At 39.1% G+C, this 1,153,433-nt stretch overlaps 7 protein-coding genes and 1 long non-coding RNA gene across 18 annotated transcripts in view; 6 read left to right on the top strand and 2 right to left on the bottom strand.

Annotated features, from left to right (window-relative positions):
- Positions 1-179,013, top strand: part of tln2b (talin 2b) — a 679,676-nt gene extending 500,663 nt beyond the window's left edge. The window contains exons 26-60 of one of the 2 annotated variants that reach the window (XM_039773442.1): positions 4,261-4,395; positions 7,885-8,013; positions 8,895-8,997; positions 22,484-22,692; positions 25,457-25,576; positions 30,646-30,843; positions 36,391-36,530; positions 37,517-37,610; positions 40,458-40,547; positions 40,631-40,753; positions 44,078-44,221; positions 46,592-46,753; positions 64,049-64,189; positions 66,045-66,226; positions 66,689-66,821; positions 79,881-79,982; positions 81,157-81,327; positions 82,756-82,902; positions 90,356-90,457; positions 93,422-93,541; positions 96,788-96,934; positions 104,338-104,504; positions 105,994-106,177; positions 108,626-108,751; positions 110,630-110,746; positions 114,760-114,945; positions 119,336-119,443; positions 121,400-121,505; positions 121,830-121,835; positions 133,756-133,880; positions 160,645-160,770; positions 170,894-170,956; positions 171,064-171,246; positions 176,584-176,709; positions 178,033-179,013. In XM_039773442.1, the coding sequence (XP_039629376.1) occupies positions 4,261-4,395; positions 7,885-8,013; positions 8,895-8,997; positions 22,484-22,692; positions 25,457-25,576; positions 30,646-30,843; positions 36,391-36,530; positions 37,517-37,610; positions 40,458-40,547; positions 40,631-40,753; positions 44,078-44,221; positions 46,592-46,753; positions 64,049-64,189; positions 66,045-66,226; positions 66,689-66,821; positions 79,881-79,982; positions 81,157-81,327; positions 82,756-82,902; positions 90,356-90,457; positions 93,422-93,541; positions 96,788-96,934; positions 104,338-104,504; positions 105,994-106,177; positions 108,626-108,751; positions 110,630-110,746; positions 114,760-114,945; positions 119,336-119,443; positions 121,400-121,505; positions 121,830-121,835; positions 133,756-133,880; positions 160,645-160,770; positions 170,894-170,956; positions 171,064-171,246; positions 176,584-176,709; positions 178,033-178,161 (4,644 nt within the window). In that variant the 3' untranslated portion in view covers positions 178,162-179,013. The remainder of the gene's footprint in view (positions 1-4,260; positions 4,396-7,884; positions 8,014-8,894; positions 8,998-22,483; positions 22,693-25,456; positions 25,577-30,645; positions 30,844-36,390; positions 36,531-37,516; positions 37,611-40,457; positions 40,548-40,630; positions 40,754-44,077; positions 44,222-46,591; positions 46,754-64,048; positions 64,190-66,044; positions 66,227-66,688; positions 66,822-79,880; positions 79,983-81,156; positions 81,328-82,755; positions 82,903-90,355; positions 90,458-93,421; positions 93,542-96,787; positions 96,935-104,337; positions 104,505-105,993; positions 106,178-108,625; positions 108,752-110,629; positions 110,747-114,759; positions 114,946-119,335; positions 119,444-121,399; positions 121,506-121,829; positions 121,836-133,755; positions 133,881-160,644; positions 160,771-170,893; positions 170,957-171,063; positions 171,247-176,583; positions 176,710-178,032) is intronic. The other variant, XM_039773443.1, reaches the window with a different exon arrangement.
- A 63,311-nt stretch (positions 179,014-242,324) lies between these two features.
- Positions 242,325-244,629, top strand: LOC120541055. Its single transcript, XR_005635938.1, has 3 exons — positions 242,325-242,349; positions 243,421-243,466; positions 244,355-244,629. It is a non-coding gene; the product is annotated as an uncharacterized LOC120541055 (long non-coding RNA).
- A 113,085-nt stretch (positions 244,630-357,714) lies between these two features.
- Positions 357,715-381,740, top strand: tpm1 (tropomyosin 1 (alpha)). Of its 7 annotated transcripts, XM_039773441.1 has the most exons (10): positions 357,716-357,967; positions 358,597-358,722; positions 358,915-359,040; positions 364,939-365,072; positions 365,719-365,836; positions 366,368-366,438; positions 367,690-367,765; positions 368,026-368,088; positions 368,180-368,249; positions 381,371-381,740. In XM_039773441.1, exons 1-10 carry the CDS (start codon positions 357,854-357,856, stop codon positions 381,451-381,453), a joined length of 981 nt encoding a protein of 326 aa, XP_039629375.1. In that variant the 5' UTR covers positions 357,716-357,853; the 3' UTR covers positions 381,454-381,740. The 7 variants fall into 7 exon arrangements, with proteins under 7 accessions (XP_039629371.1, XP_039629375.1, XP_039629369.1 ...); XM_039773437.1 differs by lacking the exon at positions 358,915-359,040 and having other exon boundaries at positions 357,715-357,967; XM_039773435.1 differs by lacking the exon at positions 358,597-358,722 and having other exon boundaries at positions 357,721-357,967.
- Positions 381,741-390,524: 8,784 nt separating this feature from the next.
- On the top strand, positions 390,525-417,845 carry lactb (lactamase, beta). The gene is made up of 6 exons (XM_039773433.1): positions 390,525-390,998; positions 396,330-396,396; positions 397,678-397,868; positions 406,206-406,584; positions 406,933-407,098; positions 416,812-417,845. Exons 1-6 carry the CDS (start codon positions 390,609-390,611, stop codon positions 417,356-417,358), a joined length of 1,740 nt encoding a protein of 579 aa, XP_039629367.1. The 5' UTR covers positions 390,525-390,608; the 3' UTR covers positions 417,359-417,845.
- A 4,047-nt stretch (positions 417,846-421,892) lies between these two features.
- Positions 421,893-465,323, top strand: fbxo22 (F-box protein 22). Its single transcript, XM_039773432.1, has 7 exons — positions 421,893-422,132; positions 432,751-432,868; positions 440,111-440,198; positions 441,644-441,739; positions 457,451-457,603; positions 460,308-460,473; positions 463,655-465,323. Exons 1-7 carry the CDS (start codon positions 422,002-422,004, stop codon positions 464,040-464,042), a joined length of 1,140 nt encoding a protein of 379 aa, XP_039629366.1. The 5' UTR covers positions 421,893-422,001; the 3' UTR covers positions 464,043-465,323.
- Positions 465,324-474,110: 8,787 nt separating this feature from the next.
- On the bottom strand, positions 474,111-532,307 carry LOC120541627 (pro-neuregulin-4, membrane-bound isoform-like). 2 transcript variants are annotated; one of them, XM_039773430.1, is made up of 6 exons: positions 532,079-532,307; positions 495,087-495,190; positions 489,164-489,257; positions 486,588-486,740; positions 475,500-475,550; positions 474,111-475,411 (listed from the first exon to the last, which is right to left on the bottom strand). In XM_039773430.1, the coding sequence occupies exons 2-6, from the start codon at positions 495,094-495,096 to the stop codon at positions 475,402-475,404; spliced, it is 318 nt and encodes a 105-aa protein (XP_039629364.1). In that variant the 5' UTR covers positions 495,097-495,190; positions 532,079-532,307; the 3' UTR covers positions 474,111-475,401. The 2 variants fall into 2 exon arrangements, with proteins under 2 accessions (XP_039629364.1, XP_039629365.1); XM_039773431.1 differs by having other exon boundaries at positions 532,083-532,307.
- Positions 532,308-604,917: 72,610 nt separating this feature from the next.
- On the top strand, positions 604,918-1,110,130 carry tmem266 (transmembrane protein 266). 3 transcript variants are annotated; one of them, XM_039773428.1, is made up of 11 exons: positions 604,918-605,337; positions 671,198-671,307; positions 741,339-741,527; positions 894,744-894,898; positions 923,339-923,412; positions 942,589-942,645; positions 950,203-950,341; positions 1,009,917-1,010,032; positions 1,066,160-1,066,352; positions 1,108,406-1,108,468; positions 1,109,074-1,110,130. In XM_039773428.1, the coding sequence occupies exons 2-11, from the start codon at positions 671,294-671,296 to the stop codon at positions 1,109,700-1,109,702; spliced, it is 1,629 nt and encodes a 542-aa protein (XP_039629362.1). In that variant the 5' UTR covers positions 604,918-605,337; positions 671,198-671,293; the 3' UTR covers positions 1,109,703-1,110,130. The 3 variants fall into 3 exon arrangements, with proteins under 3 accessions (XP_039629362.1, XP_039629361.1, XP_039629363.1); XM_039773427.1 differs by having other exon boundaries at positions 604,918-605,751; XM_039773429.1 differs by lacking the exon at positions 604,918-605,337 and adding an exon at positions 670,794-670,881.
- Positions 1,110,131-1,135,207: 25,077 nt separating this feature from the next.
- Positions 1,135,208-1,153,433, bottom strand: part of etfa (electron transfer flavoprotein subunit alpha) — a 110,056-nt gene continuing 91,830 nt past the window's right edge. Inside the window, exons 10-12 of the mRNA XM_039773425.1 lie at positions 1,141,700-1,141,765; positions 1,139,774-1,139,854; positions 1,135,208-1,135,779 (exon numbers count right to left, since the gene is read on the bottom strand). Coding sequence (XP_039629359.1) covers positions 1,135,741-1,135,779; positions 1,139,774-1,139,854; positions 1,141,700-1,141,765 — 186 coding nt within the window. The 3' untranslated portion in view covers positions 1,135,208-1,135,740. The remainder of the gene's footprint in view (positions 1,135,780-1,139,773; positions 1,139,855-1,141,699; positions 1,141,766-1,153,433) is intronic.

The following is a 1,153,433-nucleotide window of genomic DNA, read 5'->3' as shown; positions in this document are numbered from 1 at the left end:
TATACTATACCTATCTTATTAATATATCAGACAAGGAAAATGTGAACGTTTGAGAAATACTGATTTGATGTGGACAGCAAAGCATTTGGATTGTAATCTCAGCAAAAAGCAAATCAGTTCTGGAAATGACTGAAGTGGTGGAATGAGAACTTTAAAAAGCAAACAATTAAATAGTGAGATTAAATAGCAGCTAGCTAGGAGTTTGATTGGAGTGATAATGGTGACCCGTCAGTACTATTTGAGACCTTAGTGTTAGCTCATTATCTGTTGCCTTCCTTTATGTATCTTTATTGTTTGGATGCCATTTAAGAGAAGGGAAAAAACATTAATATACAATTCCTATAAAAAGTATTAACAAAGGACTTTTTTATTGCCATAAATCTTTGAATCATAGTAGATTTAATTGAGCTTTTTTGATCAACACAAAACAACTCTGTAATGTCAAAGTGATAACTGAACTCTGCAAAGTGATCTAAATTAATTAAAAATGTAAAACACAAAATAATTTATTGCATAAGCATTCACCCCCATTAACACTAGAATTACCAGAGCCTACGAAGAAACTCGTAGATCCGGCCCACCTTAAATTCGTTTGCTCCTCTCCGCCACCGTCTTGTCCTGTAAATGTGCAGATAAAGACAAGCAGCAAGTAGCCTGCTATTCCATCCCCACTGCTGCAGAACTTCACAAAGTTCTCCCAGCTCATGCCTTGATTATCTGGGAGTGAATTGCTGGAGTTTTAGAGTGGAAATAATAGATCGTTATTTGGAACACATGCATTTCATGTGTGTTCCGTTTCTACAATAATCTGTGTAAACACATTATTAAAACAGAATTTTTTTCATATTTTAGTAGTATATGACAAAATGTAGGCATAAACTGTATAATGTATGAAGCCTGAAGACCAAAACTCAAATAAACACTTTCACAAAAGGTTCAAAGAAAAGACAAGCAGCTTCCAATGGCGTAGCGGTAAGATGTGCTGACTTGTAATCAAGAGTCCCCAGTTCAATCCTGACTGCCTCCTATATTTGCCGTTTCAGTAGTGAGCTGCTCTTATTGTTAATATTATACAGTACACACATACATTTGGTTTATGTCTGTAACAGATGGTGTACATTTACAGGACTTGTAAAAGTTACTGTTTTTTTCAATTTTATTCTCTTAGTCACGATCACGATACATACTACCGCCCTAGGGATCTGATGCTGTTAGTTTTTATTTGAAACTGGGAGTAACTGTAGATGTGAGTGGTGTTTTGAGGCAATGGAACTGGACATTCTCTGATCTGGAGGGATAAAAGCTACAAGATACAAGAAGACAGATTCACCAGCGTTTGTGTGTCAGCTTTTATCCCTCCAGATCAGAGAATGCATGTTCTGCGGTGGTGGGGGATGGAGTAGTAAGCTGCTTACTGCTTGTCTTTATCAGCACATTTACAGGACAAAAGATGCTGATGGGGAGGTGCGAACGGATTTAAGGTGGGCCGGATCTACGAGTTTTTTCGTAGGCTCTGGTAATTCTAATCTTAATATGACACACCTAAATCATGACTGGTGCAGCCAATTGGTCACATGATTACTTAGATGGAGATCACCTCTTTGGGGTTTCAATTGATTATAGTCAAAATACACCTGACATATACGATGAAGACAAATGAACACTTCAGGCAACTCCTTTTCAATCAATCAAGATTAGTAAGGGGAGGACACCAAAGAACTGGAGTTACAAGCTTCAGTGGGTAAGACTGGAGAGACTGTGCATACCACAACTGTAGCCTGCTGCCTTACCAGTCACAGCTTAATGGGAATCTGGCAGAGAGAAAGCCACTTTTTTGTTAAAAAACAAAACATTCATGATATCTCGGCTAGTTTGCAAGAAGACACATGGGAGACTGAGCTTTTTGGCCATTAGTGTAAGCCATGCACAGCACATTATGAAAAGCACAACATCCCTACCAGAATGGTGGTGACATCATACTCTAGTAATGCTTCTCTGCAGCAGGACATGGAAGGCCTATGCGGTTATAAGGTTATTCTGAAGGAAAATCTTTTGGAGACTTCAAGAAACCTGCACCTTGGGAGAAGATTTGTTTTCCAACAAGACCCCAACACTACGATAAAGCCAAAGTTTCACAAGAATGGCTTAAAAACAATGTTAATGTCCTGGAGTAGCTGAGTCAGAATCCAGATCCTAATCCAACTGAAATTTTATGGCTGCACTTGAAAAAGGCAGTTTATTTACAAACACCGTGCAGACTGACAGAGCTTAAGCAGTTTTACACAGAGGAATGGGGAAAACCTGCAGTGTCCAGGTAAGGAAAGCTGATAAGAGTTCTGCCCACGCAGACTTGAGGAAGTCATGACTGCCAAAGGTGCATCTTCTTAATACTGACTTGAAGGGGGTGAATACTTACATGTTCAGTTATTTTGGATCAAAAAGCCAAAAATAAGTCCACTGTGCTTGTGTTTCAACATTATTTATTTAATTTCCTCTAATCTCCTCAGACCACTTTTCCTGGTGAGGACCATGGCAGCAGCACGTCAAGCTGATCAACCCACACTTAATAAATGTTAATCATTCCGGCATGTCCTTGGTTCTGCCGAATCGCCTCCACCCAGTTGGATATGCCCGGAGCAACTCCAGATCCTTGCCCAAACCACCCCAACTGGCTCCTCTAGATCTGGAGGAGCAGCGACTCAACTCTTGGGTCTCCCTGATTTCTGAGCTTCTATCCCGATTACAGATTGTCCACCCTACGGCCCTACAAAGAAACCTCATTTCTCTCTCTTTTACTTGTGATCTCATACTTTTGGTCATTATCTGAAGTTTATTACTATAGATGAGGACAAGGATGTGGTTTAACCAGTATACCAAGAGTTTTGACTTCCCATCTCATCGCCATGGACCAGTTTAGCCCCTGAAGAGTAGCTGCCACCGCTCCAGTCCACTTGTTGCCCTTACTTTCCCTTCTTCCATCACTTGTGAAGGCGATCCTAAGATACTTGAACTCCATCCACCTGGGGACAGCAATCCATTCTTACTCTGAGAGTCAACCATGACCTCAGTCAGGGAGTTGCCGATCCTCATCATTGCCAATTCACACTCAAGTGCAAAGATGACCGCATCATCTGCATAAAGCAAGAATCCTAACCCAAGCTTCCAAAACTGGACACCCTCATGTTCTTGGCTACATCTTGAACGTATTGATATTCATGAAAACCACAAACAAATTTGACTCAATGCTAGATATTTTGACATAGCTCTTGCTGTGTTCATATAGGAAATGAATATCATGTAAGAGCAGCCCTGTTAGCCCATACTTGTACATCACCTTCCAAAACACGTGCCAAGGGACACGGTCATATGCGCTGTCCTAATTTATGACATGAATGTAGACTAATTCACGACCAGTATAGAATCAACATTGTATAGTAATAATAAAATGTAAAAACTTTCATTGGGGGGTTTTATACTTTTTATTGGCAATGGCAGTCACTTATAATTGAGGCAGAAGAGGAATGTTAAATTAGAAGCATAACTTTTAAAAGTTTAAGTGGGTGGCTAGACCAAAAACAAGTAGCCAATGCTGCCCTCCAGTATTTGAGTTTAACACCCCTGCACTGACAGGACCTTATTGGCACACCCTCCTGTTGTGACAACCCCTACATATACTTAATGAGGACTTCTTGAAAAACTCTGGGGTACAAATTGAAGGGATTCTTGGTTTGGGGCATTGCTCACTTAATGTTGTGAACGCCACATTTGCACCAATAGCTGAATTATGCCTTTTGTAGAAGCACTCACAGTGGGATGTTGTTCCTTGAATCCCCTGCATGCCAAGCTGGAGGAGCCTGTAGGAGCATACATCTCCACAATTGACATACGCTGTTCCAATGAATAGGACATGTCTTGTCTCCACCATGCATTCCTGATAGCTTCATTAAGTGCACTGCTACTGAAATTATCTGAGCAATAGTCTGTCATTTTCAGTCATGATTTATTTCAACTCAGGTTTGAAATGTGGAATGCCATTTGAAGTTCTGGCTTCAATGCCAATGTATGGGCACATCTGGCTAAAACAGTCCCATTAGAATGGGAGCTGGTAAATGCGACTCATTTTTTACAAACAAAAAGCTCTATTCTCCAGCTGAATACAGAAGATAACCAAGTGCTTGCTAAAAATAAATGTTTACTTATAGATTTAAAGGTTGTATTTATTTTTTTGCTTATTAAGCTGTTTAATTATTTAACCTGCAGCCTGGAAGTAAAATGGTGACATCATCCAAGTCTGCTGTACCAACAGTATCTGACCAGGCTGCTGCCATGCAACTTGGTCAGTGTGCCAAAAACTTGGCAACCAGCCTGGTTGAACTCAGAGCGGCAGCACAGAAGGTAAAATTTTATTTGTCTAATTCCTATTTTAGCTAAAACCTTCAGTAAGCTAATGCTGTTAACACCACTTTAGCCTCTTTGATTCTGCCCACCTTAGTTCTTCTGTGGTATTTTTCTGCAAGGAATTTTTATGCTGTTGAGCGGAGAGACAACTCAGAATATTAATCTTCACATTACTTTTATTTATTTTATTACACAGCCCTCAGATAGTGTTGGATTGATACAAACATTAGGAGTTTGGTATTGATACAAAAAAACGTGCAGAAGCATTTAATAAATAAACCATATTTTTCACAAAATAAAAGGCAAAATTAATATTCTACTTCTGTAAATAGTATTGACAAATTGAACACTAGCTCTATTTTATTTTAAATGTGGTAATAATCACAGCCAGGCAGAGAGGAACAACATGGATACACATGCTGGGGGTTGAAATCACTTGGTGAAACACTTTGTGCAGCACTGAGTGCTCCTGGCCCACCAACTCCACTACCGTTGCCCAACATTAAACCAAACCCTCTTATATGCCCGGTGTCTGTTTATGCTGTGAAGGATGTGTTTCTTTTTATTTGGTTCCTAACCTAACTTCCCTGTACTTTGTGTATCCCGTATCCGTGTCAAGGCCCCAAAGCACCCTGATCCTTCTCCCTCACTGTTGAGTTTCATGATGGCGCATGTGCTGCTCCCGCACACTGCGCTGTTCCATGTCATACTCACAGGTGCTTCTTTTGCACACCACACATCTCTTCTCCTGCTGTGGCAACACTACATTCCAGCAAATTCTTATAGTCCCTATTAATAACTTTTCTGACTTCTTTCAGACAGGTCCTCTGACTTTGTGTATCTTCTGCCAACCGACAGTGGACTCTTGTGCTTCTTTCATTTTCCTGTTCTCTGCCTCTTCATATCCTGAGCTCATTACAGTCCTTAGTTTTCCTAACTTGCCAACCTGGTCATTACAACATGTTCAGTATCTGAAATATTTCAACATAAGAACATTTCAAACAAATAAACAAAATACAGTTGGAAAATATTTGCTGACACCTTAAACAACAGCAAACACACTTTCAAATGCCATTGGGGGCTAAAAATATTACTAGTGAAATGCACACTATGCATTGCACACACTGTTTCAATTAGACTACGTTGCAAGTTAATATCATTTAGTATACCATTTTGTATCATCCATCCATTCATTATCCAACCTGCTATATCCTAACTACAGGGTGACGGGGGGTCTGCTGGAGCCAGTCCCAGCCAACACAGGGTGCAAAGCAGGAAACAAATCCCAGGCAGGGCGCCAGCTCACTATAGGCCGCACACACACGCATACACACCAAGCACACACTAAGGACAATTTAGGATCGCCAATGCACCTAACCTGCATGTCTTTGGACTGTGGGAGGAAACTGGAGTACCCGGAGGAAACCCATGCTGACACAGGGAGAACATGCAAACTCCATGCAGGGAAGACCTGAGAAGCGAATTTGGGTCTCCTAACTGTGAGGCAGCAGCGCCACCATGCCGCCCCCATTTTGTATCACACCTTACACAATTATACGATTGGGCCTAAGTTGGTGTGTATTTGTGTCTGTTCATCAAACAAGCTTGGGAATGCATGCTTTGCCAAAATGATGGACTTGTTAACCCATTGTGGGAGCAGCCCGGACACAGACAGATGGACATTATATCAAAGTCCATCGCATGTTTATTTACAATTATAAAAGAGCACCAACCCAGCGCCACAGCACCAATCACCCCAGTCCAGGCCAAAACCACAGTATGCCTTTCCTGTCTTCAGGCCATCTCTTTCCTCTCCCAGACCTCGTCCTCTTCCACCCAACTCCAGCCCTGAATGAAGGGAGGCAAGCTCTTTTATTTCCCCCCTGATGTGCTACCGGTGTGCTCCGGCAATCTTCCACCGACACGCCCCAGTGTGGCGGAAGTGCTGGCTGTATCCCCGGAAGCACTCTGAGTGTCCCTGCTCCTCTGAAGTCCAGGGCTTTCCAGGCATTGGGACGCCCCCTGGCAGTGACCACAGGCCCCTACAGGGTTGAGCGTCTAAGCTCTGCACCCGCAGCCCCCAAAGCAACCAGGGCGGTCGCCCCCTCATGGTCTGGAGGAGGAGCAAGCCCTACTCTGGTCCTCCTGGGCGTCCCGGCTGGGTACCACCCCCAGCCACGTGCCACACCATCAACATACATTAATCTTAAGTTAATTTTTTTTTTTTTTTTTACTGTAAATACCATTTCACACCTGTCGAGTTCTCAGACCCTGGAAGACATTGGGATGAGTAAGGGGTAAATGCTTGGAAAGATTCCATGTCTCGATCCGGCTAGTCACACAGACGCAGCACTGCTATGCAGGTAGATTACTGCCAAAAGTCTGAGTGTGAGCACCACACATTTTGTAACTCCATACATCCAATGTAAAGAACCGTCACACCTTGTCCATACTCGGGTGCACTTAAGCCGCTTTTCCACTGCATAGTACGGCACGACACGGTTCAGTACAGCTCACTTTTGCGGGGCTTTCCACTGGGAACAGTACCTGGTACCTGGTCCTTTTTTTAGTACCACCTCAGCCGAGGTTCCAAGCGTGCCGAACCGTTACCAAAATGTGACGTGTAAACTCTACTGGTCACTGATTGGCCGGAGAAAATCGTCATTACTGCGTCACTGGCTATTCTTTTCTTTAAAGGTACAGACACGCGGAAGTTTCGAAAGTTCTCCAGCCACTGAGTGTTTGTAAAACCGGGAACAATCACATCCCACCACTCTGAAGCACGGTTAAATGTCCAAACCGATGGTCTGTTGCGGCAACTTTTTTGCAAAATGTGGAAGATCTGTAATATACAGAATCAGCATTTTAATGTTACACTGGCAGTTAAGTTCATTTTATGCTTTGCAACAGTGATAAAAGTTAGCTAGTGATGTGCTTTTTTTAGATGCTTAACCTTGCGCGTCGTCGAGCTAAAGTGTTGTCGTTGTCTGCGTGTTGTTGTAAAAGTTCCACGGTGTCACTGCAGTAGAGGCGGCGCAACTATAAGAACACGTGAATAATCCCGCCCACTCTAAAGCGGTACTAAACTGCAGTCGAAACGCAAACCGAGCTGAACTGAGCCGAACCAAGGTGAGCTGTACTGAACCGTGTCGTGCCGTACTATGCAGTGGAAAAGCGGCTATAGACACAGAACTTACTTTTCAATAATGGTAGTGTCACATTTTCATGCATTAAAATTATTAAATTTTGCCTAATACTGGTATAGTAACATCTTTAAATCTTGGTAGCTTTTTACATTTTTTAGCACCATTGTATCTCACAACACTGTCTTCAACACAGACACATATAACAGATGGTCCCTGTCAGTAATGACAAGCACACTTTTGAATGTATAGCCTGTACTGTACAGTTTAGAAACTTTTTTTAGTTGTTATTTATGTACTGACAAGTTTCATACAATTAACATTGTGTTCACTTTGAAAACAGGCCCACGAAGCTTGTGGTCCAATGGAAATTGACTCGGCACTCAACACAGTACAGACACTAAAGAATGAACTCTATGATGCCAAGATGACAGCAGCAAATGGGCAGCTGAAGCCTCTCCCTGGGGAAACGGTGTGTTGATCTTGTTTGTGTGCCTGCCATGTTTGCAGAGTTTGTTACAATCACAATGTACCTGTCTCTACCCATTTGAAGTTTGACATTTTTTGGAATAATTCTGTCCGATTCAGCAGTGTACCAGAGCCAGTATCAATATAAGAATTCATTTCATATGCAAGTGTCACTTGAACGTGTAAAAGCATGAGTCATCGGCATCTATTTTTGACTAACATTTCCAGTAATTGCTTGGCATGGGATGACATATGAACAGACAAAATCCGACAAGACACTCATCAGGGAGATGTTGAATTTAGACAAATGCAAGTTTTCTGATTATAAGCAGACTTAGCAATGCAAATGTATTCTTACTGCTGTGCAGTTAATTTTTACATCGTCTGGAATGATTATTGTAGTAAATGCCTGTGCATTACTGTTACCCTTCTAATTTGCAAGGTAGATAATAATAAAATATAGCTTGTTATTGACTGGAAGCTGCTGGTGTAAGTAGGGACAAACCCTAAAGAGCAGTCACCACCAGAGGCTTTTGAATGAGCTCTCTGTGTCTCCAAGTGAAGGAGGTTAACATGTGTCTAATTAAATCCATACTGGGGGGAAAAAAAGGTGAGGAAAGGGTTAATTTAGCTGTCTTTTTTATACACCTTTTTAAACAAGTATGTCATAGAAGAGGTTGGGACCTAAATCAACAGTGGCTGTTTTCTGTTCATTAATATTTCATTCTTGCCTCTCTATAACAAGTTTACATATTTGCCTCTTCCTGGGTTGCACACAGCACAAATGTGTCCCTGAATTAGTGTTTCCTTCTCTTAAAATACAAAAATACAGTAGAAATACATTCCTGATGTAATTTTTTAATCATATATATTTTTTTCATTTAGCTTGAAAAGTGTGCTCAAGACCTGGGAAGTACTTCTAAAGCCGTGGGATCCTCTATGGCTCAGCTACTGACTTGTGCTGCACAGGGCAATGAGCATTACACTGGTGGGTTTCTGTTTATTTTAATTGAAAAACTACTTGAAAAAGTAACAAGATAAAGCAATCAACCAAATGAATATATTCAAGTGTGCAAATCACAGTGTCAACCTTCAGATCCAGCATTCTGGCAGTGCAGTGTCAATGTGTTTTTTTGTTTTTTTTTATTGTCAGATACTTTGTTTTTCCTTCATATTTAAAAGATGTGCATGCTGGATGAATTGATGCTCATGAATTGGCAAAGTCTGAGTGTGGTTATATGTATGAATACTTATCCAGTGCCCTGGTGCCCCATCCAGTGTTGATTCCTGCTTTGTGCCTGATGCTACCAGGATAGTCCCCAGTCTCTGTAACCCTGAATTGGATTAAGCAGGTTTAAGAATTTTATGTTATGTTATATATGTACAGAGTTGCCAAGCAGACAGTCGTATACTCTGTTTAATGGTGTCTGCAGAAGACAGCTGTTAGAAAATAAAACATGTGTCCCATTTTTATCTTATTTCTAACTTAAAACTAAACATTAAGCCTTCACATTTTTAGAGTTATATAATCAAGTTTTTTTTTTTTTTTAAGTTTTTATTCATGTTATACTGTATGTTATTCAGAAAGTGAAAATACTGGGTGATTGTTTTGTCATGGAGTCACACCAGGGTCCTTCCCAGAATGCAAATTTTGTCAAGTGGCTTTATTGTCATACCATCCATACACTGTATTGCACCATACAGTTGAATGAAGTAACATTCCCCAGGACTGCAGTACAGCATATACTTAACATCCTATTAAGAGATGCATAAATAGTAATAATTTGAAATAGTCATACATCTCTCTATTATATAAAAAATCCTGCGACGAGACTTTTTCAAGACCGCAAGACGAGACTTTTGCCATGAGATATGACACTTTGCGTACTTAATTATGATGGGTGAAGTCGATGCTTTACAATTATGGGAATGATGCATCAATTTGGACTTCCAGAAGAAATTGACACATCAGAGGTAAAGAAAGAGTTAACAGCAGACGAAGATTTAACTGTGGAAGACCGTGGAAAATTATATCAGAAAATGTACTCACAATTAAATGATGATAAAAGAGCAGTTTTCGACACAATTCAAAAATCTTCTCTGTGAAATTTATTAGCGGTTATTCTTCATAGATCGACCAGGCGGAACAGGTAAAACATTTTTGTATAAGTGTTTAGTCCATTATTGCAAACACTTATCCAAAAACATTGCATCGATAGCATCGACAGGTATAGCAGCAGTTCTTATTCCATACGGTAAAATGGCTCACAAAACTTTTAACTTATCCTTAAAATATCACATTCCAAAAAGTCAGTTTATTTATCAGAGAGAAAAAAAAATGGTATTCTTTCATGGGCAGTTATATGTTGCATTGTCATGATGTAAGTCCAAACACGGAATCAAAATTCAGTGCGATATTGAAGAAAAGTTAATTTCAAATATTGTTTTTACTGAAGTTTTAAAGTAAAAGTAAAATTTTAAAAAGTATTTGCATGTTAATATCAAAGACAAACAGAACGAAAACATATAACGCAGCGAATACCTATAACGCAACATGAAACATAATTTTCTTTCAATTTATTACGTTTTACTATTTTTAACTATGGCTAATTATACACTGAAATGTAAAATAGTTAGTTCTATAATGCAAATGTAACACATCCCATGAAAATAACAATCTCTTTAAATTGTAAATCTGGTTACCCATATCCAGGGGTTGGCGAGTGAATAATTTGAAATAGTCATACATAAATAAATAATAACTTCTAATAAAAACAACAGTAGTAACAACCGTAACAAAAGTACTGCATATACGCAAGCTACAAGGAGCAGAACTGCAGGCAGGAGGGCAGCACAGACTATGGGGTCTTTACACTTTGTTACAAACCAAAATAAACACTTTTATCCATGCATCAAATATTAACACAAGGTTCCTATAGGGTCCAGACAGCCAAGGAGTAGAAGCTGTTGCAGAACCAGGTAGAACCATTTTGGATGCTACAGTACTTTCTACCAGATAGAAGCAGAGGCAAAAAAGACTGTGGGAGCAGTCTGTTATTTGCAGATGCAACACTTTATAAAGATGCCTTTAATAGAGGGCAGAGGGGGGTGTCAATGATCTTTTCTGCTGTGTGCACTATCTTTTGTTGTTGGACCTTACACTCAGAAACACTTCCCATAGCAGACCATGATGCAGCTGGTTGGGGCACTCTCAATGGTGCCTCTGTAGAATGTGGTGTAAATAGGAGTGGGGCAAGGTGTATGGGGAGGGAACTAATGTCACCAGGAAGCATTCTGCTTTGCATTGCTTCCAGTGTATCCCTGCGTGAACAGAGGAAGAAAATTTCCATTTAGGTCACACTGTAGGTAACTGCTGCCAGCCTTTGCAATCCAGACCTCACAGGTGTACAGTTGACCACCTTCTCCACTTTTTCCCTTTGGCAGCTGAAGAGGGTAACTTGAGGTCTCTCTCTCACTCATTCCCCACATTAGTGCACAACTCTACTGCTTTACACTCCATAGTTCAAATCCTGCCCACTACGCCAATGTTTGTTATTGCGGAGGGGTCCAAGTGTGACCCTGTTCTCATTTTCAGGCTACTTATTACATAACCCTGATCATAGTGTCTCAAATCTTCATTTTAGCCCTCATATTTACACTTTATACTTTGTTACAAACCAAAATAAACACTTTTATCCATGCATCATATATTAACACAAGGTTCCTAAATGTGCTCAAAACAGAAACAGATTAATTAGTATGACAAATCATAATAAACACAATCTGGATGGAGAAGTCTAGACATCCAAAATGCCCAGATAACCATGTGGCTCTTAATCTTAGTAAATTGATAGGTTTTGGATCCTGTACCTCTGGATTTGATGGAGTGACTGAGACTTAATGAGTTTCTCCATTAGCCTAAATGTATGCTAGTCATGTACTACCTTGATGTACCTCTTCAGTCAATAAGGCATCTTGATGTATTTTACCAATCCTGTTTAGGCATGACTCAGCTAGCTCCCTTGGGTAGGTCAAAATTGATTTGAGTCTTTATATGTTTATATGATTGCATGTAGAGGTTAGTTTTTCTCTGAGTAGAATAACCATTGTCTATCGGACATGGTAGGTGGTGAGTAGACCACATTTCTTCGGTTCCCTTTGCTGTTGGGTTGTTCTAATCTAACATTATATTCTTAGTTAACAATAAAAAAATTATTCATAGTATCAGAAGGCTGCTTCCTCCTTTTAAGCAACCAATTAAAACTCATCCCTTAAAAATATTTTACATTCAATTATGAAAACTGCTAGATGATACAAATACACAGGAACAAAGTGAAGTAACATCAAAAAAAGTATTAACAAAGAAGGTTTCACAAAACAAATACTTTTTGCACATTCCTTAACTCTGTTCATTTCCCGTCATTCATGAGGCTAAAAATTGTAAAAGTTAGCTTTTTTTTTATTATTATTATTATTATTCAAGTACCATAAATTTACACCGGCTATTTCAGACTCAAGTAAATGAAATGTATGTTTTTATTTTATAATAGTAACAATAAGATCAGCTCACTACTCAAAATGGTAAATCTAGGAAGGGCCCGGAATCGAATCTGCAACCTCTTGATTATGAGTCAGCAGTTCTTACTTCTGCACCATCCAGGCGGTCGTGTCAGCATCATACCATAACCCAATTTCGTTTTTCTTCAGTTATATTCTTGAACTAGCAAAATACCCTTGCTTCACAGCGGCGAAGTACTACCCTAAAAGTTTTATTAAGAAGAAAATTAAACCTTTTTAAACTGAGGGAAAATATACCAATACTTATTTGTTAAGGATCTCTTTGTATACCACATTTTGAGTTCGGCCCTCCGGTTGTAATATGACCAAGCTGTGTGCTGAGCTTACTTTTAAGCATGCAATGTACAGTTGGCCATGTGAAAAGCAATCTTGTCTCAAATCTCACAGCTTGGATTGCTGCTGTAATAATCGGTTTGAGTTTCATGGTTTGTTTCAATTACGACAGTATTTGTAGGACTTGTGTTGAAGAGACATTCAGCATCTGTCAAGCATTGTAAGTATACAACCAGTTTCATCGATAACTTCACATCCAGCTTTTGAGAGTTTAAACATTCATAAACATCAAAGTGTCCACTACTGAAATCGTCACCTGTGAATCTAAGATGTTTAAGAGGCATTGGCGGTTGTCGAAAGGTGTAAAATATTTGGCCATTTTGGTACACTTGAAAGCGACAACCGAACAATTCAGCGGCAGCCATCAACTCACATGCAGATGCATAGGTGAAGGGCTTAAGCATTTCACTCTTCTAGTGCTCCTGTGTAGTATAATTATCTCCTGTACCGTCATCAGTCCACACCTTGAACCTGTCCCAGTCATTCAATACATAAGACACAATGTTCCTCCGGATATCAAGAGTGAGCCTGATATGGCCGTGCAATATGTACCAAAGAGAATGGAAAAGGTAGGTGCCATCTCCGGGCATGGAAACCACTCGGTAAGGGACAGTTGTTTGATCGATGGTGATCACCTCGATAGACATGTTAATGCGGGTACGGTTGGAATGGTAAAGGAAATGGGTATCTGAACAATGTACAGTAAGTCTAAAATACCTATACAATAACAGTTAGCGTTGGGAACCCTCGTACCAAATTTCTTGAAGATGAGCCGATAAGTAACAAAGACTGTTGAAAAGTTCAATATGGCGGCCGACAGTGGCATCATACCACCGAAATAAGTACCAAATTTCAGCCTTCTATCTACATGGGAAGTTGGAGAATTAGTGACATTGGAAAATTCAATATGGCGGCTGACAGTGGCGTCATACCACTGAAAAAAGTACGTACATTGGTTTCAGTTAGCACATGGAAGTCGCCTACCAAAGTTCGTGAAGATGGGGCCATGAATAAGAAAGTTCAACATGGCGAACGTTGTCAACCGTTATGACCGTTATGTTTAGAATTTCAAAATGAAACCTGCTTAACTTTTGTAAGTAAGCTGTAAGAAATGAGCCTGCCAAATATCAGCCTTCTACCTACACAGGAAGTTGAAGAATTAGTGACGTTGGAAAGTTCAATATGGCGGCTGACAGTGGCATCATACCACTGAAATAAGTATGTACATTGGTTTCGGTTAGCACAGGGAAGCCGCCTACCAAATTTCGTGAAGATGGGGCCATGAATAAGAAAGTTCAACATGGCGGACGTTGTTGACCGTTATGACCGTTACACGTAGAATTTCTAAATGAAACCTGCTTACCTTTTATAAGTAAGCTGTAAGGAATGAGCCGGCCAAATTTCAGCCTTCTACCTACACGGGAAGTTGGAGAATTAGTGACGTTTGGAAAATTTAATATGGCGGCCGACAGTGGCGTCATACCATCGAAATAAGTAAGTACATCGGTTTCGGTTAGCGCAGGGAAGCCGCCTACCAAATTTCGTGAAGATGGGGCCATAAATAAAGTTCAACATGGTGGACGTTGTTGACCGTTATCGACCGTTATGACCGTTACGTGTAGAATTTCAAAATGAAACCTGCTTAACACTAGAATTACCAGAGCCTACGAAAAAACTCGTAATTCCGTCCCACCTTAAATCGCTTCTTAAAATCGTTCACAGCTCTCCACCAGCGTCTTTTGTCATCTAAATGTGCTGATAAAAATCAGGCTGCAAGCAGCCGGCTATTCCATCCCCCCACCGACTTAGAACGTGCACAAACTTCTCCCAGCTCATGCCTTGATTGATTATCTGGGAATGAAGTGGAGTTTTAGAGTGGAAATAATAGATCATTATTTGGAATACACGCATTTCACGTGTGTTCCATTTCTACAGTAATCCGTGTAAACACATTTTTAAAACAGAAACGTTTTTCATATTGTAGTAGTAAATAACAAAATGTAAGCATAAACTATATAATGTATGAAGCCTGAAGTCCAAATATCAAACACTTTCACAAAAGGTACAAATATAACAGAACAAGTATGCTTTTATTCAAAAATATAACTGCAGAAAAAAGCCACCTTAGCATGCCATATTGACACATACTTTCTACAGCTGCCATGATAGTGTAATGGTATCAGCCGCTGACTAGTATCTGAAAGGTCATGAGTTCGATCCCGCATGGTTCACTTTTGAGAAGTAAACTGCTCTTATTCTTAATATTTTAGAATAAAAACATGCATTTGATTTCAGTGTGTAACAGCCAATGTAATTTATGATACTTGTAAAGGTTAGGTTTTTTTTTTAATTCACTTTTCATTCTCAGTCTCAGTCTTGTTCAGGATCCTTCCCTACCCGCCATCTGAGAATGCTCTTTTCACATAAAGATGCGCTGTAGCTCTGCAGCGTACTTGTGACTGCATTCTCGTACCAATGCTTGCGAACTGAAGTGCCTGCGTGCACTTTTCGTGGCATTACACGTCTATTTTTTTGAGCATGCCCGTGTCGCTCAAACACAGGAACATATGTTGGTGTACAAGAATAAAAAACATAGTGCACTTTTATTCTAGACTATAAGTGAAGAAAAAATAAAGCAAGTTACAGTAGGCGGTTGATACGACAGCTTGCGTGGTGCAATGCTAAGAACTGCTGATTTCTGATCCGTGCTATATAAAATCATCACATTCAAATATTAACAATTCCCACACACCCTTCCTACATTCACGACATGCGTACTTGTTGCAGTGTACACATCTCTGTGTGCTATGGTTCCTATTACACTGAATGAGCACCTGACACTGTACTTTTTTCCCTATTTAAATAACATTTGAGTATAGCGCGTCTCCAAATAAATTACATTCGAGTATAGCACGTCTCCAAATAAATCACATTCGAGTTATAGCGCGTCTTTATGTGAAAACAGCATTGTCAGATTGGGGGGTAGGGGATCGTGAACGCGACTGAGAGAATGGAACTGAATTTTTTAAAAAAAGCTAACCTTTACATTTATCATGCATTTACACTGGCTCTTACAGACTGACTGAAATCAAATGTATGTTTTTATTCTAAAATAGTTAACTACATGCAATATTATTTGAAAACGAACAGCGTCAGATCGGGTTTGAATACACGCTGCGACGCTGAACTCCCTGTCTATATAGTAATAACATTAATTTTATTATTATATAGGAGCTTCCCTGTCTGCTTATCATATAGTGCCTTTCCTTCCTACCTATCTATATATCTATCCCCTTAGCTGTTTTTTATATATCTACTAGCAAAATACCCGCGCTTCGCAGCGGAGAAGTAGTGTGTTAAAGAAGCAATGAAAAGAAAAGGAAACATTTTTAAAATAACGTAACCTGATTGTCAATGTAATTGTTTTGTCACTGTTGTGAGTGATGAGTGTTGTTGTCATATATATATGCGCTGCATTATGGGATCTGTAGTTTATTGTGTTACCAGCGCTTCATATACTCGGGCTCTAATAACAATAATACAGTATATAAAATGATCTCGGGCGGATATAATTACGCCGGGCGGATGTGGCCCGCCCTTGAGTTTGACACATATGGACTAAATAGAACTTGAAAAGATATGTTTTTCAAATGTGATCGCGCAATTCAGATAGAGTTGACGCGACTACAGCCTGCATGCCTCAATGAGTCATCCTCCCCTCGCTCTTACTTTTTTACCGTTCATCTAATGAATACACTGAGTATGGCTTTACCAAAACAATCATTGATGGCGAATAAAGTATCCATTATTCGAGTATGTAGAGCGGGATATATATATACATATATATACTGTATATATATATATATATATACCCGCGTATCGCAGCGGAGAAGTAGTGTGTTAAAAAGGTAGAAAAGAAAAGGGAACATTTTAAAAATAACGTAACATGACTGTCAATATACAGTATTTGTTTTGTGAGTGTTACTGAGTGTTGCTGTCATCAAGGATTTGATTATCATTATTTCTTTCAATCAGGTTCGTATTTGTAGGATGTGTTGTGTTCAAGTTACATTCCGTGTTTGTCAATCGTTGTAAAGATGACAGGTTTCATTCATCGATTTGTTTCTTACTGCATCAATAAACAGCTCGTCTTCTTCTTTATCTGAGACCTGACACACTGCATGCACGGGTTTTTTACACTGTCTTCCTTTAGCGGGACATTGACTTTTTCCACCGTGTGCTTTGTTTCCGCAGTAGCTGGATTTATGAATATGCTTATCAGGCGCTTCATATTTTTGCTGCCTTTTCAATTGTGTAATTCAGTTTTTGTTCAGCGCTCTTTCGAACTGTTGCTTTTTATCTGTGCACTGCGTCAGTTCACGTGAGCCGCTCAGTGTACATGTATCGAAGGTTCCCAGCTGTGCTGGTGCCATCTCGTGCTATGTCCGTGGCTGTATTTAATGTTACCTTAGTCCTGGCACTTAAAACTTTCTCTCGCAGTTTCGCTGAGTTTGTGTCAAACACCACCCTGACCATCTCATCTTCCTCTCCATAAGCACAGTCCTTCACCCGTGAATATTTACCCGTGGCAGTTTGCTATTGGATTGCCGCTGACGGACGGCCTTATATGGGCAGGCAATACATCACAAACGCCAGCGGCAGCCTGTCTATGAACTTAATTTAAAGTGTAGGTTTACATCGTGCTTTGTTTCCGAAGTAGCAACACTCATGAATATGGTTGTATATGTCACTTTCGTCGCTTCTTATTGTTTCGCTGCCTTCTCAATTATATAATGCATGTTTTCTTCAGCGCTTTTTTGAGCTCTTCCTGGTTTTCTATGTACTGCGTGATTACGTGGGAGGCGTGATGATGTCGCACGAAACTCCGCCCCCACGGCGTTGAAGCTCATCTCCATTACAGTAAATGGAGAAAAACTGCTTCCAGATATGACCATTACACGTAGAATTTCGATATAAAACCTGCCCAACTTTTGTAAGGAAGCTGTAAGGAATGAACCTGCCAAATTTCAGCCTTCCACCCACACGGGAAGTTGGAGAATTAGTGATGAGTCAGTGAGTGAGTGAGTGAGGGCTTTGCCTTTTATTAGTATAGATTATACAGTGCCTTTCCTGTTTATTTATATATCTAGTGCCTTCTCTGCCTGTCTGTCTGTCTGATTGCATATAGCGCTGAACTTACTGCTCTGTACTATTCTGTCCTCTGCTTGTCCTGGAGTACAAAAAAAACAGCACCATACAGCAACATGTGCGAACTGGCAAGATCGGGGAAAAAACACGCGGTCACTGATTACAAACCGCAAGATGAATGAAAGAGACAATATATGTAAAAACATCGCACTAATGCAATATTATTTGAAAACGAACAGCGTCAGAACGGGTTTGAATATGCGCCCGATCTGACGCTGTTCGTTTTCAAATAATATTGCATGTACTGTGCGTTGAAACTGCTGCACTGAATAAATTAAGTTCCATTCTCTCAGTCGCGTTCACGATCCCCCTTCCCAATCTGACAATGCTGTTCTCACATAAAGACGCGCTATAACTCGAATGTGATTTATTTGGAGACGCACTATACTCGAATGTGATTTATTTGGAGACGCGCTATACTCGAATGTTATTTATATAGGGAAGAAAGTACAGTGTCAGGTGCTCATTCAGTGTAATAGGAACCATAGCACAGAGAGATGTGTACACTGCAACAAGTACGCATGTCGTGAATGTAGGAAGGGTGTGTGGAATTGTTAATATTTGAATGTGATGATTTTATATAGCACGGATCGGAAATCAGCAGTTCTTAGCATTGCACCACGCAAGCTGTCGTATCAACCGCCTACTGTAACTTGCTTTATTTTTTCTTCACTTATAGTCTAGAATAAAAGTGCGCTATGTTTTTTATTCTTGTACACCAACATATGTTCCTGTGTTTGAGCGACACGGGCATGCTCAAAAAAATAGGCGTGTAATGTCACAAAAGTGCACGAGGCACTTCAGTTCAAAGCATTGGTACGAGAATGCAGTCACAAGTACGCTGCAGAGCTACAGCGCATCTTTATGTGAAAAGAGCATTCTCAGATGGGGGGTAGGGAAGGATCCTGAACACGACTGAGACAGAGAATGAAAAGTGAATAAAAAAAAAAAACCTAACCTTTACAAGTATCATAAATTACATTGGCTGTTACACACTGAAATCAAATGCATGTTTTTATTCTAAAATATTAAGAATAAGAGCAGTTTACTTCTCAAAAGTGAACCATGTGGGATCGAACTCATGACCTTTCAGATACTAGTCAGCGGCTGATACCATTACGCTATCATGGCAGCTGTAGAAAGTATGTGTCAATATGGCATGCTAAGGTGGCTTTTTCTGCAGTTATATTTTTGAATAAAAGCATACTTGTTCTGTTATATTTGTACCTTTTGTGAAAGTGTTTGATATTTGGACTTCAGGCTTCATACATTATATAGTTTATGCTTACATTTTGTTATTTACTACTACAATATAAAAAACGTTTCTGTTTTAAAAATGTGTTTACACGGATTACTGTAGAAACGGAACACACGTGAAATGCGTGTATTCCAAATAATGATCTATTATTTCCACTCTAAAACTCCACTTCACTTCCAGATAATCAATCAAGGCATGAGCTGGGAGAAGTTTGTGCACGTTCTAAGTCGGTGGGGGAATGGAATAGCCGGCTGCTTGCAGCCTGATTTTTATCAGCACATTTAGATGACAAAAGACGCTGGTGGAGAGCTGTGAACGATTTTAAGAAGCGATTTAAGGTGGGACGGAATTACGAGTTTTTTCGTAGGCTCTGGTAATTCTAGTGTTAACTTTTGTAAGTAAGTTGTAAGGAATAAGCCTGCCAAATTTCAGCCTTCTACCTACACGGGAAGTTGGAGAATTAGTGATGAGTCTGTGAGTCAGTCAGTCAGTGAGTGAGGGCTTTGCCTTTTATTAGTATAGATAAAAGTGCACTTGTTTTGTTATACAGTTCTTATAACTTTTGTGAAAGTGTATATTTGATATTTGAACTTCAGTCTTCACACATTATACACTTCACATCAGCATTTTGCCAATTATTAGTAGAACATGATAAAGTTTTTTGTTCTAGGTATGTGTTCAGCATTTCTTGCCTCACATTTCCCGTCATCCTACATTTACACAGATAGTTGTAGACTCAGAACTCACATGAAATGCATGTATTCCAAATGATGATATATTGTTTACCCTATACAACTCCAGGCACCTCACACCCAAATAATCACACTTGAGCTCTGAGAATTTGCGACGGACTCAGCTCCATCGGTTGGGGGAATAGCAGGCTGCTTGCTGCTTGTGTTGATCAACACATTTGCAACACAAAAGATACTGATGGAGAGGTGCAAAGAAATTTAAGGTAGCCTTTGATTGTGAGTTTTTTCGTAGGCTTCGGAGATTCTAAAAATATCTATCAGACCATTAGACATTGACTAGGCTTGGCCATAAGTGAAAAGTGATTTCTCAATGAGCAGACCAGATGCTTTATTTATGCCATCCCTTGATTAAGTAGATTTGTAAAATTAATGCCCCATTTCAAGATTTCTAGTTGGAGGGTACGTTAGACTTTTCAAGTGTAGCTGCTGATCTCGTTTCTGAGTCATGTTAGTTTACACAACTGAAAATCGCTTGGTATGTCAGATTTAGTGTCTTTTGCTGAACTTCTAGCACAGTCATGCTCACCCCTTTTGGTGAGAATCTATAATGTACTGTCTGATGGAACAGGATGCTGTACAAAGGGTTAACAGGTACAGCGAGTTCAGCCCAAATCTGTTCTCTATTTTCTTTTTTCCATTCTGTTGTGGTATGGAAAACATGGGACATCAGACAGATAAGCTTCCTATTGCGGCATTGTATTTATTGTACTTCCTGGTGAGCATTCATTGGTTGTCATCTATTATGCACATAGAGCCCACAACTAAAGACCAAATCAAACCTATGGGAACAAGCCATGGACTAGTTGAAGTAAGTCACTGAGCATGTCATATTACACATCTTGGCTTCACAGCAGCTTCAGACAACTGCCTCTGACTCTCTATAGTTGACTCTGACTCTAAATGAAGGCTATGACTGGAAATGTCGTCTAACGTGACATGGCCTTAAGTCACGTAGTTCTTTTCTTGCACTATAATGATGTCCTTAAGTAACCTGCTCACAGTACTGAATTGGCACCTTTTGCATCTGAAGACAACTCATTATGAGTGATGAAAAATCTAACCTCACTTTAACAGAAAAGCGTCTATTTGTTTGGAAAATATGTGAAAAATCTTTTATACATTGCACAAAATTATTGCTTTCTGCCCTATTTCAGTTTTGCCACCTTCCATTTTGAGCACTCTTCATATTATGTAACCTCTGTGTTTGGACGATTGGCTGTGACATTTTGTGGATGTTTATTTTGTTTTTTCCTTCCTTTCCCGAATGAGGCACATTACTTGGATTGTGAGGGAGTGTCAGTCATGGCACTACGGCCACGTGGAGCGATTCCCGAAGGGTGATCCGGCTCTTCATTGTTGAGGACCTAGGTGGCTGGACCAGACCAAGGGGGGCAGCCACATAATAACTGGCTGTGACAGATTGATTGTCATTGCCGGGGGATGGGACTGAACCATGTGTCTGCCTGGGAAGTTGCCAACCAGGATCCTGAGCGGTTCATCTTGTGTTGGGTGCAGCAATGCGCTGTACCAGTGCATGCTCCCTGACCTGACCTTCTTCAAAATTTAGCTTAAGTGTGAATATTGATCAAGTCCCAATATACTCTGTAAATTAACTTTGAGAGAGAAATACCAGCCAATTATCACAGAATGAAGGCCTCAGCACAGTTTTCACGTGAGCATTTTTTACATGAAGAATGAGTTTTACTTCATTATGTTAGTACAATAAAATACACTTTTTGTACAATGCATTTTCAGTGACAGTGATTCCATTATAATTGCTTACGTGAGGTGTATGAGAAGCTAAACATGCTTATTATTTTTTCTGGAAGGGGTGGCAGCAATGTTCCTTACCTCACTAACAAAAGTGAAATCATTAATTAAAAAAATGAATTGCAGAGATAGAAAGTAAAACTCGGCATGTTTTCTAGTTTAAATCAATGAAACCCATGGGAATGACACAAAGCTACAAAATTTGAAAAATGGGTAACATTTGAGATTAGGTTCTACCTATAATGCATCTGTTAGTCAAATTGTGTTATAACACCTTGATGATGGCTTCTTTTGGTTTTATGCATCAGTATAGTGGTTATTCAACAATGTGTCGTGTGGATTATTAAGATCTTATGATATGCTGGTAATTTTACTTTGGAATATGAGAGCTTCCGCTGGTCTTAATAAACATTAATAAGGACTCACAAGATATGCTGAGGTATGCAATTTTGAGAGACATCGTATCAATATTTAAGACACGAAAATGAAATTATGTTATTATTCCACAATGTATAATAATTGTCAATTGTATAATTTATTACTTCTATTATTATTATTATAAATTGCTCATTTAGGTGTGGCTGCCAGAGAAACAGCCCAGGCATTAAAGACTCTGGCCCAGGCAGCACGAGGAGTAGCTGCTTCAACTACGGACCCTCAGTCTTCTGCTGCAATGTTAGACTCTGCCCGTGATGTCATGGAAGGCTCTGCAGCTCTCATTCATGAAGCCAAGCAGGCTTTGGTGTTGCCAGGAGATGCAGAAAGTCAACAGAGATTAGCCCAGGTAAGTATTGGTTTAATACACAAGCATCAGGTGCTAAAATCTGGTTTAGAAAGGTCTGTTGTCCTACTTTTTGGTTTCTCAGAATCACACAAAGGAAATAAGCAAAAAAAATATTTGTTGATTCAACACTTTAATTTTTACGTCTGTTGTTTTAAGATTAGGTGTATAGTTTTAAATATCTAGGATCAGTGGCAGCCTGAGATGGAAAATTAGATGCCAAGATAACCCATAGAGTGCAGTGTTGATGGAACAACTGGAAGAAGGTACCAGGAGTATTGTGTGATCGAACAATTAAGACAAAGATTAAAGATAAGGTTTTTAAGAAGGTGTTAAGACCAGCAATGATGTATGGAGCTGAGACATGGGCAGTAAAGGGAGCACAAGAGCAGAAGAAGTTATATGTGGCAGAAATGAGAATGTTGAGATGGATGTGTGGAGTTACAAAAAAGGGCAGAATAAGGAATGAGACAATCAGAGGAACAAAAAAAGTGGGAGAGATATCTAAGAAAGTGCAGGAAAGTAGGTTGAAGTGGTATGGACATGTGATCAGGAGAGGCAATTAATGTGTGGGCAAAAGAGTGATGGAAATGGAAGTACAGGGGAAGAGAAAGAGAGGGAGGGCAAAATGGAGGTGGATGGATAAAGTAAAAGAAGATGTGAAGGAAAAGGGTTTGACTGGTTAGGAGGTGCAGGACTGAGTTGAACGGAGAACATTTATCAAGCACATCGACCCCACAGAGAAGGCAGAAGAAGTTATGAGTGAGCAGCATCTCTTATGTTATCATCCGCTAAGAACTTTCTTCATTTCCTTTGATACAATGGCAGGCTGTGTACACTCAGGTCAGGTTTAAACTATTCTTTGTGGTGCTTCCAAAATATATTTCCATGATCTCATTCCAGCAATGAGTCAAAATTGTAATTTCGCCAGAGGTGAAGGTAGCAAGTCTGTGCACATAATTCATTATTTTACCCAAAAATCTAATTCAGAGCATTCCTTGATATCTTTTTAGACCACAGTCTGTGGCTTAAGCAAATTTTTATCTAATAGTATTCTCTCAATTTGTGCTTTTTAGTAGTGATTTCTCAGTGACCCATCTCTCTCTTATTTTTATCCCACTGTCTACATTGCACTTTGTGTATTGTTCCGATAAAGGATTTTGTCATGTCCATGTTCACCAATCTTTCCTTTGCAGCCACAAAGATACATTTTTTAAGGCAAATGATTGGGCGATTACATTATTCCATTTTCCTGATTGAAGTAACCTGTCTCAGTATTTCAGAAACTGCTAATTTTTTCTTGATGAGCTGAACATACATTGCTTAGCTCAACAGCACAATCCAATTCTTTTTTAAAGTAACGAGTAACCTAACTCGATACTTATTTTACTGAAGTAAAAATACCTGAATTATTGTTATCCCAGCAGCGTTGGGTGTAAGGCAAGAAGCAAATGTACCAGTATGCCATTGCTTTGCAGGGTGCAATCGCACAGTTAAGCAGAGACGAGGGTGCTGTGTGCAATCCAGTAAAAGAAACCTATAAATAAAGCATCAGTTTAATTTAAAGCCATGTTGAAATAGTGTGATCGGATTCACAATGGCCGTTGATAATGTGTCATTTTTTTTTTTGTGAACATTTTATGACATTGGCACATTTTCCCAAAGGTGAACTCCATAAGTGAACATGCAAATGTAACCCGAGGTCTTTAAGAAACTTACTCACTTGATCCCAGTAGAAATGTTTGTGCATGCTGGATACAGTGTCCTACATCAGCCATAGCATACTCCCATTGCCTGGTGGGATTTGTACTTCCTGCCTCGGTTCAAATGGCTTATGATTTTATTTATGTAGATTATTATTCACTTATGACTGCAACGCTCCATTTTCAGCCGCCATTACTCCAGTGTCCTAATGGCACACTCTTATTTTATTATTCATTAATCATGTGTAAATGCTAATTGAATATTAGGGAAACCTTTGTAATTGTGGTAGGGATAGTGAAACCCACTTAATTCTGGGCTCAAAAATTGCCTCAATGAAACCGCTTTCTTGATAAATGTGTCAGTCAGTTGTTGTTTTGTGTAATAAAGGTTGTCCCATGTGACAGATTGCCAAGAAACTGAAGATTTCATACAAACATGTCCACAACTTTCTTGAGAGAATGTGGTCTAACTGGGATAGAAGCAGAAGCGGGAGGCTCTGATGCACAACTGTATTAAGAAACCTCAGGCTCAATTGTTAAGTCAAGGAGAGGGAAATTCCCTTCAGCTCAACTGGATGAGCTACCTCTTATGATGTGGAGGCTCGGGGTTTGTGGCCAGCCTCCCATGTGAGGTCGTGAAGCAGAGAAAAGCAGAACCTTGACTGATTTCTGGCCAGAGATGTAGATTTTCTATTTTCTGTAGTTTGCCATGGTGGCCTAGGCATATTTATACCTTTTCTTTGGTTACCAGCTGTTCAGTTTTTCCAGAGGTTTTAGGAACATAGGCTGCCTTCTGTTTTGCAGTAATAAGAGGCCTGACCTTCTTTCGTACTCTACATCAATAACTGACTGATCTGTGACTATATGTTAGTTCAAAGGGAAAATTTTAGCAATTGAGCCCCTAAACACATGCCATCTATTCATTCTTCAAATTTATTGCTATTATTCAAAACCCTGCATAACATGTTTGTTCTTTATAATAGCAATGAATTTATAATTCATGTGTTCCGATTTTGTTTAAATAGGATCAACTTACAGCATTAAGTGCTATTCTGTTTTTTTAGGTGGCTAAAGCAGTGTCCCACTCTCTGAACAACTGCGTTAACTGCCTCCCTGGGCAAAAGGATGTTGATATGGCCTTAAAAAGCATCGGGGAATCCAGCAAGAAACTCCTGGTGGACTCGGTGAGTATTTTTTTTTTTTTTTTTTAAGAAACTGTGCTTTTTGAAAAGTGCTTGGATTTTTACAAAGTATAAACCTAATAAAATGAAAAACATTTTTATACATAAGATTGGCTATTATCTTAAGGTTTTTGAAAAATCAAAGCTGTTTTTCATTACAGTGTAAAGCATCATGATGACCCTAACCGCCCATAACCCCCCCCAACCCCCCGTCCACCAAGGTTACTTTCCAAATGTTGGTTCTCACCGTCCAACATTTTGCTACCATTTAGATTTTTGAAATGATAAATGATAAAAGCTGAAATTTTAGCCATCCTTTTAAACAATGGTATAGATCTTAGTGTGACAAGATCTCTACATACTGCACCTTTATTTGTAGTAATGTTCATTGCACACACATGAATACACAGTTCAGGGAAATATAACCTCCTGTAGGAAAATAAAGTTTAACTGTACATAGTGAACAGGTTGTGGCAGGTCACAAATCTGCTTAATGACTTATTTTTATTCACGTATTATATACTGGAAAGAAAAGGTACAAAGTAGAGGAAAAAAAACAAGCAATAGTTCAGACCCACATCACCAATCAGCTTGCCCAAATTTCAATGGAATCCTGGAGTGTAGAAAACAATGGAAGAACATGTAGACTTCACACAGAAGGCACCCCAGCAACTCAGGCTCAAGTGCTTTGAGTTGACCGGGCCTCCATGCTGTCCATGTGCTGCTATAATATTCTTATAGCATTCCCTCTTTAAAGTTCTCTAGGCTTCTTGATAGTCATTCTTGTTTTCTGTAGCAGAGAATAGAAAGTTACTTCTCCTTCTGTCTAGTAGGGAGATATAATATTAGATGGCTGGGCTTGGAAAGACGAAGTCTGCAGAAGTTGCCATAACTGACTTTTATCCTGTGTCACTCTGCATGCACATGCTGGCTTGAATAGAGAGAACTAAACTGTTCTGAGTCCCAGTTAATCCCCTGCACTCATAAGCAGCAACCCTTTTATAGTTAACAACAGCAAAAAGAGAACTTCTTGTGCTTATTAGGCTAAAAGATCATTTTCTGCTAGCCCTGTCACAAAACCGACACAACATGTTCTGCAAACAAATGTCATATACTGTAATTCTTTCTTTCTGTAACAGCAGGTTGACACAGCAGCCACTTTCACATTCACCAGCTTAGGTTGTTGCTGACAACACAACACTGCCTGACTTGCTCAATAATAAACTTGCAAATTAGAATGCATGATATACTATACATAATCAAAACCGTATGCAAGAAAGAGAGAGACTGATCGATTTCACATGGCAGCGCAGTGATGAGCACTGGAGTGCGAGAGCATCCATCAGTGTGCTGGCGGGACCTGGCTGATGTATTTCCATAAGACATATGGAATTCATACACTTAAGAATTAATATTTTTCTGGATAAGATTTGTGTCTAGCTTGTTTGGCCACACATTCCTAGGACTGGTATGCAGGTGTTGTTTCTTTCTACTTACATTTTTTACTTGCCATGAGGATGTTTAGCCAGTTAGTTTTTTATTAACTGTGACAGAGATCAATTGGTTCAGTATGAATTCTTGTATGTCATTTTTCTTATTGCTTTTTCTTTCTGTATTGAGAATCCTGCAGTGCAATCACATTAAGCTTGACACCCATGCATTGCACTGAGGAGATAAAGCATCATCATATATCACATGGCTGGCCTCAGCTTGACATTTTATTTCTGACTTACTAGGTAACAGAAGCTATAATGGGTAATTCCTGAACTCTTACGTGGATCTCACATCTGCTTCAAATGTCTCCACTGAAGATAGTGTTTTACCTCCTTTTTCCATTTCCTTCACTTGGAGTTTAAGTAAATTACGCTTGCAACAGGCCAAACATACAGCTTAATTAACTGCAGGTAGAATTGTCTTATTGCTTACTCTTCTGTTTCAATTTCAGAACACCGAAACGTGCCTTTTAACACATGGACTGCTGGACCAATTATTAGCAGGACACTGCTGTATAGCTCTATACTGTACATATAATATACTAGGGAGGCAAGCCCCCCTGGCACCTTCAGTGCCCAGCCCCCAGTTGCAGCCAGAATATTAGTAAAATCTGTAAATGTACAAAACAAAAAGTATTATTCATTGGAGTGAAAATCACAAAATTCTATAAATATGTAAAAGAAAAATTAATTATTATTTAACTGAGTAAAATCATAAAATTAGAATAAAATATTTACTCTCTCACCGATTGGAGTTTTCCTGTTAAACTGAGGTCCACTATGCTTGATGAGTATTTATTAAAGACTAAATAAACAATCCATTCATTTTAACTGACAATCTTATAGATAAAAAAAAAAAAACTTTTTTAAAAAAATGACTAATTTAAATAACAGGAAAAATCATGTGAAAACTAAAGTGGTACGCAATGGGTCATTGTAACTGGACCTTTCTCTAACTAAATCACCTAAATACAAACATTGGTGTTATAAATAGATCATTTTTTTAATAGTTTGTTTCTGTGAAAGAAAGTTTACTTGATCAAAAATAAAAACCATGATTTTCTTGATATTAAAAACCACGACTTTCTTGATATTTTAGTTTAGTTTTTTTAAAATAAGCCGATTTTAACCTTGACAAAAAAGTGACATAAAATCATTGCACTTTTAGGCTTAGGATTTTACAGTATATATAGAGAGTAGATGATAAATAATTAACTTAATCAAAACTCTTAACAAATACAAAGAAATTAATCAGAAAGCAACGGTTTTATTATCAACAGTAACTCTGTTAAAAATGTAAAGAAACTATTAATTACTTAATATTGACCAGCAATACAACTAAAAGTCTCCATTTGAATGAGAGTCCTAGAAGCATGGCACCACGCAGTGTGACGAAAAAAGAGAAGAGCATGTGCTGCAAATATAACACATTTCTTTTCCCTGTCTACACTTGTTGCACACAACACATTTATTAATTTGCTAGCTGGTGACTGTCTGTGCTAAGTGTCCATGTAGTGCTGGTACTTCACAGTTGTGAAAAATCGGACACCTTATGATGATGATGATGATGATGAAATGTCTCTGGGGCAGTTGTCTGCATCATCGCACTGATTGTCACTATTTTGATCACTGTTGTTATCATCAAAATATTCATCTTGAAGCAAATCTAGTTTTTCCAAAACATCAGCAGCTTTATACCTTTTTCGAGATCACATACTGTAACTATAGACTGTCTATTTATAGCAATATTTTTCACAAGCTGTTCATACCAAGGGTGGCACGGTGGCGCAGTGGTAGCGCTGCTGCCTCGCAGTTAGGAGACCCGGGTTCGCTTCCTGGGTCTTCCCTGCGTGGAGTTTGCATGTTCTCCCCGTGTCTGCGTGGGTTTCCTCCCACAATCCAAAGACATGCAGGTTAGGTGGATTGGCGATTCTAAATTGGCCCTGGTGTGTTTGTGTGTGTCCTGCAGTAGGTTGGCACCCTGTCCAGGATTGGTTCCTGCCTTGTGCCCTGTGTTGGCTGGGATTGGCTCCGGCAGACCCCCGTGACCCTGTATTCGGATTCAGCGGGTTGGAAACTGGTTGGATGGATGGATGTTCATACCAAAATAATAATAATAATAATACTATGGCTGTCTTATTGTTTGCTGCACTGTAGTAGGTAGCTGATATTTGGCAGCAAATCTGACTGTGTCTGCAGCAGCTTTATACTAAAATAAGAGTTTGCTCATATGTTGCATTTTGACAGGCTCAATGAGATACAACTGAACATGTATCTCACTATTAAAGTGTTAAAAATCAGTTTATTGCTTTGTAATTTTTACAGAGTTAAGGTTTCACTTACGTCTTTCTAGCAGGAGTATTCTGGGGCACTCAAACATTAAAATAGATTTGACGAAAAAAGACCGTTCAGCCCAACAAAGCTTGCCAATATTATATGCCTAATTTGTTAAAAATGTCAGATTTTGAAAGTCCCTAAAGTACCACTCCCTTCCACACTACTTGGTAATTTATTCTAAACCCTAGTGCGTGGTTTGTGTTGTGTTTTCACCCTGGTATGGACTGGTGCCCTGTCTAGGGTTTGTTCCTGCCTTGCACCCTAAGCTAGTTGGGATAGGCACCAGCTTCCCCTGCAGCCCTGCTCAAGAATGAGTGGTTTAGAAAATCACTGACTGACTTGGTCTAAGTTAGTTCAGATAATCAATGATAATCAATGAATGAATTCTGAAATTTGCGTTTTTCTTATTGAAAGATGCACCATTATAAGAATTTGCATAGTCAAGCCCAGAATATGTAATGTGTTCATTTTTCAAGAGGTTTCTACTTCTTGTTTATTGGCAACTGGCAAACCAAATGTAAAGGTGCATTACCACCTCCTACTGAACTGGAGTGTAAACAGGCGTCAGGATAGTGAACCCAATATCTATCTACCAGTCACACATATGCACAACATACACCATTAAATTACCACCCAAATCATTCTAAATTAAATTACCTTATACAACCCAGTAAGTTTCAAGTATTTCAGTTTGGTTTTATGATTCCTTTCACATCTTTGACCATATCCAACTATAGTATCCAGTGTGACATGTTTATTTCCTATAGCTTGCTTTCTTCCCTTTTCATAAGCTATACTGTATGTTCCAGTAATACTTGTAAAACTGTCTCACATATTTGATACCATCTACATTTGTTTATTTGGCCGATGCCTTCAGACAGAGTGACTTACAATGTTTGAGATACAATTGGTTGCATTTTTTTTTCTTTTTCCCAGTTGGAGCACAGGCGGGTGAAGTGATTTGCTCAGGGTCACACAGAGTCAGTGGTGAGATTTGAACCCACAACCTCAGGGTTTAAAGTCCAAAGCCTTAACTACAGCACCGCACCCTCTACATTCTCCTGATTCATGCTTTCCCATTTTAAATAATGTTGCATTTGAATTCTATACAGCACAATAGTTTAATTCAAATTTATTTGATTGATTTGGCTGGACTTTTTTTTATCCCCCTATATACAGTATATACTGTATGTCCTAAATGTTGGCCATAGGATAACACAAATTGACACCTTTCACCTACAGCTACCTCCGAGCACCAAGTCATTTCAAGAGGCCCAGAGTGAGCTGAATCAGGCTGCTGCTGACCTCAACCAGTCTGCTGGAGAAGTGGTCCATGCCTCCCGAGGCACCAGCAGTGAACTGGCAGTGGCTTCTGGGAAGTTTAGTGAAGATTTTGATGAATTCCTTGATGCTGGAATTGAAATGGCTGGTCAAACGCAGGTAAGCTTTGCCATGTTATTCTTTAATTTAGAGCAAGTGTGTATGGTTTTTATAACATAAAATGAACACATTATGTGAAGAAATTTACTAACTTATGCAGATCAGTACAAGATTCTGGAAGCTAGTCACAATGTCTAGCTTACTTTCGGCTTTCCAGCTTCTTCTAGGCATTGTGGTCCAGTGAATAGGCACCTGGTTTTGAAACCACAAGATTGTTTATTGATAGGCACCCCGGTTCACTGTAAGAAGAGGTTATATAACCTTTCTAGTTATACCAATGTGTGTCTGAAGTTGTGATGTACATGTAGAGTGCTTTGGCTTGGGATTCCCAAAAGGTCAAGTTTCTAATAAATACTCATTTTCTGTCACACTCTGTAATTAACTGGATGGGTTTCATCAAATATGGCAAGTCATTTTCTAGTAATGTTTGGATTGGAAGATCAGTGTCAAACAAGTTAAACATCTGTTCCTGACATCTTGATAAAATCAGGTGTTTTTTTTTTTTAAATACTAATTTAAATGCATTTTCAAACTTAGCAAAACTCGCAATAGAAATTTATTTTCTCTGAAACATTCTATTCAAATTAACTCGTAGTTTGGCACATAGGGCAGAAAATTCTCATAGTTGGCATTAAGCATGTTAAAGACTTCTACAGTTAAAAACTTTTAGGTTTGTAGTTGTGAAGCTTATTTTCTTTGTTCATTGTGAAAATCTCAGACATGGATTACATAAGCCGTATACCTGTTTGCATTAGTCCATTGTTGGGCCTGAAAAGGAAACACTTTTTTCCCCTAACATTTCAAAAATTAAATTCATCAAGATGGTTATAGCCATCAGCTTAAGCATCAAGAATTAATTACAGCCAGTGTTAGGATATTAAAATTGTAAACGTCCCTCTGGTCAGTGTTCTTCTGTGTTTGCTGTACATAGTGGAGGTCTCCAGGTTATTTGATGCTTTCACTCTGTCAGGCCCAAGCCCAGTAGCATACACTCCATCACTGCACAGCGCATCACAGGATGACGCCATACAGCTCTCTTCACTGAAGTACACATAAACAGAATATCCATAATATACACGTATCTAATATTTATCTCATGGTGAGTTTAGCTATTGTAGCAATTCGGATGTGGTGGAGAACCCGCTTAAACCTCCTATTTCAGATGCTGTTTAATGCTGGATGGGTTACATGTGATGCAATCAGACAGAGTGGAAAAAGCATGGGTGGGTTCTCAGACTTACGTAAATAAGATATACTTAAAAATCTAACACATTACAATAAAAACTTAAATATGCAATCAAGACTTTGAAATGCAGTCTGAATTTCTCCACATTATCGACTAGAAGGAGGTTGCATCATCTTGTTGGTGGTTATTTTTAAACACAACAACAGAAATGATTTGCTCCGTTGTGAACACTTAAAGATGAGTCGTTCTGTGTGCTGTTGTCTTCACCAGGCAACTGTAAATGGAATAGGAAGTACCTTTGATAAACAGCATGTACCTTTGTGGACACCGCACACTGGATCTGCTGTATTCAAATTTTAATGCTTTTAAATATAAACCTGTGGTACTTCTGGACAAGTCCCATCATTTTACTGCCACAGACAGACCTGTTGTTCACAGCAGCAGCTCTTCATTATCCAAGACAGACATTTTTGTAAATGTTTTGTGACTGTTTTCTTTAATATATGTGCAAAATACTTTTTTTCTTTTCCAAGCTTCCCCTTGGAGACAAATAAAGTGCACCTAATCTAATGTAATTCTTTTCTGTCTCTTTCACTTCTCCATTTTTATAGTGTGTACTGAATGAGGAAAACTGTCGCTTTTGGTTCACAGAGTGATAAATGGACTTCAAACAAACTTTATTTAGGATGCTAATAACTATAACAATTAGTATGAATCTGAATTTGAGTTTCTTGCCTTTTCAGCCTGGTGTCTTTGTGCTAACAGTTTGTTTCCACATGGGGATAAGTACATGAAGCTGGTGTGTTACTTATCAAATTCCTTCAACAGTATCTTATTCCTGGGCTGCCACTATGGCTGCTCATTGTAGGTTCCTAAAATGTCTTAATTAGAAACCCATCTTCAGTGGTAATTGATTTCTTAATTAAAATAGATTGCGTACTGCGGTTCCTTGTCTTCAGATTCTGAAACTACTAATAGACATGTTCAATTCTCTGTACATAGTTACAGCTTTCTATGTACAGGAGTTGATTGCATCTTATTTTTTCCATTTTTTAAAATTGTTTCATTGTTTTCCAAATTAGTTACCAATTAAAATAAATAGCAAATAAAAAGTTTGTCAACAATTAAACATCTGTTCTTACATTTATTTGTGTTCATCATAATGTAACACAGCTCTAAAGTAATCTGCATAGAAGCAAATGAACTGACCAGTGCTAATGCATATAATACATTATGTTTATTTATCAGAAAAATAAAGTACACACAGGTAGGAATAAGAGGAGCAAGACACAATCTAACTGAATGACATGCTCCATTAAAATGATAATTAAGGAATTAATTTGATAGAAAACCTGAAATCACTTTATGCCTCCAGGAAACCAGCTGCTAGGTTCTCTTTTAGGGGCTGGGCAAAAAAGTCGCACCCAGCATGCAGGTAGTGTAAGGTGTAAAGACCCCATCACGTGACATGACCTTTTCAGTAATTTTCATTTGCAGACTTCATTTACATAATCTTGGCTAGTCTAGGACAGTAGTCTTGTAGTCTGACATTTGAAGTGACTCGGTCCAGACAGGCTGCAACTCGACCTGACAAAATCAAACAGGTTTGGTTTTGTCTTAAGTTGTAGGGGCAGGCTGTGTGTGTGCAAGAGTTGAGAACCAGTGAGTGCTCAGCCAGAAGTACAATATATGTAATAATGCAGCTATGAGGAGTAAGGAATGTGGGTGTTTTGGAAGTGTCAAACAGAAGAGAGGCTCGTCTGTCTAATATCTCACGTATTATGTACTACAACAGAATGGAAAAAAAGAGACAAAGGGCAGAGCTTGCAATTGAAACTGTTTTCACGGCCACACACTGGCTCTTGTCAGGCAGAACATTATTGGCTATCAGGAAAGGCGACAAACTCTCTAAACTTTGAAAATGTAAGACTGTGGTGGGAAGTCATCACACAGTTAGGTAGTTTACCATACTCTGTAATTTCTGGTTGGTACTTGTGCGACAAGATCGTCAACTTCAGTTATCGAGTTTGACACTCCCTCTGACTAGAAGCTGTGTAATGTGCCACCGGCTTAAGGTATAGTGCTACTGTTATCCCATAGCCATCTTTTCTGTAGCATAGTCATCTCAATTTCTCTTGATTACAAATCTGGTATCACAAACGTCCATGAATGAAGAATAAAGAGAGAAATTTTAGTTATTCTTTAATTAACAAGCAATAAAATGATAATATAACAACAACCTTAAATTAAGACAAGAATCTCAATAACTGATAAGCTTTATAAATATAAAAAATATTTGAATAAAATGTGTGTTTTGCTTTGTTTGGGTTGGTAATTCCAGCCGATCTTTCAGCATATGTTCTTTAAAAGACACCTTCATTTACATGTATTATAAACCTCATGTTTTATGTTGAAATATAGCTTATTGGAAAAATGAATTATTCATTAAAAGTAAATGGCCTTGTGCACATGTGGCAGTTTGAGCACAATGTAATAAGTACTTCATATTTATCAAGTCTGAAATTCCTGTGTTTCTGTAATTTCTTATTTCTGAAATTAAATTCTAGATGTCATGCCAGTTTAAGTGGAATGGAGTATACCGTCTAGAAGAGTAATTTGGAAACATCATAAAGCAAAAAAGGAGAAATTCCAGATAAGTACAGGAAGACAAAAAATAAATAGTTAGCAGGATCTTTGTTTGCTGCCATTACAGAGACCGACATACGGTATATCCTCCAGTACAGCTCTTATTGGGTCCATCCATCCATCCTCTTCCACTTATCCGAGGTCGGGTCGCGGGGGCAGCAGCTTGAGCTGAGATGCCCAGACTTCCCTCTCCCCGGCCACTTCTTGTAGCTCTTCCGGGGGAATCCCGAGGCGTTCCCAGGCCAGCCGGAAGACATAGTCCCTCCAGCGTGTCCGGGGCCTCCTCCCGGTTGGATGTGCCCAGAACACCTCACCAGGGAGGCGTCCAGGAGGCATCTTGATCAGATGCCCGAGCCACCCCATCTGACTCCTCTCGATGCAGAGGAGCAGCAGCTCTACTCTGAGCCCCTCCCGGATGACTAAACTTTTCACCTTATCCTTAAGGGAAAGCCCAGACACCCTGTGGAGGAAACTCATTTCAGCCGCTTGTATTTGCGATCTCGTTCTTTCGGTCACTACCCACAGCTCATGACCATAGGTGAGGGTAGGATCGTAGATCGACTGGTAAATTGAGAGCTTTGCCTTACGGCTCAGCTCCTTTTTCACCACGACAGACTGATGCAGAGCCCTTATCAGGTCATTTCTAGCTATTACTTGCATCACAGCCATTTTGTGGAAAGATTTGTTAACAAAACTTTCCAGTGCCAATATGAATGTATGACTGTTTTTGCTTCTGTGTAGTGGCATGATATTTAAACCATTGTGTTAAATTTAAGAATTATTAAGAATGGTTTACAAAATAAATGGATGAATTGATGGCCATCACATTTTAAGCCTGTCATATTTATTCTCTTAGTCTGAATACAACTATCTTTAAAAATGTATATTGTCATTATGCTTTCATTATACCACAGGATTAATAATAAAGATAATTTATTTTATTTATAGGCCCCTTTCAAGGCAGACAAGGACACCTTACAGAGCACATTAATAACAACAGTCACAACATAAAATTAATAAAATATCAACAGTACAATAAAACCAGAATAAATACAATAATAACATTAAATTGAAATTTATCAGCTAAAATCATAAGACAGAATAAGCCAGCTAAAAAATATGTGTTGTTTTAAGATGACATTTAAAAGTAGGAAGAGAGTCAATATTATGAATGTCTTGTGGAAGAGAGTTCCAGAGGCGAGGGACTACTCGACTAAAAGCTCTATACCCCATGGTAGTCAAGCGAGCAGGAGGTATAATAAGATTGATAGAGGAAGAAGATCTAAGGATATGAGAAGGAATGGAGATGTGAAGAAGATCAGAAAGATAAGGAGGTGCCAGATTATGAAGGGTCATTTAAGTAATAAGCAGAATCTTAAAATCAATGCAATATTTAATTGGGAGCCAGTGAAGCTGATTGACAAGTGTAGCTCTTTTTGTATACCCCTGTTTTAAAAAAGTCTTTGTAAAGCATGTAGAAAGAGTTCCATGTATGCTTCAAATACTGTGAATTAGTGCCCATTGCATAACTGAAAAGCAAAAAAGGTACCTGTCAACTTTTGTCATTCAATGTTTCATCCTCAAATTTCAACTAAATTATTCCTAAAGTGGTATCTCTTTCTAAATTTCATTATAGCGATTCTATTGAATGTCAGACTTGAAGATTATTCATTAAATTGATTTTACTATTTTCTCTCTTTTTTTTGGTTATATAGCGCAAAGAAGACCAAATTCAGGTCATTGGAAATCTCAAAAACATTTCTATGGCTTCTAGTAAGTTGCTCCTGGCAGCAAAGTCTCTTTCAGTAGATCCTGGTGCTCCAAATGCCAAAAACCTTTTGGCAGCAGCGGCAAGGTAAGAGGCCAAATCATCTGGTGTGTATGTTATATTATTTTACAATCAAGTATTGTTTATTTTGTAAGGAGGTAAGCGTAGGCTGATTAATAAAAATGAACCCTTTTAAATTACAATTTAATCTTTCATGTATCTGCTTAATTGCTGAGGTCCTGATATCCACAGGCACATTGAGACCAAGTGCTTGCGTAGTGAATGGAGTATAGGAACGGTCTACTTGTGTTCTTATTGTGTGTGTTTAAAGTTCTCTGCTATATATGATTGAAGTTTTTTTTTATTATGTCCTACAATCTGCTATATTAATTTAAGGTTGCATTTTTTCCCTCTGTGCATATTTTCCTCTGTGTGTGTGTGTGTGTGTGTGAGTGTGAGTGTGTGTGTGTGTGTATATGTATATATATATATAAAGAATATTTGCTATCTCTTGCCCTGCATGTACCTTCAGTGCCTTTCCTATGTATTTACAAGTGTGTGAACATCTTTTAACCAGCACTTCATCTCTCAAGCATGTTGATGTAAAGCCTGCTTCTCAAACTGTTTCATTATTTTTGAGGCGCCTTGCTCACCTTCTGTCCAGTTTTATACTTGCTGTCTTGGAAGGTGACTCTCTCACAGTGACTCCCATGCCTTTAGTCCTTCTTATGCATTTCACGCTAACACTTATTCTTTCATTGCCTCACCAAAGCCAAACCGACTAAGCACATCAGACTAACCAATCAGCTTGCTCAGAGGGACTGGACACATAAACTTTAGACTTTATACAAACAAACAGATTAAAATACAAATGTACAGTCCATGTTTAGCAAATTACACTTGCTAAAAAAATTGTATTAAAGTTCCAATCATGTTGGGAAAAAAAGTTTTCAGAATATTGTCTTTTTCTTCTCTTTTTGAAATGTATCTTTAAAACATTCATAGAAATAAAAATCTAACGAAGCAAAGAAGTGATTCTGAGGAATTCTTTTTAATTTTTTTTTTTTTTTCAGGTCGGTGACAGAAAGCATAAATCAGCTCATCACTCTTTGTACACAGCAAGCTCCTGGACAGAAGGAGTGTGACAATGCCTTGCGTGAGCTGGAGGTACAGATGTATCCAAGACTATATGGCATTTGATTCTACTGTTGACATCAACAACCATGTTGTATTCCATATCCCTTAGCTTACAATATACACTTGCTGAGCAAATTATTTAGGAACGACCTATACACCTGCTTATCCATAGCAGCACAATCCATAAAATAATGCAGTTACAGGTCAGGAGTCTCAGTTAATGTTTACATCAAACACCAGATTAGGAGAGAAAGATGATCTTAGGGATTTTGACCCTTGCACAGTTGGTGCCAAATGAGCTAGTTTAAGTATTTCTGTAACTGCTGATCTCCTGGGATTTGTACACACAACTGTCTCTAGAGGTTACTCAAAGGTTGGGAGCAAGCACTGATAGCGTGTTGCCACACCCACCACACGTACCACCTGGATTGGGACCCGAGTGCAGCGAACAGTGTGAGGTTTTTTACGGTGGTGTGAAAAGCAAAATACATTCAGCGAGTATCAGTTTTGTGGATAGAAATACCTTATTGATGAGAGATGTCAGAGGAGAATGACGAGTCTATCTTGAGATGTACAAAAGGCTACGGTAGCTCAGATAACTAGTCTGTACAACTGTGGTAAGCAGAAAAGCGTTTCAGAAGATGCAGACAGAAGGAACGCCCCATCTAAATACAACAAACAGCCACAAACTACCAATAAGTAAATACAATATAAATCATTGTGCTCACAAGTTCCACTCTTGGAGGATAAATTGGCCATGCCACAAGATAATGGAGTGGGACTGGCTCCTTCCATTGTTTGGTGCCTCTCTGTGGAGCAGCTAGAGTGTCTGTTTTCCTTCTGGTTTATCTGTGCAGACACATTCATCAAGAAGACAGAAACCACCTCGTAATAGTAATAAATCTTTTGTTTTTATTATTTCTGTGTTTACTGGTGAGGGGAGGGGGAGCTGGTGGGCTCATTTAAGACTTGTTTTGGGATAGCAGCTGGGCACATTGCTAAACTGCATGCATAATTTGCCGTGTGGTGCTGCATTGCCAGTGCTGTTGTATGTCCATTGATAGTACTCGTAATATTCTCATTATGGTCAGCTAATGTATTGAAATGAAAGTATGGCTTTTTTTTAATACATTTTACCCTTTTAAGTTCACTGCTGACCAACATACAGCAATCAAAGAGCCATTTTAGGGATGAAACGACCACAAGTGGAAGAGTGGGATTTCCCTTTGATGAAAAGAGCAGGGTTAAAAACGTGGGAAAATTTTGTGCAGCACTATGAAGCATGTTATGGTGCTTTTTTTCCCCCCTTGTGATTGCTACCTAGCAATGGGCCATGTCGGCAACAATATAAAAGTGAGTGCATGTGAAAGTTCTGTGCATGGCTGCTGCAGCTCCATGATGCCACATTGGCCTTGCCAAACATCATGAGCATTTGGAAATAAAAAAGTTCACCTAGGCAGCCACATAGAAAATTTCCAAGACAATTTTTGGCCAACCAGGTCACCGGCGGACACAGCATATTTACTGCAAAAAAAAGTTTTGGTTAATTTCACCATTCACCGCAGTTACTGACCAACTGCATACCCTCGTGGCCATAAATTACCCATCTTCTAATTGCTACTTCCAGCATGATAATTCACCATGTCACAAAGAAACAGTTATCTCAGGCTGGTTTCAGGAACATGAATATGAGTCCAATGTTCTTCATTGGCCTTCCCAGTCAAACGGATCTGAATCCAATAAAAGACCTTTGGGATGTGGTAGAATAGGAGATTTGCAGCATGAATGTGCAGCTAACAAATCTGCAGAAATGTTGTGATCCAATCATATCAACGTGGACCAGAATCTCAAAGGAAATTTTCAAAGATCTTGTGGAATCCTCACCATGAAGATTTAAGGCTGTTTTGAGAGTGAAAGGAGGCCCTACCCATTATTAATATAGTGGTCCTAAGAATTTTCTCAATGAGTGTATATCTATATAATCATTTTGTCAGGTCCTAACGAAATGAGTGATTTTGAAGTTATCATTTTTGCTATTGTGTTCTACTTTCACTGCTCACTTGACAGTGACTTATTTTAGATTTATGAACATTTATGGGACAAGTGACACATTTCCCTCTTCATAAAATGTGCTGTACTGTGCTAAAATTAAGAACATTCTGAATTGCTGTATATTGCCCTGTCATTGTACTGCTGTATTGATTTGCTTTTGAAAGAGTTTGTGCATATAGTGATTTGTATTTGTAATTTTGTAAAATTATTTTCCAGGTTCGATGGACATAAACAGACTACATAATGACTCTTTATATTTCATGCATTTGAAGGATAGCTAGGGTTGACTGACTTTCACAGGGTGGCGCAAGAGTACGAGCAGGGATTAATCTTCTACTTTTGTGGTTTAAAACCTATTATTGACATTGTCTGGCTCAACCTACATTGACCACACACTGCAAAGATATGAAACAAAACCTGTGCCTTTAGAAAAAAAATTCAAATACCTGAATACTAGGAAATGATGGTGTTTTAACAGACATACTTTTTTGTCATTATAACAAATTCCATATTTAGAAGTTACTTAAATTTTTTTATGTATAAACTGATGGATTTGACCAACTTCAACAGATTTTGAGCCATACTGAATTAGATAAATAATTTACTTATATCTATCTATCTATCTATCTATCTATCTATCTATCTATCTATCTATCTATCTATCTATCTATCTATCTGTGTAGATATGTGCATATTTAAATATTTTTGATGATTTTTATGATTCATTACTTGTTAAAATAATTAACAGTAAATATAACTTGAGCTGGCCTTTGTAGTGTGATCAGTAACCGTATTGCTGAATTGCTCTTGATGCTTTCTTTCCAGACTGTCAAAGGCATGCTAGATAATCCCAGTGAGCCAATCAGTGATCTTTCCTATTTTGACTGCATTGAAAGCGTGATGGAGAATTCAAAGGTACTGTCGCTTTTTCGAATGTCCCCAGCGCCACTCCGTTTATTTGTAGTTGTATAATTTGTTAGTTGCCCTTTCTTTCCCAGGTGCTTGGAGAATCTATGGCAGGCATTTCTCAGCACTGTAAAACAGGTGACCTGACTGCGTTTGGCGAATGTGTCAGTGTGGCTTCTAAGGCACTCTGTGGACTCACTGAAGCTGCAGGCCAGGTAAGTATTTACACAGTTTCATGCTTGGTGTGTTTTTAGTGAAAGGAAAGAGAGGATTAATTCTGTTGAATTATTACTAGACTGGCCAACCTGCGGCATACCATATGCCGCATAAGCAGGTCGGTTTTTTAATGATTTGTAAGCACAAGGAGAAAATGAACATTTGAAAAAGCGGTAATGTAATAAATCAGCAAGAAAAGCAACATTGTAACAATGCACGGAACGAACCAACACACAATCGTCCGTGCGGCGCTCAGGAGCAGAAGGTGGAACGAGAGGTTAGGAGAAGGACGTCCACTCGCTCCCTCCGTCATGCTAGTCTGCTGATTTCTCATCCAGTATGCACTGCCTGCTCATGTGCCCACCTCCAACTCGTCACTCGAGTCGTTGTCGTCTTTGTACAGTCCAGATGCAGCTGTGACTCACGTAGACTTTTCATTGCTCTGTGCAGTTTCTGCGGCGTTTCTATATATAATCCACCAAGACACCCGACCACGGTAGCAGCGAGGTGGGAGGGGGGTGTGTACAAAGTGCAGGAGCATCTAAGAAGACGCATGTTTGTCGCGGATGCGAATTGCTATATGTAGTGTGTAAAACAGTTTGCTATGATGCACGCAGTCGTGCGTCGTAACCGAAAACTCGTATTTTAACTTCATTGTGTTTTAACCTCAGTTGTAAAGGAATGTTTTAAGGATCCCATGGGATACCCCTCGCAAACCGTTTTACACGCTGCATAATGGCGATTCACCTCCACGAGAAACATGCCTCTATGAACAGTCAACGTGATTCGGAGCTGCATGTGACCTCTACGACAGACGAATATAAATGACGGCGATTTTTCTGTGTCGTCGCGTCTGAGTTGGTGGGCGTGGCTCTGTGAGTTGTCGTCGTATCCAATGGTCTTGGAGTTGGTGGGCGTGGCTCCTTCCTGTGTGCGCCATAGGTGTCTCACTTGTCGGCGGCTTAGTGAATCCACGCCCCTTCCGTCGTGCTTTCTATGGTTGTCTTGCCTTACTGAATTATATATATAGATGTTAGGCATTCTGTTAAGCTTATAACTTTCTCACATAATTTAGTTTTGTGTTTTATCTTTTTTAGCGAGCATGCATATATTATAGACATTCTATTGATTGTGCCGTAGTTTTAATCAATTTTTCCTACTTTTTCTTCAAACTCTTTTGTTTATCATTTTCTAATGTGTATAAAATGTAAATTCATGTGAAGGGTCCTAAGCTAATTCACCTGGGTTATTTTCTCATTAAGAATAAATTTGTCAGATAAAACACCTGTATGTTTGTATGTTTCTTCTGCATACATACATGACTTAGAGCTTAGCAGATAATTTGCAGACACCATGCACATTACAATAAATCTTTTGATAAGAGTCCACAAACACTAACTTTTCAGACATGAACAACTCATATTCACTTTCACCTTGGCATAAGAGGCAACCATCACATTACCCAATGGCCAGTCTGTCTAGGAGTACAGCATGGATTTTTAGATTGTGTTACTTTGGAGCACAGTATTGTTGTTGTATGCACTGTTATTCACTGAAAAGTTAAGGGGGTAAATGTAATTTGAATGCAAGATTGAATTGCCAGGATTGCAACATTAACCTGTAGCAGGAATGATTACTCCCTCCATTTATTTTGTAGAACATATAATGGACGTTATTTACGTAAAATATATGCAGCATGTTTCAGTGTCATCCATACTTGTATTTGTAGATTTGTTTTCATCTATAGAGATAATAAAATGTAACCTTGATGATAAGAGAGGCCCTACTGTAATACCCTAGCTGCCCTTGGCTATCTATCCATTGTTGCATCTTAAAGTTTCCCATGATGTTCCTTCTTCGGTGCTTGCTCATGATCAAGGTGGGACCCTAACTTAAAGGAACAAGAATAAGTATATTTATGGTGATGTAATAGAAAAGTCTTCAGTTCGTGAGACCTGTGTTTCAAAAAAAACATCCGTTCATCTTTCCTATTACAAGAAATCATTTTATATGCAAGTATCATTTATCTAGCCATTCTTCTAAAAGTCAAGAATTTAGCATTCATGTCTTTTAAAAAAAGTTATTTTTAGAATCATCTTTCCACTTAAAAACAAATTAAAGTTGCCTTTATTATAAGTATTTATTATACTCAATTTACAGAACAGTGCATATTCAATTACTTGGATTTGAAAACCTTAAAAATATACCAGATATATTATAAAATACTAACCTACATAAAAGCAAACTTAGCAAATAAAAATTAAAGTGTATAGAAAGGCAAAGAATTAACCTGAATAATAATAAGAACCTAATGGTTACATTTAATACTGTATGTAAGCGATGTGTTCATGAAGTTCATGGTTCAATCCAGGGCCATTTTATTTTTTCCATTAAAAGTTACACTGGTACTGGCAGAAATAATTTAATTAAACTTGTTTAGTATGAAGTACCCAATTTTTTCTATTGCTATCAAACAGCATCTCTTCTTACTTGTTTTGCTCTCGGTACACAATATTGTTGCAGCATACAAAAATGAGACTTAATCTGTATGAGGTTATCTTCTAAATAAAATTGCAATTTCAGCTTTTTGGTGAGGCACACTATATATTAACAAACTACGCATCAAATAGTCTGAATTACGAATGCTTAATGTAAATTTTTTCCTCCTTGGCAAACTTAATCTGTTTAAATGAAGTATATTAATTTATGATTAAAACTACTTGAGACAACACAATATTAAGTAAGACAAGTGTGCATCACCTATCAAAAAGTTCTAATTATTTTAGTGGTGAAGATTATAGAGTATCTTCTTTTGGATAAATAACTTTACTTACTGGGATATTAGGTTCCACTTTTTATTTGTTACTAAATATGATCTTTCTATATTCAATGAATTTGTTTTTTAAAAACCTAATTATTGTTTTAAAAAATTATAAGGATGTTTATTCAGTTGGAAAGAGATATTTCAAAATATGTGTTAACCTTTTGGAAAAATACAGCATCTTAAAATATGATTTTAGTGCATGTAACTCATAAAGCTATGACAGCTTATGTCAATGTGTTATTTGTGTTCATATAACTTTTTTTGCACATCACTTTAATTACATCAGTCACCTTAAGCTGCACACCTATTGTCAGCATATTTATAGATAAGAAGGTGTTTTGTTTTTTAAAGCATTACCTTATTTAAATTTCTCTCTTTTTCTCTCTTTACCCATAAATATTAGCACATCTTCACACAGACATTTGGCTAGCAGTTTTTTATGCAAAGCATGTGCATATTCTTGTGATTTATGCATTTTCATTATTATATGATATTTTAGGCATCATATTTGGTTGGTGTGTCTGACCCAAATAGTCAAGCCGGTCATCAGGGTCTGGTGGATCCAATCCAGTTTGCTCGAGCTAATCAAGCCATTCAAATGGCTTGCCAGAACCTTGTGGACCCAGCAAGCAGCCCATCCCAGGTAACAGTGAGTTGTGTTTTTTAATTTTCTGAAGAAGTCATTTGTAATTGCAACATTTCTAGTTTCAATATTTTAACAATGTTATAAATGAGTTATGTTTTTAAAATAGTAATGCCTTATTTTCCATATGTTCTACAATTCCTGTATTTCACTGATGAGCCTTTGCTCAGGGCACCTGGTGATACTGGTCACAGACTTGGGGCTTCCAAGTCAATAAGCAGCAGCTTGTCCAGTTGAGGGCATGAAATACAGAGGCATGGGATCCTGGTTAGCAACCCCCTCCCAGGCAGACAAGTGGTCAGGTGCCACCCTCTGGAAATGACCATCTATCTACTGCATCCAGGTGTTAAGTGGGCGTCCCCTTGGCCTGGTCCAGCCGCTCAGGTCCTCAGCCATGAGGATCCTATGAGCTGGATCACCCTTAGGGAATTGCGGCTCATGGCCATAGTGCCATAAGTCCCTCACAATTCAGGTAATGTGCCTCATTCAGGACTCCGTGAGGAACCACTCATTCGACACAAAATCAAACCAGCGGTACCCAAGGATTTTCAGAAGAGACACAGTACCGAATGTCATTGGATAGCATCCATGTCTCACAACCATATAGCAAAACAGGGAGTACCAGGACTCTGAAGACTTGGATCTTTGTCCTTTTGCAGAGATATCAGGAGCACCACACACCCCTTTCCAGTGACCTCATGACAAACACCATGCTCTTCCAATCCATGTATTGACTTCATAGGAAGAGTCACCAGAGATATTCACTTCCCTATTGCTTACCTATTTATTGGACCCAACTTTGTGAACAGCCCCTCCATGTGGGGTCATGAAATGGATGGGGATGGGATTCTGAGCGATTCCTTAGCAGTGACAGTATGAAATCTACTAGTTTACTAACAATTCTAAGATAAACATTGAAAATGTAACTAAGAGTCCCCGGCCTCCTTGGGCCTGTTACCAGATTTTCTTCCTTAACAAATGTCCAACAGATATGAATAACTGTTCATGACGTGAATGTCTCTGCTGAGGTAATTAAACCTCTCATCGAAGTCGACATTCCCTCCATTGTGTCTCTGCTGCTTGCGTTGTGATCGCTTCTCTGTGATCATAAATATACACCTGACCGAATTGTGTTTTCTTTGAAATTAAACTTGTCGTTATTTAACTGTTGTGGGTCCACAGATTGTCATAGTGTATGTTCCATTATTGTAAAAATCTACAAAATCTTTTGTGCATTGAATGATGTGCACTGAGACACCTGTATCTGTGTGTGCTGCTTCCCTTTACCCTACTGTTGGTTTTTTTTCCCCATTCACTTTCGTCTCACGGTTCTTTTATTTGTCTTTCGTGATCTTAACATGAAGATCACGAATCGTCTACTACTCATTCATTCAGCAGGATTTTTTTTTTATAATAGAGAGAAATGATGACACAAATAACGATATGAAGTGGTTAATAAAAATACTTAATTATGTTTATTTATAAATACAAGCACATATTATCCCATATAATAATAGTAAAGTCTAATTATACAGTATGTACTGTGATAGGGGATCCTTTGTCTGTCACCTAGAACAGAAATACCATAACACTTTCAACACTTTCTTTTGTTTCATAACAAAAGAAATTATTTATTCTCTCAAGAAAAAACATAAGTAAGGGGAAACTCAAGGAAATAATACAATGTAACAAAAGAACAAACAGAAATGAAACTTTGCTGTCTCTCTGGGCAGATCTAAACACGTTTCAAGCTCATGAGTAAACTGTAGTGTTGCTGTTCCAGTTAATAATCTGTTCATACACACTCTGACTGTCATGTTCATCTCTCTAACACAATTTGTGTCTGTCTTTCTCCTCTGGCTGCACTACTTCCCAGTTAAACATCTGTTGGCTGAAGGGTGGCTTTATAGCCTTCCTTGGGTTACTTCTAGAGCAAACTTGGATCCAATGCTCATGTGGCCAACTCCCCACAGCTGGTGGCAAAAGTACTTGTCTGCCATTGAAAACATTCAGCAGGACTCCAACTGTAGCATATGATTTCATGCAGCAGGTTGGGGGAACTCTTTCAATTCTGCTGAATGCATACCAAATGGCAATCTAATGGCTGCTTGCATTCCTCCTTCTTATTGTGAAATTCCCAAACTATAAACTTCCAACATATACAACTCCCTACTGGCTACTTGTCTACATTCTTTTTGCTGTGGCTTCTCCAACAAAATGCATGGTGTTCAAAGTCTTTATCCTATTGTTCGTCCATTATCTCCTCTATCTATCCTTGGCATCTCCTTGCCTTCCTGGCAATCTGACATAATAAAAAAAAAGATTCTAAGTGTTCCAAGTAAATTACCTTTTTTTTGGTTTTGTTTTTAGGTGTTGTCTGCTGCTACTATTGTTGCCAAGCATACGTCTGCTTTGTGTAATGCCTGCCGTATTGCGTCCTCCAAAACTGCCAATCCTGTTGCAAAGAGACATTTTGTGCAGTCTGCCAAAGAGGTTGCAAACAGCACAGCAAACTTGGTCAAGACCATAAAGGTGAGCTTGTTTTATGGAAGAGATACATAAATGTTGTCTGAGTTTCTCTGTAGTATCACTGAATGTTAAATGAATTGATTTTTGGTGTATTTTTAAAATAAATGTTATCTATCTATCTATCTTGAGCAAGACCCTTAACCTGCAACTGCATCCAGCCCATCAAGCAGGTCCTCCAACTTGCAGGGAAATCTTGGGGGTTGGTGGCAGGATTGGCACTCCAGCCACTGTAAAAAAAAAAAACAAAACAAAACACTCAACGCTGTTCAGTGTGGTGCTGAAATGTCACATGTTGCACGCCAGGACTCGGATCCCAGTCCAGATGGTTTGTTGTGTGGTGGGTGTGGTTTGTATGTATGTATGTATGTATGTATGTACAGTATGTGTGTATGTATACTAGCTGTGTAAGCCAGTGCTGTAAAAAGCCCGGGGTCCTAGAAATTATTGAAATTGTCAGAAAAGAATTGAAATGTAGAGATTTCTGGGCGTCTCTCTGCTTAGGAAGATTCGTTTTGCAGACGTGCTCACATCACTTGTGCATTAGCAGCAGGAGGAAAAGTAAAAGGGATACCGTTTTGTCCATGTTAGCGGCTAAAACAACTTTGTCTTTCTTCGGAGCTGGCCTCGCTTGTGTTATTAGTGACTAAGTGAGTTTTCTGGTTCCTGGGAGGCGGAGCCCCCAAGTACACCTCTCACTTCTGAACCGGACAGAAACACACACTTCCACGCGTAGATGTTTATATATATATATATATATATATATATATATATATATATATATATATATATATATATATATATATATATATATGTGTGTGTATATATATATATGTGTGTATATATGTGTATATATATATATATATATATGTGTGTGTGTATATATATATACTAGCAGAATACCAGCTTGGCGGAGAAGTAGTGTGTTAAAGAAGTTATGAAAAGAAAAGCAAACATTTTAAAAATAACGTAAGATGATTGTTAATTTAATTGTTTTGTCATTGATATGAGTGTTGTTGTCATATCTATCTATTTATATTATATATATATATATATATATATATATATATATATATATATATATATATATAGCAAAATACCTGCGATTGGCAGCGGAGAAGTAAAAAGAAAAGGAAACATTTTAATAATAACGTAACATGATTGACAATGTAATTGTTTTGTCATTGTCATGAGTGTTGCTGGCATATATATATATATATATATATATATATATAACACACACATACATATATACAGTTATATATATATATATATATATATACATATACACACATACATATATACATACTGTATATACAACATATACATATCTACATATATACTGTATATACACATATATATACAAATCTACATATATATATCTACATATATATATTAGGGGTGGGACTCGATTAAAAAAATTAATCCAATTAATTACAGGCTGTGTAAGAATTAATCTTGATTAATCATATGTAATCGCACACGTAAATTTGCCCCAAATCGCAAATGTTTTTTTTTTTTAAATTTAAAACGGTTTTAGTGGGCGTACAGAATCAAATAATAGACATGGACATGAATATTGTAAACTGAAGCTGTTTTAATTTCTGAAAAAAGCTTTTAAACTGCATTTGAATTCAAAACAGAAACAAAAATATCATCCCTGGTTAAAATTGGGCAGACTTAAAAATAAAGTGGTAGTTTAAGTACTTTAAGTACATTTTCAGATTAGTATTGTCTTTAAATAATAATAACCAAAATTTCAACATAAAGTGCAGTTTTCTTCTTAAAAAAATAAGTCAGAAACATAAAAGGTAATTTGACCAGCTTACTCTTTAAACTCTGAGTAACATTAGCCAAAATTATTTTGTACATTAGGCTAAAACAGTGTGATCATTGAACATTTTGTAATTAGATGTATTTAGAATTACTAACGGTCACGGAAGTCCAATGATCCCCAGTAAGAGCCACAAAGTCCGCTTTCTGTAATGCATCTAATTTTGCTTGCTTTTCAGTGTGCACAAAACCATGCTTTTATCAAGGCTTCGCTCGGGTAGTCGAAATGATCAGTCGTAGGAACGCGCTTTATTCCGACTCTAACATTTTTGTAGCTGTGATGTGTGCATCAGTGTAATGGATGTACCAGGAAATCATGCATTGACAAAAGTTCCCGTTTGCTTGGAATTGAAAGTGTGATTAAATGCGTTATTTTTAACGCTTATGGAGTACATGCATCAAGCTTCTCAGCTGTGCTTGTGCTAAGAAAGGGAAAATTTTAAAAATAACGTAACATGATTCTGCGTTAACCTAATATTTTTTCATACGTCCCAAACCAAGGAGATGCGAAGGTAAAATGAATCAGGTAGCGCACGTACCTAGTCAGTACACCACCTCTCGAATCAACCTCGAATGTCGCGTTAGAGGCTTAAGACTCTACAATTAGCCACAGCGTGTGGCTTGTCTATGCTAAAGTATGTATTGTAGATCGGGTATATATATATTTATATATATATATATATATATATATATATATATATATATATATATATATATATATATATATATATATATATATATATATATATACCGTGTACCGCAGTGGAGAAGTAGAAGTTATGAAAAAGAAAAGGGAACATTTTAAAAATAACGTAACATGATTGTCAATATACAGTAATTGTTTTGTGAGTGTTATTGAATGTTGCTGTCATCGAGGATTTGATTATCATTATTTCTTTCAATCAGGCTCGTATTTGTAGGATGTGTTCAAGTTACATTCCGTGTTTGTCAATCGTTGTAAAGATAAGAGGTTTCATTCATCGATTAGTTCCTTACTGCATCAATAAACAGCTCGTCTTCCTCTTTATCTGAGACGTGACAAACTGCATGCACGTTTTTTTTTTTTTTTTACGCTGTCTTCCTTTAGCAGGATATTCACTTTTTCCACCGTGTGCTTTGTTTCCGCAGTAGCTGCACTTATGAATATGATTGTATGTATAAGACGCTTCATATTTTTGCTGCCTTCTCAATTGTGTAATTCGGTTTTTGTTCAGCACTCTTTGGAACTGTTGCTTTTTGCCTGCGCATTGCGTCAGTTGACGTGAGCCGCTTGGTGTTCTTGCATCGAAGGTTCCCAGCTGTACTGGTGCCATCTCGTGTAATGTCAGCTAAGACCCGGCACTTAAAAGTTTCTCTCGCAGTTTCAATGAGTTTGTGCCAAACACCTCCCTGACCATCTCATCTTCCTCTGCATAAGCGCAGTCCTTCACCCGTGAACATTTACCGGCAGTGTTTGTATTGGATTGCCGCTGATGGACGGACTTATATGGGCAGGCACTAAATTACAAACGCTAGTGGCAGCCTGCCTATGAACTTAATTTAATATAAACTTACGGTTCACGCCGTGCTTTGTTTCTGCAGTAGCTGTACTTATGAATATGCTTGTATGCATCATTTGCTTCATAATGTTTTTCTGCCTTCTCAATTGTGAAATGGTGTTTTGTGCTCATCGCTGTTTGGAGTTCTTCCTTGTTCTCTACGTACTTACGTAGGAGGCGTGATGATGTCACACGAAACTCCCCCCCACGCCATCTCCAACTCAAGACTCCACTACATTATATGGGGAAAAATAGCTTCCAGTTATGACCCTTATGCGTAGAATTTCGAAATGAAACCTGCCCAACTTTTGTAAGTAAGCTGTAAGGAATAAGCCTGCCAAATTTCAGCCTTCTACCTACACGGGAAGTTGGAGAATTAGTGATGAGTCAGTGAGTCAGTGAGTGAGTCAGTGAGGGCTTTGCCTTTTATTAGTATAGATATGTGTGTATATATATATATGTGTATATATATATATATATATATATATGTGTATATACGCTTGGGTCACAGATTTGCACCCAAGTACACCTCTCACTTCTGGACGACAGAAACACACACTTCCACACGTAGATGTTTATATATATATATATATATATATATATATATATATATAGTGTGTGTGTGTGTATATATATATGTGTGTATATATATATGTGTGTGTATATATATATGTGTGTGTGTATATATATATATATATATATATATATATATATATATATATATATATATATATACTAGCAGAATACCCGTTTCAGAGGCGGAGAAGTAGTGTGTTAAAGAAGTTATGAAAAGAAAAGCAAACATTTTAAAATAACGTAAGATGATTGTTAATGTAATTGTTTTGTCATTGATATGAGTGTTGTTGTCATATCTATCTATTTATATTATATATATATATATATATATATATATATATATATATATATATATATATATAGCAAAATACCTGACTGGCAGCGAGAAGTAAAAAGAAAAGGAAACATTTTAATAATAACGTAACATGATTGACAATGTAATTGTTTTGTCATTGTCATGAGTGTTGCTGGCATATATATATATATATATATATATATATATATATATATATATATACATACACACACATACATATATACAGTTATATATATATACATATACACACATACATATATACATATACATATATACACACACACATATATACATACTGTAATGCATATATATATGCATATACGCTTGGGTCACAGATTTGCACAGAGACACAGGAGGTCGTAGAAACAAAAAGGATTTTTATTCAAACACCGCAAACACATAAGCTTAAACATGCTCCATGACAAGTCAGAGATGACAGTTCCGCTAGGAGCAGAGAGAGATAAAAGCAAACAATCAATTCCAAAACTGACAGGCTGCGCAAGGCTTATAAGTTGGCGGAGTACCGCGCGAGGCTTGTATTACGTGTTATAGTGCAAGGATAAGGAGCAATGTGAGGGTAGTCAGTGTTTCAGGGTTTGTGGTTTTCCCAGGGGCGTCTGTATCTATTTGGGGTGCGATCAGCCCTCCAGCTCACACCCTCTCCCTCAGCTTTATTCACATTCCTGTGAATCAAGCGACTCTCTGTACCAAGTTCATGTAGTCGGGATAATACATCTGCGTTGACGTGTTCAGAACCTGGTCGGTGCTTTACTGTGAAACTGTAAGGTTGTAAACCCAGAAACCATCTCATTAGACGAGAGTTTGTATCTTTCTGTCGATACAACCACTGAAGTGGAGCATGATCAGTTACCAAAGTGAAGTTTCGTCCCCACAAGTAATAGCGAATCGCTTCCATAGCCCACCTAATTGCCAAGCATTCTTTCTCAATTGTAGAATAATTACGTTCTGTAGGAAGTAATTTCCTACTCAAATATGTGATTGGATGTTCTTCTCCATCAAAAATTTGTGACAGGACTGCGCCCACACCAAATGCACTTGTGTCTGTTTGCAAGATAAAATCTTTTGTGAAATCCGGGTTCCTTAGAACCGGGTAAGAAGACAATGCTTTTTTTAAATCGTTGAAAGAACATTCACAATTTTCTGTCCACAAGATAGGTCGGTTTTTTCTTCCTCTAGTAAGTTCTGTAAGAGGAGCAGCTCTATGTGCAAAATTTGGAATGAATTTTCTGTAGTAACCAGCGAGCCCCAGAAAAGCGCGTACTTGTTTCTGTGTCTCAGGTCTCGGGTAAACAAGCATTTCTTCTATTTTCCTTAACTGTGGCCTAAGTAAACCCTTGCCCATAGAATAGCCTAAGTAATGAGTCTCGGACATGCCCAGTTTACATTTTTTAGGGTTAGCAGTAAGGCCAGCCTGTCTCAAGCTTTCAAGAACGGCTTGAAGCCGCTCTAAGTGTGTTTTCCAATCATTGCTAAAAATCACGACATTGTCAAGGTATGCCCCGGAATATTCAGAATGAGGACGTAGGATCTGATCCATCATACGCTGAAAAGTTAGAGGTGCCCCGTGAAGACCAAACGGGAGTCTTGTAAATTCATAGAGTCCGTCAGGAGTCACAAATGCCGTTTTCTCACAACTGCTAGCCTCTAAAGGCACCTGCCAATAGCCTTTCGTGAGATCTAGCGTGGAGATATAGCTCGCCTGACCCAGTTTTTCCAACAGTTCATCGACACGGGGCATGGGATAAGCATCGAATTTAGAGACCTTATTCAAGCGTCTGAAATCGATACAGAACCGAACCATCTTGCTTTGGGACTAATACGACTGGGCTGCACTAGTCACTTCTACTTTCGCGAATTACACCCAGTGTCAGCATCTTTTTTACCTCTTTGCGCACAATATTTCGCGCTTCGGTATCGGAACGGCGCATCTGTCGCGAACATCAGGTTCAGTGGTAATTTTATGTTTTGTAATGTTAGTCTTGCCTGGTAAATCTGAAAAGACATCAGTGTTCCGTTCTATCAAAGATAACAGTTCTGTCTTTTGCGTGTCAGTAAGATCGTTACCAATGGTAACATCGGTCTGAGAAACAGCAGCCAAGGAAGTGTTAACCTCTTGTCGGTCATGCCATTCCTTCAAGAGGTTAATGTGTAAAATCTGGAATGGTTTGCGCCGGCCTGGTATTCTAACCTTGTAATTTACCGGACACATACGCTTCTCAATAATGGCGGGGCCCTGCCATTTAGCTAAGAATTTGTGTGGATCTGAGGGAACCAGTACCAAAACACGATCGCCAGGTTTGAACAGGTTGTTGGTGTTCCACAGCAATAGAGGAAAGCATAGAAATTCTGTCTTGCAACGAAATTAGTCGATCTGCAAAGGTTCGACCTTGAGCTGCTCTCTCGTTTCCTATCCATTCCTCACGTATCACATCCAGGATGCCTCGCGGCCGCCTGCCGAATAACAACTCGAAGGGACTCAAGCCAGTTGGACGCCTGTGGTGGTTCTCGCACCGCGTACAAAACAAAAGGTAGGACAGTGTTCCATGTTGTGGGATCATTATGAGCAACTCTGCTCATCCTCATCCTGATCATCTGTTTCAATGTTTTGTTAAATCGCTCAGTTAAACCATTCGTTTGAGGATGGTAAACAGTAGTACTCAGTTTCTTAATAGCAAAGCTGTCACACAATTGTTTCATCACGCGAGAAGTGAAAGGTGTGCCTTGATCAGCTAAGATTTCTCTAGGGATACCAATACAAGTAAAAGTGGTGCTTTGGCTACAGTCGATGAGTTGGCCTTTTTCAGCGAAATCATTTCTGGATATCGTGTCGCATAATCAACCAACACCAGCAAATATTGGTACCCATCCTTAGTCTTAGGTAATGGTCCCACAATATCTAATTCCACACGCTGAAAGGGAACTTCCAATATGGGCATAGGACAAAGGGGAGCCCGAGGAGGCTTAAAAGCAGAGACGATCTGGCAGTCTGGACATGAAGTACAAAACTATTCAACATCTTTTCCCATATTAAGCCAATAAAATCGTTTTGATAACCGGTCTCTAGTTTTGTCGGCATCGAGGTGCCCCCCCAAGATGTGTGAATGTGCCAGATGCAAAACAGTTTCCCTATGTGCTTCAGGTACCACCAGTTGTTCAATAAATTCCCCCTCCAAATGATCTGAGATCACTCTGAAAAGACAACCGTCCTTTTCTATAAAGTGTGGGGTTTTCACATCCCCGGAAATACGCTCTTGGTAATAAGAGTCATTAGCAGGGCGAGCCTGTTTAAATGCATATTCTAATGAGCTATCAGTATGCTGCAAACGCACAAAATCTGATTGTTCGTTAACGCTCGGTTTGTGTTCGGAGGCGTTTGCAATCTGGGAAGATGTAGAAGGACCAGCCCATTCTGGAAGATTGTCGGGGGTGACCTCCTCCGTCTCGCTGTAGAGATCGGGTTCAATATCTAAGTTGGGCTCTAGATTTTCCCCGGCCGCTACCAGTTCTTCGTCTTGGTTCTCCTCTTCTTTTCCCACCCCACTAAGTTCATTAGTGGACTGGACTACTGGTCCCTTACATGTATTAATCAGTTTCGGAAAAAGGGCATTTCTCCATCCTATCCGTCTGAAACAGCAGACCAACTCTTAAAGTGGCGACCCCTATAAGTTAAAGGAAGAAGTAAAGTCTGATAATCTTTAACATCACCATGTACACAGCGTATTTTTACAGTCTCACAGTCTCTAAGGCATTGTTCATTAAGACAGTCTCGTCTCACAATACAAAGGTCACTTCCCGAGTCTAACAATGCTGAGATTTCTCTGCCCCCCAATTTCACGGGATCAACAAGCCATCTTTTCCATCCGAAGGATATGTAATAGTTGAGCAACAAACCTCGGCCAGTCCAATCTCCATTGAATGAACTGGAGACAAGCGACATTCTCTTGCCAAATGTATATATATATATATATATATATATGTATGTATGTATGTATGTATGTATGTATGTATGTATGTATGTATGTATGTATGTATGTATGTATGTATGTATGTATGTATGTATGTGTGTGTGTGTGTGTGTGTATATTTATATGTGTATATATATATATGTTGTGGTAGAATAAATCCTTCACAAAGACAAAGTTTTGGAGACCGTCCCTGTATATTGTCATCCAGACAATAAGAAAAAGAAGTGATTCAAAGTTTGGAATTAAAATGAATATTTTTACTGTGACAAAATGGCGGTTATATAACAGAGAAAAACATGTGACAGGAAATGGCATGTTGTGATGCTGCAGCAGGAAGTGAGGTGATTTGTGGTTGCTGGAAGTGACGTCATTAAGAATAGCCGGAAGTGACGTCATCACGGCCATTTTGGAACCCTGAAGTTTTCATGATTGTTTTTCTTCTTGGTTTCTGTTGATAAAAGAGAGTTCAGGTAAGCACCACGTGACAACCCCTTATCTCATGATGTTTCACTCACCTATAGGCTCTTTGACTGCCTCCTAATCGCACATGTGTGACATGACCCCCCCCCCTCAGCCCAGACCCCTCATATAAAAAATATGATCGTAAAGATCGTAAACAAACAGAAATTATTACTCGGTGAAATAAAAGAACAGCGAAAAGAGGTTGAATATATTGTTCGGATTTAAACTTTAAGTCAGAGACTTGTAGATCTAATTTGTGTTGCAATCGGGGAAAAGTAGTGTTTATTCCCAATGAATTAAAAGATTTGTTGTTTGGTGAAAGTGAAATCCACATACGTGAGCAGCAGAGACACGAAGTTGCTGGCACATAGTGCAGCCCGGGGGGGGGGATGATATGACATCTATTGAAATTTATTTTTTAAAGCATGCAGTAATAAACTGCAGTGCACTTTTTATGCCGCGTTGCAAACATTAGCACTGCTACTGAGAATCTGCTACAAAGATTCTCATAACTGTGACAACAGAGAGACTTTGAAACTATAAGAAAATAAAAGATAAGTTGAATAGAAAAAAAATACAGAGAGTGCTAATCTTATTCCATTAAATATTCTGGTGGTTAGTTCTCTTTAATGTAAACCAGCAACAATAAATCATGTAAATAAAGATTTCAGGAACAGCTATGAAAAGGGCATGGAGACCTTCCAGGTCCTGAGTTTGAGATCACTGCGGTTTTACCATCACCTACTTCCTTCTGTGTGACACCCTTTTGACTCCAATAGGATTTTTTTCTGTTTAAGACTTTATTATGTAGCATTGATTGCATTTGCCTTCTGTTGGAATGAAAAATGCAATATGTTTTATTAGTACACACAGCTAGCGTCTTAGAATAAGTATGTTGAGAATGATGCCCTTGTGTGAGCGTGTTGATGTTGACATCAAGGATATTGCATATTGCCATTAGATGATGCTTCAGTACTTAGATTTAAATGCTAGACCAACAGTCTGTGATATTTTAATATGCAAAATACACACAAATGCATGCTAAATTTAATAATGTATGAATTACTACGCTGAAATATAGGTACAGACAAATACATTAGTCCAATTTTCTATTTTTTTCAAAAACCAGAAGGTAGATGTTTGTGTCTAGTCATGCAAGGGAATAGGCTTGCCTGTCCATTTGTTATGTTTGACCACCATTAGAAATACTAGTAAGAATACTGGTACCTTTGCTGTAGCACATTTGCCAGTACTATACTTGTCTGTTATATAAATTCAACAGTAGAGCTATGCTTCTTATCGGCAGTGTCACTGCTCACGTTGTGTAGTCATCTGCCATTTGCAGTAGTACGGTGGCCTCCCTTCATCTCATATTGTGTTGAATGGAAGTGTTAGATAGTTCCCTGTCATACCTCCACATTGTTAAATTCATTTGGAAAGACAGTTGGATATACCAATATTAACAAGTCAATCAGTTTATACTCTGTGACTTCTTCCTCACTTTATTCTATTTTATATTATAATTTTACAAATACCTGTATTAATAACTTGTAGAATGCGCAGCAGGGGGTCCTTAAATAATTTTCACTGCAGGGAGATTAAAAGCACGGAGAATGAAGAATAAAGTATAAGTTGACATAACTACCCACTGAAAATAACAAAGATTGCTTTGAAAGTGTCACCATGCTTAAATGACGAATCATTCTGAAATATTTAATAAGAAGCTCATCCATTTTTTGACGTGTAAACTGCCAGGACCAGATTTGACAACCAAAAATGTTTGTATTTTTTAAACCTCAAACCCCATCTTAGCTGCCATGCTTGCATTAAACATTTTGTAAATTGAGTGTTAGCACCATTTTTTTAAATAAAAAGGCCATCCGCTTTTAAAATCTTAGTTTTCACTTTGTTATTCTTGGGTATTGAGTGTGTCTGATGAAGAAAGAAAAGAATTTAAACAATTTTAGTGTAAAGCTGCAACATAATGTGTAAAAAGTGAAGACATCTAAATTATTGTTTTCAGGCACTGTATAATAATATGCAGACATCATCAAAAGGTTTAGTTGTTTGAATAAATATTAGAATGGCAAAGATGTGTGATCTAAGTGGCTTTGTGTGGCTTAATTGTTGGTGTCAGACCTTGTGGTTCCAGCATTGCAGATCAGATACCCTCTTGGGATTTTCCTTCACTGCTGTCTCTTGACTTTACTGAGAATAGTGCAATAAACAGAAGCATCCCCGGAAGAAGCAGTTCTGTGGGCAAAAAAACATGTTAATAAGAGAAGTCAGAGCCCAATGGCCACAGGCGTTCAAGCTTAACAGAATGGCCACAAATACTTGGTACAGCACCTCTTCACAACTGTGATGTCCAGAAGGGCTTCTCTGAACACAGAGTGCATCAGACTTTGAAGGAAACAGGCTACCACAGCCACAGGTCATACTCAATAAAAAAGTATGCGGTAGGCCAGAAACACACACATATACCTTAAAACATGCCATAAAGGATAAAGCACTTGACTATTACAGAAAAATAACACTTAGCTTGATTTTTGGTTTGGACAAAAGTTTCAAAGCTGAATGACTTTTTTAATACCAACAGAACAGGACAAGATGGGACCCCTTCTTTCTCTCTCACTGTAGCTGTGTTTTTCCAAAATTACCAAAGTTCAGCAGCTCTAACTTAAAAAATGGGATTCAACAAAAGCCTGACGCACCAAAATGATTCCACAGACAAAATATCTTTGTTTTTAAAAGTTTTAGAAAAAATTCAAAGTAAAACAGTTCACACAACAAAGAAAATTAAAATAGCCAAAAAAAAAATTCTTGTTAAGAAAAGTTCTGTTCAAAGCATAAATCCTGTTGCATTTCAAATCGTGGGAAAATCATTTCAAATGTTTCTGAACCATTTTAAAATGATGACGGTCAGAAAACTGTATGCCTACCTCATTTCTAAGTTGAAAATGGGTATTTCACATCCCTGTTTACTGAGACCTGTTCTAAACACAACTGACTCAATTATCACACTGTATCTCAGTTATAGCAAGAAGGTTCTATCTCTTACTGACTTACTGTTAGGGGAAAAAGACTATACCATTGTCTATGACTATGGAAGAAATTTATTTTATATTCAAATTACGCAAACATTAATATGAGTTTAACTCAAAACGTTAACTTTCTAAGATTGGCTCTTACACTCACTATACAGTGCATCACTTTTTCCACATTTTGTTATTTGACAGCCTTATTCCAAAATGGATTAAATTCATTTTTTTCTCAGAATTCTACACACAACACCCCATAATAACAACGTGAAAACCGTTTACTTGAGGTTTTTGCAAATTTATTTAAAATAAAAAAACTGAGAAATCACATGTACATAAGTATTCACAGCCTTTGCTCAATACTTTGTCGATGCACCTTTGGCAGCAATTACAGCCTCAAGTCTTTTTGAATATGATGCCACAAGCTTGGCACACCTATCCTTGGCCAGTTTTGCCCATTCCTCTTTGCAGCACCTCTCAAGCTCCATCAGGTTGGATGGGAAACGTCGGTGCAAAGCCATTTTAAGATCTCTCCAGAGATGTTCAATCGGACTCAATTCTGGGCTCTGGCCTGGCCACTCAAGGACATTCACAGAGTTGTCCTGAGGCCACTCCTTTGATATGTTGGCTGTGTGCTTAGGGTCGTTGTCCTGCTGAAAGATGAACCATCACCCCAGTCTGAGGTCAAGAGTGCTCTGGAGCAGGTTTTCATCCAGAATGTCTCTGTACATTGCTGCAGTCATCTTTCCCTTTATCCTGACTAGTCTCCCAGTTCCTGCCACTGAAAAACATCCCCACAGCATGATGCTGCCACCACCATGCTTCACTGTAGGGATGGTATTGGCCTTGTGATGAGCGGTGCCTGATTTCCTCCAAACATGACGCCTAGCATTCACACAAAAGAGTTCAATCTTTGTCTCATCAGACCAGAGAATTTTGTTTCTCATGGTCTGAGAGTCCTTCAGGTGCCTTTTGGCAAACTCCAGGCAGGCTGCCATGTGCCTCTTATTAAGGAGTGGCTTCCGTCTGGCCACTCTACTATACAGGCCTGATTGGTGGATTGCTGCAGAGATGGTTGTCCTTCTGGAAGGTTCCCCTCTCTCCACAGAGGACCTCTGGAGCTCTGACAGAGTGACCATCAGGTTCTTGGTCACCTCCCTGACTAAGGCCCTTCTCCCCCGATCCCTCAGTTTAGATTGCCGGCCAGCACTAGGAAGAGTCCTGGTGGTTTCGAACTTCTTCCACTTACTAATGATGGAGGCCACAGCGCTCATTTGGGACCTTCAAAGCAGCAGAAATTTTTCTGTAACCTTCCCCAGATTTGTGCCTCTAGACAATTCTGTCTCGGAGATCTGCAGACAATTCCTTTGACTTCATGTTTGGTTTGTGCTCTGACATGAACTGTCAACTGTGGGACCTTATAGACAGGTGTGTGCCTTTCCAAATCATGTCCAGTTAACTGAATTTACCACAGGTGGACTCCAATTAAGCTGCAGAAACATCTCAAGGATGATCAGGGGAAACAGGATGCACTGGAGCTCAATTTGGAGCTTCATGGCAAAGGCTGTGAATACTTATGTACATCTGCTTTCTCAATTTTTTTATTTTTAATAAATTTGCAAAAATCTCAAGTAAACTTTTTTCACACTGTCATTATGGGGTGTTGTGTGTAGAATTCTGAGGAAAAAAATGAATTTAATCCATTTTGGAATAAGGCTGTAACATAACAAAATGTGGAAAAAGTGATGCGCTGTGAATACTTTCCGGATGCACTGTATTTAAGATTTTTTGCATGACCTTCAGTTTTATCTTATTTTGGTAAATCCAGAGATAAAATAGGGCAGCACGGTGGCGCAGTGGTAGCGCTGCTGCCTCACTTTGGGTTCACTTCCCGGAATCTCCCTGCGTGGAGCTCCCCGTGTCTGCGTGGGTTTCCTCCCACAGACCAAAGACATGCAGGTTAGGTGCATTGGCGATCCTAAATTGTCCCTAGTGTGTGCTTGGGGTGTGTGTGTGTGTGTGTGTGTGTGTGTGTGTGTGTGTGTGTGTGTGTGTGTGTGTGTCCTGTGGTGGGCTGGCGGTCTGCCCAGGATTTGTTCCTGCCTTGTGTCCTGTGTTGGCTGGGATTGGCTCGAGCAGACCAAAGTGTTAGGATATAGCGGGTTGGACAATGACTGACTGACAGAGATAAAATAAGTAAACATATAAAACATCATATATATGTTGTGAACAGTAGTGGGCTTTGCAGCACCCCAGACCCAATAATGCTCAACACAGTCATGGGTTCAAGTAATGGATTTATAATACAGCAAGCACTGTATACAATAAAGTATAGCCAATAATCTTGTAAAATAATGAACCTCTGTCTTTTCCTTCTGCCTCCAGTTGAATGTCGCAAGTATAAAAGGAGCTCCTCTTTTTGGTTTTTTTTTTTACTGGACCTGGCATAACTCGTTGGGGAGCACTTCAGGGTTGTTTGAGAACTGGGACAGTCCTCTACTGACAGCACCCCCTTTGTGGCACCCAGGAACCCCAACAGAGCTGCTCTTCCAGACTCCAGTTCCTATGAATCCCTGTGGGTGTCCAAACTGGGATGCCACCGTCAGACCGCTGCCACCTAAAGTATGAAGGATGAAATTTCTACTGGTCTCTGGCTTGTGATTGTCCATATCCTGGCACCTTTCATCTTGGTAGAAGGTCATGCTGCCATCCAGTTGGGGTGCCCTTCTGTCATCCTTACATTCACAATGTCTATGTAAATCATAAATCTCAGTAACATAATCATTACTGATTATACTATCTGCACACTACATAGGTACCACTCATTTTCCAAAGAGCAATAAGATGAAGGTGCAGTGGGCACATAATCACCCAAACTGGATGATTTAAAAATGACAAAATCTGAAAAACTCCATTTTTTTTTTGCAACTTGGTCATGATAAAGGCAGGATTTAGTCTAAAAAAAAAAAACCTGAATCCATGGATCCATCCTGCTTTGTATGATCAGTTTACACACAGTCCTGCACTGTCCCCGGAGCACCTTTGGCATGAAATGGAATGAGAGGCTTGCAGCATGAATGTGTAACTGAAAAATCGATAGGAATTGTGTCATATTATTGACTCAACATTGACCAGAATCCCTAACTGGTGTTTTCAGCTCTCTGTTGAATCCAACCCATAGGTGAATGTCTGTCTAGTGCTAGATTCCAGTACCTAATAAAATGGCCAATGATTGTATGATGTAGGTGCAATCAGGAAGAGCAATGTTACAATAGTTCACAAAGGTTTTATTTATTAATACATCTTTGCCCCAGTTTTTTTTTTAAATATTTGTCATAATAAGAAGGCAGGCTCTATTGTAGGAGCAAAGTTGGACAGTTTAACATATGTGGTAGAGCGACGGGCATTAAGCAAACTCCTGTCAATCATGAATAATCCACTGCATCCACTGAACAGTGTCATCTCCAGGCAGAGGAGTAGCTTCAGTGACAGACTTTTGTCACCGTCCTGCTCTACTGACAGACTGAGGAGATCGTTCCTCCCCCACGCTATGTGGCTCTTCAATTCCACCCGGGGGAGTAAATGCTAACATTAATTTTATTTTAATTTGTTTTCATTTTTAATTACTATTTAATTTAATATTGTTTCTTTGTATCAGTATACTGCTGCTGGATTATGTGAATTTCCCCTTGGGATTAATAAAGTATCTATCTATCTATCTATCTATCTATCTATCTATCTATCTATCTATCTATCTATCTATCTATCTATCTATAATTCACTATTTTAAATGTATTTAAATTTATTTTAAATAAATGTACAGTATTTGGTATCATTTCAAAAACCAATGTTAAAATAAATTAAAAAGTGCAAGTTTGCCATAGAAAACACAATACTAAATTTGTAGTTATTTGATATAATTGAAACCCTGTTTGCTTTATGTTTTATCTTGTGTAGTAGCAGCATTATCCTGTGTTCAGAGTAGAGAGAAATTCTTACTTGCGTGTACAACACCTTTCATAAAACTGTTGCTTCTTTATTTCTTTTTTACCTTTGTTTATTTACAAGTCTACTAAAACATATGAATGTAATTAAAAAATTCATGAACTGCAGCTAATTCTGAGACTTTGTAGGCTTTGAAAATCGCAGGATCCTTTTCTCATACTTTGTTTTTCTTTCTTATAAGGCTTTATGTCATTTAGTACATCTGTTGTATGCCAGTAGATGTTTCTGTATAAATCCTCACACTAAAAACTTCATACAAGTTAAAGTGTGACGTCTGCACTGATCAATGGTGAACAATACAGTAATTAAATGGGATGTGTGGACAAAGTTAGATAGTGATGTGGTTACTTAATACAAAGCATAACCAACTAGCTAATGATTAATAAACGAAAGTGCCTGCTTCTGAATAGTGCATGCTCAAAAATATTTTTCCTAATCCTAGACTACTGCCCTGCTTTCAGAAAAGTGCAAGTGCATAGTCAGTATAACTATATTAAACTGCAGAGAATCTACGCAAATGGCAACAAATGTGTTTTAAGTGTGTTCATTGACAGCTTTTCCTATTCCTTTTTCCTACCATAATTGCATACTTGGCTCAGATTATACATGTAGGAGTGTTGTTTCATACGTGTTTGTGTGTGTGTGTGTGTATGTATGTGTGTATATATATATGTATATATACATATATATATATATATATATATGTGTGTGTATATATATATATATATATATATATATATATATGTATATATATATATGTGTATATATATATATGTATATATATACAAAATTTCTCATCAAATTTGTATTTGCCATAATAAGACAAGGTAATGTAATGTGCAGTCAAATGAGATAAATCATGTATCCAAGAAAGAAAAAATAGAAAATATTAATAATATAAACATAATCAATAACAATGAAAAACACCCCTAACCCCCAAAACACCCCTCCACCGGGGTCCACCCCAGCCATCCATCTGCCCTAAAAAGCAACAGACGTCTTGTTTCTCAAGCCAAGGATCACATAGGCCCAGGCCACCCGAGAAGAGAGGAAGAAAAGAAAAGGGAAATAAACGTGATTAATGGGCTAATTCTATTTAATTTTTTTTTTATTGTGAACTTATTTTACTATGTAGGGGGTCCACACAAATTTGCTTTCTAATTTTTTAGTTGTAACCTTGTACTCAAATTGCTAAGGTAGGATGTTCATACTTTCTACTGTCTCAGTCATTAGAGTGAGGCAGTGTGGGTTTGGGTTTTATCTTTTAAAAGCTCACAGTGTGCAGTTAATTTCATAAGTAAATTTGAATGATTTTTTTTAAGAGGTGCCTCCAGGTCACCGCTAAAACTATAGTGAATATTGAATATAACTATGAAGCATGTAGATGGGATTTTGTTTCAAGGTTCTTTGCAGCCAATGATGTTGAATTCCTTTGGTATCGAGTCTTGTTTTTTTCATTTTAATATTTGTCTATTCTTCACAGAGAAAATAAGAAGAAGGCTGAAGCAGTATGTACTTATTATTGTTTTGGTTTATTCCTGTAGGCCTTGGATGGGGATTTCTCTGACGACAACCGTGACAGATGTCGTGTAGCTACAGCTCCGTTAATTGAGGCAGTGGAAAATCTGACCGCCTTTGCCTCCAACCCTGAATTTGTCAGCATACCTGCTCAGATAAGTGTAGAGGTATTGTTGAAATGGTTAACAGTTTAAAATTAGTGCAAAATTGGTCTGAACAATGAGATGATTAAATAACAAGAGTTATTCTTCATGCAATACGTATGCTAATTCATCTAATCAAAATGTTTGCATGTCAAACAAGTTTCAGTCCATTGCATAGAATTTGCAGTATTGGGAAAAAAAGACATTACTTACCGGACAAATGCACGTCACAAAAGCCCGTGTGAACACTCTCATTGACTCCTACATGTAGAAAACACTCGGCACTTGATCCGCGCTCATCGGACGCTACGAACGCAAAAAAAACGCTCGATTTTAACGCCCGTGTGAACAAGGCCTTAAGCCGTAAGACTCTAGCATAACTCTGGGAACGTATTGCAGGACAGCTTGCATTAGAAAGGGACTGAAGTACTTACAATCTGTTGCTGCTCTTCTGCACCTTCAGCAATTATTACTAGCTAATTCTGAACCTTACCTTAAAACTCCAGATTGTTCCTTCCCTATTGGCACCTTACAAAGAAAATTTGCAGTGAAAGTTAATACAGATCAATTAAATTGCAAAGATTTTTATATATTACAATCAGAAGGCAAGCTGAAATGAGGGAATCTAAGAATTTACAGGATATATACCGATCCCGGCAAAGTTTTGTTTTATAAGCAGACATTTTAAACTATGTCTTCCAGATGACAATTCTCCTTTGGAGTTCAGAGAGACACTAAATCCGTTCTTCAAGAGTTTCTGAAAATTGTCAAAGTCACAGATATCTACTTTGGAAGAGATGCCTAGCTACTGGCAAACATAGTGTTATTTGTTAATGCTGCTGCTTAACAGATTCACCAGAATTGCTGCAGTGCTGATTAGTTACAGTATCTTTCATTAATCAGAGATCGACTCATCATTTAGAGTATTAGTCATGTACTGTAAAACTGATTAAAGGCATGGATTCCTGGAAGCTGTCAGTATAGGAGAATTCTAACATTATGTAATTCCATGAATCTAACTTAAACTCACACTTCTTAAATGATGACAGAATGTGTAATGCACTTGCTTTTCCAGTATGGTAATAAGTTAGATCAGATAAAGATAAACAGGAGATCACTGACTTATGACTCTTTGGAACATCCTGCAACAAACTGCCTCCAACGACAAAACTGAGCATCAAGAGTTAGTCCCCCAAGTTTTTGATCGCCCTTTGTGAAATAGTTGTTGGTTTTCTGTATATAAATCTACTCAGCAGCTTTGCCCTGTAAGAGTTTTGTCTACTAGGTGCTCATTAGTTATGTTTGAAAATAAAATGTAAAAACTGAAGGTTGATGGACATATACTGATGCTTCTAATACAGCAACTGCATGGAGAATGTAGAAATTCCAATAAGCTTGAATATTTCATTGAACGTTTTTGTATGCTTTGAGTTTGTTCCTGCAATTATTTATCAGCTTTGAGTCAAAAATTAATCTCACTTATGACTGCAATGATAAATAGGATAAGTCTATTTTACCAAAATGTAAACTTGATAAAAAATATCAATTTATATATTTTTATTCCATAAACAATCAGATTAATCGTTTATTGGTCTTTAACTTCTTTGAGAGCTTTATTCTTATATTTATAAGTGATAAAGAACTGTGAATGTGTTCTGGTATGTGCTTATCATAGTGTACTAGAAGAGCTATTCTGTATTATAATAGGACTTATTCATTTTTAATCAAGTTTTGTCAGAAATAAAAATTAAATTTACTTTTATTTTTAACACACAAAACATAACTGGAGAACTTTTAGTAATTTGTAAACTAGCATTTAACCCATAATTTGATTACCAATCAGCAAATGGTTAAAGATGTTTTCTTCTGTATTCTGTAGGGTTCTGCGGCCCAGGAGCCAATCCTTAGTTCAGCTAGAGCCATGCTGGACAGCTCTGCTTCCCTAATTAAAACAGCGCGCTCTCTGGTCATAAACCCTAAGGACCCCCCTACTTGGTCTATACTAGCTGGTCATTCCAGGACTGTTTCAGATTCTATTAAGAGTCTGATCACATCCATTAGGTAGGTTGCTGCAACTCAGAGCTATTTTGTTACAGATTTTATAGTTTCAGACAAACCTGTGTAAATGAAAACTAACATTCTTGTTAAATACAACAAACATAAACAAGAAATGCATGAAGCATTCCTCTTTTGTTGAATCAATACAAAAATATTTTTTTATTAGAAGTATTTGTGTGTGTGTGTGAAGAATTTAATATTTTTTTTTATTTTTAACTTATATGTAATAGTTTTATTATTCATTCCGTGGCTCCTAGGCAAACCTTTTTGTAGGTTTTGAGTTGTCTGTGTTTTCTTTATTCTTATATTACATATCGCATTTTACATATCAGCTCTTTAGTTCTGCCCAGGTTTATTGAATATTTATTGCATATTAATTATTGCCATTTTATTCAGTAAGAATGGATAATGAAGTACAAATGTTTCTTTTTATTTCAGTTACAGCATTTTTTTTTTCTTTTTAAGGGACAAGGCTCCAGGCCAGAGAGAATGTGACTACTCCATTGACAACATTAATAAGTGTATCCGAGATATTGAGCAAGCATCCCTTGCAGCTGTTAGTCAGAACCTCCCTAAGAGAGAAGAAATCTCATTAGAGGTAAAAGCAAGTTTAAAAGTAACTTTTATTGTGATTTCTTTGAGCACAATCTGATAATAGAGGGCTCTCTTGATGGCCGTAGCACACAGAAAAAAAACATGGAGGTAAAAGAAACCTGTAGGGGCTGTTTGGTGGCAATGCCACAGTGGCTTGTACCTCTCCATCACAGAGTCTTATGGAATTTGCATTTTTTTCCCCCTGGGTGTATTTTTCTGCGATTGCTTCAGTTTTTGTTTCTTGTGTCCCAAAGACATACATGTTAGGCCTACTGATAATTGTAAATTAGCTCCATGTAACAATGTGTTAACCAAGTTTAGCACTCAACAAGAAGATTTTATTGTGGTAAACCCTTACAGGGAAGGGTTTGCCAAACCACAATCACAGTTACAGTTACAAGCACAGTAAAACTCATGTCTTTGTCTGCTCTCCAGCTTTTCCCCTCCACTCCTCCAGCAAGCTTTTTCCTTCTGTGCTCAGTTGTGGCTCCTTGATTGAAGCATGGCTGCTCCTTTTATGCAAACCTCAGTAGCACTTCTGTTGTCCTGATGATGTGGCTATATATAAATATAAATCTATACTAATAAAAGGCAAAGCCCTCACTGACTCACTCACTCAATCACTCACTCATCACTAATTCTCCAACTTCCCGTGTAGGTAGAAGGCTGAAATTTGGCAGGCTCATTCCTTACAGCTTACTTACAAAAGTTGGGCAGGTTTCATTTCGAAATTCTACGTGTAATGGTCATAACTGGAACCTATTTTTCGTCCATATACTATAATAGACTTCTGCTCGATGGCAGTGGAAGGCGGAGTTATGCCTCCCACATAATTTAGTGCCTGCCCATATAAGGCCGTCCGTCAGCGGCAATCCAATAGCAAACTCCCACTAAATATTCACGGGTGAAGGACTGTGCTTATGCAGACGAAGATGAGATGGTCAGGGTGGTGTTTGGCACAAACTCAGCGAAACTGCGAGAGAAACTTTTAAGTGCCGGGTCTTAGCTAACATTAAATACAGCCGTGGACATAGCACGAGATGGCACCAGCACAGCTGGGAACCTTCGATGCATGTACACCGAGCGGCTCACGTGAACTGACACAGTGCACAGACAAAAAGCAACAGTTCCAAAGAGTGCTGAACAAAAACCGAATTACACAATTGAGAAGGCAGCACAAAATATGAAGCGTTTGACACATACAAGCATATTCATAACTGCAGCTACTGTGGAAACAAAGCACACGGTGAAAAAAGTCAATGTCCCGCTAAAGGAAGACAGTGTAAAAAAAAAAACCAATGCATGCAGTGTGTCACGTCTCAGATAAAGAGGAAGACAAGCTGTTCATTGATGCAGTAAGAAACGAATCGATGAATGAAACCTGTTATCTTTACAACGATTGACAAACACTGAATGTAACTTGAACACAACACATCCTACAAATACGAACCTGATTGAAAGAAACAATGATAATCAAATCCTTGATGACAGCAACACTCCTAACACTCACAAAACAATTACTGTATATTGACAATCATATTACGTTATTTTTAAAATGTTCTTTAACACACTACTTCTCTGCTGCGAAGCGCGGGTATATATATATATACAGTGTGTATATATATATATATATATATATATATATATATATATATATATATATATATATATATATATATATATATATATATATATATATATATATATATATATATATATATACTAGTAAAATAGCAGCGAGAAGTAGTGTGTTAAAGAAGCAATGAAAAGAGAAGGAAACATTTTGAAAATAACGTAACATGATTGTCAATGTAATTGTTTTGTCACTGTTGTGAGTGATGAGTGTTGTTGTCATATATATATATATATATATATATATATATACACATATATATATATATATACACATATATATATATATATATATATTTATTTATTTACACACACACATAAACATATATATATATATATATACATATCTGTACATATACACATATATACATACATATATATATATCTACATATATACACATACAGCTATTTCGTATCAATGCAATACGCTGCTTGTTAAAACGGATAACTCCCGCTCTTACGTGCAAGTCTGCGTGGATATTATGAACTATCGTATTTGTTCAAGTTCTATTTAAATTTTAAATAGCAGGAATTTTTATTTAGTCGACAGAAATATCTTTGGTAGGAATGGTAAAAACAGACAGGAATTCGTGAATAAATCAACTCAAACCTTAAACAACTTATAATATTTTGCTCTCCATAAAAATATATCCTGTCTAAATTATACAAGTTAGAAATAAAGTAAACGTTAAAAGAACAAACATTCAAATTTCTTTACTCTTATGTAATTTTATATAAAAAATAAACTTCAAATAAATAAATTGAATAAAATTCAATTGAATAAAATTCAAATATGAACATGCTGCATAACAAAACCTGGAAATATAAATAAAATGTGTTCCTTTCAGCAATAACAAATCAAATCATTCAGTTGTCTTTGCTCATATGTCATTTTAGAGCTGGACGCCTGGCATCTTTTTGGCAACAAGTTCGTTTCTGTTTGGTGTGAGGTTCTGTGTTGTGGAGATTCTCAGGATGGATTGCAGGTGCTCATCAGTGAGGCGACTCCTGTGTGCTGTTTTGTTAGTCTTTATCACTGAGAAGAGCTTCTCACACAGATATGTGCTACCAAACATGCACAAGGTTCGAGCCGCATGTAGACGGACTTTTTTTGTTCTTCAAAGTCACCAAAGCGCAGTGCAAACTCAGTGCGCTCAGTTTATCAGCAAAGTGCGTATTTGGGAACACCGTAGTGACGACTTGGTTTAACATTACTTGGCAACAGGGAAAGTGGGGCAAGTTGCACTTGTGCATTTGTGTCTCCCATAAAAGCAGCTTCACTTGAAATCACTTTGTGATTGTGCACGGGTTAAAACGTCCGCTGAAGTGTCAGATTCTTATTTAATTCTTCTGCTTTCTGTATCTTCTGCATTGCATTCAGGTTACCCTGATGTTTTGTCTCATAGTGCCGTCTTAGATTAAATTCTGTAATTACAGCCACATTAGCTCCACAAATGAGACACACGGGTTCAGTAAACATATACTCAGCCTCCCATCGGTTTTTAAAGGCTCTATTTTCAGAATCAACTTTTCTCTTCAGCATCGTGTGAGCTAGCTTCGCAATAACTTGCAGTAAGTGTTCGGCAAGGCAGCTGAAGCGCTGCATTATGGGATCTGTATTTTATTGTGTTACCAGCGCTTCATATACTCGGGCCATTAATAACAATAATACAGTATATAAAATGATCTCGGGCGGATATAATTACACGCCAGGCCGGATGTGGCCCGCGGCCCTTGAGTTTGACACATATGGACTAAATAGAACTTGAAAATATATTTTTTAAATGTGATCGCGCAATTCAGATAGAGTTGACTCACTACAGCCTGCATGCCTCAATAAGTCATCCTCCCTCGCTCTTACTTTTTACCGCTCATCTAATGAATACACTGAGTATGGCTTTACCAAAACAATCATTGATGGCGAATAAAGTATCCATTATTCGAGTATGTAGATCGGGATATATACATACATATATATATATATACCCGTGTATCGCAGCGGAGAAGTAGTGTGTTAAAAAAGCTAGAAAAAGAAAAGGGAACATTTTAAAAATAACGTAACATGACTGTCAATATACAGTATTTGTTTTGTGAGTGTTACTGAGTGTTGCTGTCATCAAGGATTTGATTATCATTATTTCTTTCAATCAGGTTCGTATTTGTAGGATGTGTTGTGTTCAAGTTACATTCCGTGTTTGTCAATCGTTGTAAAGATGACAGGTTTCATTCATTGATTCGTTTCTTACTGCATCAATAAACAGCTCGTTTCTTCTTTATCTGAGACCTGACACACTGCATGCACGGGTTTTTTATACACTGTCTTCCTTTAGCGGGACATTACTTTTTCCACCGTGTGCTTTGTTTCCGCAGTAGCTGGATTTATGAATATGCTTATCAGACGCTTCATATTTTTGCTGCCTTTTCAATTGTGTAATTCGGTTTTGTTCAGCTTTTGGAACTGTTGCTTTTATCTGTGCACTGCGCCAGTTCACGTGAGCCGCCGGTGTACATGCATCGAAGTTTCCCAGCTGTGCTGGTGCCATCTCGTGCTATGTCCATGGCTGTATTTAATGTTACCTTAGTCCTGGCACTTAAAACTTTCTCTCGCAGTTTCGCTGAGTTTGTACCAAACACCACCCTGACCATCTCATCTTCCTCTGCATAAGCACAGTCCTTAACCCGTGAATATTTAGTGGAGTTTGCTATTGGATTGCCGCTGACGGACGGCCTTATATGGGCAGGCACTAAATTACAAACGCCAGCGGCAGCCTGTCTATGAACTTAATTTAAAGTGTAGGTTTACATCGTGCTTTGTTTCCGAAGTAGCAGAACTCATGAATATGGTTGTATATGTCACTCGCTCGCTTCTTATTGTTTCGCTGCCTTCTCAATTATATAATGCATGTTTTCTTCAGCGCTTTTTGGAGGTCTTCCTGGTTTTCTATGTACTGCGTGATTACGTGAAGGCGTGATGATGTCACATGAAACTCCGCCCCCACGGCGTTCAAGCTCATCTCCATTACAGTAAATGGAGAAAAACAGCTTCCAGTTATGACCATTACGCGTAGAATTTCGATATAAAACCTGCCCAACTTTTGTAAGGAAGCTGTAAGGAATGAACCTGCCAAATTTCAGCCTTCCACCCACACGGGAAGTTGGAGAATTAGTGATGAGTCAGTGAGTGAGTGAGTGAGGGCTTTGCCTTTTATTAGTATAGATGGATACTTTATTCGCCATCAACGATTGTTTTGGTAAAGCCATACTCAGTGTAATCATTAGATGAACGGTAAAAAAGTAAGAGCGAGGGGAGGGTGACTTATTGAGGCACGCAGGCGAAAACACAATAGCACGCGGGCTCGATGTAGTGCGCATCAACTCAATCTGAATTGCGCGATCACATTCGAAAAAATATATCTTTTCAAGTTCAATTTAGTCGACACAAATATCTTTGGTTGGAATGTAAGGCGAATTTACTCTTAACATTTCTATGGTGAAGAAAAATATATGCAATGATGCCTACATTTAACTTACATTTCTACCAAAAATATTTCTGTCGACTAAATAAAAATTACTTCTATTTAAAATTTAAATAGAACTTGAACAGATACGATAGTTCATAATATCCACGCAGACTTGCACATAAGAGCGGGAGTCATTCGTTTTAACAAGCAGCGTATTGAACTGATACGAAATAGCCTGCCCATTTGATTATTTAGGAATACTTCTATATAAAAGCGGTCGGGTGTCCTTCCGTCCCGTGAGTGCTACGCAGGCGCGGAGTTTCACACGCCCGTCCATTTTGCAATGCACGATGGGATTTGTAGTTTCGTTTTTCCAGGTAAAAGATGATTTTCTACTCCAGACTGTGCGATATCATCTTCTTCTTTCTTACTATATAAAAGCGGTCGGGATTGTCCTTCCATTCCGTGAGTGGAAAGCGTAGCGGTATTCCACTTATCACAGACTTACTACTTGCAGCTTGCGGTACGAAGCGACATTATGTGAGCCGAGTTCTGGTGCTCTCATCGTTCCCTTGCTTTTGTGCGCGATGCGCTGGAAAAATAGACAAAATTATGTCTCTGGAAATAATTAATGTTGATGGAGTACAAATGCCTCACCGCGTAGTAAATATCACGGGGGTTCAAAAGTGCGACCTCAATATAGAAAAAAAGTTTGCAGCTGCGAAGTACTGCATTAAAATTTTTATTAAGAAGAAAATTAAACCTTTTTAAACTGAGGGAAAATATGCCAATAATTATTTGTTAAGGATCTCTTTGTATACCATGTTGTCAGTTCGGCCCTCCAGTTGTAACATGACCAAGCTGTGCGCTGAGCTTACTCTTTAATCACAACAGTATTTGCAGGATTTGTTGTGTTGAAGTGACATTCGGCATCTGTCAAGCGTTGTAAGCACACAACCGGTTTCATCGATAAAATCACATCCAGCTTTTGAGAGTTTAAACATTCATAAACATCAAAGTGTCCACTACTTAAATCGTCACCTGTGAATCTAAGATGTTTAAGAGGCATTGGCGGTTGTTGAAAGGTGTAAAATATTTGGCCATTTCGGTACACTTGAAAGCGACAACCGAACAATTCAGCGGCAGCCATCAACTCACATGCAGAACCATAGGTGAAGGGCTTAAGCATTTCACTCTTCTAGTGCTCCTGTGTAGTATAATTATCTCCTGTACCGTCATCAGTCCACACCTTAAACCTGTCCCAGTCATTCAATACATAAGACACAATGTTCCTCCGTATATCAAGAGTGAGCCTGATAGGGCCGTGCAATATGTAACAAAGAGAATGGAACAAGTAGGTGCCATCTCCGGGCATGGAAACCACTCAATAAGTGACAGTTCTTTGATCGATAGTGATCACCTCGATAGACATCGTAATGGGGGTTGGAATGATAAAGGAAATGGGTACCTGAGAAATGTAAAGTAAGTCTAAAATACCTAAACAATAACTATAATTGTAATAAATGAACAATAAAACAGCGTAGAAGCCATGGATTAAAAAAAAAAAGGGTGTAGTTATCAGTAGGGAGACATGAATCCCGTGGCGAAGCAAGGAAGGGAATGTAGAGACCGGAGCGATGGACGGTCTTATGTAGGCAGGCATCCAACAACATGGGAGGCGTTGGGATCGGGGACCCAACGCCACCTCACACGGTGGCCGAGCTGCCGGCTATGGACGTATATATGTACGTAAGTAGGATTCAGTTAGCGTTGGGAACCCGTGTACCAAATTTCTTGAAGATGGCCCCATAAGTAACAAAGACTTCCCAAAAGCTACCCGTGAATCTAAGATGTTTAACAGGCATTCCCGTTTGTCCAAAGGTGTAAAATATTTCCGCATTTCTATATACTTGAAAGCGAAAACGAAACAATTCTGCAGCATCTATAAGTTCACATGTCACTGACTGACTGACTGACTCATCACTAATTCTCCAAGTTCCCGTGTGGGTAGAAGGCTGAAATTTGGCAGGCTCATTCCTTACAGCTTACTTACAAAAGTTGGGCAGGTTTCATTTCGAAATGGAGTTTTGTGTGACTAATTTGTTGAATGTACAAAACAATATTCGTGTTTTAATTTTATCATTGTTTTTAAAAATTCCAATAATAAATTGTACAAAACAAACCAATTTATACTAATATAAATGTGTCGTTACTGTCTTCTGCTTTTTATTGATGAATGAGAAAATCATCAGTGACAGTTGTTGTTCATCGATATTGCCATAGTGAAATCATAAGTGAAGTGAGTCCAGACTTGTGATTAGGCATGTTTAACATTTACCACTGTCAGCGAAACAAAAGACTCATTCACTTTAGCACTCCTGTTGAGCTCCACAGGAATGATTTTTTTGTACTCGTCAGTCGATTCATATGATACATTTACAAGAGTCGTTCAAAAAGAACAAATTGCTCATGGGTTACCCATCACTATAATCCATTCCTTGTACCCAGTTGTCGCAGTATATGCTCCAGCAGCCCTCTGCGTCACCGAATTACATTAAGTGGGTTTAAGGATGTTGTTTTTTTGTGGTAAGCTAGAGCATTGTTTTTTTTCTTCCTATAAAGGTCATTGTGAGCCACCAAAGTGCCATCCCTCTTGGTTACTCAAGTGCGATTGTTGAGAGGACCCTGAGTGAATTAAGCAACTTGAGTGCGATCATGAGAGCGGACTGTGGCCCACTGCTGTAAATCGAGTAATAAAGTGAATGGGGATCGAGCACATTGCACACAACCCACTCTCAGTATAAACAGTAGAAACTCGCAACCCAACACTAGAGCTAGAGGGGGCAATGCCAACAAAATAAGAATATATTCGACCTCTCTGGGCCTTCCTGAAATGTTTCTAAGTCATGTCTGTTTAGTGTTGCCGTTTTTTTTTTGTTTTTTTGTTTTGATTTGTTTTGCACTCCACACAGGACAGCCTAATTAATTTCTGGCTTGAACAAAACAAGCACATCCGTAGGGCTGCCAATTTATGTTCATTTTGCGGTTCAGTGAACAGAGCTCAAGGTGTTTTTCACCACAAACTGTTTGATCGTTTCATCTCCCTGTTACATTTTTTGTGGAACTATTGACATTTTTATTTATAACAGAGAGTCTTTAATAATGTTAAACAAAAATGGCCAGAAAGTGAAAAATCTTCATAAACTCCTATATTGAACATACAGTAAAAACTGTACGTTTTTTAACAAAAAAGTGAAATTCTGGACATATAGTAAGAAGTGCATATAAATGCAGATTGTTGAAAAATGAGAAGGTTAGCAGTATGTATGATGCGGTATACAGGACAGTAACTCATGTTTAAGTCCTGATGACTGCTTATAAAGTAAGTTTACTAATCTCAGAAAACGAGTGCAGGTCACCCCTTCGAAACACATCATAGGTTGATTCGTAGGGTCAGAATTCAATGATATTCTTACTTGTATGTACTAATTAACATGCAACACGTCACTGCTATCCAGTTGTGAAAGCAATCCAGCTATAATGTGTCTTGAATAGTACTGAGAACTGTTTACACTTTTTTATATCTAATATTTTTCATAAATATATTCCACTCTGCACAAATATGCAAATGGAAATATCTTATTTATGTAAGTATTCATCTCTTTGGAAATGAAAGATCTGAGTTAATTTAGATGTTGATCAGTTCCTTAAATCATAAAAGGAGCTGACTCACCTGTGTATGTCTGCCATTGCTGTGGCTTTCTTCCTTTCAAGAAAAAAAAAACTCACATCATTGTGAAGATCTTCATAAATTGGTGAACCTGAAGGAAAAACATATAACTGAAAGCTCAACAGTTTCCTTTGTCATTAAGCTATTTTTCTTTCATATAATATAGAAGCACTGTTGAAGGTTTCATCCCTCTGAGGTTCCTGACTAAATAAGGCTGCCTTTCAGAAAATCCAATGTGAGGCCGATAATTTATTCAGGGAGACATACAGAGCTCAGCGGCTGAGAGTGCAGTTAAATTGTATCTTATAAACACTTTAAAGAGTTCTGCATAATACAGTCCTGTAAAGCAAAGTTTAAAAAAAAAGAAACTATTACCTGAAGTGAAAGCGGCAAGAAACTGCTGTTTGATTCCTTTTAAAAAGTAAACTTGGAACAAATATTAACTTTTCAACAGGATAGGAATTTAAAGCATGGTGCAAAAAACACAGCAGTACAGCAAAGGAATAGAAACATAAATGGCTGTTGCCTGACTTTACCCTCATGGTGAATCTCCTGCACTATTTCTGAAGCAAACTGAGACACCCAAAAATCTTCTGCCAAGAAGAACTGGTGAAAGTTGCCACCTAGCATTTTCTGTAATCTGTAAAGGTCCAAACCATTTTAGTTATTATAACAGCAGAAGGCTACTTCAGTAAATATAAATATAAAGAGCCTGAAAGCTATAAATGCATATTAAGACTTTTTTTTTTTAAGAATATCTTCTGCAAAATGAAATGGTTCACAAATGTAATTTGAAGTTTAAACAACATTATTGGAAATAGAAATAATGACACCAGCAGAGTTTTCATAAAATAAACACTCAAAACAATTATATGTGTTACCGGCCTCAGGCCTAGGGGAACCTGGGCCGGGTACAAGCCAATATGGTCAAAAAAAGCATAAAAGAAGCAGGCAGCAGTCACGAGTCTCAGACCATACTTCTCTGTTCAACTTTATTCTCATTTACCCAGAAACATCTTGCCTGAAGAAGGGGCCTGAGTTGCCTCGAAAGTTTGCATATTGTAATCTTTTTAGTTAGCCAATAAAAGGTGTCATTTTGCTTGGCTTTTCCCCAGAAATATATAAATGCTTCAAGCTCTGCATAGATCAACATGACCATCGGTTAAACAATGGTGCATGCCAACTTCCTCATCAGAACAACAGTGTAAACACATTTACTTTGGTTCAGTGATAGCATTGTTGTCAGCTATCAAGAAGTACCTGATTAGAAACCAATATCCCCAGAACTCGTTGACTTTCAAAGGAAGCAGGCAGTTCTGCATCACCACATTGTGCGTGGATGAGATACTAATCAAAGCAGTCTGATTATTCAAAGCAGGTGACTCTTTTGCAAGACAGATAAATATTTATGTCCTGTAGATAGCCATCAACAATAACCTGTAGCAGAATTTTACAGGAATTTTGTCTTTTCTTTAAAACACTGAATTCTAGGCCATTACATAAGCATGTGCCAATTTTCATGAAAATGTTACCTGAACTGGATTTAAATTTATATTTTAAATCAATGAAATCGGTAAACTTTAAGCTAAGTGTCTTGACTGTTTTTACAAGCTGATCTATATAAACACATACAGAAAATTGGCACAGAGAGCAATGTAGTGCAGAGTGTTTTCAGTATGACGTGTCCAGTCATTGTTCAGAAAGTCGGAGTTATTGCATGAAGCAGTTTACTCATGCTAAGAAATCCAGAAAATAATCAGACCCATTAAGAAAACTCTGAAATTTTGGCATTTAACAGTTTTTCCCTTTAAATGTCCAGTTATGTGCTTTCCATTTTGAATGGCTAATTCTGTTTAAATAGCATACGTTTAACACTGTGTATTTACTGCTGGATGTCTACTGTATATTTACGTATTGTCCAGTGTTTCTGCCATTGTTACAAAGCACTGAAGGAAAGGGGTACCCAAATGTTTGCATGTATGTGTGTACAAAGTTTTTTATTAAACAATCAAATATGCACTAAATACAAGGAAGCAAGATTAAGGATGAATTAAGTACTAAACAATGGAGGAAAAATAATAAATCTAAAGGTCCTTTTGACCTTCTGTAATGAGTTTTCAGTCCCTTTCCTATTGCACTCAACCCACCCGAGACACTCTAAAGTACACTCCCTTTTCACATTCAACACCTTTTTTCCCAGTATTCCTGGCCTTTTTTTCCTCCCACCAGCTGAAGCCCTTTTTCTTCTCCTAATTCCAAGTTCAACAGTTTTGTAGTAAGAAGGGCCTTTTAAGCAACATGCCATGTCCAGTTTTAGGGTCACTTCAAGTCACCCCAGAATGACACACAGGTTGGAAGCTGGCCTCCATTCTGACTGATGGTACCAGACTAGAGCTTCTCCTTTTGGCTTGTGGTGTTCCCACAGTCTCCAACATAATATTAGCCTTAAAGGCTAAGAGCTCCATGACCATCCTTCTGTAATAGAAGTCGTTTTATTTGTTCCTCTTACTGCTTGACTTGTGTCCTGTACAGACAGAAAAGTTTTGCCATCTCGGGGCTTACCAGGACCTCCTATACTATGGACTGTATATACTCTGTGTATATGTATATAGTTATTTATATAATACACACAAACAAACACATAACTTAGACATTAGTATATGTAATATGGAATAGGTACTTCAAATAACAGGTAGAATATTTATTTGTCTCCAAGGGTAAATTTGGCTTTTTATAGAAGCTCTTTAACTCTTTCGGGGCTGACGTCGACTTTTGTCGAAGTCAAGGGTAAAGGACGGTAATCAGCCATAAACTGCAACTCACCCTTCTGTATAAGTTTGACTCTCTTTGCTAGAAGGAAAGTTAAGTAGCTTTGCTGATTTACCCTCGATTCCCTGTGTGAGTAGCGAAAAGCAAAGAACCTCTAAAATGGCATCGACATCTGGCGAGAGACAAAATATCCCATGGGCATTTTACATATTATCACTGAATCGAACTCTGACTTGTCGGACTTGGAATTTGATGCAAGCGTTCAGGAGATGTACATCGAAAACAGAAGTGAGGTACCAGCATCAGCTGATCAGTTCCCAGTTGATCATGGTGTTGAACACGTTTGTGTAGCTGATACACCTACAGCAGTGTTTGCCTGGGAGAACCACCACTTATGATGACATTGTACCATATTGCTTCACACTGTGACTGCCACCGCCACCCAGCGGCTGTGCGAAGACAGCCATCGAGGCACCTCTGCACAGCCACTGCCACCAGAGTTGCTGAACATGCACCAACAGACTTTTTTGGAAAAAATATTACCCCTGAAAGAGTTAAAATGAGCCCATCAAGATCACGGGGACACAGTTGGAAACTTGTTAAGGGAAAATTTTACACAAACATTACATCTTGCCTGAAGAAGGGGCCTGAGTTGCCTCGAAAGCTTGCATATCGTAATCCTTTTAGTTAGCCAATAAAAGGTGTCATTTTGCTTGGCTTTTCTCTACATTCATAATGGCTAACACGGTACAACACCCTAGTACTGTACACAAACATTAGGAAGTTTTTCTTTACACAAAGAACCACAGACACTTGAGATTATAATGTGCCACAGCACATAGCAACAGACGTTTTATGTTGATTTATGTGTGACACCTGTGCTTTGTGTGCTTTTCAGAAAACTGAGTTTTTTGGAAAAAATATTCAGTCCTCAAAGAGTTAAATATATAACTGCCCACACTATGGTCCAAACACACACAAGAATTTGACTTGACAGTCTCAATAATGGCACTCACTTTTGTTTTCATTCTCTCTTTTGGTACTCCAAGGGGTCCAAAGTGCACCCCATAAAATAAGCTGTCATGTACAGTTTATTATTATTGTTAGTATAGTTACCAGAATACTGATAATGATAACATAAACTGTTCTTTACATATCGTAGCTCAGACATTAGAAGAAGTGATTATTCTTGTTCCAATGACTTATTAGCATTCTGGTGTAAAGAGTTAGGCCAAACCTTCGAAGACATCAATCTTTACAATTTAAAATTTTACTGTTGAGTGTCACTTATTTTCTGCATATTTTAATTTGGTTTTCGCAAGATGTCCTTTCTATAGCTTCACTGTCTTGATACACTGATATTGTTTGTTTCTGTTGTTTGTCTCCCTGGTGAATATGAGGAAAGTTCGCTCAGACATTAGACTTTTTTGGCTAGAATCGCCCAGTTATAACTGACAGTGTTCATTTTTAGGCTTTACAGGATCAGCTGACATCAACAGTACAAGAGATTGGCCATCTTATTGATCCAATATCTACGGCTGCTCGAGGGGAGGCTGCACAGTTAGGACATAAGGTAAATAAAATCAGACAACTCTTCTGTTCAAAATTCACTTAGGGAGGAAAAGGGTTCTACTTTACATGTACCAGTAACAATTGTTAATATATATATATATATATATATATATATATATATATATATATATATATATATATATATATATATATATATATATATATATATTTTTTTTTTTTTGCTTTATTTTTTTTTTAAATGGATTACCAATAGAATAGTTTTGTTAGTGACGCTTATCCTTCCCTGAACCATCAGTGTTATTCCTGGTATCATAGATTTTAGTATCGACAAGCTGCTTTAAATAGTACAGCCACAGTATGTCTTCTCCCTGCAACAAAAGTAGCCATAAAAATGCTTAGAATAAGAATTAGATGATATGGTAATAAAAGCACATGCCCCTCATCTAATTCTAATCTTCTCCCTGTCTTTTTGACATAAGCTCTTGTGCTCATACCATCCAGAGTGGAAGGAGTAATGCACAGGAGATTTCCAATGGACGCTTCAGTCCTCTTTAATATTACTGTATATGTTAATTTCAGAGTTTGAGCATTAGTTGTTCTGAAATTATTTGTTTTCCATTGCCCCAAACTCCCATAGTTCAGGAAGTGTGCTTAGCATGCAAAAAACAAAACTTATACTGTTTTGCAAAAATGACAATGAATACTTTAGCATAGTTCAGTATGTAATCTTGATGTTTTTTGAAAATTAAGATTTTTGTATGTGCTACCATACACCTGAAATAGATTTTATAGAAGTAATAATGGGTGGATGGATGGATTCATTGGTGTTTGCATTGGCCGTTGGCACAGGCCGCCTAGCCCACTGCATGGGTTAGCCACAGCTGATAGACAAGAATATCATCACGTGATCATGTGCATCAGAGGAACAGAAGCATAACGAAGAGCTATACAAGAACAGCAATACAATTGAAGGGACCCTGCTAATTTTACAGTTGAAAAGCATTAGTCTCCATATTTAAGGGTGTTTGAGTAGCAGCACTGTTGTACAGTATATTCCTCTTCTACTATGTCTTTGGAATGAAAAGAAATGGCATTGTCCAAACACAGTGTGTTATCTCACGTGAGATTTATTAGATTGAATTGGTATGTGTGTCATTATTTAGATACAGTGCCACTTTTTAATCATGCAAATTGTGTTTCCTGTTTGTTGAAAGGTTACTCAACTTGCTAGCTACTTTGAGCCACTTATTCTTGCCTCTGTTGGAGTCGCATCCAAACTCCTAGATCACCAGCAGCAAATGACTGTCTTAGATCAGACCAAAACTCTGGCGGAATCTGCCCTGCAGATGCTGTATGCTGCCAAAGAAGGAGGTGGTAACCCAAAGGTAAGGAATCTCATGGTTTAACATCACACCAAGGTCTGTTTTTGTAAAGACTTATTAGATCTGTTAGCAAGTGTTTAGCCATATTTTGTTGGTGCCTTTTTAAAGAAAATGTCGTCATTAACAGATAAAATATTTAGCACTGAAGGTTTTAGTGGAATAGATAACTAAGCTATTCTATTTCTTAATAAGTTTCATACTATTCTCTGTTATGAAAGAATACAGAGAAGAAACAATTTCAACTAGAGCGGATGTATCGAATCTTGAGACAACAGGAAGGTCTCTTAAAGGATAAGTGTGGTTTTTTTCAAGTCAAAGTTATTTCTTCACAAACATGGCATTTGCCATGCACAGTTTTAATCTTAAAACTTAAACTTAAGTGCTTTCTATAAACTTAAATAAAATATCTTTCCCACTCTGGTGCATTACAGTGGAGGGTATGGGGCACAGAGGAAAAGCTTACAATCTTATTAAATGCATCCATTTTTCAAGCAAAGACAGTTGTTAAATATTAATGCATGCCTTCTGTGTTTCCGATGCACATTTGTGACTACAAAAGGAATCTGGAAATACTCATTTTATTGCATGTTGCTGATACTGTTTTTGCCATGCTAAGGATATGTTTTCTATTTGCTTGTATGAAATTCTTATGTAAATATGGAAGTAAATCAATCAAAATCAATCACGTGGCACTAAATGTTTACTGTGATTTGGTCTGTCAGGATGAAACCACCACTCAAGGAGGTGAAAGGTTGTTGCCCAGGAAGACCAAGTGCTGAGTCAATCACACACAGCTTATTTTAAAATGGCTGAATCTCATAATAGTGTTTTTTCCCCAAAAATCATATTGTCTAAACTCTTTCATAATGTGTGTGTAACTTAAAGATGCCAATCAATGCTCGACAACTGTCTTGGCTTGAAAAATTGCCCTATCTGGTAAGTTTTTAAGCTTCGTCCCATACCCTTCATTATAAAGTGCCAGAGCAGGTAAGATATTTGTTTAAATTTATAGAAAGCACTTAAATTGTGTGTACCATGTTTTGAAAATAACTTTGACTTGAAAATGTATATTTGTGTGTGTGTGTGTATGTGTATATATATATATATATATATATATATATATATATATATATATATATATATATATGTATGTATGTATGTATGTATGTATGTATGTATGTATGTATGTATGTATGTGTGTGTGTGTGTGTATTTATGGAAGCTGTATAGCACTTTGGTCAACTTGTGTTGTTTTAAATGTGCTCTGTAAGTAAAATTGACTTGACTTAAATGCATGGAAGAGCACCTATGCTTATTTCATAACTTATTTTTAGACTACACACTTTTTCGGCTTCTCAATGCCAATACACATCACCTGTATATTAACTGTTGAAGCCAACATTTGTGCTAAGTGATAGCTGTTCGTTTTAGGCAGCCCATACCCATGATGCAATTGCAGAGGCTGCACAGCTAATGAAGGAAGCTGTCGATGACATCATGGTCACAATGAATGAAGCAGCCAGTGAAGTAGGAATGGTTGGAGGTATGGTGGACTCCATTGCTGAGGCCATGGGAAGAGTAAGTATTAGATCAGCAGTTGCACATTTCTTTTAGATAACTCTGTAGAATAAACAAACGCTGTACTTAATGAAATAAGGATTGCAGAAAATCACCATTAGAAATTAAAAATGTAGCTTTTGATTTGTACATCATGTTTAATGGTAGTTGGAAGATTTGTAACACTTTTGTCACCCACATAGAACATGATGGATAGTAATTATTTTACTCAGGTTCATTTTAAAATATTTATATACTGCTTAAACATTACTTTTTATAAATTAATTTCAAAAGTAGTAACGTTTTTGTGAGAGAACTGTACTACGTCTGAATCAGCTCAAATCTATATTGTGGGATGCAATGCCATCAGCACCTCCAGTTAGGGAGGCACTGTGTTGTTAGAGTTAAGAGTTTACCCTGACCTGTTTCTGTTCAATTCAAAGACATCATTAGATGCTCTGCATTCAATTCACTTTATTTTTTGTATAACAATCCTCACGTACTGCAGGCTCAAAATGCTGTAACATGATCACATGTTAATATTATCATTGGACTTTAAGTGGGGGACCTAAGTTTGCCCAGACTTGTGTCCTCACCTCTGTCTGTCAGTAGTCAGTCCTTCTGTTATGATCATTTTCATCCATACAAGAAATAAATGCCTTAGAAGCATGTCTAAGGCGTTTACCCAGAGTTGCTCACCTCAGATTTGTAAATCTACATGCAAGAACAAGGTGGCTGAGCAGGGCCTGTGCTTTTAGGTGCTTTTCAAACTGCATCAAAAATTTAACAATGACTCAGAACAGTATAAACTGGCAAAATTAAATTATACAGGAGTGATTAAAATGATAATTTTAAAAAAGAGCTGAGGTGTAAAGAATATATCACAAATCTGAACTTTAATCTTGCTGAATGCTGCTCATCCAAAAAATGATTGGAAAGATTTATGTCCCCTCTTGCAGTACAATAGTTTAAAACAATACTGCCTTGTTAGTGACCTTACATAAAAGTAATAAAAAGAAACAATATTAAAGATGAAAATTATTTGAAGCCAATCGTAAATTGTTGTCAAACTAAACTTTAGAGCCAGAACATTCATAAGACACCGTTTACTGAGATTGCTACAGAGTGATATAGACATGTGATTGAAGGTACATACTTCATGTGACGATGACTCTGAACAGGCAAGCCAAATGAACAATCTACAGGTTGACGTTTAGTAACAGGTGCACCCTTAATGTACTGGTCATTTTTCTCTGCACGTTCTGGGAATGAATGTCCCACTGTTGCAGTTCTTTTGGCCTCAGTTGTTTTCATGCTCTCCTTCATTTTATCTCTCTCTATTCCTTGCTCTCCTATTTCTCTACTCTTTCCCTCTGTGTTCCTCACCAGAGCATTATTTCAATAGCAGCCAAAGTTCTTATAGCTCCCCAGTGAAAGAACCATGACCTTGTTCTTTTCTCTATCTGGAGGTCCTCTTTTAATAACCTTGTTCTACTAGTACAGTTAGCCACATGGATCAGTGGTGTACTAGCTCAGACTATCAGCAAGTGGAAAGACACTGTTTCCTGATTAAGTCATGGGTGACAGTGAGCCCATGACTCAACTTGATTAAAATGTACCAGTTTTCTCTTGCTCAACCGAACATGTGAGGCTCTGGTACTCCAATGACCTGTGTGCTTTAATTAATTTTAAATATTACTCTGTTCTCTTTTTTATAGCTCCAGAATGGGGTGGGGTTACAAATTTATCTCTCAATTATAAAAAAAAAAAAATCCTGGGAGAGAAAGACTAGGGAGACGAGACGAGACGAGACGTGATCTTCACGTGAAGATCACGGAAGACACTTAAGAAGACCCACGAGACAAAAGAGATTGGCCACGGAGCATCTCGCAGAGACCTTAAACATGAGACTTTGTGCCAAGAGATTGACCCAAGACTGTCTTGCGGGAACATAGAACATGAGATTCTTGCAAGACACGCCCTACTTACAACCAATATCAAATAAGACCACATGCAGGAAAACACTCAGTCGTGTAAAGACTTTGAGCACACACAGATCCAGGGCTTTCAGCGCATATAAAGCGTATAAGGACAATACATTATAGAAGAAACGTCAATGACTAAGCGAAGAAGAAAGAGCAGCTCGAAGAAAAGAGACTCAAAAATGTAGGAGAGATAAAAATGCAAAAAAGAAAAAGAATTATCTAGGTGCAAATTTAGAAAATAAGGAAAGTAATAATCAGCCCAGAACAAGTGGAACAGAAAAAAAGTACGTCCAATCAGGCTCAGAATTAAAAGACAAAGAGTAGAAGACAAAGTAGAACTTCATAAAGACGTTCAAAAATGTTAGCGCTATACACATGCAGAACAGGTTAGAGATTATGAAAGCTGTGGAATTCGAAAGGCTCAAAAAAAACTTGGGCGTGATACACATTCAGAGCAAGATACAGAATATGAAAGCAGAAAAAAACGAAAGTGTCAAATAAAAGAAAGTAAAAATCGCATTAGCACAAACAAAGAGAAATTATTACTCTGAGAAATAACGAAAAGGCGAATAGAGATCGAATATATGGATTTGGTGATACGTCACAAGTATGTAAATACTGTATTGTAAGGCCTTGAAGCTTAAGTCAGAGAATTTCAAAAATGGAGTTTACCTCACATGCATTTATTGGTTACTTTGCAAAAAAAAATCATTAACTGCCGATGATGAAGATCATTTTGTCTGTGCTTAAATTCCAAACAGAGAAACCTATCTTGAATTATGGTACAAAGTCATTAAGCACATCTCGCTGACCTCATTAAAAAGATTCAGCATGTTGGAACTCGAAAGATTCCAAATATTGTTTTTAACGAAGTTCTGAAATAAAAGTAAAACTAATGAAACAGCAACAATTCAAAGAAGAAAAAAATCTTAAAAGTGTGTATCCGGAAAACCAAACACGGGGGTTGGCGAGCGAAGCCCGCTAGTAATTATATATGAAAATATTTTTTACTTTGTTAACCACTTCCTATTTTTGAAATCAAATTACAAAAAAATATTCAAAAAAAAAAAAAAAAATTACAGGATGAGACAAACAACATAAACCTTGAAAAGAAGTGCAATTCTTAGTAATGGTGTAATGTCAAAGGATGACAAACAGAATATATGATGCTACAGCTTTGATGCTCAAATGAAAAAACAGACCTCCACTTTTAAAACAACTGTCCTTTTAAATCTTGTGCATGTGCAACCATCTTCTCAGCTGCTCTTAGGTTGCAAACCAGACCAATCTAATGGCCCAGTGATCCCATGCATGATGAGAATTTCCGTATTGTGGTTTGTATTTTTAAGTAGTTACTTTTGTCACTTTTGTCTTGCCTTTTACGTTTAGTTAAGGGAATATTCCGCCTAAAAGTGGTATTTTGTTAAAATGTTACTTAACCCCTTTGTGTTGATAGCTGATTTTTAAACTCTAATTCCATACAGAATGATGGAAAACCATTTATGACGTAATAGACATGATGACCTGTTATGTCCAAAGACAAACAATGTAGAAACGTCAATGGGAAAAATAAAAACAAAATTCTCACATAACTCATGCTACACATAATCCACATGTCCATTATCCATTCATATGTTCAAAACATGACAAATGTGTGCAATATTTGCAAAAATATTTTTAAATGTTATTCTTGGATGACACAGCGTTAAATATCAACAGGAAAAACGTCATTCTCACAATACTGTGCATTTGAATTGAAGACGGGACTCTTGACCAGTAAATGAAGGGGAGATCATCAATTCAGACACACAAAATTGTGGGAATGACATTTTTGCTATAGATTTTTCAATGCTGAATTTTTCAAAAGCATTAATAATATTTTATCAAAAATGCACACATTTTGACCATAAAACTGGATAACGGACATGTGGATTATACAACACAAGCTATGTGTTAAATGGATCTTTTAAATGGATGTTTTCATATTGTTATTGAACAGAACCAGTCACTGTTAACTATCTTTTATATCATAAACTGTTTTCTCTCATTCTGCATGAAAACATGAGATGAAAAATGTTCTCAGCTGTCACTACAAAGCACATGGGGTAAGCAACATTTAAACAAAATATTATTTTGCATGTACTCCTTTAATTTGGAAATTAAGCGAAACATGTTATCTTTTTTTGCCAATAAATTCTTTTACTTTCACAAACATGAGTGATATATCATGGGGAATTAAGGGGGTGCCATCCCCAAACCCAAACAAAGACCCAAAAAAGTCTTAGGCCTAACAGATTATTTCTCATGTCTGTTAATTGGAGGTACCTAACACTTGCCCACCACATTCTGAACTGAAAATACCATTTTGAACATCTACTATACCTTTCTGAAGACCTCTGGCCTTTCCTTCCCCTGCCATTTCAGGATTGCTCCAGGCTCACTTACTTTATGACTGGATGTTGTGTTTAAGGCCTAAGCATAAAATACTTCCCAGGGAAGTGAAAAAGTCATTGCATCAGTCAGATATATTGAAAGGAACTCCAGGAGCTGTGCTCATAGAACTCCTTCTAGCAGGCCCAGATCCCCTAGAATCATGAACCTCACATTCCCTTATAGGACAAGGCCTCATCCAGGACAGCTGTGTATCACTATGAGGAGCCAAAGGCTATGTTCACCTGCTCTCACCAGTAGACTGTGGGGTACAGTCATTGATTCACATTGTCCTAAATTGACCTTACTCCACGTTTATGTCCCAGGATAAATGAACTCCTGGCCACCATCCAGCATATCACCCACCATTAGTGGGGTTCTGATATCTCTGGTGAGAATGTTAACATCAGTGCACAACCCAGTAAGGCATCTTACTGTCCAGTTACTTTTCTGAGAACAGTGGAATTGCCTGCATTTACCTGTTAACATCAATATTTTCTGCCATGTTTTTTCTTTTTTAATAGAATCTTCATAAACCATTTAGCTGAAACTTTAACAAAAGATTTCCTAAATATTTTAAGAATGACCATGAACAGAAACCCTTTTGGCTGGTGGGTATAGCCTAGTAGTAAGATGCAGTTTACTGATTGTTCACTTGAGTAACTAAGAACATCTGTAGATGTGGTGTATGGGTTGCATGCCCATAAACCTGAGGGGAGGATAGCCTTTGAATGGGGAACTATGGCAAAGCTAAGTTTCAGGAGTAAAACATTTACTGATTTTTATTTAGTTGACACCTTTGGAATCATGTCCTGTGGTCTGATGAGACCAAGATAAACTTACTTGGTTCAGATGGTGTCAAGCGTGTGTGACAGCAACCAGGTGAGGAGTACAAAGACAAATGTGTCTTGCCTACAGTCAGCATGGTGGTGGGATTGCCATGGTTTGGGGCTGCATGAAGGCTGCCAGCATTGGGGAGCTACATTTCATTGAAGAAACCATGAATGCCACCATGTACTGTGACATACTGAAGCAGAGCATGATCCCCTCCCTTTGGAAACTAGGCCGCAGGGCAGTATTCCAACATGATAACGACTCCAAACACACCTGTGGGTAAAGGTGCTGGACTAGCCAAGCATGTCTCCAGACCTAAACCCTATTGAGCATCTTTTGGGCATCCTCAAACGGAAGGTGGAGGAGTGCAAGGTCTCTAACATCCACCAGCTCTGTGACGTCATCATGGAGGAGTGGAAGAGGATTCCAGTGGCAACCTGTGAAGCTCTAGTGAACTCCATGCTCAAGAGAGTTAAGGCAGTGCTGAAAAGTTGTGGTGGCCACACAAAATATTAACACTTTGGGCACAATTTGGACATTTTCACTTAGGGGTGTACTCACTTTTGTTGCCAGCAGTTTAGACATTAATGGCTGTGTGTTGAGTTATTTTGTCGGGACATCAAATTTACACTGCTATACAAGCTGTACACTGACTACTCTACATTGTAAAAGTGTCATATCTTCAGTGTTGTCCCATGAAAAGATATAATAAAATATTTACAAAAATGTGAGGGGTGTACTCACTTTCGTGAGATGCTGTATCTCTTTACTCCCTACTCAAAGCTTTTTGCATAGAGAAACGGGAACCACTGCAACCACCGCCAATTTGTAGCACCCACCTGGATAATGCAACATTAGCCATTTTTGTGCCAGTACGCTCACCACACATTAGCTATTAGGTGGTAAAATGGTGAGAGAGAGAGAGCCGGTTAGAGACAGGGAATGGTAAGGGCCATAATGGGCAATTTAGCCTGGACATCAGGATATTCCCTACTCTTTTTGAAAAATGCCCAGCAATCTTTTATGACCACAGAGCATCAGGACCTCGGTTTTACATCTCATCTGAAGGACGGCACCATTTTTACAGCACAGTGTCCCCATCAATGCACTGGGGCATTGGGATCCACTCACAGACCACAGGGTAAGCACTCCCTCACCAACACCTGTTCCAGCAGCAACCCAAACTTTTCCTAGGTGGTCTCCCATCCAAGTACTGGATGGACCAGTACATGCTTAGCTTCAAGTGGATCACCTGTTCTTAAGTGCAGATGGAATGGCTGCCTCCTGTGACAATGTTATTCAGCATTGGAAATAAAATTAATGTTGCTTCTTAAGCTACTGGTCATTTATGGGTGTAACGATAGCCCAACCTCATGATTTATTTTTAGTAATTAATGTGGAGGTACTGTAGTATGTCATGCCAACAATATTGCTTGGCAGGAAGAAACCTACACCTTCTATAAAACATGAAAAACATAAGCTAGGGACCACCACTTGCCACTTAGTTAATTATTACACAATTGTGTTTTACAGCAAGTTAAAGAGGAATGCTCACCATGATCTTTTGTCTTCTAGATGGTCTACTAATCATTCTTGCTTATCAACTATGTAAAACTGCTGCTCATAATTTTTATAAATGTTTGTTATGATACCTTACCAAATACCAGTCATATAAGGACTTAAAAAGAAAAATGGAAACAAATGGAATACTGTGAATGGAGTAGATACATTTTTCTTGAAGGCACACAGTACAGTGGAACTGTATTTACTGTTTGAAGCGTAATATTTAAGAGATGTTTTTAATCGCTCTTATTACAACTGTTTTTTATCAGCCTTGGCAGATTTTTCTGGTTTTGAATTGGAAATGACCCAGTTAATATGATTCACTCTGGTGTTCTGTCGGTTTCCCATAGTCTCCATTTCAGATGTCTGCAATGAATATTTATTGTATATTTACATGGGAACTAAAAAACTAAATGAGTACCACATGGAAATCCGAGGGTTGCAGTACTCACCAATTATTCTAACTTATTTGCTGCAAATTAGGATGGCAGTTGAAAGATTCCATTACTTTTCTCTTACCTGTTCTTGGGCAGGATCGACACATGAGCTGGAGTTGTTATATTTTAAATAAGCAGGTCAGGTGTACAGTATGTATAGCATCTTATCAATTTTTTATTGAATAATGTACCTGAAAACTTCTTTTACATTTTTGACTTGAATAGCTGGATGAGGGAACACCTCCAGAGCCAGAAGGATCATTTGTCGATTACCAGACCACTATGGTGAAGTACTCCAAAGCCATCGCAGTTACAGCTCAGGAAATGGTATGTTGAATTCTAAATTCTAGTGATCTATTGAGTTTCATAAGATTTTATTTATTTATTGTATTTGTGACAGTAAATGTCAGCGTAAAGTTTTTATTACTTACTTAGTCTCTTATATTATCAGAATTTAATACATTTGAGGGATTTTGTTCTTATGACCTCATAGGGTGGAAGTCTGAAACCCACTACTGAATGTGGTTTTTGAAGTTGACGTTTTGCTGTAATTTAAGATATGACTGACTATGGGGTACATTTTTGTGTCTTTTACTGTGCCCGCTAATGGATACTTTTTATTTTCAGTTTGTAAATATTCTTGTTTACTTTGAAATCTAAATGGTCTCTCCTTTAAAAGAAGCATCTGGTATTAACTGAGTTTGTATTATATTTTTCACAACATATTTTTTTATTTTAAAGAGTTTCAAATAGGTTTTTAGTTAAGCTTTTAAATCTGCATCGCTATAATATATTTGTAACAGTTAATAGGTTTGTAACAGGAGAGGATACATTTGCGTGTTTTTAACATATCAGCAGAGCCACAAATGTGAAATGTGGTGCTTTGGTTTCATTTAAACACATCAGGCAGGGATAGTCAAAGGGGAAAGACGGAGGAAAAGGCAAACTTGAACAACAGAACAAACACCCTGCTGCTTTCAAGGCTTTCCTACTGCATCAGTGGGCTTATTTGCCCACTTGTCCATCTCATAAGTACCCCATCGAAGAACTCCCATCTCACCCCCAACTTCGACCCTGCACTTCATCTTTCCACCAGCTGAGATTTGACCCAACGGTCCTTGATCTCTAGATTTAATTGTGCCAATAATTAGCTAATTTTGACTTAATATGAGACATTATCACAATTTGAAAATGTTATTGATTTGTGTTTTTAGTATATCAAATCTATACTTTGGTAACTCCTAAAAGAAACAACATCATTCATGAACATTCTAAAGTCATTTGGCCTGGTCAGTTTTTCATAAACATACAGTGCATCCGGGAAGTATTCACAGCACATCACTTTTTTCACATTTTGTTATGTTACAGCATTATTCCAAAATGGATTAGATTCATTTTTTCCTCAGAATTCTACACACAACACCCCATAATGACAACATGAAAAAAGTTTACTTGAGATTTTTGTAAATTTATTAAAAATAAAAAAAATTGAGAAATCACATGTACATAAGTATTCACAGCCTTTGCCATGAAGCTCAAAATTGAGCTCAGGTGCATCCTGTCTCCCCTGATCATCCTTGAGATGTTTCTGCAACTTAATTGGAGTCCACCTGTGGTAAATTCAGTTGATTAGACATGATTTGGAAAGACACACACCTGTCTATAGAAGGTCCCACAGTTGACAGTTCATGTCAGAGCACAAGCCAAGCATGAAGTCAAAGGAATTGTATGCAGACCTCCGAGACAAGATTGTCTCGAGGCACAAATCTGGGGAAGGTTACAGAAAAATTTCTGCTGCTTTGAAGGTCCTAATGAGCACAGTGGCCTCCATCATCCGTAAGTGGAAGAAGTTCGAAACCAACTGGACTCTTCCTAGAGCTGGCCAGCCATCTAAACTGAGTGATCGGGGGAGAAGGGCCTTAGTCAGGGAGGTGACCAAGAACCCGATGGTCACTCTGTCAGAGCTCCAGAGGTCCTCTGTGGAGAGAGGAGAACCTTCCAGAAGGACAACCATCTCTGCAGCAATCCACCAATCAGGCCTGTATGGTAGAGTGGCCAGACGGAAGCCACTCCTTAATAAAAGGCTCATGGCAGCCTGCCTGGAGTTTGCCAAAAGGCACCTGAAGGACTCTCAGACCATGAGAAACAAAATTCTCTGGTCTGATGAGACAAAGATTGAACTCTTTTGTGTGAATGCTAGGCGTCATGTTTGGAGGAAATCAGGCACCGCTCATCACCAGGCCAATACTATCCCTACAGTGAAGCATGGTGTGGTGGCAGCATCATGCTGTGGGGATGTTTTTCAGCGGCAGGAACTGGGAGACTAATCAGGATAAAAGGAAAGATGTAATGTAATGTACAGAGACATTCTGGATGAAAACCTGCTCCAGAGCGCTCTTGCCCTCAGACTGGGGCGACGGTTCACCTTTCAGCAGGACAACGACCCTAAGCACACAGCCATGATATCAAAGGAGTGGCTTCAGGACAACTCTGTGAATGTCCTTGAGTGGCCCAGCCACAGCCCAGACTTGAATCCGATTGAACATCTCTGGAGATCTTAAAATGGCTGTGCTCCGGAACTTCCCATCCAACCTGATGGAGCTTGAGAGGTGCTGCAAAGAAGAATGGGCGAAACTGGCCAAGGATAGGTGTGCCAAGCTTGTGGCATCATATTCAAAAAGACTTGAGGCTGTAATTGCTACCAAAGGTGCATCGACAAAGTATTGAGCAAAGGCTGTGAATACTTATGTACATGTGATTTGTCAGTTTTTTTATTTTTAATAAATTTGCAAAAACCTCAAGTAAACTTTTTTCACATTGTCATTATGGGGTGTTGTGTGTAGAATTCTGAGGAAAAAAATGAATTTAATCCATTTTGGAATAAGGCTGTAACATAACAAAATGTGGAAAAAGTGATGCGCTGTGAATATTTTCCGGATGCACTGTAATATTGAGTGTTAAATATTTACAGACACATTTGGTCTCCATAACTTAATCCCAAAGGGTATGGAATAGTTATGGAGGTAATTAATCCATACATGTTATTAAGCCCTTGAAATCTATTAGATTGCTTCTGTAATATCAAGTTGAAATTATGTTTCATTTTTTTTTAATTCTCAGATGAACATTTTAAAAGTTACTGTAGTTTTTGGTTTGTATAATGAACATGACATGAATATTCTGTATGCTAGTACCAGCTGTTCTGACAAATGTTAGGTATACAGTTTGTAAAAGTCATTTCAACATTCATACCTCTAAAATTAAAAAAAAAAAATCATTTGTTTTATCTAGATGACTAAATCTGTAACCAGCCCAGAGGAACTGGGAGGTCTGGCATCTCAAGTCACCACAGACTATGGGCACCTGGCACAACAAGGCAGATTGGCAGCAGCTACAGCAGAGCCTGAAGAGGTAAGAGACCTAGAGCCTCACTGGCACAGCTACCCTCTAAGACTAAAAAACAGTTTAATTTAACTCCTTTGGAACGTGTGGGTCAAAAGCATTGGTCTCATCGACAGCACTTTGGGTATCCCATATTAAAATCTGTCATTGGGTGTGGGGCCTGGAGAAACCCAACTGGTTTATAAATGTGTGAAATTAAAATAATACAGGTGTGTGCAAAAGTATTCAATCTTATTGAAAGTCATAATTTTCTGCATGACAAATAATTTGCACACATATTTGTTCATTCAGTATTTTTAAAGTGAACTCTTATGCTATTGCAATACATTTCCAAAGTCAAAATAAACTGTTTTCTGTAGATATTTAACTGAAGAAAAGCTCAAAAGGTAGTGTTTGCATAAGTATTTGAACCTCTGTGCTTTGGTAGCTTCAGGTTTACACAAGTGATAAATTAATCAAAATGAATCACAAACCCCACAAAGATGATAGTCATTTGACCGTAATTAGACATAATTAGATACTACTTGTGAGTCCTTTATATCTGTCTAGATATTAAAAGCCCCCTTTGTAAGGCCATCGTTTTTCTGGACAATCACTGCAAAAATTAAGACAAAGGAGCATTCTGCTGATGGGAGAAACAAAGTCATTGACAAGAAATGTCTAAAAAAAATATTGAAAAGTTAAGCACTGTGGGGTCCATCATCAGAAAATGGAATGTTTATCACAGCACCCACAATCTTACTGGAACAGGCTGTCCCTCAAAACTAAACATCTGAGCAAGACATTGACTGGTGAGACAGGCTACCAAATATCCAACCATCACTCTCAGAAGTCTGCAATCCTCTTTGGCTGAAAGTGGAGTGAAGGCCTCTATGAGAGTGTTGCAAGTAAGAAGCCACATAAAAGAAGGTCCATGTAAAAGTAGAAATGGCATTTGGTACAAAGCATGAGAAAGACCCAGATAAGATGTGGGACAAGGTTTTATGGTCAGATGAGACCAAAACAGAACTTTTCAAAGAGGTTTGTGTAGTGTTAAACCTAACACTGCCCATGCTTCAAGAAACACCATACGTACAGTGAAATATGATGGTGGCAGCATCATGCTATGGGGATGCTTTCCTGTGCTTGGAGTTGAAGGGACAATGGATGGACACAAATACCACATAATATTGCAGGAGAACTTGTTGTAGTCTGCTATGAATCTACAGCTCTGGAAAAAAATGCATCTTTCAACATGACAATGACCATAAACATAAGGCCTAAGCAACACTGGAATGACTTGAAAACAGAAAGGTGATTGTTTTAGAATGGCCAAGTCAAAGCCCTGATCTTAACTTTATTGAGAATCTGTGGCACTATTTTAAAACTGCTGTCCAGAGGCACCATCCCAAAATCCTCAAAGATTTTTATAAATTCTGCCAGGAAGAGAAAAGGGAAGAATCCCTATTGAACAATGTGCAGAACTGGCACATACTGTACTTACCCCAAAAGAACTAAGGCTGTTATTGCAGGAGAAGGGTTGTCAACAGAGCATTAATGTGTAGGCCTTGAATACTTAAGCAAACACTAATTTTGGAGTGTTATTTCTTCAGTTAAATATCTACAGAAAATGGTTAATTTTGATTTTAGAGATGTATTGTTACAGCAGAAGAGTTCACATTAAACATATTAAATGGATAAATACCATATATACCTGCATTTAAGTTCTCCTGCAGATAAGTCAGGGCTTTATTTTACTGTATAATTTCCAGTATTTTATGTCGGTCATATAAGTCGAATGCGGAAAACTCATGCTAATTGGTCCAAGAGATTATGATATGCCAATGCCCACCTGAGAGAGTAAACACGGAGCACACTGCCTTTTTTTCTATGTATTGTGCCTATGTGACCATATGGTAATACCCGAACTATTCCGAAACAACGTTTGCACTGTTTTGTGTTTTTTGTATCTCATACCCTCATACACCTTTATTGTAAGAGCATCTCTTATCTATGATGGAGCGTTCACTCAGAAGAAAGTATGAAGCTGGTTTTAGATTAAAAGTCATTGAAGTGGTGAAAGAAATTGGTAACTGCACTGCTACAACAAAATTCGATGTGTCTGAGAAACTGGTGCAAGATTTTAAGGAAGCAAGATGATGTAAAAATAAATAAATAAATAAGTGTCGCATTTTTGAACGGGCGTATAAGTCGGTGTCTGATTTTATGATTGATTTTTTGGGTTGCAAGACCTGACTTATATGTGAGTATATACAGTAAGTGTACAAATCTTTTTTCATGCAGAAAATTATGATGACTTTCAAGGGAATTGAATACTTTTGCATGCCACTACAAATACTGTTTAAGTGCTTATAGGTGTCAGTTTTATTTCCAGATAGGCCGATCAATTTAAACATACAGTAGAAATAATGAGAACCTGATACTTTTAATGTATTATTTGTCCAGGAAAAGTACTTTTTTTGTCATGAAGGAAATGTCACATTGGAAGTCATTAAAATGTCAGCATTGTTTATGCAAAATATAAGGCATTTTGGCACAGTGAATTATGTTCAAATCTTTCCAAACTTTAAAACATCAGTGTGTGTCTTTTAAAATATTGAATTTTCATGTTACCACAGACCTTTACCAATAAGCAAGTGTGACTAAGTAGCTAACTTTAGCCTCTCCACAAATCATGTTAACAAACCATATGGCTCTTTGATAATGCAGGAGAGAACAGAATTTCTCTTAAGAACTTAATTTGGATTTTGAGCAAACTGAACCCATATTTAGAATGATCACACATTACCTTCCTTGGCAGCATTAGACATGAGGGGTGGGCACAAGTATTTTAAGCAGATTTGAGCAGCACTTATCGGTGTGCAAATACAGGGACCCATGGGTTAAGGAGCCTTGCTAAGAAGCATACTAACCTGATAAAGTGCTGGAACAAAAAAAAGTACAGTGTATCCCTTAAGGTATCATTAAAAACGCACATTTTGAAATTAAATTTTAATGATCCTTGAAAAAGAGAAGTAAGCTACTGGTGCCCTGAGCTTGTAGTACTCAAGGGACAAACCTGCCAAATGTACCATGTGAAGTCTGAAACTGGATCATTTAATCATTGCACTATTTTATTATCATTTTAGCATCATTTAAAGTGTCTGACTATAAGTGAGACTTCTGACATTGCATGGCTTTCTATTTATGACTTTTTTACAGTCCCAGTGAGGGGGATATAAAACACATTGGTTTAAGCCTACGTTCATTTTTCAGATTGGATTCCAAATAAAGATGAGAGTTCAGGAATTGGGTCATGGGTGTATCTTCCTGGTCCAGAAAGCAGGTGCCCTCCAGATTACTCCAACAGACAGTTTCACCAAACGTGAGCTCATTGAATGTGCCCGTGCTGTTACTGAAAAGGTATTCCTTTCTCTCGGTACTCCTTTCCTATTTTTCTTGAAATATTACCTTAATAATTAATTAATTATATTTATTAATTTATTAATTATTATTAATTAATATGTACACAATTAAAACAAAGACTTCAACATTTTACTTGTTTATCTTTTCCATGATGAGCAGGTTTAGGGAAATGTATGGATAGATGTTTGCTCTTTGTTTGCTCTTTATTTTTGTAGAAGTTTTACAATATAGCAACTAAACAAGATAGTCAAGTTAATGTATGTCATGTTAATGCATGTCCAAATCTTTTTAGTCCTTTAAAAAAAATAGTACAAAATAGCACACATGTTAACAACATTGCATTGTCTGTAGAGTGATGTCAACTGCCGATGGGAGCACAGAGAAGTTTCCAGTACTCATCTAGGATGGTTTGAAGCCTAGTCTTTTTATTTATTTATTTGTTTGTTAGGAGAAGTTTCAAAAACAGATTTCCTGTAATGTGAAATTAATCCCACTGCACCTTCTTTTAGGCACAGGCTGTTCTGTAAGAAGTATTGAGAAGAGAAAAAAAGGTTTTGAGGCATATTAGCATGATCTCATGCTCACACATATATTCGGCTATAAAAGTTTGAACAAGCGATGAAATAAAAATGTGAATAGAAATAAGCTGTTAAAGAAATCAAAGAGCATTTGAGAAAATATCTTGTGACAGCAAATCATGATGTGAAGGTGTTTTTTATGCACTTTGTACATCCAAAAGTACACTAATAATGGACAGTACTGTCAAAAGAGATAAATGTGTCCTTCCCTTTTTTCCCCCACAGTTTGCAGAGGTGTTGATCGTTTAAAAAATCTAAACAATTTTAAAATGAGCAAGAATTTCTTGGTCATAAAATCCATTCCAAAATAACCACGGTGCCAAAATTCCCCCAGTGTTGTTTGTGTTCTGAGTCATCATCATGACAGAACTATTCTTGTTATGCTTTGGTGGAGTTTCATGTGCACCACAGGGAGCTGTTCCCACTGGAAGTTATTCAGTGTCTCTCAAGTCAAATGCATATAAAACAAGGACATATAAGGAAACTCTTCTATCGCAGATAACAGGTAGTACTGCCCTACCCAGTACCATCATGCCTGACTAAATAATAATAGCAGTGGCTGAGAAGTGATTTACTAACTTTCTAAGGGTCTCACAGTGAGTTGAATATGTAGGTTAAACCTTCAATCAAACTTTTGTACTTCATGCCATCATCATTATGCTTAGTTCAAGAAGGTTTTTCCTCCTTGTCAGTGTGCAATGTGAAACAGGTCACGCTGCATTTACGATGCTGGGCTGTGATTTTGCCTTGAAGCTGTATGGTCTCCTGAGCCATAAAAAAACACTAAATATTGTGCACCAAAATATGACAGACAAATTATATAAATATACATTGTTCTTATTAACACAAGTAGCCCACTCCTCTAAACAATAAAGTATCTGGTTGCAGTGTTTTGTTATATAATGCAAAGGTCACTCAATTATTCATCAACAACAGTACTTTTACCCATTTAGATAAAAGCTGAAATTTAGTAAGATGGTACGTCTAGGGTAGTAGGTACCTGCTAAGAAAGGACAATTCGATATATCCACATTTATGGGTAAACCCTCCCCCATAACAGAAACACTAAATACCCCAGATTCGCAATAAATGCCTTGAGAGATTCACTTGAAATGTAGTGGTTTTATAAAAAAAAAAAAAAAAATTATCTGACATGTGTTTTTTTTTATTTTCTCAATATTTGACAAAAATAATTTTTACAGCGATGGGGCTATTCTAACACCTTTTATTGGCACGACACTGAGAATGGACTGCACAGAGTTATGGGGCTTGTCATGGATGCAAGTAAAGGCCAGCGGCAGAACAGGAGCACAGGAAATAGGGTGGAAGGAGTGAGGTGTTCTGCACAGGGAAAAGAGGAGGCTTGGGCGAGTGGGGATTATGGCTTTGAAGGGCTCTTTGTTTTCATGTACTAACATCAACACACTATGATCTCCATTTCCCACACTGCTCCTCAGTAATCATATACTAAAATTAATGCACTACAATTCCAGTAGTGACACCCCCCCACACCCTTCTCCTTGAAATATGTAATAAAATCAACATGCTCCGATCTCTAAGGAGGACCACTACACTAAAATGTCATGTGAAATTTAAAACACATTTCAAGGGGGTCCTGTATAATTTCACTTCCACCACTGGACGGGATTATATGTGGGAGAGCTGTAGAGTGGGACGAGGAAGGTTTTGTGAAGCTCAGGTCAGATTTGTTCCCATTACAGCACGAATAGGGTTGGGAGGAAGACAGGCAATAATACAGAAAAAAGTGGTTTCTTTGCATCTAATGCAAGCAGGTAGCGACAGCACCATTTTAAATACCAGCACAGCTCAGTTAATGAATCCCACTCAACCAAAAGGGAGAGGACTGGACAATCATAAATATATTGTAGTTCACAATATTATTTCTTTTTACTTGCTCCCTTCTTTACAATCCTTGCTTCTCTCCAGTTTTGAGCTTTACTCCTTCATAAAAAGTTCTTCCCTTCATTGTTCACATTTCAGACTCCCATGTCGTCTTTTCTCTACCAACAAATACATTACTATGATAGAATTATGGGGAGAAAACCAGTGCTTGAAGTGGGCAAGTATGCAGCCCCTCAGTAATCATTTAAGAAGCCTCCAAGCAATACTATTGGCTGTTATTATGTTTTACTTCAACCATGACAGGAAGCATTCCCAACATTAAAACATTTAATTCATTGCATCATCTAAATATGCAGCCTCTAAACAATATTGCCGTTTGTAATTAATTGAAGTACAGCATGATTCATTGTTACAAATTTATTGTCTGGTTTTGGCTGGGGCAAAAAAAATAGAAGCTTGTTTATAGAACTGACGAAAAGTATGGCAAATACTCCTTAAGTGGACAACATAAACAAATGAAAGGCATAAACATATAATAATAATAATAATAATAATAATAATAATAATAATAATAATAGTTAAAGCACCCATTGTTCCTAGTGATTACCCGTTTCAATTCAAAATACACTAGTTATCTCTAAATTTATGTTTTGCAGTGGCCATCAATTGAAGTCAATGTCAGTCACTAGAAAAAGCAAGAGTTGATAAACAGCAGGAATGTTTTAGTCATGTGCAATTGTATGCAGCATATCCAAATGTAAGGAGATCAAGTAAATTAACAATATTAGCCCTTGCTAAAAAAACAAACATTGTATACAGAAAAGTGCGGAGTTGTTACTTTGTACTTCTGAAGCATTCATATAACCAATAGAACTATAACTAAGGCTCATCGTCTTTAGAAATAAAATACAAAACATGCACATATGTTTAATAGCCATTTCTCATGCAGAAATCGGAAATAGTAAGCCGTGATCTAAGAGGCTTTGACCATGGTGTGGTTGTCCATGGTAGACAGGGTTATTTCTTCAGCTCTGATATACTGTCCTGAGATTGTCATGCATTACAGAATGTAGAGTTTACTTAGGATTGAACAATAAGCAAAATGCACTTGTTTTTTGACAGTTCTTCACGCTTAAATGTTTTATTAAAGAGAGCGATCAGAGGAGAATGGCCACAAATACTCTAACAATAGCTCTTTACAGCAGTGGTGTGCAGAAGAGCCTCTCTCAAGTAGATGGGCTACAGCAAAAGAACACACCAGGTTCTACTTCTGTCAGAAAAAAAAAACCAAACAGGAATATAAGGCTACAGTATGCAAGAGATCATGGTAACTGGATGATTGAAGAGCTTCAGAAGTCCTCTGCTGAGATGAGATAACCTGTCAGAAGGATGTTTATAGTACAGTGGCTAACCTAAGCCACTCATGAATGAAAGACACATGACAACCAGCTTGGAGTTTGTCAAACAACCTTTAAATGACTCTGACAGCTTGAAGAAAAAGATTGGGCTAAGTAGACAAAAATGGAACTCTTTAGGCAGAACACCAGGCACTGCTTATCAGCTGCCTAATACCATCACTGAAGCATGGTGGTGACAGCATCATTCTATAGGGGTGATTACCAGTGAGAGACTGGTCAGAATTCAGGGAAGGATGAATGCAGTCAAATACAGAAAAGTCCTTCCTGAAAACCTGCTGCAGACTGCACACAACTTCAAACCTTTCAGCACAACAATGACCTGAAGGATACAGCAAAGACAATGCTGTGGTGGCTTTGGGACAAGTCTTGTATTGTCCTTGAGTGGCCCATCCAAAGCTCAGATTTCAATGGCAAGACCTGAAAATGACAATTTGCAGACAATTCCCATCCAATCTAACAGAGCTTAAAGGGATTTGCCAGGAAGAATGTGATACACTGCAGAAATACAGGTGTGCAAAGCTTTCAGAGACTTGCCGAGAAGACTGGAAGCTGTAATTACTTCCAGAGGTGATCTAGGAGTCTGAATACTTGGTTACTAATGTAGACTGTGTTATTGAGTGTAGACTAATGAGAAATAATGGCAAATGTATCCATTTAAATTTTTTTTTCTCTCTCTCTCAATCACATATGATATATGTATATATATAAAAATCTTCAAGATCATCTCAGAGAGACACTTTAAAGTCCCACAAGACTTCTTGCACGTCACACCCTACTTACAAACAATTTCTCGGGGACACTTCAATGTCCCACGAGACGAGGAAGTGAGACAAAATGACAACTGCTGTACAGGCTTTTAAATGATCGTCGCACAGCGTGACATGCAGATCACGCAGCTCGGTAGCAGCCAGCAGCTAATCTGTCCACATCTCTTTAGTGTGCATTCAGCAACCCCCCCTTCACAACGTGAGCTTCAGAGAAACGAGTGGCTAGCAAGAAGTGCACCCCCAGGGGTGGTAGTTGTGAGGTTGCCGAGTGGAGCTAGTAGGGGGCACAGCTCCCTAGTATATATATATATAGATTAGATAGATAGATACACACACATACACACTACTGGTTAAAAGTTTTAAAACACCTCAGTTTTTCTTCAAATTTAATCAGTTGAAATGCAATGAATTACATAAAATGGTGAAACCGTACGCAGTAAACTGGCTGGGGTGTAAACTTAAAGTTTAGGTTAGCAAAAACTAAAAATAAGGAAATTTCAGAATATTACAAATGGGCCTTCTTCAGGGAACAATTAATAGGTTACAACCTGCAGATGGTCTGCAGTAATCAAAGTAAACTAATCCTTGCAAGTTGAAGCAAACAGTTTGCACAGGTATCCCAACTTTGGTTGATTACTTAAACACCCCTCAGTCTTTCTTAAAGCAGAGTTGGAACATACTGTTACTAAACCCTTAGATGTGCAGGCCTTTCATTTAAAGAAATTGCAAAAAAAAAAAAAATCAAAGTGTCCATGAGTGCAGTGGTGCCCCACACAATGCAAAGGCAATATTGTAAACTGGAAGAAACTCTGATAGGAAGACATCTGGCAGAACCCAAGTCACAAAATAGAGCCTTGAAATACTGGCTGTGGATTACTGTAGACTGGAAGAAAGTCTAATGGACTAATGAATCAAAATTTGAAATCTTCAGTTCATCACGCAGGGTGTTTGTACGCCATCAAGCTGATGAAAGGACGTTTGGCTGTTAGATCAGCAAAAGCTGGCTACTTTGTTGAATAAACTTTTGTATTCTTAATGATTCCTTGACAGATTTTTTTATTTGCCATTGTTTATTTATGCTACACCTTGATTTCAGTAAACATTAAGAAATTAGACTGTGCATTTCCATAAAAGCATTTTCAGTTTTGTTAACATAAACTTTAAATGTAAACTTCTGGCAGTTTACTGCTTATTTTTTCAACTGAGATCTTCTAAAATGTTCCACCAGTAGTGTGTGTGTGTGTGTGTGTGTATGTATATATATATATATATATATATATGTATATATGTATATATATATGTATATATGTATGTATGTGTATAAATATATATATATATGTATGTATGTATTGTGAACTTGGACCCGGACACAGACAGACGGACATCATATTGTCACCACACACTGTTTATTTACAACTATTATTTATAAACAAGTCACGTGCACAAACCCCAGTGCCTCTTGCACCGATTCCCCCAATGTACACAGTCCTGTGCCTCTTTTCCTCCTGGCCGCCTCCAGTCCTCACTCCAGCTCCGTCCACTTCCACCCGACTTCCACTAATGACTGTAGGGAGGCGGCCCCTTTTATAGGAACTCGGATGGGCTCCAGCTGCTTCCCGGCAATCTCCCGCGGACACACCCCAGTGTGGCGGAAGTGCGGCTGCGTACCCGGTCGTCTTCCCCCCGGCACTTACTGGTGTGGCGGAAGTGCCGGGCTCCCGGGATAATAAGGCACTGGGGCGCCGCCTGGCGGTGGCCATGGGCCCCTACAAGGCTGGGCTTCCAAGCCCTCTACCCGAGGCCTCCAGCATAACCAGGGCGGACGCCCCCTCTCGGTTTGGAGGAGGCACAAGCCCTCCTCTGGTCCTCCTGGGCGTCCTGGCCGGGCTCCAGCCCCGGCCGGGGACCACACGGGATATACCAGCATCAGGGCGCCGTCTGGCGGTGGCCAAGGTCCCTACAGGGCTGGGCTTCCAAGCCCTTTACCCGAGGCCCCCAACATAACCAGGACGGACACCCCCTCCTGGTCTGGAGGAGGCACAAGCCCTCCTCTCGTCCTGCTGGGCTGGGGACCACAGTATATATATGCATGTATATATATATATATATATATGTATGTATGTATGTATGTATATGTATATATACTGTATATATGTATATATATGTATGTATGTATGGACTCCGAACACGGATGCTATGAATTTAATTACTCCAATCTACAGGCTGTCAAATAAACAAACTACACGCCGTGGCGCAGCGTAAAGGGACTTCGTCTCTGATGCTGACATCCGAGGTTCAATCCCCGCAAGTGTACACCTGGTGAGCCCAAAATAAGGGCGAAACACGTGTCGCGTACTCTTTGCATTATTTGATAGTAAACTATATAATATATATATGTATGTATGTATACATACAGTATATATGTGTGTGTGTGTGTATATATATATATATATATATATATATATGTATGTATATATATTTATGTATATGTGTATATATGTATATTATTTATTTATACAGTATATACTGTGTGTGTAATATCCATGTCAAATGATGACTCTGTAAACATATATGTATTTAAACATATCAGTATCTATTCTGAGCCTATTATGGTATCCTCAGTTTCTGTGTATACCACAAAATCAGTGTTTACTTATAATGCTTACATATAAACCAAGGGATTTTGGAAACAAAGTAAAGAGTTACAGTAGTGAACAGAAGTAAGATCCTCAAAGCTGGTTTTCTTTGTAATGGTATTGTTTTATTTTTCCCAGGTCTCCGTGGTTCTCTCTGCACTTCAGGCAGGCAATAAAGGAACTCAGGCCTGTATCACTGCAGCCAGCGCCGTCTCAGGGATTATTGCTGACTTGGATACTACAATAATGTTTGCCTCTGCAGGCACTTTAAATGCTGAAAATGAGGAGTCCTTCGCTGACCACAGGTTAGAAATAGATGTGGATTTAAAGGCATCAAAGAATATATCTGTGACTTTGTTCTTAAAATCAGAGAAGCAAGTTCATTAATATACATTAATCCATTTCATCTTTTAATAGTCTCCAGAGTGTTTGTTTAAACATACTGTAACCTAACGTTAGTCCAATTCAGATCACGGGGGGGCTACCAAAATATGTTTAGGAAAGATTAAGACTTGCCAAATAACCTAACATGCACACGTTAGACGAGGTCTTCAGAAATCTGGAGTACTTTAAGGAAATCCCATGCAGACACAAAGAGAATATGTAGAATACCAGCAAAGAACGATTATGAGCTGGACTCAAACCCAGGTGGATATAGCATCGTAACATTTGCATATTCAAAAGTCACAAGTTTTTTTGTATTAATATTTTAAATTCACTACAAATTAGTAAACTTAAAAGCAGAAATATAGATGTCAAATTCATCATTTAATTCACCTACTGTATTACAATAAGCTGCAGTGCTATTTACATCATCTTTTAGTGCTCTGCCAGTAATGTAATTTAGCAATTTGGTATTCATTTTGAAAGTACTTGTCTATAAATAAGATGTCCACCAGGAGGCAGTCTGAACACTAATAGCACATGTGCGTTTTAGAAGACAGAACAGCACAATTCTTGGCTAGTAACATGTTATTATTGTGAATGATACTGTCTTATAATTTTATTGATGATCCTGATGATGTGGCCTTAGCTGCCTCGAAAGCTTGCATTTGTAATTTATTTAGTTAGCCAATAAAAGATGTAATTTCACCCAACTTTCTCCTGTATCCACCACTACAGCATTTACCTTAAGGCTTAAAGTAAATGCTTGCACAATGAGAGTAACTTCTTGAAACTTATTTTTTGTATAGTGCTTGTCACAGTGTGCAAAGCGCTGTGAACAGTTCTCACTTAAATTACAAGTGCTGATTATACCAATGACTAAACACTGAACTGGTACACATATAAATGCAGATTTGTTAAACACACAGAGAACATCATCTTATTATTTAATATGTGCAATCTATGAAGTGCACGTGTCTTTTTTTCTATTTGATATATTTTTTGCTGCCTTGTATTTCTCCTTATCCTATTATTTTGTCTTCTCCTTAATAATCTCATGTATTATGTCTGTGCTCCAAATTCAGACTAAAGTAGCAATGTTGGAATTTATCTATGCCATCCTGGTCAATTTGCTTACAAGTACTGCACATACATACATTCTCAGACCTCGAGTTATTGTCACAAGGAGACTGGAGCCAATCCTAGCAACACTGGGTTCAAGGCAAGGACCAGCCCTGGACAGACCATCTACCATCAAAGGGCTCACGCAAGGCCTCACGCAAGGCCTCTAAATACTAACACAAGGACCAATTTGGAATCTTCACTTAATCTAACTATATGTTTATGATGATGTGAGATTTCAAAATGAATGGACTAATGATGACAACACTTTCCTTTCTTATTCTTCAGAGAAAATATTTTGAAGACTGCCAAGGCCTTAGTTGAAGACACAAAAATGTTAGTGTCGGGTGCAGCCTCCAGTCAGGAAAAGCTGGCCCAGGCTGCACAGTCATCTGCCAAAACTATCACCCAATTGACAGATGTTGTGAAGCTAGGAGCTGCCAGCATTGGCTCGGATGACCCTGAAACACAGGTAAATGTGAATAAATACAAGGTGAAGCATCTGGCGAAAGGCTCCTTAATACTGTATTGTCTTTGTTTTCATTGCCATGTCTTACCTGGCATTGCTTGTCTTTTATGTATTTGATTTATCTCAGCATGAATGCTTAATTCATTACAAGTACTAACCCTACCCCTAACCCCAACTACAATTTCAGCTATAATTTAATGTTAGGTATCCAAAAATGATAGAATGATAGAGCAACTAAGTTAAATACAATAGAACTCCATATTTAATCCATGATTTCTGTTTATCCCAAGTCCTGGTAGAATAAAATTCAAGGTGATGCTTAACCAACACAAACATATCCACTGAGATACTTGGAGAAAACGTGTTTCTTTGCAGACTTGTCTCAGTTTGGCTGAAGTTGTCCGATGATACAGTTACAGTTTTTAAGATTTCAAATAGTGATCCTCTCTTTCTAGTATAAAACAAGTCTGCTGAAAGTTAGTGTACAGGAAGCTGTTTTTTCATTGCTTGTTGCTTTGTGTGTAGTCTCTGTTGCTTGTGAACCTCACTGACAATGGCCACAACCCAGCATCCTCTCCCAGCTTGGTTACAGGCTACACTCCAGTACTGATGGCCAGCACCAGGTTCTGTCTTTGGGTTGCTCAAGTCTTTGTTGCAACAGGGAGTCCATTACAGAAAGCAGAAGCTGAGTCTGGACTGACCTGATGCAGAAAGAGCAGGAAGCTAGTGCTGTCCCAGGATTGTCAAGGAAGGAGTGGGCATTTTACCATTGACCTCTTGCTTGCTTTAGTGTGTCTCAGATGTGCTTAAAATGATGTCATTCATTTGTTACTGATACTGTCTAATCAGATGTAGTCATCTACAGTAGAAGCTCCCTACCTGAAAGAGACCCACTGCTCTTCAGAGAAATTAATCTTTTAATTTGTAAGAAGTTCTCTTTGGCTGACTTTAGGAGTTTGATTTTAGGCTTCATCCACAAGGAGTGTAGCCACAGCTACAGCCTCGCATGCCATTTCTCAGAAAAGAGGGTAATGCCAATTTTGGTTTGCTGCAGCTTTTGATGCCTAATGAATTATACTCTGATACGCCTGATAAATCAGAGGGCCAAATGGTTAATTTATACCTTATGGAAAGTGTCACAGACAATTCTTATAAATTTAAAATCTTCAATTGACATTTAAGATTAAATAATACTGTTTGTACATTGTGTAATGGGGTAAATATTAATAGGTATACTATTATTATTTTTATTTAGATTATATAAACTTTATTGATCCCATGAAAAAAATTCACATGCGTACAGCAGCAGAAACATAAAAAACAAGGATACAGACTCACAGGATAAATAATACAACCAATCAATCAATAAATGTATACTGTGCAGATATTTCAAAATGAACTTAACAAATACATTAGGAGAAAGCATGAAACTGTCTGATAGCAATGGGCAGAAAAGACCCTTAGTGGTGCCTCTTAGCACAGCGGTGTTGAATGAGCCTATAGCTAAAACTGCTCCAAGAGAGCGCCTCCTTGAGGGGATGGAGGGTTTTTTTCTTGATGGCATCCCATTTTGCCACCATTCTCTTTTTCACAGTAGTTTCCAGTGTCACCAGGGTTCACCCTGTGATGGAGCAGGCTTTCCTTATAAGTTTGTCGAGGCATTGTGCTTCTTTTGAGCTCAGGTTGCTTTCCCAAGAGACTGTAGCATAGAACACCACACTGACTAATATGGACTGTACATTTCCAGCATCTTGCTGTACTCATCAAAAGACCTGAGTCTCCTTAGGAAGTCCAGTCTGCCCTCGCCCTTCTTGTACAGGCCCACTGTGTTATCAGACCAGTTCAGTTTGTTCATGGGAACCCCGGGTACTTGTAGCTCTGCACCATTTCCACGTTCTCCCCCTGAATAGTGACAGGTCTCAGAGGCTCATTGGCGCGGCGGTAGTTCATCACTAGGAATTTTGTTTAGATCATGTTGACTTGCAGGTTATTCTCCCTTCACCACAAAATGAAGTCCACCACAATCTTCCTGTACTCTGATTCATTTTCTTTATTAATGCAACCTATGATGGAGGAGTCATCTGAAAATTTCTGTACATGGCAAGTGCTAGTATTGTGCTGGAAGTCTGTTGTGTAGAGGGTGAAAAGAAAGAGAGACAGCACAGCCCCCTGAGGTGCTCCAGTATTACACACCACCACCTAACACACAGTCTCTCAGCCTCACAAACCGCTGTCTGTTGGTCAAGTAGTCAGTGATTCAGGAGATGGTGGGTACATCAAAACACAAAGCCTAAAGAATTATTATGCACTAAAGAATTGTAATTGACACTGGGATTACCTGGCTCTTTATTTATTGTCTTTTTTTTTGTTTTACATAGTAGCTCTCTTACACCCACTACTGGAACTTAATGGGTTAAGCGATAGAAGTGACTTTGGCTTTTGCTCTTCTAGGTTGTATTAATCAATGCCGTTAAAGATGTAGCCAAGGCTCTGGCAGAATTGATTGGGGCAACAAAATGTGCGGCTGGAAAACCAGCAGATGATCCATCAATGTACCAACTCAAGAGTGCTGCAAAGGTGAGGTGTTTATAAAATCAAACCAGAAAATTTCAAGCCAGACTGAGTTGAGACACGCATTTTAACACTGAAGGAGACTGTAAGCTGTCACATGTTAATTTTAAACTTAATAATGTCTGTTATTGCTAGTTGTTTGTAATTTTGTTTTTATATAGATTAATGCATATTGTAGTATGTGACTTTTTATAATATAGAGATACAAATTTACTTTTGTATATACTGAAAAATAATAATCATGGCTGCTGGATATTATGGCGAAACAAAGAAGAACTTCTTTTTTAATTTTAGTTCAGATACAACAACATTTATTTATATAGCACATTTTCATAACAAAAGTAGCTCAAAGTGCTATAAGATGATACTTTTTGATGAAACTTTTTGTTTCCTATACACCGATTAGCCACGCCATTAAAACAACTGACAGGAGACGTGAATAAAGTTGATCATCTACTTAAAATGGCACCTGTCAAGGGGTGGGATATATTAGGCAGTAAATGAACTGTCAGTTCTGGAAAGTGATGTGTAGGAAGCAGGAAAAATGACCAAGCATAAGGATCTGAGCGACTTTGACAGGGGCCAAATTATTATAGGTAGACGACCTGGGTCAGAGCATTTTTTAGACAGCAGGTCTTATGGGATGTTCTTGGTATTTACCTACCATAAGTGGTCAAAGGAAGGCCAAAACAGCTACAGGGTCATGGGCTTCCAAGGCTCACTGATGCGTGTGGAGAGCCATGCCTAGCCCTTATGGTCTGATCCCACAGAAGAGTTACTGTAGCACAAATTGCTGACCATAAGGGCCGGCTTATACTTCACGCTTAGAACGCGTACATGCATGCATCATGGCTGTCATGTGTTCCCAGCATTCATTTGACATGTGCTCTGAGCATGTCCTCAGAAATTAACGCGATGCATGCACGAGTTGCAGTACCACCAAAAAGTCAGGGGGCGCAGAGTGATCAAGTTGGAGCGTGACGTCAGAGTTAACTTCATTTAAATAATAAATACTGTTAATAATTACACAAGTAGGGCAGAACAGTGGTGGAGCGGCAGCGTTGCTGTCTCGCAGGGAGTTGCGTCCCTGGTGTTCCCTGCCTAGAGTCTGCATGTTTTCCTGGTGCATTTCCACAGTGTGCTCCGGTTTCATTCCAAAGATATGCAGGTTTGGGGATTTGGTGATGCTAAAATGACACTAGTGTACATGTGTGTGCTTGTATGCACCTTGCAATGAGCTGATGCCCCGTCTAAGGATTGTTTCTGCCTCATGCCCATTGCTAGCTAGAATGGGTGCATCCCTGGATTGATGGATGTAATCATTAAACATCCTTTTCAGAGATATTGTGGCAAGGTGTCAGTCAATTCACAAGACAGCGAAGCCAAACCAGTACTCACCATGATGATGTCTCACACTGCCACCTGGTGGAATCTTCCAGAGTTACATAAACTACCTGCGCAAGTATAAACAGTACAACACTGCGTAGCAGTAGTGTCAGTTGGAGCACACATTGCATCGCGTGAAGTATATGTTACTCTGACGAGAAAGATTTTTAGTTTTTTGTTTTTATGGCGACTGGAGATACAGTAGTTTATGAAATAATAGAACCCAATAGTGACCAATGCTGTATAGTGGCAAATGAGATGAAAAGGTCCATGGGGTTAAAGAAAAGTTACTTGTGTCTTATAATACACATGTCAGTTATCCAGTGGTTTGCTCATGCACACAACATGCCAAACGCATGCATTTTTGCTGAAATAATATTAAATAGGTACTTGAAGAAAAGTCAGCACACATCATAAACAGAAGCTCAATTCCCATGGGATTGAGGTGAATTGAAGATCCACCTTTCCCCCTCATTCTTATTGTGGTGTTTTTTGCAGGTAATGGTGACCAATGTAACATCTTTATTAAAGACAGTTAAGGCTGTGGAGGATGAAGCAACTCGAGGAACAAGAGCACTTGAAGCCACAATTGAATGCATCAAGCAAGAGGTGACGGTAAGTGAAGGCAGAAGATGAAGACATCTAATAATATGATAGCCACAAATTGCTTTAGACTGTAAGGTGTTTACTTGCTTAGCATGTTTGTGACAATAAAAAGTTATTGTCTTGTATTAATATGTTTACTAAAATCTAATTTTTTTATTTCCAGTTCCATTAGTTTATTCATAATATGCATCCCTGCTGTATTGTTTTATAGATTCCATGTTGCTCTATCGATACACACGCACACACACACACACACACACACACACACACACACACACATATATATATACAGTGGTGTGAAAAACTATTTGCCCCTTCCTGATTTCTTATTCTTTTGCATGTTTGTCACACAAAATGTTTCTGATCAACAAACACATTTAACCATTAGTCAAATATAACACAAGTAAACACAAAATGCAGTTTTTAAATGATGTTTTTATTATTTAGGGAGAAAAAATCCAAACCTACATGGCCCTGTGTGAAAAAGTAATTGCACCCTGAACCTAATAACTGGTTGGGCCACCCTTAGCAGCAGTAACTGCAATCAAGCGTTTACGATAACTTGCAATGAGTCTTTTACAGCGCTCTGGAGGAATTTTGACCCACTCATCTTTGCAGAATTGTTGTAATTCAGCTTTATTTAAGGGTTTTCTAGCATGAACCGCCTTTTTAAGGTCATGCCATAGCGTCTCAATTGGATTCTGGTCAGGACTTTGACTAGGCCACTCCAAAGTCTTCATTTTGTTTTTCTTCAGCCATTCAGAGGTAGATTTGCTGGTGTGTTTTGGGTCATTGTCCTGTTGCAGCACCCAAGATCGCTTCAGCTTGAGTTGACGAACAGACAGAGTTGCCGGACATTCTCCTTCAGGATTTTTTGGTAGACAGTAGAATTCATGGTTCCATCTATCACAGCAAGCCTTCCAGGTCCTGAAGCAGCAAAACAACCAAAGACCATCACACTACCACCACCATATTTTACTGTTGGTATGATGTTCTTTTTCTGAAATGCTGTGTTCCTTTTACGCCAGATGTAACGGACATTTGCCTTCCAAAAGTTCAACTTTTGTCTCATCAGTCCACAAGGTATTTTCCCAAAAGTCTTGGCAATCATTGAGATGTTTCTTAGCAAAATTGAGACGAGCCCTAATGTTCTTTTGCTTAACAGTGGTTTGCGTCTTGGAAATCTGCCATGCAGGCCGTTTTTGCCCAGTCTCTTTCTTATGGTGGAGTCGTGAACACTGACCTTAATTGAGGCAAGTGAGGCCTGCAGTTCTTTAGACGTTGTCCTGGGGTCTTTTGTGACCTCTCGGATGAGTCATCTCTGCGCTCTTGGGGTAATTTTGGTCGGCCGGCCACTCCTGGGAAGGATCACCACTGTTCCATGTTTTTGCCATTTGTGGATAATGGCTCTCACTGGGGTTTACTGGAGTCCCAAAGCTTTAGAAATGGCTTTATAACCTTTACCAGACTGATAGATCTCAATTACTTCTGTTCTCATTTGTTCCTGAATTTCTTTGGATCTTGGCATGATGTCTAGCTTTTGAGGTGCTTTTGGTCTACTTCTCTGTGTCAGGCAGCTCCTATTTAAGTGATTTCTTGATTGAAACAGGTGTGGCAGTAATCAGGCCTGTGGGTGGCTACGGAAATTGAACTCAGGTGTGATACACCACAGTTAGGTTATTTTTGAACAAGGGGGCAATTACTTTTGCACACAGGGCCATGTAGGTTTGGATTTTTTTTCTCCCTAAATAATAAAAGCCATCATTTAAAAACTGCATTTTGTGTTTACTTGTGTTATATTTGACTAATGGTTAAATGTGTTTGATGATCAGAAACATTTTGTGTGACAAACATGCAAAAGAATAAGAAATCAGGAAGGGGCAAATAGTTTTTCACACCACTGTATATATATATATATATATATATATATATATATATATATATATATATATATATGTATCTTTGCCTTAATGAAAAGATAAGTGTCTATGTGTCTGTCCAGTTGCTATGCCTCTCTGTCATTCCAACAGATGCGGCATCACATTCACACTGCTTTTACGAATCCCTTACCAAATTGTATATAACAAAGACATAAGCATCACATGGTGTACTGCAAATATTAACACTGAGGTCTAAGTCGAATGCTTAGATTTCTTAGGCAGGTAGTATATTCCACTGGTAAGACTGATTGAATAGTCCATGATGACCATGTCATTTTGTGTAACCCCTAAGGTGAAATCCCCAACATTTGTTGTTATAATCAGGTGAAATCCTCCTTCTTTGCCACACACAAAATTCAATCTTCTGAACTGTATATTTTTTTGTAAATTCATAGTATGGAAATTTTAAACTTTTTAATTTTCATTCAATGTCAAGCCACAGTATTGTTAGTACATTTAGCATTAAAAAATCATTAGGTATACAAGTCAAGTTGGAAAGCATGCACTGGTACACTACACTACACGACAAAACAGCTCAAGTTCCAGGTTGGCAACCCCCCAGGCAGACACGCAGTCCAGTCCCACCCTCTGGAAATGACCCTCTATTTGCCGCAGCCGGGTGTTACGTGGGCGACCCCTTGGCCTGGTCCAGCCACTCGGGTCCCCAACAATGAGGATCTTATGAGCCAGATGACCCTCTGGGAATTGCACCACATGGCTGTAGTGCCGTAATTGACGCTCCCTTACAATGCAGGTAATGTGTCTCATTCAAGACTCTGTGAGCAACCGCTCATTAGACACAAAGTGAAACCAAAGGTATCTAAGGATTCTCCGGGGAGACACTGTACCAAAAGAGTCCGGTCTTCATCTCAGGTCACTGGATAGTGTCCATGTCTCGCAACTATATACTGTAGCAAGACAGGAAGCACCAGGACTCTAAAGACTTGGACCTTCGTCATTTTGCATAGATATCAGAAACAGCACACACCCCGTTCCAGCGACCTCATGACCCCCCATGCTCTTCTAATCCGTCAACTTCATATGAAGTTCATATGAAGAGTCACCAGAGACATGAATGTCACTGCCGAGGTAAGTAAACCTCTCGACAAGATTAGGTATACACAAGAAAAAAACATTCAAAGGCATGCAAATGCAAAAACGATTTGTAATACATTGTTAGGCCTTCTAAAATTGTTTCTTAATGTTTTTAAGAACTCTCACCCTTGCCTAACAACAATTCAGTACTAAAAAATTTAAGACCAAAAAAAAAAAAAACTTACTTCAAAGCAATTCAATTTCTGCGGGTGGTAGTCCAAGAAAAAAAAAAAAAAAGTTGAGGACCCCTGATCTAGGCAACTATTCACTTATATAGGATCACAGTTGACAGAATAATTAAAAAAAAAAATAGATTGCAAATGTAACTTCACGTACAGGGTGGGTCAGATCTAATTATGCACATCCAGATCGTCTGGGTGACTTTGATTTATGTGGGGAGAATTCCAGTTTGGCGCAAAGATGATTCTTCATGTTAGTTCGTTCGGTTCTCGATGGTCTGGAATTTTTCGGGTGATTTTCTATGTAATAAACTTAATAAGTTAAAGCGTAATGAAAAATGCATAATTAGATCTGGACCACCCTATACATTGAGTATTCAGGTTTAACGGTTAACCAATAACTAACCTTTGATGAACTGTAAGAGAAACATAATGCCTTGCATGCCTTGTTTGACTAAACCTAGTGTATTGTCTCCAAAGAGTTCTAAAACATTACTAGACCGGGGGGCTAAAAGTAACACAAGATCCAGTGAACCTGCAGCCTTTACCCCAAGGTGAAAATGAGGGGGATCTAGAAGGCTCTGGCAGCAACCCAGCCCTGGAATAATTGTCCATTTTCTTTAGTGAAGCTGCTGTTTCATCACTTTGGGTCTTTCATCCTTCATTTTTAACTAGTAAAATTGCAAAATACCTTTTCATTTGGGGAAACCTGAGCTCATTATGTTAATAATGTTGTTTAGATTAGCACAGAAAATTTGTTTATGGCTTTTTTTGGTTACATAAATCTGTGTAACATGTTTTTATGCAGGTCTTTCAGTCAAAAGAGGTGCCAGAAAAAAATTCAACACCTGAAGAATTTATACGCATGACAAAAGGAATCACTACTGCAACTGCCAAGGCGGTGGCAGCCGGCAACTCAGCAAGACAGGAGGATGTGATAGCAACAGCCAACTTGAGCCGCAAGGCAATTGCTGATATGCTACTGACCTGTAAGGTACTGTATGCACATGGTTCAAAATGATGAATGGGGCTGGATCTCTCTTTCTGTTACTTTGCAATAAAATATACCAAAAATTCATTAAGAGGTGTAAAAGTCATTGAAGAGGCTGCTCCACTCCAGCATCTGTTGTCTTTGTATTTCTGTTCATTCTTTGTTGCCTTAACTGTAGCCAAGTAATGACAATTAATAACACACTGTGAACAAAAGGGATTTATAAACATGAAAATGAATAGTAGCTTGCATAATAAAAAAGTATGAAAATTATGTGACTTAGTAAGTAACTTCAAATAAATGTAGTTCAGTTCAATTCTATCTTAAAGTGCAATGAAAAGTATTTGCTAGTCCATCTGATGCAGGAACAGGCAGTGACATTGCAGACTGTACATCGTACAACAACACAGCAGGAGCAACTTGCCAAATAAAGACATGACCGTTAGAAAAAAGCAATTACTAATTACAAATCAAAGTTATAATAAAAAACAGGTATCAAACAGAACAAGTAACAGTCTTGATTAAAGGAAGCAGGTATTCTCATAATGGAGTATCGGTCAAGTCTCAGCTCCAGCAGGTGAGTGAATGAAAGTCTATTGGCCTGGGGTGTTGAAACCATTTGTACACAATTGCTTACTCAATGCCCTGGGCACAGTAGTTTGTTACTAGTGTGTGCACCCCCTCTTCATTGTTTCCTCTGACCACCGGTCAGTTGTTTTTCATCGCTCCTTTCTGCCATTATGGCACATTGCAGCAGTCTGACCTGGCTTGTTTTACATATGATAATGTATTCTTGATGTTTTCCTTTTACATTTCAGCACAGTATTATGAATTTTGTAGCAAACTTTGTCACGTGTTTGCTGAAAATGTTCCAATTTTGAGCTTAACAAGTTTGATTTTTGCTAAGTTTGCTTTGAAATCTAAAACAATCTGATATGTGGCATGAATGCGGACATTTATCAAAGTAACAGATGATGCAATGCAGAATGGCACTTACATTTTCCAAAGATTCCTGATGTAAGTTAATCCAGCAAGGGTTATTTGTTAACATGTCCAGTACACAACAAAAAACTATAAATTTCACTTGGCTGCCTAAATCTTTATGAGGAAATTCATTGTGTATAAAAGAGCAAATTTCATGCTGTTACACTTTTTTTATTTTTTTTCTTGATCTGATTTTTCTGTCAATAGTGAAATTAGAAGATGATCAGGGTGCATTCAAGCTGTTCTTTAACCCAAAATAAAGTCAAGGAGGCCAAAATCTAAGATCAAAATAATTTTGTTGTAATAAAAATGAAAAACAGGAAGGGAAAACAAACGGGCAGATCAAGTAGACGAGAAGAAAAGATACATATAATAAACACTTACTCTAACATGGCCCTGTGACATGTTGGGTGGATTACCTTCTTATCCACACACCCCAGACTGTAACTCCTAGACCAGACAAGCTGCTTTACCTCCATTATCCATCTCTCCCATTTGGTAGTTCTTTGTCCCTGTCTCCTCCTGACTCCAAACTTAGCTGCAGGAAGAGGTGGCTTTTTAACACATCAGGGCTTCTTGCAGGGCACTTTGAGGGACAATTGGGATTAGAAATTTGCTCTGGTTACATTTTGGCCATTGTCTCAGAGTTCTGTCTCTAGGAACCTCGGCTGCTCCTGCAATGGTTATCCCCAGCTTATCTGACAACCCTATTTGGCCTGTCCTCAGCATATGTGGCAGGTGTCCACATATAAAATGGAGGATCCTTTGCTGCTCCCTAAGACTCTTGAGGACTTATAGTAAGTTACTTGACACCCCCATTGGCATTCACCTACACTTCTCCCAGAGTCTTTAGTATAAATAAGAGAGTTAAAGCTCACTTCTGCATCTAATTCTGCAATGAAAGAGAACACTTGCACTATCACAGGCTATTGTTTCCATGTTATTAAGGCTTGCTAATGGCCTTCAGTCTTAGTCTGGATGGGGCACCCTACGCCAAAGGATTCTTTATTTCTGTAGATTCAGCAACTATTAAATTATTTAAACTATTTAAACAAAACTACTTAAACTTTTAAACAAAATTGACCCAAATTCTTACAAGCTATTCTCGTTATTTTACCAGAACCCAACTTGATCAAAGATTGAATTTGGTCATTCTTACTTTTTTTCATTGTCCACACTTTTATTGTTATTATATTATTATTTCTCAGGTTGTGCCTTCACAAAGTTGTTAAATGATATGTTTGGTATTTTTCATGTTGAAGTTAATTCTTCACAATCAATTTATGCATTGATTTGCCATATGAAACTGGGTTCTAAATTGAAGCATTTTTACTAATAAAAAATGTTTAAAGATACCCAGCATGCTTGCATACAACCCCATTTCCAAACAAAAGTTGGGACGCTGTGAACAATGTAAACAAAAACAAAATGCAATGATTTCCAAATAATTCAAACCCATATTTAATTGAAAATAGAGCAAAGACAGCATATCAAATGTTGAAACTGAGACATTTTTATTGTTTATGAAAAATATATGCTTATTTTATTATATTCATACCAACAACGTATTTCTGAAAAGTCAGGACAGGGCAACAAAAGAGTGAAAAAGTTTTGTAATGCTAAAACCAAAAACAAAACACCTGGTGAAATATCTTACAACTATTTAGGTTAATTGCCAACATTTGTTGGTAAAGTTTATAAAAAGAGCATCGCGGGTAGGCGGAGTCTCTCAGCAGTAAAGAAAGCGTGGAGTTCAACACTTTGTGAAAGACTTTGTGTGCAAGTAGTGCAGCAATGTAAGAATAACATTCTTCAACATAAAAGTGCAAAGAATTTGCAGATTTCATCATTTATGGTACATAATATTCAGAGATTTAGAGAATCCGAAGAAATCTCACTAAACGGGAAAAGGCAGAAAACCAAAATTGGATGGCCATTATCTTCGGGCCCACAGTCAGCACTGCATTAAAAACAGACACAATTCTGCTGGTGCAAATCTCGGCATGGTCTCAAAAACACTTCTGAATGGCACGTTCTGTGAACAAGTACAACTTAAAACTCTACCATCTAAAGAAGAATACATATATAAATATGATCCAGAAACATCTCCACTTTCTCTGAGGCAAACTAGAAAACTCACCTGTGGTCTAACAAATCAAATTTTGAAATTGTTTTTGGAAGTCATGGATGCTGAGTTCTCTGGGCTAACGGAGAGAGGGACCATCCAGCTTGTTATCGGCACACATTAGTGCTTTGTTGGAAATGGGCTTGTTTTTTAAAATAAGGCTAGACACCTAATGTGAAAACAAAAGCCATAAACCGTACTGACTACATCCATTTTTCAAGGCAACAGTGTCATCATTGATGCATGTCTGTAGATTGTACACATATTGCAAAACAGCATTTGTATTTCATGCTAGAAAGTAAAAAGCAAAACTTTTTTTGTGAGATTCATCTATTTTAAAAGGAGATCAGCTATGTGCTTTGCTTCACTGATCATCTACCTCCAAAGTAACCTTTCAGAGCTGTTGGTGTGGATTCACCTTGGAAAGTGTTCTCCATTCACTGTTACTGACATTATTAAATGTTGAGGCCCAGATGTGGACTGCTGTCTCTGCTCTGTAGACAACTAGGCAAGAATCACTGAAAACATTTCACATTTGTGATCACTCACAGTCTTTCACTATGTCTGATAAAAATGATTAAAGGTTCATTTGAAATTGCTGTGAATCACAACTCAGAACTGACTTGTTATGTTATATTTTGAGTACCAGCCTTCTAGGAAGAAAAAGTGAAACTTGTTAATTACATTTAGTCACTGAAAATGTCCTCAGTGCTTTTATTAACATATCTTCAGCAAAAGTAACTTTTTTTATTGTACATATGCACAACAGTCCAGAGAAAGTGTGCAATGCTGGCAGTGTAATCTTAGTAACTTTGATATGAAAATGAACACTCGTATCCCTTAACTGAAGTCCTGGTCTTTCACTCATCCTCCATATTTTTCTGTTGTGGTCTTTACTCTTCATAGAAGGTGATGAGTGACCTGAAGCTGCCTAAAGTCAATGAAGAAATCTAAAACCTAAAAACGAAACTTGAATGGAATGCACTTATTATGATGAACTGTTCTGCTTGTCACTTCTCTTTGTTGTCTTTGATTTTCTTTTCTGTTGTTATTTCACCCAGTGAAGGGTTCCAAACACAAAAGGAGATAAAAAGCAATACTAATATGTGTGTATAAAAATGTACCATCACCGTGCACTTAGTTGAAGGAAGATTTTATATGCTATGCTTTATTGTCTGTTTTTATTGAAAGTGAGTTCATTTTTTTGACTGCAAAGTACATGATAGGCCTTATGACTGCATAGTGGAGCAGTTGACAGATGTTTCTTTTTCTCTAAACTTTTAGCAAGCAGCTTACCACCAGGAGGTGAGTGAAGATGTGAGAACACGGGCCCTGCGTTTTGGTGCTGAATGCACCATGTGCTATATTGACCTGTTGGAGCACGTTCTGTTGGTGAGCAATGAACTATCAGTTTTATATGACTTAAGACTGCAGAAATGAATATCTGCTGATTATTAATTAGACTATTTGGATAAGCTGTTCAACAGCTATGGGTAAAGAGTTCACTTCATGTTGGCCTTGGTGGAAAACTAAGCCCAATGTTCATAATAAAGTACAGTATTTGGATTATCATGATACTCTAGCAGTTTTCAGATGTTGAAAATTCTAATGTACACTACAGAAGAACAGCTCATTAAATGTTTACAAAATAATAATAAGTAGGCATATATCAGATAACAGAGCCAAAACAGTCAAATTGTACTATATGTAGTATGGCTGACCTGTGCAAGAAGCTGTCAGGGAGCGGTGGATTAAACTCTTTATTGTTTTAAGACTGAATTAGTCTTCTCGATCTTCCTGGTTGTTAGAGGTGCCTACAAAAAACAAAAGAAAAAAAATTACCAAAAGACTGACCCATGATTAGCCTCAGAACTGGGGGTGAGTGGTTTGGTGTAGTGACGGGTGTCTCACAAAAAATTTGTTCTTTTTGAGCAACTATTTTCAGTGAATCATACAAATCGATTTGTGAGCACAAACTAATCAATTTCAGTAGACCTCAATGGGAGTGCTAAAGCACATGCATGGGCATCGTCTTTCATTTTGTAGGCGCTGATAGATGTTTAAAGCACATGTGCAAGGACCGCCTGAATGTTGAGTCTCAATTTGCTTCACTTATGAACCTTTTGAGTTCAGGCTAAATCAATATCAACAAACGAAAACTGTCACTGATGATTCTCTCATTCATCACATACAGTACTATACAGTAACAACACAACTGAATATTAAAATGTATTGTTTTGTTTTGCGTAATTCACTATTGAAATTGTTTTTATACTAAATGTATATAAAGTATTAAAACTAATGTTTGTGTCCCTTTGTATATTCAAAAAATTACTCGCACAAAAGTGAACGTTCTGGTTACTAACAATTATTTGCTTTTAACTTTACTTTAGCATACATCTTAAGTGTATTGTCATGCTTTGTGACCTGAAGCAGGACAATGTCTCATAAATTATCAACACGCTAAATATATAATTAATTATACCTACATACGTGTATATATGTATATTCACAAAAAAATGCATTGTGATCAAATAAGGCAGTGCAGATTCCTACAGGAAAATGTTGGAACACCAATCTGGTGGTCCTGTTTAGCCTGGTTTAAGAACTGAGGTAAAGAAAGCCATGTGGCTGAGACACCTTCTTCCAGCAGTGGTAGGCGTTAAAGGTGGAAGACCAGAAGGGGCAGAGTCAATTGCCCTCACTGAGCACCTTCTTGCTGCTGTAGAGGGAAGAAAAAGGGAGAAGGTTAGCGCAAGAGCCCCCTCTCAACCCAGGGTAGTAGTATTTGCTTCAGATGAGCCCAGAGGGTCATCCACGATGCACATGTGTAACAGTAGGAATTATTAAATTATATATTTCTAATGCAATAATCTATTATAGTGTGCTAATATGTTTTAAATTCTGCATTGGATTCCTACACTTGTGGTCTCCTGTCTTGTGCAGGTTAGTCTTACTAGTAGCAAACACTACTAGCAGTTATTTAACAAAGATGAGTAAATGAAGTGTCACAAATAATTAGATCATCTATTTTAGAATTTATAAACATATGCAGGATCTTCAGTTTCAAGAGAACCTACATGTAGATACCAGGGATGGATGCCAAAGAGTGGGCACAAGAAAGCTGAACCAGCATTTTCCTACAATCATGCAGCAAATCTGTGAAATACAGAAGAGATTTGACTGAGAGGATCTCCATTGCCTCATTTGTATTGTGATACACTTAACAGATTATGTTTTCTTCCTCATGGATTGTGAAATTAATCATATATAACAATAGAACTAAACAGCAGTTGATTTTCACTTCCATAATTATCAAACATTCTGTGTTGAATGCTTTTGGAATAGGTTCTTCAAAAACCAACCCCAGAATTGAAACAGCAGCTTGCTGGATTCTCTAAGCGAGTAGCAGGGGCCGTGACTGAACTAATCCAATGTGCTGAAGCCATGAAAGGTAAGCAGAATGGTTTTAATCTTCAGCTTGTTGCCCAGATCTTGGATTATAAATATGGAAGGTGAAAGCTTTCTTTTGTGAATCTTGGCACTTGACTCTGTTGGCAGTTTTCTACTTTAAATCATGAGTATGGTTGGTTACCTGTGAGCACTGAAGGTTTTGAATTACGACATTTTACAATTGTGGCAGCGTTACAAAGTTTTGTTTTTTTTCCTTTCTGATACTGTACTTGGGCATTAAATGAAAACAGATGTAGGTAGCATTATATCATACTATTATTATTGTGCAAATTAATGCCAGTTATTTTTGTGTTTCTGCTTGCAGATGGAGGTAAGTTTCACTCCTATGCTCTTTATTTGCTTGATTCATTGTTTTGACAGCATGCAATTGAATTTTGGATGCATATGATACAAAGAATATCTTTAAAGTTCATAAATTATTCTTTGTCTGAGAACTGTACTTCACCAACGTTGTAATGATGTACACAGGTATATTGCTACTGCATAAAAGACAGTAAAGAGAGTAGCAGCTCATTAAGACAAAAATCACATTGACAATAATGATAAAGTTACAGATGTCAAGACGCTGATATTTCATGTCACTGTGGAGCTTCCCATTACTTCATGCTGCAGAGGTGTTGGTGCTTAGTTTAGTGTTAGACTGCTCGTCTTTTTTTATTGGCACTGCAACTTTACAAACAGTATCAGTAAGCATCTGGAATTTTTTCAGTCTGCTTACTGGATTCATCCATCCATTCATTTTCTATGCTGGGTTGCTGATCCTGGTCCCAGCGTGCACAAGGCTCACTAACATCTACACTTCCTCAGACATCATAGGAAAATCCGCATTTCTTCATCCACTCTTATTAACATCTACAGGTGCATTGTAGAGTCCATTCAGAGTGGATGTATAAAATCCTGGCACGGCACCTGCTAGGTTCGGCATCATAAAGCACTGCAGAGGGTGGCACTGAGTATTACTGGCACTCAGTTGCCCACTGTTTAGAAAATAGGTAACTCTCGGTGCCCTAGAAAGACTAAAAGCATATTTAAAGTCCTCGACTGTCCTGAACATTGTAGATTACTGAACAGTCAATCAAAATAACAAATATAATGTAAAATAAAAGTTTGTGTGCTTATATCAGTATACTGCTGCTGGATTATGTGAATTTCCCCTTGGGATTAATAAAGTATCTATCTATCTATCTATCTATCTATCTATCTATCTATCTATCTATCTATCTATCTATCTATCTATCTATCTATCTATCTATCTATCTATCTATCTATCTATCTATCTATCTATCTATCTATCTATCTATCAACAAATACTAGCATTATATACTGTATTTTGTATTTTGCATATATACTGTGTTGTAAAAAAGTATTTGTCCCCTTTCTAACATCCCCTGTATTTTTCACAAATTATGACATCAGATGTTTAAACAAGCTATAATATTAGATGAAGGGAAGCAGAGTAAATGTACAATATAACAACACCTTTTCTAAATTGCTACTTAACATAATTAAAATCAAGTTTTCCAGCACCTTTATTGCCCTTGTGAAAAGGTAATTGTCAGCTTAGTTACTCATTCAAACAGCTGGCCTCTTACTCTGTAAGTGAAGTGGTCACCACAAATGCTTCTAGAAGAACACTGTGTCTATAATAAAGCAAATAGAAATAGAAAGCATTTGGAACACTGGTGAATCTTCCCAGGAAAGATTTGCCTGCCAGAATTATCCCTAGACCACAGTGATGACTAATTTATAAAGTCACAAAGGATCCCAGAAGAATATGCAAAGCACTGCAGGTCTGTCTAACCTTAGCCAAAGTCCGTGTTTTTCACTCCAGAATAAAAATGTTAAAAACGGGATTCATGAGAGAGTGGCAAGGTTACAATCCTTTGTTATACAAGAGCAGCTTTAGTGCTGGCATCGCATTTGCAAAGAAACAGCTCAGTTATCTCAAAGCCTTTTAGAATAATGTTCTGTGGATGACACCGGTCCTTCTATGTGTGATGTAAAGCTAGCACAGAGTTCGGCAGTAAGAACAACATGCCTTCAATAAAATATGGGGGGTAAATGTGATTGTGTGGGGTTGCTTTGCTACCTCAGGACCTGGAAGACTTGCCATTATTGAAAGAACCATGACTTTTGGAATTTATCAGAATATTCTCAAGGAGAATGTCTGGTTTTCTCCATGTAACCTAAAACATAATTGGGGTATGTAGTAAGACAAAAACAAGTGTACAGCTGACTTCTTCAGAAGAAACACATTTTGGCAAACCCTGAAGATATGCTGTGGTGTGGCACCTGAAATAAGTAGTTCCCACTCTCAGACCTACACACGTGCCTAAATTAAAGCAGCTCTGTAAAGAAGAGTCAATTAAAAATTTCCTCTACAATGATGTAAAAGAGTGGAATAAAATTATAGTACTTGTTTAGTTACAATTAATGTTGTTAAAGGTTCTTCAACCGAGTATAGACAGTATAAATGCAATTTCTTTTTCACATGGGTGATAAGGATGCTGGATAATGTTGTTCCTTAAATAAAAAGATAATGATTTAAAAAGTATATTGTGTGATTATTCAGGTTTTCTTTATCTAATATTGAATTTTGTGTGAAGGTTTGAGACATTAATTGTGCAAAATATAAAAAAACAGCTTATCTCTCTCTATGCTGCATGCTATGTATACGTATGTATGTATGTATAGGTGTGTGTCTGCCTTGGTATCATATTAGTGTCACTTGTACTGCTAGAGCAGTTAAAACAGCAGGCTACATACAAAACGTACAAGAAGCCATTCATCCATCCATTACCTAAACCGACATATCCAGAACAAGATTGCAGGAAGCCCGGAGCCTGTCTCAGCAAGCATTGGGTGCAAGGTAGAAAAAATCCTTGGACAAGGCTGCAGGTCATTGCAGGGTTAGTGGACCAAGAAAACAGAAACAAAGAACAGTACAAAGTCAAGATCAGAAGATCGCTCAACTGAGCTATCAAAACCAAAACACCAGGCAAGAACTGTAGCCAGTAAGTTCAGAACAAAAGGTGAAGAATCAAAAACTAAACAAGAACACACTCTCAGTTTTTCTTTCAATATTTACTACTTATGATAACAAAGAGCATGTGGCATCGGCTTATAAATCGTCATACTGATGACATCACACAACCACATACCCGTTAGCAGCTTGTTGTCGAACCAACAAAACATAATGATAAATTAATGAAGTATTTATCAAAAGATTTAAGGGAAACACACATAATTGGAATCTTCAATATTCAAAACCTCCATAAAAATGACCAGGAGCTTAAGAAAAATGTATTGGCTTTTGAAAAAATTGATCTAACAAATAATAACATGCAAGTCAGAGTTTCATTGTTCTATGCGGACAAGACAAACTTAAGTTAACCTTCCAGTCTATCATAGGACCTGTCCACTTAAACACCACTCTATGCCAAAAGACAAACTCACACTTCACTCATTCTGGACCAATTTAAAGTCAGCATTGCAACAAACTAAATGTTTTTGGACCCATTGGAGGAATCCAGAAACTGGTGAGGAAGTCCACCCAACTGTTAGAGACCATGTACACTGGACCGATTATTGTGACCAAAAGGTGACCTGAGCTGTGCGGCACCACTATGCCACCGTGAGATCAAAGAAGAAAGAACACAGTCGGAGACACGCAAAGTGTGAATGCTGAAATCCTACTCAAAAGTCAGAAAAAAATACATATACCTTTTAAAGGCAGAAAATTCCAAGTGGCATGTCATGATTCAAACCGCTGGGTTGATCTATTTTTTTGAAGTCGCGCTGAAGGCTCTCCAAACTGTCTGTGCTGATGCTTTGCATCTTGTAAATAGTAATAAATCTTTCATTATTGTTATTATTTCATAGTGTTTGGGAGGTTGGGTGTCGGGCTTCTTCAAGGTTTGTTTTTTATCTCCACGTGGCTAATTATGCATGCATAGAGCACGCACCTCCTTCTCTTATACTGACGTAGAACTCAAAGATCAACCTGCACATTTGGTGACAAGCAGAGATACCTCTTTATTTATGCTGTATATGTTTCATAAAAATAAAATTTTGAGAACCTGCATTATTTACTTATCTGTTCTAATATTAGCTTAAGTCCTATCTCACAGAGTCTGTATTGCCAATTATCAGCATTATATACCCCCTGGCTGGTCCCATCATGCTGGCCTCGCAAAGCATTATGGGGTGCTTGGGGAAAAAAAACCTCCTAAACTGGCCAAATTATCAGTAAATAATTCGACAAGCAAGGGTGAATACAAATGCAGCCAATCTACTGTGAATAACCCTTTGGCTAAATTTTCCTGGTATTATGGCTCCAGGTGAAATGATTCTGTGCAAAAAAGGTTAACAAAGTTACACTTTAGTGTGTATATTCTGTACAAAATCGTTTCTCATTTTATAATAGTGTTTTAGCAGTGCCGTATGGCTGGAGGCTTTAGCTGCCTGCTCAGATATATGGTATATGGTTAGGCATAGAGACTGCGTCAGCTGAAAAGTGGGCAGTAAGGGGTGTTCATCTACTTTTCTTGTGCTTTGTGCACGTTAACTAACGCCTTTTTTCCTTTCTTTTGTGTGTGTGTGTGTTTTTTTTAACCTTGATTTGGTGCATTTCATGCAATAAAACATTAATACAAACATACCATAAGATAGGGATGGGACGTTTGACACCCAGGCTTTGAAGCTTGTATCAGCTTTACAACTACATGACCGGTGATGTCTAAAGCATCCTATATCACTGAAGCACCAGATGTGGTCTGGCTGTTTCAAAGCTTTGCGCAGCCCCACATGCAATGAAAAGCGATGTGAGACTGCTACTCGTATCTTGTACAGAGAAAATATTGAATTAAATTTTGCATTCAGAATTGTGGAATCTGTTGTCCTCAAATGAAGTTAATGGTGTGCTATACAACTGCACTGGAACTTCCAACATGTCATTAATACTGTAGCCTACTGTAGGCACATTCTCCAAACTTATGAGCGCCCAGTTCCACAAGCACATTGCCTACAACAACAACATTTATTTATATAGCACATTTTCATACAAATGATGTAGCTCAAAGTACTTTAGAAGATGAAGAAAGAGAAAAAAAGACAAAATATATAAGAAATAAAATTATGCAATACTAATTAACACTGAATAAAAGTAAGGTCCAATGGCCAGGGAGGACAGAAAAAAACAAAAAAAACTCCAGATGGCTGGAGAAAAAAATTAAATCTGCAGGGGTTCCAGACTACAAGACCACCCAAACCTCTCTAGGAATTCAACCTAACATCAATGACCTCGATCAGTCCTCATTGTATTCAGGGTTTACATGGAAGAACCTGATGATGACGGTCATGTGGACTTCTAGCCTTCAATCCATCAATGTAGGGACAGCATGGTGCTTTGATCAGGTGGTGATGGCACAGATCGCCACCACAGAAAACTGGAAAAAGAACAGAAGAGAAAGTAGGGGTTAGTATGGATTTCAGAACCATTATGAATGATATTGATAATTAATTGAATGTACAGAGTATCAGGATTAAACTAAAATGAAGCTGTGAGAATGTCATGTTAAAATTAGTTTTTAGCAGTTTTTTTTAAGTGCTCCACTGTATTGGCCTGGCAAATTTCTATCGCTACACTATTCCAGATTTTAGGTGCATAACAGCAGAAGCCTGCCTCACCACTTCTTTTAAGTTTCACTCTTGGAATAATTAGTAGACACTCTTTTGAAGATCTAAGATTACGATTCGGAGTGTAAGGTGAAAGACATAATGAAATATAGGATGGAGCAAGATTATTTAAGGCTTTGTAAACCATAAGCAGTATTTTAAAGTCAATTCTAAATGTCAGAGGTAACCAGTGTAGTGACATCAAAACTGGAGAGGTGTGTTTTGATTTTCGTTTCCGAGTTAAGATTCTAGCAGCTGCATTCTGCACTAGTTACAATCGATTGATGTCTTTTTTGGGTAGAGGAGTGCGTCACAGTAATCTAGCCGACTGAAAACAAAAGCGTGAACTAATTTCTCAGCATCGTGCAATGTTATAAGAGGTCTAGCTTTTGCTATATTTCTTAAGTGAAAAAATCCTGTCCTAGTAATCTGATTAATATGTGATTTAAATATCCTAAACCCTGTTAGGATTCTCTATGCCCCCTTAGGGAAAATATTCCTCAAGTACTGATGGAAAAATTTAAATGTTTCACATTGCCTCACAGCAAAAAGCCCCCTGACATGATGAAGTTTTCACATAATTATGAATCCGTGGTGGCTTGTAATATATTGTCTTTTGCTATTGCTCACCACCCCAGAGCACTGATGGATTTTGTAGTTTGTGGATTGTGGATTTCACTATTGTAATGGTGCTGACAAGTTACGTCCGCCTGGACATGAGTAGCTAACACTACTATTTGCCATTCCGTCATATAAATGCGAAGTTTTAGTGCCATTTTTAGGGGAGTCTAGAAAAAACACAGGCCTGCCACAGTCTTGGTACAGCAGTAAGCAGGCCTTCTAATGATAGTGAGCTGCCAAAAGAGCCATGTAAAGAGTAAGAGTCCATTGGCACTCACTATAGGTGAGCATTGGTGTGGTGCTACAATATTCATAATTTCAACAAATTACATCTTTAACACTAATGACAATATGATTATCATAAGATCAAAATGAACATACTGAGTGTTCTTTGGTTTTTAGTGCCTTAATGTCCGATTGTAACTATGCGATTAAGGAGGGTGAGGGGTACTTGGACTGTGTCTTGCTCATGGCTGCTAAGATTTCTGTAACTCACCAGATGTCACTATTAGACAAAGCTTCAGATCATTTTCCAGCGCAATCAAGAAGAAGCTTCAAAAGTTTCATGAGGCTTTGTCCTTCCTTCAAATCATCATAATTCCCAAGAGCTCCCAAACAAATACAATTAAATACATCAAACAAAAGATTTTTGCTGGCTCTTAAGGTCATATTTAAGTTTATACAGTTGACATTATGAAATCTTCAGTCCTGACATTGAATGACCACAGCCATTTACTAGATTAAAGGATAGTGTTAGAAGTACAGTTTTCTTTTTGAGTTTGGATAAGTAGATGAAATCTAGAATGGTGAGTTGGCGACCAAGGATATTAGAAATAGTGCACACCAATGTGCATCACCAAACTGTGATGGAGAAGGTCAAACCACTTTGAATAACAGACCTATAGAAAATGGTTATTGTGTCCTGTGGCACTCCAGACTTACTTAATTGCCTCTGAAAAAAGCAGCCGCTGGTAAGATTTCTTGGTCATTAAAGGCGTGCTGACATTCCCATGTTCATTCTGTTTTGTGTACACCTGACATTTCCACAGAAGATTTCATATCATTTGCCTGGAAGTAAGAAGTCATTCTAGATGCTTTAGTAAAATGTCCCTGGGACTAATATCAGCAGATGATGTCTAGTATTGTAATAAATGCAAAAGCACACCAGAAGCTCTTCTCTTGATTGAATATGCCGTATTAGTAATTTTGTTAAGTGCCCTATTCTGTGTTTAAGCCATCTGCTCATCCTGTTTTAATAGACATCCAGTGGAAATTGTGTTTCATAGTTTAAACATTAGATTCTCAAATGGGATAAGAAGATCTCTTTAGGGACATTTCCATGAGTGTGAATCTGCTGGCCTGATAGGTCTCATCACCATCATCAAAAAAACAGTTAAATAAAGAACTTGTATTATCTAAAGCAGTGTTCCCAACCTTTTTCTGGCCATGCCCCACCTAGGCCTCTCTAAAATCATGATGTCCCCCACTGTAACACATACCTTATTCTTCTTATTACCTATTCAAAAAGTGAACTCCTACTTCTGTGGAGGAAGCCCATAATGTCATTAATTTGGTCTAAACAAGCCTCCAAAGAACCTGGAAACAAAAGAGGGAAAGGATAGTTGAAGTTCTGACAAAGAAATCACTAAGAAATTGTTAAAAAATATATATATATATTTAATATGAAATAATATGAAAATACAGCAAATACAGTTTTGAAAACATATAATAAGAGACGTGATATTCATAAATATAAAATAACTTTAATGACAGCTTTTTCTGTAATATTTTGATCATTTTATATTTTTGTTATATTGCAAAATTTTATAATCATTGTTAACGATTCATATGATTTTAATGGTAAAAACGATTTCTAAGTAGAAAAACCCAAGCTGGTTGTAAAATCATAAATTAAAGGGTTCCTCACCATCCCTTCTGTGTTTATATAAATATATAAATGTCTCTGTAAAAAGTAAAAATTATTTATTTTTTCCTATCATTTTTAACAGTGAATTTGTTTTTTCACTTTATAATTTGTTTAACGTGCCTAAATTCTCAAATTGCCCTCCTAAAAAAATCAAATTGGCCCCAGTGGGGTGTGCGCCCCACGTTGGGAATCACCGATCTAAAGTGTGGTGTTGAGATAAACAATGTTATTTGCTGTATTATCACCAGATGAATGAGTAAAGAAGTTTGCATAGCATGTTTTTGTGCTTTGTATGCATATTTATTTTTTTATTTAATTGACAGTGGCACCATGGTTAGAGCTGCTTCCTCACAGATCCAGCATGGCTTTCCTCTCACAGCCCCAGATATCTATGTGTTAGGTTACTCTGTGCTTTCAAGTAGATGGAGTGTGTGTTTGTGCAGGAGCTGGCTATGCAGTGGACCCTGTGCAAAGCTGTTTAATGACTTCTGACCAATGCTGCAGAGAGAAGCTTTGAGCCGCCCAGACCTTAATTGGATTAAGCAGGTTTGACAATATTAGATTAAAGCGCAGATGAACACAAATAGACCTAATCCAAGCAATAGCATAGTTCTTTTTGAGCTGACATTTTCTACAATAGTTACCAACAATTTATAGAATATACTCCTTATACAGACAATTAACCCCTTATATTTGTAATCTTTGATTCATCATTTGATTCTTTCACAGCCAGGCTTTTACCATCATTTAATGTCCAAAAAGAATTAATGGAGAGTTTCTTTAGTAATTTTGAATCAGCTAAGAACCATACACTTATATTTGCCAATAAGTTTAAATAATAATTAAATTATAGACCCTCTTGTATAGTATATTTATCAAGTTCAGATTAGTAGTCAGTTTATGTAATGGATATCAACTGTAGCCAAATAGTTTGCTGCAAAATACACATTTGCGTTTCTTTAACTTCACGTGCTTCACATATTTGGTGCAGGGGACTGTCATGGCCTAATAAAGGCTCAGGGATACATAAGTAGGCCACACACAGATAAAAGAGAGGGGGAAACAAAAAACTAAACCATCTAGAAAGTAGACTCCATTTATTATGAAAAAAAACTCACAAAATATGGAGACACACAAAAAAACAGAAGCAAGGTAGGAGGATAACACTAACTTAGCTGTCTAGCTAATCAGAATTTACACAGCTAAATACCCTCCACGATTACCACTCAGATGACTAGCTTAAAACAATTACATTTCTTTTAACAAGCAAAAAAAAGCCCAAAGCCAGACCATCCAACCCTAACTCTCCATAACTTGCTCTGTTAAACACAAATCCTTCTCCTTTCACTCTCTGTCCTAAAACCCAAACAAGCTTCTTTTTATAACATGCATGCCACCCAAAAACCCAGGTAAATTAACCACAGCGGGCAACTCAATAGGTGGGTAAATAGAGCAGGACTCAATTAAGTCGTCTGCTCCAAAATAAAAAAGGCCTCGTTTTACAAAGCAGTAGAGTCTCAGTAGGCCGTAACAGCACTTAACAGTTTGGGTACAGCAGTCGGCTGGTACTCGGGTGATATAATAGAGCACTAACCAGAAGAGAATTGGCATGTCCTCCTTGTTTTTTTTTGGTACATTTTTGAAATACAGTCATTCCCTTATGTTCCAAAAAGAGTTAAGATTTGTTATGTTAAACCACAGAAAAAACTCACCCTTACATATATCAGAGAGCCAATTGGTAATAAAAATCGGCCTATTGTGTTATACATCCTCATATGAATTAAAACAATTGAAATTTACAAGAGTCTTTGTATCCCAGAAGACATTTTTTACAATAGCATTAATGCATTTTTGGTAAATTAAGCTTATAAAGGAGCTCTGCCCTTTTCCATGCAAAGAAAATTTGATTTGCTTTTCTAGTTTGTTGTATCATTTTTGGTATATCATACCATAAGATATCATTTTGCCATTGAATTATGTAGGGTACATTAGTATTCTTCCAGTTGAGGCAAGTTACTCAGCATGCTAATAATTTAATGTAGAAAAATTACTAGACATCTTAATCCTGTCTAAATCAACTACAGACACATCTATAAGAGGATTTGCGAAAATCATAAATCCTATGCTGTCTGATGAATAAGAAAATATCTTTGTCAAAAAGAATTAAAATTTTGTACAGTCCCAAAACATATACCCTAGTGCAGCTACAAGAAATGACCTGACAGGTTTATCTTAAGCTTTAGCAGATATAATGGGCTTAGCCCCCCCTTATGATGGTCATGCAAGTCATATAGCATATTGAAGAGCTGGCTTTGGTTCTCTCTGGGTTTTTACAAGAGCCGTTCATGAATGTAAATTTGAAGAGTGAGATTGGATTGGGGTTCGCTTAAAGATCAAGGGCTCACCCTCTGCTAACAACTCCACTACTACCAGACATCATTCACAATTCAGTTCAGTCCCTGATATAGTTAAGATGATGTGAATATGAAGATGTTTTTCTAGTGTACAATTTTTAGATGCACAAATTGATGAATAATGAATATTTTGAATTACCAAATTCTAGTTGAAATATTGATAGAGAGGTCTGTTTCCATGCATTGCCTATGGTGGTCTAGTGGTGAGCACTGTGACATTAATTGCTACTGCTATTGCAGAGGGTCCTCTGGAAGCCACAACTATAGATGCGAACAGCACTAAAACAATTGAAGTATAATAGATATGTTGGGTGTCATTAAGCACCCCAAATTATTATTTAAGGCAGGAAGTATAATCTAGTAGCTACAAGGCTCATATTTGACCTCAGGTTTGTTCACTTGCACCCTTGACTTGCCAATTAACTCCTTATGTAGCCTACATGCGTGAAAGAGGCTGGTAACTCTATGGTGAAGATGGCTACTTATCCTGTTTAATGATAGAGTAGAATGTACTTCTCTTTCAGGGGATGACTTATAAAGCACAAGTCCATTATCCTGCAGGGCACTTTCCTGACCACTAGTTTCATAGCACCTCTGAATTCTGCCTACTTTTTTTTTAAAAAAAAAAAATGCCTTTATCTTTTCTGTGCTTGATACTGCTTACTTTTAGTGTTACACCCCAGAACGCTCTGCTGCCGTCAGGAGGATAGAGGGTAGCAGGAGGCACCATGGTAGTCCTACTTCTGTCCTTTACTTAGCTGGTCAATCCGTACCAGTGCCCTCAGCTGCCTCCACTTTGGTTTCTTCTCCTGTCTCCAGCCCATGTATCTCTTTCTGTTCTTTTTCTTTCTTTCTCCCTCTCTCTCTCTTTCTGGCATGTTCTTTTGCGGTTTGAAAATCAGTCATGGAAAGTAGCAGATTTTATTTTTGCATAATGGATGCATTATTTGCTTGGTGCAGCGCCACACAATTTGTATATGAGAACAATTTTTTATTTTCTCATTTTCGTCTACAAAGAAAAATCATATGGTAATAGCACTGAGTACTAACTTGTAAAACGCAGCATGGTCTGTGGTGTGTGCAGTGAAAGTGGTTGGCTGATATCCTGGGCTTGCTGACATCCCATTTAAAGATGTTGTCAATTATTGTAAGATGGATTGGGATCCCTCTGTGACATTAAACTTTTTTTAAAGTTTCATATTATGCTATGCTAGGCTATGTATATTTGTAGGTCTTGCACAAGAATACATTTTAAAAATTGGCATTAAGCCTTCCTTCTTTAAGAATTAAGCATTAGCACAGCATGCCACTCTAACAGAAAGTGCTGTCTGTAAGACTGCTGTTGGACATGAAAAGAAATCTGAAGAATGCCTGTTTTGTTCCTGTGTTTGCAAAATGTCCTAGTGAGCTTGTCTTATTGCTTGCTCTTGACAATTATAACTGCATGAAACATAAACACGAATACAGAGGCTTTCAGTACAAAAGAAAGTAAGTATTAAATACAGTCTGTTTCTTCTTCCTTTGAAATGTTAACACAGAGTCTTGAATGTCTAATGCTAAACCTTCTGTTGTATTTCTTAATGTCCATTAAGGTAACGAGTGGGTTGATCCTGAGGATCCAACAGTCATTGCAGAAACTGAGCTTTTGGGGGCAGCAGCATCCATTGAAGCTGCTGCCAAGAAGTTAGAACAGCTGAAACCTCGGGCCAAACCAAAGGTAAGTGAGGGACATAGGATACTCTGTCATTAGAAGCATTCTTTTAACTGTTGTCCACCATGGTTAGCTTTGTCTTTAGTAAGTGGGATAACTCCTATAAACTGAAGGACAACTGGGTAAGGCTTAGTGGCTGAAGGTTTGTATTGATCATATTAGGATTGTGTTTTTGTTTCACCAATAGGGTCCACCTTTTTGGTTGTTCATCTTCCTTCCCATCCATTTTCATTTTATGTGTTAAGTCCTTTCAGTTTACTTCAGGGTGGAAATTTTGTTTGCCATTAAGGCAATATCACAGACACACAGACACACCCTGTGTGCCTTAGCTCCTTGCTGTGTCATTTCGCCATGTTGCCTCTTCACCTGGATAGGTTCTTAGTGCTAAAATGAATGCCATTGTTTTGTCTGGTTTTATCATTTGTTTGTTTTTGTGTTTTAATTTTAGTTGCTACACTGATCTTGTGCCAGACATTCAGCTTTGTTTGGGCCATCTGTCCTTTCAGGTGCAGGAATGTAGTAATTCTACACCTTACCTTATTTGCTTATTGGTTTTTAGGTGCAAATAGCACTGATTGCAGTTACCATATTTGTCTGTCTGCATAAAACGACTCGGCCCTTGGTGGACTGGTTTTGTTGAAATTTGGCTCCCCTGTTTTCAAAGGGAATTTGCCAGGACAGTTCAGTTTTCACTGAGGTATCTCCAGTAGAGAATACTGTACAAAGTTTTGAGATTTCAAAGTCTCCCTTTTAAAAAGAATTGGATAATTAGCAAAACTGGGAAACTCTTTAAGCAACTTCAATTACAGATTAGTTTAGTGATTTAAATTTTAGTAACATTTTAACTACTGAAAAAATGCATATATTACCCATTTACTCTTATGTAACAAGACCTTAACAAAGGTTTCTTTTTGGTCTTTATAATATCAGCAGATCGGTTATTCATGTCTGTGCACTGAGGCATATTGGCATGATGGTAGAATTACTTGTTTATATGATGTACTAGCTGTATTACAAACTGGTTAGAAAGAAGGCCAACTCAATTTTGTCACACAGTAGCCATCCTCTTTTTTGCCTAAATTTCAATTGTTGCAGTCGGGCTTCAGATTTAGGTTCCTGTGGGTAAAGAGCAGCAAATTCAAGACCTCTCTTATTTCCAGAGCACTTCTCTAACTTGTAGGGATGCTGCTGCACACTGAATTATTATTTTGTACTACTCCTGAGTGTGTGTACGTTTGATAATACTGGTTGTTAGTTGTTGGGTCTTAACTTGATTTTTTGTATCTTTGTAACAGTACCTTATATTTTGCACTTTTTTGCTGCAAACAAATTTCCCTCTGGAATAATAAAAGTCAGCCTAACGTAACCAATACAAGTTAGTCAAACACTGGGAGAGGCGTGTGCTGGCAAACCACTGCTACAGCTGCTCGCTCCTCCTGCTGCTTCAGGTTAATTCATCGTAAAATGAAGGGAAAAACAAATAAAAAGTAATTTAACAAGAAATAAATGTAAGAGAAATTATGTAAATGGTGCTCTGTCAGCATAAAGTGAACAAATAATGAATTCAGTATTTACATTACAATAAAGCAAGCCTCACAGCTGCATTATTTGCACATTCAGTATTTCTAATTTGTTGCTTCTGAATTTGCATTTAACTCAGCTAGTTGAAATATTCAGAGTGACTGTCATCCCTAATTGACCTTTTCTCTTCTATTTTATTTTATTTTAAGGTACTGTTTACTATTATTTCATTTGAGTCTCTCTGTGGTCGAGTTATGTTTTTGAATCATTATTTATGTCATTTTCAATATGCATTTTTCCTCACTAAACTATCGTAGTCCTCCTAGTTAATTCGGATTTTATAAACTTTCTTATTGAATTTGGTATAATAATAACTCTCCTAATTTTACATTTTTTAGATTTAGTTTTATTTTCTTGTTTGCTGTGTACATATCATTAATCCATTACTAATTAATTTGTTTCTTGATGTTTATTAAATATTTTTCAAAATTTATTTCATATTCATAGCTGTGTGATTTGTGGGAAGGATTTTGCAGTTTGGGTCTTCCTCTTAAGCCGATGTCACATTATGTGACTTCTAGTCAATGGGGTATGGCAGACTTGCTAATTGCAGGTGCTGAACTTGTCGCTGGACCATGTCAACTTACATGACTACAAAAAAAATCACCTTTCAAATTTAACAACCGTATGATGACTTTCCAGTATAGTCTTGCTTGCCCCTTTTTCTCACAGCCAATAGTGTGCTGCCGGACAAAGCCTGTACTGTTTAAAGGATTAACAGATACAGCAAGTTCAACCACTATCTTGGCCCTTTTTTTTTTTTTTTTTTCTTTTTTCCATTCTGACGAGAAACTTTAAACAAAAAATATCAGACAGACAAATCATTCTTAAGTTTGTGAGATCCAAAAAACAAGTGTTCCTTATTTCTCGTCATTGCATTGTATGCATTTTACTTCCAAGTGAGTTCTGATTGGTTGTTAGCTTTCACACACACTGTCCTGTCCCTGCGACTAAAGACAAATCATCAAGGTGAGTCGCGGACTAGTTGGATTGAATCACTGTGTGTGTCAGACTACGTGGCTGCCCTTCACAAGAGTGTGCCGCTGACTGACGCTGACCTGCTAAGGGTTATGCAAGTTAGGACATTGACTGAACGTCACTTGAATAGTCAGCTAATGTGACAAGGCCTTTAGAGAAATTCACAATAGGTGGCACTGCTAGACTTGCCACTTGCTGCTGCTGATAGGGCAGCTCACACATTAGCAGTCTAAGAGCCCAAATATGAATAAATAGCATAAGTAATAAATTAAGGGCTGATGTGCAATATATAATACAGAGGATCAAATCTGGATTAGTTCATGTTTGGTTTTTGATTTATGTACAAAGTGAATAAGGAACTTCGCTATGTTTAGGTTAGAAGGAGGTCCGTGTCACCCTGACACAGACAGAACATTTTGAGGACAAAAAGAACATATGGTGTTAAAACTTTATTTCATTATAATATGAATTTATTCCAAATTGCATGGTAGAGCACCATTGTAAATTGTGGGAGTTACATGAAACAGTTCTGTGTCAGCACGGTGTGTGGAGTACAAGTCCAAGGAGGTTCTGCTGAAACTTTATAATGCACTGGTGAGGCCTCATCTGGAGTACTGTGTGCAGTTTTGGTCTCCAGGCTACAAAAAGGACATAGCAGCGCTAGAAAAGGTCCAGAGAAGAGCGACTAGGCTGATTCTAGGGCTACAGGGGTTGAATTTTGAAGAAAGATTAAAAGTGCTGAGCCTACACAGTGGAGACATGATTGAAGTGTTTAAAATTATAAAGAAAATGAGTACATTGGATTGAAAGTGTTATTTTGAAATGAATTCATCAAGAACATGTGGACACAGTTAAAACTTGTTACGGGTAAATTTGGCACAAGCATTAGGAAGTTTTTCTTTATACACAGAACGATAAACACTTGGAACAAGCTACCAAGTAGTGTGGTAGACAGTAAGACATTAGGGACTTTCAAAACTCGACTCAATGTTTTTTTGGAAGAAATAAGTGGATAAGACTGGCGAGCTTTGTTGGGCTAAATGGCCTGTTCTCGTCTAGAGTGTTCTAATGTTCAAACTTGGATGATCTTAGAGCAAAAAGTCCCACTTCAAGCAGCAACAAAGAGTACACAGTAAATTGGGACTACTGGATATTTTGTTAAATTTATTTAAACACAGATGTTTTGTTCAAAACTACAGTTTCCCATTGGCAAATTAATGGATGCCATGATTTTGAGCCGATAACTTCAATTTGAAAAATGCCAAACTTATCCTTTAAATTAGAAGCTAATTCTTATTGTTAATGAAACATGTTATTGAATTCCGCGGTTTGCTAGAGTGCTCTCATTCTGTTAGTCAGAATTTTTATAAAGCTGTTATTTGTTTTTCTTGGAGACATCAAAATGAATATCTATCAGACCCTTTTTATTATTTTAGTGATCATATATGATTAGGTGCAACTGCTGTCAAGTTAACTGGACATCTGTTGGGTCACTTTAAATTTTATTATTGTTTAGCTGCTAAAAAAAAATAAAAAGAAACTATTAAGAATTGAAAATCTTTAAATGTAAGGCAAAATAAGTCATATCAAATGGTCACAAATTAAAAAATTGGCTAGAATGAAAACCTGTGGCAAATGCGACCCTCCATCATTTGAGTTGGACTCCCCCGTTCTATAGAAGCATTTTTTACAGGTAAAGAAAACCAGAGGTTGAGGGCAAGTTGGTTCTTAAGGGTATCATTTACGCCATTTGCAGGCTGCTAAATAGCAGCAGGTGAAGCCAGGTGTAAATGCTAAGATTTATTCATAATCTAGTTTATGTAGTATATCATTCCTGGCAGTAGCTTTGTGTTTTTGAGTTACAAAGTCAGATGGCCATTAATAACAAATTGACATTTCATTTATCTTTTCATTTATAACCTGAAAATTGCTCTTGGGTACACTGTACAATGTCTGACCCTGAACTCTGACCTCCAAAGGTCATGTGAAAAGACAATTTCCCTTCAGGGAATAATAAAATATGTCAAATCCAAGAAAAACTATTTAGATCATTCACAAATTAGAAGGTTCTAATGTTTCTTTATTTCTGCACCTGAATGTTGGTAAGTTTTTTAAGAGTCGCACAGGGCTTGTACAGTTATTTATGAAGTCTCACATCTTAATTACCAGGTTTGAAATGTAGAAGATGTTTCAGCAGGAAACAAATCCATCCAAAACAATCCTATTCTGAATGTGATTAAAGTGGCAGTAGCCATTTAGGGCTGCCAGTCATTTAATCAGATACTAATTTATGTTTCTTTTTTGAATTCTTTATGGATTACATTTCTTTGTGGACTAGGGTTTCGTAAGACATTAGAAAATAAAAGATTATAATGAGGATTTCTCCTCCTGGCAATGGCTGCTAATAACGGGCTGCTGTTTCTTATGGTAAAGAGTAAAAGAAAGAATGAGGACTTGTGCCCTGTGGCATACCCACTGAAGCACTGAGCTCTTGCTCCTTCAGTCTTGCCGTGTATTTTGCCAATTGTAGTTGATGTCCCTGAAATCCCCACATATTGCATATCAGACTGGTCCAGGAACCAGTAAAGGCTTTGACATCTCATCTGTGTTCCTGGATAATTGCAGTTGAGCGTGATCTGGTTGTAAACTTTTAAAATAGCAAAAGATAGACATTGCATGATGGCACGTGATATTCTTGGCATATTTTGGTTGCAGCTTACACACTGATAGTGTAGTATAAATTAGGGTTATAACATTACAAAGTCTCAGCAGGCTACCATGCAAATATGGCTTGCAGCATAAATCCTGGAAACTCTTTGAAGAATCTTTGTAATTACGCTTATTGTGGTTATCTCTGTTTAATAATATGGCCAGATAATACTATTGAAATAAAAGACATTATCCTAAGCCATGTTGTGTTTCAAAAGTAGGAGGCCATAGTCGAAGGACTGCATGTACAGGTCACGTTAATATTGCCAGTCAGTGTCATAATTGTGCCTTTGGACTCGTCCATAAGCCTGATCTGTAATGTAGAAGGCAGTCCGTCTCTTTACAGAAAGCACGCGTGTTTGAAATAATTCTTTATAGTTTGAGGCTACAGTGTCAGTCAGTAGCAGGCTGAGAGACGCCTCAAAATACTTTTACATCCAGCTGCAATTAATCTGAAGGAAAATAAATGTTTACTTTGTAACTCTCACGTCATACACTGAATGCAAATATTGGCTTCTGCAGAAACATATATGGCACAGACTTTAAAATTTGAAGCTATAACTCATTTCCTGTAACGAAAATCATTTCTTGGACCTTAAGAATAGAACATGTTGAATGTTTTCATCATTCACGGCACCTATGCTGTATTTCAAGCTGAATTTAAAGTCTTGGTACCAATTGCTGTCAATCTGTTCTGGCACATTATGTTATTGTGAAAAAAATTTTGATTGCTGAAGTGGATCTCTGACTCTGCAGTTCGAAGTTGTACAGTAAAACAGCCAGCACCAGTCACTCCACAAGATGGAAGCTTCCCATGTAGCCATTCAAAGCTTAGCTGTAGCCAGAATCACACAAATAATTAGTCAAACTCAGATCCATTTAACTAGGCTTTATCTTTTTTTTTTTTTTTTAACTTTACACTCCAGAGGGCGGATTAGCCTGATTCTAGAGGCCAAAGATGATTGGCAGTGCTCCTGGTGGTTAAGCTGAGAGCGGAACTTGGGCTCCATGTTATTAACTTGAAATCTGCTGTGTCTGCTGTGGTCGCTGAAACTAGCATTAAGTGAAGTGATATTTTGCAGAGTAATTGGCCAGAAATGTGTTGAATATAAAATAAGTATCAAAAAAGTATGCTTTATTGTTTCTTTGTCATTTTTTAACATCATAGATTTGTTCTTAGCCTCTGATACATAGAAAGGTTCTCACATAGAGCTAAGCAATCAGTTCTGAAAACACATTTGATTTGTATTAACATTTGTAGTCAATGAATCTTATTGGAGATCAGTCTCTTTCATTATTAAAAGTAACTTACAGTGCCCTCCATAATGTCTGGGACAAAGACACATTTTTCCTCGATTTAACTTTCTGCTGCATAGTTTAAAATTCCAAATCAAACTATTCAGACTTGATTAAGGTGCATAATGCAGACTTCCATTTAAGGGTATTGGCATACATTTCGCTCACACCAAGTATATATCACAATACTTTTTCTACACACATCCCTCCATTTCAGGGCACCATAAAGTTCGAGACAATTGGCGTCACCAGTGTTTGTGATTCCTCAGGTGTGATTCATGCCTACATAAGACACCTCAGCTTGCTTCTTCCCTTTGGTGTCTATAGTTGCTATTGTTCAACAGGAGGACAAGAGCTGTGCCAATGAAAGACAAAGAAGCCATAATGAGGCTGCAAAACAAGAATAAAATCAGTACAGTCATCAATAGAACTTTGGGATTACCTACATCAACCGTCTGGAATATCATTAAGAAGAACGAATTCAATAATCACAAAGGAACTGGTAGGCCAAGGAAGACCTCCAGTGCTGATGACAGAAGAATCCTCACAGTAGTAAAGAAAAAAACCCCAAATGCCTGCCTGACAGACCAGAAACAGTCTCCAGGAGGTAGATGTGTGTGTCAGAGACGACTATCTGCAGAATCCTTCATGAACAGAAATACAGAGGCCACACTGCAAGATGCAAACCACAAGTTAGCCACAAAAAAGAATGGCCAGATTACAGTTTGTGAAAAAGCCGGCAGAATTCTGGAAAAAAAGTCTTATGGACAGACGAGACAAAGATGAACCTGTAACAGAGTGATGGTGAGAACAAAGTGTGGGGACCAAAAGGAACTGCCAAAAGCAGACCACCTTATGCTGCCACATTTATCTATATTGATGATGGTACTGCTGTTGGCAGTAAATGCCTCCAAACTCACTGCACGGTGCTTCATCCTACAACAAGCTAAGGATACCAAACATACTGCTAAGGCAACACAGTTTTTCAAAGCTTAAAAATGGAAAATTCTTGAGTAGCCAAGAAAGTCACTTGATTTAAATCCAATTGAGCAGGACTTTCATATGCGTAAGAGAAAACTTGAAGGGAGAAGCCCCCAAAAGGAACAGACACTGAAGATGGCTGCATTAGAGGCTTGGCAGAGCATAACCAGAGGAGCCCCTCAGCACCTGGTGGTATCTACAAATTGCAGACTTCAAGCAGTCATTGCATACAAAGGATATGTGACAAAGTAATAAATGTGACAGCTTTAATAGACCTGCCATTGCTGCATCCCAAACGTTATGGTGTCTTAAAATTGGGGGCCATGTAGAAAAAATGTCATTTTCTTATGGTTAGATGGAAATGTATGTAAATCCCCTAAAATGAAAGTCTGCAATGTGCACTTTAATCAAGTCTGATAATCCGTGTTCTAATTATTAGTTTAATATAATTATGCTGCGATAACCACAACCAGTGTAGTGTACTAGTGATAGGTGAGGATGTTTTCTGCACAGAGCAAGAACGCATTCGGATTGATAACGAAACAAAATTATAAATTGTAAATTAGTTGTTTATCTTCCTAGAAATTATTATCGGTGTAGTGTTTATGTTTATTTATGTTACTGCCTCATAAATTTCAACTGCTGTGTCTGATGTCGTCACAGAATAGTCTAAAAATTATTTTTAAAGCATTTGTTAATGAAAATCAGAGAATTTTACTTTTTTCATTCATGAATGATATTTTTCCGAACCCTGCTGCTTACACGCAAATTGTACTGAGCCTTTTGGCCAATAATTCCGTCCCCAAAAACTCTCCGCCCGCCCCTAGCTACACCATTGGGGGAAGGGCAGTTCCTGGTGGTGATTGGCAGGTGGCTCCACCTCTTGGGGGACCTCCCACAAAACACATGGGGCCTCATGTATAAACGATGCATACGCACAAAATGTTGCGTAAGAATGTTTCCACGTTCAAATCGCGATGTATAAAACCTAAACTTGCCGTAAAGCCACGCACATTTCCACGGTAGCTCATGCACTGTCATTCGCAAGTTCGGCGCTCGGTTTTGCAAACTGGCAGCACCCAAAGTCAAAGCAATGCTACTGTTCCAATGTGGTTACCCTTTCTCTTTTAGATCCACATCGCTTATGCGGCTTTTTAAATACACTGAAATTAACCACATATTGTTTATTAGTTTTATGCATCTGATTGTAATTAACATGTAACAATATAATGGTCCACAGAATGGTCAAACTATTCCAAATACCATAACTGTGTTGTCACTCTCACTGGATCTTCTTCTTCTTCTTTCAGCTGCTCCCATTAGGGGTTGCCACAGCGGATCATCTTTTTCCATATTACTCTCACTGCACCACTCAGAGTATTTATATCACTGTATCTGAGTGTGAATCACAGCTCTACAGCAGCTGATCAGAAAGAGAATTATCTGTATACAGCATCAAGCACACGCTGCCTCACCCATGCTATCTGCTGAACTGCTCTCACACGGAAAATGCTTCAGAGTCTTTCCTGTACAGACCTCACGGTTCAGAAACAGTTTCATCCCAAGAACTCTAAATGCACTCAATCAGTCCATCAAGTGCTCCTTGTAGAACTGTTTGTACTTATAAGTACAAATCACCTTACTGTAAACTTGCACTACAGTTATAATATTGCACAACCTGAGCCACTTTATAAAGTGCGTATTTACATATGATGACAATATCATTTTTAAGATGAAATGCAGCAAAATATGTTTATTATATTATACAGATAAAACTTTAACTTCATTTAAATAATCTATATTGTTAATGTGAAGGACATAGTGCCGCTGCACTAGCGAGTCGCTGGTGCTCAGTTCACAGATAGGATAATTAAACACATACTACGAAGATATTTCAATGTTCCTTAAAAGTTTTGAAGAATCTGCGTTCTAAGCTTACAGATAGCTTAACGTCATTACAGAGCTGATTGTGTGGCGATTAGGTGTTTGGAGAAAGAAAAGTAAGGACAGGAATTGGAGGTTAGTACATTTGAAAGAGGCAGTACTGCTACAATAAAGTATTTCATAGAAGATCGCACATGGTGCAGCAAGCATCTTGCGTGAGACATGAACATGACATCACTGCACCACCGTATTCCCATGTTTAATAACATGATTTAACTCCTATCATCTTAAAAATGATATCAAGTATACATGTCAGTATTTTAATTATTCAGAGAGCTGTAATATCACGAATGTAATGGATTCTGTGTCCTGTCGGAGGAAGAGAAAGTCTGGAAACACGTAGTGATTCTCCCACATAGAAGATCAAATACAAAGCAAAGCATATAACGTGCTACTTTAGTTACGATGGGATTTGAGAAACTAGTTAATGAAACAATTTTAAGATGAAGTTTATGATGTTCTACTTTAATGACAAAATAAACTACGTGGTTAAAGTGGAAATTTTAATTTAGATTAAAGTTGATATTTCATGCTTTTTTCCTACGGCATACTTTTTTTTTTTTTCTTCTCTGTACCCTAATAAGCTTTCATGTGACACTCGGAATGTGGGCTACAACTCGCCTTTTCACGGCGACTTCGATATGTGACAACTTGTTTTTTTATTTCGGGCACTGTGCGACTTTGTGAACTTGAGCTTTCGAGTTTCTCCGACACTCTATGTCACTCAATCAACTTCCTTTTGTTGTTTATACAACTGTTTAAACCAACAAATAGTATGTGTTTCCTTGCCTCCACTTGGTATTCACTGAAATTCTATTTTCCCTTGTGCTTTTGCCATTGCCTTTTCACAGAACAGTGAGCTTAAGGGCTATTTATATTGATTTGCATATTCCAAGAGGCATAATTCTGGAAGGAGTTGGGGTGGGGCAGCAGGTGCGTGCACATGCGTTAATTTTCACGCTGACCGGGATTTATGTAGCGGAAGAATGTGGAAGCTGGCGTTCACACAGATTTATGCATCCAGATTTTTTTGTGCTTATGTCATGTTATAGTGCAAATTCTACGCGAATTCTATGCATGAGGCCCATGGAACATAACACAGGCAAAGAAAATACAGCAAATGATTGTAACATTAACAGAAATAAATAGCTCAACAGAGAATGAAAAGGATCTAAAACAAAATTTTGAAACCCAGCCAGAGCAGGAACCCTCAATGAGATATAACAGTTGCACTTTGTTTCCACATCCAGAACATAACAGATAGGTTTCATATTTGGATATGCTCTCAAGTATCCCAGAACCTTTTGCTGCTGAAGCAGTCTTGCATTACTATGTATTTTAAACTGGACAACTAAACAGTTGATCTGTAGTCACAAGGACTAAAACCACAGAGGCCTATGAGGACACTGAAACATCTGAAAACTGCTTGACTTTGAAGTTTGCTTTCACTGCAATCCCTTGCAACCTGCCATGTAGTGATTCAAATTGAGATTGTGGAGTCTCTCCGGTCAGATCAGACAGAAGAGTGCAGAGTGCCACATATGTGTATAAATAAAGGATTTCTTATTAATAACTTGCCTTGTTTAACTGATTATCCACTAAACGTGTTGGTGACTTTTTCTTGAATCATGGGCTTTCCATGTGTTTGATTAACAATACTGGTGATAAAAAAGTTAAAAAAAAAAAAAATTCTATAAAAATTAAAACAATTGCCTTATTTTGTTGTCTATAAATTGAAAAATGCAATTCTGATTGGCTCTGATTCCTCACTTCTATTGCTTTTTTCGTTTCTCTTTATTTCAAATATGAAGGAAGTGTTCTTTCAATGACAAAACCACCTTCCTTCTTTCAACATAAAATTGCGTTTTGACATCCGTACAACATGCTTTGAGCATTTTTTGGAAAGGTGAAAATATTATGGACACTGTTACTTGACAACAAATGGGCTTACTGTAATAAAGAATGCTGTCAATAATTTGTGGAGAAAAAGCTGATTAGGTTTTGGTGGAGTTTCATCTGTTCAGCCTCAAACTTTTAATGTTCAATACCATCAGCCAGACCACTGCTGTTTGAAATGAAGTTCAAAAATGTTGGCATCAGCATTTAGGACTTTGAAAGAAATTTTTGTGAATTTTGAGTTCAATCCTGTGTTTGAGCTTTGAGCGTTTAAAGTTCAACATTTTTTAAACAGTAGCCACAAATGCAATGCTTTGATTACATTGTGTTTCTTTACTAAATTGCTAACATATTTATTTGTTCATGGCAGGTGCTTACTTTCTTTTTCTTTCTAGTTTGGGTTTTTAACTCAACACATACAGTTTTTGAGTTGGCGGTGCTAATCCTGAGACTATCACAGCTGCATGATGGAAGTTACAGGTTTCTGCTCCTCTTATTTTTTAAACAACTGAAAATGTGGGCCAAAAAATAAAGGCTGAAAGCTTAATATGGCTGGATTCTCAAAAGCTCCTGGACCCAATCAATAGTGAGAGAGTAGGATATACTGTAGTTATTGAATTTTCCTCTAGGTATCGTGAGCCAGCAATGTCTAGGTAATCAGTTTGCTGAGTTGATCGAGTTTGTATTTCTTGAATTTATTCTACAATCGTGCAGGTGTCTTCAGCGATTTTTTTCTTCTTCAAGCTACCATGAAAGAGTTTCAAAAGACAACGACGATCTTGTTTTTTGACAATGTCAGACTTGTTCATAATAGATTTGTTCCTCATAAACAGACTTAATCAACGACATTACATTGAACTGCTGAGGTGTCTAAGGGAAAGCATCAAGAAAAAATTTCCAGAGAAGTAGCACAACCAAAACTGCGTTTTACTCTGTGATAACAAACCTGCGCACACAGCATTGTCAGTCAAGGAATTTTTAACCAAAAATAATTTGGTGGTTTCTTGTACCCCCCAACTAATGTACCGAGTTACATTTACTCTGTTACATTTACTTGAGTAACTTTTTAAAAAAATTGTACTTCTAAGAGTAGTTTTACTGCACCATACTTTTTACTTTTACTTGAGTACATTTGTGAAGAAGAAACACTACTCTTACTCTGCTACAATGGGCAACATTCAAATTGTTTCTTTTTTTCCATTAGATAAAGTCTGACAGACAATTTTCAATCTTCTCTGTGTAGCGTATTCTGTCAAGTTGCGCATACGCCTTCCATTGCGTCTCCAGCTCTGATGCAAGGTTTTGGATGTTTCCCAAATCAAGGCGCTGCAGCTTTGAGGAAAGATATTGCATTTTTCGTTTGAAACATTAACTGAGCTAAGCATATTGATGATGGTTTTCTCTTTTCCTTGCAGATGTAAATTAAGCTCATTCAACATGTTGGTCAGATCGGAAAAAAAATGCAAAGTCTAGCAGCCATTGATCATTATTAAGTTGCTTGTATCCTGCATGTTTAATGACAAGGAGAAACTCCTTTTTCTCCGGCCAGGGGTCTTGAAATCTCAGCAGGAATTTCTCCCTAGCCATATGCTTAAACGAAGGCCTCTTTTATCATCTCTCAATCTTGGAAGGACTTCTTATGCTTACTGATCAAGTGACTCACCCGGAACGATGCTTCGGTGTGTCTGCCTTTGCTTTTGAATTCAGCTGAGTGAAAAATTACGGCTGTCCGATTAACTGTGATTTTAGTTCCCTTTCCTTTCTCTTTCTCAGATCGCTTTTCGGAAGGAAGTCAGTTTCGTAGTTTTTATGTACAGTTCGAAAGTGCCTTTCCACATTTTCCTTCTTTGGAATAGCAATGATAGATTGACAGATTAGACAAACGCACTTCGATTGTGACATTGTGAGAGAAAAAAATCCTCTTCCAATTCCACATCCAGCCCATAAGCAACAAATTTTTTTTTTTTAATCCCTTCTTTAGTCGATATAAACTGGAAGGCTAACTAGATCACTTAGATAGCCAGAGTTTTGCAATAGTGTTTGATAGCATGTGTGGGATGACCAGTGTGTTAGAAGAAAAGAGAAATCAGACTGGCCGCCCTGTATGTCAATCAAGTGGCAAATACCACAGGGAGGATATATGATAGACTAACATTTAAGAAAAAATTTTTTTGAATGCAACGCAATCTACCGGTCTATCGCAATCGACGCATTGGGCACCCCTGCTCTAAACACAGTAATTAAAGATGAGTTACAGGAAATGTTAACAGGAATGGCAGAAGCACAGGGACAGGTGTGTTTTGCAAATTTTTCTCCTTGTATATTTAGTTATGTTGAAATTGTTTAAACTTAATACAGTGCCAGCCATAATGTTTGGACAAAGAAACATTTTTTCTTGATTTATTCCTCTGCTACACCGTTTAAAATTACAAATCAAATAATTCAGAAGTGATTAAAGTACAAATTGCATACTTAATAATTTAAGGGAATTTGCATACATTTCGGTCTCACCATGTAGAAGTTACAACACTTTTTCTACGTGGTCCTTCAATTTCAGGACACCCAATATAAAATGAAGCAGTATTTCATTTTCCAAATACTTTGCTTAATTCACACCTCAAACACATGGCTGGATCTGTCATCAGGGTGACTTGGATGTGCACAGTGGGGCCCTGCGTTCAAAGTGGCCTTCACATAGACGAGAGAAGAAAATACCTAATAAAGAAAAAGTCCTCGTTTTCACCAAAAGACAGTACAGGTACGTGCATCAGTCTGCTCTCCAGCACACACCCAAACCACACTTAGATCATCTTGATTACTACCCTGACCAATCAAACCTAAATAAAAAACTTTTATTTAAAAACATTTGACAGAAGGTACACTGAGAAGTAGGAAGACAAAGTAAGTTGGGTTAGAATTATTTGATTTTGTTTGCAATTTTTGCTAGTGGAATTATTATTTTTTTTTTTGTAAGTACTTCTACATAACCCTGGTTAGTTGCAGGTTAATTTAGGGACACATCAGATGTCCTTTGCTTGTAGAATAACGGCCAGGTGGAGCTGATTATCTGCTGATCAGCTGTAGTTAGCATTGTTTTTATAATGTAGCTCACAAATAAAAGTACATAGACTTTTAAAAAATACAGATAATTTCAAAATGTGATCTTTCAATAAAGGAAAAAATGTGTAATGTTCACAAGATTGTGATTATTTAATTTCAGTTTAATTCCATGAGGAGAGATAAGGCATTAGGAGGGGTTGTCAGTAAGCCTGAGGGAGTGTGTATAACATTGGGTTATTTTCAATGTAATGTCACTTTTCTCCAGAATTGGTCCTCACAGGGTTTTGCCGTATCTCCTTGTACTTAGAAGACATATGGTATTACATTCTGAGATTGTTTTCTAACCCTTAGCTAAAAAAAGACACATTGCGTTATGGAGAAGTGTCTATTTCTGAATGACACCATATAATATTACCACTTACGCTTGCAGCACTAAATGCTTGTTGTGTCAATGATGCTGTCGGCAAATAAACAACTCCTCCCAGGTTGATTGTTGTCTCAAGTTGTCAATTGTAGCTATCTGTCGTGACAGTTTAGTGTCTGATCTGCTGCAGCTCAAAAACTGTCACCTCTTGTGTTCTGGGCAAAGATGATTTGCCTTCAGATGAGCATCCAGCTGATGCAGAGTTTACTTTTCCTATCCCTAACATTTCACACAAGAAAAACCAAGTACTAACAGTATTAGGGGTGTATGATAGTTCATGGCTCCTGTATGACTCCCAAGACATCCACGGCTGAACCTCTTAGACCCTCCACTCCATGTTCTGCTGCTTGTGTCTGTTCCAGTGCTGTGTTTGTAAACGCCGAGTTCAAGCCTGGAAGCCTGTTCTGCAGGACTCTGTGTGATATGTTTGATATATTAGGTTGTTATTCAGTCCAACTATATATCAAGCATATTCCTACAGTGTCCTGCCCTGTCTGCAGATGTGTGCATGTCCAGATCGTGTTGATCTAGAGTGTTTTGCAGAGTTTCTTTTAAAATTATTCTTGCTACTCTTAAAATGCAATTTTTCATGTCAGTCTTAAGTCAATTGCCAGCTGAACTAAAAGCAGTTATCTTTGTTTCAGTATACCCCCACTCCTCCCAAACAAATGAATATTGTATCATACCTTGATGGTGGGCGTGAGGAATTTCAGATATGGTTAAGTGCTGTCCCATTATGAGATTGGTTTTAACCCCAAGGATTTGCTTGTGCTGAAGAGAGCAGTGCTCTGCTGCAGATGTACAGATTACTCACATTTCTGAGTAAATGAGCTGACGCCGTAGCTTTGTATTTGTTGGAAGGCACTGAAAGATGTAAGGGTTGTAATGTCTACATAATAAGAAACTGTGTGTCTCTGTCTGGTTTCCTGCATGAAACTATCTGTATGATTTTTACCGTCGATCTCCTCAAAAAAATGATCCAAAACCATGTATTTGATGAAATTGACTCTGGGTTGAAAAAAAAAAAGAAATGTACATGAGACCTAATGATTTTTCATTTATTTGTGCCTACCTTATGCTAACCTAAGACTCTGATGAGTGTTACTTGAATTTCTTCTTAAGTGACACTTTGCAGTTACAGTTTAATATGATTATAGCTACAGTCATATGAAAAATTAAGTACAACCTGTTTTTTTTCTGTTTTTTTCTTTGGTAACATTTGCGGATAAATGAAAATTTGATCTTCATTTAAACTGTATCTTTAGGTAAGGTAATGGAATAAAAAATGGAAACTTGACTTTCCAATAATTGATAAACAGATATGCCATTTCTGTCTATGGAAAAAAGTAGGTCCGTCCTTGGCCATTACAGCCGGCTCTGCCCCTTCATGTTGATGTTTCCCTTAACTGTCATAGCAGTCTCTAATATCGACTGGAAGAAAGTTTTTCATACTCTGTGCAGTATTCTTTCAGCTGTTTGAGGGGGTATTGCATGGACAGCCCATTTCAAATGTCCCACAGATCTCAATGCTATTAAGATTAGGGTTTTGGCTTGGCCATTCCAGAGCCCTCCATTTCTTTCTTTTTGGCCATTCCTTGCTGGATTTCACTCTTCTGTTAGATGCTCTCACATTATCCTCAAGCTCCCTCTGGTATAATGAAGCATTCATAATGGATTCAATGATGGTGAGTTGCCCAGGCAATAATGTAGCAAAGTAGCCCAAAACCATAACACTTCAACCACCATAATTTATAGTTGGTGTCAGGTTCTTCTGGTCAAATGCCATCTTTCACTTTCACCAGACATGTCTTTTGGAATTGCAGCCAAATAAGTCTATCATTGCCTAGTCTGTCCAGAGCACATTGTTCTAGAAATCCTGGTCTTTTTTCTAGATATTCAATTTAGTCTTGTCCTGATATTCTTTCTGGGCAGCAAAGGTTTCCTCTTGGCACACCTCCCATCTAGATCCAATTTGTTTTCTTCTTCTTGCCTGTGGTAGACCTCTGCATTTCCACATCAACTGTGGCAAGTCTTCTTTCAGCATCTTGGGTACTGCTCTGGAGCTGAACTTGCTGGGGTGATCTGGTCTATACAAGATGGCAGGTATTTGAAATCTTCTCAACTTGTAGATATCATCCAGACCATGAAATGGTTGATTTCCAATTGTTTGGATATCTTTTTAAATCCATTTCCATTCTTATGGACATCTAAAACTTTCTTTCAGAAGGCACCAGAAATCACTTTCAATTGTGACATGGTAAAAACATGCATTTCTACAGCAAAGAGCAAACTTAACTAAATGTTGGTGGTTTAAGTAAGGCAGGTTCAGGTAAGATCCTCTCTAATGGTGTTCTAATGGTGTTCTAATCCTTTGCACCTGATCTGGAGCATCTGATCATATTTTGAGGTAGTGATAAATGCCGGGCTGTACTTGCTTCTTCCACATGCAAAATTTACATTTTTGTTTGTTTAAATTACACAATGGGCTACATAATGGAAATGTGGTAAGATGTTTGCCATATTATATGACCTTTATCTATAGATATTGTTTAATGATCAAATCTTTATACATCCTCACATTCAAAAAGTAAAAGTCCTCAAACACTCAAGGTGTGTTTACTTTTTCACATGAGTGAATATCTATAATGAACTTCTGCACTTTTATATTTCATGCTCATACACAGTGCATTCTCTACATATACACACACTCACTAGGGGGCTTTGCTCGCCAAGGGCCTGTGCTATGCCCCAGCCACTTTGCATCTCTGCCGCTCACGTTGTGAAGAGAAGGCTGAAGCACCCCAAGGAGACACAATTGCTCCTCTGAAACCCCCTCTTAAATGATAATATAATGGAAAACAAATACAGTTTTTATTTTTGCCTTCTCTTTGCCCGATCAGCTGCTGGATTGCTGCTGCTGCCGTGCCACGTAGGGAATCCATTCCCAGACAGGTTTATCCATTCCCGGGAATTCCCCTTACATGTGAACGGTTTTAGAATGACCGACACTTACTTTTAATAAAACTATTGCAGTATGTTGACACCAATAAAAGTCTAACCTTATCTACAAACAGTTCATGCTGTCATATGAACATGTATCTAGTTCAGGGGTGCCCACACTTTTTCGGCTTGTGAGCTACTTTTAAAATGACCAGGTCGAAATGATCTACCTACATTAACACACATATATATATATATATATATATATATATATATAGCATAGTTTTACTGTCAAATAATGCAAAGAGTACGCAACGCGTGTTTCACCTTAATTCTGGGCTCATCAGGCGTACACACCCACTGCACCCCCTCTCTTGGATCGAACCTCGGATGTCAGCGTCAAAGTCTGTTTACGTTGCGCCACGGTGTGTGGTTCATTAATTTGACAGCATATACATCAGGGTAATTACATTCATGGCATTCATATTCCAGATCACAATCTGATTGTATGGGAGGTTCCCTACCAGGTAACGCTTGTGGTTGGTCTGCAAGTCGGCAAACATCCGCCACGGTGCCCTCTTCAGTTGCGAGAAGCTGATCATAGAATGTTGCATAGTTTTACTGTCAAATAATGCAAAGGTGACACATGTTTCACCCTAATTCTGGGCTCATCAGGCATACACACTCACTCACTCGGGGGTCGAACATCGGACGTCAGCGTCAGAGGCGAAGCCATGGCGTGTGGTTCGTTTATTTGACAGCGTGTAGATCGGGGTAATTACATTCATGACATTCATAGTCTGAATCACAGTCTGATTGTATGGGTGCATGTGGGATGACCAGTGTGTTAGAAGAAAAGACATCTCAGACTGGCTGCCCTGTATGTCAATCAAGTGGCAAATGCCATAGGGAGGATATATGATAGACTAACATTTAAAAAAAAATTTTTTTGAATGCAACGCGATCTACCTGGACTACCTTTCCAATCTACCAGTCGATCGCGATCGACGTATTGGGCACCCCTGATCTAGTAAGTTGCAGTAATAAGAGCGTAGAAAGCACAATGTGTCCAGTGTGCAGTCATTCAGGCAAGAGCACACCTTTATGCAAAGTACACCAGCAGCTGTGAAGGCACCCTCTGTCTCCACTGAAATAGGCGGCACATCAGATACTGATACACTTGTTCTAAACAACGCCCGCGCTTGCCGTTGCTTTGAAACACCGCCATTTCAGCTTTTACTGATGCATCCAGTTTCTTGTCATCATTCTGTGATGGCAAGTTTCTTGGCAAAGATAATGTGGATGCAACAGACTGACGCATTGCAATTTCAAGTTGCTGTTCAAAGCTGTTTTCTGACAGACGTCAGTGAAGTCTGCCCCGTCCTGGGATTCGTGAGCTGCAGAGTGCAGACTCCTCCTAGTCCACTGTGCTCAGTCTTGGCGGGAGCCAGGAGACTGACTGCTGCTGGTCTGTTGTTGATTGAATTAATCGGCAACACACTAAACCATGCCACTTAATTATTTTCAACTATAACTCTGTTATTTCTTGATCAATTTTTACACTTTTACACGCTATATATGCAAGCTTGGCCGTTCCCGGTTTGCAATGCAGGAATGAAAAATGTCCGGGAATCCAGAATGGATTCCCTAGTGCTACGTGATCTACATCTCGCTTGGCAGTTCGAACATTTAAAAGCGTGTACAGCAGCTGTCCTTTTGTCTCACTGTCTTGTCTCTCTTCTCCCCCAGACATCCTCTGCTCCTGTTGGGGTGTCCCACTCCCGAGGCACGCCCCTATGAAGAGGAAGATTTTCTATGTTTTTAATTGAGAGACAGAACTGTCCTCTCTGACTACACACAGAGTTTGGGTTCACTCCTGAAAGAGATTTATGTTTGTTTGAAGTGTTTAAATAACATTTCTGTCTGTAAAATATCCTGTGCATCTGTGCAACTCCATGACCCAAGCGTGACAGCGTATGTGGATTTCACTTTCACCAAAGAACAAATCTTTTAATTCTTCATTGGGAAGAAGCCGTACTTTTCCCTGATGGAAACACGAATTTGATGATCTACAAGTCTCCAACTTAAAGTTTAAATCTGAACAATATATTCAATCTCTTTTTGCTGTTCCATTATTTCACCGAGTAATAATTTCCGTTTGTTTGCGCTAATGCGATCTTTACTGTCATTTTTTTCGAGACTTTCAAATTTTCGTACTACCATTATCTCTAACCTGCTCTGCATGTATATCGCGCCAACGTTTTTGAATTCTTTACGACATTCTATTTTGTCATCTACTCTTTGTCTTTTATTTCCTGCCAACGTGCGTGGTTAAGTCTCTTGTTACAAAGTCTCGTCTCGTGGGACGTGAAACTGTCTCTCATCAAAAGATCACATCTCGTCACAGGATTAAAAGTCTCGTTTCCCAAGATTTTTTTCTTATAATAGTGATTTTTTTTTTAGTTTGATCCATAATAATTATAATAAAGTTTAAAATTATTATCTTCTAAAATCAACCCTTTAACTTGTTTCAGTGTTAGTATTAGAACTAAAGATTGTAAGCTACGTCCAGTACAAATCAAGCTGCAGAACATTGATTGTTATAAGTGGAGCCATGCATAGCTGGTTTTGGAACAGCTGTGGCTGTGAGGGGGCAGCCTATCTGATTTTCTGGGCAACATTTCATTAACACAGAAGAGTGGGAACGTCAGCACTCCTTAAAATAAACAAAGTGCAACTTTTTTTTTTTTTTTTGGAAAACTGAAGAAACAGGCATTTTACATTATATTTCTGTATTACATGTCAGACATCCATTTTTTGATTCTGCTTGCCCTGGTGCCATCTTGCAAAAGACAGTAAGTAATGTTTGTCCATTACAGGACACGCCCACACTAGCAGTTAACCAGAATTCATTTTGACTTTATATTAGAAGAACATGCACAGCCTTGCAACAGCACCACTGCATATTAGTAAAGTCTATTTTATAAATAGAATTTGTATATGGAAAGGAAAGAGATGTTCAGCCTATTTTTCGTCCTTTACTTCATGATATTTCAAGCTCAGAGCAGAAATTAATCTTGAAAGAGTCCATCACAGGGCACACTTACATAAATACCTGCAGTCAGCCACACCATACTTACCATGCTTATCTTTCAGGTGTAAGTACCCGAGTAGAGTGAGTGTCGAGAGGTCCCTGAAATCGCTGGTAGCCCTGTCCCATCCCCAAGTGAAATTTGGCACTGATAAGTGACATCACCTTTCATTTTTGAGGAGCCAATAAGTATTGTAAAGGGATAAAATTAATTTAAAAATGAACAATCAAACAACTAGAATTATAAACTTAGAAATTTTGAGAATCATGGTTCACATGGCCCATCAGATTGTCTTCATTGGTAGACTACTGTTTAGATTATTGACTAATTCTCTTCCTAAATAGCTGCCTATATGTCCTGACAGGTAAAGCAAAGTAACCTGTAAAGTTATTACAGTCTAATGTTTGTAGTTATAAATACAGTCATGTGAAAAAGTTTGGGAACCCCTCTTAATTCTTTGGATTTTTGTTTATTATTGGCTGAGCTTTCAAAGTAGCAACTTCCTTTTAATATATGACATACCTTATGGAAACAGTAGTGTTTCAGCAGTGATATTAAGTTTATGTATTAATAGAAAATATGCAATATGCATCATAAAAAAATTAGACAGTTGCATAAATTTGGGCACCCCAACAGAGATATTACATCAATACTTGGTTGAGCCTTCTTTTGCAAATATAACAGCCTCTAGACGCCTCCTATAGCCTTTGATGAGTGTCTGGATTCTGGATGGAGGTATTTTTGACCATTCTTCCAAACGAAATCTCTCCATTTCAGGTAAATTTGATGGTTGCCGAGCATGGACAGCCTGCTTCAAATCATCCCATATATTTTCGATGACATTCAAAGTCAGGGGACTGTGACGGCCATTCCAGACCATTGTACTTCTCCCTTTGCATGAATTATTTGTAGATTTCGAACTGTGTTTTGCGTCATTGTCTTTTTAGAATATCCAACTTCTGCGTGACTTCAACTTTGTGACTGATGCTTGAACATTATCTTGAAGAATTTTTTGATATTGGGTTGAATTCATCTGACCGTTGACTTTAACAAGGGCCCCAGTCCCTGAACAGCCCCACAGCATGATGGAACCTCCACCAAATTTGACAGTAGGTAGCAGGTGTTTTTCTTGGAATGCCATGCAAAGCGCTTTTTGTTATGACCAAATAACTCACTTTTTGTCTTATCAGTCCAAAGCACTTTGTTCCAAAATGACTCTGGCTTCTCTACATGAGCATTTGCGTACAACAAGTGACTCTGTTTGAGGTGTGAGTGGAGAAAGGGCTTCTTTCTCATCACCCTGCCATACAGATGTTCTTTGTGCAAATTGCAATGGATTGTGGAACGATGTACAGATACACCTTCTGCAGCAAGATGTTCTTGCAGGTCTTTGGAGGTGATCTGTGGGTTGTCTGAAACCATTCTCACAATCCTCCTATATTTTTCTTGGCCTGCCAGACCTGGGTTTAACAGCAACTGTGCCTGTGGGCTTCCATTTTCTGATTACATTCCTGACAGTTTAAACCTCTGAGATGGCTTCTTGTAGCCTTCCCCTAAACCATGATACTGAACAATCTTTGTTTTCAGATCTTTTGAGAGTTGCTTTGAGGATTCCATGCTGTCACTCTTCAGAGGAGAGTCGAAGGAATGCACAACTTGCAATTGAACACCTTAAATACCTTTTCTCATGATTGGACACGTCTGTCTATGAAGTTCAAGACTTAGCGAACTAATCCAACCAATGTGGTGCTGCAAGTAATCAGTATTGAGCAGTGACAGGCATTCAAATCAGCAAAATTACAAGGGGACCCAAATTTTTGCACAGCCAGTTTTTCACATTTGATTTAACTTTATACAACTAAATACTGCTTCACTAAAAATCTTTGTTCGGAAAACACCCCAGTACTCAGATGTTCCTAGGAAATAAAAGACATACCACTGTTATCTTTTTTTGATGTAAGTAGAGTAAATTATTATACAGGCTGAGAGGGGTTCTCAAACTTTTTAATATGACCGTAAGTATCTTTTATTACGAACATTTATGTAGACATATAGATGTAACTCTTAACACCTTGTAGCAGTGTTAGAATTGTGATGATGAGCACTGTTTCACATCACATGTATCAGTTAATTACAAACCGCAGTTTCTTTGATTTTTTTTTTTTTGTATATCCAGTGGTGAAAGTATATCTAAAAGCATTAGCTCTGTCACACTGCTGCTTATCTGGTATTCATTTCAAATTTTTGAGGTTCTCTTCTTGAAAAGAGTAATAAAAATTGCATCCTTGTTGGTATCTTCTAAATCTGCTCAGTCAAAGAAGACGTCCTGTGCCCCTAGTAGTTTACGGTTATCTGATAAAAATGAAGTCTATCAGTTGCATGCAAAACTGTAAACCAATACAAAAGTAAACTATTTGCCAAACATCTGTGGAACTATGTTAGATTTAATACCCAGCTAAATCATTTCAAACTGTTTTTGCTAAAAGACTTCTGTTTCAGTAGAGTACCAATTGGGGATTCCAGTGGGGTTTCTTAATACATTTTAAGTGAAGATGAAAATGAGTATGAGGTCAGTTTATTATGTTAGTGAAGTTCCAGATGTGGGGTTGTCCTTCACATGAGAGTACGGCTAAACATAAGTCTGTGTGTTTGTGTTGATGCAGCTGCAGCTTCCTACTAAGTCCATATGGTGTGAACTCTGTGTGAGCCCATCTTACTGTAAAATAAAAGAATGGGTTTAACATTGTCTGGAGGCAGTGACTGAAAGACAAGCCACAATTAGATAATCGGTCAGCCAGTCTTGATGATATGCTATGTATTGGCCCATATAAGTTTCAAACTGGGAGTTATGCAGTCTCGGTAGTGAGTACTGTTACCTCACTGTTTCAGAACACAAGTTCAAACCCCTGCCTGCTCACTGTCTCTGTGAAGCTGGTGTATTCTTCTATTGTCTGTGTGGGTCTTGCCTTATATATGAAACATGTTGATTGGTGGGTGTAAATTGGTTGTGTAAACTGTAAATAAATGTGAATTTATGGTATAAGATCAACTGGCACCCCATTCAGCATTCACAGTTGGCTCCTACCTTAAACTGAGCACTGCAGGGTGGATAGGTTGTGGCTTCCTACAACTACGAGATTAAGTTAAGTGAGGTCAGCAGCTGAGTGGCATTACATCTGAAGTCTTCAGAGTACATAGCCGGTGAGGTGTTAAAGGCGTTATATGTTAGTTACCCCATGTGTGACAAGAAACAATAACAAAAACGTTTATTTCTATCGCACATTTTCATTTACAGTTACTTTCCAGGATGTCAAAGAAATAGTTACTAGAAAAGAAAAACAAGTTCAATTAGGCTAGAAAAAAAATGATTAATAGAAAATAAATCAATACAAACTTAGATTTATAACTAGTAGAAAAGTAGAGTCTAGTATATAATATTGTATTCTAAGCCTCGAAAAATGAGTGCCATGATAAGGTCAGATGGCCAGGAGGAAGTAAGTGACAAAATCTTTAATTACTCATATTGCATGAGCCACACGTCAAGTCATCCAGTTCTATGCTCACAACAGACATAGTGCATGAAGTGTTTTTAAAGTACTGTTAAATAAATATCAAATAAAATGCATGAGATTTATTTAATGGGCAATTTTTATATTGTTTGCTGTGGTCCAGCATTGGTCTCAGTAGATTCCCCTTCTATCAGAAAATTTCTTATCTCCATTCTCCATGAAAACATGAGATTAGAATTACTATTGGCCATCACTACAAACTACATAACATATTAAAAATATTAGTTTTGAATGGAGAATTCCTTTAAGGTTTTAAAAATATAACAAAGGTTATAACGACATAATTCAGCACAGCATGACCTCCAAAGAAAAAGCCTAATCTCCCAGAGGCCTGCTAAGAGTATTTAGTGACCAGCAGGAATGACGTGCCTCTCAGGTTATGCTCTTGGCATTGTGGACTTTGCATACGAGATGTGATGCTGGACTACAGACGCTTGACATTGCTTGAGCTTTAAAGAGCTGCAAATGAGGGAAAGCTTTTGGAACAGAAATCATGAAGGTAGAATTTTGGTTGGCTAATGCGAAATTTAACGAAAAATGTGGTTAACAGGGAGCAGTGGTAGCAACTTCTGTGCACCAGCATTCTGTGACCTGTGAATCTCGTTAGACTTAGGCTAACTAGTTAGACTTCTTAGTAGAGTTATCCAAAAATAACATGAGGATGCAAAACAAAGGTGAAGTAATTTTTATCATCATATTTGAAAGAGAAGGCCAAAAATTAACTTTTATTAATAGGAAATCAAAGTCTTACTCTGTTGTTATGTACCATATTTAAAACAAAAGAAACCCGAAAGTGACATTAATGTCCAAGGGCAGGAGCAAACAGAAGAGCAAAAGCTCAACAAAAACTGAGCAGTTCTTCATCCATACAGTTTAGGCAATAATACTGCACTGAGTTCTGAAGGCCACAAAGAGCTTCTTTCAGCCACAATTGATGCCATGTTGTCTGTGGAAAAGTGTTTTCTACTCTTCGCCTGAAATTCAGTATTTGCGAGCTATATTCACATTGCAGGGTTTATTTTAAATCAGCAGCTTCATTTTATTTCTTTACTGAAAAGAGTGAAAATATTAAGATTCTAATACAGTGTGCAGTACTTAAATGCAAGAGTCTGCATTTCTCATCCCATAATCATGATGACTGAAGAGGGTGCAGAGCTTGAACTCTGAGGTGACACAGCAACCCTTACAGAAGTTTGTAGATTTAACGTAAGCATACATAAGAGACCCCCAAATAAAGTGAACCTGCAATTTTGCAAGATACCAGGATTTGAATCCTCGTGTACTTTGAGAGGTTATTGGCTGTATGGGGTTAATCGGCAGGCCCTGCCAGTTGTTTATTTGGCCTGCAGTCAGGAGAGGGTTGGATGAAGTGCTCAGCTGGGAAGGAAGCCAAATAAAAAAAAAGATTAACTGAGGAGAGAGTGGCAGTGGGATTTTAGTGTGACTGGAAGTCCAACTAAGCCAGCTGCATGACTGATAGAGGACACACTCGTTTAGTCAGGGTCAGTAGTGGCCCTTGCGTCTTTTATGGTTTTATTCCATATATTCATCACCCCCTTATATTTCAGATAAATAAAAACATTATTTATCATATTTTATGTTGCTCCAGCATTTTATTCTGGGTCTGGGTTGGCACCAAGAGGGCTCCCTCTTTATTTGTATGTCTATTGCATGTTCCTTAAATGTGAAACGAAGCACTGTTGGCAGAAGTCAGCCACAACTACTCAAACAGTGCTAACATTTTAAAGAAAATCAGCATCAACTGATGAACCAGTCTACTTGATCTGTAGTGGAGTTTGGAATGTGCAACGATTTTCTTTTCAAGAAAGTGTTTTTAGTATTAATGTCTTTCTTCCCATTTCAGGATATTAATATAATAGCAGTTTGTTACAACTGTTTGCTTTTCCTCACAACATTCCTAATGTTTCAGTTCCAGATAATTTGCTCATTAGTCAGGTTTAAAACGGTAAAGCAGTGAGAAGCTGCATTTACATCATATAAAGGATTTTTCCACGTTTTTGCTTTATGCCCTATTAAATCAGATCTGTACTAGAGACATGCCTATTGCTAAAATGTGTGTTTAAAATAAAGTGCTAAATAAACTGATTTATGTAAGCAATGGAATGGGAGAGCCTTCATCTGAACTGCAGCATTTGAAAATGACATTGTAGAATGTGACTTGCAATTCTAGAGCAAAAATACTCGTAAACTGCTATAGTTTTGTTCTACATTGTGTCTTTTCTTTTTTAATCTAGTGAAACTAACATGTATATGTTGATGATGCTCTTTCTATTTTTTAGCAAGCAGATGAAAACTTGGACTTTGAGGAGCAAATTTTGGAGGCAGCCAAGTCCATTGCTGCAGCGACAAGTGCTCTGGTTAAATCTGCATCCGCGGCACAGAGGGAGCTGGTGGCACAGGGCAAGGTTGGTGTTGTAAGCCAGTGTGTTAGTAGTGAATCATGTATAGCAAAATATATCTAACCATGATTTGGGGGAGAAAAAAAAAAGTTGGATTTTTACCTTCATTTTGAAATCACTTAATGAAAATATCCTGAACTCTCTCATTTTTATGACTACATGGAAAATATGATTCCTCAGGTGGTTGACCACCTGGATCAACTGTCATTTGCCTATCAGGCAGAGATTGGAGTGGAGGATGCAGTTATCTGTCTGCTCCACAAGGCTTCCTCTCTCCTGGACAAAGCTGGCAGCACAGTGAAGATCATTTTTATGATTTATCCAGTACTTTCAATACCATCCGGCCATCCTCAGACATATGCAGGCAGAGGAGCCTGCGGTGCTCTGGGTAATGGACTACCGGTCAGGCAGACTACAGTTTGTGAGATTCAAGGACTGTGTCTCTGATACGGATGTGAGCAACACTGGAGCACCATAAGGAATTGTCCTGTCTCCTTTTCTCTTTACTCTGTACACCTCCAACTATAAATATAACACCAGGTCATGTCAGCTGCAGAAATTCTCAGATGATTCTGTACTTATGAGGTTGTATTGATAAAGGGGATGAGACAGAGTACAGGAATCAGGTGGAGAACTTTGTTTGTTGGTGCAAAGAGAACTGTCTGCATCTTAGCATCACCAAAACCAAAGAACTGGTTACTGACTCTCACCACACCAAAGTGCCCCTATGTGCGGTCACTATTCAGAGAGTGGATGTACAGGTGGTGCATTCATACAATTACTTGGGGGTCCACATCAATGACAGATTGACTGGTCTCATAACACTGTCAAACTGTAGAAGAAAGGGCAGAGCAGGCTCTTTTTCCTTAGGAGACTGCACTCCTTCAATTTGGGTAATGCCATCTTTCACGTCTTCTACAGCTCTGTGATAGCCAGTGTAATTTTCTTGTGCTGCGCTAGTAATATCACTTCAAGAAAGGCCCACTGAAGCTAATTAAAAGACCAGGCTCAGTTATCGGATGCATTATGGACCACTGCAGGTAGCAACAAAGGAGAGAGTTAAAATAAAACTGAGGAACAAAGGAGAGAATTAAAATAAAACTGAGTGCCATTATGAACAATGCTGCACATCCTCTCTCTGACACATGAACACTTTCAGCTAATGCATCATTCAGCAGAATTGTGTCAAGAAACACTATGGGTCTCCTTTATACCAACAACAATATGTTTGCATAATGTGTCACTGTGGCTGTGACAGCCAAGTCAGAAGTTTTCTTTTTTTTATTATTTTATTCTTTCTGGTGTGTGTGTGTTCATACAATTGTATGTATGTACTTTATCTATCTATCTATCTATCTATCTATCTATCTATCTATCTATCTATCTATCTATCTGTTTGTCTGTCTGTCTGTCTGTTAAATGAAAGTTCACTTCATTTTTTTATTTATTGGAATTGCAGGATGCTTTGGTTTGCACAAAACACCTGGTTATTGATCACAGTCACATAGTAAACACCGTAAACGATTGGCTCACCCTTTTATGAATAATACATTGAATATAAAACTGAAGTAAGTTTTTTTGCAAATAACAAAAGCACTGTTCAATTACAGTATGGGGTTTATAAAGTCATTATTGTCTTGTGTATAGACTACAGTGAAATTCCTCCTTGCATGTAAACCACTTTCAGGCACCAGGATGGACTATGGAAATTTGTTTTTTAATTACACTTGTTTCAATACTCAGGTTGCTGGCAAAGGTTTATTGGCCTTAGATGACACTTCCATGTATTCAGGCACCTTTTACAACTTTCAGCCGTTCCATAAGAAGTTAGATACAAAAAACATGTATGCATACAACATTGAGTATCTCCACTCTATCAGGTACTTTCAAGCATAGTATTAACATCATAGGACAAAAGCATCTATAAACCAGTAAACACTCAAGTTCTCTAAATGTCATGTTCAGTTTATGCCACCTACATACATTTAATACAGAAACAATCACTTGTCACGGTTTTCTGATAGATAGTCAGTATATTACAGGCAATAAATGCATCTATGATTTATTAGCTGAGGAAGAAAAAGATGGTAACAATTACGTGAACTCCTATGTGCACACTACTTAACACTAGAATTACCAGAGCCTACGAAAAAACTCGTAATTCCGTCCCACCTTAAACTGCTTCTTAAATCCCTTCACACCTCTCCGCCAGCGCCCTTTGTCTTCTAAATGTGCTGATAAAGAGAAGTCGGCTATTCCATCCCCCCACCAATTTAGAACGTCCACGAACTTCTCTCAGCTCATGCCTTGATTGAGTATCTGGGAGTGAAGTGGAGTTTTAGAGTGGAAATAATAGATCGTTGTTTGGAACACACGCATTTCATGTCTGTTCCGTTTCTACAGTAATCTGTGTCAACACATTGTTAAAACAGAAACTTTTTTATATTCTAGTAGTAGATGACAAAATGTAGGCATAAACTATATAATGTATGAAGCCTGAAGTCCAAATAGCAAAGAAACATTTTCACAAGAATAACACAATTGCACTTTTATTCAAACATATAACTGCAGAAACAAAAAGCCGCCTTAACATGCGACATTGACACCAGTTTACTGTAACTGACACCGTGGCTCAATAGATTCAGCCCCCGCTTGGAATCAAGGGGTCGTGGGTTCGATCCTGCGCCCCTCCGTTTCGAGAAGTAAACTGCTCTTGTCTTACTGTTTTAGAATAAAAGCATACATTTGATTTCAGTCTGTAACAGCCGGTGCAGTTTATGATCCTTGTAAAGGTTAGCTTTTTTTTTTTTTATTCACTTTTCACTCTCTCAGTCGCGTTCAGAATCAATCCATACAACCCCATCTGACACGGCTGTTTTCACTAAAGCGCGCTATAGCTCTGCAGTGTACCACGATGCATACTAACGCACAATCACCCCGGTTCTGACACACAAACGCTGGCGAAGCTGCCTTCTTCGTATCTCACCGTCACTTGCTTTTCGTTTTATTGAGTGTTCCTGCCAGTCCCGCATGTTGCTGTATGCTTTTTCTTTGTACTACAGGACATGCAGAGGAAAGAATGGTAAAGACCAGTAACTTCGGCGCTATATGCAATCATCAGACACTCCCCATCTGCCCGTGTCGCTCAAACACAGAACATATTTGGTGTAAAAGTATAACAAAAGTGCACTTTTATTCAAGTGCACTTTTTCCATCGCTTTTCCTGTAAGAAGCAGTGTACACACTTCTCTCTATCCAGCATACAGCAACATGCGAGGACTGGGAGGAACACTCAATAAAACTGAATAAAAAGAAAATCAAGTGACGGTGCGATACGAAGAAGGCAGCTTCGCCAGCGCCTGTGTGTCAGAACCGGTGGGGGCGTTAGTATGCATCGTGGTACAGCACAGAGCTATAGCGCCTGTATTCTGTTTCTTTTGTACTCCAGGGCACGCAGAGGAGAGAATAGTAAAGAGCAGTAAGTTCGGCGCTATATGCAATCATCAGACACTCCCCATCTGCCCGTTGTTTTGTTATACTTTTCAATATTTTATACTGCTCAAACGGGCATGCTCAAAAAATACACGTGTAATGCCACGAAAAGTGCACGCAAACACTTCATTTCGCAAACAAAACAAGTGCACTTTTATTCAAAACTACCTGTATAACCAAGAAAAAGAAAGCAAGTTACAGTAGGCGATTGATACGACATCTTGCATGGTGCAATGCTAAGAAGTGCAGATTTTCATTCCGTGCTATATGAAATCATCACATTCAAATATTAACAGTTCCCACACACCCAAGGACCGTCCTTCCTACATTTACGACACGTGTACTTGTTGCAGTGTACACACCTCTCTGTGCTATGGTTTCTATTATACTGAATGAGCACCTGACACTGTACTTTCTTCCCTGGGGAAAGGTCCCGCATCAGAGAATTTCCAGTTCCTGCATAAATTTACACCCGATCTGACGCTGTTCGTTTTCAAATAATATTGCATTAGTGCGATTATATTTTCACATATATTGCCTCTTTCTTTCAGGTGTGTAATAGAAACCACAGCATAGAGAGAAGTGTGTACACTGCTTCTTACAGGAAAAGGCGATGGAAAAAGTGCACTTGAATAAAAGTGCACTTTTGTTATACCTTTACACCAATATATGTTCCTGTGCTTGAACGGCACGGGCAGATGGGGAGTGTCTGATGATTGCATATATACAGCGTTTGTGTGTCAGAACCGGGGTGATTGTGCGTTAGTATGCATCGTGGTACACTGCAGAGCTATAGCGTCTTTAGTGAAAACAGCCGTGTCAGATGGGGTTGTATTGCTTGATTCTGAACTCGACTGAGAGAATGAAAAGTGAATAAAAAAAAAAGCTAACCTTTACAAGGATCATAAACTGCACCGGCTGTTACAGACTGAAATCAAATGTATGCTTTTATTCTAAAACAGTAAGACAAGAGCAGTTTACTTCTCAAAACGGAGGCGCGCAGGATCGAACCCACGACCCCTTGATTCCCAAGCGGGGGCTGAGTCTATTGAGCCACGGAGTCAGTTACAGTAGACTGGTGTCAATGTCACATGTTTAGGCGGCTTTTTGTTTCTGCAGTTATATGTTTGAATAAAAGTGCAATTGTGTTATTCTTGTGAAAATGTTTCTTTGCTATTTGGACTTCAGGCTTCATACATTATATAGTTTATGCCTACATTTTGTCATCTACTACTAGAATATAAAAAAGTTTCTGTTTTAACAATGTGTTGACACAGATTACTGTAGAAACGGAACAGACATGAAATACGTGTGTTCCAAACAACGATCTATTATTTCCACTCTAAAACTCCACTTCACTCCCAGATACTCAATCAAGGCATGAGCTGAGAGAAGTTTGTGCACGTTCTAAATTGGTGGGGGATGGAATAGCCGGCTGCTCTTTATCAGCACATTTAGAAGACAAAGGGCGCTGGCGGAGAGGTGTGAAGGGATTTAAGAAGCAGTTTAAGGTGGGACGGAATTACGAGTTTTTTCGTAGGCTCTGGTAATTCTAGTGTTTAGGCAGACTATAGTTATAGGGCTTGGCAGAATTGCCACCTCGGAATGTTGGGGGCACCAGCCGGGTGTAACCATTCAATTGGCAAACAAAAACTGTGCTCAGTGGCAACAATAATGGAAAATCTCGGCGTGTTGCCTGGCACAATAGAAAAAGGTTCCTCTCGTGGAGGGTTCATGTATTACATGGGAGCTTGCTCCAGGCCAAGTTCAGGTCCAAAAAGCAGACAACCTCATCTGGGGACCTTTGGATTTTTATAGACACCAACTGGAAGGGCAGGGCTGGCTGTGGGCACTGCAGTCGGGTGATTTCCTGGTGCTTCTCAGAGCAGCGGGTGGAAAGGGAGAAACCATTAGTGTGAGCGCCCTCCTCTAATCCCATCATGGCAATGCTTACCCCAGCAGAGCCAGGAAGGTGATCTCCAGGTACATGTGCATGACAGAGTCAAAAAGTATCTGCAGAGTATAGTATTTATAAAAATTAATTCAGAATTTACACTTTTGTAATATAATGTCCAAGGTTATTAAGCACGCTTAGTCCAACAGTCACACTCCAGTTTGTCTGATCCATCCCACATGCCATTCTATTTTGTCAGCACTAGTGGATGCAGGAGGGTGTTCTTCATTTGTAACACTTGTGTGGCCATTCCTGAACTTTTCATGGATATTTTACTGAATTGTTTTCTGCCCACTGCTATCAGGCAATTCAAAGCTTCCTCCCGACATACTCTTAAGTTCTTTTTGACATTTCTGCGCAATATACATTTATTGACGGTCATATGAAAAAGTTAGCTCTTTGGATTTTTGGCTGGGCTTTCAAAGTAGCAACTTCCTTTTAATATATGATATGCCTTATGGAAACAGTAGTATTTCAGCAGTAACATTAAGTTTATTGGATTAACAAAAAATATGCAATATGCATCATAACAAAATTATACAGGTGCATAAATTTGGGCACCCCAACAGAGATATTACATCAATACTTAGTTGAGCCTCATTTTGCAAATATAACAGCCTGTAGACACCTACTATAGCCTTTGATGAGTGTCTGGATTCTGGATGGAAGTATTTTTCACCATTCATCCATACAAGATCTCTCCAGTTCAGTTAAATTTGATGGCTGCTGAGCATAAACAGCCTGTTTCAAATCACCCCAGAGATTTTTGATGATGTTCAAGTCAGGGAACTGTGATGGCCATTCCAGAACATTCTACTTCTCCCTCTGCATGAATGCCTTTGTAGATTTCGAACTGTGTTTTGGGTCATTGTCTTGCTGGAATATCCAACCCCTGTGTAACTTCAACTTTGTGACTGATGCTTGAACATTATCCTGAAGAATCTGCTGACATTGGGTTGAATTCATCTGTACCTCGACTTTAACAAGGGCCCCAGTCCCTGAACTAGCCACACAACCCCATAGCATGATGGAAAATCCACCAAATTTGACAGTAGGTAGCAGGTGTTTATCTTGGAATGCAGTTTTCTTCTTCCGCCATGCAAAGCGCTTTTTGTTATGACCAAATAACTCAATTTTTGTCTCATCAGTCCAAAGCACTTTGTTCCAAAATGAATCTGGCTTGAATAAATGAGCATTGGCATACAACAAGAGACTCTGTTTGTAGTGTGAGTGCAAAAAGGGCTTCTTTCTCATCACCCTGCCATACAGATGTTCTTTGTGCAAATTGCAATGAGTTGTGGAACAATGTACTGATACACCATCTGCAGCAAGATGTTCTTGCAGTTCTTTGGAGGTGATCTGTGGGTTGTCTGTAATCGTTCTCACAATCCTGCACATATGCCGCTCCTGTATTTTTCGTGGCCTGCCAAATCTGGGTTTAACAGCAACTGTGCCTGTGGGCTTCCATTTTCTGATTACATTCCTAAAAGTTTAAACCTCTGAGATGGCTTTTTGTAGCCTTCCCCTAAAGCATGATACTGAACAATCTTAGTTTTCAGATCTTTTGAGAGTTGCTTTGAGGATCCCATGCTGTCACTCTTCACAGGAGAGTCAAAGGGAAGCACAACTTGCAATTGACCACCTTAAATACCTTTTCTTATGATTGGACACACCTGTCTATGAAGTTCAAGGTGTAACAAGCTAATCCAACCAATTTGGTGCTGCAAGTAATCAGCATTGAGCAGTGACAGGCATTCAAATCAGCAAAATTACAAGGGGACCCACATTTTTGCACAGCCAGTTTTTCACAATTGATTTAATTTCATACTAAATACTGCTTCACTGAAAATCTTTGTTCGGAAAACACCCCAATACTCAGATGTTCCTAGGAAATGAAAGACATACCACTGTTACCTTTTTTGTTGAAAGGAGAGTCAATTATTATGCAGGCTGAGAGGGGTTCCCAAACGTTTTCATATGACTGTATTTATCAATTGATTAGTTGTATTAATTGTCCTAAGTCTGTATCTTTGTTTTTTATGTTTCTGCTGCTGTATGCATCTAAATTTCCCCTTGTGATTAATAAAGTTTATCTAATCTAATACTGTATAGTAACTGGTAGAATGAAGATGTACCCATTCAAGGCACCAGTCCATTACAGAGAGCGCTCAAGTACAGTATTGGTGAATCAGTCACCTGTTCATTGCCTAATGTTTAATCCAATCACTAAATAATATTAATCATACATTTAACTTTTGTTAATTTTATTTTACTCTAATAAAAAGAGCATTTCTTTGAGCTCTTCTGGAATGACTATGCCATATGTAAAGCTTCTTTGGAATGCTGCTTTAGCCTGCAGCTTTATTTGGCTCTGTTTAGCTTGCTTGACTCATCTCTGGCACCCTGAATAGGATGAATTACTCATTGAATCTCCACAAAGTCTTGGGCCTCGCTACTTGTCAGCCGAGGTGATACTTGCGGTAAGCGCTGTTTATTCCTTATTTGGGCTTCTGTGACGTTATACCAATGGTATGTTAACATATTAGACGCTGTTGCCGCTTCTTGCTTTCTAAAAGCCTATCTCAGAGTTTGATTTTAAATTTTCCAGGTCTGCATCCAGTGACCACATCAAAATTAACACATAGTACAAATGAAATCAGCCCTGGATGTGCCCTCTGTATGGTTTGATTTCCACAGTGCCAGGAGCAATTCGGCAAATTCTGTGTTATTTTACTCAAAACAGTTCATTAGTCAACAAATACATTTTATTTTAAATTATAATAATCACAATCTCCAGGTGCGTTGCAAGTATAATGCTGTTGTCTGTATCTATTTCATACAGTAGGCTCACTCCTCAAAAACATGTTAAGGTCCTAAAAAGCAGCGATTGAACTAGTAACTTGGTATCTTTGGTCATCATAAAGCATGTAGTTTCACAGTAAATGCTCAATTCTGCATTTCTGCCCACTCTTTTTAGAAAGGATTGCTCAGGGTCCCTTGATAATTTAAGCCTGCTTGTCCTTACAGTGTCATTGTTTCAAAACGTGAGTTAAATTCGCCACAGGATAGCATTAGTCCACATTACCTTGGATACTTGGGGTTCTACTGTACTAAATAACAATCCCTGAATATGTCATGCATCTAACATTAACAGTTCAAAAGTTATGAACATTGTCATTTATTTTTGTAGCAGTCATGTTTTTAATAAAATTGGGGCCACACACCATTTTTACAGCCACTATATCTCACTCCACTGGGCCCTTGAGCAAGGCACTTAACCTGCATTAAGAGGGTTATTTATTTAGGGTCCCTTATTTTAAGCTTACCTAGTGAAATATTGAGCATCAGAGGGTTCGAGACTATCCTATTGCTGTCATATTTTTTGTCCCTTTAGTTGAGTCCAGGTGGCGCAGTGGGTAGCGCTGCTGCCTTGCAGTTAGGAGACCCAGGTTCGATTCCCGGGTCCTCCCTGCGTGGAGTTTGCATATTCTCCCCATGTCTGTGTGGGTTTCCTTCGGGTACTCCGGTTTCCTCCCACAGTCCAAAGACATGCAGGTTAGGTGCATTGGTGATTCTAAATTGTCCCTAGAATGGGTGAGTGTGTCTGTGCGCGCCCTGCCTGGGGTTTATTTCCTGCCTTGTGCCCTGTGTTGGCTGGGATTGGCTCCAGCAGACCCCCGTGACCCTGTAGTTAGGATATAGCGGGTTGGATGATGGATGGATGGCTGGATAGTTGAGTCAATCAGACATATTAATTAAGTTTTTAGCTTGTGGAAAAAAAAATGCATGCTTGAGGCAAAAAAACTAGATCAATCAGTATTTTACACCCAACATCTATATTGTTTTAGTTTTTTGTCACATGAAATTAGTTTTGAGGAATTTAATAAGCATTTCCCAACATGAACTGATTGTTTTAGCATATATGGTGTGGTCCCCAGCCGGGACGCCCCGGAGGACCGGAGGAGGGCTTGTGCCTCCTCCAGACCGCGAGGGGGCATTCGTCCTGGTTATGTTGGGGGCTTTGGGTAAAGGGCTTGGAAGCCCAGCCCTGAAGGGACCCGTGGCCACCGACAGGCGGCGCCCCAGTGTCTGAATATCCCGGGAGCCCAGCACTTCCGCCACACCAAGAAGTGCTGGGGGGAAGACTACAGGGGACACCCGGACAGCTTCCGGGCGCGCAGCCGGCACTTCCGCCACACTGGGGCGTGGCTACCGAGGAATGCCGGGAAGCAGCTGGAGCCCATCCGGGTTCCTATTTAAGGGGCCGCCTCCCTCCAGTCATGGGCAGAAGTCGGGTGGAAGAGGACGGAGCTGGAGGCACTGGAACTGTGTGGCCTGGACTTTGGGGGAACGGTGCAAGAGGCACTGGGGAGTGCACGTGACAATACTTGTAAATAAAAATGTGTTGGGTGCAACAACGATGTCCGTCTGTGTGTGTCCGGGCCAGCGTCCACAATGGCTTGTAAGGAATCTGTTCGCTCTTAGACTGATGTTATTTATTAAATGAGTTCCGACAACAATGTACCTGCACAAATGTCATAAACTATGCTTCTGAGATGGCTGCTGAGCTCACAAGTGCAAAGGTCAAGAAAAATTTTGAGGCTTTCATAATGGGCACTGTTACATCTCAGGAATCCACACAAATGGCAGACTTTGACTTGAGATGCTTTGCTTTCTTTTAAGGTGGGATCCATCCCTGCTAATGCTGTAGATGATGGCCAGTGGTCTCAAGGACTCATTTCTGCTGTAAGTATGAGCAACAAAACCATTTTCTATTTTCTTGAAGCAGGACTGAAAAAGCTTTTGTTTTGCATGCAATGCTTTATGACTGTTTTTTACGTTCCCCCACCTAGGCTCGCATGGTGGCAGCGGCTACTAGTAACCTTTGTGAAGCTGCCAATGCATCTGTTCAAGGTCATGCCAGTGAGGAAAAATTAATTTCTTCAGCCAAGCAAGTAGCTGCATCCACAGCACAACTCCTGGTAGCCTGTAAAGTGAAGGCAGATCAGGACTCTGAAGCAATGAGAAGATTGCAGGTAGGTAATGCAACACCAGCACAGATGATCTTGATATGTACTTAGAAAAGCAGCAAAAACAATAAAATGACCCCATAGTGTAGCAGTGGGATGGCAAATATTCAATGGAATTGGTTAAAGACCCTGTAGTTAGGATGTAGCGGGTTGGGTAATGGATGGATGGATGGTTAAAGAGGACAGAAAAACAGCTTCTATGGTATTTTTCACAAAGAACTGTGTGTTTGTGTGTCTCAGGCTATCAAGTGTGCAGCGATCATCCAAAGAAATCAAATCAAAGGTAGATTGAGCAAAAAGTCCAAAGGCCTGAAGTAAAATCTAGTAAGCTAGTAGAAAATCACTGCTGTTTTGTTACATTTATATGAATATTGTAATATTTTCACAGACATAACCTTTAAGGCAAGTGTTAAAGGCTGTAGTGGTGTGTGATTAGCCAGTGTGAGTCCAGCTCTGGTAGAAAACTATACAGATGCCATCTTCCCTATGCTGTTACACGGTGTCTTAAAGTGAAGTCACCAGCCCAAAACTGATAGTGGCATCTATGACACTGAAGTGGTGGTGGTATGATCAAGAGAGGCTTGGTGACCCACATGTCATAGCCATAGCAATACTGTAATGATAGCTAAACATAAAACTCATCATGGATGTGCAGCTTAGATTGATATTTGTTGGTTGCTCAGTTGGCAATGAGAGTCCCTGGAAGCATATGGTAATTTTGTTCAACTTTAAAGTCAGCCAGTATTTTGTCAGAGATACACAAATTGGTTAATGCAAAATTAATTTTACAATGAATTTAAGTTTTCTGCTTTGAAAAAAAAAAAATATGGACTATCACTTCCAGTGAAATTTATGCCATTAACACAAGAAGTAAGACATTCACTATTCAACTGGCAGCATGCATATTGACTACTGGTTATGTTTAATATCTCATCAGCATTCTTTACATACATATTTGGTCAAGAAAGAACGTTACATTTATAGTGGTGATAGAGAACGGAGAGAGTGCATTTTCTCTGCACCCTCCACGTGTTCTAAATTTGCAGTTGCAATTCCACAATTCATATTCATTCAATACAAGTGAAAGTACAGCGTGGTGTACAAAAAAAAACAATTTCAACTTTGACCTTAATTGAAATATTTACTTGTTCTAATAGCTTTTAATTCTGATGCTTAAATCAATTTTAATACAGACTGTTCAACAAAAGAATAATAAAAAAAAGCAAAAGAGTATTTTATTTAAGGTCAAAATGTAGTTTTTAAATATTGGATTGTTTTTTTATTAGTCTGATTCCATTTTTTATAACATTCAAAACCATTTATGGTCTGACCTTTATTTGTAAATAAAGTCCATGCACCTATCCTTCTCCACGAATATCTCACAAATCTCGTCACTTTCTTGTAAAAGTCCTCCTTATTTTCCTTTAGTTTTAAAAGTCTTAATCTTCCATTTTGGCAGTCAGTCGGAACAAAAGATTAAAATAAACAGACCGCTGCAGTGCACTTGACTTCCTGATATCGCTAACTTATTGGCGCCTGGGGCCTCTGCGTAGTAGAACAGCAGCAAAAAGCATCTGTTGGGCTCACATATGCCCCCTTCAGGGCACCACCGTACTGTCTGCCTCACCTTGTACCTTTTCACTGCGGTTTTATGTCTGATCAGCAAGACTAAATATGTCGCACACATTCATTAAAGATATTAGGCAGACTGTGGAAAGTCTGGATGTATAATAAACGTGTCTGCAAACATCATATTGGCAACATACAGAGAGACAGCAACAAGCATGCGCCAATTGCATGCATCAACCCTGTGTGTGAGGGAGAGCGCAATCCGAGGGGAGGCTCGGCTCGGCTCATCTCATCGCTGCCACCCCTCATGTTTCTCTCCTGTATTTGATCAAGAAATGTGTGAATTCAGCGATTTTTGACTATAAAAGTGATCAAAGTTATTGGAAAAATACAAATAACAAATTTATAGCACAGACCAGTGAAAAAATGTTTTTTATGTTGTCATAAAATGTTTTTACATTCCATGATGACAGGTGAGGCTCTGAATCACCTGCCTCCCCTAACTGCGCGTCCCTGGAAATATGTAGCATGTCACAATTTTTAGAAACGTATTGATGTGAACGAAAGGAGCAAGTACAATTGATTTTATGGATGCGTGACAGATCAAGTGCAGGAAAGAACACAAGTAGACATATAAGTGTGAACAATGGTTTTGTGAGCAATATTTATTGTTTTAAACCCCAAAATGAAAACATTAAGTCAAGTCCCCCAAAACACTTTCTGGTGGTTTTGCATGTTGCAATTGCAAAATCATTTGCAAAAACTAGGACTAATCTTATGAAACTGTATGCAAATCGAAGTGTACATTTTTTTTGCTCATCACTTGTTGTCACACACTTTCCAATTTATAGCTTTATAGCTCATTTCTTTAAAGGATAGATGGCAGGATTTAAAAAATTCCAGCAGCGGCATGAATTCTGAGCAGTTAGAAGTACAGAATGTGCTCATAGTTATGGATGTCTGAGATCATTGCTTCCATTCCAAGGTGTTATCCATCAGTTTGTTCACTCCATGTTCCCAAAGTGCTTACAAGTAATACAGCCGTTTTTTTCACTTAGAAGGTAGTCTCAGCACATTTTTGTTAATGTCTGCTTTTCATTCTATTAGAACAGTCAAAGTCAATTTCACACAGCCAGTTCAGGATAGGAAGAACACCTTTGTTGACACGTTCAGCTGTTGATTGCACTTCTTACATACGCAGTTAAAGGCAGGAATACGTGATTAGTAATTGCAATTTCCTGATAAATGGACCCTCGGATTCAGAACATCTTCTGCTCTGTATTATGGTGGTTTCTTATCGCTTATCTTGTACACATATTGGCAGTGCAGCACAGCAGGACCTGGTCACACATTGAAAGGCTTTAATTAAACTGCTTTCTAAGTGTGCTAAAGGCAAACACTAACCGCTAACAAGGATATAATCAACAATGTATAATCAAATAGTGTAAATCATATTTAACAGTAAAAATCAACTCTAACAGAAACTGCATTTGCACCCATTTAGGGAAAAATTAGCTGTTATAATTTTAAGCATTTATCTGTACTTGTGGATAGGTGCAGCTTGTCTCCTGCTTATTAAGAATACCCAATAAATGTAGAAATTACCAGCGTCTGGCCTAATAGCAAACTTCTCCACCAGGTAATTGTAGTGATTAAAATATTTTCAAATCAAATTGAAGCAAACTTTACTGGCAGGAGACATTTACATCCTTCAAATATGAATAAATAGCTAAATATTGTTCATAAATATTAAAGGTGGGGTAAAAGTAGCTACTTTGGATTCATTGCTGTTGAGTACGACTCGACTTCTCTGCTGAACAGTGCTAAATGTTCTGAAGTAATAAAATATCTTTTTGTTAATTCCCGAAGGGAAATTTAGGCGATCCAGCAGCTCAACAGCTTAATTAAAACAAGTACATATACTGTAGATTATATAACTAAAACATCTAATAAAATGATGTAACAGATAAGATCCATAAAAACCATAAAATACCAAAAATAGTCGTGTATTACCAATCCACAGTAATTAATACAGTTCATCATCACACTCTTATAATATGTGGAAAAAAAAAAAAAGTGAAGTAGAAGATAAGACGGAGCTCATAATTTATAGGGATAAAAAAATAAAAATACTAGGTGTGACAGATAGGGGGCGCTGTCTTCCCCTTGACCACTCAGATCAGACACCAGACACCAGATAAAAGTTCCAAATATTAATTTATTCTGACTATATTGTGCACAAAGCACCCTCCACTCCACAATATTCATATACAATAATAATAAACAATAAAATAATCCAATCCTCCACTCCCAGACGCGTTGTCACCCTTCCTCCCAACTCAACTCAATGCTCTGGTGTTTCCCAGAGTCTTTTATAGTCCTTGACCCGATTACCCAGCACTTCCGTGTCAGGTGAAAACTCTTCTTCTTCTTCTTCTTCTTCTTCAGCCCGGAAGTACTTTATTTCTTCTGTCCTCGTGACAGGGAAGTACTTCCAGGCTTTACGGATAATACACGTCCTTGAGCCTCCCTGCAGCATCCTCTGGCAGCCCCCATGGTATCCAGCAGGGCTGTGAAGGAAAACTCCAAGGTCCATGATGCCCTGCTGGAATTTGGGGCATCTCCACGCTGCAGGAAGGGCTCCACCTGGCGGCTTGGGGGTATTGGCCGGGATAAGCTAGGTCAGCCAGATACAAACAAATATTTATGAAAGCTTTACAAACAAACATTACTCCTGGAAGAGCTCCAGATAGTTTATTTGTTCTTGACTCTGTTTGCCTAAACATGTTGTGATGAGCAATAATTCTTTATTGTCCTTACATCGAGTGAATTAGAGAATAAATTTAAGGTGTTTCTGGTGTCTTTAACCTTGCCAAGATGTTGAAGTCAATGTATGTGGTAAGAGTAATCAAGGCAAAACGTTAAATTATTGGAAGCGTTGCCTCCACCACACACAGTACAGGAACATATTACCAGGGATTTTGTAACTGACCTACCCAACACTTTTTTGTATGTTACTTGCTCCATGAAGTTTGTAGTTATGGCCCGTAAAGATTTTTAAACTCCTGAACAGGGGAATATAATGACTAACACTGGAAAATAGTGAACGATATTAAAAAGTCCATGGAATAAAATCTCAAAACTCGCAGTCTGCCATGAGGATAGAGTCTGAACATGTCAGCATTGAAATTGGGACTGCATGTCCCCAACGTCCCAAAGCGTGTACTTGGAACGACTGTGCAGATGATCAGGTGTCAGCACCAGCACTGCGCATTTGAAAGTTATCCCAGATTCTTTGTACAAATATAAACAAATAATCCTAAAGCAGGGGATTATTTTAGATTTCTTATTCATCTAAAATATTACTCTAAATTAGTCTAATTATTTTAGATAATTCACTGAGTAAAGTATTGCGCATACTTGTATAGCCCTTTTGTTTTATGGTTTAATATTGGAGGGAACAAATGTTTCCAGCAAAATATATCAGAGTAATTGTATCCATTTGCATTTAAAAATGCATTAAAAGAGAAAGTAAACGGAAAATGTTATAATCAAGCCAAGTAGAAATATTCGCAAAGCACACTGAAGCACAGTAAAGAAGTAGCCACTGCAGTCTTATGTGAGTTCCTGTCTTGCTCCTCTCCCATGAGTCCCAGTTTTGCACTGTTTCTCCTTTGATGGGGTAGTCATGAATGCGGATTTTACCCAAGAAGAGAAACCTGAACCATATCCTGTCCGCTACTCTGCTTTAAATAACGTCTTTGTCATTTTTAGGCTGCTGGAAATGCTGTCAAGCGAGCGTCCGACAGCTTGGTGAGAGCAGCACAGAAGGCAGCGTTTGACAAGACGGATGATGACAGCGTTGTGGTGAAAACGAAATTTGTTGGCGGCATTGCTCAGGTATGACTGTGAAATACACGGGGAACAATGAGAGGGAATGTAAATAGTTTCACTTTGTAACTTTATATTGTTTATGAATAAAGACAGAGAAGTCCAAACTGTATGTTTGTCATAACACATTTGACGTTTGAGAGATGGGATTAAATGTCAAATACTTTTAATTTTCAGTGCAGAGAACAATCTTGTAATGTCCTGTATATGGGTGATATGTAGCCTAAAGTGCAGAGAAGTGATTGTGCAGCTGTGACAGTAGAAGCCTTTGTGTCCACAACCGTGTAGGCAAGTCCCCACTAGGGGGCACTAATAGCTAGTAATACACTTACATAGCCTCTCTTGTGATTTTAAAATTGATTTGTGTTGTTTAATTCTACAATTGTGGATGCTTTGAGGATTATTCTTATTTTTTTTTTTATGATTTAACTAAAATGGCAAGTATAAAATGTTAAATCAGTGACTATATGGCTTGTTTCATGTTTTAATTATTTTTTAATTGCAGATTACACTACTGCTCAAACATTTTAGAACATCTCCATTTTTGCAGTTTTTCTTCAAATTAATCAGTTGAAATGCAATGAATGACCTAAAATTGTGAGAAGATAATCAGTAAACTGCCAGAGATTTCAATTAAAATTTTAGGTTATCAAAAATGGAAAATAAAGGAAATATCAGAATGTTCCAATTGGGCCTTCTTCGGGGAACAACTAACAGGTTACAACCTACAGATGTTTTACAGCAATTAAAGTAAATGAAGCCTTGCAAGTTGAAGCAAACACATTTGCACAGGTGTCCCAACTTCTGTTGATTACTTAGAAACCCCTCTGTGTGTCTTAAAGCAGAGCTGGAAGAGAGTGAGTCACAACACCCTCTGAAATACTACTTGGACAATATTACAGTGTATAAAGGTGTAGATTCCATTGTAACGGCAATTAACAAATGAAAAGAGACAGAGCATTATTACCCTTAGAAGTGGCAGTTTACTGCTTACCTTTTCATTATTTTAGGTCATTCATTGCAGTTTAGTTTATCAAACTTGAAGAAAAACTGTGGTGATCCAAAACTTCTGACCAGCATTATACATGGAGTACTTTTAGAATGTCTATAAAAAAGCCATTTACAGACACTCTGCAAAGTTTCATTTATAGTAACAGCAGCAGAGAGAGACTTGTAAAAGCTGCAGAACTACTTTGCTTTCCACTGTATATTTTACAAGCCCAAATTAAATATTTATTGTGTGGCCTTCTGAATCCGTTGAAGCTGCCGTTTGATGGCACCTGTACTTACCTGAACATCATCGGAGTGTGCTGATCTTCTTCTTTTTAACAGATAATCGCAGCACAGGAGGAAATGCTTCGAAAAGAACGGGAACTGGAGGAGGCAAGGAAGAAGCTGGCTCAGATCAGGCAGCAGCAGTACAAGTTCTTGCCGACAGAGCTGAGGGAAGATGAGAATTGAAAGGCTTTAAAGATGTACTACTGTTTTTTTTGTTTTGTTTGTTTTTTTTAATCAAATCCAGGATGATTTTTGAGTGTTACAGTTAAGAACATTATTTCACTTTATTCTAGTGAGGAAAGCAAATGTCATACACACATCCAAAGCATCAAACTGATATTCACATGAAGGTGCTTACAGTAGAAGCCAATCTCTGTTCTTATGAAAGTGCTGGGACTCATTGAGGAGCAGACAGGATTCGTTCACTAAACGCTTAACTCCTTGGTTGGACGTGTCACCAAAGACCAACAGAGTGTAAAAGCCTTTATAGCAGTAGTGTGAGTATACAAGTAGTAAGTGTACACTTGCCTGTCAGTATCAGTTACGCTCTGTGTGCAGCTATCGTTAGCCAGCAAGTATTCAAAACTTGTCAATATTGTGCCATAAACTTAAAGAGGCTGTCATTTGTAGTCGAGAGTCATGGAGCCTGTGTTTGGAGGAGTTTGTGGGGTTTTTTTGGTGCAGTGTTCCTTGTTACAGTTAATAATGTAAATAGTAACTTAAATCTGTTGGTGAGGTTTACGTTAAGTACAGCTGAACATCTTCTTCATGAGCAGATGTAGTGGAAATGTGAGAACAGAAGACTATGTGATTCAAGATTCTGTATGTGAAAACTTGTACTCAGTACTGCATTAAGGAGCTTAAAAATTGCTTCTTCAAATCATCGTGATCTTAATTGAATGTACACCGTGAGTCCGAGTACTCGTGCATTCTCATAACTGTCTCTTACTGTTGTTTAACTCCTTTCTTTTAATTCATATTTTCCCATTAAAATGTAAATAATTTTCCAAAGACATTTGCCGATGTAAAAAAAAATAATAAAAATATATATATATATATATATATATATATAAATAAAGAGATGAGGATAACTATTGCAATGGCACCCACCCTGGGTCATCGAATGACTGTACCGATGTGGTAAGCCGTAAAAACCAAATGTGGGTCAAGCGCTCGTATTCAGCTGCTGCAGAGTTTCTCGGAATGAAACTCACTTTCTTTTCAGTGTAATAATTGAAAGGTTTTTAGCCTTTTGAACATCAGGTATTGATTTTGTATTGGAACACTTGTTGCTGATATCGTGAAGTACGGCTCAATTGAATATCGATATTTTGCTTTCTGCCGCAGCTGTGTTTTTTTTCTTCAGCGCTTCTGTTTGGAAGAAGCTGCCTACTGAACTCAGCCGTGTGTCACAGTAGCAATGACGTTAAACCTCAGATGGGGAGATTTTGACAAATGAATTCATTATTGGCTTTGGCCTTGCATGCACTATATATATAAATATATATACGTAAATATATATATAAAATGCATATCAGGGACATTTATACACCACTAGAGTTTAGATTATTACTTATCGTACAGTATTGTAGAAAGCAAAAAAAAAGTGTACAGTTTTCTTGAGCAATTTTGTGTTTTAATCCTAACAGAAAATAATGTAATAGGGCAAGTTATACAGAAATCTCTGAATTCTTCTTTCATTATCTGTAATTCTTGGTCTGCCATTACTTAGTAGTGAAGTGTTTTTGCTCTTTCGAGTTTGCCACGGTTTTGTATTATAACAAAGTGATCTTCCATTTATTAAGTACAGAGGCAATGAAGTTCATTTCTGCTGTCCTGGACTGTCCACATCTCCCCTCTCACCGTCGACGGTTTGGTTTGAGCGATTTCCAGTTGACACTTTGCTCGGTTTGCTTCCTGAACCCTCACTAGATGTTAGGTAGAAAATGCCAAAACTATCCTGAATATACTTCTGGTCACTTTTTCAAAAGATGTTTGATTATTATTTGAGCATCGTCAGATTTTGGAGTAGGGCTGTTAGCATGTAGAAGGATGGAGAAGTCGCCCTGCCAAGAACTGGCATCCTTAGAGTAGCAAAAATCCTTCAGAATTGGAGCGATAAGAAAGAAACATCATTTGCAGCCTAATTTAAATGTTACCTTCTTATCATTTATCTATGACAGCATACCTGAGCAGAGAGAAGCTCCAGCACTTTCCATATTTTTGCCCTTTTTTTAATCATGTTCACACTTAATTGTGCATACTCACGTTTGAAGTGATCTCATATTAAATAATTAGAGTGTTTTATGTCCATTCAGTGTAATATTCTCCTCCCCTATGACATTCTGTCTGCCCTGTCCATCATTGATGGAGTTTTGTGAATTCATTGACCATGCCACGTTCAAGGAGCTACGCTCCCCTGGGTAAGGCCATGTTTTTGTTTTTCTTGTTCTAACACCATCTGCGTCGCTTAATTGTGCCTTAGTCCCTTAGCTCGCCGCTGCCGTTTCTGGCTGCGCTCGAATTTCATACACTACTACAGTTTTGTTTTGTTGCTTCCTTTACCCGACACATAGTTTTGTCTGAGGCTTGCAAAGCTCTGCCTGTTTGAATGGCTTTAGAGCGTTGTCATTCGAAAAGGAAATAAATAATCTGTGCTGTCAAATTCCAGAAGCATTAGGCATGGTGGGGTCCTATGGAGCCTGTGCTAGATGATGGAGCCCCTCCAGTCCCGACTGTCCTGTTTGGAGCAGCTGCTTTATGAATCTGTCTCTGGCTTGTTTTGAGCCAATAAGAATGGAAGTGTTCCTTTTTATTATTGTTGGATTATTATTATTATTCTTTTTTTTACAGAAAGAAAATTTGTCAATAAATGTAATGAAGTTTATAATGTAAATCAAGTGTTGCTGTGATTTGATAAGATATACAAAAATAGGAAAAAGAAACACATACCTCTGACTCCATGCTTGATTTGTGTGCATTTCCTTAATATACTAAACTCAGAAAATGACAAACCAAGAGGACACTAAACATGATGTAATGCTATACTGTATGTAAACTATTTATCGAAGCTGCAAAAAAAAAATATTTTTTGTATTCACCAAAATAAAAAAATTTGAAACTAATTTAAAGCTGTGTTCCTCACTTTGTAAAAGCTGAGTTGTCGTGTGTCATTATAATTGCTATTTGTTGTGCCTTTTCCAGATCTGAAGACAATTTCAATAATATAAAATATATTCCCAGCATCTTTAAAAGCATGGCATAGCAGCAATTTAAAGTAAGATGGAATTAGAAGATGGATTGTGATTGTGATTACAAGCCAAGATGGTAAGCAGGAGGGCAGGAATGAAATAAATGAAGGCTCAGACGTCACAACAAGAACATAGGATGGTAGCAAAGCAGTTACCTTCAGGATATGTGAGACAAACTGCAGACAGAATGACAGGCTGTTTCTCATTTCTGTCTCATTGTTGACCACAAGGTATCCATCCCAAAATAAATGGGACTGGCCAATACAGGAAGTGATGTACAGCCAGAGAGGTGTGAGGCTGACTGGACTCCTTCACAACTTTCAGCTCACGGTACACTAAATTCAAACATAAATGTGCTGTGGCAGAGTACCTGGGCGTGCATGACAGGACTAGTCCTAAAACAGTCTGGACTGCATACGCCGAGACCATTACAATGAAATGCATAGATTCACAAGTTTCATACGGAAATTGAAAATATTCCACCATGTTGGTCATAAGTGAGAGCTGTGTTCATAATGACAAGAATGAAGATCATACAATAAGTCATTGAGAACATAAGTGGCAGTTAGCCATCTTAGATCTGTCATTTCTACCACTGCAGTTCATCAACTACCAAGCCCTAAAACAGCATCTGGAAGCTTAAGGGCAGCAATCCTGTTTGGCCCAGGGTAGTAAATGGTGGAGGGCATCATCGATTCATCGGTGGCTGTAATGGAGAGGAATATTTAACATTCATTCACTTTCCACTGCTTATCTGAAACCGAGTGGTGGGGTCACACAAGTCACACAGTGCCCGAAATAAAAAAGAAGTTGTCACATATCAAGGTCGCCGTGAAAGGGCAAGTCGTAGCCCACCGTCTGAGTGTCATATGAAAGCTTATTAGGGTACTGACAAAAAAAAAAGGCACACAGTGGTGGGGGAAAGCACGAAATGTCAACTTCAATCTGGAAATTTCCACTTTCATCACATAGTTTATTTTGTCATTAAAGTACAACACCATAAACTTCATCTTAAAATCGTTTAATTAACCAGTTTCTAAAATCACATCGTAACTAAAGTAGCACGTTAAATGTTTTGTTTTGTATTTGATCTTCTATGTGCTCTATGTGTGTGAATCACTACGTTCTTCTTAAACCGGCTCTCTTCCTCTGACAGGACACAGAATTCATTACATTCGTGATATTACAGCTCTCTGAATAACTAAAACACTGAGATGTATAGCATGTTATTAAACATTAAACATGTGAACACAGTGGCGCAGTGATTGTGCGTGACCTTCGATGAAATAATTTATTGCAGCAGTACTTAGGGGCGGCTCTAGGCTCGTGGCGGCCCTGGGCAGAGAAAGAATCGGTGGCTCCTTCGCCCGCCAATGTCAATATGGTATCCGCTGCGGACACTGCATAGCCGCCTCGTGCTCATGACACAAGCGTTTACTAGCTGTTTTTAGTTGTGTCGTTATTTTCTCTTTCTGTTTTATATTCAATATATATTGGCATGGCGGCCCTGTGCAGGTGCACAGTTTGCACATGCCTAAGGCCACCCCTGCAGTACTGCCTCTTTCAAACGTACTAACCTCCAGTTCATGTCCTTACTTTTCTTTCTCCAAATACCCAATCGCCACACAATCAGCTCTGTAATAGACGTTAAGCCAGATGAAAGGCTGGGAATAGAATATGAAGGCTGACTTGTGCCTGAACTTGGACTACACATCCACCGGTGTAAGAGATGTGTCAAGGAGCATCAGGACTGCATACCATTGATCCTTCAGAGGCGTACACTCTCTGTGCTGCCCCATGCATGCGGATGGCCATGCGTGTCTTTGCTGTTCCATCCAATGGCCGTGTTGGACCAGAGACCAAGCAACAGCCTAAGACAGAGCCACCTGCAAGTCTAAGCAAGCAACATGATCAGATTATTATCCAGCTTCTATTGATGTTAGTCTCAAACTCATTCTACTCTGCTTATATTTTGGCACATTTGGAAATCTTGATATAATCTGTATATAAATAAAAGGTGTAACTTTCCATCCTGTCTGTTCTGGTACTCTATCTAATTGCCTGGAGTCGTAGATGTAAAAGAAAGGGGGAAAGTGTTAAATGATCTAAGCAGTCAACAAGGAAAGCGACCAGACTGGTAAAACTAAACGTACAGGGGCCGTAGGTGGGATTTGGGGCATTCTGCTAAGATCTGAGGGGTCACCCCAGGACCGTTGCACGTTATGGCAGTGGCAGACATTAACTACAGAAAATGTTTGACTCAACACAATAAGTGAGTAATAGTACCTATTAAATGTCTACTAATGTCTTGCATAAGTCTATTCACATATCAATTTCTGTATTTATGGATGTGATGTAGATCTAATAATGGCACAGTGATGCTAAAACCAACCCCTCCTCCACACAAATTATTAAAAAGCTAAGAAATATCAGCAACTCAACTGTGATGCCCGGTGCCCTCTGTCCCCCAATTAAGTGAATGACCACACAGACACTCACTGTTCTTTATTAAATTACATACCTTCTTCAAAAAAATAATAATAATAGTTTGTGTACTTTTACTTGTAAACAGTTCAAAGACTCAATAAAATCAATAAGAAAATGCAAAAATATTTTTAATGGTCAACCTCAATGGACATTCTTCTGAGTTTACAAGAAGATGCTAAAAGGGATCCTTCCAGACAGTGGGCTCATTGACTGAACTGCCATCATTCTTCTCCTGTGATTTGTTTCAAAGCTGCCTCCTGTCATCGGAGGCCCAGTCTACCAACCCTGTGCGTTTACTTCTTCCTCTATACGACTGTCCTCTCTCTCGCTCTCTCGGTTTTCCAGTTTTCTCCCAGGTTACACACCATTTTTCCTCACCTTGCATCAGCACTGATCAGGGATCATTTTCTGCCCTCTTCTCCTCCCCCCTGTCTCTTCCTGGTGGGCAGCAGTTTAGAGTATAATCTGTAGAAATCTGAAAAGCAACAACGAAGCACCCGTCCGAGAGACTACCCAGCAGCCTCTTCTCTTTTTTCCTGGCCTGACGTACTCCAGCGGAGAAGAGCCCATCACCCTCAGCTGGCTCACGATTGTCTTTCCCCAATTACGCCGCCACTGAGCCTCTATCAGCATGGCACACCGACACTAGTATGTAATCCAACTAATCAGCCCCCCTGTCTTACTGATGTGCGCCTGCACTCTTTAGCACATTCCGTTGTACTTCTTCATTTGCGCCCCTTTCACTTCCTTACCAGCAATCATCCCTCCACACCCGGACACACAGCACTGGGAAGCCAGGATGGGCCCCCACGTCACTCGCAGCATCCCTCCTGCAGCACTTCCCTCTGGGTATATGCAGGTACCCTCACTATTTCCAGTGGAAACTTCTTATCTGCAGTATGTAAGTAGTTACCAATCTAATCCAATTATTAGAGGACCTGTGAAACTGACTTGCCAAACCTCCCCGTGTTAGGGTGTGTACAGCGTGGTGTGGTTGTATCAGTGTTCAATATTTATGCCTTGTATATATCATATGCTGGATGTAATTACTTCTCTTCTTCTAGTCTGTGACGTTGTCTTTGTGCCACATGTTGTAAGCCTGTTTCTGGCTGAATTGCTGGACCAATTGGCCCTGCAGTGTTCTGTGAATCCTTGAGTAGGTGTGTGCATATAAAACACCTGAGCTTTTCAACTTAGATTGAAGGTCATTGTCTGTACTAACATGAGAACCACAAATGAAAACTTATGAAAAGCCCAACAGCATATGTTTCCTTAAAGGTAACTCCAATAATCTGTAGGGGAAAGGAGATCAGTTTTAGGAAAGCATCATTCACAAGACATTAACACTAGAATCCTCAAAGCCTACGAAAATACTTGTAATCTCAGGCTATCTTAAATTCCTTCGCACCATTCCATAAGCGTCTTTAGTGTGTTGTAAATGCGTCAATCAACACAAGCAGCAAGTAGTCTGGTATCCCAAAGTTGTGTCTGTCGCCAACTTCTCAGAGCATAGGTCTCTTTAGCTGGCAGAGAGGTGCCCGGAGTTGTATGGAGTAAATAATATATCATTATTTGGAATACATGCACTTCATGTGTGTTCCCTGTCTACAAAGATCTGGGTAAGCGTAGGAACACAGGAAAAGCGAGGCAAGAAATGCTGAACACATACCTAAAGCAGAAAGTTTTTTCCATATTATACTAATAATGACATGAAGTGTATAATGTGTCAAGACTTTAGTCCAAATATCAAATAAACACATGCGCTTTTATTCAGCAATATAACCAAAGGAAAAAAAAAATCATTCAATTTACATGTTGCTGCCAATGAGTTACAAACCCAAGCTCAAATGTCAATCGACAGAAAGTTGATTTGTATTCCTGGATGGCGCAGAGGGAAGAACTGCTGCTTTATAATCCAAAGGTCCCTTGTTCGAGTCCCCAGGCGCCCTGCACTTTGAGTAGTAAGTTGCTATTATTATTACTATAATGTAATAAAACCATACATTTGATTTGAGTGTGCAACACCCCGTGTAAATTTTGGCTACTTGTAAAAGTTAGCGCTTATTTTTTATTATTCAGTTTTATTCTCTCAGTGACGTTCAAGTGGTACAACAAACTTGCCTCTCCATTTCTGAGTTGATGGCATTTATCTCCATTCTTTTCACAAGAGCAGCACTGTGCCTGATGCCTGCTTAGAATTATTTGCTGTTCCAACAATCAAAGATGGGATGTTCGGTAACCGTTATCAGACTGGACAAAGGCAGGACCATAGCTTCTTCACATCGCTGGCTAATAGACTGCTTGCTGCACTGCAGCACAACTCTGCTTGGAACCACAAGTAAAATGGGACTTCCATCTGCAGTTAAAGTCATTTCAGTATGCGAGCAATTTGCCACGCTAGTGTTTAGATCTGCTAGTGCCGTTGTTACAGTGTATGTGCCCAAAAACACAAAGCCTTTCATCAGTCTGTAACAGCCAGTGTAAAGTTTTGCTACCTATAAAAAATGTTGCTGAAGGGGTGAAAGCACAGCTGAGGAGGACCACACTACATCTGAGGAAGCTAACACATACAAAGCATCAGTTAAGGGGTTATGCATCTTAGCTCAATGCTTCCTATTAATATAACTTCACTTTGGTGGCCCAAGTGAGTGATAATACAGTACGTCTCTCCATCTTGCCTACTTCAGTGTAAAGCCTGTAAATCCGCAGAGCTTACTAAAACTCAAATGAATCAGACACCCAAGAGCACCAGAGAACATTAAGGTGAAGTGCATTTACGACCACACTCACAGTTTTAGGAATCTGGAAAATCTACCAAGAATGGAGTTGAAGCAGAAACCTTGAGAACCTTTAAGAAGTCGCTGGATGACACATTTTGATAGCTTAGCTGTTGGCTGAACACTCGAGTCTGGTGGACTGAATGGCCTTCTCTCATTTCTTCTTAGGAATGAGGATGAGCACAAGCAGAAAACCCATCAGACATGGAAGTTAAAGTGCAGACTTAGCCTAAGGTGGTGAGAGGTCCAAAAGCCAAGAACTGGAAAGGAGACGGCCAAGTAGAAACAGAGCCAAACAGAGTAACTTGTCGTGGAGTAGTGAAGAAGAGAATGGGGTCTGCTCAAATAACAGAGACGAGAAGCAGGGGATGTGGGGGCGATGGAGAGAAGCTGGAGTGTAGGTGAGGAGAAGAGTGGACCATAAAATGCTCACACAATGCTTGTTTGTATTGGAGTTTATTTATCAAGTGATTTTTATCTCATATCTGTCATTATTCCAGTTTTTCCTGTCACATTTCGGCTTATTTTGCTTTAAATGAGCAACTTTTATTTGCCTCATGTTTAATTTAAGCAATTTTCATGCTGGTTTTACAGATTTGAGACCAAAATAACTCTTTAATATTTTATGGTCTAGATAAGAAAAACTGTCCAAAGTGATTAAGAAAGACTTCAACGATGTGCTAATTAATCCAGCAGTCGGTATAAATCATTTCCATAAAAAGTCTTTGCTGGTCCACAAAAGTCAGTGAGTTCCCAGGTCATTTTTTTTAGCCAATGTGAACACATTTCAGGTAACATGTTAAATGAAAAATGAGGCCATGTTCAGTCTGGATGCTAGAAACCCCCAGGCGAACCGAGCCTCCCCACTGACACAATCCCTGACAAAATCGTAAAACATTGGGACCCTCCCTCCGATCTAATGTTAGTAAATCTGAACTCGCAAAACCCGAAGGATGAGCTTCACCTCTCATCTAATGTTAGCAGATTTTTATGCTAAAAACTCCTAGCATTCCCCTCTGTCTTTATGTTCCAAACTTCAAGAAGGAGCCGCTCTCTCCGATCTAATGTTAGTAAATGTCGATGGTATGCCTTTGAGCAAAAATTCCTTCTTTATGATGTCTGAGACATTTAATTCTGATTGGCTGAAAGTGGATTGCAACTATGATGTTATTGGATGAACCCGCCAATGTCAGCTCCACCCCATCTCAAAAGCCCCCACTGCAAGGCAAGAACCCAACTGTGAGTGGCACCCCAGTCCATCATGGGGCAGTCTTGTGCTTGGAGCAAAGCCACAAACACAGAAGGGGTCTCCATGCAGAGAATATCTGGGCAGGAATCGTGAAGAAATGTTTTTTGTTCAATTCTATTATGAGTGTTTTGTTGATTTAGAAGATGTAACGTTTTTGATGTCAAAGTTTGTTTAGTTAATCAGAAAGAAGTTCTTGATGGTGGTGACGTTAAAATGAAAAATTACGCAGAAACGCAAAATTGCAACACAGCCTTTGCATCAGCAAAATAATATAATATTGTAACTAAAAGAAATCTGTATCAGAGGAGAACAAAATGAATCAGGGTGGAATGAAGCTCCGTGCCCCAAAACTAAGAATTCTAACAGCATGACAGCACATTGTCATATTTTATGATGTAGAAATGATCATAAATTACATCACAATGCAACAGGGAATGAATAAATAAAACTTACAATTTGTGGTGATGTTCAATTAATGCATTAGATAAAACCACCAAGTGTGTACAAATGTAAATTAGTTTTAAATAAAAAAAAGGAACAAAAGATAAAACTGAACATGAGAATGGAGAAAAAGATGGAAGAGTCATAAAAGAGAAAAGGTCAAAGAAAGTGAAATAACAACCCCAAGCCTGCAGAGGGAGCACTGGCAGCTCCGACATGGCAGGAGGCCGTGGACCCTCATCGGTGCTCCAGGCTCTTTAAGACGCCAGTCCTAAATTTAGACGCTGCCTGGAATGCGGCCTTCAGATGGGCTGTGGCAGGTCAGCAGTATTTGCCTTTGTGGACTCCTGCTTAAGACCACTCTGGAAAAAGGCAGAAATCCTACACAGTGCCGTCATGCTCTTGTGGTCTACTTAAATTTTACTTTGATTTCCCTTAAAGGACATTTTCCCTTAGTTAAAACACAAAATATATATATATATATATATAAATATATTGACACAGGATCCTAAAAAGGAACATACTGTACAGCAGCCAGAATAAGGGAGCTGAGGAAAAGCAAAATTCAATAGGTGAGCAAACTTAAATAAATGAATTCTTCTCCCTTCATATCCAAAGCACCAGAAGCAGACTCCATGCTGAGATAAACCACACTGACAGGCTCTATTAACCCAATGAGACCTGCTGCCTTCTCCGCTGCGGGACATTACTATTTTAGGGAGTTGCACTCCTCCGTACTCAGCGGCTTGATGAGGTCACGTTCGTTTATTTTAACATGATGTTATGTGTCAGTGCTATGAGGATTCCTTCTTGTACTCTTGGAACTCAGCTGCTGCTTTCTATACAAGGTCTTTCTCCTTTTTAAACTCCTGGCTTTCAGAGACCCTAACTACACCACTTTCGGAATGTAAGGCAGTCCAGCCCAGCAGAAAATCTCGCCCGACTCCTCTCTTTATTCAGCTCGGCAAGGCTGATTCACCGATTACAGAAAATGGTTAGTGGATGGGATTTCAGACAGGATTGGAAGTTGCATTCCACAGGTTGTACAACCTACCATGACAAATGCAGAACATCCCTTAAAAACTTTTGTCTGCAGAAATCAAATGAGCTGCTTTAAGTTCTCCTGTTTCCGCATTGTAGCCCCTAAGATCCCCCTCAGAACCCACAGAAAAGATTACTTTTGGGCTTTCACTGTGGTCCACAGACGTTCCAGAAAGTTTGTGCAAACTAAGAACATTAAATATTATAAGAAAGTCATCAACATAGCCTAACGAATGCTACTTCAAATCGATAGAGTTAAATTTCAATGACCTTCAAATAGAGCTACAGAAGGTATGTCAAACTCAAGGCCCACAGGCTGGACTGGCCCTTGACCATTTTGAAAGTAGGCCACCAAATTAATGTTCAAAGTATGTTACACATGGCCCAAGACGTCTGTTAGTTTTCTCAAAGATCCTCTTTATCTTTTCTAAGTACCATGAAGGACAGAAGAGCAAGCCGGCCAAACGAGGGAACAGCTTCTTTTCCAGCCAGAGGCATATAATGGATGGAGCAATAGGAGCCAGAGGTCAGGAGCAGTTCCATCCCCCCATTACAGGGGGCAGTGGTCCTCCAGCGGCATCCCAGTTTGATCACCCACAAGGTACATGGGAATTGGAGCCCGGAAGTGCAGCCCTGGGTGCCATTAGAGGGTGCTGGCGGGTGGGGAGGACTTCCCTGGTTTATGACCCAGAAATGCTTCCAAGAAGACACACTGTGGCACTGAAAGCATTCCTGGGTCCAGCTTAAAAGGAGCCCACCACTTCACTTGGTTGAGATTCAACAAGAGGAGAGGAAGACACAGTTGGTTGTAATTGTGGATGGTTGTTTCTGCACATTTAGTGATTTATTTGTAATAAAACACTTTATTTGCACCTGGGACTGTATTGGGTGCCAGAGTGTCTGAGGTTTGGGGCTCTGTGGCGCCCACCCATTTATAATTTAGCTGGATGACATTGTGGTATAGTGGGCCCACAGCTCATGTTAAAAGGGCCACTTTTAAAATAAATAATTACTGCACTCGCGGGTTAGTGAGGAGGTGTGGTGGTATGTGGCCAAAGCGGTTCCTGATGAGTTCATGATGTGGGCATTTCACCTAAGTGCACAGGTGAGAGACGGTCCGCATCCATAATTCTTCCCAGGAGCTGCTGATTGCCACGACTGCCACGTCCTCTTGATAAATAGATAAAGAACACTTGATAAAGAAGAGAACAGTAAAAGAAACGGAGGTTGCAGGAAGCAGCGAGAGCCAGTGTGAGTGAGCAGGAAGTGAGCGAGCGAAGGCTCGCAGGCAGGCGGCTGGACAGTAAGCCCTAGCAGGAGTGTTTGGCCGACACTCGGTGGGGCGGTTGGAAGAGGTCGCTCCCGCTGAACATTTTATGGAGGGACGGGAGTTACTGGCAGAAGGACGGCTGGCTGCGTAAGTCTGAGAAGACAGCGAGAGTTGGGAGGCTTAGGCGGTGAATTCCCTGACATGAGAGTCCTGGTCGCCAAGGAAGCCAAGTCTCGATCTAGGTGAGCTGAACCGGAGCCAGGGATCGGAAGGCCACCAGTTCAGAATGGTAGAAAGAAAGTCAGCTGCAGGTATGGCGACTTTCCTGTTGCAAAGCCCGATGGGAGAAGCAGGGGAGCCACCAGGTAAAAGACACCGGGCTTTGTTTTTGAAAGAGACTGTTTCCAGCCATTGTTTTAACCTCATTGTTTTTAAAAGACTTTTTTCTATTGGATTTTAACCTCCACTTCACAACTGTGTTTATGGATTATTTATTTTAAAAAAATTATTGGAAAGTACAGCATTTTATTTATTTGAACACTTGTTTTGCTGTTGTTTTTAAATAAAAGCACTTTTGCACCATCCCCTTACTCCATGGTAGTGCCTCACTGCTGAACTCATCGGTGACATTACCGATGGTGTTGGGTTGAAGGGCTCCCAGACAGACGATGGGAGCATGCACCTCCAGTGTCTGCTCGTGTTTATTTGCGCCAGCACAATGCACGGCAGCTAACCTGTAGTTACTCATCATGACAAGACAAGAAAAAGTGAAAAGGGGGCGACAACACACTTCACACTGCTGTCACAATACTCACTTTTTTAAGCTACGCAGGTTTCAGGGCGGACCACCCTTCTGTGGCTTACCAGTCTGCCGACACCATTTAACACAATTCCTTCATCTTCCTCCCAAATTTGATTACTGAATGATGGGGTACCCAAAACTCCCCAGAATTGCTAAAACAACCTATATTATACACCTTACAGCAATTCCCTTTTCGTCACTGCCCAAATGCTCCCCTTGAGAAGCAATACTCTTGTCTCAGCATTTCTTCTATTCCTGGAAATGTTCCTCTTTGGTTACCGTGTCTAGAGCATCCTGGGATTTTTGTCCTGGATTTCTAACCTGGATGCAAATTGTCTCAATATTTCGGTACAAAAAAGGTCACAAGGAATGAAATCTGGCAAATTCGGATTTGTGCAATGCAACATCCACGTTATTTACTGGTCAAAAATTCTTTGAACGACAACCCAGTGTGGTCAGGTGTGCTGTCAGGGTACAAAATACAGTTTTGCATGTGCTGCTACTCCAGGCGTTTTTTCCTGGTGCTTCCCTGCAAACGTCTCAGCTCTTCAGTGTAATGACACTGATTAACGGTCTTTTGATGGGAAACATTATTATTAACAAGTTCATCAATGTGAAAAAACACAAACACTGTTTTCGATTTGACCTGACGTGCTTTTTTTTCATTTGTAGAAGAAAAATAGCCAAAGTCATGTACATGACAGTAGAATAAATGTCAGAAATACACGTTGATCAGCTCGGCATAATGCCGCTCAGCGGACAGATTAACAAGACTGTAGGAACGGGACTCCTAGTGTTATAGTTGGCAACTTCTCCCTACTGCCGTATTATTGACCAGTTTTGGGAGTTTGTGTGTACTCCCTCATGTATGGATAGAAAGGCAATTGACTTTCCACTCGTGTTAAATGTTATCACTGTGGTCTGTGTGATCCATCAATAGTGCGTTTACTCTGTTTTTTTAAATGTGGTTCAGTGCCAGCTGAGTGTGGTGCAGGTATTAATGGTGTTATGGATTCGTGTTGAATTCTTAGCCTCCTAAAACCTTCACAAGCCAGGCCAGGACTCCTTTGCCTGCCTGAGTTAGGCCTCGGCCTAATAGAGTTGACTCCTGTTTTGTCTTGGTAGAGTAATATATTGATCTACTTTCCCCTTATTTATTTTTAATATGTCGCCTTTGTCAGAATGCCTCAAATCTCCCAGACTTACCACTGTTTATAAGGTATTATAGTATATAACTTCTCCCGACCTTCCCTTCTACATTTATAACCTCAGGAACTTGGGTGTAGTAAAAGACAAGCAGGAGTTAAGTTACAATTTAAACAATGTGTTATTGATAATATTCATAAATAACAACAATATGCAAAGTACATTTGAATATTGGCAACCATACAACCTGATTAAATGGTGATGTGTAGTTTCAGGCGGCACACAGACTTGTTAGTTTCTTAAAATGTCTCTAGTTAAGGCATCATTTGTGGTCAGCTTTCTTCAGAACAAGTCGCATGCCTGTCTTGATATGGCTGCTGAGCTGTGCTATTCATTGTGCTGTCCTTTGTTTGTTCATAGTGTGAGATGGTCTTTCATCAGTTTGGTAAGAGAGAGAGAGGGTGAGGTAAAGCAAGCAAATTACTAGGTTTTCTGTCCAACCCCTAGAGCCAATAGGGCATTGTCGTACTTAAAGGCTTTTGATACAAGCCAGTTTCAAACAGCCATACTGTACTTCAGACCAATGGGGCAGATAACATCTTCTCACCTGCCACCCCCAAAACCATTTGTTAAGGTGAAGTTTGCCAGTTTGGCAGTCTGGCTTTCCTGTGGGGGTTGACTAAGAGACTCCAGCAGAGAAACATTTGCCAAACTTGTTTGAGGTACTTCCTCCAATCCTGTCGTAAAATTCACTATCTTGACTTAGTCCTGGGGGGTAAACATGAATGCTTCTCACTAATGTAACACTAAATGACATTGTTTTGCCTAAGTTACAAATAAAGACACACAAAATATTTATCAACTTGTATGCAAAATTTCATACCACAATACTCCTCACCTACTGTACATAGCACTAAAGGGATCAAAGCTTCAAATTAAGACTTAATTGTCCCAAAATATGTGTCTTCCAAGAGAAGGACAAACTATAAAACATTGGATCGGAGGGACAGACAACAAACAGAAAAGAAAAATAACAAAAGCTCAATAACGGAACAAAAACAAGTCTCAATACGTGATCCAGATATCATAACCCAAAAACAGAACCACACTGCCAACTCAAGCAGACTTCAGCGAGCTTGAGCTCCCCTTCACCTCTGACTTGCTGTGAGCCAATGAGAGGGCTCAGGAGTGGTGATGTCAGTGTGGCCCCGGCTCTTGTTGTGACCCCCACCAAACACAAGGGACATGAGAGAACATAGAAGTCCATGCAAACAGAAGACTATTTACAAAAACTGAACAACTGCAAAAAGTCCAGTGTCACAAAAACAAGACATAGACAGATAAAGGTTTGGGCCAGCCACCCGTGTAATATGGTATCCTGGCTGCAAAAGTCATTTTTATCAAAATAACCAGCACTGAAGTGCATACAACGAAGTCCAAAATGAGACTGAGGAAAAAGGGAAAAGGGGCAGGTTTTTAAAGGGGAAGACAGGAAGTGAGGTCATAAGGATCAAGCACGTGGTCTTCAACCATTGGATCACAGCCGGACGTGACATCAGAGAGGCTGGAGCTGGTATGGTCGACCTCCATTGGCTCGTCCCGGAAGTGATGTCAGGAGAGACAGGTGGAATCCCCCGGGAATGGTCTACAGGCAAGGGAGAAAAAGAGTCAGTATACTCTGCCACATCCCGGCATGCCTCCGAACTGCCTTCACTCAAGCCCTTTAGCTGCCCCCTATGCGCACGTGTGTGACATCAGAAAAGAAGAATAAACAGGGATCAGGGACAGTGGCGCAGCTACAGTTTTTGTCGCCTGGGGTGGTCTTTGAGTTTGCCACCCACTTATAAAATAAAACAATACATATCATACAAAAAATGAAAACAATGACAAGTTTAATTACTAATTACAACTGAGGCATTTCAATACTGCCCCTTTGTCATTTTTTAATATTTTTCCCTTGTCTTTTTCTCTTTTCTAAAAGCAGCACCACTCTCTTTTGTCCACTTCATCTTGAGAATGAGAGTATAATAAAATATCAATAATGAGATTGAAGGGTTCATCCCTTTTGGTCAGAATAAGTTGGCAAACTGGTCAGGATTGGCATTTGTAAAAAACAACTTTGCAACATATGTGTTTATAACAGTTCTTAAACATTACAAATGCTGTCATTTTGACATAGATGGTTTGACATTAGCTTGCCAAAACCCCATCAAACAAAACTTTCAAAAAAAAGTCTAGTACTAAAGTTTATTAGGCCACCCCCTCCACCTCCCCAGTTACGCCAGTGGTCAGGCAGACACATCCCAAATGGGAGTACCTCACTTTAGCTACAAATTCCCACCTGAGGAGTTTAAATACTTGGGATCAACAGTACAGAGTAATGGGGATTGTAGAAGAGAGGTGAAGAAGAGAGTGCTGGCAGGGTGGAATGGGTGGAGAAGAGTGTCAGGAGTGATTTGTGATAGATGGGTATCAGCAAAAGTGAAAGGGAAAGTCTACAGGGCGTTAGTGAGACCAGCTATGTAATATGGGTTGGAGACGGTGGCACTGACCAGAAAACAAAGAGACAGAGCCGGAGGTGGCAGAGTTAAAGATGTTAAGATTTACACTGGGTGTGACAAGGATGAACAGGATTAGAAATGAGTACATTAGAGGGTCAGCTCAAGTTGGATGGTTGGGAGACAAAGTCAGAGAGGCGAGATTACGCTGGTTTGGACATGTGCAGAGGAGAGATGCTGAGTATATTGGGAGAAGGATGGTAAGAATAGAGCTACCAGGGAAGAGGAAAAGAGGAAGGCCTAAGCGAAGATTTATGGATGTGGTGAGAGAGGACTTGCAGGTGATGTGTGTAACAGAACAAGATGCACAGGACAGAAAGATATGGAAGAAGATGATCCGCTGTGGCGACCCCTAATGTGAGCAGCCGAAAGAAGAAGAAGAAGAAAATGTTCTGACTGCCTCTCTCTCTCAACTTTATGCCCTAACATTTTTACTTATTTTTTCAGTCAGTGCTGATTTTTGCCCTGTGGCTGGTGGTAGCCTTCCTAACCCGCTGCTATGTCCAAAAAAAAAAAAAAAAAGCTGATAAAGTGGACAGACAGTTTCAAGAGAGACGCTGGAGTTCCAAGTCTTGTTTTATGCCCTTCTTGTTCTTGGTTGAGCTATTTATTTATGTCAGTGTTACTTTTGTTATTTATCTGCTGTGTTTTCTTTGCCATGTGTTTTTATGGGTGGTCTCCAAAGAGGAGGGGGACACTTGCCATTCACTGCCAGGATATGCCTTCCACCCTATAAATCCGGAGGGTCTCCCACCGTTCCTGGCGGTTCATTGTGAATGCACTCTGGAGTTGATGAGTTTATTTGCGTTTTGCTGTGTTTAGTGCTTTTTTGATATTATTGGATTTTTTCAACATTATGCTTTGTTCTTTTGACCTCTCTTTGGATTTTCACAGTATTACACAGCAGTTTTTGTGAAGAATAAATATTTTATTTTATAAAGATTCTACAAGGTCCTTTTTGTCTGGCCAGGGTTTTGATGGGGTTTTCCCCTTCAGTGGCCATTTTTGGAAATGATTTGGACTCCTACTTCTCGATGGACACGAGGCGGAACATTCAAATGTAATGAAGAGAGTGGTGCTCATCTTCCTGATGTCATGTGTTTTACATATCAGGACAAAATAAAAAAGAAGGACAGAGACTGTGGATGAATTTACCAGCTTGGAGAGCATCTGTGCAGCACCAGCTTTACCAAGCAGCACATTACTGACTGTCACAAAAAGTGACAAGCTTGCAATACTTTGGAAATGTGAAACTGTACTGGAAAGTCACCATGTCATGTAATTTGTCATGCCCTGCGATTGGTAGATGACATGAAATCAGCAGCTGCGCTCTTCAAGTCTGACATCTCCTCTGACTAGAAGTTGTGTAACACTCTCACCAATGAGTAATGTTTGTTCTGATTTGTCCTGGAGTCCAGGGAACGTCATAGCAACTGTCAACAAGAAACGTCACAAGATGATAGCACATAAGGTGCAATAAAACAAAACATATTCTTATACAGTTAACTCGTCATAGTAATTATTTTGGGAGTATTCACTAATACAGCACATTGCCACACCCCCCACACGGCAAAATTAAAATTTGCACATTTGAAATGCCTCAAATAATTACAGTAAAAGGCACAGAGTACATGGGAGATTTTATCCTGAGAACTTTATTTGTATAAAAAGAGATAAACAACATCATGGAACTGATCCTCCTTGAAACGACTCTTTCAACAGTGGAGAGTGTGGCTTGTGTAAGTTTGACAGCTCCACCATTTTAGTGGTCTTGAATAGTGGTGCCCTGTCTTTAATCAACGTTCTCATAAAACTCAATGCCATGGCAACTGTGTGTTTAACCTGTTAATCCATCTACTTTGCTGTATTTAATACAAGACTTCAACCTATTCCCAGCAGTATTGGGAAGTGAAACTGGAAATAGGCCAGAGTGGGGTTCTAGTCGGCTGGAGGGCACAGCCATGGCACACGCACCTCAAATCATGCCAAGCCATTAAACCTGCAGCAGTGCCACGTAAGTGCTGTCCTTACTGTTGTGTCTGTGTTTACCTGCCAAGAGGCTAAGATGGGAACTGCATTTTTAAAGGTGGAACATTCTTTGGATTAGCCAATAAACAGGAATAGAAATTACAGAGGTTTAAAAGGAAAAGGAAGTACAGAGTTGAGAGGGACATTCAAAACCGGAGAGAGAAGCTGCACCATCGCCAGAGGAAAACGGCTCACCAGAAAAGAGAGCTGGGCTGCACCATCCAGAAACATGTGAGATTGAGGAGCACAACACTCACTTTAATCTGAGACATCCCTGAAGGAGTGGGCTGGAGACTACTTGAAGATGAGGTAGGGTACGAAGTGTTTCTTATTAGGAAGTACTGCTGTATAGTAACAAAGTCAAAATACTTGTGTTGTACTTGAGTATGACTTCTGCCTGCCGTCACTTTTTTACTCCAGTCTATTATTTTTCCAAATACTCTGAGATACATAGATTGCTCGTTACTACAACATTAAACCACAAAACCACATAGCAGATCGAGAACTAGTTGGGAACTCAAACACCATTTCTATGAATGTGAAACTTAAAGTAAACAACTTTAGGTGAAGTGCTTTGTTAAACGTTACAGTGGTGTCTTGGTTTGTGAGCATAATTTGTTTCGGAAATGTGTTTGTAATCCAAAGCACTCGGAAATCAAAGCGAATTTCCCCATAAGAAATAATGGAAACTCAGATGATTTGTTCCACAACCCAAAAATATTCATATAAAAATGATTAATACAAAATAGAAAGTAAAAATGCATAAAACAAATTAACCTGCACTTTACCTTTGAAAAGAATTGTGGCTGGCGTGAGGGAGATGAGAGGGAGGAGAGGAGGAAGAGGGTACTGTGTAGAATGACTTTCACAATACTAACGCAATCACTGCAATTTGTTGGCTCACTGGAATCTTTTTCTTTTTTTTTGCGAATTTAACAAGGAACCTATCCAAAGACATTTGCCTTTGCCTCCTTTTGAGGATTTCACGGAAATGCGACATTGCATTGTCGTTAAACAGATTCATTGCTCGCACTGCAACAGCCTTATTCGGGTGGTGCTTTTCTACAAAATTTTGCACTCTTTCCCGCATTTTACACATCTCCCTAATTTAGAACACTTACCAAAGAACAGTCACTACACTTGGAAACAAAATTTTAAAAAATGTTTTACACACACATATATGTTCTCAATATATGAGTGAGGCACACCGACTGAGACCAAGCATGGGAGATGATTACCCACAATCCTGCAGCGAGAGAGAGAACCACCATCGGCTCAGTTGTGATCACATGATGTTCGACAGACAAAGTGTATATGTACTACTCGTATTGCAAGACCTCACTCATTTATCAAGGTGAAACTTATTAAAACATTTTTGATCTTCTTGCAAAACACTTGCAGGCCAAGTTACTCGCAATTCAAGGTTTTACTCTATATAGTAAAGGGCAAAGACTTATTTGGGTTTATTTAGATGACTAATGGGCGGCACGGTGGCACAGTGGTAGTTGTAGTTAGGAGACTCGGGTTTGCTTCCCGTGTCCTCCCTGCGTGGAGTTTGCATGTTCTCCCCGTATCTGCATGGGTTTCCTCCCACAATCAAAAGACATGCAGGTTAGAAGCATTGGCGATCCTAAATTGTCTCTAGTGTGTGTGCTTGATGTGTGGGTGTGTGTGCCCTACGGTGGGCTGGGTTTGGCTCCAGGGGACCCCCATGACCCTGTGTAATGTGACATAGAGTTGAAACTTTCAACTGCTTGAAAGTTTGTGAACCCTTTAGAATTTTCTATATTTCTGCATAAATACGACCTAAAACATCATCAGATTTTCACTCAAGTCCTGAAAGTCGATAAAGAGAAACCAGTTAAACAAATGAGACAAAAATATTATACTTGGTCAATTATTTATTGAGGAAAAAGATCGAATATTAGATATTTGTGAGTGGCAAAAGTATGTGAACCTCTAGGATTAGCAGTTAGTTTGAAGGTGAGGTGTCAGATGTCAGGTGTTTTCAATTAATGGGATGACAATCAGGTGTGAGTGGGCACCCTGTGTTATTTAAAGAACAGGATCTATCAAAGTCTGCTCTTCACAACACATGTTTGTGGAAATATATCACGGCAGGAACAAAGGAGATTTCTGAGGACCTCAGAAAAAGAGTTGTTGATGCTCATCAGGCTGGAAAAGGTTACAAAACCATCTCTAAAGAGTTTGGACTCCACCAATCCACAGTCAGACAGATTGTGGACAAATAGAGGAAATTGAAGACCATTGTTACCCTCCTCAGGTTGGTCGAACAACAAAGATCACTCCAAGAGCAAGGCGTGTAATAGTCGCCGAAGTCACAAAGGACCCCAGGGTAACTTTTAAGCAACTGAAGGCCTCTCTCACATTGGCTAATGTTCATGTTCATGAGTCCACCATCAGGAGAACACTGAACAACAATGGTGTGCATGGCAGGGTTGTAAGGAGAAAGCCACTGCTCTCCAAAGAAAATTGCTGCTTGTCTGCCGTTTGATAAAGATCACGTGGACAAACTAGAAGGCTATTGGAAGAATATTTTGTGGACGGATGAGACCAAAATATAACTTTTTGGTTTAAATGAAAAGCTTTATGTTTGGAGAAAGGAAAACACTGCATTCCAGCATAAGAACCTTATCCCATCTGTGAAACATGGTGGTGGTGGTGGTGGTAGTATCATGGTTTGGGCCTGTTTTGCTGCATCTGGGCCAGAATGGCTTGCCTTCATTGATGGAACAATGAATTCTGAATTATATCAGAGACTTTTAAAGGAAAATGTCAGGACATCTGACAAATACTGAAAACAAAGGTTCACATACTTTTGCCACTCACAAATATGTAATATTCAATCATTTTCCATAATAAATGAATGACCAAGTATAATATTTTTGTCTCATTTGTTTAACTGGTTTCTCTTTATCGACTTCTGGGACTTGAGTAAAAATCTGATGATGTTTAAGGTCATATTTATGTAGAAATATAGAAAATTCTAAAGGGTTCACAAACTTTCAAGCACAACTGTAGCAGGTTGGATGATGGATTGATGGATGACTAATGTTAGTATTATTACTAATTCTGTCACCTTCATGTAGCTTAGTGTTATTTCAAGAAAAAGTGTTGTTATTTTTGGGGCCATGGTATTCTTTCCAAGGTTTTCAAGTTAAATTAATTTTAGCTTGGTACAGTATTCACATTACACAAGTTTACTTTATATAAGTGTTTTCAGGAACTGAGGAGCTCCTTCATAAAGTGGATTAGATCTGGAGACCTCTCCTATTAGCACTCATCCTACTGAATTAAGAGATAATCTTCAAGATGGCCACTCACGCCGAATGTCACTGTTTCAAGCTGCAGTTACTTGGCTCATACTTTAGTGACTGTAAAATGGCTCACATGCAAATTAGTTGGAATTATTTTCAATTTGTAATAACATTTTTGACTATATATAATGGAGAATACAGGGAGCGATCTTACATTTTGTGTACTTTTGCTACTTACATACACATAATATCACCTACTTCAAATCTTTAACTTGAGTAGTTCTCTAATGGGTAGATTTTACTTTTACTCACATACAGCTGTTGGGTACTTTCATACAACTGTTGCTGAGATCTGACTCCATCCATTGCATTGCTATAGTCTGTACTTCATCCATTTTTGGCTTTGGCCTTGTCTCAGTAGCCTCCTTAGTGTTATGTTTATCCCTGGAAAAATGGGTCAAAAGTAATACATGTAAATATCTAAGTGTCGAAATAAATTAAGCAGAAAAGGTAAGTCAAGTATCCACTCTTGTACTATGCAGATGTAGTACACGTCCTTTGTGTGACATGCTTTGAAACAGTCACCAGCACGTAGCCGGATGTCACAATCGAGACAGCAGAAGTGTGTTTCTTTGTGCACTTTTCTTATCATTTTTTCTTTTGCTTGTGCATTAGAAGGTGGAATGTCTGCGCCTGATCGGTGTGATCAACTTGCCCCTTTGTGTTATTGTTGGCTACCACAGCAAAATGTTTACTGACCTCCACGTTTCCCCTGACACAAGCGACAGTTGCTGCATTGTGAACAACACTTAGGGAACTGATGTCTTTCTTGTCGTTCAGCTTCAGCACAATCATTTTGCCTTTCTGCCAGGCACTTACTTGCACCACAGTGAACCTTGCAGATTTACCAGGCATATCATGGCCATTCGGTGCCATATCCATCAGTTTCACTATCTGTCTCTGCGTGTGCTGACCAATTCACACTGTCATCACTTTCACTTGGTTCAAGTTCTAATACAGGCTTTACATTTTTTCTTTACATGTAATTGAGTTTTGATTGATGGCTCCACCCCACTCATGAATATTGATGAGTTACCTTAAAGCAGCAAAATTAACAGGAAAAAGTCATGATTTCTTGCAGCATCATTTTATTTCATCCACTAGATAGCAGCAGAATACTGTCCCAAGAGTTTTTCGAGCTTAACCCTATAAAGCAGATCATTACCATCACCCCCCAGTCTGACTTGGGCTTAACCATAATAATTCATAGAATTCTAACCCCAACTCATCCTTGGGGTTAACGCCAAGGAAGTTAAGAGTACATTCAAAATGATTGTTTTAAATGTCCAGCATCCTTTTCGCGTTTTTCAAGCTTTAAGTGTCATTTAGGCACCACAAAAAAAAAGTATTCATGGCTGAATTTATCACATAAATTATTGAATTAATTAAATTTATAATCATTTTAAAAACTTAATGAAAAATTAATAATGCCTCCCTGTACCTCCCTATGCTGTTCATAGATGGCGCCTTACACAGTGCGTTCTGCATACTGGTGCCATCTATGATGGGGAATTCCCGTTTCATGGTGATTCCCTTAAACGCCATGTTATGTCAAAATATTGTGAAAATAATTTGATTCAAAACAATATGTTTTTATATTTTTAAATAATAGTTGATAAAAAATGATCACATAATTGTTGTGTTCCATGAATTATCTGTTATTTAACTTAAAATAAATTTCTAGTGCGTAGAAAGCTTATTTTCTGTTTTAAGCAAAAACAAAAAATTGTCCCAGTTTGAAGAAAAAATATTCTGGTAAGTCTATTTAATTCTATTCTTGGATATTTTAAATTCATTTACATTATGTAAAAGTGAAAATCGTACAGCTGATTACTATTGGATAAAAGTGTTTATAACTTTTTTACTAATAAATATTTTTTAACAAAATTTTCATAAAATATTCTTCAAATCTTGTACTGAGAATATGTGTAAATAGATTTGCTAAATTGACACAAAAGCCATAAATAAATGAAATAATCAAAATGGTAAATCTATGGTTTTCATGTCAAAATGAAAACCGTACATTTGAAAAAAACCTTTAAAATTGACCCCAAATGTAAAAATTTGTAAAATTTCAGATGCCATTTTCTCTTCAAGTAATGATAAAAATGCAATCAGATCTTTATCGAAAAGCAGTGCCACAGAAAATAAATTTTTAAATCAATTTTGGGGTTAAAGTCATATCAGCACCTTTTGCATAATTGTTGATAAACTTGAAACTGAAATGAAAAGGAGAGGAGAGATATACACAGAAATAGCTGAGAGATTTTCTTTTCTAAGTGATCTGCCATATGTCACTTCATCATCTACTAACACTGTAAGATTGATTATGAAGATCTAATCAAAGAGTTTGCAAGGAAAAAAAATAGGAGAAAATTATTAAGATAAAAATAAAATGAAGCATACAAAAATAAATATTATTTTCCTTCTTACTATAAGTATGTTTTGTTTTAATTTCAAATTTTCAATAATAAAATAAAAATGTATTTTCTAGTGTGTTATTGTTTTAATATTTTGAATTACTACTGTAAGGGGGCACCAAAATTACTTAGTGCTTAGGGCATCTAAGGGTCTTAATCTGGCCCTGTATTGGGCTCAATATTTTCTGCAGCAAAGCGAGTCTCGAGGAAAATTCTAAGCTCTCCATTAAGCACTCAGACAGCATCCTGAAAAATTCCAGGATTACACACAGATGTCAATAAGTACGTTATGTACAGTGATATGTGAGTCAGGGACGTGCAGTCAGGGGAGGCAGGTGGTGCAGAGTCTAACCTGTCACCATGAAAAGTAGAAAAACTAATAACGATAACATAAAATATATTTGTCCACTGGTTTATGCTATAAATTTGTTTTCTGTATGATTTCAATAACTTTGATCATTTTTATAGTCAAAATTACTGAATTTGAGCATTTCCTGTTCAAATACAGAAGAGAAATACAAGCTGTGGGAGCGACGAGACAAGCCTCACCTCAGACTGCTCTTTCCCACACACACTGGGTTGATGCCTGTAATTGGTGCGTGCCTGTTGCTGTCTCTCTGTATGTCGCCAATATAATGTTTGCAGACACATTTATTATACACCCTGACTTTCCACAGTTTGGCCAATATCTTTAATTAATGTGTGTGGCATATTTACAGTAGTCTTGCTGATCAGACATAAACTGGCAGTGGAAAGGCACAAGGTAAGGCAGACAGTACCGTGCCGCCCAGAAGGAGGTGCATGTGAGCCCAACAGGTGCTCGTTGCTGCTGTTCTTCTACGTAGAGGCGTCAATAAGTTAGCGATATCATGAAGTCAAGTGCTCTGCAGCGGTCCGTTTTTATTTTTTTGTTTCAACTGACTGTCAAAATGGAAGATTAAGATTTTTAAAACTAAAGGAAAATAAGGAGGACTTTTACGAGGTAAGATCATAAACGGTTTTCAATTTTATAAAAAATGGGATCAGACAAAGAAAAAACAATCCAATATTTAAATATTTAAAAAATAAATTTTGACTTTAAATAAAATATTCGTCTTTTGTTCTTGTTATCCTTTTTTTGAACAGTCTGTATTAAAATTGATTAAAACATCAGAACTTAAAGCTTTTAAAAACAACTAAATATTTAAGGTTTAAATCTTTTTTTTTGTACACCACTCAGTACTTCCATTTGTATTGAATGAGTGTGAATTGTGGAATTGCAACAAGTTTAGAACATGTGGAGGCTGCGGAGCAAATGCACTTTCTCCGCTCTCTCTCGCCGCTACAAATGTAACATTCTTTCTTAGCCAAATATGTACCTTACCTATGTATGTGTGTAAAGAATGCTGATGAAATATGAAACATAACCAGTAGTCAATGTGCATGCTGACAGTTTAATGGTGAATAAGCTACTCTTTTGGGTTCATATACGTATTTGTAAATCTGACTGAGAAGGAGTCCGTGCCTCACCAGCCATGAACCACACCGCACGTCACTGATGTGAGGTTGTCTACAGTATATGAACTATATATATATGAATTACGGAAGCTTATTCCTTCCACTCAAAAAAATAAAAATTGTGTTTTTTCTCCAATAAAAAAAAGATTGGCTGCTGCTGTCAGTATAACGTTGTGCACATGCATGTTCTGGTCATCTAGTGACAGTTAGTGGGGAAGAGAATACGCCAGTGCATAGTGTGTAGTCAAGAGGAAAGAAGTGTAAGTTATGGTCATATACATTAGACTTTGCATGTGCTTAGGGGTAAATTTAATCTGTTTAGAGTCACAGGGAGTCAGTGATTATTGCAGCAACACTGATTGTAAATCAAGAATCAAATGTGGCGGATGCTACATTGGTGCTTTGCAGGGCTTAGTCAAAGAGAAATAAGAGTGACGTGTGCAATCCAGTAGCACTAACCTATAAATACAGTATCTGCTTAGTTTTCATTCTGTTATTTGATATACTCTAGATAATTTGAAACAGTGTGATCTGATGATGCAGTGGCCAATGTTAACAGTCAGGGACTCAGGTTGGGGGTGGAGAAAGGGGTTGAGTGTAGCAACCACAAAGATGGTGCCACTGAGCCCCAAACCTCAGAAACAGTAATGTTCAACACGATTCTGGGATACAATGAAAGATATTTATTTATCCAAAACACACGTGCAGTAATCACCCGGGCAAAGATCAATAAAGAATACACTATCCAAAGCAAATTCTTTCTCTTTCCATCCTCCAAGAGTGTTGTCTATTGCCCCCCAACTCTGACTCCCTAATGTGAGGAGGTGGGCTCCTTTTCAAGCTGGACCCAGGGATGTTTCTGCTGCCACAGCATATTTTCATGGAAGCACTTCTGGGTCATATGGAAAGAGGGGAGGTCAGGGACCTCTGTTCGCACCCAGGGACCCTAACAAGGTCACACTTTGAGACTCCAACATCCAACCGTTCCCGTGGGTGTCCCAACTGGGATGCCACAAGGGGACCACTGCCAATTGCTATCTATAGAGTGGACCTGCTCTTCCGCTGGTACAACCATTATATTATTCCAGTCAGGTACAAAGTCGTTTCCTCATCCAGCTGGCCAGCTCGTCTGTCTTTCCATCCTGGTTCCCGTGCAGGCAAGAAATTATCCTCCATCCCTGTTTACTTCAAAACACATGAAGGTCTAAATCTATTTCCTTAATTGAGAAGGATTACAGACACATTGCTAGTATTCAGTGTAAAAGCAGGTAGTCATATGCAGTTTAGCACACTCACTTATACCAATCAAACCAGAAATGCACTGTGAGAACATGCACTGCCACTCTGCCTATGTTTAAACATCTGTACTAACCTTACTAAACATTAACCTGATTAAACTAAATGTATACCTTCAACGTCTGTTTAGTTCTTGTCAATCTATTGCAAGCCACATGAACATATGACCTCTGACCTCAATAGTTGTCACTTGAATTTTCAATGAGCTGCTTTACTCTTGGCTCATCCAGAAAGAGCCATTGACTTTATATAAAAACACTTTAAAAATGCTCTTTATTTATTTATTTATTTTTAACCGGTGCTTTACAAGCATTACCATTGATTTTTACAGAACAAGCATTTGGCTGAAAACATTTGAAAACTGCTGCAAGTAGGAGTTTTCTAAACTGCTTGTTGCTGAGACTCTTTGATGTGTCATTGAACACAATGGTGAATAACTTCACGAGCAGTTTAAGAGCATTCTGGTCTAGTGCTGAAATGCTAGAAAATGGACCCTGAGACAGAAACGTAACATTCTGGGACTGTTACATGTAGCTTTATGTCTGTTGCTTTGTTTTGGCTTGTCTTGTGTTTGTGTATTGTTCTTATGTGCCGAGGCGGCTCTAAGGTTAAACTAATGAAGCTTAAGCTTCAGGACCTCAGAAGCAACTTTAGACCACATTGCTTAGAAACTTTGGGTGTTTTTATAACCCAACCATGCAGTGGTTACTTTTTTTAAAAACATTCGTGGTGATCTGTCTTGGAAGAATCCCACTGAAGAAGATAATAGAGTTTGGTCTCGTCCGATGTGAGAGATGGATGTCTGAAGTGGAGCTCTGCTAGCAGTGGTGTTATTTTTCATATTATTTGCTTATTATCCTGTGATATCCTGTATTTATTCAACCCGAGAGGGGCTGCTACAGTATATGTAAGCATATATAAACATGGCCAACAAGAAAGGGGGTCCGAAAGAATCGAAAACTAAAGCTACAGCCAAGCTAAGATCAGCAAGCCCTAGTTCAAGATACGGCCTTTCAGAGACAGACCTGGATCAAATGGGCGAAAGTACAGACTCCTCGGGACCACGGTCCGCTACATTGTCGCCAGCTGAGAGCGAAAAGGGGAACAAAGGTACGATCATGAGTGCAGATCTCGATAGGTCGCCAATCGGAGAAGATCATCTGAAACTGGAAAAGGCCTTGCAGTCTGCGGCTTCAATTACTCCACGCAAGCCGGGAGCAGTGGGGACACCAGCTACAGTAGAGCCTGCTGCTTCATCTACAGTACAATAAAGCACAATTGAACTGTCTGAACTGAAGGTGTTGCTCGCTGAGCTCATGCAAGATATAAAGAAAAGCGAGAAGGCGAGAAGGGTAAAGGCAAAGGAAAAACTGAGACAGGAGGTGAGACAGGAATTGAAACAGGCAAATGAATGGCTGCGACAGGAAATGCAACAGGCAAACGAAAAGCAGCGGCTGGAATTGCAACAGGCAAATGAAAGGCTGCGACAGGAGATGCAACTTGAGCTGCGGCAGGTGCTGGGTAAAATTGAAGAGCACATTCAGGAAAACTCAGTTAAACTGAGCACGCTTACTGATCAATTGGAGGATCTCAAGGAGACATTCACGACTCGGATTGAAATAGCCGAAAATTTAGCTGCCAGTGCCGAGGAAAAAGTAGTAAACATCAGCACTGAATGCAAAAAACTTGGAGACAGACTTTCTGCTTTGGAAGATGGAAGCAGAAGGTATAATGTCAGAATTGAAGGTCTGCCTGAGAATTGAGAAAGTCCAAACCCTGTGAAATTCACAGCTGAATGTTTTTCTAAAATAATCGGGGACGACTTTAAAGCAGAATCTGAGATAGCAGCGGCTTACCGCGTACGCGGATCAAACACCGTTAGACCCAGATCTTTTATAATTCGCTTTGAAAGATTATCATTTAAGCTAGAGGTGATGGCACCCCTCAGAAACAAGCAAGATATTATATATGAAATTAACCACATTCGTATCTTCCCTGACTTTTCTTCAGCAACAGCTATTAAACGAGCAGCCTTCTAAAACATTAAGCAGTGGTTTCGGCAAGCCAGCGTCAAATACAGCCTCTTGTATCCGGCAAAACTGAAAGTGGAATGGCAGGGTCAATTCTATGTCTTCGCTAGCAAGGAAGAAGCAGAAAAGGAATTAAGAAAGTTGATCCTGGAACTATTCTGATACATAATAGTAAATCATGACCGTTAATGATATAGCAAGGATTAATAATCTACTGTCTGATCTATTTGTTTAAAATACAGGTTTTTATCATCATATATTCTCATTATTACTTAGTATTACTAGGGCGCTATCTGTTTATGTTTTATTGTGCTTAATTACTTTACTCTTTTTTTCTTTTTTTTTTTTTTTTTTTTTTTAGCTAATTATTTCATCTCTACCCTAAACGAGACTGTTCAATATCATACCCTTGGTTTATTGTTATTGCTATTATTGCATTAAGACTTATTATGCTTATTCTGGACACATTTTTAACACCATCCCCCGGGTTTATTATCTGGGTGTATTATCTTAATTTACTAAGATTGCTGAAGACTATATACTTTAAGTGCCCAATTTTTTTTTTAGATTATATTGGTAACAGATATCTCTATCTTTTAACCCTAAAAGCCGCATGGGGCTTGTTTTGCTTTGGACGTGCTCTGTCTCTGGGTATGTCAGAGGACTGGGACTGTGAAGTGGGTTTTAGCCTCACTTGGGGAGGCAAAAGGGAGGGTGGGGGTTAAGGGGGGAGAGAAAGAGAGCAGGCTTGATCTATACCTAATCTATCCTCTTAATCTTTATAATTATAACTACCAACGTAATAATAAGCTGCATGGCAACAACTCTAGGGGAAATAGGAAATTAAGGCCTAAGCTGTCTCACTTCCAGTTAAGACTATAAAATGACATCAAAAACTCAGAATCAGTGTCTCCATGATGGACAGTTAACTTGTGAGCTGGAATGTTAAAGGCCTGAATCACGAATTAAAGAGAAAGAAAGTACTCTCTCACCTAACAGGTCTAAATGCTAAAATAGTATTTTTACAGGAGACCTACTTACTAAGCAAGGATCAGTTCCGGCTGCAAAAGACTGGACTGGCCAAATGTTCCATTCTAGTTTTACAAAGAAAACTAGAGGTGTGGGAATTCTCATACATAGAACAGTCCCATTTGTAGTATTGGATCCTGAAGGGAGATATGTAATGGTCATGGGAGACTTATCTAACTGTAAAATGATTTTGATAAATGTTTATGCACCTAATGTTGATGATAAGGAATTTATACAAAATTTATTTGCATCCATTCCCAATCTGAACACTCATAAAGTTATAATGGCTGGGGACTTTAATTGTGTTCTAAATCCACTTTTAGATAGGACTTCTCCACAGGGGAACGCATCTAACACGCAAAGATAATTACAAAGTTTATAACTGATCACAACTTATCAGACCCTGGAGGTTTTAAACCCAAATTCAAGAACATATTCTTTCTACTCACCAGTACATCATTGCTACTCAAGGATTGATTACTTCTTTATAGACAATAACTTCTTGCCTATGATTAAATCTTGCAAATGTGATGCTATTGTTATTTCTGACCACGCATCTATGATCTTGGAGCTAAAATTACTAATCCCCATACACTCACCCCACAGATGGCGCCTCAACCCGCTTCTATTAGCTGACGAGAATTGTATGGAATTTATATCCAAACAAATCAAATTCTTTCTAGAGACAAATACATCCCCCGAGATCTCTGCAGGAATACTCTGGGAAACCCTTAAGGCCTTCTTAAAAGGTCAGATTATCTCATATCTTTCCCACAGAAATAAATCCGAAGCCAAGAAAGTAGCAGAGATAAAAAGCGAAATTACTAGAATAGATGAAGAACACGCCAGACTACCAAGCGAGGCTCTACAGTCAGAACTAAACCTCTTGACAACTAAAGAAACTGAACATCTAATTTATAAATCCAGACATCATTACTATGAACATGGAGAGAAAGCTAATAAGCTTTTAGCTCAACGAATTCACAAGCACGGAGATAAAATCGTCAACCACAAAAATATAATGCACACTTTCAGAGACTACTATAAATCCCTATATACTACTGAGTTTAAAGAAGATAATACACAATCTAATGCATTTCTGGATACATTACAGATACCACAAATAGACGCTTTTAGTGTGGAGGAACTTGATAAACCTCTGGCATTATCAGAATTACTAGATGCTATAAAGTCACTCCAAGGTGGAAAGCAGCAGGTCTTGATGGCTACCCTGCAGAATTTTACAAGAAATTCTCCGCTCAGCTAGCTCCCTCCTATTAGCAACATTTACAGAAGCCAGAGATAACCAATCTCTTCCACAAACCTTTCGCCAAGCACTAATCACTGTTTTCCAAAGCAAAATAAGGACTTATTACAATGTGCATCATACAGACCAATTTCACTTCACTTTAATGACGTTAAAATACTCTCTAAAATCATAGCTAGAAGGATGGAGAAAGTGCTCCCTCGTAATATCACAAGACCAAACTGGATTTATTAGGGGCCGACACTTATCTTCAAATCTTCGACGCCTGTTTAATGTAATATACTCACCAACTAAATCAAACACCCCAGAAATATTATTATCATTGGATGCAGAAAAGCATTCGACATGATTGAATGGAAATACCTTTTACTACATTGGAGAAGTTTGGGTTTGGCCCAACATTTGTGCATGGATTAAATTACTGTATACTAACCCAGAAGCTTCAGTTTGCATCAACAACATTTGCTCAGACTACTTTAAACTAGAACGTGGCACTAGACAAGGATGCCCTTGTCACCGCTGCTGTTTGCAATTGCCATTGAACCACTGGCAATACATTGTCGAAATACTGATCAGATAAAGGGGATTAGCAGAGAAGGACTGGAACAGAAAATCTCATTATATGCAGATGATATGGTACTGTATATATCGACCCAGAAAATTCTGTGCCTGCAGTCTTAGCAGCACTCACAGAATTTCAAAAGATCTCTGGTCTCAGAATTAATCTGAATAAAAGTGTACTCTTTCCAGTGAATTCTCAAGCATATAATATTAGATTAGATACCCTACCTTTTATCATTGCAGAACAGTTTAAATACCTAGGGTAAACATCACAAGTAAACATAAAGCTCTTATCAACAAAATTTCCATCTGCATGGAAAAAATTAAACAAGACTTGCATAGATGGTCAACCCTTCATCTCACACTAGCTGGAAGAATTAACACTGTTAAGATGAATATTCTTCCTAAGCTCCTTTTTATTTCAAAACATCCAATATACATTAATAAATCATTCTTTAAGCAATTAGATTCAACAATAACCTCATTTATTTGGGAATTCAAAACATCCACGCATCAAAAGAGCGACCCTACAAAGACAAAAGGCAGAAGGCGGCATGGCTCTACCTAACTTCCAGTTTTATTACTGGGCAGCAAATATACAGGCAGTAAGAACCTGGACACAAATAGAAGAACATACACAGGCTTGGACCGCAATAGAAGTAAAATCCTGCAGTACTTCTTTGTATTCCTTGCTCTGTGCTCCAATAAACACACGTTATCGGCAATATACTAATAACCCAATTGTGCTCCACTCACTTAGAATCTGGAACCAATGTAGAAAGCATTTTAAGACGGAGAAGCTTCTATCTGTGGCACCTCTGCAAGAGAACCACCTCTTTCAACCTTCACAAACATATGCAGTTTTAATATCTGGAAAAATTTGGAATTAACTTGCTTAGAGATCTTTATATAGACAACGTCTTTGCATCCTATGAACAATTACATTCCAAATTTAACATTCCAGCTACACATTTCTTTCACTATCTTCAAATCAGGAACTTTGTTAAACAGAACCTTCCAGATTTTCCTCATCTTGCACCCTCATCCATGCTGGAAAAATATTGCTCAATCTCAAGGAGTTAGACTCCATCTCTACAATATATAAAATCATTTTACAATCCCTCCTTTCAAAGATCCAAGGGGACACTGGGAAAAAGAGCTCTCAATTAATATATCAGAAAAGGAGTGGAAAGTAGCAATGCAGAGAATTCACTCGAGCTCCATATGCAAAGCATACAATTATACAACTCAAAATTATATATCGAGCACATCTGTCTCGACTAAAACTCTCAAAATGTTTCCAGGGCATGATCCAACCTGCGAACGTTGCAACCAAGCCCCAGCCTCACTGGGTCACATGTTCTGGGCCTGCACCAAATTAACATTATTCTGGACAAAATTTTAATTACCTTCAGACAGCCTTGGACTCGCAATCCCTGCTAACCCATTAAGAGCTGTGTTTGGGGTTCTTCCAGAGGGTCTTAAAGTGGAGAAAGACAAACAAATTGTGATTGCATCCACTACACTCTTGGCACGCAGACTTATTCTGATAAACTGGAAGAACCCAAACTCTCCTCTTTTAATTCAGTGGGAAACTGATGTGTTATATTATTTGAAATTTGAAAAAATCAAATACTCAGTTAGAGGATCCGTACAGACTTTTTTTAAAACATGGCAGGAGCTAATCACTTATATTTTAAAATAAGCTCATAAAGCACAGAGAATTTATTAATTTAAGTATGTTTACAAGCCTTACATTTCACGCCATTTGGCTTGCTCTCTCTCTCAGGGTGGGGATCGATCTGTCCTTAACTCAATTTTTCTTTTCGTAAAAACTTGATTGATTTGTATGGATTGCAATAAAATTAATAAAGAAAGAAAAAAAAAAAAGAAAATAACAGAGTTTATCCGGACCTCATTGCCAGATGTGAAGGGGTCCCATGACAGTTCAAGCTTTAGGACCCCAAAAATGTAGGTCTACTGTTTTATTTGTGCATTGATTTTGTATTAAAATATTGTCTTAATACAATCAGATGCTTTTGACACTCCATGTTTTGGTGTGATGTCTTGTTTTTTGTCAGGAGAAACAGAACAGGGGATTGTAAGGCCCTAATATTTAATTTATTAAATTGTCCTCCTTTATGCCATTAGACCCGATCTGGCCTTTTCCAGATATAGTTTTTGGGGATTGGTGCACTCTAGCATGCTCTTTTCAGGGTTGTGGGAGAAAATCAAAATACCTGGAGAAAAATGAACCAATGGAGAAGGTGCACACAGCGACCAGCCTGGGATTCCAAGTCCCTGGAACTGTGACATGGGAATGCTGACCTCTTATGAAGTGGATGCTATTTCTTACTTTTTACTGTCTTTTCTAGGCCAGTTTCAGAGATCTGATACTTGATTGTGTTTTTGGGGGTTGTAGATTATAATTCTGACGTCGACTTGTGATTTCTGTGTTTAATTGAAATGCGTATTACTTTGGTGAATTTCGGCTGCCATTTTGTTTCTTCAGATCATTGCCATTTTGGGACTCCTGTCTTTTGAACAGCTGCCCACATTGTTAGAGACATCCCCTCGGAGGTGGCAACCATCAAGTAATGGCATGACGAGATAAAATATCTGCCAAGAGTTCCCTTCCTTATCCAAGCTGCAAGATAATGATCCTATTTCAAAGGACTTTATATGGTCCTTAACTGAAATGTTCTTCTGGTTTTGAGTTTTGCTCCTGTTATTTTTGACTTTTTGACTACATCATTCGTCTCTAGTCTTTTTGACTTTGAGGGACATGTTATTGACTCCTTTTCTGTGTAAAACGTCCGTCTCCTAGTTGCCTCAGAAATCCTTGCCAACATTACACTACCTTCACAGTACCTAATATGTCTTCTTCTGGATTCTCGGCTGCATTGAGTGTTTGTTGCAGAACAGATAACTGTAACCTAGTTTTACCCAACTTCTGGTTGCCCCTCAAATTCTTTTCCTCCATTTAATATTGGGCATCCTTACTCCTGAAATCTGTTGCCTCCTCTCTCCATTTGTTCATTGACCCCAATTAATGGCACGTTACAGTGGACCTTTTCACTCCGTCATTCTTCACCCCTTAACTCACATGACTTCTGGCCTTTATATCCACCCAATACCCCCATCAATTCTGAATTCTTCATCTTTTCCAGTGGTAAAGATCAAATTAATGCGGGTGTTCTGAGCTTGACAGGCTTTACCGCACTCCATCCTTAGCTGTGAAACACCAAATGAAATCCGCCTTAACTAGACATGCCGTACAGGAGCTCAAGCGTGAGAAGGGGGCTGCTGGTGATGTACATGAAAGTAAAAGCTGTTTCTTTAGTTGATTAGTCAATGACTTTCTCTTTTTAAGGTGTAGACACTAGGATGTGGGCGAGTGCCCATGCAATTGTTCATTGTGTTTTTATGGATGTGCCCTCTGAATATTGAAATGGAACTTTCTACACCATCAAAAAGTTACGTCCGCTGTTGAAAATGTTGGTGATGACAGTTGTGTTGACTGCTTGTTCTGTGAAATGCTGAAGAAGCAAATCCCTCCCCAACTAGCCTGTGCTATCATGTAGATAAGCCGTGATTGCTGACAGACACACTCATTTCAACAATAAAACACTGAATGGGTTCACACCTCCATCGTCATACCCACTTGTCTATACTGCATTTTGAAATTACCTTTGTAAACACCTAAAGGTCCTGACATCATGATTGTCAGAGACAGTATTTCAGTGATCACACTTAACCATAAAGACCAGACAAAGCCTTGTGGCCCACCAGACTGGCACCGCCAGCTTAACCTGATACAGACAAGTGTGGGACACAAGTTCAAGGCACACACTAATTTTTATTTTCTTTTTCCCTTTTGGGGAATGCCTTCCCTGTTCCCCACAAGTATGACACAGTCCCAGCACAAGCACAGCACAAACAGAATATTCTCTTCCTTCACTCTTTTCCTTCTCCTCCACTCCTCTGGTCAAGCTTCACCTTACTCCGGCTCCCCGATTAGTGGCTGCTGGCTCCTTTTATAAGGCATCCAGAAGTGCACCGGGTGCTTAATTATTCCTTTCCAGCAGCACTTCTGGGTGTGGTGGGTGAACTGGCCATTAATGGCTTAGCAACTCCTGCTGCAGCACCCCCTGACGGCACCTGTGGATCCCAATAGGGCTACACCAAACTCCAACTCCCATGAAGCCCTGCAGGAGTCTGAGGCACTGCTGCAACCCAGGGGGGGTTGCCATCCAGTGTCAAGGCGTCCTGGGCGGGCAAGGGCCCTGGCCCCATGCAACAGCCTTTAAAACTCAACATCCTTCTCAAAACCCACTAAATTAACAAGTAAGTCGTAATGATAATAAGTATTAAGGAAGTGCAAGAGTAACTAAAATCAATGATTTGATAAAAATTAATAAGCCATTGAATTAAGGAGCAGTAAAAACAAACACTTAATGATTTCAGAAATATCAAGTAACTATCCAAAAAATACAGAAGTTAAAATTCAAAACAAAATCACTAAGGAAAAGAAATAAACTCAATTCAGATTACTCTTCTTATATAGCATAATAATAGATCATTAAAGTCTAATTTTAAAATAGAAAATATCCAAAGTCTTAACTCTAAAGTACTAACATGAATTATAAATGTCAACCACTAAATTGTAATACCTTCCTCATGTCACGTCATCCACATGTCAAGTCTTCTAGTCGTATGGTCACAACGGACCAAACACGTGTATCTTCTTGCTAAAAGATTGTTAAATAAATACTTTTAGAAAATCAGAGCAGTGCATGCAGAAGAAATGTGTTGACATTGGAGCGAGCTCTCCCTCACTCTTCAAATCCACAGAACGATCCTTCCTGAATATACCTTTCAGTGCACTAGAACATCTGAAAATAAAACAAGAATGAAAAGTAAATGGAGGAACAAAAACTCAAGAATGACTCTTCTCTAGTTTTGATCTGTACTGCTTGCAAGTAACAAATACAATTAAAATACAATTCTTAATGTTTGATATTTAGCTGTCAAAACATTTCACTGTAGATAAAGTAAAACTGCAGAGAAGGAGGATGTGATGTGTATGGAATTCTAGCAGGAATTTTTCAAGGACTCCCACTGAAACAGAGTAGAGGAAAAGAGGAATTCAGTGAAGCAGAAGGAAGGAGACAGCCATTGGAGCTAAAAGAAGATGAAGGTGAACTTCACCCTGGGACATCCCCTATCTGAGATGGATAACCTGAAGATAATTCAGAAATAAATGAACACTGTGATGGATGGCCGGCAGCTCAACCTGGTTGGGACACCCAAAGTGTTGAAGGATGGGGGAAGGCAGCTACTTAGGGACACTGCCTCCCCCGGGATGCTAGATGGGGATTTCCCTGCAGCATAGCAGTGCCCCGGATTCCCACAGGGCACCCTGGGATCTGGAGTTTGGTTTCACAGGCCTGCTGAGTCCCTGTTGTGGGTGCAGCCAGGAGATGCTGCAGGAAGACCTTGGGACTCTTATTTTCTACATAGCCCAGAAGTGCTAGAAGGTCACAGGAACGGAAGCCCAAAAGTACTTTCAGGCTAAAGAAAAACTTAAGTTCTCTATCTGACCTGGAAGTGCTTAAAGTCATGTGATCAGGAGGACAGAATACTTCCAGGTCAGACACTATTTAAAGGGCTGCTGAGAACCCAGCAGGCGAGCCAGAGTCAGGTGGAGGTGGACAAAGCATACTGGGAGATGTGGAGGAGAAAGAAGAGAGAAAGAACAGAATATTGCACTTGTGGTGTTATTTGCCTGTTTATTGTGGCTGTGTATTTTGAGAAGAAAAGAAGTAAAAACACTTCTCTGTGCTTTTACCCTGTGTCTTGAGGGTCTGTCTTTTGGGCTTAAAGAGGCAACAGCAATCCCTAGCGTTTCACAACAGAGACCTGGGCTTCCATGTAAATCTTAGTTTGTTCTTCAGTGGATCCCATTGATTGAGTTCCACATTGTTCTGCAAAAAATCATTAAGTAATATGTCTGCAGGTATATTCAAATGTAATGCAATGTAATGATATGATATCCAAATGCATCTTCAAAACCTCCAATAGTATATCATTCTAGACCCGTTCAAAGTTCCTGTTTAGATAAACCACAGTTATGGTAGAGGAAGAGACGTGCCTTTTTAAAATATGACCATGCAGTAATTGGGATGCTTTAAACAATGAAGATAGAGGTGTGTCGGATTGAATTAGGATGCTGGACAACTCCCCGAATAATAACTGGTTTGATCACCACTGGACTTTTGGATCACGGAGAACTCAGGAGCAATACTGGGGATCCGTTTTGCCTATCAGAATGTACAATGCCTCCTTCCATTGTACTTCTCTTCACCTTAGCCAGTTGCACATATTGGCATAGGAAAAGTTTTCTTAATAGATGTAACACATTAAATGTACACACCGAATTGTGTGTGTGCAGTTGTAGGTCTGGCATTAAGATAGTAGGTAACATTGTTTGCTTTATCATTTTATAATCTCTATTGCTCCTTTCTGACAAAATGTACACAATTAAGGTCAATAAAGATGTCAGAAGTGGAGTGACTGTCAGTTACCTTTTCTGCAGAGGGAGAAAGAGAGCAGGCATTAGTCCACAGCTTCAACCCCTGTTTTGGCTGGTACCATAAACCAAACCCTTAAACTGCACATCTATCTATCTATCTATCTATCTATCTATCTATCTATCTATCTATCTATCTATCTATCTATCTATCTATCTATCTATCTATACAACTTTCCCTATCTATGTAGTTTGACAACTCTGAATGAAAAGAAAAAGAATGATAAAATAGATGGATATTATTTATAGTGTTACATTTGCTGAGAGGTTGCTGAGAGTCAAACAATGATGAAAGTGCCCAGCATCAGTCCGTAGGGGTAGCTACACACAGGATTTATTGTTCATCAACTTACATTTTGGTTTATTATTTGAAATAACAAAATATATATATTTATAGAATATATATATAGAATATATATATATTTATAGAATATATATATATATATATACATATATCTTATATTTTATACTTCCATAAGCCTAAATCATGTAACTAAAGTAATTTTACAACAATGCTACTAATAATTAGAATAAGTGAAAACTTTGTATATAAAGGAAGATTTAAAATGGAGGATTTCAACAGTACAGTGGAGTGTGAAACATGCAACAGAAGCAGAACAATCACAGGCCCCAACTACAAATAATATTTGTCTGTTGGAGAATATGAAAATAACAGAGAATGGCAGAGGGTTGGGGACCCACTAGGTATGTCAATGTTAATTTATATGTAGAGCACATTTAAAACAACATCAGTAATATTGTAGCCAAATGGCTTTACAATAGAATATACAATAAACAGAAATAAAAGAAACAGAATAACATGCAACAAAACACAATACGAACCAGCAGTAAATGAAAACAAACAAATGACTAAGAGAAGGGAAACATCAGTATAACTGAAGGTCACAGAAAGTGAGACAATAGAAATGCGTCTTCAATCTCGTTTTTGTGAATTTCCCCTTGGGATTAATAAAGTATCTATCTATCTATCTATCTATCTATCTATCTATCTATCTATCTATCTATCTATCTATCTATCTATCTATCTATCTATCTATCTATCTATCTATCTATCTAAACAATTCAATTAGAGGTTCTCCTTAATGTAATGAGGTAAATTGTTCCACAGATAAAGTGCAGCAGCTGCAGAAGTCCTGCCCCCCTTTAGTTTTGCACTTAACACGAGGGGCACCAAGAAACAACTAACTGGTAGATCTCAGCTCACTGGATGACAGGTACAACACACAATTCAGATACATTGGCAGGAGCATACCCATGTAGTGATTTAAAAACTAGGAGAAACATTTTAAAATCAATTCTAAAGCTAACTGGTAGTCAGTGTGAGATAAAAAAAAAAAAAATTGGAGATACTGAGGCAAACTTTTTGCCCCAACCAAAAAACGTGCAGCAGCATTCTGAACCAGCTGCAACCTGCGTACCAGGGATTTACAGGGCATTTCTGAACTCATAAACCCCAGTCTGTGAGTTTGTGTGCTTCACCACTTCATGGCTGAGCTGTTGTTACTCCTTGACACTTCCACTTCACAATGATAGCACTCACAGTTGGTCGGGGCAGATCTAGCAGAAAAGAAATTTCACATACTGACCTGTAGCAAAGATGGCATCTTACCACAGTGTAAATGTGTAAAGTCCCTGAGGTCTTCAGGAAGACCCATTCTACTGCCAGTGAGAGCCAATGGAGATTGTATGACTATGTGCTTGACTTTATGCCCCCGTTACCAGTGAAACTCCTGAATGCAATAATCTGGAGGGGTGTCCATACTTTTGGCCATATAGTGTATGTATGAGCAAATGAGGAATTAAGAAGCACAAATTGCATTTATTATTTAAGTGACCCTGTAGTTAGGATATAGCAGGTTGGATAATGGATGGATGGGTGGATATTGCACATAGGAAAACAGATAAAAACTGATCATTGTATCATTACCATTATGGAGAAGTATTAGAATGGAGGCCCCACGATTCCTATTTGAATGAATTTGTTATCCAACAAATTAACAATGCAACATATTAATTAACATGCTGCATATTTAGAAAGTGGTATGGCCTACAAACAAATTGCTGACAAGAAATTACTTTTGATTTATAACGTGACCTTCTAAAACCCAGTTAATTTAGTTTAAGGAGGCAGGGGTGCTGGAGTTTATCTCAGCAGCATCAGTTGAAAGCTGGAGGTAGGTCTCAATAGAGCGCACTCGCTCCACATCTTCATGTGACACCAGGCCAGTCACCACACTAGCCCACACCTCTACCTTTGGGATGTAGCATCAAACTCGATACATGCCGAAAATACATGCAGGATCTGAACCTGATCACCTGAAACTGCGAAGCAACAGTACTTACGTACTAGCCCATAGTACTGCCTATTTTGGATTTATTTTTAAGGATTTTATTGTGTTTTTCATATCTGTAAATATGTGCTGTGTTCAGAGGAGTTTTGTGTGCCATAAAAAGCTGAAGTGAATTGAATCATTTTCTTCAGCCAATTGAGACATGGGGAGTCTCATCAAACAGAAGTGACGCCATGCTGAGCTCCAGTCTGACACCTCACTTGAGCTCCACACGGTGCTTCTCTGAGAGTATAAACAAGAAAGTTGATGTGCTCGATTGTACGCTGTGATCCAGCATCTGTCTTATTCCTTCTAGTCAGCCATGCTGCCTGTTTGCATTTACACATGTTTTTGGGCAGATTTGTCTTTAAATTGTGCTTCATCATGTATTGATGCTTGTGTATGTGTGGCATATCCCCTACAAACTGACAAGGAGATTCTTGGAAGAAGACATTTGACACTTACTGCCCTGGGCTGCACTCCAAAGTCCAAATATCCTTATCTTGTCTTTTAAAGAAGTGGCGTTGGACTTGGAGAGCCTGCTGACAGCTCAGAGTGTTCCTGAATGAAGACAGCATGGCAGGTACTGAAATGCTGCTCTTACTTCTTAGCTCCACTATAACAAAATGTCCCTATACACTAGTACAAATTAATTATGTCTTCTACTGGAGAACACGAGTGAGTTTTCACAAAATCTGCACCATATGTATTTCAGTTATTTAAAGTGCCTTTTCTGGCTTAACAATGCTTGTTTTTTGTTTTCAAAGCTCTAACAACATACTAAATAATAGTTATACATAACGATAGATAGATAGATAGATAGATAGATAGATAGATAGATAGATAGATAGATAGATAGATAGGAAAGGCACTATATCTCTCTATTATAAAAAAAATCTTGGTAGGGAGATTAAGGAGGCGAGACGTGATCTTCCCAGAAGACAATTTGGCGTCCCACGAGACAAGGCAGTGAGACAACATTTAAAAAAAGTTCACATACATCAAACCAAGCAGTTGTTGGAATGCTTTTGGCAGACAGACATCATGTGCTCCCAGCTCTTAAAACAACGACAAGCGACAAGCAGAACACGCAGCTTGCCAGCAGCAGCAGCAAGCCAGCAGATGATCCAACCACGTCTCCCTGGCGTGCGTTCAGCCCCCCCCCATTCACAACATGAGCAGCAGGGACACAAAGTGGCAAAAGGACAGCTGCTGTACAGGCTTTTAAATGATCGACGTGCAACACGACAAACAGAACACGCAGCTCGCCAGCAGCAGCAGCAGAAAGGCAGCAGCTGATCCGACGGCATCTCCTTAGCGTGCATTCAGCCTACCCCTCTTGACAATACGAGCAGCATTATACGTCCTGCGAGAAAGATTTAACCACACCTGGGGCTGGAAGTAAAGGACAAGTATTGTTTTTACAAAAGTTTCAAAGTAAAAGTGAAAATAATGCATATGTAACAATTCTCATGAAAATAACAATCTCTTTAAATTGTATATCCGGTGTGAGATATAGCCGGCCATTCATCCCGGCCAATACCCCCAGGCCGCCAGATGGAGCCCTCCTTGCAGCCTAGAGGTGCCCCGAATGCCAGCAGGGAATTATGGACAGTGGACTTTTAATGCACAGCCCTGCTGGATACCATGGGGGCAGCCAGGGGTCGCTGCAGGGAGGCCCAGGGACTATTTTCCCTACACCCCAGAAGTACGTCCCAGTCACATGGATAGAAGAAATGACGTGCTTCCGGGATGAAGAAAAGGAGTTTTTACCTGACCCAAAAGTGAAAGAAAGTCACATGGACTGAGGGACAAACACTTCCGGGTCAAGGACTATAAAGGACTCTGGGAAATCCCAGACGGACGAGCTGAGTTGGGAGGCAGGGTGGCTAAGCGTCTGGGAGTTTGGAGGATTGTTATTGTGATTTTTTGGATTACTGTTTATTTATTGAGTATTTTCGGAGTGGAGGGTGCTTTGTGCACATTATTATTATAATAAATCAATTATTTGAACTTTTATCTGGTGTCTGACGTGGTGTCTGAGGGTTCAAGGGAGCGAGAAAGCTAATCTGTCACACCAGTAAACCAAACCTGGGGGTGGGTGAGCAAAGTGAGCAGGGGGTGGAGCCCCCTAGTAATAGATATTGTAGATGGATAGACAGATAAATAGGAAAGGCACTATATAATAGATAGATAGACAGATATTTATATTTCCTATAAAGTATTCCCCACCTTAACATTTCTAAATTTTTATTATTAAAAAACTTTGAATCAAGTTGGATTTAATTTGGCTTTTTTGACACTGATCAACAGAAACAGATTCTTTAATGTCAAAGTTAAAGCAGATCTGTGCAAAGTGGTCTAAATCAATTACAAATAAAAAACACAAATTAATTGATCGCGTAAGTGTTCACCCCCTTTAATGTGTCACTGGTCCAGCCTGTTGGCTTTAGAGGTCACAGAATTAACTCTGTGGAGGTCACCTGTCTGGGGTTTTAAGTGATTGGAGAATAAATGTACCTAATCTGGAGGGTCCAACTTGTGGTGAGTCAGTATGGAGGCCTAAATTAATCACAGATCTAAAACACAAAATAACTGATTACGTATGCATTGAGCCCTTCAGGTCAGTATTTAGCAGATGCACCTTTGGCAGCCATGAGAGCTTTGAGTCTGTGAGCACAGGTCTCCATATCCGCATACTGCAGTTTTCGCCCATTCTTTTTCACAGAACTGCTCGAGCTCTGTTAGCCTGCATAGTGATCGTGAGTAATCAGCCATTTTGAAGTCCAGCCATGTATTCTCAATTGGATTGAGATCTAGACTGTGACACGGTCACTCCAGGGCATTAAAACAGGATTATTTTTTACGCCATTCTTGTGTAGCTTTGGCTTTCTACTTGGGGTTGTTGTGTTGTCGGAAAACAAATCATTAAATGATTGATTTAACTGGACTCCAGGGGATATTCACTGAATTGGATGTTTTCTTGTCTCCATCCCCTGACTTACAATTTGCCTGAAAAAGGGGCCTAAGTTGCCTTGACAGCTCACATATCGTAATCTGTTAAGTCAGCCCATAAAAGGTGTCACTTTGCCTGACTTCTCGTTGAATTTACCTTTTCACAGAGTTTTCTTTTGCTCATTGTGTCGGTAACTGACTCACCACAAGTTGGACCCTCCAGATCAGGTGCATTTATACATCAGTCTCTCCTTCTTGGCATTAACGGCCTTGTTTAGAGCCTGACTTCCTTCTCTATCTGTAGAGTGTGTTACATCCCTGTGGCAGACACTAGGAAATCCAGTGGCTAGATAGGTAGCCCAAACATCTCAGTGATTTCACATTGTTACTAAAGTTTCAGAATTTTTGAAATAAACTGGTAAATTTGATGAGGTATTTAATTCTGATTTAGTGCAGTTTTTGTCAATATTTCAAGAACAGCTGTTCTGTGTCAGGGCCTAAGTAAAAGTAACTGCAAAGATGTGACATATTCTGTTTTAATGGTGGTCCTCTCGTCAGTATTTGTCTTTCAACTTCTACTTTTGGATGAGGTACTATGCAGATTCATAATCTGTTTTAGAGCCATGTAAAATTCCTATTTATTCTATTTTTTTCAGTTTTAGTGATTTTGGGGGATTTCTAGTTTATTTCCATGTTCAGGTTTAGTTCTGTTATTTTTGTTGTGGATATTCTTTCTTAGAGGTGATACAGAGCTGTGTCATTATGATTTGGCTCATCCTGTCAAGTGTCAGAGATGGTCATTGAAAAGAGTCTGGTGTGGAGATTTTCTAATGGTGTGATTTGGAGTGGGGGAAGTGTGGGGTATCCTTGGTTCACCTATTTACTGTAGAATACTCTTCTGTATTCATTTCCCACATGATGTATTTTATAATGCTTGACATACCTAATTTTTGCTGCTTCACTACCCACAACTATTCATAATGAAGTTTGGTTTGTGGTGGCAAAAGTAAATCACAAGTTTCATCTGCAGACTTACCTCCTACTTCACCCTCATGGTCCAGTACAGCTTTTGTTAGTTGCACTAATTCAGGGGTGAAAATCAAAAACATCTCAGAAACCATACCACACACTCTTCAGAAGAGGTCATCTACCTGAAGCTAAACATGTTTGGGCCCAGCCAGTACATGGATGGGAGACCATCTACAGTAGATATCAAGTTTGGGTTGCTGCTGGAAGAGAAGAGGTGTTGGTGAGGTGAGCAGGAGGCACTTACCCTGGGGTCCATGTGTGGAACTCAATGCCCCAGTGCTGTGACAGGGACACTGTGCTGTATAATTGGTGCAATCCATCAGATGAGACCTCAAACTGAGCGTCTGACTCTCTGTGGTCATAAAAGATCCCTGGTCATCCTTTGTAAAGAACAGGGTGTATCCCAATGTCCAGGCTAATTTGCCCTCCATGACCTAGTCATTCTGGCCCCCTAATCATCCCCCCTATCTAACTGGCTGTCTCTCTTAACACTTCACCACCTAATAGCTCATGTGTTTAATTAAAAGTAAGTGCAACAAGCCAGCGGTTCTCTTGTCAGTATTTCACCAACAAACAGCTAAAGTGTGGTGAGTGTACTGCGCAAAAACAGCTGCCATGGCATCATTCAGGTGGGTGCTGAACATTAGTGGTGGTTGAAGTGGCTCTCAACTAACTATGAATAGCACTTTGAGTAGTGAGGAAAGTCCTATACAAATGTAAAGAATTATTATTATGATATCTATCCTGACTTGTGAAGATGTCTCCAAGGTGTTTAAATCCTTACTCCTGGGGTAGCTGCTCACTCCTTATCTACAGGAAACAAGACACTCTTTCATCGGAGAGGACCATGACCTCAGATATGGAGATGCTCCCAACTGTATTTTTCTCAACTGCGACCCATTCCAGGGAGCACCATGGATCACAAGCAGATGAGACCAAGAGGACAACGTCATATGCAAACAATAGTGATACAATCCTAAAGTCTCCAATCAGCACCTTTGTATCCTGTACATGAAAAACGTGAACAAGAGAGGAAATAAGACACAACCTTGGCAGAGCACAACATCCACCCTGAATAGCCTTGACTTAATGTTAAGTATGTTAACATATAGTAGCTCTTGCCAGCAAATAGAGGGGCTGAATGGCATGCAGTGGTAGCCCCATAACCCCATACTCATGCAACATTTTTCATAAAACCCCACAGGGACAGTAATACATTTAGTCCACAAAGCATAAACACACAGGATTGGCAAACTCCCATGATCCCTTCAGTATTTGCAAGCACAAACAGTTGGCCTATTGTTCCATGGCCAAGATAAAATGTAGATTTTAAGATTGCTCGTCCTAAATCAGGGGTTACATTTTCTGATTAATTCTACATTCTTGTGATAAAGGAAGGTTGTGGAAGTCAATCTCTCAGTAAATGGAATAGTCAACATAGTCCTCTAGTCCCCCTTTTTAAAAATAGGGACTACAACCTCAGGTCTCCAGTCTAGAAACACAGCGTCTGTCTTCCACACAACATTGACAACACATATTAGCCAAAATGCTGCATAATATCAAGTTCTTTCTGCATGTCTGGTAGTGGTCTCACTACTATGTAGCTCTTAAAACACTGCAGCAGTCTCAGCCAGTGAGATGGACCAAATCCCAGCCAACACTTCAGATAATGTTCTTCTGGGTAGAACATACCAGTTTTGTTTAGTAGCTCCTCAAAGTGCATCTCTGATATGTTTAGTTGAGATCGATCTCTTCCTAACCTTTCTAAGAACTGCTTGGACAACATCCCACCTAACCTTCCTGAGTTATCAAATTGACATTTTTGTCCAAAGCCATTCTCCATGGCCTCACCAAACTCCAGCCACACACAAGTCCTCACTTTGACCACTGTTGTAGCTGATAAGGAACTTCTCAGTCAAATCTAGGAGCCCTCTTACCAAGAGTGAACAGAAAACTTCTTTCTTCAGTTTGACAGGTTTTCTTAATGCTTGTGTCCACTGATAGGGTTTAGTGTTTCTGCTGCGATGGGCATCAATAACTTGGGACTGTACAAGATTTATATGAAACCAATAACAAACAAGCAAACAAATAAAAAGAATGTTAGGTTCAGCTAACCTCAGGTGTGAAAACCTTAAAATCTAAAGGAGAAATAACTAACATAGGAAAGTGAAGATGAGATAGCTATTAACAACTGTTAAAGGCCAGTAGAAGGGTAAAGCAGAAAAATTATTGAGAGCAAGTAGTAGAAAAACTGTTTAATTCTATTAAAAGAAAAAAATATGATGTTTTATAATGACTTTGTTGTGGAATATAAACCCCTAGTTTGTTCCTCAATACTTACTACAATATTTAGCTACAATATGATTTTCACCTCACTGGTCTGATACTCTACTTGGAATAGCACTTTTCCTTTATATATGGATGGAAATCCTTAAAAAATAATAAGCTGTGGCTTATAATAAAGTACTTTGCCAGTGGTGTTACTCTCTCTCAGTGTATTTTCACAGATCAATTAGATTGTATTGCTCATGAACAGTTATCTGCTACCAGAAACAAGCCCTGTGGACCTCTGCCAATAACTGTCCCACTCTGTGCTGCACACAAGCTTGCTATTCCAGTAAAGGTGCAAGTTCTCTCTATGCTTAGATTCTTTGTGCCAGAAATCTTTAGAGAGAACTTGTAAACAATCTGGGAGTATCTGTTGTGATTACTCACATGAATTGGCCAAAGCTGTTGAGGCCTTCAGAAACACCCAGGGAAGCAGGTCTGAATCGTACGATTCTGCCCACAGAAGGTGCCTCAAAAGGCAGCCTAGCCTCTACTTGGGTGGCTGGGTTTGGCCTACACTAGACAAAAGTATGCTTTACTCTCAAACTTCAAAAATATGTTCTGGATTGTCCCAAAACACACTCAGGATCGCTGTCAACCCCTGGCTTCTATAGAGCAAGCCCACAATAAAGGAGGATTTATTGAATAAAAAGACAAATACAACAAAAGGCTAAAATCCAAAGAAGATTATTGCTTTTATGGCTGGACAATCTGATGGTCTTTTTCTTTTAAGAAAGTATTTTTTATTGATATATTCATTTGTTTATTATAGTTTTTCTGTTTGTACTTTTGCACTATGACACACTACAGCCCCATTGTCATCGCCTCTCATGCTGTAGTCCATTCTTAACCTGCAAGCTATAAGATGCCAAGGCTTAGGAATTGCCAATACAGTTCTGGATATTGCACTTTTGCAGTACGTTTGCCTTTAATTTGTGCCATTTTGCACTTTGATTTTTTTTTTTATTTTGTGACTTTATATTGTGGTGCCTAACACTGGAGCACCTCACGGAATTGTCCTGTCTGTCTCCCGTCCTGTTTATCCTCTGCCAGTGCTTGCCATCTACAGAAAGTTTCAGATGACTCCTCCATCATGCACTGGTACCTCTGCACACGCTCAAACTCTGGACTTCTATAATGTAACTGAATGGGTCAGTGGTGTGAAATGGAGACACAGCACAAAAACAAAAAGTATTCAAAAGAAAACAAGTCTTTATTAAAGTGCCAGCAAGACAAAGAATGATTCTACACTTCTGCACTTAAATTACAGTTTTTCCCAATTGCTAAAACACATTACTTGGAGCCTCTATCTATCTTCTCAAAACCATAAAACACAATTCCCAAAATTCAATCTACATTCACAAAACCCCAGACTCTCCAATCAAAACCAAACTGTCACCTCAAAACCAGTTATGATGTGTTAAAAACCAAACAATGTATTCAGATCATACACACAGCAAGTATATATACTGTATAGTCACCACAGAGCATTCGTTAGACAATACATAAAATAATGTAGGACACAGCATCCGGGACATGTAGGTAACCGAGAATGTTTATGTAAATGCAATTAGCAAAAATGATTGTAGGCAAAGTGATATCAACATTCAGCACTTTCATAACAAAAAATAAAAAAAAACCTAAATGACAAGCACATTACTTCACTGTCACTGTCACTGAAATTCATTCTCCAACATCATGTCTTTTTGTGGGGTCCGGCCAGAGGAGTCCATCCACGTCACAGGCAATATTTTCCATTTCCAGGCAACGGGGGAAAAAACATCTGGTGTGCCGAATCCAGCCTTGAGAAGAATCCACAGTTATATCATCACAGGCATGTCCATTGCCTCCAATAAAGTTTCCCTGTTGTAGGGCTGTCGGTCATAGACCTTCCACCGTCATGCAGAGAAGAACTCCTTTATTGGATTCAGGAAGGAGCTACATGATCTAAGGAAGACCTTTATGAAGAGCTGGTTGTCGGTGAACCACTCATGTATCAGGACAGCACAGTGAAAGCACACATTGTCCCAAACTATGACATATACATGATGCACTGCTTGTTGAGCCAGCTGCTCATGTGCTGCCATAATATCCTGCAGACCATCCAGAAATGTAAGGAGATGTTTTGTGTTATATGGTCTCAGGTTTGCATGACAATGGAGAATCCCCCCAGTTACTTATGGCTGCACAAAGGGTGACATTGCCACCATGCTGGCCAGGGGTTTCCACAATGGTACATAGACTAATTATGTTCCTGCCTCTCCGCCTATTTTTTGCCAGATTGAACCCTGCTTCATCTATGAAAATGTATTCATGGGGCCTTCCAATGGACTCCAGTGCAAACACTCTCTATAGAAATAGATAAGTTGTTTAGTACAGTAAGTGACACAAAAAGACAGACCTCTGCAATAGCATAGTTACAGTATATGCACTCCAGATTTACATACACTACAATATAGTTCACAGTACTGTAAAGGTAGCAACTGCAACTACTAGCCTACAGTAACAGTAGGCCTATGAGCATAGAATTGGACTGGAAGCATCAGTGCTGAACATGTGTGTAAGTTACACTTACTTGAACATACTGATATCTTAGATCTTTGACTCTTGCAGAGTTGTGCTCAAAGGGTACTCTGTATACCTGTTTCATGTTACAGTTTTCCACAATTGCTAACACACTAAAATGACATGCATAGCACAATTATTCAAACTGACACACAGAGAGCAAAACCTCTTCTCAAGTCTCTAAACTCAAACGCTTTACACACATTTTGCAATTCAAAATGGCACTTTCTAAATGCACTGAACACGGTTCTCTGCATAAGACACAACAATCTGACATAAAGTCACATGTTTGCCATTACAACACACTGCCATTCAAAAGGACAGAACATGAGCTAATTGGCCAATATATGTGCCACCTGGCCAAACACCTCAATGGTTAATTATTACCACTTCAATCAGAAAGTAAGCACTATAAAAAGACCACAGGTGAGCACCTTTTTTTCAAGAACAATGGAAGACATTGCAGAGAGAGGAAGAGGAAGAGGGAGGGTGAGAATGAGAGGGGGAGGAAGAGTGAGAGGTAGGGGTAGAGCTGGTATAGGAGGTCTTGGGGCGAAGAAGACAGCAACTGTCAAATGAAATCAGAGCAACCTTAGTTGATCATGTCATCAACCATGGGCTGACAATGCAAGAGGCTGGACATAGAGTGCAGCCCAACTTGAGCCGTTTTACTGTTGCCTCTGTCATCCGGACATTTAGACTGGAGCACAGGTATGCAACCAAAATGTCTTTCACACTGTGTAGTACACCCCATGTCATAGTGTATCAGTTGCGTGACACCTGTGTACTTCATGAATGGCTAATGTCATACACTAACTGTACAAGTTTCCTGTCCAATTTACTCTACTGTGGGGGAATCTTTAGGCTGCATTGTCCAAGCCCTATATTTTTGTTTTTTGTTTTTGTAAAGGACTGAGAGACGCAACCATGGTGGAGGAAGGGGCGAAATGTTCACAGGGGTACAGGAAGCTGCCATTGTAAACTTGGTCTTGGAGAATAATGAAATCAGATTACAGTAAGAGAAATTCAAAGCAACATCATCCAAGACAACACCAAATTCACCAACATTCAACGAGTCAGTCTGTTCACATTGGCTCGCATTCTCAAGCGAAACCAAATCAGCCTGAAACAATTGTATAAGGTGCCTTTTGAGAGAAACTCTCAAAGAATCAAAGAGCTCAGACGAGTGTATGTGGATGTAAGTACAATATTGACTGCAGCACATTACACACAACATTGTTTCCCAGTGTATTGGATAACACCATATTGACTGATTTTAGTTCATTGTTTTCAGGGAGACCTGGAAATGGATGCTCATGCAATCCCATATGAGTTCATCTTCATAGATGAGTCTGGTTGCAACCTAGCAAAGACAGAAGAAGGGGAAGAAACGTCATTGGCCACAGAGCCATTATAGATGTTCCCGGCCAACGTGGTGGGAACATCACAATGTGCGCTGCCATCTCCAATATGCATGGTGTCCTCCACCATCATGCCAACCTTGGACCATACAACACAAGCCATATTCTAACATTTCTGGACAGACTCCATAACATTCTCATTCCACCAGAGCGTATGAATGATGCAGACCATGCAAGAACCCGGTATGTTGTAGTATGGGACAACGTGAGCTTTCATCATGCAGCCCCAGTCCAAAATTGGTTTGCTGACCACCCACTGTTTCTCGTGCAATACCTCCCACCATTGTCACCATTTCTGAACCCCATAGAAGAGTTCATTTCGGCATGGCGGTGGAAGGTATACAACCAGCAGCCCTATGTGCGCATGCCTCTTGTGCAGGAGATGGAAGAGGCATGTGATGAAATTGATGTGGGTGCGATTCAGGGATGGATAAGGCACTCAAGGCGCTTCTTCCCTCGATGTCTGGCATGGGAAGATATTGCCTGTGATGTGGACGAGGCATTGTGGCCAGACCCAGCTGAGAGCAAGATGCTGCCTAATTATTTTTCTTGCCTCTTTTTTTTCTATATATTTCTTCTGCACATTTTCTTTTTCAGTTTACTGTTTTTTCTGAGCATATTTTTGTTCGCTCCAATGTAAATATATCTGCTGTGCATATGTTACACTGACTTGTTTGGTGAAAAATAAAAAAATAAATGCATGTGTGTGTATCTGCAAATATTTCTGTGCATGTGAACACTCTAATTTTCTACAATTTGGACTATTTTAGTATTGTGGAAAGCATACTAAAGATGAGAGTGCTTTTCATTTTGCCCAACAGTATGTAGTTGGTTACACAAAAATCTGGTGATATGACTGACATGTGTGCCATTTAGTGCAGTAGTTTGATTATGATCATTCTATATGTAGTTTTGGTTGCAGTGTTTCATTTTGCAGGATATGTGAGGTGTTTTGCTCTTTGGGTGAGGTGTTTTGTGAATTGTGCTAAATGATTTGCAACAATGAGCCTTGTTGTCAAAATTGTGCTTTAGCAATTGTAAAAAACTGTAAGTCTGTTGTGTTGGAGGACATAGTCAATAGTTGAGTGACAGAGACACACTGTTGATTCCATCAAAGTTGACATTGTCTTCAATAACCCTCTGCTGCATCGCACGGAGTCAGAAAGCATTATTTTGAAGCACCATGTCAACAATGAGTGCTTCTTGTTGTTGGGAGAACAGAGCAGTCCTTCCACCCTTATTTGGTCGTGTTTCAATTCTACAGAGGTGACAATGCACTTACAAATGTATACAGCCAGTAGAAACAGTACTGTAATGAGCATTACAGGACTTACAGTATAGTATACTGTATGACAAATGGTGTACAGCAAAGAACAATCACCTGTTCTCTTCTCTGAATGTCCTGATGATGCCAGCCACAGAGAACCTGCTCAAATTGGGTTAGACTCTTTATCCAGCTTCCCTCATTGTCATTCCATGGACAAGGACCTGGTGTACAACAGTTACCTGAATTTCATCAGTAATGATTGTTCTAGGTCTTCCTTGTCCCCTTCCTCGTCATCTATCGCCTCTCACACAAACTCTTCCCCCTTTGCCTCTCTGTAGGTTTCTGTCCATTGTAGATGGATGCACCAGCGCCACCTGTGCACTCTGAACTGACTTTTCTCCTGCCTAATTGGTCATTAGAAACTTGTGTGTTCAATTCTTAGTCATTGTGTGTAAGAGATGACAGCTGTGTTGGATTTGTGTTCACATTTTGCTGCCAGTGTTTAAAAGTTTGCAACACAAGTGTATCACAGTGTGGAATGTGTTTAAGGTTTAGCAAATTGTGTCTAAGTACCCGAACAGTGTTTGAGGTTTGGCCAAAAGAGTGTTTGATTCGAAAAATGAGTTCAGGCCACCGAGAATTTGGTTCAGAGAATGGGTTTTAGCAACTGAGAAAAACTCTAAATGCAGTCCTCTGCAGTGACACAGAATTAATATTGTGGATAGTAGGGGGCACTCACCCAACATGAACATGCAGAAATACAGGTTAAAAGGCAAAGAATCTTTTAGTGTGGGAAAACTCTTCTTTTATAAGGGTTTCCCACCACCACAGCTATACGTACACTAAGCACAATGCAGAACACTCTGTCTTCTCTCTGTGTGTCTCTCACTGCCTCCTCCACTCCTCTCACAAGCATTGTCCTCATTCCTCACAACTCTGGCTCCCTGATACAAGGCAGGCAGTCCCTTTTCTTTCAGCACATGTGTTCTGTCAGCACTTCTGGGTAAGGTGGAAACCTCATGACAATAAGGGCTCCCTAATCCTGCAGCTCCCATGGGACAAAACAGGGCTGATCCCCGGAGACTAAAATACCAGGCATACTCTGAGTCTGGGCTCACTGCCATAGCATCCTGGAGGAGATAAAGCCCTGTGTAAGCTCCCTCTCCATGTCCTTCCATCTTAAGGGTGTTGTGGCCAGGTACATTTCTTCACAATTTATACCTACAACAATAAATAAAAATAAATGATGGTGATGATTTGCAGTATTTACAATGACTCAAAATAAAGATGACGAAAAAAAATGAGAAAAACAAATGATCAGACAACTCTTCTTCTTCCTCCTCTCTCAGGACAAAAATCAAGAGAACAGAAAAACAGTTATCAAAATCAAATGTACATGCAGGTTAGGTGCATTGGTGATCCTAAATTGTCCCTAGTGTGTGCTTGGTGTGTGCGTATGTGTGTGTGTGCGCCCTGCCGGAGGCTGGCACCCTGCCCAGGGTTTGTTTCCTGCCTTGCGCCCTGTGTTGGCTGGGAAAAGAAGATGGTGGCAAAATTGGATGCCATTATGAAACATCCCCTTCATTCCCTCCAGGTGGCGCTCTCTTAGAGCACTTTACCACGGTGTGCTAAGAAGCACCAGTGGGGGTCTTTTCTGCCCACTTCTATTATTAAGTCGTTAAGTTTATTTTTATTAATTTATTTACTTGTCATTTGATTAATTGATTGTCTGTGTTATTTGTCCTGTGAGTCTGTATCCATGTTTTTTATGTTTCTGCTACTGTATGCATCAGAATTTCTCCTTGGGATTAATTAAGTTCGTTTAATCTAATCTACAGTAAATACTATCTACCTATCAAAATGTCCCATTTCTAAATGTCAGTCTACTAGCGGTGGTCATATACATGCATGCTGTGTCCTTTAATACCAAACAGTCAGGTTATCTTGGACAGAACACCACTTACAATCATAATAATAATAAATTGCATAAAAGGGCAGAAACATGGTGCAATGCCATGAATTTGCCTTCAGAAAATCTTCACTCAGCAGCCTATCTGTTTAATTTATTTTAGCATTCCAAAAGAAACATCAATGAAGTGTTCCTGAGGCTGTGTCTAACTTTATAAAAGAAATCTCAAAGCAGCCAGTGACCGCGAGGCCCTTTCAGCGCTTTGGCTAAGGCATGTGGAGATTCATTGTGCGGCTCTCCGAGAAGCACCTGAAAAGCTGCTTTAAGCGCATGCCTTGTAACAGCGAGTCGCAGGCATTTCTGAGTCAGCACTGAGGCCAGAGCTATATTAAACACAGGCTAATTTTGGCTAGGTCCCGTTTTAACAGATCACAGAAGTGGAACTCCCTTAATTCTGTGGGCCCAGCTGCTTTTCAATAATAATGATCATGAAAAGAAAGGTCCTCTGTACTTTCAGTGACCGCAAAGCTGTTGACACAGAGTTAGAAGTTACTAAAGTGGACTTTCTAACAAGGAAATATCCAGGTGGTCTTTCTGCTCGACGACGGTGTTAAGTTGGCAGCCACTAGCTGTGCGAATTCTGCTGAGGCCTGAAGATCTCAGCTGTCTGGGTGACATGTTGAACAAGGCAGAGGCAGAGACAGCTCTCTGTGTGGAGCAACTGTGAGTATCTTGTAGTTAGTGAATGCACATGTGTGATCTACGCTGAAATATTTCAAACCAAAATACCGAAATGATGTTAAGTAAATCCATACATATCCATGGCTGTATAATAACATGTGAATACTCGTAAGGTCATGTGTTGTTAATAGAATTTATGCTGCCATTCCACCTCTAATGGATACAGTTGTGCACACATTTACTCTGTTCACTGGGGTGTTCTCCTCATGTTCTTCTATGAACTTCCTGAATCAGTGTGAAGACGTGTGGTTAGGTGGGATGGGTGGCACAATGACAGAGACTTGCACATTACACCTTGCCCCCTGAAGTTTGCTCTAAGTAAACCATGTAAGTAAGTATGTGTAGCTACATGGGTGTGCCCAATGATGGACTGGTGCCATATCAAGGATGAGTTCCCATCCATTACATCTCAACATCCTCTATGGCAATAAATAATTTAGTGTGGATGAAGAGGCACTCTTGTTCATGGCAAAATCTTCAATCAGAAGCCCATTGCTGTTTTTGCTCAAAAATGTCCAAGAGCATCAACCACTGCGGCTGCTACAATTAATCCTATCATTATTAGATAACCAACACTGGATTCAATTTAAGTGCCCAATTGAGTGAGATGCCACCAAAACTATTATATGCCTGTCCATATGTTTTAGGGAAGTGCCCAACAAATAATAAGGTAAGAGAGAAAGTGCACTCTGATAGTCTGAATGACAGGGCAGATAGAAGGACATCAGCAGGAGGCATTGGCATCTTCAAAAAACTGAGGGCACCAGGAGTGCAGCAAATAAACATGAACATCCAGGGGAATAATACCAATAACATCCCAGAATGACAATCCTGAAGTGTCTTAATCCTTACATAAAGACGGAGGGCAGCATTGTGGACAACGTAACAAAAAACATCCAGCCCTGTAAGAGGCAGCACATTTTATCAAACTGGGAGAATAGTAAAAAGCTTGTCCATGCAGCGGGAGACTTGTCTGGGAAGCAGGCTCAGTCTAAGCTGACTGACGCTTCAGGCCTGAATGGACACCAGGTTTAACTAGAAGGAGTTGCACATCCTGACCCTGTGAGTAACCTTGAGATGGTCATAATGTCACCTCTCAGCAGATTGAGTAGATAAATATAGAGTGAGAAGGAAAACTGAAGCTGTGACACAGCGAGAGAGTCAAGAGGTGAGGAATGTAGTACTTGAGAGATTGGAAAGTGGGAAAAACTCCTCACTACTAAAGGGAATCAAATCCTGAATGTGATGATAAGACTGAAGAGGCAGTCTGGCTTCTTTCGTCTCTCTATGTCTAGCACTTCTAATACGTGTTTTTACAATAAACGCTGCATATTATTGCTGGTCTGCAATGGACATAATGGAACAATGGAAGAAAGTGGCCTGGTCTGATGAATTTTGTTATTTTTTAGATCAAGTGGACAGTTGAGTGCATGTCAGTCACTTACCTGGAGAAGAGATGGCTGCAAGATGCACTATGGGAAGATGGACGTCTTCGGAGGCAGTGTGATATTCTGGACAATGTTCAGCTGGGAAACCTGGGGTTCTCAGGGAATTCATGTGGATGTTACTTTGACACATACCACCTACATAAAGATTGTATCAAACCACACACCCCATCATGACAAAGGTATTCCCTGATGGCAGTGGCCTCTTTCAGCAGGATAACATGCTCAGCTACATTGAAAAAAGTGTTTAGGAATCATTTGAGGAACATAACAAAGGATACAAGGTGCTGATTTGGCCTCCAAATGTGCTGGAAAAACAAGTCCCATCCATGGAGGTCCCACCTATCAACTTACAGCACTTAAAGAATCTTCTGCCAATGTCTTGGTGCCAGATACCACATTACACCTTCAGAGGTGTTGTGGAGTCCATGTTTTGATGGGTCAGAGCCGTTTTAGTGGCAAGAGGAGAACCTACACAATATTAGGCAGGTGGTTTTAATATTGCAGTTCAGCAGTGCATATATTTTTATACATATATGTATATGCACAGTATATTGAAAGAATAAATAACAGGGAGATGATTACATTTTGGGGACCGACCAACTACCTTATATAATATGAAACAAAAAATGTATGGTTAACAATCGCTGTCTGCTATGAAGCCCTGTCCTCTTTGGATCGGGTTCATTAATGAATGCCAACTTCCAACGCCTTTCTTTTTTAAAGAGAGTCTGGGGTGGAAAGGATGGGGCGTCCACTGCAAATCCAGAAGTGTCATCATAGCTTGTCACGCAACTTGTTCTCTGATCTGCAGGTTAAATGGAAGAGAATTTTAGCAACTGTTGCACCTCAGGCCCTAATGTCAGTATGCATATCTTGTTAGTGTTAAATGGATGTTTCCAAGGTGTGTTTGTGTGACAATATATATATGCCCATGCGGTCCTAGAAACTATTGAAATCGTCAGAAAAAAAATTGAAATGTAGAGATATCAGGTAATTGAAAGGAACTACTCTGGCCATCTCTCTCCTAGGAGGATTCGTTTTGCCAATGTGCTCGCATTGCTTGAGCATTAGCAGCTAAGCGACTGTCTTTCTATGGAGGTTTCGTTTTGCCGATGTGCTTGCCTCACTTGTGTATTAGCAGCAGGAGGAAAAGTAAAAGGGATATCGTTTTGTCGATGTTTTCGCCATGATTCTGCAGGCAATAGCGCATAAGCGAGTGGCACTCTCTTTGGATGTTTCGCTTGGCCTCGCTTGCGTATCCTCGGAGATGGAGCCCTTACCTTGACTCCACCTCTCACTTCTGGGCCAGACAGACACACACACACTTCCACGTGTAGATGTTTATATATAAGATATATACACATACATATATATGTATACATATATACTGTATATATATATATATATATATTTAATTTTAAGAAAACTGAAGTTAAGAGTTGACACGATCAAAGTGTTTAAAATTATGTAGAGAATTAGAGCAGTGCTATTTTAAAATAAATTATTTAACAAGAACGTGGGGACATGGTAGGAAAATTGTTAAGGGAAAATTTCCCACAAGAGTTAGAGAACGTTTCTTCTTCAAAGTCTCATAGACCCATTGAATAAATTATCAAGTAGTGTGATAGACTTCAAAACTCGAGCCCAGTTACGTGACGGAGGCAGCCCACACCTCCAATTCTTGGGTCATCTATGTCTGTCTTTTGCTCTCAGAGTGTATGATATGCATTTGCCACTTGCTGTGAGAGGGACCGGAAGCTCATACAGAAGTCATGTTCAAAACCATGCAGGTCATCATGTTGTGATCAGTTTTGGGGGGCTGTGAGCAGCCTGTTGTTTTCAGGGCTTGGAACACTTTTTCTCTTCTTCTGACCTCAGCTGGGGCTCTGCCTGCGCTACATCTATTTATTGTATTACTTTATTTCTTTGTAATAACACAACTGTGACAGGTACTAAATAACATGAAGCAAACTGTGACATCAGGAAGAGATGAAATCAAAAATGCAATCCAGCACTAACAGCTCTTTATTAATGGAATGGTCCTTGAAAAGCTTGCTCTCTTTTTGAAGGTGACAAGCATGAGGCACTCAGCCTACAATTTGAAGAACCAGACTTGCTCAACACTCTCATAAGAGAGGACAGCACCAGGGAAATCTCTAATTTATGGTGACAGCTGTGAATGTGACAGAGAAGGAAGGCCTCCCCACACACACACTGGAGAATGGCAGCTCTGCATTATTAACAGTATAAGTGGAGAGTGTCCCCATTATCAGTCCATCCAGAACAACAGCAGCTATGGCTGCGGGTATATCAGACACGAGTGCTTTTATTAAGTAAAGCACACTAGGGTGAGATTGTTTTTTTTTAATTAAAAGAGACAAAGCATAAAAGGAAGTAGGCAAAATAAAACAATGTCTTAGAAAAAAGAAACAAAGCCTAACAGGAAGTGGGCAAAATAAAACAATGTCTAGCAGCCCCAGGTCAGGTTAGGTCAGGCTGGGGGGCATGCAATGGTACAGCACATTGCCACACCCACCACTCAAAAAACAAGAAACAACCAGACCTAAAAGAAAAGACTTCCTTCATAATTCTCTGTACGGGTGGCTTTCCAATTTTACTATTTCACTTAAGAAAATCACCACTGCTAAATTACCAGCTATAGTGTTGTGGTCATCTGAGGGAAAGACAGGTGACAGGTTAATTTTGAGGCACCAACTCAGCCATCCCCATTTACTTAGGTCTTTTTTTATAAAAATAACGCATGATGGTGCTCAAAAGAAACAACAAATATTGCCACCAAGGAGTCTGGAGCTCCTTTGCTTAAGTTGCTTGAATAAGAAGTGATGCCTCCTTCTGGGCTGTCGCAGTTTTATGGACCAGGGACTGGAAGGGGCGGAGTCAGTTGCCATCACTGGGCGGTTCCTCTGCACTGTGGAGGAAAAAGAAAACAAAGCAGTTATTGACAGCGTCCCCTCTTGGTCTAGGGTGGTATCACATACCTGGGGGGACTTGAAGGGTGACCCTCTGACACAAATGCATGACAGTGTGTATAAAAACATTTTTAGAGGCTACTTCAACACTGGAAAAGTTGTTTTAACAATGGTGTACCTTCTGTGCATAGAATATTTTTTTGCTTGTTGTCACTCAATAGATCAGGACTCACTTCCTTCATGACTGTATACCGTTACAATCTCTACATTTTCAATAAAGTATTTTGCAAAAATTAGTAGAGCTTCTGGATAATTATATACTGCTCAAAAAAATGAAGGGAACACTTAAATCACATATTGGATCTCGATAAATAAAATATTCAAGTGGAATATTCTTACTGAGCAATACTGTTTAATTTTTTGAGAACAAAATGATGTAACAACGGTCAATGGAAACCAAGATCAACAACCCCTTGAGAACTGGATTCAACATCACACCGAAAATCAAAGTAAAAGATTGAAATCACAGGCTGTGAATTTCATCACAGGAACTCATACTGTGACTCATAGTGTGTATGGCCCCTAAATACCTGTGTGCACTCCTGACAACATCTGGGCATGCTTCTGATGATGGTGTCCTGGGGGATCTCCTCCTAGACCAGGATCAGGGCATCAGTGTGCTCCTTGGTGGTGTTGGATGGACAGATACATAACATCCCTGAAGTTTTAAACTGGATTCAAAAGTCTGGGGAACGTGCAAAGCATTCAGTGGCATCAATGCCTTTGTCATCCATGAGCTGACTACACAGTCTAGCCACATGATGCCGGGCATTTCCCTGCACCAGGAGGAACCCAGGGTCCACTGCACCAGCTTAAAACCTGACAGTGGCTCTGAGGGTTTCAACTCGGCACCTAACAGCAGTCAGGGCACAGTTGCCTAGCATGCGGAGGTCTGTGCGACCCACCAAGGATGTGCTCCCCAGACCATCAGTGTCCCACTGCCAAAACAGTAATGCTGGATGGTGTTGCAGCCTGCATAACATTTACCATTAAATCTCCAGTATTACTCTATATGGATATTCCTCTTAAATATTTTGTTCATTGGAGACTCTTTCATGTCTGTCACATGTGCATAGTTTGAACCTGTTATCATTTGTGAAGAGAACAGGGCGCCATTGGTGGTGCTGCCAATTGTGTATTCTCTGGCGAATGCCAATCGAGCTGCACAGTAATGGGTTGTGAGCACAGGACCCACTAGAGAATGACAGGCCCTCATGCTACCATCATGGAGTCTGTTTGGCCAGAAACATGCACACCAGTAGCCAGCTGGAGGTCATTTTGTAGGGCTCTGGCAGTGCTCCTCCTGTTCCTCTGCACACAAAGGAGCAGATGCCAGTCCTACTGCTTGGTTGATGCCCATCTACAACCTGTGCTGGGAGACACAGCAAACATGCTTGTGACAACATGTATGGATGTGCCAACCTGGAGAAGCTGGACCACCTCATGCTACCATTTGTGACAAGGACACTAGAGCAGAATGCAAATCTAGAGCAGTTGTCTGTGGTCCCCATTCCCTTTTTTTGGGGGGGGAGTGTCTTGCTCTCACCTCTCCAGTGCACCTGCTGTCCCTTTCAGTTGCACCAAAGCAAGTGAAGTTGATTCACAATCGCTTATACTTTCTAACTGGACAGATTGATACCCCTGAAGCTTAACTGACTTGGTGTTAGACTGTGATGATGAAGTGTTCTCTTCTTAATTTTTAGTGCAGTGTATATTGAGTAGTGAAACATGTGGACCTGCAGTCCTAAATAAAGGTGGTTCATACAGAGCAAGTCTATCTTTTCCATTTAGGCAACACATTAATTTATTTTCACCATGAAAAAATGCAGCTTCACAGTGATAACAATTGATACTCGTTAGTTAGACTGCATTTCATCTCGTTCTCGTTCTTGCATTTTGTATCCTGGATTTTGTCTTGCATGCCTATGAGTTGTCATGTTGACCTGCTGCTCAGTTGCACTTTCTTAAGCACCTTCTGTAATGTGCTTGAAGATTAGCTGACGTCCCTGGTCTTTTTTTACCTTTTTCGTTTAAAAGAGTTAATCGTTCAATGATCAATAAACACTGTACTTAGTCTTGAATATTTCTGAACACGTGTGGACAGTGTAAAGTACTGGGGTATTGTCAATAGATAGACTTGCAGGGTCTATGCTTTTATTACAACAAACTTATTTGTCACCAGTAAAGTGGCAACCAGGTTGCATCGAGCTACATTTTTTTTAGTTTCCAGAATCTATCATGCTTTATTCAAAATTGTTTCTTGCTTGTCTGTGTGTTTCAGCATCTTCTGTGCTTATTCTCTTTTGGTTACTGTCACTTAATCATCTTCTGTGATGTGCTTGTGCATTTCTTTGTCTTCTTCATTCTTGCTTTCTGTATCTGCTCTTAATGTTTAGCAGATGGCACTTATTTATTTTCTTTTCCAGGACAGCAAAAGGCTAAACAATAGTAAGCTATCCACCAGTTTGTTACACACGTATTAGCTCATACTTTCTTCAGGATTCTGAACACGTCTGTGACCGCTGCATACATTTGTCTGTCTTTGCTGTTCTTGCATTCTATATCCCACATTTGACGATCAACAGATGCTGCTTTGCTTCTTCTTCTTCTTCTTCTTCCTATTATGGTGTTCTCTATCATGTCATCAGCCTCTGTGATTTGCTTGATGCTCAGCAGATGTCAATGGCCTATCTTGTTTCTTTCCACTATGCAACTTTGGTTGCTAATCACTTCTTCATAATAAACCCAAGCGCTCATGTCAGTTTCCAAGGATTCTGCCACCTCAGCCTCAATGTTTTAGCAATTCCAGTATGTATCCTGTCATAAGCTTTCACTCAAGACCAAAGTCAAGGTTCTAGCCCCAGTAGTTTGAGAGTATATATATAGGGTTTTGACACACAGAGATCTCTGGTTGTTTTTTTACACCTTAACAAAGTTTAAAAGTTATTTACATTTTACTGCAATGCCATTTTGTCATTTCTCTAAGGTGCTGCCATTTTGTGGATCCTGTTGCCTTGATGCTTCCTCTGGTGGCTTAGGGTGTATTCAAGAGGTTGTGACTCAGACCTTGTTGGGTCAAGGATTTAAAGGTTGGCTTCAGTGGCCATGTTTTATTCATATTTTACAGATAGACTTTGAATCACTGTGTAAAAGGTTATTAATTTTGATTTGTTTCATGGTTAACAAATACTCTCACTTTCTTTTTGATGAAAGAAGATTCTTTGCTTTCACATTTCCTGATTTCAGGCTCTTGGTTCTGACTTCTAATTTTGTTGTTTACCTTCCATTTTGTTTGAAAGATAGGAATGATCTTGGCACACTTTTTGACTTTGGATTTCTCTCTGTCCTTTTATAAAATATGTTACTGTCTCAGTGCGAGAGAAAAAATTAACGTTCATCCAGCTCACCTACTAACTCTAGGCTCAGGGTCACACTGCAGATAGTAGCTTTAAAATGTCATTCCAGGATTGTTTGCTCACTATCAGAGTCTGTAGCTTTCAGGTCAGAGAACCTGGTCCATCTGAGCAAATTTTCTTTCTTCGAAAATACAGAACAGATCTGCCGACCTGTAAAACAGCATTTAAGTCAAGGTGGAAGTAAAGTGTTTAGGTGTAATTACAGGCACATTTTTCCATTCAAGGAATATTGCAAAAGTTGCATGATGCTTAGAAATGAATTCCCACTTTTGCTTTTAGTTGACTAGATTACTGTAATGCACTCCTAACAGGACTGGCTAAGAAAGACATCAATTAGTTGCAGTTAGTTCAAAATGAGGGACCAAGAATCTTAACCACAAAAAGAAAATTCGAGTACATCTCACCAGTTCTAGCGTCATTGCACTGGTTACCCGTGTCTTTTAGAACTGACTTTCAGCAAATTTGCTCCTTCCTATTTTTAACAATGCCTTACCCCCAACACTCCAGCCCCCCCTCATAATCTTAGATCTTCTAATAGTGGTCTGCTGATTATTCTAATTGCAAAGCACAAAAGAAGTGCGAAGGCAGCCATTTGCTGTCATACACCAAAAATCCAGAATACTTTACCAATAAAGATATGCCAAGCTAACACCATGGAACACTTTATAAAACTCCTAAAAACCCACTTTTCTTTTAATTTGTCTTTTTTGTACCAACAGTTTAGTTCTAATCCTAATAGACCATACGTGCATAACATAATCATATTCTTCATGGATTTTCAATTCTTATTAATCTTGTTTTCCTTTCCTCTTGTGTAATTTTGCACCACCACCACCTGATCAAAGTAATGTGCAGTTCCATGCAGTGCTGGGTAAGTTCCTTTTACTATAAAAAGTATTAAAAAATATTATTTTATTAAGTAATGTATTAAATTACATATTAAATACTTTTAATACTTTACAAATAAGTATGAATTGTTAAGAAATATTCAGCATCCAACTACAGAGCCGCAGAGCCATGTATCACCACAGTGTGGATACATCACTGCATTCACTGAATGAGCAGCAGTTTAATGGCAGAAGGGATGTTACCTCACGTCTATACTACACACTAACCACACAAACCCTTAACAACACCAACCCCTAACCTTAAGTTACTCTTACTTCTGCCAAGAAACTGCGTTAAAAAACTGTGATGACATACAGCTCTTTGGCTATGCAGTTGGATATTATTGTGAATTTTAAGTAGTTTGTTGAACAGGTATAATTACTTTTCAGATCAAGATAACTGTAATAATATAAATTTTTTTTAAAGGAGTATGTTATATTATAGGCGGCACAGTGGCTCAGTGGGTAGCGCTGCTGCCTCGCAGTAAGGAGACCCGGGTTCACTTCCAGAGTCCTCCCTGTGTAGAGTTTGCATGTTCTCCCCGTGTCTGCGTGGGTTTCCTCCCACAGTCCAACGACATTCAGGTTTGGTGCATTGGCGATCCTAAATTGTCCCTATTGTGTGTGTGCCCTGTGGACGGCTGGCGCCCTGCCTGGGGTTTGTTTCCTGCCTTGCGCCCTGTGTTGGCTGGGATTGGCTCCAGCAGAACCCCGTGATCCTGTAGTTAGGATATAGCGGGTTGGATAATGGATGGATGTTATATCATTCCTGACACAAATAAGTAATATTACTACATATCGTGTTATAACAGCAATGCGTTGATCCCAATTCTGGCCACCTGTGATGCTCAAATGAAAGCAAACACTCTAACTATACATGAGACACACTGCATCAAATCCTCTGGGACAAAGTCTAAAAACACAATGAGGAACTATTTAAGAATATTTCTGCTAGGCAGAATGCATGATGTTTTGGCCTTGGAACCCCTGCAGATTTTGTCTTTTTTTCTCCAGTTTACTTGAATTCTGTTTGTTGTTTTTTTCTGTCCTTCCAGCGATCTGACATAATCACCATACTCATCTTCAGAGACTTAGAATAAGGTACTATATATAAGAACTCTACCTCTCTGCTAATTATGTATTTATTTTCTTTTCTTGTAACTTTTTCTTTGGACATCATGTAAAAAAATCAAATCCTGCATATTAAAATGTGCTATAGAAATGAATGTTGTGTTTGTTTAACTACAATGCACTTTTGTTTGTTGTGGTCTCCAGTAAATGATTACTTTGGGTGCCATTACACGATTTGTAGCCAGTGGACATGTCAAAGTTAACGACTCCAGTTGCTGGATCTCATTGAACAGGCCATAGTTTCTTAAGCTATGGGTTGTGACCAAAAATGGGTCACAGGTTGCAAGCTTTTGAGCCTCGCAGGGTCGTGACTGACCACTGAAGTACTTTGTACTTCTGGGTGTGCACCCTTCCTTACAACCTGTTTGATTTTCTGGAGGTTTGATGAGAAGTGGCCATTTAGGCCTACAAAGCTCACCATATACTACTAACCTAATTTCTCCAAAAGTTCATTGAACTGAAAATCCCTTAAGCCCTACCACTCTTTACCACATTTACTTGATAATTAATTCTGTGTCCTTTCTTCTCTGGGTGTAGAAAAACATTGTAAAAATTATACAAAATCAATCCTTAACAAAGGAGCAAGTGTTCATTTGTGCTTGTTGTCCAATTTATCCCACCTTATAGCCATTTTATTTGGTACACAGACTCCATGGATTCAGACATAACACAGAAACTGTTTAGAAAATAAAATGGTAGCCTAGGGTGATACTTTATCTTTCTTTAAAGTTTAATTATTTTTGGTATATTAACCTATTAAAAAATCAAGACATGCTCAAAAGGAAAAGGGTTTTGAAGAACAAATTAAAAGGATGAACTGAATTCCATTAAGACTCTTCTTTCATCTGCTTCTTGCAGAGACTTGCTCTGGTATTTTGCAGAAGGAATGTTTATGAAATTCTAAAACTAAAAGAATGTTGCATTGTAAAACAACTGCGATGAACAGCATCACATCCAGGGATGGATCCTGCAATTTCATGTTCTTCAGATAAGCTCCGACTCCCACAATCCTATAATGGATAAAGAAGATTCAGAAAATGGACTGATGATGTCATGCTATATGTGATGAAGCTGACCTCCAGATTATTTGTATTTGGCTCATTTAGCTGATGGCATGGCGTTTTGTGTCACTAACTGAGATAACTGGCACCTCCTCTGTTCACTTGAAGATTTCAATAACTTACTGTGTCGTAGATTCTCAGAACTTCTTTTGAGTACAGTTTAGCTGTACCATACTACATGCTGGGTAGGTTCCAGGGTTTCATTTAAGAGATTTTCATTTTTGAAGACTTGCCATGACACTCCCAGTGTAGTAATGGCTTCACAGAGGTTTTTCAGCTGCTGTGTTTTATGTCTGACTGCTCAAAAGGGAGTTCAGTTTGGAGTCACAGCCATTTTTTTTCAAGGAAAGAACTCATCATTGTTCTTGCCAAATGATTTTGATAGATTCCTCCTTGTCACAGAATGTCCACCATGCTTTTTCTTTATAGCATTGCTCTGGTCACTATTCTTAATGAGAAGTGCTAAAGTATTGGACTGACTGGGACAGATGGTTTTTAACCAGGCTCAACTTTGATAACACCTAATCTCTTCAAATATTGCCCCACTTTTGCTGTACCTTTACAGCTCGGGATCTCGGTTGGCAGCCCCCCAGGGAGACACACAGTCCAGTCCCACCCTCCGGAAATGGCCTGGCTACAGCCAGGTGTAACGTGGGCGACTCCTTGGCCTGGTCCAGCCACTTGGATCCCCAACAATGAGGATCTTACGAGCTGGATCACCCTCTGGGAAGCGTGCCACATGGCCGTAGTGCCGTAACTGATGCACCCTCACAATGCAGGTAATGTGCCTCATTTGAGACTCTGTGAGCAACTGCTTATTTGACACAAAGTCAAACCAATGGTACCCAAGGATTTTTTGAAGAGACACAGTACCGAAAGAGCCCAGTTTTCATCTCATGTCATTTGATAGCGTCCATGTCTCGCAACCATATAGCAAGACAGGAAGCACCAGGACTCTAAAGACTTGGAACTTCGTCCTTTTACATAGATATCGAGAGCGCCATAAACCCCTTTCCAGCGACCTTATGACACCCCATGCTCTCCAAATCTGTCTACTGACTTCAGACAGCTCACAGCTAATAGAATTTTCTTAATAATAATAATAATAATAATAATAACTGGGAGGCTCTGGCCCCTGCTCATTTCGCTCGCCAACCCACAGGGGTGGGCACTGGGCTCCTGCTATCTCATGGCTCAGCCATTCAAAGGGCATCGGGGCGTTCGTCCATTAGTGAAAGCGATTGTATTTAAAGAGAAGGTATATAGAAGAGTATGCGTGGTGTGGGACAGAGAAGGTATGGTCCTTAGTTATTATTGGTAGAAAACTTGAGTATTTCACTACAACTGTCTATTTTTAATATCAATGAATAATAAAATTTTGTAAAAAGTAAACGTAGAAGTAAAAAAGTAAAAAGTAATAAAAAGTAAATAAAAATTTGAATTGCATTAATGCCTTGTTAAAAACAATGTTATTGATTATTTTATCCTTTAACTTACATTCTATAAGTGTTGCTTTTTTGCATTTCTGTTTGCATATTGCTTGGGATATTTTTCTTTTTCATTTACTGGACGATTCTCTTTGTTTTTGATTGTTATTATATGCAGCTCATTTTTGTTCATTTTCTTTTTTCGATGTTCATTATCTGCTCTTGCCACCCTTTTTCTATCGCATTCTAAAATTTGACATTCATGAATAGATAATTTGCTTTTCTGCGTTGCCATTATAACCATCTGCATTGAAGGGTGAATTAGCACGGAGAGTATCATGGGTTGGTACAGGGAGAGGATGTGCGCATTAGGAGTGATGATTGGGCGAGCGGTGTGGAGGCCAAGGCCTGTGGTCAAGGCTGAATAACATCGACACAACAGAAAACTTTTTTTTAATAAATAGATAGATAATAATAGTAATAATGAAGTAGATGAAAGATCATGAGGACCAAGCTAAACAAGGGATTTTGGAAAAATCTTGAGATCCTAAATGAGTATTTACCATCAGTACTTGAAATACATGATTTGCTGCTCAATACAAAAACTATTCTGTATGCAGTGGTCAGGATACTTATCAAGCTTAATGGTTGAAAACCATTCAAAATATCGAGGCGAAAGACAGACAGAATAACAAAATGGAATCATTGTCTTGATGTGAAGTTAAAGGACCATAAAAAGGATCACAGGCAGTGGATTAAAATATGTTGTGGGATAACCACCTCTAGGAGGAGACAATCCAAAGACCATCTCTGTTGCAAATGTAATATCATGATCTAAAATATTGATGATAAGGCAGAAAGTCAAAGGTGTGACTGCTCAAAGTAAATGATAAGAGGAAGCAAATGCTTGGCACCGGCACAACTGAGTGTCAGGCAACGAGAAAGCATTTTACAGATAACACCATATCTCTCATATAGATCCCAAGGAAATACCAACAAGGCGGGATAGTAAAACCTTTTGGGGTAGCATATTATCAATTACTGATCAGCATAATATCAAGACAAACTGGCTTGAGGATATCGCTCTCCAACAGCCGAAAGTCTATTCCATTCTATCAATGAACATATTTAGTAATGGTGCTGAAAAAAGCACCCAATTGGAAAGCATCAGGCAATGACAATATTCACAATTTTTATCTAAAACATAATAAAGCAGCTCATCCATATTAGCTCAAGCAATTTAACCACATCCTCAGTGGTCAAGTGGAAATAGAAGACTAGTTTATTACAGGCCAGGTCTATTGTACCCTAAAAAATTAAAACACAAAGAATCCTAAGAATGGGTGCCCAATTGTGTGTTTGCCTACAACATAAAAGATCCTTACCTCGATTATGATGGAGGAACTTTACCATTGTTGCTATGACAACACCATCATAGCACCATTTGAGAGAGGATGTTTTAGGAGCTCTAGGATGTAAACACCACCTTTTATTAAACATATACATATTGGAGGACACTTACAATGATCATAAGAGTCTAAGCATGACTTAGATTGATCATCAAAATGTATTTGGATTTAAAATTGATTTGGTTCTACATGGATGGCTAAATAAGACCCTCAAATTGTATACATTTTTGTCCACAATGCTCAAGTTCCTAAAGGAGGCAGGGGGCAAACGGCAGGTAATAATGAGTGCCTTAAGTGTCAGCAGGTCAATAATAACAAATCCAATTAAAATAAAATGTGGGATTTTGCAAAGAGATTCACTTCTCTGCTTTTGCGTTGCATTGAATCCACTTTCTACAATTTTGGCATCATACAATAGTACTGGATACAAAATTAAAGGACAAAGTCATCTTCTTAATCATTTTCTATTTATGGTTGACCTAAAGCTCTATGTAAAAAGACCACATGAGCTTAACAGGCTGGGGATATTCACTCAGGATATAGGCAGTAAATAAATGCAAAGTGTTTTCATCTCATAAGAGGAAAAGAGCCAATAATATCAGCCAAGAGTCTGAGGAGCTACAACCCAATCAGACCTGTGAATACCTGGGGATAAAGGAATATGACCAATTGAACCACAAAGAAATATGCTTGAACCTCAAACAGGAAAAGACTAAAGAAGATCTTGGCACCTAAATTAAACTTCTGAAATATAATCAAGGCAATAAATACATTTACCATCCCCATACTAACTTACTGTTTTGCAGTTGTCAGTTGAAAGACATCTGAAATGCAGTCATTTGACACAAGAACCCACAAACTCCTCACCCTCAGTCATTGCCATCAAGCCAAGGCTGAGACAGAGAAGTCATATCTACCTATAGTGAAGGCTGGGAGAGGCCTGATCTCAAAAGAAGAGGGGATGAGGTTATCCTTGCAATCAGAATACATAAGTTGAAAAACTCTAAACATTCCATCCAAAATGTCTGTGAAGCATTCTTCATAAAGAAGAATAAAGCTTTGTGAAGCATTCTTCACAAAGCTTAAACTAAATAGCAAACAATTAGCTGAGGAGATACCTAGTATATACAAACTGGAAGAGGAAAGAAATGCATGGACGGTTCTGAAATTATGTTGAGAAGGTGCACTTTGATAGTCAGAGGTCATTTAGCTGGATGAAGTGGCAGTCCATCAAATCATCACTTGAATCCAAGATCAGGCAGTGAAAAGCAAGCATTAAAATAACACATCCTCAAACAACCAAGAGAAGATAGTTTGTGTTACCTATATAAATAAATTGGATAAGACTGTCCATTATATTGCTTGTGAAACACTGGCCAATACTTCCTTATGACATCACAATAACTTGGTAAAATACTGCATCTGGAACCCAATCAAGGACAACAAATTCCAGGTGCCAAGTCAATGGTGAAGATGGGGCTAGGTGGAACATAAGCCTCCTGAAAATACTTCATCCAAAATACTCTGGGAGCTTCTTGTACAAACTGATGTTACTTTTAATGCCAACCATCAATGTGAACCCTTCCACCAAGAAAACATATTTAATGAATATCCCATTGCCATTATGTCACCTATTATTAGCAGAGTCCTTGGCATCAGCAGTCATTAAAACCAAGCGTTTTCCTTTGAGCTGGCATTGACCATCCACCCCAACCCTGAATTCACCTAAATCCTGAAATGTACTCCTACTCAAGACCTTCAGTTATATTCTCTCTCAAGAAGTTTCTTGAGTGGGCATAGTTTTAATACCAGCTCAAAATAAGCTGTGAACTCCAAAGAAGTAGAAATAATAATAATAGGAGCTTTCTACACTCGTTTGTGTGAGGGACAACTGGGGCTAACACCAATGTGAACGTCTCATTGTTTGTATTCAGTGCCAGATTTCAATCAGCCCTCTATTTTATTATGCAGCTTTGCTTCCTTTTGCTTCTACACATTTTGAATCCCTCAGTGTCTTCTGGTGTTACTCTTCCAGTTATTTATTTTTCCTCTGATTTTGGCACTTCATGTTTCCTTATTTGCTCATCAGCAAAGGATGTGCAGCTTAGTCTACAAAAAATCAGGTTTGACCAATTGATCATATTGGATATAAAGCATTGTTTCAACAAGCTCCTTGTGGTACTTAAAAGGATTTAATTTGCTAGGCGGACCCACATATAAAAATTAAAGGAAAAAATATGCCTTGAGACGTCTGCTGTCATTATAACGAAAAGCACAGCCCTGCATACCATCGCGCCCAGATGCTAAAATCAGTCCACACTTGTTTCTACAGCTGCTTGAACAAAAAAACAAAAACAAACATTTTGGGGGAGACATTTGGATTTCAAATGCTGTTTCCAATTACTATAGCCATGAACATCAGGAAGATGAAAGAAAGGAGGGTGAAATGTTCACCCCAATTATTTGTTTTTAAATCCCTACAAAGTATAGAGAGATCTCCCATGTAGGATTTCATTTCAAGTATAAACCTTTGTATAAATCTGGGCTCTGAATTAAAGTTATGGTAACTTAAGAACTGTCTGGCATGCATTGATTCCATGATGACTGACTGTGAATGGCAGATCATTCAGAAGACATCCTAATACAGTATTCTCAAGCCTGCAACCCTGAATTCAGAGCTGTGGAGGAAGTAGACAGATGCCTGAGTTCCCTGCTGTCTTCTACAACCCTCTTCTGTGATTTCCTTTGTCTAGTCTGAGACTTGCTTAGGATGAAAGTGAAGCATTACTCCTCTGACAATGGGTACACATATATTTAAAATAATATGTCTAAATATTAAAATTGGCATATAATCTTTCTCTCTCTCTCATCTCCATCTATGTGTATATATATTACGAAAGAACAAAAGAGCAGAGAGGTCCTCAAGAAAACTCAAAGTCTAAACAAAAATACTAAAATAGTCACTTGGTGGCACAAGAACAGAAAACAGCCATGCATACTGCCTGATTATAGTACTCGGCTTTTCTGCTTTTGAGACTCTATCAAGCTGGTCAACTTCAGGGATGTCCAACATGCAGAATGTGTGTTTCTAGTCTTATGCCACTCCTTCCAGGGATGCTGATACTTATGGTGTTGGATCAGAATCGGCGGAGTTTCTGGTCAGGGCTCAGTTGCCCTTGCCCTCACTTCTGAGTTGACACACAGCTGCTTATGATGCTGCCAACGTTAAAAGCAATTCTGCTGATCATTTTCTGAAAGGCTATTGAAGATCTCTGTTGTTTTTGCTTTCACATCTTCTACCTACAAAAAGTAGGTTCCTTTGAGTAATAACTTCTGTCGTTCAAAAACGTGTGCATGAGACGTACTCTTTATTGTAAGACTCAGTCAATAAATGAGAAGTTTCAGTTGCAGATATCTTCAGTTTCATAAGAAACTTAATGTTAACTCTCTCCTCTCTCTTGCATTCCAACATTTTCTGAAACAAGGGTAAGAAAATGTCAATATTTGAACACACGTTCACTCATACTGAGTGAAGCAAACAAGTTGAGCCTTTTCTCACTGTGACAAGGCATGTTCTATAACTGTCTCTTTGTTACTTTGTGAGCTATAGAGTTAGTCTCTTTTTTTGTGTCAGACCTCATATATATATAAATACACATTTATAAATCTATACTAATAAAAGGCAAAGCCCTCACTCACTCACTCACTCACTCACTCACTCACTCACTCACTCACTCATCACTAATTCTCCAACTTCCCTTGTAGGTAGAAGGCTGAAATTTGGCAGGCTTATTCCTTACAGCTGACTTACAAATGTTAAGCAGGTTTCATTTCGAAATTCTATACATAACGGTCATAACGGTCGATAACAGTCGACAACGTCCGCCATGTTGAACTTTCTTATTTATGGCTCCATCTTCACAAAATTTGGTAGGCGGCTTCCCTGTGCTAACCGAAACTGATTTATGTACTTATTTCAATGGTATGACGCCACTGTCGGCCGCCATATTGAACTTTCCAACGTCACTAATTCTCCAACTTCCCGTGTAGGTAGAAAGCTGAAATTTGGCAGGCTCATTCCTTACAGCTTACTTACAAAAGTTAAGCAGGTTTCATTTCGAAATTCTACGTGTAACGGTCATAACAGTCAACAACGTCCGCCATGTTGAACTTTCTTATTTATGGCCACATCTTGACGAAATTTGATAGGTGGCTTCCCTGCACTAACCAAAACCGATGTATGTACTTATTTCAGTGGTATGATGCCACTGTCGGCTGCCATATTGAAGTTTCCAATGTCACTAATTCTCCAACTTCCCATGTAGGTAGAAGGCCGAAATTTGGCAGGCTCATTCCTTACAGCTTACTTACAAAAGTTAAGCAGGTTTCATTTCGAAAGTCTACGAGTAACGGTCATAACAGTTGACAACGTCCGCCATGTTGAACTTTCTTATTTATGGCCCCATTTACATGAAATTTGGTAGGCGGCTTCCCTGCGCTAACCGAAACCAATGTACGTACTTATTTCGGTGGTATGATGCCACTGTCGGCCGCCATATTGAACTTTTCAACGTCTTTGTTACTTATGGGCCCATCTTCAAGAAATTTGGTACGCGGGTTCCCAACGCTAACTGAATCCTACTTACGTACAGATATACGTCCATAGCCTGCAGCTCGGTCACCGTGTGAGGCAGCGTTGGGTCCCCCATCCCAACGCCTCCCACGTTGTTGGCTGCCTGCCTATTTAAGGCCGTCTGTCGCTCCAGTCTCTACATTCCCTTCCTTGCTTCGCCACGGGATTCACGTCTCCCTGCTGATAACTACAGCCTTTTTATTTAATCCACGGCTTCTCCGCTGTTTTATTGTTCATTTATTACGATTATAGTTATTGTGTAGGTATTTTAGACTTACTTTACATTGTTCAGGTACCCATTTCCTTTATCATTCCAACCGCATTCCATTAACATGTCTATCGAGGTGATCACCATCGATCAAAGAACTGTCACTTACCGAGTGGTTTTTTTCATGCCCGGAGATGGCACCTGCCTTTTCCATTTTCTTTATTACATATTGCACGGCCATATCAGGCTCACTCTTGATATCCGGAGGAACATTGTGTCTTATTTATTGAATGACTGGGACAGGTTCAAGGTGTGGACTGATGACGGTACAGGAGATAATTATATTACACAGGAGCACTAGAAGAGTGAAATACTTAAGCCCTTCACCTATGGATCTGCATGTGAGTTGATGGCTGCCACTGAATTGTTTGGTTGTCGCTTTCAAGTGTACCGAAATGGCCAAATATTTTACACCTTTCGACAACCACCAATGCCTCTTAAACATCTTAGATTCACATGTGGACGATTTCAGTAGAGGACACTTTAATATTTATGAATTTTTAAACTCTCAAAAACTGGATGTGAAACTATCAATGAAACCAGTTGTATACTTACAACGCTTGACAGATGCCGAATGTCTCTTCAGCACAAGTCCTACAAATACTGCCGTAATTGAAAAAAAACCATGAAACTCAAACCCATTATGACAGCAGCAATCCAAGCTGTGGGATTTGAAACAAGATTACTGTTCACATGGCCAACTGTACGTTGCATGCTCAAGGAGTAAGCTCAGCGCACAGCTTGGTCATATTACAACCGGAGGGCCGAACTCACAATGTGGTATACAAAGAGATCCTTAACAAATAATTATTGGTATATTTTCCCTCAGTTTACAAAGGTTTAATTTTCTTCTTAATAAAAATTTTAAGGCAGTACTTAGCCGGTGCGAAGCGCGGGTGTTTTGCTAGTAATATATACATGTATACACACACATACAGTATATATATTTATACACTGTCTCTCTATTATAAAAAAAAATCCTAGAGAGAAACACAAAAGCGTCGAGACATGATCTTCACATTAAGATCACGGAAGACATTTAAAAGAAACCAAGAGATGAAAGAGATTGGCCACAGAGCGTCTCGCGGGGACCTTAAACATGAGACTTTGTGCCAAGAGATTGACCCAGGACTGTCTCACGATGACGTGGAACATAAGATTATTGCAAGACACTCCCTACTTACAATCAATATCAAATAAGCCAAGAGGCAGCAAAACATTCTGTCGTCTAAAGGATTTGAGCACACACAGATCCAGGGATCTCAACGCATATAAAGCGTATAAGGACAGTACATTATAAATGAAACTTTGACGACTAAGCAAAGAAGAAAGCAGCACGGAGAAAAGAGACTCAAAAGCATTGGAAAGAAAAAAGAGCAAAGAAGAAAAAGAATAATCAAGGTGCAAATTCAGAAAATAAGGAAAGTAATTATCAGCCCGGAACAAGTGGAATTGAAAAAAAGCACGTCCAGTCTGGCTCAGAATTAAAAGACAGAGTAAAAGACAAAGTAGAACTTCATAAAGATGTTCACAAACGTTGGTGCTAAACACATGCGGAACAGGTTAGAGATTATGACAACAGTGGAATTTGAAAGGCTCAAAAGAAAAAAAAACGTTGGCACAATACACATGTGGAGAAAGTTAAAGGATATGAAAGTAGGAAAATTAGAAGGTATTAAAAAAATAAAATAAATATCGCAGTAGCGCAAACAAACAAACTGCCTCATTTAACTATACACCTGTCTAACTTTGGTATTGCACAATAATCTCTGCACTATTGCACCTTAACACTTTATTCTACTTTATTCACATAATTTTACTTATTTATTATGTTCTACTATACTGTTAGCTTTCAATCTATGACTTTTTGTTAATCTAACTGACATTCTTCTAACTTTGCACAGTTTTTGATAAGCGGATCAGGATGCATTTCACTTTGTGTTGTCCTGTATAACTATGCATATCACAAATAAAGAATCTTGAGAATTTCAAAAGCAGAGATTACCGCACATGCATTTATTGGTTACTTCGTAAAAAAAATGATTAACTGCTGATGATGAAGATCGTTTTGTCTGTGCTGAAATTCCAAACAGAGAAACCTATCCTGAATTATGGTACAAAGTCATTAAACGCGTCTCACTGACCTCATTAAAAAGATTCAGCATATTGGGACTCGCAAGATTCCAAATATTGTTTTTACAGATGTTCTGAAATAAAAGTGAGACTAATGAAATAGCAACAGTTCAAAGAAAAAAAATCCTAAAAGTGTGTATCCGGAAAACCAAACACAGGGATTGGCAAGCGAAGCGTAGCCTGTGCTTGACTTTATGTATGTATATATACACACATACATACAGTTAGGTCCATAAATATTTGGACAGAGACTTTTTTCTAATTTTGGTTCTGTACATTACCACAATGAATTTTAAATGAAACAACTCAGATGAAGTTGAAGTGTAGACTTTCAGCTTTAATTCAGTGGGTTGAACAAAAAGACTGCATAAAAATATGAGGCAACTAAAGCATTTTTTAACACAATCCTTTTATTTCAGGGGCTCAAAAGTAATTGGACAAATTAAATAACTGGAAATAAAATGTTCATTTCTAATACTTGGTTGAAAACCCTTTGCTGGCACTGACTGCCTGAAATCTTGAACTCATGGACATCACGAGATGCTGGGTTTCCTCCTTTTTAATACTCTGCCAGGCCTTTACTGGCCTATACAACATCTGCAAGATTAGCCCATATCTGACATAATATGTTGCACAACTCCTGGTCCAGGCTTTAAGTTGATGTTTGTTTGTGGGCCTTTCTGTCAGAAGTTTAGTCTTCAACAAGTGAAATGCATGCTCAACTGGGTTAAGATCAGGTGACTGACTTGGCCATTCAAGAATTTTCCACTTCTTTGATTTAATAAACTCCTGGGTTTCTATGTTTTGGGTCATTGTCCGTCTGTATCATGAAATGCCGCCCAATCAATTTGACTGCATTTAGCTGGACTTGTGTAGACAGTATGTCTCTGAACACCTCAGAATTCATTCGGCTGCTTCTGTCCTGTGTCACATCATCAATAAACCCTAGTGTCCCAGTGCCACTGGCAGCCATGCACACCCAAACCATCACACTGCCTCCACTGTGTTTTACAGATAATGTGCTATGCTTTGGATAATGAGCTGTTCCACGCCTTCTCCATCATTTTTCTTGCCATCATTCTGGTAGAGGTTGATCTTGGTTTCATCTGTCCAAAGAATGTTTTTCCAGAACTGTGCTGGCTTTTTTTAGATGTTCTTTAGCAAAGTCCAATCTAGCCTTTCTATTCTTGAGGCTTATGAGTGGCTTGCACCTTGCAGTGCACCCTCTGTATTTACTTTCATGCAATCTTCTCTTTATGGTAGACTTGGATATCGATATGCCTACCCCCTGGAGAGTGTTGTTCACTTGGTTGGCTGTTGTGAAGGGGTTTCTCTTCACCATGGAAATGATTCTGCAATCATCCACCATTGTTGTCTTCCGTGAACGTCCAGGTCTTTTTGCGTTGCTGAGTTCACCAGTGTTTGCTTTCTTTCTCAGGATGTACCAAACTGTAGATTTTGTCACTCGTAATATTGTAGCAATTTCTCGGATGGGTTTTTTCTGTTTTCGTATCTTAAGGATGACTTCTTTCACCTGCATGGAGAGCTCCTTTGACCGCATGTTGTCTGTTCACAGCAAAATCTTCCATATGCAAGCACCACACCTGAAATCAACTCCAGGCCTTTTATCTGCTTAATTGATAATGACATAGCGATGAACTTGCCCACACCAGCCCATGAAATAGCCTTTAAGTCAATTGTCCAATTACTTTTGAGCCCCTATAATGAAGGGATTGTGTTAAAAAATGCTTTAGTTGCCTCACATTTTTATGCAATCATTTTATTCAACCCACTGAATTAAAGCTGAAAGTCTGTACTTCAACTGCATCTGAGTTGTCTCTTTTAAAATTCATTGTGGTAATGTACAGAACCAAAATGAGAAAAAAGTTGTCTCTGTCCAAATATTTATGGACCTAACTGTACATACATACATAAAGTCAAGCACAGGCTATGGAGTTATCTTCAGGTTCTGGAACAATGAGCACTACCACCTTGAACCAGGAGGGATTCCATTTTAAATACATCTGTTTCCTCTGTCCATAGTCCAGAAACTTCAAGACCAGAAGAGCCATAACATCACTTCCACTTCCACCACAATCTCCCGATCCTTCCAGGTAGACCATATTAAAGGTTCATAGCTACTGGAAGCCAGTGTTCATTTGGAAACAGGAGACCAACCTCACCTCTACTTGCTCTCTATTCCACTTTTGAGAGTATTGCTGCATTTTTCAAACTCATGTGCCTTTTCATTTGGTTGCACTTAAATATTAAATGGGGTTGTCAGCTGACTCCCCATCTCTGTTCAGCTTGGCTCATTTTCACTAACATCCACCAAGTCTGTATGCAGCGTTGCAGTTTTGATCAATGTCCTTTACTGACCATGTTGCAACAATCCTGCAGATTTACCCTATACAACATCTGCAAGATCAGCCTATACCTGACATAATATGCTGCACAACTCCTGGTCCAAGCTTTGGTCTTGTCACGTCTGAGCTACAGCAGCTCTCTGCTGGCAGGAGTACCAACATGTGTCACCAAGCCCCTTGAAGATGATTGAGGCAGGAGTGGGATGTCTGGTGTTCAACCAGCCAAAGTGTGCACATGTCAGTTCTCTTTTCAGAAAATAGCATTACATCCCTGTAGAGACACTTATTAAATCCTTGATGCTTATCTACAGAGTAGTCGACATGCCAAGTCCTATACTCCTTCTCAGCCACTCAGGCCTGCTGATAAATTGTGTCCGGTGATGCCACCTCTACAAGGAATCAAATCTCAATCCAGACTCTTTTCATGTGTAGCTCCTAGCTGGTGGAACGAGCTACCCACCTAATATCAATCAATCAATCAACATTTATTTATATAGCACATATTCATACAAAAAAAATGTAGTTAAAAGTGCTTTACAAAATGAATAGAAAAATAGAAGACACAATAAAAAATAAACATAAGTCAACATTAATTAACATAGAATAAGAGTAAGGTCCGATGGCCAGGGTGGACAGAAAAAACAAAAAAACTCCAAAAGCTGGAGAAAAAATAAAATCTGTAGGGGTTCCAGACCAAGAGACCCAGTCCCTCTGGGCATTCTACCTAACATAAATCATCATATTTTCATGGAAGGACCTGATGATGATGGTCACGTAGACTTCTGGCTTTCAGTCCATCATTGTTGGAGCATCATGATGCTTTGAGTAGGTGGTGGTGGCGCAGGCCGCCACCACAAAGAAACCGGAAAAAGAAACAGAAGAGAGAGTAGGGGTCAGTACGGATTTTAGAGCCACCATGAATAGTTATTATGAAGAATTGAACATACAGAGTATCAGGATTATGTTAAAGTGAAGTTATAAAAGGCCATGTTAAAGTAATGTGTTTTCAGCAGTGTTTTAAACTGCTCCACTGTATTTGCCTGGCGAATTCCTATCGGCAGGCTATTCCAGATTTTAGGTGCATAGCAGCAGAAGGCCGCCTCACCACTTCTTTTAAGTTTAGCTTTTGGAATTATAAGGAGACACTCATTTGAAGATCTAAGGTTACGATTTGGAATATAACGTGTCAGGCATTCCGATATATAAGATGGAGCGAGATTATTTAAGGCTTTATAAACCATAAGCAGTATTTTAAAGTCAATCCTGAATGACACAGGCAACCAGTGTAGTGACATCAAAACTGGAGAAATGTGTTCAGATTTTCTTTTCCCAGTTAGGATTCTAGCAGCTGCATTCTGCACTCGTTGCAAATGATTTATGTCTTTCTTGGGTAGTCCTGAGAGGAGTGCGTTACAGTAATCTAGTCTACTGAAAACAAAAGCGTGAATTAATTTCTCAGCATCTTTCAATGATATAAGAGGTCTAACTTTAGCTATGTTTCTTAAATGAAAAATGCTGTCCTAGTGGTCTGATGAATATGCGATTTAAAATTCAGATTGCAGTCAACGGTTACCCCTAAATTTTTTACTTCCGTCTTAACTTTTAATCCTAGTGCATTAAGTTTATTTCTGATAACCTCGCTGAATCCATTATTGCCAATTACCAAAATTTCAGTTTTCTCTTTATTTAGTTTGAGAAAATTACTATTCATCCATTCAGAAATACCAGTAAGACATTGTGTTAGTGTATCGAAAGAGTCGGAGTCATAATACAGCATAATACAGCACCTTCAGCATGTTCATTTCTTTCATTCAACTGTTTTCATCCAAATTTGTGAGGGTGACTTTTAATAAACCATCAGGTACTTTTAGTATAGTTAAAAAATGTAATCAGTTATGAAAAGCATGGAGGAAGTATTCCTAACAAATAGTGACTGGAAAATCGAGGCAGTCATTTTTAAAATAATTTGTGGTAATGCGGTCAGATCATACAGTCCAGAATTTGTACATTGGCAGTCATCCAGTATGCAGCAGTCATAAATCAAATGATTGAAATTGAGTGTACAGGCCTATTATTTTCAAAGAAAAGCAAAGTTATTGCAAACTAACCATGAAATATGTTTCCTGTTTTTAAAAATGGGTTGTGTTTGCCAGGAATACTGTATTTAAATACATAAGATTAAAAAAAATCTACAGTATATTAAATGAAACTTTGAAAACAGCAAGACATCTTGCCTCCATTATGATAGTGTGGAACCCTGTCCAGAGTTGGCTCCTACCTTGCACCCATTGCTGAAGAAAAAGTATTCAGTAAATGGAAGGATGAATGGAAGGATCCTTTAATATAATATCACAGTCATGATTAATTTTTTAAAATTTATTTCATGTGACTCTTCAGTTTTTCTTCTTTTTTGTAATTTTTATCATTATTTTAGTGAAGCCATTTTGTGTTCTCCCTGTCGCTGCTATTTTGTGCTAATTTTGCTTGAATGTGACCATACTGTTTATACTCACTAACCTTGTTGCCAGTCTGTGTCATTATTTTCTACCTATATAAGATGGTGGTACACAGGCCCAGGCTTCCTAGCTTAAACTAAATAACTTCTGTGTTAAGTGTGTGTTCTTACTGTTTTGATAGGAAACTTTGGTCCTCTGCTTTACTTCCAGACTTTGACTTTTGAATGGCGTTTTAGAGTTGATTTCTTGTTTCTTTTCCCTTTCAGCCTCAGATTGTCTTTGTCCATAATTGTTACCACATTCATTGAGCCTTGTCTCATGGTCAACGACCACACAGAAACAACACATAAGACTGAAAACATTAATCTGCACACGGCCCTTTTCAACAACATACAACTATGATAAAAACAGGCTATTCAGTCCAACAAGTTCTTCCATCCTGCTCATCTAGATTTTCCTAAATAACATCAAGTCAAGATCTGAAGGTTCCTAAAGTTGTGCTCTCCACCACATTACATGGCAATTTATTCCAATGTACATAATTTTTCTAATAACGTCTGCGAAACATGCCCTTAACAAGTTTCCAACCATTTTACAGTTGCAGAATTCATTTTAAAGTAACAACTGGGATCCACAGTACTAATTCTTTTCATAATTTTAAACACCTCATTCATGTTCCCTCTTAATCTTCATTTGCTTAAACTGAAAAGATTCAATCTCTCCTCATGGTTCATACTTCTTTGTCCTGGTATTCAGCTAGTTGCTCTTCCCTGGACATTTTGTAGCAACAGTATGTCCGTTTAGTAATATGGAGAAAACTGAACAAAGTACTCCAGGTGTGGTCTCACTAGTGTGTTACTGAGCTTAAGCATATCCTCCATTGACTTGTACTTCACACCTTGTGACATCCAAACTAACACCCTCTTAGTTTTCTTCCTAGAGATTAAAGGTGATGAGTCCACTATGACTGCTTGATCCTGTTCATAAGGTGCACATTCAAGTTACAGACCTCCCTTTGTGTATTCAAATCTAAAATTTCCACTTCCGATGTGTAATATCTTACATTTACTTACATTAAATCCATCTGTAACAATTTAGCTGTTTCTACCATATTTACTCTTTCATTTAACTTGGTAGCAGTACATCTAGCAGGACTATTATTATTATTATTATTAGTATTAGATTTCTGGTGGCAGTATGGATATCCATCGACGTACATCTTCTCTAATGATATCCTCCGTTTGTCTGTGATCTGTATCTGATGTCTTATCTTATTTCTGCCCAAACACACCAAGTGTATTCCAAACAAAACTGACTACGCTGCCAGCCGTATGATTACACTGCATATCTAACTTATATATACATATATATACCTATATGTATTTCACAGCTATGATATACAAGTATGTTACAGATATACATATGTATGTACTCTTTACTATAAGATATTAATGTGTACTTTTTCTATTTACTACCAGTCTCATAGCGCATCGGGCATAGGTCCTTGCGTCCAATCTTGTTCACTTGCGTCTCCTGTCTCCGTTTTGTATATTTTGTAGCTCCTATATTTTCATAAAAGCAAGTGCATCATGGCCTTTAAATGTCTGAGTTTTTAAAAGAGGTGCAAAGAACAGCACAGCAGGTCGGCAAAGGCAAGAAGGCAGTGTGAAGGGGGATATCGATCCACGTTGAACACAAAAAGGCTTAGTGGCGCTTCTCAAGGTTAACAGCTGATCAAGGTCCTTTTTTAATGAGACAATAAATGGTCTTTTCAGGAACCATTAAACAGCTGCTTATGCCGGTGTGTCATGGTGCGTTCAAGGAAGATCGTTGTCCTCATGAGTTTTCACACCGTATGGTTCCCCCCCTGCAGAGACTCACACCTGCCATAGGTCGTGTTGCTAAGCAAGCATAAAAGTTATCAAACATTATATGAGTTATCACACATGAATTTCACTAGTCCCACTCTACGATAACGAGAATTTTGAAAAACAAGGAGGTTTATTCTATCTTATGCTGTACAGCATATTTGACCTGTCCCCTATAATAATTGAGATACACCAATGTTGACTTGCATCCCCAGTACTGGAACATAAGCTGTATGCAAGTCGATGGATACCTGCATTCATAATATTCTCATTATGATCAACTAATGTACCCATCAAATGAAAATACAGTAATTTTTTTTTGTTAATGCATTCTGTGTGGAAGGCTGGAGTGCTGAGAAGATCTCGAAATCACACATGCCTAAAGCAGAATGACAACATACAGCTCTGTGGTGTCACATTAGCCTGGCAAAGCATCATGGGGCACTCTGAAAACAATGTTCACCTAAGCTGGCCACATGGCAGATTTCTAGGAACATATTCGTCGAACAAAGTCAACAGCAAAAGCAGTGTATTCACTGGGAAAAATGCTTTGGTGAATTTAGGTGAGCGACACTATTGTTGAATCAGTAGAATAAACACTCCAAATTTACATTTTATTTATTTTTTTCTGTATTGTTTTTCTTTTTGAAGGTAAAATCAGAACTATTCATTTCTTTTTCCAGCATACTCATTCTGAACCCCGATTTGTCCTCTCTCTCCCGCTCTATCTTACTATGCCTCATCTACTTTGTTATTCAAGGCCATCTGACCTTGTTCCTCTGCCTATGCACACTCTCAGTTTCTCTTTCACTCAGGGTCATACTACCTCTCCAGCTTGGATGATTTTTGCCTTATTACAGACAGTAACTCTCCATCTCTAACCTACTTTTACTGCCCAAAACCTTTGAACATTACATTTGTTTTTGTCCTTTTTTTATCCTTCAACCATCTATTTCAGAAAATGCGCTAGATGTAATTATTCCAGAGAGCCAACAGAAGAACTATGGTAATTTAATAGATGTATTTTAGACCACCAGTTGGCAGAAGATATGCTAAGTACATTATGTATGGCTACATGCTACCTGTTGTAGTGGACAGGCTACCTGGGGATGTCCTGACATTTTAAGGGAGAGCTGGTACTGAAGGACTCAAGAACAGGCTGGAGCTTAACGCCCCCTTCTAATTTCAGGAGGTGAGTTGGAGCAGAGTTCACCTTGTGGGAAAAAGGGAGGCAAAAGATCTGAAAGGAGAATTGTGGGCAACAGGGCTGGATTAAGACCCAAGCTCTTAAAAAATGTTGGTGTCCCCATACATATCTAATTCAAAGTTTAAACAATAATAAACTGTAAAAAAATTATACTTTTCCAAATGAAACAAAACTTACAGCAAGAAGGAAAATAATGTTTATTTTGCAGTTTTGAACTATATTGCTCATTGGTAAATCCTGCAATGGAAAATTTCTGTGGTGCCCTCCTTCCCTTGATGCCCTAAGCATGTGCTTATTTTGCTTAATAGTTAATCCAGCCCTGTTGGGCAAACATACTTGGTGGGTGATAAACTAGCTACCCCATGGACAGCTTAGGCTCAGTTCTAGAAGATATGTTACATCCAAGTATGTGATTTTCTAGGTTTATTTGTCCTTTTCTTTTATTGTATTTACTAACTTTGGACTATTTGCCACTTACTCTGGGCTCAGGTACAGCTTGAAATCACTATTGTCCATGCCTCTAAATATCTGTTACACAGCTAAAATCTTCTTCTCGAAGTTCCAGGTTCTCTACATGATCCTTGATGAACATTTATTGGAGTTTGGTCTCTCTCTATCCATTACTTAAAGTATGATGGTGTGGCTTCCTTATTTATAGCGCTTAAATCCAGACTGAAGATCTCCTTCCTTGCTGTGTATGACCATTTGTCCTGCATTAACTTTTTAAAAATGTACCTTACCATGCTTTGCTGTACAAATGTTCTCTTGTTGTGTTCAACTTATCTTTTTCCATTTGATTTTTATTTAAGAGTACATCAGGTAAGTTGAACTGCATTTCCCATTAAAGAAAATACAGGTCTGTATTTTAATCAATTCTTGTTTATCATGGTGTTGTAGCATGCAAGTTGGACATGCAAGTACGAATTTCACTGTGCTCTGTACATGTGACAGTACTATTATTATTACTATTAACAGTACTTATATTGATTATAATTTTTTTCTACTCATGAATATTCCGAAGTGAAACCACTTTGTAATCTGATTTACTATTTAATGCTTCTTGTGACAGTCCGGGGTGTATTCCCTGGCTTTTATTTAGTTTCTGTTTTACTGATGTTTTTTATTTTGAATATTTTTTTTCATGTTTCTGTGTTATTTCTATTGGTTTTGTGTATTATTCATTATTTATAGATTGCCTCTTTAAAGTGGCGTCCATTCCTTATTGTGTGTGGGTGGAGCCCCAACAGATGAGGCCACCCTGACTTCACCATTGCTGGGTCCTCCCTCTGGCTTTATAAGTCTGCCAGAAAGAAGGATACAAAAGTGGTTCATTAAGTGTGGTTAGGAGTTATTTGTTGTTTTTTGTTGGTTTCTCCGGTTTCTGGATTTTATTGCTCGTTCATTGGATTTGTCTTTGAATTTGTGTATTTGGACATGTTCACTTTTGGATTGCCTAGTAGGCATATCCTTTTATACTCTTTTGAGCAGGGGTAAGAGGACCACTAAAGTGGAAACAGGCCTGCATTCCTTGTACACGTCTCCTTGGCATCCTTGTGTATCTGAACCTGTCTTGCTTCCTCTTTTGTGTGCTCCTGTAAAGTCTGCTTCTCAGACTTTGTCATTTAAGGGTGTCTTGCTCATCTCCTGTCCATTTTGTGACTACCACCAATGGTAGACAGACCCCCATTACCTGCTATGAAAACATCATTTGTATTCCTGTGAATGCCTCCCATCTCTATAGGCAACTATCAACACGCCTCCTTTCTCCACCCTATGTGTCCCAACCTCTTTTTCCCCACACTTACTCTTTTGCTCATACCCCCAAAGCCAAACTGGCCATTCAGATTGCTCAGACACAGAAAGTGGTATTTTATTATATAGTAGATCTTTGTGAGACTTGTCTCTACAAGCCAGAGTTTTTACTATTTCTCTCTTGTGAGGCATTTTTTTAAATATTTTGAGATTTTCTTTGTGCTTTGAACTTTTAAACATTTGTAGATCTGTCTAGGTTGAGGCCTACAGATAGCAGTTGGATAACTGGCTGGTTTGGGGTGAGGGTAGATGCAAAGGTTCAAGCCTGCTGAGGAAGTATTTTGGAGGCCTAGCATCCATGCTTGGAACTCCACATCATTACAGAATGAGCCATTACTGGATCTTATTTTCTGGTAGACTTATAAAACCAGGACCCAGCATTGGCAATATTAGGGTGGCACCACCCCCTGGGTCTTCACCCACAGAGACAGTGGAGAAAGTACGTAATAAACAAGTAATAAACAAAACCAACAGACCAACAAAAAGGGTTGGATGGAATTAACCCAATCCACACATCTTTCGGATGTGGTAGGCAACTGAAGTATATGCAGAAAATACATGCAGATATGGGGATAACATGCAAAATCTAGCAAAAGAGAAGAAGTCACTCAGTTTGGAATTAAACCCAGGTCTTGTGAATTGTAAGACAAGAAACCACAACTACTTTCTTGTAGTTAATTGTCCATCAATCCATTTTCTATTGCTTATTTGGGTCTAGGTCCAGGGGCAAAAAAACATCTGAGCAAAGACGCTACAACATTTCATTTCTCAGCCTCCTCCTTCAACTCCTCTGAGGGAATATCGAGGTGTTCCCAGGCCAGTTCAGAGATATAATTTGTCCAATGTGCTCTGGATGTGCCCTACGTTCTCCTCTCAGTTGGATATGCTCAAAACACCCCACCATTGGTGGCATCCAGGAGGTGTCCTAATCAGATGCCTGGACCAACTCAAATAGCAGTTATTTATCTTAAATGAAATATGGAGCAACATTTTATGTGCCAGATATTTAAGGACTGATAACTTTTTCTGACTTTACAGCAAAGCAGAACACCAGCACACACCATGTTTATTTTTTGAATTTCTATCATGCACTGTTTTACATTTGTCCCCCATTTGTTGGACATTTGCCAAAATATTTTTTGGTAATTTGCAAAAATTATTAGTGATCAGAAGTACTTTATGTTTTATCAGATGAATGCATTGTGGCTTTTATACATTGGCATTACATTGAATAACACTGGTAAAACAATTTAAGGCCAATTTCTTTCTTTTTCCTTTACTTAGTAACATCAAGAGAATGACAATTCTTGGCTTGATGCCAGGCCAGAAGACTGTGGTGTCCTCCTGGGATTTTGTACACTGCTCTTAGAAGTTTCAATTATACATAGAAAATGAAAAATAGTAAGTGATCAGGAGCCAAATACAGTTTCATATGCATAACAAAAGAGAGCCGAGTAAATATTTCCATCTCTGATGCTTGTCAGTGGACCGTGTAAATAGTATATGGCGACCCCCCTCACACTTCAGCTGCTCTAGATTAAAGAACTACAGTCGACAAACAAATTGACATAAAATTCAGCATGCTAAAGAAAACAATTGTGTTACTGTTATTATTGGGATCTGTCTCCAGATTCTTTTATATGCATTCACCTGTGATCTCCCTATCTTAATGCAGTGATGGAGTGTCTGGCAAGAACTTACAGGGGTAAGAGGACCACTAAAGTGGAAACAAGCCTGGAAAACATCTAGGAGGGACCAAATAGAAAGGGTGAGGGGTTCAGAAATATCTGCTCTGCATATGAGATGCTATAGGGCAGCAGACCCTGTAAGGCATGGTGCCCCAGAAGAGAAATAGGTAATGCTAGGACCTGAGTGGAAATGTTAGCACAAGGGGCAGGAAACCTTGTGCAACCATAAAACAAGACCTCTTGGCTAAAAGGTGGCAAAATACTGCCGCTGTCTTCAGTAGCTGAGGCCAGATAGACCCTCCAGGGGTTAGTCTGTTAGCAGATCGATACAAGGCAACACACACATACAATTCTTCCTTTAAGAAGATAAGCAGTTGAGAGGCTGCCTGAAACACCCCACTTTTTAAAGGCTGCTAAAATCACAGTGAAGCAGAGACGGCAGGAAGTGCTGAAAGGAGTTCTAGACTTGGCAGGGAGTGACCCTGGGAAAGTGTCAAAAGGTTTTCTCAGGGAGGAGCGTTTATTTTGTTTGGAGTAGGGATTAGACTTTGGGCCAAAGCAAGATTGAGGAAAAGATCAGGGTAATGAGGGAGAGGTGGATGATGGCTGACAAATGAGGACTTGCTGGTACTTTTATTATAGATAGTGGTTTAAGATTTGCATATGCAGGCTCAGAGTGGTAGCAAGGTTTTATTTGTTGTCTATTTACTTTACTGCTGATCGTCACCCTGTCAAGTAAGTGAACCAGCCACTGTGGCGCAATATCAGAGGCTTCTCTTCAGGCACTGATGTCTGAGGTTTGATACCCACAAGGAGAAGCAGAGGCGCATACACGTGATGAGCCCCAATTAAGGTGAAACACATGTTGTCTACTCTTTGCATTATTTGATAGATACTGTATGGCATGTATGTGATCTGCTTCTCGCAACTGAGAGGGTGTGGTGGATGTTTGCTGACTGGCCGACTAACCACAAGTGTTACCTGGTAGGCAACCACCCAAATAATCAGTTTGCGATCAGACATAAACTGTAGATATACATGTGGAATTTTTAAGAATTTTTTTAAGGAGATCAATTTATTAATGAACCCAAACTAAACTAAACTAGGCAAACTAAAACTAAAGGACAATCTGTGTAAGACATTCAGGTAACAAACCAGATACTATATAGAAAGCAAAAAACACATGAAAGAGCTATAAATAAGATCAGTATCTAGTAAGTGCATCAAAGTATATAAAATTAGAAATGTGCATAATGTCAATTTACCAATAAATTAGACATAAATGATGTGTTTATTCCTCAAATTGCACTTTCAGGAAATGCTGCTGAAGCCAAAACCAGAAAGAAAAATGCAAACCTGAAGTGTGAAAGTGCGCTGCACTCTGCAGTCTGAAAACAGGGAAAAATTAAAGCACAGGATTGCCTGATGGGTGGAGTAGTTTGCCAGAATCCGGCATTTCCGAGTGCCCTGTAATGGACAGGGTCTTTCAGACCACCTATAGCTGCACACTGTGGTACAGGTCCATCTTTTCCCAGACAGGGACAAAATGTCATTAAATAAAGACATGCAAATTGGTGCTTTGGTCTCTGTTAGGGTGTCTTCACGGAATGGACGTAAACAAAAGCAAGGCCAAATTAATTTTATTTTCTTAAAAGGGCTTTCAAAAACACACATTATTTTATATAAAAATTTTCTATATTGAACATCAAAGATCTGCTTAAAGTAGCAAATGTGGACATTGAGCCTACAGGTTTGTGGTTTGCGGTCCAAAGCCTTAGCCAATACACCACACTTTGAGTTTCTGGCATTGCAATTTCAATAAAATATATTTACAAAGTTTCACAAAAAAAAAATTACTTTCTTTTGCCATATGATAACTTTGTTTTGGTTTGTTACCCTTCTGCTTACACTACAATAATAATACCCTCTGTCTCTTGTCTGCTTGTAACGTGGATTGCTCAAAAACCATTTCATTAAAATTTCCTTTTTCACTTGATTTTATTTCATGTTGCTGACAATTAAGCTTTCAACAGAATGAGTCACCAAAAACTGTTCACAGGATCCTTGGATCACTCAGCAGTACTTTCAAGAATCTAATGTATACACCAAGGAGGCCAAAAAATAAAAAAAGATAAGGTTTATTTATAAAAGAAAATAGGAGTAAACAGAAGGGTACATGGCATTTCACTCTTGCCACTCTCGCTCTACACAACATGTGTTCTGTGCCTTAACTGCCTGGTAATGTGGCCTGTCCATGTAACTACTGTATCTGTGGTAATGATCTGAGGCCTCCTTTAGCTTGACTTTTTGTTTAAAGAAGAATACAGAGAGCATTTTATAGGAAGGACTATGAGATAGAAGAGATAAAAATAAAAAGAAACCATGTGATAAGATCAAAAGGAAACCAAAAAATTCAAACCCAAAAAATTCAAGTAATTTAAAAAATGCGAGACATCTGTAGCCCTGATAAATGTTGCATGCTACTAACATATTCCTGAAAGTTTGCTTTAGTAGAATCCAGAATTTTGGATGACACAAGGAACTCATCACCCTCTTAAATACCTTCCAGGTGATGATGTCACCATGTGCAACTTCCTACGGTTCTGTGATATCAACAGGAAAGAGAAACAAAATAGCAGCAAAAAATATTTACAAAAAAAAATAAAATAATAATAGCAACATGCATAACGAAAACCATGTTCGAGCATAAGGGTGTCCATAAGTACACTTGGTGCCAGGATGCCCAAGGTCGCAGCTCGATGATCGACTTTGTAATCGTGTCATTGGATCCGCGACCTTATGTCTTGGACACTCGAGTGAAGAGAGGGGCTGAGCTGTCAACTGATCACCACCTGGTGGTAAGTTGGATGAGATGGTGGAAGAGGCTGCCGGACAGACCATGCAGACCCAAACGTATAATGAGGGTCTGCAGGGAACGTGTGGCAGAGGAACCGGTCAGAAAGATCTTTATCTGCCACCTCTGGCAGAACTTCAACCTCATTCCGAGGGAGGCGAAGGACATTGAGTCTGAATGGGCCATGTTCCAAGCCTCCATTGTTGAAGCAGCAAAATGGAGCTGTGGCCACAAAGTTGTAGGTGCCTCACGTGGCAGCAATCCACGAACCCTGTGGTGGACACCTAAGGTTCAAGAGGCCGTCAAGCTGAAGAAAGAGTCCTATCGAGTTTGGTTGACCAGTGGGAATCCAGAGGCAGCTGAGGGGTACCGGTAGGCCAAATGTGTGGCGGCATCAGCTGTTGCAGAGGCAAAAACTCAGGCATGGGAGGAGTTTTTGGAAACCATGGAAAATGACTTTTGGTCGGCACCGAGAAGGTTCTAGCAAACCATCAGGTGCCTCAGGAGGGGAAAGCGGTGCTCCACCAACACTGTGTACAGTGGAGATGGGGCCCTGCTGACTTCAACTGTAGACGTTATTGACCGGTAGACAGAATACTTTGAGGATCTTCTCAATCCCACCATCATGTCTTCCTTAGAGGAAGCAGAGCTGGAGGACTCTGGGGGAGGGGCCCGTCCATAACAGGGCCCGAGGTCGCCAAGTAGTTAAAAAGCTCCGAGGTGGGGGGGCCCCTGGGGGGTACAAGGTTCACCCTGGGCTTCTCAAGGTTCCAGATGTTGTGGGGCTGTCCTGGTTGACATGTCTCTGCAACATTGCATGGACATCGGGGGCAGTGCCTCTGGATTGGCAAACCGCGGTGGTGGTCCCCCTTTTTAAGAAGGGTGACCGGAGGATGTGCTCCAACTATAGGGGAGTCACACTCCTCAGCTTCCCCGGTAAGGTCTATTCAGGGGTGCTGGACAAGGAAGTTCGGTCAATGGTCAAATCTCGGATTCAAGAGGAACAATGAGGATTCCATCCCGGTCGTGGAACACTGGACCAGCTCTACACCCTGGCCAGGATCCTGGAGGGGCATGGGAATTTGCCCAACCAGTCCACATGTGTTTTGTGTATTTGGAGAAGACATTCGACCGTGTCCCTCAAAGTATCCTATGGGGTGTGCTCCAAGAGTACAGGGTACAAGGCTCGTTGTTATGAGCCATTCAGTCCCTGTACAGGAGGAGCAGGAGCTTGGTCCGCATTGCCGGTAAAAAGTCAGACTCGTTTCCTGTTGAGATTGGACTCCGCCAGGGCTGCCCTTTGTCATCGATTCTGTTCATAAGTTATATGGACAGAATTTCTAGGCACAGCCAAGGAGCGGAGGGGGTCTGGTTCGGTGACCTCTGAATCTCATCTCTACTCTTTACGGATGACGTTGTTCTTTTGGCTTCATCAGACAGTGACCTTCAGCTCTCACTGGTGCAGTTCACAGCCGAGTGTGAAGCGGCGGGGATGAGAGTCAGCACCTCTAAATCCGAGGCCATGGTTCTCAGCTGGAAGAGGGTGGAATGCTCTCTCCGGGTTGGGAACACATTACTGCCTCAAGTGGAGGAGTTCAAGTATCTCGGAGTCTTGTTCACGAGTGAGGGAAGAATGGAGCAGGAGGTTGACAGATGGATCGGTGTGGCATCTGCAGTAATGTGGGCTCTGCAATGGTCTGTCGTGGTGAAGAAAGAGCTGAGCCAAAAGGCGAGGCTGTCAATTTACCAGTCGATCTACGTTCCTACCCTCACCTATGGCCACAAGCTTCGAAAGAGCAAGATTGTGGATACAAGCGGCAGAAATTTTTCAAAAGTTTTCACTGCAGGGTGGCTGGACTTTCCCTTAGAGATAGGTTGAGGAGTTCAGTTATACGGGAGAGACTTGGAGTAGAGTTGCTGCTCCTCCGCATTGAGAGGAGTCAGTTGAGGTGGTTCAGGCATCTGGTCAGGATGCCCCCTGGACGCCTCCCTGGTAGGGTGTTCCGGGCATGTCCCACTGGGAGAAGGCCACGGGGCAGACCGAGGACATGCTGGAGGGATTATATCTCCCAGCTCACCTTGGAACGCTTTGGGGTCCTCCCAGAGGAGCTGAAGGAGGTGGTTGGGGAGAGGGAGGTCTGGGCTTCCCTGCTTAAGCTGCTGCCCCAAGACCTGTCCTTAGATAAGCGGTGGATAAAGGATGGATGGATAGCAAGAAAATCATAATTAATACCGGAATGTCTGAATTAGAGTTCATAAGAAATGTAATGATTTAGCTCATGAGATAAAAGTACAAATAAGAAACAATATTTGCTCCAAATATTTTAAATATTAAAATGTCTGCTTCAATTTAAATGCTTAAAGTCTAAATATTCTCAACCAGTAATGGCGCACTGCACTGAATACACATGATGTGACCATTCCTAGTTTTCATCCTCTTTCTCTGTACGTTTAACATTCATTTGCTCAGTGGTTGATGCGCTCGCTGCTTCCTGAGCAGCTCTTCTATTCTCCACCCTAGCAGCCCGCTTCTTCTCTTTTTCTGTCAGGCATCTTTTCGTGTTAAAACTGATTAAGTCAGTGTTTGTGTTGCAATTACTTATTACGTTTTCCTTAATTTTTCACTTAAGCTCGCACTTAAGTCTTCAATCTGCCTCAAGAATGATTAAAGATATGAAGAGGTAAGGGAAGTGATGGCAAAGGTGGTAGGGATTATGAACAGCGCCCATATGTATGCACCTTACGGCAGCCCTGCTGGCCGCTGCAGAGAGTTGATTTTACAGTAAAATAAAATAAAAATAAAAAGAGGAATAACCTTGGAGATCAATCATGACCCCGAAAGTGGATAGTAGATGTCACGTAGTATATGTGTACCAAATTTCAGGTCAATAGGTCAAATGGTTTGCGAGCTACAAGTGATTTAAAATCTTGGACAGACAAATGGACAGCCACGATAGCGTATTATTTAAGAAGATTTGAATACAAATTTGTCATTTTTTCCCTCTCAGGCAGAAGTCAATAAAGGGCTAGATCCCTAGTAAATGATCAAAAATGACATCCTATTCATAATCTCTGACCTTGAAATAGTCTAAAATGATACCCCACATGCATATGTTTGAAATTAGTCATTTTTAACCTTCTAGAAGTGGGTGTGGAGGACAAGAACCACCGGTAAAGAATCAAAAATCAAAAATATTACATATTTGAATGGTAATTTGATATATGAGTCCTTGTGTATAAGGACACCAATATAGTAGAATATTGGTTATAGAGGAAACATACAATCCACAAGTAAAATGTAAAAAATATAGTAGCATGACTAACACTGAACTTGTATTCAATTTTTTGACCTGTTGCAAGCAATTGTGGCTAACTCATAAAGACATGAATTAATAATTTAGATAAATATTACAATAATTCCAGGATAATACTGTACTTTAATACAATTTAAAATGAATGTATTTCAAAATGAACATAAGATATTTGACACAGAAGAAACAATTCTGTTCATGAAACTCACTTGGTAAGCTAATAGCCAAGCTGCCCCAGTATATCATCAAGATACATTTTAAAATTTGTCAAAGTTTCAAGTCTAACTACATAACATGGCAGTTTGTTAAAGATTCCAGAACTGTTTGGATAAAGAAGTGCCACCTGATTTAAGTCTTAAATGCACTTCCCCTTAATTTCCAACAAATTACTGAAGTATGTGATCTCCTATTTAAATTAAACAATTCAGCTGAATCAATTTTATCAATGCCTGAATTTTATCAGGTCCCCACAAAGCCTTCTCTACTTGAGACTAAACTAAATTTGATCTGAATATCCCTTTAATCCCAGAATGCATCTGGTTGGTCTCCTGTTTGCAGCTCTAGTGCTGCTATGTCATTCTTGAAGTGTGGTGGCAGAAACTGCACACAGTACTCCAGCTGTGGTCTCACTATGTCATGATTAGGTTTCAAATATAAATGCATTTGATATTTTCTACATCTTCAGTGTTATTATTAGGTTCTTTTATGGCTGCTGTTTGAGGAGGTGTCATTGACACCACTCCCCATGTTGCTAGGGGTGTGGCTTCTACGGTCGTGACCTGCAGGTACTAACTGCAAAGGGATTAAAGGTCAGCTGGGATTCCTTTTGTTACCTGATCTGTGGATACAAACCTCTTAAATAAGTTTTGAAAAATACTGAAAGGAAGCCTTTTGTTATAGTGCTTCTTGCTAGTTTCATTTAGTTTGATCACTTTGCCTTTTTTTGACTTTGATTCACTCATTAGGATTTGGTAGCTAGGTTTATTTTTATTTGTTTCAGTTTCATTTTTTATGTGCTTCTCCCAGTTTAGTTCAGTTCAATCACCTCTTTGTTTCTTGGCAGGACACACTATTACATTACACAGTCTTAGCATAACATCCCTTGCTTTATCTCCAACAGTTTTAAGATTTTATTTGCATTTCTAATTCCTTCTACACTTTATCTAGAATAAGAGAATGCTGCATCCACACAAACGTTTATTTCCTTTTCGGGGGTTGTTTCCTGCAAGACAGTGTGACCCAATTTATATAAATAATTATTGTTTGTTTTTACCTTTTTCACATTAAACAGCATTTCCAACTTATATTTATCCAGGTTTGAAGTTGTTTTAGTATTTCCTAAATTTCTTTGCTTCCTCTTTGGTGTTTGCTACTCTCGATATTAGTGTCACTTCCAAATGTCATAATTGTCTCAATGTCACTAACATAAAGTAGAAAAAGTAAAGGTCCAAGGACAGACTCCACGCATGACTGCCTCCATTATGGGTCATTTTCTACTTCTCTTAAACTCTGTGAATTTCAGTTTTGTAGTTACCTCTGATTCCAAAGATACTCGTTTCTAATTATTGGTATGGTCGTATATAATAAAGGCTCATTGAAAGTCTGATTAAATTATGCAGCATGCTTTACTCTAGTCTAGCACTCCAGCTACCTGTTCAAGAACATCAAACAGAATACTTTGGCAGGTGTTCCTTTCATGAAATCATATTGGTGTTATAAATAATATTTTCAAATCAATTGTCTTCCAAAATTATCTGATTATAGTTTTCCCTAATTATGCATAGGAGAGAGTTAAGGGTTATTAATTGCAGAAATCTTTTTATCATCTCCTGTATTGGACATTGGAATCATATTTGGAAATTTCTAGTCATGAGGTATACAAGTATAAAGGTATATAAATAATGTCTATAATTTATTTTTCTGTACTACTGATATAACCTGAAAAGGCACAGGGATTTTGTTCATTTTTAAAGCATCAGGGTGAAGCACAAGTGACCCTTAAACCCAGACCTTGTTTTTATTCTATTTATTTCTTCTTTTAAAAATACTTTGGTTAAACATATATTTAGTTCATTTGCAGTTTCCCTTTAATTTTTAATGATTGTTCCTTCTGTGTCCCTGAAGCTTTTTAAATTAAGTCAATTTGGTTTTTTTAAGTATTGCTAAAAATGTTTAATGTTTGCCTTGGTTTCAGTATATATTTTTTCAGTCTAAAATTTTGATCCTTTGCTGTATTTTCTGGTATTTTTTTACAAGTCTAGGACTAGTGTCTTGGTTATGTTTTGTCAAAATTGATTTAATTCTAGACTTAAGCAGCTTTTTCTAAAAGCATGTTGACTGGACTTGGAGGGGCTAATAAATTAACCTAATTAACTAATTTATCATCAATAAGCTGAATAAAGTTATTTTCCATTCATCCCTTGATATCCTGCAATCAAAAAGACGCTGCAAAGTCTCATTAAATTTTAATGAGAAATACAGCTGTTGGTCATTGGCATAAAAGTGAAAAGGAATATATTTTTACCAAGAGGGAGAATGTATAAACAAAAAAGAAGTGGCCCTAAAAAGAAATCCTTGAGGAACACAGCATGGAAAAGATGCACAAGAAGAGCAAAACTCACCCAGCGCCACTGAAAATGTTCTTTGTGATTGATAAGAAGTAAAGTAGTAATGTAGAACCCTTAGTATCAAGCCAATGTTCCAGACGAGAAATGAGAATAATGTGATCCATGGTGTCAAATGCTACAGAAAGGTCCAGCAAAATTAGAATAGCACTGTCACCTGAATCCACAGAAAGTAACAAATCATATGTCACTTTAAACAAAACTATTTTTGTACTATGATGAGTTTTAAAACTAGACTAAAATGGTTCACGTATTCCATCAGCATCCAGAAATGGTAACAGATGGCCAAGAACAACTTTCACCATTATTTTGGAATGAAATGGCAATTTAGCAATGACACAATAGTTATTAAAAAAATCTTACAATCGAGATTATGCTTTTTTTGAGCAAAGGATGGACAATTGCATGCTTGTGACATGTAGGAACTGTGCCAGTGTCTAAACAAAGAATTTATAATGTATTAAATACAGGGGTTACTTACATCAAAACTCTCTGTTACAATATGGGAAGGTACAACATCACCAGAAGATGTCGTAAGTTTCATTTCTAAAACTGGGAACGGTTGCCAGTCCACTGGAGGCCACACTTATTAGACAGTTTAAAGCAGTGGTGCCCAACTCTGATCCTGGAGGGCCACAATGGATCCAGATTTTCACTCCAATAATTTTCTTAATTAGTGACTTGTTTTTTTTGCTGCTAATTAACTTCTTTTAATTGATTGGTTATTTCAGAGTCAGACCGTATAAATCAGGGGTGAGCAACATCGGTCCTGGAGGGCTGCAGTGGCTGCAGGTGTTTTTTCCAATTCAGTTGCTTCATGAGAAGTCATTTATTGTTGATGAAGCACTTATTTCTCAAGGGGCATTTTCTGCTTCATTTTAGTTGTCTCACTTGTTAAGATGTTGAACCCATAATTGCTTATTTTAATCTTAAACAGCTGCATTCACTGTTTTTAGCTGTACCTATTTAGTAATATGACATGCAAATATCAAAGGAACAGTTCTCCATCGAGCCTGGTTACTTTTACACCTGTGTGTGTTCATCATGCACTGTTTGGTTTAATAAAATACATAGAAAGCAAATGAAGAGGAACTGAAGAACTGCAAATTACTCTTTTGTTTTACGCTTCAAATCATTTGGATGATATCATTAGAAAGGAAAAAAAAATCTACGATTTAAGAATGATGTGAAATTGCAGAGTTAAAACACTAACAATTCATGATATTAAATAAGATCTCTTATTGGTGAGGATTGTTTTTTAATTAAGCAACTGTTTTGGAACAAAAACCTGCAACCACTGTGCCCCCCCAATATACCGACACTGATCACCCTTGGTTTAAAGTAACCATTTAATTCAGCAGATGCTCCAACAGAGAAGCTCATGTGAACACAGGGAGAACATGCAAACTGCACACAGCTTGTGACAGATTTAAACCTGGAGCTAATAACCCCTGCTTCACCAACATTACTTGGGAAATTATAAGATGGGATCTTCTTTGGCCTCTTTTGCTACCAGGAAATGGCTTTCTGCTGTTCTTGAAAAACAAAGTAATACATGAATATTAGAAAATAAATATTTATTGTGCTGTGTTGAGCCGTATATTGTATAACTTTAATATTTTGTAGTTGTGATTGGATTATTTAAAAAGAAAGGACTATTAACACACTGTAAAAATATAAAACCCTGATACTATAAACTTGCCAATACAAACTACTAAGAAGGGTGTACCTTTATGAACCCTGAAAAGAATTTATAGCTGTATTCTTGTATACATGGTAATTTTATTATTGCATTATAGTGGAAGTATACTTTCAGAGCATATGCGTCACATACAGTAAATCAGGGAATCGAGCCATGACAATGAAAACCTCTGCTGCTTTACAGCACTCTTAAATTCTGTCAGTTTGGTCGGCTCCTGTTCTTGGAACATTTAACATGCTTAACATTTCAGTTTCTCCCAAGATGAGAAAATAGAGATTTCCTCAATTAATCATTTAATTTATGTGACTTAATCAAAACGTTCTGTTCAGCTGCATTGGTGCCTGTTAAGTCTAACGGTTGTTTAAAGGCTTGTGTCTCTGTAAATGGGCTTCAAATTCTGCGTTGAAAATGAATTCCAGAGGTCTTAAAATGAGTTCCAGATATGAGAACATGAATTCACAATGAGTCTGCATTTTCTCAAACATCTTTATTTTAAAATTGCATTGCTATTTTCTCTTTACAGTTTGATTGATCCCACAAACTATATTTGTAAATATCTGTTTAGTATGTTTGCTCTGATGCAGGAATGAAAGGAAACATAGAAAATGTAACATATAAAAAATAATAGCAAAATTAAAACTTATGACTGGTGAACACATATTTTCCTGTGCTTTCATTTTTTTATATTTGTGAAGTTTTCATTTTTCATTTTAATTTTCCAAACCATTATTTCAGTACTATGGTGGCTCCATCCTATTTTGACCATTCCAGACTTAAATCACTTGCCATGCCAGTGCGCAGTGCCAGTCCAGCTCAGGGCACACTAACTTGTACGCACACACAGTCACGGATACCAGGTCAGCTTAAATGAAAACAAAATGTACATCTTTCAGATAAGGGAGAAAACCCAACCATGTTGGCAGTCAAACCCTTGTCCCTAGAGCTACTATGTGGCATCAGTATCAACCAATATGCCACCATCCCAGTAAAATGTATGTGTAGTTGTGCTCTCACATTGTGTTACTGCGTGTTCTGTAATGGACTAACACCCAGTTCCTGGATGTTTCCTGCCATACACACTTTGCATTCTGGATAGGATTTGTCTCCCTATTAAATTGGAAATAAGGTGTTTTCAATATGCGAGGTTAAATATTCTTGGTGAACCTCATTAAAAGGTGAAATAAGGTTTGTTACAGTTTCATTGGCAACTCCAAATTGGCTCCACTGTCAGTGCAAGTGTGGCTCTGAGATAGACTGCTGCCATGTCCAGGGCTTTTTCCTGCCTTGAGCCCAGTGCTACCCAGATAGGCTCTGGTCCCCTGCAACCGTGACATAGAACGAGCAGGTTAAGATTGTTATGCTACGGCATATTGAGTATGTTATGCTATATCCCATTTCAAATTGGTCTAAGAGACGAGTTTAAAAAAATGTTTTAAAAGCTGTTAAATTAGCATTTTGCATTCAGGTTTATGGGGCAAATAAAAGATGAGCAAGTTAGTCCATGAAAGGCACAGAGTTTAAAAAATCAGAAGCGTCTAAAGTGTAATTTGAACCCACAACACGAGGAGCTATCTTCAGGTTAGACTGCTCTCTCAGCACCTGCCTTGGAGCCTAATGTGCCCTGTCACGTTTCTATTCTTGAAGTGACAGGTGTGACTATCACTTAGACGCTCCTAAAACTCTGTGGTGTGCATTTTCCTTAGACATTTTTCAGATTCTATTAAGCAAAGGTTAACGAATCTTGTATGTTGGGAATTTACAAAGTTTTAGAGCCCAAAAAAGTTAAGGTGGCATAGTGGTTATTGCTTCATTGCATTAAACACCAGGGTTCATTTACTGTATGTCACACAGCCTTTCTCTTTGTGGAGACCACATGTTCTCTCACACTGCATGTCCATATGAGTGCTTTGACATCCTTCCACATCCTAAAGAAATGTAGTTTAGTTTAACTGCTTACATCAATGGCCTGGCCAGTGTAAACTGAGTGTTTGTGAGACCACCAGTATACCCTTAACTGGACTGGTAAAAGGTATACAGGATGTGCAGGTTCTGGGTTCATCCTGAACGCGTGGTGCAGAAGCATAAGAAGGAGGGACTGCTCATCCGTCCCACTCCTTTTCCCCATCTCAAATGTCTCCCCATGATGGTCTAACTATCCCTGGTTCACTGATACTCTGGGGTATAACTACATTTAGGGGGCATATTCTGACTTAGAGGTGTTCAGTCATAATCCTGCAGATGTTAGCTCTGCACCATTGGCTTCGCAGTCAAGCACAAACAGTAGTATCAACCTGTAGTTTGTCTCGTACTGAGCAGAATTGCTATTGTGACAACATACCATTAGTGGGGTGAATCTAAGCTGCTTCACGACGCCTGCTGCAGTCCTCTATGAGAGAAAGTCAATATAGACAATGTATGGGACAGTTGCAGACTAAAGTTAGAAGAATCCCAAATTCATTAAGATTTTTGATGCAAAACATTTCAATTTAAGTAACACACCCTATGGTACATAACATGATTTAAATTCATTTTACTTCACTTCCTCCCATTTTTTTCCCACTCCCCCCTTTTCTGATCCATAATTCCATTGGCCATAAAGGAACCTTACCCATTTAGTAACTTAGACACCACTGTACAGGAGAGAAACATGAAACAACTGATCTTTTATAAAATAATAATAATAATAATAATAATGTTTGTGCAGAGCAGCACCGAGAAGCAAAACTTTTGAAACAATGGTGACTGCATCCTCTTAATAGTGCCATCACCTGATCTCTTCTGAGCTGGGTTTTAAATCAGAAGGTTGAATGCTATGTCATTATCGTCATGTCTACCTTACGACCGTTTCATTGTAAAATGCAAACCATCTCTGCCTATACTAGCATTGTCATATTGTTCAAAAAGCATCTCAGTAGAAAGTATAATGACTGAAAACTTATAACACGTAGATATTCCTCTAAAACTGGGCATGCATGCATCAGCGGAACAAGTCATTGAAAGGATGGTAATGTACGGGATTTATCGCAAAATTGCAGTGAACGGTAAACTATTTTCCTTTTCTGCTTGAATGCAGCATTCATTAGGTACAAAATAAGATAAGCAACACAACAAGCACCATGGAAAACAACTCCTCTGTGTCCACTATGCTGGTGTATGGTTTTCTTCCCTGAATGGTGGCCAATCAGAAAATGAGACATTGCAACAAGAAGGACCCAATCGGCGAAGGCCAATGAGGGAAGGGTGACATAATCAGCAAGAACAAATCACAGCACGATTAGAGTTTGCGTCTTCTAAAGTATTTGTTTTCAGCCTTCCACATTACAATGCTGAGTAGTCGTTTTCAGAAATATACAGCTCTGTAGGGTGTTTTCAAATGGTATTGTTTTTTGGGGTAGTGTGGACAAAAAGCGAATAATGGAGGCTAATGTCTGTGTTTTTAAATAAAAATGTAGTAGTGTGGACATAGGCTATATATTTGAAATGCTAGAGGCTTAAAGAATGAGAGTATGCTTGGAGCAAAATAGTGTTTTAAATGGCAAGAGTGTAGTCCGGTTTGTTAACTCTCAAAAAGAAACTGAAAGGCCAAAATCAAGATGCTAGGCACAAATATATACAGGTATTGTGATTACATGCATATATATAATAGGGATAAGGTGAATAACCCAATTAAAACGTGTTTTCATAATAATCCATATTTACAAGCGCAGGTCCACTTCTGGATTTCTCCGTTGTCAAAATGCTCCAAAGTCATTAAACTGCACAAAAAAAAGAGTTAAATGTCATCATCAGCCACTGTAAATCAGAAAGTAAGAATGACGCCTGTGATCGTTTTCTTGTGTTTTATAAATGTTTAGTCAAATCAATGCTTTATTTATAGGTTTCTGTTAACAAGTTGCATGCAGCAAACTCTTTCATGCTTGGGGGTGTGATTGAACCCTGCAAAGGACCAACCTGGTATATGTTCTTCTTTACTTACACCAAGTACTGCTGGAATAATAATAACACAGGTATTTTTACTTTAATAAGATATGTGTTATGTTACTTTAAAAAGTATTTGGACTATTTGATGCATGTTACTTTTAACATGTTAACTTACTGCTCTTGACATTACTGAGTTTAGCGCTGCACATTCAGCTGATCAACACAAATTTAGAGATTTCTGAAATACTGAGACAGATTAATTGCAATTGGCCAGGCATTTTCTTCTGGAAATGTATTTTGTGGATGTTACTACCGGTGTCTACTGAAAGTGTGTGCAACACAAATACATGCATAGGCTGACAGACCACAAAATCCTTAACAGTAACCCAGTTAAGGGTTTACATGGCCGCATAATCTGATTATTTGCAGAGAAATTCACCACTGTTAATCAGGTTTGTCAGAGGCCAATGACATGATTTCTCTAAGGGTTTACATGGCATTTTAGAAATCAGGGTTCTGTGAATAACCAGGTTATTGAAGTGTACGTCTAAATGTAAAATGAAAATGTAACACTAACTACAAATTCCTTTTCCTAACTACTATAAATTTGCAAGGATTTTGTGGATTTTCAGAAAAGATTCTACACAATGATGTTGACATCAGCACACTGTCACCTTATGGTCTGATGGCACAACACACCACTTACTGACAATGGGCATATATATCAGTAGTAAACAATATCACCACAGCCATACAGAATCATCCTCAATATGGAGCTGACCATCCAACAAACAAAATGGATTCGAAAGATGCCAAAACACAGACTGGTGACACTGTGTGACCATAGGCAATTTACTTTCCCCAATTTGAGAAACTTGCCACAGATAAGATATTATGATATAAAATTCTCCAGCCTGTTTGATCCAGTTTAGGTTCATGGGAGCTGGAAACTATGTTAGCAGCACTCAGTTAAAAGCAGGCAATACCCACGGACAGGGTGCTAGTCCATTAGAGAGTTGTTAAAAATTATAACTATAAAGAAGGTTTCTGGGGAAGGTGCTTGGCATTAAAGGAATATTCTTCAGCAAATCTGGAAATAATCAATGATCAATCTTTATTTTATATGGTGCTTTTCACTGCTTAAATGTCCCTAAATTGTCCTTAAATCCTTTGATGCACCTGGTTGCTCTCCTCTCCCATTTTGATTTTAGATTTGATGCTCCTTTTGCCCATGTGTAGCACTTTGCACTTTTCTATGTTAAACTATATTTTACAAGCATTTGCTCAACGCTTATATAACTTGAATAGTTTTGTATTTTGCTATTAAGTATTGTACCTATGGGGCGGCACGGTGGCGCAGTGGTAGCGCTGCTGCCTCGCAGTTAGGAGACCCGGGTTCGCTTCCCGGGTCCTCCTGCATGGAGTTTGCATGTTCTCCCGTGTCTGCGTGGGTTTCCTCCGGGCGCTCCGGTTTCCTCCCACAATCCAAAGACATGCAGGTTAGGTGGATTGGCGATTCTAAATTGGCCCTAGTGTGTGCTTGGTGTGTGGGTGTGTTTGTGTGTGTCCTGCGGTGGGTTGGCACCCTGCCCCGGGTTGGTTCCTGCCTTGTGCCCTGTGTTGGCTGGGATTGGCTCCAGCAGACCCCCGTGACCCTGTATTCGGATTCAGCGGGTTAGGAAATGGATGGATGGATGGGTATTGTACCTAAAAGGTTCAATATTGTCAGTGTTGTTTTCAGTAAGTTACAAATGCTCATATTTATATGAACCCAGTAGAAATAGTGCCCGTTGCCTGGTTCATTTGATCTGCTCCACAATGTCCTTGAAAATCATTTTTAATTACAGAAGGCCTTGAAGAATCGTTCCTAGCTCAAAGTATGTCATTTAAACCAAAGTTCTTGGGATTACTTCTTTGTTGAAAAACTAAATAAAGTTCATAGCTGGATTTTGAAAGTAAAAAAATAAATAAATAAAACAGACCAGATGTATAGTATTTCCATGCGGAAAATTGAAAAAGTGTGTGAAAGACAGAGGGTTTTGATTGATCCTTGTGACAAATGCATAATTACTTTAATGGCTGCTCAGAGTGTTTATTCAAGGAAAAGAGAGATACTGTAACTGAGCTAGGATCTGTAAAGTATTACTGGCATAACATCATAGGTGTGCATGTCCAGCACTTTTACAGTCTGTGTCTCTTAAACCTGTCAAAGGTATATAACTTCTGACACTACAACCTCACCAAGTTCATCATGTGGTATCAAACTCTGGTCCTTATAGACAGGGCACATAAATGACCTAGAGAATCTGGATGAGTTAAAAGAGAAATAGCTCAGCCTGTGTATCATTTTTATGTAGCAGAGAACATCAGTGCACCTTAACAGACATGTATGTCCTACACAGTTGCATTTTTTTCTCCACTTAAAATTTTCATTATGTGTGAAGGTTGTCCTGTTTCTACCATTATTATATATGCTGATCCTCTTTCTAATAATCACATCCTGATCTTTGTGCTCAAAAACGTGATGTAGACTGGATACACAGGCAACCAACAGCAACTGGCTAACCTAACTACAGATAAGGAAGCTAAAATCACTAGCTGTGCTGTCATGCAATCATAATATGGTTGCACCTTCATCATTATTACACTCTTCCCTACTTTAATTTATCATTCTCAGTATCCCACTGCTGACACCACAGCAAATCATCTACCACTTGAATTGGATCTTTAACCCTTAAGCTCACTAAGACCAGGCACTCTTATGAGTTGGTTGAAACAACTTTTGTTTTGTGTGATATTGTAGTAGTCATGATATACAAGACAACTGCTCCCTTAAGCAAGCATCCTAACTTTGTGATGCCTCGTGGGACTCTGGTTTCATCTGGATTTATGATTTTGGTTGGTGTTTTAGTTTTGGTAATCAGCTCAGATTCATGCCTCAACTTTGATTACACTTTTGTTTTATCTCTAAAAAAGACATTTGGTCATCTATGTGATTCCTGAAAATGACATTCAGTTCAATTCTAATATAACACCGTCAAATGTAACAATAAATCCTTTTAATTATAAAAGAACTTTGTTAGTTTGGAATTTAGTCCAGATGTTTTGCAGTTTCCCTCTACTCCATTGTTGTGATTTTCTGGTTATTTGTGAACTTCAATAGTCTTATCCCCATTTTTGGGCCTGTGCAAACCAAGCCCTACCAAGAGGGTAGGGGATAAGCTGCCTGCGGTGAAGCCTGATCCAGGGGCCCAGACCTGAATTTAGAGCCAATCTGGCCTTTGGGTGTGGGTTTTAAGGTTTGCTTCCCGTTTTGTGCTCAGTTTGGCAGGAAAACACATCAATTGTAGTGTTCTGCAAAGCCATGCTGCTTTTCTTGGGCACCCCCATTTTGTCAATGGTTTGTTAAATGTTGTTCTGTTGTTACTTCACCAACAAGATAATAGAAAGTGAAGTGGGAAAACTGCAGGCCCAGACAGCTACCCAGTTGAATTTAAAAAAAAAATGCTCAATTAAGCTGGCTTCTTTAAAATTAACAATGTTTATAGAAGATAAAGCTAGGTTTTACCCCAGACATTCCACCAAAAATTAATAATGGTTCTTCCAATGAAAAATGAAGACTTACTACAATGTGTATCATATAGACCAATTTCATTCTTGAAGTATGCAAAAGTCATAGCTAGAGGCATTGAGAAAGTGCTTCCCCTGGCAATGTCATAAGATTAATCCAGATTTATTAAAGGCAGTTACTCAGCCTCAAACCTTTAGCTCCTTTTCAATGTAGTATACTCACACACAATCACCAGGTGTCCTGCTATCTTTGAAAGCAGAAAAGGCCTTTGATATAGTTGAATATCTACCACACTATAAAGATTTGGGTTTGGCCACAGTATAATGCATGTAATAAATTCCTCTATACCAACCTAGAAGCCTCACTTGGCATTAATAACACAAACCCTGAATTTTTCAAATTAGAATGAGGTACTTGACAAGGGTGCCCACTTTCACCAATGCTTTTTGCATTAGCCATTAAGCCACTGGCTATTCACCCTTGGAAGAAAAGAGAGATAAAGGGGATTACCAGCGAAGGATTCAAACAAAATACATCAAGCAGAAGATGGCATGGCAACTATTTCACTTTCAATTTTACTACTGAGCAGCAAAGATATGCACAGTTAAACTTCAGAAATCAGCAGAAACCCATAAATTCACACTGGCCTGGCTTGCAATGGAAAACAAATACCATTCTAAATCTTCCTCATATGCCCTGTTACGTGTACCACTCAATACTAACCATTGTCAGTACACCAATAATTCAGGTGTCCACCAGCTAATTAAATATGGCACCAATGCAGGGCACATTAATTAAAAGGAGCTTGTATATGTTACTCCTATACACAGTAATCATCTGTTTTAACCCTCTCAGATGTACTCAGTATTTAACTAATGGAAACCACTAGGAATTAAGACACATAGATATCTTTATATAGACACACATTGGCATCTTTTGAACAATTACACTGCAAATTCAACCTCCCAGCTACATACTTTTTCTTAGGTGCAAATTTTAAGTTTTGTTAAAAGAAACCTTCCCAACTTTTCACATATCACATCTATATCAATCTCAAAGGCCATATTAATCAGTCTTGATGAAGACTCAGACAACAATATAAAACAATATATAAAACATTTCAAAGAATTTAACTCTCATAGATACATGGAAATGGTGGGAAAGGAACTTCTCAATCAGCATCTCAGAAAAAGAGTGGAACTCAGTGATATACAGAATACACTCCAGTTGTATCTGCGCCAAGCATTCCATAATTCAACTAAAGGTCTTTCACTGATCACATTTATCTCCCTTTAAACGGTCCAGAATGTACCTAGGGCAAGACCCAACCTAGCTCCATCATCACTAAGCCATATTTTGGGAATGCACTAAATTAGCTTCATCCATCCATTATCCAACCCGCTATATCCTAACTACAGGTTCACGGGGGTCTGCAGGAGCCAATCCCAGCCAACATAGGGCGCAAGGCAGGAAACAAACCCCGGGCAGGGCGCCAGCCCACTGCAGTAAATTAGCTTCATTTTGAACCAAAATCTTTACATAATTCTCAATCAGCCTCGGTGTTACAATCACTCCAAAACTGTTAATATGTGGTGCACCCCCAGATGGCATTAAAGTACATAGAGAGAAATCGATTATAATAGCGTACACCACACTGTTAGCACACATGCTTATCTTGCTCAACCAGAAGAATTTTATATCAAATTAGAATTGAAAAAACTCCTCCTGTCTTGGAGGATATGCCCAAAATGTATTAAAGTATAGCAAGAATTCATCAAAACTATTTTAGAATGAGCATGCTGGGCCTATGTTTGACTCTCTGATGTCATTTACTGTTTTATCATACTTAAAAAAAGAGAGAGGACTTTTGCTTCTTTTTTCCCTTTTCCCTGAATCTCACTTCCTTTTTACTTTCTTATGGTAGGGGTTGGGGGTATTGAATCTTTTCTTTTTTTTTTGTTTTGTTTTTGTCTTTTTCTCAGTATTTTTATTTTTTCTTTGCTTTCATTATAATTAATTTGAAATACTGTATATGGTTGCATCTGGAAAGTTATTAAGATATGTTTAATTTGTTTAATGCCACTCTAATATTATGGGATAGGAAAATAAAACAAAAAAGTGAAAAAAAGCACAAAGGCAATAATGAAAAATGAGCATCCACAACCATAGATTATTTGGACCCAAAAATATGTACAACTGGAAGTAAAGCTGTTCTTACTAATATATACAAAATCAAGCACTTATTTTTATTGCTGGATTGAACTGTTCAGTAGTGCAGATGTATCCAATAACCTGAGGAGTGGGTGGTTTGAACTATTAGCCCTTTTGTTTAGCCAATTCCCACTTATGTCTTCTGGAGTTAGTCAGCAATAACTGACATTGAGATGTACACTGTAGGTCATTCTCTACTCAGGTGTAGTCCATCCTACATTTATCTTTAAACTAACTGTGCAATGCTGGCTGCTTGTTCACCTCACAGGTGAGCTTCACTGTGAACTTTCACTTTAATTTAACTGTGTCTTCCATCTTGAATTTTTTATGTGCATACTTCTGTTGGCAAACATTTAAACTTAGCACTCTTTACCTTTAACATTTTTCTCCTGCAGTGGACTTAGATGGGTGTCTCAGCATCAGACTGGTTGAATCCAGAGACACGCTTGTGAATCATTTGTAGGCCTCCAAATATTGGCCTTGGACCCAAATACTGGTGCAACCGCATTGCATTACTCTGTTGTCCTACAGGAACAGTTTACTGACTATTACCTCTATAACTACATGTCTAGTGATAAACTAGAAATATTTGTGTAAATCTTTACTATTTAATTAAATCAAGACTCGACTTATCACAGAGATCAAATCCTATCTATGACAGAGACTCAAGTGTCTTCACAAAGGAAAACTATTAAACTCTTGTACTGATATATTAAAAAAAATATTTTCTATAGCTATTTTTGTATTTAGATTGAGCATTTAATATAGGGAGAAAGAATAACATAAACCAAGTGAAGATACTGAAATTCCAATACTAAGACATACAAAATATATATTAAACTATTATGATAGATAGATAGATAGATAGATAGATAGATAGATAGATAGATAGATAGATAGATAGATAGATAGATAGTGTGGTGGTTGGCTGCAGGCTTATGACCAGCCAGGATGCCTGGAGGGGCAGGGAGAGGAATTATACCTCCCCTGGACCACGAGAGGGCATACACCCTGGTCTGTATGAGGGCCACGGGAGCTGAGCATGGAAGCTCAATCCTACAGGGGCCTGTGGCCACCACCAGGGGGTGCCTGGAGGATTGAGCAGCCCTGGATGTCAGCACTTCCACCACACCCGGAAGTGCTGCCGGAAGGATTACCAGGTACACCCGAAGTGCTTCCGGGTGCTCATGCAGCACTTCCACCACACCAGGAAGTGCCGCAGGAAGATTGTCAATGGGGACCTGGAGCACTCCAGGATATAAAAGAGGCTGCCTTCCTCCAGTCAGGGAGCCAGAGTCGGGAGGAAGAAGACGATGATGCTCAGAGGAGAGGGGCAGAGGCGGTGAAGGAAGGACTGCTGGAAGGCCCTGAATTAAGGGTGTTTGGTGCAGGGACACTGGGTTGTGTGCTGGACTATTGTAAATAGTGTAAATAAACATGTGTGTGTTTTGGAACTGCTGGTGTCTGCCTGTTGCTGTTTGGGCTGGTTGACCACAATAGATAGACAGACAAAGGAAAAGACAGTAAAATTCTCAGAATGCCAGAAAAAAAATACCCTAGCAGTTCAACTTGGTCACAACATAGTAAAACTAACATCCTTTTTTTAACCTCAAACTTCCCTGCTGCAAGAATCTAGTGAAAACAGAACAAGAGATGGATGTAAGTCAAAGAATACATACAATGGTTAAAACCAGACGAGACATCAAACCCTAAATCAAAGTCAAAAGCCAGAGCCAAAATGTCTATTAGCAAGGAAAACAGAAGCAAAGAACATCATGCAAACTCCAAAGGAGTTAGCCACAATCTCAGATGGCTAGGAAATGACCAGTACTGTCATTCACCCCTGAAGAGTGCTATGCAAAAATGGTATTGTATTGTGTTCAGTGATGATGTCACAGGTCACAAACTTTCAGGTCATTTCCTTAGCAACATCATGGCAAACGTAAAAAAAAAAAATGATGGTGCTTGTGAAACATATTGGCACTAGAACAAGATGTGAAAATGTTTTAACTAACTGAAGTAAATCTTAAAATAAAGAAATGGTATTACCATTGATTACAAAACCCATAATAAGAATATAAAGATCAGAAAAACACAATGTCAATATAGCAGAAACGATCATTCATTCATATCACATTGTGTGTGTTTTTTTTTTTCTTTTAGAAGGACCACAGGGCAGAGAATGCCCTGGATGTATAGAATGGTTTAAAACTTAATCATGTATAGCCTTGAGAACTGTTCTAGTTTGGTTTAGGACTGAGAACAGAAATAAACATTTTTTTAAATCATCTTTTTTAGTCTCTGTTGCTGCTCTCTCAACGTCACACTATCCCTAAGGTTTACGGCACAGCCATGAGCGAGACGAACAAACAACTTGGCTGAGTGACAATAAAGGAGACTTTCTGTGGCTTGATTGTTATCTTCTTGCATTGCCCGCATTGCTATAGAATACTGTGGTATGTTAGGCAGTATGCTAATTAAAATAGAATAAATATTTAGGGACTTAATAAACATCCTTTCCCCCTGAATATATACTATAGATTACATAAGATAATTAAAACAATTGAAAATATGGTCTCCTCTTAGGTTCTTTAGACCCTGAATGAAAGTGGAGCAATGATCGTTGCTCTTTTAAATGCCAACATATGTTTCTCTGAAACACAGAGAAGCTCTACATTTCCATTTGAAAGGGAGCCAGGCAGACATGTGCTGACTGTCAAAATCAGTCACTCTTTCACCACATTCTGTATGTGGGATCTACACAGGATTGGAGGAACACGGATGAAGAAAGCACTGCTGGATATGCACGTGAGAATGGGGAGAAATCTATGAGAGGGGACATAATGCCAAGCGAGAGGAGACTGTTGGGTTTCCTATTGAACACAATTTGTAGTGGATGGCTTATCAAACTGTAATGTGGTTTAACACCTTTAGCATACACGTTGTGTGCAACAGGAATGTAAGAGGGAAAGAAAAAAAGTGCTTGAAACTGCCTGCCTGTTAAACTGAAACATCCTGACTTCATTTGTACCAGCATATTTTAGAATAGGAAATTAGATCATATATAACATTTAACTTTGTGCTTTGTTCTGTGACAACTGTTTATATATAAGAAGTCTTATTCTCTAAACCAAATGTTTTTATGATTAACTGTTTTGGAACCTTTGGGTGTTATTTAGTGGCAGAATGGTATTGCTAAAATGTACCTTTTATCTGAGTGGTCACTGGTGGGATAGAAATATTTACTAGCTACTATATGTACTGTACATGACCCCAAATGACAACAGGAGCTGTTCTGTTAAGATTAATCAGACTTGCTGCTCACATAGTGAACCTCCACCAGTTGGTATAAATAAAAGGCGTCCTTGCATTTCATTTATAGCAATGACTCGAGACTTTTTTTTTATCTGCTAAGTATTTTCTGCAACAGGAGAAATAAGAACATGTGTTATGAAAGTTGTTTTTTCAGTGGTAATTACTATAAGCAATCTTATTCACAGCTGTTTATACATCAGCATCCTTACTCTTTCCCTGAGAACTTCAGAAATATAATTGTATTTTGTCTGTGTGCATTTGACGGAAAAGTAACGTCTCAACAATGCTGCAAGGTCACTGAAAATGCTCTGTCACATCAGTAAAAGTCTGACTTTCAACTTGGCTCAACTCAAATCAATTTATTCTTATCTGTTTAAAACCATAGAGTGCAGGGCAAATTTACACAGTATACCAAAAGGAAAACACAAAATGACATACAAGTGAGCATAACATTAATGAATTAGATTGTAAATGCACCTAAATGTTAATCATTAAATGGGCAGGTATAAATATATTATCTAAAGCCAGCTGGAAACAGTGAAAGTAAATCTAAAGTTTGTAGTCCCTTGGCAAACCGATCACGCAGCTACTCCCCGAGCACTCCCACAGTCCTCCACAGCACAAGCAATTGCCTTTGACAGGGTTCAGATGCAGGAGTCACGATTATCGATAAGGCATCACACTAGAGTTCAGTGCCATTGCCAGGTGGGGATGCTTATGATATGGCAGAATGTGCCTCGGGGGTATGTCATAAGAACTGTTACCGGGTCTGTTATAACTGACTGCACACTACCCAGAAGTTTGTTTTGGGAAATGCTGTTGACAATTTAGTGCTGCTCTGTTGTGAAATGCCCATATTTTAATGATTAATATTAATACATTTTATAATGTAATATTTTGTTTTTGACAAATGTGCTCATTTTCCGTTTCATTTATTTCCATTGATGCCATTTTTAATTTTTATTTTTTATATGTTTTTGTTTTTATGTAATTTTTTGTAAGTTTGTATTTTATTTATTGTTTAGCATTTATGGATTGTGCATTCATGCTGTTTGCCTATGTTCCTCGTTTTCTGTCGTGGAACCCCCAAGTAGTGGGGTCACTATTTATGTGAAGGCCTAAAGGCCCACCCTCTGCCATTATATTTCAGCCTGGGTGGAGTAGTCCCAAAGACGTTTCATCAATTTTGGTGGAGAATGCTAACGTCAGTAAGTATTGTTTTTGATTCTTATAGCGTTTGGATTTTTGCTTCTCGTTCTTGAATTCTGATTACTTGACTTCAGACATGGTCTTATTTGCTTTGTGTTACGTATTTAGACAGGCCCTTTGGACTTATTTTGCTTATTTTTGCACTGAGGGGAGATGGAATCAAAATCTAAAGTATACAAGAGTCAATACCAGACAGTCAAATAAATCTTTCAAACTAGTCAAAAATGTGAAACCCAAAATTAAAGAGAAAATAAGAAAGGTCAGTAATCAAAATGAAATCATAGTTGAAAACAGAACACTTTCCCTAATTAAATATCTAATGTACAAACAGTAATTTGTTTACAAAAAGCCATCAACTTGGATGTTAGGTTTGCCATGTTGTGATGTTCCTAGTTGGCTATAGCGGTCATACTTCTTGAACAAAGGACCATTGACAGTCATGTACTGAGATAACCCTGGCAATTAGGACACATAATAAGGACAAGATGATGCACAATTAAATAGTGCTTTAGTTTTCACAATTCAAACAAAGTGCCAGTAGTGTAGTGCAAGTTCTTCAATAAATGATCCATCCATAAAAAAAAAACTGTTCAGTGAGGGAGTTAAAATCTAAATAAATCTCTCTATTATAAAAAGACTAGGTAGACTAAACGTGATCTTCACATGAAGATCACGGGAGACACTTAAAAGACCCGCGAGATGAAAGAGATTGGCCACGGAGTGTTTCGTGGGGGACCATAAACATGACACTTTGTGCCAAGAGATTGACCCAGCACCATCTTGCGGGGACGTAGAACATGAGATTCTTGCAAGACAAACCCTACTTACTACCAATATCAAATAAGACTATGGGCAGCAAAACACTCAGTCGTGTCAAGGCTTTGAGCACATACCAGGGCTCTCAGTGTATATAAAGTGTATAAGGACAATCTATACTAATAAAAGGCAAAGCCCTCACTCACTCACTCACTCACTCACTCACTCACTCACTCACTCACTCACTCACTCACTGACTCATCACTAATTCTCCAACTTCCCGTGTGGGTGGAAGGCTGAAATTTGGCAGGTTCATTCCTTACAGCTTCCTTACAAAAGTTGGGCAGGTTTTATATCGAAATTCTACGCGTAATGGTCATAACTGGAAGCTGTTTTTTTCCATTTACTGTAATGGAGATGAGCTTGAACGCCGTGGGGCGGAGTTTCGTGTGACATCATCACGCCTCCCACGTAATCACGCAGTACATAGAAAACCAGGAAGACCTCCAAAAAGCGCTGAAGAAAACATGCATTATATAATTGAGAAGGCAGCGAAACAATAAGAAGCGAGCGAGTGACATATACAACCATGTTCATGAGTTCTGCTACTTCGGAAACAAAGCACGATGTAAACCTACACTTTAAATTAAGTTCATAGACAGGCTGCCGCTGGCATTTGTAATTTAGTGCCTGCCCATATAAGGCCGTCCGTCAGCGGCAATCCAATAGCAAACTCCCACTAAATATTCACGGGTGAAGGACTGTGTTTATGGAGAGGAAGATGAGATGGTCAGGGTGGTGTTTGACACAAACTCAGCAAAACTGCGAGAGAAAGTTTTAAGTGCCAGGACTAAGGTAACATTAAATACAGCCATGGACATAGCACGAGATGGCACCAGCACAGCTGGGAACCTTCGATGCATGTACACGAGCGCTCACGTGAACTGACGCAGTGCACAGATAAAAGGCAACAGTTCCAAAGAGCTGAACAAAACCGAATTACACAATTGAAAAGGCAGCAAAAATATGAAGCGCCTGATAAGCATATTCATAAATCCAGCTACTGCGGAAACAAAGCACACGGTGGAAAAAGTCAATGTCCCGCTAAAGGAAGACAGTGTAAAAAACCCGTGCATGCAGTGTGTCAGGTCTCAGATAAAGAAGAAGACGAGCTGTTTATTGATGCAGTAAGAAACGAATCGATGAATGAAACCTGTCATCTTTACAACGATTGACAAACACGGAATGTAACTTGAACACAACACATCCTACAAATACGAACCTGATTGAAAGAAATAATGATAATCAAATCCTTGATGACAGCAACACTCAGTAACACTCACAAAACAAATACTGTATATTGACAGTCATGTTACGTTATTTTTAAAATGTTCCCTTTTCTTTTTCTAGCTTTTTAACACACTACTTCTCCGCTGCGATACGCAGGTATATATATATATATATGTATATATATATCCCGATCTACATACTAATAATGGATACTTTATTCGCCATCAATGATTGTTTTGGTAAAGCCATACTCAGTGTATTCATTAGATGAACGGTAAAAAAGTAAGAGCGAGGGAGGATGCAGGCTGTAGTGCGTCAACTCTATCTGAATTGCGCGATCACATTTCAAAAATATATCTTTTCAAGTTCTATTTAGTCCATATTTGTCAAACTCAAGGGCCACGGGCCACATCCGCCCGGCGTAATTATATCCGCCCGAGATCATTTTATATACTGTATTATTGTTATTAATGGCCCAGGTATATGAAGCGCTGGTAACACAATAAACTACAGATCCCATAATGCAGCGCTTCAGCTGCCTTGCCAACACTTACCGCGTTAATCAAGTCTAGCTTATGATGCTGCAAGTTATTGCAAGCTAGCTCACACGATGCTGGAAGAAAAGTTGATTCTGAAAATAGAGCCTTTAAAACCGATGGGAGGCTGAGTATATGTTTACTGAACCCGTGTGTCTCATTTGTGGAGCTAATGTGGCTGTAATTACAGAATTTAATCTAAGACGGCACTATGAGACAAAACATCAGGGTAACCTGAATGCCATGCAGAAGATACAGAAAGCAGAATAATTAAATAAGAATCTGACACTTCAGCGGACGTTTTACCCGTGCACAATCACAAAGTGATTTCAAGTGAAGCTGCTTTTATGGGAGACACAAATGCACCAGTGCAATTTGCCCCACTTTCCCTGTTGCCAAGTAATGTTAAACCAAGTCGTCACTACGGTGTTCCCAAATCGCACTTTGCTGATAAACTGAGCGCACTGAGTTTGCACGGCGCTTTGGTGACTTTGAAGAACAAAAAGTCCGTCTACATGCGCTCGAACCTTGTGCATGTTTGGTAGCACATATCTGTGTGAGAAGCTCTTCTCAGTGATAAAGACTAACAAAACAGCACACAGGAGTCGCCTCACTGATGAGCACCTGCAATCCATCCTGAGAATCTCCACAACACAGAACCTCACACCAAACAGAAACGAACCTGTGGCCAAAAAGATGCCAGGCGTCCAGCTCTAAAATGACATATGAGCAAAGACAACTGAATGATTTGATTTGTTATTGCTGAAAGGAACACATTTTATTTATATTTCCAGGTTTTGTTATGCAGCATGTTCATATTTGAATTTGTATAATTTTGACAGGATATATTTTTATGGAGAGCAAAATCTTTTGGGATATTTAAAATCTAAGTTTATTTTTATATAAAATTACATAAGAGTAAAGAAATTTGAATGTTTGTTCTTTTAATGTTTACTTTATTTCTAACTTGTATAATTTAGACAGGATATATTTTTATGGAGAGCAAAATATTATAAGTTGTTTAAGGTTTGAGTTGATTTATTCAGGAATAATATTCCTGTCTGTTTTTACCATTCCTACCAAAGATATTTCTGTCGACTAAATAAAAATTCCTTCTATTTAAAATTTAAATAGAACTTGAACAAATCGATAGTTCATAATATCCACGCAGACTTGCACGTAAGAGCGGGAGTCATCCGTTTTAACAAGCAGCGTATTGCACTGATACGAAATAGCTGTGTGTGTATATATGTAGATATGTATGTATATGTATATATATGTTTATATATGTGTGTGTGTATGTATAGATATGTATATATATATGTTTATGTGTGTGTGTGTGTAAATATATATATATATATATATGGCAACAACACTCATCACTCACAACAGTGACAAAACAATTACATTGACAATCATGTTACGTAATTTTCAAAATGTTTCCTTTTCTTTTTCATTGCTTCTTTAACACACTACTTCTCCGCTGCGAAGCGCGGGTATTTTGCTAGTATGTTATAAATGAAACATCAACGGCTAAGTAAAGAAGAAAGAGCAGCGCGGAGAAAAGAGACTCAAAAGTGTCGGAGAGAAAAAATGCAAAAAAGAATAATCAAGGTGCAAATTCAGAAAATAAGGAAAGCAATAATCAGCCCAGAACAAGTGGAATTGAAAAAAAAAGCACGTCCAATCGGGCTCAGAAATAAAAGACAAAGAGTAGAAGACAAAGTAGAACTTCATAAAGACGTTAAAAAACGTTGCCGCTATACACATGCAGAGCTGGTTAGAGATATGAAAGCAGTGGAATTCGAAAGGCTCAAAAAAAACGATGGCGCGATACACATGCAGACAAAGGTAAAGAATATGAAAGCAGGAAAATTCAAAAGTATTGTAGCGTCCCAGCTAGGTTGAACCCTTTTTTTTTTTTTTGAGTGACTGTTACGTTTCGATTGCGGGAGGGCGGAGTACAGCATGGAAGACTGACAGCGGGGTATTGATTGATGTGGTAAGGGGGGGTCCCGGGACAGGAGGAGGGGTTGGAGAGGGTGCTCGAATGTTGTGTTTGTGGTTAAAAAGTCTGCATTCTTTTTCTTGATTGTTCAAGAAAAATTTTGTGAAACTTTACTACATCTGTCAGTTTTTTTTTTTTTAATTCTTCTGTTTTAGAGCCGGACGCAGAGGTCGCTACAGTATCAAAAAAAGATAGTAAAGATCACATTAGCACAAACAAAAGGAAATTATTAATTGAAAAAAAGGAAAATAGTCATCCTGGACCAGGTGTAATTGAAAAAACAGCACGACAAAGAGAGGTCAGAAATAAAAGACAAAGAGTAGAAAACAAAGTAAAACGTCATAAAGAGGTTAAAAAACAAGGGGGCCAATCACATGCAGAGCAGGTTATAGATAATGAAAACAGTGGAATTCAAAAGACTGAAAAAAACGTAGGCGCGAAACACAAGCAGAGCAAGATACAGGATATGAAAGCAGAAAAAAACAAAAGTGTCAAAACAAAGAAAGTAAACATCCCATTAGCGCAAACAAAGAGAAATTATAACTCGGACAAATAATGAAAAGGCGAATATAGATCAAATATATGGACGTAGGTGATATGTCAGGAGTATGTAAATATTGTAAGGCTTTGAAGTTTAAGTCAGTGCTTTTCAAAAACGGGGTTTACCTCACATGCATTAATTGATTACTTTGTAAATAAAATTATTAACTGCTGATGATGAAGATCATTTTGTCTGTGCTGAAATCCTGAATTATGGTACAAAGTCATTAAACACATGTCGCACGGACCTCATTTAAAAGATTCAGCATGTTGGGACTCGAAAAATTCCAAATATTGTTTTTAAAGAAGGTCTGAAATAAAAGTGAAACTAATGAAATAACAACAATTCAAAGAAAAACAAAATCTTTAAAGGGTGTATCCGGAAAACCAAACACAGGGATTGGCGAGCAAAGCGAGCAGGGGGCAAAGCCCCCTAGTGATTCAGTAAATATGAAATAGAACTATGGGTAAAATGAACCAGAATCTGTCGTTTACTTCTCTACCAGTGCTTATTTCTCTCATTCTTCTCACTCTGCTCACCCAGCTCTTAGGTAAAATCAGCAGAATTGAGATCCCAACAACAGCGACCTACAAACCTACAACCCCTTCCGGCGTCTGCTGGGATGTCAAGACCAACTCCTTCAACATCTGCTGGACCTCTTGGAGCACACGATCTGAACATGTTGAACATCAGAGAACAGGAGCAATCCGGTTAATAACAACAACAACAACATTTATTCATATAGCACATTTCCATGCAAAAAAATTTAGCTCAAAGTGCTTTACATAATGAAGAATAGAAGAATAAAAGACACAGTTAGAAAATAAAATAAGTCAACATTAATTAACATAGAATAAGAGTAAGGTCCTATGGCCAGGGTGGACAGAAAAAACAAAAAAAACTCCAGACGGCTGGAGAAAAAAAAAAAATCTGCAGGGATTCCAGACCATGAGACCGCCCAGTCCCCTCTGGGCATTCTACCTAACATAAGTGAAACAGTCCTCTTTGGATTTAGAGTTCTCAAGGAAGAACTTGATGATGATGGTCACGTAGACTTCTGGCTTTTAGTCCATCAATGTTGGAGCATCATGATGCTTTGAGTAGGTGGTGGTGGCACAGGCCGTCACCACAAAAAAAACGGAAGAAGAAACAGAAGAGAGAGCAAAGGGTCAGTACAGATTTTAGAGCCACCATGAATAGATATTATGATGAATTGAACATACAGAGTATCAGGATTAAGTTAAAGTGAAGTTATGAAAAGGCCATGTTAAAGTAATGCGTTTTCAGCAGTGTTTTAAAATGCTCCACTGTTCAACAGTTTTGCGCAATTTAGTCATCCTTTAATACGATTTCCCATCTCTTGGGTGTAATGATCATTCAAAAATGAATTACTGTACCAGATATTAGTATTGTAAAAAGCTTAACATGTACTTTCCTTGAGCAAAATGTACAAAAGCGGTAATACTTTTTAATAGTAATAATGATTTTGGATTCTTGTGCAGGTTTGCCCCCAAGCAGAGTTTGGAATGGAGAATGAACATTTTTTCATCAAAATGTGATTCTTCCATTTTCACATAATCAGATATTGGGCAGTAAAATTTTACTACAAAAATCGCAGCTTTAATGTAGGAAAGGTCATGTGTTAAACACATCAAATTTTTATGAAATGTTTTCCAGGTCAAACTGGGATGCTCCCCACAGGGAACTGACTGGTTTACTAATAGCTGGAGAGAGTAAATTGCATGTAAAGTCTGGCACTGCATTCTGAGTGTCCATAATATAGTTTACATTTGGCTCTCAAATAAAATTAAATGGGTTTGTAAATGTGGGGATAAATGAAAACTGGTTTAAGATAGTGCATGCCTTGTGTCTTTTATATACTAAATAGATTTATTGTATTGTCAAAAAATACACTGGAGATTTTCAGCACCCTGTTTCGATACAATGCCACTGCACAATGAATTATTACAGAACACTTTTTTTATCCAAGCTTAATTTTAGAAAATGTGTAAATTTACTATAGATTAGTTTCTCTTTTCCATGGGATTCCTGGTTTTTTGTTTTTTTTCAAAAGAACATCTTCTATTTTATATAATTAAATATTTGTTTAATATCTCCTGTCAGGTTAGGCTTGTAGTTGATACCTGACAAAATAATAAGAAAAGTCAGTCACCATGCCAGGTATGTAATATATACCTGTGGCAGCTTACCCAGTGTTATGGATCAATCAGAAGTCTTTTGTTTTAAGTTTGTTTATTTTGATAATTTATATGAATTATTTTTGGTTACATGTACATGCTTTTGTCAATTCCTTTTAATATTTTCTTGGTATGTGTTTTGAATTTCTAATTACTGTTTACATAATTTGGAGTTTCCTCCATGACAAACAGGTATAAGGCTTCCAAAAGCAGCAATTCAAGAAAGCTGAGGTCTTCATCAGTCTCTCCAACAGAGCTTCAACCTAATCCAACTAGGCCCCCAAGGTGACCTGCTGCCTTCAGCCAGAGCTGGCCTAAAAATGGGGAGCCTGTAAAAAAACAATAAATATCACCACAATATAACAAAAACCCAACAAGAGGAAGGATGACCATAAACCCTTGGCTTCTAGTTAAAGCACAAACAAAGAATCAGTACAAAAAGTTATTAACTAAAACAGAAAGATACAAAAAAGTAAAAGAGGCACAAATGAGTTACCCTAATGGTAGTCAATCAGACATTTTCTAATCTGCTTTGTCTTGAAAAGGGTCATGGGGGCTCTGGGAGCCATAGGGCACAAGGTAGTAACAAACTCTGGAAAGGGTGCCAGTCTACTAGAACATTAGAACACTCTAGACGAGAACAGGCCATTCAGCCCAACAAAGCTCACCAGTCCTATCCACTTGTTTCCTCCAAGAAAATATCAAGTCGAGTTTTGAAAGTCCCTAACGTCTTACTGTCTAACACACTACTTGGTAGCTTATTCCAAGTGTCTATCGTTCTTTGTGTAAAGACAAACTTCCTAATGTTTGTGCGAAATTTACCCTTAACAAGTTTCCAACTGTGTCCCCGTGTTCTTCTTATTACAGGGCAAACACAGCCTAAATGCAATCCACAGCAAAATACAAAAATCAGAATCTTTACAAAAAGTGAGAAATAATCAGAGGTCCAGAGAATCCAACACAGAAAACACAATACTCACTGAAACTCCAACAAACAAATGGTTCCCAAAGTCTGCACCGAAAACACAATACTCACTGAAACTCCAACAAACAAATGGTTCCCTAAGTCTGCACCTTCTCTGCTTATTTATACAGCCAGACAGAGAGCTCAGGAATGGTGACATCAAGGTGTTCTCACATATTAAAGCTCCACCCTCAAAGAACAAAGAATGTAAATCCATTTGAACAGACAGCACACATTGATAAACATAATAGATATGCATACAAGTAAGACACCTAAAAACAACAGAAACAGCAATAAAATGTAGATGATTTTAAAGGATTTTTATTTCAGAGCCACTTTACACCAAAAATTTGTAAGGCAATTTACATCATAAAGGCAAATTAAATACAAATACAAAAGACAAAAATCAGCTTAAAATAAAATTACAAAAAGCAGAACAAAATAAAACATATAATAATTAAAATAAAAATACCTAAATGAAAAATAAGAAACTTGGTCAAGTAAAAAAGCCTTAAGACATAATTTGAACACATCTGAACACTACAGTTGCGTAGTGCTGATCTGGAGTGAATTCCAAAGTTAAGGAGCATAACAGCTGAAGGCCTGAGCCCCAGAGACTTTCTGCCTGTGTTTTGGAACCACAAGAAGATGGGTATCAGCAGAGGATAGAGATCTGTTTGATACATAACGATAAATATGAAGGGGATTTATTGTGGGGAGCCATGATGATTAAAGACAAATTGTAAACTCAATATGTTTTTCAATTGGAAGTCAATTCAAATGGAATAAAACTGGAGTTATGCTTAAACCCATCTTGATATGTGCCAGGGCCTTCACTAGCTTGCCCAGAAATAGGCCCCACCACAGGCAGCCTCATTCCAAACTTGGCAGACTTTGGCCAAAATTGAGGAACAGGCTTTTAAAATTCTATTCTAAATGTATTAAGATGTCCTTCAACATCTACTTCTAGATGTATACTTCTATACTTATACAAAGAAGAACAAAAATGGCAAAAAATATGAAGAAGGCCAGAAATTATTTGTCTAGAAAGGAGCCAACAAGACCCAAAACAAAATCCGATACTCAAAAACTACAAGTAGAACCAAAATATCCAGAATGCAGAAAACCAATACTTATGATATGTACACTTTCCCAATGTTAATAAATTACTGAAGGCCCACTCCACAGTCTCACAATGTATTGGCTAAGTGTGGTCCTTCAGCTGTGATGTTTTGGTGGCCCTGACTCTTGGGGTTACCCATAAAATACCAGAAACAAAGAAGGACACATAATACATAGATAGCAAATAAATAATCAGAATACAGCAGCAAAATATGTAAATACAATAAACACCAGAAAAATAATACTTTACAATACACAAAGAAGACATAGAAAATGAAAAATAAACATAAACCAGGGATAAACATAAACCACACATTGGCTGCAACATGATAGTGTTGTTCAGCTCATTTTTTATATCTTACTTTGTAAATGTTCTTGTTTTGACTCCCTAGTTTTTGAACTTTTGCTCTCATTACTTGTTCTTTGTGAAATGTTTAATAGACTTGGGTTTGTTATTTTTAGGTTTGCCTTTTGGTCTGAGCCTGAATCAGGGGCTAGGATTGTACATGCTTAGCATGACTACCACACCATGCACAATGTCACCCATAATGCACATTATTTCATGTAGTTAGTTTGGTCCCATGTCACATCACTTTCTGACCTCATACGAACCACTCCAGGGTTCACCTGCTACCACACCAAGAGCACCCTATACAAAAGATCTTGGTACCATTGTTTTGATCCACACCAGAGTGCAACTGGCATGTTCATATCACCCTAAATGAATTCACACCAGAATTCAGAAAAGAACTAGGCATGAAAATGCCTTTAGGCAAACCATGTCCATGACCTACCTTATGGTATGATCTTTTCTTTCCTTCACCTCATCCCCTGCCCTTGAATCTGTTTTCTCTTTTTGATATCAGACTATTTGTTAGCTCTCACCTTTTGCTTTATATGTCACCAGATTGCACTCCAGGAGTTAGACATCTTCTTCAAGAGGTGGAGGTCACCAATGCTGAAAGAGAATCTCAGATCAAGCTGACGACAAAGTAATTGATTCTTTGGGTGTTGTCCCTAATAAATTCACCATATGTGTACACTTATATCAAAAAATCTAAACAACTGTAAGAAATCCTGTATCTATGAAGCAATAACCACCAAAGTATTCATTTTCCAAATTCATGTGTTTTTTTAGAGGAGTACAGATATTTGGAGCCTATCTGAGCAATGAAGTAACTGTGAATGTTACATTCACTCACATTAGGACTGTTTATATATTTTAGTGTTTTACTAACCTAACATAGACATCTTCAGGATGTTGGAATAAACTGAAATCCCTTGAGAAAAATTATTATAGATATGGGGGGGACATTTCCTCAGAGACCATCGCAAGCCTGGGAATTAAAATCAGATTCCAGGAAGCGTGAGTCAGATTAATTATCATTTGTGGATGTCTGAAACACTGAATATTTTATTTCTATAACCAAAGTAATATGTATTGTTCTTCAAAGCTTTTTAGAAACAAAGCTAGGTTGCCCTCTTTGCTGCTCTGCTGGCTGCAGCCCAGGACAGTTAGGTAGAGTCTAGGCCTTTACAGTACCCGTCTAAGCCAGGCATGCATGGTTTACATTCTGCTGGAATATGTGATGATGCTCAGCAATGCTTCTTCCCAGGAGATTAAAATGTCTGGGATTTCCCTGATTAGAAACTCTATTATATTTCAGTCTGTATAGTTTCATAGTAATGGCTCACACTAATCTTGGACTGAGCCATAGTAATCTCATTAAATGCGACACATTCTTTGGTGAAATGAGTTCTTCTGTACTGACAGGAGTGAGCATTCCAGTTCTGCTGTCTTTATGCGTCCCAATGCCAGTCACAGACTTTTCTAATTATACTGGATTCCACTGATCACACCGTCAGGACAGTTTTCAATGCCTACTGTAGGGTATTTTTGTCTTCTTATTCTCTTCTGTCACAAAGCTACCATAGATGGCAAATGGAAAACATTGTACAGAGAGGGTCAGAGTTTGGCAGGGGTGCAGGATGATTGGCTAACCTCAAATTTTGCTTCTGGTGCAGAATGTGAATGGTGCAAGTAGCAGTTGGACCCATAAAATTAGGACACTGCTGCTAAGAATGGATTTTGAATGAATCTCAGAAATAGACCGATAACTTGTTTCAATTTATACAGTTCAATGGATCTGTAGTGCAGATAAAAGTGTAAATCACAGCTTGATGCACCATGTCACAATGACTGTATATACTCATGTATTAGTCATGTTTTGAAACCTGAAAAATCAATCATAAAATCAGACCCCGACATATATGCCCTTTCAAAAATGCAACACTTAATTTTTTTTTTACATCTTTTTGCCTCCTTCAATCTCGCATCAGTTTCTCTGACACATTGAATTTTGTTGCAGCAGCGCAGATACCAATTTCTTTCGCTACTTCAATGAAGTTTAATTCAAAACCAGCTTCATATTTACTTCTGGTCAAATGCTCCATCGCAGATAAGGGATACTCTTACGATAAAGGTGTATGAGGGTGTGAGATACAAAAAACACAAATCAGTGCAAACGTTGCTTTGGAATAGTTTGGGTATTACCGTGTGGTCACATAGGCACAATAGAGAGAGAGAGAGAGTTAGGAGTACGCGCAGATACAACGCATTGCCGCACCCATATAGGAAAAAAAAGGCAGTGTGCTCCATGGTTACTCTCTCAGGTAGGTGTTAGCATATCATAATGTCTTGGATTATTAGTGCAAGTTTTCCACATTTGACTTATACGACCAACAATTATATGGTAAAATCAAACCCAGACTTATCCCCGGGAGAACTTAAACGTGAGTATATACGGTAAGCAATTTCAGTGTTACAACCAGACATGCACATTTACAAAGTGAATTCCTTGCAGGCTTTTAGGATTTCATTATCCCCTGAATGGTTCATATTAAACTCCCACTGTTCCATCCAAGCAAGGCTATACCATCAGCTACAGTGTGGGGCTTTTTTCAGGTCAGATTTCATTATACTTGTTCAGTTGTCTGAAGTGAATGTGCATTGTGATTAAGAAGTACATGTTAATCTGTTACTAGGACTGTGCCCAGGTTTCATGAAGTCCTCCAACAATAAATGTTGATTAACAAGGATACATTCCCTTTGTGTTCACTCTGCTTATTCTGTTGAGGGTTGTGACAGTAACATGCCAGCTGGGCAGACCAGGTGTTCCTGTCCTTAGCAGCTTTTACCAGCTTCTTGTGCTGAATTCTCAGATTAGTTGAGAAATATATTGTCATTGGGCTCTGTCTCTTACACCACTAGTGGCAGGGCTATCATAACTACAGGCCCTAACTACCTCACATGGCCTACTTGTGATCTCAAGAAGCAGTTGTACTACTCTGAGGTCCTCCAGCATTTCTAAGATCCTTACCTTATGTCACACGCATGCGCATGGAAGACATCTTATTGACACTAGTGAATGTAATTACCTGCCCTTCCAGGGGTTGGCACTGTTTTCTGATCCTTCTCTCTTTCTCCATCTGCAGACTGGGTGATTGACAGCCCTTCCATCACTAATGATATCTCCAGTGTCCATCCCCCCTTCCTACCATCTTCCTTCATAACCCAGAAAACCCAAAAAAAACAGTTACCAACTTCGTGTCTGTAAAGACATCTCTGAAACCAATTGCAAAAAAAAAAAAAAAATTGTCAAATTACATGGTTACATGGTTACAATTACATTGGGTTACTCTGTGTTCTTCGCATCATTTTACACTTATCATGGAGAGTTGGTTCTTTATGATAAGAACATGTTATTAACATGTCTGTGTCTCTTGATTTTATTTCTTTGTTTTGTTAATATCTATTTTTATTATTTATATTCCTTTCATTCATTATATTTCAGCGACATCATCGTTTTGCCATTTTCTAAATATATCTATACTAATAAAAGGCAAAGCCCTCAATGACTGACTGACTGACTGACTCACTCACTCATCACTAATTCTCCAACTTCCCGTGTAGGTAGAAGGCTGAAATTTGGCAGGCTTATTCCTTACAGCTTACTTACAAAAGTTAAGCAGGTTTCATTTCGAAATTGTACATGTAGCGATCATAACGGTCGACAACGTCCCCCATGTTGAACTTTCTTATTCATGGCCCCATCTTCACGAAATTTGGTAAGCGGCTTCCCTGCGCTAACCGAAACCGATGTACATACTTATTTCGGTGGTATGACGCCACTGTCGGCCGCCATATTGAACTTTCCAACATCACTAATTCTCCAACTTCCCATGTAGGTAGAAGGCTGAAATTTGGCAGGCTCATTCCTTACAGCTTACTTACAAAAGTTAAGCAGGTTTCATTTCGAAATTCTATGCATAACGGTCATAATGGTCGACAGCGTCACAGGTGACGATTTCAGTACTGGACACTTTGATGTTTATGAATGTTTAAACATTTAAAAGCTGGATGTGAAGTTATTGATGAAACCAGATGTATGCTTACAACGCTTGACAGATGCCGAATGTCATTTCAACACAAGTCCTGCAAATACTGCCATAATTGAAACAAACCAGGAAACTCTAACCAATTACGACAGCAGCAATCCAAGCTGTGAGATTTGAAACAAGATTACTTTTCACATGGCCAACTGTACGTTGCATGCTCAAGAGTAAGTTCAGCGCACAGCTTGGTCATATTACAACCAACCAAAAAGGTTTAATTTTCTTCTTAATAAAAATTTTAAGGCAGTACTTTGCAGCTGTGAAGCGTGGGTATTTTGCTAGTTTTCTATATATCTATAGCACCTGACGAACCTGAAGCTCTTTGCTCTCTGAGCCAATAAATTACTTGCATTTCTGAATGGGTGAGTAATAATTTCCCCGAGCTAAATAAGGAAAAAACAAAACTCTTAGTTGTTTGTTGGCAAAAATGAAAACAGTGAGGGTCTTAGAAATAAATGTAATCCCTTAGCATTAAAAGTCAATGCAGAAGTAAAGAATTTAAGGGTAATTGCGAACTGACCATACTATGTTACCGTATTACTAGGGTTGCATTCTTTCATTTAAGAAACATTGTAAAATTTAGACATCTTATAACATTTCATGATGCCTAGAAATTAATTTACGCTTTTACTTTCAGTTGACTAGATCAGTGTTTGCAAAGTTTCAAATTTAAATTAAGAAGTTATTTCAACTTTTATTTTCCTCTTTTATTTGTTCAACAGTTGCTTGATGACAAAACTGATGCATAATACATTTAATTGAAATGCCTCTATGTTGGGTGGGAACACACTATCACATTAATGGCTTACAGGAACCTTTGCAGCACCAACTCAGTTCTCTTGTGGCTTGAAGATATACCAGGTAAGTTAAATGATGTTTATAACCAAAACAGTAAAAAATGCAAATAAGAAAAATAAAAAAGTCACTCATTTACAAATAGAGGAATAGAGGAAGAGGAAAAGAGCTTCCTAAGCATTTCTCTGTAAGCCCTTATGAACACAGTGAATAAGCATGTAGTCAAAATTTGCATTACACTTAAAAAGACTTTAGGGTTGCATTATCTGCAAATTATGATTTAATATTTCAAGGTACCACAATGTCCTGCAATTGTTCATGGTAAAACCCATTGCAACCAACGATTTTTCATGGAGAATTCAACATTTCAATTCTATTGGACAACTCTTTCAAAAATACCATGCTTAAGAAATTTAAAATAAAATTAGATGTAGACCATCCATAATTAATAATAACTGATAGATAGATAGATAGATAGATAGTGTCACAAAAATGACATAAAGTCAAGAAAGGTTTGGGGCAGCCACCAATATATTGTGCCCTGGCTGCAAAACAGTTAAATGAATAAGAGATGTTCACAGATACGAGTCCAAAACAGAACTGATTTAAGCAGCTAAAGATGGCATCTTTATAGGCTGAGAACTGGAAGTGACATCATCAGTCGCCCTGGAACCCTGTGGGAGTTCCCGTGGATGGTCTGCAAGGGATTGAGAGAGACAGTCAGTGCAACTCGCTGCCCCCCGGTCTGGTGTGGAATTATTATCATTCAGGCACTTCAGCTGTCTCCCAAATGCACGTGTCTGACAATAGATAGATAGATAGATAGATAGATATGTTATTGATCCCAAGAGAAATTTAAGTACCAGTAGCCAAGAAATAATTATACCAAGTTAAATATAAACATTTAAGGACACTTACTACACAAATAACAAATACTGTACAAATAATGCAATCACAGCACACTAGATGGTACATAAAATAATGGCAGTGCAGAGAGAGCAGTACAACCATTAACAGAACTTTGACATTACTTGAATTGGAATCTGTGTAGGAGTCAGTGAAAGCTGATTCACCCACCACAAGCCTTTCTGGGCTGTTTTTAGCTACAAAATATTTTAAAATGCTATTAAAGAATGTATTTTATATACTCTAGTAATATGTACAGTGCATTTACAATCTATTATCATTGTTATTTTCTGAATATAAATCATTGTTACAAAAATATTTAATAAACAAGAAATTGGTATTTGTCTTTCTGATAAAGTAAAATAGCAAAAATTAAGAATGCTCCAACTTTCAAAACAGTTAACTAAGCCCCTAAATGTACCAGAACATTATGCTATGTGTACATTTTCTAGCTTGTTTTTAAAGAACAACAGAAGATAACTAAACAGAACACAAGATAATGAAATGCCAAGATGAATCACAGGGACATACTGCATCCGTGGTGGAAGGCTGAGAATATTCCTGTAAAATGAGAATATAAAACAAAGAGCGGAATGTACGGTACCTTGACTGAATGAAACGTTGGTGGATGATACAGCAAGGCAAGCATGATCACAGTTTGTACAGATGAACTGGTCTTAAATGAAAGAATCAAAACATTGAGAGAAATAGTAAGGCACAGGATACTTTTTGCATGTGTAATTTCTCTGAGTAGTAGCACGTCTGTTTTCCATAATCGTCATGCAGTATTTAAATAACAAAGTCAACCCAACTGCTCACTTAATGTGGTATAACAATCTTTAAAATGCACAAAATGGAACGGGTATTGTTGAATTAAAAATGAAGGTCGGATTGCTGGTGACGATAATTTTGCTATGCTCAATATAACTGAGAACTAAAAAAACTTGGGAGACAATGCTTGTTAATATTTTACATTACAGCTACATTTATTTGAAAGCTTTTTTCAAATAATTAAAGTTAATTTGCATCCTATGAACAATTACATTCCAAATGTAACATTCCAGCTACACATTTCTTTTACTTTCTTCAAATTAGGAACTTTGTTAAACAGAACCTGCCTGATTTTCCTCATCTTGCACCCTCGTCCATGCTAGAAAAAATATTGCTCAATTTCAAGGACTCAGACACCATCTCTCCCTTTCAAAGATACAAGAGGACACTGGAAAAAAGATCTCTCAATTAATATATCAGAAAAGGAGTGGAAAATAGCAGTGCAGAGAATTAGGTGGAGCTCCATATGTGCAAAGCATACAATTATTTAACTCAAAATTATATATCGAGCACATCTGTCTCATTGAAAATTGTCCAAAATGTTTCTAGGGCATGATCCAACCTGCGAACACTGCAATCAAGTCCTAGCCTCACTGGGTCACATGTTTTGGTCCTGCACCAAATTAACATCAATCTGGACCAAAATTTTTAATTACCTTTCAGACAGCCTTGGTCTCACAATCCCCCCATACCCATTAACAGCTGTGTTTGGGGTTCTTCCAGATGGGTTTAAAGTGGAGACGGACAAATGAACTGTGATTGAATTCACTACACTTTTGGCACGCAGACTTATTTTGCTAAACTGGAAGAATCCTAACTCTCCTCTTTTAAGTCAGTGGGAAACCGATGTTTTATAGATAGATAGATAGATAGATAGATAGATACTTTATTAATCCCAAGGGGAAATTCACAATATATTTACTATTTACTATTATACTATTTGAAATTGGAAAAAATCAAATACTCAGTTAGAGGATCTGTACAGATTTTTTTCAAAACATGGCAGGATCTAATCAATAATATTTTAGAATAAACTCTTAAAGCACAGAGGAAGCAATTATTTCTGTGTTTCTTTTTCTTCTCCATTCATCACTATTGGCTTATTAAACTCATCAATTAGTATGTTTACAAGCCTTAAGTTTTACTCCGTTGGCCATGCTCTCTCTCTCAGGGGTGAGGGTCGACTTGTTCTCAATCCTGCTTTTTGTAAAAATTGATTGATTTGTATGGAATGATTGCAATAACATTAATAAAATTTAAAAAAAAAATGTTAATTTGCGATAGAGGTAAAACTAAAACAATGGAAGACCAGAACTGATTGGAAACATAGAAACTGCTTTGAATTAAATTTGCACATCATTTAATTTTCTTAATCTCTTATTTAAAATATTTTCAAAAAGGGAAATTTTAGGATCGATTCTGATCAACAAATCACAAAGGTTGAAATGTTTCAGGGATGGTAATGTTTTAAGTAGAGCTCTTTATAGTAATTCATGGGAAAACACACAGATGACACGTTAGAAAATGTCACACTTTATGCAGGAATTCCATGTAAATCCATCAAAGAACCAAAATTTTGAGCACTCATTTTGATATTTTCCTCCTTTACCATTGGTAGAGAAAGTAAAAGGTGAATTTTAGTACAGATTAAGAGCTTACGTAAATAGAAGCCTTCAGTCTTTATGAGTGTTTATTCAAGTTATGCCAACAATACAATGTTTTCATTTAAAAACATTGCATTTTTCACCTACAAAAACGGAGACTTTTGAAAACGCTCTCCAAAGCTCTACACTATTGAATTCCAGCTCGGCTTTGCAATGTGTATGGGCAAAGATTTCAATGATTTATCTTATTATGTAACCCTTCCCTGATTGGATTCTGTTCATTAAAACATCCCATTCTCTGATTGGTCACCCTTCACCGAAGAAATCCATTTTTCAACATACAGGACATCGAAGACTTCTTTTCATGCTGCTTGTTAAGTCGCATACCTGTATGCATCTAAATTGCATTTTGTACAGTTTGAATGTGACACGTCTTCAGAAAAGCAAATAATTTACAAGCCAGTACAGTTCTGAGATACAGTAAATCCCATGGCCTGCAGCATTACCATCCTAGCAAGGATTTTTCTTCTGTTCCGCACATGCCCAGTGTAGGTGAACGTCTATGTCATGTAAGAGTTCAGTCATTTTAGTGTCCATGGAAATATTGATGGAAATACTTTGGTAAACAATGTGAAAATGCTAGTATAGATGGAGATCATTTTCATTTTTAAATGAAGGCTTAGTAGTGTGGGCTTAGACTAAAAATTGCTTAGCAGGTCTTTGGAACAGAGTGTCCTGTACATTTACAGGGTGTGTCAAAATTTTAACACTAATAGTACTGCTATGTATATACTTACAGTATATACAATTTTTGTGGACAATTTATGTGCCACATATGGTACATGTGTTGAACATGATGGCGAACAGGTTGAGACATTCCTGTAAATTATCTTGAACATATGAAGTATGTTTTGTGAATAAATTGTTTCCGCCATTCAAATGTTAACATCATTTTGACTCACCCTGTATATAGGATATGCTATTGGTCTTTTTAGTGTTGTATGTTAATAGCAGCATTTCAGACATTATTTAATAATGGATGACATCAGAAGTCAATGTAGTAAAGCCAACTGATGGGTGAAGTTTGCTGTGCTTAAACCCATCTCTTCATTTTAGACTTTAGATCAGCTCTCCTGTCTAGACACCGTCCACCGCCATCACACAAACCTGAGTCATTGCCTTGAACACTCTCTCTGTGGAGTGTGAAAGTCAAACTGTTATCGTGTTATGCTAAACATAATTTCCCCCAGCTCAAGTGTCTTATCAGGGTGTTTGTAGTGAAAGCTTTATCAGGAGCAAATTAAGCTTTGTGAGTTCCCTTAATTCAAGTGTCTTAACAAGGTGTTGACCTTGGGCACTTTAAAGTTATTGTCACTTTGCGACAGGCTTACACTGTGGCCTAGTACACTCACCCTTATTGAGATGTGACCTTGAAATGCAGGGTTGAGCGATGCTCTGCTCTAAATCATCATCTTAACCTTCATCATGACACCAAAGGTAATACATGGTGACTCTTCCCTGAGCTGTGGAAAAGTTTGGAGGCACGCCATGGTGCTCGTGCCTACTATCCTTCCCAAGTTCTCATTCAAGTCAAGTAAAGAAGAAGGCTTATCAGGCTGAAGGATGGGCTGTCACTTTGCAACAGACCTTTGAAACTGATAGCGAGCTGGTTTTACAGAATTTTTAAAGGAAAAATGGGAGAAGAGGTGTAGTCAAAGTTAGAAAAGGGTCAAAACTATAAGATCTGTAAATGTCAAGGTAAAATGAGAAGGAAAAAAAGAAACTAAGCAGAGAGAAAAACTATTACAATATCGAGCATCAAAAGGTTTTCTGGAATCCATAACTATGATAGGGAAATGATCTGATGGGTGACATTTTAAACCCATCGTGTTGTTAATGCAGGTCATCACCTCTGAGGGCGTGCTCCTAACAACACAGGAACTGCCCACATGACTGGAAAACAAAATAGCAGCAAACATAAATAATCAAGATGGCGGCAAAAATGGTACAATACAATTCATAACAACAAAAGCAAATTTTACATCAAAAAAAAGTAATGGAAGATTTGAAATATATATCTAAAGAAAGCCCCAAATTAAATGTTCAACTTTGTATATTAATGAAAAACAGCACAAAAATAATAATGAACTTATTCATTACACCTACCCAGAGCCTTATGGCTAATATATTTAGTTCACTGCTTTAGTTAACTATATCAGACTTTTGCTTTATTTTAAAATGAAAATGCGTATGATGAGTTGTATGAGAGGTTGGACACTAAGGAGGGAAAAAGGACCTGTACCGATTGGCTAGACAGAGGGACCGAGCTGGGAAAGATGTGCAGCAGGTTAGGGTGATAAAGGATAAAGATGGAAACCAACTCACAAGCGAGGAGAGTGTCTTGAGCAGATGGAAAGAGTACTTTGAGAGGCTGATGAATGAAGAGAACGAGAGAGAGAAGAGGTTGGATGATGTGGAGATAATGAATCAGGAAGTGCAACAGATTAGCAAGGAGGAAGTAAGGACAGCTATGAAGAGGATGAAAAAATGGAAAGGCCGTTGGTCCAGATGACATACCTATGGAAGCATGGAGGTGTTTAGGAGAAGTGGCAGTGGAGTTTTTAACCAGATTGTTTAATGCAATCTGGGAAAGTGAGAGGATGCCTGAGGAGTGGAGAAGAAGGGGGATGTGCAGGACTGCAGTAACTACGGGGGAATAAAATTGATGAGCCACAGCATGAAGTTACTGTATGAGATAGAGTAGTGGAAGCTAGGTTAAGAAGTGAGTTGATGATTAGTGAGCAGCAGGATGGTTTCATGCCAAGAAAGAGTAGCACAGATGCAATGTTTGCTCTGAGGATGTTGATGGAGAAGTTTAGAGAAGGCCAAAAGGAATTGCATTGAGTCTTTGTGGACCTGGAGAATGCATATGACAGGGTGCCTCGAGAGGAGCTGTGGTATTGTATGAGGAAGTCAGTAGTGGCAGAGAAGTACGTATGAGTTGTACAGGATATGTACGAGGGAAGTGTGACAGTGGTAAGGTCTGTGGTAGGAGCGATGGATGCATTCAACGTGGAGATGGGATTACATCAGGGATCAGCTCTGAGCCCTTTCTTATTTGCAATGGTGATGGACAGGTTGACAGACAAGATTAGACAGGAGTCCCCGTGGAATATGATGTTTGCTGATGACATTGTGATCTGTAGCGATAGTAGGGAGCAGGTTGAGGAGACCCTGGAGAGGTGGAGATATGCTCTAGAGAGGAGAGGAATGAAGGTCAGTAGGAATAAGAGAGAATACCTGTGTGTACATGAGAGGGAGGTCAGTGGAATGGTGAGGATGCAGGGAGTAGAGTTGCCAAAGGTGGATGAGTTTAAATACTTGGGATCAATAATTCAGAGTAATAGGGATTGTGGAAGAGAGGTGAAGAAGAGAGTGCTGGCAGGGTGGAATGAGTGGAGAAGAGTGTCAGGAGTAAATTGTGACAGACGGGTATCAGCAACAGTGAAAGGGAAGGTCTACAGGCAGTGAGGCCAGCTATGTTATATGGGTTGGAGACGGTGGGACTGACCAGAAAGCAGGAGACAGAGCTGGAGGTAGCAGAGTTAAAGGTGCTAAGATTTACACTGGGTGTGACAAGGATGGATAGGATTAGAAATGAGTACATTAGAGGGTCAGCTCAAGTTGGACGGTTGGGAGAAAAAGTCAGAAAGGCGAGATTGTGTTGGTTTGGACATGTACAGAGGAGAGATGCTGGGTATATTGGGAGAAGGATGCTAAGGATAGAGCTGCCAGGGAAGAGGAAAAGAGGAAGGCCTAAGAAAAGGTTTATGCATGTGGTGAAAGAGGACATGCAGGTGATGGGTGTAACAGAACAAGATGCAGAGGACAGAAAGATATGGAAGAAGATGATCCACTGTGGCAACCCCTAATGGGAGCAGCCGAAAGAGGAAGAAGAAGAAGAAGTTTAGCTTAGCTTAGATTATTCCCAAGTGTAAGAAGTGCAAGTTCATTAGAATTTTTAAAGAGGACCTTAACCTAAAGAAATATTAAATCTGGAACTAGGGAGGCACATCTCTCAGCAGATGAGTTCAAATTCCTTGGTGCTTCATTCATGAAAGTTGATGGGATGAACAGAGAACTTGATTGTTGTTTTTTGACCTTCTTTTGGCTTCACTTTGGTAAATAAAGTCCTTAATTAAGGAAGGACTGTAAAAAGTATTCACCCCTTGGAATTTTCATGTTATTATCATATAATATTGAACGACAATGTATTTAATTAGGCTTTTTTGAAGTTGGCCAACAGAAAAGTACTCTTTAATGTCAAATTGAATACAGATCTGAGCAAAGTTGTCTAAATAAGTTACAAATATAAAACAGAAAAAATGGAACACACTTAAATTGTCACTGGTGGGTTTTTGAAGTCCCATAATTAGTTCAGTGGAGATCACCTATCAGAGGTTTCAGTTGATTGTAGTCTAAAAGCACCTCATCTGGAAGGTTTTGAGTCTGCATTGTGGCCTAACCTACACAATGAAGACAAAGAACACTCCAAGCACCTCTGTGAAAAGTCAAGGAAAGGAGACAAGAAAATATCCACATTACTAAATATCCGGCTAAATCAAACATTAAGAAGTGAAAAGATCATGGCAAAGTTGTAAATCTGTCTGTTCACAGTCCACAAATGAATGATCAAAGAAGAAGAAGACAAGTGTGGGAGGCCATAGAGAGACCTATGAGAACTCTGAAGGAGTTACGAGATACAGTGGATAGGATTAGAGTGACTGTGAGTACAACTGTTGCTCTGGTTCTTCACCAGTCACAGCTTAATGGGAAAGTGGCAAAGAGAAAGCCACTGTTTAGAAATGCACATGACACCTCAGCTAGAGTTTGTCAGAAAGCACATGGGAGACTCTGAAGTCCGTTGAAAAAAAGGTTCTATGGTGTTATGAGAGCTTTTTATCCATGAGACTACATGTCATGTTTGAACACCACACATTATTTAAAACACACCATCCCCACCATGAAGCATTGTGGTGGCAGCATAAGGATGTGAAGATGATTTTCTGCAGCAGGTTCTGGAAGGCTTCTGAGGGTGGAGGATTAAAAGAATGCAGCAAAGCACAGGGAAAACCTGATGGAGTCTGCAAGAAACCTGAACCTTGGAAGATATGTTTTCCGACAAGACAACAACCCCAAGCAGAAATCAAAAGCTACACAGGAATAGATTTAAAAATAACAAGAATAATGTCCTGGAGTGGCAGAGTCAGTTCTCAGTCCAACTGAGAATTTGTTGCTGGACTTTAATAAAACTTTTCACTCATGATCCTCATGCCACGTAACAGAGCTTGAGCAATTTTACAAAGATGAATACAAAGAAATGGAAGGGTCCAGATGTGCAAAGCTATGCTCACAGACTCAATGCTATCATGGCTGCATCTTCTAAATACTGACCTGAACAGGGGGGATACTTATGCTTTCATTTTTTGATGTTTAATATTTGTATTTAATTTAGACCACATTGCAGAGATCTGTTTTCACTTTCACATCTACAGATTCAGTTGATCAGTGTATAGCACCAAATCTACTGTGGTTCAATGTTGTATAACAATAAAATGTGAAAAGTTCCAAGGTGTGGTGAATGCTTTTTATAGACACTGAAAATTATAATTTTCATTTAGTGCTGAAGTCATTTCTTTGTATGCCCATTTTCTTTTTATTCTCATTCCTAGTTTAATTTCTTTAATTAGAAGCTCTGGTTTGCTTCTTGACTCCTGACTGAAGCTTTTCTTCTGTTTTGAAAGTTTCCTGGCTAAGTTTTGACATTTGATATATTCGTCCACATTCTTTGTCCCCTATATTTCAGTCTCCTGCAGTGAACTAACTGTAACCAACTGTTCGGAGCAGTTGTTCACCTCCATGTGCCAGTAAGGTCCTGGTAGTAAATACTGACTAGAAGATCAATTGAAGATTAAGGCCATTTCTGTCGGTAGAGGGCTATCACACCTAGAGTTGTCTTTCTGAAAGCCTCATATTCAGTGTGTTTACATGCACACACATAATCACATTAAGGTGAATAACCCAAATTAGGGAGAAACCTGATTTCTTAGTAATCCACATTTACATGTGCTAGTAATTTTCTTGTGTTCTCCTTTAGCAAAATGCTCAAATGTCATTAAACTACACAAAACAGTTAAATATCATCAATGGCCCCTGTGAATTCGTAAATAAGAGTAACACATAATATCTTTCTTGTGTTTTATAAATGCATTTAGTCAAATTGACACTTTACTCATAGGTTTCTATTACCAGATTGCACATGGCTTACTCTTCTGTTCGGTTGTGCGACTCAGCCCTGCAAAGGACTGACCCATTACGTGTGCTTCTTGTCTTACACTTAATGCTGCTAGAATAATAATGACACAGATATTTTTACTTCAATAACATATGTATTGTGTTAGGTTACTCTTTACTTTAATAAGTAGATTGGACTACTTAACACATGTTACTTTTAATGTGTAGCCAAACTGCTCCTGAGATTGTGTTGCTGAGTTTAGTAGTTGTGACGGACGGCCTCGGCTATCACCCGACCGGGATGCTAATGGGATAGAAGGACCAGGGCAGATAGCATCTCTGAAGCACTACCTCCCCTGGGACACTAGAGGGCAGCTATCCTGGGCAGCTGTGACACCACAGATTCCCGCAGGGAACGCTGGGACTTGGAGTTTGGCACAGCCTGGTTGGGCCACAAGGGGGAGCTGCAGTGCCCTAAAATGGACTTCCACCACACCTGGGAGTGATTCCAGGTAATACTGATGAGCCACCTGGATCACTCCCAGGAGTAGAATAAAAGGAGCCCCCTCACTCCATTTGAGGTTCCAGAGTCAGGAGGAAGTGGATGAAGCTTGCTGGGAGAGGAGTGGAGGCAGAGAGAAAGAGAGAAGGAAAAGACTGTGCTTTGTCTTGTGGACATTGTGCTCTTGTGGGGAGCAAAGAAAGTGCTTCCCCACCTATAAATAAAAGTGTGCTGTGTGGCAATTTGTGTCCTGCCTATCTGTTTCTGTCATTGCTCCCGCACCTCACGTTTCTCCCCTGTGTTTGAACAGGAAATGCACCAATTCAGCGATTTCGACTATTAAATTGATCAAAATTATTGGAATCATACAGAAAACAAATTTATAGCTCATACCAGTGGACACATTTATTTTATGTTATCATTATTAGTTTTTTTTACTTTTCATGATGACAGCTGCCTCACCTGCCTCCCCTGACCGCACGTCCCTGTTGGAAACCCAAGAGTTTTATTTTCAAGTATTGATTATCTTCTAAACCCAGCTAAATCTACAGAATACCTCCCGTAAACTTCTTGAAATGTGCAAAGCTTTTGCTGCATTTTTTACAATTCAAAATAAACAATATTAGATGTAATATAATGCATCCCTCCAAAGTTAACCCTGTTGAACCTCAGCGTGCTTATTTAATTGAATTAAATTCCTTCACTCAAATAAGTTTACCTGAACTCTGTAGAATAATTTCTTGACTAAGCCCTCCACCCAGTCACAACAAGTACTGTAGTCTCTGATGTGCTTATTGATAGTGTACTTGACATAATTAACTCATCACTAGATACAGGGGTCTTCACAGATTCTCTAAACACTACAGAAGTTAAACCCATGCAAGTCAAGTCAAATCAAGTTGGGGAGCATGTACTGGTACAGTGCATTGCCACACCCACTACATGATGAAACAACACGGGATCCTGATTGGCAACCCCCCAGGCAGACACACGGTCTAGTCCTACCCTCCGGAAATGACCCTCCATCTGCCGCAGCCAGGTGTTACGTGGGCGACCCCTTGTCCTGTTCCAGCCACTTGGTTCCCCAACAATGAGAATCTTACGAGCCAGATCACCCTTGGGGAAATGCGCCACATGGCCATAGTGCCGTAACTGATGCTCCCTCACAATGCAGGTAATGTGCCACATTGACACAAAGTCAAACCAATGGTACCCTAGGATTTTCCGGAGAGACAAAGTATCAAAGGAGTCCAGTCTTCGTCTCAGGTCACTGGATAGCGTCCAAGTCTCACAACCATATAGCAAGACAGGAAGCACCAGGACTCTAAAGACTTGGACCTTCATACTTTTGCATATCGGGTGCGCCACACACAACTTTCCAGCAACCACATGACCTCCCATGCTCTCCAAATCTGTCTACTGACTTCACAGGAAGTCACCAGAGACATGAATGTCAGTGTCAAGGTAAGTAATCCTCTCAACAAGGTTGACACTCTCTCCGCAAACAGACACACTGCTGATGGCTGTGCCCAAGAGGTCATTAAAGGCCTGGATTTTGGTTTTTATCCAGGACACTCGCAAGCTCAGACACTCAGAGTCCTCACTCAGTCTCTCAAGCGCCCCGATCAGAGCCTCCATTAAGATCACAGCATCGTCAGCAAAGTTAAGATCCATGAATCTTTCTTCACCAACAGATACCCCACAGCCGCTGGACCCCACTACCTTGCCCAACACCCAGTCCATACAAACATTGAACAGAGTAGGAGCAAGAACACACCCCTAACGAACCCCAGAATCAACTAGGAAAAACGCAGCTGTCCTGCCTCCACTCTGCACAGCAAAGTACCAGTGTACAGGCCAGCCATGATATCCAGCAACCTGGAGGGGATCCCATGAACCCTCAGGATGTCCTACAGGGCAGCTCAATCAACTGAGTCGAACACTTTGCGAAAATCGACAAAGGCTGCAAAGAAACTCTGCCGATATTTGTGTTTATGAGAACCCTCAGTGCCAGGATTCGGTCAATGGTAGACTTCTTCGATGTAAAACCATACTGTTCTGGTTGCTGGCAGGTGAGCAAGTGATCACTGATCCTATTGAAGACAACCCTAGCAAGGACCTTACCCGGCACCGAGAGCAGTGCTATCCCCGTGTAGTTGCTGCAATCCAGGCGATCACCCTTCCCTTTCCAGATAGGTACAACAAGTCCAGTTTTCCAGTCAGTTGGGATGATGCCAGTGTCCCAAATGGAAGCAAGGATTGCTTGCAGTGCCAGGAGTACAACCTTACCCCCTGCTTGGAGAAGTTCACCCTGGATACCACAGATCCCTGCAGCCCTTCCCCCCTCAGCTGGTTCACCACCTGTGCAATCTCAGTGAGACTGGGTGGTTCACAGCTAAATGGAGGATCAGCCTCAAGAACCATGGACCCAGAGATATCCAACGTGCTAGCCAGAGGATCAGCTTTGAACAACTGCTTAAAGTAGCCAGCCCAGTGGGTCACAACTGCAGTGTCATCCATAAGAACCATTCCATCAGCCGCCCTGACTGAGACTCTCCGAGGAACAGATTCAGATATGGGTAAACCCATGCGCAAGAAAAATAATCTTGACTAATTTGCCTTTGACAATTTTATAACTACTTCTAACTTGCCTTTTTTAAATAAAATTCCAGAAAAAGAAGTTTTTCATCAATTTCATGATTATTTTTATTTAATTTTCTATTCTTGACAAGTTTCAGTCAGGTTTTAGACCAAGTCATATGTGAGGGACGACATGTGAGGACTGGTGTCTCGGCCAGGCTTAACCTGGGAACTTTTCCTGGCTGGGACACCAATATTATGGAAAAACAGAGGAAGGCAGTGTATTCAGCTCATTGTCTTCTCCCATATACCCATTCAGATGCCTGCAGGGAATGCTGGGAATTGTAACCCAGGGGTGCAGCCCTGCTGGAGTCCTTGGGTGCCACTAGGTTGTGCTGCAGGGAGATACACTTCCTATTCTTGGGGACTTCCATATGGCCTGGATGTGCTTCCTACAGTTAAAGTATTCATGGGACACCAATAAAAGACTGGTTATTATAAAAGGTATTTTGTAATAAATCCCCCCTTTTATTTGAACCTGGGACTTGTTTTGTGTATTGTGTTAGGGGTTTGGGTCACAGTGGCGTTGCTGCACTTGCTAACATAGTAGATGCCTTGGATGTTAGTGCTGATACGGGTAACATTGACACCATAGACCACGATATTGTTCTAAATATTTTTAGACAATGGGTAGGTCACTTGGGCAGTGTCTTAAATTGATTTCAGTTGTATTTAACAGGTAGAAAATCCATTGTTAGTTGTTTTGATAGTAGTTCAGAGATCCATGATACTGTATACAATGTACAGCAAGGATCTATTCTGGGCCTGCTGCTTTTTTCAGTCTACAATGCTCTGCTAGGAAAGATTATATTGAAACACAACGTAAACTACCACAGTTAGGCAGATTACACACAGCTTTACTTATCTGTATCAACTGATGACCCTGATGCTGTCGGCTCTTCAATCCAGTGTCTTTACTTGTATTTCTGAGTCGATGAGTAGCAATTTACTCAAGTAAAAATAGAAATAGTGAGGATTTTACAAATAAAATAGATACCTAGGCATTAAAGTCAAGGTGAAAATAAAAAATTTAGGCATTATTATGGACGCTAACTTTAAACCGCAAATGAACCAAATTACTAGGACTGTAGCTCTTCATTTAAGAAACATCTCTAAAATTTAGAGCCTTTATAACATTGCAAGATGCTGAGAAATTAATGACTCCCTTGTTTTTAATTAACTAGATTACTGTGAAGTGTTCCTCACAGGACCACTTAAGAGAGACATTAATGAGTTGTAGTCAGTTCAGAATGCAGCAGCAAGAATCTTAACCAGGAAAGAAAATCTGAGCACATCTCATCAGTCTTAGCGTTGTTATATTGGTTACCTGTGTACTTAAGAGCTGATTTTAAAATAATATTAATTATATAGTGTATACAAGTAAAGCTTTAAATAATCTTGCTCCTTGCTGTATTTTGGAGTGCTTGCTCCCTTACATTCCCAGTCATAACCTAAGATTTTCTGATACTGGTTTGCTTATTATTTAAAGAGCTAAGCCTAATGCTCCAGACTAATGCTATGGAATATTTTAAACACTCCTGAAACCCTCTTTTTTTAATTTAGCTTTTTATTTTTTTATTCTACTAGATTATATATTGTTCATAATTTGCATTAGTATTAATCTCTGCTTTTTTCTGCTTTTATTCCAGTTTTTCTGTGATGGACTGGCACCAGCTAATGAAAATATTGTGAAGCTGCCTGTGATGTTGGAATAAATGTAGATATTCCTACTGTCGATGAGATCCACTGCATCAAATCTCCTAGGACAAAACTTAAAAAACAATAAGGAACTACTTAACCATATTTATGGAACCTTGGGACCCCTGCAGATTTTGTTTTTTTTTTTCCATCATCATCATTGTACTCCTGGAATTTTTTTTTCTGTCCTCCCTGGCCATCTGATCATGGAATCCAACTTATGACTCTTTAGAGGCTTAAAAACAAATCCATAAATAAGAACTCTGCTTTTTCTATTACTTGTATATGTGTGTTATGTGTCAATTGATTCCTTCTTATACACTACTTTTCTAAGTCATTCATTCTTGTTATCTATTTCTAATTTTTTGTCTTGCAACATTTAACATCTTGTAAAACAATTTGAAGTAAATTCTTTGCACAAATGTCGTGTTATAACATAATTAATGTTGTTGATGTTGTTGTTCTTGCTCTACTCAAGCTTTCCATGGTGTAGAAATTGATGATTTGAAAGTTGTCACACACGTGCGATTGGAAGACAGCTAGAGGGCCTGAATAATAGCAGTACCACAACAGACCAGGGGACGGTGAGCTGCACTTCTCGCAACCCTCTGCAGACCACAGGAAAATCCAGCTAGGTACTGGCCCCATTGATGATATTACTTCCAGTACCGGAGCCATCAAAGACATCACGTCTGGTCCTGAAGACGTCATTTCCGGGATCCGGCGCTATTGAGGATGTTACTTCTAGGCCCTGATGACATCACTTCCGGTTCCATTCCCGAAAACGTCACTTCCTGTACTGACCTTTAAAGCCGCCATGTTCTCACTATCAAATCAGTTCTCTTTTGGACGTTGTACCATTCAGTATTCATAATAAAATACCAACTTTGCAGTCAGGCATGTTATATGGGTGGCTGCCCCACACCTTTGATGTTTCCTGTGTCTTATTGTGGCAAACTTAAAATGTTACATCTGCTACACCCTCATCTTTTAGTTTGGTTGTTATTTTCCCAGTTTCATTCCTTCTGCACCCGTTTCTCTTTGAGTTTGTCAGTTTGCTTCAATCTGTTCATTATATCATGGATCAATTGCCTCTATTTGTAATCTTTGTTTGGCTACAGACCCACATAGCAGTAAAGTGTTCATCTAACAAGTGGTCCATTATGTTAATATGTTACTTTTTAAAATAAAATACAAATATTCCTCCGTAACACTTACTTTCTCAGAAAAGCAATGTTTGGAAATCTGACATTTTCCCTTTCTTACTGTCACACTAATACAGAAAACAAAAAATAAACATCTAACAGAAAATGTATGTACATTATCAGGAAAAGCACCCGTCCTTGGCTTTCCTGCAATACACACTGGTGCATTGAGCAGGGCTGTCTTAATGCATGGGCACGCTGGGCAGTTGCCCGGGGACCCCACCAGCATAGGGGCCCCATGCTAATCTATGCATGTTGTGACTTGCTGAGTGGTTGTGTAGGTAAGGGCCCCAGTGCACTGCTTAATGCTGTTAAGACAGCCCTGGTATTGAGAATGGACCACCATTTTACTTCTGAACAACCTCCCAAGCAACAATGTTTGGACTGATGAGGGAAGTGGCAGAGCTGACTGGTGACCACCAGCATACAGGCTACAGACTGTGATCTAAAAGAGATGTGATGAAAGACCGTAGCTGAATGTCCACTTCCCTGAAAACTCATCACAAACGAAGTGGAAGCTACCAACTCTGACAACAGAAAACAGGAAGGCGTATTTTAAACGAGCTAAAGAACTCAAACACTAGAAAATAAACAATTCAAAAAATATTGTCTGATCTGATGAATTCTGTTGTCTTTGTTTTTTTTGGCTGATAGGAGGAGAAGGATATAGCGGGTGTAGTGGGTGTCAACAAAGAAGGCATAATGATGAGAGGTATGTTTTCATGGTACACCATGTCTCTATCTATGATTGGATCTAACTTTGAATAGCAGGGATACTCAAACATCATTGCAGATTAAGAAAATCCTATTATGGCCGACCATCTGGTTTCGACAAGGTTCTTGAATGATTCCAGGAACATAACAGTGAATACAACCCAACCGCCAATTAAGGTTGGTTTCTGCCTTGCAGATGGACAATCTTCAGCCCCTGTGATCCTGAATTAGATTTACAGTGGATTCAGAAAGTATTCAGATCCCTTCACTTTGAACACATTATTGTGTTGTAAATTTAATTTTCAATGGATTGCCATTTTTGTCCTTCAGTCTAAACTCAATAACCCATAATAACAAAGTGAAAGCATTTTTAAAAGGTTTGCAAATTTATCAAAAACTAATATCTCTCATCCATTTAAAATCTCCCTTGGCTTTGTCACTTCACGTTGTCTAGAACTTGATTGGAGTCCACCTGTGGGAGATTGAATTCAATGGACATCATTTAGAAGGGCACCCACCTGTGTAGAGAAGGTTCCACAATTCACACTGCATGTCAGGCCCAAAACCAAGCCATGAACTGTAAGGAATTGTCTGTAGACCTCTGCAATAAAATTGTGATGCGGCACAGACAGGGCATGGGGGCACAACCACTTATAAAGCTTTAAATATTCCCAGGAGCTCAGTGGACTTGGTTATTGTAAAATGGAAAAAGTTTGGAACCACAAGGACTTTTCTTAGACATAAATATCTTGCCATACTGAGTATCTGAGCAAAAAGTACTTTACAGGGAGGAGGCTAAGAACTCAATGGTCACTCTAACAGAACTTCAAAAGTCCTCTGCTAAAATGGGAGAACCTGTCAAAATCTCAACAGCACACTTGAGTAAAAGGCATGAGACAGACCACTTTGAGTTTGCCAAATGGCATTCAAAAGACTCTACAAGCTTAAGAGAGAAGATTCTCTGGTCTGATAAGAAGCAAATTGAACTCTTTGGGCAGAACTCCAAGCACTATGTCTGATGAAGACCAGGCACTTCTCATCACCTGCGATATGCCATTCCTACATTCCTAGCGGTGGCAGCTTCATGCTGTGGGGTGCTTCTCATGTAGTGGCACAAGGCGACTGGTCAGAATTGAAGGAAGGATGAATGGAGCCAATGCAGAGAGGTCCTTGTAAAAAACCTGCCTGAGTGTATGTGACCTCTAACTTGGTCGATGGCTCACCTTTCAGCACAACAGTGACCCTAAGCATACAGTCAAGACAATGCTGGAATGGCCTCAAGACCAGTCCCTGACTGTTCTTAAGTGGCTCAGACTTAAACCCCATAGAAGATTTGTGAATAGACCTGAAGATCACAGTTTACAGACACTTCCCATCCAATCTAAGAGAGCCTGAGAGGATTTACCAGGAAGAATAGGATACACTGCCCAAAACCAGGGGTACAAAGCTTGTACAGACTTACCCAAGAAGAACTGAACCTGTAATTGCTGCCAAAGGGGCTTCTACGAAGTACTGAAATAAGGGGGTTGAATACTTATATGAATGAGAGATTTCAGTTTTAGATTTTTTAATAAATTTGCAAACGTTTCTAAAAGCATATTTTCACTTTGTCATTAGAGGTAAACAGATGGGCAAAGTTGATGAATGTACTCATTTAAATAAACCTATAACACAACAAATTGTGCAGAAAGTAAAGGGGTCTGAATACTTTCTGAATCCAAGTTATGGTATAATAATGTGCATCTATGCACTTACTGAATATTCATTTAAAAAGAGTGAAAGATTACTGTATATGTTTCTCTGCATCTGATTCGCAAACCTTACATTTTGGCTAGTAAGAATAACCATATGTCACTAAATTAAAATGATAATGTAGCAGCTATCAGTGTCAATGCAATTCAATTCAATGTATTTTGTTATAGTGTTCTTCACGGAGTGCAGCTCCAATCACAGTCCTGGATCAGGTTACAAGAAAGCTGGGCAAAGATTCACGGTAAGGCATCCCTTGATGGCTTCTAGAAACCTCTTAAGTGCCTAAAAGGCAGTAGTAAGCCAGACTATTCTTGCTGGCACGTGGACAATAGAGACGAGTGAAAAAAAATCCTTTAATGACTGAACAAAGAGCACATTGCATGGATTAAGGCTGTCAGATTGTCTGGGAATGCTTGGGAAGCTCCCAGAAGGAGCTGGAGTCATGCTGCTGCTGCTGCTGCCAGTACGACCCTTGTGGGGAGAGGCAGGCTTAAACAAATGAAAGATGCAAGAAGAAAACTGGGCCTGCACACTTTAGCTCACTTCAGTTACTTCTGTTCTTTTCTTTTATGTCGATTTGTGTTTCTTCCCTTGATTTATAATTAGAGGGCCCAGATTTGCCTGCACCTCCTTTTGTGAGGCTTTTAATTAAGGCTTTATAAGTTATACTTTACTTGAGTGTGTGATCTAGCAGCAAAAAATGACTGAGAGTACAACACAAGTTGTAGAAGGTGACTATCATAAGAAATGTTGAGTTATGAAAGCTTAAAACAAGTGCTAACTGACCTGTTTAAAATACATAATACAAAGAAAAAAAGAATGCAGTGCAGTGGTTATTGGTAATGTCTTACTGCTACGGGTACAGCATGAACTTTGAACGATTTCTCCATTGTCCACATGGATATTTTTCTGAATGTCCCCTTTGCTTCAAAATTCCAAAGATGTTTTGTAGGTTATTTGGCAGCTGTGATGGAGTCCAGCCTTTGCCTGACGCTTTTAGCCCTGGCTCTTCAAACCCTGACAGTCAAAAATCACAGCTTGGTCAGCAAAATGATTAGCTCTCCTGCCAAATGGCTTGTGAAATGTCTGTCTATGTGAAATCTATGCATTTTCCCTGAGATTTTTGCTCCAGGCAACCATGTTAGGTTAACTGTTGACTTTACTTTGGCCTTGTATATGTATACATGACTGTGTCTTTTGATGGAATGGCATTCCTGCCAATACTGGTTACTTTCATTGTGCTGGCACTTACAGGACAGTCTCAGTGACATTTATAAATTTAAAAAGTGGCTCAATAAAATAAATGGATAGATTAAAAAAAAAAAAAATCTGTCAACTTGAGAGTCAGCCCTGGCTTCACTAACTTCATGTTTAGGGACTTGCCCCAGATTCCTGTAATGCCACTGTGCCCACAAACCAACACATAGCTTATCCTAGCAGTGGCAAGGTGTTGCAGTGTCAGCTCAGATTTCAAGTGACGCAGGACTTGAAAGAAAAACTTCACCAAGAAAAATAAACAGCCTTCTACCAGCTGATAAAGGCATTCACAGACATTCAGAAAAGAGCAGCCTATCAGAATGAAGGTATTTTATTGAAAGAAGACTTAGACCAAAACAATGTGCCATTTGACACCAAATTGTGTACACTCTTGGCTTACTGGAGTGCAATAACAGCCTCACGTAACAACAAGTCTTTAGACATGCTAACAGTGATTCTCTGACTTTGTCAAAATGTGGAGGAGAATTCCAGCTGTTGTTAGTGTCTTACTGATAATATCTAAAGACAATAATAATAGCATCAAACAATAACACTTCTTTGTTTTCCTAGTGGCCCTGTGATTACCACTGCTGCCTCACAACTATAGTTTGCAGGGTTCTTCTTGTGTCCATTTGGCTGACTGAGGCTTCCTCCTACATTCCAGCTAGATGGAGTGCTAATTCTAATTCTAGTTATTCCATGGATTATGCCCTGTGATTAATTAACTGGCTCCTAATTGCCCTTTTGCTACCATGATAGTCTACATTGACCTTCAAGTATATAGTGCCAAAAAATGGATGAATGTATTGCTGATGCAAACCAACCTGTGACTGCCTTATAAAAGTGAGATACAGTGAGATTTATATAAGATGCTGGAACACCAAAGCACAATGATGTTAACATTTGAGAATCTTTTCCTTTGACCTCTGCTGGGTTTCGTGAAGCAAGTTGAGAAAAGCAAAGCAAAATGACACCTTTTATTGACTAACTAAAAGGATTAAAATATGCAAGCTTTCGAGGCAACTCAGGCCCCTTCTTCAGGCAAGATGTAATCAAGTGAAGCAAGTTGAAAGTTTAATCAGTAACTCCACATTCACCTAGTTTAATGTTTAAAGTTACTAGTCTGCAAAAAGCAAAGTCCCACATAATGGAATATAATGGTTGCTATGAAACTATCAGCTGTTGGCTTTACTCAGGGCACCGCAAAGTTAAGGAAGCAGGCCTTTGCCTGTTGCTTTATTCCAATGTCTGTTATATTCAACTAAAAGATCCACCCGTACTTCTGTATTCTATTATTATTATTTATTTAGCAGATGCCTTAATCCAAAGTGACTGACAAAGCAAGTTATAATGTATGCAAGAATGATTAGAAGGTGCAAGCATAAAAAAAAAAGAGAACAAGAACAAAACCAAGCAAGAAGGAGTACTACAGTTATACAATTATACCTGCAGTAAGACTAAGACAAAAAATCTGTATTCTAAGTTCTTATTCAGACCCCCATAATTCACAATAGGGTTGTGGGAGCTGGAGTGTGTCATGGCAGCACCAGGCCCAAGACAGGGATCAAATTTGAATGGGGTCCCACATTCACACACATAGCCAGTATTGTCAGTTGAGAATAAGACAGGAGTCAAGATTAAATGTCAGGGTGTCAACCGGGCCACCCCATTTACTCAAAATAATAAGCTGGCTGAAATTAATAAGCACTAAATGGTGTGGTTAATAAATAAAGGCAAACTGTAGCTGTAGGCTGAATTTTAAAGGTTCTGGAGTGTGGCCAGGCTTCAGGTTTGGACCTCCACAGTGCAGGTGGCTCATCTTCTGAAAGAGAAGCTTCCTTCCTTCCTGGAGCGCCTTGCTTTTATAACTCGTGCACTGGAAGGGGCAGGGTCAGTTTCTGTCAGTGGGTGTCTTCTCTGAGCTGTAAGTGAAAGAAGAAACAGAAGAGTCAGCAATTGCAGCCCCTGGTGTTTACCATCTTGTGATCAAAATACAGTGAGATTCTAACTTACATGTCTCCCAATGACTGGTGACAGTAGAGATAAAGACAGAGACAGAACTTTATTTGTGCCCATATCTTTTAACAGATGCACTTTAAAATAGATAGATAGATAGATAGATAGATAGATAGATAGATAGATAGATAGATAGATAGATAGATAGATAGATAGATAGATAGATAGATAAACTTTGGTCTGAATACACACCAGAATGACTATAGAGCAAGAAAATGAAAAAGAAAGAAATGTTTTGACCTGGCAGTCACAGTCCCTATGGGACATTATGTTGTCATATTGCAGTTGGTATAAATGAGCTCCTGTAGTGTTTCTTAACTCACTTCTGCTGAGTAATTAATTGGCTGAAAGTACTGTGTTAGGGTGTCACAGAGAGGATGTGCAGCATTGTTCATAATGACACTCAATTTCATTTTCATTGTTTCCTCCACTACTACCTCCACCAGGTCAGGAGTGCATCCCATAACTGAGTCTGCCTTCTTAATCAGCTTCTTGATTCGTTGGGCCTCTTTTGAAGTGATATTACCAGCCCAGTACACCATAGCATAGAAAATCACACTGACCATCACAGAGCTTTAGAAGAAGCTTTCCTCTTTCCACATTAAAGGAATTCAGTCTACTAAGGAAAAAGAGCCTTCTCTGTCCCTTCTTATATAATTCCTCTGTGTTCTGAGACCAGACCAGTCCAACCAGTCATTAATGTGGACCCCCAAGGTATTGTAGGAGTGGACCATCTCTACATCCACTCCTTGAATAGTGACCAGACATTGAGGCTCTTTGGTGCAGTGAAAGTCAATAACCAGTTCCTTTGTTTTTCTGATGTTAAGATGCAGACAATTCTCTTTGTACCAAGAAACAAAGTTTTCCACCTGATTCTTGTAATCTGTTTCATCCCTATTATCAATACACCCCATAAGTGCAGAATTTCTGCACGTGACATGACCTGGTGTTATATTTATAGTCAGAGGTGTACAGCGTCAAGAGAATATGAGACAGGACAGTTCCTTGTGGTCCTCCAGCATTGCTCACATCCAAATCAGAAACTCAGTCCTCGAGTCTTAAAAACTGCGGCCTGTCCAACAGATAGTCCATTGTTTAGGACACCATAGGCTCATCCACTTGCATATCTCTGAGCGTACTGCTTAAAAAAGATGGCTGGATGGTATTGAAGGTGTTGTAGAAATCAAAAAACATAGTCCTTACAGTACTGCCAGCTTTGCCCAGGTGATAATAAGCCTTGTGGAAGATCTCGCTCAAAGGTCTTCATGATGTGAGACGTAAGTGCCACTGGTCTGTAGTCTTTGGTGAAGAGACGCCTGCCTTCTTTGGAACAGACACAACACAGGATGTTTTCCATAGTAGTGACACTTTTTAAAGTCTTAGGGACAAAAACTGAACAAGTGACAGGGGACACCACAACGTTGGTCAACACAGGCCTTAAGATCTCAAGGAGTGACTCCATCTGGTCCCACAGCTTTTCTTGTGTTTAGCTTCCTCAGTTGTCTCCTTACTTGGTCTTCAGTTATGGACAGTCCACACTGATGGCAGAGGTGGACTTGTTACATGCCATCCCAGTTAAGTTTGTTGATGTAGCAGGAGGTTGCAGTGGGAGGGAAAATCTGTTAAAAAATTGATTCAGGACACTCACTTTGTCCACACCCCCTTCCAGCACCTGACTCCTGGATTGCTGGAGTCCAGTAATTATACCCACTCCATTCCAGAATTCCTTTCTTGTTATTGTGAGTTTGTTTTTTATTTTAGCTTTGTAAGCATCCTTTCCTTCCCTCAGCTTTTTCTTTAGCACACACTGTATGTCCTTGTCTTTTTCTCTTTTCTCATTCAGGAGACCTTTTGGCTCCTTAGTAATCCAGGTTTGTTGTTTGAAAAGCAAGATACTGTCTTTGTGGGTAACACTGTGTCAACACAGAAGTTAACACAGTATACCGTATTTACGCGTGTACCACATGCACATTTTTTCCTGAAAATTAGCATTAGAAAATCAGGTGCGAGTCATACACGAGGAAATATAATTCTGTAATGTTTACTTCTGCTTGGACTCGCTCACGCACTCTCTCTCTCTCTCGTTTCCTCGCGCACTCTCTCCCTCTCTCACTCGCTCGCACTCTCTCTCCCTCTCTCGCTCGCTCGTGCTCTCTCTCCCTCTCTCGCTCTCGCTCGCTCGTGCTCTCTCTCCCTCTCTCGCTCTCGCTCGCTCGTGCTCTCGCTCTGGCTCTCGCGCTCTCGCGCTCTCACTCTCTCGCTCTTGTTTTTGAATCAGTTTGGCATTGTCATTCAGCATGGATAGTAGCAAGCGTTTACGCTCCTTCACGGCGGGAAAGAAACTAAAAGTGATTTTGGAAGCAGAGAAGATAGGAAATCGGGCAGCAAGTCGGAATTACGGTGTTCCAGAGTCATGTGTTCGAGATTGGCGATGGAAGAAAGAAAAACTTTCGTCATGCAACAAAAACAGAAGGGCATTTCGCAGAAAACGTGCCCTAAACACTTCGTATACAATCAACGCACGTCGTACACGGGGCAAAATGATTTTCACGATTTTCTTTGTAAAAATTAGGGTGCGCGTCTTACACGAGAGCGCGTGGTACACGAGTAAAAATGGTAGTATAAAATACATTATGGTAAATAGTATTGAACACAACACAATTGATATAAAATAAGAAATCCACATCAGTTAACAGATCAATTGGCTGTTGAGAAGTTTTATGATGTGAGGGCAAAAACTGTTCTTAAATCTAGTGGGGTGAGTGCTGTACAGTACTATTTGTTGGCACAGAGATACAAGAAAACTGACTGTTCAGGATTGTTGAAGTCTTTTGTAATATTGTTTGCCTTTATAAGTTAGCATCAGTTAAACAAGTTATGTACAGAAGGAGCCTGTATAACAGCAATATTCAGAGCCAACTTCTTCACTTAGTGCTTTGGGGTCCTGAGCTGAGAAGGTGCCACACTATGATATATTGTTGTCCATGAGCCCCAACTCCACTGTGCACCTGTAGAAGTTGATGAGCATTTGAGCTTTCCTTGCATGTCTGATGTAGTAAAGACATTAGTGAGCCTTCTTGACAACAACCGAGATGTGTTTGGCACACATGAGACCATCAGTGATTTACAGCTGTTGACTAATTCCACAGGATCTGCTCCAATGCAGGCATACATGTGGTTTACCTCTAACCTTCTGATGCCTGTGATCCACTGTTTTTGCTGTCCGACTGTCCACTGTTTAAGAAGACAGACCACTTCTTCTATTCATTGTTGGTGACTTGGCCTGTGATTATCTAGTGTCATCATCCAGTTTTATGATGGAGCTGGAGCTGTAGATAAACAAGGGGTACAGCAATGTGGAGGGTGTGATGCTACCAGTCTACACATGCTGGGTTCTGCCTGGTAGGAAGTCAAAATTGATGTACAAAATGTGGCAGTAAGTCCTAAATTGGGGAGGTTGGTGATCAGCCCTGAAGGAATAACTGTGATAAATAGAGTAAGAATGCAAAACAGTGTATAAAGAGATATAACAGGTGTAGCTGCCTTTTTTCCAGCTTTTTAAAATCAAGCAGCTACTGAGTTTAGCAGCTAAGTTTGGTTTAAAAAAAGGTTTAGTGAAAACATAAAAAGGAACAAATCACAAAAATTTAGAAAAAAGTTATTACAAACGCAGAATATAAGGCAAAAAAGGAAAAAAGGTTTCTTCTGTTTCATTACAATCTTAGCTTTCTCATATTAAACTTTAGTTAATTTCTATACTTAAAAGGTTGTGTTACTGTTATATGGCAAACTTATATAGACTTCACTTCAACACATTCAGTATGTTCAATGTTTGAATCTGTTTGCTCTCCATGATTAACTAACGGTAAGGTAGTTCATAAACTGAACTATCTCTAGTCAGAATGACAAAAAATAATTATACACTTACGCGTATAATAGAACCTTCCATTGATTATGCACTAATATAGAGGCAAATGTTTTAACAAAACCTGGAAAATACTTCAATTTAACATAACCTACTTAACTAACTAACAAATGGCTCTTACAAAAGGTAATGAAAATTCTGAGAACACACGCATCTGTGGGGTCTAAAAGGAAACCCCCAAAGACACATGGAGGTGCCAAATCCTGGATTGGAGCAAGAAAATTAAACATATTTTTTTTTTTACCACAATATTTAACTGCAAGTAAACAATGAAAAAAAATCCCTCAATGTATAAAAACAGACTTTGACAAAATCAGTATTTTGTAAAGGAACTGAGGACTACCTTTCAGTTTGATGTCTAGCTGCATAATGCCAGTTTAACAGCCAATAAAATGCTATTTTGGATTTGGCTACAACTGGTCTAATTTTTTCAGTACCCACACCAAAAAGTTCTCTTTTGTCACATACCTACCAATGGCTTCTATCCATGAGAATCATAAGCTTCACTTTTAAATTTAGGATAGGAGGTGACTGACATGGGTCATGAAAAAATACACAATATACAGTAGATAAAAAGATGGCTAAAATAGTGCCCTAAAGTGCTATCATTTGTACTTGTCATTTTTAACAGAAGTGGTTGTTAAATTACAGTGTACTTTCATATGGGTAACGTTTTCTGAAGCTAAACCTTTGACCAATGGATACTGTGTGTTGTCATGGGGATCTCCCCGCCAAGACACTAATGTGAAGCTATCTCTCTAAGCAACTGAAGAAAAACAAAAGCCTGGATCAGGAGGGGTCAAATGTGACAAATATTTAAGCTGTGTAGAAAGCCTTTTTCGTAAGTCTGGGCAATATGGTCGCACTAACTCCCATATGTAAGTCCATTTCTTCAAACATGTTTGAACAGAGATAAACTATAACAATTCTATGTGGAAGCTACAAAACAGCTAAATGCTGTATGTGAAAAAATGTGAGCCTAACCCAGAGTTTTGAGAGGTCTGCTACAAACAGGAAAGGAAATATAAAACATCACAACATGCCATTCAGTACTTTGGAGAGCCTTTGGGAATGCACAAAAATAATTTTCAGCCAGATGGTGATTCCTAATTGGAGCCTATTATAGAAGAAACTGGAATAGTCAGCAGTGGCCTCACATGCAGCCCCACTTACAAAGACACACATGCTCACACTGAGGCCATAGTCAACCCTTTCTGTTAATTTTTGGAGGAATCTACATTCTCCAGAAAGAAACCCCCCATAGGAAAAAATACTGCTCAAAGGTTTGACCTTTGATGGCTCATGTGACTTAAAAGAGATGTTTCATTTAAGAATCAACTTTATCACAGATGTCATTCATTTTTTTTAACTGCTTTGTCCTGAACAGAGTCGTGGGGAGTATTGGAGCCTATCCCAGCTACCATAGGGCACAAGACAAGAACAAACCTTGGACAGGGCAAACACACATACCCACCAGGGCCAATTTAGTGTCGCCAATCCACCGAATCCTGGTCTCCTTACTGCGAAGCAGCAGCATTACCACTGTTTCTCCTAAAATTCCTTAGGGCAAATAGCTTTAGACAAAAATGAGACACAAGATAGAACTGAGGTAAAAGGAGTCAAAATTTAGAATATGAAAATGCCTTGATCCAGGGTGACTTACAACATGTGAGTTATGATTGGTTCCATTTCTTTTGCTTTCCCAATTGGAGCACAGAGAGATGAAGTGACTCGCTTGTGGTCACATAGTGTCAGTAGTGAGATTTGAACACACAGCCTCAGGATTTGAAGTCCAAAGACATAACCACTATGCCACCCTTTTCTTCTAGAATGAGTATGATCCAATTGCAGCACAGAAATATAGATTAGAGCAACTAATAGCATTAATCAGAAGTTAAGAACTACAGTATAATCATAGTGAAGTGTTTTATCACCACAAACTGTCAAATCATTTCACCATATATTAAGGAGCACACAATGCAAATACTTTCAAATTCTGAAAAAAATGTCAAGATGAGCTGATTATGTGACTTCTGCTGAAACTCAAGAGGAGACACTTGTGAGAACACCAGGTTATTTTTTCTGAGGAGAAAAATGAATCAAAAGAACATGTCTTCATTTTATTTCTTTCTCATGTCATTGTTGTCTAGAAGAAACCAAAAACACATTTCTTTTTTGATTGTTCATTCCTATGTCCTGTACAAATATCAGCCCAAAAGCAGAATCCAACCACTGCTGGTCAACAATGCAACTAGGATCGCTTTGTAATCCTCTTATAGGATTAAGTGTAGTGGAAGACCAGAGCCTAAACTAACAGCAAAGGTCACAGCATCCTTGCAGGATTACCTGTTCAATGAGGAGCACAAATGCAGTCACTAACACCAGCCTGACACCCACCATGAAAATACGAAATAACCAAACAATACACATTCTGGAAAGTGTGTTAAGTTTTGAAATGGAAGTAGGAAGAAAAAACATGCAAAGCTCATTTATGCTCAAGAAAAACATGTAAATGACACCTGGGAGTGGCTGGGATAGTCCATGAATGTTTTGTTGTTTTAACAAATCTCTGTCTATGTGTACTTACTGTATTCTGATTTTAGCAATTTGTAAAATCTATATTGGCATTTTACCTGAGATCTCATCACAGAGCTGTGTGCCTCAAACAGTGAAGAATCAGTTAGTCAGTCAGTCATTTTCCAACGTGCTATATCCTAACACAGGGTCACGGGGGTCTGCTGGAGCCAATCCCAGCCAGCACAGGGTGCAAGGCAGGAATAAACCCCGGGCAGGGCGCCAGCCCACCATAGGGCACACACATACACACCAAGTACACACTAGGTACAATTTAGGATCTCCAATGCAGCTAACCTGCATGTTTTTGGACTGTGGGAGGAAACCACAGCACCCGGAGGAAACCCACGCAGACACGGGGAGAACATGCAAACTCCATGCAGGGAGGACCCGGGAAGTGAACCCGGGTCTTCTAACTGTGAGGCAGCAGCGCTACCACTGAGGCACCCCCAGTAAAGAATGCTATACAAAAATAAACTGAATTGAGTTGAACTGAAGTAAACATGACATCACAATTTAATAAACAATTCGGTGAAATCGATTAGATAGATGGATAATCAGACAATCATTGTTTCTAAGACAAAAGCAATACACTTTTCTAAAGAACAGTTTGCTCTTTAGATGAGAATGACAGTAACAGGGTACTGCTGTTTGCTAAGTCATGCAACAACCTTTCCAACTGTGAGAGGAAACAAAAGTGGGATATTAGTGTGTCGCTCTGTGAAGCACAACATGAAGGTGTATCACAGATTTGTTCAAATAGGTCTTACTTATATTTGACATCTTTAAAGTATGATTTCTGTAAATAATGAGTGCATAGCTAAGTTCATCCATGTATAACACACACTTACCCAAATCATGGTTACCGGAGCTGGCAGAAATTAGCCTGAAATTGATCGTCACTTGTTCATCTTGTGGACTAAGCCACAGACACAGACAGGCAGACATGTTGTATTACCACCACACGTTTATTTACACTATGTACAAAGTCAAATAATAAAGTGTCACACAACCCACTTTAACCCAAAGTCCAGGCCTCTCACACTCTTTGCTTCACTCTTTAGGCCGCCTTCACTCTCTTCTCCAAGTTTTCGTCCTCTCCTCACCCAACTCCAGCCCTGAACGAAGGGAGGTGGCCCCTTTTATAATCACCCGGATGTGCTCCAGGTGTTTCCCGACAATCTTCCACTGACGCGCCCCAGTGTGGCGGAAGTGCCGGCTGCATCCCTTGAAGCACTCAGGGTTATCGTAGCTGCAAATCATGGTTGTCTGTTCTGACACCAAGCATTATACCAGAAAAAGTGAAATATATGAAAAAATAAAATGAAACATAGACATTATTATAAGCCATCCATTTCAGCACTAAAACATGTCCCATACTATTTCAGGTATAATTTAGTTTCTCTAGCTATGGGAAATGAGGAATATGAAAGCTCTACAGTGAAGGTCCTTTCAAGTCGTAGGTTGCCAAAAGTACATTTTGGAGACTTGGAGGTTTTACAAAAGAATTAGAGAGTTGTGATATTAAACTTACTTCTCAATTTATTTTATTAATTTAAATAATAAAATACTGATTACGTCCACCATAAATGGAATTTGCAGGTCCTATTTTATCTGGAGTGAGGAGACACTCATTTAAAACATTTCCTTATCATTTTTTTTAGTGTGGATCAAGAGTGAAACTTCATACTTCTTCCAAAATGGTAACAGGAAATGCACAGAACAAAGAAGGAATGTGTGATGTCACAAATGATAACTCTCAAAATTCCCTAAGGCATATAAACACTGCAAAGGACCCCTGTTAAAAGATCAGAGTTTAAAATTTGGAACCCAACTGTAGGAGAAAAATATTAGGATGGATAAGAGGGACAAGAGGGAGGCAGCTTTGATCTTTGGTATTCTTCTTCCAGGTATACTGGAGAATCTGAAATGATTTACAGTAAGGGGAATATGACACTCTGCATTCTGAATACTTCACTAAATGTTGCACCTCAGCAGTACATTCTTTGTATATTGAGATTTTCATTTATGTATTGTTTTGTAGTTTTGCATGCCTGCTGGGAGTTGAGTCATCACTACAGACATAACAGAATTTGAACAGTATTTGTTCTTTTCGTGTGTGGTGGATGCAAACAGTTTTAGAGAAAGCAACAACATGAATCAGAGAGTTTGTTATAAACAGTCATTAATAGCCTTGGAGAGTCAAGGGAGAATCTTATGTTGAGAAGAGATCTAAAAAATCAAAGATATGGCTATTGTTGTTAATAACTTAATAAAGATTTTCACAAAAAGGCACTCAACATAGTTATCTATAGTTTTATTGCCTAAAGTAATTGTGATTGGAGGAAATCATTTACAAAAAACACAAAATAAATAGTGAAAAGGACCAGGGGCCTCATGTATAACGCCGTGCGTAGAACTCGCACTATAACATGGCGTTAGCACAAAAGCCGAAATGTGCTTACGCACAGAAAAATCCAGATGCAGGAATCTGTGCGTACTCCAACTTCCACGTTCTTCTGCTACATAAATCCCGATCAGCGTGAAAATTAACGCTCGTGCACGCGCTTTATGTTACGCCCCAACTCCTCCCAGAATTACGCCTCTTTGAATATGCAAATCAATATAAATCGCCGTTAAGCGCAGCCTTCTGTGAAAAGACAATGGGAAAAGCACGGGGAAAATATAAGAATTTCAGCGAATACCAAGTGGAGGCAAAGGAAAAACATACAATTTGTTCAAATAAACCGTGGTATAATCAACAAAAGAAAGTTGATCGAGTGACATAGAGTGTTGGAGAAACTTGAAAGCTCACATTCACAAATCGCACAGTGCCGGAAATAAAAAAGAAGTCACATATCAAAGTCGCCGTGAAAAGCCGAGTTGTAAGCCCACTGTCTGAGTGTCATATGAAAGCTTATTAGGGTACAGAGGAAAAAGGTATACAGTGGGGAAAAAGCACGAAATGTCAACTTCAATCTCGACATTTCCACTTTAATCACGTAGTTTATTTTGTCATTAAAGTAGAACATCATAAACTTCATCTTAAAATCGTTTAATTAACCAGTTTCTCAAATCACATCGTAATTAAAGTAGCACGTTAAATGCTTTGTTTTGTATTTGATCTTCTATGTGCTCTATGTGTGTGAATCACTACTTGCTTTTTAAACCGGCTCTCTTCCTCCAACTGGACACAGAATCCATTACATTCATGATATTACAGCTCTCTGAATAACTAAAATACTGAGATGTATACGTGATATCATTTTCATGATGATAGGAGTTAAAGCACGTTATTAAACATGTGTTTCACTTCGATGAAATAATTTATTGCAGCAGTACTCAGGGGCGGCTCTAGGCTTGTAGTGGCACTGGGCAGAGGAAGAATCTGTGGCTCCTTCGCCCGCCCGTCAGTAAGGTAGCTTATGCACGGTGGAAGGCTACGTCCGTTGCAGACACTGCTTAGCCGCCTCGTGCTCATGACACAAGCATTTAAGTTTTGCCGAAATATGTCGCTGCGTTTTTAGCTGTGTTGTTATTTTCTCTTTCTGTTTTATATTCAATATATATTGGCGTAGCCGTCACTGCAGTCAGTGCTTCTCTTTCCCCAAGTAACCGATCGCCATACAATCAGCTCTGTAATAGAAGTTAAGCCATCTGTAAGCTTAGCGATTCTTCAAAACGTTTAAAGAACATTGAAATATCTTCGTAGTACATGTTTAATTATTCTATCCTTAACGACACTCCCAGTGATGAATATAGATTATTTAAATGAAGTTAAAGTTTTATCTGTATAATTTAATAAACATATTTTGCTGCATTTCACCTTAAAAATGATATTGTCATCATATGTAAATACACGCTTTATAAAGTGGCTCAGGTTGTGCGATATTATAACTGTAGTGCAAGTTTACAGTGAGGTGATTGTACTTATAAGTACAAACAGTTCTACAAGGTGCAATTGATTGAATGCATTTACAGTTCTTGGGATGAAACTGTTTCTGAACCGCGAGGTCCGTACAGGAAAGGCTTTAAAACGTTTTGCAGTGGCTGAGACAGCGTGTCCTTAAAGCTGTATATCGATAATTCCCTTTCTGATCAGCTGCTGTTGTGATTCACACACAGATACAGTGATATAAATACTCCGAGTGGTGCAGTGAGAGAAATATGGAAAAAGATGATCCGCTGTGGCAACTCCTAACGGGAGGAGCTAGAAGAAGAAGAGAGTAACAACGCTAAAGCAGTTATGGTATTTGGAATACTATGGCTGTTCCCTGGACCATTATATTATTATAAATTAATTACAATCAGATGCATTACACTAATAAACAATATGCGGTTAGTTTCGGTGTATTTATTAAGCCGCGTCAGGAAAATAAGGTGTAACCACACAGGAACAGTAGCACTGCTTTGACGCTGGGTGCCGCCAGTCTGCAAAACCGAGCGGAGAACTTTCGTACGACAAGGGATGAAGTACCGTGGAAAAGTGCGTGGCTTTACGCCAAGTGTAGGTTTTATACATCGCGATTTGAATGTGGAAAAGTTCTTACACAACATTTCTGTGCGTACGCACCGTTTATACATGAGGCCCCAGGAGATGAAAAGTAAGGGGCAAAACAAAAAATGTAGACTTAAAACAGTTATTGGTCAAAATCAGAAAGTTAAATAGCATGATAATCAAAGCCCAAAACATCAGACAAAATTGAAGGTTAGAAAACAAAGATTGTTAATTACCTTAAGATCCTTTCTGTAAGTAATGAACTCACATATGAAGAGACTTTAGATTATATAAAAAATGTAAACAACCACTGTACTTCCAGAAACTAAGTGCTAGCAACTGGTACACTACCATTACAAAATGCCACTGAACATAGGCACCTGCAATTAGAAACAATATTTAAAATGGCAGAAAACAAAATAATGCCCAAATCTCCTAAGCTTGTCAAAAACTACCGAAATGACAAAAAAAATAGCACAAAAATTAATATTACAGCGAACAAAACCAAAACAATTATAACACAAAATTTTTCAACCTAGGCAACAAACATTTTGGCATCCCCTCAATGTTGTTGGCTATTATGGCCACTGTACTGGTACTGTGAGTGATGTGCAGAGTGCAGGCAGAACCTCTGTGTTTTTCCCAGTTGATTTTGGGGTTTGTCAGGGGTTTGTTCTTGCTCTTACTCTGTTCAATGCTTGCATGGATTGGGGCTTGAGCAGGGTCACGGGGTCCAGTGGCTGTGGGGCATCTGTTGGCGAAGAAAGATTCACTGATCTTGACTTTGCTGATGATGCTGTGATCTTCACGGAGTCAATGGAGGCTCTGACCGGGGCTATCGAGAGACTTAGCGAGGAGTCTGAGCATCTGGGCTTGCGAGTGTCTTGGATATAAACCAAGATCTAGGCCTTTGATGACCTCTTGGGCACAGCCATCAGCAGTGTGTCTGTCTGCGGAGAGACTGTCAACCTTGTTGAGAGGTTTACTTACCTTGGCAGTGACATTCATGCCTCTGGTGACTCTTCCTATGAGTTCAGTAGATGGAGTGCATTTTATGAGGTCACTGGAAAGGAGTGTGTGGTGTTATGCAAAAGAATAAAGGTCCAAATTTTTAGAGACCCGGTGCTTCCTGTCTTAATATATGGTTGCAAGGCATGGATGTTATCCATGTTATCCTTTGGTACTGTGTCTATTCAGAGAATCCATGGGTACTGGTTTGACATTGTATCGAATGAGTGGTTGCTCATGGAGTCCCAAATGAGGCACGTTACTTGCATAGTGAGGAAGTGTCAGTTACGGCACTATGGCTGGCTCACAGAGTCCTCATTGTTGAGGGCCCAAGGGCTGGATCAGGCCAAGGGGATGCCCATGTAACACCTGGCTCCGGCAGATAGATGGTCATTCCTGGAGGGTGGGACTGGACCGCGTCTCTGCTTGGGGAGTTGCCAACCAGGATCATGAGCTGTTTCGTAATGTGGTGGGTGCGGCAACACACTGTACCAGTTGATGCTCCCCAACCTGGCCTGACCTGACCTGTGTGCCATCCTAATACCCAATGAGAATCGGTTGATCTGGTTAGTACCTTTAATATACAAGCAGAGATCTTTGACATAAACATGCTAGGCTAATATTACAGAGGTGATGTCTGGTGTAAGTGAATGCTACCATGGATGTATATGTAAGTGCACCCTGTTAACAGGTATGTACAGCTACAGAAACTGAAGCAAAAGGTTTTAAAAATCAGGAAACGAGAGAAAGTCAGAAAATGAACCACAGCTCAGAACTGCCAGAACCAAAAGTAAAATACAAAAATTATGGTCGAAAAGACACAGTGAAAATTTCAGAATATCACAGCCAAAAAATTAAGAAACTTGAGTTAGAAAGGGTTTATTTTGGTTTATTATTTGCAATCGACCTTTTATCCCATTGAATAATGGATGTCAAGGGTTACAAATATCTAGGACTTTGCAAAGAAATTAGTCATTGATATATCACAAAATTGTAGTGCATCTGTAATTGATTAATGCAAAACTGTAGTGCGTGTGAGAAAAGAAAATGGCAATATGAATGGTATAAAAAATATTCAGAATCATAATTAGATGCAGAAAATAGGAATTTGTATTCTAAGTGTATTCATCATGAAATATGGTTCTGCAAAGAAATAAAAATGCAAGGAAAAAACAAAAAAAAAAAAAATTCATAACAAGGTAAAAGAACAATTTGTTGTATTTTTTTAATTATTACAAACAGTATACATACAACATGAGGATTGGGGCATCCCTGCTGCCGGTGAAGTCTGTTAGAGAGGTGGCTGTTGGGTCCAGCGTCTAGGGTGAAGAACAGTGCGGAGAACTAACGTTAGGGATATGATTGACAGTAAAAAGGAAGAAAAGGGGTGGTACCTTAAATGGAGGGGCTGGGAAAGGAGATGGGGACTTCTGAGAAGGTGTGTGTTAGATAAATGAGGGATGAGCTCAGAACAGGAGGTGGGTAATGTGTGTGGAACCAGAGTTTCCTTTAATAGTGTCTCTCATGGCCATAGATAATTGTAAGTAGTTCAAGTTTAAGGTTGCTCGTTATAATATTCTGCTTTTTCCAGTGTGAAATGAAATACCTTGACACTGCAAAATGATTTGGGGCAGGCTCCCTGTATACTTGAAGTATGAATGAAAAATGGCAAAGTATCAATTGAAGGTCTTTACAGACAAGAGTCCAACACAGAAACAACAAACAGGAGGATTATGGTAATTTTTAAGGTCAGTCAGGAGAAGGGACATCATTGGGAAAGGAACTGGAAGTGATGCCATTGGGATTCGGAAGTGACACCACATACCAAAGACACACATTAGCACTACATTCACATTACAAGTCCATCCATCCATCCATTATCTAACCCACTATATCCTAACTACAGGGTCACATGGGTCTGCTGGAGCTAATCCCAGCCAACACAGGGCGCAAGGCAGGAAACAAACCCCAGGCAGGGCGCCAGCCCACCGCAGACATTACAAGTCTCATTTCTCAATTCTGATTTATTAAGTACAAGTGACCTGTGTCTAACTGTAATGTGAACGTGTCTGTCCTCCGTAACAGCAAGCATGCACTCATTGATATGTTTGTGCATCACCAACAACAAAAAAGTCATGTTTGTGAGATTTCTTATGCTATTAAAAATGTCAAAATGGATGTGCTAGTAGCTAGGGTATGCATCACATTTAACTTTGGAGGACAACAAATGGTTCATCCATTGTGTATGAGTAGGTCAAGAATGTGAAAAAAAGCCAAATGGCTAGATTTTGCTGTTTTCATAGCTACTGTTGGTACTGCTAAACCAAGAGATCTGTGTATATCAGAAAGGACCCAGCAACAGTGGGACCATGACTTGTCACTGCTGTAGCTCTCCTCCATTGTTGTTTTGCCATGCTGCCAGTGCTGGCTGATGATGACAGCACTCAGCCCATTTGTATATGCAAAAAAAGAACATGAATTCTGATCTGGCTATTCTGATTCATGCTGCATTGCCACAAATTGGAAATGTATCCAATCTAATTTGAAATGATGGGATTTCTGTGTCCACATAGCCCTGAAAATATCACATCTGTGTCACATTAAGGCAAAAAATTGGATTTGAGTCACTTTGGCCTATTATTATGAACATAGTCTAGGTGAATAGATGCCTCCAAATTGGCCAGATTTGAATGACTGTGAGTGTTTATGTAAAATACCCTGTGTGCGTCCTATTAAAAAATTGAATAGTGTGCTACCCTGGTGATGGCAATATTCTTTCTAATGATTAAAGTACTGTTTACACTCTGGCTTATTTGTACTTTCCTTTTTATTGGTGCAGTTATTATTTTTTTGGTATAATTTTTCATGTTTTATTTAATTACCAGTAACGGTGCACTGCACGATAACGTGCAGTGAATACACTTGACTTGAGCATGCTGGCCGCTGCTGAGAGTTGATTCTACAATAAAATAAGATAAAAATAAAAAGAGGAATAACCTTGGAGGTCAATCATCACCCCGAAAGTGGATAGCAGACCTCACGTAGTTTATGTGTACCATATTTCAGGTCAATAGGTCAAACGCTTTATGAGCTACAAGTGATTTAAAATCCTGGACAAACAAACAGACAGCCACGATAGCATATTATATAAAAAAGATTGTTAATATTGTTATGTTTATTAGTTATGCAATAATTATGTATTTAAGTGTGTCTATGTTTCTTGTGCTTTGTGGGTGGAACCACAAGCTATTAGGCCACCTTTGTGACACTATTGAAGGACTGCCTTTAGCCTTATACATATGAAACTGAGATGCTGGTTCTTCAGTAGTTCATTGGTGTTTGGAGAGTTCTTTCAGAGTGTTGATTTTTCTGGTTTCTAGACGTATTTTGCTTCTGTCTTTGTTTTCAGCTATTGGATTTTGTTTTGGGATTTGTCTGCTCTGGCTTGCTTTTGTAGGCCAACTCTTATGCCTCTTTTTGGCCATTTGTTTTTTATTTTTGTTTATTTCAAATACATTTCTACATTTATAAAGGTTTTTAACTTAGACTTGTCCCTCAAGCAAGAGGTTTGACAGTTCCTCACCATTGTGTGGGATTTTTTTGTGTGTTTGGAACATTTAAAAGTACATTTTGAACTTTAAAAGCCAGGACCCCATTATAGGCCTGTAGAGGCCGAAGTCTGCTGTTGAGTTTTGGAGTCAAGCTGCTTGGGGTAAGGCCATCTCTAGGCAGGCTAGTAAAAGACCTGGGGCCTCATGTATAACGCCGGGCGTAGAATTCGCACTACAAAAGTCGAAATGTGCTTACGCACAGAAAAATCCAGATGCAGGAATCTGTGCGTACTCCAACTTCCACGTTCTTCCGCTACATAAATCCCAATCAGCGTGAAAAGTAACGCTCGTGCACACACTCCAACTCCTCCCAGAATTACGCCTCTTTGAATATGCAAATCAATATAAATCGCCCTTAAGCGCAGCCTTCTGTGAAAAGTCAATGGGAAAAGCATGAGGGAAAATATAAGAATTTCAGCGAATACCAAGTGGAGGCAAAAGACAGGACACAGAATCCATTACATTCATGATATTACAGCTCTCTGAATAACTAAAATGCTGAGATGTATACGTGATATTATTTTCATGATGATAGTTAAAGCATGTTATTAAACATGGGTTTCACGGCGCAATGATTGTGTGCGACTTTCGATGAAATTATTTATTGCAGCAGTACTCATGGGCAGCTCTATGTCCAATAGAGAAAGTCCAATGTCAATATGGTATCTTATGCACGGTGGATGGCCACATCCGTTGCGGACACTGCATAGCCGACTCGTGCTCATGACACAAGCGTTTAACTTTTGTCGAAATTTGCCGCTGCATTTTTAGCTGTGTCATTATTTTCTCTTTCTGTTTTACATTCAGCTAGCAAAATACCCGCGTAGTGTGTTAAAGAAGTAATGAAAAAGAAAAGGAAATATTTTAATAATAACGTAACATGATTGACAATGTAATTGTGTTGTCATTGTCATGAGTATTGCTGGCATATATATATATATATATATACTAGCAGAATACCCGCGCTTCGCAGTGGAGAAGTAGTGTGTTAAAGAAGTTATGAAAAAGAAAAGGAAAATTTTAAAAAATAACGTAACATGATTGTTAATGTAATTCTTTTGTCTTTGATATGAGTGTTGTTGTCATATCTATATATCTATATCTATATCTATATCTATATCTATATCTATATCTATATCTATCTATATCTATATCTATATCTATATCTATATATATATATATCTATATATATATATATATATCTATATATATATATATATATCTCTATATATATCTATATATATCTATATATATATATATATATATATATATAGCAAAATACCTAGCTTGGCAGCGAGAAGTAAAAAGAAAAGGAAACATTTTAATAATAATGTAACATGATTGACAATGTAATTGTTTTGTCATTGTCATGAGTGTTGCTGGCATATATATATATATATATATATATATATATATATATATATATATATATATATATATATATATATATATATATATATATATATATATATATATACACATACATACATACATATATACACATACATACATACATATATACACACACACATATACTATGGGGTGCCAAACAGGCAAATAAATTGACTTTGTGAATATATAAAGTTGGTGTCAGACTTTATACTGTATATTCAAGTTTTGACTTTATATATTCAGAAAAAAGTTTTGACTTTATGTATACCGACAGTGACTTTATATATTCAAGTTTTGCCTTTATATATTCGGGAATGACTTTATATATTCAAGTTTTGACTTTATATAGTTAAATGTAGTCATCATTGCATAACTCTTTCTTTACCATAGAAATTTAAAGACTAAATTCAACTTCCATTCCTAACAAAGATATTTCTGGCGACTAAATAGAAGCTACTTATATCCAAATTCGAGCTATTGAGCTGTCGCCTGCCTGCCTGAATAAATCACCCTCGCTTCGCTCTTACTTTTTTACTGTTCATTTAATCATGGCTAGTGGCGGAAAAATTATAAAATGGAAGGAGGATTACACTGAGTATGGCTTTACCAAAACAATTATTGATGGCGAATCGATTATTCATAAAGCTTCAATTGATGATCTTTTTTTCTGTGTTAACCTCATATTTTTCATACTTCTTCTCAAACCAAGGGGGTGCGAGGCTAAAATGAATCGAGAAGCGCTGATCAATGTAATCAGTGTACCAGGAAATCATGCATTGACAGAAGTTCCCCTTTGCTTGTGATTAAATGCGTGATTTTTAAGGTGTTATGGAGCACATGCATCGAAGCTTCTCAGCTGTGCTTGTGCTAAGAAAAGGAAAGATTTTAAAAATAAGATGATTGTCAATGTAACCTTTTGTAAGTAGTACCTGGAGGATTCAGTGTGGAGAAACTCTAGACACAGCGTGTGTATTAACTTGTGGATTTTTCTGTGAGTATCTGGTGGCAGCGTCACAAAGTCGTAACACTGCGTTAGCTACGGAGCGCAGCTCAGAGCGAAATGAGATAAATGGGAGGGGAGATGATGACGTGACTCCCCCACCCGCCTTAACTGTCAATCCCCCACAAACAGTCTCTCGGAATTTGCATAAGCACAGCCCCTCACCTGCAATTTTAACTTAGTTACAAAGTGATCAAAACTCTCGTTTATATCCTGCGTCCTCTCATTAAACTTGTATCCCGCATTACACGTGGGCATGACAAACGCCAGCGGCAGCCTGTCTATGAACTTAATTTAAAGTTTAGGTTTACACCGTGCTTTGTTTCCGAAGTAGCAGCACTCATGAATATGGTTGTATATGTCACTCGCTCGCTTCTTATTGTTTCGCTGCCTTCTGAATTATTTAATGCATGTTTTCTTCAGCGCTTTTTGGAGCTCCTCGCTCACACGAAACTCCGCCCCCCACGGCTTTCGAGCTCAACTCTATTACAGAATATGTAGAAAAATAGCTTCCAGTTGTGACCGTTACGCATAGAATTTCGAAATAAAACGTGCTTAACTTTTGTAAGTAAGCTGTAAGGAATAAGCCTGCCAAATTTCAGCCTTCTACCTACACGGGAAGTTGGAGAATTAGTGATGAGTCAGTGAGTGAGTGAGTGAGTGAGTCAGTGACGGCTTTGCCTTTTATTAGTATAGATATATATTGGCATGGCCGCCCCTGCAGTCCTTGCTTTTCTTTCTCCAAGTAACCAATCCCCACACAATCAGCTCTGTAATAGACGTTAAGCCATCTGTAAGCTTAGAGTGCCGATTCTTCAAAACATTTAAGGAACATTGAAATATCTTCGTAGTACATGTTTAATTATTCTATCCTTCACGCCAGTCCCAGTGAAGAATATAGATTATTTAAATGAAGTTAAAGTTTTACCTGTATAATTTAATAAACATATTTTGCTGCATTTCATCTTAAAAATGATATTGTCATCATATGTAAATACGCACTTTATAAAGTGGCACAGGTTGTGTAATATTATAACTGCAGTGCAAGTTTACAGTGGGGTGATTGTACTTATAAGTACTAACAGTTCTACAAGGAGCACTTGATTGAGTGCATTTAAAGTTCTTGGGATGAAACTGTTTCTGAACCGCGAGATCCGTACAGGAAAGGCTTTGAAACGTTTTGCCGTCGCTGAGACAGCGTGTTCTTGAAGCTGTATACCGATAATTCTCTTTCCGATCAGCTGCTGCTGGGATTCCCCACTCAGATACAGTGATATAAATACTCCCGAGTGCTGCAGTGAGAGTAATATGGAAAAAGATGATCCGATGTGGCAACTCCTAACGGGAGCAGCTGAAAGAAGAAGAAGGTGCAGTTAGAGTAACAATGCTATGGTATTTGGAATACTATGGCTATTCCCTGGACCATTATATTGTTACAAGTTAATTACAATCAGATTCATTACACTAATAAACAATATGCGGTTAGTTTCAGTGTATTTATAAATCCGTGTCAGGAAAATAAAGAGTAACCACACAGGAACAGTAGCACTGCTTTGACGCTGGGTGCCGCCAGTCTGCAAAACCAAGCTGAGAACTTGCATACGACAAGGTATGAGGTACCATGGAAAAGTGCGTGGCTTTACGGCAAGTGTAGGTTTTATACATCGTGATTTGAACGTGGAAAAGTTCTTACGCAACATTTCTGTGCATGCGCACCGTTTATACATGAGGCCCCTGGACTGCTTTGTGGGTCTTTTACTCTTATACTCTTTTTGCTATTTTTTTTTATTCATCGTCAACAGATTGGCAAATTGGTGACAGAATAGGTTCAGTGACTTAACAATTATTCAGAATTTTGAATCCATATTTTTTATATAAGCAATCAAATTATATTACAGAATCATGGAGAGCTGGAGCCTATTCTGGCAGCTCTGGATGCAGGAAAAAAAACAATCCTGCATAAGACCACTGCTGCTGGAATGCACTCACAGCACAATAGACAAACCCACAAAGTATGCGAATTAGGATGTAAGAACTTGACATACATTGACCAAACCAGGAACCTGGTCTCTGGGGTTAACAAATAAAAATGTGAACAATAGTTCCAAATATTGTTGCTTTAAAATAAAAAAAAAATTAAACAATCAGGGCCAATCAAAGTAGTAATTGTTATTATGTATCACTAAATTTCTTCATAGCCAACAAAAACACAAATTGTAAAATCTTCAAGACAATCCAATGCAAGGTTTGCAATTGCAAAATATACTGCCATAAAATAAACATAGACCATTTATATCATATTATTTTTGGCAAATATGAAAGCTTTAATGAGCAGAGATAGTGTTGCATCTTCCCTATCCATAACATATTATTATAACACGTCTGTGCTGAATAATTCAGCGTAGTGTAAAAGCAAGCACATTCTTGAGACAGTCACACAAAAGACTGTCTGCATCCCCATTACTCATTTCCTCATTCCAGTGTAAAAGCATTCTTCTCACTCTAAGCCTTTACCCTAAACTGTCTGGCTTGGAAACTAATTAAACAGAAAGCTTTCATTTAGAAAAGTGATAACCTAGGAATCAACAGATGAAAACTTGAGTTTAAAAAGTCTAACCTGCGCAACCCATGTACTTAATATGTGAAGTTACAGGAGACAGGAAAGAAAGTGTCAAGTGCAACTCAACCTGGTATCAGAGAAATCATAAAATAGCAACTTCCCCATAGCGCTTAGAGTCATAACTCTCAGTTTTACCCACCATAAGACATTCTAGACAAGTGCTTAATTAGCAGTTTAGGTAATATAGGATGCTCTCTGTAATACTTGCATGCTCTCACTTGAGTCACTCATGTTTTCACCCACATCCCAAAAGTGTCAATTTTGCTATAATTAGCATCTAGAATGCTGTCTTGTATGAGAAATTGTCCTATCTAGAATTTGTTCCTGCCTTGCATCCAGTGGTTCTCGGAATAGGTTCAGATTCCCAGTAAACCTGGAATGGATTAGGCAAGATCAAAACATAGAAGGATGGACTGATAGGCATTGAATGAGATTTAATATCAAACCCATTAAGCCCCCTTTTCACACTTTTAGCATTTTTAAAAAGCAGATGTTCCATTAAGTTATTAATAAATAAAATGTATATAAAGATTAATGTAACAATAGGGACTGCCATAACCCTTGATGCTGCATATTAGAACTATGATAAGCATTAGCTAAGGGAAAAGTACACACATTTTTTTAAATGTATTTTAATGGTATAACAACTTTTTTCATTGTATTCCACTTGTCTTGATAATATTCTTAGTGGTAACAGGCTTAAAGGCTTAGGTATACTTCTGCGTCAAACCTACGCCATTGCTATGCTACATTTTAGGGTACCTGGTCAAGACCCATTTGTACTTCTGCATCAGGACAGACTGTAAGCACATGTTTCAATGCTCAATGCTTGGTGGTGTTTGTAGCATGCAAGAAAAGTGAATGATCCATCAAAATGCAGGCAATTTTTGCCCTCCAGAATCATTGCTCCTCTTGCTATACATTTTCTTCCATTTGCAAATGTATTTGTCCCTCACATTTCCTTAGTTTTCCATGCTTTTACCGACTTCCAAACCAATGTTAGCCAATATTCTGTGCCAGAAATTGGCCACCGTTTGATTGTCTTTGTAGTGTTATGATGAAGTGTCACATATACTGTATGTGTACATTACCTAACTTCTTCGACATGTCCATGATATCACTTTTGAAGGTGCTCATTTTCACTGTCACCCTTTCTTGCTTGACTAAAAATTGTTCTAATGAATGCAGAATTTCAGAGTCAGGTAAGGCCAAAAGGAAAATATCATCCACAACCAACACAGATACAACCTACAAGCCGTCAAACTACAGTACATACTATTGAAGCTTGGCTCTGTCTTAACTTCAGTTTAATGTAAAGCTCATCAAGAATTTCATTACCAAATTCTATATAGTTACTCAGCCAAATTCTGAAAAATTACCTTTTGTACAAAAATTATTAATTACTAAAAATTAACCATTGTTGTAGCCAAATGCAAAGGAGCCTAATAACAATCTAAAGTTTTTTCGGTTTATTAACTTCATATCTAATCATTCATTTTCAATTAATGCATTTATTTATTCTGCCATTTTTCAGAAAAAAAACTGTTTTGGTATGCTTTTGGCATAGGCAATGACCACAGGTAATAGTTAAAAAAATTGAACTAAGTAAAATATAATAAAATTCTTTAAATAAAATAAATCTGATAATTAAAAGGGCAGGGAGGATATAACGCAAGAACACCAAGTAACCAGAAAGCAAAAGACAAACAGGAGGCACAAGCAAGAACAAAAAACACACAGCAAAGGACACTGCGACGACAGAACCAAGAAATTTCAGAAAAAGATCAGGAAAAAGCTTATGAGGCAACATTTATGACAAAAATCATTGTTAACAATTCACATGGTCTATATGGAGACACTGCTCTGAAAAAACTTACAACATAGTAGAAGTATATTCACAACTCCTCGACGTTTCAACTGTTACTTAATTTTCATAGCTTTTAAACTATAGAATGTTAAGCACACCATAAGGTTTTTATAATGTTCAATATGTTCATATACAAAGTATGAGACAAAAGCACGAGTATATGCTTATAAAAGCAGACAACTCACAAGCCTTGTGAGTGCTACTGATTATCAAACAGTAAATGAAGTATTCACCTATCATTCTTAACAGTGAAAAGTTTCTTGTATGTATGATGTCAGAGTTCATTGTGTTCACTCTAGCAAGACTCTTAGGGAAGAAAGGAGAAATTGCTTGAAAGGGAGTTGGGAATTCCAGATGTTTCATTGAGTGTCCTTGACTCATTTCAACATGGAACTAGAAGAGTGGAGACCATGATTTTGCCCCAGGGAGGTTCATTAAGATCACAAAATATATAAGTGGGCCACCCCACTATAACAAGAAAAAGGAGGAGACACAAGCAAAAGAGTAGTACATCTTTTTAAATGAAAGGTGAAGAAAGTAGAAGCACTCCAAAAGGAGCAAAGCATTTTTAACATATCACCTCACCTAAATGAAGATACAATTAGAACTTCAGTGTACCTCTTTATGAGAGGGGCACTATATCAGGAATATCAAGAATTTCTTGAGCCCCATCGTTTGGTTTGCTGGACACCCACTATCACTCACTAGTGAACCATTAGTTGCTATGGTTATCACAGGTAAGGCAGATTGAGATGTACCATATTGACTTGTACCACTGACCATACACTTTCACTGGGACTTACTGTTACAAAAGAGTAGAAGTAAAGTCTAGCCAGTTACTCCTTCTTTGATTACACTCTTTCTTTATCTCTCTTTTTCATTTGCAAATCAGTATATGTATATAAGTATATAAGATATAAATATACAGTATATATATATATCTTATACTTTATATAAACATCTATGCGTGGAAGTGTGGGTGTCTATCTGTCTGGCCAGGCAGTTAGAGGTGGAGTCGGGGTAAGGGCTCCACCACCGAGGAAACAGAAACTCTCTTAGCTGCTAATACACAAGCGAGGTGAGAAAATCGGCAAGATGGTATCCCTGTCACTTGTCCTTCCGTTGTTAATACACAAGCGAGGCAGGCACTTTGGCAAAATGAAACCTCCGAAGAAAGACAAAGTTGCTTAGCCACTAATGCACAAGTGATGCAAGCATGTTGGAAAAGCGAAACCTCCTAGGAGAGAGACACCCAGAGTAGTTCCTTTCAATTACCTGACATCTCTACATTTTCATTTTGTTTCTGACGATTTCAATAGTTTCAAGGACCGCACAGGCTTACACAGCTAGTATATATATATATTTAGATTTTTATAGTCACATGTGTGTGCATAGGGGACAGCTGAAGGGCTCTAGTGGCTGTAATTGAACCACCACATCAGGGGTTGGCGCTGTGTTTTAATGTCTTTCTCTCTTCCTCCTTCTGCACACCGGGTGACTGACAGATAACAACTCTAAAGTCACTTTCAGTGCCTATCCACCTGGACACACCTCTTCCTGTCAGGAGGCTTGAAAACCTGAAGTTCCGTCATCTTAGCCAGATCTATATTGAACTCATGTTGGCCAGGTCTTTTTTCCATGAAGGAAGGCCAAAATAATGGAAGGTCCAGAGGAGTTAATCTTTTTGGAGTTTACACTCTCCGACATGCTAGAGGACAGCCTTCTTGAATCGCTGTTTCCATTTTCTGGGTCACAGGGAAGGCTGGGAGTCATATTCACATGGGCCAGCCCTGTTGGGTGTAATGGGTGCAGCTAGCGGGACCATCCCGAGCTTATGAAACTTCCTCCTGATCGAGAAATACCTCCTTCTGAACCTTGAACAAACACCGGAAGTACTTCCAGGGTCTGCCTCACCTCACAAAGTTGAAATTGGGAGGCAAAGTACAACACTTGTGTGGAGTCAGGAGAAAGAGGATTTACTGTCTCTGTATGTACTTTACTGTGGAATAGTTCTAGAGGACCTGTATTTGAAGAAATAAAAAATAGTGTATTTTGAAAATGTTAGTGTTCATTAAGTTGTGTCTAGCGTTTGGGGTAAAGTGTCACCCCGTCATCCACAATAAATATATACTGTATGTTCCATATCCAGAATTTTAGAATGGATTAAGGGTAATGAAAATTTACACAAGCATTCAGTGTAAAGCATCCCATGAATTTGTTTTTATAAACTCCTGGCCGGATGTGTGATAAAAGCTGGAAAACACACGACTGTACCTCCTACTTACTCATCCAACCATTTCTCAATTAAACTAATTAATGGGCTGTTTTTTTTACTGCCACTTACTTTGAATTAGTGCTTTTCCTTATAAGCTGGTAATAACTCTTCTGCAAACATTAAAAAGCAAGCTATAAGATTCATCACATTGTTTCCCAAACTGCAGCAAGATCATTTTGTGAAATGTGATGGTGCAAAAGGATTTTTTAAAAGAGATAATACCAATAATAATACTTCTATAGTTCTTCAAAATGTCAGCAGACAGGTCTGGCAAACTCCCCCAATCCATCAAATCTGTAAGAACATGGATGGAATACAAATTTCTCCCAGTGAATAAAAATTACGACTGACTGGTGAGTCACCTTTCATAAACCCAATTCCAGGTAGTCTAAGCAGTGTGACTTCTTATTAACTGGATCACCTACTTTAGTTTCTTTCTTGTAAAGTGGGACTGCTATCTCGATCTTCCGACCAAAGATCCAGCTTTTCAAACAATACTAAAAAGGAGCGTTAACAAAACATCTCACCACGATCCATTGCCTTTAGAAATTCTGAACAGATACCATTCCCTCTAACAGTCCTACTACTGCTGATAATCTTAGCATTAGAATATTACAACAGCATACTGTAACTGAATCATGGCTAACCTGTATTCCAATTCAACTCCTTCTGATAAAGTGTCTCTGCCCAATGCACTTATGGAAAAGACTGTCAATAGAAACTATTGTGACTTTTGACCTCTGTAGAGCTCTCTTGCCTTCTTTACAATCTATAAAGAGCACCACCTCCTGTGCCCTGGAGAAGAAAGTGAGCTGAATAAATAGTTCAAAGGGGCACAAGAGGGGAGAGATCCAGAGACAGACAGGAACAGAGGATGAAGGAGAAAGTATCTGAACCCTTAAAGTTTGTATTAAATGACTCTGATACTAAATGTTTTTTCTGAACACCAATATATTTGATTTCTAGAATGTTTTATTAACCTGTCATCATGATCAAAAAATCTAAATGTGAACGTGAAAGAATATCGCCAAATCCCTTTATGCATTGCATGGCCGTCATTGCAAATTGGCCTTTGTGTGAGCATGAATGCAGGTGTGCATGTGAATGGGCCCTGAGATGAACTGGCATTCTACCCAGTGTCGTTGAGTTGGTGGCTAACACAGATCAAAGTTGTGACAGGTTGGGATGCCAGCTCATTGCATTTAATTCCTCTAAATGAAAACAAAACCTACTCACAATGATGTAATCTCCACACTAAAGTCCAAAAATAAAGAAAACACCCATATGAGGTTTTATAGGACTTTTGAGAAGAGGTGGCAGAATCAGTTGCCCTCGGAGCTCTGGAGATAAAGGGAGATGACATGGTTAGTGACAGCAACCCCTCTTGTCTCAGGATGGTATGACATACTTCTGATGAACCCAAAAGGTGTTCCTCTAGGGTGTGGGACCCTAGTTAGTAGGTTTGAGAATGTCTTATTGTTTTAAGTAAGTCTTAAATTTTCTCTCCTTTCACCATGGTGTAAATTAAAGATATAAAATGTCATCACAACCTTTTGAGAATAAAATGACTGGTTTAACTAGATTAATGACTAGGTGACAATTCTGGGAAGGACAAGAGGCTGGAATATCAGTAGAACAATTATGCTGCACAAAATAGCTCAGGTATATACAGGTATATATATGATCTTCATAATGTTTATTTTCTCCAACTAGGATTTTTGGTTTCTTCTCCTTTATTGACATCTGCCTGTTGTTTATTTGACATTATCATTTACTTGTATTTAATTACTAAGGACATAAAAGACAATTTTTTCAAAAATGTTAATGTTGAAACACATATATTTATGCATGAATATATTTGATGATATGTTTTGCATTTTATAATAAGTATATTCGTAAATATATGCAATGAGGAAAAACAAGTTAGAGAAATGAAAATGCATGAATGGATGCAAGGTATGATTATGCAGTGATTAATACTACTGTCATATAGCCTCAGGACACTGCGAGGGGTCCCAGGTCACTAATTTTCTATTTGGTGTTGGCATCTTCTCCTTGTGTCTAAATGGTTTTTGTTTTCATTTGCTTGGTTCCCATGTTTCAATGATGTGCATGATAAGAGTGTGAGTATGGGTAAGCCTTGAGATGGACTGGCACCCTGCCCAGGGTTGGCTCCTGCATGTCCAACCCAAAACTGCTGAGATGTTGTCTGGTACAGAGTGACCCTGAATTGGAATGAACAAGTAAGAAAATAAATAGGTAAGCCATGAATCTGTCTAATGTTCTCACTGCGATGGACTGGTGCCCTGCCCTGAGATTGTTCCTATCCTGCACCTGATGATTGATTGCTGGGATAGACTCCAGCTTCCCTGTGACCCCGTTCAAGATAAAGCAGGTTTAGAAAGTGGACAAATGTCTATTCAGTCATAGTTTACAGGGCACTGCTAACCCAGTTGATTAACAGTGCCCAGCCAAGGCATCTGAGGGACTCCCTAGGGTCAAGAAACTGAACAGATAGGTCTGCAGTGCCTTTCGTCTAAGGTGTTCTTTAATTGATGCCTACAGTATATTTAGTAGCTGAGACCTCTTAGACTCAAACATGAGGTCTGATGTGGAGAAATATCTATTGCTGCCTCAACTGAAGCCCTTTCTTTTGAGGACTCAGAGGTCATTATTACTAATGCATCAAGCCGCATATTGAATCAGTTCACTGTGAAAAACAGACACCCTCAGAGTGAGAAGCCTTATTAGTTATATGAGCTGTGGGAAATTTTCTTTGGTTCAGTTGTATTCCACACTATTCACAGTGGTGCAGACCCAAGTTCAGGTCCTGGAAGTTACATGGAGATGTACTGTGAAGGGACAGCTGCCCAAATTAGTGCATTTTACTGTATTAAATCTTTCAGTGTATGTTTGATGCTGGGTGCCACCTGAAGAATGTGCTGGAGATGTCACATTTTTATTCCTCAGAAGAATGAAAGCAGAAAATTACAGATGACAAATCCAAGTGGCTTAGCACAAAAACAAATTAACCTGTGTCTAATGAATCACAGCTACAAATTTAGAGTCCAGCATGGGGCTTCATGTTAGGAAGGAAAAAGAAAGCAGGAGTTGTCTAATGGCTGGTTGATATACTAGGCAAGGACATGTGTACTGCAAGGGTAATATTCACTGTGAGTTGCAAACATCTGACAGAATGATGCACAAGAGTGATGCAGCATAAGCCTTTCATACTATCATGGGGAGCATCCTCAGATGTGTATCTGAAACATTTAGGGAACAATGCAACAGTATTCGAATTTCAGGACAACCCTAATATCTGAAGTAATCAGGTGGAAGCGACATATGATGTGCAAAACACTTTTCAGGTGATGATTGACAAGAAAACTGTGCCACCTTCACAGGAGCATTAGGGGACATTGGATCTCAGGTGAAAATAAAATTAGTCAATTAGTCAATGTATAGAGTGAGTTTGAATACGGAATACTGTACTGCCATCAACGAGGGAATCCAGCATGAATGGGAATGGTGCCTTCCAGTAAAAATTAAAAAAAATATTCGTTAACTCTTCTGTTTACTTTCCATATTCAACAGCTGTAAAAATGATTGTCCCTTTGTACATTTTACTCTATTACATTATGCAATTTAAAGTTAATAACTCAACAAGTTATACCCAAATACACATTAAATAAAAATAAATAGAAAATAGCTGATCTGTAAGTATTTACCCCCATGCATCAATGTTTTGGCAGAAGTACTTTTAAAGTCACTCACCAGTTGAAAAACCAATTCAGTTTGTATAGCTATGGAAAAGCAAAAAAGAACTGAGCTAAGTAAAATATTTTAGTGTAATGACTTGCTTTCAGTGAACCTTGAAAACAAGATACTGCCTCCTTTAAATTAGGTCTAGCAAATTATTGAAATAGGCATTTAATCAAGATGTTAAGCATATTTGTTTGATCTATAAGACATTCATCTACATGCATACTTATTAATATTTGAAAAGTCAAACAGTTCATCAGAATCTCTTTTCACCAGCAGTTAATCTTTTTGTCAAAGTGTTACATGATCTGTCCCAGAGGATATAATTATTAACAGCACCTACACAAATTCATTATAACCAAATTAAAATGGAAAGGGGTACAAATTACTGAGTAATTATTTTAAGGAACTGCATCATGATATCAGGCTCTGGCCTTCTTGCCACAGTGCTGGAGGAGATCTTTACAGATGAAAGCAGGTGCGGCATATGGAAGGCGCTCCTAAAAATACACCAACTGGGAAGGAACTTGAGTGGCATGAGCATTAAAGAAAAAAAGGGCAAACTCCACACAAAAAGTGTTTTACAAACAAAATTATCAAATGTACTTTCTATATATAGGCGACAAATAAAGAGTCTCTATAGAATATATTAAGAAAATTGGAAGATACAATACAAAGTAAGAGAAATATTAGTAGCTCTGCAAATTATGTAACTTGAGTTAAAGTAAAGGTATAAAGTTGCATGGAAGTATAAAATATAACCAGTAAATACATTCAGTCATCAAATGTACTATTTTATACAAATGCACTGTAATGACAAGTTTAATAAGTTGTACATGTACAAGTGAAAGTATTTAAAGATATTCAAAGAAGGGGATTATTGAATAATACTGTAAGAATGCCATAATTTAATTAAAAGTAGAATTTCAAAGAATATTACTGTCACCACTTTGTATTAGGGATTTGAAAGAGGCAAGTTTACTCCAGATTACAATAAGAGTAATTTTAAACTAATTACAATTTACATATTGCTGGTGTTAAGAAAAGATATCTGAAGAGGACTGGGAAACTGACCGAACTGAAGTGTGTGTCAGATGAGAGGCTGCTTGACTTATGCTTATGACAGCTGCATCTTGTCATTCTGCCTGAAACTGTCAGGCTGGCAAGCACCGATAAACTTCTGACGAGTATGTCTCTCCCAGAGAGACGAATTTGAGAGATCCCCCAGGAACTTATAAACAGCCAAAGAAGGTTGATTAGTTAAATGAGCCTCTGATATTTTAAAAGAACTATACTGTATGTACTACAGACAGGAAAACACTTCTCTGGAACCTGGCAACATATTGCTTAATGACAGGCGTGCATAGTTTAAAGGTTTGGTTACTTGTAAAAGTCATTCTCAGGGGTGCAATAATTGTAAAGACATTCAATTCCCACATTTCAATACACATTTCAGTCATTGCATTATGCTCAATTAGAAAAAATATTCATCACTGCATACTTGAATATACCCAGTTAAACCAAGGAAAAACTCTGCTGATATACTGTATATTATTGATACCTGTTTTAACACAGAAGTAATAGAATTTACTTTAAAATGTGGAAAAATCACATCTCAAAGTAGCCAATAATTATGAAAAACTGAAAAATTAAAAAATGCAACATTGGTCCGTACTGAGTTTTGACTAATTACCAACTCTTCTTAAACGCTGATATAACGTGGCTCGAAACCACAGATATAAATGAGAAATTCTCATTTCTAATACAGATTATGTAGAAAATGAAGGAACATACTGTTACTTGTATTTAATACTTTTTGAGCTTTTAAAAAATATATGAGTACTTAACACATTCTTTACCAATTAAATAATAATTTCAGGTCTGAGAGATTTTTCGCAATGTTCTGGCCGGGTTTGCTAAGCCATCGCTGGCCAATCTCAGAATATGCAATTTTAGGAGGCATGTTCTGGTAAGCATCCAGGGAGCAATGCGCTCAGGCACCCACCGGTCGCGCTGCGATGAAGAAGTTTTAAACAATAAGCCACCATTCATCACCATATTTGATTAATGATATTATTTATGTTTTTTTACTGTAATGTATATATATACAACTTTACAAATATTCAAACAAATACATTAAGCGTGTATTGGACACAGCTGAACATCATCACTTTAGCGTTGCTAGTTACGCAAAAAAAAAGTCTTCCGACAAAGAGAAACCAAATAAAAACTTTTTCCTTTAGTCAGATCCAGTAAAAGTAGAACTGTTCTCTTCCGCCCCCACTTCATCTCTTTATCAGCCTTCTGCACTAACGTCTTCTATCCCAGTTTAAGTTTTTGTAGTGTTTAGAAATAGGAACAGACGTCTTGGAGGGGGCTGCTTTCTTGCCCATCAGATCCCATATATAGTCATATGAGCGGTCAAATGTTTAGGAGCAGCGAATCGTCTGACAGATCCATAAAAAAGATAGGGCACTGGGTAGGGACAAGGAGAAACCGCTTCCAAAAAAGTATTGAATGTCCAAAGGAATTCAGTCATCCCCCTGCGAAAGTACATATTTGAGAGGGCAGGATAGCGGAGAGCTCGCACTTCAGCTCCACGCTCAGTCCCGCACAGCCGCTCTAAGCCTCTCTCCCTGCCCTCTCCACCGCAGTTTCTTTTGGAGCACTTTGTGCGCATACCCCAAGACCAGCCATGGATGCCATCAAGAAGAAGATGCAGATGCTCAAGCTCGACAAGGAAAATGCCTTGGACAGAGCTGAGCAAGCTGAAGCAGACAAGAAGGCAGCCGAGGACAGGAGCAAGCAGGTCTGCCTTTTAAATAAATAGAAAACGACTCGGGCGTCGCTGTCCCTGAAACGGCACGAAAGAAGGACCGTAACCGCAGCATGGATTACCTTAAGTCTTCTATACCGGAGACCCTGAAGTTGCATTAAGGGATAAAATGATGCAAGGTTTTTTTAATATAAAAATGTGTCCGGAATGGGGTGAAGCAGCCATATGAGCAGAGCCAGCCTCTGCGAAATAGGACTTTCAAATATGCATATTGGCAATCCTGGTTTGATTTTTTAGCCCCTGCCTTTAAAGGGCACAGGATTCCCGCAGTGAATGCGTGTCTAAACTAAGGAACTAGAGCACTTGTCGCTGCTGATAAAGGCAGAGGCGAATTTTAGCTTTCGGTTATAGTTTTAAGTATTGTATTGTGAGGTGATAAACATCACCGAGTGCATAGTTTAACATATGTATATGTGATGTGTGTAGAGTGAGACCGTGAAAATAAATAAATAAATAAAAAAACTATATCTGTCCAGTACATTTTACATGTAGCTTGACGGTAAAAAATACACTCTAAACTGACAGATAGCTGTCCTCAATTATTGCTGAAAGTTAACTGTTTGCATGCTTAAACACATTTTTTATTGTATAATCTGATATAGTTAGAGGATGAAATTAATCAGTTGGAAAAGAAATTACGTATTACCGAAGACGAGAGAGATAAACTGGCCGAAGAGTTCCATACGGCTGAAGAAAAGCTACTAAGCGCGGAGGAAATCGCCACCAAGGTATACCTGAAATCACCTTTCTAATCTCTCTCTCTCTCTCTCTCTTTCTCTCTCTCTGTTTCTGTCTCTGTCTGTCTGTCTGTCTGTCTGTCTGTTTTCTTGTGGGTCTCCACTGTCCACACTTCTACTCTGCCTTCCACTGCACGCACGCTATTTCCTGCTGCACGCCCACCACATCTCCGCTTCATTCAGCTCGAAGACGAGCTGGTAGCTCTGCAGAAGAAGCTGAAGGCCACAGAAGATGAACTGGACAAATACTCTGAGGCCTTGAAAGATGCCCAGGAGAAACTGGAATTGGCTGAAAAGAAGGCCACTGATGTAAGTAAGAAGAGAGCACTGACACGCACAATCTCACGCACCTTTCCTACTGTCCACAGCTTCACGCTCTTTACATGTTCAGTAATGATTTACTTAAATTTGATTATGAGTGAATATAATTTGTTGTTGAAAAAAATAATAATCATTAGTGCAGTCGATTTTCCACCTCTGTTTTTAAGTTTGAAAAAAACTGACTCATGAGATGGTGTACTATATCAACAGCATATAAATGCCATAAATGCCCAACTTTTTTATCTGTCATTTTGGTACAACTGTCTGCATTCCATCTGAAAGTCGATCTCGATCTAAATTGCGTGTGTAGTTTATCATCCCTTCCACTGCACTTTCCTCCCCATTTACAGGAAATGCCTGCTATTCCGATTACGTATCTTGATCTTCTTTCTTGGGGCCAAGAAAACAAAAAACTAGATCAGAGAAGTAGCGATGGAAAGTAAAATTTGCTAGATGTGCAGTCTCTACTGGTCGCGGATATATATAGCTCAGTGCTATATATGGTAAAGTTAGAGCTCTTCCCATCCCAACAAGAACGGATTACCGATGCGGGAGGAGTAAACGATTCTTTCCCATTTGGCGTATATTACATATGCAACACAGTACTTCTAAAGTGTTCGCACTCCTTTAAGTGCGCTCATATACAATATTTGTATAGTATTCACACCTGTGCTCATTGCTTCAGTGACGCTCTGGTGAATGCTGCTGAATTTACCATATGTGAAAGACAAATGTGAGAGGCGTTTCTCAACTTATTTGTAAACGTTAAACCGTTATAATCTGTTAAATCAGAAACCGAGATCTCGCAAAGAAAACACACTGTAGAAATCCCCAAACTGTTAAGAACACTACATTGATAGGCAAGTATTCAAATTTATGTTTCAGTTTGAACTACATTACAACAGATAAACGTGAAGTTAAAATCTCTCAGTCAATGAACAAGCAGAAGACGTCGTCGAGGTTCAATGTAGGCTACTCCTTATAAGGAATGCTATGCTAACCACTAACATATGCACGATCCTGTCAGACAGGAGAACGCAAACATTAAGATGGAAACTAATAATATTCTGAAGGCTTTTGTAGGCAGGAAATACTTGTAGACCCCCCCCCCCAAAAAAAAAACCCACACACACACACACTACATATAAAACAATCCAGTTTTCTTTAAATTCTAAGAAAAGTATTGCGGTCACCGAGAAAGTACATGCATTGGATACTTTAAATTCAGCTGTTACATGAATTTACAGGAACACGATTTTATGCACAATTTTCCTTTTTAAACTTTTCCTGCAGCTCCTGTTATTTCTTACAGGAAACTCATCTAAGCGGTAAGATTCATTTCGGTCGTCTGGCGAATTTGTGATGTTGATTAATTGCCGTTAAATTACATGGATCGCCTCGGCGATACATGCAGCTCGAATATCAAGAACAGATGTTTAGTTGAAGCTTGGTGCCAAAGTGAAGCAATACAGTGTCTACCGCTGGAGTAAAAGAGGAGCTTCTCATTTTGGTGGCCACGCGAACATAAATGAGCTATTATTACTTTACAGTCCATGAACCGAAGCACTACTAGTGTCCACACCGTAAAGAATATACAAGAAAGGAAAGGTGTGAATTACTGGCACAAAACACCAACTGATAATAATAGATGCACTACTTTAAAAGAGCAGGTGCTAAACAGCATTATTTGATTTATTTTGTCTCTTATAATGAAGAAGATTGAAATTACTCAGTCTGTACTTGCTAAGGTAGATGGACTCCAGCTATTCCTAATCATTGGATGTAGCCATACAGAAAGAGAGACGTTTAAAAACGGACGTTAGGAAGAAAACAAGGAACAGAAAACAAACAGAAAAACTGTTAAGTGTCACATTCTCTCTCACGATATAATTAAAGATGTAACTTTAAAGTTGTGGAAACTTTTCTCTCACAGCAATTGTCTGTAAACAGCCGAACATTTCTAAAAAAACATTTGTGATATAGTTGGTTTCTTGTTTCTTTGTTGTGGTGTTGTCACTATGTTGTAGACAGCTAAAATCAAGTCAAGGCAATTTATTCCATCCTTAGGGCGTGTTAACCTTTTAAAATACAGTTAAGGTTTTCAATAAAACATAAGATATGACAAAAAACAACTGAATGCAAAATACAAAAATAAATACATGTATATATTTTAGGTTCAAAGAGCAAGAGGATGTCTCATCAAGTTAGCACTCAGGACTGCATACCGAGCAAGTTGTTTTTGATTAGATGTTACTGTCTTGTATACTGTCATACTTATTAACCAGAAGTAAAAAGAGTTCCGGAAAGACTGAACACGTAGTCAGAATCTAAGATTAACAACATCGCAAACAGGCAGGATTTGAATGTAAAAACATTATATCAGAGCTGGAAGGCAGGAAATGCTTGTATGTCAACACTGGGCTTTAAAAAGGGCCGGTACGCACATGTATGGAATACCGGCACTTCCCTGTTTTTCGCAGCTGCGTACCGCCAGAATTTGTTAGCGTATTAGCACGCATCATTAATACCCTGGTGATCAGAATTCCAAGGAGGAGAGATAACCCAACCCAGTCTACTCCAAGCTCCGATCTAATATCAGAACATGTCGGTGTGATGCTGCAGAGGTCTCCCCAGTTCTATTAAGAAATTAGATTTCAACAAATAGTACGGCACTTACTTATAATAATGTAATACAAACAGAAAAAGCTGTTTTACAGCTCATCTTGTCATGCTGCATATTTAAGCTATATAGTGTTTTAATTTGTGTAGCAAACATCAGTTTAGAAATAATCACATATGCTAGTACAGTGTCGTGAGGGGCGGGGCCTATTCGGGCGGTGCATTCGAGTCTAACTGAGGATCACTAGGCAACCTAACCTGCACATATCTAGGGCGGGAGGGGAATGCAAAAGACCTGCGAAATCCTGGGGAAAATATGCAAATGAGACACCATAGACCACAATTTTGTTTTTATTTTAAATAACGTTTATTGGAGTATTTGAATATACTAACAGGCTAATACACGTTCTTTATCAAACTAACTAATATTTATTCATTCACTCATTTTCCAAACCCACTTTATCCTGAGCAGAGTTGCGGGGAACCTGGAGCCTATCACAGCAACAGGGCGCAAGGCAGGAAAAATTCCAGTACAGGGCGCCCGCCGATCGCAGAGTGATTTAATATTGCCAACCATCCATTATCCAACCCGCTATATCCTAACTACGGGGTCACGGGGGTCTGCTGGAGTCAATCTCAGCCAACACAGGACGCAAGGCAGGAAACAAACCCCGGGCAGGGCGCCAGCCCAACTTAAGATCAAATATATACATGTATATATTTTACGGTTATAAACAATACCATGAGTCTTTGCAAATTAAGACCTAACACATTTTATTCGGAGAAGCAAAACAATTTACATTAAATTATCAATCGGCATAAAGATATGCTGATAAAATATGACAATTTTCTTATCAGTAACCTCACTCTACGTCCGCTATGCCTTGAAACCAACAGATTGTCGTTCTGCAAGCCAATAAATCAGTTTTAATTTGTGACGTCGGACTCCTAGATGGCGCTACACTCTCGTGCACCAATCCTTTAAATTGGTCACCTGAATGTAAAAGTGGGCGCAGCAATTTAATCTAAGATTTTAAAGAAAGACGAATACAACAACTAATAATAATAATAAAGAAAAATACAGTGGGAATTTGCCGTTGGCACTAAACGTCCAAGGCAGCGTTTAAGAAGGCGATTTCCGGGCCTCGCGCTGCGGAGTTCTTGATGCGCGCGAGCTGGCCGCCCTTGCGCTGCGAGTCTGGATGCGGTGTTGAGCACTACCGACACCTTCAGCTGATTAAACGGGAGGAGCCATCGTAAAGCTATGGCAGGTTTGACGTCCCTGGAAGCCGTGAAAAGAAAAATAAAAAGCCTTCAGGACCAGGCGGACAATGCAGAAGACAAAGCACAGAAACTGCAAAAGGATCTCGATTTGGAAAGGACAGCCAGGGAGACAGTAAGCTGTTGTTTTTCGTTGGCGTTAAATTTGAGCCGAAACGGGTTACAAAATGTCATCGAAATTAATTAATTTCGGCATACAGACTGTTTTCCGGTTTGCAGTTATCTCTAATCAGGTGTGCTCAGTCCCGCCCTGTGCTGCACGATGTGGCTCTTTAAACCTTGGTAGACAGTTTACCGGCACCTGCAAGCTAAGCAGTTGTGCGTCAAGGTCGTCGACGACAGTGATCTTTTCCTAAAGATTAAAGCTGAGATTTTCAGGTGGCCACAGTTCCAAAGAGATAAAGTAGGGGGAAGACTGTAAACGATTGAGGGCCCAACCATTAGCCGCAGTACCGAGAGGCCTCGTAGATAAGTGCAGTTGGCGCTCCTGTTATCTTGGAGCCGAATAAAACAAGGCGGCTATGCATGCGTTCAACACATGTCAGGGTTGACATTGCTGATTTCTGGGATAAAAAGAAACAGTTGTAAAATTCTTTTGAAATTGGCATTTGCATTAGTAAAGGAGACATCACCCCTCCTTAAATGATCGAGATTCCTTTTGTTGAATAGTGATGGAAAATGTAGCAGTAGTTCGTGTATGTGCCTACAACATTGCACATCAGGGTAACCCTTCTTTGTTGATCTCATTCCCTCAATACTTTTTTTCCAAGATAAAAACTAGTATTAAATGTGGTGTTTAGTTGTAAGAAAGAAACTTTGATTATGTTAGTCATTAGGATTACTGTGCAAAACTTTGTACCTCACTCCTCAAGTTGGTATTTTCGTAAAAGGATTAAAGGGTGCACAAATAGTGTGTTTTGTGCTTATGTATATTAAAATTTTCATCCATGTGTTTTAAAACGGTTTGTAATGGTTTAGTTTTAAAGATCAACATCAATAACCACACTAAAAAAATAATAATTTTAATTTTCCAAAGAATAATCTGTCTTTTGGATTTAGACAAACATTTATATAAATTATTCATATGAAGTGAAAATAGTGCACACGCTTCACTGGTTTTCAGTATAGTATTAGTCTAAGTAGTAGACATTTAAAACTAGTTTGAGGGACTAAAAAGGGAGCACAATTTTTGATGATGGCTTTTGAGAAAATGTTAACAACATAAACATCTAAGGTGAAAAGAAACTATAAAAGAATAGATAGATAGATACTTTATTAATCCCAAGGGGAAATTCACATAATCCAGCAGCAGTATACTGATACAAAGAAACAATATTAAATTAAATAGTAATAAAAATGGAAAAAAAAATTAAAATAAAATTAATGTTCGCATTTACTCCCCCGGGTGGTGACTGGTATATCTATATTTTATTTACAATATTTTGTGTTGGATAATTCTAAACATCTTAGTCTTACTGGGTACTTCAAAACTTCCCAGTTTATAAACATTTTTTACATGTACATAACGGTGTAAAACATTTCCTCTAGGAACTGAAAGCTAAAAAAAAAAAAAGCAGAAATTTATATTTCTTAATTTAGTTTTCATGTACTTCTTTAGCGAAGTGTGTCCCATAAGGGTGTAATGTAGCCAGAACATTTTTTTAAAGGAAAGCAAATACGATCAAGATCAATTACTTGTAGACTTATTTTAGTGGTAGCATTGGTTTTTTGTTTTTTTTTCTTAATTTAATTTTGAGTGACTGGCTAGTCCACTTTTCCTTGTGCAGATTTTCACTTGTTTTTATTATCGTCTAAACTTGTAAAAGTAGGCCTTTAATGCCTTCTAATTTATTAGATTTGGTACTGTTTAGGTTTTTACAGTATCTACAAATACAACTAGGTAAAAAGTGCTCTGAAATGTTTACATAAGCATGTAAATAGTGTTCTCATTGGAGGTACTGAAATTGTTATCCTTGCTCGATTTAGGCTGAGGGTGATGTAGCTTCACTGAACAGGCGCATCCAGCTGGTTGAGGAGGAGTTGGATCGCGCTCAGGAACGTCTGGCCACAGCCCTGCAGAAACTGGAGGAGGCAGAGAAGGCTGCTGATGAAAGTGAAAGGTGGGTTTAAATGATGTCTATAGCATGTATTACCTGGTAGCAACCATTTTTTTTTTTTTTTAGTTTGGTTCATAGATCTAGTTGCGAATGGTGAGGGACTCTTTCCAGAAGTGGTTTCAATGTTTTGGTGTATACCTAGCAAGTGATATACTTAATTTTTACCTTCAAAATTATTACATTGTGCATGGTAATGTAGAGCTAAAAAGGCAACATCTTGAGCAAAAACATTTTACAATATGATTTAAATATTTAAAATGCTGGTGCTGTCCATTTATTTTAGAGTAACACAGTTACTTTATAACAAAATTAGTGATTCTACTTTTATACTTGAAATACGGAAAGATTTACTACATTGTGTCGGAAAGTTGTTTGTATACTTGTTGCATGTCTTACCTATTTTATCTTTCATGGGATCTCCTCTCTGTTGACATGATATTGTTCGACATGATACGCAGTTATATACTGTAAGAAAATAAAAAAAAAATATATATATATATGTATATGGTGTTCCCAATTAAACAGTGGATCAGGCTGACTAGAATGGTTTGAATGAAATGACAGGTGTCTTATAATTTGAAGTTTTACTGTTCTTGTTTTCTGCAATGTATACCTATTTGGTAAGCATTTTTTATTTTCTGCTTTACAGAGGCATGAAGGTCATTGAGAACAGGGCCTTGAAGGATGAGGAGAAAATGGAACTGCAGGAGATTCAGCTTAAAGAGGCCAAGCACATCGCTGAAGAGGCTGACCGAAAATATGAAGAGGCTAGTATTTACATTTGGCCAAAATTTAGTATAAAAAGAACTTCAAGACTTAGTATACTCTTAATATGCAATTGATTTTTGATTAGCCTGAGATTGTTTATTAGGCAAAAGCTAATGTCAACCCCTTATCACAAGTTAACAGTCTGTTTACACATATAATCATATTTAACATAATTAAATTGTAAATATTCAGTTTTCTAATCTTCCTGTATAATTGTAGTTTCCTTTTTGAAAGAAACAATGTCAAATTAGATATCTGTCCAAACGTTGCCAGGTCTCATGCCATTTCAAGAAGCTTCTGTAGCAGTGAACATTCTTGATTAATTTCATTTCAAAACTGAAAATGTGTTTGTGCAATTCTGGGCCTTCATCCAGGAACACACAATTTACATTGACTTTATTGTCTGCCCAGTATTGTCTAGCACAGAATCTTTAATAAGAAACAGATATTGTGGTTATGATTTATTCATATATAATTTTTTTCTTTAATATATATTTTTAAATAACCACTTGCATTTTTGTTTTCAATAGGTAGCACGTAAGCTTGTGATCATTGAGGGTGATCTTGAGCGTACTGAAGAACGTGCTGAACTTTCAGAAAGGTGAGACTCTTGAGTATGTACAAGTAAATCTGATGAATACCATAAATCATTTCTAATCCCTTTTATATTAGCTTACTATTATAAAATATTTAGTGCTGCAAAACATATGCAGTCTCGCTTTTTATATGCTTTTGGATACAAACATGAGAGATTCATAATTGACAGAAATGCCTTTTGTGTCTTCTATTAACATTTCAAAAGTGTACTCTTTATGGTTCTTGGACTAACCTGAGAGTGTCTGGGAATTCTTGGAGTAGTTAGAAAAAGTTGGTGAGGATAGGCTGGCCTGGTATACCCAGATCAGTGTGTTGCATCTGTGCCCATCCCCAGGATAACCTGGGTGAAAGTGAAGTGAAACAAAGCAATCGTCACATTTGCTCACTGATACATGTGCCGTCCTATGTTAGGTAGGAATTGAGACAGTCATGTAAAAAAGTATATTAGATCACAAAGTACACTATTCAGTTTCTTCAGTATGAGAAGTACAATTCTACTGAAAATACTACTCTGAACATATTTTGTGATGTTTGGAGCAAAGATCGGGTGTATAAACCTTTAGTTTAAAATGAATAAGCAAATATCTACATTTTATTCCTTTCTTACAATGAATATACAGTATATGTAAAATATAATTTTTGAAAGTGTTTTGGAATATGATAACTGTATTTGACCCCATCTCCAATTCAGTTGCAATCTCATGTTTGTTAAAACATACATTGTTTTTTAATTTCCTTTAACTGCTTGCATGTTTTTGTTGCCCCTTTTTTCCCCCTCAATTTTTGATTGGCTTTGTGCATTTTATATATTCACTTGCAGTCAATTCTGGCAAACAGAAGAAGAGTTAAGAATATTCTATCAAACCTTAAAGCCATTAAAGGCTGACAATGCAAAGGTACAATAACAAAAAGCCCCATCTGACTGTGCCCTTTGCTCATCACCTAGCTTCATTCCAAATCATATTCCATTTAGCAACTTTATCCTTTTAAGTTTTAATTTACACTCTCTTTTTGACATCATTAATTTGCCTTTTAATCTCTCAAGCTTTGCTGATAGCATTCCTGATTAACTCATGCATAGTTATACCCATTACTAACCTTATCGTTTGTAGTGTATTTTTCATAGTTCTTGATTTTTGAGTCGCTCTTAGTTTCTGTTTCATTTTATTACTAGAATGTGATTTATTTGGCTTTTATTTTGTTGTTTGTATTCTACTATTATATATAAAGATCCTAACATTTCCTACTTTAACAGCAAATGTGCTGAGCTTGAAGAAGAGTTGAAAACTGTGACCAACAACCTGAAGTCACTGGAGGCACAGGCTGAGAAAGTAGGTTTTAGTCAAGAACTACCTAAATATACAAAAGCGTGCTTGTTCTTTGTACATTAGATTAGAAGCCGGTTCCTGTAGTTATTTATTCATTGCAAAAATACAATTTGATAATATTTAAAAATACGTTTTGATGTTCAAGAGAACACTGGAATACATTACTTTAAAATGGTTAATCCCATTTGACAGTATATAAACATTTAAATTGCTCCATAAACATTTAAACAGTCTTCTAATGATTCTGTTTCTCTGACCAACAGTACTCACAGAAGGAAGACAAATATGAAGAAGAGATCAAGGTACTCACAGACAAACTCAAAGAGGTTAGTAACCCTTATTTCCTTCATTATTTATAATTATCTTGACTTTTTTTTTCTTTTTAGACAACATACTATAATATCCTTATCATTTCAGGCTGAGACCCGTGCTGAATTCGCTGAGAGGACAGTGGCCAAGCTTGAGAAGTCCATTGATGACTTAGAAGGTACGAACTTCTTCATTTTATTCATTTTTGTAATTCTACTTTTTCTACAGGTTTTATTAGCTGCAATATTGTCCCCAGTTTCAATCATGGGGAAACTGCAAAAAACTGTTTTTTTAAAAAAAAAAAAAGGTCTCAAGTGGGTTTTTATGGTTGCAATGATATTTTATTGTGAATTATGAACTTCTAATAATCTATTAGATAATGTCATTAACCTGGGTAATTGTAAGATTTATTTTGAGGAGTTATTTTTATCATTTACATTAATTATCAATAATACAATAACATCTTTATTATAGAATGTGATTGAAGAAATGATTTTTCACAAAATTATTTTAACAGGTCTAACAGGCCTAAAATTAATGAGCTATGTGGTAGCGTTGCTAATGAGGCACCTTACCTACTGTGCCACCATCAATGCAAAATATTAAGTACTACAAGTAGATGTACATAGTGTACATTGCAGATATGCCTTTTTTGGGTGCATTTATAATACAACGTATGTACATAATTAAAAGAAATTAAGTTGAGTAGAATTAGTTTTTTTTTTTTTTTAGTCCATACACCAACATTTAATTAAATATTTATTAGCAAAGGGTTGCATTTGGGTGTGTTTTTCTTCTACTTAAAATTTCTTGTACCGTAACTGATATTCTGTCCTCAGTTATTCTTCCATATCATTCCCTGGTAATTTGTATCTTTTTTTTTTTTTTCCCCTTTTTTTCTCATTATTCTCATCACCTGTTGTGTTATTGATTTGACTGCCTACCTGCTGTGCTCTGTCATCCTTCCTGCTCTGTGGGTGGTCTGTCACCTTCATCTGCCTTCATCACCTGGCTTCTGTCCACACTCCTCCTCTCCCTACTTCCTTGCTTTGTACTCTACGCATTCTACAGATGAGTTGTATGCTCAGAAACTCAAGTACAAAGCAATCAGCGAGGAGCTGGACCACGCTCTCAACGACATGACTTCAATGTAAATTTCTTCCAACTGTGTGCCTGCTTGCTTCTGTACTCCTCACAACCACCAAATAAATTCCCTTGTACTACCTTTTACATGTCTTCCAATGCATCAACCAGTTCTCCTTTAACTATCTTTTACCTGGTTCTTTCTCCCAACATCCATCCTTCCTTCCTTAAACCCTTTTATATTACTTCTGTTTATGCAACTTCTAATGGACCATTCTTTTTTGGTGTTCATTTGCAAAATCTTGGGGATATTTAATCTTTCATACAATACTACTAAAGAGAGTACAGCACACTTGCACTAAAGTATCTCACAATACAGTATCTGAAATTGCCTCCACTGGTGGACTGTATTGGACATAAAAATGGAGAACAAATATAATAGCTGGGGTAATTATTTTTGTGCTCCATATCATTTTGTCAAATACAGCAGCTGCTGTGCAGACTTGTTTAGGGTATGGAATACTTGTGGCCCTATTTATTTTACCTTTTGATGTGACATTGAATTGCAGGAAGAGATTTTATTATGAAAGTGGATAGAAGGGAATGGAACAGAGACCATGAGCTTTTGTTGTGGGTCTTATTGCATTTAGCAGTAATACAGATACCTAGACATTAGCATGAGGAAGGGCCAAAACCCACCTTGTTTGGTAATGGCATAAAGTCAAGACTGTGCAAGTGTAAAGATGCAAATTACAAAGATGCCAAGGAATTTCTTGAACTGTGGATATGATACATACACTTAGGCTCCATTATTTGATAAACAGAAGTCAAAATCTCAAGGAATTAACCTTTTCCCCCAAAAATCACTTGCATTCATTGTTGAACATCATTTTTTTTGTCTACTGAAATATGGTCATACTTGTGAGACTGTTCAAAGTATTTGAGGTTAAGTATGAGGGGTAGTTTTAAATATGAGGTTTAGTTTTGTCTTAAAACCTTTGAACAGTCACGCTTTTGTGCACTGCATGTTCATATATGATGCTCTATCCCATCCCACATAAGGGAAAACCTTCAACTGTACTAATGGAATAAATCCTAATAAAACTTTTCATGGGTTCTTATGTTGTTTTTTTTTTGTTTTTTTTCCTTTCTCCCTACACTACATGGCTTTTCCCCTTACTACAATCACTTTACAATTTTCTGTGTTCCTATTATAAGTATACCTTCTGCACCTTTAACTAAATTGACTTTTTCTCCCCACTAATAGTGTTTCTATATAAAGTGCTAGGTGATCAAAGTTGTCTTTTACTGGATTTTTGAAAAATCAAGTCTTTTCAAGGGCTGTATGTGATTAATAGGAAAATAATTATTTGCACTGCTTCTTAAACTGGACTTTGTTTCTCAGCTATTAATGATTTGCATGCACATAAACAATTTATACAGTTAATTTAAATCTTTAGGGACCAACCAAGTATTGGAAGTAATGGTGTCATAACGATTTCATTTTTTTTTCTATCCATTATGCCTTGTTTGGTTTTGTTTGGTTTTATTTATTTTCTTAGGTCCGCATTTATTTTCAACTAACTGTTTTCACAGCTGTGTTGCAGACTGCTTCCTGTATCAATAACCAATGCATTAGAGCACTTAACATGCATCCTACTGTTTAACTTTGGTATAATAGCATGCACTGTTAGTTAAAAAGACAACTCTCAGGAGCAGCCAGAGAGAAACTTACGCCAATTACAAGTTGCTTTACTGTTGCATTTGAGTGGAACTGCTCACATGCTTGCTTTATTTTCTTGCCTTGCATAGTGTGTGCTAGTTATTATTCTCTTGCTTATAACATTGATTTTTCTTGCATAACCATACAGTTTCTATCTTTCCCATAGTTTTTTGTTATTTTGCCTTACTTTTTACACAGATAACTTGTTTGCTTGGCTACACAGCAGCGATGTCCCCTACCTGCTGAGCTGTCTCCTGCCTACTGCTTTATCAACTTGTTACCCTTATTCTTTATTTCTTGCATCTCTTTCATGAAATATATTAAAACACAAGTATACCTGAGATGTGTGTTCCTTCTCTTGTACAGAAATTTTTAAATTTGAATTATGTAAAATAAATTTCTATTCATGTACACAGTTCTTTTACAGTCTTTTTTCCATGCACATATTCGAGAAGACATTTCTAATTTTAAGGTTACCTTTTAATTTTTCTCTCTTAAATTATGTTTGTACCATAGGTTTGGCATTTTGAACAGTACTGTTAAATTGTTATATTCATAGACTATTTCATTTCACAAAGTTGTTTTGTTAATGGGTTTATGCAAGTACAAACTTTGCAAAGTCAGTAAAAACCTCGTTAGATCAATCAAATAGAGGTTTTAACTTTTTTGGTGCGCTGTGCATGCTGCTGTTTGTCTTTGTTGGTAAATTCAATTAAAGATTGCCATATATTGTGAAATGCAGTACACTATGATACAGCTTTCACAACATGCTTTCTAAATCTTTTTTATTTTTTAAAATATTTTCAGTGTAACTGGTTTTATTTCATATTCATGTGTTCATAAGTTACAGTTTCACCAACATTCTTACATAAAGAATAAAATTTTGTTTGAGAGGTAGAATTTAACAGTCTGCATTATTCTTACTCATTAATGTTTTAAAAAAAAATCGTAGCAAAAAAAATGCATCATAGGTCACAAAAGTTTCAATTACTTGTTTACCCTGTGTATATTATTTGTAAATATTGTTTAACAAAGTGAACAGGCAAGCTGTAAAGTGTTTCAAACCTTCTGATAGAAATCTCATAAGAAACCTCAGTACCGAGATTTGCATAAAAACAATAAGAAACTTTAAAGAATATAGTGAAACTGAACCTCTACTACTAATTATGGAGCTTTTTCATCAGACATAATCTTGTCTCCTGCGTTTCTCATTGTAGAAGCTGTAACACTTCCATCATATATATATATATATATATATATATATATATATATATATATATATATATATATATATATATATATATATATATATATATATATATATATATATATATATATATATATATATATATATATATATATATATATATATATATATATATATATATAATTACCCTTTGAAGTATCAGTTGAGTAACATTTTAGTTCTTCACCTTATGTTTAATGTAGAGAAAAATACTAAAAGTGACAACATTCCTTAATCAGCATAGTGATATATTCACACTAGTGTATGAGAGGCTGTTCTGTGCCTTGTTGCCTGCCATCTCAAGCTACTTCTGCTGGGTGGCGGAGTGTTATCTAAGTAACAGGATTAATTGATATTTTGGGCAATGCTTAAAATTTGTATTTGTATTTGCTTATTGGGCTATGGCACTTCTGTGCTGGTAAGGCATGGTTTCTGTGTGAAGTTTTTTTTTTTACTGTGAAGACTTGTCAAATGGTTAAGCAATGGTGTCCTCTGAATTTCAGATCAGGGCTTAGTCATGCTGTTATAGATGCAGTTTATAAAGAACTGCAGATTATAGACTCATTTTTAACAAGAGTACCATTTTTTTATTGGAATATAGTATATGCATGCATCATTTAAGCTTTTTAGTTTTGAACTTTGATAATGTCATTCATGTCCTCGTTGTGAGAGTTAAGTTATTTCTTTTTAATTGGTAATTCAGTTTCTGAACAAAATACGCTTTTTTTTGTTTATAATGTATCTCCGTAATAAAAAAAAAAATCTTGGGACGAGACAAGACTTTTTTTTCCTGTGACAAGACGTGATCTTTTAAAGAGAGACACTGTCACGTCCCGTGAGACGGTCAAGTCACGCCCTACTTACAACCATTTTCATCTAACCTCTCAGTTGTTGGAATGCTTTTGGCAGACGCACTTCGTGTGTACTCGGCTCAAATTTTTTTGTGCCGAGAGATTTAACCACACCCGGGGTCGGAAAAAGACAAAGTTCATTGTCACAAAGAATTCAAAAATGTTGGCGTGATACAAATGCAGAGCAGGTTAGAGATAATGGAAGTAGGAAAACTAAAAAGTCTCAAAAAAATGATAGTAAAAATCGCATTAGCGCAAACAGACAGAAAATATTATTTGGTGAAATAACGGAACAGCGAAAACGGATCAAATAGTGTTTGAGGATGTCTTGGGGGAGAAGAGAGACAAGGCAGTGAGACAAAAGGACAGCTGCTGTACAGGCTTTTAAGTGTTCGAAGTGCCACACAAGATGGGAAGAGGAGCTGAAAAAAGATGTCACATTTATATTTACAGATTTCTTTGTTAGGTCGAATATAAGACAATTTAATTCCCATTTGTCTAGCATTTCTAAACTTCTTTTAATAATTTTGTTTGTTGCAAAGTAGCTGAAAAAGGCAACTATTATGCTTTAAGGTGTATTTTAATTATCTGAATTTTATTATACTCTCAGACCTAGTTTAAATAGCAAGCGAATAAGTGTGTTCAGTATTTATTTGGTTTAAACAACATTAATAGGCATCCATTGCTGCAAAAATATAAAGGAAAAAAATACATACTGCATATACAAGGGTCTTCCACTTTATGCTGCAGTAATATGTAATACTACCAAAGAAATATATCCAAGGAAAATGAGATAGATCTTTGCTAGTTCCACAATGGAAATGCTCTACTAGTAGGAATGTTTTCTTTAGCTGAGTATTTTTTCATTATATAGTCAGTTTTCATCAACATGGAAAAGGCAACAAATGTTCAATTACAGTACTGCTTAGTTTACTTTGTTAATTTTGGGTCTATTTCGATTTTTATTTTCTCTTAGTGGGGAGAAATTTTAACTTAATCTACATTTAGAGAAGTGTCCAGTTTGTAAGCATGCCTTGTATAATATAGGAAATTAGTCCACAGGACATCATACACTGCATACTTCAATAATGTGTAAATCCTTCAGCTCAAATCTCATCATAATCAGTTCATGTACTGATACAATATATCCTTGCCAAATTGTTCCTGGGAAGCTGTAGAAAATTTTAAAATGAATTTCAGTAGCAGGGTTGAGCAGTAGTGCTTTCTTAATAAGCCCCAAAGGCACTTTGGAAATAAGCGTACAAACTGAATCAGTAATTAAATATTTGAAGACTCAGGCTAATTTTGGTATATTACTGCTCTTAAGTATTTTTACCTGTTTAATTTTGTCATACTTTTTTTATTCCAGCCAAATATTTGCTGTTCTAAATTATTATTTTTGTGGGAAACAGCCGTTTGACCTTGGGGACCCCCCTGGAGGTTTATTTTCTCCAGCATCTCATCCGCTAGAGTTTTTATTTTTCCCTCCTCTCTGTCCAACTGGCCACAGCATCAGACTTACCATTATAAAAAGTAGAACCTTTAAACTAAGAAAATGTATGCAAGGTATGATATTCAGGTGTGTCTAGGGACTTTAACTGACTTGAAAGTTGGACTACTTTTAGTTTTTCCAGTTACTTCATCTGAGAGTCAAGTCATTTTCTAACCTGCTTAGTCCATACCAGGGTTGCAAGGGGTGCTTGAACCTATGCCAGCTAGCATACGGCACAAACAAGGAACAAACCCTGGACAGGGCACCAGTCCATCACTGGGGGAACACACACACACACACACAGAAATGAGGAGAACATGCAAACTCCATGCAGGGATGACCTGGGACGTGTACCGTGTCATCCAAGAGTCTATCACATTTTTGTTTGTTGTGTATTTTTGTAGGAAGTGAGTCATATTCAAAAATAAGAGCAATAATAGAATGCAATCGCGTATGTTATTAGACTACAATGAATACATGGTTTTTAGCAGTACTTTAAAAAGTCACAACATTAAAAATGTAGCCAAAATTGGCTTGTTGTGGTTTAGTAGCTTTCACAAACAGCAGATTCCAATTTATGTGATGTAGAATTGGCATCAATTGATGTGCTATTGTTAGTTGTGGAGGGTCTGCTACCAACTGTAGTCCAGGATTCTTAAACAACCTTTTTGAAAGAAATACCTAATAGAGAGCTCAAAAGGGAGTTTAAGTCTCAAGGTAAAAATGTTAGCTGCTTCACACCATGATCAGGACAGCATGCCTGGAATTTTGCCAATAAAATGTAGTTTCAGAAAAATATTGTATCATTGTAGCATGCAGGTAATGGAGCAGTGAGATTGTTTTTAGCGAAGTGCACTGTAACAGTCCATCTGTTGAAGGTACAAAGGTCAAAATTCATTGCTCACTAGGTGGATGGATGATGTTCAGAAAGTCAGCAGGTATCAATCTACATTTCCATCCAGTCCAAAAAAAATGCAGTTCATGAGAAAAAACAAAAAATATATTTTTGTCGGCCTTGTTATTAACACTGATAATAGTAGATATCTCCACACAATGCAAAAAAGACAAAATGTACTAATGGTGAATCCTTTTCCTTCAGATGCTGACTTTCCCATGCAAGTTATGGGTATTTATGCCCTGCAACAAACATATACACAGATATTATTAAAAAATAATCCCAAAAAAAAAGGTTAAATACAGTCCAGTGAGGTAGTATGGAAACCTCCTGTTCTATTGCCTTTTATAATGTAATACTCCAAACCAGTTGAATCCACACCAGGGAATTAGAGCAGATTTGCGTTTTTGGGACAGCACTATCTCAAATAGAGAATACAAATTCAACTCAACAAGTGGATCCACCCAAGAACAAACTAAGACTTGCATAGATGCCCAGGTCTGTGTTTTTGTATTTACTTCAAGGTAGCCTCCTTAGATAACATCCTTGGGCGATGTACAACTTTGTCTTCTTTTTGGCTCTGATAACTGCAACTTTTTTTTTTCTACTTATTTCATTTGTTCCCTTCTGCACCAAGTTAATAACCAAACTCCAAAAGCACAACAGAACTAGCTATTTAACAGTATTGGTAGTACTGAGTAAAAGTCGTTGCTGCACTTGTGCATCACTACATGTAGACTAATTACTTGGGAAGGTGCAATATTGTGTGAGAAAAATCAAGTAAAAACTACATAGAAAAATAACTAGCAGTGGTGAATATACAGCACTGCATCTACATGTAAAAAACAAAACGCACAATGTTCAAAGCAGAACGTTTGCTTAATTTATAAAGAAAAAAAAATTTTTGTTATTGACACCTTTATGGAGTTAGTTTAGAAATAGATTCTTGAGTGCTTTGAAAGATCAAAGATGTGACCATTCAGATGTGAATGTAACTCTTCTGACAAATACATAACATTACAAGATGAAATTATGATTCGATTAATCACTTTTTAATACTGTATTCTACACGGTCCTCATAAAGGAACAGAGGCTTCACTTTCATTCTCTGAGTGCAATGAGCAGAGTATACTCGTTTTTCTATCTGACATGTACAGTTTAGGGTTGCGAGGGAAACTTTGCATGCATTCAGAATTATGCATGCAAGACTGGGATGTAGGAGGAAACTGCACACTAAAAATGCTAATGGCAATGAAAAAAGTAAAAATCGAACGTTTTAGACAAAGTGGTTATTTTGCTCGTCTACAGTGGCAATGAAATGAGAAGCTGAATTTGTTATTACTAAAATAAAATTATGTTTCAATGGCTCAAAGCACAAAACATTTCCCTATTAATACAGAACATATAAAGCATTAACAGAAATGCATAATCGCAGAGACTGCCAAAACTGCATATTTCATTGCTGAATATGAATATGCAAAAGCTACATTTTTGTCATTGTTTTTTAGTAGACAAACTAATATAGGTGAGTGTAACCCATAAAATGTTAGGAATGTAGTAAAGCACATATGCCATATTTGAATTAAGATTAATTGATTACAGGAAATGTCAGCCCAGTTAATTTTCTAGTTCTGAATTTATACACAGGCAATAACAAAGCCAGATCAATCATATAAGATACTCTGAAAACGGCACAACAAAAGCTGTTTTACAAGTGTTCTGAAATAATGGAGTAATGTAAAACTGACAAAATTGACTTCACATAGGAAACATTAAAGCTGTTACTGTTAGTATTTTATATGTTTTGTGTTTTTATTACAGAAATACATTTTTCAATTGAGCAATGGAGGAGCTTTTAATAAAAAGCATTTGAATATGATTTCACTTTTTGCATTGTTATAGGATAGGGGTCAAGTATCCTACAATTTCACTGCTATTGGTAGCAAATTAAAAAAAAAAAAACGAAACAAAAAAAACTTCTATCATCATGGTAACCTGAATACCAGCTTTTTGCAGTCAGAAAAGTCTACTGAATTGGCTCCTCAAAACTTTTTTACAGGTGTCGTAAATGACAGGTAACAAGTGTCACAAAAAATTGTACAATATTTAGACAACTGCCAGAAAGAAGAAAACTGTTTGTAATGTAGGCTTGCTCTACAGTACTATAAATATTCCATCCCTGTACATTTTGTTTCTGGATTTTTTTTTTAAACATTTATGGAGAAAGCTGAATTGAAAATAGCTAATTTATTGCTTTAGAAAGTATAAAGATAAACCAAATGTAGTCTTTCATTAAATGAAAAAGTGTTCATTTTGTTGAACATTTATTGGCAGTATTTCAAGGTGATGTAAACTATACAGCACTTTACAAGTGTACTTTATGATTTAGTAGGTGATCTTCTATAACTTTATTTGCAAATAATTTATTTGAAGACATAACTTTTTGCAAAATAGACACCACGCATGGCTTCATAGGAAAATAGACTGCGTGTGTGTCTATTTTTTATATACTATTTTACATACACACACTGGCTGCTATTTTAAAGATGCAGTTACAAAATTTAAAAGTGGCGTATCGTATTTTGCCAAGTTAGTCTTTATGGAAGTCATTTGTAAGTCCCTTCATCACACCTAAAATGTTATTTCAATACAGAGTATAAAATATTTCCATCCATTTTCACTGTTTTATCCATTTTCTAAACTCTGGCACCAGCTTGCTGAGAATCTCTCTTTCTCCAGAATTTAGGGCAAGACCGGGACTAGTCCTGGACAGGATGCCATCTGAAAATAAGAATCTTGATTAAAATACATTTTTATTATTATTATTTCGGTGTTACACGGTTCTACTCTTGGATCATAGATGTTTGCTTGGTTGAGAATATTAAAATTTAACTAATGTGATGCTTATGTAAAATGCTCAAGTCTTAAATACACTTAACCTTAAACAAACCCACTCAGTATTTTAAAATTCAATGCCCAAAAATATTGCTATCTACACAATCATTGTACAGAAAATGATCATTTATTAGTATTATTTATTTGAGGTTCCTTTACATCAGTGACAATATGCCCTTACAGTGCTTCATTTTGACTGTGATGGCTCTTTTTATATTTTCCCAGGTCAGAGGTTTTCTTTATTTCTTTTTAGTTTTCTTTCCTTTTAGTCGTTCTGGTGTGCATCTGAAAGTTTAAAAGTGTATTTGTTATTTGCTATAATAATATTTAGTTATTTATTCATTGATCTTCTATTAAAAGCCATATTTCCCCTTGGGAACAAATAAAGGTTTTCTCTCTATCAACCTGCTGTTAGACTGACAGAGATTAAGAAATTTCCATTTCACAAGTAAACTGCATGCATTTTAATTAACCACTTCAAATATTATCATAAAAATCATATTAGAGTTATAGATTACATGTGCTGACAGTGTTCTCTTCTGCTTTTTCATTTCTGTGTTTATTTTGACTGATATGTGGCATTAATTTTCTTTGGCATATTACTTTATATGATATTAAAGACTGAATTCTTTCAAGGTGTGCTATTTCTGTCTATGGAAGGTATAGTATATTGAATATTTGAGTGCCGTATAGGTATGCTGTGTTCTGGAGTTTAATTGTGTGCTTTCTTTGCCTAACCCTTTTCTAACACTCTAACCATTTACTCTATTTCTGTCTTTCTTTTATTCTGCTTGCTGACTGTCAAGATCGCTTGTATCAACAACTTGAGAAAAATCGAATCCTTACTAATGAACTAAAGTTGGCACTGAATGAAGATTAAGGAATAGCTGGGTTATACTCTACTTCATTAACTTCATTAGAATAAAATGTCATCCTGTAATTTTTTTTAAACTACGGTCATCCTGACCAGCATTATTTATAGAAAGCCTGTAATTTTTTTGTTGAATGTGTAAAACAAAACGTTTTGAACAAAAAAAATGTGCCATCGGATATTCACAAAGTTTCTATCATTTGTTCGTTTAAATTTTTTGAAGCATGAGTAATTCAACAGGTATGGAACATAATTCAATTTTTATCCTAACTTTTGTTTAATTGACTTCAGTAAAAGAGAGCAATTTTATTTAATGATGGTACAATTCAAAATAAGATTGTGTTGTAATAATTATTGACAAAAATAATCTGTAAAATAATTGGGATTATGCACATCAAGAGCTTAGGCCAAAATATAGCAGCATGTGATTAAGTAGCAGATGAGATCAGGAAAGTTTCTTACTGAGCACCCTTTGTCAATTTTGTTTATATGGCATTTAGCAAGTTAATTATTAGATTTTGTAAAGACATGAAGTTTTTCTTGCAGTAATATAAATTTAAAATTTCTTAAAGCAAAAAAAAAAAACCTCTAGTTGTGAGAGTATATCCAAGTATTCGTCATGTAATGCTACTGTTGTATTACTCTGTATACTCTCCACCAGTTGTTGTTTTTCTTTGTACTAACTTGTTAATCCAATTATCCTTACAAGATTGCTTGCAGGCCTTTTAAGAAAGATGTAAAGTTTGAGGAATTGTCTTTAAGGGATCAAGCATATGTCTGCCTGTGTCCTAATATCTTAATTTTACATGTAAACATTTTGATGCAATGGACAATCTATTTGCATGTGTTGAATTTTCAACGAATGTGAATCTAATATTGTATGTTATGTATATTATTGACTAACCATATTTAGAAACGGATGACAAAATGCAGTTAAAGATATTAATGATATTAAATAATCCAACTGCATGCACAAAATGACTATAGAGATTGATGTACTACCAGGATTACAAAGTCTAAAAGCAAAAAAATTGTGGAGACGGGACAATATTTAGTCTAGTTTCCTACTTTAGGAGGTGTTAAAAAATTGAGATTTAAAAGTAATGGAAATTAGCAATGTAACATTATATAAATATGACATTTCTGTTTTGTTTAAATGCAGGCTTTAATGTTATTATTAAAGTAAGCCTAAATGATGTTAGAAGTGCTAGATAAGAAGCCATCTAGTGTTTTAGTAATACATGAAATCTCATGCAAAGACAATTGGGGAATAATATAGTGTACTATATACCAAAACAACACAGAATCCCAAGGTCCCAAAATTTAAGTTATAAGAACAACATTTTAACATTGGCTATACATTTTGAAACTGCTTCATGTTTGTTTGCAAATGCTGTAATCCATGCAACAGAATGAAATGGGTTCATAGACCCCACTGCTTGATAACATCCTCAACTTCCTCATCCAGCCCTCTTCAGACAAGTGTTAGCCCAAAGTTATGGATCTGACCTGCCAGGTGCTGTTTTTGTTTCATACCTGCTGCAGATCCTTGAACATGAATTCTAATTTAAAATGGCATACACTAAATTTTAATTTTAGATTGACACTGGAAAATGTATAATTTGCTTTGTAGGGGATACAGTTATTAGTTTATGAAGAAACATTGCAGTCGCCATGAAATCATAAATGTCTACTACCATAAGAGTACAGAAGTAATTAAAAAAAAAAAAAAAAAAGTCTAATAGGTTTCTAGGAATGGATATTACTAGAAAAGAGGATATGCTATATCTGAAGAACACACTTGAGAGTAGTCCTGAAATAATGTGTGCAGTTTTAGCTTTTATATTACAATAAGGATATAGCAGCATTAGAAAAGGTCCAGAAAACAGTGATGAGACTAGGAGAGCAAGGCATGCATCATGGACAAAGAATGAAGGCTGAACATTTTGCAGTTAAGACTAAAAGGGTTTCCGCTAATGTATAAAAATTGTGCCAGAAACACATTTATTTACATGGAATGGTCTATAGGACTAGATACCTACTGGTTTAGTTGAAAGTACCCTTTGGAAAAACCTCTCATCTCTGCTTAAGATTATACTATGCACATTAGGTGACTAGAAATTGATGAGTTTTATTGCAGTTATCAACTTTGTGTTATGTACTTTAATTTTTGTTTCATTTTTTAAGTTTAAGAACATTCCTTTTTCTTTTGGTTTTAATATTGTTATTTGCTAATCTGACAGAAAAATTGGCGCATGCTAAGGAGGAAAATATCAACATTCACCAGATGCTGGATCAGACTTTGCTGGAACTGAACAATATGTGAAAACTGAATGTTCTCTCTCATCCCCCACCTTTTTCTCCATATTTTCCACCACTTTGCTTGCACCTCGCTTACTATATCTGACTGATGAATGGGAAAAATGGTGAATTTTATTTTTATAATTTTACATCAGGCAAATATTCTGTGAATTTTATGTACAGAAATAAATATGACTGTTCTTTCTCTGACAAAAAAAGTAAATGAGAATAGCAAAAAAACACCAAGTCTGAAAAGGATTGAACTTTTATTTTAACAGTGTCTGTTTTCAAAGGTTTGCAGCATAAACTGTTTTGTTTGGCTAGAATTTTATGTTTTTGTAATTTTTAAAATTGTGACACACATTTGTTCCAAATGGATTTGTTAAGTTCAGTTGTTTATATTTTCAATATTTTAACAAGTTTAATAAATAATTGGGACTGATCAAGCACTGTGACTGTTTTTCATAAGTGCGACTAATGCATTTCTTACATAGCAGTAAGGTAAAGACTAAAGCTGCAGTTAAATCAATTCCCTATTTAATTATGTATGTCTTTTTATGTGGTTTTTAAATAAAGTAACACTTCTGGTGTCTACAGGTGCTACTGTGAATGGAATCTTACTGTAAAATAATGAGCATCTTACAGATTTGTTTTCTTAGTTAAACTGTAAAATGTGCATTTTAGTGTATCAGTAAACCAAATTATAGAGGTAACTGTGTGACATATAGTATAACTGAAAAAGATATTTTTTTTTGTTTGTTTTGTTGCAAACCTGACACACAATACAAAATGTATGGTGTAGTGTAAGTAAATGAAATTTACCATTTTAGGTTATTCATGGAAACCAGTTCATAATTGGTTGGATTTTGTTTTCAAAACTGTTGCATCACGTTTTACAAACACTTAACATGGATCTATATACCTTGTGCAATGTATTATGGTGATAAATAAAAAGATTAATTCACGTTTTTGAACATCTTTGAAGCAAGAAATCTTTAATTTTAAGTTTTTCACCTATCAGTGCTAAGCATTGTTGTGCAAGTGTGCAAATTTCACATTTTTAAGGAATTTGATAAAAGCTTCATAGAGTATTATGCCAGACAGTATTAAATATCATCCGAAGTGGCTGTCTAGAAGGAAGCCTTTTTTTTTTTTTTAAATTGCAAAAACTTAATGTGGATGGTAAGTTTAGGAAAATCAGGTTCTATAAAATGAATGTATAGTTAATATAATAATAAATTTAACAAACAAAAAATATATATGGTGTATATCCCTGCTGTGTTTGGCTAATTGAATAAGCAACCTGCTGTAGCAAGGAGACAATGAAGAAAGCTCAATAAAGATGCAGTTGCTTTCAGATATCCATTATAATCAAAGTCTTGATGGATTTGCATCTCAAATGCAATTCCAGATGCTTTTTTATGTTGTGCAGCAGTGCCAGTTTAAATGCTTAACCTAAAGGAAGCTGTCATTAACATTTTTCATTAGCTCGTAAAATGTTTAGTAGGATCACCTCTAAAGTTAAGATGGATGGAAGCAACTCTTTGGTTAAAGGGAAGTGAATTTTGGGTCATTATCTTGCTGCCTGATACAGTCCTAGCCAGTGTGCTTTTGGAGACATAGCAGATACATTTGAGGTCATTCTGCTGCTACCACCACTAGCCATGTTATTAGTCAATATGTGTGAGCAATTTTCTGAGGTAACTGTGCATACCCAGGCCATGACACTGCCTCCACTATGCTTAAAAACTGCAATGGTGCATTTTGATTCACCTGCAATTCTTCCCTTTCTCATGTTTGCCTTATCCCTTAACTTACCTTCTCTGCTTTTGTCTAGAATTCTTGTGTCTGACTGTAACACCTATTAGCAAATTATAATATTGTCTTTATATTTTTGATATGAGAGGTTAGCATTTAGTCCTTATAATTCTGCTTCCATCATCTTCTGCAAGCTGATTATGATTCTCTCATCTCTGCACTGTAGAACTGAATGATTTCCGGAGCAGTTTCAGGGTTTCTCTTGCTAGCCCCATAATTTTCATCATTTCTGATATGATAAATGCAAAAATGAAGAAATAAATTTGTACATTTTTTTAACTTTAAAATTGCACATTTTCCTGCCTGGATAGTCTTATAGTATACTACGTATAACAACGTACACTAATGAGATGATTGCAGTAATCAAAGATGTGTGCACAATTAGAGATACAAGAAATACCTAGCATCCAATATTTACTCTCACCTGAAATGGGCATCGGAGCACAAAAAAGCTATGGTCAATAAATCTGGAATGGAGACAAAAGTGTCCTAGTTCATTTTGCAGTATATCAAATCCATATGTTCACTTTTGGCAAGAATTTGGTTTCATTCCTCTCTGTCTGGGGAGACTAGCTTTCCAAAAACCTCCTGGAATTGATAGACTGCTAGTCAATGCCCTGAAACCATGGCACAGTTTCGATATGCAGGTTTCCTGTTGTCTGTGGAAATGACTGACAGACGCATGAAAATTCTGGCCAGGGGTTTGGCCCCTTGCTGTGTCCTATAAATCACTTTAAAAGTGGACCAGTGATCACACTTATTCTAAAACAGTTATACACAAGTACAGAAATATACTAATGTTACATTATTTCCCAAAAAATAGAGATGAATATACAACATTCTCAAACCCGGTCAATTCAGGGTCGCCGGTGTCTGGAATATTAATGTTGAATTTATTGCCCATATGTTATTTTAGAACATAAGGTTGCCTTGGTTTTAGTGTCACATAATTAGTCCACTGGAGATCACCTGTTGGTTTCCGTTTATGTCAGTGTTTGCAGTGTTGGCCCTTCTTTCTCAAGACCTCTGCAATTCGCCCTGGCATGCTGTCAATCAACTTCTAGGCCAAATCCTGACTGATGGCAGCACATTCCTGCATAATCAATGCTTGGAGTTTGTCAGAATTTGTGGATTTTTGTTTGTCCACCTGCCTCTTGAGTATTGACCACAAGTTCTCAATGGGGATTAAGGTCTAATAGTTTCCTGGCCATGGACCCAAAATTTCGATATTTTCTTCCCCAAGTTATCACTTTTACCTTATGGTGCGGTGCTCCATCATGCTGGAAAAGACACTGTTCATCACCAGACTGTTCTTGGAGGGTTAGGAGAAGTTGTTGTCAGAGGATGTTTTGGTACCATTCTTTATTCATGGCTGTGTCCTTTGGGCAAAATTGTGAGTGAGTCCACTACCTTGGCTGAGAAGCAGCCCCACACATGAATGGTCTCAGGATGCTTTACTGTTGGCATGGCACAGGACTGATGGTATCACTCACTTTTTCTTCTCTGGACAATCTTTTATTCCAGATGCCCCAAACAATCAGAAAGGGGTTTCATTAGAGAAAATGACAGACCTCAGCAGTCCAATCCCTCTACCTTTTGCAGAATATCAGTCTGTCCCTGATGTTCTTCTTGGAGAGAAGTGGCTTCTTTGCTGCCCTTCTTGGCATCAGGCCATCCTCCAAAAGTCTTCACCTCACTCTGCGTGCAGATGCAATCACACCTGCCTGCTGCCATTCCTGAGCAAGCTCTGCACTGGTGGTGCCATGATCCCGCAGCTGAATCAACTTTAGGAGACAGTCCAGGCGCTTGCTGGACTTTTATGGGTGCCCTGAAGCCTTCTTTACAACAGCAGTGGAAATGTTTTTTTTGGTACTAAGTACATTTTCATGGCAAAGAGGGACTTTGCAATTAATTGCAATTCATCTGATCATTCTTCATAACATTCTGGAGTATGTGCAAATTGCCATCACAAAAACTGAGGCAGCAAACTTTGTGAAAATTAATATTTGTGTCATTCTCTAAACCTTTGGCCACGAATGTAGTCTAAATGCACCTTATCTGGAAGATCCACCTTGTGGTGAGCCATGTATGGTAGCCTAGCCTACACAATGAAGACAAAAGAACACTCAAAGCAACCCCGTGAAAAGGGGACTGAAAAGCACATGTCAGGGGATGGAGACAAGAAAATATAAAAGTCATTGAATATCCCTTGGTGTCCAGTTAAAGCAAAACTCGGAAAGTATGGCAGAGCTGTAAATCTGCTTGGAGCAGGCCATCAACAAAAACTGTGTGATTGTACAGGAATATGACCAGAGAAGGAGGCCACCAGTAGAGCGGAGACGATGATATAAGCAGTCTTAGTCACAGTAGGAGACAAGTGAGATTCCTGTGCATCACTGCTGGTTGTTTTGTCTTGTGCTATACGTCATTGCTTTTCTCTCCTGAAGCTTTAATGGTCTGATGTGACCAAAGTTGAGCTTTTTAGCCTTCAGATTAAACTCCATATTTTGCATAAGCCAAACACTGCACATTTTCGAAAAGACCCCATCACCTCCATGAAGCATGGATATGTTGCCTCATGCTGTGGAAATACCTCTCTGCAGCAGGCCCTAGAAGGCTTGCGAGGGTAGTGGGGAAAATTAATGCAGCAAAATTTTGGAAAACTTAAAGGAAAATCTGATGCATTCTACAAACAAATCTGTACCTTGGGAAAAATGTGTTTTCTAGCAAGAGAACAACCCCAAGCAGAAAGCCAAAGCTACACAGGAATGGCTTAAAAAAAAAACAATGTTAATGTCCAGGGGCCTCAAGTTGCATACGCCCGTTTCTTCGCACACTTTGAGATGTATAAAAGCTAAATTTGGCGTAAAGCCACGCATATTTTCACGGTGGGCCCCCTACCTTGCGTACGCATGTTTCTGCTCAGTTTTGCAAACTGGCGGCATCCAGCGTCAAAGCAGTGCTATTGTTTCAATGTCGTTTACCTTTCTTTTTCATATTCGCATCAATGATGCAGGAGTTATCAAATACACTTAAATTAATTGCATATTGTTTATAAATTTATTTCACTTGATTGTAATGGTGCATGGAATGGCCAAATTATTCCAATTACCGTAGCTGTTTTAGCATTGTTAGAAGACATTGCAAATGGAAGAATTAGAAGAGAGTGAGTATTTACAGATGATGATGATGATGATTGGCTTCTAAGTCGATTTCAATTTCCAAGAGTTATCCTCTAAGAGCTGTGTGCAGAACTGGCGCAGCCTTTACAAAGACAGACTTTGAGGAATTGTGCTCTACCTGCTCTTTTGCAAGTTCTGTCCACTCTCAGGTTTTTAGCCTCAGGAGCTTTTCAATATGAACTTGCTGACTGATCGGGTATTTCACAGACATCACTGAGTTGCGCCATGCCAGCTGTATAGGATGGTATTATCCCCTTGCCATCCAGATATATAAGATTTTCTTACACTGTGGTTGAACTGGGAAACATCAAAGCACAATTCACAGCATTGTCTGATTTTCCAAATGTAATCAGAGTGGTCAGCTGAATGCACTTTGCTATTGCAATGGCGCTGGATAAGTTATATCAGCCAGGAACAAATCACCAAAAGAATGAGCTGGCATAACATCATATATAGCTGGAGAACCTATAAAAACGGCAGCTCTTTACAGTCACAGGTGCTTTTTCTAATTAGTGTGGCAAAAGACAAGCAGGTCTTTTAAAAATGTCACCACAAAGAGCCATGAAAAGAGAAGATAATCGATCCATTGTGGCACTCTGCACCAGTGCTACACTATAAAGGCGCCTTCAGAGAATGAATTTGCTTCTGTAAATGGAATGCATTTCCACTCTATTAATGTGCTGCTCTATAGTCAACAGAAAGTGTGTCGCATTGTGCTGGCATGTAGCATCCTGCATAATGTGCCACACCATCGTGGCTTGGCCATACCTGAAGAGAAACGGTATGATGACCCTGAGCCACCAAATGATCAGCCATATTGGACAACTTCGTTTGAATGTAATTAGCAGAATGTAAAAGCAGGTAATCAGAAGCAGCATTTATTTTTTTCACCGGTTAATTTAAATTTTGGTCAATAACATATCATATAGTACAGCCCTTATATTCCTTCACTGGAAACATCTTTTAGAGCATCCACTGTTGCATTTTGTGACTCCAGAACAGCATCTGTTGGTACACAGCCAGATAGTTGTCCAGCAATTTCTGAGGAAGAGGTGTGTGCAGCCAGTGTGTGAAGATGTGCTGGGCACAGCAGCACCATCACAGCATGGAGTCGTATCATTGGCACAGGGGTCAGTGTTTGTAATATTGTCTGAAACAGAATAAACAGGCTGTGAATCGCCTTTTCACGTGACTTTGATAACTGCTTCTTTTTTTTATTTTTGGAAGTTTGCAACTTTCTGAAATTGAATGTTCAAGTGTCTCTGCCATGCTGTATCACTCCATAACTTCCTTTTCTTGCGTATCCCACTGCTTAAGCCAATAAATAGTACATTATTCCTCGCCTCCACTTTCCATTTGCTGAAATTCTTCTTTTTCCATATAATTTTGCAATTTTATTCTAACGAAACACTGAACATAAGGTGATATTTGTATTGGTTTGCATATTAAAATATGTGAAATTCTGGAAGGAGTCCGGGTGTGGCTGTAGGCATGAGCACGTGTGTTAAATTTCATGTTCATTGGGGTTTATAAAGGGGAAGTGCGTGGAACTTTGGTATTTTGTGTTACGAGGCCAGTGCAGTCTGTTATTGATGTGGACCACTCAAGTACTTGTGGCAGTACAACACCTCCATATTCACTTCCTGAACAGTGACTGGGCATAGAGTCCCTTAGGTCTCCCTTACGTTACAGATAATTCTTCCTGCCTCAAGAAACAAAGTTCTCCTCGTGACCCCTATACCCTGTCTCATCTCCCTTATCAATACAGTACACCCCATAAGTGGAGAACATGTGTGCAAGTAATAGGACGTACATAATTATGAATTATGTCTTTCTGTATAATATAAATAATATATTTCTGTATATTCTCTATACAATCCTACACTTTTTGACCAATCGGTACATATTTTGCATAGTTGCACACTAGAAACATGTGGACAAGCAACACTAGTTTGAAACCCAAAATTTTGACCCTGGGATTCCCAGTGGGTTTTTTTTCCCTGATTGCTAAGGTTTGCACACCAGTACCATCTGCTGCCTGAAAGCAAATATTAAAGTCTTACTTCCTTTGACTGATCAGAAAAAAAATTTGCATAGTTGCTCTCTAAAACCATACGGACAAGATAGACTAATTTGGAACCCAAAATGATGACCCTTCAGTTCCCAGTGTGTCAGTCAGTCATTCTCCAACCTGCTATATCCTAAAACAAGGTCAAGGGGGTCTGCTGGAGCCAATCCCAGCCAGCACAGGGCGCAAGGCAGGAACACATCCCTGGGCAGGGCGCCAGCCCACCGCAGTTCCCAGTGTGTATTTTTTTTTTTTTTAATTCCTGTATGCTACAGTTTGCGCACCAATGCCACCTGCTGGCTTTGAGCAACTGAAACATCTAAAGAGACTGAAGCCTCACTAACAGAGAAAATGATCCAAGCTTAACATTACTTACTTGGGCAAAGTCACATGCTGCTTCTATTTACAGTAATATAAAAAAAGAGTATTGTGAGTTTTTGCAGATATTTGTTGGGCGAGGCTTGATCAAGAGTGAAAGTGCAGCACGACACAAATGAAAATCAAAAGATTGATGTTTAACTCTTGCTTTGTCACCTTTTTGGCTTCATAATTTAAGCACTACGAACAGTCCACCTTGAACTAAGAAGATGAGTGAGACATGATAGCATTCATGGTTACCCCCAGCAAGGAGTTACTGCAATTCTGGAATCTAGACGGACCTGAAAAGAGCAAATTCTCGACCAACAAGAGCAGAGATACTGACAGAGAAGCATTGTGGATGATGGATGGGACAGTCAGCAAATAACAACAGGGTCACCATTTGAAAAACACAGAGACTTTTGCTGTCTTTCCTTAAACAATTTTACAAATATACCTGGGCAATGCTGGGTACTTCGGCTAGTATTAATATATAGAAAGTGTCACAAAGTTTTTACTTCTCATGAGAAATTGAATGTCCAGAAATTTCTGGTGTTCCTCAACTTTATCCCCACTTCAATTAATTATTTATGCTCACATAGCACCGTTTTTATTTACAGTGACATTTCACAATGCATTTATTTGCTTGTTGATTTATTATGTCTGAAATATTCCTCCATACACATTTATTTATATTTCCATCTCTGCTCTATAGCATCTGGGACTTGGATTGTTGTTTAATTAAGTGTGAACGAGACATGTCACCATGTCTCATCTTCTGATGCTCCAGTCTCCTCCTAAACTGTTAAAAATATTCATAGATAGATATGAGTAGTTCCATTATGTGCTATGTCCTATTCAGCTCTGGTTTCTATTTGATTTGTTTGGTGAAGTCTGACAAGATCTTTCCTGTAACCTAATGGTATATACCAGGGGTGGTGAACTCCAGGCCTGGAGTACCACAGTGGCTACAGGTTTTCATTCTAACCCTTTTCCTAATCAGTGATCAGTGTTCACTGCTAATTAACTTTTTCCCCATCACTTTAATAGCCCTGTTAGAAGAGTCCAGCCCTCTGAATTGATTCCTTTCTTCATTAAATGACAGCTAAGCAGAAATGAGATGTGAAACGAGCTAACAGATGACCAATTTCACTCCAATCACTTTCTTAATGAGAAGCCAATTCTTGCTGTTAATTAAATCCATTATTTAATTCCATGGCTTGTTGCTGCTCTCATTCTACCACAGCACACATTTTGAAAAATGTGTTTTTTTGTTCTTTCTAAGAGCACCGTCAAAATGTTTTGGTGACCTGAGAAAGCAACCTTACCAAGACCATCACCTCTCTTTAATTCTAGATATTGTGTGATGGGCACAGGGTAGCTGGTCATGTGGTGGCTTGTTTTGTGTCTCATTATTGTTTGGCTGCTAATTAAAGGAAAAGAAACAACTATGGGGCCTGAGTCAAGTTAATTAAAAGAAGTAATCAGCAGCAAAAACTGGTCACTAATTAAGAAGATGGTAAGAACGAAAACCTCCAGGCCTGGAGTTCGCCACCCCTGGTCTATACATTGGACAGCTACACCAGTTTGAAGTATGAGCTCCTTTTAAAAGACGAAGCCGACGATTACTTCGTCTAACCTGGCTCTGCAGGTCGGGTCTGATTTAGGATTGATTGCTACTGTCTGAACACAGTCGTCTGTAGCGGAGTCAGTGCAGAGGCACATAGGCAGGCAGCCTGGAGACTTCTACTTAACATGTTGCGTTTTGTTTTTGGTTTTTGTGTCCGAGGACGCAGCCAGAAGTGGCGTTGGAGAAGCCTGCAGTGGTACAGATCGTTAAATGCAAACGGCCAGCTTAATCAAGTTCCGTTTTCTCTCAGAAATTCTCCAGCGCTGCCCCCAAGCCGAGCCTTTCAGTCAGCTCAGCGTTTCTTTCCTTCAGACTATAAAGTGTACCGGCGATCCGTCTGGTTTCTAGGCTTTGGCATCGGGCTGCTTTTTACAGTGGGACTCACAGCGAGTGGTTGGCTGATTTTCGTGAGCAAATCGAAATGCGAGAAAAAACCCGCGGTATCCAAATCGAAGAGGAGAGACGCGTATGGAGATGCTATAGAAGTGAGCAGGGACTTGCTTCAGAGGCTCAAGGTACAGCAGTTGTAATTGAGGCCGCTTCACGCCCGGAGCGAGAGGCGCTGTGTGCCCCGCGGGCTAAAGCCTGGCGCCGCGTCGGGGTTACGGTGGCGTCTGTTACTGTGTGGGCAGCGTCGGAAGCTGCGTTTGAGCGCTGTTTGCATTGTTCTAAGTAGCAATAATACGTTTTATTTATATAGCGCCTTTCCTAAAGAAAACTTCCTTGTTCCTGTGGTGCCCGGAAAACTACGCGCTACAACAAACGTCAGGCAGAAAGTGACGGTTATACTGGTAAAACAAGTACTAACTGACACGGACTGCTTTCAGTTTGCATTTGTATTTAAGATTCCCCCCCAACCCCCCGTTTTTCTTTTGACTTTAGCTGATCTCTAAACGAAGTATGTAACTTTTAACTAATATCATTTTCAGTATTCCTGCTTAGGCTTCACAGAAGGGTAGTCCCGCGATTTGTTCTAATTAATTTAACAGTCGGCCAACATTTTTTATAGTGTTCTTACCAGTAGTGATGTGCAAAACGATTCTTTTTAGTGATTCTGTTTCGTTCAGTTCACAAAAATGAATCGAATCTTTAAATCTCTGATTCTTTCACTTCAAAAACATAAAAGCTATAATCTAGTTTATAGAATAGTATCATAACAGTGTTAACCACCAAGCAATATAAAAAGCAAGCAACAAAATAAGTAATTCACTAATAATAATAATGATCCTCTTTATTGAATTTTGACAAAATGAATATTTAACAATAAACAAAACAGTCGTACAAATAGAACCTTAGAATAGTGCACACATAACGATAAACTTGTAAGAACATTAAAATTATATGATTACATAAAACTGATTTCAGTTTTGGATTAATCTACCACAGTTTCCTTATTTTACATCCCATCTTTTCTGATGCAGTCTCCCATATCAGTGAACTGAACTGAGATTAAATGTGCTGCAAATCTCCTGTCTGCAATTCATTCCTCCATTTAGTACACAAACTGATCATTTCAGCATATTGAACTACGAGTCTCCTGTTTGCGCTGAACGAACTTGCAATATTTCTGCAGAACAGTAGAGGGCATACTGGTTCATTCAATCAGTCCACGTACTGAGACTGTCAATAGTCACTCAGTCAGAGTGAACCGATTAATGGGAGGTGCTTGGTGTCACCTACCAAGTCAGTCATTGGCTAGTTGTTGTCATGACTGTTTTGCTGGAACAGTTTACTGATAGGCTATTTCCTGAAGAAAGTAGCTATTTAAGTGAAGTTCTCTGGACTGTTGCGAAATGCAATATAAAATGTAGCATGCACTGTGTGTGCCTTGAAAAGATTTGTTTGTTAATGTCATTGTACCAGTATGCTCATTGAGAGACCAAGACAGGCACAAAAGAACTGGTCTGTTCGTTCATTACACATCACTACTTAACAGCAGGCACCCACACGAGGCGCTTTACAGAAATAGCACAATTACTGTTAAAATTGCAAACCCATACAAAAAATAAACAAGTTTCATTTGAGTTCATGATATACATTTGATTGAACTTCACGGCTTACCCACAAGACACACTTAGGTAGGCAGTTTATTTGTGCTGTCTCTTCAGTTTAACTCTAATTGATCTAATTAAACTAGGAGGTCTTTTTCCTAATTTCTTATTCTGCATCCAGAAAAGAATAGAATTTTGATTTTAAATAGTGCTGTGCAAAATTATTCTTTTTAGTGATTTGATTCATTTCGTTCAGTTCACCAAAAAGATTTGAATTTTTGAATCGCTGACTCGTTCACTTCAAAAACAAGTTATGATACTATTCCCGATTTTAAACTACAATATATAACTGTGTAACAACTTTAAACACCAAACAATATAAAAACCAAACAATAAAATAAGTAATTCGCACATTATAATAATCCTCTTTAATTAATTTTGACAATAAATACTATTTCAAGGATAAATCGGAAAAAAAACAACCATACAAATAGAAGCTTCGAATAGTGTACACATCACAACAATACTGTGAAAACATTGAAATATGACTAAATAAAATTTATTTTCAGTTTTGGATTAATCTCCCGCAATTTCCTTCTGTTATATCCTGTTCTTTCTGATGCAATCTAGCATACACATATCATCAGTGCAGTGAATTGCAATTCAGTGTCAGTTGTCTGCTGTTTCTTCCTCTAATTAACTTACATGTTTCCCCGGATTTGTAGGGGCCATACTGCTTCATTCCATCAGTCAGTATACTGAGATGGTCATGGTCACTCAGTCCAATTGAACCGATCAATGGGAGGTGCTTCGTGTTATCCACCAAGTCAGTCATTGGCTAGTTGTCATTAAGACAATTTTGCTGAAACAATTTCCTGATAGGCTATTTCACGAAGACAGCAGCCATTTACGCGAAGTTATGACAACAGTTCCGGACAGTTGTGAAATGCAATATAAGACATACTACACACTGCACATGCCTTGAAAAGATTAATTCTTTAATGTCAGCGAACCAGTATGTTCATTCGGAGGCCAAGAGAAATGCAAAAGGACTAGTTTGTTTGTTCACTGCACATCACTCATTTTTACATTTCAAAGATACTTAGAAATATTTATGTTTTTCTTTAGCTTTAAATGCTTAACTCTCTTTTGTTGTTTTCCTGTTAATTTGCTCCATTCCTGTGCAGTTTGCTCCTTTATCCTAACAATTGCAATGTACAATGAGCAGAGCAAACACCCGGGTCAACGACACTGAATGCTGAAAGACTGCAACTACTACAGGGTCAGACCCACTAACGTGTTTGTTAATAAATAATAGGTTAAATAACCAGAAAGGCAGAATGAAAATATTGAAAACCAAGTTAAAACAAGTTTTAAAATGTGAGCATGGTATAACAGTCAGATGCATTAACTGATAGAAAAGTTTCACATTTTTTAGTTACTTTATCTAAGAGTTAGGTAGGTTAGATGCGAGGTAAGCTGCCACACATTTCTTCATCAAGGTAAAATTAATAGTGACTTTATACAATTTTAAAGATCCTTTTCAATATCACCAGTGCTCATTTAGCTACTTTGGCCAATGCACAGACTGAAACTTTAGTGGCTGCCACTGGCTTGACAGACAATGCCTAAAAGGTATAGAGGAATATTTTGGACAGAATTAAATAAATAAAAGTACTGTGAAATGTGACAAAACATAAAGGTAAAGAGCATGACATTTAGTTAATTTTGTCCATTATATTCCTCCAGATGCAACATGCAATACGGCTTGAATTTCAAACTACCACTTTCACTCACCAGAGCTGAGGGGGTGGGCTGTAACGAGAACTGCTTTGTTGGTTGGTGAATAGTCCACAGAGCTCACATATGTGCCTTGCTTGACTTGGAAATCCTATGGCTCATGCACAAGCTCAAAGTTGTGACTGTGCACATCCACTGCGAGTACATGAAAAAGCAGCTGCTTTAACTCTGTAAACTCCGAATTGATCATTAGGAGCCTGCATCTAAAGTGTCTGCTGTAAATGTTGCATTTCATGGCTGAAGGTTCAAGTCCTGTGTACTGACAGTTCACCAATTAAAACACAGCACTTGCTAGATCCTGGCCTCTCAGCTTTGATGAGTTTTAAATTCAAGCCATAGTTGATGTTGAGTTTGGGAAAAATAGTACAGGTAAAATTAAATAAATAACCAATAAAAAAATGTTCAATGACACATTTATTGAGGCTAACATTTCATGCTTTTTCTTTATTTAATGTTTCATTTCACAGTATTTTAATTTGCATGTTTATTTCATTTTGTCCAAAACATTCCTTCATAAAAGAAAGGTGTAAAATAAATAAATAAATATGAAGCTCGCCTATCGTACATTTAGCCTTGTGTTTTATTCACTAATTACTGATTCCTGCCTGCAGCGCTGCTGGGGTCTTGTGCTGAGAGGTATCAAGTCTTGACCTAACCTCTTATCCACCTGCTGTATTATTTTTTTTAATTGAGTTTAACATGTCTGAGCAATTACATGTAATTTTTGCCTTTTTTAAATTAGTGTGTGAACTGTGCCCCCTTTTGCTGTCTTTTTCAACCTGAAGTTTTTACCTGCTTATTTTAAGCAACTATGCATGTGTCATGCTTTGCAGACACACTGTAAGCAAAAAAGTAAACATAATAATAATATGGATTATAATTGTTTTTTATTTGTGATTCAATTGAAAACACATTACAGCTCTACTTTGCATGTTTCTTTGTGACACCCAGTTTGGAAAGCTCTGGTTTAAAAAGATATTTTATTTTCATTATTACTTGTATTTTTTTCATAATTGACACATTCAGCAATTATACTGTGCAGATGACTACAAACACTTTAAGCACCAGAATGTGAAAGAGAGTTTTAAATACCATTAGTCTTGTCAATTTTTACTTTAATAAACCTTTTCTTAAAATGGTTACCTCCCATCATTACTTGCAAGTGAGGGCAAAGTTCTACAGTTGGTGTACATGTTGTACTTTATAGTGCTACCAAAGACATTAAACCCCACAAATGAAAAGCGCTATTGTATTTATTTGAATTTTTTTCCCTAATTACCAGTTTTTGGCTAAGAATATTTAAAAAAGGCCAAAACTGTATAATTCCGGGACATATTAACTTAGGTATACTTGTAAAATGTCTTAAAACATGTAAAGAACCAGTTTATTTTTAAGTTGTTTCACCTGGAATTTTGGTAGCCAAGGTATTCCTCATTCATCTTTTAATGCCCATTGCATGTGAAAGTAAAATTGATAAGGCCAGCATAGTGTCAAAGAAAGTAACGCAGCTAAATCACAATTCCAGAGTTATGAGTTCAAGTCTAAGCCTGGACACTATCTGTGCTGAGCTTGCAATTCTCTCCATGCCTGCTTAGGGTTTTTCTGTAAGTTTTCCGATTTCCTAAAGATGTACAGGTTGGGTTATTTAGCCCTAACTGTGAAAGTGTAGGTGTGTGAGTGATTTTACTCTGGGATTCAGCAAGAGTTTGTTTCAGCTTTGTTGTTCTTGGATAAGCTCCACTTCCAACTCTACTTTCGAATGAGTGGATATGAAAACGTGGATGACACAAGGCAAGTCTGTTTGCAAAGCGCTTCACACAAAACACTGAAACTGTGTGCTTTAGCAAAAATGACATTATTTGAGATTTAAATAGTTTACTTGTTGGCTGTAGTTTACATACACATGTGACCTAAATCTTTTGACTGCAAGACGGTATTTTCTTCACTATGCATCTCATGTTCATACAAGCTGATATATCATGTTGTAACATTTTAAATACAAGTATTTTAACAATATACAAGTAACTTATGGCCTCTTTTTGATTTGGTGTTTAGGATGAAGTGGGAGCACCAGGTGTGGTGGTTGGAGTATCTGTGAATGGAGAGCAAGTTTGGGCTGAAGGTTGGTAATCTGTTTAGTATTGTATGGTATATGATATGTAAAGCATTTTGTATAAAATTCTTGTTAAAAAAAAAAAAAAAAGTACAAGTGCATTAAGAAATTTGGATAATGTAACATTCTCAAACCTGCTTAATCTAGTTCAGGGTCACAGTGGGGTGCATCTCCAGGCGTGTAGAAAATAGCCCTGGATAAAGTGACAGTCCATCACTGGACCTATTCACACTGGATCAAGTTAGAGTTGCCTACCCTAACTAGCATAACTTTCATGTCTTTGGTGATGTGGGAGTAAAGCATGATGAACAGATTGAAATATTAAAATGTGTGTCAAACTCATTACTAACTCAATTTTTGTATATTTTTAGCTGTACTTTAAGCACATGCTCATTGTACTCCATTTTTTTACCATATCCCAAAGATATGTGCATTAGGTTAATAGATGACCCTAAACTAGCCTAGCATCACTGCGATAGCTGGACTATTTCATGGACATGCTTGCTGCAATGGATTATTCTCTTCCTTTTCTTGATGCTGCTTGGATAGACTGCAGCACCTTTAAAGAGTAAATTGAAATGAGTGGGTTAGTAAGAGAATGAGTGAATTAATTTCTGAAAAAATTCTTCAAAGAACTGAGCCTACTTTCTTATTAGCCCTGCTCTTTTCATGTTATAGATATAACATACTGTACCTGTAAAACCTTGCATTTGCACAGTTTAGTAAGGGCCAGCTTTCTACAATCCTCTGTTGTTTAGGTACTTGGCTGAGCACATAAAGAGACACAGTGGTTGCAGGACTTTCTTTTAACAAATTGATGCTAATCGGACTGCTATGTCAATTACATTTGCCATTATTTTCCAGTTTCAACCTTTATGGTAACAAGCATGATTAAGCTATCCTGATCTCTTTTTCTAAGATCTAGCTATTTTCTTCCTTTTAAAAAATCTTGTTTATTCAATCAGTAGTTTACTAAAGATCAGTAAAACAACAATGAAGTAGCTGCCCCTGTCATTTGCATGTGTGTCTGCACATTTGTTCATGAACACTGTTAAATTAATACTGCTCCTGATTTAACTCCTCATTAAAGTCACTGGCCTTTTCCTACTCCTTTTTGTACAGTGAGAAAGTTCATTCAAGGCTTCATATACAGTACATACACAAACACCCACACAGATTTTAAGTCTTACTATATTAGAAAATGGTTGCAAAATGACAATTTTGCATTGGTTTGAAATGGACAGTGGTATTATGAGCAATTCATTTACCAAATCTGAACTGTTTTTTCAGGATTTGGTTTTGCCGATGTGGAAAATCGAGTACCTTGTAAGCCTGAGACCATGATGAGGATTGCTAGCATCAGTAAGACTCTTACTGTGTCTGCTGTTGCTAAATTGTGGGAGCAAGGGAAGTTGGATTTAGATGCTCCAGTGCAGAAGTATGTCCCAGTATTCCCAGAGAAAAAATATCAAGGTGAAAGTGTAAGTGAATTTTTATATATTTGAGTTTGTTTTCTTGTAGATATGTTGTGAAATATGTGAATTATATATTTGGGTTAATTTTTTAATATCTCTTAATATTAACTGATATGGAAGTTCAACATTATGCCCTAAAACCGCAGGTTCTGGTGGTGTTGTTTTCTCTGAATTGTTCCAATGGGAAACACCAGCTTGAAGAACATACATATGCAGTTTACCACTGGGAATCTGGCATTTCCCATCTGTCCTATAGCACATGAATGTGCCAAAATTCTCGAACAATAACCTAAGATGTGTGCATAAACAAAAGATGTACAGCTGGTATTAATTTAAGGAAGATAAAAGAAAATAAATAAATAGCAGTGTCAGTAATTCAAGTCTACATGATTTCCTCATGCCTGTCACACACAAAATGCAAAACAAGTGTAATAGTCTAGGGCCCCAATCCAGGGTGAAACTAAATAGCACAGTATATTAACCACTCTAAGGCTGACACAACAGCACGCTCATGGTGATATTCCTGACTAAGAGCTTTTTACTTTTTGGTGTTACCCATATGTTACATTAATCTTGTAATTAATATTATATAATACTGTTTGTACTACCTTTTTTCACTCCCTTTAAGAATTTTGTTGTGGCATAGAAAAACAGATGTTATGTTTATATGTTTTATAGTAGAAACTGAAAAAAAACATGGACAGATTCTGCTAAACATTGTTGGTTACTAAATAAGTACCATTTCAATCAGTACTGTAAAATGATTTAGCTATTTTTGAAAGAAGTGGCAAACATCTTTTAAATTAATTTATTCCTCTATTCACATACTTTCCTTCATATACAGTATTTCACAACCATGGGGGTCAGAGATCATTCTGGCAGCAGTGCAACAAACCTATCCTGGGAAAAACCACCAGTCAATAACGGGGCACATTATTATACACATCTGCACTCCCCTGTAGAGGACGGGGCCAATTCATGGACATCTTTCTTAAAATGAGATTAGTATATAGCAGGGTTATTTCTTAGCTTGCACTTAGTGCTGATTCTAAAATTGGCTAAAACCGATTCAGTAAATTGATTTTAGTATACTGTATACAGTGTTAATAAAAGTAGCCAAAACTGACAGAAGAGTTTGATTTCCGTCAGGGAAATCCCTGCTAATTGTTGTGTATTTTAACCACAAAAAAAAAAATTGTAAATGGCAAACTTTGCTGTATTCAAAAGAAAGAAGCACTCTGTCTCCCGAATCTGTTGGTCAAATGGCAGCTAGTTCTGTGATGTATTTCATTCATCCTGACTTAAAGGGACAACACTGGAGAATGGGTGGAAGTGATGCCAATCATCTTTGTTCTGGCTGTGCTTCTCCATTCTACAAAGGTAAATGGAGACCAAGTGAATAACTGTTCCACACGATGTCCTTTCCCCTGGGTGTCCTTGAATCGAGAGACTCACCACATATTCTGTGTTTGACAATCGTTTATATGAGAGTTTGGTCCCATCTTTTGCCTAATGCTCATGTAATAGCTTCTGCCACTGAAATACTACATACGGCTTAGATGACTGTGCAATTGAAATTCATAAGGATAATTAATGTATTTATTACAACTTAAAAATCATCCATACATAACTACTTTGCATAATACATCATTTATCATTAACAAAGTAACAATTTTTTCAGACCAGTTAGTTAGCCTTTTACTTTTTGCTTCCTTCATTCTAATCATTTATTTTAGGTATTTAAACACATGGTAGTGTAATTACAATACTCCAATTAGGGAAATAGGCAAAAGAATTGTTGCACAACAACAAAATTAGCAACAAGAGTAATCATTGTTTTTGCCAGGCTCCATCAAATTATTATTTATTTCAACTCCTAAAAATCTGCCCTTTTTGTGACCTCTAAGAACTAGAGAAAGTGGTACATGGACTGAGCAAACAATTTCAATCTTTTTTTGTAGATGTACATAAAAATTAAGACACATGCTGGGAAGAATGATTGACTATATTGAGAAACAGTGTACTTGTGAGCTCTGTATTCATATTGTGTTAATTTAAAAATATTAGGTGTGTACTAGGGATGCTCCAATCAATTGACCGACAATCTAAATCGGCTAATTTTCACAAAAAAAAAAAAAGTCTTGATCTGTAAATTGGCTAATCACAAAAAACAATATTTTCAGCTCCCGCCTTTCTAAGCTTTATGGTATGTGGCGAATGGCTGGGGTTTATGCCCAGTCAGGACGTCTGAAGGACGGAAGGACTGGGAAAGGAGCAGTACCTCTCCTGGAATACGAGAAGGCAACTGACCTGGTGGATGCTGGGGCTACAGGAACGGAGCTTGGAGGCTCAACCTTGAGGGGACCCATGGCCACTGCCAGGGGGCGCCTGGATGGCGCAGAAGCCATGGTATGCAGCACTTCCGCCACACCAGGAAGTGCTGCCGGACCAGGAAACATGTACATTCGGAGTGCTTCCTGGTGCCCATACAGCACTTCAGCCACACTACGAAGTGCTGCAGGAAGGTCATCAGGGAGCACCTGGAGCACAACCAAGCACATTATAAAAAGGGCTGCCTCACTCCATTCAGGAGCCAGAGTCGGGTGGTAGTGGACAGAGCTTGCAAGAGAGGAGTGGAGGTGGCAGAAGAGAAGGAAGGAATAAAGAAAAGGACTGTGAGAATTATTGTGGTGTTTTGGGTACTGTGTGTGCAGGAGCAGAAATTAAATGTATGTTCTTGGAATTCTGGCTGTCTCAGTGTCTGTCTGTGTTTGGGCATCTTTCACAGGTAATTTAGTTGTAGTGCTCCTTCATGCAAATTATTACGATAGTAGAACCAGCCTGCGTATCCTGCAGGGTCATTCCATATCAAATCATCCGATTTTCCAGAAATCCCACGCACTTCGGTCTCAAAAAAGTCTGAAAAAAAATACCAGGTTTACCCATGTTATCCAGATGACATCCTGTAGAATTATTTTGATGTAAGATCATACTTTTTAAGATTCAGCCAATTTTGTGAGAGGAGTGTCAAATTTGATACAGCTTTATTTTTTTTGTCAGTTTCACAGGACCATATCTCAAGAACTAAGCCACCTAGCTTAGCTATAGGTGTTATACATAATAAAATCAAAATGCTTGGTGCAGATGACCCCACTTGATAAGAACAGACCTCCAAAAATGGAAAACGAAATATTTTGCATCTTTGGCTTTGCCATGTTTAGTCTGTTAGAAGCATACTTGTAACTGATACAACCTGCTGAAATTATTTCCATGTGTAGAGACCTACATGGGGCTTTTCAAAATATTATAAATAAACAAGAAACTACATCAGGGTTTGACCAGCAGACCTCTCGAATGTGAAAAAAATCATTTTGGGTTTAATTTTCAGAACAGCTTAATGTACTGTGGGAATGTCCATACATGGTGTCTTCTTTCTCCAACAAAACAAGTCTTACTTTTCTTATGTGAATCTTGCATTTTCATTTTCCATTCTAAACGGGTTAAATTCACCATTTGTCAGTACTGGTAATCCTCAAGTACTGTATCACTAACTTGGGTATAGGATTAATGGAAAAATATAAATCACCAAAGGCACATTAAGCACAACTGATGTACAATAGCTGCTTGATTTATCATTATCATTTTAGCATTAAATACAACACTAGTTATAAGTGTTAACATTTTGGTATTGCAGCAGCCGTAATGTGACCCATTTTGTTTCTGTTTTCAATTGAAGTACAGAGTGTATGGTATCTTTGTCTCTGAGATCAAGATGGTACTGCCTCCTGCTGACTGTTGTATGTGCACTAAGCAGTGAAATGACACACTGTAATGGCACCCAACAAATATTGTCTCTAGGTGGCCAATGGAAAGATGGTACTGGATAGTTTGGATGCATGAAACATATCAGGATGCCTGATTCCACTTCACTCTTGTCACGAACCACACCAATTCAGCATTTTTCATCATACACACACCTAAAGGATTATTAGGAACACCATACTAATACGGTGTTTGACCCCCTTTTGCCTTAAGAACTGACTTAATTCTACGTGGCATTGATTCAACAAGGTGCTGAAAGCATTCTTTAGAAATGTTGGCCCATATTGATAGGATAGCATCTTGCAGTTGATGGAGAATTGTGGGATGCACATCCAGGGCACGAAGCTCCTGTTCCACCACATCCCAAAGATGCTCTATTGGGTTGAGATCTGGTGACAGTGGGGGGCATTTTAGTACAGTGAACTCATTGTCATGTTCAAGAAACCAATTTGAAATGATTCGAGCTTTGTGACATGGTGCATTATCCTGCTGGAAGTAGCCATCAGAGGATGGGTACATGGTGGTCATGAAGGGATGGACATGGTCAGAAACAATGCTCAGGTAGCCCGTGGCATTTAAACGATGCCCAATTGGCACTAAGGGGCCTAAAGTGTGCCAAGAAAACATCCCCCACACTATTACACCACCACCACCAGCCTGCACAGTGGTAACAAGGCATGATGGATCCATGTTCTCATTCTGTTTACGCCAAATTCTGACTCTACCATTTGAATGTCTCAACAGAAATCGAGACTCATCAGACCAGGCAACATTTTTCCAGTCTTCAACTGTCCAATTTTGGTGAGCTTGTGCAAATTGTAGCCTCTTTTTCCTATTTGTAGTGGAGATGAGTGGTACCCGGTGGGGTCTTCTGCTGTTGTAGCCCATCCGCCTCAAGGTTGTGCGTGTTGTGGCTTCACAAATGCTTTGCTGCATACCTCGGTTGTAACGAGTGGTTATTTCACTCAAAGTTGCTCTTCTATCAGCTTGAATCAGTTGGCCTATTCTCCTTTGACCTCTAGCATCAACAAGGCATTTTCGCCCACAGGACTGCCGCATACTGGATGTTTTTCCCTTTTCACACCATTGTTTGTAAACCCTAGTAATGGTTGTGCGTGAAAATCCCAGTAACTGAACAGATGGTGCCAGATGGGCCGGTCTGAGTATTTCACAAACAACCATGCAACGCTCAGAATTGCTTAAATCACCTTTCTTTCCCATTCTGACATTCAGTTTGGAGTTCAGGAGATTGTCCTGACCAGGACCACACCCCTAAATGCATTGAAGCAACTGCCATGTGATTGGTTGATTAGATAATTGCATTAATGAGAAATTGAACAGGTGTTCCTAATAATCCTTTAGGTGAGTGTACATGCACTCAACAGAGCCTCCAATAGGACTGTGAGGATTGTGAGAGGGCAGGATCTCAGCTGCTGCTTAAGTGGTGAATATTCGGATAGTCAATTAACTCTCCTCATCAGACACCTGGCTGACTTTGAGTTTTCCATCTTCTGTAGGGATGAAACAGTGGTATTCTCAAGTACTAGGTACACTCTTGGCTATGGAGAATCACATTCTCTGTTCAGCAAAATGAGATTGTCATTTGATGTGAAAAAAGTTTGACATTTTTGATAACTTACTGATTGAAAACTTAATTATTACCATTATTGACACATGGCACATTCAGCCAATGTTTAAGATGGAAAATAAACATGGAAAGTTTGCATAAGAAAAGTAAGGTTGTGTTTTGAGAAAGAAGGGTCAATGTAGAATAAATAAAAAATATATTTAAAAAATTATCTGCACATTCCCATATGCTATTAGGGTACTCTGAAAATGAAATCCAAAATGATTTTTTGAATTTGACAGGTCTACTGTTCAAACCCTGATTCAGTTACTTTTCTGTTTATTGATTTTTCAGAAAGCCTGTATAGTTCTCTGCATAAGGAAGAGAATCAAAAGTCAGTGTTGGTTACAAATATGTGTTTCTGAGGTCTAAACATAGCTAAGCCCAAAACTCAAATTTTGGTCAGTTTCAAGGGGTTGTTTTAACCATGCAGGGTCATCTGGACCAAATGTTTTAATTTTGTCACATACTATACCAGCCTGCAAAATGTCAGCCTGCTTGAAGACTTAGTTTTTGAGTGATGGACTTGTGAAATTTGATGAAAAAATGAGGCCAGATAAAATTGACATGCCCCTCCCCTCAGCAAACTGGCTGTATCTTGGAAAGTATTGATCTTACATCAAAAGAATTTTACACTGTGTCTCCTGACTAACATGGTTACACCTGGTACTTTTCAGTACCAGACTGTTGAGTCCAAAGGCTGTTGGTTGATTTGACATGGAATGACCCAATTTTGAGATTGCTGCTTAGTAAACAATAAGCTTTTTTATAGATTTGTACTATGTTTATTATTTGTTGCTGTGTGTCATACATCATATGTTTTGGTAAGAAACACGTTCTACATAATCAAAATCCATGTTTTATAATTAAACCTCAAGAATTATGAATGTCTAGCTGATACACTGAAGAAAAAAAAACCTGTATAAATGTAATAAATGTATATTTTAACAGCAAATAACTGTAGAACAACTAATGATTTAAAATGATTAAATCATATAGGTGGTTATATATTTACATTTAAGCAGTGTTTAATTGCCAATATCAATTCATTGATTGCGTGAAGAAAAAAAATTATTATTTCAGATAAGTGCATTGCAGAAAAATTGAAACAATATGACAGTTTATAATTATGACATATATATAGTATTTTCTTTTATGCCTTATATATTATGGATAAATATTTTTGTATTTATGTTATTATTTAACATATAAATTGTACTGAAATGTGATCTATTTTAGTATATTTATGGTCACTGAACAATTAGCCTACATAATTTAATTTTATTAATACAAAATGAACAGTTAAAATCTGTGGCCTATGGTTTAATTATAAAAATACCAAAGTTAACACTTTAATATACGTAGGACATAACACTTCCATGCATATGGTTATGTAAGAGCTTAGTGTAAAAAGTTTTTTAAAGGGACAAAGGAAAAAAAATCTGAATCGGCCAATCAAGTAACATGTAATCAGTGATCGGTATTGGCCTTAAAAAAACAGATTGGAGCATGCCTAGTTTGTACATTTTGACACACCTTTACACAAATTTGAAGTACTACAGAAGTTTGAAAGGCTCTGCTTAACACATCTAAAGAATAATTCTAAATTTGTCCAGGTGTTGAAAATGTTTAAGAGTGATGACTTTAAAACTATAAGACATGCAGATCACATTACAAGCACTCAATGCAAAAGTGATTGCAAAATATTTTGAAAAATGATCCTGCTAAGTAATAGTGTCACCTACGGTGTGTTACACTTGAAGTGAAAGTGTAATAATTGAAGAATATGGAAAGTGGTATGTTGTACCTAAAAGAATACTAAAAACCAAACGTTTTTGATGCAAGGAGTAATTTAAGCCAGTTGCTGTAAATGAAAAAAACTGCTGTAGTCCACGGGTGGTTTGAGTGTAAAGTAGAGAATTGTAATGTTTTAGGGTTATAGCTATTGTTGTTTTCTGACAGTATCCTGAGTGCTTCAAAGTGCTGTGACTTAAATTTTGTCACCAACCGTACTGTAGTATCTCTCTGTTCATTTTGGTGAAGGTTAGATCAATAGAAGAAAACAGGCAATTCAGCCCAACAGTGCTTGCCTATCAGAATATCACCAATTTAAACTGCATTTTTTAGATTTCTAGTGACAGATCACATCTAATCTTAACTGTTAAAAATAAACAAAAATATATCATAAAGTAGTAACTACCAGAAAAACAAAAGTAAGAATGCAGAGATTTTGTAAAAGGCGGATGCCTGCACAGTTCCCAGAAGAATGAAGTCTTAGTTACTACCACAGGACAGTGCAATGCAGAAAACTAATATAAAGTAACAAAAATGCTCATGTTGTTTGGCTGTGTAAAGCTTATATCACAGTCCTTTTCACTTATGACTTTATGCAAGGTGGTTTATAAGTTTAGGATGTATGTATTAACATGTTTATACTGTAGATAGGTTTTACAGGAGCACAAGCAGGTTTGTTTTGCCAACAAAATAAACTTGATTGTGTCTTATAAATGGCTTTTCATCTTGCCATTTTAAGTACCTACCTTTCATTGTGTATGTATATATATATTTTTTTTTATTTAACTTAATCCTGGCTTTAAAACTTAGCAAGGGCTTTGTCTTATTTTGTTTTTCACTTTTCCTTGATAGCACAGCCTTCTGTTGTCTCTGAAATCCACTTGTTCATTCTTTTTGGGACTTTTCTTTTATGACTTCAACTGTATTCCTTTAATTTTGAACATAATTTAAATATTGATGTTATTGAAAAAGTAGTGCTTCTCCTTTCTCCCAAAACACCTGAAAGCATCCCTGTCATAGCCACTGTCAGGTAAAAATCAGTATAATAAAGAGCAAAAAATTGTTTTGAACAAGTCTTGTTTGTGATTTGGTTTCCCCAGGTCAAAATTACTACTAGAATGCTTGTATCACATTTAAGTGGGATTCGCCACTATGAGAAAGATCCTAACAAAGTTAAAGAAGAAAAAGAAAAAACAAACCAAAAGCAGAAAATGAAAAAAGAGAAAGCCATAAATGATGGAAATGACAGTAAAACAGAACCAGGGAATTCTGAGAGGAAAAAATCCATGATGACTAACAAGAACCACATTTCATCTTCGGACCTGCAACATGATAATGCTGATGTCAAAGAAAAACCATCTAAGCTCTCAACAAATAAAAAAGAGTTTGAACAGGAAGAATATTATCTTAAAGAAAAGTTTGACAGTGTAACAGATGCATTAAAACTTTTTAAAGATGACCCTCTTATTTTTAAACCAGGTAAGCATGTTGAGGAATTTGTGAGGATGACAGTGGCTGAGTGAAACCTTTGATCAGTGTTGCACTCTTCCATAAAGCTTCCTTCATATTGTATCTGCCCTGTAACTGCTGCCTCCAGCCATTAACCTCTATCAAGTAGTGAAGCCTCTGGAGGATTCATTTGTTGAGGTGTTTTCCAAGCTACTGCCCCACTAAATGCAAACAATTATGTTGCTTATTCAGAATGCTACAACATTTTATCAATCTTGTTGAAATATGCTTTGAATATAAATTAATCATATTGAATTAAAAGAAAAAAAAGATTTTATTCAGTTTTTCCCCATAAAATATGCTTTGTCTGTTTTTAAGGAAGCCAGTTTTTGTACTCTACCCACGCCTTTACTCTTCTTAGTGCTGTTGTTGAAGGAGCATCAGGACAAAAGTTTCTTGATCATATGATGGCTCTTTTCCATGATTTGGGCATGCTAAATACTGTTCCAGATGAAAATGATCCCATTATTTACAACAGATCCAGGTAACTGTACAGTATGTAAATATTCTGAAAGTCTAATTTTCTTGCTGTTAGAGTTCTAGAATTCAGGAAGTGGTTTGAATTGCGTGTATGCTTTTTTTATTAATTATTTATAGTTTAAATGAAATGAAAAAACAAGATCACAGGTCACAGTAAATTAGGCAGATAGCATAGAGCTGATAAATACATAATTGTTTGACATAAAAATAATTAACATTTAAAATAGAGAAGTAGTTTTGTTTATATGTGTGAGTGTGCCTTGTGATGGACTAGAAACCAATTTGGGATTCATACCTGCCTTACTCCCCAGTGCTGTTGGAAAGGATTTGGACCCTGTGACTCTGGGCAGGACAAAGTAGGTTTGTTAATAGATGATTAGCTGTCTTTTAATCATTGGAGAAACTTTATTTTTCTATGCATATACAGTACTTGGAATTATTCAGTAGTGTAATACATGCAAGTCCCTTGGGTGAGATTGTTTGTTACTTCTGATTTGTACTTTCAATATGGTTTTTCTGTATATTTAGAATGCTGAATGGCCTGTTTTGCAGTGTTTCTTCTGACTTAAAAAAATATGGAGTATAGAGACTAAAAAATTAACAAAAGACTACTTGAGACATGGGTGGCACTGTAAATTTACAGATATACCCTGAGTCCATGTGAGTTTTCCTCTTGCGGTCCCAAAGACATGCAGGTTAGGTTAACTGATGTTTCCAAATTAGCTTGGGTGTATGAGTGAATGACCTCTGTAGTGGACTGGTGTCCTGGGTCCTCATGCATAACGACATGCGTAGAATTCACACTAAAACATGGCGTACTGGCAAAAGCAGAAATGTGTGTACGTACAAAAAAATTCAGATGCATAAATCTGTGCGCTCGCTAACTTCCACGTTCTTCTGCTACATAAATCCCAGTCAATGAGAAAAGTAACGCATGTGCATGCGCCTGCCGCCACTCCCAAACTCCTCCCAGAATTACGCCTCTTTGAATATGCAAATCAATATAAATAGCCATTATGCTCAGCGTTCTGTGAAAAGGCAATGGCAAAAGCACGGGGGAAAAGAGAAGAATTTCAGCGAATACCAAGTGGAAGCAAGGAAAAACTTACTATTTGTTAGTTTAAACAGTGGTATAAACAACAAAAGGAAGTTGATCGAGTGACACAGAGTGTCAGAGAAACTCGAAAGCTGAAGTTAACAAAGTTGCACAATGCCCGAAATAAAAAAGAAGTCAGATATCAAAGTCGCCGTGAAAAGGCGAGTCGTAGCCCACTGTCTGAGCGTCATATGAAAGCTTATTAGGGTACAGAGAAAAGAAAAAGATAGGCACACAGCGGGGAAAAAAGCTCAAAATGTCAACTTTAATCTCGAAATTTCCACTTTAATAACGTAGTTATTAAGTGAAAAACTTCTAATTGACAAGTTAGTAAAAAAAAAAAAGCATATTTTGGAAGGATGTATTTCTAGTAAGAGTTGTTTAAATAACAGAGCACTGACATGTATAGGTCTATGAGGTTTTCAATTACATGCATGGCCTTGAAATAGTTTTCAGAATATTTAAATGAAGGGATTTTTTGTAAGAGTTCAAATTATATTAATAAAAATTCATCAAAATAGTGTCTGTGCAAGTAACCATATCTCAAGTTTTGAACTACCAGAAGTTTCCCATAAATGTAACTGTTTATGGATAATAAAGAACACTACGGTGGACCAAGTCGAGAGTGAGAATTCATGCCATAGTCATGGAGCCCAAGCCTTCACTACCCACTCATACCTAGTAGGCCAATATCTGTGAAGAAGCAGGCTATTTGTTATTCCAAATAAATCAAAGTATGACATTATCCAGACTATTAAGGAAGCAGTTTTATAAACTGCAACGCAATCGAAAAGTGTTAGTGCTTTGGAATAACCATTTGTAACTTTAGCAATTCTTTCTACCAGTTGCAAATGTATACTAAACCAGGTAAGGGAGCCTTGCCTCATGCTAAAAAAGAAATTTTGCATGAAAAGATTTTTTATGAAGGTTTCTGTAACTGTGCTGCTATAGTATGTAAACTGATGTTGCACAGTTAAAGGAAACTTTTCAAATTTAGATCGGCGAGTGAGGGTGTTTACAGAAACTAATATACTTCAACTTATCTTGCTGTCATTTGCAGGCAGGGAACTTGTCTGTTCAGAGCTTCCTTTATAAAGTACCCAAACCTCAGCTCCAGTACACAAGCAAAGTGTATCTCAGTAGTAATTGTGAAATACAACTTCCCTATCTTGTATTATTACTTAACGCAAAAAGTCTGTTTTTTTTAATTAATTGGGCAATTGAGGCTTTTGAATCTAAACACAATAGTATTACCCAGGATTTGATCTTTTCTTTTTTGGGCCAGACCCAAACCAAAGTTGTCTGGCAAATAATATACAGTGTTTGTTTTGCTGTGTTAGGGTCCTAAGTTGACCCTATTCTCCCCTTTATACACTTTATTAAGTAAAACTTAACAAAATGTGTGAAATCCCTTCCCTTATATATTCTTTAACCTCAACTAGACAAAGCAAAAGAATAGGCAGAAGAGTTACACTTTCATTCATTATGTATTATAGTTAATACACCCTAACTATACAATCTGATAGTGTTAGATGTGTAGTTTTAAACAGCACATAAACTTTTAGTTACATTAGATTCTTTCTGGTCACCTCTCTTCAGATCATAATCTTTGTGGAGCCAAAATGGTCTCTAAGTGAAAACTGGTATTCTGTAGATGGAGAAGTGGTAATGAGAGAGTAGAGAGGCAAAAAGAACAAACTTACAACAGTTCCTGTGACATGTCAAGGACCAATGGGGCATCATGGTATAGAGTGACCCTCCAGATTCAACAACCATTCCTAACAGGCTACAATCCAGAATCCAACTGCCTACTTCATACCTTTTTTAAATGATGACCTCATTCCATCTCTAGGCTAACCTTATTACCTATTCATGTTTGTCTATCTGGTCAGTTTATGGCGTTCCTGGTGGAATGGCTAATAGCATGACTTATAACAAAGCACCCTTGCAAAACCGCTTACAAGTAGATAGGTGCCTATTAATGCTAGCTGTCCTTAAATTCATGCTTTGCAATTTCAGCTAGGGATTACCTACAAGCAAAGGTTTTATGTGATAAATGAACTAACCTAAGAATTTTTATGTTAGACATTAATAAAAAATATTAACCTACATGCTAGATGTGATTCTACACTACAAATACTTGGCAAAATATGTCTTTATAAAATGAACGAAACATGTCAGACTTAACAACTGAAAAGCTGTTAAGTATCAGAAGTCACATGAAGTGTGAATTGGTATTTATATAATTAGCTCCAATTTTGCATCTCACAGTCCTATCCTCATCAGTGAACAAAAATCTCACTCATCAGATTCCTTTTAGCATTTGCATAACACACATGGTATGCCATAAAAGGAAATGTCAAATAGCATAGCAAAATACATATTTTATGATGTCATAATGCAGTCAACTGCAGTGCTACATTGTTTGTTTTTTATGTTTCTTTCACATTTTACATATCTTTTAGGTAGGAGTGGCTGAGGTTGAGATTCCTGGAAGGCTTTTAATTAAAGCATAAATGAGGTGGGCAATAAACAAAATGATAGTCCCAAAACAGTGCCTGCACTTGCAGTGTATCAGATACAATATAAATTCTATTTGCTCCTTATACAATATAGGGCCTACATAATCGCCGTCCTCAGTGTAATGTTTGTGGCATGTCTTGTGGCCTACTCTCAAGATATTTTGCTACTCTTTAGTTTATCTGGAAGGCTCCATTAACATGTCTTTTTTTGGTATCCTTGTTTTCATTTCCTCGAGTGTTCCAGAATGATGCCTGTCTTATAATGCTGGTCCTCTAATGTTTTTTAAATATGTCTCACCTTTTGACATTGTTTTCTCATGATTTGACATGTTCTAGGGTGCAGGTTCAATCTTTTTAATAAGATTTCATTTGGGACTCTGTCAGACCACTTGATCTCCAGGATCTGTCATATAAACTTGTTAGTGAATGTCTGAATTGTACTGTATTCATGTCTGCTGTACCATTCTCTGTGTTTCTGATTCATACAGCATGACTACTTTCACATTTGAGTTGAAAATCCTCAGTTCTGTATTTTGTGGAAGGGCATATGGATTTCCAGACAGGTCTCAAATTGGCAAACTCAAATCTGCTTTTCTGATTCTAATCATCATGTCTTTGTCTCTGCCCCGTGTCTTGCTAATTAAACTGCTCCAGTAGATACATTTGTTGACATCTATGTTCTTCCTTGCTATCATGATAGGGTCTTCATGCTTGTTGCTTGTGCATTGCAGTTTGGTCTTTACTTGACTAATTTTAGTCCAGTGTGTTTCAGTGTTTCATTCAATCATCCTCTTTCTCCTGCCTATCTTGGACTGGGTGGAGCAGCAGGACTAGGCCTAGGTGTCTAGGTGTTTTAGTTTACTTGCTAGTACCCAGTAAACATCTTTTCTCAGACATCACATATGCTTTTCAATAACTCAGTCAAGGAAAATGAGGAAAAGGTTGCCTAACTCCTGTAGTGACCTGGAATTCCTCTGCTAGCCTTACATTATACAAATGTCTAATGATGCCAACCACCATCTATGATAACTTACTGTGTTGCAGTATGCTCCAAAATAACGCTCTTTCTGTACCATCAAGACCTTTTGTCTTCACCATCAAAAACCTTTTCAGAGTTGATAAAGGTTACATAGAGTGGAGCTTGCCATTTGGTTGTCTGTTTTGACCATGATCTGAAATGTGATGATCTGTTTAGTACTGGATTGTTCCTTGCTGAATCCTGCCAGCTCTTAATTTCTTGTTGCAGGTTGCCTAAATTTTATTTGGGAGGACTGTTCTTGGAATTGAGAGCAAAGTGATCCCCTTCCAGTTCCCAGACTGAGAAAAATTAGCAGTCTTTGGCAGTTTGATTTAAAGCCCTTTTCCCCATTCTGTTTGAACTTCTTTAGTGGCCCAAATCAAGTTAAGGGGTTTTATATAATTCATCCACCACATCTGTTCGTGCTGCTTTTCTTAATTTAGTTTAAATGCTCGGAAAATGTACTGCTTGCTTATTTCTCCAATATTAAATACCAGCATCTTACCTGGTTCCAGATTTGTTGCATTCTGTCTTTTTACAACATCTTATAGATTTTTTTTTTCTTTCTTCATCTAGACCAGGCATGTGCAACCTTGACAGGACTATGGGCCGGATTAGAAAGTAGAAAGATTACGCGGGCCGGAGTACTTCAGGATATAGATGTATTTTTCGAAATCGAAAATGCATGAAGGCCAAAAAAAAAAACCAAATATTTATTAATATATTATTTAATAAAACTCTTTATTAATGCGACGATTGAGATTGCATGGTGGACACAAGCTTATGAATATTAGGAGATATTGTGGACGTGGAAACTCGCAACATGTTTTCTAGGTGCTTATCAGTAATACGCGTCCTAGTTTTGGATTTTACGAAGTTCATCCTTGAAAAAAGTTGCTCGCATTTAATAGGTGCTGCCAAATAGAGTCATTCTTTTCTGAGCAAAAGCTGTCCGCTTGTCACGGGGGAAATAATTTTTATAATAGTCAAGTAATTCAATATCATTGAATTTTGATTTCAGGACAAGGTTCTCTTGTAGTTCAATTAATTCCATTTGCAATGAAAGTGGAGCTAGTTCGACATCAACATCAAATGGACAAGAGAAAATTTGCAAATTTGCTTCTTGATTTTTAAAATCATGGAACCTAGTGTTGAATTCTCCACTCAATGAATTTAATTCATTCGCAAACGATTCACAATCAAAATCTTTGTGGTTCGCAAGTGTGGGAAAATGATAAGTATTGCCTTCCTTCAATTGGCTTTCCCAGAGTCGAAGCTTATTTTGAAATGATTTTATGTGTCCATAAAGCTCATGAATCATTTGTCCCCGAGTTTGTAATTTAGCATTAAGTTCATTTAGATGTGTTGTTAGGTCGACAAGAAATGCAAGATCACACAGCCAGGGTTTGTTTTCTAGCTCTGGAATAGGTTTTCCTTTCATGTCCATGAAAAGAGATAGCTCATTTCTCAAATCATAAAAATGTTTCAACATTTTTCCCTTGCTAAGCCAACGCACTTCACAATAAAATGTAAGATCTTCATGGTCAGAAAGAAAGTCAGCCAGAAATTCTTGAAATTGGCATTGATTTAGTGCCCTGGATTTAATGAAGTTTATTCATGCAGTTATTGTGCCCATCACATGTGCAAATTTAACTGATTTTGCATATAAGTTTTGCTGGTGTATAATGCAATGTAATACCGACAAATCTTCGGTATTGATTTTGTTACTTGATAATTCGGTTTTTATTTGGGCAACAACTCCGATGTTTGGTCCAAGCATCGATGGAGCTCCATCGGTGGATATTCCGCATAACTTTTCCCACTTTAAATCAAATACAGTAAAAACAGTTTTTACTTCCTGGAAAATGTCTTCACCCCTTGTTGTATTCTTCATTGATTGGAGAGCAAGCAATTCTTCCGTACAATTGAAGCTAGCGTCAACTCCGCGAATAAATATAGCCAATTGAGCGGTATCATTGGGAGTCTGTACTCTCATCAAGAGCAATGGAAAATGCTTCAAATTTTGATGCAATATTTTTAATGCTTAATTTTATGTCACTGGCCATTTTGTCGGGTTATTGTCCAACGAGAAAGACTTATCTTTTCCATTTCATGGCTTTTCTCTGGACACAGAACTTTTGTGACTGCAGTAAGGCATTCCTTGACAAACTCGCCTTCAGAATATGGTTTTGAGTGCTTCACAATTTTTTCGCTAGCAATAAAACTTGGACGAACAATATTGTCAGCTACATCAGTATGTTTGCGGAATAACATCTGTTGTGCCGATACACATTTTTTTCAAATTTTGTATCTTATCGGTTCTTGGTTTACAGAGCAGTGAGATGCAGCAGAGTCAACGACTACGTGACTAAGAGCTCTTGCACACTTTAAACGTGCAACAGTTCCGGACGTGCCATAAAAGTAGGGGAAGCACAATATAAAGTACTTCAGAAAACACTGGCCGCATCATACTATCAGAAATAATCCAACAATACCACAAGAACAAACAGGCATCACAAAGAGGGTTAACGGGCCAGATTCAATGATACTTGGAAAAGTCGTTGCGGGCCGTATAAAATCAGTACCACGGGCCATAGGTTGCAAGAAAATGGTGCTTCCTGTTACCAGTTCATTGAGGGTGCAGAAATCAGCAAACATTATTCTATATTCATAATTGTAAACCATTTCTACCCATCTTTTTCTCTCTTCTTCTCCCTCTGTTATCATTAACCATTTTGGTACTTATTTCTTATTATTGATTCATCAAAATCAATACATCTCTTTTGGGCACTATTGTATGCAATTAGTTATAGAACTGGTTGTTTCTACTTTTGCTGTTTTTGTTGGTGCGTACCACTGGTACTGATTGTGGCTGGCACCAATTTTATTAAGCTTCTGAAAGCCTTCTTGGTTAATAGCAAGGCTACTTCTACAGGGGTCATTTTCAGCAGTGTTTTGCCTGTATGTAGTTTAGTTTCACCTAGGGTGTTCAAACCTGTTTTTACATATACCCACAACTGCTAGTTTATACTGCTCATCCTTATGTGTACTTGAGCACATTTTCCCATCTTTAGTAGTGTTCTCACACTCCAAGTTCCTGGAATCAGTGATAAAATGTGGCTTATCTCTCTGAAAGTTGTCTTTGGTTGAATTACAGTGGGCTTTGCAGATTCATCTTGGTTTTCACAAATAAGTCTTCAGGATAGAGCCTTACTTCAACCTTCTCATGATACTGGTTTTCAATGATGTGTTGAATTGCGTAACTGTGTAATTCTTGATGTGGGTATTATCAGCTTATTACAAGGGATTATAACAAGGGCACCAACCAAGAGAAATAGTGGTGCACAATTTCATCTAGCCTCAACCCCATTACAGAATTACTTGACTCCCACCAGCATAGCTCAAGTTGTGATGTGCACTTGTAATGTATGAGACCTGGTAATTAAGTTTTCTGGTTGACATCACATATCTGGATCTGTGCTGAAACTCAAGTCAGGACATACTGATTGTTGACCCATCAATAGAGCCAGATTGTGTGTTCTATTATTCATCTGTCTATCTGTATATCCATTTTCTGATCCTGTTTAGTGCAATAAAGGTTCATCAGAAGCTGGAACCTATCTTGACATCATTAGATACATAGAAGGAATCACACCTTGATGGAATGCCAGTTCATTTCAGGGCATATTGATGTCACTGTGCCTACTTGGAAATGCCTGTCATCATAATACACATATTTAGGATTTGGGAAGAAAGTGGAGTACCTGAAGATTCAGGAAGCATTCATCTTCTAAATAGACAGTGAACGTGATGCTGACTGAGATTCAAGCCTAGAATTCCATAGCTGCATTGCAGCAGCTCTAACTATTGTGTCACCTCGTAATACTAATGTTACGAATGCAGATTAAACATAGTATTCAGTGTGACATAACATATGTATTTAAGGTAATACTGAAAACTTAATTTTACTTCTAAAATTTGGAGGCTAGAACAAGCAAAACTGTTGATCCTTCAGAGCCAGCTTACATATTAAATATATTGATGTCTGTCCATCCATTTTCTTATACAGCTTAGTCCAATAAATATTTGAAGCAAGGTGAAGGTTACCTCTACAGCCTCAGAGTACATGGCAGAAACCAAACTTGGATGGAATTCCACTTCACTGTATAGCACACTCATATATACTATACTCCTGAATACTCAGTACACTGCTATTGGACATGGAAAGAAAGTGAAAAGCTTGGAGACGTGGAAAACATGCAGACTCCACATAGATAGTGACACAGAATGGGCCAATATTCAAACCCAAGACTCTACATCCGTGAAGCAGCAACACTAACCAGCATGACTTTTTCAGTCTTTCTGTTTATGATAAAAATGTGAATGGCTGTTGCTAACAGCAGAACTGATTACCATAGACAATTAATTTTCATCACTGCAAGTGTAATGGATTGTTTTTTGATACACCTTTTTAACCCATCTTAGATATAATCAAAAATTCTTATTTACTTTTCAGGATCGAGAAAAATATGTTATTGTAAAGGTTGGTGTGTGGCAGAAATGGAGCTTCATGTAAAGTACATGTTCCTCAAAATATATCAGATACCAAATTGTCAGCAGCATATTTGCAATAATTAAATTTTAACATTATTTTGAGTAAAATAAAAGTAACATAACACTCATAAACATGTTTAGTCCAATTCAGATTCTCCATAGCTGAAGCCTGTCCCAGAAGCACTGAGTACAAGGCAGGAAATAAGCTTTTCAATGATTTCAAAAAGATGCGTGCATGCCTAGAGATTCATAAAACAATAGTGGTACAGTATTTGTTTTATTTCTAAAATAGTTCACACATTTAGTAATTTGTTTAACCAGTTTTAAATAAATAATTTACACCAAATAAAAGTTGAAATGTTAAACAAAAACAACCAAACTGAGGAAGATGTGTGTAAATTGCTATTAATACTGCATTTGAATTTGCCATTTGTTTGTAATTCCCTAAACTAACAGCAGTAATAGTATAAATATGTGTGCATGATATATTTTGAAAATTAATATTTCTCTTAAATTTCTTTGTTTAGATATTACAGATTTAATAAGAAAGGTCGACTTGTCAACTGCCCTTATGTTGACAACTCCTACAAGTGGGCAGGTGGCGGTTTCTTATCGACAGTTGGTGACCTTCTTCAGTTTGGAAATGCTACGCTTTACAGCTATCAGATGCAGCAGGAAATAAATGAAAACTACTGCCAGAACCTTCCTGGTTATCTCAAACCAGTGACTGTCAAGGAAATGTGGACTCCAGTGGCTAATACAGAGATGCCCAAGGACAAAGACATGAAATATGGAATGGGCTGGGTTGTTGTAGAGAAAAAGCAACGGTGTGGTAGTTGTCACATAGCTCGGCATTGCATCTCTCACACTGGTGCGGCTGTGGGTGCCAGCAGCATTCTTTTGGTGCTTCCTGATGACCAAACATACGCAACACCTAGCAGTGGACAAGATACCTGCTCTTTTCCACGGGGTGTAGTGGTGTCTATTATCTGCAACATGCAATCAGCAAGCTTTCAGAAGACTGCCCAAAAGATTGCTATGGAATTTGAGAAGGCAGAAAGGCATTGTCAGTAGAAGAATTTTCTTTTTCTTAAATATATGATTGCCTATGGTTTTTAAAAGACGAGAATTTTTACTTGAATCATAACTTGGACAAAACTGGCACAAGGATGTAATTGTCTTTCTTAGTTGCATTTTATGACCTTCCACATAGTGCCATGACTCACTAAGTATTATTTGGAAGAATAATTTTTACACATAATAATTTTTAGTCTTCTTATGTAGAAATAATCTGTTTTCACTTTTATATATATATTATATATAGAATATATATATTCTGCTAAATTGGTACAGATACCAAATTTAAACAGGGTTTATATTACTGAATTTATTACAGTAATACTAGAGTCTGCTACACAAATGGTAATTACCTAAGTTCCAGTGACTTAATCAAATGCCCTAAAACATAATCTGCATCTCTCTGTCAAGTAACTTTCATACTGTCGTGATGTTACTGTGAAAAGTAATTTTTTAAATAAAATCATAGTTTGCTGTAACAACATCCCCATGATTAGTTGGACGTTTAATGAATGGAATAAGCACACTTTTAAAGGAAACAGGATGGAAGTCAACTTGATTATTTTTTATTTTTTTTGACAATTTGATAAAGTTCATTCCGCAGCATTTTTCCTTTTGTCACATTTCATGCAGTCCAACAGACTGCTCGTAGATTTTGTCACGGACAGGTTATTTATTGTTTAGTCCCCTATTTCGCTTATTTGGTTCGGGGGTCCTGGGCACTTTACGATCTAAATTCATCAGCACCACCTTATTAAGACTGCCAAATGACATTTATTCATTCTGTTTCTTCTGCTTATTCTTGTTCTTCTTCTTCCTTCGGCTGCTCCTGTTAGGGGTCGACACAGCGGATCATCTTCTTCCATATCTTTCTGTCCTCTGCATCTTGTTCTGTTACACCCATCACCTGCATGTCCTCTCTCACCACATCCATAAACCTTCTCTTGGGCCTTCCCCTTTTTCTCTTGCCTGGCAGCTCTATCCTTAGCATCCTTCTCCCAGTATATACTCGTTATCTCTCCTCTGCCCATGTACAAACCAATGCAATCTCGCCTCTCTGACTTTGTCTCCCAACCGTCCAACTTGAGCTGACCCTCTAATGTACTTATTTCTAATCCTGTCCATCCTCGTCACCCCCAATGCAAATCTTAGCATCTTTAACTCTGCCACCTCCAGCTCTGTCTCCTGCTTTCTGGTCAGTGCCACCGTCTCCTGCCCTTATAACGTAGCTGGTCTTACTACTGTCCTGTAGACCTTCCCTTTCATTCTTGCTGATAATCATCTCTCACAAATCACTCCTGAGTACTCTTCTCCACCAATTCCACCCTGCCTGCTCTCTCTTTTTCACCTCTCTTCCACAATCCCCATTACTCTGTACTGTTGATGCCAAGTATTTAAACTCATCCACCTTTGCCAACTCTACTCCTTGCATCCTCACCATTCCACTGACCTCCCTTTCATTTACACACATGTATTCTGTCTTGTTCCTACTGACCTTCATTCCTCTCCTCTCTAGAGGATATCTCCACCCCTCTAGGGTCTCCTCAACCCGCTCGCTACTATCGCTACAGATCACAATGTCATCAGCAAACATCATAGTCCACGGGGACTCCTGTCTAATCTCGTCTGTCAACCTGTCCATCACCATTGCATCCCTTATGTAATCCCACCTCCACCTTGAATGCATCCATCGCTCCTACTGCAGACCTCACCACTGTCACACTTCCCTTGTACATATCCTGTACCTCTTACATACTTCTCTGCCACTCCTGACTTCCTCATATAATACCACAGCTCCTCTCGAGGCACCCTGTCATATGCTTTCTCCAAGTCCACAAAGACGCAATGCAACCCCTTCTGGCCTTCGCTATACTTCTCCATCAACATCCTCAGAGCAAACATTGCATCTGTGGTGCTCTTTCTTGGCATGAAACCATACTGCTGCTTACTAACCATCACCTCACTTCTTAACCAAGCTTCCACTACTCTTTCCCATAACTTCATGCTGTGGCTCATCAATTTTATCCCCCTGTACTTACTACAGACCTGCACACCCCCCTTATTCATAAAAATTGGCAACAGTACACTTCTCAGGCATCCTCTCACTTTCCAAGACTCCATTAAACAATCTGGTTAAAAACTCCACTGCCATCTCTCCTAAACACCTCCATGCTTCCACAGGTATGTCACCTGGACCAACGGCTTTTTCATTCTTCATCCTCTCCATAGCTGTCCTTACTTCCTCCTTGGTAATCTGTTGCACTTCCTGATTTACTATCTCCACATCATCCAACCTCTTCTCTCTCTCATTCTCTTCATTCATAAGCCGTTCAAAATACTCTTTCCATCTGCTCAACACACTCTCCTCGCTTGTGAGTATGTTTCCATCTTTATCCTTTATTACCCTAACCTGCTGCACAAATTTCTCAGCTCGGGCACTCTGTCTAGCCAATTGGTACAGGTCCTTTTCTCCCTCTTTAGTGTCCAACCTCTCATACAACTCATCATACGCTTTTTCTTTAGCCTTCACCACCTCTCTCTTTACCTTCTGCCTTATCTCCTTGTACTCTTGTCTACTTTCTGCATCTCTTTGACTATTACTCTTCTTCTTTGCCATCCTCTTCCTTTGTATACTCTCCTGTATTTCCTCATTCCACCACCAGGTTTCCTTTTCCTTCTGCCTCTGTCCAGATGTCATGCCAAGCACCCTTCTTGCTATCACCCCTACTACATCTGCTGTAGTTTGCCATCTGTCTGGTAACTCTTCACTGCCACTCAGTGCCTGTCTCACCATCTCCCTAAACTCAACCTTGCAGTCTTCCTTTTTCAATTTCCACCATTTGATCCTTGGCTCTGCCCTCACTCTCTTCCTCTTCTTGATCTCCAACATCATCCTATAGACCACCATCCTATGCTGCTTTACTACACTTTCCCCTGCCACTACTTTGTAGTCTTCAATCTCCTTCAGATTGACACTTCTGCATAATAGGTAATCTACCTGTGTGCATTTTCCTCCACTCTTGTATGTCATCCTATGTTCCTCCCTCTTCTTAAAATATGTATTCACCACAGCCATGTCCATCCTTTTGGCAAAATCCACTATCCTCTGACCTTCTTCATTCCTCTCCTTGACACCATACCTACCCATCACCTTCTTGTATCCACCTTTCTCTTCACTAACATGTCCATTGAAATCCGCTCCAATCACCACTTTCTGTCCCTTGGCTACACTGTTCATCACTTCATCCAACTCACTCCAAAAATCTTCTTTCTCATCCATTGCACTAACAGCATTCATCATCACACCTCCAGTTTCCAGCTTTATAATCATTACTCTGTCTGACACTCTTTTCACTTCCAAAACAATCTTGACAATCTATATCCCTCAGAATAACCTCTACTCCATTTCTCCTCTAATAGAACAATTTGAATCCACCTCCAATCCACCTGGATTTACTCCCCTTCCATTTAGTCTTTTGCACGCACAATATATCAACCTTCCTTCTCTCCATCATATCGGCTCTCTCCCCTTACCAGTCATACTGCCAACGTTCAAAGTTCCTACCTTCAGTTCCACTCTCTTTACCTTCCTCCTCTCCTCCTGCCTCTGGACACGTCTCCCCCCTCTTCTTCTCCTTCTTCTTCTTCGGCTAACAGTATCCCAATTTCCGCCATCACTCTGTTGGCTAACAGTACTGGTGGCGGTCGTTGTTAACCCAAGGCTCGACAGGTCCGGTATGGAAATTTGTATTGGTGTCCGCATACTGATTTGGCAAAGTTTTACCTTGGATGCCCTTCCTGACGTAACCCTTCCCATTTATCTGGGTTTGGGACCGGCACAAAGAAACACACTGGTTTCTGCATCCCCTGTGGCTGTGTTCCACCTATTTCTTGTTCTAAATGCATTATAAAAAATTGTAAAGGTCTTGCACAATCACTGACAGCGCATGAAATACAAAAAAAAAAAAAAATCAACTGATCTCCCTGATGTATGTATGTATGTATCTTGTTATTTAATTAAAGTGAAATTAATTTTCATTTACATTTCTGGTGTTTATTCATTGTATGCCTTATTTAAACATTAAAGTGCTTTATTGCAGTAAATAAATGTTTCTAATTTAGTGACACAATACAACTTATTTTTGTACAGCGCTCTTCACTTTGCAGGAGCAATGCGCTATGAACAATTCTGAGTTAAAATACAAGTACAGATTAAATATCTAACTGGTACACAAATGGAGATTTCTCAAAAGACACAGTTGAACTGAAAAAAAGTTAAACATAATTGAAAACCAACGATATATCATACATATCAAATATACAGTTTATTACCACAACATGTAAAATAAGAAAAAGTTAAACGCTAGAATATCCCCGAGAAAAAAGGCTACGTACGACGTGTTGATGTAAAATAATGCGAAGCAAAATAAATAATCGATTGCTCCTGGCATGAACCACCATTCGCTCTATACAAGTCAGTGGGGCATTGCGTCACATTCCCTGGCGGAAGTAAGGAGGCGGGCGTCGTACAACTACTTCCGTGTTGGGCTAATAGTTGAACGGTCATAGTTAACATAGTGGGAACCTTGTGATACATATCTGCATAGGGTTGGTGAATTTTTTTTTAAATCTGTAAGCAAATGGATGTTGTTATCGATTTTTCGGATACGCCTGGCAAAAGCAAAGCGGGATACATTCTCAGCAATGTAGCTGAGGTCGTGGAGAGAATTTTAACGTTTGTCCCAACTAAGTCGCTGCTGCACGCCGCCTGGTAAGGATAACGGTTTATGTACGTTGTAGACGAAATCAAAGGTGATATAATGATAGTATGAGTCCTTTTGTGTATGATATATTAATATAGCTTCTGTAGTGTTACAGAAAATATAACTGGACGTTGATCAGTTATATTGGGTGTCTGTTTTGTTTGTGGTGTCCTCCCATAAGAATTGTGAATATATATACATTTAAACAATAGTATTTTTACTAGGCTGTTCTATTACCAAATGAGTTTGCAAAATACGCACGACATCCGGGACCTTAAGACTGTCTTGAATGTATCCTAATAATAAGTCATCCACTTGTGTCGTTTTTTTTTGTGTTTGTTTTTTACCCCTGCATATTTTGCCTTCTTTCACATTCCTTTCCTATTCCTCAAACTGTTTGCTTCTGCTTTAATTCTACAACTACCTTATAGTTATAAATAGAAGTACTTAAAGACTCTGAATTGGTCAGTTAATAAAAAAGAAGTTTAATATGTTCATACTAATGAAGTGTATAAAGTAAAAATTGAACATCAAAATTGGCATGCTATTTTAGTGGTATTTACTGGTCTAATTACATAATTAACTGTAATGAAAAGTTTGCAGCTTTGGCATTCAAGGAACATTCCTGGGCACATCGATTTATATCTAATTTGCGGTGTCGCATCATTCATGCATTCATCTTTCCATTATCATACTGATTTGCAGCAGCTCATGGTCATAGGAGGCGTAAGCTTAAGATCAGAGACGTCTGAATTTCTTTTGATGTGGTGTTTAATACAAAGCCCCTTTGTTTGGGGATGCATAAAAACAGTTTTCAATAAAGTAGGCGGGCCATATACAGTATGTAGTATGCAAATACTAATACATTGACACGTGCGATGAATGGGTTTAGTGCCGTTGTTTCAGTTCTTTTATTAAATTGGGACAAAAATGAAAAGTGTACATCTGTGCGTTTAAAAATGTATTTAAATTTAAATTGTGTACTGTGTTTAAAAAAGCTACAACTCTATAATCGACCTGTCAGTTTATGCAAGAGTTCAGACCTCCCTGACAAAATTATTAAGAGATTTGAAGTAAACTATATTAAGTAAATCTTCAACAGCAAACACTCTGAAACAATGGTAGTTTTATTAAAATATTAATGCATATTAATGTATTTGATGAACTAAGAATTGTAAAAAAAATAAGAGTGGCTCATCAATTTTATCCCCCTGTAGTTACTACGGACCTGTGTTTGTAAAAATTTGAGTACCCTACTAATTCAGTACCTAGACACAGCCTCTTTTGCAAAAATCACAGATTACAAATGTTGTTTTTTTATTTTATTTTTTTTGTAGTTTGGTCTGAGTCTTTGATTTATTACTGAAATTTTTCTCCATCCTTCCTTGCAGATCTCTTCCAGCTGTGAGATATTCTTGCACTGTCTTGCATGCACAGCACATGTGAGATTTACCCACAGATTTTCAATGATGTTTAAGTCTAGGGGATGTGAGGGCCATTTCGAAACTTATCTTGTATTTTTTCAGGTACTTCATAGTATATTCTCAAGTGTGTTTTGGACTGTTGTCTAATTAAGCTATCCTTATTTCAGCGTCAGTTTTTTGACTGACTGATTTTCTCCTTGAAGATTTTTTGATATGTAGTGGTATCCATTCCTTCCTGTACTCGGGCATATTATCTTTGTCACTAGCTCCCAAACAGACCCATTCCTGTACTTGGTAATTGGCAAGTTTTTCTTCTCTTCAAATTTACCTCATAGTTTTTTTCCTCCCAATTAACGTTTTGTGGCTATCGTCAACAAGTTCGATTTTAACTTCATCTCTCCACAGCAATTGTTCCCAAAATGTTTATACAAATGTTGTTTTTGTGATCAGATTGCAAGTTAAGTTTCCTTCTGATGCTTTTTCCACGATTGCCGTGTATGTGTAAGTAATGCTACACAGTAGAGCAGTGCACCACCTCGTTTCTCAGCTAAACCCGTTTGCAGGTCCCTTGCAGTCATGTGTGGGGTTTGCTTTGTTGTCCTTTACTGTATATGAGCTGTTCTATCTGTCAGCTGTCTTGGTCTTCCAGATCTTGTCTCGAACTCCATAGTTTCCTTTAACTGTGATTTCTTAATGACATTTTGGACTGTGAAAATCGATAGTTGGAAGCGCTTTGATGTCTTTTTATTGCAGTCCCCTGGTTTGTATGCATCTAGTTTAATTTTTAGATCCACAGTCAGTAGCTTAGAACCCATAGGTGTTATGTTTTGCACAGTATTTAAAGACTCAAAGAATTTATTAGATTCTGGAATTGCCATCAGCTGAACATTCATTAATGACAATTATTGACCAGAATAGCATCTAAGGAGCTAAGCCAACCAGACTAATGACATAAGTCTTGGGAGGTTTTTTGTAAAGGGTGAACAAACCTTTACAAATGCTGCATTTACTGTTTTATTTTTGTGTATTTTTTCCTGTAACAAGTATCTTAATATTTTCTTAAAATGTCATTGTTTTAGTTTGTTTGCTGTATAAGAATTTACTATTTTTACTTCAAAATGTCAACAAAATATGTAATTTTCCCAGGGGTGTCCAAACCTTTGCATGGAACTATATTTGTATTCACAATGCTAAAAAATATCCATCCATCCATTATCCAACCTGCTATATCCTAACTACAGTCACGGGGGTCTGCTTGGAGCCAATCCCAACCAACACAGGGCACAAGGCAGGAAACAAACCCCAGGCAGGGCACCAGCCCACCGTAGGGTATGCACACACACACCCCCACACACTAGGGACAATTTAGAATCACCAATGCACCTAACCTGCATGTCTTTGGACTGTGGGAGGAAACCGGAGTACCCTGAGGAAACCCACGCAGACATGGAGAGAACATACAAACTCCACGCGGGGAGGACCCGGGAATCGAACCTGGGTCTCCTAACTGCAAGGCAGCTGCGCTACCCACTGCACCTTCATGCTGCCCACAAAAAAAATATGCTCTAAAGAAATATTAGTTCTGTAATTTCCACATAAAGCCCCTCCATCTTAGTGATTTGTTAGCATACTTAACCGTGCACCTCTTAAAAATTGAGTCGCACAATAGCATTCTGCAGACAGACTGCTCAAGTTGCTGCTGCTTTTCTGTTTAAGTCTGACTGGGTGGAGGCGATGCCCAAGAGCTTTTTGAAACAATGGACATGATTGTGACGTTTATAAGCTGCCCTTTTATACATTTCAACCACTTTTCCAGGAAGGTTGGTATGGATTAATTGAATTCCAGAGTTTGTGATTTAATCTACCTTTAGCATCCATTCTTAAAGAAGTGTTGTACCAGGAATTTGCTTACAATTTTCATACTCTTTGTGTACACTTTGGCATACTATTACTATAATATCATCACAGTTGGGATATGCTCTTAATCTTGCTACTTAGACTTATTTTTTCATTTTAAGCTTACTATGACATTATTCAGAGTACAGCAAGTGCAGACAATCAGCATTTTTATACGCGCAGAGTACAGTGAAAATGAACCCAAATGCTTGACTTAGAGTGGATATAAAAGGTTTACACACCTCTGCCAAAATGTCAGATTTTGTGTGATAAAATATGAAACCAACAGAAATCCTGTCAGAACTTATTCCACTCTTACTACAAAATAAGCGAATAAAGGAAAAATGTAATTTAAAAACCTGGTTGATTTAGGGTGCACACCCCCTAAACTAATACTTAGCTGAAGCACCTTTTGATTTTATTACAGTACTCAGTCTTTTTGGGTGAGAGTCTATCAGTTTGGCACATCTAGACTTGGTGATTTTTTATTTTTTTTTTGCCCACTTCTCCTTGCAAAAAATTTCCAGGTCTGTCAAATTTACAGGGTATCTCGTGTGCACAGCTCTCTTCAGGTTACCCCACAAATTTTCAATTAGATTAAGGTCTGGGCTCTGGCTAGGCCATTCCAGAACATGATCCTTCTTTGACGAAGCCATTGCTTTGTTGATTTTGATGTATGCTTTGGGTTGTTGTCATGCTGGAAGGTGAAGTTCCTCTTCATCTTCAGCTTCCTAGCAGATGCTTGAAGGTTTTGTGCCAGAATAGACTGATACTTGGTGTTATTCACGATTCCATCTACCTTGACCAAAGTCCTAGTTCCATCTGAAGAAAAGTAGCTCCAAAGCCTGATGCTGCCTCCACCATGCTTTACAGTGGGTATCGTGTTCTTTTGTTGATGTGCTGTATTATTTTTGCACCAAACATACCTTTTGGAATTACTGTATGTCCAAATAGTTCAACCTTGATCTCATCAGACCATAATATATTTTTCATTTAGCCTGGCTTGGGTGTTTTTCTTTGTGAGAAAATGGTTTCATCTTGCTACCCTACCCCACAATCCACTGATTGTTGTCACATTTAGGGAACAACAAGTATTGGCCAGAAAATTCTGAAGGTCCTTTAATGTTGCTGTAGCCCCTTGGTGGCCTCCCTGATCAGTGTTCTCATTGAATTTTCATTCTTAGAGGGATATCCTCATCTTTGTAGAGTCACTGTTGAGCCATATTTTCTCCACTTGTTGATGACTGTCTTCACCATACTCCATCCATCCTTCCATCCATTATCCAACCCACTATATCCTAACTACAGGGTTATGGGGGTCTGCTGGAGCCAATCCCAGCCAACACAGGGCGCAAGGCTGGAACAAACCTCAGGCAGGGCACCAGCCCACCGCAGAGCACACACACACACACACACACACACTAGGGACAATTTAGAATTGCCAATGTACCCAACCTGCATGTGTTTGGACTGTGGGAGGAAACTGGAGTACCCAGAGGAAACCCACGCGGACACGGGGAGAACATGCAAACTCCAAGCAGGGAGGACCTGGGAAGTGAATTTGAGTCTCATAACTGCAAAGCAGCAGCGCTACCCACTGCACCACCTTGCTGCCCCCTGTAGTAGACCACTCCATGGAATGTTCAATGCTTTATATACTTTTTTGTAACTGTATCCTGATTGGCACCTTTCATCGATGAGATCCTGTTCATGTTTTTAAAAGCTTTTTGCGAACCATGGTTTTTGGAGTATGTTGCAACCTAGAGGATATCAGAATGATCCTACAGGAACAGCCAAACTTTATCTGAGCTCAGACAGAGCTACTTTAATTGATGTCAGGTGTATAGTAACTCATTTTTTAGATGAGACTTATTGTGATTCATTGATTCTGAATGTAGTCACATCCTTGAAGAAGAAAAAATATTGTAATGCCAAGGAGGCTACAGGGTATGCACGCTAATAAAACCAGGTTTTTGTATGATTTTTTTTTTCACCAAACAGTTTCTGATTTGTTTACACCTTCTTTGTGTTGTTTGCAGTTTTTGTAGTAAAGGTGGAATAAGTTTTTCTTGATCCCAGTAAATCTAATAACTCAGTCCAGCCACAAGGGGGATTCAAGCCTGTTCCAGCACCATCAAATGCTAGGCAGTCTCCATACTAGTTCCATTTCTCTCATGGAACTAATTAAGAACTGTTATGTAACCAACATGGGCATCTTTAGGAAGCAGAAGGAAAACTATTGTACTTGAGAAAACTAGACATGGGGAGAGTATGTAAACTGGATACAGTTGCAGGAATCTGTGCGTTCGCAAACTTCTGCGTTCTTCCGCTACATAAATCCTGGTCAACGTGAAAATTAATGCTCGTGCACGTGCCTTCTGTCCCGCCCCAACTCCTCCCAGAATTGCGCCATTTTGAATATGCAAATCAATATAAATAGCCCTTAAGCTCAGCGTTCTGTGAAAAGACAATGACAAAAGCAAGAGGGAAAACGGAAGAATTTCAGCGAATACCAAGTGGAGGTAAGGAAAAACATATTTGTTGGTTTAAACTGTGGTATAAACAACAAAAGGAAGTTGATCGAGTGACATATCGTGTCGGAAAAACTCGGAAAGCTCAAGTTCACAAGTCGCACGGTGCCCGAAATAAAAAAAGAAGTCATATATAAAAATCACCGTGAAAAGGTGAGTCGTAGCCAACCATCTGAGTGTCATATGAAAGCTTATTAGGGTACAGAGAGAAAAAAAAAAGGCACACAGTGGGGAAAAAGCACAAAATGTCAACTTCAATCTCAAAATTTCCACTTTAATCACGTAGTTTATTTTGTCATTAAAGTAGAACATCATAAACTTCATCTTAAAATCGTTTAATCAACTAGTTTCTCAAATCACATCATAAGTAAAGTAGCACGTTAAATGCTTTGTTTTGTATGTGTTCTATGTGCTCTGTGTGTGTGAATCACTATGTGCTTCTTAAACCAGCTCTCTTCCTCTGACAGGACACAGTATCCATTACATTCGTGATATTATAGCTCTCTGAATAACTAAAATACTGAGATGTATACGTGATATCATTTTCATAATGACAGGAGTTAAAGCACGTTATTAAACATGGGTTTCATGGTGGCGCAGTGATTGTGCGTGACCTTTGATGAAATAATTTATTGCAGCAGTACTCGGGGGCGGCTCTAGGCTCATGGCGGCCCTGGGCGCAGAGAGAATCGGTGGCTCCTTCGCTCGCCAATGTCAATATGGTATCTTATGCACGGCGGATGGGCACGTCCGTTGCGGACACTGCATAGCCGCCTCGTGCTCTTGACACAAGCGTTTAACTTTTGTCGAAATTTGTCGCTGTGTTTTTAGTTGTGTCGTTATTTTCTCTTTCTGTTTTATATTCAATATATATTGGCGTGGCGGCCCCTGGGATTTGGTGGCTCTGTGCAGGTGCACAGTTTGCACATGCCTAAGGCCACCCCTGCAGTACTGCCTCTTTCAAACGTACTAACCTCCAGTTCATAACTTTTGTCGAAATTTGTCGCTGTATTTTTATTTGTGTCATTTTCTCTTTCTGTTTTATATTCAATATATATTGGCGTGGCGACCCCTGGGATTTGGTGGCTCTGTGCAGGTGCACAGTTTGCACATGCCTAAGGCCACCCCTGCAGTACTGCCTCTTTCAAACGTACTAACCTCCAGTTCATGTCCTTACTTTTCTTTCCCCAAGTAACCGATCGCCACACAATCAGCTCTGTAATGGACGTTAAGCCATCTGTAAGCTTATAATGCAGATTCTTCAAAACTTTTAAGGAACATTGAAATATGTTCGTAGTACGTGTTTAATTATTCTGTCCTTCACGCCAGTCCCAGTGAAGCATACAGTGCGAGGCAGGAACAATCGTGAGCAGAGCGCCAGATCCTTGCTAGCGTAGCGACACTGTATCCTTTAATTATTAACAATATAGATATTTAAATGAAGTTAAAGTTTTATCTGTATAATAAAGATATTTTGCTGCATTTCATCTTAAAAATTATATCGTCATCATATGTAAATACACTCTTTATAAAGTGGCTCAGGTTGTGCAGTATTATAACTGTACTGCAAGTTTACAGTGAGGTAACTGTACTAATAAGTACTAACAGTTCTACAAGCAGCAGTTGATGTAGTGATTGAGTGCGTTTAGAGTTCTTGGGATGAAACTGTTTCTGAACCGCGAGGTCTGTACAGGAAAGGTTTCAAGCGTTTGTCATATGAGAAGCAGTTCAAATAGGAAGCATGGCTGAGGCAGTGTGTGCTTGATGCTATATACCGATAATTCTCTTTCCATTCAGCTTCTCTGAGTGGTGGAGTGAGTGTAGTATGGAAAAAGATGATCCGCTGTGGCAACCCCTAACTGGAGCAGCTGAAAGAAGAAAAATATGCAGTGAGACTAACAACGCTAAAGCAGCTATGGTATTTAGAATAGTTTGACCATTCTCTGGACCATTATTGTTACTGGTTAATTACAATCAGATACATTAAACTAATAAACAATATGCGGTTAATTTCAGTGTATTTACAAAGCCACGTCAGGAAAAAAAAGGATAACCACACAGGAACAGTAGCACTGCTTTGACACTGGGTGCCGCCAGTCTTCAAAACCAAGTGGCGAACTTGCGTACGACACGGTATGAGGTACCGTGGAAATGTGCATGGCTTTACGCCAAGTTTATTTTTTATACATTGCGGTTTGAACATGGAAACGTTCTTGTGCAACATTTCTGTGTGTACGCACCGTTTATACATGAGGCCCTTGGTGAAGTGGAACATGTTTTAACCTTGGCTGCCACTCTGTCTATTTGGTCTAGTGTTTCAGCCCAATGTGTATCTGGGCCACAATACTACACAGGTTCTGTTACTTCTTGACATTTCTGCCTTCCACGTTGGCATGCCATATTTCTCTCACTCACTCTTGTTGTTATTTGTGCAGCATAGTTTGTGGACTCTCCTAATGTCACCTTGTCACCTTCTGGTATGGCCTGTTGTTTACTAGCAATTGCAAATACCATTGGGGATAATGGACAGCCTTGCCGGGACTACATTCTAACTTGAAGTAATCTGAAATTATATTTTCTACCCATACAAAGGCTTGGACTTGAAAAAAGTATCTTGATCCAGGTACAAATATCTGGACCAAACCCAGTTTGTGCATTAAAGTTAAAATATTCCCATTCCACTTCATTAAGTGCTTTTTCTGAGCCTAGAGACACTAAGATTTCTGAAGACTAATTTTCTGAGGGAGTTTATATGTTCAACAAACAGCTGCCTGCCTTTGATGAATCTTTTAAAATTACTAGGGGGCTCTGCCCCCTGCTCGCTTTGCTCACCCACCCCCGTGTTTGGTTTACCGGATATACAATTGAAAGAGATTATTTTCATGGGAATTGTTGCATATGCATTATTTTGACTTTAAAAACTTTTGTAAAACTAATTTTCTGAGGGAGTTTATATGTTCAACAAACAGCTGCCTGCCTTTGATGAATCTTTTAAAATTACTAGGGGGCTCTGCCCCCTGCTCGCTTTGCTCACCCACCCCCGTGTTTGGTTTACCGGATATACAATTGAAAGAGATTATTTTCATGGGAATTGTTGCATATGCATTATTTTGACTTTAAAAACTTTTGTAAAAACAATACTATACCCGTGTGTGGTTAAATCTCTTTCTCACCAGACGTATGACGCTGCTCGCGTTTTGGTCAGGTGATGTTGTGCTGCCCTTCGATCATTTTAAAGCCTATACAGCCGCTGTCCTTTTTGCCACTTTGTATCTCTGCTGCTCGCGTTGTGATCGCTTCTCCATGATCATAAATATACACCTGACCGAATTGTGTTTGCTTTGAAATTAAACTTGCCGTTGCTTTAACTGTTGTGGGACCCCAGATTCTCATAGCGTATGGTCCATTATTGTGTAAATCTACATTTTGTGTATTGAATGATGCAAATGTGAAAAGACTTTTTCTGCTCTTTGCCTTTTATTTCTGACCTCGCTTTGTCCTGCTGTTTTTTCAATTACACCTGGTCCTGATGACTCATTTCCTTTTGTTTGCGCTAATGCGAACTTTTAGTCGTCGACGTTTTATTTATAACCTGTTGTCCTTTATATGCACTGAGACCCCTGTATCTGTGTGTGCTATGTGCCTTTAGACTACTGATTTTTTAAAAATTTTTTATTTGCTGGCCGTGCTCTGATACTGCTTGTAAGTAGGGTGTGTCTTGCAAGATTATCACGTTCTATATCCCCGCGGGATGCTCCGTGGCCATTCTCTTTCATCTAGCGGGTTTTTTATTTGTTTTCCGTGATCTTAACGTGAAGATCATGTATCGTCTCCTAGTCATTCCCTCCCACAGGATTTTTTTTTTATAATAGAGAGATAACAATTTCTCAGTTCTTCGGGATAGCATTTTTGCTATTACTTTGATATCATTGTTTGGTAATGAAAACAGTCTATATGTGTGTCTTTATTGTTTTTTGGAAAGACAGTTTTATTTATTTATTTATGTATTTATATATATTAAATTCTACTGGATAACCATCTGGACCCACAACTTTCCTATTATGTACTAAATTTAGAGTATTCTAAGTTTCAGTGAGCCTTAGTGGTTTGTCCAGTTGTGTAATTCAGTTAAAACCTTTACATCACACTACCTATCTTGACTAACATTATCCAGAATATATTTGAGACAAGACCAGAGTTGTGAACAAAGTCATCAAGTGTCTGTCTTGCTAGGACATACAGTATAGGAGTGTAGGGCAGCCTTATGGTATTTTTATTTAATATAAAAAGAATTTTACACACCAATAAGTAAACATATAGTTCTTGCTATTAAACATAATGAAAAGATGGCATTAAACCTAAACTTGCTTTTTAATGCAGCAGCCTGGCCTTGCTTTTTCACTTGCTAATGAAAGTCAAGGATAGTGTGTACTGTGAACAACAAGCAGCCCATTGTTATAGAAGAACAGCTGCTTAAGATTTCAACCTTGAGAGATAAGTAACATCCGTTTGAGCAGCCCAGTATCCCATATATGTGTCTTCCTGACTTAAAAGTCCTGCAGACACTGGGACGATGTGCAAATTCCCCATTAACTGTTACTGGGGACAGCGTCTATGAGGCAGTAGTGCTAACTCTGTGCCTCCTTTTCTGTGAAAAGTGCTGAATATAGATTTATTTATACATCCGTACAGTATTTTTACTCTGACCTTCTAATTCTGTAAGCAAATTCTGCATGTAAGATGTATACTTTTAACATATGCCTGTTTTTGCACAGTGTCTGTAGGTTATGGAAGGATTGTTCCCGTAGAGTCCTTCGAAGGCAGCAGAAACTGACATGGGTTTCAACATTTTCCAACCACACTTTGTCCAAGGCCCTGGCAGAAGATTTAGAGGTAAACAAAACTTGGTAAAAGCATTTTTTATTGTGGGCATTTAGTGCAAAAATATTAATATAACTTTAGTGCCTACAAAGAAAAATGTGTCCACCCCCTTCTAACTTTTCTCATTTTATTGTCATGCATTTTTGAATCACAGTGGATTTTAATTTGGCTTTTTTGACATTCATTAACAGAAAAGTATTTCCTTAATGGTAAAGTGAAAACAGATTTCAGTAGAGTTGTCTAAATGAATTAAGTATAAAATGCAAAATAATCGATTGCGTATGTATTCATCCCATACCATGACATACCTAAATCATCACTGATGTAGTCAATTGGTTTTAGTAGTTGCATAAGTAGTTTAGTGGAGATCAGTCAGCTGTAGTCAAGGGGTATCAAGTTGATTATTTTATAAATGCATGTTCTCTGGAAGGGCCAACTTGTGGTAAGTATGGTGTTCTAAGCTACACAATAAAGAAAACAATACTCATCGCAACTGATTGGAAAAAGTGGCTGAAAAGCACAAATCAGTCAATGGAGACAAGAAAACATCCACAGCATTAAATATCTTGTATATATCCTGTTATATCAATCATTAAGAAATGGAAAGAGTATGGCAGATATGTAAATCTGCCTAGAGCAGGCTATCTACAACAACTGATTGTTAATGTGGTATTGGTATTAGTTTTTATTGTATTTAGTTTTTCACCTTCTTGCTTCAGTGTATTCATATGTCAGACTATTCAGAAAAACTGGAGGTTGCTGTTAATTTTTTACATGATCTGAAAATTAAAGCAATTAAAAACAAAATGTGGTTTTCTACTATTAAATGTGTATCACTCTAAATGTAATTCAATCACAAAATTGGCATTTTTGGCTGACCAGTTTAAATTGTTTTTATTTTATACAATTGATTAAGGTAAAAGGTCAACATTACATCACAACCCAGAGAATTCTTCTCCAAGTTGTCCAACTCCAGCCCGAAGTTTATTTGGGGTTCACTTGGAATTTTTAAAATCAGAAACTTGTGTTTAATGTCTGTCAAATGCTCTCTGCTTTTCCTTCAAAAATGAGATCATGCAAGGAGGCAGCAGAATTTAATCATTCAATACCAAACATTTAATTACCCATCTGAAGAACTACCATAATGAATGTTGTATGGAATTTCTAAATACTAATGCTACCAAAATTAAACTTAAATGAGATGCTAGTAGGTTTACAGGCAATAGCCTTGTACAGTAATCCCTTCAAAATGTGAAGACTTTTCCTCAAGACAGCCTCACAGTTAAAGGATACTGCACCATGTAGAACCTTGGTACATTCTTCCAAGCTGGCAGTACTTTGCAGATACCTCACTGCCTGCATCATATGATAAGAACAATTTTGTGCTAGCAAAATGGAACATTTCAAAATGCAATGTGCACGTTGTACTTCTTGACAGCGCTTGCAAAATGGTGAAAGCTGTGGAAGAAAGTGGCATTAAAAGTTTAGACTGCATGGCTCACACATTGCAGCTCATTTTGAATGAAGACTTGTTGAGCCAGGGAATCATCTCTGACTGCATTGCCATCGAGAGACAAATAGTCACTCATTTTAAGAACTCGCAGCTTCCCGTTTCGCAGCTTGGAGAAATACAAACAGAGCTATGCTTCCTAACAAGAATGCTATAGCAAGCCGTCCCAACTCTTTGGAAGAGCATGCAAAATATGTTGAAAAGTCTTGTTTATCAAGCTTCTTGTGTCTCTTTCATAGCACGTCAGTGGGGACTTGTGAAAAAAATGATTCCTTGAACTACTTGGGCAACTTACTAATGACATAAGCATGCATTTATCTATAGTTGTGAATGTAATTTCTTCTGTGGAAGTATTTAAACATCTGTTAAGCAAGTGTGGCAAGACAGATTGTGGAGTTCACATGGCAAAAAAAACCACTACTTCTTCGTTGTTGGGCGATCTGTGAAAAAATACTTAAAGAATTGTGGCTGCATCAACAACATTCACTTGCTACCGCGGAAAAATAACTTAATATTAATAATTAAATTAGACTGACCAGACGTCCCGAATTTTCTGAAAAAAGAAAAAAAAAAACACCTTTTTGTGCTGGATTTCTGGGATTTTTTTCCAACCCACAAATTAATACACTGCATAGCAAATATCTAATCAGTATCATCATGCATTTGTCTCTAACCCATAGTCGGCATTGCAGGGCAGCCTGCAGGGGCCAGGCATAATTTAAGAGTACAGGGTAAACTACCGCAAATGTGTACTTAAACAAAAAGCGCTGCCTCACCTTTTTTGCTGGGTGTTTGGATTTCTCATTTGCTCGATTGCCTGCAAAACTGTCATTGCAGCAACATAGCTTGTGGGTTTTACCATTTTGGATAGTTAAGGCACCTGCACAGTAAAATGCAGTTAGCTTTTAAGTTTTCTTCCTTATGAAAGTTGTGTCCCCAGCATCCAAACTGTTAAATATTTAAAGGAAGAGCTACCCAAGTTTTAATACAAACATAACTTTAATATAAAATCATTCAGCAATGTACTGTATTTTCTTAATATCTAAAGGCACAATACAAAGTGTTACAGTATAGAATAGTTTGTGCTTCAGCTCTTAAAAGCGCATCACACTTTATATAAAAGGCTCATTAAATGACACACATCGCACTTTATATAGTACATCAACAACTTAGTTTTGCTTAAAAGTTAGAGAATCCTTCAGAATTTTCCATATTCTTTCATTAATGAGACCTAGAACATCATCAGATTTACACGCCTGTCCTAATAGTACGTAAAGAACAATTGAACAAATGAGACAAAAATACGCTTGGTCTTTTGAGTTAAATATTGGAAATGTATGCAAATATTTGGTTTTAGTAATTGGCATGCAATAACTGCAACTAAACATTTCCGGTAGGGGTAGATCAGTCCTACACATCGGCTTGAAGGAATTTTTAGCCAATTCTTTCATACAAAATTACTTCAGCTCAGGGATGTTGCTGGGTTTTCTCAAGTGAACTGCACACTTCAGACCCTTTCACAACATATCTGTTGGGTTAAGGTCAGGACTTTGACTTGGCCATTCCAAAACCTTTTTTATTGTTCTTCAACCACTCTTTCATAGAATGACTTGTGCTCTTGGGGTCGTTGTCGTGCTGCATGACCCAGTTTCTCTTGAGATGTAGCCTGTAGACAGATGTCCTGACATTTTCCTTTTAAATTTGCTCATATAATTCAGAAATAATTTTCCCGTCCATAATGGCAAGCTGTCCTGGCCCAGACACAGCAATATAGTCCCAAAACCTAATTCTCTTACCACAATGTTTCACAGTTGAGTTTCTCATGCTGGAATGCAGCGTTTTTCTTTCTCCAAATATAACGCTTCTCATTTGAACCAAAATGTTCTATATTAGTCTCATCTGTCCATAAAACATTACTTTCAGACTTGTCCACATGCTCTTCAGCAAATTCTAGATGCAATGTTTTTTTGGAAAGCAGTGGCTTTCTCCTTGCAACTCTGCCATGCAAACCACTGTTGTTCAGTGTTCTTCTAATGGTAGATTCATGAATGTTACCATTAACTAATATGAGAGAGACTTATACTTGCTTAGAATTTACCCCTGGTCCTTTTGATATATTGTGTACAATTGCATACCTTGCCCTTGGAGTGATCCTTGTTGGTCGACCACTCCTGGGGAGAGTAACAATAGTCTTAAACTTTCTCCATTTGTATACAATCTGTCTGGCTATGGATTGGAGCAGTTCAAACTTTTTAGAGATGATTTGGTAGCCTTTCCCAGCACGATGAGCATCAACTATTCTTTTCCCGAGGTCCTCTGAAATGTCCTTTGTTCGTGGCATGATACACTGACACTACACAAACATGTTTGAAGATGAAGCCATTGAAAGAACTATGTTTTTTTTAATATAAACAGGGTGCCCATTCACACCTGATTGTCATCACATTGATTGATAACACCTCACTCTAATCTCACCTTCAGATTACCTGGTAGGTTCACATACTTTTGCCACTCACAGGTGTGTAATACTGGGTGATTTTTCCTCAATAAGTAAATAACCAAGTATGATTTTTTTTATCTCATTTGTTTAGTCTCCATGTCTACTTTTAGGACTTGTATGAAAATCTGATGATATTTTAAGTCATATTTATGCAGGAATATGTAAAACTCTGAAGGATTCAGTAACTTTCTGCACTGCCGTATTTCTTATATAGCAGACTTCAGTAAGTGCAGGGGCAAAGTGCTGTGAACAATTATCAGTTAAAGTATAAGTCTAGATTATACTAATTACTAAATACAGAACTGGCTAACATATGAATACGGATTTGTTAAAACTCATGGAGAATAAGGCAGGCAATGATTAAACATAAATTTAAATCAACCATATCTGTTCATTAATTAATTGATGAACTATAGCTGTTGACAACAGAGTAGATTAAAATTGTTAAAGAGAAAGTTAAAAGAAATTCACTGTCTGAGAGACTCCCAAGTTGCCGCCTACCCTGTCATGGGTTTTCTATAGCAGAGTCCCATTAAATGGCACAGTAAACATTTGATATAAGTTTAAAATTCTAATTATATGACCCATCATTTCACTTCCAACTAATAACATAATATGAAGTTTTTGTTAATAGTGGTGGTTTTTAATTGTCACAAATCACATCAGCCTAAAATTATTTGATTATTTTTTTTTATTATACAGGTCAAATTTTCTTAACTTGTTGATTTTTTCAGTTCTCTATATGTGTCTGATTGTGGTATAAAGAATATACCTTCATTTTTTGTTTATATATCCAATGCCATGTTATCAAATGGCATAGTGTTTTGATGTTCTTAAGTTTCCCAGAATGTGCATGTTACACAGTTTTTTGTACTTAACATTAAGTATTTTTGCTAAGAGTCAAGCCATAATAATAATAATGTTTGTTTTACATGTTGCTGTTGTTCCTTTGATAATACATGCTATATTTTCAACATAACTAAAACTATTCAAACATTAAGTAAATATATATTGTGACAGATAGGGGACGCTGCCGTCCCCTTGAACCCTCAGACTTGACGCCAGACACCAGGTAAAAGTACAATTATTTATTTGAACAATACTACAGTGCACAAGCACCCTCTACTCCACAATACTCCTATAAATACAATAACAAATCACTAATCAATAAATCCTCCACTCCCAGACGCGTTGCCACCCTGCCACCCAGCTCAGCTCGACGTCTGAGATTTTTCATCTTCCTTTTATATTGTCTGACCCGGAAGTGCTTCCAATACTTCAGTCCATGTGATTTCCTATCACTTTTGGGTCAGATAAAAAGTCCTCTTCTTCATCCCGGAAGTATGTCATTTCCCTTGGCGCTGTGACTAAGATGTACTTCCGGGTTATAGGGCACATATGATTCTCTGGGCCTCCCTGCAGCATCCTCTATGGGCCCCTGTGGTATCCAGCAGGTCTGTGGATAAAAACTCCAATGTTTAGAATTCCCTGCTGGCATTCGGGGCACCTCCATGCTGCAGGGAGAGCTCCACCTGGTGGCCTAGGGGTATTGGCCGGGATGACTGGCCAGCCATAGTGCACAATATATATGTATATCTGGCATTGGCAGAGTTATATAAAAAGAAATTGGTTATCAGCATCAACCAAAATTTCCATATCTGTGCATCCCTAGCAGTGATATAGCATTTTATGATTTTCTTTATACAACTAATTATTAAATGTTGTGGTGCCAATTTGTCTCTCTCTCACTTTCTAATAATACAGGGTGGTCCAGATCTAATTATGCAATTATGAAGAGGTGAACACATTGCACCGGCTGTTCGACTGACAACCGTCTCCCCACCATTTTGGAATGCAGGGCAGGTGCTGCCATCTATCAGCAACAAAATTATTTTTTTGTGAATTCTCTATGTAATAAACTTAAGTTATAGCGTAATGAAAATTGCATAATTAGATCTGGACCACCCTAAACATCCCATCCATATGTAATACCATTCCATGTCATTGACATAAAAGATTTTATCAGTTTATGTTGGTTCTGTTTTATGTCTTTTATTTACCATGCTGATTTTTTTAAATATTATCATACAATTATCTTTATATGCATGATTATAAAAGCAGAATACTGCTAAATAACCATAATGGATGATCATTTAAATATTACCTTTATAATAACTTAAAATTGATTTATTTGACAAGCTACTAAGCAGGAAGTAAATAAAAAGGATGGAATTTGTTGCTTCCTTAATATTTTTGTGTTTTGACCAACAACATACTGCGAAAAGGGTTATTCCATATGAAATCAACTGATTTTCCAGAAGTCCCACACACTTCAGTCTCAAAAAGTTCTGAAAAAATACCAGGTGAACTCATGTTATCCGGGAGACACCCTGTAAGATTATTTTGATGTAATATCAATACTTTCCAAAATACAGACAGTTTTAGTAAGGAGGGGAAAAGTGTCAAATGTGGCATGGCTTTATTTTTTCATCAATTTCACAAGAACATATCTCAAGATCTTAACTACCTAGCAGGCTCAAATTTTGCATACTTGGTACCTTTATTGTTTAGTACGTAACAAAATAAAAAAAAAAATTTATAAAAAAAAAATATCTGCACATTCCCATAAGTCATTAGGGTGCTCTGAAAATGAAATCCAAAATGATTTTTAAGATTTGACAGGTCTGCTGTTCAAACCCTGATACTGTTACTTTTCTGTTTATTGCTTTTTCAAAAAAGATCAAAAGTCAGTGTTGGTTTACAAATATGTGTTTCTGAGGCCTAAACGTGGCTCAGGCAAGATCTCAAATATCTGCCAATTTCAAGGGGCTGCTTTGACCATGCAGGGTCATCTGGACCAAATGTTTTAATTTTATCACATACTATACCAGCCTGCAAAGTGCGAGCCTGCTTGAAGACTTAGTTGTTGAGGTATGGACTTGTGAAATTTGATGAAAAAATGAGGCCAGATAAAATTGACACACCTCTCCCCTCAGTAAGCTGACTGTATCTTAGAAAGTATTAATCTTATATCAAAAAAAAGTACAGGGTGTCTCCTGACTAACATGGATACACATGGTAATTTTTCCAGATTTCTTTGAGTCTGAAGTACATGGGCCATTGGTTTATTTGTCATGGAATGACCCAGAAGTGTTACAATTAACTATTGCTTTTAGCACCCTAGACATTTAATTATAATTGTAGACATTTAGGCATAACACTCTTATAAAATGTTGTGTTTCAGAATGTATATTTGCTTCCCCACACTGTGCTACTCATGGCAACTGAAGACACCTTAAATTCATCAGAATGTCAATACAGAGAGAAAAAGTGTAAGTATCTTTGTAAATATGTAATTTGTTTTGCAAATTATGTTCTATTGTGTTTTAACAGATAATTCTAATGGAATAACTTTCACATTCATAGTCATTATTTTATCAGTCTGTAACAATTTGTTAATGATGCATAATCATTGTGTAGGTATGAGAGATGCAGTTGTGGCATGTGTCAGTATCTTATTCTGCAGCCAATAGGTATAACCATATTTTTTTGACTAAAGAACAATGCTTAATCAGATTTAGCTATGATCTGTGTACCTATAACCTCCTTTATTAGAATGCTTCTGAAAGAAACGTTTACTTAAGTTTATAAAATATTTTTTATAAATCATTTTAAGTGACAGCATTGCCAGGTTACCATTTCAGAATATGACCGAGGCGCAGTAAAACTGAAAATTTTCTAATTTCTGCTGTAATTTGTGTCAGGAGAGAAAAATGCAAACCTTGTATCTCTTTTGTATTTTCTAAGCATGCTATTTCTCATTCTTCATGGACCCTAAATTGAATTAAGCAGGTTTAAGAATGTCATGTTATGCTGTTTTTTAAATTGTCTTAATTGCTGCTCTGATGAACCTACTAAACTCGGTTTCTTAAAAAAGTGAAATGTGAAAATGTCTATAAATATGGTTATTTTGTGAGGAACATTGACAACAAACTAGTACAAGTCCTCTTGGAGCAGCACCGAAACCTGTAATAGTAATAGTGGCAATCTCTAATGGAGTAGATTGCATAAAAGAATAGCTGGAATTCACAAGAAAAAAAATAATGGATTCAGCTTGTGAATCATATCAACATTATTTTTTACATTTTCCAGTTATATAAAATATAGGCAAGTATTTTTATGGTGGTACATTAAGATTACAGGCCACAAAGCATATCTGTCACTGACAGAATAGATCTATTCAAGTGCGAGGAACAAAGTGATGATTTTTTTAAATACAAAGTACCTCATAGTCCACATAAAGATATATTGCATACAAATATAATTTGCATTCCTTCTTGGTAACTGATAACAGAAGAGAAAATGTATTTAAAAGTTTGCCTTTCTCAAACCATGCTTTAAAGCATTTATGTTATGTAAAAAATGTTTGTAAGATTGCTCCATTAAAACACTTAATGAGATAATAACTTCATCCTAAAAACAAGAATCAATATTTAGTTGTACCCTAATGTTTAAGGCTGAGTGTTTTAGGCACGAATGGGATGTATGAGTGTCAAACCAAAAGTAATGAGCATAATGAAATTACTAAGAGGTGCCTGGAATATAGAAATGTGCTGTAGTTTTTGTTTCTGTTGTCTTGCATTTGAATTAAAGCAGGTATCACTATGCCTTGGTTATTTTAATTCTGTTAAAAAATACTTTTTACAACTAAGTTATGCTTTGGTTGAAATATGACATTGTGATAATCTAAGAATTTTATTTTGTGCTTTACTTTTAGCTAGAAAAACATGGCGTTCAAGGACAGCAGCAGAGTATGAAAAACTGTTTCCAAAAGGATGCAATGTCGTTGGAATTGTAACACCTGGGATTGTCTGTAAGAATCGGCAGCTGCATTTCTAACGTTGCTTTTGGTTTATGCATAGAAAGTATATTTTTCTTTGTCTGTAGACAGTTAGACAGTAGATTTAGCAGGATTAATACATCTAAATTACAGGATTTTATTTTCAAGATAATCATTGATGGTGTTGAAATGTGTTTATTTACATAGGCTTCGGTACAATTGTACGTAACATTATTAAAATATTATGACATGTCAATGATTATTATTCAAGTGTGGAGAGTAAATACACTATATAACATTAGAATAAATACAAATTAACAGTGATGTAATCAAAAGTAACAAGAATGTCCTGCTTTTTCCATAAAATGACATTTTTTGAGATGGCTATAGCAAAATGAATTTTGTTCCCAAACCTATGAAGAGCGCACCTGATTCAAGTTAATGAAGTAGTGGTTAGCTGAACAAGACATGATAGTAAATTCAACAAATAACTCTCTGTGGTAACCACAAATGTTAGAATGCCTCATGAAGAGGTTTGAACATGGCTGAGCAAACACACTTTCATTTAAACAGATTTGATCCATCATGTTGTACCTTAATTATGAAAAATGTAGTTAAGACCTGTTTGAAGTAGGTGTCTGCAGGTGAAGAATGAATAATATCAGATTGACCTCCTTGGAGCGCCAGCCTCATCATAACTAGTTAAGTGGAGTCACTTAACTAGGGAAAAGATTAATAAGTAGCCCAAATAAAAAGGACTGTTATGGTAAATCTTGCAAAAAGCTTGGAAGAATTTTCCACAGAATTACTAGGTATTTTTCACAATCTATAGCATAATCAGCAATCTTATTTTTAACAAATTACCTTCATTAGCTGTTTCAAATACAGTTAAAGCTTAAAGGACAATATCCATAGTGTTACATTTTTTTTAATGTTTTTGTGAAAAACTTTTCTTTCTGTTTATTTCACACACTCTCATAATATACAGGTAGTCGTCGAATTAGATCATTTGACTAACGACTGCTACTGCGTCTTACTGGCAAATGACAGTTTTCACCACTCCAGCTCTGTATGATGTGACTCATTCATCTCAATCTCAGTTTATTACGTGCCGCAGTTTCAACTATGTTCAGTTATATTTGACTTAAAATTACAGGAAAAACGGCAATTCATCTCAACACAAAAATGAAGTTGATCAAGCAGTATGAGGAAGGAAAGAATGTGAATGCAATTGCATGTGACTTTAAGTTATCCCTCTGTAACTGATGTTGACTGCATGTGCTGTACTACTGCACTCTGACTTTGAATCCAGTTAATATCCGAAGCTTCTGCGTTGTGATTTATGATGTGCCACATCGTGCAAACTGCCACGAATGGGTAATGAAACCACACTAAACTCATTTATCTGATAATGTTTATTATTAACAGGCTTAAATGTTAAAACAGAAAATATATGAATGGTCAGACTTTACTGGTGATGATGTAACATAACAGACAGAGAAAGGATTCGTAAAGCTGTTAAAGCAACAGTAATAATGAAACAAAGTAATAAAAGAAAAAAAATAATTTACATAAAAAAAGAAAATCTACAAAAAGTAGTAAGAATGGCGATAAAAAAGGATATTAAACAAACATTGTGACTTAAGGGAATTATTATACAGTACTATACCTACATTCAGGTTTAAATACATATACAGGTCTATCTTATATCCAGATTGACTTATGACCAGTCCATCAGAACCGAATGTGGTTGTAAGTCAATTACTACCTGTATGCAGTATATACTTTTTACAACACTCTCAATGCTTAAAAAAATGGTCTTTGTGAAAACTGAATTTAAAGTTTCATAGAAAGAGCTAAAACTTTCAGTGCTATTCAGTGTTATTTTGGAAAACAAAAACTTGTTTTAAGTTGCCAGTGTTATACAAGACAACAGCTACCATTCACATGTTAAAGTTTCTGCATTTAATGTGGTCAAATGCAATAAAAATTAGAAATCCATCTCACTTTATGCATTTTTTTTTTCCAAGGAAGCGTACTTGTTTTCTACCAGTGCCCATAAGTTTTTTGTTTTTTTTTTATTTAATTTTATTACAATCCATACAAAGCAATCAAGTTTTTACAAATAGAAAAATTGAGTTAAGAACAAATCGATCCCCACCCCTGAGAGAGAGAGCAAGCCAAACAGCGTAAAATTTAAGGCTTGTAAACATAACTAATTGAAGAAATTCTCTGTGCTTTATGAACTTATTTTAAAATTATACTGATTAGATCCTGCCATGTCTGTACGGATCCTCGAACTGAGTATTTGATTTTTTCTAATTTCAAATAATATAACACATCGGTTTCCCACTGACTTAAAAGAGGAGAGTTTGGGTTCTTCCAGTTTATCAGAATGAGTCTGCGTGCCAAGAGTGTAGTGAATGCAACCACAATTTGTTTGTCTTTCTCCACTTTAAGCCCCTCTGGAAGAACACCATATGTTTGTATAGTTATTTTTATATATTGTATCTATACTAATAAAAGGCAAAGCCCTCACTCACTCACTCACTCACTGACTCACTCACTGACTCATCACTAATTCTCCAACTTCCCGTGTAGGTAGAAGGCTGAAATTTGGCAGGCTCATTCCTTACAGCTTACTTACAAAAGTTAAGCAGGTTTCATTTAGAAATTCTACACGTAACGGTCATACCGGTCGATAATGGTCGATAACGTCCGCCATGTTGAATTTTCTTATTTATGACCCCATCTTCACGAAATATGGTAGGCGGCTTCCCTGCGCTAACCAAAACCGATGTCGTACTTATTTCGTGGTATGCCGCCATTGTCGGCCGCCATATTGAATTTTCCACACGTCACTAATTCTCCAACTTCCTGTGTAGGTAGAAGGCTGAAATTTGGCAGGCCCATTCCTTACAGCTTACTTAAAAAGTTAAGCAGGTTTCATTTCGAAATTCTACGTGTAGCGGTCATAGCGATCGACAACGTCCGCCATATTGAACTTTCTTATTCATGGCCCTATCTTCACGAAATTTGGTAGGCGGCTTCCCTGCGCTAACCGAAACCAATGTACATACTTATTTCGGTGGTATGACGCCACTGTCAGCCGCCATATTGAACTTTCCAACGTCACTAATTCTCCAACTTCCCTGGTAGGTAGAAGGCTGAAATTTGGCAGGCTCATTCCTTACAGCTTACTTACAACAATTAAGCAGGTTTTATTTCGAAATTGTCCAAATAACGGTCATAACGGTCAACAACGTCCGCCATGTTGAACTTTCTTATTTACGGCCCCATCTTCACGAAATTTGGTAGGTGGCTTCCCTTAGCTAACCAAACCAATATGCGTGCTTATTTGATGGTATGGCGCCACTGTCAGCGCCATATTGAACTTTCCAACGTCACTAATTCTCCAACTTCCCGTGTAGGTAGAAGGCTGAAATTTGGCAGGCTCATTCCTTACAGCTTACTTACAACAATTAAGCAGGTTTTATTTCGAAATTGTCCAAATAACGGTCATAACGGTCAACAACGTCCGCCATGTTGAACTTTCTTATTTACGGCCCCATCTTCACGAAATTTGGTAGGTGGCTTCCCTTAGCTAACCAAACCAATGTGCGTGCTTATTTGATGGTATGACGCCACTGTCAGCCGCCATATTGAATTTTCCAACATCACTAATTCTCCAACTTTCCATATAGGTAGAAGGCTGAAATTTGCAAGGCTCATTCCTTACAGCTTACTTACAAAAGTTAAGCAGGTTTCATTTCAAAATTCTATGCGTAATGGTCATAACGGTCAACAACGTCCGCCATGTTGAACTTTCTTATTTATGGCCCCATCTTCTCGAAATTTGGTAGGCTTTCCTCCACTAACTGAAACCAATGTATGCGTACTTATTTCGTAGTATGATGCCACTGTCAGCCGCCATATTAAACTTTTCAACAGTCTTTGTTACTTATGGGCCCATCTTCAAGAAATTCTTTCGATCAAAGAACTGTCACTTACCGAGTGGTTTCCATGCCCGGAGATACCACCTACCTTTTCCATTCTCTTTGTTACATATTGCACGGCCATATCAGGCTCGCTCTTGATATCCGGAGGAACATTCTGTCTTATGTATTGAATGACTGGGACAGGTTCAAGGTGTGGACTGATGACGGTACAGGAGATAATTATACTACACAGGATCACTAGAAGAGTGAAATGCTTAAGCCCTTCATGGTTCTGCATGTGAGTTGATGGCTGCCGCTGAATTGTTCGGTTGTCGCTTTCAAGTGTACCGAAATGGCCAAATATTTTACACCTTTCGACAACCGCCAATGACTCTTAAACATCTTAGATTCACAGGTGACGATTTCAGTAGTGGACACTTTGATGTTTATGAATGTTTAAACTCTCAAAAGCTGGATGTGATTTTATCGATGAAACCGGTTGTGTGCTTACAACGCTTGACATATGCCAAATGTCACTTCAACACAACAAATCCTGCAAATACTGTCGTAATTGAAACAAACCATGGATCTCAAACCGATTATGACAGCAGAAATCCAAGCTGTGAGATTTGAGACAAGATTACTGTTCACATGGCCAACTGTAAGTTGCATACTCAAGAGTAAGCTCAGCGCACAGCTTGGTCATGTTACAACCGGACGGCCGAACTGACAACATGGTATACAAAGAGATCCTTAACAAATAATTATTGGCATATTGTCCCACAGTTTAAAAAGGTTTAATTTTCTTCCTAATAAAATTTGAATGCAGTACTTCGCCGCTGCGAAGCGCGGGTATTTTGCTAGTGCCCTTATAAACTCTCCCACACTGTTAACATTATTAGAGCCCTCTAGACATGAAATAACACCCTTTAGTCAAAAGTTTAAACGGTGCTCCATGACAAGACCGAGATGACAGTTCTTTCTCACAATTAAAAGAATGCAAATATATCTTCTTCTCTTCAGGAGCAGAGAATTTCAGAGAGAGAGAGAGAGCGAGCGCTCGCAAAGAAAAGCAAACAATCAAAAAATCAATACGTGTGCTTTTAAGTTTGCCTAAGCACCGCAATAAAGCGGCATTTTTTAGAGGAGCGTCAGTATATTCTAAGCAAACAGCCTCTGTGCAAACAGCCCCTCTGCTCACATCTCCTCCGTCAGGCGCAGAGAACGTCAGAGAGAGAGAGAGCGCGAGATTAAAGCAAACAGTCAAAAAATCAATAAGTGTGCTTTTGGAAGCACCGCGATAAAGCGGCATTTCTTAGAGGTGCGTCCGTATCCACTAGGCAAACAGCTTCTGTGCAAACAGCACCTCTGCTCACACCCCCTCCGTCAGGCGCAGAGAATGTCAGAGAGTGTGAGAGAGATTCAGAGACAAGCAAAAAATCAAGCACCGCGCGGGAAGCATATCTTTTATAGCATTGAGGAGTTTTAGTTAATATGTAATACATGCTCTGATTGGGTAGCTTCTAAGCCATCCGCCAATAGCGTCCCTTGTATGAAATCAACTGGGCAAACAAACTGAGGTAGCATGTACCATAAATTAAAAGACCCATTGTCCGCAGAAATCCGCGAACCAGCAAAAATTCTGTGATATATATTTAGATATGCTTACATTTAAAATCCACGATAGAGTGAAGCCGCGAAAGTCGAAGCGCGATATAGCGAGGGATTACTGTAATTCCAAATTTTTTCCAGATATTAAAAAGTGTTTGTGAAGGTTGAAAGAGGTGGTTCTCTTGCAGGGGTGCCACAGATAGAAGCTTCTCCGTCTTAAAATGCTTTCTACATTGGTTCCAGATTCTAAGTGAGTGGAGCACAATTGGGTTATTAGTGTATTGCCGATAACGTGTGTTTATTGGAGCACAGAGCAAGGAATACAAAGAAGTACTGCAGGATTTTACTTCTATTGCGGTCCAAGCCTGTGTATGTTCTTCTATTTGTGTCCAGGTTCTTATCGCCTGTATATTTGCTGCCCAGTAATAAAACTGGAAGTTAGGTAGAGCCATGCCGCCTTCTGCCTTTTGTCTTTGTAGGGTCGCTCTTTTGATGCGTGGATGTTTTGAATTCCAAATAAATGAGGTTATTGTTGAATCTAATTGCTTAAAGAATGATTTATTAATGTATATTGGGATGTTTTGAAATAAAAAGGAGCTTAGGAAGAATATTCATCTTAACAGTGTTAATTCTTCCAGCTAGTGTGAGATGAAGGGTTGACCATCTATGCAAGTCTTGTTTAATTTTTTCCATGCAGGCGCGAAATTTTGTTGATATAGAGCTTTATGTTTACTTGTGATGTTTACCCCTAGGTATTTAAACTGTTCTGCAATGATAAAAGGTAGGGTATCTAATCTAATATTATATGCTTGAGAATTCACTGGAAAGAGTACACTTTTATTCAGATTAATTCTGAGACCAGAGATCTTTTGAAATTCTGTGAGTGCTGCTAAGACTGCAGGCACAGAATTTTCTGGGTCATATATACAGTACCATATCATCTGCATATAATGAGATTTTCTGTTCCAGTCCTTCTCTGCTAATCCCCTTTATCTGATCAGTATTTCGACAATGTATTGCCAGTGGTTCAATGGCAATGCAAACAGCAGCGGTGACAAGGGCATCCTTGTCTAGTGCCACGTTCTAGTTTAAAGTAGTCTGAGCAAATGTTATTGATGCAAACTGAAGCTTCTGGGTTAGTATACAGTAATTTAATCCATGCACAAATGTTGGGCCAAACCCAAACTTCTCCAATGTAGTAAAAGGTATTTCCATTCAATCATGTCGAATGCTTTTCTGCATCCAATGATAATAATATTTCTGGGGTGTTTGATTTAGTTGGTGAGTATATTACATTAAACAGGCGTCGAAGATTTGAAGATAAGTGTGGCCCCTAATAAATCCAGTTTGGTCTTGTGATATTACGAGGGAGCACTTTCTCCATCCTTCTAGCTATGATTTTAGAGAGTATTTTAACGTCGTTATTCAGAAGTGAAATTGGTCTGTATGATGCACATTGTAATAAGTCCTTATTTTGTTTTGGAAAGACAGTGATTAGTGCTTGGCGAAAGGTTTGTGGAAGAGATTGGTTATCTCTGGCTTCTGTAAATGTTGCTAATAGGAGGGAGCTAGCTGAGCGGAGAATTTCTTGTAAAACTCTGCAGGGTAGCCATCAGGGCCTGCTGCTTTTCCACCTTGGAGTGACTTTATAGCATCTAGTAATTCTGATAATTGCAGAGGTTTATCAAGTTCCTCCACACTAAAAGCGTCTATTTGTGGTATCTGTAATGTATCCAGAAATGCATTAGATTGTATATTGTCTTCTTTAAACTCAGTAGTATATAGGGATTTATAGTAGTCTCTGAAAGTGTGCATTATATTTTTGTGTTCGATGATTTTATCTCCGTTAGTGTTAGTGATTACGAGATTGCGTTGCACTTCTTGCTTGTGAATTTGTTGAGCTAAAAGCTTATTAGCTTTCTCTCCATGTTCATAGTAATGATGTCTGGATTTGTAAATTAGTTGTTCAGTTTCTTTAGTTGTCAAGAGGTTTAATTCTGAATGTAGAGCCTGCCTCCTCTATGTAGAGTCTCGCTGGTAGTCTGGCATGTTCTTCATCTATTTTAGTAATTTGCTTTTTATCTCTGCTACTTTCTTGCTTGGATTTATTTCTGTGGGAAAGATATGAGATAATCTGTCCTCTTAAGAAGGCCTTAAGAGTTTCCCAGAGTATTCCTGCAGAGATCTCAGGGGATGTATTTGTCTCTAGAAAGAATTTGATTTGTTTGGATATAAATTCAGTACAATTCTCGTCAGCTAATAGAAGCGGGTTGAGGCCATCTCGGGGTGAGTGTATGGGGCTTAGTAATTTCAGCTCCAAGATCATAGGTGCATGGTCCGAAATAACAATAGCATCGTATTTGCAAGATTTAATCTTAGGCAAGAAGTTATTGTCTATAAAGAAGTAATCAATCCTTGAGTAGCAATGATGTACTGGTGAGTAGAAAGAATATGTTCTTGAATTTGGGTTTAAAACCTCCAGGGATCTGATAAGTTGTGATCAGTTATAAACTTTGTAATTATCTTTGCAGTGTTAGATGCTGTTCCCCTGTGGAGGAAGTCCTATCTAAAAGTGGATTTAAAACACAATTAAAGTCCCCAGCCATTATAACTTTATGAGTGTTCAGATTGGGAATGGATGCAAATAAATTTTGTATAAATTCCTTATCATCAACATTAGGTGCATAAACATTTATCAAAATCATTTTACAGTTAGATAAGTCTCCCATGACCATTACATATCTCCCTTCAGGATCCAATACTACATCTGATGCTACAAATGGTACTGTTCTATGTATGAGAATTCCCACCTCTAGTTTTCTTTGTAAAACTAGAATGGAACATTTGGCCAGTCCAGTCTTTTTGCAGCCGGAACTGATCCTTGCTTAGTAAGTGGGTTTCCTGTAAAAATACTATTTTAGCATTTAGACCTGTTAGGTGAGAAAGTACTTTCTTTCTCTTTAATTCGTGATTCAGGCCTTTAACATTCCAGCTTACGAAGTTAACTGTCCCATCATGGAGACACTGATTCTGAGTTTTTGATGTCATTTTATAGTCTAGAGTTGTTGCCATGCAGCTTATTATTACGTTGATAGTTATAGTTATAAAGATTAAGAGGATAGATTAGGTATAGATCAGGCCTGCTCTCTTTCTCTCCCCCCCTTAACCCCCCACCCCTTTTTGCCTCCCCAAGTAAGTCTAGACCCCACTTCGCACAGTCCCAGTCCTCTGACATACCCAGAGACAGAACACGTCCAAAGCACAACAAGCCCCAGTGCAGTGGCGCTTTAGGGTTAAAAGACAGAGATATCTATTATCAATATAGTCTTAAAAAAAGAAATAAAAAAAAGAGTTTTGCACTTAAAATATATATATAGTCTACAGCAATTTTAGTGCATTAAGATGATACACCCAGATAATAAACCCGGGATGGTGTTAAAATGTGTCCAAATAAGTATAACAAGTCTTAATGCAGTAATAGCAATAACAATAAACCAAGGGTATGATATTGAACAGTCTTGTTTAGGGTAGAGATGAAATAATTAGAAAAGAAAAAGAGAAAAAAAAAAAATAAAATAATTAAGCACAATAAAACATAAACAGATAGCGCCCTAGTAATACTAAGTAATAATGAGAATATATGAGAATATATGCTGATAATAACCCGTATTTTAAAACGAATAGATCAGATAGTGGATTGTTAATCCTTGCTTTATCATTATCCGCCATGACTCACTATTATGTATCAGAATAGTCCCGGGATCAGCTTTCTTAATTCCTTTTCTGCTTCTTCCTTGCTAGCGAAGACATAGAATTGACCCTGCCATTCCACTTTCAGTTTTGCGGATACAAGAGGCTGTATTTGACTGGCTTGCCGTAACCGCTGTTTAATGTCATAGAAGGCTGCGCGTTTAGTAGCTGTTGCTGGAGAGAAGTCAGGGAAGATACAAATGTGGTTATTTTCATATATAATATCTTACTTGTTTCTGAGGAGTGCCATCACCTCTAGCTTAAATGATAATCGTTCAAAACTAACTATAAAAGATCTTGGTCGGGGTCTAATGGTGTTTGATCCGCGTACGCGGTAAGCCGCTGTTATCTCAGATTCTGCTTTAAAGTCCTCCCTAATTATTTTAGAAAAAAGTTCAGCTGCGAATTTCACAGGGTTTGAACTTTCTCGATTCTCAGGCAGACCTTCAATTCTGACATTATACCTTCTACTCCCATCTTCCAAAGCAGCCAGTCCGTCTCCGAGTTTTTTGCATTCGGAGCTGCCGTTTACTGCTTTTTCCTCGGCACTGGCAGCTAAATGTTCGGCCATTTCAATCCGAATTGTGAATGTCTCCTTGAGATCCTCCAATTGATCAGTAAGCGTGCTCAGTTTAACCGAGTTTTCCTGAATGCGCTCTTCAATTTTACCCAGCACCTGTCGAAGCTCAAGTTGCACCTCTTGACGCAGCCTTTCATTTGCCTATTGGAATTCCTGTCGCAGCCATTCATTGGCCTGTTTTATCTCCTGTTTCAATTCCTGTTTCAGTCTCTCATGTGCCTTTGCCATTGCTTTGTCATTAGCCTTCTTGCTTTTCTTCATATCTTGCATGAGCTCAGCGAGCATCACCTCCAGTTTAGACATTTCAATTGTGCTTTCTTGTACCATAAATGAAGCAGCAGACTCTGCGGAAGCCGGTGTCCCCGCTGCTCCCGGCTCGCGTAATTGAAGCCGCGGACTTCAAGGCCCTTTCCATTTTTAGTTGATCTTTTCCGATCGGCGAGCTATCCCGATCTGCATGCACGATTGCACCTTCGCTCCCCTTTTCGCTCTCAGCTGGCGACGATGTAGCGGACCGTGGTCCAGAGGAGTCTGTACTTTCGCCCATCTGATCCAGGTCTGTTTCTGAAAGGCCGTATATTGAACCTCTCGGGTTGAATAAATACAAGATATCTCAGGATAATAAGCAAATAATATGAAAAATAACACCGCTGCTAGCGGAGCTCCACTTCAGATGTCCATCTCTCGCATCGGACGAGACCAATCTCAGTGCCCATCAGTTTTGACCCCATAAATCGACATTCATAATCTTGTTAAGATAATATTAGAAAAAAAAACCTGCACATATTAAATAAGAGAGATGAACCTACAGTGCCATGGTTTGGGCTGCCACTCAGGTATGGTTACACTTCACTCATGGCTTACTACTCTCAGTTTTATCTTTGTGCTTTTGCATGTGCATTGGTAAATTTGTCCATGATTACCTCCACATGTGTAAAATATACAGTTGAAGTCGGAGGTTTACATACACTTAGGGTGATTTCTTTCACTTTAGAATCCCTTTACACATTTTATACTAACAAACTATAAATTTGGAATATTGTTTAAGACCTGTACATTGTGCAAGGCAGAAGTAATTTTTTCCAACAATATTTACATGCAGAGTATTTCACATTTTATTGACTATATCACAATTCCAGTGGGTCACAAGTTTACATATACTTTGTTAACTGTGCTACTAAACAGCTTAGAAAATTCCAGAAAATTATGTCAAGCCTTTAGACAATTAGCTTCTGATAGCTAACTAATGGTCTTCCCTGCGTGGAGTTTGCATGTTCTCCCCATGTCTGCGTGGGTTTCCTCCGGGTACTCCGGTTTCCTCCCACAGTCCAGAGACATGCAGGTTATGTGCATTGGTGATTCTAAATTGTCCCTTGTGTGTGTGTGTGTGTGTCGCGCACGCACGCACGTCTGTGTCCTGTGATGGGCTAGCGCCCTGCCCAGGGTTTGTTTCCTGCCTTGCGCCCAGTGTTGGCTGGGATTGGCTCCAGCAGACCCCAGTGATCCTGTAATTAGGATATAGCAGGTTGGATAAAGGATGGATGGATAGCTAACTAACTCCTAACTGGTGACAACCTGTGGATACAAGTTAAGGCCTACCATCAAACTCACTGCCTATTTATTTAACATACAAAAGAAGTCAGCCAAGACCTCAGAAAACAAATTATGGACCTCTTCAAATCTGGTTCATCTTTAGGTACAATTGCCAAACACCTGAAGGTTCCACGTTCATCTATATAAACAGTAAACACGGTCACCTAGAGATGAACATGCTTTGGCACTAAAAGCAATCCCAGAACAACAGCAAGGGACATTGTGAAGATAGTGGAGGAAACAGGTAGATAAGTATCTATATCCACAGTAAAACAAATCCTGTATCAACATAACCTGAAATGCTTCTCAGAAAGGAAGAAACCACTGCTCCACATTCTCCATAGAAAAGCCAGACTGAAGTTTGCAATGGCACATGGGGATAAAGAAATGTCCTCTGGTTTGATGAACCCAAAATTGAACAGTTTGGCTATAATGACCATCATTATGTTGGTAGGGTTAGACTTGCAAGCCAAAAAAAAACATTCCAACCATCATGTTCTGGGTGTGCTTTGCTGCAGGAGGGACTGGTCCACTTCACAAAACAGATGACATCATGAGGAAGGACAATTATGTAGACATACTACAGCAACATCTTATGAGCTCAGCCAGGATGTTGAACCTCAGTCGCAAATGGGTCTTCCAGATGGACAATGACCCCAAGCATACCTCCAAAGTTGTGGTAAAATGGCTTAAGGACAACAAGGTTATGGAATGGCCATCAAAAGCAATGACCTCAATCTTATTGAAAATATGTGGGCAGAACTGAAAAAATTTGTGTGAGCAAGGAGGCCTATAAATCTGTCCCAGTTACACCAGTTCTGTCTGGAGGAATGGGCCAAAATTCCCTCAACTTATTGTAAGAAGCTTGTGGAAGGCTCAAGTTAAACAATTTAAAAGCAATGATAACAAATATTAACAAAGTGTATGTCAACTTGTGACCCACTGGAATTGTGATATAGTTAATTAAAAGTGAAATACTCTGCCAGTGAACGTTGTTGGAAAAAAATGACTTCTGCCTGGCACAAAGTTGATGTCTCAAACAATATAGTTAAGTATAAAATCTGGGGAGGGCTATAATGTGAGTTTTAAAGAATTCATCCAAGTGTATGTAAATTTCTGACTTCAACTGTATATTTATAAGGTAATGGAATATGCGCTTTATATCGTGCTTAGAAAAACAAATTCTGCTTTTTGCATGATTTAAAGCATATTAAAATGACATACAATAACCTCCTTAAAGTTCAGCCCGAGCATCACTCGGCTGTAAAAACAGTGCTAAAAGCGTTAGTCCCAAGTGTCATTCATGCAATGGTATAGATGCAACTCTTACAGCCTGAGTAATCCTCAGGTCTTATACATGTGCCAACAGCGTTAGTGTCGAGTGTTACTCGAACAACAATGTAGACGTGTCTTCTCCTAGCCTCATAATGGCATCTCGTAAGAAGTGCCTCTCGTCAGCAGTGATGACGCTGTAAATCTGTGTTCAGGCAGTAGAACTGAAACGGTCAGAGGAACCAAAGGTGATTCTGGTGAATCTGAAAGCAATGCTTGCGTCACTCACACATGTCCTGTATGTATTATTATTATTCATTATTATTATTATTTGTATCATAGTTTCCACACTTCTGACTTTGTACCTCTAGTGTTTTGCACTACTGTAAAAAGATAAGATTTAATAAAAATGTAATTTTTCAAGCCAAAAACTTGCTTTTTACGTTTTTTTAAGAAATAATGTAACGCTAAGGAGGTTCATTATGATTTACGTCTGAGCTCCTAATAAAACAAAATTTCTGTCATTCAATCAATAAAATGCTTTGAGAATATGCTTTACAGCTGAGTTACCAGTGACTGATGATTTTAACTTAACAATAGTATAATAATTTTACAGATATTTAATTTAATACTCTGTGAATTTTTAAATGTACAGAACATTAATACTGTATATCTTAATTCAAAGTTGAGTAATCTTAGTATATCACTGAGTTTATGACTAGACTGGAGTATTAGAGTAAATATAATTTCTACCCACTTATTTCATAGTAGTTGAATTTACTAACATACAATTTTTAAAATAAACTCACCAATGAAATGTGTATACTTGTGTTAACTTATATACAGCATAATTAAATTACAGTTTTGAGTGCAAAATAAAAATAATTCAAGCTTTAATGTATTATTGTGCACTAATAGGATTGTGAGCAATGTTGACTTCTTAAAAAATGCAGTGTTTTTAAATCAGAATCACTTATTTTCACCAGTACTTAATGTACAGGAATTTAGCTTAGTAACTTTGGAGCTGCTTATAACAGAAAACAACATTACATACAAATAACATACAGTAGATTGAATAACATGCTTTATAACCAGTTGCAGAATAGTTCAGTTAAAAAGGAGATGTGAAAATGATGATGTGCAAGTGAAGGACTGAATGTATACAGTAGACCACCGTGAAGTCAACGTTCAGAGTTCGCGGCCTCTGTCATTCGCAGATTTTTCCTTAGAACCTAACTAATAACTGTTAGCAGAAACCACAAATATCCAACACAATTTTGATGGCATTTTTGTGGCAATACTGTACTGCAGAGAGAACAGGAAGCAACTGTAGAGAAAACCGCTACTTGGGATGGTGAAAGTAACCAATAGAATTTGAAACTGCAACTCCCAGCAGTCCCTGCAGTGGCTGTGATTGGTCTTCTGCTGGGGCTGTTTAGGTCAAAGGATGTCAGCGCGGCTTTTAAAAAGGGGGCTGGTGACTATAAACAAAAAAAATAGTTCTGGTAATTTGTGTTTCAAGTTCCTGTCTTTCTGCCGTGGTACTTATTTGTTTTTTCCTGGATCGTTTCGTGTGTCTGGATTGTCTGCCGTCTGCCTGAGTACGTGAGGACTGTAAGTGGATTCATGGTCATCCTGCAAAAAAAGGAGCGTTCCTGAACCCGTCTTCACCATTTCAGGAACTACCGGTAGGACTATCTGTACATTCCCATTCAACATGCGGATCTCTGGACTATCTATTTTCATCATTACATTTCATCTGTTGCCGTTTTTCATGAACTTTTTCATGATTTACTGTTTGTGTTTTGTTTGTACTTTGTTGTATTTAATCGCCGTAAGGGGAACAGGGGTGGTATCGTTGTTTTCTTATTTCATTTGTTTTCATTACATTCTTATTTGCTGTTTGATGAGCAGTTTGCTTTGTTTTTGTCTCTGTTTCTGAGTGCACGTGGGTCACGTCAAGGCTGAATGCGTCCCTGGAATCTCCACCATAAAAATAAATACATCACCGTCTTCTCGATTGTGGCTTCTTGCAAAATTCTATGCTTACTTAAAAGCCTCCTTTTTGGCTGATTGCTTTGTTTCTCTCTCCTCCTCCAGACATTCTCTGCTCCTGTTGAGGGTTGTGTTCCCCTATGATGTTTGTCTATTGTTTAATCGATGACTAACTGCATACTGAGTTCCTTTTACTTCTGAAAGAGACACGTTTGTTTGAAGTGTTTGAATAAAGTTCCTGCCTCTACAATCTCCTGTGTTTCTGTGCAATTCTGTGCCCCAAGCGTTGCACTTTGTACATATTGTTCCAGTAGTTTTTAAAATAGTTTTTACAGTTCATTAGCAATGTGTAAAATAATTACTGTTGCAGTAATTGTGATGCTATTTGCATGAAAACAATGTGTTCCATTAAAATTTCATTTTTTCTTTGTTAATTGTGACGTTTACTTAAAGTGCAGCAAAAAAGTATTTGCCGTCCAGGGATGCATTAACCCCCAAGTATGTGGCAGTTTAAGGGTTAACGCCCCAAGATGCCACTGAAACAAGCTGCACCGTCTAAGGCTTCTGGCAATGAAAATACACTTGCATGAATTACAGTACGTATATCGGTAACATCGGGATTTTGCATTCTAGCATTTGGGGAGACATAGCAGTACAGTATACAGGTTTACCTTTACATTCTTTATTTTAAGTAATGTATTAAGCTGAGTTTGAAATTAAAACTATGAAAATAGGCATTTTTTTAACCACATCCAAAATTTGTGGTTTTTCACAATTTACGGGTGCTCTAGGAACGTAACCACAGCGAATTTTGGCGGTGCACTGTAGTCTTTATGCACATGCACACACATATGTGTACATATACCCTACATACAAAAACCTTATACAGTATATGAGTGAACACATTAGTATTAGCATTTAGGATAGAATATTGTTTAAAGTATAATAAAGCATTTGTTGATTACCTGAAGACTAATACCTGACTAGAGCTAATTATTTTGATAGTAACTCCAATGGGATCAAGTTGTAATCAGCCACAAGAATTTGAAGATGGAGAAGCTGGATTTGCTGTCTTGTTTCCTAAAGTTGAAGGAGTAAACTTCCGCTCCTTCCATTTCTGCAAAAAAAATTTCAGTACCACTGCTCTTGAAGAAGCAGGTGAGTATTGTCTGTGCAATAAAATACAATTCTACTGTATTATAATTGGTATCTTATCTTTATTTTAATGTGCAGGAATAAGTATTGTGAGTTGCATGGATTTTAAAATTAATGGACTTTGTGCCCACTAGAAAGCTGATTTTCATGTACAGTGCAATGTAGGAGAACTCAAAAAGAATCGGAATGTTCCACCAAGATAAAGACATGAATAAATAAAATTGAAAACAAAAGTGCTACAATATTCATATACATACTGGGAAATGAGAGTAGCGGAAAAGCATTACAAGATGAAAAAAGTATAAACTATAAATACACTAGTGGAAATTGAAAGAAGCACCCAAAAGGTTAAAGTTTGAAATAGTTTATTACATTGTGGCAAAGCTAGGTGGCGCATAATGTTCTGATTGAGTCCAAAGGTCGTTGGAGCACCTCATGGCGATACGGAGTATGGTGAAGGTTACGTCACTGTCATCAATAGGTGGTGCTCGGAGCATTGCAAAAATTGTCACTTGTATTGCCGCATTGCCCCAAACCCCCTACCAACCCTCGATGCTGACATGGAAAAATGTAGGTCGCAACACGAGGAAGTTTAAGAAGCACTGGTAATATTGAAATGTGCTGATCTCTGAGAAGCAAGATAGTTCTTCCACCAAAGTGCATTGATGTTGATAATGATGAGAAGAGGAGAATACCCTTTACCGGAGACCTGGTTCTCAACAGCCTGGGCATAAAGATATACGTTATATATTGTGTAGCACCAGCATGTCAGAAAGGAGGCTGAGGTAGACCAATTGACCACAGCAGCATGCATCAAAGCCACTGTCGATATCCATGGATCATATGTAGTTCTTCCCTTGAAGCAGAACAGCAGTCATGCATTCCCTAGACATGACCACCACTCCATTGTGACCACTGCTCCCTTACAAACACCAAAGAAAGTGGTTCCTCAGATCAGTTATTGGACAGAGGAATGTCAGTAAAATCCTGCATCTTTACTGCTGAAAGTAGATTTCAGCATGTTACATATTGATTAGCACATACATGCAAGTAAGAATTTCATTGTGCTTGGTACATGTAGAATTATTCCAGGTCACGTCCAAACTGCTGAATGGCTACATTTATTTTGTATATGACTACACCACATTGGGCCTCCACCTGTTCTACCAGCTCCATTGCTTTTTTGCATTAGATATTTGTGGAGATAATATTGGGACATCATCTAGCTGATCTTCATTTAGCTCCTGTGTGAAATTAGAAATCTGTTCATCCAGCAAGAAAAAGCCCTGCTCAAATCCCTCCAATACAATTCAGTGTATTTTTGGAACTGTTCATCAGCACCACCGTCAGCACACTCAAGAGTTACCTCTACCTGATTAAGCATGTATGGGACTGGATTGGATGGCATATCTCCTACACCCTGTCACAGGCAGTGAACGTCCATATACATAATGTATGAAACATTATTCCTTCTGAGTGTCACATGGTGGTGGAGACTATTCCAGCATCTGTGGGTGTAAGTCAATAGGCAGCCCATTCATTGCAAGGCCCACTAATGCACATGGAACTAATTTAGGTTGGTTGGCAATTCTGGCACACACCTTTATAAGGGAGGAAAATCTGGAGAAAAACTCACACTTGCATAGAGACAAGATGCAGACTTCACACAGACTATGACCAGGTACACAGTTTGAAGCCAGGATGCTGGATCTGTGAGGCAGCAGTGTTATCTGTTGCACCACCGTGCTTATCCAATTAAGATATAAGTGAACTAAAATTATTAATTAAAATGTTTTAAATTATGAGCATAACAATGCCTGTTAAATTATTATTTTTTTTATGTTCTAAAGTTTTTTTTTAAAGTGTGAATTCTGTCTGTGCTCATCCCGCATCGTATATGATCAAATGTAGCCCCAGGTTTAAGAGTGTAGTGCCTATAACAAAAATAAATAAATAGACGCAGATCAACATTATTGATCATTTTTTTGAATTGTATATCCTTATTACATTCTTTAATTGCTACTTTATTATGAAAAATGTATTCTGAGATTACTGTAATAAGAAAGATGGATGTTTTGAAGTAAGTTAGTTATACAGATCATGGGGTTGTAGAATGGCAGTGTTGCATGTTGATTAGAACGTACAAGTTGTAATTTCACTGAACTTTGTACACATGAAAATAATGACCCTATAAGGCTATTTACTTAATGTTAGGTACTGCCAGATGAGAAGAAAACAAAAACTCTTAATAGGGTAAAATGTTTAGAGAGATTACAACTTTGGAGATCATGGTTCTTCTGCAACACTCTGATGCCCATCCAGGACTGGTTCCTAACTTATACTTGGGACCCAGAACACTCTATGGCATGAAGAATAGCCTCAAAGTTTTGAGATTGTTGCATTTAATGTATGTGACAGATTTTTATGAATTAGTGAAATAATAATATATTATTTCCAATTTAAACTTAAATGCATTTTTCTTCTTAAATTATTATTTGTATACAGTATTAGTTTTACTACCAATCATACGTTCCTCAAGATCACAAAATAAATACCCACACACGCTCATACTAGGACAATTTAGAGTAGCTATTGAACTTTATCTCTTACTCAGAAAATCGGTGGCAGGAAACTCATTTCTTTAATATTCTGAAGTAGAATTTATTTGCTTGTTTGTTTATTTTATGTATCTGTCCATCCATCACAGGGCTTGTCAACAACCCAGGTCTGCGTGTTGTTCTTTTGTTTGGATATGAAGCCTTTAGACCAGAAGCTCTGCGCTTTCTTAATCATATTATTGAGCCACTTTCAAAAGAAAATATTCTTCTTGCTGGTGGACATGTAGAGTATATGGTGTCACCGGATACTAAATGGTAAGTATTACATTTTTTTATAAAATTTGGTGTTTATTTTCTTTGAGTTTGTGCTTTTAAATAAAACCAGCTTAGCAAATCAGATTTAGTAAAATACAGACTTTAAGCATATTTAAAATCTGGTTTTATTATTATAGAATTACTGACATTCACTGCATCCAGCCATGATCGGAACAATTAATATCCTAAAGGGTCAGTTTCAAGTAGTGTCTTTTGTTTAATTTAATTTTACTCCTGTGGTTTCTAGACAGTATTTTTTTTTTTTTTTTAAATTAAGAATCAATGTTTTCAAGTGAATATATTTAATTTGGAACACAGACTACACCCATTGCATGCAACTATATAAAAATGATAAATATTTCTGTTCTGATTGAGCATAAATTGAAATGAATAAATGTGAAGCTTTGAAATAAGTCCTGTTAAAAGCCCATTTATCACAAGATTATTTTGCACAATGTAAAGAAAATGCTGAATCTTTCAAAAAACAAGATTTATTTTTGAAGAAAAAACTATAGTAAAGAGTTAATGTGGATGAAATATTTCATTATGTTCATGAATGACTAGTATGAAGTAATACTTTTAACAGTAAAATATGTAGTTGGTAAATTCTACTAAAGTTACTATAAAGTAACAAAAATATAAAAAGCAAATTATTTTTAGCAAAATTATAATTTTAGTTAGAAAATTTATACATACTAGAATGAAAGCACAGTACTGACCAGGGTGTCGGTACCAACTAAATTCTGGAACAAAACACTGGCTATGGTCCTCCCCTGTATAAATGAGGAATCTATGCAAAATTTGTTGGAAATAAATTAAAAAGTGTGGATTTACATACCAAGCAAACACACATTTACTGTAACTTCATATATTAAACGTTGTACATGCTAGCATATGGAAATTTGGACTTGGATGCCACACATGTAAAGCAACATTGTTTTATCTGCTGATCAAAACAAAGTATTTTTTTAATATTTAATCCAAGTTAATAAAGGTTTACTGAACATTTATTTGTCTGTTATACTTTTGGTATGATTTGATATTAATGTTCTGCTTTATTTTTGTATCATTTTTCAATTACAATTACATCATCTTCCCTAGTAATTTATTTGTAATAAGTGAGCATGGATTTTACCTTTATTCCCTTAGAGTTTCTGCTTGCTCTTTGAGAAGTAATTTTATTTTTAAACAAAAAGGTGTGGTACTGCAGTTTTATAGAAAGAATATAGATGTTCTCAGCTCATGATTTCAAAGAATAGTATTGAATAACAGCCTGACAGTACTGGATATTATCTGAGGTTTTTCAGTTAAAGGAATACTCCACACAAAAATATTTTTTATTATTTTTATTATTTTCTTGCAATGATGGCTGTGAACACGAGGCTTTAGTTTTTTGTTTATAATGTGCACAGATTTTTCTCTAATTAAATATTTGACAATGTTATAGCAAAAAAGCATTTGTTTTACACTGGATAACTGACGTGGGTTATGTAACACATTTTCTAGTGGAAGGCATTGGTTGTTGTTGGGTTCTATTATATGATACATTTTTGTCTTCATTTCCCAGAAAAACAAGATTAAAATGTTTTTTCTGCCATCACTACAAACTACACAGTATAAATAGCATATAAAAATCATTTTTAGGCGGAATATTTATTTAAGTGTCAGTAGGTGTGTATATTTTAGGTATTAGTACAAGTGCAGCATGGTTTTACTTTTCTACTTTCTTCTGAAAACCAGCTGACAAGCTCCTTGGTTGTCATCCTTGTTCACTGACCAACAAATTTTTTTCTTTCTACTTCAGATATATTTTTTCCTTATCATTTTAGTACTTAAGAATATCATTTTATCTAGATTAAACATTTTTCTGTCATTTACTCCAAATACACTCTTTAGCGTCTGATATTTTAAAGCTGTGGTAGATGATGTTGGGGAAGTTGTTTTGCTTATTGCCTTTCCATAAGGGTAAAACAACTACACTCTATATGACACATTTATTGTACACCCTGCCATGGAAATGTGCTACACAATTATTTTTTTTTACTTTAAAGTGAGCATTTTTCTTGTGTACATTGCTCTCTGTTTTTATTTGGCTGTTATTAAAGATTATATTAGTTAAACATGCAGATAAGAATCTCACTATACTATTTGCGCATGACAATAAACTTGAACTTGAAGCACTTAATGTCATATTGCTAGTTGGAATGCAGTTCAAAGGGGGTATTTTGTGTTCTTCACGATCTGTTTATGTAGACAGAGCTTGCTGCCACATCTAAACCATGATCTTTAAGAATCAAAATGCATTAATATTTGAAGAATATATGTGTGTGGTTGTTAGACAGTTTATTTCTGCATTAATGAGTTGTCCTATTCTGTTTAATCCATCCATCATCCAACCCGCTATATCCTAACACAGGGTCACCTGGGTCTGCTGGAGCCAATCCCAGTCAACGCAGGGCGCAAGGCAGGAACAAATCCCAGGCAGGGTGCCAGCCCCCCGCAGGGCACATACACACACACCCCCACACACCAAGCACACACGAGGGACAATTATAGGATCGCCAATGCACCTAACAGAGCACAGCTTATGAATAATTGAGCTGTGTCGTGTAAGTTTTATTTGATTTAAAATGGGTTAATGAAAATTAATTGTGTATCATTAGTTACTAATATAAAAATGTAATTTTCACTTCTAACATTTACTGCTCATGTTTATTTGTTGATTTATTATTTTGTGAGTTTTATTTTTATGTTGTAATTTAAACATATTGACATAAAAATTATTTTCTTTTAGGTTTTCCTTTAACATGAATTTTAAAACAGTTACTGGAATAAAGTTTTGAAGTGGGCTCTGTTTAGCCAGTTTTATTTCCAGTTTATTATAACCTGAGTTATTTTAGGATTTTTTAAGTTAGCGTTGTCTATGTCTAGGTTAATGTTGGAGAAACATGTTAGAATAATACTGGAAAAACTCTAACAAGAGTTTATTTTATAATCAATCTTGTTTATACAATTGTTCAAAGTATTTTTTGAACTTGGCAATTTGTTTTTGAACAAATCAGTGATTTTAAAAGTATTGGAGCTTCCTCATTTTTAACATATCATCATTATAAGATTTTATAGTCTTTACTATAAGAGAGACTTTTTAAATTAATGTTTTTTTTTTTTTTTATTTTAAAAGCTGCTGCCATGGATCTTATGGAGTGGTGGGTCTTGCACTGAGTGGCTCAAGAATCCAAGGTGCTTCTGTCCTCCTCGAACAAGATGTGAATAGTGAGAAGGCTGCAAAAGAAGCTGTTCAAAGACTTAAAGCTGCCAAAATTCCAGAGCACAACACTGTAGGCTTTATGTTTGCCTGCGTAGGACGTGGCCAAAACCACTACAATTTAAAAAAAAATGTGGAAGCTGACATATTCCGAGCAGTTTTTCCTAACATTCCATTGTTTGGCTTCTTTGGGAATGGTGAGATTGGTTGTGATCGAATTATCACAGATAACTACACACTGAGTGAAGCAGATAACCTTCAGCATGGTTATACAACAGTCATGGCACTTGTGCACTTAGGATAAATGATTCGGAGAGGATGCGTGTGGCATTCCTTTAATATTTTAGAGACTGAGACGGTTAAAAGAACCAGTGCGCACTTTCATTCATTTAACTAATATAAGGTGTTGGACACCCATATGGGAAAGAATACTTCAAATTCTTCTGTAAATCGTTTTACTATTAACATGGTTATGCGGAATTCTTCATAGGTGCCATGCATTAATAATTGCATTATTTTCAGCATTGTGAAGCTAACTGATTTAAAATTATTCAACAGACGCTGTAGCAGGGAAGTGTTGTTTCTATTTCTGTCAACTAATTGTTGAATATTTAACTTACAAGAATATTTTTTCTTTTTGCCTTCTTGCTGTCTGTTTTATTGCAAATGGTTGGAAAAAATAAGCAATACATTTTAGCAGTATTTGATATTAGTTGCAACAGAGTTTAAAATATTTGTTCTGAAAGCTTAGTATTGTAGATGAAAAAAATGATTAATACCTATTTTATAAAAGCTATACATTCCACAGGTCAGTGCAGTTTCATGCAGGAATGTTTTTGTTTTTAATGTTTGTGGCATGGATGACTGGTCTAACAACACCTATGACGGAGTGCTGGATTGGCATACATTTTACATGTATTTGGCATTTTCATTTTGTCATTAGAATTATGTTAATGTTTGTAGGAAACCAAGTTTCTTTATCCTAAAGTAAATTTACATATGCTTTGAAGAATATTTTTTCATTTTTATTTACAGCTTATTGAAAATGTACAATTGTTACCACTTCTGGTTTTTTTTTTTGGTTTTTTTTTTGTGAACAAAATGCAGTTTATTTTCTCAATAACACATTTTAAGCATTACTTGGGTTAATGTGGAGGATTTATTTTTATTTAACTAAGTGGCTAGTGTTTTATTTTGAATAAATGATTCATGTAAACAACTAAAAAATGTGTGACTGCCGCTCTCTGGATCTCTTTCCTTATACTTGCTCTTAAAACTGTTTTGCACCAGAAATTCAAAAAACTGAAAACTCACCTTTTTCTTTTTTGTATTGTAAACTGTTAGTCTTAACTTTTAATCCTGTAGAAACTGCATTTTCTTTTCCAATTTTATTGTTCTGTCCATATATTCATACTTAACACTCATTGTGTTGTTTTCTTGTATTCCTAAGCATTTCCAGACTCTATCCTGTGTCATATTGCATTTTTATTTGTTACTATTACTACTGTCGTCTGTATTGTAAGTAGGTTTTCTTTTTTTTTTGTAAAGTGTAATTTGCCCAAAAGAAGAGATTGTTTGAAATACAGTATATGGATAAAGAGGAGAGGGAAATAAATAATTGGATGCAATACTGAAACAAATGTTGAAGAAAAAAACTAATATGTAAAGTCTGTTTTAACAGCCTACAGTTTATAATGTTGGAATTTGAAAAGTAACAAGAGATCCTTTACCCTAAAACGTTTAGGGGCACAAAGAACAGATCCTTCTGCTTAAAATTGGGTGGACGTGATATGGGCAGTAAAACATTTATCTTCTTTTTCAAAATGGAAATATGAGGTTCTTCTGTTAGAGCTCTGTGACTCTTTATATGTAAATATTCACATTTTTTTTGTAAATATTGGGTGAAATTTAAAGAATATTTTTATTGGTTTTCTCTCAATGATTAATAAAATTATGAAGTTCTTTAGTCAAAAATATGCATGGATTCATTAATTCATCCGGACTTCTGTGCTATAGAATAATATCCCGTTTTACAGCACAGATTAGCACATGAGACCTGCAGGTCATGTGTATGAATGAAAACGAGCTTCTGAAGCAGTTTGCCAAAATGTAGGCTACAGCAGAAAGTGACTCCGTAATATAAATGAAAGATTTTATGGTATCTCTGCAAAATGAAGAATTAAACAAAAAACAAACTTGACCTATTATTGAAAAGCGTAAAGAATAAAAACTGGTGATTTTTTTCCCCTGGGAGTAGTGTAATACTGCTTGGCACTTTTTCAGTTATTATCTTCGGCAATTCACTTATATGCATGATTTTAATAAAAATAACTTATCCTAGAATATGTCATAACTGGAGTTTAGCCAATCAGCAGGAAATCACTTGTGAATAATTTTAAAATTGTAAACTGCTTTGTAATATTTATTAGCCAGTCGAATCTGCAATACAAAGGAGTATTTTGTCATTTTTAGTTTATTCTTAAAACCTCCCATCCCATTTTCTAGTCGGCATGCTGTAGACAAATGAGGCATAGTCGACAGGTAAACGCTCTTTCCAGGTATTCAAAACAATGTTGAAATTGCAAGAAAATAAGCTTCAAATTCTAAACAAATAAAATATTCTCTACCTGAGTTTATACAGCTTTCCCATTGATGACACACCGTAACCTCAAAAACCTCTGGAATTGATCACACCAAAAGTTACTAGGCTGCTGTTTCTGTTGGGTAAACTGAACCACATGAGAAAACAAATGTCCTCAAAATATCCTCGCACAACTCATGGCCTTTATGGTACTGTTTAAGCACGCACAATATTTTAGGCTGCTCATTTTCTGATCTTAGAACTTTATGGCTGAGGATTTGATTTTGTCAGTGTATGGGAGGTGGAGTGAAACCTAACCAATGAAAACTAGTGTGCAGTGTTAGCAATACCAGCATCTTTATTGTGTCAAAAGGAAAAGCATGTTGTGTGCTAAATGGGAAATACAGGAATGTGAGAAACATTCACCACATGTGTGGGTGGTGTGTCTGTTAATAGACAAACAGGCAAAAGAAACAACATGCAGCAATAAGTACTGTACCACCTAAACAGAGAGACCTCCGTCTCCTTCAGACTGGTCAGACTTAACTTTTCTGAGGAACTTCAAAGTACACAGACTGAAGACTTGGGCTTGTGTGCTAATGTGCAAGAGAGTTTAAGGATTGTATACTGTTGAACAAAAGAAAAGACGTCTTAGTGCATGCAGATCACTAGACGTTCAAAAGTGAATAATGTTCCTGCAATTAGGATTACCATTAAGATATATATTTAATAATGTGGTCAATATATATGTCTGTCAGCAATAAAGAAACCCACGTTTGAACTGAAAATACCAGCACAAATTCAGGGGCAAAAGTTAAAGGATTGATTTTCTTTTAAAATGGGCCATTCTCACAAAATTTGAAGGTGATGCATTGACTGGTAAATCTGTTTACTGTTAAGCAGAAAATGGGCTGTGTTTAATCCACCATTCTCCTTTCACTTCCAAAAATCGATTTTAGCAATGCAAGAATTGTTGTTGAAAAGCATTCCACAATGAAAACTTCAAAACTGGATAAAGACTACATTTTTGGACAGGAATTCCTTCATAATTACCAAGGTACATTTATTAACTTTTCTTATGCCAGTATGCTAACAGTTTCAGCTTAAGAGTTTTTTATATTTCTGTATTTAGCTCACTTGGTTTGAGCACGTCAGTTTGTTTCAACAGAGATTAAACAAGTTAAATTAGCTGTCATCTTATTAATTAGCCAGTTTTGATCTGTGTGTTCTTAACCCACCATTTATCTTTGCACTGTTTCAAAAGGTTTTTGTGTGATTTGATTACTGCTGAAGCAAACTACAGCAATGAAGTTTATTTTTATAGCACATTTTTATAGAAAGGATATGTAGCTCAAAGCATCTTTTATAAGATATCAAAGAAGTAGTTACATGCAAAGAAGAACAAATATAAAGAATAATGATAAATAAATATTGTACAACAAAACACACACTTAACATAAAATAGGTATGGAATTAAGAGAAGTACAGCCCTTAAATACAGAATTGGTTTTTAAGTTTCTAAATGTGAGTCTGATGATGATCTTTTTTCTCTTCATTTTAAATATTCAACACAGTGGATCTCATAGCAGGCTGGTGTGTCACAGCTGTATTTCAATATAATTCGAGTTTATTTTAAAAACATCTTATTTCAGGGCAACAACTCACATTTGTTTGCTTGCACTAATTTTGGCATTGAGTTTCTGTGGATGTTTTATGTAAAGCACTTTTGCACTTCAGTTCCACAATTTTCCATTTTGTAAGCTTGTATAGTTAGCCTGTTATCTTTATTAGCAAAATTTACAGCTCGACCCCTTCATAATGTAGTTTTATTTTGATCCTACAATTGTAGAACCAGCAGTTTTTCTGGTGCCCCAAAAGTATTGTTTTGCATTTGATTTTTGTCCCATTCACTCTTAAACCTGAGATCTCAGACTGCTGTTTAATGCCAAGACCTTTTCCTTAAAGCAAATGGCAAATAATTCATAATTCAGATTTTCCTTTTGTTACAGCGCTTTAAAATCCCCACTCTATAAAGAGCCAACGCTGTGTCGTGCAATTAGTCTCTGTCTTGCTTGGCTACCAAGTTGACACATAAGGCCTAAAACAATGAGGTGTGATTGAAAATATTCAGGCTTCCTTTATTAAAATATTGCTGCATCTGTAAAGGACCTTGACTTGATATCGTGACGGTCCCATAAGCTACTGGTGTCCCTGCACACTTATGGCCATTATGGCGTTCCAGCTGGGTAAGAGATCTCTCCTCATCCCAGTCAGGATGCCAGTCGATTTGCCTTAGTGCCTACTATATAGAGATACAGATATGGAAAGATAGATGTGTGTGTGTCTGCTCAAAGAAATTAAAGGAACACCTATTAATCAGAGTGTAGCATCAAGTCAACGGAACTTCTGGGATGTTTGTGGTCAGTTAAGTAGCAGAGGGGTTGTTAATTAGTTTCAACTGCTTTAGTGTTAATGAAATTAACAACAGGTGCACTAAAGGGCCAACAATGAGATGACCCCCTAAACAGGAACAGTTTAAAAGGTGGAGGCCACTGACATTTTTCCCTCCTCATCATTTCTGATGGCTTTTTCACTAGATTTGCATTTGGCTGTGGTCAGTGTCACAACTGGTAGCATGAGGTGATGCCTGGACCCTACAGAGGTTGCACATTTAGTCCAACTTCTCCAGGATGGCTCAATACGTGCCATTGCCTAAAGGTTTGCTGTGTCTCCCAGCATGGAGGAGATTCCAGGAGACAGGCAGTTACTCTAGGAGAGCTGGACATGGCCATTGAAGGGCATTAATCCATCAGCAGCACTGACCGGTATCTGCTCCTTTTTGGGAAAGGAGGAACAGGATGAGCACTTCCAGAGCCCTACAAAATGACCTCCATTCACTGGTGTGAATGGCTCTGACAAAACAATCAGAAACAGACTCCCTGAGGGTCCAACGTCCTCTAGTGGGCCCTGTGCTCACTGCCCAGCACTGTGGAGCTCAATTGGCATTTGCCAAAGAATACCAGAATTGGAAGGTCCACCACTGGTGCCCTGTGCTTGTCACAGATGAGAGTAGGTTCACTCTGACATGAAAGGGACTGGAGATGCCGTGGAAAATGTTATGCTGCCTGTAACATCGTTCAGCATGACCAGTTTGGTGGGGGTCAGTGATGGTCTGGGGACACATAGCCATGGAGGGACGCACAGACCTCTACAAGCTAGACAACTGCACCTTGACTGACATTATGAAATCCTTGGAACCGTTGTCAGACCCTATGCTTGTGCAGTGGGTCCTGGGTTCCTCCTGGTGCATGACAGTGCCCGGCCTCATGTGGCGAGAGTATGCAGGCACTTCCAGGGGGAGACATTATGTTTCAGTCCATCCAACGCCACCAGGTTGCACCTCAGATTGTCCCGGAGCTCAGTGATGCCCTGATCCAGATCTGGGAGGAGATCCCCAGGACACTATCCATTGTCTCATTAGGAGCATGCCCCAACGTTGTCAGACATGCATATAAGCACGTGGGGGCGATACAAACTGAGTACGATTTTGAGTTGCTGCAATGAAATTTCTGCAAAATGGACTAACCTGCCACATCATTTTTTCACTTTGACTTTCAGGGTGTCTTTGAATTCAGCCCCTTTGTAGGTTGATAATTTTCATTTCCATCAAACGATGTGGCATCCTTTCGTTCCTAACACATTACCCAGTCCATATCAGTAGAGATATCCAGCTGGATTTTTTGTTTCCATTGAAATCTGATGTTTTCGCAAAGTGTTCCTTTAATATTTTTATTTATTTAGTGTCCAATGATGTTTTGTGAGACCAGTGTGATATCACAGACCTGTAAAAGACATATGCAGAACTTTCACACAGGTCTGTTTTGCAGTTGTTGACCTCAATAACCTGATCAGTACTCCAGCCAGATTTCAATCCTGCGTGTATTAAGAAACTTTGCACTTTTTACATTTTAGGGGTCATTAGATTAACCACTGGGTCAGGTTGCCATTGTTTGTTCACAAGTTGGTCACCTAACAGTGCTGACCGCATTTTCCGCATTTCTAAGTGAGTTTGTTTTTAATGAAGGGGGTCTCTTCCCTCCCACTTCCAAACATACACCTTTCACTGAGGGGCAATCCCCCCCCAACTCTTTTGATCGTACTTGTGTCACCAAGGGCGCGGTTTGCATTGGTTGTCACTGGATCATCAATGAATTAAAAAAGGCAAAACTGGGTCGCTGCACCATCAATGCTGAGAAACATTGTGTGAGCTGACCATAATGAGAACGTTATGAGTACTGCCACCAGTTATATAACTGATCCCTGTGATGAAATTGATGTCTGCGGCTGCACACAGTTGTGGAGTTGTTTGGCCGCTGGGTGTGCAGTGCGCAGAGGAGCTGATTGCCTAATTAGTTAGCTCTTCCGCATCGTCACTCCACAGCTCGCAGGTGATTACAGTGGCACACCCATGGAAGTATAAAATGGATTAGATCAGAATAAGAAAATAAAAAGAAAAATGAAGAAAGAAACGGCAGAATTGGGAGCAGGGGCCAGTACACTGGAGAGGTGGCAAAGCAATCAGTAGCCCTGCATGGGAACAGCACTCCAAGGGGTGGATTGTTCCCTGTTGAACATCCTACAGGAATGGGTGTGATGAAGAAGCTCCTTGGTGATCCGGTGGATACTGGGGGTGCATACTAGAATTTGGAGGTATGGCTCAGAGCCGGCAGACTGTAAATAAGGCAATCAGGACGAGAGCCAGAGAGAAGGGACCACAGCTACTGGTATCTCCACCAGCCCCAAGACCTGATGGCATGAGCTGGGAAGACAAGGGAGAAAGATGTGTTGGGCTGACAGGAAGGACAAAAGAAGGAAAAGAATCCAATATGTACAAGGTTTTGTGGTTGGTTTTAATGGATTATTTATTGCTGGTTTAAACCCACAATAAGCACCGATTTTATGGATGGATTATTTATTTGACTGCACTGCACCTTTGCGGGTTTGAACCCTGGATTGTTAAATAAAAGCACTAGCATATTTTGCACCTAATTCTTGCTTGTTTGTGTCCTCATTTTCCCGGCTTATCCTGCTCATATTTTCGATGGTTCCAGGTTCAAGAATGTTGTGGCAGCTGAAGTCAACCTGTACCACCACAATCCCTGTTCTCTGGCAGTGCAGCACCACATGGCTAATTTACATTCATCATTAGCCTTGTACTTTCCTTGCAGGTCAAAACTAGCCATGAAGGACCCTTTCCCATCTCATGTCAGAATGAAATCCTGTTCAATAGTAATTATAACAAAAGATTTATTAATATTTAGAAGGCATTTGTTTCTTCTTGATAGAAGAAAAAAATGTGAAGCATCTGCATATATACATGGGAAGCTGCGCCTGGAGCTGTGACATCAACCAACAGAACAAGCTAGTCCAACGCCGCAACTTTGTGACACGGCCAGTGTGTGACCCAAGATTGAAATGCTGTGAGTGCAATGATCTATATTTTACTGACTTATTGCTACTTTGTGGACATTCGCTGTATTTTGTTTGTGGTGTTCATCTTCTCTGTCTTTTGTTGTTTGAGACACTGGCTGAGTGGTTAGCACTGCTGCCTCACAGCTCAGAACACTTTTATGGCCACAATATCCGGTCAAGCATAGTTGGCCGATGCATCCCTGGCCCTCAGGGACACTTTAAAAAAACATTGCACTCCTCAAAATTAGTTCAGTTCCTCCTTCCCAATTGACTTCGCTGCATTTCATGGAGTTCGGCAAAATTCCCAAACATTTTCTTATTTCACAAAACTCGTGGCAAAGCAAACCCCACAGTGTTCGCTCATCACAAGTACTGACAAAAGGTTACTTTCAGGAACAGACACATACAGTACATTTCTCAAGGATATGTTTCTGGTGATATCTTAGGATATAAAACTGTCAAGAAGACCATCTCCTATTTCTTCTGATCTCCATAATTGTCCATGGCTGTGGATATGTCCTTTGTTCTTGCCTCGATCAAGCTGATTAAAGAAATTGTTGGCAATGGTCATGTGGCTTGTAGGTCCTGTGTCAACACACTGTGCCTACAATGACGAGACACCACATTTGGATTGAAAACATACTCAGAATCTGAAGTGGTGCCTGTTTCTTTCTTGTCACTTTTTGCCTTTAGCTGTTCACATTGTTTTCGCATCTTAGCCTTCCACCTTCTAAGTGGCCTACTTTTTTTTGCACAGAAAGCATTTGTGGGTTTCTGCCTGCATATCACTATTTTTATTTATGTTTTTCATCTTTCACTCTTAATACTTTGTTTTACACTTTTATATATTCACAAGCTTGCCTTTAACACTTCTCAGTTCATCATCTGGATGTGCATCAATTTGTATAACACGTGTTTCGTAATTTTCAGGTAGACCACTAAGCAGTAGTGTAGCAGCATGAAAATCTTTTCTTTCTGATCCTCAGCTGTTGAACCATTTCTTAAATTCACTTCATATAATCCTACATATCCTGGTCTTTCATAATCTTGCTCTGGTATAGCTTTCAGATTAAATAGAGTTTATTGCTGAGATTAGTTTCTTTAGCGGTTTCACAGTTTCATACAGCATACGTCTAATCTGACCATCGTCTGTGCAAAGGGAGATTGTGCTTTGAGGTCTTTGATCATTTTCCATCCACTCATCTGTGGCTTCACCTGGTCTAGTGTCACACTTCCATGTAAGCTTCGTCAGGTTCACCACTGAATGTTTCATTGAAGCGGTGTTAGCACCTATTTTACTGTTTTCTGCCCAAATCGTTATCTGAATCTTGTACTTATTTACTGTGGCCAGGTGTTTCTGGGCCTATAACCAATTGGAAAATTCTTTAAAAGTTACTAAAATAAAACATTCACAATCTTAAATCATTTTGTTAAAGATGGCAGCAGTCTAGCATGTATCCTTTTTATTATACAGCATAGCAAAATGGCATGAACAAAAAGAGAACAACGAAAACATCACTCCACACTTTACCAGCAAAAAGCAATTGAAACACTGCCACCTACTGACGGGATATTAACTGTTAAACTCTACACACAGCAGTTTGCATCTCATCAGTGTAAACTGTACTCCAACAAATTTCATCATCAGTTTTTGTAAATATTTATTTATATTATTGTCTAATACCTTATTTGAATTGGTAAACCTTCTTTGTAATAACCTATTAATGCAGATGGAATTCATTTTTGATAACATATTCCAAATTATAGAATTTAAAATCAATTTCTACAAATAGCTTATGGGGTCAGTATCTGGGAAGAAGGTAACATCAGTCAGTCAGTGTCCAACCTGCCATATCCGAACACTGGGTCACGGGGGTCTGCTGGAGCCAATCCTGGCCAGCACAGGGCGCAAGGCAGGAACAAATCCCAGGCAGGGTGCCAGCCCACCACAGGGCACGCACACTAGGGACAATTTAGGATCGCCAGTGCACCTAACCTGCATGTCTTTGGACTGTGGGAGGAAACCCACGCAGATATGGGGAGAACATGCAAACTCCACACAGGGAGGACGCGGGAATCGAACCCAGGTCTCCATACTGCGAGGCAGCAGTGCTACCACTGTGCCGCCCAGAAGGTAACGTGCTTAGTGATAATCCCACTGAAATTCCAACCTGGAAAGAATGAACTGAATGTTACCACTTTGTGAGTTGTGTGAAGTGTGATGCTAGCCAATGAATAAGCTGTTAGTGGGGCAGATTCCTGACCAATGAATGAGAAGGGGAGGCGGGTCTTCAATTCAAATGCACTGAACGCATTCCATCATTATTCAAAAGTGTTTATTTAACAATATTATAGTAAAACAACCAGCTAACTTAACATATGAATTATGTGACATACTGTAAATGTGAGAATTTTTCACACACGTTTTTGATATTGTTTGCTGTTGTCCAGCATCAGTCCCCATAGACTCCCATTCCATCAGAAATGTTATCTACGTTCTGCATGAAAAAATCGGATTTATTTATTTATTTATTTTTTTTTTTTTACAAACTACATGGGGTAAGTATCATATAAATCCATATCATTTTTGAGTAGAGTATTCCTTTAAATGTATTTGATAATAGATTTCATGCAGTTTTTTCAACTCTAGATTATGTGTTCATAAAAGAGTCGACAATGGTGTCTGTTTATAATGGTGCTGCTGTACAATGAAGAGCCTTGCATGAATGCAAAAGTAAGGATCACGCACCCTTGCCAGTCTCTTCCCCCACGTGTATGACATAATTGGGGTGGGTCCCACTCTCTCTGTGCCTTACAGGTGTACCCCTATGTTCTCATTTCCCAAATAATCACTTTGAGCGTCACAGCTTAGACAGAAAACGGCAAACCAAGTGAATTGATGTTACGTTATGATCAGACATTGTTAAGGAGTTTCCCCAAGTCTCCAATCTTTTGTATGTGGGCTGACTGCACAATTTGCTGTGTAGACATTAACAACTCCAGCTCCAGGTGTGTTCAGAGTCCTCTTCCTCAGACGTCCTTGGAGGTCAGGGTCCATTTGAGGCTCTACAGACCACTCATTAGGAGTATGCTGTTTGAAAAGTTTCACAAACCTACAACATCTACACTAAGTAAAGAATATCACTCTGTGATGTGCTTCATTGTTAAATTCATTAGTAACCGAAGCCTCTCATTTTCTGTCTTACTGCTGTCATTACAAGCCATTGGCCCAGTTTAATGAAACGAGGATAATCAACACAAAGAAATTAGTGCTTAGACTCTAATTCTGATTATAATACAAAAAGAAACCAATTTACTACACAAGTCCAGAATGGAAGGCCCATATCGGTGTCTGGTGGTCTTGAGTCATTCTGTAAGTGATTTCTGCACTTCTTTCTCCTTTAGAGTGTTTTCTCTGGCAATGCTTTTTAAAAAATGAAGTTAACCGATTGAATCTGTTCTGAGTTGAGGAATTTTGAAATATATAATACGATTCCTAGCAAACAGTCCAAGTACAAAGCACCTTAGCTGAGTGATCCCAGTATAAAAAGTTTGCCCAGAAGATGAGGAATGCTTGTATCTTCACGTCTGGTTTATATTTGCCAGTGTGTTACAAAATTCTGAAATGAAAAACACAATAACGTCACAACACATTGCAACAGCAAATTTAACATGTTTAAAAAGTGGTGGACTTTCGTTACTACATACTGTTTTTTGGAAAGCGACTCTGCTGCTCTCTTTTTCTTCTCCTTCCAGGTCCTACAGATTAAAAAATGAGAAAATCAGAAGTTTGGATGCTTTCATAAAATTGTTCTTCTTTTCTCTGTTAATAATCCATTTTTGTTAACTTTTATATGTGTGTCAGAAGCCAAATTTCATCCTTGGGACAACTAAATATCTGTTTATCTATCTATGAATGACAGTGCAGAGCTAGTTAAAGATTATACTTTATTTGTCCCCAAGGCAAATGGCAGGCTCATTCCTTACAGCTCACTTACAAAAGTTGGGCAGGTTTCATTTCGAAATTCTACGCGTAATGGTCATAACTGGAACCTATTTTTTCGTCCATATACTATAATAGACTTCTGCTCGATGCCTGTGGGAGGCGGAGTTACGCCTCCTACGTAATTTAGTGCCTGCCCATATAAGGCCGTCCATCAGCGGCAATCCAATAGAAACACTGCTGATAAATATTCACGGGTGAAGGACTGTGCTTATGTAGACAAAGATGAGATGGTCAGGGTGGTGTTTGGCACAAACTCAGCGAAACTGCGAGAGAAACTTTTAAGTGCCGAGTCTTAGCTAACATTAAATACAGCCGTGGACATCGCACGAGATGGCACCAGCACAGCTGGGAACCTTCGATGCATGTACACCGAGCGGCTCACGTGAACTGACGCCGTGCACAGACAAAAAGCAACAGTTCCAAAGAGTGCTGAACAAAAACCAAATTACACAATTGAGAAGGCAGCAAAAAAATATGAAGCGTTTGATACATACAAACATATTCATAAGTGCAGCTACTGCGGAAACAAAGCACACGGTGGAAAAAGTCAGTGTCCCGCTAAAGGAAGACAGTGTAAAAAAAAACCTGTGTATGCAGTGTGTCACGTCTCAGATAAAGAGGAAGACGAGCTGTTTATTGATGCAGTAAGAAACGAATCGATGAATGAAACCTGTCATCTTTACAATGATTGACAAACACGGAATGTAACTTGAACACAACACATCCTACAAATACGAACCTGATTGAAAGAAATAATGATAATCAAATCCTTGATGACAGCAACACTCATAACCACTCACAAAACAAATACTGTATATTGACAGTCATGTTACGTTATTTTTAAAATGTTCCCTTTTCTTTTTCATAACTTCTTTAACACACTACTTCTCCGCTGCGAAGCGCGGGTATATATATATATATATATATGTATATATATACCCCGATCTACATACTCTCAAACAGACAAACCACATGCCATGGCGCAATGCTAGAGGCTTCGCCTCTAGCGCTGACATCTGAGGTTCGATTCCCGAGAGGGGGTGCACTGAGTATGTACGCGTGCTTCCGGATTCATTTTACCCTCGCATCCCCTTGGTTTGAGATGTATGAAAAAATATGCGGTTAACGCAGAAAGACAGATCACCAATTGAAGCTTTATGAATAAAGGATACTTTATTCACCATCAATGATTGTTTTGGTAAAGCCATACTCAGTGTATTCATTAGATGAATGGTAAAAAAGTAAGAGTGAGGGGAGGGTGACTTATTGAGGCACACAGGTGAAACCACAATAGCACACGGGCTCGATGCGTCGCTGCGAGTCAACTCTATCTGAATTGCGCAATCACATTCGAAAAAATATATCTTTTCAAGTTCTATTTACTCGACACAAATATCTTTGGTTGGAATGTAAGGCGAATTTATTCTTTACATTTGTATGGTGAAGAAAAATTTATGCAATGACGCCTACATTTAACTTACATTCCTACCAAAGATATTTCTGTCGACTAAATAAAAATTCCTTCTATTTAAAATTTAAATAGAACTTGAACAGATACGATAGTTCATAATATCCACGCAGACTTGCACGTAAGAGCGGGAGTCATCCGTTTTAACAAACAGCGTATTGCACTGATACGAAATAGCCTGCCCATTTAATTATTTAGGAATGGATAAATAAATTAAGATTTTGTACAAATAATGTTTTTCATTTTTCTTCCTTGATGGATTCTGGCACCCCCAGCAACAGTTGCTCGCACCCCATAGAGTGTATATGTGTCTGTGTGTGTGTGTGTGTGTGTATATATATATATATATATATATATATATACACACACACCTAAAGGATTATTAGGAACACCATACTAATACAGTGTTTGACCCCCTTTCGCCTTCAGAACTGCCTTAATTCTACGTGGCATTGATTCAACAAAGTGCTGAAAGCATTCTTTAGAAATGTCGGCCCATATTGATAGGACAGCATCTTGCAGTTGATGGAGATTTGTGGGATGCACATCCAGGGCATGAGGCTCCCGTTCCACCACATCCCAAAGATGCTCTATTGGGTTGTGATCTGGTGACTGTGAGGGCCATTTTAGTACAGTGAACTCATTGTCATGTTCAAGAAACCAATTTGAAATGATTCGAGCTTTGTGACATGGTGCATTATCCTGCTGGAAGTGGGGCCTTCTGCTGTTGTAGCCCATCCGCCTCAAGGTTGTGCGTGTTGTGGCTTCACAAATGCTTTGCTGCATACCTCGGTTGTAATGAGTGGTTATTTCAGTCAAAGTTGCTCTTCTATCAGCTTGAAACAGTCGGCCCATTCTCCTCTGACCTCTAGCATCAACAAGGCATTTTCGCCCACAGGACTGCCGCATACTGGATGTTTTTCCTTTTTCATACCATTCTTTGTAAACCCTAGAAATGGTTGTGAGTGAAAATCCCAGTAACTGAACAGATGGTGAAATACTCAGACCGGCCCGTCTGGCACCAACGACCATGCCACGCTCAAAATTGCTTAAATCACCTTTCTTTCCCATTCTGACATTCAGTTTGGAGTTCAGGAGATTGTCTTGACCAGGACCACACCCCTAAATGCATTGAAGCAACTGCCATGTGATTGGTTGATTAGATAATTGCATTAATGAGAAATTGAACAGGTGTTCCTAATAATCCTTTAGGTGAGTGTATATACGACAGCAACACTCATCACTCACAACAGTGACAAAACAATTACATTAACAATCATGTTACGTTATTTTCAAAATGTTTCCTTTTCCTTTTCATTACTTCTTTAACACACTACTTCTCCGCTGCGAAGCGCGGGTATTTTGCTAGTAAATAAATATATTAAAAACAAACAACACTATTAGGGCCACAGTAATGAAAAAAAGGTCTATTTCGTGATTAAAAATGTAAATTTCTGCTTTATTCTTATAGTTTATTTTGTCATTAAATGCAACATTTTGACTTTAATCTCAAAATTTCCACTGTAATCAAGTAGTTTATTTCATCCTTAAAGTAGAACATCATAGACTTCATAATCAATCGACTTACTGAATGACTTAATTGATGTTTAATTTACTAGAGTTTCTCAAATCCCATTGTAACTAAAGTAGCATGTTAAATACTTCATATTCCAAGTGCTCCCCTACTCAGTCATTAATTGCTACGTGCTTCTTAAATGGCCTTCCTCATGCACCACACAACATACATTAAATTCATGATATTACAGTGCTCTAAACATTTGAAATGCTAAGATTTACACTTGATATCATTTGCATGATGAAATAACATTAAAGTATTTATGTTACATTATGATCCAATGTCAAGTGTTAATGCTCAGAGCATTATTCTGCTGCCATCTAGTGGATAAAACAACATCATGCTGCAAAAAAGTAATATCACTATGCATTTTGCCACTCTATGGTAACTCATTAATATTCATGAGTGGGGCGTAGCCTTGAACCAAAACATACAAAGGTGAGTAAACAGAAACCATTAAAGCCATTTTTAGAACAAACTCAAAATGAATTTAGAAATTAATAGTGAAACTGATGCATATGCGATACAGAATGTCTGGTGACTTCAGTCATATAATGCTACAAATGGAATTCAGTATCTACGTGGCACAAAAGACAAAAACGATTACAGTCAAGTGGAAGAACAAGAAAGATGTTATTCCTTTAAGCACCATTGACGATGTGTCAACTGTCATTGTGTCAGGGGAAACGTGGAAGTCACTAAGCCGGGTGCTGTGGTAGCCTACAATAATACAAGGGGCGCATTGATCATGTGGATCAGAAACTAACATTCTACCCTTTCATACACAAGAAATAGAAAAAAAAATAAGAAAAGAACCACAAAGAAACCTGCTTTTACTCTCCGTGTGTGACATGAGGCTGGGTGTTTCAAAGCATGTCACGTGAAGGATGTGTACCTTCCCTAGTGTATTTAAAATGATGTTTTGGTATTTACATGTATTAATATTTTTTCTTGTTGAAAAAAATTCATCATCAATTTTTTCCAGGCATAAATATAATAATAAAGAGTTTTTTTTTTTTTATATATCCATCCATCCATCCATTTCCTAACCCGCTGAATCCAAATACAGGGTCACGGGGGTCTGCTGGAGCCAATCCCAGCCAACACAGGGCACAAGGCAGGAACCAATCCTGGGCAGGGTGCCAACCCACCACAGGACACACACAAACACACACACACACCAAGCACACACTAGGGCCAATTCAGAATCGCCAATCCACCTAACCTGCATGTCTTTGGATTGTGGGAGGAAACCGGAGTGCCCGGAGGAAACCCACGCAGACACGGGAGAACATGCAAACTCCACGCAGGGAGGACCCGGGAAGCGAACCCAGGTCTCCTAACTGCGAGGCAGCAGCGCTACCACCGCGCCACCGTGCCGCCCTTTTTTTATATATATATATATATAAATCGCCCCTTCCAGCCAGTCTGCTCCCTCCTGAACGCAGCACAACACTCTCCAATTGGTCTCTTCCCCTCTACCTGTGCACTTGACCCCATCCTCTCACATTGTCTCCAAGCTCTCCATCTCTCACTCATTTCTGCTGTTACACACATCATCAACAACTCAGTCACATAGGCACCATTCCTACTGTGCTCAAATAGGCACTAATAACTCTTCTTTCTCAAAATGCCAACTCTTGACCCATCTCAAGTAGACAATTACACATCAGCCTCTCTCCTTTCCTTTCTATCCAAAATACTTGAACCTACTGTCTCTTCCTCTCTTCTAAAGAACAAACTGCTTGATCCTAATCTGTCAATCCTCAAGAGAGGCCACTGCACTGAGAAAGCTCTACTCCATGTTGTCAACAGGTTACAGCTGGTTAGAGCTACCAAGGTGTCTTCTGTCCTAACCCTTTTTGGAGTCTCCTTCAGCTTCAAAACAGTCAACCGCCAGCTTCCCTGACTTTGGCATCACTGGACTACCCTCAGGTGATTTGAGTCTGGTCTCTTGGGCAGATACTACCATGAGTACTGGCAAGGAGAGTTATCAAGGGTGCATCAGGCAAGGCCTGGTGCTGGGTCCTCTCCTCTCAATACACCACCTCACCGGGCCCTGTCATCCAGTCTCAAACTCTTTCATATCGGTGCCGATACTATAAAGCTGTACGTGTTGTTCCATCTGTAGGACCACACAGTATCAGCCAGAATCTCTGCATGCCTTACTGATATTGCAACCTGGATGAACAACAACAACAACAACATTTATTTATATAGCACATTTTCATACAAACAGTAGCTCAAAGTGCTTTACATATTAAAGAATAGAAAAATGAAAGACACAATTATAAAACAAAATAAATCAACATTAACATCGAATAAGAGTAAGGTTCAATGGCCAGGGGGGACAGAAAAAACAAAAAAAACTCCAGACGGCTGGAGAAAAAATAATGAAAAATGAAGAAAAAGATGAAGGAGCACCATCTCCAGCTGAACCAGTGTAAGACGTACCTCCTTGTCATCCAGCTCATCAATCTATTTAATGACTATCCCTATTCAGCTCGGCTTAATATCATTAACACCTGCCAAGTCAGTACGCATTGGTGACCAGCTGTCCTTCAATGACCACACTGCAACCGTCTCTTGGTCTTGCAGATTCATTCTATGCAACATCCACAAGATCAGACCGTACCAGATATGGACTATGCAGCCCAATTCCTCGTCCAAGCTTTCGTCATATCATGTCTAGACTAATGTAATACTCTGCTAGCAGGAGTACCAACATGTGTCTCCAAGCCACTGTACATAATTCACAATGCAACAGCAGATCTGGTGTTCAACCAGCCGAGGCAGGCACATGTCACTCTGTTTTTCAGATCACTACATTGGCTCCCTGTAGCGTCACATTTTACGTTCAAATCCTTGATGCTTGCCTATGCAGTAGTCAGTGAGTCAGCACTTATAATATGGAGCCACAAGTGAAGTCCTATGCTTCCTTCTCGACCACTCAAGTCTGCTGATAGACAGTAGCTGGTGATGCCACCCTGGCTGGTATCAAATCTCAATCCAGACTCTTTTCTGTGACTGCTAGCTGGTTGACCAAGGTGCCCACCTCCGTTCAACACTCTCACTGCTTCAATGTGTTTAAAGAGCATTTGAAGACTCTCCTGTGAATCTGATTATAGTTTTCATAGGTTCTTGTAACCTAGGAAGAGCAACAAGCTTGAATTTTATTCTTCACTTGTAGTGATCAATTTTTTAATCGTGTCCTATAATACTTAATCTAAACCAGTCCTCCAGACTGAATGTTATAAAAACAAAACATTATTAAATACTGATCTCAGGTATACAAACTAAGGAGTGTTTTTTTTTTAGACCAACATTTAAGTTAAATGCCACATGGTGGATCCACATGAGACTGGGAGAGAGGGGTGGTGCCAGAAGGGGCAGAGCCACCGAGAAGCCATGTAGAGGGTCTGTGTGAGCGTCAATGACAGAGAGAGGATAGAGTTTAGGGACATCTGGAGCACACAAAGACCCCCGCCTCTGCTTAAATTCACTGCCCTGGGTACGTGGCTACAGGCAAGTCTCAGTTAGGATATCAGCTTGGATTGGCTGGTGGGATTGTGCGAGTGTCACTCCACTTCAAACTGCTCCCTTGAGGCCATTGACACCACCATCTGCACTCACAGGAGGGAGTAAACCTCATGTGAAGGAGTGAGGGAGACATACTACTCTTTACAATATATTTAAGGACGGGACATCAGCCAAATTACAAAAAAGATTTGGGAGATGAGAACAACCAGTTTGTCATAACCACTAATTCAAAGAAAACCACAAAGACTCAAAACAAGTAACAAAAATCAGGGCTAAATGGGGAGGGTAGGAATTCAAAAATTAATAAACACACAACGTAACCAATCTTAAATCATAGTCAAAAAGCTTTGTTTACCAGAAATATTTCATAGAAACTAAGGATTTAAGGTTTGGAATGAATCAAATTAAAGACAACCAGAAAGTACATGATGTGACCTTTATAATCTACACTGGAAACATTACACAGCGCACACTTCTGGTTACATTCAGCTAGCAATGGCAAGGCAAACGTTCACCAATGCCCCTCTAAATGGAAGTGGGGGAAAAAGCTACTTATTTCCAATATTGTTAAGAATGTATCAAGTACCAAAACAGATGTAACCATGAGATATTCTGATTTATAATCCCCTAAAACAAGGTCAAAATATTTTTTAGAGATCAAGGAGAATTTATATATAAAAAAATGATTAGATGCAAGAGACTGATACTGACAGAATTAGTCTATGGGCACCAGTGATGACAAAATGTTACACGAATAATGGCATAAGATGAAGATCTATAAACGTATTGTCATACAATACAAACAACAAAGGGCACAATTAAAAGATAACTCATTAAATATTCAACACTGCAAATGAATATTCATAAATTTTAAATTTTTGTTTAGTCAACAAATTGTGTTGAACTAAGCAATCGACGTGACTGACAGTGACTACTATAAAATAATGAGATGCACAAGTTCAAGCACCATATAAACTATACCACTAAAACTTTAAGATAGCAAATTTAAACCAAATGTAAAATAAAACACAAGAAATCCACAACAGGCAAATGTACCTGAAAAGGCATAAGACAAAAATCAATATTCAGAAATAGCTGAAGATGCAGAACCTACGGCAAGCCAAATTAACATTTACAGATATCTTTCTGGTGGGAAGATCCTGGGCAATTTTGAGAATCATTGCATTTTCAGTCAGTTATGTTACCCAACATATACAGCACTAATCAGAAAATCGTCTGCATCTGCCAGTGCTACTTTGCCTCAAAATCAATGAATCATGAGTTGACCCAGGCCACTGAATCACAACATTAGCCCGTCTCACCTTGGCATCACAGATGACTTGTATGTTAATAGAAGGAACCTGCTTAATGTTAGCAAAAGCAGCGTCTCTCTCTCTAGGTGCTCTTTTTGCAGTACTAGGGGGCTCTGCCCCCTGCTCACTTTGCTCGCCGACCCCCGGGTGGGCTCTACACGCGAGCCACTTCGCAGCTCTGTACAATTTAAATAGATTGTTATTTTCACGGGAATTGTTACATATGCATAATAGACCTAACTATTTTACATTACAGCGAGTAATTAACCATAGTAAAAAATAGTAAAACATAATAAATTGAAAGAAAATTATGTTTCATGATGTGCGTTAGAGGTATTCTTTGCGTTATACGTTTTTGTTCTGTTTGGCTTTGAAATTAACACACAAATACTTTTTAAACTTACACTTTTACTGTAAAACTTCAGTAAAAACAATTTTTTGAATTAACTTTTCAGCAATATCGCAGTTTTGTCTCCGTGTTTGGACTTACATTGTAACAATGCAACATACTGTATAACTACCCATGAGTGAATATTGTTTCTTTCTCTCTAATAAATAAACAGACTTTTTCAAATGTTTATCCCTGATATTTGTTAATTGTCATAGAAATAGCTAATGTAACGGGAAACTGTAAACGTTTTAATATGAATGGCATATCAAGATCTCCTTTGGTGTCAAATGTTATCCGCAGAGATGTACTACATTACCATTCTTGTCTCCTGTTAAAATTTTACATGTCAGAATTGTTTGACCAATTTTGAATACAACTAATCTTGTCCTATTGCACAGCTAATCACTCAGACATAAATTACGCAATAACATTACGATACATCCTTCTTTCAGCAGTATTTCGTCAGGTGGAAGACTGGACGGTGTTAACGGTTGTAGATATTCTACAGGATATTGTAAGTTGATGTTTTCATCTTCCGCACCACCACCACCAACTGCTTCAGCATAGTCTATTGATACGCATTTAACCAATTTGACGTGTAACCGATCGACAGTTTTTGGGTAAATTTGTTTGACTTCATCGTTTCTCGGTGCTAGGATTTCCTGTGTACTCATTTCTTCTGTTGATACCCCTTCAGGATGTTCAAGATTTGGACATAATAAGCCTTCTTTTATTGGGAACTTACAGTGAGGAACGCGTAAAAATTTATAAGAGCTGAGAGTGCAGGAACTGTGTTTGACAAAAGCATTCACACAAATGAGAGGTGAGAGAACCATGGGCATGGTCGTAAATGTTTGAAAGGAGGTTGGGACTTGAAAAAATCTTTTGGCAATAGTCTTGTCTCAAGATTTTCTTTAATAATAGAGAGATGAGTCCAGTCAATTGCCACTATTACATTATAAAACCAGACTCTGCTGCACGTGCCTTGTGAGCTGTTTATGACTTCCAGCACAACGAGTGTGATGGTGCTAAAGCATGGCTGAGATGTACTTGACCTGTTTGCAAGTTTCCTCTGGTATGAGTCTCTTTCCAGGCAGCCAACAATTATTACAAACCTGGATATGAACAGGTAACAGTCAGCTTGTCTTGCTAAAGCCAGGTCCAATTCAGCATACAGTTTGAAGTGAATGGCTCTTGGAAGGCTAAATCAGCTCATAAATCGATCATCATGATGGGCAAAAAAATCCTGCCATTTCCAGGCTATTTGCACAGACTTCAGACAGAGCCAAACCAGACATGTTGTGTAAAACCATGAATAGGCTGTAGGACGTGAGATTTAGAGCTTTCTGTGAGTCTCATCTTTGTTTTACTTCATACAGTTACTTACAACATGCGATTGGCATCAGCAGCCATACCACATGCATTTCAAAACAGGTCATCCACCTGTAGCTAAGTATGTTCAGGACCAGGCAGCTCTTGAATGGGAGACCATCTAGGAAAAGCTGTTGTGACTGCTGGAAGAGGTGTTGGTGAGGCCAGCAGGGGGTATTTTCCCTGTGGCCTGTGTGTGAATCTTGATGCCCCAGTGTAGTGACCGGGTCACTGTGTTGTAAATGTGGTGCCATCCTGCAGATGAGATGCAAAACTGAGGTCATGATTCTCTGTGGTCTTTAACGATCACTGGGCATCTATTGAAAACAGCAGAGTGTATCCTAATAACCTGGATTAATTGCTCATTGTGGCTTCATCCATTCTCGCCCTGTTATCACCCCCTGTCTCTAACTGACTATCTCTTTCACCCTTATGCCACCTAATAGCTAATGTGTGGTGAGCATAGTGGCGCAATAATGGCATTATCCAGGTGGGTGCTACACATTGGTGGTGACTGAAGTGGTTCCCCTGTTTATGTAAAGTGCTTTGAGTAGTGAGAAAAGCGATATATAAACGTAAAGAATTATCATTGTTGTTATTATTACATCGGCTTCGGTGTAATCCTTAGTAGTGACAATAAGAGGCCGACATAAACAAAAGAGTTGTTCAGTGCATTGACCTTTGTGCCCACACTTAACCATTTTAATGACACTTATCCAAGTAGCTTGTACATGTTGTGTATATGGGAAGAAAATGGAGTATTTCATAAAACTCCCTGCAGCCAGAAGGATCAAATGCAAGCTCCACACTGTCACGAACCAGTTATTGACTAATACGGTACATTTACTTTTTCCCTTAAGCACAAAAACACTTAATGCCTTTTTCTGTCCCAAAAAATTAATCAAGGTATAGGATTAATCCAAGCCCTATATTCAAATTCACAGAAACTAGAAAATGCAGGGACAACAGTAAAAGCAAAATAACAGGTCTCTGAGTTACCACATACACACGGCGAAAAGGATAACATTGAAGCAGAAAGCGAACAGGGTGTTGGCTTTCAAGTGTAGCAATTATGTTGAATAAACGGTGTTAATGTGTGTTTATTAAAGTTTATTCATCACCGAGCCTTACCTGTGTGCACAGTAGATGACAGCAATTAGTACTAAAGCAATCAGGACTGAAATAATAACTACTGCGGCAATCAATCCTCTGTCATTTTCTGAGGTGGTTTTCATGAGGAGCTGGAACTCTTCACAACGTGTTCCTTTGAAGTCTTCATTGCAACTGCAATACAAATGTATAAAATAAATTATTCCATAAAAAACATTCCATAACAGAAAATCAAAATACAGTACATTCACTAGGAAAATTCTCAGCACCACTATACTAATACTGGGTAGGGCCTCATTTTAAATGGATTCCACAAGATTTTAGATACACTCCTCTGAGACTGTAGTCAGTGTTGACCTGATTACATCACCCTAGAATTTAACAGACTGCAACTGAAATCTACAATACATACGATGTTACTCACGAGACACTCCCTCAGGGGCGTCATATCTTTTCCAAGGTGTTTGTTGACTGTAAACATAAAATGCTTAGCATTTTTCATTTCAACAGATGGTGCATACAACTAACACTATAGCATAAAAAAGTAAATGATACATTGAAAAAAATGACGAGTGCAGATCACCAGAATTTTTAATGGACTCAATTGAAATTAGTACTCTCTCCATTATGAATGTTTTTTATTTCACGTTTTTTCTTTTTGAATTTTGCTTTATTAATTTATAGTGTCAGTTTTTGTGTTGCCTCAATTATACGATATCTGCTAAAGGATCCTCAACACCAGCAGTAATGTTTTTGATGGACTGTCTGTTAAGCTGGGTTTGTACTTCACGCAACACGACACATGCTCCAGCAGATGCTACTGCTACGCAAGCGTTGTACTGCTTATACTTGAACGCGTACTTTACGTAAATCTGGAACATTGCACCAGGTGGCAGTGCGAGATATCATCACATTGAGAACAGGTTCCGCTTTGCTGTGATGTGAATTTCCTGAAACACGCATTAAATTCCTTGCCACAATATCTCTGAAAAGGATGTTTAATGATTGCATCCATCAATCCAGGGATGCACCCATTCCAGCAAGAATCAGGCGCGAAACAGAAACAAAATCCCTGGAAAGGGCATCGGCTCATCGCAAGGTAAACACAAGCACACACACACTAGCGTCATTTTAGTGTCACCAAATCCCCAAACCTCCATGTCTTTGGAAGGAAACCGGAGCACACTGTGGAAACCCACCAGGAAAACGTGCAAACTCCAGGCAGGGAACACCAGGGATGTGACTACCTGCGAGACAGCAGTGCTACCGCTCTGCCAACTGTGCCGCCCCCACATGTGTAATTATTACCAGTACTCAATTAAAATGTAACATACATACTTTAATGAATTTCACAATAAAAGTGATATCAAGTATAAATCTAAGAATTCTAAATGTGCAGAGAGCTGGAATATCATAAATGTAATGTGTTCTGTGTGGCGATTGCTGCTGTCAGGTCAGGAGGAAGCCCCAGCAGCATGGGTTTTAAGATGACATTTACAACGGTCTACTTTTAATGATAAAGTAAACTGCGAGATTAAAGTGGACATTTCAAGATTAAAGCCGAAATTATACCTTTTCACCATGTCCTTAATTTTATTCTCTGTGGCTCAAATATGCTGCTGTACTTTCTGATGCAGTTGTGAAGGTGCACAAAAAAAAAAAAAGACAGCACAGAAAATGATATATGAGACTTTTCATATGTATCGTGTTATTATGTTGGGGAATATGCAACGCTTGAATATAAAAACAAATGCATTTGTGGTGCACTTCAGCATTTTGCTACACCACATTGAACCATTCATCAAACATCGAAGCACACACATTGATCCTGTAGTATCTCAAAAGCAGCTTTCTGTCACATGTAGATTGTTGACGTCACGGACCGACTTGATAACACTGTGCCAACCCGACATTATGCGGCTAATGCAACTTACGCACGCGTCATGTTAATTTCTGAGGATGTGCTCAGAATATGCGTCAAATGAACGCTGGGAACGCGTGGCATACATGTTATGAGCGTGAAGTATAAACGTGCCCTTAGAGTGAATAATGCAATTTATTTTTGTACTCCATCCAACCATCATCTTAGGCTGTAAATTTAAGGCATTCATTAAAAAACACATTCCACCCCTGGCACATCACAAACATTAATGCTGAATACGACCAACAACAAGGTGTAACTGCCGGATGGACAGAAATTGGCTTCTATTAAACAAATTTGTATTGTTTACTTACCGTAACACTAATTTTAAGTACTGATTAAAGGGTAACTATTGTTCTTCCAATGCATGAATGTATAATAACACTTGATCTTTCTGACCATTTCCCCATCTTATACTATTTCTTACTGATTTTCAATAACTTCTGCAATTATATTTATTTCAATTATAATGTATAATGACTGTGGTGGGCTGGCGCCCTGCCCGGGGTTGTTTCCTGCCTTGCGCCCTGTGTTGGCTGGGATTGGCTCCAGCAGATCCCCATGACCCTGTAGTTAGGATATAGCGGGTTGGATGGATGGATGTATAATGATGTACAGGAAATTAAGCTTATCTTCTACATCGATATGGTGAAGAAATAGGAAATATGTTACTTACACACATGAGGGGGATGACGCTGATGGTATTCTATAACAGTTACCACCGTTCAAGCAAAATGAGGCTTCTTCACTGCTACAGGGTTCTGCATGAACTGAAAATGAGCAAACATCAGTGCAAATATGTTACATGTTTATATCTGTAAAGCAGAAACAGTTTATTGGAAATATGTTAGACTATTCCATTTGGAAGACAGAAATACATCCATGCAAATATGTTATTGTTATTAAATTCAATGTGTAGAATACAGGTGTTCTGGGACCCCCTAAGTAGATCTTTGGACCCCCTGGAAGCCAGAAAATCAAAGTGGTGGTGGGTCCCTAAACACACATGTTGTGGTGCTGCTGCAAATCACTCAGTGCTCATTACTGGGTTTGCAAAAAAATATTGCAGCAGCCAGCAGAAGCTCCTCTGACTGAGGCTCAATTTGTAAAGGAAGTAAGTGCATCCTTAGACAAAGGTTAATGGGATTTAGAAAGGAGAAGAAAGACTTTTAGAAGACAATCAGATAATTAATTTCCTTATGATATAGATGTTCTAACTTTTACAATTCTCCATAGCTAATTTATTGTATATTCTATGGTATCAGGCAAAGAATGACCTAAAAGGTGAAAATGGTAGCAGTTAATGTCCAGGGGCCTCATGTATAACGGCGTGCGTAGAACTCGCACTATAACATGGCGTAAGCACAAAAGCCGAAATGTGCTTACGCACAGAAAAATCCGGATGCAGGAATCTGTGCGTACTCCAACTTCCACGTTCTTCCGCTACATAAATCCCGATCAGCGTGAAAACTAACGCTCGTGCACGCGCTTTATGTAATGCCCAAACTCCTCCCAGAATTACGCCTCTTTGAATATGCAAATCAATATAAATTGCCCTTAAGCTCAGCCTTCTGTGAAAAGACAATGGGAAAAGCACGGGGGAAAATATAAGAATTTCAGCGAATACCAAGTGGAGGCAAAGGAAAAACATACTATTTGTTCAAATAAACCGTGGTATAATCAACAAAAGGAAGTTGATCGAGTGACATAGCGTGTTGGAGAAACTTGAAAGCTCACATTCACAAAATCGCACAGTGCCGGAAATAAAAAAGAAGTCACATATCAAAGTCGCCGTGAAAAGCCGAGTTGTAGCCCACTGTCTGAGTGTCATATGAAAGCTTATTAGGGTACAGAGAAAAAAAGGCACACAGTGGGGAAAAAAGCATGAAATGTCAACTTCAATCTCGACATTTCCACTTTAATCACTTAGTTTATTTTGTCATTAAAGTAGAACATCATAAACTTCATCTTAAAATCGTTTAATTAACCAGTTTCTCAAATCACATCGTAATTAAAGTAGCACGTTAAATGCTTTGTTTTGTATTTGATCTTCTATGTGCCTATGTGTGTGAATCACTACTTGCTTCTTAAACCGGCTCTCTTCCTCCAACTGGACACAGAGTCCATTACATTCGTGATATTACAGCTCTCTGAATAACTAAAATACTGAGATGTATACGTGATATCATTTTCATGATGATAGGAGTTAAAGCACGTTATTAAACATGTTTTTCACTTCGATGAAATAATTTATTGCAGCAGTACTCAGGGCGGCTCTAGGCTTGTGGTGGCACTGGGCAGAGGAAGAATCGGTGGCTCCTTCGCCCGCCAATGTCAGTAAAGTAGCTTATGCACAGTGGATGGCCACGTCCGTTGCAGACACTGCATAGCCGCCTCGTGCTCATGACACAAGCATTTAACTTTTGCCAAAATTTGTTGCTGTGTTTTTAGCTGTGTTGTTATTTTCTCTTTCTGTTTTATATTCAATATATATTGGCGTAGCCATCACTGCAGTCAGTGCTTTTCTTTCCCCAAGTAACCGATCGCCATACAATCAGCTCTGTAATAGAAGTTAAGCCATCTGTAAGCTTAGCACCGATTCTTCAAAATGTTTAAGGAACATTGAAATATTTTCGTAGTACATGTTTAATTATTCTATCCTTAACGACACTCCCAGTGAAGAATATAGATTATTTAAATGAAGTTAAAGTTTTATCTGTATAATTTAATAAACATATTTTGCTGCATTTCACCTTAAAAGTGATATCGTCATCATATGTAAATACATGCTTTATAAATTGTCTCAGGTTGTGTAATATTATAACTGTAGTGCAAGTTTACAGTGAGGTGATTGTACTTATAAGTACAAACAGTTCTACAAGGTGCAATTGATTGAGTGCATTTAGAGTTCTTGGGATGAAACTGTTTCTGAACTGCGAGGTCTGTACAGGAAAGGCTTTAAAACGTTTTGCAGTGGCTGAGACAGCATGTCCTTGAAGCTGTATATCGATAATTCTCTTTCCGATCAGCTGCTGTTGTGATTCATACTCAGATACAGTGATATAAATACTCCGAGTGGTGCAGTGAGAGAAATATGGAAAAAGATGATCCGCTGTGACAAATCCTAACGGGAGCAGCTGAAAGAAGAAGGAGAAGTGAGAGTAACAACGCTAAAGCAATTATGGTATTTGGAATACTATGGCTGTTCCCTGGACCATTATATTGTTACAAGTTTATTACAATCAGATGTGTTACACTAATAAACAATATGCGGTTAGTTTCAGTGTATTTATAAAGCCGCGTCAGGAAAATAAGGAGTAACCACACAGGAACAGTAGCACTGCTTTGACGCTGGGTGCCGCCAGTCTGCAAAACCGAGCGGACAACTTGCGTACGACAAGGCATGAGGTACCGTGGAAAAGTGCGTGGCTTTATGCCAAGTGTAGGTTTTATACATCGCGATTTGAACGTGGAAAAGTTCTTACGCAACATTTCTGTACGTACGCACCGTTTATACATGAGGCCCCAGAAGTTTAAGTTTAAAGTTTGGGTTAGCAAAAAATGAAATAGCAGAACATTACAAATGGACCTTCTTCAGGGAACAACTAATAGGTTACAACTGCAAATGTTTTGCAGCAATTAAAGTAAATTAAGCCTTTTAAGTTGAAGCAAACAATTTGCACAGGTGTCCCAACGTCTGTTGAATACTTAGAATCCCTCTGTCTGTCTTAAAGCAGAATTGGAACAGACTGTGTTACTACACCTTCTGAAGTTTATGTTTTCACCATTCTAGGTCATTCATTGCATTTCAAAAACCAAGAACTGTGGGAAACATTCACCTTTATAGGTCTGAGGGCAGTCCCTGGTGGTGAAGGTTAGGGGGTCCCGCTTCTTGAGGAACCACCCACAAGACACAAGGCACATAAACACGGGCATACGAAACAAAGCAGATAATTAAGAAAAGTAACATTAATATAAGAATATCAGTTGAAATACAACCCAAATTGGAAAAAGTTGAGATGTAATGGAAAATGCAAATAAAAACAGTGATTCTTAAATTTACTTTGACTTTTATTTCATTGCAGACCATATGAACCCACAATATTTCATGTATTGTCTGGTCAACTTCATTTCATTTGTTAATATACATCCATTCCTGCATTTTAGGCCTGCAACACATTTGAAACAAGTTCAGACAGTAAAGCATTCACCGCTTTGTAACATCACCCTTCCTTCTCACAACACTTAAAACACATTTTGGCACTGAGGATACCAAGTGCTTCAGATATTATTTTGTCCCAGTTTTCCTGCAAACACATCTTAAGCTGTGCAACAGTACTGGTTGTTGTCATCGCCTCATTTTTCGCTTTCAAACTTCTCCACACATTCTCTACTGGGCACAGGTCAGGATTGCAGGCAGGCCAGTCCAGTGCCTGTACCCTCCTCTTTCTCCACCATGTCTTTGCAATGTGTGCGGAATGTGGTTTTACATTGTCTTGTTGAAAAATGCATGAACGCTCCTGTAAATTACGTCATCTTGAATGCAACATATGTTGCTCTAAAATCTCAATGTACTTTTCTGCATTAATGCTGCCATCACAGAAGTATAAATGACCTTTGCCAAGGGCACTGACATACCCTGGCTTTTGGATTAGTTGCTAATAACAGTCTGGATGGTCTTTTTCATCTTTTGTCCATAGGACATGGAGTCCATTTCTACCAAAACATATCTGGAATGCTGATTTGTCTGACCACAATATATGTTTCCAATGTCAGATGGTCCATCCCAGGTACCTCTGAACCAAGAGAAGTTGACGCCTCTTCTGGACATGGTTAACATAAGGTTTCTTTTTTGCACAGTAAAGTTTTAAGTGGCCTTTGTGAATGTAGCTCCATATTGTAGTACTTGACAAAAGTTTACTAAAGTCATCGCTTGCCCATGTGGTTATATCAGCTATTTATGAGTGACGGTTCTTGATGCAGGTTTTCATTCTAACCCTTTTCTTAATTAATGACCTGTTTTTGCTCCTAATTAACTTCTTTTGAATTCATTTTAATTGACTTGCTCTTGAAGACTCCTGGCCCCTTAATTGTTTCTTTTTCCTTTAATAGCAGCCTAACAATAATGAGATACAAAATGAGCCAAAACATGACCAACATGTTGATCATACAATATCTGAAAATAAAGAAAGGTGAAGGTCTCAGGAATGCTCCCCCAAACATTTTAATGGTTTTCTTATAAAAGAGAACATCAACAATTTCAGAAATGTATGTTATTGCACAATGAGAGCAGCAACAAGCCATGGAATTAAAGAACAGGTTTACTTAACAACAAGAATCAGAGCCTAATTAAGCAACTGGTTGGAGTGAAATTGGTTGGAGTTTGAGGCCCTGACTTAGTTGGCCTTCTATTGGCTCCCTCAATTCACATTTCATTTCTGTTTGGGTGCCATTTAAGGAAAGAAATGAAGCAATTCAGAGTAATGCTGAAGAAATTCGGGGGAAAAAATCTTAAAAATCAAGTCAATTAGAATTAATTCAAAAGAAACATTGCACTAATTAAGAAAAGGGTTAGAATGAAAACCTGCAGCCACTGGGGCCCTCCAGGACAGGAGTTGAGGACTCCTGTAGTACAGTCTGAGGGATCAGAGATCACAGGTGTAGCTTAGCCTTGTGCCTTTGCTGAAATGCCAACAGATTCATTGAATCATTTAATGATATTATGCACCGCAGAGGGAGAAATATTCAAATCCCTACCAATAATTCTTTCCAACATTTCAATAAATTTCACAAGCATTTCTTTGCAAACTGGAGATCCTCTGCCCATCCTTTGCCCCTGAAAGGCTAAGCCTTTGGAACCAAAATCATGATTACAATCATCTGTTTGAAATCACATCATTATTTAATTATTTGACCTCATTGCTGACCCTACTTTGCCCCCGTCCCAACTTTTTATGAAATGTGTTGCAAGCCTGAAATGCAGGAATGGATGTATATTAACAAATAACATGAAGTTGACAAAACATGAAATATCTTGGGGTCATACTGTCTGCAATGAAATAAAAGTCAAAGTAAATTTAAGAATCACTGCACTTTTTTTCCTTTACATTTTCCATACCATCCCAACTTATTCTGATTTAGAAATGTACAACCTCACCCTGTCTCTCCTCTTTTTGAACTCATCAAAAATGACAATGCAGAAGCAACAATGGACGGGACTCCCTGGCTCTCTCTCAGATTCAGTTGTGTATTGTAACATTCACATTACTAAACAGAATGTGAATTTTGAACAGAAACAAAGTGTCCAGAGGCAATCAAACAAACACAAATGTTGTCTCTAACTCATGTAATGGGTGGCAATCCATTACAGGTCACCTTCACACAGGCGTACGTATTGGACTCACAAGTGTGTCTGGGATGTGACATGAAAACTCATGCAAAAGTGCAAAAGGTCATACAAACATCACATAATAACCAGACAGGGATTTGAGCCTAGGACTTTGTCCCAATGTTGTATCCTGGAATAATTTTGCTAAATGCAATTTTACAGCTTTTACATCTGGCAAATACTGAATTCATTTTTAAATAAGTATGTATACCTGGTGGCATGGCTTTCACATGGAATTTTCCTTTACTTTTGAAGTAAAATCGTTACAGCTTTGAGGCAGCAGAAGTAGCCCGGCTGGAAATGTCCTCTTTGTTCCTGTAAAAATAAATGAAGTGATGTTATCAGCTTAAACATATGTACGATAATTAAAGAAGTAATCAAATTCTTATATGGAAGAACTGTAATAATAAAACAAAATAAATTAACTCTTTGATGTAAAACACAGATAAGGAAAAGCATTTTGCGCCTTTTGCCTTTCTTGTAAAGCAGTAATGTAATTTCACACAGGAAAATCTGCGGGACTAGATTGAGTCAGTCCTTGAGATCTTAGGGCCTGTGCTGACCAACTTTGTGGTGTCCTCCGTCACTTTTCATTTTTTGTCCCCAAGGCTTCAGAAAGTGCCACTACTATGGCACTTTCAAAGAAGGCAGGTGTCTCTTCACCTGTTGACTACAGACCAGTGGCACTTACGTCTCACAACATGAAGACCTTTGAGGGACAGGTCCTGGAATACAGGAGTCCTCTTGTGGTAGACCACCTGGACCCACAACAGTTTGACTGTCAGACAAAGCTGGCAGCGCTGTGAGGGCTATATTGTTTGATTTCTCCAGTGCCTTCAGTACCATCCAGCCATCCCTGTTAAGGGTTAAACAGAGGTATGCAGGTGGATAAGCCTATGGTGTCCTGGACATTAAACTGCCGGGTAAGGGCTGTGTCTCTGAAATGGATGTGAGCAGCACTGGAGCATCACAAGGAACAGTCCTGTCTCTTAATCACTTCACTCTGTACACCTCCGACTTTAAATATAATAGAAGGCAATGTCACTTACAGAAATTCTCAAATGATTCTGTACTGATGGATGTATTGATTAAGGGGATGAGACAGAGGAGAGGACTCAGGTGGAGAACTTTGTTTTTGGTGCAAAGAGAATTGTCTACGCCTTAACATCAGCAAAACCAAGGAACTGCTTATTGACTTTCATTGCACCAAAGAGCCTTTATGTGCAGTCACCATTCAGCGATGTATAGTTGGGCCACTCCTTCAAGTACTCGAGTGTCCCCATTAATGACAATTTTTAGTGGTCTCGTAAAACAGAGGAACTGTATAAGTAAGGCTCTTTTCTGTGCTTCTTTAATGTGGGAAGTGACATCTTCTAAAACTCTGTGATGACCAGTATGATTTGCTACTTTGTGGTGTGCTAGGGTCGGTAACATCACTTCAAGAGAAGCCCACAGAATTAACAAGCTAATTAAAAGGGCAGGCTTATCTATGGGATGCACACTGGACCCCCTGGAGATCATAGTGAAGGAGAGATAGAAAACAAAATTGAGTGTCATTATGAACAATGCTGCACATCCTCTCTCTGACACACTAACACTGAGGACTTTCAGCCAATGAATTATTCAGTAGAAGTGTGACAGGAAACGCTATGGGAGCTCCCATATATCAACTGCAATACGTCTGCAAAATGTCTCACTGGGACTGTGACAGCCAAGTCAGAACTTTCTTTTTTATGTTTTAATTTTTTTCCTTTTTAGTCTTTTTGGTGTAAGTATACACACTCGCTTCGCTAGCCAACCCCCTGGCCTGCACTACGTGCCAGCCACTTCGCGTTTCTTGCATATGTAAATTACACTTTCACCAAACAACAAATCTTTTAATTCTCGTGGATATGCCTCTTCATTGGGAAGAAAAACTACTTTCCCTGTTGGGAACATGAATTAGACAATCTACAAGTCTCCAACTTAAAGTTTAAATCTGAACAATATATTCGATCTCTTTTCGCTGTTCCGTTATTTCACCGAGTAATAATTTCTGTTTGTTTGGGCTAATGCAATCTTTACTAATATTTTTTTTGAAACTTTCGAATTTTAGTACTTTCATTATCTCTAACCTGTTCTGCATTTGTATCACGTCAATGTTCTTGAATTCTTTATGACGTTCTACTTTGCCATCTACTCTTTGTCTTTAATTTCCAGCCCGGGGCGTGGTTAAATCTCTTGGCACAAAGTCTCGTCTCATCCCAGGACTTTTTTATTATAAAGGAGAAATATATATTGTCAAATGCACACAGGAGGCAGCTAAAAGGCTCAGAAAAAGGGAAGTCCTGGTCAGACCAGGGGGTGGCAGAGTCAGTGCAGGATTTACGTATAAGCTACACAAGCTACAGCTTACAAATCATATTTGGCACTTACATAGAATATCTGGACTTATAAAGGGCCCCATGTCTCAAATAGCTTAGGGCCTTATCAAGTCTAAATCCGGCCCTGGGCAGAGTGCCTTAATCCTTTCTCTTATCTCCCCACAGACTAAATGCAGGAAATTCATGACATCACTTCTAGTTCCGTCCCAGAAGACATCACTTCCATACCAACAGAAGAGCCGACCTCCAAATGACCTTGTTTCCAGTTCCGGTTCCAAGATCCCTCCTCTTCCTGCTTTTCAATTTTATATCCGCCATGTTTCCTAACCTGTTCAGTTCTGTTTTGGACTCTTGTCTGTAAAGACCATTTTCTCAACCTTTTTGCATTTGCAGTCAATTCTCAAGTATACGGAAGGCTGCCCCAAACCTCTTTGTTGTGTCAAGGCTTGATTATTCACCACAATATATATTATATATCACAGTATATACACACACATACTGTTATCACACACGTGCACATGGGAGACAGTTTAGGGGCTCAAATAATTGTAATGACCCACCGAGCCAGGAGTTGGCACTGTCCAATAATACTTTCTCTCTTCATCCCTCAGCAGACTGAACTCGGTGCCACCATTAATTCAGCTATACAGGGTTATCAAGGTGGTAACCCCAACTCTTTATGTTTCTGTGCTTATTTCACACTTTATATACTGTATATTCACATCTATTCATGTATTTAATTGTTTAAACAGCATCTGTGAAAAGCCAAATATCTCCCTAGGGACAAATAAAGTTCTATCTAAACTAATCTAATCTAACCCTTTGGTTTAAGGAAGCCATTTATTAGGATTACTCTGATGTTTTAATATTTATTCAAAGAATCTCTGTCACAAAATCAGGAATGTATGATATAATTCTGTTAGATGTGCAACCTGTTTGTATCTACTCAATCTGCTTGTCTGTGAATGTCCGATTTTGGGAGAGGTATTTTGAGTCAAGTTTTTGTCAGTGGCAGCAACATGCTGTACTACTGGCTCCCAAAGTACTTAGTTAATAAAGTCTTGGTTCAAGTGGGTGTCATAATCTCTTCCTTTAAAAGAATTTGAAAGATCCTTAATTTACTTGGGTTGCTACAACCACAAGATCAAAGCTGATTTTTAAAACACGTACACTGTATTTAGTTTCCAGTTCTTGGTGTTTGGTTAATGTTAAATACATCATTCACCTACAGCCAGGGCTATTAAACTTTTTAACTTGAGACCCCAAACAGGAAAATTGGTACCATACTGGGATGGAGAAAGAGGATTACTATCATAAATATAGCAGGGCCACGTAATGAGAAGTGACAATGGCCAAATAATAAAAAAGAGACATGTTTTTGTTTCCATTCATGCCTGTTTATCATATGAATATTACTAAAAGAGAAATGTGGAAAGCAAACATATTGTTAATATGACAATAAATATCATTCCAAATGACAAGTTCCTGAGGTATATCACTGCCAATGTAAATGCTTAGTGTCGGCTTTTGTAAAGCTGATAGAAATAAATTCCTTACAATGGGTGTGATGCAAGAATAAGATCATGTATAAAAGGGCAGTATGAATGGCCACTGTCACACATGTGCACATGGGAGTCAGCTTAAGGGCTTTGGAGATGTTATGTACCTGCCCAACCAGGGGCTGGCGATGTGGTCCAATGCCTTCTCTCTTCCCCCCTCTGCAGAAAGGAAGATTTACAGCCACTTCACCACTGACGTCACTTCTATTGTCTGCCCTCCTGGACCCGCCCCTTCCTGCTGATTGACAATATAACCCTGGAACCAGCCATCTTGTTCTCCGTTGCACTTTGAATTTCACACCTGGAATGATGTCTTTGCAAACTGTTGTGAGTTGCATTATTGTGCATTCTCTCAAATTCTATGTGGTCACCAATAAACAAGGAAGCCCAAATCACAAATTTAACTGTAAATTGTTAACATCAAATAAAAATACTTTAAAAATGTAAAATAATTAAAACTTGAAAGTGAATGTTTTAGGGGTTTCTTCAGTGCCTTTGTGGCTTATCACAACAGCACACATCTACATTTTATGGAGGCAAAGTCATCTGTGACATGATGCTGATGACAGCCAAGCTGCTTATATGTTCTTGTGCTGTGGAGGACTTCAAGTATGTCTTGATGAGCTGAAGTCTTAAAAAGCTTTGCTCTGCGCATGCAACTGTAACTGGGAGCAGGCCCTTCGCCAGAAATATTTGGGCCCCATACATGTGGGCCCCTCTGCCTTCCCCTGGGTCCCCACATGCCAAAACCTTCAAATACGTATACAAAAAAAATCAATCGTGAAGGGGCCCCCTTCCGTTAGGGCCCCGGACCAGAGTCCCGTTTGTCTCCCCCCCCGGTGGGCCTGCTGTGAGGGTTGCTACAATCTGGAGGGTAGTCTATAAATGTGGTCTTTAATGGTATTTAATGGAAACGATTTGTTTCCATTCTAAATAAAAGCCTAGTTAATAATAATAGTCCAGGGTATCAATGTGGTGTTACTCTTTGTTACTTGATACAGCTAAGTCATTTTAATACTACTACTACTACTACTACTAATAATAATAATAGAAAATATAACTTTTACTATTAGTACGACTACTACTATTACTACTAATAACATCAAATATAACTACTACTACTAATAGCAATAATAAAAACTATAAAATATTAGTACTACTACCAATAATAATAAACAATATAAAATATGACTACTATTACTACTACTGATAAGAATAATATACAGTAAATAGTACTACAATTACTACTTCTACTACTACCACTACTACTACTAATAATAATAAATATAAATAATACTACTAATAGTAATAACAAAAACTATAAAATACTACTACTAACACTAATAACAATAATATAAAATATGACTACTACTACCACTGATAATAATAATAATAAATACAACCACAACTGCTACTACTACTACTAATGTATAAAATACAACTACTACCACTAATATATATATATATATATATATATATATATATATATATATATATATACACATACACACACACACACACACACACACACACAACTACTACTACTACTACTACTACTACTACTAATAATAATAATAATAATAATAAATAACATATAAAGTACTACTACTACTACTATTACTGAAAGTAATTAATATATAAAATACAACTATTTCTACTACTAGTAGTAATAATAAAATAAAAACAACTATGACTGTTACTGAATGTGCTTAATAACCTTATTTAATGAACTAAATACAGGGACAAAATGAAGCTGAATACTTAGATACTTTAAAAATAACATGTGCCTGTGTCACCTCCACTTATGAATTTATCTAAACTTCATTTGGTTCTTCCAATTACAGCAGATCACAATCAGGCATTAACTAAATCAGTAATATTAGCTGCCAATAAAATGAACCAACAGTTGAAGTTAATTTGGGCTCGTTGTTTTTTTGGATGCCAAAGTTGCTGTGCTTTCCCACTAATAGCCAATAACTCACTAGCAAGGTGAAGAGTCACCTGTGTTTGTTGGTGAAATTTATAAATGTGCCTCCAATGCAACAAGGCTCAGAGCATGTTGCATGTTGACTGATAACGTGTAGATCCTATGGTCTACATGGCAGTAACAAACAATCATCAACCATGTGTCATCTAGGTGCTGTAACATTGAATAATATCTTTTAAGTCTTTTAAATTTGCAAATATCAAAAGGAGAGATGGAAAACCATTAATAAAAAGGAGAAATCCACAAAGAAAAAGCACAAACCAAATAACAGGAACGGTTTCAATGCTAAAGCAGTTATTTTATCTGATGATTCAATTTAAATACCAGTTATAGTGACTCACAAGAGACAGCAGAACATACTGTAAATGAAAATGACCAGGGGCCTCATTTATAAAGCTTACGTAAGCACAAAAAGAGTCTTGAAATGAGCAGGGATTTTCAAAAGAAAACTTGATGGGGGAACATGTATATATTTACAACAACTCTGACCCATGCGTACGCACCATTTCAGACAAACTGGGAAATGAGGATACCCTTAATCAAGCAGGGAAATGCAGCCAAACCAGTTAAATGATGACTCACATGTATAATTATTATTGCTGAGCCATTATTATAATATGTGATGTGACAAAAATATTACCCCTCAAAAACAATCAATATGATGCAGACTGTATTTTAGTTCCCTTTTTTAAAAGCCCAATGCTACATATTGGCGATGCAAAACTTTGGGGTTTTTTGTCAGTTTTTATTGGCTACCAGTTGTCACATTTCAGAGAACTGGCTGACAGGTCAGGAATATCTCAGTCAAACTGTACTTCATCATGCTGCTACTGTATTGTTGGAAGCCATTAGCTGACTGACGAGGATTATATCCCATTTTCATATGGTGTGGGTGTACAAACATAAAACATAACATGTTTTGCCAACATAAAAAGCAATTTGCAGTAGTAACTGGAGCAATTTACTGAACTCATGTTGCAATAAGGGCACCTTGCAGGAACAAAGCTGCTTTTGTTAACCATAAACATTCTAGTAAAGCACAAGTCATGCAAAATGTGACCGGCAAACATTGTGTCTCGACAGCCTAGGTCAACCAGTGATTCATTTATTTTGAGGCAAATTAGCTTTGACAGACATAATGATGCTGTACATTTTGGATGGCTTCTCGGAAGCCTGAGTGTTTCAAATGGCCTGTATTATTCATTGTAATAGCAAGCATGTCATTAAATGTGTCAGGTGAGAGTGGCTATCGCTCAGATGCTGGTGCTGTACGCCTTTCCCGAATCCCCAGATTGCAGAAGGGAGGCTCTATAATGCTACGCATGATCTTACGCTGTCAGTTGTGGAACACAGCCAGATAATCTTGAACGCAGGTATTGGGGTCTCAGTGCCTTAGGAGGGAGCTGCTCTACCAGCCAATGACGTGCTGCACCATCCTGAATGCCTATTTATGAGGTTAATTATTATACTCCATATATGGATGTTTCAAGGTAGCAGTGGAGGAGTGTTCATGTACTCATTTAAAAGGTGATTGAGATTTATAAACATACAAACAAATTGTATTGAAAAGTGCGTATGCCAGGTTTTATAATTTTTTTTTCTTTTTGCAGTACGCTTTTTTTTTTTGGTGTGTACATATTTTCACAATCAAATCTAAGCAAAGTATTAAAATGAGGCCTGGAGAGTTATAAGTCAAAAAATGAGTAAAAGATCAAAACTGACAGTTAAGGAGAGCTTTCAGCAAAGACAAATTGAAAAAAATCTAACTCAAAAACGATAGCAGGGATTTGAAAAACCAGAAAAACTAAATAAAAATCATCTAATACAGCAAAGCAAGGTTTATATGTCAAACTTGTATACCCTAGAAATGCCTGGGTGACTTTTGTATTGTTACCAAACGTCCCAAATGAGCACGCCCCGAATTCTGGGCAAGATTTCCATGGAGAAGGAAGAAACAGAAATTTATTGTGACAAAATGGGATTAAATAATGAACTTTCTCATAACAGATTCTAAACAAAATCATACCTTATATTTGAATCCCTTAGGTCTCAAAACCATATTTATATAGATTAACAGGAAGTACAAGGTAATTTATGCAAAAAAGCATTAAAGTTAGACATCATAACACCAGTGGCAGCGGCTCCCCGCCTGCAGCATCAGGTGAAAGGCTCAACATAAAAAAGGCAAGGATCATAACTTAACACCACAACACTATTGTTACTCATAAACACAAACTTAGCAAGAAAAAAAAACAATATTAGTTAAGTCAGACAACACAGGAAAGAATGCAAACTTGTAAAACTGTAATATACTGGGGGGCTCTACCCCATGCTCGCCAACCCTCGTGCGGGCCCTACGCGCTACTCATTTCCCAGATCTGCCGCTTGCGACGAATCGTGCTGTGCTTTTGGATAAACACGAATATCAACTCAGTCCTTGATATCTCCGTCTTTCAGAACTATTATCGCCGACAATTCGTCACATGTTGGTTTATTATGTATGCGAGTGTGATCTTTCAGATAAGAGGTGCAGGAGAAGACTCCTGACTTGAGAGGCAGAACCAGGTGGGTTATGGCTTGACGTAAGTACAAGGTTACACACTGTTACTGTCAAGGTGCATACTGTCAATGGCAGACTGGCATTAACCCCAGAGTTGGAGGTGTACCACCGTTTTCAGGATGTTGTGGAGCTGAATGGTGAGCCTAATAACCCTAACTGAATAGATAGATCGATAGATAGATAGATAGATAGATAGATAGATAGATAGATAGATAGATAGATAGATAGATAGATAGATAGATAGATAGATAGATAGATAGATAGATAGATAGATAGATAGAAGCCCCAATGCAACCTTAAAACCAATCCCTGGAGAGAAGTAGTGATAGTTGGGGACTCAGTCATTAGGGGGATTAAAACACAAAGTTTGTTCCAGGAACAGAGAATTTAATATGGTGTGTGGCCTCTTAGGTACACAGGCAGTGGGCTTCCCTGGAAAAGTGGATAGGTTCCTAGTCAAAATGGGTATAGATCAAGTAGCCACAGACAGATCTAGTAGTCACATTGGAACAAATAATATGTGAGAACAGGCTGACAGTTCTGTAATCTAAAAGAATTAGATGCAAAGCTGAGGAGCCCTGTAAAGTATCATGTAGTGTTGTTAGAGAACCATTATTTTTAAGAGTGCATGATGGACTTTAGGCTTATACAGAGTAATTTTCTGCCAAGGGTGTTATACTGATGAGATCTATGCAACCCTGCAGTGGAAAAATGGATTCAGAAATGATTACTGTTGCTTGAATTGAATTGTTGTTTGCAGAAGTGTCTTGGGCACGAACATCGTGGTGAGACCATGATGACTCTGGAGAGAAATGTAATCAGAATCACATAGGGTGGAATGTAAGTGAGTGAATGAGTGAGTGAGTGAATGAGTTATCAAGCACTTAAAAAGAAGAACTTAGAAGACACCCACTTTGTTGCAGCGTATTTGAAGGATCCTAACTTGGACTGTGTTTCCTTTGACCCCAAGTAAGCAGTGTGAAGCAGAGCTGACAGCATGAGTGTGCAAAGGATGTGGCAGATAACACATCATTGGAAGGAGCTAATAGACTGAAGCAGAGGAAGCAGTGTTAGAGGAGGGCTGAGGACAGAGACAGCATCCAGTAAACCTTTTTTCACCGAATGATAAAGAAACACTTGTTTAACAATGTATTAAGCTACCAGCACCAGCTATGATAAAATGTCAACCAAATAATGCCACAAAGAATCATACAAAATGAAAACCTATCAACATATTGTCATACAGTACAACCACCAACTGATAATATTAAATGATATCTCAACACCAAATACTCAAAACTGTAATGAGAAATGCCAATACATATGAATAAATGTACATTTTTTGTTCAATGGCCAAAGTGTTAAATTGTACTGTGCATTATGTAATGGAAGTAATTCATGATAATGATAACAACTATTCCAAAATACCATGATAGAATATCACACCCCGTTTGAATTGTGTCGCAAAAAAAAATCACCCAATGGATTGATTAAAAGGACTGCAGCTTTCAAACTTCATGGCTGACCTGAGGTTCAGGCTGCACATTCATACAAAAGAGCAAAGGTCTGCTGAAAAGACTGCAGGGTCCATAAGCCCATAATAGGCTAGAGGTACCGGACTGAAAGAAAATTTCACACCCTCCAAAAAAAAACAAAAACAAAATGCTTTAAACATATCGTGGATAACTGAAAAAAAAATTATTATGATGACTAAGTTGAGTTTGTTATAAACATTTTAACAATACCCTAAATTATTGAGGCTAGTTTACTATTTAAATTTTTGAACAACATCACCATCTATTGGGAGATGAAGTGGTGGCAATGCCCCACTTGCCCACTAGTTGTTTGACTAACTAAATAATACTTGTCAAGCATTTCCCAGCCTTATAAAGAGAAAATATGCTGGATGAGGCTCATTATATAAAAATCAAGAAAATTACTATAAAAACAGAATAACTTGATTCAACAAACAAATTTCAGTCCATATTTAATTTATTGTTAAAGTCAGTAAATTACAGACATTGAGCACAAAATGGCTTCAGTGAGTGTCTATCAGTAGCTGATTATTATTATTATTAATTTTATTGATATTATTTGAAAAAAACAACACTCCATGCAATCATGTCTAACTTAACAAACCGTAATTCAGCCCCAGCCCGAGAGAAAGAGAGGAGAGACTACAACATGAGCGAATCTTTTTTTTTTTTTTTAATAAAAATTAAAGCAAAGAGAGGAGAATGTTCTTTTCCCCAATATAAATGCTTATTCTAAGAGTTGATTAATAAGATCTTGCCATATTTTAAAAAAGTTTTGAACAGATCCTCTAAGTGATCATTTATTTTTTCCAATTTCAAATAGTACAGAACATCAGTTACCCACTGACTTATGACAGGTGGGCTGGGATTCTTCCAGTTGAGCAAGACAAGTCTGTGTGCTAGTGGTGTGGTACTTACAATCAGTTTGTCCTTCTCCACTTTAAGCCCATCCAGGAGTCCACCAAACACAGCTGTTAATGGTTTAAGAGTGTTTGTGACACCAACGCTGTCTGATAGGCACTCAGAGATTTTTGTCCAGAATGTAATAGCAAGAAATGTGGCCCAGTGAGGCTGGAGCTCAAACGGAACTTTCTCAGGGTGGATCTGCCCTGGATACATTTCAGACAATTTTAAATGAAATAAATGTGATTGATGAAAGATTTTAAGTTTAATAATTGAATGATTTGTCCATATGGAGCTAGAGTGTATTTTATGTATGGCTGCTTTCCACTCCTTTTCTGAGATGTTAATTGAAAGATCCTTTCCCCATAGTACCCTAGGATCTTTGAAAGGAAGGGAGTTTAAGACGTTTTTATATATTATTGAGATGCTGTCGGAGTCTCCAAGACTGATCAGGATTGCCTCTGGAATAGAAATGGGTGGGAGGTGATTCTGCTAATTTCACTGATTAGCTCCAACACCTTCTTGTTTCCAGTTAATTTTTGTGAGAAAGACATGAAATAATTTAATAGTTTCCCAGAGTATTCCTGCAGAGTGTTCTGAGGATGAATTTGTCTGTAAAATATAATCAACTTGCTTGGAGATGAATTCTGCACAGTTCTCATCATCTAATGACAGAGAGTTAAGAAGCCAGCTACAAGATGAGTGTTCAGGGCACAGTGATTTAAGCTCCATGATCAGAGGGGCATGATCGTAGATAACAAGAGCATCAAACTTATATTTGGGAAATAAATATATAGTGGGAAATAAATTAATATCTATAAAAAAATAATCAATTCTTGAGTAACTGAGAGGTACTGATGAGAAGAAGGAATATGGCATGGGTCTGATAAGTTATGATCCATTACAAACTGTGTGATTATTTTTGCAGTGTTAGATGTTATCACCACTGAAGATGAAGACCATGTTAGGATTTAAGTCTCCGGCCATGATAATTTTATGGGTGTTCACATTAGGAACAGATGCAAATACATTTTGGATGAAATATCTATCAATCACTTTAGTTGTGTAGATACTTATCACATTACTTTAGATTTCAATAAATTACCCATTACTTTCAGGATCAGTTACTTGGTCTGAAACTGCAAATGGGATTGTTTTGTGTATTAAGATTCCCACACCTCTAGTTTTTTATGTGTAGGTGGAGTGAAATATTTGGCCAATCCAATCTCTTTGCAACCAAAACTGGTCTTTACTTATTAAGCGAGTCCCCTGTAAAAATATTATATTGGCATTCAGACCTGCTAGGCAAGAAAATACTGTACTTTTTTCTCTTAGATCGTGATTGAGACCTTTGACATTCCAGCTCATAAAGTTCACTGTTTGGTCAGAGACACACTTCTGGAATTTTGAAGACATTTTGTCAAGTTAAGTAAAAGTAGCACATTGTTTCATACAATAGCTTTAACCTTGATTTTAAATGATTGCTGAGTATTGTTGCTACAGAGCCTATTATCATGTTGGCACTTACAGATGTCAGGGTAAAAAGGATAAATAAGAAGTAATTTGCTCTCCCTACCAGCCTCCCCCCAGCTTTCTACCCCTCAGCCCTCCCCCATTTTGCCTCTCTAAGTGGCTAGACCACACTTCACAAAGTCCCAGTCCTCTGACATGTGTAGAGATAGAGTACATCCAAAACAAAAGTAACTTCTAGCAGCAGTGTAGTAAAGATTACAGTTGAGATATCTTATGATAGTACATTCCAGATGCAAAAAAACCTAGAGCATGATGTTAGACAGTCCCCTTAGGCAAAAACAAAAAGAAAAAAGTCTAATGACACTGTAAATAACTACTTACTTAATGATTACCAAAAAATACATATATTTAATAGGAGAAATTTCAATATTGAAAACTGAATAAAAGAAAAAAAAGTGGCTGAAAAGGAAATAGAATGTACAATAGTTACAGCAAATGTTGGCTTACAAATAGACCAAGTTAAAAACAGAATCTCCTTTGAATTTCCAATTTGACTCATGATCTTATTTTAAATGATGTTGGGATCAGTCTTTTTAGCTCTTTTCTGTAGCTGAATATTAAAGGGAAGCTGCCACCATTCCAAATAATGTAAAGTGGATTCAGAAAGTATTTAGACCCCTTCTCTTTGTATTATTTTTTATCTTTCTATGTTTATTTTGAAAGCCTTACATTTCTGATTTACTACATACAGTGGATTCAGAAAACATTCAGACCCTTTCACTTACTGCAAAGTTTATTGTGTTGTAGATTTAATTAAAAACATGTTTTCAGAAAGGTCTAAAATTTATTTAAAATCAAAAGCTGAAATCTTTTATTCATATAAGCATTCAGACCCTTAATCGGTACTTTGTAAAAGCCCCTTTGGCAGCAATTGTAGCTGAGAGCCTTCTTGGGTAAGACTCTACAAGCTTTGTACACCTACGTTTGGACTGCATATCCCATTTTCATGGTAGCTCCTCAAAAGCTTTGTTAGACTGGATGGAGATCATCTGTAAACTGCCATTTCCAGGTCTCTCCACAGATGTTCTATGGTGTTTAAGTCTGGACATGCACTGGGCCACTCAAGGACTTGTCTCAAAGCCATTCCAGCATTGTCTTGGCTGTATGCTTCAGGTCATTGATTTGATGGAAGGTTAACCATCACCCCAGTCTGAGGCGGTGTGCACTCTGGAGAAGGTTTTCTTCAAGGACCTCTCTGCAGTTGGCTGTTTTCATCCATCCCTCAATTCTGACTATTCTCCCTGTCCCTGCTGCTGAGAAGCACCCCAATAACATGATGCTGCCAACACTGTGCTTCACCAAAGAAATTATATTATCCAGGTGATGAGCAGTGGCTGGTCTTCACGAGACAGAGTGCTTGGTGTTCTACCAGAAGAGTTAATTTTTTTTTTTCTCATCAGTCCAGAGAATCATTTTCCTCATGCTCTCAAAATCCATGCAGGGTTAGCCAATCTACTATAAATGCCTGACTGATGGTGTGCTGTTAAGGTGGCCGTCCTTCTAACAGGTTCTCCCATCTCAGCAGAAGCTCTGTTAGAGTGGCCATTGGGTTCTTGGTCACCTTCCTGACCAAGGCCCTTTTGGCTTTGTTTTCAATTAGGCCAGATGGCCAACTCTAGGAAGAGTCCTAGTGACTCCAAAGTCCTTGCATTTTCACAATTATTGAAGTCCACTGAGCTCTTGGGAATAATCAAAGCTTTAGAAATCCTTTAACACCCTTGCCTTGATCTACGCCTTACCAAAATTTTATTTTTGTCCTGAGAGTCAGTGTGAATTGTGGGAAGGTATGTGCCTTCATAAATGATGTCCAATCAATTCAGTTTGTCACAGGTAGGCTCCAATCATGTTCTAGAAACATCTCAAGGAGAATTAAAGCAAACAGGACACACCTGACCACAATTTAAAGTGTCCCAGCAAAGGTCCTGAAACCTTGCATAAATGAGAGATTTCTATTTTTTATTTTTAATAAATTTACAAATCTTTTGGAAAACACGTCTTCACTTTGTTATTATGGGTAACTGAATGATGGGCAAAAATGGCAAATTTATCCATTTAAAATTATATCCGCAACACAATGCAGAATGTGGAAGGGTCTGAATATTTTCTGAATCCACTGTAGTAAACAAACATCTTGCCTGCTTTTAGATTTAATCTTAAATAGTGTGTACAGTGAATCTGCATTCTTTACAAAGTTTGCATCTGACTCATCAGATGACACTCTGCATAACTTAGTACACTTCTTCCACGCCAAACTATGCTGTGGGAACCACACATCCAAAGCACAATAAAAGCCACTAAATGCTTCTAGTGAAAACACAGAGTAATGCCCATGGCGTTATCAAATAAACCAATGAAATGCAAAGATCTTCAGGAATGCTAATCATGCTGGGTGAGGAGGGTCATCTTGCTCGGTTACTGCAGGGGTGGTGTCCTTCCCTGAAGCAGCAGAAACAAAACTCCAGAGAAGTGCAGCAAACCAAAAGATGTTTGACTTTTAAGGTTGTTTATACAGAAAACAAAATTCATGATGAGCCATGTTGTCAGACCAATGCATTTTGGAATTCTTAATTAGTGGGCTTTGTAACATTCGAGTCCTCTTAAAAATAGCTGTTATGTGATCCAAAGCATTGAATTTAAAATCTGTGCACAAGTTACTCACAAAGCAACACACCAGTTCATTGCTACCTTAAGCCCTATGATGGAGTAGAAAGTAACTAAGTGTTTTGATGGTTTTTAGTAAGAAATGGCAACAGTACTCTCAGTACACATAGTACTACAACGCGCTCTGAAAAGGATCAGCAGTAATTATTATTATTATTATTATTATCCATCTGGTAGTCTCAAGACTGTGTGTAAAGCAAAAGCTGAGAAGCACACGGACATAAACCCATCCAACTTACTATCACAGGCAGGGGGAGAACATGCAAACTCCACACGGGAGCGTTAAGACAGTCAACTTGAATATTGTAGTTATTATTACCTTAAATCATAATATTTAAAAAAAAATTACATCTCTCTCATTTAAAGTACCTTTCCTAGTCAGCAATTCAGTCAACATTTTATAATAAATAAGTATCCAAACAAACAGAACTTAATAATAATACATTTTATTTATATAGCACCCTTCTCATGCTCAATGTGCTTCACAGAGTCTCAGAAAGAACAGCGGGTATAAGTAACATTGGATACAAATATTTCCCGAATAGAACATTAAAACTGACAGATACAGGATACACAAAGCATTAAATAGAATAAAAGACATTAAACCAGAGAAAAATACTAAATTCAATACTAAAAGAATGCCTAGCAGATAACATCATTTGTGATATAACACACACATGAATTACACTGAGGATCTGGACAGAGAGAACACAGAATGACAGGTGAAGTTAAAGGCCTTACTGAACAGATGAGTTTTAAGTTGTTTTTTTTAAAGAATGAATGAAGTCAGCTGATCTCATTCATTTTAGAAGGTCATTCCAAATTCTGCGTGTTATACGGTTGAAGGCCCTGTCACCCATAGAGTGCAGGTTTGTGTGGGGCACAACAAGATTACCAGAATCAGAGGACCTTATTGATGAAGAGGATCACTGATGTATTTTGGTGCAAGGTCATTTAAAGTTTTGTAGGTTAATAATAGTTTTATGTTCAACTAGGGCGTTCCCCCCCTGCTTGCTTCGCTTGCCAGCCACTTCGCGTCTCTGCCACTCACATTGTGAAGAAAAGGGCTGAACGCACCCCAAGGAGACGCAGTCGCTCCACGAAACCCACTCTTAAATGGTCATACAATGGGAAACAAATAGTTTTTTTTTACCTCCTCTCAATCAGCTGCTGGCTTTCTGCTGCTGCCCTGCCATGTGACCTGCATCTTGCATGGCATTTCAAACATTTAAAAGCCTGTACAGCAGCTGTCCTACTCTTTATTTTATTTCCGGCCCAAGGCGTGTTTAAATTATTTGGCACAAAGTCTTGTCTCGCAGGACGTGAGTTCTTGATATTTTTTAGTTTTTAATTTAAAAATGGAATAAGAATCTGAAAATCTAACAACATCACATTAAAGTTTGATGAATTCTGAAATGAATGATACCAAACATATATACTCAGCAAAAAAAGAAACGTCCCTTTTTCAGGACTGTGTATTTCAACAATAATGTTTTAAAAATCCAAATAACTTTACAGATCTTCATTGTAAAGGGTTTAAACAATGTTTTCCATGCATGTTCAATTAACCATAATCAATTAATTAACATGCACCTGTGGAATGGTCGTTAAGACCTTAACAGCTTACAGAAAGTAGGCATTTAAGGTCACAGTTCTAAAACGCAGGACACTAAAGAGACTTGTCTACCGACTGTGAAAAACACCCAAAGAAAGATGCCCAGGGTCCCTGCTCATCTGCGTGAACGTGCATTAGGCATGCTGCAGGGAGGCATGAGGACTGCTGATGTGGCTAGGGCAATAAATTGCCATGTCCGCACTGTGAGACGCCTAAGACAGCGCTACAGGGAGACAGGAAGGACAGCTGATCATCCTCGCAGTGGAAGAGCCCGGATCTTAATCCCATTGAGCACTTCTGGGACCTGTTGGATCGCAGGGTGAGGGCTAGGGCCATTCCCCCCCAGAAATGTCCAGGAACTTGCAGGTGCCTTGGTGGAAGAGTGGGGTAACATCTCACAGCAAGAACTGACAAATCTGGTCCAGTTCATGAGGAGGAGATGCACTGCAGTACTTCAAGCAGCTGGTGGCCACACCAGATACTGACTGGTACTTTTGATTTTGAGCCTCGCTTCATTCAGGGACACATTGTGAAACATTTTTAGTTTATGTCTTATGGTGTTGACTCTTTTAGTGTTCATACAAATATTTACACATTGTCAGGGATGCCAGGGGCTATGACCCGGCCGGGACGCCAGGAGGGACCGGAAGAGGGTCAGAGCCCGCCTGGACCACGTGGGGTTCGCCTTCGGGTTGCTTTGGGAGCCACGGGTCAAGGGCTTGGAAGCTCTTCCCTGTAGGGGCCCGTGGCCACCGCCAGGAGGCGCCCCAATGCCTTGGGGATTTGTTTCCCAGCACTCCTGCCACACCAGGAAGTGCTGGGGGGAAGACTTTGGACGGTGCCCGGGGAGCAGCCGGGAGGACAGTCGACACTTCCGCCACGCTGGGCGTGGCCAGAAGATTGCCGGGAACACCTGGGGCTCATCCGGGTCCTCCATAAAAGGGGGCCGTCTCCCGTCATTCAGAGCTGGAGTCGGGTGGAGGTAGGACGGCTGTGGAGAGTGGAGGCGCCCGAGAAAGGCATTGTGGCCAGGACATTGGGTGTTTGGGGTTTTGTGCACGTGACTAGGTCTTTGTGACCGATGAACTGGGGTCTTGGTGACCAATATAATTGTAAATAATTTGTAAATAAACGTGTGGTGGTGTCAAAACAACATGTCCGCCTGTCTGTGCCCGGGTACCGTTCACAACATTAAGTTTACTGAAAGTAAAAACAGTTGAAAGTCAGAGGACGTTTCTTTTTTTGCTGAGTGTATATGTAGGTTTTAAAATAAGCCGATTTAATGCGTGACAAAAACGTGACATTTAAAATCATTGCACTTTTAGGCTTAGGATTTTATATATATATATGTATACAGTATATATATATATATATATATATATATATATATATAGTAGATTTCATAAGACACAGGGAGCCAGTAGAGGGAAATCAGAGTGGGTGTTATGTGCTCACTATTGTTGGTTCATGTAAGGACTCTTGCAGCAGAGTTTTGAATCAACTGGAGCTGTGATGTAAGATTAGCAGTGACACCTGGCAATAGGGAGTTACAATAATCTATTCAGGATGTGATAAAAACACGAACAAGTTTCTAAGCATTAGAAAATGAGAAGGAGCAAACATGGGATATGTTACAGAGATGAAAGTAGGAAAGTTTCTTAATGTGGTTTATGTGGCAGAATAAGAAAGGGAGGAATCAAAAATGACACCAAGAGTCCTTGCATCAGAAGAAGGTCTGATGAGATCACCATCAAAAATGGCTGAGAAGGAGCTCATTTTCTTAAGGTTTTAATTTCACTGATGCAAGTTGTGAGCTGAGAAAGCCCTGATGAAGTTTCACTTTTAACACTGAAATAGAATTAAGCATCATCTGCATAAAAATGATAACCCAGTCCATAGCTACTGTGACGGATGGCCAGGGCCATTACCCCCCGGCTGGGACGCTGGCTGGGTGGAAGGACTGAAGGAGAGACCATATTTATTACATTATCTTCCCCGAGACGTTAGAGGGTAGACCCCCTGGATTGCTACAGCACCACGGATCCCCACAGGGCATGACGGGAGTTGTACTTTGGAGAAGCCCAGTTGGGCTCCAGGGGTCACTGCCAGGGGGTGATGCAGGTGTAGCCGAGTCCTTAGAGGAACCGCTTCCACCACACCTGGAAGTGCAGCCAGAAGAAGGTCAAGAAACACCTGGAGCACTTCTGGGTGCATTATAAAAGGAGCCGCCTCACCACCAGTCAAAGAGCCAGAGTCAGTAGGTGGAGGACAAAGCTTGCGGGTGGTGAAGTGGAAACAGAGAGAAAGAGAGAGGAAGAAAAGGACTGTGTTATATATATTTAGTGTTTTGTACTGTGCTGTACAGTGGGGAGCAAAAGAAAAACACTTCCCTACTTAAATAAAAGTGTGCTATCTGACAAGTCTTGTGTCTCAGCCTGTCTGTGTCGGGGTTTGGGAAGTGATACACCCCCTGGTGGTCCACACTACGAAAGATATGGCCAAGGGGAAGCATATAGACACAGAAGAGCAGAGGACTGAGGACAGAGCCCTGAGGAACTCCTTGTGTGACTGCCACTGTGCTGGACCTGCTTTTGCCAAGACTAACAAACTCTTATCTGTCAGTCAAGCAGGACTTAAACCACTGGAGGGCCGTGTCAGAGATACCCAGCATGTTATCCATTCTGGACAGCAGAATGTCATGTCTGACATTGCTGCATGTTGCATTAAGATCTAACAGAACTAATATGCTGGTTTGTCGAAAGTCTGCTGCCATAAGCAAATCATTAGTTACCCAAAGCAGAGCGGTTTCACAGTTGTGCTGCGCTCTGAAACCAGACTGAAAGGGTTCCATCAAATTATTAGAAGTTAAGTAATTGGTGAGTTAGGAGGCTACAAATGAGAGCTTAGCAGATGAAACATTGTATTCTCAACTTTATTTGTAATATTCCCATTGGCATAGCCGTCTCAAACAGATGCATTTAAACATAGAAGAAAACAATACATTTTGGGTTTTTTTTTACAAAAAACTTGCAGAAGATCTTTCAATTTCATTTCATTTCCATTTCAATTTCATTGAGCACATCTAGATGTGAGCACATACAGTATTTGTAGTTTCATGAGTTAGGGCGGCTGCCGCTACTCAGCAGCAGGCAAGACGTTCTCTGCAGCTGCCCTCTTCTACACACACACATGAGACTGGAGACCTCCCGATCCCTGGCTTCGGTCTGGCACTCATCCCAGTCCCCGAGACTTAGTTTCCACCAATGGCCAGGACACACACATTGGGGACTCCACCACCAAGCCTCCCGACTACCGCTGCCTTTCTGCGGCCTTCTGCGGCTCGTCGCTTTCCTCTGGTCACTCCTGCTACATGGTCGCTCAGCGGGAGCAACATCAACTCAAACGCCTGGGTGTCGGCCTAACACCCAGCTTCCTCACAGCTGCCCACGAGCGCTCGTACGCGCGCTCACCACATTCTCTGCGTGTCTGTCTGTCTCTCTCCTGCACCGCCTGCTTCCTCGCTCCCTGTAACCTCCGTCCTCTCCTTTCCTTTCCTTTCTTTCCTGATCTCGTTCTTTTTTCATCCTCCCCAAAACCGACTCGCGCTTCTTTTAAAATGACGAGGGCCACAGCAGCTGCAGATTAGCCACGGGACAATCACGAATGTGGGCAGTTCCTCACCTGTGCACTAGGTAAGAAACGCCCACCCTACGGATCGCCCCACAGCCCGCTATGGCCCAACGTCCCCTCGCTAAGCCGCGAGCGCGGCGATCATTTATTTAAATAGAATGGCCTTTGCTCAATGAGCTGTAAACCCGCTATACCACAGCCCCCTTTGATCCATTCTTAAACATCTCAGTTCATCCCTGTCTAAATAGAAAAACATGCACGTGATTACTCTGAGGGCAAAAAAAAAGAAAGACTGAGAAATTCATGCACACACGTATCCTTAATTTTGTATACTGAAAACAAATCCAAGGAATTTGAAAAGTATAAAACTACAGTCCTGTTGCTTCCATATACACTCCTCAAATAAATGAAAGCAACACTTAATCATCACAGTCTAACACCAAGTCAGTTAAGCTTTAGGAATACCAGTCTTGTGTATCAACTTCACAAAAGGGAACGGTTTTGCAGGTGTTGGCCACAGACAGTTGCTGTCTCCTTATCCTTCCTGACGGATTCTTCTCTAGTTTTGCGTTTTGCTAGTGACATTGTCATTACTGGTAGCCTGAGGTGGACCCTGCAGCCGATTCAGGTTGCATTGGTAGTCAGGCTCTTTCAGGATGGCACATCCATACATGCTGTCACAAGAAGGTCTTAACAGCATGGAGGAGATACCAGAAGATGGTTCGTACATGAGGGGGGCTGGATAGGGCTATAGATTGGCATCAACAGCAGGACCGGTATCTGCTCCTTTGTGTGAAGAGGAACAGGACGAGCACTGCCAGAGCCCCACAAAATGACCTCCAGCTGCCTAATGGTATGCATGTTTCTGATCAAACTGTCAGAAACACTCCATGAGGGTGGCATGAGGGCCTGACATCTTCTAGTGGATCTGTGCTCACAGCCTATGAGTATGCAGCTTGATTGGCATTCGCCAGAGAATACCACAACAGGTAGCTCTTCCATTGGCACCCCGTTCTTTTCACAGATGAAAGCAGTTTCACACAGAGACATGAAAGAGCCTGACGACGTTGTGGTGAACATTATGCAGTCTCCAACATTATCCAGTATGACTGGTTTTGTGGTAGGTTAGTGATGCTCTGGGGAGGCATACCTTACATGCTAGGCAACAGTACCCTGACTGCTGTTAGGTGTCAGGTTGAAATCCTCAGAGCCATTGTCAAACCTTACGCTGATGCAGTGTGCCCTTAATACCTCCTGGTATAGGACATTCCCTGGCCTCATATGGCCAGAGTATATATGCAGCTCCTGGATGACAAAGTCATTCATGCCATTGACTGGCCCATATGTTCCTAAGATCTGAATCCAGTTCAGAACCTCTGGGATGTTATGTATCGGTGCATCCGAGTCTACCAAATAGCACCATAGACTGTCCAGGAGCTCACTGATGGCCCGATCCAGGTCTGGGAGGAGATCCCCTAGCACACAATCTGCCACCTTATCAGGAACATGCCCAGACGTTGTCGGGAACACATAGAAGTACGTGGGGGACATACACACTGTAAGTCACATTATGAGTTGCTGTGATGAAAGTCATGCAAGTTGGGACAACCTGTGATTTAAATTTTTGACTTTGATTTTCAGTGTGATGATCAATTCAACCCTCAAGGGGTTGGTGATTTTGGTTTCCATTGACTGTTGTTACATCATTTTGTTCTCAACAAATTTCACAGTATAACTCAATAAAGATTTTCATCTTGAATATTTCGTTCATTGAGGTCCAGTGTGTGATTTCAGTGATCTCTTCATTTTTATGAGCAGTGTATTCTCTTAAATGAAGCTCTTACAGGTGAATTGACTCCCATTCTGGATCATTGATGGGGATGGAACTAGCAGCCTTGTGGTTTGTAGACCATTACTGTAACCATTACACCATATTGTCCACATAATAAATACTGTATATTCGTTCTTAATTATATTACAGCACAGTGTTGTTTTTCCCCTCATGTACAGACTATGTCATATTACATGATGCATTTAATGACTTTCAGTCGCTGACTTCATTTTCGCAAGTTGGAGGTAGCTGCAATGTGCTCCTGTGATTTCAAGTCATGTACTCTGACATATATAGCATGTCAATCCGATTAGTCCCGTTTTAGGAAGAGTCACTCCAGTAGGACCCTGTAATGCCCAATTCATTTTTTCTTGGCTCAATGACAGTTCTTCTCCTTTTCAATGCTAACTTCAGAGGGAGATCACGATCTTGGAAACTGACATCTCCCATGCATTCCCTTGTGCCACAGGACAATCCATGTGCAATAAGCTCCATAATTTAACTGATATTTTAGGCACCTTTGTAAATATTTTCTTGGTTCCTAATGTACTTCACTTGCTGGAGAAGGATCTTACTTTAAATTAATGCCACAGGAATTGGTGCTCTCTGCCTTCGTAGAGCATCAGCATGCATGTTAGTCTAATGTTCTCAATACTGCAGATCAAAACTGTAAGTGGCGAGTATGTAAGTGATGGGGCTCTTGTCTGTCCTTATTGTATGTTGAGCACCATACAAGTACTCGTGTAGCTTGTCCATGAGCCTCCCTTGTAATGCACTCTGAACTAAACTGGATGGCACACGACTACAGCTGAACCTCAGAACAAGAACATCTGCAGACTCAAACAATTCAGAACACAAACAGGTTGTTCTTTTTTTTTTGCTCCCAACCTCAAACAAAAGCCCAGAACATGGACATCCTGCTTTTGTTGTAAAGAAGTGCTCAAACTGTGCTCTCTGTGAACGTGTTAGTTTTTTGCTTTTTTGGGGGGTTTTCCTGATAAAAGTAATTACCAAAGCCCCTAAGAAAGTTATCAGTGAGAGAAGCAAAGCAAAGCAATGAGGAAAAGTGTACGTGCTACAATTGAGCTAAAAAAGGAAATAATAATGAAACATGAAAGTGGTTCACATCTGTCGACTCTTGCAGAAGAGTATGGGATGGCCAAGTCGACGATAACCACATTTTTTTAAAAACAAAGACGCAATCAAATGTTCAGTTAAATTGTCATTTCTATATTTTTATATGTTTACCTCTTCTGTGCATCGATTTCAATCGTTTTAAAATGATTTTTATCATTAGTTATGTACATATATACAGTAGGTATAAATAAGCAATCGTTTGGGTGTCTGGAACGGATAAATCCTATTTAGACGATACCTTATAGGGAAATTCGATTTGAAACTCAACCAAATAAAAACTCGACCAGCTTTCTGGAAACGGATCAAGTTCATGTTCCGCGGTACCACTGTATATGCCATGCCTCCCTAGAGTGGCAGCAAACACTAATTCCCTATTAACTATAGTATAATGACACAGTTAAATCTATAATGGCCCTATAAATGATGATTCAAAAAAGTAAATACAAAAAGAAATGCATTTAAAATGATGAAAACCACTAAAACAATAATACAAGTACTAATCCCCATTGTGCTATTCTCAATAATCATACCTAATGCAAAATAAACAAATCACGCACACTAGTATGGCAAAAATTAACTGTTCCGAACTGGGTTTAGTTCCTAAAATGTCCAGGAAGAAAAATAAAATGTTAAAATTTACTAGATGGATGAAACAAGAGCTCTCCTAAAGCAGTCAACACAAATAACCAGTTCAGTCTTCAGCTTTACCAGGTCTTCTCCCAGATGCTTTGGGTTCACCTGGCAGGTCTTGCCAGGGTTGGTTGCACGACCATGTCACTAGACTCATACTCTTTGCTCTACACACTTCCTCAATGTGCCCTTTTCCCATCCTACATCCCTTATAACAAAGTCCTTGAATGTCACAGATCCAATAAAAGAGAACTGCAAAGTTACAGAAAAGTGAAAAAGGCACAGGCACACACGACTGTTTCAGACTTGAGAGCTAAGAACTCCAACTGTTGTGCAGGAAAGTGTTGCTTTGATGTCTGCAGCTCCTGACTGGCACACAGCACAGGACTTAGCCCCTCAGGATCTTCTTGACACAGTACTGCCCCAACCTTTTGCATTTGGTACAGTGACAGATGGTTTGTGGGGCACAGTTTTTTGGGGTACAAACTGAAGCAGCACTTCATATTCAGGAGAACAGACAAGAAAAACAAAACTGGAATGTATCTTAACACATGGGCACGCTGGGCAGTTAAGGCTACCAATTGAGTATCATTCATATGTTGTAATTTTTGTGTTTTTCAAGGCTCATGATATATTGTTCAAACGTTTGTGTTGATTAATCTTTGCTGTACAGCATGATTTTTATTATTTAAACAATGGTTTTATTGTTCGTAAATTAAAATGAATATAACCCAAATCTGACTTAAAATAACATGTTTAAGACTTTGAAATTCTGAAACATTGGACAAGTGCCATTAGCGATACTGAAATTATACTTTTTTGGTTTACTTATTATACTCGTGGTAAAATAAACACCTTCTTGTTTTTTTTAAAGTACTGTAAGTACATAAAAATTATTTATAAAGTGTCTATCACAGACAAAAGTCACGAATCACTAAACAATAGAAGAGAATAAAATAAAATATTAAAACAAAATACAGAGGAACGATAATATAAAAAACACCCGCAGATAACAGGGCTACCCAAATGCCAGTCCGAGCAGATGTGACTTTTACTTTCTCGTATACAAAGTATAGGAAAAGTATTGTAATCATACAAAAATTTGATTTCAAGATTTTGATGAAATCTTGACGTTTTAGATCTCCCTGAGTCCAAAAATACCATTTTTGGAATAATGTCTGTGTGTGTGTAAAAATGATAACTTGAGTACGTTTTCTCTTACAGTAGGTCAACCAAATTTTGCATGCAAGTATTAGTTACAAAACATTGATTTCTATAAACTTTTGAGCTATTTCCACTAACCGGAATGGTACTTTTTTATTCAGCTGCAGAGTCCGATTTATTCAACTTTACTTTGATAATAATTGTTCAATATATTATTAATTTGATTTGAGTTGTTGTTGATGGTATAAAAATATAATAATTGTCTTGCGGTTTACTCCTCAAATATCCATCCCCATATCTTAGTATACGAGAAAGTCTAGGGGAGATCACTCCCGATTATTTTTAAATAAGTTAGAAAATGTATGCTTGGCACTGAGTGTTCTGGGGAGTCCAAAAGCTCATTCTTCACAGCTTTTGAAATTCCCTTAAATGCAGTGGCTGGCATTCTCAATGTGCTCTTTCAACACTCCACCAAGGGAGGCAGCAAAATCCAGCAACCCGTGGAAAATGCTGGGCTTATCCGAGCTCTCGCTCTCATCATGGCCACACAAAGCCAATTGAGATGCTCTACAACATTTTGCACAGTTTATTATTCTGGACAAGACGTGTCTATTTTTGGTCACCACTTTTACTTTCTAATTCCATTCCTGCAGAATTCATCTAGCTGCAATAATAAGCCTGCCAAACAAATTTGTCTAAATTTAGTCTAGGTGACTGTGGCTACTTTAATGCCGCTTGCATTTTTCAGAAATATGTTTTAGGTGTCATACCCATGTCGTTGTCCATAATGCTTCAGTAAAAACACTTCGAAACAGCAAACAGGTAAAGCAAAACAAAAACAGCGTTACTCACACCAAATTCAGTTAGCCAATTCTGTTTGTCATAACAAGAGCAGGAAATATCCGTGTGTAAGCCTATCCTCGATCACAATTTATGAAGAAGTGTTTCATTGAAAAAAAAAAAAATCTTTAATTTCTCAAGTTCCATTTAAAAGTTACCATCTCCAAAAATCGTGCTTGCGCATCTGTGATTATGCTAATGGTGGGGGTGAAGTGTGAACCATTGATGTGAACATTACATAGTGTGTCAACGATTGTCCAATCACATTAGATTAAAAAAAAAAAAAACAATACCAATTTGCTGCCAATAAATGTGGGAGTGTCCGGGGTGAAGAGAGCTGTGTCTCTGGAAAAATCTGAAAGCAACCAATTAAAGAGCAGCCTGCTTACTAAAAGGTCAAGGCCTTACACAGACACTCATTTGGCTGGTGCCCTTCACTCAGGAAATATACAGTAGGTATTGTTACAAAAATAAAACAAATACAAGTCGGGACCAATTTATATTGGATGTTGACATGGGCTGACACCAGGCATGTTGTGCAAATAAGGAAATTTATTTAATGACTATTTTGCATTACCTAATTAATTTAAGTGGAGTTTTTAAAATATTTGGATGTCATCGCCACAGCACCCTGCATTATAAACTGCCACTACTCTGATGCCCAGGAGGACCGGAGGAGGGCTTACGCATCCCCCAGACCACATAGGGGCAAACACCCTGGTGGCTTTGGGGACCACGGGAATGGAGCTTGAAAGCTCAACCCTATAGGGGCTCGTGGTCTCTGCCAGGGGGTGCCCCAATGCCTGAGGAGCTCTGGCCCTCAGAATTTCTGCCACACCTGGAAGTGCTGGGGGGATGAAGACCAGGGACTCCCGGAGTGCTTCCGGGTGCACAGCAGGCACTTCCGCCACACTGGGGAGTGCTGGCGGAAGCTAATCGGGAGGCACCTGGAGCACATCCGGGTGGGGATAAAAGGGGCCGTCTTCCTCCATTCGGGGGCTGGAGTCAGGAGCGGAGCAGACAAAGTCTTGGAGGAGATGAGTGGAGGCAGCCTGAAGAGTGAAAGAGGCATTGTGAAAGGCCTGTACTTTGGGGAAGTTTTGGGGTTGTGTGCACCTTTGTAAACAGTAAATATGCAGATTAAACGTGTGTTGGGTGAACTGTTAGTGTCCACCTGTCTGTGTCCGGGCCATCTACCACAACAGAATAAAAGACTTTAAGGGGTCTGCCACAGATACCACTGGGGCATGAGTTAAGCAGCTGGCAGCAGTGAAACACAATGATATTCAGTGGGCCACTGTGGTCTGTGTATTTTACAAGATTTGAACTCATATAAATATTCTTTAATATAAAATACTTTTTTTTTCTACATCTTATTAAAATTAAGTTACATTTCCTTTTTTATTATGCATTCTTGCTCTGTGTATTCATTTTTGTGCTATGAGGAAGAATTTACTGGGCTTTGTCAGGGGAAACCCTGAAAGTTTTTTCTTTCCAAAGATTTCTAACATGGGAGATGTGAGGACTGAAGCTCCTAGTTAAATACGGGCTTATTTATTGTACCAAGAATGATATTATCTTAAAGTTACTGTAGTGGAATGCATATCTAGCATGTAAGTTGATAAATATTTTGTATGTCTTTATTTGTAAGCTAGTCAAATCAAGTGTCATATTAGGTAGTGTTTCAGGAGGCACGTTTTACTTTATTGAAAAGAACAGCGGTGCTTTGATGTTTACCTAACCAAACACCAATGCATAGACGAGTCTTTAGGACTGACTCAGGATATGAAATTTAGGGCAGGATGACCGCCGTGACCCTGTATTCGGATTCAGGGGGTTAGAAAATGGATGGATGGATGATGGAGCATATATTAAACTGGTTTGACAAGGGTAAATATGTCTGGACTTATGGGAATCTATAAGCCATTGTCTGCAAGAAGGCCATAAACAGACTACAGCTAAACAAAGCAATTTGAGGATGAGTGGTGCCTGAGCGCTTATAGAAGTAAATGGACCAGAAGGGAACTGGACGACTAAATCTACTGGTTTCAAGAATGGCTAATTATGACTGGTTTTGAATTAGTGGCCATTCTGTGCCATATTGCGCCATTGTTTTGTGATTTCTGATAAGAATGGTAAAAAGCTGGTCACCTTGCCTTCAGCATATGGCCATGAAGAGATGACCACCCCTTTTCTTGCATTTTCTAGATGATGAAGACAGCTCAGCAGCCATATCAAGATGGGCCTGTTTCAGTGCTCCATTTAAAGGTCATGTGGTAGCACAGACCAAGATAGCATGAAGATAAGCCAAAAGTCACCTATGGATGCAAGGTACACAGCTATTTAGACTATAATGGTATGGCTTGCCAACATTCACATTGCACTTTGTTTCATATTATTTTTGAGCATATTATCAATAATAGATAATTAAATATGTAACTTAACTCCTGCCCGATCCTTTACTCTGTCTAATTGCCTGAGGTTAAAGATGTAGAAGGGAAGGGAGGAGGCAGTGCTAAAGTACCTGACCATCACAGTGGTAAGGGTATGGGATTTAAGATGTTCTACACAATACAATAATACAATATAATACAACTTATTTTTTACAGCTCTCTTTACTGAGTGCAGACGCAGAGCGCTGTGAACATTTCTCAGTAAATATACAAATACAGGTTGTCATGGATGGCCAGGGTCCTTGCTCTGGGATGACCAAGCCTGGTCGGGACAGTACCTTCGGCAGAACACTAGATGGCAGCAGTACTGGGTTGTAGCAGTGCCTACGAGTCCCGCAGGGCTTCATGGGAGTTGAAGTTTGGTGTAGCCCTGTTGGGATCCATGGGTGCCACCATGGGGGATCTGCAGCTGCTCCTGAGCCCTGGAAAGCAGCTCTTCCACCACACCCAGATTTCAGAAGTGCTGCCAGAAATAGGTCATCAAATACCTGAAGCACTTCCGGGTTTGGCGATAAAAGAAGCCAGCAGCCACCACTCCGGGAGCCAGAGTCGGGAGGAGGGGAGGAGAGAACGAAGAAGAAAAAAGGAAAACAATTGTTTCATCATTGTGCTTGTGTTTGGGACTGTGTTGCTCTGCTTTTGGGAGACGGAGACAGGGAAGACGTTTACCACAAAGGAAAAAATAAAATAAAAGCTCTGTGTGCTTTGAACTTGTGTCCTATGCCTGTGTGTGTCAGGGCTGGCCTTTACAAGGTTATACTAATTACTAAATACAGAACTAGTACACATGCACAAATAACAAGGTGAAACATAAATGTTCATTCATTAATCAATAAGCTATGGCCAGTTGACAATGGTGGCGATTAAAATCATACAAGAGAAAGTCAAAAATATAGTCATAGTCCTGGAGACCTCTATCCGCTCTTGGGCTTTCTATAGTGAAGTCTGTGCTGACCATCCAATAAAGAGTATTAAAGGGAAAAATAGGCTCACTATGGGACCAACAGTTATAAAATGTCTTACCACACCCTGGCATCTGAGAACCCCATTACCACTGAACCCCAGAAATGTTGGAGCACCACAACCACTGCCCTGCTAAACCCTGGAAATTTTAAATTGTGGTTCTCCATAATCTCCCCTTCTCCAAACATATGTGCATTATCTGAGGGCACCAAGAGTACCTCAGCTAGCAAAGACAGCTTCCTGACCACTACAGTAACACTCCTGTGCACGCCATAGTTAGCCTCAAATGTTAAATCAAAACAATTCCCGAAAAAAAGTCTTATGATTTTCAAATCTACTGTGATTGCCTCTGACTTCTCAGGATCTGGGGCAATCATTTGAGCAGATACAGTTGCTCAACAAAATGCTCAACTAAGCTACAGACATGAAAGCAGGCCGGTGAGACTCTACTGACCCCTCACCTCACACCTGTTTGTCAAGAGTGACACTAAAAACTCAAGACAACATATCACCAGAGCTCCATGAGGGCAGGGCACCCTCAGATATTTCACAGTTAAAATCCTGTCTGACACATTTTTAAGGCTCTTTCAGCTCATCTCTGCCAGTGCTGCTGACAAACTTAGAGAGCACTGTATTTACATGTTTGTGACTGCCTTGATGTACAGTATATTATCTTCATAACAATAATCTTCTTCCCTTATATAGTTCCTTATATAGTTTGAGGCATTTACTTAAGTTATAATAGACTTCAGCATGTTCATGTTCTCAAGCCTTACTCCCCCATGACTTTACTGCTCATGTTTTGCATTTTTGAAGTCAAAGATATTTGGTTCATTTGTCCCTGAGGCTGGCATTGTGGATTAAAGCTTTGTTAATGGACATGAGGTAAGTAGTACATCAGATAGGCTGGTTTGTGTTTTCCATTAAATAACATGCAGTTATATACAGTATTTTAATACTTTATTGGTTATCATGGCACTAGAGATTGGCAAAGTAGCACATGTTGGTCAAAAATACAAATAAGAATTTCGCTGTACTCAATACAAGTGATGATACTGCTAAACAATCATTATATTTTCAATGAACAACTTTCTATAAAGTATTATGCATATGGTATTATGTATCTATATCTATATGTATTATACTATGTACACTACATATATACAGTATATATGTTACTTCGGGTTTGGTAATAAAAAACTTGCACCCTTTACAACCTTTGCCTACAACATGGTCTTCAGCCCACCTCCACTCACTGGATTTTGTGTCCTTGCTGATCAACTGAGGAGAGAGCTAGGAAAACTGTACATAAACAAGGATTCAGGGCTGGATGGAATTAGGCCCAGGGTGCTGTAAACATGTGCTGGCCACCTCTGTGGGGTCCTTCAGCACCTGTGGTTTGCCAGTTGTGGAAAACATGTTGTGTGGTCGTAGTGCCAAAGAAAGGGCATTCCAGTGATCCCAAGGTCTTCAGTGCAGTTGCTCTTATGTCATAAATCATGAAGACCTTTGAGAGACTGGTCCTAAAACAGCTACACCTCCTGATTTCAGAACATCTGGATCCTCTGTAGTTTGAGTGTCAGAAACATATAGGTGAGGAGGATACTCTCATCTACAAGCTCCACATGTCTACTCCCACTTGAAAAAAGCTGACACCACAGTTAGGATAATGTTCTTTGAGTTTGTCCATTGCCTTTAAACCATTCTGCCTCACTGACTGAGGAAAAAGCTCAAGACTTTGCATCTTGATGTCACCACAATCTCCTGGATCATGGACTACCTGACCAACAGACAGCAGTTTGTGAGGCCGAAAGACTGTCTGTCTCAGGGGGTTGTGCTGTCTCCCTTTCTTTTCACCCTCTACACAACAGACTTCCAGCATAATACCAACTCTTGCCATCTACAGAAATTCTCAGATGACTCTTCCATCATAGGCTGCATTAATAATAATGGAGATGAGTCAGAGCACAGGAAGGTTGTGGAGGACTTCATCTTGTGGTCCAGGAAGAATAACCTGCAACTCAACATCAGCAAGACAGAAGAGCTGGTGGTGGATATCAGGCACGTCAAGGAAGCTCTGAGACCTGTCACTATTCAGAAGGAGAACGTGGAACTGGTGCAGAGCTACAAGTACCTGGGGTTCACATATACAGCCAAATGGACTGCTCTGACAACACAGGGGTGCTGTACAAGAAGGGCCAGAGCCGGCTGGACCTTCTAAAGTGACTCAGGTCCTTTGATGTATAGAGAAAACTGCTGGAAATGTTCTACCAGTCCACAGTAGCCAGTGTGGTGTTTGACACTGTGGTCCTCTGGAGAAGCAACCTGAGCTCAAAAGAAGCACAATGCCTGAGCAAACCTATCAGGAAAGCCTGATCCATCATAAGGTGAACCTTGGACACACTGGAAGCTATTATAGAAAAGAGGATGGTGGCAAAATTGGATGCCATCATGAAAAATCCCCTCTATTCCCTCCTGGAGGCGCTCTTAGAGCACTTTTATTCACAGACTCATTCCAAAATGGTGTGCTAAGAAGCACCTCTGGGGGGCTTTTGTGCCCACAGTTATCAAGCAATTCAATGTTTTCTCCTTGGGCACTAGTTAAGTTCATTTTATAATGGCATTTTAAAATAAATGACAATATGTATTTATTTATTTATCTATAAATTGAATGATTGATACATTGGTTGTATTGTTTGTCCTGTGAGTCTGTATCCTTGTTTTTATGTTTCTGCTGCTGTATGTATCTGAATTTCTCCATGTGATTAGTAAAGTCTGTGGTGGGCTGGTGCCCTGCTCAGGGTTTGTTTCCTGCCTTGCGCCCTGTGTTGGCTGGGATTGGCTCCAGCAGACCCCCGTGACCCTGTAGTTAGGATATAGCAGGTTGGATAACGGATGGACAGATGGATCAGTAAAGTTTATCTAATCAAACTAGTTTAGTATATTGTTATGCATGTAGATCATCCTATGTGCTCTTCTGAAGTTTGAACCGCCACCCTGGGTCGAGAGGGGGTGCTGGCACTAACCTTATAGATAGATAAATAGATAGATAGTGTGGACGCTGGCCCGGACACAGACAGACAGACATGTTGTTCATCACCACACACTGTTTATTTACACTACTATGTACAATATTACCGTGCTCACAAAACCCCTGTACCTCTTGCACCGATTCACCAAAGTCCAGGGCTCACAGTCTCTGTGCCTTTCTTTCCTGGCCGCCTCCAGTCCTCTCTCCAGTTCTGTCCACTTCCACCCGGCATCCACTGCTCACTGAAGGGAGGCGGCCCCTTATATATGATTCCCGTACGAGCACCAGGTGTTCCTGGCATTCTTCCCTTGGCCACGCGCCAGCGTGGCGGAAGTGCCGGCTGTCCTCCCGGCAGCTCTCCGGGTGTCCTCTAAAGTCTTCCCCCTCTCGGGATATCCAGGCACCGGGGCGCCGCCTGGCGGTGGCCACGGGTCCCTAAAGGGCTGGGCTTCCAAGCCCTTAACCCGAGGCCCCCAACATAACCAGGACGGACGCCCCCTCTCGGTCTGGAGGAGGCACAAGCCCTCCTCCGATCCTCCTGGGCATCCTGGCCGGGGACCACAATAGATAGATAGATAGATAGATAGATAGATAGATAGATAGATAGATAGATAGATAGATAGATAGATACTGTACTTTATTAATTCCAATGGGAAATTCACATACTCCAACAGCAGCATACTTATGCTCTGTTTCATCCTCCACAGTTCCAAAAAGACACCCTGTGAGGGCAACTGACTCTGCCCCTTCCAGTTTCCTCTCTACATAGCCCACAGTTCCCAGAAGGAGGCGGCACTCATTACAAGTATGCACTGCAGGACGAAGCTCCTTCCTGCAATGATTTACGAGGCTTGAGAATCGAGAGAAATGTCCCTCAGTAGGATGCCAGTTTTGTTTGTTTGTATAGCATCATCAAAAGCATATTTTTGTTGTACTCACATTTATTAAAAGGAATGACAAGGGGTGGCAACCTAATATTTCTTCTTGTGTGAACCAGCAGTTCTTCCAACAACAAGTAGCAGAAGAGCACAGGGCCATGATATCTCTGCCAATGAGCAGGTACCTTCTAAAACACATATAGCTGCGATCTCTCTATCTCAAAAACATCAAACATTACTTTTTAACAATATCTAGAAGATAATGTCTGCTGAACAAACAGGTATCGCTAGCTAAGCGGAGGCAAGGTAAAGGCGAGAGGTACAACGACTCAAACAGAGGCTGGTGCGTGAGTGAGGATGGCCCCGCCCTGCTCCCTACTCCTGACGTCCCGCCTCCGCCTCCCCTCAGCCCACAGCCTGTCTCTCAGATTTTCGTGAATAAATCGGTGCCACAACCGAACTATAAATTATAGAAAAAACCCTGATCTAAATCCGTTAAGTAGTTCTCTTAGAAAAAGCAAACAGCCATACAGACAGACAGACAGACGTTGGATTTTATATAGAGAGAGATGTACTACTGGTCAGAATTTTTAGAACACCTCTATTTTTCTAGTTTTTCTTTAATCAGTTGAAATGCAATGAATGACCTAAAATGGTGAAAAGGTAAGCAGTAAACTGCCAGAGTTTTAAATTTAAAGTTTAGATTAGCAAAAACTGAAAGAAAAGGACATTTCAGAATAGTACTAATGAGCCTTCTTCAGGGAATAACCAATAGGTTACAACCTACAGATGTTTTACAGCAATTAAAATAAAAGAAATGAAGTCTTGCTTAAGAAGCAAATGATTTGCAGAGGTGTCTCAACCTCTGTTGATTACTTAAAACCCTCTGTCTGTCCTAAAACAGATTTGGAAGAGACTGTGTTAATACACTCTCTGAAGAACTACTTGGACAATATTACAGTGTATAAGTCGTAAATTCCATTGTAATAGTAATTAACAAATGAAATGAGACAGAGCCTTATTACCCTTACAAGTGTAGGCCTTTCATTTAGAGAAATTGTAAAAAAGTGTCAGTGAGTACAGTGGAGTCCTACACAATCCAAAGGCAACTGGAAACTGGAAGAGATCTGGGGGACCCCAAAGTCACAACCCAGTCAGAACACAAGTTTCTGAGGGTCACCAGCTTGTGTGATCACAGGCACCTCACAGCACAACAACTTCAAGCACAGCTTAACAGTGGAGGTCAATAAAAGCAAGTCTCTGTTTTAACAACGAAGATGAGACTAAGTGCTAATGGTGTGACAGGACGAGTGGCAGTAAGAAAGCCGCTCCTTAAAGGACACAATTGGGCCTTGAAATACCGGCTGTGTACTACTGCACACTTGAAGAAAGTGTTATGGACCAATGAATCAAAATTTGAAATCTTCAGTTCATCACACAGGGTGTTTGTACTCCATCAAGCTGGTGAAAGGACAGTCCCTCAGTGTGTGACACCAGCTGTCAAACATGGAGGAGGGAGTTTGATGGTCTGGGGTTCTTTTTCTGGAGGCACAGCTAGTGACTGTAGCAAGAAGGTTAATTATGTGGCAATATAATCTGTGAAATTTAATTCAAACCCTTGCAATTCAATTGAAAGAGACAGGGAGAGAGAATGCCAGAGAGATGAATAAGTGACAACTGGGGTGCAGGCAAGAGAGACGGACATGAAAATATGTGAAGGACACACAAGCAGGCTATTTTAAAAGTGCTGTTGTCTGCTAGGACATGACAGAGCCACAGTCTGCAGAAGCCTTCAATGATGAGAACAGGGGAACATGTTTTTTTGACACACAGCCCGGCTGGCAGTTTCCAATATCTGACAAGAATTCTATGAATATGTAAATATGTGAGTGTTGTGATTTTATAGCAACACAGCAGTTAATCATAAAATAGTTTTACACATTAAAACAATGAAGTGATACTGAGAACAAAAACACTGCTTAAAATCAGTTTACCTATATTGATATATTAAAAAAAAAAAAATCATTGGTTTAACCATTTATTGCATTACAGTTTTTTGACCGTAAATATACAGTTAATGTAATGTAATGTTTTGTATGTTATTTTGTATGTATGCACCTAATTAGCCATATATTCATCTAATTTCCCCAAAATGTATATCAAGTTGAGGCCTTCTTCTGTCCACTTCACTACTTGGCTTCATAATCCTTGTGTCTCTGGGTCTCTGTGTGAATGAAGAACATTGTACAATACTAGTCGTCCCCCATGGCTCAACCTACGTAATAGTTAAACAGGACCATGAGGAGGTCCTTGCCCGGCCCCTACACCAGGCGTGACGCTTCCCCCTCCCCTCGGCCCGCAGCCTCTGTCTCGGGTTAGCGTGAATATATCACTCCTGCAAGCAAACTATGATTTTTAGCACAATGAGAGAAGTCGCAAAATCAACCGGAGTTTTCAAGCAAATTACAGTATAGAAAAAAAACCTGATCTAAATCCATTAAGTGGTTCTCTTGTTCGCTAGCTAAGCAGAGGTAAGGAACGCCCCGAGGCTGGCGCCATGAGTGAGGAGGGCCCTATCCCCTCACACTGCTGTGTGTCTCTCAGATTAATGCAAATAAATCTGTACTGCAAGCGAACTATGATACTGAGCGCAATGAGAGAGGTAGCAAAATCAACCAGAATGTTCAAGAAAATTATACAAAAAAACCCAATCTAAATCCGTTAAGTAGTTCTCTGGTGAAAAGCGAACAGACATACAGACAGATTTTGGATTTTATATATATATATAGAGAGAGAGATGAGACAAATCTCCATCAGTGTCTCTGTAGCCAGGATTTGATGTATAACTGTCATTCTACCACAAAGCAGTGAAATGGTGTAAAAACGCACCAAGTGATATTTCCCACAGTGCATAGCAGAGCAGTCCAAATACAATTTTACAATAGTTTGTTGTCTTATGGCAGAAGATGGCCTAGCCTCCGGCATAATACATTTAAAATACATAATAAAAATGTATAATACATTTTTCATTACTGTATTTTTTGTGAAAAATTATAGTTAACTTCCGTGAAATGCTAGCATTTTTGACTATATATGTTCAAGTACATGGTTAAACTAGAAATTATATATCGCTCATGTACAGCACGGGTTTATAGTTAGTTTTTCAAGTTCAGATGATGCTGCCATGTGGTTTAAAGAACAAGGTTTAAGCCATCAAACTACACCGTCCGCAAATTACATTAATAATCTTTTCCTAGCGGTATTATTGGAAGTACTTTATAGCGCCTTACCCAAAGTCATATTTTTTAAAATAGTAATCGTCTTATATTACGTCTTTCTTACGTTTCCCAACACAAAATACACAAAAAATAAGTTACAAGCAGCAAACTTGCAAGCAAAGAAATAAGACAATTAAAAACACACACACACACATCGACCTGCTTTTTCCACGAACAAATTACATTTCTGCAGGCACCAGTGACGGCTAACCTTTTATTCTGGTTTAAAAGCGGGCCTCGCATCTTGCCGAGATGCTTTAGAAGAAGAGCTAAGGGGCACAGCATAGTGTGCTCCTTTTACTCACTCGCTCACTTCCTCAGTCCTTACGTGTTTTGTTCACATAGTGTCTGTCGTCAGTTCGAAATATCCTCCTTCGGTTTTTCTTGAATGGACGGACTTCATAAACCCTTCGCGATCGTTGTCCTTTAGCAGGTTTGTGTACAGTACACGATGTTGCCAAGGACGCTCGGCTGTTGGGGAAGGGGCGGGGGTCTCTAATTTTTCCAAACCTACACTTCTTGACTTTTAGGATTATCTAAGAAGAAATGTCTTTGGTGAGCGGTGACAAATAATTTCTCCCAAAATGAAGGAGTTTTTAGCCTAGATAAGTATGATCGTTAACGGCAAAAGAGAGAAGGGATGACAACGTACTTACTGAAGATGTTCGCTCCCAGTTGTCCCGATGAAAGCGTCTGAGCGAGGACTGCACCTGCACTAGAGAAGCGTGTGTAAGACGCTCCGTAATACGCTCCCCACTCCGCCTCCGCTTTACCACCTCTGCGCTGCGCCCTGCACACGTCGGCCTGGGGATCGGCTCGGCTGCTTCTACTTAATTCGTCGATCCATTACACCTAAGAGCACATGACCTTTACCTGTCCCGTAGGCTGATTGTCACATTTTCCCCAGGTTTTTTTTAAACTGCCTGCGGTTTCTGTGAGGTGTGCACGCGTGTGTGTGGGAAGATGCAAATATGAAAAGAATGAAAAAGGAAGCGAGACATCTGATCACATACCAGAGTTTATGAATGCTTTGTGAAAGTCGGAACGACAAGAAACTAACAACAGCTGTGTGAGGGAGCCCGCGTGCTTCTGTTAAATTTATTGCATAACAAGGAAAAAGAGGTTTGCTTAGGATTTAAGGTGCATGGGACTCTGAGTCTGCTAACACTGCGCACCATATTGGGCAAAGCACACACCAGGGACGGGATTTAAGGAGCATGGGCTCTAGAGGCTTAAGCTCCTGATTTATTCAGTCAAGCCATGTGCCTTTAGTTATTTTATTACTAACTTCTCCAAAGTGACCTGCTCTTTGAGTCCTGGGAACCTGAAAGGGGACCCCCGCTCTCCTTCCTCCACACTGTGCCAATACCAATACACCCATAAAGGGGTCTAAAGACCCTGATTCAGTCAAAACTTAGAGGCCCAGGGCCATCTAAACGTATGAGCACAATGGGCACTGGCTGGGGCCCCAGGAGCATAGGGGGCCATGATGTTTCTAATGCCTGTGTATGTTTCTGTTTTGCTGTCAAAACAGGGACCTATGATGTTTGTAAGATGGCACTGCCTCTGGGGTTTACGATGAGGGGCAAACGCGGCATAAATCAGATATTTAGTGTATAGTCTTATTGGTTTACACGTTCACACTGTTGCTTTAGCTGAGTTGGTTAGAGATGCTTAGAAGCACATGTGGAAGGTGTGGATTCCTGCAGTAGAATTTGGCTGCAGAAGATTTGGGGTTGAGTCCAAGGCCAGGACTAGCAACAAGCTATAAAGCAGCTTTTGGAGGCAGCTGAGTGAAACAGTCACTGGATATGAATGAAGAGGAGTGACGGCATCTGGGACCCAAAATGATCTATGTGCCTCTGTGGGTGGCCAGGGGGCTTCGTCTAAGACATCATGTTGTACAGTGGAGAACTTTGGAGATGTATTGTAGGCTTAAATCAATGAAACTTCTAAGATGGGTTATGTCCACCTGATGACCCTTGGAAAGCATCTACTACTTATCAAAACTAACCTTGGAATACCTATGTTACATTTAGTTCTATGTACTTGAACTGTAAGTATTTACTATTGGTTTGCACGCATAGTTCATGCATGTATATCAATAAAGTATGCATGAAAACTGATTTAAAATATTCATAAACCACTAGTGTGAACATGTAAACCAACAGATTATACTGTACATAAAAGTATCTCATTTATGGCCTATTTGACTCCACTTAAGCACAGATCGATAGATAGATAGATAGATAGATAGATAGATAGATAGATAGATAGATAGATAGATAGATAGATAGATAGAAAATTCATAATAATAATTGATTATATTTTTATAGTGCTTTTCTAACTACTTAAATCTCTTTCCATAGACAGTGGGGAGCCACTTCAACCACCACAAATGTGATAGGATGATGGGACAGCAGCCATTCTTGTGCCAGTAAGCTCACCGCACATTAGTTATTAGAGATAGAGATAGTTAGCCAATATGGGACAGAGGGTGATTAGGGGGCCAGGATGAACAAGACTGTGATCGGCAAATTATCCAGGACTTATACCCTACTCTTTTTGACAGATGCCTAGGGATCTTTTGTGGCTATTCATGCAATGTCAGCACTTCAGTTTTATGTCTCATACGAAGGATGGCACCATTTTTACAGCACAGTCAGTGTCCCTGTCACGGCACTGGGGCATTACGATCCACACACATACCACAGGGAAAGCGCCCCCTGATTACCTAACCAACACCTCTTTTAGCAGCAACCTAAGCTTCTCTGATTGGTCTGGCCAAAACATGCTGAATGTCATGTGGATTAAGTGTTTACTTGTCCCCAGGGGGAAATTTAGCTCTTTACAGTAGCTAAATAAATAAATAAATAAAATAACAAACAGCAACAATCCCTTCAACACCAGAATTACAAAAAAGAAAGAAAACTTCTAACTTAGCTAAAGATAAAAATATAAAGGTGTTAACGAGCCAGCGATTGACAGGAGGATGAAGTTCGTGACAGCAGACACACACTTGATCTCCTGTTCAGTGCCTCATTCTCTGAGCAGACTGACTGTAATCCAAGTTATGGATGCACATTGAAGTCTTGATATCAGTGATGTTGTTGACCTCTTATTTACTGCAGTGTAGCAGGTCATGGTCAGGCTTTGATAGCGTTATCATAATCTAACCACTAACCTCTCTTATGATTGTTAAATGATGCCACCTTCTTGTTACCAAAGCCCCATAACAGCATGCAAGGCCAGATTAAGACCTCCATGGACCCCAGGGTGTTGAAACTCAAAAGGTTTCCCAAGTCCCACTACCAACACTAGGCCCACACATATACTCATACATTATGAACATCATACATACATAAAAAAAATAAATCGCTGCGGTGGGCTGGTGCCCTGCCCAGGGTATGTTTCCTGCCTTGCGCCCTGTGTTGGCTGGGATTGGCTCCAGCAGACCCCGTGACCCTGTAGTTAGGATATAGCGGGTTGGATAATGGATGGATGGAAAAAGAAATCAGGAACGGGCATTGAAGTAGAAAACAATCTCCATACCTTTATATCGGGACAACTTGGCATTCTTTTTTGTTCAATACAGGGTGCAGCGCCAGAAGAAATTTAGCAGGGTGCAGTGGGTTACTGCAAGAATTACAGAATTACAGTAAATACAGTCCATCATATTTTTGATTTAGAGCAGATATGCCTGAGAGTGCATAAACAACAGAGAGCAAACAAAAGTTCCTCATGCAGAATGCTGCAGGTTCATACGGTAATAAGACAAGGGCAGATTTTATCGATCAAACACATGGCTGTTGCACACATACAGAAAAAACAGCACACAGCACTCAATATTCAGCACTCCGCAACATCAGATCATATGGTAAAATAAAATAAAAATAAAGAAAAAAGCTAAAGAATAGTTTAGCCTGCTAATTCATGTTGCCATAATAAAATGTTAATGCACTCCCCATTAATGCTTTCGCTATCTAAACTAAAACTGCACCAAGGCTGATGTGTGATATTTTTTTGTGTAAATCCAGTTGTTAAACAAATGTTTCTTAAACATTTTTTTTCTCGCAACCCAATCTTATCCTTGTAAGTGTCTTCGAGACCCAGTCCATGATGACCACAATTGACAGTCATAGCGGAGCAATGTCAATCACTTAAACTGCCTGTGGCAACCCCTCACAAGACACTTCACAGACTGCAGGCAACTCTTTCCCAATGAATACAACTGTGAGTCAGGGCCCTGCGCAACCCAAAAGGTGGCAAACCGTGACTCATTTATAATTATGACCTTTAGTTTAAGAAACTAAATGTTAAATCACTGAACTCGCCATTTGAAGAGGTGAACTTGATGAGTCTATAAACTGAACGTCAGCTGAAGTCATATCTTCAGAATCACTACATACAAACAAAAGTATGCAAGATGAATGTGCTCAAAAATGTTTCAAAATTTAAGGTAATTTAAGGATCGATCCATCTATCCATTATCCATCCTAACTACAGTGTCACGGGGATCTAATGGAGCCAATCCCAACCAACACAGGGTGCAAGGCAGGAAACAAACCCCGGGCAGGGCACCAGCCCACCACAGAAGGTAAGGTAACCCCCCATATTTTATATACAGCATGCACATAAATATTATTTCAGTTATGATATATACACCGCTTGTGAAGAGTGGGTTTAATCTTAATCATCTACTAGAAAGATATTTTAAACATAATTAAATGAAAAAAGACAACACTGTTGCACAAATAGAGAGAAAACACAAAAGGGTAACTGTACTACGTATACAGTATATAGAACCACCTAATATTTAATGCTTCTTATCAGGTCTATTAAATCAGTTGCGGGTGGCAATTAAGCTGAACTTACTGGTTTGGATGAAACATGGACTTTTTTGTTTATTAGCTATGCCAAAGTAGTTTTGTAAGCAGGGCCCCGGGGGGCACTCCTGAGTCTCCCTAGCGGTAGATTCAGCCATGACATAACGTCACCCATAGCATTGGTTACTCCTCAGCTCTTTTCATCACAGCCTGTGATTTATGGGACTTCCCATACTACAGGAGATGCCAGTCTGTTACACAGTCAGTGCAAACTTCCAGTCTCTGGCTCCGGCATCAGTGGCCTGCTATAAATGGTTTTCCTTCCAAATGTTGTGCTATAATATGGAATGCTTAGCAAAGTGTTTTTGCCATTGATTAATCTGAAAAAATATAAACCTAAAATGTAAGTGTAATTTCCCAAATCCTTTCAAATGAATTATAAAATCAACAGACCAAACCAAATTGGGTAGGTATCCCCTCCCAATCAATGCATTTTATAGGTGTCTTTGACATCAATTTAAATCTGTGGCAGGGGTTCCTTCTTTCTTTTTGTAAAATTGGACAAGTTGCCTCAAGATGGTTGAAGGAGGATGTTGGGTAGCAATGCACCATTTTATCGGATTAAGGCCCAGTTTTGAACAGTAACACATCAGAATAATTCTTCAGGCAGAAAAAGGTTACATTTGCCTATCACTCAAGACACTGAATCTCATACCGCATGCTTTAGTCACATTTCTTTGATTTAGCCTGACACACTGTCAGTGTGATTGCCTGAGTGTCAGGATACATTTGAGAGTCCTTGTTGCACAGTAGGCTCTTGGACAGCACTAAGTGGTACTGAAACAGACCACTGACATATTTACCACCTTTTTTCAAAAGGTTTGCATTTGACCCAGCTTATCTAAGTCGCCTGATTGATTCCTTGCCTGTCTTATGCAAATAGAAGTTTTTCCAACCCAGGTTCTCAATGACAATAAGAGACCACATAATACAGTATATTGGCCCCTACAGCCCTGGCAGCTTAGATCTCCCTCCAGATCACATGTCTTATCTTTTTTGTTCAACTCATAGCAGTGTAAGTAATGAAGGAGCAGCTCTGGATCTCTAAGGCGTCATTGCTCTCTGTGACCACTGCTTTGATCCCATCCTCTTCTTGTCCAAATGTTTCTTGTGAGTTGCTACCAAAATGTTTATGACTGAGAACAAATTGAGAATTAAAGGCCAAATGAAAATTAAGGCACGACAGGGGTAAGATCTTCTTTAATTGTTCCTATTTTGGCACTTTTTGTGAAGCTGCTTGGGGTGGTATGCACTTATTCATTTCATTTGCAACTGTCTATAGGTTGATGGAGGAACGTGCTTTATCAATTACACATTCACAATCCTGGTAATAGTTGCACATTTAACAAGGAAGGGGTTCACAGTTCTTACAGCACCACAAAAACAGGGAAATTTGACAAATGATGGGAGACCATTCAATCCATCAGGTTCGTTTGTTTAGCTAATAGCTAAGCTGTCCCAACTATCTCTCCCAGATACCCCTTAAATTTAAACATCTAAGATTGTCAAGGTTTCTAATTCAACTGTATTTCTTAGTAGTTTGTTCCAAATTCCTAGAATTAACTCCTTAAATGCTAGTGCTCTGATGCTAACTACCCTCAATCACTTCTACCTGACAACTACTGCAGGAACAAAGTTAATGAACAGTTAATGAACTCTTCTCTGAATTAACCTGGATTAAGCAGCTGTATTTACAAAAATGCAAACTAAAACCCTGCTACAAACAACTGAAAATAAAAGTAAACAATCTTAACTTAACTTACTCTATCATGCTAATTCCTGACAGTTGATCTGTCAAACCGGATCATCTTAGTTTTATAAATTTCACTTGGTACATGTTATGAAATTGCAATACAACACAGTGAAAAATGTGAAAGACCTCCCGAAGGACCCAGCAACCAGACCAGGGGCCTCATGTATAAATGATGCGTATGCACAAAAATGTTGCGTAAGCCTGTTTCCATGTTCAAATCGCGATGTATAAAACCTAAACTTGGTGTAAAGCCACGCACATTTCCATGGTAGCTCATACCCTGGCGTACGCAAGATCTGCACCCAGTGTCAAAGCAATGCTACTGTTCATGTGTGGTTACCCTTTCTTTTTTAGATCCCTGACGCGGCTTTATAAATACACTGAAATTAACCGCATATTGTTTATTAGTTTAATGCATCTGATTGTAATGAACCTGTAACAATATAATGGTCCACAGAATGGTCAAACTGTTCTAAATACCATAGCTGCTTTACCGTTGTTACTCTCACTGCACCTTCTTCTTCTTCTTTCAGCTGCTCCTGTTAGGGGTTGCCACAACGGATCAACTTTTTCCATATTACTCTCACTGCACCACTCGGAGCAGCTGATCGGAAAGAGAATTATCGGTATACAGCATCAAGCACACACTGCCTCAGCCATGCTGCCTATTTGAACTGCTCTCACACGGCAAATGCTTCAAAATCTTTCCTGTACAGACCTCGCGGCTCAGAAACAGTTTCATCCCAAGAACTATAAACGTACTCCATCAGTCCATCAAGTGCTCCTTGTAGAACTGTTTGTACTTATTAGTACAATTACCTCACTGTAAACTTGCACTACAGTTATAATATTGCACAACCTGAGCCACTTTATAAAGCGCGTATTTACATATGATGATGATATCATTTTTAAGGTAAAATGCAGCAAAATATTTTATTATATTATACAGCTAAAACTTTAACTTAATTTAAATAATCTATATTGTTAATAATTAAACATGTGAGGACATTGTGTCGCTGCGCTAGTTCACGGATTGTTCCAGCCTCGCGCTGTATGCTTGCTGGGACTGGTGTGACTATGGAAGGACGGAATAATTAAACATGTACTGCAAAGATATTTCAATGCTGACCGGGATTTATGTAGCGGAAGAACGTGGAAGTGGGCGAATGCACAGATTTATGCATCTGGATTTTTTTGTGCGTAAGCACATTTCCGTTTTTGTGCTTACACCATGTTATAGTGTGAATTCTACGCACGGCGTTATGCATGAGGCCCCTGGACCTTCACTGGCCTACCTAAACACAATACTTACCCCAGGCAGCCTGAGCCCAAACTCTGCAGGCAGGCTTCGGCCTGCACAGACCCAAAATGGGAAACTAGCTTTTAACATTCAAAAACATACTTTAAGTGTTCCAGTTACACAAAATTTCCCTTCAAGGGAAAGGAGGACTATAAACATCTGGCTTCATATATCCAGGAAATCCAAGGACAGAAGGACAAAATGAAAGTTGGAAATCCAAGAAATCAAATCATAAATTAAGAAATATCTTTGAAAGATTTAGCAAAAGTTTTTTTCCATCTTTAGCTCGGATAAAGACATACAGAAGTGGCCAGTTATTTAAACCCACTGCTGCAATTACCAGCAGGTGACAACCCCAGAGGCTACACCACCTAATGACAGGAACGGTTACCTTGGCAACTGGAACAAGCTAAGATGCACTAAAGTCACACAAGAAGGTCACCATAAGTAAATAAAATTAAAAAATATAACATTAACAAGTCCAAATTGTAATCCAACAATCAGAATCCAAGAATAATAAGCAAAATTGTAATACCAGATAAATCCAAAGAACAATACTCACTAAAAACATACTCCATGACAATCAATAAACCTCGCCTGGGACCATTTCCTTCTCCAGAAAACAAAGACGAAGGGTAGTCATAGCAGTGATATTATGGTTGCCTCATAGAATACAGGGAATGTAGCTTAAAGGTGCAAATACACAAAATATGACAAAATATTGTTTTTTTATATAAAAATGTAAACAAAATTTACAAGATAACCAAAAATACAGGAACAATAATAATCCAAAATGACTGGAAATAATGAAAGCATACATAAGCCAGGCAACAAATGCTATTTACAAAATATTGTCAAAAACACAAAACAGAAATGGAAAGTCTGAATGGAATAGTCCTATAGATGTAGTAGTAGGGAGAAAGTTAAAATAATAAAGAAAACTTGAATATGATACCAAAAGGAATCAATCACTTTATAGTACACTTTCCCCTAGTAATAACCCATGACCTACACTAGAAAAGATGCTAGAGAATATGGATTGATGAACAGATAAAAATAATTCCAATAATCATGATTTATGTATGCCCACCCACAAACATACACTTCCAGTCTATGCAGCTCATCAACATTCCTTGCATCGTAAATTTGACATTGAGGAGTAAAATACTAGTTTATCACCTAGTAAGAATAATATATAATTAAGTCTGCTTGCATGAATTAGCTACATATTAATCAGCCTAATTTACATAAGCAATTTTCTTTTCGTGACAGTCTCCATCGTGGATATTTTCATAATGTGCCCTTAAACATATTATGGAAAGTTTGTGTATTTAATTATGCTCATTTGCATGAGTGAATTAGATTCTTGTCATCCTTGAACATCTCAGTGCCTTTCCATACAGAATACTCCATCTAATGTGTCACACTCTTCAAGTTGCATGGTGACTGTATTTAAAAACAATTTTTTTGGAAAAAGATTTCTGTTTTATACTGTGTGGGCTACATACAACATAATTACATCATAGATTAAAAAATGATTTTTATATAGGGCCTTTATTTCCTAATATTCCTTTTGATTTCAGACAAATAATGAGATAAATAGATAGATAGATACTTTATTAATCCCAAGGGGAAATTCACATACAGTAATTTGGGGTTAGTAGAAATTTTCTCAAAAAAAAAAAGAAATCGAAATTCCTGAACTAGCCTGCTGTCGATTCACCTAATTTAGATATGTAGTTATGACAGAAATACTGTGATATGGAAACACCTACTAAATTTAAAGTTCAGATGGAACCTCCCTCTGATTATGTGGTGAAAACATCCGAAGACATATGTCAGGTGGTCAGCCTGTTGTGAAAAGAACAGAAACAGAAATGAGGATTGGAAATTCGGAGCATCCTGTTTATTGCTAGGAATGCAAGTGAAGTGATGAGGTGGAGGAAGAGCAGTGCCTGTGCTTCTGCCACCTTGATGTGCCTAGGTCCCTTGTTGGTCCATATTGATGCCATGTTTAAGAATTTTCTGGGCAATAAACTTTGTAGACTGGAGGAGGAAGAGCTTCACCAAGGATGCAAGAGGATTTACAGTAATTCTAAGACTGTGGTGTGACCATGTCTTCATTCAAGCAAGTCCCAGTAAGATTCAAAACATACCCATAAAATGCATGTGGCACGATTTATCACATCTGATGTTTGCAGTTCCAGGTAGTTTCACTAGAGACAACTTGATTGGGAGGTGAGTGTGTCACAAGCCGTCTACTAAAGCAGATGGCCTGCTAGTAGTTTTGGACCGACCAGGACTGAGGGGGTTATAAGAGAGGCACGTGAGAGGCAGATGTTCGAAACAAAAGATATGTTATTATTCCACTATAGAATAGTGAAAAAAAAAAGTTGATGAAAAAAAGGATGCACAAAAACGTATAAATAATCCAGTGACAAGACAAATGTAATTATGAAGAAAGGGAAAGAAAAAAGGACAAAAAATAGAAATTGGGAAATAGAAATTGGAAAACACAGAGGCTCTTACCCATATATATATATATATAGTCATCAATTCCAGTCCATGCAAGGGTATCAGCAGCCTTAAAATAATACAAAACTGGACTCTGTTTCAGCCCAGGTCACCAGTACAACTCCTCCAAAAAATAAAAATCTCAGGAGTTGTTTTTTGGTCCTCAGGAGCCTAACACACTCTTTTGCAGCAACCAACAGCTCAGCCACCAGGCACCTCTTAGGCTGGCGTGCCTCGCACTACCTAACCCCGCTTAATTCTCTCCAAGCGATCTTTCCCCCCTCTTGCGGCCACAACAGTACTTATAACGCCTTTTTTCATTGCCAGGATCAGCTTACCTAATCATAGGGAGATACAATATAAGTCCTGCCAGGGAAATTGTACACTGCAAGTACAAATCAAAATATCTGACAACAACATATACATAATAAAACAATAAACAACAAAACATTTATACCTAACCTCGAGGTTACTATTATGCAAACTTAAACATTACGGTACACGTACACTACTAATACAACTTGGACTCCGCCTATAGCTGTTGTTTGATCTACCCAGGCACCCGTGACTGCGTTTAGCGTCTGTGCCACCTTTAACAAAAATGGTGGATAAAAATGGTATGTTACTCTCAAGACTTGCACCCAAAGCATACGATGAAACATCTGGAAAAGAAACTAAACAAACAACCTGATGGTAAGACCAAAAATCTTATAAAAGAAAAAAAAAATTCCTTTTTGTTTTTTTTTTCCGTGGTAAACTTGCTGATATATTGTTCATTGTGGTTTATACATAAAACTTATTGAGAGTCTTGTCCCGTATCTATCCAACCTATAATGTATCAGCGTCACGGTGAGGCTATAGCGTCACTCACCCCCTCACTCAGACCCTCGATATCTTGCATTCGAGAGATAAAGTCGGCACATCTATTTTGTTTCCCTTGTATATACTTCACTGTAAACTTGTATGGTTGCAAGGACAAATACCACCGCAAAATTCGAGCATTGGAGTCACGAATCCGTGCTAGCCATTGCAACACACGATGGTCAGATTCCACAACAAAAGGATGACCTAGCAGGTAATACTTCAAAGAGTTCACAGCCCACTTAACTGCCAGTGCCTTCTTCTCAACAGTGAAATATCTCATTTCCCTGGGGAACAACTTGCGACTTATATAGACAACAGGGTGTCTATCTTCTCCCTCACTATGCAGCAATACAGCAACCAGACCCTCTCCAGAAGCATCTGTCTGTATTCAAAAAGGTAAATTATAATCAGGACATTTCAAAATAGGTTTACAACATTTTACATATTTCAATTTAGCAAAAGATTTTTCACATTCTTCAGTCCATTTCACATGGTTGGGCTCTTTCTTCTGTAAGAGATTAGTAAGTGTGATGGCAATCTCCGAAAAGCATGGAATGAACGTCCTATACCATCCAACCAGTCCTAGAAAAGACCAAACTTGTCTTTTGGTGATAGGACGTGGACGATCCTGAACAGCCTTCACCTTGTCCACCTGAGGTTTTACAAATCCACCTCTGATGGTGTATCCCAGATATTGTACCTCGGATCTAGCTAATACACATTTAGCTAGGTTTACCACCAGGCCGGCTTGCTTTAACCTGTAAAAAACATCAGCAAGATGTAATAAATGCTCATGCCAAGACTCATTGTATATTACAATGTCATCAATATAAGCTCGAGCATAAGATTCTGCTCCTCTCAAAACAATATCCATAAACCTTTGGAAATTCGCTGCAGCTCCGTGTAATCCAAAAGGCATGATGGTGAACTGATACAATCCACTAGGCACTTTAAATGTCATGAGGGGTTTAGCTGTGTCTGTTAGTGGTGTGTTAGATACCTGCCAGTATCCCTTGCATAAGTCTAAAGTTGATAAAAACATAACTGGACCCAGTTGTTCTATCAGTTCATCCACCCTTGGCATAGGGTAAGGATCAAATGCAGAAATAGAATTTAGTTTAGAATAATCCACACAAAAACAAATTTGTCCATTCTTCTTTGGGACCAGTACTACTGGACTACACCACTCACTGGTAGATGGTTCTACTATACCTAATTGGAGCAAGGACTGTACCTCCTTCCTTAGCGTCTCCTTCAGATGAGCTGCAACTCTGCTGCATGTCTGTCGTATGGGACCTGGAGAGGTGAGGCAAATAGTATGCTGTATTAAATTAGTCCTACCAGGTATTTCACTGAACAGATGCTCCGGAATCACTGTTGTTAACTGTTCCTGTTGCTTCTCCGAAAGATGGTCCAATACAGGTATAGATCGGCAGAAGATGATGTTGGAGGATGGAACTGCTCTGGTAATTCCTCTTCGTCTTGAATTTTACAAATCAAAAACTGTACCTCAGAATTAGCTTTTTCCCTCCACTCTTTCAACATGTTAATATGGAAGACTTGATACTTATTTGTAGACCAGTCTGGCATATAAATTTCGTAATTTACTGGGCCTTTTTGTTAAACAATCTCATATGGGCCTTGCCATTTTGCCAGCAAACTATTAGTCGATTGGGGCAACAGTAATAAGACTTTCTAACCGGGTTGAAAACCACGAGTACGTGAGGCTTGATCGTACCAGGCTTTCTGGTTCTTTTGTGACTGCAACATGTTCTTTTTTAACCAACTCAGACATTGCGGACAATCGATCTCTCATTATAATAACATAACTTAGAATATTCATGTGCCCTTGACCACTGCCATTTTCTAATGCTTCTTTCAGCACAGCTAAAGGGCCTCGAACATTTCACCCATAGACCAGTTCAAATAGCAAAATCTGGTGGAAACCTGAGGGACTTCTCTGTAAGAGCAAGAGCAAGTATGGCAGCCATTGATCCCAGTTGGCCCCAGTGTCAGACACAAACTTTTTTAGCATTTGCTTCAGAGTGGAATTGAAGCGTTCTACTAGTCCATCCGTCTGTGGATGGTAAGGTGTGGTTCTCAAACCCTGGATCCCTAACAGACCTGTTTAATTAGCCCAGTGGTAAGATTAGCCCCCTGATCGGTCAACATCTCCCAAGGGATGCCAACTCTGGAAAACAACTGAACTAGGGCTTAGCAACCTGAGTAGCCTTAACTTTCTTCAATGGGAATGCCTCTGGATATCTCATTGCATAATCACATAGGACCAGCATGTAACGATGCCCATTACTACTATGTGTTAGAAGACCTACAATATCCATCGCCATTGCACTAAAAATCTCCTCTATCACAGGTAACAGCACTAACAGAGCTCTGTCTCCTTTCTTAACAGGTCCTACAAGTTGACATTCAGGACAACTCCTACAATGACTGGCTACATCTTTAGACCAACATGGCCAGTAAAAATGTTTAGCAATGCAATCACTAGTCTTAGTTTGCCCTAAATGCCTGGCCCATGGGATATCATGCCCCATTTTTAACACCTTGTCCCTAAACTCTTTAGGTAGTACCAGTTGTTTGCCATGCTCATCTTGGTGGTAAAGAATATCCTGGTCTAATACAAAGGTTTCTCCTGTAACTGACAGATGTTGTTTTTCGGCTTTGACAAAACAGGACTGCAGACTGGGATTGCCACGTTGCAAAGCCCCTATCTCCCCTGTAATGAAAGGTGAATGATCAAGATCTCCAGAGGCAAGAGTAATGCCAGTATCTAGGGCAGGCGTGCCCCAAATTTTTGCCTGTCCCCGTTTCCCCTGGGAAAAAGGCAAAGTGCTCCAGTCCACCTGGTCACTTACTTTGACTGAAGCTGCTTGAACTCTGGTCAAGATCCGGGCTTCCTGCACAAGGCTCTGCTGCAATATGCCATCAATATGTTATTTTGCTCACCCATTAACTTTGGCGGTTGTTACCATGTGTGGAATCACAACCCCAATGTTAATCACAGAATGTGGTGAAAGGTCAGCTATAAGAACACTTCTTCATCTGAGTTTTCAGATTGAAAACAACCTTTAGCAAGCTGTTACTTTTTAAATTCCTTCTTATTGTGTTATCTGGTTCTGATGCTTGTGCTAAGATATTTGACCTAGATTTGTGATATTTTCACTTGAAGATTTTTGATCTCCCAGTTTTGCGCTACATCACTTCTCCCAATCTGTCTCTTAAACTTTTCCTGCGCTTCCTACAGCTGAATATTAAGGAGATATTTTACAGAATTGTTTCTCACTGTGTAACATTTACATTTAACTGTTTCTTAATACATCTCTATTTATTTAGTTAATTTCATTTGCCTTATTCAATGTATTGTAGTTGCTGGTTAGCTTTACCACATGTCTACAGGCAATAGTTGTTTGGTGGTGAAGTGTAACTAGGCACCCTCACCTAAAACATTAATTGTTACATGTCTTTGGGATGAGAAGAAATGGGAGTTTCACCATGTAGTTGCAACAGCAACACAAAATGTCAAAAATGGTGTAAAGCCCCAATAAAGGAGCAAAACCAGACTAAGAACTTTAATGGTCTGCCTAAAGTTAGGTCTCACTCCCGGCAGTCAGACCCCAAACAGACTTCAAAAGGGGCACTGACTTCAAACGTTAAAAAACAATTTTAAATTAAGAGAGAGAGTTGAAAACTATGAAATATTCTGACATGAAGAACATCTTTTCTAAAGTCCAATTATTCAAATTAAAGCAAAAGCAAAACAAAAACAAAAATTGAGAAAATCAGGCAAAAAGACAAAAATGAGGATGTATGTAAAAATGCAATCCAAGTCAAGCAAGTCCTAAGCCAAAATCCAATACCAAAATCCAATATCTAGTGGCAACAAATCACAAAAAAATAATCAGTTTTCACAATGACGATTTCTAATCTCATCTCTTCTGCCTAAATATAAAGGTGGAGGGTAATTCTCAGACATTACGTCAAGGTGGCCTCACCTCTTGCAGTTCCACCAACAGAGTACAAGGAACATAGTCAGTTTAAACACACAAACACACCTACTGTAATGAATTAAAGAGTTCCCAGGCATAAAAGTCCCAAAAACCCTAAAAATGCCTACTATTGAGGGAATGCCATCAAACCCTGGCTAGTAACAAAGAAGGCAATAAAGAATATTTATCAATAAAAAAGATTCATTGCTCTGTGCTCAGTGGCACAAATAGGAGCTCAAGGTGGAAAGGCATAGAAATCAATATCTTTAGAACAGTATCTACCAAAAACAAGCACAGTCCCAATGCACAAAATCCAAAGAATTGTTAAAAGAAAGAGCAAAAGTTCTCCAAAATCCAGTAAATCATAAAAATATCAAAAGAGAAAAAGCTCCGGAGAACTTACAGTCATCTTAGAATATGAACCACAAGGGACTGTGGGTTTTAATCTGCCTTTATAGGGCTAAGGCAGTCCCTTGTGGTGATGATCAGATAGCACTGTCTCTTGGGGAACCACCCATAAAACACAATGAACACAGCAGACTGCAAATTGACACATACAAACTAAATAATCCACACTGGTAATATGAACAACATAGACAAAAATTAGACATTTGAATTACTGTGAGGGGTGGAACCCTGCCTGAGATATAACACTTACATGCTAAAATAACAAATCACCATAAAATTATTAAGAAAAATGCATAAAAATTGAAAAACAAAACACATAAAAATAATAATTCAAAAGTAACACAAATTAAAATAAAGTGGAAGATAAGCATAAACCACGGAATAAACCCTGGATGTAATATACAGTAATCCCTCCTTGATCGCGGGGGTTGCGTTCCAGAACCCCCCGCAATAGATGAAAATCCACGAAGTAGAAACCATATATTTGTATGGTTATTTTTATATATTTTAAGCCCTTAGAAACTCTCCCACACTGTTAACGTTATTAGAGCTTAAAAGTTTAAGCTGTGCTCCATGACAAGACAGAGATGACAGTTCTTTCTCACAATTAAAAGAATGCAAATATATCTTCTTCTCTTCAGGAGCAGAGAATTTCAGAGAGAGAGAGAGCGCACTCGCAAAGAAAAGCAAACAATCAAAAAATCAATACGTGTGCTTTTAAGTTTGCCTCGGCATTTTTTAGAGGAGCGTCAGTATCTTCTAAGCAAACAGCCCCTCTGCTCACATTTCCTCCGTCAGGCACAGAGAACGTCAGAGAGAGAGCGAGATTAAAGCAAACGATCAAAAAATCAATAAGTGTGTTTTTGGAAGCACCACGATAAAGCGGCCGGCATTTCTTAGAGGTGCGTTCGTATCCGCTAGGCAAACAGCTTCTGTGCAAACAGCACCTCTGCTCACACCCCCTCCGTCAGGCGCAGAGAATGTCAGAGAGGGTGAGATAGAGGCAGAGACAAGCAAACAATCAAGCACCGCACGGGAAGCATATCTTATAGCATTGAGGAGTTTTAGTTAATATGTAATACATGCTCTGATTGGGTAGCTTCTAAGCCATCCGCCAATAGCGTCCCTTGTATAAAATCAACTGGGCAAACAAACTGAGGAAGCAAGTACCATAAATTAAAAGACCCATTGTCCACAGAAATCCGCGAACCTGCGAAAAATCTATGCTTACATTTAAAATCCGCGATAGAGTGAAGCCGCGAAAGTCGAAGTGCGATATAGCGAGGGATTACTGTAATCTGTGGCTAAAAAATCTGCCATCGAGTTATTTTGGACCAAAATCCCTAAGAAACATGGCTTTGTTGAAGCCAAACTTCAGTGAACTTAAGCTTTTCTGCAGGCAAAAAATTCTTAATCAGGAGTGAATCGGTTAGCATGGCCTCTGGCTGTATATTAAAATATTCAAAAAGGCAGAAAAACATTGATGCCTAATCAAAATTGAATACTTTAACAAAAAGTCACTAGTTACCTCACTAAAAATGGTTTACGTAAACCCAACACTTGGCAACTTTTTTAAATAGTTTTCATTCTGAAACCTGATGAGTACACTAAATTGCAATGCAAAATGACTGCCGTGACACCACATGACATTTGGCACAGCATTAGGTATTGCCACTGTCATGCTGATTTTCACCTTTTGTATCTTTATTCACCTCACTATTAGGCTATATATGAACACACATAGAATTAAATGGCAAATGACAATAGTATTTGGAAAACGCTTACTGGAAGAACTCGAAATAAACACATACAATGATATATTACACAGATTATGTACTGCCAGTTCTCTCTGTAGAATAGACTGACCGTATTGTTCTTGACTTCCCATTCATCCATGTGCTCAGTTTTGCCTTTTTCTTTTCTTTGTAGTTTAGCAGCACAGTAAGCAGTGTAGCTGTTTTCTTTGTTGACATTTGGAGAAGCTGGTGGCCATATTGTCTTTTTGAAAGAGTAAAGTTTTATTAGAATATCTCATTGGGTAAAACTGTGCATTGGGGCAATGGACACAAACAGTATGAGCACCCATGCCATTGCATGTCAATCAGACCGATCACGCTTGTACGATTCTAGCACAGGTATGACTCTATTGCGTAATGCTTGCCCAGCACAAGACAGTAGGAGCAGGAATCAAATTTGGGGCCTTTGAGTTAAAGGACAATCTTTTCAGCCAACAGAGCTAATGGCAAACTTTTTTTACATTAGTTATGTAGTCTGAAGTTTCCAAATCCCTCTGCTGCCATCTCATTTAGGATGAGTAGCAAGGAGGTGTTGCCTCGAACCAATTCCTGAGCAGAGACACCTTTTTGTGTGAGTAGTTAGAGCTGGCAAGGCTTAAGCAATTAAATTAAGAGGGACAAAATGTTTGGGAATAAAATTGCTGGTGTGGGAGTTTTGTGATGCACTTTTGAGGTATCCATTATCACCATGGCTTTTGTGGAGCTGATGTTGACACCTGTAATTTGAGTCCTCCAGCAGTGTCACTAGATCAAGTCTTTGCTTGGCTTTACTTGGCATTAGTTCCACGAGTTCTTCACTTATCTAAAAACTCGACCATGGCATGATGAATCCTGTTACCTCTTGATGTGATTTATGATTTTCTGGCACCTACAAAAGAGATTTCTGTGAAAGGCCTACTGTTAAAATTGCTTCACTTTCCGGGTGCAGCCTGCCATTTGCTGAGTTCATCATCACATCTCAGATAAACCATGAATTACATAAAGTATGAATAATCTGTTTTTCCATTTTACTTAATTAAATAGATATAGGAATATGTAGGATATGAAAAGTGTGATTTATTTATTTGAACTCATTTTGATTCTATGGCACTAGAAGCCAACATAGAAGAAAGAGAAGAGAAAACTCAGTTATTATTTCAGAGAGTACCACAGAATACAACATTTGTAAAAAACATCAAAACTTTATGGTGAAGGGAATTAAGTGTTTTCTCATTAACCTGATGGACTAAGATGAATTAAGTGCATTTGGAAAACTTTAAATTGAATTTCATCAGCAAAGTAATTCATGTATTGCGGTGAAGGCTTTTTTTGTATAAATTTGACTTGTTTAGAGATCATTTTAGTTTTTTTTGTAGAGTTGCATAGGAAGACCTCCACTGCCCTTTAGATAATGTATAGACATACAGTAGTTGAGATAACGGTAAATGTTGTTTTCCTCCATCTGTACCATTTTAGCAATAAAGTTCACAAAAATGTTAGTTCAGAATAGATGAATACTTTCTTGAAAACAAAGAATGCAAGAAAGAAGTCGAAAGTGGTCAGTTCATGACAAAGCAATTTACAGTTGCCATTCCTGATATGTTGCATGTCTTTGAGATGTGGGAGGAAATCCAAGGACCTAAAGCTATATATACAGACCTGGGGCCTTGTGCATAACGGCGCATGTAGAATTCACACCGAAACATGGCAGAAATGTTCATAAGCACAAAAAAATCCAGATGCTTAAATCTGTGCGTTTGGCAACTTCCACGTTCTTCCACTCCATAAGTCCCAGTCAGTGTGAAAAGTAATGCACGTGCATGTGCCTGCTGCCACTCCCCAAACTCCTCCCAAAAAGAATATGCAAATCAACATAAATGGCTCTTAAGCTCAACCTTCTGTGAAAAGGCAATGGCAAAAGCACAGGGGGAAACAGAAGAATTTCAACGAATACCAAGCGGAGGCAAGGAAAAACGTACTCTGTTAGTTTAAACAGTGGTATAAACAACAAAAGGAAGTTGATCGAGTGACATAGAGTGTCAGAGAAACTCAAAAGCTCAAGTTCAGAAAGTTGCACAGTGCTCAAAATAAAAAAGAAGTTGTCAGATATCAAAGTCACCGTGAAAAGGTGAGTCGTAACCCACCATCTGAGTGTCATATGAAATCTTATTAGGATACAGAGAAAAGAAAAAAAATAGGGACACAGCGAGAAAAAAGCTTGAAATTTCAACTTTAATCTCAAAATTTCCACTTTAATCACGTAGTTTATTTAATCATTAAAATAGAACATCATAAGCTTCAGCTTTAAATCGTTTAGTTTACTAGTTTCTCAAATCACATTGTAACTAAAGTAGCACGTTAAATGCTTTGTTTTGTAGGTGTTCTTCTATGTGCTCTATGTGTGTGAATCACTACGTGCTTCTGGTCTTTTCATGATGATGGGAATTAAAGCATTTATTAAACATGGGAACACAATGGCGCCTTGTCAAGAGATTGTTCATGCCTCACACAATGCTTGCTGAGACATCTGCGACCTTCGGTGAAACAATTTATTGCAGCTGTACTGTCTCTTTCAAACATACTAAACCCCAATTCCTGTCCTTCCTTTTCTTACTCCAAGTTGTAACAGTTGTCACATATTTTGTGTGCTTTTATCTGTTTCTGCTGCCTGCTCCCTTTGGAGTAGAATGATTGACTTAGTGATATCTCTTTAAGGGGAGCAGGGGGCCAAACCACACCTGTGGGTCCTTGCCAAAACACGCTGTTGTATGACGTAGGGCGAACCAACTTAAAAAGGCAAGGAGGCGCGCATTTTAAAAAAAAGGAGAAAGATTGTTTAAGAAGGAGCTGGGAAGGTGAATATAAAAAGGAAGCTATTGGTAAACCAAATAACGCTCAGTAACAAGAACGGTTTGGACACATGGAAAAAGAGAGTGCTGGCTAACCAGGAAAGATCTTCAGAGTGCACTGAGTGCTTTACTTTGTATTTTTGATGCTGGTGTCTGCCATGGACAGACATTAACACCGATACACCCGGATGAGGACGACTTCAACATTCTACAAAAGATTAGTCGCCAGGCCGGTGAGATCGCTTCTTTTATATACAGTACATACAGTATAACGAGTCAGTGAAATATATTTGGCTTGTATGCTGGATTTATCGGTGGTCTTCCCAGGCTTTTTGGGTTACAAACTTAAAACAAAGTTAATATTTAAGGGACTGGGGAATGTGCGGGGAATACATGTATATATGTGTATATGTACTGTATATATATGTATATGTATATATGATATATTTATATGCATGTACTGTGAATATATTTGTGCTGTCTGTAAATAGGTGATATTTCCTTTTCTTTCTTTCTTTTATGTTTTGCCATTTTCTGGGGAGTGTATTATAGAAGGGTTCAAGGGGTTGGGCATATTAGTATTTAGTTGTTACGGATTTGGGGAGGATTGCTTAAAGGGTGTTTATAGTTTTGTTTGATTGATTTATAATATATATTCTTGTTTGATTAAATAATTTAATTTTCGGGGTGGTTATTTCCTTTTGTAAATTCTTAAACGACATCTCCAGCTGAGGGGATCAAATTGGGGCTAAGGTTTTGTCTGGTTCTGTTCCTGATAATACTAGTTTTTCGTAAGAGTAGGAGATTTTCGTGTGTGCCAAGTTCCTCATCCTGCTTTAAGAGGAACTCGCTACAAAGTAACCAATTGCCACACAATCAGCTCTGTAATAGATGTAACGCCATCTGTAAGCTTAGAACGTCGATTCTTCAAAACTTTTAAGGAACATTGAAATATCTTTGTAGTACATGTTTAATTTATTCTGTCCATCTATCCTTCCAGTGTCACGCCAGCCCCAGCAAGAATACAGCGTGAGGCAGGAACAATCCATGAATGGAACGGCAGCTCTTTGCTAGTGCTACAACACCATGTCCTCATGTTCAATTATTAACAGTATAGATTATTTAAATTAAGTTAAAGTTTTATCTGTATAATATAATAAACATATTTTTCTATATTTCATCTTAAAAATGATATCGTCATCATATGTAAATATGCGCTAAATTGGCTCAGGTTGTGCAATATTATAACTGTATTGCAAGTTTACAGTGAGGTAATTGTACTTATAACTACAAACAGTTCTACAAGGAGCACTTGATGGACTGATTGATTGCGTTTATAGTTCTTGGGATGAAACTGTTTCTGAACCGTGAGGTCAGTACTGGAAAGGCTCTTTAGTGTCTGCCATATGAGAGCAGTTCAAATTGGCAGTATGGCTGAGGCAGCGTGTGCTAGATGTTGTATATCGATAATTCTCTTTCTAATCAGCTGCTGCAGAGCTGTGATTCTACACTCTGATACAGTGATATAAATACTCCGAGTGCTGCAGTGATAGTAATATGGAAAAAGATGATCCGCTGTGGCAACTCCTAACGGGAGCAGCTGAAAGAAGAAGAAGAAGAAGAATGTGCAATGAGAGTAACAATGCTAAAGCAGCTACGATATTTGGAATAGTTTGGCTATTCCGTGGACCATTATATAGTTACAGGTTAATTACAATCAGATGCCTTAAACTAATAAACAATATTTGGTTAATTTCAGTGTATATGAAAAAGCCGCATCAAGGAAGTGGATCTAAAATGAAAGGGAAACCACACTGGAACAAAAGCACTGCTTTGGCACTGGGTGCCGCCAGTTTGTAAACAGTTTGAGCTACCATGAAAATGCACGTGGCTTTACACCAAGTTTAGGTTTTATACATCGTGATTTGAGTGTGGAAACGGGAGTATGCAACATTTTTGTGCGTACGCACCATTTATACATGAGGCCCCTGAGCAGAACATCACACAGACACTGACTAGGACAGGAGTTAAACCTTTAGATCTTCTGTTGGAGAGACAAATCACCATATTGTGACTGTAAACACTTTGCATAAAACTAGTGGTTTTTATGAAATCAGCTTCTCTGAACTACAATTAAATTGTTTAATCCGTTTGCCTACATATTTGAATATTTACACATTTCTAAATGGAAGTCACAGACTTGAGGGGTATGAGGCCAAGAAAACACTACATAAATATGTCCAAATCTTCTAGACCTGCCCAGAAAGGCGAACTCCAGAATGCTAGTCACAACTACTAATGGAGGCTTCAGCTTACACAGACCCAAAGGGAGGATCTGGCTTTTAAAGTTTACAAAATGTCTTAAATGCTTTAAATTATACAAAAGTGAGGGAAACTGTAAAACCTCTAGCTAGATGAGACAAGTCCAAGCAAGGAATCTTTATAAATTGAAGAATTTTTGTTTTTTACAAAAAGGAAACAAAAATAGGAAAAGGACAAAATAAGGGTAAAAGGACTCAGCTGAAAAGATAATCCAAAGCAAAAAATCCAAAATCCAAAAATAAGTAAACCAAGAACAGAAGGGAAAGAACAGAAAACTCACAATACTCACAATAAATTCTGAAGAACTCCCAAAGATCCACTGCTCTCTCTGACTTTAAAATAAAAGCAGGTGGAGGAAACCGCAGCAGTGACATCAGAGTGGCCTGGGGTTCCATCCACAAAACATAAATAATGGTAGAACATTTAAAGACATAATGCAGTAGTATTCTAGCAGAAGGACCATTATATTATAGAAGCTTTAAAACAACTCTCTAATATAGCTGCTTATCTTGCTCTCACCGAGGATCTAACAGACGATTACCTACAGGAAGTACGTTTTACCATTTCCATTCACAGCAGCAGAAAAGAATTGCCTCACAACTACTGCTTCCCAATAGTAACTGCTTCATTATTGAAAGCAGTCAGATATTTTAGTTTGCAGTAATCCCCACAATCTACAAACCTGGCAATCCTGAGCACCCTATTTTTTGTGCATGCAACTGTCCTACCTCTCATATCTCTGTTTTCCTTGATAGTCTTATGAAAGCACTGGCTGAAGGTCTCCCGTTAATATTTAAGAGATACTAACATTCTCTCCAGGGGCCTTATGTATAACGCTGTGCGTAGAACTCTAAACTATAGAGAAAACTATAGAAAACTATAACATGGCGTAAGTACAAAAGCCGAAATGTGCTTACGCACAGAAAAATCCAAATGCAGGAATCTGTGCGTACTCCAACTTCCACATTCTTCCGCTACATAAATCCCGATCCACGTGAAAAGTAACGCTCGTGCACGCGCTTTATGTAACGCCACAACTCCTCCCAGAATTACGCCTCTTTGAATATGCAAATGAATATAAATCGCCCTTAAGCTCAGCATTCTGTGAAAAGACAATGGGAAAAGCTTTCAGCGAATACCAAGTGGAGGCAAAGGAAATAAACCGTGGTATAATCAACAAAAGTAAGTTGATCGAGTGACATAGCATGTTGGAGAAACTGGAAAGCTCACGTTCACAAAATCGCACAGTGCTGGAAATAAAAAAGAAGTCACATATCAAAGTCGCCGTGAAAAGGCGAGTTGTAGCCCACTGTCTGAGTGTCATATGAAAGCTTATTAGGGTACAGAGAAAAAAAAGGCACACAGAGGGGAAAAAGCAAGAAATGTCAACTTCAATCTCGAAATTTCCACTTTAATCACATAGTTTATTTTGTCATTAAAGTAGAACATCATAAACTTCATCTTAAAATTGTTTAATTAACCAGTTTCTCAAATCACATCATAATTAAAGTAGCATGTTAAATGCTTTGTTTTGTATTTGATCTTCTATGTGCTCTATGTGTGTGAATCACTACTTGCTTCTTAAACCGGCTCTCTTCCTCCAACTGGACACAGAATCCATTACATTCGTGATATTACAGCTCTCTGAATAACTAAAATACTGAGATGTATATGTGATATCATTTTTATGATGACAGGAGTTAAAGCACGTTATTAAACATGGGTTTCATGGCGCAGTGATTGTGTGCGACCTTCGATGAAATAATTTATTGCAGCAGTACTTAGGGGCGGCTCTAGAATTGTGGTGGCACTGGGCAGAGGAAGAATCAATGTCAATAAGGTAGCTTATGCACGGTGGATGGCCACGTCCGTTGCGGACACTGCATAGCCACCTCGTGCTCATGACACAAGCATTTAACTTTTGCCAAAATTTGTCGCTGCGTTTTTAGCTGTGTTGTTATTTTCTCTTTCTGTTTTATATTCATTATATATTGGCGTAGCCGCCACTGCAGTCCTTGCTTTTCTTTCTCCAAGTAACCAATCGCCACACAATCAGCTCTGTAATAGACGTTAAGCCATCTGTAAGCTTAGAGCGACGATTCTTCAAAACGTTTAAGGAACATTGAAATATCTTTGTAGTACATGTTTAATTATTCTATCCTTCACGACAGTCCCAGTGAGGAATATAGATTATTTAAATGAAGTTAAAGTTTTATCTGTATAATATAATAAACATATTTTGCTGCATTTCATCTTAAAAATGATATCGTCATCATATGTAAATACACGCTTTATAAAGTGGCTCAGGTTGTGTGCGATATTATAACTGTAGTGCAAGTTTACAGTGGGGTGATTTTACTTATAAGTACAAACAGTTCTACAACGAGCAATTGATTAAGTGCGTTTAAAGTTCTTGGGATGAAACTGTTTCTGAACCGCGAGGTCTGTACAGAAAAGGCTTTGAAATGTTTTGCCGTGGCTGAGGCAGTGTGTGCTTGATGCTGTATACCAATAATTCTCTTTCCGATCGGCTGCTGCTGTGATTCACACTCAGATACAGTGATATAAATACTCCGAGTGGTGCAGTGAGAGCAATATGGAAAAAGATGATCCACTGTGGCAACTCCTAACGGGAGCAGCTGAAAGAAGAAGAAGAAGAAGAAGAAGAAGAAGGTGCAGTGAGAGTAACAATGCTAAAGCAGTTATGGTATTTGGAATACTATGGCTATTCCCTGGACCATTATATTGTTACAAGTTAATTACAATCAGATGCATTACACTAATAAACAATATGCGGTTAGTTTGTGTATTTATAAAGCCTCGTCAGGAAAATAAGGTATAACCACACGGGAACAGTAGCATTGCTTTGACACTAGGTGCCGCCAGTCTACAAAACCGAGTGGAGAACTTGCATACGACAAGGTATGAGGTACCGTGGAAAAGTGAGTGGCTTTATGCCAAGTGTAGGTTTTATACATTGCGATTTGAACGTGGAAAAGTTCTTACGCAACATTTCTGTGCGTACGCACCGTTTATACATGAGGCCCCAGTTGTTTGACAGTTTCAGGCTTCATAGTCCTGACTGTTTTATCTTTATCATGGACATCACCTCTCAGTGCACAGTCAGTCCTCACCATAAAGGTTTCATTTCCCTCAAACAGACATTCAGCAGATGTCCAGTCCAAGATCCTCCCAGTAACACCCTCATCAGACTGGTAGAGCTATTTATTATCCTCTTTTCTCTTTTAATAAAAATTATTCTCACCAAGTCAATGGATTTGCAACAGAAATATATATATATATATTGTGAACGCCTCCCGGGCACAGACAGGCGGACATCTTGTTTTAAAACCACCGCACGTTTATTATACAAATTATGTACAGTACTTAGGTCACCAAGACCCCCAAATAATGGTCACAAAGACCCAGTCACGTGCACAAACCCCAAATAGTCCTCAAACTCCTGGCCACAATGCCTTTCTTCGGGCCGCCTCCACACTCCTCTTGCTTCGTCCTACTTCCACCCGACTCCAGCCTCGAATGAAGGAGGCGGCCCTTTATACAGGACCGGATGAGCCCCAGGTGTTCCCGGCATTCCTCCTCTAGCCACGCCCCAGCGTGGCGGAAGTGCCGGCTGTTCTCCGGCAGCTCTCGGGTATCCTCCAAGTCTTCCCCAGCACTTCCGGTGTGGCGGGAGCGCTGGGGAAACAAGTCCCCAAGGCATTGGGGCGCCTCCTGGCGGTGACCACGGGCCCCTACAGGGAAGGGCTTCCATGCCCTTGACCCGTGGCCCCAAAGCAACCCGGAAGGCAAACCCCGTGATCCAGGCAGGGCTCTGACCCTCTTCCGGTCCCTCCTGGCGTCCGGCGGGTCATGGCCCCTGGCATCCCTGACAGTGCCCACAGCCAGCGAAGACCACTCGTGGGCAAGGCGACCTGTCCAGCGAGGGCAGCAGAGCCCAACGGGCCCCACTCGAGGATAGCGGGGTCCGGCCCGCACTCCTAGCAGGGACAGGGCGGAGACACAATCGAGCACCAGCCCTTGGTGCATCCCTGTGCCTCGCACAGGTTGTTCTCCCCCCTTTTACCGACACCCCGGGGCCTCCTCGATCGGCACCCCCTCCGAGACCTCCAGCCCCTTTGGTCCGAGCCACTCGTTCCCCGTAGGCTCCTCCAGCTGTGGCGCAGCTGCGCGGCAGAGAACATTCCGCTGGCGGCCCGACATCAGAGGGCTGTTCCGCCACGAAGGGGTTCCTTCAGCCAGCCCGGGGTCCGTCCCTACAAAAGAGAACACAGGGGCAGAACCGCTGCCAAAGCACCCAGCTCGTGCCATGCGGGCAGCGTTCCCCTCAATCACCCGGCACTTGCCTGATCGGCACCCTCTCCGCGGCTTCCGTGTCCCTCTCGATGATGGAGTCGTCGGCACCGCCTGCTCTCTCTCTGCCTGCCTCAGGGATTCCCTCTGCTCTCCCCAGAGGGCAGCCAGCCGTCTGCGTGCACCCAGCAGCGTCTCACCATATTGGAGGCGGCACCCAGCGCTTAATCCTCCCTTCACTCTCGGACGCCTTGACGGTGTGCGACTCCGTATTAACCAACGCGAGCCCCTGTCCCGTCTGCGTCCCCTTCATATCGGAGGAATCGGCACCCAGCCCTTTATTCCTCCGTTCACTCTGGGGCGCCATGGCGGTTTGAGACTCCTTATGGAATAAAAGCGCTCTGTCCCGTCTGCGTCCCTATAGTGCGGCGCAAGACCGCAGCCGACTTCGAGCGCGGGCGCTAGGACCGGGCACTTAGCAGCCCGTGTCCATTCAGCGTCCTCACGGACTCCCCTCGCCCAGCGCATACAGCCAGCGGCGCCCACCTGTCGGAGGGCTGCTTACTCGGAACTGATCGTTGTCATCACAGCCTTTTCAGCAGCCCCTCCCGTATGCTTTACGGAGTCGGCTGTACTCACCGTCTCCGCTGTACCTCTCCGGCTGGAGATTCCAGCGTCGCGCCGTCCCGTTGTTGATTGAAACGTTCTCAGCGCCGCGAGCGCCTTCCTCTCCAGTTCCAGCACCTCAGCCCGGAGGGCACATAGCACCTGCAACACCGCTGCCGGCGGGCTGAAGGGACACCCCAGCTCCGCCAAAGCAGCCGGCAAAGACGGGAAGTGAAGCGGCGAGCCTACCTTTCTGTCAGCCTCCAGCGCCGGCCACTTCCTGTGTGCCTTCTCCTCCGGCCCAATCGGGTCTCCCCCCTGCCCGTGATGGACATTCCTTGGTCCCGCCTCTCTGCAGTCATCGGCGGGCCAAGACACACCGTCCAATGGCGTGCCTGTCAGGGGGAGGGACTTCTGGTCCGCGGCCATCTTGCCTCCCCTTCTGCGGTGGCGACGTGCCTGCCGGCAGCCCTGCTGTTGCCAGCGCCTTCGAGCTGCAGCGTCTCCTCCTCCACAGCCCTCGCGGCTGCCGCCACGCTGCGGAGCCCGCGACCAGCATCGCCTGCCACCGGCGTGGATCCGGGAGGTCCCTGCCTGCAAAAGAAAACACGCCCGGTCCCCATGGGCGGCTGCGCTAGGCAGGGAACTCACCTTCCCGGACTCGTCAAACCGAGGACACTTCCTCGGCGTGGCCTTTCTTGGCGCCATGCGGTCCGGGCTCCTTCAGCAGCGGCCTGCTTGTAGGAGACCGCTGCACTCGTTGTAGGCACGCCACCTGCCGCATCAGGGAAACATGGCCTTCCTGCGGACCCCTGGCGGTCCGTGGGGTTCCTTTACCCCGCGGGGCTGTGTGCACGCAGCACCGGCGGTGCGTGGGTGGGGTCCCCTGCTGCCCCGGGCCGTCTACAACAATATTTGTTTGATCAGGTCTCCGCCTTGAAACAGGCGGAGCATCCTGCCGACTTCGCCAGATGTGAACGCCTCCCGAGCACAGACAGGCGGACATCTTGTTTTAAAACCACGCACATTTATTATACAAATTATGTACAGTACTTAGGTCACCAAGACCCCCAAATAATGGTCACAAAGACCCAGTCACGTGCACAAACCCCAAATAGTCCTCAAACTCCTGGCCACAATGCCTTTCTTCGGGCCGCCTCCACACTCCTCTTGCCGTCCTACTTCCACCCGACTCCAGCCTCGAATGAAGGGAGGCGGCCCTTTATACAGGACCGGATGAGCCCCAGGTGTTCCCGGCATTCCTCCTCTAGCCACGCCCCAGCGTGGCGGAAGTCCGGCTGTTCTCCGGCAGCTCTCGGGTATCCTCCAAAGTCTTCCCCAGCACTTCCGGTGTGGCGGGAGCGCTGGGAAACAAGTCCCAAGGCATTGGGCGCCTCCTGGCGGTGACCACGGGCCCCTACAGGGAAGGGCTTCCATGCCCTTGACCCGTGGCCCCAAAGCAACCGGAAGGCAAACCCCGTGATCCAGGCAGGGCTCTGACCCTCTTCCGGTCCCTCCTGGCGTCCCGGCGGGTCATGGCCCCTGGCATCCCTGACAATATATATATATATATATATATATATAGATAGATAGATATAGATAGAGATAGAGATAGACAGATAGTCACAAGAATGACAGAAAGACATTGCAAAGGTTTGGGGCAGCCACCCATATAATATTTCTGGCTGCAAAATTGATTAGCACAAACAGACATGTTCACACAACTGAGTCCAAAACAAAACTGATAGACTGGAAGCAAGATGGCGGCTTTAAAGGCCAGTAAAGGAAGTGATGTCATCAGGTCTGGAACTGGAAGTGACATCGTTGGCTGCCCCAGAAACAGGTGGGACTTCATGAGAATGGTCTGCAAGGGACTGAGAGAGGGAGTTACATTTGTCAAAGCCCTTTAGTTGTATCCTAAACACGTGTGTGTGACAGGGCCCCCCCCCTGCCCCAGACCTGCAACGAGAAGTCGTGAATGTGAGAAAGAACATCGGTGTTGGTATGGAGAGAGCCCTTCCGATGAACGAGTGAGAACTTATAAGTTTGCAGATCAAGGAACCACCTAGTGACTAGAGGGTTGGGCTCCTTGTGTACGGTCATCCTCTGTAAAGGTGCATGGTCTGTGACAAGTGTAAACTCCTGACCCAGGAGGTAGTACCTGAACTGTGTAATCGCCCACTTGATCGGAAGAGCCTCTCTCGCCACTGCCGCATAACTGGTCTCCCGATCCGAAGCGTCCATCTGGAGGATAAAAGGAAACGAAAAGTCAGGTGCTTTCAAAACAGGTGCTAACGTCAGGGCCCTTTTTAAGTCGCTGAATGCAGCTTCTGTCGTATTGGTCCATGCCACAATGTTGGGAGCCTTCTTCTTTGTTAAATCACTCATTTCAAAATGGCATCTACTTTAGACCACTGTGGCTTCACAGCACCACGGCCCACCAGGTAGCCCAAATATTTAGCTTCTTTCAACCCAAAAAAACATTTTTTTGGACTCATCTGAAGACCGTCCTCACCTAGCATCCGTAATACTCCTCGGACATGCTGTAGGTGTTCCTTCCAGGTGCTGGAATAGATGATGCCGTCATCTAGGTAGGCAGCACTGTACGTTTTATGGGGTCGGAGCACTTTGTCCACCAGAAAGTCGCAGGAGCCCCATGTAACCCGAATGGAAAGACACAATACTGCCAGTGTCCACTAGGGGTGCTAAACGCAGTCTTAACCTTTGCAAAGTCTGTTAAAGGAACCTGTCAGTACCCCTTGGTCATGTCAAGTGTGGTCAAATATTCCAACTGTCCAAGCCTCAAGGAGGTCATCCACTTGAGGCATAGGATAAGCATCAAATCGAGAGACCTGATTAAATCAACAGTAGTCATTGCAAAACGTTCAACTTCCATCGGGCTTAGTAACCAAGACTATTGTACTTTGACCAGGGACTATAACTCTCCTCTATGACTCCTAAGTCCAGCAAGCACTTGATTTCAAGCTCCACTTCAGCTCTCTTTGCCTCGGGAAGACGATAGGTTCGCTCTCGGACTATAACCCAGGGTTCGGTCACAATGTTGTGGCCGATCAGAGAGGTCCTTCCGGGTTTTTCGTCTACCACCTCCGTGACGAACGAGATAACTGCTTCGATCTCTCGCCTCTGTCGGGGATTCAAGTTAGAGCTGAAATTAAGCAAAGATTGAGTGGGGCTGTCCGGGGGAGAGATCGGAGTCCCTTTCCTTCTACGGTTTCAGCAGATTCACATGGAAAATAAATCTGCTTGCTTGGCCGACGATTGGGCTGGTTCATCAAATAGTTATTAAGCCCTTTCCTCTCTTTAACTTCATATGGTCCCTGCCAATGGGCAAGTAGTTTAGAATGGGAGGTGGGCACCAAAACCATGACCCACCCCCTAGTTGGAACTCCCGATGCGTCGTGTCATGGTCATAATAGCGGGCCTGTGCTGCTTGTACCTCCTCCATGTGACTTTTTAGTATAGGTCAAATTTACTCAAATTGTGTAACGGCGTGATATATTCCAAAACATTAGTCGAGGGAAGAGCCTCTCCTACACAACCTTCTTTCAAAATGTCCAATATACCCTGGGGCTGTCATCCATATAATAACTCAAGTGGTGAGAACCCCATTGAGGCTTGAGGGACTTCCCTGTAAGCAAAGAGTATGAGGGGGAGGAGTTGATACCAACTCCTTTCGTCCCTGCTGACCACCTTGCAAAGCATCTGTTTGAGAATCTGATTAAACCTCTCCACTAGACCGTCAGTTTGAGGATGATATACCGCGGTCCTTAAATGCTTTATCTTGAGTAACTTCCCCGGTCCGTAAGGACTTCTTTAGGGATGTTGACTCGTGCAAAGACCCCTACCAATTCCTGTGCAATGGCTTTGGAAGTTGCTGAACACAATGGAACAGCCTCTGGATACCAGGTTGCATAATCTACAAGGACTAATATATACTTATGTCCTCGGGCCGAGGGTTCCAGGGGCCCCAGTATATCGACCCCTATTCTTTCAAACGGGACATCAATCAAGGGAAGGGGAACGAGAGGAGCACGGTCCCTCCTAGAAATTTGCCACAACTGACACTCTGGACAAGAGATACAGAAGTGGCAAACCTCCTCGTTAATTTCCAGCCAGTAAAATTGGAGCTTGATACGCTCTAATGTTTTCTCGGTGCCCAGGTGGCCTCCTAGGGGCTGGGCGTGTGCTAACTCACAAACCGGCCACTGGAAGATTCATGGAGTCAGCAGCAACTTCTGTACCTCCCCCTCGTGTTTACTGAAACGATATAATAAATCATTCTCAATAAGAAAGTGGGGGCCCTGTGGCATGGACTGATGGGTGTCTTGACCGTTGACTAGTATGACTGCATTCTTTGCAAATTTAAGGGAATCATAATTCCATTGTTCCCTTTTAAACAAGGCCGATGTTTGTCTAAACTGAAAACTTAGTTCTGAGAGAGGGTCCAGTCTGACCTCAAGGGTTGGGGAGTCATCCTACTCCGCCGAGACATGGACTGATGACGCAACTGTCTGTGACGGTCCCGTAACTTCACCATCCTCCTCTTGGCCTCCCATATCTCTCCCCACCGGCTGAGTACACGGTGTGGAGACAACCTGCGACGGATTATTCCCATATGTTACTAGGCTTAAATTAGGTTTGTGGGTGGCCAGTACTTCACCGCTTTTACTATCAGATCAATCCTGCCGAGAACCACAGTGAAAGGTGGATTTGGGAGGACCTCTATGGTGAGTTTTTTAAATGATCCTCCCTGGCTGATGAAACATCAGGTGGATTTATAGAATTAGACATCTCCGTGTACACAGGTTATAGGCCTACTGGTCTGTACTTTCAACCACTGTCGCAGCAGTACATACCGGCGATCAACAATGGAAATGTTGCTGCTGGAATCGAAGAGGGCTTCCACCTTAAATCCATTAACAACGACCACTCCGGTATGAGCCATTGATAGGTGTCACACACTTGCACTTAGGAGGCAGTCAACAAGCCCGGAGGTGAGTAATATATTCTCCAACGAAGGGTTGAATTGGGGTGCTAATATCTCCCTCTCTACATTTTACAGAACCAAGGAAGAAAAATAGTAATAATTCCCATTCACTGACACCATTTCAGAGATTTAAAAATGGCTCCGCACCAAACACTTCTTCCGGGATGACGTCATTTCTGGTCCCTCGATGATGACATCACTTCTGGATAATCCAGATGACATCAGTTTCTGGTCACTCAAGGATGACGTCACTTCCGATCCCTCGAGGATGACATCACTTCCAGTGCTCTCTAACTTCCTGCCAACTCATTTCCTATGGCCATTTTTCTTATATAAACGATCATGTCAGCACAATTCTCTGTCGAATGTTTGATTTATTTCAAGTAATTTTTACCAACACCAACAAATATTATACTGTACAAGGCAATTCCCCAACTCTTTTTTGATGTCTTGTCAACTTTATTTCATCACAATTGGTGTAGTCGGCATGATACAATTGTTCCAGGACGTCAGAGGAACAAGACTTGAATACCGTCTTCAACACTCATTGTTAATTAGATCAAGTAAAAATTCAACTGGGAGATACTAGGACCAGATTGGCTGAATCAGAAGCCTGTGCTGCTGCGGTGGTAAGACTTTGCGGTTTATCCCTCCTCAGTTAGCTCATTTGACTGAGGGGGATGAGGTAGAATCGTATTTTTTGATTTAAAAAAACTGACAAATCACATGTACATAAGTATTCACAGCCTTTGCTCAATACTTTGTCGATGCACCTTTGGCAGCAATGGTTGGCTGCAGGTGGAATGGGCTTACATTCTGGCACCCTATCTGAAGGGAGAAGCGCAGAGAGCTTATTATGAGGAGCAGGCCGCTAACTATGATATACTTAAAGCAGAGGTTTACAAGCGCTACGGTGTATCTGCCGCACAGCAGGCGAGAGAATGGCGAGAGTGGAGGTTTGAACCCGAGAGATCTATACATACCCAAGCCTTCGAGGTATGGGGCAAAGTGGGCCGCTGGCTAAGGCCAGATGTAAACAGTGCCCAGCGTATGGCCAAGCTACTAGCATGTGAGACCTTCATTCATACTCTCCCCAAACATCTCACCCAGCAAGTCCGCAAACAAGAGGTAACCTCTACGGACAACCTCACTGAGGTAGTCGAGCATCACTGTGTCGTCTGCAAATTGGAGTGGTCAGAACGGTCCTCTCACCAATCCCGACAGGTTCGTGCACCTCATTCAGAGCCTACCCGCCCACCTTCCAAAGTCTCTGCCTTGCCCAAAAAAAAGAAAAACTGGCCTTCCTTCCTTGGTGCAAGTGGGGGGTTGGTTGGACACATGTTCCCCGCATGCCCAACCTTGGAGCCTATGGACTGTTCTCACAGAAAGGGAGAGAGGTACTGTGCTTTAATCAACTCTTTGTTCTCTCCCTTATACGGGAGTAGTAATACTAAATGGCTATAAAGTTACAGCGATGTTCGATTCTGGGAGTAACATTTCCATTGTTGCTCGCCGTTATGTTTTGTTGCAACAATAGTTAAATAGCAAGATCAGTCTAAACTGTATTCATTCATATATTTGTATACTCATTATTACAAAGCAGCCTCATGTGTCATTTCTGTGGACAACGTAATGAAAAGTACGGTGGTGGCTGTACTGCCTGATCTACCTTATCCTGTGACAGTAGTGCGGGACTGGTCTGACAATAACAGAGGTAGAAACATTACTACTCCTTTAGTAAGTGAGGGCTTGGTTATGGATGGGAATGACTCTAATCTAACTGCCTCCACGCCGTGTATTAACTCCCTTAGGCCTGTTACAGCTATCCAAACAAATGGAGATGAATGTCCTTCAGGCACTTCGAGAGATATACTCACTCCTAAAGGACCCGAACAGACCGAAGCTCTGCCCCTTGAGGTCACTCTTGATCCCATTCATGAGTTAGCTTCACAGTTTAAATTTACACCTTCTTTTAAAAGGGAACAATGGAACAATAATTCCTTAAAATTTGCAAGAAATGCAGTAGTTTCAGTAAAAGGACAAATGTCCTTAGATCCTCAACCACAAATGCCCTAATTTGTTATTAAAAATGATTGATTATATCGGGTGGCGGAGCATGAGGGAGAGAGGAGTATTGCTGGTAATTCCACACACTTATCATCGACAAGTGTGTGAATTAGCACATGTTCATCTCCCTGGAGCACATTTGGGGACCGAAAAAACATTAGAACGAATTAAGTTCAGATTTTATTGGCCTGGAATAAATGAGGAGGTCAGACGATTCTGTACATCATGTCCAGAATGTCAGATTTGTCAGTTTCCCAGGAGGGACCATGCTCCTCTTATTCCTCTACCCCTGATTGATATCCTGTTTGAAAGGGTTGGAGTGGATCTTGTAGGACCCTTAGAGCCCTCATTGCGTGGTCATAAATACATTTTAGTCATGGTGGATTTCCGGTCCCTCAATGATGACGTCACTTCCAGTGCTCTCTAACTTCCTGCCAACTCATTTCCTGTGCCCATTTTTCTTATATAAATGATCATGTCAGCACTATTCTCTGTCGAATGACGAAAAGCTGCCACCATCCTCCAGTCCCTCAAACCTTCCTCCTCCTGTTGTTGAAACTCCATAAAATTATATTTTATTTTTTCTACCACTAAACAAGCCCATCCCGAGAATCTAAAAATCACTGGTAAGATTTTTCCTCCATTCTCCCGTCCTATACCCTCCTCTCCTACCTGAACCTCCAAGTTGTCCCTACTCCCCAACCTATGATCTATTTCAAGTAATTTTGACCAAAACCAACAAATATTATACGGGGTGTGGACTATGGCCGGCCATTCATCCCGGCCAATACCCCCAGGCCACAAGAGGGAGCCCTCCCTGCGACATGGAGATGCCCTGAATTCCAGCAGGGCATCATGGACTATATAGTTTTAGTGCACAGCCCTGCTGGATAACATCAGGGCCGCCAGGAGACGCTGCAGGGAGGCTCAGAGATGTTTATTTTCCATATAGCCCAGAAGTACTTCCATGTCACGAGGACGGAAGAAATAAGAAAATAAGAAAAGGAGTTTTCACCTGACCCGGACGTGCTGGGTAATTACATGACCTGAGGGATCAGAACCACTTCTGGGTCCTGAACTATAAAGGATTGTGGGAATTCTCAGATGGACGAGCTGAGTCGAGTGGCAGAGTGACAACGCGTCTGGGAGTGGAGGATTGATTATTCATTTATTATTGTAGTCATTTATATGAATATTGTGGAGTGGAGGGTGCTTTGTGCACTGCATTGTACAAATAAAGTCGATTATTGTACTTTTATCTAGTGTCTGGCGTGGGATGACAGCGCCCCCTATCTGTCACAGTGGCATAGTCAGCAGGATTCTCTGGCCATTGGTTTGGCAGAGGACCTGAATAAAAAAATTCTGTGGACAGAGAACCCCAAGAGGACAGCGTTAAGACACGCAGAACAATCGTCAAAACCAAGTCCATAATGGGTAAAAAGAAGACAAAGCAGAGCGCCAGCACCAGCGGAGGTCTAGGGCTCAACCTTGCCTGTGCTCAAGATAAGCCATGGCACGGCTACGTGTTTCGGGAGAAGCATCCGGAAGAAGACGACTGCTACGAGGTATGTGCCGGGAGCGAACTTGAAAACCTTTTTAAAATAATGCATTTTGTCCCATGCTCATACCTCATAGAGATACAACAACAACATTTATTTATATAGCACATTTTCATACATTTTCTCCTGCAGGAGGCAGGAGAAGCTCCCGAAGACAGTATTGCACTCTCGTTTGAGTCTGTGAGAAATGGTGACCCACCCCAAAGGATTATAGGAAGGAGGAGGTCCCCGTCCAGCTGCTTACAGCTTCGTCCAGGAAAAAACAGACTTAGACTTTCCGAAGGGGAAGAGGGAGGCGAGTGAAGCACCGCTCACGGCGCGAGAAGGTAAGGAGGGCCAGGAAATGGCTGGTCGGTCTGCCGACAAATTAATAAGGACAGATCGCAGTCCGCCAAAGATGGCGACCCGGTCCTCTGAGAAGAAGAACTCCAAATCCTAGATACCCTCGCAAAGTCCGTCATAACACGTGCCAGGAACGGACGTGCTCATTGGCTCCCGGCCGGAAGTTAGGAATAATAATGAAATGAGCCTGCCTCCAGCTAAATTATATAATTATAGACTTGCAGGAATTCAAGATGCTAATCGAGCCTATGCAAAGTTTTTTTCAGATATTAATGGCTATAAAGAACATCATCAAGGAACTTGGGGAGATGGCCAAAATGCCTTTGAGGAAGGTAAACGAGTACCTGCGGCGGATCAGTCGAGTATTAAATAATGCGACGGTACAGGTAAGCGAGACCCATACCGTACAAAATAGAGGGACGCAGAGTGACACAGGCCCGCTGTTAATCCGTAGCAAGTGCCAAGTAGCTGCGAGTCCTACAAGGGAGTCGGGAACCTGGACCGAGTGGGCAGAGGAAGAACCGATTGAGCCGGAGCAGCTGAATAGTGCTGTCTCTCAGAGCGATACGGTTCTGAAGACGCTGCCACCGTCGGTCAATTACAAATATAAAACAGGTGCAGATAGGAAAGGGTCTCTCTTTATCACATAGAGAGACTCAGACTGTGGAATAGCCCCAGAGTAAAAAGGAGATCCCAATTGAGACAAGGGGGTCTTTGGTGTGAATGCCAGGCGTCACGTTTGGAGGAAACCAGGCACCGCTCATCACCAGACCAATACCATCCCTACAGTGAAGCATGGTGGTGACAGCATCATGCTGTGGGGATGTTTTTCAGCGACAGGAACTGGGAGACTAGTCAGGATAAAAGGAAAGATGACTGCAGCAATGTACAGAGACATCCTGGATGAAAACCTGCTCCAGAGCACTCTTGACCTCAGACTGGGGTGACGGTTCATCTTTCAGCAGGACAACAACCCTAAGCACACAGCCAAGATATCAAAGGAGTGGCTTCAGGACAACTCTGTGAATGTCCTTGAGTGGCCCAGCCAGAGCCCAGACTTGAATCCGATTGAACATCTCTGGAGAGATCTTAAAATGGCTGTGCACCGACGCTTCCCATCCAACCTAATGGAGCTTGAGAGGTGCTGCAAAGAGGAATGGGCGAAACTGGTCAGGGATGGGTGTGCCAAGCTTGTGGCATCATATTTAAAAAGACTTGAGGCTGTAATTGCTGCCAAAGGTGCATCGACAAAGTATTGAGCAAAGGCTGTGAATACTTATGTACATGTGATTTGTCAGTTTTTTTATTTTTAATAAATTTGCAAAAACCTTAAGTAAACTTTTTTCACGTTGTCATTATGGCGTGTTGTGTGTAGAATTCTGAGGAAAAAAATGAATTTAATCCATTTTGGAATAAGGCTGTAACATAACAAAATGTGGAAAAAGTGATGCGCTGTGAATAGTTTCCGGATGCACTGTATATATATATATGTGAAAGCCAGCCCAACCACAGACGGACAGACACTGTTCTTCAGTCCACCACACATGGATTATTTACAGTTCTATATACAAGTTCATGAGTCCCATACAGCACACAGTGCTCCAGCACCAAACACCCTTCTCTCAGTCTTTTCAATGGTCATATTCAGGATTTTGGATGGCACCGTTTTTTTTCATTATAGCATGTTTTTATGTGCCTCAAATACCTCAAAATTCACAGAGTAGTTTTCTTATGTAAAACTGAGTGACATGTTGGTGCCTTAACATGCATAACAGCTGGATTTTGAGACTAAATTCCCATTTCAGTCACTATTTTTGTTATGGGGCACATGGGCTTTCCTCGAGTCCCCTGATTTCCTCCCAAATCCCAAAGATCCCAAAGTTGTTTGGTAAATTAAACAGATTGTTGTATGAATGTGAGTTGGTAGCAGCATCAGATCTAGGGATAGTTTCCTCTTGTCCATGAAACAGAATAAGTGGAAAATGAAGAACTGTAAGTAGCAGTAATCGTAGTACTGTCATATGTGTAGATTTCTTATTTGCATATCTGACCAACATGGAACCCTCGAGAGCCAGGTTAACCAAAAATGTATTAAAATACAGAACTCTATTTTAATTATTAAGAAAATAGCTTACTATGATTTTTCATTTAAAATATTAAATGTGCCAAGAGAAAAGTTATGAATTGAACTAAAGGTAAAAGTTTCATATTTGCTTATTGTAGGATAACACAGTGAACATTTGTCAGTGGATGATGGGCAGTAAACACTTGGTTGTTTTAGTTGATCTGGGTTTTCATTCCTAGTTGGCTTTTTATTTTGTCTTATATGTCTGCTTACAGTACATGTTATCTAAATTTCCCCTTGGGACAAATAAAGTTTTATCTATCTATCTATCTATCTATCTATCTATCTATCTATCTATCTATCTATCTATCTATCTATCTATCTATCTATCACACATGTGCGTCAGAGGGACACCTTCCAGGGTTATCCAAGGCAAGCAGAACCCTGCATGGGCAAGACGTTCTGCTGATGCTAACAATGTCATCTTTTTTTTCTTCTGCAGCAGGAAGAAGACACCGCTTGAGGGAAACTAACCATACCCATTCTGGCCTGAGCGCTATAAGAATCTGACACCTCCAAATGCTGTGGTCTCATTTAGATCCAGACTTCATTGAGGACAGAGCTCCACCGTGTGATTTGCACATATGAGCCACTTTGAAGAACGTCAAAAAGGCTATTTGTTAGATTTTTTTGCCCTGAGCTCCTGTTTTGTTTATTTTTTGCCACTACAATTAAAAGAGGTGGCCCACCTGGCACATCAAAACTTCTTGGAGTTACCCTGTGTTCCTTCCACCCATCCTCACTTTTTCCTTCCACCCATCCCACTATCTATCTATCTATCTATCTATCTATCTATCTATCTATCTATCTATTGAGCCCCAGACCACAGATACAGTAATACCCAACACAATTCCACGTAAAAAAATAAATGTTTTTTTTTGACAAAACACCTTCGTCACAAGAATACAAGCAAAAATACACCATTCACAGTCCTCTCCTTCCTCCTCCAAGAGTGTTGCCTGATGCCTCCCAGCTATGACTCATTTAATTGAGGTGATGGGCTCTTATTCAAAGTCGAGCCAGGAAATGCTTCCGGTATCCTATGCAAGTCATTCGGAACAGTTCTGGGTCATGCAGAAACCAGGACAGTCCTCCCCATGGTGGTCTGACAGGCCCCCACCCTGACAGGCCTGCATTTCCAGGCTTCAACTCCCATGCCACCCTACGGGTGTCCTAATAGGATTCAGCCCTGAGGAACACTGCCACCTGTCATGTGGGGGATGATCTACTCCTGGTAAGCCTGTTTGCCCAGTTCTTCCATTATGGCACCCGGTCAGGTATGAAGCATTACTTTATCACCGTCAGGATGCCCATTCTTTCTTCCTGGCACCTTCATTATCTATCTATCTATCTATCTATCTATCTATCTATCTATCTATCTATCTATCTATCTATCTATCTATCTATCTATCTATCTATCTATCTTAGTAATGCTTACTATCAATTATTTATCAGTTTTTCCTTTGTTAAGAGCTGCAAGATCATAAAATACTCTATGGTCTTGCTGCCCTGTTTTGATTCCTGCCTTTCCAAAATAAGCCATGGTCTCTTACCAACATAAAATACCATCAGAAGATTTGAAAAAAGACTACTATTCACTGCAATGCCTTCTGCCTTCTTGGATATTATGCATTTTTTATTTTTAATGTCAATATGTTATTGCATTGTACTAAACTGTCAAACACTGAATATATTTATTATCTGAATTTTATTCATGTCATGACGAAATAATATTGAGTCCTGTGAAGAAAATGTTATATGCAAATCAAAAAAGAAATTATGCTTGAGAAGGAGCGAGAAAATGTGCTGTTTAGTGATATTCCAGGACATTAAGCAGTAAAAACATGACTGGCATCCTTCAACAGGAACAGTAAGTGCTAGACAAGACAAAGCAATTAGAGTCCAAATCACACCAATTCTCTTTTATGTGATAAAAGCATAACCTATGACACATTCCGCCATTACGGTACTGAGGGTAACAGCAGAGGTAGCATACTCAGTGATCAGAGTTGATTAATTCTCTTGATGAGTTCTGCAAAAAAGCTTTAACTTTCACATAGCAAGTGAGGTGAGGAATAAAATATTAGCAAATATCATAACAGACTTAAGGTAAGTAAAAAACAGTTCCACAATTGTCTGCTAGAGCAGAGCTTATTTATATTATTCCCCCTGACCCTAACACAACACACACACACACACTTTACCTTTCTCTTGTTTGCCTCTGGTGGTATGCCAATTTCTAATCTCTTTATTTAAGCTTGTCCCCTCTTCTTCCTCTATTAAAATGTCATGTGTTTTCAGGCTTCCTCCCTCTGGGACTTGTTAATGTGAACCTTCAAACTTCACTTCTAATAACTGTCACAATTAAAATGTGCTACATATGGTTTGTTGCAAGGATTGGCACTGCATAACATAAAAGACTAGCAATGCAGAGAATAATTGCTTATTTTAATTTCCCAAAGTTGCTCATCTCTAAGGAATATTGACCATTTGTTGAATTTTCTTGCTCTAATGCACACAGGAACTATAGTACAATAACAGAACATCTTCTAGAAAGTAGTGAACGTACAACACTTAGTGCACTTTATCAGAAGTATTTTATATGTGTAGCCTGCTGTGCATACAGTACTTTGGGTTCACAGTTATGGTTGACAAGGTCAAGGATGTACTTTAAGAGAAGAAGATGGGATGGGATGGTTAATTATGATTGGTCTACAAAGTAAAATGTCTCAAGGTAGTCAGGGTCTCTAAAATTCATATAAAGTGAATGTAACATGAGTTTTTAGTAGATTGGCTGATGAGATATTTGCGTTAACAAGCAGTTGAACAGATGTACTTAATCAAGTGGCCGGTGAGTGTATATACTGTAGCTTTCTTATTGTCACATTATTTAAAGTTATTTCTGTAAATCAGATTAAATTTTATTGCAGAAAATATTTATACATTTATTACATATTGATTTAATTTTAACATTGCAAAATATTAATTGAGTTTATTAATTTATAAATACATACAGGAGGAGCGGGACATTTGTCCATATCTACTACTGACTATGAGATAGCACTAAATGATTAAAAGGTGGTACCACAAAAAAATTAAGCCCAATAGAAAACAATCAGACTTCATTTTTTAATTCAGCATTATAAAGTATGCTTAGAACAGCCACCACAATCCTTGGGACAATATAGTTGTTAAGCAGCATAATCAGAGAGATACTGTGTGCTGTTTACAACTGTCCTGATGAATTATGTTCATGCTTCTTTTGTCTTTCATTTCTAGAGAGCTTTTATGGGAGCATTGTTGCTTTCCAGGCCTTTAATAACCTCTTAGACACAGCCAACAGCAGTGTGTCTGTCTGTGGAGAGAGTGTTGACCTTGTCGAGAAGTTTACTTACCTTGGCAGTGACATTTATGTCTCTGGTGACTCTTCCTATGAAGTTCGTAGATGGATTGGGGGAGCATATCTATGCAAAAGGACGAAGGTCCAAGTCTTTAGAGTCCTGCTGCTTCCTGTCTTGCTATATGGTTGCAAGACATGGACGCTATCCAGTGACCTGAGATGAAGACTGGACTTCTTCAGTACTGTGTCTGTCTGGAGAATCCTTGGGTACCACTGGTTTGACTTTGTGTTAAAGAGCAGTTGCTCATGGAGTCCTGAATGGAGCACATAACCTGCCTTGTAAGGGAGCATCAGTTATGGCACTATGGCCATGTGGCACGATTACCCGAGTGTGGTAGCTGGACCAGACCAAGGGGACGCCCACATAACAACTGGCTGAGGTAGATAGAGGGTCATTTCCGGAGGGTTGGACTGGACCACGTGTCTGCCTGGGGGAGTTGCCAATCTAGGATCCCGAGCTGTTTCATCGTATGTTGGGTGTAGCAATGCGCTGTACCAGTGCATGCTCCATAACCTGACCTGACCTGATCGTTGCTTTTATTTGTTGATGACCTGCATGACCCTTTCCTGTACCCTCTAAGCTCCATTGAAATGTTGTCCAGGTAAGATGCATTCAACCTAATATAGAATAGAATTTCTTGTTCAGAGTTCATTTGTTGCTCCTTTTGACTTATTCTCTACCTGAAATTCATAAGCAAAATATTCCTAGGAAAAGGATTAGTCTCGGTTGAATAACAGTAACATAAGATCAGTGTAATTGTACAGGACATAAATAAGGGCTAAGAAGAAGAGTTTAGTAGAATGAGTAAATGATTTTGACAGCAAACACTACCGAAAGGTCTGTGGAATCATGATTCTATCTTGGCTCAGACACTTTAACAGAATCACAGCAATGTGTCTAGCAGATCAGTCAATGATACCGATAACCAATGGAGAGGAGAAGACCAGGTCAGTCTTCATTGCAATGGACTGACACCATTAGTAAAGGTTTGGTGATGGAGAGAAGAAGTAGAAGTATGGTGGCTGATATGTCATATTCTGAAAGGACCACAAGTTCTAAATGACTGACTAGCTGACTGACTGACTAGCCATTTATTTATTGGATTAACTGTATACTGCAGTTTGATTCCCTAGATCCCATTTCTGTGGAAATTAGTTGTGGAATATATACACGGTATACAAAATACTGTACTAATTCTCAATACCTTTACTGTACACAATTAAGGAGACTGAGTCTTAACTGGCCAGAACTAGATGTAGAAATAACCCATTGAGTGCAGAGTGGATGGAACAATTGGAAACAAGTATCAGGAGCATTGTGTGATCAAAAAATTGAGGCAAAGGTTAACGGTAAGGATTTTAAGATAGTGGTAAGACCAGCAATGATTTATGGAGGTGAGACATGCCTAGTACAGGAAGCACAGAAGAAAACGTTATAATGTATGTGGCATAAATGAGAATGTTAAGATGGATATTTGGAGTTACAAAAAAGGACAGAATTAAGAAATTAGATAATCAGAGGTACAACAAAAGTGGGAGAGAGATCTAACAAAGTACAATAAAGTATGGTGAAGTGGTATCTGATGAAGCAAGTGATGAATACAGTCAGGTCCATAAGTATTTGGACAGTGACACAATTTTCATCATTTTTGCTGTGTACACCACCAAAATGGATTTGAAATAAAGAAATCATAATGTGATAGAAGTGTAGACTTTCAGGTTTAAGTTAAGGGGTTTAGCAAAAATATCAGATGAGCCATTTAGGAATGACAGCCAATTTTCTGCATAGCACCCTATTTCCCTCATTATTTCATTAACTATTAAAGGTCTGGAATTTTTGGAAGCTGTCATAGTGAACTTTCAATAAGAGGTCTAAAAACCTGTCCATGCAAATAAAAATAATCCATCATTAGGTCAAGAAAACAAAACAAACCCTTTAGAGAGATAGTAGAAACACCAGGGGCCTCATGTTATGGCATGATCATGTATGGATGTGAAAGGAACTCAGTCACTGGTGTTTATTGATGACATGACTACTGACAGAAGTAGCAGGATGATTTCTGAAGTGTACAAAGCTATACTATCTACTCAGATTCAGGCAATATGCTACAAAACCAATAGGAAGACGCTTCTCAGTTCAGATGGACAATGAGGTAAAACATTTTGTGAGAGCTAACCAAGTGCTTTTCAAGGCAAGAAAGGTAATATTCATCAATGGCCAAATCAGTCAACTGACCTCAACCCAACTGGACATGCATGCCACTTGCTGAAGACAAAACTGAAAGCAGAAAGTCCAATGAACAAGCAGGAACTGAAGACAACTGCAGTAAAGGCCTGACAAATCATCATGGGATGGAAACCCAGCACTTGGAGAAGGCCATGGATTCAGACTTCAGGCAGTCAGTCATTGACTGTAAAGGATTTTCAGTTTATATGATTGTGTTAGTTTGTCCAAATATTTTTGACCCCCTGAAAATAGGGGGTCCATGAATAGAAATTTTTGTCTTTTCTAAACAGCTCATACAATATTTTTGGTAAATCCCTTGAATTAAACCTGAAAGTCTACACTTCAATCACATCTTGATTGCTTTGTTTTAAATCAAATGTGGTGGTAAACAGAGTCAAATTTATAAAATTTTGTCAATGTCTAAATACTTATGGACCTGACTGTATGTTGGCAAAAGAGTGATGGGAATGGAAGTACAGGGTAAGAGAATGCAAGGGAGGCCATAGCAGAGGTGGATGGATAAAGTAAAAGAAGATCTGAAGAAAAGGACCTGACTGAGGAAGAAGTGCAGGACTGAGCTGTTTGGAGAAGATTGATCAAGCACATTAACCCCATATAGAAGTGGGAATAGAAGAAAAAAAGAAGTCCCATCCACTCTTTTATTTCACTGATACAATTAAGTAAAGACACTAGAGCAACAATGGCATTTGGTCTGTAAGAAAAGTATAGCTAAGTATCACCTGTATATAAGGTAGTGTCATCTCTGAATTAAGAGTATGTGGGAGATTTTCCCTCATCTCCCAGATGATATCATCATAGTGGAAAACGTGAACAAGTAGCAAACTCGTCTCAGTAGTTTAACATATTGTTAGAATGATTATAGCAAACTCAAATCACTCATCATAATTACATTTTTTCATTTTTCCATGATATGCTCAATGCAATTTCTTTTTGAAATATATAAAACTAGCCAGCCCGCGGCGTACCATACGTCGCATAATCAGGCTGGTTTTTTAATGATTTTTAAGCACAGGGAGAAAATTAACATTTGAAAAATCGGTAATGTAATAAATCAGCAAGAAAATCAACATTGTAACAATGCACGGAACGAACCAACATACAATCGTCCGTGCGGCGCTCAGGTGCGGAGGGTGGAATGGGAGGAGAGGAGAAGGACATCCACTCCGCTCCCTCTGTCATGCTAGTCTGCTGATTTCTCATGCAGTATGCACTGCTTACTCATGTGCCTACCTCCAACTTGTCACTCGAGTCGTTGTCGTCTTTGCACAGTCCAGATGCAGCTGTGACTCACGTAGACTTTTCATTGCTCTGTGCGGTTTTGGCTGCTTTTCTATATATAATCCACCAAGACACCCAACCACAGTAGTAGCGAGGTGGAAGGGGGGTGTGTACAAAGGGTAGGGACGTAATGAGTGGGAGCGTATAAGTCGCACTTAGTGGGAATTCCACGGTTTGCAGCCCGAATGGGGGGCAGCGGCTTACCCACGCATCTCCGCGCCGGGTAGACACATGCTCAATCTCATGCATAATTATTAACTGAATGCTAAACACTTCTGGAAAGACACAGTTGTCTAAAACGGGTTGGTGTGAGAATACAACCGTAAGTGAACGAAAAGATGTTCAGTATGCACTGCCTGCTCATGTGCCCACCTCCAACTCGTCACTTGAGTCGTTGTCGTCTTTGCACAGTCCAGATGCACTTGTGACTCATGTAGACTTTTCATTTGTCTGTGCGGTTTTGGCTGCTTTTATATACATAATCCACCAAGGCACCCGACCACGGTAGTAGCGAGGTGGGAGGGGGGTGTGTACAAAGGGTAGGGACATAATGAGTGGGAGTGTATGAGTCGCACTTAGTGGGAATTCCACGGTTTGCAGCCCGAATGGGGTTCAACAGCTTACCCACGCCTCTCTGCGCTGGGTAGACACACGGTCAATCTCATGCATTATTATTTTTTGAATGTTAAACACTTCTGGAAAGATACAGTTGTCTAAAACGGGTTGGTGTGAGAATACAACAGTAAGTGAATGAAAAGATGGAACTCTGGAGAGAGCAAAATACAACACAATAGTGAACCCGCGGCATAACAAACACCGCGAGGCTCAGACATGCAGGTGGTCGAAAGGGACTAACTGGGTGGTCGGTGAGTTTTTGCGTCCTGGCAAATGGGCAGGCAGTGTGAATGCCTAGAGAACGAGGGTAGAGTGTTAGTGGGCAGGGAAAAGTCTTCCGTGTTCCTTCAGGAGCATCTAAGAAGACGCATGTTTGTCGTGAATGCGAATAGCTGTTTGTAGTGTGTAAAACAGTTTGCTATCGTGCACAAGGTCGTGCGCCGTAACCGAAAACTTGGTTTTTAAAGACTGCTTACTTCATTGTGCTTTAACCTCAGTTGTAAAGGATTGTTTTAAGGATCTCATGGGATACCCCTTGCAAACCGTTTCACACGCTGCATATGGTAATTCACCTCCGCGAGAAACATGCCTCTATGAACAGTCAACGTAGCTCGGAGGTGCATGACATGCACATGACATTAACCTGACCTGCACTGCATGTGGCCTCTACGACAGACGAATATAAATGACGCCATTTTTTCTGTGTCGTCGTGTCCGAGTTGGTAGGCGTGGCCCTACAAGTTGTCGTCGTATCCAATGGTCTTGGAGTTGGTGGGCGTGGCTCCTTCCTGTGTGCGCCATAGGTGTCTCACTTGTCGGCGGCTTAGTGGATCCACGCCCCTTCCGGCGTGCTTTCCATGGTTGTCTTGCCTTAGTGAATTATATATATAGATTTTCGTTGTGCCTGTTAGGACCCTACAGAGTTCTAGTGCAGCCTGAACTTCTCTTTTCCACCTTGAAGCTTGAAATCTACAGCCATTACATTTATTTTTTTGTGGTACAATTCAAAGAGTGTGACGACTTGCTTGCTGTTTTAGAGTAGTCATCATCATTATCATGAATCAATTTGGTTACTCATAAACAGTGTAATTCAACACTTTGCCTACTGAACAAAAACTGGAAATGTATAAATATTCATTTATCTTTCTGCTTTTAGTGTTGAGTACTTAATATTAAGGTGTCTTTTAATGCTGTCATTTGGTAGTTGTACAGTATGACAAAATAATATGTTGGTAGGTCTTTATTTTGTGTGATTATTTTTTAATACATTAATCGGCTGACAATTTATCATTATTGGTACTGGTAACGTAACAAAGTATAAAACACAGTTACTCTCCCTTGCACCCTCATGTGAGGTTTATTCTTCAGCTACTCTCCATTGCCACTACTGCTGCTCCAAACTTCTAGAGCTCCTTCCATTCAGTTCCTATGATATTTTCTCTTCCACATCCTTTGCCTGCACATTCACACCACTGGCTCCACCTCAGATTGCTCACTTGAGATCGGAGATAGCACCAACTGCCTCAATTTCCAAATCTTAGCCAGGATCCTTTCCAAGACTCACTGGCAGCCATGTACCCAGTCCAATGGATCTGAAAGTTCTGCTCTTTAAGTGCTTGACTATCATTCTCTCCCACTCATTCACACTCACATCATATGTAACCTCTCATATTTCTGTAGATACTGAACTTGATTTGATAAATGTGAACTAAACCATAAAAAAATGGTGTCAAACATAATCTTGTGCCAGTGTAACAGAAACAAATGTTAGGGTGCAGTTGAAGGGTGCACTTAAATCTAAGAATATTATTGTGGTACATTGCCTTCATTAGAAGATATTAAAATGTTATTTACAATTAAAGTTAATGCAGTTTCCACACTGTGACTGGTGCAACATCCAGCCTGGACTGTCTCAATTAAATTGTAATGTGTAAGGTGAGACTGAAGCTGTCTGGCAACTACTAGATTAGAAAGAAAAGATACATTTAAAATAGGCCTAGGATTCTTAAGCATATGTGGGTCTTTTAAACTGACATCTTTGTTTATTTTCTATTCAAGTTCAAGTGGCTTATTTATCATACCATTCATACACAGTACTGAAGCATAAATGGGCACGAAATAACACTCCTCATGGCCACAGTGTGGCATATATAGTGTGATCAACCTCCTCACTCACGTGCCAGCCTTGGGGCATACCTTACCTCTGCTTAGCTAGCGAATGAGAGAACTACTTAACGGATTTAGATCGGGTTTTTTTCTGTGACTTACTTGAATTTTCAGGTTGAGTTTTTGACTTCTGTCATCGTGCTGAGAATCATAATTCACTTGCAGGAATGATATATTCTGGATAAATCTGAGACAGAGGAGGTAGGCTGATGGGAGGGGAAAGCTTGACGTCAGGAGTGGGGAACCGGGCAGGGCCCTCCTCACTGTCCTGTTTCACTACTGTGTGGGCGAAGCTGTGAGGGATATATGTATATAAAAATCCAGGACAAGTGCAACACAAATAAGAACTCTACTCTGCTCTACTACATTGAACAAAAAGCAGCCATCTCAATATCAGTGGATCCCCAGGCTGTAGTATATGGTGGACATGGAGTAACATAGTTAGTTGTTCTGTTACAGTGCAAGTCATTTTAAACAAGCGGTCCTGTTGGTGATGAAACCCCATAAAGTAGCCCAGGGTTTCATTTTCAGCTTTTATTCAAGAAGTGCACGGCTAGCAGTTAGCAGAGGTAAATACTAGAATAAAGCAACCTGAGGAAATTGCAAAAAGGAGCTAAGAATGGAAAGAAAAAGAAAATAACTTTTTTTTACTATATGGAGCAGTAAAGGCAGACAAAAGCATTACTTTGTATACTTCTGCCTAGGAACAACTTTTAATAAGGAAAAAGTAATGACTGTTTGTGAATGCACATTATAACGCTAAAAGAAATATTGATGGATAATATGATGTGCCATTGGATTGGATTATAATTATCTTCTATTTTGGCAGGGCTCTAATATTCAGTCAAACCTCTGATAAAACTAAAGCTAAATGACAAAATTGAAAACTTTATTGTGAATGTATGTGGCATACTTATACCAAGGAAATAATGAAAATATATAAACTATAAAATATATAAAAATATATAAAAACTGGAGTCAAAAAGGTGCCTCCCTCACCATTAATAAGGGTCCTTCTATATTCAGTCAGATAAAGTCCTTTGCACTCTACTCCAGCAGTAGGGTCTCCTAGAAGCCACTTTGAGTGTCATATCACTGCCTATAGTCGATCCATGCATAATGCTTTCTTGTGCATTTGTACATTGTCTTTGACACCTGATAGAAAAATAATTCAAAGTGGATTAAAAATTAAAGTGGAAAAGAAGCAAGTTGTTGTGAATAAGTGATAAGCAAAAATGGTGAAAAGGGTTGGAGATCACAAAAAAGACTCACAAAACAGGCCAAGACCTTCACTAGCCTGTCTAGAGATGGCCTTACCCCAGGCAGCCAGCCAAACACCACTTGCAGGTAATGGCATGCACAGGCCTACAATGGGGCCCTGCTGTTTTATGATTCAAAATATGCAGTGGTGCCTCATACTTCAAACGATTCTAACTTCGAACGCTCCAGAACTTGAACGTTAAATTCGAGAGAAATATGATCTGGAGTAGGAACGATGCTTCAATGTGCGAAATGTGCGCGCAGTGAAAAAAGGATACAGCAACAGATGGTGCTTATGCAGTGAGTGTAAACGCCATCTGTTGTGTACAATCTTAGTGTTAATACGTCAGCTGTTATTGACTTACAGGCATAATTCCTCTGCACCCCTTTTCTCTTACCAGGGTCTCCAGTCCTGTCTTGCTGGTGTACTGTGTAGCCTGCTAACTTGACAGCTGTATCTGGAATGAGTGAACAAAGCCAGGTCTCTGTAAATAGCCGAATGCAACTGTCCTTAACAATCTTATGCGCTGCAGCCTGTAGCTTCAATTCTGCCATCTTATTTGCAAGGGATCTTGTGTTGGTGCCTTTGCCTGGCTATGTTCTCCGGGGTTTCGTGGAAACGGAGAAACTCAGCTGTAACAGTCCACTTGCTGCACAGTCCGGTTTTTGGAGATTGTGCTGGCTGCAGATATTATCCACCCACCCGAATGTCATTATGACAAACAGCAACACATACACAAAAGGACAAACCAAGTGGCGAAAGAAAGAACACTGAACTGCTGCATCTATCCACACAGCCATACATTTCATTCTATTTTAAAGTATTTACATATTTTATTTATTGTTTTCCGGGTTCGCTTCCCGGGTCCTCCCTGCGTGGAGTTTGCATGTTCTCCCCGTGTCTGCGTGGGTTTCCTCCGGGCACTCCGGTTTCCTCCCGCAATCCAAAGACATGCGGGTTAGGTGGATTGGCGATTCTAAATTGGCCCTAGTGTGTGCTTGGTGTGTGGGTGTGTTTGTGTGTGTCCTGCGGTGGGTTGGCACCCTGCCCAGGATTGGTTCCTGCCTTGTGCCCTGTGTTGGCTGGGATTGGCTCCAGCAGACCCCCGTGACCCTATTCGGATTCAGCGGGTTAGAAAATGGATGGGTGGATGGATTTATTGTTTTCATGTTTTAATTTATTATTTAGGGCATTTAATTGTGTTATTTGTACCTTAATTTATGTGCATTTTCTGTTTATGTTTATCAAAATGGGTATTGTTTAGGATCTGGTAATGGATTAATTTCCATTATTTCTAATGGGGAAAATTGATTTGGACTTTGAAGAATTCAGAGCTCAAATGGCCTTCTGAAATTAATTAACTTTAAAGTACGAGGTATCACTGTACTTTAAAATGTCCAAAGTCTACAAAAATGCTCTGTAATGAAGAGGATGTTAATTTTAGGGTTGGTAAGACAAGGCCAAAAAGCATACTGAATAAATAGAGGACATTCATTTGAATTATGCAAAAAGAACATTGTTTTCAAAAAGATGTAAAATAAAGACAAATGAGCATGCTTAAAAAGATAATCCAGAACAGGCAAGTCAAAGATAAACAATAAAATCAAAAGAAAACAATACTTACAATAATAATTTCACACAACACTAGATGACAGTCTGAGGAAATCTGTCTCCACCACCAGAAGACAAAGGTGAAGGGCTGTCCTTCAGAGGTGACATCATGGTGGCCCTGCCTCTTGGTGGGGTTCCACCCACAAATATAAAGGCAAAGCCCTCACTGACTGACTGACTGACTGACTCACTCACTCACTCACTGACTCATCACTAATTCTCCAACTTCCTGTGTAGGTGGAAGCCTGAAATTTGGCAGGCTCATTCCTTACAGCTGTCAGGGATGCCAGGGGCCATGACCCGGCCGGGACGCCAGGAGGGACCGGAAGAGGGTCAGAGCCCTGCCTGGATCACGTGGGGTTTGCCTTCCGGGTTGCTTTGGGGGCCACGGGTCAAGGGCATGGAAGCCCTTCCCTGTAGGGGCCCGTGGTCACCGCCAGGAGGCCCCAATGCCTTGGGACTTGTTTCCCCAGCACTCCCGCCACACCAGGAAGTGCTGGGGAAGACTTTGGAGGATACCCGGAGAGCTGCCGGGAGAACAGCCGGCACTTCCGCCACGCTGGGGTGTGGCTAGAGGAGGAATGCCGGGAACACCTGGGGCTCATCCGGGTCCTGTATAAAAGGGGCCGTCTCCCTTCATTCGAGGCTGGAGTCGGGTGGAAGTAGGACGAAGCAAGAGGAGTGGGGAGGCGGCCCGAAGAAAGGCATTGTGGCCAGGAGTTTGAGGACTATTTGGGGTTTGTGCACGTGACTGGGTCTTTGTGACCACTATTATTGTGTAAATATTGTAAATAAACGTGTGGTGGTGTTTTAAACAAGATGTCCGCCTGTCTGTGCCCGGGTGGCGTTCACACAGCTTACTTACAAAAGTTAAGCAGGTTTCATTTCGAAATTCTACACATAACGGTCATAACGGTCGACAACGTATGCCATGTTGAACTTTCTTATTTATGGCTCCGTCTTCACGAAATTTGATAGGCGGCTTCCCTGTGCTAACCGAAACCGATGTACGTACTTATTTTGGTGGTATGACGCCACTGTCGGCCGCCATATTCAACTTTCCAACGTCACTAATTTCCAAATTCCCGTGTATGTAGAAGGCTGAAATTCAGGCATTTTGCCCACAGGAAACAAAAAAGGTTGCAATATTACTACCCTCAGAAATGCAAAGTATTGTATTACATTCTGGAAGTAAATTGGATTCTGAATTGACACCAGTTTCAACCTTACGTAACAAGAATAACTCTTTACATTCAGAGAGCGTTTTTTCCTCAGTACTCAAAGCACTTTACATAGTGAGAAGAGAGCCACTTGAACCACCACTAATGTGCAGCGTCCAACTACATGATGTGACTGCAGCCATTTTTGTGCCAGTACACTTACCACACATTAGATGTTAGGTGATGAAAGAGTGACAGTAAGTGATGGGATGATTAAGATGCTAGAATGACTAGGCCATGGTGGGAAATGTAGTCAAGACCTTAGATTTACATCTCTTCTGAAAGACAGCACCATTTTTACATGCATAGTGTGAAAATGGGATCCACATAAATACCACAGGGTAAGCACCCCCTGCTGGCCTCACCAACACCCCTTCCAGCAGCAACCCAAACTTTTCCCATATGGTCTCCCATTCAAGTAGTGGTCAGTCCCAGTCATGCTGAGCTTCAGGCGGATGACCTGTTTTGAAATGCATGTGGTATGAGATCTAACAAGACTAAAGGAGGGCGCAAATAACACTTTACATTTTATGTCATTTAGAGCTAAAGGTGTGTCTCCGCTAGGGACAAAACAAAGTTGTGACAAGGAAAACTTTAACTCTAACCCTGGACCTATTCAGGTGTTTCATTAGCTTTTTTCAATAAAAATGATGTAGAGTTGCTTAAGTTAAAAACACAGAAATAGGAAACTTTTGAATCAAGTAGTATGGAAAAACTTGCTTTCAATATGTGAATAAGTAAGGATTAAAAAACAGAAAACAGGGCAGACAATAGCTTGATACAAAATGACAAAACAAGCAACTCAGTAGCAGAATGTTAAATGAGTAACAGCACTCTGCTTTAAAAGAAACAACAGTAGATGAGGGGTGTGGTCTAAGGTGTAGTCAGGGGTGCGAGAGACAGAGACAGGGGGAAGAGAGAGAGGGGGAGAGAAAGAGAGAGAGAGGGAGGGATACAGAGAGAGACAGGGGGAGAGAAAGAGATAGAGAGAGACAAGGAGAGAGAAAGAGATAGAGAGACGGGGAGAAAGAGAGAGAGAGAGACGGAGGAAGAGAGTAAGAGACAGAGACAGGGGGAAGAGAGTGAGGGGGAGAGAGAGAGAGAGACGGGAAGAGAGAGAGGGGAGAGAGAGAGAGAGGGAGGGGTACAGAGAGAGAGAGAGAGGAATAGAGAGAGAGAGAGAGAAAGAGAGGGGGAGAAAAAGAGAGAGAGAGAGAGACGGGAATAAAAAAAGAGAGAGAGAGAGAGAGAGAGGGAATAGAGAGAGAGAGAAAGAGGGGGAGAGAGATACAGAGAAAGAGAGAGAGGCAGGGGGAGAGAGAGAGAGAGAGACGGGAAGACAGAGAGAGAGATTGGGAGAGAGAGAAGGGGAGAGAGAGAGAGGGGGACAACAAAAACAACAACAACAACATTTATTTATATAGCACATTTTCATACAAACAGTAGCTCAAAGTGCTTTACATAATAAAGAATAGGAAAATAAAAGACACAATAAGAAAAACAAAATAAATCAACATTAATTAACATAGAATAAGAGTAAGGTCCAATGGCCAGGGGGGACAGAAAAAACAAAAAAAAACTCCAGACGGCTGGAGAAAAAAAATAAAATCTGTAGGGATTCTAGACCATGAGACCGCCCAGTCCCCTCTGGGCATTCTACCTAACATAAATGAAACAGTCCTCTTTGGATTTAGGGTTCTCACGGAAGGACTTGATGATGATGGTCACGTAGACTTCTGCCTTTTAATCCATCCATCATTGTTCAAGCATCATGAAGCTTTGAGTAGGTGGAGGTGGCGCAGGCCACCACCACAAAGAAACCGGAAAAAGAAACAGAAAAAGAGAGTAGGGGTCAGTACGGATTTTAAAGCCACCATGAATAGTTATTATGAAGAATTGAACATACAGAGTATCAGGATTAAGTTAAATTAAGTTAAATTAAAGTTATAAAAAGGCCATGTTAAAGTAATGTGTTTTCAGCAGTGTTTTAAACTGCTCTACTGTATCAGCCTGGCGAATTCCTATTGGCAGGCTATTCCAGATTTTAGGTGCATAGCAGCAGAAGGACGCCTCACCACTTCTTTTAAGTTTTGTTCTTGGAATTCTAAGGAGACACACATTTGAGGATCTAAGGTTACGGTTTGAAATATAAGGTGTCAGACATTCCGATATATACAATGGGGCGAGATTATTTAAGGCTTTATAAACCATAAGCAGAATTTTAAAGTCAATCCTGAATGACACAGGCAACCAGTGTAGTGACATCAAAACTGGAGTAATGTGTTCAGATTTTCTTTTCCTAGTTAGGATTCTAGCAGCTGCATTCTGCACTCGTTGCAAACGATTTATGTCTTTTTTGGGTAGTCCTGAGAGGAGTGCGTTGCAGTAATCTAGTCGACTCAAAACAAATGCGTGAACTAATTTCTCAGCATCTTTCAGTGATATAAGAGTTCTAACTTTAGCTATGTTTCTTAAGTGAAAAAATGCTGTCCTAGTGATCTGATTAATATGTGATTTAAACTTCAGATTACAGTCAACAATTACCCCTAAGCTTTTTACCTCCGTCTTGACTTTTAATCCTAATGTATCCAGTTTATTTCTAATAGCCTCATTGTATCCATTATTGCTAATCACTAAGATTTCAGTTTTCTCTTTATTTAACTGGAAAAAGTTATTATTCATCCATTCTGAGATACAAGTCAGACATTGTGTTAGTGAAATAACAGAATCAGGGTCATCAGGTGCTATTGATAAATACAGCTGTGTGTCATCAGCATAGCTGTGGTAGCTCACGTTGTGCCCTGAGATAATCTGACCTAACGGAAGCATGTAGATTGAGAAGAGCAGCGGACCCAGGATAGAGCCTTGTGGAACACCATATTGGATATCATGTGTCTTCGAGTTGTAATTACCACAACTAACAAAGAATTTTCTCCCTGCCAGGTAGGATTCAAACCAATTTAAGACACTGACAGAGAGGCCCATCCATTGACTAAGGCGATTTCTAAGAATATTATGATCAATGGTGTCAAATGCAGCACTCAGATCTAAGAGGATGAGAACAGATAAATGGCCTCTGTCTGCGTTCACTCGCAAATCATTTACTACTTTAAAAAGTGCAGTTTCTGTGCTGTGATTTGTTTCAAAACCCGACTGAAATTTATCAAGAAATATGGGGGAGAGAGGGAGGAAGGGATACAGAGGGAGAGAGAGAGAGAGACGGGGGAGAGAAAGAGGGACAAGGGGAGAGAAAGAGAGAGGGGGAGAGAGACGGAGACAGGGGGTCGAGAGACAGAAACATGGGGAGAGAGAGAGACAGAGACAGAGACAGGGGGAAGGAAGACAGGGGAGAGAGACAGACATGGGGAGAGAGAGAGAGAGGGGGAGAGAGACAGAGAGAGAGAGACGGGGAGAGAGAGATGGGGATAGAGAGAGAGAGAGACAGAGACAGGGGGAAGAGAGAGAGGGGGATGGAGGAGAGAATGAGGGACAAGGGGAGAGAGAGAGAGACGGGGAGAGAGAGAGAGAGACAGAGGAGAGATGATGCCAAGGACCTTACTATATTGAACTAGGTTACTGTCCCTCAGTGACACACTATTACTTCAAATACAATTTTCACACATCTTTTAACAAACTCTGTGCCCTTGACTTTTTAGCCAATGTAGTGTTTTTGAATATTATATTCATATATACACATATATACACATACATATACTGTATATATATACACATATATATATATATACACATATATATGTATATATACATATATATATATACACATATATATATACAGTAATCCCTCCTCGATCGCGGGGGTTGCATTCCAGACCCCCCCGCGATAGGTGAAAATCCGCGAAGTAGAAACCATATGTTTGTATGGTTATTTTTATATATTTTAAGCCCTTATAAACTCTCCCACCCTGTTAACATTATTAGAGCCCTCTAGACATGAAATAACACCCTTTAGTCAAAAGTTTAAACTGTGCTCCATGACAAGACAGAGATGACAGTTCTTTCTCACAATTAAAAGAATGCAAACATATCTTATCTTCAAAAGAGCGCTGTCAGGAGCAGAGAATGTCAGAGAGCGCTCGCTAAGAAAAGCAAACAATCAAAAATCAATACGTGCTTTTAAGTATACAGAAGCACCATAATAAAGCGGCATTTTGTAGAGGAGCGTCCGTGTCCTCTGTGCAAACAGCCCCTCTGCTCACACCCCCTCTGTCAGGCAGAGAGCGAGAAAGATAGAGAGAAGCAATCAAGCACTGCTTGGGGAAGCATATCTTATATCATTGAGGAGTTTTAGTTAATATGTAATACATGCTCTGATTGGGTAGCTTCTAAGCCATCCGCCAATAGCGTCCCTTGTAGGAAATCAACTGGGCAATCAAACTGAGGAAGCATATAACCTAAATTAAAAGACCCATTGTCCGTGAAAGCGAACCAGTGAAAAATCCATGATATATATTTAGATGTGCTTACATTTAAAATCCGCAATAGACTGAAGCCGTGAAAGTCGAAGCGCGATATAGCGAGGGATTACTGTATATACACACATATATATATATATATATATATAGTGGAAAGCGTACCCCCAGACACAGACAGACCGACACTAGGATGTCCAAAACACACTCCTTTATTAAGTTCTTGAGCACCACAATGTCTACCAGCACCAACTCTCTTTTCCTTTGTCTTTGTCGTCTTCTTCTTCTTTCTTTCTTTCTCTCTCTCTCTTTTGACCTCCTCTCTCCTTCTCACAAGCTTCGTGTCCTTCCTCCCAACTCTGGCTTGTCTACGGGAAGGAGGCGACCCCTTTTATTATGACCCGGATGAGCCCCAGGTGCTCCCCCTGATGTCACTTCCTGGTGTGGCGGAAGTGTCAGGAAAGCACCTGGAAGCACTCCGGGTCTTCTTGGAATTACTTCCGGCAGCACTTCCTGGTGTGGCGGAAGTGCTGCCATCCAGGATTCCCCAACTGTCCGGGCACCCCTGGCAGTGGCCATGTCCTCTCACAAGCGTCCCAGCTCCGTCCTTGTGGCCCCCAAATAGACCCGGGCGGCTGCCCTCTCGTGGCCAAGGAGAAGTATTGTATAATCGGGGACTGTCCAGGCCTCCCGGCGGGGCAGTGTCCCCGCTCATCTGTGACAGTACACATATATATATATATATATACACATACATATATACATATATAGAAAAATACCCGCGCTTCGCAGCGGCGGAGTACTGCCTTAAAATTTTTATTAAGAAGAAAATTAAACCTTTTTAAACTGAGGGAAAATATATATACCACATTGTGAGTTCGGTCCTCCGATTGTAATATGACCAAGCTGTGCGCTGAGCTTACTCTTGAGCATGCAACATACAGTTGGCCATGTGAACAGTAATCTTGTCTCAAATCTCACAGCTTGGATTGCTGCTGTCATAATCGGTTTGAGTTTCATGGTTTGTTTCAATTACGACAGTATTTGTAGGACTTGTGTTGAAGAGACATTCGGCATCTGTCAAGCGTTGTAAGTATACAACCGGTTTCATCGATAACTTCACATCCAGCTTTTGAGAGTTTAAACATTCATAAACATCAAAGTATCCACTACTGAAATCGACACTTGAAAGCGACAACCGAACAATTCAGCGGCAGCCATCAACTCACATGCAGATCCAGAGGTGAAGGGCTTAAGCATTTCACTCTTATAGTGCTCCTGTGTAGTATAATTATCTCCTGTACCGTCATCAGTCCACACCTTGAACCTGTCCCAGTCATTCAATACATAAGACACAATGTTCCTCCGGACATCAAGAGTGAGCCTGATACGGCCGTGCAATATGTAACAAAGAGAATGGAAAAGGCAAGTGCCATCTCCGGACATGGAAACCACTCGGTAAGTGACAGTTCTTTGATCGATAGTGATCACCTCAATAGACATGTTAGTGGGGGTACGGTTGGAATGATAAAGGAAATGGGTACCTGAACAATGTAAAGTAAGTCTAAAATACCTACACAATAACTATAATCGTAATAAATGAACAATAAAACAGCGGAGAAGCCATGGATTAAATTAAAAGGCTGTAGTTATCAGCAGGGAGACGTGAATCCCGTGGCGTAGCAAGGAAGGGAATGTAGAGACTGGAGCGACAGACGGCCTTATATAGGCAGGCAGCCAACAACGTGGGAGGCGTTGGGGTGGGGACTAGCGCGCCTCACACGGTGACCGAGATGCAGGCTATGGACGTATATATGTACATAAGTAGGAATCAATTAGCATTGGGAACCCGCGTACCAAATTTCTTGAAGATAGGCCCATAAGTAACAAAGACTGTTGAAAAGTTCAATATGGCGGCCAACAGTGGCATCATATCACCAAAATAAGTACGTACATTGGTTTCGGTTAGTGCAGGGAAGCTGACTAGCAAATTTCGTGTAGATGGAGCCATAAATAAGAAAGTTCAACATGGCGGACGTTATCGACTGTTATGACCGTTACGCGTATGTGGTGGATGGCTGGCCGTTTATCCCGGCCAATACCCCCAAGCCGCCAGGTGGAGCCCTCCTTGCAGCATGGAGGTTCCCAGAAGACCAGCAGGGCATCATGGACAATGTGGTTTTTATGCACAGCCCTGCTGGATGCTATGGGGGCCACAAGAGGGAGCTGCAGGGAGGACCGAGGACTTCTTCATGCCCTATGACCTGGAAGTTCATCATAGGAAGAGCGACGGGCTTCCGGGTTGAAGAGAAGAGCTTTTACCTGACGCGGAAGTGATTGAGAATCGCATGGACTGGGGATTGGGAACACTTCCGGGTCAGGAGATATAAAAGGACTGTGAGAGCTCCCAGACAGCGAGCTGAGCTGGGTGGAAGGGAGGCAATGCGTCTGGGAGCTGGAGGATTGGTTATTTGTGATTAGTATTAGTGATTTATAGAGTATTGTAGAGGAGAGTGTGCTTTGTACACTGTGGAAATTGAATATAGTCGATTTGACGACTTTTACCTGGTGTCTGGAGTCGTGGACAGGGGTTCAAGGGAGCGAGAGCGCCCCCTATCTACCACAGCATAGAATTTCGAAATGAAACCTGCTTAACTTTTGTAAGTAAGCTGTAAGGAATGAGCCTGCCAAATTTCAGCCTTCTATCTACACAGGAAGTTAGAGAATTAGTGACATTGGAAAGTTCAATATGGCGACTGACAGTGGCTTCATACCACCGAAATAAGTACGTACACGGGTTTCGGTTAGCACAGGGAAGCCGCCTACCAAATTTCGTGAAGATGGGGCCATAAATAAGAAAGTTCAACATGGCGGACGTTGATGATCGTTATGACCGTTATGTGCAGAGTTTCGAAATGAAACCTGCTTAACTTTTGTAAGTAAGCTGTAAGGAATGAGTCTGACAAATTTCAGTCTTCTACCTACATGGGAAGTTGGAGAATTAGTGACGTTGGAAGGTTCAATATGGCGGCCGACAGTGATGTCATACCACCGAAATAAGTACGTACATCGGTTTTGGTTAGCGCAGGGAAGCCACCTACCAAATTTCGTGAAGATGGGGTCAGCCTTCTACCTACACGGGAAGTTGGAGAATTAGTGACGTTGGAAAGTTCAATATGGCAGCTGACAGTGGCGTCATACCATTGAAATAAGTACGTACATCAGTTTTGGTTAGTGCAGGGAAGCCGCCTACCAAATTTCATGAAGATGAGGCCATAAATAAGAAAGTTTAATATGGCAGACGTAGTCGTTATGACCGTTACGTGTAGAATGTCGAAATGAAACCTGCTTAACTTTTGTAAGTAAGTTGTAAGGAATAAGCCTGCCAAATTTCAGCCTTCTACCTACACGGGAAGTTAGAGAATTCGTGATGAGTGAGTAAGTGAGGGCTTTGCCTTTTATTAGTTGTAAAAGGCACTATATAGCGCCTGACTTAACACAGATTGGACACGGGAGGCACGTGTAAAATAAAAGGACTTTTTATTACTTTTCAGCTGGAGGGCACGTCTTCCCCGTACTCCCCCCAGCCACAACACAGTCCCAAACACCAGTACAGTACAGCACAGCACAAGCACTCTTCTCTTCTCTTCCTTAGCACCACCACCACTCCTCCCTTGCAACCTTGTCCTCCTCCACCCGACTCTGGCAGATGAGTGGTGGTTGCTGGCTCCCTTTCATAGGTCACCTGGAAGTGCTCCAGGTGTTTGATCACCAAGATCTGGCAGCACTTCCAGGTGTGATGAAGCTGTTGCCCAAACAGGCTCAGGAGTCCCAAACACAGCACCCCCTGGTGGTACCTGCGGGACACAACAGGGCTGCCCCCAACTCCAATTCCCAGGGAGCTCTGTGGGAAACCGAGGCACTATACCAGCCCTGCTGGGGGCATCTAGCGTCCAGGGGGAGGTATTGCACAGTCCAGGGCTGCTCCCCCTGAATACAGTGTGCAGGGGCGTCTCGGCTGGGCATGGACGCCAGGCGCCTGTCACATAGTATAGATAGCAAAATACCCGTGCTTTGCAGCGGCGAAGTACTGCCTTAGAATTTTTATTAAGAAGAAAAGTAAACCTTTTTAAACTGAGGGAAAATATGCCAATAATTATTTGTTAAGGATCTCTTTGTATACCATGTTGTCAGTTCGGCCCTCCAGTTGTAAAATGACCAAGCTGTGTGCTGAGCTTACTCTTGAGCATTCCAACTGTAAGTTGTGAAAAGTAATCTTGTCTCAAATATCACAGCTTGGATTGCTGCTGTCATAATCGGTTTGAGTTTCATGGTTTGTTTCAATTATGACAGTATTTGCAGGACTTGTTGTATTGAAGTGACAATCGGCATCTGTCAAGCGTTGTAAGGATACAACCGGTTTCATCGATAACTTCACATCCAGCTTTTGGGAGTTTAAACATTCATAAACATCAAAGTGTCCACTACTGAAATCGTCACCTGTGAATCTAAGATGTTTAAGAGGCATTGGCGGTTGTTGAAAGGTGTAAAATATTTGGCTATTTCGGTACACTTGAAAGCGACAACCGAACAATTCAGCGGCAGCCATCAACTCACATGCACATTCAGAGGTGAAGGGCTTAAGCATTTCACTCTTATAGTGCTCCTGTGTAGTATAATTATCTCCTGTACCGTCATCAATCCACACCTTGAACCTGTCCCAGTCATTCAATACATAAGACACAATGTTCCTGATGATATCAAGAGTGAGCCTGATATGGCTGTGCAATATGTAACACAGAGAATGGAAAAGGTAGGTGCCATCTCCGGGCATGGAAACCGCTCATTAAGTTACAGTTCTTTGATCGATGGTGATCACCTCGATAGACATGTTAATGGGGTTACGGTTGGAATGATGAAGGAAATGGGTACCTGAACAATGTAAAGTAAGTCTAAAATACACAATAACTATAATCATAATAAACGAACAATAAAACAGCGGGGAAGCCGTGGATTAAATAAAAAGGCTGTAGGCAGGGAGACGTGAATCCTTGGCGAAGCAAGGAAGGAATGAAGAAACGGGTGACGGACGGCCTTATATAGGCAGGCAGCCAACAACGTGGGAGGGATTGGGGTGGGGGACCGAACGCCGCCTCACACAGTGACCGAGCTGCAGGCTATGGACGTATATATGTACGTAAGTAGGATTCAGTTAGCATTGGGAACCCGTGTACCAAATTTCTTGAAGATGGGCCCATAAATAACAAAGACCGTTGGAAAAATCAATATGACGGCCGACAGTGGCATCATACCACCGAAATAAGTACGTACATTGGTTTCAGTTAGCACAGCGAAGCCGCATACCAAATTTCGTGAAGATGGGGCCATAAATAAGAAAGTTTAATATGGCAGACGTAGTCGACCGTTATGACCGTTACGCGTAGAATTTCGAAATGAAACCTGCTTAACTTTTGTAAGTAAGCTGTAAGGAATGAGCCTGCCAAATTTCAGCCATCAACCTACACGGGAAGTTGAAGAATTAGTGATGAGTGAGTGAGTGAGTGAGGGCTTTGCCTTTTATTAGTAACTAGCAGAATACCCGCACTTCGCAGTGGAGAAGTAGTGAAGTAGTGTGTTAAAGAAGCAATGAAAAAGAAAAGGAAACATTTTGAAAATAACGTAACATGATTGTCAATGTAATTGTTTTGTCACTGTTGTGAGTGATGAGTGTTGCTGTCATATATATATATATATATATATATATATACAGTATATATATATATATATTTCACACACACACATAAACATATATATATATATATATACATATCTATACATATACACATATATATACACACACACATATATACATACATATATATCTACATATATACACATACATATACATACACACATACATACATACACACATATATATACACACAAATACATATATATATATACATACACACACACATATATAAACATATATATACATATACATACATATCTACATATATACACACACAGCTATTTCAGTATCAGTGCAATACGCTGCTTGTTAAAACTCCGCTCTTACGTGCAAGTCTGCGTGGATATTATGAACTATCGTATTTGTTCAAGTTCTATTTAAATTTTAAATAGAAGGAATTTTTATTTAGTCGACAGAAATATCTTTGGTAGGAATGGTAAAACAGACAGGAATATTATTCCTGAATAAATCAACTCAAACCTTAAACAACTTATAATATTTTGCTCTCCATAAAAATATATCCTGTCTAAATTATACAAGTTAGAAATAAAGTAAACGTTAAAAGAACAAACATTCAAATTTCTTTACTCTTATGTAATTTTATATAAAAATAAACTTAGATTTTAAATATCCCAAAAGATTTTGCTCTCCATAAAATATATCCTGTCAAAATTATACAAATTCAAATATGAACATGCTGCATAACAAAACCTGGAAATATAAATAAAATGTGTTCCTTTCAGCAATAACAAATCAAATCATTCAGTTGTCTTTGCTCATATGTCATTTTAGAGCTGGGCGCCTGGCATCTTTTTGGCAACAGGTTCGTTTCTGTTTGGTGTGAGGTTCTGTGTTGTGGAGATTCTCAGGATGGATTGCAGGTGCTCATCAGTGAGGCGACTCCTGTGTGCTGTTTTGTTAGTCTTTATCACTGAGAAGAGCTTCTCACACAGATATGTGCTACCAAACATGCACAAGGTTCGAGCCGCATGTAGGACTTTTTGTTCTTCAAAGTCACCAAAGCGCCGTGCAAACTCAGTTTATCAGCAAAGTGCGTATTTGGGAACACCGTAGTGACGACTTGGTTTAACATTACTTGGCAACAGGGAAAGTGCACTGGTGCATTTGTGTCTCCCATAAAAGCAGCTTCACTTGAAATCACTTTGTGATTGTGCACGGTAAAACGTCCGCTGAAGTGTCAGATTCTTATTTAATTCTTCTGCTTTCTGTATCTTCTGCATTGCATTCAGGTCTTTCAGGTTACCCTGATGTTTTGTCTCATAGTGCCGTCTTAGATTAAATTCTGTAATTACAGCCACATTAGCTCCACAAATGAGACACACGGGTTCAGTAAACATATACTCAGCCTCCCATCGGTTTTAAAGGCTCTATTTTCAGAATCAACTTTTCTCTTCAGCATCGTGTGAGCTAGCTTCGCAATAACTTGCAGCATCATAAGCTAGACTTGATTAGCGGTAAGTGTTGGCAAGGCAGCTGAAGCGCTGCATTATGGGATCTGTAGTTTATTGTGTTACCAGCGCTTCATATACCGGGCCATTAATAACAATAATACAGTATATAAAATGATCTCGGGGCGGATATAATTACGCCGGGCGGATGTGGCCCGCCCTTGAGTTTGACACATATGGACTAAATAGAACTTGAAAAGATATATTTTTCAAATGTGATCGCGCAATTCAGATAGAGTTGGCGCTACAGCCTGCATGCCTCAATAAGTCATCCTCCCTCGCTCTTACTTTTTACCGTTCATCTAATGAATACACTGAGTATGGCTTTACCAAAACAATCATTGATGGCGAATAAAGTATCCATTATTGAGTATGTAGATCGGGTATATATATACATATATATATATACCCGCGTATCATAGCGAGAGTAGTGTGTTAAAAAGCTAGAAAAGAAAAGGGAACATTTTAAAAATAGCGTAACATGACTGTCAATATACAGTATTTGTTTTGTGAGTGTTACTGAGTGTTGCTGTCATCAAGGATTTGATTATCATTATTTCTTTCAATCAGGTTCGTATTTGTAGGATGTGTTGTGTTCAAGTTACATTCCGTGTTTGTCAATCGTTGTAAAGATGACAGGTTTCATTCATCGATTCGTTTCTTACTGCATCAATAAACAGCTCGTCTTCTTCTTTATCTGAGACCTGACACACTGCATGCACGGGTTTTTTACACTGTCTTCCTTTAGCGGGACATTGACTTTTCCACGTGTGCTTTGTTTCCACAGTAGCTGGATTTATGAATATGCTTGTATGTATCAGGCGCTTCATATTTTTGCTGCCTTTTCAATTGTGTAATTGGTTTTGTTCAGCTCTTTGGAACTGTTGCTTTTATCTGTGCACTCGTCAGTTCCGTGAGCCACTCGGTGTACATGCATCGAAGGTTCCCAGCTGTGCTGGTGCCATCTCGTGCTATGTCCATGGCTGTATTTAATGTTACCTTAGTCCTGGCACTTAAAACTTTCTCTCGCAGTTTAGCTGAGTTTGTGTCAAACACCACCCTGACCATCTCATCTTCCTCTCCATAAGCACAGTCCTTCACCCGTGAATATTTAGTGGCAGTTTGCTATTGGATTGCGCTGACGGACGGCCTTATATGGGCAGGCACTAAATTACAAGCGCCAGCGCAGCCTGTCTATGAACTTAATTTAAAGTGTAGGTTTACATGTGCTTTGTTTCAGTAGCAGAACTCATGAATATGGTTGTATATGTCACTTTCGCTTCGCTTCTTATTGTTTAGCTGCCTTCTCAATTATATAATGCATGTTTTCTTCAGCGCTTTTGGGTCTTCCTGGTTTTCTATGTACTGCGTGATTACGTGGAGGCGTGATGATGTCACGAAACTCCGCCCCACGGGTTCAAGCTCATCTCCATTACAGTAAATGGAGAAAAACAGCTTCCAGTTATGACCATTACGCGTAGAATTTCGATATAAAACCTGCCCAACTTTTGTAAGGAAGCTGTAAGGAATGAACCTGCCAAATTTCAGCCTTCCACCCACACGGGAAGTTGGAGAATTAGTGATGAGTCAGTGAGTGAGTGAGTGAGTGAGTGAGGGCTTTGCCTTTTATTAGTAAAGATATATATTATTTTTTAAAAATCCTGCAACAAGACCAGACTTTTTGGATGAGATTTTTTCAAGTCCTGCGAGATGAGACTCTGGCCAAGAGATTTTTTCAAGTAACGCCCTCCTCTCAACCATTTTTCAAACATGCCCACGTTCCCCTCACCTCTCATTTGTGTGAATCCTTTAGACAGACACAGTTTGTTCTCTCTCAGCCCTTATACATTTTAACATTTTCCTCACTTTAAGTTCCCAATTTAAAAAAGACATATTCTGTCCAAATCTTATTGAAGAATTTCATCACGAAGGGGTATCAACAGAAAAAATGAGTATGCTGGCTATCCTAGCACCAAGAAATTAATGACAAAAATAACGATCGGTTACATGGCAAATTGGTTAAATGCGTATCAATAGAGTATGCTGAATCAGTTGGTGGTGATGGTGCGGAAGATGAAAACATCAACTTACAATATCCCGAAGAATATCTACAACCGTTAATACTGCCCGGTCTTCCACCACACGAATTAAAATAGAAAGAAGGATGTATCCAAGAAAGGTAATGTAGTACATCTACTGTGGATAACATTAGACACCAAATTAAATCTTGATATGCCATTCATATTAAAATATTAACAGTTTCCTGCTAGAATAGATTTTGCAAAGACAATTAACAAATCTCAGAGCCAAGCATTCGAAAAAGTAATTTTATTTAATACAGAAAAAGAAACAAAATTCTCTCATGGGCAGTTATACATTGAGTTGCCAAGATGAAAGTCCAAACACCGAATCAAATTCAATGCGATGAAAATTTAATTCAAAAAATAGTTTTTACTGAAGTTTTACAGTAAAAGTGTAAGTTTAAAAAGTATTTGCATGTTAATTTCAAAGCCAAACAGAACAAAATCGTATTACGCAACAAATAACTCTAACGCAATATGAAACATAATTTACTTTCAAATTATTACGTTTGACAATTTTTTACTATGGTTAATTACTCGCTGTAATGTAAAATAGTTAGTTCTATTATGCTTATGTAACAATTACCATGAAAATAAAAATCGTACAATTGAAAAGCAAAATTGTACATTTGCATCCCCATACGTGAGCAACAGAATTGCAAAGAGGCTCGCGCATAGGTCAACACAGGGGTTGGCGAGTGAGGCGAGTTGGGGGCAAACCAATATATATATATATATATATATATATATATATATATATATATATATATATATATATATATATACAGTGGTGTGAAAAACTATTTGCCCCCTCCCTGATTTCTTATTCTTTTGCATGTTTGTCACACAAAATGTTTCTGATCATCAAACACATTTAACCATTAGTCAAATATAACACAAGTAAACACAAAATGCAGTTTTAAATGATGATTTTTATTATTTAGGGAGAAAAAAATCCAAACCTACATGGCCCTGTGTGAAAAAGTAATTGCCCCCTGAACCTAATAACTGGTTGGGCCACCCTTAGCAGCAATAACTGCAATCAAGCGTTTGCGATAACTTGCAATGAGTCTTTTACAGCGCTCTGGAGGAATTTTGACCCACTCATCTTTGCAGAATTGTTGTAATTCAGCTTTATTTGAGGGTTTTCTAGCATGAACCGCCTTTTTAAGGTTATGCCATAGCATCTCAATTCAGGTCAGGACTTTAACTAGGCCACTCCAAAGTCTTCATTTTGTTTTTCTTCAGCCATTCAGAGGTGAATTTGCTGGTGTGTTTTGGGTCATTGTCCTGTTGCAGCACCCAAGATCGCTTCAGCTTGAGTTGACGAACAGATGGCCGGACATTCTCCTTCAGGATTTTTTGGTAGACAGTAGAATTCATGGTTCCATCTATCACAGCAAGCCTTCCAGGTCCTGAAGCAGCAAAACAACCCCAGACCATCACACTACCACCACCATATTTTACTGTTGGTATGATGTTCTTTTTCTGAAATGCTGTGTTCCTTTTATGCCAGATGTAACGGGACATTTGCCTTCCAAAAAGTTCAACTTTTGTCTCATCAGTCCACAAGGTATTTTCCCAAAAGTTTTGGTAATCATTGAGATGTTTCTTAGCAAAATTGAGACGAGCCCTAATGTTCTTTTTGCTTAACAGTGGTTTGCGTCTTGGAAATCTGCCATGAAGGCCTTTTTTGCCCAGTCTCTTTCTTATGGTGGAGTCGTGAACACTGACCTTAATTGAGGCAAGTGAGGCCTGCAGTTCTTTAGATGTTGTCCTGGGGTCTTTTGTGACCTCTCGGATGAGTCGTCTCTACGCTCTTGGGGTAATTTTGGTTGGCCGGCCACTCCTGGGAAGGTTCACCACTGTTCCATGTTTTTGCTATTTGTGGATAATGGCTCTCACTGTGGTTCGCTGGAGTCCCAAAGCTTTAGAAATGGCTTTATAACCTTTACCAGACTGATAGATCTCAATTACTTCTGTTCTCATTTGTTCCTGAATTTCTTTGGATCTTGGCATGGTGTCTAGCTTTTGAGGTGCTTTTGATCAACGTCTCTGTGTCAGGCAGCTCCTATTTAAGTGATTTGTTGATTGAAACAGGTGTGGCAGTAATCAGGCCTGGGGGTGGCTACGGAAATTGAACTCAGGTGTGATACACCACAGTTAGGTTATTTTTAACAAGGGGCAATTACTTTTCACACAGGGCCATGTAGGTTTGGATTTTTTCTACCTAAATAATAAAAACCATCATTTAAAACTGCATTTTGTGTTTACTTGTGTTATATTTGACTAATGGTTAAATGTGTTTGATGATCAGAAACATTTTGAGTGACAAACATGCAAAAGAATAAGAAATCAGGAAGGGGGCAAATAGTTTTTCACACCACTGTATAGATGTTGTCTGTGTGTGTTTGTGTGTGCATGTCTGGTTTTTCCGAGCTGACTGCTTGGTCATTTTGGCTTTGAGCGTCCAGTGGTAGGATAATGATGTCACAATACTTTAGGGGGTCTGAAATTCACTTCCTAAATTTTGACATTTTTTTTAACAAGAAAGGAGTTAGAGTGTAGCATTTCAAGGACAACAAATGGAATAATATATGGAGTTACATTTGATCTCTAAATACTAATGAGGCAGAACCCGAGTTGCCTTCAAAGACTGGAAGTTTTCGCTGGTATTTCCTCAGTGGGTAATGTGGGCCCATCTACTTTTGGTGGAAGTCAAAAACCAGACAGTAGGTGAGCAATGTGGCTTGAAATCATAAAGTCCGAGAAGCAGGCTTTAAGGGGAATGCAATCAAAAGAGGAAGCACCAGGCAAGGGAGGTTGAGATACACAAGGATATGGAGGAAACACGGTGGAGTAATCCTGATTGTACATGTAAGACAAGAGATATCAAATATCAAATACTGTATTTTTAAATGTATTCTATTATCTATTATAAATAAAATAATAATAGATGTCAAAAAATAAATCTCTATGTGTTAATCAGAGTTAAATTACAAGTCATATTTGTTTCTGTGAGATATCTCCAAACTTGGATGTGGTGGAAAACCACTGGTTTTTATAATTAAATCCCAAGTTAAAAGTTAATGCTTGCTATTATCATACTTAAGTAGTTGGCATCTTTCATTCATATATTATTCATCTATCATTCAGAAATAAATAGCAGTGTGTACTGATTTTGTTAAATAAATGTGTAAAGATATAGCTGTTTCCAAAGCTTTTAGTTACCAGAAGTGTATTCTTTCTCAGCACAAATGGCAATAAGGGACTTATTTGACTTCATTTGCATCTTCCTATTGATCTAAATTCATTAATTCATTTAAATACATATCTAATGGTTGTTTTATTTATTTAACATATATTTAAATTCTTGTGTATATAACACGTTAACAAGAGCGGCGTTTTGGAGTGGCAAGTGAGGCGACTGCCCCAAGCCCTGCACTTAAGGGGGCCCTGCTTTTGAGGTCCACATGTCCTATTCTAGTGGATTTGTGGTTATATTCTCCAGTATATATATATTTGAGATGCTTCATTATATTGTTATGTTTTGATAAAGTCCGCGTGTTATTCTGCAAAAATTTAACTGAATATTGTAATGACAAAATCCAGTGTATGTTAACATTATTTTTATTAAATTTGTGCAAGTTTATACAGTCTACTCATACCGGTAACCGCGTTTGACGTAACCGGCCCTGCACACCCCTAAGGCCGCCTCTGCACATTAAAGTTCCAAACCTCATTTGCAGATAACACATAACTTCATTTTTTCAAGCTTACTTTTCCCCATGTTTGGCCAGGTGGGGAAATCCAAGCACTAAGGAGGCAACCAACCCAGGATGGGAGGCCAATGGAACGTCACAGACACACAGAAACACACAGGGCCAATTTGGAGTCCCCCAGCAGAATAAGCCAATTCATTCAGCACATCCCTGCAGAGTACTGACCTGGGGATCACACAGGGTGAGCAGCAGAGCCACAATGGTGCCACCACCACCACCGCCCTGCCGTGCATCTCACTGTTGAACATTTTATAATAATTTACCAATTAAGTGACTGCCTGTCAAGTAACCATCAAAAACAGTCGAAGTGTAGAATGCTGTACTGTTTACATCAGTCAAATTAATGCAGTTTCATGTTACAAGCAATATTTTGGCAAACACTTATTATCTTATAATGGCATTATTGTGAGACTATGGCAATGCAATTATCCATCAGATATTCTGACACATTGAAACAATTAATTGGTATTGATAGTTTAAACACCACCTAAATGTAAATCTGTGTATCTGTTTATAAACTTTTTAGTAATTGTACTTGAAAATATGTTGTTTATTAAATGTAAATGTATTAAATGTTACAGGACTTTTCTGTACACACACATAACCATACACAGAAAGTATAGACTCTAGATTAGGTTTCCAGCTCGGATCCTGGAGGGCTGCAGTGACTGCAAGTTTTCCTTCCTGTCACTTTCTTAACCAGAGGCCAATTTCTGCTATTAACTGTCCTTTGTTTCCCCTTCATTTTAATTACCTTGTTTTGTTAAGATTCTGTCCTCTAAATTGTTTTTTTTTTACGTAAATGGCATCCAAACAAAAATGAGATATGAAGTGAGCTAACAGTTATGACCAGCTAAGTTGGGGCCTCAAACTCCAACCAGTTTCTCTCCAACCAATTTCTTAATTAGAGGTTGTTAATTATACCCATTATTTAATTCCATGGCTTGTTGGTGCTCCCAACCTCAGGTACCTCAGTTGGTCCTCTCATTCTGACATGGCATCCATCCATCCATCCATCTTCTAACCTGCTGAATCCGAACACAGGGTCACGGGAGTCTGCTGGAGCCAATCCCAGCCAACACAGGGCACAAGGCAGGAACCAATCCTGGGCAGGGTGCCAACCCACCACAGTTCTGACATGGCAGACATTTCCAAATCGGTTGACTGAATTTTTTCTAAGGGCACCATTAAAATGTTTTGGTGACTGGAGCAGATCAACATTATTGAGACCTTCATTGTTCTTTATTTTCAGATATTGCTGCTCATGTGTTGTCTCGTTTTGCAACTCATTTATGTTTGGCTTCTAAATAAAGGAACAAGAAACAATTAAGGGGTCTAAATCTTAACTGCAAGAACTATATGCAGAGATAACCCATAGAGTGCAGTGTGGATGGAAAAACTGGAGGACGGTGTCAGAAGTGTTGTGTGATTGAAGAATTGAGGTAAAGATTAAAGGTAAGGATTTTAAGATGGTGGCATGAACAGCAATGTTAAAAAAGCACAGTAAAAGATGTGGCAGACATGAGTATGCTGAGATGGATGTGTGGAGTTACAAGAAAGGACAAAACAAGAAATGAGACAATCAGAGGTACAACAAAAGTGGGAGAGATATCTAAGAAAGTGCAGGAAAGTAGGTTGAAGTGGTATGGACATGTGATAAAGAGAGACAATGAAAATCTGGGAAAGTGAAGAAGACCAAAGCTGAGGTGGATGGATAAAGTACAAGAAGATCTGAAAGAAAAGGGTCTGACTAAGAAGAAGGTGTAGGACTGAGCTGTATGGAGAAGGTTGATCAAGCACATTGTCCCCACATAGAAGTGGACAAAAATGAAGAAGAAGAATTAACTAGCAAGTCAATTAAAATGCAAGCAAAAGAAGTCAGAAGCAAAAATCAGCCACTAATTAGGAAAAGTTAGAATGAAAGCCTTCAGGCACTGCATCCTATCAGAACTGTCGCTGGTCACCCCTGCTCTAAATAATCTATATTTAAATGAAAAGTGAAGAATTTCCTGTCATTCTTTTTTTAAAAAAATATATTTATTACTGTACTCCATCCGTCCATCCATGTTTTATCCATTAAAGCTTTATCAGGAGCCAATCCACAGGTCATTGGGCCTAAGGCAGCAGTCCATTGTAGGGCGCTCTGACACATACACAGTCATCTTGCTCTCCTCAGTCAGTCTGACCTTCACATCTTTAAATGTGAGAAGACTCAGAAAGATACTAAACAATTCCAAGTGGACATGGAAAAAAGACCCTAATAACACACAGACAGTGACCAGGCTGAATTTTTTTTCCCCCTGTTTAGTGGAATGATGAGGCAGCATTTTTTGACAATTTCTAACCTCTGACACTGTGGAGACATCAAAACTTCATCCTTTATGTTAATTATTTTTTAATTTTGCATCCTTACGTTCAAAGTATACTTTCTGCTTCCTTATTTAGCTGATACCTTTATCCAAGGAGACTTACAACATTTGTTAGAATTGGTTAAAGTTCTATTGTTACTTTCCAGATGCAGCATTGACAGGTGAGGTGACTTACCCAGGGTCACACAATGTTAGTAGTGGGATTTGAACCCACAACATCAGGGTTTAAGGTCTAAAGCCTTAACCACCACACCACACTTTGTGTTTAGTTGCTTGTTAATGAGACAAATCAATGAATCCCACCAGAGTAAAATGTGATTAGTGTGAGACTTACTAGGACACAGTGACCACAATACTTTTAGGTTTTGTGTTTGCACGTTCTCAGATTAGATGGATGGTTGGCTGGCTGTCTGACATTGTTCGCCTTGATAATCCTGATTTCATCTCCACCAAGTAATACAATGATATGTCGTCTCTGCATACTGTAAATGTCTTGCGGCCAATGACGTGCACGTCATTTTCTGTTTACAATTCTGAACCTAAACGAGTAAAAAGTTAATTCAAAAGGGGCATCATTTGTTTCTATAGACTTAGAAGTGCCGGGGCCGTTTTTATACCTATTTAACGAGTGTATTTTCCTGGTGATTCCGATTGCAGAAAAGATGCCGCAAAGTAATATTTTCAAAAACATCGTGAGAGGTGGCGACTACAGTGTGCGCGGAGATATTGAGAAATATGCAAACAAGTGAAAATAGATAAGGAGTCCATCGCCGGTGCAATACCAAACGCAACGCGCAAAGTGAAGAGGAAAGGAAATGGGCAATTAAAAAAAGACCAGAAGCCATGCAAATTAATAAATTATGTTTGATTTCATACAGACTTTTTAATACGTGATACAGCAGTAGTTACTACTTATTTCCATGTGTTATACGTGTTATGCAAAAGCACAACACGAGTAAGATTCACTTTGTCTTGCATTATTCACTTTTTATAATAAAAGCCGCAAGAAGAAATGTGAATGCATATTAAAAGCTCCCATCCCTTTAACACGCCACTCTTTAATTAGAAGGAGAGCTTGATTGATGTGGGCTTTGTCCATTCGAAACGCAGTGCGCCTGAATGGCAAATGTATAAGCCAATGGACATTTTATTTTTTTCCGTATGCTTTCTCAGATTTCCAACGCTTAAATCAAAATAAAAAGATTCCGGACAAAGCAGAAAAGCTCCACGTCGGTGCCTGAATTGAATTCAAGAAACAAAGCTTTTTCGTGTGCGCGTAGCTTTAGCACCACGAGTGCCAGAAAGTACCCGTCCGGGGTTTCCAGGACATTACGTTACACTGCTGGCTTATTACAGAGATCGTGTCAGCTCATCGGGAGTCCCGCAGCGGGACCCACTTGTCTCCTGCATGAGAATTCCCATAATTTTTCATCTCGGACTCATCCGGTGATTATTTCCGACCTTTCGTCTGTGATTATGACTAGCGATGTGAACGCTGGTCTGAGCAGTGCTTGGAATTGCGAGCCAAAGGTAATCTTTTCAGCACCTGGACAGCTCCACGCCGTGGAAAACGTCCGTCGTACACAGGGAGTCCCCTAAACAGTGGGGAAATCCTTTCTGATCTAAAACAATCCCGTTTTTTTCTTCCTTTTCTTCTTGTTCTTCTTCGTCTTCTTTTTTTAATTTGCATAATGTCACTGACAAGCGAGTGCGATTTATGTAGATGGTTGATTGCATCTTGGTAAATAATGACGCTTGTATTTGCAATTTCTTCTATTCATCACGCCCGGTTCTCTAAGCAACTAAAGGGTTGCTCGCCCACAGCAAGGCTGCCAACCCGAAGCTTGAAATACACCGAAACAGATCACCAACAAGGGAGACATTGTCATCGTCACGGGGGCACGGGAAGCATATGTACTCTTTGGACAATGTAATCACAGAAAGGTACGTTTGCTGCTTGCTCGAAATCGTTCGGTATTTCACTGTGTGCAGTTTCTCCCTGTAGGAATCAAACCGCGTTCTGCTCTTGTACCATTAATTACATGTCTGTTATGAAAGGATTTGCTGATGCATAAAAATGCTTGTATGCCTTTAATCTGAAGGAACTGGGTATGATCGCAGCTCTGATGTGTTGTCTATTTCGAATCAGTATGCGTGCTGTTCTTCAAGCAGCACGAGGCCTTGCTAATGAGCAAAACGAAGGGGGATTATAGGAGAATACGTGGGCAGATTACGGAATAATACTTCGGGTTACCGCTTTGCTGTTTAATACGGAGAACGATTAGTTATATTAATGGCTGGAAAGGTTAAGTGACCCCGGAGTGGATTAAAGGGACTTGTAAGTGAAAAAAAGTAATTTGTCCTTTAAAATGTTAACAGTGCAATAAAACTGGGTGTTAATTTATTTTAGTCAGAACTTAGTGTCTGATGTTTTTTTGTGTGTTTTGTTCCGTCGCCAAGACCAATGAGGCTTGCAGTTATGAAATGGGTCAGTACTCTAAAGAAACTGACACCAGTGGGCCTAGTGGGTGAGATCAGCGGAGAAGGCACACCAGGAACATTGAGGAATGCTTACAGTACTTAAGATGAACGAAGCTTGCCTTTTGAACCCCTCTGAAGTAGACAACTCACGGAGATTTGTTGAAGATAGTGACTTGTATACAGTTGTCAACACTGAAACTTTTCTATCTATCTATCTATCTATCTATCTATCTATCTATCTATCTATCTATCTATCTATCTATCTATCTATCATCCAGATAACGTGTAAATTGGGATCTTTTCATTTTTCTTTTGGTAATTATGATAAAATGTTTTGTTCATATTTGTAGTAAGTTAAAGAAGATTTACAAACAAGCAATCACCCAGTTCCAAATATATAGTCTATAGAAAATAAATAAAATACAAGACAAATGAAATTTTCAAAGTAATAGAATATTGTCTTCAATTGACATTTGCAGTTTGGAATGAGAAAACAGAAATCTGCCATTCCACCTTTAGGATTTCGCATTGGAAATTTTAAAGGGCACACTGATTATAGTGTTACCAATCTTGATGAATGTAATCTACACTGGGTACCAAGTAATGAAATCCTCCCCTCTGGAAACACATCTGTTATGAGCTAGGGGTCCCAGTGCATATAATTCTCAAACGGTTCCAAAAAGCACATTCAAAAATGCCCACTAGAGGGAGATATTCCACAAAACCCCGGCTCGATAACAGGGCAAACACTGGATCTTTATTTAAAAAAAATATATATATTATTAACAAAATGCTCAGTAGCATGAGAAGCTCTGAGGAGTGCAAATAGGAATTGCCTGGAAAGGGAAGGCAATCCAAGGTAAAAATGGTCCCAGAAAAAGAAATCCAGAAACAAAGTCAAAAACAGAGCAGATGTTTCAATAATCCAGAAGTTCACAAAAAGGTACAAGGCACAGCAAAACACAACAACGCATCAACTCCAGAGTGCATTCAAAATGAATGGCCAGGAATGTGGGAGACCCTCTGTATTTATTGGGTGGTGATCAGTAGGTGGTCCTGCCCTTTAGGGAACCACAAACAAAACACATGGGATACAACAACACAGACATAATGAGAAACAAAGAATACATATTATATGTACAAGCAAACATAATGTAAAGAAAAGAATACAAATTGACAAAAACATAAAGCAAAGATCTGAACTCCGGCCAGAGGAGGAATCCTGGATGAAATACAACAGTGTCAATGCTGCATGCTTTGGCTGCAGTTTCTACTCATCTGGGATAAGATGAGTATGATAATGACTCATCTTCTCTCAAATGAATGAAAGAAAATAAATAAGGTAAATGGTAGGGAAAATACTCTGTAAATAAAAAATAGTCTTGAGTCATCCATGCAAATGTATCCAAAAATGGACATCCTTTATTTACACCAGAGCTGCGGAGCAACCATGTGATGCAGCGTGGCAGACTGACTAAAAAGACAAAACAAAGATCTGAAGTACAGCAAATTCATTTACATATCATATTTAAATCATTTCAACTTATACTCCAATCAGCACACAGATAAATGGTACATTCTTATAACATTACATAATGTTTTTAGTATAATTTAAAGTCCCAAGTGAGTTAAACAATATAAAAGTCTTTGACACACACAATTATCTCTAAAGTGAAGCTCCTTGTTTATAAATTCTTAAAAAATAAAATGTAATTAATTTTAATAATCTCATTGTGCCCTTGGTTATAATTTGCATTACATTTGAATTACACAGGAAAGTCACACCCATAACACTCATAAATTCACATAGAGATAATAAAACACACTTTGGGATATACGTTTGTATTTTTATGCTACATAAGGAATCAAAAAAGTAAGCAAATCTTGTTTCTCTCTATTATAAAAAAAATCTTGGAAGGAGACGAGACGTGATTTTCTTGGAGAGACACTTATATGTCCCGCGAGAAGAGTCCATGCCCGGGGCCAGAAATAAAGCACAAAGAGTAGATGACAAAGTAGAATGTTGTAAAGAATTCAAAAACTTTGGTGTGGTACACATACAGAGCAGGTTAGAGATAATGGAAGTACGAAAATTTGAAAATCTCAAAAAAATGATAGTAAAGACCGCATTAGTGCAAACAAAGAGAAATTATTACTCAGTGAAATAATGGAACAGCGAAAAGAGATCAAATATATTGTTTGGATTTAAACTTTAAGTCAGAGTCTTGTAGATCATCTGATTTGTGTTGCCAGTGAGAATTAAAGGATTCCAAAAACATTGGCGCAGTATGAAGTCCCGTGAGACAGAGACTTTTGCCATGAGATTCTTATAAGTCACTCTCTACTTACAACCATTTTCAAACGAGACCATGGTCATCTAACCTCAGTCGTGTGAATGCTTTTGGCAGACAAACTTCCTGTACTCTCAGCTCTTATAAATTTTATCAGCACAATAATTTTATACATTCTAGATGATACGTCAATGACCGAGCAAAGAAGAAAGAGCATGGGCAAACATTCAAAAAGGTCATTTTATTTATTAGAGAGAAAGAAACGATATTTACTCACAGGCAGTTATGCATGGCATTGTCACGATGAAAGTCCAAACACGGAATCAAAATTCAATGCAATCTTGAAGAAAAGTTAATTCCAAATATTGTTTTTACTAAAGTTTTAAAGTAACAGTGAAAATAATGCATATGTAACAATTCCCATGAAAATAGCAGTCTCTTAAAATTTCATATCCGGTTAACCAAACCTGGGGGTGGGCAAGCAAAGTGAGCAGAGGGTGGAGCCCCCTAGTTTCCTAAATATTTGTACTGATTTTACATAGTGTGAGTAAAATAAGCTGTGCAGTTTGTGAGTCAGTTTTTTTACAGTTCACTTCCCACATGTTCATTGAGTCTGTACTGCTAGCGTGTGCTGGCTCCAGCCTTTTTGCTGCCCTAGATGTCTTGCCCAAACCATGAAGTTTTGAAGACAATTTCTATGTGCATCATTGCAGATTGAAGACCAGAGGAGTATCCCCCTCAAAAAGTCAGAATTAGATTTGAGATTTGAGAAGGATTAAGATCACCCAAAGACCCCAAAAGCTACATATTTAAGAGTTGTCAAAATGTCAGCCCCCAATAATATTGCTACCCTGGGTGACTGCTTAGTTCATCTATACGGAAGACCCAGCTCTGCTACTAGGCACAGGGAGACAGCAGTTTTGAAAGAGACAATGGAATCTAGAGAAGGCACAGACAAATCAGAATTTAATCAGGGGTCATAACTGGGAAGACTAAATTTAAATAAGCAAGGAGAGGGACATGAAGTCAGAGTGGTGGTCAAATAACAGTGTAGAAAATCAAAAAAAAAAGTGTGAGATGTAATTCGTAGTCCAAGTGGAATAAAAACTTGGGCTATGAAGCAGTTAAAGGGTATTCAGTCTTGTTTGCTGAGAAAGTATAACATGCTGACTTTTATGATTTTGTGGTAACAATGTCACATTCGTTCATCAAGCATGGCAACCCTCAACAAAAGTGTCCCAGAGTGGTGGCACCCATTAGAAAAACAGAAAACACCCTGAGCGAACGCGAATCATAATTTAATAATAGCAAAAACACATAGGAGCAAAAATAAATATTACCAATACATTTGTTAATCATCAAAATCGCATAAAGTATACATAAATAATTTTTAAAGGTCAAGAAACATTTGGGGAAAATCATAAGTCTAATCATGACTGTGTCCCAATGCCGTAATAGATTCTAATCCTAACAAACCATTTTCAGCAATGAATAATTAAGATAGTTCCTCTGTCTTGGACTTTTATGTCTGCTTATCTATTTTGCAAAGATAAATATATATTTAAAGATGATATCTTATTAAAACCAAATAATAAGCATTTTGTTTGAGTGGGATTTAATAAGTAAATATCAACATGTGTATTAGAAAAGCAGAACAACCAGAAGAAAACAGCTGGTTAGGCTGTTCTGTGACTCTTTCGTAAGTCACTTTGGATAAAAGTGTCTGCTAAGCAAATAAATGTAAATGTAAATTTGGAGGTCCTTTTATATTTTTTATAATTGGTTAAGAGAATAACAAAACAAAGATTGTTACAGGTTTCTTTGTCTTTTCTGTGGACTACATAAGCACCCAAACACCTAATAAACCTCATCTCCCCTGAGTGTCTCTCAGCCTGTATGTTTCCTGTCATGCTATAACTCTTTGAATGAGAGTTCACCTCAACTTTCTACTGACATCTCATTTAATTTGCTGCTTTGCTGAGACATCATGGATTATATTTAAAGGAGTAAGGCTTTCTTATGGTGCTGTATCCTGGTGGCCTACGACATCACTTCGCCTAAAAAGTAACATATTTGAAGTGTGTAATGCCTTCTCCTTCCTAACCTCTACAGATGTTCTGCTAGTAATGGGTTGCTAGGAATAAAAGAAAGCAAAAACAATCAGGAGGCAAGGCATTAACCAAGAAAACAAAAAAAGCATAAAAATCACAAAGTAGAAAATCAGACAGACAAGCCAAAGCATAATTAAAAAATTGTAGTCAAAACACTCAGCCTAAAGTTTTAAACCAGGAAAGTGTTTCCCTGAGTTTTGAAATGAGAATCCTCTTTGGGGGCAGTACAGTGGCACAGTGGGTAGCACTGGTGCCTTGCAGTTAGGAAACCTGGGTTCACTTCCTGGGCCCTCCCTGCGTGGAGTTTGCATGTTCTCCCCATGTCTGTGTGGGTTTCCTCTAGGTACACTGGTTTCCTCCAACAGTCCAAAGACATGCAGGTTAGGTGCATTGGCGATTCTGAATTGTCTCTAGTGTGTGTATGTGTGTGCACCCTGAGGTGGGCTTGCACCCTGCCTGGGGTTTGTTTCCTGCCTTGTGCCCTGTGTTGGCTGGGATTGGCTCCAGCAGACCCCCGTGACCCTGTAGTTAGGATATAGCGGGTTGGATAATGGTTGGATGGATCCACAATTTCAAATAGAGCAACACATCACTGTTGACCTTTTATCCTGTTGCACCTAAGACGTCATGTGTCACACATAATCATTTCATTACTTACCAATTATAAAAAAACAAAATAAGATCAGAAGTGGTGGTTATCATGAAAATGAAGTAAACGGTGCAAAAATATCTAACATTGTTAAATACACATCAAAGATAAAAAAAAAATGATAAAATTTGAATATTCCATCCCTCAAAATATAAAACAGAACAGTTAATATTGAGAAAAAATATCTCAGCTTAGAAAAACAATGAAAATAAAATTAACATTACTTTGTAACAACATATCTATAATTATAGCACTGAGCTTCTGGGGCATTTGGGGACACTTTGGTCCATTTTGTACTGAGGGTCTGTGTTGCCAAGCTTCCTTGTAAGGTGTGTGTACATGCATGGACATATTCATGTCTGACGTTATGACTGCCAGCTATATAAGTTTGGCTTGAGGACATGAATTAATTGTGATTATATTTTTTAAGATTTTTTTTTAGTCTGAGGGACTCACACACCTGGGGCTTTATGTATAAACAGTGCGTAAGCACAAAAATGTTACATAAAAACGTTTCCACGCTCACGCTAAACTTGGTGTGAAGCCACACACATTTCCACGGTAGCTTATACCCTGGCGTACACAAGTTCTCCGCTCTGTTTTGCAGACTGGCGGCACGCAGCATCAAAGCAGTGCTACTGTTCCAGTGTGGTTTCCCTTTCTTGTTTAGATCTACATCCCTGACGCGGCTTTATAAATACACTAAAATTAACCGCATATTGTTTATTAGTTTAATGCATCTGATTGTAATTAACCTGTAACAAGAATGGCCAAACTATTCCAAGTACAATAGCTGCTTTAGCGTTGTTACTCTCACTGCACCTTCTTCTTCTTCTTTCAGCTGCTCCCGTTTGGGGTTGCCACAGCGGATCATCTTTTTCCATATTACTCTTACTGCATCACTTGGAGTATTTATATCACTGTATCTGAGTGGGGAATCAGAGCTGTACAGCAGCTGATCAGAAAAAGAATTATCAGTATACAGCATCAAGCACACGCTGCCTCAGCCATGCTGTCTATTGAACTGCTCTTATACAGCAAACGCTTTAGAGCCTTTCCTGTACGGACCTTGTGGTTCAGAAACAGTTTCATCCCAAGAACTATAAACGCAATCAATCAGTCCATCAAGTGCTCCTTGTAGAACTGTTTGTACTTATTAGTACAATCACCTCACTGTAAACTTGCGATACAGTTATAATATTACACAACCTGAGCCACTTTATAAAGTGCGTATTTACATATGATGATGATATCATTTTTAAGTTGAAATGCAGCAAAATATGTTTATTATACAGAAAAAACTTTAACTTCATTTAAATACTCTATATTGTTAATAATTAAACATGTGAGGACACGGTGTTGCTGTGCTAGCAAGGATGTGGCGCTCCGTTCACGGATTGTTCCAGCCTCGTGCTGTATGCTTGCTGGGACTGGCATGACACTGGAAGGATAGAATAATTTAACATGTACTACAAAGATATTTCAGTGTTCCTTAAAAAGTTTTGAAGAATCGGCATTCTAAGCTTACAGATGGCTTAACGTCTATTACAGAGCTGATTGTGTTGTGATTGGGTATTTGGAGAAAGAAAAGTAAGGACAGGAATTGGGGGTTAGTACGTTTGAAAGAGACAGTACTGCTACAATAAAGTATTACATCGAAGGCCGTGCACAATCACTGCGCTACAGTGTTCCCATGTTTAATAACATGCTTTAACTCCTATCATCATGAAAATGATATCAAGTATATATCTCAGTATTTCAATTATTCAGAGAGCTGTAATATTACAAATGTAATGGATTCTGTGTCCTGTCGGAGGAAGAGAAAGCCTGGAAACACGTAGTGATTCACACACATAGAGCACATAGAAGATCAAATACAAAACAAAACGTGCTACTTTAGTTACGATGGGATTTGAGAAACTAGTAAATTAAACAATTTTAAGATGAAGTTTATGATGTTCTACTTTAATGACAAAATAAACTACGTGATTAAAGTGGAAATTTTGAAATTAAAGTTGACATTTCGTGCTTTTTCCACCACTGTGTGCCTATTTTTTCTCTCTGTACCCTAATAAGCTTTCATATGAAACTCAGACGAGTTTTCACGGCGACTTTGATATCTGACAACTTCTTTTTTATTTCCGGCACTGTGCGACGTTGTGAACTTGAGCTTTGGAGTTTCTCCAACTCTCTATGCCTTTAAAAACCGATGGGAGGCTGAGTATATGTTTACTGACATTGCCGGTAAACCCGTGTGTCTCATTTGTGGAACGTGTGTACAAAAACTGGGGTCTCCTGCCCAGCAAAAGTCGAGCAGTCGCACATAGCTGCCTTTGAGACGCTGACTGCGCTTCTGCCTTGAGCACTTTTAATTTTTTTCATCCTCCCCCTGAGCTATAGCCCAGACAAGTGCAAACATGGGACCCCTTATCTACACCACGGCAAAATAATATTAAGGCGATTCACACTGAGGTCCTCAGCTCGGATTATGAAGACACGCACACGAGTGGAGGACTGACAGTGCCATCACAGCCGATTAACGGCAGGGGCGTCTCACCAGTCTAGTACTACTTACCTGTTCTGTTATACCGTCTTTTAAAATGTAGTTTACCCGCAACCACTCGAGTAGTGCTCAATGTACCTGTACTTCTTAAGACGTTAATGTTTTACTGTTTAATAATTTATAGACTATATTTTATTATTTTTCCCCTTGCACTCAGTGACCAAAGCTATACACACACATATAGACACATACATATATATACACATATACGAGGTGTGGCAGAAAAGTAATGAGACTGGCAACACTGCAAGCGATCTGGCAACGCTGCTCTGTTGTCCTTGATAGAGCACGTGTATCAGTACCCTCCCATAGCTCAGTGCGAGTTTCAACTCCTTCCGTTAACTACGTGATTTTTGTGACTGCTATTAGCGAGGTTGTGTTTTTGGTTGTGCATCACGCAAAATGGAACAGCGGAATTTGGAGCAACTTTGTGCCATTAAATTTTGTGTTAAGCTTGGAGAATCGGCAAGTGTGACGTTTAAAAGTTAAAACAGGCCTATGGGGAACATTCTTTATCCCGAGCTCAAGTTTTTCAGGGAGGCCTTCAACTTCGAAAACCAATGAAAACATCGAACGTGTGAACACTCTTGTGAGATCAGACCGTCGTTTAACATTAAAAATGTTGAGTGAACAATTAAATTTGAACAGATTTACTGTTCATCAAATTTTGACTGAACATTTGCACATGCGAAAGGTCTGTGCCAAAATGGTGCCGAAAAACCTCACAATTGAGCAGAAGGACAATCGAAAAAACGCATTCCTGTGGTTCCCCAGCCCCCTTATTCACCTGACCTCAGTCCATGTGACTTTTCCTTTTCCTAAACTGAAAAATGTCCTCAAGGACGTCATTTCGGGACTTTAGAAAACATCCAAAAGAGTGTAATGGACATGCTGAAGACCATACCGGTCGAAGACTTCCAGCGCTGCTACCAACAGCGGGAACAACGTCTCCATCGGTGTGTAGCTGCCCAAGGGAACTACTTTGAAGGGGATAACATTGATGTTTGAAAAAAATAAAAACTTTGGTAAATAAAAAATCAGTCTCATTACTTTTCTGCCACACCTCATATATACCTGTGTGTATGTTTGTATGTATGTGTATATCTATACTAATAAATGGCAAAGCCCTCACTCACTCACTCACTCACTCACTCACTCACTAATTCTCCAACTTCCCGTGTAGGTAGAAGGCTGAAATTTGGCAGGCTCATTCCTTACAGCTTACTTACAAAAGTTGGGCAGGTTTCATTTCGAAATTCTACGCCTAATGGTCATAACTGGAAGGTATTTTTCTCCATTAACTGTAATGGAGTTGAGCTGGAATGGCGTGGGGCGGAGTTTCGTGTGACATCATCACGCCTCCCGTAATCACGTGAACTGATTGTCAACGCAGTGCGTAGAAAACCAGGAAGACCTCCAAAAAGCGCTTAAGAAAACATGCATTATATAATTGAGAAGGCAGCGAAAAACAATAAGAAGCGAGCGAGTGACATATACTACCATATTCATGAGTGTTGCTGCCTCGGAAAGAAAGCAAGGTGTAAACCTAAACTTTAAATTAAGTTCATAGACAGGCTACCGCTGGCGTTTCACATGCCCACAGGTAATGCGGGATACAAGTTTAATGAGAGGGCGCGGATATAAGCGAGTTTTGATCACTTTGTAACTAAGTTAAAATTGTAGGTGAAGGGGTGTGCTTATGCAAATTCGAGACTGTGTTTGTGGGGGATTGACAGTTAAAGGCGGGTGGGGGAGTCACGTCATCATCTCCCCTCCCATTCATCTAATTTCGGTCTGAGCTGAGCTCAGCGGCTAATGCCGTCTTCGAAGCAACTTGTCAGACTGCCACCAAATACTCACAGAAAAATCCACAAGTTAATACACACGCTATCTCTCGAGTTTCTCCACACTGAATCCTCCAGGCACTACTTACAAAAGGTCACATTGACAATCGTGTTACGTTATTTTTAAAATCTTTCCTTTTCTTAGCACAAGCACAGCTGAGAAGCTTCGATGCATGTGCTCCATAACGCGTTAAAAATAATGCATTTAATCACACTTTGCATTACAAGCAAAGGGAGCTTTTGTCAATGCATGATTTCCTGGTACTGTACACGATTACATTGATCAGCGCATCCCGATTCATTTTACCCTCGCACCACCTTAGTTTGAGAAGAAGTCTGAAAAATATGAGGTTAACACAGAAAAACATCACCAATTCAAGCTTTATGAATAATCGATTCACCATCAATAATTGTTTTGGTAAAGCCATCCTCCTTCCATTTTATAATTTTTCCTGCCAATAGCCATGATTAAATGAGCGGTAAATAAAGTAAGAGCAAAGCGAGGGTGACTTATTTAGGCAGGCATATATATGACAGCAACACTCATGACAATGTCAATCATGTTACGTTATTATTAAAATGTTTCCTTTTCTTTTCATTACTTCTTTAACACACTACTTCTCCGCTGCGGCGGGATTTTGCTATATATATATATATATGAATGACCTCCAAAGCGCTGAGACTTTTGATATCATGAGCGTGTCTGCAAAACTGGGTCTCCTGCCCAGCAAAAGTCGAGCAGCCAGCGCAGCATAGCTGTGCCGCCTTTGAGGCGCTGACTGCGCTTCTGCCTTAAGTCAAAGTGAGCACTTTTAATTTTTCATCCTCCCCTGCGCTATAGCCCAGACAAGTGCAAACACGGGACCCCTTTTCTACACCACGGCAAAATAATATTAAGGCGATTCACACTTTCTTTTGCACGTATCGATTATGAGGTCCTCACCTCGGATTATGAAGACACACACGAGTGGAGGACTGACAGTGCCATCACAGCTGATTAATGGCGGGGCGTCTCACCAGTCTACACAAGACCCACCGCGACTGTCCCCAAAAGGCGATCATAGCGTCAGCGAACACATCTCTCTATACTATATAAAAGAAAAAGGCAACTTTCCTTTCTTTACACCTTTTTTCCTTTTATCCCAAACCAAAGCCTTTCTCTCTTAACACTGCAGAGGACACAAAACTAATTTTCTTTAAATGCCGGTAAGGCACATTACCAGAGGCACAAATTTGAGCGTTCACATAGAAAATGTAATTTCTATACCACAGCCGTCGTGTAGCGCCTTTCAAAAGGGATCTACTACCGAGAGATGATCCATATACATTTTAGCTGCTGTTAGTTACTTACCTGTTGTGTTACACAGTCTTTAAAATGTAGTTTACCTGAAACCACTCCAGTAGTGCTCAATGTACCTGTACTTCTTAAAACGTTAATGTTTTACTGTTTAATAACTTATAGACTATATTTTATTATTTTTCCCTTGCACTCAGTGACCAAAGCTATACACACACATATAGACACATACAAACATACACACAAGTATATGTATGTGTATATATATGTATGTATGTGTATATATATATATATACATACACACACACACACACACACATACATACATACACACATATATATAATTTGTGTGTGTGTATGTATGTGTGTATGTGTATATATGATGTAGATAGGTATGTATATATATATATGTGTATATGTAGATATGTATATAGATATGTAGATATGAAGATATGTATGTGTATATATGTATGTGTGTGTGTGTGTGTGTGTGTGTGTGTGTGTGTGTATATATGACAGCAGCAATCCAAGCTGTGAGAAAACAGTAAAAAGGAGGCGTGTCAGACATCGTGGTACATTTTCTGATGCAGCTAGACGAAAAAAACTTTGTGACGCTGCCGCCAAATACACAAAACAATTACTTTGACAATCATGTTATATTATGTTTAAAATGTTTCCTTTTCTTTTTCATAACTTCTTTAACACATGACATCGCTGTGAAGCGCGGGTATTTTGCTATATATATATATATCACAGTGACACTCATAACAGTGACAAAACAATTACATTGACAATCATGTTACGTTATTTTTAAAATTTTTCCTTTTCTTTTTCGTACCTTCTTTAACACACTACTTCTCCGCTGCGAAGCGCGGGTAGTCTGCTAGTATATATATATATCTATATATATATATATCTATATATATATATATATATGTCAGCAACACTCATGACAATAACAACACAATTACATTGTCTATCATGTTACGTTATTATTAAAATGTTTCCTTTTCTTTTTCATTACTTCTTTAACACAATACTATATAAAACAGAAAGAGACAACAACGACACAGCTAAAAATGCAGCAGCAAATTTCAACAAAAGTTAAACGCTTGTGTAATGAGCACGAGGTGGCTATGCAGTGTCCGCAACGGACGTGGCCATCCACCGTGCATAAGATAACATATTGACATTGGTGGGCGAAGGAGCCACCGATTCTTTCTCTGCCTAGAGCCGCCCATGAGTTCTGCTGCAATAAATAATTTCATCGAAGGTCGCACACAATCACTGCGCCGTGTTCCCATATTTAATAACATGCTTTAACTCCTATCATCATGAAAATGATATCACGTATACATCTCAGTATTTTAGTTATTCAGAGAGCTGTAATATCATGAATGTAATGGATTCTGTGTCCTGTCGGAGGAAGAGAGCCGGTTTAAGAAGCAAGTAGTGATTCACACACAAAGCACAAAGAAGATCAAATACAAAACAAAACATTTAACGTGCTATACTTTAATTACGATGTGATTTGAGAAACTGGTTAATTAAATGATATTAAGATGAAGTTTATAATCTTCTACTTTAATGACAAAATAAACTACGTGATTAAAGTGGAAATTTCGAGATTGAAATTGACATTTCATGCTTTTTCCCCACTGTGTGCCTTTTTTTTCTCTGTACCCTAATAAGCTTTAATATGGCACTCAGACAGTGGGCTACAACTCGCCTTTTCATGGCGACTTTGATATGTGACTTCTTTTTTATTTCCGGCACTGTGTGACTTTGTGAACGTGAGCTTTCAAGTTTCTCCAAAACGTTATGTCACTCGATCAACTTCCTTTTCTTGTTTATACCACAGTTTAATTAAACAAATAGTATGTTTTTCCTTTGTCTCCACTTGGTATTCGCTGAAATTCTTATATTTTCCCATTGTCTTTTCACAGAAGGCTGAGCTTAAGGGCGATTTATATTGATTTGCATATTCAAAGAGGCGTAATTCTGGGAGGAGTTGGGGCGTTACATAAAGCGAGTGCACGAGCGTTACTTTTCACGCTGACCGAGATTTATGTAGCGGAAGAATGTGGAAGTTGGAGTACGCACAGATTCCTGCATCTGGATTCTTCTGTGCGTTAGCACATTTCGGCTTTTGTGCTTACGCCATGTTATAGTGCCAATTCTACGCACGGCGTTATACATGAGTCCCCAGGAGAATAGAGACACAGACAGTGACGACTATATTAAAACATAAACAAAAAAAAAAACAAAAAAAAATAGAATTCTGGTTTATTCCAGAGGTGCCAATAACTATTTACAGTAACGTCTTGTAAAAATATAGAGTCCAATGCAAGAAAATTACCAAAAACAAGAAAAATAAGTGTAGGTTGTATATACAATAATTACAGTGACTCCAAAGCGAAAAGTGTTGAGAAAAAATCCATTAAAAATAAACAAAAATCCTTTTCTTCCTCCTTCTTCTTCAGACAGTTTGCAAAGGATATACAGGATGTCAGCAGACTCAGCTTATTACATGGTTAAAGGACAAGAGGCCTGAACCAGAGGAGTAGGCCCTATAGCACAAGGTCCCATTAGTACATCAAGGAAGCTCAAGATTGGTTGTGTTTGTGTTATTTTATCCATCCAGAGGCCATGCCATATTAGAGACCAATCAGCTCACAGTAAAAGAGCCACCTAGTTAACTGGGTAACTTATATGCCTAGACTCCTATATCCAGGTTGTATTTTATTTGATTTGTAATGCTCATTACTCTGCTTCTGTTTCATGCACATTAAGAATGTTAAGTAATCTATAATAAGAAATTTGACAAAGGAGAGGAGACCATTCAGTCCATAAGGTTTGTTTATTTCACTAATAGTTAAGCTGTCCCGATATCTCATCCAGATAAGCTTGACAGGTTGTCAACGTTTCTGCTTCAATTATATGTCTCAAACATTTTTTTTCCAAACTCCTGTAATTATTCCCCTTGATTATCACTGGTGCCCTCATGCACACGATTCATCATTTAGTTGAAAGAATGCTGCTAGATCTACTTTATCAATGCCTTTGAGAATTTTGAAGATGTGGATTTGGTCCCCACATAGTCTCCTCTGTTTGTGATTAAACAGGCTTAATTCTCCAAGTCTGGCAAATTACAACATGTCCTTAAGTCCTGGGATGCACTTGGTTGCTCTCCTCTGCAAACATTGCTTTGTCTTTCTTGTAGTTGAACTGCACACAACATACCAGGTGTGGCCTCACTCGTCCATTTTATAGTCTGACCATAACATCTCTTTATATTCAGCAGTTTTCTGTTTCCTGATCTGTCAGAATCTTTGTCATGTACTTTCTGTACAAAAACATTAAAATTAAAAGTTGTTTATGGCTACCTGCATGGTATAAGTAACATAAAAATATAATTTTTGGGTGAAGTATTCCTTTAATTACACAGAAGCATATCATATGTAGACTCACATTATATTGTGCATAGCATGAGATTTTCTGAACTGTAGTGTCTGGGAGATATTTGTGTTTTTACAGAATATGTTATTTGTTTGTGCTGTCTTTATAAATCTGTAAATATTTTTATGTTTGTAATATTGTATTAATTTGGTCTATCCTGTTGTGGTTTTCATTATAAACAGGAGGTGGACTTTGATGTTGGTCTAATATCCTCTGTCCCTCTTTATTAAAGCATAGTGATAAGTTCAATACGCAAATCTCTTTGGCGGCCTTGTCAACAATTAATTTTGATTTTGCTAAATATATACTCTCACAGATCAAATTATTATGAACACGGTGCTAAAACTGGGTATGGTCTCCTTTTTCTCTCAAAACAACATCATTATTTTGTGCCATAAATTCCACAAGATGTTGGAAACATTCCTTAGAGATTGTGGTCCATGTTGACATGTTTGTGTCATGCGATTTCGGTAGATTTGTCACCTGAACATTCATAATGCAAATCTCCCATTCTACCACATCCCAAGGGTATTGGATTCAGATCTGGTGACTGGGAAGGCCATTGATGAACATTGAACTCATTGCCATATTCATGAAACCAGTTTGAGATGACTTTTGCTCTGTGACATGGTGCATTATCATGCTGGAAGTAACCACTAGAAGATGGATAAATTGTGGCCTTGAAGGATGCACATAGTCGGCAACAATACTAAAATAGGCTGATGATTGATTGGTATTAAAAAGCTCAAAGTGTACTAGAAAACATTCCTTCCATCAATACCACCACCAGTCTGAAATATTGACACAAGAGACACTGGGTGCATGCAATGGATTCATGCTACAGGTGCCACATTCTAACTCTACTATATGTGTGCCAGAGCAAAAATCAAAATCAGACGAGTCTGTGTTTTTCCAGTCTTCAGCAGTTCAGTTTTGGTGAGTCTGTGCCCACTGCAGCCTCAGCTTTCTGTTCTTGCCTCACAGAAGTTGAACCAAATATGGTCTCCTGCTATTGTCTACCATCTGCCTCAAGTTACGTGTTATGTATTCTGAAATATGTTTCTGCTCACTACAGTTGAACAGATTGGTTATCAGAGTTAGCATAGCCTTCTGTCCCTCAAACCGGTCTGGCCATTCTCCTCTGACCTCTCTTATTAACAAGGTGTTAGCATCCACAGAATTGAAGCTCATGGAATGTTTTTTGTTTTTTGCTCCATTCTGAATAAACTCAAGAGACTGTAGTACATGAAAATCCCAAGAGATCAGTAGTTACAGAAATACTCAACAATCATGCCACAGTCCAAATCACTGACATCTCATTTTTCCTCATTCTGGTGTTTGATGTGAATATTAGCTGAAGCACCTGAACAGTATGTGCAGGATTTTATGCATTGCACTGCTGCCACATAATTTGCTGAACAGATGATCATCTCTGGACAACAGCAAACAATATGAAAAATGTCTGTGGAAAAAAGAAAAGAATTCTCAAATAACCTGTGCCATAAAATCCACATGTCTCAGAATGTGCAAAATACATGCATTCTTAATAAAATATTATTAATACTTCAGCTCTGGATAAAATATAAACAAGCAAGGCACCATAATACAAAGCATTTGTATTGAATATCCCCCATTATTGGTCAAGAATCATATCTTAAATTGAAATGCAGCTGATTGTGGGTATGTCCTTCTTGTTAGCTAGATATGATATAGAAAACTTTTTTTGTCATTGGAACAGTACAAAGAAATTGTAGGCAGTGCAAGTACAACAAACAGTGACAAACAAATAAAATAAAAACACGTCCCATAAAATAAAGTAATAAAATACTATACTTAAATAAATAAGGAGCAGAAATTATTATCTACAAAAGTAGTCAACACAAACTGTACTGAGAATAAATATTATAAAAGTTTTCCAGCAGTATTAATAATTATTTAATAAGCATCCATAAAAATGTTTTTCACATCATTTTCCACTGTCCGCTGTTGGTCACCGTTGGGTCCAGTTCAATCACAGATGCAAATGAACTTGAGATTAAACGTTATTCTTAGCTACTGTTACAAGTTATATGGGATAGGTAACAAATAAAAAAAATATTATTTTTCATGAAGCATTCCTTTAAAGGTGATTTAATTCTTTCCTAATGTGATTCCTGAAATAAATATTAACAATTAACCCGACTAACAAATTTCGAAATCTCCAAACAGTAACACGTAACATTCAAGCCTGAAATACTAAAAAACAGTATAGGTGGCATGGCTGTGCATTTATAGTATCTGGGGCTGTGTTTGGGTTTCTCCTGCAGTGGACTATCTAGAGTGGGTGGCTGGATGGACGAATGAAAATTTGTAAACTTTATTATGATCATTTAGCCAACTGTTCTTCAAATTCTGTTCTTGATTACAATTAGGTCAGAGAGGGTTCATTACCTCACCAGGTGGTTCATGTGCTCAAGGTTTCCACTTGGTGCTTGAGAACACCATGAAATTTTGCCTCCTTAACCTGCCCTGTATTCTGGATTTTAAAAAACAACATGTGCTCTGAATTCATTCACTATCTAGACAGTAGGTTCCTCAACCTCAGGCATATTTTTGAGAAGGTCTGGTGTCATCTGTTTCAGCTTTTACTAGTTTGATCCTGAGGAAGCATAGGGAGAAATATGAGGCCTATTATTTTAAAGTACTAGAGGGATGACCTAAGAATTCTCTTGTTAAATGAGTCTACTACCAGATCTCAGACTGGATATTATAGTATGATAGAGTTTAACGCAATTTCTCAATGTCCACTCTGGCTATCAGTGAGCCACATCCTTTTCTTTTTTGCAGTTCCTTGCATACAATACCTCAGTTATGTCTTCAGTGAAGTCTCATTTAATTCCACCAAGATTTTTCCTTCCATGTCAACACCCACCCATTATTTTTCAGCACTACTTTTTTCATTACAGGATATTAAGGTGCCAGAGCCCTACAGATGTTCCAAATTAAAAATGGATCATCATCAATATCATATAATTTCTCTTTAAGTCTTTATTTTAATTGTTCACAGACTTCATAACTGCAAAAACCATTACAAGAAAATCTGAAAAAGACAGTAGCTAAAGAAATGCAGTAAAAGTAACCCATGCTTGTAAAAAGAAATACAATATGTGGGTCTGGGACAGGAAGACACTGTCGGAAAGTGAATACCGTAATTGACTCCATTTTTGTGTTACTTAAATATAAAAATTGAATAATCTTCCATTAGAGAGCACTTTGGTGAACATTCCTGTATGGATTATAATTAAGCAGAAAAAAACACTTATTGCAAATGAAGAGGGGCTGCTGAAAATAAAAGTCACACGTTTCAAAAAAATGGCTATTGGCTAACTGAACAGATTACAATATGCAAGCTTTCAGGGTGGCTAGGACCCTTCTTTAGGCAAAGCTTGCATTGTAGTTTGTTCAGTTAGCCAATAAAAGGCATCATTTTGCTTCACTACTCATTATATCTACTGTATAATGGCTAACACGGTACAACACCCTACAACTATATAAAAGTCACAAAATAAAATGCTTTCAAATGTAAGAGCGGATACAAACATTAAAATTGAAATAATAAGATACTGAAATTAGGGTGAAATTTGACAAAAGATAATAAAACTTATATACCGAATACAAACTCTGTGCAATGAAATAAGGATCAGTGCTTCTGTCTTAGAACTCTGGAACTTCAGTATCCTCACTGTGAGTGTATGGCCTTTCCTTAAGGTACTCAAACTTCAGTTCTCAACTTCAAGACTAATGTGCTTAGGACAGAAAGTTGAATTGTTCCTTGTACTTGCAGATGTAGTCCTCCATGACCTGATCTTCTATCCAAGTTTGGTTCCTCCCTTGAGCTCCACAAGACCCTATGGGTGGGCATATCTATATATACAGTACTAGCTGTCCCCCGTGGCTCCGCCCACGATGTAGTGAAACAGGACAGTGAGGAGGGGGGTCCTGTCAGGCTCCCTTCTCCTGACATCACTTTTGCCTCCCCTCAGCCCACAGCCTCTCTCTTGGATTAGCATGAATATATCGCTCCTGCAAGCAAACTATGATTTTTAGCGCAATGAGAGAAGTCACAAAATCAACCAGAATGTTCAAGCAAATTATAGAAAAAAACCTGATCTAAATCCGTTAAGTAGTTCTCTCGTTCTAAAGCTAAGCAGAGGTAAGGTACACACCCTGAGACTGGTGAGTGAAAGAGGAGATTCCCGACCCCCTCCCCTCGGTCTGCTGCATGTCTTTGAGATTTGTGCAAATAAATCGGTTCTGCAAACAAACTATAGCGTGATGAGAGAAGTTGCAAAATCAACCATAATGTTCAAGCAAGTTATAGGAAAAAACCCGATCTAAATCCGTTAAGTAGTTCTCTTGTGAAAAGTGGACTGTTCATTGACTGACTTGTAGCGGTCAGAAGCCGCTAAGATTCACACCGTCGTGAGTGACGGTGATTTATTTATTTTACTCGAGGATTACCAGGGACAACCCCAGCCTTGGCATGACACACACACACACTACAGAGACAACAAAGAAAAACACGCTGGGAATTTAAACGATAATAAAGTATAATGAAATTAAATTAACTAAATGAAACAATAATACCACCCCTGATCCCAACTGCGATATTACATTTAACAGATAAACACGACAAACACGCAGTAAAGTCCATGGATGAAATGAGCAGCGGTGAAGTTAAGCCCAGCAATTTGCATGAAGAGAGGGAAATGGAAAACACAGTCCTACCAGTAATTGTTGAAGTATGATGACAGATGAATGGTTCAGGAGCGCTCCTTCTTCCGTGAAAGCCAATGAATCCAGACACCGTCCTAAGTAAACAGTAGACAGGTAGACGAATGATTCCAGACCCCAACAAACAATACAATCCAGGACACGAAGATGTATGGCAGAAAAATGGCAGGCAATTCAACAGATAAATACAAGCACCAAACAAACAAAACAAACTTTTTTTCCCTTCGACCCCTGCCCTTCTTTTAAACCCCTCTGGCCACCTTTGACCCCCAACAGCCCCTGAAAGGACTGCTGGGAGATGCAGTTCTAGCTATTAGTAGCATTGCTACAATCTGACACCCTCACTCCTCAACAAAAACACTAAATTTAGTTAAAAAGCTGAAATTTGTACGACTAGTGCAAGTAGATATCTGCTAAGAAAGGATATTTTGATATTTTAATATTTAGGGATAACCCCACCTCACAATAGACAAAACTAAATACCTCAAAATCTCAAAAATGCTTTGACTGATTTGATTGAAATCTAGTGATGTTTTTATTTATCAATATTTATTAATATTATGTTAATGTATATCCCCTGTACTGTACTCTCAGAGGGCTTTATGCAAGTGTACAACAAAGCAGAAGTGATTAATGGGCTGAACAGCACCATTAACCAATAGGGTGGATGGATGACTGAAGAAGAGGCATGTTCTGGACAGGTAAAGTGTACAGTCAGGTGTGAAATGGAAAGAGAAAGTTTGGCAAAGATCAAGGAAGATGTGAAGGTTAATAGTTAGCAAGGGCATCATAAACCTCGAGTGTCAGTGCCAGGCGCTGTGCCTGTGAGTGTAGGTGTTGCTTTGATAGAAGTGAAAAGGGAGGGAGAGAAAGAAGAGGTGGAAGTGGTGCTTTTGGATCCGAGACAAGCCTGGACAAACGGCGTCAGTTTAAACTTAACGGGTCCCCCACAAGCTATTCCATTGTACTATACATTCACATATACAGACTTTCAAAGGAGAATCCCACCCTAAATCTCCAAAATCATTTACATTTACATTCACTTCTGTTTAATTTCATCAAGGATTCCCCAACACCATGGTCTCCCAAATCCTTTACATATACATTTACATCTGCAAACCTTTAAAGGAAGCACATACAAACGAAAAAATTAGAAGAAATACTTGAGTAAAAGACATAAACAAATGAAAATCAAAAACATCTAAAATGATAATAATATATTCTCAGATTTCACATTATTCCTACAGATTACCTGTTTCAATTAAAAAGAATATACTTTCATGTAAAATTTTGGGTTTCAATAATTATCACCAAAAGCAAATTTACTGGGAAAAACAGGAACTGATCTAATGCAGGAATGTTTTATTCATGGTCAATTGTGTATAACATGTTCAAGAGTAAGCGTCTCCAGTGACCTAATAATGTTATTGTAACTTCTTACCTGACAGACACCTTTACCCAAGGCCATCTTGCTTTTCCAACTGAAGGACAGACAGGTGAAGTGACTTGCTCAGAGTCTCACAGTGTCAGTGCCAGGACTTGAACCCACAACCTCAGGGCCTTACTCACTGAACCATACCTCTTACCAATAATACCAGCCCTTGGTTGGCAAATGAATAGCTAACTAACTAAATAAATAGTATACAAAAAAGATTTAGTTATTTTTGATACATACGATTTATGTATCGCACAACAATTGAAGCCCATGGTTTTGGTAAAATTCCAGCTAACACAGCTAGTTCATTATAAATGTAAATTTCACACAATGCCACAGACCAAATTTTTTCACTTGGGTCTGAATATCAGGATGGTGTGTGGCAAGGGAGAAACACAATTGTTTGCCAGTGTAAATGAAATGCTTCTTGAAATGGCAAGATGGCAAGGATTATGCTTTTCCCCTACTTACTTTTCATGCAGAACTCAGTTCCACAAAGGACGGCTTTTTAGATGTCGTTTCAGTTTATAAATTGACCAGTGTGTTATTATGCAGCATTGGATGTGAAATTAAAGTATATGCCTATTGTTTATATATATTAACACTATTTTATTATTTATGTGATTATTTTGGCAAAGTATTAATTATTTTGATCCTATTTAGTATAATTAAAATGCCTAATTTCTATCGGAGTCCACATGTATTAGCCCACACTAACTTCTGATAATGGTTCTGCACCCACCCTTTTACGCTCTGCCTACCCTGTTCCTCATCCACTGCAAACCTAACATCTACATGGGACCTAAGAAAGCGACTAAACATAAGGTAGGAATGAGTGAAGCCGGTCGCACTGTGGACTGTGCTGTTATATGCAGCTCTTTTCCAGTTTCTAAGAGCGGTGAGCACAAAGCAGTTTACTAATCTATTAGAGGGGCAATCTTATGAAACCAGTGGCATTACTGCTTTAAGGGCCAGTGGTGCTGTGATGTCCTGTGCCCTCAGTCCTAGCACATTTCCAACTCTGTGGATTTTGTAGTCCATGACTCCGACCATAGTGAGAGACAAAGAGGCTGGCAACCACTCCAAACACAGATCTTTATAGTATAAACACCAAAACAAATCTTTATTAAATTAGGTGTCTTAGAATAGGAAATAATCAAGATACTTTTAAAATTCCAGACAGACATCCTCCTGTGTAAAAAAAAAAAAATATGTGGTGTGTGAATTGGAAGTAAAAATAATTTGGCACAACCATAGTGATTAGTTCCACGCTTCCATCTCCACTGGAGAGCTGGAGGCCCAACCATGAAGTGATGTCTGTTCTCTTCACTTCTCTCTATACTTTGCCTGCAATTAATTCCAAACCTTCAACAGTTCTATTCCCATGAAGGCCTGTTCTTAAGATCTACAGAACCTTTGCCCTCCACTTTGTCCTCTCTTCATTATAATTGGAGCTCTGATCGTGAATCTCTCCTCACTGCTGTTATTCCAATTTGCTCAGCAGTTTGGATCCCAATCTGTAAGATAGAAGAACAATGCAGAATTCACAGAAGAAAGCACTTCTCAATCTGAATCCTCTACTCTGCAAGTCTATAAAGTCTTAGACTCCTCAGCAACTCTGACTAACATCCTCCTAATGTATAACTACTCTTTGCTGATCTCATCTGTCTTCATCAATTAACATAACTCCAGTATGCTGGCAATATCAACTTTTCCCCAATGATTCCCTTAACAGGTACACAATGATACACTTAATATCACCACCACTCTTTTTCGGGTACGCACACACAATCCTGTGGATCACTTTCATTTTAATCTCTTGGCACCTCCTCTCTTCTGAGACACCCCAGAATTCAGGAAGCCTAATGTGCCCTTATGCCACTCATGGCACTATCTGCACCATCCCCTATGCTAGGTAAGTGACCATATTAATCTCACCGACTTGCCAATGTCTGATGGCACTGTGACACGACATATCACAAGGGCACAGTCCCATAATTGCTTCCCTCTGTAATTTAACCTATTATTCAAATGTTTAGAACAACTCTCAGAATTGTTTTCTTAAATAATTTCTTTCCAGTTTTTCATCATATGCAAAATGCAATTTCTTACCTATAAAAATATTTCTTTTGATAGTGTGTGAAATTGGAAATTGTCTTTGTTCTGATTGTGCCAGCCTGCTTCCGGCTGATGGGGCAAGCTCTATTAGCCCTGCAGTGTTTTAGGTCTACCCTTGCATGTGTGTGCACAAGTACAACCTGAATGTTCTCATTTAATGAGGAGGCATGAACGTTATAGCCCATCATTTTCTATATTAAAACAAGAACAGACTTTTTTTCCTTATCATGCATTAGCATTTCCAGTTTAAGCTTTTCCCAGTCAGGTTTATGCATTTCAAACCAGGAAAGATGAGTGAAAAGTCCAGTACCATTTGCTTCATTAAAGGTGACAACAGTAATTAAGAAAAAAAAAAGCAGATCAATATCAAGAACGCATGGAGCTAAAGATATTATGCTGATCAGAATGGGGCTGAGCCTCATTTTTAACCTCACCCACTGATAAAGAGGCTTTCCTGACAGTCCTGACTTTGAAAAGCCTACTAAGGAAGCCTTTGTGTGTTCCTTCCACTTTGTGGACTAGAAGCTACCAGTATGATGCCCCTGGTTAAAAGAAGTGCAAAGTTCTTGTGTGGAAAGAACTAACTTGTAGAAAACCTTTTTTTTTTAAATTGTTTGTCAGCTTCACACTGTCCAGAAAACACCTGGCCGCGCAGTGGCCAACACTGCCAGAACAGCCCCAGAGACTTGTGCTCAAGTTGCACATTGTGTAGCGCCATTTTTCCATCTTGTTCTTTTTCACCTCAAAGCTGTCTGAGTCTAAACTTGATATGTGTAGTTACAGTTTATTCATTTCTTAGTCAATAGATTTTCCCGAAAAGTGAGTGGTTCTCAGTTTCCTTAATGTTTAAGTCTATGTTGCTGTATTTTGTCAGGTGATGATGTCAGAAGGTATCACAATAAACTGGTGTCAGCTGAGACAGGCCAGGCACCAGCATCTCATCGTTTGATTGATCTTTTGTGACATGTATGCCGTGTGAACTTCACATCTCACTAGTCATTAACAAAAGAGCGACAGATACTGTTAGTTACATTCATTCATGTTATTGTTAGACAAGGCTTCACACATAAAGTAAACTTCTGGTATAACCCCAACATAATTTTCATGCTAAAAATGTAACTGATATTTAATATCGGAACTGTACAATTTTCAAAAGAAAAACATAAAGCCAAGTAAGGAAATCATAACATAAGCAAAAGTAACCAGAAACCACAAGAATCAAAATAAATACTTTTTTAGCACATGTGACCTACTCAGAAATTTTGTAAGTGCTGCTAAGGCAAATGCCACAGCAATGAGCAGTATGTCTACCTCAGGACACTGGTCTCTGAATTGTAACAGCACCTTGGGAAAATAATGGGCTGGTGCGAATAGTTAAAATATTGATTAAGTTAAATAGTAAAATGAGACATGTGGGAAAAATTTGACTAATTTGTGGGTCTACAGGTTTATAGGGTCATTATTATCACTTGCAAAGTAGCCAATCAACCTAATCTTCAAATGCTTGGGATGTGGGTGGAAACTGAAAAAAACACTCAAGTTGATACAGGGATAATGTGCGAGTTGCACCCAGATAATGGATATCTGAGTTCCCCCCTTAGTATGGACTTCATCTTACGACACTGGAACCTTTGTTGCAACAGATTGATTTAATTCAATTCAATTCAATTGATGGTGCTCTTAGCTGAGTGCAGCCTTAAACGAACGTAACAAATTTACAGTTAAATGCAATTACAAACTTTATAAAGCACTAATTACTTAACAAATATGCAAAGTGTTATGATTTGCTATTTTATTTAATATTTTGAGACATTTTGTGATGCCTGTTTCACAACGTATACATCTATGTACAGTTTTTGAACACTGAAGAATCAAAAGAAAAACCATTAGCTTTTCTTTTTATGACAAGTTGAGATTGTAGAAAATATTTATCGTTTTGCTTCAATGCCGTTGTGTTTGACCTTGGATGACTCCATTTTGTGCACTTTCGTTATACTGGTTGCTGTGGGTGATGTACAGGGTCTTTCTGCATAGGTCATTAGGGGTCAAGAGTATAAAGGTCAGCACCATATACATCCCATCCTGGTATCTGAGACTGGATAAAAACTGTGTCGGGGTGTGATGCTTATGATAAAACGTTTCCTAGTTAATGAACTTTTGAATTTTTGGTAAGCGTTGCAGCTCTTGATGATAGATCCATTAGACTCTAAGTTATAACCTTGGTTTGATTTTGAGCTACATTTCATCTCATGATCTTCTTTAATAAGAATTCTTACTATCTCATTCCAAGTCAGTTAAAAATCTGGCATCTAAGGAATGTGGGATCCTGAGATGAAACCATTGCTTTCTAAATTTGAGTTAATTGATCGAACAACAGAGAGAATAGTTTGTTGAGGTGACTTCTGATCTCAATGGCAATTTATTTGATATAATATCGTTCTTAGGCAAACATATCAACATGCTCAGGGAGTTGAAGAGTTTAGGAAGACTAAATGAAAAAATGTAGTCCTCCATTAGTGTTGGTAAAGTGGCTTTAGGTAATCAATCAAGTCATCGATCAAGAATCAGTTATTCAAGAATTTATTAATAGTGTCAGTGGCAATATATAATCATCAAATGACACTGTTAATTGATTCAAGATCTGCAGAAAACACCATTAGCTCCACTGTTTCATGCATTGATTGGCAAAAAAAAGATTTTTTGTAATGCAGTAATTCTGTACACAAAACATCTTGAACTGGATTTCACACACCCTGATCTTCTGTTGCATCAATAGTTTACCATCAGAATATCAGGATGTATTTAACAAAGACCTATGATTAGAATTATCACATTATAGACAGAGATGGGTAGAGTAGCCAAAAATTGTACTCAAGTAAAAGTAGCGTTACTTCAAATTAATATTACTCAATTAGAAGTAAAAGGTAGTCATCCAAAAAATTACTCAAGTAAGAGTAAAAAAGTATTTGGTGAAAAGACTACTCAAGTACTGAGTAACTATTTGATCATAACAAATGATTTATTTTTGAGAAATGTTGTAATAAGACAGACAAACATAAAATAATGTGCAAATTCTGCTATTTCCAAATAATAAAATAAAAAAATGAATAAAAATAAATAACATCTTTACAAAATAAAGATGCACAAATAACACAAAGTTCCAAATCTAAGTTTTTCACAAGAAAGCTTTTGAAGCCAATACCTACAGAAGGTAACATGGATGTTTGAACAGTGCAAACTACTTGCAGTGACAAGATATACTGTACATTGACAGTATAATACTGCATATTCACTTGCCCTCCAAATAGCATAGATGATAGAAAATAACATTAGAACATGGCAGCTTGTGCACGTACAAGGAGTCTCACTTTATCTGGACTGTCTGTGTCTGTGCATTTTTGGTTAAAACATGCTTGTTCTTCACTCAGTGAAGTGATGGTTAAGCTTCAACGAGCGAGGTCTTGCAATACGTGTAGTCCGTATATGCTTTGTCTGCCAAGTGTCACGTGATCAAAACTGAGCTGATGGTTCTTCTCTCTCTCACTGCAAGATTGTGGGCAATCGTCAGTCAGCCTGCCTCACTTATATAGTCAACATCCTTACGAGCGTATACTGTTTACTGCAGCATTGTGACCATATGTGTGTGCTGTGACGTGTGAGTCCCCGTCTTGCACCCAAAAACCTGAAGCTGAGTTTAGCAACACCATCTTTATTCAGCTTGAAACAGGAACAGCGCGGGTATTTATTTTAGCGGGTATCTGCCACTCTCCTATGCACAGACAGAGCACTCAGGCAGTGTCTATGCCACCACAGTTTGTGTGTGGTCATGAGACTGCATGGCTACGTCTGATTTGGGAAACGGAGCCATGTGATTATTGTTGCTATGTCTGATTGGTGAAATGGAGACTTGTGATTATTATTGCTACGTCTGATTGTAAAACAGTCATGCAGTAGATCCACTGGCAGCTTCTCTCTGGCAAAAATATAGTGTAATGTGTAAATGGAAAAAAGTAACAAGTCGAGTGTTGCCCAATGCAGCCGAGGAAGAGTAATGTTTCTTCTTCACAAATGTAGTAAAGTAAAAGTAAAAAGTATGGTGCAGTAAAACTACTCTTAGAAGTACAATTTTTTTAAAAAGTTATTCAGGTAAATGTAACGGAGTAAATGTAACTCGTTACTACCCACCTCTGGTTATAGATAACATGACTGCTATATTGAATCATTGGCCAAAGGGAAGATTTATGCTCTCTCCTATCCTGAATCTGATGCAATGGCGGAATACAAGCCAGACTTCATTGTATTGTTTGCTAGTCCTGTTGGAGCCAGGTTTTTCTTAGTGAATAAATGAGAGATGAGGCTCTCAGGCCCTGTATAAATTATTTTGAATTAAACTGAGTAATAGTCAAGAATAACTATGTGCTTCCATTGATCTCCTCTGTATTAAAATAAGTCAATGGTTCCACTGCATTCACTGGACTTACAATCTGTCAGAATCAGGAAAGATGACAACTCATTTAATACAACTAATGGACATTATAAATACAAAAGGATGCCATATGGTTTAACAAACGCATCAGTAGTATTTTGACCCATTTTTAACGATATTTTCTGTGACATATTGGTCCTTTTTGTTCTAGTATGAATGATGAATTCTTTAAATTTTTTTCCAGGAATTAAGAATTACATGTACAACATTCAAAAGAAGTACTAAAAAGACTGTGAGCTAGTTATCTTTTCATTAAGATAGAAACATGAGAATTTCTCAAATACCTTGTATTATTTTTGGGTTATGGAATTTCTCGTCAGAGTTTGGCCATGGATCATTCAAGAGTGACAGCTAGTAATAACTGAAAGACTCCTGAAAATGTCAGAAAGCTCAACATTTTATAGGGTTTGCCAATTGCTATTAACTCTCTAAAAAGAAATGTAAAAAAATATTTTGGACAAAAAAAGCAAAAAGCTAAGAACCTTATTTTCTAGTGCCCCCTTTTCAATACACCCTGATCCCTCCCTCCATTACATTGTCGAGGTGGATGCATCAAGTGTTGGTGTTGGGGTTGTGTTATCCCAAAAACAGGGTTGCTGTACCCTTGTACCTTTAATTCTAAACACCTTTCTCCTGCTGAGCAAAATTATGACACTGATAATTGAGAAATTATTGGCTAGTAAATTAACATTAGAAGGACAAAGACATTGGTCAGAAGGGGTGAAATTTCACTTTGTAATATTTACATATTAAAAAAAATCTGACATATTTGAAATTGACAAAAAGATTAAATGATTGGTGGGTCTTCCTTATTCTTCAGTCAGCTTAAATTTAGCATATGTTATCATTCTGATAACAAAAATAATAAAGCTAATGCTTTGTCTCAGATTAATGATTTGAAAGAAAGTGACATCCAATCTGGAATATATTCTTCCATCAGTTTTAGAAGACCTAATACACTGAGCCAAAAGTTTAGTCCCCAATACATCTAAACATATGGAGTAGGCTTCTTGATTAGGCGTGTGAGTATGCCATGTTTAGTATCTTTCAGATTTTATACATTCTAAGAAGATATACCTGCAATTGCTCCGTCCTGGGTATGACGTTAATCTGCATCTGCAGGGAAAAACCCTGGGGGTTGGTGGCAGAATTGGCACTCCAGCCACCATAAAAAACCTCACACTGTTCCATTCCATCTGAACTACTTTGGTGCTGAGGTGTCACCTGCTGCATGGCTGCACTCAGGTCCTAATCTGGGATCTGAGTTGGTTTGTCATGTGTTGTTTGCAGCAATGCGCTGTATCAGTGCGTGCTCCTAACCTCCTCCTCCTCCTCCTCCTCCTCCTCCTCCTAAGAAGATACTTCTGGTGGGAAAAAATATAAAGAAACTACAGACTATGAATGAGCTTGTGAGATTTGTTGCCGGGCAAAATCTTGTCCAGGATTACCTATTGGATTGCTTCAACCAACTCCTAGTTCTACTGATCGGCTTCCATCTAATGGATTTACCACTATTTAGGTAGTCTACTTTGTCTACTTACATGGATTCCTTTTCTTTATTATTTCTGACTGTGGTTCACAATTTGTATCATAGGTCTGGAGATCCTTTTGTTATTGTATGGGCTGTACAGTTAATTGAACTTTTGTGTATCATCCTGATATCAATGAACAAACTGAGAAGGTAAATTAAGATTTAGAGAAATTTCTCCGTTGCACTTCTGATTCTGATCAGATCAACTGGAGTAACTTAATACCTTTGGCTGAATTTGCGGGGAACATTGTATGCCATGCAGCTGTTATAAACTCTTCTTTTGAATGTTTACATGGATTCCAACCACATCTTTTGGGATGTGCCTTCAGTTAACTCCTTGGTACACCAGTTTAGCTGAATATCTGACTGGGTTACAATTGATGTGGCAGTCATTGTTTTAGAATCTAACGTGGGGAGGAGCTTTTGCTAAATGGTTAATTGATCCTAATCGATAAATTACTCCTGTTTACAGAGCAAGGAAGAAGATGTGACTTGCTATGTAAGACATCCATCATAGGGTTCCATCAGGTAAACTTGCACTATGTGTGTACCATATTATATCCAGCTTTGATAAAGGTGAAGTTAGCTAATGTTCCCATAGTTAGATTTTCTGCTCTGGAAGCTTAAGCCAGTGATATGAGAACTGAACTAATTGTTCCACAATCATTCATCATAGCACAATACAATTTGTGTGTTAAGTAATATTGCTACAGTCATACATATTACATATATTTTATTAAAAGAAGAATGATAATACATATTTTCTTTATTGTCGAAAAAGGCATTTCAAAACTGTTGACTATATTTTTATTTTTATGGCTAAGCTCATGTATTTATCTTCATAACCAACTCTTGTTTAGTACAGTGAGATCAATTTGCCCAGGTAACATTGGTTGTACAACCTGCAAACGGAAAACCCACAAATCATACAAGCCCAGCTAATGTCTGCATGTCAGAATACAGCAGGTATCTTTATTCAAAGACAAAGGCCATGCAAATCACAATATCAACTAGAAAGCTGCCAGCTACATTGACTGAGACAATGCTGTCTGTAGTATGTAGAAGGTATGTAGCAAATGATAATCTCTATTTACACAAGCCTGAAATTTTAAATCTTTCACCTCTGCCTTTATACTGTGTTGTCTCTGGCATGTTGGCTTTCCTCTATCTATACTAATAAAAGGCAAAGCCCTCACTGACTCACTGACCCACTCATCACTAATTCTCCAACTTCCCATATAGGTAGAAGGCTGAAATTTGGCAGGCTCATTCCTTATAGGTTGCTTACAAAAGTTAAGCAGGTTTCATTTTGAAATTCTACGCATAATGGTCATAACTGAATCCTACTTACGTACATATATATACGTCCATAGCCTGCAACTCGGTTGCTGTGTGAGGCAGAGTTGCGTCCCCCATCCCCACGCCTCCCACGTAATTGGCTGCTTGCCAATATAAGGCCATCCGTCGCTCCAGTCTCTTCATTCCCTTCCTTGCTTCGCCACGGTATTCATGTCTCCTTGCTGATAACTGCAGCCTTTTTATTTAATCCACGGCTTCTCCACTGTTTTATTGTTCGTTTATTATGATTATAGTTATTGTGTAGGTATTTTAGACTTACTTTACATTGTTCAGGTACCCATTTCTTTAACTGTTCCAACCGTACCCCCATTAACATGTCTATCGAGGTGATCACCATCGATCAAAGAACTGTCACTTACCGAGTGGTTTCCATGCCCGGAGATGCCGCCTGCCTTTTACATTTTCTGTTTTACATATTGCACGGCCATATCAGGCTCAGCCTTGATATCCAGAGGAACATTGTGTCTTATGTATTGAATGACTGAGACAGGTTCAAGTTGTGGACTGATGACAGTACAGGAGATAATTAAACTACACAGGAGCACTAGAAGAGTGAAATCCTTAAGCCCTTCACCTATGCTTCTGCATGTGAGTTGATGGCTGCCACTGAATTGTTCGGTTGTCACTTTCAATTGTACCGAAATGGCCAAATATTTTACATTTTTGGAGAATCGCCAATGCCTCTTAAACATCTTAGATTCACAGGTGATGATTTGAGTAGTGGACACTTATTATTATTATTATCTAGTTGTCTATAGAACACAGACAGCAATTCACATCTGGGCATCAACATTCAAATTATGCCAATAAACATGCATGGCGATGACTTTCCAAGGTAAATCATGTCTCCTGCCCTGAAAGCAGCCGTGGAGGAAGATGAACAGTAAAGTGAAGTGCACAGCCAATCTCTTTTTAAAATGGTTCACAATAATATTTTGTGTTTTGCTTATTTCCTTCTTAAAATGACATGGATACACTGTTTTATAACACATGTTGTAGGAAAATGATTGCTCCAGAGACACAAAAAAGAGTTGGGGAATTGCCCCCTCTTATGGCCTACCAAAAAGTCTATGGATATATAAATAGGCCACACACAAGTGAGAGAGAGAGAGGGAAACAAAGCACAAAAAAAACTAAACCAGCTAAATAAAATCAGGCACCATTTATTGTCAATAAAAAAAAAAAACAACTCGCAAAATATGGAGAAAATTACACAACATAAACATGGCAGGAGGACCACACTAACATAGCTGTCTAACTTCACAAAGTTTATAGCTAGATACATACTATCCACATTTATCACTTAGGTGGCTTGCTTACAATTACAATTCAATTAAACAACAACCAAAAACCCAAAGCCAGACCATCCAACCCTAACTCTCCATACCTTGCTCTGTCCTTCTCCTATCATACTCTCTCTGTGACCCAAAACCCAAAGCAGCTTAATTTATAAACCTACACCCCACCCACAACCCAGGTGAGTCATTAATAAGCAACTTAACTGGGTAATTAGGGCAGGACTCAATTAACTTAAACACCAAATTAGAGTTTAAAAAAAAGTCTAGAGTAGGAAGTAATGTCCAACAATCTTGCACAAAAACTAGTGAAAAAGGTTGATCAAAATCAAAATATTTGATAACAAACAGCAGTTGAAGGTGAGTATTTATAGAAAATGGCAACCTTAAGGAAGTAGTAGTGGAAATGTCGTCATAACTGGGAGACAGAAGTGACATCATCAAGATGCGACCGGAAGTGATGTCATCAGGAGGCGGCCAGAGATGATGTCATTAGAAGTGATATCATCGGAAGTGACATCATTGAAGGGTGACTGGAAGTGATGTTGTCTTCGGGAGTTGGAGGTGGAAGTAATGAAATGGAATAGGAGCCATTTTTGCAATCCAGAACTGTTGATGTTGAGTGAATTATTTTATGGTAATCTCATTAGAATATATTGAAGCACTATACAACTCTTCAAAGAGACTCAAAGTGCCTAAACTAAGTCATCCAATAAATCTATTTGGAAACAGATTGCCAACACAATCAGTACCGCAATTCAACTGTCCCCAAGAGAAACTGAAAATAGTGCGCAAGACCAGGAGAAGTGCTGGAAACTTGTTTCTCGACCACACAAAATCTGCCACTTAATGAACAGCAATTGTGTGGCCAACCGATAATGTGTGACGATGCAGGATCTGCTCCATGCTTCCATCTTGCTTCCGGGAGCCCTTGCACCCGTCATCGTCAGTAATGTTACCGATGAGCTAGGCAGTGAGGCACAACAAATAGATCAAGGGGATGGTGCAAAAATGCAAAGTGCTTTTATTTACAAAAGAAACAAAAACAAGTGTTCAAACAAAGTGCAGTGCATCAGATCTTTAAATAAATAATCCATTAAAACAGAAGTGAAGTGGAGGTTAAAATTCAATAGAAAAAAGTCTTTTAAAAAACAAAGAGGTTAAAATAACACTGGAAGCAGTCCCTTTCAATTCCATAGCCTGGTGTCTTTTACCTTTCAGCTCCTCTGCTTCTCCCATCAGGCTTCTCAACAGAGGAGTCACCCTTCCTGCAGCTGACCTTCTCAACCACTCAACTGATCTGGTGGCCTTCCGATCCCTGGCTCCGGTTCAGCCCACCTAGACTAAGACTTGGCTTTCACCCAATGGCCAGGATGCTCACATTGGGGCTTCTCCTTTCAACCCTCCCGACTGCAACTGCCTTCTCCGCCTTACGCGGCCAGCCGTCCTACTGCCGGTCACTCCTGTTCCTCCATAAAAAGCTCAGCGGGAGCGACCACTTCCAACTGCCCTAGGTGTTAGCCAAAGACCCCTACTAGGGCTCACTGTCCAGCTGCCTGCCTGCCTGCCTGCCTGCCAGCGAGCAAGTGAGCTCACACTGCCTCTCTCTCCTCCTCGTTGCTTCCCGCTCTCCTGCAACCTCTGGCTCTTTCCTTTCTTTCCTTTTTTTCTATCCCTTCCTAGCCACCTCACGCTTCTATTTATGATGGGGACGTGATTCACCTGTGGCAATCAGCTGCTCCCGACAACTGTGCACATAAGTGAGACTCGCCCACACAGGAAATTACCCCAGGAACCACTTCAGCCACACATCACTATGCCCCCTCGCTAAGCTGTGAGTGCGGTGATTATTTATTTAAAACTGGCCCTTTGACATGAGCTGTGGACCCGCTATACCACATCATGATGTAATCTCAAGAACTGGATTAATACTCTGTAACATTTTTGTCTTGAAAAACAGACGGATTTGGTAAGTTTTAAGGTTTTTTTTATTATGGGATCTGTTATTAAATGCAAGAGTGGACTAGTTATTTTTTAAACTTTATAAAATACGGAAGTTGGTCTTGTCTGTTGTGGGAGATGGATGTCTGAAGCGGAACTCCGTTTGCAGTGGTGTTATTTTTTCTATTATTTAATACTAGCAAAATACCCGCGCTTCGTACTGCCTTAAAATTTTTATTCAGAAGAAAATTAAACCTTTTTAAACTGAGGGAAAATATACCAATAATTATTTGTTAAGGATCTCTTTGTATACCACATTGTGAGTTCGGCCCTCTGGTTGTAATATGACCAAGCTGTGCGCTGAGCTTACTCTTGAGCATGCAACATACAGTTGGCAATGTGAAGAGTAATCTTGTTTCATATCTCACAGCTTGGATTGCTGCTGTCATAATCGGTTTGAGTTTCATGGTTTGTTTCAATTACGACAGTATTTGTACGACTTGTGTTGAAGTGACATTCGGCATCTGTCAAGCGTTGTAAGCATACAACCAGTTTCATTGATAACTTCACATCCAGCTTTTGAGAGTTTAAACATTCAAAAACATCAAAGTGTCCACTACTGAAATCGTCACCTGTCAATCTAAGATGTTTAAGAGGCATTGGCGGTTGTCGAAAGGTGTAAAATATTTGGCCATTTTGGTAGACTTAAAAGCGACAACCGAAGAATTCAGTGGCAGCCATCAACTCACATGGAGATGCATAGGTGAAGGGTTTAAGCATTTCACTCTTCTAGTGCTCCTGTGTAGTATATTTATCTCCTGTACCGTCATCAGTCCACACCTTGAACCTGTCCCAGTCATTCAATACATAAGACACAATGTTCCTCCGGATATCAAGAGTGAGCCTGATATGGCTGTGCAATATGTAACACAAAGAATGGAAAAGGCAGGTGCCATCTGCGGGCATGGAAACCACTCGGTAAGTGACAGTTCTTTGATCGATGGTGATCACCTCGATAGACATGTTAATGGGGGTACGGTTGGAATGATAAAGGAAATGGGTACCTGAACAATGTAAAGTAAGTCTAAAATACCTACACAATAACTATAATTGTAATAAATGAACAATAAAACAGCGTAGAAGCCGTGGATTAAATAAAAAGGCTGTAGTTATCAACAGGGAGACGTGAATCCCGTGGCGAAGCAAGGAAGGGAATGTAGAGACTGAAGCGACAGACGGCCTTATATTGGCAGGCAGCCAACAATGTGGGAGGCGTTGGGATGGGGGACCCAACGCCGCCTCACACGGTGACTGAGCTGCAGGCTATGGACGTATATATGTACGTAAGTAGGATTCAGTTAGCGTTGGGAACCCATACACCAAATTTCTTGAAGATAGGCCCATAAGTAACAAAGACCGTTGAAAAGTTCAATATGGCGGCCGACAGTGGCATCATACCACCGAAATAAGTACGTACTGTCGTGGATGCCAGGGGCGATGACCCGGCTGGGATGCCTTGGAAGACCGGAAGTGGGCGTGCGCCCATCTGGGACCACGTGGGGGCTGCCTTCCTGGTTGCTTTGGGGGCCACCGCCAGGAGGCGCCCCAGTGCCTTGGGGACCTGTTGTGGCGGAAGTGCTGGGGGGAAGACTTTGGGAGACACCCGGGAGCTGCCAGGAGGACAGCCGGCACTTCCGCCACGCTGGGGCGTGGCCAAGCGAGGAATGCCGGGAACACCTGGTGCTCATCCGGGGACTGTATAAAAGGGGCCGTCTCCATTCATTCAGCACTGGAGTCGGGAGGAGGCAGGACGAAGCACAGAGGAGGTATGGAGGCGGCCCGAAAAGAGGCATTTGTGGCCAGGACTGTGTATTTGGGCATTGTGCACTGAATTGGGTCTGTGTGACCATTGTAAACATTGTAAATAAACGTGTGGTGGTTGAGAAACAACATGTCCGTCTGTCTGTGTCCCAGCCAATCCACAGTACATTGGTTTCGGTTAGCGCAGGGAAGCCGCCTACCACATTTTGTGAAGATGGGGCCATGAATAAGAAAGTTCAGCATGGCGGACGTTGTTGACCATTATGATCGTTACGCGTAGAATTTTGAAATGAAACCTGCTTAACTTTTGCAAGTAAGCTGAAAGGAATGAGCCTGCCAAATTTCAGCCTTCTACCTGCACGGGAAGTTGGAGAATTAGTGACATTGGAAGTTCAATATGGCGGCTGACAGTGGCGTCATACCATCGAAATAAGTACGTACATCGGTTTCGGTTAGCGCAGGAAAGCCGCCTACCAAATTTCGTGAAGATGGGGCCATAAATAAGAAAGTTCAACATGGCGGACGTTGTCGACTGTTATCGACCGTTATGACTGTTACGTGTAGAATTTCGAAATGAAAACTACTTAACTTTTGTAAGTAAGCTGTAAGGAATAAGCCTGCCAAATATCAGCCTTCTACCTACACGGGAAGTTGGAGAATTAATGATGAATGAGTGAGTGAGTGAGTGAGTGAGTGAGGGCTTTGCCTTTTATTAGTATAGACTAGCAAAATACCCGCGCTTTGAAGCGGAGAAGTAGTATGTTAAAGAAGTAATGAAAAAGAAAAGGAAACATTTTGAAAATAACGTAACATGATTGTCAATGTAATTGTTTTGTCACTGTTATTAGTGTTGCTGTCATATATATATATATATATATATATATATATATATATATATATACACACACACAGATAAACATATATACATATACATATATACATATAAACATATCTATGTATATATATACATATACACATCTACATATATATATATACATAGATATACACATATCAACATATATATATATATACACATACATATACATACATACATACAGATAAAAATACATATATATACACACACACACATCATATATATATAGCAAAATACCCGTGCTTTGCAGCGGAGAAGTAGTGTGTTAAAGAAGTAATGAAAAAGAAAAGGAAACATTTTGAAAATAACGTAACATGATTGTCAATGTAATCAATGTAATTGTTTTGTCACTGTTATCTATATCTATATATCTATATATATCTCCTTTGGGGTGCAAGCAGCTGTTGCTGGGGGTGCCAGAATCCATCGAGGAAGAAAAATGAAAAACATTATTTGTACAAAATCTTAATTTATCTATTCATTCCTAAATAATTAAATGGGCAGGCTATTTCGTATCAGTGCAATATGCTGCTTGTTAAAACGGATGACTCCTGCTCTTACGTGCACTTACTGTAGTGCTGCGTGGGTATTATGAACTATCGTATCTGTTCAAGTTCTATTTAAATTTTAAATATAAGTAATTTTTATTTAGTCGACAGAAATATGTTTGGTAGGAATGTAAGTTAAATTTAGTCATCATTGCATACATTTTTCTTCACCATAGAAATTTAAAGACTAAACTCAACTTACATTCCTACCAAAGATATTTCTGTCGACTAAATAGAACCTACTTATATCCTTATTCGAGCTATTGAGCTGTCGCCTGCCTGCTTGGATAAGTCACCCTCGCTTCTCTCTTACTTTTTTACCGTTCATTTAATCATGGCTAGTCACGAAAAAATTAGAACATGGATTACACTGAGTATGGCTTTACCAAAACAATTATTGAATGCGAATAAAGTATCCATTATTCATAAAGCTTCAATTGGTGATCTGTTTTTCTGCGTTAACCTCATGTTTTTTCATAGTTCTTCTCAAACCAAGGGTGCGAGGGTGAAATGAATCGGGAAGCGCTTATATATATATATAGAATATATTGAAATAGTTTTACTGTCAAATAATGCAAACAGTACACGGCACGTGTTTCGCCCTAATTCTGGGCTCATCAGGCATACACACGCACTGTACCCCCTCTCGGGAATCTAACCTCGAACATCAGTGCTAGAGTCGAAGCCTCTCGTGTTGCGCCACGGTGTGTGGTTCGTTTATTTGACAGTATGTAGATTGGGGTGTGTATATATATATATACATATACTCCTATAGCCACAATAAATGCCTTTATTTTATAGACAAACCAGGGATGGACAAGTTCCTTTCTTCTGCAGCCACAGCCGCGACACACATAAAAAACATCAATAATAACTTATAAACTTACAATATTATTTAGGAAAATCACAACATTTTACTCACCAAAAATTCGGATTATTTGTAAACAAAATCCATCGTCCTCTCTTTCCTCAAAAACAGTTCAATTACTCTGTCGTACGGATTATCTTCAGTTCAGTTCCATCAAAACCTCCCTTTCTATCGCCATCGAAGCTAATGCTGAAAGGCGAACCCGCCCCATGGTATTTCTGGCATAAGTTTGATTTCGCTTTATGGCTGAAAATGTCCGCTTGACAGAAGCAGTGTACACAGGAATGCTCACCGCCAAATATACCAATGTGAACAGCTGCCCCATGCGCTCATTCAGATTTTTCTGATGAAGGAAGTCAAGGAGATCAGTGGGAGATTCTCCTGCAAAATCATCCATAGTATACATTACAGTCAGTTCTGTTTTTAGCCGAGACAGATCAAAAAGCGCTCCGTGGCTGTTGTGTTAAAGCGGAGAAGGCTGCATGCGTGAAATTTTTCTTGCATTCCCGAAACTTCTGGGGCTCGAAGAGCATGACAAACATCAGGTTTTCATGGTCTTGAAATCTGGTCTGTGTCTGGCAAATAGTATTGTCCAGAATCCTGCCATGGAGTTGGCCGTAGTACACACAAAGATCTTTCGCTCGTAGCGTTTGCGGTGCGTTTAATGGCCTCGTAGAGTTCCTCATATCGGCTTCTATCCAATCAATGGGTCTGAATACGGTGACGTTGCCGTACGCCTGCTAAAGGGCCCTACTGACACCAACTCAAAATCTGATTGGTTGAAGCAACCGGTTGATTGACATTTATTCTGTTAGAGTGCCTCCACAACAGATTGTGAAAGCCTCTCTGCCTGGCAACAAATGACGGCTGAAATGTGATTGCTTAAATATTTTAATACGAAACTCCACCTCCCATGGCTATCGAGCTGCATTCTATTACAGTATATATGGACGAAAATACGTTCCAGTTATGACCATTACGCGTAGAATTTCGAAATGAAACCTAACCAACCTTTGTAAGTAAGCTGTAAGGAATGAGCTTGCCAAATTTCAGCCTTCTACCTACACGAGAAGTTGGAGAATTAGTGATGAGTGAGTCAGTGAGTGAGTGAGTCAGTTAGGGCTTTGCCTTTTATTAGTATAGATTATCCCGAGGAATCCTGTATTTACCCAACCTGAGCAGGTTCTATTACAGTATATGCAAACATATATGAACATGACCGAAAGAAACAGAAAAGAAACCTAAAGCTACATCCAAGCCTAGACAGGCAAGTCCAAGTTCAAGGTACGGCCTTTTAGAGACTGACCTGGAACAGACAGGCGAAAGCCCAGACTTCTCCGGACCACGGTCCGCTGCATCGTCTCCAGTTGAGAGTGAAAATGGGAGCAAATATGCAAGTGATGCAGGTCATGGTAGCTCGCTGATTCCAGAAGATCACTGGAAACTGGAAAAGGCCTTGCAGTCCGCGTTTTCATCTACTCCTTGCGAGCCGGAAGCATCATCTGTAATAGGGCTTGCCATGTCATCTACAGTGCACGAAAGCAGAAATATGTCCAAACTGAAGGTAATGATCGCTGAGCTCAAGCAAGAGATAAAGAAATAAATAAATGGTATGCTCAACACAAGCGAGAAGCTGTGGCAGAATGATAAAGACTTGGAGAAATGTGTATATAATCGCTTTGATGCAGCCTTTAAAGGTATACTGGAAAAAATTGAGGAGCACATTCAGGAAAATGCGTCTAAACTGAGAGCACTTGCCAATCAGCTGAAAGACGTTAAGCAAACATTCATGACTCCAATTGAAACAACCAAACATTTAGCATCCATGGAAAGCAACAGCTGTGAATTCCTAATGCAAAAAACTCGGAGACAGACTTGCTGCTCTGGAAGATGGATGCAGAAGGAATAATATTAGAATCAAAGGTCTACCTGAGAATCGTGAAAGTCCAAACCCAGTGAAATTCGCAGCTGAACTATTCTCCAAAATAATTGGAGAGGACTTTAAATCAGACACTGAGATAGCAGCATCTTACCACATATGGGGATCGTACACCTCTAAACCTAGGACTTTTGTTGTGTGCTTTGAGAAATTATAATTTACATTAAATGTAATGTCACTTCTCAGACAGAAACAAGAGATTATATTTGAAAATAACCTCACTCGTATTTTCCCTGATTTCTCACCCTCAACAGCTGCTAAACGTGCCTCTTTTTATAATATTAAACAGTGCTTACGGAAAGCTGATATCAGATACTGCCTTTTGTATCCTACCGAACTAAAAGTGGATATTCAAGGCAAACATTACACCTTTACCACTACGGAGGAAGCAGATAAAGAGATAAGAAAGCTGATCCCGACTCTTTCCTGAAATACGATTGTAAGCCACACCCTGTCATGGCATCACAAAGAAGATATCACCGGCTATCTGATCCGCTTGCAATGATACTGGTACTGTAATATACATCCTTTTCCCTTGTCAGTCACTTTCTGTTTATGTTTTAATTACAATTATACACGTTTATGTATGTATGTGAGGAAGAAATTAAATTAGTAACCTTCTTTTTCTCTTTTTTTACTATTCTAAAGGAGACTGTTAAACATCATACCCTTGGTTTATTGTTGTTGTTATTATTATATTATGGTTTACTGTGCTTATCCAGGGCCGCTTTTTAACACCATTCCCTAGGTCCACTATCTTAATATTTCAAGACTGTTGAAGATTATATTTTATGCTTATAGCATTTAGACTGTATTGGCAAATCTCAGTTTTAATCCTCATACATCGCTGCTGGGGGGCTTGTTTTGTTTTGGACATGCTGTTTCTAGGTATGTCAGAGGGCTGGAACTTTGTGAAGTGGGGAGGCAAAACGGGGGGGTGGGGGACTATGGGGGAAGTGAAAGAGAGAAAGCTATCTCTGATCTGTCCTTTTAATCCTTATAATTATAATTACCAACGTAACAATAGACTGTATGGCAATAACCCCTGGGAAAATTGGAGATTAAGGTCAAAGCTGTCTCACTATCGGTTAAGACTACAAAATGACATAAAAAATTCAGAATCAATGTCTCCAAGATGAGACAGTTAAATTTGTGAGCTGGAATGTTAAAGGCCTGAATCACGAATCAAAAAGAAAGAAATTATTCTCTCACCTAACAGGTCTAAAAGCTAAAATAGTATTTTTACAAGAGACCCACTTATTAAGCAAGGATCAGTTCTGGTTGCAAAAAGACTGGACTGGCCAAATGTTCCATTCCAGCTTTACAAAAAAAAACTAGAGGTGTGGGAACTATAAAAACCTGGACATGATCACAAATAGATGGACATACACAGGCTTAGTCCGCAATAGAAATAAAATCCTGTAGTACTTTATATTCCTTGCTTTGTGTCCCAATAAATGCAAGTTATCACCAATATACTAACAACCCAATTATGCTTCATTCAATCAGAATATGGAACCAATGTAGGAAGCATTTTAAGATAGAGAATCTTTTATCGGTGGCACCTCTGCACGAGAACCACTTTTTTCCACCCTCTGAAACATATGCAGTTTTTAATATCTGGAATACATTTGGGATTAAATCACTTAGAGATCGGTACATAGACAATGTTTTTGCATCCTACGAACAATTACACTCCAAATGTCACTTTCCAGCAACACATTTCTTTCACTACCTTCAAATTAGAAATTTTGTTAAGCAGAACCTGCCCAATTTTCCTCACCTTTCACCTCCCTCTATGCTGGAAAAAATATTGCTCAGTTTCAAGGACTTAGACAGCATTTCTGCAATATATAAAATTATTTTACAGTCCCTCCCTTTCAAAGATCCAAGAGGACAATGGAAAAAGGATCTCTCCCTCAACATATCAGAAAAGGAGTGGAAGGTAGCAGAGAATTCATTCGAGCTCCATATGAGCAAAGCATATAATTATCCAACTGAAAATTATATATCGAGCACATCTGTCTCATTTAAAATTGTCCAAAATGTTTCCAGGGCAAGATCCAACCTGCGAACACTGCAATCAAGTTCCAGCCTCACTGGGTCACATGTTTTGGACCTGCACCAAATTAACATCACTCTGGACCAAAATTTTTAAATACCTTTCAGACAGCCTTGGTGTCACAATTTCTCCTAACCCATTAACAGCTGTGTTTGGTGTACTCCCATATGGGCTTAAAGTGGAGAAGGACAAACAAACTGTGATCGCCTTTACTACACTATTGGCACATAGACTTATCTTGCTAAACTGGAAAAATCCTAACTTTTCTCTTTTAAGTCAGTGGCTAACTGATGTTATATATTTTTTGAAATTAGAAAAAAATCAAATTCTCACTTAGAGAATCTATGCAGAAATTTTTCAAAACCTGGCAGGATCTAATCAATAAAATTTTAGAATAAGCTTTTAAAGCTCTGAGAAAGCAGATTCTCTCACCATTTTTTTTCTTCTCCATTTATCTTTATTCACTTATTTAATTAATCTATTTACTTATTTTTACTAGCTTTAAATTTTATTCTGCTGCCCATGCTCTTTTTCTCAGGGGTCGGGGTTGATTTGTTTTCAATCCTATTTTTGTAAAATGTATTAATGGAATGATGTGTGATTTCAATAAAATCAATACAATTAAAAACTTTATAAACTACAATTCTCTTTAGAACACAGCTTTATGTGGTAAGTTAATATATACCATGACTCATCCTTTAAGCCAACTGGCTAACCAGGGTCTTCTTGAGAATTCAACAGTGTATTAGAGCCCCTACTACTGCCATGATTTTACTGTAGGTAAAAATGATGACGCCTTAGTGCTGTATCTGTCACTGGTGATCTACTATGAGGTCACACTCCAATGTCAGTGACAAAGATATCCTATGTAGATTCATACCAACTAAAGTGGAAGTCTTCATGTTAACTAAAATGTAAAACAAACAAATGCAGGTAATATTTAGTTAAATTGTAAAATAAAATAAAGAAAATCCCCTGCCAATCAGCCCACTGTTCATTCCCCAGCCTTTTATACTAATACATCATATATAGTTAAAACTAAGAAATGAGAGAAGCAGCCAAGATAGCTGGTCCCCAGAGCCCTAAAGGTACTTCTTTAATCAGCTACAAGTACCAGCCAAAGCCTAGTTCTGAATAAGTTCAACCCATTACTGCCACTTACTAATATTAGTCCTCAGTGCCTTGTTAATCCTTGCACCAATAGCTCCAAAAAGGTTAAATGTAGAAAAGAGGCTTTTCAGACTGAATCTGACAGGATGTCTGTGAATTTCCAACAAGTTATTAAAGTGGATTTTGCAGCAAGAGAGCCGAGGGAAAATAACCTCTGGTGGAGGTGTTCACGTTAAGAGTTTTTCAGTGTTGTCTTGATTGCAGCACAATTTCCGTCCATTAAAAGACTTCCAGCTTTTTCCAGGTTCTCTAGAGTTAGTTTTTTTAAGTGTCTTGAAATAACTACAGTGGAATTTATATAAATATCTCTAAAAGTATGCTACATAATGCTGTAGATAAATCTGCTTTTAGAACTAGACGTCTGCTCCTCTTTTAATGATGAGTGGTATGTGTTTGCATGATGTTCTGATTGTTTTCTATTAGAAATAATAGTCAATGTAAAAGTAGTAAATTTTTATCAGTTATTGTAAGACGACAGTTTTTTCTTGGTACTTCCTTATTATATTTTTTTATAATTTATCCTGCTTCTACAGTTATTTTTATTTAAGACAGCTCTTTTGCATGGAGGAGCTGAATCCCATGCCTAGCCTTTATCTAGGTGGAGTCTGCTTGTTCTCTGCATGCCTTTGTGAGGTTTTTCAATGAGTTTACACTCAAAATGCGGAAAGACACACAGATTACGCTAATTGGTGCAGTTTCAGCGCATGCGTGAGTGGGTTCAGATGGAGGAAATCCATCGGTTCAGTTCTACTAATGCAGGCTCTGCATGGATTGAAAGTTGTTCCTCTTTACAGAAAATTTCACTGAAAGCCCTAAAAAAATGACTATGCACTCCACTAATGGTCCTACATTTCATCCATCATGCCTGCCAATCTGATGTCTGGTTGAGTTCAAAACACAAATTCATCAGGTTTTGCCCGGCCAGTGTGCACTACTAGGAGCATAACAGCAGCAGGGTTTAGAAGTGTGTCAGGTAAGCTGACTTGTGTTTTCTATTAATTAAAATTATGTTCTGTATTTTAATATATTTTTGTTTATCATGGCACCAGAGAGTGGCTAAGTGGTGCATGTTGGTTAAACATGATAGTAAGGATGTCACTGTACTCTTTACACGTGATGGTATTCATACCGCTAGCAGCACAGTGAATTTCTTAATTTTATTGTATTGAAATACAAAGAAATTGCTACCAATAAATACTCGTGTTCACATGTAAGTACAGCTCCTACTACCACTTCTAAAATTTTGCAAGGTTTCGTTCACTAATGTGTGCTTAATTGGATGTGTTGTACAAGTAGGGTGAGAGGTGTTGAGAGATCATTGTAAACACACACCTTAAAAATGACACTTCCTTCTAGAAGCTGAAAGTAAATGCATGCGGTGACGAGATGCGCTCAGTGCACCTAGTGAAATGAGCTCCTGACTGTGACATTTTAGGAATTATTTGGACTCTGAGTTTGGTGGTCACAGATTGACTACAACAGAGAGTCATGCCATTGAAGGTCACCCACCTTCTGGGAGCCAAACTGGTAGGACGGAATTTTTATTTATCTCTTTTTTTTGGTCAATTGGAGTTGTTTTGCAGGTCACATCTCTTTCAGGGCAGTAAATGTTTTCCAAGCCATATCAAAAATTACAAACTTTTTTGGATAATACATAGAGCTGTATGTTACGTGTGTACTGCCATTTGTGTTTGTTGTTTTTCTACTAATGTTAAACTGGGACATCTATGTGTATATATATTTCTGCTTTGCACTATGCACATTAGACGATTCTTCTGCTACTTTTATTTATCATATTTATTTATTTATACATCATCTTATTGCCTTTTTCCCTGTACATACATTCATGCATACCCACTCCCCCATAACTGTGATACAAGAATTTTACTATACTCTTGCAGTATATGTGACAGTAATCTAATATAATCTAATCTAATCCCTGTTTATTACATTTAGATCTGTTTTTTCTTTCATAATATCCCTGTGAATAAATCAGACAGAAAAACATGAGAAGTGCTCAGGACCAAGTCAGGAATCTCTGTTTAATCAGTATGATTGGACAAAATGCAAGGAGTGAACCTTCTTTCCCAGCAAATAAACTAACATTAGGCCAATGTAGGCCTGGTGTGGGCAAACGTATTGGCCCTATGTGGGCAACCAACAATGGCTCCATTGGGATTTGCACATTGTAGCAATACTGGCACCACAAAACTGGCTCAGTGTGGGCAAACAGACATGAGAGCCCAAATCTGGGCATAAACCTGAAAAAAAAAGAAGTCCATACCTTACTAGTCCATCCACTCATTCTCTGTACCTCCTTATCAGAGGTAGGGTTGCTAGGCAGCTGGGGATTATCCCAGCAAGACATGGGTGCAGGCTGGAACAAACCCTGGAGAGAGCACCAGCCTATCACAAGGTGAACACACTCATTCACACAGCACAGGGACAATTAAGCACCATGATTTCACCTAATCTACATCGTTTTAGAGTGCATAATGAAACCAAATCACCCGGAGGAAATCAACATAGACACGGTGAAAACATGCAAACTCCACACAGGAAGGGACCAGGATGTGAACCTCTGTCTGCTTACTGTGAGGCAGCAGCTATACCACTGCACCACCCCTTCCTGGTCCTGTCCTTAAACCCTTTTTTAAATTGTTTAGTTTTTTCTTTTAATTTAAGTTATGTGTAATTATGAAGATTTACAATATATTAATTAATAAGAAAATTAATTAAAAACACAATACTAATATGGCTTTAAACTCTTTATTCTTTAAATTCATTGGTACTCTAACTTCTTTCTTTCCTTTTGTGGTGTTACAACCCTGAGCACAAACATTTTACCAATAATATATAAAAATTGCCCAATTTTAGTCAACTGAAAAATATACTTTTTGAAGTTGCTCAAGTTGTTATTTATACTTCTACAATAAAAATCTAAAACCCACCAAAAATACAAATTTCCTGCATTACTTACTCTGCGACAACATTAAAAAATGGGAAACTATAGAGTAGTGACATTGGCCAGCGTTACTAAACCATCACTGGGCCAATGAAAGACTCACTGAAATTGTACTGCCAGGCATTTTGGGCCACTAGGGGAACTTTACTAAGTGTCCCATTGTAGCAGCCCCCTAATTGGACCAGTGTGGTATTTAATTGGGTTTTCCCACAATCCCCATGGTCTACCATAATTGGGCCACTGTGTGCATGATTGCTCAGGTCTTATGTTGCTTCAGGTTGCAACCTTTGTGCATGCCTCATGTGATGACTGACTTCCAGTGTGGGTTAAACTTCTAGCTTCTAGTTTTCCTTCAGCTAGATGTTCTGTCATCGTTACAGAGCAGAAAATGTTCTGAGCTGGATGTGCATCTCCCACCTGCATCTGGTGAAACTGGACCCTGCAAGCCACATGCTAAACTCACATGTTTGACAATCCTCAATAAATTGTGTTTACTTGTGGTTTTGTTTTTTGGCTAGAAAGTGATATTGATGGGCTTTCTGTGTTATTATTAATGTTACAGTTTTGTCAGAGTGTTTTGGAAATTGGTGGAAGGGCAATTGCTGCAGTGATGATAATCTTTTTCATCTTTCTAAGTTTTAAGTTATTTGTTATAATTATAATTAAGTATGGCTACATTAATGTGGTATTTTTCTTGTATGATTACATCAACATTAATATTGATTTTGTTGGTTCAAAAAATAAGTCACAATATGTATTTATTATTCATTGACATTTCACAACTATTTTTCTACGTATTTCAAGCATATTATATTTGACGTATTGCAGAAAAACAGACAAAAAGGTTTTAAAATTTGATGCATACTCTGTTATATTTTTAATATAGGGCATAATTCCTTCATAAATAAAAATATTTTAATAGAAACAGTTCTGGGATTTGCTTTGATACAAGAAACATGTATTTTGAATGAAGAATGAGGAGGTTATTCTAAATTAAATCAAAGTAGCAGAAAACAGGCAAAAATAAGAGTGATTTGGGAAGGTTTTTATGACAAGTAATTTTACTTATCCACAGCTAGTTAGTTAATGACATGAGTTAGTCATTCAGGCTTACTAATAAAGTTAGCTGCGCATCCTCAGCATATACCGGGAAATTAGCACAATTTACCTAAATTATATGCTGTGACAGTAACATAACTTATAGAAAGACACAATAGAAAGTTTCAAGCTACAGAAATCATTCAGCCTGACAAAACATGCAGACATAAATATCATTACACTACAATATAAAAGCAGTTAGAAACTGCACAACAGAAATCTGAATTCTTTTAAATTTGGGCTCAGTGACCTAAATTAATTATTTGTGGTGTAATCTTTTGATATGTTATGCGGGCATTACAGGGTGCTTTATGCAACAATTCTGCATTACCACAAATAGAGTTAGGGTAAAGTTTAAGGAGGAAAATTTAAAAATTATATATTCTAAAATATTTAGAATATCAGAGATGAGGCAAAGATGAAAATGTTTAAGGAGCGGTATCAGTGTAAATCAACATACTTTGTATAACAGTTACGCTATTTTTTATATTTTACTCACTTTCTGTTAGATTCATAATTTCCGATTATTTTGATTATAGCAAATAAAGACAAATATTCACCCATCACAGCTCTGTGGTGCTCTACAGGCTCAACCCTACAGGGCACTGAACCTTAACTTACAAACTGGTGATGTCTCTGAAGTCAATTGCTCTGGCTTCTCATTTTAACATGCATATGCTTTCCACTGATTTCATCCAGTTCTATCACAAAATAAAACAAAAACACAGACAAATTTTTTTTAACATACATAAATAAATGTGAGAATGCGGCCAACCTAAATATGGTTTTTGTGTGGAAATCGCCTGCTGGTATTTAAAACTTGGACACTAAATATTTGTTATTTTTATTGGAAATGTTATAATAGACACATTGTATGTATGTATGTATATATATATATATATATATATATATATATATATATATATATACACAGTGGTGTGAAAAACTATTTGCCCCCTTCCTGATTTCTTATTCTTTTGCATGTTTGTCACACAAAATGTTTCTGATCATCAAACATATTTAACCATTAGTCAAATATAACACAAGTAAACACAAAATGCAGTTTTTAAATGATGGTTTTATTATTTAGGGAGAGAAAAATCCAAACCTACATGGCCCTGTGTGAAAAAGTAATTGCCCCCTGAACCTAATAACTGCAATCAAGCGTTTGCGATAACTTGTAATGAGTCTTTTACAGTGCTCTGGAGGAATTTTGGCCCACTCATCTTTGCAGAATTGTTGTAATTCAGCTTTATTTGAGGGTTTTCTAGCATGAACTGTCTTTTTAAGGTCATGCCATAGCATCTCAATTGGATTCAGGTCAGGACTTTAACTAGGCCACTCCAAAGTCTTCATTTTGTTTTTCTTCAGCCATTCAGAGGTGGATTTGCTGGTGTGTTTTGGGTCATTGTCCTGTTGCAGCACCCAAGATCGCTTCAGCTTGAGTTGACGAACAGATGGCCGGACATTCTCCTTCAGGATTTTTTGGTAGACAGTAGAATTCATGGTTCCATCTATCACAGCAAGCCTTCCAGGTCCTGAAGCAAGCAAAACACTACCACCACCATATTTTACTGTTGGTATGATGTTCTTTTTCTGAAATGCTGTGTTCCTTTTACGCCAGATGTAATGGGACATTTGCCTTCCAAAAAGTTCAACTTTTGTCTCATCAGTCCACAAGGTATTTTCCCAAAAGTCTTGGCAATCATTGAGATGTTTCTTAGCAAAATTGAGACAAGCCCTAATGTTCTTTTTGCTTAACAGTGGTTTGCGTCTTGGAAATCTGCCATGCAGGCCGTTTTGCCCAGTCTCTTTCTTATGGTGGAGTCGTGAACACTGACCTTAATTGAGGCAAGTGAGGCCTGCAGTTCTTTAGACGTTGTCCTGGGGTCTTTTGTGACCTCTTGGATGAGTCGTCTCTGCGCTCTTGGGGTAATTTTGGTCGGCCGGCCACTCCTGGGAAGGTTCACCACTGTTCCATGTTTTTGCCATTTGTGGATAATTACTCTCACTGTGGTTCTCTGGAGTCCCAAAGCTTTAGAAATGGCTTTATAACCTTTACCAGACTGATAGATCTCAATTACTTCTGCTCTCATTTATTCCTGAACTAGCAGAATACCCGCGCTTCGCAGCAGAGAAGTAGTGTGTTAAAGAAGTAATGAAAAAGAAAAGGAAACATTTTAAAAATAACGTAACATGATTGTCAATGTAATTGTTTTGTCACTGTTATGAGTGTTGCTGTCATATTTATATATACACACACACACATATAAACATATATACATATACATATACATATATACATATAAATATATCTACATATACACATATGTACACATACACATATCTATATATATATACATATACACATCTACATATATATACATACTGTATATATACACATAAACATATATATATACATACATATACATACATACACACACACATATACATACAGATAAATATACATATATATATATTGTGAACGATAGGGGCCGCTCTCGCTCCCTTGAACCCCTGTCCACGACTCCAGACACCAGGTAAAAGTCCTCAAATCGACTTTATTTTTCTTCCACAGTGTACAAAGCACACTCTCCTCCACAATACTCATATAAATCACTAATAAACCACAATAATACAAATAACCAATCCTCCAGCTCCCAGACGCGTTGCCACCCTTCCACCCAGCTCAGCTCTTTGTCTGTGAGTTCCCATAGTCCTTTTATATCTCCTGACCCGGAAGTGTTTCTGCCCAATAGTCCACAAGTCCTTTTTCCTTCCGGGTCAGGGTAAATAGTCCCTTTCTTCAACCCGGAAGTCCGTCGCTCTTCCTGTGACGAACCTCCGGGTCACAGGGCACGAAGAAGCCCTCGGTCCTCCCTGCAGCTCCCTCCTGTGGCCCCCACGGCATCCAGCAGGGCTTTGCATAAAACTCCAATGTCCATGATGCCCTGCTGGTCTTCTGGGGACCTCCACGCTGCAAGGAGGGCTCCGCCTGGCGGCTTGGGGGTATTGGCCGGGATAAATGGCCGGCCATCCATTACAGTATTCCCCAGCGAATTTATTATTCGGGCGGCCTGCCCCGAGAGGAAGTCTTCCTCCAAGAGGACGTCCTGGTTGAGCCTTGATTAAAACGAACATCTTGGTCCCTGGAGAACCTAGGGGGAATATTATTCCAAATTGACATTTTGTCCCCCTCTCTCCAAGGACAGTTCCCAAATATGGCCCAACCTTCGGCACCCGTAACACTGCCTCTGTCCTCCTGGTATTCTTCCCCTACGGGACTGAAAACAATAAGGAAATGTTAGGTCCGCCCCTTTTTCTGGGAGAGAAACCCCTGCCGCCTCTACTGGTGCTTTTTCTCTTTTTGTTTCTTTCCCTTTCTTGTCAGGAGACCCCCGTTTTATTATCGGGATCTCCTGCTTAATCTGGGGCTTATCTACAGTCCGAGTCTCTCTATTAAGTAAAGAGAGACCCTTTACTGTTTGCACCCATTTACTTTTGCCAATTACCGGCGGCGGCGTCTTCAGGGCTGCCTCGCTCCGGGAGCCAGCACTGTCTAGCTGCCCCGGATCGATTAGCCCTTCCGCCGACCACTTTCGGTTAACGTGCCGACCTCTCTTGTTGGGTACGCCGTGTATTGGCACCGCTACTTATTAAGCGGGGCCGGATCACACCAGCGTCCCTCTATTATATGCGATACGGGTCTCGCTTACCTGTATCGCCGCATCATTCATTACGGGAGGCTCCCCACCAAATCGCCGCACGTAGGCCCTCACCTTCTCCAGCGGCTCTCTGGCTGCGCTCCCAAATCCCCGGCGATCTTTTCAATGGTGCGTCAGGACCTGTAAGACACTCGCTACGGGCTCGATTAGTTTTTCGAGCTCCCGCAAGTTTATATAATTATTTATTTCGACCGGCAGAACACTCACTTCCTCGTTCGTGTTACCTGCCGACCGGGAGCCAATGAACACGCCCGCTTCAGGCACGTGCTCTGACGGGTCTCGCGGAGGCTTCTGGGACTTGGAGTTCTCAGAGGGTCGAGTTGCCTTCTTCGGCAAACTGCGGTCTGTCTTTAATACTTTAGCGACATCCCGATCAGCTACTTCCCGACCTTCCTTACCTTCTTGTGGTTTGAGCGATGCCTCGCTCGCCTCCCCCTTCCACTTCGGAAAGACCAAGTCCGTTCCTTCGGGCTTGAAGGCAAACAGCAGGGCGCGAGCTCCTCCTTCCCAGAATGCACCGGGTTTGCTACCGTGTCCCTCGTCGGCTGCCATCATGCGGAAGTCGATTTCTAGGTGCTCTGGCTTCGACCGGAGAAGGCCGTCGTCTTCGGGGCAGTCTCCTTTTCCCCTCGGAGCCTCCAGGTGGTCATCATCAAGGTACATGCACGGGACAAGGTGAGAAACAATAAAATGATTTTTAATGTCGTTCCCGGCACGTACCTTAGAGTGATCGTTGCTTCCTGGAGGTTTCTCCGGACTTGTAAGGCCTCTCTTTAACTCCTCCCGAGCGTCGGCCATTGCACCTACGGCACTCCCGCTGGCGTTGTCGATTTGCTTGCCCTTCTTCTTTCCCATTTTGGACTCGGTTTTTTCGGGTTTTGGCGATGCTGTGGTGATTCCTGATTCCGTAGTCTTCTCGGGGTTCGTTTCCCACAGAAATTTTTGATTCAGGTCCTCTGCAAACGATGCTAGAGTATCCTGCCGACTATGCCACTGTGAACGATAGGGGGCGCTCTCGCTCCCTTGAACCCCTGTCCACGACTCCAGACACCAGGTAAAAGTCCTCAAATCGACTTTATTTTTCTTCCACAGTGTACAAAGCACACTCTCCTCCACAATACTCATATAAATCACTAATAAACCACAATAATACAAATAACCAATCCTCCAGCTCCCAGACGCGTTGCCACCCTTCCACCCAGCTCAGCTCATTGTCTGTGAGTTCCCATAGTCCTTTTATATCTCCTGACCCGGAAGTGTTTCTGCCCAATAGTCCACAAGTCCTTTTCCTTCCGGGTCAGGGTAAATAGTCCCTTTCTTCAACCCGGAAGTCCGTCGCTCTTCCTGTGACGAACCTCCGGGTCACAGGGCACAAAGAAGCCCTCGGTCCTCCCTGCAGCTCCCTCCTGTGGCCCCCACGGCATCCAGCAGGGCTTTGCATAAAAACTCCAATGTCCATGATGCCCTGCTGGTCTTCTGGGGACCTCCACGCTGCAAGGAGGGCTCCACCTGGCGGCTTGGGGGTATTGGCCGGGATAAATGGCCGGCCATCCATTACAATATATATATACACACATACACATACATATATATATATGTATACACATACATACATACATACACACACACACATATATATATATAGCAAAATACCCGCGCTTTGCAGCAGAGAAGTAGTGTGTTAAAGAAGTAATGAAAAAAAAAGGAAACATTTTGATAATAACGTAACATGATTGTCAATGTAATCAATGTAATTGTTTTGTCACTGTTATCTATCTATCTATACTGTATATCTATATCTATATCTATATATATATATATATATATATATCCTTTGGGGTGCGAGCAGCTGTTGCTGGGGGTGCCAGAATCTATCGAGGAAGAAAAATGAAAAACATTATTTGTACAAAATCTTAATTTATCTATCCATTCCTAAATAATTAAATGGGCAGTAATTTTTATTTAGTCGACAGAAATATGTTTGGTAGGAATGTAAGTTAAATTTAGTCATCATTGCATAAATTTTTCTTCACCATAGAAATTTAAAGACTAAATTCAACTTACATTCCTACCAAAGATATTTCTGTCAACTAAATAGAACGTACTTATATCCAAATTCGAGCTATTGAGCTGTCGCCTGCCTGCCTGGATAAGTCACCCTCGCTTCGCTCTTACTTTTTTACTGTTCATTTAATCTTGGCTAGTCGCAAAAAAATTAGAACATGGAAGGAGGATTACACTGAGTATGGCTTTACCAAAACAATTATTGATGGCGAATAAAGTATCCATTATTCATAAAGCTTCAATTGGTGATCTGTTTTTCTGCGTTAACCTCATACAGTATTCTTTCATAGTTCTTCTCAAACCAAGGGGGTGCGAGGGTAAAATGAATCGGGGAAGTGCTGATATATATATATATATATATATTGAATATATTGAAATAGTTTTACCGTCAAATAATGCAAACAGTACGCGGCACGTGTTTTGCCCTAATTCTGGGCTCATCAGGCGTACACACTCACTGCAACCCCTCTCGGGAATCGAACCTCGGACATCAGCGCTAGAGGCGAAGCCTCTCGTGTTGCACCACAGCGTGTGGTTCGTTTATTTCACAGTATGTAGATCGGGGTATATATATATGTTCAATTTCTCATTAATGCCATTATCTAATCAACCAATCACATGGCAGTTGCTTCAATGCATTTAGGGGTGTGGTCCTGGTCAAGACAATCTCCTGAACTCCAAACTGAATGTCAGAATGGGAAAGAAAGGTGATTTAAGCAATTTTGAGCGTGGCATGGTTGTTGGTATTTCACAATCTGCTCAGTTACTGGGATTTTCACGCACAACCATTTCTAGGGTTTACAAAGAATGGTGTGAAAAGGGAAAAACATCCAGTATGCAGCAGTCCTGTGGGCGAAAATGCCTTGTTGATGCTAGAGGTCAGAGGAGAATGGGCCGACTGATTCAAGCTGATAGAAGAGCAGCTTTGACTGAAATAACCACTCGTTACAACCGAGGTATGCAGCAAAGCATTTGTGAAGCCACAACACGCACAACCTTGAGGTGGATGGGCTACAACAGCAGAAGACCCCACCGGGTACCACTCATCTCCACTACAAATAGGAAAAAGAGGCTACAATTTGCACAAGCTCACCAAAATTGGACAGTTGAAGACTGGAAAAATGTTGCCTGGTCTGATGAGTCTCGATTTCTGTTGAGACATTCATATGGTAGAGTCAGAATTTGGCATAAACAGAATGAGAACATGGATCCATCATGCCTTGTTACCACTGTGCAGGCTGGTGGTGGTGGTGTAATGGTGTGGGGGATGTTTTCTTGGCACACTTTAGGCCCCTTAGTTAGGATGTGGTGGAACGGGAGCTTCGTGCCCTGGATGTGCATCCCACAAATCTCCATCAACTGCAAGATGCTATCCTATCAATATGGGCCAACATTTCTAAAGAATGCTTTCAGCACCTTGTTGAATCAATGCCACGTAGAATTAAGGCAGTTCTGAAGGCGAAAGGGGGTCAAACACCGTATTAGTATGGTGTTCCTAATAATCCTTTAGGTGTGTGTATACTCCTGTAGCCACAATAAATGCCTTTATTTTATAGGCAAACCTTTCTACTGCAGCCACAGCCGCGACACACATAAAAAACATCAATAATAACTAATAAACTTGCAATAATATTTAGGAAAATCGCAACATTTTACTCACCAAAAATTTGGGTTATTTGTAAACAAAATCCATCGTCCTCTCTTTACTCAAAAACAGTTCAATTACTCTGTCGTATGGATTATCCGTGCGCTTCAGTTCCATCAAAACCTCACTTTCTATCCCCATCGAAGCTAATGCTGTAAGGCGAACCCGCCCTATGGTATTTCTGGCATAAGTTTGATTTCGCTTTATGGCTGAAAATGTCCACTCGACAGAAGCAGTGTACACAGGAATGCTCACCGCCAAATATACCAATGTGAACAGCTGCCCCATGCTCTCATTCAGATTTTTCTGATGAAGGAAGTCAAGGAGATCAGTGGGAGATTCTCCTGCAAAATCATCCATGGCATACATTACAGGCAGTTCTGTTTTTAGCCGAGACGGATCAAAAAGCGATCCGTGGCTCCTGTGTTAAAGTGGAGAAGGCTGCATGCGTGAAATTTTTCTTGTATTCCCGAAACTTCAGGGGCTCGAGTAGCGTGACAAACATCAGGTTTTCATGGTTTTGAAATCTGGTCTGTGTCTAGCAAATAATATCGTCCAGAATCCTGCCATGGAGTTGGCCGTAGAGCACGCGACAATCTTTCGCTCGGAGCGTTTGCGGTGCGTCCAATGGCCTCGTAGAGTTCCTCATATCGGCTTCTATCCAATCAATGGGTCTGAATACGGTGACGTTGCCGTACACCTGCTAAAGGGCCCTACTGACACCAACTCAAAATCTGATTGTTTGAAGCAACAGGTTAATCGACATTTATTCTGTGTTAGAGTGCCTCCACAACAGATTGTGAAAGCCTCTCTGCCTGACAACAAATGACGGCTGAAATGTGATGGGTTAAATATTTTAATACGAAACTCCGCCTCCCATGGCTATCGAGCTGCATTCTATTACAGTATATATGGACGAAAATACGTTCCAGTTATGACCTTTACGCATAGAATTTTGAAATGAAACCTACCCAACTTTAGTAAGTAAGCTGTAAGGAATGAGCGTGCCAAATTTCAGCCTTCTACCTACACGGGAAGTTGGAGAATTAGTGATGAGTGAGTCAGTGAGGGCTTTGCCTTTTATTAGTGTATATATATACAGTATATATATATATATATATATATATATATATATATATATATATATATATATATAGTGACAGATTGGGGATCTCTTGACCCGTTGAACCCTCAGAGCAAACGTCAGGCACCAAATAATAATTGACTTTATTAGTACACAACAGTGCACCAAGCACCCTCCTATCCACAATACTCATTAAATTACCAATCACAAATCAATACATTCTCCACCAACATTTAGACACGTTGCCACCCTTCCACCCAGCTCAGCTCACCATCTGGGAGCTGTCACAGTCCTTTAAAGTCCCTGACCTGGAAGTGTTCCAATCCCCAGGGTCAGATAAAAAAGTTATTTTCTTGATCCCGGAAGTACGTCACTTCTGCTGTCGCTCTGCCTATGATGCACTTCTGGGTTATAGAGCACATATGACTCCCTATGGCTCCCTGCAGCGTCCTCTGTTGGCCCCTGGGGTATCTAGCAGGTTTGTAGGGGAAAACTCCAAAGTCCATTATTCCCTGCTGGTATCCAGGGCACCTCCATGGTACAAGGAGAGCTCCATCTTGCGGCCTGCGGGTATTGGCCGTGATGGATAGCCGGCCGTTTATTCCTTGCAGTATGGAGGTCCCCAGAAGACCAGCAGGGCATCATGGCCAATGGAGGTTTTATGCACAGCCCTGCTGGATGCCATGGGGGCCACTAGGGGACACTGCAGGGAGGAATAATGGATATATTTTTCCTACGCCCCTATGCGGGGTGAAGAAAAGAACTTGTACCTGGCCTGGAAGTGATTGAGAGTGACATGGACTGGGGATTAGGAACACTTCCTGGTCAGGAGATATAAAAGGACTGTGGGAGCTCCCAGACGGCGAGCTGAGCTGGGTGGAAGGGTGGCAACGCGTCTGGGAGCTGGAGAATTGGTTTATTGTGATTAGTGTTTGTATTATATGAGTATTGTGGAGGAGAGGGTGCTTTGTGCACTGTGGAGATTCAATAAAGTCAATTTGAGGACTTTTACCTGGTTTTTGGATTCGTGGACAGGGGTTCAAGAGTGCCCCCTATCTACCACTATATATATATATATATATATATATATATGTGTTTATTTAGCTGCAGATCTTTTCCTTAGCAGCAATAATAATTATTTTCCAATGGGTAATGAAAATGAGAATAATTTACATACAGTAACTGATGTAAGTAAAACACACAAAGCTATACTCCACAACTGGAAAAATCACAATGGTAAAAATAAAATAAGTTGAAAAATAATAAAGAACTTACAAAACCATATGGCAATCTCACAAACATATCAAATCTACAATTACTTTTTCAAGTTGAAAGTTGAATTATCATCAGGGTGGTTTTTGTTCCAATAGATTGAAGGCCTAGGGTTTTATTTTGTCCAAGAACATTGATAACTGGATTTTTTGGCTTCCATTCCTCCACCATCTGGTGCTTCTATCTTTTGTTAACATTAATTCTCTTATACTGTAGTCCCAAATTTGCTTGATTTGCCAAATTCATGCTGTAATAACTACATAGACAAACTATTTGATTTTGTATTATTCTATTATAGTAATTAAGCACTTGATTATTTATGGAAATGTAGTTTTTATATTTGTCAATTTGTGAAAGAGATTATCTTAATAGAATAGAATTATATACAAATTAAATACATGGTATACAAATAAATATGTTTGAGATGTTGTGAGTATATGACTAGATACATGATGTTTGGATTATGCATTACAAGTAATTTGTAATTTTTTATAAATGTATTGATATTGTTTCCGTGTTCGTGGCCATTACATCAGAAATGTTGTCATCTCCAAGCTCCATGAAACCACAAGATTATTTTTTTCCTCAGCTGTCACTATACACAATGCGAGGCGTGTAATAAATATGTCATCAAACATCAATTCTTGGGTGGAGTACTCCTTTGATAACATATTTCAAATATTAACCCTACATGTTGCATGTAGAGCTTACTGGCTTTTAGTTACTTGGATCAACCAGATAATGTTTTATGAAATTGGTTAATATTTGTTATCTTCCAAATTTTAGGAATTTCCGCAGTGTGCAGTGATTGTTGGAAAATACATAACAAAAAAGTATTCCATTTCTCTTTTTATATTAAGATTGGGAGCTAAAGTCTTAAATCTAACCTCGTGTATAAAACATTAGAAAAATGTTGATGTGTATGGACCAATTAGCCTAACAAAGGTCGACAATACAATTTGCCTAATTGTTTCAAAATAATATCAAGTTCAATTTTAAAAGTACTTAAAGTATTACTGCCTCCTATTCTATTTGGCAAGTTATTCCACACATCTATGGTTCTCTCAGTGAAGAAAAACTTTTTAATATTTGTGCAAAATCTGCTCAAAACAAGTTTCTATCTGTGTCCCTCTGTTCTTGTTTAAGAAGTTATTTTAAAGTAAAAACTGGGACCCACCATACTGATTGCTTTAATAAAATTAATTGATTGTGTTTCATTTTTCTGTGACATAGTTTTGGCACCACTGAGATTTTGGTGTCCCCAGTCAGCATCTGTTCCTAGACACAGTGTTCCCTAGCTTGGAATCCTAGGCAAGTGACCATCTATGTGCATTTTGTCTGTTGGTCTGACTGTGTTTATGGACAGTCTTGTTCCACCCACATCCCAAAAATGTAAATTTGAATGTATACAGCTATTTTCCATTACTGTTCTGTTATCCTGTCACGTCACCATCATGACATCATCAGGTATGACAATATAAATATGGCAGCGATCACACATGGCCTTATCCCTTGGTGGAGAAAACAACCTTCTAAAAAATGTCGTAGCAGTTAGCTTTATTCCAACTGCGACCTGGAATTAGGGTCTACTGTTTTATTTTGACTACTTTTCTGATTTTGACTTCTGCATCCATCTTGCCTGTTTGGTTTCTGTTTGCTCATCCAGTATTATTCTTTCCTTTTCCATGACCATGTCTTTTGGCTCCTGTCATCTCTGGACCTTCCTTCACAATAATCTTCAGGCACACTTAACAAAGTATGTAGCATAGCAAGAACTGGAGAGCAGTGTGTTAACAATTATTTTTTAACACTGAAATGTATTAAACATTGAGAAAGGAAAATAGCTTGGCTATCTTAGCATATATTTGAAACAGGAGTATTTACAATGCAATGCAAATGATATTAGAGGCAAAGAATGCAAAAGAGTCTTCTTTCTAAACTTTTAACAAATCACATCACATTCTAGTCTCAACACCTTTTCTCACAATGAGGGCATATTTGTGACAAAGTGTTTTTGTAACATTTTTGCGTTAGACCAGAATGCTACTAAACAGCTTGTGAAGTTGTTTCTCATTGTTTTCAATGACACTATTTAAACCTAAGCATTGTATCAGCAAGTGGTTTAGAAAACTCCTGCACGTAGCAGTTTTTAAGTGTTTCCGTTCAAACGATTGTTCCATTGAAATCAATGGTAACACTCAACAAATGTTAATGAAACAAAATAAATGAGCGCTTTGGAAGCGATTTTATAAGAAGTCAATTTATCTTCCTAGATGAAGCAGCTCATCAAAACTAGAAGAAAAATGCAGATGTTGTCATGCAAACATGTGCTTTGGTCTTCTAATGAAAGCTATTAAGGTACATGCGTAGTTTGCAATCAAGTAACAAGAATTCAACAAAAGTTGAATGCCAATGCATTTCTGGATTATTGAACATGCTGAACGGAGCATATTAGTATTAGTATATTTAGTTTACTTAAAATGCGTGAATGACATTTCTCAATTAAGAAAATAGATTAGTCCTTCATGAAGTAAATAACATTCTTTCCCAATCTGAGCTCCCAGGCAAACACCCCAAATCACACTATTTCAAAATATCTTTATCAAATAAACGGATTAAAACTAAAATGATACTTTATTGATATGTTTCTTTTACCAACTTGTGCACAGCACACTCTTTTCTACTTGATTCTTGAAAATGACCGGCACAGAGGCCATCATGTGTGTTTTTTTGTCTTACAACCAGTGCTGTTGGCTCCCAGTGACCCTAAATTGGGCAGATTAAATCTACTTCTCAACAACTGGATGGTGCTGCACTAATTTGCTGTAATACTACAATTTTTGGGATGCTACCTGAATTCTTCATAGAATTGTTCTTTCAACTCCCTTTGCTGCAGAACAGTGTGAACCCAACATGTGAGCTCATTATGCTGATGACACCTAATCTTCAGGGGCCTCATGTATAAACGGTGCGTACGCACAGAAATGTTGCGTAAGAACTTTTCCACGTTCAAATCGCGATGTATAAAACCTACACTTGGCGTAAAGCCACGCACTTTTCCACGGTACCTCATGTCTTGTAGTACGCAAGTTCTCCGCTCGGTTTTGCAAACTGGCGGCACCCAGCGTCAAAGCAATGGTACTGTTCTTGTGTGATTACTCATTATTTTCAGGACGCGGCTTTATAAATACACAGAAACTAACCGCATATTGTTTATTAGTGTAATGCATCTGATTGTAATTAACTCGTAACAATATAATGGTCCAGGGAACAGCTATAGTATTCCAAATACCATAACTGCTTTAGCGTTCTTCTTCTTCTTCTTCTTTCAGCTCCTCCCGTTAGGAGTTGCCACAGCGGATCATCTTTTTCCATATTACTCTCACTGCACGACTCGGAGTATTTATATCACTGTATCTGAGTATGAATCACAACAGCAGCTGATCGGAAAGAGAATTATCAGTATACAGCTTTAAGGACACGCTGTCTCAGCCACTGCAAAATGTTTTAAAGCCTTTCCTGTACGGACCTCGCGGTTCAGAAACAGTTTAATCCCAAGAACTTTAAATGAACTCAATCAATTCCTCCTTGTAGAACTGTTTGTACTTATAAGTACAATCACCCCACTGTAAACTTGCACTACAGTTATAATATCTCACAACCTGGGCCACTTTATAAAGCGCGTATTTACATATGATGACGATATCATTTTTAAGGTGAAATGCAGCAAAATATATTTGTTAAATTATACACATAAAACTTTAACTTCATTTAAATAATCTATATTCTTCACTGGGAGTGTCGTGAAGGATAGAATAATTAAACATGTACTACGAAGATATTTCAATGTTCTTTAAACGTTTTGAAGAATCGGCGCTAAGCTTACAGATGGCTTAACGTCTATTACAGAGCTGATTGTGTGGCGTCGGTTACTTGGGGAAAGAAAAGCAAGGACTCTTGGGCGCCACGCCAATATATATTGAATATAAAACAGAAAGAAAATAACAACACAGCTAAAAACGCATGCGACAAATTTCGACAAAGATAAATGCTTGTCATGAGCACGAGTCTCATGAAACACATGTTTAATAATGTGCTTTAGCTCCTATCATCATGAAAATGACATCACGTATACATCTCAGTATTTTAGTTATTCAGAGAGCTGTAATATCACGAATGTAATGGACTCTGTGTCCAGTTGGAGGAAGAGAGCCAGTTTAAGAAGCAAGTAGTGATTCACACACATAGATCACATACGAGTAGAAGATCAAATACAAAACAAAGCATTTAACGTGCGACTTTAATTACAATGTAATTTTGAGAAACTGGTTAATTAAACGATTTTAAGATGAAGTTTATAATGTTCTACTAAATGACAAAATAAACTATGTGATTAAAGTGGAAATGTCGAGATTGAAGTTGACATTTCGTGCTTTTTCCCCACTGTGTGCCTTTTTTTCTCTGTACCCTAATAAGCTTTCATATGACACTCAGACAGTGGGCTACAACTCTTCTTTTCGCGGCAACTTTGATATGTGACTTCTTTTTTATTTCCGGCACTGTGCGATTTTGTGAATGTGAGCTTTTAAGTTTCTCCAACACGCTATGTCACTCGATCAACTTCATTTTGTTGATTATACCACGGTTTATTTGAACAAATAGTATGTTTTTCCTTTGCCTCCACTTGGTATTCACTGAAATTCTTATATTTTCCCCGTGCTTTTCCCATTGTCTTTTCACAGAAGCCTGCGCTTAAGGGCGATTTATATTGATTTGCATATTCAAATAGGCGTAATTCAGGGAGGATTTGGGGTGTTACAAAATGCGCGTGCACGAGCGTTAGTTTTCACGCTGATCGGGATTTATGTAACGAAAGAACGTGGAAGTTGGAGTTGGCACAGATTCCTGCATCTGGATTTTTCTGTGCGTAAGCACATTTCGGCTTTTGTGCTTACGCCATGTTATAGTGCGAGTTCTACGCACGGCGTTATACATGAGGCCCCAGGACTGTGATCACCAGGATTAAAAGCACTAAAGTCATAGAACACATTCTGGATATGCAACAATCACTTCACAACACAACAACACTTTACAGCCTGCAAAATGGAAATGATGTAAATCGTATTTTCCCTGCATAACCCTATAAGGAAGACACCATTTTGCTTGCTGAAGCAACACAATTAGGATGCTGTAGCAAACTGAATATTGCAACAAAGAGAAACAAAGATATAATATAACAAAAAAGAAACAATAATTAAGAAAGATAATTACACATTATAAAGTAATTTAAGAAAGAAAGAGAAAGAGGAGGTGAATAGCAGAGTAGGGTGGAGAGTGCATTTACTCGTTAGAGAAATGAGTGGGAAGGAGAGGGCTTAGAAATAGCTGTCATCTTCAAGGCAAAACTAACCTAACTCAAAAAAGCCTGAAAAACAATTGAAAAGTCATTAAAAAGCTTGAAAAACACTGAAAAAACACTGGAAATTCACAACACTCAAGTGTGAATGGGCCCATAGAGAAGTTACTTCTTGTATGAATTTATTAGGTTAGGGGTTTCTACATCAACATCTACTGTCATACAGTGAAACTTCAAACTGCCTGTAGTCAAATAATGCAAAACCAACAAGTGTTAGAAAAAGATTAATAGTATTCTTATAAATGATAAAAACAAATTACAAAGCTACCTATAATTTGAATTAATGGCTAAACGTGAAAACATAAATCCCACCATTTCGAGGTATATCAGGGTTTTAAAAGTGACAGAAGTCCATAAAATAAAAAATAAGCTAAAAAATGTCAAAATAAAAAGGGATCATCTATAAATGTAATTAGTTCTTCAGGTACACCATTCCTATCTTCAGAGAGGAATGATGCATTACTGCAAATATGCAAAATGGCTTGATAAGTGGTAAGTAAACAAGCTAACAACAATGTCTGACAATCCAACAACTTTTTAAAGTTGGTGTAATACTAGTCTGTGGTGAACTGAGTTCAAAGATACACATGAATGTAGCCTTTCCTGTATCAAAGAATATTAGAACAAGTACAATGAATAAGGAAGGCCTGGGGGGCAGCTGACAGCCATTCAGCCTACATCGGCCAGACTTTTATTCATTCCAAAGGACACTCAGTCCCTAAAGATTTTTTTTAAGAAACTTTGTTCTCTTCAGCTTTTCTTTTTTTCTCCAATGACAACTGGTTATATTTTCTATTAGCCTGATTTTGCTTTAAATTTCTGAGTTTTGATTCATTTAACAGATAATTATTTTCATATTGCTCTTTTGAGAATATTGAAAAAATCTTTTGATAGTTTAAACAGAAATGTGTGCTTATATATTAATTGACATCTTCCTTAATCACATGCCAAATGCCAGTAATAGACAACTTTGTATGAAACCTATTTCTTGGCAATATGTCACATGGAATAACTTTCATTATGCACAAGAAAAAACAAAAACCTAACCTAATAGAGAGCTGTTTTATTTTGATCATATTTGAACCCAGAATTAAACTTTAAGAATGCCAGTACCTTACAACTCAAGTGAACAGAATAACAGGTTTCAGTTGTGCTAATACAAGTACCAAGGTTTCTCTAATAACCAATTAGCTTTTATACATGACTAAGTAAGGATAAGCCAGGGGAGTTTACCATTAGGACGCCAAAGGAATGGCTACTGAAATTGGGGCTTTGTAGTCAAATGTAAATAATAAATTAAAAATTAGTCAAAAATTTGGAAATGCTAATAATGCCTTGGCTGTATTTTAAAATCAATTTAATGGTTTCTTGATAAAAAAAAGTATAAATTTCTATGAAAAACATAAAAATGTATGTATGTGTCTAGAATCTTGCCTGGCAGTGAAAGGTGTGTTTTCTATTTTATGTTACTTTATTACCCCAGTTAATTTGCATAAGTTTTCTTAGTCTAACTTCAGCTAAGAGTGCTATGTAAAATTATTCCATAGTCTAGTGGTTCACTGGAATATTAGAACTGTATTATATTCTTAGTTTTGTATATTTACCTTATGAAACAATGTCTATCGCTAGAAGCCAAAAAAAACAAAACCTTTACTAGGCAAATTTTACATTTTTACATTTTGGAGTATGGACCACTTTGACAATGTGAAAGACGCAGAGATTGGTTAACCACTACTATCCCCCTATTTGCATAAAATCCCACGGTGGTAACATTTGTTCTATAACATTGTAGTAATGTGAAAAACATTACAATTGAACATTGCTATATTTGCATTTGAAAGTCATGGATTTCTCCCAGTGATCCAGAAATATCCCACAAAAAGTGAGCTCTCTGGTTTACATGTGAAGATGAATATTAAAAAAAGTACTGTCATCGATAGTGTTTGGTCAAACTGGAATTAAATATAGTTTTGAAAGATAGTGAGATAGAAGAATGAGGATTTCTGCAAACAAACAGGAGCAAGGTGGAAAAGGAGTTGAGGTAAAAGGTGTTACACCTTACAAGAATGTCAGATGGAGCGTAACGTGGTGGTTGTTTTAGAATAGTTTCCACCACCCTAACATCATGAAAGTTCCTTCGGGAGCACAGACTTTAAGAATTTACAAAATAAGCTAATGCAACTAAGAAATGTATGCATCTTTTTTCTCAGAAGAAAAACAAGCTTGCAAAACACAAGTGACCTGCAGAGTACATTTTGAGAACCAATACTTTAGATACAGCCACCCAATGTTTATACCTTCAGTTTTTCCTTATCGGGAAGTGAAAAAGTCTAACTTGGCTGAAACAGGAATAAGACTGGAACTAGTGGAGGTCAATTCACTCTTCTATTTTCTGAACCAATCTTCTAGTAGTGGATCACACAATATGAATGTTTTCTTCAACTATCTGTACAGTCATTATCTTTGTCCCTTGAACTTTATATAATTCCCTTCTCCACTGATACCATTCTTCCCTTCTTTGAACAATTTTCTTTAGTGCCCCATGTAAGTTATCCATTATACAGTCAATCATCATTGCTTTTTGCTTTATCATAACATGCCTGTCCTAGATTCTCTGTCAATTCTTTATTTGCTTAGTATTCAAATATTTATGTCAGAATCCCTTGATATGCTGCCTTCTGATGGTGCATGGCTCCAACCCATATAAGGGCCACACTGTTTATCAATTTTTAAAGCCATTCAAGGTCTGGAGGTTAATTCTTAAGTATTTAAGTAACTCCCTCTGCTTATAATCATATTTTAATTTTGGTAGGCAGCATGGTTACTGGATTTGGACCCCACCATTCCTGCCTATGTGTTTCCACTCACATCTCAAGGATGAACATGTGAGGTTAGTTGGAGGCTCTAAATTGTCTTGTTGTGAGTATGTGAAGATGTGTGAGTTAGTGTGCCCTGTGATATGATGGCGTTGTGCCCAGGTTTAGGTCTTGCCTTGCACCTCATACTGCCTGGGATAGGCTCTGGCCATACGTTTCCCTGAATCTATCTGAATTGACTTATATGTGTTTGAAATTAGAAGAATGTGCTCCCAAATAACCACCTAAAGAGGGTCTGATAATGCTGTTTCTAAACAAAAGCATTCTTGATTCTGTTATGAAACGGTACATTACCAAATGTGTAATTCATTGCTCTGCTTATCTTCTTAGGTTCACTACATGTGATTTTTTTGGGACAAATTCTATTTGAGGGCTACAGCAAGGTTGGAAACTGTTGGAGTTACACCCCTCTTTACATTTCTCATCATGACCAATCCTCAGTAAGTATAATGTCTATTTCTCAGTTTCATTTCCTCTTTTCCCTGTACACAAATATGTGATAACAATATGAAAGGACATTACAATAAGGCTTGTTTTAAATTGTGAAAATATTTGGTAGGGACACTGTTGGGTAATATAGGAATCAGTCGGTTACAAGTTTAAGATGTATCTAAACACACGCAAAGCAAATTATCCTTGTATCATAAAAGTTAAATTGGGCAATATGGCAATTGTCTTTAATTGTGTATGGTTTTTGTTAGTGCTAACATGAAAAAAATTATAGCTTCCTGTAAGTCAGGTCACTGCAGTATATCGAAGGTAAATCCAGATTAGCAGGTTCTTTTAATTTGTAACAATCAAGCTAAAAAAAAACAAAACTTAATATTGGCTAGGTACATGCCCTAGAAAACAGGAAAGTCAAACTGCAATCATCTTGTGAATGCTAACCTCCTTGCACACAGACCCTCAATTGGTGATAAATTAAACAAATACAAAAGTAATAATCATATATATATATATATGTACTAGCAAAATACCCACGCTTCGCAGTGGAGAAGTATTGTGTTAAACAAGTAATGAAAAAGAAAAGGAAACATTTCAATAATAACGTAACATGATTGACAATGTAATTGAGTTGTCATTGTCATGAGTGTTGCTGGCATATATATAAACTGCTCAAAAAAATTAAAGGAACACTTTTAAAACACATCAGATCTCAATGGGAAAAAGAAATCCTCCTGGATATCTATACTGATATAGACTGGGTAATGTGTTAGGAACGAAAGGATGCCACATCATTTGATGGAAATGAAAATGATCAACCTACAGAGCCCTGAATTCAAAGACGCCACAAAAATCAGAGTGAAAAAATTATGTGGCAGGCTAGTCCATTTTGCCAAAATTTAATTGCAACAACTCAAAATTGTACGCAGCACTTTGTATGGCCCCTGTGTTCTTGTATACATGCCTGACAGATGGTGTTGTGGGGGATTTCCTCCCAGATCTGGACCAGGGCATCACTGAGCTCCTGGACAGTCTGAGGTGCAACCTGGTGGCATTGGATGGACCAAAACATAATGTCCCAGAGGTGTTCTATTGGATTTAGGTCAGGAAAGTGTGGTGGCCAGTCAATGGTATCAATTCCTTCATCCTCCAGGAACTGCCTGCATACTCTCACCACATGAGGCCAGGTGTCGTGCACCAGGAGCCACTGTACCAGCATAGGGTCTGACAATGGGTCCAAGGATTTTATCCTGATACCTAATGGCAGCCAAGGTGCCTTTGTCAAGCCTGTAGCGGTCTGTGTGACCCTCCATGGATATGCCTCCCCAGACAATCATTAACCCACCACCAAACTGCTCATGCTGAATGATGTTACAGGCAGCATAATGTTCTCCATGGCTTCTCCAGACCCCTTCACTTCTGTCACGTGCTCAGGGTGAACCTGCTCTCATCTGTAAAAAGCACAGGGCACCAGTGGTGCATCTGCCAATTCTGGTATTCTATGGCGAATGCCAATCGAGCTGCATGCTGCTGGGCAGTGAGCTCAGGGCCCATTAGAGGACATGGGGCCCTTGGGTCACCCTTAATGAAGTCTTTCTGGTTGTTTGGTCAGAGACATTCACACCAGTGGCCTGCCGGAGGTCATTTTGTAGGGCTCTGGCAGTGCTCATCCTGTTCCTCCTTGCCCAAAGGAGCAGATACTGGTCCTGCTGATGGGTTATGGACCTTCTATGGCCCTGTCCAGCTCTCCTAGAGTAACTGCTTGTCTCCTAGAATCTCCTCCATGCCCTTGAGACTGTGCAGGGAGACACAGCAAACCTTCTGGCAATGACACGTATTGATGTGCCATCCTGGAGAAGTTGGACTACCTGTGCAACCTCTGTAGGGTCCAGGTATCGCCTCATGCTACCAGTAGTGACACTGACTGTAGCCAATTGCAAAACTAGTGAAGAAACAGTCAGAAAAGATGAGGAGGGAAAAATGTCAGTGTCCTCCACCTGTTAAACCATTCCTGTTTTGGGGGTCATCTCATTGTAGCCCCTCTAGTGCACCTGTTGTTAATTTCATTAACACCACAGCAGCTAAAACTGATTAACAACCCCCTCTGCTACTTAACTGACCAGATTACTATCCCATAAGTTTCATTGACTTTTTGCTATACTCTGATTAAAAGTGTTCCTTTAATTCTTTTGAGCAGTATATATATATATATATATATATATATATATATTTTATGAGGGGCCGTTCAGGAAAAAAAGATTGGTTTGTAAATATATACATTGGTTCAGATATTTATATCGGTTCAGATACATTGGTTTGAATATATACATTGGTTTTAATACATCCATTCAGATATATATTTCGGTTCAAATATATACATTGGTTGGGATGTATTGGTTGAGATATATACATCGGTTTGAATACATCCGTTCAAATATATACATTGGTTGAGATATATATATTGGTTGATATACATTGGTTTAAATATATATATTGGTTAAAATAGATTGGTTTAGATATATACATCGGTTCAGATACATCCGTTCTGATATATATATTGGTTCAGATAGATCGGTTCAGATATATACATTGGTTGGGATTTATGGGCAGGCACAACGCGGTCACCCATGTTTAGCATCTCCCTTTTGCTTCATCATTGCTTCAACACTGTTGTAATTATTGTGAACATTTTATACAAGCAGCATACGCTTGTCTGTCGCGTTTTGTTTCGTAAGCCCTATTTGTTGGGGCCCTCGATTTCAAAGCACTTTTTTCCTTTCATTATTTAAAACACTCGCGCAGATACCGCCTCTTAGCCTCGCTCCGTCCGCCCGCTCATTGTCCCCGCCTCACTCGCTCCCTCTTGTCCCTCCCATGACAGATTCTTCTCAAAAGCAGAGTTACTAGAAAGCATTAATCACAACCACAGTACGTCCCATTTTTTCACCTCCTCAGACGCTGGTTTATCATTGGTGGAAAGCCGCCTGGTGACATCTGTTATTCCGTATTGGTAGCATTTCATTAAAGGGCGATCTGCTTCAGCAAGGAACTTAGTCCTGTTTGCTGAAAGGATTTTATGAAGGAAAACACTGGAGTTGCTCTGTTTCTTTAAATGTTCATCAGGGATCAAAATGACCAGAATATTCCCGCATCACAAATAACTGATGTTTAACTATTTTTATAGTAAAACTAACAAAACCACACACAAGCACACCACGCTCACACACACACTCACACTCACAAATCGTGGGTCGCACGTACTACTGATTAAGCGTATCTGTCAAGGACGATTATTTTTTCACCCCATAAAACAGATTCTTCTCAAAAGCTGAGTTACCAGGAAGCATTGAGTGCAACCGCAGTACCTCCCATGTTTTCACCTCAACAGACGCTGGTTTATCATTGACCAAAGCCGCCCGGTGATTTCTGTTATTCCGTATTGGCAGCATTTCATTAAAGGGCGATCTGGTTCAGCAAGGAACTTAGTCCTGTTTGCTGAAAGGATGTTATGGAGGAAAACACTGGAATAGCGCTGTTTCTTCTGAATGTTTATCAGTGATCAGGGACCAGAATGATCAGAATATTCCTGCTTCACAAATAACTGAGGTCTGTTTTTATTGTAAAACTGAGAAAACCAAACACGCGCGTACACAACACAAATACTCAAACTCACACATCGTGGGTCGCACATACTGCTGATTAAGTGTATCTGTCACGGACGATCATTTTTTTTTCACCCAATAAAACTTTAGTTCGTCAAAGTTAGAAAGCAGCGCGGTGATTTCTATTATTCCTTATTGGCAGCATTTAATTTAAAGATGATTCACTTCAACAAGGTGAAAGAGTCTCTTATTTTGATAGGGCGATCTTTTTTTAGGCTTAAGCATTTTTGATTGACTTACAAAAGAAAATAGCTATTACTTACCCGTAGTGCTCAAAATTATAATGCGCGTATCTATAAGGAAGAGGTGGTGGTAAGATTGCTGACTCGCAGTTAAATGATCACTGGTTTGTGTCCGGGGGGCTTCCTTTCTGTTATTTTATTTATTTACTTATTTATTTTACAAATTGCTTTGAGTAGTAAGAAATGTAAGGAATTAATAACAATAATAATAATTATTATTATTATTATTATTATTATTATTATTATTATTATACGTGTGAATGCATGATCAAATTCAGCCGCTGCGTAGTGGGGTATGAATAAGGACAATACCACGAGTTCATTGAAATAATTACACAGCAAGGTGCACACGCAATGCAAACATAATGTGTATATTATTGAAGTAAAGGTTCATATAAATTAATTATATTCAACTTTTTAACAAGTTGAGAGATGTCAACTGGTTAAAATGCACGAAATTATACATGTATTGCTTTATAGTCCACACATAGTGTATGTATATTATTAAAATAATGATGTAAAATTCCTATAAAATGGTATAGAATCTGCGTCGTAGACTTATTTTGTGTCAAATTTCTTCAAAGAAGTTTTTAATTAGTTTGCTTTAAAAAAATCTTACGGCAAACATGTGAACCGTTGAAAATCGCTGATCTTAATCAATTTGTTTTAACGCATGCTCCGTGCAAAATGCTGTCATATCTGTTAATAAACATGCACGCACAGCGATGTCCTGATGTCTGCGTTCTAAGGCTGCAGGTAAATTAAACGCTATTGACATTTTACTGGGGTGCTCTGTGATTGAGGGCGGACAGTAAACTTTGGTAAAATGATGAGCTCGTTAAAATAAATGTAGCAATCCATTGTCATGCTATAAGTGACAGCTTGCTCTTAAACATTTACACAGGTGGTTTTTCCTGGGAATAAAAAAGGGGGGAAAAATCCACGGGAAAGGTTTTGTTGTTGAACTCAAATTTCACCTCCGCCATGTGAGCCAATCAAAACTATTGGAATGAAATATACAGTAGTTCTATATAAATAAATAAATAAATTTCCTATCACACCCACCCTTTCACCTCCTGTACATTGGAGAGGATTCTCATTTTCACAGCAGGTGCAATTATCCTATAAAACACATAGGAGTTCTCTGCACCGTTTTTCATGGGAGATTAAAACTCATCAAATGTATTTAAAAAACTTTTAGCAGCCTGTGGCATTCCTTATCTGCTGTGGTCCATTACAAAATGAACACCAGGCAGTTACAATTGTGCACAGTTTCTTTAATAAGTCTATTAGACAGTCTTTTATAACGTTTTCATATCGAGTGTGTCTCTTAATCCCTTCTAGCAGAGGAGACACTTATTTCCACAGCTTGGTCTATGCTGTAGAAACGCGTGCCCCCGTCTTCTGCTTGTAAATTAACACTGGAATTACAAAACTGTCCATAGTTTATTTAAAGAGATTGAAGGAAGTCTTCTATATCACTTTTTGTTTACTATGTCCTTACTCATCCACTAATTAAAAAAAAAAATCAAGCGCTTACACTGTCTTTTTTTAAGTATGTCTATGAAAATCGCTGTGAGTAGCCAGAAAAATGCTATATAAATGTAATATATTATTATTATTATTATTTTGGTTTTTTAAATCCAAATAAACCTGATAGGACTTCTTCCAGGATATGTGCCACTCTAGGGTACCAACAAAGTCAAACTGATTAGGACATTTTGTGATCAGTTTGTTTAAAGTATATTAAACAAAATATAACTTTTCATCATCTTCTCATTTCTAATTTGGCATTTCAGGATACAGTACAGTATATACTGCAAATATACATTTAAATTGTAACCGCTGATAATTATTTACTGTGTGCTTGCGTTTTCCATAAAACAGCATCAATATGTGCACAAAGTATAAGTGATAAAACACACAAATTCTGACATTAGCATGACTGTTGAAGGAAAAACATGTATTAGAAAGTATTCTATGGAGTTTTCATAAATTAATCAAACCTTTTGAGTTTTCTTAATATATTTTGTAATCAGGTTTTTAAATTTTTTTTATTTTTACTGCCACTTCACAGATCAACAATCCCCAACATGGTCACTGTCAGAATAAGTCTTTTAACTTTTTCCTGTGTCCATTAATACATTTTCTTGGTTTCACTACCCATCTGAAAGAGTTGGCATCAGGTTGGGTGGCACTTTTAAACTGTAGTAGTATGAGCAAGCGTCAGTGTGGTAAGCACTAGTTTGGCATTTCTTTCCGTCTCATTTTTTGTCCTGGGCCCAAGCCTGTAAATCTCTTTTGTAAATGGGTGGCTTGGATAGAGGACAGATACCAACAATTTTCAAGGCTATATTAAAACAATACTAAAAGATATTTGTGTATGTGTGTTGTAGTGCCCCATGTTGTAAGTGTTAGATCCATTGAAGAAGTCAACTTAAACAAAGAAAATGTACATTTTACAGGCTTGTTTGAAGTGTTTTACATTATAACCATATTTTTAATTGCTGCGTGAATATAATTTTTTAAAGAGGATGACCTTTACTATTGTCAAAAAAGACAAGCAGAGCAACAGGAGGAATATGAAAGTTATTTGTTGAGTTTAGGAGACAAAGGATACTTGTAAGGAAGTTCATGCCAGTGCTATTGGTGTACATTCTGGAATTTATAAAACTGCTGAAATTATTTCAAAAAAATGTTACTGGCCTGGTTTTATGCTGACATTAAAATGGCTACGTTTTCTGATAATTATAATCATTATTTTAATTAAAAGACTATAATTGTCAGAACAGATTCAATAAAATGTTTTAATATCTCAGTTGCTGTTTGTCGGACTCTTTAATTGACTTGTCCTACAAATGTGGATATTTGGTACTTCATTTGACAAATAATATGAATTTTTCCAAGTCTCATGTATTTCATATAGATAGATAATTAGATAGAACTTGTACTCTAAGGGAAAATGTGCTTCTTTTTAACAGAGGCTGAATGAATAAATAAATTAATATTAATATAATGAAAAACAGCCAATCCAATAAAATTTGTCTAATGTTCATTCTGCAAGCAACAGTTGAAGCTCACAACTCTGACGCAAAAGCTCAGCTGTAGAAGTGAGTGTCCCTTTGAGTGGAGAGGATAATGGGACACAGTAGACTTGAAAGTGATATAGATGACTTTCAACAATCTTTTACCATGGATTTCAGACAATATTAGTTATCCAGGGTTCATTTTGAAAGAGCAGACAGGGTGCACACAAGCCCATGGATCTGCTCTAGCCATGGAAATGAGTGTTGCCTGTAGGGAATAGGATGCAAACACATAGTGGAGAAGATTATATAGAAAACTATATCTACAACCTTTTAAAATCAATTTTACATATTTTTAACTATCCGTGTTCATTTTGTATAATCAGCAGTCAGAGGGCACACATTTTACAGCTCTACAGCAGCCATGGAAAATGAGCGTACCGACCAGTGGATGAGACATGCGTTTTCATTCCAATAGTTTTAATGACTCACATGGCTTGAGGTGAAATTTGAGTTCAAAAACAAAACATTTCCCGTGGATTTTTCCCCCTTTTTTATTCCCAGGAAAAAACACCTGTGTAAATGTTTAAGAGCAAGCTGTCACTTATAGCGTGACAATGGACTGCTACATTTATTTTAACGAGCTGTCTTTTAAATGTCTTTGTAAAGTGTTACTAGGCGTCGAGCAATGTATTATTATTACTGATATTTTACTAAATCTTACTATCCACGTTTCTTTGTTGATGATCCCCGTTGAAGAATTTTTTGGTAACAGAACAGTAAACACGCCAAAACGACTAAAAAACACAACTGACGACTGGTATTTTTCGATATCATTTTAACAAAGTTTACTGTCCGCCCTCAATCACAAAGCACCCCGGTAAAACGTCAATAGCGTTTAATTTACCTGCAGCCTTAGAACGCAGACATCAGGACATCGCTGTGCGTGCATGTTTACTAACAGATATGACAGCATTTTGCACGGAGCATGCATTAAAACAAATTGATAAAGATCAGCGATTTTCTACGGTTCACATGTTTGCCGTAAGATTTTTTTAAAGCAAACTAATTAAAAACTTCTTTGAAGAAATTTGACACAAAATAAGTCTACGACGCAGATTCTATACCATTTTATAGGATTTTATATCATTATTTTAACAATATACATACACTATGTGTGAACTGTAAAGCAATCATGTATAATTTCGTGCATTTTAACCAGTTGACATCTCTCAACTTGTTAAAAAGTTGTATATAATTAATTTATATGAACCTTTACTTCAATAATATACACATTATGTTTGCATTGCGTGTGCACCTTGCTGTGTAATTATTTCAATGAACTCGTGGTATTGTCCCTATTCTTACCCCACTACGCAGCGGCTGAATTTGATCATGCATTCACACGTATAATAATAATAATAATAATAATAATAATAATAATAATAATAATAATTAATTGTTATTAATTCCTTACGTTTTATAGCGCCTTTCTTACTACTCAAAGCAATTTGTAAAATAAATAGGTAAATAAATAAAATAACAGAAAGGAAGCCCCCTGGACACAAACCAGTGATCATTTAACTGCGAGTCAGCAATCTTACCACCACCTCTTCCTGTTAGATACGCGCATTATAATTTTGAGCACTACTTTTTTATTTTATACTGTCATAAACAAATTACATCAAAAAGTTTTTTTAAAAAGCCAATTTGAAGCAAAGAGGGTAAGTAATAGCTATTTTCTTTTGTAAGTCAATCAAAAATGCTTAAGCCTTAAAACGATCGCCCTGTCAAAATAAGAGACTCTTTCACCTCGTTGACGTGAATCATCTTTAAATTAAATGCTGCCAATAAGGAATAATAGAAATCACCTCGCTGCTTTCTAAATTTGACGAACTAAAGTTTTATTAGGTAAAAAAAATGATCGTCCGTGACAGATACACTTAATCAGCAGTATGTGCGACCCACGATGTGTGAGTTTGAGTATTTGTGTTGTGTACGCGAGTGTGTTTGGTTTTCTCAGTTTTACAATAAAAATAGACATCAGTTATTTGTGAAGCAGGAATATTCTGATCAATCTGGTCCCTGATCACTGATAAACATTCAGAAGAAACAGTGCTATTCCAGTGTTTACATCCATAACATCCTTTCAGCTAACAGGACTAAGTTCCTTGCTGAACCAGATCGCCTTTAATGAAATGCTGCCAATACGGAATAACAGAAATCACCGGGCGGCTTTCGGTCAATGATAAACCAGCGTCTGTTGAGGTGAAAAAAATGGGAGGTACTGCGGTTGCGATCAATGCTTCCTGGTAATTCAGCTTTTGAGAAGAATCTGTTTTATGGGGTGAAAAATAATCGCCCTTGACAGATACGCTTAATTAGTAGTACGCGACCCATGATTTGTGAGTTTGTGAGTGTGTGTGGTTTTGTTCGTTTTACTATAAAAACATCAGTTAAACATCAGTTATTTGTGATGCGGGAATATTCTGGTCATTTTGATCCCTGATCAACATTTAAAGAAAGAGAGCAACTCCAGTGTTTTCCTCCATAACATTCTTTCAGCAAACAGGACTAAGTTCCTTGCTGAAGCAGATCGCTCTTTAATGAAATGCTGCCAATACGGAATAACAGATATCACCGGGCGGCTTTCCACCAATGATAAACCAGCGTCTCATGAGGTGAAAAATGGGAGGTACTGCGGTTGCGATTAATGCTTTCTAGTAACTCTGCTTTTGAGAAGAATCTGTCATGGGAGGGACAAGAGGGAGCGAGTGAGGCGGGTACAATGAGCGGGCGGACGGAGCGAGGCGAAGAGGCGGTATGTGCGAGTGTTTTAAATAATGAAAGGAAAAAAAGTGCTTTGAAATCGAGGACCCCCAACAAATAGGGCTTACGAAACAAAACGCGACAGACAAGCGTATGCTGCTTGTATAAAATGTTCACAATAATTACAACAGTGTTGAAGCAATGATGAAGCAAAAGGGAGATGCTAAACATGGGTGACGCGTTGTGCCTGCCCATAAATCCCAACCAATGTATATATCTGAACCGATCTATCTGAACCAATATATATATCAGAACGGATGTATCTGAACCGATGTATATATCTAAACCAATCTATTTTAACCAATATATATATTTAAACCAATGTATATCAACCAATATATATATCTCAACCAATGTATATATTTGAACGGATGTATTCAAACCAATGTATAAATCTGAACGGATGTATCTCAACCAATGTATATATATCAGAACGGATCTATGCAAACCAATTTATATATTTTCAACCAATGTATCTAAACCAATGTATATATCTGAATGGATGTATTAAAACCAATGTATATATTCAAACCAATGTATCTGAACCGATATAAATATCTGAACCAATGTATATATTTACAAACCAATCTTTTTTCCTGAACGCCCCTCATAATATATATATATATATATATATATATATATATATATATATATATATATATATATATATATACATATATATATATATATATATATATATACATAAACATATATATATATACACACATATATATATATATATTTATTTAAAAGTGTTTTAGTGGGCGACAGAATCAAATAATTGACATGGACAGGAATATTGTAAACTCAAGCTGTTTTAATTTCTGAAAAAAAAAAATGCATTTAAACTGCATTTCATTTCAAAACAGAAACAAAAATATGATCCCTGGCTAAAATTGGGGAGACTGTGGTATTTTAAGTACTTTAAGTACATTTTCAGAATGGTATTGTCTTTAAATAATAATAACAAAAATTTCAACATTAAAGTGCAGTTTTTCTTCTTAAAAATATGGCAGAAACATAAAAGGTAATTTGACCAGCCTCACCTTTAAACTGTGAGTAACCTTAGCCAAAATTATATTGTACATTAGGCTAAAACAGTGTGATCATTGAACATTTTGTAATTAGATGTAATTAGAATTACTAACGGTTACGGAAGTCCAATGATCCCCAGTAAGAGCCACAAAGTCCGCTTTCTGTAATGCATCTAATTTTGCTTGCTTTTCAATGTCATAAAGCTGTTGAATTTTACTTGAAATACGCTAACTGTAGCACATTTTCTAACTCCCTATCTTCCACCACTGTTAGTGGTCTACAGTCCAAAGCAATGTATTTTGCGAGAGAATTTGTAAGTTTGACCTATGTTGACTTACTAATTTTGGTCCTGAAGCCAGTCATTTCATGAGGTTTGGGCTGCCGACACCTTTTGTTGGTACTCGAACCCGTACTGCTAGTGCTAACAGCATACACAGTTTCTGTGCTCGCTGTAACATGTTTTGCATTTAGATGGAACCGTAAGGTTGAAGTGCCTCGGTGGTATGCAAACTAATTTTTGCACAGTTTGCACCAAACCATGCTTTTATCAAGGCATTCATCGGGTTGTCTTTTGAAATGAAATTTGCCTCTGATCAGTGCTAGCAACGCACCTTCTTCCGACTCTTACATTGTTGTAGCTCTGATGTGTGCATCAATGTAATCGATGTACCAGGAAATCATTCATTGACAAAAGTTACCCTCTGCTTGGAATGCAAAGTGTGATTAAATGCGTTATTTTTTTATCGCATTATGGAGTACATGCATCAAAGCTTCTCAGCTGTGCTTGTGCTAAGAAAAGGAAACATTTTAAAAATAACGTAACATGATTGTCAATGTAATAGTTTTGTGACAATTATGACTGTTGCTGTCATCAAGGATTTCATTATTATTATTTCTTTCAATCAGGTTCGTATTTGGACTGTGTGCACAAAACCACGCTTTTATCAAGGCTTCCGTTGGGTAGTCTTTTGAAATGAAATTTCCCTTCGATCAGTCCTAGAAACGCACTTTCTTCCGACTGTTACATTTTTGTATCTCTGATGTGTGCATGAATGTAATCGATGTACCAGGAAATCATGCATTGACAAAAGTTACCCTTTGCTTGGACTGCAAAGTGTGATTAATTGCGTTATTTTTTTTAACGCGTTATGGAGTACATGCATCGAAGCTTCTCAGCTATGCTTGTGCTAAGAAAAGGAAACATTTTAAAAATAACGTAACATGATTGTCAATGTAATAGTCTTGTGACCGTTATGAGTGTTGCTGTCATCAAGGATTTGATTAGCATTATTTCTTTCAATCAAGTTTGTATTTGGAGGACGTGTTGTGTTCAAGTTTTTTATCAAGGCTTCCGTCGGGTAGTCGTTTGAAATGAAATTTGCCTCCGATCAGTGCTAGCAACGCGCTTTCTTCCGACTCTTACATTTTTGTAGCTCTGATGTGTACATCAATGTAATCGATGTACCAGGAAATCATACATTGACAAAATTTACCCTTTGCTTGGAATGCAAAGTGTGATTAAATGCGTTATTTTTTTAACGCGTTATGGAGTACATGCCTCGAAGATTCTCAGCTGTGCTTGTGCTAAGAAAAGGAAACATTTTAAAAATAACGTAACATGATTGTCAATGTAATAGTCTTGTGACCGTTATGAGTGTTGCTGTCATCAAGGATTTGATTAGCATTATTTCTTTCAATCAGGTTCGTATTTGGAGGACATGTTGTGTTCAAGTTTATTCCGTGTTTGTCAACCGTTGTAAAGATAACAGGTTTCATTCATCGAAGTGTTCACCACCCAAATCGGAACTGTAAGATGTTCAACAGGCATTCCCGGTAGTAAGTTGTGGAAATTGCCTGTGAATATTTAGCGGTAGCGTGTGTATGAACTTAATTTAATCTTTTCCAGTCCTGCAAAGTCAGTTGACGCGAGCCGCTTGGAGTACATGCATCGAAGCTTCTCAGCTGTGCTCGTGCAATCTCGCGATGTCCACGACTTTATTTAATGTTAGCTAAGACCTGGCACTTCAAAGTTTCTTGCTACAGCAATTTTAACTCCGCAGCAAAGTGATTCAAAGTCTCATTTATACCTCGTGTCTTCTCATTAAACTTGTATCTCGCGAATACCATACTCGTCGTAGGCATGACAAAAAAATGTGTTTTCAGACAGAAGTACCAAATTGAACTGATTTCAAAATGGCTGAACTTCTGGTCATATGTTCTTACGGCAGAAAGTGGTGGGTCCATTCGGATGGGCACTGGAAGTGACGTTACAGATTTAACAGCCGTTAATCTTCCAGTCTGCAGTGGGAGGAATAGAAAAGGCATTAGAACACTGTGCTAACCCCAGGAGCTGCAGAATATTCCAATCACCATAGCTCTTAAGCTATCCACTATGCGCGCACGTCTATCTATCTATCTATCTATCTATCTATCTATCTATCTATCTATCTATCTATCTATCTATCTATCTATCTATCTATCTATCTGATAAATAGATAGTCACACATGTGCGCACAGTGGATAGCTTAAGAGCTATGGTGATTGTAATTATTATTGTAACTACTCACTGGAGCGGTTCACAGCCGAGTGTGACGCGGCGGGGATGAGAGTCAGCACCTCTAAATCCAAAGCCATGGTTCTTAGCCTGAAAAGGGTGGAATGCTCTCTCTGGTTTGGGAACACATTACTGCCTCAAGTGGAGGAGTTCAAGTATCTCAGGGTCTTGTTCCCGAGTGAGGGAAGAATGGAGTGGGAGGTTGACAGATGGATCAGTGCGGCATCTGCAACAGTTTGTCGTGGTGAAGAGTGAGCTGAGCCAAAAGGCGAGGCTGTCGATTTACCAGTCGATCTACGTTCCTACCCTCACCTTTGGCCACGATCTTTGGGTAGTGACCGAAAGAGCAAGATCACTGATACAAGCGGCCGAAATGAGTTTTCTACGCAGGGTGGCTGGACTTTCCCTTAGAGATAGGGTGAGGAGTTTAGTTATCCGGGAGGGACTCGGAGTAGAGTCGCTGCTCCTCCGCCTTGATAGGAGTCAGCTGAGGTGGTTTGGGCTTCTGGTTAGGATGCCCCCGGACGCCTCAGTGGGGGGATGTTCCAGGCATGCCTCACTGGGAAAAGGCCATGGGGCAGACCCAGGAAACACTGGAGGGATTATATCTCCTGGCTGGCTTTGGAATGCCTCGGGGTCCTCCCAGAGGAGCTGGTGGAGATGGCCGGGGAGAGGGAGGTCTGGGCTTCCCTGCTTTGGCTGCTGCCCCCGCGGACTGATCTCAGATAAGCGGTGAATAATAGATGGATGGATGGATATACAGTACATATATATATATATATATATTGTGACAGATAGAGGGCGCTATCGCTCCCTTGACCCCTGTCCACGACTCCAGACACCAGGTAAAAGTCCAATAAGTGACTTTATTTAAATGCAACAATGCACAAAGCACCCTCTCCTCCACTATACTCATTAAATAATCACCAATAACAATAATAAACAAGCCTCCACTCCCAGACGCGTTGCCAACCTTCCACCCAGCTCAGCTCGCCGTCTGGGAGCTCCCACAGTCCTTTTAAATACCCTGACCAAGAAGCGTTCCAATCCCCAGTCCATATGACTCTCAATCACTTCCGGATCAGGTACAAGTCCTTTCTTTTCACCCCGGAAGCACGTCGCTCTTCCTCTGACTCACTTCTGGGTTATAGGGCACGAAGAAGTCTTCGGTCCTCCCTGCAGCTCCCTCTTGCGGCCCCTGTGGTATCCATCAGGGTCTTGTATAAAAACTGCATGTCCAATGAGTCCCTGCTGGTCTTCGGGGCACCATTGGGATGACAAGCCGGCCACATCTCACAATATATATATATATATATATATATATATATATATATATATATATATATATATATATATATATATATATATATATATATATATATATATATATATATAGAGAGAGAGAGAGAGAGAGAGAGAGAGACACTATTTATAATAATATACTGAAGGTCAGCAAGGTGCAGAGGTGCACTGAACGGTTGTTTGTTTGTACTGATCAGGAGCTGATTGGGACCACTGCCTGGATGGGATGTTCAGGTGCTGTCTGTAAGCTAGCTGGGGCCACTGCCCTGACAGGAAGCCAAGATGCTGTGCAGGATCTCGCTGAGACCACTGCCCAGTTGGGACACTAAAGAAAGTGTGGATCCTAATGCAGATAGAGTAGTGAAAGTGACCACAGGAGGACTAAAGACCACCAGCTAGTCCTTCCGGAGAAGACAGAACAGCAGAAAGCTAATCCCAGGTTGCTGCCAATTATAGGTGCACTTGGTATATATTTCCCAAAGCTTCAGGAATGACCTGGGACCGTTGGTCAGCAAATTGGCAATGACTTCATCAGTAGTCAATAACTACACTTTAAAAGAAGCCTTCTTCCTTCATCCAGATAGGTTAAGAGTCTGGAGTGAAGTGGATGCAACACATATTCCAAAATGTAAAGCCAAAACATTGGTTACAGTTAGCAAGTCGACAGGTGTTGGAAGTGGATGAAGAAATGACCAACACACCTTACAGCGAGTGCTGATGGGTTTTTCTTCTTTTGGTGGATAATAGAAATGTTTTGTGATGATGATTGTAATACATATTTTTTTTTTAAATATTTAGTCCTTTATGCAACCTGGAACTAGATGGCATGAAAAACAGGAAATCTCCAGTGGGTAAATGACAGATGTAGCATCTTTTTCAGGTATGGGATTCTTGCACAAGGAAAAAATGTTGACAAATACTGAATTTCATTGACAAGACAGACATATGGGCACCTAGCAATCTACTTAATATACAGTGCTGCTGCTGTTGCTGCCTAGTGACTCTTGAGTCTGATAGTGCCTTCTGGGGAGGTTGTGGTAAAGTGAAGTCTGCAGCTGATCAGCATGTTTTTAAATGAATAATCGTTGCATTCACAACTCGGAAGGAGGGGGCGTGGTAGTGTGGCATGCATGATGGGTGGTTCCACACTAAGTGCACAGGTGTAGGATTGCCTGTGACCCTAGTTGCTGATGGAAGCTGCTAATCGTCACAGCTGTGCCACATCCCCATTTTAAAAGGGGAAGCACAACAACAACAACACAACGAGAGAGAGAGAGATAACGAGAACAAGAATGAGAACAAGTACAAACACGAGCCAGCCAGCTAGAGTGAGAAAAGGCGGACAGTGGTCCCACAACGGAGTGAAGGATAAGCACTCTAGGGATGGATTGTCCCCACTGAAGTGTAAAGGAGTGGGTACAATCAAGATGGCGTCCTCTCCAGGGATCCATGGTACGCTGAAGCGAGTGTGAAGGAAGACAAGGGAACAACTGACCTTGAGCAGACTGGCACCAATGAAGGCAGCCAAGACGGTGTTTGGGATGGAGAGGACCACAGCTGTTGAACTCTCCACTAGCTGAGTGAGTAATGGGTGAACTGGTGAGACTAGGAGGGAGTGGTGCTTGGCTCATTCAGGTGTGGAAGCAACACACTGACCCAATGACTGTGATGGGTTTTGCACTCATTTTAAGCCTTGTTTTTAATCACATGGATTTTTATTTTTATGGATTATTTATTTATGAATTTTGAAGCACTGCATTTTCTTTTTGAACACTTGTTTTTGTTTGTTTTTAATAAAAGCACTGAACAATTTTGCACCTTCCCCTTGCTTCATGTGGTGTCCTCATTTGCACAGCTCATCCTGGTCATGACTATTGACAGTGTCAGGTTCAAGAGGCTCCCCAATTGAGAAGAGTGAGCATGGAGCTGGACCCGCACCATCACAAGGGTACCATTCTAAACAGTATATTCACCCTTCAGCTGCAGGTGAACCTATGACACTTTATTGCTTTCTCATTCAGCTCTTATATAAACACCATGCACTAAATGGGCTGCCCTCATGTCCCAGAGTGATAGCGCCTGCAGGGTGACCCTCTACATGGGCTGACCCACAATCTTATATTTCAGAGGTTGAGGCAGAACTTGATGCCAACGTTTACTCTTCTATTTAAAGACATTACCTCATTCTTTCAAATATCAATATTACTGATGTTTAATTTCAATCTCATACTGAAATGATTTGTCTCTTGATATATAAATGCAGTAAAGTGGTAATAAACCTTATTTTTTTTAGGTCATTATGCCTAAGATAATAATTAAGAGTCAGGATTCAAATGGTATAACTGCACATATTTTTTTTTTGGTAGATTAAGATGAGCAGTGAGGAAAGAGCGTCAATGGCATAATGGACAGAAAAAACATGTGGATGTGATGACTTTTGAAAGTTATTCCAAAATTAATGTTAAGTGTGTCATCAAATGGCAGAAGACACTATCCACAAAAGAAATGTTGGGGTACCAATTGGGTCACCCCTTTTCATATTTACAGAGTCCAATATAAACAGGCACTTGATGTGGTGCAGAATGGCAACAAAACAGAAAACTGTAAAGTAATTAAAGTTCAGGGTAGTTCAGTGCTCCGTAGAGTGGTCAACATTTGGGTGGGAGCTCCATTCGCAGTCTGAGACAACCCCTTCTGGGAGAGGCTTAGCTTTATGGACCAGAATAGATGGAGTCAGATGCCCTTATTGGGTGGTCGCTCAGGGCTGTGGGAGAAAGAAGAGATGACACTATCCGTGCCTCCTCATGTCCCGGAGTGGCAGTGCCTACCTTCAATGAGCCCAGAAGGTGAACTTCAGATGTGCATGTGTGACAAGTGTTTTCAGTGTCAAAATTAAAGATGCTCAAAACACAACTGATTTTAACATCTGTCTATGTGGTTCCATTTAGGTGCTGCAGCCATTTTCCTAAATTTAAGTCACTCTCCTTCAGTTAAACTTTGCGTCCTCATTTAACTGTCTGTTTTCAAGTTCATGTTTTCAATTTTTGAAATCATGAAGGCACTGTACATTTTTATGGAATGGATAGAATTAGATTTGCACTGCACAATTTACTTTTAAAGATTTCGCTCACTTTGTGACCTGCAAATATTTTATACAGCTCACAGTATAATGTTTACTAAGAATAACATTACATCAATATGCTCACAACAATTAAGTGGGAGCTTTCCAGTATTAAACAGCTAGTTTTAGTATACAGTCTTTGTTACCTGCTGCACATGTGAGGTTTATGTTCTTTTTTATGTTAATTGTTCATACAATTTTTTGGAAAGGCTGTAACAAGAAAATGTCTGCATACAGTATATAACTAAGATTGTGTGAATAGTGTATGGGGGAATGGCTGCCATTCCATAATGTAAGATCCTGAAAAAACAGATAAACATACTGTGTGAGCAAACCATTCATCCAAAATATTTAAGTGAAAGAAAAAATGAATAAAGATAGTCAATTGAAACTGATAATTTTATACAGGAATTTAATATTTGATGTTGCCTAAGTAAATACATAGACAACAACAGGGAGTGCTTACATATTGTCCCTCAACTTACATGTGTGCCAGTGTAGCTAAAGAATAGAATATAACACTTGGAAGAATTTAATCTTGGCCTTATTTTGGAGAGGTAAGTATTGTTAGAATGAGAATTAATTTTGGAATTTTCACTCAAACTAAAAAAATACTTTATGAAAAGATTTTTCTATCATGAAAACTGAGCTCCAAAATAAAAAAATATATATTGATTATTTATTAATGTGCTGCTTTAGAGAGAATAGAATCAGAAGATTGAAATCAGGAAGACTGTAATTAAATAGCCAAAGCTCAGGTCACGTAGCCAGAATTGTTTTCAAAGAAAAGAGTGGTAAGGTGTAAAAAGAGCACGTGTAATCAGAGCCAAGAAACTCAAGACATAAATCAGAAACAGAGGGCATTTTTCAGTGCCTTTGCTATAACACTTGAAATTTGGCTCAGGTGCATCCCAATCTTTTGATCATCATTGTGATGTTCTTACTTCTTGTTCATTGTCCACCTGTGGTCAATCCACAGATCTATAGAAGATCCCAGAGATGACAATGTGTATCAGAGCAAAAACAAAGCCATAAAGTTGAAGGCATTACCTACAGAGCTTGGAAAACTGTTGAGGCACAGATCTGGGAAAGACTACAAAAAAACTCCTGCAGTATTGAAAGTTCCGAGGCACACAGTGGTGTCCATAATTCTTAAATGGAGGAAGTTTGGAACAACCACAACTCTTTTCAGATAGGGTCTTCAGGTCACACTGAACGGATGTGGGAGAAGAGCTATGGCAAGAGAAGTGACTAGATGATGGTCACTCTGGCTGAGTTCCAAAGCACTTGTTTGAAGAAGAGAGACATTTCCAGAAGGACAACCATAACTGCAACACTCCAATAATCTGGGCTTTATGAATGGTCAGGAATTCCACTTGGAGCTTTCGAAATGGCACCTAAAAGACTGTCAGACTGTGAGAAACAAGATTCTCTGTTCTGATGAAAGCAAGATTAGCTTTACATCTGGAGAAAATCAGTCAACCAAGTAAAATATAAATGCATCCTTAATGAAAACCTGCTCTGGAGCACTCTGGACCTCAGACTAGACCAAAGGTACACCATCCAACAGGAAAATAACCTTAAGCACAAAGCAAGCACTACACAGGTGTGGCTCTGAGAATGTCCTTGAGTTTCCCAGGCAGAGCCCAGACTTGAACCAAATTAAATATCTCTGGATAGACCTGAAAACAGCTGTCCACTGATGGTCTCCATGCAGCCAGACAGAGCTTAAGAGAATATGAAGAGACAAAAATGGCAGAAAATCTCCAAATCCAGGTGTGCGTGAAGATTGCCACGTCATTCCCAAGAAGACTCCAGGATGTAATTGCTACCAAAGTTGCTTCAATGGAGTACTTAACAAAGGGTTTGAATACTCATGTCAATGTGATATATCAATTTTTTTCTTTGCAAAAAATTCTAAAATCCTGTTTTCTTTTTTGCCATTCTGGGGAATTGAGTGTTGCTTGATGCAGGAAAAAATGAATTTAAATGGTTTTAGTGCAAGGCCAATATAAAACAAAATGTCAACAAAGTGAAGGGGCATAAATACTTTCTGAATCCACTGTGCACGTGCTTTGAAAAGTTTAAAAAAAAAATCTCATGACTATTTACCCTTTGAAATCTTGCGGATGCTGTTATCAGACCACTATGTTGTGCTGTTCAGTGCCTATAGTAAGAGTTCTGTATGAAAAATTTGTGTGGAGTCCATACAGTGTGGTTGTGCCACACATCTTGTTGTCTCGTTGGGTTTTCTTTTTGTGATTTCTATAGACAAGACATCATAGATGGTCCTCTAGCAGTAGGGGATTACCCAGATGGAGCTCAACACTGTTGCTGGGGATAAGGAGCTCTGTTCTGTCCAGCTTAACAGATTTCCACTCCCGGCTCCCTGTGAAGAGTATATGGATAGTGAATTTAAAAGAAAATTTTCTACTTTGTCTAAATTATGTAGCAAAAATGTATGACCAATAAACAACTAATACTGTGATACTATTAATGTACAGTACATATCAGATGCTTAATATGAACATAGCACGCGAGGGGGCGTCCGTCCTGGTTATGTTGGGGGCCTCGGGTAAAGGGCTTGGAAGCCCAGCCCTGTAGGGACCCGTGGCCACTGCCAGGCGGCGCCCCAGTGCCTGATTATCCCGGGAGCCTGGCACTTCCACCACACCAGGAAGTGCCGGGGGGAGACGACAGGGGACACCCGGACGGCTTCCGGGTGCGCAGCCGGCACTTCCGCCACACGGGGGTGTGTCCGCGGGAGATTGCCGGGAAGCAGCTGGAGCCCATCCCATTTATATGGGAGGAGCCGGAAGTGCAGGGATGCTGGGAAGGAGGCGTGATGGATGATGGGATTGCTGACGTCAGAGAAGATGGCGGAGGAACGGCGGAAGTGGACGTACTGCGGGCAAGGTCTTATGGCGGAGCGTCTTTAGTCCTGGAAAACAAAGAAAAAAAGGTTAGTACCCCGCCATTCCCCGCCGGCGAACGTCCTTCGATGTGTTTTAAGATCCATCCGCGGTCTCCTAGTCACACATGCGTGACACGACCCCCCCCTTAGTCTGAAACCGTTAACAGTGTCGCGAGGACAGCCGAGACCTGCAAAAGATGTTCCTCCCAGCTGCCGGAATAGATGACGACGTCATCCAGGTAGGCGGCACTATAGGACTGGTGGGGTTTCAACACTCTGTCCACCAGACGCTGAAAGGTCGCTGAGGCCCCGTGCAGCCCAAATGGGCGGACCTTATATTGCCAATGACCACTAGGGGTGCTAAAGGCTGTTTTCTCTTTCGCGGATGCCGTTAAAGGAATTTGCCAACACCATCTCGTCATGTCAAGGGTAGTCAAGTACCTGGCGGCACTCAGCCGCTCGAGAAGGTCGTCAATGCGGGGCATCAGGTAGGCGTCGAACTTGGAGACCTGATTTAGACATCTAAAGTCATTACAGAACCTCCAGGAGTCGTCCGGCTTGGAAACAAGGATGATAGGACTGGACGAAGGACTGTGGCTCTCCTCAATAATGTCCATATCCAACATCCGTTGCATCTCCAGTTCCACTTCGGCGCGTTTTGCCTCCGGGAGTCGGTAGGGCCTCTCCCGGACGATCACTCGTTCTGTGACTATATCGTGTGCAATCAGTGTGGTCCGACCGGGTGTCTCGCTCACCACTTCAGGGATGGCATGGATAGTCTGGATTATCTCCTGCCATTGTAAGGGGGTCAGCTCGTCCCCGAGGTTAAGGGCGGATGTGCCAGCGAATAGGGAGAGGGACCTACAGGCATTGGGAGAGTCTTCCCTGTCTCTCCAAGGCTTTAATAAGTTGACGTGGTAGATCCTCTCGCTCGGTCGACGATTAGGCTGGAGAACCAAATAGTCGACGAGTCCCTTTCTCTCCTTAACCTCGTATGGCCCCTGCCAATGAGCTAGCAGCTTGGAGTGGGAGGTGGGAACCAGTACCATTACTCGGCCCCCCAGGCGGAACTCCCGGAGGACGGAGTTGCGGTTGTAACACCTGGCCAGCGCTGCCTGCGCACGAGTCACGTGGTCTTTTAGGATAGGCCTGATTTTAGCGAGCCTGTCGCACAGTTGCGCCACGTACTCCAACACATTAGAGGAGGGAAGGGGCTCAGCCTCCCAGCCCTCTTTTAGTATGTCCAAAAGTCCCCGGGGTTGTCGCCCATACAATAATTCAAAAGGGGAGAAACCCGTAGAGGCCTGGGGCACCTCCCGGTAAGCAAAAATGACGAGCAGTAGGAGCTGGTCCCAATTCCTGCCATTGGCGCTGACTACCTTGCGAAGCATCTGTTTCAGCGTCTGATTAAAGCGTTCTACCAGCCCATCTGTTTGGGGGTGGTAGACAGACGTCTTTAGGTGCTTTATCCAGAGTAATTTGGCAACCTCCTTGAACGTATCCGAGGTGAAAGGAGTACCCTGGTCCGTGAGGACTTCTTTGGGAATACCCACTCTTGAAAATAAGTTGACTAATTCCCGTGCGATGTTTTTCGTATTAGCAGAGCGCAGGGGATCCGCCTCTGGGTATCGGGTTGCATAATCAACCATGACTAGTATGTATTTATAGCCACGGTTTGAGGGTTCAAGGAGTCCTACTAGATCAACCCCTATTCTGTCAAAGGGAACGCCTATTTGGGGAATAGGGACGAGAGGAGCGCGGTCCCTCCTAGGAATCTGGCGAATCTGACATTCTGGACAGGACTGACAGAAACGCCGGACCTCCTTGTTGATCCCAGGCCAGTAAAAGCGGAGTTTGACTCTCTCTAATGTCTTTTCGGCCCCGAGGTGGGCGCCTAGGAGGTGAGCGTGCGCTAGTTCACACACCTCCCACCGGAAGGTACGCGGTACTAGCAGCAACTTCCGCACCTCACCCTCGTGAGTTGCCACCCGATACAACAGATCATTTTCTAGAACAAAGAAGGGCTTGTGTGGCATGGAACCGTCAGCTTGTGAGCTACCAGGAAGAACAACTGCATTCCGGGCAAACCGCAGGGAATCATCAGTCCAAATTGCTCAGCGGATCATGAGAGCGGGTTTGCGGAAGTGTCCCCTGGCTTGTCCCTTCCCCGGCGGAGGTTTCCGGGTCAGAGGGCGTTGCTTGAGAAACTTCTCCCGACGTGCCTGCGCCATCTTGGCTTGCCCCCGAGCATGGCGTGGAGACCGCAGGAAGGGTGCCTCGTCCCCTCATTGCTAGACCTAGGGAGGCTCCGGGAGCGGTGTTCGTCTTACCGCCGTTAGTTTGTGACCAGTCTTGTCCCAAGATTACCGGATAGGGGGGTTCAGGCAACACCGCGACCATCAAACTGGAAACCTGCACCTTCCAGGTAATGTAGCATCGGGCGGAACGGTAAGACTTGGTCTCCCCGTGTACACATGTGACTTGCAAATGCCGCGTAAGCCACTGTCGCGGTAATACGTAACGGCGAGCAACAATGGTAATGTTACTGCCGGAGTCGAATAAAGCCACCACCGAGTGCCCATTTAACAGCACCACTCCCGTGTTCGGACTTGCCAGCGGGTGTGATGGAGTACAGTACCTTTCTCTGGAAGCCCAGGTGCAGTCCATCGGCTCCGTTGTGCTGCTGAGTGGATAGGTTGGCAGTAGGTGACCGGTCTCCCCACACTTGTAACAGTGCAGAGAGGCTGGCTTCTCTTTGGGCTTTTGCGGCGCTTCCACAGCGCGTCGAGAGGGCTCGGGGTGGGCCACCCGTCCCTGTCGGTTCCCACGCGCTTGCCTTTCGGACCTCCCAGCTTGGTAGGCCGCTAGCTGAAGCTCCAAGACCTCCAGGAGACCTGACATATCCTTATATGGATGGTGCCGGACCTGCTGGGCGAGAGAACTAGGCAGGGCATTAACCAGGCCCTCGCAGGCCACCTGCTCGACTACCTTTCTGGCTTGGGGGCCCTCGGGCCGTAGCCACCACCCCATCTTTCCCCAAAATTCGAAGGCCTGCGCTCAGGCCGGCTTCTCCAGGTCGAACAGCCAGGTTCTCCATTCGGCTGCCTGCTGGCCCGGCGTTATGCCGTAGCGTGCCAGGATCTCCTGCTTCAGGACGTCGTACTTTGCGGCCTCCTCCTCGGGGAGGTCGTAATAAGCGCTGCGCGGGTCCCTTCAGGTAGGGCGCCAGGATGGATGCCCACTCGGCCCGCAGCCACTCGTTCCGGGTGGCCGTCCTTTTGAAGATGCCGAGGTACGACTCAACATCGTCGGCCTCGGTCATAGGTACCAGGGGTGGAGCCGTGAGACGAGGTGGATCAGGTCTTGCTCTCCGGGCCTCGGCCAGCTGGGCCTTCGTCTGCTCCAACTCCCTGTTGGTCGCGGCCTGTGCTTGCTGCAGGGCGACGATTTGGGCACTCATCCCCTGGAGTACCGCGTTCAAGTCTTGTCCTTCAGACATTTCTATCGGACAATAAATCCAGCCGGCTACGCCAATGTAAAAGATTCAACCAGAGACAACAAAAAGGTTTGGGGTTTTCCGGCCCCTTATATTGTCGACACTCCAAAGTTTCAAAGAAATAAATTCAGGGTCAAACATGAGCAAAAAAACATTCATGCGCGCCGCCATACTAGGCGTCAGCGGCCATTTTTATATGGGAGGAGCCGGAAGTGCAGGGATGCTGGGAAGGAGGCATGATGGATGATTGGATTGCTGAAGTCAGAGAAGATGGCGGAGGAAGGGCGGAATTGGACGTACTGCGGGCAAGGTCTTATGGTGGAGCGTCTTTAGTCCTGGAAAACAAAGAAAAAAGGTTAGTACCCCACCATTCCCCGCCGGCGAACGTCCTTCGATGTGTTTTAAGATCCATCCACGGTCTCCTAGTCGCGCATGCGTGACAATATATAAATGCTAATAAAAGGCAAGTGTGTCTTTAAATTTCTTAACTGATAAAAATCCTTAAATTAATGTGTTTACATAGCAGTGTTCTCTTTTGTTCCATCATTGTGCAAGAAACAACCACCCATCCATTATCCAACCTGCAATATCCTAACTACAGGGTCACAGGGGTCTGCTGGATCCAATCCCAGCCAACACAGGGCACAAGGCAGGAAACAAGCCCCAGGCTGGGCTCCAGCCCACCACAGGGCGCGCGCACACACACACACACACACACACACACCCAGCACACACTAGGGACAATTTAGAATCGCCAATGCACCTAACCTGCATGTCTTTGGACTGTGGGAGGAAACCGGACCTGCAAGAAACAAAAACATGCAATTTGTGCTCCAAATTATACAGCTGTATAGTAAAGTATTTGAAAGTATGGACTGACTGTATTTGATAGGTAAAACAGCTTGACTAAAGATGTCACAGTCTTAGATATGAGGATAAGCTGTCACTACAAAAAGCATTTTTGTAATCCAAATACAATGAACGTTATGAACCTTTATTTGTAGAGGGGGATTAATCTAAACTGTTTATACCATTTTTACTTGTGTACCACGCGCCCTCGTGTAAGATGTGCACCCTAATTTTTACAAAGAAGATCACGAAAATCATTTTGCCCATGTATGACGCGCGTTGTGATTGTATCAGAAACGTTTAGAGAGAGAGAGAGATAGCGCAATCGAGAGAGACCGCAAGAGCGCAAGCAAGCGAGAGACAGAGAGAGGGCGAGTGCGTGAGCAAGCGAGCGAGAGAGAGAGAGAGAGAGCGATCCCAAGCAGAAGAAGTAAACATTACAGCAGTGGTTCTCAACCTGTGGGGCGGGCCCCCACAGGGAGGTGCGCAGGAACAAAAAGGGGGGGCACGAAGATGTGAAAAAAAGAAAACAAGAATCAAAAATCTGAAAAAAAATCTGTTGAAACCAAAACAAATTAACTTAAACTACATTTTGATACTAGAACAATAAATATAGAGTTAGATAAATGTCGATAAAAGTTAAGTAGGTATAATAAAATTTGCATCTACATTTCAAAAAAATGTTAGGGGGGGCGCGATTAAAATTGTTATGAAAACTCGGGTCGCAAATACTTAAAGGTTGAGAAACGCTGCATTACAGAATTACATTTCCTCGTGTATGACACGCACCTGATTTTCGGGAAAAATGTGCGCGTGGTACACGCGTAAATATGGTTATTCCATTATTCTTAGTTCAGAGCTTTGATTTCTTCATTAATTTTTGATGCCTAAATGGAAAAGTTGAAAATCCAGATTTTCTCTCAAAATGTGCACTTCTGTTTGCACAATAAACCAAAGAAGTAGAAGTAGGTTGTGTTTCGTATTGAACTTGCAGAAGAATTAGAGAGGGTATGATTTGTTAATGCCAAATTCTGCATTCCAGCAAGTTATTCTTTTGCCTTGGAGCAAAGTACTCCTTGAACATTGCTTACGCATTAGATGTAAAAATATGTAAAATTTCGTAATGTGAAGGAGTAAGTTCCTTTAAATTATTTCTTTCTGAATTTCTGTAACTTGTTGATAGAGACTATGAATTTGGCTGAATATAGCTGAGACTGTCTGGAACTGTTCAACAGACACTACAGTGAATGTCATTGGACACACATCTCCTACAATCCAGCTACTCATGAAAAATTAAAAATTACATAATTTCTGTTTTGTCCACTTTATCACCACTGTTTTCAGTAGCATTGGTTAAACAGCCAAGCATTAGACAATACCACAGTCTACAGAATGGAAAACCATAGAACAGGGTGTTTTAAATAAAGATGAAAAGCAGAAATTTGAATCAAAGTATGTCTTTCATGGTCAAACTTAAGTGCAGACTGTTGATACCCTTTTGCTGCACAGCAGATTGTAAAGAAGAAAGGCAGCCTTGTAAAAAGTGTTTTCTGCTGTCTGTCTGGTTTGCTTATGCGGGTATTAGGATAGCGGCAGCCCATACAGCTTGTGATTGACAGCAGTGCCCCAGAAGGCGCTACATCTGTTTTTTTCTGGTGGAATTTGCATAAATCATACCGTTTTTCAAAAGTACAGGTGAACAACCATCAAGGAAAATAAGACGGAAAATACCTACCTAAACTGATCAGCATCTGCCAAGGCCATGGGAAAAGGTTTAGCAGCTCCCAAAGACCTGTCAATATAGGTGAAGGTCAGAGACTTGCTCTAGGAATGTGCATTTCGCATTCTGTTATATCTAGCGGACTCAGTGGAGCTAATGAAGTCCTTTTTTTTTTACAATGGCACAGACTGACTGAGAAGCATTTTACAGTTAAGATTTTGACTTTTTTGGGTTGGCCAGCATTGTACAATTCATTCACCTGCTGTTAACAGTTGGTTGAAACTTTGGACTTGTGTGAGACCTTTGGAAGGAGGCTAGGGTGTGATTTTTCCACTATACAGTATATGTTTTTATTTGTATAGGGGTTATTTTGGGATGGTGTCAGGGAGGAAAGGGATTGTGGCCATTTTTCATCATCCTGATTTTCTTTTTTAGTATAATATATTTCTCTCTATTTTATATCTCTCTATTATATAAAAAAATCCTGGGTCGAGACGAGACTTTTTAGCCTATGACGAGATGAGACTTTTCAGAGAGATACTTTCAAGTCCCGCGAGACGAGACTTTAGATTTTACCACGCTCGGGGCCAGAAACAAAAGACAAAGAGTAGATGACAAAGTAGAACATCGTATAGAAGTTCAGAAACGTTGGCGCGTAACACATGCCGAGCAGGTTTGAGATAATGAAAGCACTAAAATTCGAAAGTCTCAAAAAAATGATAGTAAAGATTGCATTAGCAAAAACAAACAGAAATTATTACTCGCTGAAATAACAGAACAGTGCAAAGAGATTGAATATATTGTTCGGATTTAAACTTTAAGTCGGAGACTTGTAGATTGTCTAATTCGTGTTGCCATCAGGGAAAAGTAGTGTTTCTTCCCAATGAAAAGGCCTATCCACGAGAATTGAAAAGATTTGTTGTTTGGTGAAAGTAATATCTACATATGCGAGCGGCAGAGACGTGAAGTGGCTGGTAAGCGAAGCCCCCTACTACTGTATATATTCATTCGTCGGTTTGAGCTGATCATTTCAAAAATGGACGTACGGCAGGGCGCTTCAGGGTGTGATATTGGCCTATCCTTTTTATCAGTCGCCTTAAACTTAGGAAGGTGAGTGGTAGCGATCGGTCCCTTTAGTGTGTTGAAGACGATTTGTTACAACCTCCACACTGGCTGCACAAACCAATCTGAGAGAAAGCAACTTGTAATAGTTGTACCTAATGACTAAAACAAGAGCAAGAAACTAGACATTTACAACCCTTGCTAGGTTGTTCTGCTACACACATAAAAATATAACAGTAGTGAAAGTTAATAATATCTTATATATACATAATTTAAGAGATAAAATTAAGACCCAAACTATTCTTGTAATGGCTGGATGTTAAAATGTTGAAAAATATGGAGACAGAGCTATTCCCTAAACAAACTCAGTTCAGCTTCACGGGTGAGATGTATGTCAAAGAACAAAAAGAGTTATTTGGCTCCTGAAAAGATGATCCTGTTGAATTCCAGTAAGACTTGTCTTGGTCACCATCTCCAAGGAAAACAAATCTTTAAAATGTCCACCTATCTGCAATACAACACACCTCTGGTATGATACTGGAATTACTGGGATCTTAAGTGCTAAACTTCTTTCCATCTTTTTCTCTATCTCTTTTTGTCTTCCTGTTCAGAAGTAGGAGAACTTCTACTTTTGAAATGCTGACAGTCACAGAAGAGCCAGAACATGAAATTAAATTAATATTTGGTGTGAGTTCTCTTAGGTATACTTATAGGCAGCTTCTGAAGGTGCTTGCTTGGGCAGTTGTTTCAAGCCTGCTGGAGAACTTGCCACATTACATTTCCATGGCAGACTTTGGACATTACAATAATCTAGATGAGAACAGGCCACTCAGCCCATCCATTTGCCAGTCCTATCCACTTAATTCTTCTAAAATATCAAGTTTAGTTTAAAACATTCCTAAAGTCCATCTGTCCACCACACTACTGTGTAGCCTATTCCATGTGTCTGTGGCCCTCTGTGTAAGGAAAAACTTCCTAATGTTTGTACAAAATTTACCCTTAACAACTTCCAATTGTGTCCCTGTGCTCTTGATGAACTTGATCCACTGAACTAATTCCCTTCATAATTTTAAACACTTCAATTCTGTCTCCTCTTAATCTTCTTTTACTTAAACTGTAAAGGCTCAGCTCTTTTACTCTTTCTTCATAATTCACCCCCTGTTGCCCTGGAATCAGCCTAGTTGCTTTCCTCTTGACCTTTTCTAGTGGTAATATATCCTTTTTGTAGCCTGGAGACCAAAACTGCACCCTTTACTCCAGAGGAGGTCTCATCAGCAGATTATATAGCTTCAGCATAACATCCTACTTCTACAGAATTCTACATTCCCCAGCCTCCTTCATCTTTATTTTTCTACAATGCTTTAAGATACCTGCACAGACAGGCACTAGCAGCGATGATGCTGCTTATATATAGATTGGCTAGTGTCACAAACAATTTTGAAGCAGGTCAAAAACAAAAAAGCATCAAAATGAACACAGAACCAATCCTTAACTCACAAATGCCCATGGATCCATTTAAAAATAATTAATAATAAACTATTTTATTTAATTTTTTGTATTTACGATGAGATCTGAATACATGTTGTACATGGAATATTGGGTTTTAGACCACAAAGAATATGATCCCATTTTGTTTATGACTTGGGCACCACTAGTTTTAGAAATCATGTTGGCCGTTGTCAAAGTTATCCATCTTAGATTTACTTTGGAGTGTGTGACGTATGACATCATCCAGAGTGTTGGCCTAAAAGGTGCCACATTCTTTTCTGGAGTATCCAATATTAGGATTCCTGCATGGTGTATGTTGCTTTTCTTGACCTCTCTGTTCCTGGTTACAAATATTTTTCTGGTTTCAAGACTTCGGTATTTGCTTGACATTTAAAATTAGACATTTGATTCTCGGTCTGTTTTATGACCTTTGCTTGTTTTCTTGACCACATCTTGTCATCTGTTCATGTTAACTTAAAAAATCTCTTCCGTCTCTTTCTGTTTTAATACATCATCTAGTTCAGAGTCAGCGGGAGCCATTGCCTAATCCAGCGGGACTTCTTGCAGGGCAGCAACTAGTACTGGGTTGGCTGCCAGACTGTCACAGGGCACATTCACTCACACACACACACACACATACACACCTGCAAATTTAAAGTTATTAGTTAACCTCACATGCATCTATGTGGGAAGAAACCTGCAGTACTAGTGACAAGAAAACATGTAGGCAACAGGAAAACCCTGTTGTGATTCCTCACATACATCAGCCTCAAATATTGGTGCAGGCATTAGAAACCACAAAAAGTCAGATCTGCCTTCTAAATAGGACTGGGCCCACTTGAGAGACCTCACCCCAAACAGCTACTTTTGTCTTTGATTCACTTATTAGTCTGCTATTTAAGTTAATTCTCACCTGAGAGCTGAAACATAAATTAGTTAAACTATTTTCTCTCAGTTGTATCTGCTAGGTAAACCTAATCAACAGAGAATTGGATGAATTTAGCATTTTGGGACTATTTAAAAAAAACTGCAAAATATACACCTGCTTTGTACAAAACAATCCTGCCAAAAATAAACCAACAGAAGAGCTCACTATAAAGAGTGCACTTGACCAGCATTTTGAAAAAATTCAAGACCTTCAAGAGATGGGAGATCAGACAAGTTATAAAACGCTTGAATTGCCATCCTCAAATTAAAATAACTAGAGTAATATAATGATTGCACTGCACAATCATTGCAGTATATTTGATACATAAAAAAACAAAAAAAAAACTGGCAGATATACTTGATGCATAAGAAGCGCTGGTTGATTCAATAACGGTGTGTTTCACACCTGATACAAGAAGTGGATCACCTAATGACTTTGACAAGTGAAGACACTATGGTTATTGTTGCTATTGCATAAATGATGTTAGAAGCACAAGAGTCCGTGGCTTGCAAAACAAATTCCAGAAAGTTGGAATTATTTCCTACAAAGTCAGATATTTACAGTATATTGTAAGAATCTGTAGAACATTAGGACAGTTTTGATAAAAAGAGGCCATTCATCCCAACAAGCACATCCTTTCTTTTAACCTAGACTGTCTAAAATAACATCACACTGAGATCTGAAGGTCTCTAAAGAACTATTCTCCACTACACTACTTGGTAGTTTATTCCTTATGTCTGTGTTTCTTTTTGTGAAGAAGCTATTTCTAAAATTTGTGCAAATTCTGGATTTAACAAGTTTCCAATTGTGTCCTGGTGTCTTTATTGAAGAATTACTTTCATAATTTTAAACACATCGATCATATCACCGCCAAATCTCTGTTTGCTAAACTAAAAGGTTTAGCTCCTTTATCTCTCTTCACATGTCACACACCTCCACTGGACCTTCTCTAGCACTGCCATGTTTTCTTGATAATATCAAGACCAAAGCTGAATGCAGTACACTTTTGTACACTGTCTTGATTTAGATATATCTATATGCTTCCCTTTGGCCATATCATTCGTAGCTATGGACAGGATTATCATTTTTATGCCTATTTCAATGTTAAAAGCAAAACTTCATCAGAGCTTTCTCAGCTTACAACTTGCCTCAGTGAATTTAAAACCTTAATGCAACAAACTGGCATTAAAGCACAACTTAAAGTGCACTCCTTTTCAGTTACTTTTGACAGCCTTCTTCTAATGCAAGGAAACTTGGTGTCATTTTTGATTCCTCCCTTTCTTACTCCACCCACATAACCCACATTAAGAAACTTTCTTACTTCCACCTCCGTAACATATCCCATATTCTCTCTTTCCTCTCCTTTTCTAATGCTGAGAAATGTGTCCATGCTTTTATCACACCATGCATTAATTACTGTAACTCCTTATTGGCAGGTGCCCCTTCAAATCTTACATCACATCTCCAGTTAATTAAAAAATCTGCTGCAAGAGTCCTTACATGAACTAGCAATAGCAGGCACATCACACTCATCCTGCTCCTCCTTCACTTGCTTTCTGTGCCTTACAGGACTGAGCATAAAATTATATTAATAACCTACAAAGTATTAAATGGCCTCACACTGGACTATATCAGTGACCCTCTTCATCACTAAGGTCCTCTGATTATGGTAATCTTTTTGTGCCCCACACTAGCATGCACTCTATGGGTGACAGGGCCTTTAGCAGTATAGCACCCAGACTTTGGAATGGCCTTCCTAAATTAATTAGATCAGCTGACTCCATCCGTTCTTTTAAAAAACAACTTAAAACTCATCTGTTCAGGAACGCGTTTAACTTAACCTGACATTCTGCCCCTTCTTTCAGGTAACCTCTCTGTCCTGATGTTCAGGATAATTTGTGTGTGTGTGTTATATCACAAATATGTGATTTGTTCAGGCTTTTTCTTTTAGTATTGAATTTAGTATTATACTCTGGTTTTTTCCTTTTTTTATTCTATTTAATGTTTTGTATAATCTAAAATTATTTGTTTATTATTCTATCCAGAAAATATTTGTATCTTAAGTGCCTTGAGCATGGGAAAGGTGCTATATAAATAAAACATATTATTATTATAGCTATGACTCCTAGTTCTTTCTCATAAGGTGTAATGTAAAGCTTCAGACGCCCCATTGTGTATTTAAATGTAACATTTCTACTTCCTATGTGTAATAAGTTACATTTACCTACATTAAATATCATCCGCCACAAATCTATGCTGTCTGTGCAGTCCAAGTCCCTCAGTAACAATTTAGCTGATTTTACATTATCTGCCCTTCCACCAAGTTTGGTATTTTCTGCAAACTTAACCAGGTTGTTGCTTATATTCTTGTCCAAATAATTTATTTATATTAAAAAGAGAAGTGGCCCCAGCATTGATTCCTGAGGTACATCACCTGTAACACTACCTACTCTACTGTATGATTCTTCTGTTTGAGTCAGTTGTGTACCTACACATACACCACACCTAGTCTTTTGCAGAGTACCTTGTCAAAAACCTGAAAATCCAGATTAATAATATCATATGTACTTCTCTTATCATATGCTTTTGTTGCTTCTTCAAAGAATTCCAGCATATTTGTGAAACAGGAATCATCTGAACCTGTGTTATCTGTTCACTAACACACCTGTTTCAGACATGTCTTTTCTTAACAATGCTTTCCATCAATTTACCTGTGATGCACGTTAAGCTTACTGGCCCATAGTTACTTGGATCAGTCCATCACCCATTTTATACAGGGATAATATCTGCTACATTCCCATCTTTAGGAACTCTTCCGGGGTCAGGGGTGAAACCATGTCTTTGGAAGTAGATCTCTAGTCATAACACATGAATGAAAGGATGTTATGAAAAAAAGATTTTAGTTTTACCGACACATGGATTTCATTTTTTAAAAAAAGGGAAATATTTTTGTGGTTTAGATCTGTACAGAAATATACAAACTTTGAAGATAGAGAGTATTGTGAGAAAACAGGGAGAAAATGTGCAAGAAAGATCAAAGGTACAACCTGAAAATTTAGCTAAATAAGTAAATAAAAAATTTCTCTATTAAAAATCTCACCTCCTATAGGTAGCTGCAATCAGCATTAAATGCAACCGTATTCTGACACCTTGCACCTTTGTATTTGGATTTAGACTGGTAAGAGAGATCAGTAATAAATACATGACCTGTCTGTTCCATTCAAAGACTATACAAATCTTTTAGGTGAGGTTCTCTGCTGTTTAATTACTGCATAGAAAAGAAGGAAATTCACACATGGGTGGAGAAAAGGATTCAGCAAAGAGAGAAGACGTGACAATAAATGGAGAGATAGCAGGGATAAAGTAGCAGTGCACTAACAGAGCAAACACAGAAAATGTAAAAGTTAAAGAATGGAGAGCAGCCAGATAACTTTTTTAAAATTCTAACAGTAGTGTTGACAAATGACAAGTTTTATTAGACAGCTTGTTAATAACAAGTGGGAGAGATCAATAGAGGTCTTACTGTATTGGATTTTCTGATGGATATTCAAGGGCATTATCTAAACTTCATACAAAAGTCATTCACCATAGTTTAAATGGCTAAACAATTGCCAAAGTCAGAAGAAAGCTGAAACCAGGAATTTTTGCCTGAAATGTTTATTTGTTCAAATATAAGTGCTCTTTTAATAACTTAACGTGTGGATGCTGTTACATATGCTTGACTGTCTTTTATTGCATGACCACCATCACATCGCTCATAATGCAATGTGCACGTCACAAGCTTAACTGCATGCAGTGTCTAAAGAAGCAAAATGAAAACAAACCCACAAAATGCTAGCTAATTGCTATTTCACTACTGCACTGCTTAACTAAAACAACATATTGTAGCACTGGCGCTAAGTACTATAATGGATTTCCATTAAATGGCTTTTTAAGTTGGCTCGTTGTCCTTAGACAAACGCTTGCTGTTGCCACACCAGACCCTGCAGGCTTGCCATTTTTATAGGCACTCCTGCTGCTGGCTTTGAAGCTGAACATCTGCATGATGGAATGTCAAATCATACTATGGGTGACTTATCCCTGGCTAATGAAAATTGTCAGTGCTGAAACAAAAAGTTGGCTATCACATTCCACTTACAAGTTCTATGTCCTATTGGTCATAACAGTATTATCTTGGGATAATGATATTGTTAAAATTATAGGCTAGAATCATAGATCCCAAGCCTGAGTAAATGGGGAGGGTTGCCTTCAGGAAAGGCATCTGGCCATGGAAATCATGCTGAAACCTGTATTGGAAAAGTCTAGTCAAAAAAATCGAGATTACCTATAGAAATGTGAATATCTAACGAAGAAGGAGATGAAAAATAGCTAAATGAAAATGGTGAGAAGGAACATACTGTATGTTGCTGTACACTTTCGTCTTCTTCTTATGGCTGCTCCTGTTAGAGGTTGCCACTGCAGATCATCTTTTTCCATATATTCCTGTCCTTTGCATCTTGCCCTGTTATACCCACCACATGTATGTCCTCTTTCACCACATCCATAAACCTTTTCTTAGGCCTTTCTCTTTTCCTCTTGCCTGGCAGTTCAATCCTTAGTATCCTTCTCCCAATATACTAAGCATCTCTCCCCTGCATATGTCCAAACCAATGCAATCTCGCCTCTCTGGCTTTGTCTACAAACTGAGCTGACCCTCGAATGTACTTACTCATTCCTTATCCTGTCCATTCTCGTCACACCCAATGCAAAACTTAACATCTTTAACTCTTCCACCTCCAGCTCTGTCTCCTGTATTCTTTTTTTGTAAAAATTGATATAATTAGATGAAGAAGAGCCTTAAATATTCAGGCTGAATAGATCGATGTCTAACAAATACAGATTGCCAAACCGCTGTTAGTTAACTTAGTTAAGGAGAAATCTACATATTTAGTTACTACCTAATACTACACAATATTAAATTAAATTGCATTAAATTAAAAAGACCTACAGTATATAGCTTAGAAGGTGTGGTTACCATGACTGATTTCATTTTACAACATTACCTGTGAATGCCCTGTTGGAATGATGAAAGAGAAAAAAGAAATGATGGTCATTGTAAATGACAGCTTTCTCACCAAATTCATCTCAAGCCCAACACAGGGTAACACCTGTCAAGACCTCATCCTCCCTAACAAAATGACATAGTAAGAGAAATATAAATTATTGGTCCTTTGAGCAATACATATTGCAGAATCAGTAAGTATGCAATAGTAGTTGAAAAAATATATAGTTTTTGGCAGTAAGAAAACAAAAATCTTCACACAATAAATTTTAGATTGTGTCACTTCACGGGCCTGCTCATTCAAGCACAACATAAATCTTCTCACGAACACCCTCATCAGACTGGCAGAACTGGTTCTTTCCCTTAATGCTTTCTCTTTTGAGAACTCCTTCTTTCATCAGGTCTGTGGAATTGTAATGGGTACTAGAATGGGAGCTAGCTATGAGAACATCTTTGTCGGCAGCGTGGAAGAGTGTTTCTTTATTTCCTAACTAGGCTTTGTACCAGACCTATACAAAGGATATATTGACTCATTGTGTTGGTGCTGTCCCTTGCTCCAGAAGCCAGCTACAGGAATTCATTAATGATTTTACTAGTTTTTACCCATCTCTCAGGTTTACAGTCAATGTTTCTACCTATACTCTGCCATCTTAGACATCAGTCTCTGTATCAGTTTTCCAAGTCTTAAAAGCCCTCTAATACAGTACAAGCCAACTGACTCACACAGTTACCTTCACTACAGTTCATTCCATTCCTGGCAAACTAAAACTCTCTCCTTCTTTCACAGTTCCTTAGACTCTGTCACCTCTGCAGTCATGAGATGAACCCTTGCAATAAAGCACTTAGAATTAGGTGTTCCACAGACAGAGGATACCCATCTCATATGTTGGACAGGGTCCTTAATCAAGCCAGGAATAGACCACTATAAGAGAAACAATATATCTCTCTCACAGGTCATTAAAGAAAATGTCCCCATTTTGCAGACTGATCCATCCATAGGAGCATTTTTAACTAACCATCTTGCAAATATGTCACTAACAATTACCTTGTTTTTGGTCCCTCTGGTAATTTTAATATTAAACAATAAGTCTCTTGCCCAATCTGTTTACTGCATTTCTTATAGGAAGTGTCCAGCCACCTACATGGGTGAAACAGGGAGGTGGCTAGCAAACCATTTCAGGAGATCTTTCAAGCTGTTAAAATCCAAGACCTTACAAAGCAAATTGCAGAACACTTCACATGCAGTGATTATAGCTACAGTGAATTGTCTGTTTGTGTTCTTTCACAGAGCTTTAAAGACACTTTACAAAGAAAATTAGACATTTATACTCAGCCTGGGATCACACATTTCTTCAGGTCTTAATGAAACACTAACCTATTTAATCTCTCTTTTTATCATCTCTAATGGCAAGTCATTCATTTTGGAAACTCCTTTTTCTTTGCAAAATAAATATATTCTAAAAACAAGCAAAATTAAATAACATTAAAAATAGCCTAAGTTCATACAAGATGCCATTATGATTAAAATATTATTTGCCTTAAAAAAAGAAATAATGGCTAAGTTCTTAGGCTTCGGATAAATGTCCTGTCATGTGCTGGGTAATGACCATCATAGTTGCAAACAACAATGCCATCACCATGAAACTGGTTTGGCTCTAGGCTTAGGCTGAGTTGTTTTATATGCAATTGCGAGGGTGCCAATCTCCAAAGGGGACCTTCATTTCACTACCTGTTGATTGCATATATGACTGGGAGTTTGCCAGTTCCCAACCCCTATGGCAATTTCAGTTACGGGTCTGACCATGAGCATCTAAAATGAAGACTCTCTTTTGGATATCTCCTTTTGAGTGCAAATAATTACAGAGAAACTCTATAATGATATGCAGTAATATAATGGGCAGAGCGGTGGCTTGGAGGCTAGGGATCTGCACCAGCAATTGGAAAGATGCCGGTTCGAATTCTGTAAATGCCAGAAGTGACTTTGCTCCATTGGGCCCTTGAGCAAAGCTCATATCCTGCAATTACTTCATCTTGGGTATGACATTAACCTTCATCCAACCCTGCAAGCAAGTCCCTCAACTTACAGGGAAAATTTGTGGGTTGGTGGCAGGATTGGCACGCCAGCCACCATAAAAACCTCACACTATTCCAGTGTGGTGCAGAGGTGTCATCTGCTGCACTCAGGTCTCAATCCAGCAGGTCTGCTGCAGCAACTCGCTATCAGTACATGTTCTCAACCTCTTTCTCTCTCTGTTTCTACAGCCAGTTAAGAGCAGCTAGTGTTGTTTTGTGCCCATTCTGATTTATTTTCTCTGGTTTTCTTGTTGCTCTGATCACTTTTCTGTTCTGTCAGAAGCTGGAATTTGGCAGGTCAAAACGAAAAGAGAAGGATCAGAAGGTAAAATGTCATCAAAAGGTCTTGCAGAGGTTAAAACTAGAAAGGCAAATTTGAACGTGCAACAAAACCCAATATGCAGAACAAGAAACAAGATGAGGAAACACAGTACTAATCCATTAACCTTCTGTGTTGTTGGATTATAAAGCATCACATTAACAATGTTAAAGCAAGTCACAAATGGCTTGCGTTATAACAATGAACTACAAAATTAAGTTGTGGCTTGGTTATAGTATATCAGCCGATATGTTGGGCTTGGTCATTTCAAGAGGTGCTTAGCTGACTGCTGGAATGTCTGCTGTGCTGGATGGGAGATCAGTTTGTTCAGCTTCTCACCCTAAATGACAACTTTGGTTATATGCTGTGATATGGATGATTGTACTCTGGACATACTGCATGATGTCATGGTGAGTGGAGATAGGATGTTAGTGTTTTGTACCTGAATGTCTGACACACAGAAAACAGCAAAATCTGGTCAAGGCAGTGTGATATCCCGTGTAGTGGGAAATTGGCCATCTCTGGACATCTGATTATTTATGAACCGAACAGGATCAGCGGAGAGATGAGACACATGCAAAAATTGAAGGGTGAATGGTGCAAGTTTATTTACAAGAGTGCTGTACAACAAAAATGCAGTAGTGTCAGGTGGGCATTGAGGCACAGTCATTCAGCACTGACACTTCTTCAGAAAAAAAAGTATTTACAAAAGAATAAAAAATAAACAACCAGTGCACTCCAACAAAAACTACACACACACTCCAATGATGAAGGTAATCTTCCTTTATCTATGGCTCAAGAAGCTCCTCTAGCAGGAAAAAAACAGAAAAAAATGCACAAGAAAAAAAAAAAACAAGTGTGTGTATACACAAAAAGAGATTACGATTGTACTAATCCAAAAATCAAAAACTATCCCAACACCAAAAAGTATATATACCTCCACTAAAAATTATCATTAGAAGATATATAAGTATATGAAAAAAAGAATATTTATATTGGACACACCTTCTCATTCAATGTGTTTTCTTTATTTTCATGACCATTTACATTGGTAGATTCTCACTGAAGGCATCAAAACTATGAATGAACACATGTGGAGTTATGTACTTAACAAAAAAAGGTGAAATAAATGAAAGCATGTTTTTTATTCTAGTTTCTTCAAAATAGCCACTCTTTGCTCTGATTACTTTTTTACTCTCTCTTGGCATTCTCTCGAACACCTGTGAAGTGAAAACCATTTCAGGTGACTACCTGTGACTACCTGTTGAAGCTCATCGAGAGAATGCCAAGAGAGAGTAAAAAAGTAATCAGAGCAAAGAGTGGCTATTTTGAAGAAACTAGAATAAAAAACATGCTTTCATTTATTTCACCTTTTTTTGTTAAGTACATAACTCCACATGTGTTCATTCATAGTTTTGATGCCTTCAGTGAGAATCTACCAATGTAAATGGTCATGAAAATAAAGAAAACACATTGAATGAGTGTGTCCAAAGTTTTGGCCTGTACTATATATATATATATATATATATATATATATATATATATATATATATATATATATATATATATATATATATATATATATATATATATATATATATACACAGTACATACAAAGCCGTCAAAGACATAACTGCTCCTCCAATTGCTTAGCAGTGCTTACACCTACCTCGCCTTTAAGTCCACTGACGACTCCTGTTAGCCGTCAACTCCTTAAATATAACAGGCAAGATTGCCCAGCCAATTTGGCACCCCGTCTAGCCGACGAACCTATCCAGGTAGACGCTTGCACGTTCACGCCACGCGCCGCAACACGACACGCTCCGAGCAACTTTGTGTTGAAAAATCGAACCCCTGCCGATTCACGCGCGTGTAAGCCCCACCCACCCCAGACGGCCAACAACTATGTTGAGCTGCAGCACAGCACAGCACAGCACAGCAGTATTTACAATACAGGATCCTCATCTCTGATCTAATTCTGGTTACCTAAGCTTTTTCTTTCAGGCGCTCCGCACCTTAAACCACCTGCACTGGGTAGGCTGCGAGGACACAGGTGTTCTGACGATTTGTCCTACTTTGTCGAAGTATCCTACCGTAGTTTATTTAAATGGCAGATACAGTATAAACTCCGTATATGTTACACCCATTCGTTTATTGTAAGTCGTAACATTAAACTTATAACGTTATACCATGTCATCATTTAACATGTTGTATTTAGAAGTCGTCTATGACTTGTTATGAAATGTTAACATTTCTCAATTTATTCTATATGCATCATGTAATAAATGCAATGTAGTAAGGCTAAGAAAAACATACATATTACTGAAATACAGTAACACTTACCTCAAACTTCAACACTAAGTAGGACAAATCGACGAACAGTTGGTAAACTTAGAGAAAAGTTGCGTAATTTTGGTCTGCGCATGCATAGTATCAGCGAGTAGATCACTTCGATGGGTAGGATGTTTCGTTAGAACACCGGCGTGTAAAACTGAACACTTGTGGAGGACCCCGTACTGGTCATTATATCGGCTTCACATTCACTAGACTCACTGCGCCACACAGCACTCACCCGTTAGACGGCCCGTTGTTCCCGCGGCAGCGCCTTAAACACGCAAACGGAAAGCGCACTTCCTTTACGCTACCATACTTTTAACCTTATAAACAACGCTGCTCGTTTAAGGTTTCTTTAACTTAAATTTGGTAATGCGCGACACTGGCAACTAGTAGATGAATATCAATTATTAAAAAAAACAAAAAAAACAAAAAACTGATTAGGTCCACACCATTACAATTCTTCATCCATCCATATTTTGTACCCACTGTGTTCAATTCAGGATCAAGGGAGACATGGCCTATCCTATAAGCACTGGCTGCAAGGCAGCAACCAACCGTGGATCAGTGCCAAAGCATCACAGGGTACACTCATTCATACACCCATACTCAGGGCCAACTTCGATTACTCAACCTAAATCTGTTAATTTTATAAATTCATAGTGTCTCAGCATTTAATATAATACATGTAAATCTGCAACTGCCAGTATTACACCATTTTTCACAAATAGAAGGAAAAACTATTTCTGACTTAAAACATTCAGTGTTGAGATACAATCTTTTGCAGTAAGTCCTCATATGCTTGTGTCCAGAATTATGCTGTACATGGCAATTTGCCTTATGGTATTGTAGATGTTTGTTTGGTTTTATTTTATCTGTCACTTACAGTACTAACATAAGTGTGTCTCTTGTGTTCTTCTGCAGTACACAAAGGTTGGAGTCATTCAGCTGTGATACATGATAGTTTTCAAAGAGTTGTGAAAATTCATGTTTAATGCAGTTGTGAATGTTTTTGGTTATTTTGTTGTAGTGTTTCCGCCTCTGGTTAATTTATACATTTACTTTATTATGTATACTATTGCTTGTTAATCTGCTTTTTATTTTTGAGGACTACATGAACGTAGTAGGATAAGTTGTGGCGTTGACTTCATATTGCAAAATAAGTGTTGGAATATTTTAGAAGACTAAAGCTCTCTCAAGTTTACTTTTGCTTTTCTCCATTAATTAGTTTACAATCTATACATTTCTCTTAGTAAGACCAATATTTTGGGGGTGATGTGGGCTTTGTGCAGTATGGTAAATTATCATTTATTGGAAAAGTCTTAAGCTCTGCTGAGATATTGTGTTGTATTATAGGATATGACAGTATCTGGGGTGCCATTATGAGGGATAGTTGCTTTCATTTAGTGCAGGGATTCCCAACCTGGGCTGCCTGTGCCCTCTGGGGGTGTGAGGTGTCATTTGAGGGGGTGTGACAAAGAGGAAGGCTTAACTGTGCTTTGCCAAAATTGAGTGAGGTGCATTGTCCAACTTTTTCGTGGTGCAATCGATGTCTTGCCGTGTGGTATCATTTGTAGGTCATTTATTAGTTAGTGCCTCTGTTCTGTGATATGCAAAGAATCAAGTATCGCACATGCAATTGTCACCTGTGCAAGAGCTGCAGAAATTCATGTTGTCATAGGTTCCTTGCTGCAGGCAGTGAATTCATAAAGGCAAATAACTTTTTTGAAGAGAGTGGAATTTGGACTTGCAATGATCTGTAGAGAAGGGCGAGGTCTGGTCTTGATTTCTGTGCAATCCCTGAACATGGAACCTCACTAAGTTCGAGGTTGGATTAACATTTTTGCCAGGGGAGTACAAGAGGGACTGAATTAAATGCAACAGCTGCTGCTTACACTCCGCCCATCTCTCATGCTGGCAGTCTGAACTGAACTGTCTGTTTTTCAACTACACTACAAGTGTTATCGGGAGATAAAGCTCATTGACTGTACTTCATTGCTTAGTGGCACACCTCTTGCTTCAAGGGGGTCTCCAATCTCCCAAATCCCTCGAACCCTCGAACATTAATCTTATGTCATTTCCTTGAGGTGCGTAATGGTTTGTTGGTGTCTAAACTTCACAGAGGACACATAAACAAGATTGAGATTTGTAAAAGTAAATTGCTGAATTAAGTTAAAAATCTTGTTTTATAGTTCAATTTGTACACAAGCAGTATTATATGTTGGTCAATTTGTGCGTCAAAAATTATAAATTTGAGTTCTTCATCTTCAAGTGTGATATTACTTTTGTAGGGCGTGTGAATGGGGTGCGGGGCATAGAAAAGATTGAGAACCACACCTCAGCTTCTAATACTTTTTGTATTGGTACATGATAATCTTTATTGTTCAAAGTAAATGCATTGATTGCTACAGCTTACTATGTCTGTCAGGAATCCTGTGGCCAATCATAAGCTCCTTGATGTTTTAGGGATAACGCGAATGGCAAGTGGAGCACTTTTCAGCCATGTCCTCAGTTTGCATAGTGTCAATGGAGTTTCACTTACAAGTGGCTGACAATAATGCATGACAACATCTCTACTCTGAGTAAGGTGAGGAATAATGATTAGAAATTTCTAAACTTGAAGATGACAACATTCATCTTGTAACCAGTTTCTATGATTCCAGGATTCTGCTCCACTATCATCTCCTCTGGCTATTCTTTTTCTGTTGTTACTGTCAGCTATGTGACAAGCATGTCATTGTTGCTCTCTGTTCAGATTTTTTTTTAAGCTTTGTGTCACAGTGTATATCAGCCTGCACATGCCTTCACTGACGCTGTTATTTCGGTATGACAACAGCTTCCTGAAAAGTAAGCCTGCAACAGCAATTAACTTACACTGCTAGTGGGTGATCATATGGTCTTCTTTGTAGAGCCAGATGATGATGTTTCAGCAGATTGATATGGATTTGATAGGATGAATATGAGAACATTTTGTTTGCTCCCTGCAGCAACATGACTTCCAGGAAATATTTATGCCTGGATAATACAGTATATCATATAGCTTTTATCCGAAATGAGACATGTATTGTGCCTGAGGATTATAGTGAACAAAGTGATAAAGAGTTGAGAAGGAAGTCAAAGCATATGGTCCGAATAAGTAGGGAAAGGTCAAAAATGGGAAGAAGATCAGAACTGAGTGACCACTGCCAAAGAACAAAATGAAGCAGAGGTCAGAAACAGTTGTACCCAAAATATTAGTCCTACCAACAGGGCCTACTTGAATGAAAAACTGTCACTGAAGAATGAGGGATAAAGTGATACACAATCATTGCGAATTTATAATGTCATGTGTTGTAACATCAAAAGTGTAAAGAACATGATTACATGACCAAACTGAAAATGCCATTGTATAAATGAAATACAATAGTAATAAAAATCAGCTTTTAAATTATTGAAGCAATCATGGACCTGACTTGGAATATGATAAGTACATGTATAAAAACAAAGAATAAGTAAAAAATATACGTACAATGAATACTAATTTGACATTTGCTAATCTGAACATAGCTGATGTTCCTGTGTTTGTGGGATATGGATGCATAGCTAATGGGCTTACACTCTTATGGTGGAGCAGCACTTAACATAAACTATGATAGATCAAGTAGCAGTCATAATTTCCTCTTCAAATCAAGTTAGTGTAACACTTCATAGCGTTGTGTTGTATTGGTCATCCCTGAAAAACTCACCTGAGCCTTCTGGAAGTGAGTAGTTAAGTTATTTTCCGTGCCTAGCAAAGTTTTTACTTATGATTTGTGGTTGGGTGATTTCATATGTGTCAAACAAGAACATAAGAAATTTAACAAATTACAACAGACTGTTCAATCCATTAGGCTTGTTCTGTTATCTAAAAACAATGTCATTTCACCATCTTGTTTAGATAGTTTTTAAAATCTGTCACAACTGAAGTTTAAATGTCTCCATGGTTTGTTCTGCATGTGGCCTTAGTGTGAAGAGTCGCTTCTTGGTTTCTGTCTAGAAGGTGCTTACCTGTAATATCCAGTGGTGTACTTAAGAATAAGGATTCAGTGTTGAAAAGAACATTTTCTGTTGAAACTGCTTTATTAATGCCTTAATAAATTAGTTTTAATTACCTTGTGAGTTTTAGATACACAATTTACTTCTGGGATGCACATTGTTGTTGTTCACAGATTCTACTGCTACTTTATTTTTGGAGTTTGGAATCCTGAGCAGCACATAGTACTCCAGATATGGTTTCACTAGAACACTGTATGTCTTTGATTTATATTTAGTGTTTAGAAATTACCTTTTATGTCCTTTGTACATTGCTTAAAAGTAACAATGATGTATCCATGTTATCCTATAAATTCTTTTTAGTGTTTAATTTCTGCATGTCAAAAATGCCCATGTACATTTTAAATTAATGTCCTTCAACAGTTTTCAAAATTGAAATAAATTCTTCAGGTGTTGGCAGAATCTTTCCTCAGTTGTACCTGTGCTGGCTTATTACTTCCTTGAAAATAGATTTCCAATTTATTTCTAATTATACTTTCTATAGTGGTACACAGGAGAATTAAAGCTTATTGGACTGTAATAAACTGGAATATTTAAAGGACAGCTCCCGTCTAAAGTGATTGCTTGAATGTGATTACTAAAGCATTTATAAATAATGTCTTTCATTTCTCTCAACAGAGCTGCTAACATCCTATCACAAACAGGGTTGGTAGTTCCCAACACACCAACTCATAAAAAAGATTTTTTTTTTTAAATTGTTCCACCTCTTTCTGAGGCATTCCAGTTATTTCTTATTTTCAAAAACTTGGACAAATATTTATTTAATTCATTTGGCATTGTAGCATTCATACATCTTTATGCACTTATTGGGTGTTAATTAGGGTTTTTTTAAATACAGAATTAAATTCTGATATTAATTTTGCATTTTAAGTTAAATTCTAAAAGTTAATTTTCATTACTATCTTGATTTCTCTTGTTTACCTTATGCAATGGTTTTGAACATGTGACTGTAAATCTCACACCTTTAAATTCACTGCGCATTGCATGTAAATATGGTGGCGATCACATTTTCTAGTAATCGCTTGATTTATTTAGTGTTTAGTTAGCTTCAAATCTATGTGGGCCCAAGTGTAAAGTTATGAATTTCAGGTTTTGAACTTTGATCCTATTTTGACTCTGACTCTCGTTTTGCCCTCTGGCTTTTGGTTACTTATTATTGTTCTGTCTCATGATTTTTGACCCATGCTCTTTCCTTTTGACCATGTCTTCTCAGTGTTTTGATCATATTCAGGGATGTTGTGTGTAAGTTGTGCTTACACTGAGAAATTTATAGGAAACACTTAACTGTAGAACATGATTTTTCATGGAAAATGCATATATACCATGTTTGTGAAGAAATAACTTTGACTTGAAAAAAACTGCATTTATCCTTTACGGAAATAACTGTATGAATTGCCACATCAACATTTACTTGGCAGATGATTTTATTTTTTTACAATTTCAGTAAGAATGTTCTTAATAACTCACAATTTGGCACATTCAGCCTGCATCAATTTCTGCTGTGTTTGACACAAGGCAAGGACACCCTGAATTAATTATTTTTGTATCTGCAGCACTTCGTCAGTCAACACATATCACATGGGACCCATGGCACTGGCTGTGGGGTGGACACTGCATAATGGCAAATTGCTTTTGCCCTATCCACTTAGCAAATTCAAATCTACAACATGTTAAAATACACACGTAAGAGCACATATTGGCTATGTGTGTTAATTGGAATCTTGCAAAATTGTGCTGTGCTGCATTTGGCGATGATTAGTGTAATACAGTAGCCTATAGAACAGTTAAATACATTTTTTTAAAATGAATATACTCAACCAAATTAATTGGAATATTAGAACATTGAAACATAATCGTGTTATATTGTAGTGAAAGATGGCAGTGAAAAGATCAAAAGCCAGAATAATGTACATAACTGAGCCAAAATGAACAATATAAATCACAGTAAGGGACAGAAAAATTTTAAAGATGAAAAACCCCTGGCTTCAAATGAACAAACAAACAAAACACTGAAGGCCTCATGCATAATGCCGTGTTTAGAAATCACACTAAAACATGGCGTATGGACAAAAGTGGAAATGTGCGTATGGCCAAAAATTCAGATGCACAAAACTGTGTGTAAGCCAACTTCCATGCACTTGTGCTCCATTAATTTCGGTCAGCGTGAAAAGTAACATACGTGCAAGTACCTGCAGTTCCACCCAGAGTCATCCCAGAATTTTGCATATTGTAATATGGAAATCAATATAAATATCACCTTCTTTGTTCGGTGTTTGGTTAAAGTATGCAGAAAAAGAAGAATTTCAGCAAATGCAAAGCGGAGGCAAGAAAAAAATGTACAATTTGTTAGCATAAGCAGTGGTATAAATAATGAAGGAAAATTGATCGAGTGATACACAGTGGCGGAAATACTCAGAAGTTCATGTTCAGAAGTTGCACAGTGCCCTAAATAAAAAAAGAAGTGGTCAGATATCAAAGTCGCAGTGAAAAGGTGGCTTGTAGCCCACTGTCTTAGTATCATACAGAAGTTAATTAGGGTACAGAGAAAATAAGAAAAAATAAGGACACAGTGAAGAAAGAAAGTGGTTGAAATGTCGACTTTAATCTTGAAATTTCCACTTTAATCTCTACCTTTTTTGTAATTAAAGTAGAACGTTGTAAACTTCATCTTAAAATCAATGTGTAATTTACTAGAGTTTCTCAGATACCATCGTAACTCAAGTAGCAGATTAAATGCTTCGTATTCTATGTGTGTCTCTTACAGCACTGATCTCTACATATAATACATTACTTTCATTATATTACAGCACTCTGAACATTTTATAATGCTAAGATGTATACTTGATATCATTTTCATGATGAAATATATTAAGTACAAACAATTCTACCAGAAGCACTTGATGGACTTATTGAGTGAATTTATAGCTCTTGGGACAAAACTGTTTCTGAACCTTGAGATTCATGCAGGAAAGGCTCTGAAGCATTTGCCGAATGGGAGAAGCTCAAATAGACTGTGCGCATGGCTGAGGCAGCATATGCTAGATGATGTATCCGGGTAATCCTCTGCGCTCTTGACACAGCCTGCCGTAAAGCTTTCTGATCAGCTGCTGTACACCTGTGATTCCACACTCAGAGTGGTTTAAAATACTCTGAGTGGTGCATTGAGAGTAACACTAAAGCAGCTGATGATATTTGGAATAGTTTGGCCATTCCGTGGACCATTATATTGTTACAGGTTGATTACAGTCAGATGTGCGATATGTGGTTAATTTCAGTGTATTTGATAAAGCCTTGTCAGGGACGTGAATCTAAAAAGAATGCAAAAACCACATAGGAACAGTACCACTGCTTTGACGCTGGGTGCCACCAGTTTGCCAAACCAAGTGGAAACCTCCGTACGCACAGGGTAGGGCTGGTGTGAGAATGTGCGTGGCTTTACGCCAAGTTTAGTTTTTATATATCTCTAAGTCAGCTTGGAAACAGTGAACACCAGATTTTTGTGCATATGCACCATTTATATATGAGGCCCGGAGTCTTTTAGTGATTCCAAACTTTGAATGCAACCCCTTGACCTGTGATTTCAATCTATCTATGACCTCTAATGTCAGCCCTAGCAACTACATACCAACCATCAAAATTAAAATTCCAAAATGGCAGTGCCCTTATGAAAACACAATAAGGCTCCACAGGATAACGCAAAAGATACCTAATGTAAGAAAATGTTTTAAAATAAATAAATAAATGTAACCAATTTTTTCTTGTGTCTCAAAATCCACAAAATGATCAAAAAATTCTATTTAGAGCCCCAGGAACCTTTAAGAAAGACATAAAATGAGAGGGAAATTGTGCTAAGTTTCATATGTTACTGGTAGGGTAGAACATGATACTGGCACAATATGGTTTTCATGATTTATGGAGCAATACAATTTAGTCATTGTATTCATTTTGTTATTGTGTTTTTAACATTGTTAAAAATGATACAAGCTCTTTCGCATGCATTCTTGTGTTCTCTATGGATGCTGCCATGTCCGAGACTAGCTGCTAGGACACAAGGCCACATTGCTGGGAGACGTTTCTCAGAGGCTGTGCATCATGACATCACAACCGCTATGTTTTAAAAAGCCTTTGCCACATTCATATTATCTTGAGCAAGCCGTACAAGTACAACGGCCAGCTTCAAATTCCTGATTTTGATTGTCTGGTATCAGTATTGTCTGTGTATAATTTCATATTCTCCTGAAATATTTATTTTTCCCTAGATATTCTGTTTCCTCCATTATTCCAAGGAAATGTGCATTCTGTTAGTTGGCAGAGTTTTTTCTAAATTCATGTGATCTGCCATGTCCTGGGCCACAGTCCAGGGTCAGTTCCAGCCTTTAAATTTAAACTTAATGCTAATGGGGAATGTGCAACTGAATTAAATGAGTTCAATAATGGAAGGATGTGTGCTTATTACTCTAAAAACTGAAGAAAGTTTTCTGTGCCTCATGTACTGTTTACATTTTGAAAAATATTTTTGATAAATCGTTACACATTTGTACTGTAGTTCAGCAAATAAAAACACAAGTAAGAATTCAAGACAATAATGAATTGCTCATACATGGACTTACAGTTCATACGCATCAGGAGCAAATCATTCTTTGCTAAGCACACTTTGGAGGCTACTGTATAATGAGGTTACAGGCACTCCCTTCCAGAGGATGGTTTCACTGTGGTATCCTGCCTGGGTTGCTCAGAGCTAGCATAATTCCTTGAGCCGTGGACATTGATAGTCATAGACCAAGATGGGTTGGGGTGAATCAAAACACAATAGTCAGTAAAAATGTTCAAAGTGTGTTTGTTAAAAACAAAGACAACTAATGTTCAAAGAAAAGTGCAGTGCAAGTAAATAAATACATAATCCACTAAAATATATGTAAGTGGGAGGTAAAAAAATTAATCAATAAATAAAAATGAACAAATAAATATGTTAGATTCCAAAATGGTGGAGAGATAAAACATTACTTTCTTCTTCCTTGCTAGCTTTTCCTGTCCCTGTCATGAGTTTGGGAGTCCTCAGCCAAGCATCATGTCACCTCCCTGCGCCCACCACACATACCCTAGCTGTGGCTGCCTAAAGCTCCCAGGGCTTCCAATCCATGCTGCCAAGCTATGCTCCTCTCACGATACATCTCTCTGCATCCTGATCCAATAAAGGAATCTAAATTGTACAGCTGATGTCCAAGGGGGTGTCTACCCCATCAATGCATCTTTGATCTCACCTCTCCAACTGACTCTACAGGTCTCTCTTATCTTGCCCATTCCACAGCTAATTGGAAGAGAATACAGCCCCTTTCGAGTCTCTGCAGCTCCTTCAAAAAATAAAATAAAAAAAAGTTCAGCCAAGCCTATTCTGCCTCTTCCATCTTCTTCTCCCTCATACCAGCAATCATTCATCTATTCTCCATTCCACACTCTCAAACCTCCTCAGGCCTTTGTTATTTGTAAGCGCAGGTACATTAAAAAAAAAACCTCAGAGCACAATAAGGGATGGCTGAGCAGATCATCCATCTGCATATGAATGCCTAATCAGAAAATTCCCCTATTAGGTCTCTGTTGCCCCATGTTGCTATTGTCCCCAGACTCCCCACCCACATCATTTGATCCGCACTGAATAAAAACTATCTGTACCTGCCATGGTCCTCATACACACATCATGACACCCACTAGCACAGACTATGGTGATTCAAAATACAATAATCCATTTAGAAAATGGCAGAGATTTAGCCAAAGGGGCACGGCATAATGCTATAAGAGGCCCAAAGCAAAGCAGAAGCAGGAGATGATGATCAGTTAATTACTCACACAGCAAAAGAGAAGAGCCTATTGTGGCGGGAAAACTAGTACACAATGCATTAAATATGAATACTCACACCAAGCCCTTGGGCATTTGAGATTTTCCCTCAGATGCCTTACTATTAACATCACATGTGGAAAATTAGCAGTTTTATTTTATATTGTATCATGGACATGTTTGTATTAAATATGCTTTGTGAACGCTGGCCCCGGCACAGACAGACGGACATCATATTTTTCACCCAACACACCGTTTAATATATACAATATTTACAATATAAAAGTCACATGCACTCACACAACCCCAGTGCCCCGGCACTGAATCCCCCAAAGTCCAGGGCCCACAGTCTCTGTGCCTTTGTTCCTGGCCGCCTCCTGTCCTCTCTCGAGCTCTGTCCGCTACCTCCCGACATCCACCAATGACTGGAGGGAGGCGGCCCCTTTTATGGGAACCCGGATGGGCTCCAGCTGCTCCCCGGCAATTAGCACTAGCCACACCCCTGTGTGGCAGAAGTGCCGGCTGCGCACCCGGAAGCCGTCCGGGTGTCCCCGGTTGTCCTCCCCCTGGCACTTGCTGGTGTGGGTGCCGGGCTCCCAGGATAATTAGGCACTGGGGCGCCGCCTGGCGGTGGCCACGGGTCCCTACAGGGCTGGGCTTCTAAGCCCCCTACCCGAGGCCTCCTGCATAACCAGGACGGATGCCCCCTCTCGGTCTGGAGGAGGCACACGCCCTCCTCTGATCCTCCAAGGTGTCCCGGCCGGGGCGACCACACGGGATAAACCGGCATCGGGGCGCCGCCTGGCGGTGGCCACGGGTCCCTACAGGGCTGGGCTTCCAAGCCCTCTACCCGCGGCCCCCAACAGAACCAGGACGGACGCCCCCTCGTGGTCTGGAGGAGGCACAAGCCCTCCTCATGTCCTCCTGGGCGTCCCGGCTGTGCTCCAGCCCCGGCCGGGGACCACAGCTTAGTTCTGAAAGCCTAAAAATGAAATATTGTTTTATAATATGGTTATACTTGCATGACAATTTCTAGTGACAGTGGATCCAGTGTGAAAAACACACAGTATTGCAGAAAGATGACTTCAGTGACATCTCAAAAGTGCAAAACAAAAGTGACAGACATTGTCCTGCTACTCATCTGCTGCTGTCCATCTGTATTCTTCCCATGGGCTGTTGCCTTAACTATCTAGTGGGGTGGCTTTTTCAAATTTCTTTTTTCCCCCCCAAGTACCTTAAAGTATTTTCCTGTCTATCTTTCTAATGACCACTGTGTTCCAGATCCTGGCCCCTTTCCTCCCATCATTAGAACTCTGCCAAACCCACCTCCAGACTCTGAGCTATACTCTGCTTTGTTTTCTCTTTTTGGTGTCTAGGAGCTAGCCATATCAGGCACTGCTGTCCTCCCCAATGATAAGAGCACCAAATAGGCACCAGAGAATGACAGGATTTTGCATTTTGGTCCACCAGTTTACTCTGCACATGTAACAATTTTAAAATCCCTCCTCTTTCCACTACTTCACACCAGTGCTGTAGTCAAGACTACCTTTGTCAAGTCCAAGAACAAAACTTGTTGCAATAAACTCAAAAAAAAAAGTATAAGAGAAGATCTAAATCGGTTCTAAATGAAACTGAGTCAAAACTGAGTCCTCTTGAGGACTGAGTGTTATCTAGAGTTCAACTGATTTAAGTCCAAATTTAATCTTTCTCTGATGTAGTCATTTGAGATTCAGCTTTTTTTATTCTGCTGCAGACTCATTTAGACATTGGATTAAAGCTCGTAAAAGGATGTCACCAGTTGTTAAGTGGGGAGCCTAGGCAAATGGGCACTGAAATGAAGTTCTGAATTTTGTATGTGCCAAGGCGAATGGACTGGCATCCCAACTCGGGTGTAGAGGGATTTCTTACCCTGCTGGGAAGCCATGATGGAAGGGTAGCATGGAAGAAGCTGTAACTTGGATGGAATGGATTGCAATTCTTATCGCAGATGGAGTGAAAGATAATGGATGGACTGGGCAAACATGGTTGCCAGAGGCAGTTTATTCTCCCACATTCTGTAATAGGTGACACTATCCCTCCAGGTTTGTCCCAGTTAGGATTCCCACAGGGTTGCATGGGAGTTGGATCATAGAACAACAACAACCCTGTTGGGGTCATTGGTTGGTGCAAGAGGGCAAAGTTGGGGGAATACCACCCTGGTGCTCCAGATGGTTTATTGACTGGCTGTATTTACTTGGGACGGTTGGTTATACAAAAATAATCCTTTATTTGAACCTGACACTGTGTCTGAGATTTGGGACTCAGTAGTGCCACCTAATGGTTACAGCACTAATCTAAGACAAAAAATATGATAACATTTTAAGTTACAGGAACTAAGAAATGCAAATTTTCTTTACAATTAATATGTTTTGAATATTTATATGGAGAGATGTATGAGAATAAATGTTTTTTTCTTACATAATCATGTTGCACTTTCATTTGTAATGACCAAAACATATGTAGTAAAACAACAGTTTGCAATCAAATAAGACCATATGTTAATTTAAAGTATGACTTTTTACCTGATATTTCCCTCCACACTCTCTATAATATAAAATGTAATCAATCCCCATCTTCATGAAGGGTGTTGTGCATTGAAGTGCAAATCACATTAAGCAGCACTAAAACTTCATATTTTTATAGACTCTTAAACATCATATTTAATTTTAATGCACTAAACAGATCCATATCATGTTTATAGCGCAGGGAATTGGTAATATTATCTAAGTGAGTAAATAGCAACAAGTAAGCTATACACACCCCATCCATGTTGCATGTTAAGCAATTAAAATACATTAGTCACTTAAAATGCTCAATCTGCTTAAACTCAGCTTCATTAAAGCTATCTAAAGCTATTTAGAAAAGAGTGTGTTACCTGCTCTAGGCACTTCTAAATAGTTCAGCTACTATTGTCTAATGTGTTTTATGAACCTTCACCTTCTAGGTATGTGTAAGTGCAATTCTCTGCAGGAAATGTCCATACTACTCAGTGTTTATTTGTGGTTCAGAATGCTGCAGCTTCTTTTTTGGTTAAGGCAAAGCAGTTTGCCTCTGTATCTCCAATTTTAGCCTCTTTACACTGGCTGCCAGTTACTTTTAGAACTGATTTTAAAGTTTTGCTGCTGGTTTTTAAATCATACATGGGTATTCCGCCGATTTATCTGAATTGTATGTTGTACACCAGTCATCCAGTGAGCTGAGATCTAACGGTCAGTTGTTTCTTGGTGCCCCTCATGCAGTGCAAAACTAAGGGGGCAGAGCTTCTGCAGCTGCTGCACCTTATCTGTGGAACTCTTTACCTCATTGCATTAAGGAGAACCTTCTATTGAATTGTTTAAAACGAGATTGAAGACTCATTTTCTATTATGTCTATTCTGTGACCTTCAGTGATACTCATATTTCCCTCCTCTTAGTCATTTGATTGTTTCAATTTACTGCTGTTTGTATTGTTTTATATTGTATTTTATTCTATTTTATTTATGCTAATTGTATGTTCTACTGTAAAGCACTTTGACTACAGCATTACTGATTTTGTTTTAAATGTGCTCTATAAATAAATTGACATTGTCACCTTGGTTTCAACTGTATTTTCTGTTTAATTGTTGTTTACATTATTTTTTTTAATTATTTTCTGTATTTTAACATCATTTTTAGTAGATTTGTTTATGATTTAACGCTTATGTACCATGTCTTTAAATGTTGTTCTGCCGTTCCTTGTTGTTTGTGGGTAGAACCCTAAGAGACAGATCCACCATGATATCACTGGTGTGGGTCCTGTCATACATAAACATTATTTCTTTTGTGTTATGTGCTGGATGATGATTTTTTTTATTATGGAGGACCCACTTTGTGAGGTTTTTAATTTTTTTTTTATTTGCTGTCTCATTTTCTTTATGTGAAACACAATTATGTAACTACCAATGGCACTTAGATGTTATACTATAAATTTGGTAGGTCCGTAATCTAGCTTAATCTCTCAGTATGTAACCTCTACAATATATAAAACCTTATGGTTTCACCTTCCTACTGTCCCTAACTTCTCTTTTGATTTGCATTTATTTTTTGTTTGCTGAGTATTTACATCCTTTTTCGATTGTGACCTTTACCTGTCCCTCATTACGATTCTGCTGGACATGACATCGCCTATTCTCCATGCTCCTCACTATAATTTCTGGAGACATTGTCTCTACAGGTCGTCCTTCTCTCTTTATGAATTGGCCAGAAAAAGATCCCAGTAGTGGAGCATTGAGTTTGTATTGGAGTTTAAAGTACACTAAGTATTGATATTTCTTGTTATGGTGGTTTCTCACTTGTTTATTGTATTCTGATTTTGTATTGAGTTTTGGGACCTGTTCATTGAATTTCATTTTAGGAAAATAAGTTTTTGCTCTTTTCAGAATTGTTTTCTTGTTTTTTCGCTTTTATTAAATAATACTTTGTTTAATTTGACCGTTTTCTCCCATGTTTTATATTTTTGCACTTTCTTTGTATTTTGAATGTTTAAAGCAAGCTACCCATTGTTAGGCTTATGCATGCAGGTTGTAGTTAGAGGACTTGCCGCCTGGGCTGACCACAGAAGGCCCATGCCTGCTTTTTAGGATTGTCTTGGAGATCTTGTGCTAAATTTGCCATGTTGCAGTCTCCGTATCACAAAAGAATGTTCAACTCAAAAATGAAAAAATGCTCGTAATCTAGGCCATGTTCGAGCCTCTGTATCACAAGTGTCCTTACAGTACTACTGTACCCCAGTCAATGGCTGCATTTAACAACTAGGGTGACATTACTTATTGAAGGTTCTGTGTACCTTTGATTAATTTAATTTTCATTTTCAAACATAAAAATTGCAAAATAGAAAAACAGGTCACTTATTTTTTTTAAGTATGAACTGGAAAACAGATTATAGATAATTGTACAAGATTGAAAACAACTTTTTCATATTTTTCAGTCATTCCATTGTAACATGCCTAAGAGTCAAACTGCAGTCTTTCCAACTTCCTGACAGCTTTAACATACAGAGTCTGTATGAGAAGAATACAATTTTTAATTCCACTTCAAGTAGAAATAGCAACATTGCATTGACACCCAAAGGGGCATGGAGAGGAGCCGATATCAAAAATATACAGTAACTTAATCCACTTTGGAATGGGAGAGAGTAACTGAAACAAAGAATCATAGTAAATCACTGTGGAGTCCACTTTCAGCTTTGATTCAGAAGAACCTGTTAATAGAGTTTTATTTTCAGACATAGCAAAAGCATCCCTTATTGATCAAACTGAAATGTCTCAATTTGGGCACCACTTGCCAGTTTATTTGGGCAATTACTGCTTTCAGGTCTTTTAGCTGAATCTGCAGACTTCATGAAGGACTTCCATAAAGTTAGACTTTACTCTAACTCCCACTTTTAATGTGTTTCTAATCACTATGACAAGAACCCAAAAGGTGTATTTTATTGGTTTACTGTCACCTTTGCTACATTTGCAATTCTCTCAGTCTGTCTGAAGTCTTAGTTTCATAGCTCATAAAGCGAGAAAACGACACTTTCAGTAGGTTCTATCCAAACCAAAAGGAATAAGATGTAACCACACATGGACATTGGTATTAACAGTACAACATTTCCTTTTAACTGGAAGCTTTCATGAAATAGATTCAACTGAAATAGCTTCCACCTCATAGGCTGAGAAGTAGACATGTCAGAATGTGAGAAAAAGAAACAGATTTATATCCTGGGTTTAAACGTTTTATTTCCCTAGAATGCTAAACAGTAGTACTGGTCTGTGTGACCCTCTGTCATAAGAGTGACAAGAAAAGGTTAATGAAAAAGCTGCAGGATTTCCCTGAGCAAAAAACAAAAAATGGCAGCATAATGTCAATAGTTGGAGAAACTGGGCTCAGCTAGCCCTTTTACTGAACTAAGTGAGTGGTACACATGATACTGGGAAAAGTGAGAGTCCAGTGGTATAACATTATTTACCTTAGTGCTATGAATTTTTGACTATGGTTTCTGATTTGATTTTGGTGAAAGACAGAATTGATTCTCTTGTTAAGAGAACCAAAGCTAGGTAAACAATTATGTCTCATTTTCCAGTCTCTTCCAATTTTGGCAGAGTAACATGAAAATAAATCACATACAGAAATATCAAATAATTACACTGAACTTTTTTTTCCAAAATGTCAAAAATGATTCAAGTAAATCTGTATCTTTTGACTGAATAGTGTGGGGAACTCTGCTTACATTAGCGATTCGATCATCGGCTGGATGAAGCAGTTTGACTGTGCAAGTGCTATGGATTAAACAACACGGTTTTTATGCTGATAATACTTTTTTTCTGTTAATTCAAGACATTTTAATGAAGGTTAATAGTAGAGAAATCAGATTTATAATTAAAATCCTGATATATTTTGTTAGAAATCATGTTTATTTTTACTTGTATTTCTCATTGTTGCCATTTTGTATTATCTTTACTCCCGGTTTGTGGCTCTGTTGCTCCAATTCAAAGATGCATTGCTAAGGGCACATTCCTTGAAGTCTTGTCTTATGACATTTTACAATGAAACTCTCAATGATTTACATGGCTGTGTTTCTTTTAAGACATATATGTTAATTTTGCTAAATAGTTCTCTGGTTTTTTAAATTTTGCTTATCTGTTTTCAGTGCAATTTTTTATTTTCATGCTTTAGTTTGTGACAATTGTTTTATTAACTTTCTGGCTTTGACTTTTGCTTGTTTCACTTGACTAGTGTTCACCTCCTCATCCATCCTTTGTTGTCTATGTGGCCTGTCATCTTTCCAGGTTGTGACAGAACAGGAAGGATATATTAAAGAGGTCCTGCTACCTACTGTATGGACTGTTTACTGGTGTGATCCAACTGGACAAAGGTTCAAAGTGTCAGTTTTGTCGTATGGAGTACAATTAAATTCTTATGTTCTTGAATATGCTAATCATCTTGCAACAGCTGCAGCCTTCCAACACTGCCAATGTAACACGGGCCAGTCTTCAAACAGAGCATGTGTGGGATGTTCTTGGATGCCCCACACTATACTTATAGATATGCTAGAGGAAACCATTAGATACTTGTTTGACACATCACCTTATCATTGCTGAATCTGTTGCCAGTCATAAGGGTTTTACATTACAGAACCCTTCTACACTGTAGCCCACTTACAGAACAATACATTTTTGTTTGCTTTAGAATCATGTCTTTTTCTTGTAATCTTGTTTAGAGTAATATTGGAATGCTCCTTCTCAGTGCAACTTCATTTTTGTCAATTTTGGATAACTCAGCTGTATATTAGCCTTTCAAACACCATTTTCAAATAAGATTTAATTGTTCCATGGCACCTTCTGAGCATGTATTTTGTTATGCTCTAATTTTTATTTTTATTTTTTTATAGAATATACATTCAAAGCAGGAAAGTACACAGCACTGGCCCTTGATTGCATTTTTGAATCCTTCCACATTGTTATATTATACACACTATTGCATACCCCAGAGTGAAGTTATTCCTTTCCTTCTTATTGTTTAGTCCAAAGTTAATATTCCCATGATAACATAGTTGTGACTGATCAGCTGAACTAAATAATATTAAACATGAACTTTATGCAAGGTTTGCATTCTTGAAAGATTAATACTTCAATAGTATATTGGGAAGTGCAGAAATTAATGAATATGAAAAGTGCATACCTCATTTTCAACATTCTGATTTTTTTAATTGGTGGAGTGTTTGAGGTAAACCTTATCTTTAAAAATATATTTTGATTGGTGTAATATGTATTTATCCACCCACTTTATGTGAATAATTTTATATGTACTACATAATATTTATCTGTTTCACTTTTAAATTTTGTGTTTATCTTGCTTTTTTGTCCACTGTGATCATAAGGGGAAGTAAAAATTATTTGAATTTAAACTTACTAATCTCGTTGGCATACTGTACACGATTAACAGCAAATCATCTTATGCCATATAAAATCTAGTAAAAAAATAGTCAAACGAACTTGTCCAATCTTTTATGAACTGGAGTTATACATTTCTGATGCCTAATTGGTTGTGTGGTGGCAACCAGAGTGCTGTCAAAGGCCAACCTCATCTTAAAGAATAATACACAAACATCTGCTCTAGTCTAATAAAGGTGCTTTGGGGCAGAAATCCGTACATGAAATTGTGGATGGGCTTGTCTCCTTTTATTCTTCTTAGCCTTCTATTGAGATGTCACATCTTGTTTGCAGCTGGCTCATACTTGTAGGAATACACTGCACATACATAGCCTCTAGGGTATGAGGAAGTAAAGAGGACTTTTATGTCTGGGTTAGTAACCATTTCACAGTGCTGCAAATGAGTAGTTTGAATTTATGTAAGGTAATGGCACACAGAGTTTAGCAGGAAAGGGAATATGTATTTGCTTTTGGTTGAGGGAGTATGTTGAAACAAACATAAGATTGTTAATATGTAGTTGTTGCATGAAAGTAATACTATGAATATTAATTTAGGATACATGGTACAGCCAAACAGCTATGAACTTTCTGCCTGGCAATTTGAAATGTCATGAAAACTCAGAAATGATTTTTTTTACTAAAAGGATATTTGTTTTTGACCTATATATATAGAACACTTTGAAAAATCATGCTGGATATCTATACTGAGTGGGTAATGTGTTAGGAACAAAAGGATGCCTCATCGTTTGATGAAAATGAAAATTATCAACCTACAGAGGGTGGAATTCAAAGACACCCCAAAAATCAAAGTGAAAAAATGATGTGGCAGGCTAGTCCATTTTGCCAAAATTTAATTGCAGCAACTCAAAATCGTACTCAGTAGTTTGTATGGCCCCCCACGTGCTTGTATATATGCTTGACAATGTCGGGGCATTCTCCTAATGAGATGACGGATGGCGTCCTGGGGGATATCCTTCCAGATCTGGACCAAGGTTTCTCTGAGCTCCTGAACAGTCTGAGGTGCAACCTTGTGGCGTTGGATTGCCTGAAACCTAATGTCCCAGCGGTGTTTTATTGGATTTAGGTCAGGGAACTGTGGGGCCAGTCAATGGTATCAATTCCTTCATCCTCCAGGAACTGCCTGCATAATCTCGCCACATGAGGCCGGGCATTGTCGTGCACCAGGAGGAACCCAGGACCCATTGCACCAACACAGAGTCTGACAGTGGGTCCAAGGATTTCATCCCAATACCTAATGGTAGTCAAGGTGTCATTGTCTAGCCTGTAGAGGTCTGTGAATCCCTCCATGGATATTCCTCCCCAGACCATCACTGACCCACCACCCAACCGGTCATGCTGAATGATGTTACAGGCAGCATAACGTTCTCCATGGCTTCTCCAGGCCCTTTCATGTCTGTCACATGTGCTCAGGGTAAACCTTCTCTCATCTGTGAAAGGCACAGGGTGCCAGTGGTGGACCTGCCAATTCTGGTATTCTATGGCAAATGCCAATAGAACTCCACTTTGCCAGGCAGTGAGCACAGGACCCTTTAGAAGACATCAGGCCCTCATGAAGTCTGTTTCTGATTGTTTGGTCAGAGACATTCACACCATTGGCCTGCTGGAGGTCATTTTGTAGGGCTCTGGCAGTGCTCATCCTATTCCTCCTTGTCTAAAGGAGCAGAAACTGGTCCTGCTGATGGGTTAAGGACCTTCTATGGCTTAATCCAACTCTCCTAGAGTAACTGCCTGTCTCCTATATAAATATGAGATGGAAAAGCAATTTCTTGGCCAGTTAAATGTATAATAATGATTGACAATAGATGCCAGGAGGAGTTCCATCCCCCATACAACAGGAGTTGGAGTCAGCAAGTTCAGTGCTGTCAGAGTTCCAGAGTGCTGTTAGACTGCATAATCGATGGAGGATATCCCTGGTTTCCACATTCCCATGTCTATCATTTAAAGAAGTCTACCCCCTCACTTTGGAGAGTCAGAGTCGGGAGGCAGTGAGCGACATTCAAAATGAGTGGAAGGGCGGAAACAAGAGATACTTTATTATAATTGTGATTTGCTAGCTTTTGCATATTTGGTGATTTATTTTAGTGAAATAAAATCCTTTATTTTAACCTGGGGTTGTGTTGGGTGATATTGCTTCTGAGGTTTGGGGGACAGTGTGGTCATAATATATATACAGGTAAAATTCCTTTACAACGAACTGCCAGAGACCTTTGCATCGCATTGCAATGAGATTCTGTATTTGTCACTATAGTGCTTTCTTTAACTTGTGTCCAGGCATTTGAAATCATTTCAATAGCTTCTTTCACTTTAATTTTAATCTCCTGTCTACAAGTTATGCTGACGAGAATTTTTTTTGCATTTCCTTGCGATAATACACTTTCAGGGTGCGAATGATGCCCAAATCCAATGGCTGAAGCACTGCTGTGCAAATGGGTAGGAGAAATTCTATGCGAACATCATCTAAATGCGGAAGCATGTTGTGGGCAGCACAGTTATCAATCAGAAGCTGAATCATCATTTTCTTCTTCTTCATATTGTGAGGTTTCTGAACTCTTTTGGGATCCCCCACACAGCGGGAAGGTCACGCTGAAGTCTGTCCTGAAGCGCGATTGCTGCGTCTGTGTAAGATTGTTTGTTTGTTTCCGGGGCAGGGCAACAGCAGGCTCACAGCAGTGCAGTGAGGCACCACAGAAGTGAATCCTAAAGACAGTCCCTGTCTTGCACCCCTAAACATGAGGCATAGTCTCAGCTTGAAACAGGAACAGCAGGGTTATTTATTGTAGTGGGATCTGCCACTCTGCTATCAACAGACACAGCAGTCAGGCAGGGTAGTGGCCAAGTTATACTGTCCCCTGCATTTACAATGTTCCTTGCATCACCCATAGAGTTTGCTTTGGCGGAGAGATGCAGCAGAGCTGTGAGTCTGCTGTTGCTTTAGCAACAGATAAACAGTCTTCCACAGACGCAATGATCGCACTTCAGCACGCTCTTCTGCGTGTTTTCCAGTTCGGGGAGGTCCCAAGAGAGTTTAGAAACCTCGGTTGAATGAGTGCCACATTAATAGGAAAAATTCTTGAACGAGCATCACTTAACCACATAAAACAGCTTTGTTGATGTTGTTAAATAAAGCAGTTTGCATACATTTGCAACCCGAGATTTTTCTTCTTTTTTTGCTCGGTCTTTCAAAAAAGTTGACAATGTTGATGGCGAAATTTTGAATTCACTGGCAACATCATTTTTCTTTTTGCCGCAATCGAGACCTGCAAAAACGTAACGTTTTTTTTTTTTCTAATATGAACTGTTATCATTTTTTTGTGTCAGCTGTTTCTATAGAAGGGTGACAATCAGTTAAATTATATTGGATGTTTTTCAAATGTTGATGAGCAATAAACAAAAGATATCACTGAAAATCACAGAAAACAAAAACAGTAAAAAAAACAGTACGAAAGTTCGAAGAAAGAATTTTTTTTTGTTTGTTTCTGTTTGGGAATTGTGCACAACTGAGCTACGACCACCAAATTAACTGCTCTGGGAATGATTCATTCAGGCATTTCAAGGTCTTTTGGGCACTTCGTTGTAATGAAAGTATCTGCTGAATGTATTTCGTAGTAACGAGATTTCGATAGACTCGTGTCATATGGGGAAACTGTTGGGACCATAAAAATACTTTGTCGTAATGAAAATTTCATTGTAAAGATATTAATTGTAATGGATTTTTACCTGTATTTATATAACTTAATCTCTATGCTGTATATTTTTCTTACATCCAATTGCCTGAGAGCTATCACAGCTCTCATATCTCACTTGTCTGTCTTGCATCTTCTGCCTTTCTGTTTAGTCTTGTATGTTGTGTCCTCACACCTGTTCAAATGGTTCTTAATTTTATTGAATGTGTGAAGAGTGTAATAGAGCTAGGTTTTATTTTGTGTTATTAGTTTCTGAAAGATTCTAAATCAGGATTTACAACTTAAGAAATAAAGTGTGCTTTAAAAAAGGATCTGTTTATTAATTCAATTTGTGTTTCTCAGAGCTCAAAACATGACTATATATAGAGTGGAACCTCAGGTCACAAACGTCTCTGAGCACATACAAATCAGGTTATGACCAAAAATGTTTGGCAAACTTTTGCATCTGCTCACAACCGTACACTCGGGTGACGAACAAGCCAGTTTCCCTTCCGGTTTGTATGCGCCGATGATTTCCGCACGTGTTCAGTCTCTCCCTGTACTGTACATTGTTCTCCGTGCATCATGCAGGGAGACTCTCCCTCAAAACTGTAACCTACTCTAAACCCAGCTTCCTCCTGTGGTATAGCGGGTCCACAGTTTCCGTCAAAAAGGCCAGTTTTAATAATCACTGCACTCGTGTGGTGTGTGGCCGAAGCGGTTCATGCGGAGTTTGTGATGAGGGCGTTTCTCACCGAAGTGCACAGGTGAGAAGTGGTCCGCATCCATGTGTTGATTGCTACAACTACCATGTCCTCTTCATAAATAGAAGCGCGAGTCTGCTCAAGGGAAAAAGAAGAGAACAGGAAAGAACGGAAGGTTGCAGGAGAAGGCAGGAAGCGGGAGGAGAAAGCCGGTGCAAGAGAGAGAGAGAGCGCACAGACTCACATGCAGCTGAGAGAGAGAGAGCACAGGCTCACATGCAGCTGAGAGCGAGCGAGCCTGTGCGTACCGCTGAGCAGGGAGCCTGGGTGTTTGTCTCAGTGTTATTCAATGTTTTTACATGTAGTTTACTATTACACTGTGCATTCTATGGTATAATTAACTACATATTTTTGTGCTTAAAAATCTTTAAAAAAAATATATTTACATATACAGTAGTTTATATGGTCTGGAACGGATTAATTGTATTTACATACAATCCTATGGGGGAAATTACTTCAGGTCACGACCAAATCGGGTTATGACCAGAGTTATGGAACAAATTATGGTCGTGGACCGAGGTTCCACTGTGTTCTGAGCCATTTTCCCTTTCGGTTTGTAAGCGCCTAATATTTCCGCACGTGTTCAGTCTCTCCCTGTGCAGAGAGAGAGAGAGAGAGAGAGAGACACACACACATGAGAGAGAGACAGACACACACGAGAGAGACGCGCACGCGCGAGTGACTGACACACACACACACACACACACACACACACACACACACACACACACGCACGCACACACACGCACACACACACACACACACACGAGAGAGAGAGAGAGAGATGGCTGGACGCATAAGGCCGAGAAGGCAGATAAAGAATGCACCAAGCTTGTTTTTAAAGAGATAGATCTGAGCATTGTTTTAACCTCGTTGTATTTAATGAAGACTTTTTTCTGTTGGATTTTAACCTCCACTTTTTCTGTTTACAGCGATTGGTTCTTAGCGAGCATTGTTGCAATGTTACTTTTCTTGGTGGTTTATTAAATTACGAATTTTTCAAATGATCATTTTTTTCCCCTGTGCTTAAAACTCATTAAAAAAAAGTGGTTTTTAGCGAGCATTTCATAGCGCTATAGCACAAACTCTTACAGTGTTCAAGGTTTTCTCAGTGTTATTCAAAATTTTTACATTTAGTTTTACTATTATGCTGTGCATTCTATGGCATAATTAACTATATTTGTGCTTGAAAATCTTTAAAAAAATATATTTAGATACAGTTCGTACGGTCTGGAACGGATTCATTGTATTTACATACAATCTTATGGGGGAAATTACTTCGGTTCACGACCAAATCGGTTTACGACCAGAGTTTTGGAACGAATTATGGTCGTGAACCGAGGTTCCATATATATATATAATAACAATTAAGAGTCCAAATCATCATGAAGGTTTGGGACAGCCACCTGTATTTTGTTTTTCCTGGCTGCAAAAAGGTTGAAATAAGTAGCAAGATCTGCATAGAATAGAGTCCAAAACAGAACTGACTGCAATAGCCAAAGATGGAGGCTTTAAAGGCCCGTAGAGCAAATGGCGTCACTAAAATGGCCGGAACCAGAAGTGATGTTGTCTGGACTGGAAATGACGTCAGCAAACGGGCCGGCTTCGGATGTAATGTCAGCAAAAGGCCCGGCTCCAGAAGTGATGTCTTCTGAGGTGCCGGAACCTTGCAGGATTTCCTGTAGGAAACTGAGAAAGACAGTCAGCGCACTCCACCGCCCCCTGGTCGGATGTTTTATTACAATTACTCAGAACCTTTAGCTGCCTACAACTTGCACGTGTGTGACACTATATATATATTGTGCCTCCTCCAGACCACGAGGGGGCGTCCGTCCTGGTTATGTTGGGGGCCTCGGGTAAAGGGCTTGGAAGCCCAGCCCTGTAGGGACCCGTGGCCATCGCCAGGCAGCGCCCTGATGCCGGTATATCCTGTGTGGTCCCCGGCCGGGATGCCCAGGAGGACCAGAGGAGGGCTTATGCCTCCTCCAGACCGAGAGGGGGTGTCCGTCCTGGTTATGCTGGAGGCCTCGGGTAGAGGGCTTGAAAGCCCAGCCCTGTAGGGACCCGTGGCCACCGCCAGGCGGCACCCCAGTGCCTGATTATCTCGGGAAGACGACAGGGGACACCCGGACGGCTTCCGGGTGCGCAGCTGGCACTTCCGCCACACGGGGCTGTGTCCGCGGGAGATTGCCGGGAAGCAGCTGGAGCCCATCTGGGTTCCTATAAAAGGTGGCCGCCTCCCTCCAGTCATTAGCGGAAGTCGGGTGGAAGAGGACGGAGCTGGAGTGAGGACTGGAGGCGGCCAGGAGAAAGAGAGGCACAGGACTGTGTGGCCTGGGCATTGGGGGAATCGGTGCTCAAAACACTGGGGTTTGTGACTGCACTAATTTGTAAATATTGTACAAATAAACGTGTGTTGGGTGGAACTATGTTGTCCGTCTGTGTGTGTCCGGGCCATGTTCACAATATATATATATATATATATATATATATATATATATATATATATTATATAGCCATGCATGCATGAATAGGGGGAATTGCAAGGGCTGGCGTAGTGATGGTATTTCCAGCCTGAGTTGAGAGGGGGCACTTATTCATATGGTGTTCTCCTTCATCTGCAGACCTGAGGTTCCGATTGTCAAGGATCCATGACTTCTGTTTCTGCATTTTAGCCTAACTTCATTTGCTCTGGAAACCATATAAGGACCAGCTTCCCATCCAAATGACAGTCAATGAATGGATGTGCATCTGAGAATATTTAAATCTACATTTAAAGTTTATATTGATTTTTACCAAAATTAAATGAGGATCACCAGCCACTGACCAGTCCTTTTTCTGTGTTTGGCTTCTTGTTTTACTATATGTAGTTGATTAAACATTTTTATACAACCCATTTCTTCCCATTTTAAATGTAAGCAGTTCAAATCCAATGAAAACTCTGAAATGGTACAAAGATAAGTAATAAACTTGAAAAGATTTAACAAAGTTTATTTTACCAAAAACTGAAACATGATGTAACTTATAAAAATAAAATTAGACAAAAAATAATGGATTAACAACTTACAGTTTGCTAAAGCAATGAAATTTTATTGAGTTTTGTAAGTTAATGCAAGTAACTCCTACAGGTTTACCAATTTTTAATGATTAATTACAAATTTTCCGTCTGTATAAGAGCTGTTTGGAACAGATTGTCTTGCTTTGCTCTCAAAAGCATTATTTTGACAATACTGCACTGCAGATTGCTGTCACAGTAGTGAGAAAAATGTAATTAGCAAAGGAAGACAGAAAGACCATAATAACCTTTAAAAGTGTAGGCCTTTCTTTGAGAGGTATTGCAAAGAAAGCCAAAGTGTCAGTCACTACAGTTTCCTTTGCCATTAAAAGGAACTTGGAAACTGCAGGAGACACTGAAAGGAACCAGTCTGGTAGACCCAAAGCCACACCAGAATCAGAAGACCGCTTTCTGAGAGTCAAAGCTTGTGTGATGGGCCATATGTGCCACTCAGCTCGAGATCACTGAGGATTTTTTTTCCCTTCATTTGTATCATGCCTTTTTAAACTGGTTCCTCAAGTTAAATTTGGATTGGTCTTTCATTCTGCCTAATTATGATGCCCAGGGCTTCTATGCTATAGTTAAAGAAAACTAATTAGATTTATGTTGACATTCAATGCTATTTGCAAAAAATATGCTCCTGCTGAAGTTTATTTTCAACCTCTAAATGTTGCAGATCTTATACAATGTTTTGTCCATTAGGAAGTGATAAGTTTGAACCAGTAAGGTAAAGTTCCACGCCATGTGTATAAACAGATGCTTTTTCTGTCCTTCCCTTACAATACTCCATACCAATGGTTGTTTGCACAAGTAGGAGATTAGAAGTTTATAGACAAAACAACAAAAGGACACTACTGTATGGTTCTACATTCTATGTCACATAAATCATAATGTATATTTTATATTTTTCACATGACTAGAAACTTCAGTGCAGGAGTCAAATGGTTTAATCAATGCATCTATGTTGGGCAAAAACTTAAATTCAGATAATATAGTGAAAAAATAGCACCATCACAGAATTCAAAGAAGCTGGGATAGATTTTTGTAATGATTATTGTTTGGGGTTTTTTGTATTTTTAATTTTATATAAGGGAATTTATTATTTTTTGTTATTATTATATTATTAAATTATTTTGTTTGTAATTTTGGCCACCATATTGTATGTTATTTTGCTATTTGGTGGCCATTTTGTGAATAACAAGTATTTAAGTTATTAGTGCGCTCCTTTTGGCATTCAATACTTTGTATTAATAAAGAAAATCATTCAAGGTGTTAAAAGTAGGATTTCTAAAGAGCATTCAGGGCAAAAGACATTCCCCCATTCAACTTTGATTTTTAATTTCTGTATTGGCTTATTTGTTATGCTTTTGTTTTCAGTTTTGACTTTGGCTTTCCTTCTGACTATAATTTATGGCTCCCCATCATCTGGTACTTCCTGGGAAAACAAATGAACTGCTTACTATTTAGTAGCATAACATTTTACTTTTGGTAGTAATTTTCTGCTTAAAAAAGTCAAATTTGCTTTTGCCCAATCATTTTTTTAAAAACTTTAAGTAGAATCTTCACATCCTTGTTTCTTAGGGAAATTGGTGTGCAGGATACACATTCTAAAATACTTTACCAATAGACTTTCACTAAGCTAACACTTTAGAGCAATTTAAAAAAAAAAACTGCTAAAAACCCATTATTTTAAAATGGTATTTTCATAGCTACATTTTAGTTGCATCCCTGTTAGTCTATTTGGGCATTGAATTGTCATTTTCCTCTTCTACAATTCCCTACTAATCTGTACTATTCTCTGCTGTCTTTTCTGGATCTTCTATGGTGCTGATCTGCACCACCACCATCTGATCAAGGCACTATGCTGCCCCCTGTGTTTATACTGTAGATTGAATGGTGGGTATCTCAGATGCCCACATGACCATCATCATCAAATTCTTCCTTGTAAAGCCTGAAAATCATAAGGAGTGATCTATTTTAGGTAGAATGCCCAGTGGGGACTGAGTGGTCTTTAAGACTTGGAACCCCTGCAGAATTTTTTTTTCCAGCCCTCTGGTCATCCAACCTCACCTTTTTGTTTGTGTTATACTGTATAATATTATTGCCTATTCTTTTTGTTTGTTTTATATAAACTTTTTATTTAATCTTGTAGTGCACTTTAAGCTACACTGTTTATATGAAAATATGCTATATAAATAAATGATGTTATTGTTAAAAGGTTTTAATTTTTCTAAGGAAAAACAGAAATTGATAACTGGCATAGTGCTTTCTTTCCCTGGCTTTGATGGCAGATGTAATTTAACTAAGATTTCTTTCTGTATCTAATGCCCGGAGATGTGATGTTTCATTTCTGTTTAAAGCTTTAACCAGAGAATTATTTTCATTTATATTACAATTAGTAAAATATCACCTAGTATTCCTTAAATTTGTGAATTTCCCATTGGGATTAATAAAGTATCTATCTATCTATCTATCTATCTATCTATCTATCTATCTATCTATCTATCTATCTATCTATCTATCTATCTATCTATCTATCTACCAATCAATTTATTGATTATTTTTCTGTGTTCAGCAACTTTGGTTCCATCTGTGTTGATTTCTGTGATAGTGTTACAAATTAATTTCTCATGTATTTGATGAGTTGACATCTTATTAGCTTTTCTCTATGTTCATAATAATAAGAATTATGTCATTTTAAGTAAAAGTGGCTTAGTGTCTTTTGTGTTCAATACATTAATTGAATAAGAAAGAAAGGTAAGTTTTTACAAACATTTGGATGATGCAACTACCATAACATATCATTTAGATAACGGAACAAGCTTGATTTCATGAATGGTTTTCACTCATTTGTACAATTTGTGTTATGTGAAATAAATACAAAGCCATCACCCCCGTCAATCTGTATAATGTGGAAAATAATGTAAACAATAGTAAATGTTGAGAGGCAGTGACATGCGCAGACCTTTGGATGAGTGATGGCTCACAATATGGAGAATTGCATTTTATAATAGAAGATCTGTTACATTTTAACCCTGTACAGAAATTAGTGCCTACTTTTATTTCTGCGCTTTTAATATCACAGGAAATTTGGATGGAACATCAGGAGTACCATAATATTCAAAACCTTAGCAAAATATTTGTCAATGATTGCTAATTATGTCAAATTATCAGAATAAGAAACTAAACTAAACTATTGCAGATATACTTTATGTTCTAATATGATACCTTTTAACAAGATGGAAAAGCAAATAAATAAATTCTCTTCTATTACATGTGTAAATTGCAATAGGAGTCATTGGGAAAATTAAGGGTTGGGGTACCAGCCGGTAGACATATTTAATTTTCGTTAAAAAAAAGAAAAGGTTAAACAAACAGAAACTAGAATTCATTGAAGGAGCACTCTGTCCTCGCCAATAGATGGCCCTAGATAGAATTCTGACTTCTGATGGTTTCTGGGTTCATATATCATGAACCGGGAAAGGTGGGGTTGGGGTTTCTTCACAGAAACAGAACATGGCCTCCGGCCAGCAAGCCACGGAACTGAGGGTGGAAAAAGAAGACGTGATTAGGATTAGGTGATTTGTGGTGTTTACCTTGTGTGAGCCTTAAAGGTGTCCTCTATGCTCACATACTTGACATATGTAATAGCAAATGGGCCTTAACAGCAAGAGTTCACATCACATCACATAGCCCATCACTATAACTTAAATGCTATGTACAAATACTTTAACATTACACCATGAATTATTACTTAAAGCCAGCATGAACATGATATTATTGGAAGACCATCATTTTATAGTTCTACAGATTAAACACCATTTTCTGTTGCCACACTTACCCTGTACTTGGGCAAATGTTTTCTAACTATAAATTATCTGTGATGGGATCTATTTCAAAAGCAAGCATCACCACATCATAAACATGTAAAAATACTTATTCTAAATTTGATCAACAAAAATAAGATTTTATGATATATTTTATTTAGAGAGAGAGAAAGAGTAGTTGTCTCAGTGGTTAGTGCTGCAGCCTTACAGAATGGACTCTAAATGTTACCATTTCTGGGTTTTCAATGGAATCTGCATTTGACTGGTGTCTATTTTCACACATGTGAGCCTGGGGATCACCTTCCAGGCTCCAAGAAAGGTAAGCAATACCACCTTGGGACAAGAGGGGATACTGGCGCTAACCATTTTTCTTTCTCCACCACAATTCCTAGAAGACATTTGAGGGCAGTGTCTAGCCCTGCCCATATCACCTTAAGGACACTGTACCCATTCCTCCCAGGTTGCCATTAAAATGGAAGGTCCCAGGAAGGAGGCATTCATTTTGGACCTGGACCTCAACGATTACAGAGCTTCTGCTGAAATGCTATACCTTTGGCTGCAGAAAGCCTCTATATTTGGAGTACCAAGGGCACAAGCCTTTTTAATTTTCTTTCTTCCAGTTAAATGGGGTTGCCTAATTGACTGGTATCCCAACCTTCCTTCTGACATCCTTGGTCTGTTGGTATGAGTGTGTATGCTGAAAAAAGTATTATGTACCCTCTACAACACATGAAATAAGAAAATTGAGGAAATAAGTGAACTAGTTTACGTTTTTAGCTTTACTTTTCCTTGCACTTAAACTCTTTTTCATCCCTTTATTTTTCAGTCCTGTTCAGGAGGCTGGAGTGTCAGAACTTGAAATCATTTCCCAGCAAATAGAGGAGGAGAGTCAGCGTATGGCTCCTGTTCAGCTTGTCAGCTTTGCCTACCGTGACTTACCCCTGGCAGCTCTTGACCTCTCCTTAGCAGGATCACAGCTACTGTCTAACCTTGATGAGGAAGATCAAAGAGAAGGGTAAGAGTGCCTTAATTCAGGTTTGTTGGTGACTTTTTAAAACACTGGTTTAGTTTCAGGGTCGGAATGGGTCAGGTTTGAAAGGGAGTGCTTTGCTTTTTGTTTTGGTGATGTGGTGGGCAAATAGAAAAGCCATCCCACTGGGGTAGATAGGGAATTATCAACTCTATAGGTGAGGCTAAAAAGGCTGCAGAGGTTTTATTATATTAAGTTTTCTCTGTGCTTTGTTTAATTTCTACACTTATCCGTCCCTTGTATATTTCATTTGTCTATTTAAAGACACATTTGTAATATTTTGGCCTCCTTGCTTAGTATCTTATATCTAACAACATTGAATTACAACTGATTTGATTTGGGTTTTTTACTATATGGTGCAATACAACTCATTTTTGATGGTACTCATCAAAGCACAGTGTCCTATAAAAAAAATTCTCAGTATAGATTATATTAATTACTAAATAAAGAAATTGTTCATTTAAACACACAGAAAACAAAGTAGAAACAGATTAACATAAATAAAAACCAACTATATACTATACCATACAATCTTCTAAGCCCACTTAAACCTGAACATGGTCATTGGGGGACAGGGGCCTAACCCAGCAAGCATAGGGAGCAAGGCAGGATCAGTCACACCATCACAGGGTGAACACACATGCACACACCCACTTGGGCCACTTTAGGGCCAAATCACCTAATTGGCATATCTTTAGGACTGCAGAAGGAAACTTTAGACACAAGGAAAACATTCAAACTCCATGCAGGGAAGACCCGGGATTTGAAAAAACAGCAACATGTGTCCACAAATTAATTAATTAATTAATTAACAGATGAACTCTGGCCAGTTGACAATGGACAAAATTAAAGTTGTAAGAGACAGAGATAAAGACAAAGTCAGTCACAGCAGAGCAGACCTAGACCACCCCTACTGAGCATTCTTTAGTGTAGTCTTTGCTGAGCCATCCAGTTTGATGAGAGAATCTTTCCATCCAATGATTCCAATATTACTTTATTCAGGAGGACATTTTCAGATGCAAGAGAGCAGCTTGGCAGTAGAGCAGCGGCACCAAGTGCCACAGTAGGAAACAGAAGAGAAGCAGAATAGAGAAGGGTTAATAAAGGTTTATAAATATTCTATTGCTTATATTTATGTACAAATGACCAACAACAGAGATACAGTATGGACAGCTAATCAACAGCTCTAGTCAGGGTATGCTGGACTAAAGTAGTGAGTCTTCAGCCTGGATTTAAAAGCCAAGACTTAAGGGGTTGCTTTTATAGTAGCAGACAGATCATTCCACAGCTTCTAGACCCTATAACTAAAAACTCAAGCTCCCACTTATTGTTGCTGTTATCTTATTAATGCTTGGAATCTTAAGTAGGCAATCATCTTGAGATCTCAATGCGCACTTTGGTTTGTAAGTAATGATAAGTTCAGAAAGTAAGCAGGTCCCGACCATTTAAGGCTTTAAAAGATAAAAGGAGGATTTTGAAATCAGTTTAAGTGGTGTAAGGACATGAGAATTGGTGTTATTTGTTTAGATTTTCTTTGAATAGCCAGTCAATCCTAATAGAAAAAATGAATACATTAATATCTCATTATTTTGCATGTTTAGAAAATATATTTTGGAAAGTTTTGAAAAATGTGTTTTAAATGACAGGCAAGCATCAAATATAACACGTTAATCGCGTGCTGATTCAGTAAAACTAGGTGATTCCAGCTGAGTTAAAAAGTGACAATATTGTTATTGTTTCCATTTGTTAGATTAGCCACTCTTCTAAACAGTTCATGAGGTTTATTTCTGTTGTTATCTATTAATCTAAAACAGTAGTCCAAGCGGGCTATAAAGAGAGCTTTTTTCATACCTGGCCAGGACACCAACAGCATGGAAGGACAGGGAGAGACAACTTAAACATAGATTTGTCTCACCCAGGATACTAGATGGCAGCCTTCCTGAGGTTGCAGCTTTGCCATGAATTTCCACAGGGCATCATGGAACTTGGAGTTTGTCGGCTCAGCCATGTTGGGTTCCATGGGTGCCACCAGGGGGTACTGCGGAGACTGGGAAGCCCAACTTTGTGGGGCTCCTGCCTTACCCAGAAGGGCTTCCAGGACAAGCCTTGGGAAGACCAAAAGTACTTCCAGGGATAATATAAAAGGAGCTGCCTGCTACTACTGATGGAGTCAGAGTCAGGAAGAAGCAGATGAAGCTTGCTGGGGAAGCAGAGGAAGCCATGACAGAGAGAAGAAGACAAAAAGTGCTTTATTGTTACTGTGTGCTGTGTTGCATGGTGGCTGCACTATGGGAAGTGCTTATTGGAAGAGTTTCCCAAAATAAAAAGCCTTGTAATTGCAGCACTTGTGTCAGAGCCTCTGTTTTGTCAGGTGTCTGGGAAGCTGGAGTGCCCCCATGCAATTTGGAAGACCTTCAGTTTTGTTACTCTCTATGTTCTAGTTTTCGATATTCTACTTTGAGCCTGAGTGATCTCATTAAACCAGGGTGAGGTTCTAAACACTTTAATCGCTTTTGTTTTAAGAGGAGCTTCCATATCCAAAGCTTCTTTCAAAGTCACATTATAATTTGATGTGAGCTATCCAAACTGATTTCCACAATTAAGCTTGAGTTTCTTAAAATATCTACAACTTTTGATGCAGAGTTACACTGTCATTTTAATCTGCAAGTGTACTGGTTAGGGCAGCACCAGATAAAATCTAATTAAGTAGTGATCAGAAATAATTTATGGTGTAATATTTAAGTTTTGAACCTGAACTGTGTAAGTTATAATTGGATCTAATGTATGGTTATGACTATGGGTCGGGCCATTGACAATTTTGGCAAACCCTTCTGAGTTTAACAAATAAGTAAAACATTTGCTAAATTGTCAGTATCTACATAAATGTGTATATTAAAATGCCCCATCAGTAATATATAATCATAATTTATAGCTAAATCGAGGGAAAAAAATATGCCAAATCCAGTCATGGACAATGAATATGACCCAGATAGTCTGTAGACTAGGACTACATTTGACAATTTTAATTTTAATATGAATTCCAGCAGGGATGAATGTTTGCAGTTCATCATTCCAGGACATTAACAGTGTTGTTTTTAAGCAATTTCTATGTTGTGTTGGCTTTCCACTTGGGGTTGTTGTATTGCTGGAAAATAAATCTTGCAGGGCACCAATTTCTTGAAGACTGCATCAGGTTGTCTTGCAGGATTTCCCTGTATTTGGCTGAATTACATTTACCCTCACAAGCCTTTCAATGCCTGCTGTAGAGAAGCATCTCCCCAGCCAGATGTTATCAGCACCATGCTTCTCAGGAGGGTGAGTTTTTGATAGCATGCAGTGTTTGGCTTATGCAAAAATATGGCATTTCGCTTTATACCCAAAAAGCTCTCATTTGGTCTCATCATATCACAGAACCTTCTTCCAGCTGACTTCAAAAGTCTACCTTGTGCCTTCTGTTGAGATGTCATATACGTTTTTTTAATAGTGGCTTTCTTTGACACTTTTCAAAAAAACAGTAATTAATTAAAGCACTTGGGCAATAGCTGTTGTATGCACAATCTCTCCAATCTTATACACTATGCCTTGTAACTCCTTCAAAATGTTCAGAGTTGTCATGGCAGACTCCCTTACTAGTCTTCTTCTTGAACAATCATTCAGTTTAAACTGATAACCTGTTCTCGGCAGATTTACAGCTCTGTCGTATTGTTTCCAATCCTCAATGATTGATGTAACTTGAGTGCAAGTGATATTCAGTGACTCTGACATTTTCACAAATCCATCCTGATTTGTGCTTTTCATGTAGCTGCATGGAGTGTTCTTTTGTCTCCATTGTGTAGGTTAGACTACCATACTGACTTATCTCAAGTTGGACCTTCCAAGTAAGGTGCATTTATGCTACAATCAATTGATACCCCAGATAGGCGATCTCTGAACTAATTACACAATTCTAAAGTCAACTGTTTGCACCAGTGATGATTTAGGTCATTTTAAAGGAGTTGGATACTTATGCAGCACAGTGAAGGATTTTGTGTTTTGTATTTGTAATTAATTTAGATCACCTTTGCAGAAATCGTTTGTCTTTGAAATTATTAATGAGTATTCCTGTGTCAAAAAAGCCAAATGAAATCTATTGTGATACAATGATGTATAACAGTAAAATGTGACTCTTCCAAGGTGGAAAGAACACTTCTTATAAGCACTGTAAATGCTTTCTCCAAAAATATGTTTATTTGTTGCTAAAGTCTGCATAATATGTAGTTAATAAAAATTTGCCAAAATTAATGTAATGGAACCCGGTGCTAAAATTTTATAAACCTTTTCAATCAACTTATTGTTTTATATTGGTAAATCTGTATAAGGATTTTGAGACTGTATGTGACTTCAGTGTTGACAGTTGTACAAATGATGGTGTGGCTAAGATAGAGCCTGTATGGGGTCATATGTTGTTTATTCTGTCTTAGGGTCAGATGTTCTTTAACACATTTGATGAATGTGTTTTAATAGGACAGGGGATCCACTTACTTTAAAATGATTATAATCCAGAACCTCACAGACATCTAAATCTACTATATAGAACAAGCTTTGAAACAAATCCTTTTTATTTCATATTTTATTTTAATCTAAAGTGGATGACTTTAGTTGTTGAAGTCTGAGTAACTCTAAAAGGTAAATCAAACTATCTTAAGCTAAATCAGTTTCTTATTAACTTGAACATTGCAGGTTTAATGAGGAACATGACCTCTCCAGTTTCCAATAATTACTGGGCACTGATAAAATTCCTCAGGAAGAGAGCAGCTAAAAAAGACTTTTTCTGTTCTCTCAAAAGTGGATTGAGAGTTTTTTTTTGTAATGCTAAGTATAGAAACTCTCTGCTTTTGGAGTGTCACCATGGTTGGATGAAAGAGCTTAAGTGGCCTAATGCACCTCAGTGCTGTGATGTTCTGAGGCTTGAGCTCCTGGTATGGTTGTATTTTGCAAAACATTCAGATGGAAAATAAGAAAAAATTGACTCCCATGGAAGGCTGCAATGAATTCAAAAACAGCTTAATCAAGGACACAATGTACCTTAGATCCAGAAAAGGAATTGTGTTTGATGTCATGAACCTGGTGGAAAACTGCTCCATATAAAGTGGATTCAGAAGGTATTCTGAACCCTTTTCTCTTTACACATTTTATGTTGCAGCCTTGTGCTTAAATCATTTGAATTGTTTTTTTTTTTGTCAACAACCAACACTTAATTTCTCAAAAGGACAAAGTAAGAGCTGGATTTTATAAATTTGTTTTGCAAATTTACTGTTTTGAAAAAAAAACAAAAAAACTGACATATCACATTGACATAAGTATTTAGACCCTTTACTCAGTACTCATTTGATGCCCTTTTGGCAGTGATTACAGCCTGGAGTCGTCTGGGCTATAACATGACAAGAGTTACATATCTAGATTTAAGGGTTTTCTGTCATTCTTCTCTTCCCTTCTCACAAGTCCTGTCAGGTTGTTTGGAGCCCGTAGGCTGCCAACTATTTTCAGGTCTCTCCAGAGATGTTTGATTGGGTTCATGTTCAAGGTCTGGCTAAGCAAGTCAAGGACATTTGCAAAGCTACTCCTGTGTTGTCTTTGGTTTGTCCTTAGGGTCATTGTTTTGTTGGAAGCTGATCCTTTAGCTCAGTCTGAGGTCCAGAGTGCTCTGGAAAAGACTTTCATTTAGGATATCTATGTATTTTGCTTCGTTCAGCATTTCCTCAACCCTGTCCAATCTTACAGTCCCTTCCACTAAAAAACATCCCCACAGCTTAATGCTGCCATTACCATGCTTCACTGTTGGAATGGTATTGCAAAGATGAGTGGCACCTTGTTTCCTCCAGACATGATGATAATCTTGATTTCATCACAGCCTAAGAATCTTTTAAGTGAATTTTTGCAAACTTCCTTGTGTCTTTTACTGAGCAGAGGGTTCTGTCTGACAACTCTGTCATAAATCTCAGATTGGTGGAGTGTTGAAATGATCGTTGTCCTTCTGGAAGCTCCTCTCATGCTCAGCCAAAGTGACTATGAGGTTCTTCGTCACCTCTCTTACCGTGGCTCTTCTCCAACGATAGTTCAGTTTGGCCAGGTGACCAACTCTAGGAGGAGTCGTGGTTGACTCAGACTTATTCCATTTTAGAATTATAGAAGCCAGTGAGCTCTTGTGAACCTTCAGTGCGACCAGAACTTTTTGTAGCCTTTTCAATATTTGAGCCTTGACACAATCCTGGCTGTAAGCTCTGCAGGCAGCTCTTTTTGACCTCATGGCTTGGAATTTGCTCTGATATACATTGAGAGCTGTAGGGACTTCTATAGACAGGTGTGTGTCATTCTTAATCGTGTCCCATCAATTGATTTGACCACTGGTGGCCTCCAAACAAGGTGTAGAAGTATCTCAATGATAATAAATAGAAGAGGATGCACCTGAGCCAGATTTCCAGTGTCGTAGCAAAAGATCTAAATACTTGTGACAATACAATATTTCAGTTTTTTATTTTTAACAAATTTGCAAAAATTCCTAAAATTCTGTTTACACTTTGTCATTCTGGGATATGTATTGTTGTCTGATGAGGGAAAAATGAATTTAAATTGCTTTAGCATGAGGTTGCAACATGGTAAAATGTGAAAAAAGTTGAAGGGTTGTAAATACAGGTCAAATTTTGTTGCAACGAATATTGTTAACAACGCAATTTTCGTCACAACAAAGTATTTTTATGGTCCAGACAGTTTCCCCATATGACAGAGTGTGTCGGACAGCCAGGACACTTCTCCCTTGTATGGACTGGGGGGAGCAAGCCTGGTCAGTACAGTACCTTCCCCGGAATGCTAGATGGCAGCCCCCCTGGGTTGCAGCGGTGCCTAAGACCCCCACAAGGCTTCATGTGAGTTGGAGTTTGGTGCAGCCCTGTTGAGATCCATGGGTGCCACCAGGGGGTGCTGTAACTGCTGCTGTGCCCTACAGAGCAGCTCTTCCGCCACACCTGGAAGTGGTGCCGGGAATAGGTCATCAAGCACCTGGAGCACTTCCGGGTGTATTATAAAAGGAGCCAGTAGGAGGGAGACGAAGCTTGCCAGGAGGAGTGGAGGAGGAAAAGAAATAGTAAATGTGTTGTATTGTGCTTGGGACTCTGTTGTGTACTCGTGGGAATGTGTAAGACATTCTCCATGTGGGAAGAAAAAGAAAATAAAAGCCCTGTGTGCTTTGAACTTGTGTCCTATGTCTGTCTGTGTCAGGGCTGGCCTTTATACGGAGTCTATAGAAATCTCGTTAGTATGAAATACATTCAGCAGATACCTTCATTACAACGAAGTGCACAAAAGACCCTGAAATGCCTGAATGAATCGTCCATACAGCACTTTCCTCATACCGATTTTTTGCTGTGTTTGTTTTCTGTGGTTTTCAGTGATACCTTCCAAGCATCCATTGGAATTTAACTCATTGTTACCCTCCTATAGAAATGGCAGACATGAAAAAATAGTTCCATTAGACAAAAAACTTGAATTTTTTTTTGCTCTCGAATCCTGGCAAAAAGACATAGATGTTGCCAGTGAATTTGGAATTCCGCCATCGACACTGTCAACTTTCTTGAAAGGCCGAGCAAAAATAGAAGAAAAATCTTGGGTTGCAAACCTTGGGCCTCAGCGCAAACGTATGCGAACTGCTACATTTGAAGACGTCGAAAAAGCAGTTTTTATGTGGTTCAGTAATGCTGGTTCAAGAAACATTCCTATTAGTCCATCACGCATTCAAGAAAAAGCAAAGTCACTGGTGTGAGGTTTCTAAACTCTTTTGCGACCTCCCACAGTGAGACAATATGTGTCTGTGGAACACTGTTTATTCGTTGCTGGGGCAACAACAGGCTCACAGTGCTGCAGAGACTCGAGCAAAGCAACTCCGAAAAGATATCGATGGGTGATGCAAGAAATATTATAAATGCAGGGAACAGTATTACTTGGCCACTAACCTGGTCACGACCCTACCTGACTGCTGTGTCTGTGTATAGGAGAGTGGTAGATCCTGCTGCAATAAATAAGCATGCTGTTCCTGTTTCAAGAAGAATAAATCTAGTTTTGCTAAAGTACTGAGACTCAGCCATATTTAGAATTCCTCCCTCCCAATTGGCAAGACAGTACTTCAGCAACTGGATTTGGGCATCATTCACACCTTGAAAGTGTATTATTGCAAGAAAATGTTGAGAAAAATTCTTGTTAGCATAACTTGTAGACAGGAGGAGATGAAAATTAACATGAAAGAAGCTATTGAAATGATTAAAAACGCCTGGACACAAGTTAAAGAAAGCACTATAGCGACAAATACAGAACCTCATTACTACGAAATTTTCATTACAATGAAATATTTATGTCCCTGGCACTTCGTTGTAGCAGAATTTGACTTCTAACTTCTGTTATGGAAAAAGATGATCCGCTCTAGCAACCCCTAACGGGAGCAGCCTGAAGAAGAAGAAGAAGTGAATACTTTCTAAATCCACTGTAGACCACTCTGATTCACTGCTATCAAGTCAAATCTTCAGAAACTTATTCATACAGAAGTACACCAATTGGTGATGGCCTGGCACAAATGGAGCATTTATTGCCCAGACCAAGGGGAGCGCAACAAGTTGTGAGAGTAATGTCTAGATAATTCCTTTTCTTTGTATGACCTCAGTTTTCCCCTCCGAAGATAGTTTTATGTTTCATGCTGGAGATATGGAGATGGAGATTTGGTGTCTGGGTTTACCCTATTAAAAGCTTAAATAGCAGAGTATGTCAGTGTCTAGGCTAGTGGCAAGCCTGAAGCCCTTTGGCTGACAGCAAACATGAGGAAAGATCTTTTTTGTAAATACCCCTAGGATTTCAGCCAGTGTGGGAAAAACTGCCCTATAAAAATAATAATTTAGCTTAGGCCAGACACAGTTCATTTTGAACATATTGTGATTGTAGTGTTACAGTAAATACAGTGAATGCACTAGAAATAAATTCATGGAGCAACGTTTGTGCTTCCCACATTGTGAGAAAATAAATTATTTTCCTGAATTATTTAGCTGAAAAAAGAGTATTGAAAGAAAAATCAGTGTCAAAAGTCATTGTTAAATTGCATGTACAGTATATTAAACAAATAAATCATTTAGGATTGTTGGGGGGAGGCGGCGCAGTGGGTAGCGCTTCTGCCTCGCAGTTAGGAGACCCAGGTTCACTTCCCAGGTCCTCCCTGCGTGGAGTTTGCATGTTCTCCCCGTCTCTATGTGGGTCTCCTCCGGGTGCTCCGGTTTCCTCCCAAAGACATGCAGGTTAGGTGCATTGGCGCTTCTAAATTGTCCCTGGTGTGTGTGTGCACTCTGCGGTGGGCTGGCACCCTGCCCGGGGTTTGTTTCCTGCCTTGCGCCCTGTGTTGGCTGGGATTGGCTCCAGCAGACCTCTGTGACCCTGTAGTTAGGATATAGCGGGTTGTATAATGGATGCATGGATTGTTAGGGTAAAAACTGTATTACATTGTATTTTATTGCTAACTCTAGACACTAAATACATTCTTGCTTTGCCACGTTTAAGGGCACATAGTTATCTCACCTCTCTTGTCCATTGATTTAAGTCACTGAAGCAATTAATGAAAACCCATTGGGAAAAATACCATTAGGTCTGACTAATAAATGCAATTAAATGTCATGCATATACAGTATAAGTATAAATTATGTTTTCAGCCAGTTTCTACTTAAAGAAACAGAGTAAGAGAGAAGAATAATGAAGTAGAGATCCTTGCTGTATCTACTTTAAAAATTTAAGGTAGAAATGACAGGTTACTTCTGTCCCTTTTCTATTCATACTGAAAGTTTGAGTTAAAACAAATTGCAGTACCTTAACATACATCTCAAGATGATGTTATAGATTCGTAAATTGAAACTTAAAAGAAAATACACATGGCTGTTTCATGTTCATTATTCCCTATAAGTTCTAAATTGTGCAAGAGGATTGTTTGTACTATCATCATTGATTAATTCAGATTAACATGCTGTACGAGTGTACGGTACATAGTTTGTAAGATAGCAAGCTTTTTCAACTTTATTGATAGTTTCTGTCAACAAATCTGCCATTGATTTCTTCTTTGCCTACATCTTTATTTTCCACATTGTAACTTAAGAGTATGAGCTGTCAAACTTTTTGATTTGGTTTTTGAACATGGGGATTTAAAATCTCTCGTTGTTGTTTTCAAATATAATTTAGTTAATCATTTGATTAATTGTGTTCATAAGACTTATCTTGTCTTATTTACAGCATGTCGTATCAGTTGAATCCAGTGGTTCACACCCTTAAGGGATATGAGGGATCAAATTTACTGTTTTTAACAAAACTATTGAAAAATTACAGATTGGTAAATGAGGGACATGGAATGTCATCTAACGATATTTTGAGGTGTGCTGATCATGAATACTTACTTTTATGGTATTTTTGGTGTGTGATTCTTTACCGGCGGTCCTAGTTCTCGAACATCCACTCCCAGAGGATTAAAAATGACAAATATCTATGACATTTGAAAATATTTCTGAGAAGTTCATGTTTTTACAGTTCAGATATTTGGCACAGCTCTTCCTCTACTTTATTAAGTAAATCATTACAATTCTTATGAACACCCTGCATTTGTGTGGTTTAAGTTAATTTAGACTCTTTGTCTTATTTTCATCGCTATTTCGTTTACAGCATTCGCACTGCCCTTTTGTGGAGAGGTTGTTACCGCATTGCTAGGTAATTGACCCAGAAGTGTTCAATCATCTATCACCCTGTTGGTATGAAGGTCATGGCATGCAGTTCCTATTCATCCTAGTTTATAGCTAGATAACACAATGATCAGCATGTGTGTGTTTCATTAGAGTTTCTGTTAAAATGATCTTAGTACCATGCATTTTTCAACAATGATTTTTGGTGTTGATTTTGGCTTGACGACTGTGTTTTTCTGACTTCCAGATTGCAAGTCTTTGCCTGTCCTTTGGCTCGTGTCTCTCCTTCAGTATCCTGTTGTGTCAACCTTTTCTGTGGCAGGATATTGTTAAATAGTCAGCCTGTTTTTGCTTTGTCATTGCTTTTGAGAGACGCGTCTCTAACCAAATGATAATTTTAGACAGGAGTTGTAATTGTATCTCATATCATACAAATTCATCTCAAGGTTTCATAACCGGACAATATCAACACATTTTGACACATTTTTACAATCTATATGTCATGCTGTTCTCATTTAAACTTGAACAATTTTAATGGGCCAGAAATAGTTAAAATATAACTAAATATGATATGAAATTGTTATTGGTGTAATTATATCGTATTAGCACCATGAGTGGAATAGGTGGAACAGAAAAATTATGAGTGCGTCAGATTTTCTATAGCTTGCTAAAACCCTACTGCGTTAAGCAGAAAGAAACATGTTTGCTATGGTGTTTGTTTGAGAAAATCACCCATTAAGACTACTTTATCACAAATTACAGCTAGCTTAAATAAAAGGTTGCTAAAGAACTAATAAAGCTATGTTTGATTCCTGATTATGATCAAATATTAACACCAGACTGTAAAATCCTTGGTATCCACAAATCATTCAGATTTTATTTAAACTAATCAGTCCTCAATTACATCCATAATATTTGCTTCTCATCATTTTTATCATTCTCTCCTAGATACTCATTCCTAGTTTTCTTCACTGCCTTGCTTGAGGTTTTCATTCTTTGTTTTAACTAACAGGAGTCACTTTAGGCTTTGACTAGGATATTTTTCTACTTTGATGATATTATTCTGGCCTCCACTCATTCTTCTCAAAGTCTCCTATCTTCATTATTGGTCTAATATTGATCAACACTATGGAGTACAGATGCTATAGCCTATTAGATTAGATTAGATTAGATTAGATTAGATTAGAATAAATTAGATACACTTTATTAATTCCATGGGAAAATTCAAATGCATACAACAGCAAAAAAAAAAAAAAAGAATACAGGCTCACCGCACAGATAATATGTTGTACATCGGATGGAATCATTGAATTGCCTGACAACAGTGGACAGAAAAGAACCCTGCTTCTTAGCTCACCATGGTGGAATCAGCCTTTGGCTCAAAAATGAAAACCACAGGCTTTAAATGATGGCATCTAATTTTGCTGTCATCCTTTTTTCCACAACAGCTTCCAGTGTGTCCAGGGTCTGTCCTGTGATGAAGCAGGCTTTCCTGAGATGTTTGTTCAGGCATTGTGCTTCTTTTGTTGCTTCCCAAGAGATCACAACATAGATCACCACACTAGCTACTATAGACTGACAGAACATTTCCGGCAGCTTGCTGCACGCATCAAAAGACCTGAGTGTCCTTAGCAAATACATATTATATATAATCTGTAATGTCATGGCACCTGAATAATGTTATGCTGTACTGTAGATTGTTCCCAGTGTATTTGTCCACATATTTCTGTTGGCTATAATAGTTTATTGATGAAAAGAGAAAAATCATTAAACAGATAATTTTGTTTTTTTGCAATGTACACAATATGCTTTTCACGTTTTTGGTAAACTGAACACATTAGAAGAGATATTTAGAGGCAGGCATATACTTTAGTAAACAACACTGTAAAAAATGTCAGTAAATTTAACGGTACAAATACTGTAAATGGTGAAGGTAAAAGACCTTTTCTGAAAAAAAGGAAAGTTACCTTATGTTCTACTGAAAATTACCTGTATATCTTAAACAGTAAATTTCATTATTTTTTACAGCCAAGTTCTGTAAAATCAATATTTTTCTACCTTCAAAATATGCTAAATACCGTTTATTGATTCATTACAGTTCATTACAGAAAAAAATCTGTAAATTTTACAGTGTAAAACCGTTAAATAACGAAGGTAAACAACCGTAAAATGTAAAACGGTAAATCACTGTTTCAGTAAAACTGGTTACGATATTTGCATAAGGACACACCCCTTTTTGCAATATTGTTCCTGGTGAACCGCATACCTTTGAATAGTAGGGAAAAAAACTTAACCTAAGTTAGCAGACTTATTTTTCCCCACGTGCTGAAGGTTTTTTGAGGTTATGGAAGCTGATTTATGGTGGGTTGTATTCAATAAGTAGGACACCATACACCACAAAAGAGAAAACTTTACTTCCCCACCAGGCAACACGCCATAATTTTCTTAAACATTGAATTGTTTTCAATGTGTATTATAATTCAATGGTACATGCTTGCTATTGGTTGTTGTTAATTAACTGATGCAAACTGTGTACTGGGGTTTGACCCTGCTATTACATGTTGTTTATTGATTGTCATAATTATTACACAACATGAATTTCTGGTTAGGGTTAAACATTCCCTTCTGTTGGAGTTTGTTGCAAAGACCACCTAGTTTTTGCTATAAAATTATACTGTAGACCTAAAAATATTGTCACCTTATTTATTACAGTAAAATTTTGGCAACCCAGCTGCCAGTATTTTACCATAAATTTAACATTATTTTTTAAAGTGTACCGTAGACCAAAAAATATTGTTACCTTCTTTTTTACGGTAAAATCCTGGCGACCAGCAGCTGCCAGTTTTTTACCGTAAAGTTAACATTATTTTTTAAAGTGTACCGTAGACCAAAAAATATTGTTACCTTCTTTTTTACGGTAAAATCCTGGCGACCCCAGCTGCCAGTTTTTTATCGTAAATTTAACATTTTTTTTTACAGTGAAGTAGACCTGATCTGGGTCAGTTCTGACTAATTTTGACCCTTATTGTCAGAGGGAAGTTCTCACCATGCCTGTTCCAGAAACATACTGTAAGCTACAATCACAAAAAAATACTAGAAAATCTCTGGGAAAATGTTGCTCATGGTTTAAGTGGAGCAACATAACTTGTACTCAAGTTAAGTTAATATTATTTCTGGTGGGGGGCTTAGTTTGTAAATTTGCTTTGCCTTAAGTCTAAGTCCACATGATATTCTTAACTGCAGAAATTAATATGGAAATTTAAAAATTGAAAAAAAAATCTGAAAACTGCTAAAAAATGTGTAGACATTTAACATGAACTATTACCCACTGAACATTTTTATGAGAAAAAGTCTGTATCTACAATATCCTTCATTGTTTGCTTACTTGGATTGTAGAGGACCACTTTCTTTCACCTTACTGAAATTGGTTGGGCATGGCAGTTGTTCAACTGTGGCTGTAGATTTGACAAGTCAAACATGGTTAACTGGCTCCAAATTCTTATTTTTTTTAATTAAATTTGTATTTGTTCTTATTAGCACAGTCCTTGCTCATATCAGCAATAGCATGCTTAAGTTTGGCCAATGTTTAAAATAACAAATAATAATTTGAATTTCACCATTGTGAATTTTTTAATTTTAATGAAATGTACAAATTATTCATCACAATATTCTCTTATACAAATTCTGAGATTATTACTCCTGCATCTTCTTGAGACACATAAATAGAAAGTGTGAAAAAAAATTCAAAAGGCTTGTATTGATCATTATGTAGGATAAAATGAAGGAGGATTTCAAGGTAAATGTTTTATTCATTCTTAACTTTTTCTAGCATTTATTCTTTTGCTTTTTCCTCATACTTTTGATGCTTTTGGTTCCTGTACATTTGCATTGTGTGACTAGCATCTTTTTAGGTCAGGCTTACAACATACTGTAGCAAGCCATAGGGAATGGAAAATGAACATCATTTTTTCCATATATACATAATGAAGTCTTAGATCATCTTATGGAGATGTGCAAATTTCAGCTAACCTGGAAAAAATAGCAATGTTCTTGACTTCATCATCAAAATAGTTGATTATAAATGGGCCAATTGGAAAGCAATAAGGCAGAGTCCATTTCTTGCTAGTATAAATATAAATATAAATGCTTTCCAAAATATATTTGAATGATTCTCAAGCAGTCCGGAAAAAAGATCTATGAGCATAGAAGTCCCACACAGATCTTGTTGCAAGTAAAGAGAAGCAAATAGTGTATTTCATAGTAACATCTTCACCACAATGGTCTAGTGATGGTTGTGTCATGGTTTGGGGCAGCCTTGTTGTATCGAACCTGGATATCTTAGATTGCTTTCTGTCTAACAGTGATAAAAAAGAGGGTTTCAATATATCCATGGTAAGCAAGAAGGTCATCACAGTCTCAAGATGACTTGAAGCCCAGAATTCCAAAATAATTTTAGAGTTAAGAAGGAATAAGCAATAATAAAATTGGCTCATTTGAAGCAAGGAATATTAGAAAGAGAACATAAAGGGCTTGATGTGTGTAATAAGGCAGGCATACTTTTCAGTAAGGCTTAATCTGGCATCTAATAATGGAAGAGAGAGGTTTATTTTTCGTGTGTATTTTGTTAATATCAGTTTTTCCCCTTTCTGTGCTTAAATTGAAACATATTATTTATACAGGTTCCAGTCTATGTGGGAAGTAGTATAATGTCAGGCGGCTTCTGTCAAAATTTAATCCGAGTTTGATTGATGAGATTAAACCACGCCCCTTTTTAATGGAAGACCGGAAGTCCCGCCCCACCCACCATCTGTTGTTAGTTGACCTTTGATGACCTTTCAGGAAGTCCCTCCCCACCACCGGTTGTTTTGTTGACCTTGGATGACCTTGATCCGGGCCCTGTTGATTAATGACAGGAAGTCCCCACCCCAACCACCGGTTGTTTGTTGACCTTTAGCCCCTGCCATCTGTTTTCCCCAGGAAGCTGTCAAGGGCAATTTGATGGATGCCCCCACCCTCCTTGAACCCCCACCACCCCCCCCTGCTTGGCCACCTGCATTGCCCCATCTCACTAGGGCAAGTTCAGACATGCCCAAGGGCTGCCTAGGCCCCCCTTGAACCCATCACCACCCCACCACTTCCCAGCCACCACCCCTCTTCCAAAGACAAGTTCAGGCATGTTGCAGCCGGTCCCAGGACAAGTTCAGGCATGTTCCTATCCATACCCAGACTGAATGGCCTGCCTAAGCCTCACCGCAGCACATGATGTCTGGCCCCTCCACTTCCTGGGCCATTTTCGAGGACATACACACACACACACACACACACACACATGCTCCGTTCCTGCCAATATTGCTTTGGGTAAGAATCCTTATATCTATGTAACAATTATTTTTAAAATATCTATCTATCTAATCGATGCTATATCATTTGTATGCCACTTTTTATTTTTTACCTAAGCCCACTTACAGATCAAGCCTTTTCACAGAACAACAGCCATCTCACAGACAGGCTCTGAGTTTAAAAAAAGCCTTTCAACATCGCACACAGAAAGACAAGCAGTCTCTGCGCAGCCCCGCAGGCACACTGAAATACAAGCTGTCCGGCTCTCAGATCAGACAGCCCCCGCGCTCGCGAAATGGTCAGGGCCGAAGCTCTACGCAGCCTCCGAAAAGATACGTAGCTGTAAACTGCAGCCTGTATGTCCCTGCAGCGCTGACGAGGATTGATTCAGACCCTACTGAAGCGTGCGCGATTGTCTTAACACAGATGCCAAAACCCCACCTCCCACGCCCGCTCAGCGCTGATTCAGTCCAGGAGCGTACATGCTTTTCATCAGCTGAACGTAAGCCCCCATCCCCATGCGCTTAGCACTCAGATACACAATTCAATCCCCCGACGCATGTTTCTTAAAAAGTTAAAGGCTTTCATGATAACGTGTAAAAAACGTGATAACTAGTTCGCTATAAGTCCTTTAAACATCACACAGTTAAATAAGATGCAGCAGTTCCCTTTTAAAGCACATTGGAGACGTCTAAATGCTAAATGAATTAATATATTTATAATTTGTATTAAAATCGATCTAAAACCAACCCTTTTTCTACCCCTGTTAATCCTCCCTCATGAAGAAAGGCGTTTAGTTTTTTCTAAAAGTTTGAATGCCTTAATCAGAGCGGATATCTCGGGCTGTGGTCTTTGGGGAATCGGTGGCACTTCCGCATCATAAACGGCCTGAGCCGCTGATGACCTTTAACCTCGGAGCAAAACAGAATGCGTCTGTTTAATCAAATCTACCAGTTACAACGGAATCTATTAATCAAATTCCGGATAACCCTTAACTTTGTGACCGGAACAAAATTTTTGCAAAGGTGAAAAGGTCTTGCGGAGATACGTACAGATGTTTAAACAAATCTATTAACCAAATTCCTGACTTTTTAGCGTCCGCGAAAGTGGTGCCTAGACACCGGACAAAGGCCATTATACGGATGTCCGATTAAAATGATTGGGGCACATTCCAAAACACCCAGCTTTTTGGGTCTATAAAAGTGTTCAGACTGGTCCATTACTCAGCAGGCCGTTAATACTGAAAGAGGACACCGAATCTCGTCGGAAACATCAAGGATCACGGTATGGCATATTTTTGATTATTATATGCGCCAAACAAGTATGTTTTTAGAAAACGGATGGATGAACCCTTATATTTTATTCTTACTATGAATAATTTCCAAGTTTATTCTCAAGTGCGTGCGTCGACTGTGTGTAGACGCATGAGCGCGTATAATATAAGATGTAGCATTTATATCCATCTATCTGCGTGTACGACGATTAATGTACAAATTCATAGGACTGAAGCAAACAATATTAGCTTTTTCATACCGAAAAGGGCTTTACAATCAAGTAGTTTTTGTCTCGGCGTCTGAAAATTCAAACAGAGCCTCTTCTCTGAGAATACTCAGGCATGGTTTAAAAGCGCAGGCCGGTTGTGTATCAGCGCTGGCGTAGTAAGAGGTCAGTATTCTGAACTACGTACAGAAGGGTCCCGTTTGTGAAATGCGTACTCTTTCGAATCGGGCTTACTGTAGCAGGGGAATGTCTGCACCAGGGTCCGCATGTTTTAAAAGTCTGGGATATCGAAACATTTTAACTTTATAAACTCTCATTTGTTACAACCGGTTGGAGACAGCCTCCAATGATGAACGGGATCCAGGAGCATATATCGAAGCGAATGCTTAATAGACATAAGGCAACTGTGTTTTCATTCATTTCGCTAAATGAAAAGTAATTATTTTAATACGGAATAGTAGCCCCACAAAGGCCGGGTGATTTTAGACGTGCGAGTAATATAATTAAGTTATTTTTAAAAGTAATCCCACACTGCACAAGAGACAGATTCCACGTGTGTTTTAGGATTTGCTGCGGTCAGTGATGATTTTAATTTTTCCTTAGCTCATTTCTATAACATAGGAGCCTTTTGACAAAGGAAAACTCTGTAAATACACTTGTGCATTAAAACGGAGATTTAAGAAAGCAGGTTTCTACCTTAAGACAGATTACTCACCTTAACCCAGTTTTGTACGTGCATGTAAAAGCACTCACTGTTGTTACACTAGCACAAAATTGATATTTTCTGTCTACTCAAAAAACTAAAATTATTTCTATTAACACATGTGATAACTGGAAAAAAAAAAAAAAAAAAAAAAAAATTTTTTTTTTTTTTTTTTTTTTTTTTTTTTTTTTTTTTTTTTTTTTTTTTTTTTTTTTTTTTTTTTTTTTTTTTTTTTTTTTTTTTTTTTTTTTTTTTTTTCCCGGAAAAAAAATTTTGTGCAAAATTAATTGTAGAGTATTTTTTTTACCAAAAGAAAAAAAAAAAAAAAAGAAAAAAAAAAATTTTTTGTGTCCGTAAAATGCCTTGCTTTAAATAAAAAAAAACTCTTTAGAAATAACATCTAAAGATCTTTGTAAAGGATTTTAAAAATAAAAACCTTGAAAGATTTGTTTTTTCCGTTTTTTTGATGTTTTTAAGGAAAAGAGAAAAGGGAAAAACTGGGTAGGACGGACTTAACTTTACATATCTTTTTGGGAAAGATTTTTCTTAACATTTTAACAGTTAAAAGTTTTTTTTATTTTTTTTTTTGGGCCAAAATACCAATATTTTTTAAAAATTGTAACCTGAACATATTTTTTAAATTTTTTAACTTTTATCAATTTTATCTCTCAATTTTTTTTTTCGTATCAAATTAGAAAGTTTTTTTTTTTCGTTAAATAGATGTATTTTCTTTTTTATTCTTTTTTTCACATTTTTGGACCCCCCTTTTTTGTTTTTGGCCCCTAAGAAATTTTTTAATTTTGGCTGGTTTCCCCGGGGTTATTTGAAAAGCTTTTGGGCACTTTTAAATTAGATTTCCGGTTTTCAGCCGTTCATGGTGTTCCATTTTATTTTTTTATCTCTCTTTTTTTACTAAACATTTTTTTTGAATAGAAAACATTATTTTGTTCGGGTTTAAATTTAAAACCCCAAATTTTTATCAACAGTTAAATTTTTACTTGGGATTTTGTATAATAAAAGTTTTGTTCAAGCGGTAATACCCTTTCCTTTTTACATCAGTTATGAACCTGTAAGGGGGGTTTTGCCGTCACAAGGGCCGATAGGCATATGGACCGGGGCAAAACGGGATGAAATTTTTTTTTAAATTTACATTTTTAGGTTTTTTTAAAAGGGAAAAAAAAATTTTCCCAAACGGGTTTATTCCTTTTTGTTAGCCCAGGTTACAGGACGTATCAAAAAACCTTTTTCCCCCCGGGAAAAACCCTTGGGTTTTTGGTGTTGGGGGAAGGAAGTGTTTAAACTGTGATTCGTCAAAAATTTCCAAAACCTTTTAAATTTGGTAAAAGGACCGGGGTTTGGGGGGATCATGTCGGGGAAATTTAACATTATTACCCCAAAATGTCATTGCGTATATCACAAATATAAGATAGTAAAACTTTTACTTGTCACAGAGGAAAAAAAAAATTTAAATCAACGGGATCACCCAAAACACACCCCAAACGAACCCTTTTCGGGAAAACACCGTCATTGTTTACCGTTCCGGGGGTTGAAAAGAGTTAGGGAAAACGTTATTTAACATCTGCGGGAAGGCGTTCAGGCCGGTTTTTTTGGGAAATTTTATCTGGAACTGGGGTTTTGGTTTCCCTCCTGATTCGGAAAATAAAATTTTGGGGTTGAATAGCAGACTGGAGGACATTTTCCTTAAATTTTAATTTAAAATAAATAATTCATAAAAAAGGGATTTATAAAGGAGTTTTTACTTTTAAAAAACGTGGAGTAAAAAAAACATTGAGGGGGAAAAAACCAGCACGAAAAAAAAACCCTTTTTGAAATAAATGTTTTTTTCATCGTATTGGAATACTGTTTTCAAAGGTTATTTTTTAAAAAAAAAAGGCAAATTAAAAAATAAATAAAAAACCCGAATAAAACACAAAGTATCTTTTAATTTCAAAGTGTTTTTTTTCAACACGGGATTTTTTGGATTTAATTTGATAAAAAAAATGATTGGGATTTCTTTAAAATTTAACTTTTTGATCCGTTTGTAGAATGCAAAAAAAACCTATAACTTAAAAAACAAATATTATGAATGGGATCTGGGATCTCGTTTTTTTTTTCCTTTTTAAAGGGTTACCACCTTTTGTGAACGGGCGCCCATGGTTAAAATAGATATTCGAAGATTTTTAAATTTGGACCTGGGCCAACCCATGATTTGACCAATGGTCTTTCTTATTTGTTTCCCGGGGGTGCTAGGGATCTTAAAATGGGGGTGAAAAAGATTCTGAATCTTTACTCGTAATGGTCCCCTATGCGGAATCTAGCGCCCTTTTACAGTGAACCAGTCAATAGGGGAAAGATGTTCCAAAAAATTACCCGGGGTTTTCGAAGAGAGGGGGTGCGGGGGTTCTTCCTTTTCTGTAAACTATTCCTGACCATACCCCGAGACCGGGGTTTTTTCAGAAGTACTTTTACAGACCCCAAAAAAACTATCAAAATGTTCTTGACACAAAAGGGGGCCCAATCAGGCCGGTGGGGTGGGATCTCTTTTTAAAAAGTCTTTTCCCCGCGCCTGGTTGTTGGGCTTTTTTTCAAAACGGCTTTTCGGGTTCAATCAACATCTCTCCCCCTATGCCCCGATCAGGCATGATGGTCTGGCCAAAATGACCACCCCGATGGCCTGTTTTGACCTGGGGCTATCGTGCCCACTCAGATCTATAACAGCTCCCCAGACCTCTTTTGGCGAACCCCTTTCCCTTTAACTGCCCGATCTGGATCCTGAGCCTCAGGCCTACCCCTGGTGATATTTTTGGTGGTCGTTTTCCCGGGGGAACCGCCGTACCCCCAAACTGTAATGATGTTCCCGTGCCCCGCGGTGAGGAGAACCCAGGCCGTGGATGAGGTACAGGACCAGCCGTTTTGGGAAAATATCCCCAAAGGGTGGTTATGCAGACCCGGCCCCGAACAAACTGGCGGTGTTAAATTTGAAAAAGGGCCCAAAAGCTGTTTAAAAATTTGATTACAGTTCTGCCGGATAAAAACATAGGCACCTAAAAACCGGGGAGGGATGTTTAATGACCAACCCAGCCGACACGCCTCGGTCTGTTTACCAAAGCTAGCAACAGCGTTCTGTTTTTTCCCCAAACCGTGGCTCAGGGTCTAGTCATAAAAAAACCCGTTCTTTAACATCTTTCCCCTTTTTACCAGATTCACGCCTTTGTACAAAAAATGCTGTCATGATTGGAAAAAAGAACGTCTATTCATGAGTTGATTGTACAAGCCTTTCAAAAAATGGATGCTGGCTCTTTCTCAAAAATACCTGAAATATAGACTTTCTCACCCATTTATGGACCCCAAAAGGCATGGACCTTTTAATTTTATGGGTATCTCCCGGAAAATCGATAAGTGTCAACTGAATGTCGGGGAATCACCAGTTTTTTTTCTGCTTTTAATCACTGTTGTTTTAAAATGTTTTAAAATGGTTTAAAACCTCTTTTCCCAAATTTTAAAATTTTTTGAAATGACCAATAAAGTACCATTTGATTTTAAATTCTAACCCAACTTTTTCCCAAAGGGTGGAAATTGTTGAAAAAAATTTTTTTAGCCAACAAATCCGGGAGCAAAGCCTTTTAAAAAAAGACTCCCCCCCACGGCCTGATTGGGCCTCCTTTTGTCAAAAACATTTTTATGGATGTCTCCCTTATTCGGGTCTTGAAATTCTTCTGCCCAAAAACGGTGGGGTTGGTCATTGTGAATAGTTAATAAGAAAAAAATTGAACACACACTTGTCCATTTTTCTGAAAAAACCCCAGGTGAATTTTTTAACATCATGTCCTATATGGTTCAGGGGAAAAGGGCTAGATCTCCGTCATTGGCTTGAGAAAAACTAGAATCTTTTTTCCCCCTTCGAATCCATGACCCAGGAAACGAAAAAAGAAAGACCCCTGGTTTGGGCAGAAACATGGGTTGTCCCAGGTCCATTTAAAAATCTTTATTTTATCTTTTGTTAGAGAGGTCTTTTCAATATATGGGAACCGTCAAAGGTTAAAATAAAAAAAGATCGAGTACTCCCTTTTTACCAAAATTTTTTTTGGGATGGGTTTTGTTTGCTTTAATTTTGGGGGTTAAAATTTGAATTTCAAGAAAAAACCCTTTTTGTTTAAACTTTAAATTCCTTAAAAACCGTTTGAAACTTTCCCTTGATTTTTGTCCTGTTTTTATTCCCGGGGGTTTCATTTAATTTTTAATTTCCTTTTTGTTTTTTAAAAAGCTTTTGCATTTCGCTTTCCCTTCTGAAAAAAATTATTTATTTAAAAGGTTTTTTCCGGGCGGTTTTGTCAATCAATGTTTTTTCCCCGCGTTTTAAATTTAATAACCCTTTTTAAATCCACTTTTTTAGTAAAAATAATTAACCTTTTTTAAAAAAAATGTTCCGTCTGTTTTTTCCCAATTTTTATTCCCGAACGGGGGAAAAAACCCCCATTTTGTTGATAAAACAACAATAAACCCTTTAATAATCTTCTGCGATGTTTCCCTTTTTTCCCTAACCTTTTCAACCCCGGGGCTGGTCAAAAAGTTGCTGATAAAACCCAAAGGGGTTTTTTGAGGGGCGGTTTTGGGTGACTTTTACGGTCAAAGAATCTCCCTTTTTAAAATTTTAAATTTTTTTTTTACATCGGGGGCTTTTTTTTTTTTTTTTTTTTTTTTTTTTTTTTTTTGGGGGGGGGGGGGGGGGGGGGGGGGGGGGCAAAATGTGGTTTGTTGGGGAAAAAAAAAAAAAATTTTTTTTTTTTTGCCTTTAAAAATTTCCATTTTTTGTTTAATAAACCCCCTTTTGGTTTTTTAAATTTTTTTTTTTGGGGTTTTTTTTCGGGGTCCGCCTTTTTTTTTCTGTAAAATTTGCAAATTTTGGAATTGGGGAACAATTTGGCCCCCGGGGGCCTGGGAAAAACTTTTAAAAACCCCCCTAGAGGGACAAAAAAAAAAAACCCCTTTTTTTTTTTTTAAAAAAAAAATTTTAAAATTTTTTAAAAAAAATTTTTTTTTTTTGGTTGAAAGCCCCCCTTTTTGGTGCCCTTATCTTCCCTTTTTTTAAAAGGGGTTAAAAATTTCCGTTAAAATTTTTAAAACCCCTTTTTAAAAACCCGTTTTTTTTTTTAAAAAAAGGGAATTAAAAAAAAATTTTCCCCAAATGTTTTTTTTAAAAAAAATTTTTTTTTCCCCCTGGCCCCCCTTTTTGGGTTTAACCCCGGGGTTTAAAAAACCCCCCCAGTTGGGGGTTTTTGCCGGGTTTAAATTAAAAAAAGGGGAAAACAAAATCAAAATTTTCGGAAAAATTGGGAAAAAAAATTTTTTGTTTTAAAAAAAAAAAAAAAACCGGGTTTTTTTTGGGGGTTTTTGGGGGGATTTTTAAAAAAAAAAAAGTTTAACAAAAATTTAAAAAAGGGAAAAAAATTTTAAAAAAATTTTGGGGTTAAAAAAACCAAAAATTTCCCAAAAATAAAAAAAAAATTTGTCCCCGGGGAAAAAAAAAGGGTTTTAAAACCAGTTTTTTATTTTTTTTTGTCCAAGAATTTTAAAAGGGGAAATTTTGTTCAGAATACTGACCTCTTACTACGCCAGCGCTGATACACAACCGGCCTGCGCTTTTAAACCATGCCTGAGTATTCTCAGAGAAGAGGCTCTGTTTGAATTTTCAGACGCCGAGACAAAAACTACTTGATTGTAAAGCCCTTTTCGGTATGAAAAAGCTAATATTGTTTGCTTCAGTCCTATGAATTTGTACATTAATCGTCGTACACGCAGATAGATGGATATAAATGCTACATCTTATATTATACGCGCTCATGCGTTACACGAGTGCGCGACGCACGCACTTGAGAATAAACTTGGAAATTATTCATAGTAAGAATAAAATATAAGGGTTCATCCATCCGTTTTCTAAAAACATACTTGTTTGGCGATATAATAATCAAAAATATGCCATACCGTGATCCTTGATGTTTCCGACGAGATTCGGTGTCCTCTTTCAGTATTAACGGCCTGCTGAGTAATGGACCAGTCTGAACACTTTTATAGACCCAAAAAGCTGGGTGTTTTGGAATGTGCCCCAATCATTTTAATCGGACATCCGTATAATGGCCTTTGTCCGGTGTCTAGGCACCACTTTCGGCGGACGCTAAAAAAGTCAGGAATTTGGTTAATAGATTTGTTTAAACATCTGTACGTATCTCCGCAAGACCTTTTCACCTTTGCAAAAATTTTGTTCCGGTCACAAAGTTAAGGGTTATCCGGAATTTGATTAATAGATTCCGTTGTAACTGGTAGATTTGATTAAACAGACGCATTCTGTTTTGCTCCGAGGTTAAAGGTCATCAGCGGCTCAGGCCGTTTATGATGCGGAAGTGCCACCGATTCCCCAAAGACCACAGCCCGAGATATCCGCTCTGATTAAGGCATTCAAACTTTTAGAAAAAACTAAACGCCTTTCTTCATGAGGGAGGATTAACAGGGGTAGAAAAAGGGTTGGTTTTAGATCGATTTTAATACAAATTATAAATATATTAATTCATTTAGCATTTAGACGTCTCCAATGTGCTTTAAAAGGGAACTGCTGCATCTTATTTAACTGTGTGATGTTTAAAGGACTTATAGCGAACTAGTTATCACGTTTTTTACACGTTATCATGAAAGCCTTTAACTTTTTAAGAAACATGCGTCGGGGGATTGAATTGTGTATCTGAGTGCTAAGCGCATGGGGATGGGGGCTTACGTTCAGCTGATGAAAGCATGTACGCTCCTGGACTGAATCAGCGCTGAGCGGGCGTGGGGAGGTGGGGTTTTGGCATCTGTGTTAAGACAATCGCGCACGCTTCAGTAGGGTCTGAATCAATCCTCGTCAGCGCTGCAGGGACATACAGGCTGCAGTTTACAGCTACGTATCTTTTCGGAGGCTGCGTAGAGCTTCGGCCCTGACCATTTCGCGAGCGCGGGGGCTGTCTGATCTGAGAGCCGGACAGCTTGTATTTCAGTGTGCCTGGGGGCTGCGCAGAGACTGCTTGTCTTTCTGTGTGCGATGTTGAAAGGCTTTTTAAACTCAGAGCCTGTCTGTGAGATGGCTGTTGTTCTGTGAAAAGGCTTGATCTGTAAGTGGGCTTAGGTAAAAATAAAAGTGGCATACAAATGATATAGCATCGATTAGATAGATAGATATTTTAAAAATAATTGTTACATAGATATAAGGATTCTTACCCAAAGCAATATTGGCAGGAACGGAGCATGTGTGTGTGTGTGTGTGTGTGTGTTATGTCCTCGAAAATGGCCCAGGAAGTGGAGGGCCAGACATCATGTGCTGCGGTGAGGCTTAGGCAGGCCATTTACTGTGGGATTATGTTGGCATTTTAGGGCACATCACAAAAAATGTAATTACTGTAAATGATCTATCTATCTATCTATCTATCTATCTATCTATCTATCTATCTATCTATCTATCTATCTATCTATCTATCTATCTATCTATCTATCTATCATTTGTTTTTAGACAGAAATATTGTTAACTACAAACACCACAATATGTGATTTGTTTTGCTGCAAATCAACAAAAGCTGACAGTTTAATGAAGCTGTGTTAGACTTTTAATATCCAAGTTTACACATTGTGAGTGCCTTGGAGGACAGAAGGGTATCCTGGCTGGATGACGGCATGACCTCCTATCAAGATTGAAGGTGGCAGGGGAAGGATGAGCCAAAGCTGGAGGCAGCAGAAATTCATTCCCCCATACATTAAGTGACAGTGGTCTGCTAGAGGTGTTCCAGCTTTGACACCAGCAAGGGTACATGAGAACTGGAGTCTGGAAGTGCATCCCTGTCCATGTCCCTGGGTGCTGCAAAAGGGCGCTGTCAGGGGAGAACTGCCTGGTTCTTGTGCTCCCCACAAGTCAAGGCATTCTGGGTCCAGTACAAAAGGAGCCTGCTGCCTTACCTCAGGGAGTTGGGAGGCAGCAGTCAGCATTCAACTGGAGGTGGAAGGAAAGGACAGAGTTTCATTGTTTGTATGGTTATTGGCTGTGATTCATTATACATAGTACTTGGTGGATTAAAACATCCATTATTTGAACCTGTGACTGTGTTGAGTATTATTAGGTCTGGGCTTAGTGGTGCCCCCTAATAGTTACAACATACAAAAATAGAAACACACACATATATATTGCTGACTCCTGCATTGGCAATACCAGCATGCCTTTCTCAATTGCTCACACCTACTGATGCCATCTTGATGTTTCTTCAGGGCCAAATACATGGGAGCCTGAAAGGTTTGTTGTTACTGGCAGTTTGGCGTTTAACTCAAAAGAACTCTGTAGCTCCAGGACTTCCTAGCTGTAGAGGACAATGAGGGACAGTTCGATCACATCGTTAATTCATTACCCTTCCTTTATGTTCACTCTAAATTTCCTCCTGCTAACTACATGTACAGTACATGCATATGACAATAAATTCACACATCCCCAGATATTTACATGTTAAATTCATTGGTAATTTTAAATTGACTAATATGTTAATGAACATGAGTGTTTGCAATCATGTGCTCTTTAATGAACTGGTATCCCTCCTAGGGTTATATCCTGCCCTACACCTAATACTCCTATGATCTGCTTCTGACTCTTGGAGTCCTACAATGAAGAGAGAGGACTCAGAAAATTGATGGAAGAGTGGATTTTGTCTGGTAAACAGTTTTCAGAGACATTAGAAAATGAGCCATAGATGTACGCAAAAAAATCTTTAGCCTGCTGTGATTGTTTGTGCTTGTATAATGTACACTTAAAAAAAAAAAAAGTCACCGATGTCTGTATTTGATTAATGTTTATGTCATGCCTCCTATGTTAAACAAATGCAAGGAGCATTCTGCTGAACTTGCTAACTTTGTGTGTCATTGAACAGTTGATTTATTACTCATTTTGAAATGCCTGGAGGGTACTGTTACAAAAGTAAAGGACATTGTTTTACGTACTGTTGGTGTTTAGCTTTTACCTTTTCTTCTATAAGCAGGAGACAAGTTTGAAAATGTGACCCTTTTTTTCATATACAGTAATTCCAATCTTCTGTTAGAAGTCATCCTCACTTTTCTCTTTGCTTTTTGGAAAACTTTAAAATGCTTCTGAGGTATTAACACCCCTGTAAAACCTGTTTGCTAAATCATCTGTTTGAGTCATAACATGTGGAATGTCTAACATGCAAGGTGTCTTTTGAGAACAGTGAGGTATAACCTGAGAGTTACATCATGTTTGTGTTTGCGTTATTTAGATATATACAGTACAAACTGTGGACCAATGGGGCGAGTACAGCTGCCCTAATCTGACACAGGCAGGCAGAGAGAAGAGTTTGCCATACAACACACATTTTATTTTCAGTTCCCAGCACACAATGCTCACTTTTTTCTGCTTTTCTCCCTTTTTTGCCGCCTCCACTCTTCTGTCAGCAAACTTCGTCCACCTCCTCCCGACTCTGGCTCCTCGAATGCAGTGAGGTGGGCCCCTTTTATAGGGCACCTGGAAGTGCTCCAGGTACTCCAAAATCTTCCGGCAGCACTTCCGGGTGTGGCAGAAGTGCTTCAGCCCAGGGCTCAGCAGCTGTCCAGGTGCTCCCTGGAGCCAGGGGGGGTTGCCCTCTAGTGTTCCAGGGGAAGTGTTGCCCTGAATATGCCCTCTGCCCTGGCCCTTCCATCACAGGGGAGTCCCAGCTGGACAAGGGCCCCGGCCATCTGCCCAAAACACATACACATTTACACACACACACACAGACACACACATATATAATATATACTATATGTGTATATATATATATATATATATATATATATATATATATATATATATAAATATTTATATATATAATATATGTATATATATATATATATATATATATATATATATATACATACATATATGTATTGTCAGGGATGCCAGGGGCGACGACCCGGCCAGGATGCCATTAAGGACCGGAACAGGGCATGCGCCCACCTGGGATCATGTGGGGGCCACCACCCTGGTTGCTTTGGGGGCCACGGGTTGAGGGCTTGGAAGCCCAACCCTGTAGGGGCCCGTGGTCACCGCCAGGGGGCACCCCGATGCCTTGGGAACCCTGGACCTCAGCACTTCCGCCACACCAGGAAGTGCTGGGGGGATGAGAAGTAGGGACACCCGGAGTGCTTCCGGGAGTACAGCTGGCACTTCCGCTACACTGGGGCGTGTCGGCGGGTGATTGTCGGGGAGCACCCGGACACATCCAGGTGTGGATAAAAGGGGCTGCCTCCCTTCATTTGAGGCTGGAGTCGGGTGGAAGCAGGACGAAGCAGAAGAGAGTGTGGAGGCGGCCCGAAGAAGAAGGCATTGTGTGGCCAGGACTTTGTGGGGGTTTGTGTGCACTTGACTTTTGTAAATAGTAATTATAAATAAACGTGTGGTGGTGGAAAAACAACATGTCTGCCTGTCTGTGCCTGAGTAATGTTGACAGTATATATATATTATATATGTATTGTGAAGAACTGAACAAAGAAACAGATTAAGGGTTGGGGGACTTTCCCATATAATGTTGGTGGGTCCAAACAGACAATTGTGACTGATACTACGGTCAGAGATGCAAAAATCAGGCAAGTGGCAACCAAAACAGTCTTCTGGCTTTTATGTGTTAGTAGCAGAAAATAAAGATGACAGAGGAAATGGGGATGACATGGAAAGTGAGCGACGGAGATGATGCCATCGTCAGGAGACAGAAATTGGGTCATTGCAAAGGGACCGGAAGTGAAGTCAGTAGTGTAGGATGGAAGCATCACCAGTTGAATGAGATCCGGAAGTGACGTCTTCTACAGGAGTCAGGACAGGCGTAATGCTGCGGTAGACTTCCGAAACTGCTCTAATCCTCCTTTTTTCTGGTGAAGAAGGGAGAAAGGCGTTAATACTTTGTGCTACATCCCCTTCTTTTGTTCTTCCACACTCTGTAAGGCCCATTTGCTGCCCCCTAATCTAATGTGTCTGACAATATCCTTATATATAATTTGATACTATCCGTATGTGTGGTGTTCACGTCAATACCCCGTATGTATGGTGTTTGCATCAATACCTCTACTCAATACAAGTTAGAACCATGCAATGGGCCTCTGCCTCTGTAGTTAGAACATAACATGGCAAATACGGACGCAGTATTGCATGGTTGGCTAAGAATGTTTGAATGCTTCAGTGACGCCGCTGGACGGCTGAGTATAGTAAGTCAGTGTTGGTTCGAGCAGATAACAGTAAGTTCGGTTGGTTTTTGGAACGTTGCTTTGGTGGGCCGTACTTTCCAGGACTAATATCATCGACTGACTTAAACCCTTTGACAACTCCGGAACCATAAGTAATTTAAAACGTATCGCCATTTGCTTGGTACGTTGAAATCTATCTTTGGGCAATTCGGTTTTGGCATCTGTCCTTCTAACATCTATTGGCAAACTGAGTAATGATGGCTGGGTATTAACAACGGTCATTGTTTAAATTTTAGCCGATCTCAGATCTAAAATGACCACGGCAACATAATTATTACTCTGACTTTAATTAGAGTCGTATAATACGGTTTGTTTTGAAAATTTGTTTGCCGGAAAAAATCAAATGAGGTGCGCTGAAGAGCTGAGTTCACGTCTCGCAGCCCCGTTTAAACAGGAAGCTCTTCATTACATTGCCCGAAAAGGTCTATTTTAAGCAGAAATCAGTGCCATGATAACAAAATCATTTCAAGGACTTAACAAAACACACACACATATATATATATATATATATATATATATATATATATATATATATAGAGAGAGAGAGAGAGAGAGAAAGAGTGGTAAAAAATTAGGCAGCAGGCAGAAAACGTTTTGGGGATGGCCACCCAATATACTGAGAAATCAGGAAAAGAAAACCAACACATCTTTACTGAAGCGGAGTTCACAAAAGAACTGACTAACAAGTTGAACCTACTCTAAATATGGTGGATAGGATGAAGAAGTGGAGTTAGGGTGGCTAGAACAGGAATTGATGTGGCAGGATGGTGGATTCTGGGTACTGGAAATTATGTCATTAGGATTTGCCGGATGTGATGTAAACAATGGGTCATTGAGAAGGTAGGGTCTTCAGTTGAACTGCAGAGGAACAAGAGGAGAGAGGATCAGCTGAGAGCATCAATCCCCAGTCTGGCTGACGAATAACACTATTTCAGCCCGTAAACTGTCCCCCATTTTCCACGTTAATGACAATATATATATATGTTGTAATAGACAACATAGGTTGGCTGACATCTTGACCGGGATGGATGATTCTTTACCTGACTGGGAGGTGTTTTAAATGGAAGGATATGTATGTAAACAGGCATCCCCACTAGTTTGGTTAATGGTACCTTTCCCAGTCAGGAGACCATTATAATGGGTGGACAGGGGGAGACTGCTTCCCCAGTACAATGAGTGGCAGCATCCCTCTGCTGTGCATCCCATTCAGACAGAATTGTAGTTGTAGTCCCCATTCAGTTGAAGTCTTGGTGGGCAGCCCTTTTGGAATTGTTGCGAGCCACTAGGGGGACCAGCTTGAGGCAGACTACTGCCTTGTCACAAGTAGTTTCCACCGAACCCAGAGGTGCTTACAGGATGCAATGTGATAGAACTGGAAGTACTTCCAGTTCCACTAAAAGTAAGGATGATTCAGAGTTCAGAGTAGTTGAGTGGAAAAGGGAAGAGTTTTATCACTGTAGCTGTTGACTGTGTGAAGAAAGAAACCTGTATAAGTTACTTGTGGCAATAAATCTATTTACAGTATTTGCATCTGGAACTGGGTCTGTAAATTTGCATCAAGGGTTTGGGGCTTTGCCCTTCGTAAGGTTTGGGACAAAGACACATTTTTCCTTAATTTACCCCTCAGCTATACAGTTTAAAATTGCAAATTAAACAATTCAGATTTGATTAAAGTGCACATTGCAGACGTTAAGCGAATTTGTAGACATTTCACTCACACTGTGCAAAATTGACAACACCTTTTATACATGGCCCTTCCATCACACACAAACACATACACACACACTCATTATATACATATATACTCACTTACTAATAAACAAAAACACTTTTTTTCCCATTTTAGTTAAAAAACTGAAACTGGGCAATATGGCATATCTAGAGCAGTATGTATTTGCTTCCTCCTCCTCCACATCATGTCTGCATTCTATCATTAAAACTTCCTTTTGAGATGGCCATTTTGTTTAGTTTGTTTCTTGGCTGTGGCCCAAACCAGCTGAAATATATTAGGATTAATTAAATAAATGTGTGATTGATGAGGTGTAGAAGAGTGGATAAAACTCTGTGTTCAGATTCCACTCTGGTCGACATCTGTGTGAATTCTGCATGTTCTCCCTGTGTCTGTATGCATTTATGTATTGGCCCTGTGGTTTCCTGCTACACCCCAAAGGCAGATAACGTTGATTGCCAGCTCTAAATTAGCCCCATATCAATTTACTTGATTGGGTGCTTGTGATTGTGCCTTGCAATGGAATCATTCCCACATGGTTAGTGGTTGAATAATGGAAGAACATGCTGACCAGTGGTGAGCACTGACCCCTCACAACTCCAGAGTTCTTTCTTTGATTCATGGTCAGTCACTGCATTTGTAGGATTGCCATGCATGCTTTTTCTCTGGGTTTTTTTTTCAGATCCAAAACAAATGGGTGAAAATTTAGATTACCCTAACCTGGCCTGGGGTGAGTGGCTATGGTTAGTAGAGTGGCCTTTTTAACTTCTGTTTTCTTTGTATTTTGTATATCTTACTTTTGCATAGACAGTGACATTATGTATTGTTTTGCCAGTGTGATGTTGGTTAAAATTAGATAAGATTTATAAGTTTGCAGTTATTAATAATTTTAAAAATATTAGGAGCTTACATTTTTGAACACAAGTCATGATCCATCTGTCCAGTACATGTGTATCTAGTCATGCTTGGAGATCATCAGTTTAGCCTAAAAAGGTGCATATATTGGTATGTGAGTACATTCATCATGGCCTGAATTAAATGGATTTGAATGCCAAGTGACCTTAAACCTACTTGGCCAGTAGGCAGATGCCTGGCCTTTAAATAATGTTACTGGCAATGCCCCTTCATCCCAGATTGTTCCAGTTAGAAAGAAGAACCAATGAACAAATTACATTTTAGTAGTGATTACACACTCAAGTGACATTTTAAAACATCAGCCATTTGCCATAATTCCCTTATAGGCTGGCTGCTAGATGTTGCCTTATTTTCACATTTGAAAATATTAATCTGTACCAAAGAAACAGCACATGGAAAATCTATGTGCATATGAGGCTCTAGGAACTATAACAAAAAACAGCATATTTAAAAAGTTACAAATGAAAACAAAACATATGTTGTTTATGTTGCTGTGGAGTATTACACATTATATTGTCCTTGATTTGTCAACTTGTCACGCCACTTTTTCCTTTTGGTTAAAAAGCTTTTAAGTTGGGCTTTTCTAGATAAGTGGGCACAAAGGATTTATACTGTGGCAGAGATGGAAGTTTAAAGGAGCATTCAGTGAAGAAAATACTGTACTGGAGAAGCAATCACAAAGAATAAAAAAACATGATAACACAGAGGAGCATATATAGTCATAAAAGGGTATGGCGAGTGACATACTGCATGCCAAAATGAAAGAACACGCTTGACAGAGTCAGAACATGTATGAAAAAATATCAACCAAACCTTGCAGAGAGGGGGCATCTGGTGATGAACCTACAATATTGAATAGCATTCATGCCTAGTGAGGGAGAGCCTGTGTGCGATTTTATGCTGGACCTTTTTTTTTATAAAGATTTTAGGAACAATGGGAGATGCTTTGATATATAGGGTGGTCCAGATATAATTATGCAACTTTTAATGCAATCCAGGAAAACAATACAAGCCAAGACAAAAGAACTGTTCAAAATATCTTGTAATAAACGAAAATGGACTTACATTGAATTAATTCACAGATTTTCCATGTAATGTCCCACTTGTCCTCCATTCAGTTGGATACAGGCTCGGAGTAATGAACTTAATAAGTTATAGCATAATGAAAATTGCATAATTATGTCTAGTGTACCCATGTCCCTAATGGAGAAGACTGCACTACCTAGAGTCACCAGAAGGCAGTTTGGATTTGTTTTGGAACCAGAAGATGATAGAATACATACAAGTCAAATATGCCAAATAATAAAGCCAAAACCTGTAAGTATGTAAACTAATGATCTTAATACTATGCTTTATTGAACAGGTGAAGGAGAAGTGTATTTTAAAATGCCAGATAATGCTCTCCACGGGTGACTTCATCTCTTAACTGCGCTAACATGTGCCTGATTAAAAGCCTAAAGTTAATAAAGTTTACAGCTCTCATTGTTATCAAATTATGGGCTCCACAAAACTCATTCTAATGGGGCCACCTAAAAGGGATACCAAATCCCAAGGTGGAACTGGAACATTCAGACTGTATGTGTGCACACTTGAGCAACGGTCTGCTGAGAACACTGCAGGCACAAAGAGGCTACAAGAAACACAGACAGATACAGACTAGCAGTGCCAGGCACAATTTCACAAACTCCAAAAAGAAATATTTTTCTAGATAAGAAATTGCATCAAGCATATCACAGATAATTGGAAAAATGTGATGATGGCAGCACTATTGAGTTTGCTATAAACATTTTAATAATACACTAAATTATCGAGGCACGTTTACTACATATTTAATTTGTACACAACATTGCCATTTAATTGGAGATAGGGGCAGCAATGCCCCTCTTGTCCTTAATGCACAGACATCACTAAAAACAGAAATAATGAAATCCAAGAAAAGGAGTCTGAGCAACACAGTGAAGTTTAGCTAAAGCCTCAGCAAAGTTCAGGGGGCTCTCATCCCTTAATAAAGGGTGACTTTGGTCCCACAGCTGCAGCGTTAGAGGGGGCCTAACCCAACACCCATTGGTATAACATTCTGAAAAAAACATACATAAGACAAAGAGTCAATAAATACAAAATCAACAGAATAATACAGTAATACAAATAATGAATAAATAAGACAATATTCACTATGAAATAATACAATGCAAAGAGAAAGAAAACAAAAACATATTCAAAAACAAGAAATACAAAATAAAACACAAAAGAAACAAAAATAATTTATTAAAAAGAAAAGAAACTATAGAGCCAAGGATAGGAGCTGATAATGTTACTCACACATTATAGCCCGTTTTGGTGATAATATTGTCTGAAATCAGCTCTGGTTTACTTTCCACAATATATGCTCTCTGTCTAAGAACTTCATGTATTTGGCATTTTTATATTAGACAAGAGTCGTTCTCCAAAATTCAGATCACATAAATCAAGAAAAATGCTTTGGGAGCTCAGGAACTCATCCCATGTTCTCCATGGTTTAAGAAGATTTATATGATAAGTCAGCACAGTCAGGTGTCAGTAGGGCAGCTATGCCATGTAATCTACCAGACCCTTCTTTTCTTCAATTTCATATGGCTCTTGCCAATGTGTCAGCAACTTAGAGTCAGAGGTGGCAGTGAGAACCACAACTCAAACCTCCAGCTCGAGTTTTTCTAATATAGTTTCACAATTATATAATCAGACCTGCATTCACTGAGCTTCTTTCAAGTGCTACCAAACTAGGGTATGCAGCTTTTCAAAGACATTAGGTAACTGGGAGACATATTCCAGAATTATGGTCTTGGACTCGCTTTGCCTTTCCTATTCTGCCTTACTAAGGTCAGGAAACCCCCTTGGTTGTCTTCTGTACAATAACTCAAAGTGGAAAAATCCAGCTATGTATGTACTATATGGAGGCAGTTGGCCTGAAATAGTATAACTGTTGTACCATGGCTGACAAGTAAACACCAGTACTCTGGAAAATAGTTGGGGTAACAGTTGGGTTATCCCATTTATTTAAACCAAAAAGATGGCTGAAGAGGTACAAACAACAAACAAAAACAATTAGCTTTCTGCAATGGGAATCTAAGGATGTTGCAGCTCTGTTGTTCCCGTGCATTAGGTCACAATGCGACACCAGCTTCCAAGAACAGCTTGTTTTTGTATTGTTGGGACCTGAAGGGTCGGTGCCTTCTCTAGGCTTTGTGGGTGTGCCTAGGTGTCAACTTTGGGTGACCGTTTGATGCTGCAGAGAAAAAAGAAGATGCCGTTCGAGTTAGTGTTCCCTCTCATCCCAGGGTGGTACTGCTTACCTCCTCAGAGCCTGGAAGGTGGTCCCTAGGCGCACATGCGGGACAGTGTATAAAGAAGAAAAGTAGTGTTAATTAACTTAGCTTTTACAATCAAAACTATTTTGTTCTCTTGAAGAACTTACAAACTTATAGAACAGTGCTGCCTTCATGTTGAGAGTCATGTTTAAGGCAACTACATTGCCTTCATGGGTTTATTTTTTCCACTTGTTATTCAGTATAGTATATAAAACATTTTAGTCTTATATTTGTATTTTTCCTTGAATTTTGTCAACCTTTTTATGTTTTTCAGTTAAACATTTCTGTTTAGACATTAAAATGGGGTGTGCTTCCTCACTGGCAGCAGCTATGGTCTCATCCTACAAGTCAGATTAGAGGTGACAGTTCTGAGTTTGCTTTGTCACAACCACATCCTGGAAAATATTCAGGTTAAGCTGATTGACAACATTAAATTGCCCCAGTGAGTAAAGTTTGTCTGTATACATAATTGTTACCAGCGATTGCATTAAAATTGATTTAAGTGGCTTCAGAAAATTGATGAATGGGTGAAATTGTGAATTTTTGAGTCTGTTGACCGACTGCAACAACAAAAAACATCAAATTAAATAAAGGCTGACATAATAAACATACCTGTAATATCATCTAACTGAAATAAAATGGATTCCTGCTCATTACAAGCTTGTGATAGGATTAAGTGATTAAAAGGACTGAATTATTAGTTAACTAGAAAACAACCAGAACAGTAGCTTTACTCATCTGGTATTAAGAAGTAATGGCTTATGATGATCACTGTGACATATCGTAAAAGTACTCTGATGACACTGGGATGAGCTGAAAGTAAAGATTTATCCCAAAGTGGCTAAAGCAAAAGGGCAATTATCTGCCAGCTTCAGGAAAGCATCAACAGTGATGTGTTTCCAGAAAATTTAAAGATGATTAGCCTTAATTTAACTGTTTATAAAAAACAAAAATGGGGTTGAACTGTTTAATAAAACAGATTTGAAGAAGAAAAAACAAGTATATACAGTATGTGATTTACAATTCTCATTTTAAATGAATGGTAGATCGAGGGCTTTTATCTTTATTTTGTGATTTCATTTACTATACAAGGAAGGTTAAGGTTGGATTCTATTAAATCCTGCCTAAAGAGGTTTGTAAAATGGGTCATTTTAGTGTGTTATCTGAAAACATTTTGGGACAATAAACTTGTAAAGTTAAGGAAATGGCTGATATAATTTCCTGAAGTACTGAAATATTAGTTTTATTAGTTTCTAGACTTGCTGAATTGGGCAGTCAAGCTCACATGTTTTTCCACAAGGAAGACAAATCTTGGTGGACAAATTTCTTCCATTGTAAGACTGAGTATTAGTGTGAGTTACTAGCTGTGCTACCCATGTAAGATGGATTGAAATCTAAAAAATCAGCATAGACCTCAGCATTAATGTTTGCAGTACACCATCTATTGGAATGTATCTTGTATGTAGTAATAAAATGCATTGCATTTGTCATCCCAACAGATATTCATCACAAACATTTGTAAGAATAAAATGTGTTACTACAAATGTTTATGATGCAATGTGTATGCCTCTGTCATATGCCATTTGGTATGGGATTCATAAAAGCAGTGCTAATGTTTGTGAAGCACAATCTGTTGGCATGACTGATTCAATGTATTTTATTACTACAAATGTTTGTGATTTGTCATCTGTTGGAATGATAGAGAAATAGCAACTGGACAGACACTTGTCCTTTTATTTTGGAGGATTATTAATATGTAGCAATGCATCTTCTGTAAAACGTGATTCTTCACTTTCCTGCTGTGTGTTAATGACATTAATATTATGTTTTCTGTTTATAGTGTCAGACTTGCAGAAGACAGTCATGTGTATTACCTAAAAATAGATTAGCATGTTTTAATATATTATCCTGATGTATTTAATCCGCAGCACATTTGAATACTAAGAAGGGTAAGAGCGATAAGCTGCACTGGAACACATTGGTTAGTGTTTCTACAGCCAGTTTCAAGGGACAATAACACAACCCTTGGCTTGGTCACTTTCTATATCTGGTTTCTCTGTGTATATGTGCATTTTCTGTAGGGACCCTAGTTTCTTGTAAAATCTGAAAGACATTTAAGTCAGATCATTTTTCTAAACTGTTGTGTTTTGAATAAAAGAGAGTATGTGCTCTGCAATAGGTTAGTTTGTTGGTTGTGTTCCTAGTCCATGCAAATGGCTAAAAAAAGAGGTGGGGGGGGGGCAAAGGGGCAAAATTAATGGATAATTGTATTATCAATAAAGCACCTTCAGAAAGTATTCTGACCTCTTTAAGTTTTACATATTTTCTTATATGTTGCACCCTTGTACTAAAGTCACTTTAATTCATTTTTCCCCACTTCAAGCGTCACTTAATGCCCTTGTATGACAAAATGAACATAGGATTTTAGGAATTTTCATAAATTTATTAAAAGTAAAAAATTGCAGCACCACAGTGACACAAGTCATTAGACCCTTTACTTCCCTAAAGCACCTTTGGCGGTGATTATGACCTGAGGTACTCTAGTGTATGACGTGACAAGCTTTGCACATCCGGATCTGCAGATTTTCTGCTATTCTTCTCTGCAGATCCTCTAAAGCTGTGACAGTAGGGGTTGGCTCCACTCTACTGCTTCCCTCCACAAGATTCTAGAGCCCAACACCATCGATAGTCATGACTGGATGAGCCAGGCAAATGAGGACACCACACAAAACGAGGGGTAGGTGCATAAAAGTGTGCCAGTGCTTTTATTAAAACAAACAAAACGGTGTCCAAATAAATAGTATAGTGCAACAAAATGTTCAATAAATAATCCTTTAAAAAAAAAAGGTGCTGGTGGAGATTAAAAACAACCCATAAATTTATCAATTGAAAACGGAGATAAAAACATGCAGGAATCTCTTCTTTAAAAATCACAGTCCTCAGTACTTCCCTTGGAAACTGACATCTCTCCAGTTTATCCTATTCAGATCTTGCAGCCTTCAGAGATGTTGAACAACAGGCACAGACACACTTCAGACCAGCTTGTGTCTGATATTCCATGAGGAGCCTTATCCTCTTTGACTCCCGCTACCATCACCGGCCTTGGGTGGAGTCCTTTGGAGCATTGTTGTTGCTCCTGCTCCCAAGCTCATGATGAGCACCTTTCTCTGGGGCTCCATTCCTGTCCGCCTGCTTCCTTTCTGTCGCTCCCTCTCATTGCTGCCCTTCTTTATTTCTCATCTTTTAACCTCTGCTGTTATCTGTTTTTCTTTTATTTTCGGGTCTTTTTCTATACCTCTCCATTTCTCTGATTCTCCTCTCCTTTTCTGGTGCCAGATCTTTATGTACTACCGTGGGCGCAGCATTTCAATTGCACACAGCAGGAAGCTGTCTCACCCCAATTATTCAAACCAATCCCCCACAGCTGCATAAGCCTACATGCCCACGGAGAGCAAGCCGGCCAATTATTTATTTATTTGTTAAAATGGCCTTTTCTAAGTTGTGGACCTGCTATATCACACAGGTTAGATGGAGACCATCAGCGAATAGCTAATTTCAGGTCTCTCTAGAGATGTTTCATTGATTTCAAGTCTTGGATGTGCCTCTCAAGGACATTTCCAGAGTCTACCCTAAATCACCCCTGTGTTTTCTTTGTTTTGTGTCATTTCCTCTGTGAAAGTGAACCTTCTGCTCAGTCTGTTCAGTCCAGAGAAACCTGGAGCAGGTTTCCATTAAGGATATCTCTGTACTTTGCTCCATTCAGTTTTCCCTCAATCCTGACTAGTCTCCTAGTCCTAATTCCCACAGCATGATGCTACCACCACCATGCTTCATCAAGTGAATGGTATTGTAAAGGTGAAAAGTGGAGCCTGGTTTCTGCCAGATGTGATGTTCAGTATCAAGGCAAAACAGTTCAATTTTGGTTTCATCAGAGAACAGAATCTTTTTTTGCATAGTCCCGGAGTCCATTAGGTGTCTTTTTACAAATTCCAAGTGGACTATTATGTCGTTTGGCAGTCCTTCTCAGCCAAAGTGAACATAAGGTTCTTGGTCACCTCTCTTACCCAGGCCCTTCTCCCACAATTACTCGGCTTGGCCTGGTGGCCACTCCTAGAAAGAGTCGTGGTTGTTCTGAACTTAATCCATTTAAGAATTATGGAGGCCATTGTGCTTGTGGAAACCTTCAACGCTGCTGAAATTGTTTTGTAGCCTTCCCTACATCTGTACCTTGGCACAATTCTGTCTCTAAGATCTGTAGGCAATATCATCAACATCATGGCTTGGTTTGTACTCTGATTAACATTGCCAAACTGTAGGACCTTCTGTAGACACGTGTGTGCCTTTCCTAATCGAGTGAAATCATTTGAATTGAACAAGGTGTTGAAATATCTCAGCGATGATCAATAGAATGGGATGCACCTGGGCTACATTTCAAGTGTCATAGCCAATTGTCTGAATACTTGTCTCTATGTGTTTTTCTTTTATTTTAACAAATTTGCAAAAACTCCTAAAATCTTGTTTTCCACTTTGTCATTCTGGAGTATTGAGTGTTGTTTGATGAATTAAAAAATTAATTTAAAGAATTTCAGCATAAAGCTGCAATATAAAAAATGTGAAAAAAAGGTGAAGGGGTCTGAATACTTTGTGAAGGCACAGCATCAATAATACAATTATTCCCATTAATTGTTCACCCCCTTTTTTTATTAGGCAACTATTACCACCACCACCAAATCAATAATTTTCAATCCTCTTATCCAGTTCAGGGTCACAGGGAGACAGTGCTCATAATGGCAGCACTGATTCTAAAATGGGAACTCATCCTGCATACTGCATGAACCCATCAAAGGACATGGGTACCCAGATGGGGTCAATTTAGAGTTGTAAATTAACTCACCGTGCTCTTCTTTGGAAAGTTGGAGGAAACCCCATTCAAACATGTGGAGAATATTCAAACTTACAGACAGTGCCTGGGCCAAGCATTCAAGCCCAGATTGAGCTATGAGGAAGCACCTCAAACTTGTGTACCTCCCACTTTTATTGGAAAGAATGTAGTATTTTTCATTAATATTTAATATTTAAGCATCATTGTTGATTAATGGTCTGACTTAACTTCTTTTATTTATTTAATAGAGAAGCATTTACCTTTACAATACCTTCTAAATAGAAGTAGGAAATGTGATAATGTAGTTAAACATCAATAAATGAATATCTAACCACTTTAAATCTTAAACATGTATGCTAAATATGTTAAGTGATTTTATGATTTCTCTAAAAATATAGCTTGGATGAGGAAAGAGAGCAAATTATCTCAAATGTATCATGGTATTTGCATTGGCAGAAAAATTTAACATCTCACAAATTTGCTCATTTAGCACAAATGCAGTATTGGGAGATGAACAGAATAATGACATAAAGATGGGATAGTGTGACACTGAAAAGCATCACCTGCATCTAAATTGTGACATTAAAATCTGATAACAGGGCTTCATTTATTGGCAGTGGAATTATTTATTTATTTATTTCAATTTTTCCTTAGGGGACCTCCACAATATGTAATGGAGTGGCCTCAGGACAATTAGATGTCTTGGCCCGACAGTTAACTTAAACTCAAATGAGAGCTCGGTGGTGGGATTTTTTTTTCATTAGGAGAGATTTTTTTAAAGAAGAATTAGACTGTGTTCTATGGATTTGGTGTGAAAACTACCAGTTTGCAAGGCTGGTTGACTTCTTGGCTAAGTTAACCAATTTCGCCAGTGGATAGTGTGTTGTTGATAGGTTTATTACCTGAATAAATACTTTCTTTGACAGTTTGTTACAGCCTTATTTCTATTTTATCAACAGTTATTACATTCTACGTCTTTATGAATTTTTTTATTTTAACCAAATACCCCACACTGGACCCCACTGGGACTCCAAGGGGACGCCCACGTAATACCTGACTGCGGCAGATAGAGGGTCATTTACGGAGGGTGGGGGTGGAATGCGTGTCTGCCTGGGAGGTTGCCAACCAGGATCCCAAGCTGTTTTGTTGTTTGGTGGGTGCGGCAACACACTGTACCAATGCATGCTCCCCAACCTGACCTGACCTGAACAAATACCTTATCTTTGGATAATATGAATGTGTACAGTATTTTTTTCATTTTTGGATTTTCTTTTTTGATAGAAAATTTCTTTTTATGAAAATAGTGCACCTGTAGCATTTGTTTTTAACCTGATTAATAAAGTAACTTTTAATCTTTGACCATTCCTTGGATCCTGTGATTCATTTACTAGGGAGGCTAAAGAAATAGCTCTCCTTTGCTCACAGTGGACATGGAGCTCTTGACATAATACAATCAGGACCGTAATCGGCTGCTGCTGCCACACATCAAAGTATGGAAAACATTTAATGATAATGATTTGAATGCAAAATATTTCACTTTAAATAAACCAATCAGCCAACTACATTCTTTTTAGAAAGCTGCAAAATGGTTCAAACAGAATGAACAAAGCCTAGAAAAATCAGTAAAAGGAGATTTCAAGTTCAATTTATTGTTATATGTGCTGTACAGTGAAATTGTCACTTGCATAACATAAACCACTTAATCCAAACCAGGGTCGCTTGGGGGCTTCAGCCTAATGCAGCAAGCATAGGGAGCAAAGTAGGAATAAACCCTGGACAGGGTATCAGTCAGTCGTAGGGCGAACACACAAACACGCACACACCAGACACAGTATGGCCAAATTAGCATTGCCAATTCATCTAACTTAACCCATTTTTATCTAACCTGAAATTAAGGGTACCATGTATAAAAATCTGTCATTCCTAAACGCCTCACATGATATTTTTGGTAAACCCTTTAAATTAAAGCTGAAAGTCTATACTTCAATTACTTGACTGTTTTATTTCACATCCATTGTGGTGGTGTACAGAGCCAAAATTAGGAAAATTGTGTCACTGATACTTATAGGGCTAACTATATATGTATATGGTATTGCACGTGTGCAATTAAGTAGCATCTACAAGCCTCTGGTATGTTATAAACTCCACCTCAAGAGCATGAGACATTGTGGCCACTATCAGCTCCATTTCTAAACTATAGTCAGCCTCCAACTACTCATCCAGGTCATATGGGGCACCCTGGACTTTGCCGTTAAGGAGGGAGGTGAGGATATGAACCCAGTCGTCTTCCTATGAAGTCAGTAGACAGATTTGGAGAGCATAAGAGGTCATGAGTTTGCTGGAAAGGGGTGTGTGGTGTTCCTGATATCTCTGCAAAAGGACAAAGGTTCATGTTTTTAGTGTCCTGTGGCCTCATGCATAACGCCGTGCGAAGAATTCACACTATAACATGGCATATGGACAAATGCGCAAATGTGCATATGCAAAAAAAAATCCAGATGCATAAATCTCTGCGTTCGCCAACTTCCACATTCTTCTGCTACATAAATCCTGGTCAGCATGAAAAGTAATGCACGTGCAGGCGCCTGCTGTCCCACCCTGTCTCCTTCCAGAATTACGTCTCTTTGAATATGCAAATCAATATTAATAGTCTTTAAGCTCAGTGTTCTGTGAAAAGGCAATGTCAAAAGCACAGGGGGAAAAAAAAGAATTTCAGCAAATACCAAGTGGAGGCAAGAAAAAACGTGCTATTTGTTGGATTAAACAGTGATATAAACAGCAAAAGGAAGTTGACCGAGTGACATGTTGCATAGTTGCATAGTGCCCAAAATAAAAAAGTTGTCAGATATCAAAGTCGCTGTGAAAAGACGAGTCGTAGCCCACCGTCTGAGTGTCATATGAAAGCTTATTAGGGTACAGAGAAAAAGAAAATAGGCACACAATGGGAAAAAAGCATGAAATTTCAACTTTAATCTCAAAATTTCGACATTAATCTTGTCGTTTATTTTGTCATTAAAGTAGAACATCATAAACTTCATCTTAAAATTGTTTAATTTGCTAGTTTCTCAAATCCCATCGTAACTAAAGTAGCACGTTAAATGCTTTGTTTTGTATTTGATCTTCTATGTGCTCTATGTGCGTGAATCACTACGTGCTTCTTAAACAGGCTTTCTCTTCCTCCAACAGGACACAGAATCCGTTACATTCGTGATATTACAGTTCTCTGAATAATTAAAATACTGAGATGTATATTTGATATCATTTTCATGATGATAGGAGTTAAAGCATGTTATTAAACATAGGAACATGGTGGCGCAATGATTCTTCATGCTTCACGCAAGATGCTTACTGCGCCGTGCACGACCTTCAAAGAAATAATTTATTGCAGCAGTACTGTCTCTTTCAAATGTACTAACCCCCAATTCCTGTCCTTACTTTTCTTTCTCCAAATACCCAATCACCACACAATCAGCTCTGTAATAGATGTTAAGCCATCTGTAAGGTTAGAACGGTGATTCTTCAAAACTTTTAAGGAATATTGAAATATCTTCGCAGTACGTGTTTAATTATTCCATCCATCTATCCTTTCCTTCTTGCGCCAGCACCAGCAAGAATACAGCGCAAGGCAGGAATAATCCGTGAACAGAGTACCAGCTCATCGCTAGTGCTGCTGCACCGTTTCCTCACATGTTTAATTATTAACAGTATAGATTATTTAAATGAAGTTAAAGTTTTATTTGTATAATATAATAAACATATTTGGCTGCATTTCATCTTAAAAATGATATCATCATCATATGTAAATACGCGCTTTATAAAGTGGCTCAGGTTGTGCAATATATAACTGTATCGCAAGTTTACAATGAGGTGATTGTACTTATAAGTGCAAAGCGTTCTACAAGGAGCAATTGATGGACTGATTTAAGTGCGTTTATAGTTCTTGGGATGAAACTGTTTCTGAACTGCGAGGAAAGGCTCTGAAGCGTTTGCTGTGTGAGAGCAGTTCAATAGACGGCATGGCTGAGGCAGCGTGTACTTGATGCTGTATACTGATAATTCTCTTTCCAGTCAGCTGCTGCAGAGCTGTGATACCCCACTCAGATACAGTGATATAAATACTCTGAGTGGTGCAGTGAGAATAACATGGAAAAAGAGGATCCGCTGTGGCAACCCCTAACGGGAGCAGCTGAAAGAAAAAGAAGAAAAAGGTGCAATGAGTGTAACAACGCTAAAGCAGCTATGGTATTTAGAATAGTTTGAGCACTCTGTGGACCATTATATTGTTACAGGTTAATTACAATCAGATGCATTAAACTAATAAACAATATGCGGTTAATCCCAGTGTATTTATAAATCCGCGTCAGGGATGTGGATCTAAAAAAGAAAGGGAAACCACACTGGAACAGTAGCACTGCTTTGACGCTGTGTGCCGCCAGTTTGCAAAATCGTGCGGAGAACTTGCATATGCCTGGGTTGGAGCTACTGTGAAAATGTGCATGGCTTTACACCAAGTTTAGGTTTTATGCATCACGATTTGAGTGTGAAAACGTTTGTACGCAATATTTTTGTGCGTACGCACTGCTATATGGTTGCAAGACATCTACGCTATCCAGTGGCCTGAGATGAAGACTGTACTACTTTGGTACTGTGTCTCTTCGGAGAATCCTTGGATACTGCTGGTTTGATTTTGTGTTTAATGAGCACTTTCTCATGTAGTCCAGAATGAGGCACTTTACCTGCATTGTGAAGGAGTGTCAGTTATGGCACTACAGCCATGTTGGGTGATTCCCCGAGGTTAATGCGGCTCAAAGGATTCTCATTGCTGAGGACCCAAGTGACTGGACCAGGCCAAGGGGGATGCCCACATAACACATGGCTGTGGCAGATTGAAGGTCATTTCCGGATGGAGGGACTGGACCATGTGTCTGCCTGGGGGGTTGTGTGGTGCATACAGCAACATGGTGTACCAGTGCATGCTCCCTGACCTGACGTGAGATGAATCCTTCTTGTTTTTTATTCTTTAAATAGGTCCAGGGGTAGAAAATGCAAAACCTCTGGTTGCAATGTCTCAGACACTTGAGACTGTGGTGTTATCTTACCTTGTTGATGCTCCCTATGCACACGTGTTCAACAATATGTATAATTCATAAAGCTGAATGTGTGTGCATGTTTGTTTGATAGTCAAATCCACAGTATTAGACTAGACCTCCCTCCACCAAATTTTGAACAGATTCCAGTATTGCACAAGTGAATACCACAGGTTATGTTTCATTCAGAAATTTGATTGCACCTGTACTTTATCAGAGAAGTGCTCCTAGGAGGTATTTTTGGGTCTTGGCACAGGTATGCAAATTTGCCCTCCACTGGTTGTTTTAACCAGTAAAATGTTGGTGTGCTTCAAAAATTTTACCCCCTGGGGAACCTATTTAGCGACTGCTCCTAACTTTATTACACTGTGTAGCTCCAGAGACTTCTGCTATTTTCTACAAAGGTAAGTCAATAATTATCAGCAAAATTAGTCACTACTACTATCTTTTAATGCACTTGGTCCAGCATTCCACAAGTTTGTTTATGCTTTCAGAAAAAAAAAATGTTTTTGATTGATCTTTCTGCGATGCATGCACTGCTTCTTTCACATGTTGGTATGTTTGAAATAAATGACCTCTTAAGGCATTTTAAGTGGACCACTCATCGATTGTCATTGGCAGTGGATGTCGATTGATGTGCTGCTCCATCGTGCTTAACACTTGTTCAATAATTATTCTTAATCCATTCATAAACTGCCTTTCTGCCATGGTATAGCGCTGTCTCCATATAGTGCATAAAGCCTTGAAGTACTTTGGTCCTTAGCACACCTTCAGCTCATAGATAGCAGATCACTGCTTGCTGCTCTTCTTTGATGTATAAGGATAGCGGAATGGCCATGTTTACTTATAGAAAACGAGAAAATGGCTGATCAAGGTTGAAACTTTACCACAGTGACCTCAGACACACCATGTTTTCACGTGTGTGGGGAATGCTGTATAGCCAACCCGAACAAAATTAAGTGCAGATAATTATTGAGTTACCCTCACAGATGCCCTGAGCGAAGCTTTTAAGTGTGGCTACAGGCAAACCCACTCAGTAAATGTGTGTAATATTTTTTGTTTTATCCTTATATATATTATATCATTTCTTGATATACCCCCACTTTACCTATTTTATTGGTCCCATTGGTCAACATTTTAGGGTCAGCTGTTGAGCATCCCCTTAAAATAAAATTGACAACTGAAAATAACAAAAACTGATGGGCTGGTTCTGAAGTGCTATAGTGGCTTCTATCTAGAGTAGGCATACTCTCTTATGTCTTCTCCTTTGGTCTAAATGTTTGATAAATTTGATTGACAACTCAGAAGTGTGTTTGAACTTGGGCATTTTGAAGTATGTGATGAACTAGTGTCCTACCAACACATTTTGCTGCCAGTATTGATTCCTGGGCCTCTTTGACACTAACCAATAAAACATTTGGTATAGGACAGCTGTTGCCCTGACTAGACCTAAGACAGTCCAATTATATGAGTACCTGGACATACACCCAGACAAAAGTATGGCTTGGCCTGTCAACACTGAAGCCATGCACAAAAAGGACAAGAGTTGATTGTATTTTGTGAGGTGGCTTATGTCCATCCATCCATCCATTTTCCAACCCGCTGAATCCGAACACAGGGTCACGGGGGTCTGCTGGAGCCAACCCCAGCCAACACAAGGCACAAGGCAGGAACCAATCCTGGTGGCTTATGTCCTTTGGCATCAATCATTTCTGCATATATGCTAACAGTGTCTGTTTACAAGTGTGCTTTTTGCATAGTGGTGTGTTGGGGCAGTAGCATGAGAACAGGAGATGCCAACAAACCAGCAAGATAATCAGAAGAATCTAGGCTGAGGACAATGTAATAGAAAAGAGATGGAGAGAAGAATTTTGGCTAAGATGCTGGCCTTCTTGATGAATGTTCCAAAAGCCTTTGAGTGAAGCTTTGATTAACTTGTGGATAACCATTATCACAAGCCTGATACTGCCATTGTGCTCCAGGGTGGACTTTGAAATGGTTTTTCCTCACCTGCCTTCAAGACTTATAGAATAACCTTCAGCAACACAGTGACTTACCTCAATTTCAAAATGTCAGTTTTAAGTAGATTAGATGATTATCCTACTTATTCTAGTTGAGATTATTCTGTGTAATATTTTTGCAACATCTGTTACTATACTGCAACTTCCTCAAACGACCAGTAAAGTACCTTTCTACTTTGATTGATGGGGGGCACTCAGTCAGTCAAAATACAAATACTTTAATAATACTTTGGAGTTAAGTTATTTAACATATGTATCTGTTTTCCTTTTAGATGAGCATTTCTCAGTCGCATTAGTATTAACACTGCTTCAGCCTCTTGCTTTATCAGTAAGATTCTCTTTATAATAGTCCAAACAATCATTCCAACTGCAATCCTAGTTACCAGGGTAGATTTCTCTCTTTGAAATAAACCAAGGCCTTGTTATTTGCATAGATGGAATTTCTATTTGTACAGAACCCATCACAGAACATTTTTTTTCCTCTGCCAGTCCTCCACATAATATATCTAAGGACCACTGGACTAGAAGGGGAGTCTCTTTTTCCTTTATACTATTTCTGCTGGGTTGGTTATACTCCAATATTTGGGCAATGTCTCTTCCAGTACTTTTCTGGTTTCCCTTTTGAAAAGAAAAGGTAGAATTTTTTGGGGGGCATCTAGTGTTAGGTTTTCTTTGTTTTTCCCCGGCTCCTGGGGTTTTTTTGCTCATGAGAAGGTGGGACAAACTAATATGGAAAATAAATTTAAAAATTAAAAAAAAAAAAAAACGAAAAATGCTAAAAAAAAAAGATGTAAACATTTAATGTGAACTATTACCCACTGAACATTTTAATGAGAAAAAAATCTTATGGTATGTTTCCACAAATGTATCTACAATATCCTTCATTGTTTGCTTGCTTGGACTGTAGAGAACCACCTTCTTTTATCTTAATGAAATTGGTTGGGCATGGCAGTTGCTCAACTGTGGCTGTAGATTTGACAAGTCAAATATGGTTAACTGGCTCCAAATTCTTATTTTTATTACATTTTTAATTGTCCTTATTAGCATACTCCTTGCTCATATCAGCAATAGCACGCTCAAGTTCGGCCAATGTTTATAATAACAAGCACTCATTGAATAGTTTCAATTTCTCCATTGTGAATTTTTCTAATTTTAATGAAATGTACAAATTATTCATGACAATGGTCTCTTGTACACATTCTGGGATTATTACTCTTGCATCTTCAAATAGAAAAGTGTGAAAAAAAATATTCAAAAGGCTTGTATTCTAGCATTTACTCTTTTGCTTTTTCCTCATACTTTTAATGCTTTTGGTTCCTGTATACATTTGCATTGTGTGGCTAGCATCTTTTTAGGTCAGGCTTACAACATACTGTAGCAAGCCATAGGGAATGGAAAATGAACATCATTTTTTCCATATACTGTATACACAAATGAAGTCTTAGATCATCTTATGGAGATTTGCAAATTTCATCTAACCTGGAAAAAATAGTAATGTTCTTGACTTCATCATCAAAATGGTCCTGCTTATCAATGGGCCAATGGGAAAGCCATAAGGCAGAGTCCATTTCTTGCTAGTAAAAACATGAATGCCTACCAAAATATGACTGATCGATTCTCAAGCATTCTGGAAAAAGATCTATGGGCATACAAGTACCACACAGGTCTTGTTGCAAGTAAAGAGAAGCAAATACTGCATTTCATAGTAGCATCTTCACCATAATGGTCCAGTGATGGGTGTGTCATGCTTTGGGGGGAGCTTTGTTGTATCAAACCTGGATAGCTTAGATTGTTTTCAATCTAACAGTGAAAAAGAATGAGGGAATCAATATATCCATGGTAGATGAGAAGGTAATCACCGTCTAAAGATGACTAGAAGCCCAGAAGTATTTCCATAATTGATTTTAGAGTTAAGAAGGAACAAGCATTGGCTCATCTGAAGCAAGGAATATTAGAAAGAGAACATAAAGGGTTTGATGAGGGTAAGCAAGGCAGCCATACTTTTCAGTAAGGCTTAATCTGGAGGAGAGAAGTTTATTTTTCGTGTGTATTTAGTTAAGATCAGTTTTTCCTCTTTCTGTGCTTAAATAGAAACATATTATTTATACAGGTTCCAGTCTGTGTGGGATTATGTTGGCATTGTAGGGCACATCAAAAAAATTGTAATTAAATTTTCTATGTGAAGTATCCTATCTGTCTGTCTGTCTAGAAGCTGCATTGATGCATAGATGACTGATGCTTTCAACCATAAAAATAGCAATACTATCTAATGCAACTTGGCAGCATACTTTTGAATACTGACACGAACAATTAAAGAACACCTGTCCTGGTGAGTAAAATGTTGTTTCAGCCTCTGAATGATCCTAATTAAATTCTTTTAAATGCTGCTCTTCCAGCATGTGACCAGGTGAGTCAACATGCATAGGTTGCTTTTGAGAAGTCACAGATAGTAATCTTCATTTCCATACAGTATAGTAAGAGTTCTGACCCTTAGGCAACTGAGTATTTATCAGGTTAACTGAAGTCTTCTTAACAGCAGTTTTTCCATTCCATTGTATGCATTCCTGAAAGAGTTGCTCAACAGGGTGTTTCCTATGGAGTCTATGTTTGGCTTCATTTTTTTCCTAGGCAAGGCTATGTTTCTGGCTTACTTCTGTGTAATGTTTATGTCACCTTCACAGTATTATTTTGGAGCTATGGCAGTGACTTTTCTTACCCACGCAGGTTGCATTTTTTTTGGCAGAACCTGCAGCACAACCACATTCCAAGTAAATGCCAGGTATCTGTTACTCTGGTAAGGCATGTTTCTCTTTTATTTTTTTTTCCTCAAACCTAAGGTGCGCTCTAGAAGTTAAGTTTCCTTCATTTTGAGAATCTTTAGCTGTATGTTACTTTTATTCACAAAATATGTTTTGAAAAAGGATTGCAATTTCAATGTACTTCCAATATATGGAAAGTGTAGTGAATTGGAATTTTAGTATTAATGCCCATGGGGCTACTATAACTTGTGTTTCTGGGCACTGTCATTAGAATTCCTCAAGCAGAGTGTGAGCCCATAGTGTCGCACAAGGGAGCACAATGTGAGAAGCCTCTCAGTGGCAGAAACAGCATACCTCTCTGGAATAACAGACCTAATAAGAGTAAAGTCCTTCTTGAGCATCAAAACAGTAAATCTGAATGACTGACTGTACATGGAATGGCCACTTTACTAAGTGTACTTACCAAATAATGCGTTGGTCTATCATTTGACCATGGAACAGCTGGAATGTGTAGGGACTCAAAGGGAAACCTGAATATGTGAACACCATATAAGTATATTACTTCTTGTAAATTCTGTTTCAGACGATTTGTCCAGTCACATCTGACTGATACTCAAATGCCTAACCTGAGATCTGCTCACTCTGAGGTAAAATGTGTGGGGCTATGGAGCTTTATAATACTGAAATAGCTCATTCACAAAAGGTTGCATTTTAACAAATTACTTTATCAACAAAAAGAAGCTGATTTGGTAGGGAGGAAGGTATGTCAGGCCTGTAATGCTAAGCACACATTATAGATTTATCGGCCCAATATTGGGGCAGATTCAACCCTCCCAAAATATATTCTCAGACAGGCCTTCAACGATTATATTTCCTGCAATGTGAGAAATGTTGTGGTTAATATTTACCTCCCTGATTTACTAACAAGCAAGTCAGAATAAACCCAATTTTCAATTGTTTATTTACAGTATCTATCTATCTATCTATCTATCTATCTATCTATCTATCTATCTATCTATCTATCTATCTATCTATCTATCTATCTATGTTGTGTATACACTGCAAAAAACGAATCTAAGCAAGTGAAAAGTACTAATATCATGATGTTAAATCTTTTTTTCCTTATTGTAAGAATTATTGACTTGTCAAAAAACTTGTATTTACAATTATTTAGCATGTTTTGAGAAATCTTGTCAAGTAAATTTTGCTTACCCCATTGGCAGATTTTTTTTGCTAAATAAAAGCAAAACAACTCTCATTTAAAGTTTTTTTGTCTAGTTTTTGCATATGCATTTTTTGCAGTGTATATTGCAGTGCGCCGATCCTTTCTTGCCTGCGTCTCTCGACCCGACGCCACAGCCATCCCTCCTAAGTCCAGCGTCTCCGGCCGGCGGCGACAGCACAAGGCGCAGTTCTTCTCGCAGCTCCTGTAACACAGCCGCCAAGGAGAGAGAAGCAGCTGGTGGTGGGCTTACCTTGTGAGTGGTTCCACTGACTGACTGCTCTCTTTGGGCCTTTCCCTGCGGTCCACTCTCGCCTTTGACCAACCGCTGGCAAGAGAACAGGACACACTGTCCAATCCTGTGCCTGTATTGAGGAGGGACTTTTGGTCGGCCTTCACATTCTCCTCTCTCACTGGAGAGCATCTCTCCGGGCAGCATCACTGCTGCTGTGGCTTCCACAGCCCCAGCCTCACCTTCTCGGCAGGCCCCTTCCTGGGCTCCACATCGGTGAGCCGCCCCTTAATTACAAAGTCCTTCAATGGACCCCCAATGGTCCATACAGCACTTCGCTGCTGTGGGGTTGGGTGCACGCTGCCCCTGCGGCACGTGGGTGGGCTCCTCTGTTTCACAGAAAGGAATACAGGTCCCCACCTCAACCCAGGTGTGGCATCCTGCCGGCTGCGCCACTGTGGAACGGGGCCCGGACACAGACAGACGGACATCGTTCGTTCACCCAACACACGTTTATTATGACCACCACTATATACATCCATCCATCCATTTTCCAACCCGCTGAATCCGAACACAGGGTCACGGGGGTCTGCTGGAGCCAATCCCAGCCAACACAGGGCACAAGGCAGGAACCAATCCTGGGCAGGGTGCCAACCCACTGCAGGACACACACAAACACACTCACACACCAAGCACACACTAGGGCCAATTTAGAATCGCCAATCCACCTAACCTGCATGTCTTTGGACTGTGGGAGGAAACCGGAGTGCCCGGAGGTAACCCCCACAGACATGGGGAGAACATGCAAACTCCACGCATGCCGCTCCCACTATATACAATATTTACAGTTTGTTAGTGCACGTCCCAGTGCCTCCAGCACCGATCCCCCAAAGTCCAGGCCTCACAGTCCTTTGTGCCTTTCTTCTGGCCGTCTCCAGTCCTCTCTCCAGCTCCGTCCTCTTCCACCTGAATTCCGCTCTCAAATGCAGGGAGGTGGCCCCTTTTATTCCACCCCGGATGGGCTCCAAGTGTTTCCTTGTGCCACACAAGTGTTCCAAGTGCACTCCTCCTTGGACACGCCCCTGTGTGGCGGAAGTGCCGGCTGCGCACCCGGAAGCCCTCCGGGTATCTCCTGTCTTCTTCCCCCCAGCACTTCCTGGTGTGGCGGAAGTGCTGGGCTCCAGGGTTCCTCAGGCACTGGGGCGCCACCTGGCGGTGGCCACGGGCCCCTACAGGGTTGGGCTTCCAAGCCCCCTACCCGAGGCCACCAGCAAAACCAGGGCAGTTGCCCCCTCGTGGTTGGGAGGAGGCACCAGCCATCCTCCGGTCCCCTCGGCGTCCCGGCTGGGCTGGGCTGTATGTATGCATATAGGTATATATAAAATAAATAATTACAAATAACCACAGATCCTTTACTGTGGGGTGGAATATTGACTTCTTTATATGCCATGTATCTTGACGTCATGTGGGAAAGGCACTATTAGAAGATCTTGCCCCACAAGGTCTTTAAGTCACATCTTCCCAGGCATGATGTCATCCACATTTTTCTTTTTTTTGTGATTTTTCAAAACAAAATAATGCACCACCTATAGCTTAACTTTAATATTGTCCAACATATTTGTTCCAAAGTCAAATTAAGTCAGGTGTATCCCATTCTATTGATCATTATTGAAATGTTTGTACACCTTGTTTGTAGTCCACCTGTGGTCAGTTCAATTAATTTGACATGAATAGGAAAGGCTGTCATCTGTGTATAGAAGGTTCCACAGTTGTCAATGTGTATCAGAGCAAAAATTCAAGCCATGCGGTAGAAGGAACTGCCTATGGAGTTTAGAGAGAAGATTGTGTTGAGGCACAGATCTGGGGAAGGCTACAAAGCAATTTTTGCAGCATGTAGCTTCTCCTGAGCACAGTAGCTTCCACAATTTCTAAATTATCTTCCTTTGGAACAGCCATGACTCTTTCCAGAGCTAGCCACCTAGACAAACTGAACAAAAAAGAGAAGGGGGACTTTAGTAAGAGGGTTGACTAAGCACACGAAGGTCACTCTGGCCGAGCTTCTGAGAACTTGTGGAAATAGGAGAAACTTCCAAAAGGACAAACACCACTACAATACTAATCTGGACTTTATGGCAGAGTGCCCAGATGTCACATTAAAGTCCTCTTTCAAAGAGGCACCTAAAGGACTATGAGAAACAAGACTCTGTGGTTTGTTGAAACCAAGATTGAACTGTTCGGTCTCAGTTTTAAGTGTCACTTCTGGATAAAACCAGGCACCACTCATCACCTACACAATACCATTCCAGTATCATGCTGTGGGGATATTTGTCAGAAACAGAGACTGGGAGACCAGGCAGGTTGAAGGAAAGCTGAACAGAACAAAGTACAGAGATATCCTTAATGAAAACCTGCTCCAGATTACTTTGGACTTTAGACAGGGCTGAAGGTCAACCTTCTAACAGGACAATGTCCCTAAGCACAATGTAAGGATGACAATGAGTGGCTTAGGGTCAACTCTGTGAATGTTTTTGAGTGTCTTGGACTTGAACCTAATCGAACCTTTGTGGGGTGACCTGAAAATATGCATTTGCTGATGGCCTTCATTCAACTTGCCAGAGCTTGAGACAGTCTGCAGAAAAGAATATCAGAAAATTCCTAAATCCAGCAGTGCAAAGTTTGTCACACCATAGCCAAGATTATCCTGTTGCCAAAAGTGCTTCAACTAAAGTAAAAGGTCCGAATACTTGTGTCAATATGATATTTCTATTTTTTGTATTTTTAATAATTATAATGTTTACACTTTGACCTTCCTGGGTATTGAGCATTGCTTGATGAGGAAAAAATAAATTGAATTGATTTTATCACAAGGTTGTAAAATAACAAAATGTGTAAAAAGTGAATTGGTCTGAATACCATCTGAAGGCAATGTAACCGATCACTACTGCGCATCAAACACTGAGTCATGTTCTTGCAAGTATTAATCCATTTGACAATGTGCATGGTTCATTGTTTGTAGTTTATTATTATTATTATTATTACAGAAAGCAGTCCACACCAAAACAAAAAACTACAGTGAAGAAATGAACAAGTTATTGTAAATGGCTAAAGTCTGCTGCCTCTTCACAAATACCTTAATCAGGCACTCTCACTAAAGCAGTGCCATCTAGAGGGCACTGACAAAAAAAGTAGATTATAACTTACAGTATGTGCTTCTTGATCAGAGTAATCTAATTCAGGAATGCAAGGAGGCTGAGTCTATTAACAACAAAACAAAGTTCAAGGGGAGGCAGGAACCATCTCTGGATAAACAGCCAGTCCGTTACTCCATTGCAAGGCGTACTCAAGCACACAACCACACTAACTTATATAGGATCAGTTAGCAGCCACTAGTTATATGTACATCCGCATCTTTGGAGATGCATTTGTAAATTTTTGTGAATATCAACTCAAGATTCAAGTGAAAAACAGGAACTGTCACAAACACAGAAATTCAAGGGGTAGAGCAGGCCAGCACTAACAGACACACAAAGGAAAAATGTCAGGAAAAAAGCACCAGCCGAGATGCCTGGATGGATCTAATTGTACCATATTGTAAAGTTAAAAAAAAGTTGACTTCAAAGATGTTTGTTGGTAATTGTAGTATTTTTAATATCCAGTCAATCTGAAGAGCACTTGAAAATTGTTAGCACTGCTCAAATATTTTTGCACAACTTTTGTTGCCAAGCTACAACATTTAAAATGTCAACTTTGTTCGCTTAGGATGTTCTGTAAATCCATCCATCCATTTTCTAACCCGCTGAATCCGAATACAGGGTCACGGGGGTCTGCTGGAGCCAATCCCAGCCAACACAGGCCACAAGGCAGGAACCAATCCTGGGCAGGGTGCCAACCCACCGCAGGACACACACAAACACACCCACACACCAAGCACACACTAGGGCCAATTTAGAATCGCCAATCCACCTAACCTGCATGTCTTTTGGATTGTGGGAGGAAACCCACGCAGACACGGGGAGAACATGCAAACTCCACGCAGGGAGGACCCGGGAAGCGAACCCGGGTCTCCTAACTGCGAGGCAGCAGCGCTACCACTGTGCCACCGTGCCGCCCTGTTCTGTAAATATTTAACTCAATTAAATAGTTTGCATAAGGTCACACAAAAAACAGTATTTTGCTTCCCATTAGCACCCTTTCTAAGCAAGAACATTTTTTGTTCTTTTTCTTTCTTAGCAACTATTTAACCTAAGTTTATTTCAAGGTTGGAGTTTTCTTGAATTTTATATTTTCATGGTTAGGAAGATTATTTAATTTATCCGTTATGACTTAAAGCTTCAGGAGAACGAGTGTGATGCATGCAGAAGTTACTGTGTGCTATCCGCGTGCTCAGCTGGGCTTGCTAATAAAGGAGTGCCTGTCCACTAGCCCACATGTGCAAGCAGACAGTGACAATGACTTCCTGCCTGCGCATTCAGTCTGCTGCTGTTCTGTTAACTTGTATTGGAGACCTATTTCTTGTCATTAGAGGCTATCGGAGATGAAAAGAGTTAGTGCAACCACTGTCAAGGTGAAATTCAAACGGTAGTTACATTTTTATTGATATTTTTATTATATATATATATATAGAGATGTGTTTACTCACTTGGAAGTTTTCACATTTTATTGCTATACAATGTTAAATTACTGTCTATTAAATTTTGTTTTTTTTAACATTGATTAACAGAAAAATGCTTTTTTTAATGTGAAAGTGAAAACTCATCTCTGAAAAGTGATTTAAATTAATTACAATATAGCAGTCAGAGGCCACTAAGATTCACACCATCAATATAACGGTGATTTATTTATTTTTATAGTGGATCCCAGGAACGTTCCCAGCCTTGGCTCGACCCGCACACACTCACAAACAGAGACAGAATACAGCACACTGGGAACTAACAGAAATTAAAGAATATAATGAAATTAAATAATATAAATGAAAACAATAATACCACCCCTGACCCCTTTGGCAATATTACATTTAATGGATGGTTCAGGAGCGCTCCTTTTCTCTCAGGAAAGCCAATGAATCCAAACACAGTCCTCAGTACACAGGTAGACAGACGATCCAGCCCCAACAAACGAATACAATCCAGGACACAATGATGAGATATGGCTGAATTAACAGCAGGCAGTCCAACAGATAAATGCAACACACAATGTACAACAAAAACAACCTCTCTCTTCCTGATACCTGCCCTCTTTTTAAACCCCTCTGGCCACCTTTGACCCCAACAGCCCATGCAAGGACTGCTGGGAGATGTAGTTCTAACTACTAGTAGCATTGCTACAACAAATATTAAACAAAATATCTGATCACGTAAGTATTCACCCCTTCAAGTCAGTATTTACTAGATGCATCTTTGGCAGCCATGACAGCCTTGAGTCTGTGTGCATAGGTCTCTATCAGCTTTACACATCTGTACATTTTCCCCATTTTTCTGTACAAAACTGCCCAAGCTCTGTGAGGTTAAATGAGGATTGTGAGTGAACAGCCTTTTTCAAGTCCACCCATAAATCCTCAGTTGAACTAAGTTCTGGACGGTGACTCTCCAGCACATTAACACTGCAGTTTTCAATTCATTCCTATGGAGCTTTGGCTTTATGCTTGGGGTCATTGTCTTGTTGGAAAACTAATCTTCTTCCAAGGTGCAGGTTTCTTGCAGACTGCATCAGGTTTTCCTCATATTTTGCTGCATTAATGTTTCCCTCTACCCTCACAATCTGTCCAGGGATTGCTGCATAGGTGCATCCCCACAGCATGAGGCTACCACCACCATACTTTTTGGTGGGGATAGTGAGTTTTTGATAATGTACACTGTTTAGGCCAAATATGGTGTTTTATTTGATGAATAAAAACCTTAATTTTGGTCTCATCAGACTACAGAACCTTCTACCAGCTGTGCCTTCTGGCAAACTGTGTGTGTGTTTTATAGTAGCTAAAGTTTTCCAATCTCCCATTAAGGTGTCTTTGTAGTCTCCGCCACTTGTCATCCTCTTACACAATCACTCAGATTTTGTAGATAGTCTGTTCTGGTCAGAGTTACGGTTGTACCATACTCTGTCGATTTCTTCATGACTTAAGTGAATTCCAGGGAATGTTCAGTGACTTGGATATTTTCTAGTCTCAATCCCTTGACTGGTGTTTTTTCAATCAGTTTTTCACAGAGTTGCTTGAAGTGTTCTTTTGTCTTCATTGTGTAAGTTAGGCTACAATGCTGAGATCAAGCTGGACCTTCCAGATGAGGTGCATTTAGGCTACAATCAATTGAAACCCCTGGACCACAGACAGATCATCTCCATTTAGCTAATTATGTGATGATTTACACCAAAGGAGGTGAATACTTCTGCCATCAATTATTTTGTGTTTTATGTTTGAAATTAATTTACACCACTTTTCAGACATTTTTGACATTGTCAGAAGCTACATTTAAATCCACATAATTCAATATTCATAACAATAAGTTGTGAGGTTTCCCAGTGGATGAATACTTTTTACAGGTATTATATATCTTGCAAGATGTGTGTATACTGAAATACATTTGATATAATATTTTTATTAGTACAGAGACCAGGGGCCTCATGTATAAACGGTGCGTACGCACAGAAATGTTGCGTAAGAACTTTTCCACGTTCAAATTGCGATGTATAAAACCTACACTTGGCGAAAAGCCACGCACTTTTTCACGGTACCTCATGGCTTGTCGTACGCAAGTTCTCCGCTCGGTTTTGCAGACTGGCGGCACCCAGCGTCAAAGCAGTGCTACTGTTCCTGTGTGGTTACTCATTATTTTCCTGACGCGGCTTTATAAATACACAGAAACTAACCGCATATTGTTTATTATTGTAACGCATCTGATTGTAATTAACTTGTAACAATATAATGGTCCAGGGAACAGCCATAGTATTCCAAATACCATAACTGCTTTAGCGTTGTTACTTTCACTGCACCTTCTTCTTTCAGCTGCTCCCGTTAGGAGTTGCCACAGCGGATCATCTTTTTCCATATTACTCTCACTGCAGCACTCGGAGTATTTATATCACTGTATCTGAGTGTGAATCACAGCAGCAGCTGATCGGAAAGAGAATTATCGGTATACAGCTTTAAGGACACGCTGTCTCAGTTTTAAAGCCTTTCCTGTATGGACCTCGAGGTTCAGAAAAAGTTTCATCCCAAGAACTATGGGATGCTCCTTGTAGAACTGTTTGTACTTATAAGTACAATTACCTCACTGTAAACTTGTACTACAGTTATAATATTGCACAACCTGAGCCACTTTATAAAGTGCGTATTTACATATGATGACAATATCATTTTTAAGATGAAATGCAGCAAAATATGTTTATTATATTATACAGGTAAAACTTTAACTTCATTTAAATAATCTATATTCTTCACTGGGACTGGCGTAAGGATAGAATAATTAAACATGTAGGCCTACTACGAAGATATTTCAATGTTCCTTAAACTTTTTAAAGAATCAGTTCTCTAAGTTTATAGATGGCTTAACATCTATTACAGAGCTGATTGTGTTGCAATCGGTTACTTGGAGAAAGAAAAGCAAGAACTGCATGGGCGGGCACGTCAATACATATTGAATATAAAACAGAACGAGAAAATAACGACACAGCTAAAAATGCAGCGGCAAATTGCGACAAAAGTTAAATGCTTGTGTCATGAGCACGAGGCGGCTAGTGTCTGCAAGGGACGTGGCCATCCGCCGTGCATAAGCTACCTCACTGACATTGGCGGGCGAAGGAGCCACCGATTCTTTTTCTGCCCAGTGCCACCACAAACCTAGAGCCGCCCCGATACTGCTGCAATAAATAATTTCATCGATGGTCGTGCACAATCGCTGCGCTTTAAAACCCATGTTTAATAACGTGCTTAAACTCTTAATGATATCACGTATACATCTCAGTATTTTAGTTATTCAGAGAGCTGTAATATCACGAATGTAATGGATTATGTGTGCAGTCTGAGGAAGAGAGCCGGTTTAAGAAGCAAGTAGTGATTCACACACATAGATCACATAGAAGATCAAATACAAATCAAAGCATTTAACGTGCTACTTTAATTACGATGTGATTTGAGAAACTGGTTAAGTGAATGATTTTAAGATGACGTTTATGATGTTCTACTTTAATGACAAAATAAACTACTTGATTAAAGTGGAAATTTCGAGATTGAAGTTGACATTTCTTGCTTTTTTTCCCCACTGTGCCTTTTTTTTCTCTGTACCCTAAAAAGCTTTCATATGCCACTCAGACGGTAGGCTACGACTCGCCTTTTCACGGCGACTGATATCTGAGCTTTCAAGTTTCTCCAACACGCTATGTCACTCGATCAACTTCCTTTTGTTGATTATACCACGGTTTAATTAAACAAATAGTATATTTTTCCTTTGCCTCCACTTGGTATTCGCTGAAATCGTTATATTTTCCCCCGTGCTTTTCCCATTGTCTTTTCACATTAGGCTGAGCTTAAGGGTGATTTATATTGATTTGCATATTCAAAGAGGCATAATTCTGGGAGGAGTTGGGGCGTTACATAAAGCGCGTGCACGAGCGTTAGTTTTCACGCTGATCGGGATTTATATAGCGGAAGAACGTGGAAGTTGGAGTACGCACAGATTCCTGCATCTGGATTTTTCTGTGCGTAAGCACAAAAGCCGAAATGTTATAGTGCGAGTTCTACGCACGGCGTTATACATGAGGCCCCAGTACATCCATGAGTCAGAGGGTAACGAAAGCTCTTACTGAGAAGAAGGGAATTTCGGCATTTAAACTCTTGTTCCAAAAAGAGGCATGCTTTTCCTTTTGATGCTGCAGACAATACGGCAAAGGGTCTAACAGCAGAAAGTGAGCTGAGAAAGCAACATCACAGAACATCACAACCAAAGGCTCATGCAGCAAAGAGAAAGAGTGCACTCCAGTGCAAGAAGAATCCTCCACTTGAACCTGGAGCAGCAATAAAGGATCAACTCCACACTACATCAGACATCATTTTTAAAGAACTTGGTATTGTAAAACCATTTATCTGTGCCAAGAACTCTAAATAACAAGTAAAAAGCCAGCCTCTCTGATATATGTTTGTCTCTCTTGTCTGCCTAAGTTCGGTCTTATATGTCAATATACATTCTGTATCTGCATAGCTTGGCAGAGAGATTGTCAATTTCTGATCTACAAAGAGGAAGCAGTTTAATGCTCACCAAACAGAGTTTCAGAAGGTCATTTTGCAGAGTGAGAGCACAGTTTTCCTCTAGCGCAGAGTGCCACAGAGAAAGTGCAATGGTAGTATCCAGAGAATATCCTAGAAGGGATAACTGTAACTAGTTTATGAAGAAAGGTGGAACCTGTTATGATTGGAATAAAGTCACATATAGTTACAAAATCATGGTCTCTTTGTAGGCAAGTTCTTCTGTCCATCAGAGTTGTTATTAATTGATTTATAGCTCTTTGTTCTTTCTTGAGTACATTTTGCACCTTCTGGCTCAGGAAGATTACAAAGGGTACACTGGAGAGAAGTCTGTACAACTCTGATTGAAGCCTTTGTTATCAGATGAAGTCCAGGCAGATCCTTGTACAAGCTGGAGTTTAGTCACTTAGTTTGGAATGCAAGTGGGGGAAGGTGCATCGGATGTTTGCATCCCTGTTAAATCTGCTTTCTTCATGAGCCCAGTGTGCCCCAAAGCCTAGCAGAATAGACAATGCCTGCTTTGTTTTACACCTCTGTGAGGCTGAGTCGGTTTTATGGCATTCGACTAGAAGAGGTGGGGCCTGCTCAGTGTGTCATGGGTGGGTTAAGTTGTCCTCCCATAATGGTTTTTAGTAACTGTGGGTAAAAGAGAAAATGCAGATAGCAACAGTGCCCCCTCTCCTCCTGGAAGATGATCCCCAGACACGCATGCATGACAGAAGATACTTTGTTGTGCCAGTGAGCAAGGATCACTCTTGTATGACTATGACTGGCTGTTTATTTTTTTTCCCAAATTAAAGAGCAGAAATCCTAAAGAAAATGTCATCCTTTAATGGCATTCAGTCATGAGAACAAAATCTAGAAATTCAGGATGATTTTCTTTATCCAGTGTAACTGAACACAGTAACACAGTGTGACTGTGAGCAACAACAACAATTTACTCAAGGCAAGTAAAGAAACATAAATTATGTTTTATGTGACAGAGGTTTAACAAGAATAACTATGGAATGTTTTATGATATTGGGTCAGAGAAAACAAAGGCAAAAACATCCATCCATCCATCCATCCATCATGCTATATCCTAACTACAGAGTCATAGGTGTCTGCTGGATCCAATCCCAGATAACACAGGGCGCAAGGCAGGAAACAAACCCCGGGCAGGACGCCAGCCCACTGCAGGGCATGCACACACACACACCCACACACCAAGCACACACTAGGGATAATTTTAGAATCACCAGTGCACCTAACCTGCATGTCTTTGGACTGTGGAAGGAAACCGGAGTGCCCGGAGGAAACCCATGCAGACACGGGGAGAACATGCAAACTCCACGCAGGGAGGACCCAGGAAGCAAACCTGGGTCTCCTAACTGTGAGGCAGCAGTGCTACCCACTGCGTCCCCGTGCCGCCCCAAGGCAAAAACAAGTAAGAACATTTATAAAGATTTTATTTAAAATGTATATGTGTTTTTATTGTTTGCTATTGATTTTTGAAGTGCAAGTATGCACCATTTAAAACATTGTTACTTTTTCTTTTTTCTAAGGTTTAAAATGTTACCATTCTTATAACACGAATTTAGGAAAACTAATAAACATTAAATTATCTGAGTAGCTAATTATCTGAATAGCTTTTGTTATTACTATTGGAATTTTTCTTTAATTTTTAATGGGCTTCTGCAGGTGTTTAATTTAAAGTATATATTTTCCCTTGTTTTTTTAACCCAACAAATTTGTTTCTCATGTTAGGTTTTTGTTAGAAAGCTTCCTTCAGAAGTTTTTAATTTTTTTAGCATTTTCTTTCTGTATTTTGCGTATTTTGTTGTAACAGTTCTTATGCTGTTGGTTATAGGTGATGTTTATGGATGTCATTAGGGTTCAAGGGTATATAGGTCTACTCCATAAATTTCCTGGTATCTGAGATTGAAATAACTTTACATGTGTTGTGCTTAGCTTTTGATCTTTTGACCTGGTTTTCAGATTTCTTGCTTTTCCTTTTTGAATTTGCTGTTTGGTTTCTGTAATATGATTTGAAAAACAAGATAAGACTGACTTTTTGGTTATGAATTTCATTAAGTTTCTTACATTTAATCATCTGATCCTTTTTTAAAAAAAAATCCCTTACCTTTCTTTGAAGGCACTTACAATAAAATGTGTGTACATTCGGATGTATATTAGCGAATATGAGTGTAAATACAATTTTGTGCATGACTTCTTTATTGAGGTTTGTGTTACCTTTTATTATCTGACAATGTGATTGTGTAGGAGGTAAAATAGAAACATTAGTTTATTTGTCTCTTTGAATACTGTGGGTGATTGGCAAGGAAAAGAATTCATTCTACATTTAACACATCACCGACTCTGGGTCATTGTAAAGAACTGGGATCGTCCTTTACTGAGGAAAGGCTTAATCTAGGGAAGCAAGACATCTGAGAGTTGTAGGAGGGATGAATTAATATTTACTAATATATTTTCTGTGTTGTTTGTTTTTGAGACCTTATTAACTAGAAATTTTCACATGTGAAGCCATTTTAGATATAAAAGCTTTGGTATTCCTTCCCTCTCTTTAGCTTTTGGGAACAGAGTGCTGCCTGTTGATGGCGAACAAATACCTATTGATTTTGAGTAGGTTTAACAAGGCATTTGTCTCTGAAAAATAGAACTCCATAAATAAAAAACATTATTAACAGCCCAAAGAAATGTTATTAACTGAAATGTTGAGGGGTCTGTATTGTGAATTGGAAAGAAACAAAGTGGTATTTAATCTCATCTTGAGGAAGACAGATAACCTCTCATTACTGGTAACACATTAACATATTAAAAATCAGTCTAGACGTAAGTAAAGGTAGCTTTGGTGGATATAAAGCAATCAGTCCTAGAATGATTTCTGCACCAGGTGTTCATTATGTTGCTGTAGTCAGAAAATAAATGAAACCAAATTAATTATGGCTAATGCAGACACATTCAACAGGCTCAGAATGAAGTTTATTGCTTTTTTAAGCAGTATTTCTTGTGCAGTCACAAATGTATATTTTGTTGTAAACACTATTCTTGATCACTCCTTCTAAGCTGTGACTTTATTTTAGAAAGGCTTTTATTTTTCTAAACTTCTTAAACAAACATTCAGTATCCGATTTGTGGAGATAAATCATCTTCATCCATTTACTTCTATATTAAAACCAATTACATTCCATGGATTTCTGTAATAACTCAGTGGGAAACTCTTAAAGTATCTATAAAGAGTTAAATAACATGTTCTAAACACAAGATGGAACTGCAGATTTTAAACAAGGCAGAATGGTTAATTTATCATTTAACTTGATAAGGACTTTACATGGCTATCAACACCAGATCTCTGTTAAAAAATAAGACAGAACATGTATTATTTAAATCAGGTGACTGATACTGCAAATACAGAGAAACAAAAAATAAAATATTAGCAAGTACAATGAGGCACGCAAAATGAAGCCTTTTAAGAATCTATACTCCTGTAAGTTTAAAATTCACTTATCAGAAATAAATAATCAAAATATTTAGGAAATGTTATTAGATGCTATTCTTTTCAGAATGCAAAAAGGGGCTCAAATTATGTCTTTCCTAATAATTTAGACATTTACTTTAACATTTACTTATTTAAAAGACACCTCTATCCACAGCAACTTACTTACGGTGACACTGTGTTGACTATGAGCGAGTCACTTGACCAGAAATGTAACCAATTACTGTATTTACTCGTGTACCATGTGCCCTCATGTAAGACGTGCACCCTAATTTTTACAAAGAAAATCGCGAAAATCGTTTTGCCCCGTGTACGACGTGCATTGTGATTGTATAGGAAGCGTTTAGAGATAGAGAGAATAAGAGCGCGAGGAAGAGAGAGAGAACGCGGGTGCGCAAGCGAGCAAGAGAGAGCGCGAGTGCACGAGCAAGAGAAAGAGAGAGAGAGAGCAAGTGTAAGCGATTGAGAGAGAGCGTGAGCCCAAGCAGAAAAAGTAAACATTACAGAATTACATTTCCTCATGTATGACGTGCACCTGATTTTCTAATGCTAATTTTTGGGAAAAATGTGCGCGTGGTACACACGTAAATACTGTATATCTCAAATGTTGTAAGTCAATGTGGATTAAGACATCAGTCCCATAAACAGACGTAAATGTAAATAGACATAGGAGCCTAGGGAAGAGAAGTGAGCAGTAAAGAGGGAGCAGAGGTGATGGTGGAAGGGCTCAAGGCGTGGAATGGCAATTGGAGGAGAAGGAAAGAAGGAAGTAGCAGATAGAACTGAATGAAAAAGTGATCAGAAGTGTGTAAGGGATGACGGTTACATGTGTGCTGGTGCAAATCCATTAAAGGACAAGGTCCAGAACTTTATGGCTTTATAGGTTGGTGGAGTGTGAAGCTGTATAAGGTTAAAAGAGGAAAGAAGAGCGCTAGATTGTCCAAATGAATGCCAGGTCTCTGATCACTAAAATTGGGCAACGAGAGGACATCACTGAGGAAATGGATACAAAACTGGTCAGAAACTGGAATGAAGTGATACAGATTGTTTTAGTTATGCAAAAATAAACCCTAGGAAATAGCATCCCTAGCACAAAACTGTAACTAATCCTTACACAGGTTACTGATCAACATAAACCTAGCTGAACATACTTACTGCTCTCAAATAAAGATTATATTAAATAAGCAATTAATCCCAAAAAGAAATTTAGATGCATATGGCAGCAGAAACATACTACAGCAAATGCCATCTTTTCACATTATCAGATCAGGTTTGTCAAAAGCAAGGAGTCAGCCTTAAATGTATTATACACCTTCAGTGTAACATTTATTTTATCTACATACAAATCCACTGAGATCTCACTCTCTGGATATGGAAAGGGATTTGACGAAGTTGAATAGGATTACTTTTGACATTTTTTCAGTTTGTGCCTAGTATATCTGCATAGATTCAATTATTATATCTGATTAAAAATAAGCTATATACAATTTGTTTAAAAAGTCAATCATTGTTCCAGGGATTTCTAAAAGATCTGAAATAAACTATGGAGTAACAATTACAACTGAGTGCTTAACCACAGCATTGTATTGAGTTACACAGTAAATACAAGGTAATAACACCTAGTTACTCTTTATATTATACAAGTAATTACATGGTAAGTACAGTGTAATTACAGGTACCTAATCTAAAGTGACAGCAAGATGGGCTTAAACAAAGGGATCTCCTTACAGTAATATTTTTCTTTATGTGTCTGCCTAGACTCATTACATCCACATCTTTTAAACACAATGGAGGAGTTTAACAGGATTTCTTGATTTAAGATTCAAGTAAGACTATATTATTCTCTGATATTTTGGACTTGTTGTAACTCAGTCATACAGTCAGTGGTGTAGCTAGGGGCGGTCTGCTCTGGGCAACATTATTGGCCAAAAGGAACAGTACAATTTGTGTGTAAGCAGCAGGGTTTGGAAAAATATCACTCATGAATGAAAAAAGTAAAATTCTCTGATTTTTATCCACAAATGCTTCAAAAATAATTTTCAGACTGTCCTTCTGTGACAGCATCAGACACAAAAGTTGAAATTTATGAGGCAATAACAAAGATAAACATTACATCGATAATAATTTCTAGGAAGATAAACAACTAATTTACAGTTTATATTTTCGTTTCATTATTAATCCGAATGCGTTCTTGCTCTGCGCTGAAAACAACCCCACCTATCACTTGTACACTATACTGGTTCTGTTTTTTGCAGCGTAATTATATTAAACTAATAATTAGAACACTGCTTATCAGTGCGTCTATACTATATTCTTGTCTAGTTGATGCTTACAAGTAATTATATGTGAAAAATCATTGCTGTTTCTCTATATATAAATAAATCTTTGCAAAATGTATCTCCGTTTTCTCTATATGTCATTTTAACTTTCTATTTAAATTGGTTGACATTTTCAGATATGTTGGAAGGCGGCAAATTGAAGCCCCACCCCAACCTGAGCGGCACGAACTCTTGCTACGTCACTGCATACAGTGTGTTTTTTTTGTTCTGTCTGTCATATCACAATTAACATGTGATTTGTGAGAATGTAGATAAGCAGCTATTTGTAACAACGCTTCTAACAGTAGGAACATCTGGGTTGAGAAAAGTTCATGTTTTAGGGATGTCACGGCAATGCAGAGAATAAAAATTACCTAAACCAAGAAGAAGGAGGGGAAGGATGAAGTTTCGGGAGAAGAATTGCCTGTTTGTCTGGTTACTGTCATGCTCTGATAGCAAACCTGTGGTTCACCACCCAAAGGAATGGCATCTTAGAGATAGAGTTCAGCCAACTGGGTGCTCACTCCATCTTTGGTGTTCTTCCATCTTATGTACATTTGTGCTTTGGGACACAAAATCCTTTCATTTTTGGATTCCACAGCACCCAAGTATTTCTGCGTTGCTTCCCATGGACAGTTTAATAGTATAGTTACAGCAACAAGTGCCACAGCAGAATGCAGAGAAGAAAACTACAATAGAAAAGGTCGGTAACAGTTAATTATTTTTGTAATACTTATGTTAAGAACAGCTTGCATGCACTAGTACCCTCATTATCTGGCCACTTCATTCTTCTGTTCTATCTTGGAGATTCTTCTGAAACACTCAGATGCTCATACTTGCTCCTGACTGACATCGACATCAAATCTCTGCTACCGATGGCCGTCTCAGTGACGTTCAGAGGCTCTTCAGCAATTTCTGGATTGTTCTTAGCAACTTCCGGGAACAAAATCTTTGGAACAGCTACATGGCTGAAATCCTTAAAAACTTTATTGTCGGCAGTTGATTAGATGAAACTGCATATTTTAGAATTGGTGAATTGAAGGAATCTCAAAATAAGCTGGAATAAGTGGCTCAAAGCACCCATTAGTAAAGACAGGGGAGCTGAATTTTGTGTTGACTGGAAATTCATGCCCCATGCAAATTGGTACTTTTGTTGAGGCAATGGCAGTGGTGGTGGCTATTTTCGGTTTGGCTATAGCAAATCTAAAGCTTTCCATCTGCTTTCAACTGCTCCAAAACCATAATATTCCAACAGGTACTGTATGCTTGACTTATAAATGCACAGCTCATCTTCTAAATGAATAAACTCATCGTCATCCTCCTGATCTGTAATCCTTACAGTTAAGTAGAGGTTTCAAACAGTTTATGTTCTGTTCCCATTAAATGGTTATATTAATTCTATCAGCAATCAATTGGAGATAGGATTTCTTTAAGGGCATCACAATACAGTATTTACAAAAAAAGCCATTTTGTACACATCGCTAAGAGAGTTTCTCAAAACCTATAATTCACACTATATACTGTGTGCAGCTGTATGGGAAATTGTTTTTGGCTATTTTGTGGGCAGTTCATTTTGTTTTGAACTAAGAGTCCCAAAGCACTGAAGAGTTTTAAGAACACTTCCAAAAATGCCTAGTAGCAGGTGAAATCCTGCCAAAAAATCCAGATAGATAGAAACAGAGCCATATAGAATCTTTATTTAATAAAAGTTTTATTATCACAAAAATGTTCTGTAAGAACATGAAGCTCCATAAAGCACACAAGGCAAAGATGAGTTGCCAGCTTGGGCAATCCAAAGAAAAAAGGTTCCACAACACAATCCAAAGCTGAAGTCAAAGAACAGAGCCAAATGGTCAAAAATCCAATGTATCAAAATAGTAAAAGCACAGTAAACACACAAGTAGCGCTCACCATTTTCCTAGCACATTCAAATGAATTGGAATTGTTAGAGACCCTCCAACTTTATAATGTGTAGGGCTGTCCCTGGTGGTGATTGGCAGGTGGTCCCGTCTCTAGGGGTATCACCCACTAAACACATGGAACATAACACAGGCAATATAACAGAAAGTTATCAAAAGTAACATTAAAATAATGACTCAACCAAGAAAAATATTTGAACCAAAGCCAGGGAAGATACAAATATAAATGCAATAAGAATAGCTAATCAACATGACTAATCTTGGTATGCCATTGTAAAGCAGTGAGTCTACAGCCTGAATTTAAAAGCTAAGCCTTATACAAACAGGCAGATCAATCCACAGCTGCAGGGCCCTACAGCCAAAATCCTGGCATACTACGTTTGTTTTAATTTTTGGAAACTGTAGTAACCTGGAATTTTGAGATTTTAATGAATGCTCCAGTTTGTATGTAATACTGTACGTTCAGGTAAGTAAGTAGGTCCAAGGCCATTTAAAACTTTATAAGTGTGTGTTATGATTTGAAGTTCCAAACATGGTAAACATTGCAAGGCCACCAAAAATTCCCCACAAAAGGAAGGCTAGAACATTCACAGGCAAACCCAGGAAAAGCTCACTTCAGTCTAGCTTGCAAACTAAATCTAACTGCAGGTTACAGCCTGGTCAATTCAGAAAATGGGCAGCTGGACTTAAGAGTTCAAAAAGACCCAAAAAAAGTCCCAAAATATACAAGGGAGAGTAAATCATGAAAAAATGAAGGTTTTATTTATGTGAAAGGATGTGCCTAAAAAGAAAACTCCACGGTAAATGAGTCCTAATACATACTCCATTAGTTAAAAATACCAAAAGAAGAGCAGAAATAACCAGAAAATGCAGAAAATCCATAAAAAATACTATTTATTAACTCCTTCAGCACTACTGCTGACTCCTTTCCTCTGGGCTACTTATCAAGCTAGATGGATGACCCAGCAGCAGTGATGTCAGTGTGGCTCAACAGAACTACATTTGAAGGGACAATGCAAAATTTTTGCATCACATTTATAATGAACAGCAATAACAAAGACACGAGAAATGATAACTGAAAATGAACAAAACCAAACAGAAAAAGTAAAATACACATAGCTTCAACACGATCCGTAATAGTAATTAGAAGAATTTTACAAGTCATTGTGAACGACAGAGGTTATGTGGTTGCACTTTATAGTTCTTGTAATGATTACTGCACTAGTATTTTTAGTTAACTAAAAGCTGTATATAGAATGGTTAAAACAGCCTGTGAGCAAACACATGTTAGCAGTCATTTCTTTTAGAAATAAAACACTGAAATTAATTTCCTAATACCCTACATATTTAGAAACCTTGTTGAGTTTCCAAAGATTTCAAGCTGGAAAAACATATATTAAAGCCTAACTGCCTTTCTATTTAGTGCCACATTTGCTAGCATATGCTATAATGAATCCTAGGCAAAGCTAACAGAAGTTTAGATTCAAATTTCAGAAAGCGCTGCCTATGATATATACGACTTTAGTGCTGCTCAGCCTTTTACACAGCAACACCATTAAACGGGATGAAAAATGTAACTAGTGTTCTGCTTTAAATGAAAATTATTACACTCTAAGTCCAAATGTGAAAGTTTCCTTTTCAAGATTTGGCATCACTTCCCATACCTAGATGTTACAATCACAGAATGAGTATAATAATTAGTCAAATTCAGTTTTAAGTCTCCAGTAGTGTGCCAAATAAGATTTTGCTATGTGGTTCCATTCATGCCTAACAATACAAAAAGAAATGTAAATTTGCTGAATAAATTACTGTACTTTTTGTTGTTCATCCTGTTTATTATAAATACATGCTTCATTAAAAATTGTAATAAAGTTATAAAACTGTTTATATAGAATAGGAAGAGAGTACAGTTGAAAAACTATGTTTCAGATATGATTTTCAATTTTGTTGCTGGGCTTCAAGTGCCTGTGCTTTGTGTCTCTGGAGTGAATTGCGTAGTACCAAGCCCACAGCAGCATGGCTAAGTATGGAATGTGAATCCTGCATTTCTTGTTCCATATATGATTTCTTCTGGGTGTCAGTATCTACAGATTGCTTACTCATACTATTCACTGATGAGCTGGGAGTAGTGCTGGCTAAATGTCAGATTAGAAGTGCTATGATCCACCATACCTTACAAGCTAAACCTGTATTTCCGGACTAGACTATTCCATTCATCCAGAATTTTCCATGACTGTTGGATTTTGGTTGTCTATCCTAGAAAAAGTAATTTCCATTTGTAACACAAAATATCCCTGAATTTGAACATTGTTATGTTCATGAATTATTACTATTGTCTATGAAATGTAGACTGCATAGGGTGGTTCATACTCAATCCAATCCATGTGTTTTTTTTGGTTTAGAGAGGGTGTGATCTAAACTAGTCAAAATATACTTGTGAAAATGGGTGGAGAAGCACATGAAGATAAGAATGAGCACATGTAAAATTCACTCAACATTGTTCTTGATTGTTCAAGATTATCTCATGCATTTTTTTGATTCCTGTCACTAGTGCTTATTTTAAATGTCTCTTTAGTCACAAAGAGCATCTGTGGACTGATCAAATGAGCAATTTGTCAGCTTCAATTTTAAGAGGAAAAGTTTAGGTATGCCTTAATTTCAAATTGTCATGTTCTGAATTTAAAACATTTATTGAGCGACAGAGGGGTCTTCTTCAAATAAAAACTACACTTGTACAGGTAAAAGAAGGTGTGGAAGATAAATCATGAATCTCCTATGAAGAAATGTATTTTAAATTGCACCTTTGGAGACTGTTATACCGACTGCCTGTTTTGAAGAACTTTGTTGTGAATTTAGCTTCTCTTGATAGCATTTAATTCATAATATGAACATCTATGATTTTGCTATAAACAACATTGATATCTTGCGTAAATTGTCTGCTAGTAGTTGTTTTGATAATCGTTATCAATTTTACTGCACTCTGTACACTTGACAATACTTCTACTACTATTATTATTACTACTGTTTCTGCTGCCATCTCCCCTTCCAGCAGAGCACAACTGAGGCATAGAACATTGATAATTAGAAGCAACAAGTTCTATTAATAAGCCAAATGGAGAACTGTGTTTACCTGGTGACCAATGTGGCTGTTGACTTATGACAGAGCTTCCTGTTCAACAGCAAGCATCCCTGTCAGTTCCATTGTGTTCATGCTGCCAGTTACATTTGCCTTTTCCCTGAGAAAATCCAGGTCACAGTCATGTCTCTGCTGTGGAATATCTCAATGTGTCGCTCCTCCTTCCATGATCTAGAGAAAGCAGAGGTGGAACATGAACACACTGTATGATACTGGACATGATCAGCAACAAGTTCTACCGCTGAGCCAGAGAACTCCATTTAGCAAGTGGCCAATCCGTCTCCTGACTTGTGATGGAGCTCCCTGCACATCAAGTGTCTCTATCAGGTGCAACTTTTACTGCAGAGGCTTTACTATAAAAGAACACAACTGACACAGAGAGAGAGAATGAGACAAATTGGGAGTATGCACTGATATAGCGCATTGCTGCACCAACCACAACTACTGATACAGAAGTATATCAAAATAATTACATTTGCAAAAGGGTCTTACAGCAAGATTCTCACAAACAGAATGTTTTTCTAGATAAAATATTTTTTTTCTTAATTTGTTAAAGACGTGTTATAATTCACTTTTCATTTCTTATTCACCTCTTTTAAGGTAGACTGTTAAAAAAATGTATGCTGGTTTAAACAGCAAAGTGAAAGATGTTTTCAAGTCTACATGTCCCAGCCACATGTTTTGGTAATACCATTATCTTATACCTTACTGAACTGAAATATTCACCTTCTTATGAGACAGTGTTAAAATTGTCACGAGCCACCATCATTTAATAGTTAGTTTTAGCTTAAAATCAAGTTACATACTGTACTAATGATTAATGTGCACTTTTCTTTGATTACCTTTTCTATACTTGTGGCTCGCCATCTTACTTTGGACACTAGGAGGAATCCTAAGAACCCATTGTCACAACCAGGATAGCTTGATGAGCCCACAGTGAATATTGGGGTGCCAGCCGAGCAACCTCATTTAATGAGAAGAGCACAAAGGTATTGTGGTTTGCCACAGAAATAAAAGTTGGCCAATCCAGCCCTTGTATAACAAAAAACAACAGCTATAGTAAAATCTGTTTTACATTAAAGACAATTGGTCATCTTGGAAAGATATGTAGGGCGGCAGGGTGGCGCAGTGGTAGCGCTGCTGCCTCACAGTTAGGAGCCCCGGGTTCACTTCCCAGGTCCTCCCTGCGTGGAGTTTGCATATTCTCCCCATGTCTGCATTGGTTTCCTCTCACAGTCCAAAGACATGCAGGATTGGTGTATCTAAATTGGCCCTAGTCTGTGTCCTGTGGTGGGCTGGCACCCTGCCTGGGACTGGTTCCTGCCTTGTGCCCAGGGATTGGCTCCAGCAGCCCCTTTTGACCCTGTGTTCGGATTCAGCGGGTTGGAAAATGGATGGATGGAAAGATATGCAACAACACCAACACTTATTTCTATAACACATTTTCATAAACAGGATGTAAATCAAAGTGCTTTAAAACATGTCAAAGAAGTAGTTACATGCAAAGAAAAACAAAATAAAATTAGATAAGAATAATACAAAGGTGAATTAAATAAGGCACACTTACTTATGAAAGATATACTGTATAATTAAGAGAAGAGAAATACTTAAATATAGAATTGGCTTTTTTAAGTTTCTAAATTACAATCTAATCATTAGGTCAGATGGCCAGGCAGAAAATATGCATTATATTGTTTTTTTGTTTTTGTTTTTTTATGTTACTCAATATGGAACAGCTCCAATTTTCCAGTATATGGCATTCTTTTGTTAGTATAAGCAACTGTTTTATTGTATTAATTGACCACAGTAAATTGATAAATCTTCTTGCCATTTTAGCAGTTTTTGACTGCCTTCTCTCCACTTTGTTTTATCCTGTCTCTTAGCTTTTTACTTATTTTCATTGTCTATTTTTGCTTATATTAATAGGGAAGGAAGAACTGAATATGGCTGTTAGATAATAGTGGATATTCAATATCTAATTGTATCTCATATGTTACCTTACAATATATAGGATGTAGTTAAATTTCTTTTTTGAAATTCGGAAGATCTCAAACATTTGTTTGATGTTTTATCTGTATGAACTTCTCTCAATCAAATTGCATTCAACTGACATCAAACACTTATTTGCAAATGTTATTGATATTCATTCCTATTAATGCCACCTGATTTCCTCATAATCTTCTCTGTATTAAAACACAAGAGGCTCACCAACATGCATTCATCTAAATGCAGGAAAGCTTTGTTTTCAGTGTTTTGTTTTCCTTCTTCTCAGTATACGATATGTATGGTTTCTTAAATTAATTACACAAAGAACTCAAATAAATGTCTTAAAATCTCATATGACAGGTTAATCTATTTATATACAACATTCAGTCACAGTCCAGGTCGTTAATAAAGAAAAATGCTGAAGTAGTATTATTACAAATTCAATTTTAAGTTATTGCTTGCTGAAACTGCTTGCTTTGCAAATCCAATGCTTTAAGTGAAATGTATAAGCTTATTCACTGAACTTTTTTCTCAAAGCAATGATAGCCCACTTCCATTTTTCTCAAATCATTAAAATGGGCATTGCTTTCATTCAAAGGGTTTGCTTTCTGAGCATGTCTTCATTCCCATTTTTTTGTACCTTCAATCCTTCAATATTACCATCCATCCATTTATCAAATTTCTAAACCTGTCCCACCCAAGGATATATGGCAGCATCAGATGCAAGAAAAGAACCAATCCTAGGAAAGGTGCAGGCTCATTGCACAACACACAGCTGGAAATACTGCACTCATACTGGCCAAATCAGAGTGGTCTTCTACCACATTCAACTGGGATGTGAAGTCAAGAGCCATGAAACTGCAGTATTAACCGCTTATTTATTTCTTATTTTTGGTAGTTTTTCTCTTCATCTTACAATTATGTATTTGTCATGAGATCATCAGCTTGTCTTGTGGCCTGGCATGAGTTGAGTATGAGTGTGTGTGAGTGAATGTGCGTGAATGTGCTCTGGGATACAGTGGTGTCCCATCCAGGGTTAGTTCCTGCATGGTTGGAAGAGATTCTAGTTCTTGTGATGGATGTAAGTGTGAATAGGATTTTGAAATGCTTTGAAGCGGGTTTATAATAATTTATGATGTCTCCCACTACAGAATTTAAAATTAAGTAAATGGGCTTCATGTGATTCTGAGGTCTAAGTTTCTGTCAGTTTGACTAGATCATAGGTGCATGTTATCACTGACTATTTACTAAATTATTTGATGCTGCCACTCTATGAAGACCGGTTTAATGCAAAAAGAAAGCAAAAAGTTTGTGCTGCAAGAGAATTGTGTAGTATGGTGTTGTACTGTATTTCATTTTCCTTAAAAGACACCATACACTGGCATCACTTCGACCATTGAATCACACTGACACAGTAGATAGCACATCTAGGCCTAAACTTATGCTGATGTACTACTCATGACGAATAAGATGCTCACTCTGTTTTCCCCATGCACCTTCTGGATGTAGGTTAATGATTTTCACATCCGCATTCAGTGTGAATTGCCACTGTTGTTTTGGTCTTACATGGGGGCGTTTGCCATTGATTTTACGTTGGTTGGCAATGCTAGCGATAGTGCTGGGTGCAGCATGGACGATGAGACCATTACAATAGAGGTGTCTTTCTCACATTTTCTTATTAATAGGTGTGATACCCAACTGCTGCCTGTCGCGTTGATGCATGTATGGTCAAGCAAGGAGATGCCCAGTAACCAGTGGGCCATTTGTATCTCCATTGCATGGAGGTGACTCTCAGTAGATTAGTGGCAACCCAGCAGTCAGTTTCATATAGTGCAGTAAATCCTGCATTTTATGGTTGCATAAGACTCCTGTAAGCTCTTTCGACCATAGTCAGGTTGCATTGACTTGCTCCACTTCATCATCAATGCCACCATCACTCTGTAAATCCAATCTCAAATACTGAAAGAGAGTTGTCTTTGTCATGTACTCACCATTTACTTGGATGGAGCCAGCATTGGTGGTGGCTGCAAGCACGATATTGTCAGGACAGTAATTTCCATGGTACATCGTCTTGCAGATCCCGTGTGATTATGTCCATGACCAGGAAGAAGAGCAACAGCGTGAGGACCAAGCCTTGTTACTTTCCTGCGTTCACAGAAAAACTATCTTAACATTCTGATTGGGCATATAACACAGCTGCAGGTACTCTCACACAATATTTGGACCCAGCAGTCCTGCAGCGCATTCCAGATGAGTTGATGAGGCTTATGGTCAAGGAACACCTCCTTCAGGTCCAGGAAGGCTATATGCAGAAACTTTCTAATTTCTCTGTGGTTCTCTAACAGCATACAGGCAGCAAAAATCTTATCAGTGGTTCTAGATCCTTTAATGAAGGCTGTTGTGTTGGTTGTGTTTTAACTGCTAAAAAAACTAAGAAACTGCTAAAATGGCAAGATGATTTTGGGAAGACATAAGTATTAATTAATTATACTGGTCGCAAAATAAATTCTTTTCAGATTTGAGAGTGCTAAATCCAAATCTGGCAACAGAATTGCTCTATTGCATCCAGCTTTTGAGAGATGAAGGTTTAAAATGAAGAAAGAAACTATTACAAAAACCAAAATTAATTATTTAGACTTGAAAAAATTATATAAATTACATGTATATTGCTTCAAATATAATTATAACTTGAACAAAGTGGTCACTAGGTAGTTTTTTTCCTCTTATTATGCTTTAAAGGTGTTTCATTGAATGACTAACAGATACCTCCTAACATAGACTCACTCCACTTTCCACTTTAATGTTTCTCCATTTGAGCAATGTTCTATTAAAACCTCTCCTCATGTTCATCACTGACCACTCCTTTGTTCTCAAGGGAAAAATTCCAAATGAGAGTGTTGGAAACAGAATTTTAAAGACATGTTGCACCCAGGTACTAGGTAGTAGAGAGAAGCTCGTCAGCTAGCTCCTTGTAACTTTCCACCTTAGTATTCCCAAGAAAACTGTGATACACACCTTTTTTCAATAAAGGAACTGTTTGCTTATCTGTTACCTGGTTAGGACCCGAACTTCCATATTTCTGTAAATGGCATTCAAATGCATCTTTCTAACCTTCTAGTATTAAATTTCTAGCTATTTCGAATGAATCAGAGGAGAGAAAAAAAATACTGATTAAGAGCAAAAAATGTTTAGCAAATATTTTGTTTTGCCTTATTTCAAAATACTTCAAATAATATTCTGAGCATGAAAGATACTTATATAATAAAACAAACATAAATTATTTTTAAAAAAGCAACAATTTATTTTCAAAACCACATTTTTCACTGAATCTAATATTTTGTCGAAATGGTCTGTGGTAGAGAATTTCCAGTTTCAGAAATGGATTCAGCATAGCTATATTGATAAAGTGCACGCAAAAGGATTTTGGCGTAGACTAATTTGTAATAGCCATGTGGGAAAAATGGACATCCCAGCTGGACAAGAGAACAACTTATTTAAAGGCTAGAAGGATATAAGAGGTGGACCAGCAGAAGCTGGAGGCCAGGAGCAATTCCATCCTCCATATGTGAGGTAGCAGTGGTCCTCTCAAGGCATCCCTGTTTGGACACCTGCTGGAATGCATGAGAGACGGTCAGGTAGTGCAGCCCTGTCAGGGTCCCTGGGTGCCATTAGAGGGCACTGTTTTCGGGTGACCTTCACTGTTCCAACATGACCTGAAAGTACTTCCAATATCACACAACTTTGTACTGGAAGCATTCCCAGTTCCTGTTTAAAAGGGGTCTGCCACCTCACCACGAGGAACCAAAGTTGGGAGAAAGTTGGTGACACTCACCAGGAGGGTGGGAGGAGAGAAAAGAGTCTATTTATCGTGTAATTGTGTGCATGTGGCTGTGTTCACTTTGGAAACATAGATCAGTAAAGATCCTTTATTTGAACCAGGGACTGTGCTAAGTATTCCTGTACCTGGGGTTTGGGGGCTCAGTTACTTAACGATATTACAGAGAACAAAATGTGGAAGCATTCTAACAAGTTTTAACTAATTCCTCTTTTATTAACCTGAAAGGGGAGATGACAAATAAGACGTTAATGCTGTTTTCCTCATTAACAACTTTATGTTAATGTGGCACACAGCATAAACATGTCACATAGCGTGTCTTTGCCGGCTTGAACAATCCATCATGTTAAATATTTTATTACTAGCCGACGCCCGCCGTTGCATACGAAGGTGTAAGAATAGGAACGGAAAACGGTGAGAAAGGAATTCAGAAATCAAGAAGAAAGAAATACTTCTTGAAAGACACAGTTGAGAATAGGTGTTTTGTTGGAGACGATTTGTGTCAAGAAATAACCCACTGACAGGAACAGGCAGTTGCCGGATCCTGGAATAGAGATGACGTTGTACAAAAACCCGTCGACAGAGAAGATACTGTCGTTCATTTTATAACAAAGGCTTCGGAAACAACCATTGCAGTATAACGAAAATAGCAAGGAGCGAAACCAATGCCAATGGTCGAGAGCTTAGACATATATCGATAGACACCACATTCACTGTGTTGCCCAGTCGACACGATATGTCAGCGCGTCTGCCCTATTGCGAGTAGCAAAAGTGCAATTTAAACTAATACAGGTAGATGTGGAAACTGGGTTTTCTGATGAAAAAACAATAACATTTAAAACAGTATCGTTTACATACAACAGATTTTGGCGATTCGTTTACATGCAATTATTTATATCCATTTATACTCTAATAATGGCAATTATTAAATAATAATAATAATAATTATTATTATTATTATTATTATATAATTCCTCCCATATAAGTAACATTTCTCAGACTGCCTTCTTCCATCTCCGAAACATTTCTAGACTTCGTCCTGTTCTTGCGCAACACAGTACTGAAGTATTGGTAAATGCCCAAGTCACCTCACGTATAGATTACTGTAATGGTGTTCTATCTGGCTTCCCACAAAAACGTATCCATCGCTTACGAGTTATACAAAATTCTGCTGCCAGGATAATAACCTGCTGTTCTAAATCCACTGAACATATTACACCTACTCTCTCCCAACTTCACTGGCTCCCAGTGAAGTTGTGAATAGGTGTTTTGCTGGAGACAACAGTTGCCGGATCCCAGAATAGAGATGATGTTGTACAAAAACCCGTTGACAGAGAACATACTGTCTTTCATTTTATACCAAAGGCTTAGGAAACAACCGTCGCAGTATAACGAAAATAGCAAGGTGTATGGGAGGCCATAGGCAGCGTGGGGAAGGGTTTGGAAGAGGACGAATAGGAATCGAGAAATGCCGTGTCGGCCTTGTGTCGGCGGGACCGGTTTTGAAGAGGAGCCGCAGGAAGCGTGGGGAAGGGTTTGGAAGAGGACCGGTTTTGAAGTGGAAGCAGGGCGATCCAGAAGAGAAATATATATAAGAAATAGGCTCTACACATCAACAACACACCTACTGTCATACTGTATGTCACAAAATTATTCCCACATTCACATGTAACACCCTCACAAATTAGTTAAACATCTAAATGGACAACAGCTGTACCACATGAACATATTAGCCCTGTCACACAGTCATAACTGCATTATTAAGTGCTGGTCAATTAAGGCTATAGGAGATATACTGTGAGCTTAGTAATTTTGACAATGGTTCATAATGGTGGGTCAGCAGGTAGCATTGCTACTTTAGAGATTACGGCCCTGTGACTCCAGATTCGGGGGCCTGCTGAGTGGCCCTCACGTGTCCTGTCCAGGTTTTGTGAGGATGTTCTCTTGTTATTAATTGCATGCCTTCTTTATATAATGACTTTTAGGATTATGAACAGAATGTTATGAGCAGAACTAATTATCAAACATACAATAGCCTGATTGTTATGCAAAAGGTTGAATTCATTATTAAAAGAATAGTTATTTATACTCTTTGGAGCTCTTTATGCTAACCTGACCCTCACTATTCTTCCCTTCACTAACATAGCCTTATATTTGTGTGAGAACATTTCAGTTCAACAGTCCACAGCAATTCTGTTGCATTGATTGGTAATTCTAATTTGGGTAAGTGTGATGAACCATAAAGCAATTTGTTGCCTTGCACCTGTTGCAGCCAGCACAGAAATACGCTTGAAGCTCTTCTGGAAAAAGCAAGCTTAGAAATTAGCAGATGTTGAAGAGACTTGTGAAGAAGTAGATTTAGTTTATAACTATGCACATCATATACTGTACTAAACTCCCACAGGCACAAACAAAACCTTAGACAGAACCTTGTCTGTTGGCAGTGTGTGTAAATGTTTCACAGCATTCATAACTTATAAAAATATTTTTTTTTATTATATTGTACAACCACTTTGAAAAGGAAATTTAAAATTACCATGTTTTAGGATGGCACAGAGAACATAATGATTATAGTAAGACAGTTTGAGTGGGGGAGTTTACAAACATGCTGCACAGTCGGTGTTACAGGGACACATGGTGTTCAGGAAAGCAGCTGATGTTTTGTTTCAAATGTGTTTTTAAGCCATGTGGTGAAAGCATGCAATTTAGAATAATCTGAGTAAGGGACTTGCAAATTTCCACTTTTAGAAACATGACTGCAAAGGTGAAAACTGCAAAATAGTGGATAACCATTTCTAACTCACTTGTGGCTCTGGTTTAGCCTAACTGTTGATCAGCTTTTCTGGACACAAAATCCAAAGGGTTGTTTTGACTCCCACTTAGGTCAGTGTTCATCCATTTTTTTTAATTTAATATACATAACAATATTTCTTGATTTGAAGAGAATTGAACTGGGGAAGAACATTTTGTCATTCTATTCAGAGCACGAGGAAATTGTAATTAGTTTTTTAAAATCCTGGCAAATCCAATAGGAGCACATGCTGAAACCAATCACAGTGACCGTAAAACGAGCAAAAAGAATAATAATCCATCTATGCAAACTGGAGCCAATTGATGGGCAAATCTTCAGAATCCCAATTGACTGCCCATTGTCGTTTGAGTATCTGTCTCAGAAGCTAATAACAAAATCAGGTCCTCTCTTACTCATTGTTCTCTATCTTCCCCCAAAATGCAATGTGTCTTTTTTATCTGATTTGACTGAATTATTAACTCACTTAAGTTCCCTTTCACAGGGAGTCATTCTTTTTAGTGACTTCAACATCCATATTGACATTGCCATATGTAAGTGGAGAAATGAATTCCTATCCTTGCTGGACTGTTTTGACTTGGAGCAACATGTTGATTTTCCTACTCACTCTAGTGGTCATATATTGGACTTGATCTGCACATCTAGCTTATCTGTCGGTAACACTTAGAGCAGGGGTACTCAAAGTTTTTGAATGCCGGTCCACATTCAGTTCGCCACCAACCATCGGGGTCCGCTATAGCGCATATGTTTAATGTTAATTGCCTTAGTGAGTGGCTTATGTGTTGTGTTGCATGACATAATTGGCAATGGAGACATTACCAAGTAGCCAACCCTCACATCCAGCATGACCTTGAAGTCTGCTTCACACACTACTATTTGTTAAAATAAATGAATCGTGGATTCAGAGAGACCACCTTACAATAACATTAGTCAACATATTTGAGTTTTACATTAATTGAATGAGTGCTTTCTGTTGTCATACAAGACAAGGGTTGGCTGGCATTCTGACCAGGACAGATGGCTTCATGACACCTTGGTAATGGAAGGGTGGAAAGGGACCACCTCCCAGGCCTATGTACTTCCCCAGTTCGACAGGTAGCAGCAGCTCTTTGGTGGGTCTCCCATATACACACCTGAAGGCTGCATGATTATTGGAGCTCTAATGGGCATCCCTGCTGGGTCTCATGGGAGCCAAAAGGGGGAGCTGTGGGGAGGATGCTTCCTCATTTTAGGGAGGTTTGGCATGACTTGGAAGTGCTGCTGGGGTACACTGTGGCAGACCCGGAAATACTCTCGGGTCCAGTATAATGGAAGGAACTTCTCCTCATTTGGGGAGTTAGAGTCGGGTGGAAGAGGATGGAGATCACAGAGAAGAAGTTGAGGTGAAGGAAGAGACAGAGAAAAGGAAGATAAATTTTGCTTGTAATTATGCTTGTGCAACCCTTGGAAGAAGGCCTGTGAGAAGTACAGTATTTATGAATAATAAAATCTTTATTTAAACTGGGGACTTATTCTGGTGAAGTTGTGCCTGGGGTTTGTGGTACTATAATGCCCTCTCCAGGTCACACTGCTTACAAAAGCAGATTCATTCTGTGATCATGCCATTATCAAAACATGTACAGTATGTGTCCTGGATATGACGTTAAACTGCATCCGGCCCTGCGCATGGGGGTTGGCAGGATTGGCACTCCAGCCACCGTATAAAAAAAAAAAAACTTCACACAGCTCCGAGACAACAGAAATTACTCCTTTTTTGCTCTTTGCGGGAGTAGCTCTGCTGCAGCCGCCCATAGGAAGGCTGCTTGCATCATGAAGGGGACGTGGGAAAGCCCTTGTGGCCACATCCCCGGAAGAGTTGAAACTGTTGGAGAGCCAATGGGGTCAGTTCTTTTGGGGATCAGAACTGGTGTGGTGCTGAGGCGTTGCCTGCTACACAGCAGCATTCAGGTCCCTATTTGAGGCGGCCCATTCGGGTAGCCGCATGGAACGTCTTGTCTCTCCGGCAAGATGATCATCTTCCTCTGCTGTTGGAGGGGCTGCGTAAACTCCGGATTTCAGTGGCGACACTCTCTGAGGTGCGCAGACCTCGGACTGGCCAGATCTTTGTAGGTGAATACACCTTTTATTGGTCTGGTCGCTCAGACGGCCGTCATACTAGGGGAGTAGTTCTTGATGTAGCGGATTGGCTTCTTCCGATGGTGTCCGATGTCACTCCTTTCAACGAGCGTATTATGAGACTCAGATTACGCCACTCTCTGGGTGCCTTGTCTGTTGTCTCTGTGTATTCTCCGACCACGGTGAGTGATGTCTCATTGAGGGAGACATTTTATTCGCAATTTAGCTCTGTGGATGATGGGTGCCCACAAGGTAACACTCCTCTAGTCATGGGTGACTTCAATGCAGCCACTGGCACTGAAAGGGCTGGCTATGAGGATTGTCTCGGTCCCCATGGGTCTGGTGACCGTGGTGAAAGTGGCTCCATGTTGCTTGACTTTGCAAAAGCTCAGGTGTTTTGCGAATCACTGGATCCTGATTCCAGCGCCCTGAGCCACACCATTGGACTTGGTACTCCAATAAATGGTGGTGCGGTGAAGGAGATCAATCACATCCTCATGGGCAGATGCTGGAGGGCCTTGCAAAACTTCAGAGTCTATAGAAGTGTGTGAATTCTTACCACAGATTTTTTGTTGCTACTCTTAGGATCCAGCATAGGTCCAGTAGGTTACTACCTACTAGGAAAATGAGCCTGGACTTGGCCAGACTCCAAGACAGGCTTTTTCTAACGAGTTTGCATACAGTTTGTCTGAGGAACTTGCAGATTTGGGTGTGACTGCTGATCCTAATGTGATGTGGGAGACCTTCCGTGACAAGACTTTGAAGGTTGCTGAGGGTTGTGTTGGTGTTACTGGTGTTCCCAGAAGGTGGTGTTTCATCTCACAGGGCAACCTGGATATCATCGAGAGAAGTCGCAGTGCACGGCTCAATGGCAACTCTGTTCTGCACCAGGAACTGAGAAGGACTGCTCTGAGAGCAGACAAGGAAGTGTTTATTAGAGGAATCTGTGAGCATGTGACACACCATCTGTGGTCTAGCAACCCGCATCCTGCTTACACTGGAATCGAAGAATTATGCACATCCGAATCTGTTCCTCAGAGAGTCGCAGTCAGGTCGGCTGATGGAATGGTCCTTACAGATAACACTGCAGTTGTGACCCGCTGGGCTGGCCACTTTTAGCATCTGTTTAAAGCTAGGACGTTGGATATCTCTGGGTCCACGATTCTAGAGGCTAATCCTCCAATTAGCTGTGAACCACCCAATCTCACTGAGATTGCACAGGTGGTGAACCAGCTGAGGGGAGGAAAGACTGTGGGGATCTGTGGTATCCAGGGTGAACTTCTCCAGTCTTGTGGTAAGGCTGTCCTCCTGGCATTGCAAGCAATCTTTGCTTACATTTGGGAGACTGGCATCATCCCAACTGACTGGAAAATAGGACTTGTCATTTGCGACATGGGAATTGCAGCAATTACAGGGGGATAACACTGCTCTCGGTGCCAGGTAAGGTCCTTGCTAGGGTCATCTTCAGTTGGATCCGTGATCACTTGTTCACCTACCAGTGACCGGAACAGTCTGGTTTTACGCCTAAGAAGTCTACCATTGACTTCATCCTGGCATTGAGGGTTTTCATGGTGCACAGATGCAAATATCAGCAGAGTTTCTTTGCAGCCTTTGTCGATTTTCAAAAAGCGTTGATCGAGCTCAGTTGATCGAGCTGCCCTGTGGGACATCCCAAGGGTTCACGGGATCACCTCAAGATAGCTGGATATAATGAGCAGCCTGTACACTAGTACTATGAGTGCTGTGCAGAATGGAGGCAGAACCAATTGATTCTGGGGTTCGTCAGAGGTGTATTTTTGCTCCTACTCTGTTCAGTGCTTGTATGGACTGGGTGTTGAGCAAGGTCGTGGGGTCCAGTGGCTGTGGGGCATCTGTTGGTACAGAAAGATTCACAGATCTTGACTTTGCTAACGATGTTGTGATCTTTGCGGAGTCAATGGAGGCTCTGATCGGGGCACTTGAGAGACTGAGCAAGGAGTCTTAAGTTTCTGGGCTTGCGAGTGTCCTGGATAAAAAACAAGATCCAGGCCTTTAATGACCTCTTGGGCACAGCCATCAGCAGTGTGTCTGTCTATGGAGAGAAAGTATCGACCTTGTTGAGAGGTTTACTTACTATACCTTGGCAGTGACATTCATGTCTCTGGTAGACAGATTGGGAAAGTATGGGGGGGTCATGAGGTTGCTGGAAAGGAATGTGTGGCGCTCCCGCTATCTATGCAAAAGGATGAAGGTCCAAGTCTTAAGAGTCCTGGTGCTTCCTGTCTTGCTATATGGTTCCAAGACATGGACACTAACCAGTGATCTGAGATGAAGAATGGACTCCTTTGGTACTGTGTTTCTCTGGAAAATCCTTGGGTACCATTGGTTTGTGTCGAATGAGAGGATGCTCATGGAGTCCAGAATGAGGCACATTACCTGCATTGTGAGGGAGCATCAGTTACAGCACTACAGCCATGTGATTTATTTTCCCATGGGTGATTAAGCTCGTAGTATCCTCATTGTTGGAGACCCAAGTGGCTGGACCAGGCCAAGGGGTTGCCCACATAACACCTGGCTGCAGCAGATAGAGGGTCATTTCCGGAGGGTGAGACTGGACCGCATGTCTTCCTGGGAGGTTGCCAACCGGGATCCCGAGCTGTTTCGTCATGTGGTGGGTGTGGCAACACGGTGTACCAGTGCATGCTCCCTAACTTGACTTGTACAGTATGTGCTGATTAAATTAGGAAAATCAGCAATCACTGCAGAATGTCTTTTGATTGCATCTTGCTCTTCTTGACCATAATGGATTTGGATTTATCTGGGTAGCATCTTAATTGTACCAACCCACAAAGATGGCATTACACTTCTCGGTGAAGACTACAAGATTCTTGACTTGTTAGCTAATTCGTACTGAAAAGTACCTGTGACCAAATTCCCAATAGTTGCTAAAAACTGTAAGGGAACTGGGATTGCCTAATTTCTACATGATGTCCTCTGTAATATAGGCTTCAGTTCAACACATAAACTCCAAGAAGATGGCTCTAGGAAGTCTTTGTCATAAACCAAAATGCCATTATGATCATTGACATAGCTTGCCATTGGCGATATCCTCCAAAAGCTCTAAGCCTGCCAGTTATGTCGTACAACATACAGCTCATGTTTTATAGTTTTTTTCAGGTGATAATGGGTATACCTCAGAGCCTGGCACCTCACATTACACACTGACTATCATCACAAGCAGAGGAGATGCAGTGAAACACACTTCCACACACAGTCAGTGATAGAAAGGACAACAGATTCATTAAAAGGTAGATAGTGGTGCATTGACTCATTGGTTGGCACACTGCTCTACAACCCAACAAAGATTTGACACATTCCGAGTGCTGCTGCAGTACACCACAACATAGTGCAAAAATATGGCCGGCCTCTGCCACCTGAGATTGACCAAGATTGAGTGCACGGATGACCCAGAACCTGTTCCTGAAGACACCAACACAGTGGCAATTCAAAGATGTTTAGATGTTGTATGCCAAAATGTAAATAAATTTGTATATATAGCAACATTGACATTTACTTGGGACAATTATTATTATTTTTATTTTTTACATGTTCCCTAAGAATGTTCTTAATATCTTACAGTTCTGCGCATACAGCTAGCGTCAATTCACACTGTGTTTCCTTTTGTGTCTGCTACATGATGGCATGTTGCTATTGCCGTCTCCACTCAGCTGCTCCTACTCTTGTTTTTTTTTCTTTTGTTTGTGACTCCTGCAGAGAAAACAGTAAAAAATATTTAGCTATTCTCTGCCTCAGTAAGTAATACCTCACCATTTATGTGTTCTTCCATGGTTTGTAGTAGGCATGTCACTGAGGAGCATGCTGTGTTACCCAGCTTCACCCAGGAAATTTCATAAGACAAAAGATGTCAAATAAAGTGCTGTCAGTTAATCAGGTATGCCAGACATACTATGTAACTAACTAAATGCTTTTCTGTGTACAATATTTGTAGTTTTTTTTACAAAGGGCAAGTATTATTGGCAGGCAGTGTGTTGTAGTGGTTAGGGTTTCGTACCTAGGACTTCAAACCCTTCTGATACTACTGTATGTGACCATGAGCAAGTCACTTCACTTGCCTGTGTTCTAATTGGAAAAACAAAAGAAATGTAAACAATTTAATCTCAAATGTTGTATGTTGCTTTGCATAAAATCATCAGTCAAATAATAATCAATGATAATTCTAGTATTAGGTCACTGGAGCTGCTTACTCGTGAACATACACAATTGTCAATGATAAAAACAAAACTTCAATCAGTTCCTGCACACCTTTTTTCAGGGGGCTTTGCAGCACTTTTGAATTATGACGCTCACTCCCCTTTTTGAGCAGCATTCTTGAAGAGCCATACAGTTGATATCTCATCTTTCACCATTTGGCAATGCACCCGATACTCATGAAACTCACTATATATTTGCTGGTGCTTCACAACACTCAACACCTTTTCATTTGCAAAAAGCACTCTGAATGCAGCACCAAGTGTGTAAATTAGCATATTAATAAACATTGACAAATAAAAAAATGTATTGAGAGATAAAAAGCAAATGTCTGCTAATTTTTGAGCTTTTGGGGAATTTATTTTTTCTGTTGTGGGGTTTTTACCTGTAAATATTATTATATTCAAATTCCTTTCTTAGTGGATACATACTGTCCTAGATGTACCATCTTGCCAAATACCAGCGTTTTACCTAAATGAGACATTTGTTGATGAATAATTGAGTAAACTTTGCATTTTATATTCTGTAACCACCAGGGGGCACAACTGAGCCCCAAACCTCAGACAAAGCAATGCCCTGGGTTTAAACAAAATGTTTTCTAAAAACCAAACCACTCCTACAATAATCACCAGACAAAGATCAAAGAGCAATATGTAGCCCAATCAATTTCTTCCTCCAAGAAAGAATGTGGTTTGCTGCCTCCTAGCACCCTTTGGCAGTACTCTAGGACTCTGACAGGTGTTCTCATGGAGATTAGCCTCGAGGATCCATTGCCACCTTCTGTTTGGGGGTAAACTGTTCCTGGACTTCACCTTCAGCCAGTTCATTCATTATAGACCGATCCTGTCTGGGTTGGGTCTCCAATCCCATGGACCTTCAATTTTGGTATCCAGTCCGGGAAAAAACTCTGTTCCTATCCTGGTCAGGACACCCGTCTGTATTATATAGAAATATAGATATACAGGTAAAATTCCATTACAAAGAATTGCCAGGGACCTAAAAAATATTTTGTTGTAATGAAAATTTCGTAGTAGTAAGATTCTGTATCTGTCACTATAGTGCTTTCTTTAACTTGCATCCAGGCATTTGCAATCATTTCAATAGCTTATTTTGTGTTAATATTAATCTCCTCCTGTCTACAAGTTATGCTGATGAGAATTTTTCACTTTCAGGGTGCGAATGATACCAAAATCCAATGGCTTAAGCACTGCTGTGCAACTGGGTGGGAGGAATTGAACGCGAACATTATCTAAACGTGGAAGTATGTTGTGGGCAGCCCAGTTATCAATCAGAAGCCGAATCATCGTTTTCTTCTTCTTCATATTGTGAGGTTTATGAATTCTTTTGGGCTCACCCCCACTCCCCACCCAACGGGACAGCATGCTGAAGTGCGTCCAGAACCGTGATTGGCGCTTCTGTGGAAGATTGTTTGTCTGTTGCCGGGGCAGGGCAACAGCAGGTTCACAGCACTGTAGTTAAGTGTCACAGAAGCAAATCATTAAAGATCGGAGTCATGCTATAAGTCCCTGTCTTGCCCAAAACACAAGGCTTAGTCTCAATACTTTACCAAAACCAGCTTTATTTAGCTTGAAACAGGAACAATGGGGTTATTTATTGTAGTGTGATCTAACATTCTCCTATATACAGACGCAGCAGTTAGGCAGGGTCATGGCCAGGTTAGTAGCCAAGTAATACTGTTCCTTGCATTTATATGAACTGTTATCGTTTTTTCGTGTCTGCTGTTTCTATAGGAGGGTGACAATGAGTTAAATTCCAATGGATGTTTTTTAAATGTTGATGAGCAATAAGCAAAAGGTATCACTGAAAACCACAGAATAAAAGCAAAAAAAAAAAAACACTGTACAGGAAAGTTCGAAGAAAGAAAAAAAAAATTACTGTTTCCGTTTGGGGATTATTGTGCACAACTGAGCTGTGACCACAGAACTAACTGCTCTGTGGAGGATTCATTCAGGCATTTTAAGTTTGTGAACCCTTTAGAATTTAGGTAACGCAAGGGCACCTTGGCGGATGCTTGCCAGCTTGTAGACCAACCACAAGCGTTACCAGTGATTCAGACTACAAATGCCATGAATGTAATTACCCTGATATACATTCTGTCAAATAAACGAACCACACGTTGTGGTGCAACGTAAAGATGCTTCGCCGCTGATGTCCGAGGTTCAATCCCCGAGAGGGGGTGCAGTGAGTGTGTACGCCTGGTGAGCCCAGAATTAGAGCGAAATAAGTGTTGCGTACTCTTTGCATTATTTGTCAGTAAAACTATTCAACATTCTATGATCTGCTTCTTGCAACTGAAGAGGGCACTGTGGCAGATGTTTGCTGACTTGCAGATCAACCACAAGCGTTACCTGGTAGGTAATCACCCATACAAACAGATTGTGATTCAGACTATGAATGCCATATATATACATACATATATATATATATATAGTGGTATATAGAGGGCGCTATCGTCCCCTTGAATCCTTAGCCGACACGTCAGACACTAGGTAAAAGTCCAAATAATTGAATTTATTGTTATAATAATGTGCACCAAGCACCTCCTCTCCACAATACTCCAATAAATCAATAATCACAATAACCAATAACAGCTCTGTCACACTCCCTCCCAACCCCGGCTCATCCTGCTGGGGTTTCCCACAGTCCTTTTAAAGTCTCTGACCCCGAAGTATTCCATCTCCGGGTCAAATGCCTTCTTCAGGTGTCCCGGAAGTACTGCGGGTTTCCGACCTCGTGACTCCTAAGTACTTCCAGGTTAACGTCACCATAATAGACCCCGGGTTCTTGGTGATCTCCCCCTTGTGGCACCCACGGCACCCAACAGGGCTGTTCCACGCTGCCCTGCAGGAATCCTGGGAACCATTTCTGTCCAGGGGAGCTGCCATCTAACATCTAGCGGGGATGTAGTGTCCTAAAAAGGCTCTCTCTCTTAGTTGAGGGACGTCCCGGCCAGACTGAAATGCCGGCTGTCTGTCACAATATATTTATATATTTAGATATATACTTATGGGTTAGATACTATATTATAAATGTATAATTGTATTAGAGATATATTATATCATGAATATTCAAAAAAGGCCATTTTTTCATTATTCATGGATATTAGCAGAAGTGACATGGTTTGTCCTCAGCTGGCTGCTTCCTGAATTAGCGCACACCAAATACCAGTGTAATGCAAATAATGAAATACAAAGAAGAACATGAAAGTAATAAAGTAAAGTACATATTCAAAAACTGGGTCTTTTATGTCTATAGATGCCTGCTGTGTGTGTTAGTGCGTCGTTTTATTGGATCACTTTCAAGAATGTCTGTGAGCTACTATTGCTCCTGCTGGATCGGGCTTTGGATTCCTCTTATTCTGTACTGAAAGCTTTGTTTTGGGAAAACTGATAAACGGATGGATGCCTGTTATTTTTAAAATACCTCAATGAAGACTGAAATCAGACAGTGTTAGAGGGAAGACAAAATCTGAGGAGTCATGCATCATGCTAAAACACGTCAAAGGAGCAGCACAACCTTTTACAGCCATATTATCTTGTTTGTGGAAGACCAGGTAGGCTAAAATGCTCAGGGTCATTCAAGTGAGGCATATCTGGGATATGAATGTGCCACCTCTTTTCTACTTGACAGAGGAGACTTCTAAATAAACAGCTGGTCCCCACTGAGTGTGAATTTGCCTTAAGATGGATCAAGGTCCAAATTAGAAGTTACACTTATTTCTATTCAGGCTTCTTTATTTTTGTAATGGGATATGATGACTGTCTGTCAAAGAAAATGCAGAAGATTAGAGGTACCAATCAACCTAGCATGCACATATTTAGAACAATTAGGAGTTCTTGGTAAAACCCTGTACAGAATAGAAGGAGACTGTTCCAACATGACACATAAAGTGACTGGACAAATGGATGAATGGCGTTATTAAATTTAGACTAATGCCTTAAATACACTGTTGCCTTAAGCACATCACTTAAATCAAGGCACAATTGTACAATGTACTCCATACGTTATTTTCTTTACAAGTAAAAAAAATTATGTCCTTTAGAATACAGCAGCTCTATATCCAAGGGGATCCATATGTTTCAGCAGAAGGCTGAATGTAAATTAATTTACAGTGAGTGCCTCACTATGTTACATTATGTTAAATGCCATTTGTTGGCTTAGCTGAATGCTTCAGTGGCTCATGCCAGACGCATCTCTCAGACAAATGGGTTTGTTTTTGTTAACACTCTTTTATTTGTGTATCTGTCAGAAGTGTGATTTTTGATTTCCATTACATGTGTTTAATTTTATATCACAGTTTAAATAACTTCTTAATGCATCTTTTTAACTACTGCAAGAAGATGTTCTCTGCTGACCACACATTCTTATCATAATGTGAACATGTAACTGTACATCTTAGTAGAGAAAATGCATATATTGTAAGTGCTGAGCACCATTTTCTTTTGTAGTATTTTTCTTTTTATTTATTTTATTCATTTTTCTTGCACAAACATTAAAATGTAAAGCCTTTAAGACTGTCAGTTTTTAGAGGGTAACTTACCATTTGCCACTACCAAGTGCCAGTTAGGCTCAGTGAAAGTAATGATGTGTCACCATTATTGCCTTTTTTTACACCTTCTATTAGATGCTTGGAGGTTCCATATTATTTGACCATAAGAAGTTTGCAATGCTCTGTTTCAGTAGATGCTTGAATCCTTTCGCTGTCAAGTTTATGCAAGTATAAGTGTGTTTTCTGCATTTGTATTAAAGTTAAGCAGACAAAGGTGGCAAAAGTGAAATATTTACTTCATGCAAAAGATGAAGGTCAAACTAACAGTTGAAAAGAGTAAAGAGTCCTGGCATTTAAGATGTATGCACAAAAAGCATTCTCTCCAACTTGAGAATTACTGCCCAGTCTGTGGATTTAGAGAAAGCTCCGTGAGGAGTGCTTTACAAAAAATTAAGTGAATTGTGCACTATTTGCTCCAGTGCTCTTTCTGTGTGGCGTTACACAGCAAATGTGTGAGTGGTAAACAAACTCTTATGGTGTTAAAGTAACCTTTAAAAGTGTAGATACTGAAAGAGAGTTTCCACAAACCCTATGCCCTTTAGACATGAATTTAAAACTGAAGTTGTTCCTGTGTAGGATATGTTTAAAAGCCATTTGCTAGTTATTTAGGTTACTTGAAATGTTTGCCTTTAAATTAGTGCATAATATATAGGAGGTCCTATTATATTATCCTATTAACTCCCACAGGCTGAATTGAAATAGAATATTATAACTATTTCTTGTCCCTCTGACTACAGATTAGTCTCAGTTAGTGATTTGCCTTGCCATAGGTAAGTTATGGATGGCAAAAACCGTACCCAGTTGTATGTAACATAACATGCTCTATTGAACGTTCAGAATTACGTTTAGAATGTTCTGAATGTATTAAGTAAAGCACAAAGAAGTAACTCATGTTTAAGTATAGAAAACAACTATAAGTTCAACTAGAAAAACTTAAGTTTAAAGAAGAAACATTTTCCTTTTTTGCCTTTTATTTTGCATGTCTAACAACTTTTTTCATTATTCTCGAGTGAATTGTTTGCTTTGAGTTTTCACTAAACCTTTTTTAAAATGAAATTTATTGGACTGAGAAGTTTCTTTTGGTACATGTTTGGCTCATGCTTGATCCTGCCTTACCTACTTAGCAGCTGTACAGTATGCACTCTATTTGGAGCATTTTCCAAACTAAGTGGTGCATGAGGCAAACCCAAAGACACCATTCTGTTTATCAAGTTTGTTTGGTTAGCTAATAGTGATGTTGTCCCAATATCTCACTTTTTACCAGAAACGTTTTAAAAGTTGTCAAGGTTTCTGCTTTGACTCCATGTCTCCCATATTGCCATGACCCTTTTGTGTGCTTCCAAGATTCCATCCTGAATGCAAACTTAACTTTCACCTGCTTTCTCAAGCTCATAATTCATCATTTAACTTAAAGAATCCTTCTAGTTCATCTTTGTAAAATTGAAAAAAAAAAAAAATTTGGAAAATTGGAAGAGACTATGATATGGTTCCTATGTAGTCTCTTGGTTCAAGACTATACAGTGTAAGAAATGAGACACAAAAACATCATGAAGGGTTGGGGCATGGCTGGTGATTCCAGAATAACTGATGCAAAGTTGAAAAAATGGTTTGATAAAATGTCGAGGTAAAGCCATTTTGGACGGGAGTCCAAAACTAGATGTATTTTAGGTGACAGCCCATGACACAGGATGAAATTACATTCAATGAGCTCTGAAGTTGTGTCCCAAGAATATGTTTGTGATAAAAGATTTAATTCACGCCTATATAAGGAAGACATGCCCTTTAGTCAAGGGATGTACATGAGAACAGTTTGTTATTTAAATCCACCATACCTGCTTAGCTATATCATTATTTTAACTTTAACACACTGCATTATTTGTTAAAAGGTGGCTGTTCCTCATGATTAATAACATTTACTTTCAGACCATCCAAAATGTAAGAATATTGCAAGATATGGGGGGCAATGGCCAGACTGCCCAAGGATAGCTGAATTAACCATTTGTGAGCTGGATGGCCTCTCACAAGAAACAGTTCTTGAATCTGCTTATTTTAGCATAGTTTAATCTATAACACCTGGCAGATGGGAGAAGTTCAAAGAGGTTGTGATCTGGATGATTTTCCCTGTCCGCTTAATGACTCTGGAATAGTACAGAACCTGTAAGGTGGGAAGAGTAATGCAAGGAATCTTTTCTGCAGGCCTAGCTATTTGTTGGTCCCTGTTCTTGTCATTTTTAGTTGCTGATCCAAACCACACTATAATGGATGAGCTAAGAACAGACTTGATGATTACTGTGTAGAACTCAATCAGCAGCTCCTGTGGTACATTGAACTCCCCCAGCTGTTTCAGGAAGTACATCTGCTGTTGTGGCTTTTTTATGATGGAATAAAAAAGCTGTGATTTACCAAAATGGAGTGAGGCTTGTTGTCTGACTTTATCGTTGTGCAATCAGTTTCTTGAAGTGTGCCCTAATTTGTAAGTCATTTATTAGTTAGTGTTCTTGTTCTATGATATGAAAAGAATCAAGCATTGCACACACAACTGTCACCTATAAATGAGTTGCACAACTGTACGTTTTCACTGGTGCCTTGCTGCAGGTGGAGCATTCGTAAAGGTGAATCATTTATTTAGAAAATGGAATTTGGACTTTGCAATGATCCATAGAGGAGGACGAGGTCTAGTATTGATTTTTGTTCAAGCCCTGATCATGAAACATCACTGATTTAGAGGTTACATTGCCATAGTTGCTAGTAGGGGACAAAGGGGACTGAACTGGATGCAACTCCAGCTGCTTACACTCAGCCCATCTCTCCTGCTGGCCTCCACGCAGTAGCATAGCAATTTTAACTAAGTGGCACATCTGTCTTTGAACTGCAGTGCAGGTGTTATCAGAGGACAAAACGTGTTGATTGTATTTCATTGCCTAGTGGCACACTGGCATCCATTGCTTTATGGGGGTCTCCAGTCTCCCAGACACCTCAATTGTTGATCGTGTGTCACTTCCTTGCAGCGCTTAGTGCTTCACAAAATTCCACAGTCCCCAGCTCAGCAATTGATTGTCTTCAGCTTCTTGGGGGACACATTTACAAGGTTATTGAGATTTATAAAGGTAAATTGCTCAATGTATATTTAAATTTTATGCACTGACCTAAAAGCATATATTTTTGAGTTCAGTTTGCTCACTCTCAATACTTTATGTAGTTTCTGGTATAAAATGTGAAACTTTGTCTTTTAATAGACATTTTTTGAATTGATATACTTTACTAATTCCCAAGGGTGAGAGTAGGGTCAGCCATTGTACATCACCCCTGGAACAATTATCAGGTTAGGGTTTTTGCTCAAGTGCCCAACAGAGTAGGATCCCTTCTGTCCATAATGGGATTTGAACTAGCAACCTTCCAGATACCAGTACAGATCCAGTACATCACTCTGCCATGTTAAATGCTGCCCCTTGTGTTCAGTCCTGGGCTGGCCCTTTGGACCCAGTGCTGCCAGGATGAGTTTCTGCTCTATATCTCCTAAACAATGTCAGCATTGCGGTGAAATTGTAACAGAGAGCCTTTGACCTTCAGTGAAAAATGCAGGTGGTCAACCTGCTTAATGAGTGGGCATAAGAAAAGAATGATTGTAAAAAGTTGTGGAATTGAAAAAAAGCAAATAACCATGCTAAACAAAATGTAATGTGTGTACTGTAGAACAAGAGTAAATGTGTGCATAAAACATGAACTGTGTTGGAATTTTTGGTAAAAATTGTTACTAAATGTTGTAAAAAAGTTTACTAAATGTTGTATAATTTAGTTATCATTACAGATTTCAGACTGGGAAAACAAGTTATATTAAACTTCAAAGTTTAATTCAAAAGGGTGTAGGTCAAAAAATGGAATAACTGCATTAACTGAAAGGGGTTCTAGACAAGTATCAAAGCTCTTTTAGAAGATATGGAGAGAGGTGTCAGTCTTGTTCTCCTTATATAAATTGCCTCTTTCACTAATTAATTCACTGAGTTCACATATTGAAGGCAATGTTCTGGGAATCCAACCAACACAAGATTGGATATTTTTAGGCAAAAAACATATTTCTGAGTACTGCATGATGTTAGTATTCATGCTGCTTTTCAAATAAACCTAATTTGTAGTGTAAAAACAAATATATATGTATATATATATATATATATATATATATATATATATATATATATATATATATATATATATATATATATATATATATATCAATGAGGACTGCTGTGATATTTAAAAGTTTAAATTTATTGTCATTACCCTGTCAATGTTTCTTTTATTCCTGCACTTATATCACATGCGTACTGTACATACTGCATGCTGCTTGGCAAAATAGAAATAGGCGTAATCTGAAGCAGGCAGAGGACAGTAATGTTCACAGCTCTACTCCACATTTGATTAAGCTAGGGTTGGTTATAGTTTAGAATTCAACAACAGAAAAAGTGAACTTGGGAGACAGCAATAATATCTTTGAATGTAACACTTCAGACAAAAAAAGTGCTCTGTGTCTAAAGGAGTCTATATAGTTCAGTGAAACTGAAATACTGCATGAGCTGCACTGTACAAAGTGGTATAAATATTGAACTTTAGACTGGAATTGATTTTCATGTTACATTCAGTCTATAAGAAGACATAAACTACTTTTCTCAATTGTCAATTAGAATGTTTAAAAGCAAGTAGAATGTATACGTGTCTTATTCTTACTGGGATAGGCTCCAGCTTCCCCATCACCCTGCCCTGGATAAGCAGATTAATAATACATACTATAGGAAAACTATAAACTAACAAATAGATATTTGTGTCAGTTTTGTGTTTCCTTTTATCTTCATATGAAATGCAAATTTATTTAAACTACTCTTCTTATATCTTGAATAAATATTAGAAATTAACTTGATTAACTGCTGTGAGAAATATAATCTAATCAGTGAGCAACCAGAATCCTGCAGATTCATATGACAGACTTTATTTTACAACGAACACTTCACAATAAATACTTGGAAAAGCAAATCAGAAGATTTCTAGATATTGAATGGGAAAGCATGTAGACCCCTCACTGAAAGTGATGGGACTCATGATGAACAGCATGCATTCCAAATTAAAATGTATCAGTGTAACAATCATTCACACATTTCCTAAACGACTTGTTCAGTTCTGGGTCTGTGGAAGTCAGTTGTCATCCGGGCGACATTAAGTGGCACCAGATCATTACACAGAGTATTTAATTTTGTGTGTACCGTTACACTGTTAGCTAATATTCACCCTCATACAATGACAGAACTGCCACCATGCTTCACAGAAGTCCATGTCACAGCTAAGAAGTGGTAGAGATTTTTCATCACACAGAGCAGTAAATGAAACAGAGAATAAACTAGAATTTCAAAACATGACAAACAAGAAGAAAGATGCAAACCAAAAATTAAAGTCAAAAATCATACAAAGTCTTAACTTCCTAACAGGAATTTTGCTAGCTACCACACAATGCTTTTGTTCTGATTTTGCTCTGAGGCTGACAACACATTTGATGGAAGAACCAGGAAACGGAAGTTAAACGTCAAAAGGGTCAGAACTGGAAAATCAACAACACAAGCAAAAAGTGGGTGTCCATTTTCAGAGGAGTCGTAGGCATGGTCCTAGTCACAGACAACCAGGGATGTCTTCCATCCATCCATAGGAAATGCTTGAATGAGTTAAGGAGCTATGTGGCTATTTATACCCGTAGAACAACCAATTTGTTCAATATCATTATGATGTGGAAGTTCTTCCCAAGTGTAATCCACAGAGGCCTCCATACTTGTCTTGGGAGCACACTTAATTTGGCCAGTTCCTGGAGAGACCTGCCGGCTTCAGGAGGAATAGGCCATCGAAAAGGGAAATTGGCCACAACACCTATAAGTCTCTAAATACTATAACAAATTCATCCAACAGAAAAAGGGTAACCATCAACCTTTAACTATATATAAGGGGCAGTTGAGCAATCTTTATAAAAATAAAAAAAATATTTTCCAAAAACTCTGTGATAATTAATTGCTCCAAAGACTGCAAAAATGGATATGCCCAAAGGCAATCCAATAACAAATGAAGTCTCAATACAGAATCTGATAACAGAGCAGAGGTCAGTAATCCAAAGAATTATTAAACAATAATATTCCAGAAATACTAAGATAACTTCTTAACACCAAACATAAATGACAATGAACCACATTAGACCAGTGGGTCTTCCCAGCCTTTATAGGGCCAGGGGTGGTTCAAATATGAAGACAGACAGGTGTCCCCGCCTCTTTGAGAAAAACCCACAAAGCTAAAAGACCTGAGAGAAGACATGACCATACATAGAAACATAACTACACAGCAGTGAAAAATTATACACATTACATGAATAAATATATTAAGCATACAAAAAATTAACCTTGACAAAAACTGACCAATCAAAGAAGAACCCCTATTGACAGTAAATCATTTTGCATTAAGACATTGCCTGTTAGCCCTTATTAACTATCAACACACCATTTCTGACCAGTTAGTAATTGCTATTAGCTTTTTCTATTAACTGTAGAATTAGAATTAGAATTAGAATTAGAACAATCTAGACGAGAACAGGCCATTCAGCCCAACAAAGCTCGCCAGTCCTATCCACTTGCTTCCTCCAAGAAAACATCAAGTCGAGTTTTGAAAGTCCCTAACGTCTTACTGTCTACCACACTACTTGGTAACTTATTCCAAGTGTCTATCGTTCTTTGTGTAAAGAAAAACTTCCTAATGTTTGTGCGAAATTTACCCTTAACAAGTTTCCAACTGTGTCCCCGTGTTCTTGATGAGCTCATTTTAAAATACAAGTCTCGATCCACTGTACTAATTCCCTTCATAATTTTAAACACTTCAATCATGTCACCTCTTAATCTTCTTTTGCTTAAACTGTAAAGGCCCAGCTCTTTTAATCTTTCCTCATAATTCAACCCCTGTAGACCTGGAATCAGCCTAGTCGCTCTTCTCTGGACCTTTTCTAGTGCTGCTATGTCCTTTTGTAGCCTGGAGACCAAAACTGCACACAGTACTCAAGATGAGGCCTCACCAGTGCATTATAAAGGTTGAGCATAACCTCCTTGGACTTGTACTCCACAGATCGTGCTATATAACCTAACATTCTGTTAGCCTTCTTAATGGCTTCTGAACACTGTCTGGAAGTTGATAGCTTGGAGTCCACTATGACTCCTAAATCCTTCTCATAAGGTGTACTCTCGATTTTTCGACCGCCCATTGTGTATTCAAACCTAATATTTTTACTTCCTATGTGTAATACTTTACATTTACTGACATTAAATTTCATCTGCCACAAATCTGCCCAAGCCTGTATGCTATCCAAGTCCTTCTGTAATGATATAACGGATTCCAAATTATCTGCTAATCCACCTATCTTGGTATCATCTGCAAACTTAACCAGCTTGTTACTTATATTCCTATCTAAATCATTTATATATATTAAAAATAGCAGCGCCCTAGCACTGACCCCTGTGGAACACCACTCTTAACATCGCCAGTTCTGATGAGGTTCCTCGCACCATCACCCTCTGCTTCCTGTGTCTGAGCCAATTCTGCACCCATCTAAAAACATCACCCTGAATTCCCACTTCTTTTAACTTGATGCCCAACCTCTCATGTGGCACCTTATCAAATGCTTTCTGAAAGTCCAGATAAATAATATCATAAGCTCCACTTTGATCGTATCCTTTTGTTGCCTCCTCATAGAATTCCAACATGTTAGTAAAACACGACCTCCCCCTTCTGAACCCATGCTGACTGTTCAGAATAACTCCTGTCCTTGTCATGTGTTGCTCAATCTTATCCTTAATAATTCCTTCCATTAATTTTCCTGTGATGCTTGTTAAGCTTACTGGCCTATAGTTGCTTGGATCTGCCCTGTCACCCTTTTTATATAATGGGATGATATTTGCCATTTTCCAGTCCTTTGGAATCTCTCCAGTGCACAGTGACTTCCTAAAAATGTGTGTCAAGGGTTTATATATGTACTCACTAGCCTCCTTAAGAACACGAGGATAAATATTATCTGGGCCTGGTGATTTGTTTGATTTCATCTTATTTAATCTGAGCAGCACTTCTCCCTCTACAATTTCCAAATCCCTCAGTACCTCCTTAGTAGTTGTGTTTACCTCTGGCAGGTTATCCACTTGCTCACTTGTAAACACCTCAGAAAAATGTAAGTTTAGGGCATCTGCTATTTCATTGTCTGTATCTTTTAATTCCCCTTTACTATTCCTGATGAACTTGACCTCCTCCTTAACTGTTCTTTTACTACTAAAATACTGAAAGAATCTCTTGGGGTCTTCTTTCGCCTTATCTGCTATATTCCTCTCCAACTGTCTTTTAGCCTCTCTGATATCCTTCTTAATGGTTGCCCTCATTTTCTCATACGCTACGGTTCTCTTTGCAGTCATTAGTCTTATATGCCTTATACAGCAGTTTTTCCTTTGCAACTTCTTTTTAAATCTTTATTAATCCATCGTGGAGATTTTTTAGTTTCCTATTACTTCCAAATTTAGGTATGTATCTGTCCTGCATTACATGTAAAACATTTTTAAACCTGTTCCACAGCTCCTCGACTGTCTCCACATTTAAAAGCTTATCCCAGTCTATCCTACTTAGACTTTGTCGCATCTGCTCAAAATTAGCCCTACTAAAGTTCAACTTAACAATTTTAGTCTTTGCATCTGTACTCTTACAAAATACTGAGAATTGTATTACATTATGGTCACTTGACCCTAGTGGTTCAATCACCTCTACACCCTCAATTCTATCCTGATTATTACAGAATACTAAATCCAGATAGGCTTCACCCCTTGTTGGTGCTTTAACATGCTGTGTTAAAAACAGTCGCCGATTACTTCTAAAACTCCTGCTCTTGTGCTCCTCCATCTGTAAGGTTATCCCAGTTAATATTTGGATAATTAAAGTCCCCCATGACTATAATATCCCCCTGTAAACTTGCCTTTTTGATATTACTAAAAAGATGTGTGTTGAAATTACTGTCTGAATTGGGTGGTCTATAACACACTCCTAAAATGAGACCTTTTTCCCTAATATTTTCCAGGCGAAGCCACATGTCCTCACTAAGATGGGGCTCATCATCCAACTGAAGATGACTTACATTTAATTCCTGTTTGGCATAAACAGCAACCCCACCTCCTTTTCTGTTCTGTCTATCCTTCCTAAAAAATGTGTATCCCTCTATGTTACACTCATCCCCATCTTTGTTATTTAGCCAGGTTTCATGTATTGACCATTTATTAATTTATTAACAATTTATAGAAAATACACCTATTAGTTCTCTTTGTTTTAGTTATCTGGTTGATCCTCCATTCAGCCCAGTTAACCTTTAAACTTAATTTCTTTCTGACTATTTGCATTTAAGCCTCCTTTACTGCATAAGGTCTCACTTTGGATTAAGGTAAAATTTAATTTTCTATTTCAACTGAATCTGAAAACATTGATATTTGATCTTTGGGCACACTTAAGGAAAAATTTCCTCTCCTTGTAGCCTAGAAAGACTTTTTTATGTATTATACTTCATTTAAAAAGATGGCTCATAAATCATGATAACACACTAATTACAAGTTCCTTTATATTTCAGACCACACTGTCCTTCTTAACACCAAGTTCACAACTGAACAGCTATTTCTTGTGTGTGGCCTGTACGGAGACTTTCCCAGAAGGGTTGGGACTAACAGCGCCAGACCAGAAATTATGTCAGGCATTTTAGGGGATTTTGCCCTTCAGAACTGTTTAAGAAACAGAAGAGGAGTTTGGGAACAGCGTCCTCTCTTGTCCCCGGGCATAACCACATACCTGTGATACCTGGGAGGAGCCTGGAAGGTTTCCCCTAAGTGCCCGTGTTTGACACTGCATTGTTTTAGGCATCAAGATATTCCAAGATATCAGTGTTATTATTATTACTTTTTATTATATCGGTCAATCAGTCAGTCATTTTCTAACCTGCTTAGTCCTGAACAGGGTGACAGAGGACTGCTGGAACCTATCCCAACTAGCATAGAGCGTAAGGCAGGGACAAACCCTGGACAGGGTGCCAGTCCACTGCAGGGTGAACACACATACACATATCAACTCCAACAACATGCTAGGGTCTATTTAGGATCACCAAATTACCTAGTCTGCATGACTTTGGGAGTAAACCAGAGCACCCAAAGGAAAACCATATAAAACATAGGAAGAACATACAAACTTCACACAGGGAGGATCCAGGACACATACCCTGGTCTCCTTAATGCGAGGCAGCAGCGCTACCACTGCGCCATGGTGCCAGCCTATTATATCAGTATTTATTTGTATTTATCCAAATGTTTTATAGTGGTTTGATGACCAACTAAACAAGTATTGCGATAACTAACTGTTGTGACAGTTAGGGGCACTCTCGTTCCCTTGAACCCTCAGACAATACGTCAGACACCAGATAAAAGTCCAAATTATTAATTTACTAGCAGAATACCCGCGCTTCGCAGCGGAGAAGTAGTGTGTTAAAGAAGGTACGAAAAAGAAAAGGAAAAATTTTAAAAATAACGTAACATGGTTGTTAATGTAATTGTTTTGTCATTGATATGAGTGTTGTTCTCATATCTATCTATATATATATATATATATATATCTATGTATCTATATATATATATATATGTTGTTCTCATATCTATCTATATATATATATATATATATATACCCGCGCTTGGCAGCGGAGAAGTAGTGTGTTAAAGAAGAAAAGAGAAAGAAAAGGAAACATTTTGAAAATAACGTAACATGATTGTCAATGTAATTGTTTTGTCACTGTTATGAGTGTTGCTGTGATATATATATATATAGCAAAATACCCAGCTTCACAGCGATGTCATGTGTTAAAGAAGTTATGAAAAGAAAAGGAAACATTTTAAAAATAATGTAACATGATTGTCAAAGTAATTGTTTTGTGTATTTGGCGGCAGCGCCACGAAGTTGTTTTCGCAGCTGCATCAGAAAATGTACCACGACGCCTGACACTCCTCCTTTTACTGTTTTCTCACAGCTTGGATTGCTGCTGTCATATATATACACACACACACACACACACACACATACATACATACATACATACATACATATATATATATATATATATATATATATATATATATATATATATATATACACATACATATCTTCATATCTACATATCTATATACATATCTACATATACACACATATATATATATATATATACATACATACCTATCTACATCATATATACACACACATACATACATACACACACACAAATTATATATATGTGTGTATGTATGTATGTGTGTGTGTATATATATATACACATACATATACTTGTGTGTATGTTTGTATGTGTCTATATGTGTGTGTATAGGTTTGGTCACTGAGTGCAAGGGAAAAATAATAAATTATAGTCTATAAGTTATTAAACAGTAAAACATTAACGTTTTAAGAAGTACAGGTACATTGAAATTACATTTTCTATGTGAACGCTCAAATTTGTGCCTCTGGTAATGTGCCTTACCGGCATTTAAAGAAAATTAGTTTTGTGTCCTCTGCAGTGTTAAGAGAGAAAGGCTTTGGTTTGGGATAAAAGGAAAAAAGGTGTAAAGAAAGGAAAGTTGCCTTTTCTTTTATATAGTATAGAGAGATGTGTTCGCTGACGTTATGATCGCCTTTTGGGGACAGTCGCGGTGGGTCTTGTGTAGACTGGTGAGACGCCCCGCCATTAATCGGCTGTGATGGCACTGTCAGTCCTCCACTCGTGTGCGTGTCTTCATAATCCGAGGTGAGGACCTCATAATCGTATATGCAAAAGAAAGTGTGAATCGCCTTAATATTATTTTGCCGTGGTGTAGAAAAGGGGTCCCGTGTTTGCACTTGTCTGGGCTATAGCGCAGGGGGAGGATGAAAAAAATTAAAAGTGCTCACTTTGACTTAAGGCAGAAGCGTAGTCAGCGCCTCAAAGGCGGCACAGCTATGCGCTGCGCTGGCTGCTCGACTTTGCTGGGCAGGAGACCCCAGTTTGCAGACACGCTCATGATATCAAAAGTCTCAGCGCTCTTTGGAGGTCATTCATATATTATATATATATCAAAATACCCGCTACCTACAGCGGAGAAGTAGTGTGTTAAAGAAGTAATGAAAAGAAAAGGAAACATTTTAATAATAACGTAACATGATTGACATTGTCATGAGTGTTGCTGTCATATATATGCCTGCCTAAATAAGTCACCCTCACTTTGCTCTTACTTTTTTACTGTTCATTTAATCATGATTAGTGGCGGAAAAATTATAAAATGGAAGGAGGATGGCTTTACCAAAATAATTATTGATGGCGAATCGATTATTCATAAAGCTTGAATTGGTGATCTGTTTTTCTGTGTTAACCTCATATATTTTCATACTTCTTCTCAAACTAAGGTGGTGCGAGGGTAAAATGAATCGGATGCTGATCAATGTAATCGTGTACCAGGAAATCATGCATTGACAAAAGCTCCCTTTGCTTGTAATGCAAAGTGTGATTAAATGCATTATTTTTAACGCTTATGGAGCACATGCATCAAGCTTCTCAGCTGTGCTTGTGCTAAGAAAAGGAAAGATTTTAAAAATAACGTAACACGATTGTCAATGTGACCTTTTGTAAGTAGTGCCTGGAGGATTCAGTGTGAAGAAACTCTAGAGACAGCGTGTGTATTAACTTGTGGATTTTTCTGTGAGTATTTGGTGGCAGTCTGACGAAGTTGCTTCGGAAGACAGCTTTAGCCGCGGAGCTCAGCTCAGAGCGAAATGAGGTGGGAGGGGAGATGATGACGTGACTCCCCACCCGCCTTTAACTGTCAATCCCCACAAACACAGTCTCGAATTTGCATAAGCACACCCCTTCACCTACAATTTTAACTTAGTTACAAAGTGATCAAAACTCGCTTATATCCCGTCCCTCTCATTAAACTTGTATCCCGCATTACCTGTGGGCATGTGAAACGCCAGCGGTAGCCTGTCTATGAACTTAATTTAAAGTTTAGGTTTACACCTTGCTTTCTTTCTGAGGTAGCAGCACTCATGAATATGGTATTATATGTCACTCGCTCACTTCTTATTGTTTCGCTGCCTTCTCAATTATAAAATGCATGTTTTATTAAGCGCTTTTTGGAGGTCTTCCTGGTTTTCTACGCACTGCGTTGACAGTCAGTTCACGTGATTACGTGGGAGGCGTGATGATGTCACACAAAACTCCGCCCCCCCACGTCATTCCAGCTCAACTCCATTACAGTTAATGGAGAAAAATACCTTCCAGTTATGACCATTAGGCGTAGAATTTCGAAATGAAACCTGCCCAACTTTTGTAAGTAAGCTGTAAGGAATGAGCCTGCCAAATTTCAGCCTTCTACCTACATGGGAAGTTGGAGAATTAGTGATGAGTGAGTGAGTGAGTGAGTGAGTGAGTGAGTGAGGGCTTTGCCTTTTATTAGTATAGATTATAATAATAATGTGTACAAAGCACCCTCCTCTCCACAATACTCATATAAATAAACACAATTCACAATAATCAATAATCCTCCTCTTTCCCAGATGCATTGCCACCCTGCCACCCAACTCAGCTCGCCCGTCTGGGATTTCCCACAATCCTTTATAGTCCTTGACCCAGAAGTATTTCGCTTCTCTCAGTCCATGGGAATGGTAATACTTCCGGGTCAGATAAAAACTCTTCTTTTTCATCCTGGAAGCACGTCATTTCTGCTGTCCATGTGACTAGGACGTACTTCCGGGTTATAGGGCAAATACAAGTCTTTGCACCTTCCTGCAGCGCCCCCTTACGGTCCCCATGGTATCCAGCACCTCCATGCTGCCGGAAGGGCTCCATCTAGCGACGTGGGGGTATTGGCCGGGATGAACGGCCAGCCATAGTTCACACTGTATATACTGTATGTGTCTGTTAAAGGAAAAAAGCTGCCGCTTTGCTGTTGTGTCAAAGTGAATTATGGATCTTGATCTTTCAAGCAATTTTTGTAGCTATGAATGTGAATTTGCTTTTTAAGGAAAGGCTATTAACTTGCATTCCTGCTGACTAGGTTGTGGAAAAGATCTAATGGTAAAGAGACCAGAAAAAGAAACGTAAATCAAATAACAAGCCAAGATCGTAATCATAATTTCAAATTGTTCTTCTGCCAAGCAAAAAGAAAATCCTAACTCAGGAAACCAAAAATGCAACACATTTACTTAAAACTCACTGTCGTTATCCAAACTCGAATTACACAGAAATATCCTGGATTGAGCTTTTATGTTGTTGTGACAGTGACATCACGTATTGTCATACTAAAAATGCTTGTAATATGGAGGGGTTGTTGTGCCCGAGAAAACCAAGATGATACCAGAAAAAGGATAAAAATAATTTTCATCTATCAGAACCAGATCAAAATGGTAATTGGGAAGGGATTCAGCAATCCCAAAACAACATAACTATAATTTTAATTGTAGGAATCTTTCTAGAGAATGAGATGAAAAATTAGAAACAAAACATAATCATAACACTGATATTCCATTACCCCTTTTTCCCCACTAAAAGTAATCTCTGCCACTGAAAATTTAAAACTGTTTTGTGTCTTTAATTTCATGGAACGCCTAAATGGCCGTGACACAAACTCTCTGGCTCATTTAATTATATTTTGTACCAATATTTCCACTCAGCAGGCACTCCTCTTTTTCTGTGTTTCTCAGACTCCATCTCTTCTGCAGTGATAGAACAGACAAGTACAATAAAGAACTAAGGATACCACGTTTCTTTTTTCTTTTATTTTTACAGATCCCTCAGTTGTACTAGAAGCAGCAATACTCAGCCCAAGAAAAGCACTTGAAATCTAAAATTAATCTAATTTTCCATTTATATAAAAACAATACTGTTCATTGATTTTGAAACAGTACTTCATTAAAATAATGCAATAGGGTACACTTTATTTAAAACTGAAAATTCATATCAACTATTGTCCGCACAAGGAAATGCAAAAACCGGTCTTAAAATTTGCTGTGGGCAGTGGGTCTGCCCCAGATATTTATTTGTTGTTCTGTTGAGAGATGTAATAATATCTTAAACTATTTCATACATTTCCCCAACACTGAGGCTATTTTATCACTATTAAAAATGGCATTTTTAAACCAAAATAAAACTAGCGTTTTCATATCAATTAAGAAAGTATCTCCGTTAACACTAAAATGACTGAAAATTCATATGATGTAGACTTTTGACTACACTGGGCATTCACATATTGGCAGAAAAATCCTTGAAGGGTTGGTGTTATTGTTGGCCATGAGATTTATCACAAAACTGTAGCAAATGGTGAATTATTTGCCTTTTGCAAATTTGCAAAATGTACAAAATGCAATTTAGATGCATACAGGTAAACAACACCACAAGACTCATGGAAAGCAATTCTTCCATGCCCACTATGTTGGAATATGGTTATCTTCCATGAAGAGTGACAAATCAGGGAATGAGATGATGTAATGAACAGAATCCAGTCAGGGAAGTGCTACGTAATAGGCAAAACCAAATCAGAATGTGACTAGAGTCTGCGTTTTTAAAAGTCTACGTTTTGACCCATCCACATTGCAGTGGCCTGCCAGTGTTTTCAAAAGTACACAGCTCTAAAGAGCATTTTCAAAAATATCCTTTTTTCATGGGTTGAAAATGCTGGGTTAGTGCAGACAAAATGCAGAAACTGAGACTAATGTCTGCATTTTTAAAGAAAAGCATAGTAAAGTGGATAGGGCCTGAATGACCAACTAACATTATCACCTCGTACTTCATGACTGTCTTACTGATTGTAGCTTTTCACACTTTTTATATCCAGTGGTTTACAGCCTAGCCACATTCTTACTTGTCTTTCATCTATATGTCTTACCTGTCTGCTTTACTATAGGCACACATTTGACAAAGACACAATAGCCAAAACATGTCTTCCTAACTAATTTATTTTTCAGCATGGAAAGAATTTTCACCTGTTTTATTCTTTATGCAAATTCATGCATAAAATCCTCTTTATCTCCTCCAAATAACATTTTTTACCTGCAAATTTTAATTTCTGCTTGACTAAATGGAATGGTATAAATATGCTAAGATTGATTCTTACATTATTATTACTTGGACCAAATACAGGGATTTTGGGTTATGTCCAAGCATATGGAGATAATCTTGTATTTTAATAAAGCTAAAAGCTACAGCTGCAGGTACTACTCTGAAAGGCTAAGAAATCAAAATCACATTTAGGCTTAAACAGAGAGGGCTATGTGATGGTCTAATCCAGTCCATCCAAATTCTCAAAGGCACCAGTGTGGTCGATCCAAAAGCACACTTTAATTTGTATCATGAATCACTTACTAGAGGACACCACTGGAGGTTAAGGTGAAGTGCAATTATAATGAAATCTAGAAAGCACCTTTCCACACAAGAGTTTTGGGAATCAAAAAAAAAAAAAAAAGAAGTCATACAACTGAAGGATAGAATGGCTTTTAAAGTATAGCTATTGATGAGACAGTGGAACAACTTGGATATTGAATAACTAAACTAGCTTGATGGACAGAATGTAGTGTGGTTATAATAAGACTGTAAAAAAAATAACTTTACAAATGGGTAGAGATAATTTGCACTACAAAGCTTGTTTTTCTTCAAATAGATAATCCTTTAAACCTGTCAGGGACTCCTTTTTAACTACAAATGTGGCACATAGTACTTTGCCTACTACACTACTTGTACATGCTAGCATTGAACATTAAACCTGCATTTCTAAAGAAGACATTACTGAAATCACTGACATTACTGTATCATGTGAAGTTCTGGGTCCTGGAAAGGTGCAATTCTCAGAGTATCAGAGCCTTTCCAAGCAGCAATGTGCAAAGCAATGATGATGCCAAACTTTAATGGAGACTAAAATTTTGCACAGGAATGAAGAGAAATGAACTTGGTTGAGTACTGCAAAAATGCACTTTTTTTCTAAACCCGGCCTTGTTAATGTTTTTTTGCCTTTATTTTACTGTGTTGTTGTGCATTTGATTTTGTGATAATTGTGTGTACAATATATTTAAAGTGCTGATTAAGACCTGCCGGGCGGCACGGTGGCGCAGTGGGTAGCGCTGCTGCCTTGCAGTTAGGAGACCTGGCTTCGCTTCCTGGGTCCTTCCTGCGTGGAGTTTGCATGTTCTCTGCGTGGGTTTCCTCCAGGCACTCCGGTTTCCTCCCAAAGACATGCAGGTTAGGTGCATTGGCGTTTCTAAATTGTCTCTAGTGTGTGCATGCCCTGCGGTGGGCTGGCGCCCTGCCCAGGGTTTGTTTCCTGCCCTGTGTTGGCTGGGATTGGCTCCCGTGACCCTGTAGTTAGAGTATAGTGGGTTGGATAATGGATGGATGATTAAGACCTGCAGGTGCACTTTGCTATAACCTTTCCCTAAGGGTTTTTAGAAAGGCTTAGAACTTCTATTAAGTGCTTCTCTAAGGTGTGTCATTTGTTGGATTTATTTGCGTCTAAATGTGAGATAACACAAGTACACCTTCCTATGTGCTTATAACTGCCTTTTAAAATTCTTGTTCCTGAGTGTGTGTGGGGCTTGAGGAGATTGGAATTGAAAAGGTGCGCATGTATTACATGCATAAGCACCCATTTCTCCTGCAGGAAGAAAACTTACATATAAAAGACATAAATTGCTGTATACAAATATATACAAGAAGGGACCCAAAAATTCCTAAAAAAAGAAGTCAGCATTTAAGTCAGACTTAACTAACCTAAAATCAACCATTGTCTGAAAAAAAAAAGAGAAAAACAAAGAAGGGAGAATATGGTTTCCCCAATATAAAAGATTAATCCTGATGTGAGATTTTGCATACAAGTTGATAAATATTTTGTATGTCTTTATTTGTAGTTTAGGCAAAGCAATCTAATATTAGTGTTACATTAGTGAGAAGCATTCATGTTTACCCCTGCCTTTTAGGAATGGGTCTCTTTGAATTTTACGACAGAGTTGGGGGGAAATGCCTTAAACAAGTTTGGCTAATGTTTCTCTGAAGTCTCTCAGTCAACCCCCATAGGTAAGTCAGGCTGCCTAACTGACAAACTTTAGCTCAGCAAATGGTTTTGGGGGGTGGCAGGTGTGAGAATGTTCTATCCCCCCATTGGTCTGAACTATGGCTGTTTGGAACTGGCTTGTATCAGAAGCCTTTAAGTACCATGACATCCTATTTACTTTAGTGGTTGGACAGAGAATCTATAAATTTGCTTGCTTAACCTCACAATGTAGGGGGGCTACATAGAATTAGTATTGTCAATGTTTGTGATGAGTGCGTTTTGTTTCCATTGTCCCGTTTGCTGTTTATCATGTGTGCGTCAGTGAATGTTGTCCCCGTAAATACAGAGGGGATGGATGATGGAGGGAGAATGCAGCCCCAAGATGGAAAACACCTGTTCACAATTAATCAAGTACAACCAGCTCATCACTATATGACCAATCAGGACAGAACAAAGAGAGAAGAAGGAGAAAGACGGAGATCACAATTCACTTATAACGAACCACCAGCACCTGCCAATTTTCCACATCACGCTTTGGGATCCTGTTTGTTTTTCATTCTGCTGGACTTACATCAATTCAATCATTTCCAGAGACCCTGGGGTTGAACTACATTGTCCACCACACGCCGAGGATTCACGGTGAGGTTGCTCCATTTTTTTTCCAGGAAATTCAAACACATCTCCTATCTGTATTCAGGACAGTTTTATACTTGGACTCAAATTCATGATCATTGGCATTTCCATATTCATTTGTCTTTATTTGTGTTTTGTGTTTGTTACTGGGACAAGGGAGGGTTTTGTTATTGTACGGGTATATATATGTTGTTGTCCTGTTGTTGCTTTGGTGGTGGTTTATACATATATATTTTCTGCGTGTGAAATTTGTATTTTTTGTTATTTCATTTAATATAATTAATCACTTATTTTTACATAGCTGCTTTTGTGTGCCTATGTTTAATCCGTTGATTGTGGGGAAAAATGTATTTGTTAGAGGTACGGCTTGATTTATAAGATTCACCTCAGTAATTTATCCAGGCCACAGGTCTTTGAAGTGTAGCTGCCAGCTGGGTAAGGGGTCGGCCGTTACACTCTCTCTTTTACCAAACTGATGCATGAACTGAAAAGGACAACACAATGAAGAGCACAGCTCAGCAGCCATATTGAGACAGGCATGCGGCCTGCTCTGAAGAAAGCGGATCTCAAATGATGCCTTAGCTAGAGACATTTTAATTAACTAACAAGTTACAACTAACAAGAAACTACACATCACCATTTATCAGGTTGTATGGTTGCAAATATTCAAATGTACTTTGCATATTGTGATTATTTATGAATATTACCAATAATACATTATTTAAATTGTAACTTAACTCCTGCTTGTCTTTTACTACACCTAATTGCCTTAGGTTATAGATGTAGAAAGGAAGGTGGGGAGAAGTTATATCTATACTAATAAAAGGCAAAGCCCTCACTGACTCACTCACTCACTGACTCACTCACTCACTCACTGACTCATCACTAATTCTCCAACTTCCTGTGTGGGTGGAAGGCTGAAATTTGGCAGGCTCATTCCTTATAGCTTACTTACAAAATTTGGGCAGGTTTCATTTCGAAATTCTATGCGTAATGGTCATAACTGGAACCTATTTTTCTCCATATTATGTAATGGAGTTGAGCTCGATGGCCGTGGGGGCGGAGTTTCGTGTGACATCATCACGCCTCCTACGTAATCACGTGAACTGACTGTCAACGCAATACGTAGAAAACAAGGAAAAGCTCCAAAAAGCGCTGAATAAAACATGCATTATACAATTAAGAAGGCAGCGAAACAATAAGAAGCGAGTGAGTCACACATAGAACCATATTCATGAGTGCAGCTACTTCGGAAACAAAGCACGTTGTAAACCTAAAGTTTAAATTAAGTTCATAGACATGCTGCTGCTGCCGTTTGTCATGCCCACGGTTAATGCGGGATACAAGTTTAATGAGAGAAAGCAGGATATAAACGAGAGTTTTGATCACTTTGTAACTAAGTTAAAATTACTGGTGAAGGGCTGTGCTTATGCAAATTCTGAGAGACTGTCTTTGTGGGAGGATTGACAGTTAAGGCGGGTGGGAGAGTCACGTCATCGTCTCCCCGCCCATTCACCTCATTTCGGTGTGAGCTGAGCTCCGCAGCTAACACATTCTTGCGGAACCAACTTTGTGACGCTGCCACCAAACACTCACAGAAAAATCCACAAGCATGTGCTCCATAACGTGTTAAAAAATAATGCATTTAATCACACTTTGCATTCCAAGCAAAGGGAAACTTCTGTCAATGCATGATTTCCTTTCTTTACACCTTTTTTCCTTTTATCCCAAACCAAAGCCTTTCTCACTTAACACTGCAGAGGACACAAAACTAATTTTCTTTAATTGCTGGTAATGCCGGTAAGGCACATTACCAGAGGCAGAAATTTGGACGTTCACATAGAAAATGTACATTCTATACCACAGCCGTCGTGTAGCGCCTTTCAAAAGGGATCTACTACCGAGAGATCATCCATATACATTTTAGCTGCTGTTAGTACTACTTACCTGTTCTATTACACCGTCTTTAAAATGTAGTTCACCCGCAACCACTCCAGTAGTGCTCAATGTACCTTTACTTCTTAAAATGTTAATGTTTCACTGTTTAATAACTTATAGACTACATTTTATTATTTTCCCCTTGCACTCAGTGACCAAAGCTATACACACACATATAGACACATACATATATACTCAGCAAAAAAAGAAACGTCCCTTTTTCAGGACTGTGTATTTCAACAATAATGTTTTAAAAATCCAAATAACTTTACAGATCTTCATTGTAAAGGGTTTAAACAATGTTTTCCATGCATGTTCAATTAATTAACAATCAATTAATTAACATGCACCTGTGGAATGCTCGTTAAGACCTTAACAGCTTACAGAAAGTAGGCATTTATGGTCACAGTTCTAAAAACGCAGGACACTAAAGAGATTTGTCTACCGACTGTGAAAAACACCCAAAGAAAGATGCCCAGGGTCCCTGCTCATCTGCGTGAACGTGCATTAGGCATGCTGCAGGGAGGCATGAGGACTGCTGATGTGGCTAGGGCAATAAATTGCCATGTCCACACTGTGAGATGCCTAAGACAGCGCTACAGGGAGACAGGAAGGACAGCTGATCATCCTCGCAGTGGAAGACCACGTGTAACAACACCTGCACAGGATCGGTACATCCTAATATCACACCTGCGTGACAGGTACAGGATGGCCACAACAACTGCCCAAGTCACACCAGGAACACACAATCCCTCCATCAGTGCTCAGGCTGTCCGCAATAGGCTGAGAGAGGCTGGACTGAGGGCTTGTAGGCCTGTTGTAAGGCAGGTCCTTACCAGACATCACCAGCAACAACGCCGCCTATGGGAACAAACCCACCTTCGCTGGACCAGACAGGAGTGGCAAAAAGTGCTCTTCACTGATGAGTCACGGTTTTGTCTCACTAGGGGTGATGGACGGATTCGGACAAGAGGAATGACGTGCTTCCGGGGCGTAGGGAAAATATCCATTACTCCTCCCTGCAGCGTCCCCTAGTGGCCCCCATGGCATCCAGCAGTGCTGTGCATAAAACCTCCATTGTCCATGATGCCCTGCTGGTCTTCTGGGGACCTCCATGCTGCAAGGAGGGCTCCACCTGGCAGCTTGGGGGTATTGGCCAGGATAAACGGCTGGCCATTGGCCGGGTGAAGAAAAGAACTTGTACCTGACCCGAAAGTGATTGAGAGCCAAATGGACTGGGGATTAGGAACACTTCCGGGTCAGGAGATATAAAAAGACTGTGGGAGCTCCCAGACAGCGAGCTGAGTTGGGAGGCAGGGTGGCTAAGCGTCTGGGAGTGGAGGATTGGTTTATTGATTATTGTGTATTTGTTTATTGAGTATTGTGGAGAGGAGCGTGCTTTGTGCAAATTATTATTATAATAAATAATAATTGGACTTTTTATCTGGTGTCTGACATGTGGTCTGAGGGTACAGGGGTGCGAGGAAACCTTAAATCTGTCACAGTGTATGTGTGTGTGTCTGTATGTGAATTTTGGGGCATCCAGTGTACAAATGCGGTGGAAGTAAAACATTGTTTGGTTGCTGAATGGAATATAACCAACAAAGTGTAGAGACTTCATGTGTGTCAAGAGGACACCCGCATGTTTGTTAGTGCTGGTGATAGTGAGTCCCTAATTGAAGTGTTAAGGGGTGGTGGGACATGCATGCATCATTCATACAGTGCTTAAGTGGTTAAAGTGCCAAGAAGTGGTGGGACATGCATGTGTCATTCATACGGCACTTATTCGTTTAGGATCGTTGTGTATGTTTGCTTACAAGGGTAAATGTAGGCCAACCCATAACAAAGTTGGCAAATTGAATTAGAGCAGCATTGTAGACTCAGAAATACCTAAATTCATATTAAAAGCAGCCATCTTCCAGTGGAGTGGGGGGGGCAAGCAGGCTAAAGCTAGGAAATGGAAATCTGTAATGCAGGTAGAGAAAGCAGAAGCTGAGTTGAGCATGATACAAAATGGAAGGGGGCTGGAAGGATTAAAAATGGGAAAACAGAAATCTGGTATAAAGAAGACAGCTGCTGTTATAACAGGTTTACTATCTTGCATTATTGGTAATAAGGAAGATCAGTATGAAAAAGAAAATAACAAAGTGCATGGAAGTGAAAGATATAGAATGTTGTGTGAATGTTTTGAAAGGTGTAATAGTTGGTATGAAAATTGTGAAGTGTTAGCATGTAGAACACTCACTGCTAAAGTGGAAAGTAGTGGAAGCAGTGGGAAAAAAGGAGTGCAAACCGCCCATGGTGAAAGTTTGGGCAGTAGTAACCGGATCTAACTGGAACCCTAAAACATGGGTGGGAGACTTACCTGAGACAGATGAGTGCTCCGTAAAAGAGTAGGGAATGTGAGTTTGAGGTAAAGGAGAGGGATGAAAGGAAGGGAAAACAGAAAGGGTGTTTCCTTCCATTATTCTCCACTGCACCACAGTCTCCAGGTAATTCCGTGGCCTGTCCATTATTTAAAGAAAATGCTACACAGATAGATATTTCGCCACTGTTAGAAAAGTTAACCAGTGCTGCATTGAAATTTGGTTTAGGAAAAAGAAATCGGATAGAAGGCAAAGGAGCTGGTGAGTCTAAATGGCAATTGTTGACTAAAGGGCGTGAAATGGATAATGGAATGTTGGTACTGTGTGAATAAAGTGTGGAACTGAAACGAGGAACAATGGAAATGAAAAAAATTCAAATGCTTGTGTGTGAAAGGTCTAAAAGTGTTAGTGCAAGAATGACAGAGTTGAAAAGAAAGTGCACCAGTTTAGGAGTTGGTTTGAATGGATCAGGACCAGCCAAAGAACAAAGGATGGGGGACGGTGCAGTAGGAATGTTTGCAAGCTCAGGCAACAAGTCAGAAATGCACAAGGGTGTGAGGGTCCTAACAGCTCTACTAGGCAGTAATTAAAAGGCACACACTTACGTAGGTTCAGTAATTCGAAAACCTGATTGACCAATTGTTTAAAAAGACAGCCTATGAAACTCCATGTAATAAAATGGAGAAAAGTGAGCTGGTCTTGAGTATAGAACAAAGGTCAGTTTTAGGAGAGATGCAGGATTTAGCAGTTGGATTTTGGAGAGGTTTTAGCCCACACTTTCAGGCAGAAGTTACCATACAGTAAAAGGGACACACAGGCAATATAAAAAATAGACGTGTAGCACAGAAAGACAGAAAGGGGAAAACAGTTATTTCTGTTTCAATTTTCTGATCTTTTGCCAATACTGCTACTTCTGTTGTAAGGTTTTATGGACTTTGGGTTGGTGCAGGTAATAAAAAGTGAAAGCAGTTAACAGAGTAAAATCCATGCAGGAGATTGGGTTACAACTAGAGCATTGGAGTGGAGTGGCACTAGTGGCCAAGCTGTTCCAAAGCAAAGTTTGAGTGTTGGCACCAGGTCGACAACCAAGAAGATGAGATGGACAGAAACTGCTTTGTCACCTTCCATTTTGAAGACCTGCCTACATAGCGGAATGAATAAAGAAGCTAGGAAAGACGACAAGCAAAGACAAAGACATGAAGAAGTACTGAAGAGACAGCAAGAAAAAGACACTTACTGGAGTTTAAGTGAGTAACAAGTCCACAAGTCACATAACAAGGCCAGTCACAATAGTTATAGTTTAAAAGAAAAGGTTTGTTCATTTCTGCAGCAAATTTATATTCCAAGGGGCGGAAACTGAGCAAACCAACTAGGAATGCCAAAAATAAGGACATTAATTTTGGGTTCATAAAGTATACATTCTAAAGAGAAGGTAGACTAAGAAACTTTTTTGAAGTTTTCATAAAAGCAGGTACAACTGGTACATTTGCAAGTCATATGGGCTCCGATTTTTATGTATAGTCTAATTGGGAAAATACGGAAGCCCTGCTGCAGTTGTCAGCTGTGGTACAAGCACAGGACCAGTGGGCCAATTCTGAACCGAGGTGTTTAGTACAGCGAGTATGCTTATGGTGAGCAAACAACTCTAGGGGTGGCCTACAGGGCTAGCTGTGATGTCTCATAGTGGTGATGCTAGCCTAAACTGGTAAAGGCTGATGGCAGTCAAGTGTTGCACCATGGGTAGAAAAGCACAAGAGGCAACTAAGTCAACCCCAAATGTGTGAAGAGGGGCCACAAATGTTGGTTTGTGAATCGTTTATGCAATGGCACATGTGCTCTCACTTGGGCAGAAGTGGTTGTACTGGCACCTGTGGCATGTTACCTTTCAAATTTTTAAGTTAATAGTACAGCTGCATCTGCTTAAATGGATAGTTTGGGACAGGGGTCTAATTAGCAGTTAGACACAAAACCAGTAAAGATTAAGAATTCACACAATAGACTTAAATTGCAGTAGGTTAGTTTAGTGGAAGGTGTGTACTTGTATTATATTGAACCACCAGATCTGATGACATATGAAGACTGCAGAAAACTAAAGAAACAGTTGAAGCAAGCTGGAGCAGATAGAAGTCATCAGGAGTGCATCCAAGTTCTTCAGATTGTCTTTGAAATGAAGAAGATATGTAATGGACAAATGGTCATGCACAACTTTTAACACTGGGAGAGCAAATACTGCAAATCAAAGCACAATTTATTCAACAGACTCTTCAAACAATTAAGACTGTTTAATTATAATATAAAGACATTGTACAAAAGATTTATCGGGGTGGAGTGTTGTGATGTGAGATTTTGCATACAAGTTGATAAATATTTGTATGTCTTTATTTGTAATTTAGGCAAAGCAATGTAATATTAGTGAGAAGCATTCATGTTTACCCCTGCCTTTTAGGAATGGGTCTCTTTGAATTTTCTGACAGAGTTGGGGGGGGGGGAAGTGCCTTAAACAGGTTTGGCTAATGTTTCTCAGAAGTGTTTCAGTAAGTACCACAATATCCTATTGGCTCTAGGGGTTGGACAGAGAATCTATACATTTGCTCACTCCCTCACTCTCTCTCTCTTACCAAAGTGATGCATGAACTGAAAAGGACAACACAATGAAGAGCACAGCTCGGCAGCCATATTGAGACAGACATGTGGCCTGTTCTGAAGAACGCTGACCACAAATGATGCCTTAACTAGAAACATTTTAAGTAACTAACAAGTCTGTGTGCTGCCTGAAACTACACATCACCATTTATCAGGTTGTATGGTTGCCAACATTCAAATGTACTTTGCATATTGTTATTATTTATGAATATTACCAATAATACATTGTATAAATTGTAACTTAACTCCTGCTTGTCTTTTACTACACCTAACTGCCTGAGATTATAGATGTAGAAGGGAAGGTGGGGAGAAGTTATATACTATAATATCTTATAAACAGTGGAAAGTCTGGGAGATTTGAGGCATTCTGACAAAGGCTACTTATTAATAATGCAAAAGGGGAAAGTAGAGCAAAATATTACTCTACCAAGACAAAATAAATCCAAAATATTTTTAATTAGATCTTACCATATTTCAAAAAAGTTTTGAACAGATCCTCTAAGTGAGATTTTTGGTCACCATCAAAATGCTCTACTTGAGATGCATTACATCTGTCCCAGTGTTTCGTTTCCTATACTCATCTTTTTTTTACTGCATTTGGAGTCTTACATGAATGCTTCCACATTAGCAAATCATTCTTCCCTTCAGTCTCAATTTTAATTTCATGAAGCAAATGAAGTCACAGGGAGTGAGATCTGATGAATTCTGGGAGAGCAAAGCAATAATTGCATTGTTTTTTTGGTCAAAAACTCTAATTGACTTTATTGTGTGTGCTGGTGTTGTTGTCAGGGTGCAAAATGCAGTTTTGAATGCACCACTGCTCTGGAAATTTTTTTCCTGATGCTTTCACACATACATCTCAGCAGTTCAGTGTAATGCTGTTGATCAGCACTGCACTCATAGCAAAAATCCTTTATTAAGAAGTTCTCCAATGTTGAAAAACGCCATCATCATTGTCTTGATGTTCAATATGACCTGACATGCTTTTTTTTCGGGTTGGAGGAAAAAAAATTGATTAAATCACAGATAAAAGTGTACAATAGATGTCAGAAATATGCACTCAATCAACTCATCACAGTGCAACTTGGTGAACTGATTAATAAGACATATGATACCTAGCTGCAATGTCGATAACTACACCCTACTCTCTAACTATTGACCGATTACGGGAATTTTTGGTTCCCTCCTCATATATCTCTTCTGCATTACAAAGTTTTATCATGGATGTTATGGGTGCTGTGACTCTAGCAGGCACTGACCAGACACAGAGCTATTGAATATACCTATCACTGTAGACAAGTTAGAACTGTTTATTTTCAGAAACCTTCACACACCATTTTTTTTATCTCTTGATCTCTCTTAATCAAAACATTCCCCACTGGCAGATGAACATAACTCATCCCTCTTAATGCTAATGGTGGCCAGAAATCTTTCTCTGATGGGTCTGTATCTGTTACCAAGCCCAAAGGTAAACTAAACTTCCTCCTTCTTGGTTCCCCGCTATATTTTATCCTTTAATTCATTACTTTCTGGATTGGCTTGATTCTCTGTAACCTCTGGTGTACATTTAGGGAGGTGTCCTCCCTGTTATAGTTCTATAGAGTTCTCATCCCATTTCCAGTGATTTTCCCTGCTTTTGTGCAGGGAGAGAGCAGACTGTGAAATAAGCATATACCACATGTGTTCTTTTCCCATAGCTCCGTAGTCACCAATTTCCATCTCCAAACTCTGTTTTAAAGTCTACCTGGTATTGTCTAAATGTGCAAGAAGCCCCAGCTACTAACATATCCACCACTGCGCCTCACCCTGGCAAACACTTGCACTTTGTCTCTTTACTCCTATGTGGAGAGCAACAGACTGCATTTATTTAGGTATAGGTAATAAGAAAATGGCCAGACTGAGATAATCAAAAGAGATGTATTCATCATCAAATGGCTAAACCCACACTACCTAGTCCAAGTTCAGATTTGCTGTATTTTAAAAATAAAATTAAAAAAGCCCAGAATTGGTCTGAGTGGAAGATTGCATTATTTAATTGAATTAATGTGTTTGTGAACAATTCACTCTTACACATTCCTTGATGAAAGCTCATAATTTGCAGAAATAATTATGATATGTGACTAATTTGTTTTTATTTTCTCGCATTAAAAATAAATTTTCCATACAATATATAAAATATTATCTTTCAGACCCTATCATAATATTGGAGTCAATTTCTATATTATTGAATAAAGGAAATAGAAAAATTATATCATAACAATTTTTAATTTTTGTCTAAAGTTATATCACTTCAGTAAATGAAAAATTATATCTTAAAATGTGTTTATTAATGTGTTCTTTAAAGCATTACACAATGCCTCATAATACTGGAATGTTTATTGCAATATGAAGCATTTTTTCAAATTGACTTTTCCTGAAGTAATTATTATTTTGCTTACCACATAGCTCTATTCCTGACAGCAACTTCCATACCTATTAATGTTCTCTTTTATTCATCCGAGGCAAAAATAGAACCAAAACACACATTATTATGATGACATTGTCAGCTAGATACCCTGGAGAGCCATATGGTGACATTCAGAAGAGTACTCTGTAGGGGCCTGGAATTAGATCTGGATGAGAAACCGACCTACAATTATGCAGGGAGGCATGACTTGTGTGCAAGGACATGTGTGTGTGTGTGTGTGTGTGTGTGTGTGTGTGTGTGTGTGTGTGTGCATGTGTGAGTGCACGTGTACCTGCATATCTATAGGGATGTGTGTATATGTGACTCGATTTATGCGTGTTTGGATTCATTAGTACTTGTGTGTCACAATGAATGTCAGAATTTTTATCAACTGGAGTGGTTGGGCATTGCAAAACAATTACTTTTAGTCACAAAGGTAAATGTAACTTAATATTAACACAACAAACTCAGGCCTGTTTAATATACAGTATATCCAGACAGCATTAGGACCAAAGCAGAAAGCTGTAGAACAAAGTGGGCTTTATTTTGTTTGGTTTTCTATCACAAAAAATGCCTTCTCTGCTAAAATACTACATTTGACAGAGAGATGTGGTTAGCTTCCTCTCACCAATATGTATTCCAGTAGCTTAGTAATTTCAGTGGGGGAAATGTCCTTTATCTTTTGTGACAGATAGGGGGCACTATCGCTCCCTTGAACACCTGTCCAAGACTCCAGACACCAGTAAAAAGTCCAAATGTTGACTTTATTTATCTTCCACAGTGCATAAAGCACCCTCTCCTCCACTATACACATATACAAATCAATCACAAATACAATAAACAATCCTCCACTCCCAGATGTTTTGCCACCCTTCCACCCAGCTCAGCTTGCCATCTGGGAGTTCCCACAGTCCTTTTATGCTTACTGACCCGGAAGTGTTCCCAATCCCCAGTCCATGTAATTCTTTATCCCTTCCGGGTCAGCTACCAGTCCTTTTCTTCACCCAGGAAGTACGTCACTTCTGTTGTCGCTATTCCTATGAAGCACTTCCAGGTTATAGGGCACATATGACTCTTTGCTCCCCCCGTAGGTCCCTCTTGCGGCCCCTGTGGTATCCAGCAGGGCTGCAGATGAAAACTACATTGTCCATGATGCCCTGCTGGTCTTCGGGGCACCTCCAAACTGCAGGGAGGGCTCCATCTGGCGGCCTGGAGGTATTGGCCGGGATGACAAGCCGGCCAAAGACCACACTTTACAAATGGTCAGCATGCTTTCTGAATTTTATCTAATAACCAAAGGGTTTAATTAATGATGAGCTGTCATGTCCAAGGTCCAAAACGCCCCAGAAAGAACATTCATCTTAAGTTTGGAACCACAAGCTGAACTCTTGCTTACTCTGATGGACACCCACTAGGCAAACATGGATGTGTAACTTGCAGTAGCCTCCAAACCAATTTTCAGAGGCTACACACTCCCATAAAAATGAGGTGCATGCTAATCTTCATGTACTTTGGAGCCAAGACTCATTCATTAATCTCTTTGAGGATTTGGACCTGGGCGGCACGGTGGCGCAGTGGTAGCGCTGCTGCCTCGCAGTTAGGAGACCCGGGTTTGTTTCCCGTGTCCTCGCTGCGTGGAGTTTGCATGTTCTCCCTGTGTCTGCGTGGGTTTCCTCCAGGCGCTCTGGTTTCCTCCCACAGTCCAAAGACATGCCGGTTAGGTGGATTGGCGATACTAACTTGGCCCTTGTGTGTGCTTGGTTTGTGGGGGTGTTTGTGTGTGTCCTGCGGTAGGTTGGCACCCTGCCCAGGATTGGTTCCTGCCTTGTGCCCTGTGTTGGCTGGGATTGGCTCCAGCAGACCCCCGTGACCCTGTGTTCAGATTCAGCGGGTTGGAAAATGGATGGATGGATGGATTTGGACCTGGAAGCTATTATTCTTAGATTTCGTAGAATGTAATATTCTAGAATGCCTATGAAACTTTGGAGAATTCGACAAATCTAGCACCAACTCTTCCAAGGTTGACCTTTGTGTCAGCAACTGAACCCAGTCTGGAAGAAGACTCTTACTTCAAGAAGATAATTTCAGCATGCAAACAATTGTGTATAGAAATGAGCATGCTTTATTGTGCCCACTTAGAGGGACACCAGTAAATATTGGAAATGGAAAGATTAATTTTAACTTGATTAAGTAATTATCACTCTTGCCTTCTGCAATACCAGTAATTAATCAAATAATTTGGTAATGCTGCTACTTTATTTACCTTGCCTTTCTTTGTTAAAGGAGGGGTTCTCCGACCTTTAGACATATATCATGGCAACTGAAGCACATTTGTTTTAAGAAGCATAATAATATCATTTATTGATAAACACACAAAATTCCAAGACATTTGATAACTGCATATATATGTTGACATATAAGACAGGATGCAGACAGATTAGACAAATATATAACAGAGTGGCTGGATGTTTACTTGTTATTTACAGTTCTAATTTATCTTTGCACAGATAAATTGTTTAATGATACCAAGTATTTAAAATGATGTCTTATGTTGTATGGAGTTGTTGTTTTGCTGCTGCTCTGGGTTCAAATGGACTCTCTAGAACCTAGAGTCGCAAAATGCATGTCTTCACAACATTGGACTGCATCCTCAACAGTGTTAAGGACATAATTTGGAAGAAAACTCCCTGTAGAATTTTAGAATGGTCTTGGAGATGGGGAAAGACAGAATCAGAGTTGGAAGGCAAGATGTAGGTCAGTATATGACCAAGAGACCAATTACCAATATTCAACATTGCAAAATAATGGCAAAGTCAGAAAAACAAAACATAGTTCTATAGTCTTTTAAGAAGTATATTTTACCTTCCACAAATGGTAATGACAATTATAAAGTTAAATTTAATCAAAGCAAGAATGCTGATATGAACATCACCATCTATTTACGTTCTCATGGTCCAGTTATAAATGTCACAGGAATATGGCGTTGTGAGTGGCAAGAGGAAAAGCCACAATAAACAATACAGGCATGGCCATTAGAAATGAACACAAATAATGCTAAAAATATATAAGAATTCAAGATAATGATTAAAAATTAACAAAAACCCATAAGGTGAGCAGTGTAGAAAAACAAATAATGACAAATGGCTTAGTACTGCAAAAATGCTTTACCTGTTCCAAGATAAATTAGAACTCCAACCCTTCTCTGAGTCAGCAACCAGGCAGGAGGGAACTCACTGTGTCTTTTATTTTCTCTTTAGCAAATGCTTGAGGGGGGAGCACATCCTTTTACAGCAATCTGCTAAGGGACGGTGCCCTGAACAGAGGTTCCCAGCAAATGTTCACAGAACAGAGACAGAGAGTCTTCTTATAAGTAACTGGGGGGCTCTGCCCCTTGCTCGCTTTGCTCACCAACCCCTGCTCGGGCTCTACGCACTAGTCATTTCCCAGATCTGCTGCTTGCAACGAATCGTGCTTTGCTTTGGGATAAACATGAATATCGACTCTGTCTTTGATATCTCTGTCTTTCGAAACTATTATCGTTGACAATTTGTCACATGTTAGTTTATCATATATACGAGCGTGATTTTTTGGATTCATATAGCGATCTTTACTATCAGTTTTATGAGACTTTCAAATTTTAGTACTTCCATTTTTTTCTTCTACTGTTTGTCTTTTATTTCCACCCCCGTTTGGACCTGTTAGGTTTTCAATTCATCTCTTGGCACAAGGTCTTGTCTCGCGGGATGTGAAATTATCTCTCTGAAAATGTCTTGTCTCATCTCTCTCTGAAAAAGTCTCAACCCAAGATTTTTTTATATAATAGAGAGACTGAATTTGCATATCAGTACTGAAGTATTGCTTACTCTGATTGGTTCATTAGCTTGCATTCACTCTGATTGGATCATTTGGCTTACATACCCAAATAAACGTCTCATTTCTAATACATTCTTGTCTTCAATATCTCCTAAGTTCAGGTCTTATTCTTTAATAGAAAACTGTACCTGACAACTGTTAGGTCTTACTTACAAGTAAGGCTGACATAGAAAATAAGTTCATGGAAGGAGAGATGGACATAGCAGAGTGACCTGAAAGATGACAACCTATACATGATATGAACTATCAGACAGTTTTGTAGTGCAACAAAGCACTATGATGCAAATGGTTAATCAAACAAATCTGTTCTCTTCCTATTTAAATTGAATATAAATTTACAGCAGGGACAGTGAGCTGCTTGGAGTGCCAAAGTGCTTGGAACTTCAGGTTCAAATAGAAAGGAGATAAAGAAGAGGACTAATGGCTGTTTGCCTATCAATGCTGGGTTTATTTCAAAATGTTCTTTGGCTTTGAGGACTTCTTATTTCCAAAATGAGTCACTCTTACCCCATTATTTAAATACTACTCATGGGCATTAGCTGAAAGTGTAAAGTCTTGGAAAAATGCTAATTAAAGAGTTAAGGATGACTAAGAGTACAGTGTCACAACCACACTTCCCCTCTGCATTGTGCTTTGATATTTTGTTAAATTTAGCCAGCTGATGATGTTGTTTTTGTAAATGTTTTCTAAGCAGCATGTGGTTTGGTTTCTGTGCTTTAAGCATTTAAAGGATATAATTATTGTTTTCATCTAATCTTGTTCTTTTTTGTCTGTTAATCTTTACTCTGTTTCTGTACCTGCTCATTGGACTTTAATGTGGTTCATGATCTACAATTTTATGTCTTTATTAATGTTTATCTGTCTGCCTGTCTATGATGACTGTTGTCATGATTCTAGAGTTTTGGAACCCTTTGAGTAATTTTCTTACATATGCATTACATTAGATTTAATTTTGGTTATTTAAAAATATTGTATTATGTTTATAAAGCTTCAGTGCCTCAATATCACAGTTTTACAGTTGTCAAGTTTTTCTCTCTCTCTCTACCAGCTATGGCTGTTTTGTTTTAGTACTACTTTAGTGTTTCTGCTGCGTGTTTGCCGTCCTGGATGACGCATAACATCATTGACCAACGACTATTTGAGATGGCTGCACGCTTCTCTCTGTGTCCAAGTTTCTCAACATAGAACCAATCTTATCGATGTGTTAGTTTAGCATTTGTACTCATAATACATTAGGATTCTTGATTATTATTTAAACTGGGAATGAGTAGTAGAAGTTGGTGCAGCCATGGGCCACCAAAGAATAACATTTCCTTATAGCCACAAATCAGTGAGGTCATGGTCTGGTTCAGAAGGTTTTGTAGACATTTCTCTCACCCAATTCCGTAATTGTAAACCAATTTTTAAAATTAGTAGAATTTGTTAATTATGTGGATTTTCTGCTAGCACCTTGCTCCTGCCGTCATTCTTACCAGTGTATATTTTACTTTTCTGAGAAAAGTACTTGAGTGTTTTAAAAGCTAAGGAGAAGTAGAGCCCCTCAGTCTTTCACCTTTTTTTCTTCTGAATGATTTTCTAAGTATTGCATTATAAGAGCTATTCAATGTTGAGCACAGTGATACCCTATTAGCTTAACTATTTTATCATGTGTTCTTTGCTGTTAATTGGCTCCTGGAAAGGAGAAAATAAATCATTATAAACCTTAGACTGATATGAAGAAAGTGAATAAGTGAAATTCAGTAATTAAAAAGTTGAAACTGAATAGACTTATGTGCCCAGAAAACCGTTACATTGAAATTCTTCTTGAATTTCAAAAGAAGTGATCGATTTCTAAGTCTGCAGACGTAAAGACATTCCGGCTATTTAATTTACAGAAAGAGTAAGAAATTGGTCGGAGTGAAAGTCTGTAGCCACTGTGCCAGTCCAGAATTAGACCCCGTTGCTGTCCTGACAGATGGCCCTTGTATTTAGACATGACATTGAAATGGAATATAGTTGGCCACTCACTGTCAGGAGCTAATCAGATGAAAAGGCTGTGGTTGTTTAGGAAGAGTGAGAGAAAGGCGTCAAAGTCTAAGAAGAAAATAAAAACTTATCATTAGAGGCCGCAATCCTTACATTGTCAGTTTTTAACTCTGTTGGGCTTTCACTTTCTCTTTGTGTTTTTCTTTTGTACTAGATGTACTTCTCTCTTTGGTTACAAATCTTTAAAGCAGCTGATTAACATTGGCCTAGTGTGACATGTACTCACATTGGATTCTAGTATTTTTGTAAATTAATTCTGTGTGTGTCTAGTATGCTTCCATTACATCTGTAAATATGTTTGTTGTTTACAATTGCAGGTCACGACTGAAGAGTAGACCCACTCGCACACCTGCTGCACTTGCATATTTCTAATTATCACAGTTTATGCAAAGGAAGCAAAAATTGTTCATACTTTTCTACTTAATGTGTGATTAGCATTTCAAATTTTTACTAATGAATTTTCTCTCATATTGCTGGAAATATCTGTAGTTTCACTGGCAGAGTGTGTTTCCTACGTCAGGTTAGAAAGAAACTCTCTTCAGATAAGTGACTAAGACACCACTTTGTGTGTGGTGGAGAGTGTACATAGAAGAGAGTTCTATGATAGCAGCGATGCGCCGCTAGAAAGAAAAGCGAATCGGGTGAACTGCATCTAACATATCACAGTGTGCATGAGGCTAATGAAAAGACTATGGAGTTTTGGGAAAGACAAGACGTAGAATTTCAATTTTTTTTTTTTTTTATTATAGTCTGTGTAGTTCAGTATATAAGGCATTTTTGAGCCTTCATTTGTGAAATTATTGAAATTCCTGTTTTCTACTAAGGTGTGGACAGAATGTAAACAAGTGTTTGTTGTGCTATTTTATATTTTCATATATTTTAATAGTGAAAAACATGAAGAACTTAATTGAGTTCTACTGGAAATTTCCACGGTAACTGTTCAGTTAATAGATAATCTAAAATTGTTTAGTTTGCTCACCCATGACCAGAAGGAACTAGTCACAAGAGAACCTTAAATTCAGCTAACTGCTTTATCTACCTTAACATCTTTTTTTTTTTTTTTTTATTTTATTAATTTTATTACAATCAATACATAGCAATCACATTTTTACAAAAAAAAGAAAAAAAAAGAATTATGCTAAGAACAGATCGATCCCCACCCTTGAGAGAGAGAGCAAGCCAAACGGTGTAAAATTTAAGGCTTTTAAAAAAATACCTAAATCAACAAATTCTCTGTGCTTTATAAACTTATTTCAAAATATTACTGATTAGATCCTGCCATGTTTTGAAAAAAGTCTGCACAGATCCTCTAACTGAGTATTTGATTTTTTCCAATTTTAAATAATATAACACATCAGTTTCCCACTGACTTAAAAGAGGAGAGTTTGGGTTCTTCCAGTTTATCAGAATAAGTCTGCGTGCCAACAGTGTAGTGAATGTATCTACCTTAACATCTTAACCACAACTTGGAGCTTTGCAAAGGCCAAAAGACACCTTTCGCCCTAGTTCCTTGCCACGAGGAGAACACCAATTTGTAGAAGATTCATAGGTTGTGCATGATCAGGATTTGCTGAAAGCACAAAGGCACAATGTATGCACATAGGAAGGAAAATGGCTCTCAAAAATGATGCCCAATGGGGTATAATAAAGAAGCACAAGATCAGAATAAATGTGAGGTTCACTAACATCTCAGGGTCTCAGCCTCCTCATTTCCACCTAGAGAACATATTGGACTAAAGAATGTCCAGTTCAGAAGCAAAATGCAGAATTTGACAGAACCACCTGGTATCTAAGCACATTGGGTGAGTTTCCTGAAACTGATGACTCAAAGAGCAACTTTATGAGGGACACATCTAATGCAGAAGCTTCTTTATCATGGGTTTCCCAAATCCCCTCTTAAACAGACACTTTGAGCAAGTGTAAAGTACTACTTTGTTAACTTCACATCTAAATTTCCATCATAATCCAACTGAAAAACAATCAATTGACAATGCTTTCCTTATATAGTGTTGCTTTTAGAGGGCCAGGGGATGAAATAAAGTTGTGAAAAGTAGTTTGAAATAACCATAACATCGTAATTTAAAAAATCTTAATTATCGTAACATGCATTAATTCGGGGTCTTCATTAGAAATGCATTGACTTACTTCAATAGATCGAAGTACATAATAAAGAATGGTTGCATCAAATATTAGAAATGTTAAAATGTTTGCTTCAGTTTAAATGTTTAAATTCTAAATATTCTCAATTCTAATAAAATTGTGTTATCTTTCACCTTTTGATAGAGGTTCATAGAGGGCTAGATTCCTTCTAAAGGGTTGCAAAACAAAAATAACATCATATTCATAATGACCGACCAGTAACCTCGAAATAGCATAAAATGACACTCCACAAGCCTGTATTACCAATTCCCATTTTTTTTAAGTTCTGTGAAGAGGAGTAACTTTGACCCCTCGTATCCCATTAGGGAATGAACCCCTGGGGGTGGTTGATGTAGCATGCACATCTTCAATTCCTTCGGATCATTTTGGCTGATATATATTGGATTACTCTTTTCATTAAGGTATAATTTCCTGGTTAAAATTACCTAAAAAATTTATTTTTTGGGTCTAGATGGCCAAAAATAGGCAAGTACACCAAAATCTTGACATTTTGCATAACTTGACATCAAGAGGAGTTGATCGATACGTCTTATGTGATGGTTTTCTCATACAGGTGAGTCTGGAGGCACCGGAAAAAAAAGCTTTAGTCAAAAAGTATTCAGAAGTAATTCTTAATGAACACAATAACTAAATAAGATGAAGAATATAAATAGCACTGCACCTATTGTTTCTAAGAAAACACAAAAAATGACAGACACATGCCGTGAAATGAAATCACACTTTTCAGAAGATGGGATTACCCTTCTTTAAGAAGACAACACAGTGTCATTGTTTAAGGCACGTGTCATCCTTTTCAAAAGCAAGAAAAGTTCAAAGTTCACACATAAGTGCCCGCACGTCACAACCTAGCTTTACTTGCAAACACACAAAAAAAAAAAAACCCGGACAGTCTGGTAGCAGTTTGTAAATTGGATTTATTTTTGATTTATATACAGTGTCACAAAAGCCACAAAGAGCCATAGCAAGGTTTAGGGCAGCCACCTGTATATTTGGTTTCCTGGCTGCAAATTGAAGTTTTAATGATAGCAATGCTGTGCACAAAACCAAGTCCAAAACAGAACTGAGGAACTAGGGAAAAGATGGAGGCTTTTAAAGGCGAAGACAGGAAGTGAGATCAAAGGGGTCGGGCTCATGAAGGTCTTCAGCCATAGGTTCAAGCCCGGATGTGACATCACAGGGGCCGGAGCCGACAAGGTCTTCCTCCATTGGCTCAGTCCCGGAAGTGAAGTCAAGAGGGCCAGGTGGAATCTCTCGTGAATGGTCTTCAAGAAAGGGAGAAAAAGAGTCAGTCCACTCTGCCACATCCCGGTATGACTCGGAACTGCCCTTACTCAAGCCCTTTAGCTGCCTCCCATGCGCACGTGTGTGGCAACAGTAATGAGTCGTTTTTTACGCAATCCTTAAATGAAGTTCATATATTTTTTTTAATTCCCTCATTGCTTTGGAAAGTACATGGTGTGCTTATTTTTCAAATATATAGGGAATAGCTCAAGTACAATGGAATGAGAAATCTTCTAATTAGAAACTGCTTGGTAGCCTGTCATACATTAAAGATTTCAGCTTTTCCTACATATTATGAAGGTTTTCAAAACACAAAGAAACTTGTGTACTACACGAACAGACATCATGACAAAGGAAAACAGAACTGTTTTGACGAATTCATAACATATTTATTGGGATAAAAAAAATAGAGAGAATTTACAGAAATTGGAATATTATAGAAATAAATACAATTGTTTTTACGAGTTCATAAGATATTTATTGGGATAACAAAATATAGAAATTTACAGAAATTGGATTATATAGAAATATATACAATTGTTTTGACGAATTCAAAAGATATTTATTGGGATAAAAAAAAAATGTATACTGTATAGTAATTTAAGGTTTCCCCCTAACCATTCTATTGTTGGGCTCCGTGGGGGAGGTTTCACTGCTGTCCGTTTAGTACACAAGTACCAAACCAACATTATATGCACAGTACCCTTTCCAGAATGAAATGGTGCTTTGTCAAGCAAAGGCTCAAAAAGGAGCCACACAATCCAGTAAAGAACGACAAAGTGCCTTTGAAGAGCCAGTATTTTCAAGAGTGTTTTGCAGAAGGAAATTGTAGTAGTCATTGTCTGGAGCAAAGAAGAGTTTTATTAAGTAGTTTAGCAACATAAACAGTGAAAAAGTATGATATGTTACTGAAGATTGCAGTAGGACTGAGCCAATGGAGAAATGTATTGACAGAAAGAAAGACAAGAGTCATGCAAGGTCACTTTAAGTTGGTAGAGTATGGTGATGGCATAACCAAGCACATTGTGTACAGGCAGCTCTGTGGAGAGAGAGAGAGAGAAGTAGAAGATATAATTTTGGAGAAACTGAGACATGATTATTCATCCATGAGGAGATGGCAGAATGAAAACTGGAAATCTGGGCTGAAAACTGCAGATTAAACAAAGTAAATCAAAGAAAGACTTTAATTTGAATTTATTCTTATTACCAACACTTCCATTTAAAGCCCAGAGTACCTTAAAGTCATTACAAATATTTTATGTCTAGAAGACATGTAATACAAACACAAAACATAATGTTGAAGTATAAACAGAGAAAATCATATCATATACATTACTCCAAAGACAAATTCTTATATATAGTTTTTTTTTTTATTTAGTCCAGAGACCAACTGTCCTAGGTCAGCCGCATTCTCAAGTGAGTCACCCTGCAGGTAAACAGCAATAATTCCAGTTAAATATAAAATATCTGAAAATAGCTCTGTCATTTGTCATGACACATCCAGTCTAAAGTGAACTTAAGTGCCACAGAAGACATTGAGATAAAAAAGAAAATGAGATAGTAATGGCCAATCAAAACAAGTGCTATGATTAATTACACAGCAATAAAAGGAGACAATATACAAAACCTCTACAGTAGTCATTGCAAGAAAGTACTAAGCTAAAATAATGAGTCTTCAGCTATGATTTAAATGCAGGCATCAAGAGGTTCTCATCAGTACTAGTAGGTAGATCATTTCAGGTTCTGTGTGCCCTTGCCTCCTAGACTTTTTATTTATTTTTGGAATAAACATGCCACACCAAATTACTCTTAACATCTTTCATTTTACATCAGGCTGTTTTAAAGAGACACTGGTATCTAACTTCTATTACATAAATGTCATTTTAACCAAGTGCTTTGTTTAAATGGTCTGAGACCATATGCATGAATTAACCTATTAGAAGTCACATATAACACCTGATAGGCATCGGTCCATCACCTTTGATTACCTGTGACTCATGAAAACCAACGTCACTTGGTCATGTTAATCAAGGTGGAGATGGTGTAATTTGCAAACAAGGTTAAAATTATTTTATGAACCCAGCCTTAAATAATGAGTTGTGATACATAAATACATTGGTTACTGCTTCTGCCTCACACCCTCAGTGACTGAAACCTCCTGGTACTGAATCCTGGTCCAAGTACTACCAGTATGAAGTTTATAAGGAGTTCTCAGTGTATTTTTTACAGGCTTATTGCTATTCCTTCACATCCAAACATGTTCAGGTTAGGTTAACTAGCAGTTATGAATTGTGTGGGGATGCATGTGTTTGTGTCCTACAGGCTCGTAGCTCCATGTGCAGGGTTGGTTTTCACTTTGAACCAAGAGACCAGGGTTGGTCATCCACAACAGTACAAAAGACAAATCTCTATTTGAAGACATTCTGTCATGTGAATCCAAGCAAAACATACAATTCAGAGTAGGAAGTTTATATTTTGTATTGCCTGTGCTTGTCAGTTGTTCTTTCCAACTCCTCAATGCTCTCCTCTGTGTTACATTTCTGAGTTAAATATGCTTTTGAGAACTGTGCTTTCTATGCTGTGTGTTTTCCTTTAGGGTGTAAGCATTAAAAAGTGGAGTAAATACATCAATCGGCCCTCTGTTCCTGGGGTGCGCCTTTCCTTTCCCAAGTTGGGGGCTCCATATAACATCGATGATGTCCTCAACTTTGTGGCGGACGGGGAGGCGAATCTGGCTGTTAACCCTTTAATCCCAGAAGAGCTTATGAGGGTGATAGGGGCATCTCTCTCGGGGCCTGTGCGGAGCTGGTGGCTGACGGCCAAGAAGAACATTATAGACTGGGGATCCTTTCGTCGATCTTTCCTCGCGGCTTTTCTTCCAGATGACTATGAATCTGAACTGGAGGACAAGCTGCGATCCATGGTGCAACTGCCTTCGCAATCCATCTGAAACTTCGCCTAGGAATATCAGGCTTTGTGTTTGAAGTGGCGGCCGGCTATGTCTGAAGAAGAGGTGGTCCACCGCATCCTTAATGCCTGTAACCCGCAGTTAGCTGGGGTTCTCAGGGGGGTTGTGGGGTCGGTGGAAGACCTGGTGAAGGTGGGGTCACAAGTGGAACGGGATTGGGGAAACTCAGAAACGTACTGGAACAAGGTATAAGCCAGTACACGAGAAACCCAGCCCCTAAAACCCCAGCAAGCCAAACCTTGCCGGTCGGAAGCTGATCTCGCCATCATGCAAGCGAGTACATCCCTCCTGATCGTCCCAGTGAAGCTGCGGGGGTGGCAGGTGGATGTGGTGGTGGATACAGGGAGCCATCACACCTTAATCCACTTAAGCATGTGGAAGAAGATTAGTCGACCGACAGACAACTTAACATCTGCCCCGTCTGTCCAATTTGTATTGGCAGATGGGAGTGAACACAGGGCCCTGGGTTCCCTCAAGGTACAGTGTACTCTCCACCACCTGGGAAATGGATACATATGTCCTGGATGACCGGCACCTTACTCCTTGGGCTGGATTCTTTAACCACCATGAGGATGACCATCCATCTCAGTCCCAGGGGATTTACGGTGCCGGGGGAAGGGGTATGGAATTCATTCATAAATCCAAAGAAGATCTGGGCTCAGAATCCATTGGCTTCGACGCGGCAGTGAGGAGTGACGTAAGCACCTCGGCAGCAGCCCCTGTGGAGGAACAGTCCGAAGAGGTGAGGCCGGTGCTGAAGAAATGGGCCGAGGTGTGGACTGAGAAATTAGGAGTCGCCCGTGGAGTTACCCACGTGATCCACACCTTGGACGAAGTTCCAATAAGGCACTGAGCCTACCGCGTTTCTCCACTAAAGAAGGGCATAATTAAAGAACATCTTGATCGAACGCTCGCCGAGGGAATAATCGAGCCATCTTCCTCCTCCTGGGCGTCCCCTGTGGTCCTCATGAAGAAGACGGATGACACCTATCGTTTCTGCATGGACTACAGGGGGGTTAACGGGAAGACGAGCCTGGACGCATATCCCATACCCCTGGTTCATGAGATTCTGGAGTCACTGCATGGAGCTGCAGTTTTCAGCACACTAGACCTCCGCAGTGGCTATTGGCAGGTGCCGATTGACGAGGGGAGTAAGAAGAAGACGGCAGTCATCACCCCTGAAGGCTTGTTCCAGTTCAAAGTCATGCCTTTTGGGCTTAAAAATGCTGGGGCCACCTTCCAGCGGCTCATGGAACAAGTCCTGAGGGGGTTGATAGGCAAGATCTGCTTTGTTTACATCGATGACATCATTGTTTACTCCCCTTCTATTAAACAACATCTCCAGGACTTGGACACCATCTTCCAACGATTACATCAAAAGCACCTTACGCTGAACACAAAGAAATGTACTTCATTCAACCCCAAATATGCTTCCTCGGGCACATTCTTTCATCTGAGGGGGTCGCTGTAGACCCCGAGAAGACCTTGGCCATCCGAGACTACCCCACGCCCACAGATTTGAAATCTTTACAACGTTTCCTTGGGTTAGTGGGGTGGTATCATAAGTTCATTCCCTTGGATGGCTGATATAGAGGCTCCCTTGAACAACCTAAGAAAAAAAGATGTCCCGTGGGAGTGGACAACATAGTGCCAGGACGCGGTCGAGCGACTAAAGAGTCACCTTCAAGAGCCGTCTGTTCTGGCCCAGCCAGATCCGCAGCTCACTTTCCAGGTACAAACAGATGCCAGCAACCTGGGGCTTGGCGCAGTGCTCACTCAGAAAATCCACCAGGCTGAACATGTCATCGCGTACGCCTCTCGAGCCTTGCACGGCGCTGAGCTGAATTATTCGACAGCTGAAAAAGAGTGTTTGGCTGTCGTGTGGGCTGCGGAAAAATGGAGACACTATCTGGAGGGGGTTGAATTTGAAGTGTACACCAACCATCGCGCTCTGACCTGGGTATTTAATCACCCGAAGACCTCCTTCCGTCTAACCAGGTGGGTACTCCGCCTCCAGAACTTTACTTTCAAGGTGACCTATCGGAAGGGCTGTGGCAATATCGTGCCTGATGCTCTGTCCAGGGTGTCAGAGCCACCGGGGATGGTGTGTTTGGCAGAAGCAAAGAAGATGATCCTCCCTCTGCCAAGAAGCCTTGAAGACCTGGCTCAAACACAAGCCACCAGTCCATTCTGCCAGAGCATCAGGGAGGGACTGGAGCAGCAGCATACTGACCGGGTACACTTCGTGGACCTCCAGGGGGTTCTGTACAGGACCACTCCATCCTCCCTTGGGGGTCTGCAACACCAACTAGTGGTCCGGGAAGAGCTCATCCCCAACTTTCTAAGTTACTATCATGACAGTCCCTTAGGTGGTCACCTTGGAAGGACAAAAACTTTATTAAAGATCCTGGGGGTTGCGTGGTGGCCGTCTGTCTGGAAAGACGTATGTCACCACGTGAAGAAGTGCGTAACCTGCCAGCAGCTCAAAAACCCACCTGGTAAACCGGCAGGATTTTTACAATCGACAATCGCGGATGGACCGGGGGAGACTTTGGGAGTCGACCTGATGGGGCCATTTCCTATTACCAGCTCGAGGAAGACCGTCCTGATGGTGGTGATTGATTATTTTTCAAAGTGGGTGAAGCTGTTTGCATTAACGGATGCTAAAACTAACAAGATATTTTCCACCCTGAACGAAATCTTCACCCGCTGGGGGGTGCCGAAGAACATCGGCTCAGACCGGGGTCCACAGTTCACGAGCTCTGTACTAGATGAACTTTATACAGCCTGGGGAGTGAAGAAAAACCTGACAACAGCTTACCATCCCCAGGCCAACATGACAGAGCGAGTGAACCGGACCCTGAAGAACATGATCGCCTCCTATGTGGGTGAATGCCATCAGGATTGGGATAAATGGCTCCCCAAGCTCCGGTTTGCCCTGAAAACCACTGTGCATGAAGCCACAGGTGAGACACCTACTTTGGTTGCACTGGGCAGACAGCTAAAGGGCCCGCTTAATCGATTCCTTCCCAGAGCCCCTAGTCCAGAAACTACCAGCTACAATAATTTATTTAAAATGGAGGAATTACGGTGGAGAATCCAACAGAGGTTGGTGAGTTCGACATCCAGACATGCCAAGTTGTATAATGCCCGGCGTAAGGAAGCGCACTTTCAGCAGGGTGATTTGGTCTGGATAAGAGCTCACCATCTCTCGGATGCCAGCAAAAGGTTCTCCGCCAAGCTAGCACCTAAATGGTTAGGTCCAGCCAAGATCATCTCGCAAACAGGTCCTGTTAATTTCCAGTTTCAAAGGGGTATCGGCACTGACTCCAAGCTAGACACAATCCATGCGGCCAATCTCAAGCTGTACTTCGGCCCTCCCTTGTCCAAGGTTGGGGGGGTAATGTAGTGGGGCCACATAGTTAATGTTACATGTCAGTTCTGAGTGCATCTTGTTTCATTGTCCCGTTTGCTGTTTATGTGTATCAGTTAATGCCATCCCCGTAAAGGAGGACGGATGATGGAAGGAGACCACAGCCGCAAACCTGGAAAACACCTGTTCTTAATTAATCAATCACAGCCGTCACATAGACTATTTAAGTAATCAGGAAGGAGAAGAGAAGAGAGAGGGAAGGAGAGAAGAAGGAGAAAGGAGACCATTTTGTTTAAACCACGTTTCAATTTACTTGCTGTTTTTGTGTACTTGCATTTACACCGTCGATTGTGGGGAAAAGTTTAATTGGTTAGAAGTACGCTTGATAGTTAGATTATTTCTCAGTAAATTATCCAGGCCACAGGTCTTGGAGGTGTAGCTGCTGGCTGGGTAAAGGGGTCGGCCGTTACATAGTTATATTCCCAAAATGCTACAGACTATAAATGGTCATGGAATTGTTTTATTTAGTTTTAGGTTTCCATACATTTCTCTTGTTCCTGGTAGGTAAAGCTCCATTTCTTTTCCTCCAATTAGAATTCTTACTTTCTATTTACCAACTCAGATGTTTTCTGTTCTACAGTACAAGGCCAAGAGATTGGTCATTGTTTCTCTATCATCTTGTTGGATATTCCATGCCATACCCATGGGTATTCATATGGAGTTGCACCTTTGGTGAAAGCTTTCCACAAGATTTTAGGGTGTCTGTGGGGATTTGTGCTCATTCAACCAAAAGAGCATTTGCGAGGTCAGGTACTAATGTTAGACTAGAAGAAAAGGCATGCAATCAACGTTCCGATTCATCCCAATGGTGTTCAGTAGGGTTAAGGTCTGTACTCTGTGTAGGCCACTCAACTTACTTCACACCAAACTCCTTAAACCATGTCTTTATGAACCTAGCTTTTTGTACATTGTATGAAAATATGCTATATAAATAAATTGTTGTTGTTGTTATAGGGGCACAGTCATGCTGGAGTAGAAAGGGCCTTCCACAAAGTTGGAAGCGCACACTTGTCTAAAACGTCCTTGGACGGCAGCTGTAGCATTAGCAGTAACCTTTACTGGGATCATGTGGCCAATCCTAAACCTAAGAAAAGAGCCCCATACCGTTCTCTTTCCTCCATCCATCTTTACAGTAGGCACTGTACAGTCTGGAAGGTGTCATTCTTTTTAGCATCTGCCAAACTTCAAGATAGTGAAGTGTGATTCATCACTACAGAGAACATGTTTCCACTGCTCTGTAGTGTAATGATGACATGTTTTATACCTTGATGCACAGTTCTTGTGCTGATGTTGCCTCCAAAGACAGTTAGGAAATCTGTTCTGAGTGATGCAACAAAGAATAGGCCAGTTTTATAACTTTGTGGCTGAGCTGTTGTTGCTCCTAGACTCTTCCACTTCATAATAATAGCACTTATGAGCAGATCTACCCAAGCACATACTGACTTGTGGCAAACATGGTATTCTATGACAGTTTAAGGTTTAAAGTCACTAAACTCTTTAATAATGCACATTTTACTGGCAATGTTTGTTAATTCAGATTGCATTGCTATGTTCTTGATTTTAAGCAGCCATGAAATACATGAACTCAGTAATTTGGAGGGGTGTCCTTATACATTTAGTCATATAGTGTATTTCAGAAATTGCTTCATGTTGTCTGAGTAATTTATTAACATGTTTTTTTTGTCATGAACAGCAGGTGCTATATAAATAAAATGTATTATTATTATTACATAGCACTATCCATTTTAACGTGTTGCATATTTTTTAATTATTATTTTGTTTAATCTGGTCTGGCTATAATTTGACCAGTTCTTTATACATTAGCAGAGTATGATACCCACAATTCCATTGTTTTATGGATTCATGTTAATCTCAGGTGTCTGCAGCTGCAGTGCTCTTTTTTCATTCCTCAGCTTCCACTCAATGTAATTGATTACAAATAACTAAGATCCTGTAGCTTCAAACTTTACTTCTTTGTCATTCACCATTCGCTTTGCAGTGAGAGGTAAGGCCTAAGGAAATGTCTTCATGTTGTACATACTGGACAGAATTTCATGATTTTTGTTTCGTCTTTTTACCATTTCATTGATATTGTCTATATGTTTTCTTTAATTTCACTTGACAATCATCCTGTACATGTACCTTATCCATATTTCCAACTTCTTTCAATAATGCAACAGTGAAAATGTTTTGTATATGTTATCTCAGAATCTATGTGAGTGCCCTCTTCTACGTGGTGGTGTGCTGGGGAGGCAGCATAAAGATGAAGGACGCCTCACACCTGGACAAACTTGTTAGGAAGGCAGGCTCTATTGTAGGAATGAAGCTGGACAGTTTAAAATCTGTGGCAGAGCGACGGGCGCTGAGCAGGCTCCTGTCAATCATGGAGAATCCACTGCATCCACTGAACAGTGTCATCTCCAAGCAGAGGAGCAGCTTCAGCGACAGACTGTTGTCACCGTCCTGCTCCACTGACAGACTGAGGAGATCGTTCCTCCCCCACACTATGCGACTCTTCAATTCCACCCCCGGGGTAAACGCTAACATTATTCAAAGTTATTGTCTGTTTTTTACATGCATTTTTATTACTCTTTAATATTGTTTTTTGTATCAGTAAACTGCTGCTGGATTATGTGAATTTCCCCTTAATTATTAATAAAGTATCTATCTATCTCCATATTCCAACCCGCTGAATCCAAACACAGGGTCATGGGGGTCCGCTGGAGCCAATCCCAGCCAACACAGGGCACAAGGCAGGAACCAATCCCGGGCAGGGTGCCAATCCACCGCAGGACACACACAAACACACCCACACACCAAGCACACACTAGGGCCAATTTAGAATCGCCAATCCACCTAGCCTGCATGTCTTTGAACTGTGGTAGGAAACCGGATCGCCCAGAGGAAACCCACACAGACACGGGGAGAACATGCAAACTCCACGCATGGAGGACCTGGGAAGCGAACCCGAGTCTCCTAACTGAGAGGAAGTAGTGCTACCACTGCGCCACCGTGCCGCCCTTTATATATATATAGGTCCATAAATATTTGGACAGAGACAACTTTTTAGTTCTGTACATTACCATAATGAATTTTAAATGAAACAACTCAGATGCAGTTGAAGTGCAGACTTTCAGCTTTAATTTAGTGGGTTGAACAAAAAGATTGCATAAAAATGTGATGGAACTAAAGTATTTTTTTAACACAATCCCTTTATTTCAGGGGCTCAAAAGTAATTGGACAAATTAAATAACTGGAAATTAAATGTTCAGCTGTAATACTTGGTTGAAAACCCTTTGCTGGCAATGACAGCCTGAAGTCTTGAACTCATGGACATCACCAGATGCTGGGTTTCCTCCTTTTTAATGCTCTGCCAGGCCTTTACTGCAGCGGCTTTCAGTTGCTGTTTGTTTGTGGGCCTTTCTGTCCGAAGTTTAGTCTTCAACAAGTGAAATGCATGCTCAATTGGGTTAAGATCAGGTGACTGACTTGGCCATTCAAGAATTTTCCACTTCTTTGCTTTAATAAACTCCTGGGTTGCTTTGGCTGTATGTTTTGGGTCATTGTCCATCTGTATCATGAAACACCGCCCAATCAATTTGACTGCATTTAGCTGGATTTGAGCAGACAGTATGTCTCTGAACACCTCAGAATTTATTCGGCTGCTTCTGTCCGTTGTCACATCATCGATAAACACTAATGTCTCAGTGCCACTGGCAGCCATGCACACCCAAGCCATCACACTGCCTCCACCGTGTTTTACAGATGATGTGGTATGCCTTGGATAATGACCTTCTCCATACTTTTTTATTGCCATCATTCTGGTTTAGGTTTATCTTGGTTTCATCTGTCCAAAGAATGTTTTTCCAGAACTGTGCTGGAAATGTGCTAGATGTTCTTTAGCAAAGTCCAATCTAGCCTTTCTATTTTTGAGGCTTATGAGTGGTTTGCACCTTGCAGTGCACCCTCTGTATTTACTTTCATGCAGTCTTCTCTTTATGGTAGACTTGGACATCAATACGCCTACCACCTGGAGAGTGTTGCAATTTCTCGGATAGGTTTTTTCTGTTTTCGCAGCTTAAGGGTGGCTTCTTTCACCTGCATGGAGAGCTCCTTTGACCGCATGTTGTCTGTTCACAGCAAAATCTTCCACATGCAAGCACCACACCTCAAATCAACTCCAGGCCTTTTATCTGCTTAATTGATAATGACATAACGACGGACTTGCCCACACCTGCCCATGAAATAGCCTTTGAGTCAATTGTCCAATTACTTTTGAGCCCCTGAAATGAAGGGATTGTGTTAAAAAATGCTTTAGTTGCCTCACATTTTTATGCAATCTTTTTGTTCAACCCACTGAATTAAAGCTGAAAGTCTGCACTTCAACTGCATCTGAGTTGTTTCATTTAAAATTCATTGTGGTAATGTACAGAACCAAAATTGGAAAAAAGTTGTCTCTGTCCAAATATTTATGGACCTAGCTGTATATACACATGCACAGTGGAACCTTGGATTGTGAGCATAATTCATTCCGGAAGCGTGCTTGTAATCCAAAGCACTCGTATATCAAAGCGAATTTCACCATAAGAAATAATGTAAATTCAGATGATTCATTCCACAACCCAAAACTATTCATATAAAAATGATTAACACAAAACCTAAAGTAAAGACCTAAAACAAATTAACCTGCACTTTACCTTTGAAAAGAATCATGGCTGGTGCGAGCGCATTTCTAAACTCTTTTGGGGTTCCACCCAACGGAACAACACACAGAAGAGCGTCCTGAAGCAATCGCAGGCTCCCAGCACTGTAGCAGGTCGCCGTAATAGCTAATCCAAAAAAGATTGCGGACATGCTATAAGCACATGCCATTGATGGGTGATACAAGGAAAATTATAAATGCAGGGCACAGTATTACTTGGCCACTAACCTGGCCCCGACCTTGCCTGACTGCTGTGTCTGTTTATAGGAGAGTGGCAGATCCCAGTACATTAAATAACCATGCTGTTCCTGTTTCAAGCTGAGTAAAGCTGGTTTTGCTAAAGTACTGAGGCTCAGCATCTTGTTTTGGGGTGCAAGACAGAGACTCACACTTTACAACACACATACATGGTCACAATTTTATAGTAAACTAGGGGGCTCCGCCTCCTGCTCGCTTCGCTCGCCCACCCCCATGTTTGGTTTACCGGATATACAATACAATACAATTTATTTTTTGCATAGCCCAAAATCACACAAAAAGTACCGCAATGAGCTATAACAGGCCCTGCCTCCTGACAGCCCCCCTAGCCTTGACCCTCTAAGAAGACCAGAACAAACTTCCAAAAAAAACCCTTGTAGGGAAAAAATCAAAGAAACCTTGGGAAAGGCAGTTCAAAGAGAGACCCCTTTCCAGGTAGGTTGGGGGTGCAGTGGGTGTCAAAAGAAGGGGGTCAATACAATACAGTACAATACATTGAACAGAATAAATCCTCAATACAATATAAAAAATAAAAATTCCTAGAAGTACGGAGTAGAATTTCACATTAGATGATATCACATAATATGATTTGGATTTGTTTTATGTCCTGGAGTCTTCATTCATCAAGCTGTCTCCCCCATTTTGCCATTCCACATCTGAAATAGCGCTAATCCGATGAAAGGACCCCTCTTTCCCACGACTGGAATGACTTTACCTTAGGCAGGCAATATGCAATTTAAAGAGATTATTTTCTTGGGAATTGTTACATATGAATTATTTCATATTTCACTATGACTGAGCCCGAGAATGGGAGACAATTACCCACAATCCCGCAGCGAGAGAGAGAACCATCAGTTCAATTGTGATCACATGACACTCGGCAGACAAAGCATATATGTTCTACTCGTATTGCAAGACCTTGTTCGATTATCAAGTGAAAATTTATTAAAAATTTTAGCTAGTCTTGCAAAACACTTGTAAACCAAGTTACTTGCAATCAAAGGTTCAACTGTATATATATATATATATATATATATATATATATATATATATATATATATATATATATATATATATATATATATATATATATATATATGTTCTCTTTTTAACATTTCGTATACTGGGTTCATGTCCAGGTGTCTGTTACCATTTTCTTTTGATAGCCACGATTCAGGCAGCTCTCTGGCACTCTTAGCATTTGCCTTGAATTTCACTTGTACTGTATCGCAGGTAAATGTATGTTCCGGTTGAATTAGTATGTGCATATAGCACAGACCATGGCTCCTTCCTTCTCACACCATTGCAATATTCTTGTATACACGTTGCGAGTACTTTAGATGTTTGTCCCACAGCTGGACTTGTTTATATGCTTCCCTAGTGGTATAGCGGTGATTCTAAGATGATGAAAGAAAAAAATAACTCTAAAGAAGGAATACATTTAGCTTCTTTCAATATCGGCTGGACACTCACAATTATACAATTTTAGAAGCAAATGCATGCAGTCATGGGGTTCCTGTAGTCGACTCTGGCTACTTCAAGAGTGCGGGAGGCATGTTTCCTTGATATGGGCAAGAGCACAGTCTTCCATCCATCCGTAGGTGAGCTCTAAAGTGCATTGCAGTTGCTGGAGCTTTATGCTTTTCTCAGGTTCCAAAATAAGAATGTGCATTTGACAAACATAGGATTAATTAACAGGGAAGCTCTAAATAGCAGGCAGTAGCCCCTGGCCATATATTGATCATCATCAAACAGGGAGCACATCAGCACTTTTTAATAGCCTGCCTGAGTTGTCTCCACTTGTCTTTTCCAATCTCCCTTGTCAGGTTCCCTCTGTCAGCTGGTATGCATAATTTTCAGCTGTATCAATTCATGGCCTCAGTTTTGAGTAAAATCATGTATTATTAGATAAACTTCACAGATCACAGTGGCACACTTCAGCCCTTTGGCTACAACATCTTCAGGCATTGTCCAAGTCCACTCTCAGCCCTGTATTTTTTGACAAAGAATACAGATTTGGGTTAATCCGAATGTCCTGAATAATTAGGTATTCATTGCAGACTAAGTATTCATGTCTCCCACTTCTCTTTATTTTAAATTAGCACCTTCCTTTTTTGTTTTGCTCTTTTGAATAGGGGGGTTCTACGTAAGTGCCACCACTTCCTTCCTTTGACCAATTCCATTGGACCCCTTCCATTCTAAAGCAACACTTTATACTACCAATAAATCCATGAATTCTCACTCATGCAATTTAAGATATTGTTAGAGAAATAAAACAAGACACAGGCACTAATGACTTGTTACAAAGTAAGAAGTCATCCTTTTCATCTTGGTGTCCTTTTGTTGTTGTGGAATACTACCTGTGTACAACACGCTTACATACCTGTAAGTCTGAATATCTATACTAATAAAAGGCAAAGCCCTCACTGACTGACTGACACACTCATCACTAATTCTCCAACTTCCCGTGTAGGTAGAAGGATGAATTTTGGCAGGCTCATTCCTTATAGGTTACTTACAAAAGGTAAGCAGGTTTCATTTCGAAATTCTACGCGTAACGGTCATAATTGAATCCTACTTATGTACATATATACGTCCATAGCCTGCAGCTCAGTCGCCGTGTGAAGCAGCATTGCGTCCCCCATCACCACGCCTCCCCCGGCCATATAAGGCCATCCGTCGCTCCGGTCTCTTCATTCCCTTCTTTGCTTCGCCACGGTATTCACGTCTCCCTGCTGATAACTGCAGCCTTTTTTTTTAATCCACGGTTTCTCCGCTGTTTTATTGTTGGTTTAGTATGATGCGAAGCTATCGATGAAGGCGGTAGTATGCTTACAATGCTTGACAGATGCCGAATGTCACTTCAACACAAGTCCTGCAAATACTAACGTGATTGAAACAAACCATGAAACTCAAACAGATTATGACAGCAGCAATCCAAGCTGTGAGAAAACAGTAGAAAGGAGGCGTGTCAGACGTCGTGGTACATTTTCTGATGCAGCTAGACGGAAACAACTTTGTGACACTGCCGCCCGCAGAAAAATCCACAAGTTAATAGACACGCTGTCACTAAATACTCGCAGGCAAATCCACAACTTAATAGAGACGCTGCCGCTAAATACTCACAGCCAAATCCACAAGTTCATAGAGACGCTGTCACTAAATACTTGCAGGCAATTCCACAAGTTCATAGACACGCTGCCGCTAAATATTCGCAGGCAAATCCACAAGTGAATACCAGGAATGCCTGTTAAACATCTTAAATTCACGAGTAGCGATTTGGGTAGTAAGATGTCTATCGAGGTGATCACCATCGATCAAAATACTGTCACTTACCGAGAGGTTTCCATGCCTGGAGATGCCAACTGCCTTTTACATTCTCTGTGTTACATAGTGCACGGCCATATCAGGCTCAATCTTGATATCCGGAGGAACATTGTGTCTTATGTATTGAATGACTGGGACAGGCTCAAGGTGTGGACTGATGACGGTACAGGAGATAATTATACTACACAGGGGCACTCTAAGAGTGAAATGCTTAAGCCCTTCACCTATGCTTCTGCATGCGAGTTGATGGCTGCCGCTGAATTGTTCGGTTGTCGCTTTCAAGTCTACCAAAATGGGCAAATATTTTGCACCTTTGGAGAACCGCCAATGGCTCTTAAACATCTTAGATTCACAGGTGACGATTTGAGTAGTGGACACTTTGATGTTTATGAATGTTTCAACTCTTTAAAAGCTGGATGCGAAGTTATTGATAAAGCTGGTTGTATGCTTACAACGCTTGACAGATGCTGAGTGGCACTTCAACACAAGTCCTGCAAATACTAACGTAATAGAAACAAACCATGAAACTCAAACCAATTATGACAGCAGCGGTGTTCACAGGATGTTCAAACTGTTCTTTATACAGTCTCCAGTTAATCCAAAATGCTTCTGCAAGGATTATTACAAGAAAAAGAAAATACGAACACAAGTCCAGTTCTTAAATCTTTACACTGGCTCCCAGTTAAGTTGAGGGCAGATTTCAAAAATCCTCCTTTTAACATATAAAGCATTAAATGGCCAAGGTCCAGCTTACTTGTTTGAACTTATCGTGACTTACAAACCAGAGCGCACATTTAGATCTCAAGATGCTGGTCTGCTTATGATTCTAAGGATTAATAAAATAACAGTGGGAGGTCGAGCTTTTAGTTACAGGGCCCCTAAGCTGTGGAATGATCTGCCTGCTACTACAGTATAAGAGATGCCCCTTCGATCTCAGCTTTTAAATCCCGGCTGAAGACTCACTACTTCAGTTTAGCATATCCTGGCTAGAGCTGCTGATTAACTGTACAGACTGCATCTCTGTTGTTAGTCATTAGCACTAAAACATAAGTAACATGATAGTTATAATTGGATACTAACCCTCAAGTATTCTGTTTCTCTTCTCGGTACTCAAATGTGGTACTTGGTGCCACGGCCCACCTGCTAAATTGTTTTGCCTGCCTAAGGTAAAGTCATCCCTGATGGAGAATCACAGGAATCATGGGAAAGAGGGATCCTTTCATCGGATTAGCTCTATTCCAGCTGTGGAATGGCCAAATGGGGGAGGCAGCTTGATGGATGAGGTCTCCAGGACTCTAAACAAATCCAAATCATATTATGTGATATCATTTACTTTCAAATTCTGCTTCGTACTTCTAAAATGTTTATTTTTTTACTGTATTGAGGATTTGTTTTGTGTATTGTATTGTATTGTGTTCATCGCCCTCTTTTTAACACCCACTGCACGCCCAACCTACCTGGAAAGGGGTGTCTCTTTGAACTGCTTTTCCCAATGTTTCTTCCATTTTTTTCCCTTCAAGGGATTTTTTGGGAGTTTTTTCTTGCCTTCTTAGAGAGTCAAGGCTGGGGGGCTGTCAAGAGGCAGGGCCTGTTAAAGCCCATTGTGACACTTCTTGTGTGATTTTGGGCTATATAAAAATAAATTGTATTGTACTGTACTTGTCTTCCTATCACCTATTGGAAAGTTATCATCAGGTCTTCAAAAGAATGGAGAGGCATTAGGCAACAGTGTCACCCTTCAACTCAAGGTGGAATTACGATTAGATGTGCTCTGAAGTTGACTCCCCAATGTTCATGTGTGACAGTTTGTTATTGAAATCAATTTGGTGAGGTCAGACTACTAACTGACAAGGAAATTCTCTGAATAGGCCATTTAAAGGCTTTTGTTGACCTGCTACTCTCTGCTTAACCATGCCATGTTACATCAAATATCTATTGATAACATGATTCATATACATAAATATTTCACAAACTTCCATATACAATATCAAGATTAAATAATAGTAAAAACAACTTAAGATATTTCACAATAGGAATGGTAAGCGCTGTGAGACTGAGAGAGTACCTGCTGTTGCTCAGGAGGCCAAATTATAGTGGGCAGCAAAAGAATCCCACTGCCTGACAGAGTTCTCTGTAAATAGAAAAGATGGCTATACAATCCAAAGGCTCAGGTTCAATCTGCACAGCTGCTGTCTGAAGGACGATGAGTAGCAGAGAGAGGGATTGTGGCCCTGGGTGAATTTCTGAGCAGAGACATTGCTGAAAAGAAAATTTTATTTTGAGGATGGAGTTTGCATGTTCTCCCCATGTCTGCATGGGTTTCCTCTGGGTGCTCCAGTTTCCTCCCACAGTCGAAAGACATGCAGGTTAGGTGCATTGGCGATCCCTAAATTGTCCTTGGTGTGTGTGCCCTGTGGTGGGCTGGCATCCTGCCTGGGGTTTGTTTCCTGCTTTGCTCCGTGTGTTGGCTGGGTTTGGCTCCAGCAGACCCCCTTGACCCTGTAGTTAGGATATAGCGGGTTGGATAATGGATGGATGGAAATTATGCAAAGTCTAGGGTTACTAAATCTACTAAGAATTTAAAACATACTATTGAATTGAATACAGAATGTAGCAGCAAAGGGTAATTTCAGTTACTAAAAAGTCTTATAGTATTACAATAAAGCAGTTATTAAGCCTCTTTGTTGGCTTCCAGTTAAGTTCATGTCTGATTTTAAAATTTAAAGACATAAAGCCATAAATGTCTTAGTTCACATTTAAGTGTTATATGTAAAAAAATAAATAAGTACAAATCATGTGTTTCTTTTAAAAGGGATAAAATATAAGCAGCAAAACTGCTTAGGCAGCTAAACCCTTACTATTCTGCAAAAACAAAACTTAAAAAGCAGCCATATGGCACAGCATTCAAAAGCTTACATTATTCATCTAGTTTCAGAATCCAGAAATGAGTTGCTACCCAAATGATCCTGGCCTCTGTGCAAATTTTAAAAAAACAAACAGGTAACACTTTACGTGTCCTACACCAGGCATGTCAAACACGCGGCCTGCATGACAGATCATAGTTAGCACTGAACGTGTACAAAATGATTACTATCATTTGTGATTGAATCATTCTGCATCTTTGGCGTTACTTATTGACTTTTCTTACTTCTGCCTTCTGACGAAAGCGCGTTTTCCCATGGCATTACGCTACCGGAAAGGTCATCTGCTAGTATAGCCACGAGCCTTGACCAAAGTTAATGAGCTGCAATGTCACAACTGAAGTGCTAGGCTGAAGCAGCGGGCAGCAGGGGTGGCCTTAGGCATGTGCAAACTGTGCACCTGCCCAGGGCCGCCACGCCAATATATATTGAATATAAAACAGAAAGAGAAAATAAAGACACAGCTGACGGCAATGTGGCCGAAAAACATTGTGTTTCTTGTTAATTAGTATGCTGTATTTACTAATGTCGCTAGAGTTGGAGCAGTAAGCTATATGTAGTATTATAACGTTCTGCCGTAATGAGAATATCATGGGCTGCCACCTGGTTTTCAAGTTACGGACACACGCATATAGCAGCGTATCATGAGCACGAGGCGGCTATGCAGTATCCGCAATGGACGTGGCCATCCGCTGTGCATAAGATACCATATTGAGATTGGCAGACGAAGGGGCCACCGATTCTTTCTCTACCCAGGGCCACCACGAGCCTAGAGCCAGTTACACTACTGACTTGGCTGCTGAGACTGGCCACTGGTTAGAACTGACCATCACAAGTAGTAATAGCCCGCATATTTTCACTTTTTTTGCTCTAGTTTTATGTAATTTCGTGCTAGTATTGTAACGAACTGTTAGTGCAGACTACAGCTGAAGATCTGAAGTGGACGCGAGAAGTTGGTGAGTTGTTTATTAACATATTTTTGTGACTTTGAGTTTGTAAAATTAGTGTAGGTCAGGTGGCTTTTTGCATATCGACTTATTTTACAATGTAAACATAGTAAAGTAAAACTAGATTTTTGGAGGATTTGTTTTCCAACTTGAATTACTGAGCAATGAATTCAGTGAGCATTTTTGTGATTTCAGTTCACACGAACAGGACTTTGCGATGTTCTCTTACAACGTTGAGAATGCGCCTGGGAATATCCAAATAGAATTGATTGAACCGCAGACAGAATCTATTCTGATGGCAAAATATAACAAAGTTGGTGTGCCAGGCTTGTATGCTTACCTGCCACGCTCGTATGAGCAGATCCGTAAGTTGGCTTTGAGCGTACTGTCTATATTCGGAAGCACTTACCTTTGTGAGCAGTTGTTTTCATTAATGAAAGCTACCAAAACCCCACATCGCTCAAGACTTACTGTCAGGCACCTTTCATCCCTCATAAAAGTTGCAGCAGCACAAGATTTCAAGCCTGATATTGACAAACTGGTTACTAACAAGAGATGCCATGTGTCGGGACAAAAGAAATAGATCTCACACTGTAAGACTCCTATATAAGCAATGAATATAATATAATGAATATAATATAAGGACCTAGCTAAGAGGCTAAGACTCTAATTGTACACTGTTGTACGAAGAGTGTATGGAAATAAATTGCTTTTCTTTAAACTTTAAGTGTTACATTTTTTAAAGTTTTCAGAATTGGAAGGAAAGCTACAGTAACTTTGTATAATAGTATAATAGTATTTGTTACAGTGCGGCCCACTGATGCAAGTATGGTAGTCAAAGCAGCCCACCAATGGTAGTGAGTTTGACATGCCTGTCCTACACTGTAATCATATAAATTATGGAATAAAAATTACAATTGAGTACACGGCTATAGCATTACATTGAATTACACATTAAGTACAGGGTAATCATACATGGTGTAAAAACAGAAAAGAGACAACAATGCTCATAAAACTTTGGGGGTTTCCCCGTATAGTGTATGCTGGTCCGAGTAGTCAATTCAGACTGTAACAAATACAATGCGACACAATGGGACAAAGAAGGCAGGAAATGACGGAACTTTATACAGAATTGTCTGGAAGTGATGTACAGAGGAAATGATGACGGAGACTGAGATGACATTAGAAACGGAAGCTGGAAGTGACGTCATGGGGTTGGGATGAAAGGTAAGCAGAAGTTGCGGGGATTGCGGAAGTGAGATGGTCTTATGGAGACGTTCTGGTAGTTTTCCCAAAGATACGTATTTTAGTCTTCTGGTTTTCTACTGGATGAGAGAGAGAGAGAGAGAGAGAGGTTAGTACTCCGTTCAAAGACTTCTTTCTTTGTTCTGTCACGCTTCGTTAAGCCCGTCGGCTGCCCCCTAATCGCGTGTGTGTGACAATAGGCACACTGTAAGTATATGGATAATTACTCAGTAATTACAGACGCTTAACTCTTTCAGGGCTGATGTCGACTTTTGTCAAAATTCAGGAGAAGAGGATGGTAATCATCTGTAAACTGCAACAAAACTCACCCTTATGTTTTAGTTTGACTCTCTTTGCTAGAAGGAAAGTTACATAGCTTTGTTGATTGAACCTCGATTTGCTACGTGTGTGTCAGTAGCGAAGAGCAAACAGCTTCTAAAATGGCACCGTCATCTGGCAATAGAGACCAAAGCAAATGTCCAAGGAAAATATTACATGGACGTTTTACGTAATTTCGTTAAATGAGACCCTGACTTGTCGGACTCCAAGTTTGATGCAAGTGATCTGGAGATGGAGATCAAAAAACGAAAGTGAGGTGCCAGCATCATCTGATCGGTCCCCAGGTGATTGTGGTGCTGAGCACTTTCGTGTGGCTGATGTGCCTACAACAGCATTTGCCTGGGAGGACCACCAATTATGATGACAAGAGGTACAAACCATTGCGTCACACTGCAGCTGCCACCCACCTGCTGTGCAAAGACAGCCAGGCAGTTGGCTCTCCGTGCATTCCTGCTGACCATCGAGGTGCTTCCATGCAACAGTGCTACTGTTCCTGTGTGGTTACCCTTTCTTTTTTAGATCCACATTCCTGACGCGGCTTTATAAATACACTGAAACTAACCACATATTGTTTATTAGAGTAATGCATCTGATTGTAATTAACCTGTAACAATATAATGGTCCAGGGAATAGCCATAGTATTCCAAATGCCATAACTGCTTTAGCGTTGTTACTGTCACTGCACCTTCTTTTTCTTCTTTCAGCTGCTCCCGTTATGGGTTGCCACAGCGGATCATCTTTTTCCATATTACTCTCACTGCACCACTCGGAGTATTTACACTCACCTAAAGGATTATTAGGAACACCTGTTCAATTTCTCATTAATGCAATTATCTAATCAACCAATCACATGGCAGTTGCTTCAATGCATTTAGGGGTGTGGTCCTGGTCAAGACAATCTCCTGAACTCCAAACTGAATGTCAGAATGGGAAAGAAAGGTGATTTAAGCAATTTTGAGCGTGGCATGGTTGTTGGTGCCAGACGGGCCGGTCTGAGTATTTCACAATCTGCTCAGTTATTGGGATTTTCACGCACAACCATTTCTAGGGTTTACAAAGAATGGTGTGAAAAGGGAAAAACATCCAGTATGCGGCAGTCCTGTGGGCGAAAATGCCTTGTTGATGCTAGAAGTCAGAGGAGAATGGGCCGACTGATTCAAGCTGATAGAAGAGCAACTTTGACTGAAATAACCACTCGTTACAACCAAGGTATGCAGCAAAGCATTTGTGAAGCCACAACACGCACAACCTTGAGGCGGATGGGCTACAACAGCAGAAGACCCCACCGGGTACCACTCATCTCCACTACAAATAGGAAAAAGAGGCTACAATTTGCACAAGCTCACCAAAATTGGACAGTTGAAGACTGCAAAAATGTTGCCTGGTCTGATGAGTCTCGATTTCTGTTGAGACATTCACATGGTAGAGTCAGAAGTTGGCGTAAACAGAATTAGAACATGGATCCATCATGCCTTGTTACCACTGTGCAGGCTGGTGGTGGTGGTGTAATGGTGTGGGGGATGTTTTCTTGGCACACTTTAGGCCCCTTAGTGCCAATTGGGCATCGTTTAAATGCCACGGGCTACCTGAGCATTGTTTCTGACCATGTCCATCCCTTCATGACCACCATGTACCCATCCTCTAATGGCTACTTCCAGCAGGATAATGCACCATGTCACAAAGCTTGAATCATTTCAAATTGGTTTCTTGAACATGACAATGAGTTCACTATACTAAAATGGCCCCCACAGTCATCAGATCTCAACCCAATAGAGCATCTTTGGGATGTGGTGGAACGGGAGCTTCGTGCCCTGGATGTGCATCCCACAAATCTCCATCAACTGCAAGATGCTATCCTATCAATATGGGCCAACATTTCTAAAGAATGCTTTCAGCACCTTGTTGAATCAATGAATTAAGGCAGTTCTGAAGGCGAAAGGGGGTCAAACACCGTATTAGTATGGTGTTCCTAATAATCCTTTAAGTGAGTGTATATCACTATATCTGAGTGTGAATCATAGCAGCAGCTGATCGGAAAGAGAATTATCGGGATACAGCATCAAGCACACACTGCCTCAGCCACGGCAAAATGCTTCAGAGACTTTCCTGTACGGACCTCGCGGTTCAGAAACAGTTTAATTCCAAGAACTTTAAACACAGTCAATCAGTCCATCAAGTGCTCCTTGTAGAACTGTTTGCACTTATAAGTACAATCACCTTACTGTAAACTTGCACTACAGTTATAATATTGCACAACCTGCGCCACTTTATAAAGCGTGTATTTACATATGATGACGATATCATTTTTAAGATGAAATGCAGCAAAATATGTTGATTATACAGATAAAACTTTAACTTCATTTAAATAATCTGTATTGCTAATAATTAAACATGTGAGGACACGGTGCTGCAGCACTAGCTAGTTCACGGATTGATCCTACCTCGTGCTGTATTCTTGCTGCGCTGGCGCGACACTGGAAGGATAGATGGATAGAATAATTAAACACATACTACGAAGATATTTCAATGTTCCTTAAAGTTTTGAAGAATCGTCGTTGTAAGCTTACAGATGGCTTAACGTCTATTACAGAGCTGATTGTGTGGCGATTGGGTATTTGGAGAAAGAAAGGTAAGGACAGGAATTGGGGGTTAGTACGTTTGAAAGAGACAGTACTGCTGCAATTAATTATTTCATTGACAGTCGTGCACAGCAAGTATCTTTCGTGAGACATGAACAATCACGGCGCCACCATGTTCCCATGTTTAATAGCATGCTTTAACTCCTATCATCATGAAAATGATATCAAGTACATATCTCAGTATTTTAATTATTCAGAGAGCTGTAATATTACAAATGTAATGGATTCTGTGTCCTGTCGGAGGAAGAGAAAGCCTGTTTAAGAAGCACGTAGTGATTCACACAGAGCACATAGAAGATCAAATACAAAACAAAGCATTTAACGTGCTACTTTAGTTACAATGGGATTTGAGAAACTAGTAAATTGAACGGTTTTAAGATGAAGTTTATGATCTACTTTAATGACAAAATACACTATGTGATTAAAAAGTGGAAATTTCGAGATTAAAGTTGACATTTTGTGCTTTTTTCTCACTATGTGCCTAATTTTTTTTCTGTGTACCCTAATAAGCTTTCATTTGACACTCAGACGGTGGGCTACGAGTCGCCTTTTCACAGCAACTGATATGTGACAATTTCTTTTTTTATTTTGGGCACTGTGTGACTTTGTGAATTTGAGCTTTCGAGTTTTTCCAACACTCTGTCAATCGATCAGCTTCCTTTGTTGTTTATACCACTGTTCAAACCAACAAATAGTACGTTTTTCCTTGCCTCCACAAAGCTGAGCTTAAGGGCTATTTAAATTGATTTGCATATTTGAAGAGGCGTAATTCTGGGAGGAGCTGGGGCGGGACAGCAGGCATGTGCACGAGCATTACTTTTCACGCTGATCGGGATTTATGTAGCGGAAGAACGTGGAAGTTGGCGTACGCACAGATTTATGCATCTGGATTTTTCTGTGCATACGCACATTCCCGCTTCTGTGCTTATGCCATGTTGTAGTGTGAGTTCTGCGCACAGAGTTATACATGAGGCCCCAGGTGATATAGCTGAAGCCACCTTGTGGCCAATGGCCCACAGTCTGGAATGCCTTTTTACTGAGCACTGAGTTGAATTGATTCCTGAGGCTTCTGTTATTCTTGTTATGGTGCTTCTGACTATAGAGCTTCTCATAGACACAAAGTTTGTACAATGTGAGTTTGATCTGGAAATGAAGAACAATTTTTAAATATACTTGCAACTAAATGTCAGAAAAAAGATTGGGATGGGGATTGGAGTAATACCACTCCATGTGTTTTAGTGATTTGTTCTCCACTGCCATCTCCCTCTTTCAAATAAATTCTGTTTAGTCTTTTTTAATATTGTTTTTAAGGTATCAGCATAGAATAGAAAGACATGGTTATGCTTTGAGTGCTCCATCAATTAATCCTATTCTAGTCCCTCATTAAACAACAGATAGCATATATAAAATAATATAATGGCTACCAGGCCTGCACCAATTAAGTTCAGTGTTTAATATTGCTTTTTTCTTTTTCTCTCCTTTCCCTCTTTCCTCTTCTTTCCCTGTTATCTTTAGTTCAAACTGGTTGAAGCCATGTTGTGGGCGACGGGCTGCAGTCTGGCATGTGTTTCTGCTCAGCGCCGGATTGAACTGTTTCCTGGTGGCTTGTGTACTTCTTGTTGTGGTGCTTCTAGCGCTGGAGCTTCTCATAGACACAAAGCTACTGCAATGTGAGTATAACTAATGCTGTTAACTTCGTCATTGTCAATCAGCCTAACTGGCCAAATGTGTTTATAGTGAGGGTCCATTAGAGCTGGACTGCTAAAATCAGTTCAGAGATAGCTGCAGGTATTCACTGTAATTAATCTTTTAATCAAATACCAAGGTTTGACTGTAATTGAGCCCCACAGTTGTTTAAATTCCTGTTTTCCCATTTATTTTAAAGATCTGTGAATTCTGAATTAAGTAGAGACATGAAAGTTATCAGTGTTTTGTATCAACAGCATAACATGTTTTTCCACATAGGTTCATTTATTTTTATTATTTTCACTAGTTGTGCAACCCATCTAAGATGGACTGAAATGTAAGCACTCGCCATAGACCTCAGTGCTAATGTTTGTAGTGCACTATCTATTGAAATGTACTGTATTTTGCAATATGTATGTATTAATGAAATGCATTACATTTGTCATTTCAACAAATGGTACATCACAAATATTTGTAGTACTACAAATATGTGTGATACGCCATCTGTTGAAATGATACATGCAATACATTTTATTGCAGCAAATATGTATGATACATCATCTGTTGGAGTGACAGAGAGATAGAACCCAGAAGGACACACAGGTACAGAGGCACACAGATGTTTGTCCTTTTATTAAGGTGGATCAGCTGATTTCTATCCATCTGGCAGTTACTCTTTATTCAGTGTTAACATTTGCAGTGCAATGTGTCCATCTGGTTGCTATGTCTCTGTTATCTAGAGCTCTCAGAGCAACCAGATGGACACACAGACTCTTTATCTTTTTATTGATGTGAATAATTATTCTTTTTCAGGATGAATTTGTGGCTTCTCTGCAGGATACTTTATTTTTTGCCATATTAGGTTTTGAATTTTGATTATTTTTAAAGTTAAAATCATTAATTATTATACAGTGGAGTGAAAAACTATTTGCCCTCTTCCTGATTTCTTATTCTTTTGCATGTTTGTCACACAAAATGTTTCTGATCATCAAACACATTTAATCATTAGTCAAATATAACACAAGTAAACACAAAATGCAGTTTTTAAATGATGGTTTTTATTATTTAGGGAGAAAAAATCCAAACCTACATGGCCCTGTGTGAAAAGTAATTGCCCCCTGAACCTAATAACTGGTTGGGCCACCCTTAGCAGCAATAACTGCAATCAAGCGTTTGTGATAACTTGCAATGAGTCTTTTACAGTGCTCTGGAGGAATTTTGGCCCACTCATCTTTGCAGAATTGTTGTAATTCAGCTTTATTTGAGGGTTTTCTAGCATGCACCGCCTTTTTAAGGTCATCCCATAGCATCTCAATTGGATTCAGGTCAGGACTTTGACTAGGCCACTCCAAAGTCTTCATTTTGTTTTTCTTCAGCCATTCAGAGGTGGATTTGCTGGTGTGTTTTGGGTCATTGTCCTGTTGCAGCACCCAAGATCGCTTCAGCTTGAGTTGACGAACAGATGGCCGGACATTCTCCTTCAGGATTTTTTGGTAGACAGTAGAATTCATGGTTCCATCTATCACAGCAAGCCTTCCAGGTCCTGAAGCAGCAAAACAACCCCAGACCATCACACTACCACCACCATATTTTACTGTTGGTATGATGTTCTTTTTCTGAAATGCTGTGTTCCTTTTACGCCAGATGTAACGGGACATTTGCCTTCCAAAAAGTTCAACTTTTGTCTCATCAGTCCAGAAGATATTTTCCCAAAAGTCTTGGCAATCATTGAAATGTTTCTTAGCAAAATTGAGACGAGCCCTAATGTTCTTTTTGCTTAACAGTGGTTTGCGTCTTGGAAATCTGCCATGCAGGCTGTTTTTGCCCAGTCTCTTTCTTATGGTGGAGTCATGAACACTGACCGTAATTGAGGCAAGTGAGGCCTGCAGTTCTTTAGACGTTGTCTTGGGGTCTTTTGTGACCTCTCGGATGAGTTGTCTCTGCGCTCTTGGGGTAATTTTGGTCGGCTGGCCACTCCTGGGAAGGTTCACCACTGTTCTATGTTTTTGTCATTTGTGGATAATGGAAAGATAACATGCAAAGATGAGTGGGCCGAAATTCCTCCAGAGCGCTGTAAAAGACTCATTGCAAGTTATCGCAAACGCTTGATTGCAGTTATTGCTGCTAAGGGTGGCCCAACCAGTTATTAGGTTCAGGGTGCAATTACTTTTTCACACAAGGCCATGTAGGTTTGTTTTTTTTTTTCTCCCTAAATAATAAAAACCATCATTTAAAAACTGCATTTTGTGTTAACTTGCGTTATATTTGACTAATGGTTAAATGTGTTTGATGATCAGAAACATTTTGTGTGACAAACATGCAAAAGAATAAGAAATCAGGAAGGGGGCAAATAGTTTTTCACACCACTGTATATGATATTAAAAACAAATGAAAATGGTTTATACAGTGATCATAGTACATCTGTATAATTCTGTAGTGAAAACTTAAATTGATCTCAGCTTTAATAAATGTTTACAGAATCAAGAACCACCAGTGAGAACATGCATTTGGAAGCTGGGAAATTAATGAATTTCAAAAAATGCACAAATCAAGCTCTAATTAAATGAATTAGTAGAATGAAAATTCACACCCATTATGGCCACCCGTAAGTTGAATTGCGAACTAAAAGATCACTAGCAAAACTCTGGCCAAGTACAAAAGAGAATGGTCAAACACAGAACGCCCTAGAAACAAGCAAAACAGTCCAGAAAGATGTCATGACACCAACTGACTCATCTGGTTTCTCTATCACATTTATGTATGCAACAATATCCTACTGGCACATTAATTGTGCATGCAAATGTTATAAATGGCATGTACATCATTCAGCAGGTGTGGAAAGCAGGGCAGGTGCAATGTTTCTTTTCTGTAATGTTCACCCACAGTGGAGATTGGATTCATATTAAAATGTAATTTGCAGTTTGTCATTCCTTTTGGTTTTTTGGCTGGTACAATTTGTTCAGAATGTAGATAACAATATTATGACATACATTTTCATATAGAGGTTTTTAATAACCATCCTTTTTTAGAGTTAAACTTTTCAGAACATTAGAACAATCTAGATGAGAACAGGCCATTTCCATCCACTACTTCTTCTATCAAAAAAACATTAAGTCGAGTTTTGAAAGTCATACCACTGTCTACCACACTGCTTGGAAGTTTATTCCATGTGTCTGTCATTTTTTGTATTCGAAATTTACTCTTAACAAGTTTCCAACTGTGTCCTCGTGTTCTTGATGATCTCATTTTTAAATAACAGTCTTGATCCACTGTACTAATTCCCTTCATAATTTTAAACACTTCAATCATCTCACCTCTTAATCTTCTTTTGCATGTACAGTAGAGTCTCGCTTATCTGACATAAACGGGCCGGCAGAGCATCGGATAAGCGAAAATGTTGGATAATGACAGGTGTTAAGAAAAAGCCTATTAAACGTAAAACTATATTATAATTTTACACATTACGAACCTAATAATCATGTTTTACAACAAAACAACAGAATAAATTAACTGAAAAAATGAACTTACAGTTACAGAATTGTCTGAAGTTAAATACTGTATGTACTGTACTTAAAAAGTTCAGTCCTGTGATGATTTAAAGACATTTTTGATCGTAGTCTGCTTTCCTGACGAGTACCGTTTCTTCGCTGTCATGTCTTGTCATCTTTGCAGCATCATTATGTCAATTCCTGTAGCTTCTTGTTTTAACTCCATCACTCATATAGTCAACATCCGTACAAGCGTATACTGTTTACTACAGCATTGTGACCATGTGTGTGTGTGTATGTGTGTTTGTGCTGTGACGTGCAAGTCCCCGTCTAGCAACACCAGCTTTATTAAGCTTGAAACAGCAACAGTGTGGTTATTTATTTTAGCGGGATCTGCCTTTCTCCTAAACACAGACACAGCAGTAGAGCAGGTTCGGGGGAAAAGTAACACTGTGCCCTGCGCATTTATAATGTTCCTTGTTCCTTGTATCAACCATCAATGGCAGGTGCTTATAGCATGTCTGCGATCTTTTCGGATTGCTACAGCGCTGGGAGACTGCGATTGCTTTGAGACGCTCTTCCGCGTGTCGTCCCGTTAGGTGGAATCCCACAAGAGTTTAGAAACTCACTCACACCAGCCATGATTCTTTTCAAAGGTAAAGTGCAGGTTAATTTGTTTTATGTATTTTTACTTTATATTTTGTATTAATCATTTTTATATGAATAGTTTTGGTTTGTGGAACGAATCATCCGAGTTTCCATTATTTCTTATGGGGAAATTCGCATTGATATACTGTACGAGTAATTTGGACTGCGAGCACATTTCCAGAATGAATTATGCTCGCAAACCGAGGTTCCACTGTAATTAGCACACGTCTCTGTGGGCGCAGCACCTTAATCACACGCTGCAGGAAGCCAATGAAGCAATGATTGCAAGTGCGACTCACCCCAACTACCTCATTAACTCCCCGCGGTCATGCAGTCGCTCCCAAGGACAGTAGCACGGCTTTATGGATTTAAGACTGGCCCTTTTTTTTTTTTTACGCCGCAGACCCGCTATACCACACCTAACTTTATACCTTTCAGCAAAGTGAGCCCAGATCTGAAGATTGGCATGACAGTCTGACCTACCAGTAAGATCAAACTGTTCACTTGTTCTCAGGACTGCTACTTAAATACGTAGCCAGTCTATACTCCAAAATCAGACATGCTGCATCCACCACCTGCTTTTTTTTTCTAATTCCTGGCTTTATTTCAAGCTATATTTTAAATAAGTCTTTTGCTGCGATACACTGGCACCTTGTTCAAGGTTGGTTTCTGCCTTGCACTTAACGCTTTTGGGATAAGCTCTTTGAGACCCTGCATACAGTAAGTCTGATAACGAAAGGAATTCAGCATAGGGTGATGGTAGAGCATGCATTATTTTTTTTCATACCCACTAAGGATCATGGTGTCCACTACTCTCTTAATGGTCGCTACAATTTCATATCACACCTTTTCAAGTTTACATCATTCAAAAGAATTTACATGGAAAATAAAGAAAAGCTTTAAAATTAATCGTATTGTAAAGTTGCAAGTGAATTGCTCTTGTTCATAGAGATAACTACAAGCAGAATTAAAGCCTGCTGTTTTCTGTCTGCCAACCTGCTCACTAGTTCTAATAATTCAGTTCAAACTTACGCTCAGCTGTCTGGGGCCTGTAAATTACAGTTCAGCTTTTAACAGATTGTTGTACACTTCCAAGGCATATGCTTCTGTTGCTCATACTAGTAGGTACGCACCAAGACACACAATATACAATAAACCCATCAAAGAACTAATCCTCAAAGTTTAAAGAGAAACATCCCTTAGCTAGACTTTTATTGGGCACAAGCAGACCGCATGTCACAATCATAATCAGAGCAAGAATCTCTAAAACAGTTTCTTGAAGACACTAGTAATCAGGCTTACTCTTCCATTTCTGCTGTAAATAATAAACATCAATATCAAACAGAAAAAGGTTTAATGCTGCAACCTTTTTTATTACTAAAAAAAATAAAGTACATGAGCATCTTTCTGGCGAAAGGACGCATACACCTGAGTGGTCTTCTCTTTGAAACCCTGTTGGGTGGAAGGGGCAGAGCTTAAGTGGGATATAACATTGTTTGTCTTACGACAATGGTTCATCTATCCTAAAGATGGAAATGGAGACAGCATAAAAAATAGATGTTAAACCATTGAAACAGCAGTAACTTCAATTGTTTTTTTACAAACATTAAATTAGTAACCATTGTACTTACAATATATTCTGTCAATAGTTGTGATGGTGTTTTTGTTTTGCTACTTGGTTAATAACTTAGAAACCACATGTAAAATGTCCTTTCAAGCTTATGTTGTACTATTATGTTTTATAAAAAAAAATGTTCCTCAGTGGAATGCCACATTTACTGTGAGCTTCACAAGCAGACAGTACAATCTGCTGCATCAGGACATGTGAGGTGCTTAGAATACATCCACAGCAGTCAAATTTTCCAATTGTGACGTTGCTACGATGTTTGCTATACTGATGTTGCATGTGCACTGCAGAGTCTGAGCATATCAGCAATCCACTAAAAGTCTTTATTATGTTGGTTGAAGAGAAATTCTAGCATAGATCATGCATTTTTTTTTCCAAGAAAGGATGTGCTTAACCCATTGTGATCTGTGGAGATGAGCGCTTCTTAATAGCAGTTTAATAAATACCAAACTAGTGGCATAACCAGAATTTGATGGGCTGTAGCACATGTAATAAATTAGCCCCCTTCATGTGAAATATAATTAAATCTAATTAATAAAAAAAAAGTGACCATCATCAATGAGATACATCATGCACATAAAAAATACATAAAAAATTAATCTGAAGTAGTGGGAATAGTAACACCATCTGATATCAAGTAGTCAAGCATGTTAGTTATAAATAAAGCTTTGTGAAACAACAACTATGCAGTCAGCATGGGTCAGCTGCAGTGAACCTGAGATAGTACCATACTAGATTCGTAACAAGACCAGACTACGTTGTATGGTATTAAAAGGAGATGATCCCCAGATCTAAGTGCTGTCTCAGTGAACAGAAGAACAAGATCAATGACAGGTTTAACTAATTTACAGCTAGTCTACTTTTGGCCTTTTATTTCTACTCAGTTTGTTCATCTGGCTGTCTTATTGACCGTTAACAGTGGCACACTGGCAATTTAAGTCTTATGGTCTCTTAATTGACAATGTGCTGGTGTGGAGTCCTCTTGCTTTAACAGGACAGAGCACAGAGAAAGGAAAAAAGTACATCCTCATATAAACTTAGTAAGAAATAGGTGGTTGTGTGTGTCCTGCGGTGGGTTGGCACCCTGCCCGGGATTGCTTCCTGCCTTGTGCCCTGTGTTGGCTGGGATTGGCTCCAGCAGACCCCCGTGACCCTGTATTCGGATTCAGCGGGTTAGAAAATGGATGGATGGATAGTTGTAATTGTTAGGCTATATTAGATCACCTGTCATAATTGCAAACATTATTCACTTCGAGTGAATGAAAAGGAACAGAAATCCCTATACGGATAGAAATGAGAATGAGAGACACGTTAGTAGAATTGTATCTAAAGCATAACTGCCTCTCTGTAACTCATCCTCTGCAACTCATGTTTATCCTGCAATGGCCTTGCACCTAATGCTTGCTGGGATAGGCTCTAGCTTCCCCATGACCCTGCTTTGAATAAGCAGGTTTGAAAATGGATGGATGGATCTACCATCAGGGTGACATTGGTGGTGCATGCCCTGGGACCCTGGTTACGAAGGGGCTTTGGCATATATGAGAAAAAAGTACTGCCAGTATTTTTCTGCTTTTAACGCGTGCCATTTATGGTTACCCATACATATCGCCCCCACCCGATTTATTAATTGAGCATTGACTTCACTCTCAAATCTCCAAGGGGGAAAGTTCAGTGTAGCTATGATCAATGGAAATGAAGTGTTCTACAACTGGCTTTCTAAGGTCCGTAATTTTAATGGCTGGAAAGTCCTCTCTGAAACTGTTTACAAGTTGTCTCCCTATTTCACACAAGTAGATCTCTGGATACTTCCTACAAGAAATGCAGTGAATAAGATTTTTAGACTGACAAGAGGCCTGTTTCACATTGAATTTACCAGAGGGACCAGATACTCAGGTATTTTTGGTGACATATTTGCAAGTGACACAGTGACTACAGTTGCAGATCAAAAAGTGCTTCGGGAAGAAAGTGGTTCTCCTCTGTGAAATCAACTGTAGAAGAGAAGTTTGCATAGGATAGGTGGTCATTGAAAGAAGATCAGGAGAGGGTTAGGACAAATGGCTTCTGTGAAAGGATCGGTCTGAAAAATGGGCAAATTTAATTTAATGACCTGTGGGGGAGAGAGAGTGTTAGGGTGGAATGGAAGGACTAGCAGGATTTGAATTTCATTTATTGGGGTTCCTGTTAGAATGGATATTACAAGGTCTACCTCTGGCTTGATTGAGGGTCCTGTCCACAATATGAGAAGGATATCATCCTGCCAGTGAAGAAACTATTCATACAGTTGTGACAGAAATGTTGGCTGCAAACCAGTGAAATGGACTTAAACTAATACAATCATTAATGCATTACTGTAGCTGGCTTCTGGAGCAACAGACAGCAGCAACACAATCGTCATTATATCTTTTGTACTGGTCTAGTACAAAGCCTAGGTAAGAAGATACACATTTCCACCCAGACGATGGAAATGTTGACATGGCTAGGTCCTGTTCTAGCACTCATTGCAACTCGACTGACCTGATGAACAAAGTTGTTATTAAAAGAGAGAGCATGAGAGTAAGAACAGATTTTGCCAGTCAGATGAGGGTGTTTGTGTGAGGATCCTGTTAAATGTCTGTCTGAGAGCAATGAGACCTTCATGGTGAGAAATAACTGAGTACAGAGATGTGATGTTCATGGTAAAGATAAAAGCAGTTGAAAAAATGAAACCTAATGCTGTCAAACAACTAATGAGTATGGTTAGCATCTTTAAATATGAAGAGAGATGTTCAACCAGTGGTTTGCAAAGAAAAGGCTGTCAAGGAAAGCTAAAATGCAAGTAGTAGGACGCTTGCAAGCAGAAACACTCGGAATTGTCCAGTTTTTGGATTTTTGGGAGAAGGTAAAACTGAGATATATGTGGGTTTTCAACAATGAGGTGGTTAGCATTGGGAGGAAATTCTTTTCTGCCGGTGGGAAGTGAAATGGTAGAACTTACCTCCTGCTGGTAATCATCTGTCGGATCCCATGTAGGGGGAAGATAGGCAACTGAATTAGAGAGAATATTTTGAAGCTTCTGCAATATAAAGATCCTTTTGCCAAACTATGAATGTACAGCATATGTGAACGGGAAAGCATTGATTGCATTTTCTGGGGAAGCTTTAATACTTTCTTACAAACTTAACTCAGGAAAAGGCACTTGCAACTGCCTTAACACACAAATCTGATATCTCAAGACTTTCTAAATGTTGGTTTTCTCTTGTACAAGGAATCTTTTCCCAGCTGGGTTGTTTCTGCCTTTCTGATTCACGATGAAGGCTGTGTATCCATCGATGTCGGCAAACAGCTCTGAAGAACAATATATCTTTGAATTTTATTGAATCTGGTGACATTGAAGTCAACTGAATAAATTGCACTATTTTACAATTTTATTTGCGCAATGCAAAGCCCCAGCTGCAAAAACATAGGTATGTACTGTGAATATGTGCATACAGTATGTACCTGCTATACTTATTTAAATTCTTTCGGGTTCTTAATGTATGGAGGAATATTTGCCAACCAAAAAACAGTCACTACTGTGCATCCTCTCAGCTTTGATTGGTGAAAATGACAGTTTTCATTTCATTGTGTATTTGATGTTGCATGCTGTGTCAGTGAAAAAATAAATGAAGAAATAATGTAATAAACACAAAGTAAAAAGATGCAAAGCATATTTCCTGAAAAAATCAATTGTTTATGCTCACTTGTGTTTTTTATTTATTGTCATGTTTCACAATGCATTTATTTATTTACATATTAATGTCTGTAATAGTTATACATTTTCTAAATTAATTATTCCAATTGAGGGTTGCGAGGAGTTACAGCATATTCCATCAGACCTATAAATACCTGGGTGTGCAGATGGATGATAAATTGGACTGGACTGCCAATACTGATGCTCTGTGCAAGAAAGGACAGAGCCGACTATACTTCCTTAAAAGGCTAGCGTCCCTTTATATCTGCAATAAGATGCTGCAGATGTTCTATCAGACGGTTATGGCGAGTGCCCTCTTCTACACGGTGGTGTGCTGGGGAGGCAGCATAAAGAAGAGGGATGCCTCACACCTAGACAAACTAGTGAGGAAAGCAGGCTCTATTGTAGCCATGGAGCTGGACAGTTTGACATCTGTGGCAGAGCGATGGGCGCTGAGCAGGCTCCTGTCAATCATGGAGAATCCACTGCATCCACTGAACAGGATCATCTCCAGACAGAGGAGCAGCTTCAGTGACAGACTGCCTTCACTGTCCTGCTCCACTGACGGACTGAGGAGATCATTCCTCCCCCACACTAAGTCGACTCTTCAATTCCACCCGGGAGGGTAAACGTTAACATTATTATATAATTTTATTGACTGTTATACCTGCCTTGCACACTCCACCTTGCATTTTTTAACTTGCACTGCATTTTTATTTAATTAATATTATTTTTTATCAGTATGCTGCTGCTGGAGTAGGTGAATTTCCCCTTGAGGATTAAAATCTATCTATCAATATCATTCTACATTCACCGCAGGATGAATTTACATACCTCACCCTTTTCAAATTTTTATAGGTAGCTGTATGCTTCCTTTGTTATTAAAGAAATGCAGCACATTTCATGCTTTAAGTGTCATTGCACAACTGCAGTAAGCTGTCAAGAGTGGGTATCATGTTGCTGTAACATGACAATAATATGTACTGTTTGAACCGAGGCCAGCTGAGAATGCAGGCCAATATCTTCACATACCTACATAGCTGGAGCCTTCTGTAATCGCAATGGCTTTTTTAACAAGAGTTTACAGCAGATTGTGTTTTAACACTTTAAGTTTTACAGCATGACACTATTATATTGTGACTGTGAGACTCTTTGTAATACTAAACGCCCCTGTGTGTACCTCAGATGCTTAAAAATGGTCCACAAATTATTTCAGGTGTGAAAACTTTGAACCTGAAATATCTTGAATCATCAGCTAATTTTATGTGGTGGTGTTTGATCCATCTCTGATCCCAATCCCTAAGAAACACACTGAATTAAGATGTGACCTAAAAGTGAACAGATGGGATTTGCCTGATTAGGACTGCTTTAATTTGATTTTATCAATCCTCCCATCTGAAAAAACAGCTGTGATTGCTGCAATAAGCAGCTTGACACAGACAACAGAAAGTGATGTGATAACCAAGCCTCAAACCTATGACCGTGGACAGAGATAAATCTATACATAGTAGGTAGCTGATTGTGAAACAAGAGGCAGGTTGTTTAATGAAGAAATCATCCAAAATGTGATTTTCAGAATATGAGCCTTTTAACAACATCCATTTATCTATGTTAATTTGTGAAATCTGGACACAGTTCAGTGCATAGTCTGTCCTGTAAAATATCTTCTCCTTCTATTTTGTGTATTGGCCCAGAACTCCTTAGACAATGATGCTGTATCCAGTGCAGATTGTGACTTTGTTTAGACTACTATTGTACTTTAGACAATTAGCTTGGTTTTAATGAAAAAGTGAAAGCACAGTTGCCCCCATCCTGGTAAACTAGTGGTTTTTACTTAGTCTATAAAATTAAAATTTATTTAATTGGGAAGATTGAGTTTTACAGCAGTTTTACAGCAGAAACTTGCAAGCAGGTCTAAATGAAGCCCACACATTAATGTCAATAAAATAAATCTTATGTAAAAGAAATGGAGACAAACTGAAAATCAGGCCAAAAAATTTTACTGACCTATTTTGCCTAGCGCCAGAATTCATTTAAGAAAAAAAATGTGTTGCATACTTCCTTATTCTTGTTGTTATGTTGTTATTTTAAGGAGGACAAAGCTGAAAATTTAATAAGTCAACCTCTGCCTCCCTTTCTCTACGATATATATTGCAAACACTGTCACGCATGTGTGTCTGACGCTCGCCTTCCAGGCTCATCTGAGGTAAGCTCTACCACTTTCGGAAAGCAGCGGGTGTGACTGCTAATTCTTAAATCTCTCTTACCACTCACAGTTAAGAGAACAACCTCACTGAGGGCAACTGACTACGCCCCTTTGGGTTTGATACCTATAAAAGCGAGGTGCTCCTGAAAGGCAACATCTCATTCAGGAAACAAGTTAACAGGCATTGTGGAGCTCTGACCTTGTGACTGGATCATTCTCCGGAGCCTATCGTTTTGCAGCCAATGGCTAACTTTGTTTTGTTAACATTTGCGCTATCACATACCTCTGTTAATTTCAGTTCTTTTTTGCATTGCAAGTAAACGAGATGGCTAGTTCCCCAACATTTTCCATCCTTCGCTTGACTATAGACTGTATATATTTTTATTTATATATATACTGTATATATATATGTACAGTACAACCGGAAAGTATTCACAGTGCATAACTTTTTCCACATTTTGTTATGTTACAGTCTTATTCCAAAATGGATTAAATTAATTTTTTTCCTCAGAATTCTACACACAACACCCCATAATAAAAATGTGAAAAAAGTTTACTTGAGGTTTTTGCAAATTTATTAAAAAAAAAGTATAGCATCAAGTCAATGAAACTTCTGGGATATTGATCTGCTCAGTTAAGTAGCAGTGGGGGTTATTAATCAGTTTCAGCTGCTTTGGCATTAATGAAAATTAACAACACGTGCACTAGAGGGGCAACAATGAGAAAATCCCCAAACAGGAATGATTTAACAGGTGGAGGCCACTGACTTTTTTCCCTCATCTTTTCTGACTGTTTTTTGACTAGTCTGCATTTGGCTACGGTCAGTGTCACTACTGGTAGCATGAGGCGATACCTGGACCCTACAGAGGTTGCACAGATAGTCCAACTTCTCCAAGATGGCACATCAATACGTGTCATTGCCAGAAGGTTTGCTGTGTCTCCCAGCACAGTCTCAAGGGCATGGAGGAGATTCCAGGAGATCCCCCAGGATACCATTGACATTGTCAGGCATGCATACAAGCAGGTGGGGGTCATACAAACTACTGTGTATGATTTGGTCTCACAAAATTACAAAATTACCCTGCATGTCAGGACAAAAACCATGCCATGAAGTCTATGGAACTCTGTGTAGACCTGCATGATCAAAGTGGGGTGAGGCATAGATTAAGGCAAGGGGATTATACCATTTCTAAAACTTTGAATGCTCCCAGCAGCATAGTGGCCTCAAGAACTGTGAGATGAAAGAATTTTGGAGCCACCAGGACTCTTCCTAGACTTGACCTTTCAGCCAAAACAGAGTATCCAAGCAAGAATGGTCTTGGTCAGGGAGGTGATCGAGAATTCAATAGACACTTTAACAGAGCTAAACAAGTCCTCTTCTGAAATGAGAGAAATTGTTAGAAAGACAACCATCTCGGCAGCACTCCACATTTTTGGCAAAGCAGCACTATGTCTGATGAAGATCAGATACTCCTCTTCACCTACCTAATCACACCCTATGGTTGTAACAATAACCCTAAACTCAAAATGAGATATGCTACACATTCAATTTGGTCAACTTGGTCTTGAATTAAAATTCGGGTTATAACAATGGACATGGCTGTTCTGCAGTTCTCCTCCCAAAGCTTGTGACAGAAAACGAAAGAAAAACAATTTCGCCATAACATCCAAGAGAAAAAGAATATAGATACATTTTATCTGAACATTCCCATGCCTTTTTCTTTACACAAAGTCAAAAATTGTAAAAAGTCTTTCAGAGGGATGCAGCACTTTTGGAATTGCTAAGATATTGGTGTGTGATCACAGAACCATCAAACATTTTGTTGCAAATAGTCAACAGGGTCGCAAGAAACGTGTTGAGAACAAAAGACGCAAATTAGCTGCCAAAGATTTGAGAAGAATCAAACGTGAAGCTGCCAGGAACCCATTATCCTCCAGTACTTTCATATTCCAGAGCTGCAACCTACCTGGAGTGCCCAGAAGTACAAGGTGTTCAGTGCTCAAAGACATGGCCAAGGTAAGGAGGGCTGAAACCCAACCACCACTGAACAAGAAACATAAGTTGAAACGTCAAAACTGGGCCAAGAAATATCTGAAGACAGATTTTTTTCAAAGGTTTTATGGACCGATGAGATGAGAGTGACTCTTGATGGACCAGATGGATGGACCTGTGGATCAGTAATGGGCACAGAGCTCCACTCCAACGTGGAGGTGGGGTACTGGTATGAGCTGGTATTTTTAAAGATGAGCTAGTTGGACCTTTTTGCATTGAAGATGAACTCAAAATCAACTCCCAAACCTACTGCCAGTTTTTCGAAGACACTTTCTTCAAACAGTGATACAGGAAAAAGACCATGATTTTTATGCAGGCCAATGCTCCATCACTTGCATCGAAGTTCTCACTGCGTGGCCAGCCAGTAAAGGCCTTAAAGATGAAGGAATAATGACATGGCCCCTTCCTCATCTGACCTAAACCCTATCGAGAACTTGTGGGCACTTCTTAAACGCTAGATTTACGGGGGAGAAAAACAATACACCTCTCTGAAGAGTGTCTGGGAGGCTGTAGTCACTGCTCCACAAAAAGCTGATCGTCAGCAGATCAAGAAACTGACAGACTCCATGAATGGAAAGGCTTATGACTGTTATTGGAAAGAAGGGTGGCTATATTGGTCATTGATTGATTGATTGATTTTTTGAAATGTCAGAGATGTTTATTTGTAAATTTTGAGGTGTTTGTTTATTATTCTCACTATAACAGATGAAAATAAACAAGTGAGATGGGAAAATTTTCATTTTCCTTTAGTTGCATAATAAATCTGCACACTAATAGTTGCCTAATAATTGTGCACATATGTATTCTCCTGATGATGTTCACACTCACATTTCCGTTGTGAAACATTCAGGTTTCAGGTTTATTAACATTTTGGATTGACTGATAGCACTGTGTTTGTTCCATATTAAAATGAATCCTCAAAAATACAACTTGCCTAATAATTGTGCACACAGTATATATATATATATATATATATATATATATATATGTATATATATTGTGGCAGTAGGGGCGCTAGTGCTCCCTTGAACCCTCAGGGATGACTCCAAACACCAGGTAAAAGTCCAATACTTTTTTTTATTGTTTAGTAACAATGTGCACAAAGCACCCTCCACACTACTCATTCAAACCACTAACTACAATACTACAATATTCTCTCTCCTCGCCCAGACACTTTGCTCCTCTACCTCCCAGCACAGCTCAGTGTCTGGACTGAGGCACCATCCTTTTATAGCCCCTGACCCGGAGGTGTTCCTGTCCAATTAGACCACAGTTCCTTTTTCCTTCCGGGTCAGGGCAAACAGTCCTGTTCTTCACCCCGGGAGCACGTTGTTCCTTCCCGTCATGTGACCATGACGTACTCCCGGGTTATAAGGCATCACAGAGCCCATAAGCCCCCCCACAGCAACTCCTGGTGGTCCCCAAGGTATCCAACAAGGCTGTGTATAAACACTACAAAGTCCATAAGGCCCTGCTGGACCTCTGGGCACGATCCTGCTGTATATATATATATAAAGTCAAAACCTGAGTATATAAAGACAGCGTTGGAATATTTCGGGATATATAAAGTAAGTGCTAGAATATATAAAGTCAAAACTTAAACATATAAAGTCAGCATTGGAATATATAAAGTCAGCGCTGGAATATATAAAGTCAAAACTTCAATATATAAAGTCAGCGTCAGAATATATAAAGTAACCGCTGGAATATCCATCCATTTCCCAACCCATTGAATCTGACCACAGGGTCATGGGGGTCTGCTGGAGCCAATCCCAGCCAACACTGGGCGCAAGGCAGGAACCAATCCTGGGCAGGGCACATGCATCATTTTCAAAACATTAACCGAACAGTGTTTTTTTAATTTATTTTTCTGAATACGTTTTTGTTCACTTAGTTCAGTTCAGAGTCGTTTCAATCAATAGATTTTGACTTTGATTTTATATATTCAGGAATGAGTTTATATACTCCGATGTTGACTTTATATAATCAGGAATGACTTTATAAATTCCAACACTGACTTTCTATATTCAAGTTTTGACTTTATATATTCCAGCGCTGACTTTATATATTCTGATGCTGACTTTATATATTCGAGTTTTCACTTTATATATTCAGAAAAAAGTTTTGACTTTATGTATACCGACGCTGACTTTATATATTCAAGTTTTGACTTTATATATTCTGGCCTTGACTTTATATATTCACAAAATCAATTTATTTGCCTGTTTGGCACCCCATAGTATATGTGTGTGTGTATATATGTACACATGTATGTGTATATATATATATATATATATATATATATATATATATATATATATATATATATATATATATATATATATATATATACCAGCAACACTCATGACAATGACAAAACAATTACATTGTCAATCATGTTACGTTATTATTAAAATGTTTCCTTTTCTTTTACTGCCAAGCTGGTATTTTGTTATAGATATATATATATATATATAGATATATATATATATATAGATATGAGAACAACACTCATATCAATGACAAAACAATTACATTAACAATCATGTTACGTTATTTTTTAAATTTTTCCTTTTCTTTTTCATAACTTCTTTAACACACTACTTCTCCGGTGCGAAGCACGGGTATTCTGCTAGTATATATATATACATAGTAGAGTCTCGTTTATCCTACCTTCGTTTGTCCAACATTCCATATTATCCGACGTCCCACCGCAAAAAAAACCCAAAAAAACGCAACAATCGGCAACAAGAAGTGCAAGTTGCAAGCGTGAGCGTAGTGTATTTTTTGTTGCTCCCGACTCTCCTGCAAATAATTACAGTGAAACCTCGGTTTGCGATCATAATACATTCTGAAAATGTGCTCGCAGTCCAAAGCACTCGTACATTATATCAATGCTAATTTCCCAATAAGAAATAATGGAAACTCAGATGATTCGTTCCACAACCCAAAACAATTCATATAAAAATGATTAATACAAAATATAAAGTAAAAATACATAAAACAAATTAACCTGCACTTTACCTTTAAAAAGAATCATGGCTGGGGTGAGTGAGTTTCTAAACTTTTGTGGGATTCCATCCAACGGACTAATACGCGGAAGAGCGTCCCAAAGCAATCTCAGTCTCCCAGTGCTGTAGCAGTTCGCCATAAAAGCGAATCCGAAAATATCACGGACATGGTATAAGTGCCTGCCATCGATGTGTCATACAAGGAACATTATAAATGCGCAGGGCACAATATTACTTTCCCCCGACCCTACCTGACTGCTGGAGAATGGCAGATCCCGCTACAATAAATAACCGCACTGTTGCTGTTTCAAGCTTAATAAAGCTGGTGTTGCTAAAAGTACTGAGACTCAGTTTCGTGTTTTTGGGTGCAAGACGGGGACTCTCACATCACAGCACAAACACACACACACGGTCATAATGCTGTAGTAAACAGTATACGCTCGTATGGATGTTGACTAGATGAGTGATGGAATTAAGCCTCTAGAAACTGCAATTAATTACACTGAGCAACAAGAAGAAGTTACATGAATCAACATAATGATGCTGCAAAGATGGCGAGACTTGACTGCAAAGAAATGGCACTCGTCAGGAAAGCAGACTACGATCAAAAATGTCTTTAAATCATCACAGGACTGAACTTTTTAAGTACAGTACATACTGTATTTAACTTCAGACAATTCTGTAACTGTAAGTTCATTTTTTCAGTTAATTTATTCTGTTGTTTTGTTGTAAAACATGATTATTAGGTTCGTAATGTGTAAAATTATAACACAGTTTGACGTTTAATATGCTTTTTCTTAACACCTGCCATTATCCAACATTTTCGCTTATCCGATGTTCTGCCGGCCCATTTATGCCGGATAAGCGAGCCTCTACTGTACAAAAATGAATATATATAAAAAACTACAAACCTATAGCCAAAAAGACACTCCTGATCAAATAACCTACATATTAATACGTACACAGAACACTTGAGGCAGACTTTATTACACAAGAACCCCAACACAAGAATTCAATGTTGTATTGTCCATGAGGAGTGGGGAAAACTTTGGTAGATGGAAGGCAGATTTTTTGTGAATGAAGGAAAATTGAAGATGGCACTACCCCGAAAGCAAAAAAAAAAAAAAAAGAAAACAAATCTCACCCTGGTTAGCCAGGGTGTAAGGACAGTCTTGAAAAGGTGTGCAGGTGTCCACCTCACTAACATTGTTGATGCCGACTGCAGCCAGGTCATTTCTATCTTTTTTTGATTGCCATTGATAGCATCCATCTTTCGTGTTTTTGCCTTAATTGTAACTGCTACGGAGATCAGCCATTCCTCCAGATTACTTCCTTCTCCTTGGTTTTATTTTGCCAGTGAGACCTATCATTGGCTAATGTCTGGAACTGATTCAGATGGAACCATTTCAGATCCCTCCCACAAAGCTTTCAAACACCGCCTTGCAGATCACAGTCCTTTTTTTGCAAAAAGCATTCCAACCTGTATTTAAACATGTGGAAGCCAGGCAGTGATGAGCACCACATAACAAAGAACAGACAATGTACAACATAAAGCACATAAGTAAAATGTTATTATTACAATATCCTTGTTAAGTGGCAGTGCTACACAGTGAAACATGGTGGTGGCAGCATCTTGCTCTGGGGACACTTCTCAGTGGCAAGGAGATTGGTCAAAATTGAGGAAAGGATGTTGCATCCAAATACAGAAAGGTTCTCGAAGAAGACCTGCTCCAAAGAGCAAACAGTCTCATACTGGGGTGAGGGTTCACCTTTTAGCATGACAATGACCCAAAACATACAAGCAAGATATTGCTGGAGTGGCTTCGGGACAAGTCTCTGACTTTCCTTGAGTAATCCAGCCAAAGCCCACAGTTAAGCACCAAAAAACATTTGTAGTGAGGCTTGAAGGGGGAAGTTTACAGAAACGTCTACATCCAGGTATTTCAAAGCTTCTAGAGACTTCACCCAGAAAACTCTCAGAGCTGTAATTGCTGCCAAGGGGTTCTACCTTGTACTGATTTATGGGTCTAAATACTTACATAAATGTCAGTTTTTGATACTTAATAAATCTGCAAACTTAACTGAAAACATGATTTCACTATATCATGGTTAATTGAGTATAGATTAATAGGCAGAAAGTGTGCGGAAACTGAAGTGGTTTTATTACTTTCTGAACCCACTGTATATATAACCAGTTGTTCTGTATAAAGTAGCACATATTGTACCACAGTACATCATGGTTATTTAAAAAGTACTGTATTATTTAATTGATCTAGCATGTGTCAATATAGAGCATAGGTTATTCTAAGTTACAACCAGTATAAATACCACCATTATAAAAAACCAAACCTGCATACTACAAAATGTAAACCCCTTTGGAAACTCACAGCCATCTATAACCCTTTTTCTGAAGGAGTCAGGGAGCTCTTTGGGTCAAGACGTGGTGATAAGATACAAATCAACAACAAAAAACAACAATAACAACAGCAAAAAGGTTTAAACAAGACAGGTTCTTCCAAGATTATCTCTAATGATGTTTTAAACATTTGCATCTGATCTGGTGTGCCTGTTTCTAATTTAAGATATTTGAGGCAGTTACAAACATATTGGTGTACTTACTTTTTTTACATCCATTTATATAATTATTACAAAATGGAAATGCAGCATGGTGTTTGTTATATCACCTTTATTTATAGATACTGTTTAAATGAAATTCAAATATTGTTATGTCCACATATGTTAAGAAAGAAAAATCATTTTATGGGGTGTACTTACTTTTTCAAATGACTGCAGTCTCACTTATCCAAAAGTCAGATTGATGCAAACAGTGGTCAAGTGTTGCATCACCTAGTTGATTCGCAATATATGGCTTCAACTAATTGCATATGCAGTTAGTTTTTATTTTTTTGTAGTTCTGTAGTCGCCATGTATGATGGTACAATGTTATCTTTTTATGCATTGAATGTAATGACAAGCATCTGTATGGAAAGTCATCTTTATGCATTCCAGACTATACTTGCCAGTTTTTTAAAATGAGTGTTTTTATTTTAATTGGCAGATCCTCAAGTACAAAAAATGTTGTAATTTAAATAACTCAGTAGTGGAAAAATGGATTAAAAATCCAACCATAAAAATAATATATATATATATATATATATATGTAAACATACAGTACCTACATATACAGAGCCATAGCAAAACATTAACTCATAGAATGTAGTCAAGTAGATTCTGAATAAACAACTAAAGCCAGGAAATCAAACAAAAAAGTATGCCTGAAAGAAATGTTTTGGATGTTCATAATCTTGGACAATCACGAAATGCAAAATACAGACATTTAAATATTTGACCCAATGATATCAATGCCATTGTAGAAACAAAGAAATGATCACAACATAGTGGTGTCCTTCAAAAATCTAAAAATGGCACCACAAGAGAATCACAAACATATTATGTATATAAGTGTATGTACAGCTTGAAATTCACTGCTGCCGACATCTCCTTGCTGTTTTGCTCATCCAACTGATGTAGTTGAGACTTTTACTAATTTGGAATATTCCCTATTTTGTTATCCAGAAGTTAAATTATTTTTCTTGCCTACATCAGTAGCATTATGATATATATATATATTTGTGTAAAAACCTTTTGGTCAGTCTTGTATATTTATAAATCTTTTAAATATTGTATTTTCATCAGCGCTAGTAGATTTTATTTTTCGTGGAATTTTCTTTTTTGGAATATCTTGTTATTGAATGCTCAGTTCATCAGTCGCTGTGGGATTGATTGCTAATAATCACCTTTCTGAGACTCCATTCACTTGAAAATACACCTCCTCATTATACTCAATGGGTTCTCTAAAATTAGCATGCATTCCAGGTGGAGTAAACCTGTTGTGACAGCCCTGAAAATAGCAAACCTAAGATTCTATTTCAACAAAATAAACAAGTGAAAACCTTGCTTTTCTGCTCAAGAGTTAGTTATTTTGTGGAGTTCAAATGAAAATATAAAGTCAGAAGGATGTTACTATGTGCTCAGGAGTGATGAGTGAACCCCTTGGAGTTCACTTTGCAGGGTGTTTAGCGGAATCGCAGAAATCTTGGGGAACTTCACTGAACTCTGTGAAATGCATTGAAGGAGGAACTAAACTAATTTTGAGAAGTTTATAATGGTGCCATAGTCTTTTAACTGCCCGTGAGGGGTAGGGGGGCATTTGCTAACTATGCAGGACCAATTATTGTAACCAAAAATGTGACCAGTACTATGAGGCACCAGTGCTAACCATAATGCCACCCTGCCTCAGACAAAACAAAGGTGCAGAATGATAACAATAAAATACAACAAATTTGCAGTTTATGTGTATATATATATATATTTATATATGTATATATTTATACTGTATGCATATATATCTATATACTGTATGTGTATGTATATATATATACTGCATATATATATGTATGTACTGTATGTGTGTGTGTGCCATATAATAATACAAAGAGTACATGACACGTGTTTTACCCTAATTGGGGCTCATCGGGTGTACGCAAATCTATGATCTGCATCTCACAACTGAGAGGGTGTGGTGGATGTTTGCCAACTGGCTGACCAACCACAAACGTTACCTGGTAGGTAACCACCTAAATAATCAAACTGCAGTCAGACCTATATATGAGGGGTATATAGGTATTGTAAGGCTTTAAAGTTTAAATTGGAGACTGGTAGATTGTTTCATTCATGTTGCCATCGGGGAAAAGTACAGCTGCTTCGGAATGAAAAGGCGTTTTCACAAGAAGTCAAAGATTTATTGTTTGGTGAATGTGAAATCCAAAAACACTGCAGGCAAAATATACGTGTCTACAATAATCTTTTTGCGTTAGCATCATTCAATGCACAAAACGTTGATTTACACAATAATGGACCATACCCGCTATGATATTCTGTGTTCCCACAACAATTAAAGCTACTGCAAGTTTCATTTCAAAGAAACCACAGTTCAGTCAGGTGTATCTTTATTATCTCATGAGAAGCGATGCAACATAGAATCAAAAGAGTTCAACGATCTGACGTAAAAGTAATTCTACAGCCAATAATGGATACAAATCCATACGTCCAAAAGTATTGCACTTTACACAAAATTTATCAGAAAAACACAGACAAAGAAATTTTCTTGGATTTCTATATGAATCCGAAAGATCACAGTTGCATTTATAATAAACCCACATGTGACAAATTGTCCACATTAATTATTTTGAAAGACGGAGATATCAAAGACAGAGTAGGTATTCGTATATATCCAAAGGCAAAGCATGATTCGTCATTTCTGTCAAATACATCGCCAAATGCCGACCCTTTACTCTTTCCTTTGCTTTTCTCAGATGGCGAAACAGGATGGTCGTACAATATGAAACAAAGGCATTCAGAAAAACGAATAACACCCACACAATATTTCGGGTCAAAATTAGCAATACATTACCATGTATTTAATCCACGTCTATCACAACATTACATGCGTATGTAAAAGTTGCAGCTAATCGTCTCTTCTTTATTAAATCGAATCAAGCTGAACTTAGAACGGAACATATGCAAGGTCTTATTGATCATGTTCAAAATTCAAATATAAATAGTTCACACAAATTAAAAATAGGTAAAGCAGTAATATTACCATCATCATATCAAGCTAGTCCAAGAGCATTGCAACAGTTATATCATGATGCAATGGCAATATCCAGAACTATCGGTTGGCCACATTTATTTCTTACAATGACCTGCAATCCACAATGGCCAGAAATCTGCAGCTTCTTGACAGCAATGCCACTGGCTACATCAGCTCTGGATATTCTCACTTTCGTAGGTAGATTGTTTTATCAGAAAGTCTTTTTTATTGAATGATGCAATTCATATTAAAACATTTACGGTTTCCAATGAGAATAGATTTTGCAATGACAAGTAACAATTCACAAGGATAAACATTTGAAACATTTGAAAAAGTCTGTTTATTTGTAACAGACAAAGAAAGGATATTCACTCACGGCCAGTTATATGTTGTATTATCATGCTGCAAGACCAAACAAGGAATCAAAATTCAATGCGATCTTGAAGTAAAGTTAATTCCAAATATTCTTTTTTACTGAAGTTTTAAAATAAAAAGTGAACATAATGCATATGTAACAATTCCCATGAAAAAAAAAAAACACTTTAAATTGTATTTCCACAGGACTAACACGGGGGTTGGCGAGTGAAGTGAGCAGGGGGCAGAGCCCCCTAGTATATATAAAACTTCAAACCAGTGAACTAATAATAAAAAATGTATATCTTTCTGATGGTAGAGAAAGTGCTAAGGATCTGCACAGATACAGTAGACTGGATTACGCTGGCACATGTTTTTGTTTCTGAGGTATCGTATCTGTGCAGATCCATTGCATTTCATTATTGAAAATAGTAATAAAATGTTCTGTTTTTATTTCACAGGGTTTTGAGGTCATGTGTTTTCTGACTCTGGAAGGATGGGGAGAGGGGTAGAGATCCTTAAATTGAGTCAGTGCGAGACTCAATTTTGGTTTATGTTGCACTGTACGAGCACTTCCTGGTTAGAGGTTTGGGGTGCCGGTAGATAATATGTCCATGTCGGTGTAAACATGTTGTGTTTCTGTCACAATTCCCCCTGTCCGGCTAGAGTTCAAATGGCTCTTTTATGTCTTTTTCATATTGTACAATGATGATAAGTTAGATTCTTTATGTTTAAGTATCTTTTTCTATGTACAGTCGACCCTTGACATACAACCGGCCTGACATGTGAACAACTTGATTTACGACCAAAATTTTTGTTTTGATTTACAACCAACATCTTGCGTTACGACCCGAATGCGGTCACATGTATCCGCTTGTGCGATTGTAAACAAACAGCCAAGAGCGTTCGTAAGTGTCAGTCGGAGCCCAGATACATGTGTTTGTGGACGTAATTACGGTCAGTGCAGTGATTTATCTATATATATAATTCACTAAGACCATGGCAAGCAAGACGCATAATTGCTAAGGAAGGAAGAGAAGGTAACAAAGGTAAAGAAAGCGATTGTTAAGGGATGTTAGCTAGCGGGCTGGCGCGGCACATGATGATGTCATCAGGCTGAGTCAGCACTGGCAGCAGTTCACAACATGGCCAGCTTTGAACTGAATTCTCGACTACTGTCATTATTAACTTGATAAACAGCAATCACAATCGAAACGAAGAATGAAATTGTGCGGAAATATGAGAGTGGCGTTCATGACCGATCTCGCTAATATGTACAGCATGTCGAAATTCACCATCTCGACAATTTTACAAAGAAAAGATTTGCATAAGGATGCTCCTTCTAAACAATAACCACCTTCCTCCACCTCCTCCCTTCCTGCAGCCCAAAGATGTCAAATTAAATGGTGAGTACAGTATGAAATTGTTGTTTCTGGTAGGCTAGGCACTTTTTATAACTTTTTGGTTAGTACATTAGAAAAATTATTGGTGTTTTGGTAAATTATGCGCATTATACAATGCTTTTTTATTATGAAAAGGTTAAGTAAGTGTTGCTGTGGGAGGTTTGGAGCGCATTATGGGTATTTCCATTATTTCTTATGGGAAAAATAGTCTTGACTTACAACCAACTTAAGTTACAACCAGCCCTCGTGAAGGAATTTAGTTCGTAAGTCAAGGGTCCACTGTATTATGTGTTTTGTGGGTGGTCTCCCAAGGAGTGTAACCACCTGCCCCTCAGTGTCTAGGGACCACCATCAGCTCTATAAATGTTGATGAAAGGCTACAGTCCTTTATGGTTCATTGAATGTGTTGATATTAGTCAGTTTTATTATTATGTGCTTTGTAAATTTACTGGATATTCAGTAAACAAGGTCAATGGCAAGCACAGCATATTCACTGTGAAAAATACTTTGGTAAATTTCATCAATCAACACCAAAACTAAGTATCTTCATTATTATTACTCTTGCCTAACAATCTATTTGTATTATCTCACTTAATTTTCACTAAAATAACTTTTGCACAGCTAGTGGCAAGTGTTTCTGAGAGCATAAAGCTGCACCATTAAATTAAGAAGCAATCATAGCACAAATGGCCAAAGAGTTGGAGTAGTAAGTTTATGTTTGAAACTAATTTATAGATGACCTGATATCTGAAGTTAACCTGAATAGTGTATATAGGGAGAAGAATTGGGGGAGATGGAAGGAGTCGAAGGTATCTTATCTCTCTATATGCATTACATAGGATATGGTTCAGTTCACTGACAAAATCAAACATCAATATCTGTAGAATGCACTTCTTGCTTCAGATCTATTACATTTCATTACAGGTAATAATGTGATGTACATCTTAAAGAACGTAATGTTCTTGTGTTAAATGGAGAGTTAAAGGAATGGAAAGGTTGAAAAGACTAGAAGAAATCACAGAAAAGACAAAACCTTAAATGACAAAAAGACAAAAATAGAGCATATTGTCAAAAAACAAACCAAAAGTTTTGGCACTCTAATAATCATTCCCCTATTTAACTAATTATTTCATGACTTAACTAACGATTTCATGATGTTATTCTTCAACTTGACCAAACTGAGTACCTTACTACTATCTTAAACACTGACTGTGCGTCAGTGAGGGTGTAGGAATGGCCATGAAGCAAAACTCTGTGACCAGCTGTATACTATATGTAACTATATGTATGAAAGAACACCCCCAAAACGGTGAGCAAAAGAAATTACAAAGAAAAAAAAAGATTAAAGATGTCAAATATATAGCATTATACATTAAGGACAGTAATAAATAAGCAAAAAAATGTCCATGGCTAAATCAAACATATTAAAAAATCCACAAGATTAATACCTATTTGATTCTGAAGTTTTAAAATTTCTGATTACATATTTGAATTTTGTTTCTGTTACGTGCAAATTAACTTTGTACTGCTTCAGGTTTATCACTGGACTTTAATTACTTACATTTCAATAACAACTAGAATAACTGGGGTGTTCTAAAACTTTTGGCTAGTACTCCATTTTTCCACATTTTTCCAAAATTTAGGAAGTTCGAATTTAGTGAATAACCTGAAATGGTATAAAATTAAGTGGTAAAATGTAAATTAAAAAAATCTCAGGTTGTCAAAAACTGAAATGTAATGTATATTTTAGAGGTCTGGGTAAGTAATGTGTTAACAACTTACAGATTTTCTGCGGCAATGAAAGTTCATTAAACCTTGAAAGTTAATGCAAACAATTCCAACAGTTACCCTAACTTTCAGTGATTACTTACAAACCTTTCATCTATATAAAAGCAGTGTTGGAACAAACTGCTTCTACACCCTTAGAAACCATTATTGGCTCGATATTGCACTGTATATTTGTAACATAATATTTAACAATTAACACAGGAAGACAGGCCATTTTTACCTTTAAAAGTGCAGATCTTTCCTGTAAAGAAATTGCAAAGAATGGTGTCAGTGAGGAGTATCTGACACCATCTAAAGAAACTTGGAAGCTATGGCAGGAGCAAGTGTGGCAGACAGAAAGCCACAAGAGAACCTGAACACAAGTTTCTGAGAGTCAACAGCTTGTATGACAGATGCCTTACAGCCTTTCTCCCTACATTCTTTAAAGATCAAGATATGGTTTATTCAAATGTTTCTAAGAACAAAATTGCAAACACATATTTCCCTTCATTTTGGAGTCCAAATTTCTAGGATTAAAGTGATCTTTGTATTGTCTTGGCTTTCTGGACACATGTCTTCTCTCAGGAAGGTTTTCCACTATCTAACAATTAAAAAAAACAGCCCCTACTGTGGGCAGTTGTAGCAGACTCCCTAAACGTATATGTTATGACCCTTTTTACAATAGAAGCACCTAATGGTAGATGGTGTTCCTTTTCAGCATTGCAGGGAGTTATCTGATCTTCTGGCTTCAACTTTCATCCTTGAGGTCATATGACTGAAAGGAGTTGGGATCTTGTAATTGTTTCTGACCTCACTGGTCAATCTCTGGTTGGCTCCAGAAATGAGAAAAATGTGCTTCAAGGTATGTGAAGTTAGTCCCTCTTAGCTCCGATGTCATGAGGAGGAGAAGCAAACTGTGACAACATTAATAATAAACTTTTGAAATAAAACAGACACTTAGCTGAACAGATTTACTAAGAGACTGTCCACTACTACTAATACTTAGTGAAAAACAAATTATAATAAATGTGTTGATCAGCAAAATTTGTCAAAATGTTTTACATAGTGATAACCCTACTTTGCCAAATATTTTCCTGAAAATACAATGGACAGCTTACACAAACTTTGTGTTCCAACCACCCTGTGATACTTTACAAGGCCAATGTTAAATGGGACAGCACCTGAATATATACTGTAACTCTGATCCTAGTAGTGGATCAACCTTTATAACACAAGAAATTCTTCTTCCAGGATAGATTTAATAAGAACTGTGTTGCTGTTATGCTAAAAATAAGAAAAATTGCAAATATATTTAAACACAAAATTTGCATACTGAAGAAAACTGGAAACATGTTGGTGTATTCATGTCTTAATGTGGCTTCTTTTTGTATGGGCTTGTATTTGACCTGTGTGTGACAGGTGAATAGAGTGCTTTGTAGCTGATGCACACAGGAAGGAGTTAAGAATCCATATGCTTTAGTGTTGTGCATATTTAGTAGCAGTGGCAGTGAGCAAGCAACAGTGTCATGGTAAGGAAAACTACTTATACTTTACATTTTCAAGAGGGTTGAATACTTGCTATGGAACCTATGGGGGCCAAGCTTCTATAAATTTATGTTTCCTGTTCCTGTTGCCATCTTGTTACCATTGTCTGCAAGAAATTTTACTGCTGTAATATTTAGTCCTATTCATTTTAACTAACAGTGGCACAATGGCAGAGTGGTTAGCATGGCTGCCTTACAGCTCTGGTCACTATTTGGCCACAATGATCAGTTCAGTATGGTTGCCAGACAATTCCCTAGCCCTAATGGACACTCAAAAGACCATTACATCACTATAATCCACTCACAACTAGTTCAGTCTCTCCTTCCTTATTGACATAAATGTATTTCACTGAGTGTAGGGAAGTTTCTAAAAATTTCCAAGATTACACCGAACTTGAAGATTCAGCATGGTTCACTGATCACTACTTATGAAGAGTGCTGCCTTCTGTGAATCATTTCAAATGCTTGTGCTCACTCTGTGGGACTACCAAAATAATTCTATTGTGCACTTGTGATCTGAGAGTCACTTTGGATAACATGTTAAGCAAAATAAATAGGTGACATATAATTGAAAAGTTGATTTTCCTTTGAGACACACCATGTAAGGTATCTTTACAGTATTTAGTATATCATGTGTACTGTTAGATTGCTTCGACAGATGCTGGATGGCCAGGTTTCATGTTTCTGCCAGGCACGTTGTTTATGTAACCCTGGCCATTTTATAAACTATAACTTGTGTCAGCCTAAAATTTTCCAATGCACTTCCTCTTTCTTTGTCACTAGGTCTTTGATATCTGCTCATTTTCTGTTAAACTGACTGTTTTTATTGTTCAGTGATTTTGTGTGCAGCACTCTGATCAAGACAGGAAGTTGTATTAAAGAGTTGTATTTGCCCTGTATTAAAGTGTCATTGCAGTTCTTCTTGTTTTACATGATTTCTGTTTGTTCTCTGTTTTTGCAGTTACCAATGCATTCCAGTTTGCAAGTATTGTTCATTGGATTAGCCTAGTTATCCTATCAGTATTTTTCACAGAGGTAAGCATTATTAGATTATCATTCAGCTATTTTCATTAAAAAGCCATAAAAAAACAGAACCTCTTCATGGCTAACTAAGCAAAACTACCTTAATGTTTCTCTGATTCCTCATAATGCATATAACTCTACTGAACTGAAAAACAGGCGGCACCTTTCACTCCCATGTTTTATATGTCTGAAAAAAATGTATATGTGCCTTTTGTATTCCAAATGAATGAAGTTACTGTTGTCTCCAGTTTTCTCAAATAAAGATTTGTTAATATAAATTGTAATCATTATAATAAATTATAACAACAAGCTTAGAGATTATATTAATTTATTAATTCTCCCAGCAATTAAGATATAGACATTTTAGAAGTTATATATGTGTGTGTGTATATATATATATATATATATATATATATATATATATATATATATATATATATATATATATATATATATATATATATATTGTCACGCGCGCAGTAGGAGGTCATGGATTGATTCGACAGCACCTGGGAAACCACTGCGCCAGGGAATGGTGGGGTATTAACTTTCTCCCTCTGCTTCCTCATAGGAAAAAGACCGTCCTGCACCATAGGCATGGATGACCGCAGTGCGATACTTCCGCCCTTCCTCCGCCATCTTGCCCTGGCGTCATCCTTCCCATCCTCCCTTGCGGTCCTTCCCGACATTCCTCCACTTCCGGCTCCTCCCCAATAAAATGGCGGCGCCAGGAGTCGGCGTCGCGATATGAACTGTTTGTTTATGATTTTGACCTGTTTTTTGTCTGTACAATATACGGGGCGGAAAACCCCAACCCTTGCTACTGTCTCTCTCGGTCCTTTACAAGTGGCGAGTCGGCAGGATACAGAGATCCCGGAATGACGGAGGGACAGGACCTGAACACCGTGCTGCAGGGAATGAGCGCCCAGCTCCAGGCCCTGCAGCAAGCGCAAGCCGCTACCAACCGGGAGCTGGAGGCCACGAGGCCAGGTTAGTGGAAGCCCAGGCGAGACCAGACCCGCCCAGGCAGCCGCCTCATCCTATGGTACCGATGGGCCCTTCGGAGGCGTCGATGCCTACCTGGGCATGTTTGAGAGGGCGGCCACCCGAGCGAGTGGCAGCGGTCAGTGGGCGTCCATCTTGGCGCCATACCTAAAGGACCAGCTGCGGGCCTATTATGACCTCCCTGAGGAGGAGGCGCTAATTACGACCTCCTCAAGCCCGAAATATTGGCCCGCTACGGCATTAGCCGGGCCAGCAGGCGGCGAATGGCGGAACTGGGTCTTTGACCCGAAAAGCCGCTTCGCGCCCAGGCGTTGAGTTCTGGGGCAAGATGGGCGCTGGCTACGGCCAGAGAGCCCGGACGGGCGGAAAGTGGTCGGCGGGTGGCCTGTGAAGGCCTGGTCAATGCAATGCCCAGTTCCCTCGCCCAGCAGGTCGGGGGCACGCCTATCAAACATGTCGGGCCTCCTCGGCGTCCTGGAGCGTCAGTTGGCGGTCCTCCGACTTGGGGGTCAGAAAAGCCTGCTCGCGGGAACCGGCAGGGACGGGCGGCCACCCCGAGCCCCTCGGCGCTGCAGAAGCGCCAGCCAGAGCCAAAGAGAGGCGGGTCCGCCGCGCTGTTTCAAGTGTGGCGAGACCGGCCACCTGCTGCCAAACTGCCCCATCACATCGCCCGGAGCCTATGGACTGCAGCTGGACATCAGCGGAGAGGTATTGTACCCGCCGCATCCCTTGGCGAGTCGAATCGGGAGTGGTGTTGCTAAATGGGCACGCCGTGGTGGCTTTGTTTGATTCCGGCAGCAACATTACCATTGTTGCTCGCCGTTTCGTCTTACCGCAACAGTGGTTAAAGCAGCATTTGTTGGTTACCTGTGTACATGGGGGGACTAGGTCATATCGTTCCGCTCACTGCTATCTTACCTGGAAGGGGAACCAATCAAATGGCGGTCGCTGTGTTACCTGACCCCCTTCCCAGTGATCCTGGGACAAGACTGGTCTAAAAGAATCAGCGGTAAGCCATTAGCGCTCCGGGGCCTCGTTGGATCTTGTCATGAGGGGAAAAGGCACCCTCCGCGGCCTCCACGCCGTGCACAAGGGCAGGCCCTATGGGCTGGTGTCTCGGGGACCTTTCGTGGCTACGGACCTTGACCGGAAGATTCCGCGGAGAAGGGACTAGCCAGGGAACTCTCCCGGGCCCAGGCCCCAAGACCCTCTCGGCGCCTGGACCATCAATTTCGGTCCACGCCGGCCTCCTTTAAGAGGGAGCAGTGGAATGATGACTCCCTGCGCTTTGCCGAACGCGATTGTTCTGCCTAACAGCTCGACAGCGGACGGATCCACACCGCGGGAACCCTTCTTTGTCCTTGAAAATGATCTGTTGTACCGGTGGCTACCCATGAGGCGAGGTCGAAGTTGTTGCTAATTCAGCGTACCTTCCGGCGGGAGATATGCGAGTTGGCACATGCTCACCTCCTAGGCCCACCTCGGGGCGAAAAACACTGGAAGGATTAAGCTCGCTTTTACTGGCCTGGGATCAATGAGGAGGTCCGGCGGTTCTGTCAATCCTGTCAGTGCCAGACCCGCCAGATTCCTAGGAGGGACCGTGCTCCTCTAGTCCCTATTCCCCTCGTGGACATCCCCTTTGAAAGGATAGGGGTCGATTTGGTGGGACCCTGGAGCCCTCAACCCGTGGCCACAAGTATATCCTAGTCATGGTGGACTATGCCACCCGGTACCCAGAGGCGGTTCCCCTGCGCTCCGCTAATACTAAAAGCATCGCGGGAACTGGTTAACTTGTTTTCCGCGTGGGCATACCCAAGGAGGTCCTCACGGACCAGGGCCCTTCACTTCGATACGTTCAAGGAGGTGGCCAAATTACTGCAGATAAAGCACCTGAAAGCGTCAGTCTATCACCCGCAAACTGGCGGGTTGGTGAGCGATTTAATCAGGCGCTTAAGCAGATGCTCCGCAAGGTAGTCAGCGCGGCGGCAGGAACTGGGACCAGCTCCTCCCGCTCGTGCTTTTGCCTACCGGGAGGTACCCCAGGCCTCTACGGCTTCTCCCCTTTTGAATTACTATACGGGCGACAACCCGGGGAATCCTCGACATCCTAAAGAAGGCTGGGAGGCGAGGCTCTTCCCTCCTCTAATATTTTGATGCGTGAGCGCAACTGCGCGACCGACTCACAAAGATCAGGCCCCTCCTAAAAGAGCACGTGACTCGTGCGCAAGCAGCGCAGGCCGGTGTTACAACCGCAACTCCGTCCTCAGGGAGTTCCGCCCGGGGACGAGTTATGGTGCTCGTCCCACCTCCCACTCGAAGCTGCTCGCTCACTGGCAAGGGCCTTACGAGGTTAAGGAGAGAAAGGACTCGTCGACTATTTGGTAAAACAGCCCAACGTCGACCGAAAGTGAGAGGATCTATCATGTCAACCTGTTAAAGCCCTGGAGATAGAGAGGAGCTTCCCAGCTCCGTAGGTCACTCTCCCTTTTACAAGCACAACTGCCCTTAACCTCGGCGAAGAGCTGACCCCCAAGCAGCGGCAGGAGTTAGCCCAAACACTCCGAGCCATCCCGAGGTAGTGGCGAGTCACCCGGCGGACGCGCTGATTGAGCCGCGATATAGTCACGGAGCCGGGGTAATCGTCCGGGAGAGGCCCTACCGACTCCGGAGGCAAAGCAGCGCAGAGGTCGAACTGGAGGTGAAACGTATGTTGGACATGGACATAATTGAAGAGAGCCATAGTCCCTGGTCCAGCCCTATTGTCCTCGTCTCCAAGCCAGGCGGCTCCTGGAGGTTCTGTAATGACTTTAGGCGTCTGAATCAGATCTCCAAGTTCGATGCCTACCCCATGCCCGCATTGGCGACCTCCTTGGCGGCTGGAGTGCGGCTCGATATCTGACTACCCTTGACATGACAAAAGGGTATTGGCAAATTCCTTTAACGGCATCCGCAAAGGAGAAAACGGCCTTTAGCACCCCTAGCGGGCACTGGCAGTACAAGGTCCTCCCATTTGGGCTGCACGGGGCCCCGGCGACCTTCCAACGTCTGGTAGATAGAGTGCTGAAGCCCACCAGTCCTATAGCGCCGCCTACCTGGATGGCGTTGTCATCTATTCCGGCACCTGGGAGGAGCATCTACTGCAGGTCGCAGCTGTCCTCCGAACACTGGCTAAAGCCGCCTCCGCATAAACCCCGGAAGTGTTTTTGGATTAAAGGAGGCCAAATATTTAGGCTACCTCGTGGGACAAGGACAGGTGCGCCACAGAGCTCCAAAGTGAAAGACATCTTAGAATGGCCCGTCCGAGTACCAAGAAACAGGTGCAGGCTTTCTTGGGGCTTGCGGGTTACTACCGCCGGTTTGTTCCCGTTTCTCGAAGAGCAGCACCCTTGACTGACCTGACAAAAGGCTCCCTATACGTGGTGTGGACCGACAAAGCAGAACAGCGTTCAGTGACCTAAAGAAGGCCCTAACGTCGGCACCTGTGTTACGGACGCCCGATTTTGGGCTCCGTTTATTCTCCAGACCGGCGCGGACACAGGCCTGGGTGCCGTGCTGAGCCAAAGCGTCGATGGTGTCGAGCACCCTGTGATGTACCTTAGCGGAAACTGATGGACCGGGACCGGTGCACGCGGCAGTGGAGAGGGAGGCCTTGGCCATTAAGTGGGCAGTGACCCACCTCCGGTACTACCTGCTGGGTCGCGAGTTCGCTCTGGTGACTGATCACGCTGCACTTCAGTGGATGTCCCTGCACAAAGAGTCGAATCCGCGGGTCACCAGGTGGTTCCTGGACTTACAGCCGTATAAGTTCACTGTCACTTATCGGCGGGGCACCCTTCAGGCCAATGCCGATGCCCTCTCTCGTATTCCACGACCTCTCGGTTAGGTCCGCCCGACCTGGCGGTCCTGGGCTAAGGGGGATCGTGTCACGCCGAGTAGGAGGCGGATTGATTCGACAGCACCTGGGAAACCACTCGCGCCAGGGAATGGTGGGGTATTAACTTTCTCCCTCTGCTTCCTCATAGGAAAAAGACCGTCCTGCACCATAGGCATGGATGACCGCAGTCGCGATACTTCCGCCCTTCCTCCGCCATCTTGCCCTGGCGTCATCCTTCCCATCCTCCCTTGCGGTCCTTCCCGACATTCCTCCACTTCCGGCTCCTCCCCAATAAAATGGCCGCGACGCCAGGAGTCGGCGTCGCGCATTATGAACTGTTTAGTTTATGATTTTGACCTGTTTTTTTGTCTGTACAATATACGGGGCCGGAAAAACCCCAACCCTTGCTACTGTCTCTCTCGGTCCTTTACAATATATATATATATATATATATATACAATTATTTTTTTTTACATGTAATGTAGGTTTTCAAAATGGTTGTATAAGTAAGTTCCCTAGGAATGTGAATTGCTGTGAGAGAGTTTAAACACAAATAATCAGAATGATGCTGATATGAAAGGAAATATTGATGTTATTAAAATTAATGTTGAATGGTAAAATTTTTTAACTGTTCCAATACATTTAGTAAATGTGGAAGTGACTATGGATAGGTAGTGCATGTGGTTCCTTTATAGTCCAAAAAGTGTCAGGGAATCAGATTATTTACACAATTAGATAGCAAGGGGTTCAATGGCAATGGCAAATAAACCAATGATAAAGGACCATAGACATAATATAAGATGCAAAGTGAACAATGGTATCAACAAGATAAAAAATAATATCAAACATCCATCCATCCATTATCCAACCTACTATATCCTAAATACAGGGTCACAGGGGTCTGCTGGCACCAATCCCAGCCAACACAGGGCGCAAGGCAGGAAACAAACCCCGGGCAGGGCGCCAGGCCACTGCAGGGCGTACACACACACCAAGCAAATACTAGAGACAATTTTAGAATCGCCAATGCACCTAACCTGCATGTCTGTGGACTGTAGGAGGAAAGCGGAGTACCTGGAGGAAACCCATGCAGACACGAGGAGAACATGCAAACTCCACGCAGGGAGGACCTGGGAAGAGAACCCGGGTCCTAACTGCGAGGCAGCAGCGCTACGACTGCGCCACCCCAATATCAAACAAATGCACAAAAATAGATTAAAACAAAACAAGGTTAAAACATTTCAAAAATCTAGAGGTGTTACAAAATGAACAGAGACCATAAGACCCTGAAGTTGTGATATTTCTACAGTATTTTGTTTTAGAATTTTTTCATTAGAACATCCTTAAAGTGAATTATAAGTTAAATATTTTATAATATTCCTTAAATATATGGCTAATCTCTCTGTGTTTATTACATTTGATTGTTGATTTCTGTGGTAGAGGTCTGAAAGTCTCTTATGTATTTGATGAACTAGCAAATCTGTTTGTATAACTCATCATTTGGGCAGTTGTCTATAATTCATTATCAGTTTTAGAGATGTAGTAAGTTCTGTGCCTCTACTGGAGTTAATGTGTGCGGCCAACACAAGAAAATATTAGTCCCCTCATATGCCCTAGATGTCTCTGAAGAAATCTGCTACAACTCTACAGGAAGCCAGAGCCGAAGCCAACCTGTCCCATGCTATAAGGAGAGCTAAGTGGGCATACGCGCAGAAGATCAACAAACAATTCAGCAGCACCAGAGACACACGTCGTATGTGGCAGGTCGTTCAGACAATTACAAACTACAAGCCCAAACCACACAGCAGCGATGGTGATGCTGCCCTTCCGGATGAGCTGAACAACTTCTTTGCACGGTTTGAGGCGCAGAACAAAGAACCTGCGAGAAAAGCAACACCTGCCTCCACTGACCAAGCACTCTGTCTCTCCATAACAGATGTGAGGAGGACTCTATCCAGAGTCAATCCACGCAAGGCTGCAAGACCTGACAACATACCTGGTCATGTGCTCAAAGAATGTGCCAGTCACCCTCTGCAATTGGATCCTGAAATTCTTGACAGAGAGGCCCCAGTCAGTTTGGATGGACTACAACACTTCCAGCATCACCACACTGAGCACTGGAGCACCACAGGGCTGTGTGCTTAGTCCACTGCTGTTCACCCTGCTAACTCACGACTGCACCGCCACACACAACACCAATCACATCATCAAGTCTGCGGATGATACAACGGTGCTGGCACTGATAAGCAGGGATGATGATAGAGCATACAGAGATGAGGTGGAACGGCTGGCTGCATGGTGTGAAGACAACAATCTATCTCTCAAGACAAAAGAGATAATTGTGGACTTCAGAAAATCATGTCCTGCCCACATCCCAGTCAGCATCAACGGTTTAGATGTGGAGATTGTTAGGAGTACCAAGTTCCTTGGTGTGCACATAACTGAGGAACTTACGTGGACACATAACACCTCATCACTAATCAAGAAAGCCCAGCAGAGACTACATTTCCTGAGGCGGCTGAAGCGAGAACGTCTTCCCCCTTCCATCCTTGCCATGTTCTACAGAGGCACCATTGAGAGTGTTCTGACCAGCTGCATCACTGTCTGGTATGGCAACTGCAACATATTCGACCGCAAGCACCTGCAAAGGATAGTGAAGACAGCAGAGAACATTATTGGAGTGCCTCTCCCTTCACTACAGAACATATTTTACAAACGCAGTGTCCGCAAGGTCTGCAGCATTGTGCAGGATCCCTTACACCTCTCACATGGACTTTTCACACTTCTGCCATCCAAGAGAAGATATTGCAGCATCAAAGCCAAATCTGCCAGGCTGCAGGAGAGTTTTTACGCCCAAGCTGTTAGATTCCTTAACACCAGGCTGCCCCCTGGGACCTTCCACACAGTCTCAACCACCTCTAAAAACAGAACTTTTATACATGAAAAACCATTGTCCTGCAAAGATGAGTGTGCATGTAGAAAAGAACTGAAAATCTCATACTGACCTTTAAGGATTTTGTAACTCTTTATCCTTCTGCTGTGAAACATTCTGACCTGTCATTGTTTACACATGTCTTAAACAACTATTATCATACACTGATAATTTCTATATCTATTATTTATTATTTATTTATTATATTACATATCTTACAGATTAATATTGCTGCTACTTCTTTGTCCTATCTTTGTGCAGTGTATTGTCTTGTTTGTGTTTTAATCTTTAAATTTTAAATTTTAATTCTATTTTTAATTTATTATTTGCATGTCATGTTATTACACTGTGGACCCTGAGCTTCACAATTTTGTCTATCTGTATACTTGTATATGGTTGAGATGACAATAAAGTTCACTTTGAAAAACACACACTCCACTAAACAAACACATTCCAAACAGGTGTTTTAATGCACTATTTGTTCCAAAATGTTCAGAGTGCAGAGATATCTCAACACGCCTTTAAAAACACACTCCACTGACTTAAAAACTCATTCCAATTCCTTTCAGTGTCAACAATGCACTAAATCGTTCAACACATTTCTTTTCGACAAACATACGAAAACACATCAGTTTTCATCAGCTGTGGGTATGTGCACACGGAGTACACACCCACGTCCTAGCCACATTAATGTGACGTCACCTGCCCACTCTCCTGTTCCTGAAAAACATTTAAAGACGCATTTCACACCGGAATTTCAGTGCAACATTTGCTCAAAAACCTTCACGCTCAAAAAACATCTCAAAGCCCATTTAAACAAACACTCCACTGAACAAACACATTCCACACGGGACTTTCAATGCACCATTTCTTGCAAAAGCTTCCTACTGCACAGGTATCTCAACACACATTTAAAAAACCACACCACTGAAAGAATGATGCAATGTGAACATTGCCAGCAATGCTTCAAAACACCTCACGTTCTCAAGAAACACTTCCTAACTCATTCCAATCACACCTTCACTTGCACATTTTGTAATGAGGACTTCACAGGTGAGATTGATCTCCTCAACCATGTACAAATCCATTCAACACAAACATTTATATGCAAAATTTGCGACAAACACTTTCACGCACACAGATATCTTTCAACCATCTGGACAAGGACCATATGCTTTCAGAATCCACGGTCAAATTTATCACCAAATCTCTCCTTTATATACCAATCCTGACACATCACCACGATGCGGTCAGCTATATATCTTCGATTCTGCTGAGGCTATCACTCATCGTTTGCACTCCAGAGCTCCATCTTTTCAATCACTTACAACTGTATCCTCAAACCCACCCCATTTGGGTAACTGTGTCTTTCTGGAAGTATTCAGCCATAAATAAATAATTATGCGGCATATGTTACGCCATGGGTTGGCTAGTTTTCTATATTTCTGCATAAATATGACCTAAAACATCATCAGATTTTCACTCAAGTCCTAAAAGCAGATAAAGAGAAACCAGTTAAACAAATCAGACAAAAATATTATACTTGGTCAGTTATTTATTAAGGAAAATGATCGGATATTACATATTTGTGAGTAGCAAAAGTATGTGAACCTTTGCTTTCAGTATCTGGTGTGACCCACCCTTTGCAGCAATAACTGCAACTAAATGTTTCCGGTAACTTTTGATCATTCCTGCACACAGGCTTGGAGGAATTTTAGCCCATTCCTCCGTACAGAACAGCTTCAACTCTGGGATGTTGGTGGGTTTTCTCACATTAACTGCTCGCTTCAGGTCCTTCCACAATATTTCGATTGGTTTAAGGTCAGGATTTTGACTTGGCCATTCCAAAACATAAACTTTATTCTTCTTTAACCATTCTTTGGTGGAATGACTTGTGTGCTTAGGGTCGTTGTCTTGCTGCATGACCCACCTTCTCTTGAGATTCAGTTCATGGACAGATGTTCTGACATTTTCATTTAGAATTCTCTGATATAATTCAAAATTCACTTTTCCATCAATGAAGGCAAGCCATCCTGGCCCAAATGCAGCAAAACAGGCCCAAACCATACCATGCAACCATACTACCACCACCATGTTTCACAGATGGGATAAGGTTCTTATGCTGGAATGCAGTGTTTTCCTTTCTCCAAACATAACGTTTTTCATTTAAACCAAACAGTTCTATTTTGGTCTCATCCGTCCACAAAACATTCTTCCAATAGCCTTCTAGTTTGTCCACGTGATCCTTAGCAAACTGCAGACGAGCAGCAATGTTTTTTTTGGAGAGCAGTGGCTTTCTCCTTGCAACCCTGCCATGCACACCATTGTTGTTCATTGTTCTCCTGATGGTGGACTCATGAACATGAACATTAGCCAATGTGAGAAAGGCTTTCAGTTGCATAGAAGTTACCCTGGGGTCCTTTGTGACCTCGCCGACTATTACACGCCTTGCTCTTGGAGTGATCTTTGTTGGTCGACCATTCCTGGGGAGGGTAACAATGGTCTTGAATTTCCTCCATTTGTACACAATCTGCCTGACTGTGGATTGGTGGAATCCAAACTCTTTAGAGATGGTTTTGTAACCTTTTCCAGCCTGATGAGCATCAACAACTCTTTTTCTGAGGTCCTCAGAAATCTCCTTTGTTTGAGCCATGATACATTTCCACAAACATGTGTTGTGAAGAGCAGACTTTGATAGATCCCTGTTCTTTAAATAACACAGGGTGCCCACTCACACCTGATTGTCATCCTATTGATTGAAAACACCTGACTCCAATTTCACCTTCAAACTAATTGCTAATCCTAGAGGTTCACATACTTTTGCCACTCACAAATATATAATATTCGATCATTTTCCTCAATAAATAAATGACCAAATATAATATTTTTGTCTCATTTGTTTAACTTGTTTCTCTTTATCTACTTTTAGGATTTGAGTGAAAGTCTGATGATGTTTTAGGTCATATTAATGCAGAAATACAGAAAATTCTAAAGGGTTCACAAACTTTCTAGCACAACTGTAAGACTATTACACATCGAGTACACATTCAGGCTTTCTCTGACCATCAAAGGGCTTACAAGAATGCACTTGACCATGACAACCCAAGAGTTTTGTTCTCTATAGTCAAAAATTACTTCAACTTGCATCTGGCCCAGTTACCTCCTCTAACGAAGTCTGTGAAAAATTCTTCCACTTTTTCCACAATAAAATTAATGATCTCAATAATTCAACTAACATAAATCCATATCATATCTTTCCCTGTTTTCTCACTCCATCCAGCTGTTTTTCTAAATTTTTACCTGTCACATCTGCATTTGTTAATTACCTGCTTTGTAAGATAAGGCAGACTACCTGTGTACCTGACCCCATCCCCACCACACTTCTTAAATCCTGCCTTTATGCCATAATCCCAACTTTTACAACGATTATAAATACATCCCCTGACACTGGCTTTGTGCCAGCCACTTTTAACATTGCTTCTGTATCCGAAATGTCATAAAAGTCTGATATGATGCCAACAGTCTTAACAATTTTCAGCCCATCTCTCACTTACCTTTTCTGTCAAAAGTTCTTGAGTGTATTTTAGCCTCCCAACTGACCAATTACTTAACTCCTAATAATTTGATGGAACCTTTTCAGTCTGGTTTCATGGCACGGCACAGCTGAGAAACTACTCTGCTTTGGGTAACTAATAATTTGCTTATGGCAGCAGACTCTGGACAAACCAGCATATTAATTCTGTTAGATCTTAGTGCAGCATTCAACACTGTCAGACATGACGTTCTACTTTCCAGAATGGAGAACATGCTGGGTATCTCTGCCACAGTCATCCAGTGGTTTAAGTCCTATCTGACTGATTTTTTTTTTTTTTTTTTCCTTGTCTAAATTTCATTACTTAAGACAAACACTGTTTTGCTTGTCCCCTTTTCACTTACATTTAGTTTTTCTATTAAGTGTCTTAGCTTTGAGCACACACACACAGTATGGTCCATTGGCTAATTCACTGTTATCCACCACCTTTCCCCACACGTGCTTTTTTTTTTTTTTTTTTTTCACTTCCCTTCCTCCCAATTAATATAATCTTAAAATTCTTTACCTTTGTTTTTTTGAACTCTGTTCTTGTTGATTTTTATCCTCCCTGATCCTCCATTCTTCCTTTATGTCTCTTTCACAGTTCTGTAAAAGTCTTTTAATGGGTACATTTTTATTATGCTGCGGTGGGTTGGCACCCTGCCCAGGATTGGTTCCTGCCTTGTGCCCTGTGTTGGCTGGGATTGGCTCCGGCAGACCCCCGTGACCCTATTCGGATTCAGCGGGTTAGGAAATGGATGGATGGATGGATTTTTATTATGTATCACAGTTTTGTTCCTCTCCCACCACATATTCTCCTTTATTATATTAATTAATTTCCATTTCTCTTTTCCCATTTTTTCATTTAACCCCTTCCCCACTAACCCATACAGTACTCCTTCCTTTGTTATTTCCTCTTTCCCTATTAACCCGTCCCATTTCTGTAATATCCCTTTCCACACCTCTTGTGCCTTTTTACATTGCCAAAAAACATGTACTGCTGTTTCTATCTCACTGCATGTTTCTCTGGGACATACTGGAGATTTTGCAATTCTTCGTTTGTACATAGCTGCGTTTGCCGGTAGCACCTCGTATACTGTTAACCAACCCAAATATTTTTGTTTATTTGTCAATTCTTTAGCAGCAATTTGTTGCCATACTTTCTTTGTCTGTTCTTCTGATAGTGGTCGAATTTTAACTATTATTTCTTACTTTGCAATATATTTTTTCAGATCTCTAATCCTTCCCCATATTTTGGCCTCTCCTTCCTCCCATTTATATTTCCTCAAAAATTTTGTTATTGTTATATAATGTTTAGGCGCCTTAAAGGCAATCGGTTTATTATTTGCAGTTTTCCATAATTTTGTTCTTCTTAATTCTGCTCCCACTAGGTACCTTACCATGTCTGCCATTTTCCTTTTTTATTTAAGGCCATATTAATAACTATTGCTGTATGTTTTAAAATCAGTTCCTGCTCTATTTTTGGAAAGCCTTTTCCCCCTTTCTCTTTTTGTTTTGTTAATATTTTTCTTGCTATTTTTTCACAATTTGATCCCCACAGGAAAACAAAGCACATTCTCATAATTTTTTTTAGAATCCTTCGTGGTGGAAAAAACACTGTGGCTAGATATGCCAATTTTGGTAAAATTATTGCCTTTAATAGCAATATTTTCCCCTCCATAGTCAAACTTCTTAACCTCCAAAATCCTATTTTCTTATTAAACTTTTTTAACATTTCTTTCCATTCTTTCTTTTCTATGTTGTTGTCTCCAAAATTTACACCCAGTATTTTAACCGAATTTGAAATCTTTATCTTCATTTCTGGCTTTTCCTTCCATTTCCCCGACAACACACAGTCACATTTTTTTAGATTTAAGGTTGAACCCGATGCCCTACAAAAGGATTCTGCATGTTCAATATTTGGTTTACACTGCACACGTCTCTTATAATGACGCTTACGTCATCCATATATGCACATATCTTCATCTGTTGTCCTCCGCTTCCTGGGACTTCAACTCCCCGTATATTTTTGTCCATTCTACTCTTATTTATCAGTGGCTCAATGCTTAGTATAAATAAAATTGCCGACAGAGGACAACCTTGTCTTACTCCCCTCCCTACTTTTATTTCCTCTGACAGTTTATTATTTACCTTAATTTTGCAAACAATGCCTGTGTATAAAGTTTTTATCCAATCTAACAAAACCAATGGCATTCCTATTCTCTGAAGAATTTCCCACATATATTTGTGGGCGACTTTATCAAATGCTTTTTCAAGATCAAGATTAATAACCCCAGTATCCATATTTCTTTCTTTCATCCAGAATATACTGAATATACAAAAGACACAAATTTTCTGATGCACTCCTCCCTGGCACCACACATGCTTGTTCTTCTCTAATCACATGTTCAATTTTATCCTTTAAACGATTTGCTAAGACCCTTGCTAAAATTTTATAGTCCTGGCAGAGCAGAGTTATTGGCCTCCAATTTGTAATATTCGCTGTCTCCTCCTTTTTGGGAATAAGAGTTATTATTCCTATCTTCATTGTTTTAGTCATTTCTCTCTCCCTCAGGATTTCTCGAAATAGACAGCATATCTTCTCCAAGTATCTCCCAAAATGTCATATAAAACTCATTTGGTAGCCCATCAATTCCCAGGGTTTTGCCACTGCTACTCATTTTCATGACTTTCTCTATCTGCTGCAACTCTATCTCTCGTTGTAACCCATCTTTTTGTTCTTCTGTAAAAAACTGGTCTATGGTTTGCACAAGTTCTTTAACACCCTGTGTCTATTTCTTTCTCCATATACCTCGTAAAATGTTGTTATTATCTATACTAGTAAAACGCAAAGCCCTCACTGACTGACTGACTCACTCACTGACTCATCACTAATTCTCCAACTTCCCATGTAGGCAGAAAGCTGAAATTTGGCAGGCTTATTCCTTACAGCTTACTTACAAAAGTTAAGCAGGTTTCATTTCGAAATTGTACACGTAACGGTCATAACGGTCGATAACAGTCGACAGCGTCCACCATGTTGAACTTTCTTATTTATGGCCCCATCTTCACGAAATTTGGTAGGCGGCTTCCCTGTGCTAACCAAAACCGATGTACTTACTTATTTGATGGTATGGCGCCACTGTCGGCCGCCATATTGAACTTTCCAAGCCGCCAATTTTCCAACTTCCGTGTAGGTAGAAGGCTGACCCCATCTTCACGAAATTTGGTAGGTGGCTTCTATGCGCTAACCAAAACCGATGTACGTACTTATTTCGGTAGTATGACGCCACTGTCGGCCGCCATGTTGAATTTTCCAAACGTCACTAATTCTACAACTTCCCGTGTAGGTAGAAGGCTGAAATTTGGCAGGCCCATTCCTTACAGTTTACTCACAAAAGTTAAGCAGGTTTCATTTTGAAATTCTACACGTAACGGTCATAACGGTCAACACGTCCGCCATATTGAACTTTCTTATTCATGGCCCCATCTTCACGAAATTTGATAGGCGGCTTCCCTGCGCTAACCAAAACCAATGTACATACTTATTTCGGTGGTATGATGCCACTGTCGGCCGCCATATTGAACTTTCCAACGTCACTAATTCTCCAACTTCCCGTGTAGGTAGAAGGCTGAAATTTGGCAGGCTCATTCCTTACAGCTTACTTACAAAAGTTAAGCAGTTTTCATTTCGAAATTCTACGCGTAATGGTCATAACGGTCAACAACGTCTGCCATGTTGAACTTTCTTATTTATGGCCTGATCTTCTCGAAATTTGGTAGGCGGCTTCCCTGCACTAACCGAAACCAATGTACGTACTTGTTTCGGTGGTATGATGCCACTGTCGGCCGACATATCGAACTTTTCAACAGTCTTTGTTACTTATGGGCCCATCTTCAAAAAATTTGGTACACGGGTTCCCAACGCTAACTGAATCCTACTTATGTACATATATACGTCCATAGCCTGCAGCTCGGTCACCGTGTAAGGTGGCGTTGGGTCCCCCATCCCAACGCCTCCCACATTGTTGGCTGCCTGCCTATATAAGACCGTCCGTCGCTCCGGTCTCTACATTCCCTTCCTTGCTTGGGATTCACATCTCCCTACTGATAACTACAGCCTTTTTGTTTAATCCACGGCTTCTCCGCTGTTTTATTGTTTGTTTATTACAATTATAGTTATTGTATAGGTATTTTAGACTTACTTTACATTGCTCAGGTACCCATTGCCTTTATCATTCCAACCCCCATTACCATGTCTATCAAGGTGATCACTATCGATCAAAGAACTGTCACTTAACGAGTAGTTTCCATGCCCGGAAATGGCACCTACCTTTTCCATTCTCTTTGTTACATATCAGGCTCACTCTTGATATCCGGAGGAACATTGTGTCTTATGTATTGAATGACTGGGACAGGTTCAAGGTGTGGACGGATGACGGTACAGGAAATAATTATACTACACAGCAGCACTATAAGAGTGAAATGCTTAAGCCCTTCACCTATGGATCTGCATGTGAGTTGATGGCTGCCACTGAATTGTTCGGTTGTCGCTTTCAAGTGTACCGAAATGGCCAAATATTTTACACCTTTCGACAACCGCCAATGCCTCTTAAACATCTTAGATTCACAGGTGACGATTTCAGTAGTGGACACTTTAATGTTTATGAATGTTTAAACTCTCAAAAGCTGGATGTGAAGTTATCGATGAAACCGGTTGTATACTTACAACGCTTGACAGATACCGAATGTCTCTTCAACACAAGTCCTACAAATACTGTCGTAATTAAAACAAACCATGAAATTCAAACAGATTATGACAGCAGCAATCCAAGCTGTGGGATTTGAAACAAGATTACTTTTCACATGGCCAACTGTACGTTGCATGCTCAAGAGTAAGCTCAGCGCACAGCTTGGTCATATTACAACCGGAGGGCTGAACTCACAATGTGGTATACAAAGAGATCCTTAACAAATAATTATTGGTATATTTTCCCTCAGTTTAAATAGGTTTAGTTTTCTTCTTAATAAAAATTTTAAGGCAGTACTTTGCCGATGCGATGCGCAGGTATTTTGCTAGTTCTTAATATTTCTTTAGTCCCGTTTTTCACCTTTCCATCTCTGTCTATCAGTTCTTCTATCCGTGTCTTTCTTCTCCTCTCCTCCACCTTATTGAAGAAGAATCAAGAGCATTTCTCTCCTTCCTCTTGCTCTCTGACTCTGCTCTGGAACTTTATCTTTTCTTCTCTGTTCTTATATACTTTCCCCAGTTCTTCTTTTATTGTTCTTATCTCTAATTCTGTCTCTTCATTTATCTCCTCCTTTCTGTACAATTGTTTCAGTTCATATTGTATTGTTTTTTCTCATCTTTTTTCTCCCTACTCTTTTCTTTACCTTTTTTTTTGAAAAAATTCCCTAGTGTTCCTTTTCATCATCTCCCACCACTCTTTTTGGCGTCCACACCAGTCTTTTAGGGTTTCCCACCCCCTATAGCGTTGTTTATATTCTTCCCTAATTTTTCTATCCTCTAGCAGAGTAACATTTAATTTCCAAACAAAGTCCTTTTTTCCTCTTCTGTTCCTTTCTCTATCTCTACCTCTAAACTACAATGATCTGAAAAAAATACTGGTCTTAATCTACAATTCTTTGGCTCATAATTGTTATCGACCAAAATATAGTCTATTCTGGAGGCCTTTCCCTATGTTCCTCTCCAAGTAAAACCTTTCTCTTCTCTTTTTAATTCCCTAAAAACGTCCTTCATGCGACAGTCCTTTATAATTTCTTTTAGTTTTCTAGCAGTTTTGTCTTCTTGTTGCCCTCTTTTATCTATATCACTAGAGCAGTTTAAGTACCCGACCACAATTAAGTTGTTTTCTAAAGCAACTGCTGTTTGCAGTAAATTGAACACTTCCATCCTCTGGACGGGTGTTGTTGGGGCATATACAGTACATTAATTAAGGTGATCGTATTTCCTGTTACTAACAATTTAATTTTTATCAGTCTCCCTTTCACTATTTCATCACATGCATTAATTTCGATTTTGTTTATTCTTAATTAACACCCCTGACTGATAGGCAAGGATTTGTTAGTCTTGGCAACAGCACAGTCAACTCAGTGCCAGTCACACAAGGAGTTCCTCAGAGTTCTGTCGTTGGCTTCTGCTCTTTGGTATCTATATGCTTCCCCTTGGCTATATAATTCATAGCTATGGACTGGGTTATCATTTTTATGCAGATGCCACTCAAACTATATTTCAGTGTTAAAAGTAACACTTCATCAGGTATTTCTCAGCTCCTAACTTGCCGCAGTGAAATTAAAACCTGGCTGGAGTAGAACTCTTTAAAATTAATTTGCAACAAAACTGAACTCCTACAAATTGTCACTAAATAGCAACTTAAGAAAATTAGCTCCTTCTCAGTCACTCTTGACAGAACTTTTTCTAATGCAAGGAATCTTGGTGTCATTTTTGATTCCTCCCTTTCTTATTACACCCACATAAATCACATTAAGAAACTTTGTTACTTTCACCTCCACACCATATCCCCTGTTCGCTCATTCTTCTCATTTTCTACTGTAATGCTGAGAAACTTGTCCTTGCTTTTATCACATCCTGCATTGATAATTGTAACTCCCTCCTAGCAGGTGCCGCTTCAAATCTTATATCACAGCTCTAGTTGATTCAGAACTCTGCTGTTAGAGTCCTAACACGGATCAGCAACAACAATCACATCACGTCCACTCCGCTTTCCCTCCACTGGCTCCCTGTGCTTTACAAAATTGAATATAAATTTCCATTATTAATCTACAAAGCTTTAAATGGCCTTGCACCAGACTACATCAGTGATCCTCGTCATCATTAATGTTCCTCTGATTCTGGTAATCTTGTTGTGCCTCACACTAACCTGCACTCTATGGGTAACAGGGCCTTCAGCTCCATAGCACCCAGACTTTGGAATGACCTTCTGAAATGAATGAGATCAGCTGACTCCAATCATTCTTTTAAAAAAACAACTTAAAATGAATCTGTTCAGGAAGGCCTTTAACTTAACTTGCCATTCTGACTCCTCTCTCAGTCTCCCTCTCTGTTCAGGCATATAATTTGTGTGTGTGTGTGTTATATCACGAACAATGTTATCTGCTAGGCTTTTCTTTTAGTATTGAATTTAGTATGTTTCTCTGGTTTATTGTCTTTTATTTTATTTAACGCTTTGTGTATCCAGTATCTGTCTGTTTTAATGTTCTATTCTGGGAACATTTGTATCCAGTGTTAATTATACCTGCTATTTCTTTCTGAGACTCAGTGAAGCACCTTGAACATGAGAAACGCACTATATAAATAAAATGTATTATTTTTATTATCATTATTGCCATATGAATATTTGTGCTTTTTGTGTAGTGGTCCATAATGAAATAAAAAAGCCAGTTGAATGCATGCAAGGAGAATCATTTTTATATAAATATTAGTGTTTCCATAAAATACATACCCAGTAATACATAAAAGATAAAGTCACATTCTCCACTAGTGTCAGAAGTCCCGTACAGTAAAAACAAAAGTACATTATAGTTTTCAGGTTCTTAATTTTAAGAAACAACAGATAAATAGTAATGTATTTGTTGTTTAACTATCCTGCAGTGGGCTGGCACCCTGCCCAGGGTTTGTTTTCTGCCTTGCACCCTGTGTTGGCTGGGATTGGCTCTAGCAGACCTCCGTGACCCTGTAGTTACGATGCAGCAGGTTAGATAATGGATGGATGGATGGATGTTTAACTATTTTATAACAAATTTTCATGTTTGTTTTTGTTATAGACAGTCTTCAGGATTGTGGTGCTAGGCATTTGGGATTACATAGAAAATAAAGTGGAGGTAAGCTCCTTTTCTAATTTTTTGCTTAAAAAATATATATATAATCAGATCAATGCATAAACATTAGTCTCTGCATTTGTCTCTGCAAACTTCTTGTGTTTCAGTGTTTCATGTCACTGAAACACTGCTCTGAATATATTATTTTTATTCTTCTCTCACCATTTTCTTCATGATACAAAATTACAAACACATTAATCTTTTAACTTTTTCACATTAAGTCTCAATTTACAAAGCCTACAGATTCTGACATTTTTTAATATGTTTATGAGTGACTGCTGTAAGAAAAAACACAAAGAAATTATAAAAGATTGGGGCACCATAAGGTGAACCCCATATATTTGATGATAAAATGAAAAAAAGAATGAATTCAGAGAACATCCTTTCAGATGGGAGCCAACAGTCAGCCTAAATCTAGTTGGTGGTGGAACCCCTAAAAAAGGAAGCCAAATCAGAAGAGGTGGGATAAGGGGTTCATGGCCTGGAAGTGACATCACTGGGCTACTGGTCATCAAATCTGTTAAGGAAAAGGAGGAGAAGCATTAGGCACTAGCGCCAACTGTTGACTCAGGGTGATATCACTACTTGATGACCTTCAAGTTGTCACCCAAGTACATGCGTGTGATACTGCTATCGCAACGTAAGAAAATATCACTTACAATAAATATGCTTAAACCAATTTCAGGATTATGGAGCCTATAATAGCGATATCAGGAACTAATATTGAACACAGTGCCAAGACATTATAAGACACTCTCTCTCTCACACATACACACACACACACACACACTCTCTTACCAGCTTAGTTCAATGTTCTCAATTAACCTAGCTTTCATGCCATGGGGATATGGAATTAACCCCAAAGAGGCGCAGGGCCGACATGTAAACTCCATTAAGATTTTGATCTGTTGAAACCGTGAGGCTGCGGTGCTACCTATTGTGCTACTGTGCCAATCTGCACAAAAACACAATAATTACATTAAATGAAAGTTACAAAATACAAATATGATTATTCACTGCAAAAACAAGTATTTACTTTGTAGGCAACTCAACTGTTCTACAGTGGGTTTACACTTATAAATTGTAGTAAGAAGTCAAGCAAAATGACACCTTTTATTGGCTGACTAAAAAGATTACAATATGCAAGCTTTTGAGTAATTCAGGCCCAATCTTCAGACAGGATGTAATACAGAAACTGGAATTCCCTACGTTTATATAGACATTAGAATGCAGTTCTATAAAAATGTATGAGCTCTGGTGCATCCTTCTTAAAATCAGTGTCTCCTCTGCTAACCCTGATGGGCTCTTGCAGCCATAGGATATGTCCAACCAAAAGGCACAGCCATCGCTTTAACTTGCTTGAGCCTCTTTTCTCTGACTTTTGCTGCCATTCCTCTGCCTTACAATGGATCCCTCCTAGAGCAGTTGGTCACTTCTGCTCCCAAAGTCGCTCAGCAAGAGTGTCCCTCAGTCTCCTCTTGAGCAGTGGCCACACGCTCCTCTCTTGATACTCTTCCTGGCTGCCTTCCTCTTTTCTTTCTTGCACCAGCTCTCTTCTCCCCGTCCTACCTTCTTTCGCCCATCTCTTTAACCTCAGTCTCTCTTTATTTCTCTTTTCATTCTGTCCTTTCTGTTCACCCTCTATCCCCTCTCTATCGTGCAGGTTCCTTTTATATAGCCTGAATGGGTGCAGGTATGATACTTGGCTTCATCTGAGGCGTGAATGAGGCACCTGACCGATCCACTCGCATTTGCACGTGAGTGAGCAATCAACGAAGCACCCCAATTAAACCTGGAGCGACATGTGTGCGCAAACACCCATACCCGAATGGAGCTTGTACACTCTGGGACACAATTATTTATTTAAAAACTGCACTTCACCATCTACCTCTCACCACACACCTCTGAATCCTTCATAGTGTCACATACATGCTCATTAGGGACAGCTTAACAGTTCGGGTGGTGATAATTCCTCCCCGATCCACAGGATAGGACTTTATACTAATGACCAAATGATTGACAACCCTACCAGCTCTGACACCACTATCAGTGTTTGGCCACCTGGATCCACCTTTTCTTGTCTGGCCTGTATTTAACTGGAGGTGTCACCAAATTGGAGAGTCTACTGTCAGACGCATGCCTACTGAGACGTTTTTTTCTCTGAAAAGCATTTATTATTTTTGTGACGCGGTGTCACTCCAAACCTTTATCTTGTCTTTGTATTTTTTTACAATATTAACAAGTAATTTTACCATCATGTGAAAATGCCACACTGCACAGAGATGAGTAACTGATCTACTGATGTTCGATAAGAGTTATGAAAACCAAAAGAAGCCTTTGTTAAGGTCTTGTTACATAAAAGGAAATGAGTAACAGATGCATTTTTTACCATACCTCACCTAAAGTGTTACCTATATATTTGCATTAACATAAGACAATTCAAAATTAACTTTTTTCTACACTGGTGGGCTACTTTACATGAAAGTTTGATTTTAGATTTGACCGTGAAATTGATTAAATTTAATAATTTCAGTTTAACCTGTTAGTTGAAACTGATGGAGAAACTATTACAAGGACAAGCTAAAAACAATTGTCACATAAAATATATCCTTATGTACAATATAGTATTATTCTATACAAATTGTTGGTAGATAGGTGCCTAGGTAGGTGACATAACAGGAAAGGTAAAGTTAACTACACCCTGATGAAAAGAAAGTCAGCTTTCTCATCTAATATTTTTTATTGGGAACTGAACATGGCCATTTTTCATGTGCATTTGTAGCAGTAGTAATAGTAGTATTATTGTAACATGTACCGAGTAGAGTGAAATTCTTACTTGCACGTCCAACCAACCCATCAATACTCTCTAGTGCCATGACAAACAAGAGTGTATTAAAATATAAAACTATATTTTATTTAATTGAGCACATAGACCAGCTTACCTCTTATCCCTGTTCCCACATACAAGCAACTATGAACAAACTCAACCAAATCCAATAGTCACAAAAAATGCCAATTCCACATAATTGTACAGATTTATGCTATTTTACTTGCTTATATTTATATGATATTTTATATTATGAAGGTTTTAATTTACTGCTGAAAAAAATAATTTATTACATTAAAGTATGCTGTTTCTTGATGCCTAATTTAAAATTCAAATCCAGCTAACACACTCCTGTATGTTGCTCCATAGCAAATGCCATCTATCAAAAGCACAGCTTTCAGTTATTTTTCTATTTGCACAGCTTATTTCCAACTGCATATTTTAACAAAACCATAGAAGTATTTCTTTTGTAAAAAATATACTTAGCAATGTCTCTAACTGGCACCCATTTTCACCAAGTCACTTTTTTACTTGCTGTTAAAAGAAATACACAGGCTATATTTTTTATCTGAAAATATGTTTATTATAAATTATAAATATTATAAATATGCCACAAAGTATAGCAGAAAAAAATAAAACCCAATGACTGTTCATCCCAGTGGCTGGACTTACCAACTTTGTCCACCTCTCTGTCTCTCTTTCCATTACTGCTGACCTCTTCCATCCACTAGATGTAACTTGGTCCCAAACAGTTCTTCATTTCCTGTGAGGCTGCTTTAATCATATCATTGGGACTTACCGATGTTTGATACAAAGCACCAGGGTGCAATTTCCTTTAATGGTACCTGATGTTACTTCTTAGTCTTCTTTTGTTCCTAAAGAGTTGGATCTTTTATGTAGTCTGTACACTAACTATTCCCTTATTCTGTTGTTCCTCCTGTGTTCTGCCCCCTTAGGTTAAGAAGTACTGGCAGGGAATGAGCATTCACAACTAACTTCTAACTCCTGAATAAGCAATCTGGCTGCAGCTTTCCTGGCTGGTGCTGCTACCTGTCAAATAGGAGGTCTTGTCATTTCTTTCTGTTTTACACTATCCATACTTCCTGCTCCTCAGTGGTAAGGATCTGGAAGTCCTGGCACCTGCCTTCTTGCACACTAATTACACATATAGGTTTCTCTCAAGGACACCCTTCTCTTTGTCTTTCTCTCTAGCACTGGTGCCCCTGCCTTTTGCTCTTTTGAAGAATTCAAAGTGCATGCAGGACACACCACTCTTGGACAGCCCTGCATCTCACAATAGAAGAATGGAGGCAATTTACAGCAGTGTCCTTAATAATACTGCTACAGTGAAAAAAGATGAAAATATCTGAAGGTGCTCTCCAGTCTTTGATTGTATTAAACATTAGTTAAGCAAGCAGTTTCAGTCAGTCACCCAGTACTCAATACAGCACTAGAGCAAGAATCTGTAAAGTCTATCATGGAGGGCTGTAGTGGCTGAAGGGTTTTTGTTCCAACCCAAATTAATAATAAGAAGGATGTACTGCTACCCTAGGAGTCTGACTAAGATAAATCTGTTTGGGATTCAGTCATTCTTGTTTAACTTACTCACCACAAATACTAGGCCAGTACTCAGTGAACAACAGTGTAAAAATGTGTGTTAAACTAAAACTAAATACTTTACAACACAAACCCAAACAACAGATACATTGCCAAAACAAAGCTGGAAATGAACAAATTAGAGTGCACAATGCAATAGCCATTCTTAACTTGGCATAAAAATAACAGTCTGCTTTTACAGTCCTTACTGATCTGTGAGAGATCAATGGAAGCATGAAGGAATCTCCCGCAAGCCGGTACAAATAATATAAACGTTCTGTCCTACCACTAAAAGAGTTGAGAGCTCAAGAACAAAAAGGTTTACTTTCTGAGACGCATCTTGCTTGTAAATCTGGACACAAATCCAACTTCTAGTAGGTGGCTTCGGTTTCAGATTTCCCACGCTAGTATGCTGTTGCTCCTTGCCTCTCTTCCAGATGTCTCCCCTCTCTCTCTCCTCAGACCTTTCTGAGTTAAATCCATTTTAGGCAAACTTTCTGCACGGTGTCTCCTCCTTAAAGGTGCAGATCTCCAAAGAGGCAAACCCACATCAACCCATCTTCCCAGGTATATATTTAAGGAGAGGGTGAACTAACAAAAGACCAATAGTACATGTGGCACACACTACAAGGGAATTATTGTTGTTGAAGCTTCATTGTAGTTGTCTCACATATTAGGATTCCCACACTTGCTTCCTTGTTTTAATCCTAAACAGCTGCATTCACTGCTTTTTAATTGTTCACTATTAGCATTCAAAAAAATTCAAATGACAAAGGAGCCAACAGTTTTCTGTCTAACTTGTTTCCATTTGCACCTCTGTGTATTCATCGTGAACTATCTGGTTTAATAAAATATTTGGAAGGAAACTGAAGAGGTAAAAAGCGAATGTCTGAGAATTACTTATTCACTATAAATTGTTATAGATTGGCTGTAAATAGTTTAGATGATATCCTTGGAAAGCAAAATATCTGTGACATAAGAATGACCTAACATGGCAAAATGAAAACACTAACAAACCATAAAATTAAGATCTGTTATTGGAAAAGATTGGTTTGTAAATGGGCAATCAGGATAGAACAAAAGCCTTGTAGCCACTGCGGTTCTTCAGGACTGATTTTGCAAACCCTACACTATACTGAGGGCAATGGACAATTAAAATGCAAAAATCAAAAAAGCAAGGCATTCAACGTATAGATGTCTGCAAAAGAAAACAGAGCTGATAACTACGCAACCAGCTGGTAGCAATAAAAGGCTTCCCATTTTTTGGAATGGCGCTGTGTGGCATTGATGGAACATCTGCCTCTCAACCCTGAGATCTTAGGTTCAGCTCCTGTGCTGCCTGTTAAGCTTTACATTTTCTCTTTCCATGTTCCTCATAGTATTCAAATTTCCATCCCAAAAAGGTTCTTAATCAGCAATTCTAAACAGGGCAAACATGAAGGTGAATGAATGTGTATGTCAGACAATGTGATAAATTATTGTTCTATCCAGGGTTGGTTCCTGCCTTGTTCTTAGTAGGCTATGGTTTCTCAGATCCCTATATTAGAAAACACACCTTTAGAATATCAATGGAGTTTTACTGTATTTACCCAATTTCACTGCCATTTTAATTATCATATTCTGAGAAATTAGGACAATGTACTTTAAGTCACTGTAAATAAGACATTTTTATGTGGCTGTGCATTTATCTCATTTCAAGAATATAATATTAAATGAATGACTAGAGTTTGAAAAGAACAGTCTATCAAGTTCTGATCAGGCTGTAGTCACCCATTTGAGTTCCTTCATATTTTAACAGTGAATTGATAAATAAGGCAGAACAGTGGTTAGGGGTGCTGACTTCTGGGTTCAAACACAATTCTAGATCATTATCTGTTTGTAGTTGATATGTTCTTCCTGGATTATTTTTTTTCTCTCAATATTCCAGTTTTTCTCCCATGTCTAAAAGTTGTGTTTGTTAAGTTAGCTAGTGACTATATGAACACATTTACATGCTTATGTGCCTTTGATAGGCATGTGCTTTGTCAGGGGAAGATTCCTGCTATGTTCCTGATACTATAAGGATATGGTAATGCTCCAATGTCCCTGACTTAAATGAAGCAGGTACAAATAGTAAACAAATTAATTAGTAACAAGTAAGGTGTATGCGTTAGTGTTGTAGATACTGATTCCAAGCAGTTGATAAAAAATAGATCTCCAAAAAGAGAGAAAGAATGGATCAGGCACTGCATCAAAATAAGCTTATTTTTGTATGGTATTGGCAGTGCAATGTCAGTTTTGATGGTCATTGTCAGTTAAAAGTTGCTACTCATGCAATCAATAAACCAAAATAGCCCAATGCTAATCTATCATAATCAATGAATATTTGTTCTACATGTAGGTCTTTCTCAATATGTTCCTAACTTACAAATGGCTAACCACCTCTTTTTTTGAATTAACCAACGCACAGTCAAATGCAGTAGTTCTGTTGATTACTTCTCTTTATAACACAGGCAAGTTGAACTATTTTGCCTTGTATTATGCAGTATTATTTCATATGAGAATTCATTTTACTTTCTGATTTGATAAGTTAGTATAAATGTACCTCTTTTTGTGAGTTGCATCGAGTTGATTCAACTTTATGCATACATTTTTAAAACTAAATCCAAGAATGATATGTATAGCAGGTTTATCAGAAAATGTGTGGAACAGCATATTCTCTTTTCTTCTGTCTCAAGCTTACATGGTTTCCTTTGTTCATGTTGGTTTCCTCATGCCAACTTCTGCTGTCCAAAGACATGCTGTTAGGTTAACTAACAATTCCCAACTGCCCCAGAGTGAGTATGAATGTGTAAGTGAGAGAGGCTTGCAGTAGACAGGCATCCTCTTCAAGACTGTCGCCTTACAATTAGGAGTATACATTTCAATTATTTGTATGTGTTTAAAAATATTTGAACAGATAGAAAAAAAAGTTGTATCATTTTGAACCTAATTAACATAAATGGAGCCCAGCAATATTTGTCCATTAATTAATAATTGAGCTATGCTGTAGACTCCAGTTACCTGTGATTCTGACAATTATGCAGAAAAAGGATTATCAGTAATAGTAACAAGGGCCCTCCAATGCAGTACTAGCTGCCTTTACCTTTCTTTCTCAGGTTTTTGATGGTGCTGTAATCGTCCTCTCTTTAGCCCCAATGGTGGCTTCTACTGTAGCAAATGGACCCAGCAGCCCCTGGGATGCCATAAGTCTTATCATCACACTGCGCATCTGGAGGGTGAAAAGAATTATTGATGGTAAGTGCTGATTATTGGTTTGTTTAATTAGTAATGGATGCTATCATCTGCAATAAATCTTGGCTACCCAACAGAAACCCAATAGGACCTAAAACAGTTTACTGTTAATTTGAAAAGTTGGGGCCTAATTGTATATTTTTCATTTGGATCAGGTCTCTCTTAATCTATAAATTCCTGCTGCATTCAGGATGGAAAATATCTGCACCCTGGGAGAGTATAGGTGCATTTGCTTCTGGAAGCTTGCCTTTCAGGTTATAATCGATTGTTATGTTTAACACCAGCCTACTTTCTGATATGCTTACCCTCAGCAGACATTTTTGGTTTAAAATGATGGAGCAGACCTTTTAGACAGGTTGCCTTTTCTTTTGTGGAGGCACATAGGACCCTCTAAATGTATTGCAACACTTGCTAACTGACTGTTTCCATCCTTTTGCACTGGTGGGATATAATAGCGCACCACTCTGTCCCTATAAACAGTCTTCAGCCACTCAAAAAGCAGCTGAGAGTACTTCTTCCAAAATATATTGGCTAAACTCCTAGATCTTCTTTTGCTTTGAAGTCTCTGATGCAACCCATCCTTTCAAAGGCCAAGTAGCATTCTTACCTTGACTTGCTTCACACAATCCAAAGAAGACTTAGATCTAATTTGAGGTCCTCCCTTGCCACTCTGTCATGGAGAGTAAGCCAAGTAGTCCCATTTTGGTTGTTTGTACACTCAGGCTCATTTTAGCCAAGGTGGAGAAGCTTGGGTATGCTAGTAGAGTTATGTTGTTGGACACCTTGTATCTTGTTAGCATTATCTTTGGGAAACTAGCATACGTTGTGTAACCTGGACAGAGAGTCCATATTTGTGTGCTTTGATGGTTGTAGTTAAAGCATCTTGTAGGAGGACATTTTTCTAGAGTCAAAACTGGATTGTTATTCTCTGGCAGGCTTTTGGTAATCAAACCTGGGTTCAGCCGGAAGAAGCAGTGATTCTCTACAGTATGTTCTGACCATCTTTAAGTCGAAAGGTAAAAGGCAGATGCAATGCCACTTGGGTTATAGGCAGTATCAAGATTTTATGGTCAAAATAACCATTATTGTTTTATACTCAAACCATTTGAACTTGCGATGACTCTGAGGCAAAAGTACAGAATACTGCTTTTTACTTATGTATTTATGCGTGTGTACACACAAATATATAGATTTAAATTATGGATCTGTTTGTGTTCCATACCCCATGTACACTAACAGTAAAAGAAGTGGGAGTTAAGGGTGATGTTTGTAGATGAGTAGGGAATTGGCTCAGACACAGAAAGCATGGTACAAGGTGATAGTACAAGGAACCTTATCAGAATTGGCTGATTGTATGAGTGGTGTTCCACAGGGGTCAGTGCTAAGGCCGCTGCTATTTTTAATATACACTATATAAATGAATTAGATAGGAATATAAGTAACAAGCTGGTTAAGTTTGCAAATGATACCAAGCTAGGTGGACTGGCAAATAATCTGGAATCTGTTATAGCATTACAGAATGACTTGCACAGCATACAGGCTTGGGCAGATTTGTGGCAGATGAAATGTAATGTTAGTAAATGTAAAGTATTACACGTAGGAAGTAGAAATGTTAGGTTTGAATACACAATGGTAGATCTGAAAATCGAGAGTAGACCTTATGAGAAGGATTTAGGAGTTTTAGTGGACTCTAGTGGACACTATCAACTTCCAGACAGTGTTCAGAAGCCATTAGGAAGGCTAACAGAATGTTAAGGTGTACAGTATAGCATGATGTGTAGAGTACAAGTCCAAGGAGGTTGTGCTCAAGCTTTATAACACACTGGTCACACCTCATCTGGAGTATTGTGTGCAGTTTTGGTCTCCAGGCTACAAACAGGACATAGCAGCGCTAGAAAAGGTCCAAAGAAGAGCAACCAGGATCATTCCAGGGCTGCAGGTGATGGATTATGAAAAAGATTTAAAGAGCTTTGCCTTTTCAGTTTAAGTAAAAGAAGATTAAGAGGAGACATGATTGAAGAGTTTAAAAATATGAAGGGAATTAGTCCAGTGCTTTGAGACTGTTATTTTAAAATGAGTTCATCAAGAACAGGGGGACACAGTTGGAAACCTGTTAAGGGTAAATTTTGTACAAACGTTAGGAATTTTTTCTTTACACAGTGAACCATACACACAAAGAATAAGCTACCAAGTAGCGTGGTAGACAGTATAACTTTAGGGACTTTCAAAACTCGACTTGATGTTATTTTAGGAGAATTAAGTGGGTAGGACTGGCAAGCTTTTTTGGGCTGAATGGCCTGTTCTTGTCTAGATTGTTCTAATGTTCTAATGCTCTGCGCTCACTGAGAATATTATTAGGAACCATCCATTCATCCATCCTCTTCCGCTTATCCGAGATCGGGTCACAGGGGCAGCAGCTTGAGCTGAGATGCCCAGACTTCCCTCTCCGCGGCCACTTCTTCTAGCTCTTCCGGGGAAATCCCGAGGCGTTCCCAGGCCAGCCGGGAGACATAGTCCCTCCAGCGTGTCCTGGGTCTTCCCCGGGGCCTCCTCCCAGTTGGACGTGCCCGGAACACCTCACCAGGGAGGCGTCCAGGAGGAATCGTGATCAGATGCCCGAGTCACCTCATCTGACTCACCTCGATGCAGAGGAGCAGCGGCTCTCCTCTGAGCCCCTCCCGGATGACTGAGCTTCTCACCCTATCTTTAAGGGAAAGCCAAGACACCCTGCGGAGGAAATTCATTTCAGCCATTTGTATTCAGCTGAGCTCGTTCTTTCAGTCACTACACACAGCTCATGACCATAGGTGAGGGTAGGGACATAGATCGACTGGTAAATTGAGAACTTTGCCTTACGGCTCAGCTCCTTTTTCACCACGACAGACCGATGCAGAGTCCGCTTCACTGCGGACGCCACACCGATCCGCCTGTCGATCTCACGCTCCATTCTTCCCTCACTCATGAACAAGACCCCGAGATACTTGAACTCCTCCACTTGGGGCAGGATCTCGCCCCCAACACTGAGAAAGCACTCCACCCTTTTCCGGCTGAGGACCATAGTCTCGGATTTGGAGGTGCTGATTCCCATCCCAGCCGCTGCACACTCGGCTGTGAACCGATCCAGTGAGAGCTGAAGATCACGGACTGATGAAGCAAACAGGACAACATCATCCGCAAAAAGCAGTGACCCAATCCTGAGCCCACCAAACCGGACACCCTCAACACCCTGGCTGCACCTAAAAATTCTGTCCATAAAAGTTATGAACAGAATCAGTGACAAAGGGCAGCCCTGACGGAGTCCAACTCTCACTGGAAATGGATTCAAATGCGGACCAAGCTCTGACACCGGTTGTACAGGGACCGAACAATCCTCATCAGGGAGTCCAGTATCCCATATTCCTGGAGCACCCCACACAGGATTCCCCGAGGGACACGGTTGAACGCCTTTTCCAAGTCCACGAAACACATGTAGACTGGTAGGGCAAACTCCCATGCACCCTCCAGGACCCTGCTAAGGGTGTAGAGCTGGTCCACTGTTCCGCGACCAGGATGAAGCCACACTGTTCCTCCTGAATCTGAGGTTCGATTATCCGATGGACCCTCCTCTCCAGGACCCCCGAATAGACTTTTCCAGGGAGGCTGAGAAGTGTGATCTCTCTGTAGTTGGAACACACCCTCCAGTCCCCTTTCTTAAAGAGGGGAACCAGCACCCCAGTCTGCCAATCCAGAGGCACTGTCCCTGATGTCCATGCGATGTTGCAGAGACATGTCAACCAAGACAGTCCCACAACATCCAGAGACTTGAGGAACTCCGGGCATATCTCATCCACCCCTCAGGCCATGCCACCAAGGAGTTTTTTGATCACCTTGGTCACCTCAGTCCCAGAGGTGGGGGAGCTCACCTCAGAGTCCCCAGGCTCTGCTTCCTCATTGGAAGGCATGTTAGTGGGATTGAGGAGGTCTTCGAAGTACTCCCCCCACCGACCCACAACGTCCCAAGTCAAGGTCAGCAGTGCACCATCCCCACCATATACAGTGTTGACACTGCACTGCTTACCCCTCCTGAGATGCTGGACGGTGGACCAGAATCTCCTCGAAGCCGTCTGAAAGTCGTTCTCCATGGCCTCCCCAAACTCCTCCCATGTTTGAGTTTTTGCCTCAGCAACCACCAAAGCCGCATTCCACTTGGCCTGCTGGTACCTATTAGCTGCCACCAGAGTCCCACAGGACAAAAGGGTCCCGTAGGACTCCTTCTTCTGCTTGACGGCATCCCTCACTGCCGGTGTCCACCAACGGGTTCTGGGATTGCCACCACGACAGCCACCAACCACCTTACGGCCACAGCTCCGGTCAGCCACCTCAACAATAGAGGCAATGAACATGGCCCATTCGGACTCAATGTCACCCACCTCCCTCGGGACGTGGTCGAAGTTCTGCTGGAGGTGGAAGTTGAAGCTATTTCTGACAGGGGACTCTGCCAGACATTCCCAGCAGACCCGCACAACACGTTTGGGCCTACCAGGCCTGACTGGCATCCTCCCCCACCATTGAAGCCTACTCACCACCAGATGGTGATCAGTTGACAGCTCCGCCCTTCTTTTCACCCGAGTGTCCAAGACATGTGGCCACAAGTCCGACAACACGACCACAAAGTCGATCATTGAACTGAGGCCTAGGGTGTCCTGGTGCCAAGTGCATATATGAACACCCATATGCTTGAACATGGTGTTTGTTATGGACAATCCATAACGAGCACAGAAGTCCAATAACAAAACACCACTCAGTTTCAAATCGGGTGTCATTCCTCCCAATCATGCCCTTCCAGGTCTCACTGTCATTGCCCACGTGAGCATTGAAGTTTCCCAGCAGTACAAGGGAGTCCCCAGAAGGTATGCTCTCTAGCACCCCCTCCAGGGACTCCAAAAAGGGTGGGTACGCCAAACTCCAGCGCATACGCACAAACAACAGTTTGGACCCGTCCCCCCACCCAAAGGCGGAGGGAGGCTACCCTCTCATCCACCAGGCTAAACCCCAATGAACAGGCTCCAAGTCGGGAGCAATAAGTGTGCCCACACCTGCTCGGCGCCTCTCACCAGGGGCAACTCCAGAGTGGTAGATAGTCCAGCCCCTCTCAAGGAGATTGGTTCCAGAGTCCAAGCTGTGTGTTGAGGTGAGCCCAACTATATCTAGCCAGAACCTCTGACCTTGCGCACTAGCTCAGGCTCCTTCCCCTTCAGAGAGGTGACATTCCATGTCCCAAGAGCCAGCTTCTGTAGCCGAGGATTGGACCCCGCCTTTGGCCACCACCCAGCTCACATTGCACCCAACCTCCTTGGCCCCTCCCATAGGTGGTAAGCCCATGGGGTGGGGGACCCACGTTGCCTCTTCCCGGCCAAGCCCCATGGATGCAGGCCCGACCACCAGGCGCTTGCCATCGAGCCCCACCTCCAGGCCTGGCTCCAGAAGGGGGCCCCGATGACCTGCGTCTGGGTGAGGGAAAACGGCATCCAAATTTTTTACTCTTCATAGGAGGTTTAGTTAAACCGCTCCTAATCTCATCCCTCACCTAGGACCAGTTTGCCTTGGGTGGCCCTACCTTTGGCATAAAGCCCCGGACAACAGAGCTCCTAGGATCATTGGGATATGCAAACCCCTCCACCATGATAAGGCGGAGGTTCCAGGAGATTATTATTAGGAACACTTTACAAATATTGTGTAAGACCTCCTTTTGCTCACAAAACAGTCTCAGTTTTTCATGGTATGGATTTCCCCAGATGTTGGAAAGATTCTGGTCCATGTTCTGGTCCATGGTGACATGTGTGCATCACAAAATTTCTGCAGATTTTTCAGCTGCAGGTCCATGCTGTGAATCTCCTTATCTACTGAATCCCATATATGTTTATTGGGTTCAGATTCAGGCCACTGGAGAACACAGAACTCAACTTCATGAAACCAGTTGAGACGAATTTGCTTTGTGACATGGTGCTTTATCGTATTGAAATTAGTCATACAAGATGAGTAAATTGTGGTCATGAAGAGATGCACATGGCCAGCAACAATACTCAGATCGACCGTGGTATTGATTGGTATTAAGGGTTCAAAGTGTGCCACTAAAACATTCCGGACACCGTTACACCATAACCACAACCACTACCACCCACTGGTGCAGTCAATTGGATTTAGAGGCCACATAATTAGTTCAATGAAGATCACCTGTCTGGAGTTTTAATTGAGTATATAAAATAAATGTACCTTATCTGGAAGGTCCAGCTTATGGTGAGTCAGTATGATGGCCAAATTGACACAATGAAGAGAAAAGAACACTCTAAACAATTCCATTAAAAACTGATTGAAAAGCACAAATTAGTGTCTATGAAAAGTATTCATGCACCCCTTTGGTGGTTATACAACATTGGATCACAGTGGAGTAACTTTGGCTTTTTTGGCATTGATCAACAAAAAATTGTTTTTAATATCAAAAGTAAAAACAGACCTTTGCAATGTGATCTAAAATAACACAAAATAATTGATTCCACAAGTGTAAATCACTATTTAATGGATGCATCTTTGGCAGCCATGGCAGCCATGACAGCCATGAGAACAGGTCTCTATTAGCTTTGTACATCTAGAGACTACACTTTTTCCCATTCTTATTTACAGAACTGCTCAGGCTCTGTCAGGTTGCATGGGGGTTGCTAGCGAAGAGTCCAGCTACAAATTCTCAATTGGACTGAAATCTGGACTCTGACTAAGCCACTTCTCCACATTAACATTGTTGTTTTTAGCTATTCCCATGTAGCTTTATCTTGGGATTGTTGCATTTGCTGGATTGTTTGAAAACAAATCTTCTACTCCAGGTTTTCCTCCAAGATTTTCCTGCATTCATTTTATCTTGCATCTCCACGCTTCACCATGTTGCTGTTAACATGCTCCATGAAAGGGAATGGTGTGTTTAAAGATGATATGTATACTCCTCAATTTAAGAATCATCAGACTTTAGAACCATTTTCTAGCTGACTTCATGTACCTTCTGGTAAACTGTGTGTGTGCGTTTTAGCAGTGTCTTTCTCCTTGCCACTCTCACATAAAGCCGTGACTGGTGAAGCACCAGGGCACCATTTTTGTCTGCACACTCTATCCTGCCTGAATCACTGCAGTTTGTTACACTGCACAACAAAGTTTTTGCTTCTTGATCACTGTTGGGTGTTGCTTATAGATTTTTGGGTGCTGATCATGAATATCACATCAAAATTTACCCATCACATACTGTTTCTGAACGAGCTTGATGCTGTCTCAGAATGCAATAAAGGTGGCTTGCATACACCAGTCCTGCTCATTTGGTTAATATAGATAGTCAGTGTGTATGTATAGTATCAGTACAGTAAAGTATAGTATATGTAGCAATATAACAGTAAGTAAGCTTGATGCTATAGACGTTTTGGTGTCGGGCGATATGTCTCACCAATGTCGTAACAGCCGCAATACATTCGGCTATATCTGTGCCGAATACACACTTGCACCTCAGAGATGTTGGATGACTGCTCTTGTGAAGAAAGCTTATCATCTGTATTTCGGCTGCAAAATTGGTGATCAAGACAAGGAATGGGCGCCTCACATTTGCGGTGCAACATGTGCTGTCAGTCTGAGAGCCTGGCTCAGAGGCACTCGAAAGACGATGCTGTTTGCTGTTCCGATGATATGGTGAGAACAGAAAGACCATGTGATGTACTGTTACTTCTGTTTGACTAATGTGTCTGGTTTCTCTGCCAAAAACAAGAAGTCAATTGAATATCCTAATCTGACTTCAGCAATGAGACCCGTGCCACATGACGACAGTCTTCCAATTCTGAAACCATCAGATGATTGGACCTTAGACGAACCAGATGAAGAAACTGCAATGCAGGGTACTGACTGTGACATTGACCCGGATTTTAAACTGTGCTCATCAGGCGATCCACATCTGATAACACAGGCTGAATTGAACGATTTGGTCAGAGATTTGAGTCTGTCAAAAGCAAAAGCCGAGCTGCTGGGTTCAAGACTGCAGGAATGGTGTTTGCTGTCGCCAGGTATGAAAATTTCTGTGTTTCGAGGCCGACATCATGATATGACCAAATTTTTTGCACAAGTCGACAGTCTCTGTTTCTGTGACATTGAAGGATTGTTCTCGGCCTTGGGTTGTAATCACAAACCGGAAGAGTGGCATCTCTTCATTGATTCGTCAATGTGAAGTCTTGAAAGCTGTTCTGCTACACAATAGCAACATTTATCCTTCAGAACCTGTTGGCTATGCAGCACACATGAAAGAAACGTATGAGAATATGGAACTGTTGCTGAAGCATGTCCAGTATAGCAGGTACAACTGGAATATCTGGTGAGATCTTAAAGTCGTTGCTCTGTTACTAGGACTGCAGCTCGGGTATGCAAAGTACTGTTGTTTCAATTGTGAATGGGACAGCCGTGCCAAAGAGTCGCACTATTCTCGACAGAACTGGCCACTCCGTAAAAAGTAAAAAAGACAGAAAAATGTACCTAATGAATCGCTTGTTGACCCGGCAAAGATATTTTTGCCTCCTAACATAAAACTGGGACTCATGAAGAATTTTGTGAAAGCACTGAACAAGGAAGGCAAAGGTTTTTCATTATTTAAGACAGATGTTCCCAAGAATAACTGACACCAGGATCAAAGAGGGCATTTTTGTTAGCCCCCAAATCAGACATGTTATGAGTGACAAGCGGTTTGAAGATCTGTTAGTTGGGATGGAAAAAATTGCCTGGAAAGCCTTCAAAGACGTTGTTGACAATTTTCTGTGCAACTATAGAGCCCCAAATTACATTCAGCTGGTAGACAAACTTCTCAAAGCATACAAGACAATGAAGTGCAACATGTCACTCAAGATTCATTTCCTTCACTCACGCGTAGACTTCTTCCCCGTAAATCTTGGTGCTGTCAGTGATGAACACAGTGAAAGGTTTCACTAGGACACTGCTACGATGGAGAAACGATACCAGAGCAATTGGAATCCGTCAATGCTTGCTGACTACTGTTGGGCACTGCAACGTGATGCACCAGACATTGAATACAAAAGAAAATCAGGAGCAAAACACTTTTAATTCTGTTGAATTTAATAGCTTATGCGAAACATAGACATGACTAAATACGTTATTGTCAGTAAACATATAAATGTCTATTTCTTAGAGTTCCTACGTGGTGCAGTAAAACCTATAACTATATTTGTGCATAGCCTGTAGGTACCTGTCACAATCAGCAAAAACTTTTCAGGAAGCAAGACATTTGAAAAAAATTGTTGAGCAGTGTTATGAGAGATATTTTGGGGACCTACCTTACTACTTATCTTCTTGCACAATCACTCAGTTTTGGTGGATGGTCTGATCTAGCCAGATTTATAGTTGTGCCATGCTCTTTCCATTTCTCAACAATTTATTTAACTTGCCTCCAAGGGATATTCAGTAACTTGAATATTTTTTGTATCTATCCACTGACTTGTGCATTTTAATTGGCTTTTCATGGAGTTTCTTGGAATGTTCTTCTGTCATCATTGTGTCAGTTTGGCCATCATACTGACTCGCCACAAGTTAGACTTTTCTGATAAGGTGCTATTTATACTACAATCATTTGGTTTCCACTTGAACTAATTCTGTGTCTTCTAAAACCAATTGGCTGCACCAGTGATGGTTTAGGTGTGTGAATACTTATTAGATATTAGTTATTTTGTGTTTTATATTTGTATCTAAATTAGACCAGTTTGCGCAGATCTGTTTTCTCTTTGACATTGCAGAATATTTTTCTCTTGATCAGTGTTAAAAAGCCATATGAAATCCACTGATTTAACGTTATATAACAATAAAATGGGAAGGTTTCAAGGGGGGTGAATACTTTTTTAGACAGATAGATCCCCAGACACACTTTTTCACACACTTCTGCTGAATAATTTGCTGGCTGAAAGTTCTCAATGTTAATATGTCAGAGAGAGGGTGTTCAGCATTGTTCATAATTGCGTGCAGTGTTGTTTTAATTCCCTTCTTTGCTACTTCTTCAAGGGGGTCCAGAATATGTTCCATAACGGAACTGTCACTTTAATTTGTTTGTTGATTGTGGTGGTGAGCCCCTCTTGAAGTGATGTTACCTTCCCAGCATACCACAGAGTATAAAATTGCACTTGCCATCACAAAGTTGTAGAAGACATGAAGGGTTTCACTGCCTACATGATGGCCACTGTATGTATATTGTAGTGGAGCAAATGAAGATGCAGGACAAAACCAAATGCTTGGGGTGCCAACTGGGCCAAACCCAGTTTAATCATAACAAAAACTAGGAAATGTAACAAAAAATATGTGCCTATTAGAGGACACAGTCCTGCTCTCAGAAATGACAAGTTACTGGCTCAGACTCAGGTGTGCACAGAAGCATTTTGTAGCGCTGCCACATAAATGTAATAGGTTTTCTGCTGTTGATTGGGTGTTGTGCGGAGAGGTGGAACTCTGGTTTTATTTTTTTCTTTCGTGGAGTGATTTGCATAAAGAGTGCCGTTTTAAAGAGAAGAGAAAGAAGAAGAGGAGGGGGAAAAAGAAAATCCGAGCAGAAAAACAGATCAGCTACTGCACAAGCCATGTAATGAAGTCCAGGAGCTCCTACAGTCCTGTCCGAATTGTGGAAGTGATTCTTTTGATCGGGGAATTGAACATTCCGCTATTTCCTACGGACTTCGGTGAGCTATATCAAAGGACTTTCTGTATTGTTTCATGGCGCAAGACTGACTGTATGCCTTTTTTGGCGAAGATTTGATTGCAGCTAGGAGTCCGCATTTAACAGAATTCCTCGTTTCACCTGCCGGTATCGGGGGTGCAGAACTGTGGACCTATTTACAATCTGTTCAATTTCTCATTAATGCAATTATCTAATCAACCAATCACATGGCAGTTGCTTCAATGCATTTAGGGGTGTGGTCCTGGTCAAGACAATCTCCTGAACTCCAAACTGAATGTCATGATAGGAAAGAAAAGTGATTTAAGCAATTTTGAGCGTGGCATGGTTGTTGGTGCCAGACGGGCCGGTCTGAGTATTTCACAATCTGCTCAGTTACTGGGATTTTCACACACAACCATTTCTAGGGTTTACAAAGAATGGTGTGAAAAGTGAAAAAACATCCAGTATGCGGCAGTCCTGTGGGCGAAAATGCCCTGTTGATACTAAAGGGTCAGAGGAGAATGGGCCGACTGATTCAAGCTGATAGAAGAGCAACTTTGACTGAAATAACCACTCGTTACAACCGAGGTATGCAGCAAAGCATTTGTGAAGCCACAACACACACAACCTTGAGGCGGATGGGCTACAACAGCAGAAGACCCCACCGGGTACCACATCTCCACTACAAATAGGAAAAAGAGGCTACAATTTGCACGAGCTCACCAAAATTGGACAGTTGAAGACTGGAAAAATGTTGCCTGGTCTGATGAGTCTCGATTTCTGTTGAGACATTCAAATGGGAGTCAGAATTTGGCGTAAACAATGAGAACATGGATCCATCATGCCTTGTTACCACTGTGCAGGCTGGTGGTGGTGGTGTAATGGTGTGGGGGATGTTTTCTTGGCACACTTTAGGCCCCTTAGTGCCAATTTGGCATCGTTTAAATGCCACGGGCTACCTGAGCATTGTTTCTGACCATGTCCATCCCTTCATGACCACCATGTAACCATCCTCTGATGGCTACTTCCAGCAGGATAATGCACCATGTCACAAAGCTCGAATCATTTCAAATTGGTTTCTTGAACATGACAATGAGTTCACTATACTAAAATGGCCCCCACAGTCACCAGATCTCAACCCAATAGAGCATCTTTGGGATGTGGTGGAACGGTAGCTTCGTGCCCTGGATGTGCATCCCACAAATCTCCATCAACTGCAAGATGCTATCCTATCAATATGGGCCAACATTTCTAAAGAATGCTTTCAAAGCACCTCGTTGAATCAACGCCACATAGAATTAAGGCAGTTCTGAAGGCGAAAGGGGGTCAAACACCGTATTAGTATGGTGTTCCTAATAATCCTTTAGGTGAGTGTATATTTATATATATATATATATATATGCACTATATATATTTGTAGTGCCACATATAAGGGTTATTTAGGGTTGGGGGGGTGCATATGTAGGGGATTGTATTCTTGTTTTTTATTTTATGTAATATATTCTTTATGTGATGATAGAGATTGACTATTAGTTTTTTGTGGGCTACAAATGCATCAGCATTCGGGACTGAACCATGTAGAATAAGGGGTATACAGGAAATTTATTGGGGTGTGACATTGGCCTATCCTGTTATCATCTGCCGTCACCTAGGACAGACTAGTGGTAGCGATCGTCTTGTGGCAGTGTGTGGGACGAATTGTTACAAGGATGGCATCAAAATAAGACACCACCTTCTGGGAGCGTTCTCCTTTTGGCCCTTAACCTGCAATTGCTCAGTGCTTTGAGTAGTGAGAAAAACGCTATATAAATGCAAAGAATTATTATTATTAATATTATTATGATTATATTGGGTGGTTTCTTCTAGATATATATTTGTAGCTAGAGATCCACAAAGGGAGAGAATGAGTCATGTATCTTAAAATAGTTTTTTATTCCTAAGCTTTTAACATCCTACCAGGTGTCATCATCAGAAGAAAATATTAGACATACCGGAATAAAAGGTAATACATAGTAAGTGAAGGATAGGGGTGAGGGGGTGGGGTTGTAATCTCAAGTAAACATTTTTCACGTTGTCATTATGGGGTGTTGTGTGTAGATTTCTGAGGAAAAAATTAATTTTGGAATAAGGCTTTAACATAACAAAATGAGGAAAAAGTGATGTGCTGTGAATATATATACAGAGAGCGAGAGAGAGTTAATCTCAGCAAGTCATTCAAAGGCCAAATTAGTTAGGGAAATTGATGGTTACCCAGGGAGTTCCATTAGAAGACAGGCCAACTAAGATAAGATACTGACACATGTACAGAGCATATTCCTGGAGATTGTTATGATTCTCATGTTTGCTGTCATCCGAAAAACACAAGGAAACACCATGAGTAATGTTTTGTGGACACTACAGGTAAGGAAGTTACTATGCCTTATGTTTTATTGATGACTAGTGTGGAAGAAACTGGATTGGTTTTGGGGTTTGATTTAAGGTTATATAACTTTAAAATGCAAATATAGGAACATAGTAGATATTGTCTTTTTCTAAAAGACTCCATGAATTTGCTTTTCATTAATAAAGTGTATTGCTTATAATTATTGTCTGTATATACACTATCAAAATTGCATAATTCATTTGAAATATTTATTGGCTTCATCCGTTTATTACTTTAAACAACACACTGGCAAATTATATGTCTGTGTGTGTGTGACTGTGCACATTTCCTGCTCAGAAAACCTTTAGATATACTTCTAGTCCCAGCTGTCAAAGGAAAATGAAGTGCTGTTACTCATCCAGATGAAAGTATCTGAAATCAGCCATGGTGTGAATTACAAGTATAGCTGTGCACTGCCAGCTGCTGTCAGCCCTGCTGAAGTGTGTATGAAAATACATCCCACAGCTACAGTACTTAAGCTGACATTGACAGATGCAGTTGCCTTTCTCATAATTATTATGCACCCACAGTACCTAAAATGGTCATGGAGTGTGCCCCCTTCTGGTGTGATTACTCTGAAGTGTTCCCCTTCGACTGACAGCTTCTAAAAATACACTTTGTTAGCAGTATATAAATATCTTCACTCTTCCATGTATGCTCGCTTTCCTTCCTTCTTTCAGCTGGCAGCACATGAGACAAGATGCAAATGAACAGGCAATCTGCTTCAAAATAAGAGCATCTTTTACAGAAGCCTGTGTTTTGTTAAAGTGAGTGGCAGGGAAGCAATAATACATACGTTGAAATTCTTGAGAAATGTCTGTTTTTCACACCATGCAATTGTCAGCTAACAGTAAATAACAGCAGTGTCTATCTGTGTTTTAAACTCCATGCTGAATATGAAATAAAGTATTGAACATGTCTTATGAGAAATATGCCAAAATGCATCATGAAAAGAAGAATTATTGAATTTCTCATTTTCAAATTTTAAAACATGGCAGGCAGTTAAGGCTAAGCCATTGGATCATAATATACAATTATTCCAGTACTAGTTGAACATGTGGACCTCCAGTCTTCAAATAATAGTCAACTGAAAGAGTTGAAGTTCATTAATATAATGAAACTTGAACATGAATTTTGAACATAGAGGCTTCAGTTTATGTCAAAGATAAGGAGCTGTTGATAGTGTGTATGTGTTTGTCCAGTCCTTAAATAAAAGAGAATGGAAAATGAGGCGGTGCAATGTGGAAGTCAAAAAACAGCATGGAAAACACAAAGACTAACCAATGCAAGAATGTGATGAAACATTAAACCAAAAGCTTGAAGTACTGCATGTTATAATGCCGTTGGAAAAAAGGAGAAGTACTTTTTAACTTATTGAAGCCGTATGACATCTGTGTGTGTTTGTAGTTTGTATTCTTTTTAAAGTTGCCTTCTGTTTGTAAAGGTTTGGGCATGTGGACTGAGGAAAGGACCAACAGCAGGTGGGTAGGGAGGGGAGTGAATGGTGTGGAAGCGATTGCTGCAGAGCTCTGTAGTACAAAACATCACCAATAGCAGTATTCAGTAATATAAAAGCAAAACAGAGTTAATTCATTCAAAGCAACAAACAACATCATTTTGACATTACAATCTAAAATTAGTACACTGTATAAATATTATACAGAAGTTTTGAATAAATGTCCACCACCAAAAAAAAGTAAAAGTAACTAATTAGTTTTACCAACTGAAATGTGCCATCTTCCATTGGTGTCTTTTTATTACATTATAAACAACAGCATCTCTATGAGCTATAGAAAAAATCATTGTTATTCTGTTCCATTTGGTCTTAGGGGCGCATAAGCTAGTTTTGGACTCATAAGTTTCTCAGACAATGATCCAGATGCAAGTAAAATGGGTAAAGTGTCTTTGTCACTGTAAGGTGACTAAACCCAACCCACGATGACACAAAAAGATGTAGTTGTTCACTGTGTGTCACAGTGAGTGTTTGAAAATGTAGCCATCAGGAGATACTGGAACCAATATCACACTGTGAAGGGTGCCGTCACCATGTTCATGAATAAAAGGCGGTAAGAACTTCATGTGAGTGATGAAGAGGATCAGCTGGCCTGTGCAGTGCAGGTCGCCATCAGCACCTGTCGGTGCATTTCTTGTCCTTTCAGAGGAAGTCGTGCATGTACCTCTCATGTACCGCAGCAGTCTTGGTCACCCCACCAAGTTTATTGTAAATGATTTTGTGTTGCTGGGTTGTTTAGTGTGATCATTCAGCTGTAGTTGACTGGCTTTTCTTGTCAGTGGTGTGAGGGGGTGTGCATGTCATGTCGAAACTATAACTCACTGCCACTGTGGACTGCACCTTCAAGGCTTTTGCTGCAAGTGGTATGCATGGCTGTGTATGTTGTGTCAAAACAGAATTTTTCAGCAGTTGTGGCCCACACCTTCAATTTACGGCTCATGCTTCGTGTGCACACAAGTGACATTATTGTGTTCTTGTCATTTTCAGGCATTTTCCAGTTCAGTGTGGAGCACAGACATGCATATTCTGTCAGGTCAGGTGCATTGTGGTGCCTGCATCAGGCATAAGAAGGAGGAAAAGCAACATTTTGTAGCGTTGTGAGCCAGACGCCAAATTTATTGTGTTGTGTTGTGTGTGTCACAACATAAATTGCCGATTAAGACCAAGATCAAGCTTCAAAGGCCAGAGGTGTGTGTGTTTTTTCATGGCAGACAGACAACTCTTACAGTTTTATATTAATTTTATATATACAGTAGATATAGATTCCCACTGCTAATTGTCTCTGTGTCCCTGAACAAATCATGTAGTCTGTCAGTCTCACATGATAGGTATGCAGAAACAATTTTGTTTTTAACATTAAATAAAAGCATCAATATAATAAATGGAAAACACCATTTGGGAATAAAGGGTAGAATCCAGACTTAAACACTTCTGAGATAAGCATCTTCATAGTAATCAGATGTTGACCAGCGCAAAAAGAAAATACATCTCTTTATTATTAAAGAAAATCTTGAGACAAGACAAGACTATTGCCAAGGGAGTTTTTCAAGTCCCGCTCTCCTGTAAACCATTTACGGTTAACTGCCCATGCCCATGGTTCTCTCACCTCTCATTCATGTGAATGCTTTTGTCAGACACAGTTCCTGCGCTCTCAGCTCGATTAAAATTTTACCTTTTCCTCACTTTAAGTTCCCAATGAAAGAAGGCTTATTATGTCCAAATCTTATTGAAGAATTTCATCCTGAAGGGTTATCAGCAGAAGAAATGAGTACACGATGAAACGATGAAGTCAAACAAATTAATGTGAAAATTGTTGATCGGTTACACTGCAAATTGGTTAAATGCGTATCAGTAGACTATGCTTGAAACAGTTGGTGGTAATTGTGCAGAAGATGAAAACATCAACTTACAATATCCCATAGAATATCTACAACCATTAACACTGTCTGGTCTTCCACCGGCCGAATTACTGTTGAAAGAAGGATGTATCATAATGTTATTGCATAATTTATGTATGAGTGATGGGCTATGCAATAGGACGAGATTAGTTGTATTCAAAATAGGTCAAAAAATTTTGACATGTAAAATTTTAACAGGCAACAAGAAAGGTAATGTAGTATATCTTCCACGGATAACATTAGACACCAAAGGAGATCTTGATATGTCATTTGTATTAAAACATTTACAATTTCCCATTAGAATAGCTTTTGCTATGACAATTAACAAATCACAGGGACAAACATTTGAAAAACTTAGTTTATTTATTAGAGAGAAATAAAAATGATATTCACTCACGGGCAGTTATACGTTGCCTTGTCACGATGTAACTCCAAATACGGAATCAAAATTCAATGCAATATTGATGAAAAGTTAATTCCAAATATTGTTTTTACTAAAGTTTAAAAATTATTAACATGTTAATTTCAAAGCCAAACAGAACGAAAACATATATTGCAACTAATACCTCTAACGCAACATCAAACATAATTTTTTTTCAATTTATTACATTTTACTATTTTCTACTATGGTTAATAACTTGCTGAAATGTAAAATATTTAGGTCTATTATGCATATATAACAATTCCCATGAAAATAGCAATCTGTTTAAATTGTACATCCGCTTCCCCATACACAAGCAGCAGAGCCACAAAGTGGGTAGCGCATAATGCCCACCCGGGGGTAGGCAAGCGAAGCGAGCAGGGGGCAAAGCCCCCTAGTGTAGAGAAAAACACAAAAATGCAACATCATCAAGTCCCAAGTCAGTGGGCAATAAAATTGTAATACAAAGTGCCCATTTTCATCACTAGCATCACATAACCTTTTACAGATTTCTTAAACCATCTTCAGTCTTATGACATGTTATTAGTAAATAGAAATTACTCAAGTGTACAGGGCGGTGCAGTGGTAGCACTACTGCCTTGCAGTCAAGAAATCAGGGTTCACATCCCGGGTCCTCCCTACATGGACTCGGTATGTTCTCCCCGTGTCTGACTGGGTTTCTCTCCACAGTCCAAAGGCATGCAAGTTAAGTGGATTGGTGATCCTAAATTGGCCCGTGTGTGTGTATTTGCCGTGCGATGGACTTGCACCCTGTCCGGGGTTTGTTCCTTTTTGTGCCATATGCTAGCTTGGATAGGCTCCTGCAACCCTGTTCAGAACTAAGCGGCTTAGCTAATTTGTGAAAATTTTGCAGTATGTTTTGTTGTAAAAATGCTTTTAAGTAAGGTCCATATCTATACTAATAAAAGGCAAAGCCCTCACTCACTCACTCACTCACTCACTCACTCACTCACTCACTCACTCACTCACTCACTGACTCATCACTAATTCTCCAACTTCCCGTGTGGGTGGAAGGCTGAAATTTGGCAGGTTCATTCCTTACAGCTTCCTTACAAAAGTTGGGCAGGTTTTATATCGAAATTCTACGCGTAATGGTCATAACTGGAAGCAGTTTTCTCCATTTACTGTAATGGAGATGAGCTTCAACGCCGTGGGGGCGGAGTTTCGTGTGACATCATCACGACTCCCACGCAGTACATAGAAAACCAGGAAGACCTCAAAAAAGCGCTCAAGAAAACATGCATTATATAATTGAGAAGGCAGCGAAACAATAAGAAGCGAGCGAGTGACATATACAACTATATTCATGAGTTCTGCTACTTCGGAAACAAAGCACGATGTAAACCTACACTTTAAATTAAGTTCATAGACAGGCTGCGCTGGCGTTTGTAATTTAGTGCCTGCCCATATAAGGCCGTCCGTCAGCGGCAATCCAATAGCAAACTCCCACTAAATATTCACGGGTTAAGGACTGTGCTTATGCAGAGGAAGATGAGATGGTCAGGGTGGTGTTTGGTACAAACTCAGCGAAACTGCGAGAGAAAGTTTTAAGTGCCAGGACTAAGGTAACATTAAATACAGCCATGGACATAGCACGAGATGGCACCAGCACAGCTGGGAAACTTCGATGCATGTACACCGAGCGGCTCACGGAACTGACGCAGTGCACAGATAAAAAGCAACAGTTCCAAAGAGCGCTGAACAAAAACCGAATTACACAATTGAAAAGGCAGCAAAAAATATGAAGCGTCTGATAAGCATATTCATAAATGCAGCTACTGTGGAAACAAAGCACACGGTGGAAAAAGTCAATGTCCTGCTAAAGGAAGACAGTGTGAAAAAAAACCGTGCATGCAGTGTGTCAGGTCTCAGATAAAGAAGAAGACGAGCTGTTTATTGATGCAGTAAGAAACGAATCGATGAATGAAACCTGTCATCTTTACAACGATTGACAAACACGGAATGTAACTTGAACACAACACATCCTACAAATACGAACCTGATTGAAAGAAATAATGATAATCAAATCCTTGATGACAGCAACACTCAGTAACACTCACAAAACAAATACTGTATATTGACAGTCATGTTACTTTATTTTAAAATGTTCCCTTTTCTTTTTCTAGCTTTTTTAACACACTACTTCTCCGCTGCGATACGCGGGTATATATATATGTATATATATATAACCCGATCTACATACTCGAATAATGGATACTTTATTCGCCATCAATGATTGTTTTGGTAAAGCCATACTCAGTGTATTCATTAGATGAACGGTAAAAAAGTAAGAGCGAGGGAGGATGACTCATTGAGGCATGCAGGCTGTAGTCTTGCGTCAACTCTATCTGAATTGCGCGATCACATTTGAAAAATATATCTTTTCAAGTTCTATTTAGTCCATATGTGTCAAACTCAAGGGCGCGGGCCACATCCGCCCGGCGTAATTATATCCGCCCGAGATCATTTTATATACTGTATTATTGTTATTAAAGCCCGGGTATATGAAGCGCTGGTAACACAATAAACTACAGATCCCATAATGCAACGCTAGCTCACACGATGCTGAAGAGAAAAGTTGATTCTGAAAATAGAGCCTTTAAAAACCGATGGGTGGCTGAGTATATGTTTACTGAACCCGTGTGTCTCATTTGTGGAGCTATTGTGGCTGTAATTACAGAATTTAATCTAAGACGGCACTATAAAACAAAACATCAGGGTAACCTGAAAGACCTGAATGCAATGCAGAAGATACAGAAAGCAGAAGAATTAAATAAGAATCTGACACTTCAGCGGACGTTTTTACCCGTGCACAATCACAAAGTGATTTCAATTGAGGCTGCTTTTATGGGAGACACAACCACTTGCCCCACTTTCCCTATTACCAAGTAATGTTAAACCAAGTCGTCACTACGGTGTTCCCAAATACGCACTTTGCTGATAAACTGAGCGCACTGAGTTTGCACGGCGCTCTGGTGACTTTGAGAACAAAAAAAGTCCGTCTACATGCGGCTCGAACCTTGTGCATGTTTGGTAGCACATATCTGTGTGAGAAGCTCTTCTCAGTGATAAAGACTAACAAAACAGCACACAGGAGTCGCCTCACTGATGAGCACCTGCAATCCATCCTGAGAATCTCCACAACACAGAACCTCACACCAAACAGAAACGAACTTGTGGCCAAAAAAAGATGCCAGGCGTCCAGCTCTAAAATGACATATGAGCAAAGACAACTGAATGATTTGATTTGTTATTGCACGTAAGAGCGGGAGTCAACCGTTTTAACAAACAGCGTATTGCACTGATACGAAATAGCTGTGTGTGTATATATGTAGATATGTATGTATATGTATATATATGTTTATATATGTGTGTGTATATATGTAGATATATATGTATGTATATATGTGTATATGTATAGATATGTATATATATATATATATGTTTATGTGTGTGTGTGTAAATATATATATATATATATATATATACTGTGTATATATATATATATATATATATATGACAACAACACTCATCACTCACAACAGTGACAAAACAATTACATTGACAATCAGGTTACGTTATTTTCAAAATGTTTCCTTTTCTTTTCATTGCTTCTTTAACACACTACTTCTCCGCTGCGAAGCGCGGTTATTTTGCTAGTACTAAATAAAATGAAAAGAAGCAGCCCTGAAATATCTTTTGGAAATGTAAACATTGCTGATATAATTTTTTTATGCTTTCCTTTATATATTAAAACAACCTTTCCTACCCCTATGTGGTGGAGGGGCACATGTGCCTTAATGATTGTTACACCTGAGTTGCCACAATCCTTGAATTTCTTGTAGAGCGGAACAGGAAGATCTCAACAAACTCCAATCACATATTCTTTACTAACAAGAAACACTGGTACCTCTCTTTTCATCACATGTTTTGCAAGTGTCTTCTCGAGTTAGGAAATATGCCAGCAGGCATGGATCAAAAATCAACTACTGGAAAATATAAAATCAGTTCCTGGGTCATCTCTACCATTTTTGCTACCCTAGGCAAAATTGTAAATGCCCCTTGTCCTATCCCCTCTATCCTTATTAATAAATAATGCCAAAAAACACTAGCAGTCTACTACAGATATTAGGTTCAGTAAATTAATATAAATTTGAGTTAGCATTTTAGCAACTGATTATATTTTATTTACAAATTATGTAAATGCAAATAATATTTAAACATAACAATTCAACATGGGTAGGATAATTGATTGATCTTAGTTTAATTTTACAAAAGAGAATACCAGTTTTAAAAAGTAAATAACGACATTGCAGAATCCTGGCAGGGCTGAAGCCTAACACCTTAAGAACTGTTGAACCTAGCATGGAGGGCAGTGAATGGCATGGAGGACTGCCATCAGGAAAACCATTGACATTGCAAGGAAGAAAAGGGGTGGTACCATGAATGAAAAAGTTGAAAACAGAGGAGGGGATTTCTGAATGGTTTGGGTGACAACAGGAAGGCAGGGGGTGAGTGGTTGAATGAGCAAGAAAGGTGTCTCTGCATCCAGGAGCCCAATGTCAGGTGGAAGGTACTACACTGTAGGGGTACTGTAGGGGTACTCAAACTGCGGACCGCGGTCCACAATACGGACCGCCAAGAGGTTGTTAAAGAATGCATGATGTCTGCTTCTTCGGTTCTGTTTAGCGACAAAAAGTGTGTTGAACTGATATAGCAGATACCATTATCAGACAGTACTGCTAGTCGTCGTGCAGATGACCTTTCTGACACTGTCGGTGGTCAGTTAATATCAGATCTTAAACAGGCTTAATTGTTTGCTCTCGTGTGAGATGAATCCACTGATAAAACTGACATGTCTGAACTCTGTGTGTTCACAAGATTTTTTGATGGCCATAATTTTGTTGAAGAGTTTCTGACATTACTACCGCTAGCAAAACAGACCCGCGGTGAGGACATGTTTTCAGCATTATCGCAGTTTATGCACGCAGCTGGATTGGATGTAACAAAAATGATTTCCCTTACAATAGACGGGGCACCAGCAATGACTGGTAAAGATAGAGGACTTGTCACTCGTATGAAGGCACTTCAGCCCAATCTTGTTGCTTATCACTGCATCATTCATCAGTCGGCCCTCTATTCAAAACTTTGTGACGAACTGGCGGAAGTGATGTCTACTCTTGTGAAATTAGTATTTTTTTTACGATGTAATTCGTTTCTGCAGCATCATCTATTTCGTTCTTTTCTTGAAGAGATGTCTGCAGAATTTGGAGACTTGCTGCTTCACAATGACGTCAGATGGTTAAGCAAGGGCTGTGTGTTGGAAAGGTTCTGGAATCTCCGTGAAGATGTAGCTGACTTCCTGTAGTCCTTGAATACAAAGAAAGCTGCAGAATTTTTAACATTTATTCAAGACAGTGACAAGGTCGCACTGCTGGCATTTCTTGTTGATATTATGGGACATATAAATACACTGAATTTTTCACTTCAGGGTGCAGACAAAACCGTTGTCAAATTGCAAGAAAAATGTTCTGCCGTTGAAACAAAACTGAGCATTTTCATCAATGACTTGGAAGGTGGCAAGATGCTGCATTTCCCAAACCTGAAGAGCTGCATGACAGCTGATCAAAAGGCATGTTTTCAGTTAATTTCCACATTTCTACATCATTTGAAGGTCGAGTTTGATGAAAGTTTTAAGGATTTCAGAAAACTGAAGCCTGTGTTTTTGTTTGTTGCTGATCCTTTCGTTGTCCAACCTGACGGTAAATGGACATATGTGGCTGCCTCAATTTTTTCAAACTCAAACCCGTCACTGTTGCAAATGGAAGCAGCTGATTTGCAAGCTTCTCACGTTTTGAAAGCAAAATTGAACAAAGTCGGCATAACAATTTTTTGGTCAAAGTTTGTTCCAGATTCTCAGTATCCTGCTGCAAAGAAACTGGCGATTTCCGTGCTCACTATGTTTGGTTCAACATATTCTTGTGAGTGTGTGTTCTCCACTATGAACACTATCAAGACGAAACATCGAAGTGTAATTACCGACTAGAACCTCAGGAATGCAATGAGAATTGCACTGACTGGTTACTCACCGAACTATGCTGCCATTATGAAATCGAAACAACAATTTCACACTTCACATTGAGTGACAATCATTTATGTACCAACTGTTGTAATTGGTGTGTTAATTGCAAGTAGTCATGTGACTTTAATTGTTTTCCATGTTTTGTGCATGTCTTGGTCTTCTGTAAAAATTTTATCATTTGCGTTGAATCTATTACTAGCCTCCTACAGACCTACACCTACAGTCCTACACGGTAAACCTGGCTATAGTGGACCCCGATGGTTGGTGGCGAAATGAATGTGGACCGCCATTCAAAAACTTTGAGTACCCCTGTACTACAGTATAGAGTATGAGGGATTTATTGCTTGTTAACATCTGATTGCTCATGATGCAGTGAATAGGAAATTTCTTGCCATTTCCCATGCTGCCTGACACACAGGGCTGAACTGCTGGTTTGAAATTCCAGCACTAGATTTGCCTGTGTAAAAAATACGAAAAAAAATAAAGAAATACATTTATTGTTGCTTTTTTTGTCTTTATTCTTGCATGAGCTATTAATTCACATGTAAAAAGTAGAATGACACACCAAGGGGCCTCATGTATAAACGGTGCGTATGCACAAAAATGTTGCATAAGCCTGTTTCCACGTTCAAATCGCAATGTATAAAACCTAAACTTGGCGTAAAGCCACGCACATTTCGACGTTAGCTCATAACCTGGCATACGCAAGTTCTGCGCTCAGTTTTGCAGACTGGCGACACCCAGCGTCAAAGCAGTGCTACTTTTCCAATGTGGTTTCCCTTTCTTTTTTAGATCCACATCCCTGACTTGGCTTTATAAATACACTGAAATTAACTGCATATTGCTTATTAGTTTAATGCATCTGATTGTAATGAACCTGTAACAATATAATGGTCCACAGAATGGTCAAACTGTTCTAAATACCATAGCTGCTTTAGCGTTGTTACTCTCACTGCATCTTCTTCTTCTTCTTTCAGCTGCTCCCGTTAGGGGTTGCCACAGCGGATCAACATTTTCCATATTACTCTCACTGCACCACTCGGAGCAGCTGATCGGAAAGAGAATTATCAGTATACAGCATCAAGCACACGCTGCCTCAGCCATGCTGTCTATTGAACTGCTCTCACACGGCAAACGTTTCAAAACCTTTCCTGTACGGACCTCGCGGTTCAGAAACAGTTTCATCCCAAGAACTATAAACTCACTCAATCAGTCCATCAAGTGCTCCTTATAGAACTGTTTGTACTTATTAGTACAATCACCTCACTGTAAACTTGCGATACAGTTATAATATTACACAACCTGAGCCACTTTATAAAGTGCATATTTACATATGATGATGATATCTTTTTTAAGTTGAAATGCAGCAAAATATGTTTATTATACAGAAAAAACTTTAACTTCATTTAAATACTCTATATTGTTAATAATTAAACATGTGAGGACACGGTGTCGCCGTGCTAGCAAGGATGTGGTGCTCCGTTCACGGATTGTTCAGGCCTCGTGCTGTATGCTTGCTGGGACTGGCATGACACTGGAAGGATAGAATAATTTAACATGTACTACAAAGATATTTCAGTGTTCCTTAAAAAGTTTTGAAGAATCGGCATTCTAAGCTTACAGATGGCTTAACGTCTATTACAGAGCTGATTGTGTGGCGATTGGGTATTTGGAGAAAGAAAAGTAAGGACAGTAATTGGGGGTTAATACGTTTGAAAGAGACAGTACTGATGCAATAAATTATTTAATCTAAGGCCGCGCACAATCACTGCGCCATCGTGTACCCATGTTTAGTAACATGCTTTAACTCCTATCATCATGGAAATGATATCAAGTACAGTAATCCCTCCTCGATCGTGGGGGTTGTGTTGCAGAACCCCCCGCGATAGATGAAAATCCGCGAAGTAGAAACCATATGTTTGTATGGTTATTTTTATATATTTTAAGCCCTTATAAACTCTCCCACACCGTTAACATTATTAGAGCCCTCTAGACATGAAATAATACCCTTTAGTCAAAAGTTTAAACTGTGCTCCATGACAAGACAGAGATGACAGTTCTTTCTCACAATTAAAAGAATGCAAACATATCTTCCTCTTCAAATAATGATAAATTAAGATGAAGTTTATGATGTTCTACTTTAATGACAAAAACTACGTGATTAAAGTGGAAATTTCGAGATTAAAGTTGACATTTCGTGCTTTTTTTCCCACTGTGTGCCTATTTTTTTTCTCTGTACCCTAATAAGCTTTCATATGAAACTCATACAGTGGGCTACGACTCGCCTTTTCACTGCCACTTTGATATCTGACAACTTTTTTATTTCGGGCACTGTGCAACTTTGTGAACTTGAGCTTTCGAGCTTCTTCGACACTCTATGTCACTTGATCAACTTCCTTTTGTTGTTTATACCATTGTTTAAACCAACAAATAGTACGTTTTTCCTTGCCTCCACTTGGTATTCGCTGAACTTCTTTTTCCCACTGTGCTTTAGCCATTGTCTTTTCACAGAAGGCTGAGCTTAAGGGTTATTTATATTGATTTGCATATTCAAAGAGGCATAATTCTGGGAGGAGTTGGGGCGGAACAGCAGGCACATGCATGTGCGTTACTTTTCACGCTGACCAGGATTTATGTAGCGGAAGAATGTGGAAGTTGGTATTCACAAAGATTTATGCATCTGGATTTTTTTGTGTGTAAGCGCATTTCCGCTTTTGTGCTTACGTCATGTTATAGTGTGAATTCTACGCACGGCGTTATGCATGAGGCCCCAGATGTTTTGGCCTGACAGTACAAATTGTTCAGGTAATTCAAATTCTGTTCCCCTTTAATGGAAAGAATGATCTGCAAAGTCTATTGCATCTTCAAATAGAAAACCAAAAGCACTTGTTTACTGGGATGTTGCTTGCTTACACGTATCAGGACTACTCAATATTCAAATAATGTGACATGTTGGAGTCATGAGCAGTACTATTAATAGGAAGGTGAGGCAAGCCAAACAGCAAGCAATAAGAATAGGTAGGTGAATGCCACTGCATTCATTTTGGGCAAGATCAGTGATGGCCAGAAGTGAATATTAAAAATGTCAAGAATGAAATGAAGAGTAAAAAGTGAGAAGGTAGAATGAAGAGAAAGTGAAGGCATGAAATAAACACTAAATGTTGATTGCGTAGAATGAGGAAAATGTGATGGCCTGAAGGTGACAATAAAAATCCAGAATGTGAACTGAAAAGTGAAGCACCAGGAAGCAATCCCAGTGCTCTTGAACGGCAGGCGGCTGTGATTGCTGTGCACCCAGCAGTCGCTGTTGGGGTTCTGATGACATGAATTTAAGAATAAAATCTGAGCTAGTGAATGGCTGCAGTATGCAATGGAGACTGAAAAAACTTGTATCATGAAGTGAAGTTTAAAAAATGACAGCTTGAACTCAACATATCCTTAGGATGGCAGTTCTTCGTCTAGAACTATATTTTGGTAGCATGGCTTAAATCTTCCTGCAGTGTACCTTGTCAATTCTATTTAAATGGTATATTTTCTCTATTAAATGTAGCATAAGCTGCAAAAACATCAGAGTATTCATGACAAACTTTTATTTTGAAAACTTCATCTTACCTGTCAATTATGTCCTCTCCTACTCGACATTCTGCTCCTGGATGTAGAGATGCATACCTGGAATGAGCTATTAAGTAAGGTGGATTCTGGGAGAGAACCAGAGTTTTTTTTTCTCTTTCTCATTTACGATGTCTCTCATGACCATGACAATGAGAAGTTCATACAGTATATCATTGTTAATAGTTCTAGTTCAATAGCATTTGTTTTGGTTTGCATTTGTGTATTCTACTAAGGTGGTTCCAAGTAAATTTATTTGCGTTCACTTCTTTGTCCTGCTATGTCTTTATTCTCGAACTTTATAGTGAGGTCACTATACAATGTTTAATTAAAAGGGCTCCGTCATCAGGGTTTTGTATATTTTTTACAAATTTCATAAATTGTTCACAATAACACTTAAGATACAATAATAATAATAATTATAATATAAAACTGGCATAATATCTATATTAAATACGCAATTCAAAAATTAAAGGTTGCAAAGTGTAAACTGACCAGTTCACTTGTCAGCCTTTGAATATTTTGATGATTTATAATGGGTACATAAACAATCCTCAGACTACTCCTAATGGTAGTCCACTGTGCTTGAAAAATAAAAGAAATGTGCTGTATGTATGCAAAATCTGCATCAAGCCAATGACATAATAAGGGTGGAAGAGAATATTAAGGACACTCTTGCTGAAAAGGAAACAGTAACAAAATTAAAACTATGGCCATGCACATAGAGAAAACAAAGAAAGAAGGACGATCAGCTAAATAGCACCACTGTGAAGACTTGGGATTTTGCAGACTACCTGTATAGGGTGCCTTGATAACCACATCAAGTCGAGAGAAAGTGGCAGGCGAAAATTTGTTGCTAAATCAAAGTATATCAGTTTACACTGGCATTATTGCTTGCATCATCATCATCGATGGCATCTAACCTCCTAAAAAAAGCCTACTGTAAATGCACTGGTGATAGACCACACAGCCCTCATTTGGAGTAGGCCAACACATAATGCAATCACTATTCTCACAAGTAGAAATGCAAATGCATTCTTCTATCTACATATTAAAACTAAGTAAAGGAAAAGACAAAAAGAATTGTGTAAGGTGGTGTCATGTAAGCAGAGGAAGGACCTGCCACCAGCATTGACTCCTGTGCAGCTTTAAACAGTGCATGCAACGGTATCTGCATATAATTGAGGTAGTGTTTCCTTTGAGACACAATCACTTCTTTTGTATCTTGTTAAAACACTGTAGCGGTCAGAAGCCGCTAAGATTCACACCGTCGAGAAAGACGGCGATTTATTTATTTTATATGAGGATTACCAGGGACAGCCCCAGCCTTGGCACGACACACACACACACACTACAGAGACAAAGAAAACGCACTGGGACTTAAACGATAAAAAAGTATAATGAAATTAAATTAACTAAATGAAAACAATAATACCACCCCTGATCCCTTCGGCGATATTACACTTAACAGATAAACACGACAAACACGCAGTAAAGTCCATGTATGAAATGATCAGCGGTGAAGTTATGTCCAGTGATTTGAATGAAGCGAGGGAAATGGAAAAACACAGTCCTACCGGTAGTTGCTGAAGTAAGTTGACAGATGAATGGTTCAGGAGCTCTCCTTCTTCCGTGAAAGCCAATAAATCCAGACAACGTCCTCAGTAACAGTAAACAGGTAGACAAATGATTCCAGACCCCAACAAACAACACAATCCAGGACACGAAGATGTAAAGCAGGAAAACGACAGGCAGTTCCACAGATAAATACAAGAACAAAACGACCAAAACAAACTTTTTTCCTCTTCGACCCCTGCCCTCCTTTTGAACCCCTCTGGCCACCTTTGCCCCCAACAGCCCTGCAAGGACTGCTGGGAGTTGCAGTTCTAACCAATGGTAGCACTGCTACAATCCCCCTCCTCAGGCCGTGGTGTACGGCCGAACCAAGGCTTGAGGTTAGCGATGTTAACAATGTCTACTTTCTTCGTCCCCGGCAATCCCCACTCTACTGCATAGGTCACTGGTCCTTTCTTTTGGACTATAGTTGCCGGGCCGAACCACTTCAGAGCCAGTTTAGCTGTGAATTTATCGGAGGCTTTGGAGAGGGGATGAGTCCTGATCCAGACTTTCTCCCCAACTGAGAATTGCACAGGCTTATGTCTCCGGTTGTACGACTGAGATTGTCTGGACTGGGACCTCACCATCCTCTCCTTTACCTGTTGTGTGATAAGTTGTAGTGTTTGCAAATGATCATGTATTGAGGTGTCTGGATTGGGTGGTTTATGATTAATTATCCTCTCTAGTGGACCGTTTAGCTGTCTGCCTAAAGCTAACAATGCAGGGGTCTCACCCATAACCTCATGCACCGCCGTGTTCGATGCGAACCGCAGCTCAGGCCAGCCACTTTGGCCAATCCTGATGATGGTCTCCGACGAAGGATGCAATCATTGTCTTCAGGGTCCGGTTCACCCGCTCAGTGCGATTAGATTGGGGATGGTACACTGTTGTCTTCAGGTGAATCACCCCCCATTGCTTCCAAAATTCTTCGCCTCTGAGCTGGTAAACTGCGGGCCCGGTCTGAGATGATGTTCTTGGCACCCCCATCGGGTAAAGATCTCATCCTTCAGGGTGGAACATATCTTCTTGGCTGTGGCATTAGCCATGGGGAATAGCTCCACCCATCGGGTAAAATAGTCCACAACCACCATCAGGTAGGTCTTCCGGTCCTTACTAGTGGGTAATGGTCCCATTAGGTCCACGCCTAGGCTCTCCCCCGGGGTAGTGATGGTTACTGGCTGGAGCTGTCCTGAGGGGAGACCAGGTGGGGTTTTGTATTGCTGACAGGTGGTACAAGTCTGGACATGGGACCAGACGTCTTTGCGTATCGTCGGCCACCATGCCACCTCCAAGATTTTAAACAGTGTCTTAGTACGTCCACCGATCGGGCTGTCATGGTAATATTGTAGGAACTTGGGCACGTATGTCTCGGCACTACCAACTGATAATGGTAACCCGGTCTTTTGTTGGAACAGCATAGAGTGCCCCTTGAAGTTCCCTATAATGTATGCGGTCAGACCTCCCCCCTGAGCCCTCTCTCAACCCCTGACACACAGGACTGGCTGCTTGAGAGTGAACAATTTCCTGCATGTTCAGGGGAAGATCAGGCCAAGGGTTAGAGACCGATACCACACATACCATGGTGCGGCTCGTGCACCCGGATAAGGCATCGGGCACCACATTAGCACAACCCTTCCGATAGCACACCCTGAACGTGAACTGTTGGAGGCGCAAAACCCACCTTGTTAGCCTAGACGTGGTCTTCGGGCAATTGAATGCCCAGGTCAGAGCCCTATGGTCGGTGTAGACTTCAAAGGATGTCCCTCCAGGAAGTGACGCCACTTTTCCACGCCCACACGACAGCGAGGCATTCCTTCTCGGTGGTGGAATAATTATACTCGGCGCCCTTCAGTGACCGTGAAGCATAGGCCACCACTTTCTCTTCTCCTTGATTAGTTTGAGCAAGAACGGCGCCGAGTCCGAGGTCACTTGCGTCCTGTGTGGACCTGAAAGGTTAATTTGGGATCAGGCTGTGCCAGGACTGGAGGCGATATCAATGCCTGTTTAAGTCTTTCAAAGGAGTCCTGGCACGTTGGTGACCACTCCCAGGGGGATCCCTTCCTCAGCAGCTGGAACAAAGGGGCAGCGATGTCGGCAAACCCATGCACAAATTTGTGGAACCACCCAGCCATCCCCAGGAAGCGCTGGAGACTTTTACCTCCTGGGGCTGGGTAGTCCAAGATGGACTTAATTTTCTTTGGGTCTACCGGACCCGTCTGCCGACACCAAATGGCCGAGGAAGTTTAGATGGTCCTGTAGAAATCTACACTTTGCGGTGTTGAGTGTCAGATGAGCCTTCTGCAGTCGCTGGAAGATGTGATCAAGGTCCTTCAGATGTTGTGAGACAGATGGGGAGAATACGATGATGTCATCAATATACACGAAACAGGTCTTTCCAATGAGTCCCCGGAGGACCTGCTCCATTAGCCGTTGGAATGACGCCCCAGCGTTTTTAAGTCCAAAGGGCATCACCCGAACTGGAACAACCCCTCCGGGGTGATGATGGCGGTCTTCTCCATACTACTCTTCCCCATCCTCACCTGCCAATACCCGGACTTCAGATCAAGGGAGCTGAAAACCACTGCCCCATGCAAAGACTCCAAGATGTCATGAATGAGGGGCATGGGGTAAGCGTCATCTAAGGTCTTCTTGTTCAGCTCCCGATAGTCACACAGAATCGGTAGGTCCCTGTGGCCTTCTGAACGAGCACCGCAGGGCTAGCCCAAGGCGAGGTGGAAGGCTCAATGACCCCATCCGCCAACATCTGGTCGACCCACTCCTTGATTATTCCTCTTTTCAGAGGCGACACTCTGTAAGCTCTGTGCCGAACAGGGACAGGGTCGACTGTGTGAATGTGGTGACACACCACCTCAGTCCGACCCAATTTGTCCGTCCACACAGAGTGCCACCTCCTAAGCAGCGGCTGAACGAGCTCTGGCTGTTCAAGAATAGCCTTCTCTACTGGGCTGGGCTCGTCCACCAACTGCGCGAGGTAATAACACAAGTTAGGCCAAACCAGATTACTTTGAGCCTTCGTCCCAAACCGATGGACTCCACCCCCCGGCAACTCATACTCCAGCCGCGACAGATGGATGGTAAGACCTACCGACACCAGAGAGTCCATTCCCAGTAACAAGGGCATTGACAGGTGGTCATCTTCCAGGATGTAAACTTCTGTCTCCCAGTGTGTCTCATGTAAGCAGAACCTCATGGGAACCCTGCCCTTTGCCCCGCGCCTTCCATCCGCAAGAAAGAATTTTACTTTTGCACTTTCTCTTAACTGCTCATGAGGCACTTTAAGCTTTTCCCACAAGCTGTATTTCATAAGGGTATAAGTGCTCCCTGTATCTACGACTGCCTCTCCAGTGACACCCCGCACTTGTATGGGCACCACTAAGAGGGGCAAGGTGGCTTGCACCAAGGTGAGATCGGCCCGGGGATCCACTGGGGCTTTCCCTCGTGGTTTCGGACAGGGGACATCTCGAGACGGGGACCCTTTCGAGACCCACTAAGTCCGATAGCCGCCCAATCCTTTTCCACTCGGGACCCCACCTTCACCAACTCATCGACCGATTTCACGACCCCCCTCAGAGTAGCAGCCACCCGAGGGTCACATGCATCAAGGACACGCCGCAATATCTCTTCCTCACGCATGTCAGATCGCCACTTCAGACACAACGCACGGAATTCAAAGACAAAGTCCCGGAGGCTCTGCGATGGTTTTTGCACAAAGGTCCGGAGCTTTTCTTCCAACAGCCTGGTATTCGCCAGAGAGGAACGCGCTTCAGGAAAGCAGCGCAAACTCCGCCCAGGAGTTGTATTTGTGCCGCTCAGCAAACCACCAAGAGCGTGCCGCCCGCTGAGTGCCGTGTTCAGGAATCCCCGCAGCTCGGCTCCACTCAGAGGATGCAGCTCCACGAACACGTCGACCTCCTCTACAAAGTCGACAATGCCCGTGGGTGCACACTGAGGGGCCAGCTTTGGAAACTCCATCCGCGGCACCGCAACGGACAAGGCCGACTGTCCCCAGTCGTTCCTCACTCCCGCTACAGGAGTCGACTGCCCCAGTGGCTGCGTGATGGCACGCCAGCTCTCTTGCACCTGCCTCCTGATCTCCTCTCTCATATTGGCTTCCAGGCGCTGCACACACTTCGCGAAGGACTGCTCCAGACGCTGCACCCTCACAACCGCCTCTCCGGAAACTCGGGCGGCCGTGGCATCGATAAGATCATGGACAGTTTCATCACGATTTAGAAAACTGCGGGCGATGTCATCAACCCGCGTCTCTAGCTGTTCTAGGCGCAACATCAGGTCTTGCAGAAGCTGTCCCTCGCCGATCTCGGGCTGCTCCGGACTGGAGACACACAGGGTATCCAGCAGGCTCAACTCCTCCTCGAGAGGGGCTCTGACCGTAACGTGACGCGGCCTAGGCAGCGGACGCACATCAACCAGCGGTTCACGAAGTTCAAGTTCCTCACCCTGCACTGCGCTTACAACAGACATGCTTCTGAAAGAGTGAGTGAAGTCGCACTAGAAGGTGTCGTAAATAACCCTGGCTCCTACCCGGCTCGCCAAAATCTGTAGCGGTCAGAAGCCACTAAGATTCACAACGTCGAGAAAGACGGTGATTTATTTATTTTATATGAGGATTACCAGGGACAACCCCAGCCTTGGCACGACACACACACACACACACACTACAGAGACAAAGAAAACGCACTGGGAACTTAAACGATAAAAAAGTATAATGAAATTAAATTAACTAAATGAAAACAATAATACCACCCCTGATCCCTTCGGCGATATTACAATTAACAGATAAACACGACAAACACGCAGTAAAGTCCATGTATGAAATGATCAGCGGTGAAGTTATGTCCAGTGATTTGAATGAAGCGAGGGAAATGGAAAAACACAGTCCTACCGGTAGTTGCTGAAGTAAGTTGACAGATGAATGGTTCAGGAGCGCTCCTTCTTCCGTGAAAGCCAATAAATCCAGACAACGTCCTCAGTAACAGTAAACAGGTAGACAAATGATTCCAGACCCCAACAAACAACACAATCCAGGACACAAAGATGTAAAGCAGGAAAACGACAGGCAGTTCCACAGATAAATACAAGAACAAAATGACCAAAACAAACTTTTTTCCTCTTCGACCCCTGCCCTCCTTTTGAACCCCTCTGGCCACCTTTGCCACCAACAGCCCTGCAAGGACTGCTGGGAGATGCAGTTCTAACCAATGGTAACACTGCTACAACACTAAAGATTAAAGAAGATTAAATAAACAAGGCACATTATCTTGCTGAGTCATTTTATCTCCAGGTTATATTGTGCATGAACTCGATGAACACTAGAGAGTCATTTGAATAACAAGTGTGACTGTCACTTACAGATGTGATCTATACATGAAACAAACACTAAAGGTGGGTGAGAACACCAATGATCATCACAGGCAGTATGTAACATGTTTTGAATGTTGATGATGTGGGTCACATCAAAAAGGTCTTGATTGTAATACTCCTGTTGTTTGATTATCCAGTGTAAACTTGTGCAGTGCCACCAAAAGTGCATCCCTGAAATAATACATTCATGGTGGTTATCAACAAATCTGGAGTATGCAACGTAAGTTGGGTGACAAGCATGAGTGGCATGAATCAAGATATTGTAGATCTTAGAAATGGAAACTGGTATTTGGGATGTGGAACTGAACTGTATTGAAAGCTTGTGTGGGAGATTGAAAAATAAAAGTTGGACATAAAGTAGCTGGATGCACCTCAGCATTCAAAAATATCTTCTTGGTTAAAGGTAGTTTCTTTCATACTGGAGTGTTTACTTTGTTTACCGAGAGAAAAAGCCATAAGCAGGTGTGGGTAAGGCTCTCTCTCTCCTAGCTAAGTACCATACATTTACAGCTTGAAACAACTGATGAAATGGATTTCAGTGAATGTAACTTCCTGGTGCAAAGAACAAAGTTCTAACTGTTGTATGTCTTTATGTGCCTAAACATCTGTTCAGAGCATTCTGCTTTTTAGAGTGAGTAGATGTGTTTTTTAAAGGGGTACCATCAACCTTTTGTGCAGTCATATATGGACACTTCAGTAATCACAAGGAAAATATTGCAGATACCTGATGTAATGGGACAAATAACTTGACCAGAATTTCACTGGTGAGCTAATACTAGACTGATTATGAATTATCCATAACAAACACCATGAACTAACACACTTGACCCAACCCAGACAGAACCATCTAAAGACAAATGACATCTTTTAGTGGATGAGTGGGATGCTTTATTTGTTGTATACTGTACGTATACTGTTATGGAACATTTTTCCAAGGCAAGAGATTTAATGGAAAACAAGATCAGAAATGTTCAAAAAGGAATTATGCTTCAATAAATAAATTCTTTTACTACACATATCAGTCATCTTAAATGCTAATCCAAGACAATTAGCAGTATAGCACCTGTGGTGATTTTTGATCCTTCCATCTTTAAAGGCCATTAACAGTTTATAATAAACGTAGCTTGTTACATTCTTATAAATGTATCATCTAGCAGAGTACCTTGCTCCAACAGTTAATGATCCTTGTAGTTGAGTTGTCAGATCTGTGGCATGTTTGTTGTGGATACCTAATGTGGCCTGCAGGGGGCACAATAGCTCCCCAAACACAGACAGACACAAGGCACAAGTCCAGCAATACACAGGCTTTTTATTTCACTGTGGGAAACACTTCCCAATAGTTTTCAAGACAATTAGCACAGTATAAAGCACAAATAAGCACACAGCACTCTGTCTCTCTTTGCACCTCCACTCCTCCTCCAGCAACCGTTGTACTCCTCCTGACTCTGGCACCTGGAGAGGTGGCAGACAGCTCCTTTAAAGTAAACCCTGGAAGTACTTGTGTCCCAAAGGCTTGGCCTGGGAGCACTTACAGATAAGTCTGGAACCCCATGAAATAGGACTTCCCAGTCCCTGCAGTACCCCTTGGCGGTACCCACAGCACCCAACAGGGCTGTGACAAAGAACTCCAATTCCCATGATGCATGTGGGAAAAAACTGCTGCAAGCCAGGAGGCTGACATCTAGCAATCTGGGTGAGAAAATGCCCCGGTCCCTCCCATATGGAGGTGTCCCGGCTGTCCTTCACACTGGGCAAACAGATGTCAACAGATTAGCACTTGGCAGTGCATGTCTTATAAACATGAAGTGAGCCCTGAACAAATCAGAAAGCCCCAGATTGCCAGAGAGGGCACACTGGTAAATGCTGGCAGATACGTTTGTTCAGACTTAATTCAAATCTCACCTTCAGAATGGCTACCAATGTACATGTCAGTAAGGACAGGCAAATGCTAAACTTGACTGGTGATATTTTCAACATGTTGAAGGAGCATTTTGTGAAATATCTAAATTCAGTAGAAATGTTCCTTTTCTGGAGAAGGAGGAAGATGAGGAAGGACAGAAAGCATTGGTTGGAATTAGTTCATCTTTGTAACTGAGGTCACTGCACTGAATGAAATGCTCTTTAGAGGTGAGAGGAAACAAAGTGAGCACTATATGATTGATAGATAGTTAGATAGTCAGTCAGTCAGTCCTAATGGTTGCTGGATATCTGTAAGCCAAGTACTAACCGCCTCCATTAAACAGCACTGAATGTTTTGAGGTTCAATCTCATGGGCTGTAACTGGTTCCTCTTAAAGCCAGGCCTTTGCAATATCACAACAGGATTTGAACAGTTTCACTTCATGTCATAAATCACAGTCTTTTTATCCTCTATACTGGAGAGTTAAATTGGTAATATCTAGCATATATGGTGTTACTTAATTTATGAAATTGTCTTTATCGAATATGTTTGAGCCATAGTTGTACAGTCAACCCTCGTTTATCGCGATTAATCCGTTCCAGACTCTGCCGCAATAAATGAATTTCTGCGAAGTAGGATTCTTTATTTATAAATTGAATATTTTCGCAGTTAGAGCATAGAAAACCAGTTTACGACCTTCTAAATACATTTTCTAACATTATTAGAGCCCTCTAGACATGAAATAACACCCTTTAGTCAAATGTTTAAACTGCTCCATGACAAGACAGAGATGACAGTTCTTTCTCACAATTAAAATAATGCAAAAATATCTTCCTCTTCAAAGTGCGCGTCAGGAGCAGAGAATGTCAGAGAGAGAGAGAGAGAGACAGACAGACAGAGCGAGAAAATCAAACAATCAAAAATCAGTAGGGCTGTTTGGGCTTTTAGTATGCGAGGCACCGCCGGACAAAGCAGTTACAAGGAAGGCAGCAATGTGAAGGTATTCTTTCAGCATGTTTTAGAGGAGCGTCCATATCTTCTAAGCAAACAGCCTCTGTGTAAACAGCCCCTCTGCTCACATCCCCTCCGTCAGGAGCAGAGAATGTCAGAGAGAGTGAGAGAGGCAGACACAAGCAAACAATCAAAAATCAATATGTGCTGTTTGGGCTTTCAAGTATGCGAAGCGTTGCATGGGAAGCATATCGTATATCATTGAGGAGTTTTATTTAATATGTAATATGTGCTCTGATTGAGTAGCTTCTCAGCCATCTTGCAATAGCGTCCCTTGTATGAAATCAACTGGGCAAAGCAACTAAGGAAGCATGTACCATAAATTAAAAGACCCATTGTCCGCAGAAATCCGCGAACCAGCAAAAAATCCATGATATACCTGTATATTTAGATATGCTTACATTTAAAATCCGCAATACAGTAGAGTGAAGCTGCGAAAGTAGAAGCGCGATATAGCAAAGGATCAATGTATTTTAAAAATGATAATGCTTAAGGGGAAGCTAGATAAGTTAGTAATTATTAGGGCACATTTGTGACCCTACTAGATCTGAAATTAATTTTTGCTAAGTGCTGCTCTAGGGTGTGCAGTTTGTGGTGGTAGAGTTTAAGGCTCTGCATTAATCTGGTAATAGCAGATTGCATGCAAGAGTGTTTTTTTTTTATAAACCACACCCCCTCTGATTGCAAAACTGCTGATTTGATACTCTGATGTTTTGAGGTTCTGGAAAAAGGATAAGTTTTGCAAGTATAAGCACCCCTTCCCTTTCCAAGGAGACAGCCTGGGGATTTACAGGTGGCCGAGGTGAAAGGCCAGACATGGAATGGAGGCTGAGTCATGCCTGAGAGGAAACTGATGCAATACACCCCCACTGGTGCAAAAGGAGTGTCAAGAACAATCACAAATGGAAACTTTCAGGCTTATAGAGGCATCCTGGTGTCTCTGTCATTCCATCCGAGGTCCATGTTTGACCGTAGAGGAATCAACATACTAAGAGATAGAGTCATTGGTAGAATAAGCAAGCAAGGTGAACTGATCATCTAGATTGTATTCATATTATTGTCACACTTCTTTTACTCTGCATACAATTGTAAATTTAAGAATAAAAAATGTAACCTTTTCTCCTGCTTATTCTAGTACTCTGTATAAGTGAGGGGTATTATAGATGATAAAGAAAGGGGAAAGTATTTAACTACAATAGCAGTCAATCCTAAAAATGGCTAAGTAAAGTAGTAAAAGCAGTATTAGTACACATACAAGGGCTTTAGATGGGATTTGGGGTATTCTGTTAAGTCTTACTTAGTAAAGAGTTTGAAAGTTCTGAAAACAGGGTCACGCTAGGCCCTTACCACAACAAAACAGCCTCATTTTGAAAAAAACAACCCTGCATCTGCACAGTCTATATAGTAATGGGTAGCAATGCCTTCAGAACCTGGAGCATGATGTTCTAATGGGGACACCCACCCTGCAATTCCTCCTCCTTTTTAATAAAATATGAGTCTAATTGGTCATAACCAAGGACAAAAGATTCTGATGAACCATGCAATGAAAAGTCTTGGAATACATAATAAAACAAAATCTAACAATATGCCTGCAACATTCAGTTTAAGGGTGTGGAGTGGCATGGGAGCAGTGGAGTGTCCTGTGGTTTCTTATTTATTTTCCTTTCACACAAACTGTTTCGGATCCTCTCTTTTGCTGTTCATGTCCAATCTCTGTCTAGTATAAGATTGTTTTTATATTGTAGGGACTTTTTGTTGTTAGCTCATTTCAAATTGAGAACGCTAGTTTTACTCCTGCTTTGGCTATAACCCATAACCCATAACCAAGACATGGTTAAACTAAGCATTTGTTTGTGCTGGAGAACCTATAGCTGATATTCCTGTAAGAGGCTAAAAATATTCTGCAGACTTTTCAACTTTTTTTCTGATGTCAAATGTGAAGCTGGCGTCAAACTGCATTGAAAGAAATGTTCTAATTTATTGAAAAAATGAATTAATTTGGAATTTTCATCATAGCTGGTAGGTGACCTTTTTACTAATATAGTAAAAAAGTTAATTATAAAATGTAAATATAGGATAGGCCTTTGAATTCTAGCAGGATATAATGGATAAAATTTGAGTAAATGAATACTTTCTATGAGATGCAAAGCCATACAAACGGGTGATAAAACAGGAATAGGTTTAGGTTTAGGTTTGGTTTATTTATATAGCACATTTACAACAGCCACACGACTGACCAAAGTGCTGTACATTTAGAAACATCAACATAAAATAGAAATATACGAATGTCTGAAATATTACAATATTACTTGGAAGCCACCAAGAGTGAGAAACAAAATCTTGTAGTAGCACTGAAATTTAAAAAAGTAGTAGAAAAGAGCTACAAGTGTGACTAAAGAGGATTTAGAAAGGCAATGTAAGATGTGGTTTGAATTCATAAATATTAAGGCAACAAAGGCCACTTAAAAAGGTGTAAAGACTGCTACTATGAAGAGAGCTTTCTGCCGTTTGAAATATGATATGAACACACTAATATGAAAGAATTTACAGAATGACTGGAAAAAATGTACAACTTTAAATTAGTACTCAAAAGGGCAACAAGCTAAAGCTAGACGGAAGGACACAGCTTATCATGGCAATGATGCCCAGAAGTTACTGCTTGAAATTGGAAACTGATCTTAATTTTCTTAAAATAAATGTAAAATAGTTTAAAGTTTATTTAAATTTGATGATTTAAGAGTATATACCATGCATACTGTCAAATATTTTTAACAAATGTGCATATTTAAAATAGTTAATGTTTTGAACTTGGTTTAAACTCTGAATAATTTACCTTCAGATATGACTAAAGCATTTTCTGTTGTCCTGAGTTTACAAATAGAAACATACAGTATGATGAATATAAATATATAAGCATACATTTGGTATTCTATATGGCCAAAAGTTTGTGCACATCCAATTCCAACACCAGACATTATAATATGTAGTATATACCCACCACCACCACCACTTTGCAGCTATAACAGTCTCCACTCTTCTGGGAAGGCTTTCCATTTTAGAGGCAGGACTGGTTTAATCATTAAGCAAAATAAGCACATGCTAAGGGCATCAAGGGGAGGGGGCCACCACAAAAATATTCCATTGCTAGATTTACCAAGGACCATATGGTGCAAGACTGTCAATAGTACAGCTGACCCAGGTTCCACAAAAAGATGCTCTCACATTAAAAGGAAAAATGATATACAGTGCATCCGGAAAGTATTCACAGCGCATCACTTTTTCCACATTTTGTTATGTTACAGCCTTATTCATTTTTTTCCTCAGAATTCTACACACAACACCCCATAATGACATTGTGAAAAAAGTTTACTTGAGATTTTTTGCAAATTTATTAAAAATAAAAAAACTGATAAATCACATGTACATACAGTGGTGTGAAAAACTATTTGCCCCCGTCCTGATTTCTTATTCTTTTGCATGTTTGTCACACAAAATGTTTCTGATCATCAAACACATTTAACCATTAGTCAAATATAACACAAGTAAACACAAAATGCAGTTTTTAAATGATGGTTTATATTATTTAGGGAGAAAAAAAAATCCAAACCTACATGGCCCTCTGTGAAAAAGTAATTGCCCCCTGAACCTAATAACTGGTTGGGCCACCCTTAGCAGCAATAACTACAATCAAGCGCTTATGATAACTTGCAATGAGTCTTTACAGCTCTGGAGGAATTTTGGCCCACTCATCTTTGCAGAATTGTTGTAATTCAGCTTTATTTGAGGGTTTTCTAGCATGAACTGCCTTTTTAAGGTCATGCCATAGCATCTCAATTGGATTCAGGTCAGGACTTTGACTAGGCCACTCCAAAGTCTTCATTTTATTTTTCTTCAGCCATTAAGAGGTGGATTTGCTGGTGTGTTTTGGGTCATTGTCCTGTTGCAGCACCCAAGATCGTTTCAGCTTGAGTTGACGAACAGATGGCCGGACATTCTCCTTCAGGATTTTTTGGTAGACAGTAGAATTCATGGTTCCATCTATCACAGCAAGCCTTCCAGGTCCTGAAGCAGCAAAACAACCCCAGACCATCACACTACCACCACCATATTTTACTGTTGGTATGATGTTCTTTTTCTGAAATGCAGTGTTCCTTTTATGCCAGATGTAACGGGACATTTGCCTTCCAAAAGTTAAACTTTTGTCTCATCAGTCCACAAGGTATTTTCCCAAAAGTCTTGGCAATCATTGAGATGTTTCTTAGCAAAATTGAGACGAGCCCTAATGTTCTTTTGCTTAACAGTGGTTTGCGTCTTGGAAATCTGCCATGCAGGCCGTTTTTGCCCAGTCTCTTTCTTATGGTGGAGTCGTTAACACTGACCTTAATTGAGGCAAGTGAGGCCTGCAGTTCTTTAGACGTTGTCCTGGGGTCTTTTGTGACCTCTCGGATGAGTTGTCTCTGCACTCTTGGGGTAATTTTGGTCGGCCGGCCACTCCTGGGAAGGTTCACCACTGTTCCATGTTTTTGCCATTTGTGGATAATTACTCTCACTGTGGTTCGCTGGAGTCCCAAAGCTTTAGAAATGGCTTTATAACCTTTACCAGACTGATAGATCTCAATTACTTCTGTTCTCATTTGTTTCTGAATTTCTTTGGATCTTGACATGATGTCTAGCTTTTGAGGTGCTTTTGGTCTACTTCTCTGTGTCAGGCAGCTCCTATTTAAGTGATTTCTTGATTGAAACAGGTGTGGCAGTAATCAGGCCTGGGGGTGGCTACGGAAATTGAACTCAGGTGTGATACACCACAGTTAGGTTATTTTTAACAAGGGGGCAATTACTTTTTCACACAGGGCCATGTAGGTTTGTTTTTTCTCCCTAAATAATAAAAAACATCATTTAAAAACTGCATTTTGTGTTTACTTGTGTTATATTTGACTAATGGTTAAATGTGTTTGATGATCAGAAACATTTTGTGTGACAAACATGCAAAAGAATAAGAAATCAGGAAGGGGACAAATAGTTTTTCACACCACTGTAAGTATTCACAGCCTTTGCTCAATACTTTGTCGATGCAACTTTGGCAGCAATTACAGCCTCAAGTCTTTTTTAATATGATGCCACAATCTTGGCACACCTATCCTTGGCCAGTTTCGCCCATTTCTCTTTGCAGCACCTCTCAAGCTCCATCAGGTTGGATGGGAAGCATTGGTGCAAAGCCATTTTAAGATCTCTCCAGAGATGTTCAATCGGATTCAAGTCTGGGCTCTGGCTGGGCCACTCAAGGACATTCACAGAGTTGTCCTGAAGCCACTCCTTTGATATCTTGGCTGTGTGCTTAGGGTCGTTGTCCTGCTGAAAGATGAACCGTCGCCCAAGTCTGAGGTCAAGAGCGCTCTGGAGCAGGTTTTCATCCAGGATGTCTCTGTACATTGCTGCAGTCATCTTTCCCTTTATCCTGACTAGTCTTCCGGTTCCTGCCACTGAAAAACATCCCCACAACATGATGCTGCCACCACCATGCTTCACTGTAGGGATGGTATTGGCCTGGTGATAAGCGGTGCCTGGTTTCCTCCAAACGTGACGCCTGGCATTCACACCAAAGAGTTCAATCTTTGTCACATCAGACCAGAGAATTTTGTTTCTCATGGTCTGAGAGTCCTTCAGGTGCCTTTTGGCAAACTCCAGACGGGCTGCCATGTGCCTTTTATTAAGGAGTGGCTTCCGTCTGGCCAGTCTACCATACAGGCCTGATTGGTTGATTGCTGCAGAAATGGTTGTCCTTCTGGAAGGTTCTCCTCTTCCTACAGAGGACCTCTGGAGCTCTGACAGAGTGACCATCGGGTTCTTGGTCACCTCCCTGACTAAGGCCCTTCTCCTCCGATCGCTCAGTTTAGATGGCCGGCCAGCTCTAGGAAGAGTCCTGGTGGTTTCGAACTTCTTCCACTTATGGATGATGGAGGCCACTGTGCTCATTGGGACCCTCAAAGCAGCAGAAATTTTTCTGTAACCTTCCCCAGATTTGTGCCTCGAGACAATCCTGTCTCGGAGATCTACAGACAATTCCTTTGACTTCATGCTTGGTTTATGCTCTGACATGAACTGTCAACTCTGGGACCTTATATAGACATGTGTGTGCCTTTTCAAATCATGTCCAATCAACTGAATTTACCACAGGTGGACATCTCAAGGATGATCAGGGAAAACAGGATGCACCTGAGCTCAATTTTGAGCTTTATGGCAAAGGCTGTGAATACTTATGTACATGTGATTTCTCATTTTTTTTAATTTTTAATAAATGTGCAAAAACCTCAAGTAAACCTTTTTTCGCGTTGTTATTATGGGGTGTTGTGTGTAGAATTCTGAGGAAAAAAATTAATTTAATCCATTTTGGAATAAGGCTGTAACAACAAAATGTGGAAAAAGTGATGCGCTGTGAATACTTTCCAGATGCACTATACATATATAAACATATATACTGTATATACTAGAATAAAAATAATATAATAGTAATAATAGACGTTAATTATATATATTAATCTTGGGAGTACAACAAAATTAGAATCTGGTAACTGCCACATGGTCCACCAAAGCTCATGTGATGGTTCTTGTCTTGCTCATGTCGGCTGTTCCATTCAGTCGTCCACTGAGAGTCTCAGTACAGCATCACCAGAAGTACAATAATTATTTTATGTATACAATCATTTTATGGCATGTACGATAATATATAGCATACCATTATCATACGTTGAAAACATTTTAATTTTGTTTGATAATTTTATATGGAAATTAAATAAATGTTTTTTAATGCTGTGTGTTTTGAATTTACACACAGAGATTCCTCTTATTATTTGTACACGCATGCATTGGTTAGATATATATGAGGGCAAAATCTTTTAAGTGCTTAGGGCCTCTAAAGGTTTAAATCTGACCGTGGGAATTTTTGGCAATTCCCCAAAACAGCATTTATGAGGTCAGGTACTGATGTTGGACGACATGACCTGATACTCGATCGGCATTCTAATTTATCCCAAAGGTGTTCAATAGGGTTGAGGTCAGGGTTCCGTGCAGGCCATTCGAGTTCCTGCATGTCTTTATGCACCTATGTTTGTACACAGTCATGCTGAAATAAAAAATATCTTCTCCAGCTCTAAACTATATTTATATGTTGTAGCATCAATATTACCCTTCACTAGAACCAAGGGGTCTAGCCCAAACCCTTAAAAAACAGAAAAACAGGCCAGGACTGTTATCCCCAACACCAAACATTACAGTAGGCACAATGCAGATTGAAAGGTAGCATTTTCCTGGAATCCTGCCAACCCAGATTCACTTATCAGACTGCCAGATAGTGAAGCATGATTCATCACTCCAGAGAACACATTTTCACTGCTCTAGAGACAGATGGCGGCATACTTTACACCACTCGAGCCAATGCTTGGCATTGCTCATAGTGATCTTAGGCTTGTGTACAGCTGCTCAGCTATGGAAGCCCATTTCATAAACATCCCAAAGCACAGCTCTTGTCCTGATGTTACTTCAAGAGGCAGTTATGAACTCTGTTGTGAATGGTTCCACACTACATTTTCATGCACTATGCACTTCAGCAGCTGGAAGTCCCGCTCTGTGAGTTTGCGTGGTTCTACAACTTTGTGGCTGAGCTGTTCCTGCTCCAAGACATTTTCACTTCACAATATTAGCACTTACTGTTGACTGGTGAAGACATAACAGAGCAGAAATTTCAAGTGTCCTATGACAGTGACACTTTTAAAGACACTGAGCTCTTCAGTATGACCCTTTGTACTGCCAGCATTTGTCAATGGAGATTGCATAGTTACATGCATGAGGTTATGCTCCGGTTAACAATGGGTGTGGCCAAAACACCTGAACAGAATAATTTGACTATATAATGAAATCACATAAATGGAATGTTAATGTATGCTTTAGCTTTAATGAAGTTCAATTTAATTAAATTTATTGTATTACGTTTATGAATAAAAGTGCTAGATTTGAATACACAAAAGGTGGTTTGAAATTAGAAAATACAACTTAAAAGAAGAGCTTAGGAGTCGTAGTGGACTCGTCATTATGTACACCCAGAGGGTTTACAGAAGCGATCAAGAAGGCCGATGGGGACTTACATAGCATGATGTGTGGAGTACAAGTCTTGGGAAACTATGCTTAAGCTATATAATAAACTATTTAGACTCTGATGAGAAAGGTTTGTGGCATTATGCAGTTTTAAATAAATAAAGATGGTGCAATTCAGGTTACATGTGGGTGCAAGTGTATGAGAAAGTATGCACAAGCAGTAAATTGACTGGCCATGCATCCTTGTGCAGATGTGTGTGGTTTAGTCAGTTTCCTTGATTGTGCTCCAGGTTTCATGATAATAACACCTGTACTAGGGTGACCAAGCGTCCTCTTTTGCCCGGACATGTCCACTTTTTACGTCCTGTCCGGGGCGTCCTGGCGGGTTTTATAAATTCACGAAAACATCTGGTTTTTCATAGGACCATTACATGTGTACGTAAATTGACTTTCGTTTTGCACACAATACTAGGGTACTACTTTTTTGCGCGACGTAATTACTGGGAAGCTGCCTTGTGGGCAGGTCTGCGCCACGCGCTCAAACACACAGACACAGACAGGGAGCAGTGCAGACAGGGATCAGAGCAGAGAGCGGAGCAGTATAGCAGGGAAAATGCCGAAGCGTAAGTGCAGCTTCACCGATGAACTGCAAAGAAAATTTCCCGCATACCGTCCCGGTCGGAACAAGTGGGAGGCGGAGTGCACCGTGTGCAAAGCCAGTACATATGTCTTGGTATCCAATAAAGGTGCTGGGGATCTGAAAGCCCACATGGACACCGAGAAACATAAAAAAGCTGTGTGAGATGAGAGTTCATCTGCAAAGTTGACAGAGTTTTTTGTCAGACCAGGAAAACAGAGGATGATGTAAATGCAGCAGAAGGTGCAATGGCTTTTCATACAGTGAAACATCACAACAGTTACAGGTCCATGGATTGCACCAGTACTTTGCTTAAAAAGGCATTTCCTGACTCTGACATTGCAAAAAAGTTTAGTAGTGCTCGCACCAAGACCGAAGCTATCGTCAATGGTGCTATAGCCCCCCACTCTGTTGAAAACACTCATGAAGCACTCAAAGAAATCCAGTACTGTGGTGTTTCCTCAGATGGGAGTAACCACAAAGCAGTGAAAATATTCCCAGTCATAATCCATTATTTTGACTGGAAGAAGGGTGGCGTGCAAACAAAATTGATTGAAGTTAAAGACACACCCAATGAGATAGCAGAAACCATTGCAAAATATCTCACAGAAACCCTGGCAAAAAACAATCTGTCGGAAAAATGACTTGCATTTACTGGAGACAATTGCAACACAAATTTTGGAGGAATCTGACGTGATCAAGCTGAAAAGAATGTGTTTGCAAATTTGAAGAGTTTGCTGCAAAACAAGACTCTGATCGGTGTGGATTGCCCAGCACACATATTGAATAATTGTGCACACCATGGGGCAGGCACAATAGAAATTGACATTGAGAATATCATATTCAAAATCTACCAGTACTTTCACATTTACACTGTGCGCACTGAGAGCCTGAAGGAGTATTGTGATTTTGTTGAGATTGATTACAGAAGGATGCTCTTTCACAGCAAGACAAAGGTGGCTGTCATTGTTCCTAAGCATTGAGAGGATGTTACAGATGTTTCCAGCTTTAAAAGCATATTTTCTGTCTCAGCAAAAGCCACCCATAGCACTCAAGAGTTTTTTTGAAAATGATTTTGCTGAAATCTACCTTTGGCACATGCACACACTCATGTCTGTGTTCCACACCCACATTCAAGAAATGGAACAGGAGAACATGTCCATTATGGAAGTGAAGAAGATATTAAACAATATACATACCATTCTTCTTCAATGCAAGAGCAACAACTTTATGTCCCTTAAAGTTAAGGGACTACTGGCACAGAAGCGCAAAGATGGACTTGACAAAGGCTGTGACCAGTTCTGTGCAGATGTGCATGGCATGTACAGTGCATGTCTGGAGTATCTGAAGAAGTGGATGACTCCCATGGAAGAGTTCTCAACATTCATGTGGATGGATCTGAGTGAGCCACCAAACTGGAATGATGTGGAGGCATGCATCAATTACCTTGGAGAGAAGGGGGTGGCAGTTGATGATGTTAACTGTTTTGACCAGGTCACCAATCTGAGGAAATTCACAGAAACGTGCAACCATGATGAGGAGTTCAGTGGCCTGCAGGTACACCAGAAGTGGACCAAATATTTTTAAAAGGCAAAAAGCATTGCATGTTACTCAGAGCTACTGACAATTGCACAGTTTGTCTTTGCACTTCCCTCTCACAATGCAAATGTTGAGAGGGTTTTTTCACTAATGCAAAGCCAGTGGACCAAGGAGAGGAACCAGCTCTCCGTAGAGTCACTAAAGGGGATTCTACTAGTTCAGTACAACTTCAAAGACATGTCTTGCAAAGACTTTCATGCTTATTTGTTAAGCTATCGAAAACTGCTAGGAAAGATCAGCTCTACAGCAAAATATGGATGGGCTGACAAGGAGGATGAAGAAGAGAAGCAGGATGAAGAAGAAAACTAAAGATGAAAAGTCTAGATTCTTTTTGCTTAAGTTTTTTTGTCTTTGTGAGACTCTTCTGTTATTTATTTTATTACATTTAAGAGATATATTGTTGAAGCTGGAACAGAACAGTTCATATTTAGAACAATATTTAATTATTTATTTGAAGAGTCTAAGAGAGCTATTATTTTGTTATAAGTTTTTACAGATTTCATTTTATTTTATTACAGAGATTAATTCTGCACCATTGAAGTATAATTAATGTTCATCAACCACCAAGAAGCTTTTCTGAATTTGTCTGGAGGCCGTGCCGATCGTCCTCTTTTTTGGAAATCAAAATATGGTCACCCTAACCTGTACCCAATTAGTGTTTAAAGAAGTAGGGTAGGGTAGAAAGAAAGAAAGAAAGAAAGAAAGAAAGAAAGAAAGACAGAAAGAAAGAAAGAGATAGAGAGATAAGAAATGAAAGTGAAACTGTGGAAAGCAGAGAGCCAGGCAGCTGGTAAAGTGAGCCCCATGGAGGAGCATATGACCATTGCTTAAATGGGCTGAAGATGGTCACTTTTTTTTTAGCAGATTTCTGCTTTTTGAGTCTTTGCAACTTTGTTTTAAAGGATTATTTATTGTTAATTGGATTTTAACCTCTACCAATGAATTTGATTTTCTGGATTATTTATTTATTGAGGATTACTGCACTTTGGACACTTCATTGTCCAATACAAAGCTTAAAACATTTGCCCCTACCTGACCTGAGTCATCCTTGATCTATGACTATCGACAGTTCCAAGTTCAAGCTACCAGGGACCGTGAAGCCAACCTGGACCATCAGAAAGACTTCATTTGCAGCGCAGTGTGAGGTTTGAGTCTCCATATTACAAAAAATAACATAGCAGTGCTAGAGGAAGAGAAGAGTGACTAGGCTGATTCCAGGACTATGAACTCTGGGCTATGAAGAAAGATTTAAGGTGTTTAACCCTTTTCAATGTAATCAAATAAAAGTTTTTATTTCTGCATTTTCATCTTTCAATTAATTTACCGTTTAGCTTCAGTTTAGATTTATGATGTTTTGACAATTTTTTTTTCTTATTTTTGAGAATTCTTTTAATTAAGTTTTCATTTACACTTAAAGGGCTATTCAATGAATACATTCAGAAGTAAATGATGCTGTACCATAGGACAAGGAATGTCGAAACACAGAAATTTGCCCATGAGAAGTTAAGTTAGTCCGTTATTGCTCCCACTTCCAAACACTTTGTAAAATGTTTTTCCATTGTGCTGCAGTGGTATCCATCTTTTCAAGGAACAGGCTATTTATTTTAAACTTTAGATCTTCATAGTACCTGAAGTCAAGTTACTCACTCAACCTGCTAGATATTCCTGATTCAATAAATAGTTGTACCCATAGACTCAATTTTTGAGTTTGATTGACTGACATGAACAAGCAACAGCTTTCAGCAGACACAAAGGATGTATGTTTGTTATATAGTGTAACTGGTTGTTTTACCTTCTCTGGTAGGTTTTTGGTTTTTCAATGTGTCGTGGTTCTCAACTTCCTTAAATACATTTTTGTATTGTTCCAGTTGCAACTATCCAAAGAAAATATGCTTTACCACAGCACTGACAAAGTCCACCTGCTTTTTTAGTTACATTCAACCTCCTTCAATTGCCTGCAGGTAAAAGGGAATGAGAGCAACTGTGAGCAGGGTGCTAATCGGACAGGAAAGATTGTGCTTTCTAGAAACTAATTAGGGTAAGTATCAAAGACTCAGAGAAACGGGTGTCAAAACCAATGAGCTAGATCATAAATAATGTTGAAACAAGGATGGCCAGGAGCTGTTAACTAAATTTCAGTTATTTGAAGACATGATGTCACAAAATCTAAGGCACTAAAACCATAAACAAAGCTGAGAAGTGGAATGTTATGAGTCATGGACCAGAAGATATAAAATACTAAGAGCTCAAGACTAAAGATGTATCTATAATCTCAGATTCTGTACCAATTGGCGTGTAGTGTTTCTAAAGCTGAGCTTCCATAGTGTTATCGGGGAAGTGGTCCCTAGGAACAGTCCTGCAGGTCCTAGCAACAAAGTCACAAAATGCTTCTTCTTTTTCTTTCGGCTGCTCCTGTTAGGAGTTGCCACAGCAGATCATCTTTTTCCATATCTTTCTGTCTTCTGCATCTTGCTCTGTCATGAGTCACAAAATGCTAATATTGCAAAATGACAATGGGGATGCACTATAATAAATAATAAAAAAAATTCTAACTTTTAAATTAATTATTAACATTTTAATATCCACTGGCAAATATTTCACAGGGTATCCCAGTTCATAACAGCATGTCTTTAACTATGTTGAGTTCTTTAACAAATCTACCTACATCGATTGTGTACTTGCTGTTTTTCATGTCACTTTCATACTTGTTTTCTGAAAAAAAGCCTTTCTGTATAACTCTGAAAATTTAATTACTTTTCCGTTTTTGGTAACCTAAAGAATTTTTTTAACCTCTGGCAGTTTATCACATACCTTTGCACTAGTTCAGGTCATTCACTAGACATGAACTTCCTAAATTACAATAAAAACTAGAAAAATATTGTAGCGACCCGTGGTGGAGTCTTTAAAGATTTTAGAGACGAACTCTGCCGTGCACCTCTCCCAAGCTGTCGGCTAGCGGATTGCCAGCGTTATGCACGCAGCTGCACCCTGCTCTTTAGATAATGAGCACTCGTGTCCCATACACCACACGACTCCGAGTGTCTCGGCAATAATTGCTTAGATAGAATCTTAGCAATGATACAGCTCTGTCCTGTTGTATCTTTTTATTAACAGATAGCCAGTAAAACAAAGCTTAAAACTCATTGAATAGCCATGGTCAAGGTCATTTACAGAGCCATCTTTCTCATTGATGGTGACTATTTACATTTACACAACCCCAGACGGCGATAACCCAACCCACCCCACCGGTTGAGCACAAACACATACAACACTTACAACAGGAAAGACAATTACGTACTTAGTTAATTTTGACACAACAATAAGCTTTTACATAAATTACCCATAAATTCCCCACAAACTATTTACATAAATTACCCATGAGGCGTCACTCCGCCAGCGCTTGCTGCCGGGTCGTTACAATATGATACCAGTCAAAGGCTTTGAAATCCCTTAATTTTTCTAGTTTTCATTGACATTTAAGCAGTTCAGGTCTAGTGAATAATCTAAAATGGTACAAAGCTAAGCTGCTGAGGCATATGTTTTAAGGCATATCCAGATAGACTTCAAATGAATTGAAAAAGAAACAGACTTGTAAAACATGCTTACCCAAGGGTCAAACATTTCTGGCTACTTCTTTCTGAAGTGTTACTAGATTAAAGAAAAAGTTGTGATCTTATGTAACACAGTTAGTAGTGGTAGTAGTAGTGACTCCGTTGGTCACAGAAATGTTCTCATGAATTGACTTATCCTGATCAAATGGCTCATCATCATCATTTCCCAGCTAGGTTCAGCCAATGTCCAAAAGATTATGCATACTATTGACTCTGTTCCAAACACTTAGAGTCCAGCAGTATTTTTCTCACTTGGTAAGTCTCAAAGGCTTTTGATTGCATGTAGAAGCCATTCTTGTGAAGTAGAGAATGGGATTTAATATAGGATTTATAAACTTCACCAGAATTTTATACCCACCCTCCTCAGTTCTTGTTCTCACATATTCTTCAATACCCCACCATTTCTCCATTAGAATAGGAGCCAGAAAAGGATGTCCACTTTCCCTCTCCTCTTTAATGTGTCTCTTGAATTTCTGGCAACAGAAATCTGTAAATCTTAATCATTACATTCGGCAAGGGGCACTTGTTCCCTGGGATTGCGTTCATTATTGATGCGGAACAGACTTGAGCCATATATATGCCTTTAGTAACCATGGCGGAACTAATCAAATGAGAGGAATATGGTACCGAAAGAGATACTGTAAATGTATCTAATTTTGTTTCAAAATGTACCTTCTACCCCAAAATACAATGCATAATTATTTAAACTGTACCTACATATCCAGTTTCTTCAATGACTGCTTTAACATATCTGTCATTGCAATGTCCCAAATATTATGGTGCCCTGAACTGGGGGGAGCATGGATAAAAGTGTTGTAATTTCTACACAGTGAGATCAAAATGTATGCAAATTCCCTAAAATTAAAGTCTGTAATGTGCACTTTAATCACGTCTGAATTGTTTGATTTGTAATTTTAAACTATGGAGCAGAGGGGTAAATCAAGGAGAAATGCGTCTTTGTCCCAGATATTGTGGAGGATACTATCTTTGGGATGTGGAAAGTAAATCAGAGTACCTGGAGAAAAACATACTTGGACAAGTGGGCTGGTTTAAACCTTTGGTAAACTTTACTCAGTAAAGTTTGTGATCTGTCTACTATTCTCAGAGGTGTCTTGTTTTTGAAAAGATCCTTCTGTGTCTTTGAATAAGACATGCTCTTGTGTATATGGACACATGATTACTCTTCTTTGTTCTTCTGTTGGTGCAATGCCTTTTTAAAACATGGTGAAGAAACTTACATAATAGGAAAGTAAGTTTTAGTTTTATTATTGCATTTTGCAGTCTAAGAATTACATTTCTTTATTTATATTAAAGAATTTTCTAAGCCCCAATATCATGTTCACAGTTTGTTAATTGCATGTCAACAATGCTCAGTTTGAATTTATATTCTGTTTTACTTGTGTACACTTTTCAGTGTATATTAACTTACATTTTTTAATATTGTTCATGTCTTTATGAATTGTTTTTGTATAAATTTCTCCCCCTGGAGATAAATAATGTTCAATCTATCTATCTATCTATCTATCTATCTATCTATCTATCTATCTATCTATCTATCTATGTATGTATCAGTATTTTCCATCACTCCTCTTTAGATATCAATTTCCAATTGCATAGAAGTTCTCATTTTAGTTAAAAAAATATAATTTTATTTTTAATTAAAAGAGTAATAGTGCCAGCACAGATTACAGAAGGGATTTTTGCCAAATACCTCATCCCAGGTTCAGCATTTCCATTTTCTCTTCTCTCCCTGTTTCTGCTGTTTAACTATCTATTGATCCATCTTCATAAATAACTGCTGAGTCCAATACCCTCTACATTAACTTTAGGATGTGTCCTTACATATTACAATGTTAAAAGTTTTGTTTTATCCTTACATATAATTGCCTAAAATCTTATCTAATGAGTAGGTGATGCAAAGAAGAGCCATGGAAGTCAAAACATAGAAATAAGAAGGATTTAATATAAGGAAAGATAAACACAAAAGGCAGAAGACAAAGTAACATGAAACGATAGAAATAACAAAGATGTGATGAGCACAGAGCACACCTATACAAATAACAGACCCTAACTACCACATGGTGACTTGTCCACAGTCTCAATCCATCACTTCTAGCTTACCTTCCATCAGAACTCTTTTTCTCCACAACCTGGTCTTGACTTCCTCCTGTTGATTAAGCCTGTGCATGCTACTCGCCTTCCATCGCCATGCTCTTTGAAGTGGTGGGAAAAAAGAAGCTTTATAAGGCTAGTCTGAGGTCACTTCCAGGGCAACCTCAGAAAATCACTGTACATAATTCCTGAGGCCATATGGTTAAATTTGCCTTTGGCAGCAGTGTTTTTGCACTTCTAAGCAATGTTTAAGAGGACAGGTGTAATTTATTCTTACCAGTAACCAGGTGGGGTCTAAAAATAATATAACAGAGTCACATGTTGACCCGTACTATACTGTCCTTGTCTGTCTTTCGCCAAGACTTTGTAATGTTCCATGTCCAGTGTTCTCCCCAGAAATTTTGCCAAGAGGCACAAGTATTGTCACTGTCGGGAAGAAAAGTGAAAACAATTAAAAAAAGTATAGGAAACCTAATGAACAAAAATTAAAAAATATTCTTCAAAGCCAACTTGCATATGTAGAAGGTGTCTTCAGTTAAATATTTATTCTTCTTTTCTTCCTAGAGGCCCAGTTGTCTGCAGCTTTCTCATAATCAAATTCCCCAGGATCTGGGCCCTCCAAGGATATCACTCATCGTACACTGTCGTAGTGACTGCACTGCAAAGTCATCAGACAGCCATCTAGTGTCGCTGGCCATTTTCAACTTAATCTGGGGAATGTTCAGAATATTTTGAATTTCCATTAAACCAACCATCCTATCTAAAGAATTCTGGAAAAAATAGAATAGCTGCCTTAAGATGTTCAATTTTGTTTTGTTAAGGTGCAGCACAGCGGTTTACACAGTGGCAGTTGACCAAGAGTCCAGATGTTTTATCTCTAAGCAGTTTTGCCACACCTTTCTATTTCCCAATCATAACAGCCATTCCATCTGACTCTAGTCCAACCAGATTAGCAGTTTTCAAGCCTAGAGTGTCCATTGTCTCACTCAGTGTGTTGGTTATAGTCTCCACTTTGCCATCAATCAATTGCGGGTTGATACAAAACTAATTCTGACCTCTTTAGTGACCTGGCAAACATATTTAATGTAAATAATTAATTGTTTTACATCTGAGATATCTATGGTTTTATCACACAGAATACTGAAAAACTTTTCTGTGTATATATTTTTAGTATGTTAGATTTTATTTCTGATGCTAAGACATCCAGTAGCTCTTGCATTATTCTTTCAGAGATGTAATGTGCATTTTTACCAATATTGAGATGTTGTAAAAAGGAACAACCTATTTCTTTACAGTGTTCCAACAGCTTTTCAAACAACGTTGTATGTGGCAACTCATTTTTTGCCAAACAATGCATGGATCTTAAAGCTCCCACAAAGGCATCTCTCTGTAAGTTATTTAACACTGATACAGATCTTTCAATTTGACCGATTCCAGTTTACTCTAGTACACGCTTTCCTAAAAGGTCAGCAGAAGACTCAATGTGCGTTTTACTTTTTTCATTGTCCAGCAAGCTTTCTTTTCGAATTCTTGTGTATGGCACATTTACCCAAAGTAACCGTGTTACTTTGGGTAAACGTGCCATACACAAGAACCACATAACATTTTCTTTGACCGTTAGCCAATCAAAATCTTTAAACCATTGTTTGTTTATGCCGGATAAGCGGTGTTTAGATTTATCAATTGGCAGAGTGTGTGCTGAGGAGACTTCCCCTGATGGACCAGCCTCTGCAATGTCTTTGTCTGAAATTGCCATATGAGGAGTTGACGCCGCACCTTCATCTAGTTGGTGGGATCTCTTTTCTGAAATAATTGAGCAGTGTTGTTTTCTGAACACTTCTTCTGCTCATGTTGGTTAAACATATGAAAAAAATTTTAAGTACCTATGAATAAGACTTTTGAGTGGGGAAGGGAGAGCCTGTTGGATATTCAGTTCACACTTGCACTACGGCTGGTATGCATTCTCGACATTTCCACTTTAATCTCGATGCTTATGTCGAGAATAAAGTTGACATTTACACTTTATTCTCGCCATTTATCTCGAGATTAAATTCGAAATATTGACTTTATTTTTGTAGTTTGTCATTAAAGTAGAACATCGTAAACTAAACTTCATCTTAAAATGAATGTTTAATTTACTAGATTTTCTCAAACCCCGTCATAAGTTATGTAGCAACATGTCGACTTTATTCTCGTCATATAGTTTTTTTTCTTCACTTTGTTCGTATTTTTTTTCTTCACCATGGCCCTAATACGCTTTTCTACAAAACCCTCAGCAATTCAGTGACAAAACCTTTGCTCAGGACACAGTGTGTGCTGCAAGGGTTTCTGCACACTTTCTGCAATATGGACGCAGGTCCAAATATGAGCAAATATAAGAACAGCAGATGGGGTCACTTTAAACAAGGAACCACAGTGAGTGCTACAAGGATTTTTGCACACAGAACACACCTAATGCTTAAACAACTGTGTGTGTATGTGTGTGTGTGTATATATATATATATATATATATATATATATATATATATATATATATATATATATATATATATATATATATATATATATATATATAGTGGAACCTCGATTCACGACCATAATTCGTTCCAAAACTCTGGTCGTAAACCGATTTGGTCGTGAACCGAAGCAATTTCCACCATTGGATTGTATGTAAATACAATGAATCCGTTCCAGACCGTACGAACCGTATGTAAATATATATTTTTTAAGTTTTTAAGCACAAATATAGTTAATTATACCATAGAATGCACAGTGTAATAGTAAACTAAATGTAAAAACATTGAATGACACTGAGAAAACCTTGAACAACAGAGGAAACTAACACTGCAATAGTTCACACTATAGTGCTAGGAACTGCTTGTTAAAAACACTTTTTTTTAATGAGTTTTAAGCACAGGGAAAAAAATGAACATTTGAAAAATCCGTAATTTAATAATCCACCAAGAAAAGTAACATTGCCACAATGCACACTATGAACCGATCGCTGTAAACAGAACTGAAAACAAAAACAAGCCTTTTCTACCTTATGCGTCCAGCCTTCCCTCTCTCGCTTGCTCTCTCGCTCGCTCTCTCTCTCTTTAGTGTGTGCGTGTGTCTCTTTCCCGGGCCTGGAGCACCTGTGTGTGTGCCACTGTCTTGTGTGTGTGTGTGTGTGTGTGTGTGTGTGCCTCTGTCTTGTGTGTGTGTGTGTGCCTCTGTCTCGCGTGCCTCTGTGTGTGTGTGTCTCTCTCGCGCGCCTCTGTGTGTGTGTCTCTCTCGCTCGCCTGTGTGTGTGTGTGTGTGTCTTGGGTGCGTGCCTCTGTGTGTGTGTTTCGCGCTCTCTCTCTCTCTTGCTCGCTGCACAGGAAATGCACAAGAAGAGAATGAACATGTACAAACCTAAAGGGAAACTGGCTTGTTCGTATACCGAATGTGTGGTCGTGAACCGAGCCAAAACAGAGAACAGAGATATCACTCCCTGATGCCTTTTTTCTGATATCAGACAGGCTGGTTCCACTAGACTTTTTTTATTTAACTTTTTTTTATTTTGTCAGTCCTCCTCTTGCCCGCCCACCTCCACATCCTCTTTGCTTGTGAACTGCCGCTCCACTCTCGCTATTAGCATGTGCAGCCCGCTCTCGCCTGCCCACCTCTCCATACTCCTTGCTACTGTATTAAGCTGCTACACCCCCACTATTACCATGTACGGCCCCCTCTCGAATCCCCACCTCCCCATACTCTTTGCTTGTGAACTCTGCTACGCCTCGTCCACACTATTTGCTTTAGCAATATTTGCGCACCCACCTGCTCGTCCCTTACCATCTCTGCACATCATTAGATCTGCCTGTGCCTGCAGATGTGAGGCATTCATCTCACAATGTCATGCGAGATGACAGCCGGGCGCTCTACTAAATTAGCCAGGCGGAGCGCCCGGCTAAAAGACGCTAGGGAGAACACTGATGTCAGTTTGGTAGCACACCCTGATGGATACCTTAGAGGTTGCTACTCCTCCTTTTTTCCTTTTATTGAATTTATTAAAAGCATGTAACGTTCCATACAATTAAGTTAAACTTAACAAAACTAAATTAAATTCAACTCCCACCCATTAGAAAGAGAGGAAGGCCAACAGCCAGAGTAAAATTTTGAGAGTAGTTTCTCCCCAATATAAATGCTTATTCTAAAATGTTATTGATTAGATCCTGCCAGGTTTTAAAAAAAGTTTTGAACAGATCCTCTAAGTGAGAATTAGATTTTTTCCAATTTCAAATAGTATGTAACATCAGTTACCCACTGACTTAACAGAGGTTAGGATTCTTCTAGTTCAGCAAGATAAGTCTATGTGCCAATAGTGAAAAAAAGATAATTACAGTTTGTTTGTCCTTTTCCACTTGAAGTTCATCTGGAAGTCCAAACACAGCTGTTAGTGGATTAGGAGGGATAAGGCTGTCTGATAGGCATTTAAAATTTTTTGTTAATTTGGTACACACCCAAAATATGTGGCCTAGTGAGGCTGAAGCTTGATTGCAATGTTCGCAGGTTGGATCTTGCCCTGGAAACATTGCAGACAACTTTAAACGAGATAGATGTGCTTGATAAAAGATTTTAACTTGAATAATTGTATGCTTTGTGCATAATGAGCTAGAGAGAGTTCTGTGCGTGGCTGCCTTCCACTATTTTTCTGAAATGTTGTGTGAGAGATCCTTTTCCCACTGTGCTCTGTGATCTTTGCAAGGAAGGGACTTTAAAATGTTTTTATATTTATAGAAATGTTGTCTGAGTCCTCAAGACTGATCAATAGATCTTCTGGAATAAAAATTGTTAGGAGGTGAGGAAAATTAGGTAGATTTCATTTAGCAAAGTTTCTAATTTGGATATAGTATAGAAATTGTGTTGATGGAAAGCTAAATTTGGAGTGTAATTGTTTGTAGGATGCAGATACATTATTTATATACAAATCTTTAAATGATTTAATCCTGTATGTTTTCCAAACATTAAAAACTGTGTAAGTTTGAGAGGGTGGAAAAATGTAGTTATCATGTAGAGGTGCTACAGATACATTATTCTCTAACTTGAAGTGTTTCCTGCACTGGTTCCATATTCTGAGTGAATAAAGGATAATTGGGTTGATAGAATTGACTTGTATTTATTGGTGTACAAAGCAGGGAATATAAAGAAGTACTAAAGAATTTCATTTCTATTGTGGACCAAGCCTGTGTGTGTTCACCTGTTTATGTCAATGTCCAGGTTTTTATAACTTATATATTTGCCACCCAGTAATAAAGTTGACAATTAGGTCGAGCCATGCCGCCTTCTGATTTAGGGCATTGTAGGATTGCCCTTTGGATGCATGGATATTTTGAATTCCGAATAAATGAAGTTATGATTGAATCTAGCTTCTTAAAAAATTATTTGTTCATGTATATAAGGATGTTTTGAAATAGAAACAGAAGCTTAGGGAGGATATCCATATTGATAGTATTAATTCTCCCTGCTAAAGTAAGATGAAGGGTAGGCCATCTATGAACATCTTATTTAAGTTTTGCCAAGCAGACAGCAAAACTTTGCTGAAAAAGAGCTTCATATTTACTTTTAATGCTTACCTCTAGGAATTTAAACTGATCTGCAATGATGAAAGGAAAGGTGTCTAATGTTGTTTACTAGAGAATTCACTGGAAAAAGCACACTTTTGTTCAAATTAATTTTGAGTCCAGATATCTTTTGAAATTCTGCCCATGCAGTTAAGGCTGCAGGTACAGAATTTTGTGGGTCTGATATATAGTACCATATCTTCTGCATATAATTAAATTTTCAGTTCAAGTTCTTCTCTGAAAATCCTCTTTATCTCTGATGCATTTAGAAAGTGAACAGCCAATCGCTCCATGGTGATTGCAAATAGCAGTGGCGACAGGAGGCATCCTTGTCTAGTACCACGTTCTAGTTTGAAGTAGTCAAAACACAATGTGGTGAATAGGTAGTCCCATTCAACCAAATGCTTTTTTTGTATCCAAAAATAATAAGACCTCTGGAGTGTTAGACTTTATGGGTGAATATATTCCATTAAACAGGTGGAAGCTAAGTGTCTTCCTTTAATAAATCTAGTTTGGTCTTGTGATATTTACCTGAGGGAGTACTTTCTCAGTCCTTCTAGCTAGAACTTTGGGGAGTATCTCAACATCATTATTCAGAAGTGAGATTGGTCTGTATGATGCTCATTGTAATAAGTTCTTATTTTTCTTAGGGAAAATGGTAATTAATGCTTGGTCAAAAGTTTGAGATAGAATTTTATTGTCTATGGCTTCTATAAATATTGCTATAAAAAAGGGGCAGTAGCTTGATTGAAAATATTTTTATAAAATTCAGCAGGGTAGCCATCAGGACCTGGTATATTCCCTCTCTAACTTGAGTTTATAGCGTTGAGTAATTCTGAAAGTGTCAGAGGTTGTCACATCTCTTACCTTTACAGCTTATAATTTTAACTTAATGCTGTTATACTGTTTTAGAGTTCATGAAAGAATCAAGCATGTACAAAGATGAAAACATAAATATGTTGAATCAATAAATAACACTATAATAAAAGTGAACTTGTTCTGCATCTTGCAATCCAAAGCTAAAGAAGTATTGCATATTGGAATAAGCCATTTCTATACCATACAAGCTACTCAGTATCTAAATTGTGTTAATTTACCCAACCAGAAAATCTTCTTCCTGATGTATTATCTTTACTAAGAACTTTACATGACTCAGTCGTAAAGAGAGAAACAGTATATAGAAAGATTTCTGTTCCATATCTGCATCTTACAATGTTCCGCCTGTGGTTCGTCCATGATTCATACACAACAAATTTAAACTGACTTCACAGAACTCTTTAAGATTCTTTCTTATGTCCAGGCGAGTAATGCCCAAATTTGATGTGTTTGTTTTCCTCAGCATATGTTGTCCCTGTCAAAGTGGAAATGGAGATGGTAATACAGCAGTATGAAAAAGCTAAAGCAGTCCGAGAAGAGCAACTGGACCGACTAACACAGATCTGCCAAGAGCAGGCGGTGAGAGATTTGTTTTGTCTCATCTTCATCTTTAGACTTAACACTGCATCATTGAACAAATCAAACACTGAGGCTTCAGTTTAATCGAAACCAATCACAAAATTATTCTGATGGACCAAATAATTCAAAGCCTAATTTTATTTAGCTTTGCTCATGCATTAACTGGAATGGGTAGCTGATCATTCTTATTAAAAAATATTTTAAATCTACTTTCTCTGCATTACAATCACACATAGCAGTAGCAGTGGTCAGTCTTGGTTCTGTAGACCATCATAACTGCAGGGTTTTGTTCCAACCAGTTTCTTAACTGTATGTAAGTCTTGTTATTAACTGAAGTCCGTGTTTCAATAGTCAGCTTACTCTACTTCTAGTCTCATTAATTAACTTTTACTTTTCTTTGAAATTCAAAAAGATGCTTTCTAGTACCATGCATTACACAAATCTTTTAAGTTTACTCCATTTTTATTTATTTTTAATTCTATTACCTTTCAAAGACCTATTAATTGCCCTTCATAGATTTGTCAGCTTCATTTTCTCAGCATACTTTGAGTATCTGGGATCATCAGAAAAACTGGATTTGTAATACACAAACATGACAGACTTGCATAAGGTTGTGGTTTTTGCTCATGTTAAAACAGCAAAAACATTTTACAGATGTTTTACTGAACATTAAAGTCAATTTTTCATTTTTAATTACTCCCACAATCTCAGTTCTGATTGCCGATTCCTGAATGCATGAGTGTCAAAATGTCCGGTGCCGAGTTTATGTTGAGGCCCAGTCTTTTCCTTGACATGATTATCAATAGGTAGAATTACTTCTTTGCACAGTATATGCTTCAAATATTTGCCTCCTAGGTAGAAAACCTCATTTTTGTAGTTATAATGGAAGAGGAAGTGCTTGTTATCTTTGCTTTGCACAATTGTGGTTCTACTGATATGATTACAGAACAAGTTGCTTATTTGTTAAATGAGATCATGATAGGTGTGAAGCACATATCCTACATGCAAAAGCTTTTCTTCCTACTGATATTTGACAGCTAGTATGTTAAATGTATGAAACATTTTCCTTAAATTATATTGCCCAGAAACATTTTGATTGAAGGCATGCATGCATGTGTGGAACATCCAAGTATTAAAAAAAGGCTTTAAATTTAGCCAAAAAGGCATTTACTTAAGATTTCATGGTGTCCAAGGTTTAGTTTTTAAAGAAAAAATGTAGCCTTTTGCAGTTCCATATGTGAAACATTTTGTAACATCTGTTTAAAATGTACTCTTTACCTGCTGTCTTTTGTGTCCCATGTTTTCATTAACAAACTTAATTTTAACATAATAGCTTGCCTATAATCACAATAGTCAAATATCTATTACATTATGTCTCCTTTTAGTTCATGTCCACTTAGCCTTACAAAACATTTTAATTCTTTCATAATATGCAGTACCTACAAAAAGTATTACCCCTTGGAAGTTTTAGTTTACACATTTTATTATTTAACAACATTCAATCACAATGGATTTCATTTGGCAGAAAATAACATTTATTTATATAACACGTTTTCATAAAAGCAATGTAGCTCAAAGTGCTTTGCAAGACTAACAAATAATATTAAGCAAAAATATTACAAAATAAGTAACAAAAGAAAAAGATAAGTTTAGATGGCTGGGAGAACAGAAAAAAAAACATATCTGCTGGGATTATAAAGCCAATTGACTATTCAACTCCTATTTTGCATTCTACCATACATAAACGTTCTTAAATCAAACATCTTTGTTATCAGGCTTCACATGATAGGATTTGATGAAGCTGGTCTTGTGGACAGCTGAGACACCCCTGCCTTCATTCCATCATCTCACAGGGCTGCATGATGCCTTGATCAGGTGGTGGTGGCACAAAACGCTACCACAGAAAAACCAGAAAAGACAGAAGGGAATAGTAGAGATTAGTAAAGATTGTGATTCACTGAAGAATATGATAATTCTTCACCCATTTAGCCTATTAGGAATACAACTAAAATGCAGCTATGGAAAAGCCATATTAAAATAATGGCATTTTAGCAATTTTTTAAAAATTTTCGACAGTTATTAGCCTAGCAAATTTATATTGGTAAAGTATTCCAGATTTTAGGTGCATAACAGCAAAAGGCCGCCTCACCACTTGTTTCAAGATTGGCTATTGGAATTATAAGCAGACCTCCATTTGAAGATCTAAGGTTACAATGTGGAGTCTGGGGCATTCTAAAATATAGGGAGCTGCAAGATGAATTTTATGACTTTTTAAGACTTTTTAATGTCAAAGTGAAATGAGTTTTCTGCTAAGTGGTCTAAATTAATTACTAGTATAAAACCTAACTGATTGCATAATTACAGTACTGTGAGGCAGACTAGCTTTATCCATTTTCCAGGCTGGAAGCCAAATCCTGGCTTAGCGAACTGCTGCCAGACACTCTTAGTGCCAGCTAAAAGTCTCTGTTTGCCAGAATGGAATGCGGAATCTGCAGCCTTATTTGTTTAAATGATCGATACCAGACCATGTAACAGCCTGGCATAAAATGGACTCAAGTTCTGAACAAAAGATGTTTAATCCAAGATGAGCAGCAGTGAGGTACAGAACTTTGCACCTGTGGTCAACCAACAGCATGGGCTTATGTGCACCCAAGAAGCCAATGACAAGACCTCTACTCCTCCCTATAAAAACCCTTGCAACATCCTAATTAATTTTGCATCTTTCACCATGCTACAGCTTAATCTGCCATAATTTGGATGCCCATAGCCAGACCCTAAAGCTGATAGAGAGGGGACGTAACAGAAGCAATCCCTTTACTCCAAAGGGGTAACTGTGCTGGACTGAAAGGGTTGAATACTTTTCTGTGTTGGAGTCTGTATGAGGTTGCCATTAGTTCAGCCTTGCTGAGGGATTGGAGGACAGGAGCAAGAGAGAAAGACCTACATAAACCACACTGTTGCCTTGCTAACAGTGGTCTCTGAATGATCACCTGTTGACTTAGCAGGCGTAACTTTGCTAGCATCCGAGGACACATTGTGTAAAACCCTCGAAGAGAAAACTGCAGTATCACCCGCAGCCAGAAGGTGTGACTAACGATAAAGAAGGAGACCTCCGGAACAAAGAAAAGAAAATGAGGTGAAATTCCTTCCTTGTGTCTGGAGAAAGCCAACCAAGAAAGGAACTAAGCATCACTCACTTAAAATCATAAGTATACTTTGTTTCCAAAAACTATTAATTTCAATTTAATAGATAGGACAAATCCAATAATTGTACTATGATAACTGTAAGTGGAGATAATAACCTTGTGAAAGATTAGTTCTGGCTATCACAAGTTTTTCACCCTAAATCCAGTGAGAAAGAGAGATATAATTCAGTGTTCTGGGGGGTTGGTCCTAAACCAGAGCAGAGGCTGGCTGCTATAAGTAAATTAATGCCACTTGCCGGCAACAGAAACTTCATAACCAGCCAGAAAACATTTCCATCTTGAGTGAAAAATCAGGATTCCTAATTTGTGTGTGTTTTCCTATAAGAGAGGAAAGTTGTATCTAAGTCGAAAGACAGAATTGATAAGTTACATGAATTTTTCTATAGGAGAGAAAAATTTAAACTAAGCTTTCGTAATTTTATATTTTGTGTTATTTGTTAGTGTCTTATATATATATATTGTGCAGGCTGGGAAGCCTCTTCTGTATATGGTCCATGGACTGAACAGTACCTCCCCTGGTACTCTAGATGGCAGTCTCCCTGGATGGCAGTAGTGCCTTGAATTCCCACAGGGCTCCATGGGAGATGGAGTTCTGTACGACCCTGTTGGGATCCAGGGGTGCCACCAGGGGGCGCTGCAGTGGTTTCTGAGCCCATGTGAACGGTTCTTCCGCCACACCTGGAAGTGCAGCCGGAAATGGATCATCAAACACCTGTAGCACTTCCGGGTGGGCTATAAAAGGAGCCAGCAGCCACCACTCTGGGAGCCAGAGTTGGGAGGAGGGAGACAAAGCTTGCTAGAGAGGAGGGGTGGAGAAAAAGAGAGTGAGAGAGAGAGAAGAAGAATTGTGTAGTACTGTGCTTGTGGGACTGTATCGTGCCTGTGGGAAACAGGGAAGGCATGCCCACAGGCGAAGAAAAAAGAAAATAAAAACATTTATTTGTTTTACCAGTGTGCCTCCTGCGTCTGTCTGTGTTGGTTTGGGTGGTTAGCACGCCCTCTAGTGGTCTAGGTTACTACATACAGTATATATATATATATATATATATATATATATATATATATATATATATATATATATATATATATATACAGGCAAAATACTCGCGCTTTGCAGCGGAGAAGTAGTGTCTTAAAGAAGTAATGAAAAAGAGAAGGAAACATTTTGAAAATAACGTAACATGATTGTCAATGTAATTGTTTTGTCACTGTTGTGAGTGATGAGTGTTGCTGTCATATATATATATATATATACACATATAAACATATATATATACATATCCATACATATATACATATACACATATATATATGCACATATACACATATATATATATACACACACACATATATACATACATATATATATACATATATACACATACATCCACATATATATACATATCTACATATACACACATACATATATATATATATATATATACACTCTTTGGGGTGCGAGCAACTGTTGCTGGGGGTGCCAGAATCCATCAAGGAAGAAAAATGAAAAACATTATTTGTACAAAATCTTAATTTATTTATCCATTCCTAAATAATTAAATGGGCAGGCTATTTCTTATCAGTGCAATACGCTGTTTGTTAAAACGGATGACTCCCGCTCTTACGTGCAAGTCTGCATGGATATTATGAACTATCGCATCTGTTCAAGTTCTATTTAAATTTTAAATAGAAAGAATTTTTATTTAGTCGACAGAAATATCTTTGGTAGGAATGTAAGTTAAATGTAGGCATCATTGCATAAATTTTTCTTCACCATACAAATGTAAAGAATAAATTCGCCTTACATTCCAACCAAAGATATTTGTGTCGACTAAATAGAACTTGAAAAGATATATTTTTTCGAATGTGATCACGCAATTCAGATCGAGTTGACGCGTACCAACGCATCAAGCCCGTGTGCTATTGTGGTTTCACCTGCGTGCCTCAATAAGTCACCCTCCCCTCGCTCTTACTTTTTTACCATTCATCTAATAAATACACTGAGTATGGCTTTACCAAAACAATCATTGATGGTGAATAAAGTATCCATTATTCATAAAGCTTCAACGGGTGATCTGTCTTTCTGCGTTAACCGCATATTTTTTCATACGTCTCAAACCAAGGGGATGCGAGGGTAAAATGAATCGGGAAGCGGCGTACATACTCAGTGCACCACCTCTCGGGAATCGAACCTCAGCACTAGAGGCGAAGCCTCTAGCATTGCGCCACGGTGTGTGGTTTGTCTATTTGAGAGTATGTAGATCAGGGTATATATATACACATATATATATATACCCGCGCTTCGCAGCGGAGAAGTAGTGTGTTAAAGAAGTTATGAAAAAGAAAAGGGAACATTTTAAAAATAACGTAACATGATTGTCAATATACAGTAATTGTTTTATGAGTGTTATGAGTGTTGCTGTCATCAAGGATTTGATTATCATTAATTCTTTCAATCAGGTTCGTATTTGTAGGATGTGTTGTGTTCAAGTTACATTCCGTGTTTGTCAATCGTTGTAAAGATAACAGGTTTCATTCATCGATTCGTTTCTAACTGCATCAATAAACAGCTCGTCTTCCTCTTTATCTGAGATGTGATACACTGCATGCATGGGTTTTTTTTTACACTGTCTTCCTTTAGCGGGACATTGACTTTTTCCACCGTGTGCTTTGTTTCCGCAGTAGCTGCACTTATGAATATGCTTGTATGTATCAAACGCTTCATATGTTTTTGCCTTCTCAATTGTGTAATTCGGTTTTTGTTCAGCACTCTTTGGAACTGTTGCTTTTTGTCTGTGCACTGCGTCATTTCACGTAAGCTGCTCGGTGTACATGCATCGAAGGTTCACAGCTGTGCTGGTGCCATCTCGTGCGATGTCCACGGCTGTATTTAATGTTAGCTAAGACCCGGCACTTAAAAGTTTCTCTCGCAGTTTCGCCGAGTTTGTGCCAAACACCACCCTGACCATCTCATCTTCCTCTGCATAAGCACAGTCCTTCACCCGTGAATATTTAGCGGCAGTGTTTCTATTGGATTGCCGCTGACGGACGGCCTTATATGGGCAGGCACTAAATTACGTTGGAGGCGTAACTCCACCTCGCACGGGCATCGAGCAGAAGTCTATTATAGTATATGGACGAAAAAATAGGTTCCAGTTATGACCATTACGGTTAGAATTTCGAAATGAAACCTGCCCAACTTTTGTAAGTAAGCTGTAAGGAATGAGCCTGCCAAATTTCAGCCTTCTACCTACACAGTAAGTTGGAGAATTAGTAATGAGTCAGTGAGTCAGTCAGTGAGTGAGTGAGTCAGTGAGGGCTTTGCCTTTTATTAGTATACTAGCAGAATACCCGCGCTTTGCAGCGGAGAAGTAGTGTGTTAAAGAAGTTATGAAAAAAGAAAAGGAAACATTTTAAAAATAACGTAAGATGATTGTTAATGTAATTGTTTTGTCACTGATATGAGTGTTGCTGTCATATATATAGACACAGACACACACACATACACAGACACACACACATACATATATACAGTATATATATATACATATATATGCATATATATACATATACATATATATATACATACTGTATACACATATATACATATGCATATATAGCAAAATACCCGCGCTTTGCAGCAGAGAAGTAGTGTGTTAAAGAAGTAATGAAAAAGAAAAGGAAACATTTTAATAATAATGTAACATGATTGACAATGTAATTGTTTTGTCATTGTCATGAGTGTTGCTGGCATATATATATATATATATATATATATATATATATATATATATACACACACACATTTACATACACCTATATCTATCTATCTATATATGTATATCTATATCTATCTTATATATCTATCTACATGTATATATCCATCTATCTATATAATCTATATATCTATATCTATCTATCTATCTATCTATCTATATATATATATATATATATATATATACACATATCTCCTTTGGGGTGCGAGGAGCTGTTGCTGGGGTGCCAGAATCCACTGAGGAAGAAAAATTTAAAACATTATTTGTACAAAATCTTAATTTATCTATCCATTCCTAAATAATTAAATGGGCAGGCTATTTCGTATCAGTGCAATATGCTGCTTGTTAAAACGGATGACTCGTAATCTTATGTGCACTTAGTGCTGCGTGGGTATTATGAACTATCATATTTGTTCAAGTTCTATTTAAATTTTAAATATAAGTAATTTTTATTTGGTCGACAGAAATATGTTTAGTAGGAATGAAAGTTAAATTTAATCATCATTGCATAAATTTTTCTTCACCATAGAAATTTAAAGACTAAATCCAACTTCCATTCCTACCAAAGATATTTCTGGCGACTAAATAGAACCTACTGTAGTATATCCAAATTGAGCTATTGAGCTGTCGCCTGCCTGCCTCGTCACCCTCGCTCGGTCTTACTTTTTCCGTTCATTTAATCTTGGCTAGTCGGAAATATTATAACATGGAAGGAGGATTACACCGAGTATGGCTTTACCAAAACAATCATTGATGTCGAATAAAGTATCTATGATTCCCATAGCTTAAATTGGTGATCTGGTTTTCTGCGTTAACCTCATATTTTTTCATACTTCTTCCCAAACAGGGGTTGCGAGAGTAAAATGAATCATTAAGTGCTGATATATATATATTGAATATATTGAAATAGTTTTACTATCAAATAATGCAAACAGTATGCGGCACGTGCTTCGCCCTAATTCTGGGCTCATCAGGCAGTACACACGCACTGCACCCACTCTCGTGAATCGAACCTAAGACGTCAGCGCTAAAGGTGAAGCCTCTCATGTTGTGCTATGGTGTGTGGGTCGTTTATTTGACAGTATTGTAGATCGGGGTGTATACTGTATATATATATATATATATATATATATATATATATAACTTTTGGGAATGCAACGTATAGTTTTGTCCAGGAGGAAAGCAATGTTGCCTCAAATCAATGGCAACCTTTTGTAGGGTGTGTCCCTGAGACTTATTAATTGTCATCGCGAAGCAGAGCCTTACTGGAAATTTGAGGCATTTCAATTCAAATGGGAGATCAGAGGGTATAACGGTGATGCCAGCAATACATTCAGAGTGTGGCTCTGCTTTTTCTGTGTAGCTGCCTTCACACAGCCTCTCCGCTGCTTTATAAACGAACGCCATAGAAAGCCATCACCTTGTAAATTGTGTAATGCGTTTTTTGAACAGGTTTGATGCATGGAAGTGATCACTCGTACTGCGTTCAGTAAGTTCTCGTGAGCTGCTATCTTGTGTGATGTTGCGATGTCTACGGCTTAATTTAATGTTATCTAAGACCCGGTACTTAAAAGTTTCTGGCTGCACTCCGGTTGTAATATGACGAAGCTGCGCGAGCTCACTTTTGAGAATGCAAGTATAGTTGTCCAGGAGAAAAGCAATCTTGCCTGAAATCAATGGCATCGTTTTGTAGGGTCTGTCCTTGAGACTTATTACTTGTCATCGCGCAGCTGAGCCTTACTGGAAATTGGAGGTATCTGAATTGAAATGGGAGATTAAAGGGTATAAAGGGGGTGCGAGGAATACATTGAGTGTGGAGAAACTCTAGAGACAGCATGTGTATTAACTTGTGGATTTTTCTGTGAGTATTTGGTGGGAGTGTGATGAAGTTGCTTCGGAAGACGCCGTTAGCATGAGCTCAGCTCAGAGCGAAATGAGGTAAATGGGAGGGATATGATGACGTGACTCCCCCAATCGCGTTAACTGTCAATCCCCCACAAACACAGTCTCTCGGAATTTGCATAAGCACACCCCTTCACCTGCAATTTTAACTTAGTTATAAAGTGATCAAAACTCTCGTTTATATCCTGCGTCCTCTCATTAAACTTGTATCCCGCATTACCCTTGGGCATTAGAAACACCAGCGGCACCCTGTCTATTAACTTAATTTAAAGTTTAGGTTTACACCTTTCTTTCCGAAGTAGCAGCACTCATTAATATGGTAGTATATGTCACTCGCTCGCTTCTTATTGTTTCGCTGCCTTCTCAATTATATAATGCATGTTTTTATAATGCATGTTTTCTTCAGCGCGTTTTGGAGCTCTTCCTGGTTTTCTACGTAGTGCGTTGACAGTCAGTTCACGTGATTACGTGGGAGGCGTGATGATGTCACACGAAACTCCGCCCCCCACAGAACTGGCTGAACTCCATTACAGTAAATGGAGAAAAATACCTTCCAGTTATGACCATTACGCGTAGAATTTCGAAATGAAACCTGCCCAACTTTTGTAAGGAAGCTGTAAGGAATGAGCCTGCCAAATTTCAGCCTTTCACCCACACGGGAAGTTGGAGAATTAGTGATGAGTCAGTCAGTCAGTCAGTCAGTTAGTGAGTCAGTGAGGACTTTGCCTTTTATTAGTATAGATATACGAGGTGTGGCAGAAAAGTAATGAGACTGGCAACACTGCAAGCGATCTAACAACGCTGCACTGTTGTCCTTGATAGAGCACGTGTATCAGTACCCTCAAATAGCTCAGTGCGAGTTTCAACTCCTTCCGTTAACTACGTGATTTTTGTGACTGCTATTAGCGAAGTTGTGTTTTTGGTTGTGCGTCACGCAAAATGGAACAGCGAAATTTGGAGCAACGTTGTGCCATTAAACGGCAAGTGTGACGTTTGAAAAGTTAAAACAGGCCTATGGGGAATATTCTTTATCCCGAGCTCAAGTTTTTCGCTGGCACAAATCATTTTTGGAAGGCAGAAAACACGTTAAAGATGAACACCATTCAGGGAGGACTTCAACTTCGAAAACCAATGAAAACATTGAACGTGTGAACACTCTTGTGAGATCAGACTGTCGTTTAACATTAAGAATGTTGAGTGAACAATTAAATTTGAACAGATTTACCGTTCATTAAATTTTGACTGAACATTTGCAGATGTGAAAGGTCTGTGCCAAAATGGTGCTGAAAAACTGCCCTCTCCATAACAGAATTTTTGACCTCAAAAGGCATTCCTGTGGTTCCCCAGCCCCCTTATTCACCTGACCTCAGTCCGTGTGACTTTTCCTTTTTCCTAAACTGAAAAATGTCCTCAAAGGACGTCATTTCGGAACTTTAGAAAACATCCAAAAGAGTGTAACGGACATGCTGAAGACCATACCGGTTGAAGACTTCCAGCGCTGCTACCAACTGTGGGAACAACGTCTCCATCGGTGTGTAGCTGCCCAAGGGAACTACTTTGAAGGGGATAACATTGATGTTTGAAAAAAATAAAAACTTTGGTAAATAAAAAATCAGTCTCATTACTTTTCTGCCACACCTCATATATATATATATATATATACTAGCAAAATACCCGCGCTTCGCAGCGGTGAAATACTGTCTGAATATTTTTATTAATAAAAAAGTAAACATTTTTAGACTGAACGAAAATGTCAAAAATTAATTGTTAAGGATCTCTCTGTATACCACGTTGTCAGTTCGGCCCTCTGGTTGTAATATGACTAAGCTGTGTGCTGAGCTCACTCTTGAGCATGCAACATACAGTTGGCCATGTGAAAAGCAATCCGCCTCAAATAAATGCCAACCTTTTGTAGTGTTTGTCCCTGAGACTTATTAATTGTCATTGCGAAGCAGAGCCTTACTGGAAATTGAACGCGTTTGAATTAAAATGGGAGATTAGATGGTATAACGGGGATGCGAGAAATAAAAACTGTGTCACTGAGGCACTGCCAGTAAATATAGTTGCTTCAATTAGGTTGTTTTATAGAGATGTGACCTGAAGTCTTGTGCCGTTACAAAGTTTCGGTGGTTGTTAGTTTCTGCTTCCTTGGTGAAGGTCGTAAACGAAAGAAGACACCGCAGTGACACACAGAAGAGAACCAGTGGATTAAATAAAACCTAGACAATAACTGTAACAATCGTAACAAATGAACAATAAAATAGAAGAGAACCCGTGAATTAAATAAAAGGTTGCTTCGTTGGTGAAGCAAGGAAAAAGCACTTTCTTATATGTCGTTCGTTTTTATAACAGTGCAGAAGCTATGAGAAAACTGCTTCCTTGGCAAGCTCGTAAACGAAAGAAGACACCGCAGTGAACACAGAAGAGAACCCGTGGATTAAATAAAACCTACACAATAACTATAAAAATCGTAATAAATGAACAATGAAACAGCGGAGAACCCGTGGATTAAATAAAAGGCTGCCGTTGGCGAAGCAAGGAAAAAGGACTTTCTTATATATCGTTCGTTTATAAAACAGTGCAGAAGCTCTGAGAAAGCTGCTTCCTTCGCAAAGTAAGGAAACGACTGAAGAGACGGCAAGGCAGCTGAAGCGCTGCATTATGGGATCTGTAGTTTATTGTGTTACCAGTGCTTCATATCCCGGGCCATTAATAACAATAATACAGTATATAAAATGATCTCGGGCGGATATAATTACACGCGGGCGGATGTGCCTGCAGGCCTTGAGTTTGACACATATGGAGTAAATAGAACTTGAAAAGATATATTTTTTCAAATGTAATCGCGCAATTCAGATAGAGTTGACGTGCACTACAGCCTGCATGCCTCAATAAGTCATCCTCCCCTCGCTCTTACTTTTTTACCGTTCATCTAATGAATACACTGAGTATGGCTTTACCAAAACAATCATTGATGGCGAATAAAGTATCCATTATTCGAGTATGTAGATCGGAATATATATATACATATATATATACCCGCGTATCATGAGCGAGAAGTAGTGTGTTTAAAAGCTAGAAAAGAAAAGGGAACATTTTAAAAATAACGTAACATGACTGTCAATATACAGTATTTGTTTGTGAGTGTTACTGAGTGTTGCTGTCATCAAGGATTTGATTATCATTATTTCTTTCAATCAGGTTCGTATTTGTAGGATGTGTTGTGTTCAAGTTACATTCCGTGTTTGTCAATCGTTGTAAAGATGACAGGTTTCTTTCATCGATTCGTTTCTTACTGCATCAATAAACAGCTCGTCTTCTTCTTTATCTGAGACCTGACACACTGCATGCACGGGTTTTTTTACACTGTCTTCCTTTAGCGGGACATTGACTTTTCCACCGTGTGCTTTGTTTCCGCAGTAGCTGGATTTATGAATATGCTTATCAGACGCTTCATATTTTTGCTGCCTTTTCAATTGTGTAATAAGGTTTTGTTCAGCTCTTTGGAACTGTTGCTTTTATCTGTGCACTGCGTCAGTTCACGTGAGCCGCTCGGTGTACATGCATCGAGGGTTCCCAGCTGTGCTGGTGCCATCTCGTGCTATGTCCATGGCTGTATTTAATGTTACCTTAGTCCTGGCACTTAAAACTTTCTCTCGCAGTTTCGCTGAGTTTGTGTCAAACACCACCCTGACCATCTCATCTTCCTCTCCATAAGCACAGTCCTTCACCCGTGAATATTTACCCGTGGCAGTTTGCTATTGGATTGCGCTGACGGACGCCTTATATGGGCAGGCACTAAATTACAAGCGCCAGCGCAGCCTGTCTATGAACTTAATTTAAAGTGTAGGTTTACATCGTGCTTTGTTTCAGTAGCAGAACTCATGAATATGGTTGTATATGTCACTTTCCTCGCTTCTTATTGTTTAGCTGCCTTCTCAATTATATAATGCATGTTTTCTAAAGCGCTTTTTTGAGGTCTTCCTGGTTTTCTATGTACTGCGTGATTACGTGGGAGGCGTGATGATGTCACACGAACCTCCGCCCCCATGGCGTTCAAGCTCATCTCCATTACAGTAAATGGAGAAAACAGCTTCCAGTTATGACCATTACGCGTAGAATTTCGATATAAAACCTGCCCAACTTTTGTAAGGAAGCTGTAAGGAATGAACCTGCCAAATTTCAGCCTTCCACCCACACGGGAAGTTGGAGAATTAGTGATGAGTCAGTGAGTGAGTGAGTCAGTGAGTGAGTGAGTGAGTGAGTGAGTGAGTGAGTGAGTGAGGGCTTTGCCTTTTATTAGTATATATATATATATATATATATATATATATATATATATATATATATATATATATGGCAGTAGGGGGCAGTAGTGCACCCTTGAACCCTCAGGTATGACTCCAAACACCAGGTAAAAGTCCACGACCCTTTTATTGTTTCTTCCAGTGCACCAAGCACCTTCCACACTACTCATAAATCACTATCCACTACTAATAAACACAATAACCTCTCCTCCTTGCCCAGACACTTTGCTCCTCTCCCACCCAGCACAGCTCAGTGTCTGGACTGAGGCATCGTCCTTTTATAGCCCCCGACCCGGAGGTGTTCCTGTCCCAGCAGTCCACAGTTCCTTATTCCTTCCGGGTCAGGGCAATCAGTCTTTTACTTCACCCCGGGAGCACGCCATTCCTTCCCGTCACGTGACTGTGACGTACTCCCGGGTCATAAGGCACAACAGATCCCATTAGTCCCCCCACAGTGACTCCTGGTGGTCTCCAAGGTATCCAGCAGGGCTGTGTATAAACACTACAGAGTCCATAAGGCCCTGCTGGATCTCGGGGCACGATCCTGCTGTCGGGAGAGCTCCTCCTGTCGGCCTGGGAAGCCGGCAGTCTTCCACAATATATATATACTAGCAAAATACCCGCGCTTCGCAGCGGAGTAGTAGTGTGTTAAAGAAGCAATGAAAAAGAAAAGGAAACATTTTGAAAATAACGGAACATGATTGTCAATGTAATTGTTTTGTCACTGTTGTGAGTGATGAGTGTTGCTGTCATATATACATACATATATATCTACATATATATACATATATATACATACACACATACATACATACACACACATATATACACACAAATACATATATATATATATACATACACACACACATATATAAACATATATATACATATACATACATATCTACATATATACACACACAGCTATTTCAGATCAGTGCAATACGCTGCTTGTTAAAACGGATGACTCCGCTCTTACGTGCAAGTCTGCGTGGATATTATGAACTATCGTATTTGTTCAAGTTCTATTTAAATTTTAAATAGAAGGAATTTTTATTTAGTCGACAGAAATATCTTTGGTAGGAATGGTAAAAACAGACAGGAATATTATTCGTGAATAAATCAACTCAAACCTTAAACAACTTATAATATTTTGCTCTCCATAAAAATATATCCTGTCTAAATTATACAAGTTAGAAATAAAGTAAACATTAAAAGAACAAACATTCAAATTTCTTTACTCTTATGTAATTTTATATTTTATAAAAATAAACTTAGATTTTAAATATCCCAAAAGATTTTGCTCTCCATAAAAATATATCCTGTCAAAATTATACAAATTCAAATATGAACATGCTGCATAACAAAACCTGGAAATATAAATAAAATGTGTTCCTTTCAGCAATAACAAATCAAATCATTCAGTTGTCTTTGCTCATATGTCATTTTAGAGCTGGACGCCTGGCATCTTTTTTGGCCACAGGTTCGTTTCTGTTTGGTGTGAGGTTCTGTGTTGTGGAGATTCTCAGGATGGATTGCAGGTGCTCATCAGTGAGGCGACTCCTGTGTGCTGTTTTGTTAGTCTTTATCACTGAGAAGAGCTTCTCACACAGATATGTGCTACCAAACATGCACAAGGTTCGAGCCGCATGTAGACGGACTTTTTGTTCTCAAAGTCACCAGCGCCGTGCAAACTCAGTGCGCTCAGTTTATCAGCAAAGTGCGTATTTGGGAACACCGTAGTGACGACTTGGTTTAACATTACTTGGTAACAGGGAAAGTGGGGCAAGTGGTTGTGTCTCCCATAAAAGCAGCCTCAATTGAAATCACTTTGTGATTGTGCACGGTAAAAACGTCCGCTGAAGTGTCAGATTCTTATTTAATTCTTCTGCTTTCTGTATCTTCTGCATTGCATTCAGGTCTTTCAGGTTACCCTGATGTTTTGTTTTATAGTGCCGTCTTAGATTAAATTCTGTAATTACAGCCACAATAGCTCCACAAATGAGACACACGGGTTCAGTAAACATATACTCAGCCTCCCATCGGTTTTTAAAGGCTCTATTTTCAGAATCAACTTTTCTCTTCAGCATCGTGTGAGCTAGCGTTGCATTATGGGATCTGTAGTTTATTGTGTTACCAGCGCTTCATATACCCGGCTTTAATAACAATAATACAGTATATAAAATGATCTCGGGCGGATATAATTACGCCGGGCGGATGTGGCCCGGCCCTTGAGTTTGACACATATGGACTAAATAGAACTTGAAAAGATATATTTTTCAAATGTGATCGCAATTCAGATAGAGTTGACGCGCACTACAGCCTGCATGCCTCAATTAGTCATCCTCCCTCGCCTTACTTTTTACCGTTCATCTAATGAATACACTGAGTATGGCTTTACCAAAACAATCATTGATGGCGAATAAAGTATCCATTATTCGAGTATGTAGATCGGGTTATATATATATACATATATATTTACCGCGTATCGCAGCGAGAAGTAGTGTGTTAAAAAGCTAGAAAAGAAAAGGGAACATTTTAAAAATAACGTAACATGACTGTCAATATACAGTATTTGTTTTGTGAGTGTTACTGAGTGTTGCTGTCATCAAGGATTTGATTATCATTATTTCAATCAGGTTCGTATTTGTAGGATGTGTTGTGTTCAAGTTACATTCCGTGTTTGTCAATCGTTGTAAAGATGACAGGTTTCATTCATCGATTCGTTTCTTACTGCATCAATAAACAGCTCGTCTTCTTCTTTATCTGAGACCTGACACACTGCATGCACGGGTTTTTTTTACTGTCTTCCTTTAGCGGGACATTGACTTTTTCCAACGTGTGCTTTGTTTCCGCAGTAGTTGATTTATGAATATGCTTGTATGTATGAGACGCTTCATATTTTTTGCTGCCTTTTCAATTGTGTAATTCGGTTTTTGTTCAGCTCTTTTGGAACTGTTGCCTTTTATCTGTGCACTCGCGCCAGTTCACGTGAGCCACTCGGTGTACATGCATCGAAGGTTCCCAGCTGTGCTGGTGCCATCTCGTGCTATGTCCATGGCTGTATTTAATGTTACCTTAGTCCTGGCACTTAAAACTTTCTCTCGCAGTTTCGCTGAGTTTGTGTCAAACACCACCCTGACCATCTCATCTTCCTCTCCATAAGCACAGTCCTTCACCCGTGAATATTTACCCGTGGCAGTTTGCTATTGGATTGCCGCTGACGGACGGCCTTATATGGGCAGGCACTAAATTACAAACGCCAGCGCAGCCTGTCTATGAACTTAATTTAAAGTGTAGGTTTACATCGTGCTTTGTTTCAAGTAGCAGAACTCATGAATATGGTTGTATATGTCACTCGCCGCTTCTTATTGTTTCGCTGCCTTCTCAATTATATAATGCATGTTTTCTTGAGCGCTTTTTGAGGTCTTCCTGGTTTTCTATGTACTGCGTTATTACGTGGGAGGCGTGATGATGTCACACGAAACTCCGCCCCCACGGCGTTGAAGCTCATCTCCATTACAGTAAATGGAGAAAACTGCTTCCAGTTATGACCATTACGCGTAGAATTTCGATATAAAACCTGCCCAACTTTTGTAAGGAAGCTGTAAGGAATGAACCTGCCAAATTTCAGCCTTCCACCCACACGGGAAGTTGGAGAATTAGTGATGAGTCAGTGAGTGAGTGAGTGAGTGAGTGAGTGAGTGAGGACTTTGCCTTTTATTAGTATAGATATATATATATATATATATATATATATATATATATATATATATATATATATATAATATATATATTATAAGGAAACAGTATGATTTTGCTTATTTCAACAAGCATGTCTGAGTTATTTGTGAAAGTAAGTCTTTGGCCGTGTTTCAAATTACAATTGAGAAAGTGAAAAGGTTAATGTAGGCTTTTGCTGATTTATGAACCTTGTTTCTGAAATTTACAGATCACTTCATATTTCTGGCATTCCTGAGGTGGACAAGTTGAAATTCATTTTCGCTTTCCATACATTGATTTGATGCCTCTGGGTGAGCGTATTATTGATTAGTAATTATCAATTCCTGCATTATTCACCTCCTTTAATAAGACATTCCTCAATTATCACTGGTGCAGCTAATTGGTTTTAGAAGTCACAGAATTTATCCAAGGAAGATCATTACTTTTTTGAGGTTTCGTTTGACTGTCATATAAATACACCTTATATGGAAGGCCCAACATGTGGTGAGTCAGTTTCACGGCCTGACCTACACAATGAAGACAAAAGAACACTCCTTGCAACTCAGTGAAAAGTCAGGGTATAAAGAGAAGAATGTATCCAAATCACTGAATATCTCTTGGAGTCCAGTTAAATCAACAGGAAAACTATGACACAGCTGTAAAACTGTCTAGAGCAGGCTGGCCACAAAAACTGAGGTATTGTGTAAGAAAACAATTAGTGAGAGCCACCAAGAGGCCTAGGATAACTCTAAAGGAGTTGTAAGCTGCAATTGATGGAATTGGAGAAAACGTGCAGGCAGCTGTTGCCTGGGTACTCCACCAGCCACAGCTTTATGGGAGTGCGGCAAAGAGAAAGCCACTGTTAAAAAAAAAATGACATCTCAGCAGAAGGCATATGGGAGACCCTGAAATAGGCCAGAAGAAGGTTCTATGGTCTGATGAGACCAAAATTAAGCCATTTGGCTATCAGACTAAATGGCATATTTGAACACTGCACATTATCAAAAACACCCCAACCTTGCTGCGAAGTGTGGTGGTGGCAGGATATGCAGTGGGGATGCTTCCCTACAGTAAACCTTAGAAAGCTTGTGAGGGTAGATCGGAAAATTAATGCAGTAAAATAAAAGGAAAACATGATGCAGTCTGCAAGACAGCAACCCCAAGCCTAAAGCCAAAGCTATATGGAAATTGTTTAAAAATAGCATGTCTAATGTCCCAGAGTGGCAGAGTCAGGGTCCAGTCCAGGGGCCTCATGCATAACGTCATGCGTAGAATTCACACTAAAACATGGCATACAGGAAAATGCGGAAATGTGCATACGCACAAAAAAATCCAGATGCATAAATCTGTGCGTATGGCAACTTCCACGTTCTTCCCCTCTATAAATCCCGGTCAGCCAAGAATACCAAGTGGAGGCAAGGACAAACATACTATTTGTTGCTTTAAACAGTGGTATAAACAACAAAAGGAAGTTGATCAAGTGACATAGAGTGTCAGGGAAACTCGAAAGATCAAGTTCACAAAGTTGCATGGTGTCCGAAATAAAAAAGAAGTTGTCAGATATCAAAGTCGCCATGAAAAGGCGAGTTGTAACCCACCATCTGAGTGTTATATGGAAGCTTATTAGGGTACAGAGAAAAGAAAAAAATAGGGACACAGTGGGGAAAAAAGCTTGAAATGTCAACTTTAATCTCAAAATATCACTTATTTTGCTTATTTTTATTTAACTTATTTTGTCATTAAAAAGAACATCATAAACTTCATCTTAAAATAATTTAATTTACTACTTTCTCAAATCTCATCTTAACTAAAGAAGATTAAAGAAGCACGTTAAATGCTTTGTTTTGTATATTTTCTTCTATGTGTGTGAATCACTACGTGCTTCTTAAACGGGCTTTCTGTTCCTCCGACAGGACACAGAATCCGTTACATTTGTGATATTACAGCTCTCTGAACAATTTAAATACTAAGAGGTACACTTGATATCAGTTTCATGATGATAGGAATTAAAGCATATATTAAACATGGAAACACAGTGGCGCAGTGATAGTGACGAACTGGTGCCCCATCCAGAGATGGTTCCAGCTTCCTGCAAGATGATTGCTGCGCCATGCATGACCTTCAATGAAATAATTTATTGCAGCAGTACTGTCTTTTTCAAACGTACCAAAAAAAAAAAGTCCCAATTCCTGTCCTTACTTTCTTTCTCCAAGTAACTAATCGCCACATAATCATCTCTGTAATAGATGTAAAGCCATCTGTTAGCTGAGAACTCTGATTCTTCAAAACTTTTAAGGAACATTGAAATAACTTCGCAGTACATGTTTTAATTATTCTATCCATTTATCCATCCAATGTCGCGCCAGCCCCAGCAAGCATACAGCACGAGGCAGTAACAATCCCTGAACAGGGCACAAGCTCGTCGCTAGCGCTGCGACACCGTGTCCTCACATGTTTAATTTTTAACAATATAGATTATTTAAATGATGTTAAAATTTTATCTGTATAATGTAATAAGCATACTTTGCTACATTTCATCTTAAAAATGATATCAAGAGCTCCAAGAAGATAGCGCTTGTAAATTTAAATCAACTTAGAAGCCAGTCGTCATCATATGTAAATACATAAAGGGGCTCAGGTTGTGCAATTTATTAATTGTATGGCAGGTTTACACTGAGGTAATTAAACTTCTAAGTACAAACAGTTCTATCAGGAGCACTTGATGGACTGATTGAGGGTGTTTATAATTCTTGGGAGGAAACCGTTTCTGAAGCGTGAGGTCCCTACAGGAAAGGCTCTGAAGCATTTGCCATATGAGAGCAGTTCAATAGCCATCATGGCTGAGGCAGAGTGTGCTTGATGCTGTATACTGATAATTCTCTTTCCGATCAGCTGCTGTAGAGCTGTGATTCCACACTCAGATACAGTGGGTTACATACTCAGTGATGCACTGAGAGTAACAACACTAAAGCAGCTGTGGTGTTTATAATAGTTTGGCAATTCTGTGGACCATTATATTGTTACAGGTTAATTACAATCAGATGCCTTAAACTAATAAACGATATGTGGTTAATTTCATTGTATTTGATAAAGCCACGTCTGGGATGTGGATCTAAAAAAGAAAGGGAAACCACACTGGAACACTAGCACTGCTTTGACGCTGGGTGTGGAGAACTTGCGTATGCCAGGGATTGGGCAGGTGTGAAAATGTGCGTGGCTTTACGCCAAGTTTAGTTTTTATACATGGCGATGTGAGCATGGAAACAGGCGTACACAACATTTTTGTGCATACACACTGTTTATACATGAGGCCCCAGATCTCAATACAACTGAGAATTGTGTCTGTACTTGAAAAATGTTACTCACTCATGACCTCAATGCAACTTGACAGATGTGCAGAGAAGAATGGGGAAAAAAGTGATGTCCAGATGTGCAAAGTTGATAGAGACCTGTGCTCACAGGCTGAGTGCTGTTGTGGCTGCCAAAGGAGTAGCTACTAAATACTGACTTGAAGAGGTGATTACTTATGCGATCAAACATGTTCTATTTTATATTTGTAATTAATTTAGACCACTTTGCAGAGATCTGTTTTCACATTGATATTTAAGAGTCTTTTTCTGCTGATCCATGTCAAAAAGTGAAATGAACTCTTCTGTGTATCAGTGTTATATAAAAATAAAATGTGAAAACTTCCACTTTCATTTCAAATCAAGTATCTTGTAAAGTGTCTGACACCAGGTATAAGCTACACAGTCAAACTTAGTGCCATTTGCAAATTCACTTAACTAATTTCATCTGTGCTTGTCTAAATTATTTATATAAATTATATATATATTAAGTACTGTCTTTTCATATCTGCTCATTTAGAAAAACAACACTGTCCATAAACCATTGATTTTTGTGTGATGCTAAGTCTGTTTCCTCTCTGGTATGCCATCCTTATATTCATACCATTTGAAATTTAATCATAAGTACTCATGAGATATTTTCTCATGAGAGTGAAAAGGTCCTCTGTCAACAACCTTTGGGTATACTTTCATTTCTTGAAGAATTTATTTTAAAAAATTCACGTGGATGGGCACCCTGGATCAAAAGTCATTAAAAGTGCTAGAATTTGTTAACAGCCCTATATTCCACAAAACATCTATTTTTAATTTCCATTTCTCTCCAAATTATCCTTTCAAAATGCCATTATGAAATGAAATACTAGTTTGAGCCACAGGAGGGGATACTTGATATGAAGAACATAGCATAGAAAAATAATGACTACTACTTTAAGAATTGATGGTGTTGCCATGACTAGGCATCTGAGACACTATTAAAGGCAGCGTATTTTCATTATAGCAGGGAGCTAAAACAATTCTTTAAACAATTATTATGCAGATATGATGTAATTAAAAAATGGCATATGGCAAAATCCCTGGTGCCCTGAATTTAGTGCCTCAATCTGAATGGTGGGCTTTCTTAATGAAAACTGGCACTATGCTAATAAGACATCTCCAGCGATATCTCGCTCTTCATTAGCCTCATGCAGACTGCATGAGGAAGCTAATCTGGGTAAATATGTTCTGCCTCCTCTGTCTCATGAGATTCTACTGACACGTCTCTCTTTTTGAGGAATTGATTTGAAAAATGTGAAAGTGAGTAGTGAGTAACACTAAAATTGCCAGAATCATTTACATCAGATCTAGAATTCATGTATTCAGATCAGTCCACACTTGTTAATAGTCATGTTTTTATTGTTTAAAAAATAATTAAGTCTATACATTTTCAGTTGTTTTTTCCTGAAAAGATATTTATAAATATGAGAGGGGGATACGAAGCTGGTTAGAGACCAGTAGTGTTGATTAGTGAAATTCAACAAAGTATTTTTTTTCAGCGAATACATAGTGCTCTCCGGTGACCATGTTTGCAGAGTATTTTCCTAGGAATTTGCTGTGTTGTTGGTTTAGATCAGAGGTGGTCTTTGGGGGTGGCAACTAGGGCAATCACCCCAGGCCCCGCGCCTGAGGGGGGCCCCGTGATAAGAGATTCTTTTGTCTCCGTCAGCTCATCATACAAATATGCGGGGCCTCTGCAAGACATTCAAATCCGTTATACTGTAGACTGAAATACTGTATGTGGTGGATTTCTTTGGAAACCACTCATAAACGAGGACTTGTTACTTTAGAAGCCTTTCCCGGCATCTATAACAATAACCAAGAAAGCTCTTAGCACGACATTTTTGGTTTCAAAATACCGTAATAATTACGCCATTCAGTTTCGAATTTACACTGAGTCAGCAAAGAAGGCGACGCTAATACCATGCAGGTGTCTCCAAATGGCCTTATCGCGACTCTTCTTTCTTGTCGAAATATAGAGTGAGAAATCATGTTTCATGCTTTTGGGTGAAAAGAGTCAAGAACAATTGCAATACGTAATGTAATCAAACGGCCAATGGTACCTACATAAGGCACCATGTTTTTTAACAATAATAAGGCGTACAGCATTAGAGGCAGACAAGCCCGTGAGTGTGGTGGTACGGTATATAGCCTACACTTATGGCTCTCGGCCCCGCATATGACACTCGCCCAAGGCCCCGCGTACTCCTAAGGCCGCCTCTGTTTAGATTAACTTTATTCCTAGCATCCCATGATGCTTTGCAAGGCCAGTATGACATCAAATAGGTTTAGCAGCCAATGTTGGAACCAACAGCCAAAAATTAGTGGAAAAGTTGTGAATATATTTAAACACAAAACATACGCACGTAGGGAAACTGGGTTGGTGTATTCATGTCTTGAAGGTAATGTTTTTTGCTATGGACTTATATGTGAGCTGTATGGAATACATGAGAATAGTATTACTCATAGTGCTATGCAGTTGATGCAAGCAGGAAGGAGTGAAGAATCCGTACAGTTTAGTGTTGTGCTTATTTGGTAGTAGCAGCAGTGAATGAGCAAAAGCGTCAAGAGAAAAAAAAAATAACTACTCTTCAAAGGAGAGAATCTGAGGGGACCATTGAATTCATGCTTCCTTTCTGCTGCTGTCTGCAAGAAATTGTACTGTTCTGACATTTAATTTGGTTGGTTCTATCTTGGGGAGGTTCAGTGGTACAGTGGTTAGCACTGTTTCCTCACAGCTCAAGTCATTTTTTTGGACACAATAATCAGGTCAGAATGTTTGGCAGACATTTCCCTAATATCGAGGCACATAAAAGACTATTGCACCATTATATTCCGCTCAAAATTAGCTCCATTTCTCCTTTCCATTGTCTTCACTGCATTTCACAGAGTTTGGCCAAGTTCACAGACATTTTCACAATTTGAACAAACTTAAGGCAAAGCAAATTCAGCAGGGTTTTCTTGTCACTACAGACTAGTTCAGTTGTATCACTAAAATGAAGCTGTTTTTCTATTCCTCTGTTGTCGAGTAAAAATAATTTTCAAACTTCTTCATCCCTTTTAAAATTATTAATTTTAGTCATAGTTTCTGGGCTCAGACGAGTAGAGAAAATGTAAAGGTTTGGGAATGTGCAGAATCCATATCCACAATATTTTGTCTTTATATCTCCATCATAAGTGTGTTATCATTTTATGTGCATTATTATTTGTTATTGCTATTTTTATGATGTTTCTGTTCTGCCATTTTGCATTTTGTTTTTGATCATGGTTGCTGCCATTTTGTAAATTTTTAATATCCACGGCCATGTTGTTGTTGGTGATACCATTCCGATTGTTACCACATAATGACTAGAAGTTCTGATACATGGCATCATTGTACCAGCACCATTTAAAATGGTAGTGCTCTATTCCCAGTATTCAATATTGTAGATTTGTGTAAAATTCTTCAGTGTAATTAGCTAGCAAATCAAATCATATCAGTTTACCTTGTAGCAGTTCTACTTAAGGTTAGTACAAATCCCAACAGTCCCGGTAGTACATCGCCTTTGGTCAGCCTCAGTTGGTGTGCCAGGAGAAGCCGCCAAAAACCTTCAGTCGTTCGTCTTTTACGTTTTAACGCTTCTTGCTCACGTTTTTTGTTAACATTTTGTTCTATGTTAGTTAACCTCCTGTCAAAAAAGCATTGCATTTAAATTTAATCTTTCTACAGTAAATACACTTAAAAGTACAAATTCAGAAGTGTAGAAAGTATAATAATGATACAAATAATAAATAATAATAATGTCAATACCGTATATACTGTCAAACTATGTGTTTTGTATGATATATCTTTGAATGGGAAAACTGCTTAGGTGTACGGTAACACTGTTCAGCATAACGATTCATCGCAACAATTCTTTCAATCACATTATCATCAAGAAATAACTAATATTCACTTTTATTCCTGGCTGTCCCACAAAATCAAAACAAGGTCATGCTGGTTTACTTGAAGCAGGGAAACAGAAACCCAAACATGAATGTCACTTTCAGATTCATCAGAATCAATTTCGGTTTTACCTTCTGTTTCAATTGCACTGACAGAAGACAGATTCACTTCACCATCACTGCTGATGAGAGGCTCCTCAACATCACTGTTACACCTCAGTTGCTGAAAAACATTTCTTATGAGATGCCATTATGAGGCTATGAGAAGATAACGATCACACCTGACTCTTACATAAGACGTGCCTATACCATTGCCCAAGTAATGCTCTGGACTAATGCTGTTAGCACATATACAACCTAAGCAATCCTTGTGTGTAATGGTTACGTGAGACATGTCTATATAGTTGCCTGAGTGACACTAGGGACTAACACTTTTAACACTGTTTTCACAGTCCGAGTGATGCTGGGCTCTAATGCTAAGGAGGTTAATTATTATTGCCATAGGAGCTATTGGGGAGGGCTTTTGCTAACCCATTAGTTGTTTAATAACTGTTCTTTTCTTTCTTTACTTGTTTAATATATTCTTTATAGAGTGAGTTCCTGGCTCTAAATAAAATCAACAAATCACAGTTTGAAAATAGTGAGAATCTGATTGTCTTTAGAACCACACACAGAATATAAACATTGTTGCCTTCCATTATTCAACAAGATCAAATATGTTTTTTCAAATATAGACAACTACTATTAATCCCTCATATTTCTTCTGTATAATATACACAGTAGCTGCCTCTGAGTCCTGAGAAAGATTTAATATATGTAGAACATCTTTTTGATGTAGTTGATGCAGCTGCTGATCTAACACATTATATAAGTTTAGGTTTGAATGTAACATATCTAAACAATATTACGCTACTATACTCCAGCCCAGAACATCAGTTTGTGTTAATAAAGCTATCAGGTCTTCCCACTAAGCATTATTAACAGTATTCCCCTTAAATAATATGGCATATCATACCATCTAAACTATTTATATTTAGAATTAAGATTAACCAGATGAGAAGCAAAGATACATGTCACTGGGAAACTGTTTTATTGTATACCATGATTAAACAGTCATTACATATCTTTAGCTTTCTGAACTCCTAAATGTAAACATAATTTTTTTATTAAAAGCTTTGGATTTTTGAAAGAGCCAAGCCACCTGCATGTCGCACTTTCTCAGGAAATGAAAATGGCAATGTGTGCGATCAAGCAGATTGAAGATGAATGACGTTGCATGATGAGTTGCTCTTGGTCACATATTATTCATTGATACCAATTAATCCATAAATACATGGGGACATGCAAGCTCAACAGAGAACCAGGTGCTTGTCAGGCAGGAATGACAGCTCTGCACTACCACTTTGAGTACGCTAAAACATCTGTTCTAAACTTAACTAAGCTTCAATTTAACAGTGTTAATGTAAATGTTCGTTCTGCTGCTAAGCTGCTGATATAAATCCTTTGTGATTATAGATGGAATCACAGCAATGAAGTTGCATTTGCCTGGATATCATATTTGAAGAAATACTGCAATATTTCCTCCATGTTTGCTCTGTACTGTGCACCAACTAACCACCTTGTCATCAACAAAATATCAATCTGTTGGTTCAACAGTGAGGCATAGTTCATACTAACACAGATACATTTCAAAACACTTTTTTGATTTTGATTGTTTTCCATCCACAATAGCATTTTCAGGCAATTTTATAAAAGTTAATCTCCCACTCTGAAATGCTAGAAACAGGCCTGGTTTATTAGTAAAGAGTGATGTTTGTTAATGGTGCAAACCCAAAGTAAATCGAAATGCTGAAAAAACAGAACAAAAACGTACCTCTTTGTGCAGACAGAAGATTAAGAACAATTGTTTTTCAAGGCTAAAAATTAATATAAGGTTGACAAAGCCTTGAAAAATATAGACTGGGAATCCTGGAAAAATAATTACAACAAAACATTCATGTGTTTCAAGCTGCAGTAACTGTCAGCTGATGCAGAGAAGTGAGGAAACAACTTTCTCCTCAGCACAGACAAGCGCTTATAGGACAAGATTAAGCCAGTGCTTTATCTCATTTTTATCATACATATGTGTTTTCCCCATCCACACCGCTGTGCGAGACCACCTGTTATATTTATAAACGTTTTTTCAGAACATGCTGTTTCAGTGTTAGTGAAAGGGCAAAATAAATACAAAATAGATGGGTTTTCAGATTTATGTGTTAGTGCAGACTAAGTCTTATTTAGTCTGGTAGCTATACAGGAAATATTTGGAGGCACAAAATTAATAGTGTTTTCAAAATGACACATGTCTAGACAATCTGAGACAGGTTTAGGAACACCAGATTTCAAATACATTTTCAGACAATGAGTGAAAGTGGTCTATAAATAAAATACATTGTAGAAGTGCTACTTAAAATGTACTACATCTCCCAGTGGCTCTGGTGGTATAATGGTATTGGACAGCTTTGGAGGGCACAGAGGCTGCTGGGAACGAGATTGAGCAAGCGGGCCCTTTAAAAAGGAACCTGAAAGATGCCATGGGGATCGCGATCATCCGTCTGTTTGTTCATATGCCTCTCACACTCAACTACCTTAGATTTGGATGTATTTGCTGACCTGTGACTGCTTGTCTGTGTGATTTCATCTTGATTGGATACATCTTTATCTGGGGAGTGCTCCCAATCACCTCACACTGCATCAGAAACTGGTAGGACAAAACTTTACATTCATTTTGGACAGCTGTTTGCAAAGTATTTCTTAGATAGATAGATAGATAGATAGATAGATAGATAGATAGATAGATAGATAGATAGATAGATAGATAGATAGATAGATAGATAGTGTGGACTTGAACCCGGACACAGACAGGCGGACATCTTAATTTCACCCAACACACGTTTATTTTACAAATATTTACAAGTTGACCTCACGTGCACCCCCAGTGCCTCCAGCACCGATCCCCCAAAGTCCAGGCCACACAGTGCTTTGTGCCTCTCTCTCTTGGCCGCCTCCCGTCCTCTCTCCAGCTCTGTCCACTTCCACCCGACTTCCGCTATTGACTGAAATAGGAACCCGGATGGGCTCCAGCTGCTTCCCGGCACTCCTCCATAGACCCACCCTAGTGTGACGGAAGTGCCGGCTGCGCACCCGGAAGCCGTCTGGGTGTCCCCTGTTGTCTTCTCCCCAGCACTTCCTGGTGTGGCGGAAGTGCTGGGCTCCAGGGTTGTTCAGGCACTGGGGCGCCGCCTGGCGGTGGCCACGGGTCCCTACAGGGCTGGGCTTTCAAGCCCTTTACCCATGGCCCCCAACATAACCAGGGCGGAAGCCCCCTCGCGGTCTGGAGGAGGTATAAGCCTTCCTCTGGTCCTCCTGGGCATCCCGGCCGGGCTCCAGCTCCGGCCAGATACCACAATAGATAGATAAATAGATAGATAGATACTTTATTAATCCCAAGGGGAAATTCACATACTCCAGCAGCAGCAGCATACTGATAAAGAACAATATTAAAGAGTAATGACAATAAAAGTTGTAAGATATGGCCGGCCATGTACCCCGGCCAATACCCCCAAGCCGCCAGGTGGAGCCCTCCTTGCAGCATGGAGGTCCCCAGAAGACCAGCAGGGCATTATGGACCATGTAGTTTTTGTGCACCGCCCTGCTGGATGCCATGGGGGCCACGAGAGGGAGCTGCAGGGAGGACCGAAGAATTCTTCATGCCCTATGACCCGGAAGTTCGTCATAGGAAGAGCGACGGGCTTCCGGGGTGAGAAACATTATTTACCCTGACCCGGAAGGAATAAGGACTTGTGGACTGTTGGGAAGGAACACCTCCGGGTCAGGGAACATAAAAGGACTGTGGGAGCTCCCAGACGATGAGCTGAGTTGGGAGGCAGGGTGGCTAAGCGTCTGGGAGTGGAGGATTTGTTATTGGTTATTGTTTATTGGAGTATTTGGGAGTAGAGGGTGCTTTGTGCACTTTATTATAAAATAAATATAATTATTGGACTTTTACCTAGTGTCTGACGTGGTGTCTGAGGGTGCAAGGGTGCGAGAAGCATCTTATTCTGTTACAAAGTATAACAGACAGACAATAACTTTGTATAATATTAACGTTTACCCGGGTGGAATTGAAGAGTAGCATAGTGTGGGGAAGAGAAATGGTCTCCTCAGTCGGTCAGTGGAACAGGACATTGACAAAAGTCTGTCACTGAAGCTACTCCTCTGTCTGGAGATGATCCTCTTCAGTGGATGCAGTGGATTCTCCATTATTGACAGGAACCTGCTCAGCGCCCGTCGCTCTGCCACAGATGTCAAACTCTCCAGCTCCGTGCCTACAATAGAGCCTGCCTTCCTCACCAGTTTGTCCAGGCGTGAGGCGTCCCTCTTCTTTATGTTGCCTCCCCAGCACACCACCGCGTAGAAGAGGGCGCTCGCCACAACCGTCTAATAGAACATCTGCAGCATCTTATTGCAGATGTTGAAGGACGCCAGTCTTCTAAGGAAGTATAGTCAGCTCTGTCCTTTCTTACACAGAGCATCAGTATTGGCAGTCCAGTCCAATTTATCATCCAGCTTCACTCCCAGGTATTTATACATCTGCACCCTCTGCACACAGTCACCTCTAATGATCACAGGGTCCATGAGGGGCCTGGACCTTCTAAAATCCACCTTCAGCTCCTTGGTTTTGCTGGTGTTCAGGTGTAGGTGGTTTGAGTCGCACCATTTAACAAAGTCCTTGATTAGGTTCCTGTACTCCTCCTCCTGCCCACCCCTGATGCAGCTCACGATAGCCGTGTTGTCAGCAAACCTTTGCACGTGGCAGGACTCCGAGTTGTATTGGAAGTCTGATGTATATAAGCTGAACAGGACTGGAGAAAGTACAGTCCCCTGCGGCGCTCCTGTGTTGCTGACCATCCATCATCAACTGCCCCTGGTATACTGGACTGTTTTGGACATATTGTTTTCTGTTAGTGTTGTAATTTATTATTGCTGTTTGGGAGCTGTGCATTCTTTTTTTTATTTTATTTTTTTTCATTATTTTTATATATTTCATCTTTACTTAACTATTCATTGTTCCAATGAAAGTATGTGTGTGTGTGAGCGTGTGTGTGTGAGCGTGTGTGTGTCAGGTCAAGACTGGGTGTGTTCATTGTTCCCCACAAATAGAATAAACAATTAATCATCTTTATGCGGTGTAAATCTTACTGTCATCGCAACCACTACAACATTCTTCTAGAACCTTTGCAAAAAATGGTCTAACTCCGCTCAGAATTGTAAATTGCAGATTTCTATCCCAACTTAAGGCCATATCACATTACATGACTTTTCCAGGATTTTTCAGTTCTTTTACATAACCTAAGTGAGTGTGGGGAAGTCGGTAGCATGCTCCTGTGACCATCAGACATGTAGTTTGACTCACCTCAATTAAATCAAACAAGTTTAGCTTTGTCTTCAATCTTAGGGATGGGCATGTGTGCATTTGAGAGCTTACAACCAAGGAATGTCCACCCAGAAGTACAATGTATATAATGCAGAGATGGTGAATAAGAAACATGGGTGGTTTGGACCTGGCAAAAAAAAGAGAAACCCGTCTGTCAGATGTCTTATGTTTTAGATACCACAACAAAATGTTAAAAACAAAAAAAGGACAGAGATTCTGACTTAACTCTCCAAACCTGTAAACCCTTCATAAAGGAAGCATGTTATTGGGTGACAGAAAAAGGGATCAGCAACTGTGCTGGAAATTAGTCATGCTGGGGGGTTATTTGACCTACCCATGATTTCTTGGCATATAAACTGATATGCTCAAAAGATAAGATCACCAAAACAGTCGTCAACTTTGACATACCCTCCAACTAGATAGAAAGAAGTGCAAGTTGGACAGGATTCTACTTTTGATGGATGCCTTTAGGTGCCCACTACCAGGGGTCACTACCTCAAGCTTTATTGGAGTAACATCTACACCTATGTACTAGACAGCCTTGGGAATCAGTAATCCATAAGACTTTACTTAGAGTAATAGATGGTACATTTCTCCTGTTTAATGAACATGTATGCTATTGTTGCAATTTATACTACTCTCCTAGCACTCTTCTAGCTCAGTTTAAGGAATTTTAACCCTTTTAGAGAACTGGAAAAACACTTTACTGTAAATCATGCCTTCTGTTGATTAATGTTGATGAACCGGTATGTTTAATATGGAAACCCTTTGAGTCCATAAAACCAGCCAGCTGGATGTCAGATAAACAGGCTGAAGGTGGCAATTTAAGGCAGCGGGATGTATGTGTATATTAAACAATGGAACACAGGATGCCTGTATGAAGTGCTGGGGTGACAGCAGGGTCAACCCTTTTAACTTCTGTTGTAAATATTAAACAAAACAGGAGCTCAAAGGCACAAAATAGAACAGAAATGGCCTCTTCTGGTGCTATCAAGAGTAGTTCTCATGAGCAGGTGGGAATCTCAGAGCTCCATCCTCAAAGTTGTCCATATCCAAATAAGACGTGGACATTCGTGGCCATCAGGTTTTTTTAGTTCTCAGGTTGGAATGGGCGGGGTTAATTGTCTCGGTATGACGCTTAGTATGAATATAATAATGTTAGAAAGCGATGTCGAGGCTAATCAAGCATATCCATTCAGTGCCACGTCTTTGAACAGGCTTTTCCTGCAGTTTAATGCTTCATGTTACACAGCTCCACGTTTCACAGTCCTGGATTCCAGGAGCATGCAGTAAACTAATTTCACAAGGTTGTCCCAACATCAGTCATCTTCTCTTATTTGAATTCAGCATGTATGGGGCAGCTGTTTGAAAAGCAGATCCACTAATTTTGAACCAATATTAGCGACAATCAATTTGCTGAATTCTGGACACTTTTTGAATCCCAGCCTTGTCAAAAATAACATTTGGTGAGGATAAATATGGGAGCAGTCACTATTACTTATAGGAAGCTGGACATGATAGAACATTTACTCAGTGTATAATTTGTGATGGACAAGAAGGAAGGCAGGGCATTTCTTGACATAACCAGAAGGATGGTAGAGGATGCCAACACTATGATGGAGATTCTGACATCCTGAAGGGACTCTAGGAAAGACTCTTACCCAGCTGGGAGGCCAGTATTATGAAAAAACAAGGATAAGCAACTTTCCTGGACTATTTGCTCCTCCAACTCAATAGATGGCAGCATCCCTTGGCTTTGGCACCTGCATGGCATGTTGAGATTTGTAGTCCCATGAGACAGCCCTTTTTGAGTTCTGTGTGTGTCACCAGAGGGTGCTGCAGGGATATGCCACCCCTACTTTGTGGGACTGCTGCATGACCAAGAGTTGGGTGGCAGCGGACAAAGCTCACTGAGTGAAATGGAAAGAGAGGAAGAAGGAAAGGGAGAAGAGGGAATTGTGCTTGAGTTTGTGCTTCTGGGTAACCTGTGGCGGTATTCTGTTAAAATAAAACTTTTTTACTGAACCCCGGACTTGTGTGGGTGCTGTTGTGTTTGAGGACTTAGGGCTCAGTGGTGCTCCCTACTGGTCACAAATTCAATAAACAAACATGAAAAAATAAGATATTGTGTACATTCTTATATTGTTTCTTTTGTTCATTTTGAAATAACTGTGTCTGCTATTGTCTGTTTTACCATGCTTTGTTTTTACGTGAGCTCATGAATTTATTTATGAGAAATAAGGATAGTTTCACCACACTCTCTTTATGATTGTTTTTATTTATTCAGTATTTGTTGTTTGCTTTACTTGAAGTTGAAAGTGTAAATACAGTACAAGTAAATTGTTAAAACTGAACAGAAGAGGGCAGCAGAGCTTCACACATGTCTGCTTTGTCCCCTACATTGTTTTTAATATAACAATGTCAAACTTGCTTAATCCAATTTAGGCTTCCAGGGGGGCATAGCCCAACAACAGTGGGCTCAAGGCAGGAATTCAACCCTGGGCAAGGTGCCAGTCCATTACAGGGCCCGCTTAAGCACACACCCACAGCGTTTCAGTTAGGGTTATAATTTTGATATATTTGATTTAAGAGACATTTTAAGGTAATGTTTTATGTTATTTCTTAACATTTTGAATCAAAGCTAATATTTAGTGGGAATGCCACTATTAATGTTTATTTTGTTAAAGCTTTGATTCAAAGTGACTTACTCAACAACTGAGCAGAAGCCTTGCAGTTAACAGCCTATAAGAGCCCTCATTGGGTGTCTTCTTGGAGCTGCAGAGGTAAGAGATGAGACAGTTAGCGACAGCGCCTCCTAGGGCCTTGCAGTGGCATTACATGTCTGGTTTGAGCCATAAAGATGATCCTCAGATGTCCATGAATGGCACAAATGATCGTAGATTTTATCTTTATGTGTGTGTGTGTACTGTATACATATCCAGTATGCTTATCTTGATCACTTCTTCAGTTTTAGGTAACATAATAGTATAAATAAAATAACAGTATATATAGTTTATAATGCATATTAATAACCATTAGTATTAATATATATTGTGTGTAAATAGAGTATACATTATTAATGCAATATATGCTTTATATTAGTATTTTAAATTGTCAGGGTCTGATATCTTAACCCTTTTGAAATACACTATTATTCACTTCTTTAATATCAACAGATTTTGTTGCAATAGTCAGTTACACTTGTAAATATTTATTTTTTTCTAGTTTTCATTTCTCTCTAATTTAATTTAATTCTCATTTTTAAATTTCTCTTTCAGTTAGAATTCCTAATTTTAATTATAAGTGTTATGAAGCGTTAAAGAAGCCTTTGTTAAGATCTTGTTACATAACAGATGAATTTTTGCAGTACCTAAACTAAAGTGTTACTGAAATCTTTAATGTTCTATGTTACTAACTTTAATCTTAAATCAATATTTTTTTTGTATGACTGGCAGCAAAATGGAATTTAATGAAAACAAAAGTCCAAAAGAAAAAGAAACAATTGTAAAATAATGTAAATAACATCTAATTCAAAAGACACTGAAACAGCATCAGCCTTCTGTAGTTTTCCTATTGTTGTTTGCTTTCTCAGTTGTGCTGTGCTCTGCTCCTGAAAGTTTTTATCTTCTCACTTTTTATGTACTTGTTAGTGGCATCACGACCAGTTGTGTTTGCCTTCACTGGGCTCTGGAGAAAGAAAAGGATACCATTAACAACAGCACCCCCTCTCACCCCAGAGTGGTATTGCTTACTTCAATCTAGCTTGCATGGGGATGCCCAGGCGCATATGTGTGAAAATGGTCATTATTTATTAAAGTTCATCTTCCATCCATCAATTATCCAGCCCGCTATATCCTAGCTACAGGATCACGGGGGTCTGCGGGAGCCAATCCCAGCCAACACAGGGTGCAAGGCAGGAAACAAACCCCGGGCAGGGCGCCAACCCACCGCAGGGCATGTGCACACACACACACACACACACAAAGCACACACTAGGGACAATTCAGAATTGCCAATGCACCTAACCTGCATGTTTTTGGACTGTGGGAGGAAACCGGAGTACCCGGAGGAAACCCGCGCAGACACAGGGAGAGCATGCAAACTCCACACAGGGAGGACCCTGGAAGCGAACCTGGGTCTCATTACTGGAAATTTAAATCCCATCCATTTTTTTTTTCATTTTTTACTTTCAATAAGATTCCACTATTGACACTGCTGAGCCCAGCCAGGGCTACTGCATTCAGCAAAATTAAGGTGTTTGACCGTGTCCCTCGAGGAATCTTGTGGGGGGTGCTCCGGGAGTATGGGGTACCGGAATCGGTTCACAGCTGAGTGTGAAGCGGCTGAGAGAATCAGCACCTCCAAATTCAAGACCATGGTCCTCAACCGGAAAAGGGTGAAGTGCCCTCTCAGAGTTGGGAGAGAGATCCTGCCCCAAGTGGAGGAGTTCAAGTATCTCGGGGTCTTGTTCATGAGTAAGGGAAGAATGGAGCGCGAGATCGACAGGCGGATCAGAGTGGCGTTCACAGTGATGTGGGCTCTGCATCGGCCTGTTGTGGTGAAAAATGAGCTGAGCTGTAAGGTAAAGCTCTCAATTTACCAGTCGATCTATGTTCCTACCCTCACCTATGGTCATGAACTATGGGTAGTGACCGAAAGAACGAGATCACGAATACAAGCGGCTGAAATGAGTTTCCTCCGCAGGGTGTCTGGGCTTTCCCTTAAAGATAGGATGAGAAGCTCAGTCATCCGGGAGGGGCTCAGAGTAGAGCCGGTGCTCCTCCGCATCGAGAGGAGTCAGATGAGGTGGCTCGGGCATCTGATCAGAATGCCTCCTGGATGCCTCCCTGGTGAGGTGTTCCAGGCACGTCTAACTGGGAGGAGGCCCCGGGGAAGACTCAGGACACACTGGAGGAACTATGTCTCCCGGCTGGCCTGGAAACGCCTCGGGATTCCCCCGGAAGAGCTGCAAGAAGTGACATGGGAGAGGGAAGTCTGGGCATCTCTGCTCAAGCTGCTGCCCCCGCAACCTGATCTCGGATAAGTGGAAAAAGATGGATGGATGAAAATTCTAATGCGGACATTGACTAAGATTTATACAGATTGTTTTCTGCTCTCGGCCCATCCATCCCAATCCTGCCTTCCCAAACAGGACTAAGAAGAGACTCTCAGAGTCCCACTGCTCGGAAATGCCAACCAGCACTGAATGCCCAAAAAACAAACCCCTCTTTCAGTGGTATATTGCAGTCATTGTGCATACTCCTAGAAAAACGAACAACAGAAATATCTAAAAGCAGGATGAGAAATGAAGCAGTTTGAAATAAAGGAAAAGAAAGGAAAAAAATTTAATAATTAACAATGGGTATTATTATTAATACTTATAAAAAAGAAATGATATAAAGTAATAATAAATCTTACAATAACAAAAAATAAGGAGAACTCAAATAATACTAGCAAAACCAAAAAAATCTAAATGTTAAACACAGCAAAATTAATTAATGATTTCTTGTTTTAAATAAATTAATACAGAAATAAATAACATTAACAACAATAATAAAAAGGAAATGAAGTAAGAATAATAACAACACTGTAAGTGCCAAGCAGCATTATCTGGCATCCTGGACCCCTTACCCAGATGGAAGGACAAAGTAAAGGAAAAATGAGGGAAGAACATTTGAATCCCCCATCCACTAGATGGCAGCATCCACGAGTTTCAAGTACCATGAGAACGCCTGCAGGGTATGATGGGAGTTGTAGTGCTATGTGTGAGCTCTGTGGGGTCCCATGGGTGCTGCCAGGGGGTGCTGCAGGGATTCACAATCCTTGTTTTTTCAGGACTTCCATTTGCACTAGAAGTACGCCCGGGTCTGATAAGAAAGGAAGGTGTCCAACCTCCTTTAGGGAGTCACAGTCGGGAGAAAGGATGGCAACACTGACTGGAGGGAGATTGACAGAAAGAGAAGAAAGGAAAAAAACTTTGATAAGAATTGTATTTGTGCGACCTTTTCAAGAAACCTTTGTGAAGTATTTGTATAATTAAAACCTCTATGTTCTGACCCTATAACTCTATTTGGGTTGGTTGTGTCCAGGGTTTGGGGCTTGGTGGTGCCCCTATCTGTCACAAACACTATGGTTGCATAGTCACAATAAAATAAAGAGAACACTAATAACAATAGAAAAGGAAATATACTAAATATATATTAATCACAGCAAAATTAATTTGTGGCTTGTTTTGTTTGAAGTCAAAACAAAGATGATAATAGCGACTCTCTCAAAAATGAACAAATTAATTAAAATAAAAAAATAATAAAAGTATACTTCACTCATAAACATTCATGTTAATAAATTGCTTACTCTTGTGAAATGCACTTTTCTATAAAATATTCATAATCGATTTTCTTCTACTTTCTCTTTTCAGTTTTCCCCAACCCAAATTAGGATAGAAGACCACATTTTAAACCTTTCCTCAAAAGATTTTTATCTGTTCTCGAATCTTTTCAAGAAAATTATTTATTATTTTGTTTGCCTGTTGTAATAGGCACAACCATAAGGTCTAAATTAATGTTAGTCATCTTGAAAGAATTTGCTAAATGTGCTTGACATTTAGTACAGTGAGTATAAAACTCAGGAAGGTTTGACTTTAGAAGGCATTGTTTCACTTCATTTTATACAACTTTTTATTTCCTGTGCTAAACATTAAGCAGAATTAGATCTTCTTCACACAGTACTTTCAGGACATAAAGGAGATGGCGAAAACATTGGCCATATCTGGCACCCAGCCTTTGTTTCTTTAATCTGTTGCCCAAATGTAATACCCGACTGATGAGGAGTTTTGATGAAGAAGGGCATCACCAGGGTAGCACAAAGTAGGAAGAAAACCCATAAGAAATTTCACACTACAATGAAAGAGCATCTCTGAATGACATTGTGCGAGGAGAGGGTTACATGGACCACTGTCCCAAGGAATAGGTTTCTACAAGTGAACCCCCAAAAGTACTGGGGAGACAGAAAGGGAGGGACATTCTGGAAGAAAGCCTACAATAGTTGCCGTAGCACAAGGACCATTACAGCTACACACAGTACAGAACCCATTCAAAAGCCTAACAGAATGTTAGATTATATAACTCAATGTATAGAGCCCAAGCCAAAGGAGGTAATGCTTAGACTTTATAACGCACTGGTGATGCTTTATCTGGAGTATGTTGTACAGTTTTGGTCTCCAGGTTACAAAAAAGGCATAGCAGCACTGGAAAAAGTCTGGAGAAGAGCAACTTGGTTGATTCCAGGTGCCTCATGTATAAACGGTGTATATGCACAAAAATGTTGCGTACACCCATTTCCACACTCACATCACGATGTATAAAAACTAAACTAAAATACCATAGCTGCTTTAGAGTTGTTACTCTCAGTGCACCACTGAGTATTTTAACCCACTGTATCTGACTGTGGAATCACAGCTCTACAGCAGCTGATCGGAAAGTTCTACCACAGATTGTGTCAAGAGCAGAGAGAATTATCAGGGTACAGCTTCTAGCACACACTGCCTCAGCCATGTGCACAGTCTGTCTGAACTTCTTCCATTCAGCAAACGCTACAGGGCCTTTCCTGCACGGACCTCGTGGTTCAGAAACAGCTTCATCCCAACTAAGAGATATAAACACACTCAATCAGTCCATCAAGTGCTCCCTGTAGAACTGTTTGTGCTTATAAGTACAATCACCTCACTGTAAACTTGCATTACAGCTGTCATATTGCACAACCTAAGCGACTTATGCTTTCATAGTGTATATTTTTCATGGTTTTTTATTGTGTTATTATTATGTTTGTTGTTATTTTACCATTTTATAGGAAAATAAGTTTATGGAGGATTTGCATATTGAATCTCATTGTACCATACAATAACAATAAAGGAATTCAATTCAATTCAATAGAAAAGTGTGTGTATTTGCAGATGATGACAAATGGCTTCCAAGCCGATTTAGATTTCCAGGCGCTATCTTCTTGGCGCTCTTGATATCATTTTTAAGATGAAATGCATTAAAGTATATATATTACATTATACAGATAAATTTTTAACTTCATTTAAATAATGTATTAAACGTTGGACACGGTGGACAGCGCCTGTGATGAACTGGCACCCTGCCCCGTAAAGAGATTGTTCCTGCCTCGCGCTGTATGCTTACTGGTACTGGCACGACCCTGGATTGCTTGACGGATGGAATAATTAAACATGTACTATGTATATATTTCAATTTTCCTTAAAAGTTTTGAAGAATTGTCCCTATTTTTTTTTTCTTTTCTCTGTACCCTAATAAGCATCCATATGACACTCAGACAATGGGCTACAACTCGCCTTTTACGGTGACTTTGACATCTGATCACTTCTTTTTTATTTTGGGCACTGTGCGACTTTCTGAACTTGAACTTTCAATCAACTTCCTTCTGTTTATACAACTGCTTAAACCAACAAATGGTATGTTTTTCCTTGCCTCCACTTGGAGTGCTGACATTCTTCCATGCTTCACAGAACACTGAACTTAAGGGAATATTTATATTGACTTGCATATTCAAAGAGATGTAATTCTGGGAGAGGTGGCAGGCGCGTGCACGAGCATTACATTTCATGCAGACTGGGATTTATGTAGCGGAAGTGCGTGGAAGTTGGCTTTCACACAGATTTCTGCATCTGAAATTTTTTGTGTGTACGCACATTTCGGCTCTGTCCGTACACCATGTTTAGTTTGAATTCTATGTGGCGTTATTTTTATTTTTTTTATTTATTTTGTTACACTTTATTAATTTTTCGCATACCCCTTGGGGTCAGAGCGCAGGCTCAGCCATTGTACAGCACCCCTGGAGCAATTGCAGGTTAAGGGCCTTGCTCAAGGGCCCAACAGAGTAGGATCTCTTTTGGCAGTGACAGGGATTCGAACCGGTAACCTTCGGAATACCAGCGCAGATCCTATGAGCTATGTGTGCATTATGCATGAGACCCAAGGTCTGTAAAGTGTGAATTACGAGGAAAATTAAGAGGAGTTTAACCTTTTCAGTTTAAGCAAACAAGTTTTTAACATTATGAAAGGAATTAGTACAGATGATTCAGGCATTACTTTTAAATAAGTTCAGGGGAAACAGATAAAAAATTAAGAGTAAATTTTGCACAAATGTTGGAAAGTTTTCCTTCATGCACAGAACTGTAGAAAACCCACTTTACACTTTTTTTGGAGGTTTATGTGTATATTCCATCCTGTTAGTAGGATGCAGCTAGAGTAGCCCTCCATGGATAAAGATGTTGGTCTCGTTGTGTATGTCCCTGTTTTAATTCAGTGTTAAAACAAAAAGATACAGACCAAATGCAACACGCATTATACTGTTAAATGTAGTTTTGTTACAATGTTATACAGTAGCTGCAGTCAAAAATTTTATTGTGCCACAGTCAGTTGAATGGAATACAGAAGTATCGAATGTTCATTATAAAATGCAGAATCATGAGTTTCAACTGCAGGAGCTCAGCCAAGGTTATACCACCAAAACAACAGACACTCAAATAAGAAGAGCTACTGCCATACCCAGAGACAACCTTCTGGAATATAAAAACGAAGACAACAAGAACCACATCCACCTTGTTGTCACCTACAACCCACATCTTGAAACGCTTCGAAAAATTATAAAAGAATTTCAGCCAATGCTAAACAACGACCAAACACTGAAAAATGTATTTCCTGAACCTCCCCTCCTGGCATACAGACAACCACCAAACCTTCAGCAACTAATTGTCCGAAGCTCCCTAAATGAACCAACAGAAAATTGCACATCTCCCTGCCTACAGAAAAAATGTAAAACGTGTGCCCACATTTACAATACAGACCGTATAGTTATACCACACTGCCATCTTGAACATCACATAAAGGGATCATCTAATGTGGTCTACCTAATTCTCTGCATGAAATTTCCTGACACTGCAGTCTATGCAGGAAGAACTGGACAAACACTCCGCCAAAGAATGAATTTACGCAGTTTCCAAATTAAATGTGGCAACACAGATGTTCCTGTAGCGGCCCAGTTCAGCAGCCATGGACACTGTGAGAGGGACTTTAAAGTCAATGTGCTTATGGGCAACTTCAAAACACAGCAAGAGAGAAAAGAATGGGAAGTTAAACTCATGCTAAAAGTTAATACATTACAACATGGCTTGAATAAAGACAAGAGTTTTATGGCCAGATATGAGGATTGTTTACATCTCTCAGAATGACCCAGACAACCTGTCTACAGATCCACATTGTTTAGAAAAACTCATTACAAACTTCAAAAGACTTTGTTGGACAGTTATCTTATCCAAAGATCTTGACCATACATTGTTCTTCTCTCTCTTGTTAAATTAACCCTAGCCTGAATGAATCTATTAATTTTTTATATTTAAGATTTCTTATTTAAAGATTTAAAAATGTTGTTTCTTGTCCTAGTGTGTGTATATAAACACAGGGAACTCCAGTTTCTGTATTACATTTTGTCTGAAGAAGGGGCCTGAGTTGCCTTGAAAGCTTGCATATTGTAATCTTTTTAGTTAGCCAATAAAAGGTGTCATTTTGCTTGGCTTTTCTCTACATTCATAATGGCTAACACGACTATATTTATCTACAAAAATCTGAGCACCATTTTCACTTAAGGGATTTAAAAGGATAATTAGAGAGCATTGAGTCCCATCAGCAACAGAGATGGTCCTGAGATTTATCAAAGCAACCCCTACAATGACATATATCCTCCCTGTGCAGATTCGATAGATAGATAGATAGATAGATAGATAGATAGATAGATAGATAGATAGATAGATAGATAGATAGATAGATAGATAGATAGATACTTTATTAATCCCAAGGGGAAATTCACATACTCCAGCATACTGATAAAGAACAATATTAAATTAAAGAGTGATAACAATGAAGGTATAACAGACGATACAATACTGACGTTACATGCCAGGTCAGCCAACTTGGGAATGGTACGGGTTGGATACCTGTGCCTTTGTATTTGTAAATATGGCCCAGTGACAGAAAAGCTAAACCTCAAACAGATTTAAAGTCCATTACAGCATCTCTGTGCATGAATGTGAATAAGACACACCTCCTGCCAATTGCACAACATGTTACAAAAGGGGTGAAAAGGCCTCGAAATGAATTGACACCTTACCTGGACCTCATTGGTCAGCCTCAGAAACAGGCCTTGTCCCAGGAGGCTAGGTCCTGAATTCCAAAATGCCCTTCAAGGGAGAGGGAAACTTCAAACATCTGATTTTAAGGACAAGATAAATGAAGAATTTTAAAAAATAAAGAATTTATTAGTCATAACTGTACTGGTGTTATGACTACGAGTCAGAAACATGGAAAAAGGGGGCTGAGGTCTCAAAAAGCACCCATTAACAGGTCAGGGCCATCCCTAGACTGCACAGAAAACACTTTACTAAAGGCTAGTCTTGCAGAGCACGACATGACTCTCAAACAAAAATACACATCTAGGGACTAATTGTGAAAAACTTTGTAACAAATAGGTGTGAAATTCTGCACTGTAAATGCTATGGCCACTGGACTTCTTCCTAAAACACCTACCCCCAGTTTCTCTAGTCGAAACAATGTAAACTGGCGGACTTCAGAGAGAGAGCAAAAGAAACTGAAAAAAAGACTTGACATTGACAGAAAAAAATAAATAATAACAAGCGTAATGATTAATTTGTACATTTTGATGAGTGCTGTGACAGAAGAGACAGCTACTTGGTTCCATGCATTTGAGATATGTTTCTGTCTGCTACAATATGTTTCTGTTATTTTGACTATCGCATCACTAATATGGCATAACAACAGCAAATAGGGTTTAGATAAGCATTTTGGTCTATGGATGCATGGCATGTTAAAACGCTACAACTATATTCTGGCATGGCATGTTTGCATTTCCAGTTAGACAGTAATGTTAACATACTTTAGTTATTTGTTTAAACACGCACTCAGAAGGTGGAAACTGTGCAGCCTTTTCATGTTTCTGCTATGAGATTGGTTGATTCAGGTGTTTTGAGTCCTGAAATCTGCATCTCCTGTGGCTCTTCATTATCAACTCTTAAATGCCAGTCCTATTCACCTCCGTTTGATGGAGTGTGACACATCATTTACATCAAATGCATAATTTACAGTTCATCTATACTAATAAAAGGCAAAGCCCTCACTGACTCACTGACTGACTCACTTACTCACTCACTGACTCACTTATCACTAATTCTCCAAGTTCCTGTGTAGGTAGAAGGCTGAAATTTGGCAGGCTCATTCCTTACAGCTTACTTAAAAAAGTTAAGCAGGTTTCATTTCGAAATTCTACGCGTAACGGTCATAACGGTCGACAACGTCCGCCATATTGAACTTTCTTATTCATGGCCCTATCTTCACGAAATTTGGTAGGCGGCTTCCCTGCGCTAACCGAAACCAATGTACATACTTATTTCGGTGGTATGACAACACTGTCAGCCACCATATTGAACTTTCCAACGTCACTAATTCTCCAACTTCCCGTGTAGGTAGAAGGCTGAAATTTGGCAGGCTCATTCCTTACAGCTTACTTACAACAATTAAGCAGGTTTCATTTTGAAATTGTCCGTGGAACGGTCATAACGGTCAACAATGTCCGCCACGTTGAACTTTCTTATTTACGGCCCCATCTTCACGAAATTTGGTAGGTGGCTTCCCTTAGCTAACCGAAACCAATCTACGTGCTTATTTCGGTGGTATGACGCCACTGTCAGCCGCCATATTGAATTTTCCAACATCACTAATTCTCCAACTTCCCGTATAGGTAGAAGGCTGAAATTTGCAAGGTTCATTCCTTACAGCTTACTTACAAAAGTTAAGCAGGTTTCATTTCGAAATTCTACACGTAATGGTCATAACGGTCAACAACGTCCGCCATGTTGAACTTTCTTATTTATGGCCCCATCTTCTCGAAATTTGGTAGGTGGCTTCCTTCCACTAACTGAAACCAATTTACATACTTATTTCGGTAGTATGATGCCACTGTCGGCCGCCATATTGAACTTTTCAACAGTCTTTGTTACTTATGGGCCCATCTTCAAGAAATTCTATCGATCAAAGAACTGTCACTTACTGAGTGGTTTCCATGCTCGGAGATACCACCTACCTTTTCCATTCTCTTTGTTACATATTGCACGGCCATATCAGGCTCACTCTTGATATCCGGAGGAACATTCTGTCTTATGTATTGAATGACTGGGACAGGTTCAAGGTGTGGACTGATGACGGTACAGGAGATAATTATACTACACAGGAGCAGTAGAAGAGTGAAATGCTTAAGCCCTTCACGTATGGTTCTGCATGTGAGTTGATGGCTGCCGCTGAATTGTTTGGTTGTCGCTTTCAAGTGTACTGAAATGGCCAAATATTTTACACCTTTCGACAACCGCCAATGCCTCTTAAACATCTTAGATTCACAGGTGACGATTTCAGTAGTAGACACTTTGATGTTTATGAATGTTTAAACTCTCAAAAGCTGGATGTGATTTTATCTATGAAACCGGTTGTGTGCTTACAATGCTTGACAGATGCCGAATGTCACTTCAACACAACAAATCCTGCAAATACTGTCGTAATTGAAACAAATGAGACATGAGACTCAAACCGATTATGACAGCAGCAATCCAAGCTGTGAGATTTGAGACAAGATTACTGTTCACATGGCCAACTGTAAGTTACATGCTCAAGAGTAAGCTCAGCGCACAGCTTGGTCATGTTACAACCGGAGGGCCGAACTGACAACATGGTATACAAAGAGATCCTTAACAAATAATTATTGGCATATTGTCCCACAGTTTAAAAAGGTTTAATTTTCTTCTTAATAAAAATTTGAATGCAGTACTTCACCGCTGCGAAGCGCGGGTATTTTGCTAGTATTTTCATAAACAGCTGTCACTTCTTTCATCCTTACATATACTCTTAATAGGAGTTCATTAAGAAGACGTCTTGGCTGTAGACAGTTTATTATAATTAGAAGCTTGCTTTCTGTTTTTCTAGGTTAATGAGAGCACCATTGCTCTTTGCAGTTCATAATTAGAACTGCCTTCATGACAGTTAGGATTAGTTTAGAAATGTGATACTCAGTGTGCTGTCTAATTGTACCCACCCAGCTTTAAGCAAAAATTCACTCATTGTTGTCTCTAGACGTATATTACATGAGACTAATCAAAGGCAGCCTGACCTGCCAACTCCAGCGGCAAGCTTTAACACTAGAATTACCAGAGCCTACGAAAAAACTTTTATTACTAAAATATGAAAATGTTTCTATTTTAATAATGTGTTTACACAGATTACTGTAGAAACGGAACACATATGAAATGCGTGTGTTCCAAATAACGATCTTTTATTTCCACTCTAAAACTCCACTTCACTCCCAGGTAATCAATCAAGGCATGAGCTGGGAGAAGTTCATGCACGTTCTAAGTCAGTGGGGGAATGGAATAGCTGGCTGCTTGCAGATTGTCTTTATCAGCACATTTAGATGACAAAAGACGCTGGCGGAGAGGTGTGAACAGATTTAAGAAGCGATTTAAGGTGGTATGGATCTACGAGTTTTTTTGTAGGCTCTGGTAATTCTAGTGTTTAGCCTATCCAGGCCCCAGAGCTAGGGAACAGGCTTTTAAAGTTCAAAATATACAGAAGTGATCCAAAATATGTATAGACAAAGAGGGGATAACCGTAAACCCCTGGTTTGTAAAGAGCAAGGCAACAAAGAATCTTTATTAAAGGAGGATTTTTTTAAACAAAATAGAAACATAACAAACTACTCAAAACAATCAAAGAGAAAACAAGAAAGATTTACCTGAAGGACAATAAATGGCAGCCAAGCCCAAATACAAATCCAGCAATCAAAAAATCGAGAAAAGTAAGATTCCAAAATCAAGCAAAGGAACAGACAGGCAGTACTGATAAAACAAAATTCTCAAAATTCCTGCAAATAGCATATAATGAACTGCTAAGGAAGTCGCTTTCCAAGCCTGCCTTTAAAGGCTGTGGGTGGTTCACTAGTAGTGAGGTAAGGATGGTAATGCCGCTTGGGGAGTCACCAACAAAATACTAAGAATATGGTAGAACTTATAGATACAACAAATACAGTCAAATTAATAGAAAATGCAAAATAGACAAATGATACGTTGACAGAACAATATTAATAGAACCAATGAACAATACTGAAAAATGAACAAAAAAGAAAAAGAAATTTAGACATAAGCCACGGAAGGAACCCTAGCTAATACATAAGAAATCGGACGGGGCCGTCTCCTCCATATGTAAATAAAGGCAGAGGGCAGTCCTCAGCAGTGATGTCACTCTGGCCCTGCCTCTTGGGGATCCCCCCACAAAACAAAAAGAATATATTTAAACAACTTAAGGACACAATATCTATATAATAAATGGATGTAACCATTTTATCACAAATTACGTAAAAACTAAAACACATCAAAACAATAATTAAAAAACAACAAAAATAACAAATAAACAAAATAAAAATTAGTCAGGAAACAAACCCTGGCTGTGAATATGTCGAACAGTCTCTGGTTCAGTACTTGTGAATGACTTTGTGATGGTATTCAATTAACAGAAGTTCTAGATAAAAAAAGATGGCCAAATTAAATGGCTTACTGGTTTACAATTCATTGTTCTCATTTTTTATTTCTTTAGCAAAGCTTTCATGTGGTACAACTTTTTGTAACACTTTTTTGTGATCTGAGTGAACAATCATATTTTTAATGTACTATATCTCGGTATTATACTGTTTCTTGTTATTTAGTGATCAAATGTGCTGATGAACTTTGCTAATGTGACACAGCCTATTAGAGTCTAACGTACCAGTCTACTGCAACTGGGACATTGCCCACTTTCCACATATGCACTCAACTCAATTATTAAAGGCTACTTCTTTAATAGTTTTCTTAAATGTAATATTCATTTCATGCATTCTCCTTTGTTGTAATGCTTTTAAGGGGCATTCTCCAATGAATGGGACAGTGCATTAGATGATCATTGACCTACATATAAAGCAGGCCAATTCAGTCCCCAGGAAATTCAATCTTGAGATAACTAGCCCTGATCTCACTGGGGTAGGATGATGCAGAGTACCGTTTTCTTTGGTACACAGTGTAAATTAGACACCTTTATACCTTATTTTATATTTTTAATTTAACATAAAAGCAAAAACCTGCATCAAAACAGGTGACATGGCACACTGTTTCAAAAAAACATATATGGAGTGTGGGGAATCTTTTTCTGTGCATGAAGAACTGTTTTAGCTCAACCTTCTTGAGTGTGAGTTTAATTCAGCTGGCACTTTAGAGGATGGTTCTTGCCAGGTTTTGTTGCTGTGTCATCTGCTTATATAAATACATCAATCCATATGTAATTTTTATGAAAAGTGAATAATGTCACACATGCATTATATGTATTACAATGTAAATTTCACTGGTTCCATAAAGCACCAACATAACATAAGCACAGAGACACCTCAATCTAGAAAAAGTGTTTAATTAAAACAATCCATAGTTAAATATGTTAAAACGGAAAAGAAACATACGTATCAACCATTTGTGAGCTTTAATCACAGTTATCTTGTCTCTTCTTTAGAGAGTGTCATGGCTTGCCTAACCTCTCGGTCTATTTTTCAGTCCTTGTGTTCGTCCAGTCCAAACTATTATCACCCATTATGCCAATGACTCTCATTTGCTGTAAATGCACAACATGTTCAATAAACAGGTTTATACAGATATTTCATCTGGTTTTTTAAATGAATAAATTGCTCTGAATTACCCTTGGATTTCACAATTGCCGTCGATTACACATACCCTCTACAGTATGGAATCCCGGGGCGCTCCAGCCACCCCAAACCTGACACAGACAGGCGGAAACACAAAAGTTGCACAGCACATGTTTATTTTTCACTGTGGGAAATGCTTCACCCCCACCCTGACCCCCCCAACCCCCCGTTTCCCACTTGTAAAGCAAAATATCAGTAGCAAAGCACAGTCCTTTCGCCTCCAGTCCTCCTGACAGGCGTCATCCTTCTTCCTCCCGACTCTGGCCATTGAGTAGTGGCGACTGGCCCCGTTTATTGGACACCCAGAAGGACTCAAAGTGCCCAACAACCTTCTTCTTCTTGGTGTGGCGGAAGTGCTGCCAAACAGTGCCCAGTAAATATCCAGTGACCCCCCGTGGTGGCCACAGGCCCCAGCAGGGTTGAGCTTCCATGCTCAATACCCTTGACCCTGCTGCAATCCAAGGGGAGAAAGTATCTAGAGCAAGCACCCAGTCCTTCTGTACCGAAGGCGTCCCAGCCGGGTAAGGACCCTGGCAGTCTGCCACAACAGAAACCAGATTAAAGCAGAATGCAGAATTTTTCCCTTGCCTTACCAATCTCGTCAATACCTTACAGATAAAAATAATTTGTAACAAGATCAAGTTAAAATAATTAAGTTTGTATATATCCATCTGTTTTTGTGAATTTTGTCAATCCATGTTTAGGACTGTGTGCAGCTGAAGCCACACTTGTAGTGGGGAGTGAATAGAAAGAGGCCCCCCTGGAGGTGATTCCAGTCCATTAGAGGATACCCTCCCACAGACTCACAGTCACTCGTACCAGACTAATTTAGAGTCAGCCTTACATGTACATCTGCACAATGGGGGATAAAAACTGGAGCAGTATGCAGTCAAATGGGTGAATGTGCAAACTCTGCACAAATACCATGCCAGTATTCACACAAAGTTTTTGGAAGATGAGAGGTAGTGGTGCTAATTCCTGCTCCATTATGCCACCAACATACAGCAATATGAAACAAATCCAAATAAACACTACTTTAGCCAATACATATACACATAAAAATACACACATATCCACAATCATTAGATAAATAAGACTTACCTTTCTATGCTTTCCAAAGTGAAGCTGAAGGCAATGCAGTGTGGGATCCTTTACAAAAAGGCTTCAGGTAGAAGTGCTTCCTAAAAATTCCCAAATACTACACCCGACTTCCCTGGTTAATAGGTTTAAATGGCTGAGCACCATAAAGTACTTCTGAGCTGCCTGCCTGTCTTTAACTGTATAGATTTGACATCGCAATTAGTATGCTAAAGATGGGAATAAACTGACTCGGTGGTTATGTCTTGCCCCAGCAATTATGAACGCAGATGACTTCATAAATGTCAATGATCAAATGAAAGTTGATGGAACATGTGCATTAACTCTGTCTCTTCTGTGACAGGTCTTGGATCAACATAACTCATTTTGGATGTTTTTAAAAATAAACTTCACTCCTTTAACAATATAAATACATTTGCAAACTATAGGGACCTCAGTGTCCATACTGGCTATAAATTTATTCTTATTGCATATACACCATTTAGAATGCCCACAGGACTGACTGTCCATAGGCAAGATATATGCCCCTAGGCCTTTACTTCTCATACGTTATTTACGATATCCTTGAAATCCTGTACTATGCACATTCTAGATGTGATACCTCAGGGCCAAGTATGTGACAGAGACCACTTTAAAAAGTGTCCTGGTGATTTAATTTCACCATGTGATTATAATGAGCATGGTTTTTGTACGTATATAGCGCGTAATTAGTGGTAGACCATAGAGTTGGTGGTCCAGTCCCTGCCTTTCACTTGCTGTTATTGGTGAGTGAAACAAGCAAGTTTTGATTTACGTGCAGTTTTGCAAATTAAAAATGTGAAACTTACTGAAAAGAGTGTTTTGGGGTATTATATTTTTTGGTGCAAAATAAGACATAGTGCTCCCTAAAGCATGTGTTTATCTGTGTTCTTTTCTGTAGCTGCATAATGCATGTAATCCGTGCAAAACACTGATAAAATCAATTCCATTTATGCCTGTCATTCACATCACCATTTAGGAGTGCAGTATGTTTTTTTAAAATGTTACTTGCTGCATATTTTCCACATGATAACACAATGCAATGCACCCTCATGCATATTACTGTACTTTTTCCATAGGAAAACTCACTACATGGGAATTTGCCACTGCCAAACACATCCTCCCTCACATAGTAACTGTCTTGTCCTAGCTGAGGATATGCACACTTTTGGTGTTTTTTCTTTTTTTTTTTTTTGCTTGATACAGATATTTATTTAAATACTGAATGACAAGCAGAAGCATGTGATTAGAAAGTAATTGCTTTTTTCTTTTGTCAAAGACAGGTGTTTAGATGGAAGTGAATTTGCAATTTATTTTGCAAGTTTATTTTTGATGCGAAAAACACTGTGTTTTGCTGTGAATTTGTATTTGGGAAAATTGTTTTCCTTATCACAAAAACAAAAAAAATAATTACAAATTATAATACATTCTTGGCTGGAGTCCCATGGCATTGAATGGTGTCAGATGGGTTGAGCTTTTGCTCCAACTCCCTAATCCAAATACAGCATTTCCTTTTTGCTTTTTTGCTCCAACTTTGATTTTTCCAAAAATTATCTGAAAGAAGTCTCTTATTTACCTTCATAAAGGTGTGTTTGTTGGACCAGAGATTCCATAGCACTGTCTTTACAAACACAAGAAGCCATACAATTCAAGTACATATCCTGCTGAATGCAGTGATTTTTATTAGAATACTATGAGAGGCCTACTTCTTGAGCATAGCATTACTTTAAAAATGAACATAAAGACTAACTTTGGAGATGCAGTATTCAAGGTGAATTTTCTGCCATTAAGGAAGGAATTGTCTCACTATGAAGCTGATTATCAAGGTGCTCCATGGCAAAGTTGTATCACTGATGACTAAGCCTGATGGATCAAGAGGACCAAACTCAATTACGGAATAGTGGGTGTGAAGAAAGACCTTGAAAAAGACAATCCATTTCTTTTCCACTCTCAGGTTTGGTCTAATTGGTTTCGGAACCTCCCTGATTTCAACCCTGAAATAATGGAAGTGCACTGCAGTATGTATATACAGGGCAGATGGATGCCAATGGACCTTGCCCTCTTAATAAATCTTTTTTTGAGGTTTTCTGATTGTTGGCTGATTTTGAAAGATGCCCATCACAATCTCAACATCACCAATGAAGGCTTCTCAATTTTTTTTTCCAGGACTTCCATTCTTTTGCTCCTGTTATAAAATATGCCAGAAAAACAGGACTCCATCATTTTCTCTTCTACCCCACTAACCTGAAGCTTAGCCTTGGATCTTCTCACTTACCATCTGAATCCCCTCTGGAGGCAGTGGGAACTTTTATCTTATTTAGCACTTTCTATTGTTTATTAATTTAATATTATTGTAAATCTACTGCACACTAAAGTGTGCAGAACGTGATGGGGTCTGAATGCTTTTTGAATCCACTGTATGTACTTGGAATTAACTAATTTAACTAAATTAGATCTGGGGTTTAGCTCTTCACTGTGCAACTGGGTACTGGACTCCCTTACCAGCAGATCTCAGCAAGTGCGTATTGGTGGAAAAACCTCCTCCATCATCACCATCAACACTGGCACCACGCAGGGCAGTGTGCTGAGCCTCCTGCTTTACTCTCTCTACACCCATAACTGCATAGCTAAGTACAGCTCTAACACCATCCTCAAGTTTGCTGACAGTACAGTACCACTGTAATAGGTCTGACCAGCGAGGACGATGAGATGGCCTACAGGGAGGAGGTCAGACTCCTGGCAGAATGGTGTCAGGACAACAATCTCACCCTCAACGTTAGCTAAACTAAGGCGATGATTGTGGATTTCCGCAAACAGGCAACAGAGCACAGCCCCATCTACATCGGAGGTTAGGCTGTGGAGCAGGTCAGCAGTTTTAGGTTCCTCGGAGTCACCCTCACTGATGACCTTAAATGGGCAAGTCACACTACGGCAGTAGTCAAGAAAGCCCAACAACACCTCTACTTCCTCAGGAGACTGAGTAAAGCCCGGACGTCCCCAACAACCCTGTGCAGATTCTACAGGTGTACTGTGGAATCCATCCTGACAGGGTGCATCACATCCTGGTACAGCAACTGCTCAGTTCAGGACTGCAGGGCTCTGTAGTGTGTGGTGAATACAGCACAGCAGATCATGGGCACAAAGCTCCCTGCGATCCACGACATCCACACTACACGCTGTCTCAAGAAAGTGAACCATACCAGCGGGACCCCAGCCACCCTGCACTGTAACTTTTCACCCTCCTCCCATCTGGGAAGTGACTAAAGTCCATTCAGACGTGCAACTCCAGGTTCAGGAACAGTTTCTACACAACTGCAATCAGACTCATGAACGATCAGTAACCTTGTGTCACCTCCACTGCTACCTGCACATATACTTCTGCCACTATCTCTATTTATTCCTAGGATTCTGGTTTTATTTATTTACTTATTTATATTCATTTATTTATTGTGTGTTTTTTGTCTATGTTCACTGTCTGCGGGTATTTCATTGTACGTGGTAATTGTACTTGTACACATGACAATATAGAATTGAATAAATTGTTACAACTGTTAACATTAAATATTAATAACAGTTTAAGTAAAAGATGGCACAAGAAGAACAAATTAAATAAAGAAAGCTACTACAAAATAAATAATTATTAATTCCAAACAAACAGCATAGGAGTTTGTGGGAAATAAAATGGAGACAAATAACAAAAAATAAAGAAATTAAGAACAAACTGTTAAAACCTAAATTCAGACTCCGACTCCTTATCCTTTAAACAGAAAGAAAGGTTTAAATCAGAAAGACTTTACACAATAATATTGTTAGAATAAGAAAGTAACCAAAGTTAAACAAGAATCAGTGGAGCAACCAAGACATTTATCACAAAACTTTTAGAAAAAGCAAAATGAGCAATGCAAAGTATACTTTTTCAGAATGACCTAGCACAAGAAGACATACTTTGGAAGAGAGCACCGAAGCACAGCAGTAAAAGCAAACAGCAAGGAGAACATGACAGACAGGTGTCTTTTATAGGCCTTACAGGTTACTGCAGCCTTATTGACTACAACATCTGAGTATTACCATGAACCCTTAAATCAGAACCCAACTGGCAATAGCTGACAAAGCAAGGGATTGTGGGAAAACAGGAAAACCAAACAAAATAAAGAGAAGCGATACACAACAGCAATCCTGACAACTTCTTCCTAGTTTCATCAGACTCTTTTTACCTTTGTTGGGTGGTTCATTATCAGGACTGGGCACATATTTTTAAGACTTTTTCATTATTTTGTTATTTTTAGTTTTAATCCATTTAGGAACTACACATAGACAGGATCAGATGGTTAGATTTCAGCAAGCTGTCATGGACTGTTACACTATATTTTCTAAAAGGTTAATTAAAAATAGCCAGTGAAACACATATAAATGTGTATTTAATCTATTAAAATATAAGTAAACATACTTTTAAAACTAAAAAGCACGTGGATTTGTAGGGCTACTACATCATCACTGCCCTGCCAACTTAAAATGTCAAATGGGTCACAGAGGAACATGGGCCAAAAGAAAAGAGAGTGTGGTGTAAAAAAAAAAACACAGATCAAGAGACTGAAAAAAGCTGCACTTGGATGCATCAGAATGTGTAAAAGTAACAGACCTGTTCACCCAAACACCTTTACCCACTTATATGGCAGTCAGTATAACTAATTACATTGACAATGGCAGCCCAAAGTCTGAACACCAGCCTTGCCTAATAAAAGACAAAGTCCAATAGACTTTTCTCAAAAAAATCTCACAAATCCTATTAAGAATAAAATAACATAAGAAGTTTGACAAATCAGTTTATTTCATCAAGCTAATTTTTTTTAAAACATTAGAACAATCTAGAAGAGAACAGGCCGCTCAGCCCAACAAAGCTCACCATTTAATTATCCATTTATTATTTATGTATTAATTATCCATTATCCATCCATGGTGTATGCACCCAAAAAGAAGTCTGTCTGCATTCTCAGTACCACGCACCATAACGCGGAGTACAGGAAAAATTGAAAAAAAACAAAAAAAACAATGACAACTAATGTTCAAATGGCATAGCATTTTCAAATAGTGACGTTTTCATGTATGAATGTGTGTGTGTAGGTGCGCAAGAAGGGCAGAGGCAGATTTGATCTCATTCAAGTGGTTACTAGAATATGAACACTTTCTCAAAGGTATAACAAAACAATTGTGCTTTTATTCAAGAATAAAACTGAATAACAAAAAATTCTAGTGCCAACAAGGTACAGAGAAGAAATGATTCACCAGCGTTTGTGTGTCTGGTTATATCCCTTCAGCAATATCGTTTACAGGTAGCAAAAATTTGCACCGGGTGTTACAGACTCAAATCAAAGGCTGCTACTTTTTGGGTGAATACACCATCAACATGGCACTGCCAGATCTAAACATTAGTGCGGCAAATTGCTCACATGCTAAACTAACTATAGCTACAGGTGGAAGTCCCATTTTACTTATGGTGCCAAGCATAGTTGTGTTGTGGTGCAGCAGTCTATTAACCAGTGAAAGCGCTGTGAAGTTGTCTGTTGTTACGGTTCTGCCTTTGTCCAGCTGCAGCAAACCTGTCTTTTTTCACATTTTCTGCACAGCTGTCTTTTTCCTGTCAAAGCGCAAATGCCATATGGTAATCTGATAGCGAGCACAGGACATTTTATCTTTGATTGCCAGTACAACAAATAGTTCTAAGCAGGCATCAACCACAGCACCAACTGTGGTCATCTCTGCTCTTGTGAAAAGAATGGAGATAAACGCCATCAACTCAGAGAGGGAAAGGCAAGTTTGTTGTACCACGTAAATCTCACTGACAGAATAAAACTAAATAATAAAAAAAAAACACTAACTTTTACAAGTAGCCAAAATTTACACCGGGTGTTACAGACTCAATCAAATGTGTGTTTTTATTGTATTATAGTAATAATAATATCAGCTCACTACTCAAAACACAGAGCACCCAGACTCAAACCTGCAAGCTTTTGGTTATAAGGCAGCAGTTCTTACCTCTGTACCATCCAAGAATACGTATCAGCTTTCTGTCAATTGTCAACTTGAGCTTGGGTTTTTAACTCATTGACAGCAACATATAAATTGAATGTTTTTTTTTTCTTTGGTTATATTCCTGAACAAAAGTCCACCAGTTTATTTGATATTTGGACTAAAGTCTTCACATATTATACACTTCACATCATTATTAGTATAACATGGAAAAAGTTTCTGTATTAGGTATGTGTTCAGCATTTCTTGCCTCACTTTTCCTGTCATCCTACATTTACACAGATCGTTGTAGACACGGAACACACATGAAATGTATGTATTACAAATAACGATATATTATTTACCCTATACAACTCCAGGCACCTCATACCCAGATAAACAGACTTGAGCTCTGAGAAGTTTGCAGCTGACTTCAGCTCTGTCGGCGGTAGGATGGGATACCAGACTACTTGCTGCTTGTGCTGATCGACAGATTTGCAACACAAAAGACACTGATGGAGATGAGTGAAGGAATATAAGGTGGCCTAGGATTATGAGTTTTTTCCATAGGCTTCAGGGATTCTAGTGTTAAAATGCAGTTCCCTGATTTTGGACCTAGTCAGGCTGAAGCCTACTGTTAGTGGTTATGGGGCAAGCTGGTCAGGACTGAGCCTCTTTTGGGCTGGCCAGTGAAAGGTCTTAGCCTGCTTTATGGATATTTTAGCAGACCCCAACAGTCTTTCACCCTGTTCCTGACTACAGTTCACAACAAAATGAAAGTTGAATCTAAGAGTTGTAAGCCTAAAATAAAACCTAACTAGAAATCGACAAGCCATAAGGAGACCAACCTGTATACACTACAAACCCTGACGTCACTCAGTTCATGACCTCTGATGTTGCCCTTGCAACTGCATGTCAACTGTTGAACAAAATTGCACAAAACAATGACTCCTGTGCCAAAACAAAATGACATTGTGGAAGTATGTGAATAAATAATAATACTTCCAAACAGCCATACTGTATAAAAATAAACCATCGTCAGAATGGGCTTAAGTGACCCCAAAAATGTAAAAAAGAAAAGTAATTGTCAAAAACTCCTGGTGAAATAGCAACTTAAAGTAATCAATCATGACAGATACTACATACATCAGATGTTGCCTGGGAGGCAAAAATAAGTAAAAACAACAATCTGTTTTTTATGCAACAGATCTACTGGCTCAGTAAGTAGGTATGCCAGGTATCTAATAATCTTAATATATAGTAGGTGCCAGCTTACTACTGCTTGGTGTGCATTAATCACAAATCATCTTGCGCTATGCCTCAACATATGTATTCATGTAGAGCTCTGTAGGAGCTGATTCATTTTATATGCATTTACACCGAGGAGAATTTCAGCATGGAAAAATTTATTTAAATGAAATCAACTTGGCTGCTGCTGAAAATGAGCATAGCTCACAATAGTCAGTCAGTCAGTAGCCAGCAGTAATAACACCACAACAATAAATTATGGAAAAAGTGGTAGCTTTTCCCACTACTTAATCCCATATCCCCTGCCGATGGTAATTCCTTAAAATTAGCTGATGCTGCTAACTGTAGGAGTCTAGAATCAGCACTCTTCATGCATACTAGTGGCTTGACTAGCATACATGTATTAACTAACGTGGCATATTGCCATCATGCCCATAGAGGCAAGTATAGCTCTACTCTAGTTTTTGGTAATGTTTTGTTGTAATGTTTATTATGGTTGAAACTAGGTCTATAAATTTGTGAATTTACTTTACAGCCCATACAGAATCTGCTATTATAATTGTAAGAGCCTGTTTTATTTATTATCTTTGTGGACTGTTTATTTGTGTCTGATGCCTGTGGCACACAGAACGATCTGATCTACTTATGCACAGCATTTGGAGCTTCTATCTTAAATTGCAGTATCCCAATCTGCCCCGTGAGACAGCAGCCCAACCACTGTGCTACTGTGCTGCCCTGCTGAATGTCACAGAATCCATATAAACATGAGGTGATTGCATTTTTCTTATTTATTTTATGAAAATACTAAAAATATATGTACACTCTTGCTCATGTACAGTGTTATATGAATCCATCAGTCTGTATTGTGCAAATTTCATACTAAGTACAACACAATAATTCACTTCTGTATCCAATGCATCAATGTATAACATAATGGATAAAGCAAAAGAGTTGTAAGTGACCCTTGCCATCTGATGACAGAATTTATGTCTTATGATGCTTTTAGCACTTATAATAATCAATAATTCATGTGAACATACCATAAATATTTGGATTATTAGAGGAACAGCAGTTTGGTAATATTTTGAAATATAGCTAACCAAATAATTAGCCCCTTAATTTTGTATGAATTTGAACAATAAATGGCTTTGTTAGGTTATGCTGAAAGAAGCTGCAAATGTTCATGTAATAACAATTGTGTTTCCTTCTCAGTTTGAAATTAGACAACTCCGAGCCCATCTAGCACAGCAAGATCTGGATCTTACTGCTGAGAGGGAAGCAGCTATGCAGATCCAGCATGTCTGGAATAAACAGAGCAGCAAATTTGAAGTGGTGGACGGACTGGCAACAGGAGAGTCTGACGATGAAGGAACTAATGATGCAAGAGAAACTCGACAACCACAAGGTAAGGCGTGTGTACAGCTTTCCTCCCAAGTGTACCCTGCACGCTGTTCATTTTGTGTTTTTAAGCAACAGCATTGAAGTGAGAGTGATGCTGTCTAAATCAGTCTAACTAGTTAGTGTAATCATGTAGTCCTTAGGTCAAAAGTACATATATCTATAAAATGCTCTGCTGTCTGGTGTGTCTGAAAACTCTTTAAAAAAAGAGACTACTTTACCATACCGGCATTTGAAAGTGTGCACTTAAAGTACAGTAGATCCACCCTGAGAATGTTCTTTATTTTGAGGAGGTCCATGCAGTAATGACATGTTTGAACTCGGGAAGTAAAACATACTATGTTAGTTTAATAACCAGCACAAATATTGCTATTGTTATTAATTGGATTGACAAAGAAATTCTCTTTAAAATATAATTACTGACAAATGTTCTAGTGAAAATGGACATCTTGAAATTCACCAAAGCATTCGATTGTCAAAGTGCCTCCTCATATTGACAATAACTGGATGCAACTAAATTTTTATCTTGCTGGTGTATCAATCATCTTCCCTTTAATTCAAGGATGGATAAACTGTGAAGTTGGGGCCCTTTCAATAATACAGGAATGTCCTTCTATTTTACTTCAAGTGAAACTTTATATGGCATTTTGTGTGTTATTTCAGAACGGTGAAGGAAATGGCACTATGTTTAGGAAACTATCATTGTTTTAAAAAATCAAACTGAGGGTGGTTCCCAGCTATACAACTTTTCCCTTTTAGACTTTAATTCACCAAATTATTCCAATACCCAATGTGAACATAAATTGGTCACATTCTCATTTCCAGATGTATTAACAGATACAGAAAAGTATTTTGAGCTGGTGGCTGTGAATTCAATGTGATAATATCACTTCTACAGCACAGATTTCAACTCGGATCTCGGAGAATTTCAGTACCTTCAGCTTTTATTTCCAAAAACTTTCTCAATTAATACACAATTACTGCTGCTAACATAACCTACTTTTTTGAGTTAATTTTAAGTAACTTGCTTTTTAAGACGTAGAAACATTAATTGTTTCTAGCAGTCGAACAATAATGAAATATAAAGTAAGCCTACAGACAATCAGCACCTGTGTGTCCATCAAAATATCCAAAAGGAAAAAGTGGAGATTTGAGAAATATTGATCTATTTTGGGACACAACACATGATGATTATGATCTCAGAAAGAAGAAGATAAATAGTTTTGGAAATACCTAGTGTAGCAGAATGACAGTGAAAACAAACCATAGAAGCAAAGAAATAATATGCTTCATTAACAGTGAGAAATGACCTCAAAACTAAGAAATCTGCTGTAGCAAAAATACTGGCCCTCTGTGAACTAAGGTTAAGACTGCTCAGGTAGCTAGTTATTTCATTGAATTGCTTTGCATCTCATAGTTGTTTGGCTGATGAGAAAAGAAACAAGGTTTGTGAATCTTAGTTGACATCAGCACTACCATGTGTTTGTTAAAAATGATGACACTACTCTGGTGTTTTGAGCCCCAAGGGCCATATTTTTCTGAAAATGGTGGCTTGCCATTGCAGTGTGCACAGGGGAAACCATAGAGGTTGGTTTTAAACCACAGACTGTAATCACGCTCTGATTTGTTTGTATGTATTATGTATCTCCTCCGTAGTTGTATCCTGCTGATTACAATGGCTAATTCCCTGATTGGCCAACATCTACATCATATGTTTTCGGTCATTTTAGGAGATATTTTTGTAAATGATTTGAAAACATGAGTGTGGACTGAGATAGTTTTCATTTAAAAACAGTTTTGCAGTAGTGTGAGCATAGCTTTAAAAACAAGTTAATTAATGTCAAGGCAAAAAGAAAGCTGTCCTTTTATCAGAAGTAATTTGTTAATAAGAAAGTGTCTGGACTGAAAACCTGCAGCCGCAGTGGCCCGCCATGATCTCTGCTTGACACCCCTGGTCTGCATGAACTCACTAGTACTGTGCAATTCCTCTCTCTGTCAGGTAGACCCCTACTTTCTCTTATTATCTGGTTTCCAATGTCACATTCAGGATATTTTGGATTTTTTCAGACTGGTGAACCCATTTCTAACAATTGTTTAGTGTTTGGTTTAATTTTAAGTAGTTAACAATACAGTAAAACCTTGATTATCCATCACTCAGTTAAACCATCAGTCTCCGTTAACCGTCAGCGCCGACCTATTACTGTACAACTACTACCATACAGTATGCTGTGAGCTTTGCACACTGGGACAACTCTCCCTTGTGCTTGTGCGTAGTTTTCTTCCCCAGCAAAGTCATGCCACATTTTGAAATCACAGTATCGGTTACGTAGGTTCACTTCTAATAGTGTTTTGTAGCTTTTCTCTTCTGTTATGATTAATCTACTACACATTGTTATGGTCGATAAACATATGCGTGTGGTGTTGAAAAAATTTAAATTCTTAAATGTTTTTGAAATGGTGAAAGTGCTTCAAGTATTGCTTTAATTTACGGATTAGGAAAACCGGTATGTGAGACTTTTAAAACGTATCATGTCATTACTTTGGGGAATATGCGACACTTGAATATAAAAGCAACATGAATACATTTGTATGTCGGCATTTTCCTTCACCACATCGAACCATTCATCAAACATCGAAGCACACACATCGATCCTGGAGGATCCTAAAAGCGGCTGGAGTAGCAAGAAGTTCAGGCTGAAATTCCGGGTTTGAATGCGGAGAGTTATAATGATATTCCAGAAGATGACATGACTTTATTTGGATAAATGTATATTGTTGTACATGAATAAATATAAGATATCCCCTGAAAATAAGCCCTAGTGCATGTTTTGGAGCAAAAAATGTATTATTTTCGTGGAAACATGGTACTATATTTTATTTTGTTAATATAGTCTTGTTTTGCAATTAAATACAACTATTCGCTAAAGTAATCTACTGTATATCATTTATAAAGTAGCTGTTCTGTTATCCATCTTTTCTCTTATCCATCACGGCCTCGGTCCCAACCCCAGACAGATAATCGAGGTTTAACTATATTTCACGTTTTCCATGGCTCCACTATTTTAAGTATTTCCTTCCACATTACTATGCACAGACAGCAAGAGGTGCAAGGCGGATGATATAAACATCATCAAAATTCACTTTCTGGTTGTCCGAGATTTCAGATTCAAACCCAAGACTTTTAGTGTACATTCTTCTTTTTTGTGCTCCAGGCTTACAAACCTTTCATATTTGAATTGTGGCCATGGTTTTGCTTTGTGCTTTGGGCTAATTTCCTTAAGTTATCAATTTCTCAGTAACATGTTTTTGGGTCATTTATTCAAATATATTTTATTTGCTCGTTCTTTATTCAAACATGGTCATGCTCTTATTCTTGGGAAAATATCTTCATTGACCTGATGTAGATTTTAATTTTCATTGATTTGAATGTGACAGAAAGACAAAGCCTTGAGACAATTCTAATATTGCTATTGGATGTTTTGTAGTGAGGCATAATGTGATCTGCTGTACAAAGCTGTGTGTGTGTGTGTGTGTGTGTGTGTGCTGATTAACTTAGCAGCCGATTCTATGAGGTAATCCAATAATGAAGCACATTTTCCTCTCTAATTGTCAGCTGAAATATTAAAGGAAGATACCAGAAGAGCACTGTATTCTTTTCAAATGTTAATTAGGTACCCACTACATAGCAAGTTTCCATTGGTAACAAATTGCTTTTTCAACTTCATCCTTGCTATATCAGAGGAAGCATTAGCAACACTAGACTGAGCCAGTGGAAGCCATTATAGTCTTGACTTTAAGCCTGACATAACACAAAGAAAACACACAAAAAGGATACAACTTTATAATAAATAATATGAATAATCCACATCTTCTAATGACAACTGTACTATAGAGCAATACTTGTGCTTTTTGCTCTCCTTAGTACCTTACAGTATATTTTCTTTATGATATAATATTTATGTCCTGATCACAAGCTTGTGATCATATTGATTAAATCTATGACAGTTTTTTTAATTTAAAATGTATCCAAAATGTCTTCATTTATTCAAAGTTTTTATTATGTCACTTGATTTTATAAAGTACTCAGAGAGATACTTTTTAAGATTCTTTGTGTTTTTGTTAATGCCACACTGCGATGCTTTATTGTTACCTTAAAAATATGTGATGCAAAGAAAAGCATCAACCTATGAAGTCTTATTCCCACCCCTCAGAACAATAGGCATAGCATTACAATAGAGCTGTTATCAAATGATATCTGTATCAACAGTTTAGCTTTTTTTTCCCTACAAGTTTTTTTTGGGATTTTTTTGTCTTATTAGAGAGTCAAGGCTGGGGGTCTGTCAAAGAACAGGGCTTGTTAAAGCCCATTGAGGCATTCCCTGTGTGATTTTGGACTATACAAAAAAATAAATTGTTGTTTTTGTATATGCACCAGTAACAATAAGAGCGTATAAATCATCATTACGGTTATCTTTGCTTATCTCTAAGATGAGTAGACAGAATCTGAATAATATTCAAATACTATGTCACAATTGGGCCAAGAAAGACCTTCCATTCTGTACAATCTATTTAGTGCATTTGGGTTTTGGAGATCTATTCCACAAGTATTTGGCATTAAACATGAACTATTCCAGGATGGAGCAGCAGAGAGCCACACACAGTACCATTAATATTAGGCCATTTTAAAATCACAAGTTGACTTGTTCAGAAAGCCATACTACACAGTGAAAAAAAAACTCAGATGAGGACTAGAATATGCTGCCATGTTACACACTGACCTTTTCACTCTCCAACAATGTCTTTCTCAGACTTACTACTGTACTGATCTAGATAACTTTATGTTGATTTTTTTCATATTGAGTGAAAAAATGTAACAAGGCCACAATAAAGATCTGTTTGACTCATTCATTAGTTAATGTTCCACTATGGTCAATGCTGTGATGAATAAATAGTTTGTAGCTTTGGTAGTTTGTTCTGTTTTTTCTAAATGTCTTAATGCAAGGCTCACTTATATGCCATCATTTCTCCCAAACACCAAGTTATACTGAACCCATATAATCTGTTTTTCTTGAAAGGGTTTTAGGTAGCATGAAGCAGTGGATAAGGAGCTGCAATACAAACCCTGCATTTGTTTCACTGACACACAGTATTAAGGAAGAGTCATCAGACAGAGGAAGTTATTGCCTGTGCGTCGTCTCATCCCCTTTGAATGCTACCAAGATATTGTATAACCATTTTAGTAAAAGATTCTGTCAGAGCCCAAGTCACTAGAGGCCAGTTTATCCAATCATAATTTGTGATTTCCAGCCACTCTTATTGACCTGTAGTGTGTTTAGTAACTGAGAGATTCTCACTTTGCATAAAGCCATTGAAACAAAGATACTGTGCTTTCTTAGGGGTTGATTAAAAAGCAAAAATGAAACTTGCACATCACTGCTCATGCTAAAGCTTTGCCTTCCCTGCATGTCATTCAGAACTGCAGATATTTGGCCCTTCATATTTACAAGGACAGAGTGGTGGCTAGGGATACCCTTCAGCAATCGGTTCAAATCTCTGCTCCATCGGGCTCTTAAACAAGGCCCTTAACCTGTGAATGCTTCGTCCCGGGTATGATGTTATTCTGGATCCAGCCCTCTAAGCAGGTCCTCCTATTTACATCGAAAACTTGGGGATTGGTGGCAGGATTGGCACTCCAGTCAAAACTTACACTGTTCCAGTGTGGTACTGAAGTGTCACCCGCTGCACTCGGGTCTCAGTCCAGGTGGTTCATTGTGTGGAGGGTGCAGCAACGCACTATCAGCGCATGCTCCCAACCTCTCTCTATATTTCATAGCTTTTCAAAGGCTGGATTGGGAGAGCTTTGCACTGGGACCACTCTAGTTAAATGGCTTACATTTTTGAAAACATCAAAAATATCAGCATAGCATCAGCCAGTTGCCCAAGCTGTCATGGTGTGCCTCTAACAGAGATCCATAGTGTGCAGTTTAAAAGGAATTACAAGTATTCTGTCTCATGCTTGCCATGACTCCCTGGAAAACACTATGTAAAGTTCATAAAACATGTCCATTTTAAATTAAATTAGTTTAATAAAGCTGTATAGTGGGAAAATAGCCATATTATTTTTGAGCATAGAAAGGTGTCCATTTTGAGTAAGATTATATAAGATAGGCCCCTGTCTAGGTGTTGTTCCTGCCTGGCTCCCTATGCTTGCTCAGATCCCTGGGTATTCTTCATAAACAGTAGGGTGTATCCCGATGTCCTGACTAAATTGCCCATCACAGCCTTGTCATTCTGACCCCCCTCCAAATTATCCATTGTCTTTAATCTTTCTCTCTCTACTTTACCACCTTATAGCTAATGTGTGGTGAGTGCATTGATACAAAATGGCTGCTGTTGCATCATCCAGGTGGATGCTACACCTTAGTGGTATTTGAAGTGGCTCCCGAATCACTATATAAAGCGCTTTGAGTAGTGAGAAAAGCGCTATTTAAATGTAAAGAATTGTTATTATTTTTATTATTATATAGCAAAAAATGTATTTTCTTTTAATATTGTGTGTATTAGAAACTTCACTTATAAGGAAACTGGAGAGTGAATAGAATATATAAATGTTATTCAAAGTAAAATGGTCGCTTTATATATCACTCACTGTTACATCTTATTGTTTTCTCTGAGAAGGAATATTCTTAGCTTAGATGTTAGTATACATCACACATTATCACAATTAGATTAACTGATTTTTAGTGATAAAAATGTAACCAATTTTTTTTAACACAAGTCTCAACTATGACTTGACTCGTCTTGCTTGATTAAATCCGACAACTCAACTTGACTTACTTGAATATAATCTTTATAACTTGTGACTTGACTTGAAACATGAGACTTGTATACGTAGGACTTCAACCCATCTCTGGCAGAGGGTCCAACAAGAGTCAAGTCAAGTCAATTTTATTTACAGAGCACATTTAAAACAACACAAGTTGACCAAAGTACTGTACAGCTTCCATTAATACACCAACATATAATATATATATTGTGGACCACCAGTGGGTGTACCAGCCACCCTACCTGACACAACAGACAGTGGTACAAATCTCAGTACAACGTAGGCTTTATTTCAGTGGGGAAGCATTTTTCCCTCGATCTCCATAGCAGCACAGTAAAAATAAACACAGTTAAACCCCAAACAGACAGTCCCTTTCTCTCCTTATCTCTTCTGCCTCCACTCCTTACTCAAGCTTCGTCCTCTGGGACTCTGACTTGTGGCAGCTGGCCTCTTTTATAGAGCACCCGGAAGTGTTCCTGTTGTGCCACGATCTCCTTCCAGCTGCACTTCTGGGTGTGGCAGCAGCCCTGCAGAGGAGGGTTCAGCCATTCTCCATGTGCTTCCATGATCCAAACCTGTGGCACTGTAGCACGCCAGGAAGGCTGCCCTCTGTTGTTCTAGGGGAGATAGTGCCCTGTGCTGTCCTTCCCCTGGACCTTCCGTTATGGAGGGATCCCTGCCAGGTATGAATCCCAGCTGTCCATTACTATATATATATATATATATATATATATATATATATACTGTAATCCCTCGCTATATTGCGCTGCGACTTTCACGGATTCACTCGCGGATTTTAAATGTAAGCATATCTAAATATATATCACAGATTTTTTGTTGGTTCTCGGATTTCTGCAGAAAATGGGTCTTTTAATTTATGCTACACGCTTTCTCAGTTTGTTTGCCCAGTTGATTTCATACAAGGGACGCTATTGGCGGATGGCTTAGAAGCTACCTAATCAGACCATGTATTACGTATTAACTAAAACTCCTCAATGATATAAGATATGCTTCCCGCGCGGTGCTTGATTGTTTGCTTTTCTCTGTCTCTCTCACTCTCTCTGACATTCTCTGCGCCTGACGGAGGGGGTGTGAGCAGAGGGGCTGTTTGAACAGAGGATACGGACACTCCTCTAAAAAATGCCGCTTTATCGCGGTGCTTCGGCATACTTAAAAGCACAAAAGCACGTATGATTTTTTGATTGTTTGCTTTTCTCTTGCTCTCTCTCTCTGACATTCTCTGCTCCTGACGACGCTCTTTTGAAGATAAGATATGTTTGCATTCTTTTAATTGTGAGAAAGAACTGTCATCTCTGTCTTGTCATGGAGCACAGTTTAAACTTTTGACTAAAGGGTGTTATTTCATGTCTAGAGGGCTCTAATAATGTTAACAGTGTGGGAGAGTTTATAAGGGCTTAAAATATATTCAAATAACCATACAAACATATGGTTTCTACTTCGCAGATTTTCATCTATCGCGGGGGGTTCTGGAACGCAACCCCCGCGATCAAGGAGGGATTACTGTTTATATATATATATATATATATATATATATATATATATATATATATATATATATATATATATATATATAGCGAATAAATACACCAAAATAACCAATATTATCTCTTTATTATATAAAAAAATCCTGAGATGGGACTTTTTAGCCTGGGACAAGACATGACTTTTTCAGACAGATACTTGCAAGTCCCACGAGACGAGACTTTGTGCCAAGAGATTTAACCGTTGCCGGAAATAAAAGACAAAGAGTAGATAACAAAGTAGAAAGTCATAAAGAGGTTCAAAAATGTTGGCATGATACACACGCAGAGTGGGTTAGAGATTATGAAAGAACTAAAATTCGAAAGGCTCAAAAACTGATAGTAAAGACTGCATTAGCGCTAACAAACGGAAATTATTACTCTGTGAAATAATGGAACAGTGAAAAGAGATTGAATATATTTTTCGTATTCAAACTTTAAGTCAGAGACTTGTAGATTGTCTAATTTGTGTTGGCATCAGGGAAAAGTAGTGTTTCTTCCCAATGAAGAGGCATATCCGCGAGAATTAAAAGATTTGTTATTTGGCGAAAGGGAAATTCACATACTTGAGTGCCAGAGACGTGAACTGATTGCCGTGTAGCGCAGGACAGGGAGTTGGCGACCAAAGCGAGCAGGGGGCGAAGCCCCCTAGTAATAAAGAGATGAGTGGGCTTTTTTAGTTTTAACTGACAGGAAAATATTCAGAAAGTAAAGGATGGAGGAATACTTTAAACTGCACGTTTCAAGTTTGGAAATTGAACTGATGGTATTAACTGTTGTCTCTTTAGGTTCTGTTTTGTTAGGATAGATAGATTAAACTCTCATACAAATTAGGCTGACATTCCACTACTATGTGCCATGTTTAGTAGCTCTTCTCTAGGTTTTCACTACAATTGTTACTTTGCTGTTGTGAAATGGAGACCAAAACAGCACATATTATTTCAGATGTGCCAAAACAAGTACCTTAAATAGGCTTAGGCATAAACTGCTTTGATTTGACCTTCTCACATTTCCAGCACATTTTTAATTGCATCTGTATAATACTTGATTGAGAAGTTTTATGTGCGTTAGAATTGCAAACATCTCCAATAATATCATTTTTATTTGTATTAAATTCATTTAATTTGCCACAGATTCAGATGTAATTCTGCCGTGTTCCATTTCTACTGATGTAGGAGACTCTGAAACATCCATCAAGCTGCTATATTTATCAGCAGAATTTAACTATCTTGTTTATTACATTTTTATTCATATCATTTATGTAAATTAGAAAGTATACACAGCTGATTAGCAGAGAAAGATTCTTTTTCCACATTTTGTCAATGACTGCTAAAATCCTTCATCTGTCCACACTCCACACCTGAGTCCTGGTTGCCTGTCATTTGATGGTTCAGTAACTCTTTTGAAAAGCTTTTTGAAATTCATAATAAATCAAGTCATTCACTTGGTTGCCAAGTCATTCACTTGGTTGCTGTTGAATATTTTTGTTATATCCTCATAAAATTCCCACATATTGCTAAAACAAGATCTCCAATGTCAAATACCAATGGTGACTTTTTATTAACATTCACTGTATGTACTGAATTGTTGCTTTTCTGTCTGATCTTCTTAATTCATTTATATGTAAAACACTGTAAGCTTACTGGTCTATAATTTTTAGCATCTGCACAATCCTTTTTTACATAATAGTGAAATATTATTTAGCCTCCTACCCTTTCCATATTAACCTCTAAAAAGGAAGAAAAGTTAAAAGGTTTCTATGTAATGTATAATCCTGTGTTTCTTTGATGACTCTAAAGTAAATATCCAGGGCTAGTTTTTATTTATTTTGAGTATCTTTTGAATAATTTTGTAGCACATTTAATCTTTTTACATCTTATCTTTTATTTATTCTGTGCTGTTTTAGTACATTTCACCTCTTGCTTTACTCCTGTCATATCATTTTAAAGATTTTAGACAGCATGTTCTTTTATACATTGTGAACTAAGAAGGAGAAACAAAAGTGAGTGTTGTTGTTCTGGAGGACACTCTATTTACTGTTGTTGCCTGTAGGGCAAAGAGAAAGCACAATTGTGCTGGTCAAAGAATTGGGTTTAGGCTGAAATCTGTAAAGATAAAGCAAGAAATGTTTGGGGTACCATCTGGGAACCACATTTGAATGAAGATGACAAAAAAGGGGGCAGAGAAAAGTGCAGTTTGAAAGTACAAACTATTGGCATCAGCCAAGTCAAAAAAAAAAGGAAGGGGATCAATACTTCCATCTTAATGAATGTTGAATGGTCCTCAAATGAAGAGCAGCTTCCAGTGGCATTGATGGTTTTGTACTGCTTACCCAGAATGGAGTCAGTCATCTTCTGGTTGGCAGACGCCTGAACTGCAGACAGAAAAGAAGATGGTGTTAGTGAGCGGGCTGCTTGGGTTGTTATTGCTTAAGTTTATAGAGCCTTTAAGATATTCCCTAAGTGTACATGTTTGACAACACCCAAGTGCAAAAGAAATGAAAAACAGCGGTGTAGGGTCCCATTCTCCTTAGACGCAGATCCTACAATAAAAACTAGCTTCTGGTGAGGACTTCAATAGGACTGAGACTATAATGATGTTGCATTGGTCTTCCAGTGATTTCTCCTCCTCCATTCTGAAGAAACAAATGGAACAACAGTCAGTGATGGTGTCACAATCAGTTCCTTCCCCGTATTATTCCAGCACAAATCTGTAAAACACACTACATGCCCATGTGTCTGACAGCATTTTATGTAATTGATCATTCAGCAAATTCTATCATTCTACTCCTTCTAATAACATAACGTTTTCAGTTCCATGTCATGGTGTGCTGGGCAGTTTGAAATTGTCAGTTATCCTAACCTGACTGGTTTGGGAGAAAAAAGACATTTAGGCACAGGGAGAATGTGCAGACTGCACTCAGACAACAACAGGGTGCAGGACCTGAACCCAGGATACTGGAGCCAAGCAGCAGGAGAGATCTAAAATTATATTGCAGTTAACAAAGTATTTGTTTAAATGCCCCTCATATCCTCTTAGTTAAATACTGATGCCAGGTTAAGTGTTTTGTGCATTTGACAAAATTCACATTTTTAACGAATATTTTTGGTGATATGCTTGCCCAATATATTGTAAAATTAACTGCTTCATTAGAGTAATTTGACCTCTTTAATATGAAATTTCCACTTGCTGTTAAAGAATCAATATACAGTATATAAAATGTCTGTCCATCTGTCACACAATTAATTGCAAACTACTATTTTAATGAAAATATTATAAGCTAATACAATCTAGAAATGAAAAGAAATTAGGCAAAAACTTTGGCAAAGTGACCTGTGGTTATATGTTTATTACAACAAGCGATCAGAAAACTAAGTGACATAGTAGAAAGAAAACAACAGTAGCGACAGCTATGTGATGAGAGCACCATTATAGGAAGAAAAAGAGCTGTGACATTCATTGGGTGTCAAGTGTGGGAAACAGAATGCAAGAATGACAATCAATTGAAAGAAATATAAAAGTTAATGTTGCTGCAATCTGCTGGCCATGACCTGTGGCAATATATATATATATATATTTGTTTTTTTTTGTGGCCAAAGAGATCTAGAAACTAAGTGATAACTGCTATATTCAAAGAAAGAAAGAAAGAAAAGAGAAGCAACATCTGCTGAGCATCAAGCACATTGTAGAAGGTGATTAAGTGATGAAGAACAACAAAGAATAAAAAGACATTACGCTGAACCACATCGACAAGCAAGAAGTTATCCTGAAATAAAAATCCTGGTGGCCATACAGGATGGCACAGTGGCCTATGGTCCTGTGTTCATGACAAAGTGTTTGAGAAACCAAGCAATGATCACCATATGGCAGAAAGTAAAGTGACACCTACTGTGCTTATATATATATATATATATATATATATATATATATATATATATATATATATATATATATATATATATATATATATATAGCCTGATATGTTCCTGGAAATTTCAGATATTTTACAACTCAGTGACTTGTCCACTTTATTGCTAACTAGAAAAGTTTATTGTAATAAAGCACAGTCCCCACAAGCCCACCTTTTGATAATCCTCAAGACACCACGCTTATGTTTTTAGAATTCATAATCAGCTGCAAGTATTGCATTTATTGGTCATCAAACTTCGCTACATGTAAAATAAAGGATGGCAAAGCTATCCATGGTCGTGTATTTATGACAAAATGATCACAAAACCAAGTAATAGCCACTATAATATAATGGCAGAAAGAAAAAGAAGAGCTGCAGCCAAGCAGGTCAGGTTCATATGCATTCAAGGCAAAGTCCAGAATACACAAAGAAATGCAAACTGGCAACTGAGAAGATCATCAAATACTTGAAATCTCTGAGCATATGAAGGAATTGGTTGTACATCCATATATTGATGTTTCTTTGAAGACCACTGCTTAGCAGAATCACTTCACTGTTGTGATCTATGTCAAGCTTTATTTTTTTATGTTGAACACCAAAGATTGTATTGCTAAAATAAAAACGTTCTGCTGTTACTATATGAGCAACCAGAAGTAATAAAATACAATCTGACTTCTAGAGGAACTGAAAAAGTAACTATTAACAAAACACAACAGTGTTAACAGCTCCTTATCTTTTAATTGGTTTTATTTGTGTTTTATTTTAGAACCTAGTAATGCAATAAGATAGGCTTCTCATATTGTTATTATTATTCAAATACACAGAGGAAAACATCATTACGTCCATTAACTTGTGTTACTGAGATTCATAACTTTTTTGAGTCCCCACTTTAGCATTTGTTTTTATAAGTTGTTTATTGACACTAATATTTGTTTTGGGGTGTTTAAAACATCCTCCCAAAGTCGTGTCTTTATCTTTGCAGTTCTCTCTACTCTGCACTGAAAACTCTCAACCAAGTTATTGCTTATTATTATTTGAAGCAAACCTTTATTTATAAATCATTCCTATATATCCTATCCTACTTATATATATTCCTATATATCCTATATGACTCCAGAACACTTCATTGTGTTTGTGTATATACTGTACAGTATCATAAACACATTTTAATGGTGTTTTGGCCTCCAAGTTCACCCATGAAGAAACTTTTCCTATAATGAATACCCTGACAAGGCTTAAATTTGCCAATTTTACAGCGCACTAAAAAAACAAATGCATGATAGGCTCTGTGTACAGTTAGCTCAGACAAAAAATGATTAAAGAGATGGTAACAACAAATAAGAAAATTAAAATTAAGACTAAACAGAATGCTTTAAAAAAAAATTATCACATCGTGTCCTTCATATCTATTGTGGTTAGGGGCAGGAATGACTGGTCTCAGAAAATAAAAGTTAGGATGGCAATTGGGTCGTCCTGTTTAATGTAACTGGAAGTCTTAACAAAAAACAATTCCTCCTGGTGTTTAGGCTCCTTGCCCTCAGGCTTTTAGCTAAACAAAAAGGTTCCGCTGTAGCCGCAGGTTCAGGGTCCGTATGTCAGGAGCTCCGTCTGGCAGGCTGCTCTGGTCACAAAAGATATTTCCTTGTGGACAGCTGGGGTTCTTATAGGTTTGAGAGGCGGAAGGGGTGGGGCTAAGGACCCTCACTGGGTAGTTTCTCAGTGCTGCAAGGAGAGGAGGAGAAGAGAATGTTAGCGACAGCGCCCCCTCTCCTCTCAGTAGTTTATTACGTACCTCAACTGAGCCCGTGTAACATTATCTATCTATCTATCTATCTATCTATCTATCTATCTATCTATCTATCTATCTATCTATCTAAGAATAAGAAAGCGTGACTAAAAACCAGCCTAGTAGGATTAACACCTCTTATTCAATAAAAGTCTCCTGTGAAAGCAAAAAAGAGAATAAAGTAAGAAACAGTAAATCTGTAATAAATATTCTTATCATTCCTTAATGTGTATCAACATGTGCATATATAAAATGTAACATTTTGCAAGAAAACTGAATTTAAATGTTCAGAATTATTGTCTGCCTGAGTGCTGAAATAGTTTCAATTCAATTCAATATTGAATGTGCAAATTTTAATAAAGTATTCTGTTGTTTAAAGGTCTGCAGTGCCACAATGTTCAAATTGGAAAACTCTTTAACAAGTTTGTTCTATAACTGAAGAAAGAAAGCTAATTTAAATGTAAAGTGATTGGAAAGAAAAATTATGAGCATTTCCTCAGAACTGGCCCTGGACTAGAGCCAGAAAATTAATTGAAGCCTGCAATATTATTTATGATAATGACCTGTATTGTTTGCAGAAATCAATTCCTATATTCTCCCCTTTGAGGAAAAGAGGCTGCACAAGCTGATGGAGTTAGGCGGTATGTATCTAATAAATTATAGATCACCAAAATGCAGCGTATCTTAACATCAGATTTCAAAAATGCCAGTGCTATGTAGTGTGCTACTAATCTAGGAGTTGCCCTGGGCGGCACTGAGGCTTCTTCATAAAACTCAAGCATTAGCAAATAACACACCTTTGACTACAGGCATTTAAGGATCAATGGGGGCCAAAAATGCTTTTAAGTTCCTGCAAAACCAGGAAAACAAGCATGTTCCCTTTATCACGTCAGGTTAGATTGCCATCTCCGGAGTGCAGCTATTTCAGGTACAGAGTGCTTGGTGGTTTGGGTCTTGTAGTGGGGAGAGAGTGGTCTGGAGAAAACATCTGTTCATTTCACCTGCAAACCACAATGTACTGTGAAATGGCAGGAATGAAGCCACAGAGCCCTCAGGGGGATTGTGGGAAATCTGGCTCAGTGGGACAAGCGTGGTTTTGTTTGGAAGGCCATATCAGCATTTAATAAGGAAACAAGATTGCAAAGGAAAGGATACAATGAGAATCCATAGAAAGTGACGCAGGATAAGGCTTGATTTGAGTTTCTAGATTTGATCATTTAAATATTGGTCATTTAAACTTTATTTCTTTGTGCAGCAACATTGTACAGTGTATTATTCATTGATATTCAATTTGATATTCTGTGTTCAGTAGAGCCATATTAATCAAAAGCATATCATGTGCTGTTCTTCTGGGTAAACATTGTTTGAAAACCAAATTAAGAAAGCACAATGGTAGAGCGTACAGGGTGGGCATCAATATTATTTATTGCTTCTCTTGCTCTTCTCCTTTTACTCAGTTAAGTCAAAAATTTCTCCTTTCCTCAGCTTAATGGAAAGTTTAGAGAATTAAATCTTTGCAATTGTTGTCTAAGTCAGTTGGGAGAGGAGCAGAGGTTAGGGATTGCATGGCAGATGGCATGGAAGAAAAGGAGACAAGTGGACTTTATAATGGAAGGTAGGGAGGTGGAAAGGAGGTGTGTGATTTTGTGATCGTCATGACCTTGAAGAGAACCTCAGTATAAAGCCCATAAAACAGTATCCAGAAGCCCCACAAGGAGAAAGACCTGCCATCCCTTGGCTTGTAAAAACATAAAGGGCACTCAAAAATGTTTATAAAATAAAAAGATTAATTTTACACAACCATACTCAGTAGCACAAGGAAGTTTATTTCCAAATAGCAGGGTATCCAGTGGAAAACAATTCCCAAAGGCCAAAAAACAGAGCAGAATTCAGAAAATCAAAATAAAAATCACAAAGTGCAGTATAATAATAATTAATGATAAGAACTCGCCAACACCTGTATATAAAATGTACTGCAGTGGATGGTGAGTTTCCTCAGCCTTTATAGCCGGGGTGGGCAAAGTCAGTCCTGGAGGGCTGCAGTGGCTGCAGGTTTTTGTTATAACCCAGTTGCTTAATTAGAAAACAATCCTGGCCAATAATTTAATTTCATGGCTTGTTAGTGCTTTAACTCTACCATGTCAGGTCATTCTCATATCCTAGATTTTCTTTTCTTTTCCAAGGATATCATCCAAATGATTTGAAGCCTAAAACGGATGAGTAATTTGTTTTCACTTTCCTTCCAAGTATTTACTTAAACCAAATAGTACACTATAAATACGCACAGATATAAATGGCAACAAGCTAAAAGGAGAAATGCTGGTCTCTTTTGTCATTTTCATCTTATTGCTAATAAGGAGCAATGAAAAACTGAGAATACAGCTGTTTAAGACTAAATAAGCAATAAAGGTCCAAAATCTTAACAAACGAGACAACTAAAGTGAAGCAGAATTGTTACTTGAGCAATATGCGCTTCTTATTAAGCAATTGGGTTGGAGAAAAAACCTGCAACCACTGTGGCTCTCCAGGTATGACTTTGCCCACCCCTGTTATATAGGGTTGAGTACAGCCCTTTGATGGTGATAGATAGGTGGCGCTGCCTCTTGGGGGACCACCCACAAAATGCATGAAACATAGTAGAAGACACATAGGTACACAGAAAGTAAATGATCAACAATAGTACCATAAACAATCACAAATGCAAAAAAAGACATAAAGGAGGATTTTGGACCCCAGCAATGGGGGGAACCTTGGCTGAAACATGACAGGGATTACTTTGAAATGTGGCCAAGACACTTGATAAAACAAGAAGGGTATAGGAAGACCAAGGGGCGGCATCAGTGGCAGACCTACATTTTGGGGCCCTCAAACTTGAACTGTTGTGGGGGTACCTTCACAACCAGTACTGGGGTCTGGGTAAAGTCTGTTATCTTCTCCAATTCTTCCTTTGTTTATTTCAAAACATTCCAATATACGTACATTAATAAATCATTTTTTAAGCAATTAGATTCAACAATAACCTCATTTATTTGGAACTCAAAACATACACATATCCAAAGAGTGACCCTACAAACACCTAAGGCAGAAGGTGGCATGGCTCTACCCAACTTTCAGTTTTATTACTGGGCAGAAAACATACAAGCTATAAAAACCTGGACACAAATAGATGAACATACACAGGCTTGGTCAGCAATAGAACTAAAATCCTGCAGCACTTCTTTATATTCCCTGCTTTGTGCCCCAATAAATGCAAGTTATTGCCAATATACTAATGACCCAATTGTGCTTCACTAATTCAGAATATAGAACCAATGTAGATAGCATTTCAAGATAGAGAATCTTTTATCTGTGGCACCTCTGCAAGAGAACCACCACTTTCAACCCTCACAAACATTTGCAGTTTTTAATATCTGGATTAAATCACTTAGTGATCTTTATATAGACAACATCTTTGCATCCTGTGAACAATTACATTCCAACTTTAACATTCCAGCTACACATTTCTTTCACTATCTTTAAATTAGGAACTTTGTTAAACAGAACCTACCGGATTTTCTTCATCTTGCACCCTCCTCCATGCTGGAAAAAATATTGCTCAATTTCGAGGACTTAGACACCATCTCTGCAATATATAAAATTATTTTACAGTCCCTCCCTTTCAAAGATCCAAGAGGACACTGGGAAAAAGATCTCTTAATCAATATATCAGAAAAGGAGTGGAAGGTAGCAATGCAGAGAATTCACTTGAGCTCCATATGTGCAAAGCATATAATCATTCAACTCAAAATTATAAATCGAGCACATTTGTCTTACTTAAAATTATTTAAAATGTTCCCAGGACAAGATCTAACCTGTGAACGCTGCAATCAAGTCCCAGCCTCACTGGGTCACATGTTCTGGGCCTGCACCAAATTAACATCATTTTGGACCAAAAATTGTAAGCAAGTCTAAATATATATCAAGGATTTTTTGCTGGTTCGCGGATTTCTGCGGACACTGGGTCTTTTAATTTAAAGTACATGCTTCCTCATTTTGTTTGCCCAGTTAATTTCATACAAGGGACGCTATTGGCGGATGGCTTAGAAGCTACCCAGTCAGAGCATGTATTAGGTATTAACTAAAACTCCTCAATGATATACGATATGCTTCCCGCTCAGTGCTTGATTGTTTGCTTTTCTCTGTCTTTCTCACTCTCTCTGACATTCTCTGCGCCTGACGGAGGGGGTGTGAGCAGAGGGGCTGTTTGCACAGAGGCTGTTTGCCTAGAGGATATGGACGCTCTACTAAAAAATGCAGCTTTATCGCTGTGCTTCGGCATACTTAAAAGCCCAAAAGCATGTATTGATTTTTTGATTGTTTGCTTTTCTCTTGCTCTCTCTCTCTGACATTCTCTGCTCCTGACACACATTCTTTGAAGAGGAAGATATGTTTGCATTCTTTTAATTGTGAGAAAGAACTGTCATCTCTGTCTTGTCATGGAGCACAGTTTAAACTTTTGACTAAAGGGTGTTATTTCATGTCTAGAGGGCTCTAATAATGTTAACAGTGTGGGAGAGTTTATAAGGGCTTAAAATATATTAAAATAACCATACAAACATATGGTTTCTACTTCGCAGATTTTCATCTATCGCGGAGGTTCTGGAACGCAACCCCGCGATCGAGGAGGGATTACTGTATCTTCACATTTCTTTTTCTTCTCCATTCATCTCTATTGCCCTTTTAAACTAATCAGTTTAGGTATGTTTACAAGCTTTAAGTTTTACTCCGTTGGCCATACTCTCTTTTTTAGGGGTGGGGGTCAATTTGTTTTAATCCTATTTTTTTTTTTTTGTAAAAATTGATCTATTTGAATGGAATGATTACAATAAAATAAAAAAAACAGTGCATTCCCTCTTATCTTCCAAACTCACTTGCATTAAATAAGTTTTTACTATGCACAATTGTGTGCAGCTCCCAGCTGCCCTCTGACATGGTACACTGAAAATGCAAAACAAAGTAGAAGAGGAAAGATAGGAAAAGAAACTGCAGTTAATAAGTTGTGAATAAGCAAATATCTGCAGTGGGTTGGCGCCCTGCCTGGGGTTTGTTTCCTGCCTTGTGCCCTGTGTTGGCTGGAATTGGCTCCAGCAGACCCCCGTGACCTTGTAGTTAGGATATAATGGGTTCGATTACAGATGGATGGACGGATGGATAAGCAAATATAAACTCTTTAATTTTTGCAGATGATGGTTTGAAAATTTCCTTCAACATCATACAACACCATTTTAGTAATAGTTAAAAATGATTACAGAGAAACACTAACATTACAAAATAACAACAACAACATTTATTTATATAGCACATTTGCATACAAAAAGTAGCTCAAAGTGCTTTACATAATGAAGAAAAGAAAAATAAAAGACAAAGTAAGAAATTAAAATGAGACATTAGTTAACATAGAAAAGGTGTAAGGTCCGATGGCCAGGGTGGACAGAAAAAACAAAAAAAAATCTCCAGACAGCTGGAGAAAAAAATTTAAATCTGCAGGGATTCCAGGACACAGGATCGCCAAGTCCCCTCTGGGCATTCTACCTAACATAAATGAAATAGTCCTCTTTGTAGTTAGGCTTCTCACGGAGTCACTTGATGTTGACGGTCATACAGACTTCTGGCTTTGATTCCATCCATCATTGTTGGAACATCACAGTGCTTTTTGCCACCACCAAAAGGACACCAGAAAAGGAAACAAAAGAGAGAGTAGGGATTAGTACAGATTTTAGAGCTACCATGAATAGTTATTATAATGAGTTGGAGATATAGAGTATCAGGATTTTAATTGCAGTGAAGTTATGAGAAGGCCATGTTAAAGTAGTACTGTGTTTTCAGCAGTTTTTTAAAGTGACCAATTAGTCATTTCACATCGCATTCATGAAAAGACTAAAAGTGCGGCTTTAAGAAATAATGCTAGCAAAGCACACATCTTACTGCTGGCGTATTTTTTTATACTAAATTTCAGACCCTACTATTCTTTTATGTAATAGAGGTTTGTTTTATAGACAACACAATAAGAAGAAAAAGCACTTGGCTAAACCTTTCAAAAGCACCTCTGGTTAATGTCTTGTAATGAAAAAATCAATATTCTCATACCTTTATACAATATTAATGGATTTAACTATATCTATAATACTGGTTGTGTGGTAAAAAATATCTGAATCCCAGCTGTCTGTGCTTAAATGGTGGGCTAAACCATGCAATGCAACAATGTCTTGTTCCCTGATTTTTCATTTTTATTATCTTCATTTATTTTATATATGTTGGATATGTAAAGTTCAACGCTCATTCATTAATTCCATTGTATTTTGAATTTATTTTATCTCTTGCTCTCCAGAGTTCATTTTTCGCTGTTTTTCACATTTAGTTATTAATTTATTTCCTGATATGTCTGCTCAAACTTGATTTTGATCATTTCCTTACACACAAATTCATTTGTGACACTATTTTTTTATGTTTCTAGTTTGGTAACTTTAGCTTTAGGCATATTGCCTTTTCTCTGCCATTAAGTCTTTGTTCTTTCCTTGTTTGCATGTTTCAGTTTTATGATCTATCACTTTCAACCATTCAAGAATGAGGCTGCCTTTCATTTTCCCAGAAAATGTAAATCTCAAAGCAATGGTGAATGAAGGGGCAGAAGAGAAGCGTAAATAAAATGAGATATTTTGCAACTTTCTTCAGCTTGTAGCAGACTAAAATCCAGCATAGATTCACACTGTGGATATCACAGTGATTTATTTATTTTTTCAGTGGGGATCCCAGGTACGCACCCAGCCTTGGCCCAACTCACACACACCACCTAACAGAGACACAAAAAGCAACCAGTCAAAAAACAGAAATTAAAGAATGTATTAAACAGCAAAATGAAAATGAAATATATGAAGCTACAATGATGATACCCCAGTTCTTCTTACGGCTATATACAATAAACACAAACTCAACAATAACAAACCACTAACAAAAACCACACACTATGAAGTCCATGAAAACGGCAACTGATGGAATGAAATGATGGAGGTAGATAGTTCAGAGATCAGTATGCTGTATATGAATGTAAAGGTCAATCCTCTGGTATTGACTTTGGTCAGGGGTGCGGAAATCCAACGCCCGACTCGTCCGACACGGGTAAATTGACAGTCGGACAAGCGTGTTCTTCTGGTTTCAGTTGTCTGCGGCCAAGTGCAATGTTCTGGCGAAAAAAGAATTATATGTGCTGTGCAGGGCACATTTTTACCACTACTTTCAAATTTTAAACATTTGGGTACGTACTTCGTGCAGAAACAGCCTACTTAGGCATGTTCTTCATGTCTCAGATTGGTCTTCAATATTGTTTACAAAATGACGGCTGATTTTTCAAAGGGGAAGCACTCTTACGGTCTAACATAAGTATTTTACCCTACTATTTACACGCTTGGAGATGCGGTCATTTTTTTTCATGCCGACATTACGATGTAATCTGATGATTTTTTCATTATAATCGATAACGTTTATATATTATTGATAAAATACCTTGTTTCTACATAAAATGCGGTCATTTTACTTACAATCCAAATGTTTTCACCACATAACAAAGCTTCTTAGGCAGTTAATCTTTCCTGAAATTTGCGATTTCGCGTAGGTTGTGATATATTGAGGAGTTAAGAAATTTATTGCGTGACAACAATTCTGATGAGCTGTCTATAGATCGTTTTTAATTAGAGAATTTTTCATATAAAACAAGTTGGTTTCGCGCTGTCAGTTTATTAAAAATAAAGAAGAAAACATTCTAATGGTTTCCAAATGTTATGAAATATCTATAAAAATCATCACTTAGACGCGATTATTTTTTTCCAACAACATCGGTAATATTTACTTCTTTGGAAATGTACCATCTTGCGGAATTTCGAATACGTCATTAGGAATTACCTGTGTAACCCATAATGCACTGCGGTAAGCACGTTCGTCTCACTATATGCGTGTTGCTGAAACTGAAGCAAGTAGCATCTCGGATGAGAAATGGATCGTTTCTTAAATAAAACTGGCAAAACAGGCCCTGAAAAAACTGACAATGAGGACAAGAAAAGAAATACAAAAGCTGAAAGGGACAGTGAGTATGATAAAAAACGAAAACGGTCTTTTCAATCGCAATGGCTCAGAGAGTTTCCGTGGGTAAATGCAGACGACGCTGACTCCGTTTTTTGCCAAATTTGCCGTCAGTACCAGTTCCAGGAACTATGCAGTTCAGCTCAAGCAGAAATGAACAACATTCAGCCCATGCTGTCTGAGATGGTAAAGATTCTTGGGGGAGAAGATGTTGCAAGACAAAAGCTGAAGAACATGGCAGAAAATGAATCAGGACAGTGTTCTGTTATGTAACTGTAATATGTGAAACAGAACTAGTGCAGCTATAATGAAGGCATTGCTTATTAGTGAGTTAAAATGATAAGGGAATCATTTATATAATGTTCTAGAGCAAGGTGGCAAAATACTACTCCCTGAAAGAACTTTTTTAAAATGGAAGGCAGTTTTGGTATCAATAAAAGAGATAACTATTTTTCACTTTTGTTATTTGTTTATGGGCAAGTATATTTAACTGGTGGACAAGTGGATTTTCTAAATTTACATGTCCGTGGACAAGTAGAAAAAAATTTGATTTTCACACCCCTGCTTTGGTTAAAGTTTCTCTCCCAGTCATTTCTCATTCAGACTTGTGCAAGGAACAGCAATCAACTGCAAGTAAACAGCAACATTAGGAAACTGTCCACAACCATCTGTGTGAGGGTTCCAGGAATCCCTGGGTATACAGCCATAAAGAATCTGATCCTCTGGTCACATGATTTTTTGACCAGAGGAGAACATTGTGAAATAGGCAATTCAATAATACAGTATATTAAGGGGAGATATTTCAAAGTTGTTAACTGAATTTTAAGTTATAAAAAGATGTTTCTCAAATAAAGAATTAAAAGGTAACAACTGCAATTAATGAGTAATGTTAGGAAAATGGAGTTTCCTACAGTAGTATATACTGTATTCCATAATCCTGTCTCACTAAAATAAAATTATTGTCCAAAGAATGAATGAATGCCTCTTAGAGATCAGGGGACAAGAGACAGAGTGATGGCTGGCAAAAAAGTGGAATAAATTGTTAAAGGTAAAAAATAAAGTAAGTTTCACTTTTCGATGAGATGACAATTGTCAAGCGGATATGAAATAATAGAAATGTCAAGACAATCACTCAGTTGTAGAATGTAGAAAAAAGTTGCTCTAAATGCAATCAGATTTAGTCAAAAAGGGTTTGATGGTTCATTGGGAAGGGGAGACAGAGGGTTAAGATGTGTTAACAAAGGACAAGGAATAAAACAACTGTAAATCTGTAGAAGAGCCCTGATATGAGAGTGAAACAATTAAGAGTTCAGTATTTTTAAACATCTTAAAATTTTCATTTTGAAATAGAACATCTGGCAGAAAGCCATTCTGATTATTGAAGAGACTGCTAAACAAAGTTAAATTAAAGCTAAACACAATACATTCACTACAGCAACCACACTGGAGAATAAGTTTTAAAGGAGCACACTGAAAAAAATGTCATGCCAGATGAAAATTTAAAAAAAATGTACATCAGTTGCACATGATAATATAGTTATGTGTAATGCACTAAATGAATACATCCTGAAACAACAATATCTCTCTATTATAAGAAAAAATCTTGGAAGGCTTAGAAGGAGACGATACGTGATTTTCTCAGAGACTCTTTAACATCCCGTGAGACAAGGCAGTGAGACAAAAGGACAGCTGCTGTACAGGCTTTTAAATGATCAACGCGCAGCGCGAGAAGCAGAACACGCAGCTCAGCAGTAGCAAGCCAGCAGCTGATCCGACTGCTTCTGCTTCCCTCCCCTTACAACATGAACAGCCGTGATGAGAAGTGGCTGGCGTGTAGCGTGCCCCTTTTCTTTGAGCAAAGCAAGCAGGGGGTAAAGCCCCCTAGTTTTAATATAAAATGAATGAAACTGTTTCATTCTTTGCTAAATGAATTATATTATGTTAAATGAACATGATCCATGTCAATAAAGCATAATATTTTAATAATTGTTTTATAAACTGTTTAAAAAATGCACCTCACCAAGTTAACTTGGCTATAACCTTTTTTAGGTTGTCAATTATATTGGTTTCAGTATCTTTTTATAGTTCATGTTCAAAGTTATTAATAAGAAATTAACAGGTTTGCTTATTCCAAAACTAGTTTTATTTGGTAAAAACAACACAAACCAAGAAAAATACAGTTGTACAAGAACACTGCTTCTTTGGCTGTGCCAGAATGCCATGACCAATGTATAATTAGAAATGAACACAAAATACACCTTGGATAGAGTGTTATATTATAAAATACATTTATTTATATTTTTGTAATTGTATGTATTATATAATAAATGTCAAATATTAGTAAACTATAAAGTGCAAAAATTGCTGCTTGGCACCATCTTTCACAAATTTTTTTTTTATTATTTTCAAACTAGCAAATTCAGCAAATGCATTGTATTGTATTCAGGTGTATTATTTATCTGGTTGAGCAATGTTATGATAATACTAATGAACAGCAATGCTGAAAGTAGTTGACTTGTAACGAAAATCAGTAGTTTTTTTTTTTTTTAAGTATGTAAACGTACCCGTACTAAGTGAGTAAATCTAGACAACTTAATAGTGCATTTACTGACTTGTGACGGTAGTTAGTGAGCATTGTTTGATAAAACGTTAAAAGAGAATGCAAGGAAAAACACAAAACGAAGTAGCGTTAGTCTGTGTGATTAAGTGTTTTAAGTGAATATCCGAATATTTCTTGTGTGTGTGTGTTTTTTTTTTTACTTTTATTTCACTAACCTTTTGCTTTTAACCGCCGACAATAACTCAAATCCACAACCTGTTGCTTCTTTGAAAGTCACATGACCTAACTGCCAATGTTACCCAACCTCCGCTGGCGCTGAATCCACTTGGTGCGTATTCATTTCCGGTAAGGACCATATATTACTATTTTGACATCTACTTAAATGACTGAAATTAGTATATTGTACATCCCACAAGATTCAATAAAGTAAACATGATTGAGTTATATTCAAAAGTGGAACATAAACAATACGTGTAATGAACAGGTAAAGTAAATACATTTTCGTAAATGTAACAACCTGCTATTTTCCTTTTTTTCAGTGTAGTAAAACAAATTTGAGTTAACGTAAGCCACCCTTACTCAGGGTGTTCATAAGAAATTTAATGATTTACTTCATGAGGTGAAAGTACATAATAAACAAGAATAGTTGTGTCAAATATTTCAAATGTGAAAATGTGTGCTTCATTTTAAATGTTTAACGTCTTAAATATTCTCGATTGTAATAGAAATGTGTCTTTTTCATCCACTCAGAGATCCATAGGGGGCTAGGTGGTGTGCACATCGTTATGTCCTGATCATTTTTGCAGAAGACAATTGCTGGTTTACTATTTATCATAAGAGTACACTCTTATTTGCTTCAAAAAATAAGGTCCAAAATGTCTTAAAAATGAGGGCTTTTTGAGTCTATCCATCTCCCAACCCGCTGAATCCGAATAGGGTCACGGGGGTCTGCTGGAGCCAATCCCAGCCAACACAGGGCACAAGGCAGGAACCAATCCTGGGCAGGGTGCCAACCCACGGCAGGACACACACAAACACACCCACACACCAATCACACACTAGGGCCAATTCAGAATCGCCAATCCACCTAACCTGCATGTCTTTGGATTGTGGGAGGAAACCGGAGTGCCCGGAGGAAACCCACGCAGACACGGGGAGAACATGCAGACTCCACGCAGGGAGGACCCGGGAAGCGAACCCGAGTCCCCTAACTGCGAGGCAGCAGCGCTACCACTGCGCCACCGTGCCGCCCGCTTTTTGAGTCTAGAGGACCAAAAATAAGAGGGAAACCAAAATGCTCAACATACAGTTAGGTCGATAAATATTTGGACAGAGACAACTTTTTTCTAATTTTGGTTCTGTACATTACCACAATGAATTTTAAATGAAACAACTCAGATGCAGTTGAAGTGCAGACTTTCAGCTTTAATTCAGTGGGTTGAACAAAAGATTGCATAAAAATGTAAGGCAACTAAAGCATTTTTTAACACAATCCCTTCATTTCAGGGGCTCAAAAGTAATTGGACAATTGACTCAAAGGCTATTTCATGGGCAGGTGTGGGCAAGTCCATCATTACGTCATTATCAATTAAGCAGATAAAAGGCCTGGAGTTGATTTGTGGTGTGGTGCTTGCATGTGGAAGATTTTGCTGTGAACAGACAACATGCGGTCAAAGGAGCTCTCCATGCAGGTGAAAGAAGCCATCCTTAAGCTGCGAAAACAGAAAAAACCCATCCGAGAAATTGCTACAATATTATGAGTGGCAAAATCTACAGTTTAGTACATCCTGAGAAAGAAAGCAAACACTGGTGAACTCAGCAATGCAAAAAGACCTGAACGTCCACAGAAGACAACAGTGGTGGATGATCGCAGAATCATTTCCATGGTGAAGAGAAACCCCTTCACAACAGCCAACCAAGTGAACAACACTCTCCAGGTGGTAGGCGTATCGATATCCAAGTCTACCATAAAGAGAAGACTGCATGAAAGTAAATACAGAGGGTGCACTGCAGGGTGCAAGCCACTCATAAGCCTCAAGAATAGAAAGGCTAGATTGGACTTTGCTAAAGAACATCTAAAAAAGCCAGCACAGTTCTGGAAAAACATTCTTTGGACAGAAGAAACCAAGATAAACCTAAACCAGAATGATGGCAATAAAAAAGTATGGAGAAGGCGTGGAACAGCTCATTATCCAAAGCATACCACATCATCTGTAAAACACGGTGGAGGCAGTGTGATGGCTGCCAGTGGCACTGGGAAACTAGTGTTTATTGATGATGTGACACAGGACAGAAGCAGCCGAATGAATTCTGAGGTGTTCTGAGCTGCTCAAATACAGCTAAATGCAGTCAAATTGATTGAGTGGCATTTCATGATACAGATGGACAATGACCCAAAACATACAGCCAAAGCAACCCAAGAGTTTATTAAAGCAAAGAAGTGGAAAATTCTTGAATGGCCAAGTCAGTCACCTGATCTTAACCCAATTGAGCTTGCATTTCACTTGTTGAAGACTAAACTTCGGACAGAAAGGCCCACAAACAACCAGCAACTGAAAGCCGCTTCAGTAAAGGCCTGGCAGAGCATTAAAAAGGAGGAAACCCAGCATCTGGTGATGTCCATGAGTTCAAGACTTCAGGCTGCCATTGCCAGCAAAGGGTTTTCAACCAAGTATTAGAAATTAACATTTAATTTCCAGTTATTTAATTTGTCCAATTACTTTTGAGCCCCTGAAATAAAGGGATTGTGTTAAAAAAATGCTTTAGTTGCCTCACATTTTTATGTAATCGTTTTGTTCAACCAACTGATTTAGAGCTGAAAGTCTGCACTTCAACTGCATCTGAGTTGTTTCATTTAAAATTCATTGTGGTAATGTACAGAACCAAAATTAGAAAAAAGTTGTCTCTGTCCAAATATTTATAGACCTAACTGTATTTATGACATCAAGATAAGTGAAATTGTGTATCATATGTGATTCCAAAGCATTCATAAGTAATTTTTATGAACACAAAATTGACTTTAATTAAGGGGATTCATGTATTAACAGTGTGTACACACAAAAATGTTGCATATGCCCACTTCCACACTCACATTACGATGTATAAAAAGTAAACTTGGCGTAAAACCAATCAGGAATTGTGGGTTGGTACGTTTTACAGAGACAGTACTGTTGCGTTAAATTATTTCATTCAGGGTTGCGTGTGTCCCAGCAAGCATCTTGTGAGAGGCAGGAACAATCTCTGGTCGGGGTGCCAGCTCATCGCTACCGATGTGTCACCGTGCTCCCAAATGTATACTACATGCTTTAATGCATTTCATCATGAAAATGATTCAAGTATGTATCGTGTTATTCTAAAATGTTTAGAGAGCTGTAATATCATGAATGTAATGTATTCTGTGTGGCGATCAGTGCCTGCGCGCTCCTGTCAGCATAAGAGAAAGCCAATTTAAGAAGCACATAGTGATTAATGACTAGGTTGGAGAACACATGCTACTTTAGTTATGATGGGATTTGAGAAACTCTAGTAAATTAAACATCGATTCTAAGATTACGTTTATGACGTTCTACTTTAATGACAAAATGAAGTACAAGATTAAAGTGGAAATTTCCTTTTGTTGTTTAAAATGCAGCTTAATCCAACAAATAGTGTGTTTTTCCTAGCCCTCACTTCGCATTCACTAAAGTTTTTATTTCCCCCCTCCCCCATGCTTTTGCCATTGTCTTGTCACCAAACACAGAACATAACAGGCTATTTATAATGATTTGCATATTCAAAGGGGTGTAATTCTGGGAGGAGATAGGGTGGGGCAGCAGGCACGTGCACGAGCGTTACTTTTCACTCTGACCGGGATTTATGTAGTTGAAGTGTGTGGAAGTTGGCTTACGCACGGCTTTGTGCATCTAACTTTTTTTGTGCATACGCACACTTACACTTTTGTCTGTACGCCATGTTTTAGTATGAATTCTGCCTTACACATGAGGCCCCCAGAGATGGGAGTAAGAAAAACACACTGAAGTCAAGACAAGTAAGTTAGAAAGTGAGAGTTAAACAAAACCCATAAAGTCTGGCGAAAATAAAAAGACTTAGTGAGATGACTGAAAGCCAGAAAGGAGATCAATTCATTAAATCAAAATGAGAGATGAGAATCAAAGTCAGGTAATAAAATCAGCTGAAAAACAGAAGATCAAAGTGATGCAATAAGAAGCATGCAAAGTTCTTTGTAAGTACCTGCAAATTCAAACCATTTAGAAGTACAATGCCAATTTTTATACCATTGTGGTGAAGACATCATGTGATGCACACCTCTGGTCATTAAGCCTAGCAACAGCCTAGTGTCAGATACGCATACTCAAGGATTGTCTTCAGGCACAACACAATATTGAAACAACAAAAATCCTGCAGTATTGAAGGTTCCCAAGAGCACATTGGCTTCCTAATTCTTAAATACAATATGTTTAGAACAACCATGACTCTTCTTAGAGCTGTTAACGTGGCCAAACTAAGCAATCCTGGGAGAAGGGCCATGGTGGTCACCTTAGAACTCAAAGGTCTCTTTGGCTGAGCTCCAGAAAATCTGTGTGGAGATGGAAGAAACTTTCAAAAGGCAACCACCACTGTAACACTCCACTAATCTGGGCGTTATGGCAGCGTTATGGCAGAGTGACCAGATGGCATGTGAAAGCCCATTTGGAGCTTGTATAAAAGGCCCCTAAAGGACTCCCAGACTATAACAAAACAAGATTCTCTGAACTGTTTAGCCTCAGTTCTAAGCATCATGTCTGGTTGAAACCAGGCAATGTTAATTTTCTTTGCAATTTCATTCCAACTGTGAAGCATGGTTGTGGCAGCATCATGCTGTGGGGTTGAGGATCAGGTGAATAATCCAGGTTGAGGAAAAGCTGGATGGACCAAAGTGGGGAGAAATAATGAAAAGCTGCTCCAGAGAGCTCGGGACCTCAGAGTGGGCCGAAGGGTCATCTTTTGTCAGGAAAGTGACTCTAAGCATAGAGCAAAGACAACAAAGAAGTGCTTATGAGATCAACTCTGTGAAGGTTCATGAGTGGCCCAGCCAGAGTACAAACCTGAACCCAGTTGAACATTTTTGGAGAGACCTCTGCTGATCTTCATCTAAACAACTCTACTGTCTTCATCCAACTTAAAAGAGCTTGCAAGGATCGGCAAAGAAAAATTACAGAAAATCCCAAAATTTGTTTGCGTGAAGCTTGTCATGTCATACCCAAGAAGACTCCAGGCTGTTCTTGCTGCCAAACTAAGTAATGAAAAAAGATTCTGAATATTTGTGTCAATGTGATATTTCATTTTTTTATTTTTAATACATTTTTGTCATTCTGGGGTATTGAGTGTGGTTTGATGTATAGCACACAGCTGCAACATAGAAAAATGTGTAAAAACTGAAGGTGTCTGAATACTTTCTGATGGCACTGAAAAAGAAGATATAACTACAACTCTAAAAAATTCTTTAGAACATAAACAAGTGAAGAAAAAAAGAACTAAATCAAAAAATATCCCTGCAGGAATATTCTCCATTTTCAGAAGTTGTTGGGGGATAAGTATGCTAATATCCATCACGTTCATTTGATGTAATTAATGTAAAAAGTAAGGTATCCTTACAACCAAGTACAAAACCAAAAACCCCTGGAACCCAGCCATCACTTCTGTTGTGATTCTTGGTTTGTGGTTCCTGGTGTCAGTGGAAGAGCAGCACAATTCATCCTTTACAGTATTGACTCAAAGGAAATTTGTCATCGGGTTTTAAAAAGGCAAAATATCCCATCAGGCAGCACTTGGATAGCATTGCTCTGCATTAAGGTTTTCTCCACTCTGAGCTTTTTCTTTTTTTATCTTCCTTCAGGCATTGGAGTCAAGGCTAATGTTTTCTGCATTTATCTGTAATGATTTTTCCCCTGCGTCTTAGGCAATAGCGAGACTTCTAGGATTGCCATAGCCATTGTCAAATGAGAATGAGCTGTGAAATGGTACTGAAACAAGAGTGCTGATGAGGTGTCACACGATCTGCTCCTGCTTTCCCATTCGGTGGTCTGTATGGTAATTTGTTTTTGGCAGAGATAAATGAATTTAGTTTAACTTCATACATTACTTGTAACAGTATAGGCTACCTCAGAGGGCACAAAGCAGCACAGAGGTAATTACTAACGCTGTAATAACAAAGAACAAAACAAATAGATAACATATTTAAATCAAATGGAAACTCCACAGCCATGAAAAATTAGGGAAAATGTCACTGGGCCTTCCTTCACCATTATAGTTTGGATATCCTGGAATAACCTGCTAACTACTCGCTTTCAGTGGTTTAAGCAGTTGTCCCTTGTTATGATGATCCTTTTGGTGGCATTGCTCCTGTGCTGAAGCTCTGTCTTAAACCTCATGAGGCTAATGCTTGAGGAAGATCTTTTGTTCAAAGCTGGACTCATCCAGTGTAGCTCGACATAACTTTTGGATAAATTAAATCAAAAGCTAATCCTCTTTAACATTCTCTGAGACTACTCCAGTCATTCTTTCACATTATCTTACATTAATGTATTAAGTTTTTTATTTGGTTATTACTAGCTGTGCTACCTGTCTAACATGGGTTGAAATCTAAATAATCAACATAGATCGCTGTGTTAACAATTGCAGTACACCATACAATGCATTTGTCTCTGTTATATGCTCTGTTATATTGGTTAGGGATTTGTAAAAGAAGTGTTAATGTTTGTGATGCACCATCTATTGGAATGACAGAGATACACAGCAACCTCACAGACATACCACACAGGCACTTACCCTTTTATTAAGGTGGATTCATTATATAGCACATATTCATAATTCTATTAATGATTTTTGATATTAATAAATTCATGTGTTATTGTCCATTTATATTCTTCTTAAAGACACAATTATTGGAGTTGAGCAACTGAGTATTTCACTACATATTGTACTTGTATGTATGACAAATACAATTTAATTTAATTTGACATTAAAGTATACAAGCTATATTTTGGGCATGGTTTTTCTGACTTTTTCATAGAAATTCACAAGAAGGGAACCATTTTATATTATTAGAAGGGTTGTGTCTTTAGTGGAAAATTAGATTGGATTTTTTTTCCATACACTTTATAGAAATTATTTTAGGAAGTTTTTTTATAAGTTGTTACAGATAGCTGTCCTTTAACCAGTTCTATTTTCTGAACATTTATTCTTATATGAAGAGTTGAAATATATTTAATATATACATTTAATAAGGACCCATCTATACCTTTAAGAATTAAGGTAGCTTAAAATTTGGCAAATTCACTGTAGGTTTGCTTGTAATTGAAAACAAATCCTTTTCTAAATCCTTGCTGTATGCCCTGATTTGTGCTGAATTCAACATTAACTATCATCAGTTTACCAGCAATCCAGTTGTCCACCATCCATCCATCTTCTTCCGCTTATCAGGGTTTAGGTCATGGGGACAGCAGTCTGAACAAAGATGCCCAGATGTCCCTTTTCATCGCCATCTCCTCCTGGGGATACTGAGGCATTCCCAGGCCAGCCAAGAGATATGATCTCTCCAGCATATCCTGGGTCTGCCCCGAGGTCTCCTCCTTGGTGGACATACCTGAAACGCCTCCCTAGGAAGGCATCCTAATCAGATGCTCAAACCACCTCAACTAGCTCCTTCCAAGTGGCTGTGCTCCTCACTCTGTCTGTAAGGCTGAGCCCAGACACCCAGTGAAGGAAGTTCATTTCTGCCGTTTGTATCTCTTTCATTTACTAGCCAAAGCTCATGACCATTGGTAAGTGTAGAAACAATAATCAACCAATATAACAACTTCAACACGGCTGACCTGTACATCATCTGTATGACTGGACGCTGCTCAAATCCATCTGTCAATCTTCTGTTCTCTTCTTCCCTCGCTTTTGAACCCCAAAATACTTCAACTCGCCCGCTTGAGGCAGCATGTTATCTCCTACCTGTAGAAGGCACTCCACCCTTTTCTGTGTAAAAACCATGACCTTGAACTTGGAGGTGCTGATCCTCATCCTGGTCATGTTCATGTCTAAGGTCACTGCCCAATGAAGCCAGCAGTCTCACATCATCTATAATAAGTGCGATCCTGAGTTCACCAAACTGCACCCCCTCCACTCCTTGGCTGCATCTAGAAACTCTGGCCAAAAAAATAATGAACAGAATTGGAGTCTACCTGTTACTTAAAATATGGAACCACGGCAGGACACATTTCAAGGTAAAGAAGTTCCTTTGTGTTGCTCCTATACATGAGAATTAACTTTTTCAACCTTCTCAACAGTATTTATAATCTCTCCAAATGGTAAAATGAGAAGCAAAAACACCTGCGCCACAGATGAACAATGTGACACTCCATACTCAGCAAGAGACACACTGTTACTGTTACCAGAGTTCTACACATAACTGTATTAAATATAACCTGATAAAAAACGACAGACCACTTGATCCAATCCAGCCATCCATTTTCTGCACTTTTCAGGATCACAGGTAGCTGGAACCATTTTCAATATCCAAGATCCCAGTTTGTATTCTCTTTGTGGCACAACTGCTAGGTGAGGGCTGTGTTATCACAAATACTGAATATGAGTCGTGCTCCAGGTACAATTCTTAGATGCTCTGGTTCTGAAAGTCATGTGTTGTCTACTGTATATCTGTTATTATCAGGCACTTGCTCATGTCTCATCTCTGGATCCCTCCTCTTTGTCTTTTTTGTTTTTCCCTAATCAGTGTAATGCATTGTAATAGGAGATGACACTGGTCTGAGGTTCAGGCCGGGTTGGAGGACGTGCCTGTCCCTGGACAGAACTATACAATGGATGGATCAGGGGAAAACGCCAGAAGTTTTATAGTCCCCTGATATGTTAGGTGGCAGCACTCCTGTGCTGGTGCACCCAAGCAGGTGCCCACAGGGTATATTGGGAACTGTAGTCCTGTTGGGCACCTGCTGGTTCAACATTGCAGATTCAATACCCCCTTCTTTTTAAGTTTGTTCTACCTGGGCCTAAATTTGGAGTATACATGATTTTGACAGTCACTCAATTAATTTCAAACACATAACCACATAGAAACAAGCCATTTTGATTTGTTAATCCCCAAGGAGAAGTTGTCTTCTTGCATGACCTTCTGGGGGTCAAAGCGCAGGGTCAGTCATTGTACAGCACCCCTGGAGCAATTTTCAGGTTAAGGACATTGTTCAAGGGCCCAACGAAGTTGGTTTCCTTCTGGCAGTAAAGGGATTTGAACTGGCAACCTTCCAGGTACAAGCGCAGATCCTTAGCCACAAAGGCGTCACTCTGCCCAGTTAAGGAGCACCATCACATATTGCTAACAGTACTGCATGGGAGACAAGCACAACAGCGTGAGTTCATACCTTTTATTCAGTGAAATACATATGTGACATATTAGTAACTGAACTTCCAAAAGGGGGTGTGCTTGTTAAAAATTTAGTACACTTAAGAAATGTAGTCATATTACACGTTATTTATTTATAAGTTTCAATGTTCAATCAAAAATATTTAATTGAAGTTGCCTTGTGAATTTTAAATTTGGTATTGACTTTTTAATACTCGTTTATTTTTCTTTTCTTACTTTCAATCAAACACTGTCATTTTTTTTAACATGTGTTATAATCTTACTGTCTTCTTGTACATGCTGGGAATTTATTACATTTTGCAGGCAACACACTTAAAACAATAAAAATAATTTTTGTAAAACATTGTAGTTAAAGCCCTTTCTTTACCATCCATCCATCATCCAACCCGCTATATCCTAACTACAGGGTCATGGGGGTCTGCTGGAGCCAATCCCAGCCAACACAGGGTGAAAGGCAGGAAACAAACCCCAGGCAGGAAGCCAGTCCACCACAGGGGGCGAACACACACACACCCACATACCAAGCACACACACTAGGGACAATGTAGGATCGCCAATGCACCTAACCTGCATGTCTTTAGACTGTGGGAGGAAACCAGAACACCCGGAGAACATGCAAACTCCACGCAGGGAGAACCCAGGAAGCAAACCCAGGTCTCCTAACTGTGAGGCAGCAGCGCTACCACTGCGCCACCGTGCCGCCCCCTTTCTTTACCATGTTTATGTTAATTGACCACAGTGTCTGTCACAGAGACAAACCGATAATTATCTAAGCCTATATATAGATATCTGTACCTTAATATGAAGCAGATTTGGTGGGCATATTAAATTTTATGCTTTTTCTTTTTTAGTTTAATTTCTACCAGATGGAGTGGCCTATTTGACTGAAAGTTAATGTAGGCTTATCTTGTCTCCTATCTGTTTAGAACAATGTTAATACACTGAAGAGATTTCTTCTGCATTTACATCTGGAAGCAATGGTCTCCTCAAGCCGACCGTTAACATTAGGCCACCTGTGAGTGGGAAATCCAATACACTGAACAATAAGAGAGTTACCTACTGTGCAAGGAGCTGCTCTGCTAACGGCTTTATACGCCTGTAAAGGATTCCCAGATTCCTTTACTGTATGGCATGATGGGCTTAGAGCCATTGATCATTCAGATACAATTAGGGCAGAGCAGGGGCAGCCACGTAAGCTGATGAGTGTTTTAGCGGTACACATTGTGAAGGTGATTTGCAGTCTTTAAATTAAGAAACTATTCGTTTCTTTGCATAAAAGAATGCGAAAGAATTGACTTGATAATCAGTTTAGTGGATATTGAAGAGTCAGAGCATACCACAGGAGTGAATACGCTCAGTACACAGCATGCAAAGTGCAGCAGTAGCAAGGCATACCATGAGCTAACTAGATGGGAACTATTTTGCTAGACGTTTGTTCGTTCATTTTGTGACTAATTCTTTAAATTTACTTTATCTAATTTCTTAAGAGTTGCAGCTAGCCAAAGCATTAAGTGCACAGCAGGAAAAAAAATTATAGTTAGGACATGTGTCAGTTGTAGAGCACACGCAGTCACACTAGGCCATTTTATGTTATGTTCACATGCTAATCAGACAGATGGTTAATTCAAGTTTCTGAGTAGAAGATTCCACATGAACTCTTTGATCACCAGCGGGCACTGCTGCTCCCCAAACTCTCAACACACACAGGCTTGGACACAAGTTGGCCACAAATTAAGGGTATTTACTGTGTGAAACTTTTACTACAGTAATTGTTTCCCACGCCACAATACAATTGCAATACTAATGCACAACAACACTGTGTTCTTCTCTCAGACTCCCCCATTCTTCCAGGAAGCTTTGTCTTCATCCTCCCGACTCTGCTCCTTTCATATAAAACCCGGGAGTACATCCTGTGTCCCAAAGCTATGGCCCCGGAGCATTTCCGAGTACGGCTGAAGCCTAATAAAATAGGGCTTGCTAGTCCCTTCTGTGGCCCCTGGCCGCACCCACAGAACCAAACAGGGCTGAGAAAATGAACTACAATTCAAAGTGTGCCCTGTGGGAACCCAATGGGGCTCCTACCTTGCAGCTAAGGGAGGCAATGCCCCAAGTAAGCTGCCTTCCCTCATCTTTCCATTCTTTTGGTGTCCTGACAAGGTAAGGATTTCAATAGAGTTCCATCTGTGATGTTAGTCCTCACATGGTGTCCTTCACAACACCCTATGAATTCAGAACTACAAGTTGGAAATTTGGAGAATGCAAAGCCAGAGTCTCCAGGTTTTGATTTAATGCAGACTTTTCACCTTAGTCAATTATATTAAATACATTTATTACATTTAGTTTGCTCTTTATATATAGTCTATGCAGGGGAGGGGTGCTTACAAACCATAGGAATGAAAAATCAAAAAAGAGATCTCCTTAAATATATTTTTTGGTTTTTCCTAGACAACAATGAGATCAGAAAGAAGTAAAATGGAGACGTTTTCTTTTATCTCATGCTTCTCAGTAGTGTCTTGACATTTTTCTTTTTTTTTTTTTTGCAATTTGAAAGTATTTCCATTGCATGCTCAGCAACATATCGTGAAATACATGGGCTGTGGTTTGTGGTAATAAAGCATTAAGATTACACTGTAGTCCTTGCTTCTGAATAATACTATTAGCTGCACTAATTTATAATGCTGTGCTCCAATTAGAGCATACTCATTCTGGAAGTAAAGGGTGTCATAATGGTTAAGACTTTGGACTTCAAACCCTGAGGTTGTGGACTCAAATCCCACTACTGACACCACTGTGCGACCCTGAGCAGATCACTTCCTCTTTCTGTGCTCCAACTGGAAAAACCAAAGAAATGTAACGAATCATATCGCAAATGTTGTAAGTCACTTTGGATAAAGTCATCAATCCAACTCTCAGTAAAAAGTATGAAGTCTTAAAAGAGATTAAAACAAGAATAGAAAGACATCTCATAAAATATAACATGATTTTTAACCAAATTCTCAATTTTGACTTCTTTCACCTCAGTTGTATGTCATACCTTCTTTTTGTCTAAAGGTATTCCTTAGGTATTCCTAGGAGAAACATCTGTGACAAACTTCATTCTTAAATGAAATCTAAATGTCAATGTCTTTTAAGTCTCATGGACCATCAAATGTCAACCTTTGAGCAGTAACATTTTCCTATGGAAACAAAGATAATAATCCAGCAATAAAAGAAACAACAACAGCAATAATAATAGTAATAATCCTCAAAGTGGCATAACATAGAAGAGACAGATATGGCAAATATAGCAACAGGATGGATGATTTAATTTAAACTATAATCATTTCCAAAATGGTGCTACATTAAAACATGGCAAATATCGTACTTCACCACCATTAATGAGATTAATTCTTAACATTTGAAAAAAAATTGCCGTAGTCTGTCTTTTAATGGAAAAAACATTTGCATATGTGAGAATATAATAAACAGGAATTAAGGGTAAATGTTTAAAGATTATCATTATACTTCATTGTCATTGGATTTTGTGATTATATTTAATTTCTAAATTTGTTTAATTATTTAAAAAAAAATAATATATATATTGTTGCAGGTGGCTGGGGGGAGGGGGGGATTGGTGACCCGGTGACCCGGCCGGGACACCCTGGAAGACCAGAAGAGGGCTTACGCCTGCCCCAGACCACATGGGGGCGACCATCCTGGCGGCTAGGGGGACCATGGGTACAGAGCATGGAAGCTCAACCCTGTATGGGCCCGTGGTCACCGCCAGGGTGCCCAAATGCCTTGGGAGCCCTGGACCTCAGCACTTCCGCCACACCGGGAAGTGCTGGGGGGAAGAGAAGCAGGGACACCCGGAGTGCTTCCGTGTACGCAGCCGGCACTTCCACCACATTGGGGAGTGCCGGTGGAAGATTGCCAGAGCACACCTGGAGTACATCCGGGTGCTTATAAAAGGGGCCACCTCCCTACATATGTTGGACTGGAGTCGGGAGAGAGAAGGACAAGGTCTCTGGAGGAGGCAAAGAGGCGGCCGAAAGGAAGAAGGCATTGTGTGTTGTGGCCAGGACTTTGGGGACTTGGGGACTGCAGGCACTGATGTAAATATGGAGCACCCTGTGAATAAACATGTGTGGGGTGATTTAAACGTGTCTGCCTGTCTGTGTCTGGGTCAAGTTCCACTATATACAATATATATATTTATATACAGTATATATATACAGTGGTGTGAAAAACTATTTGCCCCCTTCCTGATTTCTTATTCTTTTGCATGTTTGTCACACAAAATGTTTCTGATCATCAAACACATTTAACCATTAGTCAAATATAACACAAGTAAACACAAAATGCAGTTTTTAAATGATGGTTTTTATTATTTAGGGAGAAAAAAAATCCAAACCTACATGTGGTATACTAATCCATCCATCCATTTTCTAACCCGCTGAATCCGAACACAGGGGTCTGCTGGAGCCAATCCCAGGGCACAAGGCAGGAACCAATCCTGGGCAGGGTGGCAATCCACCACAGGACACACACGGGCCAATGTAGAATCGCCAATCCACCTAACCTGCATGTCTTTGGACTGTGGGAAGAAACCGGAGCGCCTGGAGGAAACCCAGGCAGACATGGGGAGAACATGCAAACTCCACGCAGGGAGGACCCGGGAAGCAAACCCGGGTCTCCTAACTGCGAGGCAGCAGCACTACCACTGCGCCACCGTGCCGCCCTGGTATACTAATGTTTTGTGAAATTTTACAAGTACAGTATATTCATGTTCATTGGGATTGTGGTAAAAAATACATTTTGTTTGGTTTCATTTGAGTTTCTCGTAATCGGTCAGACTCAGTAATTTATGATCACCACTCACAGATGCTGATTAGTTGTGGGAAGCTACCAGAAATAATTGTTTTGCATTAGATTGAGATGTGAGCATTTAGGATGATCATAGTCTCAAGCAGATGACAGGAATATTAAAACATGGTTCAAGGTAAGTAGTAAATTGATGAGAATGGGAAGGTGTAGGATTTTAATATCAGCCAATCACAAGCCTAGATCTGGCTGTATAGAAACCAGATTTTGCACTCTGTTTACTGAGCAAAGTGGTGCTGATGTCTTCTCTGTATTCTAATAATAACAAAAAAAGAAGTTACAAAATCTGATCATGTGTGCAAGGTGAAGAATTCTATTTTGTTTTTGCAATTAATGAAATGCTCTCAGTGCAAATTCTGATTCTGTCTCTCTGCAATGACATAGTGACCAGTGCTGCTGACTCACAGATCCAGGACACCAGATTTAAATCCCATCTTGGTGAAGTTTCTACATTCTCCCTGTCTCTTCCCAAAAACGTGCGTGCTCAGTCCGGAGTTTTATTCCCGCTATACTGCTGATTTGTGTTCATTTTATTTAAATGAATGACTTGTCTACTGGAGCTCTGTTTATGACATTATATACCTCAATATGTGTGTTTGTGGCCGTAGAGCCAGATTTTGGAATCAGTTGTCTGATCAGAGATAATTTTTTAACAGTTAGATCTTTTCCCGATGCCATTTCTTTTTTCTGGACATTTCCATTTTGAGCATCAATTGTTATGGCATTGCTACAATCCTTGAAGGTGATGATTTTGCCATAACTGGATAAAAAGTCATTACTGTGCACTTCCATGTCATCAGTTTGCAGATAATCAGAGAAATCTCTGTGGGTTGCTAATTTTTATCTGGTGTTTTTGACATTTTTGCTTCTGGTCACCTAAAATAAAAAGTTATTTCATCACAATCACAGTATACAGTTTATTCATTTGCCACTTAAAATTGTTTTCTAAAGTGAATAATTTTTTTATAAATTCTAAAAATACCTTGTCTGTTTTTGAAGCTGATGGTGGAGCTGAAGGGTACACAGGTCAATAGGTCAAAATGAAAAAACCTTAAAACTTACCAAATGTGCCCACTTTGAAGGAGAAAAAGTTTCAATTTAAGAAAACACACTTTCCATGTTTATGAGGCATTTTTATCACAATGAAAGTAAGCTAGAAATAATTATATTATCATAGATGCGTGGAACTGCTGTACTTGAGGTAAGAATACATTTCCTGTTTGCTTGTCCGCTCAATGCCGCTGTCATGGGTGGAGTTTACACCTAAATAATGTGGGATATGGATATGTCATCCCGGCCAACACCCCCAGGCCACCAGGTGGAGCCCTTCCTGCAGCATGGAGGTGCCCCAAACGCCAGCAGGGAATACTGGACAATGTAGTTTTTATTCTCAGCCCTGTTGGATACCTTGGGGCCCGCTAGAGGACGCTGCAGGGAGGCACAGAGACTATTTGCCTTACGTCCAGGAAGTATGTCAGAGTCACATGGACAAAGGGAACGATGTGCTTCCTGGGTGAAGAAAAGAAGGATTTTTATCTGACCCAGAAGTGTTCCAAGTCACATGCACAGAGAGGGTGAAACGCTTCCTGGTCAAGGACTATAAAAAAGACAGTGAAACACCAGAGCGTTGAGCTGAGCTGGGAGGAAGGGTGGCTAAGTGTCTGGGGGAGGAGGATTGATTATTGATTTATTATTGTTTATTTATGAGTATAGTGGAGTGTGAGTGCTTGGTGCACACTATTATTATAAAAAAAATAGTCATATTGGACTTTTATCTGGTGTCTGACGTCTGGTCTGAGGGTTCAAGGGGTCGAACAGTGCCCCTATCTTTCACAATAAGGAAGTCGATCCGCTCAAAACCAAACACATGTCTGAAGCTGTTTAGAACAATTTTGTCTTTCAAGAAAATAGTTTGAAACTCCAACATGTCAAAAAACACTAAAAAAAATAAAGCCGTTTACAGTTTTCATTGTCTTACCTGTAGTAATCACAATACATTAAAGTTATGACTTGTAGTGCTTAGGATGGAAGTGAACATTTGAATGGAAAACCATTTCTCCATGGACCACCACTAACAGCCAAAGAGGAAAAGAAAACACATTGGTGATCGCCAGTTATTGATGCCAACTGCAGTGTTAATCATATTCAAGGGGAGCCATTTCACTGCAGGTAGAATATTAACAATGGAAATGTCTTTTACTAATAAACTGAATATTACATAGACGAGTAGCTCTTATGTAAAGTGGCAAGGTAGAACAATCGCTACTGGTGCTGCTTCATGGATCTAGTGTCATGAGTTAGAATCATCGGGCTGGTCGTTGTTCATTAAGAGTTTGCATGTTCTTCCAGACTTTGAGCAGTGACCTCACTAATGCAAATACAAAGTCGTAAAGATAATTTGGAATGGAGATTCTGGGTTAGTGTAAATTGGATTACGCATGTGTGCGTGTGTGTGTCAGTTGTTTCCGTGGTGTCCATTTCTTGCCTTTCACACAATGCCGCAGAGAGAATCAATGAGAGGAGACGCAGAGACAGTTTTCTTGTAAAATGGCCATATCTCACAAATAATTTATCTACGTTTTTATCATTTTCTAAAGTGATGTGGATATGCAGTTTTATAATTTTTATGCAATCTCAAACCACAGATAAATGTTTGATAACATTCTTGCCTTGAAACATTGACATATTTAGTAAGTACCCTTCAGCCACTTTATAAACTGCAAGAGCAAAGAATTTTAAAATTTATTTTTTAAACAATGCTTCACTTTAGGACACAATTTTATGTGATAAACTAATATATACTATGTGAAGAAATAACTTTGGACTTCAAAAATACGAACCTTTTAATCTTTTCATTTATTTTGCCATGCTTTCTCTCAGCAAAGTCATAACACTGATATAATCCCAATCTCTTGTGGCACTGAATGGATTAAGCAGCCTCACAAATTGAATGGGTGGGTTGATTATCTTGGACCCAGTGGCTGATTTTCCATTTGCGAGTGTTGGTACTACTATTGTCATAGAAGTTAAATAACACACGGTTTATTCTGTTGCAGAGCCTGTTGGTCGAGATGACATGAACAACTATATCAGCCAGTATTACAGTGAACCGAGCAGTGGTAAGTACAAATAAAAACCATGTCTAGATGAGGCCTGAATTTATAGACAGAGTGAAATGAGGTTAGGGCTTCTGCTTATTGGAGCTCAGAATTTAAAAAAAGGTTTTTAACACTGGTTACTGAAATGTTTGACTTGGCATCAGACAATCAACTTGTCTACCAATTTCTTTCCCCCATGTTTACCTACACAAGGCCAAAGTCAAAACAGGAAGTCGCCATTGTGTGATGTATTGTACAATGCAGACATGTTGCACTACTGATCAGAGGCTCCACAGGACAAGACATTCAATGGTCATGTTTATGACAGTGTCTAATTATGATAAGCACCGACCTATTGGCACTTGATACAAATGGAAGCATTAAGAGGAGCAGATTAGAACTTTGCGTTACAGCCATTTGTACATTTGCATTGCTATTTCCAAAATAACTTTACCGAGATCAGCAGGATTTAGTGAAAAGACAGGGAGTGAATATAATGAAAGGCGCTGCATGAGAACAGCAGATCACAGTTTTGTGAGAGATTAAACAAGCATAGATTTCACATGCTGAATACTGTGACCTCATTGTAAATACTGCTGCATCTAAGGAGGTTTTCTTTGTTCCAGATATGGCTGTTCCAGAGGTTGGTATGCGTGTCATAACAACAACTGCAATTGATGTTCATCTACCCAGCAACCCACACAACATTTCATCTGACCTTCTGACTGTGGAGACTCCTGGGAAACTGGAGAGGATGGGAAGCTCTGTTAGTGACACATCAGGGACAGCTTCTCGATCCACTGACAGCTCAACCACAAGGAACCAGAGTGTCAGCAGTCAGACATTCGGCTCCTCGACAGACTGCAGCACAAATCGTGAGAGCTCCTCAGACTACTGCCCTCTAGAGCGCATGGTCAGTCATTACAATGATGAGCTTGGTCCTCCTTCAGAACAGAAAGACACCAATGCGGTGGTCCAGGAACTTCTCTCTTCCCTCTCGGAGGACTCCTGTTTAACCCAAAAGGGACTGGACCCAGTAAACCTTAAGCTACCTAGCCCTACAGGTTCAACCAAAGCAAGCCCAGTGCTAGAGCACAGAGTCAACATTTACAACAAGAAGAATCAGGAGAACCTAAGTGTACTCCAGTCTAAGCCGATAATTCACCTCCAAGGCAGTGAGTCTGCTTTGGAGGAGAAGTATAGATTTTTAGAGTCGGATGATGGATCTCTTAATCGGCTGTCAGAAACACAGTGAGGGCAGAGGAGCAACCACTTTGAGCCAGCATGGAAAAATCGTCATTCCTCAAGAATGTGAAAGGACACAGATTCATTCTGGTGGCCTAAAAGTGTGGATTAGCATTCCACATAAGAGCAGCAGGGCCAGAATCTGCGTCCAGCAAACTGGTTCCTTTTGACAACAGGAAACTAATAAAGAATTCCGCCAATGAGAGACTGCACTCACAATGTTAAAACACAATCAATAATTCAACTGCTTTTCCAATTTGTCTTTTGCTGGTTTTATGTTTTTAACAAAGAATTTGAAGAATTAAAAAAATAAATAAATCATTGAAATCTCAGATCAGGCTACAGCAGGGTACATTTGGTTGTACAAACTGTATTCTCAGCACATTTCTTACTTTAACCTTTCTATATTGAAGACAATGGCATTTTGTATATTAAAAGGACAAAATAAAATGTTCATTGCAGTATTTTTACCTTGCAGGAGTGTGTGATTTCAAGAGTCCTCGGAAACTGAAACAAGCCGGGCTCGGCTGAAATGTTTGCCATGGGATCTGATTAAGATGAATGTGGCAAACGAGTCCAATGCACTTTATTGTTTACAGCGGTGTTTAATGGTGGTGAGAGACTGATTTGACGAGGATGTTTGTAAGGAAATGGAAGGTGGAATACTTTTTCACGTGCCTATTTTCTACATTGGGGTCCAGATACATAAATATAAGAGAATGTTTAAAATCCTTTCAAGCACAAAGCAAACAATTAAGGTTTTATATACTTGGACTACAACACATGATTATCAAAATAACGGATAACACAGTTTTAATATTAAACAATTTGCTAAAAAGTGATTAACAATAAGCTATATCTATGTGGAGCTACTCTAAAGCAGTTTCAATTTTTTTTACTTGTACTTGGTGTGCCATCCCCAGGCTCCTTGCTACAAAATCCTCTGTTCTAACAGTTCTGCAGTTCCAGTCCCCAAACCGTACAGTGCCTGTAAGCCTGACTAAGAGTAATTTCAGGAACCTTAGCAGTCATTTAATGATATTATATAAATTATGGGGCTGCAAAGGGGCCTATACTCGGTTCTCAGCCCAGCTTTAACACATTTGGTAGAACAAAAACAAGAAGTCTCAGGACATTTATAACGAGCAGCAAAGATTTTTTAAAGTCTTTGTTTTAGGGTTCAGTACACAGCAATCAGTATCTTTCATCGCATTTCAAGAACTAAGCCAGACTGGAAACCACAAAATAAAACACAAGTCCATTTCCATTTATAGGATGTTCAAGCACTAATGCCCCCAGTTATCAAATGTCTCAGAATCTGGTCCTAGGAATTGCACTAAAGGTCTGACTAAGATAAGAATTTGTCCTACCCCAAAGTAGAGACATGAGCAGTAGTTGGGAAACTTCTTAACTGTTTCTCCCAGCCAGGAGTGAGAGTTCATGTTCGAGAAAAAATGGAAGCACAATTTTACGGCACCTCAAGCTGCAAATTGGCACAATGTAGATGAGAACAGGCTATTCAGCCCAAACAAGCTCGCCAGTCCTATCCACTTAATTCTTCCAAAATAACATCAAGTCGAGTTTTGAAAATCCCTAAAGTCCTATTGTCAACCACACTACTTTGTAGCTTATTTTGTGTGTCTGTTGTTCTCTATGTGAAGAAGAATTTCCTATCTCATTTTAAAATAACAGTCTCGATCCACTGGACCAATTTCTTTTATATTTTTGAACACTTCAATCATGTCTCCTCTTATTCTTCTTTTGGCTCAGCTCTTTTAATTTTTCCTCATAATTCATCCCCTGTAGCCCTGGAATCAGCCTAGTTGCTCTTCTCTGGACCTTTTCTAGAGCCGCTATGTCTTTTTTTATTGTAATATGAAGACCAAAACTGCACACAGTACTCCAGATAAGGCTTCACCAGTGCATTATAAAGGTTGAGCCTAACCTCCTTGGACTTGTACTCCACACATCAGGGCGCTATATAACCTGACATTCTGTTAGCCTTCTTAATGGCCTCTGAACACTGTCTGGTTAGTTGAGAGTGTTGAGTCCACTGTGACTCCTAAATCCTTCTTTTACGGTGCACTTTCAATTTTCAGTCCTCCCATTGTGCATTCAAACCTAACATTTTTACCTCCTAAATGTAATAATTTTAAATTTACTTACATTAAATTTCTTCTGCTGCAAATCTGCCCAAGCCTTTGTGCTGTCCAGGTTCCTCCTCCTCCTGATTATCTGTCAGTCTAACCTCCTTGGTGTCATCTGCAAACTTAACCAGCTTGTTACTTATATTCATATCTAAGTCACTTATATATGTTAAAAACAGCAGCGGCTTTAGCACTGACCCCTGTAGTTTACCACTCTTAACATCGGCCAGTTCTGATGAGGGTCCTCACACCATCACCCTCTGCTTGCAGTGTCTGACCCAATTCTGCTCCCATCTACACACCACACCCTGAACTCCCACTTCTTTTAGTTTGATGCCCAACCTCTCATGTGGCACATTATCATATGCTCTACTTTGATCATATCCTTTTATTATTTCCTTATATAATTCCATAATGAAGTTTTATAGTTTTCTAATACTAATGCCAAGGCTTCATCACAAAGATAATAATAATGATAACAATGAAAGTAGTAGGAGAAGTAAAAATAGAATAAAGTAACACTGCAGTGGCCATCAAAGCACATTTGGAGCCCTAGGCTGTATTAGACACCAATGACCGTTGCTGGCGGCGAGATACCCCTCAGTGTCCGGAGCACACAGCTGTTAACTTTCATAAACGGTGTGCAAAGAGCATTACTAGACTTTGACTCCCCTTCAGTTACATAATTGGCACACCTCATAACACAGACTTTATAGAGCGTGAACCCCTTGACTTTCATAAACGGCACCCCTAATGGATTGACCAGCTCAGGCTGTAATCGCCATTCATAATTTTTTTTGGTGCAGGAGCTGTATGCTGCCCCCAAAAGCCTTGTTGGCCTGGACGGCTGCCATTGTTGCCCATGCCTAAATCTGCCACTGTAACTCTGGACAGGAGGCCAATCTTTTACAAAACACACTTACTCACATGTGCACACACTCATTCATTCACAGTCTGACTAGTGCTGCCATTCCACACAGTAAATCTGGATTGCATTACCGGGTTCATAATACAGAAGAAAAAAGTTAAAGGTTATACACTAAAATGGAAAAAAATAAATAAAAAAAGAGTTAGTTTTTTTCCCTTCCTTTTGTTTTAGTGTGGATTAAACTTTTCCTTTGTAGATGCAGGCTGATGGTGGGCCTAAACTGCCATGACAAAATATTCCCAAGACACACTACATCCTGAGAGCAACAAAATTTGTGGGGAAAGAAATTAAAAGGATTAGCTTAAAATCAATAAAATGGACAGTAGGAATTTAAAGCCATACCATTTTATACATTCTTCGCCACTTCTTTTTGGCCTAAAAAATATATTTTGGTTGACTGTTGTGATTGTAAAATTGAATGCGAAATGCAACCTGGTGAATCCCACAAGCATCTCCAAACACCTCGGCACTTTCCAAACTCTGTCCTTCTAGCTAAATGGTGCATGCCCTTCCTAATAATCACTCACGGTGAGTACTTAGAAGAGGCATTTGACTGACATGTGATGTAATAACATTCCAGAATTTAGCAAAATGACAATCAATAGATCCACAATACATTGGGAAGTGAAGGCCATATCATCTACTGACATGTAGCTTTGAAATGTCCATGTGCCATTTTGAAGCTCGGACACTTGCAGTTATTTGAAACTTTTAAAATGAAAATGTTTCTTACATGGCAGTATAGAAGTTGAGCACTTGATACGTATGCAACTCTTAATGGTTTGTTGTACTTTTTCTATAATGAGGACCACTTTTTCTCGGGTTACCTGTCCTGTGGGAACATTAGATGTTTTCAAGCGCAGTTGCACTTTCCCTCTCTTCCCCAGGGCCTTGCCTGACTCTGCTCTTGCCCTGTGCCAATCTTTCCTTTTTTGATTTTTAAATGTATTGATATTTTTTTTTCAAAATAAAATTGCAAATGGATTTAAAATCACACTGCAAATTGATTAAGAATGCAATCAATGTTATTTTCCACACAATTATGTTTCATATCAATCTCAGCACCTCTCTCTTACCCAATGTGGATACTTACACAGTTACGATGTAGTCACTCAGAATTATTTTGATACGTCAATATATAACTAGTCTCACTGAAGCCACACCTATACTGTAAGTCTGGAGACAACCATGAGTGAATAAAGCTTAAAACTGGGTGGGAACAATTAGACATGCAGTGTCTGAGTACTAAAGCGTATTGGGACCACGGAGAATGTTATTCTCGACATTTCCACTTTAAGCCCTTGTTTTTTTCTCCCTCTAATTTAACGTTACCATGTCATAGCCTTCATCTAAAATCAAGGTTTACTAGATTTTCTCAAACCCGACCCAGTTGTTAATCGCTATGTGCTTCTTAAACTGACTTCCTCCGCACTGAGAGGAGCCGCAGGCAGCGATCGCCACGCAGGATATTCACTTTATGATATTACTGTTCTATGAACATTTAGAATACTTGGTATCATTTTCATGGTAAAGCATGTATTAAATATGTGGGGGCACAGTGGCGATAACGCTACTGCCTCACAGCAAGAGGGTCCCGGCTGTTCCCTGCCTGGAGTTTGATTGTTTTGTCTGGCGGGTTTACTCGTCGTGCTTCAGTCTCCTTTCAAAGGCTTGTGTGATACCCGATCATACATCCAGCTTTTTGGAGCCTCCTCACACCTGCCATTAAGGTTCTCTACACCGAATGTACACCTGGGGACCCCCTTGCTGTGACGCAGCAGTGCTATTGCCACGCCAACCGGGCCCCACATGTTTAATACTTGCTTTAATCCATTTCATCATAAAAATGATATCAAATATTTATCTTAGCATTCTAAATGTTCAGAGAGCAGGAATATCATGAAGTGAATGGATTCTGTGCGGCGATGGCTGCCTGCGCCTCCTCTTAGTGCAGAGGAAGTCAGTTTAAGAAGCGCATAGCGATTAACAACTGGGTCGGGGAACACTTAACACAAAGCATTTAATGTGCTACAATAGTTATGACAGGTTTGAGAAAATCTAGCAAATTAAACATTTATTTTAAGATGAAGTTTACAACATGGCAAACTTAAACTAGAGAGGGAAAAAAAACAAGGGTTTAAAGTGGAAATGTCGACTTTTTTTCTCAACATACCTTTTTTTTTCACCATGGCCCTAATATGCTTCCATACATGAGACTGTTTCACATATGCTTTCCTCCTTTTGTCTTACTTTGCCAGGGTGTTGCACTTTTTATATATTTTGATCATATTTATTCTTTCCTGCATTTTAAATGTACTTATGGTTAATAAAAAGGTTCCACAGCAACACAACATTCTAATCATCCAAAATGCACTCCTGAACTGAAGCACATCTATCAGCCTGAAAGGAACGGAACTTCTGTAGGCTTGAGGAGATGCAGAAGGCTACTAAGGAACCTCGTCATTATTGCTGGTCATTGCCAGAACAAATTTAGCAAGGAGTGTGGACTAGCAGGTCTGCAGCTTAGTTACAGGTGGCCAATTTGAAATAAAGAATTATGCGCAGGTGTGTGCAATAACTGGGGTTAATCGGGGTACCTGGCTGACCAGGCTGCTTACATTTGTGGAAACCTGCAGACTGGCAGCATGTCGCTCCCATGGCACAGAAGGGGGAAAATGGAAACAAGCTTGGCAGAAGAAGAAAATGAAAGAAGGAAAAGAAAGAGAGTCGATTTTTGAGGCTTGGAGATGGCTGGTCACAGCCAGTCATTGATGCTCCCGGGACAGAATGGCTTCACATTGATTAGCTGAGAGGTAGCGGGGAACAACCAAGCTCTCCTTCTAAGGATCCAACAGGTGCTTGCTTTTGTGAGATAGGAAGGCAAGGAAGCCGACTCATAGAGGCATAGCAGATGCGCCAAAAAAAGAGGCAGCCATGTCAAGAGGCAAGATCTGAGAAGGGACCACAGCTTCTGTTCCTACCACCGACTGCAGGAGCAAGGGAGGCGAGATTGGAAATGTGCTGTGCTGAAGGAGAGCAAAGAGAAAGATGCAAAAGAAGGGCAGAGAGGGAAAGAAGAGAAAACATGATAGGGAGACAGGAGTGCGAGAGCCCATGCTGGAAGGTGTGAGAGCCAGGTGGTCTAGAGCGAGCCCCCACACTGCAGGAGCCAGAGGGTGTGGAAGAGGAGCTCCTATGAAGTGATTTCCTGTGATTGTGAGCGGCCCAAACTGTGGGTCTGTGGGACTTGTGGAGGCCAGCAGGGACCTGGGCCTGTGATGTGATGGCTGACCGCAGCTCCCCAGTGACCACATCCCATATGGGGTATGCATTGTTCTTGTAAGTTTTAACAGTACGGTCTTTTTATAATCTCCACCTGGACACCATTTTTATGGATTATTTATTATAGAAGATTACACTGCACTATTTACTTTGGACACAGTTTTGTTGGATTGTTTTAATAAAAGCACTTTATGCACCTGCCCCTTGCTTTGTATGAGTGTTCTTACTGCTAGGCTCATCACTTGGTTACATTATCGGCAGTGGGGGTCCAAGGAGTTCCCTACAGCAACTGGAAGTGTGGAGCCTACCCAAGTTGTCACAAGGAGCACTGGGTTTTCAATGGGGGTGTCTGATATGTGATTACAATGCAAATATAACCTGTAGTATTTGATGTATATACAATAATCTAGAGAGTCACCCTACAAAATGCTATGCTGCATGTTAGCACTCACAAAGTCAAGCTGAGGTTTCATCTGTCAAATACACATAAAGTGGAATCTGCAAGTGCTGGGCTCACGAACATGACAATCCAACATATACCACTGAATATACTAGTCAGTGCAATGAACGCTCAGAAAACAAAACAAAATAAAATATAAACAATACATGTACAGTAGGTATAAAAACTCATGAATGTGTCTTCTATAGGCCCACCATGGCTTCAGGTTTTTGTTCCAACCAGATTCATAATTAGTTACAACGCCTGAATACACTGAGCTCAATTAATTAGCTGGGATTTTTTTTCTCTTTTTCTAAATTCAGAAAAGCACAGCAGCATGATTTTTACATGCACAAGACATTTAGAAATATTTCGTTTTTTGCTAAATTTAAATGCTTACTTCTCGTTTGCTGAAATCCGTTATATTTGTCCCTTTTTCTGTGCAGTTTACTCCTCTAAATGAATTTTATTAATGACAATTAAAAACAAGCAGAGCAGATACACAGGCAAACAACACTGAATAATCTAAGGCTACAAGTACTTTAGCGTCAGGCCCGCTAATTAGTAAATAATGGATTAATCAAACAATTAGAAAACCTGGAAAAGTAGAATGAAAATCACGATGAAAATATTGTTAAAAAGAAAAAAATACATTATTCCAGTATAATGGCTTAGTACATTTTAATAAAAAAACAACCAAACTTAGTTTTCTAATTTCTATTTCCAAAACACAGAATTTGGAAAATAACACTTAATTAGCCCAGAATTCCAATTAAAAACAGAAGCTCATTGGAACAATAACCTGCAGCCACCGAGTTTGGGAACCCCTGTTCTATAGCATAACCCGATCTGAGCATAGTAAAATGGTGTTAATTATATTGTCAACTTAATAATTAGTTACCAAAATATTTCACTGCAGATAAAATAAAACTGCTCGAAGGATGTTGAAAGATATTGCAGCATCAACACACACACAAGGGCAGATGTTAAATCACTGAGCTCACCATTAGAAGAGTGGAACGTGATGAGGCAATCAGCAGTTGTGTGACAATCAATTAATCTACGCTGTAGGCTATGCAGGTAATGGTGAAGGCTCGACACACAAGTATAAACTGGCCTTAAAGCTCAGCATTCCCATTGCAAATTGCACATATTAAAAGTTTTTTTTTTTGTTTTTTTTTTTATAATTTTCAGGATTAAAACCTCACCAACAGACGTGCAACAGCTGATTCTTATAGCCACCAAACCTATAATGGCATAATGAGAAACAATGTTCTGGTCAGCTGTAAAAGTTCTCTTAAACAGCCTATGATGAAATGTGAATGCAAATTACACAGATTAGGACAAGACCACCATGGAGGGATGTGGAAACAACAGAGCACACTGGAGAGCTACTGTGACTGCAGGTTTTCATTCTAACCCTTTTCTTACTTAGTGACAAGAGCTTGCTGCTAATTAAGTCTTTGCTTTAATTTTAATTGATGCACAACTTAAGACTCAGGCCCCTTAATTATTTCTTTTTTCCTTAATTAGCAACCAAACAATATTAAGACACAAAATGAACCAACACATAAACAACAACCTGTGTCCATCACACAATAACTAAAAACAAAGAAAGGTGAAGCTCTCAGTAATGTTGATCTGCTCAGTTCCACAAAACATTTTGACAGCGCTCTTCAAAAAGAAAATCAACAGTTTTGGAAATGTCTGCCATGGAATTAAAGAACGGGATTAATTAGCAACGAGAACTGGCTTCTAATTAAAAGAATGAATGAAGTGAAGTTGGCTGGAGTTTGAGGCCCCAACTTAGTTGCTCATCTGTTGGCTCAATTCACATCAAATTTATATTTAGGTGTCACTTAAGGAAAAAATAAGCAATAAACGGAAATAATTAATTAGCAGCAAAATGTGGTCACTAATTAAGAAAAGAGAATGAAAACTTGCAGCCACAGTAGCGCTCCAGGGGCCTCATGTATAAATGGTGTATATGCACAAAAGTGTTGCGTAAGAACGTTTCCAAGTTCAAATCGCAATGTATAAAACCTAACTTGGCGTAAAGCCACACACATTTTCACAGTAGCTCCAACCCTGGCGTACGCAAGTTCTGCGCTCAGTTTTGTAGACGGGTGGCACCCAGCGTCACAACAGTGCTACTGTTCCTTTTTTTTATGTCCATATCCCTGACATGGCTTTATAAATACACTGAAATTAAGTGCATATTGTTTATTAGTTTAATGCATCTGATTACAATTAACCTGTAACATTATAATGGTCCACAGAATGGCCGAACTATTCTACTTACCATAACTGCTTTAGCGTTGTTACTCTCACTGCACCTTCTTCTTCTTCTTTCAACTGCCCCCGTTAGGGGTTGCCACAGCGGATCACCTTTTTCCAAATTACTTTCACTGCAGCACTCGGAGTATTTATATCACTGTATCCGAGTGTGAATCACAGCTCAGCAGCTGATTGGAAATAATCTGTATTGTTAATAATTAAACATGTGAGGACACGGTGCCGCAGCATCCATTCATGGATTGTTCCTGCCTCACGCTGTATTCTTGCTTGTGCAGATGTGACACTGGAAGGATAGATGGATGGAATAATTTAACACGTACTATGAAGATATTTCAATGTTCCTTAAAAGTTTTGAAGAATCACCGTTCTAAGGGGTATTTGGAGAAAGAAAAGTAAGGAGATAGATAGATAGATAGATAGATAGATAGATAGATAGATAGATAGATAGATAGATAGATAGATAGATAGATACTCTATTAATCCCAAGGGGAAATTCACATAATCCAGCAGCAGTATACTGATACAAAAAAAAAAAAACTATTAAATTAAAGAGTAATAAAAATGCATGCAAAAACAGACAATAACTTTGAATAAATGTTAGCATTTACTCCCCGGGTGGAATTGAAGAGTCACATAGTGTGGGGGAGGAACGATCTCCTCAGTCTGTCACTGAAGCTACTCCTCTGCCTGGAGATGACACTGTTAAGTGGATGCAGTGGATTCTTCATGATTGACAGGAGTTTGCTTAGTGCCTGTCGCTCTGCTACAGATGTTAAACTGTCCAGCTTTAATCCTACAATGGAGCCTGCCTTCTTAACAAGTTTGTCCAGGCGTGAAATGTCCTTCTTCTTTATGCTGCCTCCCCAGCACACCACCGTGTAGAAGAGGGCACTCGCCACAACCGTCTGGTAGAACATCTGCAGCATCTTATTGCAGATGTTGAAGGACGCCAACCTTCTAAGAAAGTATAGTCGGCTCTGACCTTTCTTACACAGAGCATCAGTATTGGCAGTCCAGTCCAATTTATCATCCAGCTGCACTCCCAGGTATTTATAGGTCTGCACTCTCTGCACACAGTCTACTCTGATGATCACGGGGTCCATGAGGGGCCTGGGCCTCCTAAAATCCACCACCAGTTCCTTGTTCTTGCTGGTGTTCAGGTGTAAGCGAACTTTTGCACATGGCAGGACTCCAAGTCATATTGGAAGTCTGATGTATATAGATTGAACAGGACTGGAGAAAGTACAGTCCCCTGCGGTGCTCCTGTGCTGCTGACCACAATGTCAGACCTGCAGTTCCCAAGACGCACATACTGAGGTCTGTCTGTAAGATAGGCCACGATCCATGCCACCAGGTGTGAATCTACTCCCATCTCAGTCAGCTTGTCCCTAAGGAGCAGAGGTTGGATGGTGTTGAAGGCGCTAGAGAAGTCCAAAAACATAATTCTTACAGCACCACTGCCTCTGTCCAGGTGGGAGAGAGATAGGTGTAGCATATAGATGATGGCATCCTCCACTCCCACCTTCTCCTGGTATGCGAACTGCAGAGGGTCGAGAGCATGGCGGACCTGTGGCCTCAGGTGGTGAAGCAGCAGCCGCTCCATGGTCTTCATCACATGACGTCAGAGCGACAGGCCGGAAGTCATTTAGCTCACTAGGACGTGATACCTTTGGGACTGGGGTGATACAAGATGTTTTCCAAAGCCCCTATTCCAGGCTTGGGTTGAACATGCGCTGTAGAGGACTCCCCAGTTCCAACGCACAGGCCTTCAGCAGTCGTGGCGATACACCATCTGGACCCGCTGCTTTGCTGGCACGAAGTCTTTTCAGCTCTCTGCTCACCTGTGCTGCTGTAATTGTGGGTGGGGATGTCTCACCTATGCTGGTATCAGCAGAAGGATGGTTGGAGGATGCAGTACTCCGAGGTGAGAGTGAGTTAGGATGGTCAAAACTGTTAAAGAAGTTGCTCATTTGGTTTGCTCTCTCCACGTCTCTCTTTTGATGGTGGCACCCTGCTTCGAGCTGCAGCCAGTGATGATCTTTATCCCATCCCACACTTCCTTCATGCTGTTATTCTGCAATTTCTGCTCCAGCTTTCTCCAGTACTGCTCTTTCGCCGCCCTGAGCTGGACTCGGAGTTCCTTCTGCACGCTTGAGCTCATGCTGATCACCACCTTTAAAAGCCCTTTTCTTCTGGTTCAAAAGGCCCTTGATTTCACTTGTAATCCATGGCTTGTTGTTAGCATAGCAGCGTACTGTTCTTACTGGAACTATAATGTCCATACAGAAGTTGATGTAATCAGTTGTGCAGTCAACAGCCTCTTCAATGTTCTCACTATGTGACCCCTGCAGTATATCCCACTCTGTAGTTCCAAAGCAGTCTTTCAGAGCCTGCTCTGCCTCAGGGGACCACTTCCTGAACGAGCGTGTGGTTGTGGGTAGCGCCTTCACTCTTGGTTTGTAGTGAGGCTGAAGCAGAACCAGGTTTTTATGATCTGCTTTCCCAAGCGTAGGCAGCGGGGTGGCGCTGTATGCGTCTTTAACATTTGCATACAGTAGGTCAATAGTCCTATTTCCCCGGGTGTTACAGTTCACATACTGGGAGAAGGCAGGTAATGTTTTATCCAACGTACATGGTTAAAGTCTCCAGCAATTATCACAAGGACCTCAGGGTGCTGCGTTTGTGACTTAGTAACTGCGGAATGAATGACGTCATCTCCGCATTCGCTCGAGGGGGTTAGTACTTTGAAAGAGACAGTACTGCTATAATAAAGTATTTCATCGAAGGTCGTGCATGGCGCAGCAAGCATCTTGCATGAGACATGAACAATCACTGCGCCACCGTGTTCCCATGTTTCATAACATATTTTCTCTCCTATCTTTATGAAAATTATATCAAGTATACATCTCAGTATTTTAATTATTCAGAGAGTTGTATATATTACGAATGTGATGGATTCTGTGTCCTGTCGGAGGAAGAGAAAGCCCGGAAGCACGTAGTGATTCACACACATAGAGCACATAGAAAATCAAATACAAAACAAGCATTTAATGTGCTACTTTAGTTATGATGGGATTTGAGAAATTAATAAATTAAACAATTTTAAGATGAATTTTATAATGTTCTACTTTAATAACAAAATAAACTATGTGATTAAAGTGGAAATTTCGAGATTAAAGTTGAAATTTCATGCTTTTTCCTCACTGTGTCCCTATTTTTTTTTTCTTTTCTTTTTACCCTAATAAGCTTTCATATGGCAATCTCATGGTGGGCTACAACTCACCTATTCACAGCAACTTTGATATCTGACAACTTTTTTTATTTTGGGCACTATGCGACTTTGTGAACTTGAGCTTTCGAGTTTTTCCGACACGCTATGTCACTCGATCAACTTCCCTTTGTTGTTTATACCACTGTTTAAACCAACAAATAGTACAGTTTTCTTTGCCTCCACATGGTATTCGCTGAAATTCTATTTTCCCTCGTGCTTTTGCCATTGCCTTTTCACAGAAAACTGAGCTTAAGGGCTATTTATATTGAGTTGCATATTAAAAGAGGCATAATTCTGGGAGGAGTTGGGGCAGCAGGCGCGTGCACGTGCATTCATTTTCACGCTGACCAGAATTTATGTAGCGGAAGAACGTGGAAGTTGGCAAATGCACAGATTTATGCATCTGGATTTTTTGTGTTCATAAGCACATTTCGGCTTTTGTGCTTACGTCATGTTATAGTGCGAATTTTACGCGTGGCCTTATGCATGAGGCCCAGGACTGGAGTTGGAGACCCCTGGGTTAGATGGATGTGAAAAAAACAAGCTAAAAAACAAAACCTCTAGGTTGTCTGAGAAACAGAAACCTCAAAAGGTGCAAGGTCTGATCCAAACTGATAAAAGTCCATATTATTTATAATGTCGATTAAAATTTTGTGGAAAATAAAGAACTGCTGCACAGAAGTAATACTTAAAATGTAAAACAGAAGTTGAGTTTAGGGCTCTGCCTGCCAAGAACATCAGGTAGATGCAGGTAGACACTTTCAGGAAAAGTCAAGAGCTTACAAATCTATATATATAATTCACTAAGGCAAGACAACCATGGAAAGCACGCCGGAAGGGGTGTGGATTCACTAAGCCGCCGACAAGTGAGACACCTATGGCGCACGCAGGAAGGAGCCACGCCCACCAACTCCAAGACCATTGGATACGACAACAACTCATAGAGCCACACCCACCAACTCGGACGCGACGACACAGAAAAGCCTGCGTCATTTACATTCGTCTGTCGTAGAGGTCACATGCAGCTCCAACCCACGTTGACTGTTAATAGAGGCATGTTTCTCGCGGAGGTGAATCGCCATATGCGGCGTGTAAAACTGTTTGCGAGGGGTATCACATGGGATCATGGGATCCTTAAAACGTTCCTTTACAACTGAGGTCAAAACACAATGAAGTGAGCAGTCTTTAAAAAATGAGTTTTTGGTTACGACGCACGACCGCGTGCACTACAGCAAACTGTTTTACACGCTACATACAGCAATTTCCATCCGCGACAAACATGCGTCTTCTTAGATACTCCTGCACTTTGTACACACCCCCCTCCCACCGTGGTCGGGTGTCTTGGTGGATTATATATAGAAAGGCAGCCAAAACCACACAGAGCAATGAAAAGTCTACGTGAGTCACAGGTGCATCTGGACTGTACAAAGACTCGAGTGACGAGTTGGAGGTGGGCACATGAGCAGGCAGTGTATACTGAACGAGAAACCAGCAGACTAGCATGACGGAGGGAGCGGAGTGGATGTCCTTCTCCTCTCCTCCCATTCCACCCTGAGCGCCGCACGGACGATTGTGTGTTGGTTCGTTCAGTGCATTGGTTAAAACCCAATGAAAGAAGCAGTCTTTAAAAACCAACAAGCCCTGTGCCTCTGTTTCATTACCGTCTCACCTGCTTCACCAATGCAGGCCCCGCAACAGGCGATCCGATGGCGTCATTCCCATGACCCACCGGGCAGCCAACCGGGTAAGGAAAGTCTTTGGGTTCAGGGGGGAGTATGGTTACAAAGCTGAAACTTAAAGACATTGACGGAAGGGCACCACCAGGTGTGAAGCCTTTCGCATCATTTGACTCAACACAGGAAAACTCACCCGGCCCGGACACGGACAGGATTGACAGATTGATAGCTCTTTCTCGATTCTGTGGGTGGTGGTGCATGGCAGTTCTTAGTTGGTGGAGCGATTTGGCTGGTTATTTCCGAAAACGAATGAGACTCCCGCCTGCTAAATAGTTACACGACCCAACAGCGGTCGGCGTCCAAATTCTTAGAGGGACAAGTGGCTTTCAGCCACGTGAGATTGAGCATTAACAGGTCTGTGATGCACTTGTATGTCCGGTACTGCACGCACGCTACACTGAATGGATCAACGTGTGTCTACCCGGCGTGGGTAAGCCGTTGAACCCCATTCGTGATGGAGACCATGGCTTCCAATTGTTCCCCACGAACGAGAAATTCCCAGTACGTGCGGGTCATACGCTCGCACTAATTACGTCCCTGCCCTTTGTAAAGCCCCCCCATGGTCAGGTGACTTGGTGGATTATATATATATAAAAAAAAGCAGCCGGAACCGCAAAGAACAATGAAAAATCAACGTGGAAACCGACTGAGACGGTGTTTGGAAAATTAACAGTCAATGTGACTCACAGGTGCGTGTGGACTGTACACAGACGAAAGCGACTCAGGTAGGGAGTTGAGGGCGGGCACATAAGCGGGCAGTGCGTACTGAACGTCCGGTTTTCAGTCACGGACAATTGTATGTTGGTTCGTAGCGTGCATTGTTGCAATGTTACTTTTCTTGGTGGTTTATTAAATTACGGATTTTTCAAATGTTTATTTTTTCCTCTGTGCTTAAAAATCATTTAAAAATCGGCCTGATTATGTAGCGTATGCTACACCGTGGGTTGGCTAGTTTAGAATAAAATGCATTTAAATTCATATGGATAAAGAAACATCATCAAGTGGATTCAGATAGTATTCACACCACTACACTATCTGCACAATGTATTGTGTTGTAGATTTAAAATTTTAATAGATAACTTTGCTATTTCTACCCATCAATCCACACTCAATAACCCATAATGACAACATGTTTTCATAATGGTTTGGAAGTTTATTAAAAAAATAAAAAACTGAAATCTCTCATTAATTAATATGCACCAATCCACAATAACATTAAAACAACTGACAGGTGAAGTGAATGACACTGATTATCTCATTACAATGGCCTCTGTCAAGGGTATATTAGCCAGCAAGAGAACCGTCAGTTCTTGAAGGTGAAGGAGGAAAAAATGGGCAAGTGTAAGGATCAGAGCGACTTTGCCAACGTGACAAATTGTAATGACAAAATGACTGGGTCAGAGCACCTGCAAAACATCAGGGGCCTCATGTATAACGCCGTGCGTAGAACTCGTACTATAACAATGGCGTAAGCACAAAAGCCGAAATGTGCTTACGCACAGAAAAATCCAGATGCAGGAATCTGTGCGTACTCCAACTTCCACGTTCTTCTGCTACATAAATCCCAATCAGTGTGAAAACTAACGCTCGTGCATGCGCTTTATGTAACGCCCCAAATCCTCCCAGAATTACGCCTATTTGAATATGCAAATCAATATAAATCGCCCTTAAGCGCAGCCTTCTGTGAAAAGACAATGGGAAAAGCACGGGGAAAATATAAGAATTTCAGCGAATACCAAGTGGAGGCAAAGGAAAAACATACAATTTGTTCAAATAAACCGTGCTATAATCAACAAAAGGAAGTTGATTGAGTGACATAGCGTGTTGGAGAAACTTGAAAGCTCACGTTCACAAAATCACACAGTGCCGGAAATAAAAAAGAAGTCACATATCGAAGTCGCCGAGAAAAGCCGAGTTATAGCCCACTGTCTGAGTGTCATACGAAAGCTTATTAGGGTACAGAGAAAAAAGGCACACAGTGGGGAAAAAGCACGAAATGTCAACTTCAATCTCGACATTTCCACTTTAATCACGTAGTTTATTTTGTCATTAAAGTAGAACATCATAAACTTCATCTTAAAATCGTTTAATTAACCAGTTTCTCAAATCACATCGTAATTAAAGTAGCACATTAAATGCTTTGTTTTGTATTTGATCTTCTATGTGCTCTATGTGTGTGAATCACTACTTGCTTCTTAAACGGCTCTCTTCCTCCAACTGGACACAGAATCCATTACATTCGTGATATTACAGCTCTCTGAATAACTAAAATACTGAGATGTATACGTGATATCATTTTCATGATGATAGGAGTTAAAGCACGTTATTAAACGTGTTTCACTTCGATGAAATAATTTATTGCAGCAGTACAATCAGGGCGGCTCTAGGCTTGTGGTGGCACTGGGCAGAGGAAGAATCGGTGGCTCCTTCGCCTGCCAATGTCAGTAAGGTAGCTTATGCACGGTGGATGGCCACGTCCGTTGCAGACACTGCATAGCCGCCTCGTGCTCATGACACAAGCATTTAACTTTTGCCGAAATTTGTCGCTGCGTTTTTAGCTGTGTTGTTATTTTCTCTTCTGTGTTATATTCAATATATATTGGCATAGCCGCCCCAAGAGTCCTTGCTTTTCTTTCCCCAAGTAACCGATCGCCACACAATCAGCTCTGTAATAGAAGTTAAGCCATCTGTAAGCTTAGCGCCGATTCTTCAAAACGTTTAAAGAACATTGAAATATCTTCGTAGTACATGTTTAATTATTCTATCCTTAACGACACCCCAGTGAAGAATATAGATTATTTAAATGAAGTTAAAGTTTTATCTGTATAATTTAATAAACATATTTTGCTGCATTTCACCTTAAAAATGATATTGTCATCATATGTAAATACACGCTTTATAAAGTGGCTCAGGTTGTGTAATATTATAACTGTAGTGCAACTTTACAGTGGGGTGATTGTACTTATAGGTACAAACAGTTCTACAAGGTGCAATTGATTGAGGGCATTTAGAGTTCTTGGGATTAAACTGTTTCTGAACCGCGAGGTCCGTACAGGAAAGGCTTTAAAACGTTTTGCAGTGGCTGAGACAGCGTGTCCTTGAAGCTGTATACCGATAATTCTCTTTCTGATCAGCTGCTGCTGTGATTCACACTCAGATACAGTGATATAAATACTCCGAGTCGTGCAGTGAGAGTAATATGGAAAAAGATGATCCGCTGTGGCAACTCCTAACGGGAGGAGCTGAAAGAAGAAGAAGTGAGAGTGACAACACTAAAGCAGTTATGGTATTTGGAATACTATGGCTGTTCCCTGGACCATTATATTGTTACAAGTTAATTACAATCAGATGCATTACACTAATAAACAATATGCGGTTAGTTTCAGTGTATTTATAAAGCCGCGTCAGGAAAATAAGGAGTAACCACACAGGAACAGTAGCAATGCTTTGATGCTGGGTGCCGCCACGACATTTGCGTACGACAAGGCATGAGGTACCGTGGAAAAGTGCATGGTTTTACGCCAAGTGTAGGTTTTATACATCACGATTTGAACGTGGAAAAGTTCTTATGCAACATTTCTTTACGTACGCACCGTTTATACATGAGGCCCCAGGTCTTGTGGGGTCTTCCCAGTATGCAGTGGATAGTACCTACCGTAAGTTGTTCAAGGAAGGCAACCAGTGCACCAGCGACAGGGCACTCAAGGCTCACTGATGCACGTGGGTAGCAAAGCCTGGTCCATCTGGTCAGATCCCAGAGGCATATGGGGCTGCATAACCCACGATCCAGAGAGAATGCCCATACTGACTCCCTTTTACCACCGAAAGCACCTATAATGGACACATTGCTGTCAAGACGAAGAAAGTGTCTTGATGATTCATATTTCTTTTTAGATCATGTGAATGGCTGGACGTGTATGTGTCGTTTACCTGGGGAAGAGAGAAGGCGAGGCAGCAGGGGCAGGTTGATGATCTGGGCAATGCTCCGCTCTGAAACCTTGTGTCCTGTCATTGATGTGGAACTTACTTTGACATGTATTACCTACCTACAGACTGTTTCAGACGACATACTCCCCTTCATACCAATGCTATTTATTACCTGATGGTGGTCAAATCTTTCAGTAGGATAACATGCCTTGCCATACTGCAAAGATGTTCAAGAATGGTTTGCGGGGCATAACAAAGAATTCAAGGTGTTGGCCTCTAAATTCCCCAGATCTCAGTTTAATCGACCATCTGTGGGATGTGTTGGAAAAACAAGTCTTATCCATGGAGACCCCATCTCACAACTTACAGGACTTGAAGAATCGGCTGCTAATGTCTTGGCATCATATATCATGGGAGACCTTCAGATGTTTTGCAGAGTCTTGCCTGTATGGGTCAGGGCTGTGTGGGTGGCAGAAGAAGGATCTACACTGTATTAGGTGGGTGGATTTAATGTTATGACTGATCAGTGTAAATATTCAGTACATTTTAGAAACCCCTTTTTCAGTAATCACAGCTTTGAGTCCACTTGGGCAAATCTATACAAGCTTTGCACACTTGGAATGGATAGTTTACAGCATTCTTCCTTAGCAGATCCTTTCAAGCTCTGTTACATCGGAGGGAAGGGGTTTGCAAACTGCTATCTTTGGGCCTCCCCACATATGTTCTTTTGGGTTTTAAGTCTGGGCTCTGGCGAGGCCACTCAAAGACAGTAACAGACTTGTCCTGAAGCCACTCCAGTGTTGACATGGTTGTATACTTCAGGTCATTGTCATGCTGAAAACTCCAGTCTGAGGTGCCATGCACTCTTGGATCAGGATTTCTATAACAACCTCTCTGAATTTGGTTGCATTGATCCTTCACTTAATTGTCTCCCCATTCTTACCTCTGAGGAAGGACCCCTATAGCATGATGTTACCACCACCTTCACTGTAGCGATGGTATTGAGCAGACAATGAGCAGTGCCTGGCATTCACCAGATATAGTGTTTGGATTCTGCCCAAAGAGTTCAGCTGTTGTCCCATCAGAGCAGATAACTGTGTTCCTCCTGCTCTTGGAGTCCTTTAAACTGTCATATGTCTTTCACTCTGTCTAGCTAATCCTGCACAACTGCCTGATTGATGGAGTTCTGCTTAAATGGTTGTCCTTCTGGCAGGTTCTCTCATCTAAACAGAGGACTTCTGTAGCTCTGTCATAGTGACCATATGGGTTCTAATCGTCCTGCATGGATACTCAGTTTGGTCAGAGGTCAACTCTAGGCAACATACCTGGAAAGGGGTCTCTCTTTGAACTGCCTTTCCCGAGGTTTCTTCCATTTTTCCCTACAAGGTTTTTATTGGGAGTTTTCCTTGTCTTCTCAGAGAGTCAAGGCTGGGGGGCTGTCAAAAGGCAGGGCCTGTTAAAGCCCATTGCTGCACTTCCTGTGTGATTTTGGGCTATACAAAAATAAACTGTATTGTATTGTATTGTATTGTAAGAGTCCTGGTGGGTGAAAAATGCTTCTAATTCAAACTTATTGAGGTCTCTGTGCTCCCAAGAACACTCAAAGCTTTACAAATGGTTTTAAATATAATAATAATTTGACCATAATTTGACTGCTGGCGTCTACAGAGGGTTCCTAGGACTTCATGGCTTGTTTTTTGTCCTGACATGCAGTCTGAATTGTGGGACCTTGTACACACAGGTGTGTGCCTTTCCAAACGATGTCCAAGCAATTCACTTTGCCACAGGTGGACTCCAATCAAGATCTAGACACACCTCAAGAAGAAGTAAAGAAAACGGACCATGGCAAAAGCTCTGAATATTTATACATAAATGAGAGAGTTCAGTTTTTGATTTGTAATAAATCTGAAAATCTTTTGGAAACTGTGCTTTCACTTTGTCATTATGGGTTATTGAGTGTACTGATGGGCAAACTTGGTAAATTTATCTATTAAAAAAAAAAAAAAAATCTTGAGACAAGACTTTTTTTTATTTGCGACGAGACGTGACCTTTTGAAGAGAGACACTTTCACATCCCATGAGACGGTCAAGTCACGCCCTACTTACAACCATTTTCAAACAAGACCATGGTAATCTAACCTCTCAGTTGTTGGAATGCTTTTGGCAGACACACTTCCTGTGCTCTCAGCTCTTAAGAATTTGGGACTGGAAAAAGACATTTGGAGTGTGTAAGATATGGCCGGCCATGTACCCCGGCCAATACCCCCAAGCCGCCAGGTGGAGCCCTCCTTGCAGCATGGAGGTCCCCAGAAGACCAGCAGGGCATTATGGACCATGTAGTTTTTGTGCACCGCCCTGCTGGATGCCATGGGGGCCACGAGAGGGAGCTGCAGGGAGGACCGAAGAATTCTTCATGCCCTATGACCCGGAAGTTCGTCATAGGAAGAGCGACGGGCTTCCGGGGTGAGAAACATTATTTACCCTGACCCGGAAGGAATAAGGACTTGTGGACTGTTGGGAAGGAACACCTCGGGTCAGGGAATATAAAAGGACTGGGAGCTCCCAGACGATGAGCTGAGTTGGGAGGCAGGGTGGCTAAGCGTCTGGGAGTGGAGGATTGTTATTGGAGAATTGTGGAGAGGAGCGTGCTTTGTGCACAATTATTATTATAATAAATAATTATTGGACTTTTATCTGGTGTCTGACGTGGTGTCTGAGGGTACAAGGGTGCGAGCAAGAATCATATTCTGTTACAATTGGCGTAGCTCGGCAGGATTCTCTGGCCGTCAGTTTGGCAGAGGACCTGTATTTAAAAAATTTTATTGTGGACAGAATACCCCGGGAGGACAGCGTCACGACACATACAGGAATAATCGCCAGAAACCTCACCTTTTTTTTTTCAAGTCCGTAATGGGGAAAAAGAAGACAAAACAGGGCAACAGCACCAGCGGAAGTTCCATGTTCGTCATGGCCGACACTCGGGATGAGCGACAGGGCGACTACACGGATCGGGAGAGGACTCCGGACGAAGAAACCTACAACGAGGTATGTGCTGCAAACGTAGATAATTTATTTAAAATTACGCATTTTGTACCATGCACATACCTCGAAAAGATCATCCGGAAGTTCTGCGGGATGCAGGAGAATCTCCCGAAGACAGTGTGGCGCTTTTGTGCGGGCAGACGGACAACGAAAAAGACTTCCGCATTACGGGTGCCGGCAAAGGACACGTGACCCACCCCGGAAGATTATGGGAAGGAGAAGGTCCGTGTCCAGCTGTTTGTGGCTTCGCCCAAGAAAAGACGGACTTGATTTTTCCGAAGGGGAAAGGGGAGGTGAGCGAAGCCCCGCTCAACCCGCGAGAAGGTAAGGAGGGCCGGGAAATGGCTGGTCGATCTGCCGACAAATTAATACAGGCAGATCGCAGTCGGGCAAAGATGGCGGCCCGGTCCTCGCCTGTAGAGAACTCAATTCCCAGAAACCCGCGGAACCCGCCAGAACACGCGCGACAGCGGCGTGTTCATTGGCTCCCGGCCGGACGGTATGGCAAACCAGGAAGTAAGCCAAACCCCGGTCGAATTAACTAACTATTTTGACGTGCGGGAACTCGAAAATTAATTGAGCCCGTGGGGAGTATTTTGCAGACTTTAGAGGCGATTAAGAAGATCGTTGGAGATCTGGGAGCAGCGGCCGAAGCGCCTTTAAGAAGAGTACGTGAGTACCTGCGGCGATTAGACCGAGAGCCTCCCGTGTTATGTGATTTGGCGGTACAGACAGGTAATGTCGGTACCGTATATAATGTAATAGGGATGCAGTGTGATCCGGGACCGCTTTTAATCCATAGCGGGTGCCAAATGGATGCGTGCCCTACAAGAGAGGCGAACGTTACGGAGCGGCGGGGAAGGACCGATCGAGCCAGAGCAGCTGGTTGGTGCTGTCTCTTGGAGCGATTCGATCCTAAAGACCCGACCCATGTTTATAAATCAAAGGGCGCAGACAGTAAAAGGGCTCTCTTTCACTAATAGAGAGACCCAAACTGTGGACAAGCCCCAGAGTAAACTGGAGATCCCTAGAATAAAGAGGGGGTCTCCTGACAAAGTTGAGCAGCGAGCTGAGAGCTCAGGGGCGGCCGTGGAACCCTCCTCAGTGGACAAAGGGGCGGAGCGAAAGTTTCCCGACTGTTTCCAGACTCGCAGAGGGATACACACTGGAGGAAGGCGGCTGTGTTATGAATGCCGACCGGGACATGGATGGCGAAGTTGTCCTGGGAGGACGTGGAATACAAATCCTTTTTATTTAATATTCCCCAAGGTTCTCCCGGAAATTTTCTGGACTTCGCCAGGACCCGAACAACAACTCCTCCTGGAGGAAGACATCCCTCGCGGGGCTGGCCGCTCCGAATCATGATTCGTCACTGGGGGGGGAGTACTGTAAGATATGGCCGGCCATGTACCCCGGCCAATACCCCCAAGCCGCCAGGTGGAGCCCTCCTTGCAGCATGGAGGTCCCCAGAAGACCAGCAGGGCATTATGGACCATGTAGTTTTTGTGCACCGCCCTGCTGGATGCCATGGGGGCCACGAGAGGGAGCTGCAGGGAGGACCGAAGAATTCTTCATGCCCTATGACCCGGAAGTTCGTCATAGGAAGAGCGACGGCTTCGGGTGAGAAACATTATTTACCCTGACCCGGAAGGAATAAGGACTTGTGGACTGTTGGGAAGGAACACCTCCGGGTCAGGGAATATAAAAGGACTGTGGGAGCTCCCAGACGATGAGCTGAGTTGGGAGGCAGGGTGGCTAAGCGTCTGGGAGTGGAGGATTGTTATTGGAGAATTGTGGAGAGGAGCGTGCTTTGTGCACAATTATTATTATAATAAATAATTATTGGACTTTTATCTGGTGTCTGACGTGGTGTCTGAGGGTACAAGGGTGCGAGCAAGAATCATATTCTGTTACAATTGGCGTAGCTCGGCAGGATTCTCTGGCCGTCAGTTTGGCAGAGGACCTGTATTTAAAAAATTTTATTGTGGACAGAATACCCCGGGAGGACAGCGTCACGACACATACAGGAATAATCGCCAGAAACCTCACCTTTTTTTTTTCAAGTCCGTAATGGGGAAAAGAAGACAAAACAGGGCAACAGCACCAGCGGAAGTTCCATGTTCGTCATGGCCGACACTCGGGATGAGCGACAGGGCGACTACACGGATCGGGAGAGGACTCCGGACGAAGAAACCTACAACGAGGTATGTGCTGCAAACGTAGATAATTTATTTAAAATTACGCATTTTGTACCATGCACATACCTCGGAAAAGATCATCCGGAAGTTCTGCGGGATGCAGGAGAATCTCCCGAAGACAGTGTGGCGCTTTTGTGCGGGCAGACGGACAACGAAAAAGACTTCCGCATTACGGGTGCCGGCAAAGGACACGTGACCCACCCCGGAAGATTATGGGAAGGAGAAGGTCCGTGTCCAGCTGTTTGTGGCTTCGCCCAAGAAAAGACGGACTTGATTTTTCCGAAGGGGAAAGGGGAGGTGAGCGAAGCCCCGCTCAACCCGCGAGAAGGTAAGGAGGGCCGGGAAATGGCTGGTCGATCTGCCGACAAATTAATACAGGCAGATCGCAGTCGGGCAAAGATGGCGGCCCGGTCCTCGTCTGTAGAGAACTCCAATTCCCAGAAACCCGTGCGGAACCCGCCAGAACACGTGCCGACAGCGGGCGTGTTCATTGGCTCCCGGCCGGACGGTATGGCAAACCAGGAAGTAAGCCAAACCCCGGTCGAATTAACTAACTATTTTGACGTGCGGGAACTCGAAAAATTAATCGAGCCCGTGCGGAGTATTTTGCAGACTTTAGAGGCGATTAAGAAGATCGTTGGAGATCTGGGAGCGGCGGCCGAAGCGCCTTTAAGAAGAGTACGTGAGTACCTGCGGCGATTAGACCGAGAGCCTCCCGTGTTATGTGATTTGGCGGTACAGACAGGTAATGTCGGTACCGTATATAATGTAATAGGGACGCAGTGTGATCCGGGCCCGCTTTTAATCCATAGCGGGTGCCAAATGGATGCGTGCCCTACAAGAGAGGCGAACGCGTTACGGAGCGGCCGGGGAAGGACCGATCGAGCCAGAGCAGCTGGTTGGTGCTGTCTCTTGGAGCGATTCGATCCTAAAGACCCCGACCCATGTTTATAAATCAAAGGGCGTGCAGACAGTAAAAGGGCTCTCTTTCACTAATAGAGAGACCCAAACTGTGGACAAGCCCCAGAGTAAACTGGAGATCCCTAGAATAAAGAGGGGGTCTCCTGACAAAGTTGAGCAGCGAGCTGAGAGCTCAGGGCGGCCGTGGAACCCTCCTCAGTGGACAAAGGGGCGGAGCGAAAGTTTCCCGACTGTTTCCAGACTCGCAGAGGGATACACACTGGAGGAAGGCGGCTGTGTTATGAATGCCGCCGACGGGACATGGATGGCGAAGTTGTCCTGGGAGGACGTGGAATACAAATCCTTTTTTATTTAATATTCCCCCAAGGTTCTCCCGGAAATTTTCTGGACTTCGCCAGGACCGAACAACAACTCCTCCTGGAGGAAGACATCCCTCAGGGGCTGGCGCCCGAATCATGATTCGTCACTGGGGGTACTGTAAGATATGGCCGGCCATGTACCCCGGCCAATACCCCCAAGCCGCCAGGTGGAGCCCTCCTTGCAGCATGGAGGTCCCCAGAAGACCAGCAGGGCATTATGGACCATGTAGTTTTTGTGCACCGCCCTGCTGGATGCCATGGGGGCCACGAGAGGGAGCTGCAGGGAGGACCGAAGAATTCTTCATGCCCTATGACCCGGAAGTTCGTCATAGGAAGAGCGACGGGCTTCCGGGGTGAGAAACATTATTTACCCTGACCCGGAAGGAATAAGGACTTGTGGACTGTTGGGAAGGAACACCTCCGGGTCAGGGAATATAAAAGGACTGTGGGAGCTCCCAGACGATGAGCTGAGTTGGGAGGCAGGGTGGCTAAGCGTCTGGGAGTGGAGGATTGTTATTGGAGAATTGTGGAGAGGAGCGTGCTTTGTGCACAATTATTATTATAATAAATAATTATTGGACTTTTATCTGGTGTCTGACGTGGTGTCTGAGGGTACAAGGGTGCGAGCAAGAATCATATTCTGTTACAAGTGATACACATGCAGAGCAGGTTAGAGATAATGGAAGTAGAAAAATTTGAGAAACGCGAGCAGGGGGTGCAGCCTCCTAATCTATTTAAAGTTAATTCTGCAACAGAATACAGTGTGCAAAAAGTGAAGGGGTTAGAGTACTTTCTGAATCCGCTATACAGTGTATTGTTTTTAACCATTTGTATGCTCTATTTTACATTTTAAAAACGTATCACAATGTATTAAAAATTTCAGAGGCTCATTACATTTAGAAAATGAAAGAGAGCAAAACACAAATATATTTTTTATTTAAACCACTGTCAGGCATGCAGAGTTTTGTTTACTTTTCCTGTTTATTTCAGAAATGCCCATTTTAATATAATTAATATACCTTCACTCATTCATACTGTGAAACACACTACAATAATACTGTAGTCAAGGTTTATTAAGCTAAGCAAAACATTTGATTGTAATTTAAAAGTATGTGGTCTTTATTGTGTAAGGAACTCTGTGCATCATGGTTTAACAAGTTAGGGGATAATAAAGATTATAATTAATTTATTGAAGTCAAAGATTTCCACAATTTTAGTCCCATTACATATGACAATAAAGAAGCTATGTTAAGTGTTCTCCAAAAATCAATGAAAACACAAAACTGCATTGAGATTTCAGGCCTCAGGCCACTTAGGTCTTACACGGATTCTCTGGAGCTGTGTGACCAAACTACTTGTAAAACACACCAACAGATCAAAATGAATATGGAATCTGAATACTACTGAATGTCACTGAAGAGAGGCAGGATTAAGAGCACAACACCTAGATCAGTCCTGAGAGGTTTGCTTCTTTATACATGATCGTTTTCTGTGAATACATTATTTCTTCTTTAACTGCTCAGTCATTTCAGGAACGACCTATAAAAAGACAAAAAAAAAAAACATGAACAAAGTGTCAGGCCACACATTACAAGCTATTACTGTATAAAATATCAAGCCTTTCAAAGAAAGTACAAAAGCATTATAGGTTGTCTACAGAGAATTAAACTCTCATAGCAGTTGGCTTCAGAATAAACCCTGAATATGTCCAGGAGATTGCTGCTTAAAGTGATAACAGAATCTAAGAAGCATGGAAGTTCTAAGAAAAAACATTACTAACCTTCCAGGATATACAAAGAATATACATAATACTAGTCAAAACTGTACATTCATCCACTTCCCAAACCCATTTACTCCATTACAGGTTTGTAGGCTGCTGAAGCCTGTCTTAACAAAATAAGGTGAAAGTCCACATCCAGGCACATTCATTTAACCTGGGACAACCCAAACACTAGGAAACCAGAATGCTACACTGAAACTTACTGTACATGGATACCGAGAGAACATGTCAACTGCACCATGACAGTCAGCAAGTTTTTATTAGAACTAAATTCATTAAATCGGACAGGCAGCAAAACTAACCACTGCACCATATTACAGTGCTTTCAGAACAATTGTACCCAACAAGATGTGCCCCCTCATAAAAGGAAACACTGCCCTCACGTATTTACTGTTTCCAAGCAGGTCAGGTGAGGTCAGGTTGGGGAGCATGCAGTGGTAAAGTGCACTGCCGTGCCCACCACATGACAAAACAGCTTGGGATTCAGGCACACACGCGGTCCAGTCCCACCCTTCGGAAATTACCCTCTATCTGCCATAGCCAGGTGTTATGTGGGCAAGGGCCTGGTCTAGCTACTTGGGTCCTCAACAATGAGGATCCTGCAAGCCGGACCACCTGTGAGAGTAGCTCTGCTATGGCCACCGACAGGAAGGCTGCTCACATTATGAAGGGGACTGGGGAAAACCCTCAGCAGCTCCATCCCTGGAAGAAACCGTCGGAGAGCCAATGGGGTCAGGCCTGTTGGGGATCAGAATTGGTGTGGTGCTGAGGCGTCACCCACTGCACAGCAACACTCAGGTCCCAATTTGAGTCAGCCCATCTGGATAGGCGCGTGGAGCGTCTTGACTCTCTTCCAAGCAGACTCAATTTAAATATTTCTAAGGGTATATTAAACTAAGATCATACTGGATACAATATTGATTACTGTTTTAGGATTGTGTCACTGCTAATTTTCTAAAATTGCTATTATTGTCTTATTATTAGAAGAATACTTATTGCCATTGACTCATTACAGGCTACATTATAACACTTTAAATTAGACACTGTCATCTGAGAACTCTTCATGAGGTAAAATGATAGCCACGGGGTCACAGCTCATCTGGCTATTATTACCCTAACTTTTAGGCAGTTTTACTAAAACACCAGCACCAGTCACGCATCATAAACTTAGTAAATAAGTAATGAGAAACAGCCAGTGTAAAAATAAATACTTCCCCCTTTTATATCAAACAATGAATGTTATCAATGGTCCTGTTTGGAATTCTTGGCACCATGCTACATTACGCCTGTTTTATTACTGATCTGACAGAGACTCCCTAGGAGCTGCACTACAAAATCATTTATGCATGTAAACAGTTGGATGAAGGTAATATAAAGTAAACCTGAAAACTTACACCTGTCACTTGTGTTAACTATCAGTTACTTTGACCGTACCAAGGGAAGTGGGCTGTCCCACTGCTAAAGCATCCCAGCTGAACTTGCCAACAATGAATTCAGTCTCTCAATTATTAAACAGATCTGCGTTTCCATTATGTGGAATAATGCATCTTACAAAATTTATTAGGGAAATTGTGTACATGTTGTTTCTTCCGACTGTCACTTTGTCTCTAGGTTATTCAAATGCTTGTGTTTACTGGCCAGACAACAGACTTTACTACAGGAGTGGTATTAAATGTTGGCAGTACCTTCAGTTGTTTTCCTAGGTGGGTATACCATTGCCCTGTGCCAGTTGGCTCCAAATGTAAGTAAACAACTAAGAGGCACCACATGCATATTACCCATATCTTTATCTTGTTTACAAAATAAATCAGTTTCACAGAATAAGAAATATGTGTTTATTTGACCCTAGAAAAAGTTTAAATAGACAAATAACTTTTTTCTCTTTTTAAAAGTTATAAAATCATTTTTCATTTTTAGGTTTGTCTAAAACAGAAGTACCCTAGGAATCATTTTAGATAAAATTAAAAAAACTTAGAATGTCTCATATTCAAACTAATCTAGCAAGTATTAAAACTTTCAACATTTTCTGGCACTGGATGATAAACCAATATACTGTTGATGCATCAATTTGTTTATTCTAAATAACTCCCAAGGAAAAATGGAGAAGAGCATATAATACAAACAATTATATTTTAGCTCCTTCAATTGAAATATATTTTGGCATAATACCAAGTTTAAATAATGAATGTTTATGAATACAAAATATGTACATAGTGCCTCCAAATTTTGCAAGTTATTGCATTATAATAGTGAAGACGAAACAGTTATTACAATAGTGATAAATGTAAACTGCTTATACAATATAAATGCTCAACAAAAGCATCAGTTCGTTTACATTCCTTTAAACAATTTATTTCACAAAGAATAGAATCTTCAGTAACTACCCTTAATGAATATTGTTGGAAAGTGGAAGAAAGCACCTTGTAAATGTGTCAATCTTTCAACCTTCAGTTGGTGCCTTACACATGAATGATTTGAAGAAATAAATACTAATGTAGTGGCCTCAATTAGACTAATTAAGAACATCCTTCATTTAAAATATGTTAAATATTTTGTCATTAACCATTGTATTAAACAAGCGTGAATTTTTCTGGAACTGTGTGCTAAAAATAGGTTCAACCATTCCTGTAGGACATACTTTGAGAAGTCATAAAATTCAGCATTAGAATCAGAATTTCCAGATTATAAGTAGGTATTCAAAAACGCAACATTCACAGTAGACAGCTGAATCCACAGCGACAGTGTAAAAGGTTTCGTAAGACTTAAGAGGCTCAAGTCAAGCAGTATGCTTTAAGTACTTTCCTCCAATTTACCTGTCATAGCTGTCTACATCATAGAGAAACAAATACTGAAATTTTAAATGCAGCCATGAATTAGACATATAAAGCATATTTAAACCAGTTTGCATGTACATATACTCAACAGTGAGTAAAACCGTGGCAAAGAAACATCAGAATAGCTAATAATATTGCTAATAATATTAAAGTATATACAGTACTATTAATAGAGTTAAGCAAGATAGTCTTTCAAAGTCAAATTTTTTATCAATATGTGCCACACATTGAGTTGATAGAATTACTTTTGAGTAAGCTAACTTCAGAAACCTATCAGAAGAGGAAGCCACTAAGCACAATGTATTAATCATCACAGGAAGGGAACGGAACCACAGTCCAATGAAACACCAAAAACAATACTCCAATTTTTTTTTTATGTTACTTACACCATATGTTGTGTAGTGGTGGACACAAAAAAAAAAAAAATCTCATGTTTTACTGCAAAATGGAAAGAGATAACTTTCTCACATAATGGAACTAAATAGTCACCAGTTCTGTACAATGGCAAACAATATGAATAATGTTCATGAAAAAAGGAAAACAAAATCTCATGTTATTAATGTTGCACAATTCACATGTCTTTTTTCCAATTGATATCTTGAACACGTGCAGAATGGATGTTTTATTTTGCTAAAGATCTGTTAAACAGTTCCAGAATTACCAGCTCATACATCAACAGGAAACCCAAAGGTTCATGAGAGAGACATTTTGACTTTAATACAGAACTCTTGGCCAGCAAATGACAAAGAGGCCAGTCTCCACAAGAACATAAGATTAAATATTTTACACAGTAACCTCTACATAGTACATGAAATAACTAACATATACAAAAATACTTTTGGGTGGAGTATCTCTTTAAGAAACTGATAAAAGGCATGGATCAAAACCACTATGAATTTCAATATTTTGTAGGATTTACCTTAAACAAGTCAGCAACAAGTCCATAGTCAGCTACCTGAAAAATAGGGGCTTCGGGGTCCTTATTAATCGCAACAATTGTCTGTAAACAACAGTAATAAAATAAATTATTTTGTCAAAGCCCAGTTTGTATCCATATTTATTTTGTCACGTGTTTTTTAAAATAAAAAAAAACAAAAAACTTTGTCATATTCATAAATCATGTACTTCTTGAAATAACACCTACTTTACCCATCAACCAAGAACATTTCTTTTGCTATTATTGAAAAAAAGTAAAAAAAAGAACAAAACTGTACAAATGATCTTCAATTTTAATCTAAGTAACATCAAGCATTGGTGTTGTAAACAAAATAAGAAAACATAATACTTTCATAATGTAGTACCTTTCTTAACTATGGTGAAGAGAAGACGTAGGTTTATCTAATAAACATCTAATCTATCATGCTCCTTTATAACTTTTGATTAAGTTAGGAGCATAATTAGAAATCCATTCTAAGCAGAAAATTTCTTTCAATGGTTTCTCAACCATGTTTCAGACAAAAACACAAATAAATTATACATAGTTCTTTAAAAAGCTTCTCAGGTTCCCTTTTAAAACACAGTCTTTAAGTGCACAGGATCTTGATATAGATAATTCACATGGTAGAAGAAATCCACTCAGGAGACTGTTGTCATGACTACACAAGAAGTTTTACATTTCACATTTACATAAAACTGTTTTCTTCTACAGAACTCAGAACTGGTTATTCCTACAGTACTTTCTTTTAAAATGGGTCACTACATCAGAGACAAGAAAGGGAAATAATAGTGGCTGAAAAGAAGAAGAAGCTATAAAAACAACTGCAAATTAGTAAAATTTATTTATAGTACTTTCATGAATGACTCATGCTTGGTGAACATTATAAACTCTATATAAGTTGAGATAAAGCTAGAATGAGTGCCCGAAGTGCCTTGGTTTCAAATGAAATCACAGTGCATTGCATTATAAAATATACACATATAAACAGCAGCTTGTGGTCCATTACACATGATCTACTAGTATTAACCATACATGAGGCTTACTGCAATTTAAGTGTAAGAAAAACAATAATATAAAGGAGAAAAAGTAAACCCATTCTGTCAAACAAAGTTTCTAGAGTTAAACAATACATTCTTAATAAAGCATACATGACTGCCTGTCACTGAAGAAAGTTTACGGCTTACACTGAAAGTGACATTTTTAAAGTTGTACTAAGAATGTTGCTTCACAGTATACAGCATTAACCAATTCATAAAAAACTTACAAGGGAATGAAGAATTAAACACATTTTGGTTTTAAAAATTATTTAGTTCCTTAGCACAAAAGCACTGCATTCACCAAATAAAGCTCTTAATAATTGAATATAAAATCTTCAACATGAATAACCAAACTTTGCAATCAGTTGTATAAGCTCTAGGCACTCCAGACTTGCCAAATCTCTTTAAAGTTTTATTACCTTTTACTGCATTTCCATATTACTGTACTTAAGTAGAACCATCAAAAACCATCTTTAATTTCATGGAATGCAAGATCTATAATTGAAACTGTACAGTGTTATGCATGAATGCAAGTGTCAGACTCTGAAATTAGCCATTTTTTGGTGGTTAGATATGTTTAATGTGACTTTTAAACAGATAAACAGCAAGTGTAATCAGACCACTTGAGCAGATAGAGGGTCTTTGGTCATTAAACTGGCTTAATATTTAACCATACACATTTTTCTAGAAATATTTGAAGAATTCTTTCTTTTAAACAAAAGTGTGGTATTACAAGTTCCGTCATTTGCTCAAACTAAATGTACATGTATTTTCATGGCAGGTGCTTTTCTCCAAACTGACAATTTTATTATAATGCTAGAATTACATTAAAATAAAACAATATGAGTTTACATTGATAAAGTATACATACTTTGCTGTCCTTCATTCCTGCAAGATGCTGAATTGCACCAGAAATCCCCACGGCAATGTAAAGTTCCTATAAAACAGAAAACAACCGAGTCTCCAAAACATTTTCCTTTCCTTTATAATAATGTTTTATATTAGCAGGATAGCAAAAAATAATCATTTGATAGGAGTCTAGATGATAAATAATTGACCTAAAATGTACACACTTATTTCAGGATTACAAACAATTTAAAATAATCTTTAAATATCAAACATAATAAAAATTAATTTTGTTAACTATGCATATTATTGATATTAAATGTTAACTTAAAAATTGAAAACTAGGCAAATTTGTTTAAAAATTGATATACACTCCTATATGAATTTTATTGTTTTTTCCTTACTATAAGGCAATATTGAAGAACTAAAAAACTAAATTAGATGATTGCTTAGTTACCTTCACAAAAGTGCCAGAATTTTTCAAAAGAATCATTTAAATTAAAACCTAATAATACAACCACAGAAAAGTGAAAATTTTGCTGTATTTAGAACTTTGATTAATTTGTATAGGAATATTTAATGTATTTCTGTTGCTAAAACATTCAACTTTGAATTATATTATTACTCAGACTTTAAAATTATTGTATACAGTATTCGCTCTAAAACGCTCTTTGAGCATGCAGTCTATGTAATTACTCTTAAGAAGAGTGCTTAGGGTGTCTGGCAGAGTGCAAGGCCCAGCAGCATTTCCAGGCTCCCTCCTGGGAAGACCACATCAATTGCTTTCAACCAAATGCACTGACATATGAATATTTTAGTACAATTTAATGTTTCTGCACCAACCCCAGAGGAACAGAGCATCAATTTGTGAACATGGTTCTACTGGAGTTAAAAGCCAGTCCGGATAATACAGTATGAAAGGGGCTGTCAATCCACTGCTTTTTTCAGCTAAAGAAAATGCTGGCCTGCATAACTTGGTCCCTTGCTGCTTGAAACCAGCTCTCAAGTTTTGTGATGCTTCTAGACTGATATTAAGTACAAAATATATACCAAAGTATACATATAGCACATACTTAGTAAAACAATACCATAATATTTTACATTATTTGCTACATTTGTACATGGTGCCTAATTTCAGGCATTGAATTGCTAGAATATTTCAGGTCAAAATATTGAACAAAATGTAAATAACATCTGCGGCCTTCCAGTGCTACACTAACATACTTGAACAGTATTATTAACTGGATTGTTTTGGGATACTTTTAATTACACTACAAGGTGAATTTCCATGTTATATAAAACTGCAGTCCAAAGGCCTATTAAGTGATGACATATTTTCTGTATTGACCATGCAGTTTCATATTAACATAATATTCTCAAATCCATTTAATCAAACTCAGGGTCATGGGGGGGCCACAGCCAATCTCAGGACTAGGAGGAAGGACTAAACCTGGATGGGGTGTTAATTTGAAATACACATTCAATCTAATCTGCACAGCTTTGGGGTGTAGTAATACATATCAAAATTGTGTATACAGATGCACGGTACTAAATAAAGGAATCACGAAAATCAATGTGGAAATTTGGAAGCAGATTTTTAGAAAGCTATGCAACTGAAAAAACCATTATTAATTTATTACTAATAAAATTTAAAATATTTGTAGATTCCTACAAATTGAATATAAAACTGTTATTAAACAGTATTTTTGACAATAACAGTATGAACTGATTGCAGTTTCTTACAGTCTTTGTATACACATACAGTACATCCGGAAAGTATTCACAGCGCATCACTTTTTCCACATTTTGTTATGTTACAGCCTTATTCCAAAATGGGTTAATTTCATTTTTTTTCCTCAGAATTCTACACACAACACCCATAATGACAACGTGAAAAACGTTTTGAGTTTTTCCAAATTTTTAAAAAAATAAAAAAAACTGAGAAAGCACGTGTACATAAGTATTCACAGCCTTTGCCATGAAGCTCAAAATTGAGCTCAGGTGCATCCTGTTTCCCCTGATCATCCTTGAGATGTTTCTACAGCTTAATTGGAGTCCACCTGTGGTAAATTCAGTTGATTGGACATGATTTGGAAAGGCACACACCTGTCTATATAAGGTCCCACAGTTGACAGTTCATGTCAGAGCACAAACCAAGCATGAAGTCAAAGGAATTGTCTGTAGACCTCTGAGACAGGATTGTCTCGAGGCACAAATCTGGCTAAGGTTACAGAAAAATTTCTGCTGCTTTGAACGTCCCAATGAGCGCAGTGGCCTCCATCATCCATAAGTGGAAGAAGTTCGAAACCACCAGGACTCTTCCTATAGTTGGCCGGCCATCTAAACTGAGTGATCGAGGGAGATGGGTCTTAGTTAAGGAGGTGACCAAGAACCCGATGGTCACTCTGTCAGAGCTCCAGAGGTCCTCTCTGGAGAGAGGAGAACCTTCCAGAAGGACAACCATCTCCGCAGCAATCCACCAATCAGGCCTGTATGGTAGAGTGGCCAGACAGAAGCCACTCCTTAGTAAAAGGCACATGGCAGCCCACATGGAGTTTGCCAAAAGGCACCTGAAGGACTCTCAGACCACGAGAAACAAAATTCTCTGGTCTGAAGAGACAAAGATTGAACTCATTGGTGTGAATGCCAGGCATCACGTTTGGAGGAAACCAGGCACCGCTCATCACCAGGCCAATACCATACCTACAGTGAAGCAAGGTGTAGGCAGCATCATGCTGTGCGGATGTTTCTCAGCGGCAGGAACTGGGAGACTAGTCAGGATAAAGGGAAAGATGACTGCAGCAATGTACAGAGACATCCTGGATGAAAACCTGCTCCAGAGTGCTCTTGACCTTGACTGGGGCGACGGTTCATCTTTCAGCAGGACAACAACCCTAAGCACACAGCCAAGATATCAAAGGAGTGGCTTCAGGACAACTCTGTGAATGTCCTTGAGTGGCCCAGCCAGAGCCCAGACTTGAATCTGATTGAACATCAGCAAAGGCTGTGAATACTTATGTACATGCGATTTCTCAGTTTTTTTTATCTATACTAATAAAAGGCAAAGCCCTCACTGACTGACTGACTGACTCCTCACTAATTCTCCAAGTTCTCATGTGGGTAGAAGGCTGAAATTTGGCAGGCTCATTCCTTACAGTTTCCTTACAAAAGTTGGGCAGGTTTCATTTCGAAATTCTACGCGTAATGGTCATAACTGGAAGGTATTTTTCTCCATTTACTGTAATGGAGTTGAGCTCTAAAGCCGTGGGGGGCGGAGTTTCATGTGACATCATCACGCCTCCCATGTAATCACGTGAACTGACTGTCAACGCAGTACATAGAAAACCAGGAAAAACCGCTGAAGAAAACATGCATTATATAATTCAGAAGGCAGCGAAACAATAAGAAGCGAGCGAGTGACATATACTACCATATTCATGAGTGCTGCTACTTCGGAAAGAAAGCAAGGTGTAAACCTAAACTTTAAATTAAGTTCATAGACAGGCTGCCGCTGGCGTTTCTCATGCCCACGGGTAATGCGGGATACAAGTTTAATGAGAGGACGCATTATATAAACGAGAGTTTTGATCACTTTGTAACTAAGTTAAAATTGCAGGTGAAGGGGTGTGCTTATGCAAATTCCGAGAGACTGTGTTTGTGGGGATTGACAGTTAAGGCAGGTGGGGGAGTCACGTCATCATCTCCCCTCCCATTCATCTCATTTCGCTCTGAGCTGCGCTCCACAGCTAACGCAGTGTTACGACCTTGTGACGCTGCCACCAAATACTCACAGAAAAATACACAAGTTAATACAAACGCTGTGTCTAGAGTTTCTCCACACCGAATCCTCCAGGCACTACTTACAAAAAGGTTACATTGACAATCATGTTATTTTTAAAATAGTTCCTTTTCTTAGCACAAGCACAGCTGAGAAGCTTCGATGCATGTGCTCCATAACGCGTTAAAAATCACGCATTTAATCACAAGCAAAGGGGAACTTCTGTCAATGCAGGATTTCCTGGTACACCAATTACATTGATCAGCGGTTCCCGATTCATTTTAGCCTCGCACATACCTTGGTTTGAGAAGAAGTATGAAAAAATATGAGGTTAACACAGAAAAACAGATCTCCAATTGAAGCTTTATGAATAATCGATTCGCCATCAATAATTGTTTTGGTAAAGCCATACTCCGTGTAATCCTCCATCCATTTTATAATTTTTCCGCCACTAGCCATGATTAAATGAACGGTAAAAATTTAAGAGCGAAGCGAGGGTGATTTATTCAGGCAGGCAGGCGACAGCTCAATAGCTCGAATTTGGATATAAGTAGCTTCTATTTAGTCGCCAGAAATATCTTTGTTAGGAATGGAAGTTGAATTTAGTCTTTAATTTCTATGGTAAAGAAAAAGTTATGCAATGATAACTACATTTAACTATATAAAGTCAAAACTTGTATATATATATATATATATATATATATAGGTCATTTGCGAATATACGAAATTTGCGGATAACGGTGTGGCAGAAAAGTAATGAGACTGGCAACACTGCAAGCGATCTGGCAACGCTGCGCTGTTGTCCTTGATAGAGCACGTGTATCAGTACCCTCCCATAGCTCAGTGTGAGTTTCAACTCCTTCCGTTAACTACGTGATTTTTGTGACTGCTATTAGCGAAGTTGTGTTTTTGGTTTTGCGTCACGCATAAAATGGAACAGCGGAATTTGGAGCAACGTTGTGCCATTAAACGGCAAGTGTGACGTTTGAAAAGTTAACACAGGCCTATGGGGAACATTCTTTATCCAAGCTCAAGTTTTTCGCTGGCACAAATCATTTTTGGAAGGCAGAAAACACGTTGAAGATGAACACCGTTCAGGGAGGACTTCAACTTCGAAAACCAATGAAAACATCGAACGTGTGAACACTCTTGTGAGATCAGACCGTCGTTTAACATTAAGAATGTTGAATGAACAATTAAATTTGAACAGATTTACCGTTCATCAAATTTTGACTGAACATTTGCACATGTGAAAGGTCTGTGCCAAAATGGCGCCGAAAAACCTCACAATTGAGCAGAAGGACAATCAAAAAAACAAATTCCTGTGGTTCCCCAGCCCCCTTATTCACCTGACCTCAGTCTGTGTGACTTTTTCCTTTTTCCTAAACTGAAAAATGTCCTCAAGGGCGTCTTTCGGGACTTTAGAAAACATCCAAAAGAGTGTAACGGACATGCTGAAGACCATACTGGTTGAAGACTTCCAGCGCTGCTACCAACAGTGGGAACAACGTCTCCATCGGTGTGTAGCTGCCCAAAGGAACTACTTTGAAGGGGATAACATTGATGTTTGAAAAAAATAAAAACTTTGGTAAATAAAAAATCAGTCTCATTACTTTTCTGCCACACCTCGTATAAAGTCAAAACTTGATTATATAAAGTCACTGTCGGAATAAATAAAGCCAAAACTTAATTATATAAAGTCAGCATCGGTATATATAAAGTCAATACTTGTTTCTGAATATATAAAGTCAAAACTTGAATATATAAAGTCAGCGCTGGAATATATAAAGTCAAAACTTGAATATATAGCCTAAAGTCATTCCCAAATATATAAAGTCAAAACCTGAGTAAATAAAGACGGTGTTGGAATATTTCGGAATATCTAAAGTAAGCGCTGGAATATATAAAGTCAAAACTTAAATATATAAAGCCAGTGTCGGAATATACAAAGTCAGCGCTGGAATATCCATCCATTTCCCAACACGTTGAATCCGACCACAGGGTTACGGGGTCTGCTGGAGACAATCCCAGCCAACACTGGGCGCACAGCAGGAACCAATCCTGGGCAGGGCACGGCACATGCATCATTTTCAAAACATTAACCGAACAGTGTTTTTTTAATTTATTTTTCTGAATACGTTTTTGTTAACTTAGTTCAGTTCAGAGTCGTTTCAATCAATAGATTTTGACTTTCACTTCATATATTTAGGAGTGAGTTTATATACTCCGATGTTGACTTTATATAATCAGGAATGACTTTATAAATTCTGATGCTGACTTTATATATTCAGGTTTTGACTTCATATATTCCAGCGATGATTTTATATATTCAAGTTTTGACTTTATATATTCAGAAAAAAGTTATGACTTTATGTATACCGGCGCTGACTTTATATATTCCGACAGTGACTTTATATATTCAAGTTTTAACTTTATACATTCTGATGCCGACTTTATATATTCACAAAATCAATTTATTTGCCCGTTTGGCACCCCATAGTGTGTGTGTGTGTATTTTTATATTTTTATATATATATTATATTTATATATATATATATATATATATATATATATATATATATATATATATATATATATATATATATATATATATATATATATATATATATGTATATGCCAGTAACACTGATGACAATGACAAAACAATTACATTCTCAATCATGTTACGTTATTATTATAATGTTTCCTTTTCTTTTTCATAACAGCAAAAGTGATGCGCTGTGAATACTCTCCCGATGCACTGTATATATGAATATATATGTATGTATACATGTAAAATGTGAGGCTTTGAATTGCCAAACCAGCAAATGTTGATTGCAACTATTTTTCGCAAACATAATTGTGATTAATTTGGTAATTCTAACATGAATTATGCTAACAATTGCTCTCTGGATCTTTGATTTTAGCCAATTTTTCCTCTGTCCAAAACGCTTTAACTACCACAGGCTTTAAATGAAAACAGGTTTTCCTTTTGATTGGATGAATATATTGGTAAAAAAAATTTTAATAAAAAAAGAATTTGACTATAAAAACTGCTTAACTTCTAATTTTTTTCCTGGTATTGATAATGCTAAAGCTAAATAGTTGCTGTCACTATTCTGGTAAGGTTAAATGTTTTTTGTACATTTTTAAATACCCTTAATTCCTTTAATTGTTTTTAAGATGCTACTAGATTTTAGTGAGAGAAAGAAAAAAACCAAAATGGACATACTTGTGCTTTTTAAACACACTCCTTCACAACATACTTTTGGACAGATTTTTCTACCAATTCTGTGCTCTTGGATGTAATTGTGCAAAGAACTGACCCTTAAAAATACTCCTCCGGAGTATTTTTCTAACCTTATCCTGGTTCTGATTCACTCTTAAATCTGAAATCTCTATGTTAGAACTGTAAAGCTTTTGTCACAGAATGCAAAAGCTACTTTCCTCTCTCAATAATTCCTTTTCTTTTTATAATGGATTTAAAAAAAATAATAAATCACAGTTTAAGTAGCTTTTTTAATATCAGCAATGATTATTTTAGTTGTGTCTTAGATTGCTGCTTAGTTTACACATGATGCCTAAAACAATACGGCGTAATTAAAAATATTAAGGTCTCTTGTATTTCAAGTTTGCTCTAACTATTAATGGGGGAAAAAATTGAGTTTCATCCATGTTGTGATCATTGTTAAACTATCAATAACTTCAGTTTATATTGTTGTCACTGTTTGAAAAGAAACAATCTAGGAAGGTATTAGTCTGTGTTAATTGTGAAACAAATTAGGGGAGATAAACAACTCTAAACACCATTTCAGTGTAATCTTCTGTATTTCCAATGAGATAAGGCTAAAAAAATCCCACAATCACTACTGTGATTAAATGAAGAGGATTGCTCAAAATATCACAATTTGATTACATACAGCAAGTTTATTCCACAAATTTCTGGATTTCTTCCTTAACATATAATGGTTCTAACAATTTTCCTTCTTCATTCTTTTTCTTATAAGCATGAATAGGACTTCTCATGTATAGTGCAACACTTTCAACTTTCCTTTCTTATTCATCTTCTCAAAAGGATGTATAATGATTAATATTATATTCTTCTACATAATCTCTCATTTAGCCAAGATGCGATTCCTATAAAATCATTGTCCCTGGCCGACACTCATGCATTTTGCTTGTAATGCTCCTCACATTAAAAAGTATACATTTTAAAAAGGAAAAAAAAGGGGCTGCTAAATATAAAATTTTTGACTAAATTTGAATTTAGTTCGGTTTGTCATTACTGTATGTTTTCATCAGGTCCCAACACCTAGTTTGAATATTTGCATATCTCTCTAAAGGTACCCTACAATATTCATCCCTTTATCTCACAGATACAGTATGTCTTGTGATCAATGCTGAATTAATCCAAGCAGCTGTCCCTGGGATACAAAAGTGAGGAAAAATCATGTAATGGGGTTGAAAAAAAAAAAAAACTGTCACATTCAATAAAATTCAATTGTGTGATATCACAAATGAAAACAAAATAAAATAAACTGTTAAGCCCAAGTCTAACTTTGTAAGCTACATAAAGACATGTGCAAAAATAAAGGTAATGTACTTAAAATAAATATGCAAGTATAATTTGTATCTTAATTTATTCAACAAAAATATCAATAGATGTAATGAACTATCATGGAAAAAGTAAGTACACCCTTAGCTTCTGAAGCTAGTACTGCCCCCCTTCAGCAGTAATTACTTTTTATAGGCATTTTACATAACTGCCCAACAGTCTCTTACATCGACTTGGTAAAAATTTTGACCAAGTGGTTTGTGAGTTTTCTTGCATGTACTATCAGTTTCAAATTACTTCACAAAAGTTCAATAGGATTCAAATTGAGGTTTAACTAGGCCAGTCCATTACCCTCCATTTCTAATTTTTGAGCCGTTCTTTGGTGAATTTGCTAATGTACTCTGGGTCAATACCACTGTGAAAGTTTTGTTCAACTTCTACATTTGAACAGATAACCTCACATTCTCCTCAAACACTCTTTGATATGATGCAGAATTCATAGTTGACTTGAAGACTGCAAGCTGCCTAGGCCCCGAGGCAGCAAAGCCACCCTAAACCGTTAACATTTCCACTAACATGCTTTACAGTTTCATGAGGTTCTCTTCTTAAAATCTTGTCTTCAGCTTCTGCCAAAAATATGTCTACTGTTACTGTGGCCAAGCAACTCTACTGTATCCTTGATTCATCTGTCCAGAGAACATTAATGCAGAAGGCCTGGTCTTGGCCTGTATGTTTAATGACAATTTAGTCTCACTCGAATGTTCTTTTTGGCTTTTTCCTGACACCCCTCACCTGAAGGTCAAATTTGTGCAAACTCTTTCCGATTGTAAATGCATGCCCTTCAACATCAATTTTTAAAAGAGTCACCTTCAGATCCCACAATTAAATTTTGTGGTCCTTGGAGACTTCTGTTAGTATCAAACGATCAGCTCTTGGCTAAATTTGCTGGACCAGACAGTCCTGGATAAATTATAAGTTTCTGAATTCTATGCTACTTGTAGATGATTTTCCTTACAGTGGAATGACTGGTTACAAATAATTTTGTATCTTTTTAAATCCCTTGCCAGACTCATAGGCATCCACAACCTTCTTTTTTTTTTCTTGGCCTGATGACACCATACATGCCAATTGGCAAAATGAACACTAGACCCTACCTAACTGTGGTTTAAATAAGACAAGTTCCACTTAATATATTCTAAGGAGGTTCTAATCATTGGTACAAAATTTGGAACACCCGATTCTAATTTTATGAATCTGAAGTGGTAGCAAATGTAGGGATTACTTTTTCCCCCCCCATGTGACAAATCTGGACTTTTATTAAATTACATTATGAAAATGAATACAAACATGTCCATTTTATGTGTCACTACTTCAATTATATGACCTTTATCTATAGGCACTGTTTGCATGAAGATTTAATGTTTGCCTTTTCAAATATGTTGAAAATGCCAAAAAATTCCATAGGGTTTACTCACTTTTTTAACAAAATTTGGAAACACTTTAGAGGAAGAACATGACAGCTTGCTATAGAGGACAAATAAATACCCCTAGGTACTCCTCTCAAATTAGTTAGTTAGACTTGCTGTTCTCAAAGTTTTTAACTCTCACACATCCTTGCAACAGGAAGTTCATATGCATTATTTCTTTTAAAAACTGTGAATCAAAAATTATCAAGGCAGTATTTCAGATACAAGTGAATGAGCATATATCCACTTCAACTGTCGGCAATACTTGTTCAATCAACTACACCAAAGTGTTGTACAACCACATCACAGAATGAGGGATTTCATTTTTTCAAGCTGGCCAACAAACTTATTACTATGCACGGCTTTACTCATTGCAATAGCAGATGGATGAATTAGGCTCTTGTCTGTTTTTGTAAGGCTTTTATTAGGCATACATTTGTGCTTGATTTTCATTTCATTAATTATGATTTCTCACTGACCATGTCAATTGCTGTCTTTAGATGGGAGGTAAATTTTTGTTTGACTTTAATTTTGTTTTTTGTTTATCATGAGCCACTTTTCCATCTTGATAACCACATAAATTTTTTATATGGGATATAACATGTTTATAGTATAGCTAGCAAATAAAAGCACTTACTAACTGCAAGTAACCAAGTACCTGCAGGTTTACTACAGGAAGATGCACCTATGGACAAAGTAAAGCCATCCTGGGTGGATTATAAGACAAGGATAAAGGAGCCTAAGTTCAATGTGCAGTGGAGCTGATAAGGAGGCAGAAAGCCATTGTGAATAGAGAAGTTGGCAGGTACATGAATAAATATCTCCCTCTTGATCACCCAAGTGTGTGCGCAGAGGGAATAAAGCAGGTAAGACATAGGTTTCTCTGTGTTAAGCAGAGTATTTGTTAAATGGGTGTCATTCCCCATGAACCTTAATAGTGGAGACATTGCTTATTTTTGGGCTTAATTAAACATTACCCTTGGTCAGCATTAGGAAATACAAAACCAAGTTGACTGACTTTCACTTATATCACTCCAGAAGAAGTACAAGAAACTCTTCTGCTGGTCAGTGGTTTCGGTGTAACATATATCATACAGTACGTGTCCTCTATTCAGTCTACTTTTCCCCTCACAAACAGATGGGTAGAAATACTCTACTGTGGCATGAATCTAAGATATTTTATATAAAGCAATAATATCACAATAGTGACTATTCCACTATCATACAAAACAAAAAATATTCACCAAGATTACTCTACAAATCAACAAAACTTTATTTTGTGTGGCAGAGTGGCATTACTTGAAAAGAGGCAGTGTTCATTTTACTGACATGTTTACTTGTCAAGCCACTAATATGCTATAAGAAATATTACTTCTCTATGGTGTGATCATTCAGAAAAGAAACAATACAAGGTACTCATTTGTTAACTTAAGTAGATGACAGACAGTTACAATAATAAGGCATGTGGAGACTTTTCTTTGACCAACAATGCAGAAACACCCTAAGGCAGCAAATAGAAATGAATATTAATTAAGCTGTGAACATTGCATTTGCACTTAAAAAAATATAAATTATATATTGGTAACACAGCCTTAGCTTTAATATAGAGAAAGCGAACAAACAGCAACAATAATTATCCCTGCCGGTCAAAATTTTCAAAATAAAACCTAAAGATTTTTTTTTTTTTTTATGAACTCTCAGGATCTGACAGATAAATTTATTAGTGATTGAAAAATATAACTGAGAACAAAAAATAATCTATTCAAACATTTTCTGAAAGTATCCATCTTTGCCAGTGCTGTTGAGAGTTGTTAAAAGAATAATAAACACACAAAAATATAAGCTATTGTATATTATACCAGACAAGACACATTGTCAGATATTTTAAGTATGGTGGTTGGGTAATCTATCACAGCTCTTACAAACAGTACACTAATGGATATGGCAAATCATTTAGGAT

The sequence above is a fragment of the Polypterus senegalus genome, chromosome 12 (assembly GCF_016835505.1).
Source record: "Polypterus senegalus isolate Bchr_013 chromosome 12, ASM1683550v1, whole genome shotgun sequence".
Taxonomy (NCBI): Eukaryota; Metazoa; Chordata; class Cladistia; order Polypteriformes; family Polypteridae; genus Polypterus; species Polypterus senegalus.
Note: the sequence above shows the minus strand (reverse complement) of the source record. Positions and strands in the feature narration are given on the sequence as shown.

Excerpts from the sequence above, each read along its gene's own strand:
- LOC120541627 (XM_039773430.1), bottom strand. Across the intron at positions 486,741-489,163 it reads GCGTCATCCCCCTCATGTGT|TTGCAATGAAGACTTCAAAG; the intron begins GTAAGTAACATA and ends TTTGTATTGCAG. Across the intron at positions 475,551-486,587 it reads GTCATCTACTGTGCACACAG|GACCTGGAAGGAGAAGAAAA; the intron begins GTAAGGCTCGGT and ends TTTAATCTGTAG.
- fbxo22 (XM_039773432.1), top strand. The coding sequence starts at position 422,002 with ATGGATGTTGTTATCGATTTTTCGGATACGCCTGGCAAAAGCAAAGCG. Across the intron at positions 422,133-432,750 it reads TCGCTGCTGCACGCCGCCTG|TGTCTGTAGGTTATGGAAGG; the intron begins GTAAGGATAACG and ends GTTTTTGCACAG. Across the intron at positions 460,474-463,654 it reads GTGTCACCGGATACTAAATG|CTGCTGCCATGGATCTTATG; the intron begins GTAAGTATTACA and ends TTATTTTAAAAG.
- lactb (XM_039773433.1), top strand. The coding sequence starts at position 390,609 with ATGTTGCGTTTTGTTTTTGGTTTTTGTGTCCGAGGACGCAGCCAGAAG. Across the intron at positions 397,869-406,205 it reads AAAAATATCAAGGTGAAAGT|GTCAAAATTACTACTAGAAT; the intron begins GTAAGTGAATTT and ends TGGTTTCCCCAG. Across the intron at positions 407,099-416,811 it reads ATTATTTACAACAGATCCAG|ATATTACAGATTTAATAAGA; the intron begins GTAACTGTACAG and ends TTCTTTGTTTAG.
- tmem266 (XM_039773428.1), top strand. Across the intron at positions 894,899-923,338 it reads AGACACAAAGCTACTGCAAT|TTACCAATGCATTCCAGTTT; the intron begins GTGAGTATAACT and ends CTGTTTTTGCAG. Across the intron at positions 923,413-942,588 it reads TATCAGTATTTTTCACAGAG|ACAGTCTTCAGGATTGTGGT; the intron begins GTAAGCATTATT and ends TTTTTGTTATAG.
- tpm1 (XM_039773441.1), top strand. The coding sequence starts at position 357,854 with ATGGATGCCATCAAGAAGAAGATGCAGATGCTCAAGCTCGACAAGGAA. Across the intron at positions 359,041-364,938 it reads CTGAAAAGAAGGCCACTGAT|GCTGAGGGTGATGTAGCTTC; the intron begins GTAAGTAAGAAG and ends TGCTCGATTTAG. Across the intron at positions 368,089-368,179 it reads TCACAGACAAACTCAAAGAG|GCTGAGACCCGTGCTGAATT; the intron begins GTTAGTAACCCT and ends TTATCATTTCAG.